At 39.5% G+C, this 1,055,437-nt stretch overlaps 3 protein-coding genes, 1 long non-coding RNA gene and 1 pseudogene across 10 annotated transcripts; 3 read left to right on the plus strand and 2 right to left on the minus strand.

The window, feature by feature from the left end:
• The first annotated feature begins 394,848 nt into the window (after positions 1-394,848).
• On the plus strand, positions 394,849-869,681 carry KCND2 (potassium voltage-gated channel subfamily D member 2). Its single transcript, XM_072764896.1, has 6 exons — positions 394,849-395,963; positions 851,478-851,640; positions 860,748-860,843; positions 861,860-861,952; positions 864,932-865,179; positions 866,995-869,681. Exons 1-6 carry the CDS (start codon positions 394,849-394,851, stop codon positions 867,170-867,172), a joined length of 1,893 nt encoding a protein of 630 aa, XP_072620997.1. The 3' UTR covers positions 867,173-869,681.
• Positions 458,943-460,296, plus strand: LOC112929867 (non-POU domain-containing octamer-binding protein pseudogene; annotated as a pseudogene).
• Positions 869,682-897,191: 27,510 nt separating the features above from the next.
• On the minus strand, positions 897,192-961,782 carry TSPAN12 (tetraspanin 12). 6 transcript variants are annotated; one of them, XM_072764899.1, is made up of 8 exons: positions 961,564-961,782; positions 959,790-959,929; positions 946,525-946,607; positions 945,292-945,427; positions 924,294-924,368; positions 918,924-919,031; positions 914,672-914,815; positions 897,192-898,810 (listed from the first exon to the last, which is right to left on the minus strand). In XM_072764899.1, exons 2-8 carry the CDS (start codon positions 959,853-959,855, stop codon positions 898,505-898,507), a joined length of 918 nt encoding a protein of 305 aa, XP_072621000.1. In that variant the 5' UTR covers positions 959,856-959,929; positions 961,564-961,782; the 3' UTR covers positions 897,192-898,504. The 6 variants fall into 6 exon arrangements, with proteins under 6 accessions (XP_072621000.1, XP_072620999.1, XP_072620998.1 ...); XM_072764898.1 differs by lacking the exon at positions 961,564-961,782 and adding an exon at positions 961,044-961,251; XM_072764897.1 differs by lacking the exon at positions 961,564-961,782 and adding an exon at positions 960,290-960,434.
• Positions 961,783-971,253: 9,471 nt separating this feature from the next.
• LOC140599586 (uncharacterized) lies at positions 971,254-982,745 on the minus strand. The gene is made up of 2 exons (XR_012002394.1): positions 982,610-982,745; positions 971,254-973,194 (listed from the first exon to the last, which is right to left on the minus strand). It is a non-coding gene; the product is annotated as an uncharacterized lncRNA (long non-coding RNA).
• Positions 982,746-1,019,904: 37,159 nt separating this feature from the next.
• On the plus strand, positions 1,019,905-1,049,936 carry ING3 (inhibitor of growth family member 3). 2 transcript variants are annotated; one of them, XM_025986810.2, is made up of 12 exons: positions 1,019,905-1,020,081; positions 1,020,328-1,020,399; positions 1,023,624-1,023,724; positions 1,025,529-1,025,594; positions 1,035,575-1,035,671; positions 1,037,258-1,037,329; positions 1,038,204-1,038,323; positions 1,038,603-1,038,760; positions 1,039,329-1,039,522; positions 1,040,808-1,041,000; positions 1,045,450-1,045,488; positions 1,047,188-1,049,936. In XM_025986810.2, the coding sequence occupies exons 1-12, from the start codon at positions 1,020,054-1,020,056 to the stop codon at positions 1,047,302-1,047,304; spliced, it is 1,257 nt and encodes a 418-aa protein (XP_025842595.1). In that variant the 5' UTR covers positions 1,019,905-1,020,053; the 3' UTR covers positions 1,047,305-1,049,936. The 2 variants fall into 2 exon arrangements, 1 of the variants encoding a protein (XP_025842595.1); XR_012002771.1 differs by lacking the exons at positions 1,035,575-1,035,671; positions 1,040,808-1,041,000; positions 1,045,450-1,045,488; positions 1,047,188-1,049,936.
• The last annotated feature ends 5,501 nt before the right edge of the window (positions 1,049,937-1,055,437 follow it).

Raw genomic sequence — 1,055,437 nt, forward strand, 5'->3', positions numbered from 1 at the left:
AAAAACAATGAAATATTTAATAAAGTTAATTAAATTATGTTAATATTATATTAACTTTTTCTCATGAATAGACTGGTCTTATAGAGTTTGAGGGGAGAGATCACACAGGTAAATTGGTATTTTCATCATATTCTAGTGAGGATACATAATAATGTTAAGGACATTTGGGGGACTCAGTGGTTGAATGTCTGCCTTTGGCTCAGAGCATGATCCCAGAGTACCGGGATCGAGTCTCACATCAGGCTCCCTGCATGGAGCCTGCTTCTCCCTCTGCCTGTGTCTCTGCTTCTCTCTGTGTGTCTCATAAATAAATAAATAAATAAATAAATAAATAAATAAATAAACAAATAAATAAATAAACAAATAAATAAATAAAAATAAATAAAATATTATTTTAAAAAGATGATTAATGTTGGCCAAGATCATGCAGGTGAGGTAGTTTTTCCCAAGTTTCTCTGTAGTGATGTTACACATTTTTTTCCCTCCTCTTTCCAAACTGTGTCCTTTCACCATGCACAGTCCATAGTAGAGAGGTGGGGACTTACACTATTTTGTTTTAGGATAAAGTATCTACACAATTTAGTGGGTGTTTTCTCTATGGTATATTCGTCTCTTTTTTCTCCTTTTAATTTATTCAGTCATTTGTTTACATTACTATGAAATTCTGAATTATAATTTTGTAATCCCATATAGATAGACAATCATGTCAGCTTTCAATACAGACAGTTTCATTTCTTCCTTACCAATCTGCATTCCTTTTATTTTCTTATTTCACTAGGATTTCCAGCATAATGTTCAATAGGGGAGTAGGAAAAAAAAAATTTGAAGAGATTCTTGTCTATCCCCAGTCTTAGAAGGAAATCAATCAGTTTCTCGCTGTTAAGTTTAATGTCCATAGGAAATTTGGTAGGTATACTTAAGTTGAAAGAGTTTCCCTCTATTCCTCCTTTGCTTTTTGTCATGAGAGGTAATTGAATTTTGTTAAATATTTTTTTCTCAATCAATTAAGATGATCACAGGACTTTTCTACTTAAACTGTTAATAAGATGGAGTAAGTGATTTTCTTTAACTTTTAAAATAACTTTGTTGAGGTATGATTGTCATAGCAAGAGCTATACATCCTTGAGGTATACAGTTTGATGAGGTTAGAGAGAAACATACATCTGTGAAGCCATCATCACAATCTATGGCATAAACATATCCATCACCTCCCAAACTTTTCTTTTGCCCTCTTTATTCATTATTTTTGTATGTGTGAGTGACAAGAAAACACTTAATGTAAGGTCAACCCTCTTAAGCAATTTTTAAGAAGGCAATGCAGTATTAACTGTAGGCACTATGCCATACAGTAGATCTCTAGGTCTTATGTAACTGAAACTTTGTACTATATGATTAATATTTCTCCATTTCCCCCTTTTCCTAATTCTCAACAATCCTTGTCTGTTCTCTGCTTCTATAAGTTTCAGATTCATGATACATGTGATACCATCTGGTGTTTGCTTTTCTGTGTCTGGCTTATTTTATTTAGCATAAGATTCTTCAAATTGACCCATATTGTTGCAAATGGCAGGATTTTCCTCTTTTTTTAAAGGCTGAATAATATTTCATTGTGTATATATACCATTCTGTATCCATTTCCTGTCAATGGACATTTAAGTTACTTTCATATCTTGGATGTTCTCAAAATTCAACAGTGAACATAGTAATGCAGGTATCTCTTTGAAATCCCAAATTCGGTTCTTCTGGATATATACCTAGATGCAGGAATGTTGAATTTTATGGTAGTTCTGCTTTTAATTTTTTGAGGGAAGTACACATTGTTTTCCATAGCAGTTGTACCATTCTACATGTCCAACTAACAGTGCACAAGGGTTCTTATTTTCTCCAAAACATTTGTCATTTTCTGTTTATTGGTATTCTTTTTTTTTTTTCATAATACCCATCCTAACAGGAGTGATGTGATATCTCATCAAGGTTTTGATTTGCACTTCCTTGATAATTACTGATGTTGAGCATATTTTCACGTATCTGTTGAACATTTGTATATCTTCATTGCAGAACTCTCTATTCTACTTCTAGTCATGTTCTTTGCCCATTTTGTAATCAGGTTGCTTGCTTGCTGCTTCCTTTCTTCATTTCTTTCTTTTTCTTCCTCCACCCTTTCCCCCTTCTTCCTCTTCCTCTCCTCCTCCTTCTATTGAGCTATAAGAGTTCCTGATATATTTTGTAAGATATGTGGTTTGCAAATATTTTCTCCCATTTCATAAGTTGCCTTTTCATTTTGTTGATTCTTTCCTTTGCCATAGCAGAGGCTTTTAGTCTAATACAAATTCATTTATCTATTTCCTATTTTTTGCTTTTGATTCCTGTATTTTGGTGTTGTGTCCAATAAATAATTGCTAAGATAAATGTCATTTTTCCCTAACCCTTCAACTAGGAGTTCTGTGGTTTATAATCTTATATTTAAGTCTTTAATTCATTTTTAGCTGATTTTTGTGTATATCATAAGCTAGAAAATACAGTTCCATTCTTTTGGACATGGCTATCTAGTTTCCCAACATTATTTGTTGAAGTGACTATTTGCCCATTGTGTTTTCTTGGCACCTTTGTCAAAGATTATTTTATTGTATTATGTGTGAATTTCTTTCTGCACTACCCATTCTGTTGCATTAGTATATATGTCCGTTTTTATGCCAAACCATAGGGTTTTGATTACTAGAGCTTTGTGATTTATTTGAAATTCTAAAACATGTGATGCCTCTAATTTTATTCTTCTTGCTCAAAGTTGGCTTCAGCTGTTTGGGGTATTTTGTGGTTCCATGTGAATTTTATGATGTTTTATATTTCTGTAAAAAATGCCTTTGAGATGTTAATATGAATTTCATTAAATCTGTAGATTATTTTTGGCAGTATAGACATTTTATTGGGGTTTTTAAAAAGATTTTATTTATTTATTCATGAGAGATACAGAGAGAGCAGAGAGAGGCAGAGACACAGGCACAGGGAGAAGCAGGCTCCCTGTGGGGAGCCTGATGTGGAACTCGATCCCGGATCCCGGGATCATGCCCTGAGCCAAAGGCAGACACTCAATCGTTGAGCCACTCAGGCGTTCAGACATTTTATTGGTATTAATTAGTCTAATCCATGAATATGGGATACCTTTCCATTTAGTTCTATCTTTAATTTCTTTCATCAGCATCTTATAGTTTTTTCTGTACAAGTCTTATACCCCCTTAGGTTAACTTTATTCACAAGTATATTATCTTTTTTTAATAGTATTGTAAATAGAATTATTTTCTGGAATTCCTTCTCAGATATTTGGTTGGTGGTGTATAGAAGTGCAAGTGATTTTTTAATATTCATTTTATATCCTACAACTTTATTAATTTGGGTTATTCTAACTGATAATTTTGTTTTATATGTTTTATATATAAAACATATTTATATGTTTTACATGTGTTTATATATGTTTTGTATATTTTTGTTTTCTCATTTTCTCCTTTCTTCAGGATTTTCTATATATAAGAACATGCCATCTTTGAATAGAGATCATTTTTCTTTCTCCTTTCCAATTTAGATGTCTTGGATTTCATTCTCTTGCCTAATTGCTCTGGCTAGACTTCCAGTATTTAATTAATTTATGAATGTTAAACTAGCTTTTGAATGTCAAACAACAAAGTAGGGTAAATCCAAACTTGGTCTTGGTGTGTAATTCTCTTAATATATTCAAATGTATTAAATTTGCTAAAATTTTATTGAACATTTTCATGTATTTTTTAATGAAACATATTAATTTGTAGTTTTCCTTTCTTTCAATTCTTTATCTGGTATTTAAATAGGAATAATGGCAGCCTAATAGAATGAGTTAGGAAGTAATCTTTCTGTTTCTGTTTTCCAAAAATATTGCTGTAAATTCTTTATTAAATGTTAAGTAGAATTAGCCACAGAAACCATCTGGCCATGTTTCTTTCTCCTTCCTAATGTTATTAATAATTGATCTGTTTTCTTAAACACACATGGGCCTATTCAGAGTATCCATTTTCATTCCCTTGAGTTGTGATAGATTATATTTTTCCAGAAATCAGTTCATTTAATCTAAATCATCAAAATGTAAACACAAATCATTAAAAATATTCATTTGGGGGGTGCTTGAATGACTCAATTGATAGAGCATATATATGACTCTTGATCTTGGGTCATGAGTTTAAGCCCCATGTTGGGCAGAGTTTATTTAAAAAAATTATATTCATTTGGTATCCTTTTCTTGTCTATAGGATCAGTAATGATGACCCTCCTTCATTTCTGATATTAGTATTTATGTTTCTCCCTCTATTTTATTTTACTGTGCATTTGTTCTGTTTTGGTTTGGTTTGGTCTTGGTTAACATGGCTGGTGTTAATTAACACTATTGTTTTTTTCAAGGAACCAGCATTTGGTTTTGTTGATTCTATCATTTTAATATTTTCAATTATATACTACAAATTTTATTGTTTAGTTTCTCTCTCTGCTTAAGTTGATTTTGCTCTTTTTAAATTTTCAAGTAAAACTTTGATTTTAGCTTTTTCTCATTTCTAAAGTGATTATTAATGTTATATTAAAAATTACTATATTTGTAATGGTTTTTACCTGTTTCATTTCTCTTATATATATTCTCACATTCTTTATTATTTGTTTAAATTGAAGGTTTATATGATTCCATTTTCTCCTTTCTCATAAGTGCATATCAGTTGCACTTCTTAAATTTTTTTAGCAGTTACCTTAAAATTTAATGTATATAACTAATCTATGTCTACTTTCAAATACCACTCTACTGATTGAGGAGGTATAGGTACCTTTTATCAGTATTTCCAATTTCTGTCTCTCATCCTTTATGATATAGTTGTTATTCTATAAGCTGTAATCACAACATATATCTGCTATTATTATTTTTAATGGTTATATATTAGATCAATTAAGAATAAGGAAAATAAAACACTTAAATTCATCTTCATTTATTCCATCCCTCGTTTATGTAGATTTTAGTTTCTGACCTATACAATTTTCCTTTATGTAGAAAAACTATTTTGACATTTCTTTCAAGTCAGATATACTGACAATTAATTCTCTATTTTTAATTTGCTGAAAAAAGTCTGTATTAGTTTGCACAAGCTGTGATAACAAAATGTCATAGACTACACAGACTGCGTGGCTTAAACAATAGAATTTCATTTCTCATAACAATGGAGGTAAGCAGTCCAAGATCGGTGTAGCAGTAGGATTGGTATTTGGTGAAGAATTTCTCTTTGTGAAGATGTATTTGGTATTTGGTGAAGATGTCTCTGCTGTCTGCACCCTCACTTTGCCTTTCCTGGGCGCATATAAGCAGAGAAAGAGAAAGAGGAGAAGCAAGCACTCTAATATTTCTTCTCATAAATGCTAATCCCAAAATGAAATCCCTTTCCACTTGACTTCATCTAAACCAGACGGCATCCCAGAGGCCACATCTCCAAATACAATCACATTAGAGATTAAGGTTTGAACATATTCATTTGGAGGAACACAATTCATTTTATAACAAAGTATTCTTCACTTTGGAGGAATATCTCACTGAATTTAGATTCTAGTCTGTTGGACTTTTTTCTAAACTCTTTAAATATTTAATTCTACTCTCTTCTTGCTTACAAAGATTCTGAAAGAAATCTGATGAAATTCTTATTTGTTTCTTCATCGGTGAGGTACTTGTATATTCTCTTTTGCTTTGTTTTTTTACTCTCTAGCTTCTTTCAAGATTTTCTTTTTGACTTTGGTTTTTTGAAAATTTAATATGATATGTCTATATGTAGCTCCTTTTTTTTCTTTTTTAATTTATTGTGTCTCAATTATCAGTGCTTATCTGTGCTCCTATGATTTGTAGTTTGGTATCTGTCATTAATTTTGAAAAACTCTCAGCCATTATTACTTGAAATATTTCTGCTTTTTTCCTCCTCTCCGTTAGTGTCTGTCTGTCTCTCTCTCTGTCTCTTTCCTCTTTGCATTTCAGTTTAGGAAGTTTCTATTGACATCTCTTCAAGTCCATGGATTCTTTACTTGGACATGCTCTTTCTACTGGCGAACCCATCAAAGACATTCTTCATTTCCTTTACATTGTTTCTTTATTTGTTTGTTCTAGCATTTCATTTTGATCTTTTCTTAGAGTTTCCATCTGCCAATTTATATTTCCCACATGTTCTTGAATTTTGTTCACATTTTCTGTTAGGTCCTTTAGCATATTATACATTGTTATTTTAAATCACTGTGGTAATTACTCCAAAATCTATGTTGTATCTTAATCTGGTTTTGTTATTTGCTTTGTCTCTTCAGAGACTTTATTTCTTCCTTTTAACATGCCTTGTTGTTGTTGTTGTTGTTGTTGTTTTGAAAGCCATACATTATGTATTTGGTAATAGGAACTAAGGTAAATAGGTCATCATTATGACAGTTCATGAAAATTTACCTAGGAGCTACACAGTGTTTACCATTCTCTATAGCTATATCTGTTGGAGGCTTCAATTTCCTCTGGTGTTCTTTTGTTGTTGTTGCCCCTATTGTCTTTGTTTTTTACTAGAAATTCCTTCTTAACTACAATCTGAGTTATAGATTATGTCACTTGCAGTTCTTTCAACTTCAGTCCTCCATTATTCTACAGGACCCTTGTTGGTGTACAATGAAAGGTGAAGAAAGGGAAGTGTTCTATATTCCTGTAATTAGGTCTCAATCTTTTAGTGAGCCTGAGTGCCTGGCTGTGACCTTCATAGGTACTTCTCAGTCTCCATCTCCAACATAGATCATAAAGAAAGGCTAGAGGGCGACAGACAGGTATTTTGTTTCCTCCATCTCAGGCTTTGGTATAGTAATTTCCTTTGAAGGCAGTCAGAAAATAGAGAGCTCTGTGTTTATTTCAAAATGGTTACTGAGGCACCTGGTTGGCTCAGTCAGCAGAGTTTTTGACTCTTGATCTTGGAGTTGTGAGTTTGAGTTCTGTGTTGGGTGTAGAGATTACTTAAAAATAAAATCTTAAAAAAAATGATTACCTTTTCCCACTCTCTACGGCAAGCATGAGGGGATTTTTCTCCAATCTTTATTATGAGAACCTGGTGGGGCTCTTAGAAGTGGCATTCATGAAAGTGTGAGCTCCCTTTAAGATTGCCCCCTTGGAGTTAATTCTCACTGAGCTTCCAAAAATTTGTCAATTACAGGTTAAATGTACCTGCTAGTACTGGATATAGGAGTGGATTTTTTGCTCCTGAGTTTCTACTCCCAGTAAGCTCTGATTCTTTGTATTTCCCTTTCTCTCAGTTTTCAGGATAGGAGTTTGCTGTGTGACCTCAATTCTCTGATGGATCAAAAAGGAGTTGTTACTTTTCAATGTACTTAGCAGTTTTTGTTTGTTGATTGGTTGGTTTGGTATGAGGATGGGAGTGAGAACTTCCAAACTTTTTATATGTTGAATCAGAAAACAGAAGTTTCTAACATTTGGATTTAATGGGTTATGAAATTGTTATGCTATCCTACTTTGTCAATAAAATTATATTTTCACTCAAATTTCTTGCAATCAAAATTGTTCCTGTAAAAGACAATCATTATACTTTGAAGAAACCGCCAGACTTTTTTTCCACCAAAATCTTTTTTAATCATTTATCAGACCCCTCCTAGATACACCATCTCAGATCCATTGGTCCACCTTTGTCTTCCATAGCAGCAAATACTCTGAGCCATTATAAGCAGCCAAGTCTTTGTGTGCTGTGCCAACCTAACACGTGTGTGACCTGTTGTCCCCTCACATCCTGTCCCTCGCCCTCCCTGCTGACCTCACTGCAGTGAGTGACAGTACATACTCACATGAGCACAACACAAATTCAGAGGAGTTATCCCTTTTAGGAAAATCTTCGAACAATTGAAGAAATAGGCAGGTGAATAAATTCTCCCTTTTTCTTCCCTTTGTAGGTTTATCTTGAAAAGGAATGTCTGTACCTTCTTAAAGCACAGTACCTCCAGATCAAGCCATCAAATTTAGGTATAGTCATATCAATAATGAATCTATATAATGCTTTCTTTCCTTCCATACTTGATTTCACTTGTCCTTAATTGATATCTACTTAATAAGTTAAAAGTACAAAAAACACTGCCTCATAATCTTTTTTAGGAGAATCTCAGGACAAACAGAAGGAAAACAAACAAAAAAGATTTCTATATAAAATGGTTTTATTCCTAAATAGAATCTAGTGATATTTCCTCTTTATGTGATGTTTGCATTTCCAAATGTATGGTGATAACTGTACTTCCTGAAATTAGATTTCTGCAATTAGCACCTTAATTTGCTTTTCTTTGAAATGTGGAACTGGGAATTATCATTTTCCAGATGCAGAATTTCTGGATTATATTAAAGAACAAAGATATAAACATATAGGAAAATGTTAATGTGAGACAATTATACAGGAAGAAAATTTCTTTGTAGTTTTTTTTCTTTAAAATTTTTGCTCTTAATGCTTTATATTAAAAAAAATGCAATACACTAACATAAAGTGTGGATTTAACAATGTTTTAATGGAGAAACTAAATAACAACTACAAATACATATGAAAAACATTGAAACCCATTCAAAAAATTTTAGATGCAATGAAAACTAATATCATTTTATTTTATAAGGCAAAATTATCTATTTTATTATTTCTTCAATATTTTCAGTCTTTTCATCTCCACATGTGTTAGGTATTAATCAAGATTCATATTATAAATATAGATGAGGTATATATTTTTATTAAAATCCATAATTTGTTAGAATTACTATCTATTCATCTTTATCTCTACTTGTACATCTTTTCCATCCATTTATCTACTTATAATCACTAATAAATCTTGTTATTATATAATTTCAAAAATATTCTGAGGAATCATCCAAATTGTTATACATTAAAACATGATTAAGAAAGTATACTAAAAAAAAAAAAAAAAAAAAAAAGAAAGTATACTAGAAGTGATCCTGGTGGCTCTAAGATAGAATTGAATTATTTTCTTTCCATTATTATTGCAATTATATTCAATATATCCTTAACATTGATTATTTATGTTCCTATGGCCTATAGTTCTTATAGAATAAATGTAGAATTTTGATCACACCAAGCTTTTTTTTCATTGCCTTAGCATTATCTTAATAAAAGTATATTTTTCAGTTTTAATGTATAGTTAACAAACTAGTTTCCTCAAAGTGATATATGTTAGTTTATTAGCATTTCATAGTTAAAAATTTAACATTTCCGTACTTATGTCTGCCTTAAATCCAGTTTTAGGTTCTGCTGCTTATTTCACTTCTAAAAGGTCAATTCTGAAACAGAATTTTAGATTGTATCTCCCCAAGTCCCATATCTTTTCTGAAAGCACTCTTCTAACCCTCCAGATCCTCGTATTCTTTTCAATGTCTTCCATGAGGGATGGTATCAAAAGCAAAAGGAAGCAAAGTGGATAGCGAAAATACATTTTCAATGCTAAAAACTCATACAGAATTTTAATGTTCAAAAGATACCTAATTCTACTTCCTTGTTTCATAGGTCTGAAACATTATATATCAAATATATTGTCAGTCTAGATTTCAGGAGGCAGTTCAGTGGCAGAGGAGGAAAATACTAATGTATACAGCACAATCAATGAATGAAAAAAACATTATTTTAAGGAAAAAAAAAAAAGCCAGACACAAGAATGTACAAACTATAGGATTCCATTCATATAGAGTCCATATACTATAGGGTCAAAACTAAGTTTGGCGGTGGAAGTAGATGGCATTTTGCAGGGGGGGGAGGCTGATAGAGGGAGATGCACTCCAAAAAGGCAAGAAGGTACCTTCCTGGGTTTCTGAAATGTTCTGTGAGGTGGCTTATTAGTCTTCTTGGGCTGCCATAGCAAAGCAGCCACAATAAATGGTTTAAACACCACAATTAATTTTCTCACAGTTCTGGAGGCTAGAAGTATGAGATCAAGGTGTTTCACTTTCTCCTGAAGCCTCTCTCCTTAGCTTGCAGATGGCTGCACTCTTGCTGAGTCCTCACATGTCCTTTTTCTCTGTGCAGCTCTGGTGTCTCTTTTTCTTATTATAAAGACGCCAGGGGTCTTATCGGCTTAGTCCTATCAGCTTAGAATCCTACCCTTCTACCACATTTTACCTTATTTACCCTGCTTCAGGGCCTTATTTCCAGATACAGTCACATTGTGGACTTGGACCTGACCCTATGATCTGGGGTGGGGGGGGTGGGGTGAAGGGCTTTATTCATAACGTAACAGGAGGGTAGAAAGGTTCAATTTTCAAAACTCATAAAATAGATTAAGAACTGCATTTTATTTTCCGTTTATTAGACCTACATTTTTTTTAAAAATAAGGAGAAAAACTAGAATGCTATAGTGAGAACTTTTTTTTTGTTTTTTGTTTTTGTTTTTTTAGTGAGAACTTTTTTTTTTTTTTTGTGAGAACATTTTCAAATTGATTTTAGCTGATGGATATTGTATACTATCCATTTGAATATATCTTTGTAATTTTTTCAGGATACATAGAAGCCTAGACATATGTTAAAACATAAAAATAACCAACCATAAATAATATTGGATACATATATAAATTTTGCTGCTTTAGGATACTTTTGTCCATTAAAGTTGTTGGGCTACTCTTTGCTGGTCTGATTACAGAGGAGACTGAAAGTCTTAGAGATTCCATATGCTCACTCTTTGAATCACCCCCAGATAATCTGGGACAGTATAATTCTAAAACATGATTTCAGCCAAGCCATGCTTGGCTGGCTTAGTTGGTAGAGCTTGCAACTCTTGATCTTGGAGTCTTGAGTTCAAGCCCCACCTTGGGGGTAGAGATTACTTAAAACATAAAGTGAAATAAAAACAAAACAAAATGTGAATCTAGTTGCTGGAAATTTATCTGTTACAGAAAATTGTTCAGTAGAAATTATGGAGGTCATCCATACCTTGCAATGAAAACCTTGGTCTGGTTATTAGGTTTTACTCTATGTAGGTTAGGAGAAATTCCATTTCATAACAAAGAGAATTTTCTTTTTTTTTAATTTTTATTTATTTATGATAGTCACACAGAGAGAGAGAGAGAGAGAGAGGCAGAGACATAGGCAGAGGGAGAAGCAGGCTCCATGCACCGGGAGCCCGACGTGGGATTCGATCCCGGGTCTCCAGGATCGCGCCCTGGGCCAAAGGCAGGCGCCAAACTGCTGGGCCACCCAGAGATCCCCCAAAGAGAATTTTCTATCAATGTTTGAAGAAAAATTGTTGCTCATTAAAATGCTAATTTGTATCAGTTTTCAAAATATTTACATATTGCTAAATGTTGATTGTACTAGTTTTTTTATACTAGTTTTTAATCCCAAATCTGAGGATAGTATCTCCAGATCCTATCAACTTCCATAGGAATTTTGTATATAATAGTAAAAGTACTGGTGAAATGTTCTTGGCTAGTCTAGAGGCCGGCTTCACTGAGTGTTTTGAGGAACTATTTCAGCCAAACTTATATAACTGGTACTTATATAACCGGTACCAAACCTGCTCCTAATGGAAAAAACATAGAGGTCTGTTCAGTTTGAATCCACTATACTTAGAATACTGTGTTATGATTAAATGGTACTGTATTTACAGGAACAGGTATTTGTAAATCTAAATTAATCTGTATTAAGAAGATCATTAAGAAGTATGACAGTTGTCATGTTTGAGATAATAAATACAGATATGAGGATAGAGACCTAAAGAGATGGCATATTTTATTTGTGGATCAAGTGCTTACCCATGACTGCAAAGGACCTAGCTTAACTTACGCTACTTGGGATGCACAACGTCAAACATTCACTATCTATCAAACATGGTGAAACGGATGGAGGGAAATCTTCATAGCATGGCTAAAATCAAATTCCCAATGCATGGGATATGGATTCAATCTATTTTTTTTTCTAGATATTTAGCAAATATTTTAGAATAAACTCACAAAAATACAACCATTTTCATTTACAAATCACCACTGTGTCTTTGAAAATTGAATGACATTGGATTTTATTTTCAGCAATAAAGCAGGTATAGAGGTCTTTGTTGGAGGAAAGTGCAACACTTGAAGTACATTGCATAGGAGCATAAGCCAATCTTGTTTTGGCCAGCCATGTTCGAAAGAAAATGACAAATTCCTGAGACTGTGAGTTGTAAACTGTTGTGGACTGGAAGTACACCGCAAAGAATAGAAATTAAACATTTATATTTACTTGGAATAACGATTTGCTTCTATAAAGCAGTAATGCTGGAATGATGTTGCTTTAGCTGTGTGTAAAATAGCTTATTTCACGAACCAAACCAGCATTATGCAAAGTATTTAGAGTTTCATAGCTAATCAGAAGAGAAGAAGATAAACTCATGAAAATTCAAGCTTGAAGGCATTGTGATATTAAAGCACAGACCCAAACTGTCCCCCTACCCACATTCACACAGTTGGGAACTTAGAGAGTCAGGAGGTGTAGGTCTACCACCTGAGAAGAAAAATGCCATTTTTAGCATAGAGTAAAAAAATTATGGGCAAAAAAAAGTTTACAAAAATAGATTGCTTTCCCATAGGGGTAGCATACTATGCTCTTTTATTCAAAAGCTGCTCCATTAAAGCTTCTGTAAAATCCATTTCTTGGGCAGCCCAGGTGGCTCAGGGGTTTAGCACCGCCTTCAGCCCAGGTGTGATCCTGGAGTCCTGGGATCGAGTCCCAGGTCAGGCTCCCTGCATGGAGCCTGCTTCTCCCTCTGCCTGTGTCTCTGCCTCTCTCTCTCTCTCTTTCTCTCTGTGAATAATAAATAAAATCTTTAAAAAAAAATGTCTTTACTAGAAGGAACCTGACTTTATAATCTAGTGAACCTTTGTTAACCACCTAATCACAAGAAAGTGAAGATTAAATGCATTCTCTGCTCCATATTTTATGTTTTAATATTTTCTGGGAATTTTTTCTTCATTTACTTTAAAAAAAAAGACTTTTGTGTTCCAAATTAATTGTAAATTAATTGTTAGACAATTAATTCCTACACATCTGGGAAGGAACCTTTGCCCTAAAGGTTGTATAAATTAAAAACAAAAACAAACCAAACTGCTCAACTTGTTGAGAGATCGAATGGATTTATAAAATATTTTACTTAATTTATTACTAAGAGTTTTTTTCAGCAATTTACCTACCATCGGATCAGTGTTCTCAGATATAATGGCCATCACATTAATTTAAATGATCTGAAAAATGACTATTCTTCATGCCTTTTGCTCTTGTTTTATTTCGTTTTCCTTGAGGGGGATCCATAGTTGGATATCGATGATACAGAATATTTTTCCAACTCTCAACAGGAAAAATATATTAATATCAATTTAGAGAAGAAAAGCATGGCCTTCTGAAGAGGATGGCCACATTTCGGGTCCTGCTTTGGTCTGAAGGCCTTACTGGGCTCCAATGGAAACCAACCCTGTTCCAACAGTGAGAGCAGGACCAATGTAGAAAGAGAATTAGAAAGAGGGGAGAGGAAGGAGCTCAAGGAATTATCAGGTCATAATGACACTTGTAATTTGAGCCAAAAACGATGGACTTGGAGACATTGGACTTGATAGCATTTCCTGAAGAAAATCAGTAAATTCTTTTTTCTGTTTTCTTGTGTAGATACTCGATTTCCTCCCCACGCCCCCCCCCCCAGGGTTGCTATGAGAAACAAATTAATCATTTGTGTAAGAATTTTTATATTGCCTAAACAATTGCACTTTGAACTGTAGGACTATTTATAGAACAGAGAAATAGATACAACACTGCCCTGGTGATCTTCCTGTGTACACAAAGAAGTTACATACCAAAAAATTTGAAATGACCCCCTAATAGTGTTTAGTCTTTAAGATGACAGAGCCCTATTCTACCGCTGGGGCAATGGTGTTATTCTCTGAAAAGAAATTCTGTGAAAAAGGTGGCAAATTGAAAATGTTAACATCTAGCGAACATTGGGAAAAGTGTTAGCTCCTGTCTTTTCTGATCCCTTTTTAAAAGGCGATTTTGAAAAGATGTGGAGCTATTGAGCGTAATATGATTTTCAGTTATCACTGCATGGGCTCTGTCCTTTGAATCAGACTGAAATCTCCCAAGTGGATCAATGAACTAAGCAATAATTGAAGATATTAACTAATTGGGACGGGGGCAGGGGCTGGAGATGGGAATTTCCAGTAAAAAAGTCTAAACCTAGCTGGGTGAGAAAAAAAGAGCTGTTCATGCTCCTGGTGTATTTTTTTGCACAGCTTTAACACAAATGCAATCTATGGTATTCATTCACATGGTCATTAAAAACCCTTTCTGTGTGTGTTTGGGGCGGCGGGGGGAGGGACTCATTCAAATAGAGTGAAAAGATAAACCATTCCCAGCAGCCCGATGCCTGTTTTGTTTGTTGGTTTGTTTTTGTTTGGCTGGTTGGTTTTGTTTTCCACCCCCCTCAGCTTTCCTATCACCCTGTGGACCACCCACCTGTAGGGTCTGGAGGAAAGCAGAGACCATCTGGCATTGCCCAGAGGTGACCTTCCCCACCTTCTAGCTGTGGGACCTCTGCTTTCTGTGTCTTCGACAGTACACAGGGATCAAGAACACTATGTCACAGGACCGACTGGGATGACGAGACCTTAAATGAAGTGATAAGACATAAAATGAAAGGATTTTAATGTTTTCTGAGATGTTGGCTTAAGAACAAACTCATGTCAAGTTATTGGGAGACATTTGAGTAGAATGAGATGAAATGGAAATCAATAGGCATAGAAATGTGGATTTGAGATTAAATGCTGCTGCTCTTTTGGTTGTTGGAACAAATTAACAATTTAGGTAAGGGCTTCTTTTTTTTTCCCCCATATGCTTAAAGGGATAGTGTAGGCAGGGCATCTCCATATCAGTGCACCTCAGCGGAACAGCATGCTAGGAGTGTAGACTGGTTTGATGACAGATTTGACAATTATGTCACCAATTAGCTCTTCTTGTGTCATCCCCCTTTATACTGAAGATGTAGCAATGAGTGATTATTTAAATCAGTGTTTGTGTAACAGCCTCTAGTCGGTTATATATTTCAGACCTAGATCTCTAAGTGAACTCTGATTTCTGATCTATGCCCCTCTGTAAAACACCTTTTTCAAAACCGTTCTTGTTACAAAAACCAAAATTACGATATTCCTCGGTTTCTAAATTTTCCATTCCTTAAGGCAAAATATAATCACTTAGCAAATATGAAGACAAACCACAATGTAAGCATCTTATCTCTAAACAAGATAGAAATACAGTGGTGGTGGAGCTGCCATTTCTTAAATTTCTTTAAAATTTAAATGACATTTACATTGTTTTCTCTCACCCAAACGTGGCCTTTTAGAAACTTAACAGACTTGAACTATTAATCTACATAGAAAAAAAAAAATCCATGGAATCACTGTAGTGTTCCTGTAATATTAATTAACTTTCACAACTTTAGAACTCAAAAAAAAGTTAATTAAAAAAAAAAAAAAACGCTTCCGGCTCATTTCTGTGAGAAATATGTAAGCAGATGTATGATTAAAAGCTATTTAAAATGTAATAATGATTAAAATGATTGTCATAAATAGCGAACTCATTTCTCTGTGCTAAATGTGGAGCCCCAGAGAAAGAAGGTATCGGTGAAAGAAATAGACCATTTGGGTCATAAAAGGATATCTTACTTTTTTTTTTTTTCTTGCCTTCTCATGTGGTTTTCTTTTTTCTCATCTATGAGGAAGCTTCTATTAAAGTTTTCAGAACAATATACATAGACTCTCAAAGAAGGAGTGGGCACAGGGATTGGGCGGAAGTGTTGCTCATGCTACTTTCTTCACCCCACAGATCTGAGGAGGACCTCCCCAGGATCCTGTGAACTTCCACAGGAATTATTTATATAACAGGAAAAGTCCTGGTGAAGTGCTCTCTGCTAGTCTAGTATCTAGTTTCACTGAGTGTGTTGAGGACGCATCTTTATAAAGGACTATACCAACACTGGCCAATATTATTGATAATGAAAATAGAGGACTATACAGGGTGCTTTATGATACTTTGTAACAATAAAAATCAGTATTAACTAATAAATAGCATTAAAATGTTTCTCAATACCAAAAAAAAAATCACAGGTGTCTTCTCAAACACCTGTTTAATATTCAGTATTATAGTAATGCTCTGTTTTACTGTATACAGGCTTTAAAATTCGATTTTTTTTAAGATTTTATTTATTTATTCATGAAGACACAGAGAGAGAGGCAGAGACACAGGCAGAGGGAGAAGGAGGCTCCCTGCGGGGAGCCCGATACAGGACTCAATCCCAGGACCCTGGTATCACGACCTGAGCCAAAGGCAGATGCTTAACCCACTGAGCCACCCACTGCCCATTACTTAAGTATCACTATTTATCCATGTAATTATTTATTTTCTGTTTTTATTTTTATTTATTTATTTTTTTGTTATTTTCTGTTTTTATTATCTTGTTTCTTTGTTCTCTCATTTCTTATCTGGATTAATTGTATATATTTTTATTATTTCAATTTTTCTCCTCTATTGGCTTATTTAATGTTTTTTTCTATTCCTGAATTATTATTCTAAATAATAATACATTAATTTCCCCTTGACATAACTTCCTAATATGAGTTGTTACTGTTACCAGTTTCCAGTTAATGCTAGCATTTTTATTCTTTTCTATCACCCTCTCTCCATTCCTGCTATTCTTGCCATGTGTTTTAGGTCTGCATATAATTTAAGTCCTAGAATATATTATTATTGCATTTTTAAGTCAATAGTTACTCATCTTGATTCAAACCTTTTCTTTTCATACTTCTTTAGTTCCCTTGCTCCATCTGGAATAATTTTCTTTGGTTTGAAAAACTCTATTTTATATATATCTTACTAAAGAGAAAGTCATGATGGATTATATCATGCCAATATGTAGAAATATTTTTATTTACCTTAAGTTTACAGTTAATTTTGAAGGTATATAAAGGAAGAATAGTAGTTATTTTATCTCAACATTTTAAGATGTTATGACATTTTTCTGGGACTTCTCTCTTTTTAAGTCAATTTTCAGTATTAGTGTTGTTACTTCAAAGGTAATATGATTTTTTTTTTTTTTTTGGTAATACGATTTTTATCCTCAGTCTGCTCTTAATTAGATTTTTTTGTCTTAGATTTTTAAGCAGTTTTACTATAATGTACCTAGATGTCTGTATTTATTCAGCTTCAGTGGATAGCCAGCTATATTGCTGAATTTACAGATTTGATCTTATGTATCAATAACTGGAAAATTCTGGGATATTATTACTTTAACTCTAGTTAATGTTTTTTTTCTCTCTAATCCATTTACAAGAATCCAATCAGATCTCATAATGATCTTACATTCTTTTTATGTTTCCCTTCTTCCATGTTCATCGACCCTTATTTTACTCAGTGTTTCGATGTATAGTACAGCAAGAGATGAACCGCTTGTCTCAGCTAGTCATGACATCTCCATTCCCTTTTCCAGATTTTATCTCCGAGTGATTTTGTAGTAACAGCGTTCAAGGTTCTAAGTTGCAGGTTCCACTGCAGCATGCTTGTAGTAATGCTGACCAGCATATGGGTACTTCATGACTAGATAATCACTGTGAAAGATCATTCTGAAGAAAGTACGTTGCGTGGAGGGCAAGTGAATCTAGAAGTTCAGAGACTAATAAGGGTATCATGGCATTAATACAAGGACTGAATGCAGGTGAGCATTATGGAATGGAGAGGAGATATTGAGCTCTTTTTTTTTTTTTTTTTTTGATATTGAGCACTTTGCTCTGTACACGAACAAGGTTTAATTATTTATAAGATGTTACTTGGATTGGTGATGAAGTTGATATAGGGAAAGGAGTAATGAAATACGCCTCCCAGATGTGTCACTTAGGAAATTATGTGGCTAATGGTAAGACTGATTAAAAAGGTATATAAGAAGATAAATAGGCCTACTTTTTTTTCTTTTTTTTTTTTTAAACTAGCACCAGTACAAAGTGGTAGAAAGAATTCTACAAAACCAGGTAATCATTTTGGCTCTAATTTTATTTATTTTTTTAATTTATTTTTTTATTTTTTTTTACTTTTTGGCTCTAATTTTAGTTGTTGTCAATAGAGTGCCCGTACACGGATGTTACATAACCTCTTTGGGCCTCAGCTTACTCCTCTGTAAGTTGAAATAGCATGCACTAAATAATAGCATTATATAAAGAAATAAATCTTGATATAATAATATAAATAAAATGCCGAAGAAATCAATGACAGTAACAAAACTATGAATTCAAATATAGAAAAACTAAAGAAACGTATACTAAATAAGCCAGCAGCCAGTGTTAGCTTCTCCACATCAATAGAAATAAAAACCTAAATCTAGGGATACCTGGGGGGCTTGGCAGTTGAGTGTCTGCCTTTGGCTCAGGGCAGGATCCTGGGGTCCTGGGATCAAGTCCTGCATCGGGCTCCCTGAAGGGAGCCTGCTTCTCCCTCTGCTTGTGTCTCTGCCTCTCTCTCGGTGTCTTTCATGAATAAATAAATAAAATCTTTAAAGAAAAAAAAACTTAAATCTAACATGTCATCTTCCAAATTAATCTCCCACCGCCTTCTTCCCCTCGGCATATACATACATATTAAACTCTACTTACATGAAACTTAGTTTTTGTTATTAAAACAGTTATACATATAGATGTATGCATATACATATATACCACATTATATATGTATACATAATGCATATTATATTTATGTAAGATATGTAAGAGTGTATTATAATATATAATAAATTATAAGTATATGCATATATGTAAGAGTATGTTTTATTTTGACTGGCACTGCTACATTGCATTCATTTTTTCTTTACTTCATTTCTTTTTTCTTTTTTTTTCTTTTTTTTTTTTTTTTTGTAAACATCGTCTGGCAACTTTCTTCTTACAAGTGCCACACTTACTCAAGGGGGTTTTGTTCATCAGCCCATGTAGAGACTTCGACTAGGAATTCGAGGCCTGGATTGAACATCTCTCCTGGGAAGCCTCTCACTGATCACTCTCCCCCCTGTACGACAGACCACTCCCTCCTACTGTATTCCATTCAACTTTATGTATCCCCCTATCATAGCCGGCTTCTTGCCATATTGTGAGCAGCAGCAGTGTTTCATCCTTATTAATCTCTGAGATACTTAATGAGGAGACTGCTTTCTTTTTGAGAAGTAAAATGAGGCTTAAAAATTATTTTTCCTACGTCAGGATTGGCAGTGCATTGGGCAATTCTGTTATCCAGTCATAAACCTCCAATTATATCTTTATATCTTAGACACTAGAGCCATTTCAAGATAAATAAATAACTGTTTCATTTGCCCAGTGTCAAAGCATTCGATGTCCTCCCTCTTGTTTCCGTAATAAATCTAACAGCGACTGTGCTAAGTAGGGGCAATTTATTTATTTTGACGTTCTGTAGACATTCAGAACAGAATGTTAAGTGTTGCATTATCACATAACGATGGGATATATTAATGAACTGCCCTTGTCATTACTTGCTTTTACAACTAAAATGTTATAGCAATGGAAACGTTAAAACGAACCACAGTGCCAACACTGCACACTTGGATCTGCCAGTTGCATGGCAATGTTAGGAAGATTAATTTGGTTTTTGGTTTTAATGATAACATTAGGAATATTAAATATAGTTTACCCTGTGAATTAAAATGATTTAAGTTTTCATGACTAACCCCCACAGTTGTTTTTAATGATGACAAGGAAATATGAAAATTATTCCAATCGTACTCGACTTACCACTGTGACTATTATTTTCATTCTCATACATTGCAACATCGTTATTTTGTAAATACGGTAACAGACTGCTGAATTCAGCCATTGCCTAGGCTACCACGTGTGTGGATTAGAGCCAAGGATGTAATTTTTATGAAATTGTCTTATTCTTCTGATTCACATGCCCTTCACTGGTACACGTCAAGGTTAGGCAAACGGGTCACCACTTTCTTCTTTTCCAACAAACAGTTTAAAAACTAAACGTATTCGTCAATGACTTTATATTGAAATTAACCTCCATTTGATTTAAGAGAATTCTGAAGATAATGTTCTTTCACATGTGCTAAATGTGGTCCCTTTGAGCAAAAAAATATAACACAGATGGCCTCTACCCATTTCAAGTCTATAGGGGGGTAAACTTTAAGTTTATATGGGAGTAAAGCTCAGGGGCCGTTTTGCCAAGGAGGTACAATTATATATGTTTAGAGTAGTCTAGGAAGCACTCAAGAACCCATTTCAGGCATAAAATCTACACACACGCACACAATACTGTGTGTGGTTTAGTCACTAATCTCCCACCTCCTACATTGACCTCAAATACCTGTACTTCCTGTTGGAACAATTCTGTTACAGATTTTTTTTTCTAGAACATTCTTCAGTGAAACTACTGGGATTAATTGTCAAAATCTGGGTATTATCCAAAATAGCCGATCATACTGGCAAGTTTTAATTAGGACTTAGTTTTATCCTTCTGTTCTTACATGTATATTTTCATCTTTATTAAAAGTATTATGCATGAAAATATTTGCCAAGGAGTAATAAAGCAGTTACATTTATTTAAATTAAAAATTCTGAAATGAAATGATCTGAATTTCAGTAGTAATAGACATCCTTTGAAATTCTCATTGCTCTGAATATTTTTAATAAGAAATTGTCTTAGAATGAAAATCAAAATTAAATGAACCATTACAAGTTGTATGCAAAATGATGAGCTCTTTTTATCCTGACTGCCAAACAGTGAAGAAGAGTTTCAAGTGTAACAGCATGTATTACTCTTGAAGAGAAAAAATATCCCTATTAACACAGAGAAGGGATTTGCTATCTCAGATGCGCCCGTGTGTGTTTTTTCTTAGCATAAATTGACAGGCTGAAGCACAGATAGATGTTTACCACATCAGGAAGAAAAGGGGGAAAGAGACAGTGGAATTTTTTCTTTTTTTCCAAACGTAGCACTCTAAGGATGGACTTCTCCCTTGATTAGGATCATGTATTCATTCTTGAGATATGGTGAGGAATATTGGAATCATTCGTATTGATCACTAAAGCTAGTCCAATGTGTTTTTAGTGAGACTGTGAATGAGTGTCGAGTAGGAGAGAAGGAGAGCTGTAAAGCAAAACAATCGATTTTTATTCAAGTGTGCTTATATTTTCATTTTTGATCCCTGGACTAGGTCTCCCTGTGGATGATCTATAATTACTTGGAGCACAAGTCTCCTTGTCTGCTGTACTTTCCTTCAACGTCCCTCATAGCCTAAGTAGCTTATTGTCCTTTGTCCCACATTGAAAGTAAAATTTATGCTGACGTCTATTTAGAACCATAATAGCTACTCCAGTTTGATGGCACTTCTGAAACCTTGTCTATGTGTATGATTTTAAATGTGACACGTATTTTCATCAAAAATGAGCCTTCTTTGTGCTCCTTTGTGTTTGAGAGAAAATTTAAGCTATCTCCTTGCATTCAAACGTATGGTTTTAGGCCATTTATCTTTTAAGCTGAAATTCTCTAAACTTCTTGGGCACATGCTGTACTGAAAACCCAAAGCAGATTTCAAGATGATATTTGAACTAGCTAGTGTGGTAGACAGGACAGTGGACGAGGACACCCAATGATGTCTGTGTCCTCATCCGCAAAATCTATGAATATGTTACTTTACACGGAAAGGGGACTTTGCAGGAATGATTAAGCTAGGCATCTTGAGATAGGTAGATCATTCTGGATTATCTGGATAATGCTGTATTATTAGTTCAGACCTAAAAGATCTTTTTTAGTTAGTAGCTATTAAGCTATTGCTGTACGAAATGGGATAATTTTGGTAAAAATCAACAACAATAACAAAAACCACTCCAGAAAACTCCAAGGCTCTTATTATTTGGTGGATAAATCAAAATCATGCTTACTTTTTTTTACATCTATAAAACAAAACTCTAGCAAAATTAAGTTACTTAAGAAAAACTAGCTAACTGATCAGAAATATTCAGTGTTATAATCACTCTAATAAAGTACACTTACTAGCATGGATACGTCTATGATTCTTCATATGATTCTGCGTCTCTGTCTCTGTCTGTCTCGTTGTCTCTCCCTCTCTTAATTGTGAATGTGCAAGCTGGCGGACTAGACTCAATTCATGACTACGTTGCTGCCTATGAATTGGTCAGAGCTTGAATATCGTAGTTTAATGTAAATTTATTTAGGTTTGCCTCCAGTAGAATGGAGGAATATGTTTTATTGATATAGTTAACTTTAAATCACATGAGGAAAAAAAATCAGTGAATTAATTCTGTCAACGTGTAAGTTTTCTGCATTCTGCTATAACAGATGACTCACAAACTGAGTGTATTAAAACAACGGATTATTCTCTACAGTTTTAGTGGTGAGAAATCTCAAAGCAAGGTGGCCTCAGAGCTCTCCTCCCTTTGAGGTTCTAAAGATAGTTCATTCCTTGTCTCTTCCAGACTCTCCTGGTCTTTGGCATTGTCGGGCTTCTGGCTGTAAATCTCTGATCTTCGTCTCTTTCTAATCATGGTCTTTCCTTGGCATGTCTCTTTACAGATTACTTGTTACTGAATTAGGATTCACCTACATAATTTAGGGTGATTTCATCTCAATATCCTCAACTTCATTACTGCAAAGACCCCTTTTCCAAATAAGGACACAGTCATGGAATCTGGGGATTTGGGTATTGGAATGTCTTTCTTTTTTGGAAGGAGGGGTGCACCACTCAAGCCACTGTCATCCGTTTATCAGTGGCCACTTACTTTAAGCTTTCAAACTCAACTCTTCAGGAAATTCAAATTCAGTAGGACTAACAGAATCATCTTTGCGAAATTGGCAGATACATTCGATTTTTGACCAGGATGGCCTTAGGATTCCTCTCAGCTTGATTAAACTTTAGATAGGTTTCTTCCTAACTCTAGACCACGGACTTCTCTTTTCTTAGAGCATTTATTTTAGAAACTTTGCAGTTGTAAACATTTCCTCTGCCCCTTTGAGATGTAAATCTTCTCTCAAGAACACAGAAGCCCATCTCTTTGAAATGTCACCATCAAGAACCACCCCTATTTTGATGGACATTAAGGAAGGCACTTGATGCAATGAGCCCTGGGTATTATATAAGATTGAAGAATCACTGAACTCTACTCTGAAACTAATAATGCATTACAGGTTAATTAATTAAATTTAAATAAAAAATTATTTTTTTAAGAAGAGAACTGCCCTTATTTTCCAATCTCTCCAGAAGAATTGGAGCCAAACTACATTTAGTGCCAATTAGCAAACACAGATGGCCTAATCACATCGACCAACTATCCTTTCCAATGTCCTTCACTACTTTTCCACCAGCTCCCACAGCTCCTCAGAATTCTCTCACCTTTTGTTACTGTGATTTTAATCCTTCTCCCTAACGGCAATATTTTAAATAAAGTTGTGCTTGTCTATTTAATCTGTCTGGTGCAATTTTTCTTTGACACCTCCTACCATGCTTACAAATATCCAAACTACTACTGTGACCCATTCATCTTTTCCTCCCTCTTCATTATCTTCAATAACCAATCAACACTTGTTTGGTCAATTTAGCCTCTTGTAAATCCCAATTGGGTTCTCTCCTACCCATAACTGTTGTCATTTTCCTAGTTCAATATTGTACCACTCCTTGTTGGGAGGTCTGAAAAATCTTTGCAAAATTTTCCCTACTTCGAGTTTATCTCTCTTATAATCAATTCTATTTCTCTGACTAGAATTGCTTTTCTGAAAACAAAATCGATTATCTTGACACTACGCTTTCTCAGTATCTCTGATGACTCTCCACTGTGCGTTGGGTAAAGCCAACAGTCCTGAGAACAGTGTGGTGGTTTGTGCTTTGTCTCGTGCTCATATTGAATCCTAATTCCCAGAATCCCCCTTCATCCTAAAGTTCTCTGTTCAAGTTGGCCAAAAGTTCATTTTGAGCACAATTTAGAAGGCAGAAGGAAAACAGCCGCCAGGAAGTGAAGAAGCAGGCAAACCGCTCTGAAGGTCATCATGGTTAGATTTGCTGATGTGCAAACACAGAAGTACTGTCCTTCTTCCATCCTTATCTACCCCATTCCAAGACCAGCTCTCTTTTTGGATTGCCACTCCTGCTGAACTATAGCAGCCAGTAGCTATCCCGATGTGAAAACCTTCTGTATCCCACTGTGTCATCTTCATTTCGTGGTCCTACTCTGGCAGCTAGCCATGGTTCTCTTCCCAGATTGCCCTGTAAGCTCTGACCCTGTCCACACGTGCAGTGTTCCTGGAGGGCCAGTTAGTAAGTTCACGATGATTCTTCAAATCCTCCCTCTTCTCCATTCTTACTACACCAGCTTTTTTCCCCCCTGCAATTGAGAAAGTCTATTACTATAACATTCATACTGTCTCTGCATCTTTAATTGAACCTAATCTTAATAAAGATGAATTTAGGGCCACACTTCTCTCTACTTCTTCCAAATTTAGACATATCATGATTACTTTGATGATTCTATTGATTTGTTTCCCTCTACCTGTAATTCTAATTATGTTCTAGCTCCTATCTGTTTGGTGAACACACTTACATCTCTCAAGGTACTGATTCGTATGCTACTTCCATGAAAACTTCTAACCATCCCAACCACTGATAGTATCTTTTGCTCTACTGTCTAAATTCCATGTGGAGTTTGCTTTTGTAACTCACTTCTGCTTTAATTATATCTATTTGCTAGTAAGACATTACAATTTGATTCACTATCTGGCTCGACACTGATATCTTGTTTTTGGACAGTTTGTTTCCTAGATATGGATTGTTCCACCAATATTAAGCACATTATTGGGCACATCTACAGTTGGGGGTAAATTTTCCTTTTCTGAATATAATAATTTTTATGTACATACATTGTAGAATCAATGTTTTGTACCCTTTGTTATGGTTATTTCTACCTATGTCTGATTTCTCCTAGTAGATTAATAACATTTGAATGAAATACATTATATATATACACAATATATGAATGAAATATGAAATACATTATATATATACAGTACATGCCTGTATATACATGTACATATGCAAGGAACTTTTGAATCACTGAAATATTCACAATACATAGTGATATGTACACCTTATATAGTTTAGTTCAATCATCATGTTTAAATTAGACAATTAACTTTCAAAAGAAGACTACAAACACAGGAAACCTTCAGCTGATGAAAACTTTTAAAATGTTTTATTCTATTTTCCCTAAGGTATCAACTACTCTCAGAAATTAAAATTATCCAGCTGTCAGGTTCTGAGCTCATTTATGGCTAGCACATATTCATCTAAGTAGAAAAGCTTTTTTATGGATGATTTTGTTTTCACACATTACTGGTAAACATTTATGATGCTTTAATTCCTAGCTTTCTTTAGGTAACAGATGTTGTCAATTGACCTTTGTTAACTACTTCACTAGGTGTGATTTTGTGGGTGAGTTGCTCAGATTTTGTATTTGGCTCAGTGGCTTTATAAATCCTTATTAAACAGGATTTGACAAAAATCATGCCCTTGATTTCGTACATACAATGCCAAAACATATTTATTGATATTTAAGTAGACATAGTAAAAGAATTGGGGAATGATAAAATGTAAAGAACAAGGGAAAAACAACAAAAAAAAAAATCCATTATATCCATGTTTTTCAACCTGTGGACTTCTGATGCTTAGAGAGTCATGAGGGCAGCCCGGGTGGCTCAGCGGTCTAGTGCCACCTTCAATCCAGGGCGTGATCCTGGAGACCCAGGATCGAGTCCCACGTCAGGCTCCATGCATGGAGCCTGCTTCTCCCTCTGCCTGTGTCTCTGCCTCTCTCTCTCTCTCTCTCTCTCTCTCTCTGTGTCTCTCATGAATAAATAAAATCTTAAAAAAAAGAGAGAGAGAGAGAGAGAGCCATGAACTCACTGCAAACAATGTGTAAGTCCAGGCACTTATCAAGCATCTTTTGTAGATTGTTTGAATAAAATTTTACATGCACATGTGATTTTTTCAAGGTATATAAATGTTGTGATTGATAATATGCAATTAATTCAATATTACTTTGTTACAACTGTATTTTTCATAATGCACTTCTTTCAATATACAATTGCTAAAAGAAAAATTATTTCTTATGCAAGTCGATATAAACCTTACCCAAAACATGTCCTATACCTAAACAGGCTAGACACTACTTTATGCAATTTAAGTACATATGATATATTTTCCAGTCTAAGCAATGGAGTAGTATCTGCAAAATGAGAATTATAAGTAACAAATTATATGTGTTTGTAAACTCCTACTTATAATATCATACAACGGTGCCCTTAAAAATAATTTAAAAGAATAATACAAGGGCAATCTGGGTGGCTGTCAGTTAAGCATCCAACTCGTGAATTCGGCTCAGGTGCAATCCCAACATTGTGAGATTGAGCCTAACGTGGGGCTCCATGCTAAGCATGGAGCCTGCTTGGGATTCTCTCTCTCCCTACTCTCCCCCTAACCCCACTGCTTGTACTCTCTCTATATATAAAAGAAGAAGAAGAAGGAAGTTGAGGAGGAGAAGAAGAAGAATGCAAAATAATACTTGCAGATACTAATACGAAAATACCTTTACCATCTCCGGTTTACTATATCATCAAAACCCAGTCATTTTGCAATATTTGTACTTAGAGGAGGTGTTAATGAATAATTAAATCTAAGATTAAACAAAGGTTTGAGATATGGGAACCAAATGAAAATTAAGCAAGTATTTAACAACATATTTTTAAAATTTAGTTTTTACCTCTTTGCCTTTTTTTAATTTTTGTTTTAGTTCTCAATATCAATGTTAAGAACAAGTTTTACCTATTGTAGTAGGAAAGACCAAGTAGATGTTTCTGAACTTCGCTCGTCATTATTTCAGCAATGGTTCGGTAGTGCAGTATTTCAGAGGTGGCACAGACCATGCTTACATGGGTCCTACTATATATATCTGGAAGCTACCAGTTAACAGTAGTCTACTGGCCTCTTAAAAGTGCACATTTGATGCTCGCTTATGGTGACACTTCAAGGATGAAGCACAATTCTTCAGGTTGAAAACAGCATCAGTACTAATTCCAATTATGTGATGTCGTATATGTCCCCGGTAGGTATCACATAGGAGTCTAGGGTGTTACATATGCCGTAGAGGTAGGAATAACTGTACTCATCTCATCTAATTAGATTCATCCTGGAAATTTGCATTTTTTATTCCTCAACTTTAGGGTAAAAAGTAGGTTCCTTAGTAAAATGTTCAGTAGCTCAGTTTCCTATCTGTCATAATCTATCTGGGTTTTTAAGTATCAGACCAGTGAAGTACATGTAACTCTAAAGAGGACTATGACCTCTACATATCTTAATTATTTGAGGAGACATGAAACCTGGAATATGATCCTATAATTCTCTTACTCTGATTGGATTTTGATTTTCTTATGTAGAATCTAAAACTAAGATACTATTAATAGTGGCTTTAAAACTTTCAGTCAATGGAAGTTTTATTCCTTTAGTTAAACTAAGGCATTAAGACACTTGATTCAAATGATTTTTTATTTGTTTTGTTTTATTTACATATTAATAAAATGCACTGTTTTTTTTCTCTCATAATCATTGTCTTTAGAACTTAGCAGTGACTGTTTCTGCCTCTGTTAGATTATTAGATATAACAGTACCTGACTTGCAAAAATTATATCCATGATTGCGGCATAGATGTCCTACATCAGTAATTCACAAGGTTCTCTAAGGAGCACTGTGACCTCCAGGAACATCACCTCACGATCAATATTGAGGACACACTAAAACTTGTAATCACCAAGGCTTTTTCCAACTTGAAATTTTAATAAGTGTGATGTCATTTGTTTCCATTTTTCACATTTTGTTCTATCACCTGCTAATACTGTTAGTCCTCTTCATGTAACGGCTAAAAGCTCCTGTATATTTATTTGTGGGAATAATAATATAAAATACTTATTTGAATAACTCACTTATTGAATTATAATCCCAGATCTCAGGAATTTTCTAAACAATGGGATTTTTTTTGTATAGAAATATGGGGGAAATCTCCTTCCTCAGATCCAAACAAGATAATTTTTAAGGTATCTGGTATTTTTGTATTCAGATGGAAATTCTCAAGAAGTTTTCTTGAGATTTACTGAGAAAGTGATTACAGTATATTGCTTTTCTTATGATGAGGTATGTGTATATATATATATATATATATATATATATATATATATATATATATAATTTTAACATTCACTTAGCTTTAAAACAGCTATTTCCTTAATCTTTGAAGAAAATTATCTCAGGACTGCATAGAAGCATAAAAAGCTTATACTGAGAAAGAAATTTTAAGAAGTTTATGACCCAGATAAAACAGAATAATAAAAATAAATACTCTCTAATATCATTTTCTATCTCTAATACACGCCTAAATATAGATAGATTTGAAGAATCTGCCCATGTTCTCATGTTACGTGTGCAAACCATTTACCCTGAATCCCCGAATCTAAATTAGCATAAAACTCTCCACAACTGTTACACCAGCCTGAGTCAGCACATGTGCTCCAGTCTTTGCCCCAACCCCCCAGAAGTTCCTCAGGGTTATGGGCAGGGAAACATGTGAGCACTTTCTAAGTATGTCCCTAGTAAGGTTGGCCTAGCAGTTGCTCTAGTCTCCACATAATTGACTTCAAAAGCCCCAAATCACAGTTCGGATAAGCAGCGTGCCCTAGATCAAATAATAGAGCACAGTACATTTTTTCAAATAACCCCATCATCACACGCACAATTTTTCTCAGTGTCCTTCTGAGAAAAATTCATTTCTCCTTCTTACAGATTTCAGAGAGGGTGAAAGTAGACCTTATAATAATATTAAAGAGGATGCAAAATCAATCTGTATGCATACATACACATTCAAACTTAAGTGACCCTAGTGTTTCCTTCAAAAATAATGAAGGGGAGAGGCCTTATAATTGTGCAGAATGAGAGCTTATTACTGGGAGTTTCCCTAAATCATTGGAATGCTGGAAATTATCTCCTAATGCAGGATCTGGAACATATAAATGAATGGCCGAATACTCAATTTGCTAGCAACCTTCCAAACAGCCATCGTGTGTGTGTGTGTGTGTGTGTGTGTGTGATTCATGTTTGTATACATAACTGTACGTAGAACATATATATTACTCATAAATAGTAAATAAAATAAATACCTCATATAAATACCATATAAATATAAATCTCATATAAATACCAAGATGTATTTAATTACAGTTGTGATGTGTAGTAAAAAGGAGAAATACAGGATATAGTAGGGAGATCTAAAGATCTGGTTTTGTTTTTGAGGGAGTATCAACCATTTCAGCTGAAAAACAAAAGAAGACATGAATAGTAGTTAACGAACCAAAAGAGGGTTCTAGTAAGGAAAGTTCAACCTGAAACATTTGCTTACCAATCTGTTCGGTTTGATATATGTGTATATACACGTGGGGGTGGGGGTGTACGTGTGTGCATGTGTGTGTATCTCCATCCAGTGCTGGATGATACTGAATTTTTCTCTTCTCCCCTTAATTTAGCAAATATTTTCAAGTCCTTCATACATTTCATCCCATCATACAATGAACGACATGAGAGGAATAAAATGGAGACAAATAGGATGACCCTTAGTCTAATGAAATTTACAATCTCAGGGGAGAGAAGTTAATTTAAATGTAGAATAACTCTGACCAGTGCTTTCGAGAAGATATTCAAGAATCTGTGAGAGTGTATAAGAGGACATCCGGCTTCATCTGAGGGGTTGTTAGAAAGGCTTCAGAGAGGAAGTGGTATTTGCGTTGAGATCTGAAGAGTAAGTAGGACTTAATTAGAAAAAGACATAGGGAAGCTTTTAATACGTAGAGAGCATCGAGTGAAAGAGCCAAGGGGTGTAAGGACTACGGCTCCTTGGAAAGCCAGTGTGTTTGGGTGCAAGTACCAGGAAGAAACAGCTGTGGAGTGAAGCTGGATGGGCAGAAAGAAGCCAGACCATACACAACGCAGAACCTCAAACCTGTCCTCTTGGTCTCAGGACATATTCTCTCCCTCCCCTGGGGTCCAGATCATAGTCAAACATCCCATTGCGTTTAAGGTTTACCCTTCTTTTTTTGTGCCTGTCCATATAGCATGTACCTGCTTCTGACTTATGTGCATCTATCATGACAGATTTCCTTCTCCTTTTTGTTTTTCCGCTCAGCACTCTGTGTTAACACTGATCGATAGTGTCCCGTGTACGTCTCACCCACTGCTTTAGCAACTGCATGGTTCTCAACATATATGACATGTGTTTTGAATATTTTATCTATGAACTCCATTAAAGGTGAATACTCCAAAGCCCTTTAACCTCTTGTCACTACAATTATGATTCATTAACCTACACACATACAGGCTCCGTTCTGGATTTCCGTGCAATAGTTCTTTAAAATGCATGTGGACAAATAAATTCCTGGATATTGAAATGTGGTAAATTGCAAAAACAGCCACAGATGTTTCCCCTTACTTTGCCCATGCTTTGTAAATAGCTGGTATCATTCTCTAACCCTTGTATTTGCACTCGCCTTGTGACTTGCTTTGGTCAATGGGAAAACAATAAATGTGATGCAAGCTAAGACTTTTATAGGATTTGCACATCAGAGTTCATTCTATTGATGTTTTGGACACTTTGCCCTATGAGCAAACCTAAACTAGCCTTATGAGTTATGAGAGATGCATAGTCTAGTCACCAGAATCACCCCCAGATAGCAGTAAGCCAACTCGCAGAAGCAGAAACAGAATAAATGACCTGCAAGTGGCTGCAGATACCTGAGTGAACCTAGTTGAGATTACCAAAAAGAGACGCATAACTTAATCAAGTTCAGTTATGAACTAAATAAAGATATTATTTTAAGCCATTATTTGGGGTGTTTTAAATTGTTTTTTTTTTAAATGCAATGATTGATAACTGATACAGAAATGGGTCCTGAAACAGGAGTACTGCTGTAAGAAAACCCTAAAATATGTTTCAGAAGGAAAAAAAAAATGTCATAAGGAAACTGCTAAAGTAGATTGAAAATGTCGCAATCTATGATACACAGTAGCAGAACAATTAAGTCTAACACCTGGAATAACTTGAAAATTAGAAAATATACCTAATGGACTTGTGGAACTTTGCAAGGTGATTTCCATGCAGAATGTGAAAATGCCTGTGTTAAGGTACAGGAAGAGAAAGATGAGTCAAAATCAGGGTTTCTTGACCTTAGCTCTATTGACATTTTGGGATGGTAAGTCTGTATTGTGGGGAATTGTCTCATTCATATTTACAGGATCCCTGGTATCTACTCACCCCCAGTTATGACACCAGCAGCGCCTCCAAATATTGCCAAGTGTCCCCTAAGGGGGAAATCACTCCTGATTGAGAACCACTGAGCGAAGTAAAGAACTTTCCATTTGTTAGCAGATTTGAGAGAAAGATATTGAAGGTCCTGCAGTGCCTGGGTTGGAAAATAAAAGTGTTTCTCATCTTCAGTCTTACCAGCAAGGAAAAGATTCTCAAAACGAAACAAGTCTGGCACCAAAGTTCATATTAGGCATGAATCTAGAAGACCCTAGGATGAGAGATTTGAAAAATTTAAAGTAGTACCTTGCACACACCCTCTAAGCTATACAAGAGGATTTCCAAGAGTCTTAAGGGTCTTATTCTAAAATGTTCAAGAACATGAGGAAGTTTTTTTTTTTTTAAAGAACTGTGAGTTTTTTATTGACTGAAGTAGGCTATATTGTGATACACAGAACTTTTCTTTCATATCAATTTTTATTCATAAAAAAATTCCATACAAAAACCCAACCCATTTTATCAATTTGATTCTTAATAAATTAACATGGAGAGAACAGATATGTATCTAATATTAAATCATTTCACCCCAGAGCATTTAATATCTACATATTTATCCTCGTATTTTCTGTATTACTTAACTGAGCTTTAGATATCAAACTTTAAGGGGTGTGGGGGTGGCTCAGTCGGTTGAGCATGTGATTCTTGGTTTGGGCTCAGGTCATGATCTCAGGGTCATGAGATTGAACCCCTTGTCCAACTCCATCTTCAGCGAGGAGACTGCTTGGGATTCTCTCTCTCCTTCTCCCTCTCCCCTCCTGCTGCTCATAGTTGCATACTCTCTCTCTCTCTCATAAATAAATAAATATTTAAAAAAAAGAAATTTCTCATGCTAAACCTTGTGCATTATTACTAGATTAATTTCCTAGATATTTCATAATGTTTATATGACTGTGAGTGGTTTCTTATTCTTATTATGGGCTAGCTACTGCATGGCATTTATCACTCCATGAATTACCTTTGATTATTTTTAGAGAAATGCTATTATTGACTTTTATAACTTGACCTGATATTTCTCAAACTTCCTATCTTACGTATTTTAACAATTTGCTGATCCTGTTCACTTTTCTAAGTAAACGATGATGGTACCTGCCCAAAATGAGAGTTTTTATCTCTTTCATTCTGGTTCCTGTGGTCATCATGGCCTGTTTTGTTTATTGTTTGTTTTGCTTTTGACTGACTGCCCCGCCTAAGTCATCCACCCCCTCCCCCCGCCCCCCCCCCCCGTTAGCCGGTGGCTGTGATACTACTCTGCTTTCCAAACTTAAAGACATTGTTCAATTTTCTCCTCCATTAAGGATACCTTTGTCATTAAGTTTCTGGTATGTACCTTCTAACATATTAAAAAATATATCCTTTATTCCCAGTTACCTGACCTTTATTATCATAAATAAGTTATGAATCTTCAGAAGCTTTTTATTCTTTACCGATTTATCATACTATGCTTTTTTTCCTATTAAGGTGATTTATTTGTAAATATTTTCTAACATGGAACCATTTTTGCATTCTTAGCCACATTAGTCAGCTCAGGCTGTGTGAGAAAATACAGACTGAGTGACTTAAACAACAGACATTTATCTTCGTATAGTTCTGAGGCCTAAAAGTCTATTATCAAGGTGCCAGCAAATTTGATTTCTGGTGAGAACTCTCTTCCTGGCTTGGGGATAGCCATCTTCTCACTGTGCTCACATGGCCTTTCCTCCAAGCATATGCTTACTTAGAACTCCTTGAAGTGTCTCCCTTCTGTTATAAGGACACCAATCTTATGGGGTTAGGGTATCACCCTATGATGTCATTTAATCTTAATTAACTCCCTAAAGGCCCTAACTCCAAATATCATCACAAGGGGATTTGGGGCTTCAACATATGAATTGTGAAGAACACAAGTCAGTCCATAATAATAACTAAAGCTTACTTGATTATGCTTTTTTAATTTTAAGATAATAGGATCTGATTCACTTATATTTAATTCATATTTAATAAATTTATTTATGATTTATAAATGAAATTGTATTATGCTGTTCTCTTCTTTTATATTCCATACCTGGTTTTAGATTCCAGATTACTCTTGCTTCATAAAAATTCCTAAGTAACCCCCCCCCAACCCTTTTTCCTCTGGAAAGAGAAATCTATGAGTTAGTAATTAACTACTACTCAAATATTTATAGAATTGAATCAAAAGAAGTCTATGGACCTAGTGTTTTGAGAGATAGAAACTATTGAATTTTAAAATTTAAAATTTAAAAATTTAAATTCAAATTAAAATTAAATTTAAATTTAATTTTATTTAAATTTACTTCAATTTCTTGATATTTCTCTATTTAAACTTCTTCTTATGCTATTTTGTCAACTAGCAATCTCTATGTCGAACATGGGGCTGAAACTCAAGACCCTGAAATCAAGAATTGTGTGTTCTATCAACTGAGCCAGCCAGGTGCCCCTATTTTAGTGTTTTTAATAAGTATTTTAAATATATGTGTTCTCTCCTGTCTCCTCTCACTCACTCACTCCTTTTCTCTCTCACTATTTATCTCTACAAAATACAGAAGTTAGAAAATAACCAATCTCACATTATCTGATAAAAGATGTGTTTATAAAATATACAAAATGCTTAAAAGTTAATAATGAGAAAACAAAAACCAAACTAGAAGTGGCCATAAGTTCTAAACCTGTATGCTTATTCAATGAATGAACTCATTTTTATTTTTAAAAGATTTTATTTATTTATTCATGAGAGACACAGAGAGAGAGGCAGAGACACAGGCAGAGGGAGAAGCAGGCTCCATGCAGGGAGCCTGATGCGGGACTTGATCCCAGGACTCTGGGATCATGCCCTGAGTCGAAGGCAGACGCTCAACCATTGAGCCACCCAGGTGCCTCTCAATGAATGAATTTAATGAATGACTAGATGAGTGGCAATATCTTTACTTCTAGTTCTCATACTTTACTTTCTTTTATAATCACCTAAATTCAGTGTTAATAATTTAAAATAACCTATGAATTATGATGGCAATTCTCATTTTGTCATAAATATTAAGTCTACAGTAAACCAAAACTCCTATTAATCTAGTAACTATGACAGAAGAGCTAAGAGCTGATGTCTTACCAAATTGAAGGATATGGAATTGCATTCGGGGTGCATCTCAACTGAGTCTATTCTAGGGCCATTAAGAAAGAATGCTACTCTTTTCTGAGCTGTGTTTCGTATTTGTTTTCAGTTTTAAAATTTTCACATTTTGTCTCTATATGTAAAATTAAGTTTGGTGTATAGAATGTCAAGTAAATAGATATACCCACAAAAGTCATTAACATTGAAATGTAGCAGTGAAAATAAATAGAAGTCAAGACAGATCGTTAAAGAAAATGGAAAATGTTGAGAGCAAATGAATAACAATTGTTTCACTCAGTGAATTCTAGTAAGAAAAAGTTGATAGGTTGGTAGACAGTATGGAAAAATGTGATGTCATGAGACTATGAGCAGATAGAGTAAATCCCTATTGTTCTGAACCACGCCGAATTTTCAACAGATGTCATCTACTTTTTAAATTCTTAAAAATCTCAGATTTGATGAGACATTGAAGGAAGACGTTTTCAGCGTCAGTAAAGGAAGGATTGGCTTATCCTTAAGGTTCAAGGGAATATTTATACATCAATATAGATTAACCATTTTCCCCCTTAATAATGTAACTGAAAACATTAATTAGAAAAAAAAAGAAAACATTAATTAGAAAGAAAGGTTTTCATTTATTCCTAATAGATGTTTAACATCAAAGACACAGTAACATTTTGGAGAGAGGCATTATAATGTAGTACTTAAGAGAATCCAATCTTAATAGATTCCGATTGATAGGATTCCTTGACCTGCCACTTTCAAGTTGTGTGACTTTTCAATTACTAGTACACTATTTGTCTTAGTTTTATCAACTTACAAGAAGAGAAATATCAGTGCATATCTGTTGTGTTTGCTATGATGATTAAATGAAATGATACATACAAAGAATGTAGAATAGAGCCTAACATAAAGTACAATATTGATATTTATATTGTTTATTTTGCAAACAAATCTTTGCAAGGTACTGTAATCCAAAAAATAAAATAAAAATAAAATAAAATAAAATAAAATAAATAAAATAAAATTAGTGTTTGCCTAAATAGGGAACATGATTGATTATGTTGCTTGCATTAGTGGGGAACAGATGCAACAAGTGTGAGGGCACTTGGAATGACTGCTCTTATTTTTAGTACTGAGAATTCTAGAGCATTTCAGAATTAAATTAAATAAAGCATCAAGGCACCAGTTCCAATATTATGAATGTGAGAATGTGAAGATATTTGTATTCATTTTGTTCCAGATATCACAACACATTCTACTGAAATAACCATTATTTTAAAAACAAAATTAGTTTAGAACTATCTAAACAATTATCACAAGCGGTATCCTAACCAAAAGATTATTTTCACATCCCCCACAGTATCAACTTATGAATCAACCTCATTTTGTCCCCCAAGTCTATTTTTCTTCAAAGAGCTTTTTTTTTTTTTTTTCAAAAAGCTTTTTAAAGCTTGTCTGGATTAATCAACAATAAAAAAAAAAAAAACAGCACAGATCAATTGAAAGACGTTCAATAAACGTTTAAAAGAATTGTTAGTAAAGCCTAAAAGGTACATCACTGAAATATTAAGATAATTTTGTAGAACATCATTTGTTTTCTACAGACAATTTCAAAAATTTGCCTGGAACCTTAGAACAAGCTTCACCACAACTTATTGATGATGTAAATCAAAGACAACAAGAATTTTACCCTCTACATATTGTTAAATGGTTGGACTCTTGTTCACAGGAACTTAATATTGTAAAGTATATTGAAACCAAAGTGTGTAAGAGATAGAAATAAAGCATAAAAGAAATAAAGGTATAAGAAAAGGAAAAAAAAAAAAGGTAATAGTATTAGAGCAAGACAAGTAGTGGGAAGAGGAGGAAAAGATAGAACAACCCTTGTTTCCATGGAAACTAGCCTCCTCATTGAATTTTGCCTTTGTAAGACTTATTATGATGTAAAGACTTTTGAATCAGAAAACAAAATAAAACAAATGAACAGACAGGTAACCTTCAATTATAAGAGATTCTGAAGTTCCTTGGATTCACAAAAAGTTCTCATTCTTGTCACATAAAACAATTTATCAAGGAAGATGGGCACTACTATCTCCTGTCCAAACTCCAATGGATTCACATTTAAGTCCTCAGCAAGAAAAGCAGAAACATACAAATTCTGCCAAAAGGATATATTGACAGATTTTGTATGAAGTGTTTTTCTTTTGCATAGTTAATACATATTTGAAAATAATTTATTATTATTCCATGTTATTTTCTAATTTACTTTTATCTAGTTTGGTAAAAATGTTTATTTATTTATTTATTTATTTATTTGGTAAAAATGTTTAATAAAGGATATAGAACAAAACCTTCACCTATAACATTGTGGCTGTAGAAAACAGGTTTCTACCAGACACTTTGATTTGTTAAATTAGTACAGATATTCATCAGATCTTACATCAGATTCCACGTGGGCGTATTTATGTATGTGTGCTCGTGTGCATGTATGTGCATGCACATGGGTGTCTCTCTCATAGAGGGCAAGTTTGATCTACTCAGTTCTTATTTCAGCAGTATTTTGTGAGTCCTCATATTGAGTTAGAATACATACTATGTGAGATTAAGATGTCCAAAAGTCTTTTTCTAATAAAACTTACCATCTAGAGGAAGAGAGGAATATTAACATGGATGTAAAATAGCCAGAATTAGAAGTGCAGTGAAGAAAATACACAGAATTTTATGAGAGTTCTGTGAGAGAATACATGGCTAGCATGAAGGAGTAACAAAAACTCCAGTGAGGAAATTATATTTTAGTAGAGATCTGAAGGATTATGAGTTAACAGGCAAGGAGAGGTGAAAAAAGCCCAGTGTAAGAATCATTGCAATTTTGTGGGACTGATAGAAAAACTGTGTGGCTAAAATGCAAGCACGTAACAGAGATGGATGTCAAGCTAAATAGGTGGGGCCATACTATGAGTGGAATTGCATTCTTTGATAGAATAATTTGTGGAAACCTGACATCTTGAGAACATTGAGTCTACTCAATACATGATCCAATACACTCCTCTGTTTATTAAGGTTTTCATCAGTCTTTTGATTTTAGCCCCTAACATGTGAAGATATTTTGTCAGATTTAGTCCTAATGATCTTATATGTTGATGCTATTATCAATGGTAATTCTTATTTTGACTGCTAGTGCATTGCTAGTATGTAAAGAGTTTAAAACCTGATGTTTATATGTAGATACTGTATTTAGCAATTTTGCCAAATAATTTAATTTGTGAAGAGCGAAACCTAATATGGATCTTATTTACCTTTTTAAAATTGTATTTTCTTGCATTTTGTTATGTGTTAATCCTAATACCAGTTATTTATCATAAAATTAATATAATTTGCAGGATCTATAATAACAAAACATCTCCCTCACTCCCTTTGGGCAAACCACCTAAGATCCAATCTCCCCAGGTGATGTGAATGTGTGCTTCCCAGCAGGTGTCCTTGTAAATCACAGCTGGTCCTGGATTTTAGTTATGGCCTTACTTATAATCCCCAAGCTTTTTACTCCGAATATAAACTAAACAGACAACTAAGCATTTATCCAGAAGCCTATTATAATGCAAATAGCTCTGAAAATTTTCTGACACACAATTAAAATGGAAAAAAAATAGAATCTTAAACAGATCTCAATGGGAAAAGTTTTGATTGAATTAACTAGCTGCTTTATCTTCCTATTCCACTTGGAGGTTTGAAACTAAAAATGTACTGGTGTTTTAAATTGTCAAAGAAATTTGACTGAAAATGTCTGCTCTAGAAAGAAAACAAACCAGCCTTTGAATTTTTGATTTTTTTAATTTTAGAAATATTAATGATTACTACCACCCAATAAGATTGTAACTTATTAGCTATATATGCAATTATTTATCATGAAACTTAAAGCTTTCCACAAGTAGACAAAAATCTAAAGGTCTTACAATGTGATTGCTGCAAGATTTCTTATTAATCCAACTCATTGAGAATAATAGAAACGTTCGTTCATCATCTAGCACTGAAAGTTAAGGGTTCTTTGAAACTCAAGATGCACATGCAACCTATTATTTTACTTTATCATTGTTATTATTTAAAGCTTAATTATAGCAGATCTTGCTGGCAGCATTCTATTACAGGCACAGTTTTTCAGGAGTTTATGACTCAATGGTTTGAATTCACATAAGAACAAAACAGCACATAAAGTTGCCAGCCTGTATTTAATTTGTATTCTAAAAAGGGAATCAAATAGGTTAAGTTATTTTTTAAAATAAATTGTACAGAGAATAAATGAATAATAATACATATTTTTCAAAGATCATATTTTATTGTCACAGAAAATGAAACAGGTTAATTTTAAAACATGAATATTTTTCTCACTTAAATCCAGTTTTCAGTTTCAATTCTATGTAACTAAGTTTTAAATTCTTGTAATCACTATGATTAGTAATTTAAAAAATGATATTCAGCACAGTATTATACTCTTAACATATATTTAAAAAGACATTAGGGGAATCCCTGGGTGGCTCAGCGGTTGAGCATCTGCCTCCGGCTCAGGGCGTGACCCCAGGGTCCTGGGATCGAGTCCCACATCGGTCTCCCCACAGGGAGTCTGCTTCTCCCTCTGCCTGTGTCTCTGCCTCTCGCTCACTCTGCGTCTTTCATGAATAAATAAATAAAATCTTTTAAAAATAAATAAATAAAATAAAATAAAAGGACATTGGGTAACACTAGTGGAATCATTGTTCATCAGAAATACTTGAGACCTTTACAAAAAGGGACAGCAAATAGCTGAAAGCTTGTAATTTTAGAAATCAAAACATTGGTCAAATATACTGAGAGTTGTATACAAATGTTTTTTTTTAAATCATGGTTTCTGCTGTGATAAAAGGTCCCATTTATTGATGTAATATTTTAGTTTTACTGTGACTTAAAAATGTGACAGAATAATTAAGAAAAATGCAGACCTTCGTTATAATGATACAGAAAGTGGCATGATATATTCAGCTGGGATGCACTGCACAGGATAATGATTATCAATGGCATTAGAGGTATTCAGTCCCACAAAATGTTGTTGCTAGGATGGCATTATAATATAGCCTATGAAAATCTCTATAAATAAATAAAGACTATTAACACGTACACACACACACATACACACAAACACACACACAAAGGAAAAGCTCTTTGAAAAGATCAACAAAAGTGATAAGACTTTAGGAAGTCTGACCAGAAAAAAAAAAAAAGAAAGAAAGAAAGAAAAAAGAGAGAGAGGGAGAGGAACAGAGAGGAAAGACACAATGACAAAGACACTATAGACAAAGCAAACACCAAGAGGATAATAAGGGAATAATAATATCTTTGCGTATCCAGATTGGACAATTTAGGTGAAATGGACCAATTCCTTGAAAAGTGCAAACTAACGCAACTCACCCAACATGAAATAGATCACTTTAAAGCCCTATAACTATTAAGACATTGAAACCATAATTTAAAAAATTCCCTGAAAAGAAATCTGGCTCTAGTGATTCATTGGAGAATTCTGCCAAATATATAGAGAGAGCATGAAAAGAGAAGGGTGGGAGGAGCAGAGGGAGAGGGAGAGAGAATCTTCAGCAGGCTCCATGCATAGATAGCATGAGGCCCAGGTGGGGCTTGATCTCATGACTCTGAGATAATGACCTGACCCGAAATCAAGTTGGATGCTGAATTATACCAAATATTTTTAAAGAAATTAAAGACCAATTCTATATTATTTCTTCTAGAAAACAGAAAAAGAAAACCTTTTTTCTCACTAAATTTGTTAATCGAGTGTTGTCTGATTTCAAAACCAGACAAAGTACAGCATTCTAAAAGACACAATAGAAAATCTTGAGGATATGGGACTTGGGTGAAGAGTTTTTACACATAGTACTGAAAGAACAATCAATAAGAGATAATAGTTGATGAATAGGGCTTCATCAAAATAAAAATTTTAGGGACACCTGGGTGGCTCAGTGGTTGGGCATCTGCCTCTGGGTCAGGTCATGATTCCAGGGTCCCGGGATCGAGTCCCACATCGGGCTCCCTGCGTGGAGCCTGCTTCTCCCTCTGCCTGTGTCTCTGCCTCTCTGTGTGTCTCTTATGACTCAATAAATAAAATCTTTAAAAACAAACAAATGGACAAAACCCCAAAATATTACTGTGTGGAAAACCAGGTGAATGAAGATGAAAAGACTCAATCTCTGCTGGGAGAAAACAATAGCAAATCACAGAGGTGACAAAAGGCATCACATCTATGATATATGTAATAAACATATACTATTATATGACTGATATATAGATAGATATTCAATATATATATCTCATAGATAAAGAACTCGCAAAACTCAGCCATACTAAAATCAAACAAGTCCAAATAGAAAATGGGCAAAAGACGAAGGAATATTTATTTACTTTTTTCTCCCATGAAGTTTTACTAGGAAAAAAGAGCTCCTATTCAGTCCCTTCCATTACTGTTCTTTGCACACTACAATTTACTTCTGAGTGTACTTACTTCTTACCAAATAGTTGGAAAGTTTTGTTGGCTTAAGAAAAAAGAAAAAGGCCCCAAATCGATAGAGCTTTTATTGCATCTTAAAAATATTCACAAATAAGTCTGAAGTATCATCCAGCATCTTGCTGTTTCTGTAGCTGAACAACTTAGATCTTATTTCAGCCTGCTGAACTGTTCCTTTTTTCAGAAACATAGATACCATCCAAAAATTTTCTGATACCCTTATTTTTAACTGTTGGGGCTTGCTGAACCAAAGCAGCTAAGTTTGATACAAGTTCAGTATCATTTCCTTGAAGAATTAACTCATCATCATTCTGAGCTCAAGATACTGAACAAGCAACACCTGGCCTCATCCACAGCCTGCAGATGTATTTTTCCCCCCATAAAATTTTGGATTTCACCATGAGAACCATTCTCCTGGGTAACAGCACTGCTGGGGAAGTGAGCATAGGCTGACCTCCTCTTATAACAGAAGCCCAGTGTAACCCCCTGGATCATGGTCTGCAGGTGACTACGAGAGCGTGAACGGTGGCCAGGTCTTTCCTTACCCCCCACCAATTGTCACCTTGGAGCCTCTTCTTTCCTTTCCAAAGAGACTGAGTTCTACACTGACATGATTCAAGACCCTTCACGGGATCCCTCTGGGGCCCTTCCCAATAACAGCGCATCCTTTTAGAGTGATGTGGACATTTTCTGGGATGTTGACAGTCGTCTGGTGAGGATGGCCTTCATCCTGGAACAGATGTGGCAACATGAAGGAATATTTCACCGAGAAGTATATACTCACGGCCAACAAACACATGATCAGCTTTCCAATATCATTAGCCATCAAAGAAATGCAAATTAAGGCAATGTTGAGACTTCACTATAAACCTATTAGAATAGCTAACACTTCAGATAAAATGAAACCGTGACAATATTAAAAGGCACTGGGGTGCGGATAAACAGATCTTATGCACCCTGGGAGGATGCACGTAAAATGGTACAGTCGCTCTGGTAAAAATGTTGATAATTTATCAAAAGCTACTCATGCACTTACCATATGACATAGTAATTGGCCTCTTGCATTTTTATCTCAGAGAAACGAAGACCCGCCATCACAAAGATACTGGTGCATAATTGCTTATAGCAGTTTTAATTGCAATAACCAAAGAGCGGCAACACCAAAATGTCTCTCAGTTGGTGAGAAGTTTAAAATAACTGTTGTAGGGACGCCTGGGGGGGCTCAGCGGTTGAGCGTCGACTTGGGCCCAGGCCCTGACCTCAGGGTCCCGGGATGGAATCCCCCATCAGGTTCCCCGCAGGGAGTCTGCTTCTCCCTCTGCCTGTGTCTCTGCCTCTCTGTATCTCTTATGAATAAATAAATAAAATCTTTAAAAAAAAAGATGTAAAAAAATAATAAAATAAAATGACTGTTGTACATCCAGGGGCACCTGGGTGGCTCAGTCAGTTAAGCGACTCTTGATTTCGGCTCAGGTCACAATCTCAAGGTCATGCCATGGAGCCCCACGTCCAGCTCCATGCTCAGCATGGAGCCTGTTTGAGGTTTTCTCTCTCCCTCTGCCCCTCCCCCTACTTGCATGCTCTCTGTCTCTATCTCAAAATAAATACATAAAAATTTTAAATCAATAAGTAGCGAAATAACTCTAGTACATCCATTCTATGGAATACTACCAATAAATAACAAGTGATTATTTATCCATACATCCAACAACGTGGATGGATCTCGAAGGTATTATGTTGAGTAGAAAAACTTAAGTTGTACAAGGATGATTATAATTTTGTCATTTCAAGAATGCCATATAAATGGAGAGATGAAAAATACATCAGGTCTTGCCAGCTGTTGGGAATGGTTAACTGGGTGCAGGTTTGATTATAAAAAAAAAGTACCATGAGGGAGATTACTGGGGCACGGAATAATAGTCTTGTATCTAAATTGAGCTGTTGGTTACACAAATCTACATTTGCGAAAGATGACATGGAATTATAGACATACATTATACCGACGTGAAATTTCTGTTCTGATATTGTATTATAATTATGTAAGATGTAATCAGTGGGGGGAACTGGGTAAAAAGTAAGAATCTTCCCTGTATCATCTTTACAACTTCCTTTCATTATGTAATTATTTCCAAAATAAAATTTAAAAAGCAAACCTAAATAAATAGATAAAAATACAGAAAGAAAAGCAAATAAACCTGCGAAATCCTCCACAGTTGGAAATGTAATTGCAGTGCTCTTTCAAAGGTATTTCAGAGATTTTCAGCACTTGAATAATTAAATAAGAGTTATTGGATGTGTGAATTCGGAAAGATTATTTTCTTAGCATTGTTTTGGAATTTTATATAATCATACATACTTATTTTGTATCCTGTCAAACCCTACTATTATTGAAAAAAGTTAAACAGATCACAATCAAAGGCCCATGCATTTTCCTCTGGAAAATCAAATCACACGGGCAACAATTTAATCAAATATTTATAAAGATTCAAAATTTACATGAAATCAAATCATCAATAAATCCAAATCAGAACAACATATCTATAAATATATTGACCCAAGGATTTTAAGTCATAACACACTCAAGACAACACAGATGTTGCACTAAAAAATGCATCATAAAATGAGGAGGGATTCTTACTATCTGTGAACGTGCATGCAGATAGGAGCTTTGCAGCATCGTCAAGCATGAAGCAACAATTTGCATTTTTGCATTTTAGCTGTTTGGAGAAACGTTCTGGCCTCTCGCAGGGGCATCCTATGTAAGTGGTGGACTTTCTTATATTTTGGAGGTTTAGGTGCTAGTGAGATCACACAAGTGGAAACTAATCACAGGGCTCATTTTGTCAGGGACAATTGAGAGGTTATTACGAGGAAGAAAGTCTCTGCCTTCATTTTACACCCTCTGATTCTAAATGCTGACCCAGAAACAGATTGGGTATCAAAGATAAAAACAATGATAAAATAATAATGACAACACAAAGTATAGCTCCTACCATATTCCATCATTGGACTAAATACTTCAAATGTATGAATTAATTTAATTTTCACTACATCCCTATGATGAAATAATAATTGTCGCAATTTTTTGAATTTATTAAGTGAGGAAACTAACAGGATGGAGATACTGACTCTCTTGACTGTTTTTATAATTATACACTCTAAATAGTATGTACCCATATTCTAAAATGTTTTTATGTTCTTTCTTTTCTTTCTTTCTTTCTTTCTTTCTTTCTTTCTTTCTTCTTTCTTCTTTCTTTCTTTCTCTTTCCTTTTTTTTTTTTTTTTTTTTTTGCCATTTAAAACATCAGTCCTTTGTTGTATCACCAAACATTTTAGATAATAAGTCATGTATTCAGGATTCAGTCAAGTACCTATTCTGTCCCTCCTAAGCCAGGCTGTGACTTTGAGGTGATTTGTAGTTCTTAAATATAAATAATTTGTTTGGATGTCTTCATAAAAAACCATGTAGAGGCACCCGGGTGGCTCAGCAGCTGAGCCTCTGCCTTTGGCTCAGGGTGTGACCCCAGGGTCCTGGGATTGAGTCCCACATTGGGCTCCCCGCAGGGAGCCTACTTCTCCCTCTGCCTGTGTCTCTGCCCCTCTGTGTCTCTCATGAACAAATAAATAAAGTATTTTCAAAAATTATGTAAATGACTGAAGCTATCTTCAATATAAGAATGAAGTCCATTAGGGGCTCCTGGGTGGCTCAGTTGATTGGGTGTCTGCCTTCGATTTAGGTGATGATCCCAGGGTCCTAGAATGGATCTCTACATTGGGGTCCTTGCTCAGTGGGGAGTCTGCTTCTCCCTCTGTCTTCTGCTTCCCATGCTTGTGTTTTCTCTCTCTCTCAAATAATAAAATAAAATAATAAAATAATATAAAATAATATAAAATAATATAAAATAAAATAATAAATAAAATAAAATAAAATAAAATAAAATAAAATAAAATAAAATAAAATAAAATAATAAAATAAAAAATGAAGTCCAATAGAAATTGCATTTGATCTGGTGCAGGTCTGTTTACGTACGCAGTCTGAGCATTTTCTCTACTTAGTGCCCTTTACTATTGTTTCAGTTCAGTCTTCCCTTCCTAAAACTTAGAATGTGAGCTTAAACTTACTCTTAAGAACAAAGGGGTTAGGATTTGTTCTGTTTACTACCCTTTGAGACCTACGTATTCTTGGTTTTCTGGCACCAATAGAAACAACTATGTTTTCAAAAATGAATCTGTCCTTGTGTCTAATCAGTGCTCACACTATCAAACTTCTGCTTAACAATAATTCTAATATTTTGACTTTGTGAAACCTAATAACTTCATGTAATTATAGACTTTATCTTCTGGACACATATGAATAAATATTCTATCTTAAGTGAAGTCATTTTATTTACATAGTTAATTTAATATGTTAGGTACATTTGTGTGAATTAAAGCCTTCAAGTAAATTTATATGAATATATACATATTTTAAATAGATGAATAATGATATATGAACTTAAATATGGTTATTCATCAAAAGTGAAAAAAAATGCACTGGGGTGCCTGGGTGGCTCAGTTGGTTGAACGTCTGTCTGGCTCTTGATTTCAGCTCAGGTCTTGGTTTCAGGATCATGAGTTCAAGCTCCACATTGGGCTCCATGCTGGGCATGGGGCCTACGTAAAAAAAAAAAAAAAAAAAAAAGTGAAAAAAGATAAGAAAGTCCTTTAAAATAACTAGAACTTAATGATAAACTTGCTTTCCCCTTTCAACACTGAAAAGAGGTGGGGGGATAAAAGATTAGCTTGTAAATTGTTTTCAAATGCTCTGGTAGATTATTTAGCCTCAGTTACAGTTATTGTTAGTAATATTGTCTCAGTTTATATGGACATGCTTTATAGAAAAAACATCACATTTTATATTAATGTTTGTAAAGAAATCAAAAAGCCTACCTCAGTAGTGATATAACAAATGCACATTTATTGAAATAATGATGATGGCAGTTTTAGAAATAATTTTGTTAATGGAAGAGTGATTCATTGTTAGTGTGATATTTAAACCTATTGACATCATTACAAATGGCTTACCAGATTCCCTAGAGCTTTTTAGTGTACTCTTTGGCAGTTACTTAAAAGGAGGGACATCGATGTCTGCCAATTATCTTTGGAGGAAATAGAGAGTACTAATGCATTTGGATATATTAGATTTGGTTAAAAGGAAAGAGGATTGGTACAGGTTTTTCTTTGTCCTGAAAATTCGACGGAGTGAAATCCTACAAGAAGAAAAAAAAAAAAAAAGAAATCTAAGCAGGAGTATATTGGCAGAATTATTTATAGTTTATAACAAAATAAGACAAGATAAAGAGAATCGATACAATATTCTTCTCTCTGAATACATCAAAGAACTATAGTAGGTAAAAATGTAGCCTGTCATGTTTTGCAGGAGTGGGGGCTTGGTTAGATCATCAGCTGGAAATCTGATGGGCTTCTCAGAGTATTTCTGAATTTTCATCTGAAACTTAATAATTAATAAAAACAAAACTTGGGGCTCCTGGGTGGCTCAGTCAGTTAAGTGTCTGTGGTTGTCTCAGGTCATGATCCCGGGGTCCTGGGATAGAGCCCTGCATGGGGCTCCCTGCCCAGGAGGGAGTCTGCTTCCCCTACTCCCCACCCCCGTTCATGGGCACACACTCTCTTTCAAATATATAAAGAAAATCTTTAAAAACAAAACAAAACAAATGTAAGATTACCAGCAATTCTATTAATCCTCCATTATTATTTATCATTCCAATTCCCTTATCTTTTCCTTACTCTCTTAATGCACAGGTAAACAAAGCTCTCACCCACTCTTTTTCTCTATGCACACATACACACACACACATTATACTAATATGTATACTAAATATATATTTTATACTAATATATATTTTAGAATATATTTTTTATTTTAACATATATATGTATGTGTGCATGTGCCAATATATATGTGTATATATATATATATATGTGTGTGTGTGTGTGTACATATGTGTATATATATATATATACATATTTAGTGTTATTCTTTTAATTTTGGGGAGAGTGTGTAAGAGCCACTCAAAAATTAAATATTCCTCAATAAAAAGTTGACCTATCAAAAAGTCAGAGGACAACATCCCAATTACTATGAAGGGTCAGCTGGCTTCCTGCTGAGATCAAAGATGGATTTTCTTTGTCAATTTTCTTTAGAACAACAATATACAAAGTAAAAATATTGCTGTGGCTTTATAAATTGAAACTCTTCAGAAATGCTCTTCCAAAACAATACCAAAAAAATCACATTTATACAGTGATTTAATTATTATTATTATTATTATTATTATTATTATTATTATTATTTTAATCCCATGTATTACCTAAGGGTTTCTACTAGAGGAGAAACCAAACATATAATAAAATATTTAGAAAAAGGTAAAACTTTAGGAAATACCAGTAAGAATTATTTAATCTTGGAAAAGGCATATTTTCCAAAAGTAATTATCGTGAGTGCTTTCAGCACTCCTCTGATTAAAATTTCCTTCAAAATTGCTCAAATATTAAAATTCCCTTCAAAATCTTCTGAAGCTATTTTCTAAGTCATTATGCATTTACTGAGAGCTTACTTATTTAGATTACATTATCTGTGACCATAAAAAATACAATCTTTGTGGAAAAGCATACTTCACAGAACACATCATTATAGTAGACATTCATTTGTACAAAATGATTGGGAGTAATATACTCTGATTAATTTAGAAGTAACCAAATTTTAAAGAATTAGGAAATATAAGCAAGTCCTATGAAATCATACCAAAAATAACTTTGATTTTCACAAGCTATTCATAGATATCTTTCTTGTAATGTTTCAATAACTATTATTGTTAACATCAATTTCCATTCTATAGTGAGAAAGAAAACAATTATTTCTTTTTTTTTCCATTAGGTTTAGAGTTAATGGTCATTCTCTAAAAGTCTGAAAAATTAGATTTTATTACAATATGAAAGGAGAAGTCATAGCAGTTGTGCATTTAAGATGATCAATTCTAGACATTTTGAAATTCATTTCAGTGCCAGCCATTGAATGGAAAGTATATCAGTGTCAGGATGAATGTAATGCACTGTTCACAGCACATCGCGGGAGTCCACAGATGGCCACGAGAAATAGGCTAACCTCCTACTAGTCTCACAGTTCCTACTGAAATTAGCAGGAAGTGAATGTATCTTCTCCGCAAATTCATTTTTATTTAAAACCATGCCATTTCCTATTATCGTTTCATGACAGAAAGTATATATTTAGTAGCCACCTTCCTCATTTAATATAAATGAGATAAACTGATCTCCAGAAAATCAAGAAAATGAAGGGAGAGAGGAAAAGGAGGAAGAGAGGGAAGAAGGAAGGAAGGAAGGAAGGAAGGAAGGAAGGAAGGAAGGAAGGAATGGAGGGAGGGAGGAAGGAAGGAAGGGAGGAAGGAAGGAAGGAGGGAAGGAGGGAGGGAGGAAGGAGGAAGGATGGAGGGAGAGAGGGAGGAAAGGGAAAGTGAAAGAAAGAAAAATGATGTTTCTGAAAGGGAACATCATTAACATCATTGTTTAAGTTTACTTTTATTATCAAGTTTAAGTTTACTTTTATTATTATTTTATTTTATTTTATTTTATTTATTTTAAAGTTTACTTTTAAAATAGGGGTCACCTCAGGTGAAAAATGTTCTTGGGAGGGGCTTGAAAATATTCTTTTTATGGAAAAAAAAGTATTTAAATCAATGTAGGGAAGATAGCCTTACGTAACTGAAAATACTCGGACAAATGTTTTTGTACACTAAAACCTAATGCTTTAGGGTCATGCATCAGGGCTAGGAGCGCACAGAGATCCCTGCAAGGAGAGACTCCTGCCCCGCTCTGTGAGCTGGGTGCCTTTCTGTCAGATCTGAATAGAACTCTGGGTGGTGGTTTGGAGCTAAAATAATGTCAGGATTTAGATCCTCCAGAGACCAACTTGCTCACTCACCCTGCCAGGATTTGAGAAGTTCTGAATCATTTGTACTGACAAGCTCTTGATTTGCCCTTTTCAGGTCTAGGTCTGTTGTCTTCTTTTCAGTGTTGCCAGAGTTTTAATGGTTCTTTTTTTTTTTTTTTTCTTAATCCTCCAGGACCCCATGCATAGTTCTTTGATTTGTAGGGGCCCCTCACATGAGGCAGGATGCTGCTGCAGGGAGTTTGCAATGTCGGGTTTGTTAAGGATAAAGTGTTCGGTACTGTCTTCTAGCCTATTCAGAACTTTAATACTTGAGGTCTGTACGATGACACAGCGCTTAGAGGACTGAGTGTTTGTAGCATTTTTCTATTACAGAACAGAGCTCAGGATCATGTTCATAAGTTGAGATATAAAGTCAAAATAAACATGAACTTAACGGTTGGCTCATACATTAGCTAATAGGAAGAAGCTTGCAATAATCATGCCCTCAAGTGACACTGCTAATTTCTCTCTCTCTCTCTCTCTTTGTATTTTTTTTTTTTTATTTTTTTGGCGGGGGGCAGCCTGGACTTTTGACAAAGGACCAAACGGAACGTCCAATTTTGAGGCAGTATGTTGCGTGAGAGTCATCTTTGGTTGGTTGGAAAAACACGAAAGGGTTAACTTCTAATTGTACTTTGTGATGCTTACTGCTTTTTACCCTTTAAGAGTTTGAGATCTGAGGTCAGACCAACCAAAGTTCAAATCTGGCTCCAAGAGTGAAGAGACCATGTAACACTTAAAAATGTCACTTAACTGTTTCGACTCATTTATTTATTGATAAATGTCTTATAATAAAGATAAAGAAAATCTCATAGGAGTGTTGTGAGATTTAAATTGCTCAATGCATGTGAAGTTTTAGCATAGCACATGGCCCCTTTTATTTTCTTAAAATTTAGCTGCTGTTATTATTAAGCATCACGCCTTTATCATCATCATCATCATCATCATCATCATCATCATCATTATTGATTGAATTATTCATCTTTTTCTCCATTGTATGATCACACACAGTAACTTACCCAAAAAGTTTCTTTGGATTTGCTAATCAAATTGAGTTAATCATAAACACTGATGCCGTTTTGTATGACTTTAGGATCGTGTTATCCCTCTCCCTATCCAGTACTTAGCATGTTGGTAAATACCAGTTTTTGAGAGTCTGTTGTTTGGGGCTGACCGACATGAATGGCTGCATGTGTGCTGGACCTGATGCCACTGGATATCAACTGCATTTATGAGAAACTCTAGAGATCTGTGTTAAGAACCCACAGACCCTAATAGGGGCAAAGGATATATGGATGCTCACTATTTCCCAGAGGATTTCGATTTAACTGGGAAAAGTTATAATTATTTTTTATAAAGAAGGTGGCAAAAGCATATAATCTGAGCACTGAATCTGATGCAACAATATTTGGAAAAGGAAAACGGATCCATTGTATTTTGGAGGAAGATCAGCTTTCCCTTTTGGAAGATAAAACGGGCTAAATGTGACCTAGAGATAAAGTGCTTACTGCACCCTAATCATCTTCTGGCGCTGTATGGAAAGTGAAGTAACCGGTGCCATCCCATCCCTGTGATTTATTACATGTGAGATATACTGAATAACATTCTGGGTCTCTCTGAGCTTTTAGTGTGTTTAGCTGTAAGATGAGAGTAACCGACCTTCCCTCAGTCACTAGGATCAAATGACAAATTGTCAAAAATGAGATCAGCATGTAAAGGCATATAAGGTCTTATACATAATAGGTGCTCTAATCACAGCAGCTATATTATGATCTTAACAGTTTAATAACTCAGAGTTGTGTAGAAGTATATGTGCAAAAAATTTAAAAAAAGGATATATGCACTGTAAAGTGTATATGCAATATAAATTATCTATATCAATATATACACACATATTATGTGTACTATGATGCATAATGTATGCATTCCATACACCTCATACATGTATGACATGTAATATGTGTTGTGCGCATTATGTATGTGCGCTATATAATACAGAGGTATACGGTTCACACATCACATGTGGATGATATGATACATAATACCTGTGTAGTATATGTACCTACAGTATATCTACCCTCTTCACTTCCACCTATGCCCCTTAATTTCCATGTCAGTTTGTTTAGTAGTTTTCCCAAAGTCTTTTGGTACACAAAGGAATTTAGTTTTCACATTTCTACTTTCATCATCCCCCCAGCTTCAAGAGAGGAGTCTGGCTCTCACATATTGGCATCTGACCGCGCAGGCTTCTGCTGAAATGAACAATTTCTGATGACCTTTAGCATTCATATCCTCTAGTGTGTGCTGTGAAACCCTTGCCTCCTAGTAATTCTTCACTATCTGTATTTTCTTTGTCCAAAACTCCAGGTTATATATATATATATATATATATATATATATATATATATATATATATATTTGTCTATTTGTCTTCTCTCAGCTACTTTTGCACTATAGTCTAGAGAAGTGACGTCTGGCTCTTCTCATGCAGGGAGCTCAGAATTCTGTAAGGCGACTCTCAAGTACTTAATTAGTCAGCTTATCCAGTGATTGCCAGTCTCTGATTCTGGTATGCTACTAGACGCAACCTTTTGCTTCCTTAGGTCACCCCATTTTATTCCTTGGTTTGGCGAGTTCAAAGTTCTCTAAATTTTCTAGTAATGAAGACAGCAGAGCCTTTTTAAAATAACCATGCAAATAAGGGGACCTCCACTAAACTCCCATCCTAATTCCCAGCTATCCTACAAGCAGACTCAACCTTGCTTTTAAACCAGGAAAGCCCTCTCTCAAGTACGTGTGACTTGGGATGCCTGGGTGGTCCAGCGTCTGCCTTTGGCTCAGGTCATGATCCCAGAGTCCCGGGATCGAGTCCCACATCATGCTCTCCACAGGGAGCCCATTCTCCATCTGCTATGTCTCTGTGTCTCTCATGAATAAATGAATAAAATCTTTAAAAAAAAATCGAATACACGTGACTTTTCCCAAACCTTGAGGATGCAGATGCAACTTTTAAGTTCTGTTTAAGTATCAGATGTTGCTTTATCATAGTCAAGGTCTGAAATTGGGGGAAAAAATGACATTAATCTGAAACCCTCATGTCTCTTTGCTTTCAAAGTTCTATTCTATATTAAGATTCTAAACATCTGACTTCTTTGTACTTTCTGGGTCCTTTAATCTCCTCTTTCCTAAAATGAATGAGTATGTGCCCTGGAGGTGATGAATATCATTGATTCTTGTAGAAAGGAAGGATACAAGAGCCATGTATTAGTTTGCTAGGCCTGCCATAATGAAGTTCCACAAGTTGAGTGGCTTAAGCAACTGAAATATATTGTGTTGCAGTTTCAGAGGCTACAAGTCCAAGATCGAGGCATTCGCAGTGTTGTTTGTTTGTTTGTTTGTTTGTTTGTTTTTTCTGAGGGCTTCAAGGGGAGAATCTATTCCATGACACCAAATCTGGTGATTGGCTGGCCATCTTGGGCATTCCTTTGTGCATCACCCCAATCTCTGTCTTCATGTTCACATGGCATTCACCTTCTGTCTCTAACCATGTCCAACTTTCCCCTTTGTATTAAGTACACCAGTCATGTCGGATTAGGGGCCTGTCTACTGAAGGATGAGCTCATCTTAATTAATGACATCTGCAATGACCCAACTTCCAAATAAACAGATGTTATGAGGTACTGAGAGTTAAGACTTCAACATATGAATGGAGGAAAGGGGTGGGAGGCACACTTCAACTCCTAAGAGGCCACAAGGACAAAAGACAAAAACTCTCTTAGTTGATACCTCTACATTCTGTGCTGCAGTGAATTAACCTTTAATAGTTTATTCACTATAGCGTCCCCTCATCAATACAGGCCATGGAATTCTTTGCAATCTAATCTTTATGCAAAACGCTGATTTCTACCCATTGTGTCCTCTTTGTACACCAAAGGAAAGGGATACTCATATGTGTCTTTTAAAGAAGAAGCGACATTTAACTACATGTATCTGTACAAGTTCTATTACAAAGAAAAGCCATCATAAAAACATAAGCAATAAAGAATATATGATTTGTTTCCACGTATTAGATAAAAACTAGCTTTGATATTTCTGACTGTTGAAAATTTCCTTTTTATATTCCTAGCATTTATTGTAAAATAAACACCAGCAACTTTTGGAAAAATAGCTTATTCCTACACAAATTATCCTAATTCTTTATTATGATGTAAACATATTTAAATAAACTCTGTGTGGTTTGAAGAGTAAAGAGTTTATTAAGATAATAACCATCCTAGGGGCACCTGGGTGACTCAATCAGGTAAGCCTTCAGCTGAGGTCATGACCCCAGGGTCCTGGGATTGAGTCCCACATCTGGCTCCCTGCTCAGTGAGGAGCCTGCTTCTCCCTCTCTCTCTACCCCTCCCTCTGCTTGTGCTCTGCCTCTCCTCCCCTACCCACTCTTTTGAATAAATGAAAAAAAATCTTAAAAAAATAACCATCCTAACAGATGTGAGGTGATATCTCATAAAGGTTTAATTTTCATTCCCCTGACTATTGGTGATGTTGAACACCTTTTTATGTACCTGTTGGCTATTTTTGTATATCTTCTTTGTAAAAATGTCTCTTCAAGCCCTCTGCCCATCTTTTAATTGGGTTATTTTATTTTCTGTTAAGTTGTATGAGTTTCTAATATATTTTGGATATTAATCCCTCATCAGATTATATGGTTTGCAAATATTTTCTACCATTCTGTATGTTGCCTCTTATTTTGTGATTATTTCCTTTATCCTGCATATTATTCAGCCATGAAAAAAAAATCTGCTATTTGCAACAATGTGGATGCTAAGTGAAATAAGCCAGATAGAGAAAGACAAACACTGTGTGATCTCATTTTTCTGTAGGCTCACAAATTATCAAACTTAGAATCAGAGAATAAATGGTAGTAAATGATCTAGGTGGGTGGAAAAATCAGATATTGGCCAAAGTGTACAGAACTTATAGGATGAATAAGTTCTGGGGATATAATGTACAGCATGGTGACTGCTTAATAACAGTTAACAGTACTGTATTGTACTTGAAATTTGCTATGAGAATAGATCTGAAGTGTTCTCACCACACCAAAAGCAGAAACAACAACAAAAAAAGGTAGCTATATAAGGTAATAAATGTGCTAATTAGCTTAATTATGGTAATCACTTCACAGTATATACATATATCAAATATCAAGCCATCACATTGCATACCCTAAATATAGGACATTTTTATTTGTCAATAATTTCCCATTAAAGCTAGAAAATTAATTTTTAAATAATGATGATGATAAAAAGAGTTTATCAAGAAGTTTGAAAAAGAAGTTAACAGCTTTTTCTTTTAGCAATGTTTATATGCTACTCATTCTTCTTTAATCCAGTTTCATCGTTAAAAAATAAAATTCTCATGCCCTTTCTGAATGTTGTAATCTCAAAAACGGTAGGTCCCTGTTTTCCATTTACCTGATATAAAAATATTTTTAATGCTATACGATTTTTAAGCTAGATGAACAATACATATAAAACATAAGGAGTATATACCGTTTTTACCTATTTCTGCCAACAACGGAGAATAATTTATTAAAAAAGAATGTACATATAAACTGGTAAAACAAAAGCCATGTATTCATAAAAAGTTACTCCATTTAGTATTTCTAAGGAGACAGTGTGAATTTGAGACACATTTTTAAAAATATTTCTGATTTTTCTCATCCTTTTTAACATGTGATATGAGAATTTGGATGCATATAGGATTCTAGAGTTACAGCATTTCTCCCGAGAATTATTATTATAACTCTGAATTATCCTCTTTGTAATTGACATTGTAAGGAATAAATATGTTCCTAGTTTGATTTTTATTTTGTTGAAAATAACCTACCTTGACTTACGTATGTTTGCAACTTAATTCTGCAAATAAATAAATAAATAAATAGTCAACTCACAAGGAAAAAAACATATGAATATATTTGTTGCAGCTGTTGGGAAACCATGCTCCATAAATATTTTCATGTTCCCTCACATTCAGGGCTTACCGAGCAAAGATTACTGACAACCTATGTAAAGGATGATTGAAGGAAAAAAACAAGCCTTGGAAGTTTCTGAGAAATTTATAGACAATCTTCCCTGGAGCCATTTGTTTACATTCCAGGGGTTGTAAACCTAGAGACCGTCTCCCTCCAGAGAGTATGTATTTATATTCCAGAGCAAACATCAATCTCTTTCCATCTCTGGAGGGATAGATGTGCCAGCCACCTTATATAAGCTCCCAGTTTCATAGATTTGGGGTTACTCTCCTGTGATAGATACCCCACAATATAGAGAGGTGACATCTGATTTCATCCCTTCATCCTATGGTGATTTGGAGCATGGGAACTGGCACAAGGTATTTTGTGAATCTAAAGTCTGGTTTCTGATATGAGGAACTACTGATTGTGTGTGTGTGTGTGTGTGTGTGTGTGTGTGTGTGTGTGTGTGTAACATAGAATGCATAATTATGCAACTAGGGTAACACCTCAAACCATTCTTTCATAGTTTCAGATTGGCTAACTACAATGCAAAGGAAAAAGCATAAATCCTATAATGGTACGATAGATCTCTATGGATTAGTCAACTTTGATAGTTCTCAAAGGTAATAAAGAAAAGAAAATAAGTTACTAAATAATATAAATAAGTGTACTACAATTTAAAGAAAAAGAAAATAAGTTACTAAATAATACAAATAAGTGTAATACAATTTAATTAAATGTAATTTGTTTTGTAATATTATTTGAGAATATTCTAACCTCCTTCAAAAGACTAGAAAAACAAACAGAATTGATAAAATACATAAGAAGTGTTAAGTGACGAGAGTAAATAACCTGGCAACTTATGTGCTATACACAGCATTTTATAAGTTGCGTTAAGATATATAATGAGTAATAAAAAATTAAAAAAAAAAATGGGATCCCTGGGTGGCGCAGCGGTTTGGCGCCTGCCTTTGGCCCAGGGCGCGATCCTGGAGACCCGGGATCGAATCCCACATCAGGCTCCCGGTGCATGGAGCCTGCTTCTCCCTCCACCTGTGTCTCTGCCTCTCTCTCTCTCTCTGTGACTATCATAAATAAATAAAAAATTTAAAAAAAAGATATATAATGAGTAAACACGTTGTGAAATAAACAGAAATCATAATATGTGTTAAATATAGATGGCAGGTTAGTAACCTCAAGATACGCTGAAGATAGATGGAACAATTAGAACAAACAGGAGTGCTACTTTTAACTAGAAATAAATGGAAAGATCAAATCATAAGCTGTAGTAATGTCACCAATAAGCTGACAGTTGTAATCTTTAAATTGGCTGTCGACTTGTGGCTCCCATTATGTTCCCCTTTGGTCTCACATGGGCTCGGAACAAGAAACAGCTTAAAGAAATAACTATTCAGTAGGCTAATTTTTGATCTGTAGCTGTGACCGGGACTTCTTGTTGGCATCTCTTTGATGGGGCAAGTATATTTATGTTGGCACCTTCATTCTGTTAAACCCCTTACTCGAACCTCAAGTCTGGTCCCCATACACCCGCGTTAGTTGGTAGGCCTGGCCTGGCAGACAGAGGTACAGGTACACCTGACGTCATGTAACCCAGGGTTCAGGTCGTTTGGTCTTTCATTGTATCTTCTTGTTTACTCTTTGCCTCTTGCTATTATGTTTTTAAGTAATTTTAAAAACCATGCCATTCAGAATTTTAATTTGGCCTGACAACTCTTCTATTAGAAATAGCCTCTGGTTACATTGTCCTAGAAGAAATTATGCAGCTAATCAATGAATAAGCCCAACTGGAGTGTTGCTTTGAAGATGACCCCGTCTGATATTTTCATAGTGAATGGGCAGTATTGAAATCAGAGCTTGCTTCTTGGTGGCAAAGAGCCTGAAGGAAAGAAGTCAAACCACATCTAAAGAAAAAGGCATTGATAAGTGCAAATGTTTGCATCCTTCTGTTTCTAAAAGATATATCAGAATAAAATATGTAAAACATATGGAAAAAAAAAGAAATAGACTCTAGAATAGTTTTCCTGATAATATGTCTTGGGCTTCTACTGCATAAGGATAATTTTTCCACAGATGGGGCACCTGGGTGGCTCAGTTGTTTAAGCATCCAACTCTTGGTTTTAGCTCAGATCATGATCCCATGGGTCATGGGATCAAGCCCCACATTGGGCGTCAGGCTCAGTGAAGAGTCTGCTTGAAGATTCTCTTCCTCTGTCCCTTCCCCTAAAATAAATAAATCTTTAAAAAAAGATCATTTCCCACAGATCATTAAGATATAAAATAAAACTATGTATTATTTGTTGGACATGTTTTATTACCAAAAGAAGGGGTGTGGAAGGACATTAAAATACACTAAAATGACTATCATAAGACAAAGGGTAGCAGAACAGGATAAAAGTTCCTATTTATAGAGAAATTAAACTTTATATGTATCTCCCTTTTATTTGAAGGACACTGTATTTCTTGAGTAATTGGAGAGTAATAACAAATAATGATGACACTATTTTATTTAGTGTATACTGATCATTTAAGCAATCAAATTAAAGTCTTAATTCAGGAGTGTGTTCTTCTATTTTCTTTGACCATGATTTTCATTCTGTTAATTCCAGTCTATTCTCTAGAGCTTTGCTTTTGTTCTCACACTGATTTTCTGGACCCGCTAATTCACCAGGCCTCTACCAACTTCCTGGCTAACGTAGAAGCTTTTTCCTCTGCCTGGAACACTCTACTCTACCTTTTGTTTGCCATCCCAATTCTCTTTCAGCTACCAGCTCATAGATTTTGGCCTGTTCTCTCTCTTTATACTCATGATGTATTCATAACTTCCCTGCAATGCACTTAGTAACTGTGATTATTTGATAAATAAATTTCTTTGCTTCTAGGCTGTGAGAGCTTCATTAGTGTAAGGATTATATATGAATTTCGTCACGTTATATTTCAATAACCAAATACATTGCCTAACAAATAGAAGATGATTAATAAATAAAGTGTCATGAGAAATCAGGAAAGATGAGAATGAGACAGTGTGCCCATTAAATTTAATGGCATGTAAATAATTTGAGACTTGAATAATTAATAATTGAATAATTATGCTGGATGAGTGAGGTAGAGTCCAGATACTAGTGCACTGAGAAATTGGCATTGAGGTACAGAAATGGTAAGTATAGAAAATTTAGTTTAGAAGTTTGGTTTTAAAGGAAAAGACAAATATGAGGGAGTGCCTGAAGGTAGAGTGGGACTGCAAAAAGTTTTTACTCGTAAGTGTCTTGTTATTTTTAAATCTGGGAGAACACCTGTAAATGCTATTCAGGATATTCTAATGGAAAGAGATGAATTGGAGATCTGGCAATAGGAGGGGAGAATTTTAAAGTAAAAGTCCTTCATGAGGTTAAAGAGGAGGAAGTATAGAGTGAAAATGGGGATATATTGTCATGAAATTTGAAGAAGTGTTCTTACACAATTGTAATAGGGCTGAAAGAAGAAAAAAAAATCTTGATATTGTGATAGAACACATAAGGGACAACCCCTTTAAGAAAAGTAAAGAGATACGGAATTGGTAGTAGGTTAAATGTTTGAAAAATACAGTTAAATTTTAACTGGTACTCCTAAATAATCAAGAAGCTAAGTGATTTTTTCGAAATAGCAGGATAACTATATTTAGAGTCTCATTAAGGTTAATGACCATTACTTAAATAGGTGGAGAAATATTCCCAATGGGAAATTTTATCTAAAAGTATTCAAGAACTCAAGACAAGCATGGAGAAAGAGGAGGATTGTGGGCTTTTATTACTTTAATATAGCTTTGTTTAAAAAAAGAAAAAAGGTAAGATTCCTCTAGGATATTGAAAAGAGAGTGCTAGAATGATAGACATTAATTTCAAGCAGGAAGATGATAGATAGGAAAAGAATAAAGTGGTAAAATCCATTTGTTAATTATCACATTATAACTAATCGTTATAATTAAGGAAAATCCCTTTGTTTCTTCTTCAAAAAATGTTGTGTTGTTGTTGTTTCTTTCCTTGCATCATTTTGGTTTTTTTTTTTCAAGTTTTTATTTAAATTCCAGTTAACAGGAGCGCCTGGGTGGCTCAGATGGTTATTAAGCATCTGCCTTTGGCTCGGGTCACAATCTCAGAGCCCCACATCGTGCTCGCTGTACAGCGGGGAGCCTGCTTCTCCCTCTCCCTCTGCGTGTAGTTCCCCCTGCTTGTGTTCTCTCTCTGTCAAATAAGTAAATAAATAATTTTTTTAATTAAAAAAATAAATTCCAGTTAACATACAATGTAATATTAATTTCAGGTATAGATGGATCATTATTCTTAATTTAAATTAAGGATTACCATTGTTCTAAGTTCCACTAATATTCCTTTAGGAAATTATATAGAAGTACTTTGAGTTTTAAAATTATTTTATGTAGATTTGTCTCCATTGAGCTTTCATTTCCATGAATGCAATAACGCCATTGTATCTGTTCAAATTTACCTTTATTTTCATGAATAATGATTTCTAATTTTCTTTTTAAAAAAAGTTTGGCTCACTTCTTGCCACATTTATTTGTATGTATCATATCATTTTAGTTATTAGGGTAAATGGTAAGTTTTCTAAATTACTTTTCTGAATTTTGTTGCTGATGTATAGAAATGCATATTTATATTTTTGCTCTTGTATAGAGCCACCTTATGAAGCTCTCCTTGTAATCCCAACAACTTTCAGATTTTCAGTATTCTGTGTAGACATATCACTCTCAAATAACAACAGCTTGTTTTTTTTTCCTCTCTAGATCTTCAGGTTTAACCTACAATGTTTACTATGTTGGAGAGGACTCACCCTACAATGTTGAACAGATAGTGTTAGTAGACACTTGTTTTGTTCAAGTCTTAGTACTATTTTACTTACAATCCGGGGATAATATGCTGAGTATTGTTTATTACTCAATTCTGAGTAATAATTTGTTTCTATTATGATTTCTTCTATGACTTAGACATTATCTAGAAGTTGGAAACACACACACACATAACCACACATATACACATACACTGATAAGAGGTCAAATGTATTTTCATAGTGTATTCAAAAAGTCTATCTATAGATTATTTTCTGAACTTTCTTTATTAATGTCACTTGTGAATAATGACAGGTTCATTTCTCCCCCCTAGGGTTTTAAAAACTCTGTCTTAATTTCTTATCACAGTAAACACTGAATAAAAGGATAGATAGAGGGACGCCCGGGTGGCTCAGCGGTTGAGCATCTGCCTTCAGCTCAGGGCATGATCCCAGGGTCCTGGGATCGAGTTCCGCATCAGGCTCCCTGCATGGAGCCTGCTTCTCCCTCTGCCTTGTCTCTGCCTCTCTATCTCGCTCTCTCTGTGTCTCTCATGAATAAATAAATAATTCTTAAAAAAAAAAAAAAAAGAAGAGTAGATAGACAGTGTCCTTGGATCCTTCCAGAGTTAAGTAGGGAAATTTCTCATTGCTGTAAGATTTTTGTAGAACCTCAAAAGTTTGCCAATAGTGAAAACTGCAAGTTCTGACATGTCCATCTCATACCTTGTGGACCATAACTTTTTTCCAGTCTCTCATGTTGCATTTCAACATTGGCTCCAGAGGCATTTAAACCCTGAAACAGGAGGTTGTCTGCATATTAACAAACTTACCCTCATTCAAGTTGATACTCTACTTTTCTTGGTTCAGGGCTTTCAGGATTATCCCCAGTCATACTTTACATGATCTTATTGGTGTATCTTATCCAGGTCCTGCTCTCCCCTTCATGAATGATCCATATCCTTTCCTGGCAGAGCATACGTTCCCTCTTTTGAACCATGCTCAGCCCCTTGGTTATGTATTGGCTAATGGCCACGGTACAAGCGTGAAAAAGTCCTGAAAAGGATGAGTACTATCTACAGAGACCTCATTAAGGAGGAACCTGTCATCTTTTGGCATTAGAGATGGGAATTGGGAGTTCCATATTTTCAAGCTTATCTAACTACCCATAGGCCCCCCCCTCGTGAATTTCAGAGTCCAGCTTTTTTTATGTGAAGGCCCAGTTTTGATGAGACACTTACTGAAGCTATGAACACAATCTTTTCTGAAATTCTGACACATTTATCCCTGATAGTCTGTCCTTCAGTTGTAGAACTTGAAGGTCTCTGTAGAGATTACCATAGATGCTTTTTTCATCCATTAAATTGGTAATTTTCTGAACTATGCCTCTAAATATCGGTATTCAATACACGCAGTTAAAAACATTTTCTGATTCTTCTAATTACCGTTTTTCACATATCTCTCAAATATTATAGATATTATGTAATCCAGTGCTTTTTAGCTCTCTGTGGTTTCTGTCATTAGTACCAAAGATAATTCTGGGATGAAACACTGTCTAAAAACAAAACAAAACAGAAAATCAACCTGGTAGTGCCTAGGAGGACTCCATCGTTTGTTACTAGGATGGCATGCTCCTGCATATGCCATTTTCTTTTTAGCAATGTGCTGCTGAACTATTCCATCCTAATTAAAATTTCTGTCTAACATTAATCATGACACAATATCTATTATTTTTCTGAGAATTTTGTGATTCCCTCCGTGCTAAGAGCTGTTTTCCTCTAAAGTCCAGTAGCAGGACAATTATTTTACTTTGAAGGATACATAAAACTGACGTGTCGGGTAACTTGCATCAAAGGTAGAGAATACCACACAGTATTTTAAGTAAGCAAACCGAATGCTGATTTATTGCCTTCTCAAGCAAGGAAGAACTGTGCTTGTGAGGTAGATTTTCAGGTTCTACAAGAATCTTGAGGAAGGAATCAAATGCATATTCAAATAAATCTATTTTAAAAGATCCAAGGACCTATAAGTTACTATTCCCCTTGGAAAATTCCACAAGATAGCATTTGCAAAGGAATAAGGAATTCATGAGTGAGCGGCACATTTGCATCATTTAGGAGCTCCTAAATTGTCACAGGCGATGATAAGTGAAACTATTAAGAAACAGGGAGTTACCATGATGGAGACAATAGATTTGCAAAATAGTCCAGGGCAGGAACCTGACCTTTATGAAGCTCTGAAAATATGAGATTGTGTTGCCTAAAAACGGTCCTCAAATATTTGAGAATTTAAATATGGGATATTAGATGATTGATAATGGAAGGCGAGGCATAAAAGATACAATGAAGAGCTAATTCACATCAATATTACAGTTATTTTGGTCAGACTCTTCAGAGGACTCAGGATGATCATCCAGTTGATTCATTTATTTTCTGAATTGTCTTTTATAATTCAAATGAGTCCTTGCTTTTCTTGAGTTTCTGTCCTTTGTAAATGATCTTATTCAATGTTTGAGGTATAGTTTCTTTCTTTCTTTTTTTTTTTTTTAAGATTTTATTTATTCATTCATGAAAGAGAGAGAGGCAGAGACATAAACAGAGGGAGAAGCAAGCTCCCTATGGGGAGTCCGACGTGGGACTCGATCCCAGGTCTCCAGGATCATGCCCTGGACCGAAGGCGGACCCTCAACCACTGAGCCTCTCAGGGGGCCAAGGTCTAGTTTTATCTGTTCTACCATTTTTTTCTTTACTATCTTCCATCTATTACAATTACCCCCTCCCCATTCATAACTGAATTCCCATCTTTTAAAACACCTTATTCATCACATATTTCTGATTATGAGTGTTTTGGTAAACATTGCAATGTACCTCCCTCCCCGTGTGTCTAGGCTTAACAATGATGGTCAAGCTGTAGTTGTCTGCTGTCCCTCCCTCATAGTTGGACAGTGTGGAAACTCTCAATGAAATTGTCCCTGAAGAAACAGGTGCTGTGTATGTGTGTATAAATTAATGTATTCTGGAGCACGTTCTGAGTGTTTTTCCTAGAGCAGAGCTAATTTTTACATAAGAAATTAAGAATTTTGACCATATGGGCTACTTAACTTACTTCCTGAAACCTCTCATGTGAAAGAGTTGACATGATTTATTTGATTAAAAAGAGAAGTTTTGTGAATTTTACTGTAAACTAGAATGTGTGCATACCGCGTTCCAGCTAATTTGACTATTGGAATGTTATTACATGATTGAAGTCATCTCTCTTCAATATACTTATGCTGAAATATTGTGTTAAATGTCGGCTTCACAAACTGCAAATTTAGTAAACATATGGATTTGAAAGACCATCTTCATGATGATTTTGGTATTTTTCATTTTTATTGTAAAAGGTTTTTTATTTTTATTTTATTCATGAGAAACAGAGAGAGAGGGAGGTAGAGACACAAGCAGAGGGAGAAGCAGGCTCTATGCAGGGAGTCTGACGTGGGACTTGATCCCAGGTCTCCAGGATCATGACCTGGGCCAAAGGCAGCTCTAAACCGCTGTGCCCCCAAGGCTGCTCAGTAAAAGTTTGTTGTTGTTAATATTTGTCTTCTATTTACCTAATTCAGATACTAAACCATATCCAGATATTCACTTTATGTTAAATTACTATAGTCTCAGAAATCCAGTTTTACTGCAGTCAGAATTAGTTCTTAAGTACTAAACCAAAAAAGTGTGCATAAAGCAGATTATATCATTCGAAAGTGCAGCTTTCTAATATTCTTAACATGTAAATTAAAAATTTTCAATATCCCTCTTGTATATTTTATATCACCACATTTATGTTTTATGAAATCCATTAATTTACTCTAATATGGTTAGAGCATAGAGTATTATGATTGCATAACCTGATTTCCTCACTGTCTTTTGCAGTTAACATATAGTTCTCTGAAATAAAGTTCTCATGGATAGTCACTAATGATGTGTTGATATAATCATTTTATTTGGTTTAAAAAATAAAAATTAAAAATTCACATCATTGAATTTAACAAACTGTTGGTGACCTATGTCTCTCTCTCTCTCTCTCTCTTTTTTAAGATTTTATTTATTCATGAGAGGCACAGAGAGAGAGAGAGAGGCAGAGACACAGGCAGAGGGAGAAGCAGGCCCCATGCAGGGAGCCCAACGTGGGACTGGATCCTGGGTCTCCAGGATCACGCCCTGGGCTGAAGGCAGGCGCTAAATCGCTGAGCCACCCAGGCTGCCCCCTATCTTTCTTTAATAAGCACAAGTTCATATTGTTTAGAAAACTGTGCTTTAAGAGATTTTTTTTTCCATTTGACAGAAATGATGATACCCTTGTCCCCACACATCTCTCACCATGGAAGCTCTGTATCATCAAAACGAAGCAGCTATTCCATGGAAAACACAGATATACTACTGTGGCTTCATTTGATGCTATAAGAAATAACCAGTGTGTAGAAAGATCTATAAATTTCTAATGTTCTCAGCACTGGGAAATATAACTGGAAAGAAAAATGATCTTATTTAACAGATTTTTACTCAGCACTTTCAGTGGTGCCAGTTTTACTGCTGTGTATAGTGCAGATAATTTTGTTCTTTGTACTTCATATTAAATTGCTTGGAGATTTTTTTTCCTCTTTTAAAATTTACTTAATGAGAAAGATATAATCATAAATTAAAAGGTTAATAAGAAAACAGCACTAATGAAAACTGCTTATTTAAATACAAAAACACATGCAAATGAGGAAAAGGATGTCTTTTACTTGGAAATGAACTGAGCATTGTTTTTCAGTCTTGCCAAAAAAGTAACTAAATGCAGATCATTCTCATACAAGGTGTATCAAAACCTGAAATTGGTAAAGGTCTCAGGAACCATTCTGGAGAAAGATACTAAAGTAAAAAGATAACCACCTTGTAATTAATGATCAGATGTTTAGTTATCTTGCCACATGGAGCAGATATTTTGAAAACCAGTGTAAAAAAAATTACCTGTTTTAGCAATAACAAGTGGAATCATAGATTATCTTAAACCTAATCAGAACAACCAATGGATTTCAGTTCCAGTCAAATAGATCACCTGAGGTTTTTGGTTTTGGGTTTTTTTGTTTGTTTGTTTTGTTTTGTTTTGCAAATTTTGAACTCTAGACTGTGCCAAAATGACTAAACCCCACAATCTCAAGTATGTTAGGTGTTGATCATCAGACAGGCTTGAGTAACATATCCTTAAATTTGTCTTCTCCAGTCATTTTTCCATGTAAATATTTTAAATTCATTACCACTTAATACTTCTTTGTATGAGCTTTAAGAATCACAAGATGAAAACGAATAACTCCTATTTTGGTCAAATTTTTGTTGTTTTATACTCTATGCATTTTATAATTGTTAGACAGATAACATTTATTATGTGCTTACTCTATTCAACACAATGGACTTTTGAATGTGGAGATCCTAATGACCCTCAATAATTCCTACATTTATATATATATATTCTCATGAATAATCCTCTCCCTTTTAGTGTGGGTGAGACCTATGACTTCTAGCCAATAGGATGTGGCTAAGATGATGCATGTCACTCCTGTAGTTATGGTATTTTATACAAGACTTCGTCACGCTAGTACATTTACTTGCTCTCTATCACTGGCTTTGAAGAAGCAAATTGTCATAAATTAAGTGACCATGTTGGAGAAGCCTACATTCCAAGGAGCCAAGCATGGCCATCACCAAAAAACGGAAATCCTCAGTCTTGCAGCCAGAAAAGAAATGAATGCAGCTAACAATTTGACAGAGTTGAAAAGGTTTTTTTCTCTAATTGAGCCTGTGATGAGACCACAACACTGGCTGATACCCAGATCGCAGCCTGATGAGAACCTGAAACTGAGAACTCAGCGAAGCCATGGGCAGACGGGCCCACAGAAAGTATGTGACAATACATATGTGGTGCTTTAAACTACGTGTGTAATAATTTGCTACGCAGCAATATAAAGCTGTTACGTAGGCCCATACATGTTTACTTCACCAAGTTTCCAGGGCCTTTATGAGTCAATCACCTACAGTTTACTGACAAGAAAATTAAGGATAAGATAGCCTATATAATCTATGAAAGTTCACAGAGTTGGTAAACGTCCAAGGGAGGAATCCAAGCAAGTTCTGTGATCTTGATTCTTGATATTAATACCCTGCCGTATTCCTTTGCTCAACATTGTTCTTGGAAATTTGACTGACTTCCTAACCAAGAATGTAAATCCTACTTCATCCTTTCAATAATTTTTGCTTACAAACTATTATTGTTTATGCGCACACACACACACACACTATGGCTTTGACTAATAGAACACAAAATACAAAGTTGATTTTACCATCAAGTCAACAAAATATAATTTAATATATATAATTAATTCAAATGGTTTAATAAAATTAAACACATGGTTGTAAGTAAGCTTCTGTTAATTATTTGGTTAGCTGCAGCTAAAAACACTGGGTGGCCTTAGATGGTTCTTAGGGAACTTTCTCTCCATGTGGTCTTCTCTTCTAGAATGTATATGCCAATCTGATTTCACATGGTAATAACAGAGCAGCAAGGAAATGAAAGCAGAAGATACAGGCCTCTTGAGCATTCCTCAGAATCCACACAAAATTCATTTATGTGAATTCTGTTGGTCAAAGCAGGTCCTGAAGTCAATGAAGAGGGAAACAGTATCTACCTTCTAATGGGCGGAGCCACCAAAAAAATGTATGGTCATTTTCAACTTCCACCTAAAGACTTGAAGATGACTTCTGAACATACTATTGAAATAAAATAAGTAGGAATTAGCTAAAGGAAAAAATGGTTAGAAGGAGGTTGTTCTAGTCAGAATATAATAGTAAGCATATGGTGTATACATAGCATTAGAAGCTGCTTAATTTTAGAATGTCAAGAAAAAATATGATACGTCATCTTGACAACATGGTGTATATTTTGGGGTTTTTTTAAGATTTATTTTCTCATTTTAGAGAGGGAGAGGAGCATAGGGAGAAGGGGAGAAACAACCCTGAAGCAGACTCCCCCCTCAGTGTGGAGCCCAATTCAGCGCTCCATCTCACGATCCTGAGATCAGGACCTCAGCCAAAACCAAGAGTTGGATGCTCAACTGACTGAGCCATCCAGGCGCTCCTGGTATGTATGCTTTTTTGAAGAAGTTATTTTAATGTAAGTGTGCAGAAGGATTAGTGTGAACATTTTCATGAAATGGAAACATTTTCTACATATTTATATTAGAGAAGCACTTTTGTCTTATAACTTCCATCCTACCTCTTCTCCATTCACTTATAAAATATTCCAAAAGGTTTCTCTAGAGCGTAATTGTTTTATATTTTTATATATTTTATAAATATATATTTATATATGTAATTATATATAATTTATTATAATAATAAATAATTATATGTTATATATAATTATTATTATATAGTTATATATAATATGTATACACATATATATCATAGTTTATAAATCCTAGTAAAGTTCTTAATAGATTAAAGGCTTTTAATAAACATTTACCTTGAAGGTAATTCTTTTTTTTTTAACAGTAAGAAAAAGATCATGTTTGAGACAGACTGCACTACTCAGAAACCAGGTGGAATGTTAAGATAGCCTCCCAAGATCATACGCCTAGTGTACAAGCCCTGAATAATTCCAGAAACAGTGAATTTCATGGATTTAACTCCATGATAAAGATATGCTACATGTAACACTGGACTTTAGAAAGGGAAATTATTTAGGCAGACCTGACCTAATTACATGGATCTACAGGTCAGAGATCAAGGAAGTCAGAGTTTCAAAGCATAAGGGGATTCAACAATTTCTCCAGGCTTTGAAAATAAAGGGGGGCAATCCCTTAACCCATGGAAAAATATAATCCAGAGGCTGAATAGTGCCAACAACCTGAATAAACTTGGAAGATCCTAACTCCTGGTGGGATGGCGCCTACAGCACCTTGACTTCCACCCTGGGAGACCCTGCGCAGAAAACCTCAATACACCATGCTCAGTGGTCCAATTTCTGACCTATTAACTGTAAGCTAATCAACTGGTATTGGTTTTAGTTGCTAAATTTTTGGTGATTTGTTAAAACAGAAATAGAAAACTAATATATGCAGAAAGGAATGAATATCACCAAAGAATAAATACACTGAAATCATCTTTATTACCTTATTCTTCTATATTTTATGCAAAATAGTCATTTTTTAGGCCATACATGTAGTTATATAATATGAGGCCTATTTCCTACACAATTCCTTGTCAATACTTACAGGCTGCAAGGCAAAATGTCTGGCTTCCTCAAAGAAAACATCAGCTAGTCTTAAAGAGTTATGTCAATATTAATTTAAGAGGTCTTTTGCACAAATGTTCGTATTGATAAATAGATTTTTGCTCCTCTCATTTAGTTTACAGCATATATAACATATATCAGCTTAAATTATGTATGTGAACATTTGTGTTTCCAATAATTATCAATCATTCGCAAGATTAATGTAAATGACAATTTCACAATGCATGCTTTAGATCTGTGGAACAAAGAGATAAAATCAAATATAATCTAGGTGACTAAAAGGTTCTGCACTGAAAATGCTACTAAATATTTATATGCTTTTGAGCAGAATGTGTTTGTTTCCCAGAGCAACTATTGATCTGTGTGCTACTCTCTTCTAATAAATGATTTCACAGTAAACGAAGCTCAGTTCATGATTTTATCACATTGAACACTTACTATCTTCATTTAAATGAACAGAATTTATATTTTCACATTTTCCCCAAGGTATAAATTTTAGCCTTTCCAATAAAGTACATATTTTATATCTATGTAAAGCAAGTACAAATCCAATGTGATTGTATTGATTTATAGTATTTAAGCATGTTCCAAATAATACCTTCATTGCCATCATAGCTTCATGTTATATAAGAATTTCTCATAATTATTTGTAATACAACATTACTTCCTATTTGCCATGTTCACAATATGTTGGGAGAGGCAGCCCAGGTGGCTCAGCGGTTTAGCGCTGTCTTCAGCCTAGGGTGTGACCCTGGAGACCTGGGATCAAGTCCCACGTCAGGCTCCCTGCATGGAGACTGCTTCTCCCTCTGCCAGTGTCTGTGCCCGCTCTCTTTCTCTCTCTCTCTCTCTCTCTCTCTCTTTCTCTCTCTCTCTCTCTTTGTGTCTCTCATGAATAAATAAATAAAATCTTTTTTAAAAATGTTGGGAGATAAAAACTGCTTTATGATGCCTGCTACTTTACTCACATTCTACATCAGAGTTTATTCCTTCTGTTAAAATGGCAAGGGTTTGCTTTAAGTTTATATACTAGTGAAGGAAGATGGCAATAACCAAGTAAACCAGGATTAATATAATTCCAGATAGTGAGGGATACTATACAAAGGGATAAATAAAGGAAGAAGTTTGGGAAGCAGGGATAAGTGAGCTAAATATTAGATTGGATGATCAGAGGAAGTCTCTTTGGGGTGTTGCCATGTGATGATGTGATGAGAGACAAAGTCATGAGAATGAGGAAGCCAAACAAAGAAGATAGAGAAGAGCCTCAGAGGCACACATTACAAAGTTCTCAGCAGAGAGGTTAGAATGCTTAAAAATTGGAGAAAAGACAAGAAAATCAGGACATAGTAAGAAAGGGAAATAGTGTTTTGAGATGAAGTTAGACATAGGTGAAGTTAGACAAACCATGATGGCTTTTGAAAAAGAGATTTGATGTATGGTAGTAAATTACATGTAGAGAAGGGATCTGGTCTATATACACTTTGTAATGCCCCATTGGATTGCTATATAGAGAAGAGACTAGGGTAAAAAAGAGTGGAAGAAAGGGAATTATTAGGAGGCTGTGGATTAATCCAAGGAACAGAGTCCCTGTAATCCAACCATTAAAAATAAAGATTTTATAGTTTATTGGAAAAACAGTAGAGATGGTGAGACATGGTTGGATTTGAGATATATTTTGAAGATAGAGTTGCAGCTGATAGCTGAGGTAGGTGCTCAGTATACAAGAAATAAAAGATGACTGACTTAGTTCTTTTTTTTTTTTTTAATTAATTTTTATTGGTGTTCAATTTACCAACATACAGAAAAACACCCAGTGCTCATCCCGTCAAGTGTCCACCTCAGTGCCCGTCACCCATTCCCCTCCAGTTCTTTTTTAAGATTTTATTTATTTATTCATGAGAGACACAAAGAAAGAGAGAGAGGCAGAGACACAGGAGGAGGGAGAAGCAGGCTCCATGCAGGGAGTCCGATGTGGAACTCAGTCCCAGGTCTCTGGAACCATGCCCTGGACTGAAGGCAGTGCTAAACTGTTGAGCCACCCAGGGATTCCCAACTGACCTAGTTTTGATTCCTCGAAAAGTAGACCCTGAAAAAGTATCCCGTTTCAGATGCTTTAGGGTTAACTGATCTCATTAAATATGTGTGAGTGAGTGAGTGAGTGAGTGAGGACAGTGGGACAAAGAAGAAAGATGTGGCAGTATAAGAATGTGTTGATCTCAGGACTTCATTCTGTTGGGATCTCCAAGGAGTATACAAAATGCCTCCCAGAATTGGCCATATAAGAGGCAACATTTGAAGGTAAGATCCAGGTAGACCGATAAATCTGAGGCGGAGAAATTAGGTCATTATATTACTGTTTCCATTTCTCAGTAAAATTGTAAGAAAAAGGCTACTGGACATCTGACGACAAAGTAAACGACGCAACAGTGACAGAGACAGAAAAATTGAATAGACCAGGAATATATAGCAGTTATTCAGAAACACTTTTGAAGTTCAGAGCCCAGGAACACAGACCCAATAAAAGACTGAGATCTAGGGACACCTGGGTGGCTCAGTTGGTTAAGCATCTGCCTTTGGCTCAGGTCATGATCTGGGGTCTTAGGATTGAGACCAGCATTGGGGAGGGGGGGGTCTCTGCTTAGCTGAGAGTCTGCTTCTCCCTCTCCCTCTGCTCCTCCCCCTGCTTGTGCTCTCTCTGTCTCTCTCTCACACAAATAAATAAATAAAATCTTAAAAACAAGACAACAGAGACTGAGATTTAGTTCATTATTGAGTGAGTTACTCCCCCAACATCTTATGACCATAGAATTGCAATGGATTACAGCTGAAAGAGATGAAAATCTCCTATTTAGGGAGGTCTTGAAGAAGCACAGAGAAAATGGGAGAGGTAAACAAGGACACTTTAGGATTGTGAAATCCTGGCACCCTCAGCTACAGAAAATATATTTTAAAAAGTCCAGTTCCTGGCTGGATTAAACATAAAATCTCACCCTAAAGGCTTATTCACCTTAGTGCCTTTTTCTTAGTGTACCATGTTTGACATTTGACATGAATGATAAAAGACAAGAAATGCATGCAATCTGAAAGAGACATAATTAACATATAGCTAGACACAGATGTGATACAGATTTTGGAATTATTAGGGAAATTTTTAAAGTCTATTTTTAATGTATTAAAGGTTCTAATAGAAAGAGTAGGCAACATGATACTATGGAAAATAGATGTATATATACTGGGAGATGGAAGGATGGATGGATGAATAGATACATAGATATTTTAAGGAATGTGCTCATGTGAATGTGGGGGGTAAGCAAGTCTGAAATTTGCAGGGCGGGCTGGCAGGCTAAAGACCCAGGGAAAAGTTGATGTTGCAGACTTAATTGCAAAGACAGTCTACAGGCTGAATTTCTGTCTTGGGGGACCTCAGTCTTTTTTTTAAGCCCTTCAAATGATTGAATGAGGCCAACTCACATTTTGGAGAATAATTTACCTTACTCAAAATCCCATTTTAAAAATATCTTTATGGCAACCTCCTTGACTGGTGTGACTAAACAACTGGGTGCTCTAATTTATCCAAATTGACACATAAAATTAGCCATGATAGTAATATAAACAGAGAAAAGAAACTTTATGAAAGAATCAAAAGGAAATGTGAGAAATCAATAACATTGTAACAGAAATGAAGAATGTCTTTGAGGGGTTCATCAATACACTGGACATGGCAGGAGAAAGAATCTGAGCTTGAAGACAGGTTGATAGAAACTTCTCTGAGATAAAAAGGAGAAGAAAAGAGAAAAAAAAAAAAAGAAACAACAAATCATCCAAGAACTGTTAGACAACTGCACGGATTCAATATATTTGTAACCAGAATGCCTAATGAAAGAGGAAAAAAGAAAGAAGTATTTGAAATAATAATGGTTAATAATTTTCTGAAATTAATACAGTCAAGAAATCATAGGTCAAGGAAGACCAGAGAAAGTCACACAAGACAAATATTTTTAAAAAACATGAAACCATACATATTTATGTAACATATAAACTACACAAAACTAAAGACAAAAAATCTTTAAGGAAATCAGATGAAGAAAAAAATTCACTCTACATATAGAAGAATAATAATAAGAGTTACAATGTACTTCTCATTAGAAAACATATAAGCAAAATGTGATTGGAATGAACTATTTAAAGTGTTGGTAAAAACAAAAACCAAACTCGTTAACTTAGAATTCTACAGCAAGAGAAATTAACCTTCCCACGTAAGGGAAAAATAAAAACTTTCTCAGATATATATACACACATTAAGATTCAAGTTTTTAAAAAGGCAACTACCAGAAAATAATTGCAGATATGGTAGATATTAAAAATGCCAGTGGTGCAAATACACCAATTAAATGATACTAATTAAAAAGTGATTTTCAGAGTGGATAAAAAGAAAAAGGACCCAAATATATGTTGTCTACATAAAATCAAGTAAAAATATAAGGATCTGACAGGTTAAAGTAAGAGGATGAAAAAAGACATTCCACAATAACATGAATTAAAAGAAAGCTAGTTTAGCTGTATTCATTCAGATAAAAATTTCAGAACAAGAAAAATTAGGAGGGAAAACCAAGGATATTACATAATGATAAAAAAGTCAATTCTTTAAAATATATATAAAAATTCTAGGAGCACCTGGGTGACATAGCTGTTCAGCATCCAAATCTTGTTTTTGGCTCAGGTCGTGAACTCAGGTTCATCTGTGTTTGGCTCCACCCTGACCAGGGAGTCTGAGTTTCTCTCTCCTTTTCCCTCTGCCACTCCCCACTGAGTTCTCTCTCTCTCTCTCTCTCTCTCTCTCTCTCTCTCTCTCTCTCTCTCCTTCTCTCAAATAAATAAACAAATCTTAAAAAAAAAATCTAGTTGTGTATGTACTTAAAATAGAGCCTTACAGTATACAAGATGAAAATTGACAGAACAGAAAGGAGAAATCAGAATATCCACTCATCCTAATGGATACCTCACTCTACCTTCAGTCACTGATAGAACATGGAGGCAGAAGATCAGTTACGATATCGTAGACCTGATCGGTACTATTAAATTGATCTAATTGAAATTTCTGCAACATCCCATCTAACAACCCACAGCAAGTTGCACAAAGAGCAGGATTTAATGTGTACAAATTTAAAAATAGTCAAGTGTTTGGGGGTTCCTGGGATTGAATGCAGCATGCGACAAAGCAATCAAACCACACTGCTAATGCGTGCAACAACCTCACTGAAACTGTTGTGAAAAATGTTACTGACCCAAATAACTAAAAACAAAAGAAACTATATAGAAACACTGCACTGTTCTTGATAATGTTTCTCCTCATGGATTAAAAATTCTGACGCTTCTATGTACACTGGACCCAAACAATTAAGGACATGGATGGCAGATGATGGGAGTCCAGTTTCTCACCGTTAGGGTAGGAGATGACAGAGAAGCCAGGGAAGGATGCTAGACTGATCAATGTGGTAATGGATTAGAGTCATCAGTATGAATCTGTCTTTAGTTCAATATAGATATAGATGATTACATATAGAAATATTTATACATATGTCTATGTGCACAGGCCTCTATGCACGCCATTTCCTATTTTATCAACTGAGAGTCTTTAATGGCACACAATCCCCAATGAGTACACTTAAGATAAAGATCTTTGTTTCTTTTTTTTTAATAAATTAATTTTTATTGGTGTTCAATTTACCAACATACAGAATAACACCCAGTGCTCATCCCGTCAAGTGCCCCCCTCAGTGCCCGTCACCCATTCACCCCCACCCCCCGCCCTCCTCCCCTTCCACCACCCCTAGTTCGTTTCCCAGAGTTAGGAGTCTTTATGTTCTGTCTCCCTTCCTGATATTTCCCACACATTTCTTCTCCCTTCCCTTATATTCCCTTTCACTATTATTTATATTCCCCAAATGAATGAGGACATACACTGTTTGTCCTTCTCCAATTGACTTACTGCACTCAGCATAATACCCTCCAGTTCCATCCACGTTGAAGAAAATGGCTGAGGAACATTCCATTGTATACATAGACCACATCTTCTCTATCCATCATCTTTCGATGGACACCGAGGCTCCTTCCACAGTGTGGCTATTGTGGACATTGCTGCTAGAAACATCGGGGTGCAGGTGTCCCTGCGTTTCATTGCATCTGAATCATTGGGGTAAATCCCCAACAGTGCAATTGCTGGGTCGTAGGGCAGGTCTATTTTTAACTCTTTGAGGAACCTCCACACAGTTTTCCAGAGTGGCTGCACCAGTTCACATTCCCACCAGCAGTGCAAGAGGGTTCCCTTTTCTCTGCATCCTCTCCAACATTTGTGGTTTCCTGCCTTGTTAATTTTCCCCATTCTCACTGGTGTGAGGTGGTAAGATCTTTGCTTCTAATGCAATTCTCAATACAAAGAGACGGGGTTGATTGAAGAAATGGGTGATTCTAAGTCCAAGGAAGAACGAGTAAAAAAGCATAATGTGTTTTGCCATGCTAATAAGACAGCGTTCGAAACACACACGTGCACACACGCAGTGATTGTGATATGTCAGACGACACAGGAGCCAACTCAAAGAACTCTCCATGTCTAAATCTCGAAAAATTTTAGCAAAAAAATAACGTAATATTGGACTAAAGTCTATACTATAAATTAAATACTCATGACTCTGTAGATTATATATATATAAATCAAATAAGTAAATAACTGGAGGAGATCGAAAAAAATCTTCCATGCAGATTTCCAAATAATTTATGTAATTACTCTCAAAGAGATGGAGCATAACTCTGTTCTCCTTAGGTGTGAGCTGTGCAAGTGACATCCTTCCAGAGAGTTATAGAAATGGGGATAAAAACACTAGCTGTACATCATAGAAACATGACAAAATTATGTCAGCCGTGTGACCAAGGTCAATATAACAATGATAGGTCATACTGATATTAGGTACTCTTGGTATGATATCATGATTATGGCATTTTACTTCTCTGCTCTTCCTCCCCAAATCCCCTAACCCTCATACAATTATGAGAAAAATACCAGATAAGTTCTATTGAATGATATCCTGCGATACACCTGACAAGTAATCCTCAAAATTGTTAAGGTTATCAAAAACAAGGAAACACTAAAAAACTGTCACCATCAAGAGTAGCCTAAGGTGATAAAAACAGCTAAATGTAATGCAATACCCTGGATGGGATCCTGAGACATAAAAAGGAAATCTGAATAAAGCCTGGACTTTACATCATCATCATAATATATCCATATTGATTCATTAATTACAATAAATGTGACATTCTTATGTAAAATCTCAGTAATGGGGAAATGTAACAGGGCATATGGCCACTTGCTGTATTGTCTTTACAGTTTTCCTATAAATTCAAAATCATTCTAAGGTATAATTCTTAATAATTATTTATTATAAGTAATAAGAGAAGTTGGTGAGATCATTTGAATGGAGATTCTGATGGAGTCAGTGAATATCTAGAGTGAGAGAAGTACAATATTTAGGCTAAAAATTCATGAAACTTTTTTCAAAATGGAAAGACTGTTATTGAGATGTTGGAAGTAATAAGTTATTGGTGATGACAAGTTCTGAGCTATAGCCATTGAGGCCTATAGATTATATGGGCACCAATAATGTGTGTGTGTGTGTGTGTTTTAAATGTATTTATTTATTCGTGATAGACAGGGAGAGAGAGTCAGAGACCCAGGCAGAGGGAGAAGCAGGCTCCATGCAGGGAACCTGACATGGGACTCGATCCTGGGACTCCACTGCTGAGCCACCCAGGGATCCCGGGCACCAATAATGTTGACAGCAATTTGATAAAGAGAAATAAGGTAAAAGATGAGCTAAAATGTTCAATTCATGAACCCTTAAGGACGGGGTTTTAAAAGAAGAGAAAATATAGGGAGGTAGCAATGAGGAGCAAAGGCAAAAAGGTATACAGCCTTTTTGCATTTGTCTGAAATGCAATAAAAAGAAAAAAAAAAAAAGAAAATGTCTGTCCACACTTGGAAGAAATCCAGTAGAAAGTATGATATCAGGCCATAAACAATCTCAGTTAGAGAAGGCAGGTGATGGGAATATGGAGTAGAAAATTGGATAACTTTGAGATATAAATGGTTTTCAGGTGATTATGAATGACCTGAGAGGCCTAGGATTTCAGTGGTGATTGAGAGAAACAGTGACAAAATACATGATAAAATGAGTTCCGATGGTCAGTCATTTACTTATTTGTTTTTATTTTAAAGATTTTATTCATTCATGAGAGAGACAGAGAGAGGCAGAGACCTAGACAGAGGGAGAAGCAGACTCCCTGTGAGGAGCCCGTTAGGGGACTCGATCCCAGGACCCTGGGGTCACACCCTGAGCCAAGGCAGATACTCAACCGCTGAGCCACCCAGGCGTCCCAGTTCTGATGATCTTTTAGAGAACGATGATAAGTAAATTTTATGTTTAATCTTAGAGTTGGGGGGTTTCTAAGCATTTCAAAATGGTGACGCAAACCAGGAATTCAGTCATGGTGGCAGTCGCAGGGATTATCTGTAGGCTTCTCTTAAAATACACCGAACTGTGAGCAGCTTATAGGCCTAACATGTGTGTGCAAATGTGCAATAGGGAAATTGCTTTGTTCTTTTTATTTTAGGGTTTATATTTTAGGTAATTATAATTTAAAAATGTCGGGTGTATAACTATCAGTTGTAATGGAAAATTCAGGCCCTAAAAATAATTAATCTCTCTAGTAATATGGTCTCCATACAACTTCCTCCCCTCTCAAACACATACAACTTCACATAAACATTATTATTTATACACATTCAGATATATTTCAGAGAATATTTCCTAAATAAATTTTAGCATAGTTAAAACTTTTTATTTTCATACAAAATCACATTTGAATATTTGGTTGTTTTGCTACTTTAGAATGATCCTTTTCTTAGGTATAGCAGATACATTGCTGTGTAACAGAATGAAAAATACTGTGCTTGAATTAAAATAAATGAGAGCATTTGGTGTCCTGAGTATGAGAAATAGAGTTGCCATGTATGCCATTTTCATTTGAAATAGTAAACAGAAAGCTTTTTTTATTTGTTTGTTTGTTTGTTTATCATCTTTCCTTAATAGGAGAATCTTTTTTTTTTTTTTCTGATCTAGCAACTCCCAAAATTCTGTAAGTACTGTGACTTCATTTTTATTTATTTAGATGAGGTAAGAGAATTACTTCTTCTGAAATTTGTTACTGGGCATCTTTCTACTTCAGTTTCTATTTGTAAATTCTGAATTTGTCTCAAGCCCTGACAAGATCCAGGATTTATACTGATTTTATTCACATGTAGGAAAAGAAATTGGAAAGTGCATTTGATCTTTTGAGGCTTAGATAGCCTTATTATTTTTTAACACTTTATGCACTCAAATTTGACTACATAGTACTTTCCAAATGGAAAATAAACCTGTATTTTTAATTTTCATTGCCAAAGCATGTCAGTATTGTTATGCATTTTAAAATTAAACATACATTAATGTTAATGAGATATTTGACATCTATATATCTTTTTTGTTAAGTAATTTTTTATATATTCTGCTTGATTTTTAATTGGGTTGATATGTTTTTGTTGAGTTTTATGAGTATATATGTATATTCATTCTAGATAAAGGTTGTTAAATACATGATTTGCCAATATACTCTCTGAATTGTGGCTTCTCTTTTCATTCTCTTAAAAGTCTCTTTTACAGAGAAGTCTTTAATTTTTATAAAGACCAAAGTTTATCTTGTTTTTTTTTTCTCTTGTGGATTGTGGTTTTAATGTTGCATCTAAAATCTTATCAACAATTCAGGGTCATGGAGATATTTACTTGTAAAAGTATTGAAGTTTTGCTTTTTGAACTTAGGTAAAAGATTCATTTTCAATTGACTTTAGTGTATACTGTGAGCTTTAAGTTGAAACTTTTTGTTTGTTGGTTGGTTTTTGTTTTTGTTTTTGTTTTTTGTTTTGTTTTGTTTTTTTTTTTTTTTTGCTTATTTTTGCCTAGGGCCAGTCAGTTTTTCCAGCAGCATTTGCTGTGAAGATAATCTTTTTCATTGAATAATCTGTACTTTTGTTAAAAATCAGTTGGCTGCATTTGTTTGGATCTCTTTCTGTGCTCTATCTTCTGTTCCATTCATCTGTTTCCTATACTTTTGTGATTAACACAATGTCTTGATGACTGAAGATTTATAATCTATTTGTCAATCCTACAATTACTACAATATTTTGGTAACTAATGTTGGGTAAAATTAGTCTTTTGACTTTGTTCTTGTTTGCTGGTTTTTTTTTCAGAATTATTTTTGCCATTCTGTCCTTTTCATATAAATTTTAGAATTTATGTCTATAAAATCCTTGCTTGAATTTTCATTGGGAGTGCATTGAATCTAGGATCAAATTAGGAAAACTAGACACTAACAATATTGGTTCTTTCAACTGTGATCATAGAACATATCACCATTTATATAAATAAATATAGATTTATTTCATCAATGTTTGTAGTTTTTTAGGTATAGGTCCTTCACAACTATCATTAGATTTATAGCTAAGTTCTTTCGGATACTATTGTAAATAGTATTGATTTTTAATTTTTAATTTCACATTTCATTCCCGATATACAGGAAAACAATTGATGCTGCATCAAAAGTTTATCTTGATAAACTTGTATATTTATTCTAGGTTTTTCTATGTAGATTCTTTTAGAATTTCTCAAAGTCCTATCAACTGTGAGTAAATATAGTTTTATTATTCCCTTTCCAATGTGCATGATTTTTTTCTTGCCCTATTGCACTAGCTAGGATTTCCAATAAAATATTGTAAAAGAGTAATAAGAGAAGATATCCTTGCCTTCTTCTCAAACTTTGTGATGTGTAATAGTTTTATGTTACAACCTAGCAAGATAGAGACCCTAACTATTCAATCAAACAATAATCTAGGTATTGATGCTATGATTAACATCTCCAATCAGTTGATTTTAAATAAAGGATATTATCCCTGGTAATCTAAAGTGGGCCTGACCCAACAGCTCAAAGACCTTCAGAGAAGAATTGAGGATTCCTAGAAGAAAATATCCAACCCATGGACTACATTAACAGGTTCTATAGTTTCCAATTTGCCCTTTCTGACAACATGCTCTATGGATTTCAGAGTTGCCTAGTGAGACCTCACATTCACATAAGCCAATTGATTTCAGAGTAAAGCTTATAATAAAGATATTCTATTCAACTCACAACTAAAATATGGATATAAATTGGATGATATAAAATCTCTAACTATGTTGTCTGAGTAAAGTTTACTCTATTTTTCCATTATGTATCTATTATATAAATTGAGATAACTGATATAAGTTATGTTTAATGTAAAGAATAATAATGTAAATAATGTAATAATAATAATGGATGCAATGATAATGTGATAATATTACAATAATGGATATGATATGTATTATTTATATAAGTTGGCTTTATGTCAGTTCATAAAATAGATATACATGCATATATATGATATGTACATATGGAGGTATGTGTGTGTTTACTTATATTAATAGTTTTTTTTTTGGTTTTGCTTTTGTTTTTTTTCTGCCAGAACCCTAATTCATACAGGACTATAATACCTCCATTAAGTAATACGTTAGCTAGAGGTTTTCAATATATGCCACTTATGAGGTACCTAGTGATATTTTAAATTACAGGTAATTTCAGAGCTATTTAAAATCTATTTGTTATTTAATTATTCTATATTTCACTAACTTATGATCACACTGGACTTTACAGCCCTAATCTATTGTTGTAGCTATGTATAACAAGTCAAATTAGAAATAAACACGTTTTAATAAAAGTTCTGTATCATGGATGGCTAATTACACTTTGCCAAAAGGACAGTTACCACATGGAAGCTAAGAACTTTAACCTTTATCTGTGGTCAAAGTGGTCTTCACTGCAGAGATGACTGCTTACAGAGGTCTTACCACAAAAGAAAAAATGTCTTCTGTAGCAGGTTTGAAATAAACGATCAAACAAATAAATATTTAAACATAATAAATCTGAATAAATAATCATAATCAGTCTTAACATATTATATAAAATCTCCAGCATAGGATAAATACTTTTGACTGAAATATTCAGTACTGCTTTGCAAAATGCGTTATATTTGTCATGAATGAGCCTTCCCTAGATTATCTGGAATTACACTAAAACACAATTGTAGATGAATGATTATTGATTATTTTCCAATTAATGATTATATAAATATTTTTAAATTAATATGTACACGTACTTTATCATATTAAGTTATTAAAATGTTTTTATGCATTTTGAATGATATGACAGATTTAGAAACCTATTAACTAATTATTGTTTGAATTTATGAATGTAAAAATTATACATTCTTGGAAAAATCAAATAACCCTTGCTCAAATAGGCAACAAGGTTAGAGATCCATAACCATATATTCTTTGTGACTTGAGTGAAATATATTGTTCTTATTATAAGCTTTACCCTGAAATAACTATGATTCAAATGTGCTTATGGATTCTCATATTTCTTCAACATAATACAGGTGCTTTGTACATTACTGACCTAGAAATTGGATGAGGTCCCAGTCTGAAATATTTCAGTGTTACTACAGGTCACAACAAAGATTCCTTAAAATATGTAAGTCCTCTGGGGAAAATTGCTCATACTTAAATCCCTATTTAAAAATTTTGAAATTGTTTCCTCTATCCTACAATACAAAACAGAAAAACTATATAATTTTCATCCCTTGAGATAAACATTTTCTCTGGAAATAGTATTTCAGGCTTGGTCGGTATATTATATCACCCACTTCTTTTGTTCAAGGTGTACTTGCTTTACAGCTTTATGATTCACTTATGCATGAGATTATAAAATCTGCTCATCTCCAATTTTAAACAGAAATAAAATTTATTCAGAATTCCTTTATTAAATGTTCTTATATTTAAATCTTATTTCCTATTATTTGGCCTATCTTCATTTTTCTCAAATTAACTACCAGCTAATTTTTATACACACTAAATATATTCCTGCTTTGATAATTTGTCCATGTCATTTCTTATGCCTTGTACATCTAGATTCTCAAATATTGCCACTCTCACTCCATCTCATATTCAAATTATCTCCATGTTATCAGACTCAAGTCGAATGTAATCTCATTTCATAAATCATCCCCATATGTAAGGGAAGCAACCATATAGTCCTTTTATCTCAGAACTTTATAACTTATACTACATTTCTTTTAAGATTTCATTTATTCATGAGAGACACAGAGAGAGAGAGAGACAGAGACACAGGCAGAGGGAGAAGCAGGCTCCCTGCGGGGAGCCTCATGTGGGACTCAGTCCCATGACCCTGGGGTCATGCTCTGAGTTGAAAGCAGACACCTAACAACTGAGCCACCTAGGCATCCTTATACTACATTTTTGGCCCACTTCCAACCTTTTATTATAACCTTTTATATATACATTCCCCATCATATGCTATAATATTTTGGAGGGTAGAGTCTCCCAAATTGCATATTCTATTCTATTGTAAAATGTTACACAGAATGAGTAATAATAAAATATGTATAGATATTTAGCCTAGATAGCATGTGTAGTTCATGATAAAAATAGTTCTACCAGGGCAGCCCCAGTGGCCCAGAGGTTTAGTGCTGCCTTTGGCCCATGGCCCATCCTAGAGACCTGGGATAGGTCCCACGTCGGGCTCCCTGCATGGAGCCTGCTTCTCCCTCTGCCTGTGCCTCTGCCTCTCTCTCTCTCTCTCTCTGTGTCATGAATAAATAAAATCTTAAAAAAAATAGCTCTAAAATTCTGAGATAAAAGTAGCTCTAACATACAAAGAATCATGGTGTATAAGTTGTTTATTGAACTCCATTTCTAAGGCAGAGAGGAATGTATCACTATTGCCATGCATGTAATAGTCTTCGTTAAAAAAAAATGCTTTTAAAATCCTTAGCCCTTTATATATATATATAAATATATATATTTAAATATATAGATATATTTGAATATGTACATATATAGTTATATATATATATATATATATCTGTATCCTTATACTGACGAAATTTAGTCTAACACTTTTTGCCACCTTTCATGGCTGTCAGTTCATCGGAAGCAGATTATTGTCTACAGCCAGGAATAAGAAGTTCCTCAGCAGAATTTTTTCTCATCACAACATTTCAGCTGAAAACAAAACAAAACCCTCTCTCCCTCCCCAGAACAAAAACAGAAACAAAACCAAAATGAAACAAACAAAAAAACCTCCTCAAAAGAAAATGAAACAATAAAATAAACATATCCATGATTCAAATTATATTTGGTTGAAATAAAGTTGATGGTTTTTTTTGGAACTCTGATGTATGTTACGGCGACAGGTATAAACAGTACCGGTTTCTACTGATGCACGACAGGGGGATATTTTCATCACATTTCCATACAGGTCTCTCCTTCCCACAAACAGAAGCCTCTCATTCTGCTATTTCTTCAGAATGTCTCTCATTTTTATTCTTGATGTACAACAACCAAAATCTCACTGCGTAAAGTATTCCAGCAGAACAGGCACATGGTTTAGGAGAGTAAACATGCAAGGTTTTTGTTGCTTTCTTTTTTTTAATAACACTCTTTATCACAAATTCCTTTGTCAGCTCTGGCAGCACATTGAAATGTGATCTTCAGAAAAAAAAAAAAGTGAAGCAAAAACAAAAACAAAACAAAAAAACGCCTTCCAATGTCTCCTTTATTTCATTTGTGGTTTGTTATTCAGAACCCAGTGCCCATCAAAATCTAAACATAACATACTTCTCCGACTTTATTCTTCTTTAACAATATTCCTTGTCTAGAAATTCTATACATATCTCTCAGAAGCACTATATCAATTCTAGGTATTATGAGTATTTTTCTAAAAGAAATAAATTATATAACACCAAATCACCCCTCTGTGATCTGATAAATGCTTTTTAGGATTGGGTTAAATTTATTCTTACTGGGATTTGTCTTACAGCCCTTATGATCTACTTATTAGAGGAAATACAGAGTTGCCAGTAGTTATCAAGCACATAGATTTTTTTTTCTTCAGGCCTCAAGCTATGTCTACCATTAGTCAATGTCAAGTAAAAAGCTATAAGATAGAGAAAAAAGGAAATTTAGTGCTTTATTGCTGAACAAATACATGATATAGTTCTTGAAATACACTATTTACCACTATTGTCCCTACCCACTAAAACCTGAAATGAGATAAAAATGTCTTTATATCCATTAATATCATCATTACTATTTACAGCTGTTTTTCATTCATACATGAAAAGCATTTATTCTTCCCTGCTATGTGCCAAGAACTGAGCATACTATGAGCAAGGAATACAACATCAAATAAGTAATTTCTTTGCCTTCTAGAATCTACTGGTCTAATGACAAAAATAACAGTATAAGTAAACACTAAAATGTGATAAATGCTGCCTTAGAAACTTGCACAAGAATTATGGGACGTTAGCAAGATATCAACTGATTTGACCTTAATAGTATAGCGCCAAACAGATCTGGAAAAAGAAAAACAGTGTGATTCCTATCTCATACATAAAGTTAGTGGGGTTTTAAAGGATATTTTAAGAAACATTTAAATATTTCAGGTATTTTGAAACAACCACCTATTTATATCAACATATAAACAATATGTTTATAGTTACGTCTATACAAGTGTGCGTGCATGCCCATATGTGCTCATATGTTTCCGCTATTTGATTCACCTATAAGCAGTGTTTTATTTTATTTTGAGAGAGAAAGAGAAAGAGAGAGAGTATGCAAGTGGGGTGGGGGAGGCAGAGGGAGAAGGAGGTAGAGAATCTCAAGCAGACTCCATACTGAGTGGGGAGCCCAACGCAGGGGGATCTCATGACCCTGAGATCATGACCTGAGCCAAAATCAAGGGCTGTGCACCTAACTGACTGAGCCACCCAGGTGCCCCATAAGCAATATTTTAGTATATATAAGCTTATTGCTGTGCCTGACCAAACTGGCCTTCTTTCTTCCCCATTTATGTTCATCTTTCACTTGAAAATGTAATGTATCCCTACTGTTGTTTTTAGCCTATAGAGCAATCATCAAGGCATTCTGTCAACATTTCCCTCTAAAATTACATTGATTCTGGTCATTTATGGAATCAAAACCTATATATTAAATGGTCCATTTCCTTAAAAGACTGAATAAAAGGAAGAACTACATATGCTAAATGACAATGGCCTAAAATTTGATCCACACTTCCCCGTATTACTTTAATTCTAACAATGGCGTTGAATGTTTTAACCAGTGATAATTAACAGTAGAAGTTTTAGATTATGTTAACAGTGGTCCTTTCCGGGTGACATAATATATACTCTCAAGTTGGTGCCTTGCATGTAAGCATTTCTGAAGTTCCCTAAGTGGCAAGCACAATTAGCCACCTGTGCAGGATTGGGTGGTAGGAGGAGAGCAGTGAAATATAGAAGAATTCCTGGCTCTACTTGTGGCTAGATATGTAATATCGATTCGACTTAATTAAGCTGTCTAGACATCAAAGCATCAGCAACCATTCTTTCTCTTTGAAAATGGCCTATGTTCATACTATGAGCTTCTTTTATTTTAAGATGTTTTCAATGTATTTATTTGACAGAGAGAGGGAGAGAGAGCACAAGCGGGGGGGGGGGGGCGCGGTAGGCAGAGAGAGAGGGAGAAACAGCCTCCCTGCTGAGCAAGGAGCCTGACAAGGGGCTCCGATCCCAGGACTCTGGGATCATGACCCCAGCCAAAGGCAGACGCTTAACCCATGAGCCACCCAGCTGCCCCCATACTGTGAGATTTCAAGGAAGAAACAAACAAGTCTCATACTGCCTAAGGTAATATTCTGTTCCTCTGTACTCTTTTTAGTTTTCTAATTAATTAAGCAGTGCCTGATCATAAGCTTTCTACGAGCCAAACCAGAAGAATTATGACATGATGTTTTGTGTACTACCCTTTAACTTCTCCTCTACCCTCTTGATGTAATGACTTTGTTTTCAAAGGTCCTTCTATATATTGCTTTCTGCTTTCCATGTGTCTTTCCACAGTAATGTATATCTTATAATATTCACAGAAAATAAACAAAGGTACTTAAATCAGATGTATGCATCTACTTAAATTTGAATTCTAAAAGCAACCATTTGGTACACATTAATTTGTGATTGAAGATTATGACAAGTGATGTTGGCAAGTTCACTGTTGAATTGGTAAATTCAGAAATTCACAGTAATAGTAAAAATGGAAAATCTTTTGAAAATCACTATGGTGAAATGTTTCTCAAACACAGAAATGGCCACACAATGTGTCTTCAGTTTTTTCATAAGAATTAAACAAAAGTGAGTTGCCTAGCCAGCGCAGTCAGTAGCACACATGAGTCTTAATCTTAGGGTCATGAGTTTTAAGTGCCACATTAAGCATAGAGCTTACTGAAAGAAAAAGAAAGAAGAAAGAAAGAAAGAAAGAAAGAAAGAAAGAAAGAAAGAAAGAAAGAAAAAAGAAAGAAAGAAAGAAAGAAAGAAAGAAAGAAGAAAGAAAGAAAGAAGAAAGAAAGAAAGAAAGAAAGAAAGAAGAAAGAAAAGAAAGAAAAGAGAAAGAAAAAGAGAGAGAAAGAAAGAGAAAGAGAAAGAGAAAGAAAGAAAGAGAAAAAGAAAGAAAGAAAGAAGAAAAAAGAAAAGAAAAAAAGAAAAGAAAAAATAAAATAAAATAATAAAATAAAATAAAATAAAGAATTTATACAAAAGGAATAATTTAATTTGGAAAAAAGATGTATCTGAAGATACTGATTGTCACATTATTAATAATATATAACAAACATCATAAATGGGTAAAATATTTCACTAATTTTGGCCTATTAACTTGAAGATATCATGTACTCATTTTGATATAAATGTTATTATGTTTATTATAATCACTTTGGTAGCTATAAGAATTGATAATGAGAAATGTTAAGTTAAAAAGTTGAAATTACAGCTATGTTTCTAATGCTATTGCACAAAATAATATAAATTTAGCCAGAGAAAAAAAATTTAAGAACCTATGCATCTGTGAAGTGATGTGATTATAAATACTTTGGTTATTATTCATTCAAGTTTTAATGTATTTTAATTTAATATATTAAATACACATATGCAAAAAATGAAATATTGAGATGAGATATAGACATAACTGCTCTCTGAAAATCTAAGCTTTCCTTTACAACACTATATAGTAGCACAGTTTAAGGTATCAGTGATTTTACAGTTAACATATTATCTTAAATTAAAATACCGATTGTAGAGGATGACAAAGCCCAGCAAGGTTGAGTGAGTTACCTCAGTGACAGAGATGGACTTGACTGACATTCTTTCCAAAATGATTATCCTGGGGCACCTGGGTGGCTCAGCAGTTGAGCATCTGCCTCTGGCCCAGGGCGAGATCCTAGGGCCCTGGATCGAGTCCCACATCGGGCTCCCTGCAGGGACCCTGTTTCTCCCTCTGCCTGTGTCTCTGCCTCTCTCTCTCTCTCTGTGTCTCATGAATAAATAAATAAAAATCTTTAAAAACAAAACAAAACAAAAGATTTTGCTGGTTATAATACCATGCAGAAAAATCCTAGCGACATACATCCTGGTACCGTAGATATCATTAGAGTGCTGATTAAGTAATTAATGGATTTAAGGTTTTGCTAAAATCATGTGCATTTTCTACTCGTGTACAGACCTAGATCCAATTGAGTTCTTCTCATGTTTTTGTGGCCAGCGAATCAGTATTTTGAACAGTTTTGTGTGAGTTTGCCTTATTTCCATGAACAGAGGGCTCTTTAAAATATTGGATGGCATAATCAGATCTAAGGTGCTATCTGAAACAAAATAGCATCACGTGAAGACCACACTGCAAAAGAAGCAAGGGTTATTTTTGCCTCGTGGAGTGTAGTCATACCGTCTCTGTCTTACAAAATATCAGTATATAGGACTGTGAATACTTTTAAGAAAATTGTTCTGATTTCATTTCCAAAAGTTTGTGTCTTTTCTTCATGTATCACAAATGAAGAAAGTAGGAAGTTAACAATTCACCTATCACCTCTAAAAAAGTCATAATTTAAGGAATTAGCTAAATAAACTGAATGAACTTACTCCAATTTTCCAATCTGAGAGGATCAAGGAAGGAAAAATATACACTTACCATTTCATTATATGTAGATATAGAAACAAAGCTAGTGATGATAGATCCCTTTCTATCTATCTATCTATCTATCTATCTATCTATCTATCTATCTATCTATCATCTGTTTATCCATCTACCTGTCTCTATAGGCTTTACAGTGTGTGTGTGTGTGTGTGTGTGTGTGTGTGTGTGTGTGTGTGTTTCACTGATCTCTTGCTTCAGAGAGGAGGGTAGGAAGGTGATATAAAATTTCAGTATCATCTAAGAACGGTGTGATCACACCCGACTTTCAATCTTGTCCCATTTCGAGCATCACTGATGTCCTATTAAGTCCCCTTAATGCTATGACACTAATTAGGATAGGAAGACAATCATAATCAGCACAATTGGGAAACATTATTATTTGATTTAAAACCTAGTTTGCAATTATACCGTAAGCTGTATTGCTGCATTCTGAAAAAAAAAAAAAAGCACTAGGTAACAATAGGTCTCTACACTGCAATTTAATAATTTTCCTAATTGGTGAAGTGTAGTCCACAAGCTTTTCTAATTCTGCCAATGAAGAATGATATCCTGGCATACCGATTAAAGAATTAGAGCTGAAAGCTTAGAACTTTAATTTTCTAGAAGTATTTCTATGTTTAATATTAAGAACAAATTTATTTTTACTAATAAAATGCTAAATTTTTTTAAAAGGTGTCTTTCTTATCTTAAAGAAAAAAAAAAAAAAACAATCTGGAGACGCCTGGGTGGCTCAATGGTTGAGCATCTGCATTCAGCTTGGGTCCTGGGATCGAGTCCTGCCTTGGGCTCCCCACAGGAAGCCTGCTTCTCCCTCTGCCTGTGTCTCTGCCTCTCTCTCTCTGTGTCTCTCATGAATAAATAAATAAAATCTTAAAAAAATAATAAGGAATAAAATTTCAACCTATTGCTTAAAAAGGAAAAGGGAGTGATATAAGGAATATGAATTATATTAATAGTTAAAATAATTTTCAATTTATGCTAAAATCAGTGTATTCTCAATATGATTATTTTTAAATAATGAATTCCAATATCAAACCGTACAGTGCTGCTTTGCAGATAGGACAATTGATTCATCTCCTACCAAACCACAACACGCTGTTATCTTAAAACCCAAGTTGGCTTTTTTCCAACATAACTATGCTTTTGACAGCAGGGACTGGCAAGGCATTTATTTAGAACCAATTGATCTTTCACTCTGGACTGCACAGCTGAGATCTTGTCCATATTTGAATATGAACAGTTAAAATATAAGTTATCTCACCCATAAAAATTTAAGTGATGTCCGATGAATACCAGGAAAAGGATTTTTCACTTGTGCTAACACAGCAGTTTGTTAATGTTTTTTTTTTTTCTTTTTATTGTGGAGTTTACCGTATTGCGTCCCACTTACCCTCCTCCCGAACCCCTTACACTCTGTGCTGTTCGAGAGCCCAGAGGCTGTTAGTCCTCCTGGGGTCCGTACTCCGGAGTAGGGTAGGTCGTGGTTCTTCCTGGCTGAAAAATAAACAGAAACAAAACCTTAAATTTTAAATTTTAGCAGAGTCTTTTTGCCCCCTCTTCACTCCATGACATTTTCATCTGGAATACTATTGACATAATTTTATCTCACCTAAATGTGTAGAACACTCGCACTCAAATATAATCCCCAAAAAATATGAAAACCTTTGAAAGCTCACTATTCATCTGCTTTTCTCTTCATGCCTCATTGTGAAGACCAGTGTCCTTCTGGACTCATCATACTTCTTTTTAACAACTTGTTTGGTGCATCCCAACTTTCAAGTGATTTTTGCCAAAATGAATCACCTTATTTTTTCATTTTTTTTCTTTTTATTTTTTTTAATTTTTTTTTAATGAATCACCTTAGATACTAGTTGCTCTTTCAACAGCAGGCCTTAACAGAGCCAGTTCAAGGATGTCGCAGGGAACTAGAGAGCACATTCCCCGGCAAAGATTTCGCTTGTGCCACTTTCCCCAGCAACCTCACTTTTTCCTACCTCTAGGAGATCACAGTTGCTACCAATAGATCCCACGCTAGAGAGATCCTGAGAGAGGTCTTTGTTCCTCCGTCTGCTTGTACTCTGGATCCTGTGGATTTTAATTTGTGACGCCTTGACTCTCTCAGATTGTCCTGCAGCAGCCTTATGATTCACGTCCTCCCCTTTTCCTGACTGATAACTCGGTCTCTACCTGCCTCTTCCCCCTGCCTTACCTGCAGAAGAGGCCTGTCCCTTCCTGGTTAGCTCCCACCCGTCATCATCCATGTAGAAGTGGAGCCATTGAGGAGAGAGATGCATGGCATCCTGTGTGAATGTGTGCTCATCAGAGCATGGGACTAAGTCATAGAATCTACGGTTTTATCTTCCTTTGGTTGAAAGTAAAAAAAAATAAAAAATACTACATTTATCTTATACATGTGAGAATTTGGAATTCTCCATCCAGAGCTTTAGATAGAATCCGTTAATCACAGGTAGGAACTGAATTAATCACAGGCTATTAGCACCAGAAGGATCCTGATATTTTCATTTTTGGGGAACTGTTTTTGGTATAGTAGATCTTTCAGGAGCCTGGCGACGATAAAAGTAGAACCCTACTGCCTGACGTGAGGGAGGCAGGACTTTCCCAAGCCTAACTTCACATCATAATTTTGGTTCTTCTTAATTCTCTATGGTGCCCATCTTGTCCTGTCTGGATAAAATGAATGTCTTCTCTGGGATTTTTACATTTGTAGGAAAAGGAGGACCAGTGATATGCAAATTAGCAACAGAACTGAGAATGGAAATAAAGTGCCCCGGTACACCAGGAGCCGTCTATGCCTAATGCACAATCTGTGAATGCTGCTGTCAATAGTTTAACTTAAAAGCGTAAACCTTTAACACAACGGGGTTGCTCTGAATTTCTGTATCCGTATCAATTCCTGCTTGTTCTCGCAAGCAAAAACATTGCTACCACGACCCCAGAAAAGCAACCGTTTAGTGGCAAATTTTAACTGTCTCATAGGATTCCCAGAGGAATATCGTGCGTCAATAAGTCATCTGTTATGGTTCTGATAAAAATACATTAACTTGCATCGGTTAGTATTCTATACTGAAAACCCAAAACCTATACATTGTTTACCTTCCTTCTTCTATAATTCTAAGAGTCGGTTACTATTATGCTTTTTTTAAAGATTTTTTTTAAAAGAATCTCAAAGTTAAACATATTGTAAGTAGCAGTATATTTAGACTCAAACTCAGAAATGATGGGAGGCCTGGGGGGCTCAGCGGTTGAGCATCTGCCTTTGGCTCAGGTTGTGACCCTGGGGTCCTGGAATCGAGTCCCGCAACGGGCTCCCTACATGGAGCATGGAGCCTGCTTCTCCCTCTGCTGTGTCTCTGCCTCTCTCTCTCTCTCTCTGTGTGTGTCTCTCATGAATAAATTAAAAAAAAAAAAACTTTAAAAAAACCCTCAGAAATGATGCAGCCAATCTCAGTGCTCTTGCCAGTTCACTGCCAAAGCTATCATTCTTTTTCTTCATATGTACAAACACGCACTCTTGCACAGAGCTGTGGAACCTCCCAGAAATCTTTCCTTCATCCCACTAATCTCAAGAACGCAGTTGAGTTATGCAAGATGAATAAGCTCTAGATACCTGCTGGACAACAGCGTGCCTGTAGCCAACAATACCATATTGTACACTTAAAATTTCATCAATCTCATGCTGTGTTCTTACAACAATTAAAAAAAAAAAAAAGTAAACCAGAGAGAGAAAAGTGTCCATTGCTTTTTATAACACTTTATATTCACTGAAAAAGGCAAACTATGAATAAAAGTTACCTTCTTGGGGCCCATGGGCAGCTCAGTCAGTTAAGCATCTAACCTCAGCTTGAGTCACAATCTCAGGGTCCTGGGATCGAGTCCCAGGTTAAGTCCCAAATCTGCTGGTCCCTCTGCCCCCCGCCCTACTCATTTTCTCTCCCTCTTTCTCTCTTTTTCTCTGTCAAATAAATAAATAAAATCATTTTTAAAAAGAGATTATGTTCTTAATCAAAAAGCAAAATGAACTTTCATTACTTCTATGTACTATGTCCTTCAAAGAGCAACCTCATATTGGTCTCAATAGCTGGGGAATGTTTAAATTGATTTTCTTTAAATTTACTTCAGTTCTGAGGGTGATCAATTAATACAAGCTTGTCAGGAGAAAAAAAAATGAACAAGCCATTTCTGCTGGCCTCATATTCACTTTTTTTTCTTAATTCTGCTAATTTGAATAAATTTTATGGAATCAGAAGTACGTGTAGTTCCTTTTTATGTACTTGTCATCCCTACCAAATTTCAATAACCAAAATATATAGGCTATAAAGAGGGTAGTTGATAATCTTTTCTTTATTATGACATGCAATAATAGTCTTTTTATTTAAAAATAATCTTTAAACATCATTATTATACGTTATCCTTGAGGTAATCTCACCTGCAGCTGACAAAATTAGCCAGACACAGAATGACTGGTGACTCGGACAATTTACATGGATGAGCTTATCGGGAAGCAAATTGGCATAGAAAGTTCAAATAATTAAAGTTATTTCATTTACGATGTGGAACCTTTTCTGACATTTGTCTGAATTCATTTTTTATTACAAATGGATAAATGTGTATCATTTAGTCTAAATTTTTAAAAGCTACAAACAATAGAGAGAATTGAGTTTTTGAATTAGAGCGAAGATGGTTGGAGGAAGGATGACTTAGAAACTGTTCACCCTTCAAGCAGTCTTGAGCTAAGGCAATTGGTATGTACAGCCATGCTTTAGGTTAAACTAAATGTGCACAGAACAGCTTTACTCAGAGTAAGCATAACATGGTTTCAAGAATTCTAGAAAGGTCTGATGGCCTTTATGTTGTCTCTCTGATATCGGACCCATGGCATTCACACTTCAAGTACTTTGCAAAATGCAAATGCCCTTCAGATAGCCCTCTAAGCCCTGATCAGTCAGGTAATACTCAGTGGGTGTGAAGAGATATTACAGTAGACTTTAAAACGTCGGAAGGAGAGAATTAGATTTCAACGATGAGGGACTGAGGGAATACTGATGGCATCAAGGATTGAGGGAATTCCAAAGGATTGAGGGAATATTGATGGCATCAAAAATTCACTGTATATTCTAAATTCTGCCTAAAATTGACTTTTTTCTCCTGAGCTCATAATTAGCATAACTATCCATTACGAGGCGTATATAATATACACCCTGAAAAACTATCAGAAGTAATCATTTCACACATACACGCTTACACATGCACGTAAGTGTGCTGATTTTCTATGTTAAATTTACACTCAAGTTTCTCAAGCAACTCATCTAGTCACCTTCTGTCCCTAAAAACACCTCTGACTTCTTTTCCTTAAGCTAGTGTGATTTGTAATTAGTGTTGATATAATTATGTGGCTTTATTTATATTAAAAACTAGTTTCTTGCCAAATTTTTCTCCATTTTGATTCAAAATTGAAGTATACTGTAGGCGACCCAAAAACTTCATAAATAATCAATCTTTACCCTATCAGAAATGGATGGCTAAGACAATTAGAAGTGCAAAAAGGTTAAAAATCTATACTTTCCTGTTGACTCTTTGGTTCTGACTCCTTCAATTTTTATTTTTTTATTTCTTTATATATTAGATATATTAGCAGTTTGAGGTATATGTCTTGAGTGTTTTCTCCCAGTTTGTCAGTTATCTTTTGACTTCACCTATGCTGTTTAGTCATGCAAATTTTCTGTTTTTTATAATGCAAAAAAAAAAAAAAAAACTTCCTCTGCCTTTCTGGGAAATGAAAGCTTGAATCTCTAGGATTCTCTAGAGATGCAGTTGAATAAGAAATAAATGTAGAATGTAGTGTATGAGATTTGGGGAAAAGTCCTTCAATTGTAAATGAAAGAGTGCAGAATCTTGGCTAAATCCTTATTCTCAACTCCTTTGACAAATGTGTCTTAATAAAACAGTTTTTTTTTTCAGATAAAATGTAAATGTTTTTAACATTTATGTGCCTAAAGTAAATTTGTGAGGCTTAATATGCATCAATATACATCAATCCTATAGATTTTTTTATTTAGATTTCTATCTTCTTACTTATTTTTGTCCGTGTGATCTACCCTCTACTGAAAGAGCTGATAAAGAGTTTCCTTACTAGTGACTTCCTTTGCAATCTTCTTGAAATACCTACAATTTTAACTTCCAAGTCATTGTTGATGCATAAGTATTCCTAAGTACCCCTATGTTCAATCTGTATCACTACTGAAGATTGTCGATTTTGACACTAAATCACATTCTTCTTTGGTATCTTCAATGCCTGTAGTCTCGAACTCTGCTTAGATATTAGGATCACTTACCTGCAATCTGTAGTTTTTATTTGCATTTCTTTGTATTGTTCTTTATTTTACATGCATCTCTAGTCTACAACATATAGATGACTTTTATCTTGTGGGGCAAATTGAAATTATTTTCTATTAATAGTTCATATTTATTTGTATTATGAATACGTTTTGTCTTCATTCTCTTTAAATATTTTTTTAAGATTTTATTTATTTATTTATTTATTTATTTATTTATTTATTTATTTTAGTAAACTCCATGCCCAAGGTAGGGCTTGAGCGTATGTTCCCAAGATCAAGAGTTGCACGCTCTACTGATGAAGGTCAAGGCACCCCTCTATCAAAATATTTTATAATGTGTATTTTGTTAGGTATGCTATGTTTATTAATTGATGAGATATGTATTTTTTGCTCTTAAAAATAATTTAGGAAGGTTTATGTTTTTGTTTTAGTGAAATTTGCATGCTTACACTATTTAATATTCTTGATCTCCTTTCTCTTATTATATTACTTACTATTTGGTTACATTATTTGTACTTTGATACAATATATAACATTTCCACGTTAATATATCGCCATCATCCTCACCTTTGCTTTGTATATACATTCATTTAGTTTTAAATCAGTTATTGTACTGAAGTTTTCCCACTCATCGTTTGGCTAAATGAAGCTTATCATATAGTATGGGGCTGGCAAACTACATCTTATGGACCAGACATGGCCCACTATCTTTTTTTTAATGAATAAAATTGTATTGGAACAGTGTCATACCCACTTGTTTACGTATTTGTCTATATCTCCTTTCACACTAAAGTGCAAACGTTGAGGAGTTGAAACAGAGATCATACAGCTGACAAGTGAAAATTATTTCCTGTCTGGCTATTAATGGAAAAAGTCTGCTACCCTTTGGTGAGGTAAATTTCTGAAGAAAGGCTGATGGGTGCAGAAATCTCTAAGTTCTTATATGCTGAAAGCTGATTTAATATAGCCTTGATATATTAATTGGAGTTTGGATTTACTACTGAATGATTGATTTGCACTGTCTTTAATTTATTTTTCTTTTTTTCTTTCTTTCTTTTTTTTTTCCTATGCTATTCCATTTTCTCCTTACATTGATCATGGCCTTAAATTTATTAATTAAGGGTATTGCACATGGATTCAAAATGCTGCATTATTTTATATGTCAAAAAGTGTTTAATCATTCCCTGCTCTATAACTGGCAGAAATGCTATAATCACACGTGTCAAAACAAAATTCATAGGGTACAAAATACAGTACTTCTATAAAGGTATTAAAAGGTCCCGCAAAGTGCAAATCTAACTACCAGAAAGTGATTTTCCTTATTTTTGGAAGTAATGAATCAGCCTTATTAATTCCATTTGTCATGCAGGTATTATTTACATATATTAAAGCAATTTTAGACCTGTCATTTATGTAATTACGTCATTTTTCTATCCCCTGATTATCCATTCAATATCTTGCTTATTCAAAAATAGTTCTGCTTGCTAGCTGTCCGTCCAAATCTGCAACCCTACTCTCCTCAACACACTCCAGGGGCTTTTCTTCCTCCTTCCATTTGTTCTATCTCTGTCTCATCCTCACTTATGTCTCTTTCTCAATCATTTTTTCTACAAATGTAATACCTTTTCCATTCCTCTACTCCACATTATGTAACTAAATTTCATTGAAAGCTATCTTTGTGTTCTGTTTCAGCTAAATATTGTAAGGGAGGCCAGGATAGAAGAGGGATCTATGAGAGATGACAGGATATGTGAGTATTGTTTCCTGACAATCTATAATATACCTTATGTAATAAATAATGATAAAAATACCATATACAGAAAAATAAATTTTAAATAAGGACATAGCTGAAGTTTCCCAAAACTTTAAATATGGGTCAAAAAACATAACCAAAGGTGGCATGAGTGAGAGCAATATAAAATTCCATGTATTCTACAGACTTTTAACTACGGAGAACAAAGTGAGGGTTGCTCACTTTGGGAAAGTGGGCAGGGGGATGGGCCAAATGGGTGATGGGAATCAAGGAGGGCATTTGTTGTGATGAGCTCTGAGTGTTGTATTAAGTGATGGATTGCTAAACTCTGAAACTAATATCACACCGTATGTTAACTAATTGGAATTTAAATAAAAACTTGAGAAAAAGATAAATTTCATGTATTCCAAACCTAGAGGAAAAAGAACTAAATCAAAGTAAAAACATCATCAATTTTCCCATAATTCACTTCCAAGTAAGTTTTTAGCAGAAGATGGGTTGTATTCATAATCAAGAAAACTGCTGCTAATCAATTGTGATTAGGTTATTATACTCTTAGTTAATGCAGTGAAACTTGAATTAGAAACAAATAATGGGACAATCAATGTAGAAGAGCAACATTTCCTTATCTATGTCCACTTAATAAATCACAATTAATGGACTTGAGGATAATTTACTATTTTAAGCCACCAAGCAAAATTTCATAAGCCACTGTACCCCATTCTATGGTTCTGCCTGCATGGTTGTGACCCCTGTTATGTTTATGTTATCCTCTTTCCTACATATACTCTTACACCAATGATGAAACGATCTTGAAACAGCACACATAAAGAACAAAACAAAGCCTCCCAAACATCAACACTGTGCTACTTCTCTAATTTTTATATTTCTCTCAACTTCCAAATGAGCTTTGACCAGTAGGGATGAGATTAAAACCCGAGACAAAATCAATGCACACTCTATCTCATGATAAGAGGAAGAGTTATTTGATACAACACTTTGGTTATAGCAGCGCATACCAAATTTTGTTTTCTGTCACAATGATGTATAAGTCTTTGTTTTCTCAAAGTGCATCCTTATAACTTTGGTAATATGTAGCATGGTGACTATAGTTAATAGTGTATTGCATATCTGAAGGTTCCTAAAAGAGTAAATCTTAAAAGTTCTCATCACAGGAAGAAAAAGTTGTAACTATGTACAATGATGGGCATTAACTAGATTAATTGTGGTGATAATTTTGCAAAATATGCAAATACTGAATCATTATGTTGTATACCTGAAACCAATATACTAGTATATATCTATTACACCTTAATAAAAATAAACAATTTTTGAGAGGGGAAATATAATTATAGTAAAAATACAGTTTGATTTACCCATCAAAAACCAAAGCAAACACTGTGGCTCAGTCATTTGAGCGTCTGCCCTCAGCTCAGGTCATGATCTTACAAGATTGAAGGCTGCATCAGGGTCCCTGCAAATTTGATGGGGAGTATGCTTCTCTCTCGTGGGCGCTCTTTCTCTCTCTCCAAAATAAATAAAATAAATAAATAAATAAATAATCTTAATAAAAAGTGTGTGGGTGTGTTTACACAAATTAAATTACTGTACAAAATTAGTGGTGATATATGGTGGAGTTTAAAATTTATGTTGTACTAAACTACATAGAAATGATGAAAAGTTGAAAGGGGTAAATGAATTTAAAGTATTTCAGGGTTCAACTGCACTGTAGAACTGATAAAATGAATGAATTTCATTGACTACAATATTCAAGAATGTTTTGGGACTATCAATGAGGGAGCATTTTTGCCCCCAAGAGATATTTGGCAATATCTGGTAATTTTAGTTTGGATGTCACCACTGGGGAGAGGAGTGCAACAGACATCTAGTGATTAGAATCCAGGGATGCTGCTAAACATTCTACAAAACACAAGAGGATCTCCTCAACAAGGAATTATTCATACTAAAATATCAACAATGCCAAGATGAAAAGGTGCTCTAGGGTAACCACTAAATTATAATAATTCATAAGTAACAAATGGACTGGTAGAAAAATATGGTAATAAAATATGTAATTAAAAATATATGACAAGATTGGGCTCCTGAGTGGCTCAGTTGGTTGAGCATCCAACTATTGGTTCTGGCTCAGGTCATGAGATCAGAGTTGTAAGATTAAGCCCTGCATGTAACTTTGTGCTGGGCATGGAGCCTACTTGGGATTCTCTCTCTTCCTCTCCTTCTGCCCCTTCTCTCTCTCTCTCTCTCTCTCTCTCTCTACCCCCTTCCCTCAAAATTATATATATGTAATTTATATACATATATATATTTTATATATGTATATATATATCTTTTATATATGTATTATATATATAATACATATATGTGACAAGACAAAACAGATGGGTTTAAAAAGAGAAAAAAAGTAGGAAAATGATAGATATTAACACAACTATGTCAGTAATTAAAATATATGAAGACTGACTACTCCAAATGAAAAGACTAAGATCTGAAACTGGGAAACCAAAAATAAATATATATATAATGCAAGGCACCCTCACAATATGAACACTGAGGAAAGATGATCACAAATGGATAAAAAAAAAGACCATAATCCAAGTATTGACCAAAGGATATCTTTTTTAGTTAGACAAATGTAGACACAGTAAATTTTAAGTCGAGACACTATAATAGATAAAAATAGACATCTCATAATAAGATAGCCAAAATTCACCAAAAAGATAATCACAGTCTTAAATCTATATGTTCATAACCAGTAGCTTCAAAATATATGAATAGTAGAACTCAACTTAGGAGAACTGAGAGGAAAAATAAAATAAGATACAATAGTAGTATGATGTATTAATGCACCTATCTCAACAGAAACAACAACAAAGAGTAAGTTCTAAGAAGATCTGATTAACACAATTGATAAACTTGACCTAACTTATAGAAAATTGCATTCAATGATTACAGAATTCAAATTTTTTCAAGTTCATATGGATTGTTTACCAAAGTCAACAGCATGCTGGCTAATAAAGAAAGTCTCAAAGAATGTAAAAGATTTGCTATCATTCATAAGTTGCTCTTCAGCCAGAAATAGACAGAGTAAATATACATAAAATAAACCTGCTATTTAATGGACAATATTATATAAATATATAAAATATATTCATATAATTCAAAGATCAAATACGAACTTACAATGGAAATTATTTCTTGAATACTTTAATTATTTTATACATATTAAACGTATAGCCTCTATAGTCATAGTAATGCTCTGGTCCTTGATCTGTGTTTCTATTAAATGGGTACATCAGTTTGTGCTTATATTTATGATCTGTGCATTTCTCTGTGTATATATTTAAATAAGAAATTATTAAACTAATAAATGTAGCCACAAATGTCAATTACTTTTTCCAGTTTATAAGCATAATTTAACATTAAATCATATAAGTTTATGAGAAAAAAAGCTCTAAAATTAACCTGATCTTACTCCATTTAGTCCATTTTCATTTAATGTAATTGTATTTGGGTCCATAGGCACTATCTTACTCTTTGTGTTGTTGTTGTTTGTTTTTCCCACCTGTCTATGGCTATTTCTTTTCTAAAACCTTCTTTTGGAGGATTTAATTTATTATTATTATTATTATTATTATTATTATTATTATTTACTATTTATTTAGTGACTGTCCTAAAAAAATAAAATGTTTCCTTCACTTATTATAATTCAGTGTAAGTTAATAACTCTGCCTCTTGACAGATACTATTTTGGGTTTTACATAATTTACATATATTTATTTACTGGCGATTGTATTGTTTTGTGGTATATTTGTTCCTAATTTAGTTAAGGCTCCAGATGACATTATTCTTGTTTTTTTTTTTAATTCAATACTGAACGGATTTGATATACTTATGTTTCTATTCTCATATAGCTTTTTATTTCTTGCATTTCTGTTTCCAAATGGGATCAATTTCTTATGCACCAAGAAATCACTATGATAGTTTTTAAAGCAGCAGAAAGTTGGCAGTGAATTATCTGCTATTCTAGAAGTGCTTATATTTTACTTCCATGTATTTACAACTTTACTGTAACTTATAAGTAAGGTTGATGTAAAACAACCATGCACATATTTAAATTATACACTTTAATGAGCTTTGTTATGCGTATATACTCCCATGGAACCATTACTACCATCATGATAACAAATATTTGTATCACCTCCAAAGTTACCTTGCATTCAATTATGTCAGTTTTTCTTCCACTCTAGTCTCATGCAACCACTGACTTCCTTTTTGTCACTATAGATTGGTTTGTGTTATCTAGAATTTTATATAAATGGAATCATTCATTATGTACGATTTTGACATATCTTTCACAACCATTTCTACTACGATATAGCTCCAAAAAGAACAGCGGTTTTTGTCTGTTTTCTCCTTCCATTAATGTATTACAGCAACTAGGTGATTACCTGGCACAAAAATTACAACTTTGATATGTATAATCGAATGATGGGTTGTGTGACTCATGACCAGTTCCCGTGTGAGACTGGATGAGATCTTGGACTCAGTAACACAGGGCTCTAGGAAGACATGGCCAACTACATGTTCTTAGCAAATGAAAGGAGACCTAGTTTTTTTTCTGTAAATTGATATTGGTTTGGTTTAGATCTAACATACAATTGTTTAAAGTTATTAAATAGAAAATTGGAAGGATATGTTGACACCGGAACAATAAAGCTCCTCTCATATTCTCCAAGGTAAGAGTAGCTGTCTTAAATATTTATGAGGTACCCTCATACTGAGGAGGAAATGGAGATTTTTGGCTTTTCACTTTTTCCTTAAATACAAACATCTACATGAACACCTACATGGAGAATGTTCTTTCTTTTGTAAGTCAAGAAAATAATATATCATTCTCTGAAAACAGCATGCTAGTTTGAAACTATACATATGCATTTTCTTTATCCACAGTACTGTCTTTTTTCATGATTTCAATTCTCATTTCTCAAAATTCAAATTATTTTTTTCTTCATGAATGTTATTCTGATGGTCAAAAAAGTTGATTTCTTCCATTCTCATAATTTGTACATGCTGATATTATTTTATTTAGATTATTTGTTTATATGTCCAACTCTACTACTATTGTTTGGTTTCTTTAGAGAGGAACTTGATCTTATTCATCTTTAGATCTCCAGCATCTAACATTACCTGACATATATTAAGTTTTCAAAAATATTTTGGAGAGAATAGTGTGCTTAATCAGGATGGATGTTTTTCTTTTAGACATTTTCTGGTTTTGAATCATAGTCCACAAATTTCAAGTGTGCTCTCCTTTGTCTTTAATAACATTGCAGAATAATATCATTCAACCCCAGTCATTCAGAGGTCTAACTAATGACCATATAGCGGGGACAAACTGTCATTTATAATATATGGCTGGTTACCAACAAAACTCTCACCTCTAGGCCACATGGTGCCTCTGGTCCTGGCAGTTCTGTATCATTCTTTTTATTATTATTATTATTTTCTTAAGTAATCTGTACACCCAGTGTGGGGCTTGAACTCACACCCCAGAGGTCAGGAGTCACATGCTCTACTAAAAGCCAGCCACGCAACACTGAATCATTTTTACTATGCTTATGACATGAAGTGTTCTTCAGCAAGGCCAGGAAACATGCAGCCATATTCATCTCAGCACCTGCCTCCTCTCTGTGCCACTAGGGAGCAATATGAGGATCCTAAGAGTTTTCTGCACCATACAATCAAGACTAAAGGACAGGTCTCTTTACAGGGTTATTTCAGTCAATGGAGTGTGCAGCTCTTTTTTTTTTTTTTAAGATGTTATTTATTTATGTGGGAGAGAGAGAGCACATGAGCATGCATGATGGGGCAGAGGGGTAGAGGTAGATGGAGAGGGAAACAGACTCCTACTGAGAGAGGAGCTGGACACCAGCTTGATCCCAGGACCTTAAGAACATAACCTGAGTCTAAGTTAGACACTTAATGAACTGAGCCACCCAGTCACCCCTGAGTATGAGACTCTTGACCCTCAGGGTTGTGAATTCTAGCTCCACACTGGATATAAAGGTTACTTAAAAATAAAATCTTAAAAAAAAAAAAAAAGACTAAAGACATAAGGGGAAAACATGCCCATCTTCTTAATGCTGCTTCTAAAATATTCATTATTCTCCTCTTGGAATAACACATTTTTTAAAAGATTTTATTTATTTATTCATGAGAGACAGGCAAAGGGATAAGCAGGCTCCATGCAGGGAGGCTGATGGGGGACTCAATTCCAGGAGTCCAGGATCACACCCTGGGCTGAAGGCAGACACTCAACCACTGAGTCACCTAGGCACCCCAGAATAACACATTTTGAAAAAAAAAAATTGTTCATCTTTTATAATATAAGAATAACAGTAATTAATATAGAATAATTCTTTATGCAATGAAAATTCATTATGGAGGGAAGACAGACAATTATTTCCTCTAAATGTGGTAAGTATTATCATCTGATAGAGAGTTAGAGTTATCTGCAGGAGGTAACCAATCTGCCCAGATGGGAGAGATCACAAAGAATATTTTGGAGGTGGCAATGTCTAATTTGAGATATAAAGGACATGTAGGAAATGAGTAAAAGTCAATTGTAATGTTGCATCAAGTTTCAAGAAAAAAAAAAAAGCAAGTAAAGTTGTCCGTGTAAGAATACAAAATGCACTAGAAAAGGACTGAGAACAGAGCCTAGATGTGAATGTTTGAAACTTAGCCTAGTAGCAATTGGAAGACAGTAGAAAGTCTTAAGATGGCTTAAGGTTTGCACTTTAGAAATACCACTCCAGGGGATCCCCAGAAGGTTCAGTGGTTTAGTGCCTGCCTTCAGCCCAGAGTGTGGTCCTGGAGTCCCAGGATTGAGTCCTGCATCGGGCTCCCTGCATGGAGCCTGCTTCTCTCTCTGCCTGGGTCTCTGCCTCTCTCTCTCTCTCTCTCTCTCTCTCTCTCTGTGTGTGTGTGTGTCTCTGATGAATAAGTAAATTTTAAAAATCTTTTAAAAAGAAAAAGAAAGAACGAAGAAAGAAAGAAGAAAGAAAGAAAGAAAGAAAGAAAGAAAGAAAGAAAGAAAAAGAAAAAAGGAAAGAAAGAAAGAAAGAAAGAAAGAAAGAAAGAAAGAAGAAAGAAAGAAAAGACGACTCCATTTGAAGGCAACAGTTAGGAGGCTCTTAGTCATAAGATCATCAGTTATGATAACTAGAGTGGCTATTGTGAAAAATAAAGAGATTTAAGGACAAAAAAGAAAATTAAAAAATAGGACAAAAAAGAAAATTAGAAAATAGGATCAGTAGTATCTGTCTATTGATTATGCAGAATGAGAATGAGGCTGAATAAAGAGGAGAATACATGATAGTCCTAGCATGGACGTTTGTTACTTTGATTGAGAAGCCATATAGGAGAAGCAAGTTGATAAGCTTGGATTTGGATGAAGTTGCTGTGATGCAATGAGGAGGAGATATGCAGTAGTAGTCAGTTATATGAGAGGCAGATTTGGTTGGTAGATATACATTTGGACATTACCAGGCATATGGAGTAAGGGAAACCAGTGGATGAAGTGCTTGAGATGCCTAAAGAGTATAGAAAGTGAGAATATTTGAAGACACAAGGTAGGAACAACATCTATGGTATGGCAGAGACGTGAAGCGCACAGGTTCATGCAGGAGCGCAAGCTAGTGAAGAGTAAGGGAGATCTAGTGAGCGCAGCGGTATGAGAGACAGACAGTGCTTCCAGAAGGTGAGAGTGGTCAAAAATGTGTAGCCATATGGTCCTATAACCGAATCACGCCAATAAATCCATTCATGTTTTTCAAGAAAATAAAACTTCTATTAAGCGTTGACCTAAGATTCTTTATCATCTCGGTATTTTCCAAACTGCTCAACACAATTCTGAGAAAAGAAATCGATTCTTATGTACACATATTTTTATTCAAGAGGATAGTCTAGTTTGCAAACAAACAAACAAGCACAGATTGATTTTCCCCCGCAACTGCTTAACTACAGAAAAAAAAAAAAAAAAACTCAAGCTGATCTCTAATATTTTGTAGCAGAATGAGAGGAGGCAGATTTATATTTATGTTCTCTACACTTTTCATTGCTTTCACCGATTCTTTTTCTTTTTTTTCCTTCTTTTCCCATTTTTCCCCCTCTCTGTGAGTTGAAATTCAATTTAAAGCAAAGTAAGGATGAATGAAGCATTGGACCCAGCGAGTACACCACCAACATACTCAGGGTTTTCAGTGACCAATTTTTCACACTGTTGAAGGGAATGAAATATTAGTATTCATCTCACATTGGAAGTAAGCCGAAAAGGCACAGTTACACTTTTCAGTCTGCTTGTTTTTTATTTGAAGTGCAAACTCACAAACTGTAGTTACAGAGAGGAATACAAAATGCACAGAACAGAAACTGGATTGTTTCTTATGTTAAATGCAAGATCTGTGCATTAAGCTTCTACCTAAAAGATTTTACTTGGACTTCAGAATGCCATCCATTTTAATTGGTTGATTGATATTCATAAAAGGTATTGGAGGTATTGGTGTCCTAAATAGATATTTATATGGTGGGAAGAGGGGCAAGGGAGTGTTTCTGCCTCGGTTCATACATCAATCTTTGGTACAAAAACAAGCTAAACATAACATTAGCCTTAGCTTCTGAGCCCTGGAAGAGCTTAGCTGAAATAAATTAGGAAAGAAAACCTAAAGGAAACATTTTGGACTGTATTCTGCAACCCCAAATATCTATCTTCTACCCTATTCTTCTACAAACAAGTGGGAAAGCATGTTCTAGCCCAATTATTATGCAGCTGATCAACTAATGTGATAACAAATACTAATGGAAAAAAACAAAGCAAAACACCTCTCTCCTCAGTTTTATCTACACATACAAACTGAGCAAAATAAAGTGGCATTTCTTTCCCTTGCCCATCGTATGCCCCATTAAATTAAAAAAGCAAAAACAAAACCAGACTTTGAATATGTCCACTTGAAATGTGCTTTCTGCTTTTTTAAAAGGATTTTAAATAATCTTTTCAAAAAAGCATAAACATTTCATGATCAAAAGGACACTTTACCAAAGTGTGCAGTTTGAAATAGTGTCTTTTTAATCAAAAGCCTGAAAGAAACCCATCAATTCTCTGATTGTGCAATTGAGTGACTCAATTCAAATTTAAATTGTACACAAGGAATCAAACAAATACTTAACGATTTCTTATAATATATGTATGGCATTGGGCCAGGTAGTGGGGAGGTATTAAATAAGACAAAGAATTAGTCCTGCCCTCAGGAGGCTTATAGTCTAATAGGAGAGAGAGATTTTAAAATACAACTGACTTGAAAAGCACAGAAAATGAAACAGATGGCATCACAACGCTGCTGCACTGATCAACAGAGCCTCTGCCTTCATTTCGGATGGACAATGCTCACATTTCTTGTTTGTAGGGTCTGAAAGGAGTAACACACAAAGTTCCTTTGCTTTATTTCCATTATAAGAACCAAAAGCAAATGGTGGATATAAAAGGTTCAGTGTTATTTCTGAAGATGTTGACACTGGAAGGATAATTTGATGTAAGAGCCAAATGGATCCAATAGCCCCTACCCTTAAATCTCATCAAGATCCAAGGGATGGCTCACTTCAGGAATAGCTTGGCTCTGCAGAGCAAGCACTGTTGCCCAGATCATTGCCTCACTCTGCATGAAGATGACGAAGGAGAGAAAGATAGATAATCACCCGTCTTTAGTACACTCAACTAGCAAACATTCTTTACCGACTGAGTCATTTTTTTCCCCAGTAAATGGTTAAAAAAGAAACAGCAGGACACACAATAGAATTAATGGGGGAAAAGTCCACTTTGAGAAAACAGGTGGAGGTGCTAAGCATTGTCCTGAAAATCTCTCCTAAAAATTGAAATTTAGGGGTGCCTACCTGGCTCAGTTGGTGGAGCAGGTGGCTCTTGATCTCCGGGTCATGAGTCCAAGACCCACATTGGATACAGAGATTACTTAAATAAATGAAATTCAAAAAAAATGGAAATTTAACATTAAGCCTATACTCTTCCTTCTTGGAATTACTCACATAAAACTGACCACTATTCCCTTATGGAAACTCCTTGGACCATTTGTAGTCAGACTTTACCCCCCCAAAAAGCTCTAATCTACTCTATATTGAATGCTCCATTTTGCCCTCATCAGAAATTATGCAATGAAAATAAATAAAAATATCAAGATACTTCATAAAATTCAAAGCAGATACTTGACATATGAATGTAAGTTGTATCCCATTGTGGTATATTGTGGGAAAATGAAAAATCTAATATTAAATTTTCAAAGAAATTGAAGTCCAGAGTTAAAGTCTAAAATTCCTCTGTGAATTAAAATATGAAGACATTCACTCTATGACTTCTGTTCCAATGAGCGTATTCTTGACGATAGTTTAGTTTATTGTTGGCAGAGAGCAGCACTAAAACAACAACAACAAAAAAAACTATTTACTCTTCCAGGAGAAAGTTTATGCACCAAAGAAGGTCAATATACTAAGTGGCTCAAGCTACTTACTCTTAGTCCCGCCTTTCATTTCACTCAAAAGCTGAATCATTTAAGCAGTGCAATGCTTTTGCTGAGGAAGTCTCCACTTGAGCTCCCTTTGTTGCTTTCTGTTCATGGTTGCAGTGAGGAATCAGTGACTATTGCCCAAATGGAATTTCCACAATCTCAGGGTAGAGTCCAGACCCTTAGACTCAAGGCCCATGACTCTTAGATCACAACACTATTGATAGCCCATGTCCAACCTGAGAGGCATTATGCTCCCCTCCCGAAATTCATGTGGGGAAACCCTCGTCCTCAGTGGCACTGTTCTTGGAGACAGGGCATTAACAAGGTAATTGGGATTATATGAGGTCATAAAGGTGAGGCCCTAGTCCAGTGTGTCCTCAGAAGAAGAAAGACACCAGGATGTGTGCACAGAGAACAACTTTGTGAGAACACGGCGAGAAGGCGGCCATCTGTGAGACAAGGAGAGAGAAGCCCCAGGAGAAACCAAACCTACTGACATTTTGGTTGTGGGCTTCCAGCTTCCAAAACTGAGAAAATAAATTTCTTTTTTTTTTTTTAAAGCCATCCAGTCTGTGGTATATTGCTATGGCAGACTTAGAAAACCAATAAAATAAATACTTGGCTGTTGCATAGAAAATTATTACCCTGCATGAAATATCAGAATCAGTAAGTCCGTCCAGACACCAGATGCGTGGAGGGCAAGTTTTCAAGGACCTGGATCAAATGTAAAGTCTTGTGATTTTTTTAAAATTATTATTATTAATCTTTAATTGATGTAAAACGTATTATATGTGAAAGGCATATATCTTAAATATTTAGGTTGAAGACTGGCCAACCTATGCACCCATGGAAGCAGTACCTATATCATCAAGCTTTAGAGTATATTCGTGAACAGAGAAAACATTTTCTTACTCTCTTGAAGTCACTTCTTTACACCCTCTAGATAACAACACCTGATTTTTCTTATCAACAAAGATTCCTGTTCTCGAACCCCATAGAAATGAAAGCATACAGGACGTTACTTCTCATATCTGAAATTTTTGGCTCAACATTATATTTCATGATTCATTCTGATTGCGTAGCAGCAGTTTATTCTTTATCGTCACACACTAATATTCCCACAGTAGAATGTGCCAAATTGCTTGCCTGTTCTCCTGTGGCGTCCTTCAGTGCTCTTTCCAGCTGTCCTGAGGTAAATTCATTTGATCACCATTCTTCTCCTTTTACTTTCTGTGATTTTTTTTTAAAGGAATTTTGTGTGCGCGCTTATGAACGATACTGGTTTGTCGTATTGGTTTTCTTGTAATATCCTTTATAGGTTTTGATACTGAGGTATAGTGGTCTTGTAAGGCAGTCTAAAACTATATATTTTCTACAGATTTCATGAAAAATATGTAAGATTGATACGGGAGAGCTTGGTTCCTGTCTCCTGGAATCAAACAATGAATCTCGCAGGACAAAGAATGAGTAAAGCGATAGAAGTTTATTAAGCAAAGGTATAGAGAAAGCTCTCAGAAGTCAGAGGGTTGCCACTGAGGGCTTGTAGGGTTGGTCTTTTATTGAGAACTGACCAGGGACCTTGTGGCCTTGAGATTCTTGTGCTGCCTTGGTTTGAGTAAGGCCTGGTGATAACATCATCAATGGCTTACTCCTTCTTTGGGGTCTGGTTATTCTTTGTTGTCACAGATGACTGTCATAAAAAAAGACACCCTCCCCCCCCACCACACCCAGGGCAGGTGGTCTGGCTTGTTCCCTTCTCTCTGGTTTCCTAACACCTCACCATTTTGGGATTTCTGTGAGCCTGATGACACAGCTCCCTATCTAGTTCTCTCTACCTAGCCCTGCCTGTCCCTTACTCAAGATTGTATATGATTGGCATTAGTGCTTCTGGTGAAACCGTCTGGGTTCATTTATTTGCGGGGAGTTTAAGTATGACAAACCTAACTTCTGAATAGATATAGGAGTGTTCAGATCTATTTCTTCTGGTATCAATTTTGGTAAGTTGTTTTTCAAAGCATTTTTCCATTTCTTCCAATTTATCAAAGATATTGGCATCACCAGGGGTGCCTGACTGCTCAGTCGGTGGGGCATGCGACTCTTGATTTTGGGGTTGTGAGTTCAAACCCCACATTAGGTGTAGAGATTACTTAAAAATAAAGTTAATGAATTGATTACTTTTAAAAAGATATTAGCATCATATTGTCACTTGTATCAACTCATTATCCTTTTAAAAAATATTTATTTATTTATTTATTTATTTATTTATTTATTTATTTATTTATTATTTGAGAGAGAGAGAGTACAAGTAGGGGAAGGGGCAGAAGGAGAGGGTAAGGGAGAAACAGACTTCTTGCTGAGCAGGGAACCCAATGCAGGACTCCATCCCAGGACCCTGGAATCATGACCTGAGGCAAAGGCAGATAACCAACTGAGCCACCCAGGTGCCCCTCAACTAATTATTCTTTATTATCTGTAATTTTCCTTCTTCTTTTCCCAGTTACTGTAATCTGTGTGCTCTCTTTCTCTCTCTCCTTCTCTCCTTCCCTTCCTCTATTTCATCAACAATCATCCTAAAAATTTATACAGTTTACTAATCTGCTCAAAGAGCCCTTGAATAGAAAGATTGGACTTGGAATCATTATGGGATAATAAGTGTATGGGCCACTGGTAGCCCAAGAAAGAGCTACTGTCTTGAGAAACTGCATTCTTTCTGAAAGAAGGAAAAATTGCATATGTTGTGGATGACTTAGGCCTATTGACAAAGCAAATTTTTTTCTACAGTATGCTTCTAGGTCAGAAAGTGGACAGGAATTTTGTCCACTTAATTATAATATATTTAATTTTTTATTGAAATGTAATTTAAATTCATTATATTAATTTCCAGTGCACAATATAATGACTTTATAAATATATATTACAAAATGATCACCATGATAATTCCAGTGATCTGTCACCAGACATAGTTACAGAATTTTTTTCTTGTGATGAGAACTTTGCAGATTTACTGTAAACAACTTTCAAATATGCAATACTATATTATTCACTGCAGTGTCCACGCCTTATCTTGAATCCCCATGACTTATTTATCTTATGACTGGAAGTTTGTACCTGTTGACTCTCTTCCCCCATTTTGTTCATCCCCCAGTCCCCACCTCCGGCAACCACCAATCTGTTCTCTGTATCTATGAGCTTGTGTATTCGTTTGGTTGGTTGGTTGGTTTTTATTTTGTTTTGGATTTCACATATAAGTGAGACTGCATGGCATTTGTCTTTCCTTGACTTGTTTCCCTTAGCATAATGCCCTTAACATCTACCCTTACGGTTGCAAATGGCAAAATATCGTTCCCTTTTATAGCTGAATAATATTCCAATAGCGGCTGCTGTAAGTAATGCTGCAGTGAGCATGGGGGTGCATGTATCTTTTTTTTTTTCTTATGATAGTCACAGAGAGAGAGAGAGAGAGAGAGAGAGAGAGGCAGAGACATAGGCAGAGGGAGAAGCAGGCTCCATGCACCGGGAGCCCGACGTGGGATTCGATCCCGGGTCTCCAGGATTGCTCCCTGGGCCAAAGGCAGGCGCTAAACCGCTGCACCACCCAGGGATCCCCTGCATGTATCTTTTTGAGTTAGCATTTTCACTTTCTTTGGATCAATACTCAGAAGTAGAATTGGTAGATCAAATAGTAGTTCTATTTCTAATGTTAAAGGGAAACTTTATAATGTTTTCCCTAGGGCCTGCACCAATTTACATTCCCAACAGTACATGAGACCTTCTTTCCTCCACATCCCCAATCCTTGCCATTGGTTGTTATTTATTAGTTTGTTTGTTTATTATTTATTTATTTATTTATTTATTTCGAGAAAGAGAGAAAGAGAGCGCATGCACACGCACTCACGTGTGAGCATGAGAAGGGGCAGAGGGAGAAATAGAGAATTTTAAACAGCTTTGATGCCTAGTGTGGAGCTCAGCATGAGGCTGGTTCTCAGAACCCTGAGGCCATGACTAGAGCTGAAATCAAGAGTTGGACACAATCAACTGATTGTGAAGGCCCCCTAACCAATGGTTGTTATTTCTTATATTTTTGCCAATACCACTGTATTATTTTTTTTTTTCTGTCTAGTGGTTACATTCTGTAAGTAACATATAAATACATCTGTTGTTTTTAAGATTTCACTTATATATGCAGCAAATCCTCTAAAACCCTTCTGGATCTCATCATCCTTCAAGGTCCGTCCCACAGTAAACAGCTTTTACTGCATGTGTGTTTTTTTTTTTTTATTTTTTGTAGATTTTTAAAATATGAAGTGGGGGTACCTACCCAGCTTAGTCGGTACAGCATGCAACTCTTGATCTCAGCATCATGAGTTCAAGCCCCACATTGAGCATGGAATCTACCTCAAAATATATGTAATTAAATAAAGTAAAATAGAATAGAATAAAAAGTAGATTACATTAGCCCCAGTGGCATTCTCATTTTTTTTTTATATTGGTTCACTAATTCTAGCATAAGGTTAAAAATACTTAGCTATGTGGAAATGGGCTCGTATCTTCACAAAGCTATCTCTTCTTTTGAGGTAGATACAATACAGATTGTTGTTGTTTTTTTCTTCTTAATGGAAGTGTAGTTGAGACACCATTTTATTGCATTATATTCAGGTGCACAACTTAGTAATACAATGTCTATACCTTATGCTGTGCTCACCGTAGCATAGCTACTGTTTGTCACCATCCAATGCTATTACAATACCATTGATTTATTTCCTATGCCATACCGTTCAGCCCCGTGATTTATTCATTCCATAACTGGATGCCTGTACCTTCCACTTCTTTTCACCCACTTTGCTTATCCCCGACCTCCCTCCCCTCTGGCAACTACCAATTTGTTCTCTGTATTTATAGGTCAGATTCTGCTTTTGTTTGTTCAGTTGCTTTGTTTTTTAGATTCCACATATAAGTGAAATCATATGGTATTTGTCTCTCCCTGTCTGATTTACTTCACTTAGCATAATACCCTTGGGGTCCATCCCTGTTGTTGCAAATGGCAAGATCTCATTCTTATTTAATAAAAATACTACAGAGGAAGGTGGCGTGACTTGGGCACAGATTTCTCTTAAACATTGAATATTTCACATTCTGTATTTGTTGAAATCATGTAAGTTTTATTTTTCCAGGAAAGAGGCACATAAAGCTTGGTAACTTAACAGTCACACTATTTTAATATTTTTTTGTTTTATTTGTTTCCTATGAGAAAGAAAATATTATTGATTATAAAATAGATATTAGGAGACTTTAGGCCTTCAAAAGTATGACTAAGGGTCTTATGGAGCAAATATATACAACAAAAAGACATGGAACCCCAAAATACTCAAACCACATTTTGAGTATTGCAGATAACAGACTTCTATTGTTGCAAAGTGACTATATTGGGTTTTTATCAAGTACAACTACTAGGTCATAGTTGTCAGATGAATAGTCTCTAATTGTTGGCAATGATGGGCCACCACTCAAAGGTCTAGCTACCAGATTAAAACAAAAGAGCATGTTTCATCAGATTGAATTCTAACCTGTATCTAAATATTGATTATCAAGCAAGCATAAAAACAATTATTTAAAGTGTTCTATAATCTGGACAAAGTGCTATCTGCCTGTTTTTTTTTTTTTTTGTTTTGTTTTGTTTTGTTTTGTTTACTTTTCAGACCTCATTTTCCCATCCATGAATTATTTATTTGATGTAAGCCAGTCCATATGCTGGAGGCAGGTTTAGGTAACCCAGGTAACGTCATGGACTTCAGTCAACCAGAATCGTAATCTTCCAATTCAAAATGACCCAGAAACTTTAAGAAACAAGTGTATTGTGTTATAACTAAGATTATACACTACATAGTTTTTGAGATTTTTATACCACTTTTTTTTTCATGGTAAAGACTATTTTAAAGGTACGTTAGAAAATCCACACCCTTGAACTCCACTTAGGTAAAGCATACACATACAAACAAACAAAACTTGTAATTTCCATTATTCTAATCAAAAAGTTGCTGATGCTGATCAGATATAAAGAGAAATGAAGCACTTTTGGAAACCACTTACGCAGTCTGAGCTTTCTAATTAGAATGTTAGCTATGTACCTCTCAGGTACAAATTTCTGGTAAAGGAAACTGAGTAATCTTAAAATGCAATTTGAATTAACTAATGAGTACATAATACCACATGCCAACACTGAAGTAATTTAAAATGCATTGTATATCTCAAAAAATCTACCACTCGGGGCTACAATTTTTTAGTCCATATAGACTTATTGAAAAAATAACTCCTGTCGCATAACTTAACGAAAGAATGATGCTGGAAAGACAATCATTTCAAGTACCATATTTGGAATATATCATGAGTGAAATGCATGGACCTTTACAACTTCCTAATAGTCCAAAGAGATCACAGAAACCTAAACCGTACTTTAGGCAATATGTTGAATCTTAAAATTCTTGCAGCTTCCACCTTTTTTTTTTTTTCCCCAGAGATTGCACCATTTAACTTGAAATGCATTGAACGCAGTAACTCATGAATGGAGGAAACTTGACAAGAATGACTAAATTATCCTTATTACCTCAATTCGAGGACAGAAAGAAGCAATTGGAAATTTTATAACTATCAAAATTGGCATGAGGAAATACCCACAAGCCATGATTAGCCTGAGACTGGTCTGGATTAGGTAACGACAACCAATCTATTTTGAATGCTCTATTACTCAGCATAAAGGACACGGAAATGTACCCAATCTAGGAGATTTTATACAAGCCTTCATTCATATGAAGAATTTAATGTTAGATTTTTTTAATCCCCCCCAATCTTACTAAACAGGGAAAATAGACCAATAAAAATCTTCTTAGTGAAATTCATTTAATTTGGCACAAGTTTGCTTGAAGGAAAAAATATAGCAAATACTATCGATTTAAACTTCTTATCCACTTAATTTGCCTTATTAAGGTGTAACTTAAATTATTCATGGACTATTTAAACATTAATAAGGATTTTCTTCTTTTCCCTTTCTTCCAGAAAGAAAAGTGATGATACTGGATGCAATAACAAACTGTTCATGAGTTTCCAGAGTGACAAACTAAATGCTGACTAAATACACAGGTTAATATAAACATCCACACATTTCATAGGTTATAAAAAGCACAGTAGAATGCTAATAAAGAGCTATAAAAGATCTTCATATACTTTTCTATTTTTTAAGAGAGGAGAGAGTGGGATGAGGGGCAGAGGGAGAGAGAAAATCTTAAGCACGTTCCATACTCATCCCAGAACCTGATGCGGGGGCTCAATCTCACAACCTGAGCTGAAATGGAGAATTGGTTGTTTAACTGAGTGAGCCACCCAGGCGCCCCCAGATACGTTTTTTGACACATATTATCTCTGACTTTTACCCCAAAGTGGGCTTTGAAATTGTAATAGTGAGTGAGGGACAGGCGGGGCTACATAGGGATGAGTCGGGGACAAAGGGAGCTAGGCAGGGCTAGGTAGGGGGCCACGGAAGTGCTCACAAAAGTCCCCAAAATGCTGAGGTATAAGGAAACCAGAAATAAGGGAACAAGCCAGACCACCTGCCCTAAGGTAACCAACAAAATCAGGACTCTAAAAAGGAAGTAAGACATTAAAGATGTTCTCACCAGTCCTTACTCAATGGTGATGTCAATGGAGATGTTAAAAGGATTTAGGTTCCCTGGCTGGCTTCCAATAAAAGACCAACCCTACAAGCCCTCAGTGGCAACCCTGTGGGGACTCCTCTTACTCCTGAGAGCTACATCTGTGTTTCTGCTTAATAAGCTTCTTTCGCTTTACTCACTCTCCTTTGTACATAAGATTCATTCTTTGACTCCATGAGACAAGAACCAAGCTCCTACGTATCAAGTTTCCATTTTTCTTTGTGTGTTTTTTTAAATTATTATTTTAAACGGTCCAATATCTGCCTTAGTTCCTTTAATGATCTTTAATTGAAAATAAGTTCCTTAAGAATCAATGAGGGGAGGGGCTCCTGGCTGGTTCAGTCAGCAGACCTTGGGACTCTTGCTCTTGGGGTTGTAAGTTTGTGAGTGTGAGCCCCACGTTGGGAGTAGAGTTTACTTTAAAAAAAATTTTGTTAAAGGAAAATCAAGTAGGGGATGAGCCATCAATACCTCAAGAGACAGCAGAGTCATAATTCATAATATACCACTTGAGTTGACTAAATCCACAACTTCAAACCTGCCACTTTGTGTGAGTGATACTGGAGAGTGTGGTGTTTGTCTCCCAGAGTCGAAGAACAAATCCCGCGGACATTCACCCAGGAGAGTGAGCCAAGGGATAGAAGTTTACTAAGCAGAGATACAGATGAAGCTCTCAGGAGTGAGACGGGTCCCCCCAGGGCTGCCACCGAGGGCTTGTAGGGTTGGTCTTCTACTGGAAGCCAGCCAGGGAACCCAAATCCTTCTCACTTCTCCATTGACATCACCATTGAGCAAGGACTGGTGAGAACATCTTAGTGGCTTATCCTTCTTTGGGGTCTGGTTATTCTCTGTTGGTCCCAGAGGACTGTCCTAAAAAGACCCCCTCCCCGCCCACACCCAGAGAAGCTGGTCTGGCTTGTTCCCTTCTCTCCGGTCTCCTTACACCTCAACATTTTGGGGACTTTTGTGAGCCTGCTTCCGTGGCCCCCTACTTATCTCTCCCTCCCTAGCCCTGTTTGTCCCTAACTCATGAGGACACGAAATGCTTAGAGGGGTCTTTATGTCCTGCACTAAGCCATTAATCAATGACTTAGAAATGATCCAGCACAAAAGTGTCATTTGGATCTATTTATCATAAAACATGAATATAAAAATTAGAGGCAGTCTAGCTCTTCAGTGAAGACAGATCCATCCCAGGCTCACATACTGTTATCAATTATAGTAAGTGCAACCTAGAATGTCAAATCCATATGTCCTACGTGAAGGCTAAGATAAAATAATGAACTTTCGGAGAACTTTAATGAAAATAACGTGGGAGAGGAAGACCTTCCTCTGCCCCACAGCCCTTCTACCTGGATTTAGAATCAAAATAATGTGAGAACAATAGCCAAACTGTGGAAGGAGCCTCGGTGTCCATCGACAGACGATGGATAAAGAAGCTGTGGTCTATGTATACATGGAATATTCCTCAGCCATTAGAAACGACAAATACCCACCATTTGCTTCGACGTGGATGGAACTGGAGGGTATTATGCTGAGTGAAGTAAGTCAATCGGAGAAGGACAAACATTGTATGTTCTCATTCATTTGGGGAATATAGATAATAGTGAAAGGGAATATAAGGGAAGGGAGAGGAAATGTGTGGGAAATATCAGGAAGGGAGACAGAACATAAAGACTCCTAACTCGGGGAAACGAACTAGGGGTGGTGGAAGGGGAGGAGGGCGGGGGGGGGGGGGGGGGTGACTGGGTGACGGGCACTGAGGGGGGCACTTGACGGGATGAGCACTGGCTCTTATTCTGTATGTTGACAAATTGAACACCAATAAAAAATAAAGTTATTATAAAAAAAACTCTAAAATTGAATGACAAAGAAAATTTAAAAAAAAGAAATGCAAGGGTCAGATGTAATGACAATAATAATAATAATAATAATAAATATATTTCCATGGGAAAAAAAAAACAAAATAATGTGAGAGATTGATAGGAGAGAATATAAATTAAAACACATACCGGAATCCGCATAGACAGGGAATTCCAAAGACAATTTGGCAAGAGGAAGCGTATGAGAGCTAAGGAAAAGGGTAGGGCCTCAGGACACACAAGGGAGGAAACTCATTAGCAAGGAGGTGAAAGGAGGAAAAAACAAGATTGTTGTGTTGTGCAAATGAGTTCCTGGGGGGGGGGGTCCTCTAGCACCCCTCTTCCTGTTGTAGACTCTCCTTTCCAATGTAAATTGAGGCAGTTGTGAGGGAGGCTGAGAGCCTTTCCCACACGTGCTGGGGTTTTATTACTTTTAACTCCAAGTCTTTCCTGCCCAACAGGCACACTCTGGGATGCCCCGTCCTGTGGCCCTTCGATCACTGCATGAAGTAACCGCATTCAAATGGTGTGGAAAAGAGGCAGCCCCGCTCCTGCCCCTCTGGAGCTTTCCTCAGGAATTCACAAAATATCTACTGCCTGCAGACCACTGAGAATCCGCACCGTGTTTTCATAATTTTGAAGGATTTGTCATTCTTATCTGATACTTTTCCTTTCCCACTTTGATCCCATCTTAGAATTAGCCTTTGAAACTGTTGGAGCGCGCCCAGTAGCAGCCCAGGGGTGGCCGCGCAGGAGTCTCCCTGTCCCTGCTGCGGAACCGCAGCAAATTCGGGTAGCCCGGGGGCCGCGAGCTTCAGCCTCCGTCTCTCTGAGGCTCAAAGCAGATGTTGAGAGAGCAGGTGGAAAACAGTCCCGAGGGAACAGCAAACACCTAGAGGACCTGCGGGGGGGCGTGGAGGGTCAGCTGTTACCTCCCTAAATTTCAAGTGAAATGGGATAAATGAGTGTGACAAAGGAAAAAATGTCTTCTAGGAATTGTCATATGTAAACAACGTGGAGCTTATCATATTCCCTGGGACGTCAGGGTGGAATGGGAAGCCTCGGGCCCTTTCCTCCCCTCCCACACCCACGGACATACCCATTCAACAGCAATACACAGGCCAGTTGTCTTTGTGACAATTAGGTGGCTCTGCGCCCCCGCTGAGCACAAAGGCGTCCATTAGGAGGGTGGTAGTGATGAGGGAGCAGGGGGCCAGTGGGGGACACAGTACAAGCCACGCCTTGCAGTCCACCTCCTACCCCGGGGGGCTGGGGGTTGGTTGTGTGACATTCCTCGGAAGCTCCAGTTGGCTTCATGGCCTTCCTGCAGGGAGAAACCACAGTCACTTGGCCTTGGCAAGACCTCCAGAATCTCGTAGGTCCTTGTCAGCATAGGACAGTCCTTTGGGACCCGTCCCTCCTCCTGACCTCCCCCAGCTCCAGTCACCCTGGCAGCCCTTCCTGCCCACGTGTCCTGTCCCTGTGCTTTAAGAAAACCAGAGGTGTCGCTTCCTTCTTGGTCGTTGGCCCGGAGCTCACCCTACCAGACCTCACCTGTACTCCAAAGCTCTATCAGGAGGAACAGTTGTGGCATCCCTTAGGGTCCCTGTCCCTGGCTGCACCTTGCATGACACCTGGGGAGGAGACTCCCGGCCCCCAGCTCCTCTCCGAGAAGGAAAAAAGGAAACTGAGGCATGGGTGTGCTGTGAAGACCTGCAGAGGGCCTGCCCAGGGCCTGGGGCTGTTTGTGTCTCACCTGACACAGTTCATGGGCCGGAAAGGTGCCAGGTTGGGAGCTTCGAAGGTGAAGGTGTGGCTGAGCGCCCTTAGGGGCCCGCTCCAGGGTGACTGGGACGACTAGAGAGAGGCCACGGCCAGCCTGGCCCCAGGAGCGCACTCGGAGCACCCTAGCCTGAGACTCGGGCTCCAGTGTCCCCGCCTCCGGGCCCTGACAGGCCCCGCAGACGCCCAGGGCCCCAGGGCCAGTAGCACCTGGTGTGGGGGGCCGTTGGCAGGGCGGCGGACACCTCCAGTCGACCTCCAGCTCGACAGCCCCGCAGGAGTAAGTGTCCCCGGGGCGGCCTGTAGGGGCCCTGGGGAGCCCACACGGCTGCAGGACGCTGCAGGCCTACTGGGGAAGGCCCTCGGAGCACTAGAGCAGGATTCACCCAAACGAGGCTGTTTTACACCAGGACGCTCCCTTAAATCGCGGTGAAACCCCTGAGAAGTTAACAAAAATACTTAGTTTAAAAAAAAAGGAGAGAGGGTGGGGGGGTGACAATGATCCCCACAGCGCCTGCCTGAAGCAGAGCAGACACTGTTGGAGGAACAGGGAAAGCTTCCGAGAGATGGAGAAAGGAATATTTAAGAGGGTAACACGTCAGAGGTGACTTTTATTTTATCAGGAATTACATTAAATGGAAATGGTTTAAGTGCTCTATTCAGGAGTTAGAGATTAGCAAAATGGATAAAATAAAATCTGTACGTCTATTCCTTTCTATATGTTTATGTATAAAAGAGAAAAAAGAAAGTGAAATATGGGCCCTAAGGCCTCGGCACTGATGAGTCAAGATACCTACACGTGCTTTTCCCAAAATTCCAGAGCGTATTTTGTTTGTTTGTTTGTTTGTTTGTTTTAAAGATTTTATTTATTTATTCATGAGAGACCCAGAGAGAGGCAGAGACCCAGGCAGAGGGAGAAGCAGGCTCCGTGCAGGGAGCCCGATGCGGGACTCGATCCCGGGACCCCGGGGTCAAGCCCTGAGCCCAAGGCACAGACTCAACCACTGAGCCTCCCAGGTGTCCCAATAGCATATTTTCTTTACCCTGATCATATTATTCATAGTTTTTTTTCTTTATCTCTATAATTAATTTATTTTTTAAAGTTTTTATTTATTCATGAGAGACCCAGAGAGAGAGGCAGAGACACAGGCAGAGGGAGAAGCAGGCTCCCTCCGGGAAGCAGGACTCGATCCAGGACCCAGGGGTCAGGCCCTGGGCTGAAGGCGGTGCTAAACCGCTGAGCCCCCCGGGCGTCCCTCTCTCTTTAATTAATTTACTAAAGATTCTCTCTTGGGCCACTTGGCTGGCTCAGTCAGTAAGACCATGAGACTCCTGATCTTAGGGTTGTGGGTTCAAGCCCCATGTTAGCCACAGAGATAACTTTAAAAAGACATGTTCTCAGTAAACTGTGCATACAAGGATACTTTATGTATTTTTCCTTCAAAATTACCCAACTACTGGGGCGCTTTGGTGGCACAGCTGGTTGAACACCCAACTCGAGGTTTCAGCTCTACTGGACTTTTTGGGGATGGGGGAATAGAACCCGTGGCCAGCTCTGCACCCAGGGTGAGTCTCCTTAAGTCTGTCTCGTAGGGCACCTGGGTGGCTCAGCCGTGGAGCATCTGCCTTCCACCTAGGGTGTGACCCCGGGGTCCCAGGATCGAGTCCCACGTCAGGCTCCCTGCATGGAGCCTGCTTCTCCCTCTGCCTGGGTCTCTGCCTCTCTCTGTGTCTCTCGTGAATAAATAAATAAAATCTTAAAAAAAAAAAAGTCTCTCTCTTCCTCTGCCCGTCCCATGTTCACGTGCATGCTGGCTCTCTCAATCTCTCTAAAATAAATGAATAAATCTTAAAAAATATTACTCAACTGCTCTCTCTACTTAATATTTCCTGCTCCTAATTTTTATCTCAGAGGGGTGCTATAGGTTTTCTGATTATCATTACGTATTGAAAACTTTCTTTTCAAAGCTTCACTAAAATGATATTATGTTAATAATTTTTCTTTGCAAAAATAAGTTTCTATATACCGATCATCCTGCATTCTCAAATGTCAGCATCATACCTTAACATGATGTAATCAGCAAAATCAGGAAATTGATACTAATAAATACTATTAATATAAGTATGGGCTTCAAAAAATTTTACCAAGAAGGGAGTAAGAAAAGAAGGAAACAAAATGGAATGAAGGAAAACTAAGAAGGAAGAAGGGGAGGAAGAAGGAGGAAAGGGAAGGAGTGCAGAGAAGGGAGGGGGCAGGAGCGGGCATCTGTACTATTTTCTAGTATTTGTATATTCCTAATAGATTATTTTCTTCTCCAAGGCCAACCTCTTATAATTAATTGTCTCTAGTCCTCTTTCCCAATTTTCAATTTTTTTTTTTTTCAAAACAGAGCTACTCCTCACCAAATCAATTGATTGTTTATTACACGAATGTCTTCTGGGAGACTGTGAATAATGAAGAAATCCACAAACAAACAGGGTCTTTTGTCTACTAAAATAGTCATCCACTACACAGTTGCATGTATTCTCCTGTGAGCACTTTTTAAGTATATAGATGGAGATGTTTTAGTTCTATACATTTATTTAGGTTTGAAATATTTTATAACCAGAGTAAAGTTAATTAAAACTTCCAAACATAACATTTCATCTGCACTGGAAAAGTTTTCAAACTGAGAATGGAAAGGAAAGCTATTCTTTTTTTTTTGAGATTTATTTATTTATTTTAGATAGAGAGACAGCAAGCAGGGGAGGGGTTGGGGGGGCGAGGAAGAGGATCCCAAGCAGACTCCCCACCAAGTGCAGAGCCCCACCTGGGACTCGATCTCACAACCTTGAGATCCTAACCTGACCCAAAACAAAGAGGCAGCTATTTAACCAATTTTGTCACCCCAATGCTCCAAGGAAATCTGTTCTTGAATTATCTTTCTCCATTAGGACTTTTGCATAGTATTTGTTGTTGCTGTTGTTGTTGTTGTTTTGGTATAATTTCATAATTATTAGATGGTTCTGACGTGAGACAATAGACCTGCTTCTTAGGGAAGAAACATGCACTAAGACCAAGAATCCTGAGGAAGCGTATGTATGAGGCACCTTTAATTTTCAAATGTTATATTTATATCAGATATCACAAGAATAATATCAGATGGGGGGACCTTTATAAAGCACAAAACCTTTTGGTTAATAAAATGAATCAAACTAAATGGTGCTTTTTGACCTTTACCACAATTTGGAGAACATTAATGCTTGTGGCTGATAACAAGTCAATCATTTATATAATGATATCCATTAGACCTCATGGGTATCAGAGGCATTATTCATGTCTATTAATCAACGGCTTTGGCTAAGCCGAGCTAATTTCTTTCCCCTGTGCCACTGGTATCATTAGTAACATATTACTCCCATCACTCAAAATGCTTCATGATGAACCCCTGCCATTGTTTGATATGTGTTACCTCGTTGGCATTATTAAAAGGTGCCGTTTTAATATTTATGTATGCAACCTAATTGTTTTTCTACCGAGAGCATTAGGAAAATAAATCTGTCATATAAATGTGTGAAGTGACAAATAATTCACAAATGTTTTACAGGAATCAATTAGCTTGATTACTCTGAGGACAATATGTGACTTGGGAGTGTTTAACAAGGCTTATACTTGTGGCTGCTGGACCAAGGCGAGTTTTGCCCTGATCCACATTAGAATTGACTTTGTCCTTCCGTGACTATCAACAGAAAGGGACTGAAAGCTACGGCTCCGGATAGTCAGCATATGCCCTACACTGCTTTCTAATTGCCGAGTACAGGCTCCATAGAGGAATGGAAAAGGAAGTTGAATAACGGTGACCTCCGTAAACACAAATAAGAAGTGATGAATCATCGACCTTTAATAAAAAATAAAAACATGTGATACTTAAGTCTTTAAACGGAAAGGTAGAATTCTGGGTATATGGTTTATCAGCATAAATAGAAGTAACTTATTACGGTCATTAAAACAAGTTTTTAATGAATGTCTTCATTCACTATAGGGCGCTTGGGTGGCTCAGTCAGTTGAGAGACCAGCTCTTGGTTTTGGCTTGGGTGATGGTCTCCGGGTTGTGGGATTGAGCCCTGCATTGGGCTCCATGCTCAGCAGGGAGTCTGCTCTAGGTTCTCGCTCTCCCTCCCCATCCTAGCTGCTCTTCCCCCTGCTATCCTTTTGCCCCAACCCCAGTACATTCTCCATTCTCTCTCTCCGTCACTCAAATAAATAAATATTTTAAAAACTCATTATAAAAGTCTTCTCAGAACTTTTCCACTGCCACTAACGTGCCATCCCACCAGAAGAACAGATTGCGGCAATGATAACAATGTGCATTCTTACCCTGCTAAACATTCACTTCCGTTATTCCAAGTGATTAACAAACTGAAGGTTAAAAAAGCCTAACTTCAAGCAACTCTTGACAAAGTAGGGATTCAAATTCGGCTCTGTGGGATTTCAGAGCCAGAGAATACTAATGTTACTCTAGCCTCTCAATCAAGTTTATACACTTTGACCCAGTAATTTTAATTCAGGTAATGTAATCAAAGAAAGTAACGAAAGGTATCGAAACAGTTGAATCAAACAAAATTAGAAACAATGTGACAATTCAATATTTCTTAAGAACTAAGTTATTTAAAAATCTGCCAGTGCAAAAAAAAAAAAAAGATAATGCTTTTTTTAAAGATTTTATTTATTTATATTATTTTTAAAGATGTATTTTTTTTTCTTTATTTGGCAGAGAGAGAGAGCACACAAGCAGGGGGAGTGGCAGGCAGAGGGAGAGGGAGAAGCAGGCTCCCACTGAGCATGAAGCCTGATACGGGACTCAATCCCAGGACCCTTGGATCATGACCTGAGCTAAAGGCAGTTGCTTAACCAACTGAGCCACTCAAGTACTCCTATTTTTAAAATTTTTATTTATTTATTTGAGAGAGAGAGAAAGTGAGAAGGGAGGAGTAGAGGGAGAGGGAGAGAATCCCAAGCAGACTCCACATCCAGAGTATAGAGCCTGAACCAGGGCTCCATGTCTGGACTCTGAGGTCATGACTTGAGACAAAATCAAGAGTCAACTGACTGAGCCACCCAGGTGCCTCTGTCTAGATTTTATTTTTAAGTAATTTATACACGCAATGTGGGGCTCAAGTTTACAACCCTGAGATTAAGTCACATGTTCACCTACTGCGCCAGCTAGGCCTCCTAAGACAACTTTTTTTTTTTTTGAGAAAACAATATTACTTTCAAAAAACCATTTTTTATGTGTGCATATCCTTTGTTGAAGGATACACAGTTTAGTAAATGAGTATTGCTCATGCAAATATACAGTTATAGGGAAGATGCGATTACCTCTTTAGCACCACAGCAATTAAACATCATTTTCTCATGTATATCTTAGAAATCATTAGTCTCTGTTAAATATGTCTTAAGGATTTTTTATTATAACATCTCAGAACAGATATGTTCAAAACCCTTTTTAGCCAGCACTCAAATACGTTGGATACCACTCAGGAAACATTCAGTTTTCATTCTCAGCTATGGCTGAAGGAAAATAAGGAAACATGTAGGGTGGGGTGGGCTGGGTAGAGAGAGACAATGAGTGACCTGATTGCCATGGAACTTTGAAGCTACTCATGTACCTGAAGCATCAGGAAATAAGCACAAAGAATCCTATTTTAAACAATCAGGATAGGGGATCCCTGGGTGGCTCAGTGGTTTAGCGCCTGCCTTCGGCCCAGGGCGTGATCCTGGAGACCCGGGATCGAGTCCCACGTCGGGCTCCCTGCATGGAGCCTGCTTCTCCCTCTGCCTGTGTCTCTGCCTCTCTCTCTCTCTCTCTTTGTGTTCTCTCATGAATAAATAAATAAAATCTTAAAAAAAACTATAAACAATCAGGATAGGCCTTGACAGAGCAGAATTTGGGGTTCTGTGACTATCATATAAAATCAGAACTCTAGAAGGGATGCTATTGTACTGGAAAGGGGTAGGGAGCAACCACCATCCATGTGAAAAAGTCATCCAACTTTCTGGCAGGTCTTGCTTGGACTTAAAGTATAAATATTTACACTTGGACTCACCTATTTTTTGGTTTAATTAAGAATGCTTTCATGTTCAGAAATCTGAATTCTCAAATACAAATACAAGTAAAAGTTGAAGACATTAAAAAATGTAATGACAAAAAGTGATAAGGTACATTAAAAATATCTGTTAAAAATTAAAATTATAATCAATAAAAAATTTACAGCATATTAGATACAATTTAAGAAATAATGAGCCCGAGCATTTTCTTAAGTTGATCCCGACAAACATAGGGTTAGATGGAAATTTGCCTGTAGGAACTTCACTGAGAAGTAATCTCAGGATCAGTACCCAGCAAGGTGAGGGGATCACAGGATCCCATAAATTCTGAGAGTGGCATGTCCTTCAAAGGAGTGCCTATTGAATCAAGGTGTCCAGGATTGTCACATCAATGAGTCATTTCATGCAGGCTACCCCAGAAAGTAGACGCATGGGGAAGTCTGAGAATAATTCTAGAAGGACTCAGTCCTAAGCCATCACAGCAGACAACACTCCCAAGAGCTAGAGAAATGAGTGTTGCATTACAACAATCAGCCCCGCCACTATCACTCACTCCGTACTAACCCCTGAAAAGAGGACTGGGACACTCACCTCTTTATTCTATGAAATATATACATGTGCATGAATATGCAGATGCAGAGGTATGAAAACAAAATATGGATATCGATATGCCCACTACATGCATTGTTATATGTATACGTATGTATGTGAATCGATCAGATGCCAATAACTAACTAACACATAAATTTCTCTTTGAAATAATAGCTAAGGTTCATAACTCTCCTCGGGAAGTACAATGTCACCTGCTAAAGGAAATTCTACAGTATGAACTTCCAAATTTATGTTTTTGTTACACAGAAAGTTGACCTGTTCCATTTTCTTTTAGTTTAATGCTTGAGACTTTGTAAATTCCAAATTCATTCACAGCGTGAGAGCTCCCTTTTTCCTAAAGGCCTTTGGGAGCACCTCCAGGGAATTATCTTATTAGAAGTGAAAATAACTAGAATCTAGTGGGTTGGCCTATCTTTAACAGTTTATTAAGAGCCCACAGAGTAGAAGAAGGATCTTTGGCTAAACTAACCTTATAACAAGGAGTGTTCATAAGGTTTGTTGTGCTGGTACATACGTAAGGTTCTTGTCTTTTCTTTCTTTTTCTTTATTTTATTTTATTTTTTTAGAAAGAGAGCACACACAAGTTGGCGGGGAGAGGGTAGGGACAGAGGGGAGGAGGAGAGGAAGAGAGAGAGAGAGAGAGAATCTCAAGAAAGCTCCACACCCAGCACAGAGCCCAATGCAGGGCTCAGTCTCACAAACCTGAGATCATGACCTCAGCCCTAATCAAGAGTTGGACACTCAACCGACCTCCACCCAGGTGTCCCCACACGTGGGTTTCTAAGACATACACTAAAACAAACAAAAACGTTTCTTGAGGTATAGCAACATACAAGAGTGAATATGATTAAACAATTTAATATATTTTGATAGATGCATTTATCCTAATCAGGAAAAAGACCCAAATGTTCCTTCCTATCACCTCGTTGCCTACGGGTCAATAGTACGGATCTTTAACGTGTTACCACTTACCTCCAAGTGAAATTATACCACTCTGGGTATAAGAATCTCACACCCTCTCCCCTCCCAACATTTGTATTACCATTGTCATATACTTTTTTTTTTCTTGATCAGCATAGCTCGAGATTTCTAAATATTGTTGAAAAAAAAATGTGCATCCTGTTATCGAACAAAATGTTCTATAAATGTCAGTTTGGACAGTTTAGTTGATTTCGCAATTTTATTTCTGATTTCCCCTGACATGCCATTTATTGAAAGAGAAAAATTGAAATCTTCTGCTCTAATTTGGGATTTGTCCATTTGGTGTTGCAGTTAGCTCCACACGCATTCATACTGTTGTTTCCCCACATAGTTTGCATGCGTGAAGGAACTGATGGGTACTCCGCTGCCTACTAGGTCCCACGGGTTCTCCACGCAGGTCTGCTTGTGCTTTTCCCTCCATGCTCTAGCCTCCTCTGTCACCTGCACCTGCAGCCCTGCCCTCCAAAGTCCGTTCATCTGCTGGGTTGGGCCTGGCCTTGCCCCAGTTGTGCTGGGACTCGGGTTAACTTATGAGGCAATTCACTATGGCAAGTGTATGACCTCCCTCATTTATTTCCTGCCTCTCAGGCATCACTGTCCTTCATCGCTTGATGAGCAGTGCCTTGCAAACCATTGTTTCACTAGTTCTGTCTGTTTTATGGTTGTTTCAGGAAGGAGAGTAAATCCAAACCCTGTAAATCCGTCTTGTTCAGAAGTGAAGGTCGGGATACTTTACACACACACACACACACACACACACACACACACACACACCTCTGTGTCTCTTATCTTTCCTCTCTCTGTCAATTTAGATATGTATTTGAAACATTCTGATCACCAAAGTGATACATTTTCTCTATTGGAATCAAATGAGACTTAATAGTCTTTAGAATATCTTCTGAATTGACAAGATTTTTTGAATTTTTTTCTTTTTTATGCCTCAGGATATGAAGAATAATGTATTATTTATTCATCCAATACATAGTTCCTTAACACCTATCCTGGGTAACATGCTGCTATGGGTGCTGGAAAAAAGCAGGGAAAAAGTCAAATGGAAATCCCTGCAAAAACAAAACTTATATTTAGGAAGAGGAAAACGGACAGAAAATGAACATAAAAATGATTTAAATAAATAATACGTTGGATAGCAATATGTGATGTTAAAGGGAAAAAATGCTGAAAAGTTATGTACATTTGTTAAGACTTGAGATAAGTCCAAATGGCCTCGAAGAGAAGTTGACATGTGAATAAAGACCCTAAAGGATGTAAGGAAGTAAACTTATGACATGCAGGAAGCATTTTCCTTGGGAAAATGTTCCTGTGTTCCTAAGAAAAGGATGTATCTGAAGTAGTTGAATTAATTATTAGGAATTGTCTTTAACCCTGGTACTCATCGGAAAATTAAAATCAACTATTTTATTATTGAACGTAAAATAATTTTACCAAAGAAATACTGTGGCTTTTTTAGGTGTTTGTGTGTGTGAGAGAGAAAGAGAGAGAGAGAGAGAGAGAGAGAGAGAGAGAGAATGGAGGGAAAGCATTTTTAAACCACTACCCAAATCCTCCAATATGTGTGTTTTGTATTAATGTGTTATTTTAAATACAAACATGTCACTTTAATAACCACTACCTGTTATTGAGGCAGGAGTATTATTTTCTCCATTTCTGGATGGCAATAGCAGCCATCTGGGAAAGGTTGGGGGATTTAGTAATCTCAGTCTGTGAATCTCATTCAGTTAATACGTATCAGTTCAAGATTTCAACTTGTCTTTTTTTCCTCAGAACTAGTGTTAGCTCCAGCCCCAAACTGCACGTCAACAAGAAGTTTCTGTACATAAAGTATTTCTATAGCTAAAGTGAATACGCCATTAACTAAAAAACTATGAAGAGATACCGATGCGATGATAAATATATAGAAATGTGAATGCTGCACTTCTATTGCCCCCATAGTAGAGCCTTGGATTGACAGCCTGTTCCTAAGACTTGGATTCTTCCAGTCAATGGAAATATTAGGCCCTAGTGTAGGAATATTATTCCTTTTCATTTGAATACACCAAAGACTCAATATGACTTTTCTTCATTTCCTTTTTTCCCTTTTACATCACTCTGCTGTTGAATCAAATGCCATTTGGTTTCCTCCTTTCTTCATGTTTGCATTTGAATGGGTGAATGCGTCTCTATTCCACTTCATCAGTAGTTCATTAAAATTCATATATAGGTGTGTGTTTAGTTTATAGAAGGATGATGCTAAGTGTATATTGAAATGTTTTAGTTGCCATTATGTTTATCGTTCTGAATTATAGAGAAATTCAGACTATTTAGTTCCGTACAGAAACGAATCTCCCACATACCATTAATAAAAAGAAGAAAAATGATATCAAGAATTACCTCTGTTCCACGAATTTTCGCAAATATTAGTAGTGGCATCTAATCACAGCATAGTTCTAGTAAGCCAAGGATTTCTTAAAGCTGTAATTTAAAATATATTTTTCTCTTAATATATGTAAGAGTTGAATAGTTTCTTAAGCAGACAAGTTAACAAAAGCCTACAGGTTTCTAAACTTACCTCAAGAATCCAGTTGGGGGGCGCCTAGTGGGCTTAGTCGGTGGACCGTGTGACTCTCGCTCTCTGGGCTGTGGGTTCTAGCCCCACACTGGGTGTGGAGATTACTTAAAAGCAAAATCTTAAAAAAAAAATCATATTAGAACAAGAATGTATATAAGAAAATCTGTGCAATAGAATGGGGCAAATTGTACAAGATACTAGTCATTTTGTTAGGGTTTTCTCTACCCTTGCTACTGTACTTAATGTAATTTTTAAAAATGATCATTTATTTCATATCATAGTTGATGCTAAATGGCTATGATGTTTTTTATTCTATTATTCTTATTTATTTTCATATGATCATTTTTGTAAAGCATGTGTGTTTTTTGACCCTTGAACCGGATGGGTCTGAACTGTGCAGATCCACTTATACACAGATTTTTTTTGGAAAATACAATACTACCTTATAAATGTATTGTCTTTATGATTTTTATTTTTTCTTTAAACTCTACGCTCAACGTAGGCCTTGAACTCATGACCCTGGAATCAACACTTGACCTAAGATCCAGAGTCAGTTGCTTAACCGACTGAGCCACTCTGGTGCCCCTTGACTTATGTTTCGATTGGAATTCTGATTTTTTTTTCCTTCAGAAATATGTATGTCTGCTTAAAGTCTAGCTTATCCTTCTACCGTTTTTATAGTATAAAAAATGAGTCTCGGGAAATGTACAACACACCTGTGACTCCTGATGGATAACACTAATCTATCCATATGAAGCATATAGAGCATAAGTGTAAAGTACATCTGATCCCCTCAGAATGCCAGGGAAGAGTGCCTGGATTTGGGATCTCCGCTTACACAGAAAGTTCTTAGATCCGAGAAAGCACTGCAAAAGTGGAAAGAGGATTTATAGCCCAGAGAACAAGTGAAATACATTATTTTTTAACTACTTTTTTGAAATACGGTTGGTGTGTCTAAACCTGTACATGTTTAATGTATACAACTTGATGAGTCTGGGATTAAGTGTGTCCACGTGAAGCTGTTACCACCATCAAAACCATCAACGTAGCTATCGCCTCTAAAAGCTTTTGCTCCTGCTCCCGTTATTATCTGTGTGTGTTAAGGACATTGACCACAAGATCTACTCTGAGCAAAATTCAAATATACAATAAAATCTTGTTAGCTACAGGCACTATGCTGGATAGTAGGTCTCCAGAATTTATTGATCTTGCATACGTGAAACTCTACGCTTTAACCATCACCTTCCCTCATCCTCCTCCCCTCCAGCCCCTGGCAGCGCCTATTATACTCTCTGATTCTGAGTGTAACTATTTAACTGAAACGTTATTTGAACAACTGAACTCAAGATGTCCATAATGATAATGGTGGTGAATGATGTGGAAATGTTGGGGTTCAGAGCAAAGGGTCAAGGAAGAACTCTTAAGACAACTTCTGTGCGAAAAGGCGATTTTATTAAGGCACAGAGACGAGACCTGTGGGCAGAGAGCTGTACTGGGGTCGTGCGGAGTGGCCTATCATATACTTCCAAGTTGGGAGGGGACTAGGGATAGCATAAATCTCTAGGGAATTTTGGAAGCAAGGTTTCCAGGACCTTGAGGGGACCAGCTACTATGACTGTCTAATAAAACATCAGTCACGAGATCCTTCAGCTCTGTATCAACGGGCCGTATGCTTGGAGGATGGTTGCTAGCATGTGTCTCAGGGAGCAGGGAGAAAGGAAGTTTCCAAAGGAATTTTCATACATTAAAGTAGACTTACAGGATCCTGGGGGTGGGAGGAGTTCAGGACAATGCTAAGCTAAGGTTGTCTTTTGCCCTTAGCAAAGTGTCAGCTTCGAGGCAGCTGAGTTCTGGAGGAAGGTCACTCTACCTGTTTCAGAACTTGCCAATGGGCTGCAGGCAGTAAGGAAATTTAATTTTTTTCTTTTGTTTTTGTTTCCCACATAAATGAACAATTTCCAACTTACTATAAAAGATTAAACCACTCCCAAGCACCCACACTCTCAAAACTATTAGAAAATGTTGTGTAAAGGTAATAGGAACAAGTAGGACAGTAGGTAGAGGAACAGGTTAAAAGTCTCAGAACATAAATGGAAAAGAAGCTTAGGGTAAACAAGAAAAGAGAAAAAAAAAACATTAAAAAATACTAACTTACAGTAAAAACAGATATCTTTCCCTTATATCCCTCTTTCCAGGTATTAGATGTTTCAAAGAGTCCAATTTTTTATTACCATTTATTACCTTGAATTGCCAATTACCTTAAAGCGTTAATGATTACAAATTACAAAGAAATTTTGATAACCCCAACATAATGCAGCAACTCTTTTGCAGTTCCTTAACTCAATTTCTTCTTTTCTTCCTAATGTCCAATTAAATTATTTTTACTCTCACCTTAGATGCAGTTCACCTTTTATAATGTGCCCTAGACAACAAGACTCTAATCTCTTATGATTTTTTTATACTTTTGCCTACTTAACCTTTGTTTTAATCTCAAGAATCATTTGTACCAAAAAGATAATTGATACAGTATTAGATCTATGCCTTCATCTTTAAATGACCTTTTCTATTGTTTTTCCTGATTTCAAAGACATCATTTTTATTCTCTTTCACTCCCCAGTTTATAAAGAGATTTAAATGTAAATGCAAAGCACTTCAGACGAAATTTTAGAAAATTGCTGAAGTCTGAATTGTCCTACAGTGAGGCATTTAGTTTGTGATATCAATCACCTTTGAATGCTTAAAAATTATTTTTGTTGATATTCTGGTGTTGATGGTGACAAGGCTTAAAAACATCATTAAATAACATATACAAATTCAGAAAGAAGATGTATTGGTTTATAATGAGAAATACAACTAAATGGATCACTGGACTGGCCCAGGACATTTTCTCATTATAGACAGGGTAAGCTAGATGATGGGAAAGTAAATGGTGAGAGTACTCATAACATTGTAATTATACGAAGACATATTATGTGCCTTTGTAAACTCTTCTTTTCATATACGTTGTTAAGTACTCTCTTGTCTCCCCCAAATAGGGACACATACAATGTGTGTGTGTATACACACACATAAACACATCTAATTTGGTAAAATTCTTGAAGTGGCGGTGTTGTTCAAGTTCTCTACAACATATTTCTGTCTTTAGGTTGAATGTTTACATCCTTCCAAAATTCATACAAATTCCCAGTGAGATGGTTTTAGGACATGGATGGTTTGGGACGTGGGGATAAGATTAGCTCATGAGGCTGGAGCCCTCATAAATGATTAGTGTCCTTATAATTTATTTTTTAAAGATTTTATTTATTTATTTATGAGAGACACAGAGAGAGACACAGAGACACAGGCAAAGAGAAAAGCAGGCTTCCTGCAAGGAGCCCAGTGTGGGACTCGATCCCAGGATCCCAGGGTCACGCCCTGCGTCAAAGGCAGACACTCAACCACTGAGCCACCCAAGCATCCCAATTAGGGTCCTTATAAAAGAGACCCCTCTAGAGCTCCTCATCCCTTCCCCTATGCAAGGATACAAGGAGAAGTCTGCAACCCAAAGGTGGGCCCTCACCTCCCTTGCTAGCACGCTGATCTGAGACCACCAGCCTCCTCAGTACCGTAAGAAATAAATTTCTCTTACTTATAAGCCACCTAATCTCTGGCATTTTTTTTATAGCATTAAGAGCAGGCTAAGATATTCCCCTATTTTTACCTTTGATGCATAGTCATCCTTGGTCTCAAGGTCCTGGAGAGTAGCCACCTAAACTGTCAAGTCCTCAGGACTGCCACAGTTTTTTGTTTTTATCACATTTCAAATGTTATATCTTCCTATCTTCCCTTTTGGTTTATTTAATTTACTCACATTTTATTCATTTTTTATAAATATTGCTGATATTAAGGTATGCTAACATCAACAACTGAAATGATTTCATGACATCGCTTTAATACAGACCATGCACATTCAAACTCCAACTCAACAGCCTTTCACTTTCTTAATTGTGATTATTAATTTATCCTAATATTTAGTATTTTAGCACAAGAGAATTTTGTGTTGTCCTTTCTCCTTCTGTATTTTACAATCTATTTAAGGGGAATTTATTTTCTACCTATTATTATGGGGATAAATGACTATAATTTGGCACAAGGAAGGATCCTCTGACAGTGGAGGATTGTTAGGTAGGGGATATTCTTTCAATCTTTGTAAATATTCACCAAACTGTATAATTAAGATTTATACACGTATTATCCATATAAGTGATTCTTTAATAAAAGTTTATTTAAAAGGATTTTTGGGATGATATGTAATTTATGTAATGAAACCTTTGCATGAATCTTGAAAGTCATAAACAGCATGTTAATCATATTTATTTTTTATTCTGGGTAATAATAGAAGCAACTATGTTTAGATTCATATATTTACAGAATTTTTAAAGATGAAAGGCACTGGGATCATCTATTTCAAAACCCCAAATTATATAAGAGAATGAAGGGGACTTATAAAAAAATAGAGTTAATTTTCTTGAACTAGAATTAGAAACTAGCTCACTGGATAATATTGATACATTTAAAAATAACATCTGGGTCATTCTGCAATTTAACTTGTTTGGGAAAACAGTCAAAGAGGCCTTCCAAAGAGGATAAGTAAAAGCTCAGCTAAGATACAGTCTGAAATAATTGGTTATCTGTAGTTGTTTATACCTTATTTTAATTTATATTTCAAAATTGTTATATTCTCCGTGATAAGGAATAGTTACATTACGGGCTGCCATAAAGGATTGTAAACAAGTATAAAGAGGTACCATGTCATATTGCCATCATTGTCATGATTAAAAATGATATTCTGAGGTCTAGTAGTAATGCATGTGTGTGTGTGTGTGTGTGTGTGTGTGTGTGTGTTTACGATTCATGTAATTTAATTTTATGTTCATTCCATTGATAAATTTACAGATTTCCATTTTACTGTCTCATCTTCTCTTATAAGCCATGATCTCTATAATAGGATTAGGAAGACTCAGGCTGACATACAAGCTAGCTCTCTGTCGTCTGGGACACTCAGAGGTCACTATACCATTGTGATCTTTTATAGAGTAATATATAATTAAACTGGAACTTTTTCCAACAGGATATTATAAGAGATCAAATACTTTGTAAGTTTCCAAACCGATTAAACATTTATACAAGAATAGCATATGCTAGGCTAAAAATAAAGGCTATTAATAAAAGCCTTTATGCAGTATTGCTGTCATTGAATCCATCTGTCCCTGGGAGGACTCAGCATGTTCATCTCAGTGCCAAGAGAGCTGTCCTGTGCCGCAAGGACTTTGAATGACCTACCGCCCATGACTACGGTCGCATCTGTATTCTTTCAGCCAAATGGCTGTGGCCTAACAGAAAGGATATTGTTTTTGAATCCGGTGATCTTTCTTTCAGGACCGCTCTGCACCAATCATTTTTCAAGCTTCGATGTGTCATTTAAACAGCCTAATGCCTCAGGTGCCTTGTCAAGAAAATGGAGCGATTCACTTTCTGAATTTCTAACTGGCAACTTGTTTGTGCAATTAATACAAGGTGATTCATTGGAAAGCATTATATAAGTATATGTTGGTTTCAGCAATTTTGAGAGATGGACGCTTGGAGAGGGAAGAATTATTGGAGGTGTCAACTTCAAACTTCTGATGAATAAATCCTCTCTACCACTTACTGATATTTACTCTCACCCATCCTCCAAAGAGGTCTTTTTCTATCATTAGCTACAACTGTTACAAGTGTTGTCTTATAGTAAATCGAAATGCTGTGCGTTTTTTTCTTATTATTTCTATCCAATGTCATTTAACTGCCTTAGGTCACACAAAACAAACTTTAACTTTTTTCTACTTAATTTAGTGTGTATTTATTAAATGCCAACTGGATTACACAAATGTGAACGGTGCAATCCAAATCCTAAAGGGCCTTCATTAAGCAGAGAAATGAACATCAGACATCAAAATACAGTAGACTAAGTACTTGCTACATTAGAGGTATGCATTGAGTAGTGGCATAAGAAAACAAGTGGTACCTAACTACACTTAGAAGAATACTTTGTTAATAATGAGAAATCACATGACAAAGGTAGGAAATGGCATTCTAATAGAAAAAAGAGTTTATACAAAAACATGGATTCTGGCCATATTCAATACTTAAAAATATTTCTACATCATTAATCTTTTTTTTTCTGAAATCAAAAGAACACCATTTCATAAATCATTCTGTTTTATTTTATGTCTGTAAGTCTATTTGTAATCCAGGAATGTCTCCTTTGATCAAACTTTAGTTAACCAATACACTCTTAGTTTGGAAGCCACATGGAACTATACATTGTCAAGCCTGGTCTGACTTTGGAATAGAAGCAATTATAGTATCAAAGAATATTTTTTCATTTGCATTTGAAATTTGAAGCAAACATTAATATATTTCATGCGTCATCCATAACATTTAACATTATGTATGTATATATGTGCTATGTGAAAAATACAAATATACAAAAGATACATTATTTTTAATTATATTTTTAATCCAATTGGTAGGTTTTGAATTCATATCAAGTGATGAATGACTGTTGAGAAGAAAGAACTGAGATCTGTTTAGGTATTAGGTACTGGAACAAGGCAAGGAATTCTAACGATATCTGCAAACATCAATTCTAGGCCATCAAGCAGTAAATGTGAGTTGACTTTGGTGCAGGTAAAACCCCAGTATGTTTAAAGTTTTTAGCTTATAGTCATTTAGATTCAGAAAAAAATGTATTTCTTCCCAATCCCTCTCCATCAAAATTAAAGATGCTTTTGAAAATATGGAGTAAAATTACATAGAAAATATTGTAGCTGATTTTAGAAGGAGATTGACTTCACCGAAAAAGTGATTTGTAAGTTTTTGTTTGTTTGTTTTTCCTGAATATAAACCAAAAGAGAATCTAGCACTCAATAAGTAGTACTTGACTAACGGTTTTACTGTCCATCAAAAGGGGACTAATTAACAAAATAATGTTTCAGCTACACAATGGAACACCAAAAAACTATTGAAATGAATAAGTTAATTATGCAAGTTGATATAGGAAGGACTCCCAGGTGTGTGTCTAGTTTTAGAATTATTTTTATAAGAGTGCGGAATAATATATACTCTAAGATCCTGTCTATGTGTGTTTTAATGTATTAAGTGTTCATATAAATGGTTTATATTTGGCCAATTGAAAATCGATATATAATGTGTTCATGATGATTACTTCTCCAGGGAACGGGGTAGATGGTGAGTTACTTTTCCATGGAATATGAGAGAGACATCAATGAAATGGAATCTTTTCTACCATTTACCTTTGTACTACATTAATGTACTCTCTTTTTTTTTTTTTTTTTTTTTTTGCTTTTGTTTCTTTCTTTCTTAATAAGTTTCTGGGGAAAGACTGCCTTAAAAAAGAGTCTTTCTGGGGAAAGACTGCCTACAAAATTAAAGGAGAGAGAAGGAACTGGAGCTCTGCATAGGGAGGAGTGTTGGAGAAAACAAACTATAGTTGGAGAAATTTGAAGAGGGAAAAAGAAAAAAAGATGTTTAATGAGGATTTACCCAGAGACACATCCTGTTCAGTATTGTTATTCTATGTGGACCCATAGATTTTTTGAAAGATGACCGCAAGAAAGTAGTGGATAGCTTTGGTATGATTTTATTTCTTTGGAAGTTGGAAGAAGAATTCCCGTTTTGCCAATGTTGGTGAGTGAGTGGGGATGGAAAGGAGTCAGGGGGCGCTGCCTGGCTGGCTCAGTCAGTGGAACATGCCACTCTTGATCTCAGGGTCATGACTTCAAGCCACACATTGGGCCAAAAAAAAAAAAAAAAAAGGAGTCAGGTCATGTGAACCAGGGCTACAGCAGCCATGTCTATCACTGAGGCGTTTGACTGGTAGAGCCATAACACCGTTAACACACTTCATGAGAGCCAAAGGTCCCTGAGGGAATGGTATTATTATTAAAAAGAAGTGCACGTATACTAATGGAGGATTTCTCTAACATTCTATAACATTTTAGCTTTAAATAATTATTTGCTGTAATTGACCTTTTCCAGTACTTTTTTTTTTTTTTAAGTAGGCCCCTTGTCCAGTGCAGAGCTCAACACAGGCCTCAAACTCATGACCCTGAGATCCAGACCTGAGCTAAGATCAAGCGTCAGATGCTTAACCAACCTAACCTGGGTACCCCTTCCCAGTGTGTTATTATTCCATTTTCATTAAGCAGAGATGATGCTGTCTATTTTTAAGTTCACTGCAACACTTCCCATAGCTACATTATTGGGGAAAAACAAAAAAAGATAAACAAGAATATGAGTACAGAGAGCTGAAGGTAGGGATACAGTAATAGAAAATAATTTATAAATAATATGATTGGACAGGTTCTTTAAGACTTAAGTCACTGTTTTACAAAAATATGTTTATGTGCCTGTCTTCCCTAGCAGATTATAAGATCTTCCTTCCAGGCAGCTCTGTTTTGTAATAGAGTCGGTATCCTTAGTGTCTCGTAACACTGCTACATACAATTTGTTCAGTAAATACTCATGAATGAATTTGTATTTTTTAATATAGACCTTTTAGGAGACATTTTTCAAGACCACAGATGATTATAGTTGAATACTCTAAGTCAAACAGACTGGGCATATGTTCTACAAAAATAAAAATAAATATATATATATATATACACACACATACACACACAAAATAGATACTTAGAAATTTAGAAGAAAACCTAACTGTCCAATATACCCCTGATGAATAATAATAGAGTAAAAAATATGATATAAATTTTGATTTGGCTTTTAAATATGATTTTTCAACCCTTATATGTTGCATTTAAGTAGTCATTTTACTTTTTTATCTAAAAATATTTTTTTAAGGCTTTATTTATTTGGGAGAGAGAGCAAGAGAGAACTAGAGGGAGCTAGGGAAAGCATAAGCAGAGGACACGGAGAAGGAGAAGCAGAATCCCCTCTAAGCAGGGAGTCTGACGTGGGGCAGAACTACACCCCAGGACCCTGGGATCATTACCTGAGCTAAAGGCAGATGCTTAACTGACTGAACCACCTGGGTGCCCCATAAGTTGTCATTTTATATAAATGTAAAATATGCAGGTCATGGAGACACCTGGCTGGCTCAGTCTGTAAGGTATGTGACCCTTGAATTCAAGCCCTATATATACAACATATATATTTAAACCTATAAATAGGTTTGATGAAATATAAAATATAAATATATATATATATATGTTTGATGAAATACTTTTAAGAACGAAAAAGTAGGAACAATGTCAGTTACAATTAGTACATTCATTAAAATCTCAAGATAAATAAAAAATAAAATTAGAAACTTTAAGGGGAAAAAATAAATTTTTAAAGATTTGATTTTTAGGGACACCTAGGTGGCTCAGCAGTTGAGTGTCTGCCTTTGGCTCAGGTCGTGATCCTAGAGCTCCAGGATCATGTGCCACAACCAGTTCCCTGAGGGAGCCTGCTTCTCCCTCCCTCTGCCTGTGTCCCTGCCTCTCTCGGTGTGTCTCTCATGAATAAATGAATAAAATCTTTAAAATTAAAAAAAAAGATTATATTTTAAACAATCTCCACACCTAACATGGGACTTGAATTCACAACCCCAATATCAAGAGTCATGTGTTCTACTGACTGAGCCAGCCAGGTGCTTTGAGAAAAAAATATTTTTACCCATTCTTGGTTCATGTATTTTTTAATCCTCTAGGAATCTGAAAAGAACTGAAAGAAACTTTGGTATGAAATGTTATCTTGTAGACGTATCTTTTGCAATTGGGTGGAGCTAAGATTTGGAGCCAAAGAACTCACAGGAACTATAAAACTCTGGGCATAGGCTTCTTCTTCAGCCCCATCACTCACATTTTCCCATGTGTGTCCTATTTTCTTTGCAGGCCAAATTCCCTTCTGCTCCCTGAAATCATTCTTGCATGCTGTTCTCTCCAACTTGAATATTATCCTATTTCTCTGTTCTGTTCCCAGATTCTAACCTCCTGTCACCCGCCACCCCCCGAACCAAACACTTCCTTCTCACATTCATGCTCTTTTTGCCAAACGAAACCTCCCTTCTCTTTTTAGATTCAGTCTAAGTGAAACCTTTTGTAAAGGCGTCAAGCAAGAGTTGTTTATCTGCTTCCTGAGCCTACAGTCTTATTTAGCACTTACTCCAAATATCATCATCATTAGTCTGCTTCACTTTCTCATCCATTAGACCTGGATTTCTTAAGAATGGAGAGTGGTATGTTGTTCAACAATACTTTCCCTGGTCCAAAGCAACATCTAGAAAATAGTGGACATTCAGTCAATATGAATGCCTATAAGAATGAATAAATGGCAAAGCAGAAAAAGGGGAATAAACATGAAACCTAGAATAAGACAATCTGCAAGCAATTAAATAATATAGATAACATAGCATAGGAAAGGAACAACTTGTAAAAAATGATTAAAAAGAAAAGATTAAGAATTACCTAATAGAGAGGCCCCTGGGTGGCTCAGCAGTTGAGCGTCTGCCTTTGGCTCAGGGTATAATCCACCGGTTCCAGGATCGAGTCCCACATCGGGCTCCCCTCAGGGAGCCTGCTTCTCCCTCTGCTTGTGTCTCTGCCTCTCTCTGTGTGTCTCTCATGAATAAATAAATGAATTTTTTTTAAAAAAATCACCTAATAGATAGTCAATTTGCCAACTGTATATGCTTAAGGGAGTTAGTACGTACATATGAGAGGCAGTGTCTAGAGATGTCTGGGTGGCTCAGTCAGCTAAGTGTCCACTCTTGATTTCAGCTCAGGTCATGATCTCAGGGTCCTAGGATCGAGCCCCACATTAGGTTCCATGGGTCTGCTTGAGATTGTCTCTCCCTCCCCATTCCCACTTGTGCATGCACTCTCTCTCTCTCAAATAAATAAATGAAATAAATAAATAAACTAATAAATATCTTTTTTTAAAGTCTCTATCACTCTCATTTTGTGCATATCTTCATCTACTATCTAGTATTAAATGATGTTTTAAGGGTTTTCCTATCCTGAAAGCATTTTGTATACTTCTTGAAATTAGTAGATGTGTCTCATGTAGTAATTTCTAACTTCTTAGAATGTAGGTAATGTATGAAAAGACCTAAATTCATAATTTCAAAAGCGGATCTGTTTTGTTTTTTTTTTAAAAGCCACTTCAAAATTTTAATGAGTCACAGTAAGTGTTACGGTTGAATTTGCCCCTTCCCCTTCTAAATTTATATGTTGAAGTCCTAAACCCCCATATCACAAGATGTGCATGTATTTGGATACAGGGTTTTTAACGAGGAAATCTTGATATAATTAAGTTAGTAGGATGGGCCCTAATCCAGTACCACTGATGTCCCTGATAGGGGAAATTTGGACAGAAAGATATGAATATAGGGAAGACAATGTGAAGAGACATGGGGAGAAGACAATCACTTACGAGCCAAGGAGAGACTGAGACTGGTCTTCCCTTCATACTCCTCTAAACTACCACATTGATCTTGGACTTCTGGCATCTATAAACTGTGAGGCAAAAAATTTCTGTAGTTTTATTTATTTTTATTTTTTTAAGATTTTATTTATTTATTTCTGAGAGACACACAGAGAGGCAGAGACACAGGCAGAGGGAGATGCAGGCTCCATGCAGGGAACCCGATGTGGGACCCGATCCCGGGACCCCAGGGTCACAACCTGAGCCAAAGGCAGATGCTCAGCCACTGAGCCACCCAGGCATCCCCATTTCTGTAGTTTTAGCTACCCGTTCATGGTACTTTGTTACGGTGGCCCTAGGTAACTATAAAATAAGCAGTGGCTTAAATATCAAAATGGTATAATAAATTCCAATTTTTGTAGGTTGCCTTGTTTTGGTAATGACTTCCTTATTCATCAAGAGTGGCCTCTCTTAAGTCATATATTAAATATCATTTGAAAATATCTTTCCATGGGTTTTTTGGGGTTTTTTTTCTCTTTTCTGTTTTAACATGCTCTAAAATTTGATTTCTTGAAACTGCTTCTTATTTAGAAATATGAACTGAATGACCTCGAAATGGCAATGTTTGCAACTGACTTTGTTGAAGATCCTTAAGGAGAAAGGCAACTGAAGAAATCAAATGGAAGTCAGACATGTGGAGTCCTCAGGGATATACTGGTGCCTTGTGAAAGCCCAATTATTTCATCTTCTTTGCAGACTTGTTCCTCTACTGAGAAAATGGTGAGGTTTTTTTTTTTTCTTTTTAAATCACATTAATTATTAATGGTAATGGAATGATAAGTATCTTAAAATTTTAACACTACAGAGCCCATTTAAAGTCATTTCTCTGTTTAGTTAATACAGGAGTTGGACTGATAATGAAATACTTAAGTGATGTAATGGGATTTATTATAATTGGGGTCAGTGTATAAACTGTTGACATCCAACTTTCACATTTTCCCAAGATACTGTAAAGATATCATGGCAACGATTTATTTATACCGTAACAAAATACAGCAAGTTGAAAATTGCTATAGATAAAACAGTTATTTTTGGTAACATCATAAAGTGAGGTAATAAAGGAAGTGCTGTAAAACAGCATATTTTTTCATAAATCCTTTGAATTTTTAATAATCATTTGGTATTGCTCTTGAGAATTTATGTATCTAAGCTAAATGCTTATCTGCAGAAACACAAAAATATATTATCAACTTAGTTTGCTGTCGTTTCTATTTTTTCTAATCTTACCGAATATTTTATTGAAGAATGCAAATCTCATGCCAAAATACCTGTTTTGATTCCAGTTATATGTGATGCAGATGGATTGAGATAAACAGATTATTGGTCTTGAATAAAGTTGATAAACCTCATTAATTTGTCTTTCCATTTTAATGAGAGGGCTGAGAACAGGCAGGGATAATTCTCAAATTGAATCTGGGATATGGTGATCATATCAGTTTGCTCAAGCTGGCAAAGCAAAATACTACAGACTTGGTGACTTAAACCACAGAGATTTATTTTCTCACAGTTCTGGAGACTAGAGATCCAAAATTAAGGTGCCAACAGGTTTCGTTTCTTACGAGGTCTCCATCTTTGGCTTGTGGACGACCACATTCTCACTGTGTCCTCACGTAGTTTTCTCTGGTGTCTCTCTGTGTGTCCTCATTTTCTCTTTTAATACAGATACCGATGGAATTGGATTAAAGGTACCCTAATGTCCTTGTCTCGTGAAAGGTCCTATCTCCACATACAGTCATCGTCTGAGATACTGGGAGTTAGGGCTTCAACAGATGAATTTGGGGGCAGGGGCATAATCCAGCCCCAGTAGATTTGTACATTAGATATAGGTACCAGAAAAAAAATATTTTTAAAACATGGATTGAAAAATTCAACAAGAAGATTCAACTAGAATAATTCCCAACCGATCAATACTTAAAGAAGGTACTTCAAAATGGTATTTGAGTTCAGTAGGTCAACAGTCATAGTCAGAAGATCGACTTGTTTCATCTGTAAGCTTTTCAGTGGGCAAATTATTTTTATCCATGTTTTCCATACAAGGTAATTAAAATCTATATCGATGCTGTGACCTGCCCACTGCCAGATATCCTAAGTGGAAGGGGCTCAAAGAAGCAACGACTCGCTGCAAGTCTGAGCACTCTGGCTTTCTAGCTATCCACAATATAAGCAAATGGCAAATAGGCATAAATAATAGAATATATTTAATTGTGTTACTTTTTCTTGTGGCCAATTCTAAGCTGTGTAAATAAAGTTGAACTAATAGATGTTAAAACATTCTCAACACATGGATTTAATTGCATAGGTGGGAAGGAAAGCATAATAAAAAAGGCCCTTCCCTTAGTGTTGAAAATGTTGGAAACATGTCACTGAACTATTTTAGTTCTATTTTCATGGAATATTATCATTTCCTTGGGCATTTAGAAATACTTCAATTTAGTCAGGGTCTCACCAGAAGGATACTTAGAGCACACTAAAGAAAATGACAAATCATAACATAGCAAGGTACAATAAAATGAGTAGATTTATGGGATCCCTGGGTGGCGCAGCGGTTTGGCGCCTGCCTTTGGCCCAGGGCGCGATCCTGGAGACCCGGGATCGAATCCCACGTCGGGCTCCCGGTGCATGGAGCCTGCTTCTCCCTCTGCCTGTGTCTCTGCCTCTCTCTCTCTCTCTCTCTCTCTCTGTGACTATCATAAATAAATAAATAATTTAAAAAAATAAAATAAAATGGGTAGATTTATAAGATATAAGGGGAAGTGACTTTTCCATGGGGCTTCCAAGGATCTGTGATGATACAGGTAAACATAAGGAAATTCACTATAATTGGCCAATGTATATATTATTGACACCAAACTTTCACATTTTCCTAAGATACTCTCCTTCTCGGGAAGGCAAAACAGCTTGTGCAAAGGCATGGAAACGGGAACGAACATGACGTTATTGTTAAGGGGAAGGTCAGAAAGATGTGAGCTTCAGGAAAAGAGCGGTGGAGGATGAGGTGGGTAATTTCAGTTGCTGTGAGGACACATTTTAAACATCTTCTCCATGTGATTTGACACTGACTGCCTGGCCTCACGTGTGAGGATTTAAAGTACCTGAAGATTCAGAATTATCTTTGCTTTTATGAGGTTAATCAGATACGGGTTGGGGCCGTCTCTGTGGCTTTCCAACAAGCATGGTCCTCCTCTCCACCCCAGCCCCCGTTTCCAGCACCAACTTCTTTCCTCTCCGAACCACGATGTGATTCAGATGCTCCGTGGAAAATGCTCACAAAAGGTGAGCACAGTCACAGGGTCAGCCGTGTGTACTATGAAGCAGTCATTGTAGTAGCACACTTCGTTATCAGTGATTAAACTAACCCAGATTTTAAAGGGGGGGGGGGCACATGGTGGTGTGATTTGCGGTAAGATTTTTTTCTTTGATGGTGAGAGAGCCAGATGCAAAGGATGGTACTGCCCTTCCACTCCTGCTCTTGGATGTTGCTAAGTAAGAAGATGACATTGGAGGGCTAGAACCCTGCCTGGGTCTTTGCCGACATCACTGAGCCACTGAACAACCCCCAAGGGCACGCTTTCTCATTTATGGCAATTGGTATTGGAAATTATTTCATGGTTAAGAGGGTAAACTCTGAAAATACATTATTTGAATTTGAAACCAGGCTCCGACACTTCCCAGCTGTGTAACCGTGGGTAAGCCACTCAGTCATGGGTGCCCCAGAGGGGAAATAGTTAACAGAATAGGTCAGTGTCATTCTCTGCTCTTGCTCATCTCCGTTACCTCGTGATGGCCCTTGCTCCAACACTGGAAACGAAGCTCCTCGAATGTTCTCATAATGACTCGGTAATGATGTGTTTTTCTACATGCATAGAGCACCGGGTCAAGATGAATCAAATCATTAGCATGTTGAAAGCAAAATATGAAGGTTCATTACGTGCATCTACGTGTTTGCAAGTCTACACCCTAGCGGGGCTTTGACTCTCAGACTCAAGTGGGCTTTCTGGGGAGAAGACATCTCACACGCTGCGCTGTAGATTTTTACTGGAGAAAAAGATATGTCTGTGTGCTCCCCGCAGCCTCGGCCTTTTTAGATCTCCGTCCTGCCTTTTCTGCACTGTGTTCTTTGCTGTTCTGACCCTTAGCCATGATTACAAACGTGTGCTGAGCTGGGTGATTCCTTCCAGCAAATCCCTGAGCTAGTGGACAGTTAGAGGACTATCGGGCGCAGCCCTTGATTCCAATTACATGAAATAAAGCTAATTTTAGTACCTACCTACTGAGTTTCTTTTGAGAATTAAAATACAGTTACTATATTTAAAATCCTTATTAAACAACTGCATGACAAATCTAAAACAAATATACGGGTTCGCTATCATTACGTTTTTAAAAACTGGCGAGTGAATTTTAATGACCACTCCCTTAAACAGAAAGCATCTTACTATTTAAACGTCCCTATTAAAAGGTAGCAAAATCTGACCTTTCTGGACTAATTGGCTCATAAAAATGAAAATGTGTGGGAAGGGGGCCGGCTGGTGAGTAAGGAACAGTGAGGGAGGGAGTTCTGCAGGGTGTCAACAATCACTGAGTTCAGGTCAAACTAGTTTTGGGGTTTTGTGTCATTTTGGTTTTCGTTCTGTTTTGTTGGTTTGTTTTGTTTGTTTTTAGTCTGGGTTTGTTATTGGTTGACAGTTTAGAAATGGTTTTGCCAGACGCTGCCCGTCTGCAGCGGAAATACGCTGCTGCATGAACATTAAACAATTCAAGATCTCACCTTAAAGCAGGGAGACTGTAACGGTGCATTTTTAGTCATTCGGCTAAAGAACAGCAGAGAGTGACACTGCGCTGATGAAGTGAGCAGGCTGAGCTCCACCAGAACTAGAGCCGCCGGTGTGGAAGTGCTGGAGGCCTGGGTGAGCCAAGGAGCACCCCGTCTGTGCCGAGAACAGAGATACCTGCTAGTGTGATCTTCTTCTCAACAGCCCCTTGTCTACGCTGTGAGTGAATTTTATATCCTTATAAAGTGTGAGTTTACCGCTGCCGAAGTCCGTAGCATGAGAAACAGACACACGGGAAAACCTGAGATTGCTTGTCCTTGTCAAGAGCAGAAACAGCACGCACCGGGGGAACATGCTGCAACCACAGAAGGGGTGGCGGCCTGTTGACCCCGCCAGAGGCTCGGGCTTGCACTGCACCTTCTGGGGGGTCGTATTCCAGTGCCCTCCCTACTGGGAGAGTTAAAATGACAAAATGTAGTAACTGGAGATTAAAGTGAGCATTCCAGGTTCAATTATTTTAGACAAGAGCCATCATCCTAAACACAAGTGATGGAGCTTCATCCCTCCCACCGGCCAGTGAGCAGGATCTTCACATCCTCTGGGCCATCCCAGGGAGGACACGAATACGAACTGGGATTCACTGTGTAGCAGGCTCTGCACGTGGCCCTGGGTGGTCTCCACGATGCTGCTGCTGCTGCTGACAGAGTAGCAGAAACAGTACGTGCACGCTCAGACCTGGGGCTGGGAGGCATTTAAATAATTTAGTTTATGATCATATTATCTAACACTCACAGTGGTCACAGCGATTGGGGGAACCAGAGTCACCAAGTTCTGTGTGGCCCTCCATCGTGCTCCAGGTCCTGCTGACCCCCTGCCTCTTCTCCACTGTTCCGCAAGCAGTGTCAGGGCCAGCCGCCTCCCCGAGCTGCTGGCTCTCCACGTCCACCAGGGGAGCCCACTGGCCCCCTAATGCCCCAGGACCCAGAGTCCCACATAGGGATCCTGGTGGGATTTCTGTTTTCCTGGCCCGTCTCTGACTGTTGGAGTCACACGTGATTGAAATCACATATTCCTTCTTCAAACTCAATTCCGTTCCATTCAACAAATATTTATTTAGGGCAGAAACTGTCAGACACCATTACGAAGATAAAGAAAGCATAGTCCTTGCATTAGCCAGGCTCAAAGCAGCCCTCCCGAGCAGCACACACTGCCTGCCTGCTTCGCTGGTACGTCTAGTCACACCCATGAATGATCAATACCTCCTGCAATCCTTTATGTCACTCTCAGAGCCTGAAGCGTGGCTGCTACGGCCGCCCGATGAAAACATTTTAGTACCAAACTGATAATTTAATGTGATTCCTTGCTTTTAAGGATACATATGCGCTTTTCACCTCAACTTCTTTTTCTTTTTCACCTCAACTTCTTATGGAAAGATATTAAATCTATTTTAGTTAAGAGGCTACTCATGCAGATTTAACAAAAAAAGTGATAATAGTAAGTATTCAGGAAAGATTTTGTCATCTTTAACCAGGCATTATTAATAATTAGGGTGAACATATTTGTAGATTTGAACAATAGCTTAGAAATATTGTCCCAGCTTTCAGACTCTTGATCTTGAGGTTGTAAATTTGACCCCACCATTGACTGAAGAGGGATTACTTAAGAATAAAAATTAAAAAAAAAAAAGAAATCTTGTCCCAACTTGGTGTTTTTTTAAGATTTTTGTCATCATTCTTACGTTAACATTGCATTAAAATAAAATCCTCTCCTCTGAATGTTCTCTTTTAGAAGGGAAGCTACAAGTAAAAGAATTCTTTTTTTTTTTTTCAAGTAAAAGAATTCTAACTTTATTTTCAAATCTGAAACATGCCTAGCAAAAAGCCAGTGTTTTGGTTTTTTGGGTTTTTTTCCCCTTTTCTTTTCAAGCACAGGCTTACTGATAACTATTTTCCAAGTTCAACATGCAGAATCCTTGCTGAAAAATCAATTCTCTTGGATCCAAGTGGCTAGAGACAGCTGTTTCCAGTCTTGGGTGGTGGTAGTAGAATCCTTTGATCCTACTTTCTTTGCCGGTCACTTAGACTATCAACCACTTGTACCAGGTCGCAGTTGGCCAACGAAAGCTTCCATGTAGTCAGCTGGTATGGTCAGCAGGAAACATGATAAATTAAACGTTAGACATATATGAAATAATTTCAGGAAATAAACTGTCTCGACATACTTACTACAATGGTTTTGTGGCTTTATGTAAAGTAAGTCTACAGTTTGTGTTACTATTTATAAACACTTTTATTTTACAGTGATTTTTGTGGCAATCACCTCAAAAATATGAAGGTCATGTTTTATGTCATTTAAATACCAAATTCAGATGTTCAGAAAGTTTGATGACGGACATATGACTTGCACTTTTTGATATCTACCATTCTACATGGACACAGAGGACATCGTTTATTCATGAAAACCGGTTGTCACAAATCTTCCCAGAAAGTATCACCACTTATTTTAGAAGTCTGTAGTCGTTTTAAGAAGACAATTTAACATGTGCGTTTGCAGAAGTCTCAACTATATGTGACTCTGAAGCATTTCATTTTATTTCGATCAAATGGCGATTCTTCTAAATCATTTTTACTCCTTTCTGAATGTGGATTCAGAAAACGGTAAATGGCTCCATTAGCTGAGCACCTCACAAACAGTTGATTGATGCATTGGCTATTTTGAAAAGGAAATCCTCTCTCTGAATATTATTATCTCTTTTCCTGTTGTGGTATAGGCTACAGGACAGAAAAGTCTCTGAATTGTTAAGTGGGAACCAAAAAAGGGGGTAGGAAAATATGAAGATAAACTAGATTAGTATTCGAAGATATACCCCTCCACACTGAGGAGACTCTAGTTTCTCTGTCTCATACTCCCATCACATCAACCGCTAAGTCCTCTCTGTAGCTTTTCCATTTCAACAGTCATCGCTTACGACTTTGCCTACCTTCGGTGTGCGCCATACAATTTCATCCAGATATTCACTGGCTGTAAATAAAATGGACAGAATGGCAAAATGAAGTCAATGGCAAAATGAAGTCAATGCTTATAATTGTGCCTGAGCCATAATAGGTGCTGAGGAAATATTCGGTGTATGAATAAATGGGTGACAGGCACTGAGGGGGGCACTTGACGGGATGAGCACTGGGTGTTATTCTGCATGTTGGCAAACTGAACACCAATAAAAAATAAATTAATTATAAAAAAAAAAGATAAAAAAAAATAAAAGGGAAAGCCAAAATGTTGGAGGGGGGTGGGAGGAGACTTAAGAGGGATGTGCAATAAAGATAAAGCCCTTTAGAAAGCATAACAACAGAATCACTGACTTCAGAACCTAAAGAGATTGCGAATCAATGGAGGAAAAACCCGATTCACATAAATTTCACTTACATTTTGGGATTATAATAACCGTCCACAACGCTTTTCACGGACCAGTCTGAAAACAAAGACCCATTTCCATATTTAAAAACCTAAAAAACGTGCTCATTTGGCTATTTGCATTTTCATTTCCACAGAGCTATAGCTACAGCTCAGTTGCTCATTCTGTCCCAGTTTCTGGAGGGTGCTCCTGCTACAGCGAGGGCAGATGGCCTCCTGACACCGCTCCTGAAGTTTTGATAACCCTGTACCAAGCACTAAATCTCATCTCTTACCTTCCCCTTCTAATTAGCGATCCATTATTAGTGCATATGGCTTTTAATCTTTATGGCCACGCATAATGTTTATTTTCATTGTTAAAACTGTTAGCAGTGTAAGCTCTTTTGATAGAGGCAATTCATTTAAGTGAACATACACACTCTTGCTCTCTACAATCTCACACCATAAATTCTGATTCCCTTAGTCTCCCTTTATGTCTTTGGATCTTACAGCAATATAAAATCACAACCAGAGTATCTCCTGGCGAGAATGAATAAAGAGTTGCCAATCTTTTCATGATCACAGAGAGAGGGATATACACTTTTATTAACTGCTCTGAAATGATCGGGGGTTACAATTTCCATAGAGTTTATCCTGACCCCCCCCCCCAAATCATGAGTAATATATTTCCGCAAACTCCTATGTCATCACTTTTCTTTCTGTCTTGAATAAAGCCTACTTGTGTTTCTTTTTTTTTTATTTTGACTGTTTAATCAGTAATTTTAACTAAGCATAGGATACATATAAGAAGTCCCTTTATTTTTTTTCTCCTTGAAAAATATATGCCTTCAAAACTGAAACTAGGTTCATATATTTATATTCCTCTCTCACGTCGATCAAGATAGCTTTTATGTATTAGCTACTGAAAATCTTCCTTGCATTAACAAGGGGGTGTGTCTACATTTAAGAAAAGCATCTCAGTTTTACAACACCTATAGCATTTAATAGTTACATCTTGTTCTATCTTTTTACGAGGGTGCTTATTCTTTCATTCATCAAAGACGTGCTCAGTTCCATAGCAAGGGGAGTTAAAACAGTAAAGGATAAAACAAACATACTTCGTACAGATACTTTGAAGTCTTCCTGGTTCAGTGACAATAGTTCTTTTTTAAAAGAATGACATGAAGGTAAGAGATGTTTTGTTCATAGTGGTGGGACAAATTACTTTTTTTTTTTTTTAATCTTTCCTATGGTGTAGTTGGGTCAAGCCTTTGTACAGCTTTTGTATCATATCCTACAAATTAAATCACCCAACATCCAGACTCCTTCTCTCCTTTTTTTTTTTTTTTGTTTTTTTGTTTTTTTGTTTGCTTGCTTGCTTGTTGTTTGTTTTCCCTACTTCAACAGTGGAAGTTAAGTACACAGTTTTTCAGCTTCTTTCTACATCTAAGGGTAACTATATGACACAGATCCGAGCTATGGGATATAAATGAGTGTCTTCTGTGGGAAGTTCTGGGGCAGGTTTTCCACCATAAAAAGTAGAGATGCTGCTCAGGCCATCGTTTTGGCTGTCCATTTTTGTTGCCTTAAAATGGGATATAATAATTGGAACTACAAGAGCATCTTGGGACAGTGAGGTCACAAAGTCATCAGATGGAACCAAAAACCATAAAGAGCTTCAGTCTTTAACAGCATCGTTGTACAGCTGATCCAACAGCAGCAACTGCCTTCCTCAGACGTCTTGAGAGTGAGGAAAATGAAATCCAATGTAGTTAAGTCATGAAGGTTAGTTTTTCTTTTCTTTTTTCCTTTGGCTTGTAGCTGAGCACATTCCTGATTGATTCATAGTACAGTTGGGGATAACTCTTGTTCTTTATTTGTTCTTTTTAACCATTTCATACAGTTTTGCTCAACTGAGGAGAAATCGCTCACCGAGTTAGAAACAATTGTTTTGTTTTCTAAGATGCCTTACAATTTATAGAAGAAAATTGCGTTTTGTATTTTAAACTAATTATAAATAATTTCGGTCAGATATATGCCAGGGGCACCTGGGTGCTGAAGTCAGTTAAGCATCTGACTCTTCATTTTGTCACAGGTTGAGATCTCAGGATCCCGAGATGGAGTTCTGCACTGGGTTCCACACTCCACAGGGAGTCTGCTTGAGATTCTCTCCATCCCTCTCCCTCTGTCCCCACCTCTAAAATAATAAATAAATAAATAAATAAATAAATCTTTTTTTTAAAGAAATATGTCAGTTATAGGCAGCATTCCATAATAAACCAAAGGTACTTTAATATGACATATATTAAGGCAGACAAAACTCTGCCTCCTTTAGGATTATCACACTTACTGCAAAATGACAGGAGGTGCAAATACAATGTGGCTGGCAATATTTTTCTTTTCCCCTGTAAGCCAAGACGTGTGGAACTAGAAGCCAATTTTTCTTCTGTGCTGAGAAATCGAGATTGGATAGCTAGGGAAAGCTGAACACATTGAATGAGCATAAAAGTGCTATGCCACCAAAAGACTCCCAAATAAAACCTTAGCAAAAGGATAGTGTATAACAGACCCAGGGAATTTTCAATATGACGTATAAGTAAGAAAGTTGTTAAAATTTATTTTTGAAAGAAGAAAAGGAAAAAGAGGAAAAAAAAGATTACATTGTTACTGAAGAAGGAGTGAAAAGTACCAACCTATACATTGCTGTTTGTATTAATTTAAAGAATTACACTTAATATTTTTTTAAAAATGTGCTAATATTAGCAATTGTGAATAGAGTAGGCCTCTGATTGACTAAAAAATGGTCAATTAACTTAAAAAATTATGTTCCAGTAGTGACTAACAAATACCTATAACTTAAATATTTTTAAAACTAAAATATAGGGTGCCTGGGTGGCTCAGTGGTTAAGTGTCTGCCTTTGGCTCAGGTCGTAATCCCAGGGTCCTGGGATTGAGCCCCACATCAAGCCATGTCGGCTTCCTGTTCAGCAAGGAGCCTGCTTCCCTCTCTCCCCTCCCTCTGCGTATGCTTTCTCTCTCTCAAATAAATAAATAAAATATTTCTTAAAAAACCACTAAAATATAAAAAAGTTATCCTCACCTGATACAGACATCATATCATAATCAATATTCAAAATTTAAAATATATTTTACATATATTTTATATACCTATATATAATTTTATATACCTATATATTTTGAATACCTAACTAGATATTATCAAGTCTTATAAATGATTCAATCCGGTTTTTATTAAACTAAGAATTCTTTTTTCTCTATATTTATCAGTTTATATGTTCTTTAAGTACATCAGTACAATATTAAGTCTAACTAGCGTAAACAGTTTGACATGAAAAGGATAACATTTTAAGTATGTAAGTCAATCAGTGGGAGCATTGAGCACAAGGACATATTAGTAATGTTATTGTATAAATCACTGTCTAAATTAGGTAATTATGAGAGTGAAAAGGAGCCATTAACTGGGTGAGGTACTGGGAAGCAGGTGTAAATGATCCCAGACAAACCTGCAGGTATGTTCACCCTATTAATTCTGTATTTTCGATGTGGTGAGCCGCTGGTATTCTGTTATAGGAATATAGGGTTGTAGGATTTGTTATAGGGATTAGGATAATCAGATGAAATGCAATGTATCGTTAGGTGTTGTTATTTACTTCCACATTCATGGAAAAGTTGAATCGCTTTATTCATGCTGCACATCATGTTCACTCATATAAAGAATGTATGTTGAAGCATAACTAAGATGGTCATTTGAATTAGGCTGTAAATTTACACTTAATGGCATTGACCTGATATTAAATACAACAACGACACACATTTAATTCACACTCCTAAAATGCTATGAAATCCTGTGAAGACCTTCCTAGTCGCTAGCCTCCTTTTATCCTGGGGAAGGGTGTAGGTCCATCTCCTTACAAGGCCAATACAACCGTGTTCCTGAAGACTATCTACAATAGGTTAGACACACTAGACGTGTGCACCAGATTTGCTGGATCCTGCCCACAAGCTGTAAAACAATTTTAGTTGCAACTGAAGAGAAGCATATCTCTTAGGACTCACTCAAATCAATTTCCCTTGTTTGCCATTTCTGTCTACTTGCAAACTTCCTCATTTCAGCGTTTTCACTATTATAGCTGTTAAGGTTGATGTGTTAGAAAATGTAAATTGCACCGTATAAGATGTTTCTTTTATGTTTCTTTTTGGTTCTGGCTTGATTAGCGAAGGATTATAAAATGCGTGGAAAATGAATTAAAGATGTGTAGACATGAGAAAAAGAAAAGGCAAACTTATTGAATCATCTAATCTTATCACTGTAGATGAATAAGGTTTTTTATCCTCAAGGTATACTTTAGTGTCTCTCTTTTGACAATTTAGAGACAAAAATATTTCTAATTTTGGAAATGCACCATTCCAGATTATTTATGTTTCTCCTTCATATTAAAAACAAGATTGCGTGTTGTTTCTGAAGAAATCAAGATTGTTAACATTTATTAACCTATTGCTTGCTGATGTTTCTGTTATTCACTTATTCTCTGGCAGATACTTCAGAGGAATCATATTATTATACAGTCAAATTCCAATTCTAAAAGAAAGGAAGGCTCTGTGTTTAAATTTTCCATTTTTTTTATATTTTTCCTCTAATATTTACATTAGAATGGTCAAGATACATTTTGTGTTTCTTTGTGTAAACTTTGGTGATGATTATCCAGACTTCCTTTTGTAGAAATATTTCTCTAGAACTAATGAAACTAAAATAAAACTGTTTCTGAACGTAAGTCCAAAGAGAATATTTTACCCCAGCTTTTTATTTAAAAAATAAAACAAATATATAACTTTCGCTTAGATATGCCATTATGTATTATTCTCTCTCACTCTCTCTCTTCCCACCTTTTTTTTTTCTTTCCTCCTTCCCCACCTTCGCACAAACACACTCACACTGAAACACGTGGGAGCAAGTCATAGACATCATGATACATCTTCTCCAAATCCTTAGTGTGTATCTCCAAAGAAAGAGATCAGTGTCCTCCATAACCACAATATAAATATCACCTCTGAAAACTTAACCATATCACTATTAGTACTTGATATATGGCACAGATTTAAATTTTTGGAGATTAATCCACAATCCATTACCCATTGCCTCCTACCTATTTCTTGACAATCACATTTATTTCTGGTTTATCCTTGTTTCTTTTATTTTTTTTTTCAAAATAGTCTCATTTTGTTACACAAAAACTATATTAGATATACATTTTCATAAAAATAATATTATTAACATGTCTCTGGCATCAGATACTATAACAATAATTGGAAAAAAAGGTGGGAGATCGGAGAAAAGTCTAAATACTTTCAATATAAGTAAAAAGTACACTTTTTTAATGTACTTTTTGAAATACACTTTAAAAAGTGTATTTTTTAAATGAAGCATGTTGTATGAACTTGTGATGTTGATCTTTTTCATCTTTCAGAATTCATCAACCAGTATTAATTTAATTCTTAAATTAATGCAAGTTTTTTTTTATTTACTTTTTTCTTGTGTTTATAGCTTTCTGTTTGGATTCAGTCTTCCAGACAATGGCATGATCCACCTTTACTTTGCACATTCAGATTCAACACATGTTTATGTACCTACCATGGACTAAGTTGGGACTAATGCTTCTAAACTATTTTCATAATTTAATCTTTTTAAACAATTTTTAACTTTTTTAAAAAAGATTTTATTTCTTTATTTGAGAGAGAGAGAAACAGAGAGAACAGGGGAACAGAGGGAGAGGGGGAAGCAGACACCCTGCTGAGCAGAGAGCTTAATGTGAAGCTGGATCCCAAAACCCTGAGATCATAACCTGAGCTGGAGGGAGACACTTAACTGTCTGAGCCACCCAGATGTCCCTTAATCTTTTTTAAAAAAAGATTTTATTTATTTATTTGAGAGAGAGAGAGAGCAAGCATGAGCAGGGAGGGGGGGGGGCAGAGGGAGAGGGAAACTCCCAAGCCAACTCCCTGCTGAGTATGGAGCCTGAAGCAGAGCTCGGTCCCAGGACCCTGAGATCATGACCTGAGCTGAAGTCAGATGTTTAACTGACTGAGCCACCCAGGGGCCCCTCATTATTTAATCTTTACAACAATCTTATGTTTTCTCTATTTTACCATTAAGGCAAGTGTGAAAAAAAATAAAATAAAAAATGTTTTTATTTTCATTTTGAATCAGTGAGTACTTCTTTATTTTGTCTTTTTTATAAACTGTAAAAAAAATTACTAGATCTGAAAAGATTTGAGGTCAGCTTGTTTTTAAATAAAATTACACTAAAGAGCTTGAACTATGAATTGTGAGTTCACTGTACCAAAATAGTAGTTGAAAAGTTATTAAGTACTGAGATATGAAATATGATACAGGTCTCAGAAAGGGGTAATTAAAACGCAGTATTGTAACTCAGTTTGTCCTTCTATCATTTATTTAACTCTGCCAATGGATTAGTAAAATGAAACTCAACCTACCAAGAAGATAGTAATCTCTAATAAGCAGTCCCATAAAATATATTTTACAGTCAACCAAACTTTATAGAAATACAGTAGGATATATTTTATTCGACTTTTTACATGAGGATTTTTTTGGGAGTGGGACTGGAAAATATAAACATAAAAGATTTATAATAAAATATATAAAATACATACATATAAAATATCTTTTACCTTTCCACAGAAATTCCACTTTTAGAACTCTATCCTATAGAAGTATACGTGACACATAAGTATATATGAACAAAAGTTTTTACTATAAGATACCTTTCAGTTAGGTTTAATATAGTCATGAGTTTTATTTGAATATTCTTCTATGTTTTTTAAAACATTTTTCTCATTTTCATAAATGCATATTGTAGGGCAATAATTTTTTTGTTGTTCCATTCTATTCCTTCTGCTTCCAAACTATTCCTCCCAAGTAACTACCTACTTTACATTCCTGATTTAATTGCTAGAAAGTGACTGCTATGGGTTGAATTTAAATCTCCTGAAAAGATGTGTAAGTTCCAACCCCAGGTACCAGTGAATGTGATCTTATTTGGAAATTGGGTCTTGGCAGACATGATCAAGTTAAGATGAGGTCGAGGTTGGGGGCGGGCATGAATCCAAGGACAGGTACTCTAGTAGGGAGAGGGAGATGTGCACACATACAAACACAGAGGAGAGATGGTGATGTGAAGACAGGTCAGAAACTGGACTGATGCAGCTACAAGCTGGGGCACACCAGGATGGCCAGAACCCACAGAAGCCAGGAGATGCATGGAAGGAGTCTTCCAAAGAGAACTGGAAGGGAGCATGGCTCTGCCAACACTCTTGGTGTAGGACTGTACCCTCCAGAACTGTGGGACAATACATTTCTGTTGTTTTCACCCACCCAACATGCAGTCTTTTGTAATGGCAGCTTTAGGAAACTAATATATTGACTAATGTCTTGTTCTCTCTTGCCACCAGATACTCACATGCACGTTCCGAGAATATCTGCTTCTCGCTCCCCAGCCAATATTCCCTCTCTGTCCAATCACAGCAATATTGGCAGAAAAATTCCTTCCAGAGTAACTAATTCACTCAACTCCGATGAACCAAGAATTTAAATTTTCTTACAGCTCTTCCTACAAAGTCATAGTTCTTACCTCTTATTTCTTTATTAACTCTTTTTCCTAAACAGCTTTATTGAGCTATAACTGATAAACAGAGAACACCATATGTGAATGTGTTCAAGTTGATGAGTTTGGATATATGCAAACACCTGTGGTACCATCACCACAGTCGAGGTAAGAGACATGTCTAACACCTCCCAAAGTTTCCTGGTGTCCCTTTATTTTGTTTGTGTGTCTGGTCAGATAAAACTCTTTCATTTTTAATCCACGGTGAGACTCACTGCATTGAAGGCCCCCCCACAGAGTTCACGAATGTCATCACAAAATCCCTGGTGTCTCAAATCCTGTGGCCCCATTACAGAATGGCCTTGCCTGTCTCTGTCACAAACTGTGGAATTTTGACCCTAAAATCAAAGTGTCAGTCCCACTCCATGTGTTTTGACTACCCTGAACATCCAGTGCTGATGAAGAGTGTTTTGTGTATCAATTCTTCCATTTGTAATGTAAAAATAATAATACAAAATGAATGATCCTTAAATAATAATTGCATTTTAAAATAGCCAGTGCAAATATCGTCTTAACAAGTGCTGTATGTTTAAGGAAAAAAATGCATACATTTCTTTTTCTAAGGAAAAGCTAAAATTTATAGTGTAGGGAAATAAGAAATTGAATTAGGTTGACGCTATTACAGAGAGAGTACCTGGGCATCGTTCGTCATTTTCTATATTATTTTTGCCTTGTGCATTCCTTCAAACATTGGACAAAAGCAAATAGGTATAATTCATGACATACCCCAAGGGGTTAGCTATTTTCTACTAAATTAACCACAACAAATGGAAACAATAGCAGACATTCTTCCTATTCTGATGGAGGTATAGAATTAATATCTTTGACATTTACCAAAGGTACCAAATAACATGAATAAAAAAGAATCTTCATTGAAAATGAAGATACTGGAGTCATATTTGCTGAACCACCACGTTCTCTACAGCATAAGACTATTGCCTGGTATAATCAGAAACACGTTTATATTTATCTTTGAACTTTGAGTCCCACCAGCACCTTATATTTTCCTATTTGTTTCTCTATTTTATCTTAGACTATTATTCTTTTGCATCTCTGTTAGTGAACTTAGAATTCAGGTGTGTTGCAAAAATAACAGAAACTTTATTTAAATCAATCTGTCAAATACCATTAATACTCTGTAAAATAATCAAAGTGAAGCCATGATCAGAATCAGGAGACATGCAAAATAGACGCCTTTTGACTACGAATGCTCTCGGGACAGTTTATTACTCCTTTATAGTAAATACTGACCTTAGTTCTTAACAGTCTGTCTCCCCTTGGCTTTTTCTTACAAGAATTTCAATACATGAGTACCATGCAATAATAATAATAAGAAATGCAGTAATTGCTGACATTTCTTCAGTCCCAAATACATATGGCGACCAGAAACTTCTTATATATTCAACAGCACAACTAGCTCCGTGTTCCTGAAAATTTATGAATCAATTGCTGCTTTCCCCAATGCCTTAGCATATCATTGTGCCTTGAAAAAGATTAGTATTTGTCCTCTGTATGTGAGTGAGGTAAGGGGAAAGGGGAAATGAAAGCTTTAAGTTGTTAATTATTTAGGAAAGATAAAACTATTTTTCACTTAATAACATTTAGTAATAGGTTAATTGCTTTAAGGCTAGAGCTCCAATTGGGTGTACATTAATGAAAAAATACGCTTATTATTATGCAGGGCGATATAAAGGAAAGCTTAAGCATTTCAACTATAATATATTTTGTGCATATATTCTCCTCTTCATTTTAGTATTATACCAAAAAGATTTAGCTTGACCTTAGTGGAATATACACTGATTTTTTTATAACCATGTTTCAATTAATAATAATTTAAAGACTGTGTTCAGAACATTGTCATTGGAGACAAAAAATTTCAGGAAATACCAATAAGAATATATAGAACATCTAATAAGCCAGAATCGACCTCTTATAGTTTTAGTAAATTTGTCAACCTGGTAGTAGTCATTAACTTGATTCAAATTTTGGTTAAATCTTTAAGGAAGAGTAAACATCATTAACTCTTTCAATTGCCAGAAAGTGCTTTCAAATAATTGTAATCATGTGATGACTCTCTTGAAGTGAATTATGGAAAATTTGTTTATAACCTTTTATTTTCTCAGCCAAGTTCAGGAGTGCATACACCTTACATCTCCATTGGAATTGTTGAACTTTGCCAGTTTAAACTGGCTGAGAAGACAAAAAATATGCTAACAGTTTAGTCAAGGCAGAGAAATCAGCATGCAGAAAGACAGGGGAAAGAAAAAGAAAGTGAATAATTTAGAATCTTTCTAGTCATTTGAGATAGCTACATCGCAGAACCCAAGGACAATGCTTTTAAGTAATGAGCTCAGATCTTGAAAGATCTTAAATGCCAAAGAATTGGGACTTTATCAAAAGGCTTTGAGGTGACTCAAAGGAATTGAAACAGAGAAGTAATAGCCTCACATTTGCATTTTAGAAGCATCATTATAGAGACCTTGTTAAGAATGGATTTAAGGAGAGATTGGGGGAAGGGAAAGGTAGGTGGCTTTCAGGTTTCGGTGGAGCAAAATATTTTTTTTTAAATTACCATTCTTGAAGGAATAGAATCTGGATTAATATTTCCAACTGTTTATGCCCATGTCGCAAGTTTTCATGGATTGATTGGATGTTGTGAAAGCTACATCTTAGCCCTAGCCGTCTGAAGCAGGTTATAGAAATATAGTCTAGACCCACGTTCATCCCAGTGTTTGTGATACAATCAAGAAAATGTGGGAGCAGGGATCCCTGGGTGGCGCAGCGGTTTGGCGCCTGCCTTTGGCCCAGGGCGCGATCCTAGAGACCCGGGATCGAATCCCACATCAGGCTCCCGGTGCATGGAGCCTGCTTCTCCTTCTGCCTGTGTCTCTGCCTCTCTCTCTCTCTGTAACTATCATAAATAAATAAATTAAAAAAAAAAAAAAAAAAAAGAAAATGTGGGAGCAAGCAAGATTCTACTGTTATCTGTGATCCAAACAATACAGATATCACCATCAAGTTATTAAGGTTTCAGGAAGAAGGACTCCACTCACGTGACTTGAAGCATCAAGCAAAGTGCAATTGCAGAGACCTGCAGTTTTGTGACCATCAAACCTCTGAGGATCCATTGTTTTTTTTTTGTTTTTTTTTTTTTTAATTTTATTTATTTATGATAGTCATACAGAGAGAAAGAGAGAGAGGCAGAGACACAGGCAGAGGGAGAAGCAGGCTCCATGCACCGGGAGCCCGACGTGGGACTCGATCCCGGGTCTCCAGGATCGCGCCCTGGGCCAAAGGCAGGCGCCAAACCGCTGCGCCACCCAGGGATCCCCTGAGGATCCATTGTTAAAGGTGCCAGCGACCATTGTCCTTAACCCTACAGCATGACACCAGTCCACAGCAGATGCCAAATAAAAGGTTGTTAAACTTTTGACATCCTCTCATAACAACACATGCACATGCATATTTATAGATAGATTTCACCTCAAAGTGCAGGAAAAAAAAAATGGCTGTAAATCTAGGGTTAGGAAAAAAATAGAATTTACATCAAGAAATTGTTTTTGGAAGACATACAGTTTCATCCAGACCAGGAATGACAAAGTAGAAAACAAAAGTGCTCTCTGAAAGATGTCACATGATTTATATATTATGCTCTTTCCATTTCCCATTTCCTAAATATTCCTATGTGTTTTTAAAAGTCTTTAGTGTTGAATAGTTTTGATTACGAAAGAAAGATATGCATCCAACAAGGAGATGGCATCCTGCTGCCAAGTCTTAAAATGTACACCTCAGAAAAATGTAAGAACTTTTGTTGTAAATTAATACCAAAGATTTAAATTCTAATTCTGTGAGAAAGGATCACAACACTTCCTATTACCTCATGAAAAGAGTAGAGTGTCAAGAGGCCAGGATGTCAGATGCTTCTATATCTCCCTCCCTTTGTCAAGGAGCTGTGATGTGCCACTGGCATGGCATGTACAGAAGGTTCAGACAAGACTAGGGTTAGGAATATGGCAACTTGCACGTAGCAATAACATAAGTAGTAGTAGACAATACTCAGAAGAATACCACTTAGGTTAAATGCTAATTATCCTATCAAATTTTACTTTCTATCAGAAAGAAAGAGAGAAAGAGAGAAAGAAAGAAAGAAGAAAGAAAGAAAGAAAGAAAGAAAGAAAGAAAGAAAGAGAAAGAAAAGAAAGAAAGAAAGAAAGAAAGAAGAAAGAGAAAGAAAAGAAAGAAGAAAGAAAGAAAGAAAGAAAGAAAGAAAGAAAGAAAGAAAGAAAGAAAGAAGAAAGAAAGGAAGAACCCTGAACTATCTGCTGTCATCACGCAGGATATCAAAGAATACTATCCTAAGTTCACAAAACTTCTAAAACCTACATCAAGTGTAGGCTCACGATTAATTATGGGTTGAATATGTCCCCCCCAAAATTCGTACATTGAAATCCTAACTCCCAGTGTGTCAGAGTGAGACTTATTGGAGATATGTTTTCGGCAGACTATCAAATGAAAATGAGATCATTAGGGTGGGACCTAGTCCAGTAGAACCAGTACCTTTATAAAAAGGAGAAATTTGGACACAGAGACACACATAGGATGGCAATGTGAAAAGACATGGGAAGAAGACAGCCATCAGCAAGCAAAGGACAGAGACTGGAACAAAACCTTCCCTTAAAGCCTTCAAGGAATCGACCTTGTGGACACTTGATTTTGGACTTCTGGCCTCCAGAACTGTAAATATTTCTGGTTGAGTCACTCAGCCTGTAGTAGTTCATCACAGCAGTGCTAGGAAGCAAATGTAGTTTTGTTCCTTCTGTTTCACAAGCAGCCAGGATCTCTGGGCCTTCAAGGGATTGTCCTTAGTCATGTGCTATCCTTTCCAACGGTAGCCCAGAACGCATGTATGCACTCTTCATCATGAGCAGTTTTATGGCATGGGCATTAGTAAAGGTTTCCATCAAAACAGCCATAGAACTGCCCAGAGAAAGGTAAAGATAACTATGGGTATGCAGTGGAATTCTTTTTTCTTATTTCAGAGTCCCAGGGAAATAATTAACCATGAGTCTAATCATAAAAGATATATATATATATATATATATATATATATATATATATATATATGTTTCAAAGTAATTTTAAGTTTTAAACTTGAAATAACAGAATTGCCTCTTAGGGCAGGGACAGCAAAAAGCAAAGGGAGAAGCTGTCAATGTTTGTCCATTAGGTTGTACATGGTTATCTACATTTTATGACATGTTTTGGTTGTGTAAGTTATTTCTTATAATTCTTTAAAGCCTTTTCATTTTTGACCACTTATATCTAGTTTTATGTGTTATATATCGTCAGTGGTCTCACTATTTAATATGTACGAAACTAGCTAAAATGATGGAATTATTGTGCAAATGCCTTGTATATATCTTTGTTTTCCAAGTATAAGATTTTTATTCCCATGAATTCAACATGTACGTCAGGGGGCTACTATATATCAAAAAATACTTTCATATTTCTTGGCATAGATCAATTAACAAAAGCAATAAAGATTTCTTTTAAATAAATAAATAAATAAATATATAAATAATAGAAAAGAATGATGCACTGTTAGAGAAACCGACTTGAAAAAAAGAAACATGTACTTGTTCCTTTTCACTCCAGAGTTTTTTAATATTCTGAGGAAACTCATGGAAATTATGAATTCATAGATTAAAATGCAAATCCAGATGGAAACTTTGACCTGTACACTGGGATTGCAGAGTACCAGACTGTATTGGGAATTAAGGCCTGCAGATGATGAATGGTGACAGCATTGTTTCACTTAATGAAGTGGCTATTGAAGCTGAAAAGAGGAATGGCAAGAGGGAGCTGGGTGCTTTTGTCTTTGGAAGAAGAAAAGGCTTTACAACATTATACCAAGAAGAACTAAACTCAGTAGTTCTTTTTGAACTTCATTAATCTTTTCCATGAAAATGTATCTCGTTGTCAAGCAGCTCGAGAGTCACTTTGGGAAAAAGCTTTGCTTCTTCCTAATGGAACCAGTGCCTTCATTATCCTGAGGCTCCAATCATCTTCCACCATCACAGAAATACAAAGGAGACTAGCAGTGCTCTGGAGAAGCCCATGGGAAGATGATACCAAAAATGTACAGTTGGAACGGGCAACACTTTTGCCCCATGGGGCAATTTTTCTTTATTAATGTGTTTCTGACAACAGCAACACACAGAAAAGGGACATAGTGTTACCAAGGATTTTCATGCCCAGATGCTTATTTTTGAGTAACAGAAAGGGAAGCTTTTGAAATTATTTTAGTGACTCTTTCTCTCTGTAGATTGATCTTAAGGTTCAATAGCACAGACTTTAAGTGAAGTCAAAGGCTAAACAAAATGCCACAACAAAACATAGATATCTTTGAAAATCCACACTCTTAAAAGCAGTCAAGTCATTTCCTAGTCACAATCCCCAAAGCTTTGCACAGTCCCAATTAATATCTATTTTTATACAAAGAAAGCAGGAAAACAATACTTGCAACTAACCCAAGACTCCTTCCTTTTGGAAAATATTCTAAATCCAGCACTACTTCCCTATTTTAATGTTAAAATATGGACTTTGATTAACAGAAAAGCACTTTTCAAATAACATTTCAGCAATAAGGAAATATTTTAAGTGAATACTTTATTATTAATCATTCTTTTTCTTTTAAAAACCATTGAATGGACAACTTTGATTGTGATGTGTTGCCAATTAAATCATTTGGGTGTTCTAGCATGCCTTACTTGTATCTTACTTTGCCTTTACAACGCCTTGATGTTTTGTCTTTAAGACAACTGTATTTCCTTGAAATCACAGGTACTTATTTTCGGCCTCATTTTCTCCCATCATTTCCTGCATCTGTGCAGTGGGTGGAACTGGCTCTATATTACTTCCAACCCTTTAATGATAGGGATCACAGTCTAAAAAAACATAGCCTAGAATGCCAAAGGCAGAAAATTAGGACAGAGTCTACTGCTGGTCTAATACTTTGCCTTAAAAATGCAGCATGGTGTTCCTGGGGTTTGTTATTCTTCTACACTTTAAAAGAGAATTTAGAAAATCTGAGTTACCAGTTGTCTTTTATTATTTAAACTCATACAAAGAATAGGCCAAAACAGAAACACTGCTCACATCTGCTTATAAGTGTGAACATACTGAATAAATAAACTAGTGAAGTAGAATGTTACAAATGAGAAAATAAAAGGGAAAATGTTTTTTAATTTTTAAGTTTTAGCCATATTTTTTCCCAAATGTCCTTTAAAATGTAACTGGCAGCAAGATTTATTCAGGATTTAGTTCTTTGGCTATCCACACAAGGAGAACATAAATTATTAATTACAGAATTTCAGTTACAAAGTCATTTGAGTCCAGTTTTTCTTCTGCTTTCATGGTTTTATTAAATCAGCATGAAAATACAACTAACCACACTATTGACCTATGGATTCAGGGACTTAAAATTAAATAGATCTAACATGGGAATTAGACAAAAGTAATTTATAAAGATTTCCTCTTTTATATAAATTTTCCTTAAAATTTTATTGTTTAATTTTAAAAACTATTTGGCATTTTGAATTTTTAGCTCTGACATGTAAAGAGCATGAGAGTTGTTAATCTTCTCACAACAGAGAAAAGCTGGACAAACTGAAAATCAATGAGTCTTCTTAGACCAGTCAGAGAAAGGAGTTCCCTGAGGCAAATCCAGAAAGTTAAAGCTGAGGCTTTTTACCTAGCACAAAAGCTGTTGGAGCTGGAACCAAAAAGTAGTACATGTACATAAATAGTGATTTTGATGAATTGCTGGAGAATTAATAGCTAAAATAATAGTGAAGGTATTCCTTGACACTCTCCTGAGCTTTACTACCAGGAATCCTACCAGGTTCTTGTGGTAAAAAAATATATTTGAGAAATATACCCTGGTGGATCTAGTAGGGGCAGAGTAACTATTGTGAAACACTCTAGAACCTTCTCTGTAACAAAGACTTATTTTCCAGGGAGAAGGGTATCATTAGAGCCTTGTCCCAGAGCAGTGGAGGAAGGGCATTATTTTGATTACTGTTCACTCTAGTCTTCCTGTCCTGCCAGAGAGAGGGGGAGGCTACATAAGAAGAAAACAAGTTGGGGTGCCTGGGTGGCCCAGGTGGTTAAGTTTCTGACTCTTGATCAAACCTCAGGTTTTGATCTCAAGGTAGTGGGTTCAAGCCCCAGATTGGGCTCCATCCTGGGCATAGGTCCTACTTTTGATAAAGGGGGAAAAAAAAAGGAAGCAAGAAAAAGAACACCTGTAAATGTTGTGGGCCAGAGACAGTAGTCCATACAATACTAAGACTTAATTGAAAGACTATAGAATGCTTTTCTCTGTACATTACCAACACATCAACAGAGCTCCGGAATAATAGTGAATTATTACTGAGCTTCAAACACAGACTGTCTCTTAGGAGGAGTGCTTAGGGAAGTCCAAGCTAAAATAATTAATGAGACAAGAACAATCAAATATAAAGTCTCTGGAATATATAGCTACTGCAAATCTTGAATAATTCTTAAATCCTAGACAGATTAACAGAAGTATTCACACTAATGGCTCAATTACCTCAATTATTATTATTTGAAAAAGTGCCTAGCTTTCAACAAAAAATTATAAGACATGCCAAAAGGCAACTAAAGATAGTTTGTAAAGACAAGCAAGCGTCAAAACAAGAATTACATATGATAGAGTGGGAATTTAAAACAATGACCAATATGTTAATGGCTCTAATGGAAAAAGTGGACAGCATGCAAAAACAGGTGGATAACATAAACAGAAACACAATTTTTAAAAAAGAATTAAAAAGAAATGCTAGAAATGAAAAGCACTTTAACAAATGAAAAATGTTTTGGATAAGCTCACTTGTAGCCAACACAGCCAAGGAAACAAAATAGAAGGCTTGATTATATTGTCAATAGAAATCTCACAAACCAAAATGTAAAGAGAAAAAAAGAATAAAGAAAAAAAGAACAGAATATCCAAGAACTGTCAGATAATTTCAAAAGGTGTAACGTGTATATTTGAAATACAAGCAGATAAAGAAAAACAAGGTGAAACAGAGGAATGTTTGAGATAATAATGGCTGAAACATTTAAAGAAATAATACCAATTCTTTATAATTTCTTTCAGAGGATAGAAGTAGAAAGAATGCTTCCTAACTCATTCTGTGAGGCCCTAATACCAAAATTATACAAAAACACCACAATAGGGATCCCTGGGTGGTGCAGTGGTTTAGCGCCTGCCTTTGGCCCAGGGCGCCGTCCTGGAGACCCGGGATCAAATCCCACATCGGGCTCCTGGTGCATGGAGCCTGCTTCTCCCTCTGCCTGTGTCTCTGCCTCTCTCTCTCTCTCTCTCTCTGTGTGACTATAATACATAAATAAATAAAAATTTAAAAACAAAACAAAACAAAAAACAAAAAAAAACACCACAATAAAACTATAAGCCAGTATCTCTCATGAAGATAGATATAAAAATCCTCAACATAATATTAGGAAGTTGAATCCAACAATGCATAAAAAGAATTATACACAGTGACCAAGTGTGATTTATTGCAAATATGTAAGGTTGTTGCAACATTTAAAAAATCAGTTCTTATAATCCATCATATCAGTAGATATAGAAAAGGCAATTGGCAAAAAAAAACAATATCGTTTATAATTTTTAAAGGTCTCAGTAAATTAGGAACAGAGGAACACTTCTGCAAGTTAAAAAAGATTTAAAAAAAAAAAAAAGTCAGCTAGCAACACACTTAATGATGAGAAACCCAAAGCCTTCCCACTAATATCAGGTAAAGAGCAAATATGTTCCATCCCACAACTTATTTACTTTATGCTGGAAGTACTAGCAAATGCAATAAGACAAGATAAGGAAATAAAAGGTATAGATATATAGATATAGGTATATATAGATAGATGTGTATATGTAGTCTTTATATGTATATAAATAAAAATAAATATATAAAAATAAAATATAAACATATATAAAATTATTTTTTTCTCATGACATTATCTATGTAGAAAATCCAAAAGAATAGTAAAATAAAATGATTAAAAGTATACAGGCAGAAAAATAAAAAAGAAATAAAAGTGTCTTTGTTCAGAGATGACATGATTATGTAGAAAATCTCAAAGAATCAATAAAAAGGTGATTTTCTGAGACTAATAAGCCATTAGAGCAACATTACAGGATACAAGGTTAATATAAAAATTCTAGGTTTTCCAATATGCCAACAGTAAGGCTTGGAATTTGAAGATAATGGAAAAAATATTTATAGTAACACATAGTAATAAACTTAACAAAATTTCTAAATGACCTATATATGGGAAACTACAAGAGTAATTTTAAAAATCAATTAAAATTTAAATAAATGGAGAGATGTACTGTGTTTCTGGACTAAAAGACTCAGGACTGTTAAGCTATCAAATAGATTTGATCAAAATAATCTCAAACAAAACCCCAGAAAGCTATTTTGGAGATATCAACAAACCAATTCTAAAGTTTATATGGAAAGGAAAAAAGACCTAGAATAGCTAACACAATACTGAAGATGAAGACCGTAGATGGAAAACACACATTACCCAATTTTATATGGCTGCATGAAAGAAGACAGCATGTATTAGTGAAAGTATAGACGAGGCATGGGCAGGAGGCTATGTTTATCCGTGGAATATATTAAAGAGCTCAGAAATAGATCCACATAAATATAGTCAAATGATAATCAAGGAGAAATAATGATTCAATGGATAAAGACTAGTCATTTCAAGAAATGGTGGTGAAACAAATGAATATCTATATGCAAAATAGTCAATCTATACACAAACTTTATTGCTTACAAATATATTAGCTAAAATGGATCTTATACTGAAATATAAAATTATAAAAAAAACTCTTGGAGGACAGATAGGAGACAATTTATATGAACTTGGGGTTGGTGATGAGTTTTTAAATACAACATCAATAATGGAATCCCTAAAAGAAAAAAGGATGATGTCTAACATTATTAAAATAAAAATTTTCTGCTCTCTGGGAGATACTGTTAAGAGAATACACAAGGACAAGCCATAGATTGGGGGAAATATATTTAAAACATATATCTGATGGAGTACTTGTATCCAGAATACACAAAATATTTTTAAAGCTCAACAGTAAGGAAACAAACAGCTCAATATAAAAATGCATGCAAAATCTAAACAGACACTTCACCAAAGATAATATACAGATAACAAATAAGCATAAGAAAAGATGTCCAATGTTGTTTGTCATTAGGGAAATGTAAATTTAAACAGAGATTTAGCCCTATGCATCTCTATCAGAATGGTTAAAATCTAAAGAACTAACAATATCAATTACTGGTGAGGATCCAGTGTAGCAGAAAATCTCAATAATTTCAGTGGGAAAGCAAAATGGGAAGCCTTCTTTGGAAGACTGTTTTGCAGTCTTAAAAACTAAACAAAATCTTTCTGTACAATTAAGTCATTATACTCCTATTTACCCAACTGTTTTAAAAATCCTATTACCCATACCTGCACATGGATAGTCATAGCAGCTGTATGCATAATTACTAAAAACTTGAAAAAAACAAAATTTCCTTCAGTGAGTTGGATAATGAATAATATGTAAATCAATTGTGGCAACATACGATAGACTATTTTTTATCAATAAAAAATAAATTACTAACCTACTAAAAAAAGCTAATTAATCTTAAATGCATGTTCCTATGTGAAAAAGACCAGTCTGAAAAAAACTAGATACTTTATGATTTCAATTGAACAGTATTTTGAAACATATAAATAGTACAGATGACTATTAAAGATCAATAGTTTCCAAGACTTGTGTTGGGGAGGATTGCACAGATTAAGTACAAGGAATTTTGGTGCAGTGAGATCATTCTGTGATACTGGAATGGTGAAAAGAAGATATTAAGCATTAGTCGAAATGCTTAGAATGCATAGGACATTATAGCAAAAAGAGTAAACTTTAATATATACTACTTAAAAACATATTTACATAGAGGGGATTTTGGAAGCAAGGTATAATGTGACAAAGTAATCTAAATGTATTATAATATATGAAGCAAATCTACCATTTCTTGCTCACTTGAAATACTTGTTTTACCTTGTCTTGAAGATACTTTTCATGCACAATTTTAGACTGATTGAAATTTCTCAAAATCACCTTCTGATTTTCAACCTAATACTGACAGTTATATTATCTGCCTAATTGTTTCTATTTGGTACGTGACCTGCCCTTATTACCGAATGTTAAAATATTTATTTGATTTCTGAATGCTTGAGCAGTTTTACATTGTTAATATTAAATGTAATTTCTATAACTATCAATTCAAACTTTTGAATAGTATTGGAAAATTCTTTTTTTTTTTTTAAGATTTTATCTATTTATGCATGAGAGACATAGAGAGAGGCAGAGACGCAGGCAGAGGGAGAAGCAGGCTCCATGCATGGAGCCCAACATGGGACTCAATCCTGGGACTCCAAGATCACACCCTGGACTGAAGGCGGCGCTAAACTGCTGAGCCACCCGGGCTGCCCAGTATTGGAAAACTCCTGATGTTATGTTTTCAGTCACTGCCTCTCTATTTTCTCTGTCTGGACCTCAAATAATTTGCATATCGATTTTTGTTTTTATCTTCGTGGTCACTTAATTTATCTTTCATATTTTCATTCTCTGTCTCTCTGTGCTACATTCTGAGCAGTTTTTGCCATTGCATTTAAGTTGCTGTGCAAACCATCTAGTAGGTGTGCAAATCTGGAATGATATATTTCACATTATATATTATTTTTAGCCATAACATGTCTAGAATCTGTGGGTTCTTACTGCTCCTGCTTGTTGTTTCTAGTCACTCCTACTCACAGAATCTAGATTCTTGTGATTTCTAATTCACTACAAATTCATATTTTATTATGCACGAGTGTACTATAGTCCTATAATAGGATACTTTCATTCAGAGAAGTATTTCATTTGCTTCTGTTATGAGCCATTTCAGTTTCTTTCAGGCATACCTTCCCCATCTCCCCTTGGCCAAAGACTTAGTCTACTTTGATATAGGCTTTCACCATGAGGTTAACTTTGCTCATTTTTTATCTTGTTTTCTCTGTACTGCTAACTGCTTCTTGCATAGGTTTCACCTATTTAATTCAATGTTTCCTTCCTTCATGCCTTCCTGCCTTCTTTCCTTCCTCTTTCTCTCTCTCTCTCTCTTTTTTTTTTTTTTTTTACTTTATTGGGTTTTAGAAAATTTTACTGCTTACTAGTAAACATAAAAATACACCAAATATACATTTTGTGTAATTTAATAGGAGGGCTCCCAGAATATCTATGCCACTAGTAGAGCGATAATCTTTTTTTGACTATTTTGGGAAGATTTTTTTAGAACTAATGATATGGTTTTATATGTGCATGTTTAATTTTGTTTTGTTTTACATAAAATAAGTTGGAGAACAGAACAGAAGAAAAGGAGGAGAATTTAGAAGAAGATAGATGGAACAAAACAAATATATTCTTTTTTAATCCCCCTCTGCTCTAAACCCTTAATGATATTAGATGTTATGATATAAAAATGATTATCATTCATAATGATTAGAATGTGTAAGGTATTCTCTGAACATATACAGAGTTTATTTAATTCCCATGACATCTTTGTAAGGTAGGTATTGATATTTGTTATTACTATTATTGTTAGTTTAAGAAACTGAGTCCAAGGGTGGTTATTTAATTGATCTCATATCATGCAGTCTAACAGTGGTAGGAGAATTCATATCTAAGATAGCCTATCTCTAGATTTAATGCCCTTTATATGTTGCTGCATTTAAAAACAAATTGAACGTTTTGTGGGTATAAGGAGACAGGAAGGAAAAGAAAAGCAAAATGGTGAAGTAGGACTATAGCCAAGGGCACACTGGGTCGTACTTGAAAGCAAAAAAAAAAAAAAAAAAAAAAAAAAGATCATCAGGATTTTTGAATCATGTAGGGTGCTGATGACTGATCATGAAGGGCCTTAACATGATTCATGCAGGATGATAGACTAATGTCAAGGTTACTGCTTGAAGTTCAGGAATGAGGTAGACTCCTGACCCCATATGAAGATCACAAAATAAAGTCTGCCCTACTAAGGAGGCATGAACTCACACAATACTACTCTGTCACATATTTCAATATGAAATAAAGCTTATTGGATAAGACTTGGAAGTGGAGGTATTGCATAGCAGGCAAGATAAAGAAGGAACTCATTTAGAGGAGTGGGCCACATCAAGGCATAACTAAATTGTACACACTATGAATTATGATCCGTGTAAAAACAATCCTACACCTATAATTCTCAGCAGACTTGAAGGGAAGGAAGATAAAGATTCCTTGTTATAATAACGACCTTGTTAGAAAGTGGGACCTCCAGAGTAGTTATATTCATATCATTTTTTTTTTGAAATTGTGCTCAAACATGCTTCTTTGTTAAGCTACTAAGAAGAAAGAAGAAATCAAGGATATTCAGCTTTGCCTTTTCTAAAAAATAATATCTTGGGGCACCTGGGTGGCTCAGTAGGTTAAGAGTCTGCCTTCAGCTCAGGTCAGGACCTCAGGGTCCTAAGATAGAGCACCAGTGTCAGGCTCCCTGCTCAGCCAGGACTCTGCTTCTCCCTCCCTCTCTGACCCTCCCCGCTGCTCCTGCTCTGGCTCACTCTCTCTATGTCTCTCAAATGAGGAAATTTTTAAAAAAATCTTTAAAAATAAATAAATACATAAATAATATCTGTATTTGAATGCTTATAGCAAGCAATGGGTGAATGAAGGCAAAGAGCAGCAGGTACACTCACTTAACTAGGATGTGAAGCAGTAAAATCACTAATTTTGTAACTAGCATTCTCAGTATCATCCAAGTAACATACTTTAAAACTAGATGCTAACGACTTTGATTATGGTTAGGATATAGAAGAATCCAGAAAACCTTCGCCTCTACAGTAATCACAAGAGTATTTTAAGAAGTCAAAATTTTGTATGACCTAACAAGGAGCAGTGGATGCAAGGAAGCCTTCACTAAATCCATTCCAGAGAGAAATAAACAATTGATATTTGGTAGCTTGGTAGCTGCTTGACTCAAGGATGTGCACCTGGCTTATTACATGCATCACAGCAAGGGACAGCCTGGCCAAGCTAGTGGAGATGTTCAGAGAATTGTAGAAACAAACAAACAAACAAACAGAAATGTAGAAACCAACGAAAATGTTAACGGTAGAATGATTTGTCAGGATATGGAAGGGTAGCAAATGTAAAGACAAGTGGCTAGACCTGACTAATCCACCCATAGAAGAGAAAAGAAAGCAGAAAGAAAATGCAAGATCCTGTACAATTTGTCTCCGTCCTTAAATGCTAGGATCTCGCTAGACTTGAATCAGTTTTTGCACTGAAAATATCAGATGTTGCAGCTTACTGAGCTCCCAGTTAAAATGCTTACAAGGTCCAAAGGCTGTTGAGGGCTCAGGATTTTGAAAGTCAGTCTAATCACAGGTGAATTCAATCTATTTATAGCTCCCAGTCATTGCCTGCTTAACATAACTCAAGGAAGAATCTAGATAATTAGGCCTTCTCATCTATCATCCTAAAGTGTTAGCAGAACAAAACAATAACAGTTGAAATCCCTACTATTTTATAACCAATGTCTGGAAGAAAATTATGAAAATATATAAAATATGCAAAAGAGCATGACAAAGGCAACCTTGATCAGTAAGAAACACTGACAATAGAAATGGACTTATACACAGACTGAATTTATTATGAACTTATTAGGATGTGCAAAGATTTTGATACATCTATTACAAATATGTAAAATAATCAAGGGAATAATAGGTGAAGATGTGGAGGTTTCAGAGGACAAATAGAAATCCTAAATGAGAAGGAAATGACAGAAATGCCTGGGTGGCTCAGACAGTTAAGCATCCAACTCGTGGTTTCAGCTGAGGTCAAGATCTCAGGGTCCTGACAGTGAGCCCCCCTCAGGCTCTGAGCTCAGCAGAGTCGACTTGAAATTCTATCCCTCCCTCCAGCCTACCGCTTGCTTTCTCTCTGTATCTCTAAAACAAATAAAATAAAATCTTAAAAAAATAAATCAAAAAAAGAAGGAAATGAGAGTTTAACAACATATTGAACATAGCTAAGGAAAGACCAGTTTTGTTGTTGTTGTTGTTTGGTAATTTTTTAGATTATTTATTTGACACACAGAGAGAGAGAGAGAGAGAGAGCATGAGCAGGGAAGCAAGAGAGAAGCAGGGTCCCCGCTGAATAGGGAGCCCGATGTAGAGCCATTCAAACTCTTAAATATTAATTCCGAGTGTAAAATAATACCACTTTGTAAGATAATGGGTTTTCTGTAAGATTGAATTTTGTTAGTATAATATTATTTTCCCATAATTATCTAAATTCATAGTTTCAGTAGAATTTTTCAAGACACTTTTTTCCATGGAAATTGACAGATTCACCAGTGCTATTTTAAGAAAGGACAGCAAATAAATAAATAAATAAATAAATAAATAAATAAATAAATAAATAAATAATAAAAATAGCTATTTTGAAAAGAGAATAGCAAATAGCACATGCTCTTCCTTAAGCAAGATTCAATATAAAGCTGTGATAATTAAGCCATTGTGAAACTGGTTAATAGATCAACAAATATTCCTAATAAATAAAATAGAAGATCTAGCAGAAAATTACTTTCATGATAAAATGTATATGACAAACCAGTAAAGAAAATATAGACTTTCCAATAAAGGGTCCTGAGTCAATTGTTTCCATAAGAAATATATGGATTCTGATTTAACACTGTATATGGAAAGTATTTTTGGTTAGCATATAATTCTAAAGTTCAAAAACAAAACTCTAACATTTAAAAAAAAATCATGTCGAATATTGTTATGACCTAAACATTTAAAAGCAGAACACAATACACATAAGGAGAGGTTGATAAATTTAGCTACATTAACTTTATGAAAAATCTCACCATAAACCATACACAAATCATGCAAAATACTTATGTAAGTTAACGTCCAACACGTAACTAACAAAGAATTATAGCCCATATTCAAATATCTCATACAAATAAATGAGGAAAATATATTATTACCCAACAGAAAAGTAAGGAATGTGAATTAGCAATTCACAGAAGACGAAAAACAAAAAAGTTTAAATCTTTTTTTTTTTAATTTTTTATTTATTTATGATAGTCACACACACACACAGAGAGAGAGGCAGAGACACAGGCAGAGGGAGGAGCAGGCTCCATGCACCGGAAGCCCGACGTGGGATTCGATCCCGGGTCTCCAGGATCGCGCCCTGGGCCAAAGGCAGGCGCCAAACCGCTGCACCACCCAGGGATCCCAACAAAAAAGTTTAAAAAATACCTGTAAAAAGATGCTCACCGTCTTCTTATAATCAGTGAAATACAAAAATAAATTTCCAATAAAAAATAATTTGCAAAAATTTGAATATATAATGACAGCAAATGTGGTCTAAGTGTCAAACAATGGAAACTGCCCATAATGGTGGAGGAAATGTAATTTGGTAGAGCCACTTTTGAGAGTGATCCTAGCAATGACAAAAAGGCACCTATTACCCTAAAACTCCTATTACAAGACTATATTTCACACAATTGTTTATTATAAGAGCAATCACTGGGAAACAATTGAAATCTCTGTCAATAGGAGCACGGACAAATGTTTTGTGGTTTTTACACAATGAAAGGATGTGTAGCAAAAAATATGAATGAGCCAGAGCTACATACACGTATCAATATGGATACACAGATCAAAAACCAGTTGTCAGCGATGCAAGTTTCAGAATGATAACGACCATGCAATGCGATATTTGTATTTTTGGATGGACATATACAGTGTGGTATAAAACATGTTTTGGAATAATAAAATTCAAACGTGAAGGAATCGATATTGTTTGACAAGAGGATGAGGGACATTAACAGGGCTCTTCGTACCTGTATCTGTGAGGTGTAAATAATGCATTAAAAATCAGGCATATATAAGACTAAATGTTAAAGGTAATAAGTCTGATGATGGGTCAGAGGTGGTCTGTATTGTTTTCTCCAGTGGAGAAATGAAATGAAATGAGAGAAACAGAGATGCAGAGAGCAATAGAGGGAGAGAGAGAGAGAGAGAGAGAGAAAGAAAGAAAGAAACAGAAACAGGAGGAAAGAGAAGGGAGAAGAGGAAAAACAGATATAAGAGGGATGTGTTGGTAAAATGCATTATGCCACTATACTGTTTTGTAAAGATTTTTTATTTGTTTATTCATGAGAGACATAGACAGAGAGAGAGGGAGAGGCAGAGACCCAGGCAGAGGGAGAAGCAGGCTCCATGCAGGGAGCCCAATGCGGGACTCGATCCCGGGACTCCGGGGTCACGACCTGGGCCAAAGGCAGGGCTAAGCCGCTGAGCGCCCCCCCCCCCCATATGTTTTTACCTTGAATATCAAATCTGTGACAAATATATTGGACAGCTAAGTTTCAGTTCAGGTTTAACTCATCTTTGTCATCGTTCAGGTGGATCCGTTACATGCGGAGAAAGTCTATTCTGTGTCTTGTCAGTACGTTTCAACTGAAATCCAGCCACACAGCAAATACACACATATGTGTCCATATTTTTGAATAAATATATTTGTATAAAAATAGGTGTAGTTTAGGCTGCTTGTATTGGAAGTTTAATGATCTAATACATTCTCGAGACGGGTGCCCTCTCCGCCCAACATTGTTTTCCTAAATTAACCTTAAATGACTTATCCTTTCCTTAATGTTCGCATGAGTTTGGAGATGCCATCCTGCTTCTCTTGGAACCCAATTAAATATTACTCAATCCTCAATATTCTTTCCAAATTGCGTCACTTGGAATTAATCGCTAACATAGTCCTGTGCTCGTACTTCTGTCAAGGCACTTGCAATATGTTCGGTATTTAGACATATGTCTGTTTCTTGCATTGGTTTATGAACTCATGGAGGACAAACACTGCACTTTAAAAATTTTATATCCCCTATTTTATTTTGCAAACGCCTTGTCTGGAGCTGTGTCCTGACTGGCTTACTGAAGAGCAGTCCGGTTCTGTGCTACCACCACAAAGATTTTATTGGTGTTGATAATTTTTTTCTTCCTTACAGGAGAAGTAGAGATGTAAGAAAGTGACATTCCGGTTTTCCATGTTCCAAGGTAAAGCTGTATTTGTTCAAATAATTCTGTAAGGAGTAATATTTTTGACATACTGAGACTGATTTATTCCAAAAGTCTTGTACTCTCATTTCTTCCTCTACCACTGAGGAAGAATTGATAATTTTCTAAATTCACTGCTTTGAGAGGCAGGACATTTGAGAGGCATGGAGCGAAGTAACTGCAGCATCTAAAAAAAAAATAGGTAAAGCTTTGAGATCATGGTCTTGGAGACAAGAGTCATTTTTTTTCTGTTGCGAGATTTTTAAAAAGTGTTTCCGAAATCTAGATTTCTGATGCACATGTGAAATACTAAAAATTAAAGCAGAAACTACAGCTTTTATTTTTTTTAATTAAAAGAAAAATAGTGGATAGTAATTCAAAGTGTTAGAAGAGCCAGCTTCTGACCCTCAAAGGAACACAAACAGAGGACAGACAAGGAAAGACTAGTGAGGAGGAACCAGAAAGCATAAAACAGATGTGGCCTATCCCCAGGAGAAGGTATTTTAACCAGATAAAGACGTCATACCTGGGTGGCTCAGTAGGTTAAGCTGCCCTCGACCCAGGTCATGATCTCAGGGTCCTGGGTTCAGGCTCCCTGCTCAGTGGGGAGTCTGCTTCTCCTTCTCCCTCTGCTTCTCCTCCCATCCAGCTCATGCTCTCTCTCTCTCTCTTTCTCTCAAATAAATAAAAATCTTTATAAGGAAAGAGAGAAAGAAAGAAAGAAGAAAGAAGAAAGAAGAAAGAAAGAAGAAAAAGAAAGAAAGAAAGAAAGAGAAAGAAAGAAAGAAAGAAAGAAAGAAAGAAAGAAAGAAAGAAAGAAAGGCAGTAAGCCCCAGCTGGTTTTAAAGAATTTGGGGAAGACATAAAGATGTTCCCTAACTTCTGAAAAAATGATACAATATGAAACATCTTTTTATTTTGTTCAAAGTTGTGAATTAATCTATATTCTTTCTGCAAAAATCCTTTGCATTACTGATAACTTCGCCCTACTTCCTCCCATTGCACAAGGCAAATTCAAGCATTGAGAAAGTAAGTCAAAGCCATCAAATGGATTGAAATATGTCGGAAAACATAAACCACAAACGACTTCTTAAAACTAATTGTGGTGTGCTTCGTGCATTTTAGATGCATAAAAATTATAATCCCCAGAAATGCACTCAACACTGCGAACTCTCTGAAGACATTCAGAGAAACAAGATTTTGATCAGTTTGGCGAATGTCCTTATTTGACAAATTAGGAAAAAGGCAGGTTTGCTATATGATGAGTTTGAGTCCAGTGAAAATAATTAGACTGTCAGGGCCTTCAGGGAATTTTTATTGGTCACTTTATTTTAAGCACATTTACCTGACTGTCATTAATGGCAGGTGGGTCTGATATTACAGTTTTGACATTAATATGAAGCCTCTGCCTGGTGTGAAGTTAAATCTCATTCTTGTTTTAATATACATTCCCCTCATAATTAGCTGCATTCAGTATCTTAATACTCTCACTGTCATCTGACATTTCTCTGGTTCTCGGTGCGATGACTGATTTTCAAGTGAAAGATGCATATTTGGGGTATTAACCTGTGAGATGCTAGGTCTTATGTAAACGTTGTTTTAGCTGGGGTTTTTTGGGGTTTTGGTTTTGGTTTTTTATGTTAATTTTGGTTTTTTTTTAGCTGGTTTGTTTTGACATGGCACTGGCTGGAAAGAGCAAAGTTCCCAGTGGGCCTCCATTGAAAGTGGAGGGAGCAGGGGCACCTGCTCAGTGGTTGAGCGACTGCCTTTGGCTCAGGTCATGATCCTGGGGTCCTGGGATTGAGTCCCACATGCTTCTCCCTCTGCTTCTCTCTCTATGTCTCTCATGAATAAATAAATAGAATCTTAAGGAAAGAAAGAACAGAAAACAAAGAAAAGAAAAGAAGAAAAGAAAAGAAAGAAAAGAAAGAAAAGAAAAAAAAGAAAAGAAAAGAAAAAAAGAAGAAAAGAAAAGAAGAAAGAAAAGAAAAGAAAAGAAAAAAGAAAAAAAAAAGAAAAGAAAAGAAAAAGAGAAGAAAAAAAGAGGAGGGGGGGAGCTCCTCATTACTCCTAAGCAGGAGTGGGCATTGCAACTTCCATTATGGTTCCACTGACTGTTCCTGGCTCTCCGAGGCCTGGCGGACAGATGCTTCCTCACTGCCAGGTGAGGGCGGAGGTACAGCTTCTCCTTGCAGTTTGCTAAAATTCATTTAGACATTAACGTCTAAATTTGTGCACTTCTCTGTGTGAATGGCACACGTCAGTACAATATGCACCTTATTGCCACCTGGGGGGAAAGTCCCAGCCCCTTAGCCTCCTTGAAGGCTTCCTCAGAGTGGTGCTTGGTGCACTCATTTGGGCCTGGCCCAGTGGCAGTCTAGGCATCTGTGATGGTTAATTTTATGTGACCCCTTGGCTGGGCCCTGATGCCAGACATTTGGTTGAACGTTATTCTGGACCTTTCTGGGAAGGCGGTCTTATTTTTGCTTTCTTTGTTTCCCAGGAGGTTGACAGGTAAATGGGTGGACTGTGAGTAAAGCAGGTTGCCCTCCGTCGGGTGGGAGAGGCTCGGGTCGGGTGAAGCCTTATTGGAGTAGAGGCTGATGCGGGCAGACTGCCTTTGGGCCGCAGCTCTGGCTCAGGTCTCCAGCCTGCCAGCCTGCTCCATCAGATTTGGGATTTGCCACGCCCCCACGATCAGGTGAGCCAATCCTTAAAAAAATAAATCTCCTGGTAGAGAGGTAGACATTCTTTTGATTTTGTTTTCCGGGAGACCCCCTCATGCAGCACACCGCCTGCCTTTGCTAGGGGTGGGTAGGGATGGGAGTTCTCTTCTTCTGGGGTTAGGGTGGCATAGAGGAACTTAATTTCTAAGTCTTACCCCTGCTAAATTAATCCTTCAAGGGTCCTGTGGCTGGAGAGAAGAGATATTTGGGGGGGGGTGGGAGTTGCTTTTTTGCCGCTGTGAGTAAAGGAAAAATACAACCCACCTGTGGGGCTTTGAGTCAATCTCGCCAGGAAGCCTGGGAGTTAGGAGGCAACAAGAACACCCAGAGAACTCACCACCACTCGCTTCTCGGTTCCTGGATCCTCAGCTTTTCAGTATCCTCTCTCTTGGATATTTGCCCCTCTTCTATACTAATTATGCTTTTTGTCATATTTTCTCTACTCATTTTTCCCTCTATTTTTAAAAAAAATATTTTATTTAAAAAAAATAAATAAAAAAAATAAAAAATATTTTATTTTTAAATAATCTCTACACCCAGCATTGGGCTTGAACCCACAAACCTCAATATTAAGAATCTCATCCTCTGCCAATTGAGCCAACCAGGTGCCCCTCAATTTTTCCTTTTGATTTCTGTCTTTGTTTCGTTTCTCTTCTCAATATTCCTTATTGAGTGGAGTTCAATCTCCCTTGCACATCTTATCAGTTAACCGTTAACTACTGACATAAGTATTTCGGGTATTATGTCCTTTACTTGGTTCAGTAACCCCTTTCATAGTTATTTTCCTGTTTAGAATCCATTTATATTTGGAGTAAAATTTCTGTTTTGAAATCTTAATATCACCCAGTGCTTAAGAATATTTAGTGTTGACGTGTTGTTACAATATCGATGATCTAAGGGGAATTTTTGCATCACCTCTACCACTTTATCATTTTCTATTTTCTTCCTTTAGGAGCATTTTATGATATGGCCTATTCTTATATTTTTTTTCGTATTTTTAAGTTTCTATTACTTTCCTGAAACATCCATATAAGGTTTTTCTATATAAGCAGGATTGAAGTATTCCAGCAGCTTCTCAGGTTTCTTAAACCAATATTGCGTTTTTCTGTTGGTATAAGTGCAATTTCTTTAATGGGTGGCATGCATCTTTTTTTTTTTTTTTTTGGAGAAAGAGAATATTGTTTTCTAATTTCGAGATATTCCTTTGTTTCTATACAACTTTAAGTGCTACTTCTTGCTTTTCTTTGCCACCTCCCTCTTCAAAGACATCTCTTTTCCCTTAGACTCCCCTTCTTGTCGTTCTTCTTTTTATTATTATTTTTTTAATTCCCTGCAACTTCTCCTTTGACTCACCAAGATTCAGAGTTTTCCCACTCAGAGTAAAACTGCCTCACACAGCAGGGATTTTTATCTCCTTGGGTCTCCTATCCCACACCATCTCTTCCCACTTCCTTCGGTATCTGGAACTCATTTTAAGGTTTGGGTACTTCACTACATACACAGATTTAATTTCATGGTATTCTTGTAAGTGTTATTTATGTGTAATTTTCTTTGCTCCTTTTGTTAATTATTATGGTTTAAGTATATGTGGAGAGTTTAATATTTAAGTGTTCATTGTGATTTAAAAAAAAAAAGGAACCCCATAAGGACAGTGATTTAAAAATGTAATTGATAATAGTCATTTAGGACCTTTTCAAAGACTTTTCTAAAAGCTGGAATTTCTTACCTCTGTCTCCGAAACTAAATAATCAGCGAGACATAATTTCTTAATGTTTCTAATACTCATTAGGCACCACAAATCTTTTCCATAGTACAGGTGAATGGATGCTTTATTCCTTGAGTCTCTAGGACTATGCATAAAACCCCGAGACACATTTTTAATCACTCAGTCTACTTTCCTTGTAGCTGATTCTGTTCAGTTCTTTCCTCCTGGCTTGGGTTAATTTTCAATTGCTGCCGTCATTAACCAAAGTTTGATAGCTCGGTTCTGTAGACTCCAGCCAGATCTGATCAACTAGTTTCTCTGCTCTGGGTTTCATAGGGACAAAATCCTAATGTTAGCCAGCTTGGCCATTATTGGGGGAGACTGTGAAGAATCCATTTCCAAGCTCATTCAGATTGCTGATGGCGTTCAGTCCTTTGAGGTCCTGGGGACTGTGATCCTCATTCTCTTTCTAGCTAATAGCTGAGTACTGCATTTAATCCCTAGAGGCCTATTTTTTGGTCAATGAACCTAAGACCCTGTACCTCAGGGCAGCAGTCATAAAATAAATCTTTCTCAGGTTTGGCTCCTTCTACAGTTTCCTTCTGCTTCCAGCTGGAGACAGTTCTCTCCTTTTAAGGGTCATGCATTAAATTGGATCCACCTGGATAATCCTGGCTACGCTCCCTATTTTAAGGTCTTTAGCATTAAAGTATTATCTGCAATTTCCCTTTTGCCTTGCAACGTAACATTCACAGAGTCTAGGGGGCCTCTTTAGAGACCATGCTACCTACCGCATAATTAATTATAGGCTGCCTATTTGGGGAAACATCTCCCCACCTTTCATCATTGAAATCCTTCAGTATCCTCCCAGTGGATGCCACTTAATTATACTGAATATTGCCCAATAAGCCATACATTGTCTCCAATCAAGGAGTAAATAATTGCATGTGGATAATCCATTAGAGAAAATACTTGTTCTATAGTTTTAGTCATGTGGCTTGTCTCCCCTTTTTCATTTCTGAACAGTGCATTTGAAAGTCTAGCTTCAATAATTACCTAGCTAATTCTTTTATACAGGAAAAAAAAAAGTTCTTTCAATGATTTTAGAATCTCATGTGATATTCTCATTAAAATCTTATTTTCAGCTACCATGTTTCAGTTTACACCTAATCAGCTCTAATAACACTCTATATTTGTATATTGCTTTATAGTTCACAGGTACTTAAAATACACAACCTGATTTAATCCTTGTTATGTAAATAATTGTGCCATTTTCAGTAAAAGGCAGAGATTCAGGGAACTTAATTCTTAAAATCACATGGCTCTTTCTTTCCTTTAAGATGTATTTATTTATTTTAGAGAGAGAGAGAAGAGGGAAGGGGCAGAGGGAGATAGAAAGTCAAGCAGACTTGTTCTGAGTGTGGAGCCTGATGCGGGGCTCAATCCCATGACCCTGAGGTCAGACCTGAGTCAAAAGCAAGAGTTGGCCGCTCAACCAAATGTGCCTCCCACATGCCCCAAAACCACATGGCTTTTAAGAAATACAACTGAGACTTAAACATATGTTTCATTATGGCAAGTTCTTTTATCTTTAACTTAATCCATAATTACCAAAAATATTTTGCTTTTCTGTCCACTTAAACCATAATCTCTAGGTTTTTGCTGAACTTTTCCTGTGCATACCACATTTTTGAAAACTCTGAATCCTTTACATCTCATAAAATTTCAAACAACTTTTTATAATTCTTTTCTTTGTTTCTAATTTTATTTTATGAGTGTGTACGTATTGCAGCTCTCTTTTGCAAAATATATTTGAGACATTTACTTGTAATCCCAGTATTATATACTGTTTATCAATTAAGTGAAGTCCAGTACATTTCCCCACTAAGAAATTTCTTGAACAACTGAAAGAGTCTTATATCCAGTCAGTTTATAGCTATTTACTGACTCCCTATTTCTGTTACTCCTATTAAGCTGGAAGAATTAAAGATGAGAAAGGCATAATTACTGCCTTCAAATGATAATCTCTCAAGAAACAGTTCATTGCAATTTTACCCAAACTTTTCCAAATAAGACAGAAAGGAGGAATAGTTATTTTATTTCTATTAGGGAGGCCTAATTGGAAAACAAAATTCAACCAATATATCAGAAAGTATAAGTCAGTTTTCTCATGCAGTATTAATGCAAAAGCCCTAAGCAAAATAATAACCTAGCAAAGCTCTACCAAGTGTAACCAGCTCTTAAAGTTGAAAACAGGAATTAAAGAGGTTTTATATTAACAAATTAATCAGAAGAAAACCTCCACCAGCCTCTATCCCTATGCCTCCTTGCAAAATTACTTCCACCCCACATCCTGTATCAAAATTTACATTAGTTTTCGTATCGATGCCCAACAAATTACCACCAACATAGTGGTGTGTGACAGTACATATTATTTGACTGCTTCTGAGAGTTGGGTCCATGCTCCCCGTAGGTGGATCCTCTGCTTGGGGATCTCAGAAGGCTGCATTTAAGGTTTCAGTCAGGGTATGTTCTCATTCGGAGGTTTAACTGGGTAGGAAACAACTTCCAAGCTTACTCAGTTTATTGGTAATTAGTTTTTTGGTGGTTGGGAGACCTAGGGCAGTAACTTCTTGCTGAATGTTCTGGAAGTCACCTGCATTCTCTGGCATGTGTTGACTTTCTTGACATGATCTCCTCATCAAACCGGCAATGACTGTTTTTAGCCAGTCAGCTAGCAAAATTCCTGGAGAATGTAGCCTCACCACGGGAGCGACATTCCATCCATCCACTACTGTATTCCCTTAGTCATAGGTTCCACCTGCCCTCAAGAGAAGGGAATTTCACAATACCAGGACACAGGGGCTGTTGGGAATCACCTTTTTGGCCTGACTGCCACACTTCTAAATTCAATATTTGGAGAATTTTTAACCAAATGGGTATGTTGAATTTTGTTAAAGGCTTTTAGTATATCTACTCACCGAATCTGTCTTACAATCTTTCTTCTTGAAAACTACATTGATAACTTCCTAATTTTCAACAAACATTCCACCCTAAGATAAACCTCACTTGATCAAGAAGTATATTTTTTTATCTATTTTAGGATCTAATTTGAAAATTTTGTTAAGGGTTTGTGTGTGTGTGTGTGTGTGTGTGTGTTCCTGATATTTCTTTTCTTGTAATATCTCTCTCAGATTTTAATATCATGATTATGCTATCCTTATAAAATTAAAGCAAATTAGGATATATTCTCTTTTTTCCTATGTAAAATTGAAAATTTTATATAGGATTGGTATTATTTCCCCTTTTAATTATTATCAGAATTGACTACTAAAACATTCCAGTCTTGGAAGTGTTAATGAGAGATTTTTTTAATTAAAAATTTAATTTTTAACACATGTAATACTTTTTAGATTCTTTTACTAATTTTGTTTCCATTTCAGAAAGTTATGTCTTTTAAGGAAGTTTTTCCATTTCATCTATTGTCTTGAATTTTTCCATACTATTCCCTTATTGTTTTAAAGTCTGTGAGACTTACAGTGATAACCCTACTTTCATTTCAAATACTGTTCATTTGTATTTTGTTTCTGGTATGGACTGAATATGTGTCTCCAAATTTCATATGTGATGATATTAGGAGATGGGGCTCTGGAGAAGTAATTAGGTTTAGATAAGAGCATGAAGGTGGAACTCCTGGAATGCAGTTTTTTTAAAGATTTTATTTATTTGAGAGAGTGAGAGAGCAAGAGCACAAGTTGGGGGAGAGGCAGAGGGAGAGGGAAAAGGAGACTCTCCACTGAGCAGAGAGCCTGATGCAGGACTCAATCCTGGGACTTTGGATCATGACCTGAGTTGAAGGCAGACACTTCCCAACTGAGCCACCCAGGTGACCCTGGATTTTGTTATTTTTAGATTGTTGATATAATTCCTTTATTTATTTATTTTTGTCTATTGATGAATTATGGAGAAAGACTGAAAATCTTCATTGTTACTGTAAATTTGTCTTTAATTCTGTCAATTTACGCTTCATGAGTTTAGATGATTTAATAGATATGACATTGTTCTAGTAAATTGATCCTTCTATTATATAACACGTTATAATTCTATAATATATATGATTTACATGTAGAATATAATTTGTCAATATATAATTATATATATGAAATATAGACTATACGTACGATGTACAGATAGATGTCTTATAACACATTTTGTTCTGAAGTCTCCTGTCGATACTAAAATAGCCAAGCCAATTCTTTTATACTTGTTGGTTACTAGGCGTTTCATTTTCCATTCAGTTATTTTCAAAATCTCTATATCATTTTTTGTCTATATCATTTTATTTAAAATTTATATTGTATAAATAGCATCTAGCTAGTTTTTTTAATGTACTTCAGGATCTATAGGATGTTCAATCCACCTACAGCATTCTCTTTTTTTAAGATTTTAAGTAATTGCTACACCTAACGTGTGGCTAAAACTCAGAACTCATGATCTAGAGTCACATGATCTGCAGTTCTTGATTTTTATATTTAGATTTGACTCTACCATCCTGCTAATTCCTTTTCTGTTGTCTATCCTGGTGTTTGTTTCTCTGTTCTTTGCTATGTGCCTTATTTTGGATTTACTGAAAGTTTAGAGTTCCATTGTGTTTTCTCCAATCTCCATAATTGCACTTCCTTTTATTAATTTTAGTTGCTCTAAACTTAACAATACGCATCCTTTTCTTCTCTGTCTATTTTTGATCACATCTTCACACTTTATACTCTACATCTGACATATCACCCTTCTCAATTTTCAGATTTCTTCCTATTTCCCACACCCAGTTTCCATCTCCTGCTTCCCATTTTCCACTTTACAAATATAATAAACATTAAGCTCTGTAATTCTATTTACACATCCCACATTCTTCGGGTGACTGTTATGTATTTTTTGACTTCCATATATATAGTTCAATACCATTTTATTGGACTATTTTGCTTCAAACACTAGATTTTTCCTTCAAGAAAGTTATAAAAAAGAAACTATGTTATTTTGTAATTGTCCATGTATTTATCATTCTTGGCGTTTTTCATTCTTTTCCACAGGTAAGATTTTTCTATATGATGTCATTCATTTGCTTTCAACCTAAAAGGCATCATTTATAGGTTTTATTATAATGTGTTATTTGGGCTTGCAGTGAATACCCTTTTTTTTAAGATTTTATTTATTCACAAGAGACACAGAGAGACTTAGGCAGAGGGAGGAGAAGCAGGCTCCATGAAGGGAGTCTGATGAGGGACTCGATCCCAGGACCCCAAGATTATACCCTGAGGCTCAACCACTGAGCCACCCAGGTGTCCCTGCAGTGAATACTCTTAATTGATTATTTGTCATCTCAGTTTTTTTAAGAAGGTTTAATATTGGCATAGTATTGTAAATATAGTTTCTTTCTCTTAGCTCTTATATTTATTTATTTTTATTTATTATTTTAGAGAGTACATGCTTGCTTGCATGAGGACAGGAAGAGGGGCAGAGGGAGAGGGAGGAGAGAGGATTGAGGATCTCAAGTAAACTCCCTGCTGAGCCTGGAGCCCGACTTAGGACTTGATCTCACTACCCTGAAGTCATGACCCCAGCCAAAATCAAGAGTCTCACACTTAACTGAGCCACCCAGGCACTGCTTTCTTAGCTCTTGCCCCATTGCCTTCTCACAGGAAGTCAGCTGTCATCATTATCCTTGTTGGCTGGTAGACCATGTATCTTTTATTTCTGACCACTTTAATTTTTTTCCTTCAAATTTGGTGTCTGGCTGTATGATTCTGTGCCTCGGTATGATGCTGTTTATAAACTTATCCTGCTTTAATATGTAAATCACTGATAGTCAAAAGCTTTTGGAAGTTATATAGGTCACTGTATCATTTTTTGAAAAAAAAAAAAATGTACTTAGAGCAAGCAAGGGAGGAGCAGAGGGAGAAAGGGAGGGGGAAAGAATGTCAAGCAGACTCTGCACTAAGCCCAGAGCCTGACAAGGGACTTGATCTCATGACCCTGAGATTGTGACCTGAGCCAAAACCAAGAAGAGGATATTTGACTGACTGAGCCTCTGGGACATCCCTAGGTCACTGCATCCTGAAACAATTCTGTAACCTTGTTCTCATTCTGACACCCCAATTATATGCAAGGTAGACACCTTAAATTGTCCCGTCGTTTACAAAGACACTTAATTTTTTTTCTTTTTTTTTTTTCAGTTTTGAAAACTGGTATGTTTCCTAGTTTTCTGATTTCTTTTACCATTTCCAACATGATGGTAAACCTATTCAAAGAATTTTTCATTTCTGATGTTGTGTCTTTTAGATCTAAAATCTCCTGCTAACTTTTAAAAATAATTTTCATTACTTTGCAGAGGTCCTCACTCTACTTTACTCTACCTGCAACATGGGGCTCAAACTTATAACCCCAAGATCAAGAGTCACATATACTTCTGACTGAGCCAGCCAGGTGCATTTTTTTTAAATGATTATGAGTCATAGTTTTGTTTCTTCACAAGTCTATTTATTTTTGATGGAACATTGGGGAGTTTGGATAATATGTGTCACAAACTCTGAGCTTTATTATTTTCCTCTGAAAAATCTCGATAGCAGACAGTTAAAATAATGGATAATCAGTTTGAATGTGTGTTGTTCTTGTACTTCATTTTCTAAGCTCCTCTACCTCTCCTGGACCTAATTCCCTTGTCCACTTTGCCAGGGCTTAGTAGGCTTTACTACAGTGGGTCTGAGACATGGTGCTTATGTCTAAGGTTTCTTAGAAGGATGACATAGATATTAGGATTAAAGATAAATGTTTACTGTGACACCAAATTCTGATTTCTGCATCTTCAGACCAGTTGGGACAACTGTGTTCTACTTGGATTCAATTTCTCCATGCCACATGCGAAATTGTCTCAAATCATGGAATTGTGATCATGGGCCCACCTCATTAGTATCCCTTTCAGACACTAGTCATCCATGTTTTGAAAACTCTCATGAATTTTGAATGGTATTAGAACATTTATATTGAATATACTAGGTTTTACCTTCCTGCATGAAAAGCAAAATTCTTGTCCATCCTCTATACATTTTTTTGACTCAGCAAATAACTTATTACTATTTTCAACAATGATGATACTATTCATATAAATATGCTAAATTAATGAAAGGCATGTATATATTTTAAATTACTATTTTTATGTCACAGCATATAGGGAATCACAGGGAAATAGGAAAGATACTTAAGAATTCTGTTAAGAACATGGTTTCTCTAAGTTAAGAATTGAAAATCTGCCCCCATGACCTACTTCTTAGGACTATACCAGACCATAGTTCAGAGAGAACAAATTAGACTAAATGGCATTTAATTGGCAACACCTGCTGGAGTACTATGTTGAGGAGGTCACTATAGAAACATCCAGTATTATGAGACGAGTTTGCCTCATTAGCACATAGACCCAAAGGAAGATGTTGGTACATGGTACATTATCATAACTCTTGCATTGCTCATCTACATAAATTACAAAGACAAAAGTTTCAATCATTTTCAGAGCACTACGGACACATTTTGCAGGAAAATGCGCACCATTCTATTATTGGATATTGTGAACCAATTGTAGGGTGTGTAATTTTGTCCACAATTACAGAAAATCGACCTTTAGAGTGAGAATAATCCTTCATAGAAATAAAAAGGCCTCTTAATCAATATAAAATACAAGCTAATTTCCGGACTTTTGTGTTCTAACCAGACTTGTCTCTGCCTAAGACAGGCAGTGGTATATTACCAGAATCTTGCTATTTTTTTTTTTTGTATGAATCCTGGTAATGTGAATTCATGTTGGCAGCTACTCTTGGTTGTATATAGACTCATTTTAAATATAGTCAGCTGCAGGAATGAGGTGATACTAGGATTAAATAATACGTTAGTCGTTTTACCAATTATCTGTTTGGTTGACCATAAGAACCAACTTAACAGTCACTGTAGCAATGAAGAGAAAAATACCTTATTTTGTATAATTCTGTCATTTAAAGTGTATTACATGCTAAAATGTCTGACTTTACATTAACCATGAAGGTACGTTGATCATGAGTGATTATTCCCCTTTTAGAATTAAGAAAAAAAGCTGAGTGATCAGCATCAGGTCCTACAGCTGGGAGAGCTCATAGGATGTCTGAATCCAGATGCAGCGCTCTCTCCTTTCTACCAAGCAATCCCTTTTCTCTGGCAAATATTCCTTTGGCTAGAGTTGGGAAATAATCCCCCTGCTGCTCAGGTTTATATGCTACTTAACTTTATTTTCGCTGCCAGTTCTTCCTGTTTATTAAAATTTCTACTCGAATGACACACTGATGGTCCTTCCCTTGGTATACGACTCGGCATATTATAAAGAAGAATGTCTACTACCTTACATTTACTGGATACAGTCTCGAAAATTGCTCTAAGAAGTTCAATATAAATGCAAAATATCATTATTATTATTACGTAAATACTCAGTGGCTAGTAAACATGTTAAACATTCTTCTCCCCGTCATGAAGCAACTATTATTTGTGACCTATGAGCTACTTAAGAAGCAGTTGTTCTCCCTGTTTTCATATTGCAGAAGAAATCCCTTCTCATCCACATAATTGTGGGATATTAGGAAATAAGACCCTGGTTTAGGAAACAGGGAAGAGAGACTACATTCATTCTCGTCTGGCAGTTAGGACTCTGATCAGAGGGCGCCCGGGTGGCTCAGTGGGTTCAGCGCCTGCCTTAGGCCCAGGCCATGGTCCCGGGGCCCTGGGATGGGGCTCTGTCCTCGGAAGGGAGCCTGCTTCTCCCTCTCCTCCCTGCTCATGTACTCTCTCTCTTTCTCTCTCTCTCTGTCTGTATCTCTCTTAAAAAAAAATAAATACATAAACATAAAGAGCTCTGCGATCACGTGATCTGAGGATTGATAGAAGAGATACCTTTTCATTACCTTAAAATATAAAAACCAAACTTGTAAATAGAGTAATGGCAGTCATGTTTAATTACTTAAAAAGACAAGCATCCTCCCACATGTGTACACTTTGGAGTAGCTAGAAATCATAGCGTGATTCTAAAAAATGTATTCATCAAATTACCCAGGCTTCCATTAGTAGCCCTGGTAACAAAACACTTCTAAGTAACTTGAAAATGACAAAATTGCATTTCCTTTAAAAGTCCCATTCAGGAAATCCACTCCCATCACTAAACTCGACGGCGCCTCCCCTCAGCATCCACAACACGGTTTAACTCAGTAGCAGTGTAGCCCGTGTACTTGGAAGGCGGGAGTTAGAGAGTTTTCAGGCCCAGGTATCTTCATTAAACTCGAGCTTTGTGGCTTCCTACCACTGTGGCTGGAGGCACGTCACGGAGTCTCGGAGCCTAAGTCTCATGATTTTATTTAAAGAAAAATAAGAATAACAGTTGAAGGCTTAACACGTATATTAAAATTCACAATATCTACAATGTGCCTCTGATAACACAGCACCGGATCCACTGGAGACTATGATATTGCCCTGCTGACTCGTCGCATGACCTTTGAGAAACAAGCAACAAGGTCATATTTTCTGTTTCGGTTTTCCTACCTATTCAACCAAAGTGGAAACACCACCTGCTTCTTTTCTACTTCGAAAGAATGAGAAGATCAGACAATAGTTGCTGGCTTGGCGCCCAAACCCTTGACTTCGCTCGCTTGGGAATTAACAACCTTGATATGAAAAGAGAAAAGAAACTATTGTTTACTCTTTGAAAGAAAGGTGCTCGGATACGATGAATATAACAACGCGCCCTGCTTTCTTCCCTTCTATCTGCAAGTAGCTTTTTTACCCAGAAAAACTATGCCCTGGAGAGTTCGTAACATGCGTACAGCATACGTGTGCAAGCCAGAGACGCATTCTGGATGTTACTGCCCTTGAGTTGTCAGAGCAACTACTCGAGAAGAAGATTCTTTAAGTGCAGAAGTTATTTTATTTTTATTTTATATCTGGTGAGAGAAAAAAGAAAAAAAGCTGCTAGCTGAAAGTTAACGGAAGCCAAGACTGATTCAGGAATTCATGTAAAATGCCTAGAGTCAGCTATATTATAAGTAATATATTTTTTGTATGTTTTCTCATATTCCCAAGGAGTTTTATTATCCAGGAGACTGGAAGGAAAAAAAAAAGATTCCAGGATGCAGTGTAGAGTTGTGACATGTGCGGGAAATCTATGTGTTTACTGTAATCTACTTTTTTGATATAATAGCTTATGTGAAACACTTTTTCTTTTTTTTGGAAATTTCAATATCAACTCATTTTTTTCTGGCTTTATTGGGTCATAATTGACAAGTAAAAATGGCTTATATACGGTTTATATAATAATGATTTAATCTGAAATTTCCGCAATAAGATTATTTAACACACCCATCACCTCACATGGTTACCAGCTTGTGTGTATGTGTTTGCACGTGTGCTCGTGGTCAGAACCCTACGATCTACTCTCTTTGCAAAATTCAAGGATACAATACGCCGTTACTTCCTACAGTCGCCATGCTGTGCATCAGATCCCCAGAATTTATTCATCTTACGACTGAAAGTTTATATACTTTGCCAGCATCTCCCATTGCCCCTACCTCCCAGCCCCTGCTAACTATTGTTCTTCTCTGGTTATAGCAGTTTAACATTTTTAGATTCCTTGTACAATGATATCACACTACATTTGTTGTTCTGTGTCTAGCTTTTTATTTAACTTAGCTTAATATCCGCCAGATTCACCCATGTTCTTGCAAATGGCAGGATTTCCTTTTTTTTTTTTTCTTTTAATGACTAAATAGTATTTGTGTGTGTGTGTGTGTGTGTGTGTGTGTGTGTGTGTGTTGTTGTTGTTGTTTGTATACACACATTACAATGTCTTTATCCACCCATCAAAGGACACTTGAGTTCCAGGTCTTGGCTGTTGTAAATACTGCTATGAAAATGGGGGTGCAGGGATCCCTGGATGGCTCACTGGTTTAGCCCCTGCCTTCGGCCCAGGGCATGGTCCTGGAGTCCCGGGATCGAGTCCCACATCGGGCTCCCTGCGGGGAGCCTGCCTCTCCCTCTGCCTGTGTCTCTGCCTGTCTCTCTCTCTGTGTCTCTCATGAATAGATTTTTTAAAAAAAGAAAGAAAATGGGGGTGCAGATATCTTTTTGAGTTAGTGTTTTTGTTTTGGGTTTGTTTTGGACAAATACCCAGAAGTGAAATTGTTGTATTATATGGTAGTTCTGTGTTTGATTTTTTTGAGTAACCTCCGTACTGTTTTCCCACAGTAACTACCCCAATTATATTTCCGCAGACAGGGAGTGCACAAGGGTTCCCTTTTTTCCATATTCTTGTCCATCCTTGTTATTCCTAGTGTTTTTGATAGTAGGCATTATAACAAGTGGGAGAGGGTATCTCATTGTGATTCCGACTTGCATTTCCTGGCTGAATAGTGCTATTGGATACCTTTTCATATGCCTGTTGCCAGGTGCATATCTTCTTTAGGAAAATGCCTATTCAGGCCCTTTTCAAAATATTTTATAAATGGATTTTTTTTTTACTGTCCAGCCATAGTTCTTCATGTATTTTGGATATTAACCCCTTATCAGATAAGATATGGGATTTGCAAATGATTTCCCTCATTTAATAGGTTGTCTTTTCATTTCACTAATGATTTCCATTGCTGTGAAGAGACTTTTAGTTTGATAGCATCCCACTTACTTATTTTTGCTTTTGCTTTTGGTGTCAAATCCCAAAAAAAAATCCTCACCAAGGTTGATGTCAACTAACTTACCACTGATGTTTTCTTCTAGATTTAATGGTTTCAGGTCTTATGTTGCAGTCTTTATTTTGAACTGTTTTTTGAGTTGTTTTAGCATAAAACAGTGGTCTAGTTTCTTCCTTTTGCATAGGGCTGTCCACTTTTCCCACAATCACTTATTGAAGAGTTGTCCTTTCCCCATTGTATATTCTTGGCTACTTTGTCATAAGTTAATTGACCATATATACATGCATTTATATCTGGGCTCTCAATTAAAATCCATTGACATATGTGTCTATTTTTACACCAATACTATACTGTTTTGATAATTACAGCTTTGTAATCTGATTTGAAGTTAGAAAACGGGATGCCTCTAGCTGGTTTCTTCTCAGGATTACTTTGGCTATTTGAGGTCTCTTGTGGTTCCATACAAATTTTAGGACTGATCTATTTCTGTAAAAAATACCCCTGGAATTTTGATATGGATTGTTTTGAGTCTGTAGATTCCTTGGGGTTACTATGGGCATTTTAGGAAAAATTAATTCTTCTAGTCCATGAATATAAGATATCTTTCATTCATGTGTGTGTTCTTCATCAGTGTCTTATAATTTCCATTTTAGAGGACTTTCTCTCCTTGTTTAAATTTATTCCTAAGTATTTTATCTGTATTGCTGCAGTTGTTAGTGGGATTGTTTTAATTTCTCTTTCTGAGAGAGAAATCAGTTTACATTTCTATACAAACTATCTTGCAACTTTACCGAATTTAGTAGTTCTAACAGTTTTGGGTGGAATTTTTATACATTCACTTAATATATACAATTTATATAATATACAAATGCATATAAAGTCCTAAGATCTTCGGGTGAATCAGCCAGCTGGAGACTCAGGAGAGCTTCAGTGGTAAGGCCAGCTTTTACTTGAGATTCAGGAGGAGCTGATATTTTAGTCAGAAGGCAGAAAAATCTGATGTCTTAGTTCAAAGGCAGTCAGGTAGAGGCAATTCTCTCTCACTAAGAGGAGCATTAGTCTGTTTGATCTATTCAGAACTTCAGCTGACTGGATGAGGTCACCGTATTAGGGAGAGCAATCTCCTTTATTCAGTCTACCTGTTTAAATGTTGATCTTTCTGAAAGCACCTTCACAAAACACCCAGAATAGTGTTTAACCAAATATCTGAGCATGCTATGCCCCAACCAAGTCACTGTAAGCCAAGTCTTCAGGATAATCAGTATCAGAGATCGAAACAATGTCTTACCGCTTGGGGACCTTAGATGTGCAGTAGACAGCCTATGTGGTATGTGTGTGTGTGTGTGTGTGTGTGTGTGTATTTGAGACTATTGGGGTTAAAAATAAATACATAAATATAAAATTAACGTGTATATGCATAAATTTAGAGAGTGAGGTATTAAATTTAAATTACCTGTTGTAACAGCGTTCCCAGCATTTATGGAAACGACATTTAAATGCTTTGTGTTTAGGACTGCGTCAAACACAATCCATGGAGAAACCGGTTTGGAGGAGGCAGATGAAAATAGGCATTGCCAAAAGCTAATCTTTAGATGAACAATACCCAGAAATAACAGTGACCTGGCCTAAGCACCCTTATGGCATGAGTAATATCTAGACTGCAAGTGGAATTCAGACAGATGACCTAAGTCTGGAAGATTTACAGAAAGTAGGTTTTGTCTGAGAATTATTTGGCTTGGTCAGAGATGTGTAGGTGGTGCGTAAGGCCTCACAGCAGTAACCACCAAGGGGGTCATCTCTGGTGCATGTAAACATTAAGATTCACTAGACTCTCTTAGGCTGGCCGCATTTGGCACCGGTCTCAGACAGCTTAGCAGCTGCAGCATGGTCTTCCCCTTCGGTGAACATCCCTGCCGTGGTGCATACGGCATATGGTACCTAGAGAAGAGATCTATGGCAGAAATGGCTTGACTTGAAAGTTTTATGTTCCCCAAGAGCTCAAACTCCCCCTCCTTTTTTTTTAATACTTCTAAATACTTTGGTTCTGGGACTGTGCAAGGGACATGCTCATTTATGAGTCACTGAAAGTCATTGAATTTAAACAATCCCAACTCATTGTCCTCCTATGGATATTTTGGTCCATATGTTTCTACTCATTCCAAATAAAATTGCCCAATCAGGGACCATTTTTATGAAATGCAACATTGCCTATTAATTTTGTTCACAGTATCATCCTTATAACGTTACAAAAGAGAATAAACATTTGACTGAAGGTCACATTTTTGCACAAAAGGGAAAAGAGACTTCACTAGTCCTTTACTCACAGCTGCCCTGTGGATTATGTAACATCTGGGGAGAGAGTATTCCAAGTAGAGCGACCAGCCAGTGTCAAGCATCTGATTCAGAGATATGTCTGGAATGTTTGAACACCAGCAAGGAGCCAAGAAGTCAGAACAACAATAAAAGGTGGATACAGTTAGATGATTTGGGGCCTTGTAGACATTTTACGACTTTGAGTTTTGACTTGAGAGTAGAAGAAAGAAGCAGGAAGGTTACATAACAGTATGAACTAATGGTGCCATATTGCAAATAAGCCTGTCATGAAGGAAAGTACGTGCAGGAATTTAAAAAAAAGCCTGTTCAATTTTTCTTTTTAATCATCACACGTTAGAATACTGTAATGTCTTCAGATTCCTTCTTTAATACCTTATTAGCCTCTATGTCACATGTCCTGTTTAGTCAAATGTGGGCACCTGAGGTTGGTTTTAAGGTTCAGACAGAGTTGGGTTTTTTTCTTAATATCCTAAAACTTAGTAATACAGTGAATGTGATCAAAATCTAGGCTTCTGGCCTACTTGCTTCCGTGAGCATCCGTGTTACAATGGCATTGTCTTCATCCCTGGTTGTTTACTCATGCAAGTTTCTCCATTTCATTCTAAATATGCTTCTCTCTACACAATCCAGAAAAAAAAAGTAAGTTTGGTGGGGAAGCCATACTGTTTTGATCTTTGCCTTAGTGCAAAATAACTTTGCTTAAGTGAAGAGTCTTAACCGGCCTTGGTTGCAGACGTTTTCAGCCATATTTCTACCTGTTTGGGGGCTAACAGCAGTCAAATGATCTTGATTACTGTATTTTTTTGCATCTCTACTCATAACCTTGGCAAATTCTTTCTTGAGCTCTCTTACTGTAGTAATTGCCAAACCTAATGGGGAGCAGTCAACTTCATTAGATTGATTGATTGATTGATTGATTTACTTTTTCCAAACACTTTCACTAGAGCTATATGCTTAAGAAGAAGCTCAGAGTGATCCCAGATGACACTTCCCCAAGTACACTGTCAGAGCCAAAAGGGATTACCTCCACTTGAGCCTTTTCCATCACATTCTTCCAGACTGTGTATCTAATATCACACATTTTAGTATCTGAAGGTTTTCCTCCCTCAGCAGCTACCCAAAATGCATGTCAAAATCTGGATAATCAAGGATGGTTAACTTCTGTAACAAATTCTAAAATATCCCCCAAACTGAGAGACTAACTAGATAGGAAGTCCTCATCAAATCTCAAAAAAGCAAGCAAAAATGGCTTTCAAAAGTGGCAAGGACAGTATAATTGGAAGCACATCTACCTTCCTGTCTCAAGTGACGATTGCATCTGAGGGAACACTTTTTGGTTGTTGGACAACAGTGTGTGAGCTTTGAGAGAGGACAGAAAGTGAAATGTGCCCCCTCTCCTCCCAGGTGGCTGCCTGGGGCACATTCTAAGCCCTCGGGGAATGAAAGCCTCAGCGGAGGGTGAAGGAACCAGAAGATGCTGCAGGTGACCCAGGCAGGACGATGGTCTCACGGGGTTGGCAAGGCTGAGATGGAGGCTGAGGGCTGTCAGTAAGGAGTTTGTGAGAAAGCACAACAAGCCAAAAAAGCAGTTCATCTTGTGCACAGAGCTGAAGCTCCAGCATTGCTGAGCCTGAAGTTGTAAGACCGAAGTCTAGAGTAAGGGACATGTCCTGGGACCGTGCCCCAAGAGGGAAAAAATGGAACCAGACCTTCATTAACGTAGAAAACTATGTGTGTGTATGCGGGATGACCGTCAGAAAGGTGACCATTGTCTTTATACCTGCACAGAATTTAGCATCATCTAAATTAAGACAATAGGGATGCCTGGGTGGCTCAGTGGTTTGGCCCCTGTCTTCGGCCCAAGGCCTGATCCTGGAGTCCTGGGATCGAGTCCCACGTCAGGCTCCCTGCATGGAGCCTGCTTCTCCCTCTGCCTGTGTCTCTGCCTCTCTCTCTCTCTCTCTCTGTCTCTCATGAATAAATAAATAAAATCTTAAATAAATAAACAAAGACAATGAAATGCATCCTGGAGGTTGAACCTGATTTCACGTTAATGTTGTCACGTAGCTTTGTTTTCACAGAGTGTTGAAAAGATTTATTTTTTTTTTTATCAAAATAGTTTTGGAATTCAAGAATTTAGAAACCCAATTCATGAATTCACATTGATGTAAAAGTTCTTTATGAACATAGGGCAAGATATCCAACAATTAGGATATTGAAGCTTTAGTGGAAAAAAATTAAGTAGCTGAAATGTTCAGTGATATGCAAATATTAATCCTCCAGCGGGACACAAGGTCACAGCAGGAGATACTGAAAGAATGAACTCATTTATTCTGAGCTGAGCTGCTTTGGTGTTGCAGTAATCACAGGTTTTTTAAAAAAATCACTGAACTATTCAAAGAAAATACCACATTTATATAATAGATTTTGATTTTTATGTATATGAATCTTTTTTAAAATTTCTTAGTGCATAGAGAGCATTTTCACACGTATCACAAAGTTTTCTTATGATTCATTATGAGGGACTGATTGAACTGGAAGTATATTATGGGTTTCTAAGGAAACCCATGTTATTTGGTGCTGGGGTTATGAATTGCACATATTTCTGATAATATGGCCAAATTCCAGATAATGTTGAAGCTACATGATTCTATGCACATGTTTTATTCTCATCAAACAACTTGAACCAAGCTTAAGAAATGACCCCCACCCATGCAACAAAGGCTAGTACTGAAATCAAAATTGCAATTATGTTTTCTCTGCCCTCTCAGACTTAGAGACTAGTTCAATGTGTAAAAGTACTGTGTTTGAACTTTTTCACTCAAGCTTACTATTAGAGCCCTGCATATACTTATCAGATTTATTTTTTAAGATTTTCTTTATTTATTTGTTTGAGAGAGAGAGGAGGGGGGGGGCATGCAAGCAAGGTTGAGCCAGGGAGGCAGAGATTGCAGCAGGCTCCCTGTTGAGCACAGAGCCTGATGCAGGGCTCGATCCCAGGACCCTGAAATTATGACCTGAGCTAAAACCAAAGGTTGGACGCTTAACTGATCGAGCCACCCAGGCACCCCCAGATTTATTCTGATAACACTAAAATTGATATTTTATTATATAACGTACTATAGTTCACCATGGCAATTATTCAGGAAAGGATGTAGATGATCCATATTTGGCAGATCATGTAATACGTTAAACAACAAATCTGAATCTCCCCTATAGAAGGTGCCTCTTCTCATTTTACTATTAGAAACTTGACACTTAGACACCTGGAGTGATTTTGCCAAATTCCTACACTGTAATGTTGATAGAATCATGACTCCCAGGTCATGGCTAATTAAACTGTGTCAAATACCAGGGAATGCCCCGAAGTTGCCCTTAGTTTTATATCCAAGGAGAAAGTTAACCGATAGTAACCTAGAGTCTTAAAAGAATTAAGCATTTCAATAAGAATATATTAAATGCAAAAATTTTAGGTAAAAAAATAGGGTCTGTGTATATGGGGCACTTGTGACATAGGGCAAAAAAGAAGTACTATATGGAAAGAAATGTGGTAAGAAAAAAATGGTTAAATTTCTATTTTTACTGATAAAGAATGTGGCCAATCTGAAGATTGTCCCCCTAGCACAACAGACAAGGAGCTAAGCATTCAGAGACAGGACTGATTGCTTTAAGTTTAGTCATTTAAATTACACAAAGAACTGAATCCTGATTGCATATATTCATGGATATTTAAATAAGTGAGAAGTTGTATCAGGAAATCTTTAAAAGGCTTTTATGTTTCCCAATGGAGTCAACACCTTTTTTTCTTGCCCTGTTTTTTTATGAGTACTAAAGAAGATGCACAACATCTACGAATGTAGTCTTAAAAAAAAATCTGTCATAACTAGAGAGAACAGAAGATTTTTAAAAATCATGATCTGTAGAGTCTCCTTTTAAGCATATAAATCATGTGTTTCCACATGACTTAAAACTATGGGAACTAAATAGTCTTCTGGCTATTTCTTTCAGAATATGTTTATTTCTTTTTATCCTTTACCTAAATACTCAGAAATGGGCCGTCATTTATTTCAAGGAGAGTTTATTGTTACATAAGTATATATAATATCAGTCACAGCATGAGTTTTTAATATGTACCAGGCCTAACGCTCAGTATTTGACATATTAGTCCTCTGCACTCGGTGCCCCCGACAAACCCTGCAAGGCTCTCAGGACTGCCGACACCAATTTACAAACTGAAAAAGCAGGGGTTTGAAGGTCTTAGTAACTTGGCTAAGGCCAGTCCGTAGTCGCTGCTGGATTTAGGACTTGAACTCTTCCAGAGTGAGTCAGAAAGTTGACCTTTAAATCATCATGCAATGTTGTGTGTGAGTATATTGATTGAATTGAACAATTCTGGGGGCCCCTGGGTGGCTCAGTGGTTGAGCGTCTGCTTTCGGCCCAGGGCGTGACCCTGGGGTCCTGGGATCGAGTCCCCTGTTGGGCTCCCAGTAGGGAGCCTGCTTCTCCCTCTGCCTGTGTCTCCGCCTCTGTGTGTGTGTGTCTCTCATGAGTAAATAAATAAAATCTTTAAAAATAATAATAATAATTGAAGTTTTTCATGAATCAGTGATAACTGATTATTCAATTCAGGATTATTCAGTTTCTATTTGACCTCGTTGTCCATAGATTCACAGATTATTATTTGACCTTGTTGTCCATAACAGCCAGATGCCAGCCATCATTTCCATGTTCTAAGAAGCTGGAAAAGAATGAGGCCAAGGGATACATCTTCCTTTTCTGTCCTGCTAGTTGTAATACCCCATTCCTGTAGCTCTTATTGGTTGTAAAGTGGTCAATATCCAGGTTATCGTAAGGAATGATGGGAAATGTCATCTATTCTGGATGAGTGTAAAAACTGGCAAATTTAAAGGCTCTTTCACTGGAAGAAGGAAATGAGAGATACTAGGGGACAAAATCCCTGGTTTTTGTCATATACATGAACATGATAAATAAATATCAAAGAATAGCCCTAGTTGCCAAGCCTTCACACTAAAAAAAAACAAAAACAAAAACAAAAGGATATAAAACACAATATTTTTTAATTCAATTAACCTATCAAAATAGTGGTTAGAAAAATGGTAAGACCAAACTTTGACCTTCAGCAAATAAAATACAATTTGTTTTTATTTTCACAGAATACACGGTAGTAGATGTATTTCCTTGCCCCTGGAAATGGAAATGTTCCAAAGAAAATTTGTAAGCCAATTAGTATAATAAAGGAAGAAAATCTTCCATGAAGTCAAGTGGCGACATTCACAAAGTGTGAACCGATTTCACATTATCCTGTGCCAGGTGCACCAGACGCAGCTGCGGGAGGTTAGGGCACAAGGCATGTGTGAGGGATGGGTACCTCCGACAGGAAAAGGGGAGGACGCAGAATTGATCAGAGGATGGAGTCAAACTATTACATAAACTTGTCGGAGCTTTGCCCAGCTTCGTGGAAGACCCAGGCCGAGTATGGGCTGCCAAGTGGCCCCGCTGTTGACCCGGGATGGCGAGGCCTTTCTCGCTCTCTCAGTCTCTAGACGTGATCGTGATCAGTCTTGACAAAGGTATGACATGAGCCCAGCTCCTCCTGGTTGAGGTGCCGATTGAGATACGTCCCATGTCCCTGCCCCTTTCTCTGGCAGCCTGGTGGCTTGTGCCTGCAACTAACTCTGGCCCGTCATTTGCAAGCTGAATGGTTATGGGTCACTTCCAGGCTGGAGCCATAAATTCTGATGTCCTCCCCTCCAGAGCTCTTCCCCTTTCCTTTCTTGGAGCGGTGAGCAATACATGCAATAGTGGTTGCTCAGTCTGGGTTCCTGGAACACCATGCTGAGCGGAACTCTTCTCCTGATCCACGTTGGACGTGCAAAGGACAAGTACACCCGTGAGATCATTAGCCTGGCATAACTCAGTCTATTCTCAGGTGTCCTCATGTCACCTTGGATAATAGAATGTTATTCTTGGGTTCAGGGCGACATACTCATATACTTTCTTCCCTAGTTTATGCCCAGATGGATGTCATCCATTCATCCATAATGCATATTCTAGAGATGTCTTATAAGCAGTATATCCTGAGAAAACCTCTAATAAACATTGTTTTGGGGGGGATTCCTTTGTTTTTATTGATGTATAACTGGCACACCACATTATACTCGTTTCAGGTATATGGCATGATTCAGTATTTGTATATATTGCAAAATAAGGGCCACAGTATAAGTCTAGTTAACATCTGCCACCATGCACAGTTACCAAAAAAAAAAAAAAAAAGTTTCTTGTGATGAGGACTTCTAGGATTTACTCTCAACTTTCAGATATGCGATACGGGACCTGCTATACAAACATGTAGTACGTGAGAGCCATACTTAATTATCATGCTTCTTACTACATCCCAGGATTTATTCCTTTTATAACTGCAAGTTTGTACCTTTTGTTACCCTTTACCCAATCCCCCCCCCCCCCCCCCCGCCATTATTTGCTTCTGGCAACCACTGAGATCAGTTTATAAACTTGTAAACTCTCTATAAATTTGTGTCTATAAACTCTAGGGTTTTTTTAGATTCTACGTATACATAAGATCATAGTATCTTCTTTATTTCACCGAGCATAATGCCCTTACAGTCTATCCATATTGTCACAAATGGCAAGATTTCCACCTTTTTTATGACTGAATAGTATTCCACTGGGTCTATACACCATGATTTATCCATTATTTTGTGGGGGTTTTTTTTTGAGATTTTATTTTTTTATTGATGAGAGACACACAATGAGACAGAGAGAGAGGCAGAGACACAGGCAGAGGGAGAAGCAGGCTCCCTGCAAGGAGCCCGATGTGGGACTCGATCCCAGGACCTCGGGGTCACGCCCTGGGCCAAAGGCAGATGCTCAACCACTGAGCCACCCAGGTGTCCCTCCATTGTTCTGTTGGGGGACACTTAGGTTGTTTGCCTATCTTGGCTCTTATAAGTAACACTGCACTGAACATAAAAGTGTAGGTATCATTTCAAACTGGTATTTTCATTTTCTTCAGATAAATATCCACAAGTGGAATTGCTAGGTCATATGATAGTTCTCTTGGATGGATGGATGTAATCTCCACACTGTTTTCCATAGTGGCTGCACCAATTTACATTCCTCTCAACAATGCAGACAGTTCCCTTTTCCCCATATCCTTGCCGACACTTGTTATTTCTAGTTATTCCGTTATGGTTTCATTTGGTCTGTTTTTGTTTTTGTTTTGTTTTATAATAGCCTTTCTTACAGATGTGAGGTGATATATTGTTGTGGTTTTTATTGGTCTTTGCTTTATGATTACTAATGCTGAACATTTTTAAAAAATTTCCCTGTGGGTCCTCTGTATATCTTCTTTAGAAATGTGTTCATTTGTGTCTTTTGTCCATTTCTAATTGGGTTTTGGTATTGTGTTGTTTTGTTTTTGCAGTTGAGCTGTAGGAGCCTTGTATATACTTTGAATATTAGCCCCTTATCAGATGTACGATTTGCAAATATTTTCATCCCATTCTGTAAGTTGCCTTTTCATTTTGTTAATGGTTTTCTTTGCTGTAGAGGAGCTTTTTAAGTTTGACACAGTTGCACTTCTTTCTTCTTGTATTGCCTTTGCTTTTGGAGTCAGATCCAAAAAATCATCACCAAGACAAATGTCAAGGAACTTACTACCTATGTTTCCTTCAAGGTGTTCTATGGTTTCAGTTCTTACAAGGACGCCTTTTTTTTTTTTTTTAAAGATTTATTTATTTGAGATTTATTTACTTTTTTAAAGATTTATTTATTTGAGAAATAAATAAATTTATTTATTTATTTGTGTGCATGCAAGCACAGGGAGATGCAGAGGGAAAGGGAGAGGAAAAGAAAATCTTCCAACAGATTCCCCAATGAGCGTAGAGCCTGACGTGAGGCTGGATCCCAGAGCCCGGAGTTCATGACCTGAGCCAAAATCAAGAGTGGCTGCTTAACAACGGAGCCACTCAGGTGCCACATCACTGAAGTCTTAAATCTATTTTGTGTTCATTTTTGTGTATGCTGTAAGATAGGGGTCCCATTTCATTCTTTTGCATGTGGTTGTGAGTCTTTCCAGCACCCTTTGTTGAAAAGACTGTCCTTTCCCCATTTTGTATTCTTGGCTACTCGGTTGTAAATTAGTTGGCCACCTATGCATGGGTTTATTTCTGAGCACTCAGTGTTGTTCCATGTATCTATGTGTCTGTGCCGGTCAGTAACACATTGTTTTGATTACAATAGCTTTGTAATTTGGTTTGAAATCAGGAAGTATGAAGCCTCTGGATTATTTCTTCTTTCTCAATATTGCTTTGGCTATTTTGTTTTTTTTTATGGTTCCATACGAATTTTAGGATTGTTCTATTTCTGTGAAAAATGGCATTGGAATTTTGATAGGGATTGCACTGAGTCTGTAGGTTCCTTCGGGTAATACGGGCACATTAACAATATTAATTTTTCTAATCCATGAGCACAGAATATCTCCTTTCTATTTATGTGCATCTTCAATTTTTTTTTTCACTGAAGTCTTATAGTTTCTATCGTAACAGGTCTTTTCTCTCCCTGTTTAAATTTATTCCTAGGTATTTGTGTTGCAGTTGCTAATGGGATTGTTACTTGATTTATCTTTCCAAGAGTTCATTATCAGTGTATTAGTCTGATCCAAGTATCAAGGAATATTACGAAGCCAATTGATGCAATTCTGAATGTACAAGACGGTGCACACAGTTCAGCCAATCAATAACTACATTCCTGTCAGGGAAGGTTTCTGATAGGAAAAGGAATGGACGCTGGCAAAGCATATGTATGAAAACATATACTGGCCCCCCTGCACAGCACGTAATCAAAGCTGAAATCCAGAACAGTTCATTTAACTTTCTTCTGAGAAGCACAGGAAAAATTGTCAAAGGAAGAGGTTGAAGTTAATGGCTGATATGAGAAATGAAGCCTAGATAGGAAACTGGTGTGAGCCTCTCCGACCTGCCACTTCAACTGTTAGCTGAATTCTGAGAAGCATGACAGAGAGGTTTTCTGCTCATTTAAATTCATACCATGTACATTGTCTATACCAGTCGCTTGTCAACTCATCCCACGTCGTTTTGTGAGCTTTCATAGTCTTCAGATGTCATTTTTTTTTTCAGATGTCATTTATAACATGCATCATGCATTCATTTTTATTGTGCATATCTCTTTTTCCTAAATAGACTTATCCATTTATAAGCAGAAACTCTACTGGGTACATTGCCAAATTGACTATATTATATAACTCACAAACTAGTGATGTATTGGGAACAACTTAGTATTGAAAGTCTATATATATATATGATATATGTATATAAACATATATATATATATTTACACTTAAATACTATCTCCACTGTTTACTCCCTCAGTGATCAGAAGTTCTTTGGTCATGTTAACAAATTGTATAGACAGAAATGGATAAGAGAATGTGCTTTTCTGAGATGCCCTAACGTAGGTAGAAATTGTTTATCCTACCCCAAAAATTCATCAATAAAAGTATGTGATCTTTTTTGCCAATATGGTCATTTTGTGTTCATTAAATATTCATTAATGAACACAAAACTTGATTTTTATTTTACCATGAATTTGGATGGACTTAGGAAAGGCACTTAAATTCTGAGTCTTTGTTTTCCATCTGAAAATGACAGAAAATAATGTCTTAAGTATGTATTTTATCACTTACTACCCCAATTTATTCCTCAGAACAAAACAAAGAGATAACTACTATTACCTTTATAACTACCTTTATTTTCAAGATGAAAAACAAAAATATTAAAGGTTACATAACTTGCCTATAATGTAGGGAAAATGGGATTAGAACTTAGCTTAAATACTAAATGTCCTTAGTCCCTAAGTTAAATTGTTCTAGTGAATGAAAGCCCCTGTAAGCATAAATATGACATGGATTGGGAAATAGAGAAAGGACCACAGCTTAAATAATATGGACAAACATAATTAATTCATCCTTCCCTGTGAGGCTAGGCTAAATATAGACTTACCTATTATAATACCACCAACAAAACAGTTACTATACAAAATAAATATATGACATTATCTGATTCTTTTAATATGAACTGTTTCAAAGAAGCAAACCTTTTTTTTTTTTTTTAAGATTTTATTTTCAAGCAATCTCCATACCCTTCATGGGGCATGAACTCTTAACTCCAAGATCAAGAGTCACATGTTCCACCAAAAGAGCCAGCCAGGACCCCAGAAGGAAACATATTTTAAGTGAACATAATATAGGGACGCCTGGATGGCTCAGTCAGTTAAGCGCCTGCCTTCCACTCAGATCGTGATACCACGTTGGGCTCTCTGCTTAATGAGGCATCTGCTTCTCCCTCTCCTTCTGCCCCTCCCCCTGCTTGTTCCCTCGCTCTCTCGTTCTCCCAAATAAATAAATAAAATCTTTTAAAAAAATTAATATAACACAATGCAAGCTAATCCCAGTCATCTGAAATGACATAAAGGTAGTAAGATAATCAAAGAAATAAATGATTGGGAGTTGCAATTGATAACAGTATGAGTAGTAAGAGTAAATTCTGTATTCCAAAATGTGGAACTAGGAGGTAATTACAATTATCATCCAACTTGAATTTCTGTATTGGAGATTTGATTATATTTAAGTAGAGAATAGGAACAGAGACCATGTTTTCCATTAGGTCAATCAACATTTTTACATGTAGCTTTGATTTCTTAACAGCTTTTCTTCTTTGGGATATAAAAAAAATCTAAGATACATTCCACTAAATTTATTTATTTTTATTTTATTTTTTTAAGATTTTATTTATTTATTCATGAGAGACACAGAGACAGGCAGAGACGCAGGCAGAGGGAGAATCAGGCTCCCTCTGGGGAGCCTGATGCGGGACTCGATCCAGGACCCCAGGGTCACACCCTGAACTGAAGGCAGATGTTCAACCGCTGAGCCACCCAGGTGGCTCCATTCCACTAAATTTAAAAATTAAAATTTCAAACTAGTTCTTTAACATAACTAATATATGCTTGTATGTAATATATTTAATTTGCATGAAAATGAGCAAAGCATGGTTCATTTTCTGCCCCATAAAACATGAGTTTGTTTTGGTAATGCTTTCACCTTACTTTGCAAAATAAAAACATGTTGTTCTTAGGAAATGTGGTAAACATGTTTATTGAAAACTTGTTTTTGAATATGTTTTCAAGAAAAGTTAAATAATGGAAAACGTGTTTTTACCTGAAAAGTGTGTAATGTAGACAAGATGTTTTTGTTTGGAAAGAAAGCACAGGGAAGCAGTAATAAGGATTTATGCTGGGATGTCTGGCTCTTACAATCCCCTCGAGTCCCTTAGTAAAAGTTTTAATGTTATGGTCATACTACCATTGAGCTTTGAGCTTCAGACATCAATCTCTCTGTGTCTCTCACAGAGAATCAGATATTCTGCAGATGGTGACATGCTGACTGTGAAGCAATTCCAATGTCCTTTTTAAGACAAAAAAAGAAAAAGAAAATCTTTCTAGCAGAGTTGGGATTCAAAGTGGCCGGATTCAAAGGCAACGGAAAGGCTGACCATTTCTGGTAACATAGTGTGTCCCTAACGCCCTTCCTCCTTTTTAGTTTATTCCCTCAGCTAGTCGAACAGAAACAAAAATGTAAATGTTACACTAAACAAGTGTGTACTCGTCACCAGCGACATCTCTCCATACTGGCTGCCTTTTCATGTCCTAAACTTAAGCCAAGAGACCACACATGGTGTCAAGAGACAGAAAAGTGAGGCATAAATTCATGTGGCTTAAACGTAAAAGTTCAACTGTCTCCCTTTTGATGACCCACATGGTCCTAGTTCTATGGATGGTTTCCTTGGGATAAAGGATGACAATGGTGAATCCCTGACAACTAGAGCAATAATTTTCAAAAAAAAGTCTAAAGCAAAAGGGATGCTAGAGACAGAAGTCATAGAAACCAGAGCATACATTAGGACAGAACTACAGAATGTGAGGAAAAGATTCTGCGATGAGTCAGGAAAATCAGAAGCTCTGTGGCTTCTACTTATATAAAGGAAGACACGATACTGATTTTATAGCAGATCAAGAAGTAAAGCCAGATCTGTCACTGTAGGATGCTGGTACTACAAATGGTAGCTACAGTCGTGACGAGCGTAGCATAAGGCATGGAGTTGTTGAGTCACTATGGCCTACACCTGAAACCAATGTAACATTGTGAATCAACTATATGCCGACTAAAATTAAAAAAATCTAGAGGGGCGCCTGAGTGGCTCAGGTGGTTAAGTGTCTGCCTTCAACTCAGGTCGTGATGTCAGGGTCCTGGGATCCAGCCCCACATTGGGCTCCCTGCTCAGTGGGGAGTCTGCTTCTCCCTCTGCCTCTTCCCACCCCATTCATGTCCCCCCCACCCCGGGTTAAATAAGTAAAACATTTTTTAAAAATCTAGAGATGACAGATATAACTAAAAAGTAAAAGCAATAGCCAGGCATAAAGATACCATCAAATCTCTACTGAGGTGGGTGTTCAATGAATGGAAATACAGATAGTCTGAGCCAATAAAGCCATCGGAAACCGGAAGAGCAGCCATTGAATTAGGAACCACTATGGGAGAATCGAATGGATATACTAATCAATACTAAAAAGGTATAGAGAACTGATGTCCACATGTAGAAGGAACAGAACAAATTAAAACAGTAGTAATGAGATCGGCATACAACAGAAGTATGTAACACGTTGTAGCTCCTACAGAGAACACAAATTGAACGATTGATGGATGTCTTAAGAATGAGTGAGAAAATGCACAAAATAAATATGCTTTAAAAATTACAAAAGGGAAACAGTTCACGATACACACCTGGGCACACGCAGATGGGGAAGTCTGAGCTTCAGCACCTGCTTGCACATGTGTGTTCAGCCCTTATTGATGAAGACACGTCGAGAAAAAAAAAAAAAAACCTGGAAATCCATGATAGATACGATATCCCTCAAGGCAAAATGTGTTTTACCTATAAATAGCATGAAAGAATGTTTTTATCTAACAAAAGAGGATAACTCAGTGGGCAAGTAGGGGAATGAAAGCAAGAACATGCCATTAAACTGAAAACATTTCATGCCTGTAATATTATAAACACTGGCGTAATCTAGACAACCAGGAAAAGCTGTGAAAGCCTTACTAGAAAAAGCATATTAGTACCAAGATTAGATTAGATTAAGTAACAAAACAAAAACACAGGGGAAAAAAAATAATGTAATCTAGGCTTCAGGGCTAGGTAATCCTCTGAGCCCTCAGATTAGGAAATCTGACCTCTGGTTGTGGTGGTTCCGGGTTTTGGTCAGGTCAGAGGACAGCTGCCTCGATGCAATCATAACCATTACATGTAAGTCTCAAACCGTTAAAGAAAATCAATATAATTGGTAGAGACAGACTCACAATTAACTAGTTCTAGAACAAGTTAGTCATTGGGAATGAAAAGAGGTAAAAATGAGGTTCCTAAACAGCCATGACCAAATGACAGGAAATGGAACACTGGAGATTGTTTTTAGGGATGGCATTAAGAAAATATTGTTGTAAAGAATATATATATATAGTAAAAGCACCAACTTAATGGGTGTATAGTAGGGAGGGATACTGTTGGGTGGAGGGAGAGGAACTCAGGAAAATCAGAAACAAAATGTAACAGTACCTGAAATAGATAAAACTAAATGCAATCCTGTTATACCTAAGACCAGACCGAACTATAAATACTCATCAACATAATGTCAGGAGGATTGGAAGATATAATAAAATAATGTTTCAAAAAAAATTCTGGTTAAAGAATTGTCCCTATACCTCTCCATTTGACTAATAAAACACTTGGGAAATAGAGGAGTTTTTTGTGTTTTTTTTGTTTTTTTGTTTTTTTAGCATTTTTCTTAGAAATTGTTTTTCCTCTAAATAGAGTAAGTCAGTATTTGAAGGAAGTTGTAAGGGAGAAAAAATAATGTTCCCTCCACCCTTCTAGGGTTAATAACTCGTAATAAAAAGCCAGATTAACTGGAGAAAAAAAAAAGAAGTTTGGTAATGTGTATAATTCCTATATACCTGGGAGAGACCAGGAAAACTGAGTAACTCCCCCAAACTGCACAATCCACCACCTTAAATACTGTCTCCGGATAAAAACAAAACAAAACAAAACAAATATATATATATATATATATATATATATATATATATTTGTTTTGTTTTTGGAAGAGGGAGCCAGTGTTGGGGCCTCTCAGGAAAAAAAAAAAAAAAAGCACACAAAAACACCCTGAACAAGGGTGATGTTGTTATAGAGATTGAACTGCTAGCTTCTCCAATGATCAATTTATAGAAATTTAATCTTTCTTTTCTTCCTAGTACAGGAGGGAGACAACCCTTACAAATGGTGACTTTCCCTACAAATGTAAATTTCTCTTACAAACTTCTACTTGGTTATGTCTACTTGGTTTTCAGAGCTTTTCCTCTGACTTTTAAAAATAATCAACCTATGGCAATTCTTACGCCAAAAAGACCTACTTTGGGGTGACAAATCCTGCCCTCCCATGGACCCATAGTAGAATATTTTAATAACATCATGATGGCAAGGGGATAAGTAATTGGTAATTAAGAAATAAAGAGATGATAATATTCTAGCTATGAAAGAAGATAATGTATAGTACAGATATACAGTTGGCACAAAATATGATTAAATTCTTAAGATCAAATGTGGGGAAGTTAATTTATAACTGCAGAGATAGAGAATTCGGGAGATTTATTTAACTCCCGCTGTGTATATTTCCATTTCAAGGGAAAATGAGGGTAGGACCTACGGGAACCCCTTGTCTTATGGACTGGATATGCCTTGGTTTATCCACTCCTTGGGGACATGTGTTTATCTTCTTAAGGTCTAGGATGAGAATTCTCCAAGGAGCAAAGGACTGTGTTTGTGGCTTATGTTACAGACTTTGTATCAGTAAGATATCTGACTTGGTTTTCTTTTCTTTTTTTTTTTTTTAGATTTTATTTATTTATTCATGAGACACACACACACACACACACACACACACACACACACACACACACACAGAGGCAGAGACACAGGCAGAGGGAAAAGCAGGCTCCATGCAGGCAGCCTGACGTGGGACTGGATCCCAGGTCTCCAGGACCACACCCTGGGCTGAAGGCAGCACTAAACCGCTGAGCCACCCGGGCTGCCCTAACTTGTTTTTCTTTGTATTGACCCAGTCATAGAATAGAGATATAGGGAGACACACTGTCATTATTTGCTTTTTAATTGGACAACCGTGACATGTCTCTGACACAGAGCACATTATGTGTATGTTCAGGATACAATTAATAAGGTGAATGTTAAAAATGGAGCAGGGACCATCACCAAAATCTAAGGTTAGAGAACAGTAATAAGTAGAGTGGATATATTCTTAGGAACAGGGATGCCCTACCTAGTATCTAAGAATGATTCAGAATCACCAGTAAAGGGATTAATGATTTGGAAGTCATCATTGGATGAAATAGAAGGTCTCTACTTAGTCAGATCCCGGAATTTATTTCATAGCAAGTTGAGAATTGAATTAACAGAAATAACAGTATGTGGGACATGTACCTACCCTCTAACTCAAAGCAAAGTCTAGAGAAGTGGGATGGACTATTAAAAACAGATACAAAGAAAAAATATATACATAGCTTCAAAATGAATTAATGGAAAATTGATAAAAGTAATAATACTGCCAGATTTCAACTGAAAAATTAAGAAAATATAAAAAGGATAAATTTACCTTCTTTAATTGATGGCTATTCCTCATATCCCTCTGGGGTAACTCTACACCTTCAAAAGTGCATGGGGGGTAAGTAGGGGAATTAGGTCCACTTAATATAGATAAATTATGGATTAAAGGACATGTTATATGTGATTCCTGTAAAGTTGACAATGAGAGGAGCCACCCTGTATAAGCAGGGTAATGATGCAAAAATGTAATTCTATGATAAAATATTTCATATTACTTTTAAGATAGTTTTTTTGTTAAAACCGTATTTTTTTTACAGATAATAACTTAAAGTTTTATGAGAGTGGTTCCATTAAAAAGAACTTGCTGATCCCCAATCCCGAACAGCTTTGAAAAACATAAATGATGTATTTAATATGTATAATTGCTAATTTCAATTTATTGTCTAAAGCTGCTATTAATTGTGCAGAAATAACCTAGAATGGATGTTTTATTAGAATCTTATTTTTTTCAAATAATTTTAAAAATATGGTTATGGTAATAGACCAATGTGTAAGCAATTATGAGATTTATGAATCCACTGACAATCCTTTAGCATCAACTCATTTATATGTTGATGAAGCTCACTAATGTTTTGGAACAATCAGACTGACAGTTATATTACTTAAAGGAAACAACTTGTTTATTACTAAACAGATATCCTGGTATCATTAATTCTTAATCACTTGTAGTGATGACTTTAAATATTTTTAGTCGCTAAAAATACAGCCCAAACATATGACATTATTTTAGGTACTATCTAGAAATGTTCTCTCCACGGATTAATTTCTGAAATACTGCCATCTTGTGGTGTTCTTCACAGATCCTCTAAGAGCCCTTTACCACATGGACTTTTGGTGGAAACAATTGTCTTCTAATGAGATTAAAAAATAGACCCAAGTGAATATGCCCGGGAAACCTAGAGAGTAACCTGTGTCTTATCAGTTATGACATGTCTCCTTAGTATTCACGCAGGTGGGGAGTTCTGCGGTAGTATTTCGGGAGGAAAAGAGGTAGTTCATCTTATTTGCCTACAAAGTCGTTAATAGGAAATATTTCAAAGAGAAATGTAATTAAATACCGACTCCTATTCTCTCTGGAGAGAAAACCTTCTGTTTTTGTCTCAGTCCAATTTATTTCAGCACGACAACTACTTAGTGTATTTTACAGAAACTTGACAAATTATTTGGCAAACAAATATGGGCCACTGTTTTTTCTCTTGGCTCTTTGGGGAGCCAGGTGTCATTTGTAGTATGATTTAGACCATCACGTTCCTGGAGCTATATTCTTTTTGGGGAGTGGGATCCTACAACACAACGGAGTTATTAGACAGTCGTGTTGTATGACAACATGTTGTATGTTGTATGACACAGTTGTGTTGTATGATCCAAGATTCTTTACATTTTTCTTACCTTTCCTATCCACAGAATATGGATCTACAACTAATAAAGAGAAACAAGTTTTAGCTCACAGTCTATTTTATCACCGAAATATGATTAGTTTAATTGATCCCTTGTTTAGTAGTTTGACTCCAAATTAAGCTCAACTGTTTACAGAAAGCAAAGTTAGATATTTAGCTCTGCAGAAGACAGGCGAAACGATATTCAACATGTTTTGAAGGTTCCTTCAAAATGTTTTACTAAGTGACTGGCAAAACCACAGTCTCCATTTGGACTCAATAAACTCTGACATACTGATTTAAATAATAGGTTATGTCACTTTATGGCCTACCCTGTAAAGGTGTTTTGTTACGCAAATATTAAATAGAAATAATGAAACTATGAAAATTTAGCTTCTGTAAAATCCCATGGTCTTTTATGGTAAGAGCGAGCCCAGCTGTGCAGTGATGCGCTGAGAGCGTTGCATAGATTGTCAACCTAAGAACAATGTCTATAAACACGTTTGAGATCAGCTTAGGCTTCCTCTGGTAACTGAAGCAGAAGGAAGCATTTTGCAAGTGATGCGGGAGTAGAAATGCCCTTAAGCTTTGAGTATTGAAGCAGTTTTCACAAAATGAGAGGAAAACTCCTTGTGAAGCAACTTTGCCCTTGCTCTCGAGATGCTCTTATTTTCTGCAGCAGAAATTAATGTGAGTACTATCAATGAACTCAACCTTGTAATAAGTTCTGCTTAGATCTTTGCCAAACGTTTTGTGTATCTCTGTGTTCTGTTCCAAAAAATTCAAGCGCTTTTTACTTTTCACTGTGAAACATTAACTTACAGAGTGACCTCAGTATTTTCCTTCCAGGTTGAACCCCTGACCTTGAGACATCATCAAGAATAGTACTGCCCTTCCTTTTCATGACTTCAAATGTTCAGTTTCAAAGTAGTCAATTTTAATAGGAGGAAAAGGCATGATGGTTTTGAGTAAGTACCAATGCTGATAAGGCAAGACATTTCAAAATAATCATTTTTATAGGAGTGATACACCTTCCACTAATGCCTATTATTGTTAATATTTTAATTCAAAATAACATTTGAGTATAATCCATAATGTGAAAGTAAAGCAATTTTTACAGCTATAAATTCAGTCATGATTAGATCGGACAAAATGAATAAGAATCTTGGCAAAATGCCACTTGTTAAAAATATGATTTTCGAATAGAAAATCATACTGATATGTATGTGCTATTAAATGTATAACTCATGCACATGGCATTAAATACATATAAAGAAGATGCTTTATTAGTTTTGCGTAGTATAAAAGCACATTGTACCTGAAAAGCCTGTATTAATCCCATTAATATATAAGTATTACAGATTTAAAGTTTAATATTTCTAGAAAATATGACAATTTTACATTTAAGACTCTTCAATGCAGGTCTTTTGGAAATATCTAATACGTAGATATTTGTACGTCTGTGCTGCCATAAATTCTTTAAGAGATACACAGTTTTTTTTTAACAAGCATGTTTCATAGAAGTGTTTCTGAACATAAAATCAAGAAGATGCTTAAAAATCATAGGTATTAAAGCCTAAGCAGAAACTCAAGCATGCTGTTAAACTGTAAACTGAGGCACATTACAATTTTCAAGTGTTTATTTGTGTCTAGCTCCAGTCTAGCTTGGCAGTGCCAAACAGAGGTAATTAGGGACCTTCCATAGACGGGAGCCAGGGGAGGGATTTTTATAGAGAAGATCTGGAAACAAAGCAAAGAGATGACTGCATTGGCTAGAGTTTAAATGGTTGCCTTATTTGGGGAAGCCTAGTTGATTGCTTTTTTTCTTGCTTTCCTTATTTTTCATTTTCCTGGATTCAAGTACGTTGACTCTGGCTTAGATTTTGTTCTGCTTGCGAAGGTTCCCAAGGCACTAGAATAGAGCCACCTTGGCCCAATGGCCTCCTTGTTTAAATACTTTAACAGCTCTTAAGTGTATTGGGTTGTATTTATTATTCTTTCAGACAGGATAGAAAAGATCTGCTGAAATCTACCCCTATCCCTCACGCCTGAAATCGTGTAGGCATCCTGAAAACCTGCGGAAGATGTTTGTGTTCCTCATGCCTCGGCTCCGGAAGAAAGGATGGTTCCCTTTATTTGAGGCCACGGGATAGAAAGGAAAGGGAAAGCAAAGAAGGAAAAGTAGTACTCCCAACTTTAATTAATATTTCCAGTTCAGTCTGTGAAGTAGTCTAATTAGCAAAAATGTTCTGAGGGCTTACTACCGCCTAGCACCTCCTAACCCACTATTCGGCCTCTGTGTTACGCTTCACCCTTATAGGATATTTTCGGTTTATAAAGTGTGCTCTCATGGTTTCATGCAAGCTTCACACAAAATTCTAAGAGGTAGGGATGACCATTTTTAATTCCAGAGTTACAGGTGAAGAAACTGAGGATGAGAGCAGTTGCATAATTTGCCATGGCTACAAAGCTAATACGTCAGAAGGCAGGTGTTCTTAAGTTATGGGTGCTAGCACCCCCAATCCCCCCTCAGCCCAAGTTACTTATGCATATGATTCATATAATTAATTGTTTTGATTGGATTTGAAAGTTGAACTTTCCTTTTTCTAAAAAAAAAAATGATTTTTATTTATTTATTCATGAGAGACACAGAGAGAGGCAGAGACACAGGCAGAGGGAGCAGAAGGCTCCTGTGGGGAATCCAATGCGGGACTCGATCCCAGGACCCCAGGATCACGACCTGAACCAAAGGCAGATGCTCAACCACTGAGCCACCCAGGTGCCCCTGAAAGTCGAACTTTCCTGATGCTAAAATGAGTATTCAAACATTTGTGACATAGGTTAATATATAATTGTGAGGGTACAGAAGAAAAACTAAAGACAATATAGATCTGTGTTTGATAAGTAAGCGACTTAAGAGAGCTTCCTATATTATGCAGGCAGAGCTTTCTGGCCTAGTTAAAAATAGATGTACTTGACCAAAAAGTTTCAAGCAAGTGGCTAATCTGTTCACTGCTTTGCTTGTCACGCTTATGTATGTATGTATCTGTGTGTATGTAGAGTTAATTCATATTGATAATCATTTACATGTGAAACTATATTTGGAAATATCTATCTTATTTATTTTTGGGGAACACTTATTTTATATAAATTTTAAAATTCTGTCCTTTCAGACAATATTAAGAAAATAAATTTGTCATTCAAGACTAGCGCCTAAAAAAAAAAAAAAAAAAAAAAAAAAAAGACTAGCGCCTACTTCTTGCGGTTGTACGACTCTCATTCTGTTTAATTATATTTAAGGGAATCACAGATATGCTTACTAGGTCAATGTTAGAAATTTCACTATTTTTAAAAATCTCAAATCATATATAAAATGTATGACAACGCAGAAATTCAGTTTTTTTTTAAATATAAATTCTACTGAATTTCACCTGGAACATGTATTACTGTGTCATGTATTTGTAAATATTTCTCAACATGAAGTTTCATTTAACCATCTGTACATAGCTTATTTTATGAGGAAATATAGAATCCATTAGATGTCCAATAGGTAAATCTTGGGAAGAAATAGCTATTTTGCAGTGGAGAAAAAAAATCTAATATACTGTACATTCTGATAATTTGTGTGTTTCCCCCTGACTTAAAGAACTACTATAACTGGGACACTGGAGGGCTCAGCAGTTGAGCATCTGCCTTTGGTTCAGGGCATGACCCCGGGGTCTTGGGATCGAGTCCCGCATCGAGCTCCCTGAAGGGAGCCTGCTTCTCCCTCTGCCTATGTCTCTGCCTCTCTCTGTGTCTCTCATGAATAAATAAAATAAATAAAATATTTTAAAAAATAACTACTATAACCAAATAGCATACAGATATTTGTCTATTTATTAGATAAGTCTCTATTTCTTATGCTTTGGAACAAATGTCTTCAAGTAGGAGATGATAACAGATAGTTTTTTGTTTTTGTCTTTTTTTTTTTTTTTTGTAGATTTTATTTATTTATTTTCAAGCACAAGAAGGGGGAGGAGAGAGAGTCTCAAGCAAATTGCTTCCCCTTCGGCACAGAGTCCCCAACTGTGGCTCAGTCCTACAACCCATGAGATCATGACCTGAGCCAAAACCAAGAGTCAGAGGCTAAGCCTACTGGGCTACCAGGTGCCCCAAAAATAAACAGTCCCTGATCTCCCTCCTGTCGTGCCTGAACTAACTGCCAGAGCAGAACCCTTACTTCTTCTATACTTAGCACTTACTGCCTTGCCAGATGTTCTAGTTGATAGCACCAACTTCGCTCTTAGCTGATAAACAGAATGATGTGTAAGGTTCAATCACATAAAATAAGATCCTCGCGATACATCACGAGAAGGTGAGTCTGAGCAAAACCGTTAAAGGGATAAATTCTTATATGAAGGTCTGGTGTGTGTACACGCATGTGATAGCAAATGCAGTGGGAGCGCTCAAAAAACAAAAATCAAATTTGCATTCTTCCAGCTTTCCCAGAGGGAGGCATCTGCAACAAGCAAGTCATTTAAATTCTTGGGCTTTCTCACCCCAGAATTCTACATTCTTTTAAACCATTTCTCATTTAACTGCAATCCCAGGGGCTAGTAGACTGCCAAAACAAAGTATAGTATCTCTGGCTTATGGACCTAGGATAATTCCCAAATTGTAGAATGTATTGCAAGTTGTTTTTGTAAACATGAAGATAGCGGAACCCCATTCACTGTAAAACAAATTGAAATCCAGTGAGTTTGAAGGTAAGCATTATAGTTTCAACCATAGCCATTAGCTGGCTAAAGTGGACACGATTGTAACAAGTGCATCTGAAGTAGTTCTCTTTTTTTTTCAGGAGGGGAGGCCCTTCAACAGCATCTATTCAACAGAGCCCTCTGTGCTGGTATAAAAGCTAATCACTTGACTATTTTTTTAAAAGATTCTATTTATTTATTTATTTATTTATTCATGAGACACACAGAGAGAGGCAGAGGGAGAACCAGGCTCCATGCGGGGAGCCCGACCTGGGTCTCGATCCCAGGACTGGGATCACGCCCTGAGCCGAAGGCAGATGCTCAACCACTGAGCCACCCAGGCATCCTTCCTTTGACTATATTGAATGTTCAAATACATCATTATCATAAGTCCTCTGTGAAAGTTAAAGAAAAAATATATAATCTGTCCTCCTAGAGTATTCATTCTACATAATAAGAGGGGAACAGAACATCTTTGTGATGTTTTATAATATCATTGAAAATTCATATATATTTTGAGGAGTCATGGTATATGGTTACTTATGGCTGAAGTGATGAGTGAGGCCACAGGTTAAACGAGGAAATTTCTAGATCATTGTAATATGTACCTCTTTAGAGGTCTCAGTGACTAAAGAGATTAATCACCGACAATGCAGATAAACTGATATAGCAAATCATTTTCCATGTTCTTTCTTTTTGTTTTCTGTTTGTTGTTGTTGTTAGTAATATCTCTTTACTTGCTAGTAGCAGGGCATCCGCTCACACTGGTCAGTCAATAACAGAATTCACTGTCCTCCTTCCCCAAGAAATCGAGAGGTAATATTGGTTCCAGTAGAACTGAGTTCTTTGCTTAAACAATACCTGCTACCAGTTTTCCTGAGTTGTTTTTTTTTTTTTCCTGAGTTTTTGGCGCTTCTGTTCAACCAGCTTTCCTGTCAGATTCTTCAAGATCGCCTCCGTTTTGTATCCATCGATGCAATCAGCAAAAAACAAAGAGGCTTTACCAGTGACGCATTCGGAGTTCACTCTTTCTGACTGACCACATCCACGTGTATCGTCTAATAGGTGTATATCGTCCATAAATAAATCATATGTGCTGGTTCCGAAAGGTCTTATAATAATCCTGTCTAGTCATGACATCTAGCTTCACATCCAGGATGTTTGCATGAAGTTAAACTCAGATTTAAGTCATCAGGGTTTAGCAATCTATAGTTGTTTATTAAGCCACAAAGCGTAATAAACATCTAGGAGACAAAGATAACTTTTTGAGAAGAGAGGGTAGAAAGCATGACATCACTGTTATTAATTCATAGCATGTGCATCATGAAATATAGAAGAGAAAGGACATCTTAAATAGGCAATGGTCTGGTTTTGTTCTTGTTGCTGTTATTATTATTTTTACATCATCTACATTTTACATTTGTATTCCCCTATTCTTAGGCATCTTTTTTTGAAGATTTTATTTATTGATTGAGAGAGAGAGAGAGAGAGAGAGAGAGAATACGTAGGGGGAAGGACAGAGGGAGAAGCAGGTCCCCGCTGAGCAGGGAGCCTGACACGCGGCTCCATCCTAGGACCCTGAGATCATGGCCTGAGTCCAAGGCAGATACTTAAGGGACTGAGGCCCCTATTACACCTCTTGAACGTATTCGAGATCAAACATGCAGGTGGCCTTCCATTCTGCACGGGGCGCTCCTTAGGAGCCAGTATCTTCTTGTAACAGTGGTCTAGATGGGCAGCCAGAGTAGCCTAAGGGTTTCCCTAGTACAGTCTGTAGACCAAGCTACAAAAAATCGATTTCCTTAGACTTGTCAAAATACAACTTTGAAAAGTAATTTTTGTTAGTTTTGGTTTTGTATATGTGCGTTTATCACCTCCTCGGTTTGCTTTGATGGAAACCCATTGCTACTAAGCAATGTTGGAGATCCTGTTGTCTGATACTCCTTAGATCTAATTCTTTGTCTAGAAAGTCCTCTCTGTAATCAACAGGCTTCTGTGCCCTGTTTATCCTATTAGTATCTGTGTTATGGTTTCCATTTAGATCACTGGCTTCTTCTCTGCCTCTATATCCGTTTTAACATCTATCTTGGGAAATTCAAAATAATGGCTTGCTGGGTTAGAAGGGAGTACAGGCTGCATCTCTCCAGCAGCGTTAGAGTTTATTAAAGGAGTTGCATTACATAAGTCCAGGAAAATCCATCTCCTTTCATATTGTTATAACCTGCCCAGACTTGTCTTTTAATAATACGATCGCACTTTCCAGTATTGGTCTTGTCCAAGCCTACCAGCCTTCATGTTGAATTAAGCAATCTTGGATTACAGGACACAAGAATAAATGTTCTTGTTTTATCTTCGGTACACTTTCAGAAAGGTTATTTTCTCAGTCCTGGCCCTCTAGGAAACAGAACTTGAGACATGAATTAAAGTGATAACATTTTATTATAGAGGTACAAGTTTTAAAACTAAGAGAAAAAAAGATTAATGGAAGGCAAAAGAAGACATGCTGCTTATCTACCCTTCCTTTCTACTTTCTTACGTGCACCTTTTTTATTCTTCAATGAGAACCTTTTTTTAAAAAGAAAAAAATCATCTAAGATCATCCTATATAGAAGATGCATTTTTGCTTTAATACATAATTTGTCTTTTTAAAAAATTTACCCGTAGAGTATGAATTTAACACATCACTTTGTTTTAAATGGTTGTAATGAAAAGAAAGTATTGTCCATTTCTAGAAAGAATAGCTAAATGCTGATTTATAAAACTAAAATAAGAACTCTAGAAGATGGCTGAGTGGTAATTTAGTTTATTCTTGATCTGCTTATCATCAGTGATTCTACCCTTAGACGTCCCTCTTCCTCTCTATTCTGTGCCTTACAACGTTTTCGATTTTCTAGCTTTCCATTTTGTATTGATAAGGAGAGTCGCAAAAATTGATGTTTTTTTTTGTTTGTTTAATCTACCATAGTCTGAAACTAAAATAGCTGCTCTAAACCAGATTCTTATTTTACTTTATTGTATTTTCAAAACAAACTTGTAATGTGAAAATATTAGCTGCATTTTAAGGCTTATTCTGTGCTCTATTATTAATGGGTCTTTACTTTTTTTTTTTTACTTATCAAGACTCATGATCACATTTTGTATTTCAGATTTTTGCAAGACTATTTTAACAGTTTATTATATATGATGGTTATTTTTATTGGTGTAGAGACAACATAGATGGGAAGGAATTGAAAGGCTGAAGACCTTTTTGGGGAATAGAATTAATACACATACAATACTATACTATTAATACATAATACTAACACATAGTAAAGTACGTAAGTGAGAAAAATAAATTATTAACTTAAGCATGGGGAAATTTTTTTTTGTAGTTTCCTATGGTATAATTTAATGCACAGGTCTATTTCATTATTCCAACTCTTAATTCTAAAGTGTTCAGGTTTAAGTAATATGGTTTTGAGTATTTGTATATCCATCAGTCATGTCCTACATTTATTATAATTAACATTTTGAAATTTATTAAAACCTGAATGTTATTATAGATGTTTCTGAGAATGGCATCATCTAATTAGACTTAATCATATTAAGATATTGGGGAATGATGTTAAACCTGTAAATTAATATGGGTAAGCAAGATACATGGTTTGCACTCTAAAGTGCCACAATATATATAATTTTTCAATTTCTCAATACCATTTTTTAAGAGTTAATCTTTTTTTTTTTTTAGATTTTATTTATTTATTCATGAGAGACACAGAGAGAGGCAGAGACACAGGCAGAGGGAGAAGCAGGCTCCTTGCAGGGAACCTGATGTGGGACTTGATCCCAGGGCCCTGGGATCATGACCTGAGCCAAAGGCAGATGCTCCACTGCTGAGCCACCCAGATGTCCCTCTCAATACCATTTTTAATATGCATAAGCAATCTGCATTTTTTTCCTTTTAAAAAAATTGGTTCCCTAAGTATTTCCTCATGTTTATTATTGCTGGTATAAGGAAAGATGCTAATTTTATTCATTTATATTTATAGAATTCCGTGTACTTCTGTTTTTTTTTCTCCTTCTCCAATAGATATTCTTCTTTTATCTGAAGCATTTTTCATAACTTCTAGAAAAATTATTAAATGATAGCAATAATATTGTTATCTGTATTTTTATATATAATGAAAATACTTCAAGTATTCCTCTATTTTTTGCTATAATCCCTCCACATTCATGACCGTTCTTAGCTTCACTTTGTGAAACAATATAGCTCTTCAAAGTACAAACTCCCATTTTGAAGAATATCATTCAAATTTGGCATCATTCAAATGCAGACGTGTGAAATTATCAAAAGATTGATAACTTTCAGAAATAGTCTCTAGTATTGCTCAATCTCAGTGCCCAAGTGTAATTTGGCCAATGTTTCCAAAGTATTTAACACACCAGATTCTTATCTGATGATGCCAGAACCATTTTGGACCACACAGATCTTTCAGATTACTGGCTGGGACTGAAAGAAAAAAATAAAGGAGTGAAGTGGAGGATATAAACCACCCAAGTGTGATAATTTAAGTGATGGAGAGGAGTATGTTTACAGACTCACTGAAATATATTTTGAGATGTGTTGAAGGAACACAGTTTGGCTGAGGGGGCTGAAAGAATAGCAATAGAGCAAAGGGAATTATTTATGAGATCCCGGAAAGCTACTGGTTGTTCATTTACAAAGCCCAACAACATGAAGCAAATAATACTGAATCTCAGATATAAAACAACAGTGGGGCTTTTGAATAGAATAAGAGAAATTTTGGGTGACTTTGCACAGGACTGTAAACTTCAACATTTATAAAAATTATCAGGAGTCACAAAGATCATCAGTCGTGAGACAGACTTAATTCTTATGGAGAAGTGTCGATATATGAACGGTCCTAGATAAAGAGAAGGTGAAATTGTTTTTATGCTTAAGAGCATCATTTTGTTTAAAAATGACATGATTAGTAGATTGATAAGAATATTTCTTCTCCTCAGGCTGATTGAGAGATAATGAATATCTATGAGAAGGCATTGCTACCTACCTTACAAATATTAAATCTCTCTCTCATTTTTTCATACCTGCCCTTCAAGAGATGATGTTAATGACAGTGAAAAGACTAGACATGGATTAGGAGAAACTATTTCAAAAATATGTTTGATAGAGCATTTGTATCTAGAATATACAGAGAGCTTCAGGCTCAGTAGTGAGAAAATAATTTTAAAAATATATGGGGAAGAATCAGGGAGTTAAGATAGTGGATTAGTAGAAGGACTCTATCCTGCCCTGTCCCTCAGAAACAGCTAGATAAATATCAAATTACTTTGAACACCCAAGAAATCAATCTGAGGAATGAGAGAACAAACTACACAACTAGAGGGAGAGAAGAGGCAACATCGTGGAAGGGAGAAGGTGCAGAGATATGATTTGGAGGAGAAAAGGATTTTGGGTGCTGTGGAGAGGAAGGAGCCCTGATCATGGAGAGAGGGCAAGAGGGAGAAAGCAAGCGCACGCAGCACACAGGGGGTCACGCAAGAAAAACACTTGCTTAAAACCATTGACTGGGAAAATGAGTAGTTCTGATTAACACTGCTCGTTGTAACAAGTTTTTACAACCAGTGGAGCTCAAAGACTGAGTTTTAGAAGTCCATGCTGTGGCCAACAGCTGCTGCAGTGCACCTGTGGAGAAGGAGGACAGAGGCCTGGGGGCAGAGGGTCCCCAGGGACACACCTGGGAGAGACATTTACCCCTTCTTGGAGTGCATCTGGGAGAGGTGGCATTGCCTCTCCAGGGACAAAAGAGCCCATGGATGCTACTGCTCTCCCCTACTCGTTAAGCATGGGGCAGAGACACCTGCTGAGGTGGTTAACCTCGGCCCAGGCTTTTTGCTGTGCTTTACTCTAAATTCCAAGCCCCTGCATGTTGGTGTGACTGCCCTTCTGAGACAAACAAGCACCAGCCCCAGTGTGGTAAGACCCTCCCCTAGCGTCCCAGCAATGGTACACGCCATGCCAGGTTCCTAAAGTTTGGAGTTTTGAAACTCAGCTGACATGCCGGAGATAAAACACAGGTGCGCTGTGCTGCCCAGAGGGCAGACAGCCCAGACACAGACAGGATGAAGGCAGGAATCTGAAGGGTGCCTGGGACACACAAGCGGAGGGCTTCCCACATGGCAGCAGGCATGAACTCCCCTCTCAAGGGAGGTGGGGGTGGGCTTGCATTATTTTTCCCTCCACACATCAGCACAGACGGACTTCAGTGAGCAGCACAGCTCCAAGAGTGGAGGCCAGAGCTGCTTAGACCAAGCCCTGCCCCTCTGTGCTCTACAGGTGCTTCTCTACTAGGGCAAATGTGCCTGAGAGTCAGAGAGGTGCCCCCTTCTCTGAAAGACGTGGGTGCTGACCAGGGTGCTGCAAAGCTTCAGCTCTAGTGGAAATAAGATCAGGCCTCCTTTAACAAGCAGACCAGAGCACTCCTAGTTAAAACTTGCCGCACTCTGGACAAGATCCAAGCACTCCCCACTGCAGGCAAGAAGAAGTTCTCAGGGGACCGACAAGACGCAGCAGCAGAGTGGACACAGCATACTCCAGAAGCACTTTCTGAAGTACCAGGCCCTGGACAGTATATGACCTCTGCTTAATAACGCCCGTACTCTCAGGAGCAGGAAATTTAACAGGCTTTCCTAACAGAGGGGACAGAGACCTAGACAAAATGCCAAGATGGGGGAATTCATCCCAAAAGAAAGAACAAGAAAAGATCATGGCCAGGTATGTAATCAAAACAGATATGAATAACATACCTGATCCAGAATTTATTTATTTTTTTATTATTTATTTATGATAGTCATACAGAGAGAGAGAGAGAGAGGCAGGGACATAGGCAGAGGGAGAAGCAGGCTCCATGCACCGGGAGCCTGACGTGGGATTCGATCCCGGGTCTCCAGGATCACACCCTGGGCCAAAGGCAGGCGCCAAACCTCTGCGCCACCCAGGGATCCCCTGATCCAGAATTTAAAACAACAATCATGAGGATACTGGTGGGGCCTGAGAAAAGCAAGAAGACACCAGGAAGCCCCTTACCACAGAGATAAAAGACATAAAAACTAGTCAGGCTCAAAATAAAAAAAAACATGTTATAACTAGATACAAAACAGACTAGATCTAACAACCACAAGAATGGCAGATGCAGAGGAATGAGTAAGTGAAATAGATGATAAAATTATAGGGAAAATAGTGAAGCTGAAAAGAAGACAGAAAGAAAAATATCAGATCACAAATGTGGACTTAGGGAACTCAACAACTCCATAAAGTGTAATAACATTTGTATCAGTCTAAGAAGAAGACAAGAGGGAAAGGGAGGCAGAGGGTTCATCTGAGTACATTATAGCTGAATATTTCCCTAATCTAGGGAAGGAAACAGACATTCAAATTCAGGTGACACAGAGAGCACCCAACAATCAACAGAAGCAAGCCAACGCCAAGACAAATCATGGTAAAATTTGGAAAATACAGAAGGAAAAATTCTAAAAGCAGCAAGGGAAGAGAAATCCCTAATTTACAAGGAAAGGCAAACAGGATTGGCAGCAGATCTCTCCACAGAAACTTGGAAGGTCAGAAGTAAGGGTAGCAGATATTCAATGTACTGGGTGGGAAAAAGATGCAGCCATAATACTTTATCCAGCAAGGCTGTCATTCAGAATAGAAGGAGAGATAAAGGTTTTCCCAAACAAAAAACAAAGGAGTTTGTGACCACTAAACCAGCCCTGCAAGAAATATTAAGGGGGACTCTGAGTGGACAAGGCAGGCCAAAAGCAACAAAACTAGAAAGTAACACAGGAAATCTCCAGAAATAATGACTTAACAGGTAATATAAGGGCACTAAATCCATATCTATCAATAATCACTCTGGGGCAGCCCGGGGGGCCCAGCGGTTTAATGCCACCTGCAGCTCGGGTTGAGATCCTAGAGACCCAGGATCAAGTCCCATATGGGGGCTCCCTGCATGGAGCCTGCTTCTCCCTCTGCCTGTGTCTCTCCCTCTCTCTCTCTCTCTCTCTCTCTCTCTCTCTCTCTGTGTCTCTCATAAATAAATAAAAAATCTTAAAAAAAATCACTTAAATTTAAATGGACTAAATACTTCAGTCAAAAGACAAAGGGCTTCAGAATGGATAAAAAGACAAGACCCATCTATATGCTGCCTCTAAGAGACTCATTTCAGACATAAAGACACCTGCAATTTGAAAGTGAGGGGATGGAGAACCATTTATCATGCTTAATGTCAAATAAAGCCAGAGTAGCCATAGTTATATCAGACAAACTAGATTTCAACCCAAAAACTGTCACAAGAGATGAAGGAGGGCACTATATCATAATAAAGTTGGCCTATCCAACAAGGAGACCTAACAGTTGTAAATATTTATGTCCCCAACGTGGGAGCACCCAAATATATGAAACAATAACAAAAATAAAGGAACTCATTGATAATAATACAATAATAGTAGGGGACTTTTAACACCCACATATGTCAACAGATGGATCATCTAAACACAAGATTAATAAGCAAACACTGGCTTTGAATGACACATTGGGCCAGGTCAGCTGAACAGATATATTCAGAACATTTCATCCTACAGCAGCAGAACACACATAGGACATCCCCCCCCCAGAATAGATCACATACTGGGTCACAGATCAGGCCTCAACAAATAAATACGAAAAGTTTGAGATCACACCATGCGTATTTTCCTATCATACTATGAAACTTGAAGTCAACCACAAGAAAAAATTTGGAAAGATCACCAGCACATGGAGGTTAAACAACATCCTACTAAAGAAGGAATGAGTACAGCAGGAAATTAAAGAAGAAATTTTAAAAATACACTGAAACAAATGAAAATGAAAATACAATAGTCCAGAACCTTTGGGATGCAGCAAAGGCAGTCCTAAGAGGGAAGTATATTGCCATGCAGGCCTACCTCAAAAAATAAGAAAAATCTCACGTACACAGCCTAACCTTACACTGAAGAGAGCTAGAAAAAGAACAATAAAGGAGGTCAGCAAAAGAAGGGAAATAATAAAGATTAGAGCAGAAAGAAAGGATACAGAAACAAAGAAACAACCACAACAAAATCCCAGAACGGGTCAATGAAACTAGGAGCTGGTTCTTTGAAAGAATATTAAAATTGATAAATCTCTAGCAAGATTTGTCAAAAAGAAAAGAGAAAGGACTCAAGTAAATAAAATCACGAATGCCAGTAGAGAGATCATAACCAACACCACCATAAGACCAACAATTATAAGAGAATATCATGAAAAATTGTATGTCAACAAACTGGGCAATCTGGAAGAAATGGACACATTTCTAGAAATGTACAAGGTACCAAACCTGAAATAGGAAGAAAGAAGAAAATTTGGACACACTAATAGCCAGCAAAGAAATTGATAAACTGATCGAAAATCTCCCAACAAACAAATGTCCAGGGCCAGATGGCTTCCCCGGGTAGATTTAATATCTAAATATTAAATACAAACAAAACATTTACAGAAAAAAATAATGAATAAATGAATACACCTTCACGACCTCAGACAGTGGATTTCTTAAACAAGACACAGTGCTCACCAAAAAAAAAAAAAAAAAAAGAAAGAAGAAAAGAAAAGAAAAGAAACAAATTAATATTAAGAACTTATGTTCCTCAAATGACAGCATTGAGAATGAAACCCAAGCAACGGTGTGGGAAAGGTATGTTACTAATGTATCTAACATACCACCTGCATCTATAATATATCTGAAACGCCCTTAATCAATGAGTTGAAGAAGTTATACCTACTAGAAATACCGTGCAAAGGATATGATCCCATAAAGGCTTTTCACACACAAGGTTATTCAAGAGACCAATAACACGAGACGTCCAGTTCATATAGTCCTCAAAGAAATGCAAGTTGAAACTTGAGGGTGATACCACTACATACCCGTCAAGATTGTTAAATTGGTGAAATCCACATGTGGCTGACGATGGAGGGCCCAAATTTTCATACATTTCAAATTTTCACATATATTCATAGGAATAGAAACAGTTCATACACCTGTGGGTCAGTATTGGGTAGAATTGAACATACACATTCTCTATCGCCTAGAAATTCCACTGTAGGGATGTACTCAAAAGAAAGGCCAAAATAAACATAGAATCATTTGGTAAAATGGAAGAGTAGTAGTAACACCACCCACAAAAATCAAAAGGGCTCTCAGTAGTAGGATTGGAAATTAAACTCTAGCAAATTCGCATAAGGGAATGACGTATAGCAAACAGAATGAAAGATCCGTGTGTGGCGATAGAGTCGAATCTCAAACACAACATTGGGTGAAAGAAGTCAGGCGCGATGTAGTAGGATTCCACGTGTACAAGGGGCAGAGAAAGGTAAAACTACTCCGTGCCCTAAGAGTTCAGTTGAGGGCAGGAGGCACTCAGGGTTTTCTTGAGTGATAGGAATGATCTGTTTGTTCATTTATTTTTTTAAAAGATTTCATTTTTAAGTACTTGCTACACCCATTGTGGGGCTTGACCTTAGAGCCCCAAGATCAAGAGTTGCACGCTCTACCCACTGAGCCAGCGGGGAGCTTCGGAAATGTTCTGTCTATTCAGGTGAAGGAGGGTCACATAAGTGTGTTCAGCTATGAGAGGGTATCTCCTCTTTCTCCCGCTCCCTCCAGCTGCTTCCGTTAGCTAAAATATAATGTTGCGTGAGGCATAGAAGGAAACGCAATTGAGATTTCCCACCGAGCATTTGGACCTCAGACACATTATCTGGAAGCTGATTAGTTGGGCTGCAGTGAACTGTGTGCCAAGCCCTTGGGATACCAGCTGTGACTGTCTTATGTAATTCAGGTCATCCTCAGAATCACTGCTTTGATTAGTGGCTCGGCATTCAAAAAATGGATATTCGAGGAGCCATTTTAAAGCTCTCAATTAGCATCAGCATCGCTCAGCTATCGAGAGTTAAATCTCTTTCTCTGTTAAATGCATCACTTTTGGGTGGTTGCGTCATGAAGTAACCAAAACTACAACTGAATATATGTGAATATGAACCCTAAAGCATTCATCCACTTATAGGCCGGACGGTTACCTATCATCATTGCATTTTAAAATATTTTAATTATTTGAAATGGTATATTAGGTTAATTAAAAATTACGCAATCCAGACAAGTAAGATAAAAAAAAAATTCCGTGGCCTACATAATTATGGAAAACTTCTCCCATACTCTATTTCATAGTCGGTTTGCAGCGATGTGCACATTTCAGTATCATCTTTTATTATACTTTGAAGTGCCTAGACGTTGATGGATTTTGAGCATTCGGTAAATTTAATAAATAAAAAAAAATATGGAGAGTCATACCGCTGTGGTAAGGAAATTTCCTACACATAGACCCTTTAACTTGAGTTATAGAGTGTAATGGACTTCAGTTGGGTTCAAAGGCAAATCAATGTCACGTAGAATGGGATAATAAAAGTGTGCCCCATAAAGTCTTCTTGAGTATCGGCCAAATCGTGGAATATTTGGCAGAACTCCTAGAGTTTTCTTGAAGAACAAACCATTAGAGTTTCTTAAAATGCTCATAAGCACATTTAATGTACATGTTGCCCGTAAACTAGGAAGCCGTAGTAACTCCTCATTACTCTGATGTTCAGAAGCCAGTTGCAATGTGCTCCAGTAGCTCAACATGTTTACATCAGAAAGCAACGTGAATCGCCTAGTGAACTAAATGGCCCACATCTAGAGAACGCACTGACCACAGTGCAGCTCCGATGGCCTGGCGGAGAAGTTTGGGTGAAAGGCCAGGGTTGCCCCAAGCAGGGAGTGCCGGAAACCAAAAGCAGGCAGATGGAAACTGAATTCATATAATAAATTTGTTAATTTAAACAAGTAGGTTATACTGAAATGAGGTAGAGCTTGAATCCCGATTTCACGAACATAGGAGGCCAGGACATGCACACCAAAGGAGAAGATTCTCAAACAGCATAGAGACCAAGGACATGACACAGAATCTTTTTTTTTTTTTTTAAATTAATTTTTATTGGTGTTCAATTTACCAACATACAGAAAAACACCCAGTGCTCATCCCGTCAAGTCTTTAAAGAACTTTGAAAGAGGGCTAGGACAGGCACTGCACTGGGCCTCGAAGCCCAACAACCCTATCCTCAGATGGAGTGGGGTAGGTTTGCAAAATGCAGTCAGACAGGGCAATCAAATTTCCACGTTTGGAAATTTGGAATTTTAAAATTCTCACCAGTTTAAAATCCCATGAAACATCTGGATGTCGTGTCTTCACTGATTCATCCTGCTTAGGGCTTAGCTGACCCTGATTTTTTTTTTCCTTTCGCATTTTGCCAATTATATACTTAAAAATATATACTTTTAAATATAAATAATATTAAAATATATACTTTTCTTCCAGGAGTTCCTATTAGAAAAAAAAAAATTGGAAACTTAGTACCTCTATATCAATGCCTCCTCTCTCTTGAACTTTCCTTTCTTTTCGTCTGTGGACTTTCATACCACGGATGAGAGTCTGTCTGTTGCCAGTGACAAGTGATCACTTTAAACTGCTTCCACTTAAAAGGGAATTTGTCAGCTCGTCCACTAGGAGAGCCAAGCGGATTGCTGACTCCCGGGGCACCTGATGCACTAAGTCGCAGAACTTGGTTCTTCCTGTCTCCTACATAAAGCTTCCCAGACTCTGGCCTTTCTCTCCAGAAAATACTTGTCATGTGGTCTGCAGAGGGCAGCAGCAGCAGCAGCCCCAGGGCCCAGGAGAGCAGCCCCAGGCCCAGGAGACTCCAGAACTGAGCACGGACACGTAGATTTTCAAAAGAAAACGAGGATGTTGTCATCTCAAGAAATAGAAGGTATGAGTAATGGCTTCAAAACAGCAGTCACGTACTGCATACTTATCACTTGAACGAATTCCTGGCCTTACTGATTTTTTCTTTAGTCCTTCCTGTGGTGCTGTAGAGCTGTGGATTGCTGGGCCCTAGGGCAGTCAGGGTTCTGTGGCTTAGAGGGCTTTTCCACACCTGGATTCATCGTCTTCCCCGAGTTCTCACACTCACTGCTCCTCTTTGGGGATCAATACCCCTGCCACCCTACTCGACAATATTAACGAGAATGTTGGTTGGCTTGGTGGATTCTCCAGCAACCCTCCAAATGTCAATTCAGATGTTGACTCCGGTAACCAGCGCTGCACCGTGTCCCTCGTCTTCTGCGTGAGTGGTCCTGCTCCTCTGGAGCTGTGGTTTCCTCTTTCATTCAAATCCGTGTGTCTTTTCATACAGATATATCTTCTATTTTACATCTTTTACTTATTTCTAGGGATCTGGGCCACGATGAAGAGGCTATACCTATCTGCTACTGAATTTTCACAATTTGCTTCTACCCATCGAGTACCAAAATATATACCCTATTCCATTACCACCTTTTCTTTCCAAAGTCTAGATACCTTATTCCTTTCTAAAACAGACTTTGATGTTTTCTTTTGTTATGTGCAATGAAATGTCTGTTTTCAAACACTGACTGGTAAGTACCGGTGTTATTGACTGCAAAGCATTAAGTTTTCACCATATTCAGTTCTTAGCATATTTACTTGCTTTTTTACCTATGTGTGTTTTATTTTGGAATATGGCTCTCATTTATATCATGGGCTAAAATTAGATCTGTAGGACATTTTAAGTCATAGTAAATATAAAGAAATACTAGATTTAAATTGGTACAGTTTTCAAGGAAGTAGTCATTTTTAACAAGAAAAATATATTTAGTCATATCGACATAATTAACTGAATTTTTATTGTTCTACTTAATTACTGAACTATTTATCTATTAGTAGTCATAGATGCCACTGAATAATTGAAACTATCTTGGGGAAAAATGGATATGTGCTTCCTTCAGTTCTTTTTTAGCTGCTGTTCTATATTCTTTCCATGTTTGTTCATCTTTAGAATTCCAGAACAGTTTTTCATATCTAGTATTGTGCTCATACAGCGGGTGGGACTGAAACCTACTCACAGGCTACATTTGTATGGCATTTAAAGCTCAGCCGGTATAATTTACAGTGTTCTACAGTGTGGTTTCTGTTCTCATGTGCATGACATAGAATGTACTTGCCAGAGAGACTTAATAATCCCATGGATGTAAAAAAGCATTCGCAGTTAACAAAACCATTGCCAACAATTATACGGTTATCACACACTGGCTAGTCCGAAAGAGGAAAAAGAGAAAAAAGAAGAAAAAAAGAAAAAAGAAGAAAGAAAGAAAGAAGAAAGAAAGAAAGAAAGAAAGAAAGAAAGAAAGAGTAAAGAGAAGAAAAAGAAGAAAGAAGAAAAGAGAGAAAGAGAGAAAGAGAGAAAGAAAGAAAGAAAGAAAGAAAGAAAAAGAAAGAAAGAAAGAAAGAAAGAAAGAAAGAAAGAAAGAAAGAAAGAAAAGGAAAGAAAGAAAGAAAGAAAGAAAGAGAAAGAAAGAAAGAAAGAAAGAAAGAAAGAAAGAAAGAAAGAAAGAAAGAAAAAGAAGAAAGGAAGAAAAGGAAGGTAGGTAGAGAAGAATGCAGGTAGGAGAAAATTTTGCAGAAGATCTTACATTACTGATGTGTATGATCACAAAACATGTAATTATAAAATCATTTTATGTCATTAAAATCTTGGATAAATTATTGGCTGTTCTATTTACTAAAGCTACTAGTCAACTCAGAATAATAAAAACATTCCGCAAAGTGTTTTCTCCAAACCCCGTATGAAAGAGATTTAATGAACTGTGACTTCCATGTGGTGCTCACGTAACAGGGGCTTCCAAAGAAGAGTATTGCCTGGGGTTTGTCTGAATAGCTTCTTGACTCATTACAGCAGGTGTAGCACCCTGTCAGGTTTGTTGTCTTATGAATTAAATAATCACCATTTCCTGATGCTGTAAGAAGGAAGTATGTTTCCCGGCCTCGGTCCATCGATATTGGAGCAGATACATTGTTCTGCTAAAGAAGGCATGTGACAGTCCTAATGGCTCTCAATTATCTTCTAAAATTTTACTATTTAAGCCTTTCAGACATTGAATGTTTGCTGATAAAAGTAAAATTTTGTAAAAGTGACTTTTGAGGGGCTCCTGGTTGGCTCAGTCAGTGGAGCATAAGACTCTTAGTCTCAGGGTTGTGAGTTCGAGGCCCATGTTGTGTGTTGAGACTACTAAAAAAAAAAAAAAAAAGTAATTTTTGAGAATCTGTTGGCACCAGATCCCCATCTGCCAGGTGAGACTTACCGACTCTTACTTAGCTTGAACAAGGTTGATTACCGGACGATTTAGAATAGCAGTTTTTTGTTTTGTTTTGTTTTGTTTTGTTTTTTTCCTGCTGCCCTGTGAGAAAGGCAGTAGCAAAGTCATGTATCAAAGCAAGCAAATTGGACTCTGATAACATAAAGTGTCCATACAAATGTTGCCTTTGTAAAAAATAAATAAAAAACTGAAAAATATTTTTTTGCCTTCATGATTCCATAGAGAGAGAGAAAGAAACAGAAACAGAGAGACAAGGTGAAGTGTGTGAATAACCTAATCACATCACTGTTTGATAAGTGTCAGGACACAACTGCTCTGAATCTCTTTGATTTTCTTGTTGAATTAACTTGGTGATTTTGGAAAAGAAAACTGAAAAGGAGTAGCACTTTGACTCCACACATGTATTTTCTGAACAGAAAAGTTAAATGGGAAGCAAGGGAATCACAGAACTGAACAAAAGTAACATTTGGGGAAACCTAATGGGGAAAAATACCGAGTGGGCCATATAGAAGGAAGTCCTGGTGATACATCAGGCAGGTAGAAACAGCAATTCCTTTTGCTTGACAAACATGTTAGGGCGGAAGGTGAAAATGTCTAGGACTCTAAGTCCTTCCATATAGTTCCTCGTGTTACCAAGAACATGGTTCCCATAGAAACCCATAGCAGTAGACTTAGTGTTAAATATCACTATGAACGAAGACCAAAGGAATAAAGGAACTTATCAGTGCCTTTCTAGGATACTTCCAGAACCTTTATGGAAAAGAGATGAATGACATGGAGATCTAAAACCAGTTACACCCTGTTAAAATGCATCCCTCTATTACAGGGCAATGAAAGACAGTTACAGCTGATTTGACTCTGAAATGGAAACCCGTGCTGTCTTTTTGAAATGTTTGTCAACACTCCAGTGTGGACGCCTCCCAATAAACCGTCTGCTTACAATTTACTTGAATCCTATCACTAGCAACTCATACCAGATTGGTGCAAAAAGCAAGAGGATTTCTGTAATCTGCCTCCTGAGATATTATGCCTAATATTTCTTAAACAAATCACCTCTAAACAGCCACATACCTTATTTTTACTAACGATGTAGCTGCGTCTTTTTTATCTAGAGAGTGAATAGCATTAGCACTATGAAATCACGACTTGCCAAGTCCTATAAAAGTATATATTCTTTACCTCTTTTCACTGCACGATCACTCGATACGCTTGAGCTTTGTCAGCTGGCCCATGCTGAACTAGAATGGCAATCTCCCCTGCCCGTCTGCTTAATAAAAAATTAAATATGCTACAGCTTAGTTGCTCTGTTCAAGGGGCAGTGGGTCACTGGGCAATGACCTCATCAGACTCTGATGTTGAATTTTGAAAGCAAGATCCTATTTCAGTAGAGGCTGTACTTTTAAAGGTTTTGTTTTGTTTTTAAGGATTTTATTTATCTATTTGAGACAGAAAGAGAGCACAAGTGGGGAGGAGGGTCCGAGGAAGAGGGAGAAGCAGACTCCCCGTGGAGCAGGGAGCCCGGTGCTGAGCTCCATCCCAGAACCCTGAGGTCATGACCTGAGCCAAAGGCAGACGCTTAACCCACTGAGCCCCCTTAACCCACTGAGCCCCACGGGCGCCTCCTGTACTTTTGGTTTTTGACAGCAATGAGAAGTATTTTCCTTCTCTTCGCCAGCCCATGTTTCCGTGCGAGTCTACTGCCCGTACCATGCAAACTGAGCATGTGGAGAACTGACGGCTCCTGCACACAAAGATTTGAACTTGGCAGCGCTTGGATCATTAAGGGTGGAATGGGCAGCATAGATGGGACAAGGAAAGCATAATTTAAGTTTCCTGGCTTTAAACGAATCCTTGGCAGTTAGTTCATACGCAGATGCACAGTCCTAAATAAAACAATGATAGAAGCAACTATTTGGAAGAGTCTTTTAAGAAAAAAAAAAAATCTTTTTTAAACCAGAGGTTCCCACCTGTGCTTATAATTACAACAGCTAAAGAAGATTTTGTTTTATTTTACTTTTTTGAAAAAGGATTCTGTGGTCCTGGCTCTAGAAATCTAGAGATTCCAGATTAGGTGTTGGTGGGTGGAGTCTGAATATCTGTTTACATAAACTCCTCATATAAACCTTGTGACTATCTAGGTTTGGAAGCATATTTTCAAGCCAACTCTTAAGCGGTTAACGTGATGCTTTGGTTTATTCAGTAGATGCCTTTGATGTTTTTAATATACTAGATTTCTTTTCTCACTCGAACAGAAATTGCCCTGCAGCTTGAGTTCATCAGTATCGTTCTAACATGAGATAATACAATGGCTGTTTAATTTTGTAAAAATTATGTAAAAAATACATAATAATATATACAGGGTGTGTTTCCATTCAATTAGTATCTACTTCCAAAATTTAATTTCTCAAAAACTTGAAATATACGACTAGAAATGGACTAGAGAAAAATCTGGACCATGTCTGATATAACATATGACACTGCCAGACTTTAACTCTTTTCCTATTAATTTATATTTTAATTGATTTAGCAAATACTTCCTATAGCATTTTATTTATTTATTTATTTATAATAAATTTATTTTTATTGGTGTTCAATTTGCCAACATACAGAATAACACCCAGTGCTCATCCCGTCAAGTGCCCCCCTCAGTGACCGCCACCCAGTCACCCCCACCCTCTGCCCTCCTCCCCTTCCACCACCCCTAGTTCGTTTCCTGGAGTTAGGCGTTTTATAACCTATCGAGCTCTTTTCCTAGTGCTTTTGCAAACACTAATTTTTAATATGGCCTCATAAATTCGGTATTTCTTTAAAATTCTCGTTTATGGATGAGGAAACTGAAACACACAGATGTGTTAGTAGTGTCTGTTTTTTTAACCAATCACACAACTGGTAAATATTAGAGCCAGAAGAGGTCTAATTTAGGTACTCTCTGGGTTCCGAGTCTGTGGATTGAAATTCTGAAATATACAACTAGACTTAGTTTCAAAATATTGATGAGACAACTTTATCACGTTGCAATGGTTAATACAGTTTTAATTTGGAATGTCTACCTCTTTTATCATAAAAATGGTTAATTTGTGTTTAACTTACAAACTAACAGAATTTGAAAACATCTGATGGCCCTATGAAATGACAGAAATTATTACCATAATTTACATGTAGAGATTCAGGGTTATAGCAAGTGCTACACAGGGAGTCAAGGCAGAAAGATAGGTCTGACTTCCTGTTCTCATCTCTTTAGAAATTCTGAATGAAAGATGGGTTCTCATTTCTCAGCGGTCAGCAATTGATGTCACTAAAAGCGATCAAATTGATAAAAGTTAATGGAGGCTCCATGACCTCATTCCTTATTCTTTCAAAAGAAGAAACGTATTTGATTCCCCAAAATGGCATATATCATTACACTATAATTCAAATATTTCTCAGAAACTCCTGACTTCTAGAATTGGTATTATTTCCTGAACCTTATTCATTAGTATAGTTGAGTAATTCATGCTCCGGGCTTTTAAAAAATCCAACTTGAAAGTTGTTCTCTCCAATTTCCTTCTATATTCAAATAAATATATGTATTTAGAATTTAATACATATTTTTTCTGCAACTGGAAATTTTTCACATGACAATATATTGGAACATCTTTCATTCTCAACCTGTATAGATTTATCTTATTCTATGTAATTTCATCTTTATATATCCCATTGATAAAATGTATTATAATTCATTAATATAAGAAATAACTTATTTTTTTTAAAGATTTTACTTATTTATTCATGAGAGACACAGAGAGAGAGAGAGGCAGAGACACAGGCAGAGGGAGAAGTAGGCTCCCTGTAGGGAGCCCAATGTGGGACTCAATCCCAGGCCCGGGGTCACGCCCTGAGCCCAAGGCAGATGCTCAACCACTGAGCCTCCCAGGTGCCCCTATTTTTTTTGTTCCAGTATAGTGACGATGCATACAAGTGGTAATCATTTTTAAATGGCCCAGAAGAATATAGAATTCAGAATAAAAGCTCTCTTCATCTTTCTCACTCACAAAGGCAACCAGTGCTCAACGTTTTTGCTTTTAGGTCTCCTACTGTTTGTATCTATGATAGATGTACATTTATATGTGTATATGTATGTGTGTATATATGTGCATATTTTACATATGTGATAGATACGTAATGTTATCTATCTTGAGCCTATGTTCTAATTTATTCATTTTAAGAGCATTTGTTGATATGCCATCATGAATTAGAACAGTTGTACCTTAACTGTTATTCCATTCTCTGTCTATATATATATATATATATATATATATATATATATATATCATTAAGGATTTTTTTTAATGATTTCCTCATATAAGGGTAATGTTCATGATTCAGATATTATATTAAAACATTATCTGTTGATTTGAAACCTATACACAGGGACTGTTGCCTGTATAAAACATTGCTCCAGCAATTATCCACATTGTTTCCTCCATCCTCATTTTTTTAAACTACTTTATTGGATCATTTCCATGAACAAACACACAGCCTTACTGCTTTTCCTTCTTAAAAAAAGTGCTGTTCTTATCCTTTTCCTCACCAGTCACTGTGGTACTTCTTTCCTCTTCTTTGCAGGAAAACCCCTTTGAAGAAGTTGATTATACTTATTTTCTCTAATTTGTCTTTCTAGTCAATGTAACCAATATTTATTTTAAAACATTTTTATTATCTGTTCCTAAGGGAACTGTGGGGTTTTTTAAATCAAAAGAAACCTGTACTTATTATCAGATCTGTAATAGGTTAATTTTTTTGTGTGTTATTACTGATTTATTTGGAGTTACTTGATAGGTTTCGTTCTTTCTTAATCCAAAAGGAGTCTCTGTTTTTTATTATTTTTATTATTTTTTTTATTTTTTTTATTTTTATTTTTATTTTTATTTTTTTTGCAAACACACAAGGGTTTATTTACAAGCTCGAGCTTGGGTCCAAGTATACCCGACACAGTGTAGCCCGGACTTGGATCGAGTCTCTGTTTTTTAAAGGAATGTTTAATCTAGTTATGATCATTATAGTTACTGATTTATTTGGGATTATTTGACATATACCATTTTGTGTTTGTATTTAATTTTTGTGTGTGTGTGTGCTTTCTTCGTTCACCTTTCTTGATTTCTCTAACACTGATTGGACTTTACTTTCATTTTTCTTACTCCATTGGTTAGGATGATACATACCTCTGTATATGCTTTTAGAGATCTCCCCTACCTTAAATCTTTTTTTTTAAGATTTTTATTTATTTATTCATGAGAGTCACAGAGAGAGAGGCAGAGACATACGCAGAGGGAGAATCAGACTCCATGCAGGGAGCCTGATGCGGGACTCGATCCCAGGACTCCAGGAACAAGCCCTGGGCAGAAGACGGGCACTAAACCACTGAGCCACCCAGGGATCCACACCCCCCCACCTTAAATCTTAACAAAAAAATACATATATGTGCATATTTCAGTAAATTAAAAGCTTGTTTTAATTTTCTTCTCAAGTTTCTCCTTGCTAATTTCTATTATTATTAACATCTAGAATTTTAATTCCAGCTAGCTTTTAAATACATTAAATTAGATTATTCTAACTACTGTGTTTTAAAAATATAGTTATATGGATTAGCAATATACTTAACTGACTTACTTGCTTTCCTGTTTTCCTTTTAGCTCATTGCTTTCTTTGGTGCTTTTTAATTTTTTTTCTGGGATATATTCATCCTCTGAGAATTTATGTACTCTCAGATAAATCAAAATACATTTATTTCCCTAATGAATGAAGACTATTATTCCATTGTAGTTAATCTAGTCCTTGAAAGTTATCTATAATATATATTCCTTCTTCTTGAGCATTTTGCTTGGAGATCTTTTCTACTCCATAAAGGTTTTCCTTTCTTGTTTTCAAGATGCAAGATGACTTTATTCCAATATTTAATCATAAACATTTCCCTTTTTACAAAAGTTATCTTCACATTGGGGTCAGCTAGAGCAATGAGAATGTTTCAGTGAAGCATTTTGGCATTCATAGTTTAGGAAAATACTCAGAGAAGGAAATATTGCATCATTTTGCTATCATCCCATCTTACACCATCAAACACACTCAATGTACTGAATAAATATCCCTAATAATGTACAGTTTACTGAACCATTTCTCAATGTACAAAAAGTGCTAGGAAATTAATTTCCTCTGAAAGAGCTTAAAGATTTAGGATATTTCTTTTTCCAGATTTCAGTGCCTTTTCTTGAATGATAAGTGCTCTGTTCTCATCCCTTAAAAAAATAAGAAGCCGAGGACAACTGAGTTATTCACCTTCCATCCCTTGTCCCATCAATACCATTTCTCAGCTGATGTGTCTGCAAAAGTTAGTTCATTAATCACTATCCCTTGTCTACCTGGTTCAACAAATGGAGGAAATTGACCTTGTTTCAGCCACCCAATTCACCAATTCATCTTAAACCCCCTGGAAACGCCTACACCTTTTATCCAACTTCTCTTTGGTCTGGGGTGAGCATGCTACTCAGTTCTGTAACTTGCTTCTCTTATTTCATGGGGTGTCTTCTGGATTCTCTTCCTACTGAACCTCTCTCGATGTATTCGCATCCATTGCCGCGTGTGTCTGTGTTCCGTGTAATTATATCGTAGAGATACGGGTGCACGTAGAAAACATTATACATAACCTCAGTGCCCCAAGCCCTATTTTAACTCTCAAATATGCTGAATTTCTTCTCCTTTATTAGAAATCACCCTGTGTCAGAGAAGACATGTAAGTTAAATTATTAACTGGACATTTTCAACTTGGAAATAATATTCTCATTTTAAAAATTTTCTAGCTCATTTTTCCCTTCCTTTCTATTATTATTATTATTTTATTCAAGACATGTTTTTCTTTCTTCCTCCAGTCCTTAAGAATATTTATGTAGGAACCAAGTGTACTAATTAACACCTCAACTGCTCTGCGACTCTTCTGTCTGTGACATGTTATCATTACAGACAATCTTTCAATACTGGAAAAAAAAAAGCAGCCATGTGAAAGCAGCGTTCACATCCCTGTTAAACTATTCTATATTTACATAAATTAGTAAAACCATGTGACAATCGTCTTTATCTGAAAATATTGTGACAGTGTCTGCATGTTGCAAAGTCGCCAAAGGGGTTGTTTAAGGAGGGAAGGATTAAGCATCGAAAGAGGCATTGTTTTAATTTTCACGTGGGCAAAAAGAAGTATGTTTAGATTCTTGAAGTACGGTGCTCAGAAAATAATTATTAGAGTAACAACTTCATCAAAAATAAAAATGAGCTCATTTAATTGAATTACTTGTAATTGCTAATCAATTAGAAACACTTCCAGAAAGGTTATGGCATTCTTGGGTTTCAGGTTAGATAACTCTCAGGGGGAAAAAGGGCTCATTAGCAGTTCTGTGTTTAAGGATGAAATAAATTAAGACCTAGGATTGCAAAGAATTAGACAATTTCTTAGAACATTTAAAATAAAATATTAAGAAAGGGAAGACAGGACCTTAAAAAGGATGAAAGGATGAGACAAATTTCTGCATCATTCAAGGTTGGAATATAGTTCATATCCAGATAACATGTAACGACGTAGTATTGTTCCTAATAAAAATTGGTTTTAGATTTTATGCAGTGGGTGTTTTGTTGTTGCTGTTAAAATCATCACACCTTCTGTCAATACTCCAGGACTGGCCTGCAGTTCAAGGTCTCTGCAGCAAACGTAAGCCCCATGTACGATGTCAGCACCTCAAGTACTGTTTACCAGTGCTGTGCCCCTGCTGAATTGATTGAACACCGTGTGTCTCTTTCCTGATCTATAAAATGAGGTTAGTCATAGTGCTTCTTGGCTATTTTGAGAATTAAATCATATAATATGTGCCAAGTACTTGATATAATGCTTTGGAGTTGAGGAATATTTAGTAACTCTAGTGGTTGCTATTGTTCTGACGGTTGATATAATAATTATTATCACTACTGTATAATAGTAATTCTTGCACTTTGCTTTCTGGCCGCTTGCACATTTCCCTTTGCAGGTTACACATAAAGGACAATTTATCATCTAGAGCTCCAAGTACAATCCATAATTTCCCTCAAAATCTCACCTCGTACATCTCTCCTCCAACAAGGCAAGATCCTCTTGTGACCCTACCCTTTGATCATCTGTACCTCTTGACATGACAAAGATTTTTCAAAACAAGCGAGAACTATTTTTTTTTTAATTTTTTTCTGTTGACCACTCTTTTCTAGTGCTTTGTTTGTGGGGACTGTACAGTTGAGAATTTAAAATGCCATCAGTAGCAGCACCCCCCTCCTGCCCCGAAGTGCGCACGCGCACACAAACACACTCTTCTTTTATCCTCCGTGATTTTTTCTCTCTCTTGAGAATCGCTACCTTTGAATACATGTGAAAAATGGTAGGTAACTCAAAGGTCAATACTTTGTCTAGAAGAAAAAGAATCAGCAAACAGCCAAAATATATTTGCTTGCTCGATTTTCATGTCATCAAAGACTGATTCTTTGATGCAGTGGATAGGCCATAAGAGAAATTTAAAGCATCCTCTATCATTTCCCAGGCAGCTGCTGTTTAATGAGAAGGAGAGGATGAGAAAAGGTGAGAGGAAGAGATGCAGGCAGAGGAGGAGGGAGAGAGAAGGAAAACAAGAAACAAAAGAAACGTGCTATGTAGTGAAGGGAAGCTTGGTAAATTCTTCACCACAAAAGCTTTGGATATGGATCTATATTACAAGATTTGGACACTGTCTACTTCCTTTTATTCTGATATTTACATTTGCGGGTTCTCGTCATTTTGTATGTATTCACAGATGTTTTAGTGGAGTGGTAGGAGATGTGGTATTGGAGATTCTTAAATACTGTTTTAATCTACAGGATTCAATAATTCTATTTCTGAACTAGGAGAAAATGTTAGAGATTTTATTTATACATTTGAGAGAGAGAGAGAGAGAAAGAAAGAATGTGCTCACACGAGAGGTGGGAAGGGGCAGAGGGAGAGGGTGAGGGAGAGGAAGAAGCAGACTCCATACTGAGCATGGAGCCAGATGTGGACTCCAGCCCAGGACCCCATCCCAGAGCCCCAGCCCAAGACCCCATCCCAGAGCTCCAGCCCAGAGCTCCAGCCCAGGGCTCCATCCTAGGGTCCCAGCCCAGGCTTCATCCCAGGGCCCCAGCCGAGAGCCCCAGCCCAGGGCACCAGTTCAGGCCCCAGCCCAGGCCCCCAGCCCAGGGCCTCTTCCCAGAGCTCCAGCCCAGGGCTCTGATATCATGACCTGAGAGGAAGTCAGCCACTTAACTGCTGCTGCACCTCCACCAGGCTCCCTGTTAAAGCTTGAAATGGGTGGGTGGGTGTGCATATAGAAAAAGAGAAGGACACCATCGAAGTTAGGTTTTGTGTGTGTATGTTTAAAAGGAAGAGAAAAGAAGAGAAAGAAAACCTTTAACAGAATAGTCTGTTTCTTGGCTTGATCTCTGTCCATAGTCCTCTCCTTGATTTTGCATCTATGTATTTTCTGTGTTTTTTAAACCATCATCCCACAGTTCAAGACTTATGAAACGCCAGTTAATGTTTTCTGCAAACAAAAACAATTGTGACGTCCACAGAGTATATGATTTTATGAACTGAGAACTACCTACCTAAGGCAAGATAGGCTTTCCAGAACATTACCTGATTAATCAATTGATATTATACAGCCGTGCTTCCTTAACTTGTTGAAGTCGTAGAATTCAAGTATCAGCTATGCACGGTTAGAAATATTTCAAGCTGCAAAGGACTGGTGTTTTCAATACCACAGTCTGCTAACTGGACACAAACAATGTCAACATATTTTGGAAAATACCTGATAACATGCAGACCTAAGATTTGCATAGTCTTCATTCTTTAGAGTGCAGGATCCACCGTCCAAGGCTTCTCAGTCATCAGTGCAGCGTTCTCAAGCACTTAGCAGTGTTAGAAGTTTGACGTGGTGCTGAATTGTTCCCCTGTATGCAAGTTTGGTAATTAAAATATTTTTCCCTCAAACTTGAACTTCTGTAATGTTTCTTGATGATATAAAGGATCAAAAAGAGTCTGCATGATTATGCTAGCCTCACCCTGTCCATTCTGTTTCTTGCTATTTTGAATTAATTTTATTTATTCAAGTGTTATCTTTGTCCTTGATTTTTTTAAATCTGCAAGTTGCATTTTCTTTTTTTAGATTTTCTTTATTTATTCATGAGAGACAGAGAGACACCACCCAGGCATCCTTGCAAGTTACATTTTCATCCCATCTTTTTTTTTCCCCTGTGCATTCTGTGTTAGAAGTATTGTTTTATTACAAATATTATTACAGGAAAAATTAGAGAGGGAGACAAACCATGAGAGACTCCTAACTCTGGGAAACACAAAGGGTTGTGGAAGGGGAGGTGGGTGGGGGGAATGGGGTAACTGGGTGATAGGCACTGAGGAGGGCACTTGAGGGGATGAGCACTGGGTGTTATACTGTATGTTGGCAAATTGAATGTAAATAAAAAAGAAAAAATTGACAAAAATAATAGAAAAAATATTATTAGAGGGGCGCCTGGGTGGCTCAGTCAGTTAAGCCTCCGACTTTGGTTTCAGCTCAGGTCATGACCTCAGAGTCCTGAGATCAAGCCTCAAATGGGCTCTATGCTCAGTGGGGAGTCTGCTTGAAGCTTGAAGCGCGAGTACTTTCTCTCTCCTTTCTCAAATAAATAAATAAATGTTTTAAAAATATTATGACATTATTTATAGTGTTCATATCATTTATGGGAAAGTTTTCTTCTATCCCAGCATATATAAACTAATGTACATTGTTCGTATATTCGTATGCATTATTACCCGTTTTTTAGTCACTTTTTTCCTGGTTGGGTTGATTTTGTTCAGATTTTTTTCTTTGCTCTTTGACATGTTTTGATAGTGTTCTCACCGAATCCACATCGCTTGTTTTCTGCACTTTGTTACTGTTTACTACGAAGCTATTTTCTGTTTTACATACATCTCTATAGCCTGAAAGCATTACAGGTAAAGGAAAGAGTTTGAGTGAGGCAGTATGCAACCTTCTTGGAAAGAAAATCCAAGTTCTCTTCTGATTTCCACAATGATGTTAAATGGCCACGCTTTGTGTCCTCAGTGCCCGCCATAGAGCCTGGCACTTATTAAATGATTATTCAATAAAAGAAGGTACAACCATCTTAGACCAGAACACCTGTCACATAATTGAATGGTTATCATCCTTCTGCTACAGAATGTTTCTTTGATTCATTATGTATTTTGAAATTCACACTTCAGTTAGAATTAGCAAACTCATGCAATGCTACAGAAAACTGGAATTGGCACACTTTGCATTCGTTCATATTTTATCAGTGCAAGCAAGGCACAGGTCCATGCCTGCCTTTGAGGAAGAAGTACATCTGCTGTCCTCGAGGAGGAATAGAAATACCAGTGGGAAGAGACATATATGCTTTGAGTGCAGGGGAGAAATATTCAGAAACAAAAATGCAATGTACCTTAAGTTTTCCACACCTTCCCTGTAGGCAGCCTTTTCTAGAACTCACCATTCTTCAAACATGTAAGATAAAGACACAACCTCAGATTTTTATTCTTTATATCTGAAGGTAATATTAAGAATTTCCTGGCCTCTGTCTGCCTATCCTGTGCTCCCTTGGATTTATAGGATTCAGTTATCTTGATCGTTAATACTCTTGATGGTTCTTTCAGTTTCTAGAATCATGTTGGTTTGCTTGGTAGCTATTTTTTTAAGGATTTTAATTATAATGTATATTTTAATATTTAAAGGAAATGATGTGTTGTAGTTAAGTTCTGCCATTGTTTTTGTTATTCAGGCTCAAATATTGGCCAAGATCCTTAGAGCAATGATATGTACCTGATATTCTTTTGTTCTATCATCTCTCAACATTACCTTATTTGTAAGGTAGTTTTATTCAATGCATATTTTCACGTATTTAATATATGACATATTCTAGATAGTACAGTGTTAGTACAGTGTTGGTGTGTCTGTTAATATTTTTTATTCCTTAATATTATGTCAAAAGATTAAGAATTTCATCTATTTAATTAAAAATTTAGCTTATACTCTTTTTTAAAACGTTCAGGAATAAAGATACCTTGAATTTGCTGGTACTTTAGATTTTATAGTAACTTCTTCTAGTAAACTGTTCTTTAAAAAAGATCTTTTTAAAAAATATTTTTTAAATCTTTTTTTTTCTTAAATATACTTTTCAATTTAGACATCTTTAGCAATGTCACATTCGTATTTGCCGTGTTCTATTAGGGTCCGTAAAAAAACTACTAGGTTGTGGATCATATTTTGGGTATCAGAGGGTGAGCTCAGAACTTGTACATAACCAAGATCTACATCCTTGCCAGCACTTGTTCTCTCTTGTCTTTTTGATAGTAGCCATTCTAACAAATGTGAAGTGATACCCTTTGTGGTTTTGATTTGCATTCCCAAATAATTAGTGATGTCAAACACCACCTCAAGTTGGCCATTTGAATATCCTCTTTGTGGGATGCCTGGGTGACTCAGCCATTGAGCGTCTGCCTTGGGCTCAGGTTGTGATCCCAGGTCCCGGGTTTGAGTCCCATATCAGGCTCTCTACAGGGAGCCTGTGTCTCGCTCTGCCTGTGTCTCTGCCTCTCTCTTTCATGAATAATAAATAATAAAATCTAAAAAAAAAATCCTCTTGGAAAAAAATGTTTCTTCAGATTTTAGCCAATTATTTGACTAGATAAATCATTTGCTATTTATTTATTTATTATTTTTATTAACCCCTTATCAGATGTATGGTTTACAAATATTTTTTTTCCCATTCCCTAGGTTGCTTTTTCATGTTGTTAATCATTTATTTTGCTGTGCAGAAGCTTTTTAGTTTGATGGTTCCACTTGTTTATTTTTTATTTGGTTGCTTGTGTCTTAGATGTCGTATCTAAAAAATCATTGCCAAGACCCACGTCAAGAAGCTTCTTTCCCTGTTTCTTTCAGGACCTCTTTGGTTTCAGTTCTTATATTTAAATCTTTAATCTATTTTGAATTATCTTTTTTAAAAGGATTTTTTTAAGACTTTTTTTATTTTAAAGATTTTATTCTTAAGTAATCTCTACACCTAATGTGGGGTTCAAACCCACAACCCCAAGATCAAGAGTTGCAAGCTCCACTGGCAGCCAGCCAGGAGCCCCTGAGTTGATTTTTTTTTTTAAGTGACCTAAGATCAAGATCCAGTTCCAATCTTTTACATGTGAATGCTCAATTTTCCCAGACCCAGTTATTGTCTTTTGTTTATGGAGTGTTCTTGGCTTCCATGTCAAATATTAGTTGTTAGTGTTTTTGTCTCATTTAACTACCTCTATCTTTTTTATATTACAGAATATGGATATATCCACTGACTGTTCTTTCTTTCTAGATTTAATATGTAATATATATATTTTTTCCACTGTAAGGTGCTTGAATTTTATAATAGCTTAGAAAAACGTGGTGTTTGATAGGTGAAAATGTGTTGGCATTGTTAAAGCTTATCGCCCAAAGATTTATAAGTGAAGACACATTTAAAGGCACAGTGAGTATGGTAATTGCTGCAATGAATCCTGTGAACTTTCAGTATATTGTTCAGCAGTGCCCTAGAGATGTGTCATTTCTAACACATTATTTTTGATATCACATCTCTTAGACATTTGCCAGCAAATGCCAAATTTATTATTGAATATATATTACTGGTTATTATTTTAAATACTCCATAATCAACTACAATTTATCATTACAACTCACAGATCTAATTTACAATCTAGTAAAAAATATGGAGACTTAGATTTTAACATCTGTGGCAGTAAAATATCTTAAAACCAAATAATTTTACTTGGTTGAAAAGCAATTTTGAAGGAAGAATAGGCTAAGATTATTAAAAAGTACAATACCACAGCCACCTGGTTTTTCAAAGTAAATACAAATGACACAGCTTGCATAGTTTGAAAAACCAAAAACCATAACAAAGTGTATAATTTTTAATGGTTAGTAAAGAATAAAAATAATTTAGAATAAATTGTTTATTATTAAATTAGAAGAAAGGATTATTTATTTAATTTAGTAGGATAAATCATTTTTTACTGTTTCGTTCCACCCTCTGTGAAAGATGAATTGCAACAAAATATGTTCACTCAATCAAAAAAAAAATCACTCTTCCAATTACTGAAATTCACCATGCATATCTCTGTATGTAGCTGATACTTAAACATCCATCAGAGAGAGGGATTTGAATCTCATGCTGAGGTTACAAGTGGCGTCATTTGCAAGATCTACTTTTAGTCTGAAATTTTCAGTTGGTATCGATCAAGATGGCTTTAATGTTCTCCTCAGTTTCACTACACTTTAGACAAAGCTTCTTTCGGACTCTAGGCCTCTGACCTCCCCTTTCTTAGACCATTTACTTTAGAAAAGCTGTAACTGTAAATTCTTTCTCTGCCCTGTTGAGATGTAAATCTTTTTAAAAGCCTCTTGCAACTCATTGGGGTTGAGTTTAGACTTAGTTCCAACCTCTCTCCCCTATCACAATAGTCTTCAAGTCTTCCTTACCTGATTAACTTTGCCCAGTGTAATTTTTGCCTTCACACAATCAATGTTCGAGTTATTTTAGTGTTTATGAAGGGAACTTTAATGTCACTTCTTTTATTATACAGTGGGAAAACAAAGCAAAATGAATAAAAATATCTGAACTTGGATAAGATAACCTGAATTCAAGTTCGTTTTCTCCACTTGCAAATTATTAAAGGATATAGTTCATATTTTTCCTGTGATCATCAAGTAAACCTTAACAACACACTAAAGAAGGGATACATACATTTCCTGGCACTTGCCATAGACTGAATGTCTGTGTTCACTACACCCCCAAATTCATGTATTGAAAAACCTAATCCCCACTGTGATGATCTTTGGTGGTAGGACCTTTGGAAGGTGACTAATTAGGCCATGAGAGTAGAGGAGTCTTTGTGAATGAAATTACTACCCTTTTAAAAGAGACCCCAGGGAACTCTCTTACTCCCTCTGCCATGTGAGGGTGCTGCAAGAAGACAGCCATCTAGGTGTGTTCTTACCAGGCACTGCATCTGCTGGTGTCTTAATCTTGGATTTCCCAGCCTTCAGACTATGAGAAATTTCTTTGTATAAGCCACCCAGTCTTTTGTATTTTTGTTATAGTAGCCCAAGCAGACTAAGACAGTACCTTATACTAATTTAGAATTATCAGATTCATTTTCCTTTTTTTTTGAAAGGACAGACATAGTGATGGCACAAGGTATAAAAAATTAACAGTGTGAATACATTTGCTCTGAAAATTACTTTATGATATTTTGTAAACAGATACCTCTAAGAAAAAAAATACTCAAAGATATGTTCTTAATGTAGTTTGATTGTAGTTCTGGCAAACATTAGCACATCAAAAGATAAATACATTTAAATGGGAAAGAACAAGATTTATATAAAAGCATATGCTAATTATTATTCTAAAATAGTAAAGCAGAGCCCTTATGAGATTGGTATAGACATATCTTCACATGGCAGTCTGATCAGCAACGACAACACGCTCTCAGTCTACATATCTTTTCTAACTGTGTAGGGGGCCTTTGATAGAATACTAATGTTATGAGAATTATAATCCCACTCACTAATTTATAGTTGTGTTGTGAAGCATTGTTGTGAAGCGTTTTCCAAATTGAGTTTTTCATCCATAATTCCTGCCACTCAATTTGATATTAGTTAGGAAAGCCAAATAGAAAGTCAGAAGCTATCAACAAAATGGCCAACAGATTTTCTTTCACAAAGATGAAGACATTCTCTGCATTACAAACTATAAATATGGGGACACCTGGGTGGCTCAGTGGTTGAGCCTTCACCTCAGGTCGTGATCCCAGGGCCTGGGATCGAGTCTCACATTGGGCTCCCTGAAGGGAGCCTGCTTCTGCCTCTGCCTGGGTCTCTGCCTCTCTCTCTGTGTCTCTCATGAATAAACCAATAAAATATTTTAAAAAATAATAAATATGGTTAATAGACAACATTTGGGGAAAATATTCACAAGTATAGAAGGCAAAAGATTATCATATAAAGATTTCCTGAAATATAGAAAATTAGTAGAGTAATGGACGAAAGAAAGATACAAGCATTGATTTAAAAAAATAAATTATAATTTGTCAACAGGGATGCTCAACAAAACCGCCAAATGTTGAAAATTAAAACAGTTTAAATAGTCCATATATTAGAATATTTAAAAATATAAGACTGTTAATACACAGCATTATTAATAATAGTGATATTTTATCTAAAAAGTTGACTCTTACAGAAATACTCAAAATATTTTGTATATATATATATGAATGTTCACTGCAACATTGTTTATAGTAGCCACATATTACTAATAACATCCATATCCACTTAGTAGGGAATGGTTGAATAAACTGTGAATTATTCATATAAAAGCAAATTATAAAATCATTTAATATAATTACCAGGAGCAAAGAGATCTAAAAGTATGTTTTATGGTGAGAGATTTTTCAAAAAGTAAAATAGCAAGTTACAAAGTTACGTGTAAGAAAGTATATTTCATCCCATATGTATTCAAACAACTATATACACTTGTGTCTACACACACATAGAAAAGTATAAAAATATTTTACATACTCGTATCAAATTTTTCATGATTGTCACCGATGGGGTGTTAAAAGATTGGAGAATTAAATGAAAATACATCGATGTGCTTACGTTATCTTACTTCTGAAAGGAAACATAAAAGGGCTGACATCAAAATTATTACCAAATTTAATAATTTTAGAGTAGCAATTTTATTTGGAATAAACATTTACATGGTTATGATTCTAAGGAAATGTAGTGATAGGTAAATAGCAGTATTGAATTACTGTTATTAGATATGCCATTTCTTTGTAAAAACCATGTCATATCCTACAATTTTTATGCTGTGGATATGTAAAAAAAAAATTTTTTAAAGATTGTATTTATCCATGAGAGACACAAAGGCAGAGGTATAAGCAGAGGGAGATGCAGGCTCCTTGCAGGGAGCTCGATGCGGCACTCGATCCCAGGACCCCAGGGATGATGCCCTGAGCCAATGGCAGATGCTCAACCACTGAGCCATCCACTGATATGTAAAATTTTTGAAATTTATTTTGGATTGATCACTTTGGGGGAAATGATTAAAGGAGGAACTAATGATTAAAGAATTTACTATGAATTCTTATAAATATTAAGAGTTTACTATGAATTCTTATCAGTGGGAATTGACTGGAGTTTCATGGTGATCACTTAACCAAAACCAGAGGTCTGACAATCACATTTTTATCAGCTAATATTTATTTCTGACAATGACTTACCTAGTGGAACCCATACACTGCTTCAGTGGGATATCACATTTGAGATAGTGGACTCTGATCCTGAGCTAACCTTAACTTTGAAAGCCAGCCTAGCTGGCCAAGAGCTGGACATAAACCCTCATTGTGCCATTAGCATTTGGCGCCGCTACTTTACAGAAACTCTACCTTACTTGGTTTGTCATTCACATTACCTGTTTCTTGTGTTTTTCAGCTGATATTGGAATTCAATCACATCTTCTTTCAATTTTGTCTTATAAGCAGTTGTAATATGCTCTCATTTATTCCTCACAGCTAGTTGAGGTGACTGGAATTTTATTCTTTTTTTCAGATTGGGAAAGTGAGGAATGAAGATGTGAAAAAGTCATCCAAGATCTTATTTCCAGTAAGTAGTGGGGCTCTGATCTGAATCAAGGCTATTTGCTTTCAAGGTTTTTTATTTTTCATTTTTTGTTTTTGCTTCTCTCTTTTTTTGGCTCGGTTTGGTTTTTGCCATGTTGCATTGTAGTGTTCATTTCTGCCTTAACACTGGACCTCAGATGGGTTATCAAGGCCATTTAAAGATAAAGAAACTGTGAGACAGTTGAGATTCAAAACCAAGCAGTCTGACCCAGAAGCCATGTCCTGAACCACTGTTCTGTAATGTCCAGATCCATTCTATATCTATGCTTTTGTCTCCCTGTGGATGTATTTATATTTACAAAGCATATATATGGATACACACACATATATATGCTTAATTTGCATGGCATGCATAGACACACAACTATTATATTTCAGGAAAAATATATCCTTCATGAATTATATTTTCCTCACAAGTAGCTCATCTAGCCAAATGGAGATGAGCACATTTTGTTTCCAACACAGGTATACATATGGGATTAATTCCTTTCCTGTGGGCCACAGACAATTTACTATGGCCACTGGGTTGAAAACTAAGAGTTTCTTTATTGTCCAAACACAAACAGAGAATATGCAACACCATGATTGTCCATGCACCACTTCTAGGGAGTCAAGTGAGAGTTTTGCCTCTAAGAACACCTAGGATTGAGCTTAGCCATCTCTGTCTTATCACCCACTGTTAAAACCTGGCAATGGGTTATTTGTGGGTTGGAAACTGTGGTTAAGAGAGAGACTACAAGGACACTGGACAAAGTTACTCAACTTCACTAAGGTTGGATTTCCCCTTGTGTAAATGAAGGATAGCAATGAAATGCTCTACTGCTGTAATGAGCTTCTGGTACATTCTAAGTCCCCAATAAAAATATAGATTTCCACAGTATAAAAACTACTGTCATGATCACCAGCAGAGAAAAGAAAAAGTGGTCTTTTCTGGGAGGAAAGAGAAAGTAAGTGCAAACAGTGTAGTTTAGAGGCAGAAATGGAACACAATCTGAGGGTGAGCCTGAGGAAACATGCCCCTGGAGAATGCAGAATTAAATAAACAAGAGCCCAGGAACCGAAGGGAAACCAAGGATCCCTTTCATCCTGTACCTATAGTAGAAATAACATGGAGACAGATGCTGAAATTTGAAGAACTCCCTTCGTTTTTAAATTCAGCATTTTTTTCGTGTGGCTCAGGGGTATTAGACAATTCTCTAAAACTACAAAAAAAAATTCCCAAGAATATTTATTTTCATTCTCCTCTTATATAAAAATTTTTATATTGAAATCTGGGATTATCAGGGAAAAAAAGTTCATGATTGTGAACAGATCATTATGGGCTCTTATGAAGAACTCTGTTATACTTGTAAAAATAAAAAAAAAAAAAGCCATGATAGAGGCACAGTATTATCTGAAATCTCTTGTTTCAGTGCAATAAATAGAGATAGAACACAAAGGAGTAAATGTGAGTATTAATGAGAAATTTAATGCCTTCTCTGTCATAAATTGAAAGCAGTCAAGCAGTCTTCCTAAAAGGCAATGAGAAATACCGAAGGTATAAAGATAGGCACCTCTCTCTCTCTGTCCATCTATAAAAAGCTAAGAATTCAAAACGTTACACTTGCACAAGTCCTTAAAGACCTATGAAGAGTGAATTACTAAGTCTCCCAAAGTTTATACTGACCCAAGGGCATGAGGATATTTAAGTATATATACTCGTTGCATTGTTTTTAATAACAAAACTAGAATTGATGTAAATACAAGACTTGTTGAATTAATTACGATAATCGTCGGGCAATGAAGTATCATTTACTAATTAGGAAGAATAAGGTAAATCTATGAGTATAGATGGGGGGAGAAAACCAACATGGGATAAAATAAGGAAAAAAGTAAATTGCCGATTAGTATATTATATGCCTATATATGTCTATGACTGCACACTTGTGTGTGTGTAACTATTTGTAAAAAAGATGTGCATATGTAAATACTTTATCATATGTGCTTGTTTATGGATTACAAACATAAGTGTACATAATTCATAAGTATTCATAAGTATGAATTTCTGGAAATATACGAGGAAAGGTAAAAGGTAGCTACAAACAGGAACTTGGAAGATGAAAGTGATCAGATCAGAGGTGAACATTCTTCTATTTTCTTTTACATTAGCTTAATAGCTTCTTTTTCTTGAAATACAGAATTTTATTTAGAGACTGTTTAATGTAGGAAAAAACCCTGTCAAGAAAGACCACGTAGAAAATGGATTCCCAATAAAATGGGATTTTAGGGCAACAAAATTCTAAAAGGCCACAAAAGGGAGATTGCACCCCTGGTAACTGAACAAGGGCTAGTGACTTGCAGTTTTTGCATCGTTAATCACCGAATGTGGGTTTTTCCTCTGCCGTCCACACGGAGCATGCACTACGCAACAATTTTATCATAAAGTACCTGCTTTCCACACGCATTTTGGGGCAAGCTGCCACCGGAAACAATCAGAGCGTCGGCTGCACAGTCTCACTAGCGGGAGACCCGTTTTGTGGAATCCTGTGACGCGCAGGAACTGGATAAACACGTGAGAGGCAGAGCCAACGAGGAAGAGGCAGGGAGTGACGCATCTGAAATTTCAATAATTCACTGGGATGCGGAACCGTATTTTCTGCAAAAGGGAAGTGACATTTAGCAAACACGCTCCCGAATTTTATCTCCAAACAGAGGTGCGAGCTGGAAAAGTGTCCCAGGGCCTGGAGGGCTGTGCGCATCCCTGGTGGCGGTGGGGGGGGGGGGGGGGGGGAGGCCGCGGGAGGTGCTGCAAGTGGGGGTGGGGTGGGAAGGTGTGGGAGGTGCTGCGGGTGGGGGTGGGGGTGGGGGTGGGGAAGGCCGCGGGAAGTGCTGGGGGAGAGGGCCGCAGGGGATGCTGCGGGTGCGGGGGCCGCGGGAAAGGCCCCGGAGGTGCTGGGGGGGCAGGGGGAGGGCCGCAGGGAAGAGATCCCCGTCCCCACGGCCTTCCCCGCACTCCCTCCCAGCACCTCCTGCGGCCTTACCCCCCCCCCCCCGCCCCTACCCGCAGCACCTCCCGCGACGTTCCCTGTGCCCTTATCCCCGCCTGCGTCCCCAGCACCTCCCGTGGCCTTCCCCGCGGCCTTCCACCCCCCCCCCCCGCGCCCCCCAGCACCTCCCGCGGCCTTCCCCGCGGCCTTCCACACCCCGTGCCCCCCAGCACCTCCCGCGCCCCCCAGCACCTCCCGCGGCCTTCCCTGGGGCCTTCCCTGCAGCCTTCCCCTTGGCCTTCCACGCCCCACGCCCCCCAGCACCTCCAGCGGCCTTCCCCCCCCCCCCCCCCCCGCTGCCATCCCTGTGACCTTCCCCCGTGCCCCCAGCACCTCGCCCCCAGCACCTCCTGCGGCTTTCCCTGCGGCCTTCCACCCCCCCCCCCCCCCGCGCCCCCTAGCACCTCCCGTGGCCTTCCCCTGGGCCTTCCACCCCCCCCCACCCCCCCCCCCCCGCCCCTAGCACCTCCCGTGGCCTTCCCCGCGGCCTTCCCTGGGGCCTTCCCTGCAGCCTTCCCCGCGGCCTTCCACCGCCCGCGCCCCCCAGCACCTCCTGCAGCCTTCCCTGGGGCCTTCCCCTCCACCCCGCTCCCCCAGTACCTCCCGCGGCCTTCTCTGGGGCCTTCCCCGCGGCCTTCCACCCCGCGCGCCCCCCAGGACCTCCCGCGGACTTCCCTGCGGCCTTCCCCCCCCCCGCACCCCCCAGGACCTCCCGCGGCCTTCCCCGCGGCCTCCCCCCTCCCCCCGCCCCCCCAGCACCTCCATGGCCTTCCCTGTGGCCCTCCCCCCCACCCCCCCAGCACCTCCGGGGCCTTTCCCGCGGCCCCCACACCCGCAGCACCCCCTGCGGCCTTCCCCCCCAGCACTTCCCGCGGCCTTCCCCACCCTCACCCCCACCCGCAGCACCTCCCACAGCCTTTCCACCCCACCGCACCCCCACTTGCAGCACCTCCCGCGGCCTCCCCCCCCCCACACCCCGCAGCACCTGCCACGCCCTTCCCCGCGGCCTTCTCCGCCCCCGCCGCCCTGAAGCACCTCCCGCTGCCTTCCCCCCCAGGACCTCCACAGCCTTCCCTCCCCCCAGCACCTCCCGTGGCCTTCCCCACCCCCACTCCCACCCCTGCAGCACCTCCCACGGCCTTCCCTGCATCACCCCCTTGCCTCTGCAGCACCTCCCTTGGCCACCCACCTGCTGGGCTCGCTCTGTAAGCAGCAAACTTCAAGGAGCCAGAGAGGGATCCTCAGCAGGAAGGGGAACCAGGAAACATGCTCAACCTACGCGGAAAAGACAGTAACTTGGGACGCAAGCCCCACTCGAATCCCAGAGATGCGAGGCCAGCCCTCAAAAGTAGTTGTTAGATTTAAAACCCAGACATACCTCATTACCAAACAAACCTCCCACCCCCCCCAAAAAAACAAACCTAATACATAGAAATTTCAGGGATAATTGGGAAAATCGGCAGAGGACTCTTCAGTGGAATTCAAGCTCTTCAACTCAAACATCTCAGGGCTGAAACACACCCTGTGCTCATCCATCCGAGAGGGACTCTGGCTTCTCAGAGCAGGGGTGTCATCTGGCTGTAAAGCAGAATGGCTTGACGGTACAACCTTTGAAACTCCCCTGCGGGGTGAAGTCTAGGGCTTTAGTCTAGGGTGCAGAGTCCGCAGGCCCACATTGCCCGTGCACAGCACGTCCCAGGGCCCAGAGGCCTGGCCCTTCCTTTCCAGGCACCACGTCCATCACTTACAGACACCTGTCACCGTATGATTTATATTTTGAAATATGGAAGCATATTTTAACCCCTCTTAAGGCATTTATTTATTAAAACATTCTCTGCCAAGATTCTACACAGGCCAAGAATTCAAATCTGTCTTTGCATTTCTTTGTCGAACCCCCGCCCTGCCCCTGAGCATGTTACATGGGGAGCCCCCTCCCCCCAGCTGTGAGCGCTGCAGCACCCACCCGCGAGCCCATGACCAGTCCCCCAGTCCCAAGCTGGCCCAGCTGGGTGTTAATCCTGCTCTGCTACGGAGCTCCCAGCTCCCACTCATCGGAAGAGGAGTAAAACTTCTATTAAAGGGCACTTAAGAAGAGGTGCCTTTTGCTTATGAAAAGAAACTTGGGAGTCCTCTAAGGATAAGACAAGGGAGGGGTACCTGGGGACCCCAGGGGTTGAGCATCTGCCTTGGGCTCAGGGAGTGACCCCAGGGTCCTGGGATCCAGTCCCACATTGGGCTCCTTCTGCCTGTGTCTCTGCCTCTCTCTCTGTGGCTTTCACGAGTAAATCAATGAAACCTTCAAAAAAAAAAAAAAAAAAAATACAAGGGAGTATTTTGCAGTTAAGCACATGATTTAAAGTGAAGCATTCGGGTGTTGCTCTGCTGGTCCAGGCTGTCGACCCTCACCTGCCCCTGCCGTGGGCCCCCTTCAGCAGGTATCACAAAGCCTTGGTGTGTGGCCCAGAGAACGTCCACGCACCTCTGCAATCAGGGTTGTTTTCCCTCTTGTTCTCTTAGCAAGTGCATTCAGTGTTCCAGAGTAGAAATCTTTCCAGAGTAGAAATCTTTCTCCACATCTTGGGAAGTTTTAATACATTGACCTGGGGCATCAATTCAGCTGCTTCATCATCCCTGATGCCCACACCACGCCCAGCCCTGTCTTGGGGTTGCCCTGGTTCTCTGTGTCACGGTGGGCCTCTGGCGAGTGCCCCCCTCGAGCTGGGAGGTTTCTTTGGTTTGTTCAAACCTGGAGCAACGAAGGGGGAGCCGCTGCTGTTTCTGGACCTTGCCTGGCAGCTACAGGATCATATAGTCTTTTCCATCAGAATTTGCATCAAAAAATTTCTTGGGCCACTGAACAAATTCAAAATTGTCCTGAAACTTTCCTTTTTAGAAGTTATTTTGTCAACACCATTCTTTTAAAACCCACTTGTAGTATTTGGAGGTTCTGGATGTATTCGTGTTCCAGCTTAGCCTGGAATTTCACTTCCTTCAAGGTAGTGGAGCCAGGGAAGCGCATGTCCATAAACAGACAGCAGGCAGTCCTTGGGCACGACTGTTCCATCTTTGTCAGATTCGGTTACAGAGACTCATCGATCCAGGCCAGCATGTCCCAGGGACTTGGGCTATCGCTGGCGACTGACATGGAGTGTGTGTTCACTGCCATCTTCCACTGTCAGCGGGACTGTATCCACTTGACTGTACCCAGCTACGGTTCTGTTCTGTCATCTTCTCATTCAAACCACTGGCTTTTTTTTTTTTTTAAGATGCTATTTTTTTAAATAATCTCTATGCCCAATGTGGAGCTCGAACCCACAACCCCAGCCAAGAGTCACATGCTCCACTGACTGAGTCAACCAAGTGCTAAAATTTTGAATTTTTGTTAGGCATACATATTTTTTTCTCTCAATATTGTAAGATCATTGAAAAATGCCGTTGTTGTTTACTTCCTTGTATCAAGAACTCCGTATATATTGTTCCTCTCCCGCGCATGCAGTAGCACAGCTCTCATTTATGATGCTGAAAAGAAGGGCTGATATTTCCCCCTCTGTCTTGTTCCGTGTAGGTCAAATAAAGTTGAACAAAATGGAAAACGATACGTAATGGAAAGGCAAGCAATTGGGATTTAAAACTTTCTGATTCTCTGTTTATGGTTTTATTTGCTGAAATCTCAAAGGACTATGCCGGGAAAGAGTGATGACTGTAACTCTAAAGAAAAAATAGGGATGTAACTGGAACAAGAGGGCAATTATGCTGAGTATTAAAGAAAGGGGTGAAAAGAAGAGTACACTTAGAGAAAAAGGAAATAATTATATTAAAATGGCTATCTTGGCCGTTAGCAGCAGGCCCGAGGACAGCAAATACCAGTGGTAAAGCCTCTGAATGCTGATCTCATCAGGTTGATCAGAAAGTCCATGTTTCTAGGAGGAAATGCAACCCATTGCTATAATTTATTCCGTAGCTACTGTGTTTTGCACAGGGTAGAAAAGTCACTGCCAGATCCATTCAGATCATTCCTTCTCTGCCTAAGGGCCCTATGTTGTAGAAAAGCATTAAAAAAGAAACCTTGCCTTTTCTCTCCAGTAAACCCTGAAATCTCTCGTTCAAAATATTAAGTTTATGAAGACGGTTGCAAAAACCTTTATAAGACACCAATACAAAGCAAAACTCTATATTTCTCTGTAGGCATATAAATATGAATACATGAATCCATACAGAAAGGTCTGGAAGTTTAGACATTAAATACATCATGGTTGCCTCTTAGGAAAATGATTTTGTGTATTTGATATGGAAAAATATTAACTTATCTGTTTGGTTTTTTTTTTAGTTTTTATGCTAAGGTTTTTATATGGTTTTATGTTATTTTAAAAAGTAAATAAAAAGGGTAGATAAATAAGTTGATGGTAGCTAGCTAGAGAGATACGCAGCAGGAAAGAAAAGAATGATCTGCCGAATTTAAGATTTTATCTGAGTTTTTAAATATAGATTTGGATTTTGAAGAGCTCTTACCAGGTTGAAAAGCTGAATCAAACGTGTTAGGTGTTTGTTCCCAATGCCAATTGAGGACTTTCAATATTCACTTAGGCCTATCAGAGATAGAGACATAGATGGGTTTATCTGTAAAGTAAACTAAAACTCCCCTTGGGGTCCTGTACTCTGTATCACAGGGCAAGAATTAGTTCATAAATTATTGGGTTTATAGTAGCTTATGTCTTCCAGTCTTAGCCTCTACTATTAATAAAGTTAGTACTTTTTCTCCTTCTACTGCCAGTCCTGGTTCTCAATTAGTTCAAAACACAGACAGGAAGAGACGTGCTCCTTAGTAAGTCCCCTTTTTAAATATTTCATATTTTATAAACTGTAAGCATGCATGTTTTGCCTCCACAGAAAAAAAAGCCACAGTTGATCCTATTTTAAATAACAAATGTAACTTCATAGAATTACCAAAAATAAGACATCAGCCATTCATATGCTCTGCCTAAATGAAATAAATCTCGAAATTAAGAATAAAAGCTTAAAATCAAAATTTGCCTGGGCTCCTGGGTGGCTCAGTGGGTTAAGTCTCCGACCCCTGATTTTGGCTCAGGCCATGATCTCAGGGTTGTGAGATGGAGCCCTACGTTGGACGTGGAACCTACTCTCCTGCTCCCTGCCTCTGAAAAAAAAAAATTTAAGTTTGCAAATCAAAGAAAAAATAAAAACAAAATTATTTTCCTAAATATAAAAAAAGTATTTTTGAAAAATACATGTATGAGTTTGTCATAGCTGAGCAGAGTGTAGATAGATTATTTGAATCGGTGAATGCAAATATTTTTAGCGGCTGCTGGCTGGCTCAGTGGTGGAGCACATGGCTCAGGCTCGGGATTGTGGGTTCGAGCCCCACATGGGGTGTAAAGACTACTTAAAAAATAAAATTCCCAAGGAATATTTTAAAACAGCAAATGGTGTCATTTCCACACGAATCCATGTATTGTGAGTATTCTGATTTTTTTTTTAATCACACAATTCACATAATAAGTCATCCTAAAGAAGAGAGGGAAAAGGCAGGGCATACCTTGAAGTTACTACTTTTAAGATCACGTTCCCAGATTTGCTTGAAATCAGCAAGGCCATGGTATCTCGAAAGATGATCAAAAATTAAACTGGCTAGGATTTGTCAAAGTACCTATCTGACCAAATAGTATTTTCATCTCTTTGTTACTCATCTGTACTCCCTCAAGCCTACTTTTTATTTGTTACGCACATGTGAAGACATTCCTGCCTCAGAGTCAGGTGTGGGCTCCTAGGGGAAAGTTAGGATCAGAAATGGTTCTTTCAAGCTCCGGGGCCGATAGAGGACTTTGCTTTTACTTTTCCCCTTGGCTGACCTTGGATGATGGTACCAGTCAGATTTCTAACATGATCCTCAAATTGAGTCATTGGAGGAGAATTTAATAAATATACTATTTTAATAATAGGCAGGAAGCCAAATAAGGAAAATGCAGATAGTCATGGGCTCTTCTAGTCCTAGCAGTAGCCCACCAGTAGCATACAGAAGCCCAAGGGGCAGGCAGACGAATCTATAGAGAAGGACCCAGGGAGAGTGAGAGAGGAAGAGAGAGGTCGTGAGACACAGGCAGCCAAAGAGGACACCGCAGACGAAAGCCAGGATTTACTTTACTCTCCTAACCTCTTCTGGTGCTTCTACCAATGCTCTTTATGCTCTACTCGTAGCCGTAGCACAGAGGATCCCATTACTGAAATCCATGTCCAGCTGCCCAGGACATAGAGCAGGGGTGGACAAGAGCGAGTGTGTATCTGGAAGGACAAGTCAAAATAAACCTCACTCCTGAACCATGAAGAAAGATCCGAACCTGGAAAATGGCATTTGGCATTAATACTAAGCCTCAGAACTCGTGCTTTATGTCTTTGAGGAAGCATTTGGGGCCTCAGAAGGAGGACAAGGCAGTGAGGACCGTGATGATACTGAACCAGAGGCAAAACTTCAAGGTTTTCAGTTGTATTCAGCCCTTTTGGCAAGCCTAATCTTTAGACGTATCTTAGCCTCTTATTAATAAAATAAAATCACGCCGGGTTAGACCGCTTGAGCACACCCATCCTACTTGCCTTCAAGAAACTCAACGTGGAAACCAAGCTGTGACCTCCAGGCACCCGATCTTAGACCATAAGTGGCTAGGGACACGCAAGCATCTGTCTCACAGGCCTCAGGCCAACCTTCCTGCTGCCCTGTGCCACCCGCCCGTATCTGTCAGCTGGGAGCCGTGGCCTTCCTTTTTAAAGAAGTGTCACGTGGACTTCATCAGTTTCAGTTTGAGTATGACGTTGCTTAGACAGCGCAATGAATTTGAGATGGCGTACAAATTGGCTTAAGAGAGTAAGAAATGTAGAAATGTTTTAACTGCCAAGTAGTAATAGATGTTGTCACTTTAAATAAATGAAGCATTATGACAATAATATGATTTCCTGCCTTTTGAGTGTATCTCAGAAGGGTTTAGCCCTGATTTTGCTTTAATCAGAGACGTGATCCGGTTGGGGGGTTGTTTCGCTCTATCAGCCAGAGCTGAAGATTTCATCTATATCAGAGCACAGGGCTGGTGTGGTGTGTGTTTTGGACAAAAAATTAGGGGAAAGCTGAGGGGAACAGGAGGTCCGGTGTGTGTATATTTCGCTTGTTGAATCAGATAACGTTTGAGAACCTACTGGAAATCTATCATTTTCCACAGTAAACAATGGGAAATGAATACAGTTTAAAATGGTATGCCAAGAAAATCAAGTGATAGTCCGAAAGATGACATTAATGACAGATATTAGTATTAATTTATCAGAGCCACATCCAAGTCAAGAGATAGATCCTGGACCGTAAGTATAGTCTAACATGACACTATGAAGGATAAAATTGGACACCTCGCCATCCCCCAGCCCCTAAAGGCCCTCGTACATTTGGACAAGCTAAGCTTTAATGACTCTGATTACCTTAAAACCATATTAATTCTTTGGCAATATTATATAATATAAAAAATAACTTTATTCGTCTTTACTCCGTGGGACATTTATTGAATGCCGTCGTGTGCAAGGCACTGTTTGGGGCCTTGAGGATGTAAGGCAAACATGACAGACGAGAATCTGACTCACTGGAGTTTGGATTCAAGTTCACAAGTGTGTAAATACAACAGATGCATAACAGAACCCGAGCGACGTTATATACTATAAAGAAAAATAAAGTAGGATAAGGAGATAGAGCCGATGGAAATTGTTTCAGAGAGTGGTGAGCGAGGGGATGACATTGGAACATGAACTTGAATGCAGTTTGAAAGCCAAGTATGCAAACATCTGGGGGGGGTGGGGGGCGTGGCGGGGAAGCCTGGTCCAGAGGAAGGAAGCATCAAGAGCAAAAAAGGTCTGGAGATTGGTTGGTGATTGGCGTGTTCAACGCCGGCCAGGAGCCCACTGTGTTCTAAGTATGGGATGGAAGCAGGCGGATGGGGGACTGGTTAGGAGCCAAATCCCATAGGCCTAGTCAGGCAAAAGGGAAAGGGTTTGAATTTTACTCTAAATGTGATGAAAGGCCTTGGGAGATTTGGGGTAGAATAATGAGGTGGCTTGAATAAAAAATCGGCTACTGTGTATCATCCCTGAAGAATAAACTCTGCGGGAGGAAGATTTATTCCGGGACACCTGTGAGGGAGCGATTACAGTGAGAGTTGGGGTGAGAGATGAGAACAGCCTTATGCCCCCAGAGCGTGTGACCTGCTCCCTTACACCCGTGCCATATATTGGTGTTATGCTTGTTTTGAAATCAAAACCCTGTCCCTTTCCATAGCTCTCAAGTAATCATACAGCTTTTCCCCTTAGAAGCAAGCAGACCAGTTGAGACACTGGGTCTGGAAAACGTGCGTAACCCAAAGGCGACCTGACACCTGCAGTGGTCTCGGATGGGGTCTCACTACTTGTCGAACACCCTCCACTCACTATTTTGCATTTGCTTCGTGAAGCTCCGCATCATCTTCTGACATCTCTGGACCAGCTGTTCTGATTGTGAAACTTCAAACAGTTTCTCTAATCACCAACCTCCCATGACTGTGTTTTAAGTTCTGAAAACAACCTGGGATATATTTAGAAATCAAGAACAAAGCATACACGAGCCTCCAGATTTAGCAGCTTGCGGCTTTTAATGGCATCTGTCATCATGTCTTTGAAAAGCTATTTATCACCGCAATTCCCTACTGTACTGTCTTGAAATGGCCTTTTTATCTCCTTCACCCAAACATTTCACATAAACAGAATCACTAGGATGAGGATAGGAATATCCTATTTGATAAAGAACCCTCTTCTGCTTTGGAAAAAAACTTAAAGGTATCTGGCATCGGATATTCAGATACAATTGAATGTGGGACTGGTCCCTTCATAATACTCATTTCCAGTATTACCAGGTCACATGACCCCATATTAGACATTTCCTCCCCTTCGCACGGGCATGGGCAGCACGTGGCACAGCAGAAGAGGGTGGCGGGTAAGAGTGGGAGGACCCGGTGTTCACGGTTTGTTCTGGGTCATTGAGCGTGAGCATCATCTGTATGGGCTATAATTACCTCATTTGAGAAATTAGAGATTTCACTTAAATATGCTTAAATTCCCTTTGGGGTCTGAACATTTACCCATTTTTGAGCAGTAAGATAAATCTTCTAGGTTTAGTTTCCTAAGAAAATGATTGCATGAATCACTAAGAAAAGGATAGATTAGATCTTTAGCTCTACTAATTTAATACAATTCATTACCAAGATAGATTTTTTTACTCTTGAGGTGCTTATTAAAGTCGTAACACACAATACAGAGTAATCTAGCTCATAGTAATTTTTAGTAGTTGCACAGTAGGATTTCGCACTCGAAGAAAAATCATTGTTTATGCATATTTTAAGAATGTAGGTATGATCAGGTCTGGGATGTAGGTTGTTTTTTTCCCCTCCCACTCCCATTAATTTGTAAGTTTTCCCCTTCCTCTTCCATTCGGCACCTTCTCAGTGTTTTCTGAAGCGTGTCACGTTGGTTTGGTAGTAGTAGATTCTAACACAAAGTAATCGCATGCTTATGAGGACGTCATTAGGCTCAGAATCTTGCCGTCTAGGGCCAGTCGGGTGTTCCATAAAGGCTGGGCCGTCTCTGTCTTCAGAAATCCACTTCTCTGAGACGGAATATGCTCCGATGCCCTCTTACTCCCCTTGCCCTTTATTGTTCACTTCGCAGAACCTCTCGGACCACGTTAATTGAAACTGTGAATAAACTCTATTTCTGTCCGTGGAATGATAATTCAAGACATTGTTATTTTGGGATAATGTCCCATCTACAAAAAAATTAATATTTAATTTCACAGGGCAAGCTTTAGTGTAAGACAGAGCGTAACAATGTCAGTAGATGTCATTTTGCTTTTGTGTTTTCTGTCATTTTCATATCTCACTTTCTGAGTGATAGCGACTGATGCGTCAGAAGGACAAACCAAGGTGCTCCATTCATCCCCTCAGGCGGGGTTGAGCAGGCACCTTCCTGCAGCGAGATGACAGCCAGTGTGGACATGAGCCCTAGCAGGGAACAGAGTTCTATAATTTCAGAAATAAAGAATGAGCTCAGCTTTTTCAAGGAAGGGACACCATCACACCATCATCTGTTAGTCATAGTCATATACATGTGCGGACAAATATTCACTTTCTAAAGCCTCACTGTAGCCCCCTCTCCCCGTGCCACCCCCCCCCCAAAAAAAGCACAGGACCACAGGAAGCAGCATAAATGTTCCATGTGTTTTGATCAATTTCAGTGATGAGTATCAGTAAGTTATCTGGCTAGTGACCTCAACTCTTCACTTTTTTTTTTTACTGGTTCCATATAGCATTGTATACTTTATAAAAAAAAGATTTTTTTTTCTTTTTTCTTAATTGGGAAGACTTTACTCTCATTACACTTGGACACTGCCCAGCCCTGAGACATTGCCCTTGAGCAATTCACAAATTGCAGAAGCGTATGTGTAACAACATAAAGGAGGTATCACTCCTGTCAGTGTCCTTGATTTAGAGGCACTAGGGTTTTTGTTTTTTTTTTTTTTAAGATACTATTTATTTATTCCTGAGAGACACACAGAGAGGCAGAGACCCAGGCAGAAGGAGAAGCAGGCTCCCTGCGGGGAGCCCGATGGGGGACTCGATCCTGGGACCCTGGGGTCACGCCCTGGGCTGAAGGCAGACGCTCAACCATTGAGCCCCCCAGGTGTCCCCCTAGAGTCAGGAGGTTTTATGATGATTTCTGTGTTAACGTCACCTGTCTTCCTGGTATATATTCTTTCTACCTGTTATGACAGAGTGCCAATTATTTTGTGTCATAGCTTGCAAAAATTTAGTAAACTTTCTGGATAGATGAAACGAAACAAGGAGAGATCGGGAAGGAATTATTTGTATGGTTAAGACGAGGTTTTAAGGAAAAACATTCCTAGACATGGGTAAAACCAAATCTGTGTGCCTAGATATCTTATTTGAAACGATGAGAATTGCCTTTTAGATTTCAGAAGCCCCTGAAACTAGTTCATTAAGTCCTAAGAATCTTGGAATAATTTAAAATAGCTATACAGTCCATAGGTTTTCCAAACTTTCTTGGGTTTAATTGGTTATTTTGGATTTGGAATTGACTGATGGGTATTCATATTCTGTTGGTACTTGATATGAGATTGTGGTATTTTTTGATAATATTTAATTAGAATCCTAATCCAGTTATACCAGATAAATATTTTTATTTCTTAATTTGTGTGTATGTCATTGATGCATCTGTATGTCTTTTTTTTCCCTTTTTTTTTCCTGTAAGTTGGTTTGGGCTGCCACCTCCTACTGGAATTGTTTTTATTTTATTTTGTTTTGTTTTACTTTATTTTTATTTACATAAGCTCCAGGCCCCGTGTGGGACTTGAACTCACAACATTGAGACCAAGAGTCTCATGCTCTACTGACTGAGCCAGCTGGGCACCCCTAGAATTGTTTTTTAAGATGTTTGTCTTGTTTCAAGGGTAAAATGAGCCTGAAAAAAAAATACCTTAAATGTTGATTAAGGTATTTATTTTCTTCATCCAGTCATCTCACTGGAGGTTCCTCTTGGATCTGATGATTGTGTCTGTAGCCTATTCTATCAACGTAAGAGAAGAACTCAATCTATTTAGCTTAGCAAATGATCAAAGAGAATTGTCCCATTGTTTAAATCGAAAAGTGTTCACTATTGTTTGTTATCTTAATTTATAAATTGTTTTAGATTTATCTAAATTTCAAGGATAATTTTTAAAAGTCAGAATAAACAATTCTGCATAAAATGAGACATTCATTTAAGGATCCATTTTTGACATGTTCATTGCCCTGAGTGGCTTCAAGCATGCACTCCTATTTTATACCCCTTGGCACACCCCTTCACCTGCCCCCTTCATCCTCTTTCTGTTATGCTCTTAAGTGGGGCACAACTCTCTGGATTTCTCCATGGTTTATATTTCCCCCGACAGTTCCCCCTACAGGTGCTGCTAGATACAGACCCCTTATTCCTTAACCCCAGGGCCACAGTACAGATTTCTATTAAATGTAACCACAGCACTAAACTCACTTGTAGGTAGGTCTCCATGTCACCATCGCTTTAGAAACAAATGCAATGTACATGTTCTTACATATATAAGGGTGTAGGGTTTTCTGACAAGTAAAAGCATGTTTAATATTAGGATTACCTTTGAAGAGCCAAAAAAAGAAAAGAAAAGATTTTAATATCAGTTTGGGAGCACATTAGGATCCAGGGTATTACCTCTGTAATGCTAAGTTTCCAAATGTAGACTTACAAACTCAGTTCTAATAATGGCCTTTTATTATCATCTATCACTTTATCACATAGGCCTGAGGGGAATCATCAGACAATGAAAAAGCTTTTCTACAGTGGAACTTGAGGTTATTATGCTAAGTGAAATAAGTCAGAGAAGGACAAGCACCATGTGATCTCACTTATATGAGGAATTTAAACAAACAAAAACACAAACTTGTAGATACAGAGAGCATATTGGTGATTGCCAAAGGCACAGGGTAGGGGGTGGGCAAAATAGATGAGAGCAAAGTACAAACTCCCAGGGGCACCTGGGTGGCTCCATTGGTTAAGCATCTGACTCTTAGTCTTAGCTCAGATCTTGATCTCAGGGCCATGAGTTCAGGCCCCACGTTGGGCTCCATGCTGGGAGTGGAGCCCACTTAGGCAAAAAAAGAAAAAACAGGAACAAAACTTCCAGCTATAAAGTGGGTAATGGGTATGTGATTACAGCAGCGCAACTCTAGTTAATAATATGGCAGTGCGTATTTGTAAGTTCCTAAGAAAGTAAATCTTACAATTTCTTATTAAAAGAAAAACAACAGTCATTGTATGGTAAAGAATGTTAACTAGACTTATTGTGGTGATTGTTTTGCAATATATACAATATGGAATCATTGTTTTATACCTGAAATAGTATAACATTGTATGTCAGTTATACCTTAATAAAAAATTATGTCTTTCTATTAGAGTAGATTTTTTTGTAAGATTTTAAATGTAACTTTGCTATAGATTTTTTAATGAATCGCCAACTTTTTTTTGTATCTCAAGTTACAACTAGAATCTTCAGAGATATAAAATCCTAAAAAATGATGAGGCATCCATCACCACCCATGGCCCAATGATTTAGGGTGAACATCATTAGATAAATGAGGTCCCCAATTGCCATAAACTAGAGATAACTTAGAACTCCAGAAATCATTTTATTTTTAACATAATTTGATCCCAAAAGGCTGATCTTAATGAGAGCATCATAATGGCTCCTAAGAAGATTCCAATTAATTTACCATGTGAGCTGGAGGGGAATGAATTGGAGCACTAAAATTAAGTTTTAAAAAAATGCAATTAATATATCAAAAATTGTCATAGTGAAAGCAATTACACTCACATTTTCACCAGAAAAAAATAGTGGAAAACACCATGTGATCTGTCAGCAGGTATGACTATGGGACATATTTTCAATTATCAGAAATCTAGGTCAGGTTGGTTTTTAAAAATAATATTTATTTTCAACAAATGCATTAGATAAAACTGGCTTAAAAGAAAAGTATCCCTGAAATTATTTTTTTAAGATTTTATTTATCAGGGAGAGTGATAATAGCTCCATAACTCTAAAGAATGTGAATAGACTGCTATATCTTGTTTAATCAATTTATACGTTATCTAATAGTTTCTTATTGTAAGATTTTATTAGTTCTTTCAGACTGACTTATACCTTCTGCTTTCCTCTCAATAAAAGCATACCTTAATTTTCCTTAAAAACATTGTATTTCCACGATGACTTTTCAGATATTGTTCACTGTGAACCAAGAAATGTATTCTGATTACACTTCCTTTCTCTACATTGATTTTTTTTTTCCTGAAGATGTTATTTATTCATTTGAGGAAGAGAGAGAGCACGGGCAGTGGGGAGAGGCAGAGGGAGAAGCAGACTCCCGGCTGAGCAGGGAGCACTACGCAGGACTCGATCCCAGGCCCCGGAGATCATGACCTGAGCAGAAGGCAGACACTGGCCGGACTGAGCCTCCCAGGCACCCCCTCTATGTAGTTAAAAGTCAACAACAGTGGGGGTTCCACGCTGCTTTGATTTGATTTTCTTTGAAGTCATGAGTAAGTCACCCCACGCACTCCAAAAGCTCTGTAAAATGCCTCATTATGAAATTTTCCATATGGTCCCAGCTTTCAAGTCATTTTCAAGCATATTTTTATTTTGCTGAACACATGTCTAATGGAGACCTCCGACTTCCAACTAAATAAAATACGACCTTGTGCACTCCAGGCCTACCGTACAACCATCACATGGAGGCTCCTCTTAGCTATGATCTCGGGACTTCTTTCGTCCCTCTGCTGTGTTGAGTCTCCTGTTCCCTGGATCGCAGTTCTTCTATGTTGGTTTGTTTTCTTGCTTTGACAAGAACCATCCTCAGATACAGCTTCCTTTAAAAAGGTACAGGAGACTCAAATGTTCTATCGTTGGAAAATCTGAAGTACTTTTATTCTCTGATATGTGTCAGACAATCCAACGGTTAGAGAATTTGGGGTTGTAAATATGGTTTTCCTCACAATTTGGAAAACATGGCTCAGATGTCTTCCTGTTTCTACTGCTACATTTGAAAAATCTGACTTCCGATGTGTCATCACTTGCATTTGCCTCTTCTGTTCTTTGAAACGTTTTAGTGTTTCAGTTGCCCCTTATTCACCCCATTAGTGAGGGAGGGACTCACATTCTGTGGTTACAGGGATGTCCCAACATGTGACCCCTGACAGTGAGCAGAGAAGATTAACAGCCGATTTATTAGGCACACGTACCTGCAGGCCAGGGGAGGAGGACATACTGCAGGGCTACAGGGGGATGCATTCCGGAACAGAATGAAGGACAAGAAGCCACAGGAAGCAGGTGTTTTTAGTACCAAGAGGTTAGGGTGCCCTTCACTCCTCTGGAGGGATATCATTGCCGTGTTTCACTAATACTACAGGCTGGAATAACCCATAGCTGAGACCCACTACTCAAGAATGAGCAGCAAGGGTGCCCAATCCCTTTGCTAAGAAGACTGTTTGGGTTGAGAACCTCATCTGCAGCAGCCGAGGGAGGAGAGGTGGGGCTTGCACCGTAGGCCCCTCCAAGCAATCCCCATCTACCAAATGCCAGGGAAGCCAACGATATTGATTTTAGGACGCAAACATCATGGTGGCACCTTCCCTTGCTTCCTGTGTCCTGCATATTCATGATACTACGCTTTAAATAAGGGTCTTTCATTCTCTGCACTGAGCGTTCTGGGGACCCTATCACTCTGGAAATCCGTGCTCCTATTTCTGAGTGTGTGTGTGTGTGTGTGTGTGTGTGTTTAATGATCACTTTCAAAAGTCCCTTTCCTTTAGTTTCACTTTTCTCCTCTTGTTGGAGATCTGGTAGCCAGATCTTGGACCACTTCAGTTTCTTTACCAATTTTCTCCTCTATTTTCTCTTACCGAAAACCGTCCTCTCTTTTCCCTGAGAGATATGATTGGACTTTTCTTCCAATCATTTCAGTGCTTTACAGCTATTTAAAATTTCCAAGGTTTCTTTTCTTTTGCTCTGAATGATTTTAAAGTATCGTTTAATAGCCGCTCTATCTTCTCCAATATCTCTGAGGATAGTACTAATATATTTTCTCCTTCCATCATTGTCACCATTTCCCTTTTCCTATTTGCTTGTTTTGTCTATATCATTCATCCTTACATGTTGGCAGCCCATTTATATTTACAAACGAGGCACTAAAAATTGATTGGAAGCTCTGTGTGCACTGAATTTACTGTAAGGCAGTCAGATCTCCCGCCTGCGTGGTATAAATCTGGCCGCTGTTTTTCTGGATCTGCTTAGGAAAAAGGGGAAGCTCGTGAGAGACCTAATGCAGAGAGTAAACTTCCACACTGTGTGTCTATATCAGGTTTAGGACACGGGGGACAAATATAGACTGTTTTGTTTTTTTTTAACCAACTTCCCATCAAGCTCTCATTTTTTTTGTACTGCTGCCCAGGCTCTCACAGCACCTGATACAGCAGTTCCTGAAGCTTTCCAAAGCTTATGCTGAGTTTTTCTCCCCCACTTCAACTTGAAAGCAATTAGGAATGACCTCTTCCTCTTTACTAAATAATAGCAATAAATAAATGAATAAAAGTCATTTATTATATAATATTCTTCTGTCTCATGTATTTCCATACTGTGTTTCCAGGTGTGCAGATTTATCCTACTTTCATGGAGGATGGATTTTTGTGGTGATACAGCATTGAGTTTTTTTTTGCTTTGTTTGCTTTCATTTCTTACTATCAAAGGAAATATTTTTAAGGTTTTTTAAATATTTTTAAGATCTAGGAAGGAAATATTTTTAAGGTTTTTTAAATATTTTTAAGATCTAGGGTCCTTAAGTTCAAAAACGCCCTCTTTTTTTTTTTAATTCTGAGGTTGTGTCTCCCTTTAAACCCTCCAGATGTCATTTCTTCAATACCTAAAAAGGAAAAGTAATAATCTAGACCTCATAGATATGTTCTGAAAGTTAAATCTGAAAAGCCTTAAAAATAACTGGTACGGTGGTTAGCATATAATGTTATTTCCATCTTCGTTATGAGCAATATCATCTGAATCATGCTCATCATCAGTCCAAATATCTTTGTCCTTCAGCCTGACTTCTTTATCTGGCTCATTTATACGTAAGCTTTCTAAATGGTAACATCTTTGATTGTGTGTGTGTGTGTGTGTGTGTGTGTGTGTGTGTGAGGCTCCATCTCATGACTGTCAGTTCATGACCTGAGCCGAAATCAAGAGTCAGGCATTTAACCAACTGAGTCACCCGGGCACCCTGATTTCCTTTTTCATAGTTTCTATCCTTTGAGCAGCATTTAATTCCATTGTTTCAATCATTTCTATAGTGTATTTATCAACAAAACTTCACGTGTAGAAATTACCTCCTTCCAGAAATCCTGTCCCATGATTGTGACTTTATCCTCCTACCTGCACCCTATCTTTCATGCGTAGTTGCAATTTAGTGTATTCTCTGTGTCTCTTTTTTAAGATTTTATTTATTCATGAGAGACAGAGAGAGAGAAAAAGAGAGAGAGGCAGACACACAGGCAGGGGGAGAAGCAGGCTCTCCTGCAAGGAGCCCGATGTGGGACTGGATCCCGGACCCCAGGGTCACACCCTGAGCCGAAGGCAGAGGCTTAACCACTGAGCCACCCAGGCGTCTCTAGTGTGTTCTCAAACACCGATCAATGATCCTACTACTCTTAAACTGCTCTCTCTTCATTTGTATTTTGAGGACTCGATTTCGATTCTCTTGAATCCTCCAGATCAAAACCTTGAAATCAAAGCTCTGATTTCCCTTTTTTATCTTAAATTTCATTATTTCTATTTATTACCACTGCCCTGTCCTAGTTCGTGCCTTCATTTCTTTTTTCCTCCCAAATGTTTATTTAAATTCCAGGTAGTTAACATACAGCGAAATATTAGTTTCAGGTGTAGAATTTAGTGACTCATCGCTTACATACAGCACCCAGTGCTCATCACAAGCGTCCTCCTTAATCGCCATCCCCCATTTAACCCATCTCTCCACCCGCCTCCCCTCTGGCAATCATCTGTTTGTCCTCTATAGTTAAGAATCTGTTTCTTGGTTTTCTTCCTTGCCCCCTCCCCAGGTTCATTTGTTTTGTTTCCTAAATTCCACATATGACTGAAATCATATGGTATTTGTCTTTCTGTACTTCCCTTAGCATGATACCCTCTAGCTCCATCCACATCGTTGCAAAGAGGGGATTCCATTCCTTCTGATGGTTGGGTAGTGTTCCATTGTGTCTGTCTATCTATCTATCATCTATCATCTATCATCTACCATTGTGTGTAGGTATATATATACATACCACATCTTCTTTGTCCATTCATCGGTCGATGGACATCTTTTCACAATTTGGCTCTTGTTGATAATGCTGCTATAAACATGGCAGTTCATGCATCCATTTGAATTAGTATTTCTGTATCCTTTGGGTAAATAGTCGTGTAATTGCTAGATGGTAGGGTAATTCTGTTGTTAACTTTTTAACAGGATGGCTACACCGGTTTGCATTCCCACCAACAATGTAAGAGGGTTCTCCTTTCTCCGTCATGCCTTAATTTCTAGTTGTTTAGAGAATTACTGTGGTCTTCAAACAAGCTTAACCATTTTTCTATACCATTTATTCTTTCAATCATTGGAAAACATTTTTTGCCTCTCTTTTGGGTGTCAAACGCTATACCAAACTCTTTAGGTGTATTTGAGGTGCCAAAGTGTGTGTATAGGAACTCAAATTTAAGAGTCCATTTTCTTGCATGGGAAGATTATTCTTTAATCTGCATAAAACCTTTTGAAAAATAAGTGAATTAGATAAGTGGCTCAGAAAATTCAACAACAATTAATTATGTTAACTTTCTTCTTCATATCTTTATCCAAAAAGTTTTAATTTCCCCATTCCCTATCAAGTAAAATCCAGGACAGTCAACGATATGACCCAACTAGACTTCTCAGCTTTCATATTCCAATACCTTTTTATATGTTTAAAGCATTTTCTGATGGACCTGGATTGCTCATTTTCTTCATGCACTAACCCCATTTATTTTGCACACTTTCTTGTCTTCATTTGGCATAACCATCTCAAACTTTCTCTCTGACATTTCTGCTCGTTAAGCTCTGTTCACTTCCTTCATGAAGCATTTTCTGATATTTTCACCCTTATTACCTCTTTTTCCTCTAACTTTCCCTACCGTATATTTTAATGTCTTTTGTAGTATTATTGGTATTCAGCCCTTTTATTATATCTGTACTAGATTATAAACTCCTTGGGAACATTCCCCCTTTTTTTTTATCATGTGTGTATTTCATAATAAATACATAAGTGTTGTACTTTCTAGGCATTCAAATATGTATTGATTTACATTTGATTTTTAATGCTAAGTTGATTTTTTTCAAAGACAAAACTTTGCTCAAGGTTTTCATTTTCATAAATATTGTGTCTTCAACAATTATGCTGACTCTAATACCTATTTTTTTCCAAAATAAGGGCATTTAAAAATAACAATGCAGCCTCCCATGCAAATATCGTTACTGAGTTTCTTCAAAGGTAGGACTTTTTTTTAGAAATTTTATTTATTTATTCATGAGAGACAGAGAGAGAGGTAGGCAGAGGGAGAGGCAGGAGCCCCACGGGGAGCCCGATGCAGGACTCGATCCCAGGACCCTAGGATCATGACCTGAGCCGAAGGCAGATGTTCAACCACTGAGCCACCCAGGGGCCCCCAGAGGTAGGAATTATGATAAGATGTCTGCTACATAATTTTCAACCTAAACTGAACTGCCAGGAGGAAGAAAAAGAATACGATTATCTCCAAGCCTAAGAAGGACTGCAAATTTTCAATGCTTCTTAGAATTCATATCTCTAAAAAAAATTTGCTCTGTGAATCTTCTAGTGTCGTCCTGTTAGGCATGTTAATTAGGTAACATAATGCATGGTTTGGTGTGCGTGCATGTGTGTACAATTCATGCACACAGTATGACTTTTTTTAAATCTCACATAATACAATACAAAGTTGGTATTGTACTAACATAGTTTAATAAGAAATATTGTATTTTAAAAATTTGTTTATTTAGTTTTAGAGAGGGGGGAGTACCAGAGGAAGACACAGAATCTTAAGCAGGCTCCACACCCAGCCATGTCTGACTTGAGGCTAGATCTCACCACCCTAGATCTCACGACCTGAGCCAAAATCAAAGGTCAGACACTTAACTGACTAAGCCACCCAGGCACCCCTGGAAATACTGTATTTTTTACAATCCTTTGTAAATAACACAGTGACAGAGCTAATAGTGACAAGAAATGTTTAAAAATATTGTAATGTTTTCCATTTGAAGCTATTCATAGAATATTTACATTTATGTGTAGTTCTTTACAGGGTTCTGTACTTCCTCAGTTTAACAAGATGCAAAATGTGAATCTTTTTCCTTTTTTTAAACTGTTATGGACTTAAAAAAATTATTTATTTATTTATTTGAGAGAGAGCATGAGAGAGAGAGAGAGCAGAGGGAGAGGGAGGAGCAGGCTCGCCACTGAGCAGGGAGCTCAATCCCAGGATGTAGGAATCATGACCTTGACCTAAGCCGAAGGCAGACATTTAACCGACTGAGCTACCCAAGCACCCCACAAAGTGTAATTCTTAATTGATTTCCTAATTATTATGCTTATTTTTCTCATATTTATTAAATTTACTATTATTTAGTATACTGTTATGCCCTGGCCGATTTCTAGCAGATATTATTCTGTAAGTCTTGAGTACACATATGTCAATATTAGCATTTCTTGTAAGAAAGGTATCGAAGTTCGTGTAAGATGGCTTGAGCCAGACCTCAAGATTCTGCAAAAGAAAGGAATGAATCCGTAGTATTTTCTTCCAGTCAGCACCTCTCCCGTGATTAGATTTATGCCATTTCATTTCCAACTTAATAGCTATTCTGATCATAAGAATGGAGGTATATTGTGTTTTCTTCAGTACCCATTACAATTTCTGTGATGAGAATATAGTATGGAAATGTTAATGTTTTATACATTTCTGACAGTAGTAATGTACAATTCTATTTTGACCTTTCCAATATGATACAGATCGATTGGCTGGGCGCTTTATTTCTTCCTTTGTCTACTACTGTAATAGTCTATTAAGAAAAAGGGCAAAATGATCAATCAATCAAACTTTCTAATGTGTTGGATAATAGTGCTCCGATTTTGCCTAGTTAAGATAGACATATGTTCATTGTTTAAATATGTCCATAAATGTATTCATGTCAGCCTAGTGTTCTATTATTTTGAATATACCATTAAATATTTTTTCTGATGAGTTATAGTTTTATTTAATATCTAATCTCATGCTCTCCATTGCCAGTTATGGATAGGGGAAAAAATGAAATAAAGTAGTGGCTTTTAGCTTCTAGCTTTTAGAAATTTGGGTGCTTTGACAAAATGGAATCATTTCTCTAGGTATGTTGAACAAAGTAGCAAGGTCCCTCAATGTTATTTCAAAATCATAAAAGCTCTTGGGGATCCCTGGGTGGCTTAGCTGTTTAGTGCCTGCCTTTGGCCCAGGGCACTGTCCTGGAGTCCTGGGTTCGAGTTCCGCATCGGGCTCCCAGCATGGAGCCTGCTTTTCCCTCTGCCTGTCTCTCTCTCTCTCTCTATCATAATAAATAAATAAATAAAATCTTTAAAAAAACCAAAATAATAAAAGTTATTGAGGTCTGTATGCACATATGCAAGGTAACAGAACTGAATGCATAGTCTCAAATTGTTTACTTATAAGAATGCTGAGAAGGAGAAAAGAACAGTTCAAGTCTCATTGGAAGAGTCAACCTATTACTGTAGAGTTTAGTTGGGTTCTTATTTGTTTCATACAAAGGCATCTCTGTTTTGAAAACCAAACATTTTCCTCTAAAAACTCTGTAAGGAATATCAAAATCACTATATTATGAGTGGGAGAGAGGTCTAATAAGTAGCATCCTGGGTCTGGCTTACTCCTAAAGAAATCAATTAATAGCAATACAGTGATTAACAGCACTGTAGGCCTGGTTCCCAGAGTCAATAATTTCCATTTTCACCACTGCAGGGATATCATAAAAGAAATGCACTATGTTATCTTGAAGTTAAAATTAGTGTTTTTGCCACCTATTTGGCAGTCTTCAAAGCATTGCAAATTATTGAGGGTCATTGCTTATGTAGTCCAGGTGACTGCTACACTTTTGATTTCCAGGAGGAACATATTATTTGAATACTTGGAACAAAAAGCATAGCGTACACTTCTTTCCAAAGTGAAATAAAAAATGTAATGCAATATTATAATTTTTGGAGGACTTAGCGTGGTTTGGGATACTCTAAACAAAAAGCTGAAACTGCTTATCCTGTTATCTTGATCTTTGATGTCACTCAATTTTTCCTGTACAAGGTGGATCACAGTATTTCATTAGAGAAAGGAGAAAGAAAGGAGAAAAGGAATTACAAGCTAACACTTGTGTTTATATGGAGATTAAAGGTATAATTAAACACTTAGGATGCATATCTGTAACCCTGGAGTCATTTCTTTCTGAATTTTCCCAAGGAGAAATCTAGGGGTCATTTGATTACTTTGTCTACCACACCATTTATATCCAATGGATGGATATTCAAGGAAGGCTATACATCTCCTTCTCATCATTTCTACAACCACTGCCTCCTTTCATTCAGCAAATATTTGCCCAGTTCCCAATTTGTGGTAGGCATTCTGTTTTGAATTTCACCTGGATTTTGGCAACTATTTGTGTTCCTCATGCGTCTGTCTCAGCCCCTCCATGATATTCATTATATGGCCGTTAGGTCATTTTAATGTCTCTACATACAAGTCTTAAAGGGCTTCACATACCTTTTATGGTTTGGATCCATAAGCATCAATAATCATACTCTGTAAATAACTGGCCATTTCACTAGCTCTTTCACTCTTTTGCTAATAGAATCTCTTCGTTCTTGCCTAGAGGTCATTCAAAATTAACAATACTCAGAAACCGTGTTCTAGACGAAACAATATTGTTTACATAACCTGATCTTTAGGCCTGGAGGGCTTTAATTTTACTTGCTAATTGGCTAATTTCTCTCTACTCAAACCCTTTCACCTCCCAATGTAGATCATACACCCTTACCGGTGCCCCATGACAACTCGTGCTTCCCTTTATCTTTGCACGCTTGTCCTTGCATTTCAGTTATATGTAAACCTTTTAGTTTGATATCATGATAGATCCACACGCAGTGAAAAGAGATAACACAGAGACCCTGCGTGCCCTTTATCCAGTATCCCCGTATGGTAAATATCTTGCAAAAGCACAACGTCGCAACTGAGCACAATCAATTGGCATTGATATAATCTGCTGATCTTACTCAGTTCTACTCGGACATTTGTGTATTTTGTGTGTGTGTACGTATTATTTGGTTTTATCCAGTTTTACACAAGTAGGTTGGTGTAACACCGCCAAAAAAAAAGGAACAATTCTATCACTGCAAGGATTTCTCACTTTGACCTTTATTGTGCTTAACTTTCTCTATATGATAGACTCAATGAGTTTATTGGGCCTATTGATAAGTTTAATAAATATTGGGTAGTAAATTTTCCAATCATATACATATATATGTTTTTGTGTGTATGTATGTCTATGTGTGTGTGGTTGGGTAGATGGATTGACAGACGTATGTATACATACATGTACATACATAGTCCTTTGAATCGGTATTTTGTTAATTTTGATGAATGTTCTCATCAGAATCCCTAATTTATACATCCTAATGTTTGCTTTCTGTTGAATAACTGCTGTATAATACTGTAACAAATCATGTTGTTGGAAAGGGGGTGTGGATGTATGTGTGATGTGACTCCAGAAGTTTGACCCTTAAAAGCTTGGTAGAACTTGTTGTACATGGAATACCGTGTTTTTGATAGCTTGAATAAACCATGAAATGTGTGATTTAGCACTTCACATGATTACTGTGATTCACACATATTTGAATTCATGCTGATGCTCTGTGCTAAATTCAGTTAGGTGCCAAGATTTGGAATTTGGGTGCATCCACAATATTTTCCCCTTTTCTGTTTATCTGCTTGTTGTGATTGGTGATTACCAGCAGCTGCTGTGCACATTTGCTGATAATAAGAAATGTTTAGAGTTCTGTATCCAGTTTCTCTTGCTTCAAACCCTCCATGATAATCAGCTTATCTGCATTTGGCTTTCACATGATAAGATTATCTTACCCCTGTGAGTTTAGTCCTTCCATCATGGGTATAAATCATTGTGATTGGGCACACAAAGATGTTGGCTAGAGAACAAGCAAGAATAGCTCATTCTGGCTCGGTAATTGGCATCAGCCCCCATCCTTTGGAGAAAAGATTAAGAGTAGGTCATCAAACATGCTTTTCTGCATATCTCCTCATTGTTAACTGGTCCCTGGAGATGGGGGACTGTTTCTTAACACTGTTTCTGAGGGGGAGGTCCAACCATCAGCCAGAACTTGGTCATATTTGGATGTTACTGTGAGGTTACCAGAGGAAGGTTTCAGAGACGGTCAGCAGGTATTCTTCTGTTCCATTTTCATACTCAGTCATGATATGGGATTCAGAAGGTGTATCTGGAAGAAGGGTTTAAAAACCTATATACTCGGGATCCCTGGGTGACGCAGCGGTTTGGCGCCTGCCTTTGGCCCGGGGCGCGATCCTGGAGACCCAGGATCGAATCCCACGTCGGGCTCCCTGCATGGAGCCTGCTTCTCCCTCTGCCTGTGTCTCTGCCTCTCTGTCTCTCTCTCTGTGACTATCATGAATAAATAAATAAAATCTTAAAAAAAATAAATAAATAAATAAAAACCTATATACTCTGTTTCAATTAGTGTCCCTGTAAGTATCCTTGTGCCAGAGTAGATAATACAAAAGAGGCTAAGACAGAATGAGAACAAATCTATTGATTGAGAAGTGGTGATCTTCATTCATCTTAAGAAACGCAGCTTCTTTAGCAAATCTCATACCATTTAGTTGAGCAGCATAAAAAGGATGGCTCCCCATGCCCATCTTTTGACAGTTTGGGTATTAAATCATTTACTTATGTCAACAGCATCTATTCAGTAACCTGAAATACATTAAATGCTTCTAAAGCCATCTTTACCTTTGGGTTTCATTCCACTGGTTTCAGCTCAACCTGAGAATGATTAAATGTTGGTTCCTAAGACTTGCTGCATCGTAGTATCACCTGGGAGGCATTCACCACTTCTACTCCTGATGTCCATGTGATCCGCTCGTCCAATGGAATCACAGCCTTTGGGAATGGGACTCAGGCATCAGTAGTTCCTGTAAAGCTTACCAGTGATTATAATGAGCAGCCAAGTTGAAGAACCAGCCATTAACTGCTCATTCTCAGGTACTCATATCAAAATAGTCTTTGATTTACTGGGGTAGGAAAAGTCTGTAATTTATATTCTCTGTCATACATTTACATATTTTAAATTTTTGTGTTACTCTTCATTCTTCTTTGCTATCATAAGCACCTCCCTTTTTGTTAAAGCATAAATATCTACAAAATATTTTGTCCTCAGATCTCCAGTTTTTATGAACTAACACATCACAACAAAACTTATGATGGCTTCTCTGTTAGTTTTAAGTGTTGAGGTATGTAATTATACCCAGTAAAATGTAGAAATAAGTTTGATGGACTTTTGGCAAATGTATATACCCATATAACTATCCCTCCAATCAAGATATGTAATATTTCCATTGTTCTTATTTTCAACTCCATGCACCACAATTTTTAATGACGGGATGGTATTGGTTTGTAAGGATGTACTGTACTTTGTTTATTTGTACCTTAATGATAAACATTAGTGCTGCTTCCTCTTTTTTAAAAATGCTAAACTAATTTTCATGTGCATATATATATATAATATATAAGCATATGTACAAATATTTCTTTAGGGTGGACACCAGAAGTGCAAATGCTTATTCAAGGCACCTGTACATATTTACTTTTAAAGGTTTATTTATTTATTTTAAAGAGAGAGGGAGTCCCAAGCAGACCTTGCACTGAATGCAGAGCCCCAAGCAGGGCTTCATCCCATGACAAAAAGATCATGACCTGAGCCGAAACCAAGAGTTGAGCGCTTCATGGACTATGCCACCCAGGGACCCCCATATTTACTTTTTTTCCCCAAGATTTTATTTATTCATGAGAGAGAGAGAGGCAGAGACACAGGCAGAGGGAGAATCAGGCACCATGTAGAAAGCCTGATGTGGGACTCGATCCTGGGACCCCAGGATCATGCCCTGAACCAAAGGCAATCGCCCAACCGCTGAGCCACCCAGGTGTCTCCCCATATTTACTTTTAATAATACTGCCAAATTATCCTGAAATGTATGACCTTGTCCTACAGGCTAGTTTTCCTTCATGTTGCGGACATAGGGAGCCAGATGGAGACGCCTATAATGACTAAATTGGGAACAGGTGTACTTGGAGTGTGCTATTTGTGTTTGAGCAGCAGGGCTGACTTTCCTCCTCACCCATTACCTCTCCATATTTATTGTGAAAATCTAGATTTATATTGAGGTTTGCTGTCTGTTTCTATCTCTGACCCCAATAACAATAAAAGAAGCTCCCACCTTTTTGAGTTTACGAGTTTATCTGGAGGTAAACATGACAATCCAGTTGCTCCTATAGCAATGAGTGAATGACCTATTTCTTAAGTAGTCCTTCAGTTAGGAACTCATAAAATCTTGTCACAGCTCACTTTCAGCTGATGTAAACTGAACTCGCAGTTTCCCAGTAGCTTGTATGGCAAAGCCTCTTCTTACCTACACAACTGTCCCATTTTGTACCTGTTCTGGCTGATAGGTTTTTCTTTTTTTCTTTTCCAAACATGATATCATCTGTTTTTCTTTTTTCTAGTTTTTGTTACCCTTACTCTTTCCTGTTATGTCGCCATTGTATATTTTAAAAGAATATCTTTCCTGCTAATTCAAAGGAATTCAATTTAAAATTGGTGGAAAAGAAGTGATAAATGCACGTGTCTAGTCTGCCAGGTGTAAACGGAATCTCTATTCCGCTTCCTGGAATCACAAGTCACTCATACAGTTTTTCAATGACTGTGGTTAACCCATAGTATATAGTAGTATCTCCTCACGTTGTATTTTCTTCCTGAAGTTAATAATCAACATTCTTTATCCTTTTTCTTTAACACAAAAAGAGGCAAATGTTAGAAATCACCATTATTTGATTTAAACTATTTGTTAATATCAGTTTACCCTTGGTATCTGAGCATTTTTGATTATTTATATGTGTTTACACATGAATGTTTGCATGGATATATATTATTGGAATTCGGGGAGGGGGGCAGTTTCGAATCGAGATAGTCCTTGCCAAAGAATTGATGATGAGTGCTTGACTTCGTGAACGTATTATGAGAATCTGTACTTACTGCCTTCTCTACTTTTCTGAGATTCCTATGGCTACCTTTTCTGAATAAATGTTTAAAAAAGAAGTAATTTCCAGTCTCTCAAAAGGAATGTATAGGCAACAAAATACTTTTGCTTCTAATTTCCGTTCAGGATACAAGAAAAAAGCAGTGACTTGTTTAGATGGTGTTAAAATTGACTTAACTAAGTTGTAACAAGTTCCACTTAAACAAAGAAGAAACCCCTGACTTAGGAGGAGAAAAAAGGAATTTACTTCCTATGAAGGCCAATTTCCAATTTTTCAGTTTTATTTCAAGCTAAATGATGAACAATTCTCCTCTTGCAGGAAATTGAGCCTGTTATAAAAGTCCTCTCTGTTAAAAGATTCTTGTAGGCATCTTAGTATTTTGATCGTGACTAACCAAAGAAAGAATTTTTGTGAGTTTGTGGGTTTTTTTGCTTTTTGGTTTTTGTTTTTTGCTAATCTGCACAAAAGATAATGCAGTGGGAAGAAATTTGCCTTGGCATATATAGTGGAAGTTCATAGGACTCCTTCATAGGCATAGGTCTAGACCAACAGCTGCCAGGGACCTTGACCTTGAATGTTCATGACATAATATATACAGCCTGATAAATCAGAGCTTCTTGCAAAATTTTAGTAACTTTAGAATCATGACCAGTATTAATAATTTTCCAATTAGGTGCAAAGATATTTTAATAATATCCAGCACTATGGCTTATTAATAGGTTTTACATTTTTAAAATGTTTAAAATTTTATATAAAGAAAACTTTGATAGCTGTGCTTCAAAAGAACACACTAAAGTCCAGCATACTTATACAATATGTGCTGAAATAGAGAAAATTTGAGGTCCAAATTAAGGTTTTATCATTTTGAATCCTTATCCTAAGAGTCATAGAGAAATATTACAAGAACTTGATTTCGTATGTTTGAAATACATGATTAAGCATCGTAGGGCACTTCAGCCAAATTGTGGTCCTAGAAAAGAACTCTCCATTGAAGTGAAACATTTTTTCTTGGATTAAAAATGTTATTTTCTCAGTTTGGCTTGTATGAGTTTAACATATTGGCCATAAAAGAAAAGTAAATATACAATGAATTTTTTTTTACCTCATCAAAGGAATTTAATTGATCAAGAGGTAAGTGAATCATATCACTAGGCCAGAAAGTTTTATTTATCTGTAGTATAAAATGTTTCACAAATGTACAATGAGAACTTAGAGATTCTGTGTCAGTTAGGGTAGGCTGAGCTACAGAAGCTAATGTACAAAATGTTAAAGACTCAAGGGAAGAGCAATATATTTCTCTCTCTCTCTTTTTAAAAGATATTATTTTTTAAAAGATATTATTTAAAAGATATTATTTTTTAAAAGATATTATTTATTTATTCATGAGAGACGCACAGAGAGAGGCAGAGACACAGGCAGAGGAAGAACCAGGCTCCCTGCAGGGAACCTCATGCGGGGATTTGATCCCAGGACCCTGTGGTCACACCCTGAGCTGATGACAGATGCTCAACTACTGAGCCACCCAGGTGCCCCTACATATTTCTCTCTTATCTAATAGTCTAGGGCTGGGATTCCAGGACAGTAAAAAAAAAAAAAAAAAAAAAGCTTGTGCGTATGTGTGTGGCAGTTGGGCTGGGGTAGCGGGGAGGGAGGGAGGGAGGGAGTGGGGAAGTCTTGCTCCAAGGGTTCATTTGCAATCCCAGACCAATAAGAACCCTTCCGTCTTCAATATGTGGCTTCTCTAATTGTAGACAAGAGGGGAAGGAGCGTGGAGAAATGCACATACAAAAATTTCAGGGTCTGTCCTTGAGGGAGCACATATCACTCCCTTCACATTACTTTAATTACAACCGAGTTTATAGCCATGTCCAAGTGCAATAAAGGTTGGGATGGTGGCTTTTGCTGTGTGCCCAGGTGAAAAACAAGAAGCAAGATTTTGGTAGATAGCTTGTCGCTTTTACCACGCAAGCCAATGTGCGTTACTAATTTCTGAAATCAGGTTTGTTTCCTGTATGTTCAAGGGCCCTAAATATTTTAAGAGGTGGGTTTCCTCATAAACATGATGGGTTCCTTCTTTTTACAACCCTCTACTGACGTGACTTAAGCAGAGGCAGCCTTTTGGGTCTCTCACACACGAAGTCACAGACACACACAGAGAAAAGGGGTCTGCACTGGAAGAAAAAGAAGATATTGACAGCTCATCGTTCTGACCCCAGGCGACTGGTTTGATTTTCTCTTGAAGAGTCAGCTGTGCTGCATCCTCCAGGGGAAGACACGGGGCAGAAGGCACCAGGGAGTGGGAGTTGTGGCAGCTGGAGGAGGAGCACACGTCTCAGTGGCTGGTGCTGTAGGGGTGGGCACAGCTCCCACGGCTTTCTCCTCTTAGGAAAGAGGGTGCTGCTCTCTGAGGCCAAGTAGCAGGGACAACGGAATCCTCCTGGGGAGCTGGGAGCCCACCGCACAGTGGAGCAGACAAGAGGAATCCTGTCCTCTTATGCCGGGGCCTCCTTCAGGGCCTGCTGCACAGGCTAGAGCTGTTCTCACGCTGGCGGGGAGAGCAAAGGAAGCACAGATATTTTTGGCAGTGATTAAAGTCCCTCAAGGACTTAACCATCTGGGGCTGGAGGGTCGTCATTCTCCAGGGCTGGGGAATCCCAGGACACTTTGAAGAATCTTCCTTCCCCGCTGTTCTGTTCTGCCATCCTGTAGAGTATGGTACCGCAGGTTTGTGGCATTCTCCTCCTTTCTCTACCCCACCCTCCCCTCCCACCTTTCCAGCTGATGATCGCGCTCTTCAGGTATCGATGCTCTTGATTCCCTGAGCATCCTAGACTGAATTAGCTCTTCCAAGTAGAGACTGCCCCCTCCGCAACCTGTACTTGACCTCTTAGATACTACGCTGACATTGAGCTGACATTGAGCCGCTAAGTGCTCAACTCCCCCCAGTAGATTGTAAATTCCCCGAGGACAAGGAATGGGCTCTGGGGACAGAGCACAATACAGGTGCGTGTATTGATATACTTACAGGTAACTCATATATACACCGTCTCGGCTGTGCGATACTCAGGGATTACCTTACTAGTGTACACTTCAAGCATGTGAATGGACGATGCAATTAATGATCTAAATTATAATTTAAAAAAATAATTTAAAACAAATATTCGGCTTCTGGATCAGTAGGTTCTCATGTTCAAAAACAGTTCACAGACCTACAGAGGTGAAGGATTAGGAAAGCAGCATTTTCCAAAGTTATAGTAAGGGTGGTATAACGTAGAAGTTAAGAACATAGGATCCAGAGCCAGATCATGGGGATTCAGATCCTAGTTCCACTACTCATGTGATTTGGAGGGAGTTACGTAGCTTCTCTGTACCTTGGTAATAAAGTGTGTTGAAGGTAATACCTGCTATAGGATATACATTGTGTAATGTTCCTCTTCACATCCTCCTCCTCTTTGTAATATTTTTATTTTTTTTAAAGATTTTATTTATTTATTTGATAGAGAATGAACACACAAGCAGGGAGAGCAGCAGATAGAGGGATCCCAGTGTGGGGCTCTATCCCAGGTCCCCGGGATCATGACCTGAGCTGAAGGCAAATGCTCAACCACTGAGCCACCCAGGCATCCCTCTTTTTCTTTTTCATTTTCTTCTTAATTTTAGGAAATTCTTTACATAAATGCCATAGTTTATTTTGGGAAGCACCAACAGAACATGATTTTTGAGATAAATTAGCAAAAGAAATAAGAACTTTACCGATGTTTTAGTTGATCCAATATTATTTCCTTAGATTATACTCTTGAATAGTGGTTGTACATGGCAAAGCTTAAACATCATGATTGTATTTCTTTAAAGAGCTACCCCCAGCAGGACACATGAACAGTAGAAAAATTGAGGAGCAAGAGGGGCGCTTGAGTGGCTCAGTCAGTTAAGCGTCCAACTCTTGATTCTGACTCAGGTCATGATCCCAGGGTTATGGGATTGAGCCCTGTCATCCATGCTGAGTGTGGAGCCTGGTTAAGATTCTCTCTCTGCTCCACACCCCTGCTCACACTCTTTCTCTCTCTCCCTCTCCCTCTCTCCAAAAAAAAAAAAAAAAAAACTCAAATAAATAAAAATAAAATAAAATTTAGGACCAAGATATTTGATCATAATTGTGCTCTTAACTCTCACATGGAGCAATGTTGAAATATGCTAGTGATATTTCATAATAGTATGTCGGTTAAATTAAGAAAAGTATCTGGCCAAGCAACATTTCGCTTTGTGCGATTTAGTTTTTTCCTAATAAATACTGTTCTGCTCTACTTCAATGGAAAACCTGTACTACTATTTGCAAAACATTTTGTTTTTCTTTCAAATGAAAGACAGGAAAAAAACAAGGGGAAAAAATTAGGCAGCAAACAAAAAAAGCAACCTTCGGTGCTAACCAGAAAACGGTATGCGTGACAGGATACGTGCAGCTGCCAAAAGGCTTTGTTGCCACCAGAATGAGCCTTGGGCATGAGTCCCTGCAGGGTAGATCTGTTCAATATGTGGACACACAGGCAGTTGCATGAGTGACCCTGATTGCCACAGTATTGCCTTAGTTTATAATTTTATGCTGTAGGGTTCCGTGAGGGCATTTAATACTATTTTAAAAGCTCTAGTGTCTCCCCGTGAGATATGTTAAGTGTTGCATAGAATTTGACTATTGAATTATAACTATAATCTGCAAGTCAGTTGCAATAGACTTTTAAACTTAGCATCACGGCCTAGAACTCTTCAATTCACAGCGTACAGAATGTCATTCTGACTACGATTTGTAGTCGACATTACCAGTTCCAGTGATTCTAGTGCACGGCCCCCACAGAGATCGATTCCTTCAGGTCTGCTTAGCGAAGCACTGTGTGATCATCTGTGAGAGACAGGAGAGATTTCATACTCTCAATCTGGAAAATGTTCTTTCCTGGAACCTAGGAACAGAGACAGATACTTGGCTTGATGGTTCATAAATAACATTGGAAAATATAATCACCAAGAAAAAAATATCAGCGTTTTATACTTCTATATTTTTCAGCATCTATCAGGCCTTTTCGGATACAGACACTATCACTTGTATCTTAAAATCTAGACCTGAGATTTTCGTATCTCATATTGAAAACCAAAGTCCTACCTCACGGCTTTGAATCTGTAAATTTTTCAGAAAATGAGAACTACCCATGTTCCCTCATCTATCCTAGAGGTGACTGGAATCCCTCATGGATCCCACTTAGCTAGACACAGTCCAGTATTGTGCTCAAAATACAGGTCTGTCACTGGTGTAACTTCGGGGAAATTACATTTTCACTTTGTGCCTATTCCTCGAATACGTACATGCAATGATGTTAACTCTAGTATAATGCCTGTTTCACAGGATTCTATACGGATTAAATGAGCAAATACTTAAAAAGCATCTGCCACATGTCTCATAAAAGCTTGTTGCATAGGCATTAAGTATTATGATTAACATGTTTGAACAAGAAAATATTAGTTCCTCTTTATTAGTCGTATTCTTTCCACAAAACTCCTGATTCCTAAGTAACAATCTCTTAAAGAAATAGGCCTATCTGTGAAATGTTTTACCTAAATTAAAGAGTTTGAAATAAGAATAAATGGAGCCAAGATAACATTTCAGGTAAAAGATGTCAAAAAGCAGTGTTGTGATGTTTTAAGTAATTTAACGTTTAAGCAAAAATCAATTTACCTTTCTGTTTTTAAGTGCAATACTTAAGGCATTCACACTTCTCTTTTCAGGAGATTAACTCATAGTAAGCAGTTTAGAATGCCCAATAAACTATTTAATTAGTGTATACTTATTAGCTTGATCTTAACTTTACTACATTATAACTAAGCAAACGTGCCTGTTCCCGAGAACTCCTAATATCGGAAGAGCATGCAGCTGTCAAGTCTTTTTTGAAAAGGCCATCAGAATAACTGAGGAGCTCTTTCCGGATGACAGAATCCAAATGCAGAAATGCATTAGAATGTCCTCTGCATATTCCATAGCTTAATGACCAATCTCATCTCCATTCAACGTTTTCCAACTCCTTGGGCATAACAGGACAGAAGTAACTCTAAGACCATCTTTCCTACAAACACGAAACACCTGTACAGATTACAAGGGCTACGGGGAATGCAGATGTAGTGTGTTACCCAAGTGACACATTAGCCCATTAACACGGATGTTCATAGCTCTACCTCTGGGAGGCCCTGCCAATTACGAATCAGCAAAACGTGTGAAACTTTTTTAGAGCGGAAGCACCCCAAATCCAGCAATTACTAACAGTAGATAAAGTTAACCATACAAAGCTGCATGATAAAGAGAATGAGGCATCTTCCTTATAAACAAATGTGTTGGGTGCAGATAACATATTAGTGAAGTTCTCATTTGACTCTTTCTTTTGGGGTAACAACTGTCTTGGGCCTTGAGATGCAGAAGAATCAAATGTGACCACGCCTGATGGAAAATGCCATAGTGACTTCCTTCCCCAGCAATTAAAAGCCTCGTGTTACACAGAAAATTGTTTATTAGAAGACCCCCCTCTATTTCATGTTCTTCATTTACAGATAAGTCACTTCCCTTGATGACAATGTTAACTTTGCTCTTTATACTAGATTTAAAGATATGTTGTTACATTTCATAAGCAAATATCTCATAATTAATTTCAGAATGGGAGTTTTGAGTCATTTTCAGCAGCCACAATGGTGGTGGTGGTGTTGTTGTTGTTGTTGTTTTACTAATCGATTTGTATGTGCCTGGTGTTCAACTAGTTACCTCAGTTCCAAACATCTTTCTTTTGAGGACTAGGTTTGAATTAGGGACTTTTTGGTGATCTTACACATAATGCTTTTAGGTTTCTTATACTGTCAATCCAATATCTTTTTAAATGAATTATGACAAGGAATTCATACGTTAAACTAAGTGATGAACTGAGATGTTTTACCCCAGTGTTGGGTTTAGGGTTCCTTCTCTTCTGAGCTCAGCCCCCACTCATCCCTGACCCTTTTTCTATTTCCTTGAGTATGGTAATGAACTGAAAGGATTCAAGTTGGCAACCTGCCCCCTTCTGATTAGCTCAAAATGGGCTCCCCGTCATTATTTTCCCTGTTCGACAATCTATTCAATTCCAGGATTGTGATAACGATGTTTTCTCTTACAGAGCTATTGTGCTACTTAATTAATGTTTGTTACATACTTGGAGATCCTTGGATGGTAAATGATATTCTGGAGCCAAGTACATTATTATTTCATTAAAATTAATGCCAAGATGAAACATAATGTGGAAGGTGATGGCCTGGAAATTGTTTCCTATCACCAACTGGAAAGGATATATTTGTTTGGCAGCTTTCTAAGTACAATATAAACAGGTGGCCATCCACAAGCTGATGTATAGAAGGGAAATAGTTCATCCAGATAATTTAGATTTTAATTGAATTCTTTACAAAGTATACGAAGTTTGAGTTTCTTTTGCGGGGAGGAGATTTTGATCAATTACTTTATTAAAGGGCAAATAGAGACCTATAAAGAAAAAATAATAAAGCACAAATTAGATTTAACCAAAAAATGTTTACTTTAGCATAGTGAAAAAGTATGAGCTTCGAGTTAAGTAAGATGGAGTTAAATCCAGTGTCTGTCAAGTTGGAATTCCATGACGCACAGATTAGATCTGTCTTGTTCACTGCCATTTTCCTGATATATAAAACAGATCCTTGTTTCTACCTTATTCATATTTCTTCTTAATTAAATGTTTTGGTTTTTGATATAGTCAGTTTCACCAGTGTTTCCCTCTAGGCTTTGTAGTTTTTATATCTTTCATTAAAAAGTCTTCCCTTCAGGTACCTGGGTAGCTTAGCAGGTAGAGCATGTGACTCTTGACTATTGACCTCAGGGTTGTGGGTTCAAGGCCCACCTTAGGCATAGAGCTTACCTACCAAAAAAAGAAAAAAAGATAAGAAAAGAAAGAAAGTCTTCCCTTACTCGAAGTGATTAAAATAAGTCCCTATATTTTATTCTATAGATTTTACTTTCTATATATAATCCATTACTCTATGTGGATTGCATTGCATTATTGTGGAGTAAAATTATAAAAAAGTAGGAAAAACATTAGCAATCTAATTTGAATTTTAAAAATAAAAGATTTGGGGTACCTGTGTAACTCTTGATTTCAGTTCAGGTCATGATCTCAGGGTCATGAGATTGAGCCCCACGTCAGGCTCCAAGCTCAGCATGGAGTCCTGCTTGAGATTCTCTTTTCCTCTCCCTCAGCTCCTATCCACCACACCCCTCTCTAAAATAAATATTTAAATCAATAAATAGAAATAACAGATGTATTTGGGAATAATTAACATACTAAGACGCTGTCTTCTAATATGATTTTAGTATACATTTTTATTTATTTCGGTTTTTTTCCCCACTAAAGTCCTATACGTATTTTGTTAAGAGTTGTTATAGTTTCCTGTACTAATACCGTAAGTGGTATACATTTTAAAAAGCAATTTAAATATCTGGTTAAATGTCCTGAATTTGGAAGTGCACATCAAGAAATATCTATATTTTTATCTAACAAGTGCCTTTAAATAAATCGTTTAATCTTCCTCCCCTGCCATGAAGGACCGCTAAGATAGAAGCCATCGCTCTCAGAACACTTTGAGTTACAGAAACAAATTTTATCTCAGTAATTATAACCCACTTTGAGGTATTAAAATAATGGCTCCAGTGTAGAATCTAATTTAAAATTTAAATCTCCCTTCAAGTTCATAGATTTTCCTTCTCCCTAGTTCAGGGCTGACTTAGGCCTAGGAGACCTGACAGAGAAGATTCTTTCCCTGTCTCTTCTCATTCGTTTTCCAACCTCTCTACAATTTCTTGGTTCCCCTCCCTTGTCCAATGTAAGTGTGGTGTCAAAGCAAAGACTGCCCTGCACAAAGCTGAGCAGGCAAGGAGGACTTATTGCAGAGTCTCGCAGTAGGCCAGAGAGGCCAGAGCTCAGTCTGAGCTCAGTCCTGCTGAATTAAAGGGTCAGAGAGTTTTTAAGAGCTGGAGTGGGGGGAGTCTTAGGCCACCCGTGTTTGCTAATTGGCTTTACCCGCTGGAAAAAATAACCTTTTCTTATCGTCACAGCAGGAAGTAGTTTTACAACGTGGAGCAAGGCTCCCACCAGAGTTTGGTTCCTGATAGGTACTCTGTCTTCCTGGAGGAGCACATTTCGAAGGATGGCTCTCAGTCCCCCAGACAGGCATTTTAGGTTGTGACACTGGCAAGAGGCTTTTAAAAAGATTTACATGTTAACAGGACAGAGAAAGAATTTACAAATACGCGTTTTCCTAAAGTGAATGTTCTGAGGAAAGAAAGGTCAGGGCCTCCAGTGAGGGAGGCTGTCGAAGTTTAGTTGAGCCAAGGGGAAGGTGAAGGCCATCTTTGCACATTGCTGTCCTCTGTCTTGTCCTGGCTAAAATTTAGAGGCAACAGAAAGATCCTTTTTCATCTCTAATGTCTTCTAATTGTTTACGTAGGCATTTCTGAATACAATTAATTTTATAAATTGATTTTTAAGAACTTTTACCTAGGGAATGAATTTTATAAAGGAATTTTTCCCCTTTATTATAGGTTTGGAAATAAAGTACCGATTTATAAATATAGTCAAAGGTAATGTTGTTTTCATTCTGTGTGTTTTTTCTTTTAGTTAGTTATTCATTTTTCATCTCAGAATGACACAGAAATTCACTGACACTTTTTTCTAGTACTTTTGAAATGTTATCTTTTATATTTAAATATTTAATACCTTGGAATTAATGTTAGTGAATTCTGTGTCACAGGGTTCTAGTAATTGTCCTCATTTCTGATGTATTAGAATTACCAGTAACATAGTGTTATGCTAGGATTTGTTCTTTGGCATAATTCTTTATCTATAATGGTGGCTACCATAGACTCTGGAGATGGAGTAATTAGGTTCAAGACCCAGCTTCTTTGCCTTTGACCCTATATCCTTAGTGGATATTTAACCTCTTAGCACCTAGTTTACTCATCTGTAAAGTTGAGATAAAAATAATGCTATGGTAGGAAAAATTGTGACGATGTTCCCCCCAAGAGTCTCACCTTCTGGTTATTCCATCAAATGCTAACCTAGGTACCACTGTCTTGGGACTTTGCAGATAGAATTAAGGTTACTTATCAGCTGACATTAAAATAAGAGAGGTTTTCCTGAATTACACAGGTGGGCTCAAAGTAGTTGCATGAGCCCTTAGATGCTGAAGAGGAAGAAAGAAGGAAGGAGGCAGCCAGAGATACTTGTGTAAAGTAGAAGCAGGAGAGAGATTCCGTGTGTGAGAAGGACTTATCCCACAGTTGCTGGCTCTGAACACATGTCAAAGAATGTGTTCAGAAAAAAAAAAAAGCTGAACTTGGTACTTGGCAGAGAGCCAGCAGGGAAATGGGGGACCTCAGTCCTACAACCACAGGAAGTTAATTCAGCCAACATCTAAGTTTAGAGGGTGATTCTTCCCTGGAGCTGCTATTAAGGAACACAGCTCTGAGACACCTTGATTTTAGACTGGCAAAAATCTCATTGAACAACTAACCTACAGAAACTATGAATAGTAGGTTTGTTGTTTTAAGGCCCTAAATTTGAAGTGATTTGTCATGGGAGTGAAGGGGTTCAGGAAACACCCCACTCCACCTCCCCCTAGAATGTGCCTCTTTGTCATGTGGATTATTTTGAGCTGAAGGCACATGAGAGCCTTTGGGTTTAAGAGAAAGTTTTGTCCCTCCCTTAGCCACACAGAAGAATCTAAATTGAGGGTCTTTCCCAAAATAAGGGCTATTAACAGAGATAATTTTTATCTGAGAAACCCATTTGTATAGTAGGGCAAACATCTCATTACCAAACATCTGTTCTTCGTATCACCCTGTGAAATGCATTCCTTTCCTCTGAACTCTCAGACCCCTACCCCTTCTCCTTAATTCAGAGTGATGTATATCCCTCATTTTGCCTGTCTTTGGAATTTCCATGTCTATATTAAATGTAATTGTCTCCTGTTAATCTGTCTCATTTCAATTGGATTCTTAATCCAATTCTAGGACCTTTAAGGGGATAGTTCTATTATTGCTCCTCCACAGCAACAATGGACAATGAACACAAGCACATAAGTGAAAGAATTATCATGAAAAAAATTATCATATTAGGCAAGTTCACTTGTGTTAAACACTAGGATAGTACCTAGCAGGAATTAAGTGATAAATTCGACTTTCATTAAACTACTCCATATATTATTTCATTCATGCACATCAGGTCTTATGTACTATATTGTTAGAATGCATATCAATAAATTGGTATAAAATATACTCATATTGGGTTTTCATATATAGTTTTTAAATATGTTCTCAGATAGCCTTACTCATTTATCATTCCTCATTTTTTCAAATTTAAATCACCATTTTTATTAGAAATACTTTAACATGTATACAACTGATTCTACTTTCTGTTTGATTCTATTGATAAAAATCAAAGTTTTTCTAGCCAGACTGTCGTAATTGAACACTTATTACTATGTGCTCTCTCAAGAATTATTTTTGCAATTTCTCTAATCTTTACATTCATGTTTATATTATTTAGATCAGTTTTTCTTTTATTTTCAAGAATACATGTTACCCTTTAGTTGCATTTCATTCCCTGTCCTTTATACTTGGTATTTATTGTTGTACTATCAATAGCCTATATTTAATGTTCTCCTATTTTAAATATTTGTCTTTATTATTTGGATTATAAGGTACATTCCTACAGTTCTCATTGGTATGACTAATTAAATTTTATATTGTTTTCATTAAAAATAGGTCAAGTTTTACAAATGTTTAAATGTCTTATAATATTTTCATATCCCGGTGAGAGTGTCCCTCCCCTCCTCTCAATCTCCCCATGCTTTGTTACTGTCACTTACATTTTTCATTTGAATAAATTGCTATCTCACCTCTTATCTATTTTATATGGTCAATATTTTCTTGAAATTTTAGGAGAACTCAATTATATTTTTCATATTTATCTTCACTGCTATTTTACTTGTTATGTTGACTTTTTCTCATTTTTCTCATTGGCTTTATTAAGGAATTCAGATGTTCTTTGTTTCCCAGTCGTTAAATGGGGAGAGCTCTGACTTGGCTCAGGTTTTGACATAAACAGAATAGGCAAATTATTTCTTCTCTTCTAATTCTTCAAGTCAGAAATGAATCTGGATTGTAAAATGTGTCCCCAACTAGTATTCTACTGAAATGAAGGGGGGGAAAAGGAATGAAAGGGCTTTCTTTCTTTTTAATGACAGGAATTTATTACTGGAATATTTGAAGCATGAGCGCCTGTAACCTGTTATACACCAACACTCCAGCTTTTTCTATCTCTGTCCTCCTTGTGATGAACTTCACATCTTAAGCTCTGACAGGCCACTGGATGTCCAGCTCAGCCCTGAAATGGAAATGAATGAGAACTAGAGCATCCAATGTGGTTCACATTCTTGGAAAAACAAAGCAAAATGAAAGAAAGAGGCTACTCCTGTAAGGTGTATGGATGTAAGTTTTGGCAAGAAAATGGAACATATATTTCTCCTTTCTGGTCTAGGAAGATTTGTTTTCTCTGGGATTGGATGGAAACCTGCCATCATCTTCTCAACACCTTTCAAAGTTTTGTGTTAAGGTCCTATCTCTGCTATGGCTGGTGACGATTTCTTTGGGACCTGGAAAACTCTTGACCAGAGGTTCAGGTTTGAGTAGTTTGTTTTGTTTATTTTTAAGAAGGAGAGAGAGAGAGAGAGAGAGAGAGAGAGAGAGAGAGAGAGAGAGAGAATGTGTACGCACACGCAGGGGAGAGGGGCAGGGAGAGAATCGTAAGCAGGCTCCATGCCCGTGTAGAAACCAAAACAGCTAGATCCTACCACCCTGAGATCATGACCTGAGTGAAATCAAGAGTTGATGTTTAATGGACTGAGCCACCCAGGCATCCCCACTTCTTAATAATTTTATAACATTGTATCTTTTGTCTGTGTTCTCATGAGTATTTCAATTGGAACTCAGCAGCCCTTGTTGGAAGTCATTATTTCAAACTTTAGAATTTCTTTATTTTTGCTGTATATTTCATTAAAGCAACTGGTAGTAGAAAATCATCTAAGATTTTGGCAATAGATTGACTGTTGGTTTTTCCTTGTAAAGATGAAATTTGGGTACTGTTCCGTATTTTTTCAAATACTTGAAATATTTTATGAAAACTGGGCAACGAAATGTCTGGTGACTTCTTAAATTCTGACTTTTACTTTGGATTTTTTATGAACACAAAATAAGCCAACTCAGCTTTCCATATTTTTTCAAATTATTTGGTCATAGCAGAGAAGATATTTTTGCAATACTGTTTAGTCACACTTCTCAGGGGAGAAGTTCTCTATGGTTCTGTGTCAGTAGTAAACCAGCATAAGCCGACAGATAATGATGTGACTACCCACAAGCCTGTGTCTTATTTGGGTGACGTTTCCCCAGGGCAATGCAACCACAGAACAGAATTCTCTATGTATGTGGACTGGAAGACTACATGTTATTAAACTCATTTTGAACAGTTGACATCAAGAAATCTCAAATGTTTTGACCTGTTTTAAGTAGGTCACAAAACTGCGTCTCACCCAACTTCTCCATACCTATTATTGTTTTTCCATCTTACTCTTCTGAAAATAATTGACTTTCATGCAACCCTTTTATCTTTTTTAAAAGCTGAAAGAGGGCCTTTATAAGCAGTGGAGTAGGCAAAAAAAAAAAAAAAAAAGAAAAGGAAAGAAAAAGCTTCAAAGGAAAACTGAAGCACAACTTGAAACTGTGTCACAGAGCTGGGAGCTGCTGAAACACACACAAAAAAAAATGATTTCAGACTTACGGCAAGCTGCCTGAACAGAGCATGACTTCTCCAGTAACTTCTTTGGAGAGTTATAAGCAGCGATGCCCTCACTGAATCACAGCTTCGAACCCCAGTTGAGGAGGCGTCTCTCCTTTCGATCGGTGCTAACGGGGGTTGACAACAAGCTGGCTAGCTTTTGACTCATTCCACTAAGGTTGTCGTGTTTGTGTATCTGTACTCCTGTCCTGGCCCTGTTCCTTTTTCTAGAACCATGAAACAAAGGAAGGGGAAAAGAGAATATATCAAGGCGTTTGATGGAAGAAACCATTCAGTGCTATCCTCTTCTCTTTCCTCAACTTGGACCCAGTCCAAGTCACAACCACAATATTTAGATGTGAAGTGTCAATGATAATGTGAAAAAATATGCCGTAATCATATAAACAGCACACTCAGTAGAGTTGTCTCATGTTTGCAGGGCATGATCTTTATCTATTCATAAGCAACAGATTACTGAATGCTTTAGACAACAACCACCTGAATATGCCTCACTGTTTTGTAAGGTCTGAATATGGGCACAGCTCCTGGGTGGTTTTCCTGTTTCATGCCCTAACAATGCCCCAGTGGTAGTATCTGGCTGGCGGTTAGATGGATCTGGATGGTTCAGGATGGCTTCACTCCTCTGTCTGGCACGTGGGGGAGGAAAGACTGAAGGCTGAGGTCAGAATCTCTCTTCCATATAATTTTAGGGCCTCCCCAGATGGTCTTCCCAGCTAAGTAGTTGGACATTTGGACATCTTTTATGGTAACTCAGGCTCCAAGAGGCTAAGATGGAAGTTGCTACATGTTTTAGAGTGTGAGCACAGACCTCTATTGATCAAAGCAGTTTTGAGCCAGCCCAGATTCAACGGAAATAAGAATAGACTCCAACTTTCCCTGAAAAAGAAAATTAAAGAATGTGTGGCATTCTTTTATACACCTCAGGACGCGATACGTATTCGGTGCTTAATACCAGCATATGGAATATTTCATGTCCTTCACTTCACTTCCATCTGTGCATTCGGCTCAATTCAGCACTGGGCAGACAAGAATTCAGGTTTTCTTATTTGTTTTCCTGACTATAATCGAATACAATTATGCGATAGAAAGACCGAGGGAGGGAGGGAGGCGGGCAAGGAAGGAGACAAGAAGGGGAAAGCTGAAAGCAGGGTTGGGGTGGGGGAGATGAAAGATATGGAAGATGAAAAAAAGGTGGAGGAAAAAAACGGCTCTCCTACTTAATTTCTTCAACTCAGACCCAAATTAATTGTGTCCTACCAAGTATCCCTCAATACAAAATAAGCTTTATTTCTGTGCTGGCTATCCCTAAGTAAAATGTTTTAAGCTGTTATAACTACTAGAAGGGAAGGATTGTTTCTTTTGTTTGCTTATTCCATGGCTTTTTAAGTATCTGACACAATATGGTAGGAACTGTGTATATAATAAAACCAGGTTACGTGAAAGAAAATATGACTGAATCTAAACATGCAACCAGATTGAGATATAATGAATGGATCACATGTCCTGGCTTTATTGTTACATTAAATGCACCAATGTACATCACCTTTGTAGATATGATCTAAGTAAAGCAAAATTATTGAAATAATTAGATATTTGTGAATGGCCATAAGGTCCGTTTACACTTCTTTTTTTTTTTTTTAAGACTTTATCTATTTATTCATGAGAGACAGAGAGAGACAGAGACCCAGGCAGAGGGAGAAGCAGGCTCCATGCAGGGAGCCCGACGTGGAACTAGATCCCAGGACCCCAGGGTTACACCCTGAGCGGAAGGCAGACGCTCAAGCACTGAACCACCCAGGAACTTCTTTTACATTTTCCCGATAGATGATTGAAAACTTGTTTGAGGATATGTCTGAGACAAGTAAGTAAGGATTAACATATATCCAATGAACGTGACACTTATATTTTAGAATTAGGGTTTTTTACCCCCTAATGCACAGTGTCCTTATGCTTATTCAACACCAGGCCACCATTGCCCTATAGCATAACACTACCTATTTGTATAGCAGAAACGTGACTTATTACCAGGCCTGTGTTTTGGGAATCTGAACTGAGAATGCCATCATGAGGAAGGAAGGCTGTTCTCAGAATCTCAAGTCATTAAAAACAAATCTATACAAATCTATATTGGAGATCTCAAGTCATCCTCAACTGAACACAAAGAATACCTTGTGAATATAGATTAAGAAACACATCTTCTCTAACGTTATATTTTTCTTTTTTAATGTAGGGTGTAATGTAGATATGCAGATACATTTTTAGAACACAAATATCAAAAGTTCATGGAAATCTAAAACATGTAGCTTAACAAATACTATTATTAAGCTACATACCTAATAGAAATGATCCCTGGAAAGTAATTATCACATGACCATGATTTTGTCATTATTTTGTCAGTTTCTGGAATCAGCCAAAATACGTATGTAAATTATTTTAAAAATTCATTTGGAAGTATCAGATTATAATGCTTTGATACAAACTTTATTAATTACCATAGAATTTAACTGAAGCCTCTGCTTCGTGTGTGTGTGTGTGTGTGTGTGTGTATATACACGTGTAGTAGACATAGTGATTTCCTTGGGATGTCTGAAGCTTTATTCGCATTAAACTATGATGTGCCTTATCACTTGTTTATTTCTTTTTTTAAGATTTTACTTATTTATTCATTAGAGACACACAGAAAGAGGCAGAGACACAGGCAGAGCTCCGGAGAAACAGGTTCCCTGCCGCCCGATGGGGGACTTGATCCCAGGACCCTGGGTCATGCCCTGAGCCGAAGGCAGATGCTCAACCACCGAGCCACCCAGGTGTCCCATCTCACTTGTTTAAAATGGTTATTTAGGGGCGCCTGAGTGGCTCCATCAGTTAAGCGTTTGACTCTTGATTTCAACCCAGGTGATGATCTCAAGGTCGTGAGATCGACCCCGTATCAGGGCTACATCCTGGGCATGGAGCCTGCTCAGGATTCTCTCTCTCCCTCTGTCACTTCCTCCCCGACCCCGCTCACGCTCTCTCTGTCCCAAAAAGAATATGGTTATTTAAAGGAATCTGCATCATATTTCTCAAAGAAGAAGAAACAACAGAGATGATGTTTATATAGCACTATTGTTTTATTAAAACTATTCCTAGAGGCAAGAATCTCCACTATTTATTTAGAGGCTTATGATTTTTTAATATATTTTTTCTGGTTCAGAGAAAAATAATCAAGAGAAGTCAGCAACTTAACTTATTATGTATACATCATCCCATAAAGTTAATCTTTTACATTTTCTGGTATTTGTATACCAAAAACACTTCATATAGGAAATTTTAGGAACTGTGTGTTTTGGGCATGCTTTCCACAATTAACATGCATTTCAGTAGAAGATAAGTATCACTGTATTGAAAACTTAAACAATTTCTATTGTGGAACATTCTCAATTAAATTTTAGGATAATTTTTTTCCTCTTTAAACCCTGTAGCCAACTTACTTTAAAAATTTAAATAGATGTGTAAAGAAAATGTATGCGATGATGGCTTGATAACAAATATGGAAATTAAAATGCTCATGCAATAATAATTTCAAGATACTTAAATCATTGCTTAAAATAAGTCCATGCGTATATACTTTGGACAGATAATGTAGCACATACTACGTGTCAGGTGCTAGGCTGCAGGCTGGAAATTTAATAATTAATGCGTATGCTCTGAACACAGTTAAGAAGATTTTCTGTGAGAAAAGACATATCCAGCTTGACTCAAAGCATATTCTTTGGTGACATGAATATTTTAAATATTATTCTTTAACTCTAAAACATGGTCAGAATTTTTGCAGGTTAAGTCAAGAATCCAAAAAAGTTTAAAATTCATTATTTCTCTCAAAGTCAGAAAGGAGTGTAATCACTTAATCAAACACCTCATATAATCTACTAATTGTTCTACATTGTCCTTGACCAATAAAAACTCATTCAAGAGACAACCTGTTTCATTGTTTTCAGGTGCCTGTAGAGCACAGTATTTACTTAAAATAAACCCAAAACTGCTGGTTGTCACTCACAGGTGCTTATGGGAAAGCAGGATATAGGCAGTTTTACTGTCTAAATCTTAATTCTTGGGACACCTGGGTGGCTCGGGGGTTTAGCACCTGCCTTTGGCCCAGGGTGTGATCCTGGAGTCCCGGGATCGAGTCCCACATCAGGTTCCCTGCAGGGGGCCTGCTTCTCCCTCTGCCTGTGTCTCTGCCTCTCTCCCTGTGTCTCTTATGAATAAATAATAAATAAAATCTTTTTAAAACATTGAAAAAATAAATCTTAACCATTGTATCAATACCACCCAATTATATACTCATTTGTTTTTGTTTTTTTTTATGGTCCCTCTTCCCCCATTAAAATACCATCCACAAGAATGAGCATTTTGTTTTGTTGAATCATTATTTCCTAAGCAGTTAGAACTCTTTCCCAATGAAAGATGCTCCATGAATATTGGATGAATAAACAGACACAGTGTAATAGTCACAAAGTCGAGAGGGCAGATGCTATCGATGAGCCAGCACGTCTGCCTTGGGCCATCTGAGGCCACCGGCAGCTAGAGACAGTTTGCAGCGTTTCTTAACCAGAAGCCCTGGTCCGTCTCCCTTCTCGGCCTGAGAGCTTCCTCCACCACTAAGGGAGCTTCCTCCACCACTAAGGGAGCTTGCTCCCCACCATCAGATGCAATTCTGCAGCTTATCACCCTTGTGAGCAACGCTCCCCCTGGGGCAGGATGAGGGTTAACAGGGGAGTGCGAGGGTCAACCTGCTTCCAGTAGGTAAGAGGGTCCTGGGGTGAGTTTCACGGTGCTGCTCGGAGGGGGGGGGGGCTATGCCCAGGCAAGATGGAGCCGTTGTCACTCTTAGGAGCAACTTCCTCATGAACACGTTCACTGTGGGCTCTTCTCTGTCCCACTCTCCTCTCTCTCCACCTGGGCTTCTCAAGACTACACTGTGGAGAACCCAAACTATGGACACTTAAAAGCCATTAATGAGCAAGTCTGTAATGATTAAACTTTTTTATTTTGTTATTTGTCTGAATCAAGGGGAAAAAAACCAACTAATTCAAGAGTCATTAAATTTATGCATCAAAACAACTCAGTCAATACTCACAAAGTACTAATAGGTTTCAAGCAGGTTTTGTCTAGGAGGGTGTATCCATCCTTATGCTTCATGCCAGTGCCTACATCCCTGCCGCTCCTAGGTACGTTTCTAGGTTTAAACTGTAGGAAAGAACTCATCTTAAGTAAAGCACAGAGCCTCTTATTTCACGTTTAACAGTTATTTTTCCTGGAACTTCAAAAATTACATTTCTTTTTTTAAAATTTATTCATTTATTGGATAGAGAGAGAGAATGAGCACATCAGGGGGCAGGCAGGGGGAGAAGTAGAAGCAGGTGCCCTGAGAAACAGGGAGCCCGATGTGGAACCCGATCTCAGGACCCTGGGATTATGACACGAGCGGAAGACGTTCAACAGACTAAGCCACCCAAGTGCCCTAGATTTCAAGAGAAGCAGTTAAAACATGGAAGAGTGACTTTTTTTTTTTTATATATATTATCAGTAAGAATCTTTAGGCTTTGTGTATAATCCTTCCAAATGTCATCTTGAAGATTGTTTGTTTTCTAGTGAATCTTTCAAGTACATTCCATCTTTGAAACATCTCTTTTTGAAAAGATGAACTTTAAACACAAAGTTGAAAAGAAATCTGCGATAACTAATTTTACCTTTAGGTGAGAAGCCTCAAAACTGATATGTTTTTATTGCTATATCACTTAGCAATAGTACTTTTTGATGTTTGGCATATTGATCTTGTGTGATTTAGCAAAATCACATAAAATGGGATCCATCCTTTTCGTTACCAAAAACATACCACTCGCTAACCTGTGTGAAGACAAAAGTGAAAAAGAAGAGAGACTCTCTAGTTGATGAGAAGGTTGTATCTTAGCACCTCTCCGTGTATGTGCCACGTAAGAAGGTCGCATTAAAATTGCTACACCTTGTTGCTACATCAGATGACCATAATGAGTTCTTTGGTGTTTATATAAGCCTCATAATCACAGTGTTTGGGAAAAAAACAGGTAAGCTTATTTCACTTTTATGTAATAGTTCTAAATTAATCATCAGCCTTCACAAAACAATTCTGTTCTACGTGGACACTTGGCAGCTTGGATACCTCCAGCGTCATGAAACCACATCCCGTACAGCATTTCCATTGTCTCAAAGCTGAATCAGCTTGGTCCCTAGCAGCTCTGTCAGTGGAGAGGATACGACCACAATCCTGAGGACTCAACATGAGAGTGGAAAACATCACTTCTGCTCACACTCCATTGGTAATTTGCTTGGGTAGACACTACTCCTTGCGAGGGAAGAGAGAAATACGTTGTTCCCATGTTCCCAGAAGGAAGGAAAGATGGGTTTTGGAGGACCGCTCACTATTCCCTAAGCAAACAGTTGAGGCTTTCGGTGTGATAGGTATGCCCATTACGGGTATAAAAACGTTTTGTGTAATTTTACAATTCTTGAGGTTGGTCTGAGTTTAAAAGGTGGTATCTGTAATATTCATTCCCATTGTGTGTGCCTAAGAAATGGTGTCGACCGGTCTCAATGAACAAGGATTTTAGTTTCTAATGTACAAATTAAATCTGGTTTATGCCATGTTTTAATAAAATATCAATGCAAAACAATTAGTGACTTGTCATATTCAAAGAAGTTTAGTGGCAAAACGTCTCCTGTAGGCACGTCTAACTACTTGTGCACAGATTCATTTCAAACTCATTACAGAATCGTTCTGATTTATAACATTGCTAGATTTTTGTCAAAGCTGAAAAATAGCAATTGCCATCATTGCACACATCCTTCCTTGGTGATGAAATCCATGACACCGCGCACGTAGGCAAGGACAGCTCCTTTTTTTTTTTGGTGACCGTATGCATATGTTAGTCACGTAAAAACAAATAATCTTCAAATCCTCTGCTACTGCCGCGCCTTTGAGAGCAGAAAATATCAATAATTTCCTCTTCCAACACATCTTAACATATTGGTGGAGACATTGATTAGCCAGATGCACAACATGTCTAGAAACATTCACACTTTGAATACTTGTCACTATAATTATAATTATTTAATAATTGTCTCAGCCTTTTATTTCAGAAACATCAGTCTTTGTATTGTTCTATTGTGTAGAGATTGAAAGCTATAGATTTAAAATTGATGATTTGTATACACTACTATAGCATTAATTTTACAACATAGAGAGGCAAAATGAGCCAGCTTGATAATGGTGTCATCTAGCTTCGTGAAATAATTTTTCAAGAATACTTATTTATGAAATAAAGTAGATCTAACAGTAGCACATAAAAAATGCAGGGGTATTTATCTATTTTGTATTATTTATTCATGATACTTCTCTTTTCCTCACTTTTGCCATGGTTTAATGCAGAGGAAAAAAAAGTCTACTTTTCCAGTGACCTTTGCCTTGACCAGCATCTGCCCTCGGCCCAGGGCGTGACCCTGGGGTCCCGCGATCGAGTCTTGCAGTTGGGCTCCCTGCTTGGGGCCTGCTTCTCCCTCTGCCTGGGTCTTCGATTCTCTCTCTCTCTCTCTGGGTCTCTCATGAATAAATAAATAAAATCTTAAAAAAAAAAAAAAACAGAAAAAGAAATCTTTACCAGGGATACTGGGAAATGGTGGGAATCGGGGGTGTGGAAATCATGCAGGCGGAACATGCCTGAGGTGTCAGCTCAGAAAATGTGGTCCCTCTTTCCTCCGTGAGCCCAGCCCACCATGGAAAAAAGAAAAAAAAAGAAAAAAAAAGGCCTTTGCCTTTTTTTTCTTTTTCTCTTTCTCTTTCTTTCTTTCTTTCTTTCTTTCTTTCTTTCTTCTTTTTCTTTCTTTCTTTCTTTCTTTCTTCTTTCTTTCTTTCTTTCTTTCTTCTTTTTCTTTCTTTCTTTCTTTCTTTCTTTCTTTCTTTCTTTCTTTCTTTCTTTCTTCTTTCTTTCTTTCTTTCTTTTCTTTTCTTTTCTTTTCTTTTCTTTTCTTTTCTTTTCTTTTCTTTTCTTTCTTCTTTTTGCCAGTGGAATACAAATAGAACAGATTTACCATTACCGAGCAGAGTTTTTTAGAGATGTTGTGTGTTTGCACTGACCACTCTGGGAACACATCCCATGTAAGATAGGCCCCTTCATCCTGGATCCCAAAGCGAGGAAACACACAGAGCAGTGTCTCACCCAGCTTGCATCCTACGTCCGGGTCCAGCAACGATAAACCCTGTAGAGCACTCAAGAGTCACAATAGACTCTCAGAAGCTGAAGCAAGACCTAAATGCAAGACATTATGAACATCAGAGTTGCCAGTTGAATGTTGTGTATGATCACGACAAAACCAGACTGATGCCAAGAGTGACACCAGATGTAGAACGTTGCCAGGATAAAACCTCAACAGCGTGGCATTGGCATTAGAGACTCATGGTTCAGGCATTCGGCTGTTATTGCAGATGCAAAATATTCAGCCCATGTAAAATAGTGGAACGAAATTTGGTAAAAGTATCACCTGACATGACTTTGGGGTAGAACTGTTCCTAATGAGCCCTGGAACGAGGGCACAGGAGTTCCCCAAGCTGGGGTGGTTTCTGCTAGTTCTGAGCAGAAACAGGAAGAGGCACTGTATGTTTCTGTTTACTCCTCTGAATCCTTCCTTTTCCCTGAAACCCCAGGTCCCAGAGGAGAGGAGCTCCTTCAGGTTGCGTCCTAGAATGAGGAGACTTAATCTCAACACTTAGTCTGTGGCCAATCACAGCTAAATCTAGCAGAGGTCATCTCCGCAAATCACAGCATATAGCTTAGTAGAGAAGCAGCCAAAAATGCATAGACCTGTGAGTCATTAAAATTTGTCGCTGTCACTCAGTGGTTTCCAGGGTTATTATATGCATATGGCAGGGCAGATATAGACAACTAGATTTTCCTTTACACTGCCAGAAATATATTGTTTGTCATTAAAATATTTTGAAAATAAATGCTTTGATTTTTTCTTTTCTACAATAATATTTTAAAGTATTCATGAAATGGTTGCATTTATAATCTATCTAAATGTTCATCCTTTTATAGTTTTGTATTATATTGCTGCCCCATGTCTTAGAATCGTCATATAGTCTTTTTTTTTTTTTTTTTTTTTTTGAAGTACTACTTTGCCTAATGTATGGGTCTGGGATATCAGACTTCAGATTCTTAAAAGGAAAAATTAATTGTTGATTACAATCAGCAGTTGAGCCAATTAAAAAAATAATTTCTGCTAAAATAGTTGGTGTTTAAATTGCATGTAATATTCTCATTAAAGGAATACATCAATAATTTACCTAGAGATAATGTTTTAGCAGGCAATGTTTAAAAGAATTTAGACTAATGAATTGTGTAATCATTCACAAAATCAGTCATTATCTATCAAAGATTCCTTCAATAATTTGTCTAATGTTCAGATTTTAGATTTGTAATTACAAGGTTTTAAGGGCTACTCCAATCAGCTCTATAAATCCGTAACTTGCCCAAAAAATAAAATATTGTATACTAAATCAGACTTTCTATGATGATTAGAAAGGTAAATTTATTTCAAAAATCAATGTGTTTGTAGCTGATATGCAGTATTTCGATCTAATAATAATAATAAGGTAATAAGGAGAAGAGAATATAATAATAGTTTTGATGCAAGCAGACCCAGTCGGAACCCAGGAGCAGGTCCCACAGGACCAGCCAGTCGGGTCCTTGGCTGCGTGCAGGGCAGGAATCAAACATGAGCCAGAGGAACTGAAAAGAGAGATTATTGTGTAGTGGAAAGGATAGGCATAGCAGACAGAGTGTCTGGGCTTGGAAAGGAGAGTGAATCTTGATGTCACGTAGAGCTAAGGGGTTATATTAGGAAAGGGTCGAGGGTACACATTCCTCCAGGAATTCAGGGTAGGTTCCAACCAAGGGCAGATGTGAAGTGAACAGTAGGTGCTACTCCATAAATAATCAAAGGTAGAGGCATTGATGCCAGTGTCAGCCCAGGTTGGTTTGAAGCTAAGTCCTGGAACGTGTTTGGGATCTGGCTCTTATTGGGTGTTATCAGGTGTTTGGCCTAGGGCAAAATTCAGAGAATGATTAACTTTCTTGCTTCCCCTAGAACTAGGAATGCAGCATCTTTGGCTTATTCAGAGGCAAAATGTGGAACATGAGTAAATGGGGCCTAGCAGAAAACCAGCAGAGAGGGAGCCTTTCTCAAGTAGAGTCCCATCTGCCCACCACCCCCCCATACTAGTTCCGACTCTTTCTTGTAAAATGATCCCTGAATAACTTCTGTGTCCTTTTTGAGTAACCTGATTTTCCTGAAGGTGGTTTTGTTAAGTCATCCCTACACTGAGTCAATTCACTTATAAAATATATCTCAGTCTATTACTTATTGGTTGTGCAAAGTGAAGAAAAAACTCATTTTTGTCCTATTTCCTCATTTAAACGTGGACAATAATATTCTCATGTAGTTACTGTGAGTAAAATATCTTAACACAAAACAGAGTATCCGGTATATGATAAGTATATAAATGTTTGTGCATTTCCACGTCACTGAGACATCCCCACCTCCTCCCTGTGTAATCACCTATCTTGTTTCCAGAAGTCTTCTTTATTCTTAAAAATAAATTTTCTCTTCGTACTTAGCAATGCCTACGGGTAGTAGACAAAATATGTCCTTATACAAAGAAAGCAATGTGCGTCCGTATACATAGCGGTTATAATTCTCAACATTGATGTAAGCAGCTATACTCTTAGAGAATTATACATGGATATGTACGTGCACGTGCCTGGGTGCCTTTACCTACATGTTCAGATTAGTAGAGAAGAGGGAAAGGATATACTTTGTAATAGACAATACAGCCTCTGTTGGAGTATAGATGATAAATAACAATAGCGTGTGGCCTTTGAGTCATTTTGGAAGTCACCCTTCTTCTCAAATACAAATGAATCAAGTCAAATTCTTTAAAAATTTTATTTAAAAAAAGAAAAAAATTTAATTAAAAAAAGAAATCTAAAAATTTCTTTTTAAAAATTTGATGAGAATTAAGACTCATGTTTCTAACAAGGGCCCATTTGTTGGGCTGTCACAATAAAAATTAACACCAGCATTTATGAGGCCTGGCTCTTTTCTCCTGGAGGAACTATCTTGCCCATTGTTTGTCATGACCCCTGGCTCTACAGGTCGAGAAACGCCTCCTGTCCATTGAGCTCTTTGGTCACAGCTTCTGTGAACGGGTATTCTGGGGCCCTCCACCCTGGGTATCGTACTCCCTCTAAAGCCTACTGCTTATGGAAGACTAATGGTCTCAGTGATTCCCAAAGTCAATGGTGTGTTTAGTTCAACCTCATGGTTTCTTTGCAAACAAGATCCCTTCACAAGTTCAAGTTCGCTAGACATTGCATTCGTCCCTAAGGGCAGGCAGTTTTCCCCAATCAAATGTATCAAATCTGCTTTATTTTCTGCTGCTTTGCTCCCATGTGCCCCACCTCAATTCAGGTCTCAAATTTGAGCACTCTCTCGTGCTCCCTTCCTCTTTCCCTCTCTCTCTTCTCTCTCTCTCTCTCTTTCCTGCACACTGTCCAATAGAGATATTTTACCAAAACTCTGGATCTTCCATTGTTTGGAGTTAGAATCGGTGGCTTCAGCTTGGAAAGCCCTTCATCCCTTCAGCTGTGCCCGCCAGCTGGCCAGTTCGTTCAGGTATAAACCCGTCTCTTCCCACATGGGTTTTAATCCAGCCCTACAGAAGCTCGCACAACCTAGCAAGGGTTCATATTCTAAGTCCTGTTTCTAGCTTCTCCCCTGGAACAGCTGACCCAGCAAATACATGTGGTTTTTTTGGTTTTCTTTTTTCCTTCCTTGTTGCAGATGATGATTAAGTAAATCTTTTGCTGTTACAAACATGGATTACTGTTTTTAAAGTCTCCAGTATTAGTTTTCTCACTTTTTGCCATGCAGCTGTTAAGTCAATGCCACATATTTTTGGGTTTGGCTAAGACGGAGCCCTGCTTCAAAAAGTTGCTTTCTCTGTGAGCTAGGATGCTAATTTTCCGTATTGTTAGGAACTATATTTAATAATGAGAAAGCAAAACTATCCATCCAGTGGTCTCCATAGACTGGTAGTTCAAAGAAGTCAAAAGGAATGTTCAAGAAACCAATTATTTAGTGATAAGTATGTAAAAACTGCAAAATACGAGAGGCAACTTGGGAAGTAATGGGAGTGAAAGACAGCAAAGGTGACATCCCACTGAAAGAAGAGAGAAACAAACAAACAAAAGTATTAGCCCTTTGAAAATACCTGCATTGCACTTTCTTAAATTATGAGTTGGGTATGATATGCTCAAATAAGTCTTCCTCCAGATATCAAGGAGGCAGATGAAAAAAAAAGAAAGCCTTTGAATAGAACAAGTAGATTGTTGGCTTATTACACCAACATCTTCAGAGGGTCCTGAGTTTTTAGAAAGAATAATAAATAACAAATAAGTTGTTTAGAAATGGCCAGTGGTACCATTCCCTGTGAGCCAAATAAGGACAAAAACATTAGCTACAGAGTACTTACGCATATAGCTGGATAGATAACATGGGGTTAATTGAAGGCCCCTAGGGCATTATTCAAAGGTGGAGAGAGGCAAGTTTGAGGGAGGACCCCCTAAATATAAACAGAGTAGAGAAAAGGAAATTACTCTGTTAAAGAAATGAGCTTCAAGAAATTGATTTTTACTAATGATAACAAATAGAAATGTTCTCAGGAAAGCAAGTTCAAAAGGTAAATGAGTCCAGGAAACCACAAAGCCGACTTTCGGAAATCATTTCAGCTGTACTTTCTAAATGTTTATATTGAATAAGAAAAAGAATGAAAATAAACCATCCAAACTCATAGCTACATAACACTGTGAAATTTAAATCTGCTAACATGGAACTAGGGAAAGAACAATCAGGATAAAGGTAGTTCAAAGATATGCTTCTCCCAGAACACAAGGCAGAGGAACACCCTTTAAGATGTATTTTGTATTTAGGAAGAGATAACCGAAATAAAGCATCAGTGCTGCCCTTTAAGGTAAATGAAATAGATTTGATGTTGGTGGAGCAATTAAAGCGTATAATCCTTTTTATATTTTATTTACATTTTATTTTATTTTTTTCCCATTGCTAACAGTAATACATGCAGTATGGGAAAATGAGCTTCGATCTTACCCCTGCCGTTAGCTTTTCATTATTCTCCCAGACGCACCCGCTGTTGTCTGTCCTTGGAAATGCTTTCAAAGATAGTCTCAAATTATCTGGGTATGCACATGCATTGGCGTGTAAGCAGAAACATTTATACACCAAAAGGCAGCCCACTATACACAGTAGTCCGTACACTGATGTCTTTAATAAGTGATATATCTTGAAATTTTTGTGTAAATATGTATGCAGCTTCTATATTCTTTTTAACAGCTGTGTACGTAGGCATATTTATGCACACGTGTGCATAGTCGGACCAGAGTTAAATATCGTCACATCCTCTAATACAAACCAAGTGATACAATTGCTGTCTTATAGGGTATGTAAAAAATCTTAATTTTGGTAAATATGTCTAACTGCATTATAGTTGAACTTCAAAACATCAAAGTACAATGCATATCATCTCACTTCCTCTAAGTATGTCATCAAAAGGTGCCTCCTGAAACCAGGAACGATGGCATATCATGGTTTTGACGTTTTTTTTTTTTATTATGAGTATGACCAAACACATTTATGTGTTTGAAATCTATTTGTATTGGGTTTTTTTTTTTTTGCTCATACTGTATTCTTTTATTTTTTTATAATAAATTTATTTTTTATTGGTGTTCAATTTACCAACATACAGAATAACACCCAGTGCTCATCCCATCAAGTATTGGCTTTTAATTGAATTCTCGGTTCATATCCTTTTTGTTTTTTATTGTGCTCATGGGTATATTGACCTTTCAAATGTATTTGACGGGGAACAGCCCTTTTTATGTGAGACGAGTTACAAATACATTCTCATTTTTCCCCTCGTCATTTTTATATACCTTTTTCTTCACATATTTTAAAAGTACATAAAGTTATTACTTTTATAATATGTAGATATTGTGTTAGACTTATTTATTCCAATATTATAAGATTATCCCATATTTTTGGGACTTCTATGGTTTAATTTCTCATATTTAAATTCCAGATCCATTTAGAAATTTGAAATGCATAAGGTGGTAGGAGAGAATGGAACTTCACTTCTTATGATGACAGTCCTGTTGTCCAGTGTCATTCATCAAATATTTATCTTCCCTGCTGATATGATACATGACATTCAAAATTGTGGGGGGTTTTGGACTTTCTACTCATTTATTTACCAATAAAACACTTTTAAACATATTGTAATGGCAGTACTATTTTATATTGAATTTTGGTAAGCCCACGTAATTTCTCTTCTTTTTTTGGAGTTTACTTACTGGCTTGATGTGTGTGTGTGTGTGTGTGTGTGTGTGTGTGTGTGTTTCTAAGCCCCCAAATTACTTTTTTTGTATTTATTGAGCCACAGTAAATTTATATATAATTTATATATAAACTTTCAGAAAAGTTTTATGACTTACTTAAAGTCTTTAGGATATTAAGTAGTCGATCAAAAAACATGAGATTTCTTTTTATCCCAGGATGCCATTTTTTTGTCTTTTTCAATTTCTGTGTTTTATAGCTGAGACAATTGTAGACTTAAATGCAATTGTAAAAAGTTTTTTTTAAACTAATGATATTATAATGTGATTTTTAAACTCTTTAGCCTATTGATATGGTACATTACATTAATTGATTTCTGAATGTTAAATCTACCTTCCATAGCTAGAATATCCTATTGAGTTGCAGAGTAAAACGCTTTATTAGTATTTTTTGAAGATTTTATTTATTCACTTGAGAAAAAGAGTGAGTATGATTGGAGGGTAGGGGAGGAGACTCCCCACTGAGCAGGGATCCCAACATGGGGCTGGATCCCAGGGCCTGAGATCATGGCCTGAGCCCAAGGCAGACACTCAACCAGGCACCTGGGCACCCCAAGTATAATACTTTAATATATTATTGGATTTTATTTACAAATAGTTTGTGGAGAGTCTGCATCTGTATTAAAGAAGGATATTTATTGACTATAGTTTTCCTTTTTTGTAATGCATTTCCCTGCTCTGATTATTAGTAGGTCATCAAATTATTTAATAGCTATAGGTCCATTTCAATCATTGATTTCTCCTTGTTTGAGTTTTGGTTTGTGCTTTTTCAATTATTCTATTTCATCTATATTATTAAATTTGAGGGCATGGAACTATCTGTATTATTCCATTATAATCCTTTTAAGGTCCATGAGATCCGAAGTGATGACACTCTTTCATTTCTGATATTTGTGATTTATGTCTTCTCTCCTTCATCTTTGTTAGACTGTCTGTGGGCTTCTCAATTTTCTTAGTCTTCTCAAAGAGGTACCTTTTGATTTTGTTGATTTTCCTCATTATTTTCTTGTTTTCAGTTTTATGTATTCTGTAATTTTTATTATGTCTTCCCTTCTGTTTGCTTTAGATTTAAAACTGTTCTTTTACTCTCATTTCCTAAGGAAGAAGTTTAGGGTATTGATTTTGGATCTTTTTTTCCCCAGATGATGTAAATTTCCCTCTAAGCACTGCTTTTGCTGCATCACACTCATGTTTTTTAATATGTTTACATTTTTCTTACATTCAAAATATTTTCTTATGAGAATTTTTCACTAAGTCATGTGTTATATTAGAAATGTGTTGTTTGGGCAGCCTGGGTGGCTCGGCGGTTTGGCACTGCCTTCAGCCCAGGGTGTGATCCTGGAGTCCTGGGATCGAGTCCCACGTCAGGCTCCCTGCATGGAGCCTGCTTCTCCCTCTGCCTGTGTCTCTGCCTCTCTCTCTGTGTCTCTCATGAATAAATACATAAAATCTTTAAAAAAAAAGAAACGTGTTGTTTGATCTCCAAATATTTTGGGATTTTCTAGCTGTCTTTATGTTTTGGGTTCTAGTTTAAATCCAGTGTGGTCTGAGGACATTGTATGATTTCTGTCGTTTTAAATTCATTGAACTATGTTTAATGGTGTGGAATGTTCCATATGAACTTGAGGATAACATGTCCGTTGCTTCTGTTGGATGGACCTTTCCATATGTTCAGATAACAGGCATTTCCTGTTAGGGGTGAGTTCTTCTATTCTCTGCTTCCCTTGAACCAACCAAGATCAACAATTATATGGCTGCTAACCCTGTCATCTCTCTCATCACCCCCTACTTCCTTGCCTCATTGAGAGATTGATTCCTTCAAATTTTCTTATCTATATAATTCCTCAGGGAACATTACCTCCTCTTCTTATCCTTAGACTCTTTTGAAATCAAATGGAATCATTCTAGACCACGCACTGATATATCTTTTGTTTCAATTAAGTATGATAGGTTTTTCAGAAAAAGCAGACTCCTGTCTTTGGAGTATGGCTGATACTGTTGGTTCTACAGGACTGTCCGACACCCACAATGATAAGTAGGTCAACATACTGTGTCAGATCTTTCAAAGAGTTTTGTCAGGCTGGGCCACTCACATGAAAATTGATTAACATGATTCTAATAGGAATAATTTTCTAAAAAACATTCTAAAATAAAAATATTTGAAAAAAATCTATTAAAAATAGCACAGCTATGGACTAAGTGTATAGCAGTTCATTAAAGTGTGTTAATAAACTGGTGGGGGTGCAGAATTAGTAATTGGAAAAAATGTATTAGAAATTAAGCAAACACCTTATTATATACCTATCATAAAAACCAATATTTGAAACAACCATTTTATGTTTTGTATGAAACATTTGTTATAATGAATGTAATTTAAAAGAAGCAGAGACAGTGATGAGGTAACAAGGTTTATATGATCTCAGGATCCTTTCCCTCTAATTAATTAATTTATTTTTTTTAAGGGAGAGAGAGGCATGCACATGCATTTATGAGCAGACGGGTGGAAGGGGAGAGGGAGAGAGAGAATCTTAGGCAGGCTCCATGCTCGGCACAGAGCCTGACATGGGGCTCTATATCAGGACCCTGAGCTCATGTCCCGAGTGGGAATCAAGAGTCAGCCACTTACCTGACCAAGCCACCTAGGTGCCCCACAGTATGCTTTCTCTTAAGCAAATGTGCTCAACAATCATTTATAACATGCCTATCTATCTCTTACAAACTGGAACTGTGATAGAAAACTATAAATGTAGTGGAAATTCAAGCAGTTGGTAGGGGAAAAAAATAAAAAGAAAAAGATCTTTGTAACATTTACATAATCTCCTGGTACTGAAGTGTATATTGTTTCAAATGACTGTTATTTACTTAATAATCTATAAAAAGTCATCTGATTTCTCCATAGATTTTTCTCATGCCAAAGCCCATTAGAGTCTTTCCAGTGAAATATTAAACCCTTAGGTTATAAAACTTACAAATGAGCCATTACTGTCTATTAGGTCAGTACAGGTATAAGTATAGGCCATCTCTTGGTTAAAATGGCTTGTAATATCTCAAAGATAAAAAATATCAAGCCTTCACTGCAATGATTTACTATAAAAGATGCCATAAAAATAAAATGCATACATTTTCAAGAAAAAAAAATCACTTGTGAGATGTTTGAAAAGAATTTAATCTCTAAACATTTTAAAAGGCATTATATTTCAAAAAATATTTTGCAGCTGTAAATTTTTTAGAAAGATATATATTTAGAGATTACTCAGATGCTATTCTAATTTATTCTGTTATGCGGGAACAAAACTGGAGGAATTATCCTAATTTATATCTAAGGCTGGAAGCACAAGACCAGAGATGAAGCTGGAAAAATATCAATGTGGGAAAGAGGAAAAGACACCGAGGACTGTAGAGATCTTTGTCTTAGTCTGGGCCCCGCCACTAACTAGCTGTTATCCTAGCAAGGCGGTTCACCTCTTGTGCTTTTGATCTCACTGTCTCTAAAACAAAGAGCTTCTCGTATAATGTCTAAGGACAATCTCTGGCTAAATTAAGTCCTTAATTGTAAGTGCCTTACTTAGAGGAAATTGAATTATAAATTCAAATACGATTTTTAATTAAATAAACAGATATGCTTAGAGTATCTAACACTGCCAGTAGAGTGTCAAACTAAGAAAGCTCTCTAAGTAACCGCTATGGAAACGATATTATAACAAGTATGCATTCCCAGGGAAATAAGAAAATATGTTTGTGAATCAAAACCGAGGTCGACATTGAACTTCAGAGGTTAGAACAATCACAAAATTCCTAATTGCTTTTATTTAATAAATGTGGTATTGGACCCTGGAATGATCAAAGGACCCAGGTAAAAACTAAGAAGCTATTAATGTTAAGTATGAACTTTAGTTAATAATAATGGATCTATAATATTTCATTAATTATGATAAATATATATTACTCATGTAAGACGTTAGTAATAAAGGAAACTGGGCTTGAGCCTATGGAAACTTTAACACCTTCACAACTGTCCTGTAAATCTAAATGTATTCTAAATTCATTTTTTTCCAAGTGAAAATTTGTCTAGTTAGCCTAGCCAGTTTGTCAATTTTATTGAAATTTTCAGACAACTAGCCTTTGGCTTTATTTTTTTTTTTCCTGTTGTTTTAAATTTAGCTGATTTCTACATTTTTTTTTCTTTTATTGTTTCTTTTCTTCCTTTTGGCTTTAGGCTTACCTTATTCTCATTTTTTTCTGTTTTCCTAAAGTGAAAGCCTAGATTACTAACTTTAGATCAACTTTTTTTCTCACATGTTTATTCCATGCTATAAATTTTCTTTTAACCACTGCCCTTGCATGCCACAGACTTGTGTGCATTGTATTTTTATATTCACTTCAAAAAATTTTAATTTATATTTTTTTTTTCTTTGATCTGTAGATTATTGGTAGTGCTGATTAATTAATAGTTATCTAGAGGCTTTCTAGTTATCTATTTTTTATCTCTCTATTTTTGAGTCTTGTTTAATTCCATTTGTTCTAAGAATGAACAGATTGGAGTAATTTCCAGTTTATATAATTTGTATGCAATTTGTATAGTTTCTATTTTTGAATTTGTGAAAGTAGGTTTCATGGCCCCAAAGGTGGCAAATCTTGGTTAGTATTTTATATGACTTGAGAATAATGTGCATATTATATTTTCTGCTTTTGTTAAATTGAGCATTCTATAAAAGTCCCTTAAAACAAGTATATTTATCTTGCTGTTCAGGTCAGTTATATCCTACTGATTTCTTTCTGTTTGGCCTTTAATTTACTAAATGAAAAGTGCCAAAGCGTCCAACTAAAATAGTGGATTTATCTATTCTATTTTTAGTTCTATCGGTTTTTTCCTCATGTGTTTTGGCACTCTGCTGTTGGGTTCATATATGTTTGTTTTATTTTCTTGGAGGATCAATCCTTTATCATTATTTAATGTACCTCTTCATTATGATAGTGACCCTTGTTCACAAGTCTGCTTTGTCTGCAACTGGTATAACTAATTCAGATTTATTTTGATTAATGTTGGCATAAAATATTTTTCTCCATCTCTTTGCTATCCTTGTATCTGTTTCCTTGTATTTAAAATGAATGAGTTACTTTTAGACAACATATAGGATCTTGGTTTTTGTTTGTTTATCAATTCTGACAATTTGTCTTTTAATTGATGTATTTAGACCATTTATATTTAACTATTGATATAATTGAATAAACATATACCATATTTTTAACTTCTGTATGTTGCATTTGTTCTTTGTTTCATTTCTCCCCCTTTTTCTACTTTTTTTAACTGCGCATTTTATAGGATTATCTCTCTTAGCCCATCAATTATACTGCTTTTAAAAAAAATTAGTGGTTGCTCTAGAATTTTCAAAATACATATTTAACTACTCTAAATCTACCTTCAAATAACATTACACTGCTTCACATATATAGTAAAAATACCTCAACTAGAGAATTCCTAATTCTTTCGTCTCATTTCTAGTAATATCACCATCATTCATTTTACTTATCCATGTGATATAATCCCCAAAACATTGTTACTAAAATAAGCAATGGATTAAGATGACTAATTACATAAAATATTTCACCTTCATTTACTCCTTCTTTGTGTTCTTTTTCCTTATACTGATCCAAGTTTTTGATCTATATGCTATTCTTTCTGCATTTAGAATTTCTTCTAAGATTTGCAGGGAAAGTCTGGTTAGAAAAAAAAAAAAGAGAAAGTCTGGTTAGCAATTAACTGCCTCAGTTTTTGCCTCATGAGAAAAATCTTTATTTCTCCTTCATAGGCATTCTTTTTCAAAATTTAAATATATCTATACATATTCTTAAATATTTCACTCCATTCTCTTCTTTCTTCCAAGATTTCTTATGAGAAATCCACTGTAATCCTATATTTGTTCTTCACGGGGGAAAGTGATTTTTTTTTTCACCTGGCTTATTTTATTTTACTTTTCAAAGTAATGTCTACACCTAGTATGGAGTTCAAAGTCATGACTTTGAGATAAGTCATATGGTACCCTTCATCTGGCTCACTTTAAAATTTCTCTGTCTTGTCTGCAGTTGGATTATGATATGTTTAGCCGCAGTAAGTTGTCTGTTTAAGTTTTAGTTTTGTTATTATCTGTTTGTTTATGTTGTTTTTAGTATTCATTCTGTTTGGTGTTTGTCGGAGCTTCCTGGTTCTATAGTTTGGTGTCTGTCATCAATTTTAGAAACTTAGCCATTATTAGGTTTTTGTTTTTTCCAATTCTCTCTTTTTTTTCCCTCTGTTATTTATTACATGTATTTTAGACTTTTGAAATTGTCCCAAAGTTTTACCTTTCCTCATTCTTTTTTTTTCTCTTTATATTTCACTTTCATAGGCTAGCAAGGTATGAGGAGGGTGAGCATTCTCTAGTCTTTCAATTAAGTCTCATTATTTTAGTGGCCTGTTTTTTAGAGCTATGAACTCCACATCTATTTCTCTCCCTTCACCCCCCACCTGGCCCCCACCCCCACCTATTTTCTTCTCTAGCTACAATGTTCCAGAACCCTCGTGGCTCTGTTTTTCTCTCTTTAGTTGAAACATGAAGACTGTATGGGACTTAGATGAGGCTCAGAATTGTGCTCAAATTCTTTCCCCAAGAGAGTATGCCTTTGTTATGGTGAAGGCTCTGGACATATTGCACACTGACTACTTTTTCCTTCTCTCTACCAGAGCCATGAAGATACCTTTCTTGGATCTTCACTCTGAGAAATCGGTGACATTTCTAGAGGTAAAGCTGTGGTCCTGAGGACTTTCTCCATCTCACATTAGTGTACATTCAGCAGTGCATCAAAATGACAAGGTAAGTGCTCCTGCCAGTTTATGACTCCTGTGCCACTTACTGCAGGTAAGCAGATAGCTTTGCTAGACAAGGTCATGCCTGTTTTGACAGATTTGGGGCTCTGCAACCTCAGTTCTCAGATTTGTCCTACATGTCACTGATTTTTATATTTTTCCAGCTTGCTCTTATAAGGATGATGTGATGATTTCCAAGTTTATTACATGTAAGAAATGAAACTCAAAGTGTAATTAAGTGCTTTTTACACTTCAAATTAAGTGCTTAAAATTCTTGGGGTACCTGGGTGGCTTAGTGGTTGAGCGTCTGCCTTTGGGTCAGGTTGTGATCCTGGGATCCTGGGATCGAATCCCACGTTGGGCTCCCCACAGGAAAACTGCTTCTCCCTCTGCCTGTGTCTCTGCCTCTCACTCTCTCTGTCTCTCATGAATAAATAAAAATTAAAAAAAAAATTCTTAACTAGTGGTTTCTAAATGCCTGGTCTATTTTTTTTTCTAGTCAGAATGGTTGTGGAAGTATCATGTAGGCAGCTTCTCAGAAAAGCAGATTCCTAGAGATTCTCTTTCAGAAACATTGTGCCTGGACACTATTGTTAAAAACTGCCCCTGATGATTCTCATGGTGACCACGTTATAGAACCTAATATTCTAGGAAATAAGTTATTTTTAGCTGATGCTATCATCATTTTCCATTTTCTACCTTTTCTAATGTTGAACATACAGCTTAACTTATTTTAAAGCAGTTACTCTGATCTTAAATAGTCTATTTTTCATATTTCTTCAAGATTTTGGTCCTATACTAGAATACTATAATCCAACTTACGGTTATCATCAATTTGTCTCAGGCCTAAGATAGTGTATTGGGTCACATTTAAATGGAACCAAGGTATCTATTAAAATTCTAGAAAGACCTTTAAAAGATGATACATGGAAGTATTAATCAGTTTCCTTAAAATGATAGAAGCAGTCCATTCAATTCATTGGCAGGGAGGGAATACCCAAAAGTACCTTTAAAATTCTATAGTAGAAAATGGTTAATTGGGAAGATATAATTAGGGGGTTGAAAAATTTGATATGTAAAGTGAAGTTGAGGACCATGCTTAATACTCCATTAATATAAAAGTTAATTCAAATCCCAAAATACACTTGACCTGTCTCTGTATAGTGCAACATTAAACGTATGAATAGAATCCTGGAGTATTTGATGAAATACATTTTTATTTTTTTAAATAAAAAATTTTATCTCAAAACTGAGCCTCATAATTTTATTTATTGTTATAAGTAAGATGTATCTGTATATGTGCACGTGTATGTGTATTTATATGTTGACACGTATAATTTTCCAAAAGATGAAAGGGATAGAAAATTTGCAGAGACAACCATAAAGAAAAGAGAGAGAGTTAGAAAGCTATGTGCTTGAAAAGCCTAGATTTTTATTTCTCCCAGGTAGAGCTTAATGGATGAGATAAACCTGGAGGGCCCTATTCCTGCTTTTAGTTCTGAAATTCTTAGTCCTGCAGAGAATGCTATTTGTTCCAAAACTTTGACATGGATAAGGGAAATTTTTAAAACAAATTTCTGTTCTACTAAAGTATTAACATCCAAATTCCAGAAGCCTGAGTAACAGATGATGTCACTGGGACACAAATCTACGAAAACCTTACCAACACTAGAGAATCTGTGGTAATAGCAATTTCTTATATCCAAATATGTTGAGAATATAATGTTGGTATCCTTGACTGGAACATTTAGAGACTCTTGGCCAACACAGAGTGCCTAAAACAAAAGCCAAGTGTACTTTAGTGTATATTGCACTGGGGGAGAGAGGGAGGAGGAAATAAATCTGCGGTTAATGATGCACCACGTGATGTGCTGGGCTTCGAATCTTTTGCTCACTACCAGTGACAATATTAACATAGAAAGTAAAACAAGATGTGAATCTAGTAGTACGCCTTTGGTTGTGAACTAATGTCACTGAGAAGATGCCTCCTTGGTCTCATAAGGTGAGTACAAGCTCATTTAAAGTCAATTTAGCTAGCAAGTTGTCTTCATGGTATATAATAAGGTTTCCCGTACCCTGGATAAGAATAAGGAGATAAAACTTAATCATAGTACATGACACTTCAAAAGGTTTTTTATCTCACTTAATTTAAGATTCATAACTAAAGCCAGGCTATGATTTTATTCTGACATTTCATCTGCTTAGCATAAGGAAGAGTCATCATGACCTCAGAATCGAGCCAGCCACAGTCATTCGGCAATCTAATTTTACACTCAGTGGGCTGGAATACTTTTCATCATTCTGGAAATGTTCTGGTTCATCTAGGAAACACTGGTTCTTGTATTTTATCTTCTTAAATAGATAATGGAGTAGTAGTGATCATGCAGATTAAGATTAAGTTCATTTAATGGCCTTAAAATGTAGATTAAAAAAAATCTTGTTAATGAGAATAATCCTCTTTAGGTATTTTGCCAGATGCTTGGTAACAACTGTTCCCCAGTGCAATTTATCCTGAGATATTTGCTTTTTGAAGTTTTCCTGATTAAGTGAAACAGAAGTACTTAGAAGGCAATTTATACTCCCCTCAGTTCCAGATTGATCTGCAACACAGATTGAATTAGAGTTAACTGCTAAAAATGTTCTTTCTCGTGCTTTCTTTTTCAAAGTCTTGTGTACTTAATATTTCCCCCCTTAACTTCATTTTAATCTGATGCAATTCTCCTCAGCGTGTATAAAACCTGTGACATGAGAATAATCTGTCACTTTTTCAAAGACTTACATACCAAGATTCTAGCCCTCCTGCAGGTAGATAGAGGGCTAATACATTTTTGAATGGCGTGATTAATCCTACTAAACTCTAGATAAAAACGGAGGCCCATTCATGATTAACTAAAGCATCAACATGCATAGAGGAGGGCTTCGAGGAGAGATGAGAATAATAAAGACGATATAGCAGTGAGTTGGGTGTATGTGGGCAGGCCTACTAAGACAAGGTGAGCAGAGAGAGAAGTCCTTGATTAAGTGAAAATGCTTTTATTCCCATTGTGTTAGCATTTATGAAGATGAACATTGAGTCCTCTGTTCATTTGGAAAAGAAATAAAAACAGTAAATTTGTTAAATAAAGAACAAAAAAAAAGCTTCTAACAATTAAATGGGTCTTAAATCACGTAGTCCTTGTTAAAACATTTTTTAAAACTCCCCACCACAAATTTCCAAAGAGTGGAATATTATGGCGGAAGCCAAAACTAAAGGAAAACAGAAATATCTTGCTAGTCAACTATCTGTTTTCCTCCCCCTCACAGTTGCCCTCAAAATATCTGCAAATAATCCAAAGATTCTGGGTAACAGAATGAAAAAACTACTGTTCTTTCTTTCTTTCTTTCTTTTTTTTTTTTTTTGCATGACTCTAAGCTTATCTGCAGCATTTTTTTTTTCAATTCTTTTGTTAAATAGCCTGCCTCTCAGCAGTGCTTTTAGAGGTGTCTCTTAAAGATGATGAGGTCAAAGAGAGTTGTGACATTTATTAATAATGTTTAAAAGGTCAAAAACAGAGAACATGTGAAGCATGAAATAATAGAGCATTCTACAGCTACATGCATTACCCTAGGTTAGGAGCAGAGTGGGATCGAAGCATGTTATCCCTGAGACTACCGGGAAAAAGGACACAGCAGCTCCTAGACATGCACTGGACCAGATTCATGGTTCTCCAAATGTGATTTACAGGAGACTGGTTGTCCCCAAGGACATTGCAGGTTGTCTGTCAGCCCGGGTCTCTCAGTTGAATTAATGTTTGTATTGCTTAATTCATTTATATCCTGCCTAATTCCAAAAGTGATTTGGACTTAATACATTCAAGAGGAATAAGTGAATAAATGAGTAAATAGCTGAGCTAAGATCCAAAAGCAGACAAAACACGATACAGTCAGGGAGATGTTACTGCTTAAAATAACGCGTGAGGTACCATCTCATTGTCAGAATTGCCACAAAAATTGGGATAAGTTCCCAAACGTTGACCATAAGAAGGAAAAATAATTCTACTCGTTACAGTGTCTGTGACGTAATCCCTACCTTCTCGGTACTTACAGTCTCATCTGAGAGACAAGTACAGGAATGCCTCATTCCAGTCCACCCCCTAAATATTGTGATAAACTGGTCAAAACACATGGCCTGTTGTTCAAGACAGGAAACGATGAGACACGTTGGGATGCTGTTGACGTAATCCAGGCACCTGAGGTAGTTGTCGTGGGAAGAGAGAGATATTAAAAGAGGTAGAATTTATAAAATTTAGTGATTGCTCATATGTGGAATGGGAAGAAAGAGGAGGAGGAACCAAGAGAGGATAGCACCCCATCTTTGGTTGATTCTCCAAGATTAATACACAGGGAGAAGAGTGTATTTGAGGCCGCTTAGGAGAAATACAGTTATTTCTGGAACTAAGAACAGAGGCCATTTTCTCCCTATGAGTCTTCTTCAAGACAGCTTAGCACACGGAGCAAACGTTCTCAGCAGCATCTTTGTAATCAATAACATAACAAATTTCTTTGGCCATTTCTTGCATATTCTTCTACATAGCCCAAAAATAATATTTAGAGATGGTTAAATAAAAGCAAGTGTAAAGGCTTCCAAAAGTCTATCATTCAGGGAGGCAACTTGGAGGGTTGGGCTGTGGAGGATTTTCTTCTCAAATTCTTTGGAGTCTTATAACGGAAACGTCTTCCCTTGGCGGATTATTGGGAAAGCGATTTCTGCCTTTCTCTTCACCCTTGTGATTTTTGTTTCTCAGGAGAAATGATTGCTCTGATTTGTAGAATGAGAAGAATCTCGTACCTGCTGGTGTCACTTTCTCTGATATTAAGGGTCGAGGCATTCAAGATGACCATTCCAATGTTGTCTTCTTTTTTCACTTTTAGTCTACCTTGTGGCCACAGATCATTCTTTACTGAATGTTGGTTTCATAAAATAAGCACATCCAGGTACATGTCCAGGTCTGCCTTTTAGAAGTAAGTTTGAATTGTAGCCTACTTCAGCCCCAATCCAGGACGAGACGAGACGAGTATAATAAAATAGTGATTTATCTTGGGCTCCCTGAGTAAATTTCCCAACTGCAAACCAAACCTCCTTGTGCCTGGATCTCAGATCTGGATTTGGGAAAAGGTGGCAGAAATCTTATGTTTGTGCAGCCTTTCTTTTTTCTTTTCTTTTCTTTTTTAAGATTTTATGTATTTATTCATGAGACACACAGAGAGAGACAGAGACACAGGCAGAGGGAGAAGCAGGCTCCATGCAGGGAGCCCAATGCAGGACTCGATCCCAGCACCCCGGGGTCATGCCCTGGGCCAAAGGCAGATGCTCAACCACTGAGCCCCCCTGATGTCCCTATTTGTGCAGCCTTTTCTAATCTAGTCTTCCCAGAAAGAAAACTGATTTTTCAAAGATTTTATAATTTGTTTATTTATTATTAATTTTGCCTTCTGCTTGGAAATGTTATTGGTCCTGAAGGAAGGAAGGCAGGCAGCCCCCACTTCCTGCCAAAAGTGCCACAAGCTCTCGCTGCTTCCTATTGCCATTGATGGGGAGCTTCACGTGTTCAGGGGAGGCCAGGAGAGCCTGGAGCGTGGACTGGGCGTGAGGCCTGCTCTGTAGGCCCAAAGCAGGGGGAGGAGTCTAGGCAGTCGAGAGCGGGGATCTGGTGAGCCAGCAGCAAGGCTAGCAGAGATCTGGTTGCCCACCATGCAGGCCTGGCCCCTCGGTTCTGGGGCAGCAAGGTCTCAAAAGTGTTCAGGTGCCCAAGCGCCTTCATACATTCCTGCTTGCTGCCTCCTAGTTGGTGTAGGTGAGGATGAGGTATTTTCAGCTGAGATCCTCCAGGCCATCACTCACCACGTCCACCAGGGCCACTTCCCTCTGGTCCTTCCCATACAGCCCAAGGGAGCTGCCAAGGTATCATGGGATGGCATAGGACTGGTACAGGGTGAGGCCTCTGTCCTGGAACGTGGGCAGCTGCCCATATGGTCAGCAGGCCCTGAACGAGCCCTGAAGCAGGGCCTCCTTGGCTTCAAGGGCCTCTTCCTTCCAGCTCTGGCCCCCATCAGCCAGTAGCACACACATAGCCTCGCTCACCTTTGAACAGGGACAGGACAGTGTGACCGTGGTGTGAGTGGTGGCAAGTTTTATCTTTAAGTTATCCCTACACCTATCATGGGGCTTGAACTCATAACCTCAAGATAAAGAGTCATCTGCTCCACTGACTGAGCCAGCCAGGTGCCCCAAGAAAACTGATATTTTGATGCCAATCTGACGTTTGTGTCTGTATTTCACATCTTCAAGAACCTGTAGTAGTAGACGTGCCGTTTTACTCCAAAAAGTAGCCAAGCACAGATCTCTCATGGGGGGGGGGGGGACTTTTGGAGTACTTAAGGGGATGATGCACATTACATTCAACATGGTCTAGAATAATATTTTGGCAACTACTCTTTGGAAGTGTGTCTAAGTATTTTGATACTTAGAGTTTGCTAGAGAAACAGTAAAAATGCATTGTTTCCCAATTCTAACCACAAAAGTCCAGATAAAATAGACCTGGAGTGAAATCCAGTATGTGTATCTTTAACAAGGACCACAGAATATTCTGGTTCAAATATCCACAAACCTCACCTAGGAGATGCTGTTAGAAACTTAGAAGTAAAATATTTTTAAATTGAATTTTTGTTAAATGTTATCCCAAATAAGCTTTTGTTAAATACGATCCACTTGGAGTCTAAAACTTGACTCTCCGATGGCTACTGAGAAATCACTTGCACTCTCGCCATTGTCTCGCCTGAGACAATGTTGGGGACCCGGATTAAGACCGATGATGACCGATTGTGGACTGAAATATAAAGCGAAGAGAGAAAGAAGTAAAGGTGCATGGCCTGGTACACCGTCCTGATTTCTGTGACTCAGTTCACAGAATATTTTAAGAGAACTCTGTTACCTGGAGAACCATTTAGTTATTTGCTCATGTGGCTTGCCTCTGGGGTTTGTTTGTCACCATCTTGCTATAACTTACACCTGCTCAGATTAGAGACTGTTTTTTTTTTTCTTTAATTCATCCCATCTATGGGCGTTATTGAATACTATGAGATATGATGAGGATATTTATTTTTTGTTATGTAGCCAACTTACAGACTTCAACAAAACAAAATTAATTAGCATTGATTCTAGCAATTTCTAGGGATGTTTTTAGATTGGTTTTCATTCTCCTCTTTTTATAGGAACTGGATCAGCCAGGAGCCATGCAGAAGTTGGAAACCACCCTTGTCATTTCAAAGAGGAACAGTGGTTACATGGTTGTTGCAATAGATAAAGAGTTGGAAAGAGGATTCAGAGAAAATAAATATTAGTCATGATAGGAAGCAGGGCCGCTTCTAAGTCTGCAGGTGGGGTTCTTCTAAGAGGTGATGTTAGAAGAACCTAGTAGCTCTGAAGAAGGGACCTGACTGAGCTGATTCTCAGAACTTGATGAAGGGGATGCTTCTCTGACCTGTAGGGAACACAGTTAGGTTGGCTCTGAAAATGACAAAAAATGGAAATCTGGGGATTTGCCTGCTGCTGCTTCTAAACAAACAGGGTAAATACCTTCCCCACAACTCCCACGGCCACGGCCCCAGTTTCTCCAGTGCTTACTGTCCAACCTCAATTAGAGCCAGCTCACGGCAAGATGAATCCCTAGAGAATCGAGCAGAGTTCAATTTAGAGCTGACAAACCATAGATCATCTTTACTTAAAAAAAACGATATTTTAATGTAGTATTAATGTCATATACATAATACGTACTCATCACTATAGTGCTTAACTTTCCTTGCTGTGTGTATATTTTTTTCATTTTAAGACACTTGAAATATTGAGACAACAGAAAATATGTAAATTATAAACAAAATGATGCTCTGAGAGTTATCATCCTGTATGTAGAATGAGACTCAAAACATAGGAAATTTCATGATTCTTCAACTTGTAGCTTCTTGAAATGTTTCCTCCCTTTTTCTTTTCCAAGATATCCATGGAAAGCGATAATTGTCTCTATATGCTCTGCTTCCACTGCATCTCACAAGTTTCGATAAGTCGTACTATTTTTTCTCAGTTACGAGTATTTTATAAATGTCATTACGGTTTCTTGTGTGACCCGTGGGTTGTTTTGAAGTTTATGCCTTGGACTTCATAATTATTCTGTTATTCCACAGAAAGCATTCCAACTTAATTCCACATTAACCAGAAAAATCTTCTGTATTATTTTAATGTTTTGAAATTTCTTTATACTTAAGTGTCTAGCATATAGTTCGTTTTGAGAAGTGTCCCATCTTTATTACAAATGATGTGCATTCTGCTTCTCTTGAGATAGGACAAGTTGGTGAAATGTGTTGTTCAAACATATATTTTTACAATTTGCATCAACCTTTTCTAACAGTTACTAAGATTTGTGTTCAGATATTCATCTACAATTGCAAATTTGTCTATTTTCCTTCTTATATCTTCAAATTTTGGCTTTTTGCATTTTGAACTGAATTTAGGATGGTTTTACCTCCATTTTTATAAGGACCATTTATTCCCATAAAATGTCTTTTCTTGCTCTTAGGAGTATTTCCTATATTAAATTTTTTATATTCTTATCATTATGTCAAATGTCTTTAGGTTGGGGATCCCTGGGTGGCTCAGCAGTTTAGCACTTGCCAGCTCAGGTCGTGATCCTGGGGTCCCGGGATCGAGATCGAGTCCCACATCAGGCTCCCTGCACAAAGCCTGCTTCTCCCTCTGCCTGTGTCTCTGCCTCTCTCTCTCTCTCTCATGAATAAATAAATAAAATCTTAAAAAAAAAAAGTCTTTGGGTAGATTTGCATATTTCACCATGTACTGTTTTTTAGTCACTTTTCTTTCAAAGCTATTTATGTTCTCATCTGCAGTGTGACTTTTGTAATGAGAAAATAATTGGGTCTCCTGTTTTTAATCCTTTTTTGACAATCTTTGTCATTTCCTTGGAAGTTTTTTTTTTAATGTTTCATTTAACCACTGATATGGGGAGATTTAAATCACCATCTTGCTATTTATTTGTTAATTGCCCTGTATAGTGTTTATTTCTTTATTCTTTACTAGCCTCCCTTTGAATAATAAAGTATCTTTTATTATTTTGTGTGTCTCCTTTATGCACAGGTTATTTATGCCATTTTGTATTATTCCTTTATTAGTTAGCTAGTAACATAGAGATTAAAATATGTGACTTTGCTACATATAGTCTACCTCAAATAAATCATTTTATCAAATCTCAAACAACTTGAGCATCTTACAATTCAACTCCATTTACCCCCTTCTTCACCTTTGTGCTATTATCATAGGTTTTATTTGCTTTAAACTCACATGTCATAATTAATCTTCTCCTTTTGCTTTTAAATATACGAATACCTTTAAAATTTGCCTACATATTTGTCACTTATGCTGCTACTCATTCTTTTTAGGCATCACAGAGCTTCTATCTGGTATCATTTCCCTTCCACACAGGATGCACCTCCAAATAATTAGCCAAAACAGTGTCTCAAGTGACCGCTAATTTAGACCCCACCCAGAAGTTACCTGCAGATCTTGCCTCTCTGCATCCCTGCCCACCCTCCTCCTAGATAGGCAGAAAATAAACATAAATAACTTGTAGCGCACCCAGACAAATGAACTGTGCAAACAGAACAAAAACATATGTAACAAAATTTCAAATACAAAGAAAGTATAATTAAGACTTAACATACATATGAGGAAAGCCAAGAACATAAAAGGTTAATAGTGATAAATCATAGTCATTACAGTTGCATAAAATATTCTAAAAGTCTAATATGAGGAAAGGGTTAAATCAACTCCTACATTCTATAATCTCGGTTTCAATTTGGACTTTCTATGCTGACTTTAAGTTAGAACTTTCCTGCACTATTACCCAATTTTTTTTTTTTTTTTTGTATTATGTCTATATCTGCCTTCTGGATAGGGGCAGAAAATTAGATACATTTTGATTTTTAGTAAATGACTGTTCATAACTTTAAAGTCTGACACAGAAGTGACCTATGGGATTCTAAAATGAATGCAATTTTAAATTAAGTACAAAAATATAATCAACAAGATAGCTTATCAAAGGAAACACAGATAAAAGCAGTTGGAAATTTTAAGTGGTTGTTAAAACAATTTTGAAATATTTAAATGTTAAATAGTAAAATGATAGTTATGCCAGATTTATTTTTTTTTAAAGAGCTGAATAAAATGTTACTTTTCTAAAAGATCCAGCCATGGAATCTTTCCAAAATGGAGCACAAAGGAAGTGACAATGAAAAATATAGAAATAAAGACAAGAGAATGAGGAAATGGAAACAGACATTCTAAGTCTAATGGAGAATGAAGGAGAAAAGAGAGAATGGAAGCAAGGTTCTCTTTAAAGAAATAAAAGAGAAGGCTCTTCCAAAACTGACCAAAAAAAAGGGCGTACACAGATTGAAAAGGCCATGAAGCTCAGGGTAGGGAAAAAATAGATAGAGATGATAGATAGATAGATAGATAGATAGATAGATAGATAGATAGATGATAGATAGATGATAGATAGATAGATGATAGATAGATAGATGATAGATAGATGATAGATAGATAGATAGATAGATAGATAGATAGATAGATGATAGATAGATAGATGATAGATAGATGATAGATAGATGATAGATAGATAGATGATAGATAGATGATAGATGATAGATAGATAGATAGATAGATGATAGATGATAGATAGATAGATGATAGATAGATAGATGATAGATAGATAGATGATAGATAGATGATAGATGATAGATAGATAGATAGATGATAGATGATAGATAGATAGATGATAGATAGATGATAGATAGATAGATAGATAGATAGATAGATAGATAGATAGATGATAGATGATAGATAGATAGATGATAGATAGATAGATAGATGATAGATAGATAGATAGATAGATAGATAGATAGATAGATAGATGATAGATGATAGATAGATAGATGATAGATAGATGATAGATAGATAGATGATAGATAGATAGATGATAGATAGATGATAGATAGATGATAGATCGATAGATGATAGATAGATGATAGATAGATGATAGATAGATGATAGATAGATAGATGATAGATAGATGATAGAGATACAGAGATATAGATAGATATGGATATATAGATAAGCAGTAGCAAAATTGATACCATTACCAAACAAAAAAATCTGAAGTTATTATTTATAATAAACCAGAATCAAACTGACATCAGACTTCTCATCAAAATAGAATGGCATTTTCAAAGAAGAATTAACAGGTTCTATACCTAAGCAGTTGGGATGTTGAAGTAAAAATTATTCAGACACGAAAATTCTCAAGAGTGTATCATCTATAAATTCCCAATGGAAGAATTCCTCGAGCATACACTTCTTTAATCCAAGAATTAGGTTGCAGGAAGACCATAGGAATAGAGAAATTAGTAAAGCAAAATACTAAATGTTACCTAAAAATACATACACGTGGGAAAAAATTAATAAATCTGGAGATAAATTGCAAAACACAATCATTAGAGGAAGTGAACACTGATGGTGAGGAAATGACACTCCCTCCTTATCCAATTTGACCAAAGATAGCTGAGACAATCACAAATTCGATCAGTCATTTGTTTTTCTAAGACATAGAATATAGATACTGACTAATTCTATACATCCCTGGGCAGCCTAAGTTTAAATGTTTGCTAAACATTGAATGCTAAGAGACTTCTGATTCTTGAAGAGCACATATAGGAAAAAACCTCCCCTACAATGCAAATAGCTCTGATTTTCTACAAATGTACTCCTTAAACCATTTTGGGGCTCATAGGAAAAAAGAAGGAATACACAAGAATGAACAAAATAAATAAGCAAAAGGTAAGCTAAATTAATTGGTTTTATCGATGCACACAGTTGCTTTACCTTGGGTCAGACATCACAGAACAGCTAAGATCTGGAAATGAAGGCAAGTCTACACCCACCCCATGTGAGCACATTAGGGTGGAATTTTCAAAGTTAATAAGGTTGTTGCAGATAAATAGTAGCATTTTTTTTTCCTCCTGGCAAAAGCAAATGCAAGTAGAAATCTCATTTTCACCCGAACTAAACATCCCCAACTCAACTCACCCTTAGATACCCCCAAATCTTAGCAGCCACTGCAGTGCCATTTAACAAGAGGGAGTCCGAAGGGGACCCCAAACTGGCAAGTGGTCATGACTAAAGAACACCTATCTTCTACTTGAAAACTTAACAAAAGGAGCTGATCTAGGAAAACATTGCTGGAACTCTGATTGTTAGAATAAAACTTGTTTTTTGTTGTTGTTGTTGTTGTTGTTGTTGTTGTTGTTGTTTTTCCTGCAGAGGTCCAGCCGAACTAGGAACCCGAAAAGATGTGTTTCTCTAGCTTCATGGTTAATGCACCTCGAGTGCCTTGGACTCCTTCCTCCTCCCACATATGCCCCTCCTCTCCATGCACCCCTGACGTAGCCCTTAGGGGGTGCAGCATTGTGATGACACTGGAAGGAGACCAGGCATATTAGTCATCAATCTGTCAAAATATGTAAGGAAATACCCCCATTCAGATGATGCTTATTTAAATATATTGCCCATGGCTTGTAGTTGCTTTGACTTCAGAAGCAGAATAGAAAAGACCAGGCCAGAAAGAAGAAGGAAGAAACTTTAACTGATATACCACAAGCAGAAGTAGTCACCTGCTGAACCCAAGAGCCTCCTTAGCTATTTTTACAGACTAAAATGATGAAACTTGAGGAACAGTATAATTTTTGAAAATTTATACATTCTGAATGACCTAAGCTTTGATAAGGAACATAAAATAATAAGGGTACCCGGCTGGCTCAATTGGCCAAGCTTGCAACACTTAATTATGGGGTTGTGAGTTCAAGCTCCATGTTGGGGTTAGAGATTATTTTAAAAAAAAAAGAAGCATAAAATAATAGAATAATGCTTAGACTAGGAAAAAACTCAGGTTCTAATGTCAATCTATACATTGACTAAGACAATTTAACCTAATTTTTCTGAGCTTTTTCTTTTTAGTAAAGAAAAAAAAAGCAAACCTGAATGAAGAGAGGAAAACAAATAGATTAAAAGGTTAAAAAATAGATTAAAAGGTAAAAAAAAAAAAGTCTTCTGTGATGCAAGCACTGTCAGAAAACCACTTTGATATTAAAAATCCTACAAGCTACGCGCACGTATGCAAACGCACAGGTGCATATGTTGTTTGCTTAATAGTGATGGAAAAAGATTACAGGGCAAAGGAAACACATTATAAACCGGAACAATACAATAACCTATCAAATAAAATAAATTAGAAACAGCAAGGAAGAACAGTTAATGTTGAAATCTCTGTTGTCACTTTAAATGCTAAGGAAAAGGACAAAACGGTTAGTGATAAGAATGAGATAATAGGTACAAAGAGGCTGATGACCTAACAGAAGTTTCCTAAAATGGAAAATGCATCAATTGAAACCTGAAAAAAATGTATTCGGAGAAATGACACAGCAAAATTTCCCTGAAATGAAATATTGCGTAAGTAGATTAAAATATGCCAATTATACCAAAGTGAATTAAAAGATAAAAATCAACATTGAGTTATACACTGGATGTTATAAAGGTCAACGCTTTTTAAAGTATCCTTAGTTCATCTAGGTAGAGTATGAGAGTCACCTGCAGAGGGAAAATCAGGCTGGCCTCAGACCTAGTCACAAAACCAGAAACCATTTTGAAACAGTTTCTGAAAACGCTGAGGAAATATTTTTACCAAGAAAATTACATTTAGCCTAATTTTCATCCAAGTATAAAAACAAAAGGAAGGATATGCTCAAATACGAGGAAACTCAAAGAAGACAGTATTCACAGGCACTTTTGGGAAAAACCACTTACTGAAACCTCACTCACCAAAAATACACCATTTGGAAATGAAGATGCCATTTAGAAGGACTGCTGGTGTATATTGAAACCCCATAAATATGGAACCAAGATTTTGAAACAAGGAGAATTGTGGATACAGACTAGAAAATGTAAGTGTTGTGAAGTCTGACTAAATGTATTCTAAAAAATGCAAAAGTTGTAGTAAGGGAGAAATTGAAGTGAAAGTTCTAGTGCTAATCATTTCATCTTTCAGAGCAGGGAGTTAGTAATCACAATAAATTATAGGAATATGAGCTAGAACTATAATCAAATACAAACAATGCGTTAACTATTATAAAACAGAAATCGCATGTTAAAAAGAAAAAAGGAATGACTTCAACGTCTCTGATACCCATTAAAGCAAAGCCCTGTAGAGGTGGGTGCTCACTGTCTGTGTTTCCCTCTTACACCTGATGCAATCAGTCCTTCATTCTATTATCCATGGAAACTGCTTTTGTGAACTCCATGTTGCTGTACCCAGTGGTCATTTCTCAGCCTGCATCTTACCTTTCTTTATCTTCAGCATTTGACACGCAGATGACCCTTCTCTGGGCAAGACTTACTTGCGTCTTGGAGCACTTCAATGTCTTCCCATTTTCCTTTAGCTTTATGGCCTGAAACCTGTTAACATTTCAGTTAATCTTTCTCATACTAGCAGCTAGAAAGGTGGTAGTGCTCCTAGATTTTGTACTTTGATTCCTTGTCTACATGACTTCTTGGGGGATCCCATATGACTTCGTCAATACCCGAAATGAATAGCCAGCCTCCATATACTGTCAGTGGTTAAAGGTACATCCAGCCTAAACCTCATCCTGAACCCTAGACTCAAATATTCACCCACTTCCTTGACATCTAAATTTGAGTATCTGATAGGTATCTCAAACTTAACGTGTCGGAAGTGAAACTTCCCACCCCTCCCTCATTTCTCATCCTGCTGCTCATCCAGTCTTCTCCATATTAACAAGTGGCAACAATATCCTTCCCATTGACTTTCCTCTTTCATATCCTATCCACAATTACTCATCAAGCACTGTTCACTCTACCTTCAATATATACCCACCTCCACCATAGCTTGTACAATTCACTATTAACCGTCATTTTATCATTCCAATAGATACCTTGCAGGCTTCCCTGCTTTTATCTTTATTCCTACAATCTACTCTTAGCAGAATGTCTGGACTGAGCATGCTAAAAATTAAATCAGATCATGTACTTTTGTACTCAAAATCTAATGTACTCCTGCCTCATACACATAGTAAAATAATAATAATAATAATAATAATAATAATAATAATAATTGGTATTTATTGTTTTTTACCAATGAGAGTGTGGCCTCCATTACATCTCTGAATTGTAAAAAATAACCTTTGGTCATCTATAATGAAGAGATAGATTATTGAAGGCAAGTCTTTGAGGGAACAATAATATATCAAAATAATCAAAATATATATCAAAATAATATATATGGTATCAAAATAATATATATTGTAGTGGGCAATTCAAGAAAGAGTTGGTGGGCTGATTGTCTCTAACCACACAGAAATTTTTTAAAGAAAGTGAATTGTAAACTTAAAATCCAAAATTCTCATCTCAAAAATCTACCAAGAGATGAGGAATTTCTCCAATTTTATAAAAGAATTGCTCATAGCCATAACATTTAATTTGCAGTTTACCAAACTACAACATGAGCTGAATTCAGAGTCATGACCAGAACCATCTGTGAAAGGACCTATGAACTGAAGGGGAGGAATAGCAGAGAAATGGAGGTCTCCTGTGGAAATAAGAAAAGCTTTTCTTCTATTTTATGAGGGTCTGGATAGCTTCCTGGAGGATGTTGTATGATGTCTCTAAGGCGCTTTATTGGCAAAGGGAAACACAGATTTTTTTCATCACTTACTGGCAAACATCCTCTAGGCTTCTAGAGTCAGAGTCCAGTATTCCCCACAGGAATAATATATGTTTAAGCACAAAAAAGCATGAACTCAAATCTCGAGATATACTAATTTATATTGAGAAAAACCTGGGAATGTGTGGGAATGGATTCTACGATGATAGACCAGAGAGCTAAATTTATTAATAAAGAGAGGGACATAACTTCTGGCTTTGTTAGTTGGTTGATAGACAGGCTCAATGTTGGCACGAACTAAAAGTGAATTCCCAGGGTTTCATGGTGTGTCACATATACCTTCTAAGTATACCCAGATCCATACATTCCGTCTGACGTGCTTTATTTATAACATGGTTTGGACACTCCTCCATCAAAAGGTGCAAGTATGTAATCTCTCTCTTTGAAATCTAGGCAGGCCTGTGACTGCATCAGAAGCAATAGCTTAGGGCAACTGGGTCGATCAGTTGATTAAGTGTCTACCTTCAGCTTAGATCATGATCCTGGGGTCCTGAGACCGAATCTCACATTGGGCTCCCTGCTCAGTGGGAAGTCAGCTTCTCCTTCTGCCCTCCCGCCCCCCCCCCCCCCCACAGGTGATCTCCCTCCCTCTCTCTCTCACTCTCAGATAAAGAAAATCTTTAAAAAGGAGAAGGAGAAGGAGAAGAAGGAGGAGAGGAAGGAGGGGAAGGAGAAGGAGAAGATGATGAAGAAGAAGAAATAGAAATAATAATAGTTTACATCTAATCAGTATGGGATCCTCACCCTGGAACCCAAGCCACTCTACTGTGAGTACGCCAAGCCGTCACATAGAAAGGCCAGATATAGTTTCCCCAGCTCAGCTGAGGTCCTCATTGATAACAATCATCAGCACCCAGCAAGTGAGGAGGTGTGATGTCAGATTCCAAGTTACCCCAGCTGACACTGAATATGGTAGAACCCTACACAAATTCCCATTCATGAGCAAAATACATATTTTTGCTGTGGTAAGCTACTAAGTTTCGGGCTGGTTTAATACTCACCAGTCAATAACCAGAACACTTGGTGTAACATCATTTTTTGGCCTATTGGTGCCCCCATCTCTTCTTCATCTTTCCCCTGCTCTGCTCTGTAACGCAGCAAGTATGAGATGGACAAGTTGCTTTTCCAAACTCCTGTAAGTTGGCTCACTGCTTGCTCAGTTCAGGAAGCAAGACGAACTGGGAGCACTTTAAAAAGTGGGAGGAAGGGAAAAGCCAGGATATTTAGCTCGCACATTCTCTCTGAGTCACATGAAATACCTTTCAGTGACTGTTATCTTGCCCACGGCTCCAGCTTTCACCTGCTGTGACTTGAACTCCTGGTTGGCTTTATGCTTCTTGGAATATAGTAAGGCGACCTCCTTCCTTTGTCAATCCAAGCTGGCAGATGATAGCAATTGTAAGAAGCTGGTACTTCTTTGTCATTTATTCTGTGGCTTCTCAGATATTCCATCACCCATTTAACAAATTCTCTATATTAAATTTCTGCTATTTTAAGCACTGTATGTAGTCCATTTGGACCCTACCTGATACAAATATAGAGAATATAAATAAATAGAGAATCCAGAAAATAATACAGTAGAGAATTCAGAGGAATCCAAATAAATAGAGAACTAGGATATTTGGAGTGGATCCATCATGCATGAACTTTTTTTTTTAAAGATTTTTCAAAATTATTTATTCATGAGAGACACAGAGAAAGAGGCAGAGACACAAGCAGCGGGAGAAGCAGGCTCCCTACGGTAGCCCAATGTGGGACTCAATCCCAGGACCCCAGGATCACAACCTGAGTCAAAGGCAGATGCTCAACCACTGAGCACCCAAGTGCCCCCATGCATGTACTCTTTATCCATTGTCTAACCATGGTAAAAATGGGGGTAGTCATTAATAAACAGAATTTATATTGATGTTCATACTTGGCTCAGTTAACACTTAGTTTTATGATTATTCGTCCAGTTTTTGAGTATGTGTTTGGAACAGATTTATTCACCCACTCCCAAGTATCTAGAACTGGGTTTTGTTTTGTTTTTTTTTTTAAGATTTTATTTATTTATTCATGAGAGACACCGAGAGAGAGAGACAGAGAGAGAGACAGAGAGAGAGAGAGGCAGAGACCCAGGCAGAGGGAGAAGCAGGATCCATGCCAGGAGCCTGATGTAGGACTTGATCCCGGGTCTCCAAGATCACGCCCTGGGCCAAAGGCAGTGCTAAACCACTGAGCCACCCAGGGATCCCCCTAGAACTGGGTTTGAGGAAGCAAGTGGAAGTCTTGGCTCTCCCACTACTGCAAAAAAAAAATAAAAGTAAAGGAACACTTAATCTCAGTGGGAAACGCTATCATTTTCCCCTTCAAGTCCCTGTTGACCATACTGAAGAGAGCTATTGGTACAAATGGGATCTTTTAACTTGAGAAAATTGCATAATCTGTGGATCATGGAATGTATCCACTGATCTGGCAACTTCATTTCTGTCCCTTCATTTCTGTCCTTATAAGGAGAGAAGAACACTAGAAACGGTTGACTTTTACCAAGCAGGGGAAACACAGTCCTCACAATCGTGTCTCAGATTTGCATAAACTTCCCTATTTATCATATAGCAATCCAAGGAGATCTTAGTCATATATATAATATATATGTATCAGTGTGCAATGTGCGTGTGTATCACAGCCATTGAACATCAAAGTATACACTCTGTTGATGGCATACAATGATATATTCTTGTGAACAAGACACGGCAGGTACCCTAAGTGTCTTGGAAATGGACGCTAGTTGCAGGAAATAAATCTCAAGAAATTCTAGGTTTCTACCATCTCAGTGGGTTTTCTGGGAGATCCGGTGTTGTGGGATATGTCATCACAACCATTGTAAATAAAAAGACATATTTAAACTCATGGACTCCCTCCTGCTAAAAGGGGACACAGTGCTTAGTGGGTCTCTTTAGCTATTGGATAAATACATATCATATCTGTGTGCTTTTTTCAAACCCTTTTAGTGAAATCCTTTTTTTAAAAGAAAAAAGGAAGTGTCTCGAGCTGGTCTATGCTGCAGTTCAACCCATGCTACCTTTTGGACCTTATTTCCCAAGATATCATGTTGCTTAATACTTCTGAAGTAGATCAGAGTAATGTATGGAGTCGAATGTAAGCTACACGATGTAACACTGAAAAGGTCTTTAAAATTCGGGAAAAAACTCTTGGCCTCCTCAGACAAATGACTGTTCTTCATCTGATAACTACTAACTTGCCACTAATGGATCACCTGACCAGAAGGTATGAGAAGTCTCATAACTCGGCTGTGCTGCCTGTCATGAACCGAGTACCCAACAACTTTCCTTTTTCAAGTAGAAGAAGTATTTATAGGACTGGACTTTGACAAATCCTGACATTTGGCCCCCTGCCAACAAAAAACATTTGTCTTTTATGGTTCCACTTCCTTATACCTCTTCATGCTGTATTGCTAACTGTCTTCAAATCACATGTTTAGCCTCATGGAGGTTGCCTATTACAATACCCAGTGACCAAGGAGGGAAGAAAAAGGGGGTTTTGCTTGGCAAATGGTTCCTGGCAACATGCTTAGATAACCAGTTACGCCGCCTTATTCAAGAGTGGGGCAGAATGAAAATCCTACTCATGGTTATCATTTCAACATGTTTATCTCATGATCTACTTAAGTCTAGAAGCAGGAATTCACGGGCAATAGCTAAGAGGTTGGCCAGATGTTCAGAGGTTGAAGAGAATATAACTAAAAACTAAGAGGAAAGGATATTATTTACCTGTGAATGTACCCTCGTTGCCTTGCAAACAGGCCCAGGCTAACCTGTTGGAGACTGAGACACTGCATGGAGAAAAGTGATTTTTTCCTAGATGACCCCATCCTAGACCAGCCCAACCAGCTGCTAACTGCAAGTACATGTGAGAGGTCAGCCAAGGCCAAAACAAAACAAAACAAAGAAAAAAACTACCCATCAGAACCCAGCACAGTTTACTCAGAATTGTAAGTGAAATAAAGTATTGTTTTAAACCATCTGTTTTCTATAAAATGATCTCTCTACTTGTCTACCTTTGTCTTTTTATATTTTCTGTATTTTTTTGTCTTGAAATATTTGGTAAAATTCACCAGCGAAGCCATCTGGGCCTGGGCTTTTCTTTGAGGGAGAAGTTATTATGTGTATGTGTGCATGCACCACCTCCCACCCTCCACTATATTTCCAGCAGTTAAAGCAGACTTTTGTAATTAAAATGTTCTTGGATCAGTTAGAGTCCCAGCATGAAAAGAATGGCACGCTCTATTTAGGATAATAGAATTCAAGGAATGTTTAATGAAGGGCACATAGGTGTGATCAGATAGAGGGGGATCATAAAGGATAGCTTAGTTTCTAGGTCCAGCAGTGCTAAGGCTGTTATCATACTGATACCCAAAGAATCAAACAGAATAGGGGGATTCCTAGAACCTAGCAGAAGTGAGGAGCTGTGTCTTCCTTACAAGATCATATTCATCCCAAGGAAGCTGAACAAAAAGGGAGCTTCAGCTCTACTCTCCTTCCTTCTTCTGCCTTTTTTGTCACATCACTGAGTCTAAACCCAACCCGAGGCCAGAGAATAAGGAAGCCAATTTGTATGATCCTATGGATGATCCTCTTGGCGCAGAGAACAAGACACAAAATGCTATGCAATGTATCTGGGAGAGCAAGAAATATGTTAACCTACAGCGCTGAGGAATTCTATATATATTCAGTGAATGCACAGATGCTGTTGTATAGATTGTATAGATTGTTGCAGTTACTCTGAAGGCAATTTGGAAGCATTCATTGGCATTTAAAATATTTGGTCCCATATCTCAGAATCTAAATGGAAGAAATACTAGTACAAATGAAACAGGAGGTAAGTTCAAGAAAGGTAACTTAAAGATAGAACTTTGGTCACCATTTGAGATTAGTGTAAGCTTTGTGGATAATCTTTCATCTATAATTTTTTTTAATTAAAAGGATATTTTGTACATGTACCATGTAGATAATTAAACGATAATTTAACTTTTAGAGAAACAAATATAATAATTGTACTAGAGCCAAAACAAAATAGTTCCTCTTAGGTTCCTGACAACTAAGGCAAAATGAACAAAATGTTATATTAATTGTCAAAAGCAAACAGACCAGTTGAGATAAATGTTTTACTTCTACTGAGCTCCTTCCAATATTAAACATGAAATTTCTGTATTTTTTAATATGAACTATCGTGTAAATGGCAGAAATAACGCTCAAGGTATCGTCTTATTGAGAGTTTAAAACAAATTGCAAAATCATTCTTTTTCATGAACATTTTCTTACAGGAAGTAGTTAAAAATGATAGACATTGCTATTTGAAGGTTCAGTGAAGCAATTAATGTAATCTTAAGTACATTATGTTTAAGCAGTATAATGTGAGCAAAAAATAAAGATGCCATATTTTAATTTTATATGGTATGATATACTATTTGCATGAAGGTGGTTTCATAATGATGATTACATAAACTTCGCCTTTTTTTTAATTAAATATTCTCACCAAAAACAATGATAGTCCAACAATAAACTGATACCAAATTATAGTAGATGATCTGCTGCTGTTTTTCAATTATTTATCTTTCATGTATGAGTAGAAAAAGCAATTAATAAAATAACATATGGGCCATAAAACCAAAAATGAGATTGTATGATTTTTCTATGAATACAACTCTCCTCATCTTGATCACTTCACATTTAAGTGCTCCTTGCTAGAATGAATTTCTAATATTTCAAGAAGACATAATATTTTATACTCATTATACATGTATTGGGACCTCAGCATGGCCAAACTAGTTTGGCATAATATACAAAGGCAGTTATATTTTTATGGCTTTCAAGAGTTTTATTACTGAAAGAGTTGTAGCTATAGCATTACTGAGGCATGAATTTTTGTAAAGGGTTCTATTTCACCTGCTTGCAGAAACCAAAATCATCAATTAAGTCCGAAAAACACAGTTAGAAATATGTAAAAATGAGGATCTTCTTTTCAAATAAAAAATATTGGCTATGAATATTTAAGCTATAACTCTGGAATTTCCTACCAAAATGCACTTTCTTAGTATTAAAGTTGTTTAATTATATATTTTGGTAAATAGAACATCCTAGTGATAGTTTACTTCCCGTGTATATAAATATTTGCAAAAAAGACCAGAGTCTTTATAAAGAGCATTAAATATTATAAAAATTGTCATGTATTATGGCCCATCCTCACCCCAGGAAAGGATTTTAGGAATTAGAAAAGTTAGAAAGTTAGATTCATGCTCTTGCCTCTCTACCCTCCTTTATGTTGTCCCAGATGACAATGAATATGTCTATCTTACCGGACTTTTGAAAAGCAGAACTTAGGGAATAAAGTCAAGTTTACAGGAATTTTTAAAAAGTAAGGATGATATTGAAAGGTTTTCTACTAAGTTAAACAAAATGTTATTTTAAAAGTTGCACAGAGAAATAAAAGTATAAATCGATTAGATAACTCAGCTATTATTAATGGTTAAACTGATGAGGGGCACTGCGTAAAGAATCCTCATCAATTTGGTATGATGGGCCTGACTCCATTGGCAGGGGAATTTGGGGTAAGATGTGCTCATAAAAAAAATCAAAGAAAGAAAGTGGATGGGGTAATAACTGGCCCAGTTAGAGCAATGTAAGGTTTAGTCCAGTAAGATATTACTGCAAGGAGACGTACAAGCAATGGTGAGTCGTCCTTCAGCAAATTACTTGAAGTTTCTCTAAAAATCCCTTTCTATATTACATCATGTCTTCATTCCAGACAAATAAAAAATGAATATTAACTGCATTATTGATGCTTGATTCATCTTGGGAGGATGAGGTCAAAGTCTCAGCAATGGGGATTTTTAGCGGAGTCCTGACAACTTCAAGTCTTAGACCAGGGCTTAGAACAAGCCTTTTTCTGCATAGCAATCATTCTCCTAAATGCAAGGGATTTCCTTAAATATGATTTCCCCCCATAAAAAATTTACATTTTCTCAATACATAGACACACTCCAATTACCTTTTGCATTAGCTTCCCCAACTTGACACTAGAATCACTTTTTTATCTCTGGATAGATTTGTTATAGTCTCTCTTCCTTTGGAAATACAGATATGAGGGAGGAGATGACATCTACCTGACATTGCCTGGCTTTAAATAAATCAGTTTATCTGAAATCACTTGAGACAGCTATTACTCAGATTTTACAAAGAACAGTGGATCACTGACTGGCCCAAGGTCAAATGGGAAGGAAGGAATTTGAACGCAGGTCTTTGATTTCAAAGCTTTTCTTTCTTTCTTTCTTTCTTTCTTTCTTTCTTTCTTTCTTTCTTTCTTTCTTTCTTCTTTCTTTTTTTCCTAATAAATGAGCATTTCTACCAACATAAAGTGTCTGTTTGGTATTCTGAGCTATAAACAATGTACTGGATTGAATAGCGTCCCACAAAAATCCATGTCCACCCAGAACTTCACAAAGTGACGCTGTTTGGAAATAGGCTTATTGCAGATATAATTAATTACAATAAGTTCACACTGGATTAGAGTTGGCCCTAAATATAATGACGGATGCCCTCGTAAGAAGGTCATATAAAGACACTGAGACATAGAAACACACTGAAGGAAGAAGCCACATGGAAACAGAGGCAGACTGAAGTGATACAGCTATAAGGCAAGGCGTGCCAGGGTTGCCAGCAACCACTAGAAGCCAGGGGAGGCAAGGAAACTATTTTTCCCTCCAACTCTCAGAGGAAACACGGCCCTGCTGACCCTTCGATTTCAGACTTCTAGCCTCCAGAACTTAAAAGAACAAAATTCTTGTTATTCTAAGCCACCAAGTTTGGGGTATTCTGTAGGCAGTCCTAGGAAACTAACACAAAGTAGTTATAATCTGCTTGTCACCGTGCTACTAGAATCAATATCCTTCAATAATTTAGAGGATACTTTAGAATCTTGTATTTCCTCAGAATCACAATTAAAATAATTACCAATCACAACGTCTTAATGATTTTATCTATTGGCTCATTTGACTACTTTTTTTTGCCGCCTGTATAGACACCTGAGCGTCCAATGCAGCATATTCTCAGAGCTCATATATTTGGTGGAGAAATGATTTAACAAAGGCTTTGCAGAATTGATCACTGAAACTCAGAGTAGATGTATAGAAAAGCTGACTAGTAGAAAGTCTTAATACAATTTTGGCAAAACATTCGAAGCAAACACGGGACCTATGTCATTGACTTTTTCTCTTACGTAAACAAAAAACATATAAATCTGATGGAATGGCTAAGGAACTAAACTCCATCATTTTTACTCACAGCTACTGCCTCTTGAAAGAATACTTGCCAAAAGTGGCAAAGTAAGGATGGGATCTATGATTCAAGAAAATAACTCTGAGATTGTCCCCATCTCAGCAAAAGAGAAACAATTACCAGAAGTATCTGCACATAGATTAGGAGTCATGCCTCCAATACCTCCAAAATCTCAATAACAAGAAGTGAAAAACTAAAGTTCTTGCAATACAAGTTGATAAAATTTCTGCATATGACTACCTGAGGTTTAAACAATTACCAAAAAAAAAAAAAAAAACCCAGAATTCTTTGCAATCACGATATTACTGTTACTCAGGTATCTACCTGGAAAAAAGTGAACCAATTTGGAACTGGCTTATTAAAGAAAAAAGAAGAAGAGGGACACCCTCTTCTTCTTCTTTTTTTCATATTTTTATTTATTTATTCATGAGAGACACACAGAGAGAGACATAAAGGCAGAGGCAGGGAGCCCGATACAGGACTCGCTCCCAGGACTCCAGGATCATGACCTGAACCAAAGGCAGACGCTCAACCACTGGCCACCCAGGGGCCCCGAGGGATGCCCTCTTCTTACGTGTCTTGATTTTGGCTCAAGTCATGATCTCAGGGTTTGGGGATTAGGCCCCATGTTGGGCTCCATGCTCAGGGCAATCTGCTGGAGACCCTCCTTCCCTCTCTTTCTCTCTCTCTCTCTAAAATCAATCAATCTTTTAAAAAAAAGAAGAAAGAAAGAAGAAAGCAAGAAAGCAAGAAAGAAAGAGAAAATAAATAGAGTTCAAAAGACCAAGATGGACAAGATCACTAATGCCCTTAGCTTGGTAGTTAATAACAACTCCTCCTTTAGATATATCTATATGCTATATATTTTTTGTCTTTGATAATTATACTTAAGTCATCTGTTTAAATACTGTGTCTTTCATAACACATCTTTTCTGTAGTTGGCAAAACTGTTTTCTCACCAGGCAAGAGGAAATAAAACTCACAACCTCAAAAACAGGGAGAAGAGATCAGCTAAATCTACTCCTTATGTTTTTTATTTCCTTGGTTCTGCTCTTCTGTAAAAAAGAAAAATCCTCCCATCCATTCATATATTTAACATATTCCCTAGCTGTCAGCTCTGCATCCCACAATTTATCACTTTTAATCAAGCTCGAACAAAAAGACTGTGACATAATTGGATATATGATCCAAGAACCTAAATTATCTTTTGTTAAGCCCACTCGTTTCCATAGCTTCACTGAATCCTAAAAAACTGGATTCTAGGAGTTGCCGAGCATGGTTGATAACACATCTAGTAGGTGTCTGGAGCATCCTTGATGTTAACACCGCAGGACAAGAGAGATCTATCCTTGTACACAGTACAGATCTCCACAGGGACAGCTCATTTTCTTTTGTTTTCTAACTTGCCATAGAACACATTTTTCCTACAACTCAATGTTAAAAAAAAAATACAAGATTAAGTTCTCTCCTGCCGAAAATTGATATAAACTACTTATAAATTTATTAAACTTGATTAGCTCCACTCAAGAGTCCCTGTGTTTTTGACAATTTAAATAAGAATTACTAAGTGGGTAAATTTTTTCATCTGTTTTGACATATCGTATCATACGAGTACTTTCACAGTGGAGATAAAACATTGTATAGAGACATTTCCAGTAAAATATATCCCTTGTGTATAAAGCATATTAAACTCGCAACCAACATCTTAGCAGCAGCGTGTATAAATAGAGCACTAACCCAGAAGACGACCCAGGTTGTGCTCTCAGCACCACTTATGGAAATGTAACCCTAGGCAAATTATTTATTTGAGCTTCTTTGAGGCTCAAACTCCTGTTTGAAAACTGAATAAGAAGAAACACCCCACCAAACTTTATGGACTAATAACTGAGCTATTAAAATTGAATAGGATGGATAAGAAAGCAATGTGAAATAAATGTATTCTTAAAATATATAGATGATTTATGTTTTACTTTTAAAAATTATTTTAGCCTTTTTTAAAATAAGGTAAGCACAGACTTTCAAAAATTGACTCTTAAAAGCCATTTCAAAAATAGTAATCTTCTGCACACTGCTGTGCCCTTTAATCTCACCTCCCATAGTCAACAGCCTTCAAAACTCTTATTTCTTCAGGCATCAATGTCCATGTTTCTAAATAATATGCTAATGTAGTTATTTCTATATTTACAAATGTTTATAAAATATTTATTGATATCCTGTTAATGAGTCATTTAGCTCTTTTGAATCTTCTGTTCCACCTTGAATCCCAAACCCCCTACCTTATCTATTCTATCGATATTAAAATTGTTGGGTGGTTGCATTATTATTGACCATGAAATGTACTGGGATGAAGTTTCCATTCTTGTAAAACTTTTCTCTCTGGATTTATTAACTACTTATTTTGGTTATCTGTGGCTAATTTTTAATATGCTCTAACAGATCTATCAAAGCACATCAGGTTCCTTTTATCACTTTGGACACCACCCTTCCAGAGCATCTTCCTACCCTAATTTTGACTATGCAGCCTTTGATATGGGGAATGCCTTCCAGGATTCACTTTTGGGAATCTCTTGTTTCATGAATGTCACCTCTTTTTGTTTATGATTGTCCTTAGCATATTCTCCAGTCTTTCTAAAAACGGAGATTACAAAAGAATCAACCGTTTTCTGACTCCTTGCATGAAAAGTGTTGTATTGCATCGTCTCATTTGAAGGATTTTTGGCCAACTCTAGGTATCTGTCTCCCCACACTCACTGGATAGTCTCCCTTCTGAGAGGTCATAGGGAACAGTGGACTTTTGAGATCTATGGTCTTGGTTCAACTGACAAGTACACCCAAAGGCAAAAAACCCAACGCCTTCAGATAGGTAGCAAAGCAATGTAGAAAAGCTCATCAGCTTCAATGCCACTGAGAGAGGCAAGAGGTTTACAGTACCTGGAAGTTCCCAGATGTACAGGCTGGGATTTACCTATACAACGAATTATTTTCGATCCAGCTTTTGACCTTATCTAACTTCCCATCCAATATCTGACTCAGGGTAGGGCCACAGATCTGCTGACTTTTCCTCCAAATCAGCTTGCTTATGTATAATGTCATTATAATATGCTGAGTGGATTGAGGTTTAGGCTATATTTTTCATGCCTCTAGAGTCACTTTTTTTCACTATGTATCTCTTTAAAATCTTTGTGGAGAAACAGAACATTCTTTTTCTTAATACCTTATAGACAACAGTTGGTATTAAACAGAATCCATCTGCTTTTTGTTTCTTGTTTTTTTTTTTTTCTTCTTTTCTACTCTCTGTACTTTGGGTTCCATTTTTAAATTCAAGCCATTTTTTTCTTCATTTTGTTAGCATACTTCTAAAATGCTGTTAAGTTGAAACTTTTTTAGTATATTTTATTGTCAATTCTGTTCCTCTTCAATTTATTCTCCAATGTTGAAAATTAAATACCATCAGAAATTTGAAGTCATGACTCTACTGTCTTCTAGGACCCAGTATTATTCTTCCATTTTGATTCCCAGTTTGGATGTTTACTTGTTGGATCAGGGTGGACTTCACCAAAGAGTAGGCAATTTTGTAAGCTGATCTTGTATTGTGAGAGTGTCCAGGAACTTTAAGGTAAAAGGATAAAAATAAACCATTAAAGTATAAATCTTTGCAAAAAGACCTGGGATTTCAATTACTTCCTCTGATTTAAACTAAAAAAAGTTTAACTTTTTATAACTGTACAGGAAATAAAATTTATAAACCAAACACAAATATGGAGATGCATATACAAATGCAATGAATATGTCTATACACATACACACACGCACACACAAAGATAGATAGATAAATAGATCTAACTTTGGTAGATAAAGATTCTATGTTATACTCTAAGTTAAATAGAGATGTGTGATTACTTAGCATAAAACAGTTTATTGTTGATCTTTAAAACATAAAATGTCAAAAATTCCAACTAATCGCAACAAATACGGTACTGAGTTCTGCTTGTTGGCCTGTTTTCCTGCTTCATGATAATTGCCTCTGCCTATTGTTTGTTTCTGTTTTTTATAAGTCCAACTCAAAGAAATCTATGAGCCTAAGGCTATTTTAAACAATTGAAGAAAGTGGAAAATTGTCAAATAAAAACCAAACACAAATATATAATCAAGAGAAACTGCCAAATTAAAAAAAAATGGAAGAAGTACATATCCAAAATTTTATATATTGACCATCTGGACAATCTTAACTCATCAAACAACTGCCAGCTTTTAACCTCATTTTTCAACATGTTTTCATTGAGTAATAGTGAGAGTAAGAGAAATTACCAGGTTCTTGTCCTTTCTGATCCATTGATTTGTTCTATGACCTTCTGTCTTGACACTGTTGGACCTCAATTTCACAATCTATAAAACCATTCCTGTTAGATTTACTATTGGACCAATTACTTTAGTCTTGGGATACTTTAGAAAACAAACAAAATGGAAGAGATGACATATCTATCTCACCTCTTTATAGCATGCAGTTCAAAATAATGCATTTCTGTATTACCTAAATTATTCTCTAATCTGAATTTTTCATAGATTATATTCTTAATTATTTTTATGTATTTATATAAGCTTAAGATATTGTATTAGTGGTGGTTGAAAAAAGAACCATCTTCAATCTAAATTTAAATAATTTAAAGTATAATTAAATTACAGAAGGTGTCATAGAATATTTAATGGGAAGAATTATTTTGCACAATATATTTTTAATTTTTTTTCTTCTTGGAAAAAATGAAAGTTCTCTTCTAATGGTACTGAAGAAACAGATGATATCTAGAATTCTCACTACAAAATACAACCTCCATGGATTCCTTATATAGATTTGATGTGCTGTTCTCTTTGCAGATAAGAGCATTTTCAGTTCTCTAATATATGTATTATAAAGTAAAGAAATCCCTCCAAGATACATAAAGAAAACAGTTTGCATAAATTCGGTGCAAAATATTTTTTAAAATTATACTCACTTGCTATCTTTTCAACTTCTTTAATCTTTATGCATTTAGATGGTCTTTGCAAATACTGTATTGAAGATCCCTAGCATCTTCTCCAAACCTTTGTCCTTCTTAAACGTTAAATATTGCTGCATTATTAGAGCAATATCATGAAAGGATGTGAAAAATTATTTCATTACTAGTTCAGGATTATTACTCAGAAAGTTAGTGCAGTTGACTCTTCAAATATTAGTTATTTTATATCTTCAAAATGAAAATGTTGCTTTTCTTTCATTAAAGGTGAAAACTTCATTTCAATATTTATTTTAATTATCAGTATTGTTTTTCTCCTTTAGTTAAGTTTATATAACTGAGTAGATAGGATCATTAAGAAGGCAGAAAAGGAAGCATGTGGTGCCCAGTATCAACAGCCACTCTACTTTAAGGATACCTTTAAGAAAAGCCTCATTAACCACACAAATAGAATTAAGACAGGCTGAATTTGGCTTTCCGTACCTCATGGGTAAGCATCCAGAATTCTTGCCCCTTTCTCTCTTAAGGTTACTAATAATGCTGCATATTTCTTCTTAAAATATGTATAGGCCATTTATTAAAAATCAACAAATGCCAGCAAGTAGACTCAAAGTAAAAAGATAGCTTATTAATGTTAAATATCTTATATGTAACTTTGTAAGAATAAGCTGGATTTCATAAAAGATATTGGCTGTAATATTGTGTATTAATTTTACAGTTAGTATCAGTGTATAATAGAATGTATTTGCAGCTGAATGTGCCAATACAAATATAATTAGTACAGTTGAAACCATTGAAAGGCAATTGAATCAACTGATATACAAGTAATACAATAATATATAATTAAAGAAAAGAATTTGTGGAGCAAAATTTTCCATTAGCAGAGATATCTCTGAGTTTAAAGACCCAAGATTATTTTCCTAAAGTGTTCCTTTTGAAGCATCTAATCGTAATTTTGTAACCCTAAACAATAAAATACATGTATAAAATCAGGTTTTATTTAAACATGATCCAAAAAAAATATATGATCCAAATTTGTTTGAATCTTAAACGTTCAGTTACAGTAACTCCAGAATCTATATAAAGGAGTTGTTTGAAGGGTTATTATTTCTCTAAAATGTAGATACAGGGGGAGCACCTGTGGCTCAGTGGTTTAGCGCCACCTTTGGCCCAGGGCGTGATCCTGGAGACCCAGGACTGAGTCCGGTGTCAGGCTCCCTGCATGGAGCCTGCTTCTCCCTCTACCTGTGTCTCTGCCTCTGGCTCTCTCTCTGTGTCTCTCATGAATAAATAAATAAAATGTTTAAAAAAATAAATAAAAATAAAATATAGATACATATAGCATCATGTCATCTGCATATAGTGAGAGTTTTACTTCCTTTTTTTAAGATTTTTTTCTTAAATAATCTCTGCACCTAACATGGAGCTTGAACCTACAGCTCTGAGATCAAGAGTCACATACTCTACTGACTGAGCCAGTCAAGTGCCTCAGAATTTTACTTCTTCCTTACCAATTTGGATGACTTTTATTTCTTTATTTGTCTAATTGCTGTAGCTAGGACTTCCAGTACTATATTGAGTAAAAGTAGTGAGAGTGGACATTCTTGTCTTGTCCCTGACCTTAGGGAAAAAGTTTTCAATTTTTCGCCATTGAGTATGATGTCGACTGTGGGTTTTTCATATAAGGCCTTTATTATGTTGAGATGTATTCCCTCTAGATCTACTTTGTGGAGAGTTTTATACAACTCAGTTCCCCCGCAAAAACAAATAATCCAATAAAAAATGGGCAAAAGATATGAACAGACATGTCTCCAAAGAAGATATCCAGATGGCCAACAGACATATGAAAAGATACTCACCATCACTCATCATCAGGAAAATGCAAATCAAAAATACAATGAGATATCAGAATGGCTAAAGTTAAAAAAAAATACAATGAGATTTCAGAATGGCTAAAGTTAAAAAAAAAAAAAACAGGTGTTGGCAAACATGAGGAGCAAAAGGAATCCTCTTGCACTGTTGGTGGGAATGCAAATTGGAGCAACCACTGAGGAGAAAACAATATGGAGTTTCCTGAAAGAGTTAAAAACAGTTAGTTAAAAACCCTATGATCCAGGAGTCACTCTACTTGATATTTACCAAAATAAAAATAGAAAAACCCCAACTAATTAAAAGGGATATATTCACCCCTCTGTTTATTGTAGCATTATTTACAATAGCCAGGCCATGGAAGCAGGCGGATTGTCCATTAATTGGTGAGTGGATAAAGATTTGGGATATGTATAAGTTACACACACACACACACACACACACAAGAATATCATTCAGCTATAAAAAGAATGAAATTTTGCCATTTGCAACAACACAGAGCTAGACATATAATGCTGAGCAAAATAAGTCAGTCAGAAAAAGACAAATATCATATGATCTTACTTATATGTGAAATTTTAAAAACAAACGAAAATATGAGCAAAGGGGAAAAAAAGGCAAACCAAGAAACAGACTCCTAATTATAAAAGAACTGATGGTTACCAGAGGGGAGCTGAGTGGGGCAAGGGGTGAAATAAGGGATGGGGATTAAAGAGTACATGGTACATTTATCATGACGAAAATAAATAAAATTAATCAAAATAAAATATAAAACATAAAATGTAGACACTTTAGATTGTTTCATATTTGTTCAACATACTGGGCTTTATTTTCTCCTCAAGGGGATCCTGCAAAGCTCATTTCTTAGATTGACTGAGGTTTCAAAATGTTTATGTACAATTATTACCCTACTATATGTATATATAGTTATATATCTGTTATATATGTATATAATCACAATTTATTGATCCAAGACTCATAGCATCTGGTTACATGGTCAAGAACATCTATCAGCTAAACAAGATGACTCATGCTTCAAGTTATTGATTTACCTTTATATACCGTTTTTGATATTGCTTCATACATAAGAATAAAGGGAAAATAGTTCCTGGTAAACGAAATTCCAGTTTCAAATTGTGTAATTTAGGGCTGAATTATTACTTTGCCTTACTTTACCAAGCAATTAATTTAAGATACATATTTTAAATGTGCTGGATGCTTGCCCTCCTGCTATAATATAAAATAACATCTTCAATGCTGCTTACATGGTTTTATGATCTTAATTGTTCATATCCTCAGGAAAGAGCCTAACCATCTATCACCTCTATGTTGTACTTTCATCCCGTCCCTTTGTGTAGCCCCACCACATTTTGGACACTTCTGATGAAGGAGACAGCACAGTGACTTTCTTTCCTAGGGACCTTTTTGTAAGCAATTTGGTTTGCTATTTAGACCCTGGTCTCCTTGCATGGTGTATCTTAATGAATACAAGAGAGAAGAAATTGTCCAGGATATGTATGTACTACTATTGTATAACATTAGGGCAACAGAAGGCTGAGCAGATTCCTGTTTTATATGATGTCTGGCTAGCAATCAGTATTTTTGGAGTTAACATGAGTCTACATTAGCTCCAGATTGCAATTCTCATGTCAATTGCATGAGATGGCAATTTTGTTGAAAAATTGGCAGTAGTTTGGAATTTAATCTTTAATTCTGAGTGCTTTGACTTTTTGCTAAATCTTCATAGATAATTTAGAGATAATATTTTAGTGACTGCTGCTAAAACCAAGATTCAAATTTTATAACAACATAAAACTGGGTGATGATCTTTAGTGTGGATTAATATTAGACTAGAGCACTCCATGTTGGCCTGAGTAAAAGAGCCATCCCTTTGAAGCATACACACACAAACACACTCATTCATACATGTCTACACACAATGTGCTATTTTCTATGCACTGTATCTGAAATCTGCATTATAAGTAAATCGTATTGATGGTAAATAACAAAATTTTACTTGATGCTTTAATCAATATTATGGAGAACAAATTTGCAGATTTCTCCAGCATGAAGAGGAAAATGAAAAAGAAGGTAAAATAAAATGCAATGATGTGAGAGGATAGATATGACAAACAAACAAACAAAAACGTCTAAGTAAAACATGATAGGTGTTTCTCAGGTAGAATCATAATAAATCCCTCGAACTACGCAACCTACCAAGACTGCATCATAAAGAAATATAAAAATATGAAAAGATAAATTATAACTAACGAAATTGAATCAGAAATCAAACAACGTCCAACAAAGAAAAATTCAGGACCGGATGGTTCCATTAGTGAATTCTATCCAATATTTAAAGAAAAATCAATGTCATTCTTTCTCAAATTCTTCCAAAAATTTTTACAAATGAGGAACATATCCAAACCCATTTCACTAGGCCAGCATTATCTTTATACCAATACCAGACAAAGACACTACAAGAAAAGAAAATTATAGGTAATATCCCTGATGAACTTAGATGTTAAAATCCTGAACAAAATATTAGCAAGCTGAATTTAATAGCACATTGAAAGAATTGTACACCAGGATTGAGATTTATTCCTGGAATGCAAAGATGGTTCAATATTCATAAATGAATAAATGTTACACACCACATTAACAAAATGAAGGATAAAAAGTATGTGTTCATCTCAATAAATGCCAAAATAGCATTTGACAAATCCAACATCATTTTTATGATAAAGCTCTCAACAAATTAGATATGGGGTGTATCTCAATATAATAAAGGCTATATATGATAAGATCAGAGCTCTCATCATTTTCAGTGCTGAAACGCTAAAAGCTTTTTCTCTAAGATTAGGAGCAAGAGAAGGATGCCACTTTCACCATTTCTATTCAACATAGTACTACAAATCCTAGCCAGGGCAACTAGGAAGAAAAAGAAAGAAAAGATGATCCAAACTGGGAAGGAAGAAGTAACATAGTCTCTCTGCAGATGATATTATATATATATATTATATATATATATATAATATATATATATATAATATAGAGAGAGAGAGAGACAAAGAAAGAAAGCTGTAAAGACTCCACAAAAACAAACAAAAAACTGTTAGAATAAATGAATTCAGTAAAGATGCAGAGTAAAAAAAATAAAGACACAAAAATGAGTTGTGTTTCTATACCATGGGGGGAAATATAAAATATCAATCAATTCATGATAGTAAATGAAGAGAAGAGGGGTAAAGGCATCCTATAGGATTTACAAGAACATGGCTGAATTCAAATTTCTAGTCCAACTTCTCCTTTTTATCTTTTCTTTCATATATTTGTGCATGACTCTAAGAAGATGTTAGCTAAGGAGGATAACTAATGCTTTTTGTCTTTCCAAACTTAAAGGGGCTCCCTTCAAGTAAAATAGAGGGAATACAGGAGAACCACTCATAGAGATTGACGGACAAAGGGTTGGGCATATGCAAAACGAAAGAGAGAGTGGCATTTTAGTTGACAGCTGGACATTTTTTTTTTAATTAGTAAGATCTCAGGTGGGCAGGGGCAGAGGGAGAGGGAGAGAGAGAATCTTAACCAGACTCCGCACTCAACATGGAGCCTGGCGTGGATCTTGATCTCACAACCCTGAATTCATGACCTGAGCCAAAATCAAGAGTCAGTGGCTTAACTGACCCAGCCACCCAAGCGCCTCTGGACATCTTTTTATATAGTAAATTGTGCTTTGCCTCCTGTGCTCATTTGAGAAAATGCTGGAAAGACTTGGAGAAAAACAGCAGGTCAGTGAGGTCTCCACAGAACAGGCTGCAGTCCCCCCATGGTTCCGTCACGTGTAGACTACTGCAGTAGTTGGAGGTGGGTGTGGAGTACAAGGTAAAGAAGTCTGATCGCGGACATTGTTCAAGGACAGTGAACTGTGCATTTGGAGGTTTCTTGGGGTCCTCCCATAACAATCATACTACAGCTCAGTATTTGGAAACCTGCCCCACAGAGCGCACTGTCGGCCAGCATCACTAAAGAGCCCTCGGCTCTTCCCCTTCTTCACCCCAGTCTGCTAGAGCAGTAGACTAAGAGAAGAGGAAAGAAGAGAAGGCGTTTAACTATTTCAGGAGGAAGACTGCTTTGCATTCCAGGTCATGTGAGCACAAGTCTAAACTAGTCTGGATTTAAAAGGAGGAGGTCACAAAGCTTTAAACTGGGTATGGGATTGGAATTTTCGAATAGTCTCAACTAGACTGATGCTTATGCAAAAGAGATTAAAATCTATAGATTTTCTAAAGGTATCATTTAGGAATGACAGGAGGAAAAAAAAGGGGGGTGGGTGGGAATTCACCAGCACAATAAAAGGCAGTGACTGGAGAAATGAAAGTCATTTCTGTTCTGTAATCCACTGATTACAGATAGTTTAATAATTGGTTAAAGTAATTGGTTGACAAGAAAATTAATAATGGAAAAATAGCCTCACATTATCACTTGTACTAAAACTCCACAGAATAATTTTGACTGCAGTCTTGAAAAAGACTATATGCTAAATAATTTCATTCAGATAGGTCAATTATTTAATGACCTAGGAATGGGGGTGGAACTCTTTATAGCTAACATTTCATGACAGGCCCTAAGTTGGTAGGCTTAATAATTTCTATTTCATTGAAAGTGCCTAATGTCTAATACCTAACTTTCAAATTTTAAATACTAAATTATCTCTTCAATCTATGACATGGAAATTGAGGGTTTCAGGCAGTTATTCGAATAAATATAAAGATAATTTTTAGGACATCTTTGGCCTCGTCTGCAGCCCCCTTGAAACACTGCTCCGGGTGGAGAGATGATGATAATTCTCAGAAGCAGATGCAAGCTCACTATTTTATGACTTCATTTACTGTGCTTCTGTGAAGGCAGAGGGATCACCTATCAATCAGTAACGAGAACACGCACCTACGCAGATCCTAATGATTCATGATAGCACAGTGATGTGAGGCAAAAGTGCTAGAGCCAGGTGACCTGAGCCCGCATCTCAGCTGTGCCCCTTCATGTTTATATTACTTTGTTCAAATTACATAACTCTGTGCCTCATTTTTTACAAAAGGGGCAGAGAAGCTGTTTTATTTCATGGGGTTATTGTAAAACAGAAAATCAAGGTAATGCACAAAGGTATTCAGAATATTAGTATTAACCAAGACACCACTTTTGAGTTAGCTATAAGCAGCTTTTGCCAAAAACTGACTAAAATAATCGTTATTTGAGAAAGATAAGAAAAAAAGGGTAAGTACATAATATCCTGTCTTCCCTAAGTTTTATTCCTGTTTCTATCTTCATACCTGAACCATATTATTTTAACACTCTGACATTTTTTCTAGATTATAGTTCAATACTCATACAGCTTAGTATAAGAAATGGGTAATAAAGAAGATTGCATAAGCACACCCTTATATAATAATATGCATGATACTTCCATAATTGAGTAGTGGCAAATTTTTTTTCTCTCCTAACAAAAGGGCATATCCTTCCTTTAACATGCATTAGGATGATATCCTTTTTTCCACTGATATATGGAAAACAAGATATATTATTCAATTGAAGCCATATTAGATGAGAATTTTTGATTGTTCCCCTTCAAATATTTTGCATTTTGTTATTGCAATTATACAAGTTCAAATTAACTCAAAGCCCACTTTTGAGGCAGAAAGAATTTAAATTATAAAATTTAAATTTTGGGGATCCCTGGGTGGCTCAGAGGTTTAACACCAGGGCACGGTCCTGGAGTCCCGGGATCGAGTCCCACGTCGGGCTCCCTGCATGGAGCCTGCTTCTCCCGCCTCTCTCTCTCTCTCTCTCTCTCTCTCTCTCTCTCTCTCTATGTCTATCATAAATAAGTAAATAAATCTTTAAAAAAATAAAATAAAATAAAATTTAAGTTTTATGTGCCAACTCCTGCTGAGTAGACTTTCCAGTCCCATAGAACTAGCATTTCTCTGTCGAGTAAAATGCGGTCAGTTAGCATCTTACCAGGGGTCTATATAAAGAGTAGGGATTCATGTCTAATTCAGTTTGCCTGTGATAAAAGAGTCCAGCTGAATCCTCTATTTCCGGTGGCCTGGATAGAGACAGAAAAGAAGAACAAAAGAGAGACAGATTGAGGGAGATAGGAGAGAGGGTGAAGGGAAGGAGAGAGGAGGAGGAAGGGGAGGGAGAGGGAGGGGGAGGCTAATGTTAGGGGCACACATCTTGGAGCACAGCCTCCACAGTCAGTGGTGGGCTGGAGGTTAGTAGGAGTAAGTTGTCCTTGTGTCTCCTTGCTAACCTCAAGAATAGCAGAACCCGTAGGATTATTTTTAATTAAAATAACATACATTTATACATGAGTTTGTTTATGAACAACGATTGTTTCCCACAGGAAATACATATATTATTTTTACTCTGTTAAATACATAAAATGCAAAACCCCGTGTGCTATACAAGCGCGGACTCCGTTTGGATTTCCCCTGCATTAGGAATGAGAAGGAAGATTCACAGGGCACGAAATATGCCCAGTTTCCTTAACTTCAAAGTCCACAAGCAAGGGGGAATAGCATTCGGCCAAACACCAATTGCATCAGGACTTCTTGCAACATCTCAGGTGCAGATTACAGGCTCTCTCCTCGGAAGGAACATTCCATTGCAAGACGTGAATCTGAAGCAGGTATAGACCACTTCAGCCGGGGAAATGGAGCCCCTCTCGTCCCTCGAATAACTTTTATATTATTGCAAATAACCCTTCTTGGGGAATATGCCAGCTGACTACAGCTGGAACCCACAAAGCAGAGGTTTAGTGGTGAGCACTTCTGATACCTGAGTCAAGCTGCTTGAGGGAGCATCAGCCAACCAATCTTCCACATTTACCTTAACTCAGGACTCTTCAGGAGACAGAGCTGCCAGAAGGCAAATCTGGAATCACACTACCAGATCTCCCTGGAGTTTGGACCAGATGAATCCAACACTAAAAACCAAATTTCCTGAAGTCTTTAGGCGTTACCTACAGATTATCCCATTGATTGTATTCATTAAATTTACAGTGATTGTATTCAATTAAATTTACAGTGAATATGTTTTAAGATTTATCTATTTTACTTTTTTTTAGAGAGACAGTAAGCGGGGCGGGGTAAGGGGTGTCAGAGGGCAGGCTGAAAGAAAGTCTCCAGCAGACTCCCTGCCAAGGCAGAGCCCAACACAGGGCTCGATCTCATGACCCTGAGGTCATGACCTGAGCCGAAACCAAGAGTCAGATGCTTAACTGACTGAGCCACCCAGGGGCCCTGATATATTTTTTTATTATAGGTATCTTTGAACTTCCTAAAGAGCAGAAAAAAAAAACAAATTGTTAAAAATGATGAATACTAAAAACTTAAAATATTAACTCACTTAACATATAACCATCATGGGAAGTATATGTCTTCACTATATCTAATATTTTGCTTCTATCTTTGTTTATAGCTTTAATTGTTCTAACAATATAAATTTGATTCTTTATAAGAGGTTTGCACTATTTTTACTAGAAGTGAAGTTAAAAGAACACCTAATCAAGCTAGCCAAGGATCTGAGTTATCCATCTACTAATTCTTGTCAAAATACAGGAATAAGATTATTTCCCTTTGGAGATTCAAACTTGAAATACTCACCACCATCAGGCTGAGATTCCTTTTGACAGTTAAACTTATTAAAATGTAGGCTGTGGGTACCCATATCTCAAACATGGAGAGCACAGTCTGGAAACTAGTAAGTGCTCAATAAATAAACACGTATTTGTTAAATGTATGAATTTGTTAACTGAGCATTGTTTATTTAATCATTTATATCAGTTTTACTTTTCAAAGCCTAGTTTGAGTTTCAAAATATATACCACCCATTTGAAATTTTGTTTTAGCAGCATTATAGAGTCAATTGCCTTAATATCATGATATCTTGACGTAGCACTATTTTTTTTTGAGAGTTTTAATTTTAATGTTTTTATTTTTTTTTATTTTTTTTTATTAATTTTTATTGGTGTTCAATTTACCAACATACAGAAAAACACCCAGTGCTCATCCCGTCAAGTGTCCACCTCAGTGCCCGTCACCCATTCCCCTCCAACACCCGCCCTCCTCCCCCCTTCCACCACCCCTAGTTCGTTTCCCCGAGTTATTGACGTAGCACTATTAAACATGTATGTACGCCAGGACGCCTGGGTGGCTCCATTGGGTGAGCCCCCAACTCATAGTTTCCACTGGGTGTGGTCATAGGGTGGTGGGAGATTTCTTCTCCCTCTGCCCTTCCCCACTCTCTAAAATCAATCAATTAAACTTTTAAAAATACATATGCCTGCCTCATTAGTATTTCATAATCATAGCCTCATCATTAGAAAATTCATCTCCTAGGAGGCGAGGACTTGTGTCTTCCCTAGCGGTTCTCCTTTTGAGACACATGTGGCCCAGAAAACACATCAGTCACAATATTTAAACTTTCTTTTCAAAAAAAAAATAAATAAATAAAATAAACTTTCTTTTCTCTTTGCAAGAAGCGATGCTGATTAACCGTTGGACCCCTCTTTTATTCTAGGCAAGGAAAAGATAAAGAAGATCCCTCTTCATCTTTTTCCTCGCTCAAGACAGCGATTCAGCTATGTTCCCAATTCCTTTTAAATGGAGAATAGTAGTAAAATCCAGCATAAAGGCACAAGGTATAGACATGGGCCAAGATTGCAACCACTGCTGAGTCAGTTTTAGCAGGGACATATGGAAGACGTATATATTTAAGGTTCTGAAGTGACATTTATTTTTTAATTCAATGTATTATGTTGCAGTACTTTTTTTTTTTTTTAATAGTAATGGGGCTTCATTGACAACTAAGATTTTCTACAACTTTGATAACAGTTATTTTGAACTTCAGTTAAAGCCTTTCCAGACTCAGTTGGGAGCCTCATCAAGATATTTCCAGGTGAACGATGCTTGAGTCCAGTCATTTTTGAAATGTACCTTTTGCACTTGTGACTATAATCAGAAAGCTGTCTGACCTCTGTAGCTAATCACCAGTTGTCTCAACATTTTCCTTATAAGATAAATGGTAAATTGCACTAAAGATATACTCATTCTATTATCTTATAGGGAGAATTGAGCTCACCATGCTATCACAAGTTGGTATAAAATTCTAAAACTTACGTAACTTTCAGGTTTCCTTTTTCCCTTCATACTCTGAACAGAGAAGCATCATCACTTATTTTTATTACTGAAGCTTGAAATTCTAAAAGTTATTTCGCGTGTATTTCATTTGCTGGGCCTTTTCTAGTCCCAAATTCATTCATATGCAGAATTGCCATGATATTCTGAAGAAAACAGGATGTCATTCTCTAAATGAAACACTTGGAAGGAGGATTATTTCTATTTCAAGCCTCCAGTTTATTTTAATTTATTTGCTGATGGAGCCAAGATCTGCAAGAACAGTCCCACTTTCTCCTGCTGATGCTAAGTGCAAAAATCTACATCATGACCTTTGTATTAACAGACACAATATATCTTTAAAAATAGAGTATGCTTGCCATATGTGCCAGGGCCCTGGTGACTTCAAATCTAAACAGACAACATTACTACAGAAAAGCTTCAGTCTTGAGAAGAATGGCTTTCACGCAGCTGAATGAGAAGTAAAAAAAAACAAAATGCTGAGCTCAAAATACATTGTCAGAGTACCAGAATCCAAAATAGAGTGAAAATGTACGCCTCAACTCAAGCAGTTTTTAGCTGTCACTCATCTCCTGGTTTATAATCATTCTCAAGTGGATATTATCACGAAGGCCCTTTTGTCTCCTCCGTCTCCATCTCCCCCAGCTACTCTTCTGTATCCCCATGAACAAGGGATCTGCCCCAGCTACTCTTCTGTATCCTCCCCAGAGGAGCCTTGGAGGGAGACGGAGTCTGCTATTCACATTTGGATTGCATGAGCTCCGGGGATGGGGTCAAATCGGTGACTCAGCAGCCTTCTCTGGGTTCATGCTTGTTCATCCCACTGTTCCAGGACCACAGAAGATAAATAACCACTAGCACGTTTGGAGAGAGCCATGTGATATCAGAATAATTAAATAATTGAGCTTTTGTTAGGATATGGATGCTACTGAGTAATATATCCTTGGAAGCCAAGATAACTATTTAAAAGGAGAAGAATGGCTGGTCAGTGGAACTGGGGAAACCCTGAAAGGAACTAGCCATCTGGAAACTCCTGTTTCTCTCAGAAGATGGGGAAGTCAATGTCCATCACAGCATCAATTAACAGTGGAGAGCACTGCACAGTTTCCTGCGGGGCACGTCTCATTCAGGGGTGAGTTTGATGGCATAGATATCGTCTACGGTCACCAGCCGAACAAATGAAGATTTGCAGAACTTAAGTGATCTAGTCTGTCTTCAAGTTAATATGCACCAGAATCACCATTTTATAAGACTCTGATCCTTTGATTCAAAACCTTCTATCTTCATCTCCTTTCCTTCTGCTTTTTAATCTACTCGAGTGGATTTTCAGATTGTATTTTGCAGCAATATGTGTCTCTGGAAATGAACTTCGGGGTTACTGTAAGGGGAAGAGAATCAAAGCCAGTAGGAATGTCAATTTCTTCTCCTGCTGCTTCAGTCAAAGCAACCCCATTTTGATTGATGTTGAAGTTGGGGTTTGATGTTAGGATCGCATTTGAAAAATTTAAAATATAGTTCCAATAACTAAACAGCGCAAACAAGAGATTTTCAGCAGAAAACATTGTACTATATTTTAGTTATTTTAGTGTTTTTTTTTTTTTCCAAATAGAGACTGCTAATAGTGATTCCTAGGTAGAAAGTCCATTCATCGACCATCCTAAAAATCAAGACCTTTGGAATATACGATTGATGCACAGCTGGCTGCACCAAGGGGCAGCTCCAAATTTGTCTAGAAAAACACAAGAATTAGAAGGTTAGGATATTTTTAAGCTAACACATTTGTGTATATCTTTCCTCTGCTAACCCTGTTTAAAGATCAAGTTGTAAATCCATCGATTAGAGTTAGCAAATGTCCTGCTCACCTACTGGGATTCTGCACAGGAGACCAGCTGCATTAGCTCTTCTTTGAGGACAGACGGATCCCTTGGTGACAGAGCCCAGACTCCTGGCCACAGCCAATTGATTTAAGGTTGATTCCTAACCCAAGTTGGGCCAATTTTATTGCTTTGCACATGGAAAAACCAAGTATAGGAAGTTAAAGCTGGAAGCTGAGTCACAGTAATAGTGTGGCCTCAACATACTACAAAACTGTCCTCTCTCTGCCCATTCTGAAACCTTTATTTTTTGATGTTTCTTTTGATTCGTTGACATTCTCTTTTATTGCTTAAGTTAGCTCAAGCTTTTGTTTTTCCTCTTTTGCAACCAACAATAGCTTACCTAAGAAAGCAGTGACTTAAAAATCTATTTGAAGAAGCAGCTGTGTTCTGTAATTCGGAGGGTATTTTTGGTTTTGTTTATTATTATTCTTTGTTAATGAGCTTGAGATAAATGTTTAATTACTACCGTATTTTACAATAAGTCATAAATTTATCAATAAGGACAATAATTTTCTTGTTTTACTTCTAATGTATTTTTTAAACAAATAGAAATGATCCAAATATAGGTAAAGTTATATTTCTGTAAAGCCTATGAAATAAATCAGTGACAGTGTTTTTCACTTCAATTGTTTTCTTTTCTTAATTTCTACTGCTAATCTGAGAAATGCATTTCTATATTTGAGGAAACTTGAGTTTTTGTATGGTTATTACTCCGCTAAAATATTTGAAAATCGGCTACTTAACTTTACAGTATTATCTCAAATATCATTACTGCATATGGCATTTTATCTAAGTACATACTCTAAAATAGGACTGTTCTTAAATGATCACCATATGAAGTAAAATCCCCATTTTATATCTTACTCTATTAGCAGAAATGTGGACTATGCAAAATGAATGATTGTATATAAAGGAAGATTTTACTGATGATGATTAAACTTCTGAAATTTTATCGTGTTTCACAGTGTATCATTTTATTAACCTGAGGAGAAGAGGACACCTTGCACATCTTTTAGCACCCATCATTATTCAATTAAATAGACTATTTGAAAAATAAAATTTTCACGGTAAACTGCTGAATTGGGTCATTCTGAAAGTCTTCTAATCATTTTTATGGTTTGTTCTTAATAGTTGTACAGTATTGCCTGATGTTCCCTTGGTTCAGGTACCCATCAATTCAGAATTTATTACAATAACCTCTCAACTGTCCTCCATTTCTCTGGCTCCTTTCCTTCTTGTCACCCCAAATCCAATCCACCTTAAACCCAATCCATAAATCAATCCTCATAAACACCATCTTCACTGGTCAGCAGCTTTTGAAAAACAAAAGCAAAAAGTACCTTAACTTCATTTTAAGAAAACAATTTAATACTTTTGAGAGTCATTCAAAAGTTCTCATTCATTTGGGGAATATAAATAATAGTGAAAGGGAATATAAAGGAAGGGAGAAGAAATGTTGGGAAATATCAGGAAGGGAGACAGAACATAAAGACTCCTAACTCGGGGAAACGAACTAGGGGTGGTGGAAGGGGAGGAGGGCGGGTGTTGGAGGGGAATGGGTGACGGGCACTGAGGTGGACACTTGACGGGATGAGCACTGGGTGTTTTTCTGTATGTTGGTAAATTGAACACCAATAAAAATTAATTAAAAAAAAAAAAAAAAAAAAAAGTCTCTAACTTGATACTAGTTGGTCCAATACAGACCACTTTTATGAAACCAAGCTTTGTAGTGCATTTTCCCTGATGCTCATCATAAACTTCTTTTTTAAAAGAAAGATTTTATTTATTTATTTTAGAAAGAGAGAGAGCACAAGCGGGGGGAGGGGTAGAGGAAGAGAGAGAAGCAGACTCCCCACTGAGCAGGAAGCCTGATGCATGACTTGATCCCAGGATCTTGGGATCATGACCTCAGCTGAAGGCAGATGCTTGACCAACTGTGTCACGCAGGTGCCTCTCATAATAAACTTTGTATGTGTAGTTAGCTATCCCAGTTTTACAGCTGAAAAAACTAAGGCCCAGAGAATTTAACTCATTTTCCAAAGTTATATAGCTAATAGAGGTTATAGAGCTAATAGAGAGTTATATAGCTAATATAGCTAATCTGTTTTTGAACCCAAGTCTGTCTGGATTCCATAAAATACATCATGAAAAATAGATCCCAAGATCAAATAAGTTTATGAAAATAATGTAGAAATACATATCCATCGTAGAAATACAAAGTTCCTAGTAGCATTTTGAGGAACTAAATAGTCACATGTTAACAAATGAATTCCAATTTGATTAATCCAACATTTTCCAAACCTATTGGACCTCGTGTTCCACTAACATACTATCACTAGCAGACTATTGTAACATTATTTTTTGTCTGCTTAATATGCATTCGCTTCCCCCTGTTCATGGCTTCACTGGGAAACTCCCTGATGTGTATGGCCACAGTCCTATATCTGCTCTTCCCATTGCAGTGGTAGATGTACTACCCTGGTTGTTCCATGTGAGTACCACATACTTTAGGACACAGTAATTATTTCAAAATTATCATATGTCCTAGGCAGGGCCCATTAGAATCTTTCCTGTGCATTAGGAAAGAAAAGTTACCTTTACAGAAGCATCTTTATATATATAGAAAATAAAATCAAGTAAACTTGAAGGATGGTGAGACACCTGGGTGGCTCAGGGGTTTAGCACCGCCTTCAGTCCAGGGCCTGATCCAGGAGACCTGGGATCGAGTCCCACGTCGGGCTCCCTGCATGGAGCCTGCTTCTCCCTCTGCCTGTGTCTCTGCCTCTCTCTCTCTCTCTCTCTCTCTCTCTCATGAATAAATAAATAAAATCTTTACATAAGTAAATAAATAAAAATTTGAAGGGTGGAGAGTGTAACTGAAACCCCTAGGTCCAACTATAAAGTAAACTTACCCTTGAGTTCCACAGACAAAGGACAATGAATTTTCTTTTGGACTAAGCTAATTTGAATCGAAATTCTATCACTTGCTGTCAAAAATAGTCCTGACACATATAAACCTGTGATATTTATGTACCATGCAATGTACTGTAGCAAAAACTGCACAGGGCTAGGCTTAAAAAAATAATGCTTTTAATTTCTTCATAATATTGTGGATCTCAATAAGCAATTTTTCCAGGTAATGTCTTTCCATTTATCATTTTGTTGTGATGTGACCCATACTTAAATGTCAAAAACTCCTAGGATTTGTTTGTTTGTTTATTTATTTATTATTTATTTATATTTACCTGTAACGAGCTTGAATCCTATTGCTATGTAGCTAGTCACTACAACTTTGTCTTAGATTCTCTAGGAGCTTAGTTCCTGGATGAAGATTCTTAAGCCAGTGGGTTATTAAGATGCTGCTCTCAGATGAAACATATAAGGGAGTGAGAAAAATAGGGGAGGGGAAGAGGCCGACATATCTGTGCCTACGGATGAAATCCAGCCTCTGTGTGATTCCACGGGGAGTTCTAGCACAGGAACGTCCACAGGGCCATCCTACCCTGAAGCAAAGTGTCTCCCACGCCCTGACAGTAATTCTAAGGAAGGGATAGAACTCAACTCTTAGCAGCTACCACTCACAGAAACTGGAAGATGGGTGACCTCAGCCCAGCAGTGGGATCTTGGTAAGGCGACGACGGCCTACCATGACCAGCAACGGCTTCAAGAACACACTTGGAAGAGTTTGGAGAAACCGTGCAGTATAATCTAGAAAGACTTTGGTTATTAGGATCAGATTTATCTAGGTTAAATTCCAGCTCTCGAATGTAATTTCTGGGTTAACTTGGACAAATTGTTTCACCTCAGTTGGCCTAGGAACATTTTTTTTGTGTGTGATGATTAGAGGTAGTAATATATTTAAAGCTTTGCTGCAGAGTAGGCGCTCCACAGCTAATTAGAGTTAATAATATGTACAGAATCAAGCACTTGGTGGTTTTTTAAAGCTCTGCCAATTCAAAGAACATTTATTCAATATAGAAAAACAAAATAATTTAAAAGTATGTTTTTGCCATACCTTCTCTAAAAAAAAAGAAAGAAGAAAGAAAGAAAGAAAGAAAGAAAGAAAGAAAGAAAGAAAGAAAAAGAAAGAAAGAAAGAAAGATCGTTCCAGTGGAGATGACGTCACTAATACAGTCAAACTGTTTTACAGTCTTCATTCGTAAACTCTGTCCCAAAATCTAAACCACAGGGCAGCTGTTTCTATGTTGCAGTTCTTCCTCCATCCAGACTGCTCCACGCTACCCCCTCAGAGCTCAGCCGTTATTAGGCCAACTTGAATTTTTGTCTTTTGTGTTCTAGTTTGCTAGGGCTACCGTAACAAAGTACCACAAACTAGGTGACTTAACCAGTGAAAATGTATCCTCCCCCAAGTCTGGAGGCTGGAGGTCAGCTGTCAGTCAAGGTGTGGCAGGGTTGGTTTCCTCTGAGGCCTCTTTTCCCTGTAGGCCTTGTAGTTGACGGTCTACTACCTTTCTTTACCTGGTCTTCCTTCTGTATGTGGCAGTATCCTAATCTCCACTTTCTAGCCAGTCATATGGGATTAGGAGCCACCCAAATTATCTCCTTTTAACTTAATCACCTCCTTAAAGGCCAATTACAGTCACATTCTGAGATACTAGGGGTTAGGAATTCAACATCTGAATTGTAGGGGGGGGGTAGGGAGGATCCAAGTCAGCCCTTAACACCTTCACTTGTCCTGTAGCTCCCATTTATTAGATATTCTTTGTTCTTTTCAGGGGCTCTCTGTTCTTTCCAGGGTAAATTCTATTGGCCCTTCTGGCTTCACAACTTTCGCTCATTACTCTTTATTGTGATTCGTATAAACATGGCCCAGGAATCACTCCGGCAAAGGAAAACTCTAATGGGCACTTGGGCAGGTGAGAGTGAGTAAATATGGTCATGAATTAAATTTGTCCCTACCATATTTTATCATAAAAAATAGATTAAAAATAATCTAAAAATAAATTTTACAGTAAAATATCTCATTGAGGTTTGATATTGGTAGCAATAACATAGAGTTAAAGCAGGCAGTGGTCATCTGACCTGGGATATATGAAAGAGAGCTGAAAGCACTTCTTTGCGAACCTGGGAATATTGGTTGAGGATAGTATGACCATTTCACCTTTTTCTCAGGCAAGGTTTTGTTTTACTTTAATTTCAAATCCAGAGTAGGAAATAGACTGAACTCTTACAGAGATGGTATTTACTTTATAAAATGTAGAGCTCTTGCAAACAGATAAGATCACCAGAAAGAAAATTACCAGATCAAGATTATTTTGTTTACATATACATCATGTCATAGTTCTTGAGGGCATAGTGTTATATTTGCCAGCAGCTGCTGCCTGAAGGCTGTGCCAGGGCTGGACAAACACAGGCCCCTGGAGAGAGAGAGAGGATCTCTGACATTTTTGTAATGGACGAGCCGGCTGCTCTGTTGCCTACCACAGGAAAAAAGTCACTTGTCTGGGGAGAAGGGTGTCCTCCAGTTCAGAGGAGTGGAAATCACTGTTGAAAAGAAACAGCCTAAGGATCAAAATCAAGAGCCAACGAATGAGGAAATGAGAAGTAGAGGCTATCAATTTATAAATTATTTAAGCTAAGAGAAAGTGAGAAACCTAAGACCAGTTATTAATATTTTTATTTAAGTTAACACTAATTTCTTATGTAAACCATATTTTCTTTTCATTCCATAATTCTCCAAGATATGTCTGATTATTGCTAAATAATCCAAAGCTTTCCGTTCTTTTATTTCTTTCCAGTATGAATTTTTAAAAATGAGCTCAATAGCTCAGACCCTTCAGAACCATCATTAACTTACCAGTCTTTATTTATTAATGCCCCTTCCTCACATCTTGTGTTCCCTTTTCTCCAAAGTATTTGTAAAATTCTATTCTCTTCAAACCCTTTGGCTACCATGAATTATTTCTGTCTTTTTTTTTTTCTTGTACGGAATGCTACAAATAATGCAGCATATCTTTGTTGCTTCTACTTTCTTTTTTTTTTTCATTTTCAGTATCAGATTTTATTATAATAAAAAATAGAACCATACTCAGATTTTTATAAGGTAATCCTAATAACTTGATATTCCAGTTGGTTATAATTATCTATATATTTCCAGGCTATTTGAAACATATAAATAAACATATAAAACTCATCCAATTTGTGAGACAGGTCTCTATACACATAAATCCATATATAATGGTACATTCATGTATTGTTGCTGACACTTTATGCTAATACCAGCAATATTTGCTATAAGTATTTGACAAAGTATGTAAAACAGACCTACTAATGTTAATCTGGCTTAAAATAACTATATATTTACTGGAGTGGTGTCACGTGCCACCTAGATTCCCTCCTAGACGGAAGCACACCTTTCTGCAGCTGCTGGGAATGTTGGCTACTGATGGCTCTTTGCTGATTCCCTCTCAGGAAATTGTCTTCAGCTGAAAAGAATACCCTGTCTGAGGTCACATCTTCATGGAGGCAAGCATGTGTTCAACGAGTGGTTGATACTGGAATATAAACGTCTGGTGCTCTTGCCTCAGATTGGAGCAATTCTGAAGCATTATCCCATCTCTAGAGTCTCCATGACTGAGACCACTGGTGCAACTGCATTATAGTTCAGTTCTTCCCTCTGGCCAATCTTCCTTCCTTTACTCTTCCACAGATGTTGACCCTGAGGACAGTCCCTTACAAATTTTCTGCATAAAAGTCTCTGCCTCATAATCTCTTTCCCAGGCAAACCACCACAAAACTGTTGTTACCAGGAATGGCCCAAGGAAGCAGACTCTAAAACAGGATTTTGGAGGCAGACCACATACCACCCAGGTGCAATATAAGACCCCATTGGTTGCCGGCTGTTGCAATACATCTGAGAAATTTTTCCAATGGTTAATGTCTTTGAGATAAAATAAATATGCGCTGACAGGTATAAGATTTTTTTTTTGAAGTTCCTTGGAAGTGCAAATTTTAAGAACAATTGTATTGTGCTAACTCTTGCTAGGTGCCTTTTATGTACTGGAGAAAGACATTGAGGAGTAGAAGGTAATTAATCACTGAATGAAAGTAAGTGTGCAAGGAAGACGTCTTCGTTGGCAGCATAAAAAGAGACTCATCTCTTACAGCCAGAGGGCAGAAAAACTTCAGGAAGGAGTCTGCGACTTAATTAGACAGAGTAGTGGATTTCCAGGGGAGAGAGGAAAGAGAAATCTAATGAATTGGACCAGGATCTAATTATATGGGTAGCAAAGTTGACAGAAGGTTAACAACTGTTAGCTCCCTCTTCATGTTCCACATGTGCTGTGCCAAGCATAGCTGGGAAAGAGTGGGGTACGGAGGCCCGGCTCGAGGAGACCTACTGCACCAGACCCGAAAGCCCTGAGACTCCAGGCTCCGCTGAACTCTGAGGACCTGCGCAAGTGGCCCACTCCTTACTATTAGAGAGTAGAGGCCTTCGTTCTTAAAGGGATGGTAGAAACTTCTGCCTTTCAAGACAACACGTATATCCTTTAGGATCACCCCGTACCTTCCCTCACTGCCACCTGGCAGTACTAAAGCCAAGTCACAACAGGCTCAGGAAGTTCTGGGCATTCTCTTATGATATAGAGTGTAACACTCTGGGAAGGATCTCAGGAAACAATACTAACAAGCTGCTCTTGGAAGTGCGGAGAAAGTAAGGCCCATACTATGTTAAATCAAAATGGCATGGGCATGACAGATGCTGAGAGAAAAGATCAAGAGGCTCGGAGAAGTAAGTTAGAGTAGATATACTCTGCGAGGCTGAGAAATCGGCTGCCTATGTTCTGCAGAAGGACCCGAATGGAGAACACCCCAAAATGGTACATAATGCACTGATGAGAGGAACACTAATAATACTGTCAACCTTGATGGTCCCTGTGCTCTTTAACAGGTTGGTGATAATAGATACTGTTGTAGAATTAAGCTCCCTGATAGCATTGGAGATTGCACCTTCCCTCCACCCCCGTAAGAGAGGCCAAGTGCAAGTATTTCATTGTCAGAAGCAAGTAGAATTACAATAATCCTACTGAGAGACAAGGTTGGCATGAAAGCCAAGAAAGCCTGATTGCAAAGAGATATGGATATGGATACGTTTACTAGAACACAGCATCTCTAGGGTCAAGAAAGTTGGTCATCAACAGATGAATGGATAACGATGTGTTACACACACACACACACTCACACACACACTGGAATATTCCTCAGCCATCACAAAGGATGAATATTTACCATTTACATCTACATGCATGGCACTGGAGGATATTATGCTGAGTGAAATAAGTCAATCAGAGAAAGACAATTATCATATGGTTTCACTCTTATGTGGGATATAAGAAACAGCTCGGAGGAAAGGAGGAAAACTGAATGGGAGTCCTCAGAGGGAGACAAACCACGAGAGACTCTTAACTAGAGGAAACAAACCGAGGGGTGCGGAGGGGAGGTGGGGGGATGGGTAATTGAGTGATGGGCAGAAGGAGGGCACGTGATGCGGTGAGCACTGGGTATTATAGGCGACTGATAAATTCTTGAACGCTACATCTGGAACTAATGATGTATTATATGTTGGCTCATTGAATTTAAATTAAAAAAAGAAAGAAAGTTGGATAGCCAATGAGCTCATTGTTCAATTTGCACAATCGACCAAAGAATGAGGAGGAGTGAACAGAGAGAGTGAGAGAGTGAGTGGAAGAGGAGGAGAGGAAGAGGAAGGGACAAAGAGGGAGAAAGGAAGAGAATTATCAGAAAATGGAGGCCCACTGTGTCACAGTCGTGATCTTTCACCAAGTTTGTGGAACTGAGCCTGGATTCCAGACCCTGATCCTGTTGACATAAGGAGATGCCAGGTACTTAGAAGGAGTAAACCTGCAATGGCACATCCAAAGCACATGGCCCAGATCTCCACCGCTTTTACCAATTTCTCTAATGCCCTTCTCCACCTTTCACCTATGGCCACACGGGGTGGAATACAGTCTTACATCACTAGATAATAGAGGAGGGCAAAGAGCAAGCTTTGTTCCGAGACAGGTGTCTCTGTGTGCAGGTAAAATGATCTGCTGTGTTTCTGTCCCACTGAAGACGGCAATGAGGAGAATCCTCTCAGTGAGCAAAGCTTCAGGTCGTATGCTCAGTCATTGCTTTGTAAAGAAAGAGGGGTGCACAGGTAAGACTATTGAAGGACACAGCTGGGGATACGTGGCTTGGCTGATTGGCCGTGGCCTGGAAAGAGAAATACCTGAAGATCAGGGGTAAGAAAGTACCGGGGAAAGGCATGCTGACAGCATTATTGAAATGGACACTACAGGTGAGGGTCTCTACACCTCTTATTAACCCTCACTGACAAGCATTCACTACAGAAGACGTGCTGAACCACAAACAAGACCGAATTACTTGCCTGGTGGTTCTGAGCTGGATCAGCTGGATTTTGTCCTTGTCTACCTCATGGCAGGGGTAACAGATTTGCAAAAGACTTGGTGGTAGGAAGGATGGAAGATATGCATGGGACTAACTACGCCATTTCCAAGTCAACAAAGCTGATTTATCTACCGCCGTTGCTAAACATCCAGCCTTCCAGCCACAAAGACCAACATCTACATCCTGAAATGGCATATTCTACTGAAAGGGAATAGATCAGCCACTTGGTGCCACGTTGATTACATTTGACTCCCTCCTCCCTGAAAAAGCCTATAGTTCATTTTGAGCAAGAAGAACACATACTCAAGGTATATGTTTGCCTTTTCGGCACCACTAATTAAAAACTTAAGCATTCAGTCCTCTGACAGGCCCAGCATGACAAACCACTTTATAGCAAAGAGGTGCAGAAGGAGGCACATGACCATTGACTGTGGTGGTCTTACCAGATCCCACACCCCCCCAGCAGCTCTTAACACGTTGTGTCCTCAAGGGGTCGAGTATACATGTCCTGGAACCACACATGGGAGGAGGAGTGAAAAACCTGTATGTAGTCTCATCGAATGCTTGCATCATTATTTTAAGAAAAATTAAATAAATTCCTGATGTTGAAATACCTAGAAAGACCAAGGATTTCAACCTTGATCTCATTGCCTTGCCATTTTTCTTTCCACCAAGAATCCCTACCGTTCCATATTTGCACTTAGATCAAAGGGCTGAACAAACAGGAAGAACAGCAGAAATTAATGGTCTCTCAGGAATAGGTGGTCAGGAATGCACTTTGGGGCCTCATTTATATACAACAATGTTCACATTTTTTTAAATGTTACAAACTGAAATCAACTGACATACCCATTATTAGGGAATTAATCATTCAAAATCTGATATAGATGCATGATGCATGAGCATGCAACTATTTACATTTTTGTTGTTGATTGATTGATTCATCCAATTTGTAGTTAGTAATTGGTAGCATCTGGTCTGTAACGCACAATGTTTGATGTTTAATCCAATGAGCCATCCACACCTAACTGGACTGGTCTTGACCTCCTTAGGCATCACCTGCCAGCACTGCCACCCTTCCACTTCAACCCATTATCCTCCCTTCCAAATTATCTACTGAGGTTGAAAAAAGTAATCAAGGTTTGATCAATAATCACAATATGTGCATATAATTCATGAATAAGTTTTATCCCTGCCATTATTAAAAATGAATACATTTTTCACCTTGTTTTTTTAAAGTACATAATGGCATCAGTCTCACTATATAACATTATGTAAGAAGTCAAATATAAATTAAATGTATATAGCGTGGCCTCATTTATAAATACATCATCACTGGATGTTAACTACAATATTATAAGATTTGGTGTGCATTTTATTTCCTTTTTATTCTTTTCCAAATTTTTCAGACAATTTTATAATTTTGCAGTCTGAAAACAAGAGTTATAGTAAGACAAAAATAAGGAAAAGTAAGCAAGAAAGAATGCAAAAAAATGAAAGAAAGAAAGGAAAGAGAAAGAAAGAAAGAAAGAAGAAAGAAAGAAAGAAAGAAAGAAAGAAAGAAAGAAAGAAAGAAACCCTAAGTTCAATGATGTAAAACCCTACCAAGATCTCCTGTGTACTGATTTGAAACATTTTAAAGGCACTTTTGGAAGTGGTGTTTCTTTGTTCAGCATTATTTCTATAATCTCTAAGTGAATTGAAGTACATAACGTTCCTCCTAAATGAATGCTGGCAACGTTGTTCTCCAGGGCATAAAATTTGCTTGAAATAAAAAGGGTCCTTTAGGATTTACAAGGTACACACAAGCTAGTACACCGGGTCAAATGTAGGCAGAAATTGCTGATAAGGCTTGATGTCACTTCTTCAGTCTCCTCCCAATCGTCCTACGTTAGTTCACCAGTGAAGTGGAAATGAATATTTGTCACACTTTTTCTCAATCAGCAAGAAGTTAAAAGCAACCCCATGGTCTATAATAAGAAATAAGGACTTAAGTCAGGCGATGTAGTACTTAGCCACTCTAGTTTATAGCTTTCTTTTGTGTTCTACTCAAGTGATATAGCTACTTGAAAGACAAAGCTATTCCCTTCGATTTTAGAACAATTGGGATGGGTGGATGGATGGATAGATAGATGGATAGATAGATGGATAGATGATAGATAGATAATGTATTGGACATGATGCATGATAATTATATGCATCCTCTTGTAGCAGCTGCATCAAAGTGCCCAGTCATTTCCTGCTTCACCTCCTGCTTACACGAAGTTGATTATTACAGTTTCTTTGCGTATCATATAGTTGGAAATCTTGATATGTGATAATCACATTAAAGTTCAAAGTAGCTTTGAAAATCCTACCCATTTGAAAATAAGCCATAAAATCAGAAGGTTGTTTAATGTCTAATATATTTAACCACGTTTTACAATACCAGTCAGATTCCCAAGAGAGATCCATTAGCACGCTCGAAATAGGATATACCTCAAGGATTGAGTGTTCATCGAGGGGCCGCTTACGAGGACTGGGCTAGTGCAGTAACCTGGAGTCAGTGAGCTAGGGATCAGAGGGAGGAGCAGAAAGGCTACTTGCTGGAATCTGGGAGGAAAGAGCCCTGGAGAATCAAGAGCCTTGGAGGAGGAATCGTCATCTTTAACTGAGAGGCCCAACCAACCCGAGACATCCCAGCAGGAGCAAAACCAGATCAAATACACTGATCTCACTCTCTTCTTTCCCTCTGACGTGGGGTGCTTTCCCATTTTCAAGATCCAATCTGATCTAGAAGACGTGATTGTTCATAGATATATTCTGCAAGCTCAGTTCGGCAGGGCAGAGGGCCAGAGAAAGGCGCAATGTGTATCTGGAGGGACAAAAGGAAAACATTCCACACACTGACCCTATAATTCTCCCAACTTGAGCCTAAAAAATATAATGATAATAACAACAATAGTAACAGTTTACAGTTCGGAAAATCTTTGGTCAATTTATATGTTTTTTTTTTTTTTTGAGAGTTCAGACTAGCTTATTTTTAAGCATTTTATTTATTTATTTGAGAGCAAGTGAGAGAGAGAGAGAGAGAGCATGAGGAGGGGAGCCACAGAGAGAGGGAGAAAGACTCCCCACTGAGCAGGGAGGCCCACTGAGAGCTGGACCACAGGATCCACTTGGGGCTCCCTCCCCGCACTCCTGGATCATGACCCAAGTTGATGCTACACGCTTAACCCGCTGAGCCACCCAGGTGGCCCTCAGACTGGCTTTTTATGATGTGTTCACCTACTACAATGTGATATGATGTCTAGAGTGGAATTTAGTTTCCCGGGGGCTCATCAATTCAAAGCCTCCTAGAGTTCCAAAAATAAAGTCAGGGTGAAAAAAAAAAAAAAGTTTGCTTTGCATGTTATATTTATTTAACCAGTGACGAAAAGTTCATATTTTTTTAAGGTTTAGTTTTAATCACTGTCAAAACTATTCATGTTTCTGTTCTCAGAAGCCGGTTACCTAAAGTTTGTTGCGGAAAATAACAGTTCCCTCCTGCCCTCTCCTTGGTTTCCCTCTCTTGTAGCACTAATTCACCTTCTTTGCTCTATGCAACATTTTTGTATTGTGGCTCCTCGACTGTCCAATCCCAGGGATCCGGTAGTTTTTTTGGGCAGCCAGAATGAAGTGTCACAGACCGGTAGCTTCCACAACAGAACTTCATGGTCCCATAGAGTCTCCCGAAGGCGACTGGTCTAAGCTCAGGGTGGTGGGTGGAAGGCTTGGTTTCCTGTGGGGATTCTCTCGTGGCCTGTGCTGCCCACCTTCTTGCCACGTCATCCCGTGGTCGGGTCTCAGTCTAACAGGTGTCTGTGTCCTGATCCTCTCTTAGCCTATGGTCTGCTCATGTGGGATTTGGGTCCACCCACATTACCAAATTGCCTCTTTAAAAGCCCTACCTCAATGAGGACCACATTCTAAGGCCCCAGGGATTAAGACTTCGACGTGGGAATTTTGAGGGGACACCACTCAGTACCTAGGTGGGTAATACCTATGACATCTTACTAGGCAGGGTCCTAGCAAGGCCGATTCATGATCTTCCCGGCAGTACCACCCCGCCACACTCTTTCCATCTCCTCCTGTATCCAAGGTGGTCACGTTGTCATGGTGCTTAAATCAATATTCAGTGTCCACATTACTAATATTATGTAAGCCCACTCGTAGAAAGCTCTAAAATCATTTTTTTTTACTTTATCCTGAAAAAGTCTTCATTTTCCCCGGAGTTCAAGACTATCCTTTTGGACTAGTTTTCTATGCAATTATATTATTGTAACCCCGAAGTGTTTGCTATTTTTTAAAGCACCTATAAGACGTCCAGAATTTCATACATTCTGTCTTCCTGGGGTAGCCTTCATCGAGCTCTCTGACCTGCTCCAGGCCCAGGCCCAGGCCCAGGCCCAGGCCCGCATGTCATCTGCTACACATGCTTGGTGACGTCCTGGAGCCTGCGTTCACCAACACTGCAAGTATTTTTCTTGCCCGCCTTCACTGAGAGTCTTTTAGATCCTGCCTTCCCATATCCTAACCTCACACATGGCTGAAATAGAATTCTAGTTGGGAAGAATTATTCTTCTGAATTCTAAGGACATCTTTTATTGCCTTCTAAATTCTGGTGTTGTTGAGAAGTCGGAAACCAGGCTTCACTGAGAATCTGCGTCTGTGCTGTGTGTTTTCCTCATTCTCTCTGGGAACTTGTGTCATTTTCCCTTGATTTCCTGTTTTCTTAAATATATTTTTACCCAAAGATTCCATCTATCCATTCATGAGAGACCCAGAGACAGAGGCAGAGACACAGGCAGAGGGAGAAGCGGGCTCTCCTGTGGGGAGCCCGATGCAGGACTTGATCTCAGGACCCCGGGGTCATGGCCTGAGCTGAAGGCAGATGCTCAACCACTGAGCCACCCAGGGGCCCATGTTTTCTTAAATTTTGTAATGATGTGTCTTTGTCAGTTTGCTTCATCTGTTTTGTTAGGCACCATCAACCTTTCTGTCTGGCAAATTTCCTTTAGTTTTAGGACTTAAAAATATAGATAGATGATAGATAGATGATAGATAGATAGATAGATAGATAGATAGATAGCTCATTGACCATTTTTTGTTCCTTTCTTTTCAAAATAAGCATGTCCATAAATAGAATCTCCTTTCCTCCTCAGGATATATATGTATTTCTCCCCTATTCTTCAATTTTGCTTTAAGAAACCAGCGATCTTCTGATTGTTGAGGTTAGATGCTGGTCTTTTTCCTGTCTCCTTCCTCTTTTGGCTTCATGTAATATGCTGATTGATCTTACTCTTTCTTCCTTTAAATTATCTCAGGATTTTCACTTTCTCTGCTCTCTTAGTAACTGTGCTGTGGGTCATCTGCTTGTCACTGAAATCCCAGCTCCGTAAATATGAAGCCTTTTCGATACATTTGTGTTGTGCCATCCGAATGGGAGACCTTGCACACCTAATGATCCATTCAGACGTGAATGCTGGGAATGTTTCAAACTCAAATTAAGGTGAAACCAGTTTCTATTAATTAAATCTATGTAAATATCACGATTTATTGATATCTGAAAGTGGAAGGAGATACAAGAACCAAGTGAATAAAGAGTCAGTGCTTTATTATTATTACGTCATTGATTTAATTCACGTGGACTCTGGGAAACACTCTTCCCAAGTTGATTATTAAGCCCGTTCTATCCTTAAGCTGAAAGCATATTACTATTTATTCCACACTCACTGGTTTATTGAGTTCCTACTGTGTGTCAATAACTGTGTTGGAACTGGGTTGGATTTTGTTTCAATGAGGATACAAATCTGAATATGGAAATGAAAATGTGACCTCCCAGTCTTCCACGTCTCATAGGAGTGACAAGCTGCCGTACACACATTGTGGTGCGGCATGCTAAGCGCGGTAACAGAGGTAGGGGCAAAGTGAATAGAGGATAGAAGCGGTAGAGTTAAGGAAGGCTTCTCAGAGGAGGAAGCATTTGAAATGGGTGTGGATATCATGGGGGAGGACATTTCAAGCAAACTCATCAAATAATGAGGGAGGATGAGAAGTGTAATCAATTGTGTATTTAATCATCTTTTCACAGTTCTTCATCTTTGTATCTCCATCACCTGAGATAGATAGCAGCACTTACCATATACTTATTAAAATACTATTAAAAATTCATTACATTTCATTAATTTAAATGCATGTACCATAGATGTTTTTCTTTAAAAAAAAATACACTATGAGGTAATATCCTTTTTTTTTTTTTTTTTTGAAAGGTATCATTTATCTTTGTTCTTGGAACTAGGCTCTATATGCTGTAGCCCCTGCCCTCAGAATGATGAATAGCCCTGTTGAAAAAGAAAGCCTTGTGCAAATAGCACATAATAGAACAATCTGTTCAATATGTATGCAAAGTAGGAGGTTTTGTAGAAAGAGCTCTGAACCAGAAGTCAGGAAACCAAGGTCCTATTCCCAGACTTCTCTCTAATTAGCTGTATGACCTTTTTAGAATCAATTATCATTCCTATGTCCCATGTTCTTAATTTAAAAGAGTGTCTTGCACTAGATAACGATGAAGTTTCTTTTCACTTTCTAAGTTATATGTCAGCAAAATGACAAATGGACAATTCCCCCTGCCTCTATTCTTTCATAATTGTCTCTGGCAAGGCTTGACCTTTGCTTCTAAGGTCAGCGCAGAAGCCGACTTGTCTCTTCCGAACTCACATGGAATTGTATTTCTAGCTCTCTTAAGGTTTAGAGTAGAATACGATTTAGAGCATAGGTTCTGGAGTCAGACTGCCAGGTATTACAAACCAGCTTTGCCTCTTACTTACCAGTTGTATAATCTTGGAAGAGTTATCCTCATCTCTGTTTATTTGTTTCCTCATCTATTTACCCAACTCTTATAGAAAACAAACGAAGAGGGGCCTCATGTTTTGAGGCCAGCATTACCCTGAGAACAAAACCAGAGAGGTATAAGAAAAGAAAAATAAAGACCAATATCTTGTATGGTCACGATGCACAAATATTTATTAAAATATTAGCAAATCTAATCCAGCATTATGTAAAGAGGAAACCCACGACCAAGTTTATTTTGGTAGGGCATGTAGGTTTCATATGAAAAAATCAGAGTATATTTTGTCATATTATCAGAATAAGGAAGAAAATAGATCTTATTTTGAAAGTTGCAGAAAATAATTTCACAAATTGAATATCCATTCATGATAAAAATACTCAGCATATTAATAATAAAGGGGAATTTCCTCAACATGGTAATGATAATCTAAAAAAATAAACCACTAACGTCATACGTAAGGGTAAAAGACTAAATGCTTTCTCTCTAAAAGCAACAACATGACGAGAATGCCTGTTTTCACCACTTCAATTAAACATTGTGTTTGAGACCCAGACCACTGAAAAACAAGTAAAAGTCTTACAAATTGGGAGAAATAAAAGTTATATTTATATGTAGACTGTGGCACATGTGCACTAAAAAAAGAAGCAAACAAGCTACAAAAAAGCCACTAGGTTAGTCAATAAGTTCACATGATACAAGGTCAATACCCATTTGACTGCATTTCTATACCCTATCCAGGAACATTTGGAAATGGAAAAGTCTAAAAAACGCTTTACAATAGCATTAAAAAAATATAAAGTAATTAAGTATGAATTCACAAAATGCTCTGCAAATTACAAAACACTGCTGAGCGAAATTAAAGAACTAAATAAATGGAGAGCTATACTATCTTCACTCATCATAAATTGACAATTATCACCAACTGATCTATAAATTTATTGCAGTGCCAATAAAACTTCCACAGGCTTTTTATGTAGAAATTAGGAAGATGATTCTGCAACTTATATGGCTTTGCAACAGGGCTGGCATAGGCAAAACAATTTTGAAAATATGAACACAGTAGGAGGACTTAGACTACCTGCTTTTAAAACTTGTAAAGTCATCTATTATAAAGCTACTACTATAGTCCAAAAAAGTATTGATGTTAGATAAAGCTATGGATGAGTGGAGCAGAATCCAGAATCCAGAGATACACCTGCAAATGTATGGTCAATTAATTTTCAAAAGCTACCAAGGTGCTTCAGTGAGAGAAACAAGAATCTTTTCAGTAAAATAGTCCTAGGAGAAAACTACATATTCAAATAGGAGAAAAAAACAAAAAAACAAACACAAGAACTTTGACCCTTAGCTCGGGTCATACATACATATTGACCCAAAATGAGTCACCTAAATTTAAAAGGTAAAAAATGAACTAAAATAAAACTTCAGAACAAAATATAGGAGAAAAACTACAAAGCTTTTGGATAGGCAAAATTTCTTAGGACATAAAAGCATGAACATGAGAAATAATTGATAGATCGAATTTCATCAAAATGACAAGCTTACACTCTTCAAAAGAATCTATAAGGAGGATGCAAAAGCAAGCCAGAGACCAGGAGAAGATATCACAATACATGTATCACAGTTTGAATTTGTATGATGAATATTTTTTTAAAACGTTATGACTCAAAAATAAGTAAATAACACAAAATAGCCAAGGGATTTAAACAGATGGCTCACAAGAAAGTTACATAAGTGAGCAAAATGTACATGGAAATATTCAACATTGTATGTTATCAGCGAAATGCAAATTAAATCCACAATTAGATATTGCTACATATGTGCTCTCTAAAATAGCTGAATTTGCAAAGATCGACTATACCAACCATTGGTGAGATTGTGATTCCTTGCTAAAGATAATACAAATTCTATAACCGCTTTCTAAAACTTTGTTAGCAGTTTGTTAAATAAATAAATATATATATATATATATATATATATATATATATATATATATATATATATATAAAACCTAATAATTTCAATCCTAGATATTTACCCAAGGAAATAAAAGTATGTCTCAAAAAGACTTGTAAACAAATCCTTCTAGGACCTTAATTCAGGCATAAAGGATGTATCCTTTGCTTGCACACAAACAGATAGTGATTGTCTGGAGTTAATTTCATGGATTTTTAAAAAGATTTTATGTATTTATTTGAGAGAGAGAGAGAGAGGAAGAGAGAAGAAGAGAGAGAGCGAGCACACGCAGGGAGGGACAGAGGGAGAGGTTGAGAGAGAGAGAGAGAATCACAAACAGACTCTGTGCTGAGAGCATAGCCTGATGCAGGGCTCAATCCCACAACCCTGAGACCATGACCTGAGCCTAAAAACCAAAATTCTTGGGTACCTGGGTGGCTCAGTGGTTGAGCGTCTGCCTTGGGCCCAGGGCGTGATCCTGGGGTCCTGGAATCGACTCCCACACCGGGCTCCCAGCATGGAGCCTGCTTCTCCCTCTGCCTGTGTCTCTGCCTCTCTCTCTGGGTCTCTGGTGATAAATAAAATCTTAAAAAAAAAAAAGACCGAAAGTCTCACACTCAACCTACAGAGCCACCGAGTGCCCCTAATAGAAGTGTAGTTGACCCTCAGTACTATATTGGTTTCAGGTTACATTGATTTTTTGAATATGATCTTAAATGAGGTCAACTGATCATCTCCAGATCACCACGTCTTTTTAATATTCTGTGGTGTGGCTTCACCTAGGCAAACTCACCTAGCCCAAACTCTTGGGCTGATCTGAGCCATATTCATAAGCAGTCTTTCTCTCTACCAAGATTCCAAAATGCCTCATGATGAACACCTCAGAAGTAGCGGGGGGAAAGATCTGTGTACATATATCCATATCCCTGCTGTCATATTTCCTCTGGAAAATCAATTTGATGATACTAAAGTTTCTACTTAGAAGATGGACTTTGAGCTATTCATGCACTTATACTGTATTTCAAATGAAAACTGCTTGAATATTTAAGAAAATAGAAATGCTTAGAACTCCATAAATGACCTGTGATTACATTCCAGGCAACTTGAAATATATTTTCAAGGGCATTTATAGAGATTTATAAAGGAATCCTATGAGAAATATAAGTTTAAATTTGAATTCCTTCCAAATGTGTGCCCTTCCTTTCTGTTCCCAGAAATTACCCCTTTTGCTGGGTCCATAAGTGTGGAATTAATCATGAGGCAGTAACTATGGCAATGGAGTCTAAACTAGACAAGTCATACAATTATTATTCAATTTCCAATAGGAAACATGAACTTTTGCCTTATTTCCATCAATTTAAAGGCACCATAGTATTTATTAATGCTCATGTGTGCTCTTATTAAGCATATTTGCACATTATTGTAAACGTCAGAACTCAGCCAAGTTTTACTGATTGTCCATTAGAAACCGATTCAGGGATGTAAGCAGACTATATCCAGATTTTCATCCCATAAAAATGAGAACTACATGGTGTGTGGTAGGGGCTCCCTTCACTCTTTCCTCTGTGTCCAGACAATGTATCTGAGATGCCGAGCTTAATGATACACACATTAAAGTGACCTTGTTCGACCAGGTGGCTTATGATCTGCTGTATCTTTAGATATCCAATTCTAAAACCTTTGATAAATTGAGCATTAGTCGTGATTTTTGTGTCACATATTTTTTTTCAAATCTACATTTATGGCTCATATATAATACCCATTTGTTCAATTATTCAGACTCTAACATTGCTGTTTCGGGTGTTGTAAATTATCTACGGGTTTTTTTGTTGTTGTTGTTCAAATCAGTATAAACTCGCATGTAGATGGAGATATCCCTATTGACTATACATATAAATAGGCTCAGCAGCTCAATGTAATCCTTCTAAAGATTATAAAAGTTTGCCTACACATAAAAATTCAATGGTGAGCATGTTTTGTAAACTGCAATTGACGAGAGGAACAGATCTGTGTAGAGTCTAGACACTTTGCAACTTGTGACTTGAAGTCAAATTATATTTTCCTTTCATAAAACATATTTTTTGACTACAAGTGGCGGTCTACTAACACTATTCTATTCATTGATAAGAATAATGTCCCTGAAGTATTGAGGAAAGAGAGGTGCATACAGTCTAATGAATTTGGAAAAGTATATCCTCACCATTTGCCATCCTATATACCAATTTCAAGTATTATGGCTAATTATTTAGCAGAAATCTATACACAAGCAATGTTAGCTTTAAATCTATACTGGTAAATATTTTTATAGTGCTATTTAGTTCCTTCAATCGATTCTGCAATCTCCCAATAATACCTGTGCCTATAAACATGCCTCTAAAATGATGGATAGAGTCAAAGGTCTTTTAAGATGGTGTTTTATTACCTTTCATAAGTTAAGCTTGTTTTAAATCATGTTTAGTCACTTGGTGGATGCCTCTCATGGTTTCCTTTTCTCAAGAAGTAATGTGGAATTGGGCAGTAAAGAGAACTGTATTTAGGGTCAGAAGATAGCACCTACTTTGGGCTTAGTAAGTGAGATATGAAGATAGTTGAATACCACCTCATCCTTGCAGAATTTAAAACATGGTAGCTGTTATTATGGAGATATAAGTTCTACAGGAATAAAGAGGAAGAAGGGTGCAACTTATAGGTTTGAAGACACATTTTAAAGAATAGGATATATCTGAGCAAGAAGTTGCCAGATAGAGAGGGGGAGAAATAGCATTGATATCAGAGGTCATGGACACAACGGGTGCAAAGACATAAAAAGGAAAGCTGGAAATTTGCAGGTATTTTGACATGGCTATGTTACCATGCGCGTGTGTTCGTAATCGTTTTGGAGTTATGGGGAGGGATGGGGGATGTGCGGACTGAAGGAAATAAAATGGAACCGTTGCAGAGAGCGTTGTAACTTATGAGCCCCTCAAGCATTCAGCAGAGGAGTGAAGTAAGTGCATTTCTCCTTTTTTGTAATTTTTAATCTCCAACATATCTCTGTAGATCTTGCCTGGGTGGAAAGAGAAACTTGTAGGAGGCTGGTTAGGAGATTTTGGCCATAAACCGCCTGGAAAAGAGTCTATGGAAGGAACAGGAGTGAAAAGGAATGGACAGACTTGAGAGTGACTTTATATCTTTTTAAAAGCACTTTTTACTTACAAAAGTAGCTGGTAAACTTTTCATTGACTCAACCCAGAAAATGTTACAAGTATTTCCATCCAAATGCTTATTTTACCCTATTGAATCAAACTTTCTCACATAGCCAATGGTCACACTGCTACTTTGGGAAGAAGTCCCATTTTGCCCCCTCATCCAAGCTTTCTACCTCATTATCCAAAAATGAGTCCTCTTGTTAGGATCCCTCATGCATCTAATACGTCACTATGATTCTCTTCATCATTTCACGGAGGTCAGAATGGATTTATCCTCCTTCTTTGCTCCCATGTTACATGTTGTGCTCCTTCTGTTCTAGCTTTTATTTTCCTTGGTACATTTACTATCTTCAAGGATCCTTGAGGGTAGGGACCCTGCTATGTTTGACAATCTGTGACAGATCTTTTATCATAAATGCTTGATAAATATTATGTTGAAAATTTTTTCATACTCAACCCTAATTTCATGATGTTTCCAAGTGATAAGAAGCTGCCAAGTCGTATCTATGATTTTTAAGTGTATATTCATCTTCACTCAAGTCTATATACAAAAAAATAAACATAGCTTTAAGTCCCTCCATAAATCTGAGAATTCACTCTTGAATTCTCTTCATGATAAATCTTCTTCAGATTTATCTTCATGTATATAATCTTCCATATTTATTTTATTGTAATTTTGATTGTGAAGAGTTTTATCATAATATCTAACTTTCAAGTTGACTTATTCAAGGTGTCATTGTTACTAATAACAAACTATTGGTTATAGAGTGTTGCCACATTTAAATAACATCATTTTTTAATTTTTATTTATTTTTATTTTTTTTAACATCATTTTTTTTAAAAAAAATTATTTATTTATTCATGAGAGACATAGAAAGAGGCAAAGACATAGGTAGAGGGAGAAGCAGGCTCCCCACGGGGAGCCCGATGTAGGCCTGAATCACAGGACCTCAGGATCACGCTCTGAGCCAAAGGCAGACACTCAACCACTGAGCCACCAAGATACCCCTAAATAACATCATTTCAATGACTAAAATAGGACACTAGAATGGAAGTATATACCTAACTGTAGTTTATTAATAAGGCTTTGAGTATGGAGTCTGACAAGTTATTGTAACTACACCTTGATTATAAAAGCTATCTTAATATGAGACCTTTATTTAAAAAAAAAAATTCAAGTCCCACATGATCTTCTAGAATCTTGTCTTTCCTTCATCAAAGGGTGCAGTATCTATGTCCACTCCTCTTGACCTTGGGTGGCCCCTTGAGGCAATAATACAGTGGAAGTGGCACTATGTGATGATTGTGGTCATCATATAAGTGGTCGAGCTGCCTTGCTCTCGGGATGGATGCCTGGGACCCAGCTATTATGCTGTGAGGAAGACCACATGGAGCAGTCTACATAGAAAGGAACTAAGGCCGCAGGCCCTCAGTTTTGTCTTGAGCCTCCATCTAACAACTAGCACCGTCAGCCATGTGGGTTTATGTCACATGGTTTAGAGATGGCCTTCCTTGCCAAGTCTGAAGCACATTACAGATTCTGAGAAAAATGAAATGATTATTGTCAGAGGCCTTGCAGTATTGACATGCTTTGTTAAAAGGCAATAGTGACCTGAACAAAAGTAAATAAAGCAATAAGAGCTACCTCTTGCATTATAGAGTATGACCTTATAATCCAAATGTGACCTCCAGAACAATGGCGCTTCCTGTGTTTGGTTGGATTCTGTGTTTTTGGTGTTTAGTACAGGGTTTGGCCCATAGTATTCAACACATAAAATAATAATGAGTTCATTTTTTTATTATTATTACTATTTTTAAAAGATTTTATTATTTATTTATTTATCCATGAGAGACACAGAGAGAGGCAGAGACATAGGCAGAGGCAGAAGCAGGCTCCATGCAGGCAACCTGATGTGGGATTTGATCCCAGGACCCCAGGATCATGCCCTGAGCTGAAGGCAGGTGTTCAACCGCTAAGCGATCCAGGCATCCCAATAATGAGTTTATAATGAGACATGTAAAAATAAAAAATCATAAGGATAATAAAAGTTTTTGTAAAACATACGCAATAAAAAATGCTTTCAAATTGAGGAGCGCTAGGTAGCTTGGTTGGTTAAGCCTCCAACTCTTGGTTTCCACTCAGGTCCTGATCCTAGTGCTGCGTCAGTGTGGTCTCTGCTTGAAATTCTCTCTCCCTCTCCTCTCCCACCCACGTGTGCACTCTTTCTCTCTCTCTCTCAAATAAATACATCTTTTTAAAAAAATGTTTGCAAATTGAAATTTGTCAAAATGTTACTCAAATTTATGAAAATGTTAGCATACATAAGAATTAGCAAAAAATACTTTTGTACATTTAAAGCTATGAGAATCTCAGAATATAACAGGTACCTTTTTGTCACGTTCAATTCACGTTTCATTTCAAGTACACGTTACTTATCTTGACCCTCAACAGTATTGCTAAGTTTCATACACCAGTTTTGATGTAGTAGTCTGGCTCATTTATTTTTTTACTGGTACCTGAGATACAGGAATTGATTTAAGTATCTCCAAACGTATTTTTCAAGGGTTCTTTCAAATATCGTGTAATTTTGTTTCAAAATGTGCTGTCATCTTCTGATTTCTTCATTTAGAACACAGGCTGCAAAATAGGTGTGTCTTTCTTAATGTTTTCTCCTACATGAGAAGATTCCTGCAGATAATATCAATCCAGAGATTCAGACTCAGCCATGTGTTTTCCATCTTATTGACTTGAAGCAAAGCATAGCCTCTCTAAGCAATACATAAGGCTTTGGGGAAAAATTCCATAACTACCAAACACGTTTTATTATTTACTCTGCATTGTGATGCAGAGCTCATTCCATGTGTGATTGACAAGGAGGAACATTAAATAGGCAGAGACACATAAAAATCAGTGTAAGAAAAATTATTGAGTAAAAAGTCACTGAGTATGGTATTATTAGGTATATTTCTGCAATATAAAATTATCTATGATGAATCTTAGAAACCTCCCACAAAGATATCCAAATATGTTCTAAAAAACAGCAAAACTATTCATTGACTATTGTCCTAATAATCACTGGCTTAGGAAATTCAAGGAAATTCTGCAATCTTGAGTATTTTTAAAATGAAGTTTATTAGACTATCAGAATATTGCCCTATTTGTGGGAATAAAATTTTATTAAGATAGCATTTTTGTATTCTATTTTATTCAAGTAATCATCTAGGTATAGCAAATAACTTAAAATTTGTTAAAAGACAGATTTGTGTTTTAAAAACTAGAAACACTCTATGGCTAATGTGAAATTGCAGAGTTAGTAACGTTTTACTTTGAAATGATCTCCAATGAGAAGTTCTGGAAATTAAAAAATAATAGTAATAAGATAAAATAACAGCACCAAAGTGTATTTAGGTTTAATCTACTGGTCTCGGTATTTTTTCCCAAGGTGGTCTAGCAAGGAATGAAGATGAACAGCCTTGTTTTTCAAAGGCAAACATGTAACAGCCTCATCCATACAGACACTATATTTTACAGACACTGTATTTTAAGTTGTTGACAGAGTATTTCACATTGCATACAATACATAAGTGATAAATTTCATTTTGTAGATGTATTATATTTTGAAACTTATAAGGTGGTTCTAAAGCTGACAAACACCCCAAAACATATAAAACAAAATGCTAATATCACTGAGTAAGGAATGCCAAATTTATTGCCTCTTCTGATGTTTTTCAGAATTTATGAGTAGAATAAAAATGTATGATAGTCTATTGCAAGAAATAGTTATTAAGTTGAGGAGAACTCCTATATGATTCTATTTTTGAAAATGTAAAATACCAAATGGCTAATTGGTTAATAATTTTCCAGAGTGTCAATAGTGTACTGATAGGAGCACAAATAATTTTACTCAGAAGCATGAATGAGGGAGAGAAACCTGTCATCCTTTCTCCAAGATAGCCATCGAATCGCTCAATTTTACTCCCTCTCCATCCTGAATACTTTCTAAAGCATTAAGAAGTAATACCATTTTAATAGAAGAACTTCTGAGATCCGCCTTCTGCTTTTATTTTTGGACATGGCTTTCTTTGAACTCACTGCTGAGGAAACAATGGATCAGTTATGGCTCCTCCTCTGCCCAGTGTCGTCTTGATTCCCATTTCCATGTCTTGTTTTTCCCATTTCTTCTGCCCAGAAATGCCCTGAATGCCATTTTCACTTGACAAAATGTGGCCTAAATCTCCTTCCAGGAGTGTGTCTGGTGTCCCCAGGACCACCCCCACTTTCAGAGGTTGGCTGGAAAGACTCTCGGGAGTCCACAGAGGTGTACTTACCAGGAAGAGGTAGGGGGACAGTGATGTCGTGAAGAAACGGGGCTGGATCATAGGCAAAGGAGGCACAGTGTCTGGAGGAGCATGTGGTGGTTTTCTCCTGCTCCCTCCATCCCGTGCAGTGTCCCGTGGGGTGTCCTCTTTGTCCAGGAAGGAGGCGCCACAGCATGTGTGCAATGATTCCTGCCCAGGGAGGCAGACTGGAGAGCCGGCTGCGGCCTGGTCACGCGGGCACCCTCTGCCTAGCAGGTAGGAGCTCCAGACTTCCAGAAGGAAGGAAGGTGTGTAGCATAAGGCGTATTGGCCACACGGTGGATCTGTCAGTTGACTGCTGACTGGGGCCAGGTTTCCAGACGCCAGCCACGGGCCAAGAGCTCAAGCAGGTCCTTCCAAAGATAGCAGGCTCAGGCCTGCTATGGTAACCTTTTATTTTTCTTCCTGCACAAGAAGTAGCCCCCTAAGGAATCTGTCTCTGATTCCTGGAGAGGTGGCTGCCGATCTTCAGTGATATGTAAGTACACATCTACCTAGTGTTTCCTACTTTACCAATATATTTAGCTTCTCTCCCATATTATCAGGGACGAAACATGAAACTCCCTACATGAAACTTAGGAAATAGTAGGCACTTAGAAAAAGCTTGTTGAGAATTAAATAATGAATCACCAAGTCCCTTTTCTTTAAGGTTTAAAGTCGATGTGGCTCTCCCTCTTTCCCATCTTTTTTTTCTCTTTTTTTCCTGAACAATTTATTCCTACTTTAAGTAAGGCTGAGCTAAGCATGTGTCCCCATGGGAGGTGGAAAGGAGGCGGGCTGAGCTGTGGTGGACCAAGCAGGGTGTCAGAGCTGTGAGGAGGGAGGAGGGATTCCACAGGGCAGGAATAGGACAGCCCTATTGTTGGGGTGTTGGAGACCAAGTGGCGAGGCGACCCAGTACGTGTCAGAACCTGGAGGGGGTGACGGAGGCGGCCACACAGATGGAGGCCCAAGGCGGGATTTTGGTTCCTTGGTGGGAGGGGGTGGTGGCCACTGGGGGTGGCCATGGCAGCGGTGTCCCCCAGAAAGTATTGGAGGCAGAGTATAGGTAAGAGTGGCAGCCATAGGTGATGAGCTGCATAAAAGAGCATCAATAAAATGAGTGAACATATGTAGGATAATGAGAAATAGGGCTCTCATTGTCAGAAAGGCACTACAGGGCGCCTGGGGGACTCAGCGGTGTCTGCCTTCAGCTCAGGGCATGACCCCAGGGTCCTGGGATCAAGTCCTGCGTCGGGCTCCCTGCATGGAGCCTGCTTCTCCCTCTGTCCCTCTGCCTGGGTCTCTCATGAATAAATAAATAAAATCTTTTTTTTTTTTTTTAAAGGAAAGGTACTACAACTATGGGGTAGGAATATCAGGGTCAACTCATGGTTCTTAAGATGGAGATGAGAGAGAGAGAGGAAGACAGGGACAGAGACAGAAAGATAGATATTTAAGTCAGATTTTTAGAATTTAATAGGCTACATGTATGTTGCCACTCTCTGGGGTCCTAATATATGAGCACAAGAGAATTTTAAATATTTCAAAATATTTTAACCAGCTAGTCCACTGGTTGTTTTGATGAAAATATAATCCTTTATTAGGCGGAAAGAAGCTCTGGAGTAGAGAGTGTGAGAGCCCGTGAAGTGCATCATCGCACCCCCTCTAACAGGCCCTCGGACATCTTCATTTCCCCCTTTTCGAGATTCTTTGACGGCATCTAAGAGAAGAAGGAGATGTGAAGAAGTGAATTGCAGGTCGAGAACAGGACACAAATGTCCAAATGTTTAATATCAAAAAAGTAGACTTCCAGGAGGAGTGGAGCTGTAGCCTCGGGAGTCCTGCGGGCATAGCGGCCCGCCACCTCTGTCCCCACCGGCCCGTGCGGTGGGGGGGTAGCAGCTGCTTGGATTCTCCTGCGTCTTACCCTCACTCTCTCCATCACTGGGCTCAAAATTGGTGTTCCCCCCCCTTTTGTCCCCCTTACATTCCCATGTCAAGTAATCACACATACTACATTCTTTTTTTTTCCCCCTCACAAACTGTCTTATGTCCATCCTACATTTACTCTTGAAAACTACACCCTTTATTTGGAGTAGACATTTTTTTTTTCATCCTCCCAGTTTCTTCTCCTCGGCCTCCTCCCACATGCGACTATCATGAAACAAAGCAGATCTGTTTCCTCCTCTTGAAACCAGTTATAGAAATAGGGCCCAATCTGAGGGAGGAGGAGCCGTGTCAGAACTTCCTTCTCCTCAAACGTCCCGATTTATTTTTCCATCACAAGCAACCCCTGCTTCCCACGCGGTAGCCTCCCCTCCCATCGTGTGTTGTCCCCGACTCGGCTTTTCACGTTACAAATGCTTTAAAAAGCTTATGCATCATAAAATATTTCAAATACTCTTCACATGTTTATGCAATTCTTTATAACCCCTTCCTCCGGCGATTCTCTTTGCGAGGGTGGGAACCAAATTTCCAAATAATTTCTTTATGCAGAGTACAATTCGTGTCTCCCAGACAGAAGTGCTGTAGGGAAATCCGACACATCTAGACTGAGACATCAAACGCGATTGCTTGGTGAGCATCCCAAGCCCCAAGCGTGTTGCTCTTCCCAAACCTATAAACCCAGGCTCCGCTGGCACGTCAGTGGGAGTTCTGGGCCACGCAGGTTTCACACGAGAGCAGGAGGAGGAAAAGGACTGCGACAGAAAGAAGTCGAACAAACTTTAACAAGCTCCCTCAATGAGTATCCACCTGGGGGACTGGAACAGCTGCAACGTGAAACCTGTTTAATAACCCTCCATTAAATAATTTTATTGAAATTAAAATCCAGCACAGGTTAAATTGTAAACAAGCAAGATTTACATAATATCAACGCCTAAAAAAGTGGGGGAGCGCAGGGATCCTCTATTAGCCAAACATCTTAAAGTATTACATTGTTCTGCTTTGCCTCGCACGCCACTATTTTGAGTGATTTATTAAAGCCAACTACATGATCGTGCGTAGAGCTAATGAAGCAAATATACTTGTGTATCAAAGTGGCTTTGCTAGAGCATATCAAACAGTTTTAAAGAGAGTAAACAAGCAAATTAATTGCCAATTTTCTCACAGAACGTGGCTTCTTAATCGGTGAGAACTTTATAGACTTCCTCAAGATTTTCAATGACCGTAAACTATCGGGAGTAATTTATCTTCTTTGCCCACGTTAGGAACATCTGCAAAAATTCACTTTTCCGCAGTTTTAGAGAAAGAACGCTTCTATTTCTGGGGAACACTCGCTGCTTCTTCCAGGTTGTAGTCACAATTCTCCTGTTTTTACGGCGCTGGAATTATTCCGTAGCAATTAATCCCAAAGTCCTAAGTATGAAAATGAGACCCAGAAGCAAATGTGTATGTACCCTCTTACCTTCCCTCTTTTCCCGTCCCTAACACACAAACGGTTTCTCAGGGTAAAGCATTTGGGGAAAATAGTCTGAAATGAAACTCACAAGTAGGGTTACTTTTGGGTTAAGAGAGGTTTCCGTGCTCCCCTTTGCACCCCAGGGTCAAGCCCCCCAAGGGCAGGTCATGCTGGGCCACGCGCACCTGCAATGTGGTGCTTTGCACCTGGTAAGTGATTAACATCGGGGTTTTCCCTCTAATCCGTCCCCTGCCTTTTTAGATCATGGGAACGCCATGTGCACCACCGTCTGTCATTTCATGAATATTTTAACAACAAAAATATGTTCTTTATATTAAAAACAACCCCTACGCTTCTTCATAACAATCGCCATCCCATGAGGCGGAACGGAAGCTGTAACCTGATGGTTAGATTTTTGTATCTCTGTGTGGGAACTTGGAAAGTCAAGTCCATTTCATATAAAATATAAAATATGTTTAAGATGTTCTGTGTATGAGGAATAAAGTTCCTGAAAATGGGTTATTTTTAATAGGAGATGTTCAAGGTCCAAAACTTAAAAAGAGGAAGATCCTTTGAAGAGGACTTTGAAGAGCACTTTGCGGTATTAATAAAGGGGAAAAGGAAGTTAAAAAAGAAGTTAAGCGTAGGTTGCCAACCTATCTTTTTAATAGTGGTCCAAAAAAAGACACAGGGTCACCGCCCTTTCCCTGATGACCATATTCCAGGGATACTGTGAGGTATTTAAAATCTCAAGTATGTTTTAAGCATTTAACTAGCCCTTACCCATTCTGTGACTTTCTCATGCCCCCCCTACCTTACTGGTATGTCAGATTTTATTTTTTTTTTTCCTAGGGAACAAAATGAATTTAAAAGAAGACAGCTTTTTTTGTGTACTTTTTTTGTGTACTTCTGATCACCAAAGGATTCAAAACAAACCAAAATTACCTTTGGATAAAGTACATTTACTGGCCTAACTCGGAATAATATGGAATCTAGAATGTGAATAAAATTTATATTTATTTCTATTTCTCTATGTTTCTCTGTTTACGATTTGTGATCAGATATTTTAGGGTAAAGATGTTGATTTTCTTTCCTGATATTTAACAAAACAAATTTCTTTTTAATTGCTAGAACTTAATCAAGATTTAATGCATAAGATTTTAGTTTCTGGCCAAAAATTTTGTTCATTTTACAAGTCGATTGAATTCTTTCTTAATGTAGGATTTTGTTTCTTTAATAAAGATGATACTGTATTTTAAGAAACCTCATACAGGGTTATTAGGAAATAGATGAAAATGTTCAAAGGATATAAACTACCAGTTATGAGGTATACAAATTATGGGGATGGAATACAAAGTATGCTGTGTACAGTCAGCAACTTTCAAATATATAATACAGTGCTATTAAGAAAGTAGATCTCAAAATTCTCATCACAAGAAAAAATGTGTAATTATGTGTGGGGATGGGTTTTAACTAAATTTATTCCTTTAGCAATATATACATACGTCAAATCATTATTCTGTACACCTAAACGAATACAGTGTCATGTGTCAATTATACCTAAGTAAAAAATAGGTAAAAATAAAATAAAATAAGCTAATACAGACTCTTAGAAAGGGTTGTCTTGGAAGAGGTTCTAAGAACATAATCAGAAATACTAAAACTGTCTTATGTGAAATATGCCATTGAGTGAGACGTTAAAATGTGTTTATCACTCTGGGCAGTTAGCGTAATTGGTTAAAATATGGAACGAGCAGATGCAGTACTCCCGTTTTCCATGACCACAGACGGATTTTCCTGCCCTGGCCAAAGGCCTCTCAGAGATGTGCCACGGAGGCTGAATAACATAGTATGCACCTGTCTGCATCACAAGCATGAAAACAGCAAACTGACAAAGACTCTGCTATTCAGATACTGGCGTGTTTACAGACTTAAAAGGATATGCGATTTAGGGTTAGAAGGCCTGGAAATGAGTCAGCTTTTGCCACTCAGGTATACGAAGTAATCTTGGAACATCATTTCACCTTCTTGAGCTTTGTTTCCTGTGGATAAAATAAACGTAAGATTAACACCCCCCATCACAAGGCCTTTCTGAGAACCGACTGTAGTGAGTATATCGAGAAAGCCCTTTTTATACAGCTATACAAATCTGGGTCATTTGTCTCATTGTTAAGGTGATTTGTTTTCCTTTGTACATCATGGTAGAAAAAAAATCAGCTCGATACTCTACGAGTCTTTTGGAGAGTTACAGAAATAATCTACAATGGGGAAAACGTGCCTACTAACTATCTAATAAGAGCATCCAGTCCTTTAAGAAATATTCACTTTATTTCTACTACATGCCAAGTACCATGGCAGATCCTGAGGATACAGAGATGAAAGACCACTGCCTTCTCTCAAAGAGGTTACAGTCTACTGGTGAAGACAAAGAAGGAAACACACAACATCTCTTCTAACCTATTACAGTCTCTGATAGAGCACGTGAGAAGGACATAATTTAGAAGAGATCAGGCAGCGGATCCTAGAGATTGTGACAAGCTGAGTACTTGAGAGTTATGAGAAAGAGATGTGTGAACCAAGACCCCGGAATCAAGATAAAACGCACCGAATTCTGAAAGCTAAAAATAGTTGAAGGAGATGGTGAAGTGCGCTAATATTATGACAGCATGAGATGAGGCTTAAAGGGTGGAGGAAATTGAGATCCTGAAGGGTTCAATATTCACTGCTGTGGACTAGTTTCTAAAAAAGATGCAACACTACTGAAATGGGTAGTGATGTGATTGTAAGTGCATTTAAAAAAAATGCTCTAAATAAAAGGCATACAGATTGCAAAGGGAGAAACAAAACTGACATGATTCCCTACATAGAAAGCTCAAGAACTAATCCGTTCAACAGAATTGCAGGTACGTGATCAACTGAACCTCTCTATACTAACAACGGACATATGGAAACTGAGACTTTTAAAAAACACGCAATACCAGATATTTATAATTGCCCCAACGAAAATGAAATACTTAGCATATATCTAATAAAATATATATGGGATCTGTATCTTGAAAATTGCAAAATGCTGATGGAAGAAAAAGAAGAGCTAAATAAATGGAGAGACCTATGGCGATCGTGGATTGAAAGACTCCACAGAGTAAACATGTCTCTTCCCCCAAATTAATTTATAGGTGGTCATGCAATGTGTATTTAAATCCCAGTGAGATGTTTTATAGACACGGAGAAGTTCATTCTAAAATGTAGAGAGAGGGGAGCCGGATCAGTCGGTTGAATGTTGACTCTTGATCTCAGCTCCACTCTTGATCTCGGGGTCCTGAGTTCAAGCTCCCCACCACTTAAACAAAATAAATAAAACAAAATGTCCATAGACAGACAAGGACCTAGGAAAACTTCATCAGTTTTGGAAAAGAGTAATAAAGCGGAAGGAATAACTGTAGTTGATGTTAAGTGTTACTGTGCTTTAGTGAGGAGATAAGACAATATCCCTGGAACAATAAAAAAAGGACCTAAGAATAAACTACCAAAATACACCCAACTGATTTTTGACAAGGGTGCAAAAGCAATTCAACACCCGAGAGAGAGGATTGTCAACAGATGGTGCTGAAGCAACTGGATATCCATAGGCCAAAAAAATAAAAAGGACCTTGTCTAAACCTCAGACCTTATGCAAAAATTAGCTCAAAATAGATCCTAGACATATATATAAAATGTAAAACCATAAAATTTTTAGGGGGGAAAAAGGCAAAATCTTTGCCGCAAAGGGTGAGGCAGAGTCATTAGATTTGACACCAACACCATGATCCATAAAAAAGATCCATGATCTTTTTATGGAAGAATGGACAATCTGGACTTCAATTTTTTTTTTTTTTTTTTGCTTTGCAAAGACTCCTGTGAGGAGGATGAAAAGACAAGCTACAGATTTGTAAAAAATATTTGCAAGGGGCATATCTAACAAAGGACCATTATTTAGAATACATAAAGAGCTCTCCAAAGTCAGCAGTGAAAAAGCAAACAATTCAATTAAAAATGAGCAGACACAGATCATGCATTTGGTGAAGAATATACAGATGGTAAATATGTGCATAAAGATAAGTTCAACAAAATTAGCCATTAGGGAAATGCAAATGAAAACCACAATGAGATGTCACAACACGCCATCAGAAAGGCTAAAACAAAAAATAGTGAGAATGCCAAATGTTGGCAAGTATGCTGCGAAACCAGCTCGTTTAGAGTTTACCGGTGGGATTTACGGCCGCTCTGGAAAAGACTAGGGCAGCTCCTCACAAAACTAAACATCCACTTGTCATACGACCCGGCAGTTGTGCTCTTGGGCATTTATCCCAAAGAAGCAAAAATTCATGTTCACCCACTAACCTGTAACGAGAATGTTCACAGCAGCTTTATTCATAAAAGGCCCAAACTGGAATCTCTCCAGATGTCCTTCAGCAGGTGACTGCTTCATCAAAGTGCGGTATTAAGTCAGCAATAAAAAGCAATGGACTCTCGATAACGTGGATAGACCTCACCTAATCCTACTGAGTAAAATAAGACAGTCTCAAAGTTTACATTGCACGATTCCTTCTATATAAATATTTTTGAATTGATAGACTATAAAGGAGAACAGATGAGTGGTTGACAAGGGATAGGGAAGGGAGGAGGGAGGGCAGCAGTTATGACTTTAAAAGGGGGTCTTCATGGTGAGAATCCATCTGTTTACGGGGATGGTGGTCACACAAACCTACGTGTGTGAGAAAATCAGAACGAAAGAGAAACATGCAAAAATCAGTGTATGTAACACTGGTGAAATCCGAATAAGGTCAGTGGGTTGCATCGGTGTCACTTTCCTGGTGGTGATACTGTACTGCAACACGCAAAATGTCACCTTCGGGGGGAAACTAGGTGATGGGTCTCTTATTTCTCACGATTGCATTGACTCTATCATTATTTCAAAATAGTTTTTAAGACATCACCGTGGATGCAGCCTAAGGATAGATGGTAGCGAGCTTCTTGGATCACTGGATGAGCGTGTGGGTGTTTGGGGAGAGGAGGACGCGGTGGGCCTGGTCTGTGAACGACCACCGGGTTTCCTACCTTGGGCTTTATCTATCAGGAGTGACACCTGAGTAGGTGAAGAAGCGAGGTGATGAATTCAGTTTGCTCTTGCTGAGGTTATTTTCCATCAACCAAGCAGAGTTTGTTAAATGAGAACATAAGAAGGAAGAACGGAAACCCCTGGGCAAGAGAAGCATTGGGAGTGAGACCGCTCGGCCGGATTTCGAGTCCATACACTTGCTGTGGCATTTCCACGAACGAGCGGATAGTTGAAATCTGAGTCCCCGGAGTATCGCAACAAGGGGACGCAGCAACACCTGGGGGAATTTCATATACAGGGTGGAGAAAACCGTTTGCATTTCCATTTGGCCATGAAGTCAAAAGGAACTGAAACCGAGTCCCATTTGCGTGTACCAAGTTCTCCGTTGGTGTTTAGACGTATTATCCTGTTTAGGCCTCACGATAGGCCTAAAAAGTTTTAGTGTCTGCAACTTCGAAACAAAAGTTAGTTTGCCAAATGAAGTAAAAAGCCTATGAGCAATTTCTTGGAGTAGAATTTGAATCTAAAGGGGGTTATTATCTTCTAAGCCCACAGTCTATCTGAGCGGGGAGCTTGTGGAGAGTGGGGAAGAACAGATCCCAAAGTCTTCTTAAAAACTGCAGATTTCCTATTCTTGCTTATTTAAGGGTTTTTGTGGACTCAAACATCTATGTTTATGTTTCTAAGTGTTCAGTTTCCTGCTCCATTTAAAGGCTCCGTTTCGGTCGCCGGCCGGTCTTGAGGGGGGGTCATGCGGGTTTGGCCTCCACTGAAGGTTCATGGCTCTCCATTCTCTGGAGACACCTGTCACGCTGGCACCTTACTGTCTGCATTAGGAAGGGGTTAATTTTCTTAAAATAGCTGTTAAATAGTCCCCTCTCTATTTTCCAGTTAACGTTTTCCCGGTGTTGGCAGGTCATAAGATCCGTTCACAAGCATCTTTCCCCGCAGCTCATCCAAACGGATAAACAGCAGGTGTTTTCAGTTCTGCGTTTTCCAAACTTTCATGCTGCATTAGCTCTGACTTCATTAACTACTAACATGGGATTCCCTAAACCTCCACACCGGTAAACAAGTAAACAAAGAAATACCTTTCCCTTTCTACAAAAAAAAATCCTATCCCCTACCCCTCCCACCAAAAAAAAAAAAAAAAAAAAAAAAAAAAATCCTGCCCCTTAGAAGGTTTTTCTCCTTCTCTGGTGGGTTTCTGTGTACTCCTTTGTTACTCTCCTTCTTGCTGGGGTGTTCCCTTTCAGGTCTCTAAGGTTAACACATCCTGCCTAGGATCTCTAGGGCCTTAAAAGTCAATTCAAAACCATAAACTAGGGCAGCCCCGGGTGGCTCAGCAGTTTAGCGCTGCCTTCAGCCCAGGGCCTGATCCCGGAGACCCGCGTCGGGCTCCCTGCATGGAGCCTGCTTCTCCCTCTGCCCCTCTCTCTCCCTGTGTCTCTCATGAATAAATAAATAAAATCTTCCAAAAAAAAAAAAAAAAAAAACCCAACCCCTATAAACTATACATCACAGTCTACTTACTTTTCAAACTTCGAACACAGTAAGCTTTGGAAAGGTAACTTTTTGGTAAAAATGAGGCCTCTCCCTTTAGTCGATATAGATGAAGACTTAACTATCTCTGAAGACCTTTGTTATTCCTATTGTGCATAAGCGAAATTCAATTTTCAAGCGCGTTTCCACAGGCAACTCTGCGCATCCCTGCCCTGGCCATGGGAATGCGGACTCCAGGCTGAGCTGCGTGTCCAGAGAACTACTGAAAAGATGTTTGGAAAGTGGGGGGCGGGGGGATCCGGGGTGTTTCTGCGGTCCGCGCCTCTGCTGGGTGGCCTCACCGGGACCCCCCACCTTCCCAAAGCGTCCAGACCTTCGGTGTGAATTCAACTTCTCTCCATTCCCGCCATCTAGTGGTTCTACGGGGTATGGGTTCGGCTTTAGGGAAGATGCTTAAAGACGGGGCGGGGGAGGGGCGGGGTGCTCGGAAAACCCAGCGGAGGGCCGCCGCCGGTCCCCAGTCGCTCGCCCCCCGCCCCCCTCGAGGGCTTTATCCGAGGCGGGATGTGCGGGGATGCGCGGGCATGTGCGGGGGATGTGCGCGATGCGCGGGGATGCGCGCGGGATGCGCGGGGATGCGCAGGATGCGCGGGGATGCGCGGGGGATGCGCGGGGATGCGCGGCGGATGCGCGGGGATGCGCGGGGGATGCGCGGGGATGCTCGGGGATGCGCGGGGATGCGCGGGGATGCGCAGGATGCGCGGGGATGCGCGGGGGATGCTCGGGGATGCGCGGGGATGCGCAGGATGCGCGGGGATGCGCGGGGGATGCTCGGGGATGCGCAGAATGCGCGGGGATGCGCGGGGATGCTCGGGGATGCGCAGAATGCGCGGGGATGCGCGGGGATGCTCGGGGATGCGCAGAATGCGCGGGGATGCGCGGGGGATGCTCGGGGATGCGCAGAATGCGCGGGGATGCGCAGGATGCTCGGGGATGCGCAGGATGCGCGGGGATGCGCGGGGATGCGCGGAGGGAGGGGGGCGCGCGCTCGCGGAGCCTCACGCCCCTTGACGTTGACATTTAGGAGCGGGTTCTAAATCCTTCCTGTCGCCCCGAAGGGCGAGGAGAGGAGTTGTGGCGAGCCCCAGCCTCGGGGGCCCGGGGGCGCGGGGGGCGCGGCTGCCTGACTTTTCCGCAAGTTGGACCAATGACCTCTTAGCTCCCGCAACGTTCACATCTGGTTTGAACAAATAAAAAGCGAAGGAGAAAGACGGGGGCGGGGGGGGGGGGGTGAAGCCCTTAAGAATTCGGGCGCGGGGCCCCGCGGGGCTCGCGGCCAGGAGCGCCCCGAGGAGCAGCGGCCCCTGCGCGCCCCGCTCCGGCCTCCCCCGCGGCCGCCCCCTCCTCCCCTCGCTCGCCTCCCCCGGGTCCCGGGAGGCGGCGGCGAGGCGCGGGGCCCCTTCCTGCGCTCCGGGCGCGGAGCCTCCCTTTGTTCCTCGCGGGCTGCCGAGCTCCCCGGCGGGTCCGCCTGCGCCCACGGCGCGGGGGCGCGGGGGCGCGGGGGCGCGGGGGCGCGGGGTCGCGGCCGGGCCGGCGGGGGGCGCCTTCCCGGACCTGCGCGGGGGCCGCGCGCGCCGCCCCTGGTTTATCGCGTCCCCATCTGCGGCTCGGCCGAGCGGCGCGGCGCGGGGAGCGGGGAGCGGGGGGAGATGCGGGACCACCCACCGGCGGGGGAGCAGCCGGCCGCCCTCCCGCGCCCCCGCGCCGCCCGGCGCCTCCTGCCTCTGCGCTCCCGCGGCTGCCCGCGCCCGCCCCGGCCCCGGCCCCGCCGCGCCTCCGCCTCCTCCGCCGCCGCCGCCGCCGCCGCCTCCTCCGCCGCCGCCGCCGCCCTCCCGGCCGCGCTCCCGGCCGCCCCGCAGCCCCGCAGCCCCGCGCCGGCCCCGGCCCCGGCCCCGGCGGCGGCGCAGTAAGTTGGCAGGCGCCGGGCCCCCCCGCGGCCGCCTCCCCCGCACCTTTTGAACTTGTTGCTGCCGCTCGGCTCGGCTCGCCTGCGCCCGGCTCGCGGAAGGTGAAGAGGAGGAGGGCGGCGCGGAGGGCGGGGTGGGGGCAGGGGGAGCGGCGCTCGGCGGAGCCTGCTCTCCGCGCCCGGGCGCCGCGCACTCGGCGGCTCCGCGGCTGCCGGCCCCGCTCCTCGCGTTCCGGGTGCGCGGCGGCCGCAAAGTCTCCGCAACTCAGCCCCGCCGCGCGCTCGGCCAGGTGGGTGCCGCGAGCCGGGCGCCCTCGGCGCGGACGCAGATGCTGCCGCGGCGGCGGCGGCGGCGGCGGCGACCGGCGGCTCCCGGGCTCTGTCCCCGCCTCGCCGCACCCGAGCCCAACTTGAAGCGCGAGTGAAGGGGCGACCGGGCGGACGCCGTGGGCCGCGCGACGGGCGCCCGTGGACGTGGCGGCGGGGGAAGCCGGCTCGGCGCGCCCCGCGCGGCGCCTCCATCTCCGCGGACGCGGCCCCGGGAGGGAGCCGAGGCGGCGAGCGGACTCCCGGGCGCGCGGCGGTGGGGGGGCGGGGACCGCACCGCGGAGGCGGCGACAACAGGTCGCCCGTCTGGGGCTCCTTTGGCGGGAAGGGCCCCTCGGCGGGGGAGGCGTGCGGGAGCCGAGGGGCCGGGGGCGGGGGGGCCGCTCTAGAGCCCCCGGAGCTGTGCGCCCCGCGCCGGCCCTGCGTCCCCGCTGAGGCGCGCGGCGCCTGCCCCTGCGCCTGCACCTGCAGCTGCACCTGCACCGGGACCTGTACTTGCAGCTGCACCTGCACCGGGACCTGCAGCTGCACCTGCTCCTGCACCTGTACTTGCAGCTGCACCTGCACGAGGACCTGCAGCTGCACCCGCTCCTGCACCTGTACTTGCACCTGCACCTGCACGGGGACCTGCAGCTGCACCTGCTCCTGCACCTGTACTTGCAGCTGCACCTGCACCTGCACGAGGACCTGCAGCTGCACCCGCTCCTGCACCTGTACTTGCACCTGCACCTGCGCCGGGACCCGCAGCTGCACCCGCTCCCGCACCTGTACTTGCAGCTGCACCTGCACGGGGACCCGCAGCTGCTCCCGCTCCCGCTCCCGCACCCGCCAGGCGTGTCGGCGCGCACGTGGGACGCCCGTCTGAAGCCATCGCCGCGGGTCCAGCGCACGTGCGTCGCTGCCTCGGCCCCGGGACCTCGGCCCGGGCCCGGCCCCTGCCCCTGCCCCTGCCCCGCGTGACCCTCGCGCTCGCCCCCGCCGGGGCCGCCTCCGTCGGGGCCATGGCGGCGGGCGTGGCGGCCTGGCTGCCCTTCGCGCGCGCCGCGGCCATCGGCTGGATGCCCGTGGCCTCGGGGCCCATGCCCGCGCCGCCGCGGCAGGAGCGCAAGCGGACTCAGGACGCCCTGATCGTGCTCAACGTGAGCGGGACCCGCTTCCAGACGTGGCAGGACACCCTGGAGCGCTACCCGGACACGCTGCTGGGCAGCTCGGAGCGGGACTTCTTCTACCACCCCGAGAGCCAGCAGTACTTCTTCGACCGCGACCCCGACATCTTCCGGCACATCCTCAACTTCTACCGCACCGGGAAGCTGCACTACCCGCGCCACGAGTGCATCTCGGCCTACGACGAGGAGCTCGCCTTCTTCGGCCTCATCCCCGAGATCATCGGCGACTGCTGCTACGAGGAGTACAAGGACCGGCGGCGCGAGAACGCCGAGCGGCTGCAGGACGACGCGGACACGGACACGGGCGGGGAGAGCGCGCTGCCCAGCATGACCGCGCGCCAGAGGGTGTGGCGCGCCTTCGAGAACCCGCACACCAGCACCATGGCGCTCGTCTTCTACTACGTGACCGGCTTCTTCATCGCCGTGTCGGTCATCGCCAACGTGGTGGAGACCGTGCCGTGCGGCGCCAGCCCGGGCCACGCCAAGGAGCTGCCGTGCGGGGAGCGCTACGCCGTGGCCTTCTTCTGCCTGGACACCGCGTGCGTCATGATCTTCACCGTGGAGTACCTGCTGCGCCTGGCCGCCGCCCCCAGCCGCTACCGCTTCGTGCGCAGCGTCATGAGCATCATCGACGTGGTGGCCATCCTGCCCTACTACATCGGGCTGGTGATGACGGACAACGAGGACGTCAGCGGGGCCTTCGTCACGCTGCGGGTCTTCCGCGTCTTCCGCATCTTCAAGTTCTCCCGCCACTCGCAGGGCCTGCGCATCCTGGGGTACACGCTCAAGAGCTGCGCCTCGGAACTGGGCTTCCTGCTCTTCTCGCTCACCATGGCCATCATCATCTTTGCCACCGTCATGTTCTACGCCGAGAAGGGGTCTTCGGCCAGCAAGTTCACCAGCATCCCCGCGGCCTTCTGGTATACCATCGTCACCATGACGACGCTAGGGTAGGTGCCCTGCGAGGTGGGAAGGGGGGGACGCGATGGGACGCGCGATGGGACGTGATGGGATGCGATGGGACGCTTGATAGGACGTGATGGGATGCGATGGGACGCGTGATAGGACGCGATGGGACGCGATGGGACACGATGGGATGCGATGGGATGCGATGGGACGCGTGATAGGACGTGATGGGATGCGATGGGACGCGATGGGACGCGATGGGACGCGATAGGATGCAATGGGACGCGATGGGACGCGATGGGACGCGATGGGACACGTGATAGGACGTGATGGGATGCGATGGGACATGATAGGACGCAATGGGGTGCGAAGGGACATGATAGGATGCAATGGGACGCGATGGGATGTGATGGGACGCGGGTGCAGGATGCTGCACGCGTAGCTGCCCTGCCGGGACGCTTGGTCCAGGTGATGCAAGGCGGGCGGCAGCTCTTTTCCTCTTTTCTAATCGGTTCGGGAAACCAACATCGAAATGCACGTGAAGGACTCTTCCCGGGTACTCCTCCCCCGCCCCCTGTGACGCACGGGGACGCTACAGCGGTGGAAGTCTGTAGTCTGAACCCGCCGGTACACGTTGCCCATTCGTGCCCCAAAGTGATGACTATGCAGAGAAAGTGTGCAATTCCTGACTGTGGGGAAAGATGATATGATTCGTGTCAATACAGAGAGAGATGATAAGGAAATATAAAAGAAAAAAAAGAAACACAAAATTGGCGTCCAAAGAAAGGTATGCGTGTGCGAGAGGTCTGTTGCGATGCCCAGAAAGTGTCCCGGGATGTCCAAATGACAGGTTCTCGGGTATATTGGAAGGATTATTTTCCTAAAAGTAGACACTTTGGGCATTCATTTCTCCTCTGAGAACCGTGATTCTTATTTTACCACATTAGAATTCCTGACTGTGGGGAAAGATGATATGATTCTTGTCAATACAGAGAGATACGATAAGGAAAACACACACACACACACACACACACACACACGCAAAATTGGCATCCAAAGAAAGGTATGCATGTGCTCGAGGTCTGTTGCGATGCCCAGAAGGTGTCCCAAGGTGTCCAAATGACAGGTTCTCGGGTATATTTGAAGTATTATTTTCCTAAAAGTAGACACTTTGGGCATTCACTTTTCCTCTAAGAACCATGATTCTTATTTTACCACATTATAGAACACAGATAACAGATATCGTGATCCAAGGATCTCGTAATGTGTATGCACCTGTTCATACCCTTTGCCTTTTCAGTGTGGTTGAGGGGTTGTACAGTCTTAGAATAGGAGGGCTGGAACTGATCAACTCTAGAAAAATGCAGTAGAATGAGATTTGCAACCTATTTGAGGCTGTAGGTCCGTAGCTTCAAAACAAGAAGTGAGTGACTCTCACACATTTTTTATTTTAGAAACTACGGATCCCATCAGGCAATGGGCCCGTGACCGTTAAATACACGGAGAAAGTAGAGCAGTATCTGGTGACATTGATGGTCCCCAGGGGCTGATTGTATTACAGAATTTTGAGCCTTCTAATTTCCTCGTAGAATTCTTCTGTGTATGATTTTATTTGGGAGTAATGGTGTTTTGCAACCAAGGGGGCATGTCCCAGATCATGTTTTTAAAAAATAAATATGAAGGTAGAATTAAAGTGTTTTTTTTAGACGGTAGGAAAAAGGAAAAGTATGAAATGATGAAATGATTAGTGTTAATCAAACTACAGAAAAGTGGCAGAATTTTTATATTATAGGATCTAATAAAATAAAATGGTTAGAGCCCTTTACTTTTATGAGTTCTTAGGTAAGCCAGGTAGTGATGTTGGTGCCCTTTCTTCAGCCTAAGCTGCTTTTCTTGCAAAGTTAATCAGTTCAATAAGGGTTTGGTAATGGCTGTAGGAAAAAGTTCTTCCCAAGGCTGTTTTTTAAAGTTTTGTTTCTGGCTAATTTGTCTTCTTTAAATGACAGTGTGGTTAAAGCCAACTTAATTTTATTAGCCATGCGGCGTGGAACAGAAATTCTCATATTGTCATATGGCCAACTAATGGGATATTTTATGTGTGAAGAATTTTTGGCTAATTTAATTACTAAACGATGCTAAACTAAAATACGACACTCATGAGTTTGATTCAGCTTCACGAATTTTTTTTAAGACCTGCTGGTGCTTTAAAAAAAAAAATGAAGTAGTGACAATTTGAATCCTACTGTTTATATGTCCTTTTTATCCTACTGGTAGTTCTGTGACTGATTTTGAGGGCGTAGTGTAGGTGCTCATTTCTTATCAAAGAGAATTTTATATACGTATGTGGTTTTGGCTCTTGTTGTCTTTGTGTCATTTGAAATCTTTGGTAGAACAATTGGAGAGTGCAAATCACTTTCAGGACTTCAAATCAGAAATATATATGAATAAAAAGAGAACTCTGTTTTAAGAGGAAATAAAGAAATATTAAAAGGAAATATATTTTTCAAAAATGTGGTGTCTATGGTAGTGTTTTTCAGGAAGTGTCAGTGAATCATTTTAATGCCTTATACTGTGTATGTGATTGAGTATCGGTATTATTATAATGAAGGTTGATGGGATGCTAACTGCATCTGGCTAGAAGTTCTATTCTAAACATGAGAAGTTATTCTTATTTTAACATTTGTTTCCTGAAATGAAATGACTTTAATTTTTTGAGTTTTATTTTGAAATTGATTTTTGTTTTTGGGAAGAAAAAGAGGAAGTGTTAGCCATTAATTTTTTTTTTTAAATATAAATGAGACACTTATCAGCATCTGCTTTTTGGGAGCGTGGGTAGCTCAGTCAGTCAAGCGGCTGCCCTCAGCTCAGGTCATGATCTCGGGATCCCGGGATCCAGGCCTGCATAGGTCTCCCTGTTCAGCCAGGGGCGGGGGTGGGGGGGTGGGGGGTCTGCTTCTCCCTCTCCCTCTGCCCTTCGCCCCCTGCTCCTGCTCCCTCTCTCACTCTTATCTCTTGCAAATGGGTGAATACAATCTTAAAACAACAGAAAAAAAAATCATCTACTTTTTCAAATGATTTAAGAAACTGAATCATAAGACCCAAGTCAAATCTATGAAATGAATTTAGTTCACACGTTATGTACGTAAGTAGATTAGAAGAATTAAGTACATACACTTGCTCAAAACTTGGAAGCAAAATGGAGTTACTTTTAAGACTCAAGTTTCACTGAAGTAGAAAATTTTAATTTTCTGGAAATTAAGCTAATTAATGATCCTGATGGAATATAGCAGTCGTACTTATAAGACATAGAAATGTTGATGCAATCGGAATGCATTTATTGAAAAACATATCTGAACATTTAAGAAAGTATATGCTTTGTAATCTAAAAAAAAGTTTCTTAGATGTCTTCAGTTCCTCATCAAAATATATTTATAATGTATTTTGTTTTCCTAGAGAAATAGATTTTTTTTTAAAGATCTTGCTTTTTGGGTGTCTTTGGTTGCATTGTGTCTCAACTACTTTCTTTAAGAACAGAAAATACTCAACAAAAGCCATTGCCTGAATTTATCTTTTCACTGTAGTTTTTTTTTTTTTTTTTTTTTTTTTTTTTTTACTTATAAGCCCAGGTGTCAGGCATAAACCATCTGGAAAATATGCAGTAATGTGAGTTAGTATCAAGCTGTGCCTGGTAGATGACCGAGAATTTCCCAATATACTTTCTGAGCCCTTTTTGTAGTTGGCCGATATTTTTAATAGAGCTAATATTCATCAATGAATGATAATAGAAGCGAAAATGGAACCCTAAACAGTGGCTATCAAAAATCTGGCTCATATGAACATTTTCTACATGAGCAGGAAAGAAAAGAGCTTTGGAATTCAGGACTGGCAGATCTTATCTACCTCCCAGGTCCTTTGAAACAATGTTCTGTTGGGTTTGGGTCTGAAGAAATGGGTGGGTCTATCTTAGAACTCACATGTATTCATCTAATAATCATTTTTGTGCCCCAAATCTCAAATATATCACTATACTATAGCTTAACCATGCTTGTTATATAACTAATTATTTAATTTGCCAGTGAAACTGTTGCTTTGAAGAATCATTTTAAGCCTACCCCACCCCTGTTAAAGTCAGAAACAGTAAGAGCACAGTTTTTAAAAAATCAGGAAAGAAGAATATCAGCAAGATTTTTTGGAACCGTGTTTAGATTGAGTAGCCGTATACATCTGTTCTTCGGTTTCATCCTTTCTTTCTCTGCATATTTATTGACCTTCACTCCCCCACTTCCCTCCTTTCCATAATATAAGCTCTGACTGCTGCCTTATTAAACAGCCTTGGGAGGAAAAGAAAATGGAATTCCTCTTTTGTCCTAACGAACGACCTTTGGCAGATAGCAGCATCCAGTTATTTGTCACTCAGGGGGTGGTACTCAAACGGTGCCAAATTTAGGAAATTTCCAAATGTTTATCAATAATCAAAAATGATTTGGCAAAAAATATTTAATAGGGCCCAGCTTCAGTTGACATTGTACCTTGGGTCCGTGACTTGTGAGTTAGAAACGGTCCCAGGGGGCGCATTGAAGAATTTGAGGAGCTTATATACTTAACATCTGCCTTTTGGGTCACGATTATTAACCATTTAAACCTTTGTTTTTTAAAACAGGGATTGTCACATTCCTCATAACGTAAAACTTAAAAACTTGAGAAACATAAGTTCTGTCTTCCACCACTTTAATTTTAAAAGAGTTGCTTTCGTCAAAGTTTTCCCTATGGGAAAGAAAGCTACTATGTGGCAGTTCCATAAAGTTTATGTTTAAAATGCAATTTTATGATTTTTAACTACATAAATTATATTATGATTCCTGAACAAATCTGGGGAAAAAAAAGTTCATTTATAGTGTGCTGTCATCAGAAACAAATACGGCTGAATTACATCAATGCTCTCAGAAAACTTAGTGTGGTCGTATAAGACTCTAAAAAATTAAATATTTTCCTGCTAACCATCACTATTCTGACTCCGTAGCTTTGGGGAACATTGGGAGTATATCTTGTGGAATCGTTTACATAGAAACTTCTGGTTTACCCAGTTATTACTCAAAATGAGTAGAATTACTTTCCCCTGCATCAGCATCTGCACATAAATATTGCTAGCCCGTTCATCAAAAACATCTTTACAAGTTGGGAAGTACCAACTGTATCTTTCCGATGCGGAGCTGTGCTATGGGTCACATCCATTTTTATTTTTGCATATTGTGACATATGTGTGTGTGAGTGTGTGTGTATATATATATTTTGTTGTCGTTGTTGTTGTTGTTAAGGGAGTGCACGATGGGGTGGGGAGGAGCAGAGGGGAGGGAAAGGAAAATCTCAAGCAGACTCTGGACTAGGAGCTGGGCCTCACAATCCTGAGATCATGACCTGAGTGGAAATCAAGAGTCAGATGCTTCACCCATTGAGCCACCCAGGCTCCCTCTCAGAGTCTCTCTCTCTCTCTCTCTCTCTCTCTCTCTCTCTCTCTCTCTAAGCCATATATTTATTTATATATGGTTTTATTTCTTTATTCATGAGAGACCCAGAGAGAGGCAGAGACACAGGAGGAGGGAGAAGCAGGCTCCCTGCGGGGACCCTGATGTGGGACTCGATCCCAGGACCCAGGGTCACGCCCTGAGCCAAAGGCAGACGCTCAACCATTGAGCTACCCAGGGGCCCCTTATGACATATATTTTTATAAAAATCTTTATAGAGCATGTTAATTGTTGGGAGTTGAAAATGAACTTTTTTTTTTAAAGATTTATTTATTTATTTATGATAGACATAGAGAGAGAGAGTGAGAGAGAGAGAGAGAGAGTGGCAGAGACACAGGAGGAGGGAGAAGCATGCTCCCTGCGGGGACCCCGATGCGGGACTCGATCCCGGGACTCCAGGATCACTCCCTGGGCCAAAGACAGGTGCCAAACCGCTGAGCCACCCAGGGATCCCTGAAAATGAACTTTTTAAGGAAGCGTAGAGAAATGTGACAAGTGTTACAGGCAACCAAATTTTAGCTGTCTTTATTTTGTTTTAGTCATCATTTGACTGGAGGTAGTATTTGACATGACATACATATGTATTTTTTGAATGTGTGTATTTACCTAGCATTTTCCTTTTTTTACAAATATTTACTTGGCTGCCAAGAAGCAGTATGTCAGGAAGAGATCATATGTTTTCTGTCAGTACAGCACACTAGGGTAGGGCTATTTTCTAATTTTCACTGGGTCTTGTAAAGATATATATATATATATTTTTTTTCTTTTCAGGATTTCCTTTTAGACTACAGGTTAACTTAGTCTTATTTTATTTGTATAGTTACTTCATTTAATTCTGATGTCATGTATGTCTTATTTATGTAAACCTTCCTCCCAATTATACTTCTCTTTGGCAATGACTTAATGAACCTCAAATTTTGTACTACCTACTTTCTGAATTCCTGGTGGACAGAAACCCAGTTGTTATTTATTTCAAATCCATCATTTTATAGATGCGACACCTTTGGGGGCTTACTGATAGTCACACACTTAAACAGCGGCAGCATTTTTGTTTGTTTCATTTTTTACTCATTTTCTCCCCTAAAGACCTTAAAACATTATCTAGGAATATGTAAGAATAACTCACTGGGGATTACTGTTGATACTACAGGGATAAGGAAAGGAATACATCTTCTCTTTATTTCATTAACATAATGCATTTTCTCCTGGTTCTGCTCTCTGTGACTCACACCCCATTTCTCAGCATCACCGCTACCTCTGCGTGTACTTGCCCGGTGCTGGGGTTTAGCCTGGCGGTGCCCAGCTGACATAATAAAAGCATGTGTTCTTGTTCAGTGAGCTGTTAGACCATTGGGAAGCAGACCATAAGGCGGTAAGTATTTTGCCTGGCCTGATGAAGGAGAAGATAAATCAATTATTTTGCTTGAATTTTTGAAAAAAAAAAAAAAAAAAGAGCTGGCCTCTAAGTTGTAAAAACCATGCAGTTTACCTTTTATTTCATGGAAGGAACAGGAATGGTGAAAAGCATATTCACTGAAAAGGAAATATTATTTATCTTTCAGAGCTATAATAATGATTTTACTCTTTTTTTTCCCCCTAACTCTTCATATGTCCTATACCGTTTTCTGAGCACAATGATATATGTACTATATGTGCTATATAATATATAGATTTATATATAATATATATGTTTATATATAGTCCAATTTATATATATAGGTTATATATAGTATGTATTTGTTCATATATAGTACATATGTTTATATATGCAGTATTTATATATTTATATATACTATATACTTCTATATATTTAAATATATATTATTTATATATTTATATGTTACTTATATGTTTTAGCATAAATAAATATATATTATATATATGCATGTGCCTGTGTGTGTGTGTGGCCATTTCTCTCCTTCTGGCTACAACAGCTGGATTTGACTGTGGGATATGGTCTGGTGTTGAGAAGAAACCCAGGGGTGCGACACCGTCTCTACGTTTCTGTGCGCCTCGACACCGCTCCTCGCTTTAGTAGATCCCGGGGGAGTTTAGCCTTTAGTGTCCTCCTCCGAGAACCAGACTTTGCAGCGGCCTCGTCCATGAAGCCTTCTCAGCCTCCCGTACCTACATCATCTGTAGTTGGGATTTTACTTGCGGGTAGTAAGTGCTATTTTATATATGTACGTTGTGGTTTTCTTTGTTGCCTTCCTAACCAGACAGAAAGGCTTTTGAGGTTTGGGTCTATACCTTTGGAGGCCTTAGTACCTGCTAGTTCAGTGCCTAAATGCGGAGAAATCTGTTAAAGTTTTGCAATCACGTGTGAGGCGAGGACCTGCACACCGTGGCGAGCTCCTTAGGGCAGGGCCACCCCAGCGTCACCGCAACTCCTCTTTCCCTGTGTTCGGTGTCAAGGAAAATTGGAGTTTTATTGTTCGGCTGTTTGGTCTTTGCACTACAGTCTGCCCTTTGCATTTTTCTCTTTGGACACGACGGGGCGGCCTGAGGCTCCTCCACTCTTGCTCTGTGGCTAATTTGCTTCAAAAGTCCGAACTCCCGCTGCCAGCGGCCGTTGCTGTGACCCGGCTGCTTTCTGGCGAAGGCTGGTCGCTGCACACGTGGCAGACGCCTCCGGGGAGCATGTGGAGGTGCCCCCCGGTGTAGGGGACCCGCACGGAGATGCACTGTCCTGTCCTTCAGCCTCCACTGCCCAGGACGCGCGAGCCGGCGCTTTCTTCCCCTCCCAGGCCCACTCATTGCTGCGTCCCGTGGAACTGCTTAAAAACAGTGAAAGTCCATAGGTGACACGCAAAACCCGTGTCGTCTGTCGGAAAGGATTAGCAGGCGGGTGCGCACCGTGTAAGCGGGCGTGTGGGTGCCCGCGGGGCCCGGCGCAGGGCGCGTGGCCTTGGCATTTCCACGTGTCTGTTGTGTGAGGAAGGTCTGAGTTATCAAGCGGCGTGGGGAGGATGGGGGTGAGGGACAGAAGTTAGTGAGGGCGAAGAATGCCGTTGAAGAGTAGGACGACAGTTGAAAGAACGTCAAGGAGAATGAGAAGGTTTTGTTCTGAAAGTGAAAGGTCTTGTCCTTCTTGCTTCTTCCCCTGTCCTCGTTCTCTTCACTTTTAAGAATAACAGTAACCGTGCGTGGGGGAAACCCAGAGTTTTACCAGCAGCACGTGCCTCAGCCGCTGGGCAAACTGTGACCTGTCGAGTTCGTGTCAGTTCACCAGACTCCGTGGATCACTTCCCACCGGACTCCGTGGATCACTTCCCACCAGACTCCGTGGATCACTTCCCACCAGACTCCATGGATCACTTCCCACCGGACTCCGTGGATCATTTCCCACCAGACTCCGTGGATCACTTCCCACCAGACTCCTGTGGATCACTTCCCACTGGCCACTGGCACCGCAGTGACCGTTGTGACCGGCCCCCCCGAGCTTGCGAGCCATGTGCCCTGGCGGTGCAGGCAGAGAGCAGGCCGCGGCCACCTGTCACTCCGACTGGCGGTGGGTGCTGCAGACAGATCGGGGAGGACACTGGCAGGACCTTGCCAATGGAAACACTTAAGCTGTTGGCCAACCGAGGGGATAAAGCGAGTTCTCTCAGTATCCGGATTAAAGCCTTTGATGAAGAGAGAAGAAAAGTGCAAAGACCTCAGGATGCAGGGAGGCTTGGCGACTTCCAGCCGAGGCCACTGTGATTACAGCAAAGACAGGGAGGGGCTCAGTAGCCAACGCTGTCAGAAAGGTAGTGGGGACACTGTAGACCACAGGAATGACTCTGGTTTTATTCGAGACATAATGGGGACACGTTAGAAAATTATGAGCATGCTAAGGATATAGGATATGATTTTTGTATTGAAATGAGCACAAGCTCTGGAACATTTCACTTTTTTTTTTTAAATGGTCATTTTAACATTAATTTATTCACCATGTATAAATCCTCATCTTGTGTTAGATTCACTATACTTAACTTAAAATTCATATCTAATTATTCATGAGATTTTCCAGAAAAAATGGAGTATAAGAATGCACAATTCAAGTATTTCCGACTGACAAAAATAAGACTAGTTCAAATGAGAAAATGAATTCCACATTTTAGCTGAAAAGACAGAAGTGTTTTGCAATAGATATGGAGCTATCTGGGAAATAAGTGGGGATTATTACTTTTTTTAATATAGATTTACAGACCTTACAGTTGTCAATTCTACTGTGTGTGCTCAGGAATATCATATATGCTTTGGATTCTCCTTAAAGAATTTGCATTCCTTTTTTTTTTTTTTCTTCTTTTTCACTTTGCAGTAGGTACATGTATCCCTGTTCAGGTGTTTGGTTGTTTCTGTGAGTTTGAAAGTAAAAAGGGTTAACGTGTTCTGAAGAATGCCAGAGGATATGTATCTTTAAACCCAAATTAAATTGGAGCCATGCATGTAGCAGATGTGTCTATGCAGTGAAAACTTAGAGAGGCCTTGCCTTGGTAAGAATCTCCCTGCTGGAGAGTAAAACAAACGTGAACAGATAATTGGGGAGAAGTTGGGTTTCAAAGAAGAGGAATTGGATTAACAGCATAAAAAAAAATTAAAAAAACAAACAAAACAAACAAGTTTGTGTGTGTCTCCCAGGCTTGTGCAAATAGTTCCTGGCTCTAGGGGAAGTCCACATGGCGCCTCGCTTTGGCATTCTGTTTCCGTTAGAACACCTGTCCCAGGTAATTCTGCATCCTACCCAGTACTTCTCTGGGGAGCTGTGATTTCCGATGGCATAAAGTGGGGTTCTTGAGGATCATCACGAAGGAAAAAGTATTCCCTGGAATTCCCTGCCTTTTGGAAGTGAGGTTGACCGTGGTAATTACATTCTAATAATTACCAGCCTTTCTTTATTTCGAATGGGGATCTGGTTTCTTTTCATCTTGATGCAGAAATTGAAACTACGTAACCCTCTGCCACGTTAATACATTTTAACTTTGGGGGAATAAAGCCAACTTTTTCCAAATTTGCTGCATCAACTGACAGACACTTCCAGTAGCCACAAATTAGTAAGTGAAAATTCAGGAAAGATGATTTCTATGAGGCAGCTGGATGCAATGGGAAGAGGAAGTGTGGATGGTTAGATGTAAGTTACTATGAAGAAATTAAGTTTTTTTTTTAATTGGCATGATTTTTACCTGATCTTTTTGAAATGAGCAGGTAATCTAATGGCAGCAATCCTAACTTACATTGTATTAACTCCATGACTTGTAATTGGATTTTTCCTTTTTTTTTTCAGCCTGAAAAGGTTTACTCTGGTACACCTTGCATTTATATTTTCATAATGTGAAATATTTTGTTCGACTTTGTGTTGGAACTCAAGGCCAATAATATGAAAACGTCAAACCTGGAAATATTTTGCAAGGCTTTGGTTCACTCATTCATGTGAAATTAAGAATGAGCATTGAAAATGATGTTCAGTTGCTTTTCTGACACGCTGTAGTATTTTATCAAATGTTACTTATAACTTTATACAAACAAACATGTACAACCAACAAACTGTTCACATCTCCTCCATTCGTATTATCTAATTTATCACAATATTACTGCAGTTAGAAAAAATCAAGCACCTCAGACATTTAGAAGGAGATACATTAGTGTGAAACAGGATGTACGAATAAATGTCAAGAGGAAATTACCTCCATTTCAGGAAATTCTTAATTATGGAAATTAAATGAATATTATTTCCAGTTCTTCATGGATGACCTTGCCTTTTTTTTAATGTTTGCAATAAAAGGCAAGTGTTTTGAAAAGCGTAATTAACTTACAGTGTAGATACGTTGATCCGTTGTCTTTTTTTTAATACAACATTTGTGCTTTTGGCCTTCAAAATCACATGAATTTGATACAAAATGTCAGAAGATAACATATTCCTGTAAAATAAATAAATATTCCTATAAAAAAGAAAAGAATGTAATTTGCAAAATGGCTATAAACTTTTCTCTATGAAAATAAGGCACTTTTTATTCATGATTGGCATAGTTTTAGAGTAGTAAAAAGTAAAGTGCCTATTGATTTCACAGAGAACTTTATTATTTTCATAGGCAGAGTCCAAATACCTTCATAATCACCTAAACGAAAGGTAAGATTATTTTATTTCAGAATTAAAGGGTGTCGATTTTTCAGTTAAGTAGCATATTTTAGGAACGTGTTCTGAAATATACTATTTGAAGGCAAATTTTGAATAAATGTCACTTTAGACTATTCACGTTACTTTTACTTCCATCTTATTATTCTCCACATCACACAGTGTCCACTTTCTGGATCTGTTATTTTAACTTGTACACTCAGATATACTTAAAAAAAAAACCACAAACACATATACATCAATACAAAATGTATAAATCTGAAAATAAATATTACAGATATTTATTACAGATAAATTACGGATATATTGTAATATATCTGTATGCCTAAGTTGATACACACATACTGTCTCCTATTACTTTTCTGGAAGGACACAAAATGAACTATTGATGATAATTCTTTAAAGAAGCCAGAGAAGAACAATTTTATATTTCATTTTGTACCTTTTTGAATTATTATTATTTGTTCCATTAGCTTACAGAACTTGTGTTAAAAAAGGACTCTCTGGCGATATTTGAAGCCTCTCTCTTCATATTTTTCCTATATAAAAAAATCTTGCCAGATGTTATTTAAAATTAAGTCTCTTCTACAATAACCCTTTTGATGACTTACTCAGAAAGGTCTTAAATATAGAGGGTAATATATTAGAAATGGCCTGGATTTACATACCAGCTCAATGATGTTGGTCACGTTAACTTAAATTCTTTTTACGTAAGACCCCCCATTTGCAGAAATGGGTTAGTGATACCAACCTCATAGGACTTGCATGGAAATTAAATGCAGGTATGAGAAGTTCTGACCTCCTACCGAGGTGCTATATGAGGGATTATTATTACATTATGATTACTATTAAATACATGATAATAATATTAAATATAGTACTTTTTCACATAAAAATGTAGTAAGGGAGCAGGGAGGAGGTTTGGGAGGTGATGAATATGTCTGTGGCCTTGATGGTAGTGATGATTTCATGGGTGCATATTTATCCCCAAACCCATCAAATTGTAGACATAAGTATGTACAGCTTGGAAAGAAGAACGGAAGGAAGAGAGAGGGAAAGAAGGGGAAAAGGTCTCTCTGGGTCACCCAATAGACAATGAGGCAGGAAATGATTTTTGAAAATGAAGAGATACTGATTGAAGACACACCTTAAGTCAAGAGGTATTTCCTATTTAGAAACTGGAATTTTGAGTCATCCTATAAATCTTTTTATTGTTACTGAAAATTCAACACTTCATGAACTTGGGTTACCAAATTATAAAAATTTTATGTCTCTGGCAAACTTGTTTTGGAATTACATGCTTAATCATTCCTTTATTATAATTTTTTTAACTCCACCAATTTTGAGAGAGGATTTGAAACAATTTACTATCAAATAAACCAAAAGATTAAATAAGCAAGTGCCAAGTATTAAAGATGAAGGGAGAAAAGACGATGATGTTAAATAAAGGCATAGTGAACGTAAGGTCAGCTCTGAATTTCCTGGCAGCCAAAGAAAAGAAGGAAAGTGTAGCATATTTCACAGCTCTGTTTATCCAAGAAAGGAAACAGTCTTAATTCCTGAGGAGTTTCTTTTTAGAAGATGTAGAGTCTAAAATAATCTGGTCAGGTTGATCTCATAAGCTGGTTATTTACCCACATAATAAACAGCATCTGCACCAAAGAGCTTCACAAAATATTTAGAACTATTTTTGATTTGGGCTTTTTATGCAAAGTACATAATATTGCAGGAACATGAAGGCATTTTCATAGGGAATACAAATGATGTGATCAAAATATATAACTTCCAGATAATGAGATGCATGTGTAGAGTTTAGCAAATTCCAAGTGACATTTCTCTCCGGGTGGACTGAAGGCCACCAGAATTAGGACAATCTGGGGCACTCATTAAAAATGCATATTCTTGGCTTTCACCTAAAACCATTTAAATAATCTCTGGAGGTGGGAGCCATGACAACTGCATTTTTACTTTTTATATCAAATTTTAAGACCATTGATCTGTAAGAATGTGTCTTGAGCCTATCTCTATTGTTATCATCCTGGAATATTACTGACCTTGGGCTGGAATTTTGAAATGAGGTAAAAAGAAACCATGTTAAATTATGATCCAGACAAAGTTGTGGAAGTGATAGTTTTCAATATCCATGAATGAATGTGTACAGAGAGAAACATGGATAGAAATTCAGTAATCTTGAATATAGGTGATAACCTGATTCTTTATTGCAAAAGCCCTATGCTATCTTGTGCTACGAAATGGGTTTTCATGGATAGTAACCATTAGTACTCGTATTTGGGAGAAAACTGGAATAAAGAAGATGCAGCTGATTCCTTCGGAGGAATTGGGGGTTGTAAGTTTTGTTTTTTTTTTTTTTTTTTGAGTGTTGTAAGTTTTTAAGGGCATTGATTTCTTAACTGTCAGGGATGGGTGGGTTGAGCTGTCCTTAGTGGAAGCCTAGGTTAATTGACCAGTTGGTCATAATGAAAGTTAAAGAACATGGACTCTTGGATCAGAGCCTCAGAAGGAGGGAAAAGCTCATGAGGAGCAAAACAAAACAGCACCATGCATGAAGGTTGTCTAAATCTCGTGAGATGAAAAAAATAAATAAATAAATAAATAAATAAAATAAAAAAAGGGATCCCTGGGTGGCGCAGCAGTTTGGCGCCTGCCTTTGGCCCAGGGCGCGATCCTGGAGACCCAGGATCAAATCCCACGTCAGGCTCCCGGTGCATGGAGCCTGCTTCTTCCTCTGCCTGTGTCTCTGCCTCTCTCTCTCTCTCTGTGACTATCATAAATAAAAAAAAAAAAAAAAAAAAAAAAAAAAAAAAATTAAAAAAAAAATCTCGTGAGATGGAAATTTTCTTTGGGTAAATATATTTTCTCTCCTCTTCCCCTCTTTTTTTTTTTCCTACTATGTAAACGGAAAGTTGATTTGAAAGGATTTACTTTCCAAAGAGGATAATTTTTAATCACATGTTAGGGATTTGAACTGTAGAAGATCTAAAGATAGAAAACAAATTACTGGTGGGTTCTTAGATCCTAATGGAGCATAAAAGGAGGTTTTATGTTAAAAATCTATGGAATGGCTGATTTGACGTTGAGCTATTTAGTTGGCTTTTCATGATGTTAGCCTGTCCAAAATGATTCGTGTTCTTTCCTGGTAGACAGAGGGAAGTAGGCAGTACGCGGTCAGGGTGCAGAGAGAGCCACCTCGTGGAAGGACTATTGAAGATAAACGTGGCCGGGGATTGACATTCGCTTCCTGCCTTGGAGGAGGAGCTACTCCCGATTAGCTGTGGCTACAGGATTTCTGGTTATCAACTCTCACAAAAAGAGGAAACCAATACTGCAAAGTTGTGATTCAATTATAAAGGTTCTGATACACATGATCTTCTGCAAACTCAAATGTTAACTTAATATTAAGATCAGGAGGTTTGACACGACACTCTGAAATCTTGGTTTGAACTGGGTTCGTTTAGATGATGCACGTTTATCCCACATCAGGTAAAAGGAAGGAGAGTCTTGACGATCCCTCTGCAAAGCCTTTCTTCCTGAACAGAATATATATGGAGAGGGAGGGGGAACCGGAGAGAGATATGTAAGGAGATAATCTCTTACGGCGGGGCAAGGGAGAGCCTACCCTGATGGGTCCCCTCATGACCACCTGAGCCATCTAGGCGCTCCTCACCTTTATTTTAGTTGATTTAAGAGGAATTGGTTTTCCTGAAGAGCTAGGCCTACATTTAAAAAAAAAAAGTTTCCATACTTTCATTATATTTCTGTTTATTTTTGGTACCTCTAGAAACCAAATAAGGAAAACAAAATCCATAGATCTATAATGCCCGACCTGTAGACTTGTGTTGTCACATGTCAACATGCCTGCTGACAAAAGTTCTCTCTTCTAAGAACCTCCTACTTGAGTTGAAATCTCCCCCACAGGTTTTATAGAATGTTGCTTTGTGGATCACAGATACTGAGTAAAGATTTTAGATTTTTTTTTTAAAAATCTTTTTACTTTAGAGTTAAAGGTCCAATCTATTTTGGGAACTTACATCACTCATAAACACAGTTGACCCTTATACCATCTGGGGTTTGGGGTGCCAGTGCCCCCCCCATGCATTGTCGAAAATCTGTGGATGACTTTTGACTCCCCAAAACCTTAACTCCCCACAGCCTCTTGTTGAAAGCCTCTACTTATTATATATACTGTAGTCTTACAATAAAGTAAGCTAGAGGAAAACATGTTTTTAAGAAAATCATTAAAAAATCATAAGAAGGAGGAAATACATGTCAGGTCCTGTAGTGTATTTAACAAAGAAAATCCATGAAACAGTGGGCCTGGGTAGTTCTAACCCATGTTGTTCAAGAGTCACCTGTAAAAAAAAAAAAAAAAAAAAGAGTCACCTGTATTTTCCAGCTGCTTCTCTCTCAACTACACGTCCTTGGATGCCCACATATCTATATACAGAGATACAATTTCCACAGGTGCCATCTTCAGCTCAACATACATTAAAAACATTGTACATGAAATAAATTTCTAGAGTTTTGACACTTTTTTAGTACGCTGATTGATTCCTCTATAAAACTGTTTTCCAAATCCTTATCCATTTCCCTTAACCTTTGAAAGAATTCCCTTACATTTCTGTACTGTTCTCGCATCTCCATGCTGTTGGCTCATAGCTATACGTATCTACCCCGGGCCATTCTTCCGAGCTTCAGATGATAATTTCCAGATTTATGCCATCAGGAAATATTATGCCCTTAGCTTTTATAGACAATCAGCATAAGTAATGGCCATATAGAGAATATTTCTAAATCTAATGCAAAACCATTAGACATAGAGTATTGTCTAGCGGGCACATTACTCACCATCCCATATTACTAAGAGCTATGAGAATATAAATATATATATTTTTTCTTGCATGCTAACTCTGTTAGAATTTGGATGTTTCCTGTGTGACTGATGAGAAAATTCTCAGGCTTGTCCGAGGTCACCAGTAATGGGTCTCATGACCCATTAGTGGTGACAGCCATAGTGGGGGATAGAGGGGAATTTCCTTACCTGGCACAAGCAAAGTCTCAGTGGCAGGAAAATGCAGAGCGTTTTCTGGGCACAGTGTATAGGTTCCTTTGGCACTAAAATGTCTGTTGAATGTTGACTGAACAAAAATCTGGGATCGCCTGTCACTTTTTGGATCTTAATAAATTCCGCCATGAATGGATTTGAACGTGATCATTACAGCGTAAATCATAGTCCCTTCACTTCTCAGTTATACTGGTTCTCGTATGTGCTTTTACCTTTCTTGCGTGTTTCGACGCTCCTAAGTGATCAGTCAGTATCTATGGAATGCATGGAATAGTAAATTACAAATGTCCTTCTGAGCACATAAAAATTTGAGTTATATTTATGAAACGAGAGACACAATTTTAGCAGGAGGATAGAGCAGAGATTGAATTAGGTGAGTCTTGAATCTCCTTTTATGGTCTTAACCCTTGAGACTCCCACATAATCTGCGACGTGACACATGAGCTCGCTATAACGCAGCTCTCTGTGACGCTCTGGCTCTCACCGCCACGTGAAGTTGGGTATTTATCAATGATCCGTGAAACTGATGTGCATTAGGTGTTGCCCACGGTCTGACACAGCAGAACACCGTTGTTTAGCAGAAACAAATACGATACCCAGAAACACAGGAAAACAGATGCACAGGAGTACACAAAACTTAGCAAGTCAACCCAGAATCCTGATTGGATTTAACTCAATTTATTGACTCTTCCTACGTGCCAGAAAATGCGCTTGGCACTGCGAAGAAGAGACACAAGTATGAGAGAATAAGTTCTGCGCGAAGCTGGGATTTTAAATCCTGGCTCTCCGCACTGTGACTGACTCCGCAGAGCCTGCACGCGGTGTAAAAATATGTTGGTGTTTGTGTGATAGAAAATGTGTGAGGAACTTTCTAATGCTTTCGAGTGAGCGATCGCTTGCCTGCGTGGGAAAGAGCAAAAGTCCGCCCTCAACCCTTGTGGCCAGGTTAGAGAGTCTGGAGGATATGAAATTGCCAGGTTATTTGAACGTGGGTTTTGTCCGGGCGGTACCTCTCTTCCTCTTTTTAGGCCTGTACTAGTTAATAGGAAACAATGGCTGGGATGCATGGAAGCTCGCTTTTTGTTTTTATTTTACCCTTTAAGCATCAATTTTTATTTATTTTTGTCTTTAAGCTTTTATTTAAATTCAGGCATGTAAGCTCACTTCTGAACGGATCTCTAAACGTGTTGTTTTTCCTCTTAATTTTTTTGTTGGCAAAACGTAATTGGTATTTGCTTTTTTACGAATAGTTTAAGATCGCCTATACCCATTATGGTTTTAACCGATGAGCAACATAAGTGGATAGATAATGCAGTATTACGATCTAGAATATTATATTTGCTCTCTAATGTAAATATATGTTGTTTCAGAGATAATTATATTGCAACAGATTAAGTGGGTCTTTATTGTAAATGTTCCAGATATATTTTGGGTTTTTTTGTTCGTTTAAGATTTTATTTTTAAGCAATCTCTATACCAGACATTGGGGCTCAAACTTGCAACCCTGAGATAAGGAGTTGCGGCTCTACCGACTGAGCCGGGCAGGTGCCGCTGTGGCAGTCAGTCATAGTTTGAAAGATGCATTTCTATGACAAGAAAGCAATTAATTTAAATATTACTTCTCAGTTTTCTTCGCGGCTCTCCTCCCTTTGTCCTAATTAATTTCCACTTTGCAGTGGTACCCAAATCCCTCGATTTCCTCTTCGTTGCTTAAGCCATCCTAATTCATGATCCTTACATGAATTCAGTGGCATGTTCAGAGGTACAGACATTTACGTGGCATTTTTCGAACAGTGGATCTTTCTAAGAACCGTAGAATCTTGAAACTAGCAGTTTTCCTCTAGGTCACCTAGTTCAAACTTCCTCCAGTTGAAAGATTCTGGTACGGTCTCTCTATTTATATGGCCTTCTATGAACTTTTTGAATATTCTGTATATTTGGAAGTTTAGTGCAGCCCGTTTCTTTGCAGCAGGACTCAATTTTTTTTATCAAGTTTTTAAAAAATTGTGCTGACCAGGACACCTTCATCTATCACCCACTTATCCAAATTAGGTTTTTGAGATTGAACAGAATGAGTTCTCTTTTTCCACATCCTTTTGTAGGGCCGTACTTGAAGAGAGCTATCATGTCCCTCCTTAGGTTTTTCTCTGTTGGGGTGAACTTCCCTAAGTCGTTTAAACTTTGCTATGTAATGTGTTTTCTGGAACCCCTTCATTGCCTTGATCTCAAACCCTCTGAAGTTGATCTGACTGGAAGAAAGTACATTGAGATCATGACCTGCCATGACACTAACACTGTGTATCTCTGAATGGGACCTAAAGGCAATGACTTGTATCGATCTTGTGGTGAGATAACAGGCCTTTTATTTTTTTATTGGAAATGCTATAAAACCATTTCTTCCTTCTCTGTACTTACAGTATCTACTACTCAAGGATAAATTCTACCAGATTTAAAAAAAAAAAATCTTTGTTAAATTCCATTCCAGGAGCTAATAAAAATGCATTGTTTGAGTGTTACCTAGCTACGTGGCTCAAGCTTCTCCATGAGTCTGTTTAATTGTGTTATAAAAATGAAACAGAACACAGAATAGATGATGCTCTTCTGGGAAAGCTATAAAGGAGGCCTTTCATCAATGGAAGTGTTCATCTAGATCATTGTACCCAGAAGCATCTATCTGGACATTGGAAGTCCAGTAGACGAGGGAGACGAGAAAGAAAGAGTGTATTAAAAATCCTAATCGAGTTGTTCTCACACCCATGGGGTATTCTGGTTCTGTCTGACCAGAGGCTGAGCTTCATTCAGGTTTCTGATAATTTTTCCACTCCGTCCCTAGGAGGATCATCAATAATGAGCCTATTAAGACAGCTGGGATGGATGCAGGAAAAGGCTCAGACACATGCAGCTTTCCTGTTCCCTCTTACTTGATCTAATTCATTCCGAGGGATGAAATGGCAATCACCATCATCATCACCATCATCATCATCATCATCATCATCAACAGAAGCTCTCATGTCATGGGTGCTTACCCAGGTCCTGCACTGTGCTCCCCTCTGCTTCATTCACATGCATTATTTCTTGTCACGTGTGATTCTCCATCGTAAGGCATTGCTTTTATTTCCTAGGTGAGCAAAATATGACATAGAAAGAATTGATGTCACTTCTGTTTGTCTCTAAAACATGAGCATTGTCCACAGAGAATATGCAGACTTTGAAATTATACTGTCACATGACTAGTGGGAGGACTGTAACTGTTTTTCCGGAGGTAGAAGTGCCGCAGAAAAGGCTTAGTTCAGACTGTGTCAGGACCAGCAATGACCAAACTAAATTTTCGATTCTTGAAGTAGATTTACCAAGACTCTTATCACAGGGTATTCTAGGCACGTGTTGGGTTGTGATTTGCAAGTTTCGTGACTTAAGTCACTTAAGATGAAACACAGCCCTTAACACAGCCGTTCTCTAAAATCCTTTAGTGAGAAGATGGGTAGGTGATGGAGCCCTGTTTATTTTACCTTATTGCAGGAGGAAAAAGTTCTCTAACATCTTCTATCTAAAGTTCTCGCCTAAGCGTATTTGGATAAAATATACATTGATTATAGCAGAGATGATCGATTGTGTCACGACTTTAGAAATAGAGTCTATGGAGTACGAGGGGCAGTTAGTTGTAGACTCTTATCTGACTTGCTTATTGGTAACTCATGTCAGCAATGATGGACATACATTAAGTCAGAAAATGATGCCAGCTTACCCTTGATACACAGACGAACAGTATTTTTAACAATCTTAATCTTTCTTTTTCTCCCTAGAAGTAATTTTTTTATTGTATTATGTCTCATCAAATTGCTAGATCTTATCATAATTAGTACCCTATAAAATAAAAAGGCATGATTACAAAATACGTATGTATCTAGACATTTTCATCTAACTTAAAATTCAGGAAGAATATACATATAGGTCATACCAAGTATCTTAGAACAGGGCCTGACTTTGGGGCACCTGGGTGGCACGTCAATTAAGTGTCTGTCTGACTCTTAGTTTCGTGATCTCAGGGTCATGAGTTCGAGCCCTGCCTTGGGCCCTGTACTCAGTGCAGAGTCTGCTTGGTTTCTCTCTCCCTCTCCATCTCCCTCTGCCTGTATCTCTGCTCTCTCTCTCTGTCTCCAAAAAAATCTTAAGAAAAAAATATGGTCTCTGAGTTTACTAAAAATCCATTAGGACTTGACTAAAAGTCATTCCTATAATGGAATAATATTTTATTTCTATTTTACTTTTTAGGAAATAATATCTTAATCATTAATATGGCAAAGATGTGCAAGAAAAATATGCTTGTTCAGTAAGGACTCGGACCTATTGTACATTTAATTTTTCCAAGTTTCTATTATATACATATCATAGATACACACATGGGTACATATACACACAAATACATACAAAATATATTTGAAAAATATCTATGTTAAAAAAAGAAAAATATCTATGTTTATTCATTTTGTACTCTCTGTCCCCTATATTATAAAGTTTCGGAGGTTAAGACCTGTTTCTAACTTAATTTGATCTAATACTCTCGGCATTGAATACATTATTTTGCTGACGTTTATATTGGTTTTGATAAAAATATGCAGCATTCTATTTATAAAGGGAAATTGTCTTGGCTTGGAGATAATGATTTTCAATATATAGCACTAAGGATTCATATTGATGGCAAAGAAGCAAACTCAATAAAACATCAGTTTAGTTCAGCTTTGGCTGCAAGGATATTATAATCTTCTGTTTCAGTAGCTGTTAGAAAATATCAAGATTCTTTTCTTTCATTTATTCAGCAAATATTTGAGTACCCACCGTAGGCATGCTCCTGCTAAGTGTTAAGGATACAAATTAATGAGGCATAGCTTCTGCCTTGAAGGCTTACGCCGTAGTGGAGTCTCACACACACCCGTGCACATACGCATGCACACGCGCACACAGAGAAAGTTCTACCTTCAGGTGCAGAGTGCAGTCATAGAGTTATACCAGGGAATTCTAGAAGCCCTGCAGAGGGACACCTAATCTAGCAGGGAATCTCATAGCAAGAGTGCTGGTAGTGAGTCTTGATTGAAATATTTAAGGATGCATATGGGCTATCAAAAACCATAGAGATGGAGAGTGGGAAGGTCATTAGGGGGGTAAGGAGAGCATGAAAGCAACAATGCAAATACTAGGTATCGTGTATTTAATATTTGCTATGGACCAGCAGAGATGCTGATGGTTTGACATGGATTCTCTAGTTTTTGCCTTACAACAACTTTATAGATTAATGCAACTTTTATCACTATTTTGCTGATGGGGTGTGCAAACTCAGAGTCCAAACGTAGGGAAGCTGGGATTCAAGTGCAAGCCTTCTGACTCTAGGATCCCTGCGATTAAGCTCCCCTGTATGACATTGAATTTGAGCTTCTGATACACCCAATAATTTAGAGCAGCTATTAACTGTTCCCCCAAGGAAGGATGCACAACAGCTGAGCTGGAACCCCACAGCAGGGGTTCGTGGATATTTTTGAGGTAAACACTGAATACTCAAGTATAACCTCAGGCAATTTGACTTTTTTCTAATGTATAGTACTAAAGAGTTAATTCTGTTTTTTTCACACATTGAAAAGGTTGGCATATATCTTGCCGGATCTGGGGTATTTATATAGAGTCATTCAGCCTCGTTTTGGTAGGGTCAGGATTTGCATTCATGTACAGCACATAAAAAGTGTAAGTGTTGTGTCTGAGGTTGACATTTTTCCCAGTTCTGGGAAGCTGTGTTTTACGCACCATTTCTTCCAAGTGAAGTGTTTGAGGTCATACTTCTAATTGTGACTTTTGTCCCACAAATTTTCAGAAGGATTCCAAGTGCTGGATCTCATTAAGTTTAATTCCTAGGACCATGGAGAGAGGAAATCTCCATTTCAATTTAATCTCTAAAAGTGAATTTCCTATTTCAAATAATTCTCCTGAGAAAGACTTAGTGCTAATAATTAGTTTCATATTATCCTTCACTTTTTCAAAACCAAAACTCAAAATGTGCCTGTAGTGTGATCATACGGGAATACTAATTGTTTGTTCGAAAAAGCCTCTTTTAGCCCATAGTAAAATAGTCTATAAGTGAATTCTTTATAGCTATTGTAATTATCTGGGTGGTGCTCATTACCTAAATTCGGAAAAACACTTTAAATGCAGTACTATACTATACATACCTACCGAGAGAAGCAGTTTTCCAATACTTGGAGAAATGAAGAATCAAACATTTGAATAGTCTTTGGATCTGTTGGCTAGGGTGAAAGAAATCAGAGCCAGACTTGGAAATGAGACATCAATAAAAGGAGCCAAGAAAGAACAATTATAATACCCAAACACTAAACCTTTCATCCAGTTTAGCAATTATTTTCTAAGAATTTTTTAAGCTTCTGGTTTTGAAGAATTGCAATTTCCATGTGATAAGGAGACGTGATTCCATTGCTGTTTCTATTAGGTGAAAGCTCTCACTTGGCATTTATATGTTCGTGATGCCTCTTTTAAATCGGATTATCTTTGAATAGCTTCTCTTTGTCATTGTTATTTTTCAGAAACTCTTTTTTTTAAAAAAAATTATTTATTTGAGAGACAGAGGGCATGAGTAGGGGGAGTGGCAGAGGGAGAGAGAGAGAGACAGAGGAGACAGAGACAGAGAGAGAGAGAGAATCTTCAAGCAGACTCCCTGCAGAGCACGGAGCCTGATGCAGGGCTTGATCCCAAGGCCTCGAGATCATGACCTGAGCTGAAATCGAGTCAGCCACTTAACCAGCTGAGCCAGCCAGTCACCCCAGAAGCTCTGTCTTTTAAACATTTCTACTCTTGGCTGTTTTATGAATAGCTATCACTTCTCATGGAGTTTCAAGCCTCCTGGCCTCTAACTGAAATCCTTTGGATGCCTTTTGGGCATTTTAGAAGTTCTGTTGAGTAAAAGTCACTGTGAACACGTCAACTTTTCAGTTTTAAATTAAATTCATTTAATTAGATTAATAATACTCTTTCAAAGTGTGTTGGTACATGAAAGTCTAGTTCAGCATTGTCCCATTGAGCTTCCGTGATGATCGAATTGTTCTGTATCCGACCTGTTCAAGACAGTAACCACTAGCTACTTGTGGCTGTTGAGCACTTGTAGTGTGGCCAGGGTGACCAAGAAATCTAATTTCTATTATTTAACATTAATTATCTAGAATTTAAGTAGTCACATGCGGCTAGTAGCTGTCTTGTTGGATGAAGCGTTGGTAGTCAATGCATTTTAACTGTGTGGCTAGTAAAGCCTGTATTTCTAAAGATGCATAATTGAAGTAGTAATTTGGACATGCACACACGTCCTAAGAAAGGTCTCTATATGTAGGTATCGCAGGTTTCTACGCGGACTATCCTCTCCGCAAGTTAACTTCATTGCACAATTGGAACAATCGCCTAAAAGAGAACTCATTTAACTAGAACACACCCACCATGTCATTGTGCTGTGGTGGCACTGAAAATAAAAATAATGTTTTTACCTACAGAACAACCAGAAATATGGAATGTACCAACCTACTGACTAAAATTTCCTGGCCCTTTAATCCCTTTTCAGTTTGACTGTTTCGTGATTGATGAGTTCCTGATTCTAAATTGAATATTCAGTATGATCTGGACGATGGATGATTGAGAGCACTTCCTATCCAGCCATACGTTTCTGGTGCTTCTGCTAATAAACTCTAAAAATAAACGTTGAGAACTGATCACAAAAAAAAAAAAGTTTTCTGAGACGAGGATGTTGATGTAAGCATCAGTTTTAGTTTCTGCTTTAATGAATTCAAAATAACGTATGTTATAGCGAAATAGGAAACGTGTCTCTCAAAGCCTAATCTTGGAAAAATCACGCAGAGAATTAAGATCCATTTCTATTCTGCTCGTGCAGGTTGATGATGACTGAGAGGCCTGTTAGAGAGTGTAGCTCTTCAGCTACCTGTGAGATGACCCTTGGCTCTTGACGAATCACCGATGCAAGGGAAAGAGCTGGGGAGAGATTCCCTGGTCAGTGCAAGATGCACCATTTAGCCTCACTTATTGCTGACAGTTCTGTTTTGTCTTATTTTCTTAGTGATGCTTTGTACTGTAGTTAAAAGAAAAAAACAGACAAATGCCATTAAATAAATGAGTCACAGGGAGCTTGATAAGGGGTCAGCTAGTCCTAGCTATCATACTGTCAACATGCAGTGTGTGTGTGTGTGTGTGTGTGTGTGTGAGAGAGAAACTTTTGCATGTGAAAATCTCTTTGATAACTGAATTTGTCACTATTTTGCTATTTAGTTAATAGTCACTCATTTTTATTTTTTTTATCAATGACTTATTTATTTATTCATGAGAGACACAGAGAGAGAGGCAGAGACACAGGCAGAGGGAGAAGCAAGCTCCCTGCAGGGAGCCCGACGTGGGACTCGATTCCGGGATCCCAGGATCATGCCCTGAGCCCAAGACAGACACTCAACCACTTGAGCCACCCAGATGCCCCTATTGACTCATTTTTATTTTTTTTGTTTTTATTTTTTTAAAGATCTATTTATTAATTCATGAGAGACACAGAGAGAGAGGCAGAGACACAGGCAGAGGGAGAAGCAGGCTCATTGCAGGGAGCCCGATGTGGGACTCGATCCTGGACCCTGGGGTCACGACCTGAGCCGAAGGCAGGCCCCCAACCACCGAGCCACCCAGGCGTCCCTGTTCACTCATTTTTAAGCACCACATACGTGTGGTTTAGATTTAGATTGAGCTGTAAATAAGAGAAAAGCTGAAATTGAAATCCCTAAACAAGAGAAAAATGTCTTTATTTCTTAAATAAATGAGATCAGGATTCCAGAGGTGCTTTGGGGATTTCTTCATCAGAGACACAGGCTTCTTTTATCAACTTCCCGACCAAATCCAACACATGGCTTCTACCTTCTGATCCAGACCGCTAATTGAGCTCTAGATACAACATCTGCATTCCGGAGAGTGAGAAGAAAAAGAAAGAAAAGGGACAATATCCTTATGCTCCGTGTCTCTGAAGAAGTTTCTTGGTAGTTTCTCCATGAAAATCTTTCTTGACAAGCCTGAATATGGCCACGCCTCCCCATAAGGCAGCCCTTCCAGGGGTTTCTGATGGAAGAGATGAAATATTTAGGTCCCAGTAGTATTTCCTTTTGAAGATTAATGTTGAACCAGAATGGCCTTCCCGCCTTATTGTAGAAATAGACCCTTATTTGGCACGTAGCAGAACTAGCTTTGATATATACGAAGCTCTGCAAATAAAAATACAGAACTGGCCAAGAATATCTGTGCTGGGTCATAGCAAGGTTAGCATTAAGAAAGAGCCACGGTTTCTAATGGTTGGTCCTGTTGATGGGAACAACGAGGCTGGGCCCCAGTAAAAAAAAAAATCCCTGATAAAGGACAGACTCTTCTTGTAGAACATTTTTGGGAAAGACTCACTTCACTACATTGGCTTAACCTAGAATGAAGTAATTCGTGTTAGTAGGATATTTATTTATGCGTTAATAAATCCATCGTGCCACATCCAGAAAAGAGGCGGGTGATAAAACTTAAAACTCACAGTGAACTCCTTGCAACAAACAGATAAAGAACTAAGTGGCGTTTCCACAAGAGTAAATCATAAATTCATATGATGTCCTTGAGTAGTGGATTTGCATTCTGATCGCTGAGTCTGCAGAAAGACTTAGAAACCCAACTAAGAGCGTTTAGATTGCTACTTAAGGGTGCTGGTATGTGTTGTTTTCATTTCATTATCATCCGAAGCATATTGTTTAGCCTTAAAATACGTAGCAAATGTGGATATTACTCAGGAAACCAAAAACACCCGTGAACATAGGCCAGGATTGCGTTACCTTTTTTGATTAGGTCATTTTTATAGTTGCTGATGAATTATAAAATATTCTCATACATTTAACAGAGAAACTAATTGTGGTCGAGTGAAGGCCTTCGATAGCATCTGGAAGCTTGACTAAGAGCCGTTGTTCCCCCACAGACTCCCACGTTCACTAAGATTCTGACGTCCCCGGGCTCCCTCCGCAGGAAGCACAGTAGACGTAGTCCCTATAACCCACATTACGTGAAAACGGTTTACTTACTTTTAAACTAAGGACACGTGAATGTGTAGGCCACGTTTGTATGAATATTTAACATTCATATATTTATATTCGGACCAACATAGCTGTGAAATATAATTTAATTTTTTTTTTTTAGGAAGGTACTTCCATTATCTACCAGTGGAAGTGATAACGTGCCCCTGGAGAGCCCAGTAAGCGTCTGCACAGATGCCTCCGTCTGGCATGTTGAATTGCACATGGCAATCGAACAGTAGCCTGCAGCCAACAGTAACTAGAACTTCAGTAATACTAACCGGGGAGCCAGTGCTGTTCAAAGGTTTTATATAAATTCATTTAATCCTCGCAACAAGCTTATGATTATTATTGCAACCCTTCCCCTCTGCTGTCGTCTCTGCCATCTTTCACTTCTAGGTGAGATCATAGAAATCCCTGCTTCCGAGCAGTAAACATAAAAACGCTGCCACGGAGGCATGATCGTCCCCTCAGTAAAGCAATGGAGCAGAACTAGAATCAGGTGGATATTGAATGTTTCCTGCCACATTTGCCAAAGATCTTATTTTTTGCAGGAGGTGGGGGGAGAGCTGGCTGAGGGGGGAGCATTGTCATCCAAAGGCTTTAACAGGCTTCAGGGGATTTTATTATTATTTTTTGTCATTGTTATTTCTAAGCTAAATGAAACATTAGGATCATTTCCGCCAATGTGTTAAATCCTGGAATCGCCAACTTTCTTCACAACGAGTACCATGAAAATCGCTACCACGTTGGGTCCCGTTCCATGGCAGCGCAGTTTCTTCCAAGGAATAAAAGTGTGGCCACTTGTGAAATTTTAGTATTCTAATGTTATCTTTGCTGGATGTAGTATTTGAGTTTTTTCGACTTAAAAATTTTAGACTTACTTACGTTACGCACTTAGAGATAGGTGCTTAAAGTTGCCGTTTGTGTAAGTCCAGATTCAGATAGAGACTATAAATGGGCTTTATCTCTAATCGACTTATTAATTATCAAAAATGGCAGGAACATGTGCTGCCATCCTGCCTGCACAACCACAGTGCTGAAGTAGGCGACCGGGGGACAAGTCTTTACCAAAACGCATGTTTGCTAGGATCATACGTGTGATTTCCGTGTCCTTGCATTGTGTATTTCGTCCTTAAATAGAGCTTTAGTTTACTTGCTAGAGGTTAGAGCAACGAGCTACACAGGTGTCAGTATTTTGGTTTGTTGCTGTAAGACTCCACCTCTGGACCTTAAATATTTAAATATGCGCTACGGAGAACGATTTATCCAGCTAATTCGTCCGCAGTAACCAACATCTCTAGTGAAGACTTCCTAAAAATTCAAACCAGTTCTCCCAACAACTCACCTCGTTATTTTATGGCCGGAATAGAATGGGTGACTTATGCCTATACCATGCACTTTAAGCAATATTAATCAATACACTGAGATACTATTTAAAAGGAGTCCTAAAAGTGTTTTATGTGTGGCTGAAATGTCTGAATCTAGAAGGCTTTTTTTTTATAAATTTATTTTTTATTGGTGTTCAATTTGCCAACATACAGAGTAACACCCAGTGCTCATCCCGTCAAGTGCCCCCCTCAGTGCCCATCACCCAGTCACCCCCACCCCCCGCCCTGAATCTAGAAGACTCTTATAAAAATGGCTTGTAAAAAAATTTTTTTTAAAATGTCTTGTTAATTTCAGTTCTATCAGAGAATGCAATGCCTTCTTGTTAGGACTCAAGCACAATACTACTTAAAAGCATATTTCTGAGCCGAGGGCTTTATCTGCGGTCTTGTCCGCAGCGCCTTTTAACCTGTAACCCGTCTCAGGACTACAGACAGGCTATCAGAATAAATTCTGCATTTGGAGAGCTCGAGTTGATCTTAGGAGTTACCTAGTCTAATGCTCTCATTTTATAGAATATGAGAGAATCGAGACGCATAAAGGTGAAGTGATCTTCGCAAGGTCATGCAGCTGTGTAGAGGCAGAGACAGTAGAAATACCAACAAGATGTCAGACCCTCAGTCACCCCGTCACCCCGTTCCCATCCTTCGCAGCACACCTTGCTCCCCGTGCTGCATGGCACATGATTCAAAGTGCCGTAGCTAATAAGTTTTACTTTTTTTGGCAGATACTCGTTACAAAGAAAAGATGGGAGATGGATATTACAAGTCAAAATGACTTGAAAACTGTCAAGTCAATAAAATTGGCAATAAAATTTTCATAGATTACAGAAGGGAGAGATGAGACAATTACTTGATGAAGAGAGATACCGCGGTTTTCAAGAAAGAGTAGATAATGAGGTTTATTCCCAGAGATGTATGACCAGAGTCACCTATAATCGTGAAAAACACAGTCTTACCTCTACAGATGATGAAGCAACAAAATTGGTGATCTTTTCCCGCAGAAGTAGGGAAGTGCACCTGTAAACAGAGCCATTCTTTCCTTTCCCGGAATAAGAGGTTTAAGAGGTCCACGATAAGATCCTTAAAGACTTGTCCTTGCAAACCCAGAGAAGGCCTTGCGTCGCGTACGTGCTTTTTTCTTAAATGTGTGTCGCCCAAAGTCATCTTAGCATCCCGAGTAAAGTTCTAAAAGAAGAGTTTTCTCGTGTTTCTTCTCACTGTTCTGCCAAGGGCAGAGTTTTGATTTGGGCCGAATTAGCGGCATCCCTCTTGTGACCCCCCCCCCAACATCTCTTTGGACAATTCCAAGGTCTAGAACGACTTTCGGGGATATTCACCCACAGTTGGAGAAAACAAGATTCGTCTCCACCCACCCAAGCATCCTGAGCTGGGAGAAATCGAGAACGCACCTTTCTACCCTCATCCCGAGCAGGGATCCACCCCCACCTTTTTCTGTGTGCTCAGTGTCGCTTTCGAAATCATACTTGTGCAGATTGAGGAACTGTAAAGGATCAATGGGACCAGGAAGGGTGCAGTGGGATCCTCTTGTTCCCTTAGGGTCGTGGGGGAGGATTCAGTATCAGTAACGCCCGTAAAGCACTGACCAAGAGCCCAGCTCCGGGTAAGCGCTCAATTACTGCTGTCCCTGATCGTGGTTGCAGCCGTACCTGTCCCTGTTGAGTTAATGAGGCTTCTTCCACGCAGCACCAAAAGGCGTCCTGGAACAGGGAGGCCGAGGATACCAGCAACCGCAGTGAACCAGAGCGCCCGTTTTCTCTCCCACTACCCCGTTGGTGTAACTGTGTACTGCTCCTTGGGGCTCTTTCTTTCCTTCCCACCTCTGATGGGTAGTAAGATACAGGGGAAACCCATTTAATCAGAGCACACAGAAGTGATAGTGATCCGACCCTGTGCACCGGGAGGAGACGTTCAGTGCTTTGAAACAAAAAATACAGCACATGCAGATGGTAATGACTTTGAGAAAGACGGAAAGATGGCAGGTGGAAGGGTTTTCTTAATGTAAAGAACAAACCGGATTGCACACCTGTTGTTTTATCTTGGCGGGACTCCATATAGATGGGGAGCTGTCCCGGTGTTTGAGAACACGGGCGGCCCTGGTCGCCCCTGAGAACTTAGAGATGTTAATTCACATGCCCTCGTCCCCTCACCCCACAGTCTGCCTCAGAAATCTAGAAGTAGGCCCCATTACGTGGTGTTAAAAGCCCTCCAGCGCATTCTGATGTCAAAGTTAAGAACCCTGACATACAACCCATGACCCCTGTGGCCTCCTCCTCCTCCAGCGCCTGTCTTTCGGTGTCCCTTCTGTTGCACCATCTCTTCCTCCTCCCACGCCCTCTTGCTCTCTCTCTCTCTCTTTCTCTCTCTCTCTCCCTCTCTGTTCCCCATCTTCTCCCTCCACGGTGACTTGGTGGCTGAAACTAGTTATTGCCCTTCTTGTTGAACTACAGACATTGACTGATTTGACCGAAATAGTCCCCGATGATGAAGCGAGCCCGGACAGGAGCACACGTCTCTCTTGGCCTTCTCCCAGCCTCCGTTCCGCGGCCCCGCCGGTGCTAACAGGCTGGAATGCTCTTGAAGAAACCTCCTTCTATTGTCAATATTATTGTCCTCGGAGACATTGCCTCTTTGAATATAATGGAATTTCAAAGCTTACTGATTTAATCTTTCATGCTTCAAATCCAGACACTGTGTTACATTCTAGGTGAAAGATTGCTGTTTCTTTATTATTAAAGGAGGAATTGTGTCTTCCCAGCTATAATTAGTTACATCAGCCTTCACATCAAAAGGGTAGTAATTTTCTGAACCAGAGCTTTGAAAAGTAGCAAGAAAATAATTTTACAAGTGTCTTTTTCAAGAGCATGAAAATTATGAGGCTGTAGGTTCAAACTATTCAGTTGAAAATGTGTCCAAGTTAAGCCAGACATAAATTCATATTCTTTCTTTCTTTTTTTTTTTTTTTTTTTTTTTTTTTACCCCCCTGTGGCCCTTCCTATGTTGCTGACATTTTATCTCACTCTGGAGCCTTCATGAGGAGAGGGCTAGAGATAAGGTAAAGTCAAAAAAAAAGTAGACAACCTGCAATAAAGGAAATTAAGTAGGTGACATACCTTCAATCCAGAGACAATAAGGGATTTTTTTTCTTAGATCTTAATAAAGCTGTGATAAAGCTGTTCCTGGTTGCTTTCCACTTGAGTTTCCTTTATACTTAGCCATGAGCTGATTTTTCTCAAAACGTAGCTTCACTTGTATTTTCCGACTCAGAATCCTCAGTGACTTTGCAGGTCTTTGCATTCACCCCTCTGAAATATTTCCTCCCTGGATTTTTATGTTTAAACTCCACTACCCTCTTGATGGAGCCTAACGTGTCTGCCCCAGGGATAGCCCAGGTTTCCCTGACGGCACCCTGTAGAATGAAAGGGATTGTAGGTTCTTAGTAATAAACTTTTTTACTGCTGGCTGACTTTTGATTTTGTGAGCAGTGTTTTAAATTCCGATTTTTTTTTTTTTTTAATGGATCCAACCACTGCTAGCAGTTCAGTTTGTAAGACTCTTCAAACTCACCTGGCTTTCACCTTTGGCAAGGTTCTTAACCTCCGTGGGGATAGTACTGATCTTACTATGTGGACGACGGCACCTTGAGGGTGGAGGTGTTTGCGGATTTGTTGCAATGACGTGGGCAAAGTGGCTGGCGTAGTGGGGGCCCAGACTCATTCCTCCACCAAGAATTTTACGTCCCTTCCCTTAGTGTTGGCAATCCCGTGTTGCTTTATGGTCTGTCTTCGATGCTTCCTCCTCCATAAAACACCACTTAGACACCGCCTCACGAAATTTACGGGTCTTTTATGACCATACCTCACTCTACTCATCCACCATTTTCTTTTCTCAAACCTATCTATGATTTTTTTGTTGTTGTTAAAAAAAAAAAATCACTGTTTTGACAGCCATTTATTTAGCTATTATTTTGAACTCTTGATGATGCCCTGCCTATAGAAATATATTCAATAACCTTTGTTGAATTTAGTCTTAAATTTTAAAAATTAAATAACAAAGTTCAGAAGACTGTACAACAAATTGAAATATTACAGAAAATTTGTCATTCTGTTATATAAACAATATTGGACATAAGTCCATTAGTGATGTTTCTTCCTACCTTTGTAAAAAAAAAAAAAATTGATGTTTTTGCAAAAAGTATCCCTAATTTTATGAGGTGTATTCTTCATAAACTAATAATTGCCAGATTCCTTAAAAACCTTCTCTGTAAAATTCCATGTTTGTGTGTATAAGTGTGAGTATGGGGTGGGGCCATGGGTTTTTGTGCATAGAACTTTTTCAGATGTGGACTCCTACACCTTCTGCATATTTCTTCTCTCCTTCAACCCAAATATGTTTTATTTCCAGCAACTTAAAAATATGGCAAGGCATGAAAAATCTTCAGGTACAGCTAGAGACAGGGCAAAGAAAAGAGGAGATAAATCTAGGAATAGGATAAAGCAGAGAAATAGAGAATATTTACACCACTTTTTAGATTGATGACTTAATGCTTTACCTTCCGGGACATTGTGATCATAGAGTGTTCCACAAAATTAATAAAAGGAACTAGAAAGTGAAAATTGCACAAAGATTGATAAAGATATTAAACTACAAGTCATATATGAGTAGCCACTATTAAGACCGGGAAAATAGACATATGTGTGCTTATGCATGTTGGTGTATTTTTTAAAATGATCATGTTTTAACATCTTAGTCCTTCCTGACAAATTGGTAATCACTCCAGTAAATAGGGAAGACCAAACTCTCACAATAAAAAGCATAAACATTCCTCCCAGGTAAGTGCACTCTGGAGAAGTTCCGGGTGATTCTCAGGCCTGGATGCTGCTCAGATATTTCTACCTCAAACTAAGATCTTATGGCTCCTAATATCTTTAGCTATCTGAAATAGGGTACACGGAAGAGAATTCTGTAAAACAAAAGTTTCAAAAATGCATTTTTAAATGAATTGAGTTAGATTTGATCATGTTTATTTTATTTTTTAAAAAAGATTTATTTATTTACTTATTTATGATAGACATAGAGTGAGAGAGAGAGAGGCAGAGACACAGGCAGAGGGAGAAGCAGGCTCCATGCCAGGAGCCCGACGCGGGACTCGATCCCGGGACTCCAGGATCACACCCTGGGCCAAAGGCAGGCGCTAAACCGCTGAGCCACCCAGGGATCCCCTGATCATGTTTAACTGTTATCTATTTAAATATGAATTGAGGACCCTCTAAAGAACATAAAAAAATATGTTGTAATATATAAACCATTCTATAGAACATCGTTAGGTATATCACTAGCTGAATTTCAAAATAAGTTACATGAAACAGCACTGTTTCTATGACAGAAACTCTACAAAAATATTAATTGCCACTCTTTTTTTTAAATTTATTTATGATAGTCACAGAGAGATAGAGAGAGAGGCAGAGACACAGGCAGAGGGAGAAGCAGGCTCCATGCACCGGGAGCCCGACGTGGGATTCGGTCCCGGGTCTCCAGGATCGTGCCCTGGGCCAAAGGCAGGCGCCAAACTGCTGCGCCACCCAGGGATCCCATTAATTGCCACTCTTACTGAAAGTCTCAGTCAAAGCAATCTTTATATTAATGGCTATTATTATATCCACTGGTAAGAAATACATTTTTTTCACAATTGCTTTATTTTATGTTTACTGCTATTAAAATAAAGTATGCATTTCTAATATATTTGACTAAAAATTATTGTAGGGGTTTGAACATTACCTAAAGATGTGTTAATACAATTATTTGTTTTAAATCCAAGGGAATATTACTAGTTCACAAATAATATTTGGCATCAAAGTTAGTGACACGTGTTTGCATCAACCGTCCCCGGCGTTAAGCACTGTAGTGTGTCATACAAATTGTGAGCAATACCCGACCCCAACCCTAGTGAAAGATACTTATTCTTAGGTCAAATTCAACTGTACTTTAGTAAGAAAGGAAGACTATCAGAGCTCAGCATCAGTCGGTCGCTCTCATGATTTGATTAAGATCAAAGTCCATCAGGAATCCCTGGGTGGCTTGGTGGTTGGGCCTCTGCCTTCAGCTCAGAGCATGACCCCGGGGTCCCGGGATCGAGTCCCGTGTCGGGCTCCCTGCATGGAGCCTGCTTCTCCCTCTGCCTATGTCTCTGCCTCTCTCTCTCTCTATGTCTATCATGAATAAATAAATAAAATCTTATAAAAAAAAGATCAAAGTCCATCATTCATAGGTTTACACCTAAAATCCTTGCTGTGTTTAAGATGAGAAGTTTTCATGTCTTGGGGCTCCTGGGTGGCTCAGTCGATTGAGGGCCGGACTCTTGATTTTGGCCCCGGTCATGATCTCAGGGGCGTGACATGGAGCCCGGCGTCGGGCTTTGCACTCAGCAAGGAGTCTGCTTGAGAATCCCTCTCTCCATCTTCCTTTGCTCCCATTCCCCCCTCCCTCGCTGGTGTGCACATGCACTCTCTCTCTCGCTCTCAAAATCACGTAAATAAGTCTTTTTTTAAAAAGGGGTTTTCATATCTTATATAATATGTTTCCTTTCTAGTATTTTTTTTTTCTTTTCCTAGGGCGATTATCACCAAACATTGAATGTTTTTAGAAGATGGCATTTGGGAGTTTTTGTTGTTGTTTTGTAAGGCGGTGAAAGCACACGACTGAGGGAATAGTGATGTACCTGGGAATCCGTGCCTGCCTCGTGGGCTCCCTGTAACTGGTACTAAAATAGCGTGATCTCCTGAACACAGTGCGTTCACTGTGCCATATTTGGACGTGAACCACAACCCGCAAGACTTCTGTCTCCTGAAAATGGTTCCAAGAACTGGAAATTCTGCATCTATCTTGTTTCTGAAATGAGGCAGTCTTCCCAGTAATAGAAAAAGGTCGGGCAAGTAGAGAGAAGTGTTGAAACATGCCTGTGTGGTCAGATATATGTGGTATCACAGCGCGCATTACTCATGTTGCGTAATCTACCGAGGAAGCGTGCCTCGGCCATCTGAGTGGAACATATCAATGTGTAAAAATTGCAGTTACTCTTTAAAACCGAAGCAAGCTTTAATAGATGCTGCGCAAGCTTCCGAGACCAGACACCGTGAAGATTCTCTGGGCTATTTCATTAACAAATTGTATCTCTGCAGCCTGCATTTCTCTACTTATTTATTGAACAGATAATAGGAAATAACTACTTTCTTTGTGAAGTCGTAAATAATGCGGCAGAAGGATATTAAATGCACTGAGATGTGACAGGAGAGCTGAAACTTGTGAGTTTTAGAATTTTATGATGCAAGCCTTCCCCCCCCCCCCGCCACTTTCCATGAGTACATGTAAAGTAAACATATATTTGAGTTGTTTATGTGGACAGGTACCACCTTAACATTGCAGCTGCTGAAAAGCAACTATCTTAAACCTAGAACTTCTTCTTGTACCTTTTCCCCTGGAATATCACTTGCTGGAGGGCTTTACTAAAGAGAGGGAGGAAAAAAGATCCTTTAGCCTTATCCATAGTCCAGCCTAAATATGATGTAAAACCTTTTATGATTATAAAGGTGGTTTTCTGTCCATGTTTCTCATAATCACGGTATGGCGCCTATGAAGGTGATAGGAGGGCACCAGCTTTTCTAGTCCAACATAGCTTTATCCTGTTTACTGAAATAGTTCCAAGCGGTACCACGCCGAGATGATACATTACCATTCTTACTGCTATCAGCACGAGAGCTCTTTCTGTTTGTCTTTTCAGGGCTTAGCAAGATTTACAATTATTTTCTAACAGTAAGTGGACAAAAACTCAAGTAAAGATAAAATAATAGAATCAAGGTTTCAAGGGGGCATAGGCATTGTGTTGTTGTTGTTTTTTTTTTTTGTTGTTATCACAATTATCTCAAATTATATCAATGGATAGGACTTGTTCTTTGAAGCACTGTTTTCGGTTGTTACAGGTTACTAAACATGTCTTAGATCTGATCATTCTGGTGTCCTTATCAAGAGGTCATATTTGTTTTGTTCAAAGAAGCAAGCAGTAGGAGAAAACGGCCTCGGAGGCAGGTACATCCAGAAATAATTTTGTCCTTGGCCGATTATCAGCTGCGTGAATGGCAGGTCATGTGACTGCGAGACTCAGTTTCCTTAACTGAATAAAACAACTAAGGGTTTCTAGTTTGCAAATAAGCTTGCACACATTTGTCTCTACTCCTTTCTGAGACCTCATTAAACTGAAAGCAAACTACCAGGCGAGGAAGTGACAACAAATGAATGTTTATCGTAAGTTTTTAAGTGATAGGAAATAGGTAGATGGGGGTAAATGACTCAATCAATTAGCGAAGAACAAAGTGTTTTCTATAGGGAACACCGACAGAAAGCAAGCCAGTGGGTGCTGTAGGAAACCATAAAGGCTCCACCAGTGGAAGCTACTTGATGTTTTGGAAGACACGGGTGGAGAATGAGTTAAACATCTTCACAGGGAATGATGAGACCTCAATCCCAGTGTTGCACTCTGTGCATCCAAGCAACCACTCTTCCCTGAGCCTGGTACAAAGCAAGGTGTTTATTCCCCATGAAATTCAACCAGAAAGCCTTTGTAGAAGCAGAGGCTTTGTACAACAGAGAATAGAGGGGAAGCATTATATTATATACGAGTGTTTCTAGAAGGTTGACACACTATTTTATATGTAACTGGATATATCCCTAGAGGAGGAAGAGGGTAATGTGCATAAAAATAAGAGAGTTTCTATAGTGAATAGTTAAAATCTGTAGTATTTGTTTTTTTTTTTAAATCTTTATTTATTTATGATAGTCACAGAGAGAGAGAGAGAGAGAGAGAGAGGCAGAGACAGAAGCAGGCTCCATGCACCGGGAGCCCGATGTGGAATTCGATCCCGGGTCTCCAGGATCGCGCCCTGGGCCAAAGGCAGGCGCCAAACCGCTGCGCCACCCAGGGATCCCTAGTATTTGTTTGTTTAGCTCTTACGGGGCTCTCTGTGTGCAAGGCTCTGTTGTAAGCACATCACAAATCCTCGCTCATGGATATTCCCGGTACAGCCATGGGAGGTGGTGTTACTGATTGGTCTCCTACCTTCAGACCACCCCCACCTCCCCTTGCCCCTTTAATCCAATCTCTGGTCGCTCGGTTCAATGACAACTCTCTATATACAAAAATCCATACTTTCCTATTTTGGCCTGTAAGAAAGACTCTTCTTTCGTCTACATACCAGGCATGGGAAATTCTTTGCCACCAGCCGAATCCTCTCATGCATATTTGCCTTCACACATGCTATCCTTTCTGTTTTTCTTCTTAAACTCCTGAGGATTTGAAGGATTTCTATTGTTTCTTCAAATCTTATTTCAATTGTCATTTTTCCCGTTAGTCCTTTCTTGGCTTTCCCAAGAGGAACCACTGGGTACTTTTTCCCCCCATGTTTGAGGAACACATAGCAGGTTCTTCTATTATAGCACAGGGAGACGAAGAGGGAGGGAGAAAAAGAAAGGGAGTCTCATTAACAACACACAACGTTAATTTTAGGATTAAGAAGGGCTTTAAAATGTGTAAATAAAGAATAAATGACTTATCAGAAACTAAGTCACCCGTGTTAAGCTAAAATTTTAAAAATTACATATCTTTTATAATATCAACAAATAAATTTATAGAACTTGTAATTTTCAGTTAGTGGCATGGCACATATTATTTACAGTTTTTAAGGACAATGAAGAACAATTTAACTTGATTTATCCTCCATTATGTTTTTCTTTAAAAGAAACATTTTTCTTCTCCATAGATAATTAACACCTGTCAACTATTATTTGCAGAAAGCTCACATCAATTTCTGGCTTAAAACATGCAGAATGATGCAATCAGAGGATTGAGTCTGTTTCTGTGCCTTTATTTTCCACTGTCGAGTTACTAGTAAATAAAATTTCATTTAATAATGTGATTAAAGAAATGCTAATGTATATCATAAAAAGTTAAAATACATGTTGTAGCTTATATTTTGTTGGGTTGGTAAGTATCTTAGGCTCATTGTGTTCCTTCATAGCATGTACAGGTTTTGTGGGGCTTTTTTCCCCTCTTTTTTATTTAGGTTTCTGGTAAATAGAGCATAGACTCATGGCATGTCCTCTTGTTAGCAAAACCGTGCACTTTGATAATTGTTGCTGACATGTCCATACTTCTTGATGGAAGTCTCAAAAAACTGAGTGGTATTTTAATAAGAATGCATATTTTAAAGATCTTTTGAAGGGTTTTATAGACAATCATTCAAATACCCCTTGTTACATAACGAAAAAAATCAGAGAAAACAATATAGATATTTTAAATACTTGCCAGATTTTTTCATTACAGTGATACTAAAGATTTTAATTATAGAGGCAATTGGGATAGAATGTGACATCTTAACTTGAGGAAGACTTGGGAATGAGCCCAAAGTTTCTAAACTGTCTCTTTTTGGTAATGGCAATGACTAATATTAATTGGGCACCTACTGTATTACAGTAACAATCCTACATGGCCCATCTCCTAGTATTCTTAGAACACTAAGTTCTAGGTAATGCTTTTACACACGATTTTTAGATGAGTAAACTGGATGCAAAATTGTCAAACACTTTCCAGGTTCATGCAGCTAAAAAGTAATTGTATAAAAGATACTCAAAAAATTGCTTAAATTCTTGACCAATTTCCCGGGGTGTTGTTCCCTGCCTGAATTGAACAAGTCAGTTCAATGATCGTTCTAGTGTAGTTTTTAATGGATGAGCATGAAGAAACATTATCATTGTTGGAATCATAGAAAATAAAATGGATGCTGATAATAGTAAGAATAATCATCACAGAATAAAGTTGAGGAAATGGATGTATAAATGGATAGATGGACAGATGGACGAGTCTCCACAAATTATCTTAAGAGTGTCAGAAAAGAGATCTTTTGTTATTATTATTTTTTTAAGTCTGATTAGATCTTTTCCAATATTTTTCACAAATCTTAGGCCTCCGGCTCTGACAGCATATCTGGTAGAGAAGCACCTTGTGTGACACGGGGCGTTAACGACATTGTGACGGCTTTTCCATTGACAACATTTGAAAAAGGACATTCACTTACAGTAGTTTGTTGATCCATTTGGCGCTTTATTAACCAATTCTGCACCCCTATGGCCAAAAACTGTCTACTCCTGCACTTCCACTTTTCTTGGTGAGCTCATGAAAATTTCGCTAGGGATACTCTGCAGCTGGTCCAGTAGAAAGTTGGACTGAAGGATACATAGACAGCTTATGGAATAGAAATCTAGTTTCTATTACTGCTAACCAGGAACATCATCTTAAGCAAATGAATGGAAAAAGACAGTGGTTCATGCTACTGTCCTAACATGTAGTATATATGTATATACATGTTAGGATATTATGTGTATCATATTAATATATAATATATATTTCATGTATATACGAATTTATACATGAAAATTAAATAGATAAGAGGCAGCTTGTTTCATTATGAAGGCAAAGACTTTGAGGGATGAAAAGTCTTGTTGTTATATGTTTTCTTGTGAAAAGAAATGCTATTACTAAAAGTTTAAAAGTATATTGTAATAATATTAAATATAGAGAGCATAGCTATAGTTGGTTTACCTAGAACCACATTTTCTATCCCTTCTGTTTTTCCTTTCAGTAGTAATTACGAGATGTGGATGGCAAAGATAGGAAGACTTCGTGAAGTGGTAGCAGCTGGATCTTTGTGGAATGCCATAGCGTGCCTGTTGGCAGCTCCTAGAATCGCTTCTAGATCTGCCCTTGCTGGTGGAGGGAGTGCTTAAGCTTTGGTTTTTTTGTTGTTGTTGTTGTTGTTGTTGTTGTTGTTGTTGTTGTTTTTAGAAACTCAGCTCAAGGGGTCTACAGGGAATTTTTTGTAAATTTAAAGAGCAGCGTCCTTCTTTGGAAACATGCAATATTTTTAGAATCCTGTGATATTATACTGTAAGACGTAAGCCAACAGTTTACACATCCCTGTCCAGGAAGCTGAATAATAAGTAATCCTGGAAATTTAAACCTCTATTTTAAGCCTCCATTAGGACGCTTTCTTTTCTTCTATATAAATACAAAAAACACAGTCTGATCTTCTGTTCACTTCAAAAAGACCCCAATACTAGGGTTAAAAAAAATACAAGCGGAAAGAGAACTATTCAGATTGAGTGAATTTATCATTTTTTAATATTACTTTTGTGAAGGCAGATTATGAATAATGTGAGACATATATGTATTTATTTTCCAAATGCATTGTTTTGTTATTTGATTGTTTAAGGACAAACAAATAAGAGACAGACCATATAGACTTCGTTTTTTCTGACTCTTGGTTTAGGAGGCTAATTAGTAAAATGGGTAATTTATAGGCAATATGGAGGAATAAATGCATAATCAAATTACTACTTAGTAATCCTTCAGCATTTCATATATTTTATTCTGGTTATCCCTCAGTACCATAAAGAAGAAATTATAAATCCCATTTTATGCATAGGGAAACAGACTTTAGAGGCTTGACTGGTCATTCATCCAACTAATATGTGTCAGGGCTGGCATAAGCAGTGGATCTATAAATAACATAAAGAATGCATGAATAATTACAAATTTGTCGCCTGTATATATTACAAAGCAAACCAGTACATAATTATAGCCAATCACCAAGATATATGTTACATGACTTGAAATTCATAAGAATCTTTACATAGAATACAAGCAGGGAAATCTACATTAGGTATAAAAAAATAATGAAATATTATAGAATGTTGACTGTGTTAAAATCACATCTGCCCATTAGCTGCATTGGAAGATTAAGTCACAGAGCTTTTTCTTTGCTGAAGAAAACGATCGCCGCTGAGAACTTTCAATAGGACACGCATACACGGATGTACACACACGCACGGGCACGAATACACATAATCTGTGGAGAATCTGAAAAGCACAATTATTGAAAGATATATTGAAGTAAATCGTCAATTGACCAATTGATTAAAGCTTAGTCTCATGTAAATTGCTTTGTGAAGGGGGGAAAAATCCATTAATATGGTTTATTTCATATCCATGCAAGCTTGAAGGAATTGAACCTTGCCCAGCATTTCATTAGGCCTTGCTGCTTCCTGCCACCCCCGCCACCACCACACATAAAAGCTTGACTCCCACTCACAAAAGAAGAGTTTGAGCAGACCCAGAATTTTCTGTAGAAATTGGTGCGTTCACAGGAACCTGTGTTTGCATTAACAGTGATCATACTTTCATCTGAAAAGTCCTGTTGGCAACATAGCATCAGACGCTTCTTAGAGTGTGTAGGCATTTCAGCCTTTCCAGGTTACTTGAGGGCGACACCACAAAACCAGAAACACTGGAAACCGGTGGTCCTTGAGTTTTCTGCAATGACGTGGGAGATTCAGAAGCAGAATGAGACTTGAAATTGTCCAGGCCCGCGGTGAATCTCAGCATCAATTCCTTTGCTAGACCTAGAAAGTCACGTTATTTCATGTTGATGAAATATCTGACTTTCTGGTGCCGCTCTTCGGGAATAGTCCCCGAAGGCCTCACAACGTGAGGGTCCCTCTGGTTCTGTAATGTTCCCTAGATCACCAGGTTGTAAATTCCACGGTCGTAAAGCGCTGCTGCAAGTGTAAGGAAAGTCACACGGTACCATCGAGTGCCTGGTGGCTTCTCCAATGAGCACTGGGTTTTGTTTTTCTTTTCTTAATACCTAATAATTTCAAATATTAGTGACTTAGTGACTAGCTTCAACTTGGGAGTAAGCAGATAACTCAAATCCAAGGATGCTATATATTTTAGAGTGCACAGATCTTTAAATTAAAGGAAAATGGATGCAATAAACCATGGGCCTTTGACATCTCGTAGATAGACATCTATTTTATATTGAAACAATGGTTTTGTATGTGTGTTATGTATTTTTTACAGATATTGTACTTAATTCTAGAAGTGTTTCTAGTCGTGAAGATTTGATAATAAGATATAATTTTAATATTTTAAGTGGCAGTGACTATGTTTAGTGTAATATTTATAATTCTCTTTTCCCCTTACATGTTCATATAAGTGACCTTGTTAGGTATATTATTAGGTAAAATTTAAAATTACACCTCAATGCACCTTAAAAAATTAGATAATTGGTACCTTATTAGGTATTTTAGGTAAAAAACAAAATTTAAACTAAAATATTCTGAGTGAATTTACAAGTTAAATGATCTTATCAGTAAATGCCTAAAAATTATGCTTCAGTAGTCATTCAAAGAATGCATGAATAGAACCTCAGCTTTCTTCCAAGATAATAATTCTTAGGTTTTTATTACCCTAAGTAACACGTAGACTACATATACCCCACGATTTGAAAGGTAGAGCAATAGGTATATAATTCTTATCTGTTTGATGTAGTATGCAACTGGAAAACAAATGTATTTATCAATCAAAACTAATTTTTTATTCTCCAGACTCTAAGAATTATTACATCTTAAGTTTTTCACTGCTATCAAGTGGCATTTATAACCACCAATAGCCTATCCTAATTTGTAGCTGACTGAGAAAGAGCAAAATATCGGTGAAAGTTTATCTCATTTAAAAAAATAAAATAAAATAAAATAACCTCATTTTATATTGGGGTCCCTGTGACCAATGAATTTCATGATACTCTCTCCCTAATTAATGGGGAGAAAAGGATTTTCAGAACTGTAACTTAGGGCTTTCCTATCTAAGAAAGCTTTCTTTGACATTTCGGAAATTAGGATGGGTTCAACAAACCTGGAAAATTAAAAACAAAACAAACAAATAAACATAGGACTGCCAAATCAATACTAATGGGCTGAAGAAAGTCAACTAGAGAAGTCATCAGACTCCTTGATAAAGAGTCAAGAAAGTGCATTAGGATGTGACCAGACCTCAGCAGCAGGAAGACTTCCTGAGAAAGTACTCGTGGGGAGACCATGTGGCACTCACCCAGGCTGCGCAGGCTCATCGTAGGAAGCAGGCAGACCAAGTTCCTACCACAGAATCTGCTAGTACCCTCTCCTAGACCAGTTTGGGGAAAATGGTAGCAACACAGTGTTTTTCTAGAACTGTCCAGAATTCTGGCCCCTACTCGAACCCTGTAAGACTAGCAGCCTTTTACTTCTTCAGGCATGACACATGTGTGCTTGATGACATGAACTCTATCCCATTGTTTCTAGTCAACTACTCTCTGCAAAAGTGCTCATTTCTCTTAAGCACTTTCACTGGGCTTCCGTGAACGATACTTAACGCTTCTATCAGCTTTCTTAAATGCACAGCAACCCAGCAGATGCCACACAGCCTTACTGAGATTTTTTTTTTGTGTCACTTCTTCTATTCCCACCACGGTTATAGTTGGTGAACCAGGATGTCCGGTCAGTTAGCATCAACCCTAAGAGATTCACCCATTGCCACCTGATGGAAATTGATTACAATTAAACAATTAGGTAATATTGCCAACGTGGAGTTTTTGTAGGTGCATCAAAGTTGCACATGTTGAAACACACAAAGAAGGAAAGAATTCTAAAAATGTCTAAATACATCAACAATCAGTTTAGGTAGTTCCAAGGGGGAAAGGTCGGAAATGGTATTTGTTTATTCCAAAAATTTAAATACATCCTTGGCTGTAAAGTCCTAATACACTATTAAGGAAAACTAAAAGTACCTCCAGCTTTAGAAGTTTAAAAGATAAAACCATGTTTTCTTTTCATGTGCCTTAATGTGTCTCACAAGAGATGGAAATCCAGGTGCTTCTGGTTTCCATACCACTTTTCTTTGCACCTATTAAAATTCCAATTTTGCTTTGAGAGAAAGAAAAATGATTCCACTTCTAGGATTATTTAGCTAGCTATGTGATGCAGAGGCAATTTTCAGATTTGCATTCTTATCACTGCTTCTGTAAGCTCAATTATTTTAACAAGGTCTTTCCAATTTCCCCTAATGTTTTTCATAACTACCTCGAGCTTACGTTTAAATCAAAACTCATTTTTGAAATAACGTATTTCTCCTAGACTTTTGAAGCTTTCAACATCGTACTTGTGTGGAGTTCCTGTTTCTACATATTGAAGTTTGGTACAAAGATTTTCTTTTTCCTCCGGTGGGTTTATTAAGCTACGGCCAAGTCATTAATGTAAGTTTTATATTTACATTTAACAGGCTATTTTGAGTCATGTTGACATATTGGCTCCTTATTCCGGTTAAAACCTTAAAACGGTAAAGTTTCAGCAGTTATGCAAGATAAGTGATTTCTAGAGATCTGCTTTACAACACAGCGCCCAAAGTTAACAATATCGTCATGTACACTACAAGTTTCGTTAAGATGGTAGTTCTCATGTTGTGCTCCTAACAACAACAACAAAAAAGCCGAGGGGTAAAGCTTTTCATTTGACAAAGAAATAGTACAGTTTTTTTTTTAAATTTATTGTACTGAATTACTATACTTGTTGTTCAGTATTTTTAAAAAGCAGATTATGAGATATTAATTGCAGGTCATTTTTAAGTCATTTATATATTCAGTACTTTATTGAAAAGAAATATATCTCAAACTTCTTTAAGAATCTGTTGGAAATACTTTATATCAATCTGTTTTATGCTGAATGGCAAATGTCCTTGGAAAAGTTAAACCATCCAAACATGGCACCAAACCCTCACGGATGCATTAATCTTAAATTAGATAATTTTATGTTAGTATCTCATTGACTTTTAAGATATTTCAACTACAATATATATGCGTCATACCTATCTAACAGTTAGCAAGTTTGTGTCCTTTCTTGTAATTACTTGCTTCTCCCAAAAATCTGTTGTGCTCTCTGAATTCAACTGGGCATAGTATGAGTTATTTATCTTTTACTGAGAACATCTCACTCTAATTAAAAATACCCATGTTGGTCCTAATAGGAGTTACAAGTTACAAGTTACCAAAGATTCAGAGAAAGGTTTAGTGAGACAGATTGGCTTTCATTCTTAAACTTCAGCCCAGTTTGATTTGTGTGAATCTGTGATTTGGCTGAGATTACAGTACACAGCTTCAGAAATTAAATTGTCTTTGGAGATTATTGCTACTGTGCATATGTAATTAAGTGTACTCATTATTGTCTATAAAGCTGTAAAAAACCTGCAGTTTTATGGGAAGAATATAAACCCAATGATTTCCAATCAATCAGTTGCAGAGTTCTGAGATGTTCCAACCATTAGTTTTGTGAAAAACTTTAAGAAACACAATATTCCTGCAGTCAGCCTAGATGTATAAAGTAGTAAAAGCTACGCCATATTAATTAAACAAGCATTCATTAAGCACCTGCTGTGTATTTGCCACCATGTACTCTAAGGTGTAAGAGAGTTACGGGATGTTAGATTTGGAGAGAACTTCAGAGAAAGTCTTGGTTCAATTTTCCTACTTTATTTTCAAGACCTAGAATATACGAATGATTTAAGTTCTCACATCTAAAATTAGCATCAGCACTCAAATTAGAACATACAAGAAAAAACACAATTAAAGCGAGTGAACCTAAGAGCTCAGAGTACGTGTTGAGTTGCCTAAAGATAGGAAAGTGTAACCGTACAAATTATACAGTTATGCCATAGGAAGGAAAGTCAAGGAATGATTAAACGTAAAATCCAATCCTACTGTTATATCTAGATCACAGACCTCATTTTTCAGAAATAAGATCAGTCACTTTTACTGATTCCATGTGAAAGATAATTCTCCGTTGATTAAGGTCATTCATAATGACAGAAACATATGCTGAATTAATACTTTTATAATACTTTACATTTAATCATAACATCAGCATAGCTCCTACATGTGTATGCAACCTACCTGTTTGAGCTAATGGTAATGCTTACTAAGCTCTTATGGCTTTGAAAATCCCTTCAAAATAACTCCCTGGTGATCTAAATCCATAGGTTGGGAACCAAACCAAAACCCATGAGATAGTTCTTCCTTCGGTGGCATATGCACAATTTTTAGCACTTGAAGACTCTCGTAGGCCTCGTGTCACAAAGAATAAGGCAACACATTTTGTCAATTTGAACAAATAAAATTTATAGATAATGTAGCGTACCAAATTCAAAAGATGGCTTTCAACCAATTGTATTGCTCTTGGAGACAAGGCCATGAACATTTATAAATAAACGGAGCATCATTAATACATCTCATAGCGGTCTAGAAATTAAACAGACTAACCCTATGTCAGTGTACGGTTGACTTCAAATTTTGTAAATGCTATTTCCATTTTAATTATTTACGTGTAATTGAAGACAATTTTATGCTACTGTTATCATCAGTGTTCAATAGATTAGCATAGTTTACCTTTCGCCTCCTATTTTTCACCCTCTCCTTCCTTAATGGCATTGCTGCATGGAAGCATTAGATCATTTAGTTTTACATTTTCTGAGTTCTGGTTCCCTTCCATTAGCCTCGTTATTAGAGATGATTCTAATACCTTTCTTCCTGAATGAACTCTAAGTTTGCTATTCGTTGTTTCTTTTTCTTGTTTCTTACAGGACTCTAAATATAATCTCAGGCATTCCTCCAAAATTGCCATGAAGTAACAAGGGAGTAGCTGTAGAGCTATTTTTATGTTTAAAGGATAAATTGTAGAATAGTAATACACTGTACCAAATTACACTTTCCTTAAACAAAAATTTAAACCAAAAATAGGACACAGACCTTACATTTGCTATTCTATTCCATATATCTCATATATTGCAGTAGACTTTCTTATTAACATCAGGCATAGGTTCTGGGCTTTTAAACTTCTTCATAAGGTAGATAAGCTTATCAAAATACTAGCTCTGAAACAGAAGGAAAATGGAATATAGAAGCAATTCTTTCTCACTTCTAAAGGTAGGCCACAATAAATAATACTATAGTTAATTTGCCCAAAATGTGCCATGTTTTTATATCTCCTTCCTACATTAAGATATTGAGAAAGAAAAATCATGTCCAAATCATTTTAGAAACATTTAAAAATATCCTTTAGATAACTGTATTTTATATATTTCATGAAACTAGAGATAAGATTTAATGTAATTATATCTCTATAATGTGAAGCTTTACTAGAGAAATATTTTTGTTCTCCATTTGATGCAGTAGAAGCCACATAATCAATAATCAATACCACACTTCATATTTCTATCTAAATATGCTAAATAGGGGATCCCTGGGGGGCGCAGCAGTTTGGCACCTGCCTTTGGCCCAGGGCGTGATCCTGGAGACCCGGGATCGAATCCCATGTCGGGCTCCCTGCAGGGAGCCTGCTTCTCCCTCTGCCTGTGTCTCTGCCTCTCTCTCTCTCTCTCTCTCTGTGTGTGTGTGTGTGACTATCATGAATAAATAAATAAAATCTTTAAATAAATAAATAAATAAATAAATAAATAAATAAATAAATAGTATCATATTATGTTTTAAGCCATGAAAAATTTTTTTGGCATACAGATATTAGTTGGTTAGCATTCAAAAGGTCTTGACACCCACCAATGCCAATATATGGAGAAGGGGGGATTTCACCACACATACAACAAGATATGCCCCAGATACCAACTGGATGTTCAGCTCGATTTTGACACTGTCCACAGGTTAAGGGTTCAGTCCTACAAGTACTCCCCTCCCCAACTCCACCCTCCACCACAACCCCCCTCACCTTTGCCACTTTAGATTCCAGTTGCAAGTTTAGGTTGTCACCTGTAATTCTGACTGACTGGAAATCAGAAGCTTCCATGATCCCCTCCTTAGTTTTGATTAACTTACTAGAGAGGTTCACAGAACTTGGAGAAATATTTACTTACTAGATCATTGGTTTATTATAAAAGTACATAACTCATGAACAGAGAAGTAGAAGAAATGCATAGGGCAGGGTCTGTGGAAAGGGCGCAGAGCATCCATCCCCTCTCCAGGCATGCCATTCCCCCCATATCTCCATGTCTTCAGCAACCTAGAAGCTCTCTGAGATCCTTCCTTTGGTTTTTGTTTTGTCTCTTTTTGTTTTATGGAGGCTTCATTACAAAAAAAAAAAGATTGATTAAATCATTGACCATTGATGATTGAACTCAATCCTCAGCCCCTCCCTTCTTCTTCAAGGAGGTCAGGGGCAGGGAGTGGGATGGATCTGAATGTTTTAATCCTCTAATCTCATGGTCAATTCTCTTGGCATCCAGCCTCAATCCCTGGGTGCTTTCCAAAAATCTCTTCATTAACATAGCAAAAAATAGCTTTATTATTCTCCACACTTAGGAAATTCCTAGAGTTTTGGAAGTAGTGAGCCACGAACCATGGACGAAGACCAAATATATATGAGAAATATATTTGGGTCATCTAAGTGCCCAAATATGCATTTTTCTTATAAATCACAATATCACAGCATTGAATATTAAAATACATTGAATATTAAAATATTAAAATATCACAGCATTGACTATTTAAATACTTTCAATTAAAATTGAATCGTGTTTTATATTAACAAAAAATATACTGAAATTAAAAATCCTTGAATCAGTCACTCTGAGTGGTTCTGTCAGTTTGAGCTCTTTTGTCAGTTGGTACCACTGAAATGATAATAAACATTGAGTAATTTTAGAACTGAATATGTTCCGGGCACTAGAGACACGCACAGCTTGAGTAGGTGACTGACATGTAACAGTAAGAAGTGTAATCTTGAATTATATAGGGGTACAGGGATGCCACAGAGGAAAGAGCAGTCACATCTGCAAGAGGGGAATTAAGGAAACCTTCACGAAGGAAGGGCCACTTAAGTGGGGTCTGGTAGAAAGAATATGCCTGGTGTTCAAGATCAGAAAGGGTCCGAGGACTAACAGATGCAAAGCCTTTAAGTGTGAGAATTTGGTATGTCTTTGTGTTTCAGCGTGTGTGAGAAGCTTATCTTGCAGCCAGTGCAAAGCCACGTGGGCAGCAAATTAGGGAAATACCTCTGGCTCTACAAAAGGATTTTTACTTGATCCTGTCAAAGACGGGGACTGGCTAAAGAATTTCAAGTCAAGAAGTAACAATGTGGCTGTACTTTGGAAAATTGATTGAAGTGGTTTGGCATTGAAGGCAGAAAAGCCAATTAAGAGTGTATTGTAATGGCTTAAAAGGAAGAAAATGAGAATGAAGACGTAGTCAAGTAGAAAGACAGCACCTTTAGAGAGTAGAAGCAAAGGGTAGAGTGACTGAGGGAAAATGGGAGTTGGTGGGAGGAAGGTGATCACTCTCTCTAACCTGGCTGACAGATTCAGAGTAGAACAAGACAAAGAATCCAAGGACAGCAGTTCTGTTGATGAAGAAGGGTCCATTTTTGAGTATGTTTGGAACCTACAAGGAAATGCTTCATGAATGAGTGAAGGATTATCCAGTGTGCTTGTGTTGCTGTGGTTGGAATCCATGTCCAAAGGGCAATTTTCGAGAGTATCCAATCCAGGTCACCTGGGCGGCTCAGTCGGCTAAGTGTCTGCCTTTGGATGGAGTCGTAATCCCAAGGTCCTTCCTGCGATCTGGTCCCACATTGGGCTCCCTGCTCAGTGGGGAGCCTGCTTCTCCCTCTCCCTCTGCTCCTTCTCTCTCTCTCTCTCTCTCTCTCTCTCTCTCAAATAAATAAAATCTTAAAAGAAGGGATCCCTGGGTGGCGCAGCGGTTTGGCGCCTGCCTTTGGCCCAGGGCACGATCCTGGAGACCCGGGATCGAATCCCACATCAGGCTCCTGGTGCATGGAGCCTGCTTCTCCCTCCATCTGTGTCTCTGCCTCTCTCTCTCTCTCTCTGTGACTATCATAAAAAAAATAAATAAATAAATAAAAATAAAATAAATTAAAAAAAAATCTTAAAAGAAAAGAAAAAAAAAAAGAAAAAAACGACAAAGAGAGTACTCAATCCATGGTACCTTTCTAGCTTTGCATGCTATCATTTCCATTCACGTATTCATGCATTCATTGGTAAATTTATTCAAGAGATTTCAATAGATGTTTGTAGATTTTGCTAGGTTGGCACATGATGCATCATTAAAGACCACAGTCCAGACTTCCACTATTTTAATTTAGCAGGGAATACTAAGAAGTAGGCTAACAATCAGAGTATTGTGTGGGAAGCACAAATTGCATCCAAAAACCATAGCTTATTGTTTAATTTGCATTTATGTGATTATTAGGACAAACATTCAGATAATTATTACATAGTTGTACTTCTATCTTTGGCTTTCCTGTGTACATCATTAGAATATTTATTTGTTAGAAAAATTCATGATTTTCAACACCATTTGTCTAAGGTCTTTATTTTTGTGATATTAGTAAGCTTTGTTTATTGAACATTTTATTGTCCTTCATAGTTGATATTTAAATATTGCTCATTGTTTGTATTCTGTTATTAAAACTATAATAATGTGTTTATACTTTAAATCAAAAAATACTTCAGAAATGGAGATTATATATGGGAAAGCGCATCGCTTGTGCCTAGCAGAGAAGGCACATCCATGCTTTCATTTCCGTGTTTTTTTGCCTTTCCTTTCTAGTCCCCTCCACATATGCTGTCTAACGTTCTGTTATGTCCAACACACTTGCTCTTCCATATTTCACTGTTAAGTCTTTGAAAGAAGAAACCAAATTTGGGATGTCTTTCTGTTCTCATCGATCCTATCATTATTAATCATTTACACAATAAGCATTTATTGAGTACCCAAAACATGACATTCAGGAGATGCTGAGATACATGAAAGTATGCCTTAAGCTCATTACAGAAACTCAGAGGAGGTGACATTTATAGTAATCAGAAAATATGAGGAGGAAATTGCTCAAAAATGCCCATAAAAAGTGGGTAATGATATTACAGGTAGAGAGAATAGGTTTAAAGATCCATAAGCATTAAATGGTAAGTATGTGGGAGGCAATAGCTCCGTGTGGCCCGAGAACTGCACGTGTAGAAGAAAGTCCTGTAGGCTGAGAAGACGGACTATGTCAGATGACAAAAAGTTTGTTGTGTCTTAGCAATTTAAGGTTTTCTGGGGGATTCTGTTTATTTGTTAGGTATTGAGAGATGCCAGTTATTTTAATCAGGAGAATGATACGAGCACACAGTTTTAAAGGGTGTGCTCTTTCCATATAAGACAGAATGGACAGGGCACCTGGCTGGCTCCGTTGGTGAAGCGTCTCCCTTCAGCTCAGGTCGTGATCCCGAGGTCCTGGTATCGAGTCCCGCATAGGGTTTGCTGTTCAGCGGGGAGTCTGCTTCTCCCTCTGTCCTTGCCCCTCTCCCTCCCCCCTGCTCGTGCTCTCTCTCTCTCTCACATGCGCTCTCTCAAATAAATAAATAGAATCTTAAAAGGATGGATTGAAGAGAAGAAATGCTGATCACGTTAGCACATAGTTATTTTCATGCTAAATGGAGTTATTAAACTCTATTCATGTGTGTGCTTGTGTTTTTTGTGTGGTTTCCAAAAAAAAAAATGCATGTTGAATATGCATGTTTTACAGGGAGGCCTGCAGGGTGTTTGGTAAGGATACGGAACTTTTATAGAAAGTGTACTGAATTGGGACGGGTTAGTACCTACCTGTGTTGGTGGAAGATGATTATTGAGCATTGAGACCAGGATGTTAGCTGAAGAGGAATGGGGAGAGGAGAGTAATTTATATTTCCAGAAGTCAGTACTTCCATTTTAACAACCACCTTTGTTTGTCTTCCATTATTTTTGGTGTTATTGAATGGTAATTACTAGTAGCGTGTTAAATGATGTGTAAGATGAGGTAAAGTAGATGGGGTCACTGAAATGGGTGTTTTAAACGTGGAAAACTATACTAGGATTAGGGATCTAAAAATTAATGACTAAAATTAAAATGAAACAAAGCAAAAACCGAATATTTGTCAAGCAGCACAGTTGTGGAGTTTTATGTTTTCAATCTGGGCATGCCAAGTATGCTTTTTGTGAGAACTGTTTCTTCAGAACTACAAATGACAAGTTGATTTTGAACAAATGAGTACAAGAAACATTTTAAGAATATCTGTTGAGTTGATGGAAGCTACAAGGAGAGGGTAAGTGATTAAGAAGTGGAAAATAGGCAATTTGGAGAATAACACAGAAAAAAAAAATAAGACTGATGGAATGATCTAACCCACACTCTAAAGGTTTTGGAACCTAATCCATCATATGAAGTTTCTATAAGGTCCTAAGGTGAAGCTATCATAAAACATATGGAATAATTGGGAAGTAATAATTTACTGGAAAGGGAACTAGAAGTGGGAGGAGGACGTTTCATGACCATGATTGAGAGCTCAGATTAATTGCCCGTATACTATTTATTTGGTCATTGTTACATTTTTCAACATAATAACTTGACAAAGAATCTTTACTTCTCTGAAAACCAACTTCAGATTTTACTGTAAACCTGTGTGAGACACAGTCTGAAACATCCATTTTGCCTTTATTCAATTTCTGTTACTAAGTCAAGAAAACATAATTTCCAGTGAAATAAGTCAGCATTGCAGCGAAAAAAATATTTTATGGAAACAAAATTGATACGGAGCACCTGGCTGGCTAGCAACCCTTGATCTTGGGGTCTTGATTTCAAGGCCCACACTGAGGTTGATGTTTACGAAAAATAAATAAATAAATAAATAAATAAATAAATAAATAAATAAATAAATAAAATTTTAAAGACGGATATCAACACAGTACATAAAATGATCTAACTCATAGCATGTTTTATGTCAAATATAAGCTACCATTATTTAATAGGCTTCAGAAATGTAAGGAAATTCAACACTCAGTTGTCAGCTTTAGAAATGTAAAGAAATTCAACACTCAGTTGTTCTCAATTCCTTATTTCACAGATGAGGAAACTGAGACCCAGGGAAATTAAGTGCCTCCCATGAGGTAGGGACAAAAATCCAACTCCTTTCCCTTGTCTATGCTTCTTTCTGCCACACAGCATTGATGTGTATGTCATATGTTAAAGATTATTTTTCAATGAAATAGTTCATAAAGCAAATAAAATGATTTCTAGTTCCGGTTTGTCTCGAGATTGTTATTCTAGTCCTGCAAAGTTTAAACAAGATGTTATGTGTATGTAACAGGCAATTTATCCACTTAAGGAGAGAAATAAACATTTTGCTTTTGCCACTGATGTAATCTAACATCTAGAAAATGTTCATATCCTGTTACCTGGGTGTTAGGTCACGGTGAGAATAGAAGATGCCATCCTCTCTTTGTTCACTGGTGAGTTAGCAATATCTTCTGTGACTTGAGTAAAAGTCACATTATTGGCAGGTATACAATAACTTTGTGGTAACCAATCATTTGCTCTCATAAATGGCTTTTAGGTGTTAGATCAACGAGTACGTGGCTTTTTATTTAATGCCATTAAACTGAAACTTTTAGACCAAATTCTAGATGTTACCAAAAATAATCCTTTACTATAAATTATAGGTAATTTCCTGACTTGTAATAAAAAATAAAACAGTTCCGAAGCAAGGTCATTTATCAGCATTTTGGCTTTAATTAATGGGTTAAAATAATGACCTGGAGGAAAACTTAGTATTTCAAAGTAGAGGTGGCCGTTTGAAAATGACACTGTCGGCTTGGTGTGAGACCGTCGGAGATGAACACAGATGCAGTAGCGTTGACGTGTGCTTCCATGTGTGGTCGACCTTTGGACGTGAAGGATCCCAGTACTCAGAGTAGGAAAAGAAAGCTAGCATCAAAAAGAAGGCAAGAGAATAATAGCTCAATTACCAGTGAAATTAGGAACCCTGATTTTCAAAGTTTCTCTTAATTGTACAAACTGACTTCTTGAGAAAACACAAGTTTGATAAATGACGTGTGGTTGGGCTCACGTGCAAACTGACAAATGAAAGCATCTCTGGGCACCTTCTACTTTCTCAAGTTAATATATTATTAAACTATCATTTATATATAAACTTAAATATATTGAGTAAGTAGATGACTGGCAATTAATACTTGAACGTTTCCTTGATTGTGAAAGAGGACTCAGAACACCTGTGCGCTGGTGTTGCCGCTCTTCTCTTGAGCTGCCTGAGAAGGACACTCTGATAAATTGAATGTAACCTTTTTAGCATCGCTCAGTGATAAATGTTTCATTACTTTATGACACAGTGGAATAGAAAAAGTGGGATTTGTTTTATACTTTGATCACGGACATCGGGCCAAAACAAAACAAAACAATAAAGAAAGAAAAAGTGGAAATTTCTGACTTCACTCCAAAAAATTCAAAAGGAAAGTTGATTACGTGTAATATTTACATTAATCTACTTCTTTAAGTGACTTGTTCAGCTACAACAATATGCATAAATGCGCATGATCATCCATGTCTATTTATAGATGTGCAAGTAAAAATCAAGAATAATTGGCAGTCTGCTATTTTGGGGAAATATATTTTATTTGGTCTCCCAACTGGAGAATCAGAAGACAACTCTTTGAGGAAGTTGCATGGATAATTATAATCATCTCCTACCAGAATAGAGATTCAATATTTAATTTTTTGTTCAATATTTATTCAATTTGTTCTCTCACATGTTTTGCAAATATGTATGGAGAGTCTATTTGTTCATCTTCTCTCTTACCCACAAGAGTGTAAACTGCAAGAAAACAGTGACGTGGCCTGCCTTGATTACTGCATTGTACCCTGCACTACTAACTACGCCGACACAGTAACAGGCCTTCAATACACATTGATGAATGAATGAGCGCCAGTCTCTGGACCGTGTTTGAAGTATGGCCTGTTGTATTAATGTCCAGCTGAGAGGGTGGAGCTAGGATAAAAAAAAAAAATCAAATACTCCATCAATAAATATTTAAAGATAATTGTGTGAAAATGTTACTCTTGGTTGATAATGACTCTCCCACATTGCCATGAAGTACGCAGGCCACAGGCTCACCAAATTGCTCTGAGTTTAGGGCTCAAAAAGAGAAAGGTAAAGAAAATGTAGTCTAAGAAATCCTGGAAGTTTATATTCTAGAATTAAGGTTGTGAATTTGCATATAGTTACTTAACGGTGACTTATTAGCATAAAAAGGCTTTAGAGATTGCAGGTAGTTATTACACAAGAGCTACATTAAACCTTTAAGATGCAGATGTCCCAGCATATGAGTTTTCGGACTCAGCTCCAGGAGGACAGGTTAGTGATCACTAAATTCAGAATGTGTTTGTGAATGTTTTCATCTCCACGTTTGTCTAAAATGTTTCTTATTACACACTAGTTAAGGTTTACAATTCTGTCTCCTCCTCCTGCTCCTGCATCGGAGAGTTAGTTACTCGCCAAACACTGTCAATAGGAAGATTCACTGTTTCGAGATTATCGGCGAAATTTCGGTTGCTAGAATCAGCCCCAATTGCAGCAACTAAAGACATTGGTAAATTAATAGAATCATAGGAAATAATAAATTCTAAGGTGAGGGACATGACATATTCTTTGACACCTTTGTAGCCTTGGTTGTATTGACTCACCCGTGTTCCATTATGAAGGAATGGGGAAATATCCAAACTCAGATTTTTGGAAGTAGTTTGGAGATAATTCCTGTCGCTGGAGAAGGTGACTTCTTTGAGAGGGTTATAAACATAACTATCTCTTCTAAAAAAAACTAAACTGTCCCAGGTCATTTAAAAGTTTTTGGAATTTATTTTTTAATTGAATTTATCTGTAAAACTTTGAGAAAATAATTTATTACATAATATGATTAGCTTCCCACCGAGGCCTTTCCTTTTTGGGTGCGTTTGAGAGCGTACATGCCACAGCAACTGTGTCTCTAAGTATACAGATGCAGTGTTGTCCCAGATCTCGCCGAGCACCTACCAAGACGTGTATTTTAATTTCACTCAGTTACTCCCTGTAATTTTTCCACCTGCTACAGCCCTTGTATTTATTTGTATTTTATGATGTAATATCAGGGCGTTCCCAACGGGTCTTGGTGGTGGCGTCCTTCAACAGCTCACTCTCTGTCACTAGAATTTCCATTGCTTAGTTACAACAGAATATAACACAAGCTCTTTGAGGTGTTAGAAGAAGACTTCCTAAGTGCCTAGACACTCAAATTCATCATTAACTTTTTTACTCAATATTTGATAATATTTATAGATAATATTTATAGAATACATATTTTGTGTTAGGCTCTCGGCCTCGTCTCGTTTAATTTTTAGAACCACCCTATTGGGTAGATACCATTGTTACTCTCACGTGATAAGTGAGGAACTTGGTGGTTATGAAGTAATCTGGCAACAGCTGGTATATAGTAGAGCTGGGAATCTAGCCAGGGTTGTCTTTCCAGTGTAAGCATGCGTAAGGTCTGCGCTCTGAATACGTGGGTATGTTGAATTACAGCCTCACGAGGAGACATTTTATCTTACATAACAAGTGAATGAACGACTGAGTGAATTACCACATAAAATGTATCTCAACACTAAAGAAAGGCAAGAAAATATTGTCAAGATAGGGAAAATTTCTTATCTGTAGGTTGCTTATCTTTGATTTTCACATTTTGATTCTTAGCTTCAGGATAGGAAAATAATTTTTAAGCTTATGTATAAGAAGCATAGGCATATTACAGCCTTTATTTTCCCTCGAGTATTAGGAGTCTAAATATACATTTGAGGGGCACCTGGGTGGCCGGGTCAGTTAAGCCTCCAAGTCTTGATTTTAGCTCAGGTCTGATGTCAAGAGTCGTGAGGACAAGTCCCACATTGAGCCTGCTTAAGATTCTACCCCCTCCGCCCGCCCGTCACTCTCCTGATCTCTCTCCAAAATAAATAAATAAATAAATTAATTAATTAATTAATTCAGATTTGTTTTAGTGATAAGTTCTTTACCATGTAAATTATGTGTTAATAGATGATATACCTGTAAGTATGTATTTAATATTTGTGAAACTCAGCTTTCAGTACTTTTCAATATATCATGTTTTTATGTCACTAACGTCATCTGGGAAATGCCATAAAAATATCTCACTATAAATTGTTCAATTGGTTACTTATTTGTCCTGTCATAATTCAGTTATGAATCCCCTTAACCTAGCTAATGGGCAGCTACTGTAATCTACTGTCATGGAAATAAAATAACATCATGTGGTAATATGAAACTAGAAGATAATGAAAATATAACTAACTTACTATGTATTTAAACCCATGCATACTTTCTGATTCAGAGCCTTAATATGAATTTTCCTTGCCATTTGAAAATGAAGTTACGTCTCCCAAGAGTTTATGCTGATGCTGTTTTTGTGAAAATACAAAATTTAATGAATTCTAATAGGAGATCATTTTTGCTTTTCCCTATAGAAAAATGGAGGATTTCTGGCAAATAAAATAAGACATATATCTTTTTCTGGTCATTTTATCTTTTCTGAACTAGCGCTCCTCTGTTTCTCAGGTCCTTTTTGACAATGAATGAACTATATTCTGAGCTCTGGTATTTGCAGTGATTTGAGAAAAAAATCTTCTAAACTTTCCTCAAACTGGCCACTCTCGATGTCAAATAATTGATTCTGTGTAGGCAGTGGAGGAAGTTCTTTCTGCTATTATCCACACAATTAGGAGTTTTAAAGAGTATAATGAAAAAATTTCTGATTTTAGGGATGCCTGGGTGGCTCAGCGTCTGCCTTTGGCTCAGGGCGTGACCCCGGGGTCCCGGGATCGAGTCCCACGTTGGGTTCCCCTGGAGGAGTCTGCTTCTCCCTTTCCCTATGTCTCTGTCTCTCTGCATCTCATGAGTAAATAACATCTTTAAAAAAAATTCTGATTTTAGAAAAATGTGGAAAACACTTGCTGATTATGCTGCAAATTTGTCCAGACCTCACATTGTTTATTCATGACTTTACAAGCATCATACTACAATTTATTTTACATCTGTAGATTATTAGGTAGAATGCTCCATTAAAATTCACCATTCAGAAGTATTTTTCATTTGTTACTCCCTTTTGTTTTGCAATACATAAAACAAGATCTCTGGAGGGGTTGTATTGATCTGTCTAGAACTACACCAGCTGGTGTGGAACCCAGCTCCCCATTCACTAGGTATTGGAGACTTGGCCACGTTGCTTAAACTTGTTAATGTCAGTTTCTTCCCCTGTAAAATTAGTATCATAAAATACCTACTCTAGATGGGCGTTTTAAGGAAAAAAATGAATCTTTATTTTAAATACTTAGGAAAGTGCCTGGCACATTTAAAAAAAAAATCAGTAAGCATTAGCTAACATTACTATTTTCAGTATAGACTTTTTTTCCCCCTTTTTATCAAGCTCAAGCGCAAAGCTGATGAAATAAGCAAAAGGCACAAGAAATTGTGCTCGTGTGCTCATATCAAAGTGATGGATGAGTTCCATTTTAAATTGTGAAAAATGATAGAACAATCATGCAGGTGCAGAGGAATTAATATATGGAGATATTTGGATATTTCATTATTTTTATGCTACTGTTTCCAAATAAAGCATGATGCTTTCAACACTTCAGAAAGGATCTTAAAACTAGATTATAAAGTATCAGTGTTGTGAACTATATAAAATCCACATACAAATGTAATGAAATTGAATTGAGGAATGAAACAGATTTTCAATCTATCTGAAGATAAAAATAACAAAATTAAATTGAAAATAACCTTTTATAAAACAAAAATTACATTGAGTGACTTTTGTTCTTTAACATTTTTAAAGTTTTCCAACAATTGAGTGACTTTTGTTCTTTAACATTTTTAAAGATTTCCAACAATGCCATTTTCTTGCATTTTATTAGCTTTTTACACTATTAGACTTTAACAGCCAGAATAGCATGAAACATTTAAGAAGATAACGTTTTTCCAGATTTAAATTTTAATCATGTCTTATTGAACTTCCTCACTTTTATTAGTAGAAATAAACAGTAACATTCAAGTAAATTAATATTATTTTAATTATAATTTAGTCTTTTTATTATTGTAACTTATAATGAAGGATCAAGGTGTAAAGGCCCTTTTATTTTTTATTCTTTAAAAAAATATTCTGCTTTAAATGGTTCTAAACTTTTAGTATTTTTCAAAATTATTTTTTCCTTGGCCTGGGTTCCTGGGTGTGTTTTTCATAAGAAAGAAAGAGAAGCAGACAGAGAAGTCCAGAGAGGAAGGAAAGCGAGGGAGAGGAAGGAAAGCGAGGGAAAGGAAGAAAGGAAGAAGAGGGAGAGGGGGAAAAAGTGTGTAGTTAAGGAAAGTATTTTGCTGGCATTTATCATATTAACAGAAATAATCAGATAAGTGTTTTTGCTTTGTTTTAGCTTTCATAACACCACAAGTCACTGAAGAAATTAACAATGAGTGTAGCAGAGTAACTAGGCTTACAATTTATCTTCTGAAACATATAAGTATTTGTCATGTTAAAAGAAAAATAGCACCATAATAAATTATCTTGTAGCTCCTCTGAAGTAAGTGAAAAAATCCAAAGAACTCTGAAAAGTCACCCTGAGGCTTTGGCTGCACATTTAAGTGCAATATTCTAAGTTCCAAGAATCAGACGTTTGACCGACTATACCACCCAGGTGTTCTGTTTTGTTTTTAAGTAAACCGTATGCCCAGCGTAGTGGGACTTGAACTCACAACCCAAGATCAAGAGTCATGTGCTCTACTGACTGGGTCAGCCAGGTGCCCCAATTCTAAGATTGCAAAAATACCTTAAGTTTACCCCTTTCTAGCCATGGCCTCTCTTTCGTTTCTCCTTTTAAATTTCTTGTGTCCCATCCCTCTGCTCTGCTTTCATTTTATCTTATTTTTTTAACCCCATTAATCACCTCCTCTCTGGAAACAAGGATGTGGTGAAGGCCGCCTTCTGTAGGCTCATCTTACCAGACCTATCTGCTGTTGCTTTTAACATTTTAAATACCAGCCCCCACCTATCCCCACCCCCGCCACCTGCAGCCTCATTGAATTTAAGCTGATATCACTGATTATCTCCAGTGTCTACAGCAGTGGTTATCAGTAGAATGTAAAGTAAGCAACTGAATGGCGAAGCAGCTCTTTATCTTCCATCAAACAGTAATAAAATAGTTACTCCTTAAAATACCAGAGAAATGCAAATATTTACGTGTGGAATCATCTTTTAGATGCTCCTAACTTGAAGCCAATTATCAGCTCTTTTGGTGGCATATTAATGCATATTTTCAACATTGTCAAACGTAAGACGTAAAGCAGCAAGCCATATATATTTTGTGTTTATAAATCAATAAGATTTGTGAAACAGGATTGAGGGTACTAATTATGTCAAGTAAGGAAAAGTAGGTAGGTCTGGCTGACATTTCTTGGAAGGTTCTTTATTAAATGTAAGAAACCCAAATACAGTTAGCTTTTCATTTAATCAAGTCGTGTTTCCAGTATAAATGAATGGCTATTGAAGTCTTTATATCCCGTACTTTTCTTAAATGCTTCGCTGAATGTTTAATACTCTGGCCTCCCAGTTTGGAGCTGCTTTTAAAGGAGCCTTTCATAAAACTTGGGACAGAAACCTGCTCCAGACGACCACATGGAGGGTTGTACAAAAGAGAAACAAATTATAAAAGCTCAGTGTTTCTTGGTTGCTTAAAATTTCTCTCTTCCTCTTTCTTTTTACAAAAAAAAAAAAAAAAAGATTAATCAGTGACCTATTTTAGTTTCTAGAGCCTAAATAGTTGAAAATTCTAATGTAAAGGTTCATATGAAACCATTTAAGTGATTAATAAATAATAAATATTAAGAGAATTAGAAAATATTTTAAAATCAAGCAAACAAAAATTTAGCCAAGATAATAAAGACAATGTATACACGATCAAAATTAGTTTCCTTCACATGCTATTTTAAATTATTATATAAATCAGTACACTCATCCAGAGTTGCTGTGTAGTCTTCGGTGTTTTTGGTGTTTTCTAGAATTAATCTTTATGACAGTGTCTCTGTCCATTGGAAGGGCATGGGGGCTGGAAGAATGGAGACCTGGGTCCAATTATGTTTGAACCATTTAACGTATGTTAATTCTGATGTATTAAGACCCTTGAAGCTCCACAGGATTAAGTTATCTGGAAAAGAGATTAATAATTTGTTCCTTGTCTTTTTCACAGGTTTATATTACAAGAAATACACGAAATAGTATTGGTTTCCGGTTTCAAAACCAGAGATTGTAACTACAAATTAATTGATGTGATTGTATTCAAATGCGACTTTACTACTTGGCTGGGTCCCATGAAGGGTTAGTTTCTTTCTACACTTGCAGATGGTTGCTGTCAATCACCAGAAGAAATGGATGATAAAACAGACAGATTCTTAGAAACTCTACCCCATTTGTTGAAAAGCAGCAACCCAGATCTTAATGAAACCAACAGACAGTTTCCAAGAAAGCATTTTAGGACCTTTGCCATATGGCACAGTTTGAAGGGTAAGAAAAATACAAGAAAAAAATTTGTAAGGAAAATCTAAATATTATTTTTTCCCCAAAAAATACAGTCCACCGATTAAATTTTGGCTCTCAGAAATGTAACTGATTATATTACAATTATTCATTTTTTTTGATCCACACAGATATTTCAACTAACCAATTCCGTCCATAGTAACGATGATACTAGATTCAGTAGAATTAGCTATTCACATTAATAAAAATAAGTTACCGTTGCCAAACTGCTACTTCATTTCATGCATTTCTAGACAATCTCTGAGGGCCATTTTCCAAAATACTTTCCAAAACATCTTTTGGCACTTCAGATCTTAACAACTTGTGAGTAAGTTTAAAAATTTTTATTTTAAAATGCCATGTAAATATAATCATTTTTAGTTTATGGAAATGAGTTATAATCAGAATTTTGTCTGCTGCAGTATAGTGGCGAGAAAAACTAGGTTCTTGAGATAATATATATATATAATATTTTAAGCCACTTTTATTTTGTTTTCTCCTACAATGGACAGCTCTTTAAAAGGAACATACCTAAGTTTAGAAGAAGAAATGGGGTTTCATATCACGTGAGCATCAAAAGAGGTAAAAAACAGCATGGCAGTTTAGCCCAAAGAATAATATATTCAAGCATCAAAATAGAGATTTTGAAGTATTTGACTCGATGCCATTTCAAAGAAACATAGGTCTACTATGTTTCTGTAGTAACTGATGTGTCCTTATAGGGAGATGGTAACTGTTCCTGACTTGGAGGATGTGCTTCCAGTAGTAAAAGTTACCTTCTGAGAAGACACAAACGAGCCATTCAGCCACACTCGACTAAACCATATTTTCCCTATTCTAGCGTTTGCCCTGAGGGTCTAGGCACCATAACTAGTGTGTGAAGGGATGTAAAGAGCCCACTGTGATCACTTGCCCTTCAACAGGGACATAAGAGTATGTATTGCACTTCATCTTAAAAAATTCTCACAGGTACTTGGGTCACCAGTAGAAATGACTTATTGACATCACCCCCAGGACCCAAGGGGTAAAATATCATGAGTCTTCCTAGTGTGTAATCTTTAGGCATAAGATTTTAATCCGTGACACAATAAATAAAGAAAAAAATAGCTTCTCCCTTTATCTTGACTCTTTCCCCCAGAGTAGAATAATGTCTTGGGTTAGGAATCTATGTTCTAAGGTGGATGTGACGAGAATCAGAGGTGGACTGTGCCAAGACCCTGACAGGTCACACTCCTCCTCCACAGAAGAGATCAAGGCGGGGGGAGTAGAATGGAGTTCCAAGAAGTAATCCACGAGGTTGTATAGTGTTGCTGTTGCTCTGAGAATAGTCAGTAGAGGGGTGCAAAAATGAAACCTGGAGAAGCAAAACCATACTTCAAAGCAGCATCGTCAGCATCACCACGAGCAGCAGCAGCAGCCACCACCACCATCACCATAACTGCAAACAGGCAAGAAGCCCACGGCCAAAATGAAGACTTGTATTGAACTGAAGGATTTTAGGAAACCAAGAAAGAAGACCTTTATCCAACATAACTGGCTTTTTTTTTTTTTTGAGGGCACTCTTTTTCCTGACATCAATGAGGAGGAGATGAGGAAACAACTTGGGTAATAGGGGATGACAGGTGAAGTCTTCATGCATTAGGATGAGGGCTTTGGCTTTATCCACTTGGAAACACCAACCCCAGCGGAAGTTGCCAAAGTAGAGCTGGAGACATGCTGCTCCATGGAAAGCAGCCGCGTGTGTGCTTTGCCTGCTAGAGCACATCCCTTACGATCCCAAGCCTCCCAAGTATGTTTCCAACAAACTGCTAGAAGAAGTCATTTCTGTGTTTGGCCAGGGAGAAAGGGCAGTGGTCATCGTGGAGGGTCAAGGAAGGCCCTCCAGAAAAGGCCTTGTTGACTTCTCCAGGAAGCCAGCTGCTTGGAAAGCTCTGGGCAGGTACCATGAAGACTCCTTCCTGCTAACCACAGTTCCTCGGCCTGTGCCTGAGGAGCCCACGGACCAGTTGGCTGATGAAGAGGGACTTCTAGGGAAGCTGCTTGTGGAGAACCAGCAACTTCACAGGGAGCGAGAGCAGCCACCCAGATTGGCACAGCCTGGCTCCTCTGAGCCTGCGTATGCTGAGTGCTGGAAGGCTACTCAGGGTGAGAGGCAGCAGCTGGGCCAAGTGGGCCGCTACGTCAAGGAAGCTCACGAGGAGCTGGAGCTGGGGATGGAGATGGAGCTGGAGCTGGAGCTGGAGCTGGACCTGGACCTGGACCTGGACCTGGAGCTGGACCTGGAGATGGAGATGGAGTTGGAGAGAGAGCTGGAGCTAGAGATGGAGATGGAGATGGAGATGGAACTAGAGATGGACCTGAAGCTGGAGGTGGAGCTGGAGTTGGAGCTGGAGCTGGAGATAGAGATGGAAATGGACCTGGAGATGGAGTTGGAGATGGAGATGGAAATGGAGTTAGAGATGGAGATGGAGATGGAGCTGAAGCTGGAGATGGAGCTGGAGCTGGAGCTGGAGCTGGAGCTGGAGCTGGAGATGGAGCTGGAGTTGGAGCTGGAGATAGAGATAGAGATGGAGATGGACCTGGAGATGGAGTTGGAGATGGAGATGAAAATGGAGTTAGAGATGGAGATGGAGATGGAGCTGAAGATGGAGATGGAGCTGGAGATAGAGCTGGAGGTGACTCACCATGAGCCCAGGTCATGCTGATGACACAGGATTTGGTGAGGCTCAAGAGGAACTTTGGAGGATGGAAGAAGTAGAAAAAAAAAACAACTGAAGCTCGAGCAGGAGGAGGAGCACAGGTGTTGTGAGGAGATTTTGCAGGAGGAAAGGATGCAGCGACAGCAGGAAGGATTCAAGGGAACGTTCCCTGATGTGACAGAACGGAGATGCGGATGGGCCAGATGGCGGTAGGAGGTGCTCTGGGCATCTCCAGAGCCAGCTGGTACCCTGGCTCCTCCTGGACCTGCCGCCATGATGCCCGACGGCACCTTGGAGTTGACTCTCCCAACAACTGCATGCCTTGTCCAGTCTGCTACAAGGGAAGGAATTCCCTTGCTACAAGGGAAGGAAGTCTGCTACAAGGGGTTCCAACTGGTGGAACCCCTCCTGCGTTCAGTGTTGCCATTCTGAGGTTGAATTTGCTCCAAACAAACGTCGCGAATACTAATAAAAATGTCAGTGTCCAGTTTCCCAAAATCCCATAAAAGACCCTTTTTTGGACTACCTGAATTCTGCTCTGGAAAAATGTCAGGGATTCCTCCCAATAGTTAGGTCTCCGTTGCCTGTACTGCTCTGGGGGAGTTTGCTGGAGGCCGAGGGCAAGGGAGGGGAGATATTTAACAAATCAGTTCTGTGCAATATGTCATTTAATTAATTGATTCTGGTGGTGCATTCCTGAAGTCTCATGTGATTGGTGAGCGCCTGGGGGTGCGGGGTAGGGAGGAACTATGGCAAAATGGATCCAGTTAGAGCCCCCATTAACCTTGATCATTCCATTCTTTGTGCATCCTGTTGTATTTGCCTTCTCATTCTTACAGCCTCCAACCCCAAAGACACTGCCATGTACACCATAAAAATAGTCATTCCCCAAAGACCTTAGCCCCATTGGTCTGTTCACCCACAGGTGGGCATTCAGCCAGATGTTCACAGGGTCACAGACAGCGCACATGCAGTTCTGTTATATCCCAGATAGTATCCCTTCATTTCCTAAGGAACACATTTTCTCTTAGGGGTTTTCATTTTGGTGTTTCTTTAAAAAATCTTGTCTTAAGGTACCTCTATCTTTTTTCCTGGGTAAGGACAACCCAGGAAAGGCCCTTTTGTGTCTATGATGTTGCTATTCACAGATTTTTTTGATAGGCCTCGTACAGATAATTTTGGGACCAGAATGACCGTGGGCTGAAGGGTCAGACAGTAGCTCTTAGCCTTGCCTATCCCGGGTAGTTATGCTGTACAGTTTTTCACTGGTGCACCATGTTTGGTTTGTCCCTGATATCTTTAGGGTTTTTCTGAGAAATGGAGCAGTAATGCAGCATCAACTTCTTAAGCTACATTTTAAGCCTTAAAAAAAAATAAATAAAAAAGAAGTAATCCAGTTATGAGTCATAAAAATGACCCTGATAGCAAAACATAGTTTTTCTGTGACTTTTTTTTTTTTTTTTTTAAATTCTTTCTTCCCTTCACTGGCAGTGGTAGGATGGGGACTGTCATCTCATAGTAAAACATCCCTCAAGTTACTGCGTTAGAAGCACAATTTAATTACTACATTCATTTTAATCATGAATTTTGGTTTGTTTTGTTTGGCTCAAATACTTAATCAAATTTAGGGAAGCACGAAGAAACAATTTCACAACTACTATTGCTCAGAAATAAACATATCTTGAGGTAAAAACTCAAAACTATACATCTTAGTTTTTTTTTTTTTACATCCTAGTTTTTGGGGGTTTTTTTGTTTTTTTTGTTTTTTTGTTTGTTTTGCTGAACTCTGTTGTTTAAGGTGGGATATATAGAGTTGACAGTTTGTCTTGTTTTGTTCAATCCCTCTTCTCATTTACTTATCGTAAGTAGTATTCAATCAGAAGCCATCAAACCCCTTGTTAAGAATATTATATAATTTATGTAAGGAGAGGATGGGAAACTATATTGGATAATGGCTGTAAACATTTCCAGGTCTGAGAGTCTATGATAATCACCCTGCTTTCCCACTGTCATCTCCTAGACTTGAGATTCCCCTAAATCGTCCATATTGTCTTCCGTGATTAAGTGTCACCTCCTTTTGTTTTTTTATTCCTTATAGTTATATATGGCTTAAATTGAGCTCTTTCCAGGTCCCTGGACACATTCTCTCTTGCACTTGTATATGTAACTTCTTCCCTAGGAAAAAGGCATTGTTCTTGGAAGGCCAGTTCCATGTATCATAGAAATTTATTTTTCTTATAGTTGATTAACCTACAGATATACTTAATGGTAATAATGTAAATGCTAGAAATGGATAATGACACCAGCCATTTGGATTTTAAGTTTTGATCAAGCCAATAAAATCCTTCTTCATGTTGAGATAGTTATTCAAGTTCCCCTTGGATTTAGCACTTTTCTGAAATAATAAGTTGTTTTAGTGGTAGATGGCAGACGAGATGAGGGGGAAAGTGCAGAGATACACCCAGTGCATAAGTATCAGCTGGGATACTTGTTAAAATCTCCAAATGGAGGCAGGGGTATGATTGACAAGGGTCTATAGATCTATCTGTGTCTATGTATGTATGTATGATTAACATGCAGTGTTATCTTAGTTTCAGGTGTCCAGTATAATGATTCAACAATTCTATATATTACTCACTGTTCAATCAACATAAGTATACCCTTCAGCCTCTTTATCTATTTCACAAATCCCCCCACCTGCTTTTCTTCTGGCAACTACCAATTTGTTCTCTATATTTAAGAGTCTGGTTTTTTGTTTGTCCCCTTCTTTTTGTTTATTTTTGTTTCTTAAATTCCACATATGAGTGAAATCATATGGTATTTGTTGTTCTCTGACTGACTTATTTCACTTAGCATTATACATCCTAGGTCCATCCATGTTGTTGCAAATGGAAAGATTTCTTCCTTTTTATGGCCAAGTAATATTCCATTGTATCTATATATCTCTCTTTATCTCTCGTCACCTATGGATGGACACTGGGTTGATTCCGTGGCTTGCCTATTGTTAATAATGCTGCAATAAACATAAGGATGCACATATCTTTTCAAATTAGTGTTTTCACTTTCTTTGGGTAAACACCCAGTAATGAGATTATTGGATCATGTGGGATTTCTAGTTTTTAATTTTTTGAGGCATCTCCATACTGTTTTCCACAGTGGCTTATCCAAACTTGCATTCCTACCAGTAGTGCACAAGGGTTCCTTTTTCTCCACATCCTCACCAACACTTGGTATTTCTTGGTTGTTGTTGTTGTTGTTGTTGTTGTTGTTGTTGTTGTTGTTGTTTTAATTTAACCATTCTGACAGGTATGAGGTGACATTGTGGTTTTGATTTGCATTTTCCTGATGATGAGTGATGTGCATCTTTTCATGTGCCTTTTAGCCATTTGTATGCCCTCTTTGGAAAAATGTCTATTTAGGTCCTCTGCCCATTTTTAAAATCATATTATTTATTAAATTTTTTCATGTTGAGTTATAGAAGTTCTTTATATATTTTGGATATTAACCCCTAATTGGATATACCAGGTGCAAATATCTTCTCCATTCAGTAGATTACCTTTTTGTTTTGTTGATAGTTCCTTTTGTATAAGCTTTTTGTTTTGGTGTAGTCCCAATAGTTTAATCTTGCTTTTGTTTCTTTTGCCTGAGGAGACATTTCTAGGAAAATGTTTCTATGGCTAGTGTCAAAGAAATTACTGCCTAAATTTTCTTCTAGTAGTTTTATGGTTTTAGCTCTCACATTTTGGTCCTTAATCCATTTTGGGTTTATTTTGTGTATGGTGTAAGAAAGAGGTCCAGTTTCATTCTTCTGCATGTAGCTGTCCAAATTTCCCAGGGCCATCTATTGAAGAGACCGTCCTTTCCCCATTATATATTCATGCCTCCTTTGTCAAAGCTTAACTGACCATATAATTATGGATTTATTTCTGGGCTCTCAAATCTGTTCTGTTGATTTTTGTGCCTTTACTAGACTGTTTTGATTACTATACCTTTGTAGTATATCTTGAAATCTGGGATTGTGACACCTTCAGCTTTACAAAGATTACTTTGTGTATTCAGTGTATGTTGTATTTCCATACAAATTTTACTTTCTGTGAAAAATTCTATTGGTGCTTTGGTAGGAATTGCATTTAAAAAATATTTATTTATTTATTCATGAGAGACACAGAGAGAGAGAGAGAGAGAAGCAGAGACACAGGCAGGGGGAGAAGCAGGCTCCATGAAGGGAGCCCGACGTGGGACTCAATCCTGGGTCTCCAGGATCACACTCTGGGCTGAAGGTGGCACTGAACCCCCGGGGCTAACCAGGAATTGCATTTAATCAGTAGATTGCTTTGAGTAGTGTAGACATTTTTGACAATATTGGTTCTTCCAGGAGATGAGCATGGAGTTTCTTCCCATTTATTTGTGTCCTCTTCAATTTCTTTCATCAACATTTCATAGTTTTTGGAGTACAAATCTTTCATTTCCTTGGTTGAATTTATTTCTAGGTATTTTGTTATTTTTAGTGCAATTATAGTGGGATTATTTTCTTAATTTCTCTACTTCATTATTAGTATAAAGAAATACAGCAGATTCTGCGTATTAGTTTTGTAACCTGTGACTTTACTGAATTCATTTATCAGTTCTTGTAGTTTTTGGTGGAAACTTTAGGGTTTTCTGTGTATAGTATTATGCCATCTGCAAATAGTGAAAGTTTTACTTCTTACTTTCCTTATCTTCCTTCCTTGCCTTTTATTCCTTTTTCTTGCCTGAATGCTGTGGCTAGACTTCCACTATGATGTTGAATAAAAGTGGTGAGATGGAAATCTTGTCTTATTCCTGATTCTAAAGGAAGAGTTTTTCATTACTGAGTATGATGTTAGCTGTGAGTTTTTCATATATGGCCTTTATTATGTTGATGTATTTTTTCAAAGGGTCACTAGACAATTTTAATGAATACTAAAATTAAAATAAACACTGGCTCAAGAAATTATTTTCTCTCCAGTAATGATGTTTAAAGCCCTAATGTTAAAAACCCTAAATGCTGTATCCCCACTCAAAATGATAAGATTGACTATACATTGCAAGTACTTAGCATTTGGTTTGACCTATTTTTTTTCTTTGTACTTATCTGTGGAAAACAGAAAAAAAAATAGGTGTTTCTTATACTTTACACATATTTATACTCATCACACTGCAGAATCGGACCCATATCTTTAAAATATTATATTTCAATTTTAAAACAAGAATAGTCATATAATATTATTTTCCTTCATCTAGAAAACCAACCGCAGTTCTTTCATTTATTTAACTTTTGCATACAGGTGATTTAAAACATGAAGGATATTGTGAATGAATTTCCATGCAGGTGGCAATTTTTGCAGTTGAAGTTGATGTCATTTTTAAATCTATTCAAGCAGAGGTTATCAAACCTGTTGTGTATATGACAGAAAATATCAGAGTCTAGCAAAGACTTTATTTGTGAGGCTTTATCAGATTAATGTATACAAGGGAAGCAGTAGTATGGAGTACTAAAAAGAACACTGCAATAAGAGTCAGTAGACCTGAGTTGTGTTGCAAAGTTGTTTTTTAAATGTATTTCATTTTTGTTCCTCTATCAGTAAACATCAGGTTGGAATAGATTACTGGTAAATTCCCTTCTCATTCTAAAGTTACATTTCCTTAACTTCTATTTTCTAAGAAACTAATACGCACATATGTATAAAAATACATTTAAGCAAACTTATGTATATAAGATACATATATAATGGCAAAACAACACAAGTATAGGAAGTCTTTGAAGGAAAAGATAGTCGATGAGAATTAGTTTACAGAGATTTTAATGAGGTGTGTTTGTTGAGTTGAAAACAAAATTTTTCTATTTTCTGACATAGTATCAAGAACTTGCTCCTTCTGAGAAATTATTCTAAGACACTCTGTTCTTTTGAAGTTTTAAAAAGTTTTTATTAAGCTGCACAGAATAAAGTCTATTTGAACATGATAAACTGACATGGTGAATCAAAAATGTCAAGCTGTTTTACATTTCAGAGTCTCACAGTAATAAAAATTGTCCTTTAATCCATTAAATATAACATCTTTACACAAGAGAATTCTGATATGAAGATCTTTAGAAATTCAAAGAGTTTAATGGTATTCCTGAATACTTAGAGTTGTTATTCATGATTGCTGTGTTGTATTTAGGCATCCTAATTACGAATATTTCATTGTCTCTTACAATTTTAAAACTTAAAAAAAATTTATTTGTATCACAGTGCGCTACACTGAGCAGAAATTCAAAACCTAATTAAAATATGAAACACTTCACAATTCAGACATAATATTTAGGTTTTCTTTCTTTTCAGTACCTCTTTTAGCTCATCTAGTAATAGAAAGTAAGTGATTTTTCTAAGTGATATAGGCAGTCTTTGCCTGAATTATTTTGAGAGGGGAACTTTCCAAAGGCTTTGTTTAATCTAAATTATGTGCATTCTTTTATTCTTGTTTTGATCTTTCTAATGTGAGGTAGATTTAATAGAGCATAATATAATGGAGTTTTGAAGTTACCTATGGAATTCTCTATGTCAGATTTTTCATAAATTATCTTTCTGTAGGCCAAGTGTTTCTTGCTGGTACTATTTAATCAACCTCATTGTTTTATCATGAGAAAACTTACAAAAGAATTTCAATTTCAAAATGAGTGTTTTTCATGATCTTGAGGCTTGTCTGTATATACAGACTCTTAATAAAGTTTTAAATCTGACTTTAGTTGAATAAATATTGTATAAATTGTCATTTATTATGGTAGTCATTTGGTTTATTCAGTAAACATATGTTTAAATGCACTAAAGGTTTTTATACAGAATAGAATATGGTGAAGGTCATTAGTCTAGTAGGCAAGAGAACTGGTTTCTGATTCTAACATTGTTATTTTCTTTAATTGCCATGTAATCTTAGGCAACATTAAATAACCTTGACTTTCAATTTTCTCACTGCAAACCATGTAAAAGGTCCCCTGTTACCACAGTATTCGAGAATAGACCAGAAAATTAATATGGGAAAACATGTAGAAGAAATATAAACATTGCATGCATGACTGGATTATATAACCTTAAAGGTTCTTTACGATTTTGAGAGTCTGTTGTTTCATATATAGAATTATAAATTATCCTTTAGATGTGGATCATTGTATTTCAATTACCAAGGACAAATTTCCAGCTCTCTCTAGAGCTTGTGTGTGTTTGCACATGCATGCTTGTGTGGGTTTGACCAAACTTACACTATGTTATTTTAAACATTTATTATTTTATATGTTTATTGAGTATCTATAATGTGTCTAGGACTGTTGTGGACACTGGGGTTACATTAGGGGAACACACACATAAACTATTTAGAAAACAGGAAGTGGTAAGTGTTAATGAAAACACAGAACAGGGGAAAAGGGAAGGGAATCAGTTTGTGTTTTTACTTAGCTGGTCAGAGTTGACCTCATTGAGAATGTGGCATCTGGCATCTGAGCAAAGACTTCAAATACTTCAAGATAATAAGCAAGCAGTTATCTAGACATTTCAAGACAACATTTCAAGAAGGAGCTATGCTAGCACAAGCCTATAAATCATAAATATGCCTAGTAAATTCACTGGATATTACTGTCCAGTCAGGTGGTTGGAGTTGAATGAGTGAGAAAATGGTTAGATCAGAGAAGAAGGGGAGCCTGATCTTGTCATCACTGTAGTGTATTGTTGTGACTTGAGTTTTACTTTGAAAAGAGGAACTGGTAGACAGTTTGGAGCAGAGGAAAGATGTGATCTGATTTGGATCTATTTTGACTGTTGAGTTGAGCGAGTTTGCAGGTAGATGGAAACAGGAACCGGTTAATGAATGATCATAGTAATCATTGGAGTAATAATGGCTTGGTATCAAGGTAGTAGCAATGGGAATTTTGCAGATTGCATTCTGGCTATATTTTAAGATATTACAACAAGAGTTCTAACAAACTGGATATGAGTGTGAGAATGGAAAAATCTGGAACGAAGCCAAGAATTTTGTTTCAGCAACTAAAAGGATGTGCCATCCATTTAAGTGAGAAATGGAGGGACACCTGGGTGGCTTAGTGGTTGAGCATCTGCCTTCGGCTCAGGGTGTGTCCCGGGGTCCCAGGATCTAGTCCCACATCAGGCTCCCTGCATGGAGCCTGCTTCTCCCTCTGCCTATGTCTCTGCCTCCCTCTGTGTCTCTCATGAATAAATAAATAAAATCTTTAAAAAAATAAGTGAGAAATGGAAAAGACTCAGTAAAATAGGTTTGCAAGGACAAGGGGGATGAGAAGTTCAGTTTCGCACCTGTTGATTTGGAGATATCTATTTGACCACGTAGTAGATCTGTCAAGTAGGCAGTCACATATATGAGTTTGAAGTTCAGAAGACACATGTGGGCAAGACATATAAATTTGGATGATATGGACATATTGCTGTTAAAGGTTATGTGCTGATTGAAGTAACAGTATAGTGAATATAGACAGAGAAGAGGAAAGGATAAAGAACTAAGATCAGGGAACTCCAGCAGTAAGAGATCTGAAAGAGGAAGAGAAACCAACAAAGGAGATTGAGGTGGAACAATAATGTTAGAAGAGAAGCACGAGTGTGGTATAATGGAAGCTAAGTGCAGAAAACATATCAAGGGCAATACACTTGACAAGTTTCAAGAACTGAAAAGTGACCATTGGGCGTAGCAATTTGGATGTAATTGGTGATCTTGACAAGAATAGTTTTGGTGTAATAATCAGGAAAAATCTGATTGACAAGGATTAAGGAAGAAGAGGAGAAATGGAATTCAGTGTTACTGAGTATAGTCAAATATCTCAAGATAGTTTGCTGCAAAAGGGAAAAGATAATCAGAGTTACAGTTGTTGCGTGAAATGGGACTTAACGGAGGAATTTTTTAAGATGGGAAAAGAAGAACATTTTTTACTTGTGTTCATCCTTATGACGTAAGAAAAAACAATAATCCAGATGAAGGGGAATAAATTCCATTATGTGATTCTTGGGTAAGTGATAGGCAATTGTATTTAGTGCACAAGGGAAGGTTTTAGAAAAGAGTAAATATCATTTATTTCCAGAAACCTGAGAGAAAGCAAAATATATAGTTCAGTTGTGAGTTGATATATGTATGTAACTATAAGATTTCCCGGAGATTCTTTCTAGTTGCTTTAATTTTCTTAGTGAAAAAAAGAAACAAAATCATCAAATTGGAGTGATAGAGGTATTAGGATGGAGGTATGGGAAATTTAAGAAAAGAGAAAGGGGCACTTGGGTGGCCTCAGTCAGTTAAACATTTGCCTTCAGCTCGAGTCATTGTCCTGGGCCCTTGGGTTAATGGGATCAAGCTCCATGTTGGGCTCCCCACTCAGCTCAGTGAGGAGTCTGTTTGTCTTTTCCCTCTCTTGTGCTCTTTCTCTCACACTCTCTTTCTGAAAAGAAAAAAAAAAAAAAAAGGTCTTTAAAGAAGAAAGGAATAGGTATGGAATAGTCCTCTGGGATAGTAGTAGAAAGTACATGAACTAGTGAAATACAGTGGATTGTGGGCAGCCGTAGGGGATCTCCAACAGTTTCTCAAATTGAGTTTAAGGTGAGATCATTCAGAGCTATCGTGTATTTCTGCATCCGTATTTAGCTGCCTATGTGTAGGTGTTGAAGAGGCCAAGAGTTAGATTTCAGCAGGATTGTAGCTTCGCCTAGTAAAGGTTATTGAGGGGCATTGAGATGTTTATAGTCCAATTGATTGATGGTCCCCGTGGGATCAAATGATCGTTAGAGTTGAGATACTAGAGCAAATGAGCTGAAAAGATAGGAGTTGATGATCAAATAACTAGATGCATGAAACAGGTTATGGAAGTATGGACATTCCCTGTAATGAATAGCCCTAGAAATGACCAGGACATTGATTGATTAAAATAACACAGAAGACAAGATTTTTAGAGGAAAGAAGAGCAAGCAACCAAAGGCCAAATTTCAGGAAGGATTGTATATGTATATATGGAAATCATCTATAATTAAATCAAGAGTTATGTTGGAAGAGAGGCAGGAGCTAAAGTCCTTGAGAAACATGCAGGAATTAATTGCAAGATCATCTAGTGACTGCAACAATGAAGGTAATGAGTGATAAAATCTAATGACAATAGAGTAAAAGCTAGAATTTATAGGGACCAGGGAAGAAAAATGATATAGAAACAGTCATAAGAATGGAAGTGGCCACATTGATGAAAGGCAATCTCTTATGTGATTTTTAAAACTTGATTATGGCTAGTGTAATGTAGAAACTCATTAAATAATAACAACTAATTGACTTAAATGTTGATAGGGTAGAGAAAAAAATGCTTCAAATTAAAGCATCATAAAAAAAATATGTAGATGAGCAGTGCTAGAGAGAGTTCTGTGTTAGAAAGAAAAAGTATGAAAGAATAAGGCAGTTGTGGGTTCCAGTCACAGCGCTGCCATCTATGAGCCGAGTTCTTTATTGAAGTGTTTCATCTCTACAACGGGGAGAAAAATTACTACCTCACAGAGTTATCGTGAGGGGTAAGAACAATGGTTTATGTAAAGCATCGGGCACAGAATAAGCATCTAATTAACATTAGTTCTCTCCCCTGAAAGTAGAGATTCAAATACTGAACATCTTTACAAGGTACCACAACAAAGCTAGACTTCTGAGGTAAATAATGTCTATTTCTATCACCACTGATAAATGATTCATGAACCCATTCATACACCAACTGTGTGTTATTTCAGTGACTCAAAAATGTGTTTGTGGACTCTTAGAGAGTTTCCTTTTTTTCAATTTCTAGCTCTATATCACTTATTATAACACTTACTCGGAACAACAGTCAAAAGAGGAAAATCTGAACATTATCATTTTCTTTTTAGTGAGTACTAAAGTGAGCGTTAATTTTTTTGTTTTTTGTTTTTCTTAAATTATGTGGATATATAACTAGCCTGATCATTGGATAGCATATAAACATATTAATTATTGAGAATATTTAATGAATAGTGAAATGCATGTAATTGAATGACGGTATGACAAGTTGGAAGATGATACGTATTTTCTACTAAAATATAGTGATGTTGGATGAATGTTACTAAATAATTGTTGGTTGTATAGAGAATTTTTAAGATTTATTTATTATTTGAGGGAAAGAGAGTACGAGTGGAAGAGGAGCAGAGGGAGAGAATATGTCCTGTTGAGCACAGAGCCTGATGCCAGGCAGGCTGTATCCCACCATCCATGAGATCATGACCCGAGCGGAAAGCATGAGTTGGGGGCTGAACTGCCTTAGCCACCCAGCTGTTCTAGTCATATAGAGGATTGAGATATATTTATGGTCTTTTATGATCAATGAGAGAAGTAAAAAATGACCCTAGGAAAAGAAGGGATGGAGGGAAGAGCTTCATCTATACAGTCACTGAGGCACCTAGGACTCTGCAGTTCCCTAGAATCTTATAGTTGTTGTTGGGTCCTGTTCATATGGCCAGTAGAAGAGTACAAAGAGGGAGAGTGCACAAAGCATTTAAAAAGTTGTATAGGGAAGCCTGGGTGGCTTGGTCAGTTGAACCTCTGCCTTCAGCTCAGGTCATGATTCCAGGGTCCTGGGATCGAGCCCCACATTGGGCTCCCTGCTCAGTGGGGAGTCTGCTTCTCCCTCTCCCTCTGCTTGTGCTCTCCCTCTCTTTCTCTGTTGCAATAAATAAAATCTTTTTTTTAAAAAAAAAAAGGTGTGCAGGTCAGCATCAAAGTGGTGAGCATTATGTTTGCCTACTTGCCACTGGCCAGAACGAGTCAGACGATCCACTCAGATGCAGAGAGGCTGGGAAATGCAGTCCAAATGTGTGCCAAGGAGAATATGTGCTTATAAATGTACTAGTTGGTCCATCCCAAAGTTGATGTGTTACTAGATGTTAAATTAGAAGCAGGAACTCTGTGGTATTATGAAAATGTGGAAAATGGATGGATCAGTGTAAGCTCTCCAGGCACTGGATGGGCAGATAATGTTTCACAGGAGGGACGGACTACTGAGGTACCGTATGCCTTGCAAGACACAGAAGATTTAGTCGAGTGCGTATTTTTCAGAGAGCGAATAGCAACGAGAGTAGGAATGAGCTTGAAATACATTTCAACACTGGAATTCATCTAAGTATTCAAATGACTTGCTCAAAGAGTCACAGTTATCCTGAATCTACATCTAGATATAGCTCTAATAAATTCTACGGTTTAAGATTGTTACGAGGGAAATCCTATTTCCCGTTATCTTCATTATACCAACTAACGTGCACATATCTTACATGGAAAGGGTCTCGACTAGATTGTCTTATTCCTTTGAAAAGTAGCTTAATTTAGCCACAGTTTAAGGAAAAATAGAACTAATATGACACACAAGTGGATATACATTAGAAAACAAATTATGGAGAACAGACTATACCGCCCACTCGGAACTGAACCAGACAACATCAAGTGTATAGGAACAGATATTGCAGTAATGAGAGCACAGCTGTTTAGGATTATGCTGAAATGTAGGAAACATTATTCATGGAACAAAGAAAGGAAACTAAAGAGAACAGCTTTAAAACAGCACCTTCATATTTAGCCTCATATTGCATATTTTACATATTTTAATCATATCTCACTTCCTTCCAAAATAGACTTGAGGCAGTTTATAACAAGATAATGTTACGATAGCACAGACGCAGGGACAAGCCGAGGTGGGGTAGTGGTGGAATAATACCAGATTACTCATACTAGATTACTAATGCTGGGGGTAAGCTTTAATTTAGGACAAACGTTTGGCATTTAGCTTCCTGGCACTCGAGGCAAAAGAGAAAAATGGAATTCTATCATATTATTCAGTAAAATAATATGTTATTTAGTGAAAAGGAGGAGGTGAGCTTTTACTCTCCCATAGTCCTGATCCCTAAGAGGAGCTTATTTCACAATTATTTAATAAGGCAGTTTTACAAGAGATGGCTTCAGCAACATCCTATAAATAAATCCTGAACTTCTATTTCTTGCTTGGCTCTCCGCTGAGTTCTTGGGACACACAGATGAATATGAAGCATCCTTCCCCTTAAGCTGCTCACAGCTAGTATAAATCTAATTGGGCAGTAAATGCAATAAATGAGTTACTTGCAAGACATAATGGTAGCCCAGAGGAAACAGTGTCAGCACAGTCAGAGAGAAGACCTCACGGGGGGCGGGGGGGGGGGGGGAGAAGTGTTGAATTGATCTTAAAGTATGAATAGGTCAAGGATTATAAGAAAAATGAGCAGACCTCTCTCTTACCTCAGAAAACAAAAACTGCAAGGCACAGTCTTAGGCAGGTACTTGGGACATAATTTCTTTGAAGAACCAAAGTAATAGCATTGAGATGCCTGAAATTCGGAACAGTTTGAGTAAAAAGTTCTAAAATTTGAGGGATGAGTTGTTGACTGATCCAGCGCAAGCAGTAGCGGGGAGATACCGTCTTTCTTTTTAACCGAGTCTGGATTATTTTTAATTGTGGCAAAATGCACGTAACAAAATCTACTCTCTTCACCATTTTAAGTATATAGGTCAGTGTTCTTAAATATATTTACCTTATCGCTCAACCAATCTCCAGAAATACCTCCTCTTCCCACACTGCAACCCTGTACCCGCTGAGCGACCCTGCACTCCTGCAGCCACCACCGAACTTCTGTGATCTCCAGGTCTCTCCTGTACGCGCCGTCATACACAGTGAGTCTCTTTTAGTGCTCGGCCCATTTCACTTGGCATGATGTTCTCGAGGTCTGTCCTACGTTGTACCATGTGTCAGAGTGTCCTTCCTCTTTAAGGCCCAATAATATTCTATTGAGTGAAAATACCACATTTTATTTACCCATTCATCCATCGATGGACATTTCCACCTTTTCATGATTGTGAATCACGCTCCCAGGAATACGAGTGTACAGATATCTCCTAGAGACGCCACTTTTAGTACTTTTGCATGTAGATAGACACCCAGGAGTGGAATTGCTGGATCATATGTTAATTCTATTTTTAAATTTTTTTTGGGGGGGAGGGGAATGACTGTAAAGTCTTCTAGAGAAGCTGCATCATTTTATATTTCCATCAACAGGGCACAAGATTAGTGACCTTGTGGAAGGAGAGCCTGGAGAGAGAGCTAGCTTACTTCTGCCCTGTGAGGTTACAGCCGGAAGGTCCTGAGGACGGGAGGCAGGCTCACACCAGACCCCGAATGTGCTGTGCCCCGATCCCCGACGTCCCGGCCTCCAGTGCTGTGAGAGGGAGGTTTTGAGGTTGTAAGCCGCCCACCCAGGCTGTGGTATTGTGTGACAGCAGCCTACACAGACTAAGACGCCTCCCTAGGAAGATGAGTAGGGGCATGGCTTTGGAGGGCTTTCTCTAATCACGTCGTGATTACGTTATTGTTCAGATGATATTTAAGGACTGGACAGGTTATCCACTTAGAACCAAACGAAGGCGGTGCATGCATGTGCCTTGTCCAAGACAATAAGAACCTTGATAAAAATGCAGACCTAATCTAAGGAGGCATTTAGCACTAGGTACCTTGGTGCCTACGAGGTCGCTAAGAAGCAGTTCCCCTGGTACGAGGAGATCAGAGCAGCCAGGTGGCTCTGCCCTGGGTGGGACAGACCTCACAACCTCGGTGGGAATGAATGTATTTTCCCAGATCTAACGTGTTCTCTACCAAGTGACCTGAAAGACCAAAAAGAAAGGGTCTTACCCCGGTGCGTCTTAGGATATGCTGCTTTCGCCATTATCAGACATATGTTTAGGGATTATTCATAAATTCTACTTTTTAGAAACAGAAGACGCATATCTCTAAATTTATACGTCTTTGTTTTACTGTTGCTAATTTAGTTCTCGTAGTTTATTATAATGTGCTTGGAAGAAAGGTCATGCCTGCCTCCTCAGCATACCCCTGGCCGTAGAGCAGGATTTGAACCCAAGTAGCCTGCCTAGAGAGTCCATAATCATATACCAAGTCCTCTAATAAATATTTATTAAATACAAGTTTTGAGGAATAATTTTAATTGGCCCATGCTAGAATGGGTATCACTTCCACTCCTTAAATATCTCATCATCTCTCCCATTTATGTCACAGCCTGTCTCTCAGTCCTCTGGAGAAATTTACTTTTGTTCTTCTTGTACATCCATATCAGGAAGATCTCCCATGGTTTCCTGATGCCCCCTCCCCCATGGGATAATTAGATGGACACCTGAGTTTGTGTGAGAAGCATAAGGGCCTCACTACCACCATTACCATGTCTAAGCTACCCAGCCTCCCCTCCTCTTCACCCCCCCCCAAGCACACACACAGTGCATTCCCAGGGAACATGGACCTTTTAATACTGTCTTTCTGGAATTAATGCATCTGTCTTTTTTTTTTTAAGATGATATTTATTCACAAGAGACACACAGAGAGGCAGAGACACAGGCAGAGGGAGAAGCAGGCTCCCCACAAGGATCCCAGGATCCTGGGATCGCCCCGTGAGCCAAAGGCAGACGCTCAACGGCTGAGCCGCCCAGGTGCCCCAATGCATCTGTTTGTTGTTTAACCTAGTGAGATGAATACTAGTACAATGGCCTGGTGTGCAGTCTCAAATAATATCCTTAGACAGATCGCTGCGGACACACCTTGATTTTGATTTTCTTCCCCGCTCCCCACCACCGGACTACTATGCTGGTTACTCAGATATGCTCTGCTGCTACATCTTTCATAGGGAACCTAACCATCCATTAAAGGGGAAGCTTTTCAGGTTCTATATTATTGAAGATACTATGCGAGTTTATTTACCCAACAAATGTTCTTTGTTTTTAAGCTTTTACTTCTTTATTTTTAGATGGAGAGAGAGAAAGAGCAGGAGGAGGGGTAGAATGAGAGGGAGAGAGAGAGGATCTGAAGCAGACTCCGCCCTCAGGGTGGAGCCTGACACGCAGGGCTCAGTCCCACAGCCCTGAGATCATGATCGGATACGAAAGGGAGATCCCGACGCTCAACCCCATGAGTCACACAGGCACCCCAACCCAACAAACGCTTTTAAGCAGCTATTGTAACCCAGATACTGTTCTAGATACTTTTATCACCAAGCATTTACATACAAAGAATGGCCCCCTCAGGGCTTTAATTTCACTATTATTTATTATTTATGGTAGTTGTTGGGCTACCCTTTATTCCTTTTAATCTGGGGCCCATTACAGATATCTACATAACCATGAAATCTTCATCTTACCTATTATTCCTTCCATATAGTACTTTTTTGGTACCTTTACAAATGTAACGAACAGTAACTGCATTAATTATATATTTTATATGTATAGATGCTATATGAATTTGCCCACATTATTCAATGGTTAGGAATTTTGATAATTTTATATAACATTACATACATAAAGTTTTATAGATTTTGCAGGCGTATATAATACTATCACTTTATGAGGTAACGTTTATGAGTGTTTAGAAAAACTACTAAATTATTAAAGTTTTCATCTGTTACGTTTAAAGGCAGGTGCTAGAAGTGTTCCATTCAAGAAAACAGACATCATTTTTACTGAGTGAGCATAGTTCATTTTCTCAGCCAGTTTGTTTGATTAGATTTAGAATCCCATGTTAATACCACGTTAGGATTGCAAATTTCAACCTTCATGACTCAAGAAAGTAAAAAGTTAGGGTTTTCATAACAACATCAATTTCCTTACATTTCTTGTGCCTTATAATAAAGTGTACATTTAGAACACTAACCAGCAATTCAGGAATTATATATAATCAGTGTCGGACAAGTTAATGTTACTAAGAGGATCTTAACTTTCATATTCTCTGATTTGTTTTTAAATTTACAGCTTTAACAGTGCACTAACGGAAAGATCTTGCATTTCATTTTCTAATTTTTATGAAGCAGACAAGAACAGATAATAAAGGTGGAAAAGTTGATAATGATTACTTCAGTATGATGACTTTTTCATTAGTGAATTTAGAGGCAATCCTGTGAATTTTTAATCAGTGTGTTTGATTTCAGAGTGTTTATGCTTATAATATCCATGTTACTTCTACCTCAGCTCCTTAGAAAATTTGAACTTAGGGACAGATTTCTATTCACTTGGTAGCCTGTAACTGAACAATTTTTAACATATGCTGCAAGTAACATTAATTGCCAAGTCCTAAATTGTGGTTCCAGTCATACTTCTATTCTGCTAAATTCTGATTTAAGTAATATACCCCCAGGTCCACTTTGTGTAGTTAAACATTAAAAATTACATATAAACTGCACCAACACAAAAAAGAGTCCAAAGAAAAATCGATCTTAAACTGGTATATGCCTATTAAATGTTGTAAAAATATTTAAGTGTAGTCACTGAAATATAAACGGACTTTAATTATTGATAGAGTAATAACTTTAACCCAATTATTCTTATTAAACTCTGATAGAATTATCTGTATCACATATGCAAATTATTTTGTGACTGTAGAAAATCCATAAATATTTAGAAAGCATCGTTGTATATTATGCATGATGTATTGCATAAACTTTATATTGCATATTATGATTGACATATTATATTACATGTGTTTTAGAAGGTATAGTCATAGTACATATTATATGCTATGCATTATGTATCCTGCATATGCTTTTAAAAATTGACTTGTTTAAATAAATCCACACACAGATGAAATTCAAGGTTATAATCAGCACAGACTCTCTCTGAGCCCCCAGCAGTGTTGGCAACAAATAAAAAATTCGCTGCAAAGAAGCGTGCAGTAAAACTGGCACTGTGATTTAACAGTTTTATTTATTGGCTCTTGTTCAGAGATCAGGTACTTGGGTTCAGGGTTGTGGACTTCATATGATTTATTTTCAAAGTTCAGATAAATGTAGGCCTGGTAGGCGGTTGTCTTCGCTGTGTGATTTGACACGTTCCAAAATGTTTGCGCGCTAAGAGACAGCTCTCTCTGTTGGTCATGGACTGCGCCAACTCCGGGTGTTACATGCCCTGCCATCTTCTACAGCGGAGGCTGTTCACCTTGTCTGGGTCACAGACCTCTCTTGAGACTATGAAGGAAGCCGTAGACATTCTTCCCCCTAAAACGCATACATGATAATCATGTATCTTCAAGCCGACCCAACAAGGACAGGTTAAAACCTTTGCTTTTATGAGTCTTTGGGAAGAAACAGCTTTTGAAAATGTCTAAAATGGCTTGGGATTTTTCCCAACCTGGGATAATAAGTCAGCAGATTAATCCTAGTATGTAATTTAGTTTATGTGTGTTTACATATTCTATTTTCTTCTAGTAATTAGGTAGACTTTTAAAGAATTGACACATATGACTTAAAAAATTCAAATAGTACTAAACTAAGTCTACATTTGTAGGTAATTCAGAGGAAACTCTGCATTCATTAACTGATCATTATTAAGCATCAACCATGGTTCAAATGATTACTATGCCCTGGGCACAAAGTGAAGATACATTAGAGCTTCTAACCTCAAGGAGAACATCATCTAGGAGTGAGAAAAACATATCAGATAATATTTACAACAAAATGAGAAGAATTTTAAGGAGAGGACTGACAATTCTTAACATTTATCATCAACCTGCTAGATATCAGGCTATGGGATAATACTTTCTATGAATCTAGATAATGCTTTATATGAATTATCTCTGTCTTTGCAACCTTATGTGATAAATACCTTCACTTTTTTTTTTCCCCATTACAAAGGCAAGCAGTGTAACACACAGAGCCTGAATAATTTGCCAAGGTCACTCAGCTGGGAGTTGAGGCCAGTTCTATGTGACAAGAGCCTCATCTCTCAATATTGCATTATTTAAATTTGCTTTTTCAAAAGCTAACGTTAGTAGAGGGAGTATCAGTAGGAGGAGAAGGGGACTGGGGGAAGAAAACTAGTTATGTGTCAATTTTTTGAGATGCTGAAGGCTTGAACTAATTCAGTCGTAATAGTGTTGGACAGAAATGAATATATGGGATAGATTGGGCCTACTGACTAATTAGATATAAGGCTTTAAGGAGAAAGAAAAATCAAGAGTGACTCCTAGATTTCTGACTTTAATGACTTGAATAAGGATGCTACCTAAGATAGGAAATGACAGAGAAACAGCTTGGGGAAAAAGGAATAACCAATGATCATACGATCATTAATCAATTAAGATTCTTGAAATAATGGTGCCTGTAGGACATCTGGTAGACCATTGAACATGATGGGTCTAAGAGCTCAGGGTTTTGAGCTAGTACAGGGGTGCTCAAATTGTGCTCCACAAACCTCTGGGGGTTTCTGAAATACTTTTAGGGAATTCACACAAACTATTTAAATAATATTCTAGGGCATTACTTGCCTTTTTCACTGTATTGATAGTTGCACAGATGCTGCAAAAATAATGAGTAAAGGTACCTTAGCACAAATGAAGGCAGTGGCACCAGACAGTTATATTTAAATTAATATTTAAAGCCAGTTTCACTTAACAATATGGAAGCAGTGAAAAGCTATTCATTTCATTAAGTCTCAACTTTTGAGGTTTTTAATGTTTAAATATGCCCTGCGATGAAATGCTAAATATGCATAAAGCATCTCTTTAAACAAAATACCCTGATTGTCTCAAGAAGAGACAGTTTGTTCAAGTGGCGAACTAAATTAGCCACTTTTTTATATAATGCCTTTATTTTTATTTTTTTTGGAAGAACAACTGACATGCCAACTATGGTTATTCAGATGCGGGTATTTGGCAGACATTTTCTCAAAAATTAATGAAGTGAGCCTCGTATAACCATTCCTATGAGGTTTACAATCTCCTAATACCTAAAGACTTTTCTGGTATGATTGGTGGTGATGTTGAAAAAAATTTTTAATATATATTATATATATATATGTTTGCATATATAATATGATCTTGAAATGTGTCAACATTTGAAAAATGAATATAACTCAGGGAACTAATATTTAATAGTTATCCAATGCAGGATGTAGCAAAATCATGCATGGGCAAAAGGCCCATTCAACATGTAAGCTAGAGGAATAGATTTTAATGTAAGAGAAAATGAAAAATTCATTGAGGTGGTTTCAGATCCCACCTTGTAACTAATCTTTTATAAACTGCCACTTGTCAAGATTTGGTATAGTATCAAAAAGGAATATCCGCAGTTATCTGAAAATGTTATTAAAATATACCATTCCTTCCTTCCTTCCCAAATATTTATCTGTGTGAGGCAGGATTGTCTTCATATATTTCAACCAAAAGAGCATATCTCAACAGATTGAATACAGCAACAGATAAGCAAAGCCTGCTCTCCTCTGTCAAGTCAATCATTAAAGAGATTTGCAAAAATGAAAAAAAAGGCCACTTTTCTAGAAAATTATTTTTTCATGATAAAGGTGTTATTTACATGAACAAGTAGTGAGTTAATTATTATTCTTTTTAAAGAAATTGATAAAAAGTATTAAAAAAAATCAGACAGTTTATTTGGAAGTGGCTTCAGCCTCAGTTCTAAGGGAAAAATAAATCTCAGCCATTTGCTATTCATGGAGGTTTCTTTTAGATAATCTTGTCTTTTGCATAAGGCATCTATTGCATAAATGGGTGCACACACGTAAAAAACCCTGTGACTAAGGAGACCCTTACTTGGTAAAGGCAAATATGCTTTGAGAGATTTTTTTATTTTGCTTTAGCAACTTCAATTAGAAATTCTTTAAGAAAAAAATTATTTAAAAAGAGGTTTTATTTATTTATTAGAGAGAGAAAGAGAAAGAGAGAGAGAGAGGCAGGCAGAGACACACAAGGAGGGAGAAGCAGATGCTGGACTTGAAATCCCAGGTCTCCAGGATCACACCCTGGGCTGAAGGTGGCGCTAAACTGCTGAGCCACCCGGGATACCCTCCCCCCAAAAAAGAAATTCTTTAAGGAAAATTTATCACAAACATTTTATATATGAGATACACATTATGTAAGCTATAATATTCATTAGTTTTGATAAATATCAAAAAATGTGTCCAAGTGAATAATATTAAGACACATGTTTTTGGAAGGAATGAAGGAGTCATCAAGTCAATATTCTGGCAAACTTTATTTTTCTTAAGCTAAATCAGTCTAAAGAAGCAAGAAGACCTTCACTCCCTTGCTTGCTTTTTTACTGAAGCTCACTAGCATACAAGACTCTTCTAGTAGAAAATTCATGTGGTAAAAATCACATCTGCATCATCTTTTATCACCGTTTATCATTTCTGAGGTACTTGTACTTAGTATTACCAACTCCTCCATGAAAATTCCTTACAAGTCAAAATGTCTCTAATCCCTAGAGCAAATGTACATAATCAACCTACACCTGGATACGTAGAGAACATTGATTGTGTTTCTGTTTTTTTCTAAATTCTTATAGTCAGGAACATTTTAAGTGTCATATTTTAGAGGTAAGAGCTCCTAGGATATCAAATAACTCATTTAGGTGAGGAAAAGTCATGAGAAAGGACAAACCAGTCTCAATGGGAGTATGAATTCTGTGATTCCTGTGTGCTAACCTTGAACCAAGGGAGGGCACCTAATCCTTTATGCCAACCCCATATCAGTAATGCTGTACTGGAAAACTACTGGGATGTTACATGCTCCCTGAGGAGACACAGTGTCATCCCTGGTGATGACCTAATTATAACATTTTTCACAATGTCATGAAATAAGGACATGCATTCGTCCATAGGCCTTCAACATCATATAAACGTAATGACACTGCTGAGAACATTGCTACTTTAAGGATAACAGCGAGTATCAGGGTTTTTCTTAATAAACATAAAATCTAAAGATGTTTTCATGGGAGTTTTAAATCGTACATGAATATTTTGAAGGATCCCAGGTCCCGCAGTAGCATATGACGATGCTAGGTGAGAAATGAGATGATCATCAAAGTGGAATCCTGTTGCCATAATTGAAATAGTCCATCAGAGTAGAGAACCCCAGTCTGGCTCACCGTTTGGGTGTATCCAAGTGTGGAGTTTTGAAAAGCCATCCTATTGGTCAAGTCAAGAAAACACTGAAACTGGAACAGGAAAAACCACGATTCCCATATCCACGCCCTCCCTTGCTATCAGCTGCTTCTTGTCTTGCCGTGATTCCTGCATGGACTAAGCATCTCCTATTTCGCAGCACTCTCGGCCTCTCTCTCTGTTCTTTTAGTTTGGTGTCCTCCCCCCCAGACTCATCTCAAGCTCTGTGTAAATCCAATCATTCTCTTCTCTTGTTATCTCCAGGCTCCTTAGCATTGCTGGATAAAAGTGCATGACCCTGTGGACAGATGCCTTTAAAAAGTCAGGGTTCCGGACCAAGCTGCACTCTCAGCGCTGCTCTGCCCTTAGGACGCTTTTTCTTTTTCTGTCCTCTGTACTTCACCACCGCCTTTCGTATCTCTCACAAGACATTCACTTCTTCTTGCAGGTTTATTCTTTCCCTGACTTATACCTGTTCTAGTGGTACTACGTAAAATTGTCCAAATAGCCGATCCTGATTAAGCAGGTGTCACCATAAATTAGAGTCGGGGCTTAGCAGTTTCTTTAAGTTGTAATAATCCTGGAAATTAGGTGTTATTATTATCCGATTTGTAAAATGATGAAACTGAAGACCAAAAAAAAAAAAAAAGAAAGAAAGAAAAGAAAAGAAAAGAAAAGAAACCGAAGACCAACCTACACAATTATTCATGGAGGAGCCAGGATTCAAAGTGGGGGCTTTCTGACTGACTCCCAAATCAATATCATTGCCACTCCAGGGCTCTATTCCTGTTTTATCCTGGGATTCTTTTTTTTTTTTTTTTTTTTAAGATTTTGTTTATTATTCATGAAAGACAGAGAGAGAGAGAGAGAGAGAGAGAGAGAGAGAGGCAGATAGAGAAGCAGGCTCCATGCCGGGAGCCTGATGTGGGACTCGATCCCGGGACTCCAGGATCACGCCCTGGGCCAAAGGCAGGCACCAAACTGCTGAGCCACCCAGGGATCCCCTATCCTGGGATTCTTAAGTGATTTTCAGTTTTCTCTCTTTGTAGTATTTTAATTCTTCCTATAAAGTACTTTCCTCTGTGAAAATCTGAAGTTCACTCCCTTATGTATGCAAGTGTATAACCTTCTAATACTATTGCAACGAATAAACTATCTCAAGCATTGTAAGAGATTTTTAAAAATTAGATAATTTTATTTCCTGCCCCCCGCCTCCCAGAGGATTGGCGTCAAATAAGGGAGATAAGTGTTCAGTAAATACAGGCAGTATGTTAGTTGTTTGTGGATCCCACAACAAAATACCATGAACTGGGTGCCTTAAATAACAGAAATTGGTTTCTCATGGTCCTGGAGACTGAAGTCCAAGATCGAGGTATGTGCAGGTAGGTTTCTCCTAAGTCTTCTCTGCTTGTAGGTAGTTGCCTTCTTGCTGTGTCCTCACTTGGGCTTTTCTGTGTGCCTGTGTACCCCTGGTGGCTCTCTGTCTTCTTATAAGGACACCAGTCCTATGGATTAGACCCCACCCTTTTCACCTCATTCAACTTCAGTTTCCTTTTTAAAGGACTTCTTTTTAAATATAAGCACATAATGTAGAGGGTGGGGGAACCACGTGAATTTTGGGAGGACATAATTCAGCATAGACGAAGCAGCAAATATGACAATCATTTTCAGTGAGTTAAAAAAAATTACTATATTTAGAAATTTGAGAGTTAAGAATAGTATAGATGGATGTGATTTTGACACATATGCTGGAGAGAGAGAGATGTAGACTAGACCTTCATGGATGACTATAATCTGGGGGGAAAAAGTGACACAAGAGAAAGAATGTTTCTTATTATAGACACTGACTGTAAGAGCAAAGGTACTTCTTATACAGGAATTAGCAAGGTGCGTGTCACTGGTGGAGAGAACAGGCTGGCAAGTTGTGTTAGTACAGGTGGCGAGGCTCTGAAAAAATTCAAAGTTGGCATTAGGATAGTCCTTGAAGTTAGGAATGTTTGTCTCCATCCTTCTTTATCCACAGCAAAATCTAGCAGAAACTCAAAGTGTTGTGTTGGCTTAACTATCAATACATACATCTTAATCAGATCGATTCAGAACTAAAACGATCTCGGTGGTACGTGCAGTGAGACAGTTGCCACCATCTGTTGCACGGAGTTCACACTTTCCATTTTAGTGATTTAATGCCTTCGGTTTGTTTCTTTTTGCCTCTCTAACCTTACCTCACCCTGTCTCCTGGCTTGAACCCTGTTTCTAGTAGCTCAGTATCAGCTGCATCCCTAACGTATAGACCCTGTAGGTGAGTCTACCCTAATGCATTAGCTCATGAGTTGATCTTGTCAGAAGTGCTCTAACTCAATTCTTCTTCATTAATATGCTTTATAAAGGCTACTTTTAAGTTCAGTTTCTGTAGGGGCCAGTCTTCCTTGGGATTTGTTATCCGTGGATTACTAACCTACGTTATAGACTGTACTCTTCAGTGAAGTGTTTGATCATATGCTTTCGTTTTATACAGATAAATTTTATCTTCATGATTGGAGGTGAGAATTTTATTTTTTACCTCCTACATTACATTGTGCGTAAGATAGATCGATTGTAAGCTTTTGTTGACTACAACTGCAGGAGTTATTCTGTAGCATATAGGTCAGATATTTCAAAAGAGAGAGAAAGAAAGACCCTCACCAGCCACAGGAGGTATTCGCTGATCCTTAGTGTGTGACCCTTCCCATTGTCCTTCATGAGGGATGAGGAATAGTGATTTTTTTTTAAATGGTAATTTTTCTTTATTCCCAAGGAGGAATTGCTATTTATTTTTTTAAGATTTTGTTTATTTATTCACGAAAGACACAGAAAGAGAGAGGCAGAGACACAGGCAGAGGGAGAAGCAGGCTCCATACAGGGAGCCTGATGTGGGATTTGATCCAGGGACTCCAGGATCATGCCCTGGAGCTGAAGGCAGACGCTCCACCGCTGAGCCACCCAGGGGTCCCAGGAGTAGTGATATTTTACAAATTTCAATAAGCACATGTTATTCAGTGCTTCCTATAATGGCAACAGATTGAGCACTCCCTGAAACCTAATTTTATTTTATTTTATTTTATTTTATTTTATTTTATTTTATTTTATTTTATTTATTTATTTAGAAACCTAATTTTAAATGGCAACTTTGGGAAAGATTTTAGACATGTGCTTAAATATGTAAATAAAAACGTAGAAAAACATAAAAACACATTTTCTTGAATTTTCCGCCTATAGAGGTCTTCCTCCTCTCTCTGTAATGACACACATTCTGTATAACTTACTAAGATAATACGTGGGGGGGAAGGGAAGTTTTTTATATTTGCCTCCCTGGTGACCTTTTGAACATAACATGTCTTGTACCACCGCTTTTATAGGCCACAAAATGCTTGACATCTCCAAGCATTTCGGACTGATACCATGAGACCTCATGATATTTTAAGGTCTTCCGTGTCTTTACAATGTTTAGTGTACCTGCAAGGAAAATCAAACAACGAACTGAAAGTTACATCTATTTTGTATAAATGATAAGCTCAATTTTATTCCTTCAGTAATTCCCTTCTCTTTTGCACAAAAGGAATGGTCAACTGTAAATAAGGCAGGTGGACTTTAGAAACTTCTCCTCTGATAATGAAAAGTGCTTTAATGTGGGAACAAGTTTATGAATCTTCTTAACCAGAGAATTAACAAGTGTGGAAATTATGTAAATATGGTCTTTTCCTTTGGGGGCAGGATAACTCTTCATGCAGAATTCTGGGTAGGCTTCGGAGAAGGATGCTGGTGACTTTTTTTTAAGAAGTTTTTTTTTTTTAATTTTTTTTAATTTTTATTTATTATTTATGATAGTCACACACACACACAGAGAGGCAGAGACACAGGCAGAGGGAGAAGCAGGCTCCATGCACCGGGAGCCTGACGTGGGATTTGATCCCGGGTCTCCAGGATCACGCCCTGGGCCAAAGGCAGGCGCCAAACCGCTGCGCCACCCAGGGATCCCGATGCTGGTGACTATTACTACAACCAGTTCATTTTCCCTGTAATTCAGTTCATTGTAATGTATTTTTACTGACCTATACCGTGTACCAAGACTGGTAGATTTTGCAGGGAGATGACAAGGAGGTGCATGTCTTGGTCTCAAGTAGTTATTATCAAGTTATCTTTTGGTTTAGTAACTTTTCTGACCAGAGAATTCCAAGACTCTTCTGTTATTGACCATGTTTATCAAAGCTCTCTCTGCCTACCCTTCGTCTTACTGCTTGTGCCATACTCTTAACACATCATATCATACTTCAGTCTCTGATCTGTAAGCTTTGGAAAACTTTCAATTTTTAAAGCTGCAGAAACTTAACAAAACATATGGAAACTCTGTACAAAGATAATGCCTTTGTACCAATATGACTCTATAACATTCACTTTGGAAGTGGACAGAGTGGCTCCAACTAAATGTTTAATTAAGCCTTTTATTTAGATGATTTGGGACACGATGACATTTGAGTTTATTCTTTCCTGTCATTGACCCCCCCCCCTTTTTTTTGTAGCCTGAGTCTATAACATTCACTTTGGAAGTGGACAGAGTGGCTCCAACTAAATGTTTAAGCCTTTTATTTAGATGATTTGGGACACGATGACATTCGAGTTTATTCTTTCCTGTCGTTGACCCCCCCCCCTTTGTTTGTAGCCTCTCTTCATTAAAATAAATGTAATTTGGTCCTTACCTCCAAACCTTGATTCCATTTTTACATACATTTCAGGTTAAATGTAAATGAAATTTCAGAGACAAGAAAATAGTGGAATGCTTAAAGAAATTCACAGAGTTCAGAAAATAGAAATGGTGACTTACCCATTTTACTTCATCAAAGACTTAAAACAATGTGATTACTTTGGGTTTTGTTTTTCTCTTTCTACTTGGTGTTATTTATGAGCCTCTTATCTGTAAGCAACAGGTAAGAGGCTTTTAAAACACTTGTGCAGGCACTAACGTGTATTTTTGTTTAAATCAAATTAAGTTTAGCTGCAGCATCCCAGAGACACACACATGGTAGGGCTTTCCGTATCGGTCATTCGTTGTAGCAAGAGAACCTGTGCTTGTCTGACTACTCCCAACTTTGATGGTTATTACACAGTCTCAGAAATGGTCCATTTGTTTTGAATGTCAAAGCCTTTATTTCTGCAGGATGCAAGTCACTGTATAATCCAAGTACATAGTGACCTAAACCTTGAAACTAAGGGCTGCTTAATGAATTGCTTTTAGCTCATTCCAGCTAAAAAGTCTCCTTTCTAATTCTGAAAGACACACACCTGTTTCCCTGTGTGCCTGGTGGCTCAGTCAGTTGATTCTCTCTTGATTTTGACTCAGGTTATGATCTCAGTGTCGTGAGATTGAACCTGGGCATCAGGCTCCGCGCTGAGCAAGGAGTCTGCTCGAGATTCTCTCTCTACTCCTACCTCTATCCTTCCTCCCCCACTTCAGAAAAATAAATAAATAAAGTCTGTTTCCCACTTCTGCATGTAAGCAGAGCCCAGTCTTTCAGAATAATTTCTTTTTGCATTCTTAGAGATGAAACAATTTACCCTCTTGGGTTTTTTTTTTTTTTCTTAATGACTGCAGCTTTGAAATAAAACAGAAATTAATTTCTCAGTAGATTATCTGCCTACATTAAATTTTTAATAAATCAGCTTCCTGTGCTTAAAAGGATAATTTGTAAAAGTCATTGATTTGAGGATGGAGAATTGTGATTTGAGGCATTCAGGGCTGGCAAGAAGAATGAGCAACAACACCGCATGGTAAGCGAGTTGCATGTTGAGTGTGTTGCATGAAAAGGAGCGATCCATGATTGAAGATTGAAAAGCAGAAAGGCAAAAGCAGAAGTGCTTCAAAACACAGCTTCAACAATTTCACATACTGATTTGCTATAATCGCCATTAATCCCTATTTGGCTCATTAATGTAATGAGAGAACCTGGTTGAAAGGAAGTTCCAAAGTAAGTTCTAATTCTATTTAAAGATTATTGTGCAGCTGACTAATCACCGTAAAGAAGTCGAGGCTATTTCTATACTGTCAGAACTAAATGGAAGGATTTGCAGTCCTCGATAAATCTAATGCTCTCTTTGCGAATCCAATAAACATGATGGCCTTGTGAGGATTTTCCGAAGAAGATACAGAAAGTAGAGCTTAAAAATGATAACCAAACCAATAATCTGCTGTTTCATGTAACTATGGACGGTTACAATGAAAGCTATCCAGTATTACCTAACTGGGTGGGATTTAATCCCTTATTTGTTCTCATTTGATCCCAAACTTTTCAGTATGCAATTTACAATCAAACCCGTAGTAGAAGAAATAAATGCTGCTGTAAATTATTTTTCAAAACTGTGATAGTCCGGCACTCACTCCATAAATGATTTCTCGGAACTATTGTAATGTCATGGTTTTTATGCGGCCCAACTCTACTCACTTAAATGTCTTTAAAAGTTAAAAGTTACATTTTCTCTGGTTTAAATCCCACAGCATCTTATTGGGGCAGAGCATTTATCTGCTTGACGTTTTACAGTCCATAGTTCTATTCATCTTGAGGTTAACTAAAGGTCTCAAAAGGCATTTGGTAAGAAAAGGAAGGAAAAGAAAAAACTTTTCAAGGCCAGGAAAGTGGTGACTCTGTGCTAACAGTCTGGTATTTAATTATATTTCCAAACAAAAATATGTAAATAGAATGTGAATGCTGCAGCATATGAATAATAGCAAAAGCAGGAAATCAGCCGAGAGGCCGCACGCTCAAATAGATTGCAAGATTCCTGGATTCTAGCTCTAGCTCTGTAATAACTAGATGAGTGACCCTTTAAAGTCATTTATCCTCCTTGGGCTTCAACCTCCCTCCAGTACAGAAAGAGCTTCCTGAAGAGTCCTCCTGAGGTTCCTAAAAGCCTGTAATCCTATGACATGGCTTTGTATTATGGCTAACACAATCCCTTCCACAGTGAAACATGGTTTATCTTTGGGGATCATACTACATCTTCTGCCTTTGTATTGAACACTGCAGTAGGTTGGACCCGGGGTGGACAGAACCAGGACGTTCCAAGCTGAGTATCTTCTGCACAAAATACAGAATAATTGGGACCAAATAATTGGGAGCTAAAGGGGGGGAGGGCAGGGAGTGGGAAAAGGAAGACTACAGAGGGCAAAGACGGGGACTTGTCTCTTGGGTGACTCTCATCTAACTTGAATGCCTAATTTCTCAAATTCCATATGCCCCAAATTCAACCTTTCCTCTGCCCCAAAACAATCCTCCAAGGCCTCTCAGCTGTCTTAGCGTGCTCAGGGGATGGACAGCACAGCCTTCCACTTTCCAGATGAAACGTCATGGAATCATCCTTGATTTCAGTCTCTTTCCTCCCCCACACATATGGAAACTCTGATTTTTCTTGTTCAAAATACAGCCAGAGAGCGACCGCTTCTCATTGCTGCCACACGGGTCGAAGCCATCGTCATCGCTCACCTGCATCATCGTAGCAGCCCTTACCCAGAATCCCTGCTCCATGCCTACCCCCATCTCAGTGGCTACAGTTATCCTGCCAAAACTTGAGTTTGATTGTGTTACTTCTCTGCTCAGAATTGTGCAGTAGCTTCCCATGTGAGGCAGAATGAAATCCAGAGCTTTTAGAACAGTCGACATGTCGAGCCCTACATGACCTTCTGCCGTCCGGACACTTCTCTGCCATCTCCTTCCCTTTCTGCCCCTCTGGTAGGTCTCCTCAGCCGTATGTATTGCTCAATCCGCCCCAGCCGCACCTGCCTTCATATTGCATTTTTTTTCTTTGCCTGGAACACTTTTTTCCAGATATGTAGTTGGCTAACTGCAGCAGCTTTTTCAAGTGTCTGCATGATCATGTTACTGAGTCCGGCACTTTAGTCTGTTTTGTCTACCGATGCATCCCAAACATCTAGAACAATGCCTAGCAAATGGTAAATAGTCGTTAAATGTGTAGGTGACTCTTGAATGATAAGGATTTGGACTGCGCAGGTTCACTTATATGCAGAATTGCATAAATACAGCAGAGAATCGCAAATATATTTCTCTTCCTTATGATTTTCTTAACATTTCTTTTCTCTAGCTTACATTATTGTGAGAAAACAGTATATAGGGCAGCCCGGGTGGCTCGGCGGTTGAGCGTCTGCCTTCGGCTCAGGGCGTGACCCTGGGGTCCTGGGATCTAGTCCCACATTGGGCTCCCTGCAGGGAGCCTGCTTCTCTCTCTGCCTGGGTCTCTGCCTCTCTGTGTCTCTCATGAATAAATAAATAAAATGTTTTTTAAAATACAGTATATAGTCCATATAACATACAAAATATGTGGTCAATGACCTATTTATATGATTGGCGAGGCTTCTGGTCAACAGTAGGCTACTAGTAACGTTTTGGGGGAGTCAAATGTTATATGTGCATTTTTGGCTGTATGGGGGTTTGTGCCCCTAACCCCATGATGTTCAAGGGTCAAATGCATCAATCTTCAATGTTATATTTCTACCACTGGGATTTGCCTTCTTTTCTCAGTTGCTAACATCATCCACTGTGTGCCTAGTTTATGAGATCAACCCTGACATCAGCTGTGTAATTCATTTTGCCAAGTTCTCTTAGGAGGGCCTTAGCTTGCTCTGTGGGCTATCAACAGCTCTGTACTAAGCGTTCTCCAGAAGGAAGCCTGGTGTAGTCAATGGAGGCATTTTTGACACACAGATTTCCTTAGAGAAAAGCAGTGGAGAAGGAGACTAAGTCATCATCTTTCAAAGCAAAACCATCCACACACACACACACACACACCTGAAGGGTGGAATCAGCTAAGATGATGACAGCAGGAGAACAAAGATTGTTAAGAAGCCAAACAAAAAGTTATAAACTGCACAGAGACTATATGGGAATATAAAATTGGTGTTGTAGGAAAAGGTCTAGAAAGAAGCATTCGAAGATACAACCCGATGGCGATGTAATGTCAGAGCCAAGGCAAAGGTCACAGTTGTTACTTATCTCTTAATATTTTGCTTTGAGATAGGATGGCAGGAAAGGAAGGAAGGGGCTAATTCAAGAGTACTAATTGAAAAAAACCTGCTTTTGAAATGTGTTTTGAGCCAAGTGGTCACTCGTAGGTGCAGGCAGCAGAAGGTCAAGGCTGGGTAGAGGAGGCCAGACTGGGCATTGTTCGGACAGTCACCACCCAGCAGGCTGCATATGGGGTGAGGACCTGCAGGCCTAGGAAGGGTGACAGGCCTGGCCCAAGTTTGGCGAAAGGTCAGTGTCTCTGCTATAGCTCTGGTTCCCTCTTCCAGTCTTTTTTTTTTTTTTTCCTCTTCCAGTCTTTACGCAGAGAAGACAGAGACGCAGATGTGTGTTTGCCCTTATTGCAGCCAAGGATTTAGCCAGTTCCCCAAACAATCCTGCCTTCTCCTGATGAAGGTAAGGGCAGAGGCGCTGAGCCTGCGAGCAGCGAATGCAGGGATGAGAAAAATACCAGCGTGTCAAGTGTGCAATCGCTTAATACTTTTCGACACACCTGGTTAGGGCTACAGAAAAGAAAGAAATGGGAAATGTCCCTACAAGAAAAGAGAAATGAGATTTTTCAAACAGGACACACGTGTTCTAAACAGAAGCCGTATGTATAGTATCAACGTAAGTAACGGTAAATATGAAACGTGGATGTTTAGGTAAAGAAGCACATATCGTGTTCAAAATAATCTGTAAATATGGCTAAAAATAGAAGAGGTAGGGCTCTGTACTAATTTAAATAAGAATAAAATGAGGATGCTGCATAGATGTTTAAAATCATTATTCCAAAAATTTTAAATGTTCAGTTGGAGAAAGAAGGTGATCCCCAAGAAGGCTTGTAGGAGGCCGACAGCTACACCCTTACTTGTGATTACAGACAATTGTGAATTCAAGTAGAGATGATTGCAGCTAGCCAAGAGCATCACAGTGAGTCACGGAGTCCAGTGGAAAAGTGCGCTTCATCTTGATAGTTGAGAAATCCATGAGTTTGATGCCCAGACTCAAGGAGGGTAACGTGTATAAGGATCATTAAGCTGGGAGTCAAGGACGTTTTTATTTGGATTCCACTGCAACTTTTGAGGGATGGAAGCAAAGGGATGATGACCTATTAAATGTATCTCCACCTAACTGACTTTTATATTCCTTTCCCGTGTAATTTTTCTGCCCTGAATCCAAACTTCCAAAACTAAGAGACGGCTTGCTCTCTTGAAACTAAATTTTGTGTCTGAGAGGATTTTACGGCGTAATATTGACAACCAGATACAGTATTTCGGCACATAGATGACTTTATACCACCGAGATATTATCATTTAAAATCCTCTTTCAGTGACGCAGCAAGTTCATCCGTCTGGATTTGGTCCTGGGACTGGAAAGGTGGGGAGCCCTTATCTCTATGGAATCAGAGGCCAAAAGTGTGCATGGGGCAAATAGTGGGACTGAGAGGGAGAAGAAGGATTCGTGAAGGGACTCAGTCCTCGTCAGGGTGTTCAGGAGCTCGAAGACAAGTGTGTGGACAGTGCTGGGTCATTCAGCCGGCCAACTGGGTGCCAGCGATGACGGCACCAGTAAAGTAGAGAGTATTAATCAATATATATTAAAAATAATTTTGCGGGATGCCTGGGTGACTCAGCGGTTGAGCATCTGCCTTTGGCCCAGGGCGTGATCCTGGATCCCGGGATCGAGTCCCACATTGGGCTCCTTGCATGGAGCCTGCTTCTCCTCCTTCTGCCTGTGTCTCTGCCTCAATCTCTGTGTCTCTCATGAATAAATAAATAAAATCTTTAAAAAAAAAAAATAATAATAATAATAATTTTGCATTTTAAGGTTCCAAATGTTAAAGGAATCACCATGGGGAAAGTTCTAACACTGTTGGTCTTCTTAGCCTTATTTTAAGATTTTTACTGTTTTGCCATATAGAACTGACACGGGAGAGTGCGATTCTTGCCTCACGGAGTCAAAGAATGAATCTTGTGGACACAGGAGAGTGAGTAAAGCGATAGAAGTTTATTAAGCAAAGATACAGAGAAAGCTCTCGGGAGTGAGAGGGGTCCTGATGGGGTTGCCACTGAGGGCTTTTTTGACTGGTCTTTTCTTGGGAACCTAACCAGGGAACCCAAGGCCTTGAGATGTCTTTGTGCTGTCTCACGTGATTGACATATGGCTGTTTGGGGGTCTGGTGAATCTCACCTTGAGATTGTCTGGTAACCATCAAGGGGAGAGACTCCCTAATACCTCGGAGTCAGGGAGCCTAATTGACTTTCTTTTCTGTTTTTATTGTCTTATCTCTGTCCTTGGGATGGGTAGGACCCGTTGGTGTCCTTGGGATTTATGGACGCCCACAGATTTATGAGAGCCTGAATCTGGGCCTTTCCCTTATCTTTCCCTGCCTAGCGCCATCTATCCCTAACTCATTCCTGCGTCAGAATTACATAATTACATGTGTGGGGTTACTCGTATAATCACATTTTGGATTTTCTGAGCTGGTAATACCGTGCTGGATGGATATAGATGTAGAAAGTAAGCAAGGCTCGAGGTTTCGGGAGAATTCCTGACCACCCTAGATTAATGTAAATGCTTTTGTCCTCCCAAGCCCTGGGTGGGACAGCGCCACTCTGTGCTCCCACAGCCCTTGCTCTCTGGCAGGAACCCGACATGTGAGGAAACAGTGGGTATAGTTGGAAGACCACTGGCCTAGCAGACAGAACAGTTTGGTTCTAATCTTCTCCCTCGAAGTCCTCTGAACTTTTATCTATTCGTTTGTCAAAAGAACAAAATGGGCCAAATTATTACCAGAATCTGAATCTTTGGCATCACCGAGCAGCCTTGGATACTTGATCAGCTTTTCGGGGCCTGTTTCCTTTTCTGTTCATGGGAGTGGGATAACAGTGGTTAATCTCACTCATCTCTCTCCCTCCTTCGTTTCCTTCTTCCTTCTAAGAAGTGAATGAAACAGCACGTGTGAAAACACTTGAAGGACTCAACACGTGATCTGTAACGGCAAGACATTATTACAATCTCTGGGGGGGAGTATAGGTCAACAAGTTGGTTTTCTTGTTTGGTTTTTATTTGTTTTGTGTTTAGGTTAGCTGATAATGCACGTTCAGCACTGTGTGTTCTTTTGTTTTTTTTTTTTTTTAAAGATTTTATTGAACACCAATAAAAAATAAATAAATAGTTTTCAATATTTTGATATATTTTTATTGTAGGAAGTTTGGATTTTCTCAATAATATTTATCATTAAAATAGGTGAAAATACCAAATACATAATAGTTATGCAAATAAATAAATGTGTAATCTAAATGGAGTTATTCTCCTTTTCAAAAAAAAAAAAAGATTTTATTTATTTATTCATGAGAGATACAGAGAGAGAGGCAGAAAGAGAAGCAGGCTCCATGCAGGGAGCCTGACGCAGAACTCGATCCCGGGTCCCCAGGATCATGCCCTGGGCCGAAGGCAGGTGCCAAACCGCTGAGCCACCCAGGCGTCCCCTGTGTGTTCTTAATACACCATCTCACACGTACTTAGTCAACTGACCAGGTGGTTATCCTACGTTTGCTGCAGATGAGGAACCTGGGATTCGTGGAAGTGAAGGGATGTGTTAAAGGTCAAAACATAAATAGCAGAATTTAGGATGCAAACCTAGGCCTGCCTGATGCCACTCTGTCAAGCTTGTTTCCTGTGGCTTCAAGGGAAGCAGTTCCCCGTGGTGAACCCAAAGGGTAAGGCCAAGGCCGCTGGAGTGGCCAGTTCTGTTCTGAGTGAATATAATGGCTACTCTTCTGCTTCCTTTGGAGAAAGGGCCTGGGTAGCTACTTCCAGAGCATAGAGCTGGGGGATAATTTTAAGAATGGTGTATCTTGTCTGTTAGAATACCTGCCTCACTGTCATATCTCATGACTAGAATCCTGAAGTTCTAATAATTGTTAAAAAAAAAAAATAGGTGTTGAGAAGAAGGGCCTATATGGGGAATTTGGGGACACACATACTTTTTTTTCAAAGCCCCACAGGTTATTTTAAAAGGGCTTCCTCCTAATGAGCACTATTCGGTGGCTGGCTTAATGCACTTATAAAGGCTCAAGGTTTGGGATCCCTGGGTGGCGCAGCGGTTTGGCGCCTGCCTTTGGCCCAGGGCGCGATCCTGGAGACCCGGGGTCGAGTCCCACGTCGGGCTCCCGGTGCATGGAGCCTGCTTCTCCCTCTGCCTGTGTCTCTGCCTCTCTCTCTATCTCTCTGTGACTATCATAAATAAATTAAAAAAAAAAAATTAAAAAAAAAAAAAAAAGGCTCAAGGTTGTGGGGGGGGGGCGTGCAATGGGTAGAGGGGTGGGTGGTGGTGGTAGAGGGATTTTCTTGCAAAATTTCAGAAGCGCCATTCTAATTACTGAATAGCTATGGGTTTGCTTCTCAGAAGACCCGGAGACATCATTGGTAGTGTCAGTTAGTATCAGAAAATAGTGACCAATTAAGCTCATAATCATTTCAAAAGGAAACAGAAGCAATGGGGACACCTACCGCTGTTAATAGCTAAATTTTTCCCTTTCATTGTCCTGGCAAGGTGACTAGGGAAGGGCTGCATCAACCCTGACAAATATCTGCTTTAAAGGTTTAAGTTCCTTTGGGATCTTTGTTGCCAGAGTGTAAAAAGGCCTGGGATAGTTGTTTTATTTGACACTAATTCAGCCGGGCAAGCCATAACCAGGAGTGTCACATCTAAATGTCTGAACACACTGCTCATCTTCCACCGTGATTGGTCTCAGATTACAGTACTATGTCAAGGTTCATTTGATCCAAAGCATTTCAGCTTTAGATTTTACCTCTCACTGGCTCCAATGAAAGACATTTCCCGAATGTAAAGGCTGATAATTCCTTAACCTTTAATAATTTTATTATATTACTCTTCGACGATATCGCAGATCCAGAGACAGCTTTTCTCATTAATGGTAAAACTGCTAATTGCAAGTTGTGAGTAGGGTAGAGAATTTTTATTTTTAGTGTAAGTTTCTTGAGTTTCAAGGTTTTCGGATTTTTTTTTTTTTTTTGGCCACTTTAAGTGTGTGTGTGTGTGTGTGTGTAAGTCAAACTACTACACTGAAAGGAAACAATCATTTATCCTTAACATAAAGTTCTAAAATTCCATCTAAAGTACTTCTTTTTAAGCATGAAAAACACCAATTATCTTTTTTTATTCTAAAAGTTAATTTTGTCTGCCTGTGGAAATCTGATAGCAAGCTTAAGAATATTTGACAGCATTTCTACTTGTAATAAAATGTACAACTGTAGCCTAGCTCAAAGTGCATAAGCCCTTTATACATTCCATTTAACTTTTCAGAAGCATTCATTTCTACTAATTCTCTTTTATCATGTGCAGTTTGATTAATAATATGAAGGTGTTTATAGGAAATTTGACTATAAGCCAAATCTCTTGGAAGTAATTATTGGTTTCCATTAAGAATTTAAAAATTGAAAAGGGAAGAAGACTATAATGAAGACATAGAAGGCTTTCACGGAAGATGAAGGACAAGATTAAATTAAAGAAGGCATTGAGGAGAAATTGAACCAGTGTGTTGCTCCTCAAACAATTTACTTCATCAGATTGCAGTTATTCGTTATCCTTAAAAGATCATACTTTCTGTGGATAGCCTGCAGCTGTTCATTTCCCAAACTGAACTGGAGCTACTGGTTGGACACATATATGAGGATGTTGATGGGCTGGTGGGCAGTAGAGATTGTATTTGGTTTTGGATTTATTATCCTCAATCCTTCTTTGATCAATGTACAGGAGCTAGAGTTTAAGAGTTATCATTGTTTTGGGGGCTGACGCACTTTGGTTAAAACAGGAATTTTGGAGAGCATAATAATTTCAAATTAATATTTATAAGGATCAACTTCAAGCTTCCAAACATGCACCAATCCACTTTGTTGTCTCAAAATAAAAATAAAAACAAAAAAACCTGCAAAGCATGTGGTTAATTAGTTATCTTTCATATTTTGCCTTAGTTTATTTTCAGCTCTGTGAAGTTAGAAAGATGTCACACCAGTGACTTGTTTTATAAGAAAAAAGGCACTATTTTAATCTTCAAAAAACAACAGCTTGCGGGGGTCAATCTTTTAAACTGTATGCTTCACTGGCTGCAATTATTAATCAGTTTCCTTCAGGAAATATATGAAATTAAATATTAAAGTACAGATCTAAACAGTCCTACAGTCTCAGGGCTTCTGAGAGCCTGATTTCCTTATTAGCCTGAAATAACTGACCTTCTTCAATCCAAATGTAGAATCTGCATGAATACAAAATCCCTCATTCTGTCTCGGCACCTCATCATTTGGACTTATTTATCTGTTAGCACTTTCCCTCTCTAAATAGGAACAGTTTCTTAGAAGTTAACTTTCCATGATGGCATAGTTAACTGCTAAATAAAGGTTTTGTTTGTAAAAAAAAAAAAAAAAAAAGAAATTTACACATTTTGCTCAATCTCTTGTGGGTTCACTGGGCTAACAATATTTATTTACCATCGATCATGTGCCAGGCACTACCCACTCTAATTACTTGGAAGCAGAGAATAAAACAAAGGGCCTGTTGGGGAGGAGAATTTTTCATTCACTCTTTAAGATTCTTTTGGATGGTCTAAGAATTAAATTGACATGAGAGAGATGAACAGGAGAAAATCAAATTTAATCATATACATACAGGGGCTCCATAAGAATGTGAGGCCTACAGGTGGTCAGGCAGCTAAAGCTTATAGGCCATCCAGAGCCAAGGAGAAGAGGATAGTGATCTGGGGAGGAAGATGTTTATTTTATAGGGAGATGAAGAGACCAAATGTTTGGTAAACAACAGAAACAATGGGACACAGAGAGGAATTTTAACAAACAGACTTTGCTAGGTTTCTCCCCTTCTACCACACAGAGTTCATATTATACTGTAGTTAACTATGATGATAGTTCCTGTCCTGGAACGGGTCCTCTGTCTAAAATTCTTTTAGGCAGTTAGTGGGGAAGCAGAAAGAAAATCTTTGCAAGTTTTCTGTTTCTTAAAAATAATTGGTCTACAATAATCCATATGCCAGAGAGACATATTTTAGGGTGGCAAATTTTGCTTCCCTACAGACTCTGTCTAATGAAAGTTACATTTTTATGGAAATAAAAGATACTAATAATAAACGTGTGTCATAAGCAAATCACGCGGTTCAACAGAAGGTGATAAGTGCCATAGCAAAAATACAAAAAGGGAAATGTAGACAAGGTTAAGGGGGAGTCATGGGTGCCAAGAGTGGGTGGGTGTAGGGAGGAGAGTTGCAGTTTCAAAAGGATGACCTGTTGGCTTTATTAAGAAGGTGACATTTGGACAAAAACATGGAGAAGGTGAGGAACTTAGTAGTGCAGATACCTTGAGAAGAACGTCCCAGGCAGAGGAGGAACTAAAGCAAATATTGAAAGGCAAAAGCATCTCCTGGATTAAAGGAGAAGCAGAAGGACAGTTGTCTGGAGTAGAGGGAGTGAAGAGGTGGTAGCAGGAGAAGAGGTTAGAGAGGAGTCAGAGGCTTTTGGTCCTGTGGAGATCTTGGAGAGCGTAATTGGCTATTGTGAGGAGAAAAATGTGAAGCTGCTGCAAAGTTTTGAGCACAGAAGTGATATCCTTTGGTTGATTTGGACTCTGGATGCATTTTGAAAGTGAAGTCAACAGGATTTTTAAATAGATGGGAATTGAGTTCAGAAAGATGTAAAACTGTGCATGTATTACCAATGGAAACCAAAATATCTTGTATTTATAGCAAATAACATTAACATTCATAGTAGATATTAATTTCCACAAGATTGCCATGTGCCAGATACTTTTCTGTTTTTCCTGTGCTGACTCAGTTGATCCTTATAACGTCCTCTCAGTGGTAAACTATTACCAGTCCCATTTTATAGAAGAGGAATGTGAGGCACAGAAAATGGAAATCTTTGAGGTGCCTGGGTAGCTCAGTTGATTAAGCATTTGCCTTCAGCTCCAGTCATGATAGAGATCCTGGGGTCCTGGGATCTAGTGGGCTCAGGCTCCCTGCTCAGTGGGGAGTCTGCTTCTCTGTTTCCCTCTGCTCCTTCTTCCCACTCATTCTCTCTTGCTCTCTCTCTCTCCAAAATAAAATAAAGTAAAATAAAATAAAGAAAAAGAAAATGAAATTCTTTGCCCAGTATCACACAGCTGAAAGAGACAGAGTTGGATTTAATTTGAGGCATTACAGAGTGTGTGCTCATAACCTGAAAAGCCCATATATTGAAGCAAAAATTATTTACAGGAAAAGCCCAAAACAAGAAAGGATAACAGGTACCTCTTTATTTTATAATAAATCTTCTTTTGCTTCTTTACAAGGAACAGATAACAAAACCGGGCAGTGTTGACAGTGCTGAAGAGGAGTGATTATGTTACTTCAGATAGTAGTATGTTAGGTTTATCCTGGGGGAGCAGCCAGCCTTTTGACAAAGATTATTTCTCCCTGGTGTTCCACGTCTCTCAAGAGCCAACTGCACTTCACTTCTTACTGTCTTTGTTCTAGGACTCAGGCTCTGGAGCAGCATCTGGAACATGTCTATATCATAAATGAGGGACAGAATGTGCCAAACTGTAGGCTGCTGCTTAAATCTTCCGTTGGGTAGAGATGTTTATCACCTCTGCCCAACTTCCATTGGCTAACGCAAGTCATGGGACCACTCAGCCATTGCTGTACAAGCATAGAGAAGAACATGAAATTGTGAATAGATATTAATCCACCACAATGACACCACCATGCTAATCTGTTGGCATTTTCCAGGGTTGGACCCGCCCATAAACACACAACATACCTACTGCATCCCTGGTGTTGGGAGATCTCCTAGATTCTCCCTCCCAGGACTAAGGCAGAGAACCCTTGTGAAAAACTTTGATAGGCTTTCTGACTGGGGCTTCGTGTGGGAGAGAAAGGGAGGGATGTTCCTCTGGATTTTTCTTAGGAAATGAATTATAACACTCCATGAAACTCATCTCCTCTCAAGGAAGATAATGTGCCGTACTCTAAAATGTTGGTGGGTAATCTGAACTCCAGCTAGCTATGTGTATCTCATGACGGGAGGAATTAGTAGGATCTAAATAAACTATTATTTCACTATCCTACCTTTCTGCTTTTATTAGAGGACATAGGTTATTTCATAAGCTAGTGGTTTGCACATTTCTCCCGCAAAATTGGAAACAAGGGCTGTGTATTATAAGCTCTCTCTTTACTACTTGGCATAGTGCTTGCAAAGAAAAAACTATCAAGAAGAGCCCGGCTGGCTAAGTCAGTAGAGTGTGTGACTATTGCTCTTGGAGTTGTGGGTTCGAGCCCTAGGTTGGATATAGAGATGATTCAAAAAAAAGAAAATCAGTCAAAATTCACAGAATGAATAAGTGAGTGAATGAATGAATGACTAGGTAACTCAAAGCCAGGGAACTTCATTTAATCAACAGTATCCTGAAAGCAAGTGATAGATGATGTGTAGGAAAGAATGTTAGGATTCGAAGCTGATGACCAAGAAAGAATTCTTGAGATGTCTTTGGTGCCAAAAGGTGGTTTTTATTAAAGCACGGGGACAGGACCCGTGGGCAGAAGGAGCTGCACTGGGGTCACGAGGAGTGGCCCCCATTATAATACTTTGAAGTTGAGAAGGAGTTAGGATAGGATAAGTCTCCGAGGAATTTTGGAAACGAGATTTCCAGGACCTTGGGTCCAGCTGTTGTTGGCAAAAGGCCATTTATTACCATCTAATAGAGGCTGAGTCCTGAGACCCTTCAGGTGTCTATGGGTGGGCCATGTGCTGGGGGAGGATCGCCAATGTGTGTCTTGGGGGTTTAGAGATACGAGTCACAAGCTGCATGGTAGAAATTCTCTTGAGATTTAGGATAATTTTGTGATACTTATGAGAGTAACTTACCCTGTTTATTTCTTGAAGTACTTGTTTTTCTAAAGATTCTCCAGCGTCCAAAGTATTCGATCTACTTTATCCTTAAATTACGTGTTCCCTCAGCAACTTCTCATGTAAACTTCTCATGCACATCTTAAATTGCTATAGATCATTTGATCTGAAAATTCTCTCATGAGCAGCGGCTTTCAAAATTTAACCTTACTGTTGCTATTCCACTATATGATAAGGTCAGTTTTGAAAATCTAGGTTGATTTTATTTTTGCAAAAGAACTGACTTCAATATGTACGTGAACGATTTTTGGGGTTTCATTTTGTTTTGTTTAAGATGAAAACTATGCCTCGTTTGTAGATCACACACACAAAAAAAATCACAAAACTTTGGAAGGATTTTGAATGTTTCACAAAGGGAAAACCGTCTTACTGAATTGTAGGCTTATTTTATAACAAGTCTCATTGCTTTTCCTCTTTTGAAATTAAAATTCCAGAACTTCTGCCCAAATAGTGAGAACTATGAATAGAAATTTGTCTTTTTGTTTTACTAATAAACTTCTTTCCTGATAGGTGTCTTTTTCCATTGGGGAACAGAACTAAGTTTAGCACTGTCAAATACTCCAGGATCAAAGCTCTCTGCTCAGTCTCCAAAATGGAATAGCTGCCACCAGCCTTTCAACTACAAGTCTTTATGAACCTGGACTTTTTGGACCCGAGTTAGAAGTCTGTCAATTGAATTCCCTTTATAAAGTTTTACTTCAGATAGGTGCCCTTAGCTTCATTTCCCCTCAGGGTTCCTGTAACTTCACTAGAATATTCTCTGGAAAATGATACCTTTCAGTGACTTGTGCCTGAGTCCTATCAGAATTTTTATATTACTTGCCAACGCTCGAGTACTTTCTTCCTTCCCTATGTAACTAATTATAAAATTCTGGGTGTGATTAACTTCATTTTTATAGAGACTACTTCTATCCTGGCATTTTTTTCTTTCCTTTTAAAAAATATTTTATTTATTTATTCATAAGAGACAGAGGAAGAGAAGCAGAGACACAGGCAGAGGGAGAAGCAAGCTCCTGCGGGGAGCTCGATGGGGGACATGGAACTCGATCCCAGGACCCCGGGATCACGCCCTGAGCCCAAGGCAGATGCTCAACCACTGAGCCACCCAGGCGTCCCTACCCTCTTTTCATCTTATTTTTGCTTTCCTCTGATCTGGTACTAGAGTTCTTAAATATAACATTGACTTACTTCCTTTTTTGCCCATAAATAGAGTAGAAAAATACAATAATAACCTGATCTTTTTTTGTTAAAGACTAGAACCTGCACCTAGGCCCTGCCTTTATCTCTAACCTACATTAACTGGCACATTTCAGTCTCGAATAACTGGTGTCATTTATCATCTCACCTTAGAAAGCTGGAAACTCTTTTATAAGGAGTGATTCATATGCAAATCTGAAAAGCTCTTTACCTCCTCCTTAGAATTGACTTTAGTTTTGAGTTGCTTCTTCATTTTTGAAAGTAATGATGAACTTAATTGTTCGTGTGGCATATCTGTGCTACTGTAAGGAGGGACCTTCTGTATTTTTAGGATTTTTGTCAAAAGCTATCTCCACACAGGGAATAAAGTGGTCATGAATACAAACACCTCATATTTTAAATACCTGATACTTTCAGGATCTGAACATTTAGATCTATGGATAGGTCAGGTAGGAGACACAAGGAAAGTCTATTTGTTAATAAATCTTGTTTGGCTAGCTTTTTCCTTAAGCATTTATTTGTGTAAGTATTGTAGGGGAGAAAAAAAACCAAACATTATTTTCTCCTTCTACCCTTCTAGATTTTTGGCTGAGCCACCCGGCTGATGTAAGGCAGATTAACTGGAGAAAAACAAAAATTTAGTGACGTAGGTAGCTCCTCTGTACCTGAGACATATCCAGGAAAAATGAGGTCCTCTGAAGTGGCTCCAGCCCTCACCCTGAATACCTTGTCCAGCTAAAGACAACAGGTGTATGGAGGTGGGGCAGTTAGGGAAGGTTCACTACAGTGAGCAGACTTGTAGATTCAAGTATGGACCCTCTTCATTGGTGAGAGGGTCTAGGGGTTTAGTCATCTTACTCTTCAGAGACCCTTACAAATGGAAATTTTCTTTATAAATGTAAATGTCCCTTATACGAGGGTAATTTCTGCTGGGGTTTTAGAACTTCTCCTGTATATGCTTTTTAAACAATAACCAACTCACAATAATCCTGACAAAGAGATGTATTTTGGGGTGGCAACTTCTGCCCACCTTGGGCACCTGGGTGGCTCAGTGGTTGAGCATCTGCCTTTGGCTCAGGTTGTGATCCCGAGGTCCTGTGATTCTCTCTCTGTGTCTCTCATGAATAAATAAAATCATCAAAAAAAATTCTGCTTTCCTTTAATATCATGTTTGAGCCCATAAAATACCACAGAAAATTTACCGTCAAGTTTTCCTATCCACTGTTGAAGAACTAAGGCAGTGGTCATTCAAAGGAAACAACTCTGAAGTTTTTCCTTTTTTTTTTTTTTTTTTTTTTAAAGATTTATTTATTCATGAGAGAGAGAGAGGCAGAGACAGGCAGAGAGAGAAGCAGGCTCCTCACACAGAGCCTGACATGAGACTTGATCCCCAGACCTGGGATCACACCCTGAGCCCAAGGCAGATGCTCAACCACTGAGCCACCCAGATGCCCCAAAACTCAATTTTTTTCTGTCTCCATTTTGATTTTTTCAGTTAGATCTGAAATCACATGAAAATTCAATGTAGACGGTAATTTCATGTTCTATATATAATTCCATGTTTCCTGGTTATTTAATAAACCCAGAAACACAAACAATTGAAATAATTGATCCTACTACTAGCTTATTTCTGTTTTAAAAAGTTGGTTTCATAGTTAGCATAGTTCTTTTAAAGCAAATTGAAAGCATTTAAAAATATTGCCCAAAATTGCCTTTTTTCCATTAAGTGTTGTCTTATTTCATCTGTCTTAAGAAGGAGCTTATTTAATGTGGAATTACATTACTTATATTTTGATTAACTATAATTTTGGCTCTTATCCACATGATTATTGTGACACTGTTTAGCCTTTATATATGTTCATCCTTACTACAATGCTGTTAAAAAACAAAAATTCAAAGGACTAAATTTGAAGATTTGATTGGCTTTATGAAGTGAGTCATGAGTCTGGCATTGTCTCACCTAGCAAGCAGAGGGCAGCCCCAAGGTGTTGTACCAAATGGAAAGTTCTTTGAGAAAGAAAGGAAGGGCAAGAAGTTATCAGCCAAAGAAAAGAAAGAATTGCTCCAGGCAAGATCAACTTTCCTTTCAGGGATGCCCAGGGGATCTTATGCAGATGACCTCTTCTTCCTTTAGGAGAGGGCCCCCACCGGTGACACTTTACCTCCTAGATGCTGCTTGGAGAACTCCTGACTGACCAATTATGACTACATTTCTGGTAGAGGTGAAACTCCAAGTAAGTTAGGTATTGGGTACAGTTTTGATGAATTGGCCTAAATGAGGCCATGTTGGGCCCATGGATTTCTTTTTAGCAAGGGTTACCCTTTAGTGGATATTCAAATTAAAAAAAAAAATGTTTACAATTTTGAAGAGAACTCAGAGGTCTGTATTGGTAACCGCTCAAAGATGAGGATTTTGAATGAACATTTTACAATTGGCTTGCTTCCTTCTATAATTTAGTTTATTACAGGATGAAAAAAGGCAGGTAGATGGGAGCTGAAGGTTAGTTTAATTAATGATATTTGCTACAACTATTTTAAGATAAGTCTTGGTTGCATTACTATAAATTCCTCTATATAGGTCTCTCTCTCTGCCTTGGCCTCTGTCACTTTCATCTCCCAAACTGCCCACAAGTTAAGCTTCTTAATACATACTTTGATCTTAATTAAGAGACTTTAAATATTACATGTTGCTTTCCCAGATAAAATTTAGAATCTTTAATGAACAGCCCTTTCTCATAGGGCCCCACCTTGTCTTCCATCCCCAAAGCCTATTGAGTTTGTTCTAAATTATGATAGCACTTCCCCCTCACCCCCCCCCCCCCGCCCCCCAACACTCTGCCCTTTGGCATTTCTGTGGCTTCACAGATTGTCAGTCCTTTTGCCTGTGTGAGCATCTCACCTTCCACCCACCCTATTATATTAGTAGTCCTGTAAGACATAGTGTGGTATATTCATTCTGATAAAGCCTCACCAAACTTCATCTACTCAGGCCAAAATACTTCTCTTTTCAGTGTTTACGGAGTCCTTGGCCCTTCCTGGAAGACAAACTCACCATATCCCTGCCTTATAATCATCTCTCACTTTGGAATCTGAGCTTATTTAGAGAGAAGTCACTTGCCTCCTGCCCAACTGTTGTCATAGTGCCGGGAACCTATTAGACACAAAATGCGTGCTTTCGTTTCTCTCTCTCTCTCTCTTTTTTATTTATTTATTTTTCTGTTGTAGTTGTTTAATGAGTATTCCACAACAGCTAATTTTAAATCGCTGAAGTCTCTTAGGCTGTGGTATTTGTGATTTGTGTAGGTATTTTTTGTTTCCAGAGAAACACTTTTATTTTTTTTTTAGGAATAAGTAAAATAGCTACCCTTTTCTTCATGAAACACTATTAAAGATAACAGCTTATTAAAAAGTTACTAACCGAGAACTTACGTCCATGTCACTTCTCATCAGAATATACTTGGAAATTTAGATTCCTTTCAATCCCCTATATGTAAATGCTGCATGGCCTAATGCTTATTATATACCATAGAAAGTCTTTTAGATCAAAGAATCATTGTTCAGTTCTGTTCCTTGTCAGTTTAAATGTACCATAACAATGGAAATATGCCTTTTCAATATGCTACATGAATGTATATCAAGACTTGATAGCCGAACTGTCAGAAATCCTAAATTCATCAGAGACTACATTATTTTTATGTAGATAAAAAGATGTGGTTCTCCATTATATTACATGAATTGTCATCATAATATTACAGTTAAAGCTAATGAACCATTCTCTGGCATTTGAAAAGCCAGTTAATGTAGTGTTTTCCTGATGAAGCTCAAGTTTATAAATGAATTAAGTCTGTTTGTGTGGGTGTTGTAATGATCATGAAATGATTTCTCAACATTTTAAAATAACCCCATTCCACCCCCAGTTAAGGCTAGCATGACCTACGAAAAAACACAAGTCGTATTCATTTAATCAAAATATATACGTAGGGCTTTCAGGGGAGAAGTTTTTCTATAAGGAAAATTAGTTATAGCAAACATTTCTTATTGAAATCCAAGTTGTACATTTGGCTTAAAGTTGTAGTTATTTATTTGTTTTTAAATTGTCAAATACCCACACCCTTGGTGTGTTTCTACTATACATAGAAGTACATTAATATTTGATAGGCCTTCCTTGTCCCTCAAATAACAAACTGAGAAACAAATAACAACAACAACAAAAAAGTCAAACACAAATTCCCAGTGACTTTTTATCTGCACCCTCCTCCTTTTCCTGAAATTGTATTGAATTTTAGATGAATTCTAGTTATCATAAAAAGGGTGACATTGAGTGAGAGGAGACCATATTTATATTGTGAGCCAACAACCCAGCTACAAAATAGTCCTTGCAAAAATCTTTCAGCAACTTTTGAAGAACAAATTTCAGATTTTCTTTGCCTTGTTAAGAGAGTAATTATTGGTAATCTTCATATATGTTCACTTAATGGTAACTGGTATCCCCCTACTGTTATTTTTAAAGACTTTCTCTTATTTTTATTTTATATAAAAAGAAAATGTAAATATATTTAAATATAAAATAATTTATAACATAAATAGAAATGTAAGATATTATATGTGTGTGTATATATATATATATTTGTATTTTATTAGAATTCCTAGAAGTATTGAACTTACCCTCTTTGAAGTATTGAACTGAATTATGACGATATTGAGTTGGCCATTGCATATTAACTCGTTTTATTTCATTGCACTAGCTAATTCTACCTTTCAAGAGTCGTTAAAAACTTAGGCTCAACTAGATGCTAAAGTGGCATTAAAAATTCATCCATATTAAGGTGTTTTCTTTTTCTTTTTTTTTTTTCAAATTTCTACATGTTTATCATCTTTTCTAAAGCATATATATGGCTCCCTAATTTTTTTGTTTGTTTTTTGTTCAGTTGTCCTGGCCCTGTATTGATCTATGGAATCTATGGCTCAGGCTTTTCCTCTCACATAGGAGATGGGCCTTTTGTGTATGTCTTTTATCCACACAATGTCTCCTAATGTTTTGACTCAAATTGAAGTTAGGACGTTTTCAAATTAGAATTAGGTTTTTGATTTAACTTTAGATATGGTCTTGAAGAAAGTGCTGACATTGAAATCTAAAAAATTGGGTTCAAATTCTGGCTGAGCCATACATCAGCTGTGTGGTTTTAGACAGGTCACTTAACTTTTATAAAAGTTAACTTTGTCCTCCTGAAGCTGAAATTGATTCTTAACTCCTTCTGAGAATTTTTAGAAGGATCAGAGAATGATAGGATATAGATTCAATTTCAAAAGCAAATTATGATATGTAGGTGAACCATTTGTCTCAGGGTATTGTAGCTTATTTCTTAATTTAATGCATGAAAAATAAATTCAGAGAAGACAAACAACTAGAAGTATGGTGGGCTCAAGCTTTCAAAGTCAGAAAGAGTTTAGGATTATTAAATTCTGATTCTCTCACCCCTAGACTAATTTTCTTAAGTACATTCTATTTAATTTTCTGTGAATAGTACAGTAGTAGTTTTCCTAAATATGACAGAATTTGTAAAGACACCAATTTTGTGTATGTGTCATTACCATCTCCTTACCCTAATAAAAAAAAAGACTAGTGTCAAGGCATTTGTTTAAGGAGTTGGGTGGACATAAGTTTATATCCAGGCTTGCCATTTAGATTCCTAAACTCCGTCTTTTTTTTTGTGAGAATGGGAGCCAGTGCATTTATTTTGTACTATTCTTTTAAATGGAAAATATTCTAGGAACTGATGATGTTCTATTGTATTTCCACGGCTTTGCACATGCTGTCTCTTCTGCTTGGAATGCTCTTACCCAATCTGTCCACCTAGAAAAGTTCTGTACATCCTTTCAATTTTATCATGGATATACATCTGTGACTAACATCTGTGATGTAGTCAGCCAGCTTAAGTGCCCCCTTCATGAGCTCACACTGCATTGGTAATGTAACCCCCAATGAAGCAATTAAATTCTTCACAATTTTTTGTTTGCTTATCCTTTCCCAACTAGACTGCATGCTTTTAGAGGGAAAGGAATGATATACAGGGAGTACTAGACAAATACTTAGTGAAAGAGTGAATTTAGGAAATACCTAAACCTAACATTTAAGGCAAAGTATTCATTTATCTTTTCTTCACCCCCTTTTTTTGGAAAAAGAAAAAACATGTATATGAACAGTATATATATATATATATATATATATATATATATATATAAACACACACACACATACATACACACATGCACACACACACACGCACATATATACCATGTGTCTGTGGTTAAAATTATATACAAGTAAAATTACATATGATATATAAATATATAATCTTCATTTTAAGATGGTTTTTAAGGTATTTACATAGGTAGTATTTAAAATTTCACCTTATGATTGCCACAATGAACATTTCCAGGGATAAAAAGATGACTCGTTAAAGATGTAGAAATACATCAAAATCCAGCTATTAAATTATTGCTTTTTTTCAACGGGTACAAATTTTGACAAAGACATTTAGAGTACAAACCTCAGAACAACAGTCACAAAATTTGCAGGTCTCCTCTGATTTAACTCACCCAAGTGAAGCAGAGTAGGTTTTTTTTTCATGGAATATTTTGTGGGAATTAAGAATAAGCTAAAGAATTCACTAACCCCATGTATTTCCTCGAGTGACACATAATACATAGAATTTTAAGTAAGTACAGTAATTTAACTGAATATAATATGATACAGCACAATAATTATATAAAAGTCTTTTGTTAAGTCTGTAAGATATTTGGAATAATAGATATTATTATTAGAACAAAACTACATGCAAAGCAGGTTCACAAGAATATGTTTGGGGTGTTTTGTTTTGTTTTGTTAACTGGCTTACCTATCCCTATCAATCTTTAGGGATAATTTCTGCTTTCAACATAATTTTAAGAGGTCATTCATTGTTAAGTAAGAGCTCAGAAATGCCAACATCTCAAAAATGTAGCAAGAAATAGAAAGTTTCCGTGAATAATTTGCTTTTTTGTTTAAGACTCTTCCTTTTTAAAAATATAGAATCTCATATTCTGAAACTATTCTAGGGACTGAGAGGGTGATAAAAATCTTAGTTGTAATATTACTTTTCTCAGTAGCAAATGGCTCATGTCTTCTACTTTAATCTATGCTGGGAATTTATATGCATGTTTAAGAGGAGAACTCATTTGTAACTGAAAATACAATAAAACTGAAATAAGTGGCCAGAAAATTTTAATAGTTATTTAAAAGCAGATAGATCTCTACCCATGCAAGTTTTTTATATATAAAAAAAAGTTCAATGTGCTTTCTCTTCAAGGTTAACTCTTTCTTAAGAATAGAATAAAATGATTCTAACATATAGCATAACCCAGGAAACTAAGACAGTGTGTCTTCTACGAACCATGGAATTTCCAATCTTGATAATGTAGTTGAGTTTGAAATACCACTGGTAATATTTTGGTTATTGGCATGCAGCCACAGAAGAAGTTCCTCATCCATATGTAATAACATATGTCAGGGAAATAGAAATGATTACTGAATTATTATTACTATTACTTGGTTGATGGAATGGTGGCACAAAAAAATTAGATAATGTGTCATGCTTTAAGGTCACAACTGATTACTTTCAGCTTAAATTTCATGACCTTAGCTTTCTTGTCCCTTGACTATGCTACTTTGAAAAATGATGTGCTAAATATTGTTTATTTCCATAAAATAAAATATACACAAATGTCTGTGGGTGACTGCCAGGGAAATTTCAAATTTGCCTTTCTTAAAGTCATTCTTAAAATCCCTGCACACCCTATTTCTGCCTGTGGCCTGGAAATCTTCCTAAAAGAAAATTTTCTAAGAGATCAGTACTCTTTGTTGAGTACACATGAGTGTAGACTTTCCAGATGTCTTGAGTTACCCAGACTGTATAATGTTGAAATGTGATTTCAACATTGAAATGTGATTGGGAGAAGTACATGTGACGTGTGGGCAGGGGCAAGGAAATATGGTTAAGCTTGTTATTCGGTTTCTCTGCCTTGCTGCTGTGAACTGAAACTCATGTGCAGATGGTAAAGACAGACACAAAGTCACATTGGCTTAAATCGCTGCATGTATCACGTGTACGGTATCTGCCCGGGAGTGGTACAGACACTAATATACTTTATGTCAATGAAATTTAAATTTCTCATTGGTACTAATTATGATGTTATGATATACTGAGCTTTGGGTTTGTCACCACAATACAACCTCTTCTGTCCTGACATATATCTTTTTTTTTTTTTCTGAAGGAAATAGGACTTACATAATAATTGCAATAAATAAATATACCTAATATGCAAAAATATGCATTTATAAGAAAGTTGAAGTATCATAGTGCCAGTTTACATTGTAGAAAACTTTCAGATGTACCTACTGCACAAAGAAAAGGACAGTGATGGTCATGAATATTTTTTATAGGAGTAATATAAAACCTTGCCAGAATTGTTTTACCAACATCATCATCATTAATAGTCCTAGAAAAAGAACCAATCAGGACTGCATTTGTGTGTTGTAGGATGGCAATGTCTGTCCATTCATCTAAGTCGTTCCTCTTCCATTTATAAAGCACTGCATTTCTTCTGAAATAAGTAGGATCTCTAGGTCAGAGAGTGTGTGGATGATGAATTGGAGCCTGACAACTCAAGACCTACCGTGACTTCTGATACAGCACAAATTCCTAAGTAGTATGACTTTGGGAAATAACAAAAATAAAAGCTAAAGACAGGAGATAGGAATTCAAATAGTCAATAGATTTTTAAGCCTAAGTCCTTAGATGGATAGCATTGAATAAATCGTACTTTTTTTTTGATTTTGCTATGAGCAAATTTTAGATCTACCAATTTACTAATAATAACACATTAAATATTTTTTGTAAGAAAAATATCCAGTCATCATATAAGCATTGACTACTCCAGGGACAAATCATGGCCATAATATATAGAAAACTATGACAAAGAAAGATTGATACAAGTCCTTTCCCCAAACCCAAGTTGAGGTAGCATCCTGCCCTATGATATATTACCAGTTTTACAAAGTTTAAGTATACATATTTATATGTTCTTAAAAATTGTATTGGATGCATTTATCTCAAGTGCAATGACAACCTACCAATAATTGTGAGTTAAATAAATAATTTTAAATTCACAAAATACTTTCTTAAGGAGTTCTCAAACACATAAAAAAATTCCAAGGTATTACTTACACAAAACTTAAAGACAGGAAACATCTTCAGAGTATATTGTTAAAGAACTCATGAAACAAAATATTACACATAATAAAAATCCTGTTTTGTGAAAGGTGATTATGTATTATAATTGTTTTTTGCTTAAGGGAAGTTATTTCAAATTTTTTTGATAATTATATAATACACAATGAAAGTAAAACATGACAGATTTATTTGTGGCTACATTCTGCCAAATTCTTCATTATCTTTTTGATTTGATGTAGTAAGAAAGAAGAAAGAAAGCTTTTTAGTACTACATGGAAAAATAAGTCATAAATTAATGGGATAGAATAATACATAGAAATGTTAATAATTTCAGATATAACTAAGGAAGATTCAGTCATCCTCAGAGATTAGGAAACTCCCAAATATTAGTAAAAAATATAAGTAAAAATTGTAAAGAAACAAAATATGCCAAAACTATGAGAGAATAGTTTCTCCGATGTATTATAAGGTTTGATGAGATTGAAATTTTATTTCTGGTAAAATAAAAAAAAAAGCATTTTTAGGTATATAAAAACAATTTATATGCCATTTAATTTTCAGAAAGAGAAAGGAGTGGGGGGCTTACCAGGGTGGCTCAGTCTGTTGAAAGGATGACTTTTGATTTTGGCTCAGGTCATGATCCCAGAGTTTGGGATCAAGCCCCACATTGGGCTCTGCACTGGGTCTGGAGCCTATTTGTCCCTCCTCCCTGGCCCTGTCCCCACTCACTCTCACTGTTTCTAAGATAGATAGATAGATGATAGATAGATAGATAGATAGATAGATAGATAGATAGATAGATAGATAGAAGGAAACTAGTAAGTACTTTCTCATTAGTTAAAGAGAAAACTGTCCAAGAAAATGATAAAACTTAAAAGTGAAATGCACAATGTTTGTGTTTATAGATTTATGAATTAGGATAGTTAGTAGTTTCATATGATTTATTTACTTGATTTTATACTTAATCTAGTTGAGTCTGCCTTGTCATGCTGAACACATTTTTATTTTTCCTTGAGTTTGGAGAATATGTGGCTGATTATGAAACATATTCCAATTAGAAGAAAATGTATTTTTCCTTTCTTTTTTTTAATTCAGGAAAGCAGAGAAATGTTCAGAAATTAAAAACATACAATTTTGTTTTCTATACCCATATAATCTTCTCATGGTTTAAAGACTGAAGATGAAACTGAGATCCTAATTAGTCAAATATTGATTAGGGCATTTAAAAGCACAAATGAAAAATTTATATAGCACAGATTTCCATGCTGGCAACATGAATGTGGTAAATTTTGTTCAGCTACTGGAAGTGTGCAGGCACAGGAAAGCATTCTATTCAACTTAGAATAATTAATAAGGCACTTTTTTTTGGGATCCCAAATGAACTAATAATGTTTACCCTTAGTACAATTCAAATGCAAACGTAATGACTTGCTGATTGTTTTTCAAGTCCCACTGCAACATGTTGCTAAAATTTCACTTTGGAATAGAAACATCTATTTCGTTATTCCTGTTAACTTCTTACCTTTTGCTATTCTGAGTCAATGATCAGCATTAACCTGCAAAGATTAATTGAAGTATTTTCCAGGAGTATATTTTTCTCATTCTATTAACTCTCTCATATAACTAAACAGTAGCTTCAGCAAATAATAGTCAAATTGAATTATATTGCAAAATTATGAAGACTTTGGAGGTACTTAGCCAAAAGAAATCCTATGGAGAAATTCCAAGGGTCACTCTTTAATACGTTTTAGATCATCTTTCTGTGTCCTTAAAGAATATATTTAATGCATGTTACCCACGATCTTTCTTCTTAATTCCTGTTCAGAGTTTGGAAATTAGCGGTCAGTGTCAATTCAGTGGATGTGTTTGCTGGTCACACCATTCCCGTCATCTTAAATGACAATCACCCTTTGAACCACCAGTCACATCTGATTTTGCAATTTTGACCTAGGACACACATGATTCTGAGACCCATCTGTGATTTTATCTTTTCTCCTGAAGACAGTATTTAAGTGAGTTTAAAGGTTTAGATATTGCGGAATTATTCTGAAATTAGTTTTGAGTGATATCTAACCACTCTTTGAATAAAATCACTTTCACTTGGATTCTCAAAGCGTTAAGCTACTTCTGTATCTTTTCATCTCTCTCTTTTTTTCCTCTGCCAGATTTTCTTTCTGTCTTGTCCACTTCTGTATCAGCAAACAGAATCCAGGCTACAAAAACTGCTCTTGTACTTGCATGTATTTACTGTCTTACTGTCTTTGCAGCATTTTATGGTCACTAATTTGCCTTGAACAGTTTACTTAATTGAGAAAAATAAACACTATCTGTGAATAATATTAGAGTTAAATTTTTCTTTTTGGTTAGCATATAGTAATTCTTTTAAACTATTGGGGACCTTTAAAAGTACAAGAAAACATGTTGTACATTCATCAGGTTTATCACTGATATACTCTAAAGTTTCGTCAAAATTCACTTCTCTCTCTCTCTCTCAAAAAAAAAAAAAAAAAAAAAAAAAAACAACAACAACAACTCCAAAACCAAAAAATAATTCACTTACCTGTTGACACATGGCAAAATAAGTGACAGGACTTGACACGAGTAAAACATTTTTTAATATATAAAAATAGGGGCACCTGGATGGCTCAGTCACGTAAGCATCTGCCTTCAGCTCAGGTTATGACATCGGGTTTCTGGGGTCAAGCCCCACATCAGGCTCCCTGCTCAGTGGGGACTCTGCTTCTCCTTCTCTCCCTCTGCCTCTTGCTTGTGTGCTCTTTCTATCTTGCTCTCTCTCAAGTAAATAAAATCTTAAAAAAATATAACTAGAAAATCAACATTTGACTCCACATTTAATGGGCATGTGTGTGTGTATAAAATACATACTTGTAAATATGTGTGTATATATACACATGCACCTGCACACATTGCTGAGTGTGCCATATTTCCCCTGTATATCTCAACTCATAAGAAAAAAAATTATAATGCAAAGCTTAATTAAAAAGTCATTCTCTGGCAGTATCAAATATTATTCAATTATTAAGAAGATGAAGTGCAACTCGCCTTCATTTTATCCTCCAACCTGTCTTAATCATGTGCTTGCTTACGTGCAACTAATGTTAGTGAGACAAGATCTGTCTACCTTACCCTTTCCATTAAATTATAGGTGGCAAAATGTAACAAAGTTGTATATGTTGCATCCTGTCTTCTCAGTTATATATCCGTTGACAACTTTTCTGGATAAAGAAAAATAGAAAGCAAAAGGCTGTTAGCAAAGTTAATATTTAAATGATATTACGGTAGACCCATCAGCATGAAGTCCTTCTCTTCCCTTTGATTGGTGGCACATAAGTTCAGCGTACACCTGAAACTCTTGAATATGCCTGAATAATACTTAAGAAAGTTTTAAAATTAGTTTTATGGAACTATTTTTGTGGGGCTTTTTTTTTTTTATGGTGAGTTTGTGTGTGTGTGTGTGTGTGTGTGTGTGTGTTTGAAGGTAGGCTCGACACCCAGCATGGAGCCCATTGTGGGGCTTGAACTCATGAAGCTGAGATGAAGACCTGAGCTGAGATCAAGAGTTGGATGCTTAACTGACTGAGCCCCCCAGGCACCCCAGGACCGTTGTTCTGTAAACTAGGCATGTGTATCAGTTGTCTATTGCTCCATAACAGATTATCCCTAGAACTTTGTAGCTCAAAACAACAATCATTCCTTTTGTTCATTTGTTTGCTCTTTGGGGAGACTTCAGCAAGTGTGGCTGGTCTGCTCCATGCTGCCCCAGCTGGGGCATCTCCCCTGGGTGCTGAGGAAGCACCCCCAACATGGTGCACTCATGTGGCTGGCAGGCTAGCTCGGGTGTGCCGAGTAGCACACCCCTTGATACTCTGTCATCTAGGTGTGCTTAATCTCAATCTCTTTTACACAGATACACAAAATCTTTGTTTTTTCTGCCTGGAAGACATTAGGGAAGACATAGCTAACAGGCTCAGTGAATCTTTGCTTGAACCTATACTCCCAGCCGTTCTGAGAGCGAATTCAGAACTGGTTCAAATCACTGCCACTCACATTCATGTATCAGAACCCAATCACACGGCCATAGTGGCCAAGGCCAGCTGCATAGAAGGCTGGTGAGGTAGTTTCAAGCAGGGGTTGCTTGTGTCTAGCCCGAACTACATTTTTATAGAAGAAAGATGATTATTGCAGAAAAAGTAGCAGCCTCTCATACCTTCCCAGGCTATTTCATTACTGAGTCCTTTGTGTGAACAAAACCATCGGTACCACAACTTGACCTAAAGTATGAATCTTACCATTTTGTTAATAATGAGTTTCTTGAATATGGGAGCCCCTAACGTGTCACTGAGAATCCCATGCCTGGATCAGGGCCTGGCCAAAAAAAAAAAAAAAAGCAAGTGCTTCATAAGTGTTTGAGTGGACACATTTTCCCAACTTTTGAAATATCCAAGTCGTCACCAATCGTATTTACCCCGAGTGTAGGGAGACTTAGCAAACGGATGAATGCTAAAAAGGGGCAAATTTAACTTCTAAATTGGCACAGGAAAAAGATTACTCAATTCTTCCAAATTCTTAGTAAGAAACAGCCATCAAAGCCAATAATTTATGCAGCAAAAAAAAAAAAAAAAAAAACCCACGGTTCCAAAGGATATGATGTTTTCATTTGTAGACTCATTAATGTTCTAGAAATAGCTGAACTGTGAGCTGTGCCTAGCCAAAGACAACATTAAAGGTTTTGAGGAAAGAAAGATGTTCTCGATACACACAGTCTTACCAGTCATATACCAGTATTTTCACATGTTTCTCCTCCTCTTCACGATCATAGCTGGGTTGGCGCGCGCCCTGGCTTCCAGCCGCCGGGCCTGGTCTACGGGCGCTGCAGCACAGTCATCCCCGGCTCGCTGGGGCCTGCCACAGCCGCCCAGGCCTCCCTGTGCCCACCAGTGACCACGCAGCACCTCCCTGGGGCTCCTGCGGCCCGGGCCGGACAGTCCGGGAGGGTGTCAGGACGACAGGGCCCGTGATGGGGGCCGCGGGTGGACAGGCCCCGGCGCAGTGGCCACCTCCCTCCTCAGCCTGGAAGGGGCCGCGCCAGGCCCAGAGCGCCTCTGCCCCCCCATCCATTCCACGTCCAGCGGTGAGGTCGTGGACACATGGCCAGTTGTCACCCCTGCCACGCTTGTCCCCTGCTGCCTCAGCGGCTCTTCTGGACACAGGTGGTCTCGGGAGCCGGCGAGTCCCTCAGGGCTGAGGGGGCCGCGCAGAGGCCCACATACGGCGTCGGCGGCTCCAGACAAGCCTTAGTACCCGTGAGCAATTCTGAAAAGGCCCCAGAGTCACAGTTGGTTCCCTTTCTTCTCTCTAGAAATTCAGAAATCTTCATGGCGTCCCGCCGTCCTTCCTTGTTTCTCTTTTTAAGCTACAACGTAGAAACCACTTGTATGTCTATTCTGCGGGCAACGTCGACAGCCCCGGACTTCACTGTTGTATGAAACACTGGGTTATTCCTTGCCCTCATCAGGAGCCACGTCTTAATATTGTATTTATTGGACTTCGATTTGCCAACACACAGCACAACACCCAGTGCTCGTCCCACCAAGTGCCCCCTCAGTGCCCGCCACCCAGTCATCCCCAGCCCCCACGGTCCTCCCCTTCCATCACCCCTAGTTAGTTCCCAGAGTTAGGAGTCTCTCATGTACCATCTCCCTTTCTGATATTTCCCACTCATTTTCCCTCCTTTCCCCTTTATTCCCTTTCACTATTTTTTATATTCCCCAAATGAATGAGACCATATGATGTTTGTCCTTCTCCGATTGACTTACTTCACTCAGCGTCATACCCTCCAGGTCCATCCACGTCGAAGCCAATGGTGGGTATTTGTCGTTTCTAATGGCTGAGGAATATCCCACTGTATACAGAGGCCACAGCTTCTCCATCCATCATCTGTCGGACACCGAGGCTCCTGCCACAGTTTGGCTGTTGTGGACATTGCTGCTATGAACACTGGGGTGCAGGTGTCCCGGCGTTTCACTGCATCTGTATCTTTGGGGTAAATCCCCAGAAGGGCAACTGCTGGGTCATAGGGCAGGTCTATTTTTAACTCTTTGAGGAACCTCCACACGTCTTAATATTATTAATGTTGTCTTCACATTTTTTATATTAGAGCAACTTTCCAGAATATTTTTTTAAGGAAATAGAGGGGAAAATATTGAGGAATTACATTCTCCTTATATTCTTTTAATAAGCATCTACAATGAAACTATGCCGATAATTCAAGGATATTTCTGTCCTCACCAACTCCCATTTCTTTATTCAGTGTCATGTTACGAAACGAACTAAAGCACCATGTCCCTCACCACTTGCTTTATTTTTCCTCGAGGTACTTACACTGTCCAACATGCTGCATACTTTTTGTTGTTGTTGTTGTCTTGTTTATCATCTCCCTTTCCGCATAAGAATGTAAGCTCCTTGAAGATAGGGACTCTTCGTCTGTTTTGGTTTCTGCTGAATTCCCCAGCAGGTGGTAAAATAATGTCTGCCACACAGCAGACTCTTCATACATTTTTGTGGAATAAATAGTTGAATGACACACTGAATGCATATACATGTGATATATATTTAAGATGTCATGGTACTTAGGGACACGTGGGGGGCTCAGCGGTGGAGCATCTGCCTTGAGCTCAGGGTGTGACCCCAGGGTCCTGGGATCGAGTTCCGCATTGGGCTCCCTGTGGGGAGCCTGCTTCTCCTTCTGCCTGGGTCTCTGCCTCTCCCTGTCTCTCATGAATAAATAAGTAAATTCCTCCCCCCTTAAAAAAGATGTCATGTTAATTAGAGATTTTTTTAAATTATGGTCAAAATATTTTGGTATAAATCGAAGTTTATGTAACTTCATTTTGTCTATTCAAGGAAGTAAAGAGGATGACTTGGAAAAATTGCCCCAAATAGCAAAAGTTATCATTGTTTTCTATTCTAATAGATAATTTTATGAAGAATATTTGTAAATCATTTTTACATTTGAGTGGCTGTGTTGATGCCTATACGTCATTGCATAAACCAAATAGAGACTTTTGCACTAAATTTCTAAGCACGTGGTACTCCTTATAGCTATACCCCTGGGTCTTCTCATTATGGAAGCTATTAAGAAAGCAGCATGAAATCCAAATTGTATTTTATAAATTGATTAGGAATATAATTCTTTAAATGTCCTTTTATGAATGACAGAGATAGGAAAACCTTGATCATCAGATGGTTGGAGTAAATGGATATTCTCTATTAACTATTTTTCTTTAACAGTTAAGGATTTACTTTTTTAGTGGTAGTGAAACTTCTATTTGTTTTAATATTATTATGGTGCAAGAATGAACCTCTTCTGAATTAGTGCTCTATCCTTTCTTAATAATATGCTGGTCATAAAAGGTCATTTTTGTAAATATTATTATTGCTAACACTCCTATGAATTTTACAGGGTCTCTTGATCATCATCACACATGAATATCAGTCACCAACACATATTTATATAATCAAAGAAAGTATACGAGAGTCTCAGGCTGGAATTCTGATGTATACATATTAGCTGTTGCCTGTTTTCCATAGAAGTAGATGATTGGAAATGTGTTTTTATTTTTATTTATTTTTTTAAATTTTTATTTATTTATGATAGTCCCACAGATTGAGAGAGAGAGAGAGGCAGGGACATAGGCAGAGGGAGAAGCAGGCCCCATGCACCGGGAGCCTGACTAGAACTCTAGACTAGAGTCCTGGGCCGGGAAGTTTGGAAATAAAAGGACAGATGGAAAGCTTTAAATCAATGGGAGCCAACTTTAAATCAATGGGAGCCAACATGATCTAGCTTCATGCTCACAGAATCATACCCCAGTGAAGGTTCTTCCATGGAAACTGGTCCTGATGAACCAGAACAAAGCAACATATATGTGGGTTTTCCACGAGTGTATTTTCCGAGATGTATGTATTCGCTACAATAATTTTGTTTTGGAATGAGTGAGATCTTTTTGGTGAAAATCAAAAATAAATAGAAACCTCTTGTTTAATATATATATTTATATACATTTATATATTTATATATATTTATATATATTTATATATATTTATATATTCTACTGCTAGATTTTACTTATCACTTTGGAATTTGTATGTATAGACATTTGGTGCCATGTCGTTGTATTTAATTGTCTAGGGCTACTGAGAAAAGAAGTACACGATACATAAATAATGCATTTCACTAAAGAGGTGCTAAATTACTTTAACCCACACCACTGAAAGATTTGACATCGTCCAGTAGGAAAAGTGATGGGAGAGTGATCTTCACATAGCATATTTGTTAGGACGGACTTGCTGAATTCAAAAGGTTCATTGTTTAGCAATTACTTACATTTCAAATTGCTAAAGATGATTTCATTTAGAAATCATTCTTTATATTAATTTGTTAATTTAATTCAGCATGTTAATCAGATTTTTATTGGTTTTATAGTTTTGTTGTATTTAAGTTGTAGCATTATAGTTATTTTGGGTTCACAATTTTAAGCATGGGGAGTGTTTAACGTAAGTTTATGTTTAAATATAGTCATACAATATAGATACAATTCAAGCCTATTCTGAGTTGTCAAAACCTTTACATAGAGCCCTTTTCAAACCTTTATTGAGAGCTTGGGCATTTCTCAAGGTCAAGAAGTGGAATCACGAGAAATTTCTTTGGTTAACTGTTAAGGAAAGAGAGCAAGTTGGGACTTACTGTCTCACCGTAAATTCATGTTCATGGTCCTTACTGGATAATTGATGGAAGTGATTATTTTCGACTAGAATCACATTAACTAATGAAGAAAAAAGGTACAAAAATGGTTTAAGTAATTTCTAAATTTTTGATTTTAATAAATTAAAAAATGTTTTTAGCGATTTCTCAAACCAAATACTTTCTGCATTGCTCTTCTTTTCTTGGTTTCCTAAAGAGAAGATGTTACATCAACTACTAATGTAAATGTAAAAATGAATAAGACAGTATCAGTTTAGAAATGACATACTCCCTGTTGATGGCGATAAATTTTAGGATGATGATAATGATTTTTGTCACTTACAGAGAGCTTAACCCATGCCAGTGGTATGGCGTGTGGTGTATGGTTGGCATGCACACGTATTATCTAGCTTCATGCTCACAGTAACCCTATGAGAGAGGCACACTTAGTATTTCTGTTTCACAGATAAGTACGCTGAGTCTTCTAAGGCCACACAGTTCTGGCAGAGTGGAACTGGATAGAGATTCCATTTAATTCCTGTACTATACACCCCCTTCAAAAAATCAGATTAAAAAGTATTTTTAAGATAGAGCATTAAATAAGGTAACCCCACGAGATAATTATGATTAGTTTTTGTCATTTTGTTTGTCCATACATAAGTATACCTTTTTTCTTTCTTTCTTTCTTTCTTTCTTTCTTTCTTTCTTTCTTTCTTTCTTTCTTTCTTTCTTTTCTTTCTTTCTTTTTTTTTTTTTTTTTGCTATTCAGTATTAGACATATTATTCATCACTCCTTGGATAATTCAAATTTAAAATTTCCGTTGATTAGAAGTGAAAGAGGTTGTTTGCCTTTTCTTCCCTATTCACCACATGTGTCCAAATATCCAAAATATCAAATATCAAAAGCTGGGTTATAGCAAACAATGTTTTAAGAGAGGCAATCTCTTCAAAGTCAGACTGATGAGTAGTTTCCAGATTCATTATTTGGATGTTATGAGTAATTTTGCCCTTGTACGCGCTAACTTGTTCTTTAGGCTATTTTATGTAAGACGTTATTTATCACAACCAAACCCAGGTTAATGATTTACAAAACTGTTTCTCCACTGAGGTGATTCTTCTGCTATTCCAGAATGGCCCTGCCAGAACTGTCATGAGCATCATTCTGGCTCCTGCAGTGTTTGAGATAAAAGCCGTCAGTTCATAGGCACAGAGCTGATTGTTTTATCTAACATAGCTGCTGTATTGAGGACACTTGAATGGATAGCTATGGATACCATAGAATTTAGGAATACTTTAGTAATCCTAAACTCTTTGCTGTACAGACGTTCCTATTCTATAGAAAGTCTGGGGGTAAAAATATATGTTTAAAACAAACATTATTTGTCATATCAAGTTACGTATTTATTGCTATACTGTATTGCTTTCATTTTTTTTTCCTCCACATAGTGTAAAGGGAATGTTTGACACTCAACATGAAAAACAAAATTTTATGGAGTAGATTTAATAGCTTCATTTTCTCTTCTTTTGTTTTTTGAACTATCCAAAAAATACCCACACCTTTTAAATTAATGAATTTGAGTTCACGCCCCATCTAATGGCATTTACTATGTGCCCTTGCACAATATTTACTTTCTGTGAGCCTTAATCTACACATATTTTTTTTAAAAAATAGGAGTAACGGCATGTAACTGTCAGACTTTTGGGGAGAAATAAAGTGGATCCCAATGTGTTAGTTATTAAAACAGTTTTTATAAAGCTTTTGATTCCGTTGTTAACAGTGTCATATTTGTTTCAAGTGTACAATACAGCGTTTTAACAATTCCGTACATTACTCAGTGCTCATCATGATAAGTGTCCTGTTGATCTACGTCATCTATTTCACTCATCCTCCCACTTGCCTCCCCTTTGGTAACCACCAATTTGTTCTCTATAGTTTAAGAGTCTGCTTTTTGGGGTTCTCTCTCTCTCTCTCTTTTTTCTTTATAGATTCCACATATGAGTGAAATCAGATGGTCTTTTTCTGACTGACTTATTTGCCTTAGCATTATACTCCACCTCCATCCAAGTTGTTGCAAATGGCAAATTTTCATTCTTTTTTATGGCTGAATAATATTCCATTATATATTAATTTATATCATAGGTAATTAATATACCTATTCATATATATTCCATTAACAGTATGTATTAATAATATTCATATATGTATGCCACATCTTCTTTATCCATTCATCTATCAGTGGACACTTGGGCTGCTTCCATAATCTAGCTATTGTATGTAATGCTGCAGTACACATAGGGGTGCATATATCCTTTTGAATTAATGTTTTTACTCTGGGTAAATAACTCAGTAGTATGATTCCTAAATGATAGAGTAGTTCTGTTCTTAATTTTTTGAGGAACTTCCATATTGTCTTCCCCAGTGCCTGCACAATATTTCATTCCCTCCAAAAGTACATGAGGATTCATTTTTCTCCACATCGTCCCCAGCATTTATCACTTCCTCTCTTTTTGATGCTAGCCATTGATAGGTGTGAGGTGATATCTCATTCTAGTTTTGATTTGCATTGCCGTGATGATGAGTGAAGTTGAGTAGTTTTTCATTTGTCTTTTGACCATCTGGATGTCTTCTTTGAAGAGATGTCTTCTGCCCATTTTTTACTGGATTATTTTTTTTCTTGGTGTTGAGTTCTGTAAGTTCTTTATGTATTTTGGATACTAATTCTCTATCGGATATGTCATGTGCAAATATCTTCTCTCATTCAGTAGGTTATCTTTTAGTTTTGTTGATTGTTTCCTTTGCTGTACAAAAGCTTTTTATTTTGTTGTAATCCCAATAGTTTATTTTTTGCTTTTATTTTCCCTCACCTCAAGAGAGATACCTAGAAAATGTTGCCATGGCCATGTCAGAGAAATGACTGCCTGTAGCTCTCTTCTAGGATTTTTTATGGTTTTAGGTCTCACATTTAGGTCCTTAATACATTTTTAGTTTATTTTTGTGTCTGGTGTCAGAACATGGTCCAGTTTCATTCTTTTGCATGTAGCTTTCCCAGAAGCATTTGTTGAAGAGACTCTTTTTCCCATTGCGTATTCTTGCCTCTTTTGTTGAAGATTAATTGACCATGTAATTAAGGTTTTCCATCCTGGGCTTTCTGTCCTGTTCTATTGATTGATGTGTCTATTTCTGTGCCAGTACCATGCTGTTTTGATGAGAACAGTTTGTGGTATAACTTGAAATGTGGAATTGTGATGCCAACTCCAGCTTTGTTTTTCTTTTTCAAGATTACTTTGGCTCTTTGGGTCTTTAGGGGTTCCATACAAATTTTAGAATTGATTGTTCTAGTTCTGTGAAGAATGCTGTCGGTATTTTGATAGAGATTGTGCTGAATCTGTAGATTGTTTTGGGTAGCACGGACATTTTAACAATATTTATTCTTCCAACCCGTGAGCATGGAACATCTTTCCATTTATGTCATCTTAGATTTCTTTCACCAATGTTTTATAGTTTTCAGAGTAAATGTCTTTTGCCACCTTCATTAAGTTTATTCCTAGGTATTTTATTATTTTCAGTGCAATTGTAAATGAGATTGCTTTCTTAATTTCTTTTCCTCTCACTTCATCGTTAGTGTATAGAAATGCAATGGATTTCTGTACATTGATTTTGTATACTGGGACCGTATTAAATGTTTTTATCAGATATTAATTTATTAATTGTCTACCATACTTTCAGGCTCAGAGAAAGCACTCTTAGTTTCTTCTATCTAATTAGCACCAAAAAGTCATTCTAAATTCTTTACCTTAGATACCTTCAGAAAGAGACCTTAGTATCATCTAGAAATGCATTGACTTCTTTTTCTTTCTTTCTTTCTTTCTTTCTTTCTTTCTTTCTTTCTTTCTTTCTTTCTTTCTTCTTTCTTTCTTTCTTTTTTGTGATTTTTTTTTAAATATTTTTATTTATTTATGATAGTCACACAGAGAGAGAGAGAGAGAGGCAGAGACATAGGCAGAGGGAGAAGCAGGCTCCATGCACTGGGAACCCAACGTGGGATTCGATCCCAGGTCTCCAGGATCGCGCCCTGGGCCAAAGGCAGGCACCAAACCGCTGCGCCACCCAGGGATCCCCTGTGATTTTTAAGTTACGCATTTAAGAGAGACCAAGAGGGCAAGCAAGAGCATGACAGGGGGAGGGCCAGAGAGAGAGATTAAGAGAGAGGCAGACTTTCTGCTGAGTGAGATGCTGGACACAGGGCTCATCCCAGGACCCTGAGATCATGAACTGAGCCATAGGCAGATGCTTACCTGACTGAGACACCCAGAGACCCCATACTTCTCATTTCCTTTTAAGCAGGTAAAATGCACATATGTACTGTTAGAAAGTTTTACATATTGTTTGCCGTGTTTAATGTACTTTGTTCCCTCTTTATCATATATCAATATATCCTTCAAAAACTATAGCTTATTTAAACATCATACATCCTGTGATACTTGATTGTGGAAATGTATGAAGGTTTAAGATTTAGAAATTTCAGGCCAGTTACTTTGTTTTGATGATTAGGTTACTTGCAGATTGTTTCATGTGATGATTTTCTCAGCACCTCATTAAAACATCTCCAGGAAAAGCCATTAAGTGGCATAGGTGAATAAGGGCCATTACTTTCTATTTTCAACTTTTTTTGAAATTTATTCTGAGAAATTTCTTGTAAGTCTGTTGTGTGTAATAACCAATGATACAAAATTCTCTAATTGCTATAAACTTCAAAATGGTGACATTTTTGGAAGAGAAGTAACTTTTACACTGCTTCAAAAAATATGACTTCGAAGGAGAGGATAATGTGATAAATTAACATAGGCAGATAATATATTGTATCTTTAGGGCATAAATAATTGTTCTAAGTTTATGCTATAATGAATTTATATTAAGGAAAATAATCGGAAATGGAAAGGACTTGTAGTGATTATCTGAGCTTCCTGCTGTCAAGTCACCACTTAAACTATCGAAATCAAATGAATGGTCATAGATATTCTAAGATTAATGTTGCTTTTACCTGCCTTTGGCTAAGTGAGAAGAAAAGGAGTTTCTTTTAACTTTGCTAGAAGCAGATAGATTCTTCTTTGGCTACTTGGTTGTTAGAAACATGCTATTCTATGCCATTCAAATAAATGATGCTAAGTTTAGATGCCATGTTATTGAAACTGTCTTATGGCAAGGCCTCAAACTCTTCTGTATACTGGATGTTTAGCTATACTGGAGCTCATTCCTGGAGATTTCTAGTTTCACTTATCAATGAAGGAGACATTATTTTTGAAAGAATGTGGCTCTGTTTCTAGGTTTTAAAAAAATCTTCAATGTATGGTAAACTCCAAAAGATTATTCTGTGTTCTTTCATTACAGTTTTACATAGTAAACATGTTTGAAGCAGTTTTCAGTAACTATTCTAATATTTAATTTCAAACTCAATATAACTCAATGTAAGTAAATGTTAACTAGTAAAATGGTTCCAGTGCTTTGACTCCTTATTTCATTTTCAAGGTAGAAACGTTGATATTGGCTTGGAGTATTGAATAAGCAATTTTTCCAATGACATAGAAATTGTGTTTTTTTCCTTCCTCACCACAGTCACTCAAATTTGTACTCTCCATGTAAGTAAATTGCCTCTTTTATTTGGAGCTACTTTTTATGTTCACTTAGGACTTCCAACAGAGCAAATCCTAGAGGTTCAGCCATATATTGCAGTAAATAGATTACACAGATTTAATAGCTGAACTTCCAAATAAAGTCAGATTAAAGATACAAGTTCACAGTCTAATATGTCCACATTACTTGTTTAATTTGATCCATGTAGATAGCTAAGTTGGTCAATGTCAAATCCAGAATTCACTCTTTGACCTAAATGTGCATTCTGTGTTGCTCAAATTAATCATTAGATAAATTGGTTTTTCTCCTAATTGTTGAGGACATTAAATGAGACTCTGTGTAGAGCTTCACAGAATCAACTGGTGTGCCTCAACTAATAGTTTACTGATTTTTATCCTTGGGGGCAAGAAGCATATGTTAGATTAAATGCCCATGACACTCTACTGACTAAGCCTGAAACAACTCCAAATGAGTTACACCTTTGGACTGGAAATAATAGTTATATTTTAACATTGATAATAAAACTTTATTCTGTGATTTCATTTTCCAAAAAAATGTTAATCAACTGACTTGAGTTTATATTTTTCACTGTATTCATAATTTTAACTAGTTAGGTTGATTATTATTTGTGAGTTCTTGTTAACATTAGGAAGCAGTGTGATTTATAGCAGTTAAATAGAAGATAAGTATGCAGTAGTATAAGTCTGTGTGTGTGTGCACGTGTGTCCTCTAATAGAACCCTCTAAGTGATTTCTGTGTGTTTAATAAATGTGAGCCACTGGTCATAGGGAGACAGAATGGCAAAAACAAGAGCCCTCTAAGTTCATGTCTGACCTACCATATTATACAACAGGTCAGAAATGAGCAGATAGTGTTGTTGGTTATTTTACTGAATGACTCGTCCTGCTAAATGGGTGTACTGTATTATTTTATCAGTATTTTGCATGTCCCTCCAGGCTCTGGAAAATTGAACTATCCACATTATATTATTTTCAGTTTCCTTTAAGTTAATCTTCTGGAATTGTTCCTATATATCTATGTATACATAGATACATATATCTATGTATACATATCATCCTCCATAGAATACATAAAGTATTACCTTAGCTCTGCACTACCATGAGAGAAAAGATGTCTCAGCCAATATAAGAGTGCCCATTTTAACAGCTAATATTAGCAAAATTCAAGTTGAATTTGAAGTCTTATTATTAAACTTATTCACTAAAGTAGAAAATGTCGTTTTAATTAGATGCAAAGCAGGGGCACCTGGGTGGCTCAGTGATTGAACATCTGCCTCTGGGTCAGGTCGTGATCCGGGGTCCTGGGATCGCATCCACATCGGATTCCCCGCAGGGAGCCTGCTTCTCCCTCTGCCTGTGTCTCTGCCGCTCTCTCTGTGTCTCTCATGAATAAATAAATAAAATCTTTACCAAAAAATAATTAGATGCAAAACAGATCCAGGAATATTATTACAGTCCCTGGTCGATATGACTAAATATTTTGAACATCCTCTCCACTTATCCAGTCAGTAGTTGGTAGTCCTTCCCTATTCTGCTGCTATATTTAGTTATTTGGACCACAACTACAAAGTATAGAATAAAAAGCTAGAAATCCTAAAGGGTGTGTTTCTCCCATATAAGGGTCCTGTTAAAGTGAAGGACTCTTAAAAATCTCAAGTAGTTTCTTAACATTTTTAACTTTTTAAACATTTTTAACATTTTAAATTTATTTAAAATGTGCTGCTCAACAGCTAAGTCATAACTTTTGTTGTTTTATTTACTTGGTAACTGAAACCAAAGTCCAATGAAAAGCAACAGGATGCACATATTCAGGTTGTAGTTTAGAACTTCTGTTATGTGGAAAAATTTTAAATAATCATAATAACCTTATCCTGGTAATTTATATTTTTAAGAATTTAAAGTAAGTATTGCTTCTTTTTTTGGTTGTTGTTACTTGATTTGAGCAAACTTTGAATAAACCAGAATGGTTTATAGAAAGATTAAAAAACAAGGCATATAGAGTCAATCATTTGAAAGATGCTTTTAAAGTTGGAGAAACATCATTAGGAATAATGTAATAGCCAATTGTAATAATTTGAGGCAGCTGTATTATTACTAAACTGAGCTTGAAAACCTTTGTTTACAGGGCACCTGAGTGGCAAAATCGGTTAAGCATCTGACTCTTGGTTTCAGCTCAGATTATGATCTCAGAGTCATGAGATTGAGCCTTGTGTCAGGTCCTGCACTCAGAGTGGAGTCTGCTTAAGGATTCTCTCTCTCCCTCTGCCCCTCCCACCCACACTCTCATTCTAAATAAGTAAATATCGTTCTAAAATAAGTAAATAAATCTTTTAAAAAAGAAAATTTTGCATGCAAAAGAAAAATTTATTTTCAGAAAAAGAGATCATGCAGAGAATATCTTAATAGCCTTTTCAAATAATTGTAACTTTTGATTAAACTCCTGAGGTCCCCATTATATTCTCAACAGGCAAAGAAAAAAAGTTCACTAAATATTTAATTGATGGCCATAATGATTATCATGGTAGTTTTGGTAAGTTCATCTATATTGCTCTTGGCTTTTCTCCCTAAATTTCTGATTGTTTGACTTCCCTGCTAAAATCAGCAGCTATCTGACCAACCAGCCAGTCACCTAGCCTACCTACTTACCTCTCTACCTCATAAGCAAACAAACAATAAAAACATTCCGTGGCAAACAAGTGAAAACATTCTCTGGCTCTTCATTTTAATAAAATGAAAATTCAGTAGTATGTGTTCTGTGCACTTTTGCCCATTTTTCCCCCAGCGATATTTCCTCTAGTTCTTAGGGTCAACTCAAGACCAGACACAAAGGACCCTTTACTCTTACCATTCAAAGTCACCTTTGCATCTACTGCCTCTGTTCTTCCTCTCTCTTTTGGGCTACTGGTTTTCTTCTCCATCAAGTTAGCCTAATTCAGAATTTATTTATTTTTTACTTTTTTTTAAAAGATTTTATTTATTTATTCATAAGAGACACAAAGAGAGAGAGAGAGAGGCAGAGACATAGGTAGAGGGAGAAGCAGGCTCCTCACAGGGAGCCTGATGTGGAACTCGATACCTGAACTGGGATCAGGACCTGAGCCAAAGGCAGGTGCTCAACCGCTAAGCCACCCGGGCATTCCTAATTCAGAATTTAAAGTCCAATTCATTTCAATTCTCTGACCATTCCTCCCTACCTCCATAAATTTCCCTAATACCTTGTGAACATATATGGTATATTTTCTTAGGCACTGCTTGCCAGCTACAATTTGGGAATCCATGTGGGCAGTAAAAGTATCTTGGTCACTAGCAAGCTTAGCACATTATTGACATGTATTAGGCCCTTATCCATATGTTATTGAATGAATAAATTAAAGAATGGATGAATAAAATTATATAAGTATATTCTTATTAATAATTTAGAGTTATCTGGGGGTTCTCATAAAAATCAACATGTATCACACATCTATAATTTCATAGCACACGGAGCATATTTTCATTAAACTCTTACACACACACACACACAATTTTATACCTAGTGCTTGGGGAAATAATAGCCATTTTAAATCTCTAACATTAGAAAACATGATTTGCTTTGCAACATAGAAAGGAACATATTTTGGCAAGTATGGGGACCACTTTTACATCTTCCCAGTGCTTATTACACATTTTAATGATTCTTAAATGTTTACAGATAGTGCTTGCATTGTAAAGTGTTAGATATATTTCGACCTTAAAATATGATGCATGGGAAGGAATAAAATGATTCTTTTACCCTTCACTTTTTTTTCCCTTTTACTAAATTATTCATCTGAGATCAGGGAAAACATGAAGCATGACCTGATTTCTAAGAGCTTTTTATAGAGTAGAAATCTCATAGTAGTTCTTACACTTCTGTGTATCCTTACAATATAACATCTATTTTAAGTGATCTTAAATTGACTTTATTATCAAACGTATGAATGATATCTAACCATTTTTAATTATGTGATACATTTTAATTTCTTCTATTTTCTTCCATTTTTACTTTTGTAATTTGTTTTGCAGTGTTGTTTCCTTTTGAATGCTTTTCTAGCCTTCACAGTGTATCTATTAGTCAAGTGTCTGTCATCCCTAGTGTCTATATTGTTTTCTAATTCATTGTTTACTTAACAATATAAGATTAATATTTTCCCATATGATATGTTCTTCTATATGATCATGCTGGTTAGAAATTACAGATATCTTAAGTCTTTACCTATTTAAAAAAAATGCTGTACTAAACAATATTAGAGTTAAATAATTAAGTACAATTATTTATGGTGGACAAATTTCTAAAAACTGAATTGCTGCTTCCAAGAGTTTTAACAGTTTATATACATATATATATATATGCTCTTTTGCCTGCCAAATATGTTTTAAGTAATTATATCTCAACCAGCTGGTTGTAAAGTTGGCCATTTTCTGAATACAGTATTGGGATAAATGTTTGTGTGTGCGCATGTGCGTGTGTGTCTTCTTTTAACAGTAAAATAATGACTATGACATGATGGAAGTAGTAACTGAAGGTGAACACTCGTAAATTTTATAAAGGCAAACTAGAAAAAATACACATACAAAAAATACAATACGAAATATTGAGAACAGTTCTAGAAGTAATATGCAACTTCTGTGATTATTCATCCAACATTCACTCACTTTTGTAATAAAGTTGTTCATTGAACACACGGTGTATTCTAGACACTGCGTTGAGCTGAATGACTGGGGTCCAGGGGTCAGTGAACTGTGACCTCAGCCTTGCACGTCTACAGAACATACTCACATAAAGCAGGTCCATTTCTGTAAAACCTCGCTGCCAGCAGTGCCTGAGCAAAGTGAGTGGGGAAGTTGGTGGAGGCTTCACAGAGAAGATAGTATTTGAGCTAGCTCTAGTAGTGTAAGTAGGAGTTTATAGAAAAGTGAGGGAAGATATAAAAATAAACCAATGCACATGTATATAATGAAGATACTCAATAGGTATTTGCCTGTTTGTTTTTTAAGAAAGAAAAATGAGGGGCAGCCTGGGTGGCTCAGTGGTTTAGCACCTGCCTTCAGCCCAGGGCCTGATCCTGGAGACCTGGGATCGAGTCCCACGTCTGGCTCCTGCATGGAGCCTGCCTCTCCCTCTGCCTGTGTCTCTGCCTCTCTCTCTGTGTGTCTCTCATGAATAAATAAAATCTTAAAAAAAAAAAAAAAAGAAAGAAATGAGGTTGGGGTCCACATTGTTGAATATGGAGTATTCCTTGCTAAGTGGTCTTAAATTGCTAAGAAGTTTTTGTAATTAGTGTAAAAAGCTAGCAGAAGAGGTCTTTAAATTAGGAAGTAGCAACTGTTTATATAAGAAAAATACTTGTAGGCAGTGTAGAGTATGTACCCGAGTGGAAGCAAAACTGGTGGTAAGAAACCAGTGGAATAGGCCACATGATGGAAGTCATGTCCCAGTGGTGGTGGCCTGGAGAGAAGCCAATGATGGTGCCCACAGAATGTAAAGAAACATTACAGAATAAGCTCCTTTCCCAATTGACTGTGTGTGTCTAGTGTACCATCCTCTACAGGGACCCCAGTCCCGAGATAAAAGGATTCCAGACCTGAGAGAACCAGTGAATCCCCTGATTTCATGAATAACCAACTCAGAGTAAGGATCCATAGTCTTCATCAGACTCTCATCTCAGATTCCTGGGTCTGAGATGAGAAACACGTTGGCTTATATATAATTTTAGGTACTTTTCTAGGGATAAAGACTCCGTGCTCTCATTAGATCCATTTAGTAACACCAAGTGGCTGAAAACCAATATCCTATCTGATTACACTTATTTTCATAGATTTTGTTTTGTATTTAGTTCCGGTCTTGATGGCAGGGCTATAGGGCAGTGCGGCGGAAAATGCATGGCAAAATCGGCAAAATTTCTTAAACTTGCTTAACTGCAATTTCTTCATTTAGAAAATGGGGAGAGTAACATCTAGTTCAAATAGGAGGATATTAAATAATAACTTATTAACTTAGCAGTTAGTGGAGTGGCTGCTTAACAGAAGGCACCCAGGGAATGACAGCAATAATGAGCACTGTTGTTATTGTCATTATACTATATGCTATATAATATGTATGTGCTATGTCAGTAGCAATGACAAGCCCCATCTCAGTTCTCCTTCCTCCACGATGCCTTTGCTTATGATTCCATCCAAAGTCGGTCTCATCCTTTTTTGAGCTCTTTGCTTGAACTTCCTTTGACACCTACCCTACTTTAGCAGAAATTATAATGTATAAGGAACATGCATGAAATATAATATGAAATTATATGTATATGTCTTTGCCTCATCCCGCTTACTCAATATGAGGATTTTCATATCCCCCCTAGTGTTGGCTACGTAGCATAAGCACAATATTATAAATATTTTATATACAACATGTTATTTAACATTTTATTAGCACATTTGGTTCGGTGGTAACTCTCTAGCATTATCCACACTGTATTGTCTCCCTGCTAACACAGTGGACACTGGGCAGAGTCGATGGTTCAGCCATCATGCTTACATTATGTTAGAGAAAAAAAAATGCATCGTTTGAACGATGACCATGGGGTTCTCACACTTAAACAAAAGTTGGATTTACTTCTACTTTTTAAAAAATGAGTATTAGATTCCCTGTCACTTATGTGATTTAACATAAAACCTAAATCTTTACGCAGTGTTGTATGTATTATATTAAAAGAGCCCACATTTGCTAAAACCTCATGTAACTCAACATCTGGACAAACTTAGCAACAAATAATGTGTGCACAGTTCAAAGATATGGTTTTTATAACTCCTCTTATTCTTCACATAATAATTTTGATGTAAATTTTGCCAATAGGGTAATTTATCCCTAGCTAATTACATGAATTAAAAATTTAATAAGGCCATGTTCATTGAAACATTATCAACTCAATTATATTATCTCAAAACATCATATAGCACCTCACTGAGCAGCAGCAAAAATAGAGGTCGAAGCATTTTGATTGTCTTAATACAATGTTTATGTTGGGTTTTTTTTTAGGCTACATGTGAACACGATAATTTTCGATATCAAAAATTATGCTATTTTAAAATATCTAAATGCAAAAGGCTTGTACAAGCAAAGAACACTCTGGGCTTATTGGAAAAGATGTAAAGAAACATTTTATAAAGCAAGCAACAAACAACTGGCAGTTCAATAAAGCAAACTTGCCTTGTACATGGCTATCAGACAACTTTCCAGAATCACCAGAACCCAGTGGGGCAGCCCTTCCAGGTGCTTAAAGGGCCCTGTGTTCACTCCTCGTTAACACTTATCAGGCTCCATTTCAATCATCTATTGGCTTGTCTGTCTTGTCTTTCCCATCAGAATGAGGCACATTCTTTTCAAACCATCTTTATATTCCCAACGTCTATTTCATATCTGGCATAGAGAAGGCACTAATTTGTTTATGAAATCAATTAATGAAGTAAATAATTATTTAATTAATTACGTGACCACTGTGTTTTCCAACGACTTTCAGACTTTAATGTGCACAATAATTACCTTCCAGAACTTAGTTTTAAAATGCATATTCCTCACTACTCTACACATAGATCCGAACTCAGTAGGTTATGCAGCCTGCGAATGTGCATCTTAACGAGGAGACCAGTGTTTGATTCAGCACAAAGATCATTCCTTAAAAACATGAATCATCAATGTGACGAAAAATTCTTCTCAACTGAAGTAGATAGACTTTGGCAAAACCACTAATTCACTGGTTCTAAATTGAAGGTCAGAATGAGTGAGGAAATGTGCTCTGTGAGAGAAAGCCCGAGACACACAGGTGAAAACCTTTGTTGAGACTTTTCTTGGATTCTGTACCTGTTAGATTCGTGAGGTCAATATTAGTAGAAGGTAAAGCTAGGGATAAACTTGGTAACGAGAGCAGATTGTGGGACAGCCTAAGGATCCAGATAAATAAAGGATCCAGGATCCCAGCTGGGCTACGCTGGGGTCACTATCCAAGAGTTCAAACCAAGAAAAAAAGCAGGGGGCAAAATCTGGGCCAGTAACACAGTAGCATCTCAAGCTACACACCATACAGCCATAGTGACAGCAGAAAACATTCTTGAGTATGACTTCGGATACGTGGACAGATCCCTTGCTTCCTCAGTTCCTATTTTAAGTTGACTTTCCCAGTATGTTATTCCCAGAGCTAGGTCTGCTTCTTAGGTATTGACCGTAGCGGAAGGTTAGATCTCCTAAAGCATTTATACTTTCAGATTCAGCACAGAATCTTTAAAAAATATTGTTTAGGTTCTTGAACTCTGAGCCAGATCTAATAAATCAGCATCTTCAGGAAGTACACAATGGGATTTGATTTATGAATGCTCTTTAGGTGATTCGGGTGATGGACCTGGTTGTGGGAGCCGTGGCTTTGAAAAGCCTTCATAGATATTTCATTAATGAAAGATGTGTTACTGTACTTATAAGGAGTCCCATCCCGCAGTTCCCATCATTAACTATATGTTTCTGCCTCTTGCACACATTTCTTCCCCTCATCTGTCTCTTTGTAGCCCTCCTTCGAGAATTATTTTGCCATAGGCTTGCCTTTTTTTTTTTAAGATATTCTGACTCTCTAACCATAATAGTAATTTCCTCTATTCCCTTTGCCATCAATTTTCAGTCTAAAGATGTATTTTTCTCTTCTTTTTTCCCCCTTCTGTACAATTTATACCCTAAAGCACATTCAAAGTGCATGTCATAATGTCATGCACACCCCTCCCACCTCTTTATGTGCTACCCACATAGGTAGCACCTCAGCTGGGCTACATTTCTGAAATAATTAGGGTCCAGTGACTCGATGTCTGAACAAGGGGGTGAGGTCGTTATTCATCTAAGTTTGTAAGAGAAAAGTTAAAAAAAAATTTAAGAAAGTTGCTTTAAAAAATGGAAGAGGGGTTTAGAATAGAGCAGAATGCCTAAGACGATTTTCATTCTGACTTGTTTTAACAAGATCCTACTGCTTTGTAATTCATTTATAGAATGGTTATAGCCTCCCATTGGCTCAGTGCTCCCATTTATTCAGCAACTGTAAATAATAGCCATCAGCAAAGCTTTTGAAATCTTCAGATGAAAGGAACTAAATTAAGGAAGCTTCCCGTGTGCATCCCATCCCCACAAAACGGATGCAGACTAGAACACAGAAAGCAAGGAACAGCAAGTACAGCCTGGTGATCTTAGCAACCTAATGCAGTCCAGCTTTTGAGAACCATGAACATTTATTTTCTAGGTACTGAGAGTTGTTTTTTTTTTTTTAATAGTTTCTTTTCCTCAATTGTAAGAGGGTATAGTGGATTTATCTTAAGATGTGAGAGATACTGAGAAGGCAATATCAGATCAGCTGCATTATGTGGATTAATGCTGCAGTAATTTCTTTCTTTGGTTATTGCAAAGCTGGTTGCTATTTTAAAGCTATTAGTCACATGCTGCCGTACCTGAGAGTAAAATTGTTCATTTCCATCCAAAGACGCTTCATTTTGTTGCTTAACAGGAGAAACTTCAATAAATAAATTCTAGCCTTTTTTTTTTTTTTAATGCTCCTAGGGACTTAAAATGTACCTGCAACCTAAAAAATTGTGTGTAGATTATATTTTGTCGAAGAGTTTATTTATATAATGTACATATTTTAAATTATTAGATCAAAGAGCTTACAGTGGATAAGGTTATAATCTTAATGAAGCACTTTGTAAAAATCTTCTTACGATGTGATTGCTGAGTTATGGAACCAGGGCTCACTCGTCTGGGCCCACAGTGTTTAATTAGACCAGTGTGATAAAGAAAGTTGGGAAGCGTTCCTTGAAATATAGAATCTGCCTAACTCAGATAACAGTGAATTTGTCGTCTAAAAAATTTGTGTTAGAGCTCTTTGTCATTGAATCACTTTGTTAAATCTGATAATGTCAATATTCAGTCCTGGGGAATGCAGTAAACAAAAAGCCCTGTAGCCCACTAAGATCAAGTAACCTTTGGGACATTGTGTGGATATAAGAAATGTAGACATACTCCTAGCCTTCCCGGACCTCCAAGTGCATTTGGTCAGACCAGGAATACACACACACACACGATACCTATACATAGAGATACGATAGCTAAGATATGTGGCGTTTATTTTCAATAACGCACATCTCACATTCCCTATTTTTATACAACTGAGTTTACAATTATTTATACCCTATAGCATCCCCTGTTCTATAGTTTAAATTATTATTTAACTTCATGGACTTCCTGAACCTCAGAGAAGATTTGTTTGCTTGTATATATATATATATATATAATATATATATATATTATATATATATATATATTTGTTTTCTAGAATACCTAGGTATTTTGGATAAAAGAAAATCCTTTTAAGTGCTAAAGTGTTCATTTTATTTCAAATTATCATTTTGTTATTTTAAGAGGTAAGCATTTTTAAATGCACTGTTTATTTCCCTGGCTTCTTAAAAGAAATGAGTTAAGTATGTTTTTAATCTATTCAGAGGCATCATTATGTGCATCAGTGTTTGTGATATTCTCAAACTGAAAATGTCAATATAGAGTGGATATGATGGAAATCCCCAGGTTTCCTGGGAAAAACATGCATTATTGATCTATTTTTATGTCATTTTTATTTTTTTCCCTAACTTTGTGTGAAGCAGTTAGGTGATTTTCTGTCCACTTTCTGCTAAATTACTACTAAATTAATAAATGGCTCAAAGGCTACTTCTTCTGAGGGGTAATTTTAATTTATAGAAAACTATCAACTTTATCATTGATATCAATGATCCTGAGCTTGTCCATATCTTTGAAATGTCATCTCAGAATTCTTCATGGCCGGTGTGAAGGATCACCTACAACACTGCAGTATTCACCGTCTCCTCTATAATACTTGCTTTGGTTGTGTTCCTGATGTAGGAAGGAGTATTTTTATCTTTAGCTTTTGATAGAGAATTGCATCTTTAGGGGTGACAAACTGGAGTGTAGGAAGCATTTTTGTGGCATATCAAATTTCTAATAAAATTAGAAATCCCATAATCTTATAGCAACAATAAAATTAATAGCTATTTAATAAAGGAATATTATCTTGAAATTCCTTCATTCCTAAATTACAATTTCATTTGTTTTGTGACTATTCCAGGAGGTAGACTCTGTTAAGAAATGAATCTTCTACAGGATTCATGAAACTCTTCTAATGCCTCAAGGTTTTGCTTACTGTCTTTGTTTAAATGTCTAATGTAATTATTCCCTTTCAAATGCCAAAGCTCATTTCTGTGACTAATACAGCTTAATAAACTGTATCTACTTATTTGTAAAATGCTCCTTTAAAGAGTGTGGTAGAAAGAATAATGGTCCCTAAAGACGTCTATATCTTAATACCCAGAATCTAAGAGTATGTTATGGTGCATGGAGAAGAATTGACCTTAAGATAAGGAGATTGTATTATCCTGTTGGACTGAGAGTCCTTACAGAGGGAAAAGGAGGCCAAAGAGTCAGAATCAGAGAGACAGCATCCTGAGAAAGACTCAAGTCATTGTCTGGTTTCGTGGTAGAAGGGGAGTCATGGATTATGAGAAACCTCTAGAAGCTGGAAAGTGAAAGACAATGGGTTTTCTTCCCCTAGAAGCTGGAAAGGGAAAGACAAAGGGTTTTCTTCCCCTAGGGCCCAGGAAGGAATGCAGCCCACGTGAGACTCATTTCAGACTTCTGACCTCCAGAAGTGGGAGGTGATGTACTGGAGTTGTGTGAAGCCACTAAGTTGTGGTAATTTGTTACAGCAGCAACGGGAAACTAAAACAGTTAATACTAGAGCCAAAGACAGGGGCGTTCTTATACTGTTTCTTGGGGAGTCAGTCAAACAATATTGCTGCATTCGCACGTGTGGGTGAATGTGTGGAGGGGCCTTTGTCTGTAACTCTGCGTCATTCTTAATCTTTGGGCAGTATCAGTAGCTACCCAGTCTGAGGTCTAATGCAGAGACAGGGTAGATGACATACTTCTGTACTGACGTAGCAACGTTTTCCTGTATTTACTTTTAAAAGTTGAAATTATACAGATCCATCTTCTTATTTCAGTTTATATTCACTCTTCCAGTGTTACTAGATAACAAATTAGAAGTCTTAAACGTTTTGGCTCTTACTATAATATTCTTGCACATATATGGTTCTCCTGTCGTAGTATTTCTGCTACGGCGTACCATTAAACGGGCCATGGTGCCTATTCTGTATTTTGGCTTAGTGTATCATGATAAAATGGCTTTAAGTCTTCAGGAAGCACAGCACTGACAAGCTCTGAGGCTGCTGAGCTACAGTTAGGTTGGGTGCTACTACACAGGCCAGACATGCTAGGACTATATCATATAAAAATAACTACAGTGACTGACTGCTGGTTGGGAAGTTGACTTTGACTCCATCAAGGATCAGCTCCTCTTTCCACAACCTGCATTTATTATCTAAAACCAATCTGATTCCATAGATGAGAACCAGGGAGTTTGGAGATTCACTATGGAGTATCCGAAAACCACTTTGAGCTTATTTACTGGTTAAGCAAGGATTCTCAATCTTGGCAATATTGATATTTGGACCAAATTGTTCTCTATTGTGGGGGGCTATCCTGTGAAGTTCAGGGTGTTTAGAAGTATCCGTGGCCTCTGCCCACGGGATGTCAGTAACAAACCAATGCTTCCAGACATTGCCAAGTGTTTCCAGTGGGGCAAAGTCACTTCTGGTTGGGAACCACTGGATACAGTACTTGAGACTTTTCTTTTCTTGCAACCAAGATTCCCATTTTATAACCCACTCTGAGTAGCTGGGTTCTGCTTTAACAGCCCCAGTAAAGTACCTGCAATTATAGCCAAAAATTACCTCCGGGGCAGTCTCAAATTTAAATACTATACTTTCCCTAAACCTTAGTCACCATAGTTGGGTCTCTGCTGTGACAAATCCTCCCTCCTCTCTTTTCATGAACCAGCTGTGTGTGAAACCTCCCTGGATAAATATTCTACACTTTATGTGTGTTTGGGGGTGGTGGTGGTGGTTGTTGTTTTACACTCTATAAGTTTATCCACCGACATCTGGAGCCATCTTCCCTGATAGGCCCAACTGGATGGATACCCATTGTTTTCTCATCCTGTTTTTCTGTAGTTTGTCCCATTCTACCAGAGCCTCATTTCTGGCAGTCAGATTTGTTTAAAAACAACAATAACAACAAAAACTCAATTAGTACTCATTCTTATTTCACATACAGACACACACATCACCACCACCAGTTGAGACCTGAGTACCCAATAAGACTATGTATAAGTAACATAAATTAATTTGAGAAAGTTTAAGTAGAAAAGCTATGCAAAGCAAAGGCGGGGGAGGGGGGGTGGCGGGTGGAGGTAATTTTGATTAAAAATAAACTGTCTCAGAAAATCAAGGCATGCAGAATAGCATTGTGATTGCATGCAGGAATCAGGGAGTGGTCAGGACCTCAGAGCTCAAGGAAGGGTATGCATCCTTCTTTCATCTCTGTGTCTTCCACATTTCTATGACTCTTTCCATCTACAGATTGGCTTTGTCTCATGCATTGTCCACATGGCAGCATGGCTGAGCCAAATCTCCTAAGAGTTTACAAGCTCTCCCTTCCAGAGATTAACTCAAACTGAACTATAATATCTAAATCCCAATTTCTTTTTTTTTTTTTTTTTAAGTCCAAATTTCAAGTCCCTGGGAGAGAGATTTGTGGCCATGGTGTGTAGAGGATACGTCCAGCTTCCATGTAAGAAGGTGCCTCAAGAGATTACAGCCACAGATCAGTTCAAAAATGTACCCAAATTATCTGGTCACTAACATGGAATGAATTCTCTCTCTCTCTCTCTCTCTCTCTTTTCTTTTTGTAAGATGTGTCATGGAAAACAATTGCATATGCAGGATTTTAATTTTGTGAAAGCGACATAAAATAAGACCACATCACCTTTTGGAAGAACACACACTTAAATAATTACATATCAACACTTGCATTGCAGATTTTATTTATCAAAAAGGGTATTTTAGAATCAGTTTTGTGCAGATAAGAACAATGACTTTTCTATGTAGAAAAAGAGAAATTTTTCTTCTGCAAGTAAACAAATAAATGAAAATATCAAGATCTTTTTAGAAGAGTCTATGATGTTTTTGCACATCATTGAAACTAAAGTTAAAAATATCTATTTCTATGATAAAAAGATAATGTAACCTTTGTGTGAAGCTACAAAGATGATTTTTTTTTTCTGTAAAGCATGTTTGTTCAGACCCTGATTATTACTTATTTCAGCAAAGCATACAGGAAATTTCAATATATTAAGACAAAAAGCTGGAAAATTGGGACTTTTATGTGTTCCTAATAAGAATGCTGTGCTTTATTTTCTGACAAGTTCTCTGACAGAGCTTCAGAGGTAGTATAACAGTATCTGCACCTTCTCTGTCAGCCGGGAATGAGTCATTCCTGAATTTACTAAAAATGACATGATCAACATGGCATAGTAATGAACCCTGGGGAGGATTTTAAGATACTAGGTGGCACCAGACCCTCTCATTAGTGCCATGGGTCTTATTAGTACATGTCAGTTTTCTAACCTTTACAGCATTGCTGGTAGCATACAGAAAACTCTGAATATCTCTACATTTGTGACATCTCTTAATGTCACATCTCTTTATAAAAAAAAAAAAAACAAAGACCAGTTTATAGCTTGTTGAATTTTCTAAACATGTTTTAAAGATGAGGGAATAGTGTAAAGCAAGGAAAATCAGAATTCATAGACTTTGTAGAAAAAACAAAGAAAGAAAAAGTATGCCAATTCATTGAATGGGAAGAAGTGCTGGTTTTCTATCAGTCCTTATAGGAAAGTCCTTTTCCTAGGAAAGCAACAGCCAATAAGAAGGAGAAAGAACCTGTGATTCAGGTGGAGGTTCTGGACTCAGCTCTTCCAGTAAGAACTTGTGTTACTCCTAACTTGCCTTAGTTTCATTTTTGACATGTATGATATAGGAAAAGAGTTCTAGGATTTTTTTTTTTTTTTTTAGTATTGATTTTCTCAGGACTTTTTGTGAATGCCTCTCTTGTATCCCTCCTCTCTCCTCTTTCCTTCTTCCCTCCCTTCCTTCTTACTCAAAAACATTCAATGAGCAAGTAATAAATGCCAAGCATAGTGATAGGCACTGCAGATACACTCAGGGGCTTCATTGCATGTATGTAAAGATGAGATAATATTGTAACCATATGCAGGTGGACTCATTCAACCCCAATGCATATTCAACTGTAGAGAAAACCCCTTTGGGAATGGATTTAACAAAATTTGAATGTTGTTTATTTTGCAGTTAAAAGTTAAAAAGATGCAGCTAAAAAAGCTTTTGGAGAAAAGCTGCTGACTTTTTAATTTAAATACCTCCATCTAAATTTCATAAATTGTCTTGAGAAAGCAAAGGATTCACATTTCTTTCGAAAGGACCATAAATAAAAAATATCTAGTAAAGCTTTTGTATTTTAAAGGCCAAAGCAAGTAATGAATTCTGTGTTAAAGTAAGTCCAGTATATCATTTGTTATTTTCAATTTTGAGGTTCACATTTAGCATGTGCTACTTCAAGCCAACTTTACAAAGCCTGTCACCACTGATAGCTGGTGTGGTGAATCCCAGGTGAGTCCCTACAACCTTCTCCTGACACTACCTCAAGAGTGAGTGATGGTTGGGCAGGTACAGATTCTCAGAGTGGTGTGGATTGATACAGATACGACTGAGGCCTAGGAATAAGAAAGAGTGATGGAAAGCACATCTTACTTAAAGAGGGCATCTTATTCTGTTGACTTGCCAGAAATAAAGCATAATTTTTATGTGAGATTAAGAAAATAGCATATTTTCATAATATCCACATAAATATTTCAAGTAAAAATGAGTAAATAAGCACCAAAATATACCGTTCACACACACACCATTATAGGGTTATATCTGCCAAATTCCTAACAATAAATGTCACCTGAAAATCAAAATTAAGAGAACAGATTTTTTTTTTTAAAGCCATCTGATTTGTCAGGTAGTTAGTGAACCGCTTGTCATCATATGACTAATTTGTCTTTCTAAAGGCAGAATCATGACACATATTAAATGTAGAATAGAAGTAGGAGTATTCAATACTTTTCAAGGTAGTAGTTTAAGACATTAAAAAAGCTCCTGGGAAAATACCATATGCTAGTGAGATTATAAATTGCATTGAGTGTTTATTGGTTTCTGTCATGGCATGGTGGATATTGGTTAGTGCTAAAAATGAAGGAAAATTCATTTGTTTGTAACTTTCATTTTTCAGTTATGCGCTTTCTGGTCGGTACATTTGTCTTGTGGAGAAAGTAGAAAGGAAGCTACTTTAAAATTCAGTTCTAATCACAGACAAAATATTTTAATGTAATTTATTTTTTTCCCCAGTGGAACCAAAGAGGCTTAATATATCTGGTGAAGTAACTATTGCCTCCATACTTAATCGTAATGGATGAAATTTGCTTTTACTTCTTGAATATGGTTCTTTTTTTCCTTGCTAAAGGATAATCATTTAAAGTAAAATTCAAAGTGATATCTTTAAGATATACATTATTTCTTCTAGGAATCTCAAAATCAACCTAGTTTGTACAACTTAAAATATGTAAACTCCCATCATTTGAAATTCTCTTCCACTGCATTAATATAGGATAAAGCTTATGGTTTCAGCAAATCCCTTCTGCTGATTTAGAAGCAGTAGCAAAAGATCAGCCATTTATGGTATGCCTGCTTATACACGCTGAGGGAACGGGGAGAGAATTCAGGGATAGGTTAAAGGGTTTATTGATTTTTTTTTGAAACCAAAACATATGCATGCTAAAAATTTAGCCTTTCTAGTCAACAATAGAAATGAATGACAAAGTAGTACCTGATTAATAGCAAAAGTCATGGGTTAGGCAATAATTGCTAAAGGAGTACCTAGGAGAAGATTACTTCACTGCAGAGATGAGCTACATATTAATCCAAAGATAAGAATTGAGCCAAGTAATGAAGGCTGGAGTTAGGGCCAGAGAGTCATTCTAGGTTCAAGAAATGCCCAGAGCTAAGGCAGGCAGATAAGAAAGTAGAGTGATTTCTTAGATAAGAGTGAGTATGGATAAAGGAAGGCTATCTGTAGGGAGTAGAATGACTAGAAAATCAGCTTAGAGTCAGGGTATAATGGCTTTTGAATGTCTGGCTAAGTGATTTTGACTTTATTCTTTAAAGCAGTATTTCCCAGAACACAGTCTTCAAAACTTCAAAAAGTTCCAGGAGATGTGACAGCTACACCCGGAGATAGTTAAAGACAGGAGTGAAACTTGGAAATTCAATATATTTGAGAAATTCTCAATTTTAATAAAAGCAAACAAGTTTCCTTATACTAAGTTTTCATGGAACCCTTAATATATTAATAGGCGTTGTGAAACCCCAAGAGGAGGATATAGGCTAGATGAATCCTCAAGTTCATTTGATTGTGAAATCCTTGTTCTTTGGAGCATCATCGTGCAGCATAGGTGTATATGGAACAAAATTTAAGAAACACTAGTGTTAATCACTGTTGAATAGGAAGGAAATAATGTTTGATTAATTCAAAGTTTGCTCAACCCTACTATCTGTCAACACTAGATGAATGTGTGAGAACGTAGAGAGACACATTATCTTTAAGGAGTTCGGTGTATTCTTGGGACACCTGGGTGGCTCAGTCAGCTAAGCGACCAACTTATGATTTTGGCTCGGGTCATGCATGGTCTTAGGGTAGTGAGATTGAGCCCTCTATGGGACTCCATGCTCTGCAGGGAGTCAGCTTGAAATTCTTTCCCTCTCCCTCTCCCCATTCCCTGACTTATACATTCTCTCTCTAAAGTAAATAAATCTTAAAAAAAAAAAAAAAGAGCTCAGTGTATTCATAAACAAATCCACAAAATAGTGTAACATCCCTCAGTGAATGGACTAATAAGACCATGAAAATGTAGAGACTATAGTATTTATACACATGGATCAGAACTACTAGGCTTTGCATTCTGGTTTCCCTACTAACCAGTTACCTGTCTTTGGATAAAGTACTTGCCCATCCTGTGGCTCAATTTTGTCATATGTAAAATGGAGAAAATAATAGGAACTTCAGATAATTGCTATGAGGATTAAGTGCTGTTGCATATAAAGCACTTTGACAGTAATAATAAGTAATAGTAATAAGCCCTATGTAAATATTCATAGTTGTCATATAATAGAAAAGCATAACAGAGTAATCATGTCCAAGCTATACTTTTGGGTGGCAGGGGAGGTGGGGGGAGGATAGAAGTTCATGAAGTGAAAGGTAAAAAAAGAAGTATCAGCATTTAGGCATTCCAGGAGGAGAGACTACACTGCTGGAGCACAGGTTTGTGAAGCATCTTTGTTATTCTAGAAATTTTAATTAATTTAGTGTTATTGAGGGGTGCTATATGAATATGTAAGAGGTAAAAGCTGAAGCCAGAGAGTCATACTGAAGAGTTTTCAGGATGTGTAGGTTTTTGATTGTGTAGGTGATGGGAGGCCAAAGAAAGGTGATAGGAACAAGATTGTCATATCCAGATTTATAGTTTTAAAAGGTCATCTAGTGACAAAAATCAAAGAGGCTCCTGTAATCAGTTGTTTAAGAAATGGGAGCCTGAACCAAGGCAATGGCAGCAGAAATGGACAAAAAAGGTCTGGCTCAAAAATATTTAAGAAATGTAATCTTGAATTCCTGATGGTTCAGGGATATGAATGAAGGGTGGCGAGGAGTTGAGAATGAAAGTTGAGTTTGTAGCTGGGAAGGCTTAGGTATGAGGTAAGGGAATGGGGTAAGGGTTAGGAACAGGGCAACAAGATAAGTAGTGAGATCGAGTTGTGGTGGTTTGGGGTTTGAGATCCCAAAGGTACATACAGAGGGATCCATCTAAAAGATACTCGAACTTACACATCTGGAACTCAGGAGAGAGATCTGATCTAGAAGTAGAGGTTTACAAGTCACTACTGTGTTACAACACAACATGTAAGGATGTGGGGGACGATAAGGACACTTACACAGGCCATATAACGAAGACAGAGGATCACCAAGGGCATAATCTGGGGAAAATGATGAATATACACAAAAGATGTCAAGATTAGCATTATCCAAATGTGGTATTAGAAATGGTTGTACAAAAAAAAAAATAAAGAAATGGTTGTACATACTCTATTGCTGTTCCACTCAAAATGAGACTTCCTTGTTTCTTCAGAGTTATTTGTGACCATTATTCCCAGCCTATGTGCATGTTTGCAACACGTGCGTGTACACACACACACACACACACACACAGATTTTGGCGTCCTTGCTCACCGAGGGGAACAATCATGTATAGATTGCTCTCCTTTTTTCTCTTCTTGACATTATTCTATGGGTTTGTTTTCCCAAATAATTCCCAAATACGTATTTGAGGACCACTGTCCCCCAAATACATTGCCTTTAATATACAGGTGGATTCTTTAAAATCACATGACCTGAGCACAAAAACACAAGAGCAAAAAAAAAAAAAAAAAAAAAGTAGAAAAAAAAGAGAGAGAGAGACAATGATATGTTGATACACATTTCCTGACAGGGAGAAAGACTGGAAAGATATGCTAAGAGCAAGTGCATCTGCTCCTTTTTTACTTATGTCTGAGACTCATTGCTGCATATTTTAATCAAGACTAAGGCAATATACATGACTTGCTCCAAATTAAAAGACATAGAGCTGCTGGAAAGTGCTGTGACAGGGTAGAATGAAATGTTGGATTTAGACAGGTCTAAGCTGAATTTATGGTGTGGCCTCGTTCTTCAGTAGGAACTTGAGAGACAAGATAGTTAACCTCTGAGTCTCTTTTTTTCCTCTGAACTATGTTACAATATAATAGCTACCTCATGGGATAATATGGATGATTCAACAGCAGAAGTAAAGCACTTAACCCACGAACAAGTATTGTCCCAATGGTGTATAGATAGTCCCGGGGACAGGTGTCCTGAGGTAGGAACTCCCAAGCTTTTGGCCTAATCCGTGTGGAGACTGGGGTGTCTGTCTGCAGCCTGTAAGCCTGTGACCATCAGCTTGAGCAGCCTTACTCATTTACCCCACGGGAACATAAAAATATGATTATTTCCTATCAGTACCCTGACATAAAAAGGCTAAAAGCAAATGGATAAAAAGGTAAAAAAATTTAAAAGTTGTGATAACTTAAATAGTTAAACATGACTAGGTGTTCGATAAATGTAATTTCCAATTATGTTTAATTTTGCAGTTTTAGAGCAACTACTGACACAGAGTTCTTCTGGTGGCTAAGACTACAGAAATTATCACAATTAATAAGTTGCCTGCCATGCTGATTTGAAAAAAAGACAAACAGCTTTACTGAGATGTAATTTGCAAACAGCAAAATTCATTCATTTTAAGGATAAACTTTGTTGAGATTTGACAATTGTATATGGTCCTTTAACCACCACCACAATCATGATAGAGAGCCTTTGTGTCAACTTCCAAAGTTCCTTTGTGTTCCTTCCACCAAACCCAAACCTAGGTGACCCCTGATTGGCTTCCCATTATTATAGAATTTTCTGGAATTTCATATAAATGGAATCGTATACAGCATGTATTCATCTATGTTTGGCTTCTTCAACTTAGAATAATGTTTTTAACATTTATTCATGCTGTGTCAATCGTTTGTTCCCATCGAAGGGATATGCCACAATTTGTTTATCCATGCACCAGCTAATAGTCGTTTGGCTATCATGGCTAACATGCTATATTGCTATGAACATGTGCAAACGCATTTCTTGTGGTTATATGTTTTTATTCCCATTCGCAAGATATCTAAGTTTAGGATCGCTGGATATGATAAATGTATGTTTAACTGTATAAGAAGCTCTCAAACTCTTTTCCCAAAGATTTTGCCATTTTGCCCATCCAACGGTGTATGAAAGTTCCCGTTGCTATTAACATCCTTACCGGTAACCAGACTTGGCATTACCAACCTTTATAATTTGATCCTTTCTAATTAGTGTGAAGTAGTGTTTCATTGTGGCCTTAATTTTCATCTCCTTAAAGGCTCACCATTTTAAGCATCTTTTCACACTATTTGATTTCAGGTTTTATTTGTTGGTTTTTTTTTGTTTTTGTTTTTGTTTTTTTGCTATGTATAGTATTTTGTTGAAATGACATTCAGATCTTTGCTCATTAATTTGACTAGGATATTTATCTTCCAGTCATTTAGTTGTAAGAGTTTTTTATATAAATGAGATACATGTTATTTTTTTGGCTTTTTGTTTTTTATTTTTTTTATCTTGCCATATACATGCTGTGCAAATATTTTCTCCAAGTCTGTGCCTGCCTTTTCATCTTCTTAATACTCTTTCTAAGACCAAAACTCTAAAATTTTGATCAACTACAGTTTATCATTTTTTTCTTTAAAAATTTTGCTTTTTGACTGCTGGGGATTTACCCCAAAGATACAGATGCAATGAAACGCCGGGACACCTGCACCCCAATGTTCACAGCAGCAATGTCCACAATAGCCAAACTGTGGAAGGAGCCCCGGTGTCCATCGACAGATGATGGATAGAGAAGCTGTAGTCTGTGGATACAATGGAATATTCCTCAGCCATTAGAAATGACAAATACCCACCATTTGCTTCAACGTGGATGGACCTGGAGGGTATGATGCTGAGTGAAGTAAGTCAATCGGAGAAGGACAAACATTATATGGTCTCATTCATTTGGGGAATATAAATAATAGTGAAAGGGAATAGAAGGGAAGGGAGAAGAAATGGGTAGGAAATATTAGAAAGGGAGACAGAACATGAAGACTCCTAACTCTGGGAAACGAACTAGGGGTGGTGGAAGGGGAGGAGGGCGGGGGGTGGGGGTGAATGGGTGATGGGCACTGAGGGGGGCACTTGATGGGATGAGCACTGGGTGTTATTCTGTATGTTGGCAAATTGAACACCAATAAAAAATAAATGTATTATTAAAAAAATCTATTAAAGAGAAGAAAAACTTGATGAAAATATCATCCATTGAAGAACTGAAAAAAAAAATTTTGCTCTTTGTCCTGTTTCAGAAATAGTTGCCTAACATGAAATTTCATACATGTTATATATTTTCTAGAAATTTCATACTCTGGCTCTTATGTTTAATATCCACTTCTAGTTATCTTTATTTTCTAGTTATTTTTAATTTATGGCATGAGGTAAACAGCCAAGGTTTATTTATTTATTTGAATATGGGTGTCTAGCTGTTATATTGCCAGTTATTGGAATTTTTCCACCCTTTCTTGTTGAATTACCTTTTGCCCTTTGTTGAAAATTATTGGACCAAATGTGTATCACTCCATTATAGACTCCCTCTTCTGTTCCATTAATGGATATGCCTATCTTTATGCCCTCATTACACTATTTTTCATACTATAGCATTATATTAAGTCTTTAAATGAAATAATGTAATTCTTTCAAAATGTTCATTAAAACTATTTTGGCTATTATAGGCTCTTTGTAATTCTATGTAAATTTTAGATTAAGTTTATCACTTTCTACCAAAATTTCTTCTGAAATTTTGATACTGCATTAAATATGTAGATTAGTTTAGGGAATCTTGACATCTTTACAATATTATGTTTTCCAGTCCATGAACATGGCCTATCCCAACACTTTCTAATGTCATTTTTACTCTCTCTTGGCAATGTTCTGTATTTTTTGATGTTAATATCTTGAGCATGTTTTGATAAGAATACTCTTACGCATTTCATGTTTTTAGAGGTTACCAGATACGGCATTTTTAATTCAAATATTTACTTGCCCATCATCCTTGAAGATTGTTAAGACAGTATCCATAGGGAAAAGCACATATCTCTTAGCTTTACTTAACCTGATACCTGGTTATATGTTGACCAGCCTAACCTGTCTTTTTGCCATCACTGTTTTCAATAACTTTTCCAGACTTTTCCTCAGACGCAGATATTGGTGATCTTAACACATTCTTTCCAGTTCAAATTCAACAATGCTAAAAGAAGTCACAAATAAGAAAGGTTTCTGTTATCTATCAAGTGAGGAAAATAAATTGGAAAGTAGGCAATGAGACCTTGATCAGACCTACTCTTTGAGTGCAACTATGTATATGTGTGGGGAAAAAAAGAAAGAAAAGACACTGTAGAAGAAGAAGGAAGAGTAGCAAGACATGTAGGAAGTATTTGTTGTTTTTTTTTTAATTTTTATTTATTTATGATAGTCACACACACACAGAGAGAGAGAGAGAGAGAGGCAGAGACACAGGCAGAGGGAGAAGCAGGCTCCATGCACCGGGAGCCCAATGTGGGACTCGATCCCGGGTCTCCAGGACCATGCCCTGGGCCAAAGGCAGGCGCTAAACCACTGCACCACCCAGGGATCCCCGTAGGAAGTATTTGAATATATACTAGCAAGAAAGTAATATTTAATATTTTTTTACTTAAATATTTCACAACATATACTCAGGTATCATATATCGTTCAGGTAAGGTAATGTTAGTTATTTTTTTATGGGTGAAGAAATTGAGGATTAGAAATATAGTGTCTTTTCCAATGTTATGGAAATAGTAAGTAGCAAATGATATATTGGTAATTGGCCTTGTGACTCCTACCCCTTTTGGTTGTACTAGTTCCCCCCAAAGTTACCTAGATAGGGCTTCTGCAACCCATGTAGCTAATTGCATCTCTCAACACATCTACATAGACATAATTACCCCTGCCTGGTACTGTCTAGCAGCCAAACAGTTACTTGGTAAACCTGGGTTAATGTATTTTACTTCTAACAATACCATACTACATTTTATTTTTTATTTATGTTCACCTATTCCAAAAGGCTCTTAGAAAGAATGCTTCACTAAGATTGCTCAATCATGAGGCAAGTGGAAAAGGATTGAGTTATAATACTTTAATCCCATTATGGCTAAACTTTATTACTGAGTCACTGAAAAGTTACACATTTGAATCAAACAAATAAATAATTAAAGCCAGAATTATTGAACTAGCATGAGCTCACTTTTAATGCCAGATCTCTTTCTCTTGGAAATCAATAATGGTAGTCTTTTGACTGGGTTGATCTCAGCTTCGCACTTGTTATTTTTTTTAAGGTCTTAATGTACCATTTCCTTTTCATGTGTTACAGAAAGAGTTTTAAAAATTCCACTATAGGGGTCCTGGGTGGCTCAGTCGATTAAGCATCTGACTCTTAATTTCTGCTCAGGTCATAATCTTGGGGTCCTGGGTTAAGACCCCACATGGGACTCCCCACTCATCAGCTCACCAGGGAGTCTGCTTGGGGGTTCTCTCCCTCTCCCTCTCTCCCTGCTCATGCTCTCTCTCTCCCAAATAAATACATATTAAGGGAAAAAGAGGATCCAACTATACTTTAACCTGTTACCAAGGCTTTATTTATTTATTCATTCATTTATTTCTTTATTAAATTTGGATTCACCTTGATACTCTCCTCTTCCTTTAAAAAAATTTATAGGGCAGCCCAGGGAGCCCAGCGGTTTAGCACCACCTTCAGCCCAGGACCTGATCCTGGGGACCTGGGATCAAGTCCCCATCAGGCTCCCTGCATGGAGCCTGCTTCTCCCTCCCTGTGTCTCTGCCTCTCTCTTTCTCTCTCTCTCTCTCTCTCTCTCTCTCTCTTTCTCTCTCTCTGTGTCTCTCATGAATAAATAAATAAAATCTTAAAAAAATAAAAAAATAAAAATTTATATATGGTATATGCTCTGCACCACCCCATTGGTCTCCTGTATAATCTCCTTTTGTATAGTTTCTGTTTTTCTCCTCTACACTTTAAAATAATTGTATGGCTCAGGTTGCTGAGCTTCCCACCTTGTGTGGTCACCAGGCCTTTTGGTATTGCTGGTCTTTTGTAAAACAATGCATTCACTGAAGCTTTAGAGTTTGAAATATATTCCACAATGCTTTGTACATACACCGAGTGTTCTCAGAAAACTCCATTGGTTTTGCTTTCTGGAAGAAAATAATATCCTGAAATATCAACCCAACTTCCTAATGTTTTTATTTTAAGATTCTTCAGGCCACACTAAAACAGCAGCACTTTGAAATCTACAGCTTCTTCAGAAGCTTTGCCAGTACTCCTGTACAACAGATCATGTGCTCTGCATCCACATGTTACGCATAAATTCCCTGATTTCTGTTAGTTCTGTGAAATCCTAACCGATGAAAATTGCCTGCAGAAGTCTGATGTGATATGGGTCGAGTAGGAATTGTGACTACTAGCACCAAGCTCCCTTTATTGTAATCATGAAGAATGTTTATTTAAGAAGTAAGACATTTAAAGGAAGGTTCAACATTCACAACATTGATGTAATTGATAGTGGCTCATTAACAGGAATCTGCTCAACAAGCCAATGAAATGGTAAAGTACTGTTTGAGCATAATAAAATTTTCAAGAATTACTGAAGTGATATATATGGTTCACTCTGGGTAAGCTATCTACAGCATCCGACGTTAATATTTCATTTAGATAAATTATTTCTTCAGTTGGAAAATAGCCAACAGTAGAAGAGTTACCAGGTACTAAATAAACCGGCATTTCTTCTGTGTTTATTTGTTTGGACAAATATGTCTACATTTGCATATTATTTTAGAAAAAAACTGTGTCGTTACTTTTTGACATTTCTTTGATATATATGGTCAATAATTGTTCAGTTTTCCAAATTATGTGTGCACACACCAATACATGCACACACACATATATCTAGAGAAAGAATGATTAAAATGATATTTTAATCATATAAAATGATATTTATGAGCAACTGATCATATAAATATGCATATAAAAATGATGTTTATGAGCAACTGATCCCTTTTCATGTTAGTTATCCTTGGAATTCTGAAGCAGCATTATGCTATGGTTTATAATAAAACACCAAAAAATTTCTTCAGGTTGATAGGAAGAGAGAAATTCATGTTACTGTCTGTTAGTTGATACTTACTCTCTGGACATTTTTTTAAAGATTTTATTTATTTACTCATGAGAGACACAGAGAGAGAGAGGCGGAGACACAGGCAGAGGGAGAAGCAGGCTCCCTGCGGAGAGCCCAATGCAGGACTCGATCCCAGACCCCGGGACCACGCCCTGGGCCAAAGGCAGATGCTCAACCGCTGAGCCACCCAGGGGCCTCCCATCTGAATATTTTAAGTAAATGTTTGACGTTAGGTGATTAACATTGGCTAGCTAGGGTTTGGGTTTTTTTCCCCTATGGACGACTTAGACAAATCAATGTTTCCAGGATGTTTTTTTGGCATCACGATATATAGTACTGTTTTATTTCTCAAACTGATTTATTATGTTTCAGATATTTCCTAAGGCAATTTCCTTTTTTTTTTTCTTTTTTTTTAAGAACATGTACAGTAAGTTAATCTATTATACCGGAGTTCAATCTTTCCCTCTTGTGCTAAATCTGATGATGAGGTTATAATTCTCTCCTGGCAGAGAAGAAAGAGACAATACAGAATAAAGGCCTCTATTTGGAAAACGTCTTCATCCTTTAACATTACCAATATTTTTTATTTCCTGTTGAGAATTGTGCTATGCTTTAAAAATAATAATGGAAACTCACTTTAATAGTTAATTTATATAGATAATACAGTTCCTGAGACATAAAATGTAGAATATTGTGTTTTTTAATAGTTTATTTTTTTTAATTTTTTTTAAAGATTTTATTTATTTATTCATAGAGACACAGCTAGAGAGAGAGGCAGAGACACAGGCAGAGGGAGAAGCAGGATCCATGCAGGAAGCCCGATGTGGGACTCGATCCCAGGTCTCCAGGATCACGTCCCGGGCTGCAGGTGGCGCTAAACTGCTGCGCCACCGGGGCTGCCCGTGTTTTTTAATAGTTTAATCAGAGGATTCTATTTTCACCTAGAAGAAAAGCCATTTGGGATTATTCTAGAAAGTCTCCAGCAAACATTCAAAAAATAATGACCAATTTTCCAATTGCCCTTATCCCTATTTGTCTATTTTGCTACAGTGGATCATTTAATTAAGATTTGTTGAGTGTACGGATTTCAGTTTTCATCTGCAACCCAATTCCTACCATGATCATTGGTACATGTTATATCATACTCCAGTAACAAGAGCGTAATGTTTCATTTTGCCTCCTCATCTCCCATAAATTTCTGGGCTACACTGCAGGCAATCAGTTGCGTGCATCCCATGCTCTATAGTTATCCCCCAAAAATCTGCTCCAGAAATCACTAATTTAGGCGCTATACTTTGGGAGTGTAAGTTTTATTGTTTAAGTATTCCCTATATGATTATTTTTCTACTTCCTAGTGACCTGCGTTTCCTTGGTGCCCCTATAATTGGCCTCTCTTTATTCATCAGCTTGATTGTTGAAATTCCCCCATAAGATCATTCTTTTACGCTATCATGACATCAGGCGACTTCTTATCAACTGTCTTAGGCCACGTTATACCTTAGCTGCTCCTGCTCTTTCCTTCTGTTCTTACTTTTTTCTTTTTTTTTTTTTGTTCTTACTTTTTTCTTAACCAGCTTAAATCACATGAATCATTATGTCAGTAAGTTCATATCAATATCCAAAATTCCCTTGCCCCACTGGCTTTGATGTTTTGATCATGAAAGTTACCAACCACTGATAAAACCAACTATTCACTTTTCTGGCCCATATGTGTGCAGCTGGGCTCAGGTAGAGACAATAACAATGCACATAAAATTACAATTATTGTATATTTATTAGCCATGCCATCCTACCACATTTTGTCTCTTCCACCCTCTGAGAAGATCATTGCAAGCTACCTCTGCTCGATTCTCTATAAAACTCCAACATCTCTCTTACTCCATTTATTCCCTGTAAGATAACCTACCCTAAACAAGAAAAAAAAAATCCTCTTACTTATAAAAGTTTTCAATTTGCTCCGGGAGACAGAGAAGTGAGCAGTTTCAGGGAGCTGTTCAGTAGCAACTGTCTCAACTGCACCATCCACTCTATCCAGCATGTTAATAAATTTAGTCAAAGTTTTTGGGTCTTCCGCTTAGCTGACCACATCTTCCTTCTTGCAACACTCTTGTGTTTTGTTTTGTTTTGTTCTGTTTTTCCTATACTAACATATTTTTTGTTTTGTTTTCTTCTTACCTCTCTGCACCCACCTCCTCAATGTTGTTGGCTTGCCCATTTCTCTCTACCTTTCTGTTGTATGCTGGGATTGTGTAGGCTCAGAGAAAGGCCTTCCCTTCCCTTTCCCTCCTATACTTCATTCCAGACCACTTAGCCCAGTGTCGGCTTCAGCTCAAAACCATCCCTTCATGCCATTGACTGGTTATATTTCCAGCCCAGTGCTCAGCTCCTCTCTGGAGGAGGCTATCAGCTGTCTTCCGGATACCGCAATTCAGATATTCAGAAGCACGTCAAAGTCAGTACGTCCCAAGGTTCACAGTATCGCCCTCCTTCCTTCCTCCTGTGTTTCATTCCTGAATGGAAGATAGAACCATCCACCTGTTTACAACACCAGGAACTTAGGAGTCATTCTATTCTGATCATCTTCTTCCTTTTCACTGTGTATTCAGCTCATTAGCAAGCCTGGTTGGTTTCATTTTCAAATATGTTTGAGTCACTGCGTTTCTCAGCATCACAACCATTACCATGCCAAGGCCACGCCACCATCTTCTCTTGCCTGGACTGCTTCAATAGTGTCCTATCTGGCCTGCCCACATCTTCTCTCAGGGCTCTCTCTTTTTTTACATAACAAAGAGTTTGAAAGACAGATATGATTATTAATCTTCTTTGCTTAAAACCATTCTTTCCTACTTTGTGTTCCAGCAATAGTTTTTTATCAGTTGCTTTACTGTGTCAACCACCTGTTTACCTGAGGGCCTTTGCACATACTCTTGCCCTTGTCTCAAATGTACCCCCTCACCCCCAACCCACATATGTCCTCCTCTACCACTCTTGCCTATTTGTGTGTGTGTGTGTGTGTGTGTGTGTGTGTGTGTGTTTTTATCTTGGCTCAAATATCACTTCTTCAAAGAAACCTCCCTTGCCATTCTACACAAGATCAGTCTCCTGCTATTAACTCCAGCAGTAGTCTGTAAGTTGACAATACCCTATAATTGTTTCCCAGAAAGGCTGGTGTATCAGCTCTAATATGTTCTAAAACAATGATACAATTCCTTGAGAAACAACTATTTACTGAATGCCTACTTCACTCTTGAAAATCTCAAAATCTACATTAAAAAAAATTAGCAAATTTATACTTTCAAAGATTAATGCAGCCCTTATTTCAATTGAATGAATCTTTTTTCAAGTACCTACCATATGCCAGGCATAAATGTAAGACATAAGCCCTGTAGTGGAGGGACTCAGACTAGCAGGGGAAATGTATTATAAAAAAAAAAAAAAACTATAAAATAATGAGCTATATATAATGCAGGTGTTTAGAAAGCTTGCAGATGAGGGAAAGATTGAGCGAGCCTGATAACTATTTTAAAATAAATACTCCCTAATAGATAAGACATCTAGTTCCTAAATCTCTATTATCACATAAAATGATTGTGCCCCTCAGGCAAGAAATAGTCTATCGAAATGAAATTTCAAAGGGACTTACACAAAATCATACATTTGTTTTTCTTGGTTGCTTGAATAAATCTGAGCTAATCGTGCCCCACCCCCCTCGTCCCTCCAAGCTTTTCATTTTTTTCAGATGACTGAAGAGATTTATTGAGACCTTACGGCTGTTCACTCCCTAATAAAGTTCTCCCTCAGTCATCCTGCTAATTTGGTTGACTGGTCTATTTTTAAAAATTAGCAGTTTTCAGAAACAGCCTCCAGTATTGTGGCTGTGAAAAATCTGTTGAGAAGAAATAAAAGGCTAAAACAAAATCTAATACTGTAAGCAAGTATAAATTTTTTGGAATGATATACGATCCTATGTTGTGCCAGTTTGGTCCCTGAGGCAGGAAAGAAAGCAATCTGGTTTTCTGAAACATTCAAATTTCTCACCTAAGCTCAGCTAAGAATACATCATTATGGGAAGCAGAGTGGAAAGTCACCATTTTATCCTTTAATTTACAGTGTCAGTGGGAACAGCACAACACAGAATTCAAAGTTCAAAGAGAGAAAAAGATCTGGCTTACGGTGCATATAAACTTAATTTCTTTGAATCAGGTATCTAGGCCCTGCTGCATAGATTTAACACTGGGCATTCTAGACTTCTTTTAATGGCCTCTTCTACATCTCAGAAATATGATAAAATATTCACTTAAAAGAAACCACTAAAAACCCATTTGGTAAAAGCTGATAGAAGAAATGATTTTGGTGGGATTATGAAGTATTTTACTTGTTTCAAGACAGAACAACTTTTTCAGATTGCCCTTCATTTACTACAAAAGGTCAATTCTACTTTCTACCTCAGTTGTGATATTAATCTCTCCATTTCTTTCTAAATCCTATTAAGAGAGAGTAGAAGCTTAACTTTATCATCTTAATGCCAAGATCTCAGCAAGCCTTTATCTAGATATAAACAAGCATGCCTTTCAGAAGGTTATATCCTCATTGTGATAATGAAGAAAGGGGCTCATACATTAATTGCCATGATTTCACAGAAACGGAGTGTTTGGCAAGATTGATAAGCACCTTTTATTGTTTTTGCAACCTGACAAATGAGAAAAGTTGAAGAGAAATTATCTTGTGATTAAAAAAATGCAGTTTCAGGACAGACTACTTTGAGCAGCCAAGGTCTACCTCGACCGGACTTACTTCACATCCAGTTACACTGACAGATCGCAACCCAGGCTGCTTATTAGCATCACCCCGGACGGAATGGCTTCTAGAAATATCCACTCATCACATGCTCCCCACACAGAGAGTTTCTGCTGAATTTGGTCCCAGACTGGGCCCTGACATGGGTAATATTTTATTAGTTCCGCAGGCTCTGCTTATATTCAGTGAGGCTTGAGAATCACTGGTAGATGCTTGACCCCAACTCACCACTCTATCAGTCAAGTGAGGAGTGTCGCTTGGGTAAAGGCAATGGCTTAGAGCATCCGAAACTCAAGTCTGAGAATGTTCTAGCCCCTCACCCACAAGTGGTTGTACTCTTTTTTTTTTTTTTAACTTAATTGTTCCCTTAAACAGATTCCATTGATTTAATATCCTAACCATTGCTAAAACAAGGCATTAATTTATTCCACCAGGCAGGAAATTCAGTGGGAAAAAAAAAAAAAACCCATGAGTTAAATCACTTGCTTGGCTAAATTGACACTTGTTCTTTCCTGAATATTCAGTCAGATAGCCCTTCCCCAAATCCTCCGTTGGTGAAATAATTCATCACTGTACCACTGAATCCCTTTGCCTTTTTAAAAATATATAATTGAATATGAGTGAATCCCTGCATTATATTTTCTTCCAAAAAAGTACTGTTCCTGTTGTCAAATTGGAACATATTGTACTTCCTATATATATCACCCACAAGTCATTTTTAAACCTGGATCACTGTCTATCCTGAAATAAAAGGTCTACTACTAGGGAGGGGCAACTTTATCCTCCTGCATCTATTAAAGCTTCCAATTCCCATCTGCTATGCATCGCGCAAGGGGCCGCTGTGAATTTCCCATGGTTTCTGCAATTTTTAGGAAATAAAATTTAAATGGCCAAAGAAAAGAAAACCCTTTATAAGTGATTTCTGTGAAATTGAAGTATATTTAGAACATAGACAAATACCATTTGTCTCAGCAACGTGTTGCAGGCATTGATATGTACAAAGGAATCTCTCTTGAATCCAGTTGACCAGCAGCAGGATCCAATATGAACCCACCATTAAAGCCAGTTCAAAATGGGCCCATAACTAATGGAGCACCTCCACTGACAACGTGGGGAATGGCCACAGTGGGAGATTTATAAATATATAAAATAGACACACGCACACATACACGTGCACACGCACATGCATACAGTCATAGAATTCCATGTGCACATTAGTGACCAGGTGGCATTTAAATAATATCCAGGAATGGGACTTGGAAAACTGCACAGTGATGACGATGCTCTCTTGTGCCAATTCTGTGCGCCCATGTGCCTGGGGCACACACGTACACACATATAGGCTTATAATTGTGTGTGTTTTTCTATCTATCTACCTAACCCAATGTATCCCTTCTCCCATTAGAAGAAAGATTTAAAACCAAAAACACGCATCAAAAGCTGATAGTTACTATGGTCAGAGCCTAAGAATTAATTTCACTGATCATTAGACTTTTGAACCTGAATTTGGAAAAATAAACATGGCTGGCTTCAATAAATTTCACTCTTTTTGCCCCTCATTACTTAGGAGGGGGGAAGTGGAAAGATGAGTTTTTGGGTTTTTTTTGTTCTGTTTTGTTTTGTTTTTGGTGCTCCCTGAGCTCTACTAACTAAACCCTGGGCAGAGAATCAAGAACTAAAGAGCCATCAGTTTTGCATAACATAAAAGTTCTCTGCATTTGATTTCTGGCTTTTACCAGGTTCTTATAGTTTGACCTTAAGGAATTTACTAATCTCTCCAAATCTGTTTCTTTTCTAAAAATTATGACAAAAGATCTGCATTATGAGAACCATACACGATCAATCCATGCAGAAAGCCTTTAGTTAGTGCCTAGTATAGAATAATTACTCTGTAATTAGTAATGATTAATACTGCACTGCAAGAAAGATATTTTTATAAGTAGATATTATAGCTATTTTATTTTTACATCTATTCAGAGATTAAAATTTACAGAAAACAGAAAGAATTTTTAAAGAGGAAACTCTACCTCTTAGTGCGTAGATAGAAGAGATTCAGTATAACATGCTTGGTAGGTTGCAGGTGCTCAACAATTATTTGCAGAATTAATGAAAATAGGTCTTGATAGAGGGGAGGAAAGAGAAAGGAAGAGGTTGGGAGGGGTGCCTCTTGGAAGAGCAATTTCCAAGATACTCCCTGAGTTCAGCTCCAGATAACTAGGTGGGAGACCTCCTAGTCTCCCTCCTAATCATGCCTCAGTACAACAGGGACACACTGCGTGCTTGATAGTCAAGGACAGCGTAAGTAAAGGAGGTGCATATCTACAATCTAGGTAAAGGAGAGAAAGGGGCTCTCGGAGACAGGTATCTGACCAACCACAGTAGGCAGTGAAGCAGAATCCGTAATCTTGTCATCTTGTCCCTTGATGACTAGGGAGCCCTACCTAATACATTGTCATTGTATGAGTGTAAGTAAGAGGGGGGAAAAATAATTCAAATTAAGAAAAAAAAACCCCACAAAACCCTACAAAGATCCAAGGAAGAGAACAACATCTTCCAGACGATTGCTGCAAATATTTGCCTCTGAAAACTAACAACATAGGAATCAAGCACTTACTTCTATCGTTCAGGATACATAAAATCATGAGCTGTGTAAGACAACAACAGAGACTTATGAGAACAAATTGGAGTGCTGAGTGATCTTGCTGTAACGATAACACTATATTGTAATTGTCACAATAACAATTATAATTATGGTTATTAAGAATGTGACAGGTATTCAAACCTGTCAAAAAAAGGTATCAATAACAATAATGGATATGTCACTGAAATATGTTTTAAGTTATGAGATTATACTTGACATTGTTGGATTTCGAATTGTAGCTTCCGCAATTCAAGGACCTGCCATTTTCATTAAAGTCCAGTATGGCTGAGAGGGGATGCTCAGCCGTCAACAACAACAGTAATGTCAAGGTCCTTTGTATCTGAATTGAGCACTGTTATCACCATTGTCATGGTAATTCTCAATGTAGATAATTACCTCTATTCTAGAGATGATAAAATTGTGGCTCAGAAAGGTTAGACAATAAAAGTAGAAATAAAAGCACAGGACAAAGCCCTTGTCTGTGGCAAGGACACTTCAGCATTTCCAGTCAAGTGACCTGTACCCACAGCAACCTCATTGAAAGTCAGGTTTCTGTTTTGAATAATGGAGCCCTGGACATGTCCATCCAGTGCTATTTTGTAAGAAAGGCAACGTGGAAGTGTTTTTAAATGTTTTACTACATTATTGGATCGAACTCCCTCCAATGGCACTAGGACTGTTTTCCCAAAGATCCATGGGTGAGTGTTAATTTTCAGCCAAGTTTAAAGCTCATCATTTGGCAGCACTGTCTGATGTGAATTTGGCACGAACCTTTCGATCTCACACACTCCTGCATCTCAATTTATACAGCATTCACATTTTTATTTTGATTGATTGATTGATTGATTGATTGATTTGAGAGAGAGAGAGAGAGAGCCTCTGAACAGGGAGGGGAGAGGCAAAGGGAGAGGCAGAGAGTCTCAAGCAGACTCCCCACTGAGCATGGAGTCCAAGGACACTGGGATCAAGACCTGAGACGACATCAAGAGTTGGAGGCTCAATCCCACGGAGCCACCCAGGCACCCCAGAGCATTCCCATTTTTAGTTCCGGCCATATGAATTCAAGTCATCATCTCAGGCCTTTTATCGAGGTCCCAGGCTTTGAAATGCTAGGCTATTCTACTCACAGCCTAGACGGCAAGACAGAACCTCTCCACCCACAGTCTTGGTACCGGCCAGCCCAACAAAACTGCCCCCCACAGGAATGTTGGGAGCTGGTAGGGTGGTGGTCACTTCTTAGAAAGTCGTGCACGGTTGGGGGATCACGTGTCAGAGGCGTGGCTGCTGGGAGATTTACTGTAGAGCTCCAGCAGGATGGCAGGATGGCAGAAGGCTGGTTAGTACATCTTCCTTACAAAATCTTTAGGAAAATTACTAAGTTTATGAGATGCTAAATGTGGAAGAAGAGTGAAGGGGTGGATCCTCTCATCTGGGTCTGACATATGTAGCATGGTTGGGATTTTGCACACTCTAATGCAGATAAGCCAAAATCTGTACTCTCTTTATGTTCTATAAGTGATCTAAATATCCTCGTGAGCCTTGCCATTCTGGCTGGTAGAAAATGAATATAAGGTTCTCAAACTTTTCTTATTTAAAATATTTGCTGCTGTTCTTCAAAACATTTCGAAACAGTCTCAAGAAAATATACAATCATTTCAAATCCCAGATCCGCCTCAGAGCTGTTTCTCCATTTCTCTCTCCTTCATTAGTGCAGTTATCTGTAGGATTAGAGAAGGACCCATTGCCCTTGGGCTGTCTGCTGGGTTTATGCTGCTCCACTCTCACGCGATATGGTGGGTCTCCTCCTTCCTGTAGGCATCTGCGAGGGGTGACTGCGAATGCATTTGGACCCTGCTTTGGTTCTTGTGTGCTTTGTCGGCAGCCCTTAATACTGAGTCTAAATGAGGGGAGGACCATGGTGTTCCCGTCCTTCCTCTGCAATTCTCTGGATTTTACCTCTTCTTTCACAGATGCTGCAAAATCTAAGGCTGAGCCCCTTCTTCCATTGGGCTCCTGCTTTGGGCTTCCTAGTCTTGGCTACTTGGTTATTCCATGTGCTGTGAAGGGAGCTCTGTGGCAGTGCTCTGGCCGTCAGCAGGTCTTGTTCCCCCCATACCCATTGGGACCTGGCAAGATTTGGGGAATGTCTTCTACTTCAGGAGTCAAGATAGAATATCAGAGTACATTCAGCTAATTGCTCTCTTCCATCTGTCCAGAACATTCCATGTCTGTCTAGGAGCACACGGCAAGGGAACCTGTGTCCCAGCTTACATTCTGCATCGATTCTTTCCGCACCCATTTCTAAACCACTGCCGTGCAGTGTCAGAGCCCTGCTGCATATGGGACTTCCCTCAGCAGCTTGCAATCAATATGGGTTATATCTGGAGGAGAAGAAAGAAGCCAGGCCCCTGAAATGGGATTTTTCCAAACTCATCTGGTCAGTTTTCACCACCTCATTCTTTTTGACTCTAAATGGAGAACTTGATGTCTGACTTCTGACTTGACTTCTCCTCTGCCCCCAACTACCTCCCCTACTACTACCGGAAGGATAGTCATATACTTACCTTCTTGTCTTACAAAGTTCTCCCTATCACCCTCATTGTCCTCTCCAAATATAGCATGAACCCTTCTTTCTAACCTGGATGCCACAGGTGAGTATGATTTTTTCATCAGCTCAGTACTATCTAAAAGGTTTTTAGGCAAGGCCCTGGGGCAGGCGGTTCTTTGGAGATGTCAGAAATAGATTGTCAGATGAAACCTTCAGCTCGTCCACAAAAGTCAGAGCATAGTGCCCTCCTGAAGATAGTCTCAAAGACCACAGTGAAACTGATGCCTGGGTTGGTTGGTTTGTATTTGTCTCATAACGCTGCTTGTAGAGTCTTTGTATGGCCTGAACACAAGAATCACTCTATTTAAGATGGGACACAGTTGAAACTGGGCTAACTTGTCTTCCTTTACCCTCCATGACAGCAGGGAGTATTTCTTTCTCTGGAAGAGCCCATTACACTCATGCTGTATCACTGGGTCTTATAACAAAATAGTGCATTTTATTGCCTTGTTTTACTAACCCTTCCTAGGTCCGGCTGGCATTTTAAAATTTGGCTTTCTATCAGAATCACACTGCTTCCTTTTAGTGGTTTTATTCTTTATTTTCTACTAGAGCTTTTCAACCCAATTTGAACAAAATAAGATATAATAATTTAGGGTATATAAATTCTCACAACCTTTTTAGTCCAATTTGCCTGTTTCCCATGATGTTTAAGTGTAAGACATTTCCCTAATTCTTTTCACTTGATAAAAATATTGAAAAGGTGGGGTGTCTGGGTGGCTCAGGTGGGTAAGCATCTGACTCTTGGTTTTGACTCAGGGTAGGATCTCAGGGTCGTGAGATTGAGCCCCACGTCAGACTATGCACTTGGCATGGCTTGATAATCTCTCCCTCTCCCACTTCCCTCCCCAAATCTGCTGCTTCCTCTGCTCTCTCTTTTCTCTCTTTCAAATGAATGAATGAATGAATGAATAAATGAATAAATAAATAAATAAATAAATAAATAAATAAATAAATAAAATCTTTTAAAAATGTATTGAAAAGGTAGATTATCTTCTAGGCTACTCAGCAAACGGTTAATTACTCTATTTCCTCTAAATCCTGGCTTTCCCTATCGTAGCTTGTGTGAATATGAATGACAAGTTGATATTATTTCAACAAACTTGACTATCAAGTTGGTATAGCTCAGTGCTAAGAAGAGGAGCTTCAGAAGGATCCTTGGGATTTAAGTCCCAACACTGCCATTGTTAGTCTTGTGATCCTGTGCATGTTAATAACGTCCCCAAGGTTATCATCCACAAATTGCAGATAATATCTACTACTTGGTAGAACTGAATGGAGACTACATGAGATAAAGTATGTAAAGAATCTGGTTCAACAAAGACTCTGGAAGGAACAAATATGTTGTCTAATGGTTTGTCAGACACAGTTTGCTGCAACTAATTATGACGGTGGTATCAGTACTACTATACAGATCAATCACAACAAATTAAAGTGGTGAGATATTCTGGTCACATTCATTTCTATTAATGGCCATCAGCCTAGTTCTGGAAGCCAAGAACAGAATCCATAGAAAGAAAGATATATTTGATCTGGAGCTATACAGCTCCTTGCACTGTCTCCTGAAATAGATCCCCTTTCTAATAAATAATGCCTTCCCACGGATGGATTTGACCTCATCTTCTGCTTCATGGGCAGAGTCCACAAATCAGCCCCATGTAAGAAATCCAGACCTAGCTACTTGGGAAAATAATAAAAGGCATAAAAATAAATGAAGTTACGAATAAATTGCCGGCCTACTTGACAATAGATGTGAAGTCAAGTTTAATCTACCCCTTAATCTGGAGAAAAATTAGTGAAGGGCATTTTTTTCTCCACGGCTTCGAGACAGAGCTAACTATTTTTGTCCTTCAGTGCAACATGCATTTTGCTAGTTTATTTCCACAGTTAATATCTGCTGCTATCATAGATTTGGCCTGAAAAAAAAATAGTTCAAGACAGAGTTTACTAAAAGGGGGAACAAATTGATTCCATTTTTATAGTGAAACTTCAGAACCATTTCTCTCTCCCTGTTCTTTTTCAAAAGTATACATAATTAGTTTTCTTTGTATTGCATATTTGTATATGCTTTTTTCTCTTCCTTATGTTCTTCTCTGCTATGTTTATATTTATATAACAGGTGCAAACGGAGCATATAATGGAGTGAAAAACATAGTAATAAACAGTAATTTCTTGGCTCATCCCCTCTATCTGGGTTACTAGAAATGCATTTTGCCCTATGCGTTCCCATTATACAGAACATTTTGCCACCTAGCAAAGGCATATTGGAATGAATACACGGGCTCTAACACACACACACACACACACACACACACACACGCTCACACGCTCACCATTGTCAAGGCCGCAGATAATGTGATGCTTAATTGAGACAGTGTTTCTCAACATGAGTCAATCAATAGCTATTTTTTGAGAAATTAATATGCTAAAGAATGTGACATTCAGAGACGAGGTAGCTGAAGTACACACAAGCGTGCTGTCTTCTCGGTGAGCCCAGTACCCACACCTGCTATTGAGTTTGCAGCTGCCCCCGCTGCCCCTGCTGCCCCCGCTGCCCCCGCTGCCCCCGCTGCCTACCTCAATACTAGAGAAATGCTCCATTCTGCTGCTCTGCTGCGGGGTTTTCTCTCAGCTCCATTCAGCTTCTCCCATTGCTGTTGAGCATAGTAGTGCTGTGCTGTGAGGGTGCAGCAGAGTCCCACGGTGGGACTGGTCCTAGACTGCTTCCTCACCCAAGGCACGTTATTCTTTTCATAGACGTGCAGGAAGCAAGTTAATCTTGGCCCTGTTGCCAGGCCAGCTTCGGTGTCCACCTGCTTTGTGGGGCATATGCAGATCCATCGTCTCAATGACTTCAACTGCTGTTTTTCCTTTTGTGTTTTTTTTAAATTCCCTCCTAAATAGCAGCAGCTTCTTCTACTTCCCGCTCTCCTCTACATTCCCCATTCTTGCCCTCTTGGATTATATTTTAAGGGACTATCTCAAAAATTATGCTTGTTAACTTCTTTGTTTATATGTAAATAATCTTAGGTGCATCAGTAATCGGCCATACTTTTTAAGATGAATAAGAGAATGCCTCCTACGTCTGAGATGAGAAGAAGCACATCATTAAGTTTGTGTGCAGTGATAATGCTTCACTAAATGAAAGGAAGAGATAAATAAAGAGTAAACTCTATTGCTTAGACATATCTTTCCTTAAACTTAATATATTTTGTTTTGAGTTTTAACTCTCGAAAATATTAAATACTCTCCACATTTAATTTTTCACAACATTCTCTTATGTTTCATAGACAGAGATGTTCACTTAACAAAGATCAGATGGAAGAAACGATTTAGGATTTCTCCATATTTTAACAGACTTATAAAACATCAAAATGTGATTTAAGATTCTGATGATTAATTTTGGGTTTGACTCTTAAAAGTTAAATAACAAAGCTAAATTAGAATGCTTTCATCGTATTTCCTGCCACCTTAGAATATACTACTCCATTTGGAGAATATTATAAGGGGTAGTGTACTCTTTGTTGCAAGGCTCCCTTCATTTTTAATAATATTACTTCTGGTCAGTGGCAAAATCTTTAAGGGAATGTCTTCATTTTCAAGGGCACCTAATGGATACAGAAAATCCCAGATTGACATGTTAAGCTTGTCATGTTTTTTTTTTTTTTTCTCAAGTTTTCAGAGTTTCTTTGCTGTAGAGAATGGCCTCAGAGCAAATCCTCCAGTGTTTCCCAGTGTCTTTCTCACAGTTTGTTTCATGTTTCCTTCTCCTAAGTCACTGTCATTTTACCGTTTTGATCATAAACCATCTGTCAATATTTCATACATATTTAAACCACAGGTGGATCGAGAATTCGTAGGGCATGGGGCACGATTCATTTCTCTGCCCCTTTTCTCACAGCCCCTGCCATGTTCAGGAATGAACATGTTCTGTGAGCAGAAGAGCCTTGTCCATCTGCCTCCATGGACACTCAGCATCATTCAGCCAACCAGGACATCCTCATGATTTTAGCTTGAGCCTTGGACTAACCACTTTTGGTCTCCACAGGAGAAAGCTCTTCAAACCACTAACCTCAGGGCGCCTGGGTGGCTCAGTCTGTTAGGCGTCTGTCAGGCGTCTCTCCCTCTGTCTCTCCCCCTGCCTGTGCTCTCTCTTGCTCTTCCCCTCAAATAAAAGAAAAATAAAACCTTAAAGAAAAAACAGCACTCATTAACCTTAACACATGGGAGGGACTTAGCTGGACATACCAGCATTTCACCCGTTGCTATGGCAATGCCAAAGCTCTGCTATAAGGTACATTGAATTGTGAGTGGACTGTGGAAAGCTGAAAGCAAATGAATATTATTTAATATGTGAATCAAAAATTAAAACCTAAGGCTATAAAAAAGTGTGAAATGTTTATCCATATTTATAAGAAATGTTATGTCACGTAATTGCTCAAATCTAGTAAAAAGATAATATTGATGTATTTTAATTTTAAAAAATCCAATTCTTGTTTTGTTTGCTATGGAAATATTTTTTTTTACTCCATTGCTGCTACTACTCTTTTCTCGAGAGAGATAACACAGTTATCTAATAATTGAGAAAGACCCCTGTATCTATCTCTCCTTTTGGTTTTTGACATGTCTGTAACTCTGTCAAGACTGTATATATTTCTGTAGCAAGAGTATCCGTTTGTCCTATCATAAAACTGTCCTTGTTTCTATTTTGTATAATAATAAGCTACATTTTAAGGTAAATTTGATAAGCTCTCAGTATTTTAATTGGTTTACATCTTCTTTGAAAGTTTTGGGGATGGAAACAGTGTGATTATAAAATAATTTCTATTAAACTCTCAGGGCTATATTTTCAACTTGAATATTTTTTTTAAAGATTTTATTTATTTATTCATGAGAGACACAGAGAGAGAGAGAGACAGAGAGAGAGAGGCAGAGACACAGGCAGAGGGAGAAGCAGGCTCCATGCAGGGAGCCCGATGTGGGACTCAATCCGGGGTCTCCAGGATCACGCCCTGATCAAAGCATATTTATCATACTTAACTTGATATTTTATATTATGTAGATCAACCCAGTTTTTACAAGTCTATTATACAGTTAAAATCCTATAAAACCAAGCCAACAGGTAGCTGCCTTAGGTGATTGTGTGAAACAGAACAGTACTTGCCTTCCTCGTGCTGAAGATCTAACAGGGGCTGCATACAATGGAACAGTCGATTCCAATACACTATAATAAGAGAGGCACAGATGCTGTGGAGGAAGAATTGGACAATGATAAAGTGTTACCTAAGGTGAAACCATAGCATGAAAAGAGCAGGAGTAGGAAATGAGTATCAGGAAGGAAGAATGTTCCACTCAGAGAGGATAACATAAGCATTGATTAGGAGTCTAGGGAGGAAAGAATATCATATTTAAGAAAGTGAAGATTTGTTTGGCTTTATCATAAAGTTTGATGCATATGTGAAAATGACAAAGCATGAACACTTAGTGGAGCCAAATTAGAAAGTTCTACGCTATGAGAAGTCATTGTGGCATTTTATATTGACGGAGTGGAAAACTACTAAGGAATCCTAAGTGAGTCAATGAACTCTGGCTTGGGGAGGAGGAATAAGTTGGAGGGAGGCAAGGTGGTGTAGAGCATAGCATTTAGACATGTATTAAGGAATCTGATTAAGAGATGTTTTCTGAACTAAGTAGGGGCAGTGGTGATGGATTTTCAAGCAAAAGCAAAAATCAAAATGAACTTAAAACTTACTCCACTTATTTCCTCTAATTCTAGACTATGAAAAGATCAAAAACTTCTGTAGTATTTCTTAAAAGTTCTCAGAATTGCCTCTATAATTGTTACCCTCCATCTCTGCTGGCCGTTCACCACAAAACCTAAGAGCAGGGGATTGAGATGACAGCAGGTTGCAGTCTTAAGTAAAGAGGTACAGGATAGTACCTACCAATGAGTTGGGAAGAAGAGACGGGCCCAGTCCTAGTGGGAAGAACGTCAGCTGAGTGTTGGAGCTTTTGAATGTTAGGTTTCTGCGGAAGAACCAAACTCAAGGTGTAGTCCACAGACCTCTAGGGCTCCCCTGTTTCTGAGAATCCACATGATCAAATCTAATTTCATAACATTAGCAAGGTGTTATTTTCTGTTTTCTGCTGTGTTGGCCTGCTTGCTAACAGTGCACGGCAGGTCTAGGTTCAATTCTTGGTGGTTTAGCAGTAGTCACTTGTAGCCATTATATTCTTCACTTACAAAAAAAAACCCCAAAAAACAAAAAAACAACTTTTAAAAGTCAATACTAGTTTTTTTTTAAGATTTTATTTATTTATTTATTATTTATTTATTTATTTATTTATTTATTTATTTATTTATTTGAAGGAGTCGGGGAGGAACAGAGGGGGAGGGGGAGGGACAAAGAGATTCCACCCAATAAGGGGCTCAATCCCACGTGTCTGAAATCATGACATCAGCCAAAATCAAGAGTCAGGTCAGCCAAATGACTGAGCCACCTAGCACCCTAAAAGCCAATAAATTACTAATTTTATCTAATGTGGATCCTTGGGTACCTATCTTTTTAATGATCTTGTGAGCAAATGGGGAGTATACACACACAAAAAAAAACTTGCCACACATACAGATTATCTTCAGGGAAAAAAAAGGGGGAGGGAAAAACCATTTATGTGATTATCTCCGTTGAAAGCTGCACTAGCCAATTTTTTTAAGGTGCGCCATTTCTATCTGAAAGAACAGCTGCTCGATACACTACGATTGTTCTGATTTGGCTACCTGGTTGACATGTTGAAATTGAATAAAATCAGTCCCTCACTTCAAGGAAAACCCCAGGCAGTATTTGTCAACAATAATAAAATTCAGGTTTTCAGGTAAATGTAAAAAAGTTGGAAAGCTGGTGTCTACTACTGTAAGCTTGACATCTACCAAAGAACATCTTTAGTACATATTAGAGTGATACGTTTTAAAAAAAATGTGACTTTTTGATTTAGTATAATGCAATGTGTCAACATTTGGAAAATATTTCAGTGAATCAGTATTTTCCAAATAACCCGTGGATGATTTTTCAAAATTATGCATGGATAGGAGATCCATTCAATGTGGAAGCTAGACCACTGGGTTTTAACATTACAGAATCTAAGATTTCACTGATCCATGCAGTAGTTCCAGAGGGCTGTCACCACAAAAACGCCACAGGCTGGGTGGGTTGAACAACAGAGATCTAGCTTCTCACAGCCTTGAAGGCTGGAAGTTCAAGATCAATGTGCTGGCAGGTATGATGTCTCCTGAGTCCTCTTGGCTTGGCTTCCAATTAGCCACCCACTCGCTGGCTTCACCCAGCCTTTTGTCTGTGTGCATATGTGACCCTGGTGTCTTACCCTTCTTCGGAGACACCAGTCATATCAGATTAGGGGTGCATCCTTACCATTTAATCTTAATTGCCTCTTTATTTCATTTTTAATGATTTATTTATTTATTTTTTTGAGAGAGAGAAAAGAGAGAGAACAGGGGGAAGGGGCAGCAGACTCTACGCTGAGCACAGAGCCCAGCGTGGATCTTAATTGCTTAATTGCCCCTTAATTGCATCTTTAAAGCTGGATTTCCAAATGCAGTCACACTGGGGGTTAGAACTTTAACATATGGATTTTGCAGGACACAATTCAGTCTGTAACAATCTGTTTTCTGAATCTACAGGGAAATCAACTTTTAAGCTTTGACCACTTGCCAAATTTTAGTGTAATATCAAAGAAGAATAACCATAATTACCTAATAAGGTTATGGAAATATTAATCCCTTTCCTAGCTATTTCTTTAACATACTTCAACCAAAACTGTATGTCATAAGAAGTTGAATGCAAATATGAGCATCCAACTATCTTCTATTGAGCCACACATTTGCTAAAATATAAAATGATGTACAAAAATGAGCACTCTTCCACTAAACTTCTACTTCCAAAATATTCATCATAAAAATATGATTTTTAATAGGCAATAACATTTTTACTGTTTTTAATGAATTAAAAATTTCTGTCTTAAGAGTTAACACACTAAATATCGATAAATACAGAGCACGAAAATAAATGCTCTTTGTTCCTCATTAATTTCTAAGTATCTGAATGGTTATTAAGACCTAAAAACTTAACATCTAAAGCTTTAGGATATTAGCTTGGATACTGTGTATGTAGATTTAGAACTTGTGTTCATCCTGAAGATGATTCACCAAAGTCCAAGAACAAGTAAGAAGAACTCACTATCTGATTAAAAAAAAAATTTTTTTTTAAAGCAAGCTCAAGGAATACCTGTACTTAAAGATCAGATAGAGAAAGATGAGCTGGCAAAGAAGAATTACAAGGAAGGCCTACTTTTTGTTCCATACTATGCTGAAATCCAGTTACACAGAGATAAACAAATGTGACCCAGGCCTTCACTGAGCTTATAGTCCAGTGGGAAAGAGGAGAAAAACCACATTTTTTGAAAATCTAGGGAAACTAGTTTCACAGAGGGAGTGTAAGTGTCAGTGACTGCAGAGAATTCAATTAGGTGAGGAGAGAAAAGGACTCCCTGTAGCATCAAGGCGGTTGCTTATAGTGAGCTTGTTCAAAGTCGTCCGTGGACTACAGTGGGGGAGGAATGAGAGCAAGGCCATGAAGCCTCTGCCTTTTCAGAATTTGAAGAATGGATCATCTTCCAGTCCTTATCTCAGATGGGAAAGGAGAGTTGTTCAGTGCCTTTGGGGGAAGGAAAGCTGCTAGGTTATTCGGCATCATCATTATTCATGTTGTCCATAATCCGAATAACTAGGACTTGTACTTTGACATTATCCAGCGCTGCATTTGAATTGTCTGTTGATGGTCATCAAAGACTGCTCACTTTCACCATCTCTCCCTACCTCCTCTCTCCCCCCTCTTCCCCCCCCCACACTCACACACACACACACACACACACACACACACACACAGTCTTCTGTTCCCAACTGTTCCAAAGAGCTTAGATATATGCAGTGTTAGGAGAATTATTACTTCATACAACAGCATAAATTTCTGTTGCTCAGTTCTAATTCCTAAAATACATGGCCTCAGGATGAATCTACATTTAACTCCAATAAATGTGTGCTCATTCACTCTAGATCTATCTTCTGAATCAACTGAAACATTAATATTTTGACTCTGGCAGTCTTCAAATATTTGAAGACAGTCAATACTTGTTCCTTTAGTATTTTGTCCCCTATATATATATATCAGCAGTTTTTTCCAACAGTTCTCAGATGGGAAGATTTTCAGTACTCTACCCATCCTGAAAGCTCCCCTCAAGACGTATCCTGGTATATTAATGCCTCTGTAAAGACTGTCCAGAATTACCTACTGTGTTTTCAGGTGTGTTTGCAATTATCTGTGTACACTGGAACTATTGACATAGACACGACTTTTTACTTGATAACTCAAGAAACATCCTATCAATGTATGTAACCATATCCGTGCATTTATTTGGCCAGCATGGCATGGGTAATGCTCGGTTTTGGAGAGGTGTGCCATAAAATGAAGGTCATACCTCTTATATGTGTGTGTGTCTGTGTGTGTTTGTGCGCACATATGTATGAAGTGCCGTCATTTTTAGAAAGTAACTTGAAAATATATTTTAAGAGAAATAAAAATCGTTTTAACTTTTAACCAAGTAACATCATTCCTAATCATTAATTTTATAGAGATAATTTTTTGAAAGATTTTTAAAATTTATTAATGAGAGACACAGAGGCAGAGACAGAGGCAGAGGGAGAAGAAGCAGGCTTCCTGTGGGGAGCCCAATGCGGGACTCAATCCCAGGATCCCGGGGTCACCACCTGAGCCAAAGGCAGATGCTCAACTGCTGAGCCCCCAGGCGCCCCTATAGAGATCATTTTTAACAAAGGAAAACCCCTCTGCAATAGCTCCAAGATCATTGTCTCTCCATTGGCGAATTATTTGTCTCATCCACGGTCCCTCCCTTGTTAGTCTGCCCACTACATTATTCTCAGACCTTTTTTTAAGTCCAAATTTAATCATTTCACTGTGCTGCTTCGAACCCTTCATGGTTCCCCATCAGCTGCAAAGCCACACCCCTGAATGTGACTTCCAAGGCCTTTCCCAGTCTGGATCCTGCCCATGTGTCCACCCCGGTCTTCCGCTCCGCAGTTGTTCCTTCAGGCTTCAGCCACACTGAATGGGTGGATCTCACACCTCTACCTGGGACTTTTCAGAGATGGCAGGAAGGAGATTTGGGGAGGGAGAGAAGGGGAGGATAATAGTATCATCTGGAAGCTTCTTCTAACCATTGTGTCCTTCTTCTCCTTCTCAGAAATGTTCACATCCCCTCCCCAAAGGTGGGGACCCCTTGTTGAGTGTGACTGCAGTGAGAAGTTGTTGCTAACGGCCAGAGGGTGTGGTGACCCCTAGTTAAAGTAAAGCAGACAGAGATGGGCAGCCCTACTTTCCCTCCCTGTAGGCTGTATAAATCCAAAGCTTCCCTCAGAATTCTGCACAAATACTACCTCATCACAAATCACTACAATCATCACAAATAAGTTCAGTATTAAGAACATGAGCAAATATGAAATCATATGGCATAACAAGGTGAAAATATAAGAACATGGTTTATGCAAATAGACAAAATATGTAAAGAAACATGAATATGAGAAATGTTAGAATGAGTGGTGAGATTATGACTAATTTTAAAATCACGTTTTTCTAACCTAATATTTTAAGAGAAATACATTTTTAAGCTTTTATTAAGTTTAGGTTGAAGAGAAATACATTTTTAAGCTTTTGTTAAGTTTAGGTTGAGTGTGTGTCATACTGTTTACTCACTGTGGAAGGCATAGAGTGTCTTAAATCTTTCCATCTCCTCACATTCTATGTAACGCATGTGTGCCATAGATGATCAATCACCATCTGTTAAATGGATGGAAAATTTAAATGCCCAAATGATATGTAAGGGAAGTAATAACCAGAAAATATTTTGTTAAGGGAATAAGGTGTGTCCACGCCTGGAATTCCCGTCTCCTGGAGTGTTGTCAGTATAGTTTCCATAGATGTCTGGGGCAGCTGAAGAATTGAGCTCCTGAGCTCTGGTTGTGAACACCATGTCTCCTAAGCAAGGCCTCTTGGTCCTTGGGTCTGAGCAGACAGTATAGTTCTAGAAAACACCATTGGTTCCGGTTCTCTTTTCTTTCTCACATCTTCTTTATCCCTCTATACCTGTTTTTCCCCTGTGAACAATGCATGAATTCAAAATGCAATGAAACGCAGTAGCAGCTACACTGAAAGGAGAGATGGGAGCTCTGTTCTGGCTAGGGTTTATTGCTTATTTGCCTTTGGACAGTGGCCTCTTGTAGGGATACAACCAAGAGAGACCGTCAGAGCTCATGGGTCCCAATGTGACGCTTTGACCTAATTAGTTTATTTTCACTGCTCTGTGAAAAGATCCTGGAGAAAAAAATAGACCTTTCCAGGTGTGAGCTATTACCCCGAAATAGCATTTCCCACCTGCGCTCCTCTGTGATCACCGTCCATTAGTAGATGTCAGAGGACACACTGTCTTCTATTCAAGACTCACAGGACTGGCAGACTTTTTTTTAAAGAAAAGGAATGTGATATATTTTCATGGTAGAAAACTATTCACATCTAATCTGTAGGGGGAAACATGAATAATTTATCTTGCAAATATTAAAATTTATATGTAGAATAGAAAAAATAAATTTTAGACTAGCTAACCCTCCCATTCCTTTTAGTTTGCAGTATGTTTTGGAAAGCCAATGTTTCTTAGATACAAAGTAAGGAAGTGATCTCATTTTTATAGGAAATCGTATAAAGCATAATATAGTGGTGATTACAATAAATGAAAAACCTTATTTAAAAATTAAGTGTATATTCGTACAACTTAGAACTAATCAAAACTCAGTTGGAATATTAATAATAATACATAACAATAATTACTATTATATGATTTTTAAAGGGATCCAGACCACTAAGTTGAACTACATTTTCTTCTGGCATATATAGCCATTGTAGGAATGCGCAACCAGCCTCATTGCAGCCCATCTTCTCTGCTCTTTCCCCTTTTTTCCTCTCAAAATGCATATGTCTAGTTGAGTATTTGAGCAATAGATGTGTTTTCTCAGCTCCCCGTGGAAAGTTGGCTGCACCATTAAGGTACCGTGCACTATATTAAGGAAAAGTAAGGTCCAGAATTTAGCATCTGCAGCCTTATGAGACCTGGTTGAATCAGATGAACATGTTAGGAAATTGGTCTAAGAGTAGAGTGGAAAGGGTGAAATGTTGACAAAATCAATTACAGTAGGACTACAGACTTGAGAATTAGAGTGCCTGAAACCAAAAGAGACATGCAAACAGTGAGAGAAGGGAAGGCCATAAAACTTAAATATACTTTTGAGATTGATAAACTACTGTTACTATATATATATGTGTGTGTATATGTATATATATATGTGTGTGTGTGTATATAAAGAGAATACATTATTTCCAGTAAAAATTGGCCTTCATCGTTGTTGACAAGCTTAAGGGGAATATGAGGGAAAAGACAAAGTAGAAAGGAAACACAGGAGAGAGTAGACAAATACTGTTGTTGTAGATTTGAATATATACCATGATTATGGGTTGAAGGGTAATCTGTCAATAAAATAATTATGATATGCAGTTAAGAAACAGTAATAGGTAAATAAAATAATCAGGTATGTTATATAAATATAATAGTTAAAATACAATATTTGATTAATTGGAGCTGGCCTGTATGTCATTTGTAGACTCGTAGCAAGAGAAATCTCAGTGTATGGGCTCAGGTGTTGAGCTATGCAAGGAAGAGTTTTCTGTATTTTTCTCTAGCAGCATCTAATTTGTATTCTGGGCCCCAGTTCCATCAAGTGGCAGAAACTCAATCTCAATCAGCCCAAACTGACTCTCCTCCAGGACTATGTCTACAAAATGCCAGGTGGGGGGCCATCTGGTCCTCGGTGTCATCAACTCTCCCTCCCGGCACCCATGGAGACTTCCTCCTGTCTGTCTGGTCTGTGGTCCCTGGTCCCTGCAGGTGGCCAACGCAGCCTCCTTGTCCTCATTGCAAGGACGCATGAGGCCTGCAGGCTCTCTGTGCTTTTCTCACTGGAGGAATCTTGCTTCTCCCGTACTGCTCTAGGCTACAGAAAACTCTGTGAGCTGCTCTCAGTCACATGCCTGTCAGATCTTGTTTTTAGAGAGCCTCAATTCATCTGAAATTTTTGTTGTTTTCTCCCAACACTGGGGCTTGTTGTGGGCATCAGTAAAGCAGGCACTCTTTCCGAATGATATCACAAACATTGAGATCCTTCTTTTTTGCTTCTCATTTTCTTTCTCTTCCTAGCCTTGGAAATTTTGCTGAGGAGAAAGCTGAGATAGGAAGAACAACTTCTTTTACTCACTCTGCATTCTTCCAACTCTTTTGGACTTTGAAACTGAAAATCTAATACTAAATCTTATTTCTAATGTAGGTAACTACTTGATGCAATGAGCATGAGACATTCTAACCATCTGAGCCAGGGGAAGAGGCATAAGACTAAGAAAGAAAGGAGTCACAAACAGGAGTCACATTGCTAATGTAATAATGTACTCACCTCCTAGAGATGATTTTCAAGTAATCGGATAAAATTAATTAAACCTATATTATGGGGATCCCTGGGTGACGCAGCGGTTTGGCGCCTGCCTTTGGCCCAGGGCGCGATCCTGGAGACCCGGGATTGAATCCCACATCGGGCTCCCGGTGCATCTCCCTCTGCCTCTCTCTCTTTCTCTCTCTCTCTCTCTCTCTCTCTGTGACTATCATAAATAAATAAATAAATAAATAAATAAATAAACCTATATTATGTATTTGCCTGTATGGTAATGGACAATATAGTGATGTATTATTATTTTACCTATTTCCATATCAGATACTGAATTATACAGCAAACATATTTCTAGATTTGAAACTTGTTTTCTTTCTTTTTTTTTTTTTTTTTTTTTTTTAATTTATGATAGTCACAGACAGAGAGAGAGAGGCAGAGACACAGGCAGAGGGAGAAGCAGGCTCCATGCACCGGGAGCCCGACGTGGGATTCGATCCCGGGTCTCCAGGATCGCGCCCTGGGCCAAAGGCAGGCGCCAAACCGTTGCGCCACCCAGGGATCCCTGAAACTTGTTTTCTTGTAACAACCATTGGAAACCAACTGAAGCTATCACATTAGAATGCAGCTCTATGTAGTCAGATTCTGAATGGCTAAGCAAATGTGATCCAACTTTATCTCATAATAAATTTTTGAGTGCCTTTGGGAATGCGTGCCTCTTAGATGATGCTGCCTGAAAATCACTTCTCTGACTTGAAGAATTAGAAATTGAAGAGCAGAGATTCTGGATTGTGTGACATAATGAAAGTCTAGAAGGTTTGGCTTTCATTTTTCCCCTAGAAGGTAAAGTACATGCTTTGGAAACCAGATGTGCGGCTGCCATGCTTGGCAAGTTATTAGGAAACTGAAGAGACTCTATAGAGGAGCAGCCCACCTCCAAACAAAGGTGTCTGTAGGAAACCTCATTTTCTCCGGGAAACCGTTTTGGATGTGTGGCTGCCTGTGATCAAGTGCTTAATTTAATATCCAGAGTCTCACCTCATAGATAAAAGGATCATTGAGAAAAATTCAATCTCCAGATGTTATCAGAAGTTGGTCACAGTGATTGAACAATTCTGTGATGCTTTCCTGGAACATCTTATACTCATTGGCAAGATTCTTGTAGTCATTTAATAATGATGTATCTACTTTATTCAGCCTCAAATGGAATCGTATTATATAGGTCAATTTAAATGATGTTTTCCAAACATTAAGGCAGTATTCAGTTAGATGGAGAAGGAAACGGAGAGATGGGTGGACATAGATATTTAGGTTATCTAGACCTTCAGGAAGGCATTTATAGGCGCGAAGGTCCGTTTGTTTTTATTGTTTCTATTGTGAGTACTTCATGATCATAATAATAATAAAGTCATATAACGTGCATAACGAGAATTCCTGCAGCCCAGGTAAATCTAAAATGATTCAAAATCATAAGGTCGTGCATTAAAAAACATATCGTGAGAGTGGGAAGTGGTCTGCCAGGATATCTCTCTCTGCCTTAATTCTTGTGGCACCAAATAAATCAGATTTTAGTGTATACATTCACCCTGACTCAAAGCTTGTTTCTATTCATTTGCAATTCATATGCATACATACATATATAGTTATTGAAATTATAAGCCATGTTATATTGTTTTAAACAGCTTTTTTCCACAACATTCATGCACTCCTCAATTCACAGTATTTATCAATCTTCTTATTTATTCCAGAATCTCTGTTCTAGAAACTTTAATCTTGTTCAGGGTGGCTGGATCTTCGTTCAAGAAGGGCAGTAGTGTCTCTCTCTCTCTCTCTGTGACTATCATAAATAAATAAAAATTAAAAAAAAAATTAAAAAAAAAAAAAGAATACAGGGATCCCTGGGTGGCGCAGTGGTTTGGCGCTTGCCTTTGGCCCAGGGCGCGATCCTGGAGACCCGGGATCGAATCCCACATCAGGCTCCCGGTGCATGGAGCCTGCTTCTCCCTCTGCCTGTGTCTCTGCCTCTCTCTCTCTCTCTCTGTGACTATCATAAATAAATAAAAATTAAAAAAAAATTAAAAAAAAAAAGAAGGGCAGTAGTGAATAGTCATGCCTGATGTTTCTTTGCTCCATAGATGAGCTATCAGACTGAGAGAATCAAGCTCTGACTTTATGAAGAAAGGAGACATTATATTTTGAAAGAGATCGAACTTTGAATTGCATTTTAGGGGGAATTAGGGTACACTGTGCTGCAAAAATATAGGTTGCAGGCTCCATGTTTAAGGAAATAATTGAAATAGATTTTTTTTCCCAGGATCTAGAGCCTACCAATTAGAATAGAGTTTAAATTGGTTTTGAGTCAAAGGATCTTCTCTTAACATTTTATTTGTCTTGAAATATTTAATCAAAATAGTAGTGTTAGAGAGAATAATTGAGTTCCAGCACAGAGGCTTCTTGTCTCTGTAAAAAGCATTAATCGAAAACTCGAAGAAGTACTTTGCTTCCCGTTCTCCAGAATCAGTTAAATCATTTATTCACCACCACTAAATACGCAGTATTAACTGAATCCTTATTCTGTGTCGTTCGGGGGTTAGGCCTGGGCAGAGAGTAGACTGAAATGACAGGGCCTCTTCTTCAGAGTTTATCATTTCAAAAATTACATGTGCACCTGTGTTTCACAAACAACCTCTCTCCTGAAATGATACCATAAAAATCTACCTGCATCGTTGGTTCATGTGGCATTTTCTAGATCACAGACGTTTAGGGGAATACAAAACTGGTAGTGAGATTTGAATGTACTTCGTGCCTAAGTAGCCTCTTTCACGCTCTCCTTACAGCTGCCTTACCAAGGAGTGCGTGTGTGCGAGTCCGTGTGCTTGTATTTACCTCTTAGAATCTCTGCTCAAACCAGAAGCTAGGAAGTCATAAGTAACATTCACAATTCAAACTATTTTAAATATAATCCAATCTTTGAAGATTCAGAAGGCACAGAGGGTTTTGTAGTGATGCCTTCATCATCATGAAACATTATTTTTCAATCTCCCGTAGATACGCTGATATTAGACAGCGATGAATCACATTCCGTATATCAAATAAACCCTACCAGATTGCAGCGGAGTTCTAGGATTCCGTGAATTGTGTTTACTTTTAGTATAGAATTGTACTAATCAAGACCCAATAAAGAAAAAGACATTCTTGAGTTAGCTCTGTGATCTCAGCTCTCCTTAAAGAATTGTTGAAAACAAATATTGTATTTTAGATTCATGTTCTAGGAAAGGAAGAGTAACAGGAATAAAATATAATTTAATCTTTGACTTTTAGATGAGGTTGTTTACAAAATTAAAACAGATGGCTAATGTTTTCAGATGAAGGATGATGAACAGTTTTCAAGAATGCAAGAATTTATTTTATTCATATAGATAGAAAGCAAGGTTTTCTTCAGTTTTTTTTTTTTTTTTAAGTTTTTGAATCCTCTTTGCTGTTCAGAAATTGTCTGAGGGAATGAAGGGAGGTAATGAGATACTAACAAATTGTTTTAAAAGGAGAGTAGTTGACCAAAAATGTGTGCTTAGAACGTCTATATCTCTTTTTTATTTATTTCCCTGAGAGAGGCGCTTGCAGAACTCTGGTGTATGACCAGCTCCCTCCTGAACCTCTGACACACTTAATTGTGCTTATATACGCCTCCTTCTGCAATGAGCCCATAGATAATTTCTGAATCCCAGGGTCTCTGATCTTGGTGAGCTTTTGTGTATTCTTGGTTTTATCTCTCCGGGACTGTTCCTCTTTGAAGATATCTTCCATTATTCTATCCGTTCAAAAAAAGAGAAAAAAAACTTTAATATCACGGGTTGTTTTTCAATAAGCAAGTAACCAAGAGGCCCAAATTTTGAGGTTACCCTTTTCTGGGTTTTTAACAATCCTTCAGTTGAATTGAGAAGCAGTAAGAACCCTTTTGCTGTTGATTCCATTTCCAGTTACCCGCACTGATGGCTACATGAAAATAAAATAATTCAGGAGCACCTTATATAACATGACAAACAGCAATTTCATGGAAGACAAAGTAGATCAAACCAATTGCCTGGCTTTGGAAAGACAAAACTAGTTAATACGGTAATGGATAATCTATGGATATTTTGAAATCGAACCATGTTCTGTAGAACCAGAGGGACCTGCGTTTTATTTCTGAGTCTTTTCTTGGCATTTTCGTGAAATTGTGGAAGTTATGTAACTTCTCTGTTACAGAATTTGTTTCACCAATATGAGGAAAATATGCTTAAAAGTAGTTAAGAGAATCAGTATGAAATTTGTGAGAGATGTAGGAGTACATCACACAGTAGGACAATTCTATTCATTCTATTCATTTTATTCTTCAGGAGATAGGCCTTTGGTTTGGGGCCTCATTTATCAAAGTCAGGGATGAATTTTACGACTGGGAATGAATGGCAGGGTGGGCTTTGTTTACTTTTTCTTTATGTGAAGAATGAGTATAAGATGTATAAAAGTCTATGAAATATTAAATGGCTTGCAAACTAAAGGAGTATCTAACAGGCAACCAGAGAAAATGGGACACAGAAACTTTTCTTTTTGTGCAACATATAATTAACCTGTAGGAGATTTTTTCTACACCTAGTCAGACAACAACTAATTGCAGAGTGAGTTTAACAAATAGCTAGATATGGAACTAAAATTAATTAAGGGAACTATCATCGTGCTTCGGGGAGTGAGCGTATCCGAAAATGATGTATGTGCTCGAGATTTATGGTCACCATACCCTGCCCATGGCTGTAAATTTCTTTCTGGCACGTTGGCTCTTGTTGTGTGACCTGCCGGCAAGTTGGCAGCCAGCTGGTATCCAAGAGAAGTTTCCTGAGGCTCCACCTCTTAGCCTGTCCTTCCCCCCCTCCGGTTGCCTGACACACAAGGAAGCCCATTCAGAACAAGGCCCACTTGTTGGTTAAAAGCACCACAGACGCTAGCGTGTAGTTCCTTCCTCTTGTAACAAGAACTGCGTCACCACCACCGATCTACAGAAGACGTTCAGAGGTTCCAGCATCTGGGGGACCCTACGTGTAGCCCACAAAGAGAACCTTCTATGGACGGTGCTATGTGGGGCCCCCCTAAGAACTGGAAACCTGAAGGAAGCATTATGGTCTGGGATCTCAAGCTTGTAGGCTCGCAGTGTGTGGGCCGGAACAGCTGGCACATACGTCGTGTGTGTCCAGCATGGCAATCGCGAAGGTGGGCTGTGAAGGCCTCTAGGCAGGCTCCGGCTCGTGACTACAGGCCCCCTGTGCAACCTGCTGCTATCCTGCGTTTGCGGATTTGGGTTTGCAGCTCTTCATGTGGAACTGCCTTTCTTTAATTGAGAAGGAAAATAATAAGCAGAGACTTCAGAGAATTTCATAAAACACAACATGCCACGCACAAGTAAGTGGGAACCTCAAAGTCAGCAGAGTGAAAAGAGAAAATAGCAAATCCTTTTTGAAGCAACATGTAATTAACCTATTGAACATCGTGATTTACATAGTTGGAGAGCAATTAATTGCTGGGTGTGTTTGACATAACGCACACCAAGTGATTTTTATAGACACCCGTCTAGGAGGCTACAGACCGACACTTGCGAGGACACAAGTGTCTTTGTGGCTGGTTCCGGCGCAGGCTCTCTGCACGGCCGGCAGGGCCCTCTCCGCACGGCTGGCCGGGGACGTTGGCCACGTGTGCCCAGCATTTCCAGCTCTTGCTTCAGACCAAACTCAGGCAAAAAACAACCAAGCTATTCGAATTTTTACTTAGAAGAAGAAACGTAAGATCTAGGGATGTTCTCAGGATCATTAATTGGCCACCTCCCTTTATTTTGCGCTAGGGGAGAGCAGATGTGTAACGGTGGGCAGGGACGTGTGTGTGCATGTGTGTGTGCATGTGTGTGCATGTTGCACGTGTGTGTGTCTGTGTGTGTGTGCGTGCCACGCCAGCACTTCCAGGTATTTGCGGGCCAGGCTCTTAGTCGTGGAGAACCGGGGTGCTGGCGGCTTGCTCCTTCTGGGTGCCCAGGGCCAGACCACGTCCCCCGCCGGGGCCTGCACCTGCCACCTCACTGGAGCCCGGTGCTCCCTCTGGGCACCCAGGGGCCCGACCCTGTCCCCCGTTGGGGTCTGCACCTGCCACCTCGCTGGAGTCTGGTGCTCCCTCTGGGCACCCGGGGGCCCGACCCTGTCCCCCGTCGGGGCCTGCACCTGCCACCTCGCTGGAGCCCGGTGCTCCCTCTGGGCACCCAGGGGCCCGACTCTGTCCCCCGTTGGGGCCTGCACCTGCCACCTCGCTGGAGCCCGGTGCTCCCTCTGGGCGCCCGGGGCCCGACCTCGTCCCCCGCCGGGGCCTACACCTGCTGCCCGCGGAGCACTCACCCCAGCCTGCAGCGCCCTCCGGGTTCATGGGTCACTGCTGCTTCCTTTTGTGCCCCGTATCCTCCGGTTTTCCGACCGGAGTGCTTTTGGCATCCTTGGGGGGGACAGTTGATCATGCGACGACACACATTACTACAGAATCTCTAGCTTCCTGGCCCACAGCGTCCCCGACATGCCCCAGCCGTTCCCAGACCCCCGGTGGCAACGCTGTGTTCCTGTTCAAGGTCTGCTCCTGAGCTCCGTGTGCCCTCCTGCCTTCATTCCTTGTTCTTCTGCTTCCTGGGCTGGGGCGTCTTTCCTTCCTGTCTTCACAGCCCAACTTACGAGGCCTTCGGGAAATTATCTTCATCCCTAGTTCAAAGAGATGTCGCCTTCCTCCTGAATTCTCGAGGCAGTTGATAATCTGGAGCACCTGCCACCTGCCAGCAGCCCCGTCACTTGGCTTTATATGTGTTTTTCTCCGGTTAACGTCGTGCTTCCCTGTTCATAGTGAGTAGTATTGAAACTTAGTTCACAGAGGTCCCCCCTACCCACTTTTTCCCTCTTCCTCCTACCAGAGAGCAAGTCAGAGGTGAAATCTAAATTCTCTAGTCTTATTGGACCTTGAGTATCACCTGTTTCTATCCTAAGTACAAAGCACCTTTTATTCATTTTCTTGAAGGCAGCATATGGACTTAGCTATTGCCTGGACTTGTCATTCATTCCTTACCTCGGGTACAAGACCAGGAGCTCCTTAAAGTCAAGGCATCCCTTTTATCCTCTTATTCACTGAGGACCCTGAGCAGAGTACACTGGGGTCTCAAATAGATCTCAAAAAAATATTTGCCGTGAAAATTTGGATTCTGAAAAAAATGACTACTGTATTCCAATTTTAAGTGCTCATTTTAAAACCTAGAGCAGTTCAGAGAGTCAAAATCTAGAATATCAGCATATTGGTGGGGGATGGGATTGATTGGGTGAGAATAGCTTAAAGATTAAAACCAAGGAAATTTAATGAGATTATCTTCAGATTTTCAAACAAATATATAACAATGTCATACTATAAAACCAACATAAAATGCCAGGAAATTTTTGATATTTTGAGGATGTTAAGGGGTAATGATTCAGAGCACATTAAGAAGGGCAATTGCACAATTCCCATTACCATCAATGAAACTCATATGGTAAAATTCACACATACTTCGGCAGAAGCATGACCTCAACTGTCATTGGACATGTTACTTTTCATGGTGTGTGATTTTCTTCTCTAATTTGAGGCAATTTAATTTTCTGCCCACTTCACAAAGAAATGTCAGGCTGAATGACTAGAGCATTGATGTTGAACAGCTCTCTTCACACATTGTATTTACAGTAAAATTGATTCTGTTATCCTTGATATCACCAAATAAAGGCCAAAGCTGCAATACACTTTATTATATACTCACTTTGAAAATTAAGAGTTTGGACACAAATTACAGACATACACTGTCTTGGTAAAAATGTGAAATTTTAAAAACAAATTTTAGTAAACAAATGAGAAAAGCCATTATTGGAAACCAATAATGTATTATTTGCACTCTCCAAAATTTCAGGATGAACTATAGATTGGAAAAGATTCAGTACTTGGATTATGTGCTCATTTTAAATTTTATAGATCAGGGGCTTTGGGTGGCTCGGTAGGAGAGCATGAGACACCTCATCTTGGGGTCGTGAGTTTCAGCCCCATGTTGGGGGAAGAGATTACTTACTTACTTAATTAATTAATTATAGATTGAAAACAGAATAATGGTTAAAAGGGAACAGTGTCTGGAACCACACTGTTCGCACACTGGTTCTACCATTTACCAGCTCTATCATTTTATGTGAGTTACATAACATTGCTGGACCTCAGTTTCCTTATTGATTAATGGAGAGTACTAGAAATCCTACCTCAGAAGATTGTCATGAAGTTAAAATAATAAGTTTAAATCACTTATAAGGGCAGCCCGGGTGGCCCTGCTGCCTTCAGCCCAGGGCATGATCCTGAAGACCCGGGATCGAGTCCCGCGACGGGCTCCCTAAGTAGAGCCTGCTTCTCCATCTATGTCTCTGCCTCTCTCTCTATGTCTCTCATGAATAAATAAATAAAATCTTAAAAATAAATAAATAAATAAATAAATAAATAAATAAATAACTTTTAAGAGCGCTTAACAATGGTGATATACAATAAAGATTCATTATTGACATTAACATCTTATTAATATGATAGATACTCTTTTGCAAAAAAAAAAACATGAAACAAGCCAGTTCTCACGCTGGTTTTATTATTAGGCTGTTTCAAAATATATTTGCTCTGATTAGTCTATCTTACTGTGTAATAAGGAAGAGGATTAATGTAACACCTGTGTTTTAATAATTGTTCTAGATGATTCTTAATTCATAAATATCAATAAATAACCAATAATAGGACTTACTAACTCACATGAAATTTTTTTTATCTACTTCCTCCTTTATTCCAACAGAGTGGTTCAATCTAACTGGTCAGGACAGGAGGGACCATTTCATGCCGGATTCTTCATCTTTATTACCTAACGCTGGCTCGGCACATAGTATGTACTCAATGAATATTAATTTAATCCAGTCTTTCTCAAAATAAGTATTCCACTTTATTTTTACATTTCTCCATCTAGCTAATGAATCCAACCATCCTTAACCATGCCCTAGGGCCTTGATCTTTTGTCTTTTCCACCTGAGGAAGAGTTGGAGCTCCCTCATCTCCTCCTGTATAGGGCTTCCAGTCCACCCTAATGTCTGCCTCCTCAAACTTCCTGCAGTCAAATTCAGTGCAATACAATTTAGAGCTACGTTGATTTAGTTGCATGTTGAATTGGACTCTTCAACTGGATCATATGCAACCGAGGGGCAGAGATGACGTCTTTTGTAACACCTCACAGTTGGTCCTCAAAACTAATTCCTAATTGATAACTACCAACACTCACACTAGGATTTCTTCCCTGCCAAATTCATCACTCTACTTGAATTATTTGCTTTTTGTTCCAGTGTTGGGGTGTAATTATTTCAATGTCAATGGAAGGAAGATTGTAATGTTGCATATTGTCTGTCACACACATATGAAGTTGGGAGATTGGGGCAGGATTCTAGCTTCTGACTCAGGGACACTGAATGAGTACTTATTTTCTATAAGTATACTCAACATGCCAACTGGAGACTAAGTCAGTTGGCCCCAGATATGGCCTCTATGGTTATGGGGTTGGGGGATGACAGAGCAAATGACTTGGAGTTTGCTGAGTCTAACACAGCTACTAGCCAGTTATAGAGACCATTAAGTGTCTACGAATATAATTTCACTTGCTATTTTAATGTATTTTGCATTTCTGAAAAGTTAGTATATTAGTTCTAATTCTCTAAAGAATCACTTAAAGAGGGACACCTGGGTGGCTCAGTGATTGAGCATCTGCCTTTGGCTCAGAGCGTGATCCTGGGATCCGGGATCCAGGATCCAGCCCTACATCAGACTCCCTATGGGGAGCCTGCTTCTCCCTCTGCCTGTGTCTCTGCGTTTCTATCTGTGTCTCTCATGAAGAAATAAATAAATCTTTAAAAAAAAAAAAGAATCACTTAAAGAGATTCAAAGTTTTAGTGCAGTCAAATAATGTGGGTTCTATTATATAAATTATAACCAAATATTTTATAAGTAACAGATCACATTAATTGAAGGAGACACTAATTTAACCCCATTTTATCTAGATGAAGAAATTGAAACTCCAGGAGGATAGAAATGCATGAGCCAGGATTCAAACCTAGGAAGTTCGACCTGACAGGCCTCATTCATAACTATTGCACCGCACTGCTGGTGGCCCCAGGGGTTGTATAAACAGAGTCTCTGACACCCATTTCCTTTCTGAGAGCCTGTTTGCATCATCATCATTTTCCTGGTTTCCGTAAAGGCAAGGATGGACAATGTAGCCTACATCTGGCCAACAGGATTAGCAGAAATGCTTTCTGGGTCTTTAATGTTCTCCTTTGGGGAAGAATACAGAAAGATGTGTTAAAAGAGGCCCATTTCCCCCCTAATATTGATATGTGAGGATGTGATGCTTAGAGCTTTTGTAGTCATTTTAGCCTACTGAAAAAGAAGTCAAAAGAATTACAGAAGAAACTATTTAAAGGTATATTTTCAAGTTCTAGACAAGACCCTATACCTCATTTTATAGGAATTTTTTTTTTTTTTTTTTTACTATGGGAACAATTATCTTTATTGCTTAGTCTACTTTTTGTTGGGTATTATTACCTGTTCTCAAAACCTCCTAGTAGTTAACAATATAAATTTCTAAAACTTATTAAACTCTTAGATCTTATCATAAAATAAACATTTTGCTTCTTCTAATCAGCAAAATTAGTATTCCCATCTAAATAGAAGCATCCTTTAGGTTTTCTTATACCTGTGATTGTAAGACTGGGTTTTCTCACATAATATTATATGTTGTATATACTATTCTTGGCCAGACATAAAATAAATACAAAAAATCTAGTTTTTCAAGTTCAGTTTTTACTAATTATTAGATTAGATCACCACTTTGATTCATGAATTACTAGTTTTGACAAATGTTCTAAATTGCATTGGCAGATTTAACAAAGAAAATCTTAATTTAAAAAAATGTGTACCCATTTGAATTATTTGACTTTTAATATCATATAATAATCAGATAAATGCAAGTACATTTGCATTTTATTCTCTTTTTTATATTTAAATTGAACTGATACTTGTATTAATATATCAAAATCTGTCATGTAGATTTCACCAGCCCCCTCTCACCTAAACAGTCATACATGAGGAAATATAAATCATTCCTCCAGATTAAAAAATCTAGTTTTCAAACACCATATACTTGCCTACATTGTCCTACTGGCTTTTTCCTCATCAGATTGAAGATAAGAATTAACGACCATTTAAGGAGATTTTTAGATTCAATGTAAGACACTGTAATATGTTTCCAGTTTGTTTTATTCTTTGTTTTGCTTTGATAAAACATTGGTTCATTGGGAGCTGAGCACTTTTAACATTGGAAAAATACCCTTTGTATAAAGCTAAGAGTTTTAATTTCATTGTGATAAGCTAGGATATAAAGACTTAGATTTATATACATTAATAGAAGCAAATGCGTAATTTCTCAACCATTAAGATAAGAATCTCATTCCTTTGGGAGAAGGCAACAACAACAAAAAGATTTTAGATAAGCCTGCAATTTACCTGCAGTGCTTTGACAACTGTGACGTCAAAGTACATAACACTACAGCTTGCTGAGCCTATTTCAGATTTCATTCTGTAACAAGAAACTGCCAGTTTCAGCCTTTTGTGAATAAAACCATTGAGCAAAACTCAAGAGATTTAGATAAATCACTACAGTCAGCCTCTGTAATAAAAAATTTTGAAAAAAAATCCAAATTAGTAATAATTCCTACAGTGAGACATCATATAATGTCCTCTGAAGAGCCTATTGCATGTATTATTTAAATAGGTGTGTTTGACTCAAAGAAAAGTACCCATTCTCCATCTAAGTGCATCATGGGATTCAGTAAAAGGTGATTCAAATGCTTGGAGAGAGTGTGGTGCATAAGGAAAGGGGATGGAGTAACAAAGGCAAAAGCAGCAACAGAAGGGGGATTAGGTCCCCATAGTGCTGAAAAGCCCTTTGGGGATTTGTAGGGAGGGCACTCAGCAGTGATGCACGTATGCCAATTGGAATTCTTTATCCGCGGCAGCGTGCAGTCCATCATCTATGCCATATGACTTGAGTTAGCGGTATTGAGAGAAGAAACGAAGGAAATGTGATTTGGCTTAGAGTAAGTAGACAAACATCTGAAGTTGTAGGCTGTTGGCCGTGCACATTTCCTTCCTCTCATATTTCCATAAGGGGATAAAACTTCTGACCCACTGCGCAGGAGAGAATGGTATTAGAGTGAATGTTTCTATTACCTCTCCTACTTAGCTTTCCCTGATCGGGGAGATGGAAGGATGTACTTGTGGGTGGGAGATGCAGGAAGCGGGTATCTGCTGGGCCATGCCCCAAGGATCGGTGCATATTCCTTTGACTAAATGTAAAAAGTAGTCTTCTGTAATTTTCACTCTTCCCTCTCTTCTCTCATTCCCTCTTTCCTTCTCTCCTTTGCTTCTTTCTCAAGCAAAGCATTACCCTCCCCTTTGTTTCCTGTCTGCCTGTGGCTCAGATGGAACTTTTCCATCACAGTGGTCCATTTGGAGATTGAGGTGGGAGGCCTGAGTTTCCCATTGTTGCACGTACCGATAACAAAGCCAATACTGTATCTAGATGGTTATGTGGTGCTCTGTGTCTGCTCACAACTGGTTGGAATCTATAGGAGGAAACCAGTCAACTGCTTGGCTTCTTTTAATGTCCAATAAATTACTAGATCCTGGGGAACTTCAGCTCTCAAGAAAAAACGTATTTACAACTCCTCTGCAGACAGTGGGGAATTTGAATGGCAGACTTTTTTGTTGTAGAAGAAGTAAGAAGTAAGTGGAGAAGTCAGAAATCAATTAAGAAGTAAGAAATCAATAAAGGTTTGTAGCTTATTTAGATGTTTCTTATAAAAATTAAAATAATGTAAATAACAATAGGTATCATTGATTGAATATATTATTATAGGCCAGGAACTGTGCTATGTGCTATATACAATTATTATTTCAATTATTCCACACACCTTCAAACTACATGTTGACAAATTCCAGATTGATAAATTCCAGATTGACAAATTCGTGCTACTAAATAATGACTGCAGTCTTGCTGTAGATTGGTAAAGCCCAAATGAGTGACATAAGAAGGTTTATACATAATAGCTCAACATAGGACTCAAATGATGTCACCTCCCTTTCCATGCCCATTTCAGACTTTGCTAATCAAGCACAACACAATCACAACCAATCAATCCGCATTGATCCAGAGAGATGAAATCTCTTCACCATTCTGATGCTAACACAATCCCAGAAGGGTCTAAATTCTTGATTTGCTATGCTTATATGTCACTTAAAATTCTAGAAATCTCAGTAGCTCAGAAGAGTTTTCTAAATAGCAAATCACAGACCAAGCCCACATCCACTGATAAATCAAGAGAGTCATCTTTAGTACTTTTTTCTGTTTTGTGAGCTGTTTGGTTAGTATTTTTGTCCGTGATTATCCAAACTATAACGGAAGTCAATAAACGATGTTTCATGGATAAAAGGCTTTTTAATTTGATTACTCTCTTTTTATCTAAGAGCTCATTTTATAGACAAGAGGTAAGAAAACTGTGAAAATAGAACAGACCGTAAAATCTATTAAACTAACATTTTAAAATGGAAGGGTTTTTGAGTGTAGTGACTTAGAACGGAAGCTTCATTGTCAGATAGCTCTGGGTTCAATTCCTGACTCTGTCATTGTATTTCCTTGTGCAAGTTACTTAACACTTCTACTCCTTGACTTGTTCATTTGTAAAATGGAGTTAATCAGTAATACTCACTGCAATGGCTTGATGGAAAGATTGAAGGAGATAAGGTATCTGAAAGTACTTAGACCTATGCACATATACACCATTATTTTTATCTATTATTGTATATTAATAACAAAAGACAGAGAAGCTGGAGTGCATGGCCTTCAAAACATGCTCCTCATGGAGAAAATTGGCATGGGTTTGGCTATAAGATCTCACTTGAACAATGAGTAACATGGGGCTTTCTGGTTTAAAATAACTGATGTAATGAAAGAATATTCCTGGGGCACCGTGTTAAACATTTGACTCTTGATTTCGCCTGGGGTGGTGGTCTTAGGGTTGTGGGGTCAAGCCCCGCTTCTCTCTCTGTCCCTTTACCTCTCCCTCTGCTCACACATTCTCTCTGTCTCAAATAAATAAATGAATCTTCAAAAAAAAAAAATAAAAAGGAAAGATATTCCTCTGTAAGTAATGACTAAGTGGGTGATACTGGTCAATCTACCTAACTTCTCCGAAACCCATTTCTATTAAATAACGACATCGGTTTGGATGATCTTTAATAGTCTGTACAACTCTCAAGATCCATTTTTAGTTGGTATTAATTATTTATCATTGATTTAACACTTTATACTTTGTGCTTATCTTTGTTTTTTTTTTGTTTTGTTTTTGTTTTTTTTTAATGATATTAATACCTTTATGTCAATATAGTACCTAGAGAAATTCAACTGTTTCTGTTTTCCTGGCTTACTTTTCCCTCTAGGAATATCACAAAAATTAAATGCAATTTCATATCTATGAAACTGACTCTTGTTTCATTGTTACTATAAACTGTTTAGCTACACATTTGAAATTATAGTCATGTTAGCAACATGTGTAAAGTAGCACGGTAAGAATAGATGTAGTGTAGTATTCCACCTTTTGGAATGTGTTATTGAAAACTATATAAAGCATCAAAAAGAGAAGATGCCAAAGCATTTGATCTCATTAAAATTTCATGAAAAATGTTTGAGCTTTTGCTTATGTGCAATTTCATATGGAAAGAATCCATACTATTTACCAGGTTCTCAAGTTGTCGGTGACCCAAAAAATCAGAAACTTTCTATTACCTCTCATCTGTTTCCTATCCATTCTCACCTGACTTGTGCTCTTTATCTTCCAGTATGTCCCTCCATATTTTGCAAATGACAAACAGGAGGATAGAAGTAGGAATTGCAACCCCTTTACTCTATCTCAGAGTAAGGGAATGCATTTCTTAAAGGAGGGTACAATATTCATGCTTTCATTAAATGATTATTGAGCATTACATTGGTGAAGATTCTTCATTCCAAGTAACAAAGCTGAAGAGGGCTTTTTTAAGTAAAAAAAGGAAGTTCATAAAAGGATATTGGGTGATTCATGGAACAGTTGAGAAGTTGAGGGAACCAAGCATTGGCCTAGGCAGCCAAAATTATACCCGAAACTGTACCTGAGAATTAATCTGATAAAGAAAGGGCGGCTGAGAGAAGAGAATGTCCCCTGCATTTGTGCACTGACTCTCCAGGCTGTGTTCTTTGTGGACACCCCTGCAAGGAGGACCCCAGCTCATGAGTCTGGGACCAAGCCCCAAGGGAAGCTGTGGAAGCAAATATTTAACATTTCTGCCTTCTGTAAATCAGACAATCTTTGGTATCAACCAAGACTCATCAGATGAGAGAGTTCCCACAACCTAAAAATGGACTCAGATGCTGGATGGGCAAAATGAACAAATGTGTTGTTGAGTTATTGATTCTATGTCCATCTTAACCACACAGTGTATGTCAGCTCCAAAGAAAATGAAAATGAGTAATTCACATTCTTTGTTTTCAAGAGGAGCAGAGGCTAAGTAGGGTAATGGTTAAATGAAAATTTGAAATTATGTAGTAGGAGGTACGCTAACATAAAACATAAGAGGATGAAAATATATACCAGAATTATTTGAAAACTGTCTACTTATTAACTTTAAGTGAAGATAATTGAAACAAACATTCTTCCTATGTAGAAAATCCTTGGATTTTCTTTTTCTTTCTTTCTTTTTTTTTTTTTTTTTTTTTTAGATTTTATGTATTTATTCATGAGAGACACAGAGAGAGAGGCAGAGAGATAGGCAGAGGGAGAAGCAGGCCTCCTGTGGGGAGCCCGATGTGGGACTCCATCCCAGGACCCCAGGATCATCACCTGAGCCAAAGGCAGGCACTTAACCACCGAGCCATCCAGGCGTCCCAGGATTTTCATATTTGACTCTTCTTTTTCTCTCACATCTCTCTCTGATCCACCAGCAAATCCTGCTGACTCTTCCTCAATTTGTATCTAGAAAAGTATCATCATCATCATCATCATCATCATCATCATCATCATCATCAGTATTATCACTACCTCCTAACTCCTACTGTCTGCAAAACAAAGTTTCCAATAGGAACCAATTAAAATGGAAGTCAGAGCACTAGTCTCAGAACCTTCCAGTGGCTCTAAATCTCTGCCAGGAAAAACAAAACAAAACGAAAACATAACCAAGTATTCAGATTGTCCTAAAAAATCCTACATGTGCCAGCCTGTCCCCTCCACCACTACTGCTCTGGCCACTTCCTTCTGCATCACCTGCGCTCTGACCACACTTGCTTCCCGGCTATTCTTCCAGCAGAGGAGGTGTATTCCTGCCTAGGGCGCTTAATCTTAATTTGTTTGTTCTATCTGCCTAAAATATTCTTCCACAACTATATACCATGTTGCTTCACCTCCTCTGGTCTTTACTCAGTTATACCTTGTTGGTGAACCCTTTTCTGATCATTCTATTTAAAATTTCAATGTCTGCTCCCACATCCATCATAACATTCTCCATCCCTTCCTTGCTTTATATTTTTCCATAGCAGTTATCACTATCTAGTGTTTTATATCTTTATTTATTTTATGTATCATTTATATCCCTCCTTCCCTAAAATATAAGCTCCATCTTAGCAAGGAGTTTTAGCTCTCCAGTTAGTGCCATATCCACAGTGTGTAAAAACAGTGTGTAAATATGGTAAACATTCTATGAATTTTTGTCAAATTATTGATTGAATAAAAACCCCATTAAAGGATAAAACCACATGGAGGATTCTTTTTCTTTTATTTGCCTTACCTTTTCTTCTTGTGCCTCACAACTTATTTTCCTAATAATATAATTTTAGAATCTATTACTTCAACATCCTATTTTCGTCCTCATTCTTGTGAATACACAGTCCAGGAATCTTCCTTCTCCCCCAAATAAATGCCAACATAAAGACACTTTTCTTGTCCTCTAAATATTGGAGAGAAAAGAACAAGGAAATAGCACAATTAATAACCTGAGACTGCATCTTCTACTTGCTGCTTTTTCAATGCTTTCTTCCTTTTGCTTCTCTCTGCTAATGAGTCTCACCTTAGAATTTAAACTAGGTGGAAACATAAATGCTCCCAATTAGGAGGGAAAGTTTCCCTTGCTTGGAAACTTGGGAAGAAGGGAATTCTTTTCCTAAGTGTATCCTACCTAGGTCACCAACCTCCTCCATAACTAAGCATAACATTATTATCTTTATGTAGATTTAGTGGAGCTCCCTTTAGAGGTTTTTATTAAATGAGCACTATAGATAAGGCGCTTTTTAGGAGCTTTCAAAGCTGTAGTGTAATTTCATTCAAAAAAAACAATGTTAGAGACCTAAATTATTAACCCCACATTACAGTTTAGAAAACTGAAACTGGGCCGAAATAGGCAATGTGCCCAAACTCAACATTCTAGGGAGGACCTTGTATCCAAACTCATGTTGGCCTGACTCCAGTAGTGATTCTCTTTCCACTTCCCTATATCCTGATTACAGTATCTCTTCATGCATCCTGTCTCCTCTTTCATCATTCCAGTTTTATTCTCAGCCCCCTAAGGCTTTTAGCAAGTGACTAAAGAACTTAAGAGGATTTGTTTCATCGCCAAAACCATTTTTATTTATTTATTTTTTAACATTTGAAATTTGAGTCTAGAATATAAACCATAGAAACATTACCCATTTCGAACACGTGTCAGGAGGTAAAAACAAGCTAAAAACAGCCTGTGGAAGTTATCAGGGACATTTACATACTGATGCTGATTATATTTTACAGGCTAGGGAGAAACTAGGGACAGGCCGAAGCCTCAAATTAGGCTGATTGCTTCTTCAAAGAAAGACCATTTTCTTTCAATCTAAACAAAAAGAAGCGCATAGAAGACAAAAAGATTTAAGAGGCTTGACACTCTTCTTTACAAATTCAACCAAGATAAGTAATTCTTTTTCTTATAGACTATTAGAAAAATGAATACCTTCCCAGATAGTTAAGAGCGTGCTTTCTTTCTTTCGTTCTTTCTTTTTTCTGCCTTGAAATATAACTTGGACAAAAGGGAAAATGTGTCCCTTGTTTCTACTTAATGCTTTATTGTCAAACCTACTGTGTGATTTTTATTCTGCTGTCACCCAGCACCTTCCGTGTTCCTGGATGCCAAAATCCTCTGGAGACAATGTGCTGCTTAAAGGCATCCTTGGTGGTGGTCATGGTGTCATTAGCACCTTCTGCCCCAGGCACCCCAGCTGAAGGAACTGGCGATCCTAGCCCCCAGCTCCTGCAATGATAGGTACCTATTGACAGGATAGCAGCTAATTAGCCTGGGTGGCTTGTCAAGGCTGCCACTGAGGTCGCTCTGCTTCTGTCCTCTTTGTGAAAAATATCTACAAAAAGCAGGCACGTTTTCACTCAGGTTCTTAGAGCAAATTATAATTACTTTTTTTTTTCTCAGTTTAACAAAACGCTCCTTCCATCACTACCATGTCTTCACTACCAAGAGGCTGGGTACAAATGATATTTCAGATATTTTGCCCCCATCTCGTTTCAGTTGAAGACCCCACAGACTCCGACATCACTGCCCAGTTCAAACCTACATGGCTCTGCTTTTAGTTTTCTTTTCATTCATGTTATTCTTTTCACCATGCGTATGGTTTTAGGCTGCTAAATATTTGAGTTGCTATTTGAAATTATATAATTGACAGAGGCTTCTACTGTCAGAATTTTCTAAGAGGTGCAGGATGCTTTTTCAAAGAAGACTATAAATATGTATGTAGATTAATGGAAATTGTGTTATTTTTGCAACATATAATGCTATTTTTGTTTAAAAAAAACAGATTTCTGCCCTCATTTAATTCTGCTTTTGTCACCTTTCTAAAATCATAATCTGCCCACTCCTGTACTTGTAGTTTTCCATTGCATATCTAACAAATCAGTGGGTATGCTTAGTAAATTCAAGAAATTTTAAAATACGCTCGAGAAAGTTGGATCCTTACATGAGTCCGTCTTTAAAAATAACCAAAAAGACAATCATGTTCATCAATCTGAATGGGAATTAAGTCCCTTAGATATAAGAAATGTCGGAAATAAAATCCTAAGTTTACATTATTTTCACAGTCCCATAGGATGTGTAAGATTTTTGGTATTGGTTGCTCTCTCTTTAAGTAATTTCATTGTCATTTCCTTAGTGCACTTCCAAATGTATTGTCCAAAACATCCCAAGGAAAATCATGGAATTTTGTTGTTATTGTTAGTATGCAGTGGTCTGAAGAGTTAAAGCCTTCAACGGATACTTAATATTTGATATTTGAAGTAACATCCTATAAATAAGATTATTAAACCTGAGAAAATTAATGCAAATAGAGTAGTATCAACCTTTTAAAAGAAGAAAGTCCGATATAAATACTCACCACTCTACTCTTTTATTTAAATTCTAGATTCTGGGATTCATGCAGCTTTGCCTTGTTGAGATTAAATTTGCAGGTAACTGAGCATTTTAAAGAGAGAAGACCATAACTATAAAGGGTCCCTGGCCAGGAAGAAGTATTACTATTTCTAATAATGTTCTTTTAATAGAGTAATACTTTTAAGTATATAAACCCCTAGAATGCTTTTGAAGATATACCATTATAGAAAATGTACACACTCTCTGCCATGAACCCTTTCTCTTGTTGGCTGAAATAATCATCTCCCTTGTTACTTTATCCTGTATTAAGTGATAATAATCCCTATTTTATCATAGAAGGTATAACCCCTTTCTAAGAAAAGAAATAAAACAAGAATGTGACTACTAGAAAGGCACCAGAGATGAAGAAATAAACTTTTCAAAGAAGAACCATAAAACAAAACCATATCACTATATCAGATGTCATATTTTCAGTGGAATACACAAATATCAAATACCAAATATCAAAACAAACGACTGAGAGCACTAGTTTCTTGCTCTGCTTTAATCCTCTTTTTCATTTATTTATTTACCTAGGCTTACTTTCATCTTCATATCAAGCCAAGACAGGCATGTGGCTACTAGTAACAAATCACCAAATATCAAAGCCTAGCGCAACAAAAACTAATTTATGCTCTTGTGAAATCCGATGGAGACTGGTGAAGGCCACGTATAACTCACTAGCGTGTTCTGTTAACTACTTTTTTCATGTAATCTTTCTCTCACTTAGGCTAAGATAATTAAATCATGACTTAAACTTTGGCATGTGTATTGTACCTTCAAGAGAGAGGAATTATGGTTTCCCCCTTCAACTTTGCTGATATAACTTGGAAGAATATAATGAGTAGATCTCTCTTAAGTTCATGCATTCGGTGCTCTTCTTGTGCTCTCCTTTAAAGCTATGCTAGGAAGTCTGACTTTTTACATTTGTCATACATAAACTCAGACATAGGTGTATAAACAAATTAAGCTTTTGTTTTCATTTTACACATCACTTTGTATTATAAAGTATTGCATGTGATACAGTGTGTTAAGCAGAATTCTCCCAGATGTTTGAGTCACTTATTCACATTTTGCTGTGACCTAGTCTACGGGGAAAGTCGCATGGTTTATTTGAATTGCCTAATCTGTATAGTTAAAATCATTCAGCTCTTAGTCTTCTCTTTTCACCATTGGGTTGGTTGTAAATTGTAGGTTGAATTTACTCGTAGCCACAGTATTTGATAGGCAGAAAGAAATAAAGGAGGCATCTTTGGTGCTTTATATCTTTTACCATTTATACCTGGTTTACCAAAATTGAAGGTAACACTGCACATTATATTACTTTTAGACAAGGTCTGCTGGTCATGAGTTGGGCTTTTTAGCACACAAGCAAAATCTTAGCATATAGAAAACAATTCCAGTCCATTCTGGAAGGATTAGAATTGAGGTATATATTTTTCAGGAGTATACTCTGACTGAATGCATTGGATAAGGCAAACATTTCTCTTCTTTCTCTTGTAGTTGAGACTCTTTCTTTCAAGAAGAGTGTGTACCAAGCTACCCCATAGTACCTGATAGAGCTGCCTGGTTGTCCCTTAGCTGTCAATTAGACTATACTGGTGTATCAAATTAGGTTGTCAGGGGTCCTGCCTCTGGCTGAGTCCATTCTTGCAAGCTAGTTAGATAGTTTGATTTGGTTCTTGGTTCAAGGTTATAAAACATTTATTTCCAGAGAGCCAAACCAAAGTATGGCTAATTATTTGTCACATGCATTTTTTATTTAAATCTCATCCGTTCATTTATTCTTTAGATGTGATATAAATAATACACAATGCCTGCCTTTAGGGGACTTAAAGCTTGAGGTTAAAGAAGCAAGTCCAGGTTGAAATTGCAATAGCTCTTTAAACTGTAGTGTAGAAAAAGGACTGATTTGTTTGCTAAGGTGGAGGGAGAATTGGGCCTTGCTTTTAGTGTTTGCATCACTGCCTACCAAATCACCACAAAATTAGCAACTTCAAGCAACAGCCATTCGTTATCTCACAGTTCTCTAGGTCAGAAGTCTGAGTCTGACTGGGTCTTACAAGGCTCCAATCAAGATGTCAGCAAAGTTCAGGTCTTATCTAGAGGCTCCAGGGAAGAATCTACTTCCCATTCATCCAGGTTGTTGGCAGAACCCAGTTCTTCGGGGCTAGAGGTTCCTGGTGTCATTGGTGTCTCTGGGCAGAGGGCCACCGTCTTCTCTTAGAGGTCACCCCCCACCCGCCTTTCTCTTGGCTCCTCTCCACTCTGTCGTAAAAGCCAGCAATGGCACTTGGAGCCCTGGTGGTTGCAAATGTCTCCGACATTTCCTTCTACTACCAGCCAACGAAAACTTGTTGCTTTTTAAGGGTTCAAATGATTAGATTAAGTCTGTTTAGATAATCTGTTTTAAAATTAATTGATTAGTAATCTCAATTGCAATTGCAAAATCCCTTTTGCCATGTAAGGTAACATAATCACTGGAGTAACACCAGGGGCAAAGGTCATGGGGGGGATCATTATGGAATTTTGCACTCTACACTTAAGGGAAGTCTTTTTTTTTTTTTTTTTACAGAGCTAATGTTGAACCCCAGCATTTTGGAGTGAAAGGCCAGAGACAATAGAGCATTAAAGTTTAGGTCATTTTGTGAAGGAAGTTGGGAAAGTCCAATGTGGTTGTATCAAAACAAGCAAGAGATACTCAGCTTGGATTCTTATGGGGAAATATTACACAATTTCATCGATTTTTATTTCTGTGTTCTTAACTGGTAATACAGTATGGCAGATTGTGTGATTGATGTTGCACAGGAGCATGCTGTAAGACGATAAAGGACGAACAGAGAGAGAGGTCTGATTCAGCTCTTAGTAGGTCTTAGCTGTTAGAGGTGTCAGGAGGAGTTTCCATGAAGAGACTTGAACAGAATTTTGAAAAGTAGGCATAACTGGCAAGTAAGTGGGTAGGGCAATGAATGGACTACAGGAAGAAAAACAAAGTACCAAAGACTTGAGAAATTTAGAGAGGAAGAAAGTGGCAAATGCAGGAGGAAGAATAAGTTTCCATGATACTAATGAGATCAGTTTGTGTATGTTCAATTTGAGGTGTTTGAAACAAAGAAATGGAGGTGCCTACCAGTCAGTGAGATCAATTTGTCTGACATTTGGGGGTAAAATTGGTGAACTATAAAGATGTGAGCATCATTTGAATATTGGTAATATTTAAACTCGGGAATTTGAAAGAGTCCTCCCAAAGGAGAAGATAAGGATAGAAAAGTTGAAATCTGTGTAGTATAGTGGAGGAGCAATAGGAAGCAAAGAGAGTAGACGATATGAGTGGAGTCTACTCTTTGAAGAAGCTTGGCTTCAAGGAAACTGAGAACTATAACATAAAGAATGGTGTGTCATCCAAAATAGGGTTTTTCTCACGGGGTGCTTGGGCGGCCCATTCAGTTAAGCATCCAGCTCTTGACATTGGCTCAGATCATGATCTCAGGGTTGTGAGATTGAGTCCTGAGCCAGGCTCTGTACTGGGTGTGGAGCCGGCCTAAGATTTTCTTTCTCCTTCTCCCTCACCCCCTATCTTCTTCTAAAAAAACAAAACAAAACAAACAAACAAAAAAAAAACAGATTCTCAACAGCCAACAGTGGCATGACTGACATTTGGGGCTTGATAATTCTTTGCTTGAGGGACTGCTCTGTGCATTAAAAGATATTTAGCAGCCATCCCTGAGCTCTACCCACTGGATGCCAGCAGCACATCTCCCCCACCCCCCGCAAGCTGTGACAACCAGAATGTCTCCAAGCATTGCCAAATGCTTTCTGGGGGACAGAATTGTCCCCAGTTAAGAACCAGCACTCTGGAAGGTGTTCATTTTAATTAAACAACCACCAAAGATAAGACTGAATGTTGAGACATCTAATGAGGAGGAAGAAACAGTCTGTAGACAGGGTCATTGGGGAATAGAAAACATTCAAAGATGGAGGAAAATAAACCCAGGGGAAAAAAGGAGAGTAATACTGTTCACAGGATTTGGAAGAAAACTAAGAGAGGTTGTCAGCCAATGATATCACAGTCTATGATATTCTTATCATTAGAGATAAAAAAAATGAAGCCAACTGTCTCTGTTCCTAGCTGAATACAATCCTCCCACTTGTGTCCTGGCTTCCAGCCGCTCTTACTTTCCCAAGATTATTATTCTGGCAATGCTCCCTTTACTCTCCCTCAGTAACAAATTGTCCCTCTCTAGAGAGTATTCTTATAGTAAAATGATTCAATAATACTGTGAAAACAGTGCTTGAGCCCACAGACTCTAAGGTTATGTGCATTACCTTCCTATTGCTGCTGTAACAAAGAACCCAAACCTTAGGGCTTGACACACAAATTTACGGCCTTACAGTTCTAGAGGCCAGAAGTCCAAAATGATTCTTCAGTGGCTAAGATCAAGCTGTCTGGCAGGACCGTGTTCCTTCTGAGGCTCCGGGAGAGAATCTGTGCCTTTGTCTTTTCCAGCTTCTGGAGTCTGCCTACATCTCTTGGCTCATCTTTGAAGCACATCATTCCAATATCAACTTCCATCATCTTGTGTCCTTTTTATGACTCTGACTTTTTTTGCCTTCGTCTCAGAATGACCTTTGTGATTATCACATTTCCAAATTCCTGTTTGACGTGTAAGGTAACATACCAAGAGGTTCCCAGAATTACGATATGGACATCTTTGGGGGACCTACCATAGTATCGTGAAAGACAGACTATGACAATATGAGGAGAATTACGGGAGTTAGATACATGGGATCGGGGAGGAAAAATTGCATCTGGTAGACATTTTGACTGAAAATAAGTCAAACCTTCATCATGATGTGTGTAATAAAAGAGATTGGCCTGTCCATCAGTTCCTTGATTCTCAAGGCTGAGCCAGGATGGGATCGGTGTCCCTAAGCAAAGGGTAATGCGCTGTGTAGTTGCTGTTCACTCCATTTTATTCTCATTTTTATCAATGTACTAGAAAATCTAGCAGTTTGATTTTTGGTGCGTTTGGAGGCCATCAGGTGTTCTTTAAATGCAGCCTCTCAAGAAAATAAAGTTCCATCGGAACCATCTGGCAAGTCTACGTTCACAAGGGAACAGAGTGGCAGACCCAACCTGCTGGGGATACACATTTCATGCAAATGTGTTAGGCACAAATGCTGCTGCTCCCACGTCTGGAAATGGTCAACGTAGGTCACTCTATTGCTGTGCATCCCATTATTAGCAATGTGAAATTTCCAGGCTGTTTACTTCTTTTTGTCACCTGAGATCAGTTCATAATAAGCTCTACACACGCATTCTCCTAAGCACTGACTTAGGAAAGAAAACGATTGTAACCAGAAGTGGGTGTTGATGCCTAATACATGTAAATGTAGCAAGAAACTATTAGACAATGAAAGTTAGCTCCCAGATGGTACTACCATCTGGAACATAAATCCATAAAGGTACTTCTGTAGTATTTCTGCAATGAAAAATCAGGCCTTACTGAGAATTTTTAATGGCCACTTACGAAGTTCACTGTTAACATTAGTGTTGATAAATGACAATTATGCACATACATACAAACTTGCATTCATCAAGGTAGGCTCTAGAAGCTTCAGGCCTCTATTAAAGAAAAAGTATACTGCAAAGTAATTGGTGTTGGGGAGAAAGATGCAGCTGGCTTAGTAAATGGGATGTGAAAATTTTTAATTCCACATTTTCAAGTGTTTAAGCGCAGAAAACAGCATTCATGTATTAGGACTTTTCTCATTGTTTTCCATTTAAATCCCTCGTAAATATTAACTAAGTACTTAACTCTCTCTTGCATTCTCATTTCACAGACATATGAATAAGAGGCAATAAGTATTCATTTGCAGCTTTAAAGTAAATAATAAATGGAGCCCCTTTGCTATAATATGATTTCCTCTAGAGCAGATAGGGAAAGGAGGATGGCTTTGAGCACTGTCATAAGGAGGGTCCTCCTTAATGTCATTGTGTTATCCGCAGTACAGATCTGTGGCATCCCCAGACGGTATTGTAGTAATGATTCCTTCTATTGATAATTTTCACAAAACTCCCAAATTCATACTTCTTGTAACATTCTTTTTTTGGAAAAAATTCAAGTGACTTCTAGTTGGGAACTTAATTTTCTATAGGATATTTTTAGAAAATGGTATCCTTCTATGGATATTTAAAAAGCCATAGCAACAACAAGCCTATCTATATGCCACGATTTTATTTACATATTTATGTATTTTTTAACAGTGAATTGGTTCCACTGTTGCTGTTTTCTATGGAATGAGAGTTGAAGAACTTTAGGGCTGAATTTCAATGTGATCTATCCGAGAAATGTGCAATAAACAGCAGACAGATTGATTTCCTAGAAACCTGTCATAATGAGATTGCACAGGATATAGGCCCAGCTTCAGGCTTATTCTTCATTGATCCCTGACTGAAAGCCGGGATACTGCTGACCGTGAAATCCCACTTGTTTCCATATTAGAACTTACTAAGGAAGCATGGTGCTGGATGATAATAGCAGATTCTGGAAAGATCTTTGTGAATACAACACACACACGCACACACATCGCCTCTCATCCCTGTATTTAAAAATTAAACTGAAAACTTACTAACTTTTGATCCATTATGCATTTTATTGGTATAAATTCCTCAAATGTCAAGCATGAGTAATTCACAAAACATAGATGAATTGGCTCCTCTCATTTGTGAAGCTCAGCACTTCATCTTTTTCATACCTCTGTAATGGAATAGGTTTAGTTATTAGCCGAATGTAATTTTATAAAGATGTGTATTTGAAAGTAAAATGGAATTCATGATTTCGTCCATGAGTGGCATATTTAAATTCTGTTTCACAGTGAAGTGCTACATATAATTTCATTTTGGAATTTTAAATATCTTCAGTGGATGGGTAGCTTTTCAGCATTAAATATGTCCTCTGCGTTCATTCTTAGCTCCCTGGTGCCAGAAAACTTCAACAAAAGGATACAGAAGAGTCTAACAACACTAATATTGTTAGAAAATCATTATTAGCCAATGTTCTATTTCAGTAGTGGAGAACTGGGAGCTCAAGTCCCAGTTCTGTCCCTGTCTGTTTTTATCTGCCAGATGCATAGGCTATTCCCCCAGAAAGGTTCAGTGGAATATGAGAGAGTCAAAAACCAAATTAGCAGCGCTGGACGGTGGCCATGAACCGGGGTGAAATATGGATCAGCACAAATTTCTCCCATCTTCTCTGTTAGATCAATTGTGAGTGTTTTTCTGATTGAAATAATTATAAATCTGTGATGAGTCTGCTCAGTTGAAAACTACCCAACTAAATGCATGAGGCTAGCATCGGTGTTAACCCAAGTCAGGCACAAAACATCGATCTTCTGGTTCATAAAGAAAGAAAAAAGTAACCAGACTGAATTCTAACGTCCTGTTAGACTCGGCTTATTGGATCGTTATACAGATTAAGAGTCCTGCTTAAGTTATATTTTGAGATTTAGGATTCTGGCTATTAATTTACTTCTGAAAATAGGAGGATATAGTAAAATTTCATTTCATATTCTTATTTAGTATGGAGCATAGAATTCTAGAGTGATGTGATGTCTGAAATTGTTTTCCTTTTAATAAAAATGATACTATTTTTATTCCACACTTGTGTATGAAAATTAGTACCCACGGTGCCTCTCTTCCTAAGAAACACGCACGCTATATAACAAATTGAGAAAGCTCGAATTTTGCAGAGTACCGTGCACCACCATCACTACTCTGAATTATATCAATTCAAGAGAACGGGATAACATTTACTTTGTTAAATGAGCTGTGCTCTGTTAAGTTTGGATCAACTAGTGATATCTGTAAGTCTGGAACATGTATTTCTGTAGACTCCTACTTTATTTTCCACCCCACCATCAAGCACTTTACCGTAAGTACCTTACATGTACCCGGCCTATTTATCTCTTTTCCGGGCGAGCTAATGTGATCCTCTTTTTTTTTCCACACAGACCCAGATATTTTATGTTTTAGATCTCAGACCGTAATAACATTTTTCAAAGGTAACCATGCACAGGCAGTTCTTCCCTTCATAGATTCCCCTTCCCCCCATTCCTCATCCAGTTTCCATAAGCTTGTTAACTAGAGCACTTTTGTTGCTGTTGTTGTTTGGTCGGTTTTGTTTTCAGAGAGAATAGTGAACAGAAATGAGAAGGAATTAGGTGGCAGTCAACTTCTCTGTCAAAGCTTAAAGAATCTATGATTCTATGAGAATTCGTAACCAGTCTAGAAAGGCATAGGATGGAAACTATCCTAGTAGACAAGGAGGCATAGGAATAGATAGATGTCATGGTAACTTAATACATTTTTTAAATGATTATACGTGCATTATTATATGACATTATATATATGTGATATATTGTATATGTAAAATGCATCCAATAATCATTTATGGGTTGAATTAATATTCTTGGTGAGGCCCCACAGTTAAGCCAGTATGTGAATTGGTCATAGAGCTTAATAATTCCATGTATACATCCCATTAACTTACATAAGAAGAAAGAAAAAAAATGTGTGTATGTAGTATTAGAATCATTAGAAATTAATGATGAATCATCAATTAATAGACATGGAGGATACTAGAGCTGATGGAAATTCCACGCAGTCAGCGTCACACCAAATTATAGGCAAACCGTACTTAACTATTATATAAACTATTAAGACGGAACTTTTTGAGTGAACTACTATGTTTTAACATGATAGGAAAAATTATATTTTTTCATTATTAGTAGTACTTTTGAGAATCAAATGTAAAGTCATTATCTTTGTGGCCTACCTATCCGCAACTTAAAGACATCGTTTATTTTTTCGTATTATAAATCCTCAGAGATAATTAATTGTGACAGATGTACAAATGGTAGCAATTTATGATTATTTGACTAGACTTATACATTCCTCCAAATGGCATAATTGAGGAAAAGATAATTTTAAAAGTATCTCCGCATTGTCTCTAGATAGAAAATACGTGCATGAAATATTGACACCATAGATCTGGAATTTCTCACATTTGATACTGCAAGGCATACCTTTTTTTTTTTTTTTTTCACCTGGGTAACATTCTAATAATGAGGTTCTAGAAGTTTGAGCTCTCTACTGTCACTGTCTTCATAGTCAAGGTATTTAATCTCTCCAAAACTTTAATTTACTATCACCTCACAATCACTGTCCTCAGGATCTGTGCTATAAGGAGACTGATGATTACCAGACAACATCATTTCTTTGAAAATTAACCCTGTTGAACAGGATATTCAACTCTACCGTCAGTTACGGAATATCAGAGTGAACGTCAACTGCTCCTTGCAGTGCTTATTAATATTGAATCATGTAAAGTGTTGGAGCAAGCTGTAATAATAAGGTAATATTAAGTAAAGCAAATAGGGAAAGGAATTACATACCTTTAGAGATGTCAGGGCATCATAAATGGTGCAATCCTCAAAGAACATGTGCCCAATAACAAAACAATGACTAGACTCTAAGAATAGATATTTTTAATGTGTCTAGTATTACCTCACTATAGCAGTTTTTATCCACATTTTAAATATAAGGAAAACAAATTCAAGAAAGTGATGCAATTACCTGAGGTTATATTGCCACCAAGTGGGGAGGGGCTGGGGGGTGGAATCTTAATAAAAGAAATATGCCAGGGTCATGTAAACTCAGGAATGAGGGAACAGCAAACTAAGAAAATGCCAGAGGAGTATCTGGAGTAAAAGGCTCCAGTGAACCACGGTGGAAAGTGCACGGGCTTTAGAATAGCATCCTGTTGCTGCCAAATCCCTGTCATCAGCTCGTGATTATGGGCAATTTACCTAAGCTCTAGTTCGTGTAAAATAGTAATGGTAATTTTTTTTCTCATAAGATTGTGGTGAGGCCGAATTACAAACACAAACACAGTTTGTTTGCTTTTTAAAAGATTGATTGATTGATTTTTGAGAAAGAGGGAGAGAGAGAGCACATGCATGCAATCTAGGGTCAGGGAGGGGCCGAGGGAGAGGGAGAGAGAATCCTCAAGCGGAGCCCGCTGAGAGTGGAGCCTGACATAGGGCTTGATCTCAGGACCCTGAGATCGTGACCTGAGCCAAAACCAAGCATCAGACAGACATTTTACTGACTGAGCTACCCAGGCACCCTTGTTTGGGTGTCGGGTTTGGGTTTTTCTTTTGTTTTTGTTTGGGGTTTTTTTGGTTGTTTTTTATTTTTATTTTTTTTGACTTTATAGAGGAAGCCTGAAGTATTGTGATAAGTTCAGGCTTTGGAACAGTTATAACTAGACTTAGTGATCTAGACTCTTGAAATAGGAATCACCCAGATACCGAATGCTATGAAACAATGGGAAATCCCAAACTGGATAATAATGGTAAATTTGTAATGTAAAGACGAATGGTGACACTTGGGAAGACATTTAGGAACAGCTCTGGCCACAGACCTGGGAATCCACATGAAGCTGAAAACCACAGCAAGGAGTTGGTAAGAAAGAGATGACAAAGAGTAGTGAACAGTCAATAAACTCAGAAACAAAGCCAACATGAAATCCAGTCCATGTGATAGACAATGACGGTTAGGAGTGCACCGATAGCTAGATGGCTGTAGACTGCCCCTAGAATGTAGAACTTTCCAGTCCTGACCAGCCCTGGGAGCCTTCACAGGGCCAGCACATAGCCCCAGTGTTAGATGTGGAGAGGCTCCGCTGCAGTACCAGAGACGGAGGAGTTCCTGGTCCTGAGGTCCATGTGAGAGCCAAGGATGGAGCTTGTGATTGTGCTGGTGGTCCATGGGATGTGATCCAAAGCACCAGGGGGGCTGGGTTATGCTTAATTTAAAGGACTCCACCTTGGGGCACCTTGGTGGCTCAAGTCGCTGAGGCAACTGACTCTTGATTTTGGCACAGATCATGATGTCAGGATCATGAGATCGAGCCCCGAGTTGGGCTCCATGCTGGGCTTGGAGCCTGCTTAAGAGGGTCTCTCTCCCTCTGTGTTCTCTCTCCAAAAAATAAAAAATAAAAAATTTAAAAGATAAAGAACTTAGGGATGCCTGGGTGGCTCAGTCAGTTAAATATCTGCCTGCAGCTCAGGTCATGATCTCGGGGTACTGGGATCGAGCCCCAAGTCGGGGGGGTCTGCTTCTCCCTCTGCCCCTCACTGCACTCATGCTCTCTCTTTCTCTTTCTCTCTCAAATAAATAAATAAAACCTTTAAAAATAATAATAAAGGACTTAACCTCAATGCTAGGGCCACTGTCACAGGGAATAACGTGTCTGGTGACAGCAACAAAAAGCATCATTAAAGGAAGGCATCCAGGTCAGGTTTCATGACTCAGGGGCTCTGCGCTTTTTCCAACCGGAAGAGTGGCCACTGTGATCATTTGGTTGAGTCTTTCTAATAATGCTTGAGAATCCTGCTCAAGTGTCGTCTCTTCAAAAAGGCCTCCTCTGGTCACCCTTCTAATACCTCCTCTTTCTTTCACCCTGTTATTCTTGTAGCAGGACGGCACATGTCACTCCAACACCAACTCACGCCGGAGGTAATAGAGCTCCTTCATTACATCTGTAATTTCCCTGGCCTCCTCCATGTGTACTCTGTGCGCTGGTTAGCAGGGAAACATAGAAACTTTTATCCAATCAAAAGTGGTTTTTTAAAAATTCAGTTGAATAATGGTAACAGTGTGGAGGAATAATGAAATGCTGGGTCTCTCAGCTGTTTTCCCCCCACCTTCCTCCCGTCTTTAAGCCAGGCCCTGGAGATATTGAGGGAAGGGGGAGGCTCTGTGACCCTGTGCGGAGTAGGGAGGTCCGGGACCCCTGGGGGGACTTCAGGGTAGCACTCTTTATCCAACCAGTTGCCGTTTGTCCTGCTGCTCCTCATAAGTCATGGAACTTGTGATGTGGCCAAATGACAGCTCCCTTGCCTGTGTCCTACTTGTCACCTTGGCACCCCTTGATCTTGCCACATCTTCTGGTCAGCTTGAGCAATGTGCAGCTGCCTACCCCCCTCTTTTCTGTAGTGCCCACCTCCCATAAATCCCCTAGCCATGGCTTCTAGGTGGGGGCCGTGGACGCCAGCCACACGGGAACTCAAGTACCTCCCTGCCTGGCCGTTCTGCTCACCACGTTCATAGGAAGACCTCAGAGGTACACGTGGGGTCATTCGTTTTGGAGTCCTCAATGACGAACAGAAGCATGCGTGTTCTCTGCCCTTGCTGCCCACCACAGCCGCCCAACAGCCCTGACCACCGTCTTCCCATCTCCACCTCCGTCTAGTTTCTCCAGGAAAGCAGGGCAGAGGGTGTCAAGGTCATGGGCTTCTCTACATATTCTCATTCGCTTCCTCACCACGCAGGTCCTCCACCATCTGCTCTCCTCCAGACCTTCGTTTTGACCATTAAGGACCTGGTTTTAGACACCAAAACTGAGTTTTGCACGTTCCATTTCATGAAAATTGTTGCTATAAGAAAGCCAATCCCCCTCAGACATTTTTATTCAGAAACGTCTTATGTAAGGCAAAGGGGAAAAAGGGGATTAAGTGTGTTTCAACATCATACCCAAAAGAAGCAAGAGGTAATTCGATTTCTATCCTTTAATTTAGCTCTGCAAGTTGTCCATGAATAGATAGGAATATATTCTAGCTTATATCAGGGGGGAAAGAAAAAGTTAACTAACGTCCGTGGAGTGACTGGGGTGTGCAGAGTGCCTGTCTTTATCCTTTTATTTCCTCCTCCCTTAAATAAGGCTCTTCATAACGATCTTGCATAACGCTTGCTATGCAGAAGGCTAAATGCTCTATCCCTCTCCTTCAAATTATTTGCAACTTAAAATTTGCATAATTTTTTTTTTTCAAAATTACAAAGCCTTCGTATTTACATTTTCTCTATCAGCTCCTCACACCAGCCCTGTTGTTGTGGAGGAAGATCGTTAGCAACTCTGTTGTGGAGGTGGAAACTGGGGTTCCCAGAGCTCCAGTGACTGGCCCCGGGGTCAAATAACAGAACATGGGGGTACACACGACAGAGAGAGTGCGCGGGGGAGAGGTCATCCTGCGCTCCGCTCTCTGGCTTCCTCGCATTCCTGTGGCCATGTGGTCCTTTGAGAGACAGAACCCCCAGGGTGCGCACCCGCAGACTGTGTAAGCTCTGACAGTGTAGCCTTGCTGAGGTTCACAGAAATCCGGCCAATTCGGTTACCTTTGGTTAAGATTAAGGACAAAGAGACAAAATTCGATCAAGTGCCTCCTGAATCCAATCCCAGTATGCTGAGAATCGCCAGAAAACAGTAATGGGAAGATGGAAAATGGACCAGGTTTCCGAGGTGAAGACTCCTCATCATAACCCACCTAAGAAAGGCTTCCTCGTTCCGCTAGAAAAGGATGGTGTTCATTTTGGAAAGAACCATTGCTTTCCGCAGGGTAATCTCAAGCTTCCGTGAGGCCTGGCTGTGAGGGCACAGACCCAGGGGAGGAATGAACCCAGTTCACATCCCGGTACCATTTCCCACTGGCACGACCACAGACAAGTCACTTAACCTTCAGTACCTCAGTTTTCTCATCTGCCTCCATCGTTCCTATCTGATGGGGTTGTTGGGAGGCTTCAACACTTGAGCCAACCAGACCAGTGTCCGGGGGCACCCGGGTGGCTCAGTCGGTCAAGCATCTGTGTTTGGCTCAGGTCATGATCTCAGAGTCCGTGTCGGCTTCTCCCTCTTCCTCTTCTCCCCACCACCTCACTCATGCTCTCTCTCTCTCTCTCTCTCTCTCTCTTGCTCACTCTCTCTCTCTGTATCCAAGTCTCTCAAATAAATAAATAAAATCTTTAAAATAAAACTAAAATAAATAGTGTCTGGTACTGACCAAGAAATTTCCAGCTATTACTAGAGCGTAAGCTCCTGAAACCAGATTCTTGTCTGTTTTCCTCATTACTGTAATTCCCGAGTCTGTAACAGTACTTGGCCCAGAAAGCTGCTTTCAAATACATGTCAATTAATTGAATACTTATTATTTAACCAAATAAGCAAACTAGACAACGTGAAGCTAACCAGCCCACTCCATTCTATTGACATCATGAGCCCTCTAAGTCAATTGATACTTTAGACTTAACCTGCCTTTATTCATATTAAATTGTTGTTTTTCTGCTACCTGGCGTGTGAGCATGTGTGTCTGGGTGGGAAGCGGGGGAGGGGGCAGGAAGGAAATAGTGCTTTAATACCTAACTTCACTAATTTTATTCTCACACCTTTCAAAAAAAAAATCCGTTATACCCTCTCTTTTTTTCACATGGATGTGTACTGCCTTATGGTAGAAACAATGCAACCTAATAAACTAGAAATAGGGAATTACAGCCGATAAAAGGGAAAGAAAGAAATACCTAAACTGTAAAAAAATCATTGCTGTTTGAGCTCTACGAGGGGCTCTACAATCTTTCCCCAGCCCTTAACCTTTCCAAATGCTAGCCAGCAGGGCTGGCCTCATCTCGTGACTAAAGTGGTAAATTCGGTGGCCACCGCCATGGGACGTTTTTGAGAAGTAGTGAGATTGTGCCTCACTGTATTTCTCCCTCTGGCTTAGCCCCAGTATAGGAAGTTAAGAGACAGATGTAGGAGAGCGTGGAACAGCTAAACGTGTTTAGAAGAGCTCGTATTATACGTGGCTGCTTCACTGTGAGCTACCTACCTGAGTATCTGCTAACAGTCATGCCACGTGCTAAGTACCTGAGACGGGCATTTGGAACAGCGAAACACTAAAATATATAATTTTAAGAGGTGAGAGAGAATTGCACAGAACTATCTACCAAGGCAGGTGGTCTGAGTCAGGCACCGAGGTTAAGCATGCCAGACAAATCGGGGTGGTGTGTATATGGAGTTGAGTACATGAGAGTCATGTAGGGCCAACCGAATAATTCAGCAACAGTTATTGGATGTCTGGATTCCATACTTGTAAGGTAAGAACCGCCTGAATAACTCTAATTATTACAAGACACACAAATTGGTGTCAAAACTAATAAGAGTTGCTTTCTTTGTCAAAATACTGTTCACAAAACTCGTTTTATCTCTCTTTACTAGCTTTTCCTTTCAATTACCCAGTGGATTCTTTTATATGCTAACAATATAATAATAACCACGATGATAATGATGTTCTTTTAATCATCATACATCACATTCATTTGTCAATGATATGTAGCAAAAATTACTAAGAAATAGAGCTTATAAGTCAATTGTGTTATAATCTCTATGATAACTCTTAGGATCGGCTCTAAATGCAGCCCACAAGAGAACTATATCCTAAAACATTTGTATTACTTAAAGTGTGCTGCAGGGGCCCCTGGCTGGCTCAGTAGGTAGAATGTGGAACTCTTGATCTTGGCTTTCAGAGTTTAAGCCCCATGGTGGGTGTTAGAGATTACTTAAAAAAGAAAATATTCTCCAAATATTAAAAAAAGAAAGTGGAAAGAAAAAATCATGGTACCAACATAAAAGATACAGGACTGTCCTATGATATATGACACTTTTACATTGTCATAAATTTTCACTTATGTCGCTCATTAATTTTTTTTAATTTTTTTATTGGTTTAAAGATTTCATTATTTATTCATGAGCGACAGAGAGTATGACCTTACATCACTCATAAATTATCACTTGGTCATGCTAGCTACCCCGTTGATATCAATAATAAGTGGTGATATCAATAATAAGTGGTGATGATTTTCAGGTTAAAAAAACAAAAATGAACCTTGTCAGTGAAGTCACATTTTCACTGTATTATAGGGATGTTCCTGGAACCGAGTTCTGCTACGGTCTTCATTTTTTCTTTATGCCAGAGGCCCATGGAAACAGTGAAAATTAATTTATCCTCAACTAACTTAGATAATGAATCATGGAAAAAAGATTTGTTTTCCTGATGTAATATGAAAAATAAAGAACTGTTAAAAAATGTTTAGAGCTCTGATAATCTGGGTGAAGATTTGTTTCAAAAGTTTTAATAATATAATTATAGCCATCAGAAAAAAACTGAGTTAAAGAAGCTTTACTAACAATTCATATTTCTGGCTCAATAACAATTTCTTGTACAGGCCTCTGGCTATAATGTTTTCTATCAGACTCGAGAGACAGAATCTTTTATCTCTTTCTTAGACAAGCCGGGAAAATAACCATACTGGAGATTTTATAATTATATCCAAGTAAAATAGAAGGAAATTTGATCCTCTCTAATTTAATAATGTATTAAACCATTAATATTTTTCTCCCTCATTATGCATTTTTTGTAGGAAGGATAGTACCTTAGAGTCTTCTCCTTGGTTCAAATGATAAAATTCATTTGAATTTGATACTAACCAGGGAAATAAGTATTTTCTGCATCTTTGCTGTAGGGAACAATTGAAACAAATGTATTGAAATTCATGACTCACACTTGACTACAGGCAATATCAACTTAAAATTCAAGGTTGTAGTGTTGCAGATGTGTTGTGAGGTTTCTTGCATACAATTTCATCAATGAGAAACAAAAGAAAAGCAAGACCTCATAACTTTTTTCCCTAAGAAGCTTAAACTACATCCTATTAAAGTGAAACTATATTGATGTTTGTTTATTAGAAAAAATATAAAAATATGTTACAGATGCCTGTTTGTTTTCAGTTCAAATACGGAATATATTCAGAGTTAAGATAAAGTCATATTTCAATCTTAATTGTAGATTTAGTAGGTCATTGTTCTCTCCACTCAAATTTTACCAACATGTATGTTTGAGGAGAATATTTTGATCATAAACATCTATATAACAACAAGGTCAAGGCAAAAGTTATACTGAGTGTTTATAAAATATCAGCTCTCACATAATAAAATTAACCTAATATTTTAAAAAGAGGTATGTTATCAAACATCCAGATCTCTGTTTTTCAACTCATGGAAAATGGTGTTTTTTTGTTTTTTTTGTTGTTGTTGTTTTTTGGGGGTTTTTTTGCTTGATTTTGAAATACTTTTTACTTTTAGTGAGGTTGTGAACTGAAAAGACAAAAGAGAGTATAAGCATTTGGAGTTAGGAAAGAACTAGAAGAAATGTATGTAATATTTTAGTTTTTGAAACGAACCTGTAATGAGCCTCAAAATATAACATTATTTTTAACAGTAGTTACTTTTTATGGGAAAAGAATTTCAAGAAATATTTTAAAAATATATTCAGGTGTTTTTCCAGAGATTTCTAAAATGTTTATTCTGGTAATTCTCAGCATGTATTTTCTATCTGATATATATAAATATTCCTCTAAAGGAAGAGCGAATCATAATACTCAAATATAGAAGGGATATATAATTCAGAATTACATGGTAGTGATGAGAGAGTGATAGAGGCTGATACCTGCTTAAAACATAAGCTTCTGTGCTGTTATCAAGAATTTTATTTACAAAAAAGATTTTTAAGTTTTAAACTGATATATTAGACTCTTCTTTGACCATATAGATCAGCTTTCATGGGGTGATTATAAGTCGAATACTGATTGTAATTGTCCCCGTGCATATGCTAAATTCCCTTCTTCCACCATACGGAAGGCAGGATTTGTAACAGTAAGATCTGTGGATGCCTGCAATACAGGAAAAGCTACATAATTTAGATTACAAAACATTTGTAAATGCAAAATGTTCTTCCTTTTTGATAAAGGCATCCTTTGAGAAATTTTGACATATGTTGCCAAACCTCTAAGGGACATACGGTAGAGACACAGTGTGTGTCAATTAATGATAGAATAATGATTGAATGTTTTTCAAAAGATAGGTTTTCTTGTAAAATGAAATGATAAAAGGATTTGTTTTCAAATACTTCAAATACTCCACTGAGCATCTGGGTGGCTCAGTGGATGAGGATCTGCCTTGGGCTCAGGGCGTGACCCCCGGGGTCCTGGGCTCAGGAGCTCAAATTGGGCTCCCTGCATGGAGCCTGCTTCTCTCTCTGCCTGTGTCTCTGCCTCTTATCTCCATCTCTCATGAATAAATAAATAAAATCTTAAAAAAAAAAAAAACTTCAAAACAATTGGAAGAAAGTAGTTAAAAGTGAATGAGGCAAAATCATGAAAACTTTGGAATTTGATAATTTTAGAAGGGTTTGCTTTATTTTTCTCTCTACATTTCTATGTTTTGTTTTACTCATAAAAATTTTCTTATGAGGATCCCTGGGTGGTTCAGCAGTTTAGCGCCGCCTTCTGCCGTGGAGTCCCGGGATCAAGTCCTGCGTCAGGCTCCCTGCTTGGAGCCTGCTTCTCCCTCTGCCTATGTCTCTCTCTCTCTCTGTGTCTCTCATGAATAAATAAATAAAATCTTTAAAAAAAAATTTTAGAAGCTATATTTTAAGTTGCCTTAAAATTCATAAATTGATAATATGCAAACATTTATCATATTTGAAATCAGATTTAATTACCTTATTTCTGTGCAAATTCTAACATTACTAGTTTCAGAATTATATGAGGAAAATATGTCTTGAGTTCTTTCTGGTCATTAAAGTAAACTTTTTGTGACATGTTTAGATGCCTGAAAAATTGTGCCTTGAAAGCTCTTAGAAATCAATAAGACAAAAAGTCTTTCCTTCTTACTTTTAAAGGCTAAATGGATTTTTTTTTCACTTTCACATACATCTCCCATTCCACAGAGCATCTAAACTTGCAGTCCATACTCTATTCAAATTAATTCTAAATGTGAGTCTAGGGAGCCTTAAAATCAGACTCTCATCATATTTTTTGAGTTTATCTGTAAACTTATCTATAACTGCTCTTCTCTCAGAAGTAATCAGTAGATAAATTAATTGCATTAATTAAGCTCTACAGCTAATATAATTAAGTCTAATTGGTTAATCTTGCTAAATTTGAAACTACCCTAGTCCTTGAGGTAGTGAAGCTTAGTTGCCTACTTGAAAATCCATTCTTCTTTCTCCCTTACCTTAGAGCACATTTCACAGACCCCATTGCAGCTTTATTTTGAGAAAGAAAAGTTAGGCAACATCCAGGAAGTCATTTTAAAGAGAGAGGGTGTCCTTCTGTAGCTCTGAAGGTAGACCAGATGCCTCCAGCTCAAACTGCCATTGAGGATCATATGCTATTATTCCAGTATTTTATTTTATTTTGTTTATTTTATTTTATTATTTTATTATTTTATTTTATTTTATTTTATTTTATTTTATTTTATTTACAATAATAATCATTGGCAGCATTAGTTGACTTTTTGTTATCGTCATTTAGCAGGCGGAAAAAAAACAAAGCTTGGTGAGGTTAAATGGCTTGAGAAAGCTCACAGTTACTGAGAGGTAGAGCTGAGATGCAAACCTAGGGCTTCTTAACTTGAAAGCTTAGATTCTCAATCCCTGTGCTGTAGGACTTTTGACATAAAGGCTTTATATTTTATTTAAAGATTGGTTAAAAGAACATAATTAGCCTTTTTTTTACTGACACTATCAGAGACTTTAAGAAGCATGTAGTATTGGTACCAGGTCTTGAAAGGCATCTGGGCTTTCAACAAGGGGAGTGTTGAGAACAGAAACACAAGAACAGGAAACATGATGATTTAGAATTTGTGCTCTTGTGTTTGAGAGACCAGAATGACAATCACGAGGAAATACTCCACAGGCAATTGGAACACGAATCTGGATCCTTCAAGCTTTTTTTTTAAAAGTCACAACGAGACATAGAGATTTGTGAGTAATCTGCATGGGATTGGTAGGTAAAATAGTAGAAATAGCTGAGGTTATCTGAAAAGAGAAATAGGAAGCTAAAAAAACAAGACTGGTAAAGGATTCTTGAAAGTATTTTCATTTAGAGGGAGCAGGAAGTAAAGAATGTAGCAGCACCAACTGAGAGGCTTCATCGCTGTGAGAGAGGAAAATCAGGAGCCGCCCTATCAAAGCGAGCAAGGGTTACAAATTGAAGAAAGAAACGGTAGTACAAAGTGTTACAGATACACCCAATAGGGCAAGGATCAAGAAACTGAAAATTAGGGATTGGTAACCCCAAAGAAAGCAATTTCAGGCAACTAACATAATGAAAGACTGGCTGTGTCACATTGATAAGTAAATATGAGATGGGGAATTAGACACACTGAGCATAGAATATTGTCTCTAGAAGTTTGATAAGAGAGGGGAGCGTGGATATGTGCAGGTACCTGGGTGGGAAGAAGCAGACAAGATTCTTTGGTTATTATTGTTTTGCTTCCCCTCATAAAATTTAGCATGGAAGAATTCAAGTATGTGGCAGTGGAAGAGAAAAAAACTAGGCAAAAGAAAAAAAAGAAATGTGAAGATAAAGACATATGAGAGATTCATGAGAAGCAAGATCCTAGGAGACACAGGAAAGAGCACATCAGTAAACAAGGGGAGGGGGTGGTTTAGAAATGAGGAGGAAATCCCACCTTGGAGACCGGAAGTGAGGCCGAGGCAGGTGAGCACAGAGTCCCTGATGTAACTGTTATGAATCCGCTTCGTATTCAGTAGTTATTGTGACCGTTACCTAATCTTTTATTTCCTCTTCTAGGTTTGGAAAGGGCTTTCAATACTACCTAGCCCAAGACCCCGGGGTGGTGGACAGGTATCTCTTGTCCTCTATTCTCGATGCCTGTCATTGTGGAGTTATTCCATAATTATATAAAGGCTTTATATTTACTTTCTATTTTGCAGATATGGAATCTATTTCTTTTTTTTAAGATTTTATTTATTTATTCATGAGAGACACACACACAGAGAGAGAGAGAGAGAGAGAGAGAGAGGCAGAGACACAGGCAGAGGGAGAAGCAGGCTCCATGCAGGGAGCCTGATGTGGGACTCGATCCCAGGACCCTGGAGTCACGCCCTGGGCTGAGCCACCCAGGGATCCCTGGAATCTATTTCATTACACAGATAACAGGAGAAACATCCATTTCCAAAAAGCAACAAATTTCTCATAGGGAATGTGTTTCACCATACATGGAAATACATTTTAACAAATACATTTTTAAGATTAAAAAGGCTATTTTCAACATTCCCACTTTATCATACCTTTAATAATAATTTTCTACTCTGAGTGCTTTTATTTTTGCTGATTGCTTTTTATGTAACATATCAAATATATAATACAAAGTTCTTGCAGAACCTCCAGTTGAGAGATGGAATGTACCATTTACAGGACCCCTCATTTTATTTTAAAAACTTATCAAGGTTTTAGCATCTGACAAAAAAAAAGCTATCAAAATGAGAGCTTTATACTCTTGGGTTTTTTTTTTCCTTCGTGATAAAATAAGTTACACACACTATTTCTAAGATCCAGTTTTCTATGTGTTATATCTGTACATATGTGCACACATGACATATATACTTATATATGTAAATATTTTGTAGTTATATATAAATTTGTATAAACATATGTCATTTATATTTACATATATGCAAAAGCAAACTAAAAATAAGTTTTTTTTAGCATTTTAATCAACATTATAAAATCTAATTTGTTAATGTGTTTATTTTTAGTTTTGGATAAGAACTAGAATATGGAGCAGCCCAGGTGGCTCAACGGTTTAGCATGGCCTTCAGCCCAGGGGGTGACCCTGGGGTCCCGGGATGGAGTCCCACATCGGGCTCCCCGCACGGAGCCTGCTTCTCCCTCTGCCTGTGTCTCTGCCTCTCTTTCTCTCTGTGTGTCTCATAAATAATAAAAATCTTTAAAAAAAAAAGAACTAGAATAGATCTTTTATTTAATGTAATGCAACCATCAACATTTTGTTACAATAATTGATATGTTTAGTATCATATTAATGATGAAATGACTGAGGTGGCATTTTGGAATTATTTTTTCAACTTCTAAAACTCTCATCTAAATATCAAATCTTGAAATGCCTAGAGTTCATTATCCTAGAGTAAGAAAATTTCTATTGTGCCCTCAAATAATGCCAAGAAGGACCTGACTCCATGGCAACGTGAAATATCAAAGTGTAGGAATGGCTATACCTGCTCAGGAAACAGGGCAGAGACATGACCATAGCTTTTCTCAAGGGGAGAGCAGTAGTCCTTGATTTGCTAAGACAAGAGACTGACCTTGGGGTACTTCACAGAGGCCCTGCCTCTCCTGGATTCTCTATGAATAAAACCATGTACTATAAATGTGGAAGACACTAGAGAATCTTTTGTATGAAACAGGAAATGTAAAAAAGAAAATTCCTAACAATTGCCACCTCGTCCGAGAGGCTACCTTGACCATTCTTTCTACAAGAGTAACGTGCAGACCTTTTACAATGTTCTCTTATTTTTCCTAGCATTTGTTACCACCACACTTACTCTTTTTGTTTGTTTTTATATTTTCTGTCTCCCTTCTCTAAAAAAGTACGCTCTGTGAGAAGGTGGAGTTTGTTGGTATTCACTGCCGTATTACCAGCACCTGATGTACACGTGGTCAGTATCTAATTTTAAATGCATAAACGAATCCGTGAACAGATCTGAACTATTAGAGCTCATTCACTCAAGAATTAATGTACTTTTTAAAGATTAAAGTATAGTTGACATACAACGTTAGTTTCAGGTGTGCAACATAGTGATTCAACAATACACTACTCAGTGTTCACCATATAGTTACCACCTGTCACCGGGTGACATTACCACAGTATTGACTACGTATGCAATATTGAGTAATGCTGTACTTTTCATCTCTGTGGCTTATATAACCAGAAATTTGTACCTCTTCATCCTCTTCATCTATATTTCACCCATCCCCCTTCTACTCTGGCAGCTACCAGTTTGTTATCTGTATTTTTGAGTCTGTTTCTGGTTTTTTGTTTGCTTGTTAGGTTTTTTTTTTTTATTCCACATATATGTGAAATCACACAGTATTTGTCTTTTTCTATCTGATTTAACTCACTTAGCATAATACCCTCTAAGTCCATCCATCTTGTTGTAAATGGCAAGATCTCACTCTTTCTTATGGCTGAGTAGCATTCCCTTGTATACGTGTGCTACGCATCTTTATCCACTCACCTGTCAGCGGACACTTCGTTGATTCCATTTCTTGGCTATTGTAAATAATTGTGGGGGTGTCTGGGTGGCTCAGTCAGTTAAGTGCCTGCCTTTGGCTCAAGTCATGATCCTGGAGTCCTGGGATGGAGCCCAACGTCGGCTCCCTGCTCAGTGGAGAGACTGCTTCTCCTCCTATCCTTCCTCCTTGCTCATGCTCTCTCTCTCTCCAATGAATAAATAAAATACTAAAAAAAAAAAAATGCTGCAGTAAACATAAGGGTGCATATATCCTTTCAAGGTAGTGTTAGCAATGGGAGAACTGCGGAATGAGGAATATCATAGAAATTTTGGAAACCAAGAGCTAACAGAGGAGTGGTAGATGACTTAGCAAACCAGAAAACACCTAAACTCAGTCCTGCAGGCTGTGGAAGCCAAGAGAATGTAAGATAATTAATGTTGTAGAACTAGAAACATGGGAATCGCAGGGGCCAAATTCTGAAAGTGGAGGGGGAAGGTGGGGGAGATTGATAGAAAGTTATGATAGGGAGCAGTTAACCAGCCAACCAGGAGATGAGGAAAGGGCCAGAGTCTGCTTTCTACAAATTTTGAACAAGAAAACCAGTATGTAGGGATACCTGACTGGCACAGTTGGTAGGTAGAGCATGTGACTCTTGATCTCAGGGTCATGAGTTCAAGCCCCACGTTGGGTGTGGAGCCTATTTAAAAAGAAGTAGAAAACTTATATGTTGATTCATAGATTCTGGGTGCAGAAATGCATCAAAATTCAACTAAAAAGATTCAGTGAAAATTTCCATGCTGAAAAAAAAAAAAATTTCCATACTGAGTGGTGAGCAATTCCAGGCTTCTTTCTGTGTCCTTATCCTGGTATAGGTAGCTCACCAATTATCTGAGCCGGTTATAGTAACTGACCATTGCAAGGGGAATTTCTGAAATACCACTTACCTACCAATGCTGCCCTTTTAAGCATATATATAATAAGCCCAAAATATATGGGACAAGAACTTGAGGAATGCTAGGCATTAAGGAAGAAAATCAATGTTAACTTTCAATCCCAATTTAAATGAATTGAACTATTAAAAAATCAGAGCTACAAAGGAAACATGCTGCCACGGAACAATTTCAGTGTTCTGACTGACATAAGCAAATTGGAACTATAAGAAGGATCAAGGCTGCAAATGGCTTTGAGAGCCATAAATTGTAAAATCAATATGCTAAGCTACTGGAAGCCAATGTGGAAAGCCCTGTACAGGAGCACTCCAGCGATCCAGGCTGGCTCCCACCAACGCCTGGCATCACGATTCTATAAATTAAATTTCAACAGGTTTGGCTTTTTCACCAAATGGGCTTGCAGCTTCTACTAGAGAAAAAAGGCCTGTTCTTTAAGTGAAGGGGTGGGGAGGAGGAAGATGCCCTTCATACAAGAGCAAGCGACAGTTTAGCTTTTGATGTCAGAATAGCTAAACCACCCTTCTGGGTGCAATGAGGCACCAAAGTCCAAGGTAGAGGAAAATGGACACATTTAAAATATCGGGGGAAAAAATGAAGGAAGTGGAAGGGTTGAGGCAGAACACAGAAAAGAGAGAGATGGGACTCCTGGGTGGCTCAGCAGTGGAGCGTCTGCCTTCAGCCCAGGCCGGGATTGAGTCCCGCGTCCAGCTCCCTGCATGGAGCCTGCTTCTCCCTCTGCCTGTGTCTCTGCTCCTCTCTCTGGGTCTCTCATGAACAAATAAATTTTAAAAAAGAAAAAAAAATAGAAAAAAGAGTGTCATCAACTCCCCCCTGTGTCACTGCACTTCACAGAACCTAGCCGAGAGGTCCAATCGCAATGCCGTGTGTGGCCTCCCCAGACCCTCCCAAACCCTCCCCTTCCTTGGGGTCCTGGGAAAGGTCTGTATGTGGACAGCATCTCGGTCACGTCTGGGAAGGGCACAGTAATGAAATACGGGACCCGCTCCTCACCTCAAGTGCCTAGACTTCACCTGACATAGGACTATTTCAAATAAGAGGGAAAGAACCTGGGGAGATTTTACACAAGAAGTAAAAACCGGGTTAGAAATTAATTGATTCCAGCAACACCTACGCCAAAGATACGCAATTAAAAAGCAGGGGTGATGGTGTCGGGGAAGTAGTACCTTTCTTTCTAGTAGTACCAGTGGCTTTATCGTCTAATAAGTATTAAGAGTATGTTTTATTGCTTAAATGTTTGTAAAAGCTTATATTGCTTAAAAATTAAGATAGCATTTGTTAATGTAAGATAATGTTTTATTTGGAAAAATATTACTCTCATTCTTTTTATTTAATGTACTGCATATTTATTTGTGAAGTTTCTATCACCTTTTACAAATTGTCATCTTGGTCTCTTCCGTGTGCATTTGCAAAAAAAAAAAAAAAACAAATTTGAAAAAACCTTACTGGCCTTTAAACATGAGTAATATACATGGGAAAACCAACATAATCAACTGTGACTTATTTTGAGTATCTCACATGCTAATTAAACCCAAAGTGTATTTTCCAGACTTAAAAAAATAAGCACAGATTCAATAAGCTACTCTAACTAATCTGTTCAATTTTCCCCTACAGTTTGAAAGTATAGAATATTAGATCACTCGGATACATTGACAGTTACAGCTAAATGTTAACAAGTATCCTGATTAAAATTACCACTCTGCTAGAAATAAATTCAATCGTTCTGCATATATATTCAGATTCTGTATATTAAACAGAGGCCAAAATAATCCTATTTTCCATCTAGAATAGTTTATATTTGTGCAACTAATTCATTAAGTCTAAAACACTTAGTGTAAATAGGAATTCACACATAATGCAAATGACCTCTGTATCTGTAGGTCATTCGGTCATTGTTATAACTCTTGTGTAAGTTAGCTCCGTTCAGTTGATATGTATGAGTCACGTATGGGTGTAAACTTCATACATATGTACATATTATTCATACATAGTGTACAAATTAAAGATTAATAGCTTTAATAGAAGATTTGTTCTATTATTTGATCAGTGAATTTCTTTTTCTTCCCTTTATCAAAGATTCATTCAATTGATGCAGTTTTGCAACTTGTTCAACAAACCCCCAACTGAAATAAAAGAGAGTAATATTCTCTAAATAAATAATTTTCGTAGAAATTCCACACCCGTTACGGAGAGCCTCTCCCTCTCTCCCTAATGGATCATCTAGTTTGCTGACAGAAGCATATTTTGTCAGTTACTGTGATTCCAAAAGAGATGAAAATGCTTGCATTCCGGTTGTAATTATTCATGTAATCACACCCTTATCATAAGCAGCGTTAATCTTGAAGTGGTACTTTGTGTAGTTAAAGAAAGCACTAGGCTTCATGCACCGTCCCACAGGGACATAGAAGGACTATCTGAGATCTGAAGGAGTCGATATTGTGGATCTTGTAAATTTAAGAAATCTTGTAAATTTAAGAAAGATTACCTAAATTTCTATTATGGGTGCTCTGTAATAATTTTGGGAGAAATATGGAGGCTACCTGAAAACATTTCAGGTGGTAATAACTCAGTCTAAAACTCACCCCTATCGGTGGGTCAACCAGATGAGTAAAGAGAAGAGAGAGAACCAGGAGAGTCATCCTGTCACTCTAAACAAAGACACACTTTTATGAAACTAGTCTTCAAATTTAGGCTTTGCCACAATGACTTGGAAGCCTACACCCTAGAGGTAGATACCAGGACTGTGTCTCCACCGCTCACCTGGGCACAGGGCAGTCTAGCTTGAAGTGTATCACTCACAAGAATCAGAGGTTTCAGTAATTCTCTACTGTTTGTGTACTTGGGAGGAAACAAAATTACAGCTTAATTTTACCTCAAATCTCACTGATAATTATTTAGCTTTTCTCTGTTAGTCAATATATCTAAGATATATATTCTTCTACATAGAATATAAGAGACACATCAGTGTCACTGTACTGTCATTGTATTGTAGTCGCTCCTATAGAGACTTCAGCTCACCATAACTTTTTGATTTAAGTAGTTACTAGACTCAGTCTCGGTACTACTTTATATGATTTGTTGATAAAAAAGCAAGCATATCATGATTTTAGATTTTAATGAATGCGTAACTGAATCTGAGTATTAATGGATTTTATTTTGATCTTATACATTTTATTTTATGCATTTTAGAAATCTGTGCAGAAAAGGAATCCATATATTTCACCAAAATACCAAAGGAGCTCAAGGGACATAAATTGGCAGATGCTCAGAATGCAGACCACAGGTTAAGCAGCAGCCTCATAGCACAAGGCTGGGGTGTAGAGGGATGTTTATGCCATGCCTGTGTGGCCCTTGTCTATACTTGAAGCACTCCCTGGGAGATTGCAAAAGTGCTAAACCGTCACACAGGGATTTAGAGTGATTGGATAAAAGAATTATTTACCCAAAAAATATGGATAGCTCAGGAAATAATATTTCTTTCCACATTCAGCATTAGTCATCACCATCTGGTGTAAAATTTCTGCTTAAGCAAGTAAATCTGTCCTCTCATTGCTGAAGTTCTACCAAAACTTAGAGGATGATTGGACAAAGTACTTGCCCAATAGGCCACTCATAAGCCAAAATGAAGGACTTAGTGGATGTTTAATGAATGCTAAAGACCAGGTGACTAAAGAAACTCTTCTGGGCTTTAACACAATCATTGAGTCATAGGACAGAAAACCTGCTATTCATGCTTCTAATACAGGAGTGGTCAAGGACCTCCAAACACTCCAAAGTAAGCAGAAAAAAATTTTTATGAACATAGCTTTATCCCAATTAAACTCTGAATCATGTTTAAGAGACGTGAACATCTACAAAGTGTTGAGTTCCCCGGGTTGAAGATACCTCACAGGAGAAAGAAAATGTTCTTATTGGGTGAGACCATGTTCTCCGAAATATATATGCATCAATTAATTCTGAGACAGGTAGTTACTGGGTGCCCACTCTGGGTGATGGGCTGTGTCGTTCCTACAGCAACAGAACAGACGGGTGATTGCAGACATCCCAGAATCATAAAGAAGAGTTTTCTAGTGTTATAGAAAGGCTTTCCTTCCTTTTGAAGAAATAACCTATTATACTTGGTATCCTATTAGTCACGGTTAAAGGGAACTATTTTTCAAGTTTCTTGAAACTGTTGGAAAAAGACTGAACCTAAGACAGGTGGGAACAATCGTGTAGATTCCTAGGCTATAACAGAGTAGATTACATGCAGAGATTCACAGGAAATAGGCATGTTTTTAAGTGTTAATGACATAGGAATAATATCCATCTTAGCGAAACACGTGTGGATGTATTTTAAGTACTAAAAACATGTTATTTAAAAAAAATGATTTCTCAGATTTCTGCCACCGCCTCATTTTCATTTTACTTTTAATTCTCATTCCATGCATTTGGAATTTTTAGTAGCAATTAAGGGATGTTTGAAAGTGCTACTACCCACTTACGTGATTAGCGCAATTATGCAATTAATGTAAATAATTACAACCTGGCAATTACAATTTGTTATCTTTTAACAAAATATCCATAATGCTGAAAGATTTCATGTAATGGTAGAAATTTTAATTTAAATCTTTGGCCATTGAAATCATGTCTAATCAAACTTTTTATTAATAATGCCGTGTAAAATAGCAGTTACAATCTCATGTTTTCAAATGAAAAAAAATGTCTTCTTTATGCCTCACATAAATTTATTCCAGACATTAATATTTTGCTGACCACACTATTTCATGGCCGTCAATCAAATAAGAAGTCATTTGTTTCTCTAGCTATTGGAACACTTCAATTCCCATCTCTACTCATTCTTGTGGAATGAGAATCTAGTAAGAAGTAAAAGACATACGCGCACGAAAAAATTATGTATTCTCTGTAGTAACTTGAAATCATAACATAATGTGTGATTTATAAAGCAAGTCTTAAGGTAGGTGGATTTCTTGAAATCACTTTGTAGAGAAGCTTGTGTACCACACTAAAATTTGATACCATCCTTCCACTGAATCATTGTGTGTATGTGTGTGTGTGTATATTTATATATATATATACCAAGAAGCTTCTGTTCCCTTCCTACCACCCGGTCTGATTATGTCATCTCATAAGCTTCTTGTAGACCAATGATTAATACTCTCCTTAACGATTTAAGAAGAAATTTTAGCAAAAAGAACATATTACTATCTGCAAAAGAGAGGACTATCTAATTGAATCATAATGCTGATCGCTGGAGAGATAACAATAAAGAAGGTACAGCCCTTCCCCTCAAGGAATTTAAGTTTATTAGATGGAGACAGACATCTGAAGAAACATTGTACGATTTCATAAAAAATGTTTGCAAATACAAAAGAAAAAAGCAAATGGCCACATAGAAATTGATTAAGGATATAAATAGACATTTCCTTTTCACAGCAAAGCAAACAAACAAACAAAAAAAGACGCTGGAAACCAATAAAAAGATTCTCAATATTGTCAGTAATAAGAGAGTATAAATTAAGACCGTACATAACAGGATAACATTTCACACCCACTACATTTGCAAAAATTAAGAATTTTAACAAGTCCAAGGATTGGCGAAGATGTGAAATAATGTGAATTCGTATATTGCTTGTGTGAATAGAAATTGATACCACCACTTTTAACATTCTTGCATGTTTGTGTTAGGAGATATGCTCCAGGAGTGCAATCCAGAATGGATTAAATATCTATTCCAAACATTTATGTTTGGAAACATCTCAAATATCCAATTGGTAAGTAAATTATGATGTATTACTACAATGGAATATTAAGTAAGCAGTAAAAAGTACTGACCTACAAGTAATTACATTCAAAGTGAATGAATCATAAAGTAGTAAAGTTGTAAATAAATAAAAGGTGCCATTTGGTCACCTATAGGACAATATGATTTTTAGAAAATTTTAAAATCATTGAACTAAACAATATAATGTTTAGAGAAACATATACGTGGTGTACGAGCTCTATTTTAAATCAATAAAATTGTAAGAAAGAACTTAGCATGTTTCTTTTGGGGGAAAGATGGAAGACATCCAGAGGAGCGATCAAATAGCTTCAAGTACCAGTAAGATCTAAAGATTAATGGATGAGTTTTCATGTATACATTTTATCATTTTCCATATAGTTTTGTATGCATCACATATGTTCTTCTCTATATATTATGAGGTTATGTGTAAAAGGAAACCGTTTAAACAAGATACTTGTGTCACATTAAAACATGTCTCTAAAAGAGCAGTAACATTAAAAACATTAAAAACATTAAAAGAGCAGAAAACATTGCAGAGGACTTGCAGTTATAGTGGAAAGAGAAATCACCTGGAAGAGCCATATTTAGATCAGACCAATAGAAGAGATAATAAAAATTAGGTAAGTCATGGGTCTCTGTAAGAAGACACTTCATATCTCATGTGTGGTTTTTGTTTACCTTAGAAATACATTAATACGCCAAGCAAAAGCCCATTTAAACGATTCTAAAAATATCCAAATCCCCTATTAAATAGACCTGCTCTGGAATCCAAATGATATTTTAATCTAAAATAGGGTTGGGGATGTATTCTAATGCAATTTAAATTCTACAGAAATTTGTGTGCGTGGCATGCTATTTTATTTTTCAGTGCTCTAGACTAATGCATCCTTGTAGGAAATGATTATATCACTGCATGTTGAAGTGGATAGCATGTCTGAAAATAGTCAAAATATATGTAAATCAGTATTTCAAGGAGGACCTAATGGAACCATTTAAACAGGCTTGTTGAAGTTTGACCCATAATTGTGATTGTACCAGTGTGTTGTCAGTTTTACTTCCTACTGCTAGTTGATCACCAGAGGACATAAATAGCCATGGAGTGTATAATTGGTGCTGTGTTGCCACAAGTAGTTATTTAAATTCAGCTTCTTTCTACTCCCCTGAAATCATGTGCATTAATAATAAAGCTGCTGAAATGAATAGATGCTTTGGAAATATAATCGAATCTTTGAAACATGTTAGTTTTATTTATTTTTTTCTCACTAGAATTCTCACCTGGAAACCCTTCATGTTTATGCTTTATAAAAACTAACATTTAAAACTGTTCTGTGAGCAGTAGATAATGTGGGTTGTTTTTAAGCACAGTGTTGTTTTGAAAAGTAATGAGATCAAACATTCCATTTAAAAAAAAAAAAAACAAATATTAGCAGCCCACTCTTGGATATTTTAAAGCAGGATAGGACAACTTTTTTTTTTTTTTTTTAAACCCAATTCAGTGTGATTCAGCTTTTTGATGAGACCTACTTTATCATTGTGTGATAAAAAACAAGCCTGTCAAACCAACTTGCCCAGGTCACTGTGTCCCTTTCAATCAGGAAAGTTGGGGCTGTAGTGTTGCTGACCCAGAACTATGCAGATTGTTCATTAGCATAATGGCTGATCAACTGAATGTGTTTCAATGCCATTATCTTTGCCCCATACCCAAAAAGGAAAGAAAATGTAGAAAATTACAATTTTAGATTTTTCATGGTAGATCTTCCATCGAGCTTTTTTTCCCCAAATTTCATAGACTTAGAGTCATTTATAGAAGCTACATTCACTTATTCTTGAGATCAAGATTGAGAGGTGAATTACTAGAAAGAAAGGTGAAGATAACAGAGTCTACCTATGCTCTGTTCCGCCAACTTTAGGGCTGATGTCTGAGTTCAGGCAAAAGCAAGGTCTTAGAACATAAGCCTGTCTTTAAATAGCAAGGATAAGTATTTCTTAGGCTTCGGAAAAGTAAACTATCCATTCACCCATTGGTAACAGGCAGCACACCAGTGGCAGGCGGCAAGCATGTGACGTAGCCAAAGAAATACTGGGGGTTGAATTAACACGAGAAACAGGCAAGATCAAGTAAATAACAGGCCAATATAGACAGTTTCAAAATTAATCATTAAAGGTTATGGAAATTAAGAGGACAAGACCAGTGGCTGTTTGAAGCAAAAGTTTAATGAGAAGAGGAAAAGGGATCTTCTCTCGCTCAGAGATCTCTCTGGGCAAAAGCTGTGCAGTAAACCTACCTCAGTCTACCCGAAGAAGCTGACCCGATGGACTCTGAGGCTGGAGAACTAAGATCTCCAAGCCTGTCTCACTTGGCAGATCGGTATCTTGTTTGTGCCCCTGTTGGTTTTTACTTGAGGCCACAGTTAGTGTGAGATGAGAAGGCCACATATTGTAAATTGACATGCACAACGTGTCACTGCCACCTGCTTCTTGACACTTTTCCTAATCCCTGCTCACTGGCTATGACCTTTCTCTTTTCCAAATCTCCGTTGTACTTTGCAGCAGGTATGCTCTGCTTCGTATAATAATTATTTTTGTCTTCTTCCCTATAAGATGCTAACCTTCCTAAGACTTGGATTTACCAGTAATTTGTATACACACCATGTACTTCCTAGTCCAATCCCTTGTTGAGCTGAACAAATTTCATTACCCAACCCCATGAAAAGATATTAATCTGGCTTAATGATGATGATGATGGCATTTGAATTTGTCTAGGTTCTTTTTAAGATAAAGATAATTTACAAGAACTGTCATATATCTGAGACTATAATAATACCCTTTCTCTGCTAAGTGTTATGTGTAGCATGTAAAAACACTGATTAATCATTCTCTTTGTTAACTAGACTGAAAAATAAAGGATACTGCTAACATTTAGAGATAAAAATAATAAGCATGCTAGAACATCCAATTCTATCAAGAGCTCTTTAATTGCATTATTATCGATTGCCAGAAAGATCTCCAGGTCCCTTTCATGTGATATCTATTTCAAGAGATCACCTTGTCCTTAAGGACCCTTTAGAGGGTCAGTATGGCCACAATTGAAAAGTGAAATATTCACAAGGGCAGGTATGTGATATTGCTCAATCTTGGAGGACTTGCTGAAAGAGGCGAGTTGTCAGAATGTAGATGGGAGAAGTTGTGTTTCATAAGATTAGATTCACATGTCATTTAAGTTAGGATTATGTTTCAGCAGGTTTTAAAAAGGTAGAGATTTATATTCCCTTTGTGTCAGAGGTAAGTGGGACTCTGCTTCACAAAGTCCTTAGAGACCTAGGCCCCTTCTAGTCACCCACGGATGTAGCCCATGTTCTCATGATCCAATCTGGCAAATGGAGCTCCAGCTAATTACTCTCAAGGTCCACGGACAATGGAAGAAAGTGGCAAAGAGTAGAGCACTGCTGTATTTTAAGGAGGTGTTCCAGAGGCCCAGGAGCACAGGACATTTCTAGTTGGATTTTATTACCCTGAATTAATCACATAGTCTAACTTAGTTAAACAAAAGAACCTGAGAAAGTAGTTTTACTTCAGATGGGTATGTGTGCTCACGCAAAGCCCGTATTTTTTACTACAGTACAAAAAGAGGATCATGGGTATTAGAGGACACCTGTGAGTCTCTGCCACCAAGATAGTACAGGTTACAAAGGAAGTATTTAGAGAAATAAATTAATGAAACAAGACTAGAGGAAGGGACAGGTCTTAATTATTGTTGCAATTTGCCGGACTGGCTCTTATTTAATGTACCTTCAGAAAGATACCCATTTACCAACATGTCCCGAATATTAGGTATCACTCTCATTGAGATAGGCACATTATAAGGTACAGTAACTAACAGGGGCTGTTTGAAGACCCTTTAATAGGGTGCCTGCATAGGGCTCAGTCGGTTGAGTGGCCAACTCTTGTTTTTGGCTCAGGTCATGATCGCCAGGTCGTGGGATCGAGCTCTGCATCGGGCTCTGTGCTCAGCATAAAGTCTGCTTAGGATTTTCTCTCCCTCTCTCCTTCTGTCCCTCCCCTTGCTCTCTCTCTCTCTCTCTCTCTCTCTTTCTCTCTACCTCTCAAATAAATAAATATTTCTTTTTTTAAAAAAGAAGAACGTTTAATAAAGCAAGTGAGAACAATATATTAAGAAGCGCCATGGAAAGCTACGCGTGTTAGCTCTACCCAAAGGAAATAAATGTCCATGAGGCTTAGGCTGAGGCTTAGTGTATATTTTTAATCTGTTTTTTTTTTTTTTTCAAAATGTCTTTTAAAGAAGCCAAATGAATTGCACTAGGTACTATTTTCCAGCATGGTCACTTGAAGTTATAAGTAAAACTATTACTATATTATACAATTCAGTTCATAGGAAAATTTTTCTTTAAGACTAACGTAAGAAATCTGTGATTTGCCTTGCATTCAAAATTATAGGCAGGAAGCAGTTCATCCGCATGAGCCTCGTATCATAAATTATATTCTAATTGCCTAACCTGTCAAGCTTCTATACTGCTAAATATTCAGCTGAAGTAAAGGGGAAAAAAAAAAACCTCATTATATACTGAGCTGTATTTAAATGGATTCTCTGATAAGGGAAATTTTACAAAGCCAGCTCCTACAGGCTTATGGAAATTAATGAGTGCTCAAAATATATTTGTGTATTTTATGGTAAATAAATTATAACTGAATTAAAAACAATAAATAATTTTTATTAGCCCATTTATTTTATTTTTGAAGTTCCAAGATAAAGGAGAAAACTATATATATTTTCCTTATTTTCCATCGATAGCCAAAAGACATTTTATTTTTTATTTTTGTAGGCTATATTTGGAATCTGTAAAAAGCACATTAAAAGAGGTGCAGCTGTATTTTCCAAGAACTTAAAACCATTTTCAAGTAATAATTCCCATCACAAAAATTCTTTTGAACAGCGTGGAGCTTTTAATCATATTGTTCTCTTTATCTCGAATGTCCTCCTTCCATTTGCCCCAGTCCTCTCTGCCCATGCCCTGTCCCCATGACACACTCTTCTCTTAGAGCAGAGACCCAGCGTACATGCTGTCCCAGCAATGTTTGGTGCTGTCTCCCTCCGGAAGCCAAGGCTGCCTCTTTGATGCTCCACGTGTACTTATCTGATACCATACAGCACAGACTGTTGTGTTACAGTTCCCTGTCTGCATTCTAGCTCCCCTACTAGATGCCTTATTCATTGAGCATCAGACCCTTATCTGCTTAATTTTGGTATCACCAGGGCCCCCATGTAGCCCAGGATACCCAGCACATAGTGAATCCTCAAAAAATGCAGTAGCCGTGGATACAAAAGAAAGCAACACTGGATTATGTTGGCATATTCATAAAATTATGTTTTGTATGTAGGCTTCTTTAGCTCCAAAGAGCTGATTTGCTCTGAGTGTTCACTTATAATCATTTTACTAAATTAGAGACTGCTCTCAGAGATCAGGAAAGGTCTCTAACTTGCATTTTTGGCAGTTTTTAGTGTGAGCTAACGAGGTGTTATTTGGACTAACAGCACAGTCCAGGGATGGGAAGTGGCTGATGGCTCTGTGGTCCAGGAAAGGCCCAGAGAGAGAGTTTCCATTCAAGACCCCATCTTCACCAGTCATCTTAAACACAGTGAATGATTCTTGTTCCCTAAGCACCTTAGATTTCCATAACTATTTTAATAGCGTTTACTATTTTCTCTTTTATCTGATAATAAAAGTACATTGTGTATTCTAAGACATCTAACTTGGTGGTAAGCCCTCAATATTGAGACAATCTTGCAAAATTTGTGAGCATCTTCATAATCTCCAGTGTTGGAAGTTCCCAGCTCTTATATTTTTGAAATTCTTCCAAATAAACACTTTCAGAACCAGATGTTTAAAAAGTGCAATATCTAGGAGTAATTCCATCCTAAACAAAATAAAACAAAGCACACCCAATGAACGGACCAATCCAACAAATAGTAATAACAGCAAAATAAAACTGAAACTGTTTTTGTTCTGCAACTTTCCAAAGGGACGCAAAATCTCATCTTAAGTTACATACCTTGGTATTTTGTCTCATTTCAGAGATAGACTTTGCTTTTCTATTTTATTTTTTAGATTTCTTAAACAATTTTTTTAAGTAATCTCTACACCCAACATGGTGATCAACCTTACAACACGGAGAATAAGAGTCTCTTGCTCTTTCAACTAAACCAGCCTGGGAGCCCTAAACTTTACTTTTCTAAAACACATATGCCCCTAGGAGTCATGATTAATATGGGTTTAAGTATCGTCACTGACAATATCCTACCTATAATGTCAAAGCCTGTGAATAAATAATATGACTTTGGATTGACTTCCCATTGTGTTGTACCACAAATGATGGTTAGATCTTGTCTTTGACTTCTGGCTAAAATTGGTTCTTTTTGTGTGAAAAATGCAATGCTGAATTCACTAGGTTTCCTAAGAACTCACCAGATGTTAGCTTAAACCCTCAAGCGATGTTTTGAGGTATTTAGGGTTTTTTTTTTTAAAGTGAGATTACTTACTCCAGAATCTGTTAATCCATGGTCTTTGTTTCTTAGTTGCACCATTCTTTATACTTTGACATATGTCATCTTGGGGAACAGACTCCCAGCATAGTAATGACCTTGCCAAGGACCAAGAGGTGTGTCTTAAAGAATTATAATCTCTTATAACTCGATTTATGTGATTACTGTGTAAAACAGAACTTGTTCAGCGATGATGGATGACAATGCTGCAGGTATTGACTGATCTTTAGAAATATTTATATGACAGGTCCCTTAAGGTTTTGTACATTGTAGAAGAGAATAACTGCACACAGAAAAACACGTTGTGATTCAGGTTCTTGAGCAATGCACTTCATTATCATATTTCTTCCATGCCCAGCCTCAAACCTGAACATTTGCCAACGCAGTAGAAACAAGTGGCACTTGAGTGAATGCCCTCTGCCCTTCCAGAGCATTGCCTTTGCAAAAAAAAAAAAAAAAATATATATATATATATATATATATATATATATATATATATATATGCTTTTTTTAAAAAAAGAATTCTTTGAAAAGATAAAGAATATATTTGAAATCAAAATCTATTTGAATTATTTAGCTTTTAAACTTAACATATTCTCTGAGGTATTTGCAGCCTCGGAATTGCAGACACACGAACATAAGCAGTTCAGCCTGTGCTGACAGTTGTGCTTTGCTTAGAGAATTCCAGCTCTCCATTCCTGAGACCATAAATTTCTTCCGTGGCTTTCTCTGTCCCCCCGGGGCATTTCACATTTTTCAAAATATTCGCTTTCTGCTGTTCCATTAAATATTTGCTTTTGGGTGGCAAGAAGTAGAATGTGTTGACAGTCAAGGGTTTGGGACACGGGCGTCAGAGATGCCCCACCAGGGAAGTCCCGGGGAGCAGGGTCACAAAGAGCAGCCCTGAAGCTACGACATGGGAGCCGGGCCCTAGTGACCTGGACAGATGTCCCTCAGCAAGCATCTTTATTTGTGTCCATCCTGCCCCTCAAGAATGCCCTCATTGCGGGCCGTCTCTAGCCAAGGCTGAAATCTATTCTAACACCTTGTTAGAAGTACAAGTACTCTACCTCTGTAACTACCTAGGTGTCTTGCAAACATCCTACGATGGATCAAATTCCAGGAGAAAAAGAGGGAAGAGGAAGACAAGGGTCGTATGTTGAATGAATGCATATCATGTGATTTCTCGCCAACCCGTGTGTTATTTCCGAAATGAAATCAAATGGCGTGTTCGGGATAAAACAATAATCCACGTGAATATGGCAAAGTCTGTGGTTCAAAGTCAGAGATTGCAAATTCATGTCTCGGTGAGAGAGAGTCGAGAGCTGTGACCAGGAACGCATGTGAGCCTGGGTATCCTGAGTCAATCCCTGAGACGCAGGTAGACTTGCCCAACTGTCTACTCTTCCTGCCCCCCTGCCTCTTACTCCCTTTCCTTCCTCTGCCATTCATCCTGTCTCCTTCAACTTTCTGCATCGTTTCCTTTGTTCCTCTTCTTTATTTCCTTCTGGCAATGATGAAAACTTTTCCAGAATTCTGCTCATAATCCTTCAGTGTGTCTATATTTAGTCCCTTCTCAATCCTGAGGTCCCCAACTATTCAGAACTGCAAAGAGATGTCCAGATGTTCACGCATACACACTGGTGGGTCCACTGGTGATGAAGCCTGCAACCTTATACAATATGGAGAGTATGGTATAGGGAAGCAAGAGACGTGAAAGCAATAGAAATAGATGTTTTCAAAAATAGCAAAATGATGAATCTAAAATTAAGTTCAGGACCTTGGAAGGGACCCTTGCAAGAGAGGGGCCCTGAAACTTCATTAGCTTCACAGCAGATCCGCCTCTGCATCCATATATAAAAAGCCTTGAAAAATTTTTTACTCCTCTCTTCTATCTTTCTAAAACAGTCATAATTAGATAGCTGCTTCCCCATGTCTTTCCCCTAGGTTATATAAGAATAAATAATGAAAGAAACTTGTTAGTTCAGATCTTCAAGATCTGATTCTTAAGTGGGTGTTAAATATAAAAGCTACATCACAGTAATTAAGTAACTCTTTTTGGTATGCACAAATATATTATAGTGTACAAAAACAGAATTTTGGCTCATTCACCACCCTCGCACTTATATAACTAATAGCGATGCCAAACTAATATTACTATGTCTCTTAAAATAATGCCTTAGTTCAAAAGATGCAATAAATAGAATAATTTTTGAGTTCTTAGACAGTTCCTTATTATGCTAACAAAATTACTTCAACACAATGAAACGTGGAACGTTAGCGTTCTATTTTTTCATTATTATTTTATATAAACCTTAAAATTATAACCTCAGGACTGTGGGCCTACTTTTATCATTCATTGAAAGAAGCCTTTATGTTGCTTCTTATTGTAAATAACTAAATTTACAATGCTTGTCCCTCATGTTATATTTGATGACAGTTAATTGTTAGTTGGTTTTAATTATACATCATAGTCTTTGTTCTGGAGACAATCCAAAGAGTAGATCATCTTGGTGTGTAATTTACTGAAACAGTTTCTAGGCAGCCTGCCATACGAAAAGACCATGTGGTACAATTGTCATTAAAATTAGAAAAATATTGGTATACACGTTTGAATTAAGGATTAGGGGGTGGTTGTATAAATTATGGAAAGCTCTGCAAAGTATTACTGAAGTTTGAGTTCAGCCAAAGGCCCAATTTCTAAATATCAGTACAATACCCAGATACACTTCTTGTACCTGTGGTAAGACTTTGATGAATGCTCCTTCTGCTGGTAGGATTCTAGATCACTCATGAATATTGATATACTCTTTTTTAGCAGGTTGAGTAGGTGGGTAAATATTGTTAGCATCTGAATATTGGATAAGACACCAAGAGATATTGTACAGTTACAAAATATAGAGCGCTTTAGCTTTTGAAATAAAGAGCTCAAAATCTGGTTAATATTTTCTTCAGTTAAAGATTACATTTTACCCAATTTAAAAAAATAATAAAAATGCTTGGACAGTATTTAAAGGCATAAATTCATTCTCATTAAATACAACACAAATGCTCTGCTAGCTACCACTGACTAACATCATTAAACATTATCTTATTTTTATTCTTTTATTTTTGAAACTCAGTAAAAATATGTCAAGCAAAGACTAGCATGAGCTGGCTAAAGATTAAAAAAAAAAACAAACAAAAAAAACAAAAAAGAACAAACTATGCACCCTTTTGAAATAAAAGACCTGTCTCCTCTCTCCCTCTTCCCCTTGACATCTATCTTAGGAATCTTCAAAAACAAATCTCAGGGCAGAGAGTGAAAGAAACAAAACAAGACAGAAACAGAACTCGTATTTGCAGAAGTAAAGCAGTCGGCTGCAAATACAACTCTGAAAAACTCAATTGTTTTTATTTTAGTGTTATGGCAAGGCAATATTCTTGTAGAGTAAAAATTAGAAAAATATAGAGAAATGGCACTTTAGTAAGAAAGTGACAAAAAAAAAACCTCAATATTCTTCTTTTTCCTAAAATCAAATTATGTCATGTCAATCAAAAATCTTAACTTTTGCCCCTGGACCCACATCAGTTTACGCACCCTCCAGCGTTCCTTCTGGGCTTATCTAAACCCAGAGAGATACTAGAATGATACGTGAAGAGCTAGTAAAAGTGGGAGTAATTCTCCACTCAGAGGCAATAAAAAAGATAAAGAAGAAAAAAGAACTGATGGAGAGCAGTAGGATCATGAGGACTAGACCTGCTTAGCCCTAAATTTACCCAGCCCAGTATTTGGGTGCTACATGCCCTTATCACCTATCACTCCTCGTTTGACCTTGTAATAAATAAAAGCACATTTGACATTACAATCTATCTTCTTATCAGGAGAAGAAAATAAAGAAAAATGTCCTACTGTTTTTATTCTTTGATATTAATAAAGGGATTTTAAAAGTCGTTTCTACATTATCTTTGTGTTCGATAACGTCAACTAATTGTTGATGTGAAGCCCTCAATAAGAAGAATGGAAGTCTTGTCTTCTCTTTCTGTTTTTAAAATTTTCAACCACCACCCCCCCGTGCAACTAAAATGTGCAAGTCAGAAGAAATACATGAAGAAAGCAGATATATCTTAAAGTGAATAATATGGAATTATAGTTTTGTTTAATAAATACTGAGTTCGGTTCTTATGTCAAGAAATGTGCTAGGTGCTGGGTACACAAAAACAATATGATTCATACCCTTGAGCAGCATATAGACAAGGGCAGTGGCTGGTTAATTGGATTAGAGCAGCATACTAAATGATGCCAAGATCATAGATTCCACTTATGGACCAATTAGTTCGTCTTTGTTCTATAGCCATAGATTGCATACAGATTAGATACTTTCATGGGTTTGTGCATTTGTACTCTATCTCTTGCCAAAAGGAATTTGAACGAGCATCCAGCAAAGATATATAGAGTACAAAAACTCGGTGAAAGATAATAGAAAAGGTTTTTGAGACTGTATTTCATCCTAAGACTGCTCAAGCATACAAAAAGTTTATTTGTATTTGAGCCTATAAAATACATTGAAAACAAAATTACCGATTAACTCCGTAATGTGGAAAATATTTAAAACTGTCAAATGATTTTAATAGAGTAAGGAAATGCCATAAATCCCTGATTCATTTATTAGAAATCATGCCCTATATAGAGAATTTGGATTGAGAATAAAGGATACAAATAGACAAAGATAGCAATTCACAGAACAGAGAGATTTCTGAGTTGTAGCTGAACTATCAGCGGACAGCATTTTCCGCGATAGAATTATCAGTTAAGTCCTACTTAAGTTTCCTATTTAATTACTATCTGTGTTATTTTGCATGACTCTTTAATTGGTGCTGGAATCATAATAATCATCATCTTATTTATTCATTCCCTTTCCTCTCTCCTATTGGTTGGACTGCATATCTGATGACTAATACGTCGAGAGTTATCCTGGTACATGAAGTGACCTTGAGAAGGGGAGCCCATGTCATGGATATCAAGATAGAATGTGTCTGGATTCCTTATATCATGGGGCTCCTATCAGCCCGACCTCTCTTAATTATAGACTTTCTGGTGAAAGAGAAATATGTTCTTATCTTATATAAGACACTGGTTTTTTTAAAGATATTTTTAATGTGCATTCCAAATTATACTTAAAAACATACAGAAAAGCATTTTTGAAATGATGTGGCAGTAGGGTTACATATGTTTAGGTTGATTTTCATATTAGTATTTCATAAACATGATTTACCATCATTGATGGTAAATAACATTTGGAAGTTTATTCTGAAAGTATATTGTCCTTAATTTAATGACGAACCTATTCTCTTGAGAGTTAAGAGGTATTAGGAGTCTATGCTGCCAGTTTGATGATTTTAATGAAATTCAGAATTTTTTTCATTGTTAGCCACCATGCAAACTGGAGCACATTTCCAAAAAATTTAGTCTTTTATTAAAAAACAAAAATTATCAACAGAAAGAATTGGTTGAGGGTTTTTTCCCTCCTTGTTTAAAATTTATTTCTTGGGGCATCTGGGTGGCTCAGTCAGGTAAACGTGCTTACTCTTGGTTTTCTGCTCAGGTTGTGAGATCAAGTCCTGCATTTGGCTCCACACTAGGTGTGATGCCTACTTAAGATTCTCCCTTTCCCCCTGCGCCCCCACCCCCAGCTCTCGTGCATGCATGCCCTCTCGCTCTCTCTGAAAAAAATAAATGCATGAATAAAAATAAATGTTTAAATTTTATTTCTTAATAGTTTTAGAACAAATCAAAAATTGTTACTTATTATTTAAAAATTTCACTTTATCTATTATGAATATTATGTCTTCTGCTAATACAATTTTACATAAAATTAGAAAATTGGACTAAAAAAATTAAGTGTATATTTCTATTATCTGAGAATCTGTGATTTCCGATCAGAAAAGAGTACTCAACACTATCTGAAACTCTAAATAAGAACTCTGTTGTTTTTATAACATCTAAAATGAACCAGTAGATTCTGAAAATGCCATACTCCAAGGAGGTTGCTAGAAAGATGCTTTCAAGAAAGGTAGCTGTGACTATGATTCAGGCTCCCATTCTGCCCACTGGCTGCAACACACTACATATCCATAGTGAGGTGAAAAGAAAGCAAGCGGTGTTTTAAAAAACTAAATTATATCTTTAAAAAAACACAGTAGAAAAAAATAAATTATGTCTCCCCATATGACTGCTCTAGCAATCCTTTTTCTAATGGTCTTTCACTAATGGTGTAAGAGGAAGCCAAAGTTAAATCAACATGAAAAAACACAAGTGCCTTGGAGTGCCTGGGTGGCTCGGTTGGTTAAGTGTCAGACTCTTGGATTCTGCTCAGGTCATGATCATGATCTCGGGTCATGGTATCAGGTCATGGAACTGAGGCCCACAAACGCCTCAAGTTTCAAAAATGCATATGTTAACTGTTCCCTTGATTCTATTAATTACCTTTAAAAATGGCCCCAACAATACATAAAGTCATTGTTCTGAATGGTTGAAAACCTGTTGTGTCACAGCAATTACATATCTTCTCTGCCAACTTTGGGGCATCCACTCATGTGATCTATCACCAAAGTGCAATAGATGAACCTGCTTTCACCCTCCTCCAAATACACATTCTTAGCTTAGAAGTTACATTTTATGATTTATCTTTTCCTTCAGCAGTTCCCCTGGCTCTGCCCCTAGCCCCACTGGTGCCAGAGACTGGCACAGATTAAATATTAAATAAAATACTATATACTACGTGAAATACTACATACTGATAAAATATTAGAAACAAAACATATTTGTGAATATGCATGTGACATAAACTGGCAAACACGGAAGAGAGATTTCTGCCAAGAAGTTTTCAAATTGGCATAAGGAATGTATCAATTAAGATTTTTATTTAACTTGTAATTATATTTTTAATGTAAAAATATTATGGTAACTGTCACAGCCGAGAGGAGTCTAAGAAAAAAAAATGACTACTAAATATAATGTGGTAGCCTAAATGGGATCCTGGAACAGAAAAGGGACATTAAGTAAAAACTAAGGAAATCTGAATAAATGATGGGCTGTAGTTAATAATGTATCAATATTGCTTCATTAATTATAACAAATGTGCCACACTAGTGTAAGATATTAATAATAGAGGAAATGGCGCATGGGATATATGGGAACTCTGTACTCTTCGCAGTTTTTCTCTAGACCTAAAACAGTTCCAAAATGAAAAGTACATTTTAAAAAATACATTAAAATATGTTATCCAGACATAAGTATTCGAAAATAATCTCTCATCCAGGGTTGGAATTGTCACTTCCCTTTACAAGCTTCACAAAGATCAAACTTTTTACTTCTTTTGGCACCGCACTTGGGCATGTTAGCAGTCAAATGGCATCTTAATTTTTCATGTTTATTGTATCTGTTCATGGGATGGCAAGTGCAAACCCTAACATATTCACAAGTTGCTACAACAACCTTAATTCTATTCTTTATTTCAGTGCAACATAAAACAATCTAATTGCAAAAATGTTTGCCACCTTATGGTCATAAACTTAAAATGGATTTTACCTCTAGTTAAGAACACAGTTCCCATAATTCCATCAGTAAGACATAAAACACTTAGGACTCAACGTTTTGACTGTGTCCAGTGTAAGTTTTACTTCTTTCTTGTCGTCAAACACTTGCCAAATAGCAGGAGCTCTGTGACGGCGGTCTCTCCTGCGTTGGACCCTCTGGTCATGAAACCCTACAGAAGGCCAGTCCCTTCCCCCCCATCGTGTTTGAGCCTTCGCATCAGGAGTACTGTGTGTGCCTTCCTACGTGACAAAGCTTCCTCGCCCCTAGGCAGCACTGGCACTGATGTGGAGGCGAATCTCAGAGATACCCCCCCCCCCCCCCCATCATCTGCAAAATACGGTGATGGTAGCGCAGGAAAGGCCGCGTGTTGGAGCTGTCAGAGCAGCCAGGTGAAGTTCTAAGTACTTCGCAGGTATTAAAGTTCATGTTTAACAAACCAAACCCTCTGAGCCTAGCACTATGATTAACTTCATTGTGGAGAAGAGGAAACCGAGGCCAGAAACTTTAATTCACTTGCCCGAGATAGCCGAGTATCAAGTGTTGCAGCCAGGTTTTGAACCCACGTAGTGTAGATACAAATTCTCATCGCCCGCTGCCTCCCAGAAACTTGTCAGTGTGTGAAAATATCTGGGGAAGCATTGTTTTGGGAGCTTTTCTAAATTCCAGCCCAACTTTAGCTAAAAGCACTTCATCTCGATTTATTAATTGATAAATGCGTACAATTTTACTAGATTCCAGTCTCCCGAAGATTCTTTAGGGGAAGGGAGCTCCTTGACATGTATCTTTCAACCATCCAACATAAATTTTGAAAATTCTCTACCTAGTGAATCCTAAATTCTTTCCTAATTTTCTCCCTTGCAAACTCATTCCCGACTACCTTAGTCTCCCACTGTTTCTTGAATATGTCAAGAACACTCCAACTCAAGGCATTACAGTTTTTCTCTCTAGAGCTTTCCCCTGCAGAGCTCCATGGTTCCTTCTCATTTTTTTTCCACACCTCTTCTCAAAAAACAGTCACCTCATCAAGGAGACCTCCACAGATCTTCCCTCACCCTGTGCACACAAAGCCCTGTTACCACGCTGTGTTTTCCCCCAAAGAAACTCACCGCCATTTTAAATTATTATACACTCAATACTCTAATTTTTATTTGCCCTGTTCCCCAAGTAGGTGGTCTTCTCAAGGGCAGGGACTAGTTTGGTTTGCTGGGAATCTCCAGCACTTGGTCCAGTATAAGCATTCAATAGATTTTTGTTGAATGAATAAACGAATCTAAACAGTGTTGCATGACTTCTGAAACGTGTAGTGGGATGCACTCACTGCGTACTGGGGGACACTCATCAATAATATTTCCTTTCTTCCTTGGTAATTTATGCATCCCCAGAATGGCTTCTGCATTAGTTGAATCCAGTAAGTTGTTACTATTTCATTTCCTGCACAGCAGAGGCATTTGGTTATAAATTCTGATAGTGTCATTTTTTTTTTTATCAGTGGGACTATGTGTGAGAGTTTTGGGTTTTTGTTTTTTTTTTATTTTTCAAGATTGTGTTCTCAACTGTCACAGGGGGATGATAACACCTATCTTGCAGATTTCTGTGAGGAGGAATACCTCGAAAATACTAAAGCCGTAGGAACTGTCAGGTGAATATACAACTGTTGATCATTGAAAGTGTTTTTGCCCCTAACAGAATAGGATCCCAGGCCAGGCCATTTGTGTTCTATCGTAACAGCCCTCCATCACTTTTTCCTCTCCATCACTTCCCAAACCTGGCAACAAATGGAGTTTCTCCAGTTATGCTTCCTTTTCATTCAGATGATTAGAGCAACCTGAGATGAACTGCCTCTGCCTTAACCCAAATTTTGTGAATTACCGACCTGTATTATTTATTCATGCCAATGCCTCCCTTCGTTGACATTGAATAATTGAGAGTTGATTGTGTTTGGGACGATCAACAATCCCATGGTTCACTTCGCTTTTCAAAGCACAGAATTCACCAACCTTCAAAAGAATAGAGGAATGAATCCATTTTGAAAAAACACAACGGAAGCACAAAAATCTTCTCTACACTGAGAATTGGCCATGATATTAATGAAAAAATAGAGATTAAAATAAAGAACTGATAGAAAAGTCAAGAAATATTTTGAATATATACTTTATTTTATTGTAAATACTAGATATCGACCGTTACTTAAATATGAATATTAAAATTCTTAGTATATATTATGGTCAGTTTTTTAACACTTTTTTAAATTTGCTAATAAAAAACGGCATTGAATCTGTTGGGCTATATTAGCATCGCATTAACTTCTTCTAACCTTCAGAAATTAAGAAAAGGTAGCGATTATACTCTTAACAATTTGCTTTAGCATCAACTAATTAATCATTCATTGCCCATGGCACTAATAAGTCATTAGTCTTGTGGGGGCTCATTATAAGGAGCAATATGTAGACAGGTTCATTTAGGTAATCCTTTCTGAATGTTGATGAGGTTATTTGTAGATGATACATGCATGTTAGGATCAATTATAACAAATTAGCGAGAGGTTTTTTTTTTTTCTCCTTTTTTTATAAAGGCAGGAGGGATAAAGACTTTCAAAACAACAAAGAATTACAGTTCTGAGATGTCTTTGAAGTTTCTTTAAAATGGATAACTGGAGCGATTTTCTACTGAAATGCAATGGTAATCTATTAACCTGAGCAGCTCACAAAATTCTAATGACTGTGCACACACAGACTGAAGCATGTTTTGAGAAATGCACATTCGGAAGGTTTTAACCTCTCAAGGCTTTGAAGCCAACCAATAGAGGCAATCGATAGGCACATTGCATCATTACTTTTCTTCTCCCACAAACAAAAAAAGAATTGTTTTTTAAATTACCTCATTCATTTAGCTCTTAAATTCTCTTTGCCCCTTATGATACAGGTTTAGGTTGTGTCTGTGTAAGGTTAAAGAATTTAACATTTTCAAAAAAATGAAAAGAATTGAACATTTTCTGGATGCCTGGGTGGTTCGGTTAAGCATTGACTTTGGCTCAGGTCATGATCTCAGGGTCCTGGGGTCTGGCAGTGTGAGGCTTGCTGCTCAGCAAGGAGTCCGTTTCTCCCTCTGCCCCTGCCCCCATCTCTTTTTTTTTTTTTTTCCTCTCTCTCTCTCAAATAAATAAATAAAATCTTAAAAAAGAATTTAACATTTTCATAGACTCAGGTACTCCATTTTAAAAAACAAATTATTAAAAAAAATAAAAATAAAAATAAAAATAAAAAACAAATTATGGGACTGATTTCTTTTTTTTCACTAAAGTGATCTTCCCATTACACTAAGTTAATGGAATTAATGAGTTGCTTTGGTCTAGACAGATACATAGTAAGTGGATGAGTATAAAGATACAGAAAAACCTTGTTCTATTTTAAATAGGTGTAACACTTGATGCTATTTTTTTTCTAATTGCTGATCGTTCTTGATTTGTTTGCATACATATGTATGGAAAAATATATCCGTAAGATAAAAATCTACAGTTAATGTGAAAAAAAACTTATTTTAAAAAACTTATAAAGGGATTTAAAATATCCAACCAAAGGCCTTAAAACTACTGTATACTTCAAGAGTTGTGTTGAAGGCAGTTTGAAACCACGTTACTACTCTAGCAAAACACACAGACTAACATTCAATGCGTTATTAATAACAATTTAAACCTACTAATGAGCATTTAAATGTGAATTCGTTAACACTGATGGCCCAAACGCTGGCCGTGGACGTTTCTGTGTTGCTTCCGTTGAGCTCCAAGGGGCGTGTGCTGGAAGGCCTAGGCAATGGTACCATGGTTTATTTTCTTTTTTTTCCGTTTATTTTATTTTATTATAAATTTGTTTTTTATTGGTGTTCAATTTGCCAACATACAGAATAGCACCCAGTGCTCATCCCGTCAAGTGCCCCCTCAGTGCCCGTCACCCAGTCACCCCACCCCCCGCCCACCTCCCCTTCCACCACCCCTATTCGTTTCCCAGAGTTAGGAGTCTAATCTGGAGTGTCTCAGGCTTACAGTTTCCTGGAGAAGATGTTGCAAATATGAGCAATATAAGCTAGATCTGACTCTCCCAGTAAAAAACTGGTATGATTGAGGGTTTTGCTCGCGACCCACGACCTTCTCCTATTCTTACCTGTCCTCACCAAAAACCCAGAAGGCAAAGAATGCTTTGTAACTGTCAAAAATGTGAAAAAAAACTGTCAAAGGAACAGGAAATCAGTTGTGAAGCAGAAGTCATGGTTCAGTTTTCTCAAAGACGAGCATATAAATCGTAAACGCCCATGTCATAGGCGCCCCACAAATATATGTCACACGGTGCCCAGCGCGACTGATCCCGAGTTCTTGCAGGTTAAATTAAGCATCATATTTACTCAATTAGGAAGGACATTTGAACAGAACCTTCCAGTACCCATGCACGTGAGGTTGCGAGGGCATCGTTTTTGTATTGTTTTGTTTTTGCTTCGTTTGTTTCTTTGTTTTTGCTTATTTATAAAGGAGTTTATTGTTATTGCAACAAATTAGTGAATGTGAGCTTCTGGGTGGATTGTGAAGCCGGGAGGTTCACCCCTACTTTCACTGCTCCTATTCCTGTCTTCTCCCATTTTCCAAGCCCATTGTTCTCTTGTGTCCTTTCTTAAGACAAGAGTCCTCAAAGAGTTAAAAATAGACCTGCCCTACGACCCAGCAATTGCGCTGCTGGGGATTTACCCCAAAGATTCAGATGCAGTGAAACGCCGGGACACCTGCACCCCGATGTTTCTAGCAGCAATGTCCACAATAGCCAAACTGTGGAAGGAGCCTCGGTGTCCTACAAAAGATGATGGATAGAGAAGCTGTGGTCTCTGCATGCAGTGGGATATTCCTCAGCCATTAGAAACGACAAATACCCACCACTTGCTTCAACGTGGATGGACCTGGAGGGTATGATGCTGAGTGAAGTGAGTCAGTCGGAGAAGGACAAACATTATATGTTCTCATTCATTTGGGGAATATAAATAATAGTGAAAGGGAATAAAGGGGAAAAGAGAGAAAATGTGTGGGAAATATCAGAAAGGGAGACAGAACATAAAGACTCCTAACTCTGGGAAACGAACTAGGGGTGGTGGAAGGGGAGGAGGGCGGGGGTGGGGGTGACTGGGTGACGGGCACTGAGGGGGCACTTGACGGGATGAGCACTGGGTGCTATTCTGTATGTTGGCAAATTGAACACCAATAAAAAATAAATTTATTATTAAAAAATAATAATAAAAATAAAAAAAACAAAAAAAGAGCCCTCAGCCGTCCCTGTGTCCCTGGGCCACCGCGCGGTGGGCCTGCTCCCCCGGGCCCGGGCTGCCTCCCCGCCTCAGGCTCACTCCCCGCGGGCCTGGGCCCCGGGGGCCTGAGGCGCCTTCCTCCGAGCTCCGGGCGGGGGGCTGGGGGTCCCGTCCGAATCCCGACCCCTTGTTTAACCTGAGGATCTGCTCTCGGGGTGACCGGGCGGACCAGGGCGAAAGCACAGGAGGGCCCTGGGCTCTGAGGAGCCGGTAACCCTGGAAGCAGCTACTGCCCCGGGCCCGGGGAACAGAGGGGCAGGCTGGGGAGGTGCCAGCAGCAGGTGGGAGAAAGGGCCACCCTTCCAGGGCCTGGGACACCCCCATCCCCGTGGCAGGTGGCCCTGCTGGTGGGCAGGAGCCAGCGAGACTCCCCGGGGCTGGGCCCTGCCTCGGGGTGGGACCCTGCGACCACGGGGAGGAGAGCAGCAGGTCGCACCCAGTGGAGGGGCACGTCCCTGCCCGGGGAGGTGCACGGGAGCCCGCTGGCCCCAGCGACACCAGGGTCGCCGCTGAGACATCCTCCCTTCAGAACCAGCACCTCAGCCTTTTAGTCAAACCTCTTCCAGATGCTTAGGACGCTCCTCCTCCCAGCGTGTGCCCTGTCTTGTCTTGTCCCCCATCAGCCTCTGAGCTCCTTGAGAATCATATCTGCGTAAGATTCCTACCATCCAAACTTCAATGAATACCGTTGAATAAATGAATATATGAATTCCCCCAAATCGAAGGCCTTTCCTTTTCAATTATAAGCACTGAATGTTTTATTATAAAAGAAGATCATTAGAAAATTAGTTTCTCTTTTACTTGACACTTCAAGTAGCTTCTCCAGGATTTTACGGAGCACGCTTATGGCAACACATGATCCAAACACACACACACAAGAGCGCCTTCTTCCTGAAAATCCATCTTTCAGTAGTCCCTATAATCACGCAGATTTTGCTTTGGTTTTTCGAAAGGTTTATTGTTTCTTGGTCTAGCCTTAGGCACGCTTTTCCCCACTAAGGGAAAGGGAGCGGACTCTCTCTCGAGTGCCGTAAGTTGAGGTCACGGGGGTGAAATCAGCGGAACCTCATTAATGAAATTATAGATAAGCTTGTCCGAGCTGGGACCCACACGTACTTATCCACACATACAAAATACACACGTACGGGCTCAGCGTGTCGGGCTGTACTGTTCCACGTCAGAGCTACAGGACGGAAAGGTCTTACTCTGCGGCCTTTCTAGAGCAACTCCTTCGGACGCACCCGAGAAAGTGTTCAGAGAATTCTGCATAAAGCTCTGGCGGTCGATGTGAGAGTATGAAATCACATTCTACCTCCCTGCCAAGCTTTCACTTGCTCCAAAGGAAACCGCTTGTTCCAGTGGAATAATTTTATGTATAGCATGTTGGGTCCTAATCGAGGAAAACAGAGGTAAACCAGGAATCGATTATCCATCTTACAAATTATTGACAACACGATTACTTTTATTAAAGTAATCCCACTGCATATTTAAGAAGCAGTTCCCGTTTGTCAAAATTGGATTTGCACACAGTTTTACAGGGAATGATTTTTTTTTTTTTTTTTTTTTTGGTGGATTGATCTGTATTGCATGAGGCACAATCACGGTTAAAACTGATGAGAGGTAGACTTTGCTAATGATGTATTCAATATCCGTTTTGAAGAAAATAAGGAAAACGTTATTCCCAGTATGGTTGTTGAGTCAGAATCGCGTCTTCTGTCTCCCTGTGACTGTTGTTGGCTCGTACTATCCGTAGCTGGAAGTTCAAGTTATAATTAATATCGGTAAGCTGTCGAGTGTCTGCAACATCACTATTTAGTGTCTGGTTTCTAAAAGAAGTAGTGCAGCAAAAGAGTCAAAAAGCACAGGATCTGGGTTAAAATTGCAATCTCCTTAACGTACTAGCTACGTGAGTTCAGGCAAATTATGTAACTTATGTGAACCTCGCAACAGACAACATAAGGAGACTTCTAGCCATCTCTTACATTTGTTATGTGGATTAAAAAATTAGGGGGTCAGATGCTTAGCACATAGCTTCAATGAAGGGTAGCTATTATGAATACACGACCAGTGTCAAGTTTAGCCATTTTTATCTGTCTTCAACACCTAGGTAACACGAGTAACTTATAAGGATATTCATTTCCGGGGTGCATTTAAATACAAATCCCCTTGCATTTCATAACCAGTTTTCAATCTACTACTACTGTTAATCTAAAGCCTCTTGTGCTAGTTAAATAATACATTTTAAAGATTTTACACTAGAATGTGCTACAGGCCTTCTTAGAAGACTCCGGAATGCATTCGGTCCCCTCTACAGTTCTCGGGGACATACTAATTTCAGCCATTTATGAGTAGCACATGCTGGAGGCGCTTCACGGCGGGAGAGTACACAGTCGTCTATGCCTGAAGAGTTTGTTAAATAGGGGTCTGTGGTTTTGTCTCTGTCAAGGATAAGCATCAGGTCGGGAAATTTTTAAAAATGGATGGGAAATTGCACCCGTGAACAGGAAACCTGGCCCTTTATGGGTGTCATCTCACCATCAGAAAGATTCTGCTGTAACGTTTCTCTAAGGCTATGTATCTACACTATCTGAACTATCCTATCCATCCGAGGAGTCTTTTCTGGCAAGAAAAAATTGGCTAACTATGTAGTGTTGACTCACAATAATTTTCATCATAAAAAGATTCTTAAAAAATGCAGTTGAGACATTGAGACAAAGGTTCACTACTTAAAACTAAATTAACCTGAGAGCGCCTGGGTGGCTCAGTTGATTAGTCTGTCTTCAGCTCGGATCATGATCCCTGGGTCCTGGGATCAAGCATCAAGCCCAGTGTTGGGCAAGCTGCTCAGTGGGGCGTCTCCTTCTTCCTCTCCCTCTGCCTGTCCCCCTGCTTGTGTGCTCTCTCTCTCTAATACACAAATGAATGGATGGATGAATGGATGGATGGATGGATGGATAGATAGATAGATAGATAGATAGATAGATAGATAGAATTTTAAAAAATTAATGAAGTAACCTAAAGAACAAAATGAAGCAAATAGCTTAGGTATTGAACAAAAGATAAGATGTTAAATCAACAAACTCTTAGGATTTTTTCCCCTTGAATCTTTCCCCTCTGGAAAATTATCACAATTCTTAACTTCCTTTGAATCCACTGGATTTTCCCTAAAACTCGTCCATACGTTAAACCATCCGCTAGAATAAAGTTCAACAATGAAGATACGTATACAGATTATAGTCATTCGTTCCGTAAACATATGGATATGATGTGGAAAACATTGTTAGGATGAATCTAAACTTCATTATATTTGTTATGTAGGCAAGAAATATGGGTTCTGAGCTAAATTAGTAGCTAGATAAGAAATGAAGAACTCAAGCAACAGTTTGTTTCAATATGATAGCGCTTTGCTGTAGAATGGATAATGGCTCCCAAAGATGCCTGTGCTCTAATCCCTGAAACTTGGGAATATCTTTCCTTACCTGGCAAAAGGGACTTTGCAGATGTCATTAAGATTGCAGATATTAAATATCATGAATTTTCCAGGTAGTTCCAATTCAATCACATGATCTTTTAAGAGCAGAGACCTTTCTCTGGCTGGAAGAAGAGACGCCACAGAAGAGAAAGTCTGAGAGATTTGAGCCCGACAAGGACTGGACATGCTTGGAAAATAGGGACAAGGGGACAAAGAATACAGGTGACCTTGAGTTGCTGAGCATGGCTCTTGGCTGATAACCAGCAAGGAAATTAGGCCAATAACCTGGATGATGTTAGAAATGGTTTCTTCTCAAGAATTATATATACCCCGCGATTCCACGTAAGAGCCTCGATCAACTGACACCCTAATTTCAGTTTTGTGGGATCCTGAGCAGAGAAACCAGCAGCTTCCACCTGGACTTCTGCCCCAGAATACTGAGATAATAAACTCTTGTCGTTTAAAGCCACTTAATTTGTGGTAATTTATGATGGAATCAATAGAAAACTAGTATATATCTTTCCTCAATTCTCTTTCATCTGGAAGTGTTACTTCATTAACAGAACCATCAGGCAAAATAAAACTTAAATAATAAAATCTACTCGTATATAGCGGGGGTTTTTACACTCAAGCCTGACTCATTACCTTCATATTTATTTAAAATAGTTTCTAAAATTCTTATGTGATTGAAGTTAATGTAATATTTATGCAATCAAAGTTAATGTTAAGACATATAATGATTTTATCAGGTAAGCCATGAATATAAATTACAAATTATCATAATTATTTAAGATCATAATATTTGCATGGTGAAAATATTTCTTCAAAAGTAATGGTTGTTCTCATTAATTTAGTGAGTACACTTTCACAATGAATATATTAATAATAGTTCTTTGTAATGAATAAATAATAATAACCATATAAGAGTAAAAATAATTAATATATGGGTAGAAGAGTCCTTGTTTAAATAGTTTTATCTGTTATTTATGCATAATATGATTTAGCAGAGGAAATGGTACTTAACAAATATTATTATTTCAGTAATCCCAATTCTGAAAACCTATTTTAATGAAACACTTCTAAATATGAAGGAGTTATGCATAAGGATATTCGGTACAGTGTCATTTATGATAACAAAAATATTGAAGTGAACTAGACAATAGGAAAATGCTTACACAAGTTCTGGGATACAGACTCACCAAAATATAATGTACCTATATAGGCGATAGTTGTGAGCACATACGATTATGATTTTAGTGAAAATATATAAAAATTCAGATTAAGATTATAATTATTTAAAATTTTTAATATTTAAAAAGAAAGGGAATACATATAAATATTAATAGTTCTTTTGAATAATGGAATTATGGCGATGGCTCTTTTGTTTGTGTTTTCAAACAATTTATGGTTTTATGACTTGTATGATTTTATTGAGATGTATTAAAAATAAGTAGCTGAATCATCATCCCTATTTCTTAAACCCTTCAAATCCAGTGATAGTCTTGCTTCTCACGTAATTCAGTAGCTTGATGGGGTCTAAACTTGGAGAGGAATAGGTGTTGTGTTATTCTTACAGTAAAATTTAAAAATTAAAAAAAAAAAAACACGACAATGAGGAAGAAACCACTGACCCTTGAGATTTTCCTCATAGGAAGCACTAAGGGACCCATTCTCTGCAGTTCATCTGTACCAATCCCCGTCCGAGCAGCTTTGGTTCTCTTCTGGACGACAGCCACAGTCACCTCCCCTTCCTCCAATCCTCTTCTCACATCCCACTGTGGTCAGAATGATGGATTTCAGTAGAACTGCCTGTGTCACCTCGCTTACATCTAATAGCCCGACTGAGCTCTGAGGTTAAGGGATAAAATTCGTAACGTGGCTAACAAGACTGAGCACGACCTACATCCCCCACCAGCCTCTCCAGCTGTTTTCAGGGTCCTCACATTGTCACTCTCTCTCCTTCAGCTCCATGGTCCTTCGGGCAGCATACGGCATGCTGTTGCTCTTGCTGTTCCTTCCGCACCACTTCCCCGTCTGTGATGCTAGTGCCCACTTACCCTTCCGATAGCAGCTCCAACACCTTCGTTATAGCTCAGGATCTATTTGTGTTGAATATTCGCTTACATAATGCTCATTCCTTTGGAGCACTTATTCATATTGGCCTATGCTTAGACTTTCATGTTTATGATTATCTTATTCACTTAATAATTAACATTTTGCAAACCCTGGGAGGACAGGTCTGTCCTTGTTACCTTTGTTTGTTCTTGCCACAGTGACATATGATAGGTGTTTAATAAGTATAAATATCTTTAAGACGTTATTTATTTTCAAGAGAGAGAGAAACAGTGTGAGTGAGGAGAGGGGCAGAGGCGGAGGGAGAGAGTCTCGAGCAGACTCTGTGCTGAGCTCTGAGGCTGACGTGGGGCTCCATCCCATGACCTAAGCCTTAACCGAGAGTCAGACGCCCACCTGACTGAGCCACCGAGGCGCCCCTGGTAAACATTTTTGAAAGAGTGAATGAGGGAAGGAAAGTTATACTATAAGTTAGCTCACTCATAAACACAAAAGCTCTTTTATTTTTTTTATTTTCATTTTTTTAACAAAAGCTCTTTTAAATAAAAATCAAACTGGTAGTATAATATGGCAAATGAAGGTGCCAAGGGACAAGCATTAATCGTTTCATTGGTAGAGCTAGTGTTATTGCATAATGGGCCCATCGGGTTACCTTCATCTAATCCATTTAATATTTGAATCAACAAATTGTTATTTCATGTTCTTTCCATAAACCTTTTGATTCAAGTTAGCTCCTGAAGTGCTTAGGTTTACAGGAAGAAAATATAATGGCTTATAAAACCGTGAACATGCTGGCTCAATTGTTGGTTTTGCAGTTCATCATGTAGGCCACTGTGAGCATTCTGACTTTATATAAAGTTTTACGTGTTAGTTACTGTCAGTATAGCCTTAGGAGGTGGTGTCCTTTCAAAATAGTGACAAAATTAAGTTGGGGGAATTTCTGGATTTCGCTATAACTATGACCTGTGAAAAATTTACTGAAAAAGTTACCTTATTACTCTGTATTGAGGATGGTCCTCTGGTCGTTTCCAATGTATAGTCCTTTATAATGCACCCTTTAATGTGAGATGCTGCTATTGTGGACTTCTGCACAGGATCAGAGAAAAAGAACTCTGTATGTGTAGGAGAACAGAAACCTTCATTTAACAAACATCTCCCGAATGAGATCGAGAGATGAAAAAAGTTCTTGACCTTGAGAAGGTTACAGAAAAGTAAAACATGAATCAGTGAAATAAAAGAAAAAAAAAATAACAGTGGAGGGAAAAAAAAAAAAACACCAACAGTGTTTGTGTTCAGGGATACTCCAGAGAAAAAATAGAGACACCTGAGTCAACTTGATGAAGAAATGTGATGATAACTAGATCATGGGGCAAATAGGAAGCAAAGATATTTTATTGTATTAGTCGAATGATCAGCTAAACCAATGACACGTTTAATTTTTTATGGACAATAAGTTGGTAGTAAATGAAGGAAAAGATTAAAGTATGGAATTCAAAAAAGTGAATAAAATAAAATACGGAATTCAGAGCATCTTAGAGACAGAGAGTTTGGATGTGTATATTAGTAAAGGTAACCCTAGACATTATTATAGTCTCCAAATTTTTAGTGGATGAGTGTCATAGAAGTTTAGTTAGCCTTCGTGTGTCAGGATGGGTGTCTTCCTTCCCTGTAGTGATTCGAGAACCCCTGTTTCATCCGTCTTTTGGCTCGGCTAGCCTCTCTGCATCTCTGCAGCTAAGGAGAAAGAGAATGGAGAAGGCATATCCGCTTCATCAATTATCTGTTACATATTCCATTGGTAGGAACTAGTCATAGGGCCGAGCTGGGATCCACGGTAGCCCGACTGGGAAATGTAGCTAATAGATGACACTATAGGAAGAGGGTCATTATGGGGCAGTTTACGACCAGTGAAGCCCTGTGAAAATCATTGATTCGCATGAAAGCGAGACCTACAGTCTTAGCACGTTAACACGAGAACACTAAGTATGCAGTGAGAGGAAAATATATCCTAGTTTAAAATAACTTCATCCTAAAAGGTACAGTTTTCAGTGTCTACGAAGCATGAGCCTTAACAGGTCTGCCCTTAGGGTTCAGTATAAGGTGGCCAATTTCAAAACGTCACTTCTGGGGTTAAAAGACAAATGTTTCTTTTAATTTTGACTTGTAACTCTGAATTACAAAACAAAGGAGTCATTTCTAAGTCAATCCAGTCAGCATCTTTTATCACTATCTTATATAATAAGCATCCTCAAATAATCTTAAATTCGTAGAACATTTTTATCCTCCTTAAGACTCTGAGAAACTTTAATGCGTTGTTTTTGATTAAATATTGAAATCTGGACACTGAGTTACACTTAGCAAAGGAATAGATAAAATTGAATTTTTAAGTGTATTCAGTTAACACTCGGGGACATTTCCTTCCCGGCCCTTAAACTGAGCATAATAATATATGCTTATTTATATCCAGGGTCATTGTTGTAAGATTCAAATGAACAAAAAGATGTGAACGTTGTTAGGACATCAGAAATGCTGCGGGGCCACTTGGCTAGCTTAGTCAGGAGTACAAGTCACTCTTGACCTCAGGGTCGTGACCTCAAGCCCCACAGTGGGCATAGACTTTTTTTTTTAGACTTTACTTTAAAAATGCTTTATAAACACAATATCTAACTGTCATCATTCCGTGTGTGTGTGGCGTGTATATGTATACACACGTATGTGCGCAGCAAACCTAAATTACACGTAGTATTGTCATGGAACATAACTGAAGAATCTATAAGGTAAATTGGAAGAAAACCCAATTTTTTAATTTATTTATCTCTTAATGAGAGTCTCAACATGCCTCTGTTCCGTATCATCAAGGGTTTAATTGCCTAAAGGCAAGTGTCGTACCCAGTGATCTCTCAGGATGCCTCCAGCCTCCAGTATTCTGTGCAACAGTACAGCCCAAGGGACGTGCAGTTGCACTTCACACGCAAAATTGCAGCTCCCCTTTTGTAGCCTCAGCTTCCCCTTTCCCAGCTTTGGCTCCGCACCACCATTTATGGCGTTCCCTGCCAGCCTAGTCCCTTGTCCCTGCATTTGCCTTTCTTACCCCCTCAGCCTGTCGTGCGGAAGTGAAATTATTCTGTGCTGTGGTTCCCTCTGTTAGCTTTCATCTGGGCCTTCTAGAAAAGGCCTTGGGTAAGCACTACCCAGAAGTCTACGTCAATCTGCCCAGTTGGACAGAGGCTACAGCGTGGGAGCAGGATTTGCCAAGACTGGCTTCCCAGCCCAGGACTTTCGGCGTGGCCTTGAGTGAATCGCTTAATCTCATCAGGCTTCAGCTAAGGGAATTACATTAGTTGCTCCCTCCAGTGTAGACATAGTGAAAGATCAATGGGATAATATATGCAAAGTGGTCTTTGGAAGGAAGCAGGGGGGTAAACAGGACTTCCTCGCATCCTTTCCCTGCTTCTAGAGACGAGAGCCTTTCCAGTGGGCTCTGTTGTGATTTCCATGAACGTCATTTCACTTTCCAGTACTGCTAACAGATCCTGGAGAAGGGATTTTCCCTATTTTTGGCGTGTTATAATAACAATCCCAGGAATCCTCCCTGATAGACCAGAGAGGGTACATTAAGTCATGAATAGTCACATTCTTTATGTTTTATTTATTTATTTATTTATTTTTTTCTTTATGTTTTAAATCCCCAGTTTGATAGGGCTCTTTGTTAATGTTGGGCAAGTCACGGTGTGACAAGTCTCAGGTTCTGTGTCTCTAAAATCTGGTAAATTTAGTGGCGGTTTCATGAATAATGAAGCAAATCACTGTAAAGTGCTTATTTTATGGAAATACTAAATAACGAAGGGAATCCTTGTATTCATTCTACCCATTTTCCACCATCCTGCTCACACCCTGCTCACACCCGTTAGGTAGACATACCTGTCTTTTTTCATTCTGATTACAGTATTTTTCACTAGATTGTTCCTAAATTGTGGCCACCAGAGAGAGGAAACCCAGAGCCCGCGTACGATACAGATGAGGAGGGGAAAAGCGTTCAGTCCATCGGATCCTGTAGTATCAGGAAATGCCTCTTAAATGCAGGCTGTGTGCAGAGGTGGACTGCGAGCATAGAGCCACGTGCGAAGCTGGAGGAAGCCAAGTTGTCCCTCCTGGAGCCTGGCAAGGTTTAGACTCTTGGTGCTGCAAACCATCAGAGAAACCTGGAATATTTTCACAGACTGTATCAGACTGTGTGACTAGGAAAAAAAAATAATTTACTGGCCGGGACAATTCAAAGGGTGGAGAAGGAGCCCTCATTCCCCTGGGGGTGTCGAGAACGCTTGCAAATCTTGCAGCAGATACAGTTGAGAAGGCCTGCTCCTGTCTGCCCTCCCCTCTTCCTGGGCTGCGTTGATGGGATCCTAAACCTCATCATCTATGCTAATGTAGTTCTCCCGCCTGCACAGCTGCGCTTCTCCAAGTCTTGACGCAGAAAGTGATTTGAGTACGTATGGGGCTCACAGCTCCGTCTTAATCAAGGACACTGGTGCAAACTGTAGCTTTCAAGTCTTTCTGAACCTTTATTTTCAGCCCTTAAATCTTGAAAGACGCTAACTTATTGTTCGCCTTCTGATTTCATGCTGTATTTACGTGTTTGCTAAGCGACCACGCGGATCGGCGAGCTGTCCCTCTGTGTGGATTTGAGGTGTCTGGACCCCTGGGTGCAAGGGCAACGTAGGCCCAAACCCTGGGGCTCATTCAAAATCCCCTCAAATCCCGGATCTTGAGTAAAGACACCCCGGAGTCACCTGGGGGAAGGGAAGGCTTGCCTGGCACCGTCCTGGTCCTCCCCTGAAACCACGAACGCCCCGTTTCCTCTCCCAGTTGCCGTGCACGGTCCAGGCTCTTCTGCTGGTCTGCGAGGTTCTGCAGGGTCACTGCTATGATCCATTCATCCCCGACTCAGAAGCCAGGTGCTTCCTACTGAATATGGGGTGACAGCCGGGTCTTCACTGGCCTTCTAAGCAGAGTGGCCACACTGTGCATCTCACCTTTTGGTGTCACCAGTCACTTCTGTGCCAGTGAGTGTAACCCGCTAGTGTCCTGGGCAGACGGGGCTGTACGGCTGCTTATTGTGCTGACACAGACTCAGCCTGATGGGCCACCTTGTCCATCAGGCGTCCACACCCACGCACAGCTCAGCAAAGCACGCTCCCCAGTTGGAAGTGCCCATGGGGTGCACGCTCCTCCGTGCCCAGACCTCTGCGGAAGACTCGGCCGGGCCTGCAGCCTCCGCAAGCCTCTCTTCAACTCTCAAAGAAAACATCAGCCCTGCTGCACTGTGTGCAGGTTCTGGTCATTTTTTTTTCCCCAAAAAAAACGTTTTTGACTTGCCGTATGTGCATAACCAATTATGATGCTCGGTAAAAGAATTATTTTAGAAAATTAACTTAAATTCCATTCTGGACCCAAACATTGCGTTCTGGTCTAACATAGAACTAGAACATGAAATTATAGGCATCAGGGCACCTGACCCTTGATTGCAACTCAGGTCATGATCTCAGGGTCCAGGGATCCAGCCCCGAGTGGGGCGTCACGCTTAGCACCGAGTCTGCTTGGGTTTCTCTCTGCCCCTCTCCCCCATGCTCTCTCTCTCTAAGATAAATAAATAAATCTTTTTTAAAAAATTACATGGCATCAAATTTGGCTTCAAATTTCCTACCTTGAAAGTGACCCATTCATGACCTTTTTTACCTGAATCACCAATAATGTTTAATAACTTATTCAAAGGTAAGCATTGTGGGCCGCCCGGCTGACTCAGCTAATGGAGTCTGTGACTCTCCATCTCAGGGCTGTGGATTGAAGCCCCATGTTGGGCAGAGAGATGACTTAAAAATAAAATCTAAAACCAGATAAAATAAATAAAGGATGCTCAGTGAAGTACCTGGAGAAGGTCGCCACCTGTCGTAGACACGAGTCCGTCACATTTCAGGTGTGGTAAAGTGTTTTCCACCGTCCACCTTTCCCTAGTGCCTTCGGTTACGGGAAGTTACGTTCTTGAACATGACCACCCTGCTCCAACTGTGCTTCCTGTCATGAAAACATACTGTGCAAAAATCCATGGAGACAAAATTCTACATGTGCCTTAAATAGTGAAACAAATTTCAAGACATTTCAGAACAAATTAGTCTTTTGTTTGTTTGTTTGTTTGATTATTCATGAGAGACACAGAGAGAGAGGCAGAGACACAGGCCGAGGGAGAAGCAGGCTCCATGCAGGGAGCTCAATGTGGGACTCGATCCCGGGTCTCCAGGATCACGCCCTGGGCCGAAGGCAGGCGCTAAACTGCTGAGCCACCCAGGGATCCCAGAACAAATTAGTCTTATCATTGTACAAAGTAAATAAATATTTGCAATACTTACAATTTTATTTGAATGTGTAGTAATCTGGATACGTTTATGTATCTTTCAATGGACAGGCCACTTAGGGTTTACATGGATTTCTTTTTTTCTTTTTTTTTTATGGATTTCTTTTTTAAAGAGGCATGTTTTTTTACACAAAAACAATCATAAGCCAGAGCATACATGGTTCAACGTTTTGAAGCATCTCAGTGAGAAGTAGAAATATTGCTGTTCTTGGCAAGCCAGGAAAGAATTGTTGGATCAAGAGAAGTGAAATATGAGAAGTGTAGATGTTTCATGAGAAAATTCTTGCAGATCAATGCCTCTTGAGTTATAAAACTGAGAGTGAGCTAATCCTTAAAAGGCCAAAGTCAGAGAGAAGTAATGAAATGTACTAAGAATAATAAGGTAGTAAAGGTCGATAAATAGGAGTAGAGCGTGATAGAAAAAATAAAATGTGCAACTATTATATTGCTTTTTAAAGTTTTTGCTTCAATTTCATGCTAGCTTTTAAAATATAACCTAAAGTATTTTTCCTTTGGCTCTTAGTCCTCAGGCAGTACTAGATATGAACATAACCTTCATTTGTTTAGAAATGTAATTTCATTTTCCATAATTACCATCCTAACTGCTATTACGGTAAGGCTTTGTTAATTCACGCTAATGACAGGGAGACAATTGCTGAATTTTGCAAATTACTAAGTATGTGAACAAATACAATAAAAGTCACGGATATTTTATCTCAGGATGTACTTTATTCATTTATTTTGACAATTTTAGTTTAGCTCTTAATTATTCTGATAATGCTGGGACTAGTCAATATTCTAATGCGTATTCTGTGAAACTTAAAATACTCACAAGAGATGCTTTTTTTTTTTTTTTTGACCAACAAATTGCTTGGGTTAGCTAGTTTAGAATACCAAATTATCCTAAGGGATAATTAATAAATAAGGTTTACTTTCTTGGGAGTGTACTCAACATTTAGGATAGCAAAAACGGTTGTTTGCTATACCTGTATAATGTAATTTGGAACTTGTATTTCTTTTAAAATAGTTTTAACAATAAAACAAAATAAGTTTTTGTTTTAACAATAAAACAAAAAAAGTTTTAACAATCTTCATTCATTCCTGATTCCCTTCTTTAGTCATCCTGAATTAATAGAGTATTATTATAATTTATCTTGAACTATATTTTAAGCTAAATGTCTTCTATCTTACGTTAGTTACCATTATTATAACTTAGTTTTAGATAGGATAGATTCCCAATCTGTGATTCTTTCCCCAAATGTTTGTTTGCTCTTCTGTAAAAATTCAAGGTATCAACCACTTGAGTTTAAAAAAAAAAAAAAAAAAAAAGAACTTTAAAATTTTATCTACAAACTGTGACTTGGGGAAGAAGTTTTAAAGGTTAGAGCTCCTGAACGAAGCTTGAGGTTTTTAGGTTCTGAGCCTGAGTCATAAAATGTACAGAGGCACGAGCTCTACCCCCACCCCGAGTCTCTAGAATTTTAGTTTCTGAATACTTACACTACCACTTTCCAGGAACGTTTTTATTTTATTCTGGGGCACCAACTTGTGTTCCAAATGCTATGACTGTGTGGTCTTAAATCAGCATAATAGAAGCAGGCATAAGTGAAATAAATTCAGACTTCCTGCTTACTATTCTGAGGGCACAATTAAAGTATCTAGCAGGAAGTCCCAGTCTTTCCCCAGGTGGCCACATACTTGGTGAATTCCTGCTTTTGCAAGGGTTGAAAGGACTCCCAACACCCTTCCACCATACACCCTTCCTATGACTCTCCAACATGAACATCTACAGTCTTCTCCTTACGAATGCAAGCAAACACCATCCGCCTCTGCAATGCCATTGACTCATGCACCAATCACTTGCAAAACTAATGAGTGACAAAAGAAAACCTATCGTAAATGCCCCGTTGACCCGTATGACCTCAGCAAAGCCAAGCTGAGACTTCTTCAGTTTGTTTCTACGTACTCCATCTTGTCCGAACTCTCCTTTAGAAATACATCCAATTTTCCCATGTTAATAACTTGATTGTATCCTAATTGTTTACCATGTATTTCTAATACTCACAGTCTGGCCAACGCACGTTTTTTCTTCTCCTTTGACAAAAGATAATCTCCCTCCATAATCCTGGGATTTCCCTCAGTTTCTAAAATCTTCCCCACCGGAGGATGGAAGCCACTGCCTTTTATCTTGACGCAAAGCCTTCTCACCAGGTCACACGCCTCGCCTCACCATGCTGACAAATGAGGGTGCTCTATATATACGTTCTCTTTTATGAATTTTTATGTACAATTCACCAGACATTACTTTTTGATTCTGATTCAATTCAGGATTTAACTAATCGATATTGAGTGCACATTTCAGAAAAATGGCAGAGTGTAGAAGAAGGAGAAATGGATCTTAAATCAGAAGGTTTGGGATGACTCCCAACTATGAAATTTATGTGGCTTTGTCGGGGGGACATAATTCCATTAAACTCTCCTGAGGTTGTCTCCTCACATAGAGAAGGAAGATTATACTTGAAGGTAAAAATGTGAGGATGTAAGCTTTACCTACAATAAACTTCTTAAGGAAGTTTCTTATTACCTCCTTTTGTTCCTGTTGTACCCAACAGAAAATTTCAAATATAGTGCTCAGCACCCCATGTACCCCCAAAGAAAACAGATTGAATTAACTTCAGAAACTTGATGACTAGAACCGGGTATTTTATTGATTTGTTCATTTTTTTAAAGTATCAAGTGTCCAGTAAGCCAACAAAATAACTGAGAAATGAAACTTAATGGGAGGAATTGATTTAATCCTTAAATATCAAGTTTTAATAACTCCCCATTATATAAACCATTTATCTAAATTTGCAATTGTTTTAATACTTATTTTTTAAATGTCAAGATATTCGTGCTGGACACGTTTTCAATACAGAGTACTGTGATGTTTGTCAATCTTTCAATTTCTATTGATATTTCATTCATTCATTATCAGAAGGACGATAAGCCGAACCACCCCCCCTCCAAATAAGCATCCGGAATCAATTTTGAGATAAAGGCCATAAGTCTTTCTTATACCTGAGAGCACATGAAATATTTGACTTTAATTCAATAATAACAACAATGGATCATCCTAACTTTTGTAACTCGTGATAATATAATGAAGTACATCAGATTCACTGAGTAATTATGGGGGCACTTCATCAGATCTGCACCCTGTGCTGGCTGAGGAGTCACATCGATATATTTACCCTAATGTATATTGTTGCACAGTATATAATAAATTCTCTATTTTATGGTCTTCTGGGAACTGAGGGAAATGATTCAATTAGCAAGAACACGTGAAATGAGGGAAATTAAATCAACTTTAATAAAAACATCTATAAAACATGTTGCAAGCGAAGTATAGTGGCGATTAGGGACCTCATTCCTGGAAATCGATAAAACACTTGAAGGGTCATATTTTTTATAACTTCTTGCCTGTTAGTTGGACTCAACTCAAGGGCATCCCTACAACTGCCACACACCCCAAGACTCCTGACTTTAGGGGTGCCGCATCTCTAATGAGGTTGCCGGGGTTGCATTAGCCCTAAATATTAAATTGGGCCTGAGAAAGCTTCACAGCCAAGTGATGTGTGAATTTAACAAACCATTGGCAGGAAATGCATGCAGAAAGGTCAGCCTCAGGAAGCTTTTTGTTTTCCCTAAATACTTAAGGTTCCCTTGACTAGAAATGGTTTTCATCCAGTTCCTGCTCTTCATTCTGATTGTGGGACTTGGGATGGTTTCTGCTGCCTCTTTATACATTTATGTATTTTTTCAACTGTTCTAAAATAGCTGTATGTTTTTAATGGCCATTACAAAATAAATAAATGTGTGCACATTTTAAACAAAGCAAAAAATACAAGTATAATGTTTTCACTGCCCCCACCCTGCCCCAACCTCCTTGTTCAGTTTTACTCTCTCAGGTAATTGCTGTTTACAGTGTATTATGTCTTTGTCTTCTAGAAATATGTCTGTTGACTTACGTGGAGAGAGAATGTATGCATATTCTATGCCACCGCGTATGTGTTCTCTGTATCTGGGATTATGTTATACTTATTATTCTGATGGAGTTTTTTTTACTTAATAATATATATATACCACATTCTTTGAAAAGTTCCATTTTATTGCATAGAATGAATATACTGTAATGTATTTAAGCACTGCTTTTGGTGAATGGTTTGGTTGTTTTTTTCTACTCCCAAGATTATACACAATTTATCTATAATTCCTTAGTGTATTTATATATTACTTTTTTAAGTTTACATTTCTTAACAGTCAGACTGTGTGTGTGTAATGAGATTGTCTTAGGCATTAGCCTACTTCAGTATTTCAACACATTTAGCTAATAATTTGAAAAAAACAAAAACAAAAACCTTGGTCCTTTCACTTTTTTTTTTCCTGCCAACTGCCCCCAACCCCATCCTCCAGGCTATAAACTTCAATTTTTTTAAAGATTTTATTTATTTATTTGAGAGAGAGAGAGAGCATGAGTAGTGGAGCAGCAGAGGGAGAGAGAGACAGGGAGCCTGACTCCTAGGCTCAATGGACCCTGAGATCATGACCTGAGCCAAAGGCTGATGCTTAATTGGCTGAGCCGCCCAGGCGTCCCTGAACTTCCATATTAAGGTTTCTTCTAGGTCACTTACAATGTTGTGAGTCTTGATGTTCCTCTGTGTAGATCTGCAGGTCTCTTAACTCTGATGGACTTGGTAGCCAGTGTGTTCCCACTGGTATGAGGTCTTCCGGAGACTCCTCACAGACTCCCACGTTGAAGGGACATCTTCCTCACCCTAAGAGAAAGTAGGAAGAAATTGGCCAACAGGACTGAGATTAACCATAACAGTTCTTCTGAGGACTTATTCTTATTTCTCCTGCCACTTCAGAGATTTAGAAAGGAAAGATGTTCAATCAGCCATCTTGAACCAACCTTGGATGGCCTTTATCATTGATACAGGCTACAAAAATTTTAGGGCAGCCCGGGTGGCTCAGCGGTTTAGCACCACCTTCTGCCCAAGGCGTGATCCTGGAGACCCAGGATCGAGTCCCACGTCGGGCTCCCAGCATGGGGCCTGCTTCTCCCTCTGCCTGGGATTCTGCCTCTCTCTCTCTCTCTGTCTTTTATGAATAAATAAATAAAATCTTAAAAAAAAATTTAAATGGTTCTAGGCTTCTTTCAAGACCCAGGTTAGGGAACTACCAGACCCTACACACACACACACCTTTATTTAATCTTCCTCCTGGTCAATGAACATCTTTATGTTCCCATAGCTCTTTGGTTACTGTTCTATCACAGTGTATCTTGCACTCTGCATTGTAGACAGTCATACGTGTGTGTCTCTTTTCCACGCTGGACTCTTGGTTAATTAAAGATCAGGACAATGACTAATCCATCTTTGTACGGAAACATATACTCACAGGAAAGATAAGGAGGTATTATGAATAAACCGATGAATGTATGCGGATCTGTGAGATGGAGTGAGTACTGTGCACTAAGGAGCAGCAGGTTGTAGAGCAGGGATGTGTATCCATCTGATTTGATCCCAAAGAGTTGCTGTGACCTAATTGCGGGAAGTAATCAAATAAATACATTTTTAAAACGTAGCTATGATTTTTTGTTGTCGTGCTACGCAATAATGTATTACAAGGATTCAGATATATTTACTTTTTCTCTGTGATTTTATTACTTTTCTGCTACAAAGACAAACATTGTTCCCATACTCTCAGACCCTCAGGGAAGGAAGAATGATTTTCACAGTAGTTTATACAAACACTGCTTTTTAAATTGGATCAGGAAAGCTTCTTTAAAAATGACAGCAGTCACAGAATTTAGACTCTCACTTGCAATATAAAATTAAATTTTCAGCTTCTGCTAGCTGTGGGGAATGATTTAGAGGTTAGATCGCAAAGGAGAACTTATTACATGCATAGAGGTGGTTTTGAAAGTGATAAATTATAAAAAAAACGACAACAAAATTGGTGACATATTAGAAGGTCACTTAGCAATGAGCTACTCTAGTTTGGGGTTCTCAAATCAATCTAATTAATTATACAATTTGGACAAAACGTGAACTCATAGACATGTAAGGTATTCTATGCCATTTAAAAGTAAACTAAAGTAAGACTAAATTAAGGCCAGAGTAAATATTTTCTGTATTTTTGGACTCTCTCCACCATAATATACTCAGACTGGCCAGTACCTCCCAGAACCTGGGACAGAAATTGAGTGACTTACAGAGATGACACAAAGGTGACACAGCCTTCCCTGCCATGATTACACTCTTTGCAGCCATGGCTACGATATCACAAAATCCTTCAACTTCGTCCTGAGGTTAGCTCTTTCCAAGTCATGCATAGTGATAACCCTTGTTCCAATTTGACCACTGCTCTCAGCTTCACTGACTCTTAACTTCAGTGCATTGACCTGTGGGGCACCTAGGAGGGTAAAGCTACAGCATTCGGGGGACCTCCAGGTTAACAAACCTGTTTATAAACCTCTATAACTAATTATTTCCTACGATTTTTTTTCCACTAGCAACTAATATAGGATCCAATACAGAAAAGGTATATGTTATGAGTTGATGCCTCCTTAAAACGATATTTGGAAAAATTTTCTGCTTACGTTTTTCCTCCTTGGTTGTTGGTAGCTTCCACTACTAAGGAAGGCCAGTGACGTTAGAATACAGCAACTGTGTGTGGTTATCTGGGAGCACACGGGCCCATTTTGAAACTAAACCCAGGGCCTGCTTCCTATCTCCTTTCTTCCCTTTTAGGTTCCCATAATGCTGGTGTATTAAGGTTTGACGTTAGACGGTGTCTAAGTTTGAATTTAAGTGAGAAAGATACTCTCTTAGTGGCTTTTTTCAGCAATGAAACTAAGTATCTGAATTATTAGAATGTAAAAGATGCCAGGATTTCAGATATACTTGGGCCATTTCACCTTCACCCTCTTCTCTTCTAGAAAGCTTTTCATGGCAGCCCTCCAGCTGCTTTTCTTCCAGCTGAATTTGAAATGCTCTATTACCTTGGCTAAATTTCAACTATGTCAGTAAAATCCCAAAGAGCAAATCAAGCTAGTAGCAAAAGTGCCTTTCCTAAACAAATAGACTGCTAACCCCGCTATATGAGAAGAGACACCCTACCACCAGGATTATTTCATAGTCAGCTTTAACGAATGCAGTCATTTGCTTGTGCAGAGGCGGTCAGTTGTCTAACTCGAGTTGAAACACAGTTTAAGTGACCTGCCTGTCTCTTTGGACAGAACACAGTCCACAGCAGCCCTTGAGGAGCACACTCCACATGCTTCCAGTAGGACCAGCACTCCCGTACCCACCGCTGTGAACTGCTGGAGACCAGCCTCCACATAGGGCGCTCTCCGCTTTCCGCTAAGAAGTGATCAGTCCTGAATCCACCGTGTCACACGTCCTTGATTACTTCGGCTTCTCTAAGAGGTTCATTCCTTTTTCTTTGGCAGCAGATTATTCCAAGCGCATGGTTGCTGATGATTACCTCCGCCCACCCCCTGCTTCCTGGTAGCTAAGTAACGGAACGTTGGCTTCCCTTCCGAAGACCGCTCACTGCAAAGTTAATACCTGTTCTACTCTTTCACCGTGCGTGCCGAGTCCATGAAGGCCCTCCGTCTAGCACTCAGATACGTAGTCATCCCTCCTAACTGGCTTCCCTTCCATCCCACCTTCTGTACCTGCTCCCAGCGCTCCCCAGACCTGGGCAATACCAGTCATCAGACGCAGCATCTCTAAAAATCTCAATTTCAAATATCCCATTGTCTGTTCACCACACATTTACCCACCCTGCTTCTCCTAGCCCAACTCCAAACATTATTTGATTCCATGGGTACCTGCAATTCATTGATGCTACCAATTTTCTTACTGTCCCTCACTCCGTGTAACTTTAGTCACTGTCCTTTTACATAACTTCCGATTACATGATTCATCATCATAATTATTACACCTTTGCATACTTCTTCATGTTCTTGGCCCCTTATCAACCTCACTGGTCAGACCCCAGCTCTGGTTAAAATCCAGCTCTCCTCCTACTACCAGCCTCCATCTGACCCTGCACATAGTTGGAGAAAACGAACAGTGATACTGACTTATGGCCACAGATTTTTGACTCTGCGTTGCCCAGAAATCCTACTGTATTTCTGTCGTCAATTCATGCTCCCATCCTCTGAAATAACTATTTGATACCTTTTCTTCTCAAACCTCAAGTGTCTCTGCCATCCCACCTCTCTCAGCTGACTACCTTGATTTCTATATCCTCTTTAAAAAGGCATCCAGATGATAAATTTCTAATTCTTTCACCACCAAATCTACCAACCTGCCTTCACCTTTGCTCATATACTTCTCTTTACTCCTGTTTCAATGGAAGAAGCTATTGAATTCCAGTAATTTAAATGGCATCCCACACCTCCTCATGCACTCAAAGTCCTGGCTCTTGTCATTAATTTCATCTTTCTTCTGTACTGATTGATCATTCCCATCAGCATATCCACTTTCTGTAATGCCCCCGCCTTAGGAAAAACCTCTCTTGATCACATACCTCTCTCCAGCTGTCACCCTTTATGGAAAAACTGCTCAAAAGTGTGTTTCTATTACCTTCTTCCTTGATATTTTTTTACCATCAGGCTTTCAAGCCTACTTTCCCCCTGGAGGCTCTCTTTTCTGGGTCACCAGTAATATCCAGGCTGCTTACTCTAGTGGCTAATTCTCAGGCTCCATTCTATTTGATAATTCCTTTGGACATAGTTAATTACCACCTCCTCTACAGAAGACTTTTTATGCATGGCTTCCTTGCCACCACACTTCTTCAGTTTTCATCCTATTTGAATAGCTACTCTTTTAGGTTCATTTCTTGGTTCTTTTTTCACTTTCCAAGAAACGTTGGAGTTCTTCAGCTATCTGACCTCGGGCCTCATTTCTCTTTAATCTATACTTACTCTCTAGGTGATCTTATCCAGTCTTCAGGCTTTAAATATTGCATAAACGCTCAGGCCTCAAGCTTCAAATTCTCCTCTGAGTTCTGCTCTGCTGTCCAGTAGGCATATCAAACAGAACTCTTGATGTATGAGATGTGGGGATTAAGTCATAACTTTAAATTTTATTTTTAAAAACCAGAAACGTATCAAGGAAAATGGTGATTCTTATTAAATCTCTGCAGTGATTGCATCAGTGCCAATTATATTCTGAAATTTTCTCTGTGGTTTGAATGCACTGCTAGTGTTTCTTTTAAGTTAAAACTTAAGACTGTATCAATGCTCTTTAAAAATATCAAATATCAATACCTGCAAACATGTGACAAGGCTGCAAGAGAAATAAATCAACAAATAAACTCACATCTAAGTAAGATTTAAAGTATGGACAATAAATCTCAAAATCACTTAAACCAAGTCTAAAGTTATTATTTTTTTTTAAGATTTACTTATTTGTTTGAGAAAGAGAAAGAGTGTGCACACACAGAAGTATGTGGGCAGAGGGGGCAGAAGGAGAGAAATCCAAGCAGATTCCTGGCTGAGCACAGAGCCTGGGCTCCCTCAACCCATGAGATCATGACCTGAGCCAGAATCACCAGTTGGACACAACCAACTGAGCCCACCCTGGTGCCCCTGAATCATTATTATTAATATCCTAATAAAATCAATAATGTAGTATTTAAATTGTTATATCCCAATTTTAAAATCCTGTAATTTAATTTAAAAAAAGATATTCACAGAGCTAATTGTGACATATGCAATTTGAGGAAATCAGGACTAAGTACCAACTACAGAAAATAAAAGTAGCCCCAACTGAAATTTAAAAATCATACAGTTCTCTCAAGTCACCGCAAAAACAAAAGACAGCTAAAAAAAATTTAAATTTATTGGAAGAATGGTACAGAAAAGCAGTAGAATAGGAAAAACATGAGAAAGTAAGATGGACTATATCAGTTATGAAATAAACAAATGGAATAAAATGCCCAATTTAAAAAATATAGATGCCTTTTATAGGAGTCATATTTAAGACAAAATAACTAATTATGAAAAATCATGGTATAGGAAAACGCTCACAGGGCAATATAAAATGAAGACATAGGATAAGCTACTATATAGTCATATTATTGGAACGTCAGCGTATGTAAATATACACAACACACACGCACCCTCCCCCTGGGAGGATATAAAATAAATGTTTTTAGTAGTTCTCTGGTGGAAAATTGACAAGTGGTTTAACTCTCTTCTCTTGGCTTCTCTGTATTTTATATCTTTGTCAGTAAATAGTCTTGATTTTAATATCAGCAAAAGTTAATGCCAGTATATTATTTAAATGAATCACCATTCATCTTTAAAAACCATTAGTCTCAATCCATTTACAACTCATTTCCCCTTGAATTCAGGACTTTGGAAGTCTACTCCACTTACCAACTTTTTAATCATTTTTCTGTCCTTTATGTTATGTGAAAACTGTTCCAAAGAGGTCTAGCTTCTGTTATTTAGGGACTGTGCATGTTCTTACATTTAGCCAAAGCCTTCAAGACCCAGTTCAATTTTCTATCCTCCAGGAGGTCTTTGAAATCATCCTACCTTCTGGATTCTTCTCTCCATAGATTCTCATAGCATTTTCTGTATTGTTCACCTCACACTTGACAAAGTATTTCTGGCATAGTTTTTAATTTCAGTAATACTGTTCCCTAAGTATAAGAGGTAGGATTTTAAAAACAGGGAAATACCCTACATCTAACTCAGAGCTCTACCTAAAAGGTCCTTAACAAATTTTGGTGTTGCTCTCAGTAATGATGACATGTGGGTAAACTAACATAAATACATTGTTAATATTTGAAAATAATTTCTATTAAACTGAGTCATATATATGTTTAGTCTCAGAATATGGAAAATTAGCATAGGTCATATTAATTGGATAACTGGATCTACAATATCCCACTCTACCTTCATCTTGCCAAGATCTGTCCATGGTTCCCTCCATCTTGACATATAAATGTTTCCACAGATCTCCCTTTGGGGTCTTTTAACCACAGTGAGTAAAGGGAGTTAATACTTTGAATATCAACTACATAGTATGACCCTGGTTAAATCATTACTGGTACAGAATAAGTAATGAGAGTGACCAGGTGAAAGAATCATTGACAGTCATCCCAGTAATAAAAGTAGAATGGTAAAGCCAAGAAAAATTCTCTAATTCCCTGGTGCAGTATGTCATCTAGAGCTCAAGGATTTTGAAAAAACATCTTTGTTATACAACATTTCATGGCAGTCTGGAAAATAGATATTAGAAATGTCTTTTGTATGAATCGCCCATACAGAAGATAACCAAATAATTTTTGTAGATGCTCTGCATACAAGAAGGTGAAATGTAGCTCCCACTCTTTGAGTGTAGCTGTGTTTGGTGATAGGTCATCAAGGAGTAGAGCGTGGAAGGAGCAGGAGTGGGGAATAACTTACCATTTGAGGAAACCTGAAAAACACTACCTCCACCATGTGATCATCAATATAAGTCCTATTGATAGCACGTGTCATTTTATGTTGAGGTAAGAATGAGATTTTACCTCTGAGGTCTAATTCCCCCAAACCCCTAACTTCAGTCTAACTACAAGAAGAACAACACACAAACCCAAATTGAGGGACAATCTCCAAAATACTCAGTTAATATTCCTCAAAACTATCAAGGTCATCCAAACGAGGAAAATCTGAGAAACTGCCTACCCCTGCCTAGAGGACCCAAGGATCCATGATGACTAAATGTATGGCGGTGCCCTGGAGCAAAGAATAGACATTAAAGCTCAACAAAGTGAGGACTTTAGTCAATAGCAATATACTAAGGTTGATTTCTTAACTGTGACAATGTCATCATAGTAATGTAGTGTGTTAACAATCCTAGAAACTAGGTAAGGGGTATATAGGACCTCTCTGTACTTTCTTGGCAACTCTTCTATAAATCTAAATCTATTTTAAATCAAAGTTTAGGGGTTATGTATGTTTAAAAATGTCTCTTATATTGTCCACCATAAAATAATATTTATTGTTTATAGAAAATACTCCACATACCATGTCAAATAGAGTGGAAAATAAATAATTTTTGATCTTTGATATGTAATACTCTTCAAATGAAAAGTGTGCTGGTTAAAGAAGAATGTATTCTGGAAAGTCATTCTATCACTCCAGCAAGATTGTGTTTTATGCGTAGTCTTTGGTTTTAAAGAGTTGTAACTGCTACAAATACAGTTGAAATACACGTCTCCATAAATAAGAGGGAAAGTGGATGAATCCCAATAAAACGTTACTATTATAGTAATCTTATGGAGAATTATGGGCTATTCTATATCCTTTAGATGTCTTCATTCTGCTGTAGCTAAAGTATGACTTACTTCTGTTATTATTCTCTTTCACAGATAACAATATATACGCATTCAGCGTGCTTTTCTCATCTGACACACATAGTTCAACAATGCAAGTTTACTTCTGCTGATTTGTACACTTTTAGCCATAAATGGTTTAATATTATTTTCCTTCTACTGTTACGTTACAGTTTCTGGTTTCCTCAGGGGGAAAAAAAACTATCATAGACTATCTTATAAACTTTTATTTAATAAGTGTTTTATGCAACATTTAGATGAGGACATGTCCTTTGTTCTAGTAAAGCTTGTTTTAGAGGTGGCAGGTCGGGATCCCTGGGTGGCGCAGCAGTTTGGCGCCTGCCTTTGGCCCGGGGCGCGATCCTGGAGACCCAGGATCGAATCCCACGTCGGGCTCCCGGTGCATGGAGCCTGCTTCTCCCTCTGCCTGTGTCTCTGCCTCTCTCTCTCTCACTGTGTGCCTATCATAAATAAATAAAAATTAAAAAAAAAAAAGAGTTGGTAGAGGTGGCAGGTCAGGTAGAGTTCACTTGCTACAAAAATCTATAATCTTCAAAGGAAGAAACTGAGGTAGAGAAGGTTAAATCATTTACCAAACAGTACATACTTAATTGCAAAACAGGTCCTAGAAACCAGACTCCTACTATTCTAACACACTTCTGACAAATTAGTATTTACAACAGTTATTCTCCCCCATGTTTTGGATTTTAATAAAATTATTTGAAATTCTAGTTCTCATCATTTCCAACAGAATATTTGGTGTTCATGTTTTGACAAATGGAGCAACCATTTTAAAATTGTACTGTGTAGTTTGTGGATGATAGTAGGAAATAAATAAATGTGCTGTCTTCAGCAGGTTAAAGGGATCCAGCTGAAGGATAGTCCACGATCCCCAGAAGACCCTTCAGCATGGTCTTCAGTGCTGAATTACTTAGGTATGCACACGTGTGCCCGCACGTGTGTGTGTGTGTGTGAGAGGGGTACAGTTGAAAGATAATTAAAAAGAAAATATAGTCCACTGTTTCTTTTCTTTTATTCATTTCATCCTAGAAATCTCCAGGTAATATGGCCACTAGTTAAGGTAGTCATCCATTTGAATTATTTTTTAAATAGACAATAATTATTTATAATATATGAATTATATGTTATATATTAATATATATTAATTATATGTTATTATAATTATGTTATATATTAGTATATGTATTAGTATACTAACATACTATGTGTTAAATATATATTATGGATAGATAAATCCATATATAACATATCTTATAGGCAAGACCAAAAGGAGAGATTATTAATCAAAAGTCAAATAGATTATCACCTGATAGATAGTACGGATGGATATACATATATCTTTACCTGTATTCTTCTTCAGAAACACTTAAATCCTAGCATCGCTGTCTGTTTCAGTTGCTTTGCATATTTCCCTTAGGAGTTCAGGGACATTTATGGCAATTGTCTGGATTTGATTGCCAAAAACCTCCAAACTCAAAACCCAAGTCACTGAAGAGAAAGCTCTGAAGAGAGCTTTGGGACTTAGGATCCGTTTGCTGATTCCTTACAGGGTGTCCCCATGTCTGCAATGCATTTGGTAGAAAAACAGGGTGCTCACTCTGAGCTTGCTAAGCAGCAGGGCAGCAGAACTATGGAAGGAAGGTTGGAACATGAGTCTCTTAGGGGTGCTAAGCGACGGCTTCCATGTTATTCTCGAGGATATGACTTGACTCAAGCATCACCCAGAATGGATGGGTGGAGCCCACAGAAACAGGCTTTGGCTGTTAATTCTTAACCTAAGATAATACCTAGAGCGGCTAGTAGCATCCCTTTAACCTGAAGTCTTCATATCACAACTCCAATGATGTCTAGCACTACACAGATAAATATAAGAAAAAGTGGGGCCTTACTTCTTTCTTGAAGAAAATTTTCTTCTAAAGAAGGGCAAGCCTTTACCATGGTGAACCCTATAAGGTGAGAGTTAGAAAATGAAATAGTGGGATCCCTGGGTGGCTCAACAGTTTAGCACCTGCCTTCAACCCAGGGCGTGATCCTGGAGACCTGGGATCGAGTCCCACGTCGGGCTCCCTGCGTGGAGCCTGCTTCTCCCTCTGCTTGCGTCTCTGCCTCTCTTTCTGCTCTCATGAATAAATAAATAAAATCTTTTAAAAAAAGAAAAGGAAATAGCTAGAACATCAAATGAAATAAGATGTACCTGTAGAATGTTTTAGCAGTAGGTAGTAGGTGCTATATAACAAGGAAAATGCTATTTAAGCTTATGATACAAAATTGTCAGTCACTTTAAGGCTATTTGTATAAATGTTTGTAGAAATTGGTGTATGAGTATACAGACCTTGATAGAGCTATGAATTTACGTTGTATTTTTCATACAAGCTTAGTTTCATGTCCTAATATAGTTACTTAAATATTCTCCAGCTGGCTTGAGAAGACCCATATATAGCATTGTCATACCTTGTTGATAACACTATTTCTGACTGTGTTTTTAAAACATGTCAAAGTTTAAGAGTGACATTACAAATTTTTTTTAAGTAGAGTCTCAGACATTTGAATGATGCCAAAGACCTAGATAAATATTCATATGGAGAGTAATGCTCCAGTTTCACATACTTCTTCAGCAGATCAACTACAAAAGAAGTGGTACCCAATAAGCTGCCTTCTCAGAGGATGGCTGTTATCTACAAAGGCAACTTTCAACTGCTGTAGTAAAGTCAATCAAAATATGATCAAATTCATCAAAATCCTATGTTGACTTTGTTGACCAATTTCTCTGAATGGGATTGATTCTGTTTCACTAGAGAAAGAATAATAACAGCTTTCACTGAATGAGTTAGGCTCTGTCCACTCAACTAAAAAAATATTTTGCAAGGGCAAAGTGGCCAATTTACTAACTTGATAGTTTCACATTGATCTGACTATTCCTTCGTAACCTTTCTTCAATGTATTTTGAAAATTATTCTTTTTGTTAAAAATGATTTAGGATGGCAGAACTTGGAACAAAATTGTTCATTTACCTTCTGTCTACCCTGGCCTATGCTCTATTTCAATTTCCACCCCAACACTTTTTTAAATGCAGTGAAAAAAAAATTACTAGAAAAATAAGCAAAGACATTTAGAATGCTACCTATTATCAGATTCAAAAATCATAAAGGTCTTCATCAAATCGCTATTAATGTTTTAAACCTCTACTCTTCATTTCTGTCCTTCTCTCAACCTGAATGGGAGGGAAGGAGAGAACCCTCATTCTTTAGCATTCCACTGCTGTACAATAGACCCATAGTTTCCAAATCTGGCTCTCCGCAGAATCCCTCCTGGCGAAGCTGAGAGAGGTGTTCTGATTGAGTAAATGTATTCAGAAGATGGAGGAGATGGGAGTAGTTTCCCTTGTAGACTAGGGTGAGGAGTGCTTCATCTACCCACAGTAGAAGTGGCTGAGACAGTACCTCTTGAAATACAGAAAGACTACGGAGCTTGCAAGTTCAAATTCCAGAATCCTCAGTCTGGAAAAGGATTTTCTGGACTCATGAATGAGACTTGCATGCTCTAAGCATGTCAGTCCTTTCAGTTGGCCGCAACCAAGACAGGTCATCATCCACTTAATTCCCAGCTGTCTTTGGCCACGAGCCTGGAAGCACCAGGTGATCTGGGAGTGGGAGGAGGATCTGGGCCTCAGTGGTTTGTGTAAACATGGTGTCATAATTCTTCTGGTCAGGAAGAAAGAGAAATGGACCATATTATGTCATTAATCATCAGAATGGACCATATTGTATCATTAATCATCAGAATTGTACGTACACATGTATATTTGATAATAAATTCACATGCATCCAGAGCAATTCATTAGAAAGCATTTATTTATTTTTTTAATAATAAATTTATTTTTTATTGGTGTTCAGTTTGCTAACATACAGAATAACACCCAGTGCTCATCCCGCCAAGTGCCCCCCTGAGTGCCCGTCACCCATTCACCCCCACCCCCCGCCCTCCTCCCCTTCCACCACCCCTAGTTCATTTCCCAGAGTTAGGAGTCTTTATGTTCTGTCTCCCTTTCTGATATTTCCTACCAATTTCTTCTCCCTTCCCTTCTATTCCCTTTCACTATTATTTATATTCCCCAAATGAATGAGAATATATAATGTTTGTCCTTCTCTGATTGACTTATTTCACTCAGCATCATACCCTCCAGGTCCATCCACGTTGAAGCACATGGTGGGTATTTGTTGTTTCTAATGGCTGAGGAATATTCCATTGTATACATAGACCACATCTTCTTTATCCTTTCATCTTTCGATGGACACTGAGGCTCCTTCCACAGTTTGGCTATTGTGGACATTGCTGCTAGAAACATCGGGGTGCAGGTGTCCCGGCATTTCATTGCATCTATATCTTTGGGTAAATCCCCGCCAGTGCAATTGCTGGGTCATAGGGCATTAGAAAGCATTTAATAACCAATGTCATACTGGGTCTTTTTTTCAGTATCTTTCTTTATGGTGAAGGAATACATCATTATAGTCTTTGTCTTAAACACATACCACTTCACAATCATTTCTTTGTTCAATGTGATGATTCTGTGACCTATTGTATTAAATACCTTTTAATGCTTTAGTATCAGGAACATGAGTCCATTATTTGCTTACTACATCATGGGTGAATTAATGGAGCTAGAAATAGATCCGAGATTTCAAATCCTCAGGACTCAGCTCTCCACTTTGAAAGGCAATAAATAAATCAAAGACAGTGTCAGTCTCGACTGTCAAACAACAATATCAATAGATTAGATTAGATTCAAATTCATTGCAGTAAGCACTTACCATAAATTGGGTAATTTTATTTCCTTTTTGAGTGTCAACACTCCTTAAGTGTTTTAAAATCAGTTTTATAACTGGTTTTAGGAGAAATAATCATAACACTTGGCACTATTCACTTGGCTAATTATCATGTTGCGTTATTAGGATAAAGCAGTTTTAAAAGAAATGGACTCGTTATTCCCTCCCAGATAGCACAGGATTTCTAATGTATTGATTCTGCATAACTGTGAGGAAAATAATAAATTACCCTGATTAGTGTCCCAACTTCCAGCACAACAGTATTTAGTGAATCAGATCTAATGCTAACATTGTTCTAATTGAAATGCCCAAACCATGTGTCTATGTTCTATTCAGTTCACTTTAGCATGTTTCTTTTTCTTTTCTTTCTTTTTTTTTTTTTTTTAGTGAAATGTGTTCTGTAAGTGACCAAGCCCTCCAAGACCCAGTGGAATTTATTCCTAAATAATCTATAATCTATTGATAGCATCTGATACAATTTGGAAGCCTGAGCATGGTGGCCTGGAAAGCATGGCTAATATTGAAATGCTGAGTGTTGTAACAACTCTTTGCATTAGGATGCAGCAAATAGCTGCTATTTATTGCTCACTTGCTATGCATCAGGCAATGTAATAAATAATTCTAGCTGTTATAACAGTCCTGCAAGGCAAGGGTTATCCCTGTTAACTGGGCCATTTGATCCTATTTGCTCTTCACAGTCAATTTTGACTATTTTGCATCCAGAAAAAGAAAACGCACACAAGCACGCACCCCCCCCCCCCACACACACACACAGATAATACTCATGCGGGTCTCTAAAGGTATTGAAAAATATGTAGATTTAATTAAAGTTTTTATGTAGAATATAGATGGTTTCCAATGCATGTGCCACAGAAATCCATCTTTAAAAGAATCATTAAAAGCAGTGTTCTCGGGATCCCTGGGTGGCGCAGCGGTTTGGCGCCTGCCTTTGGCCCAGGGCGCAATCCTGGAGACCCGGGATCGAATCCCACGTCGGGCTCCCAGTGCATGGAGCCTGCTTCTCCCTCTGCCTGTGTCTCTGCCTATCTCTCTCTCCCTCTGTGTGACTATCATAAATAAATAAAAAATAAAAAATAAAAAATAAACTAAAAAAAAAAGCAGTGTTCTCTCCAAAAGTTCCAGCATCTGTATTTTTCCAGCCAGTCCCTCTGGCTTTGCTCTGTTCCATCCACTTCGCTCTCTGCCTGCTTTGACTGTCTCCTCCTCAGTCCACTTTCATACCCTCTCGCATTTCCTCAGTTTTCTCAAGGAGAGCACATTTTTCCCTGTCTTCTCCAGCTGATTTCTTCTTACATATCTGTTTCCAGTTCAGCAAAGGACTAGCAACTTTCTGGTTTGGAAGACAGGGGAAGATGGAGCGGATGCAAACTCTTCTATGCTAAAATTCTTCTAATCTAAAATTCTATGCTAAAATCATGTCACAGATAAGAAAAATGAAGTTAAAAATGAGGTTCTGGGGCACCTGGGCAGATCAGTGGGTTAAGCATCTGTGTTGGGCTCAGGTTATGATCCCAGGTCCTGGGATGAAGCAGCCGTCGGGCTCCCTGCTCAGTGGGGAGTCTGTTTCTCCCTCTGCACCCCCCCACCCCACGACAGCTTGCTCTCTCTCAAATGACTAAAATGTTTAAGAAACGAGGTTCTGATAAGTGAGGTAGCTTTTTCAGCTGCTTAAGTAGTTAAAATACTACTGAGTATTTTACTATTAATATTTAGTAGTATTTTAATAAGAATTTAAATCAGGTAGTTAGACTTCTTTTAATTACAATTTTCCCCCACTATGTAACACCTTCTTATTGTGGTAGAAATTATATCTAAATAGGTGAGCTTTAAAAGCCAAATATAGCTAGCTGTCTTACATATAGGATGTATCTTTTTATATGAAAATCCTATTGATTCTCAAAAACCTGTCCCTTTTATTTTACCTTTCTTTTTAAGCCATTGCTGCACTGCCCATCTAAACATCTAATTTGCAAAGAGGCCTGGAAATTTTTTTTTCAGCAAATCTGCCTTCTGAATGGTAGATATTATTGAACACAGCCAACTCTTATCCATTTCTGATGAATGCCTGCATTTTAGGCCATTATAATCTTCTAAAAAAGATGTCACCTTGTAGGACCTTCCTGGTTACATGTGTAGTTGGAATAGACCACCACACTAACCAGTCAATCTGAGAAACTGACAGAAAATGGACAAGGAGGTCATAATCACATGACTCTTGAGAAAGCAAATATTCCTATTTATTCCATGACAAATTTGAATTATAAGTTTGACAAGTAAAAAGATTAGAATTCATATGGAAATGTTTATTCCTCTCTGAACTTCCCAAAAATACAAGGTTTTTTTTTTCTTTTAAGATTTCATTTTTAAATAATCTCTACACCCCACATGGGGCTCAAACTCACAACCCCAAGAACAAGAGTTGCATGCTCTGCCGACTGAGCCAGCCAGGCACACCCCAAAAAAAGATGAATTCTAATTGAAGCAGGGGTACATTGTGGATAATAAATTTTGTAAAAGGGATAATGTTCTATGTTAAGGCAAATTATACTAGTTATGAGCAGTAGGAAACAAGAAAGTAAGAAAACTGCAGCTGGGAGGATTAGCAGGAATTCTAAGGAATGGTTCATGCTTGGATTCCATTGTATAATATAGGTACAGCTTTATCTCATGCACAATTGGGAGCAAAGATGTAATTTAATTTAGATGTGATCTTTGATATTTTTTTATGATGGAATTATTAAAAAGTAGGATTATCATTAAAATGTCTTATTTGTTTTATCCCAAAGTGAACTTTATCTAAGGAAACATGTCATTTTATTTACTTTAAAGATTTTTTATTTATTTGCTTATTTATTAGAGACACAGAGAGACGCAGAGACACAGGCAGAGGGAGAAGCAGGCTCCCTGCGGGAAGCCTGACTTGAGACTTGATACCCAGACCCGGGATCACAACCTGAGCCTAAGGCAGATGCTCAACCACTGAGCCACACAGGTGCCCCTAAAGGAAACAGTTTAAAATCTGTTACCATTCACAAGATTCTGGAGACAATTTTATGAAGCATTAAAATCAACCTAAAGTTAGCAGTGGTCTCTTGACCTTAGCTTTGCAATTGGTTGAGCCTTAAAAAAATAAATCTATGCTTATTAAAAAAAACATATTTATTATTTATAATAAATCTATGTTTGCTCCACCTGCAAACGTCATTTCAACAATATCAGAATTAGATTCTCAGGACAGACTTTGCTCTTCTCCATTTCTGTCCTTGAAAAGAATTACACGTGCGCCCACAAAAAAGCCATTCTCAATGGCCTTTGCCCATTTCTTAATTCCTTAGTGACTGAAAAAGCTAATCCATTAAACAAAGTAGAAGTTCAAAATCACCCGGTTGTCTTGGGGAGTCTAGTGATAGGAGATAATAAGAGCAACTGGGTTTAAGTCCGCTGGGAATTCCGTAACTTACCTTGGAAGTAAGAACTAAGCTTAATAACAAAAAAATAATTGAGATAACTCCTACTGAGAGAAGGCCTCCTAACATATCCAATACGAGTAGTCTTTTCATGGCTTTGCAACTTATTTTAGAGATCTCTTCGTACTCGTATAAACAGTCTGTCTTTTCCTCCTATATATATGTCCAACCAAACATTGCCATAGATGTAAACTAAATATTTAGATTCTAATCCTGGACACATCTTTGAAAGGAAAAATGTCTTGCAAAAGTAACTCAGTTCAAGCTGGCGTTATATGCAGAATTCACTGCTACTCCCCACCCCTCCGTCTCTGCACGTCTTTGGGCCTCTGCAGGAGTCAGGCAGTGAGCGTGAGTAGCATCAAATAACGAGGCGGGTGCTGGCTCCCTAACCCACCTTCACCGAAGTCAAGCCAGGTCTCACAGAAGAAAGTGGAAAGCCTCAACTAATAGGAGACTATTTGCACATTTGACTATTCAACTTTGTTTTATAGGGGTTACCTAAATAACAAAATGGGGAGTAAACACCTGTGGGAAGATTTTAATTATGTAAATTACATGAGTAAAACATCTTTTCCTGATTCCATAAAGCTTTACTCTTTAATATAAACTATTTACCGAGTCAGCAGTGAAAGTTGTTAAGGGAAAGAATCAGAGCAATTCCTGTGATGAATTAGCCTTTCAGACAGAAATATCTATATCTTTTTCTGTTGTTGTTGTTTTTTTTAAGGATTTTATTGATTTATTTATGAGAAACACAGAGACAGAGGTAGAGACACAGGCAGAGGGAGAAGCAGGCTCCGTGCAGGGAGCCCGACGTGGGACTCAATCCCCAGACCCTGAGATGAAGGCAGATGCTCAACCGCTGGGCCACCCAGGCGTCCCTCTATTTTGGTTTTTAACTTTTCTCATTGACCTGATTGAAATTTCAGGTGTAATTTGTGTAGAGTCTCTTTGTACCTGTAGTTTGCAAATAATAGATCAACAGCCGGCCTAGGATTGATACACTATAAAATGAAATGTAGGGTTTAGCAAGCATGACTTTGAAAACAAGATAGAAATGATTGGTGCTAAAGTGGTTTTAAAAAAAAAATACTCAGAGTAACAGAAAAATATCATCCTGAAAATAAATGAAGAACATGTTCTAACCTCTCATTCAGCAACTGTTCTTACAAAAGAAAAAAAATCAAGTTTGAAAGAAATCTTTCTTAGCAAGCTGTTAGAGCTCAAAGATCATGGAATTCAGAATCTAGGGTTAGTTTCTTGACTCTGAGTTGACCATATCCTGAGAAATGTACTTAGACAAAGGAGAAAAATCATAGTTTTTCAAGGAGAGATTGCTCAATAAATTTAAATGAAAACATGCAAAGCTAAAAATATATAATAGCTTATTCGCAATAAATGTAAATGTTTGGTTTTCCTCCCAATATTTTGTCCAGATAGATATCAAACGGTGATCATCTGACCTGCCTCTTCCTCCCAATGATGCCCAATAATTCGGGAAAGCGATGATCTTTTCTACTTTGAAAATCAAAATGTACTAGTGGGTCTCAATGCTTGTTGATTGAACACAGTCCTGGCATTGTCGATGCGACAGGTTCAAAAGGAGAAGATAGGTAAGGTAAGGACACCAACGACAATGCTCCTCTCTGCGTGGATTTTGGAGAAGGGCTCTATAGAAGCCATTTGAGAGAAATCGTGTTACATGCAATTTTCAAAATTTGTTTTCTTGTTTATTAATTTTCAAATAAGTCACCCCTTATTTGACATGAGCCTCTTCCTAACCATGTGTTTTAAGAGAAAGAAGGTCAATCTATTTCTGTTTTTGAAATTAGAATTCCAAAACTCAAAATATTTAGGTGATTTTTTTTCCACATCAATGACTATTATAAGTCAGAGATACAAAGCTAGATTCCACCAGAATTTCCGACTGTAAGTTGATGGCCTTTTCTTTTAAATGTTTCTGCTTCCGGGAAAACATCTCCTCCCACAGACTCATCCAAATCTTGAGTTGGAGAGTTGAGTTGACAAACTCTTGGGCAATAAATAATTCATTGCGTGCTCAAGAAGTAATCGTGTATGTGGATACGAATGCAAGTCAGATATTAAGTTATATTTACCATTTAAATTTATCCCTTCTGTACATTAGTATCTAGTGTAATATGCATTTTGTGCTGCCTCTTAAATACAAATATCATGTTTTTAACACTGTACTTTCAGTTATGGATTCTCAGTCAATATGGAATCATACTTGTATTTTTCCCACTTACATCCTCATTCTTCCCATGAAGTATCTATATTTTGTTATCCAAATCCGCAGTGATTACAGTTTTCTTATAATCCATGTTCCTCAGCAATCGTGAGCTACAAGCATCAAAACAATTAATGGAAACTAACAGCACATAGTATATATGGAGTTGTGAGGAATTCCTCTGAGCGCCTAGTAGTGCCTTATATTTAAGTCTTCATTCTGTTAAATTAAGATGAGCCTTAAAATGTCAAAGATAGAGAAGCAAATTGTGAATGAATCAAATTTAGCCAGCCTTGGAGTTACTTGGCCAAAATCCCTCGGGCTTGCGTCACGAACCTCAGTAAGGACTCAGGGACTGAGATCATCCCCCATTCTACTCTGATGCTGTCTGAAGAAGTTCTTGCCTCTGAGTTCCCTTTCTAGGAACGTGGATTTTTGTGGGTCATGGTGCTGAGCCTCCATTTCCTTTTCAGTTCCTACTGCAAAAGAATTTTTTTCTTCCCCTATTGCTCTGGCAAAATGGCAAGCAGAGACTCCGGGAGGTGCCCGTTGCGGTCCTGGGGAAGCTCTTCGACTTCTCAGTTGCCTCTGTCTTTCTGTCTGCCGTTGCTGTTCAGGGGTCCAGGCCAGCCAGGGGTGACATGGATTTCACAGTCGGGCTGAGGATGTGGATAAACTATTCACTCATCTTTAAAAAAAAAAAAAAATGTGCTTTACTTAAAATAACTCTAGGCAACTAAGAACTGTGCCGTTCTTCTCTGTTTAAGTGCAAAAGAAAAAAAAGACTAACAGGTGCTTCCTGAATGCTCTTTGTGTTGTCGGTGGCGTAGAACGTCGTCACATGGTTGATGCTCCGGTAATAGTGACTTGAGACCTGAGTAACCTCTTAGGGAGGTGGGGCCGTCAGCTTTGTTCACTTCGGGTGTCCTGGGGATTCTTGGATACAGCCCTTTTGTCCAGATGGGGGAGAAGAAACAGTATTTCAGACAGAGCTTCGGCCTCAGACTCTGTCACAAACACGCTGTGGGACGGGGACTAAGAGATCTGAACTCTTTGGGGACTCAGTTTCCACATTTGTACATGGAAGCAGTTGTTCCAACTCTAGGACCTTAAGGCGTTTGGGAGTCTCCTCAGTTCCATAACGAGGAAAACGTTTCTCTAGGTAGCAACTGGGTGCTCCGGACGGTTGCCCGAAAGAAGCGACGGGTAGGATTTCCCACAGGGCACACATTTACCTGGGTCACCGAGGCCCACCTCCGGGGCCAGAGGGTAACCGAGGCCCACCTCTGAGGCTGGAGGGTCACCGAGGCCCACCTCCAGGGCTGTAGGGTCACCGAGGCCCACCTCCGGGGCTGGAGGGTCACCGAGGCCCACCTCCGGGGCTGGAGGGTCACCGAGGCCACCTCTGGAGCCGGGGCAGGAGTCTGGAGACTCATGCGGAGCAGCCCAGCTGTCACTTGTCGAAGTCGGCCTCGTCTGTGACTTCTTCGGGTCAACCTTATGTCATGTGGGAAGGAAGCGGACCCAGATGACGGTGCTGGGGAGCGGACGAGGGGGGGACGGGAGGGGCGTATTGATGACTGGAAGAGCTACCGAAGGCCCCGCCGAAGCCGTCCTCTTTGCTTTGCTCTCCGACCGTGAGCAGGATCCTTCCTTAGTTTACAGCCGTGTCCTCCGTTTCTGTGCGGGTTCAGTTAGGAGAGTCCGGAGGCCCCGGTCCCCGAAGCTGCTCTCCTGCCAGCCGCCTTTCTCCTCTGGTCCAGCCACGTGCTCAGAGACACTGATCCGCTATTTTCTTCTCAAACAAGGGAGGTCCTGCCTCCGTCAGGCTCTGGGGGTGAAAGGAGGTTGCAGCACCGTAGCCCAGCGGAGTGTGTCCCTTAAATACTGTCCAATGATTGGAAAACAGAGAAAGAGTCGGGGCTCCTGCAGCTTGGCCCCCCGAAGCGGCCTGGCCGGAGAAGGAGCCAGGGCAGAGGACACGCGGGCGCATCGGGCAGGGCCCTGGCTCCGGGCTGGCGGGCGGGAGGGCACCGGACACGGGGTGGGTGACCCAGGGCGCCCCGAGGACTTGAGCTCCCAACCCTGTGGCCACTTTGTTCCCACGACCGACCGTCGCTGCTTGATTGTGGCATTTTCCTGTCATCCTTGTACTAGATTTAGGTTCAAAGGAGCACCTGGTGGGAGGCATCGATTTTAACCAGGTCCGTGGCTCGGGAAAGACTGACCCCACGTCCATTAAGAGGCCAGAAGCCCGAGGAACAGGCCGCTCCCTTCCACGTGAAAGCAGAAGCGGCGCTGGGCTGCGGCTTGACAGCGCGGTGGGGGGGGGGGGGGCAGGCACCTCCCCGGGGGTGAGGGTGAGCGGTGAGCGGCCGCCCTGGGGCTCTGCCCGCTGCCGGGTCCGCAAACCGTCCCTTCCCCAGATGGCTCCGGGGTGCAGGCAGGAGCCGAATTCCACTGGGGACACGCGCGAATGTGGGGACGAGCTCAGTGGGGAAGAGGTCGGGGAGCGAGAGGGAGAGAAGAGGCGTTCGCTGCAGGTGGAACAGCACACACCCCCCTGCATCCTGGGCACACTCCCCCGTACACTCCCCCCACCCCACCCCGCACACTCCCCCGGGGCACACTCCCCCCTCCCCTCATACTCCCCCAGGGCGCACTCGCCCTGGGCACACTCCCCGCCCACACTCCCCTCCTCACACACTCCCCCCCCACAGTCCCCCCCTGCACACTCCCCCAGGGCACACTCTGCCCCCCCACACACACACACTCCCCCATGGCACACTTCCCCCCCCATCCCCCTCCCCGCACACTCCACCGGGGCACACTCCACCCCCATACACCACACACACACACTCCCGGGAGGCCCCAGCCTCTGCACCCTGGGGGGTGCGAGCAGATTCCCCGTGTTACCTAGGGGACAGGTGCCCGCCAGCTGCAGCGAGCCCGTGTGGGTCACAGATGCAAGTGACATCTGAAGCCCCGCCTTCGTCCTGACCTGGAGGGAGGGGGAACCGCACAGCAGGCTTCCCCTTGGCTCCCCAAGCACCTCCTCCAGCCGGCAGGCACCGGGGTTTAGTGGGGGGGGGGGGGTTGCAGGCGCTCCCTGTCCCCTTGCCTCCCATCGTTGTCTGCAGCAGTGGGACCGGAGCTGCCCCAGGGGGTGAGCTCAGCGGCTTCCCAGGCGGCCTCCTGCGGAGATGCTTCCTGAGATGCTTCCTTGCCGACAGCATCCTTGGCCGACAGCATCCTTGCCGACAGCATCCTTGGCCGACAGCATCCTTGCCGACAGCATCCTTGGCCGACAGCATCCTTGGCCGACAGCATCCTTGGCCGACAGCATCCTTGGCCGACAGCATCCTTGCCGACAGCATCCTTGGCCGACAGCATCCTTGCCGACAGCATCCTTGGCCGACAGCATCCTTGCCGACAGCATCCTTGCCGACAGCATCCTTGCCGACAGCATCCTTGCCGACAGCATCCTTTCCTTGACCTCCGGTATCCAAAGCGTCTCATCATCTGTTGTGGCGTCAGCTTTGCGTTCTGGTTCTTGCCCTTCTCTGCTTGTCCTGTGCATCGGCAACGGCGTGGGGCGCATCGCGGGCTGGTGCGAAGGGCCCAAAGGCACGAGGGGGAGTCGGGCCGGGGCGCGGGGCTGCCCCCTACCAGCCGCCTCTGCAGAGGGGCCCGGCTGCCCCCCCACGGCCTGCTCCCCGGCTCTGCTCCTTCTGTCGCCTTTCGGTGGGGAGGTATGAACCATGGAGTTAATTTTCTCTCTTTTTAAAAATTCAAATGCCTCTTAAGAGCCACGTGTATTACCAGACGACTCAGCGAGACATTCAGCCAATGGGCTCAGTATTATTCCCACGTTACGAATGGGGGAGAGAATGAGGCAACAGGAGGTTCGCTGGCCCGGACCAGGGGTGGTGGTCGCCCGTGGCCCTCCGGGGAGCCCTGAGGATAAACCCTGCCTCAGCCCCGGCCCCGGGTAAGAGCATCTTGCCTTGGTGGTTGTGGAATCTTCCTATGGGTGTGAAGGAGAACAGATTTTGAGGGAAGAGGCAAAAGAATGACCTTCACCCACCCGGGCTTTCCCATCAGATAAACGCGTGAATGGAGCTGGGGAAGCAGCCCTCGCCTTGCAGGCCTCAAGTGCAAACACCTCCTTTTAAAAGATCAAATTGGAAAAAAAAATAAAAATAAAAATAAATAAATAAAAATAAAAGATCAGATTGGGGTGTCATCCCCAGCCCTGAGGAGAGGGTTGTGTTGAGTCGGAAGCCCACCAGGAAGCCCACCAGGAAAGCGGAGCGAAGAATTAAGAGAATTCTCGAAGATTGAAAAACGCCAATCAATGCTTCAGTACAATGGAAGCTCGTAGGTTCCTCCTCTAGTCGTTCAGCATTTTTTAGTAAACCTGCGGGAATCTAATGAAGTTCTTCTTCTTACTATTTTCGAAAGATAGACTCTAGGAAAGAGAGAGAGCAGAACCATTACCTGGAAATATTTGAACAATGTAAGAAAAAAAAAATGATTCCCGCTGTCGGTAAGCATATCAGAAATTTCCGCTACAATAAATTGCCGTGCAATTATAAGTCATTCTGGTCTGTTAAAAGCAGGTCCCTGAGAGCCCCTCGTGGTGAAAACACTCCGCACACGAGCACACAGCGCCTGCCTTTCCTCTGTTTGTTCACGTGTGTTGACACACTCACCGCTCAGTAGTTCTTGTGCACCTGCCTGTGCCAGGGACTGGGCTCGGTCGTGGCGACAGAAAGTCGAATCCTTGCAGGGCGTGTGGAGAAAACGTGAAATTTCATTCCTGCCTGGTGGTAACGTTGTACCTGGGAGCCAGGTGATCGCCTGGTGATAACGTTGTACCTGGGAGCCAGGTGATCGCCTGGTGATAACGTTGTACCTGGGAGCCAGGTGATCGCCTGGTGATAACGTTGTACCTGGGAGCCAGCGTTTTTCACTGGATACGGGGGGAGCGTGGTGCTTGTCTCCCGGAGTCGAAGAACGAATCCCGCGGACATTCACCCAGGAGAGTGAGCCAAGGGATAGAAGTTTACTAAGCAGAGATACAGATGAAGCTCTCAGGAGTGAGACGGGTCCCCCCAGGGCTGCCACCGAGGGCTTGTAGGGTTGGTCTTCTACTGGAAGCCAGCCAGGGAACCCAGATCCTTCTCACATCTCCATTGACATCACCATTGAGCAAGGACTGGTGAGAACATCTTAGTGGCTTATCCTTCTTTGGGGTCTGGTTATTCTCTGTTGGTCCCAGAGGACTGTCCTAAAAAGACCCCCTCCCCGCCCACACCCAGGGCAGCTGGTCTGGCTTGTTCCCTTCTCTCCGGTCTCCTTCCATCTCGGCATTTTGGGGTCTTTCGTGAGCCTGCTTCCGTGGCCCCCTACCTAGCCCTCTTTGTCCCTGACTCAATAGAATTCATCAGATTTTCTCAGTGCACGGAAGGACGTGCTATCACAGTTGGGGTTTTTTGAAAGTTAGCTTGCTTCCACATTTTAAAATTTGCCACAGAATATCCTTGTAAAAGCCGCATCATTAGCCCGGCCCGTAAGAACTCCAGATTGTTAAAGGCATTCATACCTTTCCTCCTCTCACCCTGTGTCTACCCGGGGCAGGAGGGCAAGTGCGTGCTGGCCTTTGTGTATGACGGGTGTATGCGGTCCTTCATTCGCCTAATATCCATGGAATGTTTATTATGAGCCAGGCGCTCACTGATCAGGCGCTGAAAGAAGTGGAGATGAACGAGAGGAAAGCCTTGCCCTCAAGTAGCCTCTGGAGCGATCCCACTTCCTGGAAGATCTTGGTTAATCAACGTGAAGCAGACCCTGGTACTGCTTAATAATGCATTGCTCTCCGCCCTTCTCCAGGGGCCAAGACACAGGATCCGAGACACCAAATGGGAAATAGACTCTGAGGCTGCGGACTCGGCAGTAACTGTCTAACCCTCAAGGGAGATCGGCGTTTCCTATAGGCCTATGCAAATCCTAGAACGGGATGTTTCCTTTTAATATCACGTGTGAAAATTATGGTGAGATCCTAGTGGGTTAAAATTCCAATGGTACTGGGCCCAACGAATTCACAGCAGTGACTTTCCGTTGGATGAGGGGAATGGGCAGTTTATGTGCTGGTTGTGAAGGAGTAACTGACAGTGGTAGAAAGTCGCTAAGATCCGCACTTTTTACGAGGTCATGCTACCCGTTCCTGGCATTTACCTTTCCTTGGAACACCTTACACTGTTGTCTGCAATTTTTTCTTTTATTTTTTTTTAATTTTTTTTTAATTTCTTATTTATTTATGATAGTCACAGAGAGAGAGAGAGGCAGAGACACAGGCGGAGGGAGAAGCAGGCTCCATGCACCAGGAGCCTGATGTGGGATTCGATCCCGGGTCTCCAGGATCGCGCCCTGGGCCAAAGGCAGGCGCCAAACCGCTGCACCACCCAGGGATCCCTAATTTTTTCTTTTAACTGGTACTTTGTTTTTACAGTTAGATAGTAGGTCCCCTGACTGCGTGGCTCCCTCACTTATATTCAATATTCCCCAAACTGGGTGATCAGTGTGCTGGTTTTGCTGCTACAGCTGCTGACGTCGGGGTTGAGAAATTATCATCTTGGTCTATCTCTAAATAGAGAAATGGCCTGCATCCTAGGGGGATGATTTTAGGCCAACGTGTGGGCACAGATTAGATCGCCCAGCAAAGGAAAATGATTCTCGTAGTACTTATTGGCCGAAGTGAGATTTTTTTTTTAAAGAGATGGGCTGGAATTAAATACAGGATAAAAGGAGAGTCTGGCAGCCTTTTATAACCCGTGGTGTAAAACCTCGCATGGTTCGGAGACAGGTGTGGGTTAGGGCTCCCCTTCTGGGCATTTCTAATTTTCTTGCTCTTCCCTCAAGAAAAAGTTGATCGAGCAGATTGCTTCGGCAAGAACGGGAGGTCTTCTGGGATCATCTGATCCTGTGACCTGTTGACCTTGATAAGAAGCTCACGTCGTCGTGGGCCTTTACATTTAATGTGCCTCACGTGGGAATTACTCGTGTTTTGTTATTCCTCCCAACAGTGTTGGCCCACTTTCCAGCAGAGCTGGAAGCAATTCAAAGATCCGTCTTGGCCACGAGCACGTATCAAATAGTAAAGAGTAGCTTAGGACCCAAGAGGCAGTCGTTCACTTAGTAGTTAAAGGAATCAACTCAATTAGCTCCTCTAAGGTGAATACAGTGTGTCCTTCCTGCTACGTACGTCTGGCCAGTTTCACATCATCTTAACTTGCAAGGTGGAGCCGTGATTCTCGAACATGAACAGGCATCCAAATCCCCCGGAGGTCTCATTAATCACAGATGGCTGGCAGTTAGCTCCAGAGTCCCTGACTTAGTAGTTTTGGGGTGATGCCAACAATTTACATTTCTCACATTTGCAGGAGATACTGATGCTCCCAGTCCCGGGACCACACGTTGGGAACCCCTGGATTACGGGAAAGAAGATCTCCTAGATCTTTGGAGTTAGCCACACAATGCCAGCTAGCAGGTTCCATCTTTCTTGCTTGGCTGTTGCCTGGCTTTCCCGATGTCTTCTAATCTTCCTCCATTTCTTCATGTACATACTCAAAGGCAGTGAATCTAAGGGTGGACTATGGAGACTCTATAAAGTCCTGATAGATCCCCCGTTAAGATGCGTGCTACTCTCCTTTCACTACGGTCTGAATTAAAATCGAAGCGTGCGCCAGGGGCCCACGTGGCTGTGCACCCACCCAGAGATCTGCAGGTGTTTATCTTCGGATTCCCCCGCGGGGACAATGACACCACACATTCCCGGTGTCTGCTGACCCCTAGTGGCTTGTGGTGCCAGCCCCTTGCTCCTTGATCGATTTTTTGCAAACTGTGAACTAGGGGAGGCTTAGGGGTCAAGGTGATGGTAAGAACGGATAATTCATCATATTGACCATCATTTTCAACCTGGGGAGAAGACATGGACATACAGTTGTTGTTGTTGTTGTTTTTTCCTATTTTGAACTTTCTTGGTAACAAGGAACAATGACCGGCAAAGTCTTCTACTCCTGAAAATCAGATCTGTCGGGCCAACTTCTTACAAATTCCAGACAGACAGCTCCCTACAAAATCCAGCTGTTTGCCCGGAATTTAGTGTCATATAACTGCAGAGATTAAAACCTGGGCGTAAAGGAGGCCTTCTGTGGTTCCGAGAAATGTAATTTAAAGGCATATTTAAATAGGTATACAGTGTAAATCAAATGTGAAGATAATGACAGTTATTTCAGGGAACATTTAAGTCAGATTAAGTTTCCAATTGAGTTGCTCAATATCCCCGAATATGAGCAGATCCACCAGATAATTTGCTGGCTTTGGTACAGTACGTAGTTGCTAAATCAGTATACCCATAAACAGAATTCAGAGATGTTTTTTTCCTTATGGGCCAAAACGATTCAAAGGAAATAGCTTAAAATGTGTTCAATATACTATATTGTTTGTACTAAAGGATCATAATTTTTGATGTTTAAGTACGGGGGAGTTTAAAATTGAGAACAGTACTAGAAATTACTGGCTCTTCAGCAACTTGTGAATTGAAGGCAACCTTGAATCGACACACATGAGATGGGTAGAGAGCTGATTACTCACATAAGCTCTTTTATGCCATCACCTTGTATCTGACTCCAAAGAGATTGATATTGACTGAAAAGCAGCGACAAAAAAAAAAAGAAAGCAAAACTAGCAACCCTCCAACACTAATTTTTGTCTTCCTTTCCCTCAATGCCTTACAACTAAAGGGTACAAAGGACACTAAAATGAATAAATTCTTCTGGAGAGCCATTGAGGAGGACTCTCCTTCGCCGTGAATAATCCTTAACTGAGGTGCTAGCCTGATGGCCCCAGGGTGCGCACACAGAGAGCCTCCCCGATTTCTTTTTTCTTTTTTTTTTTAATTTATTTTTATTTATTTATGATAGAGAGAGAGAGAGAGAGAGAGAGAGAGGCAGAGACACAGGGAGAAGCAGGCTCAATGCCGGGAGCCCTACGCGGTACTCGATCCGGGGACTCCAGGATCGGGCCCTGGGCCAAAGGCAGGCGCCAAGCCGCTGAGCCACCCAGGGATCCCCAGCCTCCCCGATTTCAACCAGGTTAAGGGGACCAGCTATTCCGTAGGTATTATTATAAGATGGTAACAGAACCCAACGAGGATCCTCTCCTCCAGGAGCACAGAAGTCCCCTCAAGGAGAGCAGAGCTGTCCCCTTGGGTCGACGCCTTCAACATTTAGGGCTCTCCCCTTAGCACAGACAGATCACTAGCTGGGAATTTGCTTCTTTTTTTTTTATCACTATTTCAAAGTCTTTTTCCGGCAGGTCCTTTTAGGATCTCATCAGAAATGTAGCTATAGTGCTTTATTCACTATGACATTTCATTTTATTGGGATGCAGAATGAGGACTTGCTAGTCAAGCACAGATTTGGAAGAAGAGAAGATTTATCGCATGTGTGCACAGAGAAACAGTATCACCTGAAAAAATATGTGCTGGCAAACGATCTAGACTTACAGTATTAATAAAACAGATTTACCTGCATAATAGGCATGCAATATAAATCACTCGGAGGAATTTGTGACGTATTAACATTGCCTAAAGCAGAGTTATCTTGGGTAGAGATCTCTCCATTACCTTCATCCCAGTTGGAGAATTTGCGGTGTCATTCACCGTGCGTGTCGTTAAAACAGCGAGTGTGTTCATCTACAGAAGGTCCCAGCTCTTGACCTTGCTAACCCCGACTTTTATTTCCGAATCTTGCCGTCTGGCTGCTGGTGTTTCATTGTTGCTACGAACCACAACATCCCACCCGCTTCTACCAATGAGAAATACTTTCTGGAGTATTTTGTGACGCTTTTTAAAAAAAAATTGTATGCACATATCTGTAAAGCCATGTACTAAATGGTGGTAGAAAACAATCTGTATAAAGTAATATCTCAGATTCTCCTCCTTACTTGCCTTTATTTTTTTTATTTTTTTAAAAGATTTTATTTATTTATTCATGAGAGATAGAGCGGCAGAGACACAGGCAGAGGGAGAAGCAGGCTTCATGCAGGGAGCCCGATGTGGGACTCGATCCCGGGTCTCCAGGATCACGCCCTGGGCCAAAGGCAGACGCTCAACCACTGAGCCACCCAGGGATCCCCCTTACTTGCCTTTAATCATGCTGTTGGCCCCACTTGAAATATCCCTGTATTTCCCTCTTTAGTGCAATGCCCATCTCTTCCAAGGAGTGTTCTCTAGCCCCTTGTTTTTATGACTGATAACCTATTGAGTATACCAATAACATGTGTCCTGTGAAAGCTCGTCGGTATTTTCAGTTGATTTGCGTATCTTTCCACCCGTAGCCTACGCTCCCTGAGAGGTTCAGGATTTTATTTTCTCTTGTTCCTGAATTTCACCTAACATTAACACTTAGTAAGTGCTCAGTAAAAGTCCTTCGCGTTAAATTTCATGCCAACACCCACACTAATCCTAGTTTATGTGGCAGTTGTAGAAGCACCTAAGAAATAATGATCAATTAAGAAAGAATCATTCTTGTATTGTGGTTTTCGAGTACCAAACTACTGAAGAAAGAGAAGTCTTGAATATTCACAACTGCCTTAATTGGCTAACTTCCTGTGAACCGGCTGAGAAAATGAACAATATAGGCCTCTCAAATTTTTACTAATGTTTCCCCCTGATGCCTTTGTTATTAATTTTCTCTTTGTAGCTCTACCAAATATTCAGAGGCCTTTAGAAAGCTATCACATAGATTCTTCTAGCATGTTTAATTATGTTTTCGGTTTGGTTAGAACTCAACAAAAGGGTACACCTTCAAAAAAGTATGATCTGATTCTCATAAGGTAAGATTTTATTCCAGGCTTTAATGATAAAAGTAACTAGAAAGCTGTTCAAGGGAGAGAATATAAATGGCCCTGATGAATCACGGAAGGGAGGCGTTGCAATCATAGGTATTGGGATAAGACACTCGGAGAAGGACAACCATCACACCCTTAAATTATAGCATACTTGGTGACATTACCAGCTCTGAAAACCTGTTCCTCCTACACACAGACACACCCTCCCCCTAACTGTTCACCCTCAGACATAGAAGGGGATGTTAACACCTTATTTTCAGCCCAGAATTAAATTAATTTTATCTATCTGTGCATAACTTGGGATTCTGGGAAGAACTAAATGGGATCTGTAGGATATATGTGAACAACTAATTAGCCACTCTGTTTCTTATAATATCTTCACTTGAATGATTCTTTCATTGAAAATAATGGTCTATGTCCTATGGTGAAACAGATTGAGTCAGCTGTTCCCTGAGCTTTTCAAGTGATGAGCTGATAAATTTGTCCTTTATTTGCAGGATAATTTGGATCTTAAATTCCTTTTTTTTTTTTTTAATAATTGTCTGTTCCCTCAAAATATCTACTCCTTTTGTCTATGTAGACTCAGCCTAATCTGGTAAGAAGCAAATGCAAATATCTAGAAAATCATTATATCCAACAGGACTCGATAGGATAGAAGGAGGTAGGTAGTCCAAAACATCATGCCAAGACTCTTTGGTTTATAAATTATCTGAATAGATGAATGATTGATAAGTGAGATAGCCAGAGCTCACAGAGTAAATACACTTTTTTTTTTTTTGCATTACTGACATGTAGACATAAATACTGATTTAAAAATGTAAATGTTAATATATTCCTCAGAAATCGAGTCACCTTTCATGAGAACATGATTAGCCTTAATTGCGGAACTTTAGTCCTTGATTAAGTGATAGCCGTAGTGCTACCATTAGCAAAATTACGTATTTCCTAATATTTTTTAATTCAATTTCGTGGTGATAACTATAGTACTAGTAATGATAATAGCTAGAGTTAGCTGGATTACTTTATTTGCCAGGCATTGTGCACACGCCCTCTCACACTTACCACCTCTCAATCCCAGGTGGTAAGCACTACTAAAGAGTAGTCAATTCTTCCCATTTTACAGATGAGAATATGAAGGCTTAGGCAGACTAGAGAATAGTCTCAAGATCATCAAGGCAGAAAGGGGAAGACCGGGGACTCAGGGCTAAATATTAGCCACCACCCTTCAAGATTTACTCTAGAGAGTTACCATTTGATTATTATGTGTCTCGTGAAGGCAGTATTTTCTAAATGAAAATATGTAGGCAGGTTGTCTTCTAGGAAAAAGGGTATAGGCAGGAGAAAGTGGGGCAGTATGTTTGAACCTGAGACTGTTGGACAATTACTGCTGTGATACAGCTTGTGTTTTAGAGCATGCCATGAAGTCCAGTCTATGATGCAGCTGAGCTACCGTACATTAGCGTTTGGCTTTGGTTAATTGCAGTCTTGGAAACCCAACGTGTTAATCTTCCACATCAAAATATGAGTTCATGAATTAATTTCCTAATCATAGCCATCAGATGATCAGTCAAGGCCCTAATCCATAGTAACTCTGATCTCGTACGGACGCATTGTGAAATATCCACCAGTCCTTTGGCGCCAGGATCCATCCAGTTCCCAGATGAAGGGCAGCACTAACGTAAAATAAATGATTTAATGTTGCATTCAAAACAACGTTCTATGGACCATGATAGAACCGGAATGACTTTCCTATTTCTCTACTGAAATCATAACGTGACTGCCTTTCATAAAATAATAATTTTAAGCAAACAGTGCATGTGGGCCAAAATTGTTGGCTTGTTCTCAGTTAAAATTTAGCATTAATATGACTGACTCATAAATAATTCAACATTGATATAAACACTGCTGGTGTCCCCAGGAAAATCTTTTTCCCAGGTCCCAGAAATCACTTTTGCAGTCCATTTTTATTACACAAAACGCTTGCCATAGATTAATCAGCAGAAGAAATTTTAGGTATTCAGTAGTTTTAAAAGGCTACATTTAAAAGACTTGCTACTTGAAGTGGAATGATGAATAAAATTTGATTTAAAATATTTTGCCTTTTGAAAAACCTCCAATCAAATAATCAGGGAGAAAAGTGACAATAAAATATTGGAGCTAGTCATTTTTAAGAGGCAATATAATCTTAAATGATAGGGATTCAGTTTCTATAGAGCCCTCTCTGGGCTCAAGGTCAAAACTTTAATGTGGTAACCAGCTTAAGCTAAAATCTTTTCCACTTTTTGGAGAGAAGGGTTTGGTGTTTGAAAGAGATGCAAATGAACGCTAAGACAGGGGAAATCTTGCAGAATTAAATTTAAAAAGCTGTCTTTTAGAAAATCCTGTCTACCAGCCTCTCATTGAACTAAGCAACAGGCTGAGGAATCAAGGTCATTAGTTGAATATCCCCCTGCCTGAAATTTTCTACATGATGTGTGTTTCTCGCTGTCTCATATTTCAAATGTGGAATAATTGCTCAAATCTACTGAAATCATAAATGTTAAAGGATCATTAAGGTAATTCTAGTCCAGCTTACTAATTTTAGAGGAAAAGAAGATGGAACCCAGAAGAAGTTGTATGTGACTTGTCCAATGCCACAAAAAATAGCAAAATGTTCAATTGTTACAGTAAATGTTGATGAGCCGGGCAACTGGCCGTTAGTGCTGCGACATCACAGCAGTTTTACAACCACTGGACTGATTAACAAATAAACCAATATGCTCAATCTTTCTAAACAGTTTGATATACAAACATTCTGGTGAGTGTCGAAAAGAGTTTTGGAGTTCCCTTTGTAGAGTCGGATTTTACAAAATGTATATATTAATTTTGTTGTTACTTTATAGGGACTGAAAACCTACTGTGTATAGGGCACTGCAAGTAAAGAGGTGAAAGCCACTATGTCTTTGTTGTCAAGGACAGCAGTAGAAGTAAAGATGGACAAAAGGAGGGATGAATTGGAAACACAATGAATAAAATCGGAAGATTAGATTTAAAGCGTGTAAGAGAGGGTGGAGAGGATAGAGATATTCATCTTCATTGCTTATATATGCCTGTATTGGGCACTGTTCTAAGCATTTATAAAAAAAAAAAAAAAAAAAACTTGTCCTCGGGATCCCTGGGTGGCTCAATGGTTTAGCGCCGCCTTTGGCCCAGGTCGTAATCCTCGAGTCCCAGGATCGAGTCCCACGTCGGGCTCCCTGCATGGAGCCTGCTTCTCCCTCTGCCTGTGTCTCTGCCTCTCTCTCTGTCTCTCTTTCTCGGTCTCTCTCTCTCTCTCTCTCTCTCTGTCTCTCATGAATAAATAAAAATCTTAAAAAAAAAAAAAACTTATCCTCAAGCCAACACTATAAAGTATAATAAGTCCCATCTTTATTTTTTTTTAAGTCCCATCTTTATTTGACAGAGGAGCAATCTGAGTCCCAGAAAGACTGAACTACTTTACCAAGATGAAACAGACTCTTAGAAGGCAATTTTTTGCCATCATTTGAGACAAAAATAAAAAAAAAAGTGTTACAACCTGTAAGATAACTCCATAAAATAAAACTCAGATGTATTTTAGTAAATGTACTTAATACCACTTCACTCTACAGATCAGTAATGAGCAAAGATGGACACAATCAGAAATGATTTGGTGAACAAAAATGTGTCAAATTACTAGGAGACAATGAAAGACACTCTATGCCATTAATAAATTCTGTGAGATAAAGTATCTTTGTGAAAAGGTACTTGAAGGCTATAATCATGTTCAGGAAGAGCCTTCGGCCTCTGCCGTACAAACGAATTTGAATTTGGAGTGAAACAAACAATATGAAATTTTTATATTCTTGGTTTATCTTAGACCCCGATCAAGCCATTTATTGTTTGCCATGAATAGAGGTTCTAATTAGTGTTTCTTCTAAAATAGAATCCTGGCGTATCTTTCAGGGGAAGGCTCACACATAATCTTTGTCCCTAGTAACCAGAGAATGTTACACCATTCTCCTTTGTAAGAAAATGCTGTCTCTTAAAAGTCAAACATTCCGTGAGGATACAGGTGGTGTAAAAAAAAAAAAAAAGAAATAAAAGGACTGTCTGTCTAGTTCCATGAGTTCAATCAAGAGCTGTAACGTGTTACAGACAAACCACCCTTTGAAATAAGACTTAAACGTTCCTCCTTTTCCACCGGCGCGGGAAGAAGATGCACAACAGCAAGAATAATTCAAGAATAATTTAGAAGAAAAAGATTGACATAGTGAAGGGCTTCTTTTTTCTTACGATGAGGGCCTTTGCTCTTGCATTTCCTATCTCGGATGGCAAAGCTCTTCACTCCAGCACCCAGCAGATGAGACGCCCTTCCATCCTCCTCATTTCCGCCGTCACCCACATCCATCACTAAGCTCTCCCAATCCTACTCGTTCTCCGTATGGGAGACCCGCCTGTCATCTGTAGCCCCACTGCCCCTACCCGGACAGGAGTTACTTTTGAAGCCTTCAACCTGGTCCCGTTGCTGTCGGTTCTGCTTCCCCCCACTCACAGGGGTCGTTCTAAAATGTAAACGTGGTACCTACAACGCCTTGTGCTCACCAAGATTGCGGCCCAAGTCCTTCGACCCGACGTACAGAAGCCTTGATGGTCTGCCTCCTGGTTTCCGCCACCTCTAGAGCCAGGCCACAGTGAATGGTCTGCACTGTGCCCTCCGCTTGGAATGCCCTAACTCCCCTCTTTCCCACTTTTCCCCCCGAGACTAATTGCTACTCTTTAATGTGTCCACATGGGTGTCTTCCCCTTCGGGAATCCCCCCGCAGTGCCGGAAGCTGAGTTGGCTCTCTCTCCCAGGCACCCCTGGCAACCTGTACATACCACACGTGAACTTTTATAGAACTACATTGACTACATTGGCAATGCCAATTTATATCTCTTTCTATTTGACAAAGACAAAGGATATAGGATAGAAGGATATAGGATAGAAGGATATAAGGATAAAGGATATAGGATAAAGGATATAGGATAGAAGGATATAGGATAGAAGGATATAAAGGATATAAGGATAAAGGATATAGGATATAAGGATAAAGAGTGCGTCTTTGCTTTTAGGTGTGACCTAGCAGAAAAAAATAAATGAGCAAATGAATGGGGGAAAACCTTATATGTATATATAATATACAAAATTTTTGGATAAATGACTTTTTCTCTGTAATCCTCTGTTTTATCCTCCATAAAAGCACAGGATTGCTGAAAAGGTCAAAAGGGATAGCAAGCTAGAGTCGATTAATAATAGTAAGGCAAACACATAACATATACTCTGTTGTGATTTTTGTTCTCGTTCATGATTCCTTATGACATCATGCCATGGATACTGCTGCCTTCATGAGCAGCCCGCCTCCGCGCCCTGTGTTTTTCTTGCCCGGAACTCCATTCTGCAGATCTGGGCTCTCTCATCCACACTTTGGCAGCCCATCAGTCACAGGATTCCCTGGAGAAAACCACAATAGTAGCTCGTGGATTGATGACTGGTTACTAAGTGTTTGCTTCAATAAATTAGAGCTGTTTGATTAATAAAGATGTTTTTCAACAAGAATATAAATGCATATACTTCTGCAATACATTTCTTAATAGAATGTAATAAAATCAGACTTAACCTCAAAACCACCGGAATTAATTAACTCTTTGGGGTTTTCTCCATAGAATTACTGTGGGTTGGAAGTATTAACTTAGAAGGCTTTACACGCATTCTAGGAAAATACATAAAAATCAAGGGAACAATTTTTTTGTTGGTTTGTTTTCCATGAAGCATGAGAAATGTCAAGAATTGTGCCTAATAATCCCTATGTAGTTGTATAAGACTTAAACATCTGATTCTCAATTTTTCTGAGCCTAATTATTACCTAAGACTTATAATAAAATATATAATTAATGTTCCCACTGCTAGATATTCTGATTCAGTACTCTAGTTCAGGGCTGAGGACTTTGCATTTTAATGAGAACCTCAAATGATTCTGATACAGGTTTTAATCAGTTCACTCTTTAGAATCCTCTACAAAATGTGCCCAATCTTAGTTCTTATTTTCTTACAAAAGACACTGTATTTTTAAATCATATTTAATAGATTGCTGAACATGTCTGTTCACGTAAAGTAACATTTCTAGACGCTTGTAATGGGGGTGAGGTTCTCATTTTCAAGCCTTGCCGTCACACATGCTCAAATTACAATGATATAAATAATATAAGTAATATATTTCTCTTCATTGGAAGTAGGACTCATCTATTATGAATAGGTACCAGCAGAACAGGCAAAGAGAATATTGTTTTCATGTGATTATTTTCTTATTAATGGCATTATATTGGAAAATGGAGTGGAGGGACCGCACTGGGCCTGCGGTCTGCCCTGCCACCGCTTCTGCGACTTGGACAAGACACCTAAGAGTTGCAGACGTTGAGGTCCACATCAGCCCATGCAGCTTGTACTAAATACTCCGTAAAATGCCTTCCAGATTGAAGACTCCATCACAGAAAAGAGAGGGAGTCAGACTTAGAGAAGATGGTCCTTCCAGGACTGTAACCGCCTCTCGATGGTGTCTCGGGAAAGGGATGGTGGCAAGGCCCAGCGGATATCTGTCTATCCAGTGGGTAAAAGTCTCAGGCCATAATGTAGTTGCGTTGACAGCTTTTCTGTAAAATCTCTTTTTCTTTCCATAAGTCCTAAGGCCGTTGCTTGGGAGAACCGTTCTGCACGGAGGTGAAGTTAGAGCCTGTGGGCAGGGATGAGGGCTCCTGAGGTTCCGTGATTTTTTAAAAAATGCAGTGCACGTCTGTTAAGTGAGGAAGAGGAGGCTTGGGGTTCTCCCCCTACGTGTTCCTCCTTGGAGGGACCAAGATGCAGCCGTGTCCCCTCGTGGCCTGCCCAAGGCGAAACCCGCCAGCCTCTGCTTCTGTCCGCTTAGGAAGTCAGAGTTCGTCGACAAGTATTTTAACTTTCGGAAGTTCTGTCAAGGTGAGAAGGGGTAGTCATTTTTCCAGTGATCTAACACAAGGATCACACGATTATTCTCTAATTCCCGCGTGTGCAGACCGTCCCACTCATCAAAGCCAACTCCAGGGACCCGAGGGCGCGCAGACCCTGCTGCTGCCCAGCGGATGGCTGCCCTGGCGGGGTAGAGGGGCCCCGAGAACCTCTGGTGCCAGCAAAACATGCACTCGCTCAGGAACCCGTGATCTTCTTTCTTCCTGACATTCGTGTTCAAAGTGCCACTTTGGCATTTGCATCCTTGCACTCTGAAGTAGCAGAGCAGTGCATGGGCCCGGGTGAAGGGAAGGAGAATTAATTGGAAAAATCACTTGAGATAAAATAGTCTAGATATTAATGCTTCTTTAAAAATATTCGTCACCTTCTCAGCAAGAGTTGCCATATACTATTTTATAAGACTCACTGGGGCTCAGAAAAGTCCTAAAAGTCAGCGTAACAGCAGAATATGCTGATTATATATATATATATGTGTGTGTGTATATATATATATATATATATATATATATATATAATTATGGTTTCCAAATCTCATTCCCATATTTTTTTTGTTTTCATTGTTAAAACATTACTTCTTAGTGTTTAAGTTATTCCTCTTTCTTCACGCATGGTTTTCATAGAGAACTTTATACAAATAAATTTAAATATATTTACATTCATATCTAAGTCTTAAGCAATAGGCTAAGTTGCTGCCTCATTTATGGAGTTGAGGACTATGCTTACTAATGAGCGCACTGAAAAACACCGTTTTGTTTGTATATAAACCTGTTTTGCATTTTTAGAAATAGGAAATTATCTTTCATCAGAGCATCTATTTTAGACTTTTTTCTGTGAGGGAGGGAAAAAAAAAATCTTGTAAAAGAATCCCCGTGTTCTCGCCTCTGTTACACTTAACTATGTTCAAAAACCCCATTGGAGTCAACCCTTTTCTTATCTCTTCGGCAATTGCCGTGATTGGCATGCTTTCACATACACTGTGAATGTTCTCTTTTACAAAATCTCTATAATGAATACAACCGTAGTCTGCTCTTGCTACTCCATCTGTGAACAGCCATATATAATTGTACGTACTTAATATAATTCTCTGGTAATCCAAAACCGCAATACAAATGTTATTCAGTGTATATTTGTTGTATTATTCCCTCCACTTGATACAAATCGCTGCCTCGGTCTATTCCTTGTTTTGAAATCCGTGTATCTGTCATCTGAAAATAGCCTAGGATCTGAGGAGAAAATAAATTTGCCACACTTTAGAACTCAGAAGGTAATTTTCCTTCAGGTATAACTAAAAAGCTGCAGCTACACTTCTCTATTTCAAAGAGCAATATGGTAAGAGCACTTTCAGAATTTCAGCTCCCCAGGTGAGAACATCTCATAAACTTCTGCAATCGCCTGTCTTTATATGCAAATATTTTCAGAGAAACACAGATCCTAAAATGAACAAATGCCTTTCTCCTTCCAGTATAAAGCATTGCTTATAATTGCTTCCTGACATGATAATTACGTAGTATAACATTTTCATTAAGATTTATATTTCACACTCCGACATCATGCATGCCACCATGCTACCAAAGAAAACTAATGTGTAGGGAATAAAATTAAATATTTGTCGAGAAGATCACAATCTGTAGCACTCAACCAGGTAAGCACTTATTTTTTCTTTCTTACCTTTGCAGCTACATACATGTTGCATCTTGGATGCATGTAGCACTTTTGAATTTAATCAATATATGCATAAAGTATTAATGTAGCACTTTCTTATATATATTTTTGGTAATAGACCTGCAAGAAAAACGGTTGACACAAATCAGTTTTCAATTTAAAGCATTGCAAAAAAATAGCCAGGAACATTTACATAAGTCTTTTCTCAACATAAGTGGAGGAACTAAGTTTAATGACTTTGAGGCAGGCAGCAAATAAACCCTTTTCTAACCCTGAAGATTAATGTAGAAAATTCAATGGGGTTGCATGAAGACTGCCATATATTAAGCTAAAAATCTCAGGTCTAAAGCTCCGTAAATATTTTGTGATGGATTAAAAACCATTTGACTCTAGGGCTCTAGTGAGTTTCTAAAGAGACTGACCAGATTCCTATTTATCCTTGGCAAGATATAGATTCCCAGTATTGGGATAAAAGACTAATCAAAGAAAAAGTCTTATTGAACTTCAAATAATTCAAATGACTGTAAATGAATGAAAAATTAAGGGATCGCGCTTCTTTCAAAACACATTTGTGCCTTACTCCAGGGCAAAGATGTTATTACAATGAAACTCCACGATTTTCAAAAGAGTTAAGATTATGTGGCAAATGTTCCAATCATGGAGATATGAAGTACAGTTAACAGCCAGGATTAGAACAACCAGGATGACAATTAGTGTTGAGAGAGAAATAGCACTTGGATTCTGGGCCAGGCTACTTGGTCTCTACCATTTCTTTGATCCCTTACACCTTCAGCAAGTTACTAGACCTCTCTGTGTCTTCAATCCCTTTATCAGTACGATGAAGATAGTAAGAGGATCTACATCTTAGGATGTTTATGAGGACAAATTGAGCTAAGTCAGACGTTAGTCCATGTGTGTTTGCTATGATAAAGATGATAAGGATCATTACATATTTGATATCTTGGAATTGAACCTTCATCTATTCCATGGGTGGGGCTTCTGTGATTTTTAAAATTGTCGTTTTCCCTGGCACTTTCCAAATAAATGCTCAGTAACTTTGGCTGAATATAATAAATAGTCGCCCTATTTCTCACAAGCACCACCAGGGATGGAAAGGGTAAGCACATAGGAATAGAATAAGAAATAAAATGTTAACCTTTGGGGCATAGTTCTGATTTCAAGTTGATCCAGGAGGAAGATTGCACTAACGGGTACATTTATTTTTTGACTTACTCATCTTTTTTGTATAAAGATGTTTCTTAGGTGACCACATGGTACATTGTCGTTAGTCTTTTTAACCACAGCATTCCTAAGGAATCTTTGCAAATAAGTGGATGTGCTAATTCCAGAGTTGATTCCTTGATTAATCTTATTCCTCGACGAATGATAAGAGAAGCAAAATACCCGCCAGTGCTGTATTCCTAATAATACAATTTTTAATCATTAATTGTTGCCTCTGAGAATTACTTATCTAATTATTTCCTGATTGCAACCCCTTATTTATAAATAAAACTTAATATCCCAAAGTATTTATTTCACTTTGGGGGATGTTATTATTAGTACAAATCAAAATTAAGAACTCACAAAAATAGACACATAGATTAATGGAACAGAGAGGCCGGAAATAAACCCACACTTTTTATGGTCAGTTAAGCTACGGCAAAGGAGACAAAAATATACAATGGGGGAAAGACAGTATTTTCAATAAATGCTTTTGGAAAAATTGGGAAAGCATGCAGAAAGAATGAAAATAGACTACTTTTTTTAATATCAAAAATGAAGATAACCTCAAAATAAATTAAAGACCTAAATATAAGACCATAAAACTCCTAAAGGAAACACATAAGCAGTAAACTTTTGGACATTGGTCTTAGTGATAATTTTTTTGGATCTGTCTCCTCAATAAAGGCAACAAAAGTAAAAATTAACAATTGGGACTGTATCAGACCAAAAAGTTTTTTTTAATATAATTTTTTAGAAGATTTTATTTATTTATTCATGAGAGACACAGAGAGAGAGGCAGAGATACAGGAAGAGGGAGAAGCAGGCTCCATGCAGGCAGCCCGACATTGGACTCGATCCTGGGACTCCAGGATCATGCCCTGGGCCGAAGGGGGCACTAAACCCCTGAGCCACCTGGGCTGCCCAACCAAAAAGCTTTTGCACAGCTAAGGAAACCATCAACAAAGTGAAAAGGCAGCCTACTGAATGGGAGGAGATATTTGCAAATGACACACCTAATAAGGGGTTAACATGCAAAACATATTTAAAAACTCCTGCAACTCAACAGTAACAACATCAAAAAACCCAATTAAAAACCTGAAACCTAAAGCAGACATTTTTCCGAAGAAGACATACAGGTGGCCAGCAGACACATGAAAGGATGCTTAAAACCAGTCATTAGGGAACTAGGAATCAACACCACCGTGAGACGTCATCTCACACTTGTGAGAATGACTGACCTGGAAAAGACAAGAAATAACAACGGTTGGCGAGGATGTAGAGGAAAGGGAATTCTCGTGCAGGGTCGGTGGGAATGCAAACGGGTGCAGTCCCTGTGGGGGGCAGTACGGGGGTCCTCAAAGGATTAGAAATAGAACTACCACGCTCTCCAGTAACCCCACTTCTGGATGTGCGTCTGAAGACAGCCAAGACACGACTTCGAGAAGACACGCGCACCCTTACATTCGCCGCACTGTTTACGGTAGCCAAGCTGGGGGCCGCCAGGTGTGCACCGGTGGATGGATGGATAAAGATGCGGGAACCGTGTGTACCGTGGGACACTAACCAGCTATGGAAAACGCACGAGCCCTAGCTCTTTGTGACAGTGTGGACGGCCCCAGAGGTTATGAGTAAGATACGTCAGACGGAGAAAGACCAGCCTTCTTGGATTTCACTTACGTGTGGGATCTTAAAAACAAAAATGAACAGACCAAAGGGAAAGACCAATAAATACAAGGAACAAGCAGGTAGAGGCCAGAGGAGGATAGGGGTTGGCCAGATAGGTGAAAGGAATTAAGGTGTTACCAATCTCTAGTCGTAAAATAAATAACGTCATGGGGACGTGACACAGGGCACAGAGAATACAGTCGATAATATTGTGGTAACTTGGTGGCAGGTGATAGCTGGACTTACTGTGAACATTTTACTATTTATATAAATGCTAAGTCACCGTGTTGTACACCTGAAACTAACACATTACAGTACGTCGACTACCCTTCAATAAGAAGGAAAAAAATGAAGAGCTCAGCCTGGACTAAAGTCGCCGTTAGTCCTCTTCTTGTTTACAGGCCACGCTGCCACCTTCCCGTCCACCCCCTACCCCCACCGTGCACCAGCATCACCAAGAAATGCAATCGATATTTTTTAAAAAAAACTGATTTTGCATCAATAACTATAAAATATGGTCATAAGGGAAAATGTCCTCATGTTCACCAACTCTACGCCCGGCAGGTGTTACTTAAAGAAAATCTAGTTCCGAGACTAGGAAAAAAATAATTTTTTTAGCTTAAATTATCTTTCCAGCAAAACTTAGCAGGATACTCTCCCAAGATGGTTTGAAGTCTCGTTTATACATCGAGACTCTGGGACGGAGGGCAGTCGGGGGGGTTTGTTATCGGAGGGCAGCCTGCACGGGGCCGCGAGAGTGACGGGTCGGTTGAGCCGTAGCGGAGACAGGGCACCTTTCAGATGGGGACTGATTTTTATTTGACAAATGCAAATGATGGTCGGAAAAAAGGAACTGAGATGCCCCAGGCCCGTGCCTGTCTGGTAGCACACTGGGGGCATTTGGAAGAGTGCCAGCCGCACTTGGGGTGAATGCGGCCGCGGCAGCCGACCTTCCCGCCTCCCCGCCGTCGGGGAGCCCCCTGTGGGCTAGGACGTGGTCTCAGAACCCCCTGTGCAACACGAATTCGATGCTACGGCACGAGGGCACGAGAGTGATGCCCGAGACTCCCTTTCTGCTGACGTCTCTGTTGCAGATCCTCTTTAATCCTGGCACATTCCCCTTTTGTTCCCTCAAACACAATGGACTTGCTAAACCTCGCGCCGCCATCCTCTTCCGTAGCCACGTGTGAACACGAGCGAGGCTTCTCATGAAGCACTTTACCATTCCGTGATCTATTGGGTTATTTTTTTTTTATTTCTGTATTTATTTATTGGCGAGAGGGCACGTGCAGGAGGGGCAGAGAGAGCGGGGTGGGGGAGCCCCGTGTCAGCCCCATCCCGGGGCTCTGGGGCCCTGACGAGCCGGGGGCAGGTGGTGGACCGACAGGGTCACCCAGGCGTCCCTTATTTGTTATGGTTTCACTTCTATGACGATTTTCTTCCAGTGTCACCTTCATTGTTATGCTTCTTAAGATTCTGATCAGGAAGCAATGTTGGTCTCACGAAGATGCTAACACCAGGCCTGCTCCCCGGAGCGGGCGAACTTCGGCTCTCCCGGCTGATGCCCAAAGCGACGTGAGCAGGTGCTGTCTCTAACCTGTGCCCTCCATCAGTCATGATTAGAAGGTGTGAAGAGTGGCCGTGCCAGGAGGTCCCAGGCCTCGCCGCCTCTGAGGACGGCGGCTGCACCAACCTCTGCTCCTTCCTCTCCTGGCCTACGAGCCCCCGGCCCTCGGGCCACACGGTCGCCCCAGCTGCACCGAGTCGGGCTTCCGGGTTCCTCTCCAGGGCACCCCCCTTGGGCCCCTGTGAGATCACTGATTTGGGGGCCCTGCATCCCCAGCCCGCTCCTCCTGGCTCCGCACTTTCTACGCTTGGCCTTTGTTTGTGATGCATGAATCCCTCCAGCCTGATAGTTTCCAATTAGAGAGAAGTGGAAAATATGAATAAAAGACAGGAAAGGATTTAGGAGGAAAACGTCATTAGGCTTCATAAGTGACTTAACACCAAAATCAGGACGAGTAGTCAGAGCAAGCATCGTGGCCCCACCTGGGCGCAGAACTGTTACCAGGTCGCAGGACGCGGGCGGGAAGGAAGGGGGACAGCAGGCGGCAGGTGAGGGGCATGGCCCTGCTCTTCCTGGAGCCCGTCCCCCCACCCGAGGCAGGCAGGGTCTCTGCACCTGTATCCCTCTGTCCTCCAGGAACAGGCAAGAACAGACTTAGGTTCCCTGCACCTCATCCAGCAGCACACCGGGAGTCAGTCCTTCGGGCCCCACCTGGTCAACATCTGTCTTCCCTTTAAAAGCCATAGGACTCTTCCCCCGCGACCCACCTGTACCATGTCTATCACCTGAACATCCGGCTAAATAAAACCAGTTATTATTAAAGGTAACCCGGGATTTGCCAGCACTGCGGGGGGCTTGCCTGGCCTCCCTCGGAGGTGGAGGCCCACGCTCCCACTGCCCTCGTGGCGTGTGTGGCCTGCTTGTTTACCTGGAATGCTCTCCCCTCTGCTTTTCTGGGACATCCCTTCCTCTTCCTCTCTCACCTCAGAAACCTGATTAAAGTGATAGAACCAGGAAACGGTGCCAGAAAGAGGAACAAGGGGGCACAGAAGTGCCTGGGCTTCCTCACAGGGCTTCTCCAGCCTGGTCTTCATGACCCGCCCCTCACGGACCATGTCTCTCTGCTCAGCCCTCACCCATCCGTCTCTCGGCTGCTTAAATGTAAAGATTAATTTCCCCAATTCGTAGCACATAGGTTTAAGGTGAAGCTCCATTTGAAGCCATTGCTTGCCTTCTCCCATCAGAACAATGTCTGCTTTTTTTCCCCAAAAAAGTAAATTAAAATACAGTTCATTGATTGCTTAAACAATGTACAAAGTCCATCTGTTCAAAAAATATATATATTTTCCTATGTTAATAGGAAAATGGTAGGTGTCTAGGTGTATAGGCTACGGTACTGGGGCAGAGAACGGATTTCCAAGGTAATTCATTCCGTACCCCCACTATTTGCAAAAACAAGGCCGCAGGGCATGGATTCATTCTACATATATGGTTTCTATATGGTGTATTACTCACACAAATGCTTTATGCATGTGTCAGGCAATACATTTCCTTCCTGGGTGTGACATATTGTGACAATTTAGCAGTTTGGGAAAGTGTGAACATAATCTGTGTAGCCAGTCTAACAAAAGAGCTTCAAATGAGAACTAAGGAGACGTAGATTAAGAATGACACACACACACACACACACACACACACACACACACCAGACACACAGGAGCTTTTCTTTTTAAAAAATACTATTATCCTGTTGATGTAGAAAACATTTACATATTTAACATGAAATACTTCCAGGTTTCGATGAGAAATGATTTGTTAGACTGGAGGAATTCTTTTTACATTATGCATCCCTCAAAATATTCTATCTGAAATATTATGGTATTTTCTTCTCAGTTACAGCTCTTTTAGTTCTATCTTTAAAGACTCTACTACAGCAGCAAAACCTGAGTAATCTCCCACAACACTTACACTTGCACATATGAGAAAAATAACTGTTACTCATGTTGTGATGCTTCACTCTTCCCCCATTTTTTTTTTTTTTTTTTTTTGGTTCGTTGTTCCACGTTGTCAATCAGGCTTCAGGTGCACTTGTTAAGAGCACACCCAAAGGTAGCGCCATTACTGTCCTCGAGGTTTGACTGAAGTGTTGAACGTCTCTCCAAGAGATGCAGAAACTAACGCATCTCCAGAGTTAGCCCACCTGAAGTTCCCGTAGCCCCGCAAGCCAACATGAGGTCGTTGTTGTTGTTTTTTTTTTTTTTTCCTGAAACAATCATTCAGCAACTTACAGTTGTCCCCCTTTAAGCTTATCTGACAATTGCTATCTCCTCACCAAATGTGAACTGCTTCTCCTCGTAATCCAGGGCACCCAAAAACACTTTTTCCTAAGAAACAAAGAGAAAGAAAGAAATCAAGGGAATGGAAAATGCATTATCAGCTGGCATTTAGAATCCCTATCTTCACTTTTTTGTATGCTCTTCTCATCTTTAACTTAAATTTGGGCATTATAGATACGTGCGTGTTGTTTAACACTTAAATCTCTGCACTTTTATCCTTGTGCTAATGTTGGCACTTCAAGAGCGGCTAAGTTAAAGATCCTTTTAGAGTGAAAAAGGAATAGAACTAATTTAAGTGAATCCCAGGAAACATTTAGGTTGAAGATCCCTGCCTTTTCTTTGTTCCCTCACGAGAAAGGAGATAGTATTTGTATTTTTCCATCACAGAATTTAATCCAGAATGTGAACAGAAATGAGACTGTGGACAGTTGGTTATAACGAGGTCACATATATTCATTTTCAACAGCTGATGAACATCCTTTTAATTGCCTCCAGAAGCAGTTGGTTTTGGGTGTAAATCGACCAAGGTAGCTTGAACTCAATCACCGTCAGGCGTCCTGTGACCAGGCGTATGAACAGAAATACTTGCCAACAGTCAAGTTCCACATACCATATGTGAAATGAAAATGAAAAATGATTAAAAACAGCAACAACATTACTTGAGAAGAAACAAATGGAAGCAAAAGTAGCAGTAAAGGTGCCCTTGGTTACACTTTCTGACAAAGGACCCCAACATTTAAAAGAAAGAGTGAACCTGAGCAGTTAGGGGATATTTGCAGCAGAAGACAAAGAATCAAAGAATTAAAAGAAATTATCAGAAACTACTAGATTGGTGGTTCTCAAACTTGGCTGAAATTTAAAATCACCTGAGGAGCATTAAAAAAATAACAAATACCAATGCCTGAGGGCTACTCTCAGAGATTGTTCTTATCGGACTGGGGTGTGCAGCCTGGGCGTTGGGATTTTTATAGCTTCCCAGGTGATTCTAATGTGCAGCCAGGGTTAAAAACCATTGTTCTAGATTGTTCTTCTCTCTGTCTCTCTGTCTCTCTCCCTCTCTCTAACAGCTTTTTGCAAAACCTCAACAAAAACAACAGTAGTTTGGTCTGTGGGGGAACTATATGACGGTTTTCTGTAGTCCTTTTCTTTGAATTGTCCGAATTTCCGTCTGTGTGTTCATGATATAGAGTGGGATAAAAAGAAAAGAATTGAATGAATCGATTAATATCACAAATAATCCTACCACTGACAATCAGATATTTTGAGATTTTCTCCTTTAATGTCATAACGAAAATATTTTCCAGGATCATACAATTTTAAAATAATGCAAAATGCTCCCTCTTACAAATCTGTTTAGTTCTTACCCTACTCTTAAACATTTCAGTTGCTTTCAACGTCTTTGTAGTCATAAATAATGTTCTGAGGAATAACTTTGTGCCTTGTTGGATTACCTCTAATTATTTCCTTCGGCTAGATTTTGGGTTTGCAAGTTCAAAGAATATGAATGCTTTAGAGTTCTTTATGCATATTGCTAAACTAGTTTTCAGTTTGTCTTTTTTTTATTACCTTTTTTTTTTAAAGTAGGCTCCATGCCCAATGTGGAGCCCAGTGTGGGGCTTGAACTCAGACCTTGAGGTTGAGACCTGAGCTGAGATCAAGAGTCAGTCGCTTAACCAACTGATCCAACCAGGTGCCGCCCCACCCCTGCTTTTTTATTTTTATTTTACAAATTTAAACTGTACCTTTAGCAGCATGTGAAACAGCACTAGATACCATCCTCTCACTAAAATGATGTATCTTTTTTGTTCAGTTGTATACATGATGCAAGATTTACTTCTAAACCTGTTTTCTTCATTCTCTTGAGAAATAGTCTACTCCAGTCAGGCCAGTCATAGAAACTGAGAACCACGGGTGATTACAGTCTGACAAAGACTAATGTGCTCATTGAAGAATGTCTTGCTATTTTTTAAAGGATTTTGGTCCCAATATCCTCATGAAGAATAGACAAAAAAAAAAAAATGTCTTTAAAAAAAATTTAACATTGGGAGAAACTAAATGGTCAATTTCGTATTTTAAGAAAAACTAAATAATAAATCTGAGAAGATAGAACAGTAACAGTAAAGCTGGAAGGTCATCGGACTTTTCCCTTTTGATTTATACAAGTTTTCTGTTCATAAGTTATTATGAATGTGCCAATTGTGAAATATGTCTTTCCTGGAACATACATCAATTCTACAATTCCGTTAAGTGACTTTCTCATGGCTGCAGGGATAAGAATGGAGACCTACTTGCCTGCCAGTAGAGCCTGTGTTAAGCAACACTAAGGTAACTATGCCTTCCTGGACTTTGAAAAAAAAATCAGTATTTTTAAGAAAAAAAATTTCAGTTAAATTTTTATTCATTCGGAAAATATCCTCTTGCAAGGCAATGAAGCACCAACTTAAAATTCGACTCATTTTATATTGCCATAAAAAAAATGCTAATCTAGCACATTAAATCTTATCACTTATGGTTGCCCCACACGCCTACCGTTAGCCAATAATTGCTTCATAATTATTTTCCATCCTCAACAAGGTGAGTAATAAGATATACCACTCAAGAAATAAAGTTTATAAAATCTACATTTATTCTTCTTATAAAATGTAAAACTACCCCTAGAGATCCACTCCTAAATGAGCACTTTAATAAAGATGTTTTTCCAAAGATGTACAGAGTTCATATATTTCTAATTTTACTTCAAGTTAAGTAAAAAGCATTTATTTTAACCATAATATAGCTGGAAATAAACTATCGAAAGAGTACAGTATAACACTGGGCAAGTTTCGCTGGGGCTAAGTATGCTAAAGCCGGAGACAAGTTAAACACTGCACATGGTGGGGAGGACCTGCCTATGGGATCCGCCAGCAAGGGGAACTAAGGCTGGACACCCTGTCCCCGTCCTGGATGCTGAGAAGTGGGTGGTTGAAGCCTGAGTCTTAGATATGCCAGGGTTCCCTTGATTATTCTCATACCAATAGATAAGATTCCACATGAAAGTCCGTCTTCTCACAGATCTTAACCAGTCATGCTGTCTCCATTGGGGTTCATCTTTCAGTAGATCCTAACCCTCCTCGGTAGGGCAAGGCAAACCTAAAGAGAAAAAGAAGAAGAGACGGCGAGATGATACATAACACAGCTGAACTATCCCTCCTTCTCGTTCCCCTTGGTTCCCCTCCCTATACCCCATCCCCTTCGGTCCCCAAACAGGCAGCAAAGCAGACCCACAACTTAGGGCCCAGCAGAACCCACGGATCAGAAATAGGGCACTGCATCCTCACCCTGAGTCATAATTCTGCAGGCCATCCCGTGCTGTTTCCAAGCACCTACCCCTTTTCCGACGTCTAATGTTCTCTTTTCACTTTTGAACACATTTGCAAAATTCACTTTTTCTTTTTTTTTAAAGATTTTATTTATTTATTCATAGAGATGCAGAGAGAGAGAGGGAGAGAGAGAGAGAGAGAGGCAGAGACACAGGCAGAGGGAGAAGCAGGCTCCATGCAGGGAGCCCGATGTGGGACTCGATCCAGGGTCTCCAGATCACGCCCTGGGCTGCAGGCGGCGCTAAACCGCTGCGCCACCGGGGCTGCCCCAAAATTCACTTTTTCTTACAGGTTGTTTACTTCTACTAAGACATGGTCACATTATAAGAAGCCATTTTTTTTTATGTACAAGAAATGACTTTAATATCTTATGCTCTCTGCTTTGTAACATGTAGCCAGAATCTGAAAAAACAGCTTGTGCCACTTTAGCACATGGGCTTGTTTTGTTTTGTTTTGTTTTGTTTTTTTCTGACATAATATGATCCATCTGAAAAGGTAGTGAGCTTTCTAGGTCTAACAGCATTCAAAAAAAAAAAAAAAAGGCCAAGTGACCTTCATGTAAGGATAATTGGGCGTGGATTCCTAAATTCAGTAGAAGACAGGACGAAATAATTTCTACATTGTATTTCAACACTAAGAATTCATACATGACACCTGTTTCCAAGATTATTTGAGATGATATACTGCGAAATTCATACGGTGGGGCTGCTAACGTGGAGCGTGGAGCTAAAACTTCCGAGAACTCTAGACTATGTGATTCCTAACGTGATGCCTAATTAGAAAACGTCATAGCAAGGGATACCCACTGGGCTGAGTGTTCTCAGCTTATTCATACTCCTCTGGACAGATTTGCTAAGTGAGGCAGTGTCAACAGATTGTAGGTTTTAGAGCCAGTTTAATGTTCCTTTTTCGAAAAGCAAGTTTATGGTTTGTTTCTTGCTTGCCTATAGAACCCCATAGAAGATATTGAATTTCTGACTCTTGTAAAGTTTCTTTTATTTTTTTCTTTAATTATTTATGTATTCATGAGAGACACGGGCAGAGGGAGCAGCAGGCTCCCCGCGGGGACCCTGATGTGTGGGACTTGATCCCGGGACCCAGGGGTCACACCCTGAGCCCCCCAGGTGCCCCTCTTGTAAAGTTTGTCCCATAGTCCGCCCTGAACACGGACAGGGCCTTGCACCCAGTAGGTGCTACACCCAGTGTATAGATTGTGAAACCAATACTACACTACGTGTTAACTAACTACAATTCAAATAAAATCTTAAAGGAAAAGAAGGAAGTGTATGGACTGCATTAGAGCCGGAGCAGAAAGTCCTTCTCCAGTCCTACCTTAAAGTGTCTTATTTCTCGCCGAGGAGTAAAATATATACCCCGGTGGAGATCTAATTAGATTGTGAAAGACAAATAAAATACAATCAGGACCCAAAATAGCAGCAGTTCAGCTCCTCTCCGTGTGGGGAGAAGCGATCCTCCGCCTGCAGTTTTCCCCACGGAAGAAGAATGCTCTGGTGGCTTCTGGATGCCGCTCAGAGAGACAGTGCGCAACGTGAACGCCCGCCCTGTGCTATTTGCCTGGAATCCAAAATCGGTAGATGTGAGCAACTTAGCAAAATGGATCAGGGAAAGGAAAGGGAAAAACGTCGGTCCTCTCGATCCTGAAGGATAACCTAGATCCGCCTTCATCGGGAAGATGCCGTGTAGTTAATCGCTGCCGAGCTCTTCTCCCTGGATGCCTCAGAACCCTCCCCTGGTGCTCCAGCGACGGTCATCCTTCTGCCCTTGCTGCCCCTCAGAGATCCCAACCCCTCTCCACTGTGATTAACAGCATAAAAAATAAAAAATAAAAGAGGTCGTGTGACCCTTCGCCTGATAGCCCCTCTTGCATCTGTTACTTGTAGCAAAGCTGGACTCTTGTCTCCGTTGACGCCATCGGCCGGACCCCCACCTCCTAACCTTCTGCAGTCACCTTTCTGCCCCGCCCTGTACTGAGCCTCTTTTAAAGTCACGCATGATCACCTGCTCCTCCGGGTGGCCTGCGCTTTCCTCCGCCTTTCGGCCACATTTGGCAGCCCCGGCCGGCGGCTGCTCGCAGGCTGCAGGTGTCAGCGCCCGAGCTCTAGGTCCCCTGCCAGCCCCCCCACGCCTCCTGCCTCTCGACCCGCCCGTTCCCCGAGTTCCCCTTTCCCTCCAGATACGTACGGTTGTCCACACTCTTTCCCCTTCCCCTGCGTCCCCGGAGATCCTGTCCACTCCCGACCCCGAGGAGGAGGTCAACGTGCCAGCAAATCCTTAGAGAAATGCAGAAATACATGAAAGTAAATAGATACTTTCCCCTGAAAGCATCTCTTCGTCTTCTGGTCGACGTCGGTCTTATCCTCGGCTCAGTCCTGGCCCAGCAGGTGCTTTGTTCTCCGTCTTATTCATTCTCTTCCTTCCTTCCAGGCTCACTTGCAGCTGCTCTGTGAGCCAGGACCCTTTCGGACGCTTCCCGACGTTTCCTTAGCTCTCACCTCCAGCCTGTCTCCTACCCGCTTCGCTCCCCGCGGCCTCGGGTGCTGCTCGTGGGCCTCTCCTCCTCCCCGCTCCGCCCCACACTCCCGTGAGGCCCAGACACGCGGACTGTGTCAGTATGACCCAGCCCCTGGCAGAGGGACTCCCTCACGGTCACTAGGGAATAGACACTTGTAGTCACGACGATGATTGGGCTGACCTGGGCCGCTGTTGGGAGCACGGATGAGGGAGTATAGTGTCCCCTTTCCTGCAGGACCTCAGAACCCTGCTCAGACCGGTTCGCTCCCTACTGCACCCCCCCCCCCCGTGTCCGCCACCGTTTTCTCTTCTGGATGACTGTGTTCACGGATTTCCCACATATGGAACCAAAAATACTATTTTTTCTTACAACATGATATAATATTGATATCATGTTATTTAAGTCTTGGAACTGAACTGCACAGCTTGTTGCTTTGGAGCAAATACACGCACAGAAATATGTGTGTGTGTGTGTGTGTGTGTGTGTGTGTGTGTGTTACCTGTTGTATCATTTTGCTAAGTTGTGGCCACAGCAAAATACTACGGACTGAACGGCCCCCACCAGCAATTCAGGATCAGGGCATTGGCCCTGTTGGATTTTTCCCAAGTCTCTGCCCTTGGCTCCTAGACGACGGTCCTCCTCTTCTGTGTTCTCAAGTGCTCCTCCTTCCGTACCTCCCCGTGTCCAGATCTCTTCTTCTCATTCCCTCTTTAAAGACCCTGTCCCCAAACAGGCACCTTCTGAAAGACCGGGAGCAGGAGTCAGTGCGTCCTCACTCTGTGTGTGTGTGTGTGTGTGTGTGTGTGTGTGCGCGCGCGTGTGCCGAGGGCAGAGGCCTCACCGCCGGAGCCCGGGCGCCCCAGGGCCCTATGTACACATGCTCCCATGCGTGCGTGTGAGTCAGACCTCTGGGGGCGGGGAGCATTTGCTTGCACACACACTGAGGAGGGAGGAGATCAGGGCCTGGGGCCCCGGGGGCAGGGGCAGGTGCAGGTGGGCGCAGGTGGGCGCAGGTGGGATGGAGCCCCGGTGGCCAGGGCCGGGCCCAGCCCTGCGGGGCCTGCTGACACCGCGCTTGGCCCCAGGGACCCAAGCTGGCCTCCTCCCCTGCAGGTGCAGCGCCGGGAAACTAGACCTTCTTCCCTGGGGCCGGGCCCGTCGCTGGCTGCCGGGGCGCCCACACAGTGACACGGTCCTCAGGCTTCACCGGGTTAAACTGGCAGCTTTTTAAGACTGATCTTTTAATGATCGTGTGGCTCGGTCCAGCTGAGCGTACAAATTCTGAATTCCCTCTCATAAGCCTTTGTTGAGAAAAATGCCAGGGCTACTCCCTGCAATGTCTATGGGAGGGTTGGAGTTGGTGTTTTTTCCTATGATAGGTATCAAGTGACCAGATTCCTATTTTACATCTCACATAATATAAAACATACAGTGGCCACGAACACCTACAGGCCTACGTGTGCACATGCATAAAAGCCAGGTGATCACGAAATCAAGACATTGTACCTATTTCCTATGAAAATCACACCTGTGTAGATATCTACACTCGCGAGCACGGCTTAACGTATCGAGATACTGAATCCCTACGCTCTACACCTGAAACTAAGGTAGTATCTGAGTGTCCACTCCCGTAAAATGTTTTGACTAATTTTTGGAAGAAAATCAAAAACTAATTTAAAAATTTTTAAATAAAATAAATGAATAAAAATTCTTAAAAAAAAAGAAAAAAGAAAACCACACCTATTTATTCTAAAGTTAAACTAGTGAATTTGGTCCCTCATTTATTTTTTACCAAAGGCTCTTCAGTTCTCATTTTCTCCATTCAAATACTGAAATTCTCACCATTATTTTTGTTTTCGTCTTTGTTTTTGTCAAAGGACAGAAGAGACTTTGTTACATGTAACATTCATCGAAATCTTTGTAATTAAACTTGTAAGATAGAGTGTTATTATCAAAATTACTATAAAACGAACCTGTATCAGAACTTGTCAGTCATAAAAAATTATTCTGCTGCTTTTAAGCAGTTCTCCCCTTACACCGTAAGAGTCTGTGCCATTGTTGGGCATTCTCTGCACCAGCTGCCAGATAGCTGAAGATAAATTATTAGTGATTTGCAGTATTTTATTGTTAAGATTTTCAGTGCTTTCTCAATGGTTTCCTGACTTTCAAAGGATTTTTTTTTTCTTCTTTTTCTTCCCATTTCCTACCAGGGTAGCATTTTAAGTAGATGTTATAAATCTCTGCCAAAGGCACATTCATAGCCCTGCTTGAATGGTTTCATTTAGACTTGGACTATCCCTACTTTTCAAGTTTCTTCAAGATCTTTATCATGGTGAAATAACACTTTGTGTTCATTAGAGAATCAAGTACAACTTCCTAAAAAGCCCCCAAAGTAACTAAATATAGATGATTTCTTTGATTTCGGAATAGATCCGATATTATACCCCATCGTTAAATTTCTTCTTGAAATGCACACGTGGATTATTAATAGTTTTATTTAAGGAGATAAGGGGACACTCTCTGAATGTATATATTTAATACATCCACTATTTTAGCTCTAAAAATCCAACACGTTTGATGCCTGGCTGCAGTAAACATTTTCTACAAAAGCAAACAGGAAGCTGGGATCTATTTTTACAATTTTAGTCAAACATTTTCTAAAAGACTAGTGATGAGTATGGTATTTTTTTAAAAAAAAAAAAGTTTCCAAGGCCTCTAATTCAGGCCACAGAGATATTTCTTTAATATGTACCAAATGTAGCTGAGAAATACATTGCGTCAGAGATTCAGAAAGGGAAAACTGGAAATAGAGATCTTTGCCAGATTCCATTTCTAACCTAGCCAAGTAGACACCAAGAATACGAATTTTTTTTCAAAGGTGTCGTAAGTTTTCAGAATTTTAGCCTGAAGACAGGTATAGACCATTCTTCTCGATCTGTTTCATGACCAATAAGAATGGTTTACTCATGTGGTTCTAAGTGACAAGGGAATGCAGAACCTAATGACTAAAAGGATTTTTCTTCCCAGGTGAATAGATTTCCTAACAGATGTATCTACCTTTTGGGCTCCCCCCGCCCCCCCCCCACAGAAAAAAAAGGAAAGAAAAAGAAAATTAAGTGAATCAGAGATAAGATAACCTTTTTCATTTGACATTTCTTTTGTAACATCAGTCACTGATCTCTCCATGTAATGATGCAAAACAAGCGCCCCCCGGTTCATAAGCTTCTCACCTTCACCGTGCCCCACCTTCACGACGCGTTACGTTGCCTTTATAATGCTGCGTGTGATCCGTACTACAGCTCCCATTTTATTCTTGTCACTTTAACTTTGGAGGGTTCCAAATAATAGGGAAATTAATTGGTCATATTCACACATGCTAATCTGTAGACACCTCCTAGAGACTTTGTGATACTCTGAGACCTGAGTTCAGAAGTTGACATAAACTTTTACAACATATGTTCATTCATGAGTACAAAAATGTCAGGGAGAGGACAGCCTCTTGGCCCAGTAAATCACAAAACTATCTGTTTTTATTTCAACAGTGCTCCCCTCTCCTCATGTTTATACAGTTATAATTTACACGATTCCATCGTCCTCGTGTAATAAAAATTCACATGAAAATTAATGAGACTTTTACCCAAGTAAAGTGAGGAATTAGTGGCATTTCTGACTTTAAGTGCTTTTCCTATTATTTCGTTATATTCTAACAGGTGGTTGGAAGGTAATTTAAAAGAGCCTGCCTCATTATAACTCACATTCTGTAATCCTAATACCAGAATTAAAATGTTACGGATGCATTATGTCCCTCTGAAGGGCATAGACAGCGATAGTTGATTTTTATTGCAGCGAGGAATAACAATAGAGGGAAGTGGCTCTGCCAGGGCGCGTGTATGTGTGTTATATTTTCCTCCTCTTTGATTTACTTATTTATATGTCTAATCCCACTTTATTGCACAAAAGGCTCAGAGTGGTAAACCTCCAAAGACATTGCAATTGGGATGAAGAGATGGAAAAAAAAAAGGCAAGCGCTGCCAGCTGTCACAGCAGCAGGCCAGGCCCGTGACAAAATAAGGGTGTGAGCCAGGCGCGCCGGGAGAGGGCACGCACCCCCAGAGCAGCTGCCGCCCCCGGAGAGCTCAGGCCCCGGGCTGCCCTATCTGATTTCTCGAAAGATGGCAAACATGCAGATTCCTTGATTTATGAATGTCAGCAACTCTTTCTTTTTAAACGGCAGGCTTGAATGTTTGAGATTAGAAGTGGTTTTCCTTGGCAGGTTGGGGACCACTGGGAGGAGATGCAAGCAGGATTGTTGAGAACGGTGCGCGCTCTCTCTCTCTCTCTCTCTCTCTCTCTCTCTCTCTCTCGTGTGTGTGTGTGTGTGTGTGTGTGTGTGTGTGTGTGATTCCAGATGTGTATCAAGTATATCAAAACCAAAGTTTGGGCCCCGATGGAGCCCAGTATGGCAAGAGAGTGGACTCTATGTCTAGGAACAAAGGCCCTCAGGAGCTAGTCCAGGGCCCTTGTCGGAACAACAAGGAACATTTTTCACTTTAGTGGGTCCCTCAGGCTAGAATCCAGGATCAAAACTTAGTTTGGGCCCATTACCTTAAAACTGAATCTAACAGGAAGCTGCTTATGGAAAGCAGAGCACTCTTCACCCCACTATTTATCGGGGGAGATGGCACTTGGTTCTGGTTCCCAGCTGCATTCACTCCCACCTCCTCCTGTCAACATGGGCTACAGAACACAAGTTTGTGAAGAACACTGCAGTCACTCACCAATCACAATGAAAACTTTATCAGGGGGTGGAGGGAAGGAACGGCAAAATAGGAACAGGAAGAGGGCTGAATTAATTTTATACTATTGCCTAATGTATTTTTTAACATTTTCCTTACTTAATTTCTTTAGGTTTGGGACATAATTATCCACCTGCCTGTCTGGCAGTATTTTATTCAATAACGTTTCGGATAGCGATGTCTTGGGGTTTCTCGTGTGCTAAGTTTGAAAAACCAAAATTAAAATGTGTGTTGTCTTAAAGCAAAACAAAATGCGTGCTGTCATAAAGCAAGGCAATCAAATATTCATCAAAAAAACAAAAAACCAACCACCTTCTCATAAGCCCACCCACAAGCATTTTTCTGAGAACACAGGCCAAATCTAGCAAATATTATTTAACCCGAGCATTAGGGGCTAGCTCGCATGTGCAGGCAATGCTTATTTTGACAAAGCTAAACTCACTCATACAATAGAGAATCTTCTTTCTGAGATTAGAATTTACGTTAACATGAATAATGGATAATGGAATTATAGGTACATACTAGAATAAATATGCCTAGGATATGACAAATTCATGGCATGAAATAAATATCTGATATGCATATGATGAGTATGCATAGCACAGGAATAAGTAGAAATTTGGACTTTATATTTTAATTCCCACTGTCACCAAAATATGCATTTAATATATATTGAAAAATTTGGTAGACTCTTTTGCGAGGTAAAGCTGTAGAGTTTCTAAAGCTATAGGACCAAGAACATTTGACAATCATTTACTACAAGTCAAAGCATTTGCAAGGAGACAGACAGAGTCACTATTGAAGTACTTTCCAGCTCACTGAGCCTAAAATCCTTGAATATTAAGACAAGGCAGCAGGCAGTAAAATAGATTTTATGATTGTTACTTTTTTATTTTGACATCCATTCTAATACAAAAGTTTCCCTTTTATGAGTTCAATTTATTTTAATATAATTGATTCTCTAGGAAAAATAAATGCCACATTTTTTTTTATTTTTTTATTTTTTAGTGTAGAAGTGAAATCCTTCCAAATGGATTTTGTTAATTCGTGTATCCTTTCTGGAGTCACACCTTATGCAAATTACTTGCCCTCACTGTTCTTCAGTTTACTCCTATGTAAAATGAGTATACTGATAGTACTGACAGTATGAAGTTGAGTGGAAACCTGAATTGAGAGCCTCTAAGTGTTTGATAATGGTGTTATTGTTAGTACTGCCATTTTATGCACTTCTAGTCTGAGAGAGTCCTCTAAAGTTCATATGTTGGTTGTGTTCCTTAATTTTCATAAAGGCTCTTAACTCCATCCTTTTCACAGTGTATTTTATCTCCCTTTGATAAACCACCAGAAAATACAGATTTTTGTCAAAGATTTCAGCCTTCAAATCCTTGTTAATTCTTATCAAAAGCCTGGTTGTGGCAAATATTAATGGGACATTAAAACTCTCCATTTATTTATTGGAGGGATTCCAGATGTGAGGAATGGGCCTCTGGGAATAAAGAGTGCTACTTGAGCTTCAGTTCTACATAGGAATATTTTCACTGAACATTTTGCTACTGTAATTTTGTGTCCATATTTTTGGGGAGAGAAGTTCCAATCATAGCTGTCATCTGATTCTCAATAGGATCGATGGCTCCACAGCCACACTTTTTTTTTAGGAAGGAGAAGGGGCAGAGAGAGAGAGAGAGGGACAGAGAATCTTAAGCAGATTCCATGCCCGGTATGGAGTCCAACATGGGGCTCCATCTCATAATCCTGAGATCATGACCTGAGACAAAATCAAGAGTCAGATGCTCAATGGACTGAGATACGTGGAGATTTGGGATTAAAAAATGTAACGATATTGACATGTACTCTTTTATAGTTTGCTTTATCTTGAATTATTGCAGTTAGCAAAAAAAAAAAAAAAAATGGATTGGCCTTACAGCAGGAGACAGTATGGTTCAATGGAAAGTGCCCCACTAAAAAAATAAAAATAAAAAAATAAAAAAAAAGGAAAGTGCCCCACTCACAGAGTTAGGAGGTCGATTCTAGTCCCGGCTCTGCAGCTTCTGGCCGAAGTTCATCCTCTCCAGGAATAGAAGACAATACTGCTACACCTATATACTTGAAAAGATTGTACTGGGATAAATAATACAGTGGAAAGTGATATAGAAATGCTAAGTATTGACACAACCCATAATCTGAAAAAGTGGGTTTCCCCAACTCCCCCTGCTTAATGAAGAGTCAGAACCATACTCAACCTTGTGCTTTGAACCTGTGGTTAATAAGCTCTCAAGTCACAGATCTATATAGTCTATTATTTATTCTGCTTTCACCACCTACTCGTCATCTGATCTTTGGAGCCTGCCTGTCCCTCAGTCTTCTCGCAGGTTGTTGGGAGGAATAATTGAGATCATACCAGCCAAAACCCTTAGTGCCGTATTCGCCACTGCGTGTGAATTTCAAGAAATCATAAGCATTGTTACTAACCTATAATTCCTTTGCTTTGTCCTTAAATTTAATAGGCACTGCAAAATGAAAGCCCATTTCATGAAGCCAAAATATATATGTGTAAATGGTTCCATACAGTAGCAACTGGTGACTGAGGAGATTTTATAAGCAATAGTTAATGAGATTTTAGGTACTGATTAAAATGTAATAAAAAAGTTTTAATTTAACAATTGCTGTTCAGAGTATCCTAGTCACCCAATTTTAGTTTAAGGGCAGTCAGTGCTGTGGAGGGACCTTAATGAGGCAGCTGCTAGGGTGATTGTGCTGTCAGGTATATTCAGTCACCAAAGCACATAGTACAAAACTCTGACAAAACACAGTCCTGCAGCAACAGAGCCAGAGTGCCCTTCTCACAAGCCAAAGCCAGGGGAATAGACTGGTTTATCATGGTTCTAATTGCATACACAGTTTTAGGCAAAATGGACAGTTTCTTGTGAAATCACAAAGACGTGTTGGTAACCTCAGGATTCAGCTTGCGTGCCACAGCCTTTGTTCACGGTCCCTTTATTACCCATGAAATCTAGTTGGAAACAATTATACAAATTGTAAAGACTAGAAAATGCGAGTGTGTCTATGTCTACTATAAGTAAGAAGAAAATTAAGATGCGTAGTCATCAGACTCCTTGAAGTGCTACTCACAATTTCTTCAGTAGAGTCCATTTCCTATCAATGCACGCCGTGGGGATATTTATGAATTTTAAAAGAAGGAAATGTCTAGTGGGATTACAACATGATCCTGATAAACACTCTCGATACTCCTATTTTCTGGGACAGTAGAGAGTGGTTTGTTGCCAGTATGCACTGAGAAATATCAAATATTACAAGCAAACCGTTTTTGTCCAAATGTTCACAGAAATTGGCCATCACAAATACCAGCAAGAACAGTTTGACTGTATAAGAACAAACATAAATTGTTTCAAAAAGATCCTGTGAAAACCTTGTGTAGTTTAGCTATGTATTAGGATGAAATGAAAGGAAAGCTCCTACCTCTCAAATATTCCCTCCCTGAGCAGGCATTGGAACCCAAATACGATGTAGTACGTGACAGCTGATCCAATCACATACTACTTTATCTCTTCAGTGTTCCTAAGGAAAACTTGACTTGAGATTTAAATAAAACAAACAAACAAAAAACCCGACAACAACAACAAAAACCCTCCTGATTGAGTCTCCAAACAGAATTAACTTAAAATGCACAGGCAAGGAGCTGAGTTAATTTCTCTGTAAGATGAGGTCCATAGGCACCGTACTTTTCTATATTGGAGGAGAATATCACAGAATCCTTACAAATATAAACTCCCTGCCACTTCCCACTGTTATTACAACCAGACCAAGCAGTTGATTGTGATGGGAAAGCCACATCCTAGCCACAAATATCTGCACCAACAAACAGCCAGCTACAGAAAAGTCTTCGAGAAAATTTTCACAGCAAGAGATCTTCCCACCATGGGCCATACTGATGGTACTCTATAGAGTTTTTGAGTGGCAAGATGGAAGGATGTGGAAATATGCACAAATGACTAGACAGAAATAAGCCAGGGTGTCACCAGACCATTAGTCACCCCCAGAGGACAAACGTGACACCAACAGAAATTAAAGTTTGGTTCTCTGAGCCCTTGCCCACTTGAAGGAAACCAAGCCTTGCCTGAAGTCTTGCCTCTCAACTCAAATATTCCTCAAGGGGGGAGACAGGAATGTTTTATCACCTCCCATTAGAGCAGTGCAGACCCTTTACTTGAATACTCCGCTGACCACTATTGCCTGTTGGGTCTGAACCAGCTGCCCACACTGGGCCACTCTAGTACATAACAGTATGCTCCCAGGGGGCCCCAAACCTCATGGAGCACCAGGACCATCTGGTAAACCCTTTTAAAAGTAGGTCTGGGGGTCTCATCTCTGACCAACCTAATGTGAAATTTAAGGAGCAGACCTCAGCTCTATACCCCCAATAGATTAGCATTTAGAAACCACAGTTTTACAGCATGACCCTTTTCTTCTATGGTAGAATGCCTACTTCTTTGCCCTAAACATACAGAGGCAAAGAGTTCCTTCAACAGTCAATAACAGACTGGAGGGCAGCCCCGGTGGCCCAGTGGTTTAGCACCTGCCTTCAGCCCACGGCGTGATCCTGGAGATCCAGGATCGAGTCCCACGTCAGGCTCCCAGCATGGAGCCTGCTTCTCCCTCTGCCTGTGTCTCTGCCCCCCTCTCTCTCTCTGTGAGTCTGTCATGAATAAATAAATAAAATCTTAAAAAAAAAAAAAAAAGACTGGAGGCCGGTGTGTCAGAAGTACACAGGGCACCTCTTAGGAGAGGTGTTGCCTGCGTCTCCTGCATTCCAAGTGTTAACTGTCTCTCTTCAGTCCCCTAATGGAACCCACAATGGAAATCAATGCTCCAAGAATCCCTCTTAAAGAAATTGTCCTGTCATTGCCAATATCTCAAAGAATATATGTGGTCTTAGAAACAGCTAAGTGAAACCAGTATCAGTGACACCCCTTAATCCCATTTTGAGAGGCCACAGTATAAAAAGAAATGAACTTTCAAATGATCAAGTGTAGAGGTGCCCGGCTGGCTCAGCCAGTAGAGCATGTGACTCTTGGTCTTGGGGTCGTGAGTTCAAGCCCCATGTTGGGTGGAGAGATGACTTAAAATGATCCAGAGAGTCTCCCTTAAAATTACATTATGAATTTGCCAAAAGGTAAAGCTTTGTATTTACTGCATGCAATACCTAAAAGGCACTCCAATCCCAATCGTATGACCTGGAAGAAGAAAGAAAAGGAAAGGAAAGGAAAGGAAAGAAGGAAAGGAAAGGAAAGGAAAGGAAAGGAAAGGAAAGGAAAGGAAAGGAAAGGAAGAAAAGAAAAGGAAAGGAAAGGAAAGGAAAGGAAAGGAAAGGAAAGGAAAGGAAAGGAAAGGAAAGGAAGAAAAGAAAAGAAAAGAAAAGAAAAGAAAAGAAAAGAAAAGAAAAGAAAAGAAAAGAAAAAAGAAAAGAAAAGAAAGAAAAGAAAAGAAAAGAAAAGAAAAGGAGGCGGGGAGGTCGAAGGGCTGAGAGACAGAAGGAATAATTTCTGAGTGAACGAGTGAATGAATCGCTTCTGTCAACAGAGATCTATATTTGCCTTTACTAATCTTTATGAAACCAGAAGGTGAAATTTCTCACCCTCTCCATTATTATGATGTTAAGTGAATTTTTCCAGATAGTCTCTTTTTTGATAGGTATAACATTGTCTGCTTTTTATTTACTTGGATTATAGGATAATCCTAAGTATTAGCCACACTATTGCCAAATTGTTACTCGTGTATGAAAATGGTGAAACCAGCCAATATACACTTAGAGAGTAATAAAGCAGAAATGCATCAGTTCCCAAAATATGAGAGATCTGTATGCATATTTGTAGTATGCATTTACATGTTAAGGGAAAAAATAGCATTTGACTTTAGTAAAAACGACAAAAAGCTATGTTGCAGAGACCATCGTGCAAGTTTTCCTCGTAAAAAAAAAAAAAAGGAGGCATACAAGCGTTCTGAATCTTTCAGGAGTCCCCCCAGTTTGTATGTCAAGTCAGATTTTGAGCGCAGTGTCTTTGACGTCAGTGCTTATGTTCTTTTCAGGCAACTGCTGTTAGGATCTGGAGCAGGATTTGCATGTGCCTGATAAATAAAATCCACCCTACTATGTTTACTATACGTTAGATCGTATACAGTTGTTGCTTAATAAAAAAGGAGGGAGGTCTGGTATCTGCCCTAAAGTAGTTCATGGCCTGCAAGGAAGGATGAAGCAGTGCACATGTGATTCCCACCTTGGGTTAAGGTCCGGCGGGGAGGTAAATGGTCATGGTTGACCTGCGTCTAGCAATTCTGTGTCCCTAATATGCTCACCTCGCAGGAAACTCGGGAAACGGAGGCTTGGAGACACAAGGTAGCTCATCCAGGCCTGCAGTTCCAACTCAGGCAGTCCCCTTCTGGCACTCCTACCCTTGCTAGTCCATATTTCTCCCCCGGATTAAAGAGTGAAGGAGAGACTGGACTGAGAGAGCCCAGCGAGGGGACTGCGGCGATTCACAGACAGACGGTGAGGAGCTGACGGGCCGCGGCAGCAGGGGAAGCGGGAAGGGATCACCCGAGACACTGAGCAGGAGCAGTGAGAGCCCTGGATGCCCCACGGGAGGAGGAGGAGGCCACAGGGGCGTTGAGAAGAGCCGGGGAGGAGTCCAAGATCGAGGGCCCTGGCCCGAGGAACAGAGGAACGGTGCGTCTTCAACAAAAGTAGAAAAGGTAGAATCGAGAGATTTGTGAGGAGGAGAAATGGGCCTAACTTTTGACTTGCTGCGTTGACATTAGAGACTTCCTACGTGCAACAGGTTTCTGATTAGTTGACACTCAGGGATAAAAATAACTGATAGGACATGCACGGCAGGAAAGTCAGCTGATGCAAATGCCACTGATCACGTATGAAAAGACACAGGCGTCGTTTAGTGTCCCTTGATGAAACTGGGCAAACTGGGCAACACAAATGCCAGGGCATTCCTTACTGGGGTCTTACACCCTTAGGGGTGCAGCACACCCTGGACCTTTAGAGACCTCGGGAATTTTCATCACATCGTGACTGACGAGGACCTGGGGACCATCCTTTGGGGAAATGAGACAACTTAAATAATTTCTGTCCTAAAGGTCCTGGGGGAGTATCCCCAAGGCTAAGCATTCTTTTTCTTTTAAATTTTCATGCTGAAGAAGAAGGCTATTTGGACTATCTGGAAAATGCAAATACTTTTAAACTTCCTCAGAGTCAGTCAGTACCTGGTCAGTCTTGGTACCTGAGTTGCCTTGTTCACCTAGAAGACAGACTGTGCGAAATTGCCAGAAGCTGTGATTTAGGTCAGGAAGCGTTAGCCTCTGTCTCTAAGGGGACTCTTCTGTAAGTCCTGGGGACCATCTGCATTTGGTGTGCAAGACTTGTTTTCAGATGCCAAAAACTGCCTTCACAAAAGTATTTAGCACACTCTCCCCACCCCCCACCTGCCCGCCCCAATAACGTGTGGATTTTCCTCTAGAAGGGATGCATCAACCCCAAGCCATTGGCACTTCAGTTTTGCAAGTGAAAGTATTTTATTTATGTGTTTATTCCTTTAGTAGCTATTTAATTAAGTTGTTCCATTGAGAAAAGATTGGTCTGTCCTTTATAACTTAAAGTTTCATATTATTATTTTTTTTTTTTGCCTGAGAAATCAGGCACATTAGTAGAAATAATAGCCCTAACCCTGAAAGGTAGTTCCTTTTACTAATGAATAATGGAAATACCTTACTACTCAGTAGGTTCAGTGTGTTTACCTGGCAGCCCCATAATTTGTACGACATTGGTAAATTATTGTTTCATACAGAAAAGAAGAATAGTTTATGTAGTTCTTTATATAGGGTCTCTATATTTGGGAGCGGTATATTTAAGTTAAGAAGCTGACAAACTGTGTTCCAGAAGGGGTATATATCTTGCACGCCTACAGGCCATGGATGAGTATTCTAGTTGTTTCACTTCCTTGTCAGCGCGTGGTGTTGTCAAGTTTGAAGAGCATTTGTTTTCAATTTAATTTTTCCTCACTTTAACCAAATGATTGTTTACGACTTTTGCTCCCTTTAAGAAATTGGGTTGTATGTTTTCTTATTTTGAGAACTGCAAGTTCTTGGTGTATTCTAGATAGAATTCCTATATAGTGCATTTTCCTGCAAATATTCTCTCCCAGGCCATTGCTGAACTTCTCATTTTCTTAACAGTGTCTTTTAAAAAGCAGGACTTTTTGATTTTTATTAACACCAATTAAGGTAACTTTTTATTCCATTAACGATCATGATTTTGGTGTCATGATTATGGGATCTTTCAAGATCCCAGGTTATGAAGATAATTTTTCTATATTTTGCAAGTTTTGTTGTTTTACACTTTACATTTAGGCTTCTGATCCATTTGAGTTCATTTTTATATATGGTGTGAGATATGGATTGAACATCATTTTTTTTGAATTGTGGATGTCCAGTATTCAAAAGAGTATCATTTTTGTTATATTGCCTTTGCATCTTCAAAGAAAATCAACTGATCATATATGTCTATTTCTAAACTCACTATTTACTTCCACTGGTATATTTATCTGTCTTTTTGCCAATACCACGCTGTCTTGATTTCTGTAGCTACACAGTAGATCTTATAATCAGAAAATGAGTCCTCTAACTTTGCTCTTCTTCTTCAAAATTATATTGGTTGTTCTGGATTCTTTGCATATCAAAACAAATTTTGGAATAAATTTATTTCTGCCAAAAAAGCTTGCTGAAATTTTTCCTCAGAATCTCTAGACGTGTTTTGAGGAGAATTGGCACTATAACAATATTGAGTCTTTCTCAGTATAGTTCTCCATTTATTTAAGTCTTTGATTCTTTCATCAATGTTTAATGGCTATCAGCATATAAATCTTGCACATTTTGCTAGACTTACACTTACATATTTCATGTCTTGGGTGCTATTTTAAATGGCAATTTTAAAAATTTCCAATTACTAATATATAGGAATAGGATTAATTTTTGTGTGTTGACTTTGCATCTTGCCACCTTGCTAAAGCCATGTGTTAGTTTTAGTAGCTTTTATGTAGATTAGCTAACATTTTCTAACATTGGAAAGAATTCATTTCTTTCCAAATAGATGTAATTTTATGTCTTTGTTTCTGATCCGTATGCCTTTATTTTTCTTGACTTATTGCACTGGCTTCCAGTCAAATGATGAATAGGAGTGGTAGGAGCAGACATCCTTGCCTTGTTTTTCTTTATAGGAGAAAAACATCCAATGCTTAACAACTAAGTACATCGAGTTACATCTAGGTTTTCAACAATTGCCTTTTACCTAGGTTGAGGAAATTGTTCCTTATTCCTACTTCTATTCCTCATTCTGACAGTTTTTATCATGGGAAAATGTGAATTCTGTCAATTTACATATATATTGAGATTCTCAGATGGTCTTTACTTTTCTTCTTTTGTCGATTTAGGCTGCATTTCTTTACTTAAAGAATTTTGTAAAAGTCTATATTGGATAATCACAGGATGAAAGCTTCAAGTCAGAGGGTGGAAACCCTTTTCCGAAGTTTACACACTGCATATTTATAGGATGAAATCAGACTTCAAACATCTAAGGCCACTCTACTCTTCTGTATATGCTGAGCAGATACTGAAAAGCCTTTTTAATCTCAGTAAATCCTAAGGAAATCATCCAAATATTATTTTTTTAATAATTTAGTTCTACTCTTTAAAGTTCAAAATTTAGAATACTAAAATATAGTCCTATCAACTCCTAGAGTTATATCATGTGTAAAATATTCAGGTGTATCTTATTAGAATAAGTTCTACTGAGTTCTTCTGTGGACAGAGTATTAGATCCTTAAGAATGCCAACATTTCCCAGTGGACCTCAAATTTCATCAGCTTTTCATTTTATATAATCTACTCAGTGCTCAATCAAAAAAGACCCAAAAGACTATGAAAGTAAATTTTAAACAGATTTTTTTAAATAGAAAGGACTAACAATAATAATGTGTCTAATAACCAGATGAGAACCATTGCTTATATTAAGACATAATTTGCCATTATTTATTAGAGATTTCAGAAAATTGATTATTTTTTCCTAATTCTCAGTTATTTATGTGATTTTTAAAATTCAATGTAATATGGGAAAATACTGTAGTTTGTATATTATCTCAATGAATGTTAATTGAACAACTAAATGAATGAATGGACCAATGAATGAGCTGTGTATGATTTTTCACTGAAAAGATATCAATATTCTATCATGTACAATGCCCTAATTGGGGTCCATCCAATTTTATTTGGTTTTGTATATTCTACTGTATATACATTCTATTGTATATACAGTAGAATGTATATTTCTATTAAAATTTGCATTTTATCTGGTAACTAAGATATATGTTTTAAGTGCTATATATTCAATCAATAAGCACTTTAAACAGGCTTTTTTTTTTTTCCTGTGCAAATCCTTGTGCAAGTGCTGAGGATGCAAAAATCAACAAAACACAGTGTCTTCTGAAGTTTATATGCTATTTATTCTACTAGATGAATCAGATGCATAAATAGTAGGTATAATATTATGAATCCCTTCAGAGAGGGAATACATTGTATTTACTCATATTTGTGGTCATTGTGTTAAACCAATGTTTGCCACATAGCAGTACTTGCATGCCTGATGCTGCAACAGTAGAATTCTAAGAAAATGTGGAAGGGACACGGAGGATCGATCCATTGACCAATTCTTCCTAGAGAATAATTTCTTCCTAGAGAAGTCTGTTTAGAGGAGATGACATTTGAACTGAGTCCCCTAGAAAGAAAGAAAAAAAAAAAGGAGGGGAGGGGAATGGAGGAAGAAAGGGGGTTCAAAAGTAGAACAGCATAAGCAAAGGTGCTCTGGTGCTAAATAAAGTGGGGTTTCCAAGACACAGCTTGACCTCCACCATGTAGTACAATGGTCTCAGAAACTGGCTACTGTTAATAAAAGGTAATCTGAGGACAGGGAATAGAGATTTACTCTCTTGCTTAGGATCCACTTCTCTGCAGGAAATGCGTGTGATGCCTAGAGAAATCTAACTCTGCATTTGGTTGTACAGCGTGCAACACGTTAAGCTAGTAACATGGGATTCAAGAGTTGTACAACTATTCTTTGGTACTGCAAACCACCCCATTCAATCCTTTTTTACCTTTCCTCACAAAAAGTCCCTGTGATCGTCCACTACCAAAAGCATTAAAGCCTCTCACCAACAATGAACTACAGTATCCCTCGGAATACGTAGCACCTTCTCACTTAGCTAATTTATCGGTCCACCTACTCATGTGAGAAGCCAACATGGAATTCCATTCAGTGATTTTTGCAATTTGATCAGCTCGAGAGGGGGATAAGGGAAATCTTCAAGTATAAAACTGTCCAGTGAAGATAAGAGCACATAATTTAGGACCTGCAGCCGCAGACAGCATTAGTTATTGCTCTTCCCTATACACTGAACAAAAGCTGCAGAGTTCCATACCTACTGGCAGAGTTACGACCTCCACTTCGAGCCTTTTGTGGTACAGATATAAATAATAAAGTCATGTAAACAGCAATAAGCAAAAATTTCAAATCCCCTACATTTATCAGATTTCCTCATTTTAGAGAATTCATGGGTGTTAAATGTGTTATTGAGGAAAAATGCTGGGTTTCAATGATTATGTAAGTGTGGCAAAATTCCCAGTATTGAGATTAATCTGTTTCTTCTTTTCTTCCACAAGTACATCACTGAGCTCTAGTGCACATTTTTCTTGTTTGTTTTCGTCTCTGGCTTCCCACTCCAGCTGCATAGGCTGTCTGCAGTCATCTGTCCAACATGCCTGGGCAGAGCTATGAGCTTTCCAGTATTCCATGACCCAGCCTCAGCATTAGCAAGTTGTGGAGACGCTAAGCAGAGGGAGGCATTAATGCAGGTGACATTGGTTGAGGGCACCCCCTTAAGCTACACTAATAAAACTTCAATGTTCCTCAGCCTAAGGAATATTTCATTAAAATTATAGAGTATGAGTTTATGACCTAAAATGGTCAGGAGACACGTGAAGGGAAGTCCTTTTAGAAATGGTTTTTGCCTCAAAAACAACCATCTCAACTCTCTTGAGGAATGAATGTCCAAATTCAGAAAGACATTCACTGAGAATGTTATATAGCTCATCATTTTCTTCTCCAGGTGTTTCTATGGAAACATTTTAAAGGAATTCTTGAAATAGAGTAAAGCAGACAGAAATAAAGACTCCAATTCAGAAGCAGTTTGTGAGAGTAAATATTGCTTTTAGAAATCTATTGAAATGTTCCCTTCTACTCCTAAGAGAAAGATGAGAAGGAACCCAACGCAAATTGTGTGGAGGATTCACTTATTATTAGCCTAGACCAATAAACTTTAATTGAGCAAAACATCTCCTAGGAAAAACTTCTGAGAGCTACACAAGGAGCCTATATAAGAGAAAGAACACCACCTATGGAATTGAAAGACTCGTGTTTTTTTCACTCATTGACCTGTGATCTCCTAGAAGTTATTGAAATCTATGACTCTCCATCCCTTCATATATAGAATATAATAGATTATTGATTACCGTTTCATGGGTTACTATGAAGCTCAACTATAGTAATGACTATGGACACATCATTTACAGCTCCTTCCCCTCAAAGGAATCTATGATTCCTCCTTCCAGAGAATCACCTCTCAAGTGTCCCAAGTGGGCTGCACATGTATCAGAGCCCCAGATCAGATCATTTCCTAGATTGAGGTTTTCAGCTTTTTGAGCAGTGGGCAAATACGGTTCTGAGTTCCCTATGTACACAGTTGGGATCTGGCCTTGGTTCTGGGCCCTGTGTTTGATATATATTATCTGCTTTGCAGGATAATGGAAGGCAACATGGTGCTATAGAAAGAGCAAGAGGTCAGTAGTGAGAAAGGCATTGCTTCAGTCTTGGCCCCACACTTACTAAGCGTCTCTGGCTCTGACTTCCTGCCTTGGCTTTTTCGGTAGAGCAGCTGTGGTATCCTGGCCTTCTCTAGGCCCATCACAAAGGGCTCTTGTCCCTGTTTCATGAAAACACATTTGCAGGACGCTCACCATAGTGATTTTTATCTCTGCTGACAAAGATGGCAGGAAAATTCAGCTGTATGTAATAAGAAAGCAATGTAAGTCATACCCCTCGTCCTACACCGATTCTTCTTTTTATTTTTCAATTTTAATTCCAGTATAATTAACATGCAGTGTTATATTAGTTTCGGGGATACAATGTATAGTGACTCAGTAATTCTATATATAGTCAGTGCTCATAATGATAAGTATACTTTTAATCCCCTTCAATGATTCTTCTTAAGATTTAAAAACTTCTAAAAAATTTAGTGGGAGGTTGGTAAAATACATGGACTTTGAAATTCAGGACCCAGTCCTGCCCCTTGTTGCCTATATGTCCTGAATCTTATTAAATCTCGGTTTCCTTGGCTGTAAAATGGGAGTGATCCTTTGAGTCATACTTCATGGTATCATGAAATTAAAGGTGATTTGAAATAGGAGCGCAAGCTCTGACCCATCTAATGAATTCTAAAATGAAGATGGTTACTATTACTGGGTACGATTCTGTGTTAGTCATCACTGTAGTCTCTGCTGTTATACTCACTAAGTCTTCTTAATACTTCTTTGATAAAGAAGCTCTGCTTTTTCTTTTTACCTTGGTATTTTTCAGCTAAGGGGATGTCTCTTCTTTTAGGGAATCCAATTTAGATTCAATGTTCTCTCTGGCAATCAAAGTTGAAAACAGGTGCTCCTTGCATTCTCTTGTCTCAAATATGCAAAATTGTGATTTATTTTTCTTTATATAATTATGCTTTAATCATTGTGGAAAACAGCCTGAATATTTTGCAGTACTATGTGGAGTACAGGATGTAACAGGAAAAATATCTTTTTTATGGTGGATCCTTCGTCTAACAATTATAAAAAAAGAAAAACATTCATCAGTGTGACCTCTTAATCATTATAGCGTACTTTTGAAGTGGGCAGAATGTCTACTTATTATTCATATAAGAAAATTATTCTTACCGTTTTGATTTGGAATTTGCTTCTTTCCTGAAGTGCAAGCAAACTTTGAAATGAACATTAACTTGATTTTTTGTTGTTCTACATTTATTATTATTATTTATAATTATTTAAGAATACATCTCTGACACCTTTTCACATCAGTACATATAGGTCTGACCAGTGGTTCTCATTAGGGCAAATTTGACTCCCATGCTGTATTTGGCAGTGTCTTAAACAGTTGCACAGCCATGACACTCTCGAATTCCAGAACACCTTCATCACCACAAAAAGAAATCCCATACACATTAGCAGTCACTCCCCACTCTCCTCTTTCCCAAGTTCCTGGCAACTAATATTCCACTTTCTGTCTCTATGAATTCTCCTGTCCTGGACATTTCCTATTAATGGAGTCATACCATATGTGGCCTTTGTATCTAGCATCTTTCAACTAGCATAATGTTTTCAAGATTTATCCATAGTTTAGCATATATTAATGCATCATTTGGGTTTGTGGCTGAATAACATTCATTATGTGGATAGACTACATTTTGTTTATCCATTCATCAATTGATAGACACTTGGCTGTTTTCCACATTTTGGCTTTTATGATTAATTCTACTATTAAATAACATTCATAGATAAGGTTTTGCGTGAGCGTATCTTTTCAGTTCTCTTGGGCACATAGCTAGGAGTAGAATTGATGTGTCATATGGTAACTTAATGTTAAAATTGTTGAGGGACTGCCAAATTATTTTTCAAACTGACTACAATTATTGTACATTTTTACTAGCAATGTGTAAGAGTTCCAGTTCCACAAATCCTTGCCAATACTTATTTATCTTTTTTATTATAGCCCTCCTACAAGATGTGGAGCAGTATTGTGGTTTTGGTTTTAATTTTCCTATGGTTAATGATGTTGAGCATCTTTTCTCATACTTACTGGCCATTCGTATATCTTTCTTGGAGAAATGTCTATTCAGATCCTTTGCCCATTTTTAATTGTCTTTATATTGTTGCATTGTAAGAGTTCTTTATATATTCCAGATATTTTCACATTCCTTTTCTGATATGACTTGCAAATATTTTCTCCCACTACATGGCTGTCTCTTTACTTTCTTGGTGGTGGGGCACACAAATTTCAACTTTGATAAATCTAAGTTATCTATTTTTTGTTGTTGTTACCTGTGCTTTTGGTGTTGTGTCTAAAAAAAAAAAAAAAACAAAAGCAAATCAAAACAAAAAACACTGCTTGATCTAAAATCATGAAGACTTATACCTATATTTTTTCTGTGAGTTCTGTAGTTTATTTTTATTTTTTAGATTTTTATTTGTTTATTAATGAGAGAGAGAGAGAGAGAGAGTCAGAGACACAGGCAGAGGGAGAAGCAGGCTCCATGCAGGGATCCTGACGCGGGACTCGATCCTGAGACTCCAGGATCACGCCCTGGGCCGAAGGCAGGTGCTTAACTGCTGAGCCACCCGGGCTGCCCAGTTCTGTAGTTTTAACTCTTACATTTAGATATTATGCACATTGAGTTAATTTTTGTATGTAATGTGCAGAATGGTCCATCCTTACATGAGATACGTAGCTGTCTTACATGAAAAGTAGTACTACTCATTAAAATGACTAATTTCCCAATTGAATTGTCATGTGGCATTCTTATACAAAATCAATTGACTGTAAATGTGGGGGTTTATTTCTGAACTCTTAATTCTATTCCATTGATCTCCATATGTTTATCTCTATGCCAACACCAAACTCTCTCTTGGTTAGTGTAGATTTGTTGTAAGTTTTGAGGTCAGAAAGTCTGAGTACTACAATTTTGTGTTTCATTTTCAAGACTGTTTCGATTATTCCAGCTCTCTTGAACTTCCTTATGAATTTTAGGATAGCTTGTCAGTCTCTTCAAAGAAGCCAACTGGGATTTTGATAGAGATTTTGTTGAATCTGTAGATTAATTTTGGAAGTATTGCCATCTTAACAATTCAAACACAGGATATTTTTCCATTCACGTAAGTATTTAATTTCTTCCTCTGATGTTTTGTAGTTTTCAGTGTACAAGATTGCACTTCTTTTGTTAAATTTATTCCTAAGCATTTTATTCTTTTTGAAGCTATTGTAAATGTGATTATCTTCCTAATTTTGTTTTTGGATTGTTTATTGCCTGTATAGGAATATAATTGATTTTTGTCTATTGATTTTGTTTCCTGTGATCATACTGAACTTATTGGCTCTAATTGTGATGTGTGTGTGTATGTGTGTGTGTTCCTTAGGGTATTCTATGTACAGAATCATCTGTAAATAGAGATAGATTTGTTTCCTCCTTTCCAACCTCAGATGTCTTTTATTCCTTTTTCTTGTCTAATTCCCTTGGCTAGAAACTCCAGTAAAATATCTTCTCCCTGACCTTATGAAGAAGGTTTCAATACTTCACTGTTAAGGATGATGTTAGCTGTGGGTTTTTCATAAATTTCCTTTATTAAGCTGAGCAAATTCCCTTCTGTTAGTCCTGGTTTCGTTAGTGTTTTTACCATGAAATAGTGTTGGATTTTTGTCAGATTTTTTTCTACATATATTGAGATGATCTTGTGTTTTTATCCCTTATTTATTGATATTGTGTGTTACAGTGATTGATATTCATATGTTAAACTGACCTTACATTCCTGGCAGGCTGTTAGCTTTCACTCTGGTTATAGAGCTATTAGAGTCCTGTGGAGCCAGAGAAAAGGAAATGAGAATAGGGCAAGTTAAAATATGACAAAGCTCACTTTTTTTTTTAGGGAGATTCAGCCCTTTTTTTTTTTTTTTTGACTAAATGCTTCATAAGTTGCTGCAAGCCATTGGTTGACTTCCAGAATTCTGAAAAATATATTTTGACAATTTTTCATCAGTGTTATCATTGCTTCTAAGGAGGGAAGATTTTCAGAGGCCCTACTTTGCCATTTCCACTGATATTACTCCATTAAAGCAATCTTAAGGATTGATGATGAATATATGATTATCAGCAATATATGATGCTGAATATTCCTAAATATTCAATTTAAAACACGTGTAGGGTAAGAAACCTACAGACTCTCACCTTTTTTTCTAGTTCTGTCTACCCTCATATTACTATTTATCTCTGTTTATCCCTTTATCCTAGCTAAATATTCATTCATTATATTCATTCTTTTAAATGTTTATTCAGTGTTTTCTATGCTTAAGGCACTGTGATAAACGTTTTAATGGATACAAAATTAATAAGTACAAATTATCCCCAGTGTGATAAGTAAGATGTGCATAACCAAAATACATGTTAAACATGGTAAGTACAAGAAAAAAAGACACAGCTAATGAGTTTTCCAAAAAGAGAGTAAAGGAATATTGCTCTCTTGTCAGAGAATAAGTGCGAGAGGCTACACAGAGACCATGCCATTCAGACAAAGCATGAGTAGGATTGGAATACGCAAGATGGAGGAAGAGAATGTCAGACAAAGAAAACAGTAGGAACAATGGCATAGATGTTAAGAAAACACTAGTTCTAGCCAGGAAAGAGGAAGGGGGTCTATTCTGCTGTAACTCTCACTGAAGAATAGTGACAAATATGGTTACAGAAAGACTAAGCCTCGGCAAAAGAGTACATTTAGTGTCAATCTAAGGAGTGTGGGTGTGGGTACGTTTTCTCTATAGGAGGCGTGGGACTGTTGAAGATTGCATGATCAGACCTATTCTCCAGAAAAATAAATTTTCATGTAACTATTTGAGAAATTTAATGGGAGGATATAGTGTAAATGGATGTAACCCAGCATTAGAGTAAAAGACAGCAGGATAAAAAAAGAAAATTATAAATTGAAATCCAAAATGACATGGAATGCAGGATGAAGAAAGGATGGAGGCATGAGCCCCTGAGTATTATAAGACTTTTTTTAAGACTTTTTTTGTTTTAGATTTATTTGCTTTCCAGAGGTTCTTAGAACCAATAATCTTATATTATTATTGCATGAACAGGGACAAGTGAAAGTCCCGGACAATAGGACACCACAACAGAGATTATCCAGGCATGTCTTCCATTAGCAAGTATATAGAAGGGATTTTTTTTAATGTTTTATTTATTTGAGTGAATGAGTGTGAGCTGAAGCAGATGCCATGCTGAGTGGGGAGCTTGATACAGAGCTCAGTGAGATCACGAACTGCGCCAAACCAAGAGTTGGTTGCTACACCAACTGGGCCACCCAGGTGCTCCTAGAAGGGTTAAGGGCATTGCCCTGTTTTTTATTCACAGATTCCTTTGTTGTGGCATCTTCTGGTTTTCAAGCCTAATTTCTGGTGCCTCTGATCCCAGCACAGTAGATTAAGTTTTTTCTCTCATCTTTTGTTTCCAGAAGTTCAAGGCTGAGTTTCACTAAAGTTTTCAAAGTCCTTTTCCCTTGTTTTCCTCCACCATCTCATGGCACCTGTTTGGGCTTCCCACAATCATCTGTTCTTTAGTCCAAGCCCTCCCGAATGACATGATTTCCAGCACCTTATTCACTCTAACACAGCATCAGGAAGATGAGTAATCTTTAACGGTTAAAGTTAAATATGGCCACCAACTCCTCAAAACACTTGAAGTTGAAAAATTCCTTCACAGTTGGAACTAGTGGCTGACATAGCACAGTCAATCTGCCAGACTTCCAAAGGCCAGGTTGGCTTTCATGATTAAATTGCCTCCTTTTGAAAAAGAAAGGAAAAAAAAAAAAAAAGTACCTGACCAGTTAGGTTGTGTGCCTTCTGAGTCAAACTTACATGGCTTGGTTGTCTGTTACACAAAGAAAATCTGGCTCTTTGTGGGATTGTTTTCCTCCTTAGGCTGGGATATGACCTTGGTTTTCAGTAGGTGAATCACCATTCACAGCACTTTGCTGGTCGTGCAAAGCAGTTCATAATATTCTGGGTTTTTTTTTTCTTGCACAGTTAAGAATGCAATACTACAGCAGCTACTAAATCACTGTCTTGAGAACTTTGATAGTGTCCATAGCCTATTAAGTTGAGGGAGACTAAGATTGTATAATTAAAAAAGCTTCCATTTCCCCGTGATATCTTAGAGCATAGATTGACTAAAATTGCTAACCAACATTTTTCAGTTCATTGATGAGAGGGAGAGGGTTGCGTAGCACTCTGTCAACTCTGACATAACTGTTCACACTATTTTGGAGTAGCCTTGGGAACTTACGAAATATTTCTTAGCAGTCAGAGTTACTGAGACTTTGCCAGAAACTGACCATTGGTGTGACTACAGCAATATATGGTGAGTTGGAGAGGAATGCATGTACAGGTGACCCTTGAACAATGTGGAGGTTGGGACGCCAACCCACCCATGCAGTGAAAACTCCACGTATAACTTTTGACTCCCCAAATCTTAACTAAGAGCCTGCTGTTGACTAGAAGCCTTACCAACAACATCAATCAATTAACACATATTTTGTACCTGTGTTATGTACTATATTCTTACAAATAAGTAAGCTAGAGAAAAGAAAATCATAAGAGAAAATACATTTACAGTACTGTGTTTATTGAAAAAAAAAATCTGTGTATGTGGAGCCACACAATTTAAACCAGTGTTGTTCAAGGGTCAACAGTAGTGTGGATATATTGGCTCTTTGCCCACTCTTCTCCTATAATTGCCATGTAGGACGAAACAAAAAACAAAAAACCTTGCATGTTTGAGTTTTGTGAACTTTTGAAACATGCAGGTGATGCACATTTTGCAGAACAAAAGCCAGTTTTGAAGAATGCTCCTATCTAAAGTGTTTGCAGTGAGAGAACAGAAGAACAGACTCTCTGGTTTGAATTTAAGAAGCTGGCTCTGACTACCACTTCCACACAAGTCCGGCCACATACTTTTCACAATGAAAGTGTAGGTCCTGTTTTACAAGAATTATTTGAAAATCTCAAGAGAGCCACACTGGAGCTTTAAACCAACTGGGGCTTTTCTAGGCACAGGGCCCTGGACAGGTGCACAGGTCACACGCCCATAGAGCTGCTCTTTTTCCGGGCACCCTCTAACCATAAATGAAGAACAGTGGTATGGACGTCATCCTCCGTGGACTTATGAAGTTCACATCCTGCTCCTATAAGCAGAATGACTGAGTACTTAACTATGCAATGCTATTTGCAGTACTTTGGGGAGGGTACAGTAATTGCCCCACAAATAACACGTATCTATTCAAGTGCCTATGAGGTGCTGAGTGCTTTCAGCTATGTTCTCATATTTGTTCCTTATAAAACCCCAAATACTCAATGGCATGTGTGACTATCCTACAGATGTCTGACTATATTGCCCTTGACGGTACAGAAAGGATATTGAAAGGAGGTGAGGCAGGCCTGAGTGGCACCTCTTAGGTGAACCAGCTGTGCTTCTTGGGCTCCCTGAGGATTACAGAACTATCTTTGAAACATTTTAAAAATAAGAAGCCAGATCTCTGTTCAAGAACTGAAAAGCTCATAGCGCTGGAGCCACGTGTTCTAGGTGGGGCAGCTGGGTTTCACCACCTCCAGCCCCAAGGGAAGAAGAAATAAAGAATCTCCTGAACGAGTGTTATCCTGCCCTAATATGCACATGAATCACTGAGGACCTTGGTAAACTGCAGAATCTGATCCCAGATTCTGTGGGGGAGGACCAGAGATTCTGAGTTTCCAAACCAGGTTTCAAGAGACGTCTGCACTGTGGGTCTGCAGACCATGCTTGAGAGGTGAGGCCCTCTAGGCAACATCAATCACCTGCCCTGAAATAAACGCAGCTTAGATATACTGTGTAATCACTATTCATGAGGAAACTAATGACTTCCAGAGCATTCCATAGTCATTCCATGTTTTATGTCATTTTTAAAGAAGGTGCATTCTCCCTTTTTAAAAAATGCGTATCTTCCTACTGAAGGGGAACATTAACAGCATGCTGCTCATCTGCTCACCTGTTTTATCACTCGGTTACGTAGGCAAGTGTAGATTTTCAAGATTATGAACCAGCCTGCCCTTTTGGTCTCGTCACCCACACAGCTGTTGTTCTTAGAACAACTCCACCTTCACATCTATCAAAAGTCATTCCTCACATCAGTTTTGAAAACGCCCATCTTGCTATCCCAAAGAAACCACACACGATCCAAGTCTTACTTCTATCATTAAGAGAAGATAATTGCTTACTAAATACGACAGCCTACAGCCTACAGCAGCCCTCTAGAAGTACGAACCAGCCATTAAATGCAAGGGGGGAAGAGACAAGACTGCCCTGATCACTAATACCTGGTTCCTCTTTGCTGCGGTACGGAGCAAACTCCACACGGTTGGCGGATAGCGCCTGATGATTACACACATCATTTGTCATCATATCTTTTGGGGCTTTTCTGAAATGGGAAGCTGCAAGCAGTTTTGTTTGTATTAAGAAATAGAATCCTAAAGGAAGTTAAAGGAAGCGAACATGACCTTTCCCAGTAACTTGCAGAAGGACTTCCCCTGGCCCAGCTACGGAACATTTGCTCTTTGGTGCCCCCTCTCAGGGGGTGTAGGTTAGCACAGAAGTGCACTTTCGGTGAAAGGATGTGACAGAGTGGATGTTATAATATTTATTTAGTTAGAGTTGGGGTAAAGGATGTAAAAGGAGCAGTGGAGAGAATTGTCCTTAAAACTCTAGTCTGTCCAAAAAACCGTGGTTGAGTAGGTGAGATTAGAAAGGAACAGATGCGCAGGGATATGGAGACTAACGCCTGAGACATACCCATATAAAAAGATTTCATTTTCCATTCTCCACAAAAAAGGTGAAAAACAGACTCTGTTCCAAGACTAGTCTCCTGATAAAGTGACCTTTCAGGACATCCTTTCAATGATATTTAGAGTATCATCAAAGGTTATGAAACCCTGGGCCCCTCCCAGGGCTCTTGCCTGTGCTTCCTTGGGAAAGACCATCCAAAGAGACTAGAAGAGAAGAGGATGTTTCGTAGGAAGACGTGAGTGGCCCACGGCATCTGGACTCCACGGGTAGGCTCTGCAGTAACAGCTCTGTCGAATGTTCTCTTACCGGCAAAGGTGTGTTTCTGCCCGCCAATCCGGATTCTCTAGACTCTGCAATGTGCCATATCGACAATGAATGCAGAGACTTGGTTCTTGCGGCTTTCCCAATCCACTCTTCGGAACCGTTAGCCGCCAGCTCGCTCTTTCCAAGATATGTCTTGTGAATTGCTTACTACTGATGAGCAGACAGAGAGCTGTTGCGCGGTTGCTAATTTGTCCCTGTATTTGTATATAAAGCATCGACAAACAACTCAGGCTGAATTTGAACAGGCAACTGTATCTGGAAAAAACCCCATAACTCGTCTTTCAAATCCCTTCTGCCCAAACACTTAAACTTATAGTTCACGAAATAAAGCGCTAATGTTGCACTCTGGTTCCAAGCTACGTCCCCTCACAACACTTATTTTGTGTAAAGTAGTATTTCCCATTAAATAAAGTAATTAAGGATCATTCAGCAGTGGAGGAAACAACACCTGAGGTGTGCTCCTAAGGTACTAAATAAATTATGGAGGACTATGTGGAAACGTAAGACAGCCGTGTCTGCTTTAGTGCCTTTCATGTGAGACGTGTATATTTCTCTTACGCTTTTTCACGTTATCCTTCAAATCATTAATTTGGCCCCTTTTACAACATGACACTGAATACTCAGAATATTTACTGTATGCACGCACTGAGATTACAGTCATCCATAGGTCACTGGCGAACTACAAAGCTTAAGAAACATGCATTTCAATCCTAGAGATTAATTCCTAAAAAGAATGAGGTGCTTCTTATTGCATACTTAATTATTCTGGTAGCCAGCCCATCTTTTCTTATGTATAAGAAGCTTGATAAACTCATAAGTACTTATAATTACCTGGGTCTCATTCAGTTACTTTTTTAGGCATTTGAAGAAAGTTATTAACCAAATTTCCATTGATGAATTGAAAAGGGATGGCATGTTGTTCTCAGGCCTTCCTTGAATATCATAAATCATTTTATAAAATCGCACTGTAAAATTAAAAAAAAATTCAAATAAATTTCATTGCAGAAGAGTAAGCATATGAATCTAGGAAAGGCACACAGACAGCCATGGAAATGGAGAGAGGTATTCATCACTTTGTACCATAGAAAACTGAATATTTAGCTTAATTTCAATTCCTTGTTTTCTGGGATCATCTGGATTTGGAGGACGTGTACCAGCTATTAGACAGTGATTCAGGAAAATGGCATACTCCAGAAACTCAAAAGGTCAGTTGCTCTAACTCTGTGCCTGTGGAAAGCGGGACAAATAAAACCTCAAGAAAAAAGATTGCAACCATTTACATAATTAAAGACAGTTATGATTCAGCATTTGTTTTCTATTTCTCCTCCACAAGGAACAAGTTCCTATACTTTGAATTGTTCCTTAAATTTTACCATCGTGTAATTTATCCGTGATGTAGAGGGGAAATTCTGGCTGAAGAGGCAGGTCCTTCATTTTCCTTACAAGGTCCTTTGTCATTTTCAGGACTAGAATTACAATCCTCTCTATATTTTCTTGATTGTTAAAATCCCTGAAAGGCAGCTCCTACATCCCTATAAAGAAACTAACCAAAATTGAATTCCACATTTCACCTCCTAGTACATTTAAACTATAAGATGTATGCTATTTTTGTTGTTGGAGTCTAAAAATTATTTGTGTATAAAATGATCTTTAGATAAACAAATATCTAATAAAGCATTCTAACCATAAACAAATCTCTAATAAAGCATTTTAACCTTTGTTGGAGTAATTTGAAAAGATTATACTCAAAGCCCAGTGCTTTAAACAGTTGGCACAAAGTGCTCCAATGGAGAATCATTTTGAGGTTTGCTTCATTTGAACCTCTGGGCCCCTTCATCTATAATAAAGTCTATAGAACTAAAAATTCACCTCATCCAGTTTCATTTGCAGTTGTACAACTCTGGTGCTTCATTCAATTCCTTTGCCACCAGTCTTCTGGATTCTATCTCCCAACACCCTCTCCCCATACACACATATTCCTTTCCTACTTACATTTATATGTTCCCCACCTAAACTCAATTAAAATGTGATGAACATTGGATTGAAACTTCATTTACTAACCTGATGTGTGCCAGGAGATAGTCAACATCATAGGAGAGGGATGGTGCAAATGTTTTTGTATCGATTCTTTTGTCTACTTATATCTATCACTTTATATTAAAATGAACAAGGATAAGCTATGGAGTAAACTACAACATTTGCATAATTTTTGGGATAAGACAAGAGCCTTCAAAGAAATTTCCAGAGGGAGATGTTTACCATTCTCTACCTAGGAGAAAACATAGTGGAGAAGTTTAATAAGTGTTAGACTTACTGTGTCACACCTTGGCTTTTTCTTTTCAAACAACTCACACAATGACAATTTAAATGCATTTATCATACACTCATAAAATTCAGTGTAAGAAAGAGAATGTAAGATATGTAAATAAGACTTCATGTGCAGATGAATTGGAGAGGCCCTCAAAACTTAAGTGATTAAAAAAAAAAAAGACCAACCCAAATTCACACAGCTGGATAGTTGTAGTAATAACCGTGTGAGCACCTACAACCATGACTCTATTTCTTTTCTTCCAACTGTACTGTAATGCCTCATGGACATGTTCACGGTCCTTTGTTTTTGCTTCAGGAATCTGTAAACAGGAGGAGTCACCAGAATCAACAGTGAAAGAAAGTGGCATTGCCACTAATAGTCTTCCTCTGGAACCTGACTCCAAGATTATTTTTATTTTTGTAAAAAAGCATTATTTATTTATTTATTTATTTGAGAGTGGGCATGTGTGTGAGCAGGGAGAGGGGCAGACTGAGAGGGTGAAGGAGAGAAGCAGAATCCCCACTGAAAGGAGCAGCCCATCATGTGTGTGTTTTGGGGAGGGAGGGGGTGTTGTTGCTGAATCTCATGACCTTGAGATCAAGACCTGAGCTGAAATCAAGAGTCAGATGCTCAACCAACTTTGCAGCCCAGGCTCCCCGGGCTCCAAGATCATTTACAAACAGAGTTTGGGTTGGCAGAAAGGTTGCAAACCCCTCTGAGAGGGGCTCAGTTTCTGAAGGCCAAATCTAATCATAAGATATTCTTATGTGGAGATGTTTGCTAGCCTAGCCCAGGAAGGTAATGTTAGTGGAGCAGCCCAATGTGTTATTCTTTTAAAGGGCAAATAAATAACAAGAGACATGCTCCCTTCCAGGGCAACACACCCATTGTGTCCCTGGAGGCTGACCCTTGTAGCTTTCCTGGGTGTGCTCTAACCTGATGGGGGGCAGCCCTATCTCCGAGTGACAAGATGCTAAAGTGCTGCTGTTTCTTCCCCATGGCCACGATCTCCTCCATGTCGTTTATTGCTGTTTCCTTCAGCATTTCTCCTGTAAATCCTGCCTGTGGTTACCAGAATTCAGTTCTTTATAAATCACTTTTTAACTGCCCTGCTATTTGTACTACGAAATAGAGAGAGTAAAATGTAGCAAATAATTGCTCCTCCAGGGCTTAGGTTTCCTCATATTATAGTTTCGTGGCATGATCTGGAACTGCATCAAACTATACGGACTCCTTTTCTGAAGGAACATTTCCTGCTCTCAAGACCGAATGCTTTTCCTTGAAGCTACTTGATGTTGGGGGATAACGTGTTATAATGTCTGGCATTCCTTGGACTTGAAAAATTCAGGGAGTTCTTATTTCTTGGAATTTGGTTCTACATCGGCCAGGTAGATTGTGTTTTTCACTGAGTTGAAGTAAACACACATTCAGGGTTATTGGTGAGAAATATCTGGGATATTACTGTATTGGATAACAATGAGTTCAGTAGGTCACTAGGGATGAAAACAAGGTACGTGATTGTTGAGGAGGTGCAATACAATGGAGACAACCCTGGGGAATTTTGGAGAGTCTCAAGGGCCGCTCTCATCTAAGTACCTGTCTGTATTCTATGGGTTAGGGAAAACATAAATATTTTGAGGAAAACAAAATTATAATACTTTCTAGTTGGCGTCATGAAGATGAAGCTGGTGACAGGAAAAGAGTGTGGAGATCACAATGGCACGGAAGAGGTGGACATTTAGCCTTTACAGTGATACAGCTAAGAAGCAGTGATCCTCATTCAACACATGACTTAGTACCCGTTAGGTTCCAGAGTCTCTGGGCTAGAGCTTGATAGAATAGGCTGACATGACTCTTGTATGGAGTTTACTTTCTACTGTTGCGGGGTAGATTTAAAAAAAAAAAGAAAATTGAATTAATGCTGGAAAGAAAATAAACAAGCAGAATAGAGGGCAACCTAGGAGAATATAAATAGATTGGTGAAGAATGGGCTCTCTAAGAAGTTGGTATCTCAGCTAATGTGAAGAGTGGGAATCTCAACACCACCAACGAGAAGATCATTTTCAGAGGGCCAAGAAGAAGCTTTGCTTGTTCAAAGAACTCAGGGACCAGCGTAGTTGAGGTTCAAAGATGTGGAGAGAAAAACAAGGTGGTGGTGGGGAGGGGGTGGGGGTGAATCGCTCACGGCTGTATAAGGGCATGGCAAAGACTGGATTTTGTTCTGAGGGAAATAAATTGCAACATAAAGGATTATCGTGAGGGAACCCCTGTGCTTAGATTTGTTTGTTAAGAGGATCCCTTTGCTATGGGAAGAATGGTTTGTGGAAAGGTGATTGGAAAGGAGAAGTAGGCTAGGAGGTGACTGATGCATGATCTGAAGTAGGCTTATAAAAATAGACACGAAATGGAATTGCTGGATTTGAGATTATATTTTGTAGAGCAATTGCTGATGATTCGGAGGTCTATGGTTAGAAAAAGGGAGCAATCCCAGATTTCTGGCTTCAGCAAAAAAGTGTATTTATGGAAAAGTAAAAGAATGGGAAGGACGGGTTTAAGGTTATGCCTTGCCCATGTTAAATCTGAGATGTCTGAAAAGGTCCACAGAACCAGAAGCATCATCACTCATGTGAAGGCCAAGGGGCTGAGCGATGCCATCCCAATCTCCGAGTCGGTTGACAGCCATCCACACCTACACCTAAACAATTCTCTCTGTTCTTCTGTTTGGTGTGACGGGAGTGTTCGCCTGGGGACCTGCTGGATGTTGAGAGACTATTTTAAGTGTCATATTAAATCATATAAAATGAACGCTACAGCAGCATTAGGAATATATCCCAAGAAGTGTGAAGGTTTTTTCCTTTCCTTTGGTTATTGTTAAGTGTTTTACAATGTCATGTTGTCATAGCAGAAATTTTATCAACATTATCAGAACTTACATATCCAAACCAGTGCTTTTCCCCTTCAAGACAATCCCCTTAGGAGGCTGCACATTTTCTCCAGAAACGCTAGTTTTATTGACAGTGTTTCTGGAAACTTCCTTTGGAATTACCATCAGAATTTATAGGATATTTTCAAATGATGATAGGTTTTCTTCTCTAAAGATTAATGTTCATAAACAACCGAATTTTCCATAAGCAATGTGTACTTTAAGAATAAAAATTAGACGAAGGTTACGGGAGGGACTACAAATCGAGTAGACATATTTTCCCAGATAGCTCACCACTAGCTAAAAGATAATCCCTAAAGAAGAATTCCAGAATAATTGAAATTAGTTGTAGCTTCCCATTTGACTCCTGATTTCTACATAATAGATATTTTCTACACTTGACGTCTTCTTACAGCCTGAATGCTTTAAAATCACACCAAATATTTCAACAGATAACACTAAACTTGAATCAGTTAATGGGAGATTCTTCACCTACATGCCACATGTTCCTAACAGTTATAACCAATGATAGCCACCATCTATTTCAAAAAGGTATCTATTTAAATTTATGTGAAATGGATAAAGGAAGATAAGCCCTTAGCTAATAGGTTGAGTTCTGTTGTCCATCATAATAAGTAATTTAACCTTGAATGATCATGTGTAGAGTTCTCTGTTTTGCCATAATTCTGAATCTATATTAAGCATATTGTCAGAGAAATTGGCAGGCACATTGTGAATTTCATGAGTTACATCCAGACCTGGAGAATTTGACCTTTGCTAAAACTAGTTCCACGATAAAGAATTGCAGCGCTGCACCACCTGAGCCCTTTTCCACAACCAAGATAATACCAGTGACTGTGCAGGCTTCAGCATGAGCTGCAACTCCTGCCAACAGTAACTCTAGAATTCACTTGTGACTGCTCAAGGGAATGAACCTTAGTCCCAACCAAGGATTAGTCTAATACCCAAAATTTCAAAATAAGCAAAATGTGGCATATTCTTAGATTACATATCTGGAACCTGCCGAATCTAGCATTGTTTCCTGCTCTTATTATGACATTTATAAAAAAAACTTTCTCATCTAAAGAAAAAGTTGACTTAGTCTCACGGTCAACTTGTGTCTGTTTCTGCCTTGCTGTCTCTTATTGTGGTTTCAAAATGCCCCTCAGCCTTGACTTCTGTTTATTTTTCACTAGACTCTAAGGGGTATCAGGGCAGTCAATTGCTTTTATGTTCTCAGTGTATGGAACAGAGCCAGTCCTAAATAAATCATTTTGTTGGCAGAAGGAAGGAAGGAAGAGAGGGAGGGAAGGAGGGAGGAGTGGAGGAAGGAAGGGTAGGTTGGAGGGATGAAGTTAAGTTTACTGGGTTTCACAGGCTTAAAAATATGGTCTGGAGTCAAATTTCTGATATCAAAGTCCTCTTTGACATTTACAAATGATGTAAGGAAAAATTATTCTCTCCCATTAGCATTAATTTCTTCAACTAGGAAATTTGGATATAATTTGTACCAATCTAAAAAGGCTGTCACAAGAACTAAATAACACATACAGAGGTGTTAGTATAATATTTGTGTATTATGTACTATTTGACCTGGAAATATCCTGTTTTAGCTTTTATTATCTTGAGGGTATATCATGAATCCATTTGAGAATCTGATGGAAATGGACTCTCCCCTCAAATAATTGTGTCTTTAATAAGTTCTTCAAACCTACCCATGTAGAGCATACTGAGAACCATTCACTAAAATTAGTCACTTTTCCCTCCAGCTACACATCACAACTCGTTGGTGAAATGAAATCTACTTTTTTTTGTAGGAATCAGTCATATTGTTTAATGAAAAAGGATAGAACAAACTGGAAAATAGAACATATCTTGTATCTTGTTTAATTAGGGTAAGTAAAGGTAGATGTTTTGTGAAACTTTATTTCATGAATGTGTGTGTGTGTGTGTGTGTGTGTGTGTTTACACTGTAAAGTTACAACCTTTTTCAAGATGGGTCACACTTGAGCATCCTTCAGACCCTAATACCTTCTCAGCCCTTCCCATTTTTAGTTCTACACAGTATATTTTATTCTCAGCCCTTTCTGGTTTCAGTTCCTTGGTCTTCTTGGTTTCCCAAACATCTGAGCATCATAGCCATGTTTGCACATGCAACAGACCACAGGGTTAATCATTTAAAAAACGGATTAACGGACTCTGATGATCACATTAATCATTGCATATTAACCGCACCTGCAACATAAATGTCATGTTCAGAAGATAAGACATATGCATCTGAATTCCAGATGTGCCATGTAGATGACTTATATTCCAGAGTTTCATCATCATACTGACCTTTGGCTATGACCTGGGAACAGGTCATACATGAAACAAGTGCTTCTAGTAATTACAGTCTTCTGGATAATATCCAAAGTATCAATTCTATGCCAGACTTTGTACTACAGCAGATGCTTTATAGTGAAACTATAAAGAATGTGTGTATTTTGGATTTTCATAATGAAACTGCTTTAGGCCAATTTATCCACTTTCTTAATTTGAAACCAGAATCAAAATATAGGTCTTGTATGAGTCAAGTGACTCTTATATAAAAGATGATTTCATAACTGCATTTAAAATATTCTCTATTTGAATTTTAGGCACTAAGGATGATATTCACAAAAGTCTAAAAAGTCTGTAGATGATGTAGACAATCATCTAAATTGCTTAGTGACCGGTGATTTAATTGTCTTCTTCCTCAGTGTCTCTTTTAAAAGGAAAGTTTCTTTTTTTTTTAAGATTTTATTTATTTATTCATGAGAGACACAGAAAGAGAGAGGCAGAGACACCTGCAGAGGGAGAAGCAGGCTCCCTGTGGGGAGCCCGATGCAGGACTCAATTCCAGGACCCCGGGGTCACATCCTGGGTCAAAGGCAGACGCTCCACTGCTGAGCCAGCCACCCAGGCATCCCAAAAGGAGAGTTTCTCACTAGGTCCCTAAACTGAATTACAGCTGCATTAACTTTATGGTCTTTAATTATAAATATCTTATTTATTTTAGAAGTTTATGAGCAATTAATATACTTAGACATATGGGCGTATGGCTAGATGTATCACTTAAAGGAAAACATATAAACAAATTACCTCTTTATGATGTCTTCTGTTCTCACATTAGATTAGAGATTTTAGGAAGATTTGTCAAAGGAATGCAGAGTTGAAAGTCATTATTTATTTACTTTCTCTTATCTTAAATATTTGTTGAATGATGAACTAAATTGTCATATTAAGAAACGAAAACATAACTAAACTTTTTCTCTAACATTACCGGCCTATTGACTAACATATATGGTTCTTTCATGAAGGTAAACATTTTTAATAGACTTCACAATATAAATGTCCAAGATGTGTAATTTCATACATATAATGTGAATAGCTGAGATGAAACAGCTAGCTGATCATGCCTGAATTTAAGAGATCAGAAAACCAACCACTGGTGTAATAAATAGTATTTTGTGCATGCAAACTTAGAAAATATAATTTACAGGCATGAAATAGAATTTGTAACAATGGCAACAGAAACTAAACAACCAAACTACAGTCACATGATATGGTTCCTTGAAGCGCATTAGCCCACCAGTCAGGAAGCCTTAATTTTATTTTTCTTATTGTCGTGACTATTCTTGGCTTATTGTTGATCTTTTGAAAGCTGCACATCAAATTAGGAATTTGTGAAACAGAAATGCAAAAGCAAGATTCATGTCTGTCCTATTCGAGATTGTATGTGAGAAGGATGAGGCTGAAAAAGATTTGTTTTGTGAATAAATATAATCAAGTGGTAGCTTTATGTATAAGGCTAATATTTAGGTCATATGAGTATCTTCCTTATAATATCTTAAAAATGAACATTTTCCGTCTAATTACATGAACAATTATTTACATTGCCTCAAATGGTGAAATTCTTGAGAATAATTTTATAAACACAGAAATAGGTCTATCGATTATGAAAAATAATCTCAATTACATAATATTTAAAAATTAGTATCATGAGTTTTTCATTTAAGTGCTGTCCTTCACCCTCTCATATGAAAAAAGTCTAACTGCAAACAAACTCCGTTACTCTTAAGAGGCACTCGGTCATTTCTTCATTTACATCCGTAGCATGTAGTCCACGAAAGAATAGAATTTGGAGTCCACAGTAAACATTGAGGGTAGGAAGCATGTTGATCTTACTCACTGCTGTATCTCTAGCACAGTATCTAGTAGGGGTAGGACTGGCAGTGAGAGCTGAATGAATATGTTTTATTCCTACATTTTGAATAAATGAAGGAACAAAAACTAAATTCAGGAAAACTAAACATGATAAAATCATTTGCGGTTTTAATGCAGAGGAATAAAGATTCCTACCCAGGCGTTCTTCCCTATAATGTCCTACTACACAGGGCTTTACATTTCCTGGGAAAACTAAGTGAATTTTCATCAATTTATTGTCCAGGAATTTGTAAAAATTCATAACTCTGAGAATTAAGCTACTTCTCTCTGCTGATAGGAAAATGGAGAATTGATTTACCAAGTCGTAAGGTCTGGATACAAAAAAGTTGGATGATACTGGGCAAGTAAAAACCCTAATGTGTAATGGTCTGGATCCGGGGCAAACTCCGATTCATCCTGAAGGTATCTTGTCACCTTGGGTCTTTCTCATCTATTTCCAAGTTATCCCATAACTTTTCATTTGTGCTTCTGTTAAAAATATCGGAGGATGAGGTGCCAGTTTTTGCAGCGACTCTGGGGACAATGCACCTGTTTTATTATTTAACCCAAGGATTCCCAAACACAGATCAATGTACTCTGAAGTCTATGATAACTAGTTCAGTTATCATGGAGGCAAAATTAAACAATATGAACAGTGAAGTCAGCTTTTCACTCAAATAGTTTTGTGATTTTAAGATCTGCCCTTTATTACAAAATGTTATGTCTCTCATAAAATAATGGTGATATTAAATTGTTTTTCCTAATAAAAAATAAAGCTGCTAAACTTTACTGTCACCAAATACTTCAAAACATGTAGACAGGTGGTAATAGGAAAACACATTCTGAGACTGAATGAAAAGAAGAAAATGGAAATTGTTGCATGGCTTCATGCAAGAAGAAAACAAGGTTAAAGGAGTAGATTTCAGTATCTTTATTTACAACTGGTTAACTGATAAAGACAGAAAGTCAAGGAGTGGTGTGAATGGGATTTCATCCTCTTTCATTCATCATTTCTGAAAGAGTCCGGCTAACCTCTGATACTTCTGTGAAGAATAGCATTCAACTATATTAAGAATGAAGAACTATCTTTTTTTTCTTATGGAATGAAATGACCCTTTTTTTCCCTCATTCTTTTTTTCATTAATTTATTATGACCTAACCAATGAAATGACAGCTGGAAGTCTTGCAACACACTGTATATGTTGTACTAGATGATAAGCAAAAGAAAAATGTCACTATTCAAAAATAAATCATCTTCTACTTAACAAATGGCTTATCATCATGTTACATTGGATTTGAAACAACCTAGAACTGATGTGTCTGAGTTTAAGAGAACTCTTAGAAGAATAGTTTTAATTGTTAAGACATTAATGTCAAAGTTTAGAGATACATGAAGACCAATATATTTGCATTTATAGAATTTTTTTAAGAGAGGGAGCCTGATGCTACTTCAAAATAGATATGTAAGGTTTTCTGTAAGTCAGGGAATGGAAGTCTTTACCCAAAGATTACTGACCAAGGATTATTAAGTAATTCAAATAATTAATAATACAAAATCCACACAAAGTTATTATATATACAGTCTCATCATTGCTGTGAATAAGTAAATAAATGCATAAAACATATCCTAACCTCCCACCGTATTCTGGGATTTATAACAGATTCATGGGAGACTCATCCAAATGCCATTATTTTATTCTCTCGGGGTTTTTTTTTAAAGACTTTATTTATTTATTCATGAGAGACACACACAGAGAGGCAGAGAAACAGGCAGAGGGAGAAGCAGGCTCCCTGCTGGGAGCCCTATAGGGGACTTGATCTCTGGGATCACTCCCTGAGCCAAAGGCAAAGGTTCAGCCAACCACTGAGCCATTCAAGTGTCCCTATTCTTTCAGGCTTTAAAATAACTCTACCTCTTCTTAACAGACGCACAGTCTAGACCTCCTTCCTTTACATCTAGTAATCTGGGGGTAAACCAAGCCAGTATATGTCCTACATTACCAAAATTGAAAAAAAATTCTCCTTAGGAGAATTGTTAATTTTCAAACATCAATGAAATACTTACCCGGTACCTTCAATCAGCTCTATTGGAGAATCGAAGGAGCATTAAAAAGATTTAAAAGTCTTTGCAATCAAGTTTGAGAGAAATAACATATTCAATTGAAAAGGTAATGTAAGAGTAATGATATAAAAAGCATATATGGGGAAATGTCAAAAAAAATTTTAAAAAACAGAGAAAATAGAAGCGGATCCAAATCCTGACCAGGACAAAAGCTGGCTTGTTCAAAACCTTTTGATCCCTTATTTTTTTTTAATTTTTTTAAGATTTATTTATTTATTTATGATAGATATGGGAGAGAGAGAGAGCAGAGACACAGGCAGAAGGAAAAGCAGGCTCCATGCAGGGAGCCTGATGCAGGACTCGATCCCGGGTCTCCAGGATCACGCCCTGGGCTGATGGCGGGCACTTTAACTGCTGAGCCACCCAGGCATCCCTCAACCCTTATTTTTAAATGAACCCTCTTACGAAATGAGAATGCTAAAAACTATGTAACATGTCACTATGGAGATGAGAAGTAGGGGATGTTAAAAGCCAAGCATTGGACCAAGTACAGACACCAGAATCAGCAAATGAGTATTATTATTAATAGTACTTCAGGGCATCAGTACTATATTTGGTTGTGATCTTTTCTCCCTTTCACATCACCCTGCCCTGGAAACTGTGCTTCTCTCCTGACCCCTACTTTCACTCTGCCCTCATTATTTAATGCTCTGCTATTAGTAAACTGTATGAGGTCAGGTATTGTGATTCGCTCGTGTGTGTCCCCCAGAGCAGTGCTTCTCTCGTTGGATTGCCGAGGGATCTCGTTACCATAGTGAGTCTGTCCTGCCTAGGAGGTCTGGCTCCTCTGACCAAGGCCCTCCAGCACGTCTACGTTGTCTTGCATGTGGAAGACATTCAACAATATTTCTTGAATTTAAAAGGTAACATGAAATAGATGATGTGGGTGGTCAAATTAATTACAAAAAAAAAAAAAAACAATCTTTTTTAATGATTTTCAGAGGAAGGGGCTACAGACAACTTTATGGAGCAGATGAGAATTCACTCGGGTCCCAAAGAATTACGAAAACCTGAATGGTCACAGTGGACGACAAGCAATCCTGAACTTGTAGGACATGAGGCACATTGTGGGAGGAGCGAAGCATAAGGAATGTTGGGGGGATGTGAACAACTGAGTTGTGCCCAAAGCCTCGGATTTAAGTGAGGTTGAAAGTAAGTTGGAAACTATTGATTGACACATATGTTTGTCTAACGAGCAATGAACAAGTGGAGAATTTTTGAGCAATCTGAGAAGTGATCACTATGTTTTTAGAAAAGTTATTCTGGGTGGTGGTACGTAAAATGATTGATAGTGAAGAGAATGCGGGAGATTCAATAAGCTCTTAACTTTAGCTTCTAACCGTATATTTGATTAAGCTTCCAAGATTTTAATTTGACATCAAATATAAAACAAACTTACATATCATTCCCGTTGCTATGTCAAGTCATATCCTAACTAAGCCTGAAAGCAATTAGACAGGGGGATATTTTGGTCTCAAGATAAATTTGTTTCATGGATTCTTCTACCAATAGAACACATTAATTATGGTGCAGCTTTTCTGAATTTGAGCATCTCCAGACTTTTAAGATCTCCAACAACTTTACCACCAGGGAAAAAAAAAAAAACAACAACAACAATTCAAGAGTAACTTCCTGCATTCTACTGGGAGACTCACATCTAGCACACTTGTCATTATTTTCTCATATTTATAATATTGCTATTAAACAGTTAATGCATGAAAGTATTAATAACCCATGAGGCGAGAAATAGGCCAGATATTTTTCCAAAAAGATTAAAATATAAAAAGGGTATGACATTGTCTAATAATATATTTAATGATAGAAGGAGTCAACAGTCATGTTTTTAGAAAGCAATTTTGATTATATTGTAAAAGAATCAACACAAGTTTTGATCAAATTTATGAAGTTCACAGCTGAGAAAATCACTCACTAATGTATATCTGAAAGCATCTAATTGCAATTTTGCCTATTATGTGATTCATTTCCGGGGGGGAAAATAGAATGAGAGTTATCCCATCTTGTATGGTATTAACATCTAACTATAGTCTACAGCTGCCATAAAATTAACCGAAGAGTAGCCCTCATAAGTGATGTCTAAGATCAAGTGATTTAGTGTATTGTATCACTTAGAACCAATGAAGCAGAGTAGTAATTGGCAGAAAAAAATAAAAAAACACAGTAAAATAGCAAGGCAAGGCAACTGCCATTAACAGAAAAATGTAATGATCTCATTAAAGACATTGCGTAGTTTCCATTCCAATTTTCACATCTCTGGATTTTTCTCTAGGCTCTGCAAAAATATTATCTACTATCACATAATTTTAACTGTAATTCAAACATAAAATAGGAATATGGTTTAGACCTTTATTATAGGTTTCATACTTACGTTGCAGTGTTCCATATGCAATATCGATATTTCAGCTGATTACTTCTTTTCCCTCCCTTTTCTAAACTGAGATAAAGTAATTTATTTAATTCCAAAAGAAATGTCCTAAGGTAAGGCCCGTTAATTCAAACTGTATGTGAGGTAGAAAATTTTATTTTACCTGTGGAAGACTCGATAGGATTCATGAAGAAATTCAAAGATCATCGTAATAAAGCATATTCAGAAGCATATGTAAGTTCTTCAAACTGTGAAACCTGACTGAAAAAATTCAGGAGAATAACTTTCTTAGGAGAAAGTTGAGAGAATCATGGTTTCAGGCAAAAATTTATGGATTCATTGGTGATTCCGCTTTTACAGTTTACTCTCACTGATTATAAAATCATCAATATTTTGTCCTAGCTCTGCAAATTGAAAAAATTGTTTGTTTCTTAAATATTGTGTTTATTTATTCATGAGATACCCAGAGAGAGGCAGAGACCCAGGCAGAGGGAGAAGCAGGCTCCATGCAGGGAGCCCGATGTGGGACTCGATCCCGGGTCTCCAGGGTCACGACCTGAGCCAAAGGCTGACGCTCTACCACTGAGCCCCCCAGGTGTCCCAAAAAAGGGAGAAGTTTTAATTATAGGGGATCCCTGGGTGGCTCAGCGGTTTAGCGCCTGCCTTCGGCCCAGGGCGTGACCCCAGGGTCCTGGGATCGAGTCCCACATCGGACCCCCCCACAGGGAGCCTGCTTCTCCCTCTGCCTGTGTCTGTGCCTCTCTCCCCGTGTCTCTCATGAATAAATAAATAAAATCTTAAAAAATAAATTATTTTTATAAAGTTGCTTTGGGAGAATGTAATTTTAAATATGTCAGTAAGGTTGCTCTAAATTTTGCAACATTTTACAGTCTAAACAGGATCCTGTTTTCAATTATTCTAACAATGTTTATACTCCTTATAGCTTTTATTTTTGGTTTAATATCACTATTAAGAATGTGTGGTCCGCATTAATATTTAATCATTTACTTTTCTTGCATTTTCTTTTTTATTGCTTCATAAATAAATAGTTTATAAATTTGCCTAATCCATTTTGGTTTCTGCATAGAAAACTGGACTCTAAGAAGAGTAAGTTACTATTCTAGATATATAATAAAAAATTTATTGGAAACCCATTTTGTTATTAAGCATTATAGCAGAGAATACATCAAAGACAGGGCATGGCCTCTTCTTTCAAGTATCACGAAATCATTTTGAGACATAATACGGATTCATAAAAGTAAATGCCAATTATCATTGTGTATATTAGTGTATATAGTTCTAAGGAAATGTGAGTTAAAAAGCAATCATAGTTAGGTGGCACTAACCAAGGTGATTCCCAAGGTTAACGAGTTTTGCACAGAGTCGCGGATGGGTGGCTTTGGTAGAAGTCCATCATCAGTCAACACTGTTTGATTCCACCAACAGTAACCAAAAATTTGGCACATGCTTAAATCAGTCCGTAATTAATGGCCCTAATTTCTTCCGGAATACTGGAACTTATTTGAAAATAAATGTTAAAGAAGCCTGCACTCCACATTAAGATGCACCTGTATTCAAGATTTGAAAGCTGGTTGGTTTGGGCAAATCACCGCCCTTCTGTTGGTAAGATTTTCTTCGTGTTTTCAAGAGGAAGAGATTTTGGTTTCTGTCCTGTGTAACTCATAATGTTGTTTGGAAGTTCAATGAAGCTCACAGTAAATCTGCTCCAAGTGTAGTGCACTAAAGAAATACGCCCTTACAAAAACCTCCCGAAAAAACCCCCCGCGTGCTTGCTCACGATCCCTGTGTTCCCCTCCAGTGCTGTGATGCGCCCCCGAGGAAGTTTCCGTCTCCTTGAGTTTGGGGAATGTTTTATCTAGAGTTGGTCACCATTGACTCCAATTTGTGCCCAGGACGATCTGCATCAGACGACACAAGGCCCTTATATTGCAGTCTAAGTTCAAGTGAGTACTCAGCACTGCGGGAACCTGGGCAGAACTGGAATCGAGTTCACGTTTTCCGCAAACTGTCCTTAAGCACCTGCAGTATCCAGCACTGTGCTTGTCCGGGGGCCCCGAGAAGACGGCTCCTACCCTTCAAGGGAGGTCTCGAGGCTGAGGAGGAAGGCAGAGGAACACACCTCAGTGCCCTACTTTCAGGGGGATTGTCCTTCTATTGAATTCAAGTGATGTTTTGAATCATTCCACGGCCGAAAGTGGGAAGACTGTGGTATCACCCATGTGGTCTAATCAAAGATCTTCATGCCTAAGGAATTGAATGTAGCCACTGTGCAGACGCATTTATGACAGATGACGCACAATATTAAAAATGACATTTAGGGCAGCCCAGGTGGCTCAGTGGTTTAATGCCGCCTTTGGCCCAAGGCCTGATCCTGGAGTCCCAGGATCGAGTCCCACGTCAGGCTCCCTGCATGGAGCCTGCTTCTGCCTCTGCCTGGGTCTCTGCCTCTCTCTCTCTCTCTCTCTCCCTCTGTGTATCTCTCATGAATAAATAAATAAAATCTTTAAAAAACAAATACATAAATAAATAAAAATAAAAACCACAAGTTAATGTGTTACAAGTAACTGAGGGAAGCATCTAATTATTTGCAGACACACCAAAGTTGCCGTTTTTATCACCTTCGCTAGGGAGGCCTTAAAGAGCCCAAAGTTAAGACTTCAATTAATGTGTAATAATTAGTAACCTGAGAAATTAAGGGGAAAAAAAAAAGTAAGTTGACCCAGGAAGTTTGACATGAAAATTGCACAGGCTGGTTCCAGGAAGCCTTGGCACTGAGGAAATACCACAGCGTGTGTGTGTGTGTGTGTGTGTGTGTGTGTAGCCTCTCGTCACTGCTGCTCCTTATTTTTACTTGTCTTGCATTGTCCTGTATTTATCACAGTTTCCGTTGAACAGCTTTTAAGTATTTGGGGAGTTTATCTCGCCGTCCTCCCCTCCTGGTTCTCTGCCCCCACCTGTCCCGCTGCAGTTCCCTCCGTGTTCTGTGACTTTAAGGGGGGAAGGGGTCTTGGATTTTATTTGTTCGTGTGTTTCTTTCTCCTTAGCAGTAGGACTTGATATTTTCAATTTTTGGAAGAACTGAAAAGATAAATATACTGTGTTTTCTTTTGTTAAAAAAACATATATATATGTTTTTATATATACACGCACACATATATAAATATATATACACACACACATAAATACATATACACAGATATATAATATATACATATATATAAATATATGTATACACACATGTATAAATATATATAAATATATACACATGTATAATATACATACATATATAAATATATATACACACACATATATATACACACATATATAAATATATATAGACACACATGTCTATAAATATATATACACACATATAAATATATACACACACATATTTAAATATATATAGAGACACACACAAATATATATATAGACACACACACATCAATATATATAGACACACACACACATAAATATATAGACACGCACATGTATATAAATATATAGACATGCACATGTATAAATATATATATAGACATGCACATGTATATATAGACACGCACACATATATATATAGACACGCACACACATAAATATATACGTAGACAGGGATCCCTGGGTGGCGCAGTGGTTTGGCGCCTGCCTTTGGCCCAGGGCGAGATCCTGGAGACCCGGGATCGAATCCCACATCAGGCTCCCGGCGCATGGAGCCTGCTTCTCCCTCTGCCTGTGTCTCTGCCTCTCTCTCTCTCTCTATCATAAATAAAAAAAAAAAAAATTAAAAAAAATATATATGTAGACACGCACACATAAATTTATATATAGACACGCTCATGTATATAAATATATATACATCACATGTATAAATATATACACACGTATAAATATATATATAGTCACACACGTATATAAATATATAGACACACGTATATATATACACATAAATATATATGTAGACACACACACACATAGACACAACACACATATATAAATATATACACACACACATATATAAATATATACACACGTATATAAATATATATAGACATGCACATGTATATAAATATATATACACACATATATACACACACATATAAATGTATAGACACACATATATAAATATATAGACACACACATATATAAATATATATAGACACACAGAAATATATATAGACACACATAAATATATATAGACACGCACACACATAAATATATAGACACGCACAGGTATGAATATATATAGACACGCACACATATAAATTTATATATAGACACACACGTATATAAATATATACACATGTATAAATATATACACGCATGTATAAATATATATAGACACACACACGCGTGTATAAATATATAGACACACACGTATATATATACACATAAATATATATAGACACACACACACATAAATAGACACAACACACATATGAATATATACACACGCACACATATAAATTTATATATAGACACACACATATAGACGCACACGGCCACACAGCCACATGCATATCTGTGTATATATATATTTTTTGATCTAAGAAGCGCCGATGGTAGCAAAACACATGGAGGTACTGAGAGGAGAAACACCGGACTGGAAGCCGCTGATTGATCACCAAGAAGCAACGGCCCCAAACTCTCCCCCGCCGTCGGGCTGTTCCCTTTGCTCCTCCGGGAACGGGGGCGGGAGCCCGGGCTGCAGGCGCCCCACCAGCGGGCGCGCTTTCTGGGGGCCCCAGGCCGGGGAGGGGCGAGCAGGCCCCCGCCCTGCCCCCGCCCTGCCCCTGACCTGCCCCTGACCTGACCTGCCCTGACCCCGACCAGGCCCCGACCCTGAGGCAGAACCGCAGGCGGGCCAGGGCCTTCCGGGCTCTCGGTGAGGGTGAGGGTGAGGCGGCGGCGGGCGGCCTGACCTCGGTCACGGAGACGCTCGCGGGGCCCTCCACGTGCGGGAAGACCCCGAAGTACCCGGGGAAGTGGCAGCAGCCGTGGTCCCACGGGTCGGAGTATCCGCGGCCGCCCCGGGTCCGGCCTTCCAGCCCGCGTGGCGAGGACCGAAGGCCCAGGTCTTTCTGGTCCATCGCAACTCGGGAATATTGTTTCTGTATTTCTGTGTTTTCATAGAAAACAGAAAACAGTGTCAACCCCACCACCACCCTGACACCCCGACACCCCGACGAGACCCCCCGCACTGCTCGGCCGCTTCGGGAATTCCCAGGCCCGAAGCCCTCACTGTGGCCCCGCCCCTAGGAGCCGTGGACTCTGACGTGCGTTTTGCCGTATGGTTTTCCGGGGTTTAAAGCGTCCGAGTTAGGTTTTGCCTTTTCGTTCGTCGTCGTCGTGCTAATGTGGAAATCATTCCTGCCAGAAGCGGACCACAACAACATTTTTTTTTAAAGATTTTTTTTATAGATTTATTTATTTATTTATGAGAGAGAGAGAGAGAGAGACGGGGGGGGGCAGAGACACAGGAGGGGGGAGAAGCAGGCTCCATGCAGGGAGCCCGACGGGGGACTCGATTCCGGGTCTCCAGGATCACGCCCTGGGCCAAAGGCAGGCGCCAAACCGCTGAGCCACCCAGGGATCCCCCCCCCACAACAACATTTTAAGGAAGAAATTGAGATGAGGTGTATGTGCCCGCTAATGTTAGGAGAGCGGCGCTAACTACATCTGCTAAGTAAATCTGTAAATTAGAGAATCTTTGGTTTCGTGATCACGTCAGCCTTAAGGAACCGCAGTTTAAGAGATTAGATGTGTTTCTACAAATGCTTCCCAAGATATTGATAGAAAAGGAAATGAATACCTATTATCTTGAGAAATGTCGGGAAATTTTATCAGGGTAATATTTTGATCCTTTTTTTCATTCCGATGGCATTAAATGAAACATAGGGTTTCATAAAACACTGCTTTTGCAAGTTTAAATGATAGTCTTGCAATCTTTATCTACTGAGTCATTACCTATCTGACTTTTTTTTCCTGAGATGCTGCTGTATTTGTCTCAAAATTTAAAAATGAACCTACCGTGTAAAGTAGCCCAGGATCAGACAGACACAGCATTTCCATTTGAGGCCCAGTGATTTTTGAAAAATCACAACTAGTGCCTAAAGTTATTAAAACTCAACTACTTTGCTTAAAATAATGTAAAACGGTTAAACAATGTAAAGACAATGTAAAAGGCAACATTAAAAATGCAAGCTTTTATATGTAGGAGGATAAGCAGAGACATCAACATTAGAATGTTTCTCTGGCAGGAAATAAAATTGCATATTTTACTTGATGTAGTGCCTTCTAAGCATATTTTACTAGTTTATGGAGTTAGAATGTTGAACAATATAGGAAAGGAATGACTATTGTTTGGACTACTACATACTACATCGCATAGATTGGCTTTTATTTCCATAAATAGAAACTTTGGGGATGCCCGGGTGGCTCAGCGGCTGAGCGTCTGCCTTTGGCTCCAGTCGTGATCCTGGGGTCCCGGGATCGAGTCCCAGGCACCTCACGGGGAGCCTGCTTCTCCCTCTGCCTGTGTCTCTGCCAATCTCTCTGTGTCTCTCATGAATAAATAAAATAAATTTTTAAAAAAATAAATAGAAACTATGGAAAAGTGACTTTATATATATGCATGATTTATTTCATCAGTATTAAGAGTATCAAGTACAAGTAGTTCATTATTCTCAATTTAGCCTAGAAATGGGAACGTTAAACTCTTCATTATACAAATATACAAACTCTAGTTTGAGAAATTCTTACTAGGGAATAACAGAGGAAGATTAAAATGATTAGTATCCTTATGTGGTAAGCACTGTCCTCATTTTATTCATGTATTCAGTATGTTGTGGCTTCACAAAATGAAATCATTAGGACACTGTCTCGATTCATGATGTCAGGGCTCCCAGCTCAATTTCAGGTTTGTGTCATTACTCTAACTGAGACCCCAATTTTCTTGGGGGAATAAATGGATTTCTATATATTTTTATAACCTTTCGAGGACATAACATGGTTCCTGTATGATTAGAGAAGAGCAATTCCAGTAAATTGTATTCATAATACAGCACCTGCTATTAAAGTCTTTCAGTTTTCTATTTCTTAAAAAAAGAAAAAAAGTGGTACAAAATATCTCATAATTCTGCAATTTGCTATCATTAGGACGCAATTTCAGCAGTGCATATGCACACATGCTGAACATTGGAAAACAAGGGCATACTTCCAGAAAATAAATAATTCCGTCTTGCATTTGTATACACCTTGCATCTAAGAACTTGAAAGTAGTCAAAGAAAAGAAATTTTAAAGCCAGAGACAACAACCTATAAATGGCGGTTGGTCCTTTCTTTGGAGACGTGTGGTACACAACATACAAAAAAAAGAAGGGCGCTCTCTGGGATTCTTTGCCATGTGTGAGTGTGTGAAGAACACTCAGAATATGCCTTTTACTACCGACATATGAAGGTCCTTCCTTTTCTTTACAAGACCAGAAAACATATCCTGGACTATGTTTGTTTTATTTCATGCGTGCGATTTTACTAAATAATAACTGTGATTTATACCAAATAATGTACACACGGCATAGATCAACCCACTACAGCCTTAAAACGTCACAAGGTGTTGTTTAGGATTTCACAGGTGAGGAAATGGGCGTGGAGAGTGAGGCAGCGTGGCCCCAGGCCGCAGAGTGAAGAGCCGGGGTTACGCCTCGCTCTGCTCTGTGGAGGTGGTCTTCGAACTGAGGACTCCGTGTTGGAGAGGCCAACATCCACCTGGCTGTCCGCAGCCTATTTGCAAAGAGACACCTAGAGTCTGATGAGGGTGGAATCCCCAGTCTTGGCCTAAGGAGAGACTTTAAAACCTGCGGCAGCAGTGTCCGTAGAGCCAAACTGGGGAAAGAGCGGAGATGTCCATCGACAGATGAAGGGATAAAGAGGATGTTTTAAATATAGACAGATGGAGATGGAGATATACGGAGATACACACACTGGAGTATTACTGAGCCATCAGAAAGGATGAACACTTCCATTTACATCCACGCATGGAGCTGGAGGGTATTATGCTGAGCGAAATAAGTCAATCACAAAAAAATTTAAAAAAATAAAAATAAAATAAAATAAATTTAAAAAAGAAATAAGTCAATCAGATAAAAACGATTATCATGGTTTCACTCCTATGTGGAATATAAGACACAGTGCGGATCATGGGGGAAGGGGGGGAAACTGAATGGGAAGTCATCAGAGAGGGAGACAAACCATGAGAGACTGTTAACTCTAGGGAGCAAACTGAAGGTCGCTGGAGGGGAGGCAGGGGGATGGGGGTCACTGGGTGACGGGCAGGAAGGAGGGCACGTGATGTGATGAGCACGAGTGTTATACACAACTGATAAATTATTGAACGCCACATCAGAAACAAATGATGTACTGTATCTTGGCTAATTGAATTTGAATAAAGTAAAATCTGCAACAATTCTTATTACACTGTCAGTCACACTACAAGAAAAATAATTCCGTTGGTAACACCACAGTGGTAGGCTTTATTATTCATTGTAAATCACCCAAACACAACCTTGATTTATTGTCATTTCAACTATTGAGAGAAACGTCTCTCTTCCTTCTCAGAGGAAAGAGGAATTGAGAGGAGGTAGGGTTAAGGGTGTCTGTCTTTCGTTTTAAATTAATTGCCTATTTGTTCACAGTTGCTCTTGTAACTGGTTGCGGTTTCATGAGAACTGCTTAAAGAAGGACACTGCTGCTGGTTATAAAGTTTCCATTAGGGCAAACTTGGCAGGTTGGTCCAAAGAGATTAGCCCATTCAGGGTAGCTATTTATCAATGCAGAGAAAATCACTTTTCAAATGCGGACCATGATGGTGAGGCACAGCCTGAATCTACAATGGAATTAGAGAGAGAGAAAACAAGCCTAATGCTGGCATGTGATGGATGGTCAAGGAAGAGCAATGCGTTTGGAAGAAAAGGACGTGCTGTTTCCTATGGCGATGCCGACCCATCCAGACTGTAATGAGGGCCAAATTAAGCACTTGCTTATCAAGATTATATCATTCAATTCTCCCTAAAAACAAACAAAGAAAGAAAACCCTCATGAGTGTTATTGTTTCCTACTTTACAGATGAGGAAACTGGAGTTAAACAAGTTTAGGTGATTTATCAAAATGACTTGCAGACTGTGGACCCAACGTTAGAACTCAGCGAATTCATTTTCATAGCCCACGTTCTCAACCATTTCGATTCTCTGAATTCGTCACATGGCACGAAATGAGAAAAATTTGTAGTTTCTTACAAAATAGCGACATTTGCATTTTGGTTAAGTAAACATAGAAGCCTGACCTATGTCACATAGAGAATACATCATTTTAAATCAGATAAAATAGCAAGGATTTCAAATTTGAGCATCTTGCAAGTATTTTGAAGCTATCTGAGTGTAAGGAAAACAAATTTTGTTAAATGCATGAAAGATCTGGTCATAAAGATAAAGTCAGCTTTCGAAGGACTCTAATATCACCACGGTCATTGACGTTTGTAAAATCTTCTCATTTTAGACAGTGTAATATTGATCTCATGGATAGTCTATAAAATTTGAAGCTACAGAGTCTAGGCTTGTATTCCAACCTTGAGCAAAAACACCTCTCCATTCTCTGAGCTTTGGTTGCTTTATTCATAAAATGGGGATATTTAACAAGCAACCAATATTAACTGAATAACAATACTTAACATAATACCTTCTTAAATCAAAATTTTCTTTATAGTGTTAAGTCGGAACACGTGCGGCGAACACACTAAAATTCTATCCCGGGATTGGATGGTATTACGTGACAACTCCACAGATTGCTTCCCGTCATCTCTCTACGTATGTTTCAAACACTTGCCCTATTCAGTAAGACCAGCACTAGCTCCTCCATTCACCGTGTTCCCTAGTACAGGAGTTGGCACCATCATATGCTTGGTATTCAACCCAGACACCTGGGTGTTATACTCGTGGCCTCCCTCAACTCACCTGTCACATCCTGGCCATGAACAAGTCTGTAGATTGTGCCCCAGCTAGCTCTCAGAGTCACCCATTTCTCAGCTCAGCTGCTGCCAGTGTCCCCTCTCCCCTGGCAGTGGCAGTAACTCCTAGGAAACCCTTCACGTTTTCTCTTGTCCGCCACCTTTGTATTCTCCGCGCTGTGGCCAAAGTAAAAATTTTCAAGTACAAAAGTGACAATGTTACCTCCTCACCTAACACCCTGTAGTCACTTCTCACTAGCCTTAAGGTGATGTCCAAAGTCATGATGAGACCCCGCCTGGCTCTGCCTACGGCCTAATCCATCCTTACCTCAGGCTCTTCTCCTACGTCACAGGACGAGACATGAGCAATTTTGGAGTTGAGCAGAACTACCTCATATCACATCTCGGCCACCTTAGCTGCTCCCTTTTTCTGGAATACTGTTACCCCTTCCTCACTGGGATGGTTCCTGTTGATCCTCCAAATCTACTTGTCGACACCACTTCCTAAGTAAGACCTTTCCCAGTTCCTCTCACCAAGTTAGATGCCCCTGGTAGGGAGACTCTAACACTTCTCACTTTCCTTCTGAAAATAGTCATGACACTTCAGTTTCTTATTTTACAAGCTTGTCTGGCTTGTTCACAGCTGTCATCACCCTAGAGCCTAGAGCAGGTCATTGTACATATATAGATGTTCAAAAATTGCCTGATGTAATAGGTAAACGAATGAACAAACTAACGGTACTAACCATTCAGTTGACTGGGATGGGAATCGGTCTATTTCGTCTTGAGACCTCTTGGCAGGACCAAACATTGGCTGTGGTTTATACGGAACTTGTCAAGTGTATTAGTGTTTCATGTAAAGTTTGAGAGCAGGGACAATACCTTACTTCCTCTCTCTCTTCCTTTTCTCTACTTGGAGACCCGGTAAAATGCTGAGAGCATCATAAGAACACAAATATTAGTAGTGACGAGGGAAGGACTGAGATTTGTTTGCTAAAATGTGAAAGATTGAAAATATAACAGAAATCATCAGATGAAATATTTGTTACTTGTTTCAGAACAGACTCCCTGGAGCACATATATTTTATTTATTTTTTATTTTTTATTTTTTTTGGAGCACATATATTTATTCCAGGAATGCTTCCATCTTTCATGATACGTGATAATCTTTTTCTAAAAAAATTATATTCAGGGTCATAAAAACCTTTCCTTGGAATGCCTTCACCAATTGCAAATATTTGATCCCCAAGTGTATCTTTGAATTTTTAAACCATCCAAATGTAAGAGCTACATACACTAAGGATAATTGCAGGGACAAAATATTGTTTTTGAGCTTGAGGGGAAAAGTAGGAAAATAATGGAACCAAATTTCTTGGATGAGTTTTAAACTGTTCAGGAAAAATTCCTAAAGAACTTCAAAAACATTTAAAACAACGAAATAGGAAGACTTCACATGATAGTATTAATTTGCTTGTTTAGGGGTAGGTTTGTGTTTTATTTTTGTTTTTTTGTTTGTTTGTTTGTTTGTTTGTTTGTTTTAAATCAATCCCTGGACCAGGGATGCTATTGCTAAACTCTAAAACACAGCTGTGGCCTTCCTGCTCTAGAAGCTACTATCCTGTGTCTGAGTAACTGTTTCCTGGGCTTCCACTCTAATTTCAGAGCTTTTCTCTTGATTGATTGGATTATTCTTCACTGATTGATATACTTGCGTATTCATTTATTCTTTTACTTAACAAATACATAGGGAGCAGAAAATTAGGTGCTGGAGAATGATATATAACAACATCTTTAAAAAAAAATCTTATTTTGTGAATTGGAGTCAGAGAAAGATCCAAAATCATAACCACAGATAGCAGAAGTCATAATGCATAAGAGTATTTCAGGCTTATTGAGAGGAAGAACTTACGTTAGCTGAAAATTTCATATTACTGTTAGATAATAAGCACTCTTCCTTATTATAAAATATTTATGTTTGCACTAAAGCGTCTAGAGCATGTTTCTTTGTATTTTAATAATGCTTCATGGACTATGTTTGCTGTGGATGTTATTATTTTTTGCATAATTAAGTAATGAAGCAATTAGCACAGCAGGCACATGTCAACTAGATAGTGGTTAAAATTTGTGATTAACTAGGATTTTTTCTGTGTTTGCTAATATTCTCCTTCTTGCTAAATGAAGCTGCATTTTTTTTTCACTATGAAGAAATAGAGTTCCCTTCATATCTGAAGTTTTGCCCACATAATAATACTGTTAAGACGAGGAGTCTTAACAAAATGTCTTGGTGGCATGAAAGCGTGCACAGAGGAACTGGCTGTGAAGATCTGTGAGGTAAACTATTAAGAATGCCACTTAGGTCTAAAAAAACGCGTAGAGGAATAAGCATTTTTCCAAGCTCCCTAAATTGGCAGCTTCTTCCTCTCCAACCCACCGAGCATATCCGAGCTCAGCTCCTCTACACTAAGCCTGTGTACCCACTCACAGATCAGCCACCGGATACCCTACAGTTAGGGACTTGCAGAACCCTAAGCAGGAAAACTGGGGCTTATAAATTCCACCTTTGTGGCTCCATTATGTAAATTAAGCAGAGAGAGAAGGTAATTCATCCAGACTCAAGGTCCACTATGTAATTGCATTCACCAGCAATCACTGTGTATCATTTCATGCCAGCACTTCACTCTCTGAGCCAAAGATGAGTAAGATGTGGTGTCTGCCCTTGAGGAACATGCAGTCTAGACTAAGTGAGTAACTGACTTTGATTCATAGTCACATCACATTTCAAGACACGTAATAAGTGCCACTAAATGTTTGCTAAATTTTATGTCTCGGGAGTCCTCAAATTGAATCTCTATAACTGGAATCTAGCTTTTTTTTCCCCCATAGACTTCTAAAGAAGAGTAGAATGAAATAAATTGGCAAACATAGTAAAAAGAGCGCAGGCATTAAGTCTGAAGACCAAGTTCATCCTCTGTTTCCTACTTGCCAGATAAATCCAAAACTTCTTTGAGTCCAAAATATGTGGATTTTAACAATACCTGTCCTGCCAAGGCATAGGATTGTAACCAGACTCAAAATAGATGATGGGTTGGGAAATTATTCTTTTTTTCTTTAAAATTTTTACATTTCTTACCTATTTCAAAGCAATTGTCCACATGAAGAATAAAAACGATTGCAGTGTACTGGTTTTATTGAGCATCAACAACACTATTGAAACAGAAAAGATCCCATTTCTGTCCATTTGTGATATAAGCATTAGCCTAAGGCCACAATTTCTCTCACCATTCCAGTGTGTATTTTGTACATGGAGAAATAGTTTAAGTTGATTTAATCACTGTTTAGGTGAAAAAGAAATCCATCCATGGTGAATTTTTACCAAGTCAGAATTGGGAAATATATTTTTCAAGTTTCTGAAGATGATTGGCTTGGCTTGAAGTGTCTTTATCCCTATCACTAGTCTGAAGAGTATGAGAGCCATCACAGAGTTCTAGGACCTAGTTTGAAGAGATTAGCTCCTGGATAGCTTTTGCTGAGAGTTTGAAAATGAAGACCCAGTAGAATGTTGCCTTGAAGCTAAAATAAAGGAAGTAGACACTGGAAGATAACCATTCTTCAAAAATGCAAACACAGCTGATAAGGGAAACAGTAAAGATACCCCCCCCCCCCAAAAAAAAAAAAATAAGTAAAGGATTACATTGGCTTGCATGGTAGAGGAGAAATAAAGTGGCTGCTGTCGAGTCAAGGTCAGAGTAAAAGTTTGGCAGGTATGTTTGGGATTAAGGTCTTCAGAATTTCTTAGATGTGTGCTGCTAACGAAGCTATTTCCTGCATGCTCATGAGCTGTTCTTATCAATATGAGCATTATTGCTTAAGCCCAACACAAAGTACTGGACAGTTGTAACACAGCTGCAGGGCAGGCTTTCCACGGCCAGCACTCTTCAAGAGACTCGGCATCTGTGAGCCACACTGAACCACAAACTCTGGAGGGACACACGTATTCGGCACCCTACCTTTAAGAGGACCCATGAGTACACCTCTAGGGACGGCCAGGACCGTAAGAGATGCTGCAGAACACTAAGCTGCAAAAGGGGTACTTTTCCCTAGCATGTGGGGAGGCCTTTGGAAACCCTCCCTCATTTAAAAACGAGATATTTAAGTTTATTCTCTTGAGGGTTAATTTTCATGTGGATCCTAAGAGAGTCCTGTGAACAGAATATGATATTACCCCATAGGAGAATTGTAGAGATGATGTATGTATGGTTCTCAGTTTGATGACAAGTAATTTTCTCTTTAAGATTTTGAGAATAAAAGATCCTATTTGTAAATAGTGCCTTCCTACTGGGAAGGCTCACATACCTCCCTCTACTTCAAAATGGGAAGTTCTCTCTGGAAATCAAAAGTGTGTTTGCACCCAGCAGGTGCTTCATACATGCTTTGGGCTTGTATAGAAATAAAAGAGACCATTACAAGTGTTAAAGATAGTACCGATTATTTTAAAATCATTGGGAGACAGGGCTTGTGGGTGTGTGTGTGTGTGTGTGTGTAGAGACAGAGAGAGGCCTTTAAAAGTGAAAAACAAAAATATACAGATTGTCACTTTGCCAGGTTCTTCTTTAGAGATATTGTGTGAAGAGTGGTTTTCAGCCCATTTTTCAAGAATGAATTTTAGAATGGTTTTCCTTTGGTGCTTCCTGTATACTTGAGAGAACATCAAATGCTAGCACGCACCCGCACTTTGGTGTTACTGAATAAAGGCTGGAGAAGGCGCTACTGCAGCAACTTTGATAGCGTTGGAGAGATCATGGGGAAGAGATCTTCTTGGCATCAGAAGACAGGAAATTCTATCAATTTTTCTGACTTTATTCACAGAGCTCATGCGAGTGAAACAGAATAAAACTCTAGAAGGGAACGGAATCAGGAGGTCTCCTTTCACTGTAGGATTTTAGGGAACTTCTCTTTTCAATAGGCTATATTTTAAGTGAAGAGAACAAAACTTAAGAAATGGTAAAGCTGGTCTTTTTATTGTGGGTAAAATGGTACCTTCGGAAAGATCCGAGGGCTGCAGCCGTAGGCCTCTGCCCCCTACTTGAGGATGTAGTGCTCGCAGCTCCAGCCGGGAGCAGTGGGACTCCCCCGGGGAGAGAAGCTGTATTTCTCCCATTCTTCCCGTTGCTGTTGGTCATCAACCACAGTGTGGGCATCGTGGTTTTTTATAGATTCGGGTCAGTCCTTGTCTATCACGCTGAGGTATTAGACCCTAAGTCAGTGCAGACTCAGGCTGCAGGAAATGTAAGCAGCAGATACAAGTAATGAATGGATCTGATCCACGTCTTCTGTTCTTAAAACTGAGGACTTGGTCTGCCTTGTCCTGTCCCTCCGGGTGGGCCGGGGAAGAGATCTGCGCCAGCTCGCCAGTGCAGGTGGCGGGAAACTCATAGACACGTCACACAAGGAGATTTTTTCACCCCGGGGTGGGGTTTATGTCAAAGCCTTAGCATCACGAAATAAAAAACATTTGTCCCTAATAATCTTAATACTGAAAAATAGGAAGGCAGGTGTTTCATCCGACTCTCGTATCCACACATATGCATCGCGGTACTTCCGACACATTCATTTTTTAGACTTATGGATAGTTTAAATGTAGCTTTTTTTAATAACATTGAATGCTTTCAAAGATTGATTATTCAGCAGTATTTCTTCTTTCCCTCTGTGGTTTAGGCCTACCCTGTGGCGTGTGTTGATGAAAAGTCTTGTAATATATTGAGCCTTCAGTGAAATTTATTGTCCTTTTTAGATGACACATATAAATATCCTAAATGAAATGTTGGCACCACCATCAAAGCACTAAAATATGTCATCATTCCTCTCCAGCAATTTCATATTTTACGTGTGTTTGATGTTAATGTGAATGTTATATTCGGGCCTAATAAATATATGGTAAGAAGAAAAGTAAATGTCAATAGGCTTTTTGAACCCTTTCATTAAATGGTTGTGTTGCATAAAAATACATCATAAATGTAAGAGGCATTGTAAATCTTGTTTATCAACATTATATGGTTCCATATATTTAAATGATTTATATTTGTATAAATGTATATTTCCTTTGAGAACAGCCTAAAGTTACAACGCAAATTCTTCAAAAATGTCTTATAAGAGGAAAATTTTTATGTTAGTTGTGTTGTGAATTTGGTTATTACGAATAGCTCATGGCGTAAATCCTTCATTTGGTTTCTCATTCTGTAAGATACTGTTCAGCCATTGGAGAGATCTAGTTGAGGGCCAGGTTGGTGCCATGATTTGCATTTTTTCCTACATGAGATACATTTCTCATAGGAGGATTGTGGAAGGAAGGCAGGGGAAAGAGAGATAGCTGAGGAATGCTATTTCTACAGCCCGTGTGGGCTGTCTAATTATCCAGAGAATTAAAATGGAATCTGATTGAAGTCCTCAGGGCCTCGGTTAGGCCAGCTGCTTAGTTAACCCAGCAGTTCCAATTACCTAGACTCTGGGTAGACCTGGCATCAGCTCATTCAGGGGCTGTCGTTTTGGCAGCTAATCCTGTAAGGCTGAACCTAAGAAGAACACATGGGGAAAAACAAACGAGATCGTCTTTCTGGAATGGCTACTCGCAAAGGCCCTGTGCCCTCCAGAGTCCCTGGGGACAGGCAGGCCAGAAGATTTCCAGCCAAGCTTTCCCCCCCCAGCATGCTTTTAGAGACCAAAATAATCCATGACCTTGTGTCAATCACGTTGATAATGGACATTTTTTGGAAGTGCCTGCCTCTCTTTTCCTCTGGGTACCTGACTCCCACTGACTTTAATTGGACTTCTGCGTGGGCACCCCAGGAGAAATGCCCCCCAGATGCAATGAGCTGATGGATAAAACTTCAAAGTGTCTCTGCTTAATATCCATACCATGCCATGAAATGAAATAAGACACTATTAATGTCATTATTACATCACTCAATTGGATATTCCTTTTAAAGTGAGAATCTTATTAAAACTTTTCTAAGCAGTCTCCTTTTTTTATTTTTTTTCCACACTTGATACTTAAAAATCCAATCACAAAAATTTCCTGGGAATAGTAACCAGTGTTCTGGGTTATGGTGCATAAAGATAAAAGATAATGAAAAGGAGAGAGAGAAAGAAAGAAAGAAAGAAAAGCTCTCATATCCACCTACTAACATGTAGCCTGAAAAAAAACAGCCATTGTCATTTCCGGACAAGATAAGAACCCTTGACCTCATGGTTGCTGGGATTTTGATACCTAGTTTAAGTTCATATAACAAAAATATTATTGAATCAGAATATAATTAAAATATTTTTGGATGCTTGCTGTCGAGATTCTCTTTGTAAGGTGCTTCGTTTTCCCTATAGCTCTATGAGAGCTATCACCAGAGTTTTTTTTTTAATCTTTTCTCTATTTATAACACAAAATACATCTCAAGATCAAAGATACTGATCTTGCCCTCAAAGAGAAATCCACATCCAGATCTGCCCTTTTATACAGTAGAAAATATAATGTTACTTAACATACATTTTTGTTATATATTTCATATATAAGTCTTCTATGTGCATTTCTTATTCTATAAAATACACTACATAGATGTAATGAAATACTTTAAAGAGAAATAAAGATGTTACAGGAGAGTTTAATAGGCTTTTTTCTCTTTCGGTAGATATTCCACTTCTTTAAGGCAAGAACTATGGTTTCTCATGATAATGAACATATTTGTAAACTACCTCAGAGTTCACAAAACATCTTCACAGACTTTACCCATTTAAATCTAACTCTGTCTCTATGAAGTAGACATTGTATATTTTTTTAAGAACCTGGTTTTTAAAGCAATTACACATCAAAAAACAAAATAACTAGGGCTTTAATCATGTTGTGTGATACCACGTCGCATGCTTTTTTCCACAATATGTATCAGAATTTCTCTAATGTTCGATTCTACAATACTAATAACATCCATTGTATGGTGCTCTCCAGCTTCCAGAGCACGTTATTCTATAAAATCTATCACAAAAATTCTTCGAGGTGCAACTGCCCCTAGCTGTGCACGTAATAAACATGATAAAAAATGTTTGCCAATTAAATGAATGACAAATTCAGAGCAACATGCAATGGAATCTCTGAGTGAGTAAGGTGCTATCTTCTGAAGCCCTTCTGTATTCCACATATAAATTTTTGTGTGCGTTTAAGTCAAGACATAAGAATATTAGCCATGGGAAATGCAGTTTTAATCTTGTGATTGACATTACCACAATATGAATAAAATGTATAAGTAGGCTTCTTTTCATAGGCTGCAGTCGCTGAATGTCAACACAGAATAAGAAATACTCTTATGAACTATTATGAAGAGAAATACTCTTATGTGAAGTTAACTTTATCATACTATATTGAAACTTCCATGTATTTCTCAAAATCGGTAACTTAGAAATATATAATCCTCACTTTTAAAAGCATGCTCTGTGCCACGAATGCATATGATTTGATCAAAGGTAGAGATATTTATGTCTCAAACCATATAGTGTTTCATTTTAAATTTCTATGAGGGGGTTTAGGAAAATAAATGACTCACATTATTTCAGGCTTTGGGGAAATCATCTCAACATTTTGGAAGCCACTGTCCTTTTAAAGATCAGTTATGCTTGGAAGACTGGCAAATAGGATGACAATAACCTTTTTCAAAAATTGATTTTGATGTTTACAATAAAACAATTTTATAGTTTTTAATATAATGTTATTTGCTTTACATGTTCTGCCATTATTACCTATTCTTAAGGCATATTTTAAGGAAAACTGTAAGTCATCTAGACTTATTTCCTCATACTGTCTCACCAAAAACCATTGTCAAAATGAGCTTTTAGGTGAAAGTATATATTTTTTTAAAGTAAGATATGTTTAAAGATTAACAAATCCTAGTTCTTAAGAAACTGAATGAAATCTTTGTAGGGACACAACCTACCACATTTGAGAATTTAGGGTGATATTTAAAGACCAGGACAGGACTTTCAGAATATTCTATAAAGAGAAAGAAAATATAAGGGTGTCAAATAGTCATTACATCTGGGTGAGCCATCCATTTCGGGGCCATTCCTGTTTTTGAGTCTACTGGAAAATATATTAGTCACATACTTGAACTTAGTTCCATTTCTGAGGCCCAGAGATTCCAGCCAGACAATATTACCAAATAAAATCTGACGACTCCAGAAAGGTAAATACTATAAATGATAGACCTGTTAACTCTACCAAGGAAACTGCTCAGATAAATGATTTAAAAATCAATTTCCAAACCTCTAGAAAAGAATGAGTACCAGGAAATGGCCATATTTAATTTCTATAATACTAAATAACGTTAGCATAAAATATATCAAAGTAAAGAAATCATCAGCAAAGATTTTATTTCTGGTCAAGATGACAGGATCTGATTTCATCTCAACTGGATTAAATGTTCCTTGTGGGCAGAAAATGTTCGTCTTTCACACAGAGCTGGGCATGTGCACATCACAAAAATCCACTTAATGATTTCGTGAAAGCTTTAGGTAGTGTTTATAGGTAGATGCTCATCATTATCAGAAACCAGGTCTTATCTTTGGAAGTTAACTAAGAGCAAGGCCTTCTACAGAAATTATGTGTATGTGTAGTATTTCACTTCTCCTAATTCTAGACTCCAAATAACCTTTGCTAGTAATTCTTCTAAACTCTTGTGGTTGTGTTTTCTGGTTGGGGTTAGGTCGAGTCTAAATGCATGGGCTGGAATCAGACTCTGCTTTCGCCAAGTTTGTATTTATTCTATTTTTAATGTGTTGCTGATTTTTTATTTTCTGTGAGGTTCTGCGTCTCTCCAAACTTTGTATATGTTCTGTATCTGCCTTCAATCTTCCTTTGTGCCCGCTGCGGTGATCTCCATTCAGCAGGGCATTTGTTATACGTTGTTAAATGACTCAGGAAATTGGTTTAGTGAAACAGAGACAAGTTCAGAAGCAGTTCCAGTCCTCACAACTAAATCAAGAGATTGAACAAAACTGTAGCCCTGGGCCCCATGGCGATAAACGTCTGCCTATCAGCTGGGCGTGCGACAAATGGCATGTTAACACAGGGGGCACTTGACGGGATGAGCACTGGGTGTTATTCTGTATGTTGGTAAATTGAACACCAATAAAAAATAAATTTATTATTTAAAAAAAGATTAAAAAAAAAAACAGGCTTACACAGCCAACGGATGAGCACATGACACGTGGCATGCTAATAGGACATTATGGGTCCAATGGCCACGTATTTTAACATTCATTTGTATAAAGCCATGAACTCAGTGGACACTTACCCAGTTCCATTTTCTCTCTTAGGGAGAATTGGAAGCCTTCCCCTTTAGTGAAGTGAGAAAATCGATACCACCGTGTAAGCACCCAGCACCTGGCTGTAGCTCCGTTACGGTTTGTGCAGATCTAGACCATCCTGCACTTCAGAAGGATGAAAATGTGGCATTAGGAAATTAAAAACAGATCTGCTGGAATTATTTGGTGATCCAGACATTTCCCTAAGACAATCTGACCCTAGGTTTTCTTCCTGCAACCATATGTGACACATTTAACACAGGACAGTCAGTGTCTCCCTCCTGAACGAGCAGTGAGAAGGAACTTAAAAAGCAGCCCTGCTGCAGCCTTGGCATCCTTGATGTCTCCGTGGCCTGACGCCTGCCTGTTCCTCTCCTCCCACAACGATGGCTCCTTCGTTTCCCTTTCCACAGCTCAGACTTGTTCTACTCTTTGATATAATCATGTCCAAAAACATTGAAAAAAATTTTTTCTATTAGTGATTTTGTTGATTGCTACTTATCTAAACTTAGATACGTGTCTTTCAGTTTTGTTAACTGTGATTTGCTTTCTGTCTCAACTCTCACATTTACCTTTGTTTTATGTGGCCAGATCCCTCATCAACCTTCTTTCTGATTTCTAACCAAAGCAACATGCAGCAAAAGACCACTCCCACACCAAAATTACATGAATAGCCATATAGTTTTCACTTGATGGGGGCAAAAAAGGAAAAAGCCCTAGAGCTCAGTTTCTACACAAAGAAGCTATCTTAAGTAAAATGCAGAGGAATTTATAGATATCTTACCGTTGTGAAAATAATTAAATAATTTTGTTTTCATCTCAGCAAAGAGATTCAATACTGAATTAGGGCTAATCACATTCCTTTAATAAAGAGCGATAAGAAAAGTACATTTTCTGCTCACCAAAATACAAGCCTCACTTTGATTTTTGAACATTTCCTTTTGATTTTAGTTACTCGAGTGTGTTTGATCTTACGGAAAGACAACTCAGAGAGCCATTTCCTTTTGCTTAAGCTTCCAGTTGCATTTCTCAGATACACAGAGCTTTAAGGATCAGCCTAAATGATAAAGTATTCATTGAAAATAATATTAGATTGAGAGTATTTATTTCATCTGAAACATCCTGAAGTCATCTCTATACAATTAGGTCTTGAACTTGGCTTCCAGTATGATTTAAGTTTTTTCTATTTTTAGCTCTACCCTTGTGTACTCTCCCCATCGGCCAAATATTTCTGAAATCAAAAACTTGGGGTCATCATTTGTCTTATGTTAAACAACATATCAATCTGCAGGGTACAGACTTTGCTTTCACTGTACTGGCTCCAGGCTGCCCTTGAACCCTACTCTCTCTCTCTCTGGCTAGAGGTATGAGGATGCTACCTTCAAAGAGTTAAATGACAGCAACCATGGCTTTTAGGAGAGGTGGAGGATGTATCACCATGGACAGCCCCTGTCTGTATTCCCATTCTACAACAACCCAGTGACCACATGCCATTATTTTTATTTCGTGGCTGATAAAACTGTCTTCTGTGTATCCCACACTCTAAGATTCTTCTCACCTTCCCCTTTTCCCTTGCAAACACATTAATTTTTTTAAGAAAGTAAAAAATTTATTAGTTTATTGCCCCATTGAAAATAAGGGCTCCTTTTGTCTCAAGTTAAGAAGACAAGAATTGCTGATAGATCTGAGTATGGAAAAAAAGCTAAGCATTTTCATTTACAGGACTAGCTGACCATTCATGTCTAATTGCTGTTCAGTATAATACTGATAACCTTATTTATTAAATATTTGTAGGATTAATCTTGTTCAAAGTTGTCATTAGTTTTAATATTCATGTTTGTCTATGTGTGTGTATGGTATATGGTATTTATAGTTTTATGCTCATTTAACATGGAAATCTACTCCGAACTTTCATTGAGTTTAGTGATAACATTGATCAGAACACATAGATTTTATTCTCACATATATGGTATATTTACAGATTTAGCTATGCACATAGATATGGATACAATTCTTTTGTGTGTTTATATATAGGTGCACACAAACATATTGCCTTGCTTATGAAGTCATGTCCAAGTTCCTTTGAATATTCAAAATATTGTAATATTAGCAATGGCAGTCGCTTTTTATTTTTTATTGATAGTAAGTGGATGAATGGTTTCATACTTACAGCAAAGGATATGAGTGTTTAAAATCCCCTTTTCTTCCCTCCTAAATACTTATTTGTTCTCTAAGATTTAGCCCTATGGAGAAAGACATAAAAGCCTAATGGCATTGAGCAAAAAAGACCCAATAAGTGTTTGATTAAAAGAATGACCAAGTAAACATAATGATAATCACAGATGGGATGAATGAGTTTATACAGTGCAGATCAAAAAAGAAGACAAAAGAAACATGAAAAAAGATAATAATAGGAAAATACAGGCTCAACTCTGGGATGCCATAGAAATAGAAGTGAAAAGTAAAGGCAGAGTAACAAGTGGAAGAAAAAGAGAATAAAATGAAGGGATGTATGTTAATATGAGGACACCAAAATAGAGAAGAAGAGGAAGGTAAGAAGATGGACAAGGAGGTAAAAAGGAAGAGCACCGTGTTAGAAGAGGGATCCTGAAAGGAGCAGGGAAGACACCGCAGCGTAGGTGAGCAGACACAGGCAGACAGAGATCCCAACAGTGTGAAAACAGAAGGGACACCTCAGTGCAAGAGGAGACGGGCTGGACCACTGTGTCAGCTTTGTGCCGCCGCGTGTGTCAGTGAACTGTGGTTGATTTTGAATTTCAAATTTAAAAATTTCCTTAAGCCTTTTGACATAACAAAAATCCATGTAGATTAGGAGACTTGAAAACCCTGAGGAACTAGACCCCTATGCGCACCATATACACAGTCCACTAGAGCAACCCCAAAACAGAACTCCCCCAGGATTCCAACTGGATTAGCAGTTCTTATAAATGGTCACTTTGTTTCTTATGACTTAATTTATATCCCTTAGTAATACCACAAAGTCACCGTACACTGTATTTTAATTTCTCAGAAGTCAATTCATATTAGATGATATTAATGTAATTAAAAATTCATAAGCCATCTAATCACATTAATGAAGGTTTTGCTTAGCGAATTGAAATGCACCAATTGTAAAAGCAGGTAGTTTGATAGACTCATTGACACGGGAAGTAAAGATCTTAAAGACAGACTAATCCTAGCCTCTCATTTAAATGTTGAGGCAAGTGAGCTTACCACTGGTAGGGGAGTCTTTCAAGGACATATAAGTCATTAGTGGCCGACTTATGGACTAGAATTCAAATAGCACTTCCTTTCCCGGTTATAATCAAGATATGTAATCTTGTGGGGTTTTTTCCATGTAGGTGTCTATTATTGTCTAAGAAATGCACCATTACTTGCACATTAGCACTGATAGGATTTTTTTAATCCTACGGCATTTTTTTTTAATATGGAGATAGTTAAAAATTGAAATTCATTACAGAGAAGAAAAAAAATCTTCTAATATAAGTAAGACAATAATGTTCCGTGGATAAACAATAGAGTATTTCAAGAATGTCTACTTTCAGTAAATAGAGCAGGAGGAGACAGAGACAGTAAGATACACGCACACAGAAAGGAAGAGGAGGAGAGAAAAAGAGAGATAAGGACCTAATAAACTATCTTTTCTCCCAAAAGCAAAGATATTTCTTTGAGGAATAAAAGAAATTAAACAACACTGGACTTCAATTGAATTCAGTTTCATGTTTATGAGTTCATAAAAATCAAAATAAAGAAAAATGATTCACCAGAACTAGTACACCTAAAGGTTCATATATTTAATATGAATTGTAAAAGGAGTGATAAAAACCACCTGAATTTGGGGGGGGGGGGAGTCATAAATATTTTAAAATTTTTCTTGGTCTACAGAAATTATTCAAGATTTCTTCTAACTGATATTCTGGTCTACTTCACCTGGCCACGTCACAGTTTTATGGGGGAAATGGGAATGCCAGTGTATTTCATGGCTTCTTGGTTATTTTGATGCTCATTCAACTAGACAGTTTGATCAAAATGGATTCCAGTGTGGGTAAGAATTCAGAATCAATAGTTGATGCAAATATCTAATAGTGCTATGATGTACAGACCCATAGTTAATAATACAAAATAAGTATCTTCTATTACTTTGGTACAACTTGATAGGCTTTATATGGTGCTTTCACATTCACTATCTATTTTTATACAACGATGTGTAAGACAAGTAGAATAAAGCTCAGGTTTGAAAATTAGGTTAGACATAGGTGAAGTGATTTGCTTAAATTCATTGGGTGAGTCTGTCTTGAAGTTATGATTAGGATCCAGTTAACCTAATTCCTAGCTTAGATCTTCTTTCACTCAGGAGAAAAATACATCCCAAGATGACAGGAATTTTTGTCTGATTTGATTACTGCTATATCTCCACCAAACTCCTGGGCACATTGCAGGCATTTAAAAAGTCCATGTTGAATTAATGAGTGATAAATTTACATCATTCTGCTTCTCATTGATATCCCATTTCATTTTTCTAAATTTTAAATTTGAGTTCATAAATCATTTTAAAATAATCAATTATTCAGAGCACAAATTCCTCCACCTCAAAATAAATATCTTTGTTTATTTAAGTCTTCCTTAAAAGAAAACATTTGGGGGCACCTGGGTGGGTCAGTCAGTTGATCGTCTGCCTTCAGCTTGGGTCATATTCCTGGACTCTTGGGATCACGCCCCACACCGAGCCTTGCATCAAGCTTCCCACACAGCAGGAGTCTGCTTCTCCCTCTGACCTTCCCACTTCTCGTGCGCTCTCTCTCTCTCTCTCTCTCTCTCAAATAAATAAATAAATAATTTTTTTAAATGTTTAAAAATTTAAAAAGGAAAACATTTGGTCCCGATGAACACATTGCACATTTCTGACTTTACCAGTATATGAATGGTTCTACCTATTTTTGGCAAATAATGTGCTTCAATCCAGCTTGTCAAAGCTAATGGAAATCTGTTATTTTTAATGTAAGAGAAATTGCCTCTCTACCCCCAATTATCCAAAAGCCTTTCTATCAGAGACAGTGCAATATAATGGGACAGGGGTCAGAATAGAAAAAAGAAGGACTAAAAGGGTAGAAAGACAACGTGATTTTTCCTTAGATGCCTTCCTGCCTCTTGACTTCAGCTGTCTGTATTCCTCAGTGATTAAAAACAAACACAACTAAAAAACAGTGGAGGGACTCATTATTAACATATAATGTAGAGACTGTGACAGTAGAGATAACTAATTAGAAGCTCAGGTTTTCTCTTGTAGACTGGGATCATGGCCCTTGAGAACTATGAAGACCTCTGAAAATGATCTTTTTCTTTTTTTTTCCAAAAGACTTATTTGAGAGAGAAAGTGCAAGCTGGTGAAGGACAAGAAGGGCAGAGGGAGAGGGAGAGAGAGCCTTAAGCTGACTCTGCTGATCATGGATCCTGGCACAGGGCTCAATCTCATTACCCTGAGATTACAACCCTGAGATCATGACCTAAGCCAAAACCAAGAGTGAACCGCTTAACTGATTATGCCACCCAGGTGCCCCTGAAAATGATCCTAATGGGATTACAGTTGCAGTAAAAGAAGATGAGCCTTCTCTCTGTGATTCCATGAGCTGGGTTAAAGTTGGTATTTGGAAGGTTCACAACTTCGAGACCATTGTCCATCTCAACTTTAATTTCGGTTCTTTCTGTTAGAGGAAACTTGGCATGGGTTTGGTTTGGAGAAAGAAAGGAACAGATATCTGGATACCACAAAAGAAAAAACAACTGTTAAGTCTTTCAGATCCTTTGTAATTTCCTTATTTTGTCATTACCTTGTTTACCCTGTCTTCTCTCTCTTAGTGATTAGCAGGAAAACTTTTAGTATATACAGGATGTATTTTTGATAACAGCAAGAACAGAGATGGCTGGAGAAACTCACCTTCTCTACAATCCTTTTTCATAGGAAAGAACCCGCCAGGGACAGTGGAATGGTCAAAGCTCATTAGAAGGAAGCTTTGAGACCAAATCTCAGTGACTTTGCACAAGTTGAATAACGGGCCACTCAGTGATCTAAACTGAGCCTGAGAGATGCCTTCATTAATCCGTTTGTTCCCTAGCAGGCTGTATCCCACCTTTCATCCAAAGTCTGTGTTCAGTATCAGGAAGTCTTAAGACATATAAATTCTGCCTTTGTAACTGCCTAATATGCAACATAGAAGAAGCCAGTCTTTAATAGATGTCAATTAGCTTACCTAAAACAATAATATTATTTATATCACAGATTTATTGTGAGGAAAAAAGAGCTGTTACTCAGCATCCGTGTATTCATAAAACAAACAATACCTATACCCCTGCTATATAGCCAGGTTTATGCAAAATATTGAGGATAGGCAAAAATTCAAGTCCCTGACCTCAATGTCTCACAGTCTAGAAGGATTGCTGAGCAGTCAATAGACAAATACAATACACAGTGAGAAGAGGAGGAATAGAAGTACTGCACTAGGGAAATGCAGAAGGGGAGTCATTAACTTCACTTGGAGAAAGTTAACAAGCAATAGACTTTAAAATAATGTTTTTGTATACATTCCATCTACCCACTTTAAATTGTGGCTTAAATGTACTCAGACCAAGCCTAATTCTGTTTTTTTTTTTTTCTTCAGTATTTCCTATGTGGTTAGTGCTTCACAAATGTTTATTACTAGCAATTATTATAATGACTATTTCCATTAAGTTGTATATCATTTTATTACAGAGAAGACCGGGATGGTTGAAATCTCTCACATGATTTTTTAGCTGGTCTCAATAGCCAGTTGTGCTTGATTGTTTCTTCACATCCTAGGATGACTACAAAAATTCAAAATATTTGATATTTTCAATAAGAAAGAAATTATTTTACAGATTGTGAAATATCACATCCATATTTAATTAGGCAGAGATTTGACTGGAAATATTGCGTTTCCAACATGAAACACTCTGTCAGTGAATATGAAGAGCAAGAGACACTTCCATCTATTGCGGGTTGGCATGTTAAGTGATTACAATTTATACGGGGTGATTTGGAAATAGCAATCATGATTTAAAATTCAGAGAATCTTTGACTCAACAACACTAATTCCAGGAATGTATTCTACAGACATATTGGCCATTTGTGAAGTAACATATGTATAAGGGTATTTGCTATAGTAGCAAAATACTAGAAACCACACAAATGTTCAACAAAGTAGGGGACTGGGCTATTGAACTATTAGATGAATTTCAGATATTGCATGTAATGTATATCCAAACAGCTCCATATGATGAAATACATGCAGTGGCTAAAAAGAATGAGACATGACAATATATTGATAAAATAAGCAGAACCACAATGTTCACTATTATAAGTGTGGTGTAAAATCATCAGTGCAGAAAGATGTAGATATATCGACATAAATGCAGATGTTTGGATATAGACACAGATACACATACATTTATATAATCTCAAGTGTGAATAACTCTCCCTAAAAAGATACACAAGACATAGTCACAATGGTTGCTGAGGAAGGAAATGAAATAGAAATATTCACTTATTATTACATGTATTTTTGTTCTTTTTGAACATGATATCATGTGCATGTATCACCTATTCAGAATGTATTAAATGAGACACATGAAAAGATGCTCAACATCCCTAATCATCCAGGAAATGCAAATCGAAACCACACTGAAACACCACCTTACTCATCAGAATGGTTAGTACCAAAAAAGGCAAGAGATAACATGTATTGATGTGGATATGGAGAAATGTGAACCCTTATGCACTGTTGACGGGAATGTAGATTGGTGCAAACACTCTGGGAAACAGTATAGAGGTTCCTCAAAAAATTAAAAATAGAGATTAATAGATATACCATACGCCCCAGTAATTCCACTGCCAAGTCATTTACTCAAAGAAAATAAAATTGTAATTCGAAAAGATACATGCACCCCTGTGTTACTACAGCATTATTTACAGTGGCTAAGATATGGAAGCAACCAAAATGTTCATCAGTATCATGTTAAGTGAAATAAGTCAGAGGGAGAAAGACAAACCCCTTTTATTTCACTTATGTGTGGAATCTAAAAAAAAAAAAAAAAGTAAACCAATAAACAAACAGAAACAATCATAAATACCAAGAATAAACTGGTGTTTCCCAGGGAGGGGGACGGGAGTTGCAAAATAGGGGGAGGGGATTAGGAAGTACAAACTTCCATTTGTAAAATAAATAAATCACAGGGATGAGAAGTGCAACATAGGGAATATAGTTAATAATATCATGATAATGTTGTATGGTGACAGATTGTAGCTACACTTATTTGTGGTGAGCGTAGAGTAGCGTAAAGAATTGATGAATCACTATGTTGTACACCTGAAACTAATATAACAATGTGTGTCAACTATACTTCAATTTTTTTAAATGCATTAAATGGGTTAACAAAAGAGATACCTAAAACACAGAATATCTTCCCAACCGTATTTGAAATAGTTGTCATGTTGGAAAGTTTTTCTGTAAATTCACAAGAGTTATACTTGTTAGTCCATTTTTATACTTATGTAGAAGAAAGTTTGAATTTTTTCTAGAGGGAGAGTATTTTTTAAAATCTTTAAATTACTTTTCCCCCAGGAAGTCAATAAACTTCAATTACTTTACTCCAAAACAAGCAGCGTCAGCTATAAAAAAAGGGATGAATCCTATATTTGATAGCATAAATGAGGCATAATAATCAAAGAAAAAACTTTTGAAAAGAAGAATGTGTGAGCTACTGGATCCTTGGGACACCAGCAGTAATTTACACACCATTACTTATTCAGGGTTGCATTCCTAATTACTCCTTGGGAAAAAAAAAAGATAATTATTATACTATAGTGATTACTCCTTTCATCATACAAGAGAAACAATGCTGATATAGGCACATCTTAGAGAAATATAAGTTTAGTCTGTTGGTGAAATTGTTTATATACAAAATTTTAAGGGGAAGATATTAATAGCCAAACACATTTCTTAAAGGAGCACAGAGCTTTCCAGTAAACTCTTGTGCTCAAGTATTTCTAGAAAAGTGTACAGAAACAAAGTCAATTTAAAACTAGGTTCTAGATTGTTCATGACCTAACACCATTTGCTAAAACACCTTTATAAACTATGGAGATAACACTACTGAACTGTACACTTAAAAATGATCAAGATAGTAAATGTTATTTTTTTAACCACAGTATTAAAAAAAAAAAAAACTAATGGAGGGTTGAGAGAAAGGAAAAGAAGAAGAAAAATTTACCTCTTCAGTGTGAATCATTATTTACATCCTACTTACAAAAAGCAGAAAACGTAAGCATTATTATTTGCCTACAATTATAATTGAGGTTATCTATGTATCTCTGTCGATCTCATTTAGTCAATCTAATTATACAAAGCAAGATTAAAGAAGCAAGGCTATGCCTTGATGGCACGTGCTCAAAACCAGGAACTTTCATGCTTAAAATTATATTTAGTTCATGCTTTTGTTAATAAAGGAGGAGAACTTATAATATTTTATCAACTCTCTTCTGTCTACTTATGGATTATCTGTATCGTGTATTGACCACTACATGGCATTCCATACTAACATATATCTCTTTTCATGGTCTGGATTTCCTGGCCATCAGTTGGGGTATACTTATAAATATAAATTTTATTAATATCCCAAGCTAAACAAAATTCAGAAGGTGAACATGCAGAAAATACTTAAGGGTATATTCCAGAGGCAAACGTGTGTTCATGCTTTTTAGATTATGCACATCACTGCTTCTTTACATTATTGTGGACTAGACTTGACTCATAGGTATTTAACCAAATGAACCATAGAAAACTATTTCCTTTCGTAATTTGTCACTGTAAAGCAAATGTCTAAATCTGAAATGGTAGAAATGGATATTTTATTATGTTTCTAAATACACAGAGCATACTGAGATTAAGTATTTAGAATTCATATCCAAGTGTATCTATGATGTGTTTTAATAAGGTCATGAATAATGAAGTAATTTTATATAATGTGGAAAAGCTGTGAAGTGTAGCATTCAGGTGATATTTATCTATGAGGTGTATTCATTTTATAGTTCTCTTTTCATAAATTTCATTTCCACTTGTAGAGTGGTGTCACATGCAGACTAATTAATATGACTTATCCTGTGGCTAAGCGGGAATGTTTTTCACGTTTCCTTTATCCTTTCACCTTGTGGAGAATTATTATTCCCCTCAACACCTCATTTATCTCTCCAATCCACCCTAGGGAGTCTCTCGTGCAGAACAACTAGGAGGTGTATATAGAGGAACAACAATCTGGCAGCCTCATCATAAAATGTGATATGTTAGCTATTTCCCTTTCCAAGGGACCTATCCAGCTGAGACTGTACGAGGCCTCTGGGCCACACATGCAAATGCAGCAAACTCACATCCCAAGAAAACTTTTTGCCAAAAAGGCGGAGGAAAATAGCTTTTTAACAGAGCTTGCACAGAGTGGGGGAAGAAAAAAACCCCGTTGCGTTTTCTGGGAGTTTATCATGTAGGAGAAATAAAGCGCAGTGCTAATTCTGAGAAGACTGTTCATCTCTGATACAAAAGCCCATTTTGAAAAATTGAGTACGCTGACATCAAGAACAGTAAATAATTTGAGCAAATGTTATTAGAAACAGATTATTTTTACCCATAACAGATGTGAAACAGGTGTTGATAAACACATAGATCAACTTTCTCTGCTATTATGGTCCCGTCCCTCATTTGAGTCTATAGCTGATTGGTAGGTAGGAAGATTTTACTCTTAATTTATGTTCTTTAGCCATGTGTTTGCCTTGTGGCTGATTTTCAGCAGTGGACAGATTTATGTAGGCTTACATTACCTGGGTTTACTCTTAAGCAGTAAAACACATTCTGAAGGATTTTGCTAAAATTCATGCTTAAGCTTGTTTAGAACTGGGAAAGCTAATTGGCCTGGATACCGGTTAACCTCATCCCTCATCCATATTCCCACCAGAATTGGATCAATTCCCCCTAATCAACCTCAAACAAAGAAAACTGCACATGTGTTCTTGATATTTTAGAGAGGGATAACATTTTTTCAAGAGGAAGACTTACGAGTAGTGACAAGCAAGAAATTGAGTCTGCTCTGTTCCTGCTCTATTCCCCACATCTAGAATGTTTCCTGTATTTGCATCCTTTCATGGCTTAAATACAACCACTATGCAGAATGGCCCCCAAAACCTGAAGCCAGATGAGTGACTTCATTATTTTCATCAAACAAATTTAATCTGTCAAACACTTATCACATACATAACATCTGCTGGCTAACATGGGACTTAGGCATAAGTCATAAGCAATTCATCACATATGTGATTAAAATTAGCATTATTTTATACAAGCAAAACAGGTTTTTTTATCAGTGTTATTTTCTCCTCATTTGATCTGTTTGGGGTGGCATTTATTTTCACCTTCAACTGTATTTCCTAATATGATGTGAAAATTAAGTCCTTGTCCATATCGGCAGCACCATCATACACCCCAACACTCAAACCTTAAAAGAAAGTCCCGATTCGTAACCTCCGAACGATTGACAGGGTCCTCGCCCCAACACACCGAGGACAGGTGTTTGCCCTAGTATTCACTAGTATTCACTCTTTTAATCATTATTATAATCCTTCTACTGCCTTACATTACAATACTGTGTAACGAGTCGCTGACATGCTGTAACTGAAGTTGTGCTCCTCACACACATTCGTTCCACAGTTGTGGAGCATGTGATGGGCATTTTGGGATGGGTCTGTAAGAGCAAGAATGTGTTGAGGACTGGAAAAATACAAAGATGTACTTTTCCTTCAAACCCAATACCAGTAAGAGAGGTAAAAGATATACAGGGATCAAAACCTTCCTGACTTTATATGGAAAAAAAATCTTACAAATGTGACTAATGGAATGAGTAATGTCTTAGTCTACTTGGGCTACCATCAAAAAAATACAGTAAACTGGATGGCTTATAAACAATAGAGATTTATTTCTCACAGTTCTAGAAGTGGAGAAGTCCAAGATCAAGGCACCAGCAGTTTCAGTGTCTGGGAAGAGCTCCTTTCCGTTTCATAGATAACTATGCCTTGTGTGTCCACACATCAGAAGAGGAAAGGGAGCTGCCTGGGGTCTCTTCCGAGATGACACTAATTCATTTCATGAGGGTTCCACCCATATGACCCCATCAAGGTCCCACTTCCAAATACCATCACATGGGGTATTAGGTTTCAACATATAAGTTTGGAAGGACATAAGTATTCAGTCCATAGCAGTAATTTTTGCCCAGATTGGATTTTTTTATAAAACAGGAAAGCCTAAAATTCAGAGAGGATGAATTTAAATGGTGGAAAGGGAGAAAAAAATATGCCACCTGGAAGGAAGGGGAACAAAGATCATTCAAATTTGAGAGACTTCAGAGTTTCCCTCTGGCCTTGCCATGTCTTAATCTGTGCAAAAATATGTAGATGGTTTGTCTTCGGACTACGGATCTAGGCTGAGTGGATCTGAGCTACCACACATCCTATAATAGAGCCAATAGGGCCGGCTCCCGCTTTGAAACTCTTTACTACCTTTAATCTGAGTCACGACTACTGATATAGATGACATAGCCACGTGGTTTCTGTGATCAGAGACCTTAGTCCAACGAACATGGCAGTAATACCAAAAGACACCACCTGCAAAGAAGTATTTGTGTGTGGAATTGTGTGACATATGTAAATTCTATATATATACAATGGTGGAAAATGACTGGCAAATGCATCGTTGCCTCAGATATTTAAATTGCAATTGTGAAACATTCCTGTGATTAAGATGTTGTAGTTTTGATTGCATACCATGAGGAGAAAATTGTCAGTAAATTTGCAACTGTCCTTACACGTCAATCCAATGAGTCATTTATATTTAAGCAGAAAACTAATTTCCACAAGGCAAATATAGCAAGAAAGACTACTTTAGGATTTTCTGGTTGCTTCAGAGATCAGTGGAAAAATTACCACCCTTCAGAAATTCTGTCGGTTTACATGGAGGTGAGATATTATGGGTGATCATGGTTGATATGTTAGAAGGAACATACCTTGTTATAGACATTTTCCCCTGTTGCAACATATGGACATGACATGCCTTTAATTATATTGCTCAGATTCAACCAACTTTTTAAAAAAAACTTGGTAACCGGTGTCCAAGAGGAAAACAAGTTTTGATTCTTACCAGTTCTGAAGTCTTTCTTCCAGCTAAAAGCAGTGACCGTTATACATTCAGTCTTCTGACTAAAATGTTTATATCCTTTCTTGTTTAATTTTCAAAAGAGAAACGATGAGTGGTCATGTGAAGAAAGCTCCTAATCAAGAAAAATGTCTTTTCCCTAAATAACAGTAAATGTAAAAAGGAATCTTCAATTAAGAATGGGTCATTTCTTTCCCCTATACATACTGACCTCCTATTTCTTTCCAGTTGGTTGGATTTCAGTGGAAATAACTTTTATGTTACGTTTGTTTAGCTATGAAAACACAAACTGTGCCATTATTATTGATTTAAAAAGGGCTGCCTGCATGCATGGCCTTGGAAAACCATTATATGCAAATGTGCAAGCAGATATCATTATAATATGAACTGAGGCTCACTCGAGTACAAAAGTATCAAGGGTATTAGTGTAGCCATTAAAGATTATTAGGAAGAATGTGTTGTAACAGTCTCATAGATCCAATGAAGAACTTATGGTGCCCTTGAGTTTGATATAATGATGTATCTGTAAAAAAAAAAATGTATTCATATCATATAGCTCTTTTCCACCCAACATCTAAAAAGGTACCATCCCAAAGGCCTTTTTTCTAGAAACTAAGAGGGGTAGGAGAAGGAGGGTTGAGTATCATCTTCTTTAAATCTTTTTAAATGGGAAACTTTCTCAAATGATTTTTCAATAAGGCGTTTTAACCTTAACACAGTTTTTAAAGGCAAGTGGGCTTGCAATACTGAACCTAAATGGTAATAGTGGGAGCTGCTGGGTAGGAGAGAGGATTGACTCTTCTAAATCCCAAAATGGATCATCTATTGCTGCTCCCAGAAGCTGAGGCATAAACCTCTATGTGTCTAAACAGTGGCTGTCAAGAAGCAGTTTGTTATTCTTTTGAACATAAAATATTCAAAGGTGCTATTAGTAATGATCCTCATAGCCACAGGCCGCTGAGGCTTTGAATGAGGAACAGAAAGCAGTAAAAGAAAGGAGGGCACCAGGGCTATGGATCCACATTAGCTTCTGGTGGATGGGGCTTCCAATTATTATAATGAATGATACCTGAGAAAGTAAAATAATATGATGAAAGCCTTCTTAATGCCAACCTATCCCATGACTGGACTTGAAGCTTTTGACTAATGTTTGAACACTTTTTGTAGAGTGTTTATTCTATGATACTACAGTGTTTGCCATAGAGAGAATTGGTAGATACTTTATACATTTTCTTTCATTAAAGTTAGTTGAATAAACATTATGACCCTCTTCAAAAAAACCTCTAAGCATTTGGAATAGTGTTGCTTTTAGTCAGGTAAAAGTCTCGTTTTAACAATTAGCATTTGGGATATCAGAAAGTTCCATATAACTAAGCTATATCTATATCCCAGCATATCTCCCAAATAAGCAATGCTTCAGTGATCTGGTTCTATTCCTTTCCTTACGACACAATTTTGTGAGACTTTTTCTTTCTCTCCCCCCCCTTTTTTTTAAAATTATTGTGGGCTTCTTCTATTGCTTTTATCTTATAACAGACATGCTTTACAAAAAAAAAAAAAAACCAATATGCTATTTATAATATGTCAGGGGAGGCAAACTGAGCTTACGTATCAAATAGAAATATTTGTTCTTAAAAGAACAAAATTATGTTCTTAAATGAAAATGAAATTATCCTTCAAATTCTCTTAACCTTCCTACTAAATTCTCCACTAAAACAAAAGATCCACAAGAAAAGATGTCAGACCAGAAGGTAAGGGTACAATAAAAATCTGGACCTGATCCTGATTTCTGATACCTATTCATTTTCTTCAATGGATTCCAAAGACTTTTAGCTTACAGTGACTGCGAGCACACTGACTGACTCATCTGAATACTTTTCAGGCAAGGAAGAACTTTTAACAGATGGCCCAACTTTGTTTATAAGAATGACTAACCAGGTATATAACTAGGACTGTTTTGCTATTTATCAGAGATCCTTTGGAGCTCTCCAAACAACCTTGGCCTAACCTCAGTTTGTGAAAGAGCAGGTTCCTCTAGATGGTATCTAATTTAAGCTATGACTGAGAAGGACAAATTTGTGACATTTGATGGTACGTGGTATGTTGGAAGTAATTTAATTTCTTCTTCTAATTTCTTAGACAACTTTCTAATTACTTGTCTTAAAGAAATAATTACTTATTACTTTTTGTAGTATTGGAATTCACCTTCAGTCCACATTAACCACATTAACAAAAAAGAGGATACTAACAAAATCCGTTTATGATCCACATTTCACCAATCAACAAGAAGTACAAAATAACAATGTGATTTTTCATAAAGTAACTTTATACCTTCCTAACATGCTTGATATTTAAATACTTTTTTATTTTATAAAATAATGGGACAATTTAAAAATGACAAGTCCATGATAGTCTTCTAATTTCATGACAATTTTGCCAATCTATGATAAATAAAACTTAGGAGCAATTGGACATTTATGTAAACATTTACTTTCTTAATTTACTAGATTTTTTTATTATAAGAAAAAAACAGCTAGCTATAACAATAAAAATACAGTAAAGAATAAAGAAGAAAAATGTAATAATTCACCCCCAACAATGTCCAGTTTCATCTGCCTGCCTGAGGTAACCAATACTAACGTATGTATTATTTATATTTCCTCACTTTTTTCTATGCTCACAAAAATATGTTTACATATGTAGGGGAGGAAAAAAAATGTTTCTCTACCTTTTCAGGTTCTTTTGGCTGGTCTGTTAATTAAACTGACATGAGACAGATTAACAAAGGAAAAACAAATTTAAGTCAGGCAATTGAAGCTTATATGCCAGCCTGGGCTAAGCAGAAGATAGGGGTCTGGAACATCAAAGGGAAGGAAGGTAAATCATAGGAATATGGGAAGAACAAATGTTTGGTAAATAAATGTTTGTCATGCCAACCAGAGACAGCTGGGTACAGAGAGGAATTTGAATAAATAAGCTGAATGCTCCCAGCTTACCACAGCTGGCCCATACTCTCTGTAGCTGTCTCTGGTGATAGCTCTCGGGGAAAGGGCAATTTCTGTTCATAGTTAGTCCAAGTCAAAACTGGTAGAAAATTGGAAGTTTGGGGATTTGTAGCCAAATATTGGCAGGAACTAGAATTTGGGATCATGTTGATTTGCAGGTAGAGAACAAAACCTCAAAGATAAGTAACAATACTAGAATCTGATGTCCATAAAGGATATTTGTTAGGTAGGTCAATTTTGCCATCCTTTCAAAGCAAAGGGTAGCAGAATATTTGCTAAATTTTCATCTTACAGTCCCAGGCCTCATACCCAGAAAAAAAAAATAGAAGGATATCTGTCTACAGAGATACCGAATATCATCTTTAATTATAATTTGTTCTGGGTTATTGCTTTTTATTTTACAAGATCCATGAAGTCATGTTTTAATTAGCCAGATTTTAAAATCCAGGGACTTAAATATCGATACTCTTTCCAGAAAAGTTGAGTTTTGTGTGGATAGCAGTGGCACTCCAGTTCATAAATCTAATTACTTTTTGCCATTCAGGTTGGAATGCAAACAAATTGATATTTAAGAGGATGATAGGTGAAGAGAATTGATCTTTGTGTATCATCATTATAAAAAAAAAAAACTATTGAGTAATTGCTGAAATAATCTGATTTTATGAGTTGATTCGTTGATGAGTTGATAATTATTTGTGTCTTTTTGTAGTTCTACCTCTCAAAAAAAAAAAAAAAAAAAAAACACCAGATATTCAAGTTGAATGTGACACTTCTACTCTGTCCTAGGCAATCCTCAAGCTCAATGTGTTTTCCATGCACACCTTGGCTTGATATATCAGTGCACTTTTCATTATCTTAGATTGAGTAAATTCCTCATTAACTAGTTTTATTTTACTGAGTTGCAAGCCTGTATAGCACAAAAAGAGATTCAAGTTCTCTATTTTCTTCCAAATATTGTCAACAGCTTTAATTCCTTCAGGGTATGGTGGAGAGGTGTTGTGTATGCCTGTGGACTTGCTAGCAATAAAGCCAACATAAAATTAGTTAAGGAGGAAGAAGGGGAATTGGGAGGCTTTCTGTGCTGCTTTTACTAATCTAAAAGAAATCACGGGAGTCATTTACTTTCCATTCTCTTTATGATAATTGACTCACACAACCCATCTCTTTTTCTTCAAATAGTTCTGCAATGATCAAACTAGATTGGATCTTTCTATGGTTGTGTCTTTTATTTTACTAGCACAATTATTCAAATAACAAATGGGAAAATCATCCATAAGCATGCACACCCAGGCAAGGATAAATCTACAATTGCTCCATTAGTAATTACAAATAGTATTTCAAATATGGTCCATATTTTTGCAAATAAGTGAACATTTTATATATTAAGTTCTTAATTGGACAAAATTTCAAATCAACCAGAAGATAATATTGAAGGGGAGGACAGAATTATTAAGAAAACTATTATTGAGTATAAGTTTCTCAGATATTCAAATATCTGAGATTTTATATTAAAGATTTATATTAAAGATTTTATATTAAAAATTCAAACAGGTTTGATAATTATTGACAAGTGAGTGCATCATGCCATCCAGCATTATATTGTGAAATATATTTAATTGGACCTATTTGGTAAATTGTTAGCCATAATTCTAAATATGCCAGTTTTGGGGAAAGGGAAGAGATAATTGAGGTTTAAGAAACATTGTGATCTGTGACCTTGAAAATCAGGAATCAAGAGAAAGACCACAGTCAGCAAGGAAAAAAGTGAATTCCCACCACATAGGATTAAGAAATGTATTTAGCCAGTTTTGAATACCTACTATGTGCCAGGTATCCAACTAGTTTCTAAATATACTAAGGAAAAAGATGTAGTTATCTGACTTAAAGAACTTACAGTCTAGTATATACTAGAACAGTGCAATTCTGATAAAACAGAGCTCCAAAATGTGAATGATATCTTAAGTTACTCTTAGGAACTCCAAATTAGAGTTTTGCATCCCTGTTTATTCAAGAATAAAATAACATATGTGCAAGTCAGAATGTCTCCATTGCCTTATACGTTGTCCAATTGCTAGATAAGTGTAGGCTCTTGCAGAAACATCCCTCACATCTACCATCTTAGCCTAACTCTTAACCACTAGGTCCCTCCTCCACTACATTCAAAAACAAACTGCATCAAAGGACAATACTTCAACTTGTCCCTTTTTACCTACTGCTTATATGTAGTTCTCTAGATAATTGGGTGGGGGGTATTCCTCCCAATGGTTAAGACATTAACCATAAAGAAATTTTAGGGCCAAATTTATGCAATAGGTCCCAGTACTTTGAGTTTGTTCTTTTTAGCTACACAGAGGGAGAGACAAAGGACAACCGAGGAAAGAGTGGGAGGAGAGGGAGGAAGAAACAGAGAAAAAGACAGAAGATTATGTAAGCACTACAAAAGACATTTAAGAGGGGCACCTGGGTGACACAGTTAAGCATCCAACTCTTGGTTTCTATTCAGGTCATGATCTCAGGGTTGTGATCTCAGGGTGGTGAGACCAAGCTCCGCATAGCCCTCGCAATGGGTTCTATGTCACCCCTGCTCCAGTGCTCAGTGCAGAGTCTGTTTAGAGTCTGTTTAGAACTCTCTCTCCCTTTCCCTCTGCCCCTCCTCCACCCCTGCACACACACACACATGCATTTGGATGCATGCATTCTCTCTCTCTCTCTCTCTCTAAGTAAATCATTATTTATTTTTCTTTTTTTTTTTGAGATTTTATTTATTTATTCATGAGAGACACAGAGAGAGAGACAGGCAGAGACACAGGCAGAGGGAGAAGCAGGCTCCACGCAGGGAGCCGGACGTGGGACTTGATCCCGGTTCTCCAGGATCACGCCCTGGGCTGAAGGCGGCGCTAAACTGCTGAGCCACGGGGGCTACCCTAAGTAAATCCTTTAAAAAAAAAAAAAAAAAAATTGTAAGGAAAAAGTATATCACAAACTGGATTTCAATCCATGATCTATGATTTAGGCAGAAAGTACCAGGCTAATTACAAGGTTAGTCTCTTTTTTCCCTAGTAAAACAAGACTTACTACAGCAAAGAGGATAGGCAATGCTTTCTCTTTCTAAACTTGATAAGGAATACCTGGTATGGCCATTAGAGCAATATGGTCCATTTACAAAGACTCTTAACTTTGGGGGACATGTAAGTAGACTCCATACCCAACATTGAGTCCAAGGTGGAGCTGGAACTCACAACCCTGAGATCAAGACCTGAGGCTGAGATCAAGATTTGAACACTTAACCAACTGAATCACCCAGACGCCCCCTTTGGGGGATGTTTAAAATTCTAGTAAAGGCTGAGGACCTCCCCCAGAAAAGAGTGGATGTGCATACAAGTCTTTAGCAACAGCTTCAAGGTGGTCCCAGAATCCATGAGCCATCCATGGATCCAAGTTTGGGTTAACATGTTGTCTGTCTTAGTTGCATTTCCAGTTAGTTATAATAATGAGAAAGAAGAAAAATATGAATTCTATGGTGTATGCATACAAAAACCTAAGGAGCAGCACACTGAGTGGCCAGAGTAATGCATGTATGTACTAGGGATGTAAGAAACAGCACACTGAGTAAGACTAATGGGCCTCCAGCCCCATATTCAGTTTCGAAGAGTGGTCGTAAGGAAAATTGGAGATCATGAGAAATACCTCATGATTCTCATTTTATCTAAAAATATTAGAGTTCTTCAACTAAATATATCTAACCTTCTCTTAGTAATCCAGTTTTTGTCTCTACTCAGCAAACATGAATGAATATACCCAAACTTGCCTCTTTCTTGAACTTCAGAAAAAGCAGAAAGAAAGAACAAGTGAACAAAGAGACACCTGGGCCGGACACATCCCTCCACTTTGACCTCAGCTTCTTTCCCTTAGAAGTAACACAAACCATCTTCTCGAATATGAGAAGGTAGAGAGGACAGGTAATACCAAAGTAAACTGGTTGCACGCTGACAGCCCCAGTGGGAGCACAAAGCACCTTTAAATATCTCAGCAGCGAAAAAGTTTATGCCTGTGTCTGAGAGACCAAGAGGAAGAATATACACATTAAGATATGTGTGTCTCATATCCTCCAAATAGAATCAAAATTCACTGAACCACTCTCAAATAATAGCTTACCATAGGAAAAAACTGTGTTAAGCATAAATTTTTCATGGGACAAAGTTTGCGTTTAACCAGTGTGCCTCTTATCCAAATGAATGGATTTTCTTCCTTGAAAAATTTCACAGATCAGTGGTAACATAAAGTTCAGTAATTATCTCCTATCTTCTCTATTTCTAACATTGTGTGATGCAGTAATTCTCCTATGTCCAAATGTAAAGCAGCTGGGAATTGAACTGAATTAACACACGCATTTCACGTTGGTCATGATCTGAGACTACGTCTTTTGCCCAAAGTGAAAAGCACTGGGGGGGTGGAGGGGGGGCGCTTTCCTGAGAAAGGAAAGTTGTTATAACAAAAGGCCTTTAAAATAATTATCCCTGCACTAAAAATGCCAAAAAATAAAATTATAATAAATTTGAATAGCCCTTTTAAAAAGTGTTTCTGATTTTTAAAATGTTTCATATATAAAACAATCAAGATGGCTGCATGAATAGTAAAATTACATTGTATGACTTTCAGGGTATTAGTTCAAGTCTAATAAAATTTTAATAGAAATATGTTTGATGATTTTAGCTTACTGCTGAATGAATAGTATTCTGCGGGATTTGATAGTATATGACTCGAGAAAAGATTATTAAGAAGACATATAATGCACCTTTATAAGATACTTGCAGGAAACCATTAGCTGATACAGAAAATCAATAATGCCCTAGTGCCAATTTCAGTAACATTAAAATTACAGTGCTCATTGATATTTATGATGATAGAGCTACTGAATCATTTCATTTTTTTCTTCCACTACGTTGGCATTTTTCTTTGTTATCCAGGACCAGTTGCAAATTTTGATTAGTTTCTCTTAAAAGTACTTTATGATGATCTTGTTCCTAAACAGCTCTTCTCAGGGAACTTTAACGGTCCATTCTTCCTAATTCAGTGTACAAATGGATTGGTAAACCTCTGTCCTTTTAGGGAAGCCATAATAATTGTAAAATATTAAGACATTCAAAATGGATCTTAACAGACCCAAGTAAATAGGATTTAATAAGTGGAGTTACCCAGCTTCCTTTATTTCCATGAGGACAAAAAAATAACGATGGTCTAGCCTCATTATCTCACGTGTATTGACCTGAGGTCCAAATAGCAATGAGTTACCCACGAGTAGAGTTCTATATAGGGTGCAAACAAATGTCTTAAGTTTCAGCCGTGTCCTTCTCCAAGGCCACCCAAATTATCATATCACACAGAGGGGAATATACAGCTTACATTTATTTAGCTTCTGAAGTATCTTTAGGGTTTTTTTCCTAATCTGCTAGAATGTCATTGCCAGTGGAATTTAGATTAAATTCAGAGAACTAGAAGAGAAAATAATGGGTATGGTGAAAATACTGTTTCTACAATTTGCTAACTTGGTCCTCTGGATGGAAGAAAACAGAAGCTATCTGACTACATCCCTCGGTTACTGGGCTTCTCCACAGGTAAGGAGATGCAACGAGACACCCCACTGGAACGCTGTCTGGGATCGCTGCCTCCTACTTGAAAAGGACAAGAAACATGTCAGTGATTTCCCAAACCCTGGACCTCTCTAGTTGTACAATATAGAAATAGCAACTGCCAGAGGCAAAGTCTTTTCACTGGTGGCTAGTTGGGAAGTCTGCAGCGCTGCTAAGAAGCCAGGAGAAAGCTTTCCGACCTTATCCCATACTAAATCTCCTGCAAGTCATCCTTTTTCCGTAGTAACCAGCCCCGTGTACACTAACACATGTAATAATAGCAGCAGTAATGGAAGGCGAAGGGAAAAGTTCACATAAGCTCTTAATGAAGTTTGTTTCCAAAGGTGGCGCCACTGCTGATAAAAATGAAGCTACGTCAATAATCTATAAGGATTTCCGTAGAGCCACAGTCTTCTGGAGCTTAGAAAGTCACGGGTAATATTGCACTTTGGCATATGAATTTTCCGATTTGCTGTTCCATCCAGACTATTCTAATCACTTTCCCAAATCTAGAGTTTCCTGGACTTCATCTTCCAGGTCAGTCGTGAGAGCCAGATAATAATTTTTACATTCTCCCTGGGTGATCCCATCTATTGTTATGCTTCTCAAACTAGCAACTGTAGTCAGTAAGGCCCAAAGGTCTCTGTAGATCAGATCTGTTATGGGCTGAATCAGCCTCAGAACAAACCAAATCTGCCAATACCTTGATCTTGGCCTCCAAACTATGTGAAATAAACCTACATTGTTTAAATTACCCACTCTGTGGCATTTTGTTACGGTAGCCCTGGCAAACTAGTACAAGATTCTTCTCTTCAGCTCCAGATCCATAAATATAACAGCATTCTAGTTATCTCAGATTGTATGTTTCATAACTTCCCCAAACCTAACATGTTTAAAATTAAATCCACTTTATTTCTTTCAAAATCTGCTTCTCTTCTTTTAGTCCCACACTGATGGTAAGCATTACATCTAACCAGTTGCTGAACCAAAAATCTGGGAGTCTTCACTGGTACCTTCTGTTTCTTCAGCCCCCATTCCTATTCGGTTACCAGCTAGTGTTAATCCTACAGATCTCAAGCCCATCCATCCTCCTTCTCCATGTCATTATTTCCCACCTAAATGCTTCACCAGACTCTAGTTTAACTAGTCTCCTGTCTCAGCTTGCCCTGCTCTCATCCATCCTTTGCACCGCAGCCAAATGAGCTTACTATAATGCAAATCTTATTATATCATGGCCTTGCTATAAACCTTCTAATGCTTCCTCATAGTCTACAAAATAAAATCCAAGTTCTCATTATGCCGTAAAATGCCCTCCTTGACCCAGGGATGCATCCAGTGTCATCTGCCTTCCCCAGTCTGCACTCCAGGCTTCCCAAACAACACGGAGTGTGTGCACGCCAACTGCTCCCCCTTCCATGCCTTTGTCCTGCCTTCTCTTCTTCACCTACCTAACTCTAATTTTTCCTTCAAAAGTCAACACAGATGACACTTGTAAAAAGCCTTACTTGAATGGCTTGGCACCGGCCTGCCCTTCTAATGAGATCCAGTAGCATTTTATATACATTAGTCCAATAATAGACACTTTACCTATGAATCTAGGGCATTAGATTTAACGCCTTTCAAAAACCTAATCTTTGCATCCTGAGGGTCTCGTATGAGTTCAATAAATGTAAATTGATAGAAGAATAAATAGAGAGATGAATACATGAGTGCAGGTTTAGACGTGTTAAATTGTATCTAGAATTTCCTGAGGGAAAGTCATTAGTAGACCTGGTTATATTCTATGTGTCTGAGAATTTTTGCAGATAAATATTTTTGGATAAATACCCTAATCCCTCCAGTTATTAAATTTTCCCTTCTCCTATTAAAAAATTATAGCCACATCCTAAAGGTAATGTATTGATACGTCTTCCCAGTTCTACAGTTTCATAAACTTCTGCTAGCTTCATGGTCAATCACATATGCCCACAAGGCCCAAGGACCTCAAATTAATATTATTGCATTTTCCATGTATTGCACCTGTAGTGTGTATTTTCAGGGAGGATTATTTTCTCAAAAAAGTTGAATAGCAAAGTATACCTTTAAAACAAAATTGACTTCACAATTAATATGCCTTCAGTGTACCCCTTTTTATAAAGTAATTCCTTGATTTTTTACAGAATTTTTATAATGACTACTAAAACTTCATCTTATCCTAGCCTTGATTAAAAGTTAAAAAAAAAAAAAAAAAACTTTTCCTACCTGCAGCTTTTTTTTTTTTGAAAAAAAAATTTTCTTTACCTGTGTCATCTTACAAGTCTTTCGTCAAATGACAGCTTATTCATCTATCTAGTTACTTAGAATCAGTATAAATTGTTCAACTCTGCTCAAACTTCTGAAGCTTGCTGACTTTTTGGGTTTTTAACTTTGTGATTCTTTATTGAATTTCCCCTGTTTTTCCGTGGCGAATGCATGCTTATGTGCAGCATATGTCTGAGTTTCTGGAATACGTATACGAATGAATCGTGGAGAGACTACCCATCTGCCACATACCTATTTCCATCTCAAGCCTATATACATTCAGCTGGAACGTAGATGTCAGGAATGAGAATGACCCCAAATGTTATTGTGCTTTCATAACACTTTGCTTATTCCTCAAAGATCTCACTTATCATAGTATTATAATGAGCTATATATCTGTTGACCCTTTGGATAGTTCGTAAATTATCTGAATGTGGCCCACTGACTCGTTTTCTATTCCCAACACTAAAACAACCTAGCACTTAGAGGTGCTCAAAAAGTGGTGGTTGTATTGAATTGTTTTGGCTAGATACTTTTCAGTGAAAATGTGAAAAAGTTTTCTTCCATTTCTTCTTCTTCTTTTCTTTTCTTCTTCTCCTTCTCCTTCTTCTCCTTTTTTGATGGAGTCTTTTTAAAACTGCTCCACTTTGGTTTTTGCAATTAAACAGAATGTTGTCATTAACTCAAAATGCATTTTGAGTGTATTTCGCTTGGTTTAATTGCAGTTCAGGCACCACTTAGCCTCACTGTGCTCAGTTCAGCATCATTGAATTCAACTGCACTGACTTTAGTTGCTAGATGTCTTTAAATTGTATGGATTGTTACTCTTTCTAGGTGGTAGCATTACCTGTAAGATTTTCTGTCTCCAGCTTAAACCTACTTCATTCATGCCTTGAAGAATACAGGGATTCTATATTGGCTACAAACTCATATTTTTTAAATAATGTGTTGAATATTATAATCTGATTCACTTGAAGAAAGATATTCTTCAAGATATCAAAGATGAATTAGGAAGTGAGTAAAATTCCTGATCAATGATTTACATTTCTCTTGAGAAATACTGTACATATATTTGCCATGATAACCAGGCTTATTTTCCACTTTTCTTACAATATTTCTTCCCCTCGTGTCTCTGGCTACTTCAAACTACAATGACTAAGATACTTACAAATCCAATTGTTTGGTGATTCATAATAGAAAGGAAAAAAGAGGAATCTGGGTGACCACAGTCTATATACTGAGAACAGTATCCTTTTTATAAAGACTTATACGGAGACGTCTGGGTGGCTCAGGGCATGACCCCGGGGTCCCGGAATCAAGTCCCGCATCGGGCTCCCCACAGGGAGCCTGCTTCTCCTTCTGCCTGTGTCTCTGCCTCTCTATGTGTCTGTCATGAATAAATAAATAAAATCTTTAAAAAAATAAAAGACTTATATGAAGTAATCATATTTGCTCTGTTGTTGAAAGATAGAAACATAAGATCATAAAATCATCGTTAGTGAATCTGGGTCCTGATTAAAGAAGTATTTTGTTGATGCAATGGGTAATCACTATGGAAAAATCAAGCAAGTGCATGATCACAGTAAGTTGAAACCTGCTATATATATCTTGGACACTCTGGCAGTGATCAGGCTGTCAGGATTTAAGATCAGAGGGTGACTATAACAAAGTCTTTGGAACTGAATAAAGGCAGAAATCACAGGTGCTGGGCCTGGTAGAAATTTTGCTTTAAAAAAAAAATTGGTATCAGTGGCGATAGAAACAGAGCTACCAAAAATTATCTGTAAGTGGAAATACACAACATTTCCATGAGTGATATCAGAGGTCACTTTGGAATGAGTCAGTTCTAGGCAAGAGTAAGCCAATAAGCAAAGAAATTCATAAGATCCGGGAAAGAGTGAGGGGGATAAGGTGGAGAGATCACGTGTAAGTCCCCCAAACTCCCTATCCAGCTCCAGCTAGTCCTGAAATAGTTAAGGACTGAGGTGCGTCTGCTATTGAGTTGACTTTCCATGACTGTCTATAACTGGTGGTGAGAATGCAAGTAGATATAAAAGATCCAATGCTGGTCTAAATGTTACAGGAATGTGAATATCCAGAAGATAGAACGTTAGAACACTCACTTCCAGAGACATCAAGAGCATAAATTAGATGAGGTCCATTAGTCTTCGGAACATCATCTCCGATTTTTGTATGTGATGTTAGTACTTTCACTTTTGCTTTCAAAATGCTAAGATATTCCAGAGGCTAGTTTCGGTAGAAAAAAGATTGTGATATGAATGAATGCTTTAATTCCTAGGTTGACTTATGTTGGCTTACGTTTTAAAAGGAGATTAAAGTGTATTTCTAGGTCAGTAAGAATATATATAGCAAGTGCTATTTTAGGGTTCATGAAACTAATCAACAATCCATATAGCTTAATCGGTGTTCCATCTATATATATTTTATTGGAAATATAATCATTAATTTATGAGCCATTTTTGTTGAATTGTTAGTGCAATAGATGGCTTTATGAATTGAGACGGAGGCTGATCCTTCATGCCATTTATTGAAAATAAGCCTTATCTGAACAGAACACACGCAGCGTGTTAGCATGGGTTACATTTAAACTTCATTATGATTTCTGAATATTAACTCTAAGATAGTTAGGGGAATCTGACCTCACCAAGAACATCACCTACATTTTTACCAGAAGCTAAATAAGAATTGTGAATTTCCAGTTGTGTGTTGCACTCAATTCCATAGGACTTAGCATCACCACAAAAATATATATTTTTTTATTCCCTAGATTTCTTTTTCTTAAGATTTTTATTTATTTATTTATGAGAGATAGAGAGAGAAAGAGAGAGAGAGAGAGGCAGAGACGCAGGCAGAGGGAGAAGCAGGTTCCATGCAGGGAGCCTGATGGGTGGGACTTGATCCCGGGTCTCCAGGATCATGCCCTGGGCCGAAGGCAGGCACTAAACCGCTGAGCTACTCAGGGATCCCAAGTCCCTAGATTTCTTACAACACACACACACAAACACACGTATGTATGTTTGTTTACATACATATATATGTATATATATATTATTTTCTCTTATGCTTATTTTATACATTTTACATATATTTACATTTCCTCTCAACAAGGACATACTGTGATACAAAAGTCCAGCTTCCAGCGTGTGTGTATGTTTCTTTCAGTTCACAGCCTAAAAACTTCTGAAACTTGACCCAATTGTACTTGACTTTAGAGTTACATTTCTAAGGTAAGAGTTCTTTCTAAAAAATGTGTATTGTTGTTAAACAGTAAGCCCTTAGAAAGCACTAAATGTGGTAGGGAATATATACAGAAAACACGCTGAGGCAGTTACATAGCTTACATAAGCAGTGAAGTTTCCATATTTGTATATATTTCCCTCCTGTATATATTATTCCATCTGGTAGCCTACCCTGAGGCTTCGTTTTATCACCCTACTTGTCCTGTAAAGTTTCTTGAGATTTTTATTGAAAGAAACAATGAAAATGCAAATTAGCTATATTTTTCATCATAATCTTTTTTTATACTGAAGGATCCTTCTCCCTTTCCTGTTCCTGCTTCTGTACTCTACTTCCAATGAGTTTCATTGCCCCAAAGCTATCATTTTTAGGCTTCTAATATTGTTTTCTGTTCACAGGGCTTAATAACTACTTTTTAATGGATTCTGTTTACCTTAGAGGCAGGCATTTTGGAGAATTCAGCTTATATTAGGGCAGGATTAAAAACTTCTATGTGGCTTTGGGGGCTTCTTCCCTCAGAAAATTATAACGGTTTAATCTTTTGATTGAAAAAGGAACCGAAATGATTCCTTCTAAAATGAGACACTTGGGATTTAAAGGGATCACAAAAGAGACAGTCCTGTATATACTTAAATTCATAGGCAGCATGTTTTATGCACAGAATTATTTAACTTCTTTTAATTATTATTATTATTATTATTATTATTATTATTATTATTATTATTATCTGCTTTAAAAAAATGGCGGCCTAACCCAGCACTAAAGGTAGTCATTCTGTTGCTCCAATGAAAGTAACCATGGAGTCCAAGTTGTACAGTCCTTTAAAAGCTATTTTTTAGACTTAAAATTTTCTCTATTTCTCTGCTCCCTTCAGTCATGAAGGTCCATTTCATAGGTGATTTAAATAATGCCAAAGTTCATTCCCAAAAAGATGTCCTTTCATTTACTCAGCTGCTCACTTATACATATGTTGCTTATGTGTCAACAGGGGACACAGAGCCTACTGCCAGATTAAGACAGGGACATGTCAGGAGATGGTTTAAATGTGGGTGGACACAGATAAGAGAATTAAAAGAAAAAGCCACCTTTGTCTGAGACATGGTTCATTTACATCTGATTACTTGACCTCTCCAGGACAATTTAAAGGAGAAAAGACGCTCCCAGAGAGAAGAAATGATAGAGAACAATAGGCACCACCTACAACAAACTACTTTCCTTCAAACAAGGTACTCGCAGGGAAGGCTCTTTGCTGCAAAGTGGAGGCGCAAAGATGTAAAATATATCATCCCCACCTCCTTAATGCATGGCCGGGAAGACAAGATTAAGACGAATAAGCACCCTCTTCATTTTCTTTCCATCTTCTAAACTCCCTGCCACTTTACCAATATTGATTCTCTACGTTTTCCATAATTTGCCTTGTTTTAGTTATTCCTACATCTGCATGTTTTACCTCTGATTCCAGACTGTGAGCCCTGTGAGTCCAACAACCTTGTGACTACCTCATCCATACGGGGCAGCATGCCTCACAGCAGAGGCCGCATAACAGTACCTAATGAACGAATAAAACAAATTACAAGACAGAATAACACATGTCAAGTGCCACATACATAGGATCTTCGATTAAATGTTGTGTTAGAGGGTGCCTGGGTGGCTCAGTTGATTAAGTGTCTGCCTTTGGCTCATGTTGTGATCTTGGGGTCCTGGGGTGGAGTCCCACATTGGGCTTCCTGCCCTGCAGGAAGCCTGATTCTCCCTCTCCCTCTCTGTCCCTCATGAATAAATAAGTAAAAATAATAATAATAATTAATGTCATGAGAGAGGCCTTCTCTGACCACCCAGTCCGTATTTTTCCCTAGCCCACCACCTCCCTGACCACTTGCATGGCTTCACTAGCAAAGTTTTTAGGGCTGCCTTTTATCATATTAACTATGGATGTATTGTCAGTCCAATCCAAAACTATGTAAGCTCCGTGGGAAAAGGGAAAGGAGATTTGTCTGTTTTATCGAGCGCTATGAAAACCCCTCCATTTTAGAGCATGACCTGACACAAAGAAGTACTCCATAAATATTTGTTGAATAAAGAAATGAAGAAATAAATTTGTGGGAAAGGATGATGAGTTTAATTTTAGATAAAACGGATTTAAGGCACTAACAAGTCCTCCACACAGAGTTAATAAATACCCCAACACTAGATCAAAAGGAGCAGGCCCCCGTGGTCCTGAGGGCCCAGACTGACGTGCTAACATGGTGCTCCACGTTGGTGTAGCCATTGGACTATCAGTAATCCCATGCTAATTAGTGATTTAAGGTGAAGTCTCAGAAATCTCACGCCCCAGCACTGAGTTGTTTTGAACAACTTTTTCATACATAGTGTAGCTCAAGCCACATAAATAAGCAGTTCTCCAAAGAGACATTTCAAACTGGCATCTGAATGGGATACAGGGCCCGTGAATTGTTGAGGCCACTCAGGAATGTTCATTGCAGAGAACTGGACTGGAATCAGGAGTTCGGGACCTCTGCCGCTACCAAATCATTAAGGCACTTAGGATTCCTGTGTCTCAGAACCACCCGCCACCCAACAGAGGTATGGGGGGGGGGGGCATAGTGATAGCGTATTTGGATTATAAAATCCCATCCCACTATAATGCTTCAAGATTCTATTATCATCAGTGAAGAAGATGCAGGAAACAGCACGACAATCATGTTCTGACTAAACATATTCATCCTGCAAGTGCCAACATCTGGTGACATTTCTGTTAGAAATATTTAAAATGCATCAGTAACAAATAATTCCTATATCCACCTCTATAAAATGAAGGAGTTAGCATCATGATTTTAGTGGAAAGGCACTAACCTTCTTTCTACTCAATTTTCATCAAACCAGAGTAGATACATAAAAGACTTCTGGGCTTTATAATTTCTGTTTATCTTTTGGTCATAATTATTCAAATTTTCATTGTTGAGTATCAAGAAGCCTATTTTTCAACAGTATTATTAGAAAAAAAACAGATAGACTATGTGAATGCTGGTTTTATATTGGAGATTGAGAGTTATTTCTAATAACATCCATGGAATTATCCTTTACTGAATATCCAAATATGAGCATTTTATTTATCACATAATAACATAATTAGGCTAACTAAGCAGCTAATACTAACTTAGAAATAATTAAGTGAGACTCCCAAAAAGGCACAGTTAAACTTTAAGTAGATAATAGTACAAAAGAAAAGACACTGTTTAAAAGCAAATGATAAAATCCGACGTAATGTAATGAATATAAATTACTTTAATTGTAGTTTATTGTCTCATTTTCAAAAACACAATCTCCCACTCTGCTAGAACATAAGTTGTCATAACTTCAAGCAATTCATTTCATCAGTGCAATAGTAACCTTTCCTGGTTTTCCTTTTTCCAAATTAAGGAACATAAACATAACTTCACAAGATTTTTGTCTTTTCTCTAAGTGAAGGTTGTTTTCATTATATCAGTTATTTCTCTCAGAGGTATGTGGAGGAATAAAAGATAATATTAACAAATATTAGAGCAATAACACACCTGTTAACATATACAGCAAATTATATTATCAGGGCATTTAAAAATTAAAAATCGGCAATCTTTTGGCTACATTTTCAGTAATGGTCCCTTTTCCTAATTGATAGACTACAGAATAATAAAAATCGAGGACATGAATTAAACCAGAATGCAAAATGAGTTAAGATTTGCAGGCTCTGCTGTTCTTTCCATAAGACAGCATTATAGGGACACCTGGGTGGCTCAGCAGTTGAGTGTCTGCCTTTGGCCCAGGGCACGATCCTGGGATCCGGGATCAAGTCCCTCATCAGGCTCTGTTCAGGGAGCCTGCTTCTCCCTCAGCCTAAGTCTCTACGTCTCTCTCTCTTTCTCTCTCTCTCTCTCTCTCTGTGTGTGTGTGTGTGTGTGTGTGTGTCATGAATAAATAAGTAAAATTATATATATATTTTTTAAAAAGAATACTGGTATAAGCAAAAAGCACAAAAACTCCATGGAACCACCCAAAAAATTACCCCATCTCTCCACTGATAGTAATAAACTGGCCCTCCTGATCAACCATTTTAATGGTTACTGAAAGACACAGCACCCTCTCTTTTGTAACAACATTACGCAGCTAAAGCTGTGGGAAGGCACCCAAGGGAAGCACTGAGTCAGGGTTGCTGAGGGAGTCAGTATGGGGAACGTGGTGGTGACACTTACCAGGGAAGGTTCTTCAGCTACATGTGACACGATGCTCAGCTAAAGGTACCTTGAGAAACATTTATTGTCTCTCTTAACAAGAACTCTGGGGTTAGGCAGTTTCATGATTGATTCAATAGCTTCATAATGTTTGCTCCATTTTTCTACTATGTCTTCATTGGGCGTGTTGGTACCGTCCCCACTTAGGGCTTCAGGATGACTACAGCAGCCATCAGTAAAATAACTTCATAGAACAACTTCTAAGACAGATCAGCCGTCCCATGTGTCAGGGACTTCCAGCAAACCTCCCCACCTCCCATCTAGCCTCTTGGCCTAAACTGCTTCACATGGCCAGTCTCTAGTCATTGGCAAACCAATCCCTGGCAAAGACAAATGGGGTCACCATGACTGACTTGGACAACGTACTGGATTATCTCACAAAACGCTGGCTGGATGCCATTCTTCCAGAGGAAGAGATGAGTACATACCTGAGCAACACGGGACTTCTTTCAGGAAAGAAGAAAGGGGTATGACTGTGGAAAAAGGAAACACCAGTAACTGCTGCAAAAGCTGATTATGAGTGTAATTATTCACCTGAAAAAATCTGATTGAGTTCTGACTTCTAACCCACCCGATGGCAGAGAAGGTGAGGACACTGCCTCATCCCCTGGGCAATCTGAGCCAAGTTCTATACCAAGCACCAAGCCTAGTGCCTGTCATGTGGTGCATGTTTAATGAACAAATGCAGAAGACCTACACTTGTTGATTTGCCTTCTCTGATGTTGACCCTACAGGTAGAGGTGGAGGAGGAACTGGAGTCCATAGTGACATACTGGTTGGCATTTCTAAAAACAAGTCAGAAAGAGGACACACTGATAATGAGCATCCTGGAGATTCTGAAGGGCACAGTGTTGCAAGTTGTCAGTGGAACTCAGAAGTGCTTTCTCCTCTGTGGAAAGGGATATAATATCAAAGGAACTAATTGGGTAGAAATTGGTCGTGTTTTTATAGTCAATGCGCGGGGCGGACACCCAAAACAAATGTGAGACGCTCTGTTCTCTTAGAGACTTCGCAAAAGGAATGATTATTTAGAGACTATCTTAACCAGCAGTCCATATACGTACAACTTGAATATGTGGAGCACAAGGAGGACATTCCACGCTCAGAGACGAAGGACAGTGAAGGAGCAGAAGAGCTGGAGGACAGCACTGGCGTCAATGACCAGGTCACTGACATCGTAACGACAAAAGCAAGTTCTAGGTCAGAGACTTAGGTCGAATAGAGGGTAAGGATTCTGAATAATCAGAAGGTTAAATCCCTTTCATTTCTTTTTTATTTTTTTTTTATTATTTATTTATGATAGTCATACAGAGAGAGAGAGAGGCAGAGACACAGGCAGAGGGAGAAGCAGGCTCCACGCACCGGGAGCCCGACGTGGGATTCGATCCCGGGTCTCCAGGATCGCGCCCTGGGCCAAAGGCAGGCGCCAAACCGCTGCGCCACCCAGGGATCCCCCTTTCATTTCTTTTTAAGAAGAAAAATCGTAAGTGGAAATCACACTTCAGAGACTCAGCAGACGTGAGGTCCGAGAGCTTACATGGGGATGGAGCGATGGTGGGCTTGGGAGTGTGCACGCAGGTGATCCCCCGCAGCTCCGTAAGGTCATCTTGTTCTCTCTCTCTCTCTCTCTCTTTTTTTTTTTTTTTTTTTTTTTTTTTTTAGTGTTTTTCTGGCTTCCTCCGTGAGCCATTGGGATAATAGGGGCCATCTCCAATAGAGCCTTTAGGTAGTAAAATAGTTGTAATAAGAAAATGGAATACTTCATCATCACCTAAAAGCACAGGGGATAGTGCTGATTAACTAGAAAGCCTCTGTCAAGACAAGGCCTAATTTTGTAGGATTGAACTCTGTGCGCGCGCCAGCGTGGAGGAGCCCTGCACCCGGGGCCTTGGAATATAGAGCAGGTTCATCTCTGCTAAAACACGTTTCGCGAAGCTCAAGTTAGCTCACTGCGCTTCGGTGCGCGGGCCTCGTGGCGTTAGCAACTACACGCAAGTGGACGTTATGCTCAAGGAGGCGAGGAGGAATAATAAAAAAAAAATTTACGAGAAGCACTTCTGGAATATGAGGACAGGCTGTGCGAATTTCCTCTTCGATAATAAGGACTGTGGCGGACTAGTTAATATTTTTCACCTTGTTCCCCCCGGCTGGCATTTTAAATCAGAGAGGTTTTGCTCCCCAAGCCCAATTTTTTGCCACAAAGGAAGTTACACGGCCTGGGTGGACCAAGGGCCCCTGAGTGGGTCCTCGGGCAGGGCGACAGGCCTCAGCGCTCCGCCGCACCCACACATTGCAGCAAGGCCCGCAGGTGGCACCGCAGGTGAGCGCTGCCAGAGGGGGTCTCGGTGCACGTGGACACCCACGGAGCAGGAGAAAGAGGCCACCCTCCTCCTCCCCGCACAGGGAAGAGCCCTCTACAGACCCGGTAGCTGCCTAAGCGCAGAGGTTAGAGCAGCTCCCAGCACTCGGCAGACTCGGTGGACACCTGGAGGCAGGACCTGCCCAGGTTCTGGCAGGTGCGTCCTTCTCCGATCACCTGCCCTGGGACCAGCCTCTGGTGGGGCGGTGCCAGCAGGAGCTCGGGATGGTGAGATCAGATGCCTCGGCGGCGGGTGGCGGAGCATGGACCCTGAGGTAAGTGGGTGCTGTCACAGCCCAAGCCCCAAGTGCCCGAGTCCAGGCCTGGCCAGCACCTGCCCCGGAGCCGACTGTCGCTGCAGGGCTCGGTTTCCACTCAGCTTTGCAGTGGCAACTCCGTACCTGCTGTCACCAAGGCACTTAGGTTTCTACTGCGCGGCTTTATTTGAATCCTGATAAAATACGTCTCGCTGGGCATAGGGGGAAAGCTCCTCCACGGGGCGATTTCGAGGGACCATCTGACCACGCTAATTTATAGTCTCCCTCATGAAGAAAGAGTGAAAACTGGTACCATTCTGATGGGGAGGAAACCTCATCCCTTCCCACGCCCCTGGTGCCCCTGGTGCCCCTGGTGCCCCTGGTGCCCCTGGTGCCCCTGGTGATCAGCATCTGTTTCTGCTTCTCCTCGGAATCTTTTATAGGGGAGAGAAACAAGAATTCCTAGACCTTCCTGGGAGCGTATTCAGGAGACTGAGATGCATCGGTCTCCCCTCTCCACGCGCTCTTCTGAACGTTAAGCAGGAGGTGATTTGAGAATTTTCTCTCTAGCAGATGTCAAGACATTAGTCCCCGAGGGATATATGGGGGATCTTTACATCAGACATGTTGGCATTTCCGGAGCCCCACATTAAAATACCTTGATTCTAAATTAAGACTGAACAGTAAATTGCTATTAGCAATATTCCAGTTAAGATGTTTCCAAGACATTAGGGACGCATAGATACATAATCCTTACAGGTAGTGAAATATGGATTGAAATTTACCTTTTAGTTTTTATTTTATTTTATTTTATTAGGATTTTATTTATTTATCCACGGGAGACACACAGAGAGGCAGAGACACAGGCAGAGGAAGAAGCAGACTCCCTGCAGGGAGCCCGATGCGGGGCTCGATCCCAGGACCCCAGGGTCATGCCCTGAGCTGAAGGCAGACGCTTAACCGCTGAGCCACCCCGGGTGTCCCTGAAATTTACCTTTTAAAACGTTTCTCCTTTTAAAAACAGTTACTTCTGCCAAAAATATCTCTTTTGTTATTGAGGTTCAGCTGTGTCATTGTATTTTTAAAATAAGGACAGACGAAGCAATATTGCAACAGGTATGGAGCACACGAAGCATCCAGTGTGAGCTGTGAGCCTGAATCTCTACCGTAGCCTGGAGAACACTTTCCTGAATCTTCGATTCCATCAAGTACACGGATGAATGTGGCTCTCTTAACAGTCAAGGCTGCAAAAACTAAAGCTATATACTATGTGACAGATACACCTATCCCTGAATTTTTTTAAAAAACATTTTATTTATTTATTTATTCATGAGAGACAGAGAGAGAGGCAGAGACCCAGGCAGAGGTAGAAGCAGGCTCCAATCAAGGAGCCCGACGCAGGACTCGATCGTGGGTCTCCAGGATCAGGCCCTGGGGCCAAAGGCAGGCACTAAACCACTGAGCCACCTAGGGATCCCCCCATCCCTGAATTTATATATAATACAAAAAATTGCAAATGACCTACGTGTCAGTTTAAGGAAGAGTTGTATAAGTTGTACCAGGAGTCCACAAGCTTTTTCCGTAAAGCGCCAGACAACAGATATTTCCAGCTTTGCAGGCCATACACTCTCTGTCAGAAGTACTCAGCTCTGCTGTTGTACCCTGAAAACAAGCACAGAAAATAGAGAAACAAATGAACATGTGTGAGTTCCAATAAAACTTTCTTTATAGGCACTGAAAGTTGAATTTCATACCGTTTTTATGTATCATAAAATATCCTTTCGATTTTGTCAGCCATTTAAAAACGTGAGCATCATTCGTAGCTTTCAAAGCAAGCAAGACCATGGGACAGGCCAAATTCGCCCAGCGGCCACAATTTGCAAAATCTCGCTCTTGCCAGGCCTTGGAGATGCTACGCGTAGCAATGAGCAAGCAATTCATCGTCCTCATCTTTGAGCTTCTGAAAACCATGTTTGTCATCCTTAGTCTTTGTTTCAAGACTCCATCTTGATTCCATCACCTAACCCTTGAAGAAAAAAAATCTGAAAGCCTAAGACTCAAGCCTGTTACACAGATTTTAAAATAAAGCTACCTGCACCATTCTGAAAATACTTTTGTCTGTATTTCCCGGTGTTAACTAGTCTCAAAAAAGATTTTTTTTTTTTTTTAATAAGACTGAGCACAGGAAGGGAAGTCTTACCTCCTGTATGCCAATAGCTAGATCCTGAATATGAAGGGAAAAAGGGTTTTTTTGCAGATGGGATAACTCCGCGATGGATCCAAAAGCAGACTCCACGTAGTCAATCCTCTCTTCCAACTGGTGCCCCTCTGTTCCACCATCTCTCCAGATGCTTTAGGGAACTTGCCACGCTTGTAATCTGCACACAGTGTCGCCGTGTTACAGCCTCATCTTATGAGGAATGGGACAGTGGAGTGAAAAATGCCCACTAGTGGGTCTAACTCAGATATTCACTGTCCGTATCACATTGCATTTTCACTCTCTGGACAAGAAAAATGCCACACAGGATGCAAAATTAAAACATTGAACAAGCACTGTGCAGAACACCAGGAAACACTAGGTTTGGCTTTTTTTTGCTTTGTTTCTCGTCACCAGTTTTGAATTGGAGTGAATAATACTGCAAACAAATTTTTTAAAAAATGTTTATGCCTTGGGTACGTTGAAATAGGTGTTTTATTTTGTCTTTGAACTAAAATGTTTCCAGCTCAATAATCTGATTTTGTAGTTTGCTATATTTTTCTTTATAAAGAATGAGTTTAAAAAAAAAAAAGCGCAAGTTAAAGTCACCATCTGTAGCATTTGGACATGATATTTACTTGAAATTTATGTAATAAATCGCAAATCACAAAATTTACGATGCAGGTTGTCCCTCATTTTACTTTTGGATCAATACTCTGGTTTAGTAATTATGATTTATATGAAAACGTGGTCATAAATCATCACTATGCTTCTTTCGAAAACAACTTGGATGATGTACTTGAAAATTGCAATAATGTGCCCCTTTGTAGCATGCAGTTTGTGTAGATCGACTTCATCTTGCAATCCCCCTCTTTTTTCCTCCTTCAAGACAAATAAAATGAGGGTAGGAGACTAAACAACTTCTACCTTGGGACTCTTCTCCCTTACGTAATTCCCCAGAGCAGCCTCTGACTAAGCGCAGGATCCCTGGTCCTCTGTAGGAGAGCGGGGGAGGTGGAGGGTATTTACTAGCGCCCATCTCTTACACCCATTTCACCATCTGCCAAGGGGTGTGTAGCTCTAGTCAAACCAACAGTACTGCTCAATACTCCGTCTTCTCGTTGGTGCCTTGTAAATTCCAGGACAAATCTTTCCATGTGATCTTGACATTAAAACATGTTTCTTTTTCCAATGATAATTTTTCAGTAAAAAATGAAAATATTATTTCAGTGACTCAACAAACAAGTACGTGCCCTGGGACTTGCCCATGAAGAACTAATATATTATGCAGGTATAGGCATGCAGAAAAATCCCTTCTTTACAAGGACTTTGACCTTTGTTTTTCCTTCTTTTTAGAGTAAGTACACACCAAGATGGTTCGATTACCTTTTCACGTAATCCTTCTTACAGAGGAAAAGAATCCTCAAATAACTTCCAGAGGGGTCTTGACACTCAGCATTCATTTATTTATTTTTATCTGAGTATAGCTGACCAACAGTGTTTTAGGTGTGCACCTTCGTGACTTGACAAATGGTGCACTATGTCGTATTCGCAAGCGTAGCTACCCCTTACGCCACCATTACGGGGTCACTGACTTTATTCCTTATGCTGTGGCTTTGACTCCCATATTGTATTCACTCCGTAACTGAAAGTCTGTATCTCCCTCTCCTCTTCACCCTTTTTGCCCACCCTCATCCCCTCTCTGGCAACCATTAGTTTGTTCTTTGTATGTGTAGGTCTGCTTTTTGTTTATTAGTGTTTTGTAACTCCACTTATGAGTGAAATCAAATGATACTTGTGTTTCTCAATGTGACTGCTTTCACATACGATGATACCCTCCAGGCCCATCCATGTTCTGACAAATGACATGATCTCATCCTTTCTTAAGGCTGTGTAATAGTCTTATTCTATACTGTATTTATTACATATATATATGCATATATATCCACACCACATTATATATATACATATATATCTACACCACATTTTTCTTATCATTCATCTACTGATGGACACTTAGGCTGCTTCCATATCTTGGCTATTGTACACAATGCTACAGTAAACATAGGGGTACATGTATCTTTTCAAATTAGTGACATTCAACACTTAGTCGTTTCCAGGTATCATTGCAGGGGTGGCCTCAGGGCAGCAGGGAGAACCATGTGCTTGCACAGACATGCAGAGACACCAGAGCTACAACCTGGTATAGCGGCATGATCCTGCTTGTATCATCCATACCATCACTTTTGCCTCCCCATCCCCCCCCCCCCCCGCCCCCATCCAGTGAGGATGTAGACACTGGAACAATCCCTGAGAAGCAGATAAGACTGGGAAAGTGGAAATACATTAAACTGGGTGAGGATGCATTTTAGAGTCACAAATAATAAATTCTGTTTCTGACAATCACATGTGTCCAATTGAAAACTATTTATTGACTACTTGTATGGGCCAAGCACTGTTCTAAGCCATGGGAATATAGCAGGGAATAAAAAAAAAAAAAAAAAAAAGGATATTTGGCTTTCATGGAGCTTACTTTTTTAGTGGGGGGAGGAGTGGGAAAGGCAGATCTAGGCAAAATATGTAAAATACGTGGTAATTTAGAGGGTAATGCAAGCTACAGAGAGGAAGAAGACAGATGTGAATATAAAGAGTCTTAGAAAGAAGTGTGGAAGCTGAGATTTTAAGTAGTGGTGTCAGGAAAATCCACACTGAGAAGATGACATTGAAGGCAAGACCTGTAGGTCTTGGATATCTTGGGAAAGAGAACTCCAGGCAAGTACAAAAGCACAGAGCAGGAGCTTGTCTGAGATCTGTGAAGAGCACCAAGGAGGCCTGTGAGTGGTGCTGATGTGCAGTAAGGTGAGGGAGTTAACTGGCTATCGGATTGTGTAGTCTTGTAGACCATTTCAATGACTGGGGTTTGGGGGGGGGGGCATTTTTTTTTTAATTTTTATTTATTGGACACAGACACGGAGAGAGAGAGAGTGCACAAGTAGGTCGAGAGAGAGAAGGAAAAGCAGATTCCTCCCCAGCCAGGGAGCCTGACACATGGGGCTCGATTCTAGGATGCCAAGGTCATGACCTGAGCCAAAGGTAGATGCTCAACCGACTGAGCCCCCCAGGTGTCCCTCAATGACTGGTTTTGTCCACAGTGATATTAGAAGCCAATGTAGGGTTTTAAGCAAAGAAGGAACAGCTATAAGACATTTCTAACATCTACTTTCCCAGGATCTCTGTGGCTACTAGGCTAAACTGGTCTTTGCAGGGCAAAGCACAAGCAGGGAGACCAGTCAGGAGGCTATTACAATAAACCAAGAGGAGAAGATAAGACGGTGGCTGGTCCCAGGGTGTTGGCGGAAGAAACGTAAAGAAGAGATTGGACAAATGGTCTATTTCATGTTGAGCTGACCTGGTGAATGTCAGAGAAAGAGATCTAGGATGGCTCTGAGTTATTTTGGCCTGAACAACCTGAGGAATGATGTTACCTTTAAGTGAGCTGGGTGAATCTTCCCATAGATTCCCATAGGGAATCTCCCATAGGGAGCCATAGAGCTGGAGGGATGGATTAGGAGGGGAGTTTCGGTCATGTTATTGCTCAGATACTTACTAGACATCAAATGGACGTGACAACGTGGGCAGTTGGATATGTGATTCTGAAGTCCAAGGAAAGATCTAGCTTGGAGATATGCATTTGGGCATGACATGAGTAGAATGTTAGAAAGCCGGTCGCCAGATACGATCACCAGGGGACTGAGCACGAACATAAGAAATGTGGGGCTGGTGCTGAGAGCTGGGTGGCTGCAGTGCAAAGGGCGTGATGTAGCCTGAGAAGCAGGCTGGGGGACTGAGAAGCAGGGGCTGGGCAGGGAGGAGGAACGCCAGTGGAAGGGGGACCGTAAGGCCAAGTCAGGAACCTGTGCAGAGGAGGAGCTTGTTGCCCGCTGGGTCAAATGGCCAAGTAACATAAATACTGTGAATTGACCTTTAGACACAGCAATTTAGAGGACCTCAAAGGAGTTTTGGTGAAGTGTCTAACTGGAACACAATAGAGACACAATGAAAGGAGGTGATCAACAGGGCAGTCAGTGCTTTCAAGCAATGTTGCTGTGAAGGGAAAAGAAATGAGGCAGTCGCTACAGATTGAAATGGAGTCAAGAGTCTTTCTTCAGTGACGGGTAGGGGGAGGAGAAGTAGTAAGTGTGCGTGTGTGTTGTGTGTGTGGTATATTACATGAAGGCCAACTCCAAGTGCAACAATCACCATAGCAGATTGGCCCCTAGGGTGACTTCTGAAATGACGGTCCCCGACTGTGGTGCTTTGTGAATCACTTAGCTCCAAATTCTCTCTTACAGATTTTTGGTCATCTGTCTTTTATGTTTCTCTTCCAGTTTTATCCATAAAACAGTCACTTACTATAATGAGAGGAAAAGTTACACTAGATTATATTTATGTGACATGAACACACTGACAAGACCCAAATTCTGCAGCTTTGGCAGGCGGGTCAAGAGAGGAAAAGACATTTCCCAGGCAAAGTCCTTTAATAAAAAGTTAATTTTATCCCAGACTCCAAGGCCGCCTGCGAAGACCCCATCCCTCCCAGGATTAACAAGAGGAGAATTATTATCCAATAAGAGAGTGTCTTGCTGTTTGTGACTGCTGACTTTTGTCACTTCGTGGCAAGAGTTCTTATGTAGATGGGGACTTTGAGTTCTCTATTCTGTCCAAGCCACGGGGCTTGGGAGAGGCTTCGGCCCCCACAGGGCATTCCGTACTGTGAAGCTGCCTCAGCTCTATTCATTACGATGAAACTCCTATGAGGAAAGAAGCTTTATTTTCTATTGAGTGGTTGTAACGTGATTGAACATAGAGTTTTTGGGCAACCCACTGCTTTGAATGCCAGAGTACATTTTTCCCCCAAAGGAACAAAGGAATTCCTATTCATTTAATCAAAGGAAGAGAAAAACCTATAGAAGTCCTCTAAAACAACTATTTATCAAAAAAAGAAAAGAAAGAAAGAAAGAAAGAAAGAAAGAAAGAAAGAAAGAAAGAAAGAAAGAAAAGAAAAGAAAAGAAAAAGAAAAAGAAGGAGTAAAAGAAGCATAAAATACAAACATGACATAGAAATATTTTAGATTGTGATGTCTTTTATTCAACTCCCTGGTTCTAGAATGTCAAAATACGGAAGTACCAACAGTCCCACATTTTCAAGATCAATCCATCAACACACGTAAATATTTACGTTGCCTATTAATTTTCTGGGTTCAATCCTTCCCTAATAGGAGGAGAAAAGGAAAAGGTATGGATAGTACAATTATTCATCTCGTAGCACCATATACTTCTGATTTATACAGTTACAATATTTCATATTCACTATGCCTTACTTTGATTAATGTTTGTCTCTCTTATTAGATTGTGAGCTGATGAGAGGAGGGATGATTTTGCCTCTTCGAGGCACCAATTTATCCTCCGTGCCAGACAGCATCCTTAGCAAATGCGAAGTGGTTAAAAATAGTTTTTCAATAGATAATCAATAAAGAATGAGAGGAAGGAAGCAAAGAAAGGAGGGATGGGGAGACGGAGAGAGAAAGAAGGGCAAGAGGGAATGCAAGAGAGAAATAGGGAAGTAAAAGAGCTTCCAAGAGGTGATTATTGCATTTCTAGGTCTGTGTTACCTACTTCGTATTCACTATTTCCATTAGTCCTCACTCAAAAACTTAGTATTATCATTCTATCTAATAAAGGGAAAAAATGAAAGCTCGGAGAGGTTAAGGTCACACGACTGGCAGCTGGCAGCTAGAGCACCGTCCGGTCTGAATCTCCAGTGCCTCTGGATCTTTCCCTGCTACCAGGCCGGGACAACTGGAGTAGCTATATGGGAGAGAAAGGCCAGAAAGGAGAGGCAAAGTGTAAACATTTTAAATATAAGAAAGATTCTTTTTTTTCTGTCAATTTTCTGGGATGTAGACTCAGAACCAGCTCTTGGCAATCCAGGCTGATGCCTCCTTTCCCAAGCGCATTGGTGCGAGGGCCTCCAGCTTGATGCAATTATGGTCAACATTTCCCAAAATTTTAAAAACAGCGTCTCCATTTCCTATCTCTACCGATGGGCGGAGTGGGCCCATCCCAGCTGGTATTTTCAGGAACAGCTCCTCGTGTTGGACACGTCTACCTAGGTGGTCTTTACAAAGTGTCCACGGGCTACACTGTCTGGTGCCTACAGTTAAGGAACTCAGGCACAATCTACACATAAATAATTATGACTTTGAAATCCTTTCTTCTACTGCAAATGGCCAGCGACAGATCTAAGTTGGAGGACAACTATCTCAATGATAAATTCTCTCACCAATGACAAGTTCAAATTCAGCAGCCTTCTGTTCCAGTAGAACTATGGATAATTTTTCCATGACAATGTGCGGCCTCCAATTTAAAAAAATTCTAAATCTAAGCTGAGTTAAAGAGACCACTGCAAAGCTATGTCATGTCGACATTCCTGTCCACCATGACGGCTACAGTGCTCTGAGATATTTGCTCTTGCCCTGTGCTGTTAATGGACGACATGAGGTTAATCCTCAACACTGGGCATGCTCAGGGGTCAACGACTCACTGCTCCAATGTAAAATAACCGCCTTAATACATGACCTAGATAACTGATGCTCCCCAAACCACCTGCCTTTGCAGTTATATCACCTGGCCTGGGTCCTCCTGTGTCTCCCTACCATTGTTCAAGGGTTTCCTACAGGGTGAAATACCACTGAGTATCCCTGTCATTGTTCTCAAGCTCTGCTCAACCTTCAAGGCCTAGTTTAAATCTGACCTCTTCCCGCGGATTTTCTATAGGCACTTTTGGTCTCCCCGTCACATTTTAGCACTTGGTGTAAACCGGCTTGTTGACTGGATTCTTGCTTCCTAACAAAGTTTACAAATTCTTCAGGGATTTAGTTCTTAACCTATTATTGAGTACTGTGATGCTGAATACATGATAAAGCATAATTATGTTTTATAACAATAAAAACAGAAAAAAAAAATCCGTTCAAACTATACATATCCTGTAAGTCTTCTGTGTTATTGCTTCTCTTTCATTTTAAGAAACAGCAAGCATATGCAGAAAAAAGTATGTCTCACTCTAATTATAAAGACAAGAACATCTCACAATAGAAAACATGCTAAATTTAATGTTTTGTATTTTCTTTGTTGATGAGACAATGAGATTTCCCACTTTATGTCACATCTTTTGTGAGAGAGTGACAGTGTCGTCTATCACATTATCTGCTGCTTTTTTAGCAGGAGAGAAATCAAGCTTCATTTAAATTAGAACTTTTTTTTTTTTACAGTGAAGATTGTTTACTTAAAATTTGCTGCTTAGAAATCCATATCTCTCAGAAACTTGTATCTGGATGATGTCAGAGTGAGAAAAAAAATGGTAAAGAAAGTACATATTCGTTTATAGGTAGAATTAACTGAGAAGGGGTGAAATGCAATTCTCTTGAATACTTACATTTAAAATTATTTAAAATAAACAGAATAAAAAAATAAAATAAAATAGACTATTTCTTTTTCCAGTGCTATTGAGATATAATTGACATATGACCTTGTATACATTTAAGGTGTACAATATAATGATTTGATATATGTGTTTATGGTGAAATAGTTGCCAAAGTAAGTTTAGTTAACATCTATCTCCTCACAATGGCAAAATTCTTTTTTTGTGATAAGAACTTTTTTTAAAGATTTATTTATTTATTTATTTATTTATTTATTTATTTATTTGGGGGGTGGGGAAGAGGAGCAGAGGGAGAGGAAGAGAGTGCCAAGCAGACTCTGTAGTGAGTGCAGAGCCCAATCTGGGGCTCGAGCCCATAACCCTGAGATCACGACCCAAGCAGAAACCAAGAGTCGGATGCCCATCCCACTGTGCCACCCCGGTGCCTCTATGATAAGAACTTTTAAGATCTGCTCTCTTAGCAACTTTCAAATATATAATACGGTATTGTCAACTATAATTATCATGCTGTGCCTTATATCCCTGAACTTACTTATCTTATAACTGGGAGGCTGTACCTTTTGACCACCTTCACCCAGTCACACTCTGGTTCTTGCAACCACCAATCTGATCTCTGCTTCTAAGAGTTTTGAGTTTTTTTAGATGTCACATATAATGAGATCATCCAACATTTGTCTTTCTCTCTCTGACTCGTTTCCTTTACCATGACTCCTTCAAGGTTCATCTGTGTTGTCACAAATGGCAGGGTTTTCTTCTTTGTTATGGCTGAACAGTACTCACTTATGGATATAGATAACACTATATATATTATAACATTAGACATGATATATATTTTTATCCATTTAACCATCAAGAGATAATTAGGCTATTTCCGCACCTTGGCTTCTGCAAATAATGCTATAGTGAACATGAGGGTGCAGATATCTCTTGGACATAGTGAATTCACTTTCTTTGGATATATACCCAGATCCATATGATAGATCATATGATGGGATGATTTTGACTTTTTCGAGGACCCTCTATGCCATTTTCCATAGTGGCTGTACCAATCTACATTCTCACCAAGAGTGTACAGGGATTGCCTTTTCCCCACATCTTTACCACCACTTGTCATCTTGTCTTTTTGATGATCACCATTCTAACAGTTGTGAAGAGATAGCTTGTGGTTTTGATTTGATTTCCCTAGTGATTAATGATGTTGGACATCTTTTTTATATACCTGTCAGCCATTTGACTGTCTTTTTTTGGAAAATGGCTATTCAGGTCCTTTGTTCATTTTTAATTGGATTATTTGTTTTTTTGCTATTGAGTTGCATGACTTCCTTATATATTTTGGATATCAACCCCATATCAGATGTGTAGTTTGCAAATATTTTCTCCCTTCCCATAGGTTGCCTTTTCATTTTGGTAACCAATTATTTTGCTATGCAGAAGCTTTTTAGTGTGATGTAGTCCCACTCATTTATTTTTTATTTTGTTGCTTGTGCCTTAGGTGTCATATCTGAAAAGATCATTACCAAGACCCATGTCAAGGAGGTTTTTCCCTGTTTTCTTCTAGGAGTCTTGTGGTTTGGGTCTCTCATTTAAGTCTTTAACCCATTTTGAGTGAATTTTTGTGAGTGGTATAAGTTAGAGGTCTTGTTTCATTCTTCTGCATGTGAATATCGTTTTTTCCCAGTACCATTTATCGGTGAGACCATCTAAGTTAGCATGTTTTAATAATTCTCAAATGTGTATGCTTTCAAGTGAAACTATAATAAAGAAAAAGCAGAAAGTGGCAAATGCATTGTGAACTTAATACATTTATTGATGATGATGACGATGATGACAACAGTAGAATTGGAAATTTCATTTTCTTCTTACCCACAGCCCTCTACTTTTTTCATTCTGCATTTAAAGCCCTTGATTCATTTATTTTTAGTAAAGTTTGAGATGATCTAAGACTAATCAGAATACATATAAATATAAAGTATCTTGAAGTAAAAGTACACCGAGTAGTTTATAGATGGAAGTTGATTGATTGGCCACACTGCCATGAGTTGATTTCAAAAAGAGGTGTAAAATGAAATGCCAAAATAAATCAAAGAGTCAACTAATCCTCATACAAGGGGCACCACTGACTGGAGTTCCATATCACATCAATCCTTTTATTTAATAGTCTCAATGGAAACCACTTCTGGGAGCATCAAACAAGGCAACCAGCCAGAAATGTCATTATCCCAAGCAACATTTCTGTTGCATAAAGCTCCCTAACTCTAGCTGTAATTTACTTTGAGAAAATCTGGTTTTATTTTTCCTGGATAATCCAGTATGATGTTATTTTACATATAGATTGCAGACATTCTTTGTTGGTACTGAATGGGTAAAAGGAAATCATTTCGCTATATATATATTTTTTCTCAACAGAAAAACATTTTTGCTGAACCAAAGGCCAAGTTAGCATTTTGTAAGAGTGCCAGAGCAAAGTTTAATTTAGCCATTCCCATTGCTAATTAGAAGTGACCTGCACAGACCCCACCCAACATGTATTACTTTGAGGGAAGTATATTGTGACCTCTTGGGTCACTTTTCCTTATTAAAGTGGTCATATAACAAAACTGTGTGGATTGAACTTAAACCCTAAATTATCTTGCTTGACCGAGTAAGTAAAATGCTTATAGATGATCAAGCAAATATAATTACTTAAATGTTTGAAAAACTTAGAGTTACGTACATTTGCAATTAATAGCATTATCCTTTTTTGCTTTAATCTTGAAGACATTCTGTTTTATACAGCTTTGAGCTGCTAAGTCAGAGAAAGTGTTACCATTTGTACATAAGAAGAGAGTGTATTGGGGATCAGTCTTCCCTAAGCACTGATAAATGAGTGAGTTCGCATTCTAATTACAGATATGGTTTATGTGTTTTCTCCTTTCAAACGAGATTACTGTGAGGTAAAGTCATCAGCGGATAACTTTTTATACTTGCAATCGATAATTTTCGCATGACTTAACTGAGCACCTTTCTAGTGCTGATTTTTACAATGCCAACCCTTAAAAAGTTAATATTTTCTCTGCCTATATGGGTAAAATAATTCCCTTTTAGATTTATCTGGGTATGAGAGGAATGAATTTTTTATTATAATTATTTGTTTTTGAAGCTAAAGGAGAGCTTGAGGATATTTTAAAAGAACACCAAGATAGCTCGTAATAAAGAGGAGTCTCTAGTCTGCTGTGCTGAACAGGTTTGAACAGCTTTTGCAGAGTATTAATTTTCCCTCTGTACTCACATGGAAGTCATGCATGCAGTGATACACAGATTATCCTTTGGAGAGGTTTCATAGAAACGTGAGAGCACGTACAATTCAAAAGAGTCAGGAAATGGTAGATTTACCCCAGTGGACCAACCGCAAGACAGTGAGAACGAGAAGCTGAGAGGCTAATGACAGGATAATGGTAAGAACAACAATCAACAAAGGTGAGAGCCACGGGTAGCGTGAGCGCAGCCGGCCACGGAACAATGAAGTACACTCGGCAGGGCCCGAGATTGCAGAAACAGGTTCAACATCCCGTATCCGCTGCTCGCACATGAAATTGCTGAACGTTTTAGAAAATAATAAGGAGCCTTTATTTATTGTACACTCAATTGTAGTTGTGGATTTTTAAATATCATTATATTTATGCCCTGAAAAAAATGGCAAGAACTAATTATTTAGATCACCCACAATCCTCATATTTTAGGGAAGCGTATTTGGCCATATAACTTTACTTTTACAAATATAATCGGAGCCCCTTTGTCTCTTGCAGCATACTTAAGAGCAGGCAGGCAGGAGCCACACTGCTGGGCTTAGTTTTGGTTCTACTGTCCGCTAGTGGTGATATTCTAGACAATTGACTGAACCTCTCTGTGGCTCAGTTTCCCAATCTGTTAAATTGGGAAGGATATTGTTAAAGGACAACAATAATTATAAATCTTTCTTTTAAGGTTGTTATGAGGATTAAATGGGATAATACATATAAAATGGTAACAAACAGTGCCTGGCACATATTGTGTCCTCAGTAAATGTCCGTGATTCATAATTCCTGAGAGTTATGAACTAACGTACATATCAGTCTCAACTTGAAAAGTGGATGAAGTCATTTGTGCATAAAATCATTCACCAAATATTGGTGAGTACATACTGGTACCAGGCTAGAGATTAGGGAACCAGAGTTCAGAGTGAATCCCACTGTCAGACCCCATAAGGAGGCTAGGGGATTTTGTTGTTGTTGTTGCTGTTGTTTAAAGATTGTATTTATTCATGAGCTACTTTTATAAAGTAGAGCTCATTTTAAAAATAGAGCTGCTTTTATAAACAGTCTTAGGTTTCTGAGTATGTGGAAGGAGAGGAATAATCAGATTTTTTTTTAAGATTTTATTTATTTATTCATGAGAGACACAGAGAGACAGAGAGGCAGAGACACAGGCAGAGGGAAAAGCAGGCTCCCTGCGGGGAGCCCGAATTGGGACTCCATCTCAGGACCCCAGGGTCACGCCCTGGGCCGAAGGCAAATGCTCAACCACTGAGTCACCGAGGCATCCCAGGAGGCTAGGTTTCTAACCACATTTACCCTATAAGAGGAATTTAGGATCGGAATCTGACATGTACTTCTCCCTCACCAAGAAAATGCTCATGTTCTCTGGGTTCAAAAGATGAGGAAGCAAGAAAATACAACTGTGATTCTTTTGCAGTTCCTATACACATAGGTATTATTTTTATGCAATAAAGGTATTGCATAATACACATAGGTATTACTTTTATGCAATAAAACACATAGGTATTATTTTTATGCAATAAAGTCTCTAAATTAACAGGATTTAACTTATGAAAAAGAGGACTAGTTGAGATGGGAGATGATTAAAGTTTAACAAATGAAAAATGGGATGGAATCAGCTAATAATGTGTCCAAACCATGACTCTATTTGCAAAGGTTGAGGAAACATTCATTTATTTACTAAAAGGACCTTTTGAGCTCATTTATGTGAATCACTACCATAGACCCTAAAGACACAGATATAAACAACCCAAAGCTCAGCTCAAAAGGAACTAACAATGGAGTGAGGTTGATCTACGAGTCACTTAATAATGACAACTCAGGGTGAGACTATTAAACAAAAGTGAGACCTTGGTGTTATAGGGGCAAAAAGCAGGAGCACAGAGGAGGGGAAATTCCCATTAAAGTCAGAAACATTTCCAAGCAGAGATGAGACTTGAAATTAATTGTAGAGGATGAATGAATTTTCCAAGGCAAAGAGAGATAGGACAAGGAAACCGATGATGCCATAGCCCGAAAGAGAATACTGTTGGATGAGAAGGTGGAGGCAAGCGCTTGACATTTAAAGTGGGTGAATTCAGCCTTAGATTTGTGGATTTCTTTTTAACGATTACAGAAATACAACTCTAAATTTCAGGAAATAAAGTGTACAGTCATGAGTCATCAGAAAATAGATGGTATTTGAAGTGAGAAAGAAAGAAACTCAAGATAGAATCCTAAAAAAAAAAAAAAAAAAAAACAAAGAAAACACAATATTTTAGGCATGATAGAAGAAAGGACACAAGTGAATGAGAATGAGGGATGACTACTAAATTGGGAGATCTAGGACAAGAACCCTCATGGCAGCTGAGAATCAAGGCAGCTTTAGTGATGATGTTTAGAACAGTGGCAAATGCCAAAGGTTGGTCAAGAAGGAAATAGGTCAGAAAAGCTTCATGAAAGTGAGGGTATAGAGTGAGTTTAGACTAATCTTTCATGAAGGTTTTCTCTAAATAAAAAGGGATAAAGAGGACGGTAAGGAGGATGGGCACTGACTACTAAGAAGAGGTTGTTTGTTGTTTTTTTTTTTAATGGAAATATTTTGATCATGTGTATTTCCTGCAAATAATGAGCTTGTAGAAAGGGAGAAGCTTCATATGGCTTATCCATAGAAGGCCAATTACACTTCAGAAAAGAACACTTGCAAAGGTATCTGCGTCCGTATTAAGTTTCCACAGAGTAACCCTGTGCCTTCCTGAAACTATATGAGACATTATCCCAAAATGAGTGATAGCCTGTTCAACTTACAAAGCCACGTTTTTATTTGTGGCCATCAAATGAGACTATGGCATGATAAATAGGCTTCTCTTACTTTTTTCTTCGTTTTGGGTCACTATTCCATTTAGATATGACCTTACAACCATGGCATAAATCATAATTAACACATTATGGCGCCTGTTAACACACAAACTTTTGAGCACTTTAAAATAGAAAAATTTATGTTTTAGAAGTTAAGACAACAATTTTAATCAGTTTGGCAAAGCCCTCAATGAAGCCAATAAAATTCTTTTTTTAAGATTTTATTGATTTATTTGAGGGAGAGAGAGTGAGAGACAGAGAGGATGAGAGCAGGGAGAGGGACAGAGGGGGAACAAGAGGGACAAGCAGACTCCACATTGAGCGTGGGCCTGACGCAGGGCTCAATGTCACCACCCTGAGATCATGACCTGAGCCGAAATCAAGGCTTGGATGTTTAACTGACTGAGCCACCCAGGCACCTCTGAAGCCAACAAATTTTTTTTTTAATTAATTGATTTATTTTTTTTTTTGCCAACAAATTTTTAAATGAACTTTCTCAGTTATGTAGACGTAGCACAAAACTGCCTGAGGATGGTTACGATTCATGGGCTCATTAAATATTTACCGAATGCAAAAGTACGCGGGTTTCTGCTGAATCATGAACGAGAAGACAACAGCTAATAAGTTCAATGTTAGAAACTTCCACAAAGTCCAGTATGATCTCTTATGATTAGTTTATCATATAATTTAAATATGGTAGAAGTCTATTTAATCCTTGCGTAAAAGAAGAATAAAGATAGGAAGTACAGGCTGATGCAGAGATCTCGTAAGGTCTTGAGGGACCTAGACTCCTTCCAGATCACTGCTCGCGCATCCTTAGAATGTGGCCCTTCTCCTCATGATGAAGGAGGGCGGACAGGATTCCCTCCACCTACTACATTTATGTTCCAGGCAATGGATGGTAGAAAGGGGAAAAAATAAAGGGGCTCACTTTCCTTCTTACGGAAAGTTCTCATGTTCTTGCCAACATTTCTGGGTACGTTTCACTGGCCAGAGCTTAGTCCCATGGTGCTACTACCTAGCTGAGTTAATACCTAGGTGGATGGCTACAACACATAACCAAAACTCAGGGTTCTAGTTCTGTCCTAAGGGAAATATAAGTTAGCTACATCGGCTGTATAGCAATTTCTGAGACAGGGTAGCAATTTCTGCCACATGGTTCCACTCAACGTAAAGATGTCAAGTTTCCCAAACTCCCTTTTCTGCCTAGTAGGGAATGAATAAATAAGTGAAATAGGCACTAGCTGAATTTAGGATGGAAATTAGGATGGCTTATTGATCGTGTTCTAAAGGAGTGTTGGTGGGGCACCTGGGCGGCTCAGTCTGTTAAGCATCTGCCTTTGGCTCAGGTCATGGTCTCGGGGTCCTGGGATGGAGCCCCACGTTGGGCTCCCTGCTCAGTGGGGAGCCTGCTTCTCCCTCTCCCTCTGCTGCTCCCCCCTGCTTATTGGTCATGTTCTAAAGGAGTGGTCATGGGTCGCCTGGGGTGGCTCAGTCTGTTAAGCATCTGGCTTCAGCACAGGTCATGATCCCACGGTTCTGGGATCAAACCCCACATCAGGCTCTCTGCTCAGCGGGGAGCCTACTCCTCCCACCTACTTGTGCACTCTCTCTCTCTCTCTCTCTCTAAAATAAATAAATAATTAAAATCTTTTATGGATAAATAAATAAAGGAGTGTTTGTGTTCATCTTCCTAAATCAGTTGCCTAGGAAGTTACATTAGTTCACTCTGTGATTGTTCGTTGTCTTGGCTCTGTTTACCCAATTCCACTATGCCCATGAAAAGAACAGAAAACTTAACCTCAAATGTGGAATACGTAATCTAGATGTCCTAGTTTGTCCAGGGATATGGGGGGCTTAACTGACATTATTGGAAACTCTTAAATGGCTGCTGTCAAAAGACAGAAAGTATCTGAACGTGAGTCAAATTTTCACTCATGCCAATTTTCACATGAGTTGGATACAACCATTGCTGCAACCAACTGCCTATTAAATTAACAGCAAAATCCTAGCTGCTCCTGCCCTTCATTAGCAACTTCCTTCAGGAATCATCCAAGGTCAGTTCTCTTCCGTTCTTACTTCTCATGACAGGAGTCAGCATTTAGCCACCACCCTCCAGATGGTGATATTCAAGACCTTGGCAGACTGCCTTTCAAAGGCTGCGAGTCTTAGAAGAGAATAATTACCTGGATACTGACCTGATTTTTTTCACCCTTCGTAGTTAAAATAATTGGGAGCAATGTCGCTGTTGACAGGGTGTTTGGCTGCCAGTCTCTCCTTTTAGATACCTACATGTGGAAAATGACATGAGCCCACTCATCTGCTGTAACATTCAGTAGAACAGTTGTCACACTAGAACCTAAATGGGGGCCCTATGCTCAAGAAGAGGAGACAAGAAAGCGCGTCCCAGAGTGAGGAATTGGGTATTTATTAGAGGCATGTGGCACTTTGTGGACGAAAATTGCTGACGCCTCGCAGGTGGCACTGTGGTGTCCGCAATGTCACACCAGCGGGTCGGATCAAACTTCCACAGTCATCGACAAGGGCTCCGACATGGCTGGCACGAAGCCAGGTGTGAACCAGGTCCCATCCTGCAGCCACGCAAAGCCCTTTCTTTCACCACTGGCCTAGCACACGCGGGTGTCTCGTGAAACACTGGACAACATGTCTCTGTGCCATGTTCAGAGTTTTAGGAAGTCACCCACGTCTCTGATGGTTTCCCTGGCATCTTTCTATAGCAACAATAAAAATAGCAATAGCCAGCACTTATTGAGCTCTTACTATATGCCAGGCACTATGCTAAATTTAGATTCGTTTCCTCTCACAAAACTAATGGCTACTGGCCAAACACTATCCAGTCCTATCTGCGTTCCTTCTAATAGAATCCTGAGTGAAAATGTCTAGATAGAGAATATTACCTTTCATAACCTCTATCTGTTTATTCAAGAAAAACAAAAATCAATATCAGTGTAATCAACCATGCCGTAGCCAAGAAGCAAATTTTAGAGAGAGACATTTCTAAAATATCAGAATTTAGTAATAAATTCTGATTTATTTTTGGATGATGCATTATGCAGGATGAAAGAATTCCCAAGATATTTGCTTTTTCTAGGGGCTTAAGTAAATCTTCTAAATCCTTGAACTTCAGTTTAAAATACAGAAGTGATTCTTAAATCTTCAAGCTCTGGTCAGATAAGTTGTTTTTCTTATAATGTATCTTTTTTTTCAAAGGCTATTCCTGCTCAGTGAGAAAATTCACAGCCCTGAATATTGATGCATCAAGGTTTCTGTTGAAGGAATATTTAAAAACTCTTGACTAGGTCGTTGATTTCAGTGGCAAGCCATAATCATTTCACAGACAGTAGGAAAAGAGACACAATAAGGTCATAATGTAAGCAAAGTCTAGATGCCCGTGTTTTTAATCTTATATATGTTAAACTTTAACAAAATTGATAAAATATTTGCTATTTGTAGTCAACCAAGATCTGGGTTAAATCCGATTTTGCCTTTTACCATTTGGGCAGCCCTGCATAAGTTAGTTAATTTATCTAAATTTCATTGTGTATATAATGGACCACATTGTGGAGTATTGATACAGCGGGTGCTATTGACTGTCACTTTTATAGTTTTTAAATAAACTAGATGACGCATAGAGCAAATCTTTTAATATGAATAACCATGCGGAATTAAATTTGAACCCCTGTTTAAAGGAATTAATATTTCATTTTCCTTTAATATTGCCTGTTAGCGTTCTTTTTTGAAATTTAAAAAAAAGTGAACTATTAGACGTGAATTTACTAGAGGCAAATAAATTCAAGCAGAAACAGTATTAGACAGTGTCTGGGAGTCGCACACATTGTCAGGATGGGTGACCCGTAATGGAGGGACCCACGAGGCTCCTGCTTTCGGGTGGGTCGGGCTCGTCCGCAGCGACCCCAGTGTAAGAGCGAGGGGCTGGGTTCGGTTACCTGTTCGGCTTCTAACATCATCCGGCACGTGTTCAAAACCACGTGTGGAAGTCGCTCCCCGGAAGGGAAGCCTGGGGCTTAGACACCGCGGGCAGGGTCGGGTCGGGCCCCACGTGCCCTTGGAGTCCGCCGGAGCTGAGCGCCAGGCCACACGGGCCACCCGCTTACGAGGCCGTCCCCTCCCTGGAGGAAGGCCGATGCGAAGGCCAGAGGTGGGCCAGGTGTCCAGGGATCCGGCTGGCACTCAGTTCATCGTAGCTCTTATTTTTCCAGAATCATTTGGGAAAATGCAAATTGGTTGGGAAGGGTGACTTTTGAGAACCTTTTGGTTGCTGCAGGCAGAGAGCCACTCGAGTCACGGTACATCTGCAAGGTGTGAAGCAGTGGGGTTACGAGGCTCTAGATGGTTCCATGGGACTCAGGACAGAAGGGCTGGAGCCCGTCACTGAACAGAAATAAAGTTTTCTCTGCCCGCTTGCGGTTTAGTCTCCTATCAGTCACCTGTGCCATTTCTGTCGGGGAGGTGGCTGCTGTGGCTGGGGGACGTTGCCATTCACGGAACCAGGCCAGAAAGCTGTGTCCTTTCTTGCACGGTTCCCTTTCGCTTGCCGTATGCTTTTATTTGCCACTGAATGTGGTTCTAAGCAAAGAAAACTTTTTTTTTAATATTTTATTTATTTATTCATGAGAGGCACAGACTGAGAGAGAGAGAGAGAGAGAGAGGCAGAGACACAGGCAGAGGGACAAGCAGGCTCCATGCAGGGAGCCCAACGCGGAACTCGATCCTGGGACGCCGGGGTCACGCCCTGGACCAAAGGCAAGTGCTAAACTGCCGAGCCACCCACGGATCCCGAAAACTTTAAATAATCACCATCCATTTCACTGTTTCCTTTACAGGGAGCCATCCCAGCTTTAAATGCAAATAGGACATGAGAGACTCCTAACTGGGAAACGAACTAGGGGTGGTGGAAGGGGAGGAGGGCAGGGGGTGGGGGTGACTGGGTGACGGGCACTGAGGGGGGCACTTGACGGGGTGAGCACTGGGTGTTATTCTGTATGTTGGCAAATTAAACACCTATAAAAATAAATGTATCAAAAAATAACAAATAAATAAATGCAAATAGGAACATTGGCCGTGTGTGCAGAGCCCTCACGCGTGGGGCAGCCCCCCGGATTCTGTGCTCCGGGACCACACAGGACAGCAGCAAAGGGCTGTCGCTGTGCACCTCCTGGGCTCCCACGCGTGCACCGTGGTCCCACGGGATTTCACTTGCAAAACAAAGTCAAAGAGTTCTGGAGCCTTCGGGGGCAGAGCATGGCACCCAGCAGGGGCCCGGGTGGGCCCGTCCTGCCTCCCGCCTTCCTCCTCTGCACCTGCAGGCCCCACGCTCGCAGGGATGACCCCGTCCTAGTAAGGCACAGACACCTCAAGTTCCAGGACACCGTGAGGGCGACGGAGGATGACAGGTAGCTCCCAAGTCTCCTCGCAGACTTCGGTCGTAACCAGTAAAGGAGGCAGATACACATGTTTGCACACCAGGAATAAGGAGTTATTTTTATTTGCAGACATTTATAATTGCTTTGCCGTTGACTGAGCTATTAAATATTCAAATCTGAGCAGGGAGCAGGTAATTTAGTGCAGCAATATTTTCTCCTCTGCTTCATTATTAAAATTGAATAAAAGTTAAATTATACAATAATGGAACGGCAAATATTTTAGCCAGGAGGGCCTTGCGCCCGCTTCCTCTTTGAGGAGGGCCGGTGACCAGCGGGGCCGGCCTTGCTGGCGCTGGGCTGGGCCTGGGCTGCCCTGGCGTTGCTCTGCAGGTGCCCGGCCCGGCCCGCCCCGGGCCTGAGGGCGCCCGCTCCCGCGACCCTAACAAAGCTGCGTTTCCTTACTTGCCTCCAAGCTGGGACGGTGTCAACAAGATGGGCAAACTGAGGCTTTCCGATCTGTTGACCTGATGAGACCATCGAGCTCCCCAAGGGCTGGGTACCCCCCCGCCCCCGGCCGCGTTCCGGGGCTTGCAGAGGGCGCCCTGCATGCTCCCAGGCCACTCCAGGGCCACTGCAGCCGGGACACAGCGACGACCCGGCTGTGCGCGCCCAGGTCGCCCCGGCTGTGCTCACGCCCTAGGCCGTGCCCTTTGGGTCTGTCTACACTGTTTCTCACCTTTACAGACGTATTTTTTGACTTTCCTGCCACTGTGTATCCAAAGATATAAACACACAGCGAGTTTCCTTAAACTACGCCGCCTGCCTTTGGCTCCAGTCACAATGGATCGAGCCCCAGCTCAGGGGCTGTGCTCAGCCTGAGGCCTGCTTCGCCCTGTCCTCCCTGCGCGTGCTCTCTCTTGCTGTCTTCCTCTCTCAGATAAATAAATAAAATCTTTTTTTTTTAATAAATAAAATCTTTTTAAAAAAAGAAAATATTTACTATTGGGCCCTTTATAGAAAATGTTTGCCTGCCTCTGTTCCAAAAGTTTTTTGTTTTGTTTTGTTTTGTTTTTATCACTTTAGGTTATGCATTTAGGTCTAAGATCCATCCTGAGTTAATTTCTGTACAAGGTGTGAAGCATGGTTTGGGGTTCATCCTCTGTTTTGTTTTGTTTTACACACGGATGACAAATTCATTTAGTGCCATTTATTGAAATGACTTAATCTTCTATTGAAATTGCCTTTGCAACTTTGTCAAAAATCAAATTGTTTATTTCTGTTCTCTTCAAATTGTGTATTTCAGTTAGAAACGTCTGTCCTAGACTTTTTCCTTGGTCTCCATATAAAAAAACATACATACGTATTCATACAAAAATATAAAATGTAGATTATATATTAGATCTTATATACCTTGACATATATGTGATTTTTTCAAATGATTGAATAAAATGACAGAGTTCTCAATTGTCTGAGAGATGTCGTAGCCTATCGTCAAAAATATTGATCAAAGAGTCAAAGACACCGATTTCATCATTAAGGTGCATGGGTACCTCTAGGTCTCTAAGTTTATGTTCCACATCCTGCCCGTAACATTTATAATTTACTCAATACAACTGAAGGTTTAGTTTATGCAAAGCAGTGAATTCAACATTATATTTGAATGACTCGCATTCACTTCACTGGATGCATAAAACAGTTCCATGTCCGATGGCTATGAAGATATCCTTTGTCAAACTTAATTTATAAAGTACCAAATGGGGGCTCCAGGGTGGCTCCGTTGCTTAAGTGTCTGACTCTGATTTCGGCTCAGGTCATGGTCTCAGGGTCAGGAGATGGAGCCCCACCCCGGGCCCCAAAACAGGTGTGTGTGGAGCCTGCTTAGGACTTTCCCCCTCCCTCTCCATCTGTCCCTCCCCCCACCCCACCCCACACACACTTGCACCTGTGCTCACTCTCTCTCTGTTAAAAAAAAAGGACCAAGTAAAAAAAAATAATAATAAAATAAATAAAAAATAAAATAAAAACCAAGTGCCCACACTGAAAGAAGTCATGTTCTCTTACAAAAACAACTCAGGCCAGAGAGGAGGTGGAGAGGGTCATGCCAGGAAAGGGAACCCAGTTAGATCCTATTAAGGAAATGGCCATTCTTGTCACCGCGGATTTGATAGGAATTCTTTGTATTTCTTTAGGAATAAGTAAAATGCTTTCAGTGGTTCTTGTGTTTTGTACAAACTCTGTTCAGTGTTAGCTCAGAGAATATTCTAGGTCTAGTCCTCGAGGTTTTGGTTTCTCGGCAAAAGCAGTTTGGTACAGGTTTGTAGGTGTGAGTTTGTCTTTTATTTTTGGTTCATCTTAATATGAGGGCTCACCCAGAGTCTGTGTTTATGGTGAGGATCATTATTTATTCTACTTAAATACCAGGTTGTAACCAGGTAACTCAGTAAATGAACAAATCAAAATATACAAGTGGACAGTAAAGGAACCTTACCGTGTAACAGAGACCCTAAAGTACAGTTAAGGAAAATGAAGAAGGTGGAGTATTTATGCTCTGAGGGATAGTTGATGTCTCAGGTGCCTCCTCCCAGTTGAAAAGATAAAGAGTTGATGTGAACAGGTTCAGCTGATGCTTCCTGCTCTCCTCTTTGTCAACATGAACCCTAAAAGGACCGAGATAAGAAAGCTGTATCTTTTCGATCTGGTAGGTCTAGTTTGTACTTGTATCTGTGGAGCCTCTGTATTTTTTTTAAAAAAACTTCAGTTTTATGGTTTTCTTTTCAATTTTGGATTTCTGAAATGTATTTTTTTTAACTTAGCTTTTTAAACTAGGAAGAATATCAATGAATAAAATAGTATCGGATAAGGAGAGCAAACAGAAGTCTGTAATGAAAAGCGGAAAGCATTTCCATCTAAAAAAAAATAAATTTAATTTGATTTTAAAACAGAAGGAAACTAAAAGAAATAGTAATCTTAAATCGAGAGCTCAAAAACCAGCTACAGGTCCCTGAGGCGATAGCTGAGCCTAAATTTCCTGAACAGATTCAGGATTGATCCCAGTTTGCTTCTGGAAAGACTTTTGATTTTTTTTTTTTTTTTTTTTTTTTTTTTTTATGATAGTCACAGAGAGAGAGAGGCAGAGACATAGGCAGAGGGAGAAGCAGGCTCCATGCACCGGGAGCCCGACATGGGATTCGATCCCGGGTCTCCAGGATCGCGCCCTGGGCCAAAGGCAGGCGCCAAACCGCTGCACCACCCAGGGATCCCAAGACTTTTGATTTCATCTGCAAGGCCCGGAAGGCCTGGGCTCCGAGTTCGGCTCTGCCATTAAGAAGCACGCAGGGCATCCGTCTGCACCCTGTGGTTGGTAAATCTTTTGCCTACACGTGAGCCCTTTGAAGAAGGTGAGGCCAGGTGAGGCCAGGCCCCCCTCGTCCCTCTCCCCTCTCCCGTGATTGGCCTCGTAGACACCCCATCCCACGAAGCCTCCTTTCTCTTATTTGTAAAAGAGAGTAACAGTACCTACCTCATGGCGGGGCTATGACCTTATTATCAATGTCTTTTCCATATAAGATTCTCGCCATAATGTCTAAGAAATGTGCTTATGACTTTAGCCAAGGAAGACGAGAAAGGCCCAGCGTCACGGATGTTCGGCCCTGAGTAAAGGAAGCTCCTGGAGAGTCTATGGGGACTCCAGACACCACGTCATCTCAAAGGCAAGGTGTCCCCCGGATAAGACGGGAGTCATAACCTCCCGCACAAACTGGGAGTTAGAAAGAGTGCAGATGCTCATCCCCACTCTAGAGATAAGCAAACGGTTTTGGGTTAGATTATTTCCTCAACGTCCAAGGCTGGTAGGAGACTGAACTCGCTCTGACTTCGTGTCTCGTCAGAATTAAAATGAAATGACTCACAGTCATGTTGCTTCAGATAAAATGTTATCAACTGGCAAACCGCAACGAGGGGCATACTACAGCGTCTGATAATCAGTAACGGTAGCTTTTTTTTCTTTTTAGCAGGTCATAAATCTGGGCAAATATGCCATCAAAGATGGACATGAATAGTGACAAGTGCCTCCATGTAAAACCCTCATACAAATGATGCTGTCATCTCTTGCTAATCCGAAATGTAGTTGCATCAGTTTTTTCCTAAAACGCACTAATGTGCCAACTGGGACTTTCAGACCTCGCTGTCATTGGGAGGTTTTGCTGTCGTGCTATTGATTTTGTGAGCTGCACTGTTCTAGATGTGAGGGTGAGGAGGACCTCCGAAGGTCTGGACTGTGGTGACATCCTATTCTCGGTTTGGTTTGGTTTGGTTTGGTTTAGTGTTTCTGGAGCAGCAGAAGCAAATTCCAACATAGTAGTGATAATAGTGGCTTGACGGCCAGCATTTTCCTCTGTGCAATAGCTTATTCCAGGACAGGCATAGAGTAAAAAGAGGTTTGTGCTCATATCTAGGGGATAGTACTTCTTTCATAGAGTTCTCTTGAGCACATCAATTATTATTGAATCTCAAATGCTAATAGGTAGGATCATAATATGCAACTAAAACAAGAAAATCAAACATTTGATGTGTAATTCTGCGCCCTACCGTCCTTCAGTTTCCCTAAGCAAGCTCACTTGTTTTCTTCATAGAACAGCAACAACAGAAATGAGAAGGAAAACCCGCGTCATTTCCTTCTTACATGCTTCCATTGACAATGGTACTAACATGTCCAATCATTGAGAATTTTAATTTGCTATTTAAGTTGATCAGATAAAGCTTTCTTTAGATGATAAGGAAGTTCTGACAAAGAAAACAAATTACTGTTTTTATCTGATTATGTAAGTAAAAACATGTGTTGGTGCTAGAACACAATGTAATTAACATATAAGAAGTGTTCCTAGGTTTGTTTGTGCTACAGCACGGGATAAGCCAACACTGTGCTGGCGAATAATTATCAGTAGATACAACTGATCACACAGATGTCGTTTACCAGTTGTTATTTCTGATCTTTGAACTCTTGTTCCCAGAATCGTATATTAATTTGGTATCATAAGAATTTAGCAATGTTCAGATCCATTTTGTCTGTTGTTTCTGTATCATCCTGTTTGCTCACATTTAATATTTATGGCATTTACCTTCCCATGGGGGGCAATATGGCATAATGAAATAGAGCGTAAAAATGGAAAATCTCATTACAGTAGTCATCCCTAGCCTTTGGGAGTTGAGACGTCCTTCTTTTCATGTTTTGATTTTATAACAATGCACCCATTTTTAATTAGAGGGGAGAATTCCACATACATACTTTTCAGGTGAGTTAAATATAAATTAGATGACAAAAAAAAACTTTTTTGGAAATAGTCAATAGCCCTTGAGATAATTAAAGACTTGTTGGAATACCAGCAATTGATGGTTGTGAATCAAGAGCAAAGAGCCTCAAAATAGTGCAGACCAAGTATCCCCAGTATAGCTCCACGCATTTCTCTGGCTTTCCTTGGTGTTCATCCTCTGAGGCATTAGAGAGAGAGAGAGAGAGAGCACTGATATTGCTGATCAAACTTGACTGATTAAAAAGGATCTTGCCTGGTAGAGGCAGTTGCTGTGGGTGACTCAGATCTCTCTGCTTAAAATAAGATTGTCTCTGATGTCCCCCAAGAGTTGTTTTGTTTTATTTTGTTTTAGAGATGTTCTAAGATGGGTCTTGGGGAAAAAAAAGAAAAATGATAGTTGCATAAAGGCTAAGGTAAGAAATTGTTCAAGGGTGATTTTGCTCCTTTAAAACTACTTGGACTTGGGGGATCCCTGGGTGGCTCAGCAGTTTGGCATCTGCCTTTGGCCCAGGGTGCGATCCTGGAGACTCGGAATCGAGTCCCGTGTTGGGCTCCCTGCATGGAGCCTGCTTCTCCCTCTGCCTGTGTCTCTGCCTCTCTCTCTCTCTCTCTCTCTCTCTCTCTCTCTTTCTGTGTGTCTATCATAAATAAATAAATAAATCTTTAAAAAAACAAATAAAATAAAACTACTTGGACTTGACATATCTAATTCATGAAAGCATGGAAAATATTTCCATGCTGCTTTCTTTGCTTCCAGTTAATAACCCTTAACTGCTGGCTGCTTTTCTTATCTGAACCCATTACTCTCTGAGAGTGAGATGTTCCTGCTCTCAGAAGACGTGAAGGGTGGATGTTCTATATATACACAGGTGTGAAAACAACTAACACAAACTCTTCTAAATTATCCTCGAAGTCACTTACTATGTTAGTAACCTAGAATTATAATTAGTGCAAGATCACTTTTGGTTTTGAGTAGGAAAAGTGAGATATTAAGACAGCACATCATACATCATGAGAAAGATCACTGGGCTTGAAATGAACACGTATCACCACGGTCCCACTTCCTCTTTAATCAATGGCACCCTATTTCACTAGGTGTACAGTGACAACTCTTCAGAGGAGCCAGAATATTCTCTCACTTTATATTAAATCCAACAGGTAACTTTCCATCTAAGTTCTCTACTTGCTGTCTTTCCTAGAAACCACTTGTGGGTTCATTGGACTTTTGTTGTTAATCAATAATGAGGGAGTTAAACTGGTATCCATACCTCCATGCCTAACCAGTCTGGTAAAAAAAAAAAAAAAGAAAAAAAAAACTACTTTTCTCAAAAGTGCAATGTGTTTGAGATCATTCAGACAAATGATCAGCTAAGAGACAAATAATTCAGACAAATAATCAGCTAAGAGACAAATAATTCAGACAAATAAGCTAAGAGAACTCTCCTACTTTCTTACTGTGGTAAGTCTGAGCAAAATTCCACTCAAAATTCGCATGTTTCTAGGACAGCAAGAGCTCATAATCGGAAACGATTCACTCATTTCAAATCTAGAATCTTTTGGGGTCTTTCAACAAGAAAGCCCCACAACGGCCAAAAAAATTTTTTTTTTTTACAGCTTATTGATTCTAAAATATAAAATAATCAGCACCATACAAAAATAATTAGCATCAGGCTAGGCATAGGCGGTAAATCAAAAAAACTATGAGTAAAGTTAGGAAATTATATAAAACCTTGTTTGTCTTCCGGTGTCATTTAATAGAGTTTTAATATATGGAAAAGAAAACCTGCTGGCCACATTCCCCTTTGACTCCCCTACACTAATTTGTTTATTAGCTCCTGGGCTCCCGCCTTACACAGAGGGCGGCTTCATAAATGCACATTGACGTGGCCACTGCAGGCTGATGTGGAAAGGAGAATTAATCCCCCGCCGTGTAGCAGTCAAGTCCCGTTTAGTGCTTTGTCTGCGGCGATCAATAGAGCGTCCCTAAGGCGCACCGCTGGCTCCGGCCCCCCCTGCTCCACAAGCCAAGGCCCTTTTCAAAGTCAGTTCACGAAGAAAGCTTTTTCTAGGCACAACCTCGCCCGAGTAAAACTTTTTGAACCGTCCAAGTTTGCGTCTCAGGGCTGCGGGCTGCATTCCTGGGCCCTTTGGCCTGCTCTGGACGTGACCTCGCCGACCTCTCCCCATTAAAACCTGCCTTCGAGAAAACAATCCGATATAGGAATTCAATCCCAAAGAGAGACTGCAGAGTTCAGAGGCCTGAGGGGTTAGGGCTCTGGAGGGCAGGGGCGAGGACTCTCAGGCAGGGTTGGTCTCTAATCGGGGCACTTCAATCTTCCCGAGCAGGAGAGGGTCATCAGGCAGTGGCTTGGGGGCCGTCGCAGCCGGGAGCCTCCCCACCCCGAGGTGACCAGGCGCCGCCACAGGGGGCCCGAAGGCCTCCTTCTTCTTGCTGTGGCCACGTCCCTTGTAGCCTCCTGGGGTCCCTTCATGTCTTGCCTCCTGGTGGAGCCGTTGTCCACGTGCGCTCAGCCCGCAGGGCCCCACGAGCACTGCCGTCCCGGAGCCAGTGCTCCCACTGTCCCCTGCTGCGTCCCTGTCCCTTCCTGCAGGCAGTGGCCCCGAGAGGAGGGCCACCGTGCTGGGCACATAACCCATCCCTCCCCTCCGCCCCGAACCAAAGTCACACGGCTAGGGGCCCGGCCTGGGTGACCCGCGCCCTCCCGGCTCCCCTACCATGTGCTCCCTCTGCAGGCCCAGTTACGGCAGGAGGGCCCTGGTGGAGGTGGGTGGTGGGTGGTGGGTGGGGGCAGAGGCTCCCCAGCCCGCCCTCTCCCCCAGGATGTGCGGCTCCTGCAGTGAACACCTAGCACTGAGCAACGGTCCTGAGCGAGGCTTTGCCGGAAGGCCTCAAAGGCTCCCGCAGGAGGGCAGCTCTCAGGCTTTCCCAGGGGGGTTGATTATCCCCAGAATGAGCCCCCTAGTCGGAGGTGGGGAACCTGGGAGCCCCAGGTCAAAGACAGCCCGTCTCCTGCTCTAACACAGCTGGAGATCGCAGGAGACCATTCCCGTGTGCAAATGGTCAGGAAAAAAAAAAAACCCCAGAAGAATGTTTCTTGACACATAACACCATATGAAATTCAAATTTCAGTGTCCACAGTTTTTTATTTATTTATGCACACTGAAATGTTTACTGGATTGTAATCCCCCTTGCTCATTTATGGATTATCCGGGGCTATTTTTGCGTTGTAACAACAAAGCGGCGTAGTTGTCCCAGAAGCCCTAGGTCCTGCGACCAAGCCTAAAGGATTCCCATCTTGCCCTTCACCCAAAAAAAGAAAGTGCTCTAACTGAGCTTATCAGGAACAACAGAGGCAACCCGATGACTTTGTTCACCTCTCTTTTAAAAAACAGTCCGGCTAGAATTGGGCCCGAGGAGAGGAGATTCGCTCAGGGTGGAAGAGAGTAGGCCTGTAGGTGCGCTCCTCCTTCCTGCGGATCCCAGCCCCGTAAACGAGATAATTAATTATTTCTAGTAGAAGTGGGATCATAGAGAGCACAACGCAAGCAATAACCTTGGGCACCTGGGAGAGAGGAGGAAAAAAGCCATAAATATATAGAAACCTGAGATCCTGAGAATTCAATTATTTATTACTCTACCGACCTCCCTTCACTGGGAGACCTTTTCGGGGGGGGAAAGAACCAAGTATTAGATCTCTTATCAGTGTGGAAGTACCTCACTCCTTATTGGAACCAGATGCAATTTTGAGGAAAGAAAGAAGGGAAGGAGCAAAGAAGGAAGGAAGATATATTTCAGAGGAATATACTTGCTTTAAGCCTTAGGCTCCTTTTCTATTTTTCTGTGTGGAAGTTCACCACTTTCGGGGCTTTCATTCCAGCAGGCAATCGTATGTGTATTTATAAAACCAGCCAATGTTCTGAGGAATGTCTCAGGATGTTTCTTCTGCTGTTTCAACGTTAAGCCTTGAGGCTTCACCCCACAGCCGCCAACATCCCCGGGTCACACGCTCCCATTAGTGGGAGAAACATCAAGTTGTGAAACACGTTTTCGAAGAGAATCCCAGGGACGTCTGGGTGGCTCAACATCTGGGTGGTTGAGCGGCTACCTTGGGCCCAGGCTGTGACCCCGGGTCCCGGGATCGAGTCCCGCATCGGGCTCCCTGCATGGAGCCTGCTTCTCCCTCTGCCTGGGTCTCTGCCTCTCTCCTGTGTCTCTCATGAATAAATAAATAAAATCTTTTAAAAAAAAAAAAGAAAAAAGAAGAGAATCCCAGCCACACCTGTGAATGGCATCCACAGTGGAGCCACGAGGTCCCTCCTTGTGTTTAATTTATTTTTTTTTAAAGAGGTTATTTATTTATTCATGAGAGGGACAGAGACAGAGAGATAGGAGAGGGAGCTGAGCTCCGTGCGGGACCCGATGCCACGACCCGGGGTCAGGTCCTGGGCCCAAGGCAGCCACCCACCCTGGAGGCCCAGGCACCCGGGGACTCAGATTCTGGCCACATGTGGTTCTCCGCTCTGGGGGGTGGGGGGTGCTGGAGCCCAGTGCCAGCCCTTGGAGGAGAAGGCCCCGGGGCTGAGCTGCACCAGGTGGGCAGGCCGGCCCGGGAGCCCTGGGTGCCCTCTGCATCACCTCTGGGCGCCCCGACCCACTGGGACAGCAGGAGCAGTGGCCGGTGTGGGGCACGGGCAGGCCGAGGGCCTGGCTATTGGGCCTTCTTGGCCTCTTCTGAGGCAGCAGCCGACCCCTCCCGGGCTTCCCCAAGGCAGGCGTCCGCCGTGGGCTCCCAGGGCTGTGTCCTCCGTCGCCCCCCAGCCTGGAGGGGGAGGTCCTGGGCCTTCTCCTGCCACAGCTCCGGCGGTGGCCACCGCTTCTCAGCCACCCCAGCCCCTCGGCCTCCTCGCATGGCCCTGCTGCCGGGAACCCTTGCAGTGGCTCCACGCCCAGACCCTGGGTACACACAGTCCCATGACCTCAGTGACCTTAGAGGTAAGCTATCATGTCCATGCTCTAACCTCATTTCCAGAAAAATGAAGTGTCGATAGGAACATACAAGGAGATGTAAGAAATTAGGCCTTTTATGTGCTGGAAGGTGGTATGTGTTCTGGAATGGTTCACCTTCAGCGTCCAATTTCAGCTTATTTGCGCCTCCTTTGTTTCCTTTTTTTTTTTCCTTAAAATTGAAACATCAGGAAACTAATGTGTTTTAAGGCTTTATTTTTAAGTGATCTCACACCCGACGTGGGGCTCAAACTTACAACCCCAAGATCAAGAGTTACAGAGTTACAGTCAGAAAAAAAAAAAAAAAAGAGTTAAAAGAGTTACAGTCAGGCACCTGGAAAATGAGTCGCTTTATAGAAGGTTCTCTTTAGTCCATTTATGTTTAGGCAGGTGTACTTTTTTGTTTCATTTTTACTTATTTTATCTTATTATTACCATTTTTTTACCTAGATACAATCAGAATGCAAACAAACGCAGGAGCATTTTCATATAGGAATCTGACCACTTAGAACTCTCGAGGTAGAGATATGAATTTATTCAAGACCCTCTTCATTTATGCTTATTTGGGATACACCCTAACTTACATAATTAATAGAAATAATGGCCATTCAATCAATGCTTTAATTGCCTAAGAAGAAGAGGCAAAAAAATCTAAACACGAAATGCATGCGATATCTTCATTTAATTTTCGGGAATAACCTTGTCTCACATTGAACAGAATAGAATTGTTCTCCAAAAGCATCTCTAATGTAAATACAGGCCATTGAATTCTCATCAAAAACAGTTTGTTTAAGGATATAGACAGTTTCTAGGTTAAACTGAAGACTTGAATTATAGTAGAAGTACCTGGCTGTCTTCGGGAGGTTAAATCACGGCTTCTCTGTTCTGCTTTCCCTTTGTATTTAAACAGCTGTGACTCTCTACACGAAGCGTAGTCATATTAAATTATTTACGCCCGAGGAATTTTGGGATTTTTAGCAGGGAAGAAGTCCCGAGTGAGTGAGGAGGCGGAGCCATGCACAGGTGAAGAAGGAGCAAGGCGGGCCTACCACCACCTGGCTGTATGACTTGTGAGGAATGGCCTTGGATGGTGAGCTACAGACCCGATCCTCACCTCGCCACAAGATAGATAACAGGAGCCTAGATCGTGCCCAGGGTGGTCAGCTGAGTGACGGGCACCAGGACATTCATGGGGTTTCGATTAGATCATGCTATCGACTGAATGTTTGGGTCCCCCCAGATTCATATGTTGAATCCTAACAGTGTAGTGATCTTAAGAAATGGAGCCTTGGGGGTGGGGCGGTGATCAGGTCATGAGGTGGAGCCCTCACGAGTGGGATTAATGCCCAGAGAGCTCCCTTGCCCCTGCACCGTGTGAGAACATAGCGAAAGGACAGCCCCCTATGAACTAGGAAGAGGGTTCTCAGTAGACACTAACCCCACAGTGCCTTGACCCTGGATCTCCCAGCGCACAGCTCTACAGGACGGACACAACCTGCATTTAGGTCTCGGCCAGACACTGCTACTGTCAAAACAGAGCCTAATTCCCTGCCCTCATAGAGGGCAGATCTTCCCTCCAGGGCAGCAGAATCTTCCTCATTCTCTTCTGTAAAGCTCCACTAGGCAAGAGGTGGCAAAACTATCAGGCCTTCCTGGGCAGAATTAGAAACAAGAGATGTGTTAGGCCATTACTAGGTAATCTATAAGTAATTTAAAAAGTACAGTCTGAAATAAAATAGGTAAATACTTAAAGACACCTTAAAGGTGTCATGAGGCCTATAATGTGCTAATAGGTTTGAGGCTGTGTAAACTCAGGTGGAAAGAAATGAAAACTTTCAGGATAAACATCTCCACTTCATGCTCTTCTGCTGCCTAACTGACTTCCTCCATAAGACCGGCACTGCAGGCATGACTCTGGGGACCTTCTCCTCCTTCTTCCCATGGCAAAGGCGCTTAGTAGTCATAGGATGGATTGTAGGTGATTAATAATGTTGATGGTATCAGCAAGCACCATAGGTGGCTGGTTATAAGAAAACAGACTTATGAACAGAACTGTGGAAATGGCCCTGGGTCACCCTGGCTCCCTGGATGACCACCTGCAGGGCAGCAGCAGTGACTTGGACTCACACAGCACAGGGAGCTTCCTCCCACAAGTAACCTTTCAAAGGACAGGAAGGGAGGAAGTGACCGTGGTGGGTAAGAGAGGCCTCAGTGTGGGAGCAGCTCTGGTAGGGTCGAAGATGAAACCCCCTGAGATGCAAAGCCACGACGGGCATCCTCTGGAAGCTGGTGCCATGGGCTCCAAGCCGAAATGACCAGCCATTCACCAGCACGTTGAGGTGCCTGATGGATTAACTTTCATCTGAGGGAAGACAAGCAGACCTCCTCCAATATACTCCCGGGGCATAACTGCAAAGGATCAAGTTAAGAAAAATGGACACCAAACAGTGGAATTCTCAGAGAATTGATAGTGTTCATTATCTAAGATTAGCAGCATCTTTGAGATTAGAGAGATATGGGAAGACCCGGCTATTTCCCAGGGTGATATGTGAGATTGAGGGAACCATAAGTCCTGTTCATTCACATCGCTGGGCATTTGAGGATTGTGAAATCTGTCAAATTTGGGAGGATTTGTATTTTGAAATTGTAGCAGGGTACGTGTTGGTCAAGCATGTGATGATGGAAAAGAAGTAGGAATTGGAAAATTGTCAGTTCTCTCGCCTTCTCTGTTCATTTAAAATCATGTTAAGTTAAATAAAAATGATTTCTCTGGGTGTAAAAGGTGAGATTAATTGACAGTGTAGAACTAGGTTATTCTGGGCATATCCTCTAAGTATCCAAGGAGGAATTTAGACACACTGAGGAAAAGAGATGGTGCCAGGTCTAGAGAAAGAAAGGAAATCTGTGAGGAGGGCAAGAGCAGCGGAAGCGTATTCCCCTTCACTCCCTCCCGTACGTATGGTTTACCATCAGACCTCTCCCTGGAGGATTTATTAAAGCAGTAAACATTTACTGGGTCTCCACTGTTTGCTCAGCTCTGGGCAAGGTCTGTGCTAGACTAGGGCTCATAACGATGACATGATCCTTGACCTCATGGACCTCCTCATTTAGAGAGAGAACACAGACCTTGAAAAAAAAACTAATTTTCCTTCATTAGTTGCAAAAGCAGCATTGGAGGCAGCGGGGAGGGAAGACAGGACTCTGATTGGACAAAGATAAAGCGGGTCAAGAAGTTCTTCAAATAAGAACCGATCCTTGAGCTCTATCAATGTACCTTAGGAGGCCACCCAGAGGATGTATGCCGAGAGGGATATTCTAGAAAGGACAGTCTATACAAAGGCAGGGAGGAATGGGAGGACATAACACACTGCAGCAACTGGAGGTGGTTTGTTCTCATTGGAACACGGGGTGGGGTGTGCTGGGTGAGCAGGGGAGGAGGAGATGGCCAAGGCCTGAAGAGCCGTGTGTCATGCTAAGGAGCTGGAGCTCTTTCCTGCAGGTGATAGAGCAACAACGAAGGCTTTTATGCGGGAGGATGACAGGAGCAGACGCTAAGCTATGTAAGGGTGAAAGGATCGCTCCAGGCAGCAAAGACTCAAAAACCCAAAGCGGGAGAAAGCACTTCCGGTGCTCCTACAGCTGGGACAGTCAGCTCCCAGGGTTTTTATAATGCTGCTCCTCACAATAACCAATTGTTCCTATATTTTTAAAACTTTAGTGGAAATGAAGAGGAAGTAAATGTCGCAAATGTAGGCCCTGATTAGCATACTTTGAAAATAAGAAAACACTCTTTTTAAAGGAGAGTATAAAGCCTTTCACTGATGAGACTCACTTAGAAAAAAAAAAGCACTTTATTAGGATATTAGGTCCTAGTCTCCTAGTCGTATGTTGCATTTATAACCTGTAAAACCTCATCAGATCATATAATAGGCACAAAACAACAACAACAACAAAAAAAAAAAAAAACAAGAGAAGAAACATGAGTCAGAAAAGAATTTGTTTAAGAAAAAGGCACAAGCTGGAGGCAGACAGTAAGGAAGCCAGACTCAACTCTAACGTTGAGAGGTTGGCGTTCTAATGGGAGCCGATGTGCTAAAAGCATTTTGGCCCTTTCCTCAGTTTTCCACTTCTCTAGATGCAAACCCCGTCCGTTCATTTCCCTTAATTTTCACACGAAGGGTCTTGGCTAAAGGGCTTCTTGTTCAAAACTATGCTTTAGTGATATCTCCTGTTTCACAAATGTACCTAATCTCTCTGAAAAGAAATAGAAAATGCTGTCAGAATTATTTTGCATCCTTTCTGGAAACACCATGAAAATAGATAATCTATGAAATGGGTGAGGTTTTGTCCTGTTCGACTATTTCCAGAGAAATAAGATGCCCAAAATATATCCTAAATATTGGATGTGTGTGGGCAAAGATAAGGAGTTGGTACAGGCGACTTACTGGAAATACTTTTCTCTCAGCTTACAAAACCCAAAAAAGATCCTGGTTGGTTTCCAAAGTTTCATTTAGGTTTTTATGCCCCCTAGTGGGTATTTGGGATTTCTGCAGTTGTAAAATGATGGTGATGTTTACAGCGTCTGCGTTGTGCTGCGTGTGTTCAAACATCTCTATCAACAACAGGTGACGTTGATTGACATAACCCTTATACCTACGCAAGCCAAAGCGTTTGACATTAGTTGAACCGAAACCTTTTTATAATTTAATAAAAGCTCAGAAAACGTTTAGGAAAATGCCTAGGAAGACGCGCTGTCATGGGATTCTCTGACCCACTTGAATTTTATCCATGAATTCCTTAAGAACCCGTCGATTCCTGGTTAAGATCCTCCAACTCAGGTGGGACATCCTCTGGCCGCTCCTTTCTTCTAGCAGATGCTAAAATCATTAAAGTTGAGAAGAGTAGAAAAAGGAAAAAGGAAGCATACACTTTTAAAAGAAGAGTAGCTAACAGTTTGGCTTAGACTTAACAAAACAAGAGAGAACACAGAATACTTTAAATAACTATACATGTGAGATAATCCCAAAAAAAAATTCTCAAGCTTTCCACACAGCTAGGATCGTGTAGGATTAATCCTACAGGCCAGAGAGGCAGAAGGAAAATCAAAGCCGTTTTTTAGGCAAACATTGATTTTAAATGTCAAAGAGAAATCTTCCTACTGTTGAAGTAATCCGAGGGCCCCTCTGGCAAACAAGGTGTGAGCCACGAGCAGGTGTTTCAGAGCAGCACTTAAAAAAAGAAAAAGTCATTTGCTGTTTGTTAGCGTTGCAGCTACTATAACAATCAGCCATCAAGCTGTGATCCTTCCAGAACGCCAAACCGATAGCAGAAAATCCATGAATGACTAGCTCCTGAGACCCTACGGGGTAGACTCATGGGCTGAGGGGTGACCCAGCCTTCGGGTCAGAAGAAAGGATTTTGCAGACCTCTCTGGCCAGTAGGTGTGTCTAGGAGAAAATTCAAGCACAAAATCAGTGATTAAAATACACACACACACACACACACACACGTGCATCAGGTAATAGCTTTTACCAGGTTATTCTTGCACATTCCACTTTCATTTAATTTTTTTAAGGATACTCAGTCCAGGATACGCTATAACAAGCTACCACAGCCTCAGTAGTTAATATATATTTAAAAAATGTATTTCTCACCGTCCTGGAGGCTGAGACATTCAGGGTCACGTTACCAACAGGTTCGGGGAGGGTCTCTTCCCGGGGCCATACGCTGCCCTGCGGGCCGTGAACCCACCTGGGGAAGGGCCTGTAGGATCTCCTGTAGGATCATCTCCTTTTATAAGAGCACCAGTCCCGTTCCTGAGGGCTCTGCTCTCCTGACCGAATCGCCTCCCAAAGCCTCCACCTCCTATTAAGCATTAGGATTTCAGGGTAAGAACCTGGGGGGAGACGCGTGCAGACACATCATAGCCATTTACTTACCTGTTTTTCAAATACTTCTGTTCCCAAATACAGATTAATGTACCATGTGAAGGCGCAGGGTTTTGGGGTGTGTGTGTGTGTGTGTGTGTGTGTGTGTGTGTGTGTGTGTGTTTTAACCCAATGTGCCGGGCTTATTGAACCAGCACCTGCCCTGTGCAATGGACAGGATGCTCCTGGAGTTCCACGCAGCTGCATGGGATCCCTTCACTCGATCCCTTATACGTAGCAATTTAAGACGTTTTCGCTGTGAAGAGGAAAAAAGGGAGAGCGAGAGCCTGAGCTACAGTAGGCTCCGTTTATATTTAAATCAGCCTTTCCTTCCTGCCGTACGAAGATCTTTTCCACCTTCCAGGAGTGTTTATAAAATACATGGCTTTGTTTTGTTTCTGAGTATCCATGGGAAATAGTTTCACAGATGAAAAGTCATCCCTTAGCTGGGGAGGTTTGCTTATATAACATCTCTCCTTTATAAAACGAGGCTACATTTATACTCTTCAAATAAAAAAGAAGAAAAAAATAGAAATGATATGAATAGGACTAGGAAGCTAACAGTATTGTGTTTGAACACTGCATAAGAAAATTCCAGGAAATATTTCTCCGTGTGAGACCTGAAGACCACTGCACTTTAGGCATTTTGGTTTCTGGGGAAAAGGGGGAGCGTTGAGTGGATATTAATAAAACTTGGTTTACATTGTATTATGTCTAAGAATCACACATACTTTCTAAACTATTTTCCTATTACTCGATAAACTAAGATGGAGAGGTGGATGGATGATATAAGCATTCTACTTGTTTGTCTGAATTAACCAGATTTAGCCAGTTTTCTGTCACTGGGGCCATGCCACTATTCAAGTACTTTGCAGAAGCTTTTGGTTGACATTTGAGATCAAAATCTTCAAGAACCAATCGTTGAATTTCCTCTGGGGAATTGATCTTCCGTTCAATATGACCTTTAACATGTGGCGAAAGATGTCATTTTAGCCAAGTGTTTTGGGCAGTATGTGCAAATGTAGGATTAATATTTTTTTATGTGAATGATACCTCCACGTCGTACCTTTTTAACTGATGGGAGGAGGGAAAGAGGCAATAAACGGAAGGTTTGGCAGATGTCCAGGGTGGGGAAAAAGAACTGCGGAAAGAAACGGGACTGATTCCGCAGGTGAACATGGGCCAAAGTGAGAAAGGTGAGGGGGGGGGGGGGGGGCTTCCTGCCCGCAGCACCGTCCAGGTGGGCCTGCTTCTATCCAGGCTTCTGGAGAGGGATGCTCTGTCTTGCTGTCCTTCCTCCTGCTTCCTCCTATCTTTCAGGAATTCAGTATTGATCCTAGTAGATGGTACAAGTCCTTACAATCTTTTAACAAATTTTCTTTAAATATAGAAAAAAAATATTTCTGAAAGCAAAGCCACATCTATATAATGTTTCCAGGTCAATCCTTTGGGGAAATGGATTTTGGGGTTTTGGGGGCTTTTTAGGAAGATTTTATGTATTTATTCAGGAGAGGCCCAGGCAGAGGGAGGAGCAGGCCCCCTGGGGGCCCCGACACGGGACTCGATCCCGGGATCCGGGGTCAGGGCCTGGGCCCAAGGGGGCCCCTGGGAACCGCTTTTTAAAGACTGGGGACATCCTGCGACATCCCGAAGAGAAAGAGAGACCTGAATATGTGCCCCGGGCTCAGCGTCAGTTTAAGGACCGGGAGGCCGGAGAGATGCGGCGCGTCTTCCATTGGGAATAAAAGCAGCACGACCCGGAGCAGCCCGCAGCCCGGGAGGCTCAGTCCGCGCGGTGTAGACAGCGGGTCGGTGGGCCTCGGCCGCGCACCCCTGCCCCGGCCACACCCGCCACGCCGGGCGCCGCCTCCTGCTGCGAACCCCCAGGGTGCAAGGGGGCGGGGAGGGGTGCAAGGGGGCGGGGACCCCACGGGGCAGGGGGAGGGGGACCCCACGGGGCAGGGGGAGGGGGCAGGGGGGACCTCAAGGAACAGGGGGGAGGGGGCAGGGAGACCCCAAGGGGCAGGGGGAGGGGGACCCCACGGGGCAGGGGGAGGGGGCGGGAGACCCCACGGGGCAGGGGGAGGGAGACCCCAAGGGGCAGGGAGGAGGGGGCAGGGGGGACCTCAAGGAACAGGGGGGAGGGGGCAGGGAGACCCCAAGGAGCAGGGGGAGGGGGCGGGGACACCAAGGGGCAGGGGGAGGGGGCGGGGGGACCCCAAGGGGCAGGGGGCAGGGGGACCCCAAGGAACAGGGGGGCGGGGGCGGGGGGACCCCACGGAGCAGGGAAGAGGGGGCGGGGGGGGACCCCAAGGGGCAGGGGGCAGGGTACCCCATGGAGCAGGGAGGAGGGGGCGGGGACCCCAAGGAGCAGGGGGCAGGGGGCGGGGGACCCCACAGAACAGCGGGCGGGGACCCCAAGGAGCAGGGGAGGGGGACCCCACGGAGCAGAGGGGCAGGGGGAAGGGGGACCCCAAGAGGCAGTGGGTGCAGGTGGAGGCGTGCCCCCGGGGTCCCCCTGAGGCACCCACGGAGCATCCTGGGCACCCGGTGGCAGTCTCTGCCCCCCTACCCCCCTACCCCCGCCCCCGGCCCCCTGCAGCCCTGGGTCCGGCCCCCTCTCCACACATCCCTTAGGAACCTTCTAGAACTGCCAACTTCTGCCCTTCTGCAAGTTGGCTCATCTCCTTCCTTTGTGCCCTTTTGTTACCAAAGGAACAAGAAATTCCGCTTTTCCCGGTCTCCGCCCTCTGAGCAACAAGCATCAGGTGCACTGCCCTCAGACGCCCACCTGCCCGCTGTCCACATGCAGAAAGGGGCAGCGCTGATGCCCAGCGGCCCGGCCCTCCCAGGACAGCCTGCTTCACCCGCTGGCTCACAGCCCCCTGAGGTTTCTTTTAGGGGCGGCTTTCTGAGCAGCTGCTGCCCCCCACCCTGCCGGCACCTGCCCTCTCAGCCCCCCTGAGCTCTGGGTCCCAGCCGCACAGTCTCACCCTCAGTTTTCACTCATAACTCCAAGAGCGCAGGCCGGCCGCCGTGTGATGCAGCGGGCCTCCCATACCAAAAGGAGCAGATAAATAATAATTTTTAAAAATCTCTGAGAGAGACGGGGGCAGGGAAGTATTCTGGATTCATTCCTCTTTCTTATTTGTTTTATTTTACATATTTATATCCCACAAGGTTTATTTGAGTTGCACGGACCCAGGGCTCCTCTATTCTGGCCAGCACAAATATAGTTGGGTTTTATTTATTTTCCCCCCTTTGGGAAACACTTTCTGGATCCTGACGGGTAGACATTAAAATCAAATCGCTTTCTGGAAAAGCAGCTCGTACGTATGTGAGTTTTAGACTTTTCCAGGACCTTCTGCCTCATGAGTAAAAAGAGGCCTATAAGATGTGGCTGGGCACAGCGTGAGCCGTGGCGGACGGACTGGCTCGCGGGCACACGGCATGGTATACGGGGTCCGTCCTCCAACCCGTGGACAGATCCTATAGTAAGAAAGTCCCCAAGACTTTTTGGTCCATCTTATAAATTCTTTGATGTGTGGCTGTTTCCTTACTAACATAAACCTCAGATTATGATTTAACCTCCCTGATAGACCCTGTTTCATCTGGACACGGCATTCCAATTCCTGGGTTTTTTTCTAATGTTTTCTTTTGTTTGTTGGTTTTACTATAAATTAATACTGTCGTCCCGATGCCAGAATCTTGTGGGAATTTTAGTTGCAGGGAATTAGCTCAACTGCTGACCCCCGCCAACACTGACGGGAGTGAACAACTGAGCCTTCGAAGCAAGGCCCAGAGCCTGGACCGGGGTCGCCACATGTGCCAGTCAGTGGGGCCTGCTGTCGCTCTCGCCTTTCCAGGGCCTGTCCCTCCACAACTTGCCTTTCCGTACCGATACACAAATGTTTTCCTACAAAACAATGTTAATCAGAGTGATCATTTCCTAGGCCACCCTTCAAGATATCATGCAACCCCAAGTCCTCCTAAACCTCCTGGAGTCTGGATTCCAACCCCTGAGCTCCTCTCAGAGTGGGGAGCCCCCCCCCCCGCGAGCCCCAAACTGAGCATGGAGTAGCTGGGGCTCCATAGGCATAGCTGGGTCACTTCTGCAGTCATGTGATCAAAAGACCTTCTTTCCCCCTCCCCAGAAGTGGATCCTAGAAGATCTCTGTATCGGTGTGGTAGGGAGAACGGATTCTCCAACTCCTCTTTAGTAGGAGCCTGCTGTGTGCTGGTGAGACGCTAGTTGGAGCAGATCCTGCTCAGTCAGGGTTATATTCTGATGCCAGCAGGGCAGGTGGGTAGTCAAAAAATAAATCTGCTAATCATAAAATATCATGTGTTCCTAGTACTGTGAGTTCACGCAAAGGGGAAATGTTACAGAGAATGACTAGGGGAGAGAAGATCAATACGGCTAAGGTGGCCAGGAAATAACTTACGGAATGGACACATTTAAGTCTCACCCTGCGCAATGACAATCTGGTGGCTGCACATGTGGGCAGGAAGCCAGGTGGCCAGTGTGGCCGGAGGACAGCGCCCTGGGTGGGAGGGGGCGTGAAATACAGGCAGTAATTAAACAAGACGGGCCCTCGGAGATGAAAGTGGGCAGTTTGGATTTATTTTAGCTCCAGGCCTATTAGAAGGTTTAAGCAAAGTAGCAGCAGTGCGATCTCCATTCTAAAACGGCTTCGATGTGGATGGACCTGGAGGGTATGATGCTGAGTGAACTAAGCCAATCAGAGAAGGACAAGCATTATATGGTCTCATTCATTTGGGGAATATAAAAAATAGTGACAGGGAATAGAGGGAAAAGGAGAAAAAATGAGTGGGAAATATCAGGAAGGGAGACAGAACATGAGAGACTCCTAACTCTGGGAAACGAACTAGGGGTGGTGGAAGGGGAGGACGGGGGTGGGGGTGACAGGTACTGAGGGGGGCGCTTGACGGGATGAGCACTGGGTGTTATTCTATATGTTGGCAAATTGAACACCAATAAAAAATAAATGTATAAAAAAATAAAATAAATAAAATAAAATAATAAAATAAAATAAATATAAAACCACAACTTGGCTGCCGTGTTGGCATGAATTGTAAGGGGGTGAATATGAAAGAGGTAAGAAGCTATAAGGAGGTAAGAAGGTGAGAAGCTGTATCTACCCACAGCTCAGGCAGGGGATGCTGACGGGTTGGGTTGTTGTGGTAAAATGGAGGTTGAGGAAAGAGACCTGAACAGGATATAATTTGGTTGGGTCAGTGATAATGGGACTGGCTCAGAAACAAGACGCAGGGACTGAGGATTGGGGGAAACTCTTTTGATTTTGGTGTGAGCACCTGGGTGGTTTGCAGTTCTGTGCAATCAGACGTGATAGACCGTGGGAGGAACAGACTTGGGGGTGGCAGAAATAAGAGTTCCTATTCGGCCAATTTGTCTTATTTGGCTCTTAATCGGTTCTTCAAAATCCAGGGGTCGGACCAAGCAGACCAGACCACTGAAGATATGAGTCTGATTTCCAATATAGACATCAGGGCTGTCAATATAAATTGAGGTATCAGCAGCATATAGGTGACCGCCAGCTAGGAGACTGGCTGAAATCACGTAGGAAAGGGTTTCGATGGAGACAGTGAGAGTCTGCGACCTGAGGCACCCCAAGGTCTAGTAATCAGATAAGAGGGGGGAAGCCAGAAAAGAAGATGGGGAAGCAGCCAATGAGGTAGGAGGACCACAAGGGGAATTTTCCAACACTGAAGCCAACAGCAAGTGTTCCAGAGAGAGAGAAAACTAATTAAATACAAATGAGAGACGGAATAAGATCATCAGGGAGAGATGGCCATTGGATTTAACAAGCGAAGGTTAATGAGACCTTGGAAAGTTTGTTTTTTAAGCGATTACATCTGATAAAAGGAATGTGCCATACCACTTTTTCTACTTGAATTTCATAACCAATCTAATGCTGGAAGAATTAAATGGGAAAGGATGTTATCTAGATTACAAAATTCAGCTTGGAAGTACAGGCTATAAATAAATATAAAGAACTTTGTCATATTATTTGAAGGACACATGGAAGAACTATCATTACGTCATGTGGCTTGACATATTTTCCAGTCAAGAGATCTCTAAATGTTAGAATCAATTCCTGCAAGAGTGAGAGGTAATTTTAATGATTTCTGCTTTATTACAGTCTTAACCCATGTCTATTGTAGTCATGAAGTAGAGATCGACTGGTCCCATTCATTTGAATTAAGGGAGAAAGCTACTTGCAGCAGGCAGAAACCACATTCCGTGACTTACGACTATGTGTTTTTTGTTTTTTTTTTTCCCTCTAACTCAGGTATGGTGACATGGTACCAAAAACCATAGCGGGGAAGATTTTTGGCTCCATCTGTTCGCTGAGCGGGGTCTTGGTCATTGCTCTGCCGGTTCCGGTGATTGTATCAAACTTCAGTCGAATCTACCACCAAAATCAACGAGCAGACAAACGGAGGGCACAGAAGGTGTGTATTCAGCTCTTGCAACCATGATTTAGCATCTCCCATTTTTTTAGAGTGAGCTTGAAAATCCTTTACAGGCTATTCGGTGTTCCAGATGGCATCGGTAGTTGCATCAGTCAGCACAAGCTAGGTTATACTAATCGGTTCTTCAAATCCAGGGGTTATACTACAGTAAAAAAAAAAAAAAAAAAAAAAAAAAAAAGAGGAAGGAAGGAAGGGAGGAAGGGAGGGAGGGAGGGAGGGAGGAAGGAAAGAAGAAAAGAAAAGAAAAGAAAAGAAAAGAAAAGAAAAGAAAAGAAAGAGAAAGAAAGAACCTTAATATCTCAGTGTCTTAAAACAAGAAGGAATATTTCTCAGTCATGCTGCAGGTCCACGACTGGGGCGGCCGTGGGCACTCGCATCTTGACAAGGTGCCTCTGCAATCACTGAAGCAGGGGTAGCAGGACATGATGAATCACAATGACTCCTAAAACCTCCTCCGAGAAGTAGGCCAGGTCCCCTTCCACTTGTACCGCGCTAGCCAAAGTAAGCACACAGCCATGTGTGACTTCAAAGTGGGCAGGGAAATATAATCCTACTGTGCAATCGGAGCAGAGAGAAGGAACCATGGAGTAAACAGCGCTAATGATGGTAGCAAAATCAAAGATAGACTCCTGGCAAATTTTATCAGAGTCAGATTTCTAGACCTGATTCATTTAGTCTCTCGATCCATCAGGGGTCAAGCTGGTCCCAGTAGACAAGGACTATTAAAAGGAACTAAGATACGTCTCAGATATTTTCAATAGTTGACCCAGGAAGTAGGAGAAATCTGATCGTTGGTAGCGGAGTTTTATTCCTGGCCCAGCAGTTGACTGATTCTCTGAACTTCGTGCCAGGTATTAATCCGTCTACAAGGAAGCAGGATGCGTACACCACTGTACAAGGGGAAGACATACCTACCTCTCAGGGAGGTGAAGAACATACGCACATGTATAGAAATCGATATAAGCATATCGTAATGCTAACAATAGGTAACATTTATTGCTGGTTTACTATGTCCCAGGTACTGGTTTGGTGTCTTTGAAAAATGATTCATGTTGTCTTCATGGGTCTGGGAGTGAGTCGTCATAATTATTCTTATTTTTCAGATGAGGATCCTAAGGTATCCAGAAGTTGAGACATTCTAGGGGCACATACTCCATAAATTTTAGAACCACCATTCAATCCAAGCCCACGAGGCTCCCCGGTTCATACCCTCAAACACTATAGGAGACTGCTTCTCAGAAAAACTAAACGTCAGTACACTTCCCTTCCTTGATTTTGTCAAAATAGTCACCTTTAGAGTCAGGGCCCTTGCTTCTTAGAAATAATTTTGTAAATCGCTTTTATAGTTTCCTCAGGACTGTGGTGCTGCATCCCCAGTACTCCTCGTGGACACCGTATCATGGTCCTTTATGAATAATTTTATTTTAGTTAATTTCCAAAAACTATTCATAACCATGACTGTGGATGCCCGATCCTGTAGTATGACTATAAAATATCATGAGAGGTTTGGGTGTCGTTTAAAATGACTGGCTTTGTAGGTAATTCTGGAACAGGCTTTTAAGTAAGCTTTTGAACAATGTTAGTCTTTTAGTAGGGTATAAAAATCTCATAAGGTAACTCTTGGGAAAGTTCAAGCTAATCAGTCTAGTCACAGAGCATATTGTCCTGAGAACACGGTCGTGTCCACCAGCACAGATCCGTTTGCAAAGACCCACTTTGTCAGCCGTGTCTTTCATAGCTTCAGAGAATCCCCCATTTTCAGACAGGTACCTACCCTTTAACTAGTTATTGTAGAGAGTAGGATAGTCCGGTTAATATGAATCTATGAAACTGATAATTCGATAAACAGAGGTTAGACAAAGGCACCCTCTGACCAGGTATAGTCTCGTGTAGGGCACACATTTGGCAAGCAGAAAGGGAGAAATTTTAGCCACAGTTGGCCGCCTCATCAGGGACTTCGGTGCACACGACTGTGTCTCTGCCCTCATGTTACAATATTTCTCCTGGGCTTACGTGTACACTATTCAAAATAACAAAAATCCTACAAAAAGCATAGCTCCCCAGGACCCATCCATCTCCATTCTAGAAATGCCTTCTTTGATACAAGAGCTACCTGTGATTCATTTTCTCAATGCAAAAACAAAAACAAAAACCCCACCCATATGGAAACTGTAGGAAGAATAAATCTGATTTTCAAAAAGGTGGAACTCCAAAATATCTGCATTTTCTTCAGACTTTGTCATCTGCAACAAGCGAATCAGTAAGGAAAATCTTAGAATAATTTAGAAGCCTTTCTGCATAAATAAATTCAGAACGCAAAAAATAAACGAATAAGTATTTTTTAAGTACACTAAATTGAAAAGCGTGCTTTAGGAATGATTTTTGGTATCTTTAAAAATATTTCCCCTCTTCTAAGTTTCTGCCGTAATGTGATGAATTTTGTGTGGCTACTAGAGAAATTAATCAAGCCAAATATAATAACCTAATGTGTTATGTCCAGTAAAGAGTCTGTGATCAATAAACCAACCAGAGTTATCTATGAAAGAATAATGGGTATGGAAGTAAGTAAGGAATATTTCCTATTTTCCTTCCCAGGAGATTCAAAAAAAGAAACGGAATAAACATTCCTTAAAAGTGTGTGGTTAAGGGAGTTTGGGTTTATCTGGAACCGGATGATTTGACAAATATCAAAGTCATGAAAAAATAGCCAGTTAATTCAGTCAAGCAAACATTCCATTCAGTAAAAATAAGAGTCAGGCTAAAAATAATAAGGGGTATTACAAAATGTTTTTCAGATCATACTTTTTGGTGTTTGGTCCCATCTTCAACTCCAAGCTCAAGCGAGAGCATGAAATATATACAATACGAGTTTGAGAACATTCCCCTAGGCACTTAGGGATACTTTCCTTCTTCTGGGTTCTCCCCTCAGCAAGGATCCTTTCTACTTTCACTCCCTCTCCCCACTCTTAAAAGAATTGCATCATTTACCCGTTTCTAGCAATCCTTGATCATTTCTTGACCAAACACTAACCCGTGGGTGAGTCTAGACGAACTGTGACATCTCTCCTTCACTCTCACCGCAGGTAATTCTATTTTAATAGATTTATTTAATCACTCGGTTGTTCAAAAAGTATTTATGGAGTAGAAGGCGTTTGTTAAAATAAAGCCAGGTTGATGCAATGACATTTGGAACCTACCCTGCTTCAATACAAATCACACCGGTCGATCTACAAGACTAACTTGTAAGTAATTATCAAGTATAATAGTAATAATAATCATAAAATTTAATAGGCTAATAGCAAAAACAACAACTCTCTCTAGATTTTCTAGCATATCTCAGGTGCTTTATATCTGTTATTTATATTTTCACAATCAATTTGCAAAAGAAGTGTTATTATTTCCATTTTACAGATGACTTGCTTATGCTTATACACTTATTGATTAAAGTCAAAGAGGAGAAAATTCTGTCATCGTTAAAGCCGTGTATCTTTAGGGATTTTCCTATAGATAATTCTAAATGCAGTGAGAAGTTTTGAATCAATGGGCCGATGTACAGCCAATGTGCAATGGAAGTAAATGTTTTACTTGTCGCGTAAAGATGCTGACATTGATACAGAAAGAAGTTACCGGTGCTCGTTGATCGCGCTTTGGTGATGATTCTCAGACTTCAGACACATTGGAATCATCTAAAGAGCTTGTTAAAACACAGATTGTTAGACCCACCCCCAAAGCATTTGATTCCGTCGCGTGGGATTACAGTCTGCAAATCTGCATTTCTAACGAGTTCCCAAGTGAGAGCGATACCGCTGGCCTGAGAACCATACTCTAGAGCCATTTGTCTAGGACATTCATTGATGATCAAATTGGATTATTTCTATAGCATTCTAGAATAATTTAAAATAAATAACACCCTGCTAAAGCCCGAATATGATCTCTCTTAGATATTATTATTATTAGAATATTAAAACCTATGACTCAGGCCCTACGCCAGGCCTCTGTGGATAACCAGATTTTTTGGTCTGTAGTTTAAGAAGCCCCATCACCAACACACATAAGAATCTGGAGGTTTCATACTTCTTGAAATCCACTCTGTGCTTCAGCCCTTATGGAATTACCTACTTCTGCCCTTAAGTCTCCGTTCCATCCCCACACCACCGAATGTACCCACCCCGCTCAGTGCGCGGTACTCAGCTCCCATATCACCCACTTAGTGAAAATGTTCCTAACGGATGTGGACGCCATTAATTTCTCCATCCTCTCTTCCCCCACAATATCATGCACGCTCCGTTACCGTGTATCACACTGTATTCTCCTTCTCTGCTGTTCTGAGTTCCGTGCCGGGCATACGATAGGCTCTTGACACTTGGGTAGGAAGTGAAAGAATGAACCATGAGGTGACGTTCGCCTTGACAATGTCCTCCATCCCCGGCGTAGGATGGGTATGCCTAGAACCAGTTGGAAACGATATTGGGAAGCATGATTCTCATCTCTAGTACCTGCCTGTATCTTCTTTCCGTTCTTACCTCTTCCTACTTAGAGAACCTTCACTACTCTTGGGGCCACGGGTCTGGTGTCCCTTCCACTGACCCCAATGCCAGCACCGTCTCTACCCAGCCCTGCCATCACCACGATTCATCAGACTCCAGAGCTAGCTGGGAATCCTAGACTATCTATCTCCCACTGACTGCCCCCCACCATACCCCCTCTCTCTTTATTAGTATTTGGCACTAACTTGTCTCATTTCTAGGGGAATATTTACCTTAACCAATGGAACGATGCCAATAAATTCCTTAAATTTGTAAAAGCTGATAAAGCTTAATGTGCTACCCCGACATGAGACATTTTACTAAACTTTAAGTGAAGGAAACAAGTCGAAGGAAGGATTTCCAGAATAAATGGCATATGCTACACGTGGGCTGATGTTTGAGGAGTGAGGAATTGCCTCACATTGCAAAGGAGGAAGGCCTTCGATGCCTCAATTTGAAGCTGCCTAGGATGCCCTTGTTCTTCAAAAGTATTGAAAACATTTTGTGATTTGCCAGTAACGTGGTCCAATAACTTCCCACAATCTACCTCAGACCTCATTGAGAAGATCGATGGCATTTAGGAACATTGCCGTCTCAATGGTTTTTGGCTTATCCTGTATCTTTCTCCAACTGGGTCCCCTGCCTCTGTTCCAGAGAATACATTGTAAAGTTTATGTAATGTCACTTGGTGCAATTAAAAGACAATCTACGTGTTGAAACCACTGCATACTGGGCCTCCGACTACTCCACAGTTAAAGGGTTCTGGTCAGATGAGTTTGAGAAAAAATTATATACTTGTATCCCCCCTTTTGTCTTCACAATGAACATCTACAATGTATGGTAAGGAATCCAACAGCAAAGAAACGCTTTTAACCTCTCAGCATTTCCCAAACTTTTCTTGACCACAGAACCCGTCGTTGGTTTCATTTGGTTGGTTTGGATTCTACCCATAACACTTACTAGTTCCTTGGAACCCAACTTTGAGAAATCCTGCTGAGGATTGAAATTTGTCTTAATTTAGAGAATTAAGAAGAAAGCTGAATTTATGAAGAATTGAGATGCACGGGGGAAATGTGCTTATGGGACAATTTATTTTTTCCAACACCATCGGTGTTTCTCAAGACAGATAAAGACGATCAAAAATAACTTCAAAGCTCTTTTTTTTTTTTACACAGACAATATAAACCTTTTTTGTCTAATTAAAAATTTGGAAGCCTCCTCTTTTCCAAATAGGCTAAAGTATTTACTGAAGCTTTACTCTCATTCCATAATATTTGCTGGTACTTGGCCATGCCAAGAAGTTGTATTTCCTACAAAACTGAGGGTGGGGGCCGCAAGGAATACACTTCCTCTTACCGGTGGATGGTTTTTGTTTGACCTCCCATTTGCACGGCCACCGTTGCCAAGATTGTCATACTGACTGGCTCAGAAGTAAAGTGATTTTTCTAAAATATCTTTGTAAAAGAAATTTCCTCAATTACCTACTGAAAGCAAAGATGTAATCACAGGTCATAAAAGCCAGCACTATTCAACAGACATTTGGTGTGGCGCTCCACAAGACCAATTAAACCAATTAACTCATAGGATATCGTTGTAAAATGAAAGAAAAGTCGTGATTGAAATTGAGATGGGAGGTTTTTTTTCTAATCATAGTACTTGGCTTAGCAAAATGGCTATTCTGTGTCTAAAACAACTGCTTCTTTTTCCCTGAAGCCTAGAGCCACTTCTCTTGTACTGGTTGCCACCACATGTAGGCTTTCCACGGTGGGAAAGACATGTCATTTTCCTTTGCTGGACAGTGGTTTTGGTTAATGTAAATAAGTGTCTCGTTTATGGAAAAAAAAATAATGTTTTCTGATACAGCTGCTAAGTGCTTGGAGAATGACACAGGTGAGGCTAGTAACCGTGATAAAAACCATGTGACTAACATGCAGTAGTTGACAGAGGAAGGAAAGGAGGAAGGAAGGCGGGAGGGAAGGAAGGAGGGGAGATGGAAGGAAGGAAGGAAGGAAGGAAGGGGGGATGGAGAGAGGGAGGGTGGGAGGAAGGGGTAGGGTGGGGTCAGAGTGAGACCAGAAAAGGCATTAAGCGTTTCAGGAGACCAATGAGATTTTAGGACTCAAATTTCAGCAATAATCCTTTTCTGGAAACCAAATATATACTTAGGTTACTTATTTCTGAATTATTACATCAATTCAAAGTCATTTCCAGAAGTGCTTGTCACGTCCCATTGTTTTATCAAGTCCTGAAATCCTGGCTGCGCAGCACAGCTTTTGAAGTTAAAAATTTCCTCCCTCCCAACCTCCTTCTCTAGCATTGTCTCAGTACTTTGGGTGATCTAAACAGTATACCGCCAACCAAGAGTGAAATTTGTCTATTTTTTCCCATCATTTATGAATATGATCTTCGTACAAAGTATTATTTTAACCTGGGATCCGCAAACAGGAAGAGTAAATTCACAGAGGAAGGGAGAAGGGGTGGAGTTGAAGCCGGATGATATCTCAATGCTATTTTGAGAGCTTCAGCGTCCCAGCGCTACCCGCAGACCCTGGGCGTGAAAGGGCATCTTGGTACAGCTTTGGAGGGAAGTCTGGTAAAACCTATCCAACAAAACAGGCACGCAACGCGCACCCTTTGATCTAGGAATAGTTCTGCTTCTGGAAATCTGTCTTGCAGATAAGTTCGTCATGATGTCCAAGGCAGGCACCATTGCTTGTAGCAGCAAAAGGTGCCTTGAAAATTAGTGGTAGCCGGTTGGCTGCGTAAGCGATGCTTTATTCATTGGCCTACTAGGTATTTATAAAGGATGAGGTGGATCTATATATGTAGATACGGAGGGAGTTCCGATCTATTAAATGAGAACAGCTGAGTGCAAAGGAGTGGGAGGCATATTGTCCCAAATGAGTAAGAATATGTGTATATTGATGTATGACGTATTGATGTGATCACACGTCAAGATACACATGTATATGTAATTACACACAAACACACTCTTAATTTATATGCCTAGAAAATTTCTGGCAAGATTCCTTAGAAATATGACCAGTGGAAGGGAGAAGAAAAAGACTCCTAACTCGGGGAAACGAACTAGGGGTGGTGGAAGGGGAGGAGGGCGGGGGGTGGGGGTGACTGGGTGACGGGCACTGAGGGGGACACTTGACAGGATGAGCACTGGGTGTTATTCTGTATGTTGGTAAATTGAACACCAATAAAATATTAATTTATTTTTTTAAAAAAAGAAATATGACCAGTGGTTCCTCTGAAGCATAAAAATAGGGCAGCTCCAGGGTCCAGAGAGACTTACTTATTTTTGATGCACTTTTGTATGAATAGAATTTTTGGTCATATGTATATATTCATTTTCCATTAAAAAATCTAGATAATTTTTAGATTTTTTTTTTATTAAAAAGAACATCGCGGGGCTGGAGACCACAGATAGGATTTATCTGGGTTGTTTAGAAAGGGAAAAGAAGGGATCTTTAGGGAGTCGTTCTATGGGAACTGCACCACGCCGTTCCAGTTGCTTTCCTGCATACACTTGCTGGATACACATCTTGCAAACAGAACGTTCACCCAAATAGTGTCCTCCAGGAGGTGAAAACCAGACTCACTCCGTGGCTCATTCCAGATACAACAGCAGTTCCAGAGGAGAGGGGAATACCAGAAATCTGGCTAAGCAGTCAGTTTGCTCAGCAATATCGCTTTGGTGATCTTTCTGTAGGTGTCAACACTTGAAGGAACCACCCCAAAGCCCTCTAAATCGAACACTCTCTATGCATGAATATTTTAAAATTAAACAGTAATGTCATAAATCTCCTTGGAGTGGCTCACTGTGCTCTCGTTTCAACAAATTCAGGAGAGAAACAGAAATCAGATAAGTGTGCTCTAGTGTGGACCAGTGTCAGTAGAAAAGGCGGGTGGATTAGGGATTTTTTTTTCTTCTTGAGACTCCATGTTCTTCGGCACGAGGTCCACGTTGCCGGATTTAACAAAATAATCGCAAGAAAATCTTTAATAGTTGAGAGTGCAGGGTTTGTTTGTTTGTTTTTTTTTAGAAAAAAAAAAACCTTTAAAAAGGCAAGAAGGCAAAAAGGTGGGAAGCAAAGACGGCAGGCGGGCGGGCAGGCGGTTGGTTCCTGGAACGTGTTTGCTATTTTTAAAAGGGGGCGAGTGTAGATGAAGGTGAGTTGGAAGCTGCTTTGCAATGTCTTCACCTCGTTGAGCTACTCCGCCTGGGGTAAGTGGGAACCTAAATGAAGCAATACTGTCATTTTTCTCTGAACACGAGGGACAGAGACAACAATGCGAGAACCTGATCTTACCATGGAGACTCAGGGCCCCGAGTGGAGGGGGTGACCCAGCGGCCAGGGGGGGGACTGCGTGGCCCTGAAGAAGTGCACGGAAGGAAGCGTGCAGGTGTCATCCTCAGCACCGTGGGGACAGCTCGCTGGGCCTCACTGCCCGGGTGCCCACGTGCGTGTGACCCCAGGGCGCGCTGACTGCGGTAAGGAAACAGCTCCTGGCTATTAACCCACCACTTCTTTCTCTTCCGGCTTCTAGAAAGCCAGGCTGGCCAGGATCCGGGCGGCCAAGAGCGGGAGCGCCAACGCCTACATGCAGAGCAAGCGCAACGGCTTACTCACCAACCAGCTGCAGGTACGGGCCGCGTGTCACTTGCTCGTGGCCACTTTCCTCGCGTGATGGGGATTTGCTCGTGTCCGGCCTTCCATGGCCTGGGGGGACTCGGACGGTGGCTCCTCCAGCCACCCAAGTGCCCTCTGTAAATGCTCCCTCTGGCTAGGGACATTTTTTTTTTTTTACAAAATTTCAAATTATTTTTTTTATTTAAAGGGGGAACTTGGTTACTCAGTTTAGGGCTGTTTTGCCTCTGGATTCATTCAAATAGCCGCTTAAGAAGAGCTTAAATTGTTTACACCGTATTTACAAAAAATACTGGCTTTCACCCCCACAACAGGTTCATTCACATCGAAGTAAATGCCCAGGCACCCGCGTGCCACCCTGGGGCCACTCTGTTAGGCAGCAGCGACCCCTGGGCCCTGCCCCGGGGCTGCTGACCCCCTGTCGCCCGAGAATCAGCACCTCGGCTGGTGACCTGCTTTGCTGGCTTATGTGCACAAGGGGAAGGTCAGGAATCCTCGACTCGAAACCCATTTTTGTTTCAAAATGACTTATTTCCTTAAAATTCCTCTGAGTGCGGTCAGGAGGGCTCATCTGGCTCCCTGATGGGGGGGAGCACCCTCCGGGGTCCACGGCCGCCCGCGTGGGTAGGGCCCCAGCCCTCTGGCCATCAGAATAGCTTTGATGTAGGCGAGCGGGTCCTGAGGGCCTGGATCCCGCTTCACCAGCCACAGAGAAGGGCTCGCAGGCTTCCCCAGGTAGGTGGCAGGTGAGTCAGACGATTCCGATTTGCAGTTCAGGGAGGCAGGGAGGCAGGCGGACCAAGACCGCAGCGCTAGTTCGGCTCACACGTACTCGCTCGTTACCGAAATGACAAGCAACTGCGCATTTGTCCCTTTCTAGTTAAAAAAGAAATTAAAATGCTGCCATTGAATCTCAGGAGATAGGCCAGGCTCTCGGTGGAAATGTGTGGCTGAGGTTCTCATTGTTTGCAAATAAAATAGGAAGCGCCTCTGTCTTCTGTGTGTTGACAGTCCTCCGAGGACGAGCAGGCCTTTGTCAGCAAATCCGGCTCCAGCTTTGAAACCCAGCACCACCACCTGCTGCACTGCCTGGAGAAAACCACGGTAAGGAGAAGGCGTGTCTGGCCGCCCTGTGCTGGGACACGAACCCCGGTCGCCTTTGTGCAGACTCCGTGCTTCCAAGGATGAGTTCACTCTCTACGGTACTGGAAAATACATAAAAGATGAAAAAAAACAAACAAACAAAAAAAACCCAACCCACAATATTTGAAATGGCTTTGAAAGACTATAGTGACATTTCAACTCGGAAAGTATTCCGGAGGGTTATTTAAAGTGTGTGCGTCTTTCGTGGTTATCTTCAGTCTGAAATGCCGGTTTACCGCAGGTGGAAAGCTGCTTCCCGACGGCCGGCTGCAGGCCCTATAAAATACCATTTTCTCCCTGATTATTGGAATGCTCATTAATCAAAAAACAGTGTCATTCAGGCGATCCTGACATCGAGGTAAGGGGCATTCCGATAGCCGGAGCAGGAAAAAATGGAGAGTAACCAGGTAGAAGCGTCTTTCATTAACAGGTTGTAATGAACAAGAAAGGTAACAAGAAACTGTGTGTCCCCGTAGGGCAATGACACCTTTAATCCGGGGCGGCCCCTTGGCGCGGAGGGCGTCTGCTAGGAAGCTCCGCACCCCTTCCCTCGCTGGCTTGTCGGGGGGTCACGGTCTGTGAGCACAGAGCTGATGGAAACTGCCCCCTCGGGTCCTCTCCCCGGCTCCCCAGATGCCCGCACCTGCCCTTGCACCTCGGGCACCGGCCGGGCGCTGGCCCGGTTCCCCGGACGGTCATTCGACGAATTCGCATTGCTCGCCTCCCGTGTGGTGGCCGGCGGGGCGCAGCCTGGGTGGCCCCCATCCCGCCTCCACAGCGGGGACACACCCGGGGTTCCTGGAGGAGCGTCAGCACCTGCCGAAGGGAAATCGGGGCCACGGTGAGGGGTGCAAAGCCGGAGGAGCCTTGACGGGACAGGGCAGCGAGGCGACTTGCATGCACACCTGCGGGGACGACCAGGAGCTGGCTAGGCAAGGAAGGGAGAGGGCCCCAAGGTGACGCAGGCCGCAGAGGCAGGCTGCAGGTGGCCCCAGAGGAGCCGAGAGAGTGCGGGGGCCATCGGAAGGCAGGGCCTAGCCTAGGCCGACCCAGGGGAGGCAGCGGAAGTCTAGGGACTGGCGAGACCCTGGAGGCCTGTGGAGACTCCCCATCCCTGTCTCCTAATACATGGGGACTTGTCTGAGGGCTTAAAGCACGGTAGTTACCGGATGGTATTTGCATTTGTAACTGAAGATCCATAACTTACAGGAGAAGGTCTGTAGCTGAGGATAACTCTTTGAAAGGTAAATGGTGACATTAATAGATCTATTTATTTCCAGAATTCCCTCTTTTCATTTTTCGCTATCTTCTATTTTTACTGTTTTACCTCTTAAATAAAAAAAAAAAAAAAACTAACACCGATTCATATCATTCAAATAAAGCTGCCCACAACAATAACCAGCAGCCAGAGGACTTGACCTCACTTCCGTCACCGAGGTGACAGCGTAGGACCTCACGCATCGGGTGCTTGTAGCACGTGTGTGGGATGCGCACCGTGAGGGAAGAACACAGACTGCGCATCCCTCGTGAGCTCTGCTTTTCCCCAGAAAATTTGATACTGAAATTCATTTCTTCACGAAATCCTGTCCTATCCGGTCATATTATTCTCTGGACCTTAAACAGTGGAGTCCTGAGATTTCATTCACTTCAACATGCTTGTCTCAGCAAAGAAATGACAAAATGGGTAACGAAAACAATCCATTTGCTGTTGGCCAGTGAACTGCTTCGATTGTTTCACTAATATTTTAGGATGAGAGATGGTTCCGCGGAACCTGGCATGTGCGGAGCCTCCCGGTACAGGGTCGTTCCCACCTACACCAAGACAAGAAGAAAATACTCACCGAGTCACTCCCCCGGCCGTTCAGACCCAGATGTTTTCCCTTATAGTTCGGAAGCGAGATTCTTACATAGGCATGTTAGGAAGTGATTCTGTATTAAGAACTCTAAAAAAGCAAAATTTGCGCTGTGGTTTTTCTAAATTGTGGTGTGTGAATGATGCCCATCGCTGTGCGCCCCGTGGCTAGGGCCGCTCTGCATACGGGCGGAGGCGATGCGTGCAGCCGGGGACGGTCACCGGGTAAGGAAGGAGCTCAGAGGGCAGGCTGTCCCCTTCTGGGTCACAGAGTGGCCCGTTTGGCAGTATTTTACCGACTTACCTAACAAGTCACTTGTCCGTACGCTGGGAGTTTTAGAGGAGCATCTCAAGAAATAGAAAGTATCTCCAGGATCTCACTTTCTGATTAAAAAATGTTTTCAATCCCACGTGAAAATATTTGCTGACATCCAACAGGCCGTCTAATATGAGGCATCCTATCGGAATTGTGTCTTTTCCATAATTCCAATCTGTTCAAAAAAGAAAAGTCGGTGTGAACTTACACAGTCGCCGTGACCGCTGTCTTACAGCGTTTTCAAGAGGGTTTTTTTTTTCTCTTTGCTTCTTCCGTTCCAGAAGTGATGTTTAAATTCACAAGTGATATTTCTTTTTTTTTTTTACTTGTTTTTTTTTTTTAAAGATGTTACTTATTTATTCATGAGAGACCCAGAAAGAGAGAGAGGCAGAGACCCAGGCAGAGGGAGAAGCAGGCTCCATGCAGGGAGCTCGACGCGGGACTTGATCCCGGGACCCGGGGTCATGGCCTGGGCCCAAGGAGACACCCCTCCCCCGCTGTTGAGCCCCCCGGGCGCCCCTAACAAGTGATATCTGAGGATACAGGTAGTCCCTAGAGAGACCCTCGGTGAGCCTGCAGGTGCCGGTGTGCAGGGCCGACCAGGAGCCCGGCGGCCAGGTTCCCGTCTCTAGGGACGTGGCATCAGTTGCCGCCGGGGTGTCTCAGGGTAGGGGCGTGTTTGAGTCTTAAGAAAGCAAAGGCAGCCATCGCCTTCCTAAAGTGACGACGTGTTTCTGTGCCCCCTTCTCTCGCCCTCGCGACCGCGGAGCAGAATCATGAGTTTGTGGATGAGCAGGTCTTCGAGGAGAGCTGCATGGAAGTGGCGCCCGGCAACCGGCCTTCCAGTCACAGCCCCTCTCTGTCTTCACAACACGGAGTCACCAGCACTTGCTGTTCACGACGACACAAGAAAACCTTCCGCATCCCAAATGCCAACGTGTCAGGAAGCCACCGAGGCAGTGTGCAAGAGCTCAGCACGATCCAGATCAGATGCGTGGAGAGGACCCCGCTGTCGAACAGGTACCCGGGGTGATCCTGCAGGCCCCCTGCTGCTGGGTGTGCTGGGCAATCTTTGGGGCGGTGGGGGGGGGGGGGCAAAGGGTATTTATTTATTTATTTATTTAGTATTTTATTTATTTATTTATTTATTTATTTATTTATTTATTTATTTAGACAAATACACCTGAGAAGCACCGTGGCATCTAAATCCTGGTTCCTAGGGTTTAAAATGAGACAGAAACTAATAGGGTAGCAAGTAGGAAAGTGGACCTGCTGCGACCCTCCCGGGGTCGGAAGTAGCAGGTGTACAGTATAAAGGGTAGAAAGAAGCTGCGGTGGCCAGGCACGCACGCAGCGCGGCTCCCGCCTCTCTACCTCCACCACGTTGGCTTAGGGGAGCAGATACCTTTCTACTCAGGAGCCCCAAAGAGCCTGAGACGATAGCGAGGCAACACCACTCCAGAGATGAATTAGATTGATGCTGACATCATTGGAAAGTGCTCAGCGCCACCTACACAGACACCTTTGATGTAAGAGTGAAAAATAAAACCATGCGTACACGAGTGTCTCAACATATGATTTTGATCATAAAGATATTTGGGGCCACAATGAACACAGAAATCAATCCATTACAAATAAAAATATATAAGTGAAATGCTAAAATTGTCCACCTCTGGTTCCTTCGTGGACGATTTAAGTGGGATTTTTCTACTGGGATTTCCCTTTGCTTCTCTTTATTGGTTACTTGTTTTTACCACAAACATGTATGTGTAACAAAAGGTAACCCATTTAAACAATACAACTGATTAAGAATGATCAGTTTCTGCCAACATAATTTTGCTTTGTCCTTCAAATTAAATAGCTGTGTTTTTATATTAACAGTCTATCAGTCCAGGGCTGCTCCTTTGTTCTCATTCAACAATCTTTGTGAAAAAGCTGGATGAGATTCTGAATTCGGGCTGTGTTGATTTACATAAATCAGATGATGTCTCTGGGACCAGAATATTAAATTTTGGAACGATGGAAGATTTCCGTCTCCCACATTTTCTACCTCCGCGTTGTTCTCCATCCGTTCCAAAATTAAGTAGAAGGCGGAGAAGTGATCAGAAAGAAAATTTTAGGACATACACATGTTGAGTGAGATTTCCATGAAAATAAGGTAATTAGGTTTGAGTAATTAACATCCTAGGTGCACCCTCCTTGTTCCTCTCCCCTTTTCCCTCCAGCCAGATGGAGTATACACCTCGTGCGAGAATACCATGGGGGAAAATCTTGAATTTCTGGTAATGGCTAACTTGGAGGGGGGACGGGGTTATTAGAACTACTTGTCACTAAGTTGAGAGCTTTAAGGGCATCTTTACCCCTGTGGCCAAAAGAACTGAGACACGTTCTCGGGTCGTTGAGGTACATCCCTTCCGTGAGCATCGCAAAGCTCTCAGGGGTCCCGTCTGAAAACGATCTTACTTTGCCCAACCCAGACTTTCCAAAACCGACCCGAGTCTCTTCCTTGCACTTTTGTAGAACACACTTTGAGACACACTTGATGGAACCAGCTCGAGGTGCCTTCTAGACACTTACTTAATGCCAGTGACCTGGCTGACGTTCACCTCCACATATACTAGGCTTGGTCCTTCGTTTTTTGGGTTTTTTTGTTTTGTTTTGTTTTGTTTTGTTTTTTTGGTTCTTCGTTTTTTAAAAAAAAATCACGGTGACTGTTCTAGAGATACTTAAAACGTTACGGACAAATGTGAAAACACTTTCCTCGGTGGTAGGGAAAACAGGGTTTCCGTAAACAGCTTACTTTAAAAAAAAAAAAATCTCTCTCTTCCTCATCAGCCGGTCCAGTTTAAACGCCAAGATGGAAGAATGTGTTAAACTAAACTGTGAACAACCATATGTGACTACAGCAATAATAAGCATCCCAACACCTCCAGTGACCACCCCGGAAGGAGACGACAGGCCAGAGTCTCCAGAGTACTCAGGAGGCAATATTGTCAGAGTGTCTGCTTTGTAAGACAATTGGAATCAGGTCTAAGAGAACTGGAGCTCTGGCTGGGCAAAGAATCCCATGCGGAAGGAAGAAGACACAATACACGTTTTGCAGATGAGAACAGCAAAGCGAGAAGGTTGGCAGTGAAGTAAAAAAAAACAAAGCTTCCAAACTTGAGGATGGAAAGGAAACCACCAAATGGCATTTCTGGGCAGAGTTTGACCTGTCATGCAGAGGAAGAGTCTGTGACCCTTTGACTTTGTGAATGAGCACAATGAAATGCCGCCTATCGATGCTTCTTATGATCTGAACTCTTTTTTAATAAAAATAAATAAAACAAATCTTTGAACATAATGTTCCAGTTGAATGCAAAACAAAAAAAAATATGGAAAACATTTTGATAAAAATTTTTCCTGTTAAAACCATGAACATTGGCTATGATGAAGATTATTACGTATTAAAAAAAAAAAAAAAGAAACTCCTACGACACATTTGTATTGACTGAAGGAAACCATCATAATGCATGCTAGAATTCTTTGGAGCAGTGATTTCAGTGTCCTTCTGTTGTCTTCAGAATAGGCATGATAAACTATAATTGTAGAAAGGGGGAATTTCTGTGCACTTACAACAAGCTGATTGTTCATGTTCCATGGTGGGCTGTGCAAACAAACTCCTTTTAGAGCTGCGGTATTTCTCATGGGGATGCTCATTAGTAAATCTAACGTGTTCAGATAGTTCAGTATTAATTATCGTTTGACCTTGCACCTAGATACTGTTACAACCGCAATAATTCATTGTACACCTGTTGTATCAGGAATCAGGATTTTTTTGTTGTTGTTGTTGTACCTTCCAGATCTTCATAGATACAGTAAGAGCCACGTTCGTAGAGAAACTTGCGGTGTGGCTGGGTTTTAGAGAACTTTTTAATCCAAGACTATTGTGCCATAAATGTCTTTCGGTAACATTCTCTGGTCCGCTGTACCCCCCCGTGACGGTGCATTATCTGTTCTTGGACTTCTTTAGCGCCTTTCTATTGGGTTTGTCGTCATCAACCGGACTGACGTTTTGTAGTTCAAATGACTTTCCTACTTTTGTAGTCCCCAGCATATTACCTTGTAAGTAGATCGCTATCGTCAATCCCCTTGTCAAAAATTAGGAGAAAGGAGTTGACATCCGTGAATGATCTCTCTAACCTCTTTGCTGTTAGGGAAAAAGCCCAGACACTGGACGTATCGCTATGGGTTTCAGGCAAAGAGTAGGCTGGGATTGATGTCACCAAATCAGTAATCCCAGAACTTCGCTTGATGTATTATTTATTTTACTTTAGATCTTGAATACACTTTGAGAACAACCGATGTGAATTGAAAGGCAGAGATAAACTAGAGTGTTTTACGTAGCAGTATTTGACGAAAGCACGCTTTCCACACCCGTGGAGAAGGCGGCACGAATGTATCTGAGAAAGGTCCCTGTGTCCTGCGAGGAGCGATTTTCTCCACTAAATCAGAACAGGAGTTTGATGATGCAACGTCGATCTCTGTGTACATTTAAGTGAAAAGTCTCTACAGCTTTTCACCTTTGAGATATATCAGCAGACGTGTCTGCGCGTGACAGTGTAAAAAAGTTTTACGTCGAATGAAAAGTTTTGTTCATTCCAAACCACCACTGTAAGAAATAAAGTTTAGCCTCCGTACACGGAAAGAATTAATAATTATCCCTCTACTATAGAAGATTTTAAAAATGCTTATCATAATTTATCATAAAAAGGAATTAATCCAACCATTTTCAAGTAAAGCCAGAGATCCTTGCTTCCCATTTCTAGAATAGCTTCTAGAACAGTGCTGTGCACATGGTAGATCTTAACAAATAATTCGCTGAATAAAAGTAAGATCCTCTCTACTATCTCTAGGGAAGAACTGGCTTCATTTCTAGTACGTCTTTTAAAAAGTTACTAATCTTCCTGGAGCGTGGATATTAACAATTATATTAACACCTGCCTCATGTCACTTTATGCTTCTAGAGCAAATATAGTGAAACTTCTGTGATGGCATTTGTTGAAAAACTTTTTAAAAAGTAGACTAAGGAAACCGCAGTCGGGAATACTTAGGTCTTCTGATTCCCAATGAAAAGTTCTATTTTCATGTTCTTAATACTACATTAAAAAAAAAAAAGCAGTTAGGCTATTTTAGTTGACAGTTCTGCCTCCTTTTCGACTTCTCATTTATCCCAAACTCTTAATTTCTTTAGATTTTTGGAAAAGAAAAAAAAAAACTTTTTGGTGTTTTAGGTGATTTAAAAAATATACTGTGTTGGTGGTGAATGACTATTGATGACTGTGTTAAGTGCATCTGTATTGTAAGTGAAATGTAATTATTTCTGTGTACCATATGGAGTAACCGAGGTCATTGTTTTTGACAATTTTGTTTGAAATTCATATATCTTATTTCAAAGGATAGCATAATATCTGCATTATGCTGGAAAAAAAAATAGACCTTTGGAGAATACTTAAATAAAACATGTGCATGCTTGAACAGGACCACGTGGTTGACCGTTGCTCTTTTTTTCCTGGGCTTCCTTCCTTTCCAAGATCTAGGACGTGCCGCACCCGTACTTGGGAGAACCTTGTAACGTGTAGGAACTCAAAGAACCCGTTGATTGTGAGTAACACCTAAATCTCGTCTAAATCGGTAGAGGCAGTAGATTGCTGCCCACAAAGGGGATTTAGGAGGAGACGTTTCAAAGGAACAGTTTAATACTGTTTAACGATGAAAGAGTGCCCACTGCTTCAGATGATCCTTTTTGGAAATACCTTGGTACCTACAACTCTGTAGCTACTACCTAATTCAAGTAAATCTTACAAGGTCTTGTTGGTCACCGCCCCCCCCCCAAAAAAAGTAGGATGGTTACAATCAGTTGTTTTTGTTTGTGCGATACTTTTAGGTGGGGTGCTCTCTGCAGTGTGTCTAGACCCGGTCTATGAGCCGGAACCCCACCTGCCGCGTGCCTCTTGGACGGCGTGGGCAGAGAGGCTGGCGCCTGAGCCTCATATACCTCCTGTCCAGCAAACGAGCTCCGAGGCGAGGACGTTGGTCAGAGCTCCGTCAGAATCTCAAAGATTCTTTTCTAGTTGGGGAAACAAGGTGGTGTATTTCTCTAGCTCTAGGTATGCGTATATATGTACATTTACATGTATTTATTCTGAGACACATACCTAGATTTTTATTCTTTTATAAAAAAAAAAAAAAAAAGTTCATCTGATGGTTTCTCTTTAGTAGGAAACAAAAAGCCAGGAAAAGTTTAAAGCTTATTAGAAAAGGGAGAAACACAGAGTAAATCATTTAGTTCCAAGAGAGATTTCAAAGAGCGATCACTAGTGTTCCTCTTGGTGGACAGTCTACTTTTTTTTTTCTTTTTCCCTGTTAATTCTTTTCCTTTAGAGTCCTTGATTTATTGAGATGCCCATCCTGCGTTGAAAAGGTCTAACACATCTCCCTATTCCTTCAGCCGAGTGACACCATTGGCTTGGAAATAGCCTCCAGGGAGTTCTATCACCGGCTGCTGGCACCATTACTCAACAGAATAAAAAGGATTCTTGATATCAAATACATGACTCCTCAGAGCTTCATAAGGAAGGCATCTCCTCTTCCCCGGAGTGCTATTAGGTGTTTGTTTTATTAACTCACAGGTACAAAAATGGTTATTGCTCTGCACTGCGTAGATTTCATCAGAATTTTCAACACGCCTGCATAGGCACACGGCACTTCCTGGGAAAAGAGGAGCCTACGTTGGCTATACATCACCTGGGCGTGTTTGGGGCAGTAAAACACTCGTGAAAGAGTCAGATGTTTTACTTTTCAGAAATTATTACTTTTCAACAGCGCATTTGCTTAAGACAATTATAAAATATATTTATTGCAAAAAGCTTTTAGTGGGAGTGATATTACATCCATACTTTCTAATTCTCTGTTCTTTACTGTCCACTTTACCTTTTCCCAGCTTTCTCTTCAAACGCTAATCATTCCTTTGCTATATCATTCTCTCCCTTTCCCTAATCATCTTTCCCTCTTTTTTTTTAAACTTTTATTTGTTTTGGTTTTTTTTAATATTTTATTTATTTATTTATGATAGACATAGAGAGAGAGAGAGAGGCAGAGACACAGGCAGAGGGAGAAGCAGGCTCCATGCAGGGAGCCTGACGCGGGACTCGATCCCGGGTCTCCAGGATCACGCCCTGGGCCAAAGGCAGGCGCCAAACCACTGAGCCACCCAGGGATCCCCTTTCCCTCTTTTTTACATGGAAATCCACTAGGTAACTACTGTCCATTCTACATATAATTCAAATTCTTGAGTGCATTGAATGGGCCAGACACTGTGATAGGTGTCGGAGAGACGGAGCTCAAACATCCAAACCAAATCCTCCTCAAGGAGTTACATGCTGGAAAATAGCTTGGCCTCTGCTGTACACTGTTATTCATAATCTTACACTACAAGTATTTTTCTTTCTGCCACATTAACAGTCATTTTTCTACCTCAATCTCCTGAAACGTGTTTTCAACAGAGGCTACATCGAGGTGGTATTCTTAAAAGGACTTTTTAAAACCCTCACATCGTATGATTAAAGTCCTCTTTCCGTAGGCCAGGGTCTTCCCTCTGTGGGGGTGTAAGGGAAGGGCAGATGAATCCCTACCTCCCTGCTTGGAAAAAGATCAGGTAGCAAGACAAGGCAAGATAAAACAGGGAAGGAAGCAGAAAGTTGACATTTACATTTTGAATGTGGTAAAAAACTAGGCTTCCCCAAGTTTCCACTCTGTCCTTCCCACCATGGTTTCAGGGGATAGAAAGAAAGCCGCTAAAATAGTTTTGCAGAAAGAGTATACATAAGCCTGCTGTGAATCCTGTCGCCCCACGTCAAAGCTGTTCATCTGACTGATCCCATTGTACTACCTGAAAGATACTCGGACGGCAGAGCAGTAAGGGTAGAAAGAAGGGCGAGTGCGTAGTCAGCAGCACTCGCCAGAGTGCTGGCCCACGTGGTCTGCGTCCTTTCCAAGGGATGGGGCTGGCCGGCCCAGGGTATTGAAAGGTGGGAACCAACGACGTGGAGAGAGACACGGAGAAACCCCAGAGCAAAGACGGAGGGTGTTGACAGGGCTGCCGGGTGCTCGAGCGTCATCCTTGGGCTCTGATTCTACGTTCGACCCTCTTGACTTCGATCAAGTTGGCATAGTCCTGGACCTTGGGTAGATGATTTTCCCATAACAGAGTGAATTATGTGCCAGAACATCCATTATCGGGGCACCCAAGTTCAGTAGACTAAGCGTCTGACTCTTGGTTTCGGCTCAGGTCGTGATCTTGGGGTCATGAGACCGAGCCCCACATCAGGCTCTGCGCTCAGCACAGCGTCTGCTTGAGATTCCCTCTCCCTCGGCCTCTGCCCCTCCCACTTGTGCTCTTTCTCTCTCTCTCTCTCTCTCTAATAAATAAATAAATATTTTTCAAAGACAGCAGAACATCCATTATCTCCTGCTTGCTCCCCTTTTTGAACAAAGCCTGTGAATATTTTCAAGGTTGCTGCTCAGGGCTGTAGTGCTCGTAATGGAACAGAGATATTCTGGAATTAATGTCAATAACCGCAATTCCCACCCTTCATTATTTCTGCGTCTTCCTCAGATTCTTGCGAAACTTCCAGGGGGTGGCAGTGGGGTGCCTATTGACATTTAATGCCATGTGCAAACTAAGGTGCAGAGACTTAGGTAGGCAAAAAAACTGCACGAGTCAGTATCCCAAATTAATATGAGACAAGTTAAAATATCCTTGGAGTTCCACATTCTCTCAAAGAATTCCAAAAATTTTCTCTAGGTCCTTGATATTTTTTTTTTATTTGCTCCTAATAAAATAGAGAGCTTCAATAAAGGTGTAAACACCGACATTTGATTTATATAGAACTGTAGAAAATTTAATGTACCTTTTAAAATGGTACTTGGGATATAACTACTTCTCATAAAACTTCTTCTTTGGGCTTCATCGTTTGCTTGTTTTATGCTCCAAAATAACAGCGGGCTATTAATAATATCTCTTTACCTTCCACCTCAATCTTTCCTACTTCTCAACAGGTAAATGTGTTAGTCATCATAAGTATTAACATTGTGTCCAAAACTCCTTTTCCGTGGAAACTTAGTTTGAAACTATGATTAAAAAGAAATGTATAGAAAATTTAATATTATGAAGGTTTATCACTGTCAAATCCTAGTGAATATGATAAAGGTCGAAATTCTCATGTCTGCTTGTTTTTTTTTTTTTTTTCCAAAGTAGGAATATGCAGCAGGTAGACCCTAATATAAAAAACCAGACTATATTTTGGAAAAGGAGACACCTAGATATACTATGAGGTGGCTCCAGTAGTATCTAAAATGAAAAGCTTTATCCATCCAAGGGTGGGGGGACCCACTAACAAGAGGTTAAAAGACATGGAGCCGTTTGCGACTAGAGGCATTTGAAACCACGTGCTGTTTGGGAGATGCAGAGTTTGGAAAGACCAGACACGTCAGACGCCACGTCTGCTTCCTTGGCTGCTCACCGAGTGTTCCCCTCCCTGGTCAACATTGTGAGAAGGCAGTTTGACTAGTCCGCATTTATTTTCTATTAGACGTGGATTAGGAGTTTTGTAGGCCTATCTGAAATTAATCCACGTGACCTCCCTCATCACCTGGAGCCTCAAATCATAATAAGTATCTGAACGTACATTTAGACTGAATGCTAGGATAATTGCAATAAACCCAAAGTCCGTTACAAAGTGAGAATCTAAATGCCTCCAGTGTACGTGTCTGAGTATCTCTGATTCCAATTAAATATATTTCCGTAATAATTCCTGACTCTAGGCAAGATTTAAAGACAAATGAACTTCAAAATTATGATTGTTGATTTGTAACGGCCCGGGTTGCCCTTCCTCGTAACAGAGACTAGGTCTGATGCCCAACCCGTATCATAGGAGCAGAGCCGCCCAACGGGCTCCTACGGGAGAAAAGAGCCAAACAAATAGCTGCATGGAAGCATCTAGGGCATCTTTCCTGATAGAGATATGTGAGAGGTGCTGTGGAAAGAGAAGTTCTGAAGAAATGTCTTGCGTGTGCATTTCCATGTTTAATCATAGATCACCATGTAATTTGTGTAGTGGTTCTGTTACGAAATCTCTCTTATGTCTCAGATAAAAGTCAGGACGGAGGTGTGAGAGGGCAGGGCCCACACTCGCGCTGGAACAGGCACAATGTACAATTCCGTTTCTTTCCCTACCGGATGAAATAATAGTATTTTAAGGAAATTTTGGAAAGCATTCTTTCTTGCCAGTAATCATTGTATCTTGGGTGCATTGTTGTTGTTTTTTCCCTCTGTGGATCGTAGAAACTCATCATGTAGCTATGTCTAGGCTTTTAAATGAATCTTCCTGAAAAGGTGGATCAAAAATAGTATTCTCAGGATCACCGAACAGCATCAGCTTTGCTTTGAAGTTGGGGTGTGAGCGCCCGGAGGTGCCTGATGGCACGGGGATGGGCAGGGCCCAGGAACCGGCGGACCACGGCGGGTCGTGCCCTGGGGTCACTTGTACCTAAAGTGGTGGATGGCCTTCCGGAAAATGTGCTCCATTTCTTCTCCAAGTCTCCTTTAAATTGGGAGGTGATTATATCTGTTAGTGGAAATGTGGAAAACCATCCGGTTTTGTTGCCTGAAGGTAAAAGACAGCGGGGACCTGGAGTTCTGGGGGCGCCCTGGGCTGCTAGGGACCGACCCCACCTCTCCGGCCACCCAGGCCCCTCCCTGCGCTTGGGGACCCTCCGCCCTCAGGGGACCCTGCGCCCTCCGTGGGCACCGCACCACCCGGGGGAGGCCCCAGGTCCCAGGGCCCCGGCTCCACCCCGGCAAGGTGCAGCTGCCCAGGTGCTGCGAGCCCGTGAGCCCCCAGGTCAAGGCCGCAGCTGCAGACGGCGCAGACTTGGGGCGCCCGGCACCAGGTCGGGCCTCATGGCTCCCCCGGACCAAGCAGCTCTGTCTGCCCTTCACAGCTCGCGGCTCAGCACCGGGTAAGGACGCACGGAGGGCAAGGGGGAGACGTGCCCGTGCACATCCACACCCCACATGCTCGTGCATATCTACACCCCACACACCTGTGCACATCTACACCCCACGCACCTGTGCACATCTACACCCCACACACCCATGCACATCCACACCCCACATGCTCGTGCACATCTACACCCCACATGTCTGTGCATTTCCGCCCCCAACAGTCTCCTGTTCGTCGACACTAATATGCACTCGGACCCCATCTGAGCGCGGGACACCGCCCTGCACTTCACTTACAGGCGAGACGTTGAGGAACATCGTGTGACTGGCTTATATTTCTATTACTGCGTTTTCATCACTGAGGTGACAAATACGACCGCTGTCGTCATAGCTTTTGGGTCTCTTTGAAAAGTGGAGCGTGAGGCTAGCCAGGACCCAGCTGGCACACCGGGCGCAAGGGCCCTGTGGGAATGGGGGGTGCTCCTGAAGGGGTCACGCGCAGGTCCCGGGACAGACCCAAGTTCAGAAAAGGTCTGTGCAAGGAAGGGGCACCTCTGGGGGCCAAGGGAGAGGGGGCATTACCCAAGGGGGAGACCAACCTCCCTAGGCGCTGCGCCGCGGTCCACAAGTTAGAGGAGCTCGTGGGCCTCTTAAGCCCCACGGGCAGGTGGGGGGGCGCGATGGGCACAAGTGGGGCGACCCCGCGTCCTCGCTCCAGCCGGAGCCCACAAAGACTTCTGGGCAGAGCGTGCTTTTTAGAGGTCACCGCAGTTGCTTGATGCGGGAGGATGCGACGGAGAAAAGGCAGGAAAGGAAGCCACGAGCCTGATGAGCAAACCCTTTGGGTGACTCACGGGAGTGAGGAGGGATGGCCTGGGAGGAGGGGTGACTTAGGGAGCGGGCTGGAGCTGAGGCCGAGGCCACACACTTACCTGCCTGTGCAGAGACCCATCGGCTTGTGCAGACACCTACCTGCCTGTGCAGACACCTACCTGCCTGTGACTTAGGGAGCGGGCTGGAGCTGAGGCCGAGGAGGCCGGGGTCACTGAGCGTGGCATGAGCAGATCCTCGCAACGCAATCGATTTCTGATTCGGGAAGGTGAGCCGAGGACAGTGTCATCTGCCAAGATGGTCAGGAGCTCTGCTCCACATGCCCGTGAATCGTCTGAGAGGAGTGGGAGAAAAATAACAAAATGAAGAAGAATTAGTAAATATTTATTAAATGCTGACTACAGGCCAGACGCAGTTTTTGAGTGCTTTAAGTGTATTACTTCATTTATCACCGGAAAAACCCCGTGGGCTCAATACGTGGCTTCTCTGGTTTATAAAGAAGCAGAGGCCTGTGAAATGTGGCACAACGTACACAGGGTCACCCGGCAAATGAGTTGCAAAATTGGCATTGAACCCCAGAAATCGATGCCAAAGCCTGGAAGCTTAACATCCAGGGACCTCCGACTCAGGGAAGCTGTTTGGCCCCATCTGCTTCTCAATTATGGTGGCCCTGCTTGTGCAGACACCCACCTGCTGTGCAGAGACCCATCTGCCTGTGCAGAGACCCACCTGCTTGTGCAGACACCTACCTGCCTGTGCAGAGACTTACCTGCCTGTGCAGAGACCCATCTGCCTGTGCAGAGACCTACCTGCCTGTGCAGACACTTACCTGCCTGTGCAGAGACCCATCTGCCTGTGCAGAGACCTGCCTGCTTGTGCAGAGACCCACCTGCTTCTGCAGAGACACACTTGCCTGTGCAGACACCTACTTGCCTGTGCAGACACTTACCTGCCTGTGCAGACACCTACCTGCCTGTGCAGACTCTTACCTGCCTGTGCAGAGACCCATCTGCCTGTGCAGAGACCCACCTGCCTGTGCAGACACCTACCTGCTTATGCAGAGACCCACTTGCCTGTGCAGACACCTACCTGCCTGTGCAGACACTTACCTGCCTGTGCAGAGACCTACCTGCCTGTGCAGAGACCTGCCTGCTTGTGCAGACACCTACCTGCCTGTGCAGACACCTACCTGCCTGTGCAGACACTTACCTGCCTGTGCAGAGACCTACCTGCCTGTGCAGAGACCCACCTGCTTGTGCAGAGACCCGCCTGCTTGTGCAGAGACCCACCTGCCTGTGCAGAGACCCATATGCTTGTGCAGAGACCCACCTGCTTGTGTAGAAACCTACCACAGCAGGTAGCCAAGCGCCCCGCCTGCAGACATGCGTGTGCATAGACTCAAGCTCACAGTAACACGATGAGACACATGTACATCAGACTAGCCCACGCAGCGTGCACATCCACACGCACACAACGCAGATGCACCTGTGCACATGCTATGTATTAAGCAGCAGGCATTTTCTTTCCAGGGAATAGATCTTTATTAATAGCACTCATAGGCCATCTCTATCGGCTTTGCGTTCAGTAACTCAGAGCTCCTGACGCACTGGTGTGCCCACGTAGTGATCCCAATCCTCCTCATTATGTTTTGTTTGGCGCGGGGGGGGGGTGACTTTTTCTATAGAATGTGCACAAATGGCGAGTCTCGGTCACTTCTATAGTGATACTTCTGACCCCGGGTGTTCTGTTCAATTGTTTCCCATTATTACTACTCAAATATACGTTCTAATTTTTTAGTGACAATTGAAATAAGATTTAAATTCCAGTTAGCCCCTCCCCCGCCCCAATGGTGTAGATGGTATGTGTGAGAGCGCGTGATCGGTGTGGCTGGCCCGTGGGCACGGACAATACCAAGTCAGAGCAAAGAGTTGGGGTCTGTTATTCTCAGTGACTAGAAAGCAAATAGATTCATTCTTCTGCATGGGGATGTCCAATGTTCCCAGCAGCATCTATTGAAGAGACTGTCTTTCTTCCAGTGGATAGTCTTTCCTCCTTTGTCGAATATTAGTTGACCATAAAGTTGAGGGTCCACTTCTGGGTTCTCTATTCTGTTCCATTGATCTTTGTGTCTGTTTTTGTGCCAGGACCACACTGTCTTGATGACCACAGCTTTGTAGTACAACCTGAGATCTTGCATTGTGATGCCCCCAGCTATGGTTTTCTTTTTTAAAATTCCCCTGGCTATTCGGGGTCTTTTCTGATTCCACACAAATCTTAAAATAATTTGTCCTAACTCTCTGAAGAAAGTCCATGGTATTTTGATAGGGATTGCATTAAACGTGTACATTGCCCTGGGTAACATGGACATTTTCACAATATTAATTCTGCCAATCCATGAGCATGGAATATTTTTCCATCTCTTTGTGTCTTCCTCAATTTCTTTCAGAAGTGTTCTACAGTTTTTAGGGTATAGACCCTTTACCTCTTTGGTTAGGTTTATTCCTGGGTATCTTATGCTTTTGGGTGCAATTGTAAATGGGATTGACTCCTTAATTTCTCTTTCTTCAGTCTCATTGTTAGTGTATAGAAATGCCACTGACTTCTGGGCATTGATTTTGTATCCTGCCACGTTACCAAATTGCTGTATGAGTTCTAGCAATCTTGGGGTGGAGGCTTTGGGGTTTTCTATGTAGAGTATCATGTCATCGGCAAAGAGGGAGAGTTTGACTTCTTCTTTGCTAGTTTGAAAGATCTAAATGTGAGACAAGATTCCATCAAAATCCTAGAGGAGAACACAGGCAACACCCTGTTTGAACTTGGCCACAGTAACTTCTTGCAAGATACATCCATGAAGGCAAGAGAAACAAGCAAAACTGAACTATTGGGACTTCATCAAGATAAGAAGCTTCTGCACAGCAAAAGGAACAGTCCACAAAACTCAAAGACAACCTACAGAATGGGAGAGGATATTTGCAAACGACATATCAGATAAAGGGCTAGTTTCCCAGATCTGTAAAGAACTTATTAAACTCAACACCAAAGAAACAAACAATCCAATCATGAAATGGGCAAAAGACATGAAGAGAAATCTCACAGAGGAAGACATGGACATGGCCAACATGCACATGAGAAAATGTTCTGCATCACTTGCCATCAGGGAAATACAAATCAAAACCACAATGAGATCCCACCTCACACCAGTGAGAATGGGGAAAACTAACAAGGCAGGAAACCACAAATGTTGGAGAGGATGCGGAGAAAGGGGAACCCTCCTGCACTGTTGGTGGGAATGTGACCTGGTGCAGCCACTCTGGAAAACTGTGTGGAGGTTCCTCAAAGAGTTAAAAATAGACCTGCCCTACGACCCAGCAATTGCCCAGATGGGGATTTACCCCAAAGATACAGATGCAGTGAAACGCCGGGACACCTGCACCCCGATGTTTCTAGCAGCAATGTCCACAATAGCCAAACTGTGGAAGGAGCCTCGGTGTCCATCGACAGATGATGGATGGAGAAGCTGTGGTCTGTGTATACAATGGAATATTCCTCAGCCATTAAAAACGACAAATACCCACCATTTGCTTCGACGTGGATGGACCTGGAGGGTATTATGCTGAGTGAAGTAAGTCAGTCGGAGAAGGACAAACATTATATGGTCTCATTCATTTGGGGAATATAAATAATAGTGAAAGGGAATAAAGGGGAAAAGAGAGAAAATGTGTGGGAAATATCAGAAAGGGAGACAGAACAGGAGAGACTCCTAACTCTGGGAAACGAACTAGGGGTGGTGGAAGAGGAGGAGGGTGGGGGGTGGGGGTGACTGGGTGACGGGCACTGAGGGGGGCACTTCACGGGATGAGCACTGGGTGTTATTCTATATGTTGGCAAGTTGAACACCAATAAAAACAAATTAAAATAAAATAAAATAAAATAAAATAAAATAAAATAAAATAAAATAAAATAAAATAAAATAAAATAAAAATAAATTTAAAAAATGCTATTTTTATTTTATAAAAATAAAAAAAAATAAAAATAAAAATAGAAACAAAGAGGCTTAAACGGAGGAGTAACAGGAACTGATTTTGCTCCAACTGCCCCCCCCCCCCAGGTGTTCAGCAGAGAACACTTACTGGGACCAAAGAAGAAGTGAGAGCAGACACACCCCACACAACAAACCATTAAGGGGCGAGTGGACTGGGCTGGAACAGCGGGACCAAGAAAATCTGGGAGGTGCAGGAAAGGTGACAAAGGAAGTGCCGGCAGGACCTGCTGGGGGACGACACGGAAGCCACGGAGGAGCTTAGACAACGGGGGGACTTCATGAGAAAGGGAGGCCGGGAGAGAAGTGGGGGTTCCAACTCCCCCGACCAGCGAACATTTCAGTGCATGTGACCTCCGTGGGGTGCCCAGGGGCAGCGGGGTGCCCAGGAAGAGCAGTGGGGTGCCCAAGAGCAGCGGTACAGTGCCCAGGAGGAGGAATGGGGTACCCAGAAGCGGCAGGGTGCCCAGGGGAGGCAGGGTGCCCAGGAGGAGGTGGGGTACCCAGGGGAGGCAGGGTGCCCAGGAGGAGCGAGGTGCCCAGGAGGAGCAGGGTGCCCAGGAGAGGCAGGGTGCCAGTGGAGGCGGGGTGCTCCGGAGGAGTGGGGTGCCCAGGGGAGGCGGGGTGCCCAGAGGAGGCAGGGTGCCCAGGAGGAGCAAGGTGCCCAGGAGAGGCAGGGTGCCCAGGGAAGGCGGGATCCCAGGGGAGTCAGGTGCTCAAGGGAGGCAGGGTGCCCAGGAGGAGCAAGGTGCCCAGGAGAGGAGGGGTGCCAAGGGGAGGCGGGTGCCCAGGGGAGGCGGGGTGCACAGGGGAGGCGGGGTGCACAGGGGTGGCGACTAAAAACCCTAGGTAGTGGGGAGGGTCAAGTCCTCACACAAGTATAAGGGGTGCGAAGATAAAGAGGGTGCACAAAGCTCGACAGCATGGGATGTCAGCAGGCGGGTGTGCACACGGAGAAGCAGCATCTACAGGGACCTGGCGGGTGAGCGTGCACACGGAGAAGCACCCTCCGTGGGGACCCGGGCGCCCCGCCACCTCGGCAGAGAGGAGGGACAGGAAGGAGGGAGAACTCGGCCGAAGGCTGAGCCAGGGGCGCCGGGCCCCCAGCTGCCGTCGGGGACCGGCAGAGAATCCGAGGTGTTTGGAGGCGCCGAGCTTTGGGGTCACAGGTGCCGCAGCAGCGGGCGACCAATCCCTGGCCCGGAGGGGACAAATGCTGTGGAACCGTGTCTATTAAGTTCCCCTCTGATGTTTTTCTCATTTTATCTCTAAGGGGAAAAAAAAAAAAACCCGACCTGCTCGTGTGTTTGGAGAGACCAGAACCGGTGTCCTCACTTCTGCACCAAGAGGCGAGCGCGTGTGGCACGAACCCGCGGGTGGGGAACGTCGTCCGAATGCGGCCGTTTTGGCCTAAGAACCGCCAACTCCGTCGGGCTCCCGGGGATGAACCGAGGTCTCTGGGGGTCAGTGTCAACGTGCTGTGGATTTTGCAAAGTGCCCCCCAAAGAATCACTTTGGAGCCTCCTCGGCGCCCCGCCGTTGCAGGGCCGAGCCCAGGACACATGGAAGGTCAAGGGGTGACAAGTGGCCGGTGCCTGCAGGAAGGAGCAGCTCGGCCTCGCCCTGCACCTGCACCTGCACCTGCACCTGCCGGCGGGGCCGCGGAGGTGTAGCCAGGCCTTTTGGTTTGGTTTTTATTTATTTGAGAGAAAGAGCATGAGTGGTGGGGGGGAGGGGGGTGGCGAGGGAGACGCGGAGTCCCTGTGAGCAGGGGGCCCGGGGGGCCTGGCCCGGGGACTGAGCAGAGGGCAGGTGCCCACGGACAAGGCACCAGGCGCCCCTACACCCAGGCCTCGAGCCTCACCGTCTGCGTCTCTGAAACGAACTGCTGCCGCCTCACAGGACAGTCAGGGGCAGTGACACTCGTGCAAAGGCGCCCCTTTAACGCCGAGGCTTGAGGTTGACCGCGGGCCACCCCTGTCCACTCCCCACTCGTGGGGGCTCCCAGAACAGCTGGAGAGAGGCCCCGGGCTCGCGGGGCCCCGCGTGCTCCTGCCTGCGGGTGGGTGTGCCCTGTGGAGCTGGGCCCTGGAGCCGAGCCGCCGGCTGCCCACGTGTCCCCACGGCCTCCTCCCGGTCAGCCGCCGGGATCCTCAGGGACTTGTTCCTTCTCCTCTTCCATCATTCTCGGTGGGAGCTTTTCTACGTGCATCAAAGACCCGGAACACCTCAGGGAATAGATTCCAAGTGAGCGTGGCTGACACCTTAGGCCTCAGGCTCTGCGCTCCGTCTCTGCGTTGAGACCCTTAAAGAGACCCGGGCTGCACGGGCGGCCGGCGGCAGGCGACCCGGGCCTGGACGAGTCCCTACAGGTGAAACGTGTGTGCTCCTGGCTGGGTATTAGGACAACTGCGCCCGGACTTCATTGTCCCTCCTCCTCCTCCTCCTCCTCCTCCTCCTTCTTTTTCTCCTCCTCCCCCTCCTTCTCCTCCTTCTTCTTTCTTCTTCTCCTTCTCCTCCTCCTCCTCCTCCTGCTCTTCTTCTTCTTCTTCTTCTTCTTCTTCTTCTTCTTCTTCTTCTTCTTCTTCTTCTTCGCTTTCTCCTTTTCTTTTCTTTTTTATTTTCTTTTCTTTTCTTTCTCCTCCTCCTCCTCCTCCTTCTCTTCTTCTTCTTCTTCTTCCTCTACCTCTGCTGCTGCTGCTTTCTCCTCCTCTTTTCTTTACTTTTCTTTTCTTTTCTTTCCTTCTCCTCCTCCTCCTCATCCTCCTCCTCCTCCTCCTCCTTTCTTCTCCTCCTCCTCCTCCTCCTCCTTCTTCTTTCTTCTTCTCCTTCTCCTCCTCCTCCTCCTCCTGCTCTTCTTCTTCTTCTTCTTCTTCTTCTTCGCTTTCTCCTTTTCTTTTCTTTTCTTTTCTTTTTTCTTTTCTTTTCTTTTCTTTTCTTTTCTTTTCTTTCTCCTCCTCCTCCTCCTCCTTCTCTTCTTCTTCTTCTTCTTCCTCTACCTCTGCTGCTGCTGCTTTCTCCTCCTCTTTTCTTTTCTTTACTTTTCTTTTCTTTTCTTTCCTCCTCCTCCTCCTCCTCCTTCTTCTTCTTCTCCTTCTCCTCCTCCTCCTCCTTCTTTTTCTCCTCCTCCACCTCCTCCTCCTCCCCCTTCCTCCTCCTCCTTCTTTTTCTTGTTCTTGTTCTTCTCCTCCTCCTCCTCCTCCTTCTTTTTCTTGTTCTTGTTCTTCTTCTTCTCCTCCTCCTCCTTCTTCTTTCTTCTTTCTTCTTCTTCTTCTTCTTCTTCTTCTTCTTCTTCTTCTTCTTCTTCTTTCTTCTTCCTTCTTCTTCTTCTTCTTCTTCTTCTTCTTCTTCTTCTTCTTTCTTCTTCTTCTTCTTTCTTCTTCTTCTTCTTCTTCTTCTTCTTCTTCTTCTTCTTCTTCTTCTTCTTCTTTCTTCTTCTCTTCTTCTCCTCCCCCTCCTTCTCCTCCTCCTCCTCCTCCTTCTTTCTCCTCCTCCTCCTCCTTCTTCTTCTTCTTCTTCTTCTTCTTCTTCTTCTTCTTCTTCTTCTTCTTCTCTTTCTCCTTTTCTCCTTTCCTAACCTTTAACATAAAGGAGAAGGGCATTCATAGGGGAAACTGCTGGTCTCCAGGAATAAATGAATAAAACCACCATAGTGATGAGATGGATCTACCTAACTAGTCAAAGAAAAACGCAGAACTGGCATCTCTTCACACAAAAAAAATTCAAGTTAGAACATAAGTTTCGTCTATTTTTGTTTTTATCTTCTTAGAAGTTAATCTTTTTAAAAGATTTTATTTATTTATTCATGAGAGACACAGAGAGAGAGAGAGGCAGAGACACAGGCAGAGGGAGAAGCAGGCTCCCTGCAGGGAGACCAATGTGGGACTCGTTCCCAGGACCCCGGGATCGCGCCCTGAGCCCAAGGTGGACACTCAACCACTGAGCAACTTCTGTTGCTTCTGGGTGCCCCAGAAGCTAATTTTTTGTAGTCAATTCTTCTAAAGAGCCTTTATTATAAGAATCACTTTTCTGAACTTTAGCAAATGTTCTGCAATGCGATCTGTACTACAAAACATACTTGCTCACAACCGTTGGCTTCATTTCCATTGTCTGAGATGCTAAAATCTCTATTACGAAATATTTTGAGGATGCTAAAAAGTAGGAAAAATAAACAAACGCTACATTCTCACCACCGAGACCCAACAAATGTGACTTGTTTGTTTCAGATATTTCTATTATTTTTAAGAAAACAAGAGTTAAGATGGCAGGCGAAGCTTTCCAGGTTCTAACCCCCTTCCAGCCCCTCCGTGCACAAAGCCGACAGCCTTAGGTTTGTGTGTTAGCCTGTCCATTCATGCTCTGGTGATTATTCTATATATGTGCACACCCACGCTAAGTGGAGCGGAGATTCCAGAAAGTCTTCAGTTTATCATAGACAAAGGGGTTGTAAGGTGGGGACAGGAATTAGGAATGCTTTTACCAGGTGCGACCCCTCACCTGGCCGATAACTCCATCTTAAGGAAGTTCCTGGAAAACACTACGGTGACCCAGGCACTGAGCCTACGCGGGTAACGAAGGGACCTACACCCTGGGAGGCCCGGGGGCTTCAAGGCCACGGTGACCCTGAGCGACGCCGCACGGGCAGCTGCATGAGGGCCGCGAGCAAGGCTTTCGGCCCGGCGATCTGTGCCCGAGCCAAGGTCACCGTGGTCCTCAGGGAAGTGTGTGCGGAGAGTTGGCGCACCAAGAAGTAACTATCGTCTTTAATTCTCATGACCAGTCTTGACTTTAGTTGACTCTGGAGTCCCGACGTGTCACCCAGCGCCCATGCTTGAGCCGGGTTGTAGACAGGCGCCCTTTCGGTGAGGGAGGACCAGCACCCTGGGACGATGCTGCCGCCAGAAGCTCACGCTGACCGGCGTGGCCGCGTGCTGGGGGGTCACCCTCGGATGTTGCAGGGATTGGGGGGCCAGGCAGGAGCTCACGTGGGTTCAGGAGTCAGAGCGGGGGCCTGGGAGGTCGCTGAGCTGCGTTTCAGGGTGCCCGGAGGCCACAGGCCCGCATCGGGAAGCAGGGCTGGCCCCGCGGGGCTGTTGCGGTGGCTGGGGCGGGCCTGCCGCTCACTTGGGTCTCGGCCACAGCTTCTGAGGGCAACTGAGTCACCCCACGATGGGCCGTGTCCCCATGTCAGCTCTTTGGCCTCTAGACTGAGGACAACACGGCAGGAAGGGTGAAAGGAAGTTGGCTGTGATGGCCCCCCCTTCAAAAATAGAGAAATCCCCCAATTTCAGAGATGGGGTGGGTGTCTTGTCACTTGTCCCGGCTGGTTCACCTGCCGGGTCTGCGCCAGGGACAGGTGATCTCGTGCAACTAAGTGGGCTATCGTAGAAGCCACTCAGTGGTGTCACCTCAGTGCATGTGGTCACGGGATGGTCCCCGGCCGCCCCCCGGGACTGGCAGGTGCTTTTCCTCTGGCCGATTGGCCAGGCCACCTGAGCCGCGTGCCTCCCTGTCCCCTGCATCAGCCAGCTGCCTCGGAGCCTGTGCCCCCGCAGGGTCCCCCCCGGCAGGGGCCTGGACCGTCTCGCTGTCCCAGCCCCCAGGCGATGCTGGCCGCCCCGGGGATGACATGTATGGGGTACGGTGGCCATGCGTGACACCTTGTCCTCAGCCTGCGCTCTCACGCTCCGGGCTCATCCCTTTACCCCATAAAGAGAAGGAAAGTGATACCCCAACTTCCCCCTAAATCACTTCTCCTACAGGGCGTGCTCGCTGTCCCCTGACTCCTCTGGCCGTTCCAGGCCCGTCAGCTCCCCAGCCCTGCCTCTGACACGCACACGACCGAAGCTGCACGCGCTCATCGGCCCCCGTCGTGCAACGCACAACCACTCTGCGCCGGGCCGCGCGAGCCAAGCGGTGGGTGTGCACGCTGACACACGGGTCGTGGGCCCGGGCTGCGGCAGCACACGAAGGCTCCCGCCGGGCCCACGGGGCAGCTCCCACAGGGACTTCAGAAGCGCTGCAGGGACACGGGACAACGCCAGCCTCAGACCTCTACCCCGGGTCGGAGCTTGTCCTTCAGATCCCCGCAGTGTCCCCTCTGGGCCGTGACACGCGCGCCCTCGGATCCAGAGCCACAGCTTCCTTACAGCATCTCTGCTCTGCAGGCGCATCTTCGGCCCCTGGCACCGCGCTCCTGCCGATCTGCCTAGGAAACCAGGGGCTCAGCCTTCCCGCCCTGTGCACGCGCCTGAGCTGCCCCGGCCTCCCGGGTGTCCCTCACCCACGCGCTGCCCCACAGCGCCTGCTGCTGTCGCCGGGCCTGCCCTCGCCACCTTCCTCCCCTGTGCCTCAAGCCCTCTCCACCTGGTGCCAACGTAGACTTCAGGAGTAGAGCCCTACTGCTGCTGCAGACCCCGTGGAGGGGGCGGGGGTGGCAGGGCCCTGCTGCTGCAGACCCCATGGGGAGGGGGGACTAGGGCTCTGCTGGTGCAGACCCACAGGGTGTGGGGGTTTAGGGCCCTGCTGCGGCAGACCCCGTGGGGGTGGCAGGGCCCTGCTGCTGCAGACTCAAGGGGTGGGGGTGGGGGGCCTAGGGCCCTGCTGGTGCAGACTCAAGGGGTGGGGGCCAGGGCCCTGCTGGTGCAGACCCATGGGGGGTGGGCAGGGCCCTGCTGGCGCAGACCCACGGGGGGGGGGGGTGCTAGGGCCCTGCTGGTACAGATCCACGGTGGGGTGGTGCAGAGCCCTGCTGGTGCAGACCCATGGGGTGGGGGCGGGGGCAGGACCCTGCTGGTGCAGACTCACAGGGGGCTCTCACGGCCCCCGCATCAGGTCCCAGATTCCTGCGAGGCCCTCCCCTACCTGCCCCCGCCCTGCTTCTGCAGGCCCAGGGGCTCCTTCCTGCGGTGGGCGCACCCCGCCAAGGCCCATCCCTTCACCTTCTTTACAAGCACCCTCACCGGAAATATGCTTCGTGTTTTTTTCTCATTAAAAATCTGCCCCACAGTGTTCCCAGGATGGGCCAAACCCTCAGCCTGCTTTCACATCTTGCTTCTCTGAGATCCTCAGCCTGCGCCAGGCACTTGTGTGGACCAGAGTGTCAGTGTCGAGGCACTTGCCACCCGATGAGTACCTGTAGCGGGCAGAGGTTGCACCAGGCGCTGGCTAAGTGCTCCCCATCCGTTGGTCTCATCTCTCCAATTACATTGTGAGTTTCCCGAAGTAAGGATTCTAATTGGGATTTTTGTGGGTTTTTTTTTTTTTTTTCTGATTTTCCTGGTGTCCAGCCCAACCTATTCCACAGTAGATGTTCAGTGAATCTTACTAAATTGAATTGAATTGGTCTCAAACTTGGCAAGACAAAACAAGATGAATTCCAAGGAAAACTCAGAAAAATAGGAGGGAATTAGAAACCTGAGTGTCAGACTGATTCATATGGAAACTTAAGCACCGTGATCGCACGTCAGACCTTCATCACAAGCAAATTTCTTCTCCCATTGTGCTGCAGCACAGCTTTCCAGAGGGAAATAGATTTTTAAGCTACACATGTGTGAAGAACTTAGCAACACAAGGGCAGTTAAAATCCCACACGCTTGGTCCATAATATATAAAAGGTAATCGTCCAAAGCTTAGTTTTTAATTCTGGAAAATACAACTCTTTTTTCCCCTCCTCCTTCACTGGTCGAGCTTCAGGATCCTGCCCTTTTGACAAGCATTTGAGCAATGAATTATAAAACAAAGAGGACTTTCTCCTGCTCCAGTAGGAACGGATGCCTGCCATCTTTCTTACTAGATCAATCAAAGATCATTACTTCTAGGCCTATTTTGTAAAAATCTTCTTTTAGGAAGAAGAGAAAAAACAAAAAAAAACCCCGTTCCAGAAGCACAGTGGAGATGCCGTGGGCTGGAGTAATGAAGTGAAAGAGGTGTTGCGTCCGGTTGCCCGGCTCGTGGGGTCCTTGCAAGGCTCTAACAGGTCAGATTTTGTGTTTTGTTTTGTTTTGTTTTGTTTTGTTTTGTTTTGTTTTGTTTAACAGGTCAGTTGTAAGAGCAGGCTCAGCTCAGCGTTCGATGCGCTCGGCTCTGTTGGGGTGAGATTTCCTTACACCAAACAGAAGACATTTAGTCAAGTCCTGATGAACGAAGTATTAACCACTAGACCGTGAGGTTAGGAAATTGCTCAAATGGTTAATGAAGAACAGAGATCAGCAGAGCTCGACACCCAGGTCGAGGAGAAGCAAGGCAAGACGTGACCACGGTCCAAACAGGCAAGGAGGGACCTACCCGAGCGGCGCCGGGGTCAGTTCGAGACCTTCAATCACCTGCCATCCCCACGATCGTTTTCACGTTTCCTGCCCCCCTTTCCTTCTTGACGCAACCACTGATCTGCTTTCGTCACTATCGATTCATTTGAATCTTCTAGAGTTTTACATAAATGGAATCACGCAATATGCATTATTTATTGTTTGGCTTTTCTCACTGGACATAACTACTTTGATTTCCACCCAGGTTGCTGTACGTATCAGTAGGTCATTCCTTTTGTTGATAAGCTGCTTTCTCTAGGCATGATTATTTTGAGACTTACCCATGTTGTTGCAGGCGTCAATAAGCCATTCTTTTTTTTCCCTTGTTGAGTAAATATTCCACGATACGGATATAATGCAATTTGTCCGTTCACTCGTTCATGGACGTTTGCCGTGTTGCCAGCGAACGAAGCTATTGCTAACGAAGCTGCCATAAACATTCGTGCATAAGACTCGGTACAGAAATATGTACAAAGAGCTTTGCTCTCTCCTTAGTAAATAAAATACCTAGGAGAGGTGAATTTTAGAATTAGCCTGCCATTTTCTAAAAAAACACCTGCTGGGATTTTGATTGGAATTGGAACCCAAAGACCAATTTGGAGTAAATCATCATCTTAATATTAAGCATTTTGATCCATGAACATGCTATAAGTCTTCATTTCTTAGTAGGTATTCTTTAATTTCTCTCAGTCATATTTCATGATTTTCAATGTACACGTCTTTCATATCTTTTTTTTCCAAGATACATTCCTAGGTATTTAGTATTTTTTTTTAAGATTTTATTTTTTTATTTGACAGAGAGCGAGAACACAAGTAGGCAGAGTGGAGGTGGAGGGAGAGGGAGAAGTAGGCCCCCCGCTGAGCAGGGAGCCCCATGTGGGGCCCGATCCCAGGACCCCAAGATCATGACCTGAGCTGAAGGCAGATGCCCAACTGTCTGAGCCACCCAGAAAGCCCAGATATTTAGTATTTTTAATGTAGCTGTAAAATTGTGCTGTTTAATTTCAATTTCTGATTGTCAGTTGCTAGTGTATAGAAAACAATTTATCTTTTGCTTTTGACTTTGTATTTTTCATTTTTACTAAAAATCACTAGTCCTAGTAGTGCCTTTGTAAATTCTATTGCATTTTCTGCATAGACAATAATATGGTCTACAAATAAAGACAGACTGGATGTTTTTTATTTTGTTTTCTTACTTTGTATAATGAGGGAAAAAGTCGTATATATTTACCCAAGTGGTAGGCCCTCCATTATCCTTTAACATTTCTTGTCATATAATCTGCTGGTGATGAATGCTTTTCAGCTTTTGTGTGTTTGAACAATCTTTGTATTACCTTCATTGGAAGATATTTTCACTGGATAGAAAATTCAAATTTGACACCTTTTTTTTTCCCTTTCTGTGCAGGTAGTACATGCATTGCTTTTTCCAGGACATTGGTTGTTATCTTGATGCTTGTTCCTCTATACAATACGACTTTTCTCCTCTGACTGCTTTATTTATTTATTTATTCCTCTGACTGCTTTAAAGATTTCCCACATATCACTGGTTTTGAGCAAAGTGATTATACTGTGCTGTGGTGTAGTTTTCTTCATGCTTTTGTGGTTGAGGCCCTATTATATTCCTGGACCTTTTACATTCAAGGTTGGAAAATTTTCTAATGTGATTTCTTCAAATCTTTCTTTTGCTCCTATCACTTGAGAACTCTAATTACCTGTGTATTAGTCCACTTGATTTGTCACAGCTCAGTGATGCTTTCTCCACTGGTTCTAATTTATTTTTCTGTCTCAGGTTTCTTTTGTAGAATTCATGTTGCTGTGTCTCGAGACTCGTTAATCTTTTCTTCCTCAATGGCTTATTTGCTGTTTATTCCATGCAGCATATTTTTCATGTCATGCTTTGTAGTTTTTATCCCTAAAAGTTTGATTTCATTGTTTTAAAAATATCTTTCCTGTCCCCACTTAATTTTTTTAATGTGGAATACCACTATAATTACAAAGATAATCTTTGCTAATGTGTCTGTGCCAGTTCTGGATCTATTCCAAGCGATGTATTTTTTTACTCTGAAAAATTTTCATATTTTCTTGCTTTTCAGCATGACTGGTAATCTTTGATTGGATGTTAGACACTGCAAATTTTCCCTTGTTGAAGGCTGGTTACTTTGTCTTGCATTAAATATTCTTGAGCTTTGTTCTGGATGCAGTTATATTACATAGAAAGAGTAGGATAATCTAGGGTCTTGCTTTAATGATTTGCTTGGATGCCTGTAGAGCCATATTTATTCTATGGCTAATTATCTCTCACTACTGAGATGGGACCTTCTGTACTCCATCCACTGCCCTATAAATTATGGGGTTTCTAGTCTGGCTGGTGAGAACAGCACTATTTCCGGCCTGTTGTGGGTACTAGATATCGTTTGCTCTAATTCTTTTGAGTGGGTTACTCAGAACTTTTCTGAACACTCAAAGAGGATATCTTATATATCTGTTGAGCTCTTTATGCATTTCTCTTCTCCATTTCAAAGTCAACACTCTGTTTTCTGAGCTTCATCTCTTCTAAATATGGAATCCAGGCTCTACTTAGATTGTGTCCGTTCACCACATTCTGGTAGCTCTCTCAAGGAAATAAGCTGGGAAACCCACAGGGCTCACTTCATTTGTTATCACCCTCTTGAAGACCACTGTCTTTATTGCCTAATATCCAGTATCTTAAAAAAAAATCATTGTTTCAAACACTTTGCTGTTATTGCATATTTCAAGCAGAAGGATACATTCCAACTCCATTATTTCAACTTGGCTGGAAGTAGAAACCCTATTTTGCATTTTTACTGTTGATAATAAACACATAGGTTGACAATTTTTTTCTCATGGAATTAAAGACAAGATGGGCACCTTCTAAGTTCTTGGACTAAAATGAAATTGAAAATAAATATATTTGTAAGACTCTAGCCTGTCCTCAATACAATATCTATCAAAGATAAATGAGTTCACACACAAAATAAATTAATATAACTTTTGAATATATACCAAAAAAATTACTAAAGAAATAACTGATTAGAAAATTTCAGCAATATATTAAAATAACATGTCATGACAAAGAAATTAAGAATAGTTTAGGAAATCTGTTAATATAGCAGCTTTCTTATAAAGTAGTTAAGAGCATGGACTTTGAATTTAGACAAACCTTGTTAAAATCACACTTACTTGCTGTGTAATTTGGGGTATGTTTCTTAAGATCTCTGATGCATAGGTACCTTTTCTTTTTGATGAAACTTCCCTCATTGGTACTATGAGAAGAGCAAAGGAAATATTGCATTTGATGCACTCAGCAAAGAAGTTTTGGGTGCCACAGATTCTTTTTTTTTTAGTTACTTTCTAGAATTGCATGAAAATTGCAAAATCAGTGATCAGCTACCATCCTTAACTCTCCACGGAGATTATTTTCAGTGATGTGAACTCAGCTTTGACTCTGTACACTCCCAGTTTAACAAATGTGGATTCAAAGTTAAAAGGTTAAGGGTCAGGCATAAAAGCATTTTATAAATCTAACACACTATTATATTATTAGACCACAAGTACAATTTGATAGTTCACTCAGACATTTGTAAGACCTGAGCTCTAACTGCAATCTGCAGATTCAATCTATATCCACTTATAGCTAAATGAGTACTTAGCCCATGATAACCCAGTGTCCTCCATCCCAGTCAAGAACAGATGGCCTCCTTTAGAGTGGTTTCTCCTTATTGGAATCATTTTGGACAATAGTTTTTGACTCATTTAACTAACTCATAATCCATGCATGTGTTAACTCACACATAGAGTGAATAGATACGCACTGACACCTAAGGAAACACTACCCAGTTGTATGCAAAGTGTTGAGTGGGATACAAAATAGCATATTTGTTCTCAAGGAAAAACAGACGTACAAAGAGAAAAAAAAAACAATAATATAACTGAAAAATAGTGTTATAAAATAGAAAACACAAGAATCAAAGTAGGTATCATGACAACAAATAAACGCTGGGCTCAGACGAGGGAGGTCTGCCGTGGGCTGGTGTGGTCAGGGGAAGCTGCACAGGGGAGGTGATTGCTGAGCTGGGGTTTCCAGGCTGAGTGTAGGACCACCTGGATGGCTCCGCTGGGTTAGGCGTCCAACTCTTGATTTTGGCTCAGGTCATGATCTCAGGGTCCAGGGATGGAGCCTTGTCTTGGGCTCCTCACTGAGCAGGGAGTCTGCTTAAGGATTCTCTCTCCCTCTCCCTCTGCACCTCCCCTCATTTGTGTTCTCTCTCTCTCTCTCTCTCTCTCTCTCTCTTTCTCTTTCTCTTTCTCTCTGAAATAAATAAATAAATAAATCTTTTAAAAAATAAAACAAAAAAGGCCGAGTGCAAGGTGAGCCTATGGGACATGAAGATATGTCAGAGGAGCACTATGATGTGAGCAAAATCAAGGATGCCTGAGATTCATGCCACTACATTAGCGGCAATGAGTGCACGGTGGTCGGCTCACGTGGCTAGTATAGATTAACCTGTGGGAGAGTAAATGGGGATAGGTCTGGAAAAATAAGTTCAAATTCAGTATTTTATTCTGCAAGCACTGAGGAATGTGGCCAAGATTGCTAGCTGACACCTCTCTTGATTTCCCCTTCTCCTATGGTCATAGAATCTCCTGCTTTAACTGGATACTTGGGTTTCTGGATCAAGAACTATCTCCCCTCCCTCTCATAGCTGTGAGACGTGAGCGGCAGTGACGTGTGTTTCTGGGTAAGCCCTTGAAGGGAAGAAGCGTGCCGCCCCCCCTTCTACTTCCCCCTTTCTTCAGCCCATATGAGGAATAGAGTGAGCCATTTGGGACCACGTGAGCGAGGGACATGCCATAGCACAGCAGTCTCAGGAGACAAGGGCTTGACTCCTTGGGCTACTCACACAGATATGTTTTATGGAACACAAACTCGTTTCTATTTTGCTTAAACCCTGTATTGCAGCCACACCTGGGCGCTGAGCTGTTGCTTCCCCATGGTCCACACTTAGACAAGGTCTGGGATGGCTACTCACTTCCGACCTTCATTTAGCCCAACGTGCCACCTCCATGACAATACACGTGTGAGCTGGAAAGCTCTGCCTTAAGAGAGCTGCTGCAGGGTTTGGATAAGGAAGTGGCATGATAGGAATTGTGTTTTATAGGACGTGAGTGATGCAGAGTGAGTCAGTGCTGCCCGGGGCTGGAGTGGGGATTGTAGGGATCTACGGTAAAGGCACACGTTGAAACTTTTAGAAATGATGAAATGCTCTGTATCTCAGCTGTGGTTGTAGTTATAGGTGTATATATATTTGTCAAAACTAGTACTTAAAATACGTGAGATACACGTGTCGATGAAAGAGACTGGGCAGCTCAGATGGCTACGTACCTGACTCTTGGTTTTGGCTCAGGTCATGGTCTCGGGCTCAGGAGACCGAGCCCTGTGTTGGGTTCCCCACGGAGCCCAGAGTCTGCTTGAGATTCGCTCTCTCCTTCTCCTTCTGCCCCTCCCTTTGCTCTCTCCTGCTCCAAAACAAATAAATAGATAAATAATAAAATCTTTTAAAAAATGAATTTGGGGGATCCCTGGGTGGCGCAGCAGTTTGGCGCCTGCCTTTGGCCCAGGGCACGATCCTGGAGACCCGGGATCGAATCCCACATCGGGCTCCCGGTGCATGGAGCCTGCTTCTCCCTCTGCCTGTGTCTCTGCCTCTCTCTCTCTCTCTCTCTCTTTGTGTGACTATCATAAATAAATTTTAAAAAAATTTAAAAAAAATGAATTTGGCCGTGTGTGTGCAAGATGGGTCAATGAGAGGGAACAAGAGGTGGGAAAAGACAGAAATGCATGACTTCAATCAAAGTTTCTGATTATTTGGACTTGTTCTGGGAAATAGTGGGAAGAACAAAATTAGATAGAAAAAATACTCATTTTGAAGGGGAAAAAATAACAGGATTTGGAGGCAAATTGGGCCTGGAGATACTGAGTGATGGAGGAGGATTTTGGTTTTCCCTGTAAGGTCGTAGCTGAGCTCCCGCTGATAGAGGCGCCCTGTCCTGGGGGTGGGCGGGGGGGGGGGGGGGGGGGGGGGGGGTTAGAGCCCCGCCCCCTGCTGGTTCCATGCATCTCCTCCACTTCTCCGAATCCCTCTTCTGTCGTGAGATGGGATCATGACGCACACAGGGTGCAAAGAAGTTGCAAAGAGCCGAGGAAATCGCCGTAGGACCCCATGGCCCCCGTGGCCCGGCACCTGGCGGACGCCCGTGAATGGAGAAGGATGCGCTAACGTGCCCTAAGAGAAAGTGAGTGAGTTTTCAAGACCGACCGGCAGCCTCTGCCAGACGTGTTCCTGGGAGGCGCGTGGAGGCAGCAAATGGGAGCTCAGTAGCTCACGGGGCGGGTCGGAGGAGCCTGCTTGGAAGTGACAGGCGGAGGACGGGCAGGAGGCTGGGTCGACTCACTGGCGGAGGGGGGTTCAGACAAAGGGGAGCTCTGCGTGCGCTTCTCCTCCTCCTGGCTTCGGCCTCAGCCCGTTCCGGTGAGGCTCCCTGGGCCGCAGGCCATGCTGCGGAATCCGGGGCCTGTGGGCCCGCGAGCCCCTTGGGATCCCCGCCGCCCCAATGCCTTGGTGTGCACGGCCGGCCCAGCCTGGGTTGCCCCAGCCGCTGCCCTGCGGCAGGTCTCCAGGTAGGGCCCCCCCACCTGCCCCAGCCACTGCCCTGCAGCCGCTCTCCAGGGAGGGTCCCCCACCTGCTGCCCCACCCACTGCCCTGCAGCAGGTCTCCAGGGAGGGCCCCCCCACCTGCCCCAGCCACTGCCCTGCAGCCGCTCTCCAGGGAGGGTCCCCCACCTGCTGCCCCACCCACTGCCCTGCAGCAGGTCTCCAGGGAGGGCCCCCCACCTGCCCCAGCCACTGCCCTGCAGCCGCTCTCCAGGTACCGGTCCCCCCACCTGCCCCAGCCAGCCTTCACGTCTGCTGCTTCTCGCTCCCCCATCTGCTGCCAGTTCTTGTGGATTCGCCCTGTTGTCATCGGGCGCATGCATCCCCCTTTCTTCACTTCTCTCTTCCTGGTGAGGATCCTCTCTCCGGGCCCAGCCACAGCAGCCCAGCCGCCCTGCCACAGCCTGGAGGGTTCTAGAACTGCGCAGCGCCGGGTACCTACCCAAGGTAAGGAGTGGCCGCCCGTGGGGGTGGCGTCGCCGCCGTGCCTGCCTCACCGGCACCACCTCATCACTGGTTCATCCGGTTAGATTTCTGAGCTGCACATCACTCCACCTTCTGAACCTGCCTGCATGACTCCCCAGTTGCCTTATGAAATGAAGTCGGAAAACCTGAAGTTCCATTTCTGTTGCCCTGGTTCCTCCCCAGCACCCCGGGCCATCCCACCACATCAGGGGGCCAGCTCTGCCCCAGGTGACACCCAGTTTGAACTGCAGTCACGGAGGGCTCTCCAGGCCACGTCTTCGGTGCAGTGGCCCTAATGCCCCACCCCTTCTGTCTCCTGCCTGCACCGTGACCATGACCCCGCTCACTGCATCTTCTCTTCCTCGTTCTACGTGTGGCTAGCTCAGTGTCCCTCAAGCAGGGCTTGAAAACAGACACCATCTCCTAGCGTTATTTCTCCCCCCCCCTTTTTTTTTTAAGATTTTATTCATGAGACAGAGAGAGAGAGAGAGAGAGAGACAGAGGGAGAACAGGCTCCATGCAGGGAGCCCGACATGGGACTCGATCCCAGGTCTCCAGGATCATACCCCAGGCTGAAGGCAGGTGCTAAACCACTGAGCCACCCAGGTGTCCCCACCTAGTGCCATTTCTGAACCTTCCAGGCATTCTGAATGGGCTGTTAACTAGACTAGAAGAAAATCATCTTCAATGTTGACTTCCAAAAGTGGTGACTTCCAGAAAAGAAAGCTTTTGAAAACTCCCAAATACTTAGCAATTTTGTTTGCAGCTCACCCAAACAGTGAGCTCCCTCAGCCCTCCCAGCTTAAAGACACGCCTTCAGGTCTCTTGCAGTCTTACTATTCCAAGTGCACTGCACCACAAGAGGCGTGTGCAGACCTCGCTGTAAATGTCATTTGTTCCCATTAGCCAGTGTAGTGTAGAGAAGATGACGGCCTCTGTTTATGTTGGCTATTTTAGGGTACTAAATCAGGTCATATATCAAAGCAGCCAAGTCTAAAAATGTAGAAATTGACTTTTATTTATAATTTGAGGATTTCTTTTAACTGAGGTCAACACAATATATGCTTGTTCTTTCTGGGAGACACATTAACGAAAAAGCAGGCATTGGGATAATTTGATCATTATCCAAATAACTCAAATAACACTCATAGCTGTCTCAAATTTAGGTGAAATTACAGGGAGGTGGGTGTTGAGATTATAAAAAGGGATGCTTCTGGTTTCGATTGAGCAAAGGATTTACTCAGTTTTCCATCGACTCGATGGAAGAGATAAAATCGGGCATTTCATTTCAAACATTGCATTTCTTAGATTCATTTTCTCCTAAAAAATTATGTTAAGAAACGGGGACGTGAAAGCACTGAAAAGACAAAGTAGCACGGATGTACATATTTTATATTATAACGAACAACCATGTTATTTCTCATTTAGCTGAGAAACAAACCTGAATGGTCCACGGGCATCTTTTTGTCTTTCCTCCCATCCTCTTACACATTAGGTCCAGAGTTTGGAAATTATTATTGCTAATGATTTTTTCTCATATTTCTCTCTTTTTGCTCAACATGTTGAGTGGTAAAAGTGCTTATAATGTATAGAAATTAGACACAGACTAATTATTACTCTCTAGAAAATATTTATTGACACATTTTAATTTTCTTTCCATTTCTGAGAAATAAACGTAACACACAAAATACAGTAAAATGCACGCTCCCCATTTCAAATAAATATATTTTACTCTTGTAAAAAATTTAATAATCTGTGTCATTCACCACAATATCTTAATCAGTGAAATAAAACAAAGAAAATCTCTAGTTAAATTGTCACTTATTTTAATGGTTCTCATGGCATTTTGCTGGAGAAAAGGAACACTGTTCTCTGTAGAATTATATTCAGACTCGCGGACTATTGCCTCTTGTTTGGAGAAGACAAAGGTAAGCTCATTTTAAAAAGTGTCGAGCCTCAAAAGAGCCTTAGTTTGGGAGAAAGGTAGCAACCGAGATTTTGCTGAATGAGCGACATTATGTGCAAGCGTTCTTGTTAATACTTCCTAGAGACCAGACGACTATTCTGAATTACAACGATTCCAACGCATCACACAGGTAATTTTTCAAAATTAGTGGTTAAGTATTTAAATTAACGGTTATGTACGTAATATGAGCCCGAAACGGAATTTTAAAGCTCTATCAACAGGAAAGGTTAAAGATAATGGTGCTATACAGGACAAATTTATCCTTTTCACTCACAATGATTATTCTTAACGTTATAGGAACTGAAATCTACTGAATTACAGACTTAGCACAGACTCTTATATACACATAGATCCCTGATCAGTTTAAGACAACGTGGTAATTTGCTCTTATAAGTAGTAAGAATATTTCAGTAACCAGAAAAAATCACATTTAGGTAGTCACCCAGCTGCAGGGTTTTCATATGTAAAATCTACCCACTTTCAAAAGAACAGGCCACCAAGTAATACGACTCACTACATAACCCTGCCTAGTTTCCTGCATCAGGAGTCCACTGGTACCTGATACACTAGCAAGCTTATGGAGGCCAGCGGAGCGTCCAGCTCGACTGCAGCCCCGCGCCGTCACAGCACGGCACGTTTACGTGGATGCAGAGATGCTGGTCACGCTGTGCCACAGCATAAGCCTCGGAGCATAAGTGTGTTCAGAAAACATCTCATGCAGGCTATAAAGTGGGTATGACATCTGCCCTCAGCATCATAAAGGGCGCCGACCACTGCCCAGGTGGCGACTTACAAAATGAAACTTGTCCCTCTTCACTTGAAAGGGTGGAAAACTACACGCTCGGGCATTCCTTGATGGCGACATCTTTATCTCTACGCTTTTCTGAAACAGATAAGTGTGCACTCAAAAATTCACAAGTCCAATAAAACAACTCTGCGGTCTCCTCCGTTGACATTCTTCTATAGTTCCTCCATCTCAAAGTGTGTGGTAAAGCTGTTTGCCATTGACGTGTGTTCGAAGATCCTCGACAGGCTCGGTTTCAGCAGTTCCACTGAGTGACAGGACAGATGCTGAGACGTGTCATTCTTCAGGGACATCATTTGGTCTGTCCCAGGCTCCCTTCTATCGTAGTAGAGAGCCCAGAGCAGAGTGATGGTGAGAATCATGGCTAAGATCTGTGTCACTCCAATGGAAATTCCCAGAAACCTCAGCACCTGCAGTTGCTTGGTTCCTCTCAGAAAGGAATACATTTTCTTCCCGCAACCCTGTAAAAGGAATAGCGCGGCATTAGGTTGGATGTGTTACAGAGGGTCCAAAGTAATGAAAACAAGTGACGTGTATGAGTTAATGGAACCAAACAACTCGAATCCTAGAAGCTGAATACGGTGATTCTCAGCAGGGAGCACCGATGAGAAACCAAAGGGCAGATGGAAGTGAGCACTTTTTGAAAAGCCTGCCCGGGTGATTCTGATGAGCTTTCCCCTTCTTCTGTCTTCCTCACAACCTGAAATTGAGAGCCACTGGTATAAAACACAACTAGAGCAGGGGGTTGGTGATATACTTTTTTAAGTTTATTTATTTATTTATTTTTGGAAAGGGCCAGACAGTAAATCTTTTAGGCTTTGCTGGCCATATTGTCTCCGTGGCAAACACTGATCTCTGCCAGTGTTAACCAGAAAGCCACCACAGACAGGAGGTACACAAACACACGTGGCTGCATTCCAGTGAGACCTTGTGAACAACAAAAAAGCAGCGGGCCAGATTCGGGGCATGGGCCACAGATTGCTGACCCCTGGTAGAGACCAATCCAAATTTTTCAAAAATAATGTTTCCTTATTATTATTTGTATTCGCTGTTCAATGATAGCTCATTTGGTGAGAGATTCCCCACCCCCCCCAAAGATCAGAGATGCTTGCCCAGTCCACTGCTGAAACATGCTGGTGGGTGGAAGTCCCTCTATTCGCTTTCCCCAACCCTACCCCCCCCTGCACGCAAACACTTCTGCCCACTGCCAAGAAATACACGTGGAGGACTATCTGGCCTGACATCAGGTTCTACTTCTACTGGGTAAGGGTCGGAAAGAGTCTTCAGCGCCCCTACGTGCCAAAGACACTCGACGACTTCAAAAGATAAGCAAGGTTTTTGTTTGTGTTTAGTGTTACACATAAAAGGCTAAGGGGTGCCTGTGAAAGAACAGAATTCTAGAAGGAGAGAAGGGAAAAGAAAGATAAACAATAACTAAGGATAATGGAAGGGATGGGACAGGGGAAAGGAGGGAGGATGTGAGTAACTGCTGGCATAAGTCACGTCTCTGGTGAGCAAAGCACAGAGAACAGGCCATGTCTCTGCTGCCTCCACAACATGGAAATGATAATTCACTCTTCTAAAGGGAAGCTTATTCTAAAGGAAAGTCTAGGAAATAATTTTTTAATAATAGATTTCAAGAACTTTGAAGATTCTACGATTTCCCTCTATTTGGGAACAAACAAATCAGCCTGCCACAGTTTTATGGGCTTCTGGCAGAGGACAGAGACCAAGGCCTCTATTACTCATAGCGACAGCAATGGCCAGAGCATGTGCCAGCTCCTGAAGACCGAAGGGCAACGCAGAGTCAGACAGCCAGACGACGCCTGCCCACACAGCGGGTGCCATTATCAAAGAGAAACCTCAAGCTGAGGCAACCCGAATCTTTCATGATGGGCGGTACGCATACTTGCCCTTTGCTTTGGAGAAAGACATTATCTTTATTAGACTGGAGAGTAAATACACCCACCCTTTGCTCTGGAGGGAGACACTATCTCTACCGTCAAGGCTGTTTTGTGTGCAAAAACCCTTGAAAAGAGGGGGGCCTGAGTGCCTCAGTCAGTTAGGCATCTGACTCTTGATTTTGGCTCAGGTCATGATCTCAGGGTTCTGGGATCGAGTTCTGAATCGGGCTCCAAGCTCAGCACGGAGTCTACTTATCCCTCTCCCTCTGCTCCTCCCCGCTGCTCATACTCTCCCTCAAATAAACAAACAGAATCTTAAAAAAAAAAAAAAAAAAGCAACACCTTGAAAAGATAGTCCAGAACAAAAGCATCCAGTGCTTCTATGCACAAGACATGCAGAAATGCAAGAGACCCATGGGAAATTTATCTCCCAGGGAAGAACCTGACTTTTCAAAGCTTTTCTTCTGAGTTTGTGTTAACAGTCACTCAGTCCACTTACCCTGTGGAGGCAGCTACTTGAATAAAAATGAATTGATAATAAACTTAGAAAATTGCCTCCTTGTTTTCTTCTCCAGATTCCACAGAGAACTCAACTAAATCAAGGAGAGCAAGACTAACTGAGTCAGTTGTTAATTGGCGCATGATATTGGAGGAGAAGAATGAACAATACAGAATTCTTAGACTTCCAAAGACAGTGATCAGTGACTTTACTCCAGTAAATCATTATTCTCAAGAAACAAAAGATTAAGTAAAACCCGTCATAGACCTATTTCAAGAGCTTTTTATGGTAAATCATGTAATGCAAATTGACAGCAAGAGATTAGCAAAATATAATCAATTTTACCAAAAATGAGATTAAAATATTTATAATTTAATACTAATTAACACTGGTTCATTAAAATCACTTCTCTGGCCATCTTTTTTAATACTTACACAAATGTGCAGGTGCATCATGAACACACCCCCTACACAGACATACACACATGTTCTGTGTGTCACAAAGAAAATTCACCAAAGTTCAAATACTTCCCAAGGAGTCCATTCGGCTAGTCTATCAGAGCCAACTCATTGTTAGGTTTATGTGTAATTCCAACAAGCATTTTTGTATGACACTGGATAGAATAATGGTTATAAGATCATGGACCACAGAACCAGAATTCTGAATTTCAGGTCCCTGCTCTCCTACTTATAAGCTACATGACTTTGGGCAAGTTACTTACTCTTTCTCCGCTTTGGTTTTGCCATCTGAAAAAGATAATAATAGTGTTGACCTACTTGGGTAATTGGGGAAATGAAATGAATAAACACACTACTTAGAGTGGGGTCTAGTACATGGTAAGTAAGAGTGGTGTCAGCTCTGATCTGGTGCGTCTGCCCACAGAAGATTAGAAAGCTCAAATTGAAATAGAAACTCTATGAAAATCAAGTATGGATGAGCAAGTACGAGGTACTACACTTTTCAAGAGTATGAAAATACCCAAATCGCAGCACTGTGCCACTCCTGAGTCACGATACAACAACCCTTGCTCATAAGAGCCTTGGTGGCTGACACTGTTTTTGAAGATAGTGAAGTAAAAGTATCTAAAATGACTACGTGCCACTGAGACATTCAATCACCACCTTCCCATGAAGCAGAGAAGTGTTTAATATAGTTTGGAAAGGGTCACATCAAAGACAGTTAAATTTAAAAGGTTTAGCTTCAAACATCTGGAAAATTAACTTATATGGATACAGTATTTAACATCATTGCCAGTTCCAGATCACCATATCCATCTATAGAGAAAAGAAACTGACATAAAATGGCTGGGGATTATATGTAGTTAGCTCCTTACCTACATTCTCAGTACTTATAAAATGCAAATAAATGATTCATTAGAATGGATATATCAATAACTCGGTAATAATAATTAAAATTAACTTCAGAATCAAATATGAACCATTCAAGAAACGCATATGGTGATGCCTCAATCCCATGAAATGCTTTAAGTCAATTAGCATTTGATTTTTACCTTTTCGGGAGTCACTGCTACTTAAATTCTACCTCGATAGTTGTTCTTTTTCTGTGGGACCACATGATGAATGAGGCAGCTTTATCATGATGTACACTTCTTATTGGCATAAGGTCTCCTACCCTTTTGACTAATTCATTCAAACTTAAAAACACTGCAGGAAAGGTAATGTTTCTTTTTCAAATACGTGAGTAAAAGCAGGCAGAGAATGAAAACTAAACTAGAGTCTGCTGTATTTCATATTTCAGTTTCAGGGAAAGTCTGCTCTAATTATATTTCAAACAACCACACCTATTAAGGTGCTACCGTACATCACATCATCCAGGATGGTCTGGGGCATGTGATACCCTAGTTGACATTGAATACGCTCGAGTGGGAGAGGACTTTGGAAATTAAGGAGTTCAACTTTTTAACCTTTAAAAATAGGGCTAAAAAGCACTTCCAGCACAACATCAGCAGAACTGGCAGGGAAAGGACCTCTCAGTATTCTCTCTTCCATATAAGCAATGAAAGAACTAGCAAAAATAGTCACAATCGACTTTTTTAGACTCTGAAAATCAACCAAACCTTGTAGCAATCTGCGGAGCCTTATTCAAGAAAAGTACCAGAGTCCCAGTCAGAACAGCAAGCTCTGTCACATTTTAATTAGCCCTACCGCATCTCCTCTCCCCAGCTCTGCAGTAGCCTTGAAAATCAACAGCCCATAATTACAGGGAAACCGGTGGCCTGGAAGCCAGAGGCAACAAACAGCATTGGAGCGCCTTCAAAGCGCCATTCTCAGAGAGCTGTCACTATTTGTCCTATCTGCTGGTGCCCTGGAAGACCTCACTGGCAAGGCTGTTTTTCTTTGAACCTGATTTGGAGCTCTGCCGGGGCAACAGCCTTTTCCCTGAGGGTGTTTGTCAGAAGCAACCAGACAAACACTGAGGCTGCCCGAGGCAGTGCATAATAATTGCACACACTGAGCTAGTCAAAAAGCCGAAGAGGAAAATCTGGGGGCTTGAGTAGCCCACAGGGACCTTGGCCAAGCTCTGGGAGATCTGGAGATCTCACAAGTGACACGCACGGGAGTAGGGCAGTGCTCCTGCGCAGGGCTGTGGACATCCTAAGGAAAGAAAGGAAGGCAGTCAGGTCTTACCTCTGGCTAACTTGGAGCTCTGGGAACCCTTGACAGGGACTGGGAGGCCTGCTGGTTTCAGGCCTCTAATGGAAATCTCTGTTGATTCATTAAGCGATCCCTGAATTAGCTGAGCAGACCTCAGTGGCACACGTGACAAAGAATATAGGCTTCACAGAATTCGTTCAGGAAGTTATTAATGAGCAAGCAAACAACAACAGACTTCGCAAGGGGCAGGAGAGTCTGGTTTCCAGAGTTGCCACATTATATGGTTTAAAATGTCTAGTTCTCAACAACAATAACAAAAGTTACAAGACGTGCAGAGAAAGAAAAACAGATGGCTCATATACACACACAAAGAGCCTTCAAGAAAATGCCCTTCTAACGAAAGGAATTCCCTCACTAGACAATCCTGTCCACCCTTGAATAACACTAATTCTTCACCTTTTCCTTCTTGGAACCTGTCTTCTTAAATGAGATGTGTTGGTCCTGGTTCTGCTCTCAGATGATCTCTTTTCCATAAGGTAGAGAGCCGGATCTGAAGAGCCATCACTTTCTCTGGAACTATTCTCCAAGCTAAATACTCCTAATTCCCTCAAGTTTTCTAAATACATACACTTCCTCAGATCTATTGAGCTCTTTCTGGATTGTGCTGATTTGGTCAATCTTTCTCTGAAAATAACACTGATTTTTAACTTTAAGAAACTAGAAAATGCAGGAAAGTATTAAGACAACCAAGGCTGTTGTGAATGTTTGGATCCTGGGCAAACAGTTTTTCAAGGTTCCCTAGAAGTGTGGACATGGGATTGTATCACAATGATACAGGGTCAGGACCTGGCCTCCTTCCGGATCTCGGGGATGATCTGACACTGTGTCCACGTGGGCAAGGGTTGCTTATTCAAAGCAAAGGCCGTAGATTCCTCGGTTTTTACAACAATATGGCAGCCCTAACGCTACCTTGTTTAGTTTACAAAGTTCGTAGATAACCCCTCAAACAAGACAGAATTTTAAGACTTTCTTTTTCAGAATTTTAAGACTTAAGTTTGTTATTAGAGTTCATTAAATACAGGGGTGCCTGGGTGGGTCGGTCAGCCTTGGCCTTAGGCTCGAGTCGAGGATAGAGCCCTGCCTCCAGGACCCCCAGGTCAGGCTCCCCGCTCAGCGAAGAGCCTGCTTCCCCCTCTCCTTCTGCACTGCGACCCCTGTCCCTCCGGCTTGTGCTCTCTTGCTCCCTCTTTCTCTCTAAATAAATAAATAAATAATCTTAAAAAAAGAGAATTCATTAACAACAAATCTCTCTGTATTGTACATAATTTAATTCTGATGATGACCCAGATGGTTCTGCAGCAACTTGCAGCATATCCAGCGTCACGCTGAATATTCGTGCATCATTTACACAATTACTTAAAAGTGAGGGATTAACTTTCCAAAAGAACATCCCTCTTCCTGAGGATGGTATTTTTGCAGATCCCTGTGCAAGCACTGTCCTCCTCAGCCACTCTCAACTCTTCACAGAAACAGCTCAGGGCTGACGGCCCATGCTCCATGGTCCTCAGTGAAGTAATTCAGTCTGAAAGCAAGTTGTGAGCTTATTTTCAGCCATTCAGATAATCATGCATGAGGTTTACACTTTTCAGTGTAAATGTGGACACTTTTATTGAAAAACAAGACCCTAAGTCTAGGGAAAGAAAAAAAAAACAGATGTATCTCTATATCCTCTATTGTACTATTCATAGAGACTTAGTTGCATAAACAAACATTTCTGTTGAGTGAGTCAAAGAGGAAACAGAAATGTTAGAGTTCAAAACTGCATTCCATTTCACAGAGGGTGTTTGATTCAGAATTGGAAAGAACTGAATTACACTTCCATGCTTTGCTCAAAATGAAATACTCTTATAGTTGATTTACGTTGAATATTTTTTTCTTCTTAAATAAAGCTACGTTAGTCCTACATTAATAACTTCAGAAAATTCAGCGGTATGATTAAGTATATTGGTTCACCTACTTTGCTTGCTGCAGGATTAAAATTCTGCTCAACTATTAACTGCAAATAATAACACGATTTTTATCAGAGAAAAAAAATCACTAATCCCTACATCTCGTAGGATCTATTGGAAGGCATGTCAGGATGCCTGATGTCACTTGAGGAAATGATATACTTGAAATTATGCTCTGATCTAGCTCCAGAATGATTTTCTAAAATTAGAAGAACCCCTTGGTCTTTTAGTACTCACTATTCACAGGCCACATAAAAAAAATTAGGCAGACTTCTAATCAGCTTATGAAGATGAAGTATAAATAAAATCTCGGTGCCAATCCATGTTGAGTATTGATATTTTTCTAATGGATGTTTGGTAATAAACATGACTCTCCAAGTTTGAAATGACTGCGTTAATTATCAGTTACACAGATAAAATCTTCAGCCTTATTTCTTCAAAAATTAAAAAACTGAATGCAGTTCATGAGTCCACGAGCTTTACACAGGTGGAACAGATGTTCCCCACTGATAAACCTACGTTGCTGTGGGGTAAGAAATGCTTCCTTAAAAAAAAAAAATTTAAATAACAAGTAATAAAATTCACCATAGGACTCCCTGTTCTCTGAGTAAGGCTAACCAAACCCATGCATAGGAAATGTAGTTGAAAAAGTCTTCCTATTTCTTTAAAATTTTATTTATTTTTATTTTCTTATTTTGAGAAAAAGAGCAGAGAGAGAAAGAGAGAGCTCACAAGAGCAGTGGGGAGGGACAAAAGGAGAGGGTGAAGCAGGCTCCCCGCAGAGCAGGGCGCCTAGTGCCAGGCTCCAACCATCCACCCAGGATGCCGCGATCATGACCCGCGCTGAAGGCACTTAACTGACAAGGCCGCCCAGGGCCCCAAGCCCTATTTCTTAATGCCAGTCCCTCATATCTTATCTGGTTCTCTCAATATCCTCACTGGGTAGACAATCACCAAATTCAAAAGATTGCATCTACGGGACATTTTTCACCTTTACAGAAAGATGTGGTTGTAAAGAGACCCTAGTCAGGAGCCCAGACAATGCGGACCTCCCTTGCCAGGTCAGCTCCAGCAGGAGGCATTCCCTGGCCGAGGGAGCAGTAGCACACACAAGCTGCTCCTTCACACGCTCTCGTTGGGCCCCTGGCCACCTCCGTGTCGTCCCTGAAACCCTGACCTGAACTTCTCCTTTCAGCAGCACAGATACAGAACACCAGCAAAGGCATACTTTCTTGTGTTTACGACCAACACTGGGCACGCTTTGGCTAGTTAAAAATCCAATCAATCCTAGATCGTTAATTGTTCTATTTCCTTTAATAAATATGTTAATAAATTACAATTATTACTGTCATTCCTGTCATTAGCAACCACCACGTACAGAACATTTGTGTTTATTACGTGCCGCGTGGTTGGCGAAGGGTTTCTCATTAGGAAGCTCAACTCGTCTGTGTAATAGTAGAATGAGGTAGGTACTGTCATTTTCTCATTATACAAATAAAGACGTGGAGGTTCACAAGTGGAAAAAAATCTACAAACACGCGGCTTGCTCCTCACCATGTGCTCCACATCTCAAAATTTTAGTGTCTGAAACCATGCACTTTGGAATCAAAGAGATCCACCAGGTTAGGTCATGCGCAGCCCCTTGCACCTCACTTTTCTTATCTGGAGAATGGAGATAATAATATATGCCTTCATAGAAATATTTTAGGGCTTAAACAAGGTCATGTGTGTTCACGGAGCTTTATACTTGTGTGTCTTATTTGAAAAACTTCCTAGGTATACTCACCAATCCCTAATTTACTTGACGTCTCCACTATGACTGGTAGTATTTGCTGTAAGCAGGTGCTGTTACAGATGTGAATTCTCTCTCCAGACAAGCCTGATGGGGCTTCTTTGGTCACCTGCATTCTCGAGGTGAGAAAAATGAAACCCAGAGACAGGAAAACCTTGCCCAAAGTCACACAGCAGGTAAAGGGCGGAGCAAAGATGTAACCTCCAGAGTCCCACTAACTTCTGGATCATGCTTCTTCCCTCTATAGAAAACACATTCCTGGGCCCCTGCCCTTCCCTGGGACTTCCAGGACACTGCTTTTCATTTCTCCTCGGGCTCCAACAGGTGGGTCTCATCCTCTGAACTCCATGGTGCCATTCCCCGATTCTGTCCCCTGCTGCGTAATGGCCCCATCTCTTCGTGAGATCTCATCTCCCACCACGCGCTCACTGCCTCCCCACGCTGACAGCACCTGCAGACCTCAGTGCCCCCACCTGCTCCAGGCTGTTCACTTCTGCACCTGCTCCCAGCCAGAGACCACGCTGCCCAGCCTCCTTTGCAGCTAAGCAGGGCAGATGTGAGCCGGTGGTGCGTGCAGGGTGGAAGGCGCTGGGTGTTCCCCTGCCCGTGTCCTCCTTCCTCCCACTGCTTAGAACTGGAGAGAAAACAGGAGCAACCTATGAAGCCCCGGTGTCTCGCAGCCTGAGCCCCGCGACGGGTTCATCGGAGATAGAGGGGCTCCCACCTCGCCCAGTCCGTGCATGCAGCATCAGCTCCTCCCCATGCAGGCCTCACTGAATCTGCATCTCTGCCTGCATCAGGTCTACTGAGCGCAGCCACATGGTGCCCCACGGGCCCCCCGACAGCAGCTTCCTCCCCGTGCTCCCCGCCTCGAGGCCCGGTCCTCACCTCCACGCCTCCTCGTCCTGCCAACATAATGACGTTGAAGCCCGAATCCAAAACTGTTGCCCTCCTTTCAGGTCAAAATATTCTAATGGCTCTCCTGGGAGTAACGCCCTAAAGGCCAAGTGTGCAAGGCTTCCTTAACAAAGCGCGGGAAGGGGAGCTGAACAGTGAACAGGTAACAGGGAACCACACCTGAGCTGCGTCAGAGAGAGGGAAGGAAAAGAGGGACACATGTGCGGGCCTGAGGCCAATCCCGCAGGGCAGCTGGAAGCTCCGTCAGCTCAAGCAGCCTGACGATCGCAGGGGTGTTGGGCCCACGCAGCAGACTGGTCCCATGGGCCGGGGGAGGCACAGGGACCACCGCGGGTTGTGGGCCAGGCGCTGCTGGCTGCTGCCGAGGAGGTGAAGTGTCAGCAGAGAGGGGGAGCGTCTCTGACTCGTGGACAGAACCTCCTGGGGACATTCCATCCAAGTGACCACTGGGCCTGGGAGCTGCCTACGGCCCAGGGTCCGGGCAGGCAGCTCTGGGCACGTGTCCCTGAGAGCGGGCTCCTTACTCGCGAAGCCTTCTGTTCATCGCAATGCCTCAAGCCGTGGACGTGTTGGCCTGTCTGGCGAACTGCTCACAGGCCTCAGCGTGACACGCATGACACGCGTGCAGCAGCAGGGCGGACAGGGCCCTTCGTTCCGCACCCGCCCGCCCTGCCAGCGCCTCCACCTGCCATGCCCCTGCCCACACGCTGTTGTGTTGCCGCCACCGGAGAACCACTAGGCCAACACTTAGGCCTTGACAGTGCTGTGTGAGCAAATTACAAAGTCAAAGTCGTGTCAATCTGTCAACACAGAAATACGGCCTCAACTTGCCTAAGTGGCGACAGGACAAGAATGTGAGGGCAGAGATGCCCCCCGACAAGAAGGGCGTAGATCATAAAGCAAATGCCACCTGCCGATAACAAGGGGCACAGAGGAGGCAAAGAGAACGGCCCCCATCTGTGAGGGACGACAGCACGAGCTCACGACTCTCAGCTCACACGGCAGTCAACACACAACCTGGAGAACAAACACTTCAGATGAACCGTGGTTAAGGGTGTCACCTCGACTCCTGATCTCGGGGTCGTGGGATGGAGCCCGGCGTAGGGCTCTGCACTCAGTGTGGAGTCCGCTGGAGATTCCCTCTCCCTCTGCCCCTCCCCCTTGTGCCTTCACACTCACTCGCTTGCTCATTCTCTAAAATAAATAAGTAAATCTTAAACAGGGTACAAGAGCCGCCCCACATGGTTCACTGTGGGCTACCCCCACCTTTTACTGGGAGGATACCGGGGGAGCCTCCCAATGTGCCTGGTGCTTCCCGTTAGCACTACAGACCCGCACGCACTTGTCACTATCGGGGCTATTCGTCTGGTCAACCGGGGCTTAGGGAGACCACATCCCGCCACTTCCCACGCTCCCTGCCCCCCACCCCCATCATCCTGTTTGTAGATGTTTTCTGTTACTCAGAGAAGAAATTTTAAAAAAACACCCAAAGAGGCAGAAATGGTTTGGGGCTAAATTACTTGTCCCAAAGGGAATCATAAAGAATATTTGCTATTCAAACCCAACACCGCGTGGAACAGACACAGACGGAGGGTCTGAGAGGAAAGGGTTCCAAAGGCCGTGTGGACACCATCTCTCTGTCCGGCCCTCCTATAATCTGCCGTGAAGGCCATTTCCCTGAAGCAGCAGCCAATCTCTTTTCATAGTGCTGTTTCTTCTAACTACAGAAGAAGAAAGGGGCCTTTGGGGTGCATCTTACTGTGTCCTCTGTTCCTCTTTGTCTTTACGTTTTGAGTTGGTCCATCTACAGCAGGGCCTGCTGTCAACCTACTGGCTTCCATGCACTTTTCTTGAGGTGGCAAATGGAGAAAAATGGCATTTCAGTCCCCTTGAGATTTGGTATCTGGGGTAGCGAACCCTGCAGCCATCTCCACAACCGTGATTCTTCACACTTCCCAAGCAAAGCTGATGACACCTACGGATCCTAGTCACTGAAAAAAATGCCTATCAAACACTGGAAACCATTTGAGTAGAGTCACGTTTCTCTTGAAGCCACCCAAGAAGAGCACAGGTCCAGGGCAAGAGGTTGGGGGTCCCTCGCCATGAAGCCCTTTCCTCTGCTAGCCTTCTTTGTTTTTCTGTCTCTCTGGTTTTTCTCGTCCAGGTCAGGTGTAGACAGAGAACTTTAGTAATGATACAGTAGAGAGCTCAGCAAGTAAGAGAGGGAAGAGACGCAGCCCAGTCCTGCATCCCATCAACTTACACTCTGAGTCTGAAATCTGGCTGTGGCCACGTCTCACACCTCATATTCGGAGATTGTGTTTACACCAACAACCCCATGAGATTAAGCAGTCAGTACTCACTGGACTAGGCTACCTCTGGGTGAGCTTTGGCACTTGTAGTTTCTTAGGTTAAAAAAAAAATTCTTCAGCGGATCTTTGCATGGCCACCTCCTTCTCGTCGTCTGTTCTCTGCTCAAATGCCCTCTCCTCCAAGAGCAGGTTCCCAGCCATCCTAAGCAGCTCCCTCACCAGGAAAGCCGTTCTCTAGCACACGACCCTATTCAGAGTCTTCAAAATGCTTTCACCACTACCTGAAATTATTTGTTATTGCTGTTTTGATCTCGCTAAATGTCTGCATTCCCAACTGGAATAGGAGCTATACGGGAGAGGTTTTGGTCTGTGACATTCTCTGCTGTGTCCCCAGCCTTCACAATAGCACCCGGAGCCTGGGAGGCACTCACAAAACATGGTGCATTAACCAACGTGATGGAACTGAACCGATGACGACAGACACCTGCACCCGTGATGTTTATGCCTACACTTTTACACAAGTGTGTAGCTCACTACAGGCACTGGAGGACCTGTGTACCACACCCGATATACCTCTGATGGGGTATTGTGCAATTGTTGCTATCTGTTCTGTCCTTTTTCACAGATTTCAAATGTGTCATAAAATATTACTGGGTCAGGGACCATGCAGGCCACCAGATGGTTGAGAATGATTTATTTCCTTGATTTCAGACTACTGAAGAAAGACTGCAGGGAGGAAAAAAAAAAAAAAGGCAGTTCTTATCTCTGAGCTTACAGAATATGAAAGATAAAAAGGGACCTTGAAGTTCATCTAGTCCAGATCCACTCTTAATTTAAAAACCTATTCTACCCGCCAATGACATGGTTATCTGACCTTGGCTTTAATATTTTTAGTGATGAGACACTCATTATTTTACAAGAGAACCTGTGTCACAATTGGACGGATTTTGATGAGCAAGGTCTTCCTTCTATTGATTCAAAATTTCCTTCCTGTAACGTCTGGCCCTTGGAGCAACAATGAGTAAGTCTAGTTCCTGCTCTGAATGATGAACTTTGAAATATTTGAGGACATCTGCAATATCTCCCCCTACTATCTGCTGCTTCAGAATAAGCAACATAAATAACTCTAGCTGTCCCTCACTTGTTCCTCCCTGTTAGACCCCTCGTCTTCCAGGTGGATGGTCTCTGGGCACTCTTCAATTAAGAAACATATGTTCTCCAGGGCAAAGTGGAATTAAGTCTTATTTTTAACGATGGATTTAATTGTGCTTGTGCCATAAAGCTACTAAGTGATCCACTTTTGTAAGTCAACTATGCATATAATTATACACTATATCATTACCAATACCAGCATCTGTTATTAATTATAAAATGTAAAAGCAGATTCACTCTGATATAATGAGCCTCCATCTCCACGGGAAGTCTAAAGAACATCTCATAAGTGACAATGCCAGCTTGCTCCTGAAAGTCTTTTGATGAAAATATGAAAAAGCCTTTAAAATAATCTGGCTCCTCAACTTGCACACGCACAGTCAGGTGGCTTCTTTCTATCTCAAAATTCATGGAATAAGCAATGATAGGCAGCCGGAACGTCAGGCATTCATTCCGCTATAAACACCACTAGTGGAAATAATCTAAGACAAACTAGTAAACACGAATTGCATTTTTATAGCAAGAAAATTTTATCAAATGCTTACTGAATGCTTTCCAGGTAAGCAAAGCACAACTGAAGTGACTCTGTCCATATTCAGACTTTATGGGAAGATCTGGTACGTGGATTCCTGTTTTGCCATTCTTAGGATCAATATGGTTGGTTATGATCATACTGTCACAGTATCAATGGCTATGATCATACTATCAGTACCAATCACTAACGAAGGTAGAGATTATTATACACAGTGTTGCAGCCCAATGTTTTCCCATATTGACCTGCCACTCCTAAAAACTAACAAATGGATTAAGTTCCCACGAGGAGAGTTGATAGGTTTCAATCCACATCTACACTTACAATCTACACTGTAATCATCTGTGTCTTCAAAAACTAGTGGTGAGCTATAACATACTGGAATATCCATGATGATGTCTGATTGAATAATATCTCGGAAATATTAAGCACTGTTTTCTGTTTCATAGAACGAACAGGGCTTTAACTGTTGACTTGGTGGTTGACCATCCTTATTTCAGACTTTCCCCCGGGGGTGGGAGGCGGGGAGATGTAGTATCATCACGGAGAACGCAGAGACACTGACCCAGTAATTCTTTGATTATCTTTTCAAATAAACAACCAGAGTAATTCAGTTGTTTCAACAATTTGTGTTATGAGTTGTGTTCCTTCCAAACGCATATGTTGAGGTCCCAAGCCCCAGAATCTCAGAATGTGATCTTATTTGGAAATAGACTCGTCGCCAATATAATTAGGTAAGGTAAAGTCATACTGAAGAAGGGTGGGCCTCTAAAGCAGTATGACTGGTGCCTTTATGAACAAGGTGGTATCTGGGTATACACACACACAGGGACAACGCCATGTGAAGACGAAGCCAGAGATGGGGTGATGCTTCCACAACCAGCAAACACCAAAGATTGCCATCAAGCCACCAGAAGCTGCATGACGGGCACGGAACAGATTTCGTCCTGACACTCCTGGAAGGAACCACGCTTGCTGACACCTTGATCTCAAGCTCTCCAGCCTTCAGCACTATGGAGCAATATGCATCTGCGGCTTAAGCTGCTCCTTTTGTGGTGCTTTGTTACAGCAGCCCTAGGAAACTAATACTGTTCTGAATCTCTTAAAAAATACTTGGCACGTTTCTTTGTGGCACATCTTCCAAAGCACTTTGCTCTGGATGTGCTTAATGTGGCATAGATAGTCTTGACCTCTGAGATGAAATTTTTAACAGCCAAAAGCTATTCATGTCTCAGATATAAATATGATGGATCATTTGCATAGGCAATCCACCATCGTTTTCAAGTAGGCTAATTTACAACCATAAATTAATGAAACTGATTTTTGTGCATCTCTACAATGGACTTTGGCAGCCTAAAGGATGTTCTGAACAGTAACAGTATTTCTAGGGAAAAAAAGGTATAACCTCCTAAGGTGACTATCTCGAAATACATATAAAAATGCATGTTTTATAAATCAGGATATTCCGTTTTAAAGTTTCACTTTATAGCTATACTACACACGTGTGTGTATATGCATACATATGTGTAATATGTTATGAATAGCATGAGTTGTTACTTTATGATAAGCCAGAGGTTTTTAATAGAGTGCTTTCGATGCCCAGACGCTTGACTGAAGATATTTCTGGGAAATGAGCCCAGCCCTTCAGACTAGGCAGCCTCCCGTCCATCTGAATTACATTTTGAGCTTCCATTGTAGATCAAGACTACAATAAAATTTTCTGTAATGTGGAAATGTCTTATATCTGCACTGTCTAATACAGAAGCTGCTAGTCTCAAGTGGAAATGCAGCTATTTAAACAAAGGAAATGACATTTTTATTTTTATTTAATTTTTATTTAAATGGCCACATGTAGCTATTGGCTACTGTACTGGATGGCATAGTTCTAGATTTTATTTTGAATTTAGATTCTGCTAACAAAGTTTGAAAATCACTGCTAAAAACTAGCAGAGTAGGAAACTTCTGCTAATAAAGGAATAACTGATGATTCGGATAAATTCTCCCAGAAAACACAGACATGCAACTTTCTGGGGCATGTGACGACTGATCTTAAACCCAGCGAGTATGTAACTCCATTAAATCTGCCAACTAGAACTAACATCGCTGATCATTAGCCAGTAGGGGGAACTGAAGAGTAGAAGACAGCATTTTCCCTGGAGAGTGGGATTTATTACTTTTTTTCCTATACATGTTTTTAGTCTATGTGGGGGCCCTAAAATAAATATTCATGTTCGGGAACTCCAAACCTTGCCTTCTCAAACATCCAGAGGTCTTAACACACACTGCATGCACCTGTTATCAAAGGATCCCTAGGAGACAATATAAATTGGTTCTAGAAGATACAGTTGAAAATCCAACTGATTCTACACTTAGTCTTTCCCAATTTCCTTTGTTAACATGTGATAAGGTTCAGATTTCCATATTGATTTTTAGCTTTACCTTACTTCTCCACATACCAGAGAAAAAATTTAAATGGCCTTTATATTTAGACAGAAGAGGAAAATTTCATTGGTATGTCGTTGATTCTTTACTTGAAAATCATTATGAGAAAAGTTGTATGCATATTAAGTTAACCACACAGGGCCTTACCTCTTGGTAAAGGTCACTGAGATCTTCCTGGTGGGCCTGTTTGGAACATCCTGGGAATTCCCTAACACAACAGGAATCTGGGGGCCAGTCCATCTCTGTCATCTCCAGCCAGTCAGTGAAGTACACCACTCCACAGCATTTAAACTGAAAGAAAAAAAAAAAAAAAAGAAAGAAAGAAAGAATAGGAAAAACAAAAAAAGAAAAAAAAAAAAGACTGGTCAGGCTCAGAAACTACAAAAATATTTTCTTAACTTACAGAAGACTAAACGTTAGATTTCTTACATTTTTGTGCCCAGAGCTACACTCATTCCTGTCATCACCTAATGCTATGTGTACATTCTAAGCTGACGACAGAAATGTGGTGAAGGACTCCACAGTGGAACAATTCTGAACAGTAATGCTTATAACACAAGCAGTCAGGTCAGGCATGGCTGAGTCTTTCCCCAGCTCTAGATCTTCTACAGGTGATCACGTAGCAATAAATCCAAAATGCACAGTAACCAAACTACTAGCTGGAATCTTATACCCATAATTTAACCTCTAGCCACTACAGAACAGTTGATCAGTCTATTCGTGTATCACCTAATACCAATTTAACTGCTTAACAAATCCAAATATTAAAGTAAAAGTTTCCATAATCTTGGTAGAAAGAGTTGTTGACCAAAAGCGCACATCACAAAAATCACCCGACTTGAATTCATTAGCCAGTAGATTTTCAAAAAGTTTTTGAGATATAAACTCAGGTTGGGCCAACAAATGTTTATGCAAGTGAACTAGAGTCTTGAAATAAAGTATCGTATTCTAGCACCATCATTGCAGAAGAAATGATGTGCCTTCAGCTTGAAAAAAATTGGATTTAAGAAAAGCTACGTTGTCTTTTGGTCTTTTTTTGTCTCATTTCACCAGGGATTAGCAAAAACTTTCTCTGCTCAAAGTTTAGAAATACTGCTTCAGGGACATATGTAGATTAGGTTAAGAATAATTAGCTATGATAATTTTCTGCCCTTGGGTAGAAGGAGTTCCTCTTCCCTATAGTCAAAAACAAGGACTCTGGGCAATCACTGAGAAGAATTTTGCCAAGAGTGACTGGTTCTGCAAATTATGCAGCACAACAGACCAATCTGTGTCCAGGATTAACACCATATCACAATCTACCATTTCAAAATCCAACAAAAATCAAACTATGAAGATTTCTGAACTTCTCATGTAAAAAGAAACAAGGAAAATACTAAAACTGATTTTGCATTTTGCATTTGCCTACATATCTAACTTTAAAAAAATCATCCTAAATGAGGAATTGCTCATGTTACAATTAATACACTATAATTTTCTGAGAAACATTTCTTAAATATCTTTTGTAAACTTGTTGTAAAAGCTACAGAGGTACCACAAACATCACAAATTAAGTCAAACATAATTTGACATCATGTATTCTACATAAGTCAATGAATATCCATCGAAAACATATGTAGTAAAAAGATTTCACCTTCTAAAAATCATAAAGTACTACATTTCGAAGTCAGGCTTTTTAAATCCTTGCACTCAGAGAAAACCTACTTCTCTCATTTCCTAAGGACATGTGTTTTTCTACGTTGAGGACAAAAGTACAGTTCTTGGAACTCAAACTCCATCCACAATAGAACAGCCCATTTATCTGGCCTTGTCAGGAAATGAGGTGCTCCATAGAAATGACTTTTCCAAATAACTTGAGCATACCATGTTCAGTGCCAGATGTATTTTTTTTTTATTTTAATAAGTCACTGAGATATTTTTTTTCTTTTTACATAGTTGTTTCTCTGTGTCAACAGAAGATACTAAATTGGAACTGAATGTTTTCCTGGAAACTCCCCTACATCAGTATGGCATGCACATGACTAGATCTACATCTCCTTGCAGTTTCCCACCATTAAAATCACAGTGTGAGATAAAGCCACTTTTGCCTGCATCCAGTCAAACTGAAAAATATCACCACTATTTTACATAAGTGGAAGGTGAGGTTCTCACAGGCTGAATGACTTGTGGAGACCACAGACCAGTGTGTTGCACAGCCTACTTATTCCAAAGCCTGTTTCCCAACAATTAAGTTAAAATAATTAAGTACATGCATTTTTAAGAATCAATTTTATGGGGCACCCGGGTGGCTCAGGGGCTGAGCATCTGCCTTCGGCTCAGGTCGTGACCCCGGGGCCCCAGGATCGAATCCCACATCGGGCTCCCCCCGTAGGGAGCCTGCTTCCCTCTGCCTGTGTCTCTGCCTCTCTTCCGGTGTCTCTCATGAATAAATAAAATATTTTTTAAAAAATCACTTTTTAAAAAGATATTAAATAAAGATCTCTGGGGCTTAAGTGAGAGCCCACTACAGTGAAGTACATACATGCACAGAACTGCACTGAACGGGTCGTCAGGACAACTGGGGCCTGACGAGGTCACTCTTAGCTCCACAATTTATCTGGGGGGTGGGGTGTTATGGGCTGATCTATGTTTCCCCCCTTCCAAAGTTCATGCTGAAATTATAACCCCCATATTTGGAGATAGGATCTTTACAGAGGGAATTAAATGAAAACCAGGTCACCAGGGTCACTAGGGTGGGTTCTAGTCCCATATAAGAGATGTCCTTATAAGAAGAAGAAATTTGAACACGGAAACATATAAAAGGAAGATGACGTGAAGACACAGGGTTGAGATTTGTCTACAAGCCCAGGAGAAGAGCCTCCAAAGAAACCAACCCTGCTCACCTTGATCTCAGACTTGCAGCTTCCCAAATTATGAGACGATACACTTCTATTCTATTGTTTCAGCCACCCAGTCTGTGATCATTTATTACCGTCACAGCCCTAACAGACTGACACAAGGGGTTTTAAAAAAGACTCTCCCTCAGGGTGACCAGAGGTCTCCACCCTCCTTTTGTATGAAACAGGCCTGTGATATGGAGGAGGGAACTTAACTATGCAACAAAGCTAAAAAAATATGTGGTATTGTTTGCTGTTCTGTACGCTGTCCATCTGGATGGAGCCCCTCTTCATACCACTGGGGAAAAACTTGCTTTGTTTTTTTAACCTGGATTATCATGGTCCACATCAGAAATCCCAGAAAATAAAGAGCTCTGGGCAGCTTCAACCCAGGCCAGTAGTTGAACACAGCTTACTATAAATTCCCTAACGTCTCACCTATTTTCCCTCTATGTTGTTTTTAGTACAAATGAATGGTAAACAAACAAAGCCAGGAAGCATTTAAATAAATAGGAAATCTGTGTTACAATGATAATTTTCACCATCTAACACAAAGAGCCAGATTTGGAGATTATCCTGGACTTAAATTTCTGCCCGCATCCCAGACAGAGTAACTGCGCAGAGAGCTGGACATCCAACAGGTGAGACACGGATTCTCACAGGCTTCGTGGCCAGCTCGAAAAGAAATGAAAGGAAACGGGTATACTTGGTCACCCGGGAATCTCTGACCACAAGGAAATAGCTCGGAAGAAGAGCGTGGTGTGAAGCAAGACCAGTGGTGACCTTCAAATCACCAGGTTTTAAACATGTACTTATAGTCTGTGTTTGAGAAGATGACTGGACGCGGGGCTATGTGGACGTCAGGTAAGAAAAGCTAAAAGCACCTATGCTTTGTAATAACCAGGAGCTAACTGAGCTCAAACTCATGATCCCATTTAATCTGCTCAACAACCCAAGGAGGCAGGGTACTTTTATTATGCCTATCTTACAGGCCAGGAGACTGAGGCTGAAAGAGGCTAAGTAAATTACAGAAGCTCCTGTAATAGTAAGTAGCAGACCCAGATTTTGAACCAAGATCCTTCTGACTAGAAAGCTCATAATGATACACTGACGCTTCATTCCCACAAAAGAACCATTATTAAAAAAAGAAAAAAAAAAAAACTGTTTAAAACAAAGACAGCTCTAGAAGTCATGAAAAATTATCTATTCAAGTAAGAGTTGGCGATTTATCAAGAAACACTCATAAAAAGGAAATCTCACAGTAGTTTAGCAAAATAGCTTTTAAGAAATTCTTAAAATATACGTGAACCATGCAAAATGAAGGGGAAATGGTAGACACAGGAGGAAAAGCAGGGCATGGAGTCACTCAGGGAATTTCTCAATAAAGAATTACACCAGTGGTAACTGAATCGCAGGCTTACCTTTTCAGCACAGAGAAAATGACCAACGCTAAAGCTTGAACATTTGTTTTGAGAGTGCGCCATTTATTCCATCCCCTCTACCTCAGAAATTGTAGCACTTACCTCTCTCTGGAAAAAATTCCAAGCGTGAGTAAGCCACCGGTATCGAGGTAAGCCATAGTTTGTCATTCTGGCTTTCAAGGTGACCATGTCGGACCACTGTACTGGCACCTGGAGAAAACCAACGGAACATCAACAACTGGAACCCACCAACACACAAACACCAACGGCGCACACGCTCATACACCTACTGGGAATGTACTGCAATTCGCAAATACTATTCTAAATTTATATTCGTGTGTTAAGCTTTAAGCTAATTTCGCCTAATTAAGCTTCAAGGTTATTAGCTATTGATTAGCCAATCTCTGTGTGTAGATGTTTACAGTAAAGGAGGAAGTTCTTTACATGAAGCAAAAAAAAAGCAACATCAGTGAATGCCAAGATCCAGCTGAAGGAACCCACAAAACAAACAGTTTACTGTGCATCCTGCAGATCCAGCTGACCGGCTCCTCGTAACACACGATCCCCGCCCAGAAATGCCCTTGGATTTGATTTCATAACGCTATGGAGCTGGTCTTTGAATTGACTGCAGACAGTAGGACTAAGATAAAGGGATGAGACTTAAGAAGGGAAAGAACCCAGGCTCCAGCTGTGGCTACCACATAGTTTTATACAAGAAAAGTAAAAGTGAATTAAAGCTTGAAAAAAAAAAAAAAAAAAAAAGAAGGGAAATAACTCAGCTCAGGTCACGCCTTGCTCCAGAATATGTGTGTAACTATCTTCCCCCAAATTGGACCCTGGACGCATGCTGGAATTTTAGGAGGAATACCTCTCGAATTAAAGCACATTTTGTGCTCCCGGTCTCAAGTCACCTAGCACCGTGTCCCTTAATCATGACAGAGCTTCAGGTACATGACACAACAGCCGGCCCGAAACCCCGTCGTCATCCTATCGAGCAGCCTCATCTATGGTGCCCGGGGGAGCTGACGCACATGTGGAACCAGGTTCAGGGCACGTAACCTCTGACCTGCACAGTAACACAGACACGCTTAGCCAAGCAAGCTGGCACCAACTCAAGATCAGGACTATTCTGCAAGCTTATTTTAAAAACTGCAGTACTGGGGCATTCCCGGTGGCTCAGCGGTTTAGTGCCACCTTTAACCCAGGGTGTGATCCTAGAGACCCGGGATCGAGTCCCACATCGAGGTCCCTGCATGGAGCCTGCTTCTCCCTCTGCCTGTGTGTGTGTCTCTCTCTCTGTGCGTCTCATGAATAAATAAAATCTTTAAGAAAAAAAAAACTGCAGTATCGGGGCGTCTGGGGGACTCCGCAGTGCAGCCTTGGCCTTCAGCTCAGGGTGTGGCCCCGGGGTCCCGGGATCAAGTCCCTTGTTGGGCTCCCCACAGGGAGCCTGCTTCTCCCTCTACCTGTGTCTCTGCCTCTCTCTCTGGGTCTCTCATGAATAAATAAATAAAAATCCTTAAAAAAAAATAGTATCAATAGAAGTAGTTTAAAAATTTCTGAGCACACAAGGTCTTCGTTGTTTTCGGTTGTTCATTTTCTCCTCTACTACTTGGAAATGTACCTACAAAAGAAAACATGCCGACTCTTGGGCACCCAACTTTGCTGCCCTCAAAATGGTCGTGTTCACATAGTTTCAATCAAGTTCTGGGAACTAAATCAAAACTCAAGCTACTCACTATAAATTATCACTCATATTCTTTTGAGTATGAAATAAATAGAAACAAAGTAAATCTCTAGAAATTTATCATCCAGAACAGCTAACATTACTGGCAAATTTTTCTAAAGGAGAAATAAATGAACAGGAGGTGAGAATGTATAAACGACAGAAGTAACAGGGAAACAGACTGATGTCCAATCTCCTGATTTGGTTATTAGAACAGTCTGATTTCAGATTTTATTTTACAAAACAAATATGAGTTGTTTCCCTCTTGTAACCACAATCCATGGGAGACCAAATATGGCAAGACACAGAGGAGATGGTTGAGGTTCTGGCACAAAATCCTGTGATTTGGCCATAAGGGAAAACACACTTACTGGCTTCTTGCATGGAACAGCTAAGAGCACAAAGCCCATTCTATGCAAAGGCTGGGTTCTGCAAAATTTGGCAGCTAATAAACTTTAATGGCACTTTTCATTCACACTGCTATTAGTGCAAAAGCAATAAAAAAAAAAAAAAATCCCTGACCAACTTTTTTTCCAAAGGACCATTTTCCACATTTCACTCTTGAAACAGCTCCAACAGCTCTCGCATTATCCTGGTGACTTAATGGGGGAAGATTTACATCAGTAACCTAGGTTACTAGGTTAAGTGGCCTAGGCACCCACTCCAAATGGCTGGCACCGGGCACCCACTTAGTACCCTGTTACCAGGAAGATGTTTGCAGACTGCCCCTAACGGAATAGAAGTATCTTCTGGATTTATGTTTATACGAGAATCAAGGCATTTCCTTTCAAATACCTTAAATTAATTCATCTACTTGTTATAACTTAGGAGATTTATCAGAGAACAGGATGGCATAAAAACTGTACAAACCGTTTTAAAACCCACAGAAAATAAACTCATTCCTAAATCCTTTTATTTATCAAAAGGAACATGATCAAAGGTCATTAATCAGGGCGGCCCGGATGGCTCAGCGGTTTAGCGCCGCCTTTGGCCCGGGCGTGACCCTGGGACCCGGGACTGAGTCCCGCATCGGGCCCCCTGCATGGAGCCTGCTTCTCCCTCTGCCTGGGTCTCTGCCTCTCTCTCTGGGTCTCTCATGAATAAATAAATAAAATATTTTTTAAAAAGTCATCAATTAAATGACTACGATCTACTGCTTGAATGTCAAGGAGATGCATGTATTTTCTGGAAACAGGAAAAAATCGGAAGCGACCAACTCTTTATCAGTAAAACACAGGAGCCGAGTCCTTACCCCCGAGGGTACCATGCTCCTAGGGACGGACGGACCCAGGATTCCCGAGGCCACAACATGCACCCCCCGAACAGGACACTTCCCAAGTTCTCACTTTATTTCATTAAACGAGTCTGGGCTCGCCCTGACTTTCCGGCTTGTAGGACAAGGAAATCGCCGTCAATTCTCTGTCGCTCGCGGAGCCGTGGACCCGGCAGAGCGCGCGCAGTCCCCGGCGCTCGGTCCTCTCCGCCCAGAATTCAGACCCCGCCTGACGGCCGCGGACTCCCCAGACCTTCCAGAACCTTCCCGCCCCCAGGGCCTCGCCGACCGACGCGGGCTGACTGAGCGCCTGCAGTGAGCGGCCGCCGCACGGCCCAGGCGCGACCCCGGGTCCCCGCAGGGAGCAGGCTCCTCCCTCCCCTGGGTCTCGGCCTCTGGGTCTCGCTGTCTCTGGGTCTCTCATGAATAAATGAATAGAATCTTAAAAAAAAGAAAAAAGGGGATCCCTGGGTGGCGCAGCGGTTTGGCGCCTGCCTTTGACCCAGGGCGCGATCCTGGAGACCCGGGATCGAATCCCACATCAGGCTCCCGGTGCATGGAGCCTGCTTCTCCCTCTGCCTGTGTCTCTGCCTCTCTCTCTCTCTCTCTCTGTGACTATCATAAATAAATAAATAAATAAATAAATAAATAAATAAATAAATAAATAAATAAATAAATTTAAAAAAAAAAAAAAGAAAGAAAGAAAGAAAGCTCCTAGACTCACCTCGTCGAGCTCCTACGTGTTTACGTGTTCAAGTACCCGGGACACCCGGCGGGCGGCGAAGGCCCAGGCCCGCCCTTCACGGCCGCCGGCCCCTGCCCTATCCCGGCCGCGCCAGCGTCCCCCGCATCGCGGCCCCGAGGAGGCGGCGGCGGCCAGGACGGCGGGCGGGACGCGGACGGGGCCCCGCGTGGGCGACTCCGAGGAGCACGCGCACCGCCGCGCGACGGCGACCCTCCAGGCGGGAAGCCTCGGCGCCGCTCGGCCCCACGCGCGCCCGCCTCCAGTCGTGAGGCGCAGGCCGGCCGGGCGCGGAGGAGCCGCCCCGGGCTGAGCCTCCGCAGCGGGCGCCGCAGGCCGAGGTAAGCGCGCAGCAGCGGTGCAGGCGCGCCCAAGGGACCGCCCCGCTGCCCCGGGGTCCCCGCCCGGCCCCAGGCTCCGCCCCCAAGCTCCGCCCCCTCCGGCCCCAGGCTACAGGCTCCGCCCCCCGCCGGGCTCCAGGCTCCACCCCCTCCCCGCCAGGCCCCAGGCTCCGCCCTCCGCTGGGCTCCAGACTCCACCCGCCTCCCCGCCAGGACTCAGGCTCCGCCCCTTCCAGGCCCCAGACCTCAGGCTCCGCCCCCCGCCCCGCCAGGCCCCAGGCTCCGCCCCCCTCCAGGCCCTAGGTCCTAGGCCCCAGGCCCCAGGCTCCGCCCCCCGCCAGGCCCTAGGCCCCAGGCTTCGCCCCCCGCCAGGCCCTAGGCCCCAGGCTTCGCCCCCCGCCAGGCCCCAGGCTCTGCACCCCGGCCAGGCCCTAGGCCTCAGGCTCCGCCCCCCGCCAGGCCCCAGGCTCCGCCCCCCGCCAGGCCCCAGGCTCTGCACCCCGGCCAGGCCCTAGGCCTCAGGCTCCGCCCCCCGCCAGGCCCCAGGCCCCGCCCCCCGCCAGGCCCCAGGCTCCGCCCCCCGCCAGGCCCTAGGCCCCAGGCTCCGCCCCCCGCCAGGCCCCAAGCTCTGCACCCCGGCCAGGCCCTAGGCCTCAGGCTCCGCCCCCCGCCAGGCCCCAGGCCCCGCCCCCCGCCAGGCCCCAGGCTCCGCCCCCCGCCAGGCCCTAGGCCCCAGGCTCCGCCCCCCGCCAGGCCCCAGGCTCTGCACCCCGGCCAGGCCCTAGGCCTCAGGCTCCGCCCCCCGCCAGGCCCCAGGCTCCGCCCCCCGCCAGGCCCCAGGCTCCGCCCCCCGCCAGGCCCTAGGCCCCGGGCCCCGCCCCCCGCCAGGCCCCAGGCTCCGCCCCCCGCCAGGCCCCAGGCTCCGCCCCCCGCCAGGCCCTAGGCCCCGGGCCCCGCCCCCCGCCAGGCCCCAGGCTCCGCCCCCCGCCAGGCCCCCTTCCCTTCAGGGCGCAGGGCGCCGCCAGGCGAGGAGCCCGGCTGTGGGCCGCCCGCCGCCCCGCGGACCGGGTGCAGCTCAGGACGCCGCAGTCGCCGCGGCCACCGGCGCTCCTCACGCAGGAAGAACATGTCGGTGCTCGAGGTAAGGGGCGGCGGCTGGGGGGCGCAGCGGGGCGTTCACTGTCGGGGTGCCGGGGTTGGGCCCTGAGCCAGGCCCGGGTCTGCCCCTGTCACGCCTGAGCCGCAGCCCAGCCCCACTCGGGGCGACCGCGCACACGGCCCAGGAACCCCATTCCGGTGAGTGGCCGCGTGCCCCGATGACCCCAAAGTCCCCGGTCCCCAGGCCGAGCCGGACGTGGCCCCGGTCGGACTACGGCCTCCTTGAACTCACCATGATCTCCTGCTCGTAGGTCCAGACGCCACACGCCAGTTCCACGCAGAAGATGACCAGCAAACTTCCGAAGTACTGCGGGGAAGAGAGCAACGGCCGTTAGGCCAGAGCGGAGCGAAGGGGTCCCCGGAGACGGGCGGCCGTCAGGAGCCAGAGGCACGACCCAAGAAGCGCCCTCGGCCGCGCGGGGCAAGTGGCGGCAACTTGAGAGCCGTGTGCAGACGGCACCTGCCGGTCCCTCAGAGGCCCACGGGACGGGCGGTCCCCCAGAGGCTACGGGACGGGCGGTCCCCCAGAGGCCCACGGGACGGACGGCGCCCCAGAGGCTACGGGACGGGCGGCGCCCCAGAGGCTATGGGACGGGCGGCGCCCCAGAGGCCCACGGGACGGGCGGTCCCCCAGAGGCCCACGGGACGGGCGGTCCCCCAGAGGCCCACGGGACGGGCGGCGCCCCAGAGGCTACGGGACGGGCGGTCCCCCAGAGGCCCACGGGACGGACGGCGCCCCAGAGGCTACGGGACGGGCGGCGCCCCAGAGGCCCACGGGACGGGCGGCCCCCCAGAGGCTACGGGACGGGCGGCCCCCCAGAGGCTACGGGACGGGCGGCCCCCCAGAGGCTACGGGACGGGCGGTGCCCCAGAGGCCCACGGGACTGATGACTCACCAGCTCACCCGGGGCCTCGCGAAGGGATGGGGCACCTCCTCTTACAGGTGACAAGGTGAGCGCAGACCACGTGAGCTGCTCGAGACCGTGCATTGTGCATGGGGGGGGGGGGGGCGCTGGACCCTGGGCCCGTCCTGAGGCTCACATGCCTCTGCAGAAGGCAAAGTGAGAGGCCCGGCTCTGCACTAATTCCAGCAGAAACAAGCCCCTGCTTTCAGGTTCCTCGCTTCTCCGGGGTCGCTGGGTCAGCGTGGGGGCCCTGGGAGCGAGCTCCCTGACCAACCCCTTCTGCCGGAGGGGCAGCTCCCCAAGGGCAGCAGCTGACTGTGCTCCTCCCTACCTAGCAGGTGCTCCACACGCACCTGGCCCAGAAAACAACAGCCGAAAGCAGAGCGGAGTGATGCCACAGGGAGAGGCTGGGCGCCAGGGGCTGCCTTGGGCGGGCCACCTTCACCAAGGACATTTTTAGGGTGAGTCAATAACGCCAGGTGCAAGGCTGCCTTCCCGGGAAGCCAGGAGCGCAGGAGGGGGTGCGCTGCGCTGGGCACGGGCAGCATATGTGGGCGAGGACCACAGTATGACGAGCCAGCTCTCCAGGGGTGGCAGAAAGGATTTCGGGTTTCATTCTAAGTGCGATAAAAATCCAGCAGCATGCCACACGGTCTGACAACATTATAAAAACACGATTCTGGCTGTTTTATTAAAAACAAACAAAAAACCTGTAGGTGAGCAAAGATGTGATCGGGCATCTAAATAAAAAATTGGTCTAGGACTAGGGTGGCAGCAGGGAAACGGGGGGGGGGATGGATTGATGGAGGCTGGTAAGCCATCAAAACGTGAACCCTGAGCTGCTCTGCTCCTGACGTTTGCCAAGAAAGGAGAGGCGGAAGTATAAGATGTAGAAAATTGGGCTCTTTTTCCACTACTTCCAGGCTCTATCCCTATGACTTAAAAGTATAAACCACTGCTATTAGTGTTAATTGGATTCCTTCATATAAAAAAATTAATAATATATATATAGCTATACAATGTCTCAGATAATAACACAGTTTGACAATAAAAATTGGATCAGAAGATAAAGTAATATTTTCTTAAGGGTAGCACATTTGACAAGCGCTTTTATTTTCAATATGTGCAGTACTCCTGGTCGGTTTCAATCTACTCAAATCTCATTGCCTTAAAGATCTTAGGCCTAAAATGATGACCAGAAGAAATATTGTGAACACAGTACTCCAGGTCAGGTTTTCTGCAAACTCTCTTTAGTGGCTTGTTGAAGAGATTTCTAGACATGAGCAATACTATATGAGAACCTTATGTTACAAAGAGACCAAATAATCAATGATCATAAGCTGGATCAATGTTTTCCTACCTTTGATAAGACCCTACGAGAGAGTAAAGCTCCCAAGAAACATTACACTATGGGATATTTTTGTTTTCTCAAATCCCTAACCTAAGTTATTTCCAACACTGACGTCTGGTTACGATGAACACCAAAGCAGACCTGGAAAGGCAAGACATCCCAAAGTAAAACATAGATGTGGCCGCTGGGGCTGGTCAGAAGGTAACCTTCCGTGGCCTTGGGGTTCACCAGGCAGGTGTTCTGGGTTGATTCCATATCCTTCTAAGTCCCACTTGAGTCACCTCTCTTGTTTCGTGCCTCCTGGAGTCACTGGCCAGTTGATGATGTCTGTGCTGCAGCAGCAGAAAGGCCCCAAGCACAGAGCCAAGGGCAAAGTGGCCAGATGTGAGCAGTACTCGCAACACCTGAGTAACCGCCAGGCCTATGGATCCAAGAGGTGCAGTAGCCAATGCGTGAGAGCCCCTCCGACTTCTTACAGCCAGATTTGCAACGGGTCAGCGACACCAGAGCTTAGGCATCCCCAGGAATGCATAAAATACATGGAACTAAAACAATCTCTCATTAAAAACTCAAAACTGAGGGGCACCTGAGTGGCACAGTCAGGTGAGCATCCAACTCTTGACTTCAGCTCAGCATCATGAGATCACGTCGTGCGCGTCAGACTCCGTGCTCAGGGTGGAGTCTGCTGGAGATTCTCTCTCTCCATCCCTCCTCCCTCTCTTTCCCTCTCTCTCTCTCTCCAATAAATCAATCTAAAACAAAACTCCAAAAAACCAAAAACTCAAAACTGAGATGATCCATTTTGGGAAGGAGGGTGTCCATATATGTTGGACACTCTTTTTAACTCTGGGGAAAGGCTAAAATGTTTTTTTATCTGCGGACGTCCAGTGATGTCGTTTGAGGCATGCCCTTCCATATAAAACGGTTCTTCTGTCTTTATCCTCCTTATACTCAAGAGCACAGATTTTATTTGACCTTTGAATTGAAAATAAAGTTTCATCAACATTCTAAAACTTTCTTGGATCAAAGTAAGTCTGGAATTTATATTCTCGCAAACAATGCAGCAGCTTCGTGGTCAGCTGCCTTGGCTTTGTTGGGCTTCATGCGTCCAGTCTTCCAATTCCAGGGAAGACACAAAATGCCAAAATGCATTGTTAACACAACACAGAGATCATTTATCCCTACTTTTTCTTTTCCGGCGAGCTCCAAGTCCTCAATGGTCATCCTCATATTGACTATTGTCCAGGGAATCACTCTACCACTATTTCGCTTAAGGGCTGGACCTGCGTTAAGGCATCTGCTAATGAGTAGTTTCAACAGGACAAAGCTGGCGAAGAATAAGAAACAGGTGCCACCGACATCTGCTATGACAAAGTGCACGCACGCGTCCCGCTGCAGCAGGAGGCCATGGGGGGGGGGGGGGGCTGGGAGCACAGGAACAGGGGAAAATGGCCCTGCCGCGCAGCCTGCACACCCCCGCTGGGGAGAGGTGTGTGCCCACCCGACATGCACGCAGCCAGCCCGCCTCCTCGGTGCCGTCCTCCCTGACGGAGGAAGAGCTCAGACTCTGACTCTGAAGTCAGACCCCATCGTGAAGGCAATCTGTGACCTCTGGCAAATCGCTCCCCGTCTGTCTGCTCCTCTGAATGGGAGACACAAAGAGCCTTCTTCGCTGTCACCATCAAGGCCCAGGTGATACGTGGGGAAGCGGTCTGAACGCTCTTTGAATTTCAAATTCGTACAACACACACGAAAGCTGTCCCGAACCATCAGTGACAGTGTCTCCCGCCAGCCGGCGGTCTCCCCGGGCAGGGCCCATGAGCGGCACAGGGGTGCAGTTGCATCCTTATCACAGTCCTGCGGCCCTTCCTCCCTCCTTCCCCCCTCCTTCCCTCCATCCTTCCCCCCTCCTTCCCCCTCCTTCACCCTTCCTTCCTCCATCTTTCCCCCTTCTTCCCTCCTTCCTCCCTCCTTCCCCTCTCCTTCTCCTTCCTCCTCCTTCCTCCCACCTTCCCCCTTCCTTCCCCCTCCTTTCCCCTTCTTTCCTCCTTCCTCCCTCCTTCCCCCTTCTTTCTCCTCCTTCCTCCCGCCTTCCCCCCTTTCCTCCATCCTTCCCCCATCCTTCTCCCCTCCTTCCCTACTCCTTCCTTCTGCGGGCAGCCGGGTGCCCCCGCCCTGCTGTGCACCGGGCCTCCGAGGCTCTGGCCTTGCACCCCGTTGGCTGCCTCACACACTGCCAGACCGCCGGTTCTAGCTGCCTGGGATCCTTTCCATAAACATTATTTTATCCCCAGGAAGTACCCATCCCTAGGCGGGACAGGTCGCACAGCAAGCCAGCAATAAATGTCTGGTGGATATAACGACCAGTTTACCAACTAAAAAGACCCATTTCAGATTTCCTTGAGATTCTCGAATTTGAGCTGACTTTCTAACACTTGACTCCCTCTGACTTCTGCTTATATATTTAAAGAAATTTAAACACTGTGTTTTACTATTGTCTTCCTCGTGGATCATTCTATGATAATTCAGTGTGTCTTTAAACACTTGGGACAACCTAACCAAGCTAAAGAAAAGGAGCAATGCACAGACTCCCCCCACCCTGCCTTTCCCTGGCTACTAACGACTAAACATTTCAAACAAATGAAGAATGAGAAACTGTGTGTTTATACAAGGAAATGAGAATGTGATCATTTGCATGATGAACTATTTTATTTGCTTTAAAAATTGTTCAATACTCAATTCCTTAAAATAGCTAAGTTCCTCTACTGTAATTAAACTAAAATTTGCGTCCTACAAATCTATGTTATCTTTAAGCACACAGTCATGAAAAAAAAAACTGCGTCAAATAAAGCAAGGAGACAATAGGACACACCTCCCAAGCGATGCAATTAATTAGTGAATTTTTTTTCCACCAAATCTCTCAAGCTGAGAGTAATTACCTTCAGTTAAAAAAATGAGAGCCCTCACTGGGTTGGATAAAAGATCAGATAAAATGCTGTATGTGGGGCAGCCTGGGTGGCTCAGCGGTTTAGCACCGCCTTCAGCCCAGGGCCTGATCCTGGAGACCTGGGATTGAGTCCCACATCGGGTTCCCTGCATGGAGCCTGCTTCTCCCTCTGCCTGGGTCTCTGCCTCTGCCTCTTTCTCTCTCTCCGTCTCTCACTAATAAATAAACAAATAAAAAATCTTTAAAAAAAAAAAAAAGCTGTATGTGAAATTGGCTCTTTTTAAACCAGACAGATGAGAGGCCCCTGGGGGGCTCAGCGGTGGAGCATCTGCCTTTGGCTCAGGCCGTGACCCCGGGGTCCTGGGATCGAGTCCCGCATCGGGCTCCCTGCACGGAGCCTGCTTCTCCCTCTGCCTGGGTCTCTGCTTCTCTCTGTGTGTCTCATGAATAAACAAATAAAATCTTAAAAAAAAATAAACTGGACAGATGAGAAGAACATGGGCTCTGAAACAAAGCAGCCGTGGCTTACAGATTCTGGCTCCTGTACATACCAGTTGGATGAACTCGGGCAAACATTAGGAGCCTCAGGCTCCTAATTTGTAACATGGGAATGTTAAAAATCACCTTGCGGTGTGGTGCTAAGGATTCAATCAGGAGAAGTGCTGCTGTGGAGTAAGCACTAGTAGGAACTATGTTGTAGCATCTGTCGGAATAAAGTCACCGAGGACGAGAGGCATCCTTGTGGCCTAAACACTCACCATGCTGACAGGCATGGGCCACGTACCTGAGGCCAAGTTCTAGAATAAGTGTGCCATGCCCAGAGGATGAGGCGAGTACCGCTCTGCGTCTCCTTCGGCCAGTGGCACTCCCGCTAAAGGACATCCAGTCCCACCAGCTATTTGATAAAAGCCTCACTATCCTTACCCAGTCAGGATATGGCTGGTATCTTTCCAAACATCTTTATTAGGAAGCGAAGCAGGAAGTGGTGGGTGGGGAGCCCAACTTCTTTTTCAAAAGAAGATCGATGTGTTATTTTACGCTAAGACTGGCCACAAAATGGTAAGAAGGCGTCGGTTAACCACTCCCTGTGTCCGCTGGAAAGTATTTGAGGAGTAAGAGGGGGAAATGGAATCCAACCTTCCTATTCAAGACCTTGGAGACTTGGAGGTAAATGCACCCCCCCCCCTCCCGGAGACACGGCGGGGGCGGGGGGGGGGGCGGTTAGTCCCCACTAGTAAAGGGAATTTCATCTTGTGATATGTATACAGACCAAACAGTAAAATCTCAAGGAGGGCTTTTCCTAAAGAGACATTTATTTATAAAAGTGATTTGGTTCTCTGATACTACCCACCCCAGGATTTCCTCCTAAAGAAAGCAGATTAATAAACATATGCCCCTATCCATTTTCCCTCCTGAAATTTCACTAAAACAAAAATAAAGGGTTTATTTTTTTTGTTTGTTTGTGTTTTTTAAAGGCCTCAGCCTTGGGGTAAAGGAAAAGGAGACAAGTATAGTTTGGAAGGCGCTAATTTCTCCGCACTCCCTCAAAAGCTGAAGGCTTAAGCAGTCGTGGGAAAAGTGGCAAACCCCAGAACGCCCCAGACGCTCAGGCCCTGGCAGCTGGGATACCTCTGGACGAGGACGAGCGGAGGGCTGAAAACAGAAGCACCTGCCGCCTACCAGGGGCCCCTCCCAGGCCACCGATATGCAAGTCGGGCATCTGTCCTCTGGAGACAGGAAAATGGAATCTCGGGACTGGGGACGCTAGAAATGGTAAAGGACATCCCGGGAAACCAAGTCGGAGGTCAGATGTACAGACCTTTACCACAAAGATTCAAAACTCCAGCCGAAACAAAATAAGCACTGGATTTCTAGCCGAATCCTAGACGCTAAAGGCTGGGGAGGAATGTCTTCAATATTTGGAGGGAAAAAATGATTTCTAACCTAAGATTCCATAGCAATTGAAATCCCCATGGAAAGGCCAACAAAGCCACGTTTAGCCACATGGGCTTTTAAGGATCCATCCCCACCGTATGCTTCTTCAGAGAACTACTGGAAGACGGGCTCCCTAGAGTGTGAGACCCAACAGAAAAGGACGATGACTTGGGATCCAGAAAACAAGGAATCTAAAACAAGAGAGAGGCAAGAGGAAACCCCAGAATGGTAGCAATGGGATAGCTCGTGATGGCAAGGGCTTCAGCCGGCCTGGACTAGAGTGGGTCTAGAATGTTCTGAGACATATTTCTTAAAAAAAAAAAAAAATCAATAGAATGCCCCAAATATTTGAATTTATAAAGAGAACACCAGAGTGAGTGTAGAGTTGAATTAGACAGAAATACATAGAAAATAGTTACTGATTCCAAGAAAAATAAAGTATTATTCCAGAAAGAAAAATCAAACTCAGTACTTTCCCTGGCCCAGCTGTGAACAGTATTTACATAGTTATAATCTTAAAGACCGATCTCTCCAGAATGAGGACATTTCCGTATTGAGGTGTGATGGGAAGCCTGCACCGGAGGAGGGGGCATGGAAGCCGGAAAGGGTCCAATTTCCTAAGTTCTTCATCACAAGAAGTCAACGGACAGCGCTTAAAACTCAAGCCGAAAGGAATGAGAAGAGTTACATAAATATGAGACTTCGAGATGGGGAAGCAAATTCCAAGGGAATCGGCTAAAACAAAATTGAAAGCGCTGCCTCTTAGAGTGGAAAATGGGAGGGTGAGGGACTACTGTTTCTCCTAAGAAGGCTTCAAGAATTAAATTAGCTGTGAATTATGAGGCACTCTGGTAAAAGTAAAAGCAAAATTAGAACAAACAACAGTCCCCCTGACGCCTTGACACCAAAGGGAAGGAGGCTGGAGGCAGAAGGATTATCTATATTTCATACAGAAAAGGTTATTCAAAAGGCTGAAAATTGTAAGCAGCCCAATTATACTTCGTGGTTACTGGAATTAAAAGGGGTGGGTGGCAACTGGAAACATCGTGCTCAGGTGCTGTCGTCCTTTTGCTAGAGGCACCTCCAGGAGCTGGAATCGGAGGAATCGGAGTGCTACGGCGAAATACCGAAGGTGTATCCTGAAACGCGACTGACGGGCCCAGCCCAGGGGCCTCCTCTTTCACTAGGCCCCGTTTGGCAATTTAGATCTCTCCTGCGGCGCTGCTCCTTAGAACCACGCATACGGTGCGCCTAAATCCGTTTAGGTTGCATTATTTTCCATGACAGTTCATTTCGGTCACAAAATTACAAAGCTTAGAACTGTTTCGGACAATTTCATTCAACGACAGGGGCCTCGGTTTCGTTCCCTTTGCGGAGAAATATATAAGTTGGTAGATTCAGGTCTGGTGAGTATATGACATCAGAGCATATAAAAGTGTACTGAGGGCGGCCCGGGGGCTCAGCGGGTTAGCGCTAACTTCGGCCCGAGGCCGGGATCCTAGAGACCCAGGATCGAGTCCCACATCGGGCTCCCCGCAGGGAGCCTGCTTCTCCCTCTGCTGTGTCTCTGCCTCTGTGTGTGTGTGTGTGTGTGTGTCTCCGAAATAAATAAATCTTTTTTAAAAAAGTGTATTGAAAGTGTGTAAAAGACCTGGTACACTCATATAACTATATATGCAAATGCGTGTATGTGAGTGCATACACGCACAGATATGCACGCACAGGTAATTTATGTGGCAGAGATTTACGTGCACTATATAATTTACTCCTTAAAAAAATATTACAAAAGTTGGGGCGCCCGGGTGGCTCAGGGGTTGAGCATCTGCCTTAGGGGTCCCTGACCCTGGGGTCCCAGGATCGAGTCCCACGTCAGGCTCCCTGCAGGGAGCCTGCTTCTCCCTCTGCCTGTGTCTCTGCCTCCCTCTGTCTCTCACGAATAATTAATAAAATATTTTTTTAATATTACAAAAGCATCATTAACTCTACTTTTTAGAAAGAGAAAATGGAGCTACAGGTACATTCACGCACAGCTGACAGGCAGCAGACCAGTATGTTTTCCAGAGCGCAGGCTCTGAAGCCACGCATCCTGGATTCGGCCCCAGCTTTACGCCTCTGACCACCACTGAACTTTTCTGCATTTCAGTGTCCTCCTCTGTCAAATGATGATGACCGCAGTGCCACCCCCATAGCGTGGTTCACAGAGTCAGGACAATGTGAAACACATGCCAGTGGCCGGCACGTGGCACGCGCTCTCTCAGGGATGGTGCTGCTGGTGCTGCTGGTGTTCGCGTTACCTCATCTACTATCACTGGGTCCCCAGCTTCTGAACACATTCACACGTGTGTACACAAAACCCTTCTTATCTTCGAGCTGATGGGGAATGACTTAAAACCTTACGTTGATCTTTCCTAGTTGGGAGAAAAGAAAAAAAAGACCACCAATAATATCAAAACTTCAAGGATGGCAAAAAAAAAAAAAAAATGTCCTTTTTCTTCCCACCTAGGATGGCTGGTTAAAGGCACAAATACTGCTTCAATTGCTACCTAAAATCCCTGACAGGTTATATTAAAAATTCCATCTTTTCTTTTTATGTTTTGAATTTCCCTTAAGTCAGTAAGATCAGCTTCTTTCCAGTAGTGAAATTAATTTTTCTCCTTATTCACATTTTACAATTTTATAATGAAGTCTGGTGTCATGCAGCCAATGAGTGCTTAACTGTTCATTAAACAGAACTTAGACAAAAGCTCTTATAAATGAAAGTGCTCTGTTTTCCTGTTACATCTCTTAACGCTTTGCTCTTCATAACCGAAAGGAATAAAATTTCTGAGAAAGTGATATTTGTTTTTGTATAAAAGATTGAATGATCTTCACTTTTGGGAAAACAGATTAATTCTAAATTTTTCATTTCTAACATTTATCAGCCTAATAAAAACATAAAAGCAATCTGTCCTGACAAAGCCTGTCAATGTACTGAGTGCTTAAATTTGGAGAGTGTTAAATTTTATAAATAGTTGAGAAATATATGAAAAAATCTTTATTATATGAAAATAAGAGCATTTTTATAGAAAATATATTATCTGAATACAAAACTTCCATCTTCATTTTATCCAGCTTTACAGAGAGAGGACTCAGATACGTAGCATGTAAAAGAAACAAAAAACCCTAAAACCCAACCTACCACAAATAGACCAGGTACCTATTTTCCAACATGCTTTTCTATGTACGCGCCAACTAGAAAATAATTTTTACACTGAAACAAAACTGTGATGTTTTTACGTAACTTTCCCCGTAGAAGCAAGCAAATAATCACACAAGCATCACAGAATACTTTTAGTAAAAATATATTTCACCAAGAGAAAAGTAAAAATCATAAACACTGTGGAAGTTAGTTTAACCTGCTGCTCTCTTAATTTATAACTAAAAACCCAGGTCGTTCTATCATAAGGAACAGTCAAAATAATTTGAGGCCAGAAAAGTCATATTCGCTTATCTTGGAAAATTAGTACAACCTGAGATTCACCTCCCTCCAAATAAAAACGATTTCAAGATGGAACGTACTTTATGGGACGTTTTAATGTTTTTTTAAAACACGGTGCCTTCTGACTCCCATCTACGTGCCACATACTCAGCACTTTTAATAAACAAAAAGTCTGATTAAAAGCCTGCATTCGTGAAATGATAGATGATAAACTCCAGTCTCTACCCTGTCAAATACTAAACTCTGCAAGCCTTCAGTGCTAAGTGTCTCTATGTCAGTTGTTTATTTTTCCTTTCCTGGTGATTGGAGGTTTAAAAATATTATATTACTTATAGTTAGTAAATAAGAGAATTCCAGTGCCAAATATTTGTACAAGATAATGGAACAGCCCACATTCTGTTAAGAATCCACTGGGACTAAACGACCCACAGTCCAAGAGTACTTGCTGCCTAAAATACACCCGCACACAAAGCCGCTCTTTCAGCCTGGGCCCGGCACCGTGTCATGGGCCCGGTACTTCCTGACGGCCAATTCATTATTCGCCGTGTCCCGCGTCTTTCTACAAATCCTTCAAAGAAAAGGCAACGCTAAATATCCTTTTCAGAATCACAAATGGAACGAGATCGGTCTACCTTGGGAAGAAGCCAGAACCACAAACCAGTCTTTAAAGAAACGCAGGCCAGTAACTCCTGAGCCCGAGCAGAGGTTCCAGGCAAGGTCTGAAGACACGGGCACGCTAATGGCCCCTGTTCGTGTTTATGTTTGAATAAATAGAGAAGAACGTCTCTAATCACACATCTTGATTCACGCTCCCCTTCGATTTTACCGACGCCGCCAGCTCGGGCCGGTGTCTCCATCAAGGAGGTTGCCGAAGTGCCAGTCTGTACGTGCGGCCTCAGGCCCTGTCCGAGGTGCCGGAGAAGGAGAAGGGGGCCCCTCCGGAGTGGGAGCCAGCGCCGGGGCCCACGGCGACACCTCCGCAGGGGACGCGCTAAGGGGGAGGCGGCCAAGGGGGAAGCTGCCCTGCACGCAGGGTCAGCCGGGGGCCGCACGCCCGGCTGTCTCCCAGCGTGTGCGGGGGTACCGGCCTGACCAGGCCTTGTACGTAGCACGGGGCCCGTCCCCTGAATTCGAGACAGCGGGTCCCATCACCAGACCCCAGGCTGCAAAGTGCAACTAGGAAGGAGCCTTGGGGGTAGCTCAGCGGTTAGGGCCACCTTCGGCCCGGGGTGTGACCACGGGGTCCTGGGATCGAGTCCCACATTGGGCTCCTTGCATGGAGCCTGCTTCTCCCTGTGCCTGCGTCTCTGCCTCTCTCCCTCTCTCTGTGTCTCTCATGGATAAATAAATGAAATCTTAAAAAAAAAAAAAAAAAAAAAAAAAAAAAAAAAAAAACGGAAGGAGCCTTGGAAATACCCTAAGCAACAAGAGCCAAAAGAACACCAACCTCCATTCTCACCCAGGCTGTGCCTCTCACTCAGACCCGACCAAATGCAGCCGGATGCCTCCCCAAAACAAGAGGGGCAGGGGTTCATTATAGCAGGCACCTGTATGACAACGTCGTTTACAAGACAACAGGTTAGGAAACTGGAGATTTTAAGAGACGATGTTTTACTGGTTGGGAAGAGAATTTATACATTAACATCACCCAGTAACTTTCGGACCTAATTTTAACTCTAACGTCTGCAAAAGTATCTCCTTCTAAATCCCAGTCTTTCAATCATTTGACCCTTATTTTCAGATAGGCGCTGTAACTTATTTTTGTAGGTTCTCCAGAATAACCACAAGCCCTGTTTGTTAAAAAGAGAATGAAAATAAAGTGTTGCCTTGAAATGGTACAAATCCATGTATAAAAATATTTATTACAAGTACAGAGGTTTGTTGCTGTTTTTTTTCTCCTGTTTTGATAAATCTATTCAAGTAAAAGCACTTTCTTCTTGAGCGAAAAATATATCTTCTTCCTTAAAAGAAGAAAGTAGATGAACATACCTCCATTCACAGCCACGCTCAATGTTCAGGGAAAGAAAACCCTGTGAAACATGATAAAATCTTTCCGCTCTCACCAAAGTCGTTCGAACATCCATAGTTCAGTCTAACTGATAGAAGGAATAGTTTGGATTCAATAGCATGAATCACGAACGATTTTAAACAAGAACTATCTGAGCTGTAGCGGCGCTGGAAAGTAGAGATCCCCCAAGACCTGCTTTATCAACAGGCCGATGATTATGGGAAGGGAGCACATCCATTATCGGTGGGTAGATGCTTCATGGGCTTGAAAAGTTTGTTCTCGACCAAGTCAAGCAGTTCCCTTAATAAGTCAGTCGTTCATGGAACCTCCCCACACACACCCCCACCCCCGAGGCTGGAAAACCGGGGCCGCCGGCCCTCCACAGAACTACGTTCTATCCTTTTTGCTCAGGGATCCTTGAACCTGTCCTGTCCCCCTGAGGGCACCTTCGCCCAGCACCTGGCTTCCCCGGTGCCCATGTCAGCGTGATCACCGTATTTTTGCTGTGACACCTCAACCAAACATTGTCCACATTAACAAACATTTTCTTTTTTTTTAATGATAGACACCTGAAAAAAATTCTAAGACCTAAGATAAGACTTCCCCACCTGAGCACCTTTATTTATTCATCAGTGAAAAACACACTATTGGAATCAAGCATGTCCTCTACTGTCTCATATCATTTAAAAGAGGTTCTCCGAGGGGCCCTTAGGGTGGCTCAGTGGGTTAGGCATCAGACTCCTGATTTCTGCTCAGGTCATGATGTCAGGATCATGAGATCGAGCCCCACATCGGGCTCCTCACTCAGGGTGGAGTCCGCTTGAGATTCTCTCTCTCTCCCTCTCTCTCTTCCCCCCACCCCTGCGCATGTGCTCTAAATAAATAAATAAAATCTTTAAAACAAACAAACAAAACGTTTCTGTAAATGTGAAGCCGCTTGAGCCCAGAGTGGTGACACTAGGCAGCGATTTTCTCCCAGGTAAATGGGCAGGAGGCTCAGCAACAGGCAAGGACAGATGTGCCACCTGCGTTAGGCAGCGAAAGAAAGACCCTGTGACTCAGGCTCACAGTGTGCACGACACGCTCACACAGACAGTGCCCAGCCCGCGTGCCCCGCTCCAAACACATCGGGGGCTTCCGAGTCTTGGCACGGTTGCCCTCTCCACCAGCCTTCCAGCCTTTAAAGCATTTTCACAGCACAAAGAGAAAACTTTCAGAATTAAGATATTCTAATTATGAAGGCAAACCTCTCACAGTTTCACTAAATGCTCCATTCATAGGGTCCACTCAGGTGTAAACCCTGCACAGAACTGGCAATCTTAAAATATTTTAAACACTTGCTTCCCAGAAGAGGCATGGAAAAAAATTCATATTTTTACTTAATGAGAAACAATTCCTATGCTGGTGAGTATCATCTAAGAATAATCGTACCTTTGTTAAGGACAGTATTTCAAAATGTCTTTATAGTGGTCATCATTTTGAGGAAATTTGTAGTTTTGAAATTCTAAAGTTTGAAAACTAAAACAGTGGTGATCTGAAGAAAATGCAGGGATAACCACTTACTTTAGAATGACTCAGATATGTTGCTCAGCGGAAGTACTAAGTGATACGACGACCATGTTTCTACATTTCAAATAAAATTTAAATTAGCGTTTCTGTCCTGTGAGCTGAGGAGATTCATTTTAACCCGAGCATATCACCAGGGCCTGTTATCACCCTTTATCTGAAAAAAAGGGGAAAATATATGGATCGCGATCCTGAAAAAGTGTTTTGAATTTATGCGATTTCATGAAACACACTGTAACTTTGATTCAGACTATTATTTCATCGTGGACTTCATGCGACACTGCATATAAAGTATCAAACATCATTTTTTCTAGAAAGTGTCTCTAAAAGCTACTTCCCTCATTGGCCGAAATGACAACTCTCTCACTTTGTACATGTGTTGCTCTGCCCCCCTACTTTATCCCTGTACCCGCGGAGGCCTAGACAGCTGTGCGACTTCAATGAACATCGGCTGTTTCACGTTTGCCAGAGGAAGCCAACCAATGGGGGGGGGGGTGACGAGGCCCACCCCTTGGCTTCGCCTCCGAGGTGCACCTGCTGCGCCGGCGACCAGCTGGCCCCGCCGCACCCGCCGGCCGCGGGCTCGCACGGCGTTGGGTGAAGCAGAGCATCGCAAATGTCCACGGGAGGAAACAACAGACGACAGAGCTTAACAACGTAAGGTCAGCGATCCCAAAGCTCGGGCTCTTCCACTTCGAACCGCGAAGCACAGAGTCCAGGGGCACTCAGCATCCCGTCCCGAGGGCCCCGACTCGGACGCACTTCGGTTCCAGAAAGACAAGACACCTGCTGGGCGCCAAGGCACCAGGACCAGGAAACCGACGGGGCCCTGGGAGCCGGCCCAGCCCGCCGCGCACGGGAGCGGCTGTGAAACCCAACCTCTGGGGCCAGGCAGGTCCACGTGGCCTTCCGTTTCCTCTGCCTGACACCGCTGCGAATCTGAGGACTAAATGTGGAACCGGCGCTTCCACAGAATTCTGGTTCTCGTGGCACACAGGAAAGGTGCCTCCCCCTAGGATAACCCGTCATCCGCTGATGTCCAGCACCGCAAACGTTGCGCCACGTGCAATTACGTCCGTCCAGACCTCCCGTCCAGCAGGGCCTCCGGACTTCGGCCACCTTGAGCCGGTCCCCACAGTCTGGGTCGGGACCGAGCCGGGGCTCCGAGGGCCACTGAGTGCCCCCCCCCCCCGTGCTAGAACAGCCCATCGGCTCTTCGCAGCCCGAGGATGGTCCGGGGCCCCCACTCCGTGTTGTTCGGAACCCCCGGCTCCCCTTCTCCGCCACAACCTCGGACACATTTTCAACACCTTTTCGAAACAGCTCAAATAGAGACCCTCCTTCGAAACCTGCCAGAAGTTTCCAACCGCTCCTTATTCTGTGTCCCCACACTTTTTTTTACGTATAATTCAATACTGCAGTTCGCTTTATTTGTCTGGCTCCTTCCCTTTCCTCTTCGTATGCCCCGTGGCGGGCACTGACCGGGCACGTGACTTCGGGTGGGGGGGGCGGGAATGGGGATGGGAAGGGGGGAAAGGGAGAAAGGAATGGGAACCGGTTTCGGTTCTTTGACAAAAGCAGAGGGAACTACGGCAGAATTTTTAGAGTTCCCTTTACGATAAGGACATTAAAAGGTTATATTTTTAAGGGCTAAATGACTAGCGAATGCCTTGCAATGACAAGTGGAGCATATTTAAGTGTCACAGAGATACTGCCGGTGAGGAGTCAAATCCACTGGAGCAGGAGTGTGGTGGAGGGACAGGGACACAGGCCCGGGCTCCGGCAAGGACGGTGTGGGCACGCTGGCGACGGCGACGGGCCACCGCGCATCTGGGGCGCCCTTGCCTCTCCGTACAATGCGGCCAACCACAGAAAGTCGCCGTATCTTCTGAGAAAATGGGGTAAACCGGTGAGCAAGGCTGAAAACGCGACCAACCACATGCTGGACCTTGACCGAGAAACACAGTTGCTAGGCTGTCGACCAAAATCATAAGCAGAAAAAAATAAAAATATTCAATTTAATAGTTTAACGTTAACTGAGTCGCTCATGACTAGCTATAGAGTCATAAAACGTACAACTCCTCGGAAGAAGGCCTTAAACGGAGAGTCTGTAGAAAATCACCATTTAAAGATATTCCCGCTTTGCATTATGATTTCAACCCACAGAAAAAGCCCGAGGATGGTTAATTTCTTCATGGCCATTAAAAATTTACTTGATTTCCATTAAGAGAATCATTTCACATCTGATTCAATCACTGCATATTTTAAGAAAGCTTTACCAGTACTTCCGTATAATCGTTAACCATATGCAAATGTTCTGGAATAATGAAAATGGGAGGGAAAAAAAAAACCTTCCTTCTGGAACACAAGGTCCTTGGTCCTAAGCATGTGCAGTGCTTCCAGGGTAAGTTGTGACAGTGCTTGACTGCGGTGGTTTGCGGGAGGTAGAATGAGGTCTATGAGGTCTATTAGCCCCGGGCTCTGAGGAGTGCGGGTCTCCTGATGGGGACATTGGGGGCTGTGGGCTGTGGATACTGTAAACACGCCTGCTGATGTTTACATTCCCGAGCCGGCCCTGCTTTCCTAATGCCTATGTTAATAGCAAAGTAGAATTGCAATAACAAATGAATTTCATTTAGTCTACAGCTAAAAGCCTCCGGAGTACCCACCTAAGGCTTAAAACCAATTTCCATTTAGCTTCAATTTCTCTTTTAAAAAAGAGAAGGAATCTCTGCTACTAAAATCACTTTGAAAGTCATGGCATATTCACGTTTATTTTCCTAGTCGGTTTTGGCTCGTTTCCCTAATACAGTTAGGATTTAACTATTCTTATAGATATAAAAAAATATATTCCTATAAATACACAAATGTTTCTGTGCCATGACGATTGCACCTTTATTAAGAACAAATCTCGTTAGAGTAGGGTTGACAGATTAAGCCAACAAAACGCCTGGATGCCCATTTACATCTGAGCTTCAGATAAACAGTGCATGATGTTTTGTAGATGTACATCCTAAATACGGCAGGGGACGTACTTCTACTAAAATATTATGTGTTGCTTATCTGAAATCCAAATTTAATTGGATGCCCTGCATCCAACATGGGTACCTTAAATGGGAACTTAAATTAAGGTATTTTAACAACTTGCAGCTATAATTCCATAGAAGGGTCAAAGTTCATGACCAAAGTTCACCAGAAATGTTTTCCTATGGGTGGCCTCTTAGCCTGCCCAGTTGTGGTATTTTGGGGGAGGGGGAGTAGTGTGAGGGGAGCACAAGTTGGGTTAGAAAGATCTGTTTTGAGAGTCTCCCACTTTTTCCCACAACCAAAATGGGTGTGCTGACTTTTGCTTGAGCAGCACCAGAGCCCAATGGCCAGCATTTTTTTTTTTTTTTTTTTTTTGGTAATCATGCAAAAGATATGGCAACTATCAGAGAAACTGTTTGTCTTTTTTTATACTGGTTGTCTTCAAAAAAAAAAAAAAAAAAAGCCGCTTCCTGCCAATCTCATTTACAGGTCTTAAAAGTGAAACAAGACTTCAAATACAGGGAAACGAATCAGTTGGATTGAATGCACTGAACTTCTTTAAATATTAATTAGGATAAAAAACTAAAAGGGTGCACAAAGGAAGAAAACATGAGAGTTGCATCGCAAATATTCGCCAAAGACCTAACATCCTGTCTTATTTTGCATCAATGCCCCTCTGCTCCTTTTAAGAAGCCATTTCCCCCATTTCTCCCTCTGTCCCATAAGGACAGAGAACAAATGGAGGGTTGAGGGAGGGAGGTGATTGGGGGATGGGCTAAAGGGGTGATGGGGAGTAAGGAGGGCCCCTGTTATGATGAGCACTGGGTTTTATATGTAAATGAATCACAAAATTCTGCTCCTGAAAGCAATATTACACTATATGTTAACTAACTAGAATTTATATAAAAATTTTTGGGGAAAAAAAAAGAAGCCATTCCCCTTGTAGTGGAATCCTATCTAATAGGCTCTTATTTTATTTTATTTTATTTCATTTTATTTTATTTCTCTTAAAGATGATCATTTTCATTTGGGATTCTAACAATTTCAAAATATAAATTCAAACAATAAACCTGCTTGGAATCAACCCTGGTGTTCAAATAACATCCAAGATATGGTGGTGAGGATGGTAGTTTATTTCTTGTGCCGAAATGAAGATCTGCTTCAACTGCAGTTTGATTAAAGCTATAGGCGAGGTGAATAGTTCATACTATCAAGTTGTTTGTAGGCTGCTGGTTGGAACTGGTTACAAAAAAATATATATATTTAGGGAAATATGCTGGACTTCAAAGGTTGAGAAGCATCTACAAGAGATGTCAGTAAAGGCCCAATGAGAATGGGCTTGGCAGTCAGGAACACTGAGGTCTGAGTCAAAACTCCAACCCATTATTGCTGAGTGACTTTGGACAAATTCCTGAACCTCTGTGAACCTCATTCATAATTATCTACTTTAGATGATTGTTATCAGGTTGAAAAAAGAAAGACCCTAGGGAAAATGTTTTATATCACGTGAGAAACATGAGCACGCAGGAAAAGGCAGCAGCTATAGAGTAAAATAGGGAAGCTGTTAAGATATATCGTAGTGGACGGCCATGGTCCGAATAGCAGATTCTCCACTTCCTAGCCATGCAGACTGAGGCGTATCAGCCAATCTGTGCCTCATTTCCTCATCTATATTATGGGGATAACAATATCTATCTCATTAGCATGGTGGAGGACACAAAATTAATTAATTCATATAAAAGTCTTCATATCAACTACTTTATCATCATCTTTGTCATTATGATTTCATTCCCCCATGTCATCTTTACATCATACGGTTCTTTCCAGCTTCACAGATTAGCCTCTCATCACAGGTCTCAGTGACTCTTCCTGCCTCAAGCAGAGACCAAATTGCTTGGTTCTTCATCAGCTTGCTTTACTAGCATTCAAGCAGCCCTAATGGAATGTATAAATGGTTCTCGACACATGTTCCTAAGTCTTTGAGGTTCCATGAAATATGCTATCCCATTCCACCCAAACCCACAGTCCAGGCACCGGCCAGAGTCACACAAGTTGGGGAGAGGGGGAAGGCTAGTTATTCTTAAATTGCTGTGTAAATGGGACAGCATTCTAAGATTGTCACTTTTTTTTAAGATTTTATTTATTTACTCACGAGAGACACAGAGAGAGAGGCAGACAAACAGGCAGAGGGAGAAGCAGGCTCCATGCAGGGATCTCGATGCAGGACTCGATCCCAGGACGCCAGGATCACGCCCTGGGTGGAAGGCAGGCGCTAAACGGCTGAGCCGCCCCCCCCAGGCATCCCCAAGATTGTCGCTTTAAAGAAGGATTCTGAGAGTGAAGCACTGAGTGGCTCAGTCAACTGAACATCTGACTCTTGGTTCTGGCTCAAATGGTGACTTCAAGGTCATGGGATGGAGCCCCGAGTCAGGTTCCACGCTGAGTGCAGAGTGTGCTTGGGATTCTCTCCCTCTCCCTCTGCCCCTCTCACCCCACCCCACCCCCACTCATGCACTTGTGCACACACTGTCTCTCCCCCTGTCTGTCTCCAATAAATAAATAAAATCTTAAGAAAAACAAGGATTCCGGGTTTTTTTTTTTTAAGTTCAAAATACCTTCTCTGTCCTGTAAACTCTAAGTTTCATATAAAGTAAGTCCTTGAGTTTATGTTTAAATCATTGTCCACATATCTTAAATGGCAAAATAAGATTCCAAACCCTTCTACCATCCTCCTCACTGTACACCAAAGTGGAGAGAAGCAAGGTAATGGGCATGGTCCCCTTCTCTGAGTGTAGTCTACTTCCTGCCTCCCAATCATAGACCTGAAGAGTCCATGAAGCCAACAGTTATCCTCCAAAAAGCCAACTAATATATTAACACGGGTCGTCCCTGTGAAAGTCAAAGCTGTAGTTCAGTTTCACACCACGATTCTGTTTTAATTGGCTTGGGCTGGGAGTCAGTCAAGCACTGGTGTGCAGGAGTTGACTCCTGAGAGCCAATTTGTGCTCATCTCTCCCCAACTCTGCCTTCAGTGATACCACTTTGGTAGCCTGAAGTCGACCATGCTGCAAATATTTACCCCATGGAAATCTCCAAATGCTACAAAGCAGGATTTTTTCTTCTGCTCAGATATTCAGCATATTAGCACCCCATTAAATTTTTTTTACATTCCCTTCAAGAAATTAATGCATAGCTAGCATTGAGAACTGCTGCAAAGAAAGGAATATATCCAATGAATTAATTCTTACAGAATCTGAGATGTCTGCAATTATGGTAGCAGCCTCACTATCTGCTGCCACTAACAGGCAATACTTTAAAAACTCAGTGTGCTTAAAAAATTTAATTTAACTAATTTAGTCAATTTAAATTGACTCAGATTTTTAATGTTAAAAGAGTTTGCTAATTTTTTAGTTAGAAGTCAAATCATACATTTTAGAATCATAGAACTTAAGAAGCAATCTCGTTCAACACTTTCAGAATCAAAACAAAACACAACAAAAACCACTAAGATTATGGAAGCCAAGACTCACTTTTACCCACTAACCCGTGTAAACCCAGTGCTGGGATTTTAGTATCTATTTGCTTCTTCACCACCTGAATTTCCACATAGGTTTTATGGCAAGTTTGTTTATAAAAGAAGAGAGAGAACCAGAATTCTGTTACAACTTCTTTGTTCCAGTACGGAGGGGTCCATTTGGGTGGTAATAAGGCCCATGACGCGAAGAAACAGCTCATACTTTCAAATGAAAACGCCAACACCTAGCCTGAGTGAAATAATTAAAGGCTGCACATATTTCCATACCTCATCATTTGAGTACAACAAATACTTGTGCTGAAATCATCTCTCCTGGAAAGAATGCTTCCCTTCTCACAGGATGTTGAACAATTACCACAGATTAGAGACCTGCTATCACGGGTCCCTAAGCACGTAATCTTGTGCACTGATGAAAAAAAATAACACAGTGCCAGTTGGTCTTTTTAGCCATAATAAAGAGAAGATGTAAACACCATACCCATGCAAGAAGCAACAGATTCCTTTTCACTGTTCCACAGTATCCTAACATCCCCACAATGATGAGGAAACAGCAAACAGCGATCATGACTGGGTGAACCACAGGAAAGTAAGTCAAGATGACAGCCTCCTCCACCCTGAAAGAAGAACAATGATGTCATATTATACATAAAATATAACCAAAATGCACCTCAGACATAGTACAAGACACAACTGAGGTTCATGTTAATAATCCTTTAAAGCATCATGCCTCAACCCGATGACTGTGTAGCTCTTTACAAAATCACTGCGCTATCAGCAACTTGCTTGCGGGTCTTATTTTTGTTTTGTCATGTTTAGTTTTTGTTTTTATATGCAAGGGGTAGCATTTCTACCTCAACTCATTTAAAATATCTTATAAGATGGGGGTCCTCAATAAGAAGTCCATCTACTATTAGCTTTATAGCCTCGGCCTGAGGAAAAGAAACTGGTCCTGCTGTTGCCCAGCTGAGAAGAGTCTCCCTCCTTTTCTCTGATCTGGGACTCCATAGGTAGCACTCTTTCTGCCCACCCGACTGACCCTTCCCCCAAATGCAAAAGATTTCTCTGTAAAAGGAAATTGGTCTATATTAAAAGAAAGAGGAAGGGAGATGATTTTTGCCTGAATACTATATGAAAAAAATCATTAACTAGAACCATACTAGTAACACTAATAATAATAATAATAATAATAATAATAATAAATTAGCCATTACTGTTTACTGAGCTCCACAGTATCGAGGACTTTACAAACATGTACACCTCAGTCAACCCTTCAGACATCTCGAGGAGTCTATGTGACAGTCCCCATTCAGAGATGCAGAAATAGAGGCTGCGAGAAGTTAAGTAATTTTGCCCCTCGTGATATTAGTGGATCAGCCTTCTGAAATTTGAGAAGAACATGGCAATGTGGACTTTGATTTTCCTTAGCGGGGGAATATGAAGATAAGAAGTCACTTTCTTATAGAAAAGTAGCTATGGTGTCCTTTATGCACAAATATGACACAGCTGACACACTGTCCAGAGGACAGGCAACTTGGTGTTACCATTCCCGGAAACGTTCTCCAGGGCAAGTGCCGTACATGCAAGTGTCTGCAACAAAGGTTATTGATTGTGGAAGAGCATTATCATCCAAACGGCTGAGGGCAAAGTTACTTAGAAAGTAGGGTCTAAGGAAACCTGATGAAAGAAATCAATCATTAGTTACAAAGCCTACCTTGTTTCTGCAGTTAAAGTCAGAACATTATTTAGGTAGTCCCTCATCCAAGCAGAAACTGCCAACACACTGATGGACATTAACTGGGAAGAAAAAAAAGATACAAATTGGTGATCAAAGATTTATACAACATTTTCCGTAGGATTAATCATTAAAACAATTAAAGATTTCTTCTGTTACATAATCATTATGCTTTTTCCCAACAACTGTGTACAAATTCACTATTCCTAGGAATATCTGCCATTTCGTTTTGTAATCCCATCATAGCCACTAAATAGAATGTCACCAAATAGGACACGGAGAGCTAAACTGTTAAGTGACTGTTTTCAGGTCCAAGACAGGCATTGAAGAAGATGAAGGGCCACAGAATGACAAAATTATCAGATGTACAAGATGAGCCTAAAACATGTCACATATAATAGCAAAGAAGCAGTCAAATCCATTCTACTGATGTTCCCACGAAAGTCACAGGAGCTAACTTGAAAGTGCTTCCATTGGCTAAAGGTCAATTAGAGCATCAGAGTAATAATGATGATGATGATGATGATGATGATGATAAAATGCAATGGTGTGAAATATCAAATATGCTAAAATCTATGAATTTACAATGATACTTAAAACTCACTTGTCAACCCTTTGTAGGATAGTGGATATTCAACTCATTATTCAGAAAACTGGTAGGAATCCAATTTTTATCCTACCTTTCCTATGCAAACTAAAGAAAGAACCAAAGGCTTCATGAAAGTTTTTATAGAATTTGTGCTAATACATGCAGGAAGCATGAGAGTATCACTATCTCACAAGCCCTTCTGAAATAACGGATCTCTAGGCAAAGATCCTCAGAGACTGCCCAGATTACTAGGTCAATAGTTCCCAGTCCTGTCTGTGCATCAAAATCATGTAGGACTCTTTAATTAAAAAAAAAAAAAAGTTATTGAGCCCAGATTCACCCTGGATGAATTCTCGAAAGTAAGGCTGAGATGGGGTGCCTGGGGTCTCAGTCAGTTCAGCGTCTGCCTTTGGCTCAGGTCATGATCCAGGGACCCAGATGGAGATCTGGGGGGAGCCTGCTAGTCGGCTTCACCCTCTCCCTCCACCCCCAGCCCTGCTCATGCTCTTTCCCTTTCTCTCTCTCTCAAATAAATAAATAAAATCTTAAGGAGAAAGAAAAAGAAGGAAAGAAGAAAGAAAGAAAGAAAAAGAAGAAAGAAAGAAAAGAAAGAAAAAAGAAAGAAAGAAAGAAAGAAAGAGAAAGAAAGAAAGAAAGAAAGAAAGAAAGAAAGAAAGAAAGAAAGAAAGAAAAAGAAAGACTGAGGCATGAGAAATATGTAAAGGCTCCGCAGATGTTCTAATGTGTAGTCAGGGCCGACAACTGCGGGACGTCAAGGCTAACTCCCAGGGTGGAGACACCAGGCTGAAGGGAAATACCAGACCCCTCTGATTAGCTTTAGTATCACAAGAAGAGATAATGTGTCCCCCACGGTGATGCAATCAGAAGTACCCAGAGATACCTTTGAAGTATTTTTACCAAAAAGTCAAACCTGAATCTCACCAAGCCTCCAGCTCTACTTTTCAGTGTCTAGGAAATACAGGGAAGACATTGGAACTCATTAAATGCCACCATGGGGTGGGGCTGCAATCAGCAGAATCGAGAATATGAGAAATTTCACAGGACAAATGATCTGGTTTCCTTAAAACACACACACACACACACACACACACACACACACACACACACACACACAACTGGCTAATGTGGAAAAAAAGAGGGAGGAAGAAGAAACTACTATAAGTTAAAAATTTTTAAGAGACAACCCAGTGCAATATGGTGACCTGATTTGGATGCTGATTCAATCAAAACAAACAGAGAGATATTTATGAGATGACAGGGAATAGTTTCACATGACTGGATACTTGAAAATGTTAAGAAATTATTGTTTGAGGTATGACAATAGTATGAAGGGTTTTTTTTTAAGGATCCTTATATATATACGTTTTACATTGTCCATAATTTCTTTAAAATCTTTTGTTAAAGCAAACATAGAACAAGTCTTCCTGAGAGCTCTTCAAATATTTGAAAGTTAACCCCTAGGTTCTGAAGTTCCTTCCTATTTAGATGGAGATTCCCCCAAGTGTGCCTTATGCTTAAGGATGTCATTTACCTTGAATTTGTCTTTTAGTAATTTCTGGCAGCTTTTTTTTTTTTTTTTTTTTTTAATTTCTGGCATCTTAACGGACAGACCTCACTTACCATTGTACATTAGAGATTCAGCTTTAAATACAGAAATAATGAATATACCAGATCGGAAATGAGTCCGTACCGACCCAGACAGCGGTCATGAAAATGCTTTCTGGATGAAGGCTCCAAGGCAAACAGAAGAGGCCGGGCCCTGGGACCTCTTGGGTAGCGGAACAGGGCTACCTGCTTGGAAAACCCGCCAGCGGATTTGCTCCTTCCTCATGCAGTTGCAAATATTTTTCCGACACCTCATAGTGCCTGTGCTAGATTTGGAGACCCGACAATGAATAAGAGATGCTAGATCCCAGCCTCTGTGAGCCTTTTGTGGGGCACAAGAAAAAAATTGATAAGGCAGGTAGTTACAGACCACAGAAAGTCCCATAAAGCACAGAAAAATGAAGTAATCTGTTCACGGTCTCGGAGACTGTAAATGGCAGCGCAGGGATTCAAATCCAAGCCTGGTCTTTGGAGCTTTAGGCTTAGTCACTAACCGCCTTCCAAGCTTAGAGATAAGCATATTAATTTCCCCAGTGAGGAGCCGGGCCGCAGGGCACGTGGGGTTCTTATTTTGAAAGGGGCGGGCTGGCGCGGGGCGGGGGGGGGGGGGGGGGGGCGGTCTGTAGGGGCCGGCTAGGGCCCGGCAGCTTAGCCATAGTCTTGGGTGAGCAGAGTCTCAGGGGGCCCGGCCGGAAGCACAGTAAGGACCCGGAGACCACGGTTCAGAGAAGGGTAAGGCCCGTTTTTCCTCATTTCTGGTGGGAATAAAAACAGAGTGGAAACCTAATAAAAGCGACCCCGTGGGTCAGCCACGGTTTATTAATCACGCTTCTGGCTTCTGTGACTCTGAGGCTTTAACATCTGTTCCCCATGGTCACGCCGGACACACCCTAACACGCGGACACCGAGCCCGAGCCACCCTGCCTCGGCTGCCTGCCTGCCCTCATCACCCTTGGGAGCAGTCCTTCTTCCAGGTTCACACTTTTCATTTTCAAATACCAACCAACGGACCCAGAGCCCACACCCCGACCGCCTGTCCCGCTGCACACCCTCACTCTGGGCCACTCTACACCTGCTGCCGCCCCCCCAAGCTCCGGGTGCCAGACAACCAGGGACAGCCCTGGACTCCAGAGGCTGCTGAGGGCGTTGAAACCAGCCGATCCGAGCCTCCTTACTTGTCTCACCTGTTCTTGCTGATGCAGCGGCCACGCTACGAGTGTGCGCCCGCCCTCTCCCTCCCTGCCTCGCCACCGACCCCAGGGCTTCCCCTCCTGGGCCTCGTGATGATGCTCACGCTCTCTCTCTCTCTCTCTCTGTCTCGTGATCCGTGAGTATAATAAACCATCCCTTCGACGGCAGTCATCTCATCTGTTGGCTTCCTCACACCTGAATAATAACAGAACCTATTAGAGCACACAGGGCTGGCAGGGGACCCAGGACCACCTGGTTAGATCTGAGCCTACGCCCGCTCTCCCTCGCCTGGGCTGTACGTGGACCTTCAAGTACCTGTACGCTCCACGGGGTTCAGGGAAGTCTATTAACGTGACATTGTATCTCATTACCTCAAATTCTTGGGCAATTATAAATGAGTCTCTCCTTTCCTTATCATTCTTTGAAGTTGTAATAACTGATCTTGGTTTCTCCGTCTCTAATTTCTTATAGGCTGTCTTAGCCAGTTTTCAATACCATGGCTCTGAGACAGGGTACCAGTAAGCCGTCAGATGCCTCACTTCGGTATAGCAGACTATCAGTGGTCGTCACGCGCTGTTCTTCCGTCTATGACAAAAAATGCACGATTGCAAGACATTTCCTTTCCAATAGTGCAGAATGGCTAAGTGCATCGGGTTTTTTTTTTTAATTTTATTTATTTATTCATGAGAGACACAGAGAGAGACAGAGAGAGGCAGAGACCCGGGCAGAGGGAGAAACAGGCTCCATGCAGGGAGCCCGACGCGGGACTCGATCCTGGGACTCCGGGGTCACGACCTGGGCCCATGTGGCGCTAAACCGCGGAGCCACCCGGGCTGCCCTAAGTGCATGGTTTTGAAATAATTCTTTCATTCAAAAAATATACAGTGGTCGACGGCTGTGAGGCCGGGTGCCTCGTGGGGTGCAGAGGCCGCGCCAGGCCCTGTCTCGATTCTGCCGTGGACGCGACCAGGGGACACGCGGAGGCCACCGTCGAAGGTGTGGATGTGTGAGTGCAAACCGCAGCAAGTGCTGGGGCTGCGTCAGGCTGCTCTGCTCCAAGGACCCCTCTGTGTGCCGGACCCGTTCCACGGGGTCAGAGGGACCTCTGTCAAGGCGGTGGGGCCGGAGGGGCCGTCGTCAAGGTCAGCGGGGAAGGAGCACCCGGGCAAGGGCGGCGCAGTCAGAGGGCGCAGCAGGGCCCGGGATGCCGGCGGGCGGGCGCTCACCCCGCGGCCCGAGGACCCGGAGAGCCAGGCCTGGCTGCGGGCCGCCTCCTGCCCGAGCCCTGCCACGCCGCCCGCCGCCTGGCCTGGCCTCACGCTGGGCCCCCGAGGCCCGCTCCTTGCCCCCTCCAGCCCTCTCCGGCCCGCGAGTCCCTGCCACTGCCTCCCGCCTGGGCCGCAGGAGCTGGACCTGGCGGGCGGCCGAGCCTCTGCCCGGGCCCTCATCACCCCAGGCCGTGTCCTCCCCGTCCCGCCGCTGCAGACGCGTGGGCCCCTCCGCTGCCAGGCGACGCCAGTGTCTCCAGAGCCGTGGCCCGGCTCCCGTCAGGCTCCCTCCCGCCGCGCGGGGAGCCCCGGGGGAGCTGCGGCGGCTCCGGGGAGCCCTCCTGCCCCCACGCTCTCCTGCAGGGCCCCGGGCCGTCCTCGGTCACCTGGCAGCCGTCTCCAGCCTGTCCCCGCACACGGGCCGTACCCAGGACCAAGAGCTGCTCGCGCCTCCCCGACGGGCCCGCGTAGACCCCAGGCCTCTGGGGCTCTGGGCCCGCGGCCTCCCCCCACCCCGCGACCAGCTCCAAGGCCTGGGGCGCCAGGCCCCCCCCAACCCCTCCTGCCCCGCAGCCTGGGCCCTGGACGACTGGCGCCCTGCTCTGTGTTCTCACCGCCCGCCCGCGCACCCCGCGAACCCCGACGGGAGGAGCAGCAGGCCCGCGGCCGCCGAGAGGCCCAGCAGCGAGTCGGCGGTGACCCGGAGGATCAGTGCTTCCAAGGGAACCGGTCGCAACTTGCCGGGTGGCTCGCGGGGAAGGCTGGCAAACTCAGGAGCCGCTGGAGGGACCGCTAAGCTTTGTACCCCTGGAAGGTTTCCAGGGGAGAGATGCCGGCTGAGTCACAAGATCAAAGATTTAGATATCGGGTCAGAGCTGCTTCAAGTGTTCTCAAGTGTCCTGTAAACCACAGACTCCTACTTGACTCTGCCGTGCTCTTGCATCAAGCATCGTAGCCCAAGCATCGTAGCCATGCCCAGGACGTCCATCAAAATACACACGTCACCACAAAGCTTCATCTAACGGCGCACAAGCGACTCTCAGACTAAGCTGGTTTTCATTATGACATTATTTCCAGCTGCATTAAATGTCTGGGAACAGTTTCATTCTCGAGGAGTGATGCTCCTCACCGGGGTCGAGAAAATCGGAGCAGCAACAACACACAGAGTGCACGCGAAGCAAGAAACTCCGCTAAAAGGAGATGAGGTCGCTTCGGTGCCAGCCCTGATGCTATTAAATCTAGAAGCACAAATCATGCAAGCCATTCAGGACTCCTTACTCATAATGCCATTTTCTTTCTTTTTTTTTTAAATGTTTTTTTTAATTGTTATTTATATATGATAGTCACAGAGAGGGGGGGGGGCAGAGACACAGGCAGAGGGAGAAGCAGGCTCCATTCACCGGGAGCCCGACGTGGGATCCGATCCCGGGTCTCCAGGATCGCGCCCTGGGCCAAAGGCAGGCGCCAAACCGCTGCGCCACCCAGGGATCCCCATAATGCCATTTTCTACTGATTTTCCAGATTAAAATAAAATAATTCTTTAGCTGTCACTCGTCATGATTAAACTACTAGGAACGCTGTGATTATCATAGGCAACTAGGCATGTGACTCCTTACATTTTCTGCAGTATTGCAAAATATTGCTTGTGGTTCAAGAAAATGTTTAGAAAGTAACGCAAATAGTAGAGAAATATACTTCACGTACTACTTAGCAGGACGTTTGCCACATTCTGTCTTGCAAAACATTCAGAATATGCTAGCTCTCGACAAATATTCACACGTATGAAATCTGCTGCATGGGAGACATAATCTGGTTTTGCTCAAATCTAATTATGTAAAAACAAGGATTGAATCAAGTTGTTTTCTAAATCAGGGTTCTTTGTGTGTGCACAGTCCCTAAACTACTTTGAAACGTATGCCTACAGTTTCCGCCAAAGAGGAAGAGCAAAGTCACAAAACAGACTTTTAAGTCCTTCAACTGTCTGCCATCCATAATATACAGTCTCACATAAGGTAACAGTGACACCAATAATTTATATTCAAGGCTGACAGATGTTTAAAAATACCTACTCGAACTTTCCTTTTTATGTCAAATCTAGCAGCAAAGAGCAGAATGCAGAAGAGAGATGGGGAGCGTAGTTACGGTTCTCTCTCTCCAGGTAATCGGGCAAGTAATCCAAACTTCTGCAACCTCTGCTCCTCCTGAAAACGGAGAATTGGACTAGGTACTCTTAAAATTCCTTTTTGTCTTAAAAAAAAAAAGGATTAGAATTGTGATTTTTGAAATATAAAAATAAATCTTAATTATGTGGAGGCTGGCAGCTCAGCGTCAGAAACGCTCGGGCCTGTAGCAAGGATGTGCCCCAAAGCACCCCTGGTGCCCTTCTCCAAAGGGCAGTTCTGATGGACCCTGTGAGGCCTACCTTTGCTCAGCTGGGGCCACGTCGTATAAAAAAAACCAGGGCAGCCCCGGTGGCGCAGCGGTTTAGCGCCGCCTTCGGCCTAGGGTGTGATCCTGGAGTCCCGGGATCGAGTCCCACGTCGGGCTCCCTGCACGCAGCCTGCTTCTCCCTCTGCCTGTGTGTCTGCCTCTCTCTCAATCTCTGTGTCTCTGAATAAATAAATAAAATCTTTTTTAAAAAAAAAAACACCTATCAGCTTTATCTCTGAGACTAAAGTTTCTTTAAAGTTTCTTTTTAAAAAGCATGAACATTTGGGGCACCCGGGGTGGGGGTGCAGTTGGTTGAGCATCTGATTCTCGGTTTCGGCTCAGGTTGTGATCTCAGGGTCATGGGATTGAGCTCCGAGGTGGGCTCCATGCTCAGTGTGGAGTCTGCTTGGGAGTCTCTCTCCCTCTCCCTCTGCCCCTCCCACTTGTGCTCACGTGCACATGCTCTCTCTCTCAATAAAATAAGTAAATCTTAAAAAAAAATAATAGATCTTAGGAAAAAAGCACTAACATTTGTTGGAAGGCTCTCCTCTACGCCTTAGAATTAAAGCAAACTTCAGGGATGCCTGGGTGGCTCAGTGGTTGAGCGTCTGCCTTTGGCTTAGGGCGTGATCCCAGATCCTGGGACCGAGTCCCACATCGGGCTCCCTGCATGGAGCCTGCTTCTCCCTCTGCCTGTGTCCCTGTCTCTCTCTCTGTGTCTCTCATGAATAAATAAATAAAATCTTTTAAAAAAATTAAAAAAATAATAAAGCAAACTTCAGTGACCTTCAGAGTATAAAGTGAGGGGCTTCAATTTAAAAAATTGTATCTTTATAAGACTATATAAAAGTGAATACAAATGTCCACTTGCCATGAATCTCTTTAGGGTGTGCCACGAGTCAAACAGCTAAGGTTCACTAATATGGCCAAGGAAAAAGAAATGGAACATTGACCTTCTGCTGTTTCATTTGTCCTGCATTGATCCCAAAAGTGAACTAGATTCCCTGCCCACTTCTTAGGTTTTCTTTTCTACGTTTCTTTCCCTAGCTCATTAGAGGAGTGTGTCTCTATCGCTATTCTTGTTAGCAATGGTAGGTGAAAGCAATGGCTCTTACCTGCTGGAGGGTAATAGGACTTGAAAATTAACGGTGGGATATTAGATCTTTAAAAACAATAAACAAACATTTGATAAACGTCAGGTGTTCATCAACCTCAGGAACTCCCAGAAACAACCATATTTATCCATATTTGTAATAGCAGAAAATTACCATCTACGAATGACAAGCGTTCATATCATAAAGCCACAGAAGTTGTCTTTAAAATGGAGGAAAGCTTTCATTTACTTAAATAATATGCCATTTAAATGGTAAAAGTGGGATAAATTCGAAGTAAAAATAACTCCTTCCTTGCTTCTTTGCGGGCAGAATGTGAATCATGGCTTCAAAAGAGTTCTCTGGGCAGTACACTCACGTGCACCATGTCCCAAGTGACTTCTCCCATTACAAACCCACAACACTCATGACAAACCTACAAGGTTCAGTATCTGCGTGCTAACTCCAGGATAGCTGTACTGGGATGATGCTTCTTCAAAACATGGAAGAGCCACTCAACAGATGGCAAATCAAGAGGGCTGGATCCATGGCAAGGGAGAAAAAGCAGTACATTTGTGATCTGATCGTTTCCTCGTAGGTCTATGCCTCATATTTTAAAATATACTCAAGAAAAAAAAAAACCCACTTTGTTCGATTTTCAACTCTCAGAACAGCCAAACAAAAATGTATAGGTATCCAGTTAAGATTTAGTTTTCTTTTCCCTAAAATCCTTTTGGGTAGAGAACGGGAGATGGTACTGATACAGTACCAGTACATACAGTACAAATGCATAGGGGAAAAAAACTGTTCAAAATGCCAAGTGAAGAGTAAAAGGCTATAGCTTTTGACCCCCGAGGTCACGAGGGCAGGTTGCCCAGTCTTGCAAAACAAGAGGCGAGGCCCATCCCTCTCCAGGCTCAGAAGGCGAAGTCTGAGTTAAGAAGTGGGGCTTACCTGCTACGCCGGCTCGCGCTGCGCCGAATTCCAGGGAGAACTAAAAGCAAGGACGGCAGCCTGGGCCCTGGACCAACGACGTCACGGACGGGCTTTTTTAGAAAAGCAGATTTCCAGGCCCCACGCCCCCAAGGTACTGAACGAGGATCTGCCAGGTGACTCGTCTGAGAAGCAGCACTCCAGGGGCTGGGGGTGAGGGGGTGGACAGCGAGGCCCTCCCTGCGGACGGACGGACGGACGCACCGGGGGAAGGGGGCCCGCTTCTCCACCGCACACCCACCTGGCCCGCAGTGCGACTCCTACGAAAACGTGGGAGGAAAAAAAAATCTGGACTTTGAGTCCCTGTCCTGCCACTTCCTAGCAGGTTATAGCAAGTTACTGCACTTCTCCGAGTAACCTCTCGTTACCCAACAAACAAACAGTTTTCCGGAGCTGTTAGGAGAATTAGACGAGCGGGTGTAAGAAAGCCCAGGAATGTGCCTGGCACAAGGCTCCAAACTATGTCTGACTCAGCAAGGAAATATAGCATCTGCAAACACTGTTTTACCACCAAAAGAATAATGCCAATTCTTCCAAAGCTGGATATACATTTCATACAATTCCAACAAAAATCCCAGCAGATATTTTTAATTATATAAAATAAGCTCACAGCCCATAGCGGAAAAGAAACGCTAACGAAAACAAGAAAGGCGGGTGCTTCGAAAGAACAGAAGACTATGAGAGAAGAGCTAAAATCCTACAGAAAAATTCTAATACTGGGATCCCTGGGTGGCTCAGTGGTTTAGCGTCTGCCTTCGGCCAGGGCATGATCCTGGAGTCCCGGGTTCGAGTCCCATATCGGGCTCCCTGCATGGAGCCTGCTTCTCCCTCTGCCTGGGTCTCTGCCTCTCTCTCTCTCTGTGTCTTTCATGAATAAATAAATAAAATCTTAAAAACAATAATTTAAAAAAAAGAAAAATTCTAATAAAAACAGCATATGAAAATCTGTTTCTTGTATAGCAACAGCATCAATGAAGTCAACGGACAAACAACAAGGCAAGCCTCTATGGCAAATATGAAATAGTTCATGAATATGAATTATAAAATGAAATAATACATAAGAAACATCTCCCGGTCTAAAGAAAATTATGCTCAAGCTCAACTGGGAGGGGAGGAAACAGAAGCACAGCAGCAGTGAAATGACACGTCGAGCCTTTCCAACTGACCCAAATTAAAAAGTGCCGTAACACCCGCAAGACGGCAACAAATATTTGTGTGCATATAATGGGGGGTGTTGGCGTGTCTTCTTTCTAGGGCCTAGATGCCCAAGACAGGATTTCTGGGTCAAAGAAATCTAGTAGCAGTAACGGTATTAATCACAACGATAACGCTGGCTGCGAGGACGACCGCAGCGGTTCCCTGGACCGAGCAATCCACCCCGAGCATCTGCTTGAGCATCGCGACCGTGGGAAGACGGTAATGACCGCAAATGCTTCTCTCCACCGTTACTCCCGCCACATAGACGCGGCTACGAGCAACTGCACAGGCCCCTGCAGATACTGACGCCGATCCTCACAGCAACTCTAAGCCAGGAGGACGTTCATCCCCATTTCACAGACTGAAGCACCGAATGTGCCAGGCCAATGCAAGAACTAGGTGAGGACGCGCTGTTTTGTTATTGTCCCTATCAGGTGTCTCCCAGGGAGCACCCCTACTCCTGCGACTAAACGAGGAAACCAAAATTTAACAACAAAAAAAAAATTGCGAATGTACATATGTACATAGAAAGGTGCGTGAGTGGGTGTATGTGGACAGGTAGGAGTAAACACATATTTGTGTGACATAAAGAAAAACAGAGAAGGATCCATACCAGGCAGTTCACATGGATTATTTTGTTGGAGGGGAAGCTAGTGGAAAAGGGCTGGAGGAAGGGAGGAGGGATCTCAATAAATAAATATATCAGAACGTGCCCACAGAACGTGAGAAAGTTAAATTACAGGATAACAGCCAAGACACAACATTTTATATTCTTTAGGGACAGAACAAGCCCTGGAGGAATTTAAGGAATAAGTTTTTTTTTTTTTAAGCCAATTCATTACTCAGAAGAGCAATATCATTTTTTTTAAATGACTGGTGTCTTCCCCCATAATACAGATTATTAGGAAAATTCAAATTGCTATTCTGTGGACAGCTACACCAAAAATCCTAGTAATTCCAAGACTGAGAACTCCGTAATCATCCAAGTAAAGGCCTTATGCAGGAACAAGAAAACTGAGTGGGGGCTACTGATACTGTCGCCATTATTGGGCCATTTGACCGCTGGCCAGTCACCAACCTACACTTGGTAGGTTTGGTTTCTTTCTTTCTTTCTTTTTTCTTTTTCTCTTTTTCTCTTTTTTTGTGTTTCTCATTCACAAAGTAAGGAAGTTCAATCAGGTCATCTTTAAATCCCCTTTTAGTTATAAACATGTGATGATTCTATAATTCAAAAGCATAAAGTAGAAAAATGGAAAACGAGTAAATAGAAGTGGTATTATTACAGTTTTTTAAACAGTTCAAGATCTTAACAACAATTTTGTTAGGGTCTGTTTGTTTTTACAAACAATTATGTTTGTTAGCCACCTGTTTGTGGCTAAGCAGGTGATTGAAGGACGCCTTGAAAAATGTGCGTATTTAGAATTAAGAATTGCAATAAGATCAATTAGTGATTTTACAGTTCCAAGTGGTCCGTTTAACTCAGTGAGGCTTTTTCATTTTCATATACAGAGAAAAATGCTGCCAGTTTAGACATCTTCTGGATGACTCGCTGAAGTAAGGCTTAATTTGTCATTTTAAAATGGAGCCACCCATAGGGACTAATTCAAACCAAAATGTCATCCTCTAGAGACCACATCTACGAGCCTTATGAAAAGGGGCTGGCAAATGCCATCGAGTCAGCCAGATAAATAAATCGCACATTAAAATTTCCAGCTGAAAATGTTGGAATATAATTATCAATAGAATACAAAACTGGCAAGAAAAACTATCTGTGTAAGCACGTCAGCTTCTCCAAGCAACCAAGTTTAAATTTTTATATTTTCCTCGTAAGTTTTATGCACAATAATGTGATTATTAAATAACACTTAATGAAAATTTATGCCTGGGTGCAAAGCATAGAAAGTCACTAGCTCATACGGCATAAAGATTTCCATGAGCTTGTTAAATTTTACGTATTTTATTTCCTTAAATGGTTATGGGATTTTCCAACAGCACACACAAAATTCCTTAAAACTTTGCCAACTTAGAAATAGTTACATGAAAACCACCTTTTCAGGCTGTATGGAATCTCCCAGAAAAGCGTACCCCAGTCTTTTGATAGGATTACCTGTGTGTGAACTCCTACAACAACACAGTAAGACTGCCTGCCCCCACCGGGTGTCACAGGCTAGTGCCAGGTGAGGAAGCAATTCTCCGCGTGGACAGTTATCTGGGATTCCTGAAAGCAAGCAGTTCCCTGAGTCGTCTGTCACGACTTTCTTATCTACAAGCACAAGCACGTGCATTTATTTATATCCCTAGATTCACTTCAAGTCTAATTTTACTGCCAGCAGCATGCAGGCGTAGAGGTCTTTCTCTTTCTTTCTTTCTTTCTTTCTTTCTTTTTTCTTTTTCTTTTTCTTTTCTTTCTTTCTCTCTTTCTTTTTTCCTTCTTTTTTCTTTCTGTTTTTTTCCTTCCTTCCTTTTTTCCCCTCCCTCTCCTTTCTTTCTCTTTCTTCCTTCCTTCTTTCTCTTTCTTTTTTCTTCCTTTCTTTCTTTCTTTTCTTTTTTCCTTCCTTCTCTCCCTCCCTTCCTCTTTTTCTTTCTTTCTTTTCTTTCTTTCTCTCTTTTCTTTCTTTCTCTCCTTTCTTTTTCCTTCCTTCCTTCTTCTTTCTTTCTTTCCTTTCTCTTTCTTCCTTTTTTCTCTTCCTAGTTGCAAATAGCGCTGGAGCCAGGTCAAAGGCATTTTAAGGTCAAAACTTACTCCTGCGAAGAACAGAGGGTGCGGCGCTCCGCAGCCGGGCCCCGGGCGCCAGGTGCACCTGCGGGAAGCCCGGGCCGGCCGAGCCCACCTGTCGCGCAGCGGAGCCCCCGACTCACCCAGAAGAGCAGGTTGAGGGCGTAGAGAAGGCAGCGCAGGCACTTCACCGAGTCTTCTCTGGCCATCGTGAGCCCGGGCCGGGGGAAGCCGCATCCATCCTCTCACCACATCCTAGCCCCGCGGGCCACGGGGCAGCCACCTGCGGGGCAGCGAGCAGCGGCCTGACCGTCCCGCCCCCTCCGCCGTCCTCCCGCGGGCCCCAGCACCACCAGCCCCGGGCTCCGGGACGGCTGCGCCCAGCACCTGCCGGGGAGGACGCGGCGGCGGCGGAGGCTCCCGCTCCCGCTCCCGCTCCCGCTCCGGGGCAGGCGGCGCGCAGCCCTCCCCGCTCCCGCCCCCCTCCCGCTCCCGCGGCGGCTCCACCGACAGCTCGGCCCCGGGGGTCCCGACGCCGCGGCCCCCCGACCCGGGGACGCCACGGACGCCGCGGGACAGCACCCGGGGGTGTCAGCACCGGCCGCACCCGCACCCGCACCCGCACCCGCACCCGCACCCGCACCCGCAGCCGGAGTGTGAAAGCCCGCGGCCCGCTGAGCCGGGATCCCGCCCGGCCCTGGGGCTGGTCTGGGGGGGCGCCGCGGCCGCAGGGATGGGTCAGCCCGCGGCGGGCGGGGAGGGGCGGGGCGGGGAGGGGCGGGGAGGGGAGGGGAGGGGCGGGGCGGGGCGGGCGCAGGGGGCGGGCGCAGGGGCCGGGCCGCTGCTGCGGTGCACACGCCGGGTCGCCTCTGCTGTCCCCTCCCCCGGCCCCGCCGCCGCCGCGACCCGCGCTCCCCGCCCGAGCAGCACAAAGCCCAGCGCGCCCCCCTCCCGGGGCGCCCCCCGCCGACCCTCCGGGCACCCCCCGCCACCGCCCCTCCCCGCCTCCCCCTCCCGGCACCCCGCCGCCCCCCCTCCTGCCGCTCCTCTCCCGGGGTGCACCCCCCGCCGCCCCCCTCCCGGGGCACCCCCCTCCCGCCCCGGTCCCGGTGCACCTCCCCGCCGCCCCCTCCCGGGACACCCCCCGCCGCCCCCCTCCCGGGGCACCTCCCCGCCTCCCCCCTCCCTGGGCACCCCCCTCCCGCCCCGGTCCCGGTGCACCTCCCCGCCGCCCCCCTCCCGGGGCACCCCCCGCCGCCCCCCTCCCGGGGCACCCCCAGCCTCCCCCCTCCCCCCTCCCGGGGCACCCCCCGCCTCCCCCCTCCCAGGGCACCCCCCGCCTCCCCCCTCCCGGGGGCGCTGCCCTTGGGCCCGGGGGCGGGGGCGCGGCCACTCACGGTCGGGCGGCGGCGGGGGCTCCTCGGGCCGGGACGCTCCTCCCGGGGACCGCGGGGCCGCGAGGCTCGGGCTGCGGACGCTTCCTCCGCCCCCGCCCCCCGCCCTCCTCGCCGCCGCCCCCGCCCCCGCCCCCGCCCCCGCCCCCGCCCCCGCCCCGCCGTCCCCCGAGCCCCGGCCAGTCCCGACGCGGCGGCGGCCCGGCCCGGCCCGGCCCCGGCACAGCGCAGGGCGGGAGGCGCATGCTCGGGCCGCGGCCGCCCCGCAGGACCCCGGGGTGTCGCCGCCCCCGCCCCCGCCCCCGCCCCCCCGCGGGAGCCCGGGCCGCGCCGAGCAGGGGGCGGGGCGGGGCGGGGCTCCCGGGAAGGGCCCTCGCTCTAGGGACCGTGCGAGCTGGGGGGGGTCCGACCCCCTGCGCCCCCCCCCCCCCCCGGACGGCTCTTCCACTTCCGCGGTGCGCGGACGGCGCGTGGGCAAGCACCGGGGAGGCCGCGGGAAAGCGCCCGCCCCAAGCCCACCTACAAGGAGCAGGTTTCGCCCTGTGTCGCCCTGTGTCCTGGCACCTTCAGAGTCCCCCAAAGTCCCCACGACGTTCTCCCCTCCTGCGTTTTGACCGGATACCCTGATACCCTGACTTGAGCGGTGCGCGGCCTGATGCGTCCTTGAATGTGGTTTTAGACTAGAAATTCAGGAAGTCCTAAAGGGATCCCAGGAGGCTGCCCTTGCAGAAAAGACCTTCCCTTTTGGAGGTAAGAAGTTTCACATTCAAAAAAAAAAAAAAAAAAGAATCACTGGATCACAGTCAGTCCCCGTATAAAATGTGGATGATGTTCAGTCCACATTTCTGGGATTACGTCTGTGCACCTCGTGTGGCAAATAAAACTATGCTAACAAGTGCAGGCTCCATGAAACACAAGGAGCGTCTTCAAGAAAACCCAATAAGGGAAGCCCTGCCCACATTTCTTTAGGGGAAAAATGAAAATTAGAGTTCTGGGTCTCTGGTGGCCGCCAGTTGCCACATGACCCCCAGGGTGACGGTGAAACACACACTCTCGTCTGGGCAGAAGCAAAATCAAGACTAAAAGAGAACCTGAGGGCTCAGGGTTGGGATCAGGAAAAATCTTGGAAAGCAAGTCAGTGAGCTGAACGGAGAGTAGAGAGGTTAGTCACCCACACAAAAGACCAAGAGAAACCTGCAGCAATCCATGGGTTGGGGCTCACTCTGACCCTGAAGGGCCTCCCGGAATCCTAGGAAAGAGCAAAGAAACCTGCTGTTTATCCTCTGTCACTCTCGGCTCCCGGTCCCAGGGGAGGACGCCTAGGAAAGCTGCATCTGAACCCCTCTGGCGCCACATGGTCCTCCAAGAGGCGGAACCATCCCCATTCGAGGAGAGTCCATGACCATTTTGTTGGCCATTAACACCAACAAAGTGCAAATAATCCGCTCACTGAACAGAGATCTTCCCCTACTGTGAGAAAGGAGTGAAGTTGCCTTTTCATGACTCATAAATTTTTTTTAAATATTGTATTTATTCATTTGAGAGAGAGAGTGTGTGTGTGTGTGTGTGACTGGGGTGAGGGCCAACGGGGGAGGAGAGAATCTCAAGCAGACCAGATGCTGAGCTCAGAGCCCGATCTCATGACCCCGAGATTATGACCTGAGCCAAGATTAAGAGTTGGTCCCTCAACCAACTGGGCCACCAGGTGCCCCGTAATTCATAAACTTTTAAGGATCCTAGAATAATAAGATTTTTGGAGAACAGTGCTTTACAAATATGAATATTTCACCTCCTTTTAATAAATAGAGCCAAGAGAAGTTCAAGCAAGTGCTCAATGTTACATCTCTGACTGCATCCGATTCCAAACTAAAATCGGGAGTCATAATTCTCCAGCACACTAGCGCAGCGATTCTCGAATGCCCTGTACATTTGAATCCCTTGGAGAGCTTTGGAAAAAATCTGAATACTTAAGCCACACCCCCATGTCAACTGAATCAGAATCTCTGCAGATTCGGATGTGGCCTAGGCACCCAGATCTTTCCAATCCCAAGGTAATTTTACTCCACAGTGAAGTTCGGAAACTATTGCAACCGGCGCTTTACAGATGCCTGAAAACCAGCAGAGGAGTCTCCTCGGGTTTAGCTGGCTCAGATCCCTCCCCTGGGAGCTGATAAATTGGGATTGATATTTCCATTTTACGAGTTAAGAAGAAAACAGAGCTGCTGTAATATCCCTGATAAATGGCCATCAGAGTCCGTGTCAACACTCCAGGAGAGGAGGGGTCCTCACCATCTTGGGGGCCTTGCCCTCCTGAGCCGTGCTGACGGTTTCACGGGCCGCACCTCCGCTTACCTGCTACCCTTCAACTCTAACCCCGCCTTTGGGAGCGCACAGCAGGAGCAATGCTCCCGTTGGACACCCAACTCCTTACGGGTAGCTGCTCTGCCCCCCTCCGGGCCTTCTTCAGCACGATCATAGGAGCACGTAAGACTGTGAGGATGACTTCTTCCGTGCACAAAGGGAAGATGGAGAAAACTACCCAAATGGGCATGACGGTGTGAATACAGAATAGCACGTTAGAAAGGTTGTGTGGCCTATGCGTTGCCCGTGAGGTCGGAGCCCAATTCTGTGGTCGCGTGTGCCTCAGCATGGACCCTCTGAGTGTGTGGCACCTACTGTGCCACGTGCTGAAGATACTGAGAACGAGACGGGTCTCTCTCCTCCAGGACAGGGAAGAAACTTTTCAGTTTATGTACTACTAACAGCTACTCTTGATGGGCAGTCTTATATGTGCCAGTGCCAAAGTCGGGAGGAGAACTCAGCCGTGCAAATAAACAAACAAGTACACACGTAAGCAAAGCTCAGCTATGCAGTAAATAGTACAAGGTTCTCACCCCACAAAGCAACTCATCGCACTATGTCTTTCGCACTCGCTCTGCTCAGGTTGCGCAGAGGGAAGGAGCAGCGCAGGCCCTTGGTTGGGAGAACGAACTTTTTTTTATACATATAAATTTATTTTTTATTGGTGTTCAATTTGCCAACACACAGAACAACACCCAGTGCTCATCCCGCCAAGTGCCCCCCTCAGTGCCCGCCACCCAGTCACCCCCACCCCCCGCCCCCCTCCCCTTCCACCACCCCCAGTTCGTTTCCCAGAGTTAGGAGTCTCTCATGTTCTGGGGAGAACGAACTTCTGTTGCTTCTTGGTATATGAGGTTCTCACAAGTGCACCCGAGAGAGCGCTTGGCGATCAGTACGAGAGGGAGACCAGTGTGCTGCGAGGCTTGTGCGCCTGACGTGGAGGGTGCGTCTCCAAGGGTGTCTTACTGAGTCCTCAAAGCGACAGGGTGAGATATTGAGACTCAGAGAGGTGACTCCTCCAGCCCCATACAGGTGGTAAGTAGAGAGGCTGAGATCGAAGGATCTGACTCTTTCCACACTTAATCTGCATGACGATACTATTTCACCTTGGGGGAAGGATTCACTGACAAGTCTCGTGAAGAAAAATACCTTAGACATTCTTATTAGTTCTTGGGAATAGGACGCTGAACTCCATAAATACGTGTACCCAAATGCAGTTGGTGACTCTACTTTCACCTTTTACCTCGGAAAGAGCATGCCCCACAGGACTTGAGGAAAGCCTTTAGGTAAACTCAGCAGCAGACAAATTACCCTCAACTACAAGCCTCATGTTGGCAAATAAAATACAAGGTGCCCAGTGAGATTAGAATTTCAGAGAAATGACAAAGACTGTGTTGGCATAGGGGTGTCCCAAATACTGCGTGGGACAGAGCCCACACCGAGCACACACCTCCTAACAAACTGCTCATAGTTTACCCGAAATTCACGTGCAGCCGGGCATCCTACGCCTTTATGGGCTAACTCCGGCCGCCCCGTGCAAACCAGGCAATTCAACCGCAAGGGCCACAGCAGTGAGAATGAAGTAAGTATATTATTTCCCATCACGATTAAGTCCAGAGATAGCGACTCATCCAGGGGACAACGACATCAGGGCTCCAGTTCCTTCTCCACCTTACTCCTCGGAGGTCCGCGGGGTCCAGGCCACCGTCCTTGGGCTTCCTCTTCCCATGATTGCAGGACGGCTGCGCACATCCAGGCATTGTTTGCAGTTACTACTTCTTGTAGAGGAGGAGGAAACTAGTCCCTTCCGTGGGCCTCCCTTAGGACCAAGGAAAGCTCTCCCCGAAGTTTTGTAGCAGGTCACCCCTGGTGACTCATTCGCGCGAACCCTGCCTCACACTCAGGTAAGGGTCACTTACCGGCAGGGAGCGGGAGTCTGCGTGGACTCTGAGGCCGAGCAGGCCTCGCGGAGCAGGAGATGCTCAGCAAAGGCCCCAGTTGCTGCGAGAACCCAGGGCAGGAGCCTGCCGGCAACAGCAAAGCACCTAAGACAACCCCATCCCATCCCGGCCATCTCACGACCGAAGCTGCGTCTCCCCCCGTTGGCCCGTGTGCACCCTCAGCTGAGCGAGGGGTGCCCGAATCAGCAGCCTCGAAAGACCCCCGCAACATGTCCCTCTGGAGCTTTCCCCAAGCCCAGCCCCGGCACAGAGGCACAGAGGCACAGAGGCACAGGGCCCGAGATCTGGACAACTCTTTTGGCGACCCTGGGACAAACGGTCCAGGCTTATCTGATAGATACCTACTGAGGGGTCACTACAGGCTCACAACCGGGATGGGGGAGACCAAAAGCTGTAGCATCACGGGGCTCTCCAAGAATTCATGACATCATTGGCACCCTTCCTCTTCAGTAAGCAAAGTCGACGGAGTTTCAGAACACGTTCCCTCTGTGCGAAGTCTTCATGGACGGTTCTTCCAAGCAAGCCGTCGAGCTTCTGTTCACAGAGGGCCGCCAAGGCCATCCTGTGACTGCGCCTTGGCCGCTCCTGCTGTGCCCACAACGTAAGGACGGGGAGGAGGACAGATGCCACAAACCTCATTGGTCTTCATCTGTGCTTCTGGGTTTCTCCAAATGTTCATTAATAAAACGCTCGTTTGTCTACATTGGATAAAAATCTCTGATTTTAGAAACATGTTCTATGAGCTCATCCAGACTCACTAACATCCTCATCCCACCGTGGCCCAAACAGCTAGCTAGTTATTTATTTATTTATTTATTTATTTATTTATTTATTTATGTTTTGATTTATTTTTTGATTTGATTTGATTTGAAGATTTTACTTATTTACCCATGAGAGACCCAGAGAGAGAGGCAGAGACCCAGGCAGGGGGAGGAGCAGGCTCCCTGCGGGGACCCTGATGCAGGACTCGATCCCGGGACCTGGGGTCAGGCCTGGGCCCGAGGGAGGCGCTCAATGCAGAGCCACCCAGGCGCCCCCAACCAGCGGTTTTATGTCACGAGAACAGTTGTGATTTCGCGGTGTTTCTGCAGAATTCTGACCGATGAACCCGAGGCCGTCCCTTCCCACGTCCCGGCCTGCGGGAGCTCGGAGCTGCGGCTGCGGGCAAGCTGGGGAGTGGGCGGGTGGGGGGAGGGCGCACCTCCGCCTCCAGGCCGCCTCCCCGGGTTTGCGCCGCCGGCGGCGCTGTTCCTCGGGAAGCCGCGGTAAGGGGCCTCTGCCCCGTGTGCTGCGGGAGGAGGCGCCGCGGGGCCGGGGCCTTGCTTGGGTCGTGCGCTCGCCCCCCCCCCCCGGGTCTCGGGAGTCGCGAGGGAGCGGGAGGGCGCCTCGGGGGCCGCTGCGTCCGCCCAGCGAGCCCGTCCGCCTTCCCCAAGGGCCGGTGGGGGTGCAGCCAGGCGGGCTTGGGCGGAGCTCCACGCCCATGGCTTCGGGGCCACGTGGCGCTGAGGCACGGGGGGGGGGGGGGGGGGGGGTGCTGAGGGTGGTGGAAGGGGTGGGAGTGGAGGGGGCGGGGGGTGGAAGGGGTAGGGGTGGAGGGAGCGGGTGGTGGAAGGGGTGGGGGTGGAGGGGGTGGGGGAGGTGGAAGGGGTAGGGGTGGAGGGGGCGGGTGGTGGAAGGGGTGGGGGTGGAGGGGGTGGGGGAGGTGGAAGGGGTGGGGGTGGAGGGAGCGGGTGGTGGAAGGGGTGGGGGTGGAGGGGGCGGGGGATGGTGGAAGGGGTAGGGGTGGAGGGAGCGGGTGGTGGAAGGGGTGGGGGTGGAGGGGGCGGGGGATGGTGGAAGGGGTGGGGGTGGAGGGGTGATGGAAGGGGTAGGGGTGGAGGGGGCGGGGGATGGTGGAGGGGGTAGGGGTGGAGGGAGCAGGGTGGTGGAAGGGGTGGGGGTGGAGGGGGCGGGGGGCAGGGCTGAGCGGGAAATGTCGCGGGAAGCCAGACGGCAGCCTCGGGGAGGTCGGGAGGCTGGGCCCGCGCAGGTGGCACAGGGGCTGGGGCCGCAGGGCTCGGGGCAAGGTTCGCAGGCCCGGGGAGCCGGCCCGCGTGCAGGTGATGCGCCCTCGCGTGCAGGTGAGCAGGCCGTACCTGCCGAGGCCCGTGCGGGCGGATGCACACAGGCGGGGCCGTGGGGAGCAGGCGGGTTCCAGAGCCCGCGCCACGTCCCCCTGAAGCTCCTGCGGCCTCGGGTTGTCAGGTCACGACCTTCAGCTCAGGAGAGACGGCGGGTGCGAGGTTCAGGAAGGCGGCTCGGCTCGGAGCAGGGGACCTGGCAGCTCCTTCGGAAGCGGGGACAGCCCCGGGGTCCTCCTGCCCGAGCGCAAGTGAGCAGGAGAGCTGGGGGGCGGGGGGGGGGCCTTGAGGTGCGGCTGGAGGTGAGGCCGGATGCGAGGGGCCCCCCCCAGGCCCGGGCTTCCCCGCTGCGCCCCCGCGCCCCGCCAGGCGCCCCCCTCTAGCCCTCCTCCTTGTGGCCTTCCCTGAAGCTTCTGTGCAGACTGAGCCTCCTCCTGTCACCGCGCATCCTCCCGCCTCCAACTCCTGGTGCCTTCTCATGGGGACCACGTAGCCGACCTGGAACCCCTGCCCCCGAGGTGTGGGCTGTCACCCGGCTGTCCCCTGGGCCACTCCGCGGTGGAGGCCGGTGCAGCCGCGGTGCAGGCCGCAGACCCCCAGCTTGCAGAGGAGAGCCGAGGTCCAGGCGGTTGGGGGCGCGGGCGGGGGTGGAAACAGCACACACTGGCCGCGGGAAGTGTTTCTCCCAAGAAGCAGCCTTTGGCCTGGATGACTTTGCAGAGGACGCGGTGGCCAGGGGCAGTGCTGACAACAGTACCAGGGCTGGCGGCAATTACTGGGATCTGCCAGCTGGCTGCGGTCAGGGAAGGCGTGGAAGAGGGCCCCAGGAGGACCCCGGTCACCCCAGGGTGGCTCTGACCCACCCCACGCTGGGTCCCTGCACAGCAAGGCCAGAGGCTTCACTCCAAGGGCAGGGGAACAGACCGCGCTAAAATCACCCCCCACCTGACCCCCATCCCCAAACAAATAAACAAGCAAATAGCAGCACCAAGGCCCAGAGGGGGAGCGGCCAGCACCTAGAGTGGCTACCATATATTCTCTGCGATGTCTGGCTTCCAACAACAACAACAAAAATGAGGCCTGAAGAGAAACAGGAAAGTATGACTCATATACCAGAAAAAAAGCAGACAACAGACACTGCTGGTGACAGTGACCCGATGGGGGACCCAACAGACGGGGATTTCTCGGTAGCCGTGACTGGTGTGCGCTCCCCAGGGGGGGGAAAGGAAGGTCCCATCACCCAGAGAATGTCACTGACAGCGATTATAATGTTACCGTGTGGTCTGGACCTGAGAGTACACTTTATAAGAACATTTTATATAAATAACCGTGTGCCTGTGTGTGCGCGCGTGTGCACAGGACACTACGTGCAGGTGTATGCGGTGGTTGGGCCTGCAGCACCTGGAAACTCACCTAACACACCTGCAGTTAAGGTCCTAAGACCACCGGCCTCTAATCAGAAAGTCTTACTAAATTAACCTTTTGGAAAAAAGACTCTGAGAAAATATTTGAAGGGAATCTTACTTTTAGGGGATCATAATATTTCCAAGTCTAATTCTGTGTCTGAGCCACTTCACACCCATGCAGTGTGTGAAATGACCACTGAACTGGGAAGCAGAAGACTGAGGTTCTAATCCAGATTTTTCCTGAGCCGGGATCCCTATTGTCGTCTAATGGCTCTCCACCTGGAGGGACAAGAAAGAATTTAACTTAGTTAATTTTAATATCATGGTTCCAACTTTGAACAATTCAATCACATTTAAAGCCCTGTCCTTCGCAGTTCTGACAAAAGTTATTACCCATAGTAATTTTTTCAGAGGCAAAGCATCCCTGACTTCACATCCTTTTCTCAAATCTAAACACTAAGTGCTGATACTGGGCGGGACTGGGGGTGTTCTTCAATTTTATTGATAACAATAGTTCAGTGATTTGATATTATTATAACTAATCACATCCTAATAATTAAGGTTCAAAGTCAGGTTTACAATATTAGTTTACATATTGTCTTTATTATTTTTTTAAAGATTCTATTTATTCATGAGAGACACAGAGACAGGCAGGGACCCAGGCAGAGGGAGAAGCAGGCTCCCTGAGGGGAGCCCGACGTGGGACTTGATCCCAGGACCCCGGGGTTACACCCTGAGTCAAAGGCAGACGCTCAACCACTGAGCCTCCCGGGCGTCCCTACATAATGTCTTTAATTTAAAAAAACAAAAACAATCTCCTATTTCTAAGAGACCTTTAGAAATGGTCCTTGTGTTATATAAACCAAATACTCAAATCTGCTCTAGGCGTACTTAGGCATGATAGATGTTAAATTTGGCTTCTTCCTTACTCTCCTTTTGTCTTTCAACTTGGAGATGGCTGTGGTTGAGCCATACGGTGCTGTCACGCATCCACATTCATACTTGGTCCTGTAATTTTTTGTTCGTCAGACATTCATAGTAGGCATAATTTGTACTTTATAAATCCGTACTAATTGGTAGCTACTAATTTCCTCTGTTAATTCAGCTTCAAGACCATAAATCACGATGCATTTAACCTACCATTCTTTCTTTTACAGGATAAAAATGACAATGTGATATGATTTTTATGACTTTACAGTCATCACAAAATAATCAGTACGTTAGTAATCAGTAATAGCTCCGTACGAGTACATTTGAGGTTCTCAATTGAATAGAATGGGGGAAAGGTGGTTTTCTAAAGACATGTTTTCGGCCGAAACTAACAGTAGTGCCAAATGTTTTAGAAATTTTTTGCAATGCAGATAATAAAACTGCAGTGAATTGGACTAGAAATATCAAACTCATTTCAAATAACTGGCTCATTCTTAAGTCTAACTCCCCACTTCGCACTAAGCATCCTCTGCATGAATACTGAAAAAGAAACACTTCACTCGCCCTGATGAATGCAACAATTATAACACAAAAGAAATCATTAATGCACCAGAACAGAAGAGTATGGTCTGCTAGCATCTAATTAGGCTCTCACTGTAATTATCCTCCATTTGAGGAATTTTCTTAATGTAAAAATGATAAAACAAATCGTAAGTATTCACTTAGTTTAATTAGTTAGCAGCACTAAGGCACATTTAGTTTCATCTGTATCCTTTTTACATACTTTGTTCTAATGATCTTAACTGTAGAAAAGCTGAATGTTTTACCACTTCAAACTTTTTACAATACCCACATCATGACATCTCTTTTATGTACCTTTGTCGCCCCACAGAACTCCCCCAGATGGATTCCCAACATTGCGCCAGGTTATTTGTGCTGAGGTGCTAGTGGAGGGGAAAGCATTGTGTGGCTAGAGTTCCCACAGAAAGGGAAGGAGGGAGGGAAGGGATGAGGAAAGGGGGGACGTACCGAACGGAGAGAGGAAGAAAGAGAAGGAGAGGCAAGAGAAGGAGGAGACCGGAATACAGAAGGAAGGGTGAATCAGAAAAGGAAGAGTTAACAAGATGACTGAGACAGACACAAGAACACAAAGATTGTGCTCATCACTCACTGGTGATCCAGGTGTGATTTTTTAAAAATTACCTCTTTAGCGGTGCCTGGGTGGCTCAGGTGATTGAGTGTCCAGCTCTTGATTTCAGCTCAGGTCATGATCTCAGGGTCCTGGGATCGAGCCCCATGTTACGCTCCTAGCTCAGCATTGAGTTTCCTTGAGATTCACCTCTTCTCCCTCTCCCCCCACCCCCGCTCATGCTCTATCTCTTTCTTTCTTCCTCTAAAATAAATAAGATCTCTTAAAAGAAGGATACAAATCATATTTATCTTTTAAAAATATTTTATTTTTAGATAATCTCTACACCCAATGTGGGGCTCAAACCCACAACCCTAAGATCAAGACTTGCATGCTCTACCAAATGAGTCAGCCAGGGCCCCTGTTTACCTGTCTACCAACCTATTCATCTATCTATAGATCTATCTATCTTTCTAATCTATCTATCCATCCATCTATCCATGTATCTATCCAACTATCTATCCATCTATCCATCCATCCATGCATCCATCCATCTATCCATTTATCTATCTATCATCTATTCATCTATCCATCTATCTATCCATATAGCCATGTATCTACCCATCTATCCAAGTATCCATCCATCCATCCATCCATCCATCCATCCATCTATCTACTTAGCAATGGATTTTTTTTAAAGTCATCCTTCTTTCTCTGGGAATAAACACAGGAAGAGAAGACTAAACTGTGCCTACGATTCTCAAAACAAAACAAAACAAAACAAAACAAAACAAAACTCCAAGTTCCCTTATAATGCTTTTTGCATTTTTTCCATAATTAAGAAAACTTTCAGCCACCCAACTGGACCAAGTCAGTCTTATTTCTTGGGATCACGAGTTCTTACTCCCTCCTGAAATATATGGCCCTTAATCAACAGAGGGCTCTCATGAGGGTAGGAACAACTTTCATGTCAGCGCTGGAACACAACCTAATGTGTATGCTCTATTTTGGGTAGGCAGGACAGCGGTCCATCTACACCCGCCGGCAGAAGTGAGCTGTAGCTAAATCAGTCTCTTCCCCTGTTTGCATCAGTGGAAGAAACTTGGTTGTGCAGACACTGGTGCCAACGTCGTGGCTTGATTTCCCCTGAGCTCCATTTCAGTGCCCTGCGGTGGCTCCTGGGGATGGAGGCAGATCATGGCATGACTGCGTTGTCATCACGCCTTCCTTCCCGCCGTCTTTTCCACTCTTCCTTGGGTGGCGAGGGACAAGGATGCGTATGTGGAGGAGCGAGCGGGTCCTTTTCCAGCAGTGTCACAGTTCTTTTAATCGGTTCATGATCCGAGTGGTTTGGGACCTTGGTGTTTTCCCTTCCAAACTGTTCAATGTGAGTTCTTGGTTCCTCTTCCCCGAGCAAGCTTCCTCTGGAGCTGCGCTGTGGGTGCCTCAAGCAACAGAAATCAGCGCTTCTCACTAATCATTACATTCACAGGTTCTAAAATGAAACACCTTTACTTTCTCCTCTTCAAATTGAGCTCCCCGGGACTAGGCCCACGCTTGAGAGAAATCCCTCTCTGCCCCCAGGCTCATCCTCCAAAGCCTGTCTCAGCTCTGGCATGTCCAGACACCACATCTCTTCCAGGTGGTAAATAAAACCTTCCGGGCACCATCTAGGTGTGAAGTGAGGTTCCAAAGAAAATGCTCTCTGGGTCTCCCCTATGTGCCAGACCCACAATGCCGTGGGCTCCGAGGATGTGCTTCTCAGTCTCCCTCACTACATTTAGCATCTCCTTTTAGTTATCATCCTTAATTGTTCCATCCTAGTCAAAGACATTTCCAAAATAATTGTGCGAGTTTCTACATCACATGAAAAAGTACAGAGGTGCCGGATGAAATAGCACCATCTCCTTTCTGCATTTTGTGAGAAGAAAATATTTTGCTGATGTAAAACCTCCTCATTTCAGTTTCATTATTTTGTTTGCTCGCTTTTCTCGGAGTTAAAAGGGTCTCAGGTGAGAAGTGATCGAACGTTGATGTGTCACATGAAACTTTCTCTTTTCCACTCAGCACTAATGAAAATATTTGCCCTCTACTTAACTAACAGGCCTTTTCTTTAAAACTTGCTGAACTTGTTTTTTAACTGAGTAACTTCAGCACAGACCATAACAGGGATGCTGTAGATTTTCATCTCTTTCATTCCTCAGGAAAAGAAAAAGAAAGGGAGGGGGAAGTCCCCAATTTCACGAGCTGAATAGGAAAAACAAAGAAAAGCTTCTTAGTATATGAAATAATAATTTCAAACTCTCGTTGGCTTATTAAATTATTGCTTTTCATTCCATACCAATGAAAAATCACTTATTGTCGCCAACGTAATATTTGTAAATTGCCAATATATTTTAATTTTATGTAATTATAATGTGGAAAACACAAATAGAAATGAGCATTCAGGACACCTGGATGGCTCAGCGGTGGAGCATCTGCCTTCGGTCCAGGTCGTGACCCCAGGGTTCTGGGATCAAGTCCTGCACTGGGCTCCTGCAGGGAGCCTCCTTCTCTCTCTGCCTGTGTCTCTGCCTCCTTCTCTGTGTCTCTCATGAATAAATAAATAAAATCTTTAAAAAAGGAAGAAATGAGCATTCATCATTAATAGACACATAGTGCTTTAGAATTTTAACGATAATATTTGCTTTTTGGGCAGACTCAAACTCAACACGTGGCATATGTAAGTGTTTTACGTGCTACTGACATCTCAGTTCCACCTAGAAATGTCCTGTAAATCCGCCCGTGCAATTAAAACAATCGGTAAGACACAAGGGTACATACAATCAGCATGAGAATATTTTAAACTGTTTTATCTTCTCAACAAAATTATTTCACTAAGGCTAAATAAATAGTCATCAAATTACTACCCAGCAGACTCAGCAGCTGCTTCTATCTCAGGCTTCCGTAGAGGTCTTGCGGGTCCCCTCCCCACTCCGCTGAATTGACCCGAGAGACACAGGGGGATTAGTCTCGAGAGCTGGTTCCCTGCAGGGCACTGCAGATGATGGAGTGGGGAGCAGCTGCAGGGCCGAGCCTCCCGTCCCTCTGCAGGCTCCCCGAGTTCCGTTGGGAAGGCCCGAGGGCGCCCCGCTGCAGAGCCCCCGGAGATGCCGTGGGCTCCCCGCTCCCTCGCCTCCCCACCACAGGCCTACAGTGGTCTATCCTCCATTCGAATTTCTCTCTGAGCCCTCCACTGACTTAATTCACTCTGATGGAAAGTTCTATTCATTCTACAGCCAAATCCACCTCAAATCCACCTCCTTCTCTGTCTCCATTGCCAACAAAGTAGGCCAAGAAAATGGCAAGCTGTCAATTGGACCACTTGGTCAGCTTTTGTCACAGCAAAACTCGCTCTTCTCAATTCGTTCTCCATAAAATATGGGAGTTATTGTCCTATTGTTACAAATAACAAAACTGGGCTTCCTGAGGGTAAATAAACTTGCCCAAGTTTATGTCAGAGTAAAAGGTCGCAGGAGAATTTTAAGCCAGGGAAACCAGCTCAAAGTTCAACAACTTATTCAATTTCATGTAACTATAAAATGGGTCTAGCTAGCTCAATTTTTTTATATATTATTTATTCATTCATGAGAGACCCAGAGAGAGGCAGAGACACAGGCAGAGGGAGAAGCAGGCTCCCTGCGGGGAGCCTGACATGGGACTCGATCCCAGGACCCCGGGGTCATGCCCTGAGCCAAGGACAGTCGCTCAACCACTGAGCCACCCAGGCATCCCCAGCTAGTTAAATTTTGAGCTTTTTTTACTAAACTATTCTGCCTCTCGATATTTAAAAGAATAGTGGCCAGAGGAATACTTTTTATGTCTCCTAAAATGGACCGGGGAACTCACTGCCTATGTGTGTGTATATACGTGTATTGTAGAAAATATCGAAATGTTAAGAGATATTAAGAAGGGAGCAAGAGAGAGGTAAAATTATGATTAATTTATTTTCTTCTTCATAATATTCTATTTCTACATTTTCATGAATTTTCTACTAGCAACATAGACTAGTTATAATCAGAAAATGAAGTTTTAAATAGATCTGGATGTAACTAAATATATATATTTTAAGCAAACTAAATTAAACTGAAACATTTGACCTTTTTATATTAAATTAATTAATTTTCATTACTTTCATAATTTTGTGACTTAATACATTTTTATTGACTTTATGGATTGTGTTACAGGGATCAGTCAAAAGGGTCTTTGCAACTGACGCCAGAAATCATGCTTTTTTTAGACTGCGCTCCCTTTCTCTACTTTCCTGACCAAATCTACCATCAAAAGTGTTTGTTAATTTGTCAGCCACTGTAAACAATACTTAAAAGGCATTTTCATGTACACTTGAAAGTAATCATGAGAAATAGCATAGCATTTACATATGAGTGAAAAATGTTCTTAGAGGCCTTTGGTGTTTTCATGATTGTGAAGAGCCCCTGGAGTTCCATCTGTAACTTTTGCTCGCTCCAGAACTGCGACTCCACACTTCCGGTTTCTATTGACCACTCGCTCACATTTTCAACACAGTCCACCTAAAACTGAACTGAACTGAACTCTTGGACAGCCCCAGGCTGAATCAAGTGGCCCTCGTTGACGCTGCCATAACACCCCAAGTTACCTCTTTCAGCACACAAATTGTGTGGCAAAATCACCTGTTGGTCTATATTCTCCACTAGATTGCAGCCTCCTTAAGAGCAATCTCTATCATTTCCTCAGTGTCTAAAAATCGTCTAGAGAATCGTCTAGATTCTGTAAACATATTTTTTCAAATTAAAAAATTAACTTCTCTAAAATAGTTTAATAGAAAATAGTTCTGCTCAATCAAAGTCTACATCATGACGAGAAGCATAATGAACTCTTCAAGGCAATTTAAAGTTAGTCAATCAACATATATTTCAATGCCTAAAAGATTCAGTTACCTCAAGGCCAGACTGGGAAGGGTTCAAGGAAACAGTTTATCAGCTGGAAAATTTTGGCTTTTGGCACACTAAAGAGAAGATGTCAACAAAGTGTATTTGGGACCATGGGAAAGTATTTGGTTTCAATGCTCTTTAGTTCACAGAATTGGTCCTTAGTCTTCCTCTGCATTTCGTTAGATCCCATCTCTGTTATTCCATTTGGTGTCTTTAGATGTACAAAGACTTCATTGAAGAATAATGAATTTCAGTAAGGCTGAAATGGAAGGAAGTGTTTCCCTGTCAGACAGCCCTCTACAAAACCTCACTCTTTGTTACCCAAATATCGTCAATATCTTTGCAAGCTTGCTCGCTGGCGCTCTAATTCTAGGTCCCTGTATTAGATTCTTTTAATGTTTGGCGTTGGCACCTGCCATAAAGGGCCGCTTTCAGAATTCCATCAACCGCAACAGTGCGTAGAAGACAATCATTTCTCACAGTTCCTACGAGAGTTTCAAAGTCTTGTATTTTGCATCAAATGATAATGTTTTTTTTTTAAAAAAAGAAAAAAGAGCCCAAACATTTACTGGCTATATGAACAAAACTAACACCAGGGCATTTGGCTGGTGAATGAAGGAGCCCTTAAGGAATTAAGTAGGGCAGCCTCAAATCCTGTATATGGTAATTGCTGGGCCTACGGATTCTTCTCACTCCAATGGATAGAGGATATGTGATCTCTGAGAGATTGTATGAGGCCAGAGTTTCAACCCCATGAAGTCTGAGGTTAGAGTTCTTGCAGGGTATCATTTACACTGTGCAGATCATTGCCTAACATTGTGCAAGGGTCTTTGGAGCCTCTGTTTGGCAGCCAGCCATGATTCACTGCTGCAGCATATTGTCAAAGCAGCTGGTGCTCTGTGTACACACACACACACACACACACACACACACACACACGACCCACTGCAGAAATTAACCCTTTCTCACCCTACAACACATGCATACCCTTGACTTCACACTGTCCGTAAGAATCACATCTTATGGGATGCCTGCATGGCTCAGTGGTCTGCCTTTGGTTCAGGGTGTGATCCCAGGGCCCTGGGATCGAGTCCTGCGTCAGGCTCCCTGCATGGAGCCTGCTTTCCCTCTGCCTGTGTCTCTGCCTCTCTCTCTCTAGGTCTCATGAATAAAAAAATAAAATCTTTAAAAAAAAAAAGAGAGAGAATCACATCTTACTCACTGAGGGCCAGTTGTGTGCCAACTCTTTTCACATAATTTCCCTAAACTTTACAACCCTATGAGGTAGGTAGTACAGTCCCCAATGTACAGATGAGAAACTTAAGAGGTTGAAACTCTGCCCAAGTTTTTCAGAAACTAGTTTTCAGAAACTAATTTTCAGAACTAGTATAAGGCTTAACTGATTTCAAACCAAGATCCTTCTGGTTCCTGAACTCTGTTTCCATTAAAAACTAGTGACCTATTCATACATCACAACAGGACCTAGAGAAGAGGCCAAAGCTCTTTTGAAGTGCAAACTCATGAAAAGCCATTAGGAAGGTAGGTAAATTCTATTATCAAAATTACAGGCCTACCTTCATTATGACCAGAGCTGACTTGCTTGAGAACCGTAAGAAATTCTGATTACTTAAGGCTTGTGCTTTAATCTCAATGGTATATTTTAAGTAGTCATTATTCTAAAGAAATAACTTATTTTTAATAAAGCACTAAAGAAGTTGTAGAAGTTCCAAAAAGGGAAGGGAATTGCCAATAATGCGGTCAGATTGCAGTGTGGTAAAGGTTGTTGCCGTCTCCCAAAGGGCCTTCAGAGGTTGGCATTCTCTAGTGAACTGACCATGGCCTAACTGACTGAGCCCCTGGCTTCAACTTTATAAGATCAGGAGCTCGATTTGTGTCTGATACTAAAAGTTATTTCTATTAAATGAGAGTTTTGGTTCCTCCAGACTGGTTTTTATGTGGGGAAAAAATCATTAATAGGTTGTTAGTTTTTGAAATATTCCATTTATTATAGTTATAAGGAAAAAGGGATCAGTTCTTCTTTACAATTGTCAGTTCGTTTTATAAACCTTATTATCCCATGTAGAAGGCTAGCAATTGCTCACACTTCAAAGGAGGCCTTTAATTACTATCTAAAATGAGTTATAAACCTTGTTAATTAAACTACTTTTAACATTTTAAACTGCATTAATACATTTCACATACTCCATTTCTTTCAATACATCCATAAATCATCTAACAAACTTTCTCGAGTATTTAAGCAATACTTCTAAAATTAACAATGAAACTTTAAAAATGGTTTCCCGTAAGCTTTCTTAAATGCTCAAATACTGTATAGATAATTAATTATATTCAGTCTTGATGCACAATTATAAATCCATTTTTAAACGGTGTACAGACTAAAGTCTCCTATACATTACAGATATATAATGTCACAAGTACGTACACATTAATTAATGTAAAAATATTAACCTCAGGTTTGAGATCTCTAAAACATTTCTACAATTAATTCTAAATCTTTCTACATAAATAACATTCTTTTCTGCAAAGGAAACATCATCTCACAAAATTTTAGGGGTTATATCCCTATGGAAGTTTTGGAGCTGCCTTCTCCCCTTCTCTGTGAACTGAGGCTGGGCCTGTGCGAAGACTGGATCCTGTCTGTGACAGGGATGGAACATACTGAACCCTGACGAATATAGCAGACTATGATAAGGGCTTTAAAAGTGAAAGAAGAAAACTTCATGTAGCTCATAACCATTAGAAGTGAGCCACAGCTTTATCTAAATTTCAAGGCAGGTTAGAGTCTATAACTCCCACCCAGGTGGCCATGCCTCTTAATTGGATTTTGCTTTCCTTAGTTCTTAAGGTAAGTAAATGTATTCACATCTACATCTCGGTGTAAAGACATTTGAATGTAAGGCATTTCTGCATTTTCTCGCATTAATCAAACCATCCAACTCTTCCTGGAATTAAAATCATACTGGATTGAATTCTGAAATGTCATGGAGCTTTGTCTATTTGGCTCACAACTTCCAACCAAGGTTATCCTGTAGACAGGGGCATCTCTTAAGGGCAGAAGCACATTAACCCAGCTCACAAAAGTTAAGTATCAAAACAAAATGCCAATGTATTCATTTACAAGGAGAAGTAGGACTGGTAAGGAAGCCAGGCACTTAAAATCTTCTGGTGCACACATTGTCTTCCTTTGATCAGGCCTCATAAAGAGGCGAGTTATTATCTGAAGGTCGCCTGGTGAGCATGAATCAGAACAAGAGAAATTAAATATATGATTTGGGTGGTTAATGACATCAGCATGAGACAATCTCATCTACGTCCCAGAGTTCAGAGGAGCCTAATAGATAGCATCCCTTCTTACCCCAGAAGTCTGGTACCAACTGTAAGGCAAACATGGAGTCAACAGATGGGGCTCAAAATGCAAGCTTTATTACTGGTGAGGCCTAGAGACACAGCTTCAGCTGTGCAACTAAGTGCGCTTGGTGAGGTTTCTTCACTGAATTAGACCAATGACCCTGTCACTAGTACAACGGTTCAATCCCAGTTTCCCCCATAGCCAGGCCCCTGACGACAAGGAAGCAGAGGGACCAGAATGCATCCATCCTGTGGGAAGGCTAGTTTCCAATCCAAAGAGGGGAGAAAAAGAGAGAAAGAGAGAGAGAGAGAGACAGAGAGAGAGAGAATGGCAGAGTCCCATCTCTCTTCCACATTTCACTCATCAGACAAGACATTTCTTCTGCTGGAAGCGGTAAACAGGGGAAAGATGAGCCAGGAGTGTTTCTCTTAGGGAATCCTTCCATAAAGATTGGGGAGTAAGTGCTCCTCCAGCCTTGGTGCCATCCGTCCCCCCAGGAAGGCGTGGTCTGAAATGCCACAGGTCCAGGAAAGGATTGTACGTGTGCCCGGGCCAGGACTCCATCAGCCCCTGATGGAATCAGGAGAAGTACTGCCGGCTCGCACACCTCTGACATCCTCATCTGCCCACGCTTCTCCTGCAGGTCATTCCCTTCTCTCATTTGCTGGTCATTGGGTTTTGTTTTTCTTTGTTTGTTTTGTTTTTCCTCTTAATATATTAAATTTGGTTGCTGTCAAGTTTCACGGGCCTAGAAACTAGTCTGCTTTTCTAAAAATTCTGTGTATATGTCTCTGCTGTGATCATTATAACTCAATCTTAATCCTCTCAATTCCAAATTCATGAAGGATGACCAGTCCCCAGGAAAATCATAATAGAATCCATGGAGCTAAAACTCCTCTGTGAGACAGAGAGATTCTTCTCTGTTTACATCCTCCTGGGAACTTGCATTTAATGGCAGTAATTGCTTTCTTTTCACAGCTATGTCTGATCTGCTGCTCAGTTTTTCAAAATTAAAAAATAATCGCTTAGAAATAAATACATAGGTGCCGAATCTATTTTGTTAAGCAAGGGGAGATTAGTATAAATGTAAAAAATGTGGTTACTACTGGGAGAAGAAGGCAGGAAACATCGTTGGGAAGGGGCCCAGAGGACTTCCTGAATACTATGGACATTGTATTCCTTAATCTAAGTGGTGGGTACACGGATGTTTATTATTGTCACATATATGTTAGGTATGTGTCTTAATATTTTTGTGTATAAGTGATACATTTCAAAGAAAAGATCTTCTATGCATGATAAAAATGGCAAGTGTAATGATTCTATTTATATAAAATTTTATGTATGTGTACATACGTATGAAAGTAGAGATGTGCAAAATGACAACGATTAAAATGTTAATGGAGGATTTCTTCAGATAATGAGATTTCAGATGGTTTTTGGTCTGTTTGTGTGTGTTTGTTTTTCCACCTTAATGTTCTTAGGCTATGAATATAATTAGAAAAATCAATAAAGCTACTTTCATTGAGAACCAAAAAGAAACAAACAGAACTGCTGTTCACAAAAACTTATTAAATGAAGTTGTATATGTAGCTTTGTGATTTGAATTCATTTTAATTGCATTTCTAGGCATTTATTTTTCTCTAATTAATGAAAAGGTGATATTTGCCTGGTATATTGTGTGCTGTGTGGACTCAAACCTCACTCTTGGTCCCAAAATCTGTATTATTTTTCCGTTGTTGCTGTAACAAATTACCACAAACTAAGTGACCTAAAATGGCCCAAATTTATTACAGTTCTGGAGCCCAGAAGTCCAACATGAGTCTCACTAGGTTGAAATCAAGATATTCGCAGGGCGGCTTTCCTTTCTGCAGTCTCTGGGGATGGTGTATTTCTTTGTCTTTCATTGGTTCTAGAGACCATCCGTAGTTGTTGGCTTATGGCCCCTTCTTCGATCCCTCTACACATTCGTCTGATTCTCTCCCCAGCCTGGTACGTTCTTATAAGGATTCATGTAATTAGGCTGTGCCACCTATATAATCCAGGATAATTTCCCCATTTCAGGGTTTTAAGATTAGTCATATTTTCAAAGTCTCTTTATTCATGTAATGTAATACATTCATAGATTCTAGGAATTAGAACCAAAACATCTTTGGGTGGCTATTATTCTATCTACCACATCTGTCTTATAGATACAGAAATATAATTTTGTGTTTATCTATATGCAATTTTTCCCTAATTGAAAAATAGGGAGAGAAATGTATTTTAATCTTCAAGAAACACATTGTCAAATATGGACATAACACTAATGTATTCAAAATAGATTCTAAACAAAAAATGGAGAACATTGTTTAAGATAATGGCTCAGTTGAAAAATAGGTGCGTTTTTAAATTGTCAAACTAAAATCCAGTCATGCAAATACTGAAAGCCCAAATCTTATAAATAATTTAGGGTTGCAAAAAATAAGGTTTCTTCAATAAACTTTTAAAAAAGACTATAAAATCAGACTGCCACAAGGCAGGAGTAGGAAATATCCTCCATATTATGTATATCCCTCAACCAGGGTCATCTTCCCAAACAGGTGTCAGAAATACCAGTGGAAGGGCACCTGACTGGTTCAGTCTGTAGAGCATGTGACTCTTGATCTAAGGATTGTGAGTTCAAGCCCCACATTGGGCATAGAGATCAGCTAAAAAAAATGCCGGTGGGAACCACTGGCTGCACTCGATTCAGGCCTCTTTTTGCACCCCGTCTATTAGCTGTGTTGAATATTCTTCCAATAAGGATTTATCCCTTTGGGTTCAAATTCTCTATTATAATGCTGACTCTCAGAATATAAGCTAAATATTGGCAAGAACCCTGGCCTGAATTTATTAAAAACTAGGATAAAACTTGACATTTGAGGAGGAAAGTGCACCAGAAGAAATCTACCTGAGGCTAGGAATGGGTCATTGAAATGGAAACTACACAGTCTAACTTTTCCTATTTTCTGTGTTTTAAATGCACCATCTTGTACCAATAATGACAAGTCATGTCAACCAGCCGGGGGAAGATAAAATATAAGGATATAGAGGCATTTTTATTAAATTTAAAAAATTTGATGCCCTGGCCGGAGAGGACAGTGACAAGGGATTCTTGATGAAATAATATGAAAGGTAGATGTAACTTTCAAGAAATGGAGACAGATACATGCAGCCCGTCATAAATCATTGATCATATTTATGCCCAATATTTTATAACATTTCCCCGCAGTGCCCATTGTTGATTCATATTAATCAAAAATAACCTAAAATTAATGCCGAACGCCCTAGGAAAATATTGCAAAGAAAGGACATTACTTACAAGATTACTTCTGCTTCTGCTCAAAAGAGTTGGAAAGCTTTATATCACTCGGTGGCATATTTCATTTTAAGCAGGCTTGTCTACTTTCATCTCGGTGCTATGTATAGCATGCTGAACTCTCTTCCTAAGATCAAAGGGAAACGCACTGTACTCTATTTACAAAGGCAAATTTAATGGGTAACCAAGGTACTTATTTTACTAACCTGACTAGTCCCTTTGAACTAATATCTTCACTGATCCATGGACCATGCTCAAATGTGGAGAAGGCTTCCTCAAATATGGAAAATATCCTTAGCCGAATGGTGCTCTTCCTTTGAACTGCCTGCCATGGGTTTCACTAGGCTGTAAGCAGACCAGAGAGGTTTCTCCAGGACACCTGAGTGCTAAGATCCTTTAGACAACAAAACACAAAACAACTAAACAATGCACTAACACTGCAACGTTGACAATATTTTATCTCGTTATCAACGGGTAAAAAGAGCTCACTTCAAAGTATACGAGGATGATATTAGGAGTTTTTATAATACTGAAGGCCGTTACGTGCAGGCAGGCAGCTCTGGAACAGCTTACAATGCTCGCTTCTGCACTGATGTAAGGGGGAAATGTGTTCTGTGCGTCACATGAATGTAAACATGAAAGTGAATGTGTGTGAAGCAAAGTCACACAATGGAAAGAGGTTAGATTTCGGGGTCTCACATTCCAACACCGTCGTTCTATCTAAAAATAGAGTGGTTTTGCCAAAGTTGCTAAGATCACTGAATCTCAAATTCTCATTTTCAAAACGAGAAATGTTTCTTTTTTGATAGACATCAATGTGCCTCACCAGCATTTCTGGCTCCTGTGCTTTGGGCCCATGAGGGAATTTCATTCTCGTGCCCGTTGAGGTTATGTCTGCTGTTGTAACTGGCCTTGGCCACACAAGTATGAGGGGAAACAATACGTTACTTCTGGGAAAAAGTATGAATTGGCATTATGAAATGTTACAGAAGTAGCTTTCTTTTCTGGGACAACCTTGGAAACACTACTGAGGCGATATGGAGTCCCAAGCCTGAGTCACCACATGGAGACGAGCTGTCGTGGAGAATTACTCGGATCTAAAATCTCACTGTTTGAAGGCACTGGAAGTTGGTACCACGGGGGAATTTACCCTACTCTGACTGAACATCCCTGTGGGATTAATAAAAGGATTAAGTAAAATTTAAAAAAAAAATGAGACACCTAGCTGAGTGCTTAGCAGTTGATTAGTGCTTAACTAGTGCTTAGTTGATTCACAAGTGCTGGTTCTTTTCTTTATCTTTTTTCCCTAATCTTGTCCACATTTTTAACCAAGCAAACCTGCTGTCATAAGCTTACAATAATAGAGTGAATAAAATTCTCCCCTTACCCTTTCCATCTTTTCCTATTATCTCTTCACCTCTCCTGCCTCTTTCCCTGTCTCACAGCAACCAGCTATTACAGGCAGAAGTAAGAAACAACTTTATAACCATTTCCACACTCCTCATAGTGGCAATCTTAAGAAAGAGAATGTAAAGATTGGTTAAAATCACCTGAAATTGCTATTTTTGTCCTGCAGAGGTAGTCTCCTCTGGATTATCCTCCTCTGATGCTAACACCTTTGCCCACTTTCCAAGCACCACAGCAGTTCTGAAGAGTATTTTCCATTCCATTTTCTTTGATGTCACAGTTTCCCTTGGTCTAACTGGCCTGAGAATTAGCTATATTTCTGCTTAGCTTATCTTGGTCTTATACCCAGCATTTGGTTGTTATTTATTTTTAATTTACTGCAGAACCTGGAAAATGGAAGCATACACAAGTCCAAAAAAACAATTTTTCTAGATTAGTGAGTGCAAAAAATGGCCCAGGATGTAATATCATCAATGGCTAACACCCAAATCACAGACCACGGACTATGTGCCCGGCACTTTGCACAGCACTTGGCAAACAACCCTTTATGCAATAATCTTCATGATCCTATGAAGCAGGCACTGCAATCAAGAATAAGGAAGCTGAGTTTAGAGAAATGAAATCACCAACATCCTTAGCTACTGATAAGTGGAGCAGGACAATTTGTCCAAGTGGTTTGACTGCAAAGTCCAGCATGGCCTTAACCAGTTCCCACTACCCGTATCATAACATCGGTGTTGTTCATAAAGTCCTTCTGTAATTTACTAAGTTATATAATGATAGAGGCATATAAACGGATCATTCTAAACTGATTTCTTACATATCAAGCATTATCCTTCCATCCCCACTAAATAATTGACCACATCCCACTTTCCTCCACAATAAATGGATTGCCCACATGTACGTAAGAATATAACATAGAGGAAGTATTTGTATCTGTAGATTTCCTGGAAATCAGAAGGAGGAAGAAAAGGGAGATGCTTTTTTTTTTCTTATTATCAATCAGAACTCAAGTAGCAGTTATTTATTTATTACACTCTTGGATTATTTACAGAAAACATTTACAAGGAGGTATTTTAATCCTTATTTATTTACTTATTGAATATGATTGTGTAGAAGACACCATACTAGGAATGCTCATGGAATGCAGAGATCCGATCCTCGCCTTCCCAAACTCAGTTCTGGAAGGGAAAAGGTTGAAAGGTTTGCTAGATTTTTGTTGTTCTGGTGTAGCTGTGGTCACCTGGTGTGATGGGGAAGAGAATAACAGAGTTCTAGTTTTCTTTATATAATTTTTAGATTTCATTCCATATTTAAGTTAATTAAACTATTAGGGAAAATGATCTCTAGTGCCTTCTGTTCTCATTTCTCTCTGAGGAGAAAGAAAGAGAAGACATTCGTTACTCTACCCATTAATTTCCTCAATGTGAATTTTTTAGCATAAGGAGGCTGCTTAGAATCCTTTAGAAGTTCTGAGGTAGAAAGGAAATATTACATACATTACCTGAAAGAACAAAGGGATAAAACCGAGGAGCAGTTGAGCAGTTATAAATATGGTTTGCCAGGTCGGTAAGGAATACTGCTTTAAAATGGTAACTAGCTGCATTACTTTCTCACATCACCTGTATTTCTATCTCGATTTGTACATATATGTTTCTGCCGTCTGCACATATATGTATGAGGAATGAAGGATTCTCTGAGCATATAGATTAATTAATGAGAGTCTTGTAATTGAAGCTTCTTGGAAGTCCTCCATTCACTTGACCCCATTATAAAACGTTTTCTAATTCTACAGAGAGAGAGTTATAGGGGAGAATAATATTCGAGGCAAAAATGTGTCCTATAGTTTCATGTAACTTAATATGGATGAATAAATATATGAATAGGAGTACATGTGCAGAGTCAGAAAGAATGGGAGAGGTCACCTCATCAATACTGTGCCTCTAGGTAGGGGAGTCTTCACATTATCAAAGGCAGACAGTTATTAAGAACCTTTGCTTGATTAACCGTGATTTTGCTATTGGGAGAAGAGCTACAGATGGAGGGATAAGTAAACTGATGTTTCCTCAGACAGTAATTTAAAAATCTCAATTTTGATAAGTGCCTATACATGATAACACTAACACATGGTAATTATAGCAACTGCATGTAGCAAAAGTTACACAGAGATAAAGGAAGATACGCTGCCCCGTGCTTTAAATCCCCTCTGCCCACCTAACAGAAATGACCCGCATCTCCATGAGGTCATGCAAATCAAGGCACACACACATACGCCCTCTCCTTTCCTTCCTCAATCTCTCTCGCGTTCTCTCGCTCTCTCTCTCATGCAGACCTTCACCAGTTTTATAATTTTACAAAAATGAAGTGATATATTCATCGATATGCAATCTCTTTCTCCCCTTAAAAATAAATCATATATATCCTTTTGAGTCAATAAATACAGAATTCACACTTTTGAATTGAGTCAATAAATACAGAATTCATACTTTTGAATTATGAATTGAATTTATAATTTTGAATTGCTATATGGAAATTATTTACCTATTCTTCTACTAATAACATTCAAACCTTTGGAGTTTTTAATCCTTAAAAAGAAAGCTTCAACAAATATTCTTATGTGCAAATACTTACAAGCTATCTTTATATTCATTTGTTTCTATACAATGAGTTTTTTTAGGTGATTTCAGCCTGATAACAATTTTGTATAATACATAATCCCAATATTAATCACAGCTCTGAGAAACCGTGGCACTCGATGGAGTTCACCGATAGCTAGCTCGCCTATCAGTATTTCCCTTAATGATCAATTTGTCTAAAACAAAGTCAGAATGAGGCACATGGTTTGCCATGTAAGCTCACTACTTGTTCCCCCTTCTTTAAATATTTGTTCATTATTAACTTTGTGGGAGAAAATAATTTTCAGCTAATGAAAGTTAAATGCCAACTTTAGGTTCAAAAGAAAGATTGAGTATACATCCTACATATCACAAAACATCTTAATTTTTTGTCAGTGTCTTTCATTTCCAAATTCCTTTCCCATTTTTTTTCTTTCTCTGTGAAAGAATTTCTCCAAATAACTTCTCAGGAGGCATTGTAAAGCTTTTTAAGTGTACATAAAAGAATAAATCACTTGTTCCTGAGCATATTATGTGTCTGAAGAATTAGGGCATGGAGGATTAAAATAGAAAGAAGATAGAAAGATATTCAGTAAGTAAAAGAACGTGACTTATTAATGCGGGAAATGAGCCATTATATGGTTCACTGATGTTTCCTCCTTGGCCCCTTGCTGTGTGTGCATGTGTACAAATACACGCATACATACGCATATTGATGCATTACTTTTTATTTTTAAGATTTTTCATCATGATAAGTATATGATGTATCATTAAAAAAATTTATAAAACCATTATGCGTGGAGCACTGTTCTCAATGATATCAAGTGCTATGTAGCTTAGAAGACACAGACCCATTCTCACATTTGCATTACGCATCTAGGCTGAACTTTCTGCCATTGCCTCACATAACGCCGATCTGTTCTCATCTTGGTCAGCTACTCTGGGGAAAAGGATGCACTAGCCTTCCTTTATGCATCTCTGACCGCTCTACGGTTAAATGCTATTCCTCCTAGGTAAGGGTCTTCTGGCTCCTATCACGTTTGATTGTTTTCAAAGAGCAAACATGGAATTATCTTAATAGTTTATATTTGTGTTATGTTATCTAAGGACAACCAGCCCCAAATGGATGAGGATTACACTCTGGGCCTGAACCTCAGTGGTTAAGAATTCCTAGATGACAAAGATATCAGACAAGAAAGACTTACCCATGCCTTGATCATAGGTAATGTCTTGCTGTTTTTGCCTCCCAAAAACCTACCTTGTAATGCTTTGATAGGAGTGAACCGTCACAGCCATTCCTATTTGCATGAATTCATCCTCCCTCCTCATGGAGATTTAAGAATACGGTGAGAATAGACTCAATGTTTACGGCACTTTAATCTAATTGCCAACAATTGGAAGCGAGCTGTGTGACCTTCAGCTGCACATGCGTCAGTGGAACACTACTTGGCCATTCAAAGGAACACACTTCTGATAACGCGCAGAAACATGAGGGAATCTCAAATGCACTACGCTAAGTAAAAAGAGTTTGCTTAGCTGACTCAAAGGGTCATGTAGTGTCTGATTCTGTTTATATGATGCTCTGGGAGCGGCAAACTACAGGGATGGAAAACAATTCAGTGAAGGGTTTGATAGTCAGGGACGGAGTATGGGGAGCAAGGATAATGACAAGAGGGATATAACCGAGTTTGGGAGAGTGTTAGAACTGTATTCTATCTTGATTGTGGTACATACTACAAAATGCAAAAATAGTGACTTGCATTCTATGTAAATTATGCATCAATAAAAGACAAATGCCACCAGCAACAAAAAGGTACATGTTTTCTAGTAGTTACAAAACATACTATCATTAAATGAAACATATCACTCTAATGAAACCTGATGTATTCGTTTCTACGGTTTTTCCTAAGGTGAAGGAGGTAACTGTAGTTTGGGATAGAACTTTTCTTTGGCATTTAATTCACAAATGCCTATGTATACATGATATAAAGCCCATATGTCTGCCTCTTTAAAAATGTGTGTTTTGTGCGGCATAAGCGGAAACTTGATGGCTTTGCAGCTGTTAGCATTTGTTCAGTAGTCCTTATTTGATGTACATGGGAAACAAATCGATTCTTTTGTCAGAAGTAGCAAAGTTCCCAGTTTCATTAAATGAATAGTTTAAATAATATTTTTCAAACTGGAAAGACCAAGGAAAGTTGCATCATGGTTTTTTTTTTAAATAAGAGAATCATTAAACACTGTCTTTAAACTAAGCACACGTCAATTTTAGTGACATAAAAATTGAGTATTTCATGAGAAATTATTATAAAATACAAATAATCGCTACAAGATACAAAAGATATATACATAAAAGGCACTTGTTTGAAAAATCTGTTGGGGAAAATAGAAGGATCACTTTGGAAAGAAGAGATAATATAGAAAGAGGCTGTCAAGACATTCATGGGGCACCTGGGGGCTCAGTGGGTTCAGTGTCTGACTCTTGATTTCAGCTCAGGCCATGATCTCAGCATCCTGAGATGGAGCCCCAAGTGGACTGCGTGCTCACTGAGAGGTCTGCTTAAGATTCTCTCTCTCCCTCTCCTGCTGCCCCCCTGCTCCCTGTGCATGTGAATGCTCTCTTTCTCTCTAAAATAAGTAAATACATCTTTTTTTTTCTTTTTTTAAATTTATTTTTATTTATTCATGATAGTCACAGAGAGAGAGAGAGAGAGAGGCAGAGACACAGGCAGAGGGAGAAGCAGGCTCCATGCATCGGGAGCCCGATGTGGGATTCGATCCCGGGTCTCCAGGATTGCGCCCTGGGCCAAAGGCAGGCGCCAAATCGCTGCGTCACCCAGGGATCCCAGTAAATACATCTTTAAAAATAAAACAAAGAATAGACAATTCATCAGATTTCTGGAATTTCTGACCCATTTCTCTCCTTCGTGAACTGATTGTGTGATCCATGGCTAGCCAGGATCAATCTGTACGAATATAGAGCAGTTAGTATCAAACCCTACCCTGCATAATTTTTTTCTAGCAAAGAACCCTTAAAAGTACTTTAATGGCTTCTCACAGTGGTGTTCAGAATTATACCTAGGCATGCATTTACCTTTTTTTTTCTGAGTATGTTCTTAAGAAATTTATAAGTGAATTTACTTGGTTGAATGAAATAAAATATTGCTAGTGTGTAGCTCTATTTATTATTTATTTCCAATTTGATTTTCAAAAATTTTAAAATCTATTTCAAATAAATACAGATCAGATTAAATTATTACGGATCTATTAGCAAGTTGATTCCAAGGGAACCACACCAAATCCCAAGGTATACGATAAAATGAAATTTCTTATGTAAATGGAGCTAATCCATGAGATTTTCTCTAAGAAATTCATAATGAATATTAATTCTCATTTTATGACTTCTACAGCCTACATTTAGTTGCCTTCGTTTAGTACTAATCTTTTCAGAAAAGAGAGGACAGTATATAAAATACAAGGAAATAAAAAATAAAAAATAAATAAATAAAATAAAATAAAATAAAATACAAGGAAATGATTCCTAAGGAGACAGTGGAGAATGTGCTGACCCAGATATCCTTTTCTGTGCTACTGTTTAAAGTTGAACAACGTAGTGCAAACAGGATATATGTAAGTGACTCATCAATGCCACGTTAATCACAGAAAAAAATGGTCAGTCTCTTACTCAGTGGTGACTGAAGTTTAGACCAGAGTAAGTCACGGCTCACCAAGGGAGGGAGAGCCTGCGGAATGTCTCAGTCTCTCCGTGTGTGCAAGTCCTTAAAGAGTGGAGCAAGTCTGAAGGCCTTAGCCCCAACGCAGGGGGTGCGAGGAAGATGCCCACGTGGCAGGTCTGGCCCTCATACTTCCGTCCCACTCCACTAAGCAGAGTGTCACGGTCTCAGATCCTTGTACGAGGGGGAACATACTGATGTCGGCCAGCAAGATTCGGTGTAAGATAACACTACGAACTTCTGAGTGGCCTGGCGCCCTACTGGATGGTGGTACAGAAGCCACAGTTAGATGTCACGGTGGCATTTACGTCTCTTCCCAGAAATAGCACAGACACAAGGAAGTGAGAAATGAGGGACAACGAGAAGGCTGATGGGAAGGTGAAGTGGCCTGGGAAGCAAAGCTAGACACACGCATTCGTTAGAAGAGCAACCAAAGAATCAGAGATGATGCTTCTAGGTCAGCTGACCAAGGTGCCCACAGTCCAACAGGCGTTTTTTGGGAGAAACTAAAGCCTCTGGGATTTGAACTGTATGTATACTCTCAGGAGGGAAGGAGAGGATCTTTTGTGACACCATCTCCGTCCCTTATCAAAGGTTTCAAAAGCTGTGGCCTTGCAGGAGTGGTACCCTAAGCACAATACATGGTCAGCTTCTGCCTAAGGCCGAGAAAAAAAAAGAAACAAAACAACAACAAAACGAGAACCCTATCTAAAGCTATTTCACTAACCCTTAATTCTCACGATAGAAAATGATCTTCCTGAAAGTGATTTTTAATTACAATTAAGGCTGAAGCAAAAGATTGTAGTTTTCAGGGTGTGTGATGAGTAAAACTGAGCTGAGCTTGTAGAGTTTCCTCAAGGAGGTTCTGATCGAGGCCACTACGGGACTTCCCGGGGAGAAGTAGGAATTCGTAAAGAAAAGCTCTTGTTGGGGAGAGTAAAGAATTCATCTTGATTGACTAGTTTTCACTTGTGGAAAAGCAAAAATGTTGGCGAATAGATTTTCTTAGTCTGCACTTCTCATAGTGCAGATCGATGCGTCTCACTGTCTTCAGGAAGCTTCCATTGCCTTAGAGGAAGGAAGAAAGCAAAAATCTCTAAATCATATGTTCATAAAATACATCAGAGATGGAAACTGAGCTATGTCTTATATCTATCATCAAAAGCTAAAAAAACAAAAACCTTCGTAGCAGTTGACATTATATTTGGGACTAATGGAAAGGGAAGATTTGAAGCTGCCCTTGACATTGACCCCTTTTGAACCACACACTTGAGTCACAGGACACGGATGCAGATGCCGGTGACTCAGCCCGTCTATACTGACAAAGATTCTGTCCATGTCTAAACTTCAATCAAGCTCTTCTGAGCCCTTTTCCAACTAAACCTTGACCTTGGGGTTTCTGTGTTCATGTCTGCAATGCCAAAATTTAGCAAGATTCTTAAGTTGGTTGACCCAGAATCCCCCATCCTTGACATGCGGTCACCTTCAGCATCTAGTCAGGCTCCTCATCCTCCCCTATCCTCCCAAGTGATGTCCCGTCACCCTGGCCTGCCAACACCGAGAGTCCCACTAGGGCGGTTTGGCCAGAATGCCCTCTTACTCCTGGTATCTCCCCTCCGTGATTTCCCACCCACCAAACCCCAGGCTGCCCCTCGGGTAGAAATCCCCACTTTCTCTCGTTCTATTCAGAACTGAGCCCAGGTCTATACTGAGGTCCCTTTCTCCTATTGCAATAATTTCCCTGAATAAAATCTGTTTTTGCTGCTCTAAGTTCTGTCCAGCTCTGGTTTGTCTTTGACAATATTACCCCTGATAAGACCCCAGGTTAATGAGAGGCTGCTCCACCTGAGGTGCTGCGGGTGTAGAGCAGACCTTGGAGATAACTCGGGGCTGAAGCTGGTCGGGCTCCTCCAGCGGTTGCTCCTCCGGCAGTGCTCAGCCGATGCTAGGTCAGTGCCGTGGTCCCCCGCAGGGTCTTACGAATTTGAGCCTCGAGTAACCAGAAATAGAGCCACGGGAAGCGAGGCTCTGGAGCCATAGTGAGGTCTCTTATCAAATTTACTCAACTCAGATAGCAGCAATATTCAAGTTGTATCTTGCCAGGACATCTAGGCCTTCGCTAATTAGATTTTAAACCACAGGATCCTCTCTATAATGGCTAAAACTGTGAGGCTCACAAAACTGCTGTTAATTATTTGACTTTGGCCAAGGGACATGCATTATTAATCTTTCTTATTGCCCTCTTTTTAGCTGTGCCAACAAATAAGTAAAGTGTGTGTGTGTGTGTGTCGGTTTGAGAAAAAAACAGAGACATAGACAGAAGGGGAGAGGAAGAGGGAGAGACTGGGGGTGAAGGCACACCTGTATGTATGTCTATTCGTGTGCTGATGATGTGTCTGAAATTTATGTGCGGAAGGAGAGACAAAACTGTGTGCTTGGGTGAGCAATAAAATTTATGGAAAATAAAAGTTTTGCAACTATAATAGCAGCTCCCTAGCTGTAGAGGTCATGTCTTTGAAAATTCCTGTGTAGGAGAATTTAGTTGAGAAAAATAGAATAGAGTAACTGATGTCAGGAATTAACCAATTAAAGCTGTCACATTTATGCGTCCACTACACAAAGCAGAAAATAAACTCTTGCCGCTAAGGATAAGATCAATAACGATTAATGGAAGCAAGTCATAATTTGTTCCCTACTATTATTTTTGATTTACCACCTAAATCACTACCACGACTCCCTCTTTTCACTGCAGCTTCCACAAGATATATGCACAGCTGTGCCATGTTTATAGAGTCATAGCCCATGAGGTCCAGGCTCAGATCAGCAATGCAGTCAGAAGGCAGCCGAAGAGATAATTTTCAAATAATTTAAGCCCTTCACATGTATTTCTTAAAGTCCACGAAGGAGGCATATTTCTAATGCAATATTTAATATTCTCCCCTCACTCATCAGCTCCTCTCTCGTATTCTGTGCTACTCTCTTCAAAATTCCTCTGAAAAACTTCCATGAGAGTTTTAATCCTCATACCATTTTATACTCAAACTCAGCCCGCATTCCTTCCTCTAAGAGTTCATGAAAGCCCCCAAAGACCAGGGGAACAAGGCAGGACCTTTTTTGGAGATCAGTGCGGGTGGGGGTGAGGGGCGAGCAACTGACTAGATGAAGCCAGAATTTATTTTAGAAGATAAGAGGGAGGAGAGAGGCCAGCATCATTCATTGCTTAATAAATTTGCCATCTCACTCAGAGAAGACGTGTTTTTTCTTACAGCCTCCTGATTTAATGACTCAGAGATGCTGACGTCTCCAGCCAGCCGCTGCCCCGCTCCCAGGCCCCGGAGCCCCAGTTCATCTCCACCAGCTCCTCGGGCTCCCTCTCAGGACCACGGTTCTCTTCCTTTCACAGTCTTTATGTTTTTTAAGCCTTAACTGAGAAAGCAAGCGTTCTCCCCATTGCTTGATTTAGTCCCCTTTTCTCCTCCTCACCTTTGTTCTCTCTTCTTAAATCAACAAGAGCGATTTGAAAAATCACATATGCTGAAATCTCGAGCTGGGTACTTGACACGAATGTACACATACCCGGATTAACAACTTCTCTTATTTTACCAAAGGAGAAACTTTTATCGGGAAATGGCCGCTGTATTTCCAGGGCTGCTTTGGCTTACTCAAGGCAACGCTTAACAAAGAAATCATGTGTTTTTGTTCAAGGCCTTGTTGCATGACTTGAACTTGGTTTGTACAATTTGCTGCTCAATGATTGCAAAGACCCCCTTGCAGCTTAGGGTGACAGCTGCTTCCACATCCTGTTCACAGTGGTGTTGGGTTGCACGGACGATCCTTGAAATGCCAGAAGACTGGCTATGGTCCAGGATCCTGGTAGTGGTTATATTATCTGGTTGTGGTGATATTATCTGGTCATTTTAGATAAAGTGTGGCTTCAATTGATGGTGATGAAATATATTAAGAATAAGATAGAGTAATTATGACAGATGAGATCCCACAAATATGCAACAGGCCACGATTGGCCACTGTTCTTTAAACCTGTAGTACGATTAGGCATCTGAAGCCAGTATCATGTATATATATATATGGTACTGCCTTTCCGCCCCGTGCATTTTGACTATTTCAGTTAGGGCATCATTTCAGGATTTGTGCCTACGTATGTATGTAGTGATAGCCTTAATTTTACTGTGGCTAATACAAATGTTCCATGCATGCAATGTATCTGTGTATCTGATGCGTGCTGCCCTGACCCTTCCAAGTGGTTGTTCGATGCTCAGTGATAAAGCATGCATTGCATGCCCTTGGAAACCTGGCCAAAGCATATTGGATGGTGAATAGATCATTGCCTGACCCGAAGAAGACTTGGCCCAGCAACTTCTAAGAGCTCTGCTCATTAGAGAAACTGTGATTTGGATGGGGACTGTGATCATATGACTCCCTTTTTGAGAATACAAATGCAATGAAGAGGCTGCATTTAGGAAAAAAAAAAAAAAAACCACCAAAACAGATAGAAGCAGACATCTATGTAACAGAACTAATGGAGACATGAAGCCACACAGCCAAAGTTCAAATAAAGACCTTGCCATTTAGTAAGGCTACAAGTAGGAAGGAATGAGGAGGCAGCCAGAAACTCAAGTTCCTTGGCTAGCTTTCCTAGGGATTATGATTATGATTTATATCCATCAAAAAGGTGCTGGATTTTATGTCATAAAGCATGTTGATCATGGCACCATCTGTGATGTCGACATATGAAAAGTTTTTTTTTCCAAAAATATAAGAAACTTTGGAAAACCTCTAAAACTTTTTAAATGACATATTTACATGCTAACTATGAATTTTTGTAGTAAACATACATAACCTTAAATTTACCATTTTAAACCACTTTGTTTTTTTTTCTTAAACAGGGAGAGAAAGAAAGAGACAGAGGGAGAAAGAGGGGCAAGGCGGGGAAGTGGAGAGAATCTTAAGCAGCCTCTACCACCAGCACAGAGCCCAGTGGGGCTCCACCGCAGGACCCTGAGATCATGACCTGAGCTGAAACCAAGAGTCACTTAACCAACTGAGCCACCCAGGTGCCCCCCACCCCCCACCATTTTAACCATTTTTATGTGTACAATTCAGGAGCATTAAGTGCATTCAAAATGTTGTGTAAAATAAAGAGGAGTAGGATGGAGAGGTGCAAGGTTGGTTTGAATAACCTCGTGCTCATGATTTTCATTGTTTCATATCCAGGGCTTTTGCTATTATGCAAGATTTAAAACTGCCACCTTAAAAAAAATGCTTGTGCTATTTAAGCTACTTATCTATTATTTAGCCTGTGGCCTGTTTTTATCAGTCCAAACATTAAATTTAGTTTTGAAGTAAGACTGTGCTGGAAGTTTTGATCAAAACTGCTTAATTCATATATATTTTAACTAAATATGAATATATACATATAGTCATTTAGGAGAAACAATTTAAACTCAACTTTTTATATTTTTACGAGTAGATATTTCATTTTTTAAAAGGTTTATTTATTTGAGAGAGAGAGAGAGAAAAAGAGAGAGAGAAAGAGAGAGAGAGAAGCAGACTTCCTGCTGAGCAGGGAGCCCAACATGGTGCCCAATCCCAGGACCCTGAGATCAGGACCTGAGCTGAAGGTAGATGCTCTAGCCACTGAGCCACCCAGGTGACGCAGAAGGTGTTGCATTTTTAAAAATCAAGGACTTTTTCATTGTTTGATTGGAGGACAAACAATCACAATTGGAGAACTTGAGATTTCTGAACAACATTTTAATTTTAAAAACTATGTTTTCATAAATCATAGTGCTGGGGGACTCTTTTGAGAGGGTAAGTGCTGCGTCTGTAAAATAAAGATAGCTTCCTGTTAAAACAGAACCGCTAACCTTTATACGTATTCAAATTTCAGTGTCTATTCAATGCCCTTAGACTAATTGGGGTGGCACACACGGTTTGGAGGCCCCCTTAAAAAAAAGAATAGAAATATAAAATTCAATACAAAAATCAATATTTCTATAAGATGTGTAACCACGCACTTACACCAACTGCTTATAGTACTACTAAAATTGGGTGCCCTAAACACAAAGGAATTCTAGTAGGTAAAATTTAGCTTAATTTCCGTATTGAACAAACACACGTTGTATGTTTATAATTCTATATGTTATATTATTAAATATATTCCTGATAAGAGATACTTTTTTTTTTGACAAGACATTGATGAGAACTAAATCTTTTGTTCACAATTTTATACACCCAGTGATTGGAAGAAGTTTCCATATATCAACCTCTTGTTTCACAAATTTAAGCCCTCACCTCTTTTATTTATAAAACTTAAATACTTTCAGGGCTGGTTGCTGGTAGACGCCGTCAGAGGATGATATACTTCTGACCTTGCATCATTGCACTATGTGAGTCTTACTGTGGCACAAAAGGATTCCTACAAGCCATCCATCCCTACTCTGGATGCCAGCAAAAACTAAGCTGTACTTGTAAGTGACTACAAATACATAAATATATCCTTCTAGATTCACATCAGATATTTGTTCAACTCCATTCCCATCAGATCCTCAAATTGCTTACAATGCCAAAGCAAGAAAAAAATATGACACAAGAAAAAATATGACAAGAAAAAATATGACAAAGAAAACACTGAAGTGGAAAGAGACATAAGTCTTAACCAAATGCTTTTGAAACATCTTTTTTTTTTTTTGCAAACTTTGCAAAAAACATATGACCATGTGCAGTGGCCCCCAAAAGATATAGCCATGTTCTAACTCCCAAACCTGTGACTATGACCTCATCTGGGGAACAGGATCTTTGCAGATGTAATTAAGTTAGAGATCTTGAGATGAGATCATCCTGGATTACCCAAGTGGGCCCTAAAACAAATGACAAGCATCAAGAGAAGAGAAGAGAAGAGAAGAGAAGAGAAGAGAAGAGAAGAGAAGAGAAGACACAGACACTGAGAAGACCATGTGAAGACAGAGGCAGAGACTGGAATGATGCAGCCACAATAGATGCTGCCGGCCCCCAGAAGCCAGAGAAGTGAGGAAGGATTCTCACCTAGAAGCTCCAGAGGGAGTGTTGTCCCGCCAACACCTAGATTTCAGACTTCTGGCCTCCAGAACTGTGAGACAATAAATCTCTCTTGTTTTACGTTACCAGAATGTTGGTAATTTGTTATGGCGCACCATGTCATCACCGGAGCCCTTCCTGGGCCTTAGAAGAGGTCCCATAAGACAGTAGATTTCCTATGCCTTGAAAAAAAAAATAGGACAGTTGAACTTCTTGTGTATAACTTTATATTTTGAAATAATTTCAAGTTTGTCCTTTACTCCGATTCCCCAACTGTTAATGTTTGATGACATCTTACCATATATGCATATATTGCCACATCTCTGTGTGTGTGTGTGTGTGTGTGTGTGTGAGTGTACTTTTTGAACAATTTAAGAGTAGCTCAGACATGAATCCTCTGCCCCAAATACTTCAGCATGTATTTATTTCCTAAGGAAAAATCACTCTTTCATGTCTACAGTATAATTAGGAAAATCAGAAAATTAACAACGATTCAATATCATTATCTAAAGATCTTTTTCATTTTTTCCAATTGCCCTAATAAATATCTTTAAGAGAAAAAAAATCCAGTGCAGAATGTAATCAAAGATCATAGGTTGCACGTGGCTCTCATGTACTAGTCTCTTTTAATCCAGAACAGTTTCTCTGCCATTTTTCTTTTGTCTGGCATCATCCTGAAATATTTGAGGGTTATGTGTCAGTTATTTTGTAGAGTATTCTTAATTTGGACTTATCTGATATTCCCCCATGATTACATTTAGGTTCTGCATTTTGGGCAAGAATATTACAAAAATAATTTTGAGTTCTTCCAAAGCATCATGTCAGGAGACACATGATATTGGTTTGCCCCATTTCTGCAGATATTAACATTAATCACATGTATTTAGGTAATGCCTGCAAGATTTCTCCATTGTGAAATTATATTTTTCCCTTTTAACTAATAAGTACTCTGGGCGAGATACTTGAGACCACTTAAATGTCTTAGTTCTCATCACACTCATACCCACTTGTTCTAGCATCATTGATGACTGTAGCTTGAACTGATCGTTGCCAAATGGTTACTTTCAAACTCCATCCTTACTTCAACATTTAATAGTTGACAGTCTGCTGAAGAGTTTTGCCCCCCTCTGCCATTTATCTTTCCTAGCTTTGGCTAGGAAACTTTAGATTGGTTCCTGAAGACACTTTAAACTTTTTTTATGGTGTCTAGTAGGAAAGACATGGGATTGGTAGGTTGGTATAATAAAAATATATATTTGGTCTTTGTCCATGCTTCCTGACACAGAGGTCCTAAAACTCTTGGATTTCCTGAATGAAAGGAGTTTCTTTTGTTGTTCGTAACAAGCCCCTTTTAACAATACCTGACTTTTACTAATGAGACAACTGGGCAGGCCCCTAGCCAGCTTCAGGGTGAGGCTGATCACAGGAAAAATCAACCAGGTAATTAGAGGGTTAGGACTTTTAGCATCACCCGTCAACTCCTGGGCAGGGGAGACAGGCTGGAGATCGAGTTCAATCACCAAGGCCAATGATTTAATCAGCCAAATCTACGCAAGGAAATCTCAAAAAAAAAAAAAAAAAAAGAAAAAAGAAAAGAAAACAACTATAAAAAGCTAAACAATAAGGCAATCAAAGTGCTGGGAGGGTGATATGCCCTCAGGAAGTATTGAAGCTCCCGCCCCTCCAACGCTGGTGTTCCCAGAGCTCTACCACGTGGATGTCCTTGGGTTCCATCACTTACAACAAACTTGCAAGCAGAAGTGAAGGGTTTCCCTTTTTTATTAGAAAATAAGATGGTAGATTCCAGTTTTACAGCTGGACCTTGTCAACGACACGGATGCCAGAACGAGAGAGAGGCGCCTGGTGCGATGTGACCCTGGGCGAGCCCCAGTGGCTTCCTCAGGCTGGGGCTGGATGTGCAGTTTATGTGCAAAAAGGAACCAGAGGATGCTCTTTAGGTCCATCAAATCATAAAGCAGACTGGCCACGGCGTTTATGCTGACTTCCGACGGGTTGGCCAATGTGGAGAGTCCCCGAAGAGTGGTTGATGAGCGCTGACAGTGCATTTTACAAGTGGCCACAGTACCTTTGTCCAGGAAAAGTAAAACACACAATTGTATCAGTTTGTTGAGCTCGTAGCTACATACGTGATGATGCAGTTTGTGCTATTATGAGATTGATTTCTTCTTCTAGAGAAAAGAGGGGAGGTTGTGTCTCAGAAGGAATAAGTTATTACATAAAACAGAGTAAATTCTAAGGGTAAAACTACGATGGTTGTTATTAGGACTAAAGTCCTCTAGGGAAAGTGTCCTGGAATAATGGGGACAAGAGTTTCCCTGATAATCCCCAAATCTCCTGCTCCCAGAGTAACAGCCACTAATTTTACCAAAGGATAAACTTCTGTTTAATTTGTTCAAGTCTCTAAATTAAAGGGTTCATAATTTGTTACTAACAGTAACTCATTAAAATGATTTATTTTCTAAATAAAAGGCTTAATTCTCTAAATTAAACCAACTCTTCCTTGGTTATAGGTTTCTAATAAGCCTATTGGGTCAGCCTAAGATTAAACGATGCCACTTTGGCTGATCAAGTTTAAGGATATTTTAATTGGTTGGTGTACCCTCCTTCTTTCTACGTTATTTCACTCCTACCAGGCCGCTTGCTGTTGCTGTAACACACCAGGCATGCTGCTCTTTCAGGGCTTTTTAGTATTTTTTCCCTCTGCCTAGAATATTCTTTACTGAGAGCTCTGCTTATATTAGTCAGTTGGGGCTGTTATAAGAAAAATACCATAGCCTGGGGTCTTAAACCACAGATATTTATTTCTCACAGTTCTGGGGTCTGGGAAGTCCAAGACCAGGTGCCTAGAGTGGGGATCTAGTGAGAGCTCCGCTCTTAATATTCAGAAGGCTGCCTTCTGGCCGTGCCCTCATCTGGTGGGCAGAGAGAGGGCTCTGGTGTCCTCTTCTTATAAGGGCACTAATCCTGTCACGGAATCCCATTCTCATCACTTCATCTAAACCTAAGTGCCTCCCCAAGCCCCACCTCCAAACACCGTCACACTAGGGAATGTCAACATACGAATTTTGAGGGGACTCCAACATCTTCTAAGCCCACAGCACAGCTTCTAAGCAGGTCCTAATTGCTCTAAGTGAGCTTCTTGCCTTCTCCTTCTTTACTTCCTTTTATCGTTCTCCTTTTTATATGGTTTTGTTGTTTTTCTCTTCCTAACTGGAAAGGGCAAGCGGGTAAAAGAGCAGCAGGATGCAGACCCAAAACTTCGGACTAGTGGAAACGAAGAGTAAGTATTTCAGTTCCTTCCCCCCAGCATTTTCAATTTTTAATTCTATGAGTTTCAAGAATACTTTCTAGAAATTACCAGAAATTAACTCATAGAGCTTTGCTCAATGAGCTGTTTCAGGAATTTTTAATGGGAAATGCTATGTCTTGTGAATTTCACGGAGTCCCTGATACATAGTTTAATAATATCTTCTAAGGATTCCAACTTTAAAGCAAGGGCCTACTTCTTAAAGAGATTTGTTTTGCTATGTTTTAATATGTGTTAATAAATTTCAGTTGAAATCCAGTAAATAAAATTAATTATAAGAATCAATTAATTTATACTAGCTATCACACATTTATTCTAAAATACACATTTAGAAAAATTTTAGGCCATGAATTGCTATTCGGCCAGGTTTTAAAATTTAATGTCTGCTCAATAAATCTACAGATCTAAATCCAATATAATTAATTTACATAATCTGCCTTGCATTATAATTTTTGCTTTTAGAGAACTAAACGAAATGAAGCAATGGTTTGTTGTAAAGATAGTGTGTGAGCTACCATATTCTCTGCATAAATATCTTTGTTTGTAGAATTCTATGTCATTAACAATGACACTGGTTGCTTAAATCAGTCATTGAATTATCATTTTGCCACATTCTTGTATAATACTTTGACTTCTAGAGCTACGGCCATTAATCCTTCCGTGGTTAGGTAAAAATGCTTCTTATCAAGGAAAACTTATACTTGAATCAATGAGTACCAAAAAACCTAAACTTAGCAAAAGCAAACAATAACTAACCTCCATGAAAAGCTTGTTCTCTAGAGTAAACCTGGGATAGAGAGTCAAAACCTATAACCTAAACAAATAATAATTTTAAGGAAAGTAAGTGCAGTAGTACGATGTGGAAAAACAGAAAGTTCCATATTTATGGTCACACACAATGTACATTTCAATGAAGTTCATATCCTTTCTCCCATTTCTATACATATTTTATCCAAGCCAAGGGAATTGTGTAAAACCTCAGCTGACAAAAACAAAAACAAAAACAAAACGGCTTGCCCTGACTGGTTTAATAAAGCTTGAGAAGGGCAAAAGATACCCAAAGTTTTTAAGCTGATGGTTCGCTGGGAGTCAAAATGGTCACTAATTCCTGGATAATTTAATGGAGAAGTGTATAGGTCGTAGGACTTGGATTTCTTGCGTCCCCATGTAGTAGAATCGTGAAGACTGAGTTAGGTCATAAAAGGCTCTGTAGCTTCTGCTTGGCTCTCTCGGATGGCTTGGGTGGAGGGAAGCCAGCCACTGTGTGGGCTGGACACTCGAGCAGCCCTCGGGAAAGATCTATGTGGAGAGGAATGGCACCCATTTGCCATCCTCAAGGAAGGGCCACCTGGGAAGCACATATTCCGGTCCCACTCAAGCCTTCGGATGACTACCGTCCTGGCAAGGACAGACAGAGGTTGACTACAACCCTTTGAGAGACTGTGAGCCAGAAGGGCTCCCCAGCCATCCCTGATTTTGACATGGAAACTGTGAGAGATAATAAATGTTTCCTGGTGTTTCCAAGTCACTAAATTGTAATTTGCTGCGACACAATAGATAAATAATGCATATTGCAGTCATTATTAAGACAATAAAGAGGCAAGTGGAACGATAGCAATAAATCAGGAACATTCAATATTCAGAGCACCAGGGTAATCAGGACGATGACTCAGATCTGTGGCACAGGGTCAGAGTTCCATCAGCAGCAAGGACTTTGAGAAAGAAATGCCTAAATGTATCTTAGGTAAAATTCGCCGCAGCAAAGGCACCAGAGGGGAGGGGAGTATACAGTTGAGAGGCTACTGAGCCAATTTGTGGAGAGAGAAGCCTAATGCTCTGAGTCCGTCTGAATACATCTAACACGTGCATAGTGTATGTATAAATACCAATTATTCCTCTTGCCTTTTCAGATGGAACGTTAATGTGATTTCTGTGAGTCATGGTCCTATTTGGACTGACCTCTAGTTCTGAATTCAGGCTTTTTTGTTTTCCCCAAGAGATTATTATTAGCCATTGTAAAACGAGAACTATTTTAAAGTTATGATTTCTTGATCTACAAATTAACACAAATTTACAATAATTCTAAGAGTATGTTTAATGGTTTTATGCTGTGTCCACAAAATATAAGTATTTGTAAAAACAGTAATTTTGTTTGGTATTTTAAATTTAAGGAAAACCACACTTAATATTCTTCAAAGGTTGTTACTTTCTGAGCTTCCCCATGCCCTGCTAAACAGATCACACCCTCCAGAAAATCAATTAGATTTTTAAAATACTCTTCATCATGTACCTCATTCAAACTTTATTCTATAGTGCCCTACTCCACACTTAGCTTTCTTTCTTTCTTTCTTTCTTTCTTTCTTTCTTTCTTTCTTTCTTTCTTTCTCTTTCTTTCTTTTTCTTTTCCTTCCTTCCTTCCTTCCTTCCTTCCTTCCCTCTTTCCTTTTTTTTTTTACATTCAATAAATATTTATTAAATGAATAAGGGAAACTGGAATTCCATAGCTTTAATAGAAAAGACAAGTTATTAAAATCAGCTTGTAACTAGAATTCAAAATGTACAAAGAAATAATTTGTAAAGAGCCAAGGTAAAGAAGAATAAAATATTTCTGTAAAAGTATATCTAACCAAATATTTCAAGCTATAGTCAATACAATACAATTGTACAATACAATAGTCAATACAATAAAATTCAACTATAACAGTTTGATAGTCAATACCATGAAATTTAAATATAACAGTATGTTCTCAGAACATCTAATAATAAATAAAACATTTTTAATTGAAATTCTAACAGAATGTAGTTGAATCTATTGCATTTTGTTCATCCTATTCTTCAATCTTCCCTAATTAATTCATATTCTAAGTTTAGAGAAGAGAGAATCAATCTGGTATATTTAATAGCCATGTCTCTGGATTTTGGATACCAGTATTAGTTTGGATTTTTACAGCTATGTCTCTTCTTAGTCAATTTGCTTTTCTTATGGTACTTAAATTTCCTCTGCTCTCAAGTTAACTCATTATTTCTTCCCAATAAATTTAATGTTTCTTTTTTCTATTCTTTTTTTTATAATGAATTTATTTTTTATTGGTGTTCAATTTACCAACATACAGAATAACACCCAGTGCTCATCCCGTCAAGTGCCCCCCTCAGTGCCTTTCCCTTTCCTTCCTCTTTCTTTCTTTTCCTCCCTTCCTTTCTCTTCTCCTCTCCTTTTCTTTCTCTGACCTCTTCCTTTCTGTTCTCTTTGGCCTCTCTTTATCTTAACATTAAAAGTTTCTCTTTGGTTCCGGTCAAAAAGAAATATTTAAAAGACTCAGGGCACCTGAGTGGCTCAGTTGGTTAAGCATCCGACTCTTGGTTTTGGCCCAAGTCCTGTTCTCAAGGGTTGTGGAATCTGGCTTTGTGATCAGTGGGGAGTCTGCTTAAGAGTCTCCCACCTCTGCCCCTCCCACCCCTTGAATAAATAAATACAAAAAGTGGCAGCAAGGAAGAAGTTCCTGTTTTATTCCTAGTCTTAGGGAGAAAGTGTTCAGAAGTTTGTCATTAAATGTGGCGATAGCTGTAGATTGTTGAAGACAGCATTTATCCCATTGAGGAAGGTCCCTTTTGTTCTAGTTTGTGGAAAAAGACTTTCTAAAACATATTGGGAGTTCTGGGCCATTAATTGAGTGCTTATTGCACAATAGGTATCATGCTAAGGTTTTCTTCTAATGTGGCAAGTATGTATTATGACCCTTACTTACAGAGAGGGTAGTTTCGAGCTTGAAGGAGCGAGCAAATAAATGTCCTGCCAGTGCCATGCTGACATGTGGTAGAACTGGGATTTGTCCCCATGGTTGCCCAGCTCCAGTGTCCATGATTTTAATTACTACACTATATATTGAGGGAAAAAAGTACAGCTGACATTATTGTGGCACTTATAAATATCAGGCCTTCTTTTAAGAACTTTATATGTATCTTTTAATCTTTACAACAACCCTGTGAAGTAGGAATTGTTCATATCCTCATTTTTACAGATAAATAAACTGAGGTAAGGAGAGTTTAAGTAATGCTCAGTGAGTCTTGAAGACATTTAATTCCATGCCGTCCAACTCCTAAGCACATACTACTAATCAATACACCAACAATTTATTTTTTTAAAAGCACAGCATATTTTGAAGACAATGCGACATAAAAAGTTTTAAGAGAAGTTAAAGTCAAATGCATTTCTAATATTGCCATAGCATTAAAAGCAATAAACCATCTTGAATTGACAACTTTGAATAAGAGTCCATCTTTGGGGACGTTTCACTATTTTAATGATCTAAAAGCAGCCTTTAAAAATTACAGCATACCTTAATTCATATAAAACAATGGCAAACATGGGTCTTCAGAACTTGTAGTTTTTACTGCACACACAAATAAAATGTTAGGTTGAAGTAGATTTTTTTTTAAACTTTCATTTGTCTAAGGATTAATCGCTTTTCAAGATGTGAGATTTTTATGCTAACAGGAATAGATCATGAAGACAAATTAATGCAAGCAAAGTTTTGATAAAATGGAAATAAAATGGTTAATAGCTGCTGATGTTTTTGCAGACTGTGAGGAAATGATGACTAATTCAGCTGTAAATGAAATGAACTAAAATGAGAAGGTGTGTATTTGTCCAAATCTGGGCTAAAAGTCAAGTTTGAAGATACACGGAAATTCCATTTTCCTGTTGATGAATCAAGCAATTAATCATCCTGATCTTGAAATAGATAAGTTACCATCCAAAATTTATTTCTTCAGTTGAAAATATGCACTGGTTTAAAGGAAATATTTTTCTTAAGAATGACATGTTCATGGTAAAGCACTGTTTCTTCAATCTTCACCATCATCAAATCGCATTTACTGACATCACTATCTCTAAGAGTTTACAATGAAGATGGATAACATTCATGCTTACTACTGAGAAAAGAATGTCTGATTGCATAATCCTAAAAACCCAGTTGTGTATGAGTGTGTTTTTGTAACGTAGACTGGAAAGGGAATGAGGGAGGAGAAAAAGGAATCACAGTTCTTAGTGGGGGTAAGTTTATGTAAGTGGTAAGACTTGACACGAGGATTTTCCTTTTTTTTTTTTTAAAGATTTTATTTATTTATTCATGAGACACACACACACACACACACACACACACACACACAGAGGCAGAGACACACAGGCAGAGGGAGAAGCAGGCTCCATGCAGGGAGACTGACGTGGGACTCAATCCTGGGTCCCCAGGATCACGCCCTGGGCTGAAGGCGGCACTAACCCGCTGAGCCACCGGGCTGCAACACGAAGATTTTCTTAAATAATTCGATAAACCTTGACTTTAGAGCGCTGAGTGTTAAAGAAATGGGAGAGAAGATCCATTTGAACAAGTAACTCTAAAAAAACAAAAACAAGACAGCTTGAGATAGCTCTAAAAATTAGGGACACACATAGATCTTCATGAACTCCTTTTCTACCAGATTATACTACATGGTCTTAAAATAGAAAACACTGCAAGTGGGAGAGAGAAAGGAAGTAGTGTCTTCCACGCAGGAAAGTTAGTTGGGAACACTCACAAGGAACATCATGCCTTATAATTGATATGTCAGCAGAAAGATACCTAAGGTGCTAAATCAAGAGGTAGAGCTGGGAAGCCGGGGAAATTGTATATGGCTGGGGAGTTGACACTAAGAAAGACTCACGGTGAGTGTCTGCCTTAACATAGAAGAGAAAGCCAGGGTAGTAATTATTGCAACTGATGACTAGGGAGAGAACAACTTTTCAGTATTTTCATCTTTTAAATTATCTTCTAAATCACTCTTTCTTGGCAAATCATAGAAAACAAAGGAAACAAAACAATATGCAATTAGAACTAGATCTCAATATATTTGTCATATCATGAGTGTAACAGAATAATCTATTAGGTTGGCTGTGAAAGAATAACCAACGAGATGTGAGAGACTTACTTAAAATAAAGTGAGATTGAGAGCAAAAGTGCAAACAAATCCTAATTGTGTTGGGAGAAGCAGGATTTGCAATACTAGTATTAGACAATTATTAAGGCAAAGCAAAAGGCATTAAAAATTGAACACTTTTTTTAAACAATACAGAGTGCAATCCATAGTAACTATATCTCAAGGATTTTTGTGCACCAAATAACAAATAACGGCTTCAAAAATCCAAACACCGAAAGCTGCAGAAAGCCAAGTAGACATAGAAAGACAACAGTACCTCACTCAGCACGTGATAGATCAAGTAGATAGAAGACCAAGTGAGTCTAAAAAGCCCTGAGTAACAATACCATACAACTTACCGGCAATATCCTCAAAACAAAGACAACTTTTCAAAAATCCCTTTAAGCATTTACAAAAAATGTATCATATATTAAGCCACAAAAATGTGATACATTCTAAAATAGAGAAACAACATAGAACACATGATTTGATCACAAGGGAGTCAAGTAAGAAGTCAACAAAAATACAAAACGATGACATAAAAAAAGCCAGGGTTTGAGATAAGCCACTTTTTGATATTCAATGCTATTATTCTTCCCCTTGGTGGTGATAACAATAATATTATTATTAAGAATAAGAGAATAATAATAAGAATCAATAACATGATTTATTATTATTATTATTATTATTATTACATTGATAATAAATACAAATCCATGGCAAGTAAGCCAGGAAAAGACAGTTCTAAATATTGTGGACACGCACAGATCTCTTTCTACCAGATAACACTACATGGCTTTGAATAGAAGGCGCTGTAAATGGGAAAGAGAAAATCCTCACAACCACCTAGAAAGCAGCTTTTTCCACGCAGAAAAGTTAGTTGAGAACACTTACAAGGAGCATTACATCTTGTATTTGATATATTTGACATATTATATTTGATATATTGGCAGAAAGATACCCTAAATGCTAAATCAAAACTTAGAGCTACTGCTTGAGCACCTTGGTCTGTGGAGCTATCTTATCTCATAGCGGCCCTAGCAAATGGATATGGACAATTTTACTGCTTCTTTTCTAGTTTGTACTCAATTACCCCAAGTAGAACCTCTAAAATAACATTGAAAAGTGGCAGCAAGGAAGAAGTTCCTGTTTTATTGCTAGTCTTAGGGAGAAAGTGTTCAGAAGTTCATCATTAAATGTGGCGATAGCTGTAGATTGTTGAAGACAGCATTTATCCCATTGAGGAAGGTCCCTTTTGTTCTAGTTTGTGGAAAATTGTTTTCCAAAGTCGTGAATTGGTGTTGAACTTTATGGAATGGTTGATCCAAATCTAGTGATACTTACATGTGATTTTTCTCTTTTATTCCGATAAGGTGGTGAATTTCACCGACTGGTTTCTGAAGATGAAACCAATTTTGCATTCCGGGGACGAACCTCACCTGGTTATACTACAGTGATAATTTCTATATATTGGTGGATTTGACTTACTAATGTTTTGAGGGCTCTTTGTGTTCATGAGGATTATTGGCCTGTGGTTTTCTTTTTCTTTTCTTTTTAAGCTATAATTGACATATAACATTATATTAGTTACAGGTGTACAACATAATGATTCAATATTTGTCTATATTGCTAAATGATCACCACCATAAGTCTAGTTAACGTCTGTCACCACACTTAGTTACAGATTTTTGTCTTGTGATGAGACGTTTAAGGTCTACTCTCATAGCAATTTTCAAATATGCAATACAGTATTATTAACCGTAGCCACCATGCTGTACATGATATCCCCATGACTATTTATTTAATTTGGAAAAAGGCTAAGAATATATTTTAAAAGTTCCCTCAGCACGTAGAGTTTGATGTAAGGACAATAAGTGTCTCTGAGTTTCATTAAATCAACTATAAAAGAACATATATCTGTAGTAAAGACTGTTGGCTTTGGCAATTCCCCAAAATGAGAGTTATTAAATACTGGAATAGTCGACCAAAAGAGTATGATCATTTATATATTGCTATTAGGTGACATATTTTATTTTACTAATATTTAGACATGACCGGTAATTTTCTTTAAGTGAGTAAAAAGTTGCAGATTGAGTGCTCAGAGTATTCACGAAGATAATTTAAAAGTCATGGTTCCTGTATCTCTGGAGCTTCTATCTCAGAATTTTTAATACATCTTTGCATAAAATATGGTGTGTTCTTTTCCTCAAAAGAGATCTGGAATTATTTTCTTTAGCTTTATTCTGCTTCTATTATTATTTTTGTTTTGGAGGTTGAAGAAGTAGAAAAAGAGGAAAACTATTAGAGGACAAGTGATAACATAATACAAAAATTTGTTTATCACCGCCCTCTGCTGTACGATTTTCCTAAGTCGCCACTCGGCTAAGAGGGGCAGTGTCACTAACAGGTGTGGAACACCGACCCAAGGACGTTGGGGTACGTTTCAGCCACAAGGTCCGTCTGCAGCGGACGTTCTCAACCCTGGCACCGTTGATAATTTGCACCCAGTAACTATTTGCTGCAGGGGTCTGGCCTGTGTGTTGCAGGATGTTTAGCAGTCGCCCTGGCTTCCACCCACGAGACACCAGTAGTACTTCCCCAAGTAAAATGTCTCCAGACATTTCCAAATGTCCATCAGGGGGGGCCAACGCTCTCCCAGTTGAGAAGCCCCGGCCTATAGGTTATCAATCACATCTGTAATGTGGTCTCATTAGGAATCGAGGCCCTTGGTAGCAAATGATAAATGGTCCCCGTCGCCAAGGCCCCGCTCATCATCTGTCTGAATGACATATAGACTCACTGGTTTACCCCATTGTCTCCATCCTGCAAACACAGTCGCGTGTTGAGCTAGCTGAGAGAGGAACTCAAGTGACACCATGACCCTGGCGGTCCTTTTCCTGTCTCGTTGTGCCCTCCAGCCATCAGCACGGAGTGAATAGGTGCAGAAGCAGGACTTAAGCTGCCATTCAGGACAGATTCTTTTCTCCATTATTAATTAGCTCCAAAATATGAATTATGTCCTTTCCACCGCCCCAGCTGACCTCAACTTAGCATTTTGCATGTTGCCCTGTGCTCTGGGTTTAACTTGGCAAATAATTCTTTCTTCCTTGTATTCTTGACCTCATTTCCTATTTGTGTATCTGCTTCCCCCAGATCCTGACCTTTATGTGTCTGACCCACGGCCGGTAATGGGACTAGGTAATGAGACTCCAAATCCTGAATGCTGCTTTTGCTTAATGACTTGGCATTTTGAAACTTGGACACTGCTCTGATCCTGATAGCATATTAACTTAGCATGAGTTAACAAAGAAACAAACAAAATTGATTGTTCTAAGAAGAGTTAAGAGATATCTGTTCAGTTTTACAAAGCTTGGAAAAATTGAGGGGCACAGACACAATTCACTGCATAAGTTATCAATCTGATTGCTTTCATTTCTCATTCTCTCTTTTTCTCTTTCTGTCTCTCCATATATACATGTCTGATTATAGAACAGTTTTAAAGCTTGAGAAAGATAGAAATTTGTAAAGAAAATATAATCACCTATAAATCCTCTACTGCTCAGAAATAACTATTGTTAACTTTCTAACATAGATTCCAGTCTAAGTAGAAATGCATCTGTGTGTATCTATCCACATACACATTTTTTACAAAGTGCCATAATATTTCACACAGTATCTGTAACCAGATTTTTACTTTATGATGTATCCAGGAGTGATAACAAATAATTAATAACCCATAGTGGAGACTGACAGTACTGGGGCAGGGGCCTGGTGCCACGTGTCAACTCTACAGCAGCTACAGGAGAGAGCCCCAGAGAGTCCCATAGAAAGAGCCAAGGAAGTCAGGGTGGCATGGGACTCTTTGTTACTTGGAGAAGAGACTAAACACCAACCAGTAGACGTATCTCGGCTTTTTGTTTTATTTTTTTTTATTAAGACTTTATTGTTTGAGCAGTTGTAAGTTCACAGCAAAATTGAGAGGAAGGTCAGAGAGTCCCCGTAATCCCACACACACACGCAGCCTCTCCCGTTGCCAATACCCTCCACCGATAGGCACTTGTGTCTCAGTAGATGAACCTACATTGACACATCATAATCACCCAAAGTCCATAGTTAAAATACGGTTCATTTTTGGTAGTGAACATTCTGTGGATTTGGCTAAATATATAATGATAGGTATCCACATTGTAACGTCAGAGTATTTTCACTCCCTGAAATGCTTCCGTCCCCCTCTTTACCCCTGGCAACCACTGGTCTTTTTACTGCCTCCATAGTTTTGCCTTTTCCAGAATGTCATATGGTTGGAATTAACTATGCAGCCTTTTCCGATTGACTTTTTTCACTTCATAATATGCATTTAAAGTCCTTCCATGTCTTTTTATGCCTTCAGAGCTCATTTCTTTTTAAGCGCACTGAATAATATTCCATCGTCCAAAGTGGTTGTGCCTTTTTGCATTCCCACCGATGAATGCGAGTTCTTGTCCCACACGCTCACCAGCATTTGGTGTTCTCAGTGTTCCAGATTATGGCTGTTCCAACAGGTGTGTAGTGCCTTCTCCTTTCAATCTGCATTTTCCTGATGACGTATGATATAGAATGTCTTATCTAAATTCTTTGACAACCGGTTAGGGTTGCATCAGTGTAAGTCAGCTGAGTAGCATTCTGAATATATTTTGTTTTAATATCTAGAGAGTAATAAAAAAAACCCTAATATTCAATGGCTACAAACTTTGTAAAGATGTGGGTATTTTATCCATTCCATCTTTATATTGGTCTCCAGCACTTTATCTCTTTTGCTGAATCTATACGTTCACTATTCATCCAAGAAGCCATCATTTCTTAATTAAACTGATACAAATCCCTGTTAGTTCCTTCCTCAAAGTCTGACCATATTAGAGCACCTACCATGTAGTACTTAAATGATATCCCTAACCTTCTGCTTCTCTTACCAAGCTGTGCGACCTGCAAGAATAGGGATTGTGTCTTGGTCATGTTTGTATTGGTGGTATTTGCTGTTCAATGAGTGTTTACTGCAATGGACTGTAGTAATATTCCTTCTCATGTTCCCTAGGAGCCTTATTTATTGGCCTCAATTAACATCTCGCTTTCAATGGATTTTTTAAAAACAGAAACCATCATGAATTATCACATTACTTTCATTTTCCCTCTGCTTACTCCTCTAGGCAAGCCTAATTAAAAACCACTTTGGAAGTCAGTCTACTCTAGTACTTGAGAATTTTTTTAAAGCCTTCTGTTCAGGAAATTCTTCTCAGCATTCCAGCCCAGTTATTCTAATAATCAGTGAAATCCTGTTTCATTCACGGAGCCCAGTAGTGGGCGATCATGAGAACTTCATCTTGCCCCCTCTGATGGGAACTTGGAAACTTAGGAACTCGTGCTTGATGTCCATGCATTCGTTCATTCAATAATTCATTATATCCTTATTGAACTCGTATTGCCTGCAGATCTGGGGATCAACAGATAAATAAAACATAGTTTCTACCTTTGAGGAATTCCAAATTAGTAGGGGAGGCAAGTTCTATACCAAAATGCAGTAAGTCTCATAAGATATTTATGCAATGTGTAAAAATGCACTGTATTGTCACATTTTCACACTCTATTCCCTCAATAGGAGGACTACCCTAGCCACCTTTAGAAAAACACTGTACCCCTACTCACAAAATAAGGCTTCCGAAATCCTTCAGTATTTGGATTTATTTGTAAATAAATACAATATTTATTTGTAAATAAATTCATTTGTATTAAAAAAAGAGGTTTTGAACAAAAACTTTTTAAAAGCTTGAATTTTCCAAACACCACTTCTTGTCACTATCAGGGAGCACCTGACTGACAAAGCTGAAAAGAAAAAGTAGAATCTTTAAACATCCTCCAGCAATGTTAAAAATCCTCCCAGTCACTGAAATATTTTTGTATCACATCGCAAAGAGAAGATGCTTGACCATTTATCTTTACATTACCTGTCTCATGAAAATGAATGTTGGAGAGCCTAAAGCTTTCAAAAAATCAAACACGGGAAATAGTTACAGACAGTGATACCATTGTGTATAAATAAATTTACACTTGTCTTCTGTGAGAAGCCTTGAATAAGCACACCTAACATATCTGACACGAGGAGCGAATCATTTTCTTAATATACCCCTTGTCTTTACAAGAAAATAACTTTCAAAAAAATAAAAAAAGAAAAAAAAGAAAAAAGAAAAAAAAGAAAAAGAAAATAACTTTCAAAACTAATCATTAAATGAAATAAATAATGATAATGGCCAGAAAAAAAAAAAAAAACTCAGGCAGTATAAAATTTGTTTTATTAAACTTTATTACATAATCATGTTTGTAATGAATAGTTAATTAATTTTACAGTGAAAAGGAAACAATAGATTAATTCCTTTTAATTATATTTAAGAATTTTTTTTTTTGGAAAAGGGAGCAGTGTATAGGCTTATTGCACTAATAACTACTAATAACTACATTAAAATGTAAGAGCAGTTAAATACCAATTAAACAAGAAGAATAATTTTAAGAGAATGCATTTTTTTCAGGATACTGTTGAAATTCAGCAATATGTCCCACGTAATGAACTAAAATTTGCATTTGACGAGCAAAAATATTAACCAACTAGCTTATAGTCAGTTTCACTGTTACAAATTTTATTTTTTTTAAAAAGATTTTATTTATTTATTCATGAGACACAGAGAGAGAGAGAGAGAGAGAGAGGCAGAGACACAAGCAGAGGGAGAAGCAGGCTCCCCATTGGGAGCCCGATGTGGGACTTGATCCTAGGACCCCAGGATCAGGCCCTGGGCCGAAGGCAGAGGCTCAGCCGCTGAGCCACCCAGGTGTCCCTTAAAATTTTAAATACAAAGAGAACCTCCAAGTGATCATATAGCATTGAATAACGGAAATAACTCAGGTTCTGTGTCTTTGTCTTGCTAATCACTGTGTATTAAATGCTCACTGGTTTTCAATGTTTAATCCCGAGCCAATATTAACAGGAATATGTAATGGCACTTCTTAAAATCAAGTGAATTCCATGACTTCAGGGATGGTTTAGAACTTAGACCCACAAAATATATTTTTCAGGGAGAAATATTTTATCACTGACACTATTTAGAATTGCTGGCATGTAGTAAGATAAAAAGCAGACCACTAAAGTCAGTTTTATTATTGTTTTTAAATCCTAAAGACCATAATTTCCCTCATTTGCCTGCTCTGGGGCAAACGTTCCCATTGCAAGGCCCTCGGAATGGCACATACTAGACCACGTGGTACTGTCACTTGTACAAATAATATTGTTTCCTGATTACATTTCTGCACAGGCCGCGGTGCTGGGTGCCCTCACACGTCACTCCCTTCCAGCCTCCCCACACTCAGCCTCCAGGAAGGAGGAAGGTGCCTCCTTCCTTTCATTTCATGGGAGAGGAAACACTCTTCGGGATGTTGGGTGGCTTGGCTCAGGTCGCATGAACGATAACAGAGACCCAGTTCAAGGTCAGGTCTGTCTGATTTGAGAGCCCTAATCCAGCCAATCCGGCTTCCACCTGCTCATGCAACAAGTAGGAGTCGAACACCTTCTGCAAGCTCTTGCTCCCGGAGTGCACCAGACACACTGCTTGGCAGCAAGCGTCTATCATGAGTCCAGGACCCACTGTCCCCAGAAGTGGCCACGCTCCTAGGTCTACTACCACGGACTGATTGGTATTTTCTATTCAGAACCTTCACCTCAACGTCATCATAGAGCATAGAGTCTTTAGGGTCACCTTTTTTTTTTTTTCTGTCTCTCCTCCTGGAACTCCTTATTCATCAGGTATTGGGACTTCTGTCTCGAAGACTGATCCTCCAATCTGGGTGTCTTTCCTATCTTCTCTCTTCTTGTTTGTTCTACTTTCTGGACTGATTCCATCAATCATGACTCCTAATCCTTGCAGTTTTAGATTCCCCTGTTCAGTCTGTCTGATAACGGTCTCTCGGAGTCTTCATTTCCGTGATTTGCAACATTTGAATGTGAGCTCACTTCCAACAGCAAGTTGTTCTTCGTGTCCTGGCTCGGGGCACAATCCTAACGAGTGGTGCTGTGTTTGTCCCCTAGGTGGGCTCCGTCGCGTTTCACTGGGCCAGGCCAGTGTTCGCTGTGTTGGTAATGGGTCCTTGCACCTCGTGAGGAGTAGGGATTTGGGCCGCACACTCAAGCACGGTGCAGGTCTGAGGTCTAAATTCCTCTGGGCTGCCTTCTCTCCCCCGATTTTGGGTGACTGGATGGCTTTTTTGATGTTTCCCCAGTTTCACAGAAGCCGTCCTCTGAGATTGCTCTTTGCAAGATGGTTATCTTGAGTCCCCTACAAGTATACGACCTGAGGCTTGTGTTTAAAAAAATATTAAAGAAGACAATTTAGAGGACACAAAAAAAACTTCAACACTTCATGAAATGGACAGTCTCCGTTCAGAGAACTGCAAAAAGGGGCCCAAGGCAGGAAGCTTTTATAAGATAAAGAATAAAGAACAAGGAAGAAAAACATAGAAAGTATCTCAGTAGCTGGAGCCACACAGTCGACTTTCTTTGGCATGAGAGGGAATAAAGAAATAAATACCGGGCCCGGAGTTAACCCGGCACCTGGGCATTGGCTGACTGGGAGATACTGCATTTCTGGTCGAGCGGAACATGAAGATTGTGATTTAAGTTTCAGTTTGCTACCATGGCACCGCAGCTCCATCCTGGGCCTGGGGGTTCATTTCCTACTGTAGAATCTTCACTAAGTCAGGACGCCAAGACCCAACAGGTTAGGCCTCTAAACCCTCTAGTCCTTCAGCTCCAACGCTTGTTCGCCACTGTGACTTGGAGTAGACTTTTTGCTTCTGGCACCTGAAGTTTTCATTCTCTTCGTTTAAAGCTTTTTTTCCTGTATTTTATCTAGAATTTCCCCCTTTGTGTTGAGGGAATGGTTCTATAACAGCTTCATATCCATCTCTCCACCACCCTGCTCCATCACTCCCTCTCCCTCACACCGAACGCCCACTCTCCTCCTATTAATCCCCTGTTGTCTCTCCCTTCTTCTCCAGATTCTTCATGGCAAACACCCAGAAATGGGGTCAGGAAAACTAGAACCTTCCTTAGAAGGGTCTTTTTTGTGGCTATTTGGGGTAGAAAAGGCTGGAAACAGCCATAGATGTGTAGAGTGAACACTATTATTGTGCTGCTTATAACTGATCCAGGGAGTGGCTCAATGGACTTTAGAAGATGTAAAATTAGAGTCGTTGGTGTAGAGACAGAACTTTAGCTTTCTTTCCATGTTTTGGAAGTCTTTTGGGGAGGATACACTACTTGGCACAAAGTTAGGACAATATCTCATTTCAAAGTTTTACTAGCAAGGTTTCAGGATGGTGGTTTTCTTTGTAAGATGGGGAAGTGTCAGAGTCTTAAGACAAAAGGTAAAAATTTGCCTGAAAACACACTATATGAAGGATTTGAATTTTCCTTTTTCTTAGACCCCTGGTGACAGCCATATTGTGCATCCATTTTTGGCCTTTTCCCTACTTTCGAGTTGCTTCTACTGAGCCAGTGCAGTGCTCTTACACAGCCTCCCCTGCATCGCTTCTCTGAATTGCACAGGACAGGGGAGTACAACAGTTGGCGGTGACAGAATCCTAGAGTTCTCGGTGGTGTCCAGCCGCAAAATAATAAGCGGGCGCACAAGGCAAACCTGAAGAGAGACCCAAAGAAGCGTCTGCAGTAGGAATAACTCAGGAGCGGACTTAACGGTATTAATGATGATGGTAATGGGAGCTGGCACTCACTGCATCCTATCACTTGCCAGGCATTAACCTAAGTGCTTTGCTCGGACGATAACATCATCTCGATCTCCTACACGGGCTACTATTGCTATTTCCGGTTTCTGAATCAGGAAATGGAGACGGAGCATTAAAATAACTTTCTCCGGGCCCTACAACTAGTGACTGGTGAGAAAGCGACAGGGCTCCCAGCAGCGGGAGCCTGTGGACCGTGTACTACTGTGCTACAGATCTGCCACGAGGCCTTCCCTCTCCGGGTGTTTTCTTCCCAATTTCAAATCCCCAAAGAGTGCACCTACTAGGCCCAGCTTTGGTCGGTCCCTGGTGAAGAGCTAGGGTCAGAGAGCACAGTCCTGCCCTCAAATACAGACACCCCTGTGTATCAGCCACGCCGCCTGACAAGTGGTAGCGGTGGTAAAGGGGCAGCTGCCCCAAGTAGCCATGATCATACAACCTAATGACGTAAGAAACTATCGTATGTGTGCACGCGTACACATATGTGAACTGCAGCTGATACATGGTTCAAGAGTAAGAACTGCATTCACTAAAATATACGGAGTGTATAGTGAGTTTTTATTATTTTTTGGTTTCTCGAAAGTATGTATATTTATTAAGCAAACTGGGATCCATTTATTATTTCGTTTTCCTTAATATGGATAACTCCATGAAGAAAGTCAGTTTTCACTGAAATGATAGACTTTAATTTCTTTTACTCTGATTTCTCACGGCATGGTATTTTTCACTGCTCTGAATAACCACCTGCTGAAAACAATGAAAACTGCTAGGTTAAAAAAAAAAAAAAGAAATACATTGATGAACTGGTAGGAAATGAATAAATTCTCTGACAGGAACAAAAGAGAGAAAGGAAGAAAAATGAGACTATCCTGAGAAATAAGTGAGAGCCAAAGTGGGATGTTGCTAAGAGATTATCTGTCAAATTCTGGACACCTACAGCTCCTGCTTTGGTAGCTGGGCAGCATGCTGAGGTCAGGAAACGAAGCCAAGAACCCATCTAAAAGGACGCATCTAACAGGTGCCAAAAGTTGGAGGCTCCAAAAGGCCACATTCCTGGTGTAAGGGTGAATGAGGAAAAAATCTGATGCATAAGTCAGTAAAGAAACATGGCGGACTTGACCTTGGAATCCAGGAAATGAAGGAAAAGTCTGAGAATGCCCACTGAGAATCGAATCCAAGCCACTTGGATCTGAGGCCAAATGAAATCTATCTGTGCAGCTACACATATTAAGCAGAAACTTTAATCTTGTCGTAGGGTTAATGTTGCCTCCATGCAACTTGCAGAAGTAAATTCTCATACTGTCTAGGAAAACTCAATTTTAACTCTGGCCTCGGAGCATCCTGACAAGCACAGCCCCAGAAACTTGAGTGCAGAATCCAAAAATCACAACCCACAAGGAAACAGGCACCATGAGGAAAAGCTAGAAGAAACAACACACAGCAGAAAAGACCCATAAAGCTTTCAGTTTTGGATGTAACAGACAGAACATGGACTGTTTAATGTTTATATTATATTTAGTTTTTTTTTTTTTTAAGATTTTATTTATTCATTTGAGAGAGAGAGAGCAGAAGCAGGAAGAGCAGAGGGAGAAACAGACTGCTGAGCACACACCCGACGAGCCACGGCTCAGTCTCCGGACCCTGAGATCACGACCGGAGCCCAAGGCAGAGGTGAAAAAGACTGAGCCACCCAGGTGCCCCTATTCCGTTTAATTTGTATAAGAAATTAGAAAATGGCTCAAAAAGAACCACATGGAATTTGTAAGAGTGAAAAATTGAAAATATTGAGATGGGCCATATAAAAGTAAGACCGAAAAAAAAAAAAGGTAGATAAAGTGAGAAAATCTCAGAGATGTCCCATGGACGTTCTAAGAGAAAATGGAGAAAACAGAAAACAAGCAACACAGAAGGGGCAATGGCTGAGAATTTTCTACATTTGCTGCAGGACACTAGTGCTGAGATTCAGCAATCCTTTCAAATCCTAAGCATGGTTCGAACTTTTTTTTTTTTTTTTTTTTTTTTGAATGGTAAGAAGGAAGGAAACAAAGAAATGACTATGGACCTAGATTCACCACTGAGAAACCACAGAAAAATCCAAGAGATCTTAAAGGCAGCCGGAAGGAAGGAAGGAAGGGAGGGAGGGAGTGTAGGAGGGAGGAAACCCAAAAGTCCTAGATTTTAGATAAAAGTACAGAAAGTAAACTAGGTAATCATTAGAATTGAGGCGGGTTTCCCTTGACATTCACCAACACGACAGGTGAGCATCCTGACCATGAGCGGTGGAAAGAGTCTTGGGTAGAAGAGGGCGGAAGGGAGGAAACTCAAAAATGCATCAAATGTCTGGACTCCAATCTGAAAAAAAAAAAAAAAAAAAGTGAAAATAGAACATCGAATTGCGAACTGAAGACACATTTCCCAGGAAAACGAACAGAGAGCTAAGGCAGGTGGGAGAGAACGATGCTCTCGACCTGTGCTGCGTGCAGACGTTCTTAGGAAAAAGAAAACTGAGCCGTGAAGGACCGAATCCATCACGGGGGGGGGGGGGGGGGGGGGGGGGGAGTCCCGGGGTGGAAGACGACCCCTCCGCGGGTGTAGACAGCTGGGGGCGGGCTGCTTACTCAACGCCGCCTAAAGTCATCCTTAGAACAGCTCATTCGACAGCAGCAAGTCTCCATCCGTTATTTCTGCTTGTTCTCTAGTTCTGCTTTTTTTTTTTTTTTTTTTTTTTTTTTTTTTTGTGGGTGCACTTTGTGCGTTCAGCTCGATGACATCACGGTGACGACGAGCCGGACCGCGGAATAAAAGCAGGTAAAGAGCGCGTGGAGGGCGGCCACCGTCCAGGTGCAGGAAAGCCCAGCAGGCGCCTCGTGGGTATTTTGAGCAGTCGGAGACTAAGGATGCGTTCCAGCCAGGAGTTCTGTCTTACGCAGTGCGGATCGCCCGAACTCCGCTGGCCGTTCCGGCGCTGGAACACCTTCCACCTGCCCGGCCCTCCTGGAAACCCGCGACTCCCAGCCGCCGCGGCAACCGAGGCACGCCGGCCGGGAACAGGTGGAAAGTTGCTCCTACTTGGGTTCCGCGGGCGCCTACAACTCCCGTCATGCCCCGCGCAGGCCTCAACAAATAAACAGAGGCACCGCATTTCGGATTCCGCGGCGCACGGGGCGCAAGGCCGCCTGGTCTTCGTAGTTGCCACGCCGGTAACCGCCGGGCGCGCCGATCCTCGCCGTGGGGGGGAACCGGACTACACTTCCCACAAAGCCGCGCGGGCGGACTCCGGCCGGCTGACGTCATCGCCCCAGCCGGCCAATGACAGCTCCGGGCGGCAGTGAGGCAAGCGCCGTCAGGCGCCAAAGTGGGTTTTTTTTTTTCTTTTCTTTTTTTTTTTTTTTTTTTTTCCGCCGAAGCCGAGCGGGTGCTGCTAGCGGAGGCGCCATATTGGAAGGGACAAAACTCCGGCGACAGCGAGTGACACAAATAAACCCCCGGACCCCCTCGTTGCCCCAGCTCTAAGGGCCGCGATGTTGTACCTAGAGGACTATCTGGAAAGTGAGTGGGCGGCGCTGGCGGGGGCCGCCTGGGGGACCCGCGGGCGGGCGGGCGCGCGAGCGGCCGGGCGGGCGGGATGGCGGGAGGGAGGGGGAGGCGGGGGATGTTTCTTTCTCACGGTAACTGGCAGCCGGGCTGTGGGCTGCCGGCTCCTTCGCCCCCCCACGCACGCACGCACGCACGCAGTGACGTCAGCGCGCCCTTCGCCGTTGGCCCCGCCCCGCTGACGGCCTCTCCCTTTGACAGTGATTGAGCAGCTGCCCATGGACCTGCGGGACCGCTTCACGGAGATGCGCGAGATGGACCTGCAGGTGCAGAGTAAGTCGGCGGTTCGCCCGCCCGGCCGCGCGCGGTCGGGGCCAGACCTTCCACCGACGTCGTCGCCTCTGCTCTCTGACTCTCCTCCGGCTCACGGGCTAGTGCATAAGGAGTCGTTAAAAAAAAAAAAAAAAAAAAAAACAAACGCCAAAAAAACCCCCCCAAAACCATAAAACCACACACACACACACACAAGGCAGTGCCGCATCTTGCCTCTTGCTGTCCACGCCGCTTCCCCCTTTGCTTTTACCCGAGGAGGAGGCGCTGGGGCCCGCGTGTGTGTTCCTTTCCCGAGTTCAAGACTGCGATAAAAGTTTCTGTGCCTCCGGGGAGGACGTAGACACACGCTTTTAACGCGCGTCGGTGTAGGTGTGGAGAAGATGGTGGTTTCTGGCCCGAGCCCTTGCGTCCGGAACGTAGATTTCGGCATTTAGACTTCTGCTGAAGTTGGTTCTGCTCAGAATTTTCTGCAGAGCGGAAAACCCAGCAGCCTAGGCGTTGGTGTGGCTCTTTAGTGACCCCGGTGAACTTGGAATGTGGAATCTTGCAAAGCCGCACCTTGCAGGATGCATTCCCACCCGCCAGCAGGATGATGCTATTTCCCCCCCCCCCCCCCCCCCCCCCATGAAAACGAGTGAGGAAAATAGACCTTCCTGTAAAGCTGCTTATCTGTTGCAATAAAAGTGATGACTTCTCATCGATCAGTGGTAGCTTGGTAGTCTGGTTCCTTCCCCCCACCCCCCTCCCCCCCCAAAAATTAACCGTTGTTCTTTCATAGAGCAGTATTTGGTTTATCCGATCTTTTTGTTTTGTTTTGTTTTTGTGAAGGGTTTATGATGCAAAGCAAGGAAAGAGTCAGTGCCTTGGAAACGAGGAGGTCAACACTTGGAGCAAAATCACAGTTAAAAGGAGTACGAATTTATGCACGTCATGCTCTGAAAGAACCTCACAGGCCTTCTCCCCCTTTTATGAAATGAATGTAATACAGCCGTTCCGGTTCTCTTGCAGGGACACCGTACTGCGAACTACGAGTGCAGAATGAGTTACACGTTACACGATTCAGATGTACGATGGGGTGTGCGCTTAAGCCCGGATGTCCCCCTCTCTGTGTAGATGTAGGCTTGGCTGCCAGCAGCGCATCTCGTCTAAACTGATCTAATGCCTTATTTTTCTAATACTGTGGATGACATGAGATAATGCAAATAGCCCGTTAACCTAGGTCCTGAAGACCATCCAACAGATGGTCTTGGAGGCTGTTGGAGCCTGAAGATGGCTCCAACAGAGCAGGGGCTGCCATGGTTACTGACCTGCACTGAGTAGTTTTTATCCAGAAATCAATTAAAGTTGCATTTGTTACTTTAAAACAAAACAAAACAAAACAAAAAAAAACTTGTGCAGTTGATATTAATGGCTGGCCTTCATGCGGTCTGTCCTCAAGAAAATACGTGCCTTGATCCCATTTATTCTAGCTGTGATTAGACTATCTATGTAAAATGTTTCTCATGCCACTAGGTTTTTTTTTTTTTTTCCCTCGAAAAGTAGCGGTGGTGGAGGATCTGGGTTTGGGGGTATGACTGGGGGGAAAAGGGTATCATGGAAAGAAATCAGAGACCCAGCATCCCTGAGGATCCTGCAGCTCCTGAGGGCCTGTCCTTTCCCCCGTGCTTCCCCACCCCACACTCGCACCCCACGCTTTCATACCCACGGGTGGTGAATTTAGGTTCCTGAGCCTCCGGTGCGTTCCATGTGGCCATGCAGCATACAAGGTGATGGGCTACGGAAGCCTTCTTTATGTTCAGTGGGTCGTAGTGTAGGAGTCTGAACTGTGTGTTTCTTTAGCTTGCCCACAGAATTCATTTTGACTGTCATGTAGTTGAAATGCTACGTAGCGTTTTCTATAGGACTGAGCACAGATCTTGATGTCAGATAGATTCGAGTTCGTATTAGAGTTTTGCTGACTTACTCTTTGACCTTGACCACATTACCACTTCTGAGGGGTTTTCCTTGTCTATAGAATGGAGATCATCTGAGGATTTAAAATAACACAGTTAAACTAGAATTTATAGTATCTGATACAAAGCAGAAGTTCACGAAAAGGTGACTTATTTTTGCTTCGTTATCATTACAAATTTTAAATTCTCTTGTGATTTGTACTTGGATTATACAAATGAGAGGTTTTATTTTTTTATGTTTTTTAAAGATTTTCTTTATTTTTGAGAGAGAGCGCATGTGGGTGCAGGCACATGAGCAGGGGAGGGGCAGAGGGAGAGGGAGAAGCAGCCTCCCCCGCTGAACAGGGAGCCAACTGGGGTTGGGGGCACCCAGTCCCAGGACCCTGAGGTCATGACCTGAGCCAAAGGCAGGTTCTTAACCAACTGAGCCACTCAGGCGTCCCAGATGAGAGGTTTTATACACTTGCATTTTATAACAACTAGAATTTTCTAAAGTTAATAGATCCTGTAGATTGATAAAAGAGACTTCTTTGTAAAACAAGTTAGAAATTGCTTATTTAAACAAAGGAAAAATTTTTTTTAAAAGTAACTAAGACTTCTTAGGATCTTGAAAAACCTATTGTATTATTGCCCTGAAAAATCTCCAGACGGTTTTCCTTCACTTAGATAGCAACAGAATCATTTTTTTTTCACTTTTCTTTTCTTAGCAGACATGGAATTAGATGATTATTCTTGGCACACACTTGGGAAAAACTTATCTAGAATAAATAATACAGTGTATTAGGTGAATAAATGTACCTTCTACTTTCAGTCATGATAGGAGATGATGGAGAGCTTAATGCCATATAGGAAAAGGTTAAAATCTTTTTATTACTTTTTCTTATTGAAAGAAACATGAGGATTATCTAGTGGTAGTTTTAATAGGAAATAGTGCTTTGGGACGTTTGGCTGATTTAATACCATTAGCTCTTGACCTGAAGGCTGTACCATTGAAATACTATGGTATAGAACCTATCTACGTTGTTGACTAGACTACTTTGACTACTGGAAAAATTTTAAATAACAACAAATATAAATTGTCAGAGAAAACTGTTAACTTTTTTTTTACTAGAATAATTAAAGCATTTCCATAATCAAAGCATGACATATTTACGTTACTTGGCAAGTGAGTGTGTGTTGTCAGATATTTTTTTTCTTTCTCCAAATCAAAGCATGTATATTCAGTGTATGAATTTGGTCATCTAAATATGAAATGTTTTTATTATGTCATAGATGCAATGGATCAGCTAGAACAAAGAGTCAGTGAATTCTTTATGAATGCTAAGAAAAATAAGCCGGAGTGGAGAGAAGAACAAATGGCATCCATCAAAAAAGTATGTTCAACACTAGATGATTTATCGGTAAACATTGGGACCCTCTGAGAAAGATATTTTAAAATGAAGTAGTTTTCTGGATATCAAAGTGAAGGAAAGTTATTAACAGCTCTTTAGAACTTAAATAATTTGTTATATTTATAGAATCCTTAAAAAGTACAATTTTTTCTTTTATTTTGGTTATAGCTAATTAAAGTTGCCTTGTCTTTACAGATATAACACTGTCTTCCAATTATGGCCACAAACTGGGGTGAAAATTAGCTGGCCTTGAAGCATATTTTATATATTGCTAGGTAACTAAGTTGATGGAGTCACAGAGGAATAGAATCTTAACAGTTGAAAGCATCCTTAAAAGGTCTTTTAGTTTAAAACACTACATTTATATGAATTGGGCCTAGAAATACAGAGTTCTTGGAGTTTTGGTTAGTTGTGTAGTACTTACAGGTCTCTTCCATAGTAGAATAAGTATCAGATCTCCTCCCAAGGTTTGCTTTAAATGTGTGACCTAGGGTATTTGGGATACATTGGAAGAACTATATAAAAGGCCTGGGTTTGGGTGTGACTGCCATTTAGCTGTGTGACATTGGACAGGTTTTCTTAGTATCTCTGAGTAGTAATGATTCCTTCATCCACAACCTTCACAGAATTGTTCAAAGATCAACTGAGAAAGAAATTTGAAAACTACAAATTTAGTGTATTGTGTAATTTATTTTGCCACATGGGGGGAAGATTATTTCTGTTAGGAGAAAAAAAATTAGAGTGTATAACAGAATTAGTCCTGGCTTGGAGGATACCTGGAGGCCCAGATGTGTATGAGTATAGATATCCATCTGTACAGGTGACCCTTGAAAACATGGGTCTACATGTAGTGTACGGGTCCACTTATACGTGGATTTTCGTTTTTGATAAATACAGTACAGTGCTGTAAATATATTTTCGCAAATAACATTTTTTTTCTCCAGCTTACTTTATCCTAAGAATACAGAGCATAATACACAGAATATGCATTAACCTGCTGTTTATGTTATCTGTGAAGGCTTTGGGTTAACAGTTGGCTATTAGTAGTTAAGCTTTTAGTCAGAAGCTTATATGTGGATTTCAGCTGCACGGAAGTTGACATCCCAACCCCTGCCGTGTTCAAGGGTCAACTCTAAAACGCTAAGTCAGTCATCATCCCTTTAGCCTGTTAAGTTTTTGGTGTAGTACCGCTTTGCTATATACCCTAAGAGTCTAGTTCTCCATGGAAATTGATAGAATCCTATTTTTGTTTTTAAATGATTTGCTTTATACTGAGGAGAAATCTAAAGTATAGATTGAATTGTAAGAATTAATACCTAACTTAAATGAGAGCTGCAGAACATTGGAAAGGAGGGACACGCAGGTCAGAATCTTTTCATTAGTTATACTTTTATTAAAAAGTTTTAAAAATGAAAAAAAAAAGTTTTAAAAATGGAGAGTGCAAATGTTCTTTATAAATTAGATAAATCGTAACATTTTCTTTGAAAGGAGAAGAGCTATCATTAGTTCACATAACTTTTACTAGTTTAGAGGCTAGATTTGGACTCTTATTTAATTTCACTTACATCTTTTTTAGGAGTGTTGAACGTCCTCCTTTAATTCTTGGCCATTGTACATATAATTTCTAAGCCTACCCCATCCCCATCCCATCCTTAACTGGGTTTTTATCGCTATTGTAGGATGACTGGCGTTGAATACAAAGTATGATAATGAAAATGCAGTTGTATGTGCTGAATACACATATTTTTAAATTATTTATTTTTGAAATGAAAATGTTTTTATTCAGGATTACTATAAAGCTTTGGAAGATGCAGATGAGAAGGTACAATTGGCAAACCAGATATATGACTTGGTAAGTAAAATTAACATGCATGCTCTGCCATAAGTATTTAAATTGTGCATGTTTTAAGTTTGATTGACTTACATATTAATAAGAAGAACAGAATAAATTTGAAGTATTGCTTTCTTGATCCCATTTAATTTGAGCCTTCAGTATTTTTTTGGTTTCATTGTGGAAAAGAGTCAGAGTCCACAATTTTAGTCAACAGGTCAAGAACCTTACATTTAGCCAATTTACATTGTTAAAAGATTTTAGCTGATGTTAGACTTTTTTTTTTTTTTAACAAGAATTGGTGTTTAAATTTATTTTAGTAATCCTTATCTTAAGGTAGGTAGTGTGTTTACTTACCGGATAAATCACCTTGAGATTGTTTCTGTGGTAAAAAAAAAAAAAAAAAAACACATAAAACTACTATGTTGACAAGACTTATTGGTTACCTGATTAAATGAAGAAGAAAATCATTTGAGTCCGTGTTAAGAGGTAGTACTCAACTATCTACTAAGTGATGTCAATAGATAGCACTCAACAACTGGTTCCGGTGGCAAAAATGGGAAACACTTAATTAAACTTTAAAAAAAACGATTTCCTTTTTGCAGCGGCAACACTTGCAAAAGATTGAAATCACTCTAAGACAGAGGCAGTATTTCTCAAACGGGTATAATTAATGATGCTCTCTTTTCTGTAAAGCATCTTCTAAAATATATTTCTTAGGAAATACTCCTTTCTGGTTCTGCCTCAAAGCAGGTTAAAGCTAAAAACAAATGGACACTTATCACCGACTTTAGCATATAGATTTCATATCTTATTTTTGTAATCTTATCTGGATACAGTCTCATTACTGAGCAGTAAATTACAGTAAATATAAATGTTACAGTAAATATAAATGTTACTGATAATACACAAAAGATGCAAACGGCGTATGGTATACATTGTAGAAGCTTATAGAAAACTAGAGAACATTCATCCTGTGAAGCCATAGAAAATGTTGCCTTGTTCTCATATAGTGGACGTTTTTAATGGCTGTAATAGGTTCTGTAATGCAGTTCTTCTGAAAACAATTTCATAAAAGATACACTACCTTAAGAAAGGTAGAGTGAACTATAGCTTGATTTATTGTGGAACTGGAAAAAAAGAGTTCTTAAATGTTTTGATCTTGAATTATGTCTGTAAACACAGAAGGAGACATTTATATTTGAATCCAAGAGGCATTTGTTTAGTAACGTTGCTCCTCGTAGTTAATGATTACATGTGTCAGTCTTTATTTAGAGACTACCTGCTTTTTAAATCATACAGCTCTTTGGCTGTGCTCTTTGTTTATATTTTGTTACTTTGCTACTTTTTGTATGTTTAAAAACTGTACATTTAGAAAAATATGTCTACTACGAATGTGTCCTTTTTAAATATGTGTGGGGATTTTGTGTCTATATATCTATTATTTATGGATCACATTGTTTATTCACTCTTGTGCTCCCTATAATGGAGTTTTATCTGCACATAATGCAGGAATAAAAAGTAAACAGTGTAAATGGCTTCTGTTCTCCAGGTGTTGGTAAATTAGTGGGGAAGACATGCCCCCAAACCGAAGTGAAAAGCCTGCGTAGAAACATGTAACAAATAAAGATTAATGCAGTTAAATATTCAGTATCCGGTAAAAGACTGGACTAAGTGGGGTAGAGTGTGGTTGATTTCTTAGAGGCTATCAGATGAGTTTTGAACAGAATTTATTCAGAAGCTCGGGGGCCTGAATTAGGTGTTGTGGCGACGGTAAAGCAGTTCACTCAGGGATAATGGATAAACATAGAATGAGACTAAAATTTAATAAATTCTTTGGGGGGGGGTGAGGTGGTTTAGGCTCGGCAGTGAGGCAGTAGAAGGGATGTGACGAATTGAGCGGAACACACTGAAAAGCAGGTGCGCATAATGAGCCCATTCGGGCGAGAGGTCGAGAGGTCGGCCCCTTCCCCGGCAGCAGGGCTTTGGGAGGTACCCAGGCCCGGAACCTCAGTTTCCTCATCTGTGGACAGCAGTCGGGATTCGTGCCCTGCCAATGAGAGGGCCGGTGAGAGGGCCCATGAGAGGGCCGCAGAGCAGACGCTGCTTCTTTAAAGATCCTCTGGGATCGTCCACCCTCCTGCGGCCGCTGCCCCCCTCCCCGCTCTCCCCGCACCCGCTCTCTTCCCCGGCCCCCAGAATTTGCAGGCCTTCTGTCTTGCCCTTCTCTTTCTGTGGCTTCCCCTTCCCTCCCCGCCCTTCCCTTCCTCCCTAGTCTAGCCCGCCGAGTGACACTGCTATTTCAGGCCGTCGGGACACCCCTAACACAGAAGTCCCTTCTTCCCTGAGACGAAGGAGCCTGCGTCCCCCGCATCTTGGTTGCCTCCCGCAGTCCCCGCGGCCGCCCTCGCTTGGTTGCTGTTCTCGGGGCTCGGCCCTTGACCTGCGTTGTCTCCCGCGCTGTTCAGGTGGCTCTCCCACCCGCGGCTCTCCTGCCTTCCACCCAGTCCCGCCCGAGGACCACTCGCCACGTGGGGAAGAGCTGCCGGTCAAATGGCAGGTCCTCCCCCACCTCCGCACACACACACACACTCCACACACAGCCCAAGCTGAGAAACATTCCTCCGTCCACTTCCCACGTGTCCTCTCGGGTGTAGCAGTCACACTTAGCGATTCCTCGAGCCCAGGCTTCTCCCCTGAGCCTCTCCATCTTACCTGAGATTCCCCAGGCCCCGGGACTCAGTGTATTAATATTCAGGCTGAACTCTTAGTCTCCTCTTTTCCTTCTCTGAGAAGAACCACTGATGTTCGGGTCATTCGCCGTGGAATACCCGAAGTCATCGAGTCGGACTCCTGCTTGGAGGAGCCTCCCCACACGGAGTTAATCAACGTGTCTTACTCCTTTCATCTTCTAGTACCTCGCCTTACCTGCTCCTCTCCACTCCCGCAGCCTGTCGCAGTGCAGGGACTTAAAAAAGTGACTGCCGTGCTTTTCTTTCCACCTTTGCTTGGGAAACTCTCCATCTTTCATAATCCTGCACATGCCGTCTCTTTACTAAAATCACCTGAATAATCTTTATTTATGTCACTTATATCTAGCAGAAGAGATTCGATCACTTAGAAAAGTCACACAAGAATGATCTGAACAGAAGACTTGGCTTTCCTCTCATGTATAATACCTGTTGGTGGAGGCAGATCGGGCTTGTCTGGCGACCCTGACATCCTCAGCGGCCCCGGCTGCTTCTAATCCGTTTCTCCTCTTCCCTGGACGGGTAGAAGAATTGCAGTAGGAAAAGACTCAAAAGCGCATATTTTGTACTCAGCTCCTTGAAAAGTGCCTTTCTGGAAATCTTACCTGCTGATTCTGCTCACATCGTCTTGGCTCCCTGTAGTTGCCTCTAGAAATGCTGCTTCACAGGGCACGTTGCCACCCCAGGTGTGTGGGGCCCTGTTAGTAAGGAAGGAGGCTAGTGAGTAGGTAATTAGCACTTTGGGCCTTACCCTACCCCTCCACAGAATCATACCAGTTGCCAAATCATGGTTATTGCCATGATTTTATTATTGCTTGAATTAAATGGTGATTATTTATTTACCTTTTGCTTGTATATTTGTCTTCCCTATTATAAATGTCAAGAAGTATGTTTTTTTTAATGTTAGAGTCTTTAGACTCCAGCGTAGTTACGTCTCAGTAAATATTTGTTCAACAAAATCGCCTAAGTAGGTTAATACAAAAGGCACTAACATGACTCCCAAGTTACGAGTCTTAGAGATGGAGTTTAGTGGTGTCACTTTTTGTGTGAGACACTGTAGTTGAGTGACATTTTCTCGAAAGTTTAGCTTGCTAAAATTGGTTTTAATAAACAAACAAGGGTAGGCTGCAGTGCAAACAGCCCCTTCTTTTCAAAGTATGACTTTCAACCAAGAGAAGTGAAAGTAAATATAATTCAAATATAATTCAAATGAGTTCAGTTTCCTTTATAGAATCTCTTTAGGAGGCCAACCAATCTTATGATGATCTATGTCTTTGCTCAGATCTTTTCTGTATCCCTCTCTTTAAATTGTTCTCAGTTTCTTTTAGTTTCTTCAGTTTCGATAGATTTCTTTCTTTGATACATAAGCTCATTTTGTAAGTGCTAAAACAAGATTTATAGATGTGCCTTCAGGAAAAGGGGCATTTTTTTTAAAGGGGCATATTTTAAAGTATCAAAACTTATTGTGAGGTACATGTTTTATTTAAATGCCTTTTTTATTTAAATACTTTTCATAATTCCACAATGGTTTCTGGCTCTTTTCAGTTCCTTTGCTTTTGAAGAGATTCCTGTTAAATTATGAAAACATTTGTTAAACACAATTAGACCTAATTATACAAAGTAAAGACAATGTTATTTTCATAAAATAAAAAATATTAGATCTTGTAATCAGGGCCCTTGAGGGTATGTGAGGTTCGTAATCATTCTGTACCTACAGACCCTGGCACAGCAGATTAGTTGAGCAGTGAACAGAAGGAAAAAGTAAGACTCTTGAGGCAGTCTGATCCAGTGTTTCCCAGACCTTAATATTTGGTTTTCAGATTATCTGTACCATCTGTATATCTATATACTAAGTAAATTTTTAAATGAAATTTATTTAAGAGGAAAATTTATTTACAAATCTGATGCTATTAACCTAAATGAAAAACTAGCATTACTTATTTGTCACAAATAAGTAATTATAAGATGTTGAAAAAACAACATACAGCCTCCTTGGAATGCTTGCACTCTGTGTGCTGCACCGTATTGCCAGGGTGGCTTGTGGTATTTGAACACTTTATGCTGGAGGGTAAGAAATTTACTTTGACAAATCATTGCAAGAGAACAGAAGGGAATTATTGCCTTGTTCATAGGGAGGTTACTAAATGGATTTACCATCTCATATTAGTTATATTCCCCAAAATATCAATAGTAAATATCCAAGTGAAAATCCTTATAAATAGGAAAGAGGAATTAAATTCCTGTAACATTTAGTATTTGAGAGCACAGAAAGCTAAGTGCTTCAAAAGTGAGTCGGTGAGATGTAGTATAAATGTAAACCTACAGTAATTTTTATTCATAGATCATTTATCTAATCAACATGTGGTACTTCTATTTATATACTTCTACATAGTGGGAGAGTATAACTTTCATTCATTCAGCAAATATTTCTAGAGCTCCCGCTATGAGCAGTCAGTCACTGGTGCTAAGTGGGCAGTAACGACACAGAGAAGGAATGAATATAGGCAAACTATGAGGCAAAGATGAGTTCAGATTTTGGTAAGTGCTCTGAAGGAAATAAACATTGTGGAGAGAGGGGTAAAGAAGGAATTACTGGGGGAGGCAGTTAAGAATGTAGTCAGGATGAGTGGTGTGGTCTCAGTAGGTGACATTTGAGGTGGTGCTTGGGAAATGGGAAAGAGCCAGCCATGGGGAGAGAGCTTCAGGAAGGACGTTTCAGGAATATGACGGACCAAGTGCCAAGTCTAAGGCGGAAAAGCGCTTGGCAGGTTGAGTCAGAGAAGAGGCCAGTGTGGTCAGCGCACAGTAAGAAAGAAGAGTGTACTTGGGGGGGGGGGGGGGGCGCGGGACGCAGGAGCCCCCGCATGCAGGGTCTTATAAGCCCGTGGAAGCAGTGTGGTTTTCCTTCTGGAAGTAGTAGGACGCCACCTCAAAGAGAGGACTGAAGTGTACCTTAGACGAAGTCGTCTTTATGCCTTTGCTTAAACATGGTGTTATTACGGTAATTTCAGGTAATGAGCATGTGTTGTTTTTACAGCTCTTAATGTACAATAGTTTAGTATGTAATTGTGTTTGATTTTGCCCCTCAGTGTTTTTACATAGCATGGTATTTCATCATATTATTTTTATTGAAATGCTTTATTTACTTTTAAAATCAGTAGTAAACTTTTTAAAGCTATGGCTAGCATTGTACCGATTACTTCATTTATTAAGGAAAGAAACCAGACTGCATGAATATCCACAAATGAAGAGATTGGTGGCGTTAGGGATTCACTGGAACAAACTGAAAATTTATTTCAGTAGTTGTTTTGGTGGAAATGAACAACGAAAAAGCTATCCTATTAAAATAATTTCCTTCTAGAATCCTGATAGTCATAGTCATTAAACACTTACTTGTGTTTCTTAGCCAGATGTCACTGTCATCAGGCTGCATTAGATTACAATACCTAATGAAGTTGATTTATGTGTACTCGATAAAATTTGCTTTTAGTTAATGCTTGAATGATTTTAGCAGTCTTTTACATTGCTCGGTACCCTTGAACTTGCTTCTTTTTTATATCCTGGCCTCTTCCTGAGATGATTATATTTCAGGTATATATTTTACCTATAACTTTGAGAATTCTTCATCTGATACTCTGATTAAAAAAAACATGTTATGTAGATTTGACCTTTTGACTTGTATCCTTACCTTATTGTCTCTTAGGAAGATTAGATATGTAGTTGATGTGCTAAGGCCTCAAATACTTGATTCAGCCTCAAGAGGGATCAGATTTTTACCTTTTTCAAATATAACTCAGAGATGTGAAGAATCATTTTCATGACTTATCAGAGAAGTAATTTGCCATCATGATTCCTTTTTCTTCTCCAATTTACCCTCTTTATGCACTATTACCAGATCTTTTGCAGTTAGGAATTTATCTCTCATTGCCATGGATTTCAACTTAGAACTTTTTATACTAACTTGTGCTCATTCTGAAAGAGCAAGTGAGATATTTAAATTTTAGAATTTGATGGTATTGGAAACCATAAATCATGTAGAACCTTTTTTTAAATAGCTGTATTTAGTTCCATTTGGGTCCATCAGTGACACATCTTAAAATTTGGATATTGGAAACCAGGAGTCAAAAGAGAAAGAATAAAGGATTACAACTCTATGCCAAAATGTTAAAGTATGAGGATTTTTTGTTTCATGCTGAGGAGCCAGGGGTGACTTACTTATCTTTGTGATCATCAAGATGTTAAAAATAATGTTGACAGAATTTCCTTTGGTTCTGAAGAGGTCAGAAAAAAAGAGAATTGATTTAAAACTAAAGCAGTTATATTTGGGGCTATCAGATACGATTGGGGGCTGTAGAAGTAATGAAGTTTTTGTGGCTAGTACTCATTGACATTAAGTGGGGAACAAATCAATAATTAGACTCTGTGGTCAGCCTCGTGTTAGGAGCCTGTGGTTAATGGAAAATCTCTCTCAACTGGAGTAGCACCCTCTTCACTACTATAAATCAATCGTATGAGGTCAGGTATGTATGGAGGAGTGGGGTAATTTAGGTTGTTGTTTTGTCTGATACCTGTGGGGTCATTAGGGTCATCTGCTAGTGGAGATACTTTCCCCATTCAGAATCATGGGGGTCGAGGAGATGCACCCTACAGGTTTCAGGCAAGTTCAGTTCAGCTCTTGCTGCGGCTGTTTAATACTATTTAAGTACGCTGGTTCTTTATAGCTTGAGTTAAATCTTGTGATCAACTTTCTAACTTCTGATTTGATTTAGTACAGTAGCAATGACTAAGAGAAACCATTCTCATTGCCTAATAATTGCTTCTAATAGTTATCAGTTCATGATCTTTTATCTTACCTACCAGGAGGTAGGAATGATTGGAAGCTGTCTCACAAAGCTGCCTACCACAACCTGGTTTAGGCTTTTCTGTTTATTTTAATTATGTATTTGTTTTTAGAATTGTAACACCTTTGGGTTCTATTCCTTTTTTTCTGGCTACTGGTATTGGAAATCCCATCATTATTTTCTATCCTCTCATATGTAATAACCCTCATCAGTACTGCCTTTAATCCACTGAGGCAGTTCTTACGTGCAGGGATGTGAGGAGTTAGGGGAGGATACGCGATGTCTTTGTCTCACTCCGGCCCCATCCTCCCAACAAAGATTCTAACATTCTACCTGTCTATACTGTGTACACCTGTTACAGGCCACACCATATGTCACTTTTTCTTTTTCCTCTGAGAATCTTGTTGGTCTTTCTGTCTCTATTCATTCCTTAATTATTAATTTTTCTTTCCACTTATTTGGAAACATACATTTTTCACCCTCTAACTCATAACTACTTTGTGTCTACCACAGCCAGTGTTACATATGTATTTTTTTTATGTACTTATTCTAACCCTTTTCCAACTGTAGCTTATTTGCTACATTTAGGGCATATGCATTTTAAAGACATTTATCATGTTAAAAATCTCACATAGATCTTGATTTGTCAGCCCAATTGTAATTCCTATGAAGGCAGGGACTCTCTCCCATTTTTTTCGTATCTTCCATTTAACCCAGCGCCAAGCACAAAACTCAACATTTATTAGTAGAATGATCCGTAGGTAATAAAAGTCGTGGAATATTTTCATTGCATTGTTTTAGAATTTAAATATGAGTATTTTTTTTTTCTGACTTCCCTTGAGATTAAATTTTGACAATGTGAGAGATATTCTTGAATAACTAAGGTCTGTGTTCACACTTTATTATTGGAAGGGAGGTTCCAGTAAAGGATGCTCAATTACCTGCATGTTCTTTGAATAGGAGCATTTATGTACTTCTATAGGATTTTAAATATTGTAATTACAGTTTCTACCAGGCTCTGAAAAATAACTTGTGTGTAAAGGTGGAGGGAAAACTAGGCTTTAAATTATTGACAAGTCACTAACCAATACCCCAGTGGGTGCTGTTAATATATAAAATATAAATAACAAGAAAATATTCTTGTTTTTCAATTTCAATTGTATTCTGAGTTAAAAAACAGTTGGGTGCCACATGCAGAAGTTCAGCGGGCAATTTTAGGTATCACTGGTGAAGCACAACTTACTACAAATTGATCAGAATTAAATCCTTTCTCCATAATGCATTATCTACTGCCTTTGGGCAGCTTTTGTTTCTTCACTTATGAAATGAAGACAGTAATAACCTGTGTCAAAAGATTAGCACAAGGGTTAGAAAAGGTAGAAGAGCTTCTAATGCACCAAGCACATTACATGGCGTCTAACACAGACAGATTGTCTTCTGCTATTTTTCTGCCCATCTCCTTCATTTTAGGCACACATTATTTCATTCTTATTTAATTTTTTTGCCTCCATAGTGTATCATAGACGCTTTATATTTGTAAGAAAGTCACTTCTAATTATTTAGCTGTGATCCTTTGGGAATCTAGGGTTTGAAAAAAGTTGTCAATAATACAACAATATTATCCAAAAATTGTGTTTCACTTCAAAGTGGTAAAGTTGAAAAAGTATTGAAAAGATATTTAATATTAACCTTAAAAAAATTAAGACTTGTTGCTAGTTTGAGGTATCTCATAATTTTCTGAAATCCGTCAAAAGATCTCTAGTTGAATGAGAAAATAAAATTTGCCACGTTAACAAGGGCATTAGTATTAGCAATAAAACCATTTTAACCAGGCTCTTCGGGGAATGGAGTTTCCTGGCTAAGAACCCCTTTTGTTTCAACCCTTTACATAAATGTTTACAAGTATAATGGTTTACTTTTCTGCCTTAGAGAAATATATGTGTAGAATATAGTAGCCTCTTTGTTTATAGACTAAGGATCTTTCATTCTAAATAACAGTTATTATACTATGGCAGTGTGGTAGATGGCCTTTTTATAAGTAGGAGGAGATTAGGTTGAAAGTAATCCCAGTGTATACTATAAAAAGTTAACCCACCCTCCTGCACTTCCTTCCCCTTCCGTCCCAAATATCAGTTTTATTTAGTTTCACATCCTGCTTCTTCTGAATGTTTTCTAACAAACTGTGATTCTGGTTTCTTAAAACTTCAAATTTATTAAGGGAGACTTGAGAGATTATTTCATATAGGACCTTCATTTATTTCATAGATTAAAAAACCGAGATGTAGGTTAATTGACTTGTTCAAGGATACTAAGCAGATACACTAAAAGAAATATTTAGTTTTCCTCACTAAACTGACACTTTAATAGTGTCCCAAATTTTGGTGGTTATCTTTGATCTTCTTTGAAACAGGTAGATCGACACTTGAGAAAGCTGGATCAGGAACTGGCTAAGTTTAAAATGGAGCTGGAAGCTGATAATGCTGGAATTACTGAAATATTAGAGAGGCGTAAGTAAAATTTACAGTTTTCCATCAATGTTGGACACGGTCCATGTGCAAATCATTGAGGAGACACTTGTCCCGTGGAGACTTCTCAGATCCTGCGCTTCTGTGGATGGTGGCAACCGGGCCGGACAGCTTGGACTCCAGCAGCTAGAACCATTTGGGTTATGGATACTGAGAGAGATGATGCAGGATATCATACACTCGCTTTTTATTAAAATCACATATTAATATTTTTTAATATGTATATACGTTAGTAAGATAAGTGGAGAGAACAAAGATTTAAAGAAATATAACCATCTAGAAACAAGTTAACCATCTTCATTAAATGTATTGACTTTGCCCTGCCTGCTAGATACCCTTAAACTCTGAGGAAGGTTGTTATTTTTTTCATGAGAACTGCCATAAGGCTTTTCCTCAACTGTGTTGGTAAGAAAGATTTTAATTGATTCCAAAGCATTTCCTCTTTTTCTCAAAAAAGTGAACTTTTTTTTTTTTTATCAATCAGAAGCAATTTTAATATTTCTTTGTAAGGTTCAACTTGATCACCTGCTGTAATTTACCTTGATTACTTTTTTTTTTTTCTTGATGCATTTCATCAGCAAGAACATGTACCTATTTCTACACACTGATGAAGAATTTCTTTATGGTGTTGGGTCGTGTGTGTGTGTGTGTGTGTGCGTGTGTGTGTGTAGATACACACACTCCCTAGACTAGGAGAATAACCTAGTCAAGAATCCATGTTGGTATCTATAGTTGCAATTTTGTATTCAAAAGTAGATCTATCACTTTAGATGATCATCTAATTTATTTGTGATACTTTTATTCCAAGGAAATCCTATCTGAGAATAGTGTTTGAGACAAAATAAAATGTTCTGTAGCTGTTGTAATTTTTTTTTCGAGATGCTGATAATAGCTGTGAATAACAATAATTCATGCCTATTCAGTACTGCAGGAAGGTTAATGAAGCATCCTCCGTAAGGACACAGACACACTAAATGAAATCAAGTTATAAAATCTGCTCCACCCTGTGCCCTGCCATAATTTCATCTCAAGGGATCAAGATAAACCCAGAAAATTTCATTAAAAGTCTTTTAATGCTTGGCGGTAGAGATTCTGTGCCTAACTTCTTTTAGGAAGTCTTTACTATCATATGTCCTTTTAACAATCAAAGAATTTTATTTCATATAGTAATGTCCCATCACCTAATACTTTAGGATCTCCCGTAGAAAGGTCTTCAGCCCAGTATAACTAGTTTGAGTTTTTAGATCTTATCAGAAATGGAGTCATAGTATCCATTCATCCACTTATGCGGTACCTGCTGTCCTGAATTCCCCAATTAGACATTAGCATGCCTTGAGCTTTTTTTGTACGTAAGGTGAATATTAAGAAGTGGATTACATACTTTTTAGAGAGAGGATGAAATTGCCTCAGGATAAAGTTGGCAGTGGTGGTTCTCTGTTTGACTAAAATGATACAGGTATGTGCATCAGGGCTCCCAGGCCTCTGGTAGGTGAGGGTACAGAGTGTCTGTAGTTGATTGACCTTTAAAGTTCTGTGTTGACATGTATCTCTGTGCCTTTCATTTTTAGGATCTTTGGAACTAGATACTCCTTCACAGCCAGTGAACAATCACCATGCTCATTCACATACTCCAGTGGAAAGTAAGTTTGGTTTCGGGCAGCTACAATTTTCAGCATAATTAAAAATTCATTATATTACTTGTATATTCTTTTTTAATTGGCTCCATACAACCAATTGAGAAAAAAATATCTCTCCCTTATTTTATTTTATTTTATTTTATTTTATTTATTTTATTTTATTTTATTTTATTTTTATTTTTCCTTACAGTTCCTGATAGACTTATTGCTGTCATTTGAGAAAAACATATTTGATTTGGGAGTAGAGAGTTTGCTTTTCCTGGGATACATTGAGGATAAATATATGGTATTAATAGCAGCATATACTTCCTACATTACAGACACCTGATTCTCTCTAGAGAGTGTTATAATTCAAGTCAAACGATAAGCTATGTGATGGTAGGCTCTTTGGTTTTTTGCCATCCTTGCTTCTTCAGTGCCTAGCGTGCTGCTTGGCATATAAGAAGGCCCCAATGTTGGTGAGTTAGTGAGTCAATGAATGATTGGTTGGATCTTAGCCAGTTAGAAGACTGTTATCAGCGCATCTTGTGACAGATCAATCTGATATGAAAGAAGGGTTGATTGAGAACTATTAAAATTGTAGATAGTGTTTTGAAAACAAAATTCCTATCATGCTATATGTGAAACCATGGTGCATTGTGAGTTATTCACAGTACTTTGCTGCTGAAGTTATTTTTAATGTGTGAGAAGGCTACTCTTAACAAACCAGGTGACGCAGAGAGTTCTGCTTATCCTGTCTTCCAAGAAAACATATTGTTCTGTATTCCATAAAGAACTCAGGACATAACTGTACCTGCTTGTAACTGAATGGAAATATTATGTTTTGTCCACAGTTCTCTAAAATTTTAAAACACAAAATTTCTTTATTTATATTCAGAAAGGAAATATAATCCGACTTCTCACCATACAACAACAGATCATATTCCTGAAAAGAAGTTTAAATCTGAAGCTCTTCTGTCTACGCTTACATCAGATGCCTCTAAGGAAAATACGCTAGGTAAGTTTATTATCTTAAACATGAATTATTGATGTTTGTATATGTTAAAATAAGGGGAAATGAAAGCATTCAGGATTAACAAATCATACTGATTTTTTACTTGGTTTAAAGTCCACGTTTGGGGAAAGAAGAAAAAGGAAAAATCGGACATGAAAATTTTATAGTGACATGAAAATGTTAAATTTAATGATTATATCTGTACTGGGAAATAATGTATTTTAAGCTTCCTAACATTATATTCTCTCCAACCATTTTTATTTCTTCTTTAATTCTACATAGGGTGTCGAAATAATAATTCTACAACTTCTTCCAACAATGCTTACAATGTGAATTCCTCCCAACCTCTGGCATCCTATAATATTGGCTCATTATCTTCAGGAACTGGTGCAGGGGCAATTACCATGGCCGCAGCTCAAGCAGTTCAAGCCACAGCTCAGGTAAAAAGGAAGAGGTTTGGAAATAGCAGGTACATTTTGTCTGAATCATTGGCAAACTTTAATAGAAACAACGAGGTGTGAACAGAGTTTTCTTACATTATTGTATAGTTTCATTTTTAAACCATGGTTTTATGATGCCTGATGTTTTATTTAATGAAATGAATGTGCATCAATTTACCTGATAATGAAAAGTAAAAAAATAGATTCGTGCAATGTCATGCAGATCCCTTCGTACAGTGATTGCTCATGATGTGCATGTTTTTGACAAGAAGCCATAGCACCTGCTAGGACAGTACTCCATTCTCTGTCGCAGCCCTGAACTGACTGCATTACACTTGTTCGCTTCTGTATAGTTTATATTCCAAATTAAGTCACCAATTCTCTAGTTCCCTCCTGTGTAAAAACTGATTTTAAATCTTTACATAAAATAGTTCAAATGCCAGTGATGGAAATAATGGTTCAAGCAAAAGAATATTGGATAAACTGACATAATACTGCAACTAGTAGGACTGAAAAAGAAATCTGCATATATGTGTGTATTAATATTATCAATGAACGTCTGTTTAAGATGAAAGAGGGACGAAGAACATCAAGTCTAAAAGCCAGTTATGAAGCGTTTAAGAATAATGACTTTCAGCTGGGAAAAGAATTTTCAATGCCCAGAGAAACAGCTGGCTATTCATCATCTTCGGCACTCATGACTACATTAACACAGAACGCCAGCTCGTCAGCAGCCGACTCCCGGAGCGGGAGAAAGAGCAAGTAGGTTTCCCTGTTACAGTGGCCCTGTGCCCTTACTAAGTATGCAGTCGGCTTGGCATCCAGCTGGGCTTGGCCATGTGCAACAAAGGTAGGATGTAATGGATCAGGATCACGTGGGGGAGGCAGGAAGACGCACTGTCATACTTGGGAGGAGGAAAGTCTCTAAAAGGTGTTTAAAAGTCTTTAATCTTTCTAGAGTCTTAAATTAGATATAAATGACTCCTGTTTACTTTCTTCTGTTCATTAGGATAGCCATTTTATGGAAATTTTTTCCTTTATGGCCCCTTATTTTGTCACGTGTCCCAATGTAAATTAATGCATAAGATACAAATTTTATCCTGGGAATTTTTTTTAAACAAATTCTTCATTTTTATTAAAAGGAAATTGTATTAATTCTTGGTCTTATGCCCCCCAAATTGAAAGTATGAAAATATCCCTATATTTTTGTATATAAGACTCTTAGGATGGTTGTCTGTCTTAAACACAAAACCTTAACAGGGTTTGGTACCATCTATCCCCAGTATCTGCATTTGCTAGATATTCAGACATAATGAAAGTTCAAATGGTAAACCAGAAGAAGAGCTGTTATCTAATAACTGCATCATAATGTATCTTTAAATGTACTATATTTCCTGTGAGTAAATCCCAGGAATGATCAATGTAGAATTGCCACAAAAGTGCTAGGTACCTCAAAAAGTAATTCATCTTAATGACCCAAATTTATTACAAATGCTGATAATAAATTTTCCTATTTTAAAATTTAATTAGCATGTAAATATTGCTAAATTCCTTGCGAATTTGCACACTCTTTCCTGTCTTAACACAGGTAAGTATTCACATCTCAGTTGATGATCATGATCATTTTCATCAACTGCTTTTGTGTATTTGTGTTTTAGATTTTGATGAAGAGCATTCAATTTGCTTAAAAATACAAAGAATGTCTGGAAGATAGCCTTAGCGAACACTAATTCTTACAACTATTACCTGTAATTTAAGTCAGCATTAAATCGTAACAGATTTAAAAAATTATTACAAAAACATAGTTTGAAAGAAATTTTTATGAATATCTTTATTCTCTTAGAAAACAAAGATAAACTGTTATGAAAAATTTTGCTCTTTGTTGCTCTCAATAACTGTGCATTAAACCTGTGTATCAGGTTAGTTTAACTTCATGTTTAACGTTAATTTACGTTTAATGTCATTTCATTTCATACCACTCATTTAGGAATTATTCTCCCATAACTTCTGGATGCTGAGCAAATAAAACTGATACTGTTTTTTTCAGAAACAACAACAAGTCTTCAAGTCAGCAGTCATCATCTTCCTCCTCTTCCTCTTCCTTGTCGTCATGTTCTTCTTCATCAACCGTCGTACAAGAAATCTCTCAGCAAACAACAGTAGTACCAGAGTCTGATTCAAACAGTCAGGTTGATTGGACTTATGACCCAAATGAACCACGATACTGCATTTGCAATCAGGTAAAAGTCTGATATGTCTACAAAAGCGGAATCTCAGTAAATTAGAAAACAGAGCTGTTTGATTTTTTTAAGCGCTTTTTTTTTCAGTTAAAATACTTTTGCTTCCTTGTATGATTTTCTTCTGATTCTTATAAAATCACGTTTGCTGTAAATATAAAGAGTTATAAAGGACTGTGTAAGTCACCCATAATCTCAGCCCTCAGATTTAACCTAGAATTAGACATTTTGTTTTATCACTACTGTTTTCCCGACATGCGTGTTGTCTTATTCTGCTCAGGCTGCCACGACAAAGTACCGTAAGCTGTGTGGTTTAAACAGCAGAACTCTATTTTCTCCCAGTTCGGGAGGCGGTGTAGTCCAATACTAAAGTGCTGACTGATCCCATTCCTGGTGAGGGCTCTCTTCCTTCCCAGCAGAGGGCCACTTCCATGCTGTATCCTCATGGTGAAGAGAGCTCTGGTGTCTTTTCCTCTTCTTATGGGGCGTCCAGCCTTATTGGGTTAAGATTCCATCCATCTGGCCTCAGTTAGCCTTTATCGCCTCACAGACCCTGTCTCTAAATACAGTCCCATTGGGGGCTAGGGCTGCAACACGGGACTTTGGGGGAGAGGCACGAACATTCAGTCTTTTACCCGTATATACACACAGATGCTCACGTGTGTATGTGTGTCTGTGTGTGTGTATTTGACCAGTTGGGTCTCAGTATGTTCTTCGTGTAACACTTTTTCACAGTCATGTGTACTGCACATCATTTTTCTTGAAGTAGTTTTTTTTTTTTTATCTTCTCACAGTTAAATGTTATACTGTATGTAACTTTTTAAGCCAATATTTAGGTACAGGTTTTATTTTTAGTGTTTTTGAAATTACAAATTATGGGACGCCTGGGTGGCTCAGCAGTTGAGCGTCTGCCTTCAGCTCAAGACGTGATCCTGGAGACCCGGGATCGAGTCCCACGTCAGGCTCCCTGCATGGAGCCTGCTTCTCCCTCTGCTGTGTCTCTGCCTGTCTCTCTCTGTCGGTCAGGAATAAGTAAATACAATGTTTAAAAAAAAAAAAAGTTATGATTATATTATGGTAGGCATTTTTTTATGTAATCCATTTTATACACTAATTTCTAAGATAATCTTTTAGAAATTTTAGAAATAAAATTAAGTTAGAGTTTAATAAGTTCTTTATAGATTTTGGAAACTAGCCCTTTATCTGATACGTCATTTGCAGATATCTTCTCCCATTCTGTAGGTTGTCTTTAGTTTTGTTGACTGTATCCTTTGCTGTGCAAAACCTTCTTATCTTGATGAAGTCCCAATAGTTCATTTTTGCTTTTGTTTCTTTTGCCTTCGTGGATGTATCTTGCAAGAAGTTACTGTGGCCGAGTTCGAAAAGGGTGTTGCCTGTGTTCTCCTCTAGGCTATTGATGGAATCTTGTCTCACGTTTAGATCTTTCATCCATTTTGAGTTTATCTTTGTGTATGGTGAAAGAGAGTGGTCCAGTTTCATTCTTCTGCATGTGGATGTCCAATTTTCCCAGCACCATTTATTGAAGAGACTGTCAAAAAAAAAAAAAAAAAAAAAAAAGACTGTCTTTCTTCCAGTGGATAGTCTTTCCTCCTTTATCGAATATTAGTTGACCATAAAGTTCAGGGTCCACTTCTGGGTTCTCTATTCTGTTCCATTGATCTATGTGTCTGTTTTTGTGCCAGGACCACACTGTCTTGATGACCACAGCTTTGTAGTACGACCTGAAATCTGGCCTTGTGATGCCCCCAGCTATGGTTTTCTTTTTTAAAATTCCCCTGGCTATTCGGGGTCTTTTCTGATTCCACACAAATCTTAAAATAATTTGTTCCAACTCTCTGAAGAAAGTCCATGGTATTTTGATAGGGATTGCATTAAACGTGTACATTGCCCTGGGTAACATTGACATTTTCACAATATTAATTCTGCCAATCCATGAGCATGGAATATTTTTCCATCTCTTTGTGTCTTCCTCAATTTCTTTCAGAAGTGTTCTATAGTTTTTAGGGTATAGATCCTTCACCTCTTTGGTTAGGTTTATTCCTGGGTATCTTATGCTGTTGGGTGCAATTGTAAATGGGATCGACTCCTTAATTTCTCTTTCTTCAGTCTCATTGTTAGTGTATAGAAATGCCACTGATTTCTGGGCATTGATTTTGTATCCTGCCACACTGCCGAATTGCTGTATGAGTTCTAGCAATCTTGGGGTGGAGTGTTTGGGGTTTTCTATATACAGCATCATATCATCTGCAAAGAGGGAGAGTTTGACTTCTTCTTCTTTGCCAATTTGAATGCCTTTTATTTCTTTTTGTTGCCTTATTACTGAGGCTAGGACTTCTAGTACTCTGTTGAATAGCAGTGGTGAGAGTGGTCATCCCTGTCTTGTTCCTGATCTTAGGGGAAAGGCTCTCAGTTTTTCCCCATTGAGAATGATATTTGCTGTGGGCTTTTCGTAAATGGCTTTTAAGATGCTGAGGAAAGTTCCCTCTATCCCAACACTCTGAAGGGTTTTGATCAGGAATGGATGCTGTATTTTGTCAAAGGCTTTCTCTGCATCTAATGAGAGGATCATATGGTTCTTGGTTTTTCTCTTGCTGATATGATGAATCACATTGATTGTTTAACGAGTGTTGAACCAGCCTTGTGTCCTGGGGATAAATCCTACTTGGTCTTGGTGAATAATTTTCTTAATGTGTTGTTGGATCCTATTGGCTAGTATCTTGTTGAGAATTTTTGCATCCATGTTCATCAGGGATATTGGTCTGTAATTCTCCTTTTTGGTGGGGTCTTTGTTTGGTTTTGGAATTAAGGTGATGCTGGCTTCATAGAACCAGTTTGGAAGTACTCCATCCCTTTCTATCTTTCCGAACAGCTCTAGTAGAATAGGTATGATTTCTTCTTTAAACGTTTGATAGAATTCCCCTGGGAAGCCATCTGGCCCTGGACTCTTGTGTCTTGGGAGGTTTTTGATGACTGCTTCAATTTCCTCCCTGGTTATTGGCCTGTTCAGGTTTTTTAAGTTAGAATGTTTGTTACAGACTACCAAATTATCTTCTGAAGTTCATTACCAAAACCAAGTGAGCATGCTTGTTTCCTAAACCCTGTCCAATGATGGATACTATTTTGTATTAAAAACCACATACCAATTTGATAGTTTTTATGTCACATAATCATTTCAACTTATATTAGTAGTAAATTTGGACCCTTTTTTGACTCTTTATTTCCTCTTTTATGAATTGACTCAGTGGTGTGGGCTGAGTTTTCTATCATTTTTGTCTTGTATGTTATAAATACTTTGCTTGGTTTAGATGTTTTTTTGTTTTGTTTTTGATTCTGAAATTCCAGTTTTATGGAGTAATGACTGTCAGTCTTTTTCCTTATGAAGTCGGCCATGGGGTATATACTTAGGAAGACCTCCTTGCCTTTTTTTCCCCCTATAAATACATCTTGTATTTCTTCTCATTTGCAAATGATTTGTTTAGCTCTTGATACACTTCAGTTTCTTTATGTTTAAATCTTTAATCCATTAATCCATCTAAAAAAACTTTAATCCATCGCAGTTTATTGTGTTTCATGGTATAAGTTGGCAATCTAATTTTTGAGAATTTGCCATTTAAGAGTTGATTAGGTTTTCTACTATCACCCAACAAACATTTTTTTATATCAATTATTAAGAAAAGAAAATTCTTTAAGGATCCTGGTGGTAAAAATAGATTACCTGTAAAAGAACAAAATCAGATTCACCCGAGATTTCCCATTTATAACACTAAAAACTGGGTGAAATAAACTGTAGAGCTTTAAGGGAAAAACCTGAGTGCCTCCAAAGATTGTTAACCGGAGAAGTTGTTCATGTGTATAGACCCATATACAGATACTCTCCCTCGAGTGGAGACTCAGATAGTATAACATCTAGTTCTAACCCTGTCTAAAACATTTTTCAGTCCATTGAGAAAATAACTCAAGAATTAGAAAGTTGTGTTCTAAAGTACTGGTGATGAACAGCCAAAAGAAAAATGAGAAAGGGCAGATAGTAAATTGATAATAAATTTAGAAGTTACAGCTGTTCCTGTAAAAATATAAATGAGCTCACAGGACCCAGGAAAAAGTTAAAACCTTGAGTAAGTAAGTAAGTAATCAAGAAACTAAAAGTCTTTAGGAAAGAAACCATCCACAAAGGTAATTTGTCAAGGTTCTTTCAGATTTTCAAACAGAACATAATTTCTGTGTGTTTCCTCTGTGCCCCTGCCCCCCAAAAATCTTTTAATAAAAAGCTATAAATCTTTCTAAAAATCTTTGTTAAAAAGCTATATGTCCTATTTCTTAACGCAATTTTATATTCTCCTCTGTTTTCTAACAGTATCATAAGCAATTTGGTTTTAGAATTTAGATGCTTGTCGTATAGTCATAATAAATATTTACTTTTATTTTAACCAGGTATCCTATGGCGAGATGGTGGGATGTGATAACCAAGATGTAAGTATTAAACTTTTTAAATTAGGAATAAAAAAAAATCACAGAGTATTATTACTTGAACATTCTCCTTATTTAGGGTGTCTCTCAGTTTAAGAAAACAGACTTGCAGTTACGTTAATTACATTATATTAATGCTAGAATATTTCTCTCCAAAACAGGATAGAGTCCCTTCATGTGTTCCCAATTTAACTTTTTTAAAGCCAGTTTTATGATTTCATGTGCGGATAATAAATCTCAAAAGGTGTTACGTGGTATGAAAATTAGAAACATCCTCCACCTGCTTTGCTAAGTAATACTGTGTTTACTGGAATCCAGTTCACTTATCACGGTGAGGAACTGGAATTTCACCACAGTACCTTGTGTCAGGAAGCCTGCTGCCGGGGGGACGAGGCGGGGGCGAGGGAGCGATGGGAAACGTTGAGGCCACAACTGATTTTCCTCCTACCAGTGTAGTGTTTCCTATCGTTCTCTGCAGCTGTGAGCCGATAAGAGCCACTTCTGATATAAAACTGAAAGAAAAGAATTCCTTTTTTTCTTTTAAGGAAGCTTAATTTTGGTTACATACATATCTTATTGGATGCTGAGAATATTTCTTTCCAGTAATTTCACTCCCTCCTTACTTTTCTCAGACTTCCCCTTTGGTCATCTTTTCCTTGCAAAGGAGTAACAGAACCCTAAGTTCTAAAGAAGTCCTAGTCCATAATACCATAACCCTAAGGTTAATGATAACAGTTTAAAACTTTAAGACAGTGTGAAGATTGAACAGGGTTGGCTTTGTACATTACCGTTCGTGCCTTCCTGACCTGACGGGGTCCCAACACGTTCACGTAGATGGAGAAAGCCTGTCCTCCCACTTCCCCTTTACAATCACTTGTGGGCTGTCTGAGATGATTGTAGAACAGTATTGCCCAGTCGTTCCAGGAACACCATTGTAAACTCCTGGGGCAGTTAGTAAAAATGATGCATTTCTGTGAATATCCCAGCGTAGTCTCTGATCTCTCTCATTCCCAGTTGTACTCTTCTGAGTGCTGAGATTTTCTGCGGAAGGTGTAGGACTGCCTAATAAGTCACAGAGTAGAATCCCTTTTTTTTTTATTTTTTAGAGAAGCAGGCTCCATGCAGGGAGCCTGATGTGGGACTCGATCCCGGGTCTCCAGGATCACACCCTGGGCCGAAGGCGGCGCTAAACCGCTGAGCCGCCCGGGCTGCCCTAGAATCCCTTTGCTCTGTGTATCTAGGAACAGATCTACCCAGACACGAAATCCAGGACATCCCTTTGTTTTTCATTGCACCTAGCTTATTTTGCTTTTACAAGGGAGTGAATAAGGCCGAATGTTAAATAGAATCCGTAAAATGTGTTTACTTTTTTTGTGAGAGACCCATCTCACTGCTTATCCTTGACTGTTGGTATCCACTCACTCTCCAGCTTAACGAGAATTAGTGAGTCTTCCTTCATTGCTTGGGATCATGGAAATAGTTTACATGAACCTCCGAGTTAATAAAGATGCATACGTTTTTCTGCCTCCAGTTCCTTATCTCTGAAATTTACCAGTTGTATTCAATGATCTGTAAATCAACTCCTAGATCTAAGAGTCCTGTTTCCTTGCATCTTATTGTTGATATCCAGTCTAGTGGGCATATTATACTCTGTAATCTCTGGAGATGTTGACAACTTTTGCTCTGCCGCTTTGCTTTCCAGTGCCCAATAGAATGGTTCCATTATGGATGTGTTGGGTTGACAGAAGCACCAAAAGGAAAATGGTACTGTCCACAGTGCACTGCTGCAATGAAGAGAAGAGGCAGTCGGCACAAATAAAGGTGGCCGTCTCCTTTGAGGAAGAGAATCTTCAACTAAACATTTTATATAGGACTTTAAAAAAAGAAGAGAAGGAAAGAAGACGCAATGCATTTCCAGGCAACCACTTCAAGGATTTACAAAGACAATCCTGTAAGATCTTGAACTTGAATTTTATGGGTTGTATTTTAATAATGTAAGTAAATTATTTATGCACTCCTGGTGTGCTATGAATATTATTCCAGTTAGCCTTGGATTATTTCAGTGGCCAACATATGCAGACATTTGTACTCCTCAACCATTTTCTCTCAAAGTAATGGGCATTCTATAATTTAGACTTCAGAGAATTCCAACGATGAAGATTTTAAGAAAAGTATTTTATATTCAACAGGTACGTTCTGCTGCATGTACTGTACTCCAGAGCTGTTATGTCACACTGTATATAAATGGTTGCAAAAAAAAAAAAAAAAAAAAAAAAAAAAAAAAGTCAGTGCTTCTAAAAAGAATTTAAGATAATGGTTTTTCAAATGCCTTTATAATAAGCTTTGTTTCTTTGTGAAACTAAATTCAGCAGGCTGAAGGAAATGGTTCATGTGATGAAGTGGGCTGGTGTCCTCTAGAGTACCTGGGTACATAAACAGAAACTCCTGTAGGTAAAAACGAATCTGTGCCATTAGTCTTTCTATGTTTCTGCATCCACATAGAGTGCAGTTCATGGGGGTGGGGGGGTGGGAAGGGGGGACCTGAAGGGGAAAGGGCGTTAAAGTGATACATTTTTATACCAAATGTGTTTATTTTTTTGTGCAAGTAATCCTTAAAATTGGAATTGTATTAGGTGTTAAAATAAAGTTTTTAAAAAATTACTTGTATTTATACTTTGCAGACTTAATAAGGGAAATTTCTTAATTCTAATTAACTTCCAGTTTTCATAATCTAAATAGGACAGAGGTCCAGGACACAGAATGCTGTGTCGTCTGTGATTTCTTTAACAGTGCTTGGATTTCACGACGTGAAAATAAGGGAAAGACCTTTTTAATGTAAATTTGAAACGTAAATGTATTTTTCTAGAACGTCTCCCGGACTTTTCCTTCATCTAAGGGACGTGAAAGACGTCTAATTACAGTAGATAAAATGAAAATAATGGTGACAGATGTTTTGACGTGAGGCAGTGTGGCCAGTTTAAGTAAAGAGACCTCCTGGATTGGAGCTTAAAAGTGCAGTTCTATTTTGGATACTTACCACATACTGGTATGACAGTTAGTTCACATTTTGAATCACTCTGGGCCTTATTAAACCAGGGTGATGCTGGCTGCAGGATGTCTGTAAAGCACTCCTAAGGTTTTATTCTATAGGTGCTATTAAAATTATAAATTTTGCATAGTGGAGGTTTTATTTCAGGTATACTATCAAGTCAGGTTGGTAGAGAAATCCTTAAAACTTTAGAAATACTTACTACATCGTTTCTTTTATGTTGAAACTTACTGGGTCCATTAGATTTCCGCTTTAATCAAAACCACTTATGAGCCTCTCAGAACTTATTCAGAAGACTATAAAATCTATGCAGTGCTACCCAGAGGGTATGGATGAGAGGGGGGCTTTCAGAGGTCTCTCCTAGCTTCACGAATCCTCAGTTCTGAGCTGTAGCAGACTGATTTTATAGCTGACAGCCCATGAAACAACGCTGGTTCATTTGTAGGGTGTTGATGATTCCGCAGTATCACGAGGATCACGATTCCGTAACACTCAGTATTCTCATGGAGATTTTTAGAAACCTTTAAGGAATAATATATAATGTAGCAAACAGTTCGTTTATTAGCATGTGGCCTGGAGATGCTCTGTGGTACTGTTTAACCTTCTAATTATATATAATGAATTTCCCAAATTCATTCATTTTCTAGGAATTGGTCAAAGGATAAAGCCTTATATGTACAGCCTTACTTTAAGAGAAAGTTCCTTCTCTGAGTCAGGAACATCCCTCTTTCCAGCTGCTGCAGCCCCTCTCAAGTGTGTGAATTCCACTACTTACCAAATCACTTAGAAAACATTTTGACAAAATTCAGCCTCAAATATCAACTATCTTATGAAGCATCTATAAAGAAGCAAGCCAAAATTGTGTTTAGTTGTTTAGTAATTGGTAAAACCTGTTAGTATCTGAGATATAGCCAAATATGGAACTACTTCCTCCTCAAAAAAAAAAAATGTGGCCAACTATTAATATTCTTTGAGATATTTACACCAAGGGGCGAGATAAGCATTTTTGCTCTTAGAAAATACAAATTCAGGGGCACCTGGGTGGCTCAGTGGTTGAACCTCTGCCTTTGGCTCAGGTCCTGATCCTGGGATCCTGGGATCAAGTCCCATATCAGGCTCCTCGCAGGAAGCCTGCTTCTCCCTCTGTCTGTGTCTCTGTCTCTCTGTGTCTCTCATGAATGAATAATAAAATATTAGAAAAAAAAAAAAAAGAAAGAAAATACGGATTCAGAATCTTTGTTGTGTAAAACTTGTGTAACAATTGGTGACACAAAAAAAAGTCCAAAATGTGGGTTCACAGTTTATAGGTGGTGAAAACTGAGGCCTTACTGCAATGGAGTGTACGTTAAAATGTTCATGGTGACACATTTGAAGCAATAAATGGCTTAATTAAATGCCTAAATGAAGCTGAGTGTTTGATAAACATACGGTCATTCTTGTAAAGGGCAGTTCATTTTTTTGCTCTTTTCTCCTTTTAAAGCAAATTCCACGCACTTCAGGCTTTTGACTGCATTTGGCCCGTGCCTCTGTCCTTCCATCTCAGAAATGGGCTTGTTGATCGCATTAATGAATCTTAGAAATACAAATGTCTGATACGCTCGGGCTGCGGGAGGTGAGGCGCTCTGTGTAGACGTTGCACTGTTTTCCTTCAACTCCCATCTTGAGATCTTTAACGGGTGGGTCTTAAGAGTGAATATGCTCAGGAACCGTATTTTTATCGTCGTACAAACATTTTGCCCCTGGAGGTTGAGCACACACAGCCCATGGTATTTGGGTGTGGGCGTGGGGAGGACCCACGTGCTAACAGGTAACTGCTGCACTTGGCAGGTGGGGGCGGCGATGGCAGCGGGAACACCCACACCCCCCCCCAGGCTTCCCCGGGGGGTTTCTTTTGAGCCGATGCCTAAAGGCACATGAAGTCAGGAAGGTTTTCCACGGCAAGATACTGTTTAAGGGCCACGTCCACCCCGGTAACTTAAGAGAACTCTGGGATGAGGGAGATGAAGGGTCAGCAAGCAAAGCCCGGAAACCGAGCGGGAGTCTATAACGAGTTTACACCGTGTCCCCGAATCCTTTGTTAAGGAGACCAGTGGGGCATCTACGTACTGTTGGCCGAACACGTTCAGATCGTTTTAAGTTTAATGAAACCAGAGCACTTTTCTTAATGTAGGGGTGACACAAGTCTATAACTTGGAAATTGCTCAAAAAAAAAATCCTACATTTAAGGTGGATCTTTCCTCCTCATTTTTTTAATAATAAATTTATTTTTTATTGGTGTTCAATTTGCCAACATACAGAATAACACCCAGTGCTCATCCCGTCAAGTGCCCCCCTCAGTGCCCATCACCCATTCACCCCCACCCCCGCCCTCCTCCCCTCCCACCACCCCTAGTTCGTTTCCCAGAGTTAGGAGTCTTCATGTTCTTTCTCCCTTTCTGATATTTCCTACCCATTTCTTCTCCCTTCCCTTCTATTCCCTTTCACTATTATTTATATTCCCCAAATGAATGAGACCATATTATGTTTGTCCTCATTTTCGAAACCATGAATCAGAATTGCCAACGAAGATTTGTTTCGTTTTGCTTTCCTCCTTGAGATGGTAAAGTCTACGTCCCCCAGGCTGTGACTCCTGACACCCAGGATCTTAATATTCGTGATTTGATTCTGCTACAGAGAAATAAAGTTAAAAGTGTCATAAAGACGCACTGACTTCAGAATTGTTTTTGTTTTTTTGATTGAAGCATGACCAAGAAGAGGTATGCCTGCCCCTTTCCGGCCATTTCCATTTTCAGGTAGTAAGTACATATACTTTATACGTCAGTATTTAACTAATAAGTTATTAGGCATTATTAAAATGAAAAAAAAGTAATTTCTTAATAAATTCTTCAGGGCCATATAATCCAGTTTTTGGTTAATCCGGAGCCACCTTTTACTTTCTTTGCTATTGACAGAAGAGACCGTGGAAGAGCATTATAACCCTTCATTTCTCCACTGCTTATTAAAAACTCGGAAGCCAACGTGGGAAACAAGGGTGGAGCATGCATGTGCTTGTGTATGGGTCACTAATTCCCGTCCCCCTTTTCTGCCCACCTATGTTACTGAATAGAAATAGTTGTTCCTAGGAAAGCGTGTAACTGCTAGTCTTGAATGGTGAGCTAGCCGAAAACATTCACAAATTTAACATCAGTAGTACGGAAAGACGGTGGTCGTATTTGAATTCTGTTTGCATTGTTAAATCTAATCCAGTAGAGGGACCCTCCATGCTAATACATTAAGGTAAGAACGGTTGTAATAGGGTACTACGTACCACGTTACTTTAAACAGCTGCCCTTTTGTTAAATGTAATATGAGAGTCCAGCCAGAGATATTTCTGAATAACCCTGAACATAAATAAATATGAGTTACTTGTTTGGAATTTTACTAATATCTTACTATTTTTACTAATATTATAACTAATAATTAGGTAGTAGGAAGTCTTAGTGTGACCTCTCCCCAGTATTTCTCATTAGAACTTTTAAAAATTTGCGTTCGTATCCTGGAAGCGCTTACCTATTTATCTTTAATATGACAAATGGCTATTTTCTTGAATAGGTTTCACAAATGTGCCAAAAGGTGTGTTCATTTTACCAGCGCTTGACATTTATAAATGTTTGAAAAGGAGTCCAGTTTGTTGAAAACAACCAAAAATATAAGCTTCTATGTTAGAGGCCTTATGGTTTAGATAGAGGAGTCATCTTTTGAATTTATGTGGTATATATGTGACCGAGAACCCCACTGTATCGAGGAATGTGCCCTTCTGACCCACCTAGATTAGCTCAATGGTAACCAGCCTTCGCTGGAGTAGGAAGATAAAACCTACCTTCCTTCCATCTCCTATCAGACAACATCAGTCTTTCAGATAGTAAATTCAATGCTGTAAAGATTTCAAAATACCTCTCATTTTCTGAAAATAAGAATGGGTGATTGTAATTACATCTTACAAAAGAAACAAACTAAATTATGTGACTATCTTGAGACGATTTCTTGAATATATTATGGTTTCCATGGAATATTATATTGCAGGTTTATAGAGAAGACAGATGAGATTTGTAATTTAAAGGACATGATTTGATAGTATTTCATAACAAATGGAATCTCAATTTATTCATGTTTTATAAAATGATAGATAAAAGCAGGAATTCTCGCTCTACACCAAGGTATACGTTTGTGCCCTAAAAAAAGGTAAAATAAGTCGCGTAATTCATTGGATTAAATGTTTGCCAGTCTATCTGTGTACTTACCGATTGAAGCGATTATTTTCCTTCCCTCCCTCCCTCCCTCCTTCCTTCCTTCCTTCTTTCTTTTCGGGAGTGTGCATTAATATGGGCATGTATATATGTATGTTTACATATATCTACATAGATGAATATATGGTCTTTTAGAAGATGCAAATCTTAAACGCACATTTGACAGGCCTAAAGGAAATTATATGGGCAAAGTTGGTTGCATTTATTGGAAGGAGTGGGATAATTACACATTCAGGAAGTAGGTAAAATCCCGATGTCATTGCCACCAGCCGCGCAGGTACACACGATTATTCTAACATAAGTAACAATCAGGAAGCCACATATAAAAATTATGCAGTAACTATTCTTTGATTAAATTTCAGTTTTCCAACAGCACTACTGACATCTGTACTGGATGGTGGTTTGTTGTGGAGGGCTGCCCCGCGCCTGGTGGGACGTTTCGCAGCATCACTGGACAGCAGCAGCATCCCGGGGCCCGCAGGTTGTGACAGCCCAGAGTGTCTTTAGACATTGTCACATGTCTCCTGGGGGACAGGATTGCCCCTGCTGGGTTGCGTGTTGCCAAGATGTGAAATATTTCCTGTGGGAAAAATGGAAATAGTCTGGAATACATTTAACTCGATTATGTATAAACCTCCACAAACAGGAATTTCTTTTTTTTAAATTATTTTTTATTGGAGTTCAATTTGCCAACATATAGCATAACACCCAGTGCTCATCCTGTGAAGTGCCCCCCTCAGTGCCCATCACCCAGTCAGCCCCACCCCCCGCCCTCCTCCCCTTCCACCACCCCTAGGTCGTTTCCCAGAGTTAGGAGTCTCTCCTGTTCTGTCTCCCTCTCTGATATTTCCCACTCATTTTCCCTCCTTTCCCCTTTATTCCCTTTCACTATTTTTAATATTCCCCAAATGAATGAGAACATATAATGTTTGTCCTTCTCCGATTGACTTACTTCACTCAGCATCATACCCTCCAGTTCCATCCACGTCGAAGCACATGGTGGGTATTTGTTGTTCCTAATGGCTGAGGAATATCCCACTGTATACACAGACCACAGCTTCTCTATCCATCATCTGTCGATGGACACCGAGGCTCCTTCCACGGTTTGGCTATTGTGGACATTGCTGCTAGAAACATCGGGGTGCAGGTGTCCTGACGTTTCATTGCATCTGAATCTTTGGGGTAAATCCCCAACAGTGCAATTGGTGGGTCGTAGGGCAGGTCTATTTTTAACTCTTTGAGGAACCTCCACACAGTTTCCCAGAGTGGCTGCACCAGTTCACATTCCCACCAACAGTGCAGGAGGGTTCCCCTTTCTCCGCATCCTCTCCAACATCTGTGGTTTCCTGCCTTGTTAATTTTCCCCATTCTCACTGGGGTGAGGTGGGATCTCATTGTGGTTTTGATGTGATTTCCCTGATGGAAAGGGATGCGGAGCATTTCCTCATGTGCTTGTTGGCCATGTCCATGTCTTCCTCTGTGAGATTTCTGTTCATGTCTTTTGCCCATTCCATGATGGGATTGTTTGTTGCTTTGCTGTTGAGTTTAATAAGTTCTTTATGGATCTTGGATCCTAGCCCTTGATCTGATACGTCATTTGCAACTATCTTCTCCCATCTGTAGGGTGTCTTTGACCAACAGGAATTTCTGACTCGTTTGCCGGAAGGCGCTACTAGATGCTGCGAGGATATGGTGATGAGTGAAATAGTTTGTGTCGCAGAGCAGATGAGACTGTAGAAGGCTACAAGTACACTGTGTCACCAAAATACAGTACAGACTATGACACAGACCAGTAATCTTGGTTCTAGTGCAAGCAAATTCAGAGTGTTTACAACAGAAAGAAAGTGGTGAAAAGTAAGTAAAGCAACCGGCTGAGAACACCGGTCCCGTTTACAAGAGGCAGGGGCAAGTGTTGTCAGATGGGCCCTCGGGTGGTGGGCACGTCGGAGACGCTGACCTAGTGGGCAATTTAAAATGAAAAGCATCAAAATAAAATAAAATAAAATAAAATAAAATAAAATAAAATAAAATAAAATAAATAAAAAGCGTCTAGTTCAGGGGATTTGGTCTGTCTGGACTGTTGACTCATCTAGAAGAAACCTGAGTCTAGTGTGAAAAATAAAATACATTGAGAAAATATCTTTTTCAAACAACACCCTCTCCCTACACCCCCACCCCGCTACTTCCTACCAGAAACCCCGAATGGAACACACACGGAACAGAAGAGGGTATTTTGAGTTGGGGGAGTCTTGAGGGGGAAGAGCGTTCTGTTTGCGGCCACCCCTGAAATCACAGAGCTCTAGAAGGCGCGTCACTCTATCGTCCCAGGTTGATGCTGCTTAAACACAGGCCCTGGAAACCGCAGTCATCTAGCAGAAGGGGCGCTCTGTGAGAGTACACGCACCCCGCAGTCAGTGTGACAGGTGCGGCCCGCAGGTGCGGAGTCGTTGGGCATGTCGCCCTCCCTGTCCCCGCACCGAGCAGCTTCCTATGGCTTCACCGTTCCCTGGGCCCACGCCGCGCCCCAGGCTCCTGCTTAGCCTGGGCTCCCGGCCGGCCGGGCGCAAACACCCGCTACCGTGGCCTCCACCTGCCGCTCGCGCTCATCCCACTCTTG

The sequence above is a fragment of the Vulpes vulpes genome, chromosome 7 (genome assembly GCF_048418805.1).
Source record: "Vulpes vulpes isolate BD-2025 chromosome 7, VulVul3, whole genome shotgun sequence".
NCBI classification, from domain to species: Eukaryota; Metazoa; Chordata; class Mammalia; order Carnivora; family Canidae; genus Vulpes; species Vulpes vulpes.

Excerpts from the sequence above, each read along its gene's own strand:
- TSPAN12 (XM_072764899.1), bottom strand. The coding sequence starts at position 959,855 with ATGGCCAGAGAAGACTCGGTGAAGTGCCTGCGCTGCCTTCTCTACGCC. Across the intron at positions 946,608-959,789 it reads CCCTCAACCTGCTCTTCTGG|TTAATGTCCATCAGTGTGTT; the intron begins GTGAGTCGGGGG and ends TTTTCTTCCCAG. Across the intron at positions 898,811-914,671 it reads TCAGTGACCTTTACCAAGAG|GGTTGCGGGAAGAAAATGTA; the intron begins GTAAGGCCCTGT and ends TTCCTTTTACAG.
- KCND2 (XM_072764896.1), top strand. The coding sequence starts at position 394,849 with ATGGCGGCGGGCGTGGCGGCCTGGCTGCCCTTCGCGCGCGCCGCGGCC. Across the intron at positions 851,641-860,747 it reads ACAAACGGAGGGCACAGAAG|AAAGCCAGGCTGGCCAGGAT; the intron begins GTGTGTATTCAG and ends TCCGGCTTCTAG. Across the intron at positions 860,844-861,859 it reads TACTCACCAACCAGCTGCAG|TCCTCCGAGGACGAGCAGGC; the intron begins GTACGGGCCGCG and ends GTGTGTTGACAG.
- ING3 (XM_025986810.2), top strand. The coding sequence starts at position 1,020,054 with ATGTTGTACCTAGAGGACTATCTGGAAA. Across the intron at positions 1,020,082-1,020,327 it reads CCTAGAGGACTATCTGGAAA|TGATTGAGCAGCTGCCCATG; the intron begins GTGAGTGGGCGG and ends TCCCTTTGACAG. Across the intron at positions 1,035,672-1,037,257 it reads TACTGAAATATTAGAGAGGC|GATCTTTGGAACTAGATACT; the intron begins GTAAGTAAAATT and ends TTTCATTTTTAG.